This window comes from Leucopleurus acutus, assembly GCF_964270905.1.
Source record: "Leucopleurus acutus genome assembly, chromosome: 8".
In the NCBI taxonomy this organism is placed as follows: domain Eukaryota; kingdom Metazoa; phylum Chordata; class Mammalia; order Artiodactyla; family Delphinidae; genus Leucopleurus; species Leucopleurus acutus.
Genome location: NC_139151.1, coordinates 7,564,415 through 8,698,113, shown reverse-complemented (window position 1 = coordinate 8,698,113; position 1,133,699 = coordinate 7,564,415). Strand labels below are relative to the sequence as shown.

General features: G+C 47.3%; 8 protein-coding genes across 21 annotated transcripts; 5 read left to right on the top strand and 3 right to left on the bottom strand.

Annotated features, from left to right (window-relative positions):
• Positions 1-164,978: 164,978 nt before the first annotated feature.
• Positions 164,979-171,563, bottom strand: RPUSD4 (RNA pseudouridine synthase D4; the record flags this gene model as incomplete). The annotated part of the gene is made up of 7 exons (XM_082843899.1): positions 164,979-165,483; positions 165,949-166,046; positions 167,949-168,093; positions 168,168-168,261; positions 169,340-169,541; positions 170,834-170,999; positions 171,378-171,563. The coding sequence occupies 7 exons, from the start codon at positions 171,561-171,563 to the stop codon at positions 165,244-165,246; spliced, it is 1,131 nt and encodes a 376-aa protein (XP_082700025.1). The 3' UTR covers positions 164,979-165,243.
• A 110-nt stretch (positions 171,564-171,673) lies between these two features.
• Positions 171,674-217,684, top strand: FAM118B (family with sequence similarity 118 member B). Of its 2 annotated transcripts, none has more exons than XM_082845397.1 (8): positions 171,674-171,746; positions 193,532-193,624; positions 197,434-197,686; positions 206,721-206,948; positions 209,506-209,634; positions 210,900-211,185; positions 216,824-216,901; positions 217,156-217,684. In XM_082845397.1, the coding sequence occupies exons 2-8, from the start codon at positions 193,539-193,541 to the stop codon at positions 217,167-217,169; spliced, it is 1,074 nt and encodes a 357-aa protein (XP_082701523.1). In that variant the 5' UTR covers positions 171,674-171,746; positions 193,532-193,538; the 3' UTR covers positions 217,170-217,684. The 2 variants fall into 2 exon arrangements, with proteins under 2 accessions (XP_082701523.1, XP_082701522.1); XM_082845396.1 differs by having other exon boundaries at positions 216,821-216,901.
• A 293-nt stretch (positions 217,685-217,977) lies between these two features.
• On the bottom strand, positions 217,978-223,925 carry SRPRA (SRP receptor subunit alpha). The gene is made up of 14 exons (XM_082844733.1): positions 223,692-223,925; positions 222,993-223,076; positions 222,533-222,696; positions 222,188-222,351; positions 221,796-221,955; positions 221,511-221,664; positions 221,191-221,282; positions 220,968-221,086; positions 220,757-220,843; positions 220,278-220,450; positions 219,964-220,177; positions 219,406-219,569; positions 219,218-219,316; positions 217,978-219,051 (listed from the first exon to the last, which is right to left on the bottom strand). Exons 1-14 carry the CDS (start codon positions 223,806-223,808, stop codon positions 218,923-218,925), a joined length of 1,920 nt encoding a protein of 639 aa, XP_082700859.1. The 5' UTR covers positions 223,809-223,925; the 3' UTR covers positions 217,978-218,922.
• A 252-nt stretch (positions 223,926-224,177) lies between these two features.
• On the top strand, positions 224,178-231,704 carry FOXRED1 (FAD dependent oxidoreductase domain containing 1). Of its 4 annotated transcripts, none has more exons than XM_082845699.1 (11): positions 224,178-224,302; positions 226,255-226,475; positions 227,295-227,405; positions 227,659-227,777; positions 228,948-229,042; positions 229,321-229,422; positions 229,779-229,855; positions 230,004-230,164; positions 230,263-230,392; positions 230,630-230,734; positions 230,931-231,693. In XM_082845699.1, exons 1-11 carry the CDS (start codon positions 224,218-224,220, stop codon positions 231,183-231,185), a joined length of 1,461 nt encoding a protein of 486 aa, XP_082701825.1. In that variant the 5' UTR covers positions 224,178-224,217; the 3' UTR covers positions 231,186-231,693. The 4 variants fall into 4 exon arrangements, with proteins under 4 accessions (XP_082701825.1, XP_082701827.1, XP_082701824.1 ...); XM_082845701.1 differs by having other exon boundaries at positions 230,291-230,392; positions 230,931-231,045; XM_082845698.1 differs by having other exon boundaries at positions 230,263-230,734; positions 230,931-231,704.
• A 3,275-nt stretch (positions 231,705-234,979) lies between these two features.
• Positions 234,980-251,671, top strand: TIRAP (TIR domain containing adaptor protein). 3 transcript variants are annotated; one of them, XM_082845703.1, is made up of 5 exons: positions 234,980-235,079; positions 244,519-244,642; positions 244,851-245,009; positions 246,535-247,128; positions 248,225-251,671. In XM_082845703.1, the coding sequence occupies exons 3-5, from the start codon at positions 244,943-244,945 to the stop codon at positions 248,242-248,244; spliced, it is 681 nt and encodes a 226-aa protein (XP_082701829.1). In that variant the 5' UTR covers positions 234,980-235,079; positions 244,519-244,642; positions 244,851-244,942; the 3' UTR covers positions 248,245-251,671. The 3 variants fall into 3 exon arrangements, with proteins under 3 accessions (XP_082701829.1, XP_082701831.1, XP_082701830.1); XM_082845704.1 differs by lacking the exon at positions 234,980-235,079 and adding an exon at positions 243,226-243,319; XM_082845705.1 differs by lacking the exon at positions 244,519-244,642 and having other exon boundaries at positions 235,004-235,079.
• Positions 251,672-256,682: 5,011 nt separating this feature from the next.
• On the top strand, positions 256,683-290,482 carry DCPS (decapping enzyme, scavenger). 2 transcript variants are annotated; one of them, XM_082844731.1, is made up of 6 exons: positions 256,683-256,960; positions 258,350-258,524; positions 279,366-279,511; positions 285,368-285,481; positions 287,777-287,887; positions 289,746-290,482. In XM_082844731.1, the coding sequence occupies exons 1-6, from the start codon at positions 256,760-256,762 to the stop codon at positions 290,010-290,012; spliced, it is 1,014 nt and encodes a 337-aa protein (XP_082700857.1). In that variant the 5' UTR covers positions 256,683-256,759; the 3' UTR covers positions 290,013-290,482. The 2 variants fall into 2 exon arrangements, with proteins under 2 accessions (XP_082700857.1, XP_082700858.1); XM_082844732.1 differs by having other exon boundaries at positions 256,683-256,999.
• Positions 290,483-297,586: 7,104 nt separating this feature from the next.
• Positions 297,587-325,272, top strand: ST3GAL4 (ST3 beta-galactoside alpha-2,3-sialyltransferase 4). 5 transcript variants are annotated; one of them, XM_082844406.1, is made up of 11 exons: positions 297,587-297,703; positions 317,784-317,856; positions 318,130-318,202; positions 318,633-318,713; positions 318,910-319,007; positions 319,185-319,245; positions 319,686-319,781; positions 319,878-320,067; positions 320,758-320,901; positions 324,686-324,829; positions 325,082-325,272. In XM_082844406.1, the coding sequence occupies exons 2-11, from the start codon at positions 317,841-317,843 to the stop codon at positions 325,166-325,168; spliced, it is 990 nt and encodes a 329-aa protein (XP_082700532.1). In that variant the 5' UTR covers positions 297,587-297,703; positions 317,784-317,840; the 3' UTR covers positions 325,169-325,272. The 5 variants fall into 5 exon arrangements, with proteins under 5 accessions (XP_082700532.1, XP_082700531.1, XP_082700530.1 ...); XM_082844405.1 differs by having other exon boundaries at positions 318,130-318,214; XM_082844404.1 differs by having other exon boundaries at positions 318,106-318,202.
• A 9,286-nt stretch (positions 325,273-334,558) lies between these two features.
• On the bottom strand, positions 334,559-874,858 carry KIRREL3 (kirre like nephrin family adhesion molecule 3; the record flags this gene model as incomplete). 3 transcript variants are annotated; one of them, XM_082845695.1, is made up of 17 exons in its annotated part: positions 334,559-335,155; positions 335,619-335,705; positions 339,405-339,514; positions 341,426-341,641; positions 344,866-344,901; positions 346,180-346,378; positions 348,394-348,494; positions 351,913-352,039; positions 353,151-353,278; positions 354,742-354,890; positions 359,968-360,073; positions 366,199-366,349; positions 375,012-375,169; positions 418,904-419,053; positions 423,838-423,987; positions 452,973-453,050; positions 874,804-874,858. In XM_082845695.1, the coding sequence occupies 17 exons, from the start codon at positions 874,856-874,858 to the stop codon at positions 334,712-334,714; spliced, it is 2,445 nt and encodes an 814-aa protein (XP_082701821.1). In that variant the 3' UTR covers positions 334,559-334,711. The 3 variants fall into 3 exon arrangements, with proteins under 3 accessions (XP_082701821.1, XP_082701822.1, XP_082701823.1); XM_082845696.1 differs by having other exon boundaries at positions 341,534-341,641; XM_082845697.1 differs by lacking the exon at positions 344,866-344,901 and having other exon boundaries at positions 341,534-341,641.
• Between the last annotated feature and the right edge of the window lie 258,841 nt (positions 874,859-1,133,699).

Below are 1,133,699 nucleotides of genomic sequence, written 5' to 3'. Positions count from 1 at the left end.
AATCGTTCCAAATGAATACATAACGGCCTTTAGCGCCTTTCTCTTTGTACATCTCACAACCATCTAAAACTCAACACAACTCAGATGCATTCCTCCTCTATGTTCCTTAAAACAGAAACAATAACAACAAAATAATAACTAACGTTTATATAGTGCTTGTACGAGCCAGACACCATCTCAGTGCTTTTCATATATTAACTGAACCTTCACGACAAGCCTATGAGTCAGGTACTCCTGGTTTTCTTCCCTTTTTTCAGATGGGGGACTCATGGATTGTGCAGAGAATACCGGGGGCAGGCCTGTGTGGGGATCGCGTTTGTCTGCAGAAATCCAAAGACCACTGTGGTGAGAGTGGGATAAGCCAAGTAGAAAGCACAGAGGAAAGCCGGGCTAGACCCTGCCCAGCTTCAAAGGCCACGCTGAAGGTTTTGGCATTTATTCTAAATGCGATGGCAGACCCTTGGAGGACTTAGAGAAGGGAGGTATGGGATCTCATTATGCTTTAAGGAGATCACTGGCTGATGGAGACTAGACTGAAGTGGGGCCGGGATGGAGGAGGGAGACCAAGTGGGAAGTTACGAGATCGCTGGGGAGAGAGATGAGCACATGGTGGGTGAGTCCAGTGAGTCAGCTGTGGAGGTGCTGAGGAAAATCACCGGATTCAGAACATACACTAAAGCTTAAACCAAGCTGATGAAGGTTTGGATAAAAAGTGTGAGAGAGGGCTTCCCTGGCGGCGCAGTGGTTGGGAGTCCGCCTGCCAATGCAGGGGACACGGGTTCGTGCCCCGGTCCGGGAGGATCCCACATGCCGCGGAGCGGCTGGGCCCGTGAGCCTGTTCTCCACATCGGGAGAGGCCACAAGAGTAAGAGGCCCGCGTACCGCAAAAAAAAAAAAAAAAAAGTGTGAGAGAAAGAGCTATATCAAAGACAACTCTTAGTTTTTGGTGTAACAGAATTAGTAAAAGTTCTGTTTCCTGAAATGGGGAAGACTGGAGCAGGGGAAACGGCTGAAGAGGAGGCTGCTCAACAGCTGTGCTTTGGCCACGGAAAGTCTGAGATCTGTGAGCGATCCGACTACCAGTAACTAGTCGACAGTTGTATATAGGAGTCTGGAGCTGTGGGAAGAAGCCAGAGCTGAAAATGCAGATGTTACATGTACTAAAGCCTTGGCGCTAGATGAGCACGAAGGAAAATATGATAGAGGAGGAAAGATACTCCAACCTTTAGACACTGAAAAGAGGAGAAAGAAGTAATAATGGAGACTAAGAAGAAGTAGCCAACAAAATAAGAAGAAATCCAGGGGAATGTTGCATCTAGGGAGAAAAATGGAAAATATTTCTGGAAGAAGAGAGTAATCAACCTATCTCAAACACTGCTGAGAAACAGAGTAAGATAATTGGCATCAGAAAGCCATGAAGAAGACCATGGGTGATATAGCAAGAACGGTTTCAGTGGAGAAGGGACAAAAGTCTGATCAGTTCAGGATAGGATGGGAAGGGAGGAAGTGAAGAAACAGGCACAGAAAATTCCTTCAAGGATTTGCTATAAAAGGGCAGCAGAAAAACAGAGAGAATTGCTGGGGATGGATGGATGGCAGCCATGGAAATGTTTGTTTATGTGTTTTTTTAATATAGAGATAATATAACACATTTACAAAGCTAAAAAAAGTTTCACAAAACCCAGCACTGGTAAGGATGTGCGTAAAAATCACTATAATATCTCGTTGGTGAAATATAATTGGTAAATTCCTTTTGGAAGGAAAATTATTCATTCATGCAACAAATATTTACTGAATGTTTATTATATGATGGGTACTATTCTAAGAGCTGGAGATAGAGCACTTAAATATATATGTAAGTAAAAATAAGTAACAGACAAAAATGTATACCTTACATTCTGTGGGAGAGATGGAAAGTAAACAAGATGAATAAATTAGGAATATTCACAAGGTCCATGCCATCCTCCAGATATGGTTCATTCCTTCTCTGTGCTACTCCTACACCTTGGTCACTATCTACCACTGCACTCACTACTGTGCTCTGCAATTTATCTGGTTACATAACTATGTCCTCTTTGAAGGCAAGAATGATGTCATATCCAACTTTGCAAATTCTAATGCCTAGCAGAAAAGAGGCACTTGATGTTTCTTAAAATGAAAGGAATACCTTAATGTAACGTAATTCCCAGAAGTACCTTAGAGAGTAGTATTTAATGAGAACTTGTTATCTCTACTGAATTCAGTGTAACCTAGCTATATTTTTATTCTTTCATTCACTTATGCATTCATATATATGATTTCAAAAATTAGCAAACATAAAGTAAGCGCCTACTGTATGCCAGGCACCATGCTAGGCTAGAGATCCAAAGAGTGGTTATTATGTCGACAAATTCTCCCCTACATTCCTGCTTGGCCAGGACACAGAATCTGACTACAGAATACAACAAAATGTAATGCCAGAGTTACATTAATGACATTTTAGAAATGAGAATTCTACGTGTGTACTCATCTGTGACAAGAAAGGTTAATTCTAACCATTGATAAAACTGGGTAGTAATACAAAGTAAGGCACCTTAAGTATGGCTTTGAAGAAATCAAATATCTCCCAGGATCTGCTCACTTCTCTACACCAGGTGCTCCAAAATCTCCAAGTTGCAAACTCAAGTTTATCTACATCGTGGACTATCAGTTTGAGGAATGCCTTTTAAATGTGTTCTTGCTGAGCTTTTTTTTTTTCTTTTTTTTTTGCGGTACGCGGGCCTCTCACTGTTGTGGCCTCTCCCGTTGCGGAGCACAGGCTCCGGACGCGCAGGCTCCGCGGCATGTGGGATCTTCCCGGACCGGGGCACGAACCCGTGTCCCCTGCATCGGCAGGCGGACTCCCAACCACTGCGCCACCAGGGAAGCCCTTGCTGAGCTCTTTTAAAAGTGGGAGAAAATACTCTGGTACCACCCGCTGGCAGAAGGGGCCAGCTGTGTGAAAACCTTTTTGGTTTATTTGAATTCTTCCCTTGGTTCAAGGGTAAGAACTGACACACCATTGCTAGGCAGTCACGGCAGAGTAAACATTCAAACAACTTGTTAACAGGAGGCACCTTCCTGAGGACAAGGAAGAGAGTTTCTTCCTTTTGCCAAATCTTTCCTCGACTATTTATTTATTGAAAAGCAGTGAAACAAATTCCAGAGTCAACTTTAACCCCAGCACGTGATCTAGTGAGTTACTTTACAGCTGTCCTTTAAAACATCACAGCTCATTATTGCTACCTAAATATTATCACACAGGAATGTGCCTATCTTTCTATTAGGTTAACGTGCTGTCAGTTGATTTGAGAGGTTGGAAAGAAATTATGACCCTCACAGTCACTGACTAAATATTTGTTGACTTGGTTTATATTTCTCTGTGGCAAGCCTGCTCAGCTTGTTAGAAAATTGTGATATTCAGGACAACAACCTGGGTTCTGTTGCTCTACGGGTCAGGTGGCTTGAAATTATATTCAACAGCCACCAAGAGCAACCTAGGTCCAACCTCACAAACAAACATCCCTGACCATAAGGAGGGTTAGAGGATGTATAAATCAGGGTATATGCATTAGCACTGCTGGAAAGTTATTCAATACTATGTCACTTTCAAAAGTACTATATTTGTCGAAAGAGGAAACTTCTTAATAATATTAGTGCTATTGCTACTTGACTAGTTAAGTTACTGGAAAACAAAAAATATATTTTAACATACATATCTAACATCTATACATAAATATATGTGTATACTATAAATGTATATAAGTATATACAAATTTTATATATTTTTAATTTATATACACATACATATAAATATGTATCATTTCCCTGCATTGCTCACAAATGAACAATTTGTTTGGCCAAGTTTATCATAACTGAACAAGGTTCCTGCCATCTTCTCACACACAGATCAGCGGCCTTAGCACATATGTCATCTTTCTTACCCACAAAAATTTACCTTGGCAAGGGAGAAAACAGCCCTGATTTTCTCTGCATAGAAACTGTTAACCCATCCTCCTTTTCTGATCTGGAAACAGTGGCCAGCAGAGAAAAGGTCCACAGTAAGAGGACACCAGCCCACCCCATCACACATCACTTGCCAAGGCTGTCTGACCTCTGTTCTAGCATACGTACCATTCAAATATTCTCATATAAAAATTAAAAACAGAATTTGGATTTAAATCATATCAGATAAAACAGAATTCTGATTTAAATTACACTGCCATTTTTCAGACTGCAGTGTTTTTCTCATTTAGAATATTTTTTTAAGCATCCAATGTGGTTAACATAATGCCAGGTGATATTTTAAACAAAATATTCAAGGTTTTCTTTCACATATTCTACAGTGAATATGCTATTTTATCAACTAGAAAATTGTTAACAGAAAGTTTCTACAAATACTCAATGACAAAGAAAATGACACATTTAGCATAAAAATGTGGAATGAATGTACCAAAAAAAGGCAAGTAAGCATGACAATTCTATCACCTAAAGATAACACATCAATATCTCAATCCATTTGCAACTAATCCTTTTCATATGGTGTATATTTACATAACTGAAGATCATAATGTATATGGAATATAGTTTTAAATCCTGCTTTTTTCATTTATCATCTAACAATCATGTTTATTAAAATTTTTCATAAACATAATTTGTAACAGCTATAGATACTTATTGAATGTAGGTATCAACACTTAATTTGCTTAGCCATTCCCTATTGGTTAGGCTCCACTTTTTTATATGTGTGTGCATATGTATATTTTTGGTTTTGTGGGGTTTTTTCGCTATTACAGATAATACTGCTGTGAGTATCTTTGTCCATAAATCTAGCTACTCTTCTAAGCATGTCTTTAGAACTGACTTTTAAAAGTGAAATTATTGGGCCAAGGAGTAAAAACATTTTTAAGACTAAATATATAGATGGTTGATGTTGTCGTCCAAAAAGATGGCAACAAGGCACAAGCTGATCCCCATCAACCGCCACCAGCACGTGGGGGGACCCCTGCTCACCAGCAGACTGTTTATTTCCTTACACTGAGGTAAGTGAAGTGTGGATATCAAACATGAATTTGAGAAATTAATTAAAATATTTTATAGGGCATAAAGCAACATTCACTGTCTAATCTGTTAGGGGTTTCTCTAACAATATTCGAAATTTATATGAAAGTAACTGCAGAAAGAATAACAATAATGGACACCGCAGGCTACCCTGATCAAACCTTGTCCATCTCTGAACTTTCAATTACAAAAAAACACCATGGACACAAAAATCTCTGCTTTTTACCCAAAATTCACTTCAAGTAAGTTAAGGGGTTGTGTGTTGAGGTTGTTATACTGTGTGATTTTAATTTATAACGTGTATTTGTCTGAAAAGAAATTTGTACGCAAGAACTGCCGACAGACGCTTTCTGGCAATATTTGCTGGCATTCAAAATAGTAAGTTACCATTCATTCCCAACCATTATCCTCTGTTCCTTACTGCTTTCCGTGTCCATTAAGCATATATATACCCCTACTTCCCTAAACTACTAGAGGTAGTAAAATAACTCAAGGACTTGGACTTTAAATTGGGTTTGATCTTGTCTTACTATTGGACATTGGCAAAGGCCTGATCAATTTCCCATGTGAAAAACAGAACCATCAAGGCTTATCCGACTCACTGGTCTCAGAAGGAATTAACATGGTCATGAGGAAGTTCTTCTACCTCCTTCCTACACTCAGAGGAAGTTAAAGGCCAACATCCATTATTTTCACTGCAGTTCTGAGTGGTTGACTTAAGTGTCTGAGAAGATGCTCAGTGGTCACTTTGCTCCCAAGAAAGCACCTGGTAGTACAGTCTCTTCAGAGTACAAAAAAAAAAAAAAAAAAAAAAAAACAAGAAAAAGAACAGCTAAATGTAGTATCCCATTCAACCTACAAATCAGGATCAGGGGATAACTCTTTCCTCCATGCGGTAAAAATCTTTTTTTTACCCATTCTCCTTCCCACTCCCCACTCTCATATGGCCCAAATGCTGCTCCTTGAGTCCTGGCCTAAAGACTAGCTGGTATCTCCTGAGTTACAGGGCTTTCTCTAAGCCTTTCCTGCATGCCTACAGAGAAGGCAATTTGTCTTGCATTACAAACTGTACTTTTAAGCCATCCCAGGCTTAAGAGAATTTCTGTCGGCAAAGGGAAGCTAAAGGTATGCCTCGTCTCAGAATAAGAAAGGAAATAGTTCCCTAACATTTACTTAACTTATTGTTCAGGTTGTGAACTTCATGCTTTTATAACCCCTTTTCAACATGCTGCCAGAATAATCCTTTGGGGAAAGTCCTGAATTTCTAGATTTGATTCCTCTGTTTTTAAAGGAACGCCTTTGCTTTCCTAAGGATGATCAAAGCTGTCTCTCTGAACTATCCCCTCCCTAGACTCCTATATCAGACTTTCTTATAGTTTTCTTTGAGGCTTAGGGAATAACTGGGATTAATTTGTGAACAAAAACTCAGCTTTGGGATCAGTATTGTTCTTCAAAATAGAAAATTCTTTAACTTAGTTTTCTTTTTTAAAGGCATCGTTTTCTTCATGAAATAGTAATTTCCTTCTTAAAAAAAAAAGATTGATTCTTACTTTCAAACCCTCTATTTCAAAACATCCTATTTCTCAATTGTTGAGAAAAAAATGAGTTTTCAGAAATAACTAAACAAAAGAAAAAATAAAGCATGTCTACTTTAATTTTTTTTATTAGGTACTGATTAATTCAGCACAATTTCAGTTATGGAAGTCCAACACAATATATACTTTTTTTTAACCTATTGAACCACCTTGACCTTAATCACATCCAGCTTTAAATCTCCTCTCAAAGTTTTCTTCATTCTGAATATTTGAATAATTTAGCTAAGAAGCAAACATTTCCTGCACAGATTTCTCAAAGAATCTTACTTTTTCCAAGAAATATTCATCCAGTCAATTAATTCCACACGTAGGGCATCTACTCTGGGCAAGATCCTGGGAGGGTACAAAAATGAGGAAGATGAGGAAGGTATAATTCCTGAACTGAAGGATACTGCAGCCTAATTAGGAAAAGAGGGCTTGAATTAACTTTGGAATAAAGAAAATGATAATAAGTAAATGAGACAGTAAAAAGCATTAGAAGGATTCAAAGCAGAGAAATTCATGTTTCATTCAACAAATACTTAGTGCCTGCCTACTACGTGTCAGGCGCTGTGCTATGCTGGAAACTCAGCCAGGGAGAAAACAGGCAGCGTAGCTGCCTTCAGGAGGTTTTGAGTCAGGTGAGGACAGGTGACAACTAAAGAGGCTGTTCAAACACAGCCTCACCTAACAGAATGACTAAATGTTTTGCCACAGGGGCTCCTGTGAAGTTATTCCATGTTGCAGATGGCTTCTTTTTATTTGGTATAAACTTTTATATAACTTTTTCAATCAGAAACTAAACAATGGAACTTTGATGTTACAGCTTCGGTCAAAGACACACCCACCAGCGGGGATGCATCATTTCCACAACTGGTGGAACACTTCGCCGCTTAGCCTTTATTTCGCCATAAGGTGCTTTTGTGTGCTGTAACTTTAAGTGCCATGTGACTGCAAGATAACTACATGCCTTTAGAAGACTTCCTGTCTCCAAGTCCACTTCCCGACTCCCCCGCCTCTGAAGGACTTCCTCACCAGCCCTCCTTCACCAGTCACCACCCTCAAGTCTTCTCTTTCTCCTCTGCTGAGGACGATAAAATCACTGCAATATATTTAGGAACAAACTATTCATTTACTTTCAAAATATTGATTATCACCTACACAAATTTGTTTTTATTGCTTAGTTGATTTATTTTTCTATCTGTGAAAGCAGTGTAGCTCTCTTGGTTTGGGAGGCAACCCATGATTTTTTTTTCCACCAAAATCAATGAAAATGGCTTTCACTAAGAAGCGAGGCTTTTTAGTGGAATGCCCTGGCGGGCCGGTGGTAAGGACACAGTGCTCTCACTGCCGTGGCCCCGGTTCAATCCCTGGTCGGGGAACTAAGATCCTGCAAGCCACAGGGCATGGCGAAAAAGAAAGCAGCAGCAGCAAGGCTTTTAGGAAATAAAGGTTTTCAGGAATTAAAGTACGTGAGTGAGGAAGGGATAGGTGAGCCCCAGAATAAAGCAAGTACAGGTGCTGCAGGGAAAACAGAAGGGTTACCCAACCAAGACTCGGCGGCTGAGAAGATTTCCCAGAGGCAGCAATGATTCGGTGAATCAGATGGAGAAGTTTGGGAGGAGGGAGGACAAGCAAGGGGAGGGACGTCTTCCAAGCAGAAGGAAGAGTCTGTGTGCAGAACCAGAGGCAGAGAGCAAGGAAGAATGGGCTGGAGAGGAGAGTAAGGACGGGATTGACAGGTGACAGGTAAGGCACATAGGTGAGTAGAAGCTAGAGCCTAAAGAACAAAATAAATCAGGTTAGGGTGCTTGGCTTTTTTCCTGAGAGAGGAGTATAAACAGCTTTGAAGCAGGCCAGGGACAAGATCAGACTTGTGCCTTTGAAAAATCATTTACACTGCAATGTGGCGGATGACTGAAGAGGGTTAGGAGGCTGCTGTGAAAGAGAATGGGGACCTGTACTAGAGAAATATCAGGGGATAAATGTAAAAGATTTAAAAAGTGTTAAGACATGGACATATTTAAAAGCTATTGGGTTGGCCAAAAGGTTCATCCAGTTTTTTCCATAAGGTGGCTCTAGTAACACTTAGTTGTCTTTAACTTCATTCGAAACAATTTTGTTAGATTGTACGTGACAGCTGTCATATCAGCGTGCATTTAAAAAAAGACTTATCAAAATTGGTGAATTTTTGTGTAGCCATATTTAGGAGGTAGAATTGAATAGGACCTGGATAGTGAATGATGTGCATTGGGAAGGAATACATCTCTTAGACATCTTTGGAATCCATCGTCTGTCCACTTCTGTTTCCCTACTGCTTCGGCCATAAAGAAAGGCATGAAACCTGCTGTCCAGATCTCTCATTTGGACAAGCGAGTTCGTGGATGCCGTGCCTTCACTAAGACAGGAAACACACAGAAGCAGCAGGGCTCTCCGTGGTTTGTTGTTGCTGTTTGGAGGGTAGCAGAGAATGGAGAGGATGCATCTTAGGGTGTGGAGCTAATGAGCTGAGTTGGAGAGAAGAGAAACTCTAAGAAAGACCTGGCAGGCAAGCGGAAAGAAGCCTGAGTGCTTAGGAGAGATGAGGGAGGCGTCTGCACACAGAGGAACTGTTATCCCTGCGGGGGAGGGGCCTCGAGCTGAAGCCTAAAAATAAAATACAATACAATCGCCTTTCAAGGGGTAGCCATTCCTCACTCAGAATAACTCATATTATCAATACTACTAATAAAAAAGATTTTTGTAACAAAAAAGGAAAAGACAGAAAATGATATTCCAGGGATGGAATCAGACACTCAGACTTCCTAAAAATGAGTTTCCAAATGTTGCTGAATTTCACACCCACATACCTTTCAAAGGTACCACAGTGTAGGGTAACCAGACGCATTCCTTCACTAAAGCCTTTGATCAGTGACAGTCTTCATGCTGCCCACATGGGGTCCCGAGAAATGAGAGTAACAGCTGGCAGGCATCCTTCAGTGGTCTGACTGGAGGCGTGGGTAGGGGCAGGTGGAGGCGGAGGAAAGGAGAAGGGAAGAAAGTGCTTTCCTAAGTTCGGTAGCAACAAACACACCCTCTGAGAGTCAGCATGTTCATCTCTGGGGGCTATTCTCGGTGCTTTTAGAGACTAGAGAATCCCTTCAAGCAGTCACGTGCAACTGACAAGGATGCGTCCTCCGACCTGCCTCATAGCTGGGACGCAGGACGAGGAACGTATATATCTTGTGAAAGTAGAGCTGCAGAATGTCCAACACCCAGGCCAGGTCAACAACTGGCAGAACTCTCTTCTCACCAGAACTCAGTCCTCCTTGCCGTGAGAAATGCAGCACTCTCGGCGGTCCCCGCTTCATGAGCTCGGAAGGATTACGCAGTCAGGAGGCTGAACATTTTTTAAAACGTTGACACCTACAGACTTCACAACCTTCCCCCACTTCTCCTGAGTCTCAATCAAGTCAGCCAAGCATGCACACTGATCCTGCTGCTTGCAGAAGCATTTCCTTTCACTGTGGACCATCAAAAGTCAAGGAAGAAAATGGAAGTGACTTGCAGTTATGGCACCAAAAAAGGCCAAACGAGCAAAGAAATAATCAACTCCACATGAGCCACTTCAGCTCCAACACAATGAAAAGGGCCTAGGACTAACCCCAGGAAAGGTCACGGAGATCAAAGGTCACAAGCAGAAAAAGGCAACAGTGAGGGGCTGCCAGCTGCAACAGGAGTCAATGTGGTCTTAATTACACTCCGAAAGGGAAGGGGTCTGAGCGAGAGCCAGTTGGGTTCTATTCACAATATTTGTGTGTTTAAAAAAAAAAAAGTCAAGTGTTCCTGTTCCACTGTCTTTCAAAGAGGCTATTTCTTCCTGCTTCTAGAGCACAGGAAACCAAGAATTGCAGAGATAAGATAATTCTGGCATCCACAGTGAGCTGTACAGGAGCGTTACAAATATTTAAAAGCACAGCTGCATACAGACAGTGAAATTCTAAAAAGTGACTCGGGAGAGATTATTAAAAACACCGAATACAGCAAGTTTCAAGGGGATTACTCTGCAAGCATCACAGAATCAACACTTGCCACAGATCCAACTCTCAGTAGATGTTCAGGTTTGTCATCGGAACTGGCTTCACGGGAAAAAATAAGAGAGCGACGGGAACCGCAAAACACACGCCAAATGCAAAATCTTCAGTTTGCAAGGAACCAGCTAACCCTGAACAGGGTGATATTATAAAGATCCAGACAGACACCTGGCTAACCGCCTTTGATGGAGAATGAGGAGGAGGAAAGTGACGACATTTAAAGAAGAGCTCTAGATGATGTGTTAGGTAATAAAATTAATAGAGTTGTTAATAAGGCCAATGCCTTGCTCAGACCTTACCAAATGGAACAAATTTTCCAAGGCCATGATGAAAGACACCCTCATAGCGTTTGGTTTAGATTGCATTTTCATAACAAGGAAATAAGAACTGAAGGAGAAACTCGTTTCCATGAAATATATTCTAATGTATACAAACACTGAGGAAAAAGCAAAATAAGAAAAATTTAGAAATCTAAGAAAAAATATCTTTGCTGCAAACAAACTTGAATCAATGCTGGTTGAGCACTGGACCTCCTTCAGGATGATTTTTATATTATATGACCTGCTGAATTATGAGTTTCCTAGAGACCTGGAACATAGCGATACTCGTTTCCAAGTACCTCTTCCATCTTTAAACTTGGCTGCATAAATTAACTGAAGGGGTCTAGATTTCTCAGGAGGCCTGCTTTGTTCAAGCTGGTGATGGGAATTAGGTCAGACACGGCATCATCAAAGCTGTCACAGCACCGTGTCTGTGCACCAAGCACTGAGAATGGGACTCTTCAAACACGTTCATAAGTTGGCACACAAGTCAGTCACAGATTCCTGTGCAGTTAGTACGCAATCCCCACAAACAGATTGAGAAACCTAAAAATAAGTAAAAATGCACATTGGTCTGTAGAAAGAAAACTTGCATTCCCGGAAGCTTTGATAGATAAAATCAAAGAAATGATCAAGATATAATGCCTTGATGAAGTGAAAACAGCAAAAGAGATCAATTAAGACTGGGATATCTTTCTAAACACAGCACAATATAGCATGAAGTTTTAGTCCAACTGGAGAGCCTGAGACGCAGTTTTAGCATTGGGTCCAGCCTGTCCACCAGAAATGAAGCAAAGCTTGTTGGGACAACTCTGCTGGGCTGCACGTGTATCAAGCAAGAGCAGCTGCTTCGTGACATTATATTGGGCAACAGTAAACAGGATGGTCCAAAGAAAGGATTCAAGGACACACTGATACAGGAGACACACACACACATATACGATACACACAGATACCACTGGAAAGCCGTAGCAGCAGATAGACCCAAACGGGAAGACAGATAAACTTATTCTAACGATGCTCCTCTTTGCAAAACTTTTCTGGAAATCCTTTGTTAATCATTTTCAGTGTCCATGTATAAACAAGGTATAAAAATAATCTCATTAGGTTATAATTACACCTGATTTTTAACCCCACATAGTCTTAACTCTATCAGCATCACCCAATTAATTCATTAATGGTTATTTCCAAAAAACTCAAGAACACCCAAAATTTTTTTAAAGTGCCGTAAGAAGTAAAGATAATTCCAAAAGAACCCCAAATTACTCAGTACAATAACAGCAACGTGAGTTTAAATATACAGCTTCCTGAAGAGACGGACTTCTTTAAAGACACAATTCTCATTTGAATATTTAAGTTCTGATACATTTCTTAAATACTTCATATCACACTATTCATGTCATAGCTGACATTTGTAGAATACATGTTATATGTTGATACATCCATGTACCTTGTAAGCTGGAATTTTAAGGACTTATTGGCTTCTATGCACAACTTGAGGAGTTTTTGTTTTGTTGGTGAGATTTAGAAGAGAGTTAAAACTTTATTCTTTACATAATGAAGATGATTAATTTAGGGCTTAAAAGTATAAGAGTGCTGTGGATTGGATCCTTAGCTTAATTTTCTAAAATCTCTTCATTCAACCCTTTTTCTAAGACAAATTATGAGTGGAGTTGGAAGCTGTAGTCTAAAAACACAAAAAGCAGTTTCTTGTTCATTTATACCACAAAAATGTATTGAGTACATATATTCAAGGTAGCTGGGCGGAGGGGAGATAACATAGAAGTAGAATAAGATAACAGAGACCAGACCTTGATCTCATTTCTTAATCCCTGAATCTTTAACTCTTGAACTGCATATAAACAATAGCATTTAAAACTTTTTTGAGGTATAAAAAAGTTTCCAAAAGTGACAGGAGTCTGAATTTTTTAAATAACGTATTTTAAAATATTTAATAAGTATATTTTAAATATATGTATTTTTTAATTAATAGCTGGTGGTCTACAGTGACGTATTTCTTTTTCCTATTGAATGTTAGTTAGAACATTTACTAATTTACTGTGGCTTAGGTTCTGTCTGCAAGTGGGGAGAAAAAAAAACCCACAATTTTTTCCCCAGCTTCAGGATTCTATGACACACATTTTACAAGTGCTGTGTTTAAATGAAAAATCACTTAAAAGCTTGTATGCACCTCTCACATTAGTTTTGCCTCATCTTTGGCAGACTCCCAAAATGACTGAACTAATGAAAGAGGAAAGGGGGAGTAAAAACAGCAAAGGTATCCAAAATCAACAAAATTTCAGCTCTAAAAATTAAGGCAAAAGCATATAGTTCAGCACTTCAGGTTGCAAGCAAAAAAACAGACTGTTCGTGTTCACTCTTATTAAAAAAAAAAAAAAAGCCAAGTTGAAAAAGAAGCAGGAGACTAGTTTACGATTTCATTGTAAGAACTTGGAGAGGCGGCCCCTTTACTTTGTTTCCAGGTAAAGAAACTGGAGAAATTTCCCTAGCAAACCTTCCTGCTGTGTGAAAGGGTCACCCACCATCTTACAGTCAAATTATCTGTGAGGTTTTCACAGAATTCTTGAACCACTGCTAGAAAACATGTACATAATGGAAAAGACAGACCTTCTCACGAAAACTCAGGGTTTACCTTAGCAAAGAACCATTGGTTACGAAGCAAAGAGCGACGGCAATTTGAAAACTACTTCGTCATCAAGCTTTCCAAGAACTTACATTTAAAACGCTTCATAACTCCACATAATCGTCTTCTTTTTCTCTTCCCAGCTTCCCTGCCAACCTGAGTAAGGACTTAAGAGGAAAAGCCCAGATGGCAGGTGTGGGTGTTCCAAAACATCAGATATTATTTTGTTTATTTGAATTACATTCTTTGCTTGAACAGCCTCAGGGTACAAATAAAACATACTACTAATTAAAATAACCAACAGCAGGACTAATAAAACATCTAAAAAGCAGCTTTTATAGAGAGAGAGACTTTTTAGGTGTTTGTCTCCTGACCTCAGTATACGGAACAATGAAGGTACACTTCAGACTAAGTGAGGGCTTTCCATTTCTGTTGGGGAAGGATAAAAAGTCAACTCTTAAGGCTGTGGTCAGAGAGAGAATCCTACTCAATACTGATGCATCCTAAACACGTGGGCATAAATCTTACAGATGGAAAAACATCTAGCATGAGACACAGCAAAGAAGCCATATCCAATTTGGATAATTGTACACTGATAGTTTACTAAATTTAATCTACAGCAATGGTTCCCAGACTTTTCAATTTCAATAACCAGGAATATCTAAAAATAAAACAAATACCAGTATGTCCCATGTAAGAGTGCCAAGCATTTACCAAGTTAAAAAAAAAAAAAAAGAAAGAAAGGAAAAGAAGAACTACCATCTACGATCATAGTTTCATTGGATCAGAACAAAACGTAGGCCAAAAAGTCATTTCAGAATAAATTTAGCTTTGGGAAGTAATCACTACATGTCTTTTGGTTGGCTGTTTCTCGTTTTACTCCAAGCAAATATAAAATTATAAACCACGTTGGTCTGAAGAGCAATGTTGAGAAACAATCTGAAGACTTAAGTCTTCACTGTCTTAAGTCAGTGGATTACGTTATAACAGCTCATCACCAACATTTGGTTACAAAATAGGCTGAATCACACGTCCCTTAATGGAGCGTTAAATGTAGATATCCCTTAGCTTTTCATCCTGAATGACAACCAACAAATTTCCCAAAAGGAGTGTTTTCACTCTTCGTAGTACTGACAGGTTTCTGCCACTCAAAAAGACCCCCTGCTCCCAGTGCCACCCCTACTTTTCCTTATTAACACTCCTCTCCAAAACAGGCCAAACTTTTAGAACTTATTGGGAAACTGTTGTTTCAGAGGCGGGAACCTTGTCCTATACATCCCTACATTCAACTCACAAAATTCCCGTCGTCCCCTTGCTTTCTCTGTAGATCGTTCTTAAACGTACTTCTTTCCTCATACAGTAACGGCCTTGATGTTCATTTTAATCTGATTCCTCCTGAGTAAACACTGTAGCCAAGGAGCAGTCATGCAGAGAAAGTACAGAATTTGGTTTTACCTGAAGCATTATACTGTGAAAAAAAAGAACTAGGCTAGATATTTATATCTAAAGACTTAAGACATAAATGTAAAAAATTTCTACCGGACCTGGATTAAACACTAGTTTGTCAGTTCCGTGAGGGAAGGGAACCGTGTCTACTTTGCTCACCGCTGTATATCCAACACCTGGCAAGTATCCTGCACAAAATGAGTGCTTAATGAATGTCGATAAATGAACAAACGTACACTGAGAGAAACGCAGCAACGGTTCCTAGGAATTACGACATGTCTTAACACACTACTAATTTAATATGTTTAAAAACATTCTAGGAAACCAAAAGAGAAATGATTGGAACGGTCTAACACTCTAAAACAGATGTTGAAGAGAATCAGCACTAAAGCTTTATGATCTGTCCACTGAGTTTATTTGGTCTTCTACAGAAGCGAACACTCATTTACTTACCTTTTGTGATGTCAATTTTTAAAAATCAATAGCTAATAGTTATATAACATACAATTTGACAGATACTGAGGCCAAATGACTATCAAAGTACATGATGTAGCAGTACAGAAAAGCCATACACAAAAATGAAAAGAGTTCAAATAATGCATGTTATCAAGAGGTCCTTTTAAATCTAAGAGGAAAAAAAGGTACTAGAGCTAACACCGGAAGCCCTGTTACTTTGCTCACCAACAGCAGTGACTCGGTGGTCAGCAAAATATTCATCTTAAGCGCTCTAAACAGGGGGTAAATGGAAATCTTACTTTTAGGATCGCCACAAGGATTTGTAGCTAAAACAAATACAGCAGACTCTCTTCACACACTTATGACAGAGATCGGTGTTACAGACTAAAATATCAGGTTTTTAATAGTACATAGTCATGTTTCCTGCAATGGGATATGAACTTTTGTATAGTCAAAATCATGTAACCAAAATCCTACCACGCAATGCTCTTTCTAAATAGGAAGATAACTCTCTAGGAAACAGTTCAAATATACTTAAAGAGTACTGGCCGAATTAAATGGGTCAAACCATAAAGAGGTTTATAAATTTCCGTAAAACCATCAAGTCAATTTGTCTCACATCTTGTCAACACTTTTTCTTAGGTCCAGAATTTGGTAAATAAATACCTAAGGAAAACCACATACATTTTTTAAAGCAATCTGCCGCAACGCTGATTTGATTTATACATACACGTCAGGTAGATTAGTCATTCCCTGTCAATATCAGGCAATATCAACTTGCTAATTTATTCACACAAATAAATAAGTTTGTCTTTAGGATAACTAATAATAAAATTAGGATATTAAAAATATTGTACAAGTATTGAAATCAGAGCTACCAGAGAAATATTCAAATGTTTTAGCCAGTACGTCTCAGTCACCTTTTTGTCCCAGCACAAGAGAGTAATGATACATTCCCAGTGGTAATCCCAGGTCATTGGGAAATGATTTTAGGAAGCAGGTCTCTACATGCAGGGTGAAAAACCTTGCCAAAGAATTCTGAAACTCTTTGCCACCCTTGCCTCTTGCTTTCACTAGGCAGAAAATTGCTTTGTGTAGAAATACATACATTTATAGATAGATACAATACAGATACATACATACATACATATATATATATATATATATATATATATATATGCATCTTACCAAACATCTGTCTTTTCTTTTTTTTGCCTGCACCACAAGGCTTGCAGGATCTTAGTTCCCCGACCAGGGACTGAACCTGGGCCCTGGCAGTGAAAGCGTCGAGTCCTAACCACTGGACCACCAGAGACCTCCCAGCCCCACTTAATATCAATTGGCAAGAGCTCTCCCAGTGATCTCCATCTCAATACTAAGAACCAGCTTCACTCAACGACAAGCAAGATCCAGTGCTGGACACCCCATGCCAAACAACTAGCAAGACAGGAACACAACCCCACCCATTAGCATAGGAGCTGCCTAAAATCATAACAAGTTCACAGACAACCCAAAACACACCACCAGGCGCAGTCCTGCCCACCAGAAATAGAAGAACCATCCTCATCCACCAGAACACACATACCAGTCCCCTCCACCAGGAAGCTTACACAACCCACTAAAACAACCTTACCCACTGGCGGCAGACACCAAAAACAGCGGAAACCACGAACCTGCAGGCTGTGAAAAGGAGACCCCAAACACAGTAAGTTAAGCAAAATGAGAAGACAGAGAAATATGCGGCAGATGAAGAAGCAAGGTAAAAACCAACCATACCAAAGAAATGAAGAGGAAATAGGCAGTCTACCTGAAAAAGAATTCAGAGTAATGATAGTAAAGATGATCCAAAATCTTGGAAATAGAATGGAGAAAATACAAAAAATGTTTAACAAGGACCTAGAAGAACTAAAGAGCAAACAAACAATGATGAACAACACAATAAATGAAATTAAAAATTCTCTAGAAGGAATCAACAGCAGAATAACTGGGGCAGAAGAACAGATAAGTGACTTGGAAGATAGAATAGTGGAAATAACTACCGCAGAGCAGAATAAAGAAAAAAGAATGAAGAGAATTGAGGACAAGCTCAGAGACCTCTGGGACAACATTAAATGCACCAACATTCAAATTATAGGGGTCCCAGAAGAAGAAGAGAAAAAGAAAGGGACTGAGAAAATATTTGAAGAGATTATAGTTGAAAACTTCCCTAATATGGGAAAGGAAAAAGTCAATCAAGTCCAGGAAGCGCAGAGAGTCCCATACAGGATAAATCCAAGGAGAAACATGCCAAGACACATATTAAGCAAACTGTCAAAAACTAAATACAAAGAAAAAATATTAAAAGCAACAAAGGAAAAACAACAAATAATATACAAGGGAATTCCCATAAGGTTAACAGCTGATGTCTGAGCAGAAACTCTGCAAGCCAGAAGGGAGTGGCAGGACATATTTAAAGTGATGAAAGGGAAAAACCTACAACCAAGATAACTCTACCCAGCAAAGATCTCATTCGGATTTGACGGAGAAATTAAAACCTTTAGAGACAAGCAAAAGCTAAAAGAGGGCTTCCATGGTGGCGCAGTGGTTGGGAGTCCGCCTGCCAATGCAGGGGACACGGGTTCGTGCCCCGGTCCGGGAGGATCCCACATGCCACGGAGTGGCTAGGCCCGTGAGCCATGGCCGCTGAGCCTGCGCGTCCGGAGCCTGTGCTCCGCAACAGGAGAGGCCACAGTGGTGAGAGGCCCACGTACTGCAAAAACAAACAAAAAAAATGCTAAGAGAATTCAGCACCAGCAAACCAGCTTTACAACAAATGCTAGAGGAACTTCTCTAGGCAGGAAACACAAGAGAAGGAAAAGACCTACAATAACAAACGCAAAACAATTAAGAAAATGGTAATAGGAACATACATATCGATAATTACCTTAAATATAAATGGATTAAATGCTCCAATCAAAAGACACAGACTGGCTGAATGGATACAAAAACAAGACCCATATATATACTACCTACGAGAGACCCACTTCAGACCTAGGGACACATACAGACTGAAAGTGAGGGGATGGAAAAAGATATTCCATGCAAATGGAAATCAAAAGAAAGCTGGAGTAGCAATTCTCATATCAGACAAAATAGACTTTAAAATAAAGACTATTAGAAGAGACAAAGAAGGACACTACATAATGATCAAGGGATCAATCCAAGAAGATATAACAACTGTAAATATTTATGCACCCAGCATAGGAGCACCTCAATACATAAGGCAAATGCTAACAGCCATAAAAGGGGAAATAGACAGTAACACAATAATAGTAGGGGACTTCAACACCCCACTTTCACCAATGGACAGATCAACCAAAATGAAAATAAATAAGGAAACACAAGCTTTAAATGACACATTAAACAAGATGGACTTAATTGATATTTATAGGACATTCCATCCAAAAACAACAGAATACACTTTCTTCTCAAGTGCTCATGGAACATTCTCCAGGATAGATCATATCTTGGTTCACAGATCAAGCCTTGGTAAATTTAAGAAAATTGAAATCATATCATGTATCTTTTCCGACCACAATGCTATGAGATGAGATATCAATTACAGGAAAAAAACTGTAAAAAATACACAGACATGGATGCTAAGCAATACACTACTAACTAACCAAGAGATCACTGAAGAAATCAAAGAGGAAATCAAGAAATACCTAGAAAAAAATGACAATGAAGAAAAGACGACCCAAAACCTATGGGATGCAGCAAAAGCAGTTCAAAGAGGGAAGTTTATAGCAATAGAATCCCCCCTCAAGAAACAAGAAAAATCTCAAATAAACAACCTAACCTTACACCTAAAGCAATTAGAGAAAGAAGAAAAAAAACACCCCAAAGTTAGCAGAAGGAAAGAAATCATAAAGATCAGATCAGAGATCAATGAAAAAGAAATGAAGAAAACGATAGCAAAGATCAATAAAACTAAAATCTGGTTCTCTGAGAAGATAAACAAAATTGCTAAACCATTAGCCAGACTCATCAAGAAAAAAAGGGAGAAGACTCAAATCAACAGAATTAGAAATGAAAAACGAGAAGTAACAACTGATACTGCAGAAATACAAAGGATCATGAGAGATTACTACAAGTGACTATATGCCAATAAAATGGACAACCTGGAAGAGATGGACAAATTCTTAGAAAAGCACAAACTTCCGAGACTGAACCAGGAAGAAATAGAAAATATAAACAGACCAATCACAAGCACTGAAATTGAAACTGTGATTAAAAATCTTCCAACAAACAAAAGCCCAGGACCAGATGGCTTCACAGGCGAATGCTATCAAACATTTAGAGAAGAGATAAGACCTACCCTTCTCAAACTCTTCCAAAATAAAGCAGAGGGAGGAACACTCCCAAACTCATTCTATGAGGCCACCATCACCCTGATACCAAAACCAGACAAAGATGTCACAAAGAAAGAAAACTATAGGCCAATATCACTGATGAACATAGATGCAAAAATCCTCAACAAAATACTAGCAAACAGAATCCAACAGCACATTAAAAGGATCATACACCATGATCAAGTGGGGTTTACCCCAGGAATAGAAGGATTCTTCAATATATGCAAATCAATCAATGTGATACACCATATTAACAAACTGAAGGGGAAAAAACATATGATCAACTCAATAGATGCAGAAAAAGCCTTCGACAAAATTCAACACCCATTTATGGTAAAAACTCTCCAAAAAGTAGGCATAGAGGGAACTTACATCAAAATAATAAAGGTCATATATGACAAACCCACAGCCAACATCGTTCTCAATGGTGAAAAACTGAAACCATTTCCTCTAAGATCAGGAACAAGACAAGGTTGTCCACTCTCACCACTATAATTCAACATAGGTTTGGAAGTTTTAGCCACAGCAATCAGAGAAGAAAAGGAAACAAAAGGAATCCATTTTGGAAAAGAAGAAGTAAAACTGTCACTGTTTGCAGATGACATGATATTAAACAGAGAATCCTAAATATGCTACCAGACAACTACTACAGCTAATTGGGTAAAGTAGCAGGATACAAAATTAATGCACAGAAATCTCTTGCATTCCTATACAGTAATGATGAAAAATCTGAAAGAGAAATTAAGGAAACGCTCCCATTTACCATTGCAACAAAAAGAATAAAATACCTAGGAATAAACCTACCTAAGGAGACAAAAGACCTATATGTAGAAAACTATAAAACACTGATGAAAGAAATTAAAGATGATACAAACAGATGGAGAGATATACCATGTTCTTGGATTGAAAGACTCAACATTGTGAAAATGACTCTACTACCCAAAGCAATCTACAGATTCAATGCAATCCCTATCAAACTACCAATGGCATTTTTCAAAGAACTAGAACAAAAAATTTCACAATCTGTATGGAAACACAAAAGACCCCGAATAGCCAAAGCAATCTTGAGAACGAAAAACGGAGCTGGAGGAATCAGGCTCCCTGACTTGAGACTATACTACACAGCTACAGTAATCAAGACAGTATGGTACTGGCACAAAGACAGAAATATAGATCAATGGAACAGGATAGAAAGCCCAGAGAAAAACCCATGCACATATGGTCACCTTATCTTTGATAAAGGAGGCAAGGCTATATAATGGAGAAAAGACAGCCTCTTCAATAAGTGGTGCTGGGAAAACTGGACAGCTACATGTAAAAGAATGAAATTAGAACACTCCCTAACACCATACACAAAAATAAACTCATAATGGATTAAAGAGGGCTTCCCTGGTGATGCAGTGGTTAAGAATCTGCCTGCCAATGCAGGGGACATGGGTTCGAGCCCTGGTCCAGAAAGATCCCACATGCCTCGGAGCAACTAAGCCCATGCGCCACAACTACTGAGCCTGTGCTCTAGAGCCCGCGAGCCACAACTACTGTAGCCCCCACACCTAGAGCCCATGCTCCGCAACAAAAGAAGCCACCACAATGAGAAGCCCATGCACCACAACTAAGAGTAGCCCCCGCTCGCCCCAATTAGAGAAAGCCTGCGCATAGCAACAAAAAACCCAACACAGCCAAAATAAATAAATAAAATAAATTAATTTTAAAAAAATGGACTAAAGACCTAAATGTAAGGCCAGACATTATAATACTCTTAGAGGAAAACACAGGCAGAATACTCTATGACATAAATCACAGCAAGATCCTTTTTGACCCACCTCCTAGAGAAATGGAAATAAAAACAAAAATAAACAAATGGGACCTAATGAAACTTAACAGCTTTTGCACAGCAAAGGAAACCAGAAACAAGAGAAAAAGACAACCTTCAGAATGGGAGAAAATATTTGCAAACGAAGCAACGAACAAAGGATTAATCTCCAAAATATACAAGCAGCTCATGCAGCTCAATATCAGAAAAACAAACAACCCAATCCAAAAATGGGCAGAAGACCTACACAGACATTTCTCCAAAGAAGATATACAGACTGCCAACAAACACATGAAAGGATGCTCAACACCACTAATCATTAGAGAAATGCAAATCAAAACTACAATGAGGTATCACCTCACAGCAGTCAGAATGGCCATCATCAAAAAATCTACAAACAATAAATGCTAGAGAGGGTGTGGAGAAAAGGGAACCCTCTTGCACTGTTGGTGGGAATGTAAATTGATACAGCCACTATGGAGAACAGTATGGGGGTTCCTAAAAAACAAAAAATAGAACTACCATATGACCCAGCAATCCCACTACTGGGCATATACCCTGAGAAAACCATAATTCAAAAAGTGTCATGCACCACAACGTTCATTGCAGCTCTATTTACAATAGCCAGGACATGGAAGCAACCTAAGAGTCCATCGACAGATGAATAGATAAAGAAGATGTGGCACATATATACCATGGAATATTACTCAGCCATAAAAAGAAACGAAATTGAGTTATTTTTAGTGAGGTGGATGGACCTAGAGTCTGTCATACAGAGTGAAGTAAGTCAGAAAGAGAAAAAGAAATACCATATGCTAACACATATATATGGAATCTAAAAAAAAAAAAAAAAGTTCTGAAGACCCTAGGGGCAGTACAGGAGTATAGACGCAGACGTAGAGAATGGACTTGAGGACACCGGGATGGGGAAGGGTAAGCTGGGACAAAGTGAGAGAGTGGCACTGACATATATACACTACCAAATGTAAAAGATAGCTAGTGGGAAGCAACCGCATAGCATAGGGAGACCAGCTCAGTGCTTTGTGACCACCTAGAGGAGTGGGATAGGGAGGGTGGGAGGGAGAAGCAAGAGGGAGGGGATATGGGGATATATGTGTACGTATAGCTGATTCACTTTGTTATACAGCACAAACTAACACAACAATGTAAAGCAATTATACTCCAATAAAGATGTTTTAAAAAAAAAAGAATCAAATCAAACAGACACGTGAAATATGAAATAAGCAAAAATATCTTCCTACTATTAAACTCAATACTGACAACATAAAAAAATTTTTTTTAAGATTTAACATTTCTGAATTATATTGGTTTTGTCACAATTTGCAAATTTAGTTTTATAAAAAAGTCTGCATCTAGTTTATTTGTACATAATTAAATGAGATTCATAATAAAATTATTTCATCAACATTGGGGTTTATGAGAATTTTTCCCTTTGAAGAAGTCACACATTATTCAAGTTTTAGTGTTTATCCCTTTTTAACAAAATATAGGACATTATCATCTCGGTTAAGACATGATGTTGACTAATCAAACGCAAAGCTATTTCCTTGATCACACACATCTTTGCAAATCTCAACTGAGAACGGGTGTGACAGGACAAGAATTATAGTTTCAAATACTAGACTCACATTCCCCAAAATCAAAAAGTTTAAAAGAATCTTGTAAATGCTACCCAATTCCATAGCCACCAAGACCACTACTTTAAGAAAACTCATAAATGCAATTCAACCAAGCTTTATTCTCTATTTTATAGGCCCCAGATGGAATATCTTAAAAACCTGTGCATTTTAGAGTGGCGGTACAATGTTTTCTCCTGCAAACACGCTCATGATTGCTACAAAAATTACTGTACTGAAAACCCAGATTCCAGTGATAAAAACGCAATAATGAGGCCAACCTGTAGGGTAGAAGAAACAGATGAATTCTCAAAACTTACCTTAAAAAATATTTAAAACAACAACAACAATGAAAAAAACTAAGACAAACATCTCCTTCCTGAAGCATTATTACTGTCACTGCTGATGACAGAAAGGAACTGCAGGACAAAAAGCCAACAGTCAGCTGGAAAGGGGTGCATGCAGCCTAACTTGTCATGTTCTGATTCCGCAACTCCTGGCTCCAGTTCTTTGGATCCCCCTCCACTGCTAAATCTCAATCTTCAACAGTCACTTGAGGGCTTATCCTGGCCAGTGAGAAACACACCGGGGAGTGGCTGGCGTGGAGCTGGCGGTATGCAGAACTGGCCTTTCTCCAAGTCAAAGATTGGCATCTGATGATCCCATATCTATTCTTTTTCTTCTTTTGAAACAACATGGGAATGGTACTTTATTGGCGGTCTTCAAGGCTACCAATCCCAGTTAAGTGTTTACCTATTCTGACCATACCTAAGCCCAAGAGAAAAATAGGAAAAGTGGAAGAACAGACGTAAGAGTCAAACTCGTTATTTAAGTACATATACATCAAAATTCTAGAAAGCACTGGAATTTCCCATAGATAGCAACATTTGTACTTTTGGTGGAAAATTATCAAGAAGAGTTATCAAAGGGTTCCAATAACAGATATCCCTTGCTTTTAAGAAGAAAAGCAAACTTATGTCAGTAAGTCTAGGTATGAAGTACATCTCATGCCTAAAAATAAATTTTATTTTCCTGGTACTAAAGTATGTTTCTATTGAATCTAGGGAGATGAGAAGGAGAAACGGGAGATCTCAAAGAAACAAAATTGAAATTTAGGGCAAGAAAGTTAAGATGGTATTCAGCTGTTTGGGGATATGGGAATTCATCCAAAGGTGTCCTCAGCAGCTATTACATTAGTCACCTAACCTAACCAGTCTCTGTGATGGGAGCCAAGTCCTAACCAACTCAAGAACAACAACATATAATCAATTCTAGTTTACTGCCACACTTAGAGCCCCACAAAGTTTAATCTCTCCTCATTTTATATTTGACAGTGTCTAATTCAGCTACATCGCTATAATATGTCACTATCGCTAACATAACAGCCATGGAAGCAGCAACAGCAACCGCTCACATTCAAGAAACACCTACCAAGTGCCAATCACTCTGTGAGGACTCACTGAGGTGATCCCAGAGCCTAATGAGGTGCCATTCCCATTATACAGATGAGGAAACTAAGGCACACAGAGGCTATGTCACTAGAAGACGGTGGAGTCTGGCTTTGGCGCCAGGCACTCTGACTCCAGAGTTTACCCCAGTCTAAACCTGTATGATCCACAGCCTGAAAACTCCCAGGTTAAGAAAATCCATTTACAGAAAACGAATTCATTCTCAACTCAATCGTTTCACTAATCTGGAAATTCCTTATGCTCAATTTACTTAAAATAAGGCAGAGAGGGCTTCCCTGGTGGCGCAGTGGTTGGGAGTCCACCTGCCGATGCAGGGGACACGGGTTCGTGCCCCGGTCCGGGAAGATCCCACATGCCGCAGAGCGGCTGGGCCCGTGAGCCATGGCCGCTGAGCCTGCGCGTCCGGAGCCTGTGCTCCGCAACGGGAGAGGCCACAACAGTGAGAGGCCCGCGTACCGCAAAAAATAAAAAATAAAAAAAAATAATAAGGCGGAGAGAGTTCTTCTGGTCCTATACCCATTTCTACTAAGTAGCGTATGAATGATAAAAAAACAAATTATCTTCTTTGGTTGGACACAGCACTATATGTAGACTAATGATTTAAAGTGTTGCCAAGAACATCTGGCACATTCCAGTCACACACAGAATCTATCTGATGGTAATGAGAATAAGATAAGGAACAAATAACGTAGCAAAGGTCAGCAGCAACACTCAATGATATGCTATTACAAGTGTCCAAATCATGACTGTATAGTGAGAAAGCAGGGGGTTGAAATGCCTTAGGCTAAAGCCAAAGATTTGCAAATAACTCAATTTCATTAGAAAATAAAAAGGAAAATTCCTTACAGGTTAAAAATTCCTCTAGACTAAAGAATATATAACATCCGGGACCTCCCTGGAGGTCCAGTGGTTAAGAATTCCACAGGGGATGCGGGTTCGATCCCTGGTCAGGGAACGAAGATCCCACATGCCACAGGGCAACTAAGCCCCCACGCCACAACTACTGAGCCCGCATGCCTCAACTAGAGAGAAGCCTGCACGCCGCAACAAAGATCCCACGAACCACAACTAAGACCCGACGCAGCCAAAAAAATAAATTTAAAATAAATTTTGTAAAAAAGAATATATTACATCAAAGAAAACCATAAGAAAGACGTTACGATATGAAGCAAGATCTCTAAAATTTCAAGAATTTAATCCTGTAGAAGCTAAATTAACCTGCTGACCTAAAAATATTATTTTAAAGCCATTTAATTATAACATTAAAAACAGCATACAAATTAATACATATTAACCACTACAGATAAAACTACATTATAGACTTGGCTTATACGTGGCAATTAGAGATCTGAACAGTATTCGTTCTTGTTCTGTTTTTCTCCTTTCAAAAAAAAAAAAAAACTTACAGACAGGCCTCATCAATCATCAGGAGAGCCTGGCTCTGATATTATATGAGCTGTGTCAACCTTAATCAAATTGCTTGCCAGATCGTAGATAAGTAATGACTTGCTTAGGTTAAGCAAGGCCAGAGTTTTCCTTCTGTAGTATATACATCTCCAGAGTGAAAATAAACAGCCTCACACCTCTTACTGCGCGCTGGACTCTGCACTCTTACAACTCAGCCTTCACTCCAGCCCAAGAGGAGGGGCAAGATTTGCCTTTAAGAATATTATTTTTCTTTCTTTCCTTCTCAATCTGGTCGTCAAAACTACTTTTAAACTATCTCATTAAACAGCTAATGACTATTTTGATCTACACTGAAAGCACACATGAGCTATCTTTAAATGCTGTAGCATTAACATCTGTTGTGGCCAATATGATACAATGATATAAAATGAAAAAGAAATAGCTAACGATTGACAAAAGCGATACTAGAGGAATCACTTAAAGTTGCAAAGCTTGTATTCATTTTCTTCATTTTCTAACATATCCAACAAAGTCAGATTAAGTGTTGACATCATCTGTCACGCTTTGGACACAGGGGCACCGTGGAACAAATGTTAAGAGAAACTGCGTTCAATTTGATTTTATATTTATTCCACGAGCAAAGACACAAATGTAAAATGAGATTTACTTCTAAAAAGCTCCCTTTGCTATTTTCCTTACTGTCACACAATTCGAAAGGGCTTTCAAACTTCACTTTCAGCTGGAATATACTATTAAAGAATTTCTAAGCATCAAGTACCAGCCTTAAAGAAATGTATTAGAAAGCAAGGATCCCTGTGGCTAGAAAAAAAAAAAAAAATGAAAAGACCTCTTTAAAGAGGAAAGGGTTTAAAAATACAAGACATCTGGGAGTCAATTTTACCTTGGGCAAAATTCACTATCTCAATATCTTCCATTAGGTCAATAGAATCTAGAATGCAGAGTTTGTGGTTTACAAATGTCAAAGACAGAAACAAAACAAAAGAGGGAATTCCCTGGTGGTCCAGTGGTTAGGACTCGATGCTTTCACTGTTCTGGGCCTGGGTTCGATCCCTGGTGGCAGAACTAAGATCCCACAAGCCACACGACGTGGCCAAAAACAAAAACCTTAGAATTCAAGAATGTGCAATTATAACTTAAATTAAGCTTAAAAAAGAAAGGGACTTCCCTGGAGGTCCAGTGTTAAGAAGCCATCTTGCAATGCAGGGGACACCGGTTCAATAGCTGGTCAGAGAACTAAGATCCCACATGCCACGGGGCAACTAAGCCCGCACGCCACAACTAGAGAGAAGCCCTCACACTGCAACGAAGAACCTGTGCGCCTCAACGAAAGATCCCGCATGCTGCAACTAAGACCCAACGCAGCCATTTAATAAATAGATACTTTAAAAAAAAGCTTGAAAAGAAAGACTATAGTTTCAAATATTAGGCAGAGATATTTTGAAGACCACCCAACTTTGAACTACATTAAAACTCTTGTATGTGTAAACCAATGCTCGATCATTATTGTCTTCATGATTTCCATTCTCATGAAAATTTTACCGTTCATACATTATTGTAAACAGAAAAAAAAACTTGTAAAACACTCTGCAAAGTACAAAGGACTCTATAATATTATTTAAGAAATGATGACAATTAGAAATAAAAGATAGGAGAAAATTATTTCGTATATGGAATAAAAAGAACCACAAGACAGGAGTTGTAACTGAACTAGCAACTCCTCAGCTAGGAGCCGAGTGAGCATGGGGAGGGTCCTGGTTCCTTCTGTGCCTGTCTGTGCATGCAATGCCAGACAGGACAGTCTTTCCTTTCCCAATCCTCTGGAAGCATCATTCTGATAAGTCTGCAGGGCACTCAAACAGACAAGGGCCCTGCTTTGCCTAAGCAATACTTCACTCCTTTGTCACCATATTATTTATCGTTAAATTGCCCAAGTATACCTGTAGTACAGTCCCTCTAGGTGAATCAGGCACAAAAGATGCTAGTATTTCTCAGTGAATTAGAAAGGACTTTTACAAGCGACTGGGGACTCTGTTTGCCTAGGAAATGTCAAGTGAAGGGATTCTTTTTCCAGAAAACTCACATTCCAACATGAAGGGGGAAAAGATTCTTAATTGCACAAATGAAAAACTCAGTCTCTCATTCTTAGTCGTTGAAGGCCTTGGAAGTTTAATATGTGGTGCCTGTTAATTTGATTCCATGACCAGCTGACATCTACAATCACAACTAATTAAGTATTCTGTGTATGTGTACAACACCCAGCTGAGAAAACATGGATCTGATCAAGGGTTAAAGTCTTGGTTCTACAAGGCCAACTGTTTCCTTATCTTTTTCCTAATAATCTACCTATCTGGAAGAGAAATCCCAAAAGAAGTAAAACACTGACAATTTTTCTTTAAAACAATTTCTACTGTTATTTTCCTGTGGGGTGGGATATAGCCTGAACTTACCAGGCTCACATTTAGAAATCCACTTTGGGAGTTAGCTATAAGACTCTTATTAACATTATTAAGATGTATCTAGTCAAATCCCTGAGCTAAAATGTATTTGATGCTGCAAAAATGGATATCAAATCTCTGCACAAGCTGTACTGTATCATTAAAAACCCCACCGCGGCTGCTGTCACAGTGACAAATGTGTAATTATTTTAAGACCTAACCACTGTGACAATAGCTCTTTAAAAATGCATCCTTAAACACAAAAGAAATAACAAATAATGACAATTTCGTTTCCTAACCTAATAGGAGACCACAGTTAACAACCCATCTTAGAATGACTCAAAATTGGCTTTAGTTAGCCATGGGGTTAAAAAAAAATCTTTAGCTCTAAAATGTATGATGAAAATTATATGAAAGAGCTTATATAGGTCTACAGTCAAAACATGAATAACTTAATGACTAGAACTTGGAATTAGGAACTCACGGTAGAAGTTTGATCTATTTGTATTTGTTTTAATCTCAAAAAGGACTCAGCCATAGTAAAGGAAGTGTGCCTAATAGTCAACAGATAGAAATCAAAAGAAACGACTTAGCGATCAGAACCAATTCTAATCAGATCATAATATGACTTGAAGATATGTTATTCAGTTGAAGTAAATATGCAGAATTAGGTTTAAAATCTACTTTAACCCATCAGTACTATAATCCTCCTTACTGTAGAACAAATCTTAAAATTTCATTTTGGAAGAACATCTAAGATTTAATGGAAGAAACAATAAAATGGCCTTGTTTAAAAAAGTGATCACAGTAAGAAGAGCCCAAACGGTAAATTATGGGCACAACCCAATGGTAAGACCAGTGTGGTTCCACTCAGGAGTTTTAATAATCTGTTAAGAATCATAAAAATATCTTCTCAGGATTTAGCAGTCCCAAGATCTACTGGAACAACTGCTCAGATGCGTGGAAACCAAATTGAAATCCTGGTGCATGAGTTTTCATTAAATCATGGCAATCTCTAAAAGCCTAATTAGCCTAATTTCACAACAGGAGTGAACAGGCCAAGAGGAAACACTAGTTTAAATCAAGCGATGTTACTTTACTGGTGTTTATAAAGAGGAATAAATAGCACCTTTCTTACAAAACTGTACAACCCCATTCATAATCACATTTAGACAGTCCCCCTCACGTGACCATTTTAACAGCCAATTAACAAACTTTTTCAATATATTGCAAGCTATGTAACACCAACCCAAGTAATGAAGCTTAACTCCACTTCATAGATGGGGATTCCTCATACCCACTCTCACAACCTCATACTCACCAATCTGGGAGGAAGTTGACTGAGATAGAGATGAGTGATTAAACAGTACATCTGTTCCAGCTGAAACTATGTTCACTCCTTCTTATTGCCTGTTATTCACTGTGCTATTTTGTTGCACACACGCCCTGAGGCCCAAACCATGAAAATAAGCCAAAATAAATGGGCAAGAAAAATCTTATCCCTAGCTTAGGATGCTATCTTTCTTTTTATTGTAATAAAAGAGGCTGCCAAATTCTGATGTCACTACAGTAATTTCACGGCCTGATTAAAAGTAGTATTTTATCCATTAGACATTCATCCCCCTTGCCAATTTCACCTCCAATCAGTGTGTACAATTACTCACTAAACAGACTTCAAATGATAGTAAAATAGAAAATACTAATTACTGTTATTCTGATACCTAAAAAGCCAATAACTGTCAGAAATTCCCCTGGCAAGAGAGAGAAGGCAGAATGCACTTTTTAATACCTAGATATCCAGGAAAACTCCTCTAATACTGCATATTTAAAAAACAGACAAAACATGACATCAGCTCTCTAATGTAGCACAGAATGAAAATATGCATTTTAAATATGTAAGATGTTTGGCCAGCATTCCAGCAATAACGTGACAATAGATGTCCTAGTATCTTCAATATTTAACTATTTTTTTCTTTATCTAAAGCTTTCCTAACCTTCATTACTTGAAGCTGTGATACGCCTGAACTTGACATGCAGAGTCACTGATTTCACTGTATTTTTTTTTTAACATCTTTATTGGAGTATAATTGCTTTACAATGGTGCGTTAGTTTCTGCTTTATAAGAGCAGAATTCTGTGTTGAAATCATTCATGGGTCTAGAGATGACAGTTTAGCAACTCGCTATTCAGTGTGGTCCACCCAGTGTCATCAACATGATTTGGAATCTTGTCAGAAAGGGAGAATCTTGGGATTCACCCACAACCTACGAAATCAAAATCTGCATCTTAACATCCCTCCCACCCCCGCCCCAAGAAATTCAAATGCACATTAAAGTTTGAGAAGCCCTACTTTAGGACTCATACGTTTGGGACATTTGGGTTTAGTATTTGTTAGGCATAATGCAAGGAAAGGGGTGAGAGGAGATACATATAAGGGAAAATCCCATTGTCTGTCCTTAGGGATTAAGATAAGGATGAGACAGACACACACAAAATGATGACACAACATCATCACCACGAGAGACATGTTCCCAGCCTGCAAGAGAGAAAGCAAGGTATATTCAAGGAATGCAAGGTAGGTGGAGGACGGCAGAAGCACCAGGTCGGTAAAGACCCCTGTGTGCCCTATTAAAGACCTGGGTTTGAATAAGGGAGTCAGGGCCTTTGAAGAAACTGATGTTAAGGAGAGCAGTCACCTGACCAGCTTTATGTTTCTGAAAGATCATTACTCTGACAAAATGGAGAAAAATGGATGACGTGGAAGCGGGGAAAACCAAGAGTGGAGACAAGGGAGGTGAGGTGGCAGTACTTTAATAAAGAGTCACGAAGATATTTCTTTTGTTTCACATTTTGTCTCACCTTCTCTGATCCCCTTCCCAAAATTCGAAAAGGAAGTTGGAAGGGTAAGGTAATGGCGACAGAGAAAAGAGAGAGCCACTTCGAGGTTACAAGAGGCTTTAGACGGTTGTATGGGTATACGCCATGTAACACAAAACAGACAAAACTCACTATACTTTTCTGCTTCATAAAATAGACAAAATATTATTTTGGTGACTCAGGATTCTATACTCCCTTCAATCATTCTAAACAGCAATTATTAACATAAATTATTAACATATATCTAAAGACACAAGATGTGTACCTGGTTACAGTAAATAACTATGGACTCCAGAAAAGATCCTGAATACAGCTCTGTTGCTTGGATAAGTCACGCATATCAGCCTTTCTCCCCCCGTGAGTTATTTCTCTCTTGAAATTCAAGTGTGGAAAAATTGGGGTGGAGGAGAGAAGGTAGAGAGACAAGACATACATTTATTTATTTTTACTTTACATATAATTTGCTGTAGGAGTGCATAAATAACTCGGCCAACAGAGGGGCTTCAAGTAAATTCAGGTGTGTACCTACCTAAAAAGGTAGCAAATACTAAACTTGTAAAGTGTTTTCACTTCTGATACTGATAGAATATTGGAAAGGTCCCTGTTCTCTCTTCAGGTAAAAAAGAAAGAATATCTGACATTTACTTGTTAGTGATAAACTAAATTACATTTAATGTGAAAAGGGTCAACAAGAAGAGGCATTCCTCAACTTTAAACTAGGGAAAATTTGAGAAAATTTATTTATCCAGTGGTCGTTTGGAACTTTTTTTACACATTTTCTCCCTCCAAAATTAGGTACGGTAGTCCCCCGCTTACCCACGGGGATGCATTCCAAGACCCCCAGTGGATATCTGAAGCTGTGGATAGTACTGAACCCTATTTATACTATGTTTTTTTCCAACACATATATATCTATGATAAAGTTTAATTTATAAATTAGGCACAGTAAGAGAGTAACAATAAAACAATTTTAACAATATGCTGTAATAAAAGTTACATGAAAAAAATAATAAAGTAAAAACTAAAAGAAAGTTACATGAATGTGATCTCTCTCTCTCAAAGTATCTTATTATACTGTAATCACCCTTCTTATGATGATGATGATGCTGTGAGATGACAAAACACCCACCGGATGAGATGAAGTGAGGTGAGTGACGTCGACATTGTGACGTAGCGTTAGGCTACTATTGACCTTCTGATGATACGTCAGCAGTATCATCGGCTTCAGGTGATCCTGGATCACCGAGCCAGGACGAAGTGAATGGCTGGATGTCAGGAGCAGAACAATGTTGAAGGTTTGGGGACCTTGGGAGGGATGGCACGGGATTTCATTACACTACTGAGAACAGTGCCCAACTTAAAACTTATAAATCATTTCTTTCTGGAACTTTCCATTTAGTATTTTTGGACTGCAGTTGACCTCAGGGGAATGAAACTGCAGTAAGGGAACCCTGGGTATGTGGTGGTTAAGTAGTACAGCTCCCCCACAAGAACCTGTTTAGTGGACTCAAAGGGCAAAGGCCCTTGGAGGTCACGTGGTCCCAACTCTCACCCAAGGAAGAGATTCTTACTGCACCATCTTTTGCAAATGCCACTACAACACATCTAGTAATAAGGACCTCATGCCCCTTCAAAGGAGCATTTTCCAAACATGAGGCAGCTTTATTTGTCAACAGTGCTTCCTTCTTTTGAAACAAAACCTGCATCTTTGGACTGTCCCTCTGGGACAAAAGATGAATCTCATATTACTCTTTCACCCCTCCCACCCCCATTGAAGTCTTGGCCACTGGTGCTCTGAATTAAGAGACAAGGGGACAACTTGCCCCCTCTGGAGTCCAGAGGAACCCACCCTGCACATGGCTGTATGTGAAGAATGACCTTGTGTCAAGGAGCTATGAATAATAAGATTTACTAAAATTACAAATGCTGAAAAAGACAATGTCTCCAACGAGAGAAGGGGCTTGCGTTCAAGCAGAACATCCAGAAAATCCTTCATCAACATTTCCAAGAACAGAAATATGATGATGGCAAAGCTATTAACCTCAACCGCAGCCCCTTTCAAAGTGAAAAACAAAAAACACACTTCGGATTCATCGATATCACCTTGTATTCTTGTTTCATTGTTTAGTGAAATAAATTTTATTTAGCATATCAGGGAATCCCAACAATACAAACAGAAATTCCAAACATATAAGCACAGCCTGACAGCAACCGTTCAGAAAGTTAGTAGCCAAAATTCTTCTTCCTGATATAAACGTAAGGCCCCATTCTTCAAAATTTTCCTGTAGGATAACAACATCCTTGCTCCATTTTCTTCCATTATTGGTGGATCTTTTTTTTTCCAGAACACACCGTATTGTTTTGTTTTCTTCTTAGGGAATATTACACTTATTGCTGAGCTAGTGGTTACTTCTCTACCATTCTAAGTATTAAATCCTAAGCATGAAGGTTATAAGCTACCTTAGGTGGTCCTTCTCTCTTTTGAGGCTCCCACCCTTCGCTTCTAAACACACACACACACACACACACACACACACACACACACACAATGAACGCAGTTATCAAAAGATTTGGTTTATGGAACTGTCACTGAAGGTAATTATATTACCTTCAACCCAACTTTATGTAGAAAAAGAAGGTCATGGTTATTTTTCTAAGATAGTGACTGGGATCTGATTTTCTAATAATTTAGGAAGAAGTGTTGTTATTTTCTTGTTTTCCCAATGACCACATACCCAATGTGCCAACAAAATGAACTACTATGAATTTCAAAACAGGCAAAAGATGCTAAAACAATTTTAAAAGCATAAATTCCTACCGTACACAGTAACAGAGATGGATCTTGGACATAACGAGCCGTGCGAGAAACCAGATATAAAAGAGTATTTATCGTGTGAGTCTATGGTTATAAAGTTCGGGAACAGGCAAAACTCACATATGGTGAGACTGGTCCAAAGGGCTGTCGTCTGCTGCGGGTGGTGGGCTAGTCTGGGAAGGGGCACCAGGGAGCCTTCCACAATGAAGGAAATGTTCTACATCTCGATCTGGCTAATGGTTACCACACATGTGCACAGACGACACTTCATCTGGCTGCTCACTGAGTATACATTAACTGTACACTTGTGTACATTTTTCTATTATACCTCAATCAGGAAAAAAATTGCAACATATTGTTTCCAAGTGCCTTTTAAGTTTCAATTGCAAAATGACGAGAACTGTAGCATACTGAAACTATAGCAGTTCCACGTGCCCACACTATTACTAACTTCAGAGAATTCCTCATTATTTAATCTTCAAAAGAAATCATTTCTGGATCAAAGTAACAGACTAACATGTACAGGAGGAGTTACTTAAAGTAGCAGCAGCTAGCAATCATAGGGGTTTTATAACGTGCCAAGCACTTTACTTTCAGTATCTCACGTAATCCACACAACAGCGGTAACAGATACTATGGTTACCCTCATTTCAGCGATGAGGAACCCAAGGCTTAGGTCAAGATCACTGCCCCAGCTCACACGGATAAAAAGAGATGCGCTAGTCTAGGTCAAGAATAGCTGAAAAGCAAGCTATATGTTTACATTAGCGCAATATAAAAATTTTGTAACAAAACGTAAGCAGAATATATCTAAGTTCAGTAACATAACCTGTGTGTTTTCCCCCTCTCAAGTAAGATGTAAGGAACTTCACAGTTCCTTAATTCCGTGGTTAAAAGCACATCACTGGTTCTCAAGAACTGAAGTCCTGACTCACATTCCAACTGATACGTAGCAGAACAAAATGTGCTTTGGGGTAGCTTTTTGTTATCTCTGGCCATCAAAATACATCACACAGCAAAGTGCCTGAACAACTGTGAACCGAGGCAGGCCCAATGCTAACTTTAGTGTTTACTCCCGTTCATTCCAGAGTTCTTTCAATCTGGCCATACTACTAGAAGGCAAGCCCAGGATGAAGGTGGGAAGAAAATTAAATATTCTCTCAAAGGCTTCTTTATTTTCTAAACACTTAGTATTGTAAGGAGAATTTGGTAGAGGACTACACGGGAATAGGATGGAGGGAACTGTGACACACAAGATGATTTTAATCAGAAACAAAATACATCAAATTAACCATCAAATAGGCTACTGCACTCTGCACTAGTTGAAAACTACAAGCACTGGAATTCACATTCATTTTTAACTATTCTCAGAAGAGGAAAATCAATTAACTAGACCATCCAAGATTCAGAACTGCTCTTCCTTGAAAAGTACACAAGAATCAAACTGGGCTCATATTCTGAAGAATGTCTGTATCCAAAAAGTATTCAGGGGCAGGGGAGGTGGGGCAGGGAGAGGAAGACACGCTGATGTTTCTCAGAAATTTTGCTCCAAAGATTTTACAGAATATTTTTGGTAGAGATATTTTCATTTACGCACGGCTGCTGGCAAGTCTGCGAAGCGATGCCTTAAGAAATACTAGCAATCAGAAAGAATTCTTCAAAAGACAACAGAAAAGAGAGATACCCTAAATGAATTTAAATTCTGTAATAATAATGTTACAAAAACACAAGAAAAGTCATATAAAAACAAAAGAGCAAACTCAAATATGCCTATTCAAACAAGCATTTCATCTCTGCAAAATACTTTGCTTCACAGAAAAGGCTGATTTTCCTCTCGGTTGAAAAGTTATTAAAACAATAAAAGCAGCCCTGACAGGCAAGACCTAACTGTAACACGATTTTACATATTTATCAAAAGATCATTCAGAGAAAACTTACCAAGGCTGCAACGTGTATATGCTTGTGCTTCGGAGGCAAAGCAGAAAAGTGACTTTCTGTACTTACAGCGGCGTGCACTTCAGGGTAAAGACACATCACCACGGTCGTGCTCGTAAGAAAAGTCCTGACCAGCAATCTGCCTTTGGGTTGGGCTCTTCTCTTACAAGATAAGCTGTTAAGTCCTGTCTTGATTTTAGATCTGCTAACATATGGAGTCTTCTAATGTAGCCTCTCTCCGCCCACCCGCCACCCTCCCCCCCTCACCACTCGGCTCCCCTCCCTTTCCACACACAGGCACATACACACATACAAAAAAGGCACTGCAGGGCAGAAATTCCTCAGGTGCTCGCTAATGGAATTCCCAGGGTCTTGGAGCCGCTTCGGGGATCAAGAGATCTCATCGCCCCTGCTGGGGTAAGGAGCAGCAAGTCTGTCCCATTTAATCAAATACAGAATGAATTTTCAGCTCTATTCACTAGCTTGTCTCCAGGGCTCTCAAAAGGCACCAGGCAGCTAGAATCACACACATGTGGCTCTTTTAGGCAAGTATAATTAGTTTGATTTTAAAAAGCCACATTAATAATATCACCTCAGGACCATTATTCAGGGGACAGATGACAACGATACTGTATGTTTTAAGCCTGACAATGGGGGAAAGAGCACAAACAATGAGGGAAAACTTGAAGGATTAAAACAAAAACAAAAAAAAACAACCAGTTTTTCATTGAATTGTAGTCCAATATTTTTAAAGTAACATTAAGTATATTCCATATACCATCTCTTAATTGCAATTGAAAAGAATCAAGTAAAGCCCTCCTCCCCGTTCTCTTGAAAATGAGTTAGTACCATATCCACAACAAAAATGTATAAATGGAATGTTTATAAATCAATGAAATGTCTACATACGATATAAAATTTCAATAAAAACAATAAAGCATTCTCTAATTCAGGTTAACAAAATTTCTTGAAAAAAGCACCCATCAAAAACCACAGTAAAATCAAGTCCTTCGGAGCAATCTATTTAGCAACCAGACCCCAAATTCCCTTTCTAATCTAATTAGTTTCTATTAAGTAGTAAGATCACATATGTGAAGAAAGACTATCTCTAGACAGCTCATCTTCTCTTGCGATGTGTTGCCTTATCTGCACTCCTACATAGTACAAATGCTAATCACAAGGCAGTGGCCAACGTAACGATGTGTTAAAAATAACAGATTTTTCACTTAATTAGTTTTAATTTCCTATCTCCAGCCTGATTTCACTACAATAATGTTTAATTCCTGAAAGCATTGCTCCAGGATTTTACTTAGAAACAATACTAATTTCTAGTCTAAATGCCTGCATAAGAAACATTTCTAGAGAAGACACATCTTACTTCAACTTACATTTTGACAAAACCATAAATGAAATCATCCAGAAAGTCATGAAAGCACACAGGCAGAAGAGGAAAAATAAGAAGAAAGCACAAGAGCTAGTCAACAGGTTTTACCTGACCTTTTTAGAGCCCAGCCCTATGGCAGAAGTTCTTAATCCAACATAAAGCCTTCCTCTTTATATACACCTTGCAGATGGGGGCAGAGGTGGGGGAAGTCCTACCTTAAAGTGAACTTAATTCCTCCCATGCACAGTCAAACCACCTGCAAAGAAGGCAAGGAGTAACACTGACTTAGAAGCCAACCGACACAAGCTAGATCAGTATGCTCCAAGTCCTAAGGGTTCTCTGTACTTCCCGGCTTGAGAGTCAGAGCTGTTTAAGTACTTTCCACAGAAGAGGAGGTTGATGAGAACCATGGCAATCAATCAAAGCATCGCAAGTGAGTTACTACACAAACAATAGCACGGTACCTCTAGTAACTGATTTTCCTGGTTGACTGAACTATTCAAACGAAGACAGATTTCCCAAATACTATATCCGAGTTTTTGCATGAAAGTTAAACAATGTACACTTGTGTGTTTTTTATAGAAATATAAATGTGTCTGCTCCACACACTGCCAAACACACACCCAGGAAACGCCTTTACAAAATGAAAGTTTCTCTCCATCCTTCTCATATAACTTCAAGTATGAGGCAGTTCATTTCAACATGTGCAAAACAGAAACTACAGTATTTGGTGCCTCTCTGGGTTCCTAAGAATGCTTTCTAGCTAAGCACTAACTTAAATTTTACAGTTTTCTGGAGTTTTTTTTCATCTTGTCCTAAAAGTTGAACTACCCCCGCATTTTCAGCTAAAATAGACTACCTCCCAAAAATGAGCTATGAAATGTAATAGAACGTTTAGAATTATACTGAGAATAAATCCATTTCATTCTCCAGCCCCTTCCCCACCCTTTCCTAGCAGACACTGTCCACTAGGTATTCCAAAAGTCAGCTGGAGAATCTGTGGGTTGTGGCATCAGTGAGGCATGGAATCAGAATTGGCCTCTTTCATCTTTACTGGCCACTGGCCTGAGACTAAATCTCATGTTACCTTTTAGTCCTATCTTCTGTTTCTCAAGGTGTCTGATTCAGGACACAGAGGTTCTGTTAATGAGGTTCCCTCAATTCTAGATCTCAACTGGAAAGCAGCCTGCCCTTAAGGCACCTGCCACCCTCTGGAGTCTGGACTGGGAAAGGCAGGCATTCTGGAGAAAGCTCCTTTTGGAGAGCCTTCCACCTGATTTGGTGGGGTTGGGAGAACAATGAAGGGAAAGGCGAGAGAGCCTCTCTAGCCCCCTCGGTGATTTATTACTGAAATTCCTAGATGTGGAGAGAATGCAACAAAGGTCTGGAAGCTGCAGAGTGAAATAAATAGCGAGCTGTAATGTATTTAGCAAATGATAATGCAATCCACAGAAGGCTATACAGAGGAGAAGGAAAAATACGCTCCCTGGGGCTGGGAAGTCACCAAGTCTGTGAAGGCAGAGAAGCATTGCGCAGGAAATTTCTCTTGATTCTCCTTACACATAAATCACTGTCTCTCGCGGGCGCTCTGCGGGGATGGAGGTTGAGAGAGGCGAGGGACCCCGCTCCCTTGGGAAAACGTGCCGGCGCCCCGTGCTCCCGGCTATGCTGCATCTCACCTGCCTCAGCGGATCATTGTCAAACAGATTTAATCGTGTCACTGACACCTCACCCCGCCTCTTCCCACGAGGTGGCTCAGAGTTCCCGAGGACGGGGGACGTAGGCGCTCCCCACTGCGCATCCGTCAGCTGCCCTCCCCAGACCCCGCACGCAGCCTGGACCCCCACGCCCTCCCGGGCACTCCGGCCAACCCGCCCCCGGACCTTCAGCTCCCAAGCCTCGTGGCGCCCAAGCCCGGTGTCCCCAGGCCACCCCTCCCGCCCACCCTTAGGTGGGACCCCACCCCCGCACCTCTAAGCAGGGCTGGCTAAGACCTCCTGCGCGGCAGCCGGCTCCGAAAGCCACCCCCAGGTCATCCCCCGCGCGCTGGCGGCGGCTACGGCGGCAGCGGCGGCTGCGATCCGAACGGGCCCCTCCATGCACCGGGCAGGGCAGCGGGAGGGCGCGGCGCCTCGCACGCCGGGGCGGGGGCGTGGGGGCGGGCGGCGCGGGGTCCCAGTCTCCTCGCACCGAGCCGCGCGAGCCGGGCACCCGGGACTCAGGGGAGGGGCGCCCGGGGTGGGGGGGTGGGGGCGGAGTCACCGGGGCGCGCCCCCGCGGTCGCGCTCCTCCCCTCCAAGGCGCGCGGGCGCGTAACCCGGCGGGCGCTGGGCCAGTGAGGAGCACGCGAGGAGGTGGAGGAGGGAACCCGGCCGCGGAGGCCGCAGCTCCCCGACGGCCCGCGCCCCGCCGGAGGGTGCGCGCGCAGCCTGCCAGATCAGCGGCATGTGGGGGGAGATGGGCCGTACCAACGGGCAGGGGGGGGCGCTCTGTGCAGGTCCTTCTACCAGTCCCCTCCTGCTTGCTCTACGAGAGAGCTCCCCCAGGAAAGGAGAAGTCAGTCTCTGCTTTGGTTTAGGATGCGTGAGGATGAGCTGCCTTAGCAATTCCCGGAGTTTCCCATAATGCCTTCATTCCCTTTCCCCTCATCTTTACTTCCCCGGGAGAGGCGGCATTTGGGGCGGGTCCACTACTGGTCTACACGTTCCCCTGTTTCCCCGCCCAGGCCCGGCCCCTCACCCCTCCACCTAAGTAGTGTGCGAAGCCAGCCAGTCCATCCATTCACTTGGCTCGTACCTAGTGTCTGCTTTGTGGTTCCAGCTTCCCGCTTTTGGTACCTTCGCTTTTAAACCACTTTCAGTGTTTGGATTCTTAGGCAGTTTCCTCTGATTCCCATCACACCCGCCCTGCATTCACATACACGCAGGCAGGTAACAAAACTTCTCAGAGACTAGGAGAGGCTCATTGTCGCCTGGTGCAAGCAGCATGACCTTTGGCCCCAGAGTCTTCCCAACTCGTCCTTTGGATGTGCCCCAAGTGATCTGATCGCACTGAATTTCAGTTGTTCAAACAGAAAAAGGGGGAAATAATTTCTGTTTAAAAGGTTGTTGTGAAGCATAAATATGATGCTTAGTGGAAAGCACCTGCCACTGCATGGACATTTGGGGACTGTGACTTCTATATACTACTACTAATAATTATAATTATTATTAGCAGTTAGTTTATTTTTTTACCATCATCATCATTACTTACTATTTAACTACAGAAAGAGCTCTAATGATACTTGGAATTCAAAAACACTCAGTACTGAACGTCAGGAGAAATATGACAGAACTCCTTACCTTCTTACTTGAATTTCACAAGCAAAGGCTCTGAAAGTGTGGTGATGTTCAGACAGTTTAGTTTTTTGCTTTAGCTACATCCAGGGTCTTTATGAAAGTATAAGGTCCTAAGAAATTCAGTATAGGAGGGAAAAAAAGAACTCTACTTGTTTGTTCTCTATTGTTCCATTTTTACTTATTCAGACTGAGTCTGTGTGTTATTAACTTAAGGTATATTAAATGATCTTTCAATCAGTAAATAAAATGTCCTGGAAACATTGAAGGAAAAACATTGAAAGTTTATCTGAACTGAGAGTTTTGTGTGAATGGGATGGAAGTCTTGCAGGTTTCTTGTGGCGATCTGTAAGAATCCTAGCTGTCCCCTACCACAGCGGTTCCACTACAGACCCTTCTAGGGTCCTCTCTTGGGGCCCAATTGATTTTGGGCACCCCCAAGTCTCACAGTGCCAGTTGAATATCACTATGCCTATTGTTACTCATAATCAGACCTGAGAAATAATCATGATGCTGTGGATACTGATTACTGCCTTGCTGCCTTGCTTGTAAAGTGGAGTATTCATTTCAGGGGCAAATAGTTTTTCATTAATGAATCATTCACTTACTTGTTCACTTATAAGTGTAAAGTAATATTTTAGAACCTTATTGAGCACCTACTCTATGCCACCGCTAGGCAAAAAGGTACATAGAGAAATATGGCACAGTCCCAAGCTTCAAAGAACTCACAATCTAATTGTGATACTGATACATCGATGGATAAGTACATTGAGACGTCTTCAGTGCAATGAACAGGCAGATGTGGGAGCACAGGGGCAGTGTGGCCAACCCAGGCTAGAGTTTGGGGGGAGTGGAGGGCAGCGTGTCAAGAAAGACTTCCCAAAGGAAGTGACCCATGAACTAAGCCTTAAAGGGTAGTAGGGGTTAACCAGGTACAGGTGAAGGAGTGGAAGGACCATCTAGGCAGAGGGGACATTATGAACAAAGGAACAGAGGCAAGAAACAAGACAGCTCAGAGGGACTGCAAACTCTTCTTTGTGGTTGAAATGTGAGAGGCCAGGTAGGGATTGGTAAGGGAAGGCACTGCAGGAAGAAGCTGAAGCCAGATCACGGAAGGCTATGCATGTCATTCCAAGAAGCTGGGACTCGATCCTGCAGGCAATGGGGAGTCAATGCACAGTTTTAAGTGGGAGTGTGATATGGCCAGGTTTATATTTAGAGGTATCACCTAGCAGCAGCCATAAGGACAGATTTAAGGGACTTCCCCGGCAGCCCAGTGGTTAAGACTCTGTGCCTACAATGCAGGGGATGCAAGTTCGATCCCTGGTCAGGGAACTAAGATCCCACATGCCTCATGACATGGCCAAAAAATAAAAATAACAAAAAGGACAGATTTAAGGGAGCCAAGCCTGAGATAAAAAAATGTGGAAGCTTCTGAAGAATCCAGATAGTCCAATTGGATCAAGAGACTGAACTAGGACAACCATAACAAGGTCAGAGAAGAGAAGGGAAATGCTAGAAACAAGAGGGAATCTTGGCTGGACTTGGAACATGATTGCATGTGGAAGGTAAAGAAGAGAGAGGACTCAAGGATGACATCAGCCTTCTAGCTTGAGAGGGTGGTGGCCATCTCCTTACCCCCACAGTAGCCAGGAAGAGAGTCATGCCCTGAATAAGAGAAGGATTTTAGGGGAACAATGCTGTGTTTAATTTTGACACTTTTGAATTTGAGGTGCCCATGGACCCTCCAAGTACAGGTGTCCACTAGATGGAAAAGTCCAAGCTGGAGGTATTAGGTTTGAAAGTCATCAGCATAGAGTAGTTTTTATACCATGAAAGCAGAAGTGAAGCCTCAGGAAGAATGTGGAATTCTAGAAAGTTGTGGCCAAGGATAGATCTCTAAAACTCCGATATATAAAGCCCCCAATTATCCTGGTGAATTTGGAGGGAAAGTTGTTTACGGGACTCAAGTTGTGGGACTTGAAAAGGACGCTTGGGGAAAGTGGTGAGGGTTTGGAATAGTCATTAGGAAAAACGAGAGTTGAAAAATGAAAGTTGAAAAGCAGTCACAGGATTGATGAGTGATGCTGACGGCCTGGCTGAGGTTGGAGATCATGAATTTGTAGTGACAGAGTCTACATGGTTGTGTGACTTTCTCTATCAAATTTAACCACTTAGGTGTGAGGGGAAAGCATAACACTGATCCAGATTTGGAGTTGTGCTGGAGAATGTGCAAGAAGGAGATTAATACACAGTATTAGTAAGAAAATAATTTAAATCATCAATCATAGAATCTAGGCTCTGAGCTGGAATGATAGACTGGAATAAAATGAAAAGTTGAATAAAAGTAGATTTCTGTGAGGTTAAAGGGCCCTTGTTTCAGGATTGAGGAGTGAAAAAGCCAGGAGGTCTTTAGTTACGATCCCCAATTTCCGAAGTGGAATAGTTCCAGGTAACTAACTATTAGGTCCAGCACGCTAATGGATGCTGGTGGATGAAGTGGTATAGAGGTTTAAGGTCATCAGAATTTATGGGATAAGGGGACATTGGGCCTTGAGAGATGGTCAGACATTGAAGGGACCTAGAGGATGTTAAGAGAAATACCATAAGCCCAAGTCCATAGTGACTAGCTGGGAAGGTTGCTAAGTGACACAGATGTACATTCAATGAATTTTAGGCCTGAATCGGGTGCTTTTCTAATACAAAATGAATGTTAAAACTGGTTCTCCAAGAATAACACAACAGACAGTTGAATGAAACAGACCTGAATCAAATTCTGACACCACCTCATTTGACTTGGTCAAGTTACTTAAGCTCTTGGAGTCTTGATTTCACCATTAGTAAAATAGGGATGCTACTAATACCTTATATACCCACTTGATACTTTCATAGCATTGCTGGGAGGATTAATTGAGATGATACGATGAAGCACTTAGTACTTGGAACATGGCAAACACTAAATAAAATTAGCTAGAATAATAGTTAATGATTATATGGTACTAGCTGTATGCCAATTATCATTTTAAGCATTAGTTCCATATTACAAATGAGAATATGGGAGGCCAAGAAACCCGAGGTGTCCTGACAAAGATCACACAGCTAGTTAGTGTCAGGTAGTCTGGCTCTAGAGGCTGGACTCTTGATTACTAATGTCTCCCCATAATAGGAATATTTATTTGTATTAATATCACTTCAAATGAATTTATCAATTAAAAAACTTTTATTGAGCACCTTTTAGATGTAAAGCACTGAATTAAAGAGGCATAAGGCCAGGACCTGGAAGCAACCTAAATGTCCATCAACGGATGAATGGATAAAGAAGAGGTGATACATATATACAATGGAATATTACTCAGCCATAAAAAAGAACAAAATAATGCCATTTGCATTGACAAGGGTGGACCTAGAGATTATCATACTAAGTGAAGGAAGTCAGAGAAAGACAAATATATGGTATCACTTATATGTGGAATCTAAAAAAAGGTACAAATGAACCTATTTACAAAACAGAAATTAAGTCACAGATGTAGAAAACAAACTTATGATTACCAAGGGGGAGGGGGGAGGGATGAACTGGGAGATTAGGATTGACATAGACACACTAAAATATATAAAATAGATAACTAATAAGAACCTACTGTATAGCACAGGGAACTCTACTCGATACTCTCAATATCCTATATGGGAAAAGAATCTAAAAAAGAGCGAATATATGTACATGTATAACTGACTCACTCTGCTGCACAGCAGAGACTAACACAACACTGTAAATCAACTACACTCCAATAAAAAATAATTAATTTTAAAACAGCTATCACTTATAGCACTTTTTGTACATCTTCAATTTCTAAATGTAGATCACCGATAAAATTCTTTGCCATTTAACTTAGATTATATATATAATCTTATATGTATAATAATATATGTTTAATCATATATATATATATATATATATAAAGAGATATAAGAAAATACCTGGATTAAACAAACCTGAGGGCCTCCTGAGGCTCCCTTGGCCGCACTGTCCCTAGGACCCTCGGCCACCGCAGTGACCCACTCAGCGCACCTCCCACCATTCCTGGACACTGCACAGCTTGGGATGTGGCTTCCCTGCATTTGCTGAGAGAGCCAAGTGACTGAACCCAAAAGTGCAGGTGTGTTATCTCCCCCACGATTGTGAGGAGAACACAGCAGGAGCCCCACAGGAAGGTTCCTTCTCTGCCGCGTCCTGTTCAGAGGCGTGGTTTTTCAGTACATCTCCTCCGGAGACACCTCTCATGGCCAAGCTGGAATGCCTGGTGAGTGACCAGCTGTATCTCTTGTGACATGTCAGAAAGCAGCGGCCAGCATGGTAACACGTCCCCTTGCACTTGTCTCCCAGCTTTTCCTCCCCGTCCCCCTTCTCCCTCACTCCCACCTGGGATTGACTTCGTTGTCTCAATCTCTGTGTACCAGAGGGTCTCTGAACCTAAGGAATTTACATAAAGCTTTAGAAGGATTGAGCCTATGTCTGCATGAAATAAATTACATACAAATAACTATTTGATAGATACCAAATGAGCAGCATGCACCAGAGCACAAGTTTGCAGTCCAACGTGAATGTCATCAACTACATGAGCTTGCATTTTCTGTGCCTCGGTTTCCTCATATATAAAACAGGTATAGTGAGACCTGTGTTGTAGTTTCACACATTGACGGTAAGAATAAAAAATGGCACAATCTCCAGGCAAGAAAATTTGAGGACATTTATAAAAATTTAGCACTCTTTCACCCTTTGATCCAGCAGTCCCAGCCTCTAAATCTATCCTGCAGACACTCTTGCACACATGTGAAAGGCTGATGTGAAAGTCATTTACTGCAGCATTGCTTATAACAGATTAAAAACAACCCAGGTGGGACTTCCCTGATGGCTCAGTGGTTAAAAGTCTACCTGCCAATGCAGGGGACACGGGTTTGAGCCCTGGTCCGGAAGATCCCACATGCCGCGGAGCAACTAAGCCTGTGTGTCACAACTACTGAGCCTGCGAGCCACAGCTACTGAAGCCCGTGAGCCACAACTACTGAAGCCCGCGCGCCTAGAGCCTGTGCTCCGCAACAAGAGAAGCCACTGCAGTGAGAAGCCCGTGCACCGCAAAGAAGAGTAGCCCCAGCTCGCTGCAACTAGAGAAAGCCCGTGCGCAGCAACAAAGAACCAACACAGCCAAAAATAAATAAATAAATAAATTTATTTTTTAAAAACCCCAGGAGTTCATTATTAGACAAAACACAAAAATTTGATACGAAAATAATACCCTCCTTTCAAGGCTTAAATGAGATAACCCATGTCAAATTCCTAGCATAGTACCTGACACATCGTAGGATCTCAGAAAACGGTGACTACAAAAAGAACTCTCAGTTGAAGTGGAAGTAGAAAGGCTTTAAGAAGGAAGGAGAACTTGACCTCATCCTGGAAGCTGGGGAAGACTCAGAAGTAGGGAAATGGGGAGGGTTCCCAATGAGGAGTGGGGGGCACAGGGGAGCAAAGCTGTGAGGGCAGAATGGCAGGTGGAAGGAAGGCTCTGGACAGAGTGGCCCAGGGGATTAGAGCAGAGTGGTGCATAGCAACAGTGGGAGGTGGAGTTAGTAGACAAGTTGGGGCACATGGGGAGGGATTGACTCGTATCATGAACCTGAGACTTTATTCTTTGGGTCATAAGAGTAACTAATTTTATATTTGTATTGTAGTTTATGGTAGAAAATCAAACCTTATTGGTTGGATTTGATACCAACCCAAATCAATATTATGAGCCTCTCAAATATTCTTGGGCTAGAAATGACCTAATAGACATGGCAAAGGTCAAGGAATTTCCCTTTTAGGGAGAGCAAGTTTGGTCGGAGTTGGTTATCACCAAGCTGGCTCAGTCTGTTGAAGGTTTTCAAACTAAACAGTGATTTCACATGTTTTGATGTTGGTCATGGCTTTGGATTTTATTGGATCTTATATACATAAGAAAAAACATGAACCAATTTAAAGCAAAAGAGGGAAGGAAAAATGATCATCTAAAAGTCAATTGGTTTAGGGCCTTTCTCTCTGCTAAAGGTTCCAAAGTTCAAAACAACAACGAAATCCCACAATAAGTTGGGCCCAGAGGGCTAAACAATAACAAAAGTCGCTTGTCTCCCTTTGGACGGTTTCCAAATTTATACAACAAAGTTCCCATTAAATATGCAGGAAGTTCTGATTATTTACGATGTAATTTAATATTGACATGTTATTAAGTGAGCTGACCCTCCCCCAAGCCTTTAGAATTTCACGTCTAATGACTGCAGGATAACTCCCCTACCAAGGCTCAGAGGTTGGTAATCAACGGTTTTCCTCTGCGAGATATTTTTTTCTTCAAAAAGAAATTCCAATAGGTTACTGTATTCTCACTGTCTTGTACATTTCCTGAATTGTGTGCAAGAGGATTTCACGGAGAGAGAGATTTCTACGGCCTTTTTTATGCTGAACAGGCTAAGCTCTGGAGACCCACTGCCTAAACCCATTACACACAGATCAACTAACTCTGTGACTGGGTTTGTGATGCCAGATTAATTTACCCACACACCAGGTCGGGAGAAAATGACTTTACACGTCTCCTTTGCACTAGCGAAGAATGTGGAGATCGTTTTACAGGAAAGAGAAGACAGGTCTGTAACAGAGGTCAGGGCTGAACAGATAGGATGCCACCTTCCATGCCATTCAGTTACAGGCGGCAAAGGGACTTGAAAGAAAGCAAAAGTCCTGAGAGGGAATGATGAGGGGTTGGGGATATTTGCAAAGGGCAGCAGCTAACGAATGAGCTACTTGGGGCTGGACGGCCTCATAGGAAAGCACTGGACTGAGGAATGGGAAACCTGTCCAGTGTGATTTATTCCCAGGTCCCTCATTAGCCTACTGTCTGCTGTGTGAACTTGGGCCAATCACTTAATCTCTATGGTAGAATTTCCTTTCTTCCTCCCAGAGAGGAAAAAAAATGAGCTACAGTATGTCAAGGTCTCTAAGGGGCTGGTGTTGTTAGACCAGAATCTGGCAGCTTTAACAGCTCTAGTATGGGTCGGAACACAAAGATTTTGGCATGATGTCTTAGCTGCTGCTTGAAGGATGTGGTTTTCCAAATCCCCGGGACGGGATCTCTAACACCCAAGGCAGCTCTGACTGGGCTCGTCTCTGGAGATGCTGGAGGTCTTCTGTTTAGCCCTTTGGTCCACACACTGTGAAAAGTCAGGTGAGTTTCCCCATCAGCCAAAGAGGTATAAAGATACCATACACTGCCCGGTGGTTTCAAGGATTTAAAGTGTATAACGTACCTTGTGTTGTGGCCAGCACAGAATACGTGTGCTGTACTGATGGCTCTTATTACTCACCAGCTTGTTTTAGACGTTCCTTATCAATTATCAATATTTCTTATATCAGCAGCAAAGAATGTTATGAAAACTAACTTCCCTCGTGGACAAATTACTTATGTTTTGTGCATCAGTTTTCTCATCTGTGAAACAGTAATAATGGTCCCTGTTTCCTATGACTGCGGTGAGGATTAAGTGAAATAATGCATACAAAGAACTGGGCTCAGAAATAATAAATAATAAAAGCATAATCAATAATTTAAAATAGCTACTATTATTATTTTTATCATCATCATCAACATCATGGTAAAAAATCATGGTGAATTCTCCTCCTACAGTCTAAAGTTTTCTCTCACTGCTTTAGCTGTGAACGACTATCATGCTACACGAGCAGTGAAAGATTGAGCGCACGTGAATTAATGGTCTGTGTTCTGATCATTCACAGGTTAGTCATAAGGATAATACTTGCTCTTCATATTAATAGGTATCCACAAATGACATAAATTTAGAAGACTGTTATAAGGTTGAGGTAAGTTTGGCACATGGCAAGCATTCTATGGTGCTTGTTAACCAAATAAACACATACATGTATAGAAAGACAAGGCGAGCTCATGAATCGTTATCCTTAACCTTGCTTGTGCATAACCAAGTGTTTCTCTTCTCTAGGTTGGTTAAAGGTACTTACGGAGCGCGTCGGCGCTGACACACGGTTCTGAACAGAGCTCTCTAAGAGTCCTTATGTCTCCCCCAGCCTCAGATCTGGTGCCGGCCACTATGCTTCCCCACGTTCTCACATCTTTGTCCCATCCTTTCCCTTGATCACATCCTGTCCAGCTCATTTACCACCTGCTGCTCGCCAATTACTGTCTATCCTGTCCTGGAGGTTCTGGGTACCACATTTCCCGGGAGAAATGGAAACTCTTTGTTTCTGACTCTGCATTACGATCTCAGCCTTATCACCTTATCCCTGGGGGCTAGAGAGATGGGGACCAGGGCCCGGGCAGAGAAAGGACACCAGGAGAGGAGAGCCTGGGACTCTGGCCACTTGGGACAGAGATAGGAGACTGGAGAAGGCCCCCCCACCCCCGAGTTTTGGATTCAGCCTTCACATTCACATTTACACCCAAAAGGGAGGGAAGCAAGTAGGCAGACAGCCCCTGGGAGCTAGGTACCCAAGTGAGGGAAGTTTATGAGGGGCGGCAGGGATGCAGAACAATTTACACCGTGTTCTTACTCACTGCCCCTCGCCTCCTTGCACCAGGGACCGCCTTGTTAATGAGGGGAGTGTGATGGAGAAAGAGACAGATTTTCTCCAGGCTTCTTCAAGATGCCCATGTAAACTGGCCATGGGCTTCTCAGCATGTTTTCAGGCTAATTCAATCTAAGGGGTCAATAACTGACAGCAGCTTTATAATTGGGACCCTGGGATTCCGGGCAGTCAGACTCTCAGGTGCTGCAGCAGACACCTAGGGAGATATTCTGGCTCTAGGGGATCTTCTGTCTCCACCATCCAGATCACAGAACACGTCTGGCTCTGTGCTGCCTACGCTTCAGGCCCAGTACCCTTTCTCTGCTTGCCCCACAGCCAGCAAGCTCCCTGGTGACCAGCAGTGTGTTAGGGGCTGAAATTAGCAACCCCCCCCCCACCTGGTCCCAGATTGGGAGGGGGCACGAGAAGACCTTTGGAAGAGCACATCACAGGCCCCTCCGGTCCGTCTCAGACCTCACCTGCACTCAGGAACACCTCTTTGCCCACTCCTCTCTATTCATTTCATGGATTTGCCAAAAGGTCAACTCTGGGGCTTCCCTGCTGATGCAGTGGTTGAGAGTCCACCTGCCGATGCAGGGTACGCGGGTTCGTGCCCCGGTCCGGGAGGATCCCGCATGCCGCGGAGCGGCTGGGCCCGTGAGCCATGGCCGCTGAGCCTGCGCGTCCGGAGCCTGTGCTCCGCAACGGGAGAGGCCACAACAGTGAGAGGCCCGCGTACCGCAAAAAAAAAAAAAAAAAAAAAAAGCTCAACTCTGCAGTTAGCCCCTCCTGCAGTCCAGCTTTTCTTGGGCCCCTTCACAAAGGGCTTCCACCTTGATTAAAGGACTGTGCTTAACATTCTTCACAAACGCTGGAGGAGGAGGGCTGTGGGACCTGTTGAAGAAGGAAAGAAGGGAGGAATGGAGGTGCAGTCCTTAAGACATAAGCCCCCAAATAAACCAGACCCACACAAAATGTCAGGACTCCAGGACGTTTTCCCACAGTGAGATCATTCTCTTTTTAACCAGCCATCAGGAGCCAGGCCTCTGGGGACTATACGTGCCCATCAGGTCCAGGCCCCTGCCTCCATGCATGAGGATGGCTCAGAGACGGCACACTCATCTAAAAGTGCCTGTTTACCCTTCTCTCCCCGCGTCAGCGTCTTTCACTCCTGATCACGAGGCACGTAATCCTGAGGGCCCCTTCTAGGCCCAGGGGCTGGTTTCACCATCCTGTAACACAGGAAACATGTCAGGACGTCTCTGGGATGTTCAACCGTCTGGCTTCCTGTCGGTGAGCCCTGTGACCTGTCCGGAGTCACCAGGAAGGTGGTCATTCTCTAACTTCTCTTTCTATCAACAGTAGCAGCCACAGTTTGGAGATTCAGCGCCGTGCTTCCTCTCGAGCCCGGATCGGTGCATGCTTCCACCCCACGGCTGCCCTAGAGGTGGTTCAGAAGGTGCTGAGCTTAACAAGCACTTGGCAAAGCGAGCCAAAGACACGAAGGAGATAAAATCTATCATCATCCCTCTGCTTCCCTCTTTTCCTTTATTTCTCTCTCTACCTTTAAACACTGAAACTGCCATAGTTCTCAATTTTAATCAGTTTGCTGATTAAGTTAATGAAGTTATTCAATGACGTTTACTAAGCACCTACAAGATACTATCAAGAAAGATGTCGTTTCTACACGTCTTTGTTTTACTTCCTATTTTGCTGCTTTCCTGGGAGGGGGTCCCAGGAAGATACATGTATCTTCTCACCATTTCTTTGAGCAGACAAAGACCCAGGCAAATGCTTATCAAGCTTTTTCTACTTGTTCATCACTCACTTGCCACTTATAGAAAGACACGGTAGCATCTCTGCCCTTGAGACACTTAGTCTCTTTTGGCCAGATAGCATTACACTTAGGTAGTACCTATTATGTGCCAGGCACAGTTCGATAGCACTCATTTACTATTCCTGTGAAATAAGCATATTATTCCTGCTTTATAGATGAGGAAACCAAGGCTCAGAGAGGCTGAGTAACTTGCCCAAGGTGACACAGCTGGAGAGGACAGAGCTGGATTCAAACCCGAGCGGCTAACTTCAGAATCCACACACTTTGCCCCTATGCTATGCAGCCTTTTAAATGTGTCTCCAAAACAATGAGAAAGTCAGGCAAGGCAGCACAGAAACAAACATTCAGTGGTTATGATGGAGACTGAGGTTATGGGGTTAGAGCAAGAAAGAAATGGTTCTTGGGGAGAGAACCACAGAAAGAGCTGGGTTGGACTCTTTCAAGGCTAACAGAAGATCTTGTTCATGTGCGGAATGAGGGAGATAACCTGCAGATCTGAAGAGAAGCTAAAGGGTAGGATGGGAGCCTCTCCTAACTTAAGAATAAAGAAAATAGGAAAGCTCTTCTCTGCAAAATGACAGTACAAAGATTACCTCCAGCCTGGTTTTGTGAGAACTAGAACAATGCCTTGCACGTAGTAAGTGTAAGTTTGGGTTATACTATTATTATTATTGTTCTTGGATGAACTTTGACTCCAGGACTAGCTCAAGTTGGGGACTGCGGAGCCTGGCTTGTATGATGGTGTCTTAGGTTAGTGACTGAAACACAATGAAAATCTTTATTCCTGGCCAAGCAACACTGTGCTCTCATTTCAAACCCACTTATAAATCCTGCAGTGGAAAAAAAACAGGACTGGCCCGTAGGGAACTCACTGTAAGGGCCTGACACTTGGGCCACACTCTCACTAAGTCTGCTGGCAGAAGACCTTCAGGCCACCCAGCCCCACCTGTAGGTGGAAGGCAATTAAATGGGTGATCTCACCGGGTCCCTTTTGACCAAGGAAAGGGCCTGAGCCTGCGGTCCTGTAAACAGACTCCTGTGCATTGCAAAACCATGGGCGTTTTTGTGGATTGTTCTTTGTTCAGAAAAAGCCAGAGCCGTTCTGAGAAGTCTGCAGAATGTTAGCGCTGTCACTCCTAAAATAACCTAACTCTGTTAGCCAGCCGGTCAGCAAAGTAAAGCAAGGTATCCGTCTCTGTGAGTCAGGGTTTATTTAATATTCACCACCCTGGCAGTTTTTTGACTGATGAAAATGTTTTGCAAACAGAACCTGGTCCTGTTTTTCTCCACGCTCCTTCCCCTGCCAAACGTCGAGTGAAAGGTTGGCAGAGGTGCTGCTAAACTAGTAGGGCTGATGAGATAGTATCTCCGTGTCCTTGTAACACAAAACATTTATTTTGCAGCGAGTTGAAAGCCAAATTGAAAGTGGTCCAAGATTTCTGGGAGCGAGAGGCTTGATCTTCCCCCTCACTGGACGGTCTGGTTTGCTGACTTTCTGCCCTTTGTGTAGCCACAGCAGTGCACAAGCCGCTACCACCACCCCGAGACGCACGCTATGAGGAAGGCAGCTCTGGATACACCAAACACCACCCCCCCCACACCTCGGCCTAGGAGGCTGGGGAGACTGCCTATGTTCAGTGAAAGACACGAGCTCTGATGGGCAAAACCAGGCTGGTGACTCTCTCCCCGTCTTACCTTTGCCCTCTAGCTGTCTGTAGGGGACCCAAAGCCCTAAGTACAGACACAGCCTGGGCACCACTCAGCGGCTTCAGCAGACACAAGGGCATTTAGCCGAGGGCTTGACTCCCGTGCAGCAAGACAGCGAAGTCTCACAGCAGACCAGCACCCCGGCTGGACCAGCCTCAGATGATACCTCTGTTAAAATCCTGGCTCTTACTAGGATGGGGCCCTGGGCAAATTACCTGTTGTCTGTATCTGCAAAATGGGGATCATAATAGTACTTACCCCCTAGGCTGTTATGAGACTTAGAACAGAGAGCGCAATACAAGTGTTAGCTATGCCATTACTATTACTGTCAACGGTAAGGTGTGAGTATGGTTCCCTCTCCACAATCCAGGAGTCACTGACACCTGCTCTCAGTGGCCTTGCTGTGACCATCGGCTGGGCCCCGGTGCCTCTTCTCATGCAGACTCACCTTCCTCTTACCTCAGAGCTGGCTTTGTGTTGTCTCTGAGGCTCCTTGGATTCATAGTCGATTTCTTTGGTCCTGCTTCTTGCACGGGACTCCCAGCACGGGTACCACTCAGCCTCAGTCTGTTCGTTCAGTTACTTAAAACACAATTGTCCAAACTCTTCCTTTCAAGAAAAGCAGAAAAACCTAAAGAGCTGGTCCCAAGGTGATTTACAGCCACACCAGTGGAGGTCCTGCTCCAGAAAATGCGCCGTCGCCTCATGACCTGTTCATCTAACTCAGGTTTCTTGGGTGCTACTTACATCAGAATTTCTCAACCTGAGCACCAGTGGATATTTTAAAGCAGATAACTCTTTTTTTAAAAAAATTTTATTGGATTATAATTGCTTTACAATGTTCTGTTAGTTTCTGCTGTATAGCAAAGTGAATCAATTATATGTATACATATATCCCCTCTTTTTGGATTTCCTTCCCATTTAGGTCACCACAGAGCACTGAGTAGAGTTCCCTGTGCTACACAGCAGGTTCTCATTAGTTATCTATTTTATATATAGTAGTGTATATATGTCAATCCCAATCTCCCAACTCATCCCACCCCCTCTTTCCCCCTTGGTAACCATAAGTTTGTTTTCTACGTCTGTGTCTCTATTTCTGCTTTGCAAATAAGTTCATCTGTACCATTTTCCTAGATCCACATATAAGTGATGTTATACGATGTTTGTTTTTCTCTTTCTGATGGAGCAGACAACTCTTTGTTGTGGATGCCATCCTGTGCATCGTTGGACACTTAGCAGTGTCCCTGGCCTCTACCCACCAGACGCCAGTAGCACCCAGTCATCCAGTTGTGACAACCCAAATATCTCTAAGGCAAGCCCGTGTCCCCAGCGGTAAGGTTGCCAGATTTAGCAGATAAAAAGATAAAGGTATGTTTTATCGGGCACTTTATTCTGGGGGGAAGATCACCTCTGTTGGGAACCACTGGGTTAGGTGTCAAGCCCTGAGCCTGGTGTGTTCACAACCATTTACCCACATGATAACCGTGTCAGGCAGTTATGAAGATGAGAAACTGATGAGTTATCTCCTCACACCAGTCAGAATGCCCATCATCAAAAAATCCACAAACAATATATGCTGGAGAGGGTGTGGAGAAAAGGGAACCCTCTTGCACTGTTGGTGGGAATGGAAATTGATACAGCCACTATGGAGAACAGTATGGAGGTTCCTTAAAAAACAAAAAATAAAACTACCTTATGATCCTGCAATCCCATTCCTGGGCATGTATCTGGAGAAAAACATGGTCCGAAAGGATATGTGCACCCCAGTGTTCACTGCAGCACTATTTACAATAGCCAGGACATGGAAGCAACCGAAATATTCATGGACAGAGGAATGGATAAAGAAGATGTGGTACACATATACAATGGAATATTACTCAGCCATTAAAAAAGAATGAAATAATGCCACTTGCAGCAACATGGATGGACCTAGAGATTGTCATACTGAGTGAAGTAAGTCAGACAGAGAAAGAGAAATATCGTATGATATCACTTATATGTGGAATCTAAAGAGAAATGATAAAAATGAACATATTTACAAAACAGAGACAGACTCACAGACTTAGAGAACAAACCCTAGGGTTACCAGGTGGAAGGGGGAGGGGGAAGGGATAGTTAGGGAGTTTGGGATTTACATGTACACACTGCTATACTTATTTATTTATTTTTATTTGGTTATGCCAGGTTTTAGTTGCGGAAGGCGGGCTTCTTAGCTGTGGCATGCGAACTCTTAGTTGTACATGCATATGGGATCTATTTCCCTGACCAGGGATCGAACCCGGGCCCCCTGCATTGGAAGCACGAAGTCTTAACCACTGCGCCACCAGGAAAGTCACCCACACTGCTGTATTTAAAATGGATAGGGCTTCCCTGGTGGCGCAGTGGTTGAGAGTCCGCCTGTCGATGCAGGGGACATGGATTCATGCCCCGGTCCGGGAAGATCCCACATGCCGCGGAGCGGCTGGGCCCGGGAGCCATGGCTGCTGAGCCTGCGCGTCCGGAGCCTGTGCTCCGCAACGGGAGAGGCCACAGCAGTGTGAGGCCCGCGTACCGCAAAAATAAAATGGATAACCAACAAGGACCTACTGCATAGCACAGGGAACTCTGCTCAATATTATGTAACAACCTAAATGGGAAAAGAAGTTGAAAAAGAATAGTTACATGTATGTGTAAAAAAAAAGCAAAACAAAACAAAGATGAGAAACTGGGTCTTGGAGAGGGACAGCAGTTTGCCCCAGTCAGCCGGGTGGGTGGCTAATTTCCGTCTCTTTCTGTCTATTACAGCGGCTGGATGGTGCTCATCCTCCTGTAGAATCTTCCCTGTTTACGAACACGGAGGAGCCCCCATTCCCACCTCATTCCAACCCTTCTGCGCCGATGCTCTGGTAACTGGGGCGTCGATTGCACAAAGGGCCAAACCAGACACTGTCCCACAAACCTCTGCAGCCTGCACAGCTCCGCAAGCCTCTCTGGGAGAGACGGCGAGGGGAGGAGAGGAGGGGGACAGCAGCAGGGGGTGCGGGGTCCCTGTCTCTCGATGCTCGGCAGCCCACGCCTGGAGAGACAAAGGGCGCGCGGTGAGGCGTGATCGCTTCCCGGGCTCCGCCACCCAGTCAATGGGGCGTGCTGGATCCCTGCCCTCGGACGCTCTCAGGCCTTATTAACAGACCTCAGCTGTTGCCCAAAGCCCTTACCTCACCCAAGAGGGCTCTATTTGCATGATAATGCCCTCTTTGGGGGGATGATTGCTTAATTAAAGAACAGCAATCACTTTAATTAGCATGTCTCCTTGCGCGCTGGTCCTTCCTCAGATTCCAACGAGCTGCTTATTAGGTCTGGGCACTGGCACAAATCTGGGGCCTCTGTCACCAAAGGGAGGCTCCCAGGGCTGGCAGCTCCCAGGGCTGGCGGCTCCAGCCAGGACCTTGGGGACAGGAGGGTTGTGCCCTTCCAAGAGCACAGCCCAGGCTTTGTGAGGTGAGCGACCGAGGGGCCTGGGCCAGCACCCTCAGGGCCCACGACCTGCGTGCAGGGCAGGGCCAGGCCCTGGAGGGTGACATCTGCTGGCTTTCTCTCGGCCTCTGCTCATCCACTCAGGCCACACTTCCCTTTTCAGCTCCTTTTACCCTTTAACCTTTCGCTGCCTGACACCATCCTCCTCCTCCCATGAGCTACTTTCTGTGACCCCCAACCCATCTCTCTTGTCCTCCCTGCCCCACGCCTGAATCTGTTTTCATCTCAGTGCCCCGCAGATTCCTCATTCCCAGTGTGAGGGGGTGATTTTCTCCCTTAACAGGTTGTGTAGGGGATGGCACGTAAAACAAAATAAAAACAAACAAGGAAAAACACCTGTCCTGATCCAGAGATGGTCTCCTCTCCTGGGTGAGGTCACCACCTTTCTTTAGCTTCTCTTCCTTGAGATCTAGGGAGATATCCAGGGCCCTGAGAAGGATTTCCAGAAATGTGGGCCAACGTGGATTCTTACTGCCAAAGCTCACCTTTCCCTGATGGTTAGTAAAGCAGAAGTTATTTAGTTGGTTGCTGGACAACCACTTCCTATACACTACGAGGAATGCCAGCCAAACTGTACTTTGATATTTCTCTTGATGTTTTCTAGAAGATCTTTTCTAGAATAAGGACAAGAGCCTCCCCTCCAGAAAAAAATCTTCTCTCTTTGCCTGGATGTCAAAGTACCTAACATCCATTGACCTTCAGCCCTCTTTCCTACATCACACACCTACACACACACACACACACACACACACACACACACACACACACACACACCCCATCCCTCAAGGCCTCTGTCTGTAAGATTCTGTCTATTGCAAATAAAGGTAAAATACACATTTAAAAAGTGATAAGATAGAAATAGCCCTGGATTTGCACTCAAGAGATCTGGCTTCCAGTGCAAGTCTAGCATGTGAGGCAGAAACACCCCTTTCACCCGTTTTCTGGGGTTTTCAAGAAGATAGTGAGAAAGAGACTCCTGGACTCCAGCCCTGGAGAGGGACCCAACCCAGCCTCTCACTCAGTTTGGGGCTCTCTCCTGCCTCAGCCTGGTGAGCGCATGTCCAGCCTGTACCATCTCCAGCTCGCTGGCCTTTGTGCCCCCAGAGTGAGCAGGCCTGGGCCCCCCTTCAGAGTCCCCGCCTCCGCGGGCACGGCAGGAGAATTCAGGGTGCGGAGGAGGTAGCTGGGAGCAGCTCTGGGGACGCAGGCAGGAGAGAGAAGGGGGAGGGGAGGGCACGCACGAGGTGGGGTCCCCGGGGAGGAAGACCCTCCATCCCCCTGGGCGTCGTCCTGTGGAGACAGTAACAACAAATCAGAGGTAAATCCACTTCCTGGCAGGAAGCTGAGCCTGAAACCAGATGAAGCCACAGGGGTTCAAAGGCAGAGTGACACCCAAACAAGAGAGCAGCTCTTAATCCCCCATAGAAAGATGAGAATGGGGAGCTCAGGCCCAGGAGGGAGACTGCCCGGCTTTGTTTAACCAGGACTGAAAACACAGCCCTATTGAGAGGCCGGGCCTCCGAGACACAGACCCGGAGGGGTAGTTGCCAATTTGAAGGCAGCCCAAGGCTGCCAGCTTTCACCTTTTTAGCTCTGGCCTTGGCAGTAATGAGGCGAAGGGGCAGGACTTTTAACTGTCTGGGTCAGAAGTGTTTCCTCATTAGACAAACATTGGGAGGGGGTGGGTGGGCAGGGGATGAGTCTCAGCTTGGAACCAAGAGCTTCCAGAAAAGAGGCAGAGCCGGGGGCCTGTGCGGCAGGCTCCTTCCACCCCCAGCCCTGCTGAGTCCCCAGGCCCTTCACCTCCTCTGCAGCCTCAACGCTGCCATCTTCACCAAAGCCTCAAGGGAGCCGGGAGCAGTGTCAGGCGGGCCAGTAGAAGGTCCAGACAGACATGAAGTGACAAACGGGTGGCCAGGGGAGAGGCCTGCCGGGAGGCTAGTTCTTGACCAGTGAGTCAGCACCTGGGCTAAGGTAAACTCGGGGAGGACACCCCTCAGCCGTTGGGCAGACAGGGCCCACGGGAGGGAGGGGTCCCACTCCTGGGTGACAGCAGGGCTACATCCTGCATCCTGCTGGGTCTTCTCCAAAGCTGTTTGTCAACCTGCTGTTTGTCAACCCTCAGGGACCTAATTAGGGCTTCGGAGGTGATTCACAGAGACGAGAAAGGGGATGGTCCAAGCTGAGTGAGGGGATCCCATTCTCTCAGCCACACATCTCAACCAGAGGTCTGCTTACATTTACTTGATATAGCTTCCCTGTAAGATTTCAGCTAAAGAGACAATTACAGAATCTAGAAAGTTTGAAAGGCAACACCCTAAGGGGTAAGATGCTCTGGAGGAAAGATTCATAGATCTCTATTTTCAGGAAAATATCTCTGCAGAGTTGGCATCCAAGTGTAATTCACTCAATAAATGCTTATCAAACACCTTGTTTATATGCCCACTAGTTCCACGGAAGATTTGAGGAAGCTTATGAAGAGATGCACATAAAAAGTAGAGAGGTAAATATGAACGGGAATAAATTACCAGGACCAGAGAAAACATACCATAACAGAAATCCAGACTAGGGAAGAGACGTCTATAGATGCAGGTGATAAAGTTCTATGTATTTACTGTTACTGGGCTCCAAAGTGACTTCTGATTTTCCTATAAGGCAGGGCTGTGGCGGGGAGAGGGTCTGGTATCTAATTCTCTTTATCAGAACACAAGAATTATACCAGCTTCTCAGACTAAGCAAAAACATTTTCCACCTTAAAATTTTAGAAGAAATTTTTCACAATGAACATCATATAGGAAGTGCTGTGTAACAGAATTGACTATGTCTTTAGCTGGCTACTGAAGGAACTGGACTCTTTTGGCAGATTCTGGGCTTAGTCAATAAAAACTAAAAGCATTAACATTAAAATGCAACTCTATAAAAATAGCTTGTTAGTGTATAGGAATGCAAGAGATTTACTTGTGCATTAATTAATTAATTTTGTATTTAATTGTGCATTAATTAATTAATGCACAAGTTAATTAACTGTGCATTAATTTTGTATCCTGCTACTTGACCAGATTCATTGATTAGCTCTAATAGTTTTCTGGTAGCATCTTTAGGATTCTCTATGCATACTTTCATGTGATCTGCAAACAGTGACAGTCTTACTTCTTCTTTTCCAATTTGGATTCCTTTTACCTTTTTTCTTCTCTGATTGCTGTAGCTAAACCTTCCAAAACTGTGTTGAATAATAGTGGTGAGAGTGGGCAACCTTGTCTTGTTCCTGATCTTAGAGGAAACGTTTTCAGTTTTTCACCATTGAGAACAATGTTAGCTGTGAGTTTGTCATACATGGCCTTTATTCTGTTGAGATAGGTTCCCTCTACACCCACTTTCTAGAGAGTTTTTATCATAAATGGGTGTTGAATTTTGTCGAAGGCTTTTTCTACATCTATTGAGATGATCATATGGTTTTTATCCTTCAATTTGTTAATATGGTGTATCACATTGATTGATTTGCATATATTGAGAATCCTTGCATTCCTGGGATAAACCCTACTTGATCATAGTGTATGAGCCTTCTAACGTGCTGTTGGATTCTGTTTGCTAGTATTTTGTTGAGGATTTTTTTATCTATGTTCATCAGTGATATTGGCCTGTAGTTTTCTTTTTTTGTGACATCTTTGTCTGGTTTTGGTATCAGGGTGATGGTGGCCTTGTAGAATGAGTTTGGGAGTGTTCCTCCCTCTGCTATATTTTGGAAGAGTACGAGAAGGATAGGTGTTAGCGCTTCTCTAAATGTTTCATAGAATTCACCTGTGAAGCCACCTGGTCCTGGGCTTTTGTTTGTTGGAAGAATTTTAATCACTTTCAATTTCAGTGCTTGTGATTGGCCTGATCATACTTTATATTTCTTCCTTGTTCAGTCTTGGAAGGTTGTACTTTTCTAAGAATTTGTCCATTTCTTCCAGATTGTCCATTTTATTGGCATAGAGTTGCTTGTAGTAATCTCTCATGATCCTTTGTATTTTTGCAGTGTCAGTTGTTACCTCTCCTTTTTCATTTCTAACTCTGTCGGTTTGAGTCTTCTCCCTTTTTTTCTTTATGAGTCTGGCTAATGGTTGATCAATTTTGTTTATCTTCTCAAAGGTCCAGCTTTTAGTTTTATTGATCTTTGCTGTTGTCTCCTTGATTTCTTTTTCATTTATTTCTGACCTGATCTTTATGATTTCTTTCCTTCTGCTAACTTTGGGGTTTTGTTGTAGTTGTTGTTGTTCTTTCTCTAATTGCTTTAGGTGTAAGGTTAGGTTGTTTATTTGAGATTTTTCTTGTTTTTCCTGAGGTAGGATTTTATTGCTATAAACTTCCCTCTTTGAACTGCTTTTGCTGCATCCCATAGGTTTTGGGTCATCGTGTTTTCACTGTCATTTTTTTCTAGGTATTTTTTGATTTCCTCTTTGATTTCTTCAGTGATCTCTTGGTTATTTAGTAGCATATTGTTTAGCCTCCATTTGTTTGTATTTTTTACAGTTTTTTTTCCTGTAGGTGATACCTAGTCTCACAGCACTGTGGTCAGAAAAAAACACTTGATATGATTTCAATTTTCTTAAATTTACCGAGGCTTGATTTGTGACCCAAGATATGATCTATCCTGGAGAATGTTCCATGTGCACTTGAGAAGAAAGTGTATTCCATTGTTTTTGGATGGAATGTCCTATAAATATCAATTAAGTCCACCTGGTCTAATGTGTCATTTAAAGCTTGTGTTTCCTTATTTATTTTCATTTTGGATGATCTGTCCATTGGTGAAAGTGGGGTGTTAAAGTCCCCTACTATTATTGTGTTACTGTCGATTTCCCCTCTTATGGCTGTTAGCATTTGCCTCATGTATTGACATGCTCCTATGTTTGGTGCATAAATATTTACAATTGTTATATCTTCTTCTTGGATTGATCCCTTGATGATTATGTAGTGTCCTTCTTTGTCTCTTTTAATAGTCTTTTTTTTAAAGTCTATTTTGTCTGATATGGGTATTGCTACTCCAGCTTTCGTTTGATTTCCATTTGCACGGTATATCTTTTTCCATCCCCCCAATTTCAGTCTGTATGTGTCCCTAGGTTTGAAGTTGGTCTCTTGTAGACAGCATATATATGGGTCTTGTTTTTGTATCCATTCAGCCAGTCTGTGTCTTTTCACTAACGATGAAATATCTGAATGAGAAATTAAGGAAACACTCTCGTTTACCATTGCAACAAAAAGAATAAAATACCTAGGAATAAACCTACCTAAGGAGACAAAAGACCTATATGCAGAAAACTATAAAACACTGATGAAAGAAATTAAAGATGATACAAACAGATGGAGAGATATACCATGTTCTTGGATTGGAAGACTCAACATTGTGAAAATGACTATATTACCCAAAGCAATCTACAGATTCAATGCAATCCCTATCAAACTTGCAATGGCATTTTTCAAAGAACTAGAACAAAAAATTTTACAACTTGTATGGAAACACAAAAGACCCCGAATAGCCAAAGCAATCTTGAGAAAGAAAAACGGAGCTGGAGGAATCAGGCTCCCGGACTTCAGACTATACTACAAAGCTACAGTAATCAAGACAGTGTGGTACTGGCACAAAAACAGAAATATAGATCAATAGAACAGGACAGAAAGCCCAGAGATAAACCTATGCACATATGGTCACCTTATCTTTGATAAAGGAGGCAAGACTATACAATGCAGAAAAGACAGCCTCTTCAATAAGTGGTGTGGGAAAACTGGGCAGCTACATGTAGAAGAATGACATTAGAACACTTCCTAACACCATACACAAAAATAAACTCAAAATGGATTAAAGACCTGAATGTAAGGCAAGACACTATAAAATTCTTAGAGGAAAACATAGGAAGAACACTCTTTGACATAAATCACAGCAAGATCCTTTTTGACCCACCTCTTAGAGAAATGGAAATAAAAACAAAAATAAACAAATGGGACCTAATAAAACTTAAAAGCTTTTGCACAGCAAAGGAAACCATAAACAAGACAAAAGGACAACCATCAGAATGGGAGAAAATATTTGCAAACAAATCAATGGACAAAGGATTAATCTCCAAAATATACAAGCAGCTTGTGCAGCTCAATCAAAAAAACAAACAACCCAATCCAAAAATGGGTGGAAGAGCTAAATAGACATTTCTCCAAAGAAGATACACAGATAGCCAACAAACACATGAAAGGATGCTCAACATCACTAATCATTAGAGAAATGTAAATCAAAACCACAATGAGGTATTACCTCACACCGGTCAGAATGATCATCAACAAAAAATCTACACACAATAAGTGCTGGAGAGTGTGTGGAGAAAAGTGAACGCTCTTGCACTGTTGGTGGGAGTATAAACTTATACAGCCACTCTGGAGAACAGTATGGAGGTTCCTTAAAAAACTAAAAATAGAGCTACTACATGACCCAGCAATCCCACTACTGGGCATATACCCTGAGAAAACCATAATTCAAAAAGAGACATGTACCACTATGTTCTTGCAGCACTATTTACAATAGCCAGGACATGGAAGCAACCTAAGTGTCCATCGACAGATGAATGGATAAAGAAGATGTGGCATATATATACCATGGAATACTACTCAGCCATAAAAAGAAATGAAATTGTATTATTTGCAGTGAGGTGGATGGACCTAGAGTCTGTCATATAGAGTGAAGTAAGTCTGAAAGAGAAAAACAAATACCGTATGCTAACAATATATATGGAATCTAAAAAAAAAAAAGAAAAAGGTTCTGATGAACCTAGGGGCAAGACAGGAATAAAGACACAGATGTAGAGAATGGACCTGAGGACACAGGGAGGGGGAAGGATAAGCTGGCACAAAGTGAGAGTAGCATTGACGTATATACACTACCAAATGTAAAATAGCTAGCTAGTGGGAAACAGCCATATAGGACAAGGAGGTCAGCTCAGTGCTTTGTGATCTCCTTGAGGGGTGAGATAGAGAGGGTGGGAGGGAGGGAGATGCAAGAGGGAGGGGATATGGGGATATATGTGTATGTATAGCTGATTCAGTTTGTTATACAGTAGAAACTAACACAATATTGTAAAGCAATTATACTCCAATAAAAATGTTAAAGAAATAAAAAAGGTTGATGGGGAGTTCCCTGGTAGCCTAGTGGTTAGGATTCCAGGCTTTCACTGCCGTGGCCTGGATTCAATCCTTTGGGGGAGACTGAGATCCCACAAGCTGCAGCACGGCCCCCAAAAAAGCAAAAGCATGTTGATGAATATTCAAGATAAAACAACCTGAAAGAATTGCTTTAGTTTCCTCCAAGTGTAACCCATCTGTCTTAGTTTGGGTTCCCCTAGAAGCAGGAATTCTTTTATTTTAAGAAAAGAATCCAAATACATGTCATTTACTTGGTATACAATGCCAGTAAACAACGGCAGAGGGTAGACAAGTGAGCTAACAAAGGAAAAGAGACCCCCCTGAAAGATGTGTTATCAAGTTAGTTGCTTAAAAGGGAAATTAGAGCCTACCCCACTGGAAATTCAGGGCTTGCTGAACAGGCTCAGAGTTATCCTACCTGAGTGGGGAGGGAGCCGGGGCATTTGTATACCAACTCCCATCAGTCATTGGTTGAAGAGTATTAATTCCCAGGCACTTCCAGCCTCCCACGCAGGTGGACAGAACAGGCCCCAGCAGGCAGAGAAATCCCTCAGGCAAAGAGAGGCAGGTCCTGGCAGGGGCATGTGGGCCAGTGTGCCTTGAAGTGGTACAAACCAAGGAGGTGTGGGAGGGTGCTGACAGCATCTGCTACACCATCCTGCTCTGGTCACATCAGCCTGGGGAACACATGGTGACATCCCAGCAAAAATAGTCTATATCCTCCTGGCTCTTGTTCAGACCCGCGGATGCAGGACTTCTAGTTCTCTGCAAAGTCTTCCCATGATTATTCCTAGGAGAACCCAGGGAGTGTCTCACATGCACTCACAAACCAGTCCAGTCAGCAGGGCATCCACTGGACACTGTCACCTCTGCTGGTATCAGCTTATCCTAAATCCCACGTCAGCTGCCTTTTCTGTTGGGCCCCAGCAGCGTCACAGGGAGCATCAGACCTGTTCAGCATCATAGTCTGCGCTGGACTTTGACACTCTTTCCCTTCAAGTTCAGGGTGAGATGGAGCTCTCAGAAAGCCCTCAGAACACCGCACTGTGCTCTCAACTGAAAAGGAGAAAATGCCTTTCTCTCCATTGCCTCATATTCTATTAGAAATCCACCAAAGCAAGGCAGTCTGTGTCCCGATATCGAGCAAAATTACAATGAAAACAACTCTTTCGATTTTTATGTGAAGCTACCCATTTTCCTTTCCTAGGCCCAGACAAGGCAGGGGACAACCCAAAGAATATTGTATACATGATTATTCCTCCCTGCCCAACAGGCTGTATTAGGAAATCCTCTCTCTTCCCCTTCGACACCAAGCTTTGTGAAGAGATAAAACCTGTCTTCCTCTCTTTTTCCTTGGGATTATTTCCTGGGAGGTGCCTTGGTCCTTCATGCAAATAGACTTCTAGATGGCTTGCCTCACCAGTTTGCCAAATTTGCTTAGGCTTGTCTCAAATTGCAATGGTAGATACAGCTTAGACCAGAACTGGAACCTCTGCTTGAAGAAGATAGAAATTTTAAAATTTGAAGAAATGGATAAATTCAGTATTTCTCAGGTAATCTTCCATAAATGTCACCTTTGAAAGATGACGGATGGCAGGTAGTTCAATATTATATTCCATAAAGAGACCCTGGAGTGCAGATGTTCCTTGTTGCTGAATGGGATTAGATCCATTTGTATAAAAACCAGCTGAGCAGGTAACAATTTTGGTATTGTTTTTAAGGTGTCTAACAAGGACTCTCACCAGGGTGGAGTGTCACAGGGGAAGGCTGGAGGAGTGCCCCCAAGTAAAGGTTTCTAAGGATTTTTCCTTAGAAACTCATTTTGTTATAGTCCATAAACAAGTGGTCAATGAATTTCCCAAAGTTCGATGTGGTAGAAATTATCCTACATTTTCCATCAAAGCACACGCATGGATTCTTCATTACGTAAGTGTCTCCGAGTCCCTGCAGTTTCTGAGGCTACATAGGGGAGAAAAATGTCATCATAATGTGAAAATATTCTCTAATGAATAGACCACTTATATAATTAGCCTCCCTCCTAAGCCTAGCATTCATCTCTACATTCCCTCCCACCCCCGCATTGCATCTGCATCATTGTTTGTAAGTCTGCCTGGTGGTCTGAGTCATTGTTTGTAAGTCTGCCTGGTGGTCTGAGTGGTAGATGTGGTGAATATCTGACCCAAAAATGCAAAGATGACGGCAATCTGGCACAAAATGCAGGATTTCGTGAAGTCAATGAAAGTGGTGTTAGATAACCACTGAAACTCATGCAAAGCCCTTAGAAAATGACAGGTCACTCATAATTACAGAGAAAATTGACAAAATTGTTAACTTGATAGGTGTTCTAAAGATAATTTTTGAATAACAAAGGATTTAACTCCCTTGAGAATGCTGACAGGCATTTAGAACATTTTGCAAACATAACCTTCTTTATGATCTTGCTGTGAAAGTCAAAAGGGAAAGGGAGTTTTCTAGAACTACCATACGACCCAACAATCCCACTACTGGGCATATACCCTGAGAAAACCATAATTTAGAAACAGTCATGTACCACAATGTTCATTGCAGCTCTATTTACAATAGCCAGGACATGGAAGCAACCTAAGTGTCCATCGACAGGTGAATGGATAGAGAAGATGTGGCACATATATACAATGGAATATTACTCATCCATAAAAGGAAATGAAATTGAGTTATTTGTAGTGAGGTGGATGGACCTAGAGTCTGTCATACAGAGTGAAGTAAGTCAGAAAGAGAAAAACAAATACCGTATGCTAACAATATATATGGAATCTAAAAAAAAAGGTTCTGAAGAAACTAGGGGCAGGACAGGAATAAAGGAATAAAGACGCAGACTTAGAGAATGGACTTGAGGACACAGGGAGGGGGAAGGGTAAGTTGGGACAAAGTGAGAGAGTGGCATGGACATATATACACTACCAAACATAAAATAGATAGCTAATGGGAAGCAGTCTTAGCACAGGGAGATCAGCTCGGTGCTTTGTGACCACCTAGAGGAGTGGGATAAGGAGGGTGGGAGGGAGACGCAAGAGGAAGGGAATATGGGGATATATGTGTACATATAGCTGATTCACTTTGTTATAAAGCAGAAACTAACACACCATTGTAAAGCAATTATACTCCAATAAAGATGTTTAAAAAAAAAAAAAGGAAAGGAAGGTGATGTCTCACACCATGTTGCCAAAAATCCTTCCAAAGCTTAAATCATCATTTGCTTTTTAAAGAAATACTGCATGATTGCAATTATAACTTAACATATTGTTAAACATGGGGTAAAATGAACTTATTTTTCACATTTTTTGTATGATTTTCAATATAAAAGTTTAATCTACCCTTTTTCCCCTACTATTTACTATGAAATATTTGGTCCTCATTCTATGTTGATTCACTTTCAGTGACCTTTTCCCAGGAACAATTACCCTCCAATAATGAAAAATCTCTGTGTAGCCTGAGGAGTCTGAGACAGGTAGCTTGTAAATAGCACGAAATCCCTTTAAAGTTTCACACTTTCTCTTAAAATTTCATAAAACTATTTTTATACTCTGTAATTGCTTCTGATAAATTACTATCTGTTAAATTACTCAAACTTCTCACTACCAGTCTTTATGAAAAGGATACTCTCAGAAAATGAGCCTTACTCATCCTCTGGATTTACATCCCCCTGTGGCATGTTGCTTATTTCCCTCATGATGTTATGAACTCCATTTGAAAAGCATGGCCATAGAGGATGATCAAAATTACTTTGGTCTTGACAATGTCCAGAGGGGAATGTTGTCATCAACTACTGTACCCCGTCATAGAAAAATCTCAAAAATTCTCCCTTAGAAGATCTAGCTTGGAGCAGTGCTTTCATCACTCTGTAAAGAAAATTAATTGTAAATATACTCCTAAATTGCTAGACTGATTAATCTGATCTGTGGGATTATCCTAGGTGAGCCAATTCAATTTTGGAGGATGATATCTGCCCCAGATAGTAATTCTGTTTTAGAACAGCAGTAAGTCACCCAACATGGTAGGATTCCAGGACCCGTGGTCCCTTCAATTTATGTACTCCTAATCATGGCAAACAGAAGGCCTATCACATCTTCAGTTAGAGGACTCCTTCCCCTCCTATTTCTAAAGCAAGGATATTCATCCCTATGTAATCCCAGAGCAGATTATTGGGGTACATGTTTTTAAAGTTTTAAATTTAAAAGGTGGGGGCGGACAAAAGAGAAAAAAAGAAATCAGAATGGTGTTATGGTTTAGAATGTTCTAAATTGTTATTTGCTCTGATTCCTGAGGACTTCGATTCTCATGGTGGCATCCAATGAAAGATTTATATGAACATTGACAACCAGGGATCTATCCTGTTCTTATGTGATCCATTTTCTGTCCATTGAGTCAAGGCCAATGAGAAGCTAGTGGAAACCTCAAACAACCTGACATTGGCTTTGACAGATTCCTTCACAACCACAGAGAGAAAATCAACGATTCAAGTGAGTGGCTGGGCTTGAAAACCCCAGTTGCTCCCCAAGTAAACCATTCCCCAGGGAACACAAAACTGTGACTTGCTAAGAAGAAAGAATGAACAATTTTACTGAATACAATTTATTTCATTTTACTGCTGTAACAGAAAGGATATTCCATATCATCAAATGCTGCAAAAAAAGTTGAGTAAGATGAAAGCGGAAAAGAACCTGTAGGGTCTCCGTTCAGTTAGAGGAGAGTGTCTGAGCCCTGGATACTCACATGGGAGATGAAGCCTGAACTACGTCAAGTTCCTCTCCCAAGCCTGCCTGAGACCACTGGTATTTGAAGACTGGCTAAAGGGTGTGCTGGTCAACCATATCATAAAACAAATCCAGGTATCAAGCTGGAGGTGGTCTGGTTTAATGGAAAGGGGTTGAACCTTATGGTGATTCCACCACCTCTGGCTGTGTGGCCTTGGCAAAATCATTCACCCTTTCTGTTTTCTCATTTGTAAAAGGAGGGTGATGACATCTGCTTTCCGGGCTGTCGTGAGGATTAGAAATCTCCTAGCCTTGTTTCCGTTAAAAGCATCGCAAAAGAAACTATGATTTTCATCATGAGAAGACTATATTTCTAGACTACAGAAGTTTAGTTCCCAGAGAAATGCTTTCATTCAGCAATGTTTTAATGTCTTCGTATCAATTGTTATTGAGGATGATCGTAAGAAGTTATCATAAGAATTCTGCATAATGTCGTTCATTCTGGGTCCTTGTGATTCTTTGCCTGGATAGGACAAATTGCTTTGAATTTGGCACTTAAAAAAGGTTTCCTATTTTTGTTTGCATTTTATCAATGAGAATCACAGTGTTTTCATTCTTGTTTAGTTGCCAGGAAACCTAGGACTAAACTAAATACAATATAAGTCTTTGTTTTCCTCTTCCTCCCTATATGGTTTTGGGGGTTTCGTTTCTATTTTACGCCTCATTTTATATGTGTATATGACCATTTCTATTACTCCTACTACGCCTACTAGTACTGCTTCTGCTGCTACTACTATGCAACATATGGATAGAGACGATGTCAAATTTTACCTGAGCCCTCAGGTCCTGGAAAGTAGTGAAAGTTAAGAAATCCCCTCATCTTTTGTGCTCCAGAAGATGGCTACTGAAAAGTACTACCCTTCCCCACATGACTAAGAAAGACTTCACGATGCTCTTGTTTACCTGTGACAAGGCCAGATACACACCCTCAAAATTCCCTTTCCTTGCCTCAAAAAAATTATCCAAAGAGCTTATTCCCCACCCGCCCCCCTCCATCAATCAGAACAAAATGTTCCTCACTGGAACTCTGGTTACACTCCTCTCCCTCCTCCAGGACCCTGAACTTCTGCCCACCCTCCGCCAGCCAACTGTCCTGAGAATAGCCTGGTCTCAGGGTAAAACATTCTCTGATCTGCTGTCCCCTAATTCAACCTTTTCAGCCATCCCACTTCCCTACCCCTGGTTCTTTCCAGCCTTGTCTACTCCCCTTTGGAAAGGAAAATCCCTTTTTTTGCCCAGCTCTTAAGGTGCTTGCAAATCTCACAATCGACAACGTTCTTCTACTACAGCAGTCCCTTCCCTCCCCCAACCTGGCAATACTCCTTCCTGAATAAAGTCCATCCTTACGAAGTCTGGATTCGTATTTTCTTTGAAAATAGTCATTTGCATATAAAGAGTAGGTACACACTTAAATATACATACAAATAATCTCATTTAAGTTCCATGATAACCACACAGTAAGGTCCATTTTCTAACTACCAAATTCAATTTAACAGTGAGGAAACAGAATCTCAAGGAATGACTGGTCAAGGGCTTCCCTGGTGGCGCAGTGGTTGGGAATCCTCCTGCCAATGCAGGGGACACGGGTTCGAGCCCTGGTCCGGGAAGATCGCACATGCCGCAGAGCAACGAAGCCTGTGGGCCGCAGCGGAGCCTGCACTCTAGAGCCCGCGTGCCACAAGTACTGAGCCCATGTGCCACAACTACTGAAGCCCGCACACCTAGAGCCTGTGCTCTGCAACAAGAGAAGCCACCACAATGAGAAGCCCTCGCACTGCAACGAAGGCCCAATGCGGCCAAAAATAAATAAATAAAATTTATATTAAAAAAAAAGGAAATGACTGGCCAGTTGGTGAAGTAGAGACCTGAAGATTCTCTGTCTTGAAGTCCTGGGTTACTGTCGGTCCTCCGTCACTGACCTTTCTTGGAAGTGGACAAGCTGTACAGAAAGCTGCACAGTCTTTCTGGCATGTGATGCCCTGCCCAGACGTGATTACTCACATGCGTCATGTTGCTTGGTGTGTGTGTGTTTGTTTCCCCAGGAGCACACGGCTGGTCTGGTGATTAAGGACATTCTGCCTGTGAAGACAGGGGATAACCCCATGCACGGAGACCCTCGTGGAGTAACCTCTCTCTACACGCAAGTGTCATTGCTGGGCATCAGGTCGGATGTGTGACTGCAGTTCTATTCTGCCTGGTTCCAGAAACATTTGAGGTTGAGCTTAGTTACTTCACCTAATCTGTCAACAACCTAATGAGGCAGGTGATTATCTCCGTTGTCCAGATGAGAAAACTAGGGTTAATCCTTGGATGGCTCTGTCCGTGGTTCCAAAAATACTAGTAACTCTACAGAGACAAAAAGAACACTGTGAGTTACGTATTATTATCCCCATTTTTTTGAGGAAGAAATCAGAGAAACTAAATAATTTAAATAATTTGCCCCAAATACTGCAGAGCCCGGTCTTTACTGGACTCTTCTGAGCTCTTCTTCTTTTCCTCCCCTCCTGCTCTTACTTCTGTTCTTTGTCTTTTTGATTTTTTTAATAACCATTTTCCTGGCACATAGTTTAAACATACCACAAGTTCTGCAAGGCTTGATAAGAAATACAGCAGAGCTCCTGCCCCATTCGGTTCCTGCTTCAACTCCTTTTAACTGATTCTTTCCCTTCATATTGCGGAGTAGAGAGCTTACATCACTACTTCTAATTTTTCAGTGTTAGACTTTTCTTAAAAATGTTTAATGTAGGCATCGCTTTATTCCCCATCATGGAAGTGGAGGATTTCTCTCTCTTTGGCCAAATCCTTCTGCCCTTTTTGCCACACACCCACGCACGTTTCCTGCGGTTTCCCAGTGTAATTAGATCATGATTTTGGTTAGATCAACATTCAATATTTACCTTATTATGAATATATAAACACCATTCACAGCCAAGTGCTAAGTATATAATGATTGTTTTCCTTTTCCTGCTAAATTTTTCTCTTGGAGTTAAAAATCACTTTGTTTTTGTTTGTTTAGTTGTTTCGTTCTATGTATTTGTCACTAATTTAGTGACAAACTCTTCCCACATTGAATGTTGCCTCCCAATCATCCCAAATGCTGAAACTCCTTAGGTATTTTATTCATTTCATTTTCTTGAAGAGATGGTCCCGGAGCTTCTGGCTGGACCGGGTGCTTCCCAGGCTGGCTGCAAAGCTGCTGACTTGGGTTCTCTCCTCACTGTCTAACCGGGGCCTCCCTCCTCTCTCATACAGGGTCCTCTTTTCCCTGGGCGCCATGTTTTCTTCCTTGGTCTACTCCCAGATTTTTGGTGGAGGATACGCTTCACAGTAGCTTCCTGAGGTGGAGCCCGTGGGAGACAAAATTTGGAGACATAACAGAAAATATCTTCCTTCTACCCTCACACTTGATGGAGAGTTTAGTCGAGTACAAAAATTCTAGGTTGGAAGTGGTTGCCCTTCTCTGTAGTCTCCTCACTTCCATTGTTGTCGGGAGGTCTACTGTCATTTTGATTCCTTTATATGAAACCCGCTTCTTTTCTCTGGAACCTTGTAAGATACTTTCTTTGACCCTAACACACTGAAATTTCATCATGGTATAGCTTTCTGTGTTTTGGTTTTTGTAATTCATTGGTTGTTCTGGGCATTCAGTTAGCTCTTTCAGTGTGGAAACTCATATCTTTAAGACTGGGGAAATTTCCTTGAATGATGCTTTTGATTATTTTTAACCTCCCTTTTCTCTATTATCTGTTTCTAGAATTCCTGTAATTTGGAGGTTAGTGCTAATGAATACATCTTCTAATTTTCTTCTCTCCTAACTTTCCCCTCTACTTTCTGAGTAATTTCCTCAACTTATTTTTCAATCATCATAAGAAAAGTTTAAAATTTTTCTTCTATCACATTTAATTTTCATAAGCTCTTTTTTTCTCTGAGAATTCCTTTTTTCTATAGTATCCCATTCTTATCTTTTAGATGCAATATCACATCTTTCTAAGAATATGAGTTTTCTTCTCCTCACATAATCTGTTTTCTCCAAGATGTTTTTGTCTTCTGTTTGTTCGTTGGGCCTTTGCTTTTCGTGTTAAAAGTTTCTTCAAATATCTAGTGCTTCTTGGTTGACTGCTTAGGACTGAACACTGAAAGGCAGCATGGGGTGCTTATCTGTGCACGGGTAGGGCTTGTCAACTGTAGGTTTCACTGTGGGGTGCTCTGACTGGGACATTCCTTTGGGAAACTCTTGATGTCATCTGATAACATTTCTCAGAAAAACTTTATCATGGTCTCCTGCCTGGAGAGTATAAGCCTGGCTTTCAACATTTAGGGGAAGAAGGCTGGTGGTCTCAACATTCAGTCTGTAAACTTGCACTTGATTCCCGTGTGTTCATGTACTTGCTAATAGTGCATGATACCCTCTGTCTAGAAACTGTTTTATCTCCCCTCCTCTAGAAAGGTCTGGTCTTTGCTAGGGATGGGAACATGGAGTAGGGGAAAGGATCTGGGGCTTACTGTTTTTAGAGCAAACTTTTAATCTCCTTGTTTTCAGCACTAACTTTGCCCCTCTCCCTTCTAGAATTATCTTATATCGGCTAATTCCTGAGTCTTTGGGGGTTCTGAGATATGATTTGGAGTTTTTGTGTGTGAGTCAGGATTTAACTTTCTCAGCCCTGCTTAAACAGTTTCCACTTATTAATATGGCATTTATTAAATGTGCGTTCTAGCCTCCAGAATTTTGTGGCTGTTGTCTCCTTTCCCATGTCTTTGTGGGTTTATACTTTTGTTTGTTTATTTGTTTCCTTTAGTCTTTGTTTTAATGGGATTTCAGGAGGAATGAAGTTAAGGAGCGTGTTTAATCTGCCATCTTTAACCAGAAGTTCAAGCCCATGCTTGGATATGATCTCCACTGTTCTATACTGCCTGCCAAGACACAGCCATAATGATGGTGATGACGATAAAACAGTTGTTCAGCTTTTATGATCTGTCAGATACTATTTTAAGCATAGGAACACTAACCATACACTAGCTGGGTCACTGTGAAAGCTTGGTGTCCCCTTAATTTTGGTTTCACCCCTACCAGCTATTTAACTAACTTCTCTCTGCCTCAGTGTCCACGTCTGTAAAATGTGGCTACTAAATGGTACCTCTCTGTCTTTCAGGGCTACTGTACAGATTATGTAATATAAGGCATGTAAAGTTCTCAGCACAGTGTCTAGCAAATAGTAAGCATTCAGAAAAGCAAAAAATGCTTAAGATAGAGAAAACAGAAAGACCCTTCCCGAAAGTTGTGTGTGTGTGTGTGTGTGTGTGTGTGTGTGTGTGTGTGTGTGTGTCCAGGGGTGAGTGTGACTTTGGTAACACTGTCAGGGAGACAGACCCAGGGTGGGGGAGGAAGCTGACGTTCTGAGGCCCCAGGGACCACCCTGAGATGCCCAAGTCTGCACGTGTGTCCCTCACCCCCTGTGATTTGACATTTCTCTGTCTCTCTGGCTCTGCCTTTCTTCCTCACCATACTTCTCTCCATGTCCCAACCCCTCTGTTAATATCTTACTGTGTCTATGTGTATTTGCTCATTTAACCCACGTGGAAACCCTATAAGGAAAGCATTTCTATCTTCCTTTGCAAATAAGGAAATTGAGGCAGAGAGGAACCATGCCGAAGGTCACACAATACATGGAACCCAGGGCCTGTGCTCTTCACCCAGGCTGCCCTTAATTTTCTCCAGTGTCTCCCTTGTCTGTCTTTTGGATCATCCTCTCTTCTGCCCCCAAACCTAGTGACTTTTTTGTTTTCATTCTCATTAGATTTTTTTCTTCTCCATGAGCCCTTCTCATGCACACACCTCCTGTCTCATCACCGCCTGGTTTCTTGCTCCCAGTGGGGTTTTCCAACATGTCTTGGGCTCAGAAGCCTAATATGTAGAAGTGGGGCTCGGCAGGGCTTCAGGAAGTCCCCCTCAGAGCACAGTCTGAAAACCATTGCCCTGGGGCTGCAGTCTCACCCGTCCCTCACAGAGCAGACAGTCAAGAAGCCCCCTGCTCCAGGTCACGCAGTGGGTACATGGCAGAGCCCTGGTCTCCTGCTACTTCCCCATCCTGTTTCCACCACCAACACTCCTGACTCTGCCACATCAGCTACAATCAGGTTTGATGTCCGCTTGCCTTGTCTTGTCGTGGGTACCCACACGTGCTTGAAGACCACTGCCGTTCTCCTGTGGTCTTGTCTCCCACCACCTGGCGACCGAGAAACTGATCTCTGCGGGGAGACCCGTTGCAGCAGACCATCACCCTCCTCTTTGGGGGTGATTGGTCTATGGGACCAGCCAGAATCCCTACCTTCGCTCCCAGGAAGCACCTTCTCCTGGTCTGAGCGCCCCACCAGTCTCCTCTCCCCAGCTACCCCCTGTCCTTTAGCAGATCTTGTTAATTCCCTTCACTGACAGTAGGCGTGAGGCACAGAGGGGCAGGGGAAAGGGATCTGACACTCAGCTCTACTTAGCTCTTAGCTTTCTACACATGACTTCATTTATTCCTCACTCTGATCCCCATTTTATATTATGAGAAACCAAAGCCCAGAAAGGCTTATGAAGAAAATGTTCCTAAGTGCTGTCAGGTCATACAGCCAGAAAATGCTGGAACTGGAATTACTCTCATTCCTACTTCAGAACAAGTGAGACTGGATAAAGGGGATCCCAGGAGTGAGCAGGAGGGAAGCTTCTGATGCAGACGCTCAGAGGGTATCTGGAAAAAGTGGAACGGTGAAGAAGGTAATGGAATCAGACCATATTAGGCTGGATGGACATTGTAACTCTGAGTGCTGTGAATTGTGGGGAAAGTGCTGTGAATTGTAGGGAGATGCTCAGGCATTGGGATCTGTGCTGGGGGCTTCTACTGACATAATTACCTGAGCACCTAATGCCTAGCAGGACCCCCAGATCTCTTTGCTGTCCTTGGGTGCTGGGCAGAAGCTCTGGAGCTAGGACTTATCATGGGCAACCCTGGCAGCTGAGGGCTCAGTGTCAGCGGAACCGAGGAGCAAGGAAGAGGGCGGGCTCCCCAGGTGAGCTGGGGCCTCCACAGAGTAGACAGCTGTGGCCTCCAAAAGGCAGCCGCTCCAAAGGCTGCATTGTTCTCTTTTTCTTCCTCTGGGACTCCAGGATCAGGATGAGGGAAAGGGGCATTTGGGCAGGAATCTGGTTTACATTTCAGATAGAGAGTCTAATTGATTCGGACCTGAGCCTCTTCACTTTTCATTACCCCCAGGAGCCACTGAGTTCCTTTTATGTTCCAGAAGACCCAGACCTCTCCCTCACCAGTAAGACTCTGGGTTAACCCATTCCTGGCCCTCAGATGTATGTGTCCCCAGGCCAGTGTTTGCTGGCAGAGGAGGGGGTGGTGGGGAGGGGTCCCCGGCATCAGCAAGTTACAGAGTCAACAACCATTCCGTTCCTGCACTTCGGGTTCTCTCCTTCCTCATGGCTGCATCCCTGCTGCCGTCTGGCCTGGATTCCCCTTGATTCCCACCACCTCCATCCTTTGCTCCTAGACTGGACAGGTGCTTAAAGAAGGCCACCTCCTGGGCAGTTTGAAGGTCAGGGCTCTTATTTTCCTGTGTGTGATTTTGTGCAGGGTCGTTTAATTTTTTTGTCCTGCATGTTCCTTATCTGCAGACTATGAACATTGGGCCTTTTCCTTTCTGTGCATATTCATTTTTTTTAATACAAAAGCAATATATGCGTCTGGTAAAAAAATTTTTTAAATATGTACATACGTAGAGGTCATCCTATTAACAGTTTGGCGTAAAGTTTTTCAAACTTTTTATTTATTTATTTTTTAATTTTTATAGGAGCGTAGTAGATCTACAACGTTGTGTTAGTTTCTGCTGTACAGCAAAGTGAATCAGATATACATATACATACCTCCACTCTTTTTTAGATTCTTTTCCTGTATAGGTCATTACAGAGTATTGAGTAGAGTTCCCTGTGCTATACAGTAGGTCCTTATTAGTTACCTATTTTATATATATTGATGTGTATATGTCAATCCCAATCTCCCAATTTATCTCTCCCCTTACCTTTCAAGCTTTTAAAAAGTGAACTTTAAATACTTAAATATATATAGATGTATAGGGTTTTTGTTTGCTTTGTTTTACATAAATAATACTACACAGACTGCTCTGAAACATGTTTTACTTAATATATTAAGGATATTTTCCATCTAAAGATATACAGTTCTTCTTCAATCTTTTTAACAGCTGCATAGGATTCCATAAGAGGTACCATAATTTACTCACCTGTTTCCCTATGGATAAACAACAGAATGTGTCTAAATGCTGTAATGAACTTGCTTTGTAGTAGACTCAGTGTGGGGTGATTGCCTAGCTCGGGGTTCAAATGGAGGCCACGTATGTGATCACCCTCTGTCTTGGGGAGCTCCTTCTGCATCCTTTAACCTGTAGTCCAAATATTCACAGGGTCATGCTGTTTCCAGGGCCACCGTCATGGGTCCTAGGGTGGTGAACACCCCTCAAGCTGGACCAATTTGGAGTCCGTTCCCAGGATCCTTCACACCAACCTGATCCAGGAGAGAGAAGCCCTGTTTTCTTTCTGGTTAGGAAGCTGGGATGACAAACACCAGAAGCTGCCAGAAGGTCTGGGTGAATAAAGCCACCACACAGAACAGTAGAAATTAGGGATACATCTCTTCTTTTTAATCAAAGGTCTATATCATTTCTGAGATCCCTCAGCCCCTCCCATTCTGTGACTCTGAGATGGGGACCTTGGAGGGGATGCCAGAGCTCCTCCCGGGCTTCCTTTCTGCTCCATCAAAGTCTCCTTCCTGTGACCCCTAGCTGGGATGCCCGAAGCCTTGGTAGACCAGGGGTCTGCCTGGGAAAGCCCTCTCCTCTGTCCTTGTCTCTTGGGTCTTCCCACTGTAGTCTCCAGTGTCTGCTCACTGGAATGACATCTGTAACACAGAACGGACTCCTTTGCGAGGCGTCGTCTGAAAACTATCACCAGTTGCTTACATCTCAGTGTGCCTTTCAGGTCGTTTCATAAGAGCAAGTAGAAGGCAGGGATATCAAGAGAACACCAGGCATATTCAATCAGTCGACGAGCATTTACTAAGTGCCCCCAGTACTCCGGGCACTGGGGATAGAAAGTTTCCGAGCTCCCACAGGGTGGGCTACTTTAGCGCCTGGCTCCCTGACATCTTCTCCATCCCCGCTCCTGCCAACATCTGAGGCAACTGGAACAGCCATGTGAGCATGCCATCTAATAGCCTTAAACCTCTTGCTCCCAGAAGCTTCTGCTTCCTCCGTTCCTCCTTCCCTTCCTGCATAGGGTTCTTCTAAGGACCAAATGATCTAGCGTGTATAAATGTGCTTTGTGAACGGTAAAGCACTGCACTGCTAACACCAGGAAAGGAGGAAGTGCAGGGAGCATGGAGGAGGTGGGAGGGGAGGGGGCAGCGGATAATTGAGAGGGCAGAGAAGGGCAGCCCCAGAGGACCCCACACTGGTAGAACTGGGCTGGGGAGGGGAGGTGACGAGCTTCGGAATGCAGAAAGCATTCAGCCGTCATCCCAGGAGGCAGACCCCCCCAATCCCAGCATTATCCATCTCCCCGAGGGGGTGGCCTCAGCAGGTTTCTGTGACCCGTCTCCGGAGGCAGCTGCCGAGTCCTGGCAGCCTCTCCCATGGGACTGGCAGCCTCTCCCATGGGACATCCGTCTGCCTGTCTGTGCACCCATTTCTCCCAACCCCGAGGAGCAGGCAGGAGGCTCAGCAGAACTCCCTTCCCTCCCTCTGCCTGTTTCTCAAATTTCCCGAGATGGACCGAGATGGACAAGGGGATGCCTGCAACTGGGACAGCATCGTTGGGGGTGGGGCGTATGGATTTGGACTTCCTACCCCCCACCCCACGACCACCGCAAAGGCCACAGCAGGGCAGGCGGGGCCAGACAGCTTGGGGATGCGCGGCTCCCCCAAGGCAGGGCTGGGATATCAAAGCTGGAAGCGCAGGGGCATGTCAGCCAGGTTTGTGAGCCCACTCCCATCACGGCATGAACGGCTGGCTGTACAAACCGCATTCGCTGCGCTCCCAACCTGCATTCCCGATTGGTCACAGCCTGGCCCCAGCTGCATTCCTGGGACAGAGGAGGCAGAGGGGCCTGGCCTCTTTGTTCTTCCCGAATCAGGACTGGAACCATGACAGGCTGATCGCATTACCCAGCTGAGGTCAGCCGGGCAAGAATGACCCCTTCCTGCTCCTCCCCCATCTCAGCAAGACAGGAGCGCCCACCCTGCACCGCCTAGCTCCCTTACCTGGATCCTTATAACAGGCTCCAGTGGGTCTTAGCTGAGGAAGGAAAATCTCCCAAACCACAGCTCTGCTGTCCCTGTCCGAGGTCAGATGCTGGGAGCAGTGCCCAGACCCTCATTCCAGGTCTTGTCCAATTTCAGGCCATCTCCAAGGGCTGCAGCTGCTCTGAGTGGGCCCAACTGCCCTGTTTGTCGTTGGACCTCTCAGAACCTACATGTACCTAAGTGGCATTTAAGACCTGGACTCAGTATCAGAACAAACCCAAGTTTCAGAGTTATCATAGATTAGAAGCTATTCTGTCATAAGCCCCATTTGAACCACTGCCCACTTTGCCTGGGTAAAGCCTTACACCTCCTCTCCTGTCCTATGCCTGGTTGGTTACAAAAACGCAAACTTTGACATCTGGCTTGCCTGGTATGACATCCTGGCTCTGCCAGTTACTTGCTGTGTGACCTCGGATGATTTACTTACCTTCTCTGGGTCTCAGTTTCCTCCTTTGTAAAACTAGATAACTGTGAAGATGTAGTATGGTAGGTTTCTGGCATACTGTAGACACATGACCAATGTTACTTTTCCTGCTCTCTTCCTTCTCTCTGGAATGCGTGGCCTCAAGCAGAGTCTTCCCAAAGCAGCTAATACCCTTTCTTCCTTTCTCTGAATTCCTAAAGCCCCAAGGGTGAGGGCCACCTCTCTGGAGATGGCTAGACAAAACTTACCCTGCGTTGTTCTGAATAGTTTTCTGTGTCAGTCTGTGTCTCCCCAACAAGCTTGTTGGCATTCCAGGAAAGACCTTTTACTTTGTTATTCGTTTAACAAATATGCATTGGACAGAACTGCACAGGCCACTGGGGTCTCAGCAGTGGGGAAAGCAGTCAAGTTTCCTGAAGCTCCTGGTGGAGCGGACAGCCAGGCCGCAATCCATCACACGAGGAGTTGCAACAAGTTTTCACTGGATGCAATGGGTGCTGTGATGGGAAAGTATAGGCCATCGTGAGAACACAACAGGGAACTCTGGGGTTTTGGGAAGCCTCCTCTGAGTAAATGACATTTAAGCTGAGATCTGAAACATGACAGGGACAAGTGGGAGGAAAACAGTCCGGGTTGAGGAAACAAGGGCAGCTGTGAGACGATAGGGGACTTTGCAGCCCCTTAAGGAACCTGGATTGTGTTCTAAGTGAAATTAGAAGCCGTGGTAAGGTTTTGAATAGAGGAATGGCATAATCCAGTGTCACTGAGTAGAGAAAAGAAAGGAGGTGGGGTGGAGGGTGGTGGCCAGAATGGAAAATGGTGGGATTTGATAGGCTCCTGGAGCCGCAGTCTAGACTGGAGGTGCAATATCTTTTCTAACCTTCACAGTTACCCTAGTTTTACAAATGAAGAGGCTCAGAGAAGTTAAGTAAGTCATCCAAAGTCACACAGCAAGTAAGTGGTAGAGCCAGAATTCAAACAAGGCAGGCCAGATGTCAAAGCTTGTGTTTTTGTAACCAGGAGTAGGACAGAAGGGGAAATGGTAAGACTTCACTCCCAGGCAAAGTGGGCAGTAGTTTAAGAGGAAGGACTGGTGGCCTGGCTTGATAGGGACAGTGGAGATAGAAAGAGGCAGACAGGCCCATAGAGACTACTCCACGGAAGCCCCGTTTATAACTGGGGGCCTGGTGGGCCTGGGATGACCATGCAGTGTTCTGTTGTGAGTTATAACAGGCTATGTGAACACCCTTGGAATGGCCCACCCATCATGACTGATGGGGTATTTTCAGAGATTTTTCATCACCAAGGACTCCTTTTATTGTTCCCGTTGTCACCCCATGAACTGTTTTGAAGGATTTTTTATTCATTAAATTACTAATTTGCTTTACTGCCTCGTGTTCTAATAAGCAGGCCTACATAACCTTTGATCCAAGCTTCTGATTGCTGGACATAACTACTGTTGGCACATTGAGAAGATGCAGTTTCAGCCAAAGTAAAGAAATGTGATGTCTTAGCTAGTCTGAGCAACAATTTTATTCATTTTTCCCAATAAATTTTATTGAGCACATATGAATAAACCATAGCCCTTGCCGTCAGGAAGATTTAAGCCTTGCAGGTGATACAGAAAAGGAAAAAGCCAATTACAATAAAGTATGACAATGTTATGTTCTAGGTAAGCACAGGGTTGGATGGGAGATTCAGGAGACACTGAACACAGCCTTGGGAGGTTTTAAGGCCTGAATGTTTGTGTCTCCAGATGCATATGTTGCAGCCCTACACACACACCCCACCATGTGGAGGTATTTGGAGGTCATGAGGGTTGGATGAGGTCATGAGGGTGGGGCCCCCATGATGGGATCAGTGCCCTTATAAGAAGAAACAAAGAGAGCTCTCTCTCCATGTGCACTGGAGAAAGGCCATGTGAGGACATAGCGTGAAGGTGGCCATCAACAAGCCAGGAGGAAAGCCCTCACCAGGGGCCAAATTGACCAGCACCTTGATCTTGGACTTCCAGCCTCCAGAATGGTGAGAAATAAGTTTCTATTGAGTAAGCAGCCCAGTCTATGGTATTTGATTATGGCAGCTGAGAAGACTAACACAGGAGGTAAGGTGGATAATTTCCTTTGTCCCTCCAAATCCACTCTACTCCTGGGTCACCCTGCCCCAGACCTCAAGGCCTGACTTAGGACTCTATCAGAGGGATTCCTCTGCCGTCCAGCTTCCAGGTGGGTTTTGCCAGTGGGAGGCCTTGGCTGGGGAGGGTGTCAGTTCCCTCTCTGATCAGCCACCATGGATCCTCTCCTGAAGGCCACAGAACTTGCCAGGCAGCCCCTTCTATCACTTCCAGTCTCTCAGGGTTCCAGTCACTGCCCCTTTCCCTTGTCCCTTTAGGCCTCAGGTGGCTGAGGGCTCAAGATGCTGTTGTTAGTATCCCTTAATACTGCCAAGAGCTTTCTTTTTTTTAACATATACGTGTATCCATTCCTTTACAAATTCTTTTCCCATTTAGGTAAATACAGAATATTGAGCAGCATTCCCTGTGCTATACAGTAGGTCCTTGTTGGTTATCTATTTTAAATATAACAGTGTGTACACGTCAATCCCAAACTCCCAAACTATCCATCCCTCCAACCCATCCCCCCTGGTAACCATAAGTTTGTTCTCTATGTCCGTGTGTCTGTTTCTGGTTTGTAAATAAGTTCACTTGTATCGTTTTTTTTTTTTAGATTCCACATATAAGCAATATCATATTATATCTGCCAATAGCTTTTTCAATAATCCCTTCTTAAACTCTCAATTACCTGGTTGCAATGAGCCATCTGTTCCTGCTGGGAACCTGACATGTAAAAGGTCAGGAAAGCTTCCCAGAGGAATGACGTTTAAGCTGGTATCTGAAGGGTGAGCAGGAGTAAATCTTATTATAGAAAATATGATCTCTATGAGATGTTTCTATAAACACTAAAATAACTCCCCAACCTCCAAAACTGCCTCCAGGGACACCTGGGGACTTGGTGTGACCGGGTCAAGAATCCCTGGCCTGGAACCTAACGAGGCTACACAGACCCCAGGGTGCGTAACATGGGAAGAGAAAAGTTGGGGGCTGCACCCAGCGAGAGTGGTACTGTGTCCCTCCCCTCAGGCACTCGGGACTCCTGTCCTCTCAGAGAGCTGCTGGGATGCTGGTGGAAATGATGCCTCGGGAAGGGACGCCCCCCCACCAACCCCCCCCCCCATCCCCTCCATGGTCCATCAGGCTGAGGGGGACGGCTGCCGGAAAGATCAGGTTTCAGGACAAACAGACTTGCTTCCTCCTGCCTGGCAACCGTGGGTGTCAAGACACCTGTCCAGGGCCCACCCCATCCCAGCCCTTCTGGCCCTGTTGTGGGTCTGTCCCGCTCCTCCCGCCCCGCCCCCCAGCCCCGAATCCAATCCCCCCCGCCCCCGCTCCCTGTCACTTCCAATTCCACAATTCCAGTTCATGCTCTTCAGAACTGGGTCTTCCCACCGGCTTAATTCAGCGCCTGCTCATGCCTCCCCCCTCCCCCCAGCTTCCGTGTGAGATGTCACGCTGACCTCACCTCGTGTGTCTTTGTGGAGAACACACCACTTACTCCTGCCCCTGGGCTTTGCCAGGTCCCGTCCTCCACCTCCTGATTCCTGCCGCCTCTGGAGGTCAGCCGTCTCCCCTGCCTTGAGGAGGCCCCCAGCCTCCAGACCATCAGTTGCCACCTGCATCTTTGGATGAGGAGTTTAAGGCTACCGCGTACTATTATTTAAATAATAACACGGCTACTATTTATTTCTGCACGTGGTACTCTGTGAGGAGCCACGCACCAAAATCACCCCATCAGGCAGGTGTGGTCATTGCGGTAGCTGAGAACTTGGGTAACTTTCCAGGCTGGGAAGCAGTAGAGAGAAGACTCAACCCCAGATTCCTGCGTCTTAAAGCCTTGGCTCTTGCCACTCTCCGCATGGCCTTGCCATGTCTCCCCAGCAGAGTGTAGTTCTCTGCGGATAGAGACTGTACCACGCAGTGCTCCTGTATCCCGTGCCCTGGCAGCCCTGGGCACAAACCATGCCCGCCGCTGGGCACGTACAATGACCATTTGATACTTAAGGCACATCATGCCAGTGCTCTGCTCAGAAACTTCTACAGTCTTCCCGCCTCACCCAGGATACAAACCACAGTCTGACAGCCTGCAAGGCCCTATGTGATCTGCTGCACACACGCACACACACACTCTGCCCCTTACCTGCTCAGGCTCCTTGCCCTTCCTCAATGTTCCAGACGTGGCCCAGAGTCCCTCCATGAGCAGCTGGTAGAGCCAGCCCCAGGACTCCTGGCTCCATCACCATGGTAGGCTGCCTCCCAACTGCCCCGTCGCAGCCGTACTGGCTGCGAGAGCTGAGGGAGCTGCACCATGTCCCTGGCAGCTCAGTTTCCCACTCAGCACTCCGGGGCCTGCGGGCCCTCCTACTCCTGCTGCTGGAGCTGGAAAGGCCTCCAGTCTGGCCCCTGCCTCTTTCTTGAACTATGCCACCCCTCCCCCTTCCTCCCCGACCCCCAAATACCAGGTTCCCTAACCTCCAGCGGCACGTGCCACCCCAGCGTGCACCAGGACCCCTCCCTGCCGAGCTTTGCGGCTCTGTTCCCTCTGCCCAAACAGTCCTCCTGATTCTGGCCTATCCAAATGCTTGGGGTCCTGTTCAAATCATTCCTCATCCCTGAGCTTTCCCAGTCTTCCCTCAGGCCCTTCAGACTCAAATAGCAACTAGTCTCTTCCCTCTGCTGGTCCCCAGGGTGTCGTTATTATCTGTCTCCACCACCGAGGCCCCTGTGCACTTTCCTACATACATGTCAGTCTCCACCTGTGCACCTGGGAGCCTACAAGGCAGAGTAAGGCCCTTGAACGTGCTGTGCTGGTGCCCAATTCATACACATGGATTTTAAAGAATTAAATTGAGTTCTCTGAGGGGAAACTGAGGTCAAGAAGGGGAAGGAGTTGAGCCTGGCTGTGAAGCAAATTCCCCTGGTGGTCTATCCCCACCAGGGCTGCCGGGAACACACAGGACTCTGGGAAGTAATTTCTAAGGAACAGAAATGTAAATGTGTAGTGCAGGTGTGGCGGGCAGAACTTTAAGATGGCCCCATGATTTTGTCTCTTGGTGTCTCTCGTGGGATTATGCTGTGCCTGCCCTCAAGAAATGAAGGCTAATTATTATTATTAACAACAGTTACAGCCAATAATTATAATCCCAGCATCACTGGTTCCTCCTATCTCTTTTCCCCGTGTCTTTGCAAAGCTGCCCCTGGGCTCCCTCAGGGACCGTGGCTTCCTGTGGCCCCCCAATGGCTCTGCCCCACGTGGCCACAGCCGGTGCCCTGGGTCCCACGGGCCCTGTCCCTGGCTCAGCCCGCACGTCCCCACCATCTACCCACGGCTCCAGCAAATAGGACAAAAATGCACATCCACCCCGCAGTGATGACATCGTGCAGTTTGCTAATGAGAAACAAGTGGCCTGCCGTGCTCAGGGCAGAGGGCGGAGGACAGATTCCCACCACAGCCCGAAGCCACATTCCCCAGGTGGCACAGGGTGACCCAGCCGGAAGGTGCAAGGACTTCTCCGCGTAGACCTCTCCTTCTGCACCGAGGCCCTCGGCAGCGCCCCTCCTCTGCACCCAGAGCACAGCCCTTCCTGTTATGGGGCACCGGACCCGCCTTGGGTGTGGGCAGGAGGGCAGCCAAAGCCTGAGTCACTGGGAGGGGACAGCTGGGCCCTGAGTTGTGGTCTCCATGGGGCGGGCTGAGAGGACAGGGAGGAGTGAAAGGCCCCTCCCTCCCACCCAAACCCCTGTAGCCCCAAGTGAGGTGAGCTGGCGCCCCGTCTGCAGCCCTGGAGCCCTCCACAGCTGCCTCAGCCCATGCCGCCCTTCTCCCGTGGCCTGCGCTGCTCCAGCCAGCAGTTCTCTCGGGGCACCTGCTCTCGGTCTCCTCTTAACAACCCATTTCTCTGTCCTCAGCATCACTAGTCCAGCAGGAAAACAGAGGCCCGCAGAGGACTACTCACTCACTCCAGGTAGCAGGGCTCCGTGAGGACTAAAGTTTACTGCCTTGGACTTTGGGTGGAGCTGGAGATGCCGGCTGGAAAAAGGGACCATCCCTGAGGCCTAGTGGCCCGGCGTGTCTATCCGCAGCCTGGCCTGTTGCCTGCCGCGAGCTTGCCCGGAGCCCTTTGTCCCATGCCCAGGCCACCCCATCTCCAGCCTTGGCTTCACGCCCTGGCTCTTGCTGCCTGGGTCAAGCGTCCACCCCACCACATGCTGGGTCCTCTGATCCTTTGGGACGCTTTTCCTGAACACCATGGCCTCGGGTTCTCTGCCTGCCTGTGACTCAGTGAGGCTTGCACGGGTCCCTCGAGGAGGGGCGGATTTGGACACTGCGGCTTCGTTTCCAGCACACCGGCAGGGGACCCTCCCCACAAACTACTCTCACATACAACTGCCCTATTGTGCACCGGGTGGGGGCCAGCCATCCCACCCCCCGCGCCTGCTCTCCGGGCTCAGAACCCTGCTGTGTCCTCTCAGCTGTCAGCACCCACCCTGCCCACTCTAGCCCAGACACGTTCTGGACCAATCCTAACAAAACCAGGAAACGCATTAGTCTTAGGGGGAGGGTGTGGAATCATCCCCCCTTTCCAGGGAAGGGAGATCAGCCACCTCCCATGGGATCTTAGATGCTCTTCTCTCTAAAGAACATCTTAGATACTCCTTATAAGAACCTGTAAAATTGGTATTTTCTCTATTTTACAGGTGAGAACACCGAGGTTCAGAGAATTCTTGGACTTGCCCAAGGCTGAATGGTGAAGCTGGACATCAAGCCATGTCTGTTCGGTTCTATAACTCCTGCTTTTTCTACCACTCGGAGCACTCTTAAGCCTGCCCGCCCTCTGTCTCCCCCAAGCCTCTGCCAACTTGGCCTTACCTTAGTTTCCCATGTGGCCTTTCAGTGCCTCGCTGGGAACAGAGCTTTTCCTGAATCCCTTCCAATATGACTGAGGCCCTGACACGCCCTGTAATTCTTGGTAGACCCTCTCCCTGGGACTGGTCCCTGGTACCCAGGTCCCCCAGAGCCCAGAGGGCCCCTGCACCCTATTGGCCGACCCCCAGTGCCATGCTGTTGCTGTCCTTTCTGTCTCCCTGCTCCTCTGGCCCATCCATCAGAGTGGACCTCCTTGGAATGGCACTGGTCCAAAAGAAGGCTAATTAGCTGTACTCTTCCGGATGCTGGCCCTGTGACAATAGGGTACCGCCCTCCGGGTCCCGCCCAGCAGCTGCCTGTCCATTCTCTCCCTTTTCATCCCGGGGCCCATCACCCTTGAGGGCTGAGCCTGCAGGAGTCATGACGAGCGAGGACAGTTTCTGACTCAGCCTCCCGGGTCTGAGTCCGCCGCCGCTTCTCTTCTTTCCTCCAAGCAGTCCCGTGAGGGCTGCCAACCCTGCCCGAACGTCTGGGTCCGTCACTTTCCAGGGCGACCTTGCTCAGGGGGTGGGGACCAGGACTGATCAGAAACAGCCAAGGACAAATGTGGAGACTGGGAAGGTGGTCTGGAAAGGCTTCTGCAGAGGGTGTGGATGCAGACACTTGGTGGAGAGCAGCTGGCAGGCCTGGGCCTCCTGGGCATGAAGGGAAGGAAGACCCAGGGATGGAGGGGGTGGGGAAGCCAGGAGACACCCTCACCTCCCGCGGAGCTGCCTGTTTATATTCTGTCTGGTCACTCGGCCTTTTCCAGACGGCTGGCCCAGCTCCCTCACATGCTGCTGTGGTCAACACCCTCCCTGTTGCCTGGTGCTCCCACAGAGGGCCACTGCTGTCTGTGACGGCCCTGCCACACCCCACAGGCGGGGAGAAAGGACTAGAAGCTGGAGGGCCCCCGGGAAAGCAGGGTACCTAGAGACCTCACAGCCCCTCCCACTGGGGGGCACTCCTCAGACTTCCTCTGCTTCTCTCGTGTGAGTTTTAGCTCTTTCCCCGTATCTGTTACTCTACACCTACCTCGTCTCCGAACGTCCAGGGAACGAAGGCTATGAGAGCCAGGGACACCGCACTGCCACACACGGGGAGAAAAAGAGCAGAAGCCCACCTCCTGCTAACGGGCGCCCCCCAGAACCCAAACCCCTCCCTCCCGAGGGACCTTCGGGGGGCAGGGAGCCCAGGTCTATGTCAAACAAACAGCCCCGAGCCTGGCTGAGCCCCTTCTCCACCAAAGGCCTGTCTCCTGCGTTTCCCGTGCGGCTTTCCCGTCCCTTCTGGGACATCCTTAGTCAAGGACTGCCAGGATGGGAGGAGGGAGGGTTTGGGGTGAGTAGAGCAGGCCACTGGCTCTACCTACATCACCCAGGGATGCAGGAGCAGCTATTTCCTGGAAAAAGAAAACGGAGAGGCCCAGAGACAGGCTGAGGAAAGACAGAGACAAAACGACAGAGAGACACAAGCTGGAGGAGACAGACAGAGAGACAGAAAAGCACCAAGAGGCCCAAATTGACAACACATGGCCTCTCTGCCGGACTCCAGGGCCCAGCAAACAAGGTTTTGTGCTGAGTCAGTTGCCATGGTGACAAACATGCAGGAAATATCCAAGATAACTAGAATAGTGGCAATAACATGTGTTTTGGATAAAACCTCCTCCCCACCCCATCCCCTCCAAGATATTCATTGCATTTCTTGGGATAAACTTGGCTTTTTCACAATCACCTTCCCTCAGAGACCTGGGGTGGGGATTCTAAGGTCATCGGGTGAAGGGAATGGCTGCCTTAGGGGACCAGATGGACTGGAACAGACTTTTGCTTTGGAAAAAAGGATACATTTTGTGACTCTAACCTCACTTCTGCCTTTTGAGTCTAGATTTGGGTTCCCTTATCCTTCTGCTCCAGAACAGAAAGGCGCAGAAGAGTCTAAATTCCTGTTTGAGGTCACACAGTAAGTCTAAGGGTGGGGGAAGGTACTGGGGAAGGTACTGGAGAAGCCCCAAAGCATCCAACAGAGTTCAGTTTCCATGATGGAGACAAAGCAAACATGAGGACTCTTGAGGCAGTGTAAGAGCCAGACACCCTGGGAATGCTCGCACCTCCGCTGGGGTGACCCCTGCCCTCTCTTCCGGAGTAAGGGCGAAAATATCGGGGGGAAGGAGTAGAGAGGAAGAGAAGGAGCAGGGGTTCTTTGGGGCAGGTGACCCAGAGAGAGAAGAAAAGGACAAGCTTTCGCCTGGCAGACACAGAGGAAGGAGATCTGGTGATGCGTCCTGAAGATCTGAGAAGGCCGAGGCCACCACCAAAGACCCAGCTGGAAGGCAGTCCAGTCAGCCCCTTCCTCCTTCCAATAATCAGGGGCCTCCGATTCCCCCACACGTCTCCGGGTGGCCGGCAGAAAGGATGCCAGAGAAAGAACCCAAGATTTCGAGTCAGGCCCTGCCTGCACCTGCTGCTTGTACAATCTCAGGCGGGCCCCAGGGCAGGGCAACCTCGGTTCCGGCCTCTGTTGGGTGGAGCAAAGGATCACTTATCTCGCAGGGGCAGGGCCTGTGGGAGCACTTGGCACAGTGGAAAGCCCCATGTTCAAGTTGCTGATGGCCGTGACTCAGGAGAGAGGAGTGGACGGGCCGAGGGAGCAAAAGCTCACGTGAGGAGACTTTCTGGTTTCTCTAATGACATCATACCCAGATTTTCCAATCTAAACAACCAGCTTCAGTTGTGATTTCCCATCTTGGGAAGTTTCTGGAAACTGATCTGTGATAGAAATGGGTTTGGGAATGGTCCACCTGGACACAGTGGACCTTGCTTGGTTTGGAACATTCCCCTTGGGAATGCCAGAACCACGCTGTGGCCTGGGGGGAACCCGAGGGAGTTCTACCTACTGACCCTTGTCAGCGAGCAACACGCCAGCCCCTCCTGGATTGAGGTCTGTGCTGAGCCAGGCCTGGCAGTGGCCTTAAATGACCCTCCAGGCTCAAGTGAGGTAAGTGTACCAGCTCCCTTGGGACTGTAGAGAGGTCTCAAACTGAGACCAGATTTCCTTCCTCTTTGCTGTTGGGAAGAGCAAAATCCATCCCACGCACATCCCAAATTCAAAGCTTTACTTTGGTACCATGCTGGAAGGATATGGAGGTGAGGCGGAGACAGGTAGGAGAAAGCAAGAAGTAGCTCAAGCCTTGGCACCTCGCTCACCAAGTGGCAGCCAAGCAAGGGGAGAGGCTGTCTCGGGGGGGAAGACTCCTATTTCCCAGATCTGGGACTAGGGCCCTAGAGGAGCAGGGGCCTGCCAGATGAGCAAGCAAGGCGAAAGGCAGGCCAAGGCTGGGCCTGGGCCCCCCACCCAGGCCCTGGTTCCGAGGGAGGCGGCAGGAGGCCCGCCAGGGGTGGGGCACACCGCCCCCCGGCTACCTTCTCAAGGTCTGGCTTCACTCTCCCCCCTGCTTTTTCCACACTGAATCTCTTTGGCCCTGGCGTGATGTTTCCAGCTCTTCATCTATTTCTATGTGGCACCAGCAGGAGAGGCAGCCTCAGGGGCAGAGGGCTGACTCTGGGTGTGTGTGTTTGTGTGTGCTGGGGGCAGAGGTGGGTGGAGGGGAGCTGGGTAAGGAGGAGAAGGAATTAGTAGCCCTGAGCCTAGCACTTATGGCCGCTTCTCCAAATGCTGTCAGGAAAGCCACAGGCTGATGGGAGCTAGAGAAGGCTGGAGCCTGGAGGGGGCAAAACGTGCCCACCTACCCTCTTTCTTCATAATTCCTCTGGGCTTTTGAGAGGAACACAGGTCAGCCATAACCTGAAAAGGAAGAACCCGGTCTCCCTCTCCTACCCGACAGGCCCAGCTGGGATCCCAGCCCAAGCACCCTGAGGCTGTGAGCATAGCACTGAGGCGCTCAGCCTGCCTGGAAGACTCTGGGGTATGGAGTCCATTGCCCCGGGGTGGGGCAGAGGGCTGGCACTCACTCTTCTCTGTTTGCCAAGGATCTTTCTCCCAGGAGATTAACAGGGCCTTCCTGCCACCCCTCTGGCTGGTGCAAGAGCCGGAACACCAGCCCTGGCTGCCAGCCAGCCTGTGTTTGGGGGGCCGTGCTCCCTCAGAGACTTGCAGACGCGTTGCTGGGGCCTTAGGGTAGCGGGAGGAAGGGAGATGCCTCTGGGGAGCCCCTGGGGCCATCCAGCTGGGAAGTACCAGCCCTGAACTCCAGCCATCTCCGGCTTCTGGGGAAACAGGACTGCCTGGCCTGCGGCTGATGGCGGACAGGGAATCAGGAGGGTCTCTTGTTGGTTTGTCCCCTTTCTCTCTCTCTCTCTCTCCTGAAGTCAGAGAACATGTGACCAATATGTAACCTGGAAGACGGAGGGTGGGGGGCTAGGAGGCTGAGGCCAGTCTTAAGCTAAGGGGTGGGAGTGATCTCTGGCGGGGATGGGAGTGAGATGAGACCGGAGTAGCGGGACCTGCTTACAGGTCCCACGGGATGGGAAGCAGCTGGCGTAGGTCTCCGGTTCCTGAAAGATACGACACAGATCTGCAAGGAAACTCTGAAATCGCCCTCATTCTATAGATGGGGAACCTGGTGAGGCCCGACGAGGTGAGGCAACTTGCCAAAGGCCATGCAGTTATGGTCAGTGGAGCCCAGTTTAGAACTAGCCGTTCTGTCATTATACCCCAGTCCCTCCTGGTTCTCCTCCACCTTCTCTTAGGACCCTGCCACCAGGAGACCCCCAGCGAGAAGGGATGATGTGGGATTAGCAATTCTACGCGGCTTGGGTGGAGGGTTGGCAGTAGAGCAGCTGGTGAGGAAGGTACACCAGAGCTTGTGGGCCTGAAGGGGGCGCTCTCGAACCAGCAGCACCATAAACGGGGACCCTTCCGAGTGGCCCCAAGACCATCTCTGGTTGTACGGAGCCTGCACTTGTCTCTCCCTTGTCCTTCCCTGGGCTCTTTTAAGTAAACAAACACGGCACTCAGGCAGCTCTCTGCTGGCAAACATCCCCGACTTAGCAACCGCTCCTGGAATAAACAAACACCCGCACGCTGCACGCTTTCGCACGCCTGTGCCCACTGACGTCCGCGGAGCCCCTGCCGGGCCCCAGCCTTAACAGACAGGCTACTTTCAGCGTTGTGGCTGAGACTGCCACCTTCCGCCAGGATGCTGGGACCATCAGGGACCTCGGGGTTTGGAGACCCGTCCCACAGGCTCCATCGAGGCCCGCTCTGGCAGCCCCAGTCCCAGTCTCTTCTAAGAACCCCAGAGGTCAGCCCTGAGGACAGCTGGGCTGTGAGGGCACCTTCAGGATGATCTAATAACTAGTTCAACCAACGGAAGCCCTGGAAGAGAAGATGACCTCCCCAAGATCTTGAGAATGGGTCTTCCAGAGGCAGGATCAGAACATTTTCTCCCTCCCCCAAAAGGCCCCTGCCAATCTTCTGGGTCATTTTCACCCCTGGTGGCCCTCTGTGGTCAGGATGTTTCAAAGGAGACAAGCATCACCCAGATCCAGCTGAATCTCAAGAAACAGCAAGAAGATAGCGGAGTCCCTGCCTCGTTCTGGAATGACGTTCTCCACGAGGCCTGGGCCACGTGGAGGAAGAGTCCTCACTGTGTTGTCACCCTGGCCTGACCTTGGAGCTTCCCAGGAGCTGCCTTGTCTTATGCTTGGGAAGGGCGGCTTCCTGTGACAACCAGCTCACAGCTGAGCGCCAGGCACCTTACCAGTAAGTCAGATGGGAACATCAGTTACCTAGAGCTTGAGTTCCAGTGGGGCAACAGCAGAGGCGAAATACCTTAGGCCAGAGGGACTGGAGATGAACACCAGGGAGTTGTGTGGGTTTTTTTGGTTTTTTTGTTTTGTTTAGTTTTGTTTTTATTCGGCTGCACTGGGTCTTTAGTGGCGACAGGCAGTCTCTTCGTTGCCGCCTGCAGGATCTTTTTTTCAGTTGCGGCATGTGAGATCTTTTAGTTGTGGCATGTGGGATCTAGTTCCATGACCAGGGATCAAACCTGGGCCTCCTGCCTTGGGAGCTCCCAGTCTTAACCACTGGACCACCAGGGAAGTCCCAGGACTTGCGTTTAGTACATGAGAAAATCAAGGCAACTGAGGGGTGGGGAGGCGGTGGTGTTTAACCTGCGTTGAAGCCCAGAGCACACGGCAGGACTAGTGCACAGGCCCACAGATGGAGACCAGGCCTGGCGGCGGGCAGAGCACAGGGCTATAAGCGCTAGCACCAGGCAGATCTCATTTCAGGTCTCAGCCTTTCTGTTATTAGCTGCGGGACAGTACGCAAGTTACCAAACTTCTTCTGTCTCCAAAATTCTCATCTTAGGTGATTGCTGTAAAGATGAATCAAATGCTGTATATTAAGCCTCCGGCACTCGCTCTGCTGCCATCCACGGTGATGGGTGACGATGATATGGTTTTCAATCCCAGCTGTATTCCCCTTTATTGTATGAAAAAAATTAACTGAGTTGAAACAAGATCATATGTGTGAAAGTGCATTATAATAAAAGTGACCAACAAAACTGAGGCGTTAGCATTTAAAGTAGTTTCACTATTCAGATCAATCTGGCCCCAGTGTACTTCTAAAGTCCAAGTTTTCTTCATCAGTGATTGCGTATCGTTAATATAATCGCTATCGTCAGATACAAGTGATCATTAACATAGCAATCAAAGCTGGGTTTAAAATATTACTCCTGCTGTCAGAAGCATGTTACTCGTACTTGCCATGTAACTTTGCCCTAATGACAAACAAACAGCGATGGAGGGATAAGAAAGCCACCGAAGGTGGGCCTGTGGCTCCAAAGTTCAGGTGTGAGCTCTCCGACTGCAGGTGTGGGGGACGAGGACCAGAGAGAGTTGACCCGCCCATCCTCTGTCCCAGTGTGTCCCTGATCGGCACTCACAGGCCTTTTCCAAGAGTTCCCTCTGTTCTCTGTCTCCTCTGGCTGTCTGGTCCCTGAGCTGCTGTCAGTGTGAGCAGACAAGAGGGTCTGAACTCAGGGCAGGGAGACTCAGAGCAAAGCAAGGAGGCTCTGGATTAGGTGGCAGGCATGCTAAGAGCACTGGGTCTACGTGGAAGTGCTCAGATCAGGGCTGGGGGTGTGGCCTAGCCTGGGGTGCACACCAGAGCCGAAGGCCCAAGGCAGACCTACTGGCCAGACATGTCTGGAAACCAAGCATCGTTGAGTGTTGCCAGCTACAAGTCTGCAAGAGTCAGGAAGCAGAACTCTTAGCCAGGAGACCAGGAAACCGGGCATCAGATCTCAAAGAGTCTGGGCAGGGGTGTGGAACTCTAGCAGCAAGAAAGGATTTTGACTTGGGAGAAAAGACGGGCTGAACTGGGAATGTGGAAGTATTCACCAAGTGCTGGCCTCAAGGCCCGAGTTAACAGGTAGAGGCCCATTAAGTGCAAGCACTGGTGGGCTAGGGCAGGGTAGACAGTGTGGGAGGCAGTTCCTGGGAGCTACAACGGAACCCCTGCACTGAGTGTTGATCAGCGTGAAGGATGGCAAGCAGCAGCATACACATGCACGTTCAATTAGGAGCATGGTTCACCCTTCTTCTGAGGCACTTACTAGCTTGGGAGAGTTGATGGACCCCTCTAAGCCTCAGTTTTCCCATCCTTAAAAGGGGGATAATGACACCTACCTCATAGGGTAATCGTAATTGTGTGAACTAAATCACCTAACAGGTGTTAACGTGCTTAGCACTCCTCCTGACCTTATTAAGAGTGTTTAACAAAAGCTAGGCATAATTACCAATTAAATATTTATCAAGTGCCTATTATAAGGCCAGACCCTGCACCTTGTATAAGAGATACAAAGGTGAAAAGATCTGGACACTGCTCTCGAGAAGCTTAGAAGTAAAGAGGTTAGACAGAGGCTCCAACTTCACACTGGCACTTACAGTGAGATCATGACCCCCATGGGGGCAGGTGCAAGTTTAGCAGAGGGAGATGAGGGAAAGAGCATTCCAGTTCACCTTAAGAAGTCAGGGAAAGCTACCCCAAGGAGGCAGCGCATGAGTTGCACCTGGAAAGGTGAATAGGCGTTTTCCAGGCAGACAAGCCGAGAAACGGGAACGCAGGCAGAGAAAGAGCAAGTGGAAAGATGCAGAGCCATGAGAAACCCGCTGTGTCCTGGGAGTTAGAACAATGAACTTCAGTGTTGCTGTAGCATAAAGACGAGGAGTGGGACTGGACTGACAGAAACCAGATCCCACAGGATTTTTTGTGCTGAAGAATTGAGATGTTACCCTGAGAGCGATGAAAAGCCACTGGAGAAGTTGAAGTGAAGAACTGAGGGACAAGATTTGTCTCATAACAATATCTCTCTTGCTGCCCTTTGTGGTATGGATGGAGCACAGTCGAGACTGGCCGAGGGGAAACCAGTCGGGAGCCTGTAGCAATAGCCATCAAAAAGTGAGTGCATGGGCTTCCCTGGTGGCGCAGTGGTTGGGAGTCCGCCTGCCGATGCATGGGACACGGGTTCGTGCCCCGGTCCGGGAAGATCCCACATGCCACGGAGCAGCTGGGCCCGTGAGCCATGGCCGCTGAGCCTGCGCGTCCGCAGCCTGTGCTCCGCAACGGGAGAGGCCACAACAGTGAGAGGCCCGCGTACCGCAAAGAAAAAAAAAAAAAAGTGAGTGCTGCATATTACATGATTTCATTGATATGAAATACACGAAATTGACAAATCTATAGAGACAGAAAATAGATTAGTGTTTGCCTAGGGCTGTTGAGGGAAGTTGGAGAGAAGTAGGGAATGACCTCTAAGTAGTTATGGGGTTTCTTTTTAGAGTAATGAAAATGCTCTAAAATTGATTGTGAGAATGGTTGCAAATATTTGTGAATATACTAAAACCCATTGATTCATATACACTTTAAATGGGTGAATTGTACGGTATGTGAATTATATCAATAACTCAATAAACTTGTTATTTATTTTTTAAAGGTTAGAAAGAAGGTAAGTCATGAGAATCCTTCCTGTTGTACTTTTATAACCACACCCACCTTCTTCCCACCCTTCCCCGTCCTCATTTCTATTCAGTGGCAATTGCTAGTCTGCCCTCTATTTCTAAAATTTTGTTACTTGAAAAATGTCACATAAAGGGAATCATACACCATGTGACCTTTTGGGATTGACTTTTTTCACTCAACATAATTTCTTGGAGATTCATCCAAGTTGTTGCATGTATCAATAGTTTGTTTCTTTCTATGTATTACCCTTGGTATGGGTGTACCATAATTTGTTTAACCATTCACCTGTTGAAAGACGTCTGGGATGGTCCCAGTTTGGGGCTGTTAGAAATAAAGCTTCCATGAACATTCACGTACAAAAAAAAAAAGAAGCAGCAGCTGGTGCTGGACTAAGACGGGAGGGGGGTGGGGATAGGGTGTAGAGCAGAGGGGAGGGATGCTGAAGAGGTTGAATTGGCAGGACTGGGTGACTGATTGGATGCTGGAGATGAGGAGGCCCTGGGGACATGCTGACACCCTCCTCCAAGGTAGGGGTCTGCAGAAAGGTGAGCAGATTCAAAGGGAGAGAGAGTCCCGTTCAGGAGTCCTGCTTTATCTCAGAGAACTTCAGGTGGAATTCGGAAGAGAGACCTTGACTGGAAGTGCAGATGCAGGGTCAGGGGCCTGAGGGTGTAGTTTAGCCAGAAGTGGGGAGTGTGTGGAGTGAGAAGGGAAGGCATGGAAACCCCACCAACATGTATGGATCTAGTTGGGGGAAGGCGGCAGGGGGCACAAGAGACACTAAACAGATTCCTCCAGAGTGGTGGAAAGAGTCAGGAAAAAGCAGTACCCCACAAGCCAAAGGAGCAAAGCACGTTAAGACTGAAAGGTCGACCGTATCAAATAACCACTGACAAGTCCAGTAAGGGAAAGACTGAGGAGCGCCTACTGGTGGTGACTTGGGGGAGTGCACTCTGAGTTGAGGAGTGAGTGTGAGGTGAAGCAAGCGATGACAGGTCACTCTTTTGAGAAGTTTGATCAAGAGGGAAGATGTGTGGCGTCATAGCTAGAGAGGGACTGCGGGTACAAGGTAGGTTTAATTTTCATTTTTTAACATGGGAAGGACTTGAGGAAGTATATACGCTAAGGAGAGGTGGAGTCTGAAGATTCAGGGGGGAAAGAGGAGGAAATGGGACAGAGGACAGATGAAAAAACAGGATCCCAATCACATGTTTCCTGTGCCTGAAACACTCCTTCTTATCTCCGGTCAGGTTCCCCAGGAAACAGACTTTGAGATTTTCTTGGAGAATTACCGGGGCAGGAGGGGTGGGGGAGGGAGGACCTTGAGGACAACACCTGCTGAGTGAGTGAGCCAGGAGGTAGGCGTGGCAGACAGGAGCTGAAGGTGATGCAGTTAGCAGAGCATCCTACGTAAGGAGGAGGGGTGGGGAGGCAGGCAGGTTTGCAGAGAGCGACAGGCATGGAGGAAACTGTCTGGATGGACTCTCCCCTTTTCTTTGCAAAACAGAAAGTTGTTGAGAAAGAGGGCTTGGGGTCTTGAGAAGACCCCAAGAGTGGTGAAGGTCTGGAATGGCTGTGGAGACTCACCTGATGGGGTCTCTGTGTACTCTCTCGGGTGCAACAGAGATCAGATGCCGTAAATCTGGGGTGACACCATCTCCTGGGCTGGGTGATCTTCCGTAGTAGGGCTCAGAATCCCAGAAGTACAAGCGGAAGGGGAGCTGGGGGTGAGATGAATTGGGGTATGTTTCCAGGTTTTTGGTGTGCTCCCCAGGTAGGCCTGGGGAGGAGCCTGCAGCTCACGCCTCTACTTGAAGCTTCCTTCCATCTCTCGGGGTAGCTGTTTATTTTGTTTTGGCCAACTCACCAATCCAAGAGTTGAAAAAAAGCAGACTACATATCAAACCATTCCCAGAGTCAAACATTAGGATAACTTAGAGATCAGTGAGTCAGATACATGTGGATTACATTTTCTTCTAATGACACGCTTGGTTAGAAAATCCTAGTCTGGGATTTGGGAGTGATGGGCGCTGTTTGGGACACCCATATAATTATGAAGGGGTAAAATGTACGTCCGTGTCCCAGTCCTTGAACACTGACAAGGTCTGAACACCTTCGTTCAAGACTGCGTAAATTCCCATGTGCACAGACCACTGGAAACTTCTAGGAAACCTCTCATGGGGCCAGCCTGGGGTAAAGGAGTCCCCATATGGCTGGCTTCTGCTACCCTCACCCATCCTTCTGTCCAAAATGGCTCAAGAACAGTAAACTCAAGGTAAGTACAAACTACTTTAGGGTGAATAAGCCCCAAAAGGAGGATCCCAGGTTAGGTGAGGTGCTTTTCTGGAATCAACGAGTTTGAGGTGAGTGTGGAGAAGACGAAGTGAGCGTTTTGTCAGGGACAAGACCATCAAGAGACGCAAGTCCTCAGAGTCCGGCTATGTGACCTTAACGAGGTCACTAAGGTTTCTGTCCCTTCAGGTTTTGGTGCCTCCCCTGAAGAAATAAAGGTTTGGAATGGATTCAAACCTTAGGGTCCTTTCCGATCTTACTTCTCCAGTTCTCTATCCTTCACACCTCAATTTAAACTCATCCTTTTCTGCCTCTTCCATCCGAATCTTTCTTCTTCCCAAGGGGGTATGAGGGCGTTTGGTGAGCTACACAGTCTTGGCCTTGTCTTCCTGTCTCTTGCTGAAACTACAATCAGTTCTCTAAGATATCATCCATCCATGCGTTCATTCATCCATTCATTCAGCAAAAGTTCAATGACACCAGTTTCCCTCCACCACTCTAGCTGGAGCTGGGCAACTGACACATGGCAACCTCCTGGGGAAGAAAACAAGAAGTCCACCTGGGGCATTGGATTAGGGTTAGACTATGTTCAATTAGACCAGGTTAGGTTTAGGTTAGGGGCTGGCCCACTCAGACCCCAAACTTCTTCCTACTCAGCCATGTAACGGAGAAGTCTCTTTTTCTAGCCCTCATGTCCGCTGCTCTTACCTCAAGGAATAAACATCCCCATTCTTGACCCCCTAGTGAGGATGGAGAGGGAAAAGACTTAGGCAAGGGCGGTGAGGCTTTGTCAGGTGGCAGTAGCTGGCAGCTCTCCGGGGCTTGATCTCAAAGCCACATTCCCTCAAAGGAATGATGGTGGGAGGGGAGCCAGCAAGAGATCCTGGAAATGGGATGCCGGAGCTCTCAGGATGGACGGGGTGCCACAACAGCTGTCCTACAGATGGGGAAGAGCGTTTGAACCTTGAGTTTATATTTCTAGAAAAACTCCCCCGCCCCCTCTCCTTCTCGGCTCACTCCCTTGCTGTATTAAGGGGCTTTTGTGAGGTTTAGAAAAATAAACAGAATCTAACCATAACTGTCTGAAAGTGCTAAATTACCGAGGAAGACATAACAGTTAGCTGTGCAAGTGAGGCCTGGGTGGAAGATGGCCAGCACACTGGGTAGCTGGGAATCACCCCAAGCTCGGTGGTTTCCTACTCTCCATCCTTCTCTGGGGTGAACTGACCTTGGGGAAGCTTGTGGCTCCTCTGGTGGCACTGAAGGCTGAGTCCCCTTGTCTACAGAGATGAACTTTAGGAAAGGGGCCCATCCGCCCTAAAAGCAGCCACACCCCCAGACTTGAAAATATCTGACTAATGCCGTCTAGTCTATTCTCGCCTTTCCGGGAGGACGGCGCCTCACTCATCCTGGTTGGAGGTGAAACTTTTCTGTTTAAGAGGCGACTTTCATGGTCTTCCCCTAGAACCTGTTGGAGTGGGTGTGTGGGGGATAATGATTCAAAAGTCTTGCCGTGTTAGAGTTGAAAGGCATCTTAGAACACTGGTCCAACCCTTCACTTTACAAAGGAGCAAACAGGCTCGCGGAGAGGAAGCCAATTGTCCGAGGTCCCTTGGCTGGTGAGTGACAGAGCCGGGACTGGAACCCGGGTCTCCTCAACCCCAGGAAAAATGCACTTTGTGCAACAGCCGACTTCAAGCCTCCCCGCTAACTGCCCAATTCCTGTTTCCTTCAAAAATCCTGTCCCTTCCGTAGTTTTCCCTGAGTTCTGCTCCATGAATTCGTGTACTTTTGGCCGGTCTGCCAATATAGCTTCTATAGTTTCGAGCCCCAAGACTTAAAAGTCCAAGTCAGCCTGCATTTATGGAGCCCCTACTGTTTGCCAAGCACAGCATTAAGCCCCAGGAACACGAAGATGAATAAGGCATAGTTGCTGTCCTTACAGACTTACACTCGGCCAGCAAGGGGGCATCTGGGCTTCTTTCTACAAATAACCTGAACTCGCCCTGTCAGTATTTTTTCCCCCTAAATCTTCAGGAGGTGCACAGGGTGGGTTAGGAAGTAGAGGTTACCTGGTTAGGCTGCCATCTGTAAGGGGCTCTTCTGGTTCCGGAGGAGAGAAATCCCACTTCCCCACACTTCAGGATATATGAGAAAGAGAGGTTTCTAGTTTTCTAATGGATTTGGAGTCAGAGATCCTGGATTTGAATCATAGCTCTACCTTTCACCAGCTACTAGCCCGTAAGCAAATTATCTAACCTTTTTGAACCTCGGCTTCTTCTGAACCAAGGATCATGAAACCCACCTTATAAGACTGTTATGCAAATCAAATCAAACAAGTAAGTTCCCCAGCCCCATGCCTGGCACACAGGGAACCTCACTAATGCTACTCTCCTTCCTTCCTCCTGAGCCCTGGCCTCTATGGCGGTGTGCCACCCCCGGCATGATGCCTTCTGAAGGGTTTCAAGGCTTTTTTTTGAGAAGCTCACTGTTGATTCCCTCCCAGGCACGAAAAGGGGTTGACACCCACCTTCTTCCTTCTCAGAGTGACTTTCCACCTCATGTCTGCCCAACTTAGACACTCAGACCCTCTCTCAACACAGCACCCCTTCCTGCTGGCCACACTCCCTCACTCGAGTCCAGCATTGCAAGGGAATGGGCCGCCCTGATCTAAGCCACAATTCTGTTTTGAAGATGTAAAAATGAAGAGAAGGCATGTGGGAGATGCATTCCCCCAAAGAGAAAACTCTCTCCTCTTTGATGTGTCATGGAAGACACACAGGATTTAAAGTCAGAAGACACGTGTTGGACACCCAACTCTTCACTAATTGTCTGTGTGACTCTAGTCCACTGAGCCTTGGTTTCCTTATCTGTAAAAGGGGAATACAAAAGCTGATTTATTTAGTTGTTGTGAAGATTAAATTTGGAAAGACCTGTGAACAATCATAACAAAAAGGAAAGTACCGCATTGATATTACTATTATTTTTCCCCTCCTGTTCCCCTAACACATCTCAAGGAAGGACAGTCCTGGGTGAGGAAAGGCAGTTTTCTTCTTCTTTTTTTTTTTTTTTTTTTTTTTGCGGTACGCGGGCCTCTCACTGTTGTGGCCTCTCCCGTTGTGGAGCCCAGGCTCCGGACACGCAGGCCCAGCAGCCATGGCTCACGGGCCCAGCCGCTCCGCAGCATGTGGGATCTTCCCGGACCAGGGCACGAACCCGTGTCCCCTGCATCGGCAGGCGGACTCTCAACCACTGCACCACCAGGGAAGCCCAGGCAGAGCCTCCAAGTCCCACCTCACCCTCTCCAATCAGAAAGAGCAACACCCCCCTCTCTCCGCTTGAGCCGGGGGAGGTAAGGGTGGATCCCAGAGTGGGGAGCCCAGAGCTGTCTCCTTCTCCATCTGTCTACAGGGGAGTGCTCTTGGCAAGGAGCGACTCTCCAAATGCCAGAGGTGAAATCCATCACCAGGGCCCTGAACTGAGATAAGATAGAGGAGAGTAAATCAAGGCTCCCTGAGATAAGAAGGCAGCCTGGGACCTAAAAAATGCAGCTCTCCTGCCAGCTGCCCACTTCCACGAAGTTGCAAAGCAGAAGGCTGTGCTAGGCGGGGAAGAAACCCAGACCCCGGGCCCTTCTTAGAAAAGAAGGAGGAACCCCAACCTTCTCTCTCCCTCTTACCAAGTCCCAGCCAGAGAGGAGAAACAGGCATATTACTGAGTCCCTCTCAGAAAAAAAAAACTTTAAAAAAACTGCTCAGAGGCCATCCACTGGCATCAGAGATTAAGGGCAAAGGTTTGGGGGTCAGGCAGCCTGGGTTCAAATCCTGACTCTTCCTGTGTCATCTCGAACGATCTACCTCACCTCTGTGAGCGTCAATTTCCAACAGGGATGAAAATTGATGCTCTGTGATGCTACTTTACTGAATGGTTTTGAAGACTAAATACAATCCTTTTTGTAGAGCATTAGTAGTAAAATGTCTGGCCCTTAGAAAGCGCTTAGTCAATAGTAGCTATAGCTATGCATCGTATAGTTATATATAAGTTATATAGTATATATAGTTATATATAAGACGTAGTGATCGAGGAAACCAGCACCTCACTAACTGACTGTTTATCTCATTCGTATAGTCCTCTTTTTCTAATTCTCTGAATGATATTCCCAAGAAACAAGTCTGGTTGCGTGTTATTGAGGAATGGACCATCCCCTTGCCAACACTGCCCAGGGTTTGACACGAGCAACACCATATGTAAAGAGCTCCTTCTCCCCCACCTCTCCCTGCTAAATATGTGTGTTTAAGTACATGTGTGACAGAAAATCATTAACAGACACCTAGAGGCCTAAGACTGGGCTCCAGGGAAGGAAGTGGCTAAGAGAGACCTGGGAGGAGAGTGAATACAATGGGTCCCCTGCATGAGAACGAGCTCCGTTCCAAGAGCGCGCTCGTAAGTCCAACAAATTTAGCCTAGGTACCCAACTGACACAATCGGCTATATAGTACTGTACTATAATAGGTTTATAATACTTTTCACACAAATAATAACATAAAAAACACAAAAAATAAAGAAAACTTTTTTTTTTTTTTTTGCCACACCGTGTGGCATGTGGAATCTTTGTTCGCCAACCAGGGATCAAACCCACGCCCCCTGCACTGGAAGCACGGCGTCTTAACCACTGGACCGCCAGGGAAGTCCCAAACACTTTTAACCTTATAGTACAGTACCTTGAAAAGTACAGTAGTACAGTACAACAGCTGGCATCCAGGGGCTGGCATCGAGTGAACAGGCAAGAAGGGTTACTGACTGGAGGAGGGAGAGGAGGCGGGAGGCGGTAGAGCTGAAGGATCCTCAGCAATAGGAGACGGAGGACAAGCTACAACGTCACTCACGCCTGTTGTCGATGGAACGCATGTTCGCATCTTTGAAAGTTCGCAACTTGAAGGTTCATCTGTAGGGGACTTACTGTAATGACCTAGGCAGGCGCCCACACAGGCAGATGGCTCATTTCTGCCTCAGAAAGAGGCCCTCATATCCTTAGCCATCTTCTCAGCGGTGTGGTCATCTTTCCCTCCTTGATTAAGGCGTAAATACTTAATTTGTGCCTGGGTCTGGAGGATGGTGGGAGAAGTTGCTACCTTGGTCCCTTATCTAAAGGTGCCAATCTGATTCGAGAAGGAGATGTTTCAGGGAGTCAGGGAACCCAGGCTCAGTCCCACAGAAGCCCGTGATAAAGTTAAGCTGGGTTCATAGGGGGAGCGGGGGCTGGGCAAGTACTAGAGGGCCTTGGAAGGTGGGCAAAAGCACGTGGATGGACTGACACAGTCAGCCAAGGGGACCCTTTATGGTTTCTTGAGCAAGAAAATTGCACGATGGATGTGGTGTGTGGGGTGAGGCGGACTGACAGACCGTGTAAGAAAGTAAGAGTGTGGGACCTAAGTTCAAGGCTTGGATCAACCACTTAATAGCTGTATGGGTGACACTGGCGAGTCATCTGACCTCTCTCTTGGGTTTCCCATTTGCAAAAACAAAGCCTAGCTTCCAGGTTTGTCGTGAAGCTACCAGGTGACATATGTAAGGCCACTTGCTACAAATGTATGGGTTACGATGACTGAAATGGGTGTGGGGACGATGAGCCCTGCAGGAAGGGGGACTAGCTGGGGACATGCAGGCAGGGACAAGGGCAGGGATGCGAGTGGGGTGTTCTGGAATCCGCTTCCTCCCGCTGCCCTTCTCCCACTGCCTTCCTCTGCTGCGGGCTGGGTAGAAAGCATCCCGTCCTGTGGACTTGAACCCTCTCTTGGGCTAAAACTGACCGTAAGAGGCAGACAGCTGAGCAGATCAGGGAGTGACAGGACATGAGTGGATGTACAAATAGACAAGATGAACGATTCCCATTGTATACACAAGAGGCTTTGCTAACACTCAACCAATTAGAAAACTAATCTAAACAGCCCCCAGCTTCCAGTCTCTTCAGAGCTCCTTCCAACAGCTGCTTCGTCTGCACATGCTACAGCTCCCAGCAAGTGCCCTGGGTCTGCTCCTGGGTCCAGTTCCCCACTTGAGCCTCAAGGGCTCCTCAAGAGCAAAGGATCGTGTCTTTTCCACCCCCTGGACTCCCTCTAGGGTCCCAGTGCTGTTGGAGCTGTGCTCCTGTGTCCCCATCTCTGAAAGCCCTGCCCGGTGTCCCAAATACAGGGACCGGTCTAGCCCTGCCCATATTATATATTGCCCTTCATCCGGGAGACAGGGAATGACGGGATAGGAGCAAAGGCTTTGAAGTCTGACAAATTCGAGTCCAAAACCTCCTAGATCTCTCCCTGCTGTGAGCTCTCTGAGGCTCTGTTCCCTAACCTAGAGAGAAGATAGTAATTGTACCTCCTAAACAGGGATTAAAAGCAAACATATATAAAAGAACCTAGCACAGGTCCTGGCACACTATAAGTTCATATAAGTACACTACATTTGCCATTACTGTTATAACTGTCATTATTGTTGACTCTGAGTTGCCTGAGGGCAGGAAACCATTGGACTTCGGTGTCAGGCAGACTCTCAGATGGTCCTGGGCAATTCCTGTGTCCTGGTATTCACAGCCCTGTGTAATCCCCTCCCTTGAGCCTGGGAGGGCCCTGTAACTTGCTTCTAACCAATACCCTATGGCAAAGGTGAGGCAACGTCTCTTCTATCATTAGGTTACGTGACGTTGTGACTTCCGACTTGCTAGGCAGCTCTGTTGCTTCCAGCTTGTGCGCTGCTGGAGAAGCCCTAAGGCGAGGGCTGAGAGCAGCCTCTGGCCGAGGATAAGCTGGCAGCTGAGGCCCTCAATCCAGCAACCCTCCATGAACTGAATTCTGCCTGCTATCACGTGAGCTTGGAAAGGGATCCTTCCCCAGCTGAGCCTTCAGACGAGACTCCAGCCCTGGTCAAAGCTGTGCTCAGACTCCTAGCCCACACAAACCATGAGATAACGGGTATTGTTTTAAGCCACTGAGTTTTACGGTAATTTGTTGCACAGAAATAAATAACTAATATGATTTCTTTGCGTTTCTAGCACAGCAGTTGGCACAGAGTAGCAGCAAGTGTGGGCTGAGTGGATGGGTGAAGGAATGACGGTTACAGGTAAACTCATCAGGATCTGAGAAAGGTCTGGCTGGGCTCGACCCCAAAAGTGGGCTCTTCCCCAGACCTGCTACCTATATCTTTTGTTCCTTTCTCTCCCTCACCTATGACCCAAGGTCCCTCTTCCGTTCTCCAGTCCTCGGGACCTTTCCCTGCTTCTAGTTCCTGCGTTTAGTCATTCTCTCTGAATTTTTATTTTCTTCCTTAAAAAACAAAAAACAATCCAGCTCTCTCTAAAATATCTGACCCTGGTGAACTGAATAATTTCTGATGGAAAGCAGTCTTGTCCAGAAGCCTCTTACCCACCCTGCTTAGGAATGCAGTTACTGCAGATATTAAAACAGACCTGCAGACGTCTGCAATGAGTGGGGGGCTCGTGCCAGGAATGACCTCAGCCTGAACAGCAGGGCTTTCACCTATAAAAAGCTGCTGCTCTGGTCTGGACCACAACAAGACCCTCCCTTCTCCAAACCCTTCCCCAAACCCTTCCCCTTCTAGGTACCCCAGGCTGCTCCCCTAGTTTAATTCCCGAGCCATAACTTCCCGCCCAAGGCTGCTAAAAAAGTCAGGAGAGTGGTACCATCAGGTCCGCTAGAGAGGATGCCGTGGGTCCCTTTGTCCAAGCGGCTCCAAGTGGCTTCGGCTGAAGCATGTGGCCTCATGGCTGGCAGCCCCCCTTTCCTCTTGTCTCCTCCTGACTCCACTCTTCCCCTCCAGACAGCCGAGAGGGACCCTGTTCAGGTGGAGAGGTATCAGGCTTCATTGCTCTGCAAGAGGCACCCTCTCAGGGGAGGGCAGAAACCAGAGATTGGAAAGCCTCCTTCTGAAGGCTCCTCACTGTGTAGCTGAACTCCCACCCGGGCCTTGAATTTTGCCCTAATTCAGCTCCTGTCCCAGAGGAAGCAGAAACCCTCGTCAATGATCGGATTTGCCTCTTCTGCTGAAAAGCTCCAAGAACTAGGAGAATCCCAACGATACCTCTCCCACCCGAACCCATTCCCGTACGCTAGGTACGTTCATATATGCTATTTCTCACAAGAATCCTGCAGTATTTTTAGCTCCATTTAACAGATGAATGAATTGTGGCTCAGAAAGACTGTCATGTTTTCCCAGTTAAATAGTGGACGAGACTTAGGAAGCTAAACCATGCTCTGTTGACTCAGAGCCCCGCGCTCCGCCCACTGCTGGGCCCACCTTGCCCCACCCCCATCTGTAATGCTCCTTCACCTCTAAGTTTGCATCTCATTTGTGCGTTGATCGCTTTATGTTGAAATGGACACACTGTACTGCCCAATTCCTGCCCCTTTCACCTTAATCTTGGCCTGTGCCAGCCTCTAGGAAGCTGGATCGAGTGGCTTCATCCCAAGTAGCATTGGCCTGATCCCTGGCCTTCAAGTCTAGAGACCCGGGTTCGAAAGTCTGCCACTGACACTAATGAGGGGTGTGACTTCGAGCGGGTTACCTCACTTTTCTAGGTATTATAACGTGAAAGTCACAAATCGGATGCTCTTTGAGGTCACTGCTTGCTCTGAAACTGTATGTTCTTTGACTCAGTTTCAGGTTGGCCTCCCCCTCGGGGAGAGACACTTTCCCAAGTCACTGGGAAAATGACTCAGCCCGTTGCCATCTGGAGTTGGGCTGGGAGTAGGGAGAACTTAGCCAGCTGCTCCGAAGACCCCAGGAGGATGCTGCCCCCACTCCACCCCAGCTGGTCCCTCCATTCTCGGCTCCTCTTTCCAGCCTTCCAGGACATCAACATGATCTCTTTCAGGTTAGAAGACAAGCTCTTAAAGGTCTCTGTCCTTGATTGTCATTGACCCATGATTACTGCCCAACCCAGGTACCACGCTAGACAGGCTGGCACTCCACTGATCTCACAGGATGTCTGTGAGCTTGCGATGAAGGCCATCCCAGTCCCCAAGCTTGGGGAGCCCCGGGAGCCCCGCAGCTGCCCACAGCTGTCCGGCTGAACAATGCAGAGTCTGTCAGGTCTCCGGCTGAGCCTCCTTTAGAAGGTAGTCGGGTTGCAGTGTTAACTGGAGGCATCTCAGCTGCTTCCTGCTCCTTGGGTCCCCGCAGAGATTCCTAAGCAAAGACAATCCGCCCAGCTCTGTGTCCAATCACAACCCCAGAAGTTGGGGTTGGAGCACTGAAGAGCTTCATCATCATCACAGAGCAAGGAGACGAACTTCCTAGGCCGGCAGGGGCTCCCAGGGTCAAGTGTGCCTGGGTCTCTTCCTCCAGGCACAGAGGCAGAAGCGTGGCTCAGTTTCCAGGAATCCTTGGATGCTTTTGTGGCCTCCTAGGTCACTCTTTCAGAATTAAATCACTGACAACCACCCTCCCCATAGTCAAACTATTTGCACAAACTACCTGTGCTACTGACACTAGTTCAGCCCTCCACATCGGCAAGACGTAGCCTCCTGCCCATCTCCCGAGCTCAGCTCTGCCCCTTCATTACCGAGCGCGGCAAATGCTGTCCCCCAAGCATGCCCACCTGCCCCCATTTCCACAACACCCCTAGTCCTTCTCTGGGCTTCAGGTCTCCAGTGTAAGACTTATCTTCTCCCCAGAACTGCTGTGAGTGATACCAGGAGACTCTAGCTAGTCTGTTCATTCCCATGGTTCTTCCTCTGCTGCTTCCTCAACGCTAAGTGCTTACTTGATAATTTTTGCCAATGCACTCAGCTTCGCGGTATCTTCTCTCAGTTTTGTTTTCATGCTCATGTCAGTGTCTGTCCCACCCACTCATAAACCGGGAGCCCCTCTGGAGTACAGACCAGTCCTCCTCCTTCCCCTCTGAACTGTCGTCGGGGTTCACATTTCTGACTATTGACCCTCAGGAAGTTCCACCTGAGAGCTACCCTCTGACTACCATTCAAGCCCATTTCCTGTTGGGTTGGGGCCTGGAAATATGACAAGGTTTTGGCTGGCTGCCCACAGGCTGGCTGGTTCCCAAGGCCAATTTGGGGAGATGAAGGCGAAAATGACTCTTTTGACATAAATAGTGTTTCAGAATGCACCAGCATGGAAACAATGGCTTTCCTGCACCCCATTCACGCTAACCCTCTTCCTCACACGAAGCACCCTGGCCTGCCAAGACGGCCGTGCTCCTACGGCATCCTGGAGGGAATGTTACTCAGGGCAGCTGGCCCCTGGGATGTGTGGAAGGGAAGAGGCTAGGCAGGGGGCACGCAGAGGACCAGCAAAGGCGAGACACAAGCCAGGTGTCCAGCTCCACCCTCTGCTGCCTCCACAAACAGGGGTTTCTTTAGGGCTTGTCTTGAGTCTAAACGAAAAACAAGTTGGAGCAGAGATGAGGGGTAGGGTTTGCAGAGCAGAGTTTATAGGCGTTTGCGTGTTCTCAGTGGCTCCCTCCTTACACATTCCTCTGCATTTTTCCTTTTATTAACGTGGCGTCTTTCCCAGGCCACTTTATGGAACCGTGTGTGTTTTTACTTATGCCCTGATTGGGTTTGATCGCGTCTCTCCCTCTGAAGAACCTTCAGATCTTGTTCAAGTCCTCCCCGCGGGCCCTGCAAGGACGCGCTGGTCACCGTGGGATCCTGGGCCGACCTCTCCAACAAACCCCAAGGGCTCCGCTGTGTTTTTGCTGACACCGGGCACTTTCCCGCAGGAGGGTCACACCTCACTTGGACCCGAAATGATACAGCCCAGTCTGACGACTCACCCAAATCTGAAATGACTTCTGGCTCTTGCCCTAAAAATCAAATCTGCCTCAGACGAGGAAGAGGAAGATTTACCACAATGAAGATTTTCCAAGGAATGTGCTCTAAGCCCTGAAGGCCATTGCCAGAGAACAGATCTGATAGAACACAGCTTTCCAAGGACCTGTTTCAAAGCATGGCCCGCATTTCTGGACAAACTTAGGCGTGTTTATTTAAAAAGACACTTGTCAGGGCTTCCCTGGTGGCGCAGTGGTTGAGAGTCCGCCTGCCGATGCAGGGAACACAGGTTTGTGCCCCGGTGCGGGAAGATCCCACATGCCGCGGAGCGGCTGGGCCCGTGAGCCATGGCCGCTGAGACTGCGCGTCCGGAGCCTGTGCTCTGCAACGGGAGAGGCCATTACAGTGAGAGGCCCGCGTACTGCAAAAAAAAAAAAAAAAAAAAAAGACACTTGTTAGTTTCAGGAACTCTGCTCTTCGCCTTTTCCTCTTTGGACCATCAGTTCCAAGAGGACCAAGACCAAGGTCTGAAGTTGACCTACTCCCTTTGAGCTCCGTTTTAGCAATGTTTCCCCATAGTGGTCTCCTGATGTCTGGAAGACATTCTGTTTTGCTGAGACCTGAAGCAGCAGGCAGGCTGGCCAGCCCGTGATCTTTGAAAACTTACTTGCCCCCTTGGAGCTGCATTTTCTTCCTCTGTGAAATGAGGGAAGTGATGCATTCTCTGGAGGGTTGTGAGAATTAAATGAACTAATGTTTGTAAGAGGCCTGGCACTTTGGAGGCATTCAGTAAATGGTAGGGACTTTTGTTACGAAGGAGGTAGGGACCTCTTTCTGAGAATCTGCTTTTGTTCCCTAAACCCTCCCCTTATTCGTCCTGGCCATCTCCTGTCCCTCTCCAGTTGCAGCAGTCCTTCCTGAGATGTCTATATACAATATCAAGCTCCTCGCTACGTTCTCAAGGGCAGGCATCTCTGAGTCCTTTGGGAAATGTAGTTCTGAGATGGTTTTCCTGTTGTCAGCAGGCTCTGGAATAGGCATTGGCCCAACAAGGCTTGATGTGGGAATCTTTCACAGGTACCGCTCATCTGGCTGGCAGATGGTAGCTTTGCTGCAAGATAGAGCTGTGTCTTCCAGATGGGAGGGTGCCTGGGCGTCCTGAGGTGGGACTGGTCTCTCTCTGCTTGGAGCCACTGTGGGGCACACTCTCGGGTCTGTCACCCTCCTCCAAACCCCCAAGTCCTTGAACCAACTTAGATGGAGCTGATTGTATCTTTGTCCCTCAAACCCACATTCCAGCAATCAGCTGACCATCTCCCCATCTCTCCACCACCCCTGCCTTCCCCCAACATACACACACACACACACACACACACACACACACACACACACTGGTATTTCCAGGGGAGAGGAGAGTAATACTGGGTAACAGCAGAGGATACACTGGATGTTTCTCTGCCAGGTAGAGTTATATTCATTCCAACATTCTCTAGGAGGTGAAACAGGATACAGAGGGCTTCTCAGGTGAGGGTCCGCACAACAGAGGAGCTTTTTTCCTGAAGGAAGATGGGGGAGGGAGTAGGGGCCTGTGGCCCAGTTCTCCTCCCCGCTAACCTGACACTGCAAGGCAGTGGTCCCAAATGCTCCACTCCCAGAGTCCCACCTCTGCCCTGACAGGGTGGGAATGCACCTTGCCCACTGGCAGCTGTGCTCCAGCCTTATCTGAGTTGGGCTTGTTCGGGGACTTTTGTGCTAAAATGCTCCCTTCCTCTTCTGGTCAAAGCACTTTGGGTCACAAGGGGCAGAGACCCATTCACGTATAAAAAGTGGATAAAGGGACAGCTATTGGAGGACAAAGAGATTCCAAATAAGTGAAGTACCAGGCCTCATAGCTACAGAGTCTCCTGTCTCAACTTTTCCGTGAGTTACTTGGTTTGCCCCTGGTGTCACCCGATGGTTCTGACTCAAGTCCTGGTTGAACGAGAAGTTTTAGTCCAGCCCCTCCAACTAAATGGCTGCAGAGTCTGTGCTTTTTTCTTTCAAACTCTTAAAAAGAAAAACAGATTGGCCGTGCTTCCGCCATAGTACCGGCTGGCCTTGGGCATTTACTCCTGGTCGAATGAGCCGTGGCTGAGGGGTGGAACAGGAGGTACAAAACACGTACAAGGGCAGCAGAAGCTGAACATGCAGAAACAACTCTCTGAGAAGCAGACACATCCCTCCCGAGGTGTGTCTAACCCCCCATGTGGTTCTGGGGTTCATGGAGGGACGGGTAACATTCATCCTCAGAGAATCCAACCATCCCAGGAGTGGATCTCGAAAGCTGGGGGGCAGGACCGCCACGGAAGAACTGTCACCTCTATAGCGCTCTGGGGACAGGGTGAAATTTCTCAACAGAGGGACACGTAAGATGGCGTCTTGTGAAAATAGCACTGGATGGGGAGCTGAGAGCCCCTGTTTTTTTTTTTAATATATAAATTTATTTATTCATTTTTGGCTGCGTTGGGTCTTCATTGTTGCGCGCAGGCTTTCTCTAGGCACACAGGCTTCAGTAGTTGCGGTTCGCAGGCTCTAGAGTGCAGGCTCAATAGTTGTGGCACACGGGCCCAGTTGCCCCACGGCATGTGGGATCCTCCCGGACCAGGGCTCGAACCCGTGTCCCCTGCATCGGCAGGTGGACCCCTAACCACTGCACCACCAGGGAAGCCCAAGAGCCCCTGTTTCTGATTCCAGCTCTGCCGCTGGCCCACTGAGCGGCCTCGGGAAAGTAGCCTTCACCCTCTCGGTCTTAGATTCTCCAGAAATTAAATAATAATACTAATAATAATAAATTTACAGTGTTGAGTTAAATAATCTTCAAGGCCCTTGCCAACCCCTAAGAATTCCTTACCCGACCCCGGCCCCAGCAATTTCCCAGAATGGAGCTCTCTGACCCGTGACTTTGGTGGGGTCTTTGCCAGCCATGACCTCTCTGTCATGACAAACCATCCATCCCTGGTGACTAGTCCTTGCCAGAAACTTCCCAGCCTGGCCCTGCAATCATCCAAGAAAACCCAGGCAGGGCGTCCTGTGGAGGAGGGTCAGGAATCCTCATTTCAAGAAATTTATTTCTGTGCTTTGGAGAAACTCAGGACAGGACCTGAGCTTTTGTTCTCTGACCTCGCCAAGGAGGACCAGTGAGGACTCCTTTAAAGGAAGGTGTCCCAGCTGGGTCATCGGGGCCTGTGAGGCCAGAGGGAGCTGTAGGAGAGGGTCAGCAAAAGCTGCAGAGGGCAAGGACTGTAAGTCACATGGAGTCGGAGAGGGAGAGCAGAAAATGTGGCTGGGTCCCAGCGGAAGAATGCAGGGGCAATTGGTTGTGCCTTTGGGCAGGAAGTGAATTACATTCAGAGAATATGAAAATGCCACACTAATCAGCACCTGTTCATTTGGGAGCCAGCAGGCCTGTGGCATCTGAGGTTGAGCCTGGCTTTGGGTCTCCCCAGGGGGAGGAAATACAGTACATTGAGATCCACTCAAGTGTTGAAAGAGGCCCTGGTCCTAAGTGCGGGGGAGAGAAGGAAGGTGCCCTCGGCCTCCATTGCTCCTTCCTGGCCCCAGATGGTCGGTTACACACCCCCCAGCCCCCAATCCCAGGCAGATGGCTGCAAATTCTGCAGGGGCCTCTGAGCATCCCCTTGGCTAATAGCCACATTCCAGAGCAGCATATGTTTCATCTCAAGCCCACAAGGTTTGCACTTGCAAGTGGAGCCAAAGAGAAAACCTTGGCCGGGCTGCACATGTCTTTGGAGAGGTGGGGATGCGGGAGGCCAGCAGGGAGGTGGGAGCTGTCACGTCCAAGAATATCTGAGTGAATGCAAAGCTAGGTCCAACATTGGCGACACCCTCCTTCCTAACTCAAAACTCCTCCAGGCACCTACCCAGGAGCCTGAGCGGCAGAGCCACGCCTCCAGCCTCATCCAAGTGCCTCTCACGTGCCTGCACGTTCCACCCACCTCTGGTTCCAGTTCTGCACCTTTGTCTCAACTCCTGCCCCTCCTGAATCGAGGGTTCATAGTGCCTGGCTGTGTGGAGTGAGGAAGAAAAGAGGGTGCATCCTGATCTCTCTTTGTCCCTTAAAAAATGCCTGGACCTGACCTTCCCTTGCCCCATCTCTCTGTCTGAGGGGTGAGCTCCCCTGGCCTTCGGCTGCTGAAAGACACAAAGTCTGGAGGAGGATTCAGGAAGGATCCAGAGTTGGATGGAAAGAGACAGGAGGAGGAGATGGGGGGGGCAGGGGGAGGGAGGAGAGAAGAGGTCAGATGGGGGCTGAAGCCCAGAAGGGACTATAGAGGGCTTCGGGCTGGAAAAAGAGAGGCGGGGTTCTCCTCTGGTGGGTGGGGAAGGAGGGGGAGGGACAGAGGTCCTCCGGGGTTCTGCTCTGTGGTAAGCCAAGGGATTTCTGACAGCAAAGTAAACTGTGGTGTGCTGAGTTTACCCAGCTCCAATAAGCAGTGTTTGGAGTGTTTAATGTTTCCTTCCCACCGAACTAGCTGACAAGCACTGAACTGCAGCCAGCCCTTGCAGTCTTTTGGGAAGGTAGAGTGTAGGGAGGTAAGGAGAGGGCTGTCAGCAAAGCCAGGGTCCCTGACACAACCCAGGAGGGGAGACATGGGTGGGAACTGGGAAGTCCAGCTAACACACACAGTCCCAAAGTTCCCCATCAAGGAGAAATAAAGAACCCGAACTACAAGTCACCCCCTTCATCCCACCTTCTCTCCACATCAGTCCCAGCCTGGCCCGCACACGCAGCCCTCCTGCCCTTTACATGGTCCGTTTTTCTCATTGTACTCTCTGTATTAAATGTTTGCCTAGGGGGGTACAGTGTCAAACAGCCGTGCATATGCGGACAGAGGCAGAGGGCACACAGCCCACAAAATAAATCAGGACGACACCAGAGCTCAGCGCCCAAGAACAAAGTAAACTAACCCTGGCATGATGCCCAGTACAACGTGCCAGTGGGTTTTGTGCTAAGTATGGATGGATGGGTGGAAATATTAGGGAAACATAGCTCTACCTTTCTTCAATCCAGGGAAGCTCCTGGGAAGAAATTGGCTTCTGAAAGGCCCTTACAATGAAACGGAGGAGAAAAGTTCAGACAGAAAGCCATTTCAGGGAGTAGAATGAACAGAAGCATACAGTAGTAGGTAAGAGAACCAGGTGGTGCATCAGAAAGTGAGTACACACAAGGGCAGGGACCAGGTTAGGAGACGGAGGAGGTGGGGAAGGACAGAGTGAGCTGTGGGCACAGAGCCAGGAGCTGGTCCCAGCACAGTAGCAAAGGGTTTGTCCTCTGCAGTCCTGGGCTGCCGTTGTTCTCTTCCCATCCCACATGCAGGGAATTAGAGGTCACTCTGGACCTCTAGAGCAAAGAGAGGTGGACAAGTGATGGGGAAGAGGGAGGGGCCCATGGCACCAAGACACAGCCCAGGTTGGGGTCCAGGATGTGTGATCCCCATTGAGCTGTGGGCATGGAGCAGGGGATGGGGCCATGTTATAAGGGCAGGCACAGCAAGGTATGGAGCAGCCTGGGCCAGTAAGGTTAGAAAGACAAAAAGCAGGAAGTGGTTCACTGCTCCGGAGAAGGGGACCAGAGAGAGTGTGAGGATGCAGCTTGGGGTAACAATGGTGTGTATGGAGGTGTGTAAACGCGACACAGCTGCCAGGATAATCGTGCATCAACTCAGTCTCACTTAACTCAGACTCCTGAGTTACAACTCGTTCTCCTGTGCAAAAGTTCATTTGGGTTTTGCCACAAGATGTTATGGAAAACCCAAACGAAATTTTTGGCCAACCCAATATTTTAAAATACCCCCCTGAAAGCAGAGAGGAGGGGTAGATTAGTAGCTTCAGATGGGCTCCAAGGAACACAAGGAGCTCCTGGGAAGCCAGCAGAGGGCGGGGAGAGGAAGGGGGGAGGTGGTGGGAGGGAAGATGCTCACAGCTGGCAGGGCCCCCATCCAGCTCCCCATCTCAACCAGAGATGGATTTGTTTGCTTTTATGTAAGATTTCCTTGAAAGAAAGGCTTACCGTCGCAAGCCTGTGAAAGAAGAGTTTGAAAACCACTAAGGTATAATTTCTCTTGGGAGTTCCTACCGGCTATAAGAACTGTGATTCTTTTATTTTTTAAATTAATTTATTATTTATTTTTTAACATCTTTATTGGGGTATAATTGCTTTACAATGGTGTGTTAGTTTCTGCTTTATAACAAAGTGAATCAGTTATACTTATACATATGTTCCCATATCTCTTCCCTCTTGCGTCTCCCTCCCACCCTCCCTATCCCACCCCTCCAGGCGGTCACAAAGCACCGAGCTGATCTCCCTGTGCTATGCGGCTGCTTCCCACTAGCTATCTACCTTACGTTTGGTAGTGTATATATGTCCATGCCAAGAACTGTGATTCTATGAAGGAACATGCAGCGAACACATGCACCAACTTTGGGGCACAGTTCCCGCATTCACATATTCTGTCTCACTGTCAGATCATTCTTTCTCTCTTTTTATTTTTTTTGGTAAAAAAAAATACGAGCAGCATGAGCGTTGTAACTCTTCCCTCTTTTCATTTGCTTCAGGAATGGGAGAAACAGCATCGATTTCATCATTCCTCCAGCCTGTGCCCACGGCAGATATCACAAGTCAATAATAACGCTCTCAGAGTAATAATTCTCCTAATAATATTGATAATAATAACAACAACAACGCAGTCTCAGGATCTGTCCAAACAGAGCATTCCAGGTGCCCACCCCAATCGGGAAGAGTCAGTACATGAGCTGAAACCTCCCTGCTAGCCCAGACCTTGTTGGTGTCTGACTCCAAGAAAGCCAAGCTAAAAGGACCACCACCGTCACTGCCCAAACCATCCTTCATGGCCTCCTGGACCCATAGGACAAGGCACTGGCCCATAATTCCAACAGGAGATGAGGGCTGGCCTTAACTTGGGAGGTAAGTGTTTTAAACTTGCCTGTTAACTGCCTGGGCCCTGGAGAAAGAGGCCTACGATGTAGGGGAAATACGGCCATTTCTTGTACCTTGCAATCTATTCGAGGTCCAGGGACAGTTACCATATATGACTTTGAACTCTAGATTGATATCTTCAGACTGTCCCCAACCGTTTATTCTCTACAGTAACCAAGAAAGAGACTCAGGAAAAACTGTAAAGGACTTTGAACTTGTTTGCAGGGGAAGTATAAAACGGGGCCGAGACAAACCGGATTCCAAATCCCAAGCCAGCTTGGGAAAGATCAGTCTCTATGGGCGAGAAGTGTAGAGAGAAGGAAGAAGGAGCCTGGGAAGGATCTGGGAAGGGGGCACAGTAAATGAAACAAGACAGAAAAGATGAAAATAAGGTGCTGAAGGGGGTTTGATTCATGGTTTTTAACCTTTTGGGCTGCACCATGAAGCACATGGGATCTTAGTTCCCTGACCAGGGATCGAGCCTGTACCCCTGCAGTGGGAGCATGGCGTTCTAAACACTGGACCGCCAGGGAAGTCCCTCAACTTTTTGAATAAGGCGAACTACATTTTCAAAAGAAATCGAGGAACTTCCACAGTGGGTAAGACTCCGTGCTTCCAGTGCAGGGGGCCGGGGTGCGATCCCTAGTCGGGGAACTAGATCCCACATGCATGCCGCAACTAAGAGTTCGCATGCCGCAACTAAGAGTTCGCGTGCCACAACGAAGATCCCGCGTGCTGCAACTAAGGAGCCAGCGCAGCCAAAATAAATAAATACATACATACATACATATTAAAAAAAAAGAAGAAGAAGAAGAAGAAAAGAAATCCAACGCAGACGCAGAATCCCAGGATGTAAGTGGGTCGAAGGAGCTGCTCTGGCTGAATGTGGCTGTGGTTGAACGTGCTTCCCTTCTGGTTCTGCTCCTTCACCCCCGAACTCAGAGCCATGTGGTCATTCCCGGGGGTCAGCAGGAGGTCGACTCCAGAGGTGCCGTGCCCAGAGCTCCCCACCTGCTTTGCTCCCCGCTTCTGTCCAGCGTCTAGAATCACGTCTGGCACACGGAAGCCCCTCTGTGAGCACTTGTGGAATAAACGGATACACCGCAATTATGCTTTCTGTCAACACAGTTCACAAAGCACTTTCACAAGAGCTTTCTGGGCTAAACATCAACTCTCACCCCACTTCTGTGCGCCGTCTCAGCCGGGCCAGTCCCTCTGGAGCTGGGGGTACACCCAGCAGGTGTATCTCTCCGTCTGGAGGGGCGCCAGATCCAGGGAACTTGAGGCTTCATCTGAGAAGCCTCATCCTGCCCTGACTCGGTCACTGAGCCGTGACCCAGCCTAGAGACCCTGTGATTCCTCACCTCCGCCCCCTCTCCTCTGTGTGGACCATTATCACAAACACTCTGGAGAAGCCTTGGGGAGCAGAGTTCCAGCAGGAAGCGGACACTGTCCTGCGGACAGGGAGAGAAGGCCGTGCCACTCGTGGGCGTGAAGGGTCTCCGCCCCCTCAGGCCCCCTCCCTAGCATCTCCCCCGCATCTTCTGGAAAATGATGCGGGTGTTCACTCCAGTTCCTCCAGGACCTGCTCCTTGTGCCTGGCACAGGCCTGCCAAGTTGGGGACATGAGAACAGGCCAGGTTCCCTACGGGGAGCCCAGGGGGGTGGAGCCAGACCTGGCTGGGCCTCCAGGTCATCCTGCCCCGGCCCCAGGGTTTAATAAACTCCAAGAGAGGTTTTCAAAGGCCACTTGATCTTCCCCATCAGGCAGCCCCTGTCTCCCTTTCAGAGCCGCGGGACTGGAAAGAAAAAACCACTCAATGAACAAGGGGGCCGGAGAAAGCCGAGCCACGGGGCACCTTCTATGAATTTCTGATGAGCACACGGTCTGACTCCTGGGTCCCGGCCCAGTGCAGTCAGGGATGTTAGTTTAAGTCATTTCGCACAGTTCACTGACTCTCTGAGAGCCGCTTGTCTCCAGCCTGGCCCTCTCTAACAAGCTCTTTTTACTTGGGGCTTCTCTGAGCGGAGACCTCAAACAATAGCAGCTTTCAAGGGGCTCGGCCCTCCTCTGGCAGCTTCCCTCTCCCACCCTGGCCCACTCTCCATCCTTCTCTCTGGCCTGCCCACCTGAACGTCCCACCCAGTCCAGGGCCTGACACAAAGTAGGGATTCAGGGAAAATTTGCCCCTCCCTCCCTTCTTTCTTTGCATCCTTCCTCTTTCCCTCCCTCCCTCCCTCCCTTCTTTCCTTCCTTCCTCCCTCCCTCCCTCCCTCCCTCCCTCCCTTCCTTCCATCCTTCCTCCACCTCCTTCTCCACTGTCCTCGCCCTTCCTCCCCGTGAGCGGGCACAGACTAAGTAGCCATGCTCTCAAGAGCGGGCCACCTGGTCACTGCCCTACTTTGGGGCTGGCGGCCCCTGGGGTTGTGTGGCGGAGAGGCCCCGGCCAAGGGCATCTGGGCCCGTTGGGCTCCTCAGCCCTCTTGAAACTTCGAGCAATTTCCTCCTTGCTTTGCTCGGAGCCCTGGGGACATTGGGGGCACTGGGGCTGCAGGCCTGCTGGGGGCTGGTCCGGGCAGGTCCCTCTGGGCCCCACAGCGGGTGGGAGTGTCTCCCCCGTTCCAGCCGTTTTTCGTCCACCGTCCCCTCTGTCACTGAGGCTGTGAGGGGCCAGCCGGCCTCCCCACCCGCGGTTTCCTCGCTGGGTAATGGGTCTTCAGAAGAGACTCCTGGGGAACAAAAAACGCACTCGGCAGCGGACGACAGTCATCTACGTGTTTAGACTAAACCTCCGGCCAAAACAAACAAAGTTCTCATCAAGACCAGTCCATATTTTGGCTTAATGAGAACGTTTGGATCCTTTGATGGTGACCTTTGACCAGGGGAGCTCCGGAAGGCTTTGGGCATTTGCTCTGCCCCACACCTAAGGCACCTGCCAACACTTAAATGTCTCCTCCCCAGGGCCTGGGTACCGCCTTCGGGGCCCAGGGTCGCTCCACTTTCAAGAGTCCCAAGCAGGTGGGCTGTGCGTGTCCCGCCCAACCTCCCTCTGGTACCGTCCCCGCCTCTCCCTGCGTCACACCCGTCACGTCTCCACTCCCCACGTTAATAACCCAGCTTCTTCAGGAAGTGAGGTTTCAGCAGCAGGTGCGTGGCAAACTGAAGGCACCATGGACCGGGGACGCGGGCCCCAGATCCCAGCTCTGCCTCAGCCACTGTCCGGCTCTGTGGCTGTGACTAGGCTCCCGTTCTCCACCATCACCTCCTTACAGGGGCGGGCCGGACCAGTGTTTCCTAGAGTTGAATCCCCAGATGTCCAGGATCAGACGGCTCTGGATGACCCAGAGTTAAATAAGCAGGCTTCAAGTCCCCACCCAGATCCACAGAAGCAGGCCTTCCAAGGGTGGGACCCAGCCCGCATTTTCACACAAGATCCGGGTGTGTCCTGGGCCCCCTAAGGGTGGAGAACCACCGCCCTGGTCTGTTCCGAACTATAGCCTCCACCGAGAATCCACCTACGTGCTCAGTCTGAACTTTCTTGAGCTCCACTTGGGGCGGGTTTTCCAAGCAGTGAACGACCTTTGCACAGGCTCCTTACAAGGCCCTGGGAGGGGCCCTGGTAACTCTGTATTCCGACTTGTGAATTCTTTTACTTAAAGAGAACCTAACCACCACATACGAAAAGCTCAAACCCTGAAAAACCTGGCCTGGCCCCTGGTTGAGCTAGTTAATCGGTGAGTTTTCATAGGGCCTTAAGCCTAGGTCACACGCCCCCTCTGATGATGGACTGTCTCCGGTTTCTCTTACATCCCTCTTCCCTCATACAGTCCAATATTCTTTGCCCAGTGAAAGCTATAACATCACCTCTAACAATCACAATGGTAATCCCAGAGGCCAAATTCCAATGACCCGTTGTGGCCAGAGGTAGAAATGACTCCAGAAAGAGAGAGGTGTGTCTCAGGCCGGCTGATGCCTCCACACCCAGACTCTATTTTTTAAAAGAGTTTCATTCCCACGTGTTGGAACAGAAGGGGCCGGGCGGAGAAAGGCACACCCAGTTTTTAAGCTAATCAGCCATTCTTCACATCAGACCAGACTTGGGTTCAAATCTTTACTTGGTCTTTATCAACGGAATGATGCCGGAGCCTGAGAGCTCTCTGCCACGAGGAGGTGATAGCCCTGCGTTCCAGGACTATGGGGAGGGTGGCAGAGACTGAAAGTAAAGGCCTTTCGTAGTCCATAAGTACTAACCAGTTGCAAGATATTGCCAATCAGGACATATTTAGGCAGAGAAGCCTTGAAACAATCTGTGGTCAAAGAGTCTGGGATACTTAATGTCATTGATGGTGCCCAAATCCTTCCAGGGCAGCTGCGTTGCAGAAGGGACCCAGGCCCCCTGCTGGCTAAGCTCCCAGGGGTAAGAGCTTACCCAGCACCATGCCTCACTGTTGGCACTAAACAGACGTCCTGTCCTGCACTGCTTGTTTCCCCTTGGCCTGGGCCTTGGAGCTGGGCAGGGAAGCAGGGGTGGGGGGGGGGGGCAGGATGTGGGTGGAGAGCCTCTCCTCCCCCTCTACCCCCTGCAGCCCTTGGTAAATCAGGGGAAGAAAGAGGAAGAGGAGGAGGAAGCCACATCTGGTTTGATGAGGTTCCAAGCAGAGAGCAGGGCCCTGGGATGCCAGAGGAGAGGGCCCAGAGCTGCGGAGGAAGGGAAGCAGGGAGCGCTGGCGTGGGCCCCGGCCAATCTGGGAGAAGAGAGCGAAAGTGGTTTGTACTGGGGCAAAGCAAATAAACAGAGTGGTTGAGACAATAATAATAAATAGAAGAGTCATTGAAGTGAAGAACGGAGGTTGTGTCACACCCAAGACAAACAGAAAATAAACGGCCAGTGGATTCACTCTACAGATGTTTGGCACTGAGGCAGGACAGGTTTAAGATGCGTGGAAGATGCTGCAGCCGACCGGGGCTCCACCAGCAGCAGCTGGAGAGCAGGTGGAGAGGAGCCCCAGCCAAAGGCCTTCGTGGCTGGAGGGGCGCCAACCCCAGAGGCCATTTCACCCTCCTCCAGCCTCAGACAAGCCCGCCCCTTGCTGATCCCAACACGGCATCTGCACATACCGAGTGGGAGAAGTAGAAGAAGGAGCCGTCCTTCCTGGGCCAGGCTGGGTCCCTGGGCAAGACGGCCTCCTACTTCCCAGCACAGTTCCCTCCCTGCAAGAGGGACCTAGAATCCCCAGTGTTCAGATGGAATGAATTCTTCAAGTGGCCTCAAGGAAGCACAGACTGCCTTTCTACTGGCTGGGCGCCAGCTTGCCACATGCTCATGTCAGTGACTTTAGGGACCCGTGTTTTCCCTTCCTGGCATCTCAGGCTTCTGAGCTAACCTTTGACCTGGACTAGCATGGGGGCTGGGAGCTCAAGTGTGTAGAGCATTCACTCCATCATTTACTCAACAGTCTACTTTGTGTGCCTGGCACTCCCAGAAGCACTTCAGGGGTTACAAAGATGGACGAGGTGCTATCCTTCCCCTAAAGGGATTTACAATCCAGGGATAAAGAAATTTAATGTTTTTTGAGTGTCCATTACCATAATAAGTACTCCGCTAGGTGCCGTCAGGCGGTCTACCTTATTTATTCGTTACTCTGTTTGGTAGATATTATTCCGTCATTATCCTCACAGAGGACCACAGAGATTCGGTGCTTTTTCTACGGTCACAAAGCCAGGAAGGGGATCATCTGGTGCTCAGACCCAGATTCATCTGGTCCTAAAGCCCAGTGCTCTTTCCCTGACACCATAAACAGTCACAAGGTGAAGCAGAATCCAACAACTGTCAAATAAAATCGCATGCTCTCAAAGATACAAGAAAGAGGTCTCCTATCTCACATCCACCCCTGCTCCCTGCCCCCTTAATTGGAACCAAACTTCATCTTTCTGTTCTGTGCACCAGCAGGGAGGAGTCAACACATCCCCTACCCAGCCAAGGCCAAGTGCCTGCAGGTGTCTGAGGAATGCTAATGGCCCTGAATTGGGGGAGGGTCTACACAGGGCTCTTCTCTGGCATTTGCTTCCCATTAAGCCCTCTCCCTCTTCCTCTCCAGGCCCTCCCTCCCCCTCCAGCAACATGCAGCTCTCATGAGCCAATTACCATGGCCAGGTTTTTCTGTTCCTCTGAAGCCCCTGGCACTGCTAACAAGACACAGATGCAGCAGAGCGAGCCCCTGCTGTCCACTTCGGAGCAGGGGCTTTCTTTGCCCTGAAGGACCCCAAGTAGACAGAAGGAAGGTTAGATAGTCCAATTTCAACTCAGCCCCAAAAGGAGGGGGAGGCCCCAGAGGGCAAGATGGTTATGATTGGTCTCAGAAAGGACTCTTCCCAGGGCTGTGGAATCATGGTGGATCTCAGGGACAGAGTAGGGGTCCCGAACAGGAAGATCAAAGACCAGGTTTGAGTGAAGGTACAGAGCAGGGGAGGGTCCCCTGAAACTTTCAGCTAACAGACAGGTATCCAGAGTCTAGGTAACTTAATTCAAAACAAGTTGTGTTAAAACCGGTTCAGAAACTAGTCCGACAGTCTGGAGTCTCCTATTTTCCTACTACTTCTTAGATTTCCTCCACAGCTTCTCTGCATCTTAAAATTCTACTCTGGCTTAAGCCTCGGTGACCCATGAACTCTCCCAGACATTCATGGGCAAAATTATACTCTGATTGTGTTTCTTTGAATCCAGTGTCACCATATCTGACATATCTGAATGTGGATTTACTTATGTATGTCCTCCTCAGAACTCCCCAAATTTCTTTAACCTGAGGATTAATGTCTTTCATCAATTCTGGAAAATTAAATATTGCCATTCCCACATTCTCTCTGCTCTTCTCCTTCTGCATCTCCTTGTAGGGTAGTTTGGACTCTCTTAGTCTACCCTCCATGCCTCTTAGATTCTCTTTCATATTTTCTCTCTCCTTATCTTTCTGTGCTGCATTTGGGGTAATTTCCTCTGATCTGTCTTTCAGTTCACTTAATCTCTGTTCAGCTTTGTCTAACCTGCTGTTTGACACATCCATTGAGCTTTTATTTCAATGACTATTTTTTTTCATTTCTAGCAAGTTCCATTTGGTTCTCTTTACAAATTTCCCTGTTCTCTTTCAAAATATTCTACCCTTCCTTTATGGTTTGTATTGCTTTTTCACCTTTTTAATCATTTTAAACATAGTTATTTTAAGGTCTCTTTCAGATTGCTATATTATTTTATGTTATTAATGCTAAACTAGTTTGCTGTGTTTGCTGACTTTCCCTCATGGCATATTGTTTCCTCATGTGGTTTGCAATTTTTTTATTGTTAGTGCAACTTCAAAGGGGATTATATTTTGCTGTGAGAATGCTGTTGCTCTGGGGCACATTCCTCCAGAGTAGTGTTGTCCTTCCTCCTCTTGATACCCCATGAGTTTTACTGGTCTGGAATCTATTCTTACATTAATTTCTCAGCTTGGGAATTCCAACAGTGGAAATTCAGACACTATAGTCACATATGGTTTGGGCCTGGAGTTTCTTTTTCTCACTGGAGACTTTTTTCTATTCTGAGCCCCAGTAAGCCCAAGCTTAATTGCCACTACCCTCAGGCCCTGAGTGATATATTTCTAGTCCAGATTTCTCTGAGGATTCATCCCTCATAGGGTCTCAGCTTTTTCACAGGTCTCTATTTTAGCTGTCTGCCTCTTATGAACTAGAGATCCTGTCACCTGCCCCCTTGTTGATATCAGAACCATAGTCTCTAACACCTAGGACTGCATCTAATCTGATATCCCCCATGGCACCATTATCGTGGCTCAGCTTGTGGAAATTACAATTCAGACTTTAAGCTCCATGTTTACCTCCTAGGAACTTTTTTTTCATTGCGCTTTGCGTTCTAAGTCATGAGTTTTTGCAAACAGACCGAGTACTTCTTGAAAAGCCTGCCTACTTCATCTTTGTCGCTCCTGTAGTGCCTAGCACAGTGCTCTGTCACAGCCTCCTTCCTTAACCATCCAAACAGACGAAACCCTTAGGCACCCACATATGACCCTGACCCCTTCGTCTGTGCAGAATCCCATAAGCCGGGGACATGCAGGGTGATCCAGGGAGGAGGGACGCAGAAGTAAGCACTGGCACTGGCGCAGGACACTTCATTGCTCTTTTCCAAGCTATGGGTTCTTTCCTAGGAGGTAGTGCAGGTAGAGATTTGGACCAAAAGTTAACCCTCATTCGAGTCTGATCTCGGGCACTTATGAGCTGGGAGAACGTGGAAAAGTCACTTCACCTTTCTGGGGTGTCAGGTTCTGCATCCGTAAAACATAGGCAGAGGATCTGGGCGATCTCCAACTTCCATTTCAGGTCCGACAGGCTTTGAAGCTGCACGGTAAGAACATAAACTGGAGAAAACAGTCAGGCTCTCACTCAAGTGTCCCCCAGATATTCCCCACCCCAAATCACCCATGAGAGTTTCTATCTCCCTGTGGCCTCTCTTTCCTCCGATACCTAGGCCTCTCCTTCCGCCCCCAGCGCCCCCCGCACCCACCAGCCTCCTTTCACCATACCTTGCCGTTCCTCCAAGTCCACTGCCTGGGAGGCCTTGGTCCCATATCTGTGTCTTAGGAAATGGGGCGTGGAGGCTCGGCTGGCAGTCAGTATCCCTCCCAGGGGTGGGGATGAGCCTCGTGGGGGATCAGAGGAGAAAGCAGATGACACGGTGACCTGGCACCTGGATGCGCAGAAACCCCATCTGCCTCCAACTTTAGGGGTTTCCTGAGCCTTGGGCTGGGGACCCTGCATCTTAATGAGCCTCTTGAGCCGCTTTAGAAACAATGAATCAAATCCAGCTGGAAGCTGCCCTCCGACCCAGCTAATGACTTGTTTATTGTCAGAGCAGCAGTGCGTCATTTAAGGGAATTTCAAAGTGTCACTAATTGGCAGAGGGCCAGCAAATAGCACCATATAAATCTGAAGGCACTTCCGCTGGTGCTGAGGATTGCGGAGCAGATACAGAAGAGGCAGGAGGAAGAAGGGTACCGCCTGGGCAGGGCCGTGGGTGCAGGGTGTAGCATCTCACCAGCTGCTGCTGCTTCTGCCCTGGGTCTCCACTACCCGGGGGAGGGTGGAGTGTTTGTTCTGTGACTGGGGAAAGGAAAGAATAAAGCCCTGGGATGGTCCTTGTGCTCTTAGTGACATTATACTGCATGTCGCCAACCCCAAGATGCCTGGCTTCCTACTGTGCTATGGGAGAAGATGTCTTCTTTCTGGGGTAAGAACTGAAGCTCTCATTTGAGGCAGGATTGATGGACTCTGTAAGGCCCTGTATCCATTTCATAGAAATGTGCTGCTCACAGAAGACCCTTGGCAAGACCCTTACTCCAGTGGGCCTCTTAGGGACGGAGCTGGGAGGACCAGGAAGGAATGACAGATAGGACAAACGGAGCCTCTTCTCACTCGGCGTAACCCACGAGCTCCTCCTAGGAGCAGGACCAGATGATGCGCCAGAGATGGGAGATCCGTGAAGGACATGGATGTTCCTTCCACGCCCACCCAGCTCCTCCCACACACATCCCTCAACCCTCACATCATCCCTCACATCATCTCTGCAGATTTAAGCCAGTGGGTGATGTGGAGAAGAGGCAAGCAAAAGGGAAGGAGAAAGGAGGAAGGGCATAAAGTGGGAAATGAAAGATGGGTCAGAGCAGAAGACATGAGGTCGGCGTGTCAGAGTGGCATCACCCGGCTCACAGCAGACACTCCTCAAGGCCTCCAACAGGCCCCCTCATGCACGTCTCCAAGCACTGGCCCTGATGCCGTCAGCAGGCGGGCAGAGTCAGGAAGCTTTGCCCTGAGGCCCTGCTGGGGGGCAGTTGGGGAGGGGGGCTGAGGGCTGATTCCTTGGGCTAACTACTCCGTGTCTGGTGGCGATGGGCCCTAAAGTTAGGCCCAGCCTAATGCCAGCTAAGTTTATGACCTGTGACACCAAGGAGCCATGTGGGAAATGGAAAGAAGGCAAAATCTGCACACAGTAGAGTTGACAGGAAGTCAGAGGACCAGCACTGCCCAGATGTATCAGGGCCAGCGGCACAGCAGAGACTCTTAGCACAACCCAGCTGATTTCTCACAGGTGGTTCCACTATTGCAATCCCCATTTTACAGGTGGAAAACTGAGGTTCAAAGAGACAGGACATATCAGGGCCTGGCTAGGAGGTCCTGAGGGCTAAGAGCTATGCACTCACTCACTCATGCCTTCACAAACATTGATGGAGAACTTATCATGTTCTGGGCCCTGAGCCAGGAACTCTAGAACTAGTCTGAGCCATGGTCTCTGTCCTTGGGGGACTTCAAAACTAACAGTGGGGGCCTAGCACCCAAATGACTAAAGATAATGCAAAACAGGCTGGAGGAAAAACTAGAATAGAGAAATGAGCAAAACAATACACGAAGGGATGGAGAGGTGAACTCTGATTCGGTAGGAAGAGACAAGACTTCACAGAGGGGTGGAATTTGAGCTAAACCCTGAAGAAAAGACTTTTAACGAATGAACAAGGCCTGCAGGGGAGAGGGCTCCCAAGGAGGTCTCCAGAGGCCATGGCTGCAACCTCCTGCCTCACTCCCCACAGAGCAGAGCTCGCCGCACAGATGTTGAGGGTCTGCATCCAGGTCACAGAGGAGCCACTGGGACAAGGCACTTAGACGAAAGATAACCTGCCGAGGAAATTACTCCAAACAGACCTACACCAGCTCCCTGGGACCACGGACCCTCTACCCCTCGGTCCCCACATCACTTTCTCCTCTGAAGAACCCCTCACAATCGGCCCTTTGCCCAACCAGACAGCCGAACACCTTAAGGTTTGAGAATTGAGAAAGCTTAGGGGTTTCCCCACTCTTGAGCCTATAACCAGACAAAACTATAATTCAACAAGATACATGCACCCCTATGTTCACAGCAGCACTATTCACAATAGCCAAGACATGGAAGCAACCTCAATGTCCGTCAACAGATGAATGGATAAAGAAGATGTGGTACCTATACACAGTGGAATACTACTCAGCCATAAAAAAGAATAAAATAATGCCATTTGCAGCAACATGGATGCAACTAGAGATTACCATACTAAGTGAGGTGAGTCAGAGACAGACAAATGCCCTATGATATCACTTACATGTGGAATCTAAAATATGACACAAATGAATCTATCTAAGAGACAGAAACAGAATGAGGGACATAGAGATCAACCTTTTTGGTTGCCAAGGGGGAGGGGGATGTGAGAGGGTTGGAATGGGAGTTTGGGATTAGCAGATGCAAACTATTACATATAGGATGGATAAACAACAAGGTCCTACTGTATAGCACAGGGAACTATATTCAATATCCTGTGATAAACCATAATGGAAAAGAATATGAAAAAGAATGTATATATACATATATATATATATAAAACTGAGTCACTTTGCTGTACAGCAAAAATTAGCACATTATAATTCAACTATACTTCAATAAAAAAATTTTAATTTTAAAAATATTTATTTATTTATTTAGGCTACACTGGGTCTTAGTTGCGGCATGTGGACTCTTAGTTGCAGCGTGCATGCGGGATCTTGTTCCCCGACCAGGGATCAAACCTGGGCCTCCTGCATTGGGAGCACAGAGTCTTACCCACTGGACCACGAGGGAAGTCCCTCAATAAAAAGTAAATTTAAAAAAAAAAAAAGAAAGCTTAGGGATTGCTATCCCAGTGTGTGTCTCCTTTTATGTGTCTCTAATATTTAAATTTTATACATTTTTTAAAAGGCAGTTTTGTATGATGTAAACACAGAACAAAGAGTCACAAAGACCTGTGATGGAGCATATTCCTCCTACCCCTGCCTGTGGCCACTGCGTTCCCCTTCCTGTTCCCAATATTCCCAGGGCCTTGTGGATCCTTTCAGACACTTTCTTACCTGCTTATCTTCTTTAGAAAAAGAAACACATTTCCCCGCTGAAACAAACTTTCTGGGCCATTTTGGAATTCCCCTGCATGGAGGCAAGAGGGAAATGTACACAATCCCGTGTCCTGGCTCAAGCAGAAGAGGAAAATCCTCCCTCAGACTTTACATATAATACGGATGAACATTGAGTGTCCTCAGGATGATAACAACTAATATTGTGTGTGTTACGGGCATTCTCTCTTGTCATGCTCCATATTACTTTCATAACCCCCATTTTCCAGACATAGAAACTGAGGCTCAGAGAGGTTCAGAAATGTTCCCTGTCACCCAGCAGCAGCAGGATTTGCACTCAGGCCTGTCTGATTGCACCTCTTCGACTCTTAACCACCACACAACTGTTTCTAGAAAGTGGAAGTGGAAAGCACTTTGGATTTTGTAGACTGAAGTCCGGGGGTTGGGTGTACAGAGAGTACAGAGAAGAGCCTGAAATCCAGTCTCCAGGCAGATGTCCAGGGAGAAATCCACCTGCAAAGAGCACCCCAAATTTCCTCGTGTGATTTCTCTGGCCCAGCTCAGGTTTTGCACTGAATTTTAGGAAGAGAGAGAGCTGTGTGCAGGAACAGAACGTGTGCACACAGGAAAGTACCTTCTGGGCATCCTGAGTTTACAGTGGGCAAACACCACGAGGAAAGGGATTCTTCACAAAGAAGAGCAGGGGATGGCTTTTAGGGAGAAGGTATTGGAGACCCATCATCCTGCATCTGACCCAACAGCAGCTGTTTCCTTTGGGCCCTGAGAAGACCCAGGCAGTCCTTCCACACCTGTAGCCACTTTGCACTAATGACCACAGGGTAGAAACAGCCCTGGTCACTCTGAGGACACAAGGCAGTGCTTCCAGGGCCTCTGAGGGGCCTCCGTGCAGACAGGCTTCCAGGAGAAGCTCGGGCCATCACGCCAGACAGAAATGATTGTGCTAATAAGGAGAGAGGTGGCCTGCAAGAGCCCCACCTTGGCCCTAAGCCTCCCGTTAATGAGACTTCACAGGGAGAAAGAGCCTCTAGGGTGACGGGGTGGGGCCCAAGGGGCCACAGAACAGCTGGAGGCCAGCGATGGCCGAGGCTGCTTATTAGGGGACAAAGAAAGGACGTTGCTCCCTGCACGAGGTCAGAATCAAGGTATCCTGGGGAAATGGCAGGGGAATTTATAAAGTGAGGAGGCAGCCGGTTTGACAGCTCTCGGCTGGCCCTGCCCCAGCCCTGTTGCCTCAACCCTGCACCATCCTGGAGAACGTTCACCTCGATGAAGCAACGTTCTCACCAGCAGGCTGGGCAAATTCCTCGGATTTCAGGGCCCTGGAAGGGCTTCTGGGAGATGATGCCCACACAATGGTGAGGGTGCAGAACAGGTTGGAAAGGGAGAAGGCGGTGACAGCCACTTCTGGGTTCCCACAAAGGTCCACCCACTTCCCAAGTCCCTCTAACTCAGACACACAGATTTCCCCCAGGGCTGGATGCTCCCCTGCCATACGGCACAGCCTCTGACCTCTGAGGACAGGCAACTGGGTCCCAGTTTTGTGACCATGAGGCAGAAACAGACAGGACTGCCCTCCACATTCCCACACTGCAATTCCCAGGCATATAAGGAGGAAGGGTTGTGGAGCCTGTACAGGAGAGGGTGGACCCTCAGGGACTGAGCAGGAGGGAATTTGACACTGCACTTGGGGCACTGGAGAAACAGGTGGGAGGAGAGACATGATTTACAGCCAAGAATGTCAGTTTAGACACCTCCGTTATCTAAGTGATCAGGTTTCCATGGAAATCAAAATCCTTTTTTTTAATGAAAAGGGGCTCTGTGTGTGTGTGTGTGTGTGTGTGTGTGTGTGTGTGTGTGTATGTGTGTGTGTTTGGGGTAGGGCAGACGATACTGACAAGAAAGGCAATACCTGTTTGGCCTGTGTACTGCATTTGGACCCAATCCCACCCCAACACGGGCACCCTGATACCCACACAAAATACAGTCACACTAGCTCCTTAGGAAGTCTAGCAGTACAACTCAAGGTGGTCCTCTCTAGCCAGAGTGTCATTTAGTCCGCTGCCCACACGGGACTTGTCCTTTCTCCCCTCAGACACCCACCTCCCATCACCAGCCCTCGGAACAGCCCCTGTCCCCCATCCCGTGGACATTTCAGTCACCAGAGCCCCCTCCGCCCTCAGCCTGACCTTGCTCTGCAGATCCTGGGCTCCAACCCCCAGCAGGGCGGCTAGAGCTGCTGCCAGGGTCCATCCATCAGGCCAGCACAGCCCTCCCTCCCGCCAGCCCCATCACACCCAGCCTGTGAATGTCAGAGCTGCCCTCAGAGGGCCCACCAGGAGGGACTCCCTGGGCCTGTCCGATGCCAGTCCCTTGCAGCCCCTGGGCTGTGACAGTTACTGGTAGAGGAAAGGGATGACTCCTCCCCTCCCAACCTCCTCTTTCGGAGGCTGATGCCCGCCCCCCCCCCAACCTGGTGACCTGCTGGGACCTACGGAGACCAAAGCTCCCAGTCAAAGATAAAAAATGTCTGGCTATTGACTAAAACACAATAAAGGGCCAATTTGCGTGTTATTTACATAAACAGTTAATGCCAGAATGGACGGAATGCCCCCTCCACACTGCCGCCTTCCTCAGCGCCCCATCCCTGCAGAGTGGACTCCATCCCGCACTCCTCACGCCTCCGCCCCGCCCTCACGGTAGGGGTCTGCTCAGGGTATCCCCGTGGATGGCAGGGGTCCAAAGTGCCTGTACCCCTCCTCTGGCACGTTTCACAGTGCTCAACCCCTGAGGAAAGCCCTATCCCACCTTGCGGGTCTCTCCCCACAACATCCCTGCCCCTACAGACCTGCTCTGTTTGTGCAGGAGCTCAGGGGACGTCATGAGTGGCTGATGTTCCTGCAGCTGGGCTGTGTTTGGGCTCCAGCGGGGGTGAGGGGAGGGCAGCAGGGCAGGTCCAGAGAGTGAAGGAGGGCGAGGGGGGGCAGCAGAATGCCTGGGGCCTGGCAGTCACAGCTCACACAGGATTTTTCTGCCCACAGTGTTCTCTGCTCCAAGCCTGTGGGCCCCCGAGTCAGAGGCTTCCAGGACTAAGGAGATTGAGTTTATACACAGACAGCTGCCTTTTCCTACTACTGTTTACTGCAAGGGGGGCCAGGCTCGGCACCTCCCAGCTCCACTTGGCCTCAGTCGTGGGTTTGAAGTTCGCTCAGCTGGTCTGGGAGAACAAGGACAGCACAGCCCATGAATGGGAGCATCCCCAGGGTCACAGAGCCAACTCCTAGGTCTGTTGTTACTCCAACTCCTCCTGTTTCGCCATCTTTCTGGACCTTGGGTTTCCTCCACCTTTCATCTCTCTCCCTGATAAACACACTGATAGAAGGACAAAGAGTTTAAGAATGAGGCAGATGCAGTCAGATCATTGGTCAGGCAAAGGAGCCACAGTGACACGCTCCAGGTCCGAGTGTGTTGTCACCTCCATTCGAGGTCAGGTCAACATGCAGGGGCTGCACATCCTGCCCCTTCCACACCCCACGGTCACCAGGGCCACGACAAATGCCCTGTGCCCTGGGGCTGCCGTAAGCCCTTATTGTGAGGCACTGATGAAGCTCACAGCCCTGGAATCCCAGCCACGGGTCACCCTGCGGCTACCAGGCCCGGAGGGCAGCACGACGAAGGAGGGGTCTCCCCACCAAAGCGGGGCCAACCTTGCCTCTTCTGATCTCTGGGCTGCCAGCAGCTGAGGGAAGAGGCGCCGCCCCCTGAGGGCCAGAGGATGGTGACCCTCCCCCTCTCTGCCCCTTTGGAGACGTGGCAGTGGAGCTGCTGGAAGCATTCCCCTCAGGGCTGCATGTCTCAGTGGTTAGCGCCGGGACCAGAAGGCAGGCCCCTGGCTCCCTGAGTGAGAGAAGTTACTCAGCATCTCCAAGCCTCAGTCTCCCTCTTAAAATCGAGTGAAGCCCCCTTGCCAGTGAGTTACCCCTCTGGAACACTCGCAGTGGGCCTGGCACACAGGTGCTCACTGATGGGCTGTTGGTATCTCAGCACGGGCTGGGGCCGGGGGGATGCAGAGAAGGAAGAACCGGAGTCTGATATGGACACCACTTGCTTCCGTCTTCACACCGCTAGTGACTCAGAGTCACCTGCAGGAAGTTCATGTCTCTCTTCACAATCTTACTTCAGAGAAAAATGTAGAGGAACCAAATGTCCTCATCTCTAGCCTGGTGTGAAGCCCCCCCGCCCCTCACCCCTTGATCCTGCATCTCCATATGGTGTAAAGGGAAGCTTGAGCTTTGGAGCTGACAAACCTGGGTGAAATCCCAGTTCTGCCTGGAGCTGGCCGTGTGGCCTTAAGAAAGTGACTTATGACCTAGTTGTCCGGCTCTAAGGTCATGGCCACTAGCACCTGTCTTACCAGGAGAGCCTCTCCACGCGACCACACCTGGTACCAGCAGAGCCCGAGGGGAGCCACCCGGGGCCAGTCCCCCAGCCTCTCCAAGTCAGGGACCTCTCTCGAATCCGCTCAGATAATAAGCAGTAATGTTCACAGGGGCCTCAGGACAATGGACAGGGGACACCCAGAGAAGCCCCGGTTCCTGGGCCGACTCTCCTGAGGTGGGCCAGGCTGAGAAACTGCAGGGGCCGCCATGAGGACAACGTAGATGAAGAATGGCTCACACTATGCCTTCCAGGGAGAGAGAGCGATTGATGGCATTTGTCAGGGCTCAAAGAATCACCCCACACGTGGCCATCTGGGCGCCCCAGCCAGTGGGCTCTGCTATCACTGCTCTCTTGACCAGAGCATCCCTGTCACATGCGCAGGGGCCAGGGGCTTTCCGCAGGTGCCTCCTCGCTATCCCCTGCCCCATGATGACCTCACACACATAGGAACCTGCACGCCCCACCCGCCCGCTGGACACAAGTGTGGGTCCTCCATCCCCAGCTCCCGACACCCGGGCTGGAGTGCAGAGCGCCCGGGGAGGATGCCAGGATAGCCTGCAGCCCGTTGTCCTAACCCTTCTCCTCTGCAGGGAGAGAGGAGGGAGGAAGGGGCAGTTTGGGGAGAAAACAAACGTCAGACTCATTATCCCCCAGTCCCCGTCTGCTCTCAGCACAATTAAAGGTCTCCAATCCGGAGTGAAAAGCAGGCACAGGTCTCCTCTTGTGCCCGGCTTCCCCGAATCAGAGGCCTGGGCCCCGGCTCCTGTATTCAAAACAAATATTCAATTAAACTTTCCTGGACGTTCCAGTAATTGAGTCCCAAAGCGGGGAGGTTCCCACAGAGACAGTGAGACCCAGGAGGTGCAGACAGAGAGCTGCAGGCAGATTTGCCGTAACAGTCAAGAAACTCTTTTCTAGAACTCTGTGCCCATGTAGTCTGGTTTCCCCTGAACGGGCCTGGGAGAGGAAATGGATCTTCAAAAACAGGCCGTGGACCTGCCTGGACCCGCCTGGACTCGGGAACTTCCAGTAGGTCCCGCCTCAGCCACCTCCTCCAGCCAGCCGCTCTCGCCACCACCTCCCGGCCCCCAAGGCCAACATCCTCTCCGTGTTTATTTATTTTTTTGGCTGTGTTTGGTCTTCGTTGCTGTGCACGGGCTTTCTCTAGTTGCTGCAAGCAGGGGCTACTTTTCATTGAGGTGCGTGGGCTTCTCACTGCAGTGGCTTCTCTTGTTGCGGAGCATGGGCTCTAGGCACATGGGCCCAGTAGTTGCGGCACGTGGGCTTCAGTAGTTGTGGCTCGCGGTCTCCAGAGTGCAGGCTCGGTAGTTGTGGCCCACGGGCTTAGTTGGTCCGCAGCATGTGGGATCTTCCCGGACGAGGGATTGAACCCGTGTTCCCTACGTTGGCAGGTGGATTCTTAACCACTGTGCCAGCAGGGAAGTCCCCTCCTCTGCATGTTTAAATCAAAACAGTCCAGCTCCATCATGAAATCCTTTAAGACGCCATCTACCTATGACATGAACTGCTACTAGCAACCATCACTCCTTTTCCTGCAGCCGCTTATCCGAAGTACATTCAAAAGCAGAAGTGTTCTCCTATTTCTATGAAAACACTCTGAGATCCAGAGAGGAGAAAAATCTGGTCCAAGGTTGTCCTGCAATTTAGGGTCTGAGCCTGACCAGTGCCCAGGGCTCCCGGTGCCTTCCTCGTTGTTTCCACCCAGTTAGCTCCAATCAAGGCCGGAACACGGGGATGTCTGGGATCCAGGCCCAGCCCCATGGCTGACCTGCTATAACAGAAAGGAGAGAAACCTCCCTCCTCGGACGACTTCCAGGAATCAGTTTCCTCCATCAGAAACTTTCCCCTGCAAATTCTGAGGACATCTAAACACACCAGGAGTCAAGAAGTAAGAAGTAAGACCTGGCACAAGGCAATTTTTAGAGCACAGGGAGGGGGTGGAGGTTAGTCGTCCTTCGTTTTTTTCTTTCTTTTTAATTTTTGATTCCACCTTAAAAAGTCAAGTTACAAGCCAGGGGTGCTGGGTGGAGGGGTGAGGGGCCAGAAAAGACTAAAGAAGGAAGCCAGCTGGCCCTCCTAATTACAAACCCTAAAGCCCTCTTGACAGATCTGCCTGACAGTGTGGGATTGACTGCCCTCAGCCCAGCAGAGGCTGCACCTGGACGTCCCTGCTCATGACCTCTAGTCGAAGGACAAGAGTGACTGGAAAAGGAAGAGGGGAGGGGAGGGGCCAGGAGCCCCCTTATCAGAATGGAAGAGAGACAGATGCCCGGACAGATGGCTGGACCTGGAGGGAGATCAGCCCTCTGGGATGGGGCCACAGAAGGAATGGGGGGACCTGGGTGCCGCAGCCTCCACTTGAGGAAAGGGGACTGTAGGTAGATTTCACCTAAGCTCTTCCTGGTCTGATGGCTGTCTGGGACCTCTCCAAACTTAATCTCTCAGACCTTCCTCAAAATGCTGGGTCAGTATCTCTCGATCCAACAGCCTCAAGTTTCAGAAGGACTTGAGGGCTCTAGCTCTGCCCAAAGATGCTCACCCATCTTAGCCAGAGCAGGCCCAAGGCCTTGGCCAGGCGGTAGAGGCTGCCTGGCTAGAGTCAGGAGTCAATGCATGAAGTCTGCAGGGAGAGAGGGTGGGCAGATGCGAGACGCTCCCCGTGGCAGGGAGCCCAGGAGGCGAGCGCTGAGCCAGGAGCTTCCAAGGGAGTCTGGCTTGGGGATTTACGAGTTTCTTGTTCCCATTAAAAAGGACTCTAGGCCTCAAGTGCTCTGGAGAGGATCATTACGTGCAGCCAAGACCTCAGGGGGGAGGGAAGCTGGCTTTCTCGAGAGGTACCACCCTCTCCCCTCTGAGGGCAGATTCAGGGCTCCCCGTCTTCCTCATCCCAGGCTGGGGCTCAGAACTTCTCTGTGATTTAGGACAAAGGACATGCAGAAGAGAGGAAAAGGGCCATGTCTCCTTGGCCCTTTAAGTTCCTGAAAAGTGGCAGTGAAGGTCAGATGTGCTGAGATTCTCAGGCCGTCTGACCCGGGATGGGAAACATCATTATTTGTAACTTTGCTGTCTTCCCGGGGTCGCTTTTCTCAGTGATTCCAGAAGTATCTCCTCTGTGACTGAAATTGTGCTGGCAAGTCTCCTCCCTCTACAAATCCCCTCTCCGTTTCCTACGCTAGGGTTTGGGTAGCACGTAACGCTTTGGTGTAGATTCCACATAAATCCTGACTTGGGCGTCGCATTGTCAGACAGAAGACACTGGACTCTACGGTGTCCAGCCCAGGCCATGCATGGAGGCACACCAACCGCCACTGCTCTGCTTCCCATTGACCTTGTATTTGTTGAAGTCTTGTGGCTGTTAATCCTGCTTCAGGACAGTCCCAGGTGACTAGGACTCGAAGAGAAGAGATGACAGCGCGACCCCGATGATGAGTTTCATGGGAAAACGAGCTATGTTAGTGGAGGGGAAAGAGCCAACCTAGGAGGCTCTAGACCAAAAGTGAGAAAAGAATGCTTCTGGAATCCATGTACACGAGCAGGGGGAGGAGCAAGAAAGAGGGAAATGGTGACAGTGGGGGTGAGCAGATTAATAGGCTCCCAGCCGGGTTGTTGTTAGATAAGGTGCAAATCCAGCAGGAGACAAGAGCTATTGCAGGAGACTGTTTTCGGTGGAATAAAAATGCCCTGGAGATGTTTGAAATCCATCTTGTAATCAACAGGTATCACCAACTGCAAGATATCTGCAGGGATTTTTTTTCTTCTGGGACAGAGGAAAAGAATTGCAGGAAGAGGTAAACAGATCCCCATACCTGATTTGCACGTGGGGCCTCCACATCTCTGCGGATGCAAGTCCCTCTGCCTGGAATGCTCTTGCTTCCCTTTTGTACCTGTTCTTTGCTCCCACTCTGCACTAAGCTACGTAGTCCTTCCCAATGCTCATAGAGTTATTGGGAGAATTAAGTGAGTAGATTCATGTAAAATCCTTAGACACCCTGGACCGTAACACTCAAAGATGAGTGCCCTTCACATACCTGTACATGGGCCCCGTGGGTTGGTCGTCAAATGCTTTTCCATCACATCCACCTGATTGTACATTCTTGACAAGCAGGACCCATTTGTTAGATGCTTTTGTATCCTAAGAACCTGGGGTATGGGATAAGTTAGTGTCTGGTGTATGCTAGGCGATCACTAAATGTTGAATGAGTATATAAATGAAAAAAAGAATGCCTATGCGTTTTTCAGATGTACTGCGAGCAAAACATGCGCCTGCCACCAGAGGTGGTCATATCCCCTTGGATACGTGTGCCTTCACCCATCACCCACTGGTTTAGGCACTCAGCCAACAGCCTGTGGTCCGCTCTCTTAGGGAGAGAGTTCATTTTGCTTTTCTCCAAGGCAGCCAACATCAACAGCCATGTGGAGATGGAAAACAGACCAGGACCAATGAAAGTGGCTCCTCCTCCGGCTGAGGTTCCAAAGGTTTTAATTCCACTAATGAGACCCAGAGAGGAGTAATCAGGGAGTGTCTAAAATTAGCTGTTTTAATTTGAGCGAGAGAGAAAGGGACTCACCCAGAAGGGGGCACAGTCTCTGGTGGAGAGAGTGGGATCCCAGGGAACTCCAGAAAAACCAGAGCAACCTCTGGTGCTCCAGAACCCAAGAGAATGCCCAGGATGGACTCAGGATCCCCGTGACTCAATGCATGGCCACCCATTTGAACAATTCACTGGTCAACTGTCCCAGAATCCATTGTGTTTCAAGTAAGTGGCCATGGCTCCAACTGGAAAATATTAGTTGGAGTTTGGTCATGGCAGACCCTTCTCCTACCCAACTTACCCCTTTCTAACTTCATTATTTTGGTTCCCACTTCCCACCACTGAAAGTTAGGCATATGGTAGGTGCCTCACTGTCTTTGTCAAACTTCCTGACCGTTCTGGCGCCGAGAGATCCCTACCTCCTCCGAACTCTTAAGAGAAATGTACTGTCTTTACCATTCATTTATTAATCTATCAAACATTAATTGAGCACCCAGTGTAAGCTAGATACTGAGCTAGGGAGGAGGGGTTCACATAAACAGGAAGGGTTCCCACAAAGAGGAAGAGGCTGTTCTGCCTTAAGGAACTCAGCCTGCTGGGCAAACAAAATGGAAACAAACAGCCGTGCTATCACAGGACAACTGCTATGTGGAACTAACGTGTGTACGAGGAACAAGGGGAGCACGGCAGAGAACAGCCCAGGTCTAAGTGAATCAGGAAGATTTCATTCGGCACGAAGCCTACATCGCCTGGTGTTACAAGTGCTCTTTTCTATTTCCTGACTCGCCAGATATGAGTAAGTCAAAGCCAAAGAATGTGTCTTCTAATTCTTTACAATCGGGTCTGCACAGAACCTTTCACATAGTAAGTGTTCAATAAACGTTTTTCATTGGTGATTGCCTAAGAGTGTGGGAATCTTCCATTACCGAAAATGGCGGCTATTTCCACTCCTTTGAGAATCTACAAAAATAAGTTGAAACTGTAAAGGAAAAGAATTAGGATGAGAGCTCCTGTCAATGAATGGACGACCCAGTGAAGTGGTAGGATCTCCTTTAAAATGCTTCAAATATAGGAAAGTTTCTCTTGTGTCCAGGACAGTTGAGATCTGGCACCCCAAAGGACAGCAGAACGGATAAGATGAACTTCCAAGGGCCCATTGGTGCCAAGGATTCTCTTGTGTTCATAGGCCCCCAACAGAAGGTCAAAGGCCAAGTCCTGTGAGAAGGAGAACTTAGTAATTAGAGGAGCGGAACCGAAACGAAAATCCAAATCTTTTGTTTGGCTTCCACAGCCCTTCTCAGCTGGTCCCAGCCTGTCTCTCCATCACATCCTGGTCATTCTCCCAGACACAGCTACATCGCTGCCACTTTGAACTTCCCAGTGTTCCCCAGACTCGACGGGTCCTTTACAACCCTGTGCCCTCTTACGTGCTTAGGACACCCTCTTCCTTCTTCGCCTGAGAACAGCTACGACCCTTCCAGAACGGCTCAGATGTCACCTCCGTAGTGAAGTGTTCCCTGACGTGCCCGGCAGAATTAGTCCCTCGGTTCACTCAGCAGCTCTAGCATTTTATTGATATTTCTCTCTCTGTTGTGACACTTGCCATGTCATATTAAAAACAAATTCATTAGGCTGTTTGGGTTCCAAGGACAAAAGTGATCTGATTTCAAAGCCTGGACAACCTTCAGGGCACAGCTGCTCTCACTCCTCAGACAGAAACTCTGGTGCTAATGGGAGCCTCAGCGCAGCCGTCACCTCCTAAAATCCGACGTCTCCAGACCCCTCTCTGGCGAGTCTCTATTTCCATCACTTACCTTCCCCTCTTCATCCTCAATACCTCCCTGACCTCCCGCCAGGCTACACTCCAAGTCCTATAAACTGAAGGCCACGGTCCTTCTCCAGTCTGTCCACTTCTCCTTTGCCTTTACTGCCACCGCCTTAGCCCCGGTGGTTCTCAACCCTGAATGCCTCAACCCTGAGGCACCTGGAGAGCTTTCCCAGCCTTCCAGTGCTTTTCCTCTGCTCTTAGGTTAGAGGTCACACTTTTGCCTTGGCACCAAGGCCCTCAGGCCCGGCCCTCCCCAGCTTCTCCAGCCTCCCCTTGGGCCCCTCTCCTGCGCTCCCCACCCTGACCTTTCTGTTTCTTACATGTGACATGCCCTTCCCTGCTGGGGCCCTTCTCAGGGGTGGTTTTCTCCACCTGGAGAGTTCTTTTCCTTTCTCCCTGCCTAGGTAACACCGCCTCTTCTCCTAGAGGGAGCAGAGGTTAAGAACAGGAGCTCTCGAGAAAGACGGCTGAGATCCCGAGATCCCAGTCCCAGCTCCAGGACTGCATCCCCTGCATAGGTAACCTCGGGCATGGCTCCTGTCCTCTCAGCCACGATTTCTTCGTCACAGCATTGCTGCTTAGGGCTACGGCTTCAGGAGCTGACGGCAGGCAGGGGAGTCACCTGCCGGAGAGCAGCACGGTAACTTATTTAGATGTCTATCTTCCTACTTTCCCCTAATACTGATGGAAGAGGCTCTTGATTTGTTTATCTGGTACTTGTCACTATGCCTGACACCAAGTATTCAATGTGCATTTTTTGGGAATGAGAATGAGTCCTGTCTGCGTTCCTAAAACATCCCCCTGCCTGGAGCTGCCTCGGTTCTTCGGGTGTTTGGGGTCCTGGATCGTCTCCAGCTTTGCCCAAACTGGGCAATTTACAGCTAAAGAATCGTGACTTCCTTTCTCTCTCTCTCCCATAAAAGAGCAGAAAGTGAGTTGGACATCAAAGGCCTCTTTAAAACCAACATGTTGATGACTTAGGAGTAAATGAATGAGAAACATACGTCTTAAATTTCCTTTATGATACACGAGGGCTCTTCCTGGACCTGCTTCCCATTGCTGCCAAGCTCGTGATGAGGGTGGAAGTTGCCCAATTCTCACATCATCAAACAGATGGCTCCCCATATTTGGAAAATGTTTCCAAGGCCGAGGAAGGAACTTGCCAGCTCCCCAAAAGAGTTGTGTGCCTGGTGGTGCTTTTGATTGGCTTCTACATCTGACCCTAGTCGAAAGCAACTCCGCACCCAGTGGCTCCAAGGCTGGGGCAGTAGGGGATGCCCTCTGGAGCCAACAGCGGGGCGCAGCAGAGAGAGCGTGGGACCCAGCAAAGATGGGAGGCCCAGAAGCCAGTCCATATAACTGCACTGAGCTTCAGTCTTCTCAATTGCAAGATGGAGATAGTGATCTTTATTCGATCCAGGACAGAGTTGTGAGGAGAAATGAGATGACATACAGTGTAATGTCTGTCACACAGCAAACAGTCAACACTAATTGACTAAAAGCTAGTACAGGTGTAAGGGCGCCAGGAGTCCTAACATTCTATGTTAAGTACATAACCATTCGCTGGCTTCTTTGGTTCCCTTTCGTTGGGGAATTGGCGCTGCTCCAGCGGGATGCAAGGAAGACCCATGAGGCTTGGCCTCCTTTTGGTGCTGTGATCAGAAAAGGGCCACATGCAGGTGCAGAGTCCAGGTGGTAACTCCCAGGGTGCTGTCGTCTCAGCACAGGGACAGCCCCATTTCCCCAAGGCCCGGTCTCACTTTCAGAGTCATTGGTGGATGGCTGTGATATGAATGCCATTTTTAAAAGCTTCCCAACACCGACTTGGTCTGGCAGACAAAAAACATCTCAGAGTCACAGCCGGACCAAGCCGGCAGGCTTGAGACAGAAAGCATCAATACCCTACAGCAGAAGGAGGGCGCAGCTGCGTTCCCTGGCCAGGGCCGTGCCCAGGCAGAGGCTGACCTGAGCTCTGCGGGCCCTCCCTTTCCTGTTAACATTAGTTGGTGGTGAAAACCAGCCCAAGCGGGCACCAAGCAAAGCCCAAGCAAGGGCGTGTGGGAGAGGCAGGGCGGGGGCTGGGAGAGATGGCAGAGGACGGTGAGCGGCTGGGGCCGGGGCCGCGCAGGAGAGACATGGCAGCCGCCCCCTCCTTCTGCCTCCACTTACTGCTTTCAAAATCTATTCACTGATTTTCCAAGAAGAGCCTGCTCTGGGCCAGCCTAGGAGCTGGGTCAGAGTAGAGAACAGGACAGGGGAGGTTCCTACTTTCATGGAACTCATCGTCTAGCAGAAACCAGACAAGGAGTGAGTTACTCCAAGGGTGCCGAGCATTTAGGAGATGTGCAAGGTGCTCCAGGAACTTATACCAACTGCACTAAATGGTCTGGGGAGTCAGGGGAGAATTTCTAGAAAGAGTGACATTTAAGCTATCAATAGGAGTTTGCTAGGCAAAGGGACTGGGGGCAGGAGGGGGCCGGGGGGGTGAGGAGCGTTAACAGGCGTCCAGGTAAAGGGCCTGCATGTACAAAGGCCATGGTCAATACTTTTGGCTTTGAGTGATTTTTTTCAGTCCCATTTTGCCTCCCTGCATTTACAGACTTGCAGATGGATCTGGCCATCTGTGTAGATATCTGAGTTCTTTTCCATGGAGTTCCTGGGTGCCTTGCAAATGGGTATGTGTGGCACGAAATAGACGATCTCATCTCCCTTCGCATTCTAGTGTATTGGAATTTTCACTCTGACACGGGTAGCTCCCTGCTTATGTGCTTTTCCATGTTTATCGCCTCGGCAGTATTGTCCCTGAGTCTTTCCTCCCCATCATTTTAGTGGATGATTTGGATGAAAATATAGGGTTCATATACTGTGGTAGTTACAAGGATGGGCTAGAGGCAGATAGATGGGTTCACACTCCTGCTCCACAATTTGAACTCTTGTAACCTTGGGAAATCCTGTTTCCTTATCTATAAAATGAAGCCAATAAAAGTATCTACTTCATAGGTTGTTGTGAGGAGGATAAAAAAAAATCCACGTAAAGTGATTAGGTTCCTACTGGCACGTGCTGAGTACACAGTACGTCCTGGCAATTTTGGAAAGAGAGTCAGAGACAGGTAGGAGTCTGAGAGCAAAATGAAAACTTCTTGGTCAAAAAACTCCAGATCTCAGTAGGCTGGATGTATAGCACAAGTCAGGCAAGATAAAATTTAATAGGAACAAATGCAAGGTCCTGCGCTTAGATCTCAATCTCTCTCTCTCTCAAACACACACACACACACACACACACACACACACACACACACACACACACACACACATTTATAAGGGTGAGACAGGGAAGCCAGTAGAATGAATTTGGGAAGAAAAACTTCCGGATTCTGGTAAGTTATAGGCACAACAGGAGGCTGAGTTCTCCGAAGCTGCTAAAAACCTCAGGTCGCCTTCTAGAAAAGCAGTATCTACACTTGGCAACATGACAATGCAGCTCAGCTTTGTGGGTCACACCGCCCTGGGGAACTGCTGTGGGTTCTGGGGGCTGCATTTTAAGAGAGATTGACTCAAAGGAGACAGAAGCCAGGACGAGGCAAGCACTGGAAATCATAGCACGTGAGGAATGTTTATCTGGCATTTTTAGCCAGAGAAGAAAGGCCCCTGAAATGCTACGTTTCATTTACCTCTCGAATAATTATAGAATACCTCTTAACTGTCAGGTAATGTGCTGTGTTACCATGGCAATCAAAGTCTCCATCTTCAAGGTGATACAGTGGGGCTCAGCCCTGGTCCCCTCTTCAAGGTCAACAGACCTATCCCCCAGCTACAGGGGATGCCGGCGGGCAGGTGGCTCACACCCTGACCCTCACTGGGAGCTGCCTGGCCCAAGGTCAACTTCCTCCCAGTGGGTGGCCTGCTGGGGAAAGTAAGGCCTGGCATCCTTGCCACCTCTGGGCATCCCAGCTCCAGGGGCCTGGTGGGACCAGATGAGGGGATCGGCTTCTCCCTCCCTCATCCCATCATTCTCATTTGCTTATGGGGATGTCTCCCCATCAGAGTCTGGGTGGTGGGTGGATGCAGACAGGCAGGCAGGCAGGCATCTGCAACAGTTGAAAGGGGGGCAGCACAGGCACCATGGGTGTATGGACCCACGAGGGCACCTCATGAGACTTGGGGGACCAAAGAGGCTCCCAGATGATGTCATTTGAAATGAGAGCCAACATGGGCATGGCTGGGGTGGGAGAAAATGATTTTTAACCTCCAGCTAGTCTTAAATGAAAGAGGAAAGACCCAGGCTCTTTACTATGAGCCCAAGGCTGGGCAGACGCCTTGGAGGAGTGGCCCTGCTCTGCCTCTGCTCCTCCAGCCTCTCAGATCTCGGTCCAGAGCCCAACGGACAGGGCTCCTTGCTTTCAACTGCTGGCTCCACCAGCCCACCAGAGTGCCCTGGGTCAGGGGGAAGGGGCTCTACTCTGGGGGATTCAGTTTTTCTGCCCCAAACCCCATCCCATCTTAAGTGAGGTTGAGCTCAGAGGTGAAAAGTCATTCCCTTACAGGAAATGAAGAGATGTTGCCAGGACTGCCCAGCCGAGAAAATATGAACAAGATGCCTCACGCTGCTGCCGAACTCCCAACACTTACCACCTCCAGGGAGGGCAGGGAGAGAGGCCACATCCCGGGCACTCTCATATTTGTTCTCAGCCAGCTTCACCCTGTGTGTGGAAAGTCCCTGGCTGTGGTCGCATCTACATAAAATGTCCTGGCTCCCATGGCTATGAATTGCTCCCATTCAAGGGGAAGAGAGAAGGGAGTAATACGGAGAGGCACTGGCTTCTGGATCAGCCTTGCAACCAACTGGCTGTGCGACCCTGGGTGAGTCTGTTCACCTTTCTGGGCCTCGGTTTCTTTATCTATGCAATGAGATGGTTGGGCTTCTAGAGTTCAAAGTTTACTTCCATCTAATTCTAATTTCTGAGAAGGAAATGGAAAAGCTTACCAACATAACCAGAATCTCAGAGCCCAACAGCTGAAATCTCCAATCCTCCCCTTCAATTTCTACTCCTCTGCTTCCTGAGAGAGTGGAAGACCCAGAGAAATTAGTGAGATGTCTCTTCAAAACCATTCTGCTCTTTCCCCAAGGCTTCCAGGTCAAGGTGAAGACTGTTGAAAGCCTTAGACGGAAAAGGTGTGTTCCTTGCAGGTTTGGATGCCAACTTGGGTCATCTCTCACCTGGCTTCTCTTGCCCAGACACCTCCCTCTACACTCCCAGGACCACAAGTCCTCTTCAAAGGCCCAACATTGCCCCCACACTTTGTGCCAGATGGACTGTCCTGAAATTCAGGTAATAGGTGGGGTTTGGTACTTCTTCATCTGCCCCAGTCTTAACTTCAGGAATGACCGGATCAAATGAGTCAGTAAGCGTGTACTGAGTAACTACTAACTGCAAATCTACATGCCAGAGACACGGGGCTAGCAAAGAATATGAAACAGTCCCTACTGTGAGTACGGGCATAGGGAATCTCGGGATGTGAATTCTCTCTTGCCATTTACTGTATCCTCATTGACAATTGTCAATTCCTAGGCATTATCCCCTATGCTGGGGCTGTCCAGGTGGCCACATTTTCTAGGATGGCTGGGTAGCTCAGCCAGGACAAGGCTCCCTCAGACAGGGGTTCCCAGGCCAAGATGTATACTTCTGCAGATGCTAACTGACAGCCAGTACAGATAGTAGCATCTGGGAGCATGCCCCCTTGTCTGGGAAGAACATTCTTTATGATAGAGTAACACAGGCATCAGGAAAAACTAACATGAGAGGTGTGTTCCTTATCCATTGCTGTGTAACTACTACAACCTTGGTGGTTAGAGCAACATACATTTATTATCTCATGGTTTCAGTGGGTCAAAAATCTAGGCACAGCTTGGTTGGGTCCTCTGGTTCAGGGTTTCCCACAAAGCTGCAATCACGTTGTTGGCCAGGGTTGAGGTCTCAGCTGAACCTCAACTAGGGAAGGATTCACTTCCAAGAAAGACTGTTAGCAGGATTCCATTCCTTGCGGGATGCTGGTTTGAAGCAGCCCTCAGTTCCTTGCCAAGTGGGCCTCCCCAGAGTGGCCACTTGCTTCTGTGTAAGCCAGGAAGGCAATGGAGAGAGTCTGCTAGCGAGAGGGGAGTCACCACCTTATGTAATACAAACAAGGAGGTGCTATCCCATCACCTTTGCTGCATCTGTTTGTTAGAAGTCAGTTCACAGGTCCTGTGCACACTCAAGGGGAGGGGACTACACAAGGGTGGGGATGATGGGAGACAGAGATCATTGGGAATCATCTTCCCGTCTTCACGCCACAAGACAGGAGGCAGAAAGAGCCCACCACCCACTGAGCCTTTGGCAGAATCAGCCCAGGCAAAGAAATGTGGGGACAAGACGTGCTTACACCAAAAGATGTGTGTGCCAGAGGTGAGAGGCAGAGAATGAAGTGATACCACACTGAACACCTGGATACTGGAGAGAGTTAGCGCGTGTCGGAAGAGATGGGACCGGAGGCAGGTATGTGGTGAGTGATGGTGCACTAGCCGTGTGCTTTCCCGATTCCATTTATATGAAATGTCCAGATAGGCCAATCTTAGAGACAGAACACAGATTAGTGGTTGCCTAGGGCTGAGGAGAAAAGGGAGATTGGGATTGATGAATGCAGGGTGTCGGGGTGCTGAAAATGTTCTAAAATTAATTGTATTGGTTGCACAATTCTGTGACTATACTAAAAACCATTGGATTGGACACTTTGAACGGGTGAATTTTATGGTATTGTGAAGTCTCAATAAGGCTGTTGGGGGAAGCTCATCATTTCCTAGGATAGAGATTCTTAGGGTCCATGAATCCCCTGGAATGGCAAAATAGTACGTGGGAGCGCATTTCTGCGTTTTCTAAGAAGGCCGGCAGCTTTCAAAAGATTCTGCAGAGGGTCCAGGCGACAAAAAGGAATCGCTGGCTTCAGGCTGACTGGAGGGGGAAGGGTGGGAAAGCGTGTGCTGCGAAGCCCCTTTACGCCTCCTCCCGCGATCCGCTGTCCCGCAGTGGTGGGAGAGGAGTGGTTCCGCCCAGCACCCCCCAAAACCCACCCCCCGCCCCCAGCCGGGGCGATTACGCTACCGAGTCTGTTTATTTACTGCTCCACTGCGGTGTGGAGTCGGGCTGGTCGCAGCGCCCCACAGAGCAGCGCTCTCACCACAGCCTGGCGCCCGGGCTCAGAGCTCCGCCCAGCGCCTGCCTCCCCGTCCCCCCTCCCGCTGCCCTGCGAGGCTCCCCGGGAGGACGCTACTCCACATCCCGCTGCTGCCACTCGCTCTACCATTAACTAGGAGCCGGGAGTCCTGGCTTCCAGGGCCCTCGACTCTGATGCTGGGGTGACCCATAAGTAGGGTGACCACAGTCCTGGTTGCCTGCAGACAGTCTTGGTTTAAGCCTGTGTCCGGGGCTGATTGTTGAGTGTCACGTTTGTCCTTAAAAGTATCCTGGTTTGTAAGGCATTTTATTGGCCCTTTGCCTAAAGGGGGAGTGTCTGTGGCGAGGACTCCAGCATCCCAAGGCTGTGCCCGCCGGCAGAATCGTTGGGACAGCCTTCCTGGCTCCGTGTGTGAAGATCTTAGCGTGTGGGACTTTGCCACCGCTCTGGCCCCAAGGCCTCACCTCCTCCCATGTCATCTGTCCTCATCCCCAGGCCTCTCCCTACAGATCTTTGAAGGCAGTGGTGACTTTCCCCTGGAGCCCCTGCAGCCAGCAGCCTTCCTTCTCCTCCCCAGGCGGAAAAATCTCACCCTCACATTTCATTTCTACCCTGCCCCATCTCCCCATCGTCTCTGCTTTTTACCATCCCAGACCACATCCTTTCTACTTTATACAGCTAGTGCCTATATAAAGTAGGAGGTGCTCCAGAAATGATGCTTTTTGAAAAGTAAGTTTTGAAAGAATAAAGCCCTGGCAAAATTACGCTAAAGCTGCCGGTGCACCGCCCTGGGCATGGGCCCTGCAGAGCCCGGCCTCTAGGCGTGGGCAGCCCTGGACGATACCCTCTCCGGAACAGTGGCACTGAGGGCAGTGGATCCCACCGAAACCTGCCTTCGGGGATGCAGGCAGGAGGGCGACAGACCAGAGGGAAGGGGCGCTTTCTGCTGTCCCCATAGCTATGACACACACGAGACCCTCCCCAGAGCCTATCCTTTTCAGCAAAACCCACTTCTGCTGCTCAAAAGAAAAAGGAGAAAACTCTTGTTTTATGAAGGGGCATCCAATGTAGAAGGGGCCGCCTTCCACTTTGTATCAAGGGTCCTTTCTATTTTTTTTTTCTTTTTTACAGTATTTACTACCCCTTTGACGAGGATTTATTAAGCACGTCCTACGAACCAGGCCTTGCTCGGCTCTGGGATGTAATCACGAGCTAGATAATTGTCTCTGCCTCATGGGGCCATATTCCGTCATGGAGTCCAAAGCTGGCCCCAGGACTATGTTTAGAATGCAATAAGACCATGATTTCTTGGTTCCTACACACTGGATATCTCAATTAATGGCAAGTTTTACATAGGTCCATAAAGGCAATGGCATAAGTATCTACTTAACAACAGAAATTTTGGAGTCAGGCGGAAACATTTTCAAATGTCAGTCCTGTGTCCTCTTGGGCAAGTTATTTCATCTCCATCCCATTTTTGAAATAGAGATAACGCCTTCTACCCTGCAGGATTATGTGAAGGGCACAGCGGGGTAATGGCTGTGAAACATGAAGCACAGTATCTGATGTGTGGGGACATCCACAGATGGAGCCAACGAGTACCCCTGAGGACCGGAATTTCCCAGCCTGGCAAGAGGATGATTCTGGCCAGTCAACGTTGCTGCGTGTTCGAAGACAGTGCTTACTAATCTTGGTGGTTGCTTTTTTCCCACAGGGGCTCACCTTATTTATTTATTTTTTATTTATTTATCTTTTGCGTACGTGGGCCTCTCACTGTTGTGGCCTCTCCCATTGTGGAGCACAGGCTCCAGACGCGCAGGCTCAGCGGCCATGGCTCACGGGCCCAGCCGCTCCGTGGCATGTGGGATCTTCCCGGACCGGGGCACAAACCCATGTCCCCTGCATCGGCAGGCGGACTCTCAACCACTGCACCACCAGGGAAGCCCTTATTTATTTTTTAAACATCTTTATTGGAGTATAATTGCTTTACAATGGTGTGTTAGTTTCTGCTTTATAACAAAGTGAATCAGCTATACGTATACATATATGTCCATATCTCCTCCCTCTTGCGTCTTCCTCCCACCCTCCCTATCCCACCCCTCTAGGTGGTCACAAAGCACCGAGCTGATCTCCCTGTGCTATACAGCTGCTTCCCACTAGCTGTCTATTTTACATTTGGTAGTGTATATAAGTCCATGCCACTCTTTCACTTCATCCCAGCTTACCCTTCCCCCTTCCCATGTCCTCAAGTCCATTCTCTATGTCTGCGTCTTTATTCCTGTCCTACCCCAGGTTCTTCAGAACCATATTTTCTTTTTTTAGATTCCATATATATGTGTTAGCATATGGTATTTGTTTTTCTCTTTCTGACTTACTTCACTCTGTATGACAGACTCTAGGTCCATCCACCTCACTACAAATAACTCAATTTCGTTTCTTTTTATGGCTGAGTAATATTCCATGGTATATATGTGCCACATCTTCTTTATCCATTCATCTGTCGATGGACACTTAGGTTGCTTCCATGTGCTGCCTATAAACTTGGTTGTTTTTAAGAATCACCATTGGAGCTTTTTAAAAATACAGGTTCCCAAGCCCCACCTCAAACCTCCTGAACCAGAAGCTCCGGGGATGGGGCCTGGGAGTTTGTATTTTTAGAAGTCTCCAGGTTTGCAATCTATGCCTCTGAAATCCAGCCCCCGCTTCTATTTCCCAGAGCTCCTCTTAGGGAGGCGGGAGGTGCAGGGGCTCCAGTGAACCCTAGCCTGAGCCCCAGCCCCAGCCCTCCTTCTCCCTACCCGGGGCTGAGCATCCCCAGGCTGCGGTGGGTCCCTGGTGAGGGAGCTGCTCACTCATAAAGCTCCCGATGAAAGGCGAGATGGACAGGAGAGGTCAGAGTTCACACAAGCTGCGCCGCCTTCTGTTTCATTTACAAGTGGCAGTCACCTCATTAACCCCAGGCCCCTCCACCCACCCTTCTCACCCACAGCCCCCCACACACACACGCCCACACCTGCCCCTCCTCCCTTCAGCCCTGGCCGGGTGGCAACACAAGCACTTGCTGGAGAACAGCGGTCCAGAGGCAGAGAGGTGACCTCCCGGAGGTGCCACCCACATCCCTTTTGGCAAGTCCAGCCCCTAAACTAGCCCAATGCCTGGGGTAGAGAATGAGCTCAAAAAAAATGTTTGTTAGACTCGGGTATTTATAAATGCAGGGAACCGCGGGTTGAAGGCTAGCACAGACTGAACTTTGCAGTCAGCGCTGAGGCCTTCAGGCGGGGGTCCTAGGAGGTGGTGGCCGTGGAGAAAGGAGATCACCCTGGCAATGGGGCTGACTGTTCACTTCTCTGATCCGCAGTTCCCTCCTGCGAGTTCCCTCCATCTGCAGTTCCTGGGATGATTAAATCAGGTAGATGGTATGAAAGATCCTAGTTTAGCAACCGGCCCATTGTAGATTTTCAGTAAACCCTCCCTCCCCTGAGCCGCAGGCGGGCTGTGTCTGAAGGGGACGCACATCACACAGAGGGGCCTATGTGACGGGGCAGGGGCGTCAGGCTGCACAGAAGGACCCAGAGTCTGGCGGAGGGCTGGGCGGTGGTCTCCAAGATGGGGACGTTTATACTGACATGGAAGGAAGGGCTTCAGCCGGCCTGGTGGCGGAGGGGAGTGCAATGGGGGTGAGAGAGAAGCTTCCACGCACACAGACGCCCCCTCCTCCCCTTCCCGCCTCCTCCCCCTTCACAGCAGAGAGGGGACACTCTGTATGTGGGACCTGGGGACTCAGTGTAAGTTTGGTGACAGCCTTTGGGTGGTGGAGGCTCAGCATTTCCACCCAGGAGGGGATTAGGGGAGGCAGCCCCTCGGGAAGAGAGGGCAAGGGGGCTGGTCTGGAAACGTTAGCCGGGCAGGCACCTTAGTACTTCGATTGTTTGCTGGGGGAGCTAAAGCCCGCCCCCCACTACCCCCCAGCCACAGGGCTGGCTTCCCAATTCCTGGAGGAGAGCCCGGTGGTCTCCTGGTCTCCGTGAGGGGGTCCTGGGGACAAATGAGGCTGCTGGGCCTGCCCTGCACCACCCCTGCTGTACGGGGGCTGCAGAGAGGATGTGGCTGTAGCTGCCACCAGAGGAGAGGAGGGACTTCACACAAAGAAAGCCAATCAAGACAGAGAAATTGGGGATGGTTTGGGCAGAGAGAGAGGAGGGGAGATTCAGGTCTAAATAGGAAGGAAAAGGCACTAGATAGGGAAGAGCAGAGGGGTGGACTTAAACAACAGCTGCGAGAGAAAGAGAGAGAGAGAGAGAGAGAGAGGCAGATACAGAGAGACAGAGACGGGGCACGGGGCAAGACAGAGAGACAGAGGCAGAGTGAGAGAGGATGAGAGGGATAGAGAGAGACCATAGCAGAGACGACGGCAGAGGCAGTGAGACAGATGATGGGCAGCCCCTCACATTTCAGAGCTTGACTCTGCTATGAGAATTCTTGGCCTCAGTCCCGGGTCAGGACCCAGGAGTGTGCCTGTCAGTGGATGCCTTCCTCTCCCATCTTTCTGATGGGAACCCTAGAGGCCTCTGCAAGCCTCCCCATCATCTCTGTGAGGTTCCAGCTGCAGCCAGAGACTCCAGGGTCCAGCCAGCTAGGTGGGGCTGTCTGTGGGGCATCGGGAACAGAGCCCCTGGAGAGGGCAAGAAAGACCCTAAGAACCACCAGTCAAACTGACCCTCCCAGGCTCCTTCCAGGCCCACGTGGCACATAGCAGGGCTGAGTGTGGACCTCGGACCCAAGGAGAGCCAAGGACAGGGCATCTCTGGGGGTTTTGAGACTGAGAGGTGGCCTGTCTGCGGCTGCTGAGGCCATGACAGTAAAACAGGCAGCTCAGGAAACTGTCCTTTAGTCACCGGAGCCTAAGTGCGTGGCTCAGGCCTCCCGGTCCCCATAGCTCGGACCCAAGACTGCCCACGACTGCCCACCGCCCTGGGCTTCCCGGCCTCACCCTCAGACTCCCTTACCTGCAGGTCACCAGGCCCTTGCTCCACTCCCCAGCCATGCCTCTTCCTGCCCCAGCTCTGTGCTCCAGCTGCACCAAAACCCCTGCAGACCCACCTGTAATCCCTGCCGCTGTCTCCTGGGAGACGCCCTTCCCCTCCCTCCACCTGGAGCTCCAACCCTCCAGGCTGCACCTGCACCGCCTGGGGCCTTCTAACACCCTGTGTGTGTCTGAAACATGCTCTGCAGGATGGGGCTGCAACTTCACATGCATCACCACTGCCCAGCACAGAGCCTGGGCCCAGTGGGTTAGTGAACAGATACGGCACAGTCAGGCCAGAAGCCTCAGCTCACCAGTTACTCCTGATCGGTTCTCACTTCATTTTTTTTTTTTTTTTTTTTTGCGGTACGCGGGCCTCTCACTGCTGTGGCCTCTCCCGTTGCGGAGCACAGGCTCTGGACGCACAGGCTCAGCGGCCATGGGTCACGGGCCCAGCCGCTCCGCGGCATGTGGGATCTTCCTGGACCGGGGCATGAACCCGTGTCCCCTGCATCGGCAGGTGGACTCTCAACCACTGCGCCAGCAGGGAAGCCCCACACTGCATTTTTGTCTTTCCAACTAGAGTGCCAGCCCCTTGGGTGCAGGAACTGTACCTCCTGCTCCTATGCTTCTGTCCAGGTTCAGCTCTGTTGACAGCAAGAGGAGTTGGAGCCTTGCTGTGACTCAGGGGACCCGCCTGGATTCTCTGAGGCCTTCCCAGGACCCTGAGTTCCCAGGCACCAGGAATGTTCCAGGTCTCCCTGGGGCTTTACCCTTTGCAGGGGCTGCAAGGTCAGAGATGCCTTCTCCCACTCCTGCCACCCCAGACCCTGGCCTGGAGCCCACAGGTTGATTTTAGGGCTGGCCAGAAGGAGGGGCGGACGAGACAGCTGGTGATGGGGCACTGTTCTTCGGACAATATGAGACAGAGCGGGTAGAACGCAGTCCTGGGCAAGTTTCCTGCTGAGACGGTGGCCATGCACTGCTAATAAGCCAGCGTATTGGAGAGAAGCTGTCGGCCGCTGTCACCCGCCCCGCCCGCTGCTGCAGTTACCTGGCCTCTTGGTTTGGGGATGAGCTGGGCTGGGGCTCAGGGCCTAGAACCTTAGTGCCCAGAACGTCCTCACCAGGCAGAAACGCAAGCCCAGTAAGGCCCCTGCTCGTGTAGGGTTGTTGGACCATAGGGCCCAGGAAGACTTGGGGACCACGACAAGGCCCATTCCCAGGTGGTTTCTGCTCCTCTCTGGTGGAGGCCCAGCTCGCACAGAGGCTCAGCTTCCTCCCAGGACAGGCCCACGTGGGGATCTGTGGGTCATCCGGGTATCCTACCCATGAGGACATCCCCCACTGGTTCACACGCTTCTCAGCTTCAGCCTCCGGCACTTGGCAAGCTGATTGGCATCGCCCAGCACAGAGCTGAGAGGAGAGGCCAGGAGGGCAGGCACTGGACCAAGGCCAAGACAGTCACCGTCACCTGCTTCACCTTGAAGCTCGTGCCCACCCTCATCCCCTGCAGGATGAGCTCTCCAGAGAAGCTGAGAGCCTGGCCCTGAGCAGGTGTTGAAGCAGGGAGGGGGATGGAGGGCAGAGGACACTGTGTGCAGAGTCCAGGTGTGGGGAGGCAGGTCAGGGACAGAGCCCCCTGGCAGGAAGCTCTCCGTGGCCAGCGCTGGTGAGGTGCGCCCAAAGGTTGCTGTGTCCCCATCTGCACCGCCCCCTTCGGGCCCTGGACCCTGCTCTCCCGGCCCTGTCTTTCCCAGGTGTCCTGAGATGCCTGGCTTTGTCAGCAGTTGCTGGGACAGGACACCAGCCCTGACAGCTCTTGTCACGGCCTCTCAGGGCTCATTCATGCTGGGAAGGAGAGGAGAGCTAATTCCCTGACCCAGACTCAGGGCTGTGTGCCGGAGAGGGTGCGGGGCTGCCGACAACCTCCGCCTCTCCCCCAAAAGGTGGGCATGGGAGACAAAGCCGCCAGTGTCCCCCACGCCCCAGGGCTCTCCTCTGCTCTCCTCCCTGCTCTGCCTCCCCTTCCCTCTCCCTGCACCAGACAGCACCACTGGTGGCATATAAATTGTCCAGGGATGAGTGATGCTGGGCGCTGAGTGAACCTGCTTGGAGGATGGGAAGGAAAGAAACCTTTTGATACAGTAACCTCTCCCCTCCCCCTCCGATTCTGGGACAGGGAAAGGATTTGAGGCCAGATCTTGGCGGTTCCCTTATCCCCGGTATCTTGGGCTTCTGGCCTGCATATCAGGAACCCAGGAGTGCTGGCCACATATCAGCACCTTCAAACCACCGCACACGTCTCAAGGAATACAAGGCTCTTCGGGGGCTGCCCGTGATGCTGTGCTGTCCCTTGAATCTGCTTATTTCCCGGCAGGGGGGCTTGCCTGGCAGTGTCTGCCATGTCCTCCACTCCCAAGGCCTCCACCTTCATCTTTGGTGAACCATCCAGTTTGGGGAGCACCTGTGTTCCCACCCTATTCTCGGGGTGATCTTCTGAGCTACGGTGGGGGGTTCCTCACATTCCCTCCTGAGGCTCTAACTGCTCAGTCATTGCCTGGCAATCCCCAGGTCCAGCTTGGGACTCCAGTCTTTCTCTTTTTTTATTTTTTTTTGACCACGCCACGCGGCATGTGGGATCTCAGTTCCCCTACCAGGGGTCAAACCCATGCCCCCAGCATCGGAAGCATGGAGTCCTAACCACTGGACCGCCAGGGAAGCCCCCAGTCTTTCTCAAGGTAGGGAGGACCCAACTTCTTTTCCTTTCCTGCTTCTCCCCCAAACTGTAGTAAAGGTAGCGTATTTAGGGCTGTTCTTCATCCTGTGAGGACTCCAGAAAATCATGCTAATGGCCCAAAGAGCCTAACTAGAGACCCGCCTCCTTTCTGGAAAAAATTGGTGAAAATCTAAGACTGCGTCTGAAATCGGGCCCACGATAGCACGGTGGATAAGAACGTGTGTGCAATTCTCAGCCCCCTCACTTCCAAGCTACCAGCCACTGGGCAATTTGCCTAACTCGATTTCCTGGTCTCTAAAACACCTAATATGTGGCAGTGCTATAAGGATTTAATGAGATCACATAGATAAAACACACAGCACAGCACACACAGTAAGTACTCAGCATAAGCTACTCGCTGTTGCTCTGATTCTCCTGTGATCACTCACTGCCTGGGACAGTGGGAACGTGCCTCCCAGCCCAGGTGCTGGGCAGAATGCTAAGGACACCATGTCCCTAGGGCCCTTCTGGGAGGCTCAACAGGCAAGCCTCCGAAGTTGGATCCAAATATTGAGTGATTACACTGTCTTTCTCTGAGATGCTAAAGGTTCTTAGGCAGAAACCCTGCGGGTTCCAGGCAAGGGGCTGAGGGCATTGTTTCTTCTTCCAAATGAGCGGTCTCAGAACAATCAGACTCAAGGTCCTGCAACTAGAAGTGATCTCAGAGATTGTCTTTGCTAGAGACTGGGATCATAGACTTTGCCCCATCCTACCCATTTTACAGGTGAGGACACTGAGGCCTGAGAGATTGTGACCCAGCTAGCCGTCAGCAGAATAAAAATAAGATGCAGCTGAATCATCCTCCATCACGAGATGCTCTCTCCTCTCTTCTCAGGGCTGCTGTCCTTTAAATAAGCTAACACAGGCAAGACGCTCCGTGTGGGCAACAGGTGTTGGATGTTACAGGTAATGTCAGTTAGGCTCCGGGAACTCCAAGTAGGAGGGAAGAAGGGAAGGGTTGGCCTTCCGTGTGACCACAGGCCCTCTGTCTGCTTGCTTTCCCTCTTTGGCTTTTCTTCTCTAGGCCAGAGAAGTAGGGGGACAGGAGAAAATCTGGTTTCTAACGCCAGTAAAAAAAAAAAGACAGGGAAACTTCTGGAAAATTCTGTAACTTTAGACAGGAAAAAGACCAGACTCCCCGGCTGACAGCCTTTCAGGCCTGGCTGTAAGAGTTATGTGTGTGTGTGTGTGTGTGTGTGTGTGTGTGTGTGTGTGTGTGTGTGTGTGTGACTCTGGCCACAGTAAGGGGAGCCGGTGGCTCTCTCCCTCTGTTTGTCCTTCTGTCTTCCATCTCCCTGCCCCGCTCCCTGTCCTCCCATCTCCTCCCTCCACCCATGAGTGCGGGACCCTCAGGAGATAGTGTTCCTGCCGTTCAAGTGTGCAAGGCCAGGCTGGGCAGCTGCCTGCTACGAATGTAGCAGAAGGTAGAGATCCCTCCCGGCCCTGGGATTTCTGGTTCCAAATGGAAGATTCTCTTCTCTCTCAGGCTGGGTGCTTCCTGCAGGAAGCAGTTACCACCTGCCCCTTAGAATCAAGGACAGATGAAGCAGGTGGGTTTGGTCCCCACCCTGGGCACTACCTGCCCACCCACTGCCTCACTCCCCCTCTGAGGAGGGTGTGTACGCAGGCGATGGGGCCACATCTGGGACACGGGCTGGAAGGGTGGGACCAGGAGCCCAGGGCAGTCCAGAGGCTTGGGCGGAGACCTGGCCCCAGAGAAGGGAGACATGAAAGGGGTGATGAAGACAAGCTGGCATCTGCGTGGAGGCCTGGCTGGGAGAGGAGATTGCCGCCAGCAGCCCAGCCCTGGCTCTCACCTCCTACTCCCTCCCTGACCCTGTTGCTCACATCAAAGTGGGGACCCCTCCCCCTTGCTCGCTCCCTGAATGGGTCCGGGTCATCACTTCTGGCTCCCTGAAGCTGCTGACGGACAGACGGTAATAGCTCCCAGAGCACTGAAAGACCAGCTTCAGGTTAGCACAGCCCCGGCGGTCAGAGCTGTCCTCTCCTGCAGCCACTGTCTCGGCTCCCCCGGACAGACTGCTCAGTGGGTGTTGGGAAAAGGGGGTTCACAGTCTGCTCTGACGCTGGGGTTCAGAGCCCACAGATGCAGGTGGGAGGTGTGGGAGCGGTGAGGGAGCTGAGGACTCTGAAATCCACGTGAGAAAGCCCGTGGGGTGCAGGAATGAGGCCCGCCCCCGGAGCAACGGTGGAGAAGGGGAGGCCGGCAGCTGAGCACACCTGTCTGGCACCTGAGGCACATCATCGCAGCCTAGGCTTCCAAGCCCGCCATCTTTATTTCCCCCCATTATTTATTAAATGACATTTTATCGACCTGCTTTTGTTAGTCAAAATCATGCATATCCATCAGGGCTTCTGACCAACAAAGAGATGGCAATGTTCTGCTACCTTGAGCCAGAAGCTAAGAACTCTTGATATTTCAGCTGAGCTGTGCAACCACGTGGTGAGTAAATGCATATTTCCGTTAGGATTTTTTTTTTTATTTTTTTTTATTTTTGCTGTGTTGGGTCTTCGTTTCTGTACGAGGGCTTTCTCTAATTGCGGCAAGTGGGGGCCACTCCTCATCGCGGTGCGCAGGCCTCTCACTATCGCGGCCTCTCTTGTTGCGGAGCACAGGCTCCAGACGCGCAGGCTCAGTAGTTGTGGCTCACGGGCCTAGTTGCTCCGCGGCATGTGGGATCTTCCCAGACCAGGGCTCGAACCCGTGTCCCCTGCTTTGGCAGGCAGATTCTCAACCACTGCGCCACCAGGGAAGCCCAGGCTTTTTTTTTAATTGGTGAAAAATTGAAAGTAGCAATGTCTTATAAATAAATGGAGCCTGCAGACTATGGAATGGGCCCCATCAACAGAATTCACAGGTAAAATCTGCTGTCTCTAGGGGAATTGGGAGGAAAGGTGGCCCTTCAACCCCGTGCACAGTTAGGAAGCCCGGAGGTTAGGATGTAGCAACACTCCTCCCAGTAGATTCTGGGACTTCAGAACGGCTAATACTTTGAGAAACAGGCAAGAGAGGCCAGTGAGTATAAATAAATACCTTCAGAGCAGAAGGTATTTATTCCTGAAAGGAAGGTAGGCAAGCTCTTTCACTTCTCACTCTCGCGTCTCCCCTGGTGTGCCGGGGACAGTGCCGCAGGCCGTATGATTGGTGGGCTGGGGCCCGTAATGCAGATCTGGGATTGATAAGGCAGGGCCCCCGTTATAGGGCTGGATGTCATTTTGTCATCCCACCTAAGATGTACTCTTATCTGAGTGTAGCCATGAGGCTTTTTGATAGTTGAGAACGGCTTGATTATACTTTTCATTTCTATAATGAACTTGTAGTACTTTTATAACTGAGCGTTTATGAGTCATATTCTAGTTGGAATACACTCGGCCAGCCTAAACCATGACCTCCCCCCACTACCTCACTCTCCACCTGAGAACAGAAAACCCCACGTTTAAGCTAAATTAAAAAATAAAGGACCGAGATTTACAATGCTGGGGAAGCCAATGTCAGGGGTTTCAGGAGGTTAGAGAAGAACAGGGAAAGACTCTCGTGGAGGATACTTGATTATAAAACGTGTTCCCGCTTTCGGCCCAGGGAGGGATAAGAAATCTGGGAGACTGTTGCCATCTGGTGGCAAAATGGGAAACTACAATTATTTCTCATTTTGCTTCATTCACATTAACACTGTAATAAAACTAAATTGTACCCTATGAAATTATCTATATCTGACCCAGTGTGACCTTCAAAAATGGAAGCTTACCAAAACAATTCCATGGGAGGAAGAAGAATCTTTTCAACAAATGGCGCTGGGACCACTAGCTACCCACATGCAAAGTTAGAGACCTTAATACAACATACTGAAAAATTAATTTAAAATGGATCATAGCCCAAAATGTAACAGCTAAAACTAGAAGACTATTAGAAGAAAAGATAGGATTAAATCTCCGTGACTTTGGATTAGGCAATTTTTTTTTATATATGGCACCAAAAGCACAACCAACAAAAGGAGATATAAATTCAAAATCTAAAACTTTTGTGTGCAAATGTTATAATTTTTTAAATGTAAGGACAACACATAGAAAGGCAGAAAATATTTGCAAATAATATACCTGATAAGGGACTAGCATCCAGAACACATAAAGAACTTTTACAATAATAAAAAGATAACCCAGGGCTTCCCTGGTGGCGCAGTGGTTGAGAGTCCGCCTGCCGATGCAGGGGACACGGGTTCGTGCCCCGGTCTGGGAGGATCCCACATGCCGCGGAGCGGCTGGGCCCGTGAGCCATGGCTGCTGAGCCTACGCGTCCGGAGCCTGTGCTCCGCGACGGGAGAGGCCACAACAGGGAGAGGCCCGCGTACCGCAAAAAAATAAAAAAATAACCCAATTTAAAAATGGCCAAAGGATTTGAAGACATTTCTTCAAACAAGATATATAAATGGCTAATAAACGCATGAAGACATGCTCAATATCATAAGTCATCCGAGAAATGGAAATCAAAACCACAGTGAGAAACCACTTCACATCCTCTAGGAGGCCCATAGTCAGAAAGATAGGTAATAACAAGTGTTGGTGAGAAATTGGGTGTGTAAAATGGTGCAACCCCTTTGGAAAATAGGCTGGCAGTTCTACAAAGTGTTGAGCAGAGTTAACACTTGACCTGTAGTTACATGTGACCCAGCAATTCTACTCGTAGTTACATACCCAAGAGAAATGAAAACATAACACACACACAAAAACTTATACATGAATGTTCATAGCAGCATGATTCATAATAAAAAAGGGGAAACGATCATCAACAAATGAAGGGATACACAAAATTCGCATACTTATACGATGGAGTATTATTCAGCAATTAAAAGAAGTGAAATACTGATACATGTTACAACAAGATGAATCTTGAAAACATGCTGAGTAGAAGAGGCACAGAAGATCATATATTGCATCATTCTATGTATATCAGGTATCGAAAATAGGCAAATCTATAGAGGCAGAAATAGGAGAGTGGCTGGCTCTGGCTGAGCGGGAATGGGGAGTGACTGCTAGATGGATATCAGGTTTCTTTTCGTGAGGATGAAAATATTCTAAAATTAGACTGGGGTGATAGCTGTCCAACTCTAGGAATACACAAAAACCATTGAATTTTACACTTTAAATGGATGAATTTTATATAAAGCCTGTGAATTTTGTCTCAATAAAAATGGCAAATTTAACCTGCTTTAACCTAACATTACATTAATTGGGCGCTTGCCATGTCAGGAACTCTTCTGGGAACTTAACATGAATTATTTCAATTAATCCTTAAAATATCTGTGTCATAGAGGTACTATTATTATACCCATTTTGAAGGTGCATGAACTGAGGCTCTGATAAGTTAAATAAATTATCCACGGTCGTACCAAATAAATATCAGAGCCATTTGAACCCAAAGCCCACCTGGCTCCGGAGCCTGAGAGCTACCACAGACCTAGGGCTGCCTCTCTGTTCAGTAGCCACTTTACAAGGGTTTACAGATATAGGGCTTGGGGGCCAGACACAAAGATGAAAGCCCTGGTGCCTGCCCCCGGGAAGCTCACAGGCTGGGAGAAGGCAGACGTGATTACAGGTAATGGTTAGGATGCGCTGTAGTAAGTGTGGAACGATGAAGATGGGCACACCTTGCGGTGCTCTGGGGACACGGGGTAACCGCCACCCTCCGCTCCTCCCTCTTAGATGCGTGGATGTGTAACAGCACTGACATAGGACTGGGACGGCCACCCCAAACCTCTTCCTCCCCCTTTTATTGTCAACCCACCTCATCTACCCCACCACTCAGACAGGCTCCCTGGGAGGCACCCTAGACGCTCCCCCTACCCCACCCACGTCAACCCCTAATCAGCTCTACCCATGCTCCTTCCCAGCTGTATCTTGAGCCTGTTTACTGCGCGCCCAGGGCCCCACTCTCGTGCAGCCACCGTCACTTGTCAGCTAGGCCATGGCGTGGGCCTCTTCACCAGTCTCCCCGCTCCTAGTCTGGCTCCCACAAGACAGTCTGCACACACCCACTGAGGAGTCCACAGTGCGAGCAGTGGCAGGTCAAGAGCCCCACAGGTGTGAAGAGTGGCAATGAGGTGAGTTGGGGGGAGTGTTAAAGGGAGGTGATATGAAGTGTGGACTTGTGGTGTGTGTGGAGTACACACGTGTATGGACTGATGTGGGCTGGAAGGCATGGGGTACCTGTGTATTTAGGACATGTTTACTGTAACTGTGAACACACAGCATAGAAAATGCCCCAAAAAGAAGATTCACCCTACTGTGTGATCACCCCTGATTAAAACCCCAGGGATTTAATCTACGCTGTGGATCGTAGCACGTAAGAGTGCACCACGTGGTGTTCGAGAGAGGAAGTAAACAGAAATATCTCAAGACTGCTGGTCCAAGAGGAGCCTAAGGCCCCAGCTGATGGAGGCATCTATACAGACAGCCACCAAGGAGACAGGCGAAGGGGTCCCTATATAGGACGTGGAGAGATGACTCAGGGAACTGGGGGTACAGAGGGGAAACGAAGTTGTATAGTAAGGAATTTGCCTGGCTTTTGTCCCTGGCTCCTGGAAGGAAGCCTCTAAATCCTTGGAATGATAGGAGTGTCTTCGTTACTCACGGTGGGGCCCTGACAATTTGTGTAACCCGCGGAGAGTGTCAGGGTGGAGGCCACGTCAACAGACCAACCTTGTGATTAGAGGGTTCGGGCTCCGGGATGGAAAGGGGAGTTGGATTGAGTTCAATTACTAGTGGCCAGTGATGTAATCAATCAAGCCTACATGATGACACCCCAGTAAAAACTCCAGGCACTGAAGCTACATGACCTTTATGGTTGGCAATACACATCCGTGTGCCAGGAGGGTGATGCGTCCTGACTCCCCCGGGAGAGGCCATGGTAGCTTCCTATTTCGAACCCTCCCAGACTTTGCTCCATGAGTCTCTTCTTTTGGCTGGTCCTGATTTGTATTCTTTTATTGCTGTAATAAGCCTGTAATAGTAAGTATAGCACTTTCCTGAGTTCTGGGAGTCATTCTAGAGGATTATCGAGCCTGAGGAGGTAGCAGGAACCCCTGAATTTTTAGCTATTTGGTGATGGGGTTGAGGACATGCTACCCCAAAATCTGGCACCTTGAATATTTTAAGTTGAAGAAGTTTGAGAAAACAGCAGAAGCAGGAAACTCGATTTGACCGCCTCCTCTCCTTGCCCTTCTTCCCTGAAACAGGTCATAAACCGTCATGTGAGAGGTGCCCCCCCCCCATACCTGGAGAAAAGGAGCGTCCGTATCTCCAAAGACTGAGTCGCCAAGAAGAATCCTAACTAACAGGACTTGTGAAGCTCCCCCAGTTACTACAATTACTTCCTCCCCCTAACCCATCGCATTCCTCCCTGACGGGCCACTCTTCATCGAAGCTGGCGTGAAAATACACAGGTATCTTTCTGGATCTGTTTCTCTGGGCCTTCATTTCTTTATGAAAACTCTCATGCCACGTAAAACTTGTAGCAAATAAATGTGTATGCTTTTCTCCTGTTAATCTGTCAGTTCAATTTTTAGACCCAGCCAGGGACCCTAAGAGGGCCGTGGAAAGCTCATTCCTCCCCTTGATTAGTCGGAAGTGCAGTGGCCTGGGAACCCCCGAGCTTGCAGCTGGTGTCTGGACAGGAGTCCTGTGCAGCACTGTGTCCTTAATCTGTGGAGTCTGGCCTCACTCTGGGCAGGTGGTGTGGGAAGTACACTGTGCTGTCCGTCCCACCGGGGGAAGAGGTGTCTGCACCCACAGGGCATGCTCCGCACAAGCACAGACAGAAGGCCGTGTCTGTATATCCTACTGGGAGCTCTAGCTAAAAGTGGCCCAGAGAGCCAAAGGCAGCTGATTGAGAAAACATGGGGGTGTGTTTTGCGGTGTTCTTTCGTAGTTACACCAGCCCTCCGCTGTCCAGAGCCCAGGGACCCAGGATGGCACCAGCACACCCTGAGCTTGATTTCTGTGGGAACGAGCAGGTTGCCTGTGACCCTACTTCTTACCGGCTCTGCCACTCCACCTTCCCCCTCTATCCCCTCGTGGTTGAAGGCTGGGGAGGGTGACACTGGTGCCCGGGGAAGTAGGATGTAAGTGCATATTCAGAGAAGGGGTTTAGCGGGAAGGAGAGCAGACTTGGTGACTAACTGGATTTGGGGGCAGGTGTGAGAGAGGAGTTGAGGGTGATTCCCAGGACAGTGGTGATACCATTTCACTAAGGCAAGAGCAGGAGAGGACGACCAGGTCTGGAGAGAGAAGACGAGCGGTGTGAGCACGATCTGGGGGGCCGGTACAGAATCTCAAGGGGTGACGCCCAGGGGCAAATGGATATAGAGATCAGGAGCTCACAGGAGAGACCAAGGTCAGAGAGACATTTAGAGGCAGCAGCACACAGGCAGAGGTTTCCAAAGCCACTCCAGCTCTGCTGCCAGGTCACCTGGGTGAGAAACTGGATGCAGACGGAGCCCTGAGGCTGGAGCCTTCAAGGAGCCTGGAAGGAAATCAGGTGAGGAGATGCAAGAGGAGTTCACGGAATCAAAGCGAGCAAGGAGGCAGAGCAGGAGAGATGGGTTCTAAATGTAAAGACAAGGTACGGTGTGATGATTGAGGAGAGTACCTTGCCGGCTCAGGCTGGGGGGTGCCCAGCCTGGAAAAAACCTAGCTGGCAAGCAGCAGGCGGGTAGCGGCTCCCTGCAGCAGGGAGTGCTGGGGTGAGTCTGCCCTACAGCCCCCTAAGCAAAGCAGCTGGCTCTTCCCAGAGGCTCACAGTGGGCATTTGTGGGGAAGCTAAAAATAAAAGCCCAGATGGGCAAGGGACACTGTTTTTCATTATAAGCCTTTTAGTTCTTGATTTTTTAAAACATCATGTGCATGTAGAACTTTGATAAAAAGAATGAAAAACGACTTTCTTATTAATTATATGATTTAATACCAAATCCAATCTTTTCACTGGCTCTAACCAATATTTCATTTTAGGCATGTTCCAGCCTCCCTTGGATGTAGCCCACCTTCCCAGGCCACGCCAACCTGGGGTAAAAGTTCTCTTAGATTATCCTGGATAACTGCTATACCCAGCAAGACTAAGAAAACACAGACAGGTAAGGGGAGAGCACTGTCACTCCGCGCCCTGCCCTAGCAGCCCAGCAGTCGGGAATGTCGCGAGCAGACTGCTGCAGGCTGGTGCTGTCCTACCTCTTCCAGCCGACACCTGCAGCCCGGGCTGCCCTACATCTGGACTGCCTGGTCCCTTTGGGGGCGGTTCCCAGGTTCCTGGGGTTTCTCCAAACACTCACAAAACCAGGGGTCTTCTTCAATTGCCTCCCCAATTCAAAGTCAATTATCAGTATTTTCTAAGTGTCACGTTCTTGTACCTTTATCTCGAGGAGCATGGTTTACTAGAAATAGAAACAACAGCCAACAGTTTTAGGCCTTACAGAAACAAATACAGTAAGTCCCCTACATACAAACCTTCAAGTTGCAAACTTACAAAGATGCGAACGTACGTCTGCATGTCCAATCACGTAAGTTAGTTCACATGTCTGGCGTACATTGTCACATGCCTGCATCCTCTGTAAGTGATTGTGCTTCTGTGTACTTTACTGTATAGTACTGTATAAAGTACAGTCGTACAGTGTCTTTATTTCAAGCTCAAGATGTCTGGAAGCAAGAGTAAAAGCAGTGGTGATGTAGCTGGTACTGCAGCTCGCCCTCCGTCTCCTGTTGCTGACGATCCTTCAGCTCTACCACCTCCCACCTCCTCTCCCTCCTCCAGTCAGTAACTCTTCTTGCCTCTTCACTCGATGCCAGCCCCTGGATGCCAGCTGTTGGACTGTACTACTGTACTTTTCAAGGTACTGTACTGTAAGATTTAAAATATTTATTTTTTGTCTGTTATGTATTATTTGTGTGAAAAGTGTTTTAAACCTATTATAGTACAGTACTATATAGCCAACTGTGTCAGTTGGGTACCTAGGCTAACTTTGTTGGACTTACGAACAAATTGGCCTTACAAACATGCTCTCAGAACGGAACTCGTTCGTATGTAGGGGACTTACTGGACAGTTATTTCATCTGTGCTTTTCAAGTTCAATCCATCATGCATGGTAAAAGGCATCATGGAAACAGGAAAGTGGGTTTTTAGAAAGCTGTATTATCAACACAGAGAGAACACCTAACGACTGTTCTTGGGGCTTCTCCCCAACTGTGCTGTCACTCCGAGTTTTCTCAGCTCAGCCAAAGTAACATGAGGTGTATTTGTTTGCAAGATGGTACTGTTGCGAGAAATAAGATGGGAGCTAGCTGGATGGCCGGGATAACTTCCTCCCGCGGGGTGCTTGGCTCAGCATCTCCCTCCTGAGACCCAAGGATAGGCTTGCTTCCAAAACAAAGGAGATTCAAAACACCGGCAGCCCCCTCACAACCACATATTTACAGATTAATCAAAGCCATCCTCTTGTCTAGAAAGGAGAGATGCTACATGGAGCTAAAATGCCAACTACTGATCCAGAACTTTCAAGATGATTCCTTTCCCCAAACTTCTACACCATTCTTTTTTTTTTTTTTTTGCGGTACACGGGCCTCTCACTGTTGTGGCCTCTCCCGTTGCGGAGCACAGGCTCCGGACGCGCAGGCTCAGTGTCCATGGCTCACGGGCCCAGCCGCTCCGTGGCATGTGGGATCTTCCAGGACTGGGGCACAGACCCGTATCCCCTGCATTGGCAGGCGGACTCTCAGCCACTGCGCCACCAGGGAAGCCCTACACCATTCTTTAGATTGCAAACAGGCAGCCTGCAGACCAAATCCAACCTACAAATATGTCCTGCTTGGCTATCCAAGTGTTTTTTTAAAAATTCTGATTTAGTTAGCAATATACTGGGAGATTTCACATAAATATCTGGGTTTCCTGACTCTCTGGAAAACGTTAGGACTTCCCTGGTGGTCCAGTGGTTAAGACTCTGCACTCCCAATGCAGTGGGCCCGGATTTGATCCCTGGTCAGGGAACTAGATCCCACATGCCACAACTAAGAGTTCGCATGCCACAGCTAAAGATCCTGCATGCCATAACAAAGATCCCGCGTGCCGCAACTAAGACCTGGTATAGCCAAATAAATAAATAAATAATTTAAAAAGTTAGAAGATCTGTTCCCACAGAGCAACCCTCAGCTGGAGCTAACAACTGCCCTCTTTAGACAGGTGGGTGCCCCCCACCATGGCCTTACACCCTGCTTGCTCCCTGCCTGCCATTCACACCTGCTTTGCTTTGCTCACTGAACACCCCTTCGCAGGCTCCACAGTCACCAGCACAGTAAGGGGCCCGAGCGGAGGCTGAAGGGAATCCTTGTAGTCTACGATCGCTGGCTACAAAATCTGAGACTGAACAAATAAAGCAGGAAGGCTTTGCTGATAGATCCTGCAGCTCCACGAGGACAGCAGAAGCTGCTTCTGAATCTCTATGAGCTAGACCACCATTATGTTCTCTCCAACCACAGGAACTTTCCTGACAGACCAAGAGCTTTATTGTTGGGTAAAAACAGTTCCTGATCACAGATTCTGTGCTTTAGTTCTCCTGGTCCTGAGCTCTCTTCCACTCTGAAGCAGGGAGACTGCCTGCTGGCTTTTCCAACATGTGGCCAGAGTGTCGAAAAACAGACACTAGTCCCCAGTGAGAGCCCTGAAGCAGCTGTTTCTTCAACTCATCACACCTGGCTCTTCTGGAGTCTGTCCCAAGTGAGAAGTTAGCAGAGTCCCTTAAACAGAGAGAAGAATTCAGGGCAAACTGCCCAACTGTCTTCACCGTGCTCCTGAGTGTGTGGCTTCCTCGTCCCCATTTTGATCCCGACTCGGCATCTTTAAGCCCAGACGGCGCAGGGAATGGACAAAATATCGAGGAGGCTTGCAGACCAAGTTGAGTTCCTCCTTCCCGGCCTGCAGCGCAGGCAGAGTCAGCTGGCAGGCATGCAGGTGAAGGGGGATGTGACGGGCCTTGGACTGCCGCAGCCCCAGCTTCTTCAGGATGCAGGCGGACAGCTTCTGTGCAGAGGAAAGAGCTCGTGAGCGCAAGGCCAACAGCTCCAGTGTGCGGGGGCAGAAGACCTCCACTCACGGGGCCCCCTCACTAACTCCCGGAAGACACAGTGATGGACAGCCTGCTTCGGGGCCATTTCTAGGAAGGGTTCAGAGCCCATGTATGAGAAAACCCACCACACCAGGGAAGCTCTCCTTGGCCAATTCTCTGGCTTTCCAAGAGAATGGGCTGTAACAGCAAAAAACAAAGTTCCCACCAAGGCTCTTTCGCTGTAGCGTGAAAGCCTGCTTTGAGCCTTCAGAAAGTCTCCTAACTGCTTCTCAATTTCTCCAGAAGCTAGATAACTAGCATGGTACTGTGTCGGAAGACAATCAACACATCTTTGCTGTGACTCACTTCAGGGACTTAACAAGGGGAAAGCATAAGTTCTCCCCCTTATTCTGCTGCATATTGGGTCAAACGTATATTACCTGGGGGGCCAGCCTGTTCCAGTCTGAGTACTTGTGGTCACCAAGGATCGGGCAATCCAATCCAAAAGACAGGTGAACTCGAAGCTGATGTTTTATTCCTTTAAAAAAAGAGAGGGAGGAAACTTAGGAGTAGCTATTGAAACAATACCACTGGTGGCATCTGCTTCTAACCATATTAAACCAAAGGACAGTAAAACGGGCAAAGCCCCAACTACAATAAGGTATAAAGAATAATATAACAAACAATAGGCTATCAGGAAATAAACATTATAAATGCTGTTAAGCCTCTAAGTACCCCTCGCCACCACAGTTCCCTTTCCACCACAGATAACCACTGCTATCAACTTGGTGTCTATCATTGCCATGCTTTTTTTTTTTTAATAATTGTGTTGTATAACACTAAATAGTATTGCTTTGTACATTTATTTTTTTTACTGTGGCAAAATATACATAAAATTTACCATTTTAATCCTTTCTTTTAATATAAATTTATTTATTTTTGGCTACATTGGGTCTTCGTTGCTTCGTTGGGTCTTCTTTCTCTAGTTGCGGCGAGCAGGGGCCACTCTTCGTTGTGGTGCACGGGCTTCTCATTGCGGAGGCTTCTCTCATGACGGAGCACAGGCTCTAGGCGTGTGGGCTTCAGTAGCTGTGGCTCGCAGGCTCAGGAGTTGTGGCTCGCGGGCTCTAGAGCGCAGGCTCAGTAGTTGTGGCGCATGGGCTTAGTTGCTCTGCAGCATGTGGGATCTTCCCGGACCAGGGATTGAACCTGTGTCCCCTGCATTGGCAGGCAGATTCTTAACCAATGCACCACCAGGGAAGTCCCATTTTAATCATTTTTAAGAGTACAGTTCGGTGGCACTGAGTACATTCACATTGTTGTGCAATCACTACTACAGTCCCTCTCCAGAACTTTTCCATTGCCCCCAACTGAAACTCTGTACCCAGTTAACAATAACTCCCCGCCCCCTGCTCTCTCCAGCCCCTGGTAACCATTACTCTACTATCTGTCTCTACGAATTTGCCTACTCTAGGTATCTCATATAAATGGCATCATACAGTATGTGTCCTTTTGTGTTTCATTTAGCATAATGTCTTAACGTCTATCCATGCTGCAGTATGTGTCAGAACTTCCTTCCTTTCTAAGGTTGAACTACATTCCACTGCATGATGTACCACATTCTGTTTTTCCACTCATCTGTTGATGGACATGTAGGTTCTTTTCACCTTTAGGCTATCGTGAATAGTGTATTTGTTGTGTATCGTGAATAGTGTATCGTGAATAGTGTATTTGCTATAAACACCGGTGTACAAATATCTCTTTGAATCCCTGTTTTCAATTCTTCTGCATATATACAGGAAGCAGAATTGCTGGATCATAGGGTAATCCTATGCTTCATTTTTTGAGGAATCAATTTGCAAATTTTTAAATAAACGTAAGCAAATCATTTATTTATTATTTTTTGAAGGGAAGAATTGATTTATTCTATCATTTTAACTGAATATTTCTCACCCACCCAGGAAACTGATTAAGAGTAGGAGTCTGCCTAAAGCAAACTATTTGTATCCTTCTGCTACCTACTGTTTTTTGTTTGTTTGTTTGTTTGTTTTTGTGGTACGCGGGCCTCTCACTGCTGTGGCCTCTCCCGTTGCAGAGCACAGGCTCCGGATGCGCAGGCTCAGCGGCCATGGCTCACGGGCCCAGCCACTCCGCGGCACGTGGGATCTTCCCGGACTGGGGCACGAACCCACATCCCCTGTATCGGCAGGCGGACTCTCAACCACTGTGCCACCAGGGAAGCCCCTACCTGCTGTTTTTAACAATCATCCCTATGGAAGCTCCCAGCCTCAGATCAGCACTGGAAGCACACTCTGGTGCAATCCCAGAGCCCCCATAATACCAGCTGCTCAGGGGAGGGGCGGAGCCTGGCACAAGGCCCTGGGTGAAGCTGAGGGGCAGTGGGGCTTCTCCACCCACTGCAGAACACTGGCACCCTCACCGGTAACAGGCTGGAGCTCCAAGAGGGCGGAGGAGAGGGTGCTGCTCAGCACCCGGTACTGAGTCACAGCCAGGTGTGCGTTCCTGCTGGTCCGTACCCTCACCATCTTCCCATTGTCCATGCAGTAGCTCGGGGACAGCGTCATCTGGAGCCAAAGAAATCAGGACACAATTTCGACGAAAGAGCAGCAAACCCATCCCTCTGGAGGCGCTCACCCACCTTGTGGTGTCGTTCCTGGCCCTGCACCTCCTTCTCAATGATGGGAATGTCCACGACTCCCGCTGAGGGCTCCGGGACGCGCATCGTGATGGCCCTGAGGGGACACACACAGACCCTTGCTTAAGCCGCAAAGGTGAGTGAGGCTCTCCTTGCATCGGCTACTTAGAGGTTTTAACTCTGGACCTCCTGCACTACTGCGGTCAGTTCTTAAGATCAGAGGGTCCCAAATGATCTCTTGGTATAGTGCTTAGCCTGAGAGTTTGACGCTATCCTTATACGCCTATCTTTTTTACAACTAAACTAATATGTGCTGATTGTAGAATATTTGGGGAAAAAACAGAAAAACAAGAAAAAAATTGTATTAATAACACGGTCACTCATCCAGCCTTTAAAAATGAGTATGTATAGCTTAAAGTAAAACTAGGGTAATACAGTTTTGTATCCTGTTTTTCTTTTTTAAATAATAAAAGATGGTAAGTTTGAACTGCATATGGAATAAATGAATAAATGAATGAATTGAGTGAAAATTTCACAGGACCGCTCCTGCCTATTTGCCAGGTCAATAAAACAGAGGAACTGTGCTCAGAAAAGTCACAGGAATCCCAACCATAGCTCAGTAAGTCCCTCTTGTTGGAGGTTTCCCTCCATCACACCACAGACAGGCAGAAGACTCTTTAATCTGTCCTTACATCGATGCCTCTTCCAGTCAGTCAATCAGCTCTCCTGGGTACCTGGTGGCCTAACACAGAATCACTGGCCCAGGAGTCACAAGCCCAGATATAACATTGCACACCCTGGACACCCCACTGCAGATTGGTAGCAGTTTAGGTTGCTATCTGATACATTTTATCATACCTACACTGAGTTGTAACTATGAGTTGACCCTTTCTAATGACCTAACACTACTGCTGTTGTCTGACATTTTACCAAAGGAATGAAATCATGTATACTCATATAATTAATTTTTAATAATTTTTGTGTACAGCCATAATTAGGAACCACTATGCCACCAGACTCTAACATTCTAAGCACTAAACCTGTTTCCTATAATTTTTATATGCCCACACGTCTGAGTACAGTGCCTTCTATTACTAGGAGTTCCTGCTCTATGAACGGATGAATAGATGGAAGGGTGCCTACACCACCTCGACCGCTATCGATGGGCTTCATACCAGTACTTCTTTGTCACCTGACGGGTTCTAAACAACTCTTGGACTTGATGCGCCACGTCTTTTTCCCAAGCCAACACCATGACGCCTGTAGTTTCCTTGTCCAGCCGATGGCACAGATGCAAGGGCTCTGCCTTGTGGCCGTGAAGCATCTTCGCCAGGACAGGCAGTACATCACTGATGCAGAGCCGGACCCCAGGGCCACCTACGAAGGAAAAAGCCAGAAGTTTGAGCGGCCAGGAAAAGATTTCACCAAAGACCTCTACCTGGGACAACAGTCCTTACTGGATTAACAGTAAATGCTTTCTAGAGCCTTATTACTGAATTGTGGTCCAGGGACTAGAAACATATCAGTCTGCCCAGGGAGCTCGCTAGAAAGGAATCTCAGGCCTCCAACCCAGACTAATTAATCAAAATCTGCATTTTAACAAAAGGCCCAAGTGACTCATATGCATATTAAAGTTTAAAAAGCACCATCCTAGAGCATGTGGCTTTCTCCTCAGACCTATATGTGTGTGTGTGTGTGTGTGTGTGTATATATATATATATATATATATATATAGTTAATCTACTTATGTAGTCATACTAAAATTAGCAACCAAAATGATGAGATCTGATATTTCACTATATAAACAAACACTTGAGAATTTGCCAAGTAAACCCTAGTGAGAAATGCAAGACCATGAGGCCTTCCTGAGGCATTACAGAAGAGCTGAGAGGCAGGGCTTTGGGGTGAGACATTCCTGGGTTCCATTCTATGGACCCTCACAACTAGCCATTGACCTTGGACAGATTACTTACTCTTTCCAACTTTCAGTTTTCTCATCTGTAAAATGTAAATATCTTGATAATAGTTATCTCTTGGGGAACGGAAAGGCAAGCTACTGGAAGGATCAAGAGAGGAAAAAAACCATACAAAGCACTCGGCAATGTCTGATTTAATTCGTTGTTTTCATGTACAACCTTCTCCATACCTCCCCCCAAAACATTCGTTCTTCTAGCTAAAATATGCCTATTCCCCCAGCAAAACCCTTTCCACAAATGCATTTTTTTCTATCTGTCTTTCCTGACTCACCCTAGCTGTCTCTGACTACATTTAACATTTATTCAAAAACATTAGGGTTTCCATTAAGTTGTAGGCACCCTGGGGTTTTGTTAGGTATACACCAACACACGTTATGTCCTCTTTCCCAGTTGTGATGGAAAATAATCTGAAGACAGGAACCACACAGCCTTTGTCCTTCTCTATAGCAATCCTCGGTGGAGGTCTGCACACAGCAAATTCCATAAATCACTGCTGGCTGCCAGATGTTTGGAAAGTGGGGACTGTCTTATTTATCTCTGCGTCCTTACTGGTTCCTCACAGAGGACAGTACCCCACAAAAGTTTAATTACTTTGAAAGCAAGGCTTCAGAGAGTCCCCCGAGTAATGTTAGAGTTGCCCCTACGTGTAGCACAAAGCAGCAGCGGCCCGCCTCCCTTCCACATGCTGCTTACCATGCACAGGGAGACCGTAGGGCTTATTGATGACCACAAGGTCCTTGTCCTGGTGGATAAGTCCTCGGCTCAGCGCCTTAGCAAGCACGTTGGGGTGGACGCGCTGCAGCTGCTCTGTGAACCGCAGTAGTTCTTGCACTCTCCTTTGAACAGGGTTTGTGGGCACCTGGGGGGAGAGAAGGAGCGACGGTAAATGCCTGGTGGGGAGGACTTTCAGTAAGTCTGGGTGAGAATTTGGGAAGGGAATGCCTGTATTTTTGCATTAGACTCGCCCCGTCCCCGAGTAATTTGAGCACAGGGGTGGGTGTGTCTCGCCTGTACCCACGTAGCGCTTAGGGCCGGGGTCGGCAGAAGCCAGAGACCCAGCCCACAGGAAGATACCGCACCCTCCTGACCTCTCCCCTCCGCTTTCTCCCCATTCTCCCACCACTAGTCCTCGACTTTGATTACTTGACTTGTGTCAGAGGACCCTCCCACCTCCCTCCCGGCCTGGGAAACCAGTGAGCGCACTGCCTCTTGGGAGTTGTGGTCCTTCTGGGCTCACCGGCTTCTTCGTCTTTTGTTCCTGTTTCTGGGCTCGAAGCCTCTCCGCTAATCGCTGGGCATCCAGGGGCCGAGAGGCAGCAGCAGCGGAACAAAGTGGCTTTGAGACGAAAGTGAAGAGATCCCCCAGACGCTGCCAGGAACCCCGGACCCAGACGCCAGGCGCTCTACAGCTAGGAGCCGCCATCTTGCCGAGCTTAGCCCACGCGCAGAAGACGGACTAGAGCGAGGAGGGAGTAGGTGGGCCCTGAGGGTCACGTGGGGCGGTCGGGGCGGGGTCCCGGGCGAGTCACGTGGGGGCGAGGCGCGGTAAGTGCGGCTGCGTTGGCCGGTAGCTGCAACTGGAGCGGTTGTGTTCGGAGGAGACGCGGTGAGTGTGTGGAGAAGCCGGGTTGGGGCTGGGAAATGCCCGTGCCTCAACGCTTTAACGTTTCCGCGTCCCCAGCGCTTCCGTTCTCGGAGGTCCCTACCTTGGGAAACCGTTTCTCCCTTTAAGAGACGACGCCACTCAAAACCGCCTCCCCGCCCCCGGGAGAAGCGTGCCCCATGAACACTCGCCCCAGAGCCGTCTGAGGCGCCCACCTCGTCCGTTTTGGCAGCCACGTCCCGGGTGCTCGGCCAGTCCCTCGACGGACGCCTCGCGTCCTTTTTTTTTTTCCTTACCGCTCGACCTTCGGAGACGCGGGATCTCTGAAGCCTCTCCACCCCTCATCTCCTGACTCCCAACCTCTTTGTTTCACGTTGTAACTAGTCCTTCTCTCCCAGGGGTGATGGGGAGCCCTTCCGTTATCCACGGGTCCATATTTTCTTCCTAGGGAGCACCTTGAGTTTCTTCTGCCTTCTTCAAGAGTTCATTTCGTGGCGTCTCCCCCGTCCCTCCCCCCACAGCTTCCAAAGAAAAGACAAAGTACAGAGCAGGAATCTTCCCTTCCCTTTTGCACTTCCTTCGCTTTCTCCATCCCTGGTTTGTAACTTGCTCCAGACCCTCTCCTTCTCTTACAAGGTGCAGTGTTGGGACTCCCATGCCCAAACTGCCAGGGACTTCACTAAGTCAAGACCCTGGGACTTCACTAAGGGGTGGCAAGGAAGAGGAGCATCTGGTTGGGATAGTAATGTTAAAAGAACCTGTTAAAAGAACAGACCTGCCATTGATGAAGAAGAAAGCTGATGCCGAGCCCTGACGAGATCTCAGGAAATTAACGGATCTGTGCTGACGATAGAGGAAACGGTTTTTAAGACTGCTTAGGATGGAGGCTGCCTGAGCAGTTAGAGGAGGTGGTGGAATTAAGTTTGCGTCCTACCCCTCTAAAAGGGATTGGCAGAAGGGAGCCCTGTAGAGCATGAGATAAAGTTGAACAGGTAAGTGGAGCTAGCCTACAGAAGACTTTAACTGGAAGAAGGGTTTGAACTAGATGTGGTAAGTAGGGAGGAGTCTTTGAAGATGCTAGAGCAGGAGAGAGACTCCTTGAAAGTGGAATTCTGGAAATGAATCTGGCATTTGAATGCAGGACAGATTGAAAAGGAGAGGGCTTTGATAACTGGGAAATCAGCTAGGAAGCTGCAATCTGAGTGCTCAGTAGAAAGGCTGTGCTTCGTTCACTGGTTTTTTTTTTTTTTTTTTTTTTTGCGGTACGCGGGCCTCTCACTGCTGTGGCCTCTCCCGTTGTGGGGCACAGGCTCCGGACGCGCGGGCTCAGCGGCCATGGCTCACGGGCCCAGCCGCTCCACGGCATGTGGGATCTTCCCAGACCGGGGTACCAACCCGTGTCCCCTGCATCGGCAGGCAGACTCTCAACCACTGCGCCACCAGGGAAGCCCCGTTCACTGGTCTTTTTCCCTACACTGTACTGTCCTTTGAGTGTGAATTGGTTTTGAGTTGTACAGGTCAAGATGTACTATTGACAGCTGCTGTTGAACTGTGAGTGCCTTAAGGACTCATTCATTTTTTTTATCCCCCGCATCTGGTACAGAGTAAATTCACAAATATCCCTTGTGGCTGAAGCATGTCAGAGGCATGGGTTAGGTGTGTCTGAACAGTTTGAATTATCTAATTTCTGTCCATTTTTGACCTACAGATTGGAGGTAGGAGTACATGTATTTGTAAAGAGGGGGAAAGAAGACCTGTGTATGTTTCTGTAATAAGAGAGGTGATCGGGGTATAAATGTGAAGAATTCGAAGGGAGATTGAGAAACAGCTTCTCTCCTACTGTTTTTCCCCCTGCAAATTCCCAGGAAAGACACAGATCTAGAGAAGTTGAGAATTACTACCTTTTACTGATAATGTCCCAGACCCAGGTTCTAATTTCACTAAGCAGTCGCACATCACGTGTTACATAAGTATGTGAAGACTCCTTTCCAGGGACTCTGAAATTTGGACATCAGGACTTAAATTCGTATCGTTACATTAATTACAAGCCTGTTTTAGGTGTAGGACTTTTATGGTTTTGGGGGGGGGGAGCTGGGGAGCCTTTTTCTGCCTTAACCTGTCCTTAATGGTATTAAAGAAGTGACCCCTGTTCCTGCAGAATTGGCCTTCTGTGGCAGGAAACAAAATGAAGAACCAACTCAGATGTCATTGTCAGTGACACAGAGCTTGTGTTCTTGGGTTTCAGGTTAACCCAAGGCACACACTGTAGTGCCTAGGCATAAAAACACTGGTCTCTTTTTTTCTAGAGAAGGAACTTTTAGGTTTTTCTTGTTGAAACTTTGTAAGAGAAATTTGAAGAATTCAGAGTTTTTGTTTGCTTGGTATCACAGTACAGCTTTAGCCAATGTGGGTACAGAAGTTTGGTTCCTTAATGTTTATCCTTTGAGTCTGGCCACTTGTTGATTTGAAATAGAGTTGCTCTCAGTACACAAGAATTTATGTAAAGATATATATTACCTCCTTTCTCTTCCTCATTCAGGTAATCCTGCTTTAGATAGCGCATTTTTCCACTTCTGCACTAATCTCATATTCTCTTTTTGGTTGGGGACTCTTCTTATCTGGACTATTTTCTCAGTATAAGGAGGGAAATTCTATTAGTGGTGTCTTCATTCTTGCAGAGTACGAACGTGGCTTATCTACCTAGATCTTGATATATCATAATATGTGCCCCCCCATAACCATATAAAGAAGAACTTGATAATTTGTTTTTAAGGATATTTTCTAACCTGTGCAAGAACAACAAAGCCTTCTTGTTATTTCATAAATACAAACAGGGACTAATAAAAGACCTTTTGTCTAAATATCCCAAATTTAAGGTTAATTAGTGGCATGAGGTTAAATTCTGGTTCCTTGAACAGCGATTTGCTAGTTGCAGATTAACCAGCGATTCAGTTTCCCTGAGGAGCAGGAAGTACTTGGATATTGTTTTATGGTTTTAGAGAGATTCAGAGAAGCAATTAGCAGTTCTCTGGAGGTGCCCTGGAAAGAGCAGTTGTGGGCAGCTGGGAGATCTGGGGACTGGTCCCAGTTCAGCTGCTTGTGAACTTGAGCGAGTCATTTGGGCTTCAGTTATTTGTCTTTTAAGAGAAGATCCTTACTAGCTCTAAGCTTCTATCAAGATTTTCCACTGACACTTAAGTGCTTCTCTTTCTTAACAAGTGGAATTTATTTCAGACTTACCTTGAGTACATTTAGCATTGGCACAGAGAACCAGGATTTTAATCCTGTCCCCACAATTTAACCTTATGCCACTGAGCTAACATTTATGTTTGGAGGTTACTTCATTGAGTGCTGCTGGAATACACCTTCAGATTTCCTAGGTGGGTTGTGGAAAGGAGTGCAGATAGAAAAAAAATTAGAAAACAATGGTATTGACCTATACCATGTGTGTTCGTTCTTTTTTCCATGCCAGCATTTCAAAGAGATGCCATTGTACTGTTGCCCCTTGTTTCACTTTTTTTCAGCTTTTGAGCAATGTCAGGGCAGGTCTAGCTTTAACACTGCTTCCCAAACTTTTTTCATACTGTGACACACATGGAAATTATTGTTGTGTCACTGAGGAAAACTGGCGGCGACCCACAGAAGACAGCTGGCCTGTGATCTGTGGCTGTCCCATCCCCACCTGGCCATACACTGGCGAGGGGATCCCTGTCCTGTGGCCCATGTGACCATTAGAAAGGTCAGCATTACACATTCAAAGTCTTTGTCCCAAACTCTGCCTAACTATCAAGAGGAACTGTACCACTAGTTAGTCTTTTTTTTTTTTTTAAACCAAAGTATGTTATATATTAATTATCCCTTGAAATGTAACCCATTTTTACCTGACCATATCTGGTTTGGGGGGTTAATTTCTTTTTCAAATTATTATTATTTAAGTTTCAGTTGTACAGCATTATAATTCAACATTTATACACACTACAAAGTGATCACCGCCACAAGTCCAGTTACCATAATTATTTTTCTTAAGTCTGTGTCTAATCTGTTTTGCCCTTATGTACCTTTATGCTCTTGGCTAGTTTAATATTTAAAGACCATACTTGTCCTTAAAAAGTGGCCTTTTTTTAAAGTGTGTGAATGGTAGTTAACTGATAAAGGGCTGGGAAATGCTTTCGTCATGATGCTTTGACCTCATTAGATTATGGGCAGACTTGCTCTGCCTATTTTTAGAAGATAGGGAATTTCTTTTTTTGGGGGGGGCAATTTCTTTAAGTAGCTTATTTTATGTTTTCCATTATAAAAGTAATATAGAAAATGTGAAAATACAAAAAGTAGAGTGGGGGAAAATCATTCATATTTCTGTTTCCCAAATACTGTTAAAATAACATGGTTTTTCTCATCTTTTTCTTTTTTTTTTTTTTGTGCATTCTTTCTGAATTGTGGACATTTTCAAACGTTTACATGATAGAGAAAACTCTAATAAACCCCATGTACCCCTGAGCCAGCTTCTAATACATCCAGCTAGCACAGGGCCAGTCTTGTTCTACACCCCAAACTCCCAAATGGTTTTGAATCAAATCCCAGAAATAATCATTTCATCTGTAAACACTTCAGTATGTATCTGTCAAAGATAAGAACTAGTTTTCAAGGTAACCTCAATACCATCATCACACCTTAAAAAATATAGTCCTTGGTATTACCAAGCAACCAGTCAGTGTACAGATTTTCCTGTTGGTCTCACTTTCTAACACCATTTGTTTGAATCATCAGGTTGAAAGAAGGGTCCACACATCATGTGTACACTTTTAATTAGACTAAAACCGTATGGGCATTCAGAAGAGATAATGTGGACTGTAAACCTTGGAGATGCTAAGAGCTTGCACTTCAGAGTCATGTAGGCTGGGTTTCAGATCCAGCTCTGCCACTTGCTAGCTGTGTGACCTTGTGCAAGTTACTTAATCTCTCTCACTTTAGTTTTTTTTATCCTGTAAAATGGGAAGAATGTCTACCGTAAGACCACCATGAGGATCGAGTGAGTTAATGCTGGTTAAAGCCCTGTAGAGCCCCATAGGTAGTTAATGCTCAATAAATACTAGCCCTGTCCAGCACGTAGTATAGCATCAGTGCATAGATTTGTGGAATAAAAATAGAGTAAGAGTCAAGAGCTATGGAATTTGGTTTCATTCTGCCATTTAGGGGAATCACTTCAAAGTTTTGTACCCTAAATTTCTCGTCCAAAAAGGGGGGTGGAGTAAACAACCTGATGATCGCTGAAATTCCAGTGCTTGCAGGAAATGAGTATTTTAGAAACAGCATGAGCTTCAAAAACAGACTGGGATTTGCATCATGCTTTGTTATTTACAGGCATTTAATCTTCTCAGCCTCAGTTTCTTCATATGTGCGATGGAACCAATAATACCTACCTGATAAGATTGTTGTGATGAGCAGCAAGATAAGTGTGTCTGGTTCCTACTGTGTAGTAGGTACTCACATTATTAGTCAGCATTTTATGATTATAAAACAAGAATGTTACATTGGAGCATTTTCAACATCTTAAAGAGCTATGTATTTTGTAGCATTTATATAAATGAAGATGACCAAGTATCTTACGGGAAAAGGAATATACACTGGAAGGGTGAACCTAGAAACTGTTTCCAGAACATGGACAATGGAAAATTGAGGGATTATTCAACCATGTTGATAAAAGAGGATATGAGGATCCCTAAAGAAATTCAAGAAGGTCTTTGCAACAGATAGTTGGTTAAGTTGAATAAACCTATTTTCTGTAGCATTTGAAAATTTCATCAGTAAGTTAAAGATGTGGCTTTTTTTAATTGAAATATAGTTTGCATACAGTGGTATGTTAGTTTCAGGTGTACTAACATGGTGATTTGATATTTGCATACTTTATGAAATGATCACTGCATTAAGTCTAGTTACCCATCTGTCCCCATACAAAGTTATTAGAATATTATTGACCATATTCCTTATGCTGTATGTTACATCCCTGTGGCTTATTTATTTTATAACTGGATGTTTGTACCTCTTCGTACCCTTCACCTATTTCTCCCCCACCTCTACCTATTTCTCCCCCACCTCCAGCCCCCTTCCCCTCTGGCAACCACCTGTTCTCTGTATCTGTGAGTCTGTTTTCATTTTGTTTTGTTTTTTTAGATTGCACATGTAAGTGAGATCATATGGTATCTGTCTTTCTCTGATTTATTTACTTAGCATAATACTCTCTAGATCCATCCATGTTATCATAAGTGGCATGATTTCTTTTTTGTTATGGCTGAGTAATATTCCTGTGTGTGTGTGTGTGTGTATCTTCTTTATCCATTCATCTATCGGTGGACACTTAGTTTGCTTCCATATTTTGGCTATTGTAAATAATGCTGCAGTGAACACTGGTGTGCATGTGTCTTTTCGAATTCGTGTTTTTTCTTTGGGTAAATACCCAGAAGTGAAATCACTGGATCATATGGCAATTCTGTTTTTAATTTTTTGAGGAACCTCTGTACAGTATTCTGTAATAGACGCACCAGTCTACAGTCCTACCAACAGTGCACGAGAGTTCCCTTTTCTCTCATTCTCACCATAAAGACACCTGCTACTTGTCTTTTTGATGATAGCCGTTCTGACAGGTATGAGATGGTATATCATTGTGGATTTGATTTACTTTTCCCTGATGATTAGTGATGTTGAGCATCTTTTCATGTGCCTGTTGGCCATTTGTATATCTTCTTGGAAGAATGTCTATTCAGGTCCTTTGCCCATTTTTTAATCAGGTTGTTTGGGTTTTTTTGATGTTGTGTTGTATGAATTCTTTGTATATCTTGGGTATTAACCCCTTACCTGATGTTGTTTGCAAATGTCTTCTCCTATTCATAGGCTGCCTTTTGTTTTGTTGATAGTTTCCTTCACTGTGCAAAGGCTGTTTTTAGTTTGATGTACTGTAGTTCCATTTGTTTATTTTGCTTTTGTTTCCCTTGCCTGAGGAGACAGATCCAAAATAAATTGCTAAGACCAAGAGAGTGCACTGCCTATGTTTTCTTCTGGGAGCTTTTGGTTTCAGGTCTTATATTTAACTCTTTAATCCATTTTGAGTTTATTTTTGTATATGGCGTAAGAAAGTGGCCCACTTTCAGTCTTTTGCAGGTAGCGGTCCAGTTTTCCCCACACATTTATTGACAAGACTGTCTTTTCCCCATTGTGTATTCTTACCTTCTTTGTCATAGATTAATTGACCATATAAAAAGATGTGGATTGGGTGTGTGTGTGTGTGTGTATGTGTGTATTAATTGTTAGTGATTGGAATATGCTGTGTTTGCTCTAATGATATTGTTGGTTTAATGAAAATGACTTACACTAGCTGTTATAAAGAGAGCTGCACTGTTAACTGACTCAGAAAACCAAATCCACTCTGAGTTTACTGACCCCAAAGTACTAGTCAGCATTTCCCCAACTTGCTTGATGATAAGAATCACCTGAGGTACTTTTAAAGCTACAGATCACTCCTTTAGAAATTTTGATTCCGTGAATGCTGAGTTAGGGCCCAGGAATCAGTCTCCCTCCCTCCCGCCCACCCAGCAGACCCTCCTGTATTTATACCTCTGCCCAATGTCGTCCACCGTTGGTTGAGCCAGGTGATCCTGCGTTGCCGTTCCATGTGTGTAGGCTCACCTTTGCCTGGTTATTTCACTTACCTATGTTAATTTTTTTCCAAATGCTCTTATGTATTAATCACATTCATAGCAGTAACATTATCTCTGGGCTCAAATGTATCACTTCCATTTTTTATTGGAGCCCTGCATCACCTTCCTCCTCCCTTTGCTGCTTCCTGTCAGTATCATGCAGGAACTGACCTTTACTCTCCTCCTGGGCTGGCCCCCATGCCGTCCCATTTCTTGGCTCACATCTTACATCCTAAGAAGTATCTGAAAGACTTTATTTTGCCCACAAACTTGTTTGATAGTTTGGAAGTGTAATCGAGTCCCAGGTTAGAAATAATTTTCCCTCAGAGTTTTGAAGGCCTCGTTGTACTTCCCAGTATCTGTAAGTGCCCTGGAGGTGTGGTGGTTCACACCTTTTCTACGAAACCTTGCTTTGTTGGTTTGGTTTCTCTTCTCTCCCTCACTGGAAGTTTGAAGATACTCTCTCTATCCCTGGTGGTCTGGAGTTTCACGATGATGTGCCCTGGTGCAGGTATTCATCATTGACTATTCCGAGTGCTCCGTGGACCCTTTCATTCTGGAAATTCATGTCCTTCAATCCGGGGACATTTTCTTCTATGATTCCTGTGATTTTTCTCCCGATCTTTTCTTTTCCTTTGATCATTTTTCATAATATCCATTCTTGTCATATGGATATGACAGCTTTAATGAGAGCCCATTATAGTTTTCAGTTTCCTGCTCTCCACATTGGAGCAGGTTTGAGATCTATTGCCAGAATGAATGTGATAAGAACTTAGCATTTCACCACAGCTCTCTAGACCCCACTAAGGCATGTCCACGGGGACCTGGAGCGTCCAGCCCTCTGCTCACTTCCGGTTCCATCACCCCAATTCGCCCACTGGCCTCAGTCACTAGAAATGCACTGCTTCTCTCTTTCTTCTGCTCTAGAAACATGCTCTGCTGCTCTTTGGGTGAATCCACAAGTACTTAGTATTTTAAAAAGTTAATTTTACTAAGACACTAAGGTAAATGAAGGAAGAAAAGTTAGAAAAAAAAAAAACCCGAAGGGAATTTACGTATCAGAAAACGTGTGGTGTAAAAGCAGGGGCAAACTCTTAAGAATACAGTTTTTTGAATTGATGTCAGCATGAAACCAGGATGCTTACACTTGCTCCAAGAGTTCCTCCTGAAAGCTGCTTTTCTTCACAGAACCAAATGGGATCGCTTGTTCTTTCTACTTCGCTGTACCCTAAACTTATTCCCGGGTGCCTACATGCAACCTGTTCGTTTTCTCAGAAAACAGAAGTGCCTTCCCCCACTCCCTCCGCCCCCATGGATTGTCCCCACCTCGGGGCCCAGGCCATCCAGCCCTCTTGTCTCTCCCTGTGACGCTTCAGTCTTGCATTGACCTCCTTCGCTCTTTATTAAAGTATGTTTTTAGGTCTCCCTAACCTGTTTTTTTCTCATCTATCTTTTTTTCTTAATTATTTTCACTGGCCACTTTTTAAGACTGATGCTGCCTGCTCTGCAAAGCAATGCTTTTAAAGCTGTTTCTTCTATCAGCCTAGTCTTTCTAGCTCTGGTGGGCCTCTGTGGCAGATAATAACCTCTTTTTGGAGCTTTCAGATTCTTGTTTCAGGTCTAAACAGTGCTTTCATTCCTCAGTTCATTTACAGATCAAAGAGAATATTTTTCAGTTAATTTTTTATTAGGAAGAAATCCAAATACCCTGAACGGAATATCAGCTAGTTTACAGTTACAAGCTTAGCCACTTTCCTACGTTCCCACTGGTCCATCATTCTCTTGTTCTTAAGGGATTACTGAGATTGATCCAGGGAAGGTACTTGCAAGAACTTTCCTAAAGTAGATGACAGTTCTTTCAAAATCAATAAATACTTGTGTTAGTGCTTGAGACAGAAAGAAGGAAATAATCACCTGTAATCCTATCTCCCAGAGATTATTTCTGCCATTCAGAGACCTCCAACACATGATTAGGAGCAGGTTTTTGAACTGTGTTTTGATCTTTAAGTTTGAAATAGGACTGTCTAAAAGTATGTTTGAGTTTTGAAGGGCTGTGATGAAACTTCTGAGTAGGTATCTCATGGGTCTGAAACACAGGAGAGATCTGAGCTGAAGATACAAATTTGGGAGTCATTAGCATTTAGTTGGCCTAGTTGGAGGCCAAACCATCGGAGTAAGTGGGGTAGGGAGAGTAGGGAGTAGGTAAAGTGGTTAAACTGGAGAGCCTCAGATGGTACTATGAAGACAGTCCACATTCAGGGAATGGGCAGAGGAAGAAGGGTTGGGAGGAAGCCCAGGAAAACACAGTATCCAGGGGAGATGAGAATGGAATTAAGTGTCAGATGCTTCCAAGAGGTAAAGGAAAATAAGTCTCAACTATTTCATTGAATTTTGCCATGTTGGTAAGTATATGTTTACAGTTCCGTTGCCCCTAAAAGATGGAGACTTTGCAGGGGTTTGGCCCTTAAGGGTATGACGTTAGTCATCTTTGGTGAGACAGTATTGAGTTGTGTCTCTACAACGTGGGCTCTGGCATCAGCATCCCGTATCTACTGTGTGATAAATAGCCATGTGACCGCTAGCGAGTTACTTAATGTCTCTGTGCCTCCGTTATCTGTGATATCTGTGACATGTGATGGTGATGGTGTCTGCTTCATAGAGGAGTGAACGTTGTAAAGTGCAGAAAAGTGCCTGGCTCACTGTAAACACTACATGGTGTTTGTTGGAGGTGAACTGGATGCGGTAATAGTATCACTTTTAGCCCAATGCCTGGCATTTAACAGGTATTTTAACATGAAAATTCAACAGCTTGTGACTGCAAAGCAGTGGATTTGCTTTGGCTAGTACAGTTCCAGTCATTTTAAACTCTACCAGCATATACAGAATATAATCGTGCCAGGCCAGAGAAAGAACTCGGGACTGAGAATTCGCTGCATGTAGCTTTTAAACTGTGTAAAACTCAGATAGGAACTTGAACCCACATGCCGAGACTTGAACCCAGCCTAAATCCTGATTGGGACTGAACCCAGCCAAAACCCACAGTCTTCCAACTGAGATCACACACCTGCTTTCAGGACTTACTGAAGTTCAGGTTCTTGATGTCTCATTGCAGAAAGAATTCAGTGAGAGAGAAAGTGATAGGTAAGTAGTGGATTTATTTAGAGAAAAACACACTACACAGAGTGTGGGCCATCTCAGAAGGTGAGAAAGGCACCAGGGTATGGGGCTGTCAGTTTTTATAGGGGTGGGTGATTTCATAGGCTAATGAGTGGGAGGAGTATTCCAGCTATTTAGGGAAGGGGCGGGGATTTCCAGGAATGGGGCCACCGCCCACTTTTTGATCCTTATGGATCCTTGGAACTGTCATGGCGCCTGTGGGTGTGTCATTTAGCTTGCTGATGTGTTACAGTGAGTGTATACTGAGGCTCAAGGTCTAGTGGAAGTCGACTTGTCTGCCATCTTGGACCCATTTGGTTCTAATCAGTTTATGTCATGTCCTCAGGCTATGTTATTCTTTCAAAGGTTGTGCCTGCCCCTTTCCCTCCTGTTTCACTGGCAGAGTATAGCGCTCTAAGCAAAGACTGTGTGAGCCGGGAAGGTGTGTGATGTGTTCTGTGTGGGTGAGGCTGAGGGCTGGAAGGGATGTTGTCAAGAGGACTGGAGAGGCCGGGCCAGGTCTTGCAGGCAGGATGAGGAGTTTTGTATTATTAAACCCAGAGAAGCCTTTGAGTGATTTTAAACCATGACTTGATCCAATTTGTGTTTTGAAATCCCTTTTGCTGCTACAAAAGACTTTCTTCCTCTCTAGTTGTAAAACACTTAGGATAGATTTAATATATTAAATAAAAGAAACTGATTTCTTAGCCCTAAATACTAAGGTCTTTGAGTTGTTTGCCAGAAAGAGTTCCTGCGTTAAGAATCTACATCAGTTTACATCTTAGATATCAGAAACTTGAGTTATAAAAATAAAATGATTTACGTCTAAAATTTTTCATTTAGTGTCAGAGGGATAGTCTTAAAACTTTTAAGTCTGAAATCCTTCTTCTGCCTGCTGGAATCAGATTACCTTCACTCCCTGTTGTGACTGTTGGTGTATCTGAAAAGTGATAGCCTGAATGTTGATTTACTGTGCACGCAATTTTCACAGGAATTTGTCTTTTCCCATTTGTTCCATTTTAAAAAGAAATGGCCTTTTATGGTCCTAGTTGCATTAAAAGCGGTCACAGGGTGTTTCTTTTCATTAGAAATGCATTCTCTGTTGCACGGTAAATTTCTTTCTTGTAATTCTGATCATGAGCAACATCTTAGATTTCAGTTACTTCCTTTCAGTATTTGCGTGGGTACTCTGTGCCAGGCACCGTTTAGCATCTCGGGCTGCATTGTGAACTAAACAAAGATCCCTACCTTTGAGGAGTTTATATTCCAGTTGGAGGAGGCAGATGGCAAATAATAAGTGTAATTAATATCTTTATTATACTACTAATAAATATAACTAGTATACTGGGGGTGGTATGTGCTATGAAATTAAAAGTAGAGCAGTTGATGCAGTGAGTGAGGAGCCTGCAGCTTCAGATACGGTGGTCAGGGTAGCATCATTGAGAAGGTCTGACTTGAGCAAAGGATTGGAAACTTGTGCGGATTTGCAGGGGGCGGGGTGGGGGAGGAGGTGGTGAAGATCCAGCAGAAGGAACAGTCATACAAAGAAAGGCCCCAAGGCCAGAGTGCTCCAGGCCTGTTTGAGGAACAGTAAAGAAGCCAGCAGGTCTAGAGGGAGGGACGGAGTTCCTCAGCCTTTTAGAAACAGACTTCTCAGTCAAATCCAGAAGTTCATAAGCCAAAATAAGTGAATAAATTAGGGAAAGAATTTTCATTCTGTGAATGCTCTGCAGGTGGTAATCTATAAATACCCCGACTCATGTCTTAACTTGATTTAGGTAATTCCAAAGTAACACGAAAGTTTCTTAAATTCATTTCAAAGGGCAACTAAACAAACAAGCAAAAAATCTCTTTTTCTGTGAATGAGAAACTGATGATAGGCCACAAGCTCATATGGCCTCGCATTTAGTAAAAGCTGCAAATCTACCTCTCCAATTTAGAGATCTCAGGTTAAAAGCCACAGGCTTTGTTTTACAGCAAAGGATGGCAAAGGTGCCAAATGCACGTATCTCCAAGAGGGGCAGTGATGGGGGTGAAGATTGGGCTGAGTCTGGGAGAAGCTGCCCTGTAAGAGTAGGTTTGGTCACCTCCCTTATTTCTTTCAAGCTCAGTTGCTCCAGATCCTTTTTTAACATTTTCATTTGGTGATCTATATTTTCTGTTCTTTGACTCAGTGAGATTTTCCATGTGTTTCTTAAGTTTGCGACCTAAATCAGGCACACTACTTTCATAAGGTCCTGTTACCAAATCAGGTCTGGCTGCTGGCCACTTAGAAATCAATTAAGAGAGAGAGAAATGTTGGTAGAAAGGAAAGTTGCTTTTAATTATAGAATGCCTGCAATCTGCAGAGGTGGTGGACTCAGTGTCCCCCCAAAACCATCTCCAAAGATTCTGATTGGCTGTGAAAGTTTTTAAAGGGAAAAAGGGAAGTAATCCTAGTCAGTCATTCACGTAGCGGGTCACAGTCATCGACATCCCACTGTGTGCAGGCTTGCTGATGTCTTGTGATGATCCCCCCTGCCCAGCTGTGCAGCGTGTGGGAATCTTATTCCCCCACCAGGGATTGAACCTGGGCCACGGCGGTGAAAGCGCCGAGTCCTAACCACTGGACTGCCAGGGAATTCCCTTGATTTTTCTTTAGATGCTGTCGTGTTCACAGTTTGTTCGCAGGATTACTGAAGGGGAAGCTGGGGAAGAGATCTGGTTATCTGTTACTTATTCTTCATTTCTACTCCTTTGATCTACGGAAAGAACCAACAGACTAGGATTAGGCAAGGTATCACGTGGTCAAAAGATCTGAAAGGTGTACTAGGGCTGGAGATGAGCAGAGCTGGGGTGGGGGGAGTGGGGGGCGCTGGGGGCTGGTTTAAGGTTAGTGACAAGGCAAAGAGGCCTCCTGCAGAGAGCTCTTTCCTGCCAAATGCTGCTTACAAATCCCCACTTGTCAGAACATCATTCCTTTTCTGTGGGATCATGGGCAAAGGTCTGTCTTCTGTAACTTCTTCCTGCTGACGTAGGGTGTCGTATTCTTAGAGTGGAAGATGTTGACATGGGTCTGTAGCATCTCTTTTCTCACAGTTGTAGTTGTCTGTTTCCATACAGGGGCAGAACAAGCTACAATTATTTTGATGCCCACAAAGATGCAGATTATTTTCAGCAGTAGTGTTAATCCCATTCTCTTAAGGTCAGTTCTTGGCGCTGTGCTAGCCGTAGATTCCGTACTGCTCCAGATGGAGTGGTTTGTCACAGCTGCAGTCTGGTCATCCTGCAGTCAGCCTTTCCCCTCGGGTGGCAGTTACGGTATCTGTAAAACCATTCAGGAACATGCATCAGACACTGAGTCTGTAACTCTATTGTCCTGATCGTCAGCTGCTTGAGCCTGCTCCCTTGTGACTCAGAGGCCTGGGAGGCTTCAACTTCCCTACAGACAAGAGGCAGGAGACGGGGAGGGGCGTTTGTACTCGGGCGGGGTTGGGGTGCAGGTTATGTGATCAATACTAATATAGAAGAATGCTGCCACAGTTGCACGCATGTCAAGTGTATCGTGTTGGTGTGTATATTCAGTATCATCTTTGTTTTGCATATACAGTGTTCTTTATAAAGAACCAGGCTTAGTTTATCCAGGGAGGTGTTCTGCTGTACTTGCCCATAACTGATCTTTTCCCATGTTTCTGAATTTTATTTTTCAGAGTATCCTTTTGTGGTTTCTTAAACTTCTTTCTTACTGATTCCTTTCCCAATTTGTCATGGTTGTTTCATACTTGAGTCTTCTCTGCGAAATTGCTGTTTATTGTTTTGAGTTTAGTTTCCCATGAGGTTAAATATGAGGTATGGTCACTAAAGAAAATGCTGAGAAGCACACGTCTTTGACTTTCTGAAACAAAACATTCTACATTCATCTCACAGTAAAAAAGGAAAATGGTACAGGTTAATCTAACTGAGTTAGACGGGCCCTAGAAAAATTTGCAAGGCCTTTTCTCTCCTTCCTTTAGATAGGACTGCATAAGCATCACCCCAAAAGGTAATGGTCTGCCCTCTTTTTCTTTTTCTTTTTTTTTTTTTTGCAGTACGCGGGCCTCTCACTGCTGTGGCCTCTCCCGTTGCGGAGCACAGGCTCCGGACGCGCAGGCTCAGTGGCCATGGCTCACGGGCCCAGCGGCTCCCCGTGTCCCCTGCATCGGCAGGCAGACTCTCAACCACTGCGCCACCAGGGAAGCCCTGCCCTCTTTTTCTTTAAAAGGAAATGCCATGACCTCTGTAGACCTCCAGTTCCATTGCCATCCTGAGTGGGAAGTTCAGGAGCGAGCACTTCATAGACATTTAATCTCTGTTGAATGACAGAATGAAAAGATTGAATGCACTCACAGCAAGCTTTTTGAGAAATCCCTCTTTACTGGGTATTTTGATAATTGAGTTTTAAACATAATTAAGAACCCAAGATGGATGTCTATTCAGTTCTTTTTTATCCGTTACGTCAGTTTAAGATATTGTGCGAAGACAGGTCTGTTTTGTGTATCTTTCCTATATTCTGTCCTTGGTTTTACTGTGAACGGGTTTCGGATTACATGGCCACAATGGACTTCTGAGATGTCTCACACGGTGTTGACAGTTCACTTAATCACTATTAACATTCAGCTATACTTGAAGTTCTTAACCATAACATTTGCCAAGCTCCATGTCAAAATGCAACTTGAAAAAAATTTTTTCAAACTCAGTGCTGTTAAGTCAGAAATCCTCAAGAAAGTAAAAAGGAGTGGAAACTAGGTGGGATATTCTTACTAAACATTTTAATTTTTATTATGACAGGAAAGTTTTCCCATCTTTACAACTTGTCAAATTTCAGCTCATAGAGAAATCCTCTATAATGGTGACATGGCCTGAGCTCGCCCGGACTTGAAGGAACCTACGTCTGTATGTGACACATTGTGTGTCCTCTTGGTGGCATGAGAAGCAAGCAGTTGAGGGTCCAGCCATTCATAATTCACACTGTCTTAATAGGGGACTTCAGTTTTCAAGGACTGGCTAGAATGTAAAATCTTACCCTTGAAGATTTATTTAATCTTATTTTTAATGAATTGCCTAGGTCACTTGTGATGAAATTGTTTGTATCATCGTACTACTTGATACATGGAAAATATTATTTTTTTAATAAAGACCATATTTCTTTTTTTTTATAAATTTATTTTATTTATGTATTTTTGGCTGCGTTGCTACGCACAGGCTTTCTCTAGTTGCGGCGAGCGGGGGCTACTCTTTGTTGCAGTGCTCAAGCTTCTCATTGCAGTGGCTTGTCTTGTTGCGGAGCATGGGCTGTAGGCGCAAGGGCTTCAGTAGTTGTGGCTCGCGGGCTCTAGAGTTCAGGCTCAGTAGTTGTGGCGCACGGGCTTAGTTGCTCTGCGGCATGTGGGATCTTCCTGGACCAGGGATTGAACCTGTGTCCCCTGCATTGGCAGGAGGATTCTTAACCACTGCGCCACCAGGGAAGTCCCCATGGAAAATATTTTTATTAAATATTTTTAAAGTCTCCTTCGTTAGCAACATGTGTCATTGTTTTCAGGATATACTGTCTCAGATACAAGCTTCTCAGAAGCTTCACAGGAGGGAAAGCAGGGACAAAGAAGGAATTTATTAGTTATCATTCTTTGCATGGTAAAATCATCAACTTCCATCACCAACTTCTAATTCAAAGCAGATTTTAATTTGGATGTTCCATTACTCCTTCTTGAAACACTTTTGTTCCCTGTACATGCTGTGTTACTTTGGTTTTATAATTGAAAATAAATGATATAAACAACATCTCAGCTCTTGAGCCTGGAATACCAGTGTAGTTTATTTTGGGACTTGAGTTGAAAGGCTTTCTGGAATTTGTGATTATACGTCTCAATCCTTAAAGTCTTTCCAGAAACCCTATATCTTATGAGTTCATTGTCACATTTTTCATTGATAGGTCATTGTTTGCTGGTGAAATCCCAAGAATAAGTGGTAGCAATCTGGCATTTTATCAGTGACTGTATTAAAGCAAATTTTCAGGAGATGAGTGTGATACAGATCTTATCTAACAGAAGGTAGAGGGTGTCAGGCACATACAATTTAGGGATAAAAGTAGGAGCAAACTAGGTTAACCAGAGGTAGAGGAAAGACTTCAAGACTGGGGTACACAGAGGGATCACATCCTGGCACATCTAGATACAGTTCTTATATATCAGTTCCATTTCTTTGTATGAATGAGAAGGAAGAAAATGGAAATTTTGTTTTATACAAAACAAATAGGATAGGCTGCAATCTACATTATAGAACTGAATTCATCAGCTGCCTTAGTAACCTATTGTAGTTAATTTGTTACATTGTCAACAAGCTTGTCGGGTGCTCTTTTGTAGTACCTTACACTGGCTATCTTTTTCTTCTTTCCTCTCCCATAGTTGCTAAAAAAACAGATGTGTTGAGATTAGTCCAAAAGCCACAATCAGAGGGGCTTGGTTTCTTCCAAGTCGGGGGATGACTGTCTTTTCCCTTAAAAAACAAAGTTAACCCTTTTCTATGTTTATGATAGAGAAATAAACCAGTCTCTATTTCAGTCACTGTTTTATTTTATTATTATTTTTAATGGAAGAGGGGAAAGCTTGCTATAAATACAACTGATCTTTTAAAACAAGAAATGTACCGTCTTTGCAAGCTAGTCATTTGTAGATCCTTTATTTCCAGGCAAAAATGCCATCATTAGAACTTTTCTCTCCTTTTTATTCCATCCACCCATATCTGAAAGTGTATTATTCTGTGTTCCTTCTGGCACGTCAGTGGTTTGCTTGGGCTGAAGACCACACACTGGAAGCACAGGGAGACCCCCGGATCAGCGTGAGGAGAGCGGCTGGGAGACCCCACCCTCATCCCTCCATGAAGAAAGCAGCTAGATTTTGCCGTCTTCGCCAGCACCAAGATGTTGTGAAAGGAGGAGCTGGAATTCTTTCATGTTTTCAAATCTACAACTGCTAGTTTATACAATCTTAATTTCATGCATGTAACCAATCCTTTTTCTCTTACCTTTTCCGTGTTTCTTAATGGATTTTTCCTAGAACACTTGCCTTGGTTTTTCCCTTTTTCACCCACCAGATACAAGCATTCTATTTCTTGCCAAGCTGACAGATTTCAAAGTAGAAGTATCCTATCTGATATGAAGACTTAGGCCTTAAAAAGTTTGTTAATGAGGTTACTTGTCTTGGCATTTACCGAACGCCTAACTTTTATTTTGCTGAACTCTGTTGGCCTTAAAGGATTTCTCAGTGGCTTATTAGCAGTGATTGGGGTAATGAAGACACTGGCACAGGTAATTGCCTTTGTTTTCTTGTGGCAGAAAAGCTTTTTCCACCTCTGCTAAGTCCCACTAAAATGAAAACTCAAATAGTGATCACATAAAGAAATTAATGTGTGAACTAGTTGCTGCATATTAGGAATTCTGTGCAAGATTTTCGCAATTAGCTTAGAACCTCTTTAGCAGTACCTGCAGATTGTTTAGAGTAAACAATGGGGTAAAATAGATTTTTCTTTTCCTGAAATAACACTCTAAAAGGAATAAGATACGGTTTATGCTTAGATGTCACTGAGGTATACATGTAAGATTGTATCATATGAGCCATCTTTTAGACTGAAGAAAAGATGTTATCCTGTTAGAAAACAGAATGAACGTATGGTCAGATTTAATGTGGGCATATTGAATTACTTCTCGCTCAGTTCCTAAGAGGGCCGAGAACATTCCAGTAACAACTTGTCAAGAGTTGTCGGCCATATTTAATTCTCTTAAATTATGTAGTTGGAATGGGCCTTCATAACAGTTGGCTCTGTAAAGAAAAAAATTAAAAAGCTTAGTATTCAGGTGTTGACACTAAGAATTGACCATCTGTCAGAAAAGAGAATCCAGCAGAATGACCTTGCATACTTTCCAGGAGAAAATGATAGGACCGATCTAGGGCTCTGGTAGGTTGTTGGTGGTGGGAGGTACGTGACAAATAGTGCTTATCACCGGAAAAAAATGGCTTCATTCAGCTCCTGAATTTAGCCAGCTGCTGTGATTGCATCAACAAAGCACCTAATCATGTAGCCGCTACGAAGCATCACAATTATTTCAAGTAAATCTGCTTTGTAGAATGTGGGAGCTCCGTTCTTTGATAGTTTTGGACTGTAAATTAAAAACGGGGGGTAAAAAAGCTGAGAAGCTAATACTTGGAGAATGTTTTTAGGTTGTAATAGTGTGATTAAGAGCATGAACTTGGAAGGCAGACCGCCTTGGTTTGAATTATGGTACCCAGCTTTTCTGTGCCTCAGTTTTCTCATCACTAAAATGGGGCAGTAATAGTACTTCATAAGGTTATGGGGATAACATGAGTTAATATTTGTAAATAGTGCTTGGCACGTGGTAAGCGCTATATAAGAGTTAAAACTCTGGTTTAGTAGCTGAATTAAACATTGGATTATGAAGATGTCCATCTTCAAAACTTAATGAACATTAAATTAACTTTTCTCTGTGTTTTACTTTCAGCTTTCTCAAGACACAGTGTTTTCTACATGAGTGTAGTTTGTCCAGATTGCAGATGGGTTTACAGAGCCATATTTAAAGAAAGAGCATAAGCGTATACACTTTTCATTGTGTTCTTTTAAAAAACATCCCCAAACTGCTGGGTTGTTGCATATGTGGTAGAAATTCCCACTCCTGCCACGACTTCTCCAGTCTAGAGCATAGGTAGACTTCAGAGAAATAAAAACCTCATGGAAATATTTTAATGGCAGTTAACTCCTAACTCTTGGTATTGGCAACTGGGAAGCTGTGAGACTGTAATAAGTGATGTGTACATGTAAAAGAAGGGAGTGTGGCATGTGGTGTGCATCCTTTATTTAGCAAAACGTTGGATTGTGGGGAAGTTGTTTGCAGTTCTTTTAGGTATTCCCTGTTTGTCTCATCATAAGAATCCCCTGAAGACTGTGGAGATTCTCGTTCAGTAATTTAGGAGTAGAGCCTGGGAACATATACTATCTTTTAAATTAACTAATAGACTTTATCTTTAAGCACATATACTTTTAACAAGCATCTCAGATGATTATGAAGGTAGGGCAAGGTTTATTGAGTTAAGTAGTTTGTCTGTCTTCTCTTGAGCCCCAGCTTTCTCACCAACAGAACCAAAGATATGACTGGAAAGATGGTCTGCTTCCTCACTCACTGTTAGGATTTTGTAATCCCTATTTTCCAAGTGATTATGATACCAAAGGATTCCAGTATGTGTGATGGAATATGAGTTGAGGAAATTAGCCTTCTCTTTACCAGAAAAACTAATTCAGCAAACTTTTAAAAATGTCTTAAGAAAGAAAAAACTTTCTGATAAAACAGCAAGCAAGCTTCAAGTAATTATTAGTAGTTTGGTTTCTAAGTACTGACAATGTAAGGTAATAAAACATCCAGGGACTTCCCTGGTGGTGCAGTGGTTAAGAATCTGCCTGCCAATGCAGGGGACACGGGTTTGAGTCCTGGTCCAGGAAGATCCCACCCACCGCGGAGCAACTAAGCCCGTGCGCCACAGATACTGAGCCTGTGCTCTAGAGCCCGTGAGCCACAATCACTGAGCCCACGTGCCACAACTACGGAAGCCTGCACGCATAGAGCCCGTGCTCCGCAACAGGAGAAGCCACCGCAATGAGAAGTACGCGCGCGGCAATGAAGAGTAGCCCCCGCTCACCACAACTAGAGAAAGGCCACGTGCAGCAATGAAGACCTAACACAGCCAACAATAAATAAATAAATATAAATTTTTTTAAAAAGTCCAAAACTCTGGTAATATGTGTTGTCTTCTGGTTATTGGGGGGGACAATATTTAATGTATTGCTATTTTAGAATTAACAGCCCTTATATTTAGCAAGTATAGTAAACTTTTGAGCAGTTAAAACTTCTCTTTATTGGTCTTATTCTAATCCACGATAATTCTTTCACTTTGTCTAGTTATCACCTGAATATAATTGCTTGGTAATACCTTTCCCATTCTTCATAGTGTCTCAGAACCCAGTCTTTGTTTAGCTAGAGAGTCATGCCTCACTGCCCGTGAGGACACAGTTGTCCAGCAACAAGGGATGTTCAGCAATCAGCAAATTAGTATTGATTATTCTATTCTTGAGCCAGTGATTTCTTTAGGTGAAAGTAAAGGATAATTGCGGGCATTTAGCACACTTACCCGTGGGTTAATTTTAAATCTTTTTTTTTTTTTTGATTTATTTTTGGCTGCTTTGGGTCTTTGTTGCTGTGCCCAGGCTTTCTCTAGTTGCGGAGAGTGGGATCTCCTCTTTGCTGCGGTATGTGAACTTCTCATTGCGGTGGCTTCTCTTGTTGCGGAGCACGGGCTCTAGGTGCATGGGCTTCAGTAGTTGTGGCACGCGGGCTCAGTAGTTGTGGTGCACGGGCTTAGTTGCTCCGCGGCATGTGGCATCTTCCTGGGCCAGGATCGAACCCCTGTCTCCTGCATTGGCAGGAGGATTCTTAACCGCTGTGCCACCAGGGAAATCCTCGTGGGTTATTTTTATCCTCAAAGTCTTCCCCAAGCCTGTCTCGTGGGAGAATAGCAGGTATTTCTTAGGCTCCACAAAGTGATGGCCAACAATTGACATGAGTTGATGTTGGTTTTGTTTGGTTTTGGAGGGGGAGGGAAAGCCTTCAGAACTTATATATATCTGTATACTTTGGATAACAATATAGAGCTCCAAAGTCATAATTTTGAGGTTACTTTCCTTTGGATGAATTTAATTCCTTAAATTTGGGACACATTAATTAATGAATTTCTGTTAAGCCGGTTATACCTCTAGAACACTTTTTAGGATGTACAGCTTATTAAAACTGTTCAACGCATGTGCTATTTTGAATGATATACTTTACACATCTAATTGTGGTCCGTGGTGTTTAATCTCTTTTAGAAACTGGATGGCTTCTACAGGGAGCCAGGCCTCGGCTATAGACCAGATTTGGGAGCTCTTGAGTGATGGCGCACCTCCCACCAAAAAGCCCAGGTAAACAAGGGAAGGGGATCCAAGGAACAGAGGAAATCACCACTGATGGTAGATAATGAAAAATAACGAACTTACCCTACATCCCAGTTGGCATCACTAATCAATATTGGCCTTCATATAAAAATTATTTTTATTTTGCATTTAATTTCTGTTTTTTATCAAGGTCAGAAATGTATATAATTTTAAAAGACAGTTCTTTAAGGCTCATAGTGCCTCACCTCCTCCTTAGAGGTAATCACTTTCAACTTTGTCTGTTTCTTCTAATATTTACATCCAGATTTTTAATACTGTATGTGTACTGCTGTTTCTTAGTTTTGGGTTTTACCTGTTTCTAATTATGGAAGGTAAGGATTAGGCTTGCTGTCCTGAATCCTCCCCTCATCCATCCCCAGCTGCCCTCCCCAAACACACCATGACTCTCCTCACAGCCTCCTAGTGTGTTTTATATCACAATTTTTGGTTTAATATTTACATTGTATGACTGTATAAATAGTATTCATAGCTGAGCCTAATGTGTTATTATGTTTCTTTCCTTGTCCATTTTTTCCTCCAGGTTATTAAAGATTGTCTCTTTTTTTTTTTTTTTGCTTTGTTTTCTTTGAACCTATCAATTTAAATTCAAACTCTGTGATAGAGCGTAAATCTCCTAATCTGCTGACACACGTCAGCAATGTGCAAGTTTAAAGCTGCTCCGTGGGTCCTTCCCTCTGGGCAGTTGTGCTCCAGGCCTGCCACATTGCTGCTGTCTGCCGTTTTCCTTTCCTGTCACCCTGGGAATTCCTTTCACATCTCTCCTGTATTGGATCCTCTGTTTCCTGGATCTTATGTCTTCCTTTTTGGTGTACTCCTTCATTTTGCTGAAAAACATCTCGTTAGCTTCCTTGGTAAGGATTCAGAGGAGAAAAGTTTTGGGAGACATTTGAAAATGTCTTTATCATACTCTTACGTTGATGATTTGGCTGAGTGTAGAACTTCAGATACGGACTCATTTTCCTTACAGTTAATGAAATCATTGCCCATTCTCTGCTAACATCTTAAGTGTTCCTGCCACAATAGCCACTCTCTTCTAATTCCTAGTCCTTTGTATTATATGACCTCTTTTTCTTTTCTCATTAGAAACTTGTAAGTATGGTTATTTTATTCTCAGTAATCTGAAATTTCATAATGATACATCTTCATATGAATCTGGATATCAGGTAACTCTTTCAAGCAGGCTACTAATAATTTCACTTTGGAGGAATTTTCCTGTGTTACTGATTTGATAATTTCCTTTACGGTTCTTTCTGTATTCTGTCTTTGTAGAATTCTTGGTATTCAGATGTTGGGCCTTCTGGATAAGTCTCTAATTTTCTTACAGCTTTCTATCACTTTTGTTTTTATCATTCTACTTTCTCAGAGATTTTCTCAGTTGTATCTCCCAACATTATGAATTTTTATTTCTGTCTTTTTTGTATAGAAATAAGAAATCTTTTCATTTGCCCAGTTTTTTTTATAGCATCCTGTTCTGTTGCACAGATGCCATTTAAAAAAAAAAAATCTATGTCAGGATGTCACTGTTTCCTTTTCAGTTTTTCTCCCCTTTCCCAGATTGTCTCTTATTTCCCCCAAGTTCCTTTCTATCTGCTGGTTTGTTCGGGTATAACTCTCATGCTGGGGATTTTGTTCAAAGGTAAGGTGACCCTTATTTTTCTGCTCATATTTAAGAGAAAACACTGAAAAGCCAATGGAGACTCTGTGTGTGACGAGGGGCTTGGTGGCTGGTGGGCCTCCCTGTGGGTAACAAGCATGGGCCAAGTTCCACAGCCTGCCAGACTCTGTGGGTCTTTTCTCTCATGCTGGCCATTTTCCCCAAAGGGAACTCCTCCCACCTCCTGACCCCATGAGGTTGAGGTGCAGGCGTAAGGTTGACTGCCAACGTCTGGGAGTCTTCCTTTAGGAGAGGGGGGCAGGGGAGAGTCTCATATTTCTTATACAGAATGTACACAGTCCCCCTCCCCAAGCTGTGCACGGTGTTCTCAGATACAGAACCCTCTGGTGGAAGCTCTCTGGAGGACAGGCCTCCTGTCCTAGAGTTCTGACCACTTCTGACACAGCCTTGCAGCGAATTGACCCTCCACCTTCAGCTGTGCCTGAACATTTCCAAGCTTCTGCAGAGGAGATCAGCTCTTACTTGACCGCTTCTAAAATCTATTGACCTCTTTCGTCTACTTTTCCTATTTTTGTCATCTTTTCCTATTCTGCTTTTTATGAATGTATGCCTTCTTAAAAAATTACTACTATTTAGTGTTTTAGGAAGAACCAGAGGTGAAACATAACTGTTAAATTTTTCCCTTTTAACTGGAAGTCTTAAATTTGGAAAAATCACATCTCAGATCTATAATGTATGAGGTAAAGAATTCCAATAGTACAGCACATTCAAATGGAAAACAAAAATCCCTGTTCTCCTCAGTCCCCAGAGTTAACCACTATTTACAGTTCTTATGAATACTTCTAGAAATTTTTTTTTCTTTTCCGTTATGGTTTATTAAAGGATATTGAATATAGTTCCCTGTGCTGTGCAGTAGGACTTGTTTATTCATACTGTGTGCAGTAGTTTGCATCTGCTAGTCCCTCCCTTCTAGAAATTTTAAGTATGTGTTTGTGTGTGCTTCACTTTCTTGATCCCCTTGAACTGAAATGCATTTTTCACTGTTTGCTTCTAATGTCTATTATCAGTCTTCCCCAGCAGACTAAGCTTGTGCGGCCAGGGACTCCATGTGTATGGTGCTTTATGAGTTTTTCATGGAATTGGGAATAGGGAAGGCAGTTCTAAAGGTGGTTTCTTCAAAACCAGCTTTCTCAAGGCTAAAAGTACCTTTCCCTTCTTGCATTATGCCAACATGCAAATCCTTTTTCTGTTCATTGTATTATGTGAGCAAAAGGTCGAGAAGGGCAGTTTCTTAGGAAAACACATGCCATCAGCATGTGTTTAAATTAAAGTGCATAAACATATTTCAAACAGATTTTAATATAGTTTCAGGATGAAGGGGGCGTGGAGAAACAAAAACACAAAAATTTGTACCAAAACACAAAAATTATCTCACACAGAAGTCAGGACAGAACTCAGTGTTTATCACGGGAAGAAAGGAATGTTTTCCACCTTCCGTCATATCCGTTGAATGGTTGTTTCTTTATTTAGGTATGTAAGGCTTTTGTGTTTTCAGAATTTTGTTGGCCACTATTTTTTTTTTTTTTTTTTCCTGCTTGAGGATATCTAGAACAAAGCCGAAGGCAAATGTGTTCCCATATTTGACTATCTCATACTCAGCTTTAGTCACGTTCATTTTCGTCTTTGTGTTCACAAACTTTGGGCTTACGTTTCTTTTTATTAGCTTTTCTTTCATCTCCTGTTTTGCATTTCTCAACAATAGGAATTTCACATGTGGGGGGTTTCTTTTCTCTCTGGAATCCAAATCAAATCAGACATGTTTTTTGAAATTTATGTTTGTTTAAAATACAGTTTAGTTATCAAAACTCAACTGACTGGTGATAGTTGGACCTTTTCCTGATATTGGGTTTTCTTAGGTTGAGAGGACTACAAAGGAGAAGATCGGTCTTACGATGGCTCTTTAGGATTTCCACAGTAGGGTTATTACTTTCTCAACACGTACTGGCACTACCGTGCTCACACTACTTTGGAAAGGCATCAAGCCTGTGCTTGTCATCTTTGCGGCTGTAGGAGTTAGAGCTGAAAACCGTGGCTTTGGACGGTCTTTGTGCCTCGTGTCTGTTGGACGTTCTCAGTCCTCTCGTTTGTTTGACTTTTTCAGGAAGCTGCTCCCAAGCCTGAAAACGAAGAAGCCTCGGGAGCTCGTGCTGGTGATTGGAACAGGCATCAGTGCTGCGGTCGCACCCCAGGTCCCAGCCCTGAAATCCTGGAAGGGGTTGATTCAGGCCTTACTGGATGCGGCCATTGATTTTGATCTTCTAGAAGATGAGGAGAGCAAAAAATTTCAGAAATGTCTCCATGAAGACAAGAACCTTGTCCATGTTGCCCATGACCTCATCCAGAAACTCTCTCCTGTGAGTACCCTTGTGTGAGCCCTGGCATTCGATCTTTCCTAAAACCAGACACACATGCTGAATGCAATAAGGAGATTTATGTTTCTAGCCTATAGATTTGCATAACATTCAGCTCTTCTGCAAAATGTCAGTTTATGGACCCGAATCATGGTAGTTACCTTGACCTCATTTCAGTGTGTTGTGGTGGTGGTGGTGCGGGGGGGTTGGTGATGATGGTGATGATAATGTTGTTGAGGCCTTTATTTGTACAAAATGAGACCACTGTCCCATTATTGCTGTGCTTTAAATTTACTTTTTCTACTCTCACTACTATAAAAGCTGTGTTCCCTGGCATCCATGCCTTTCAGGGAACCTCAGAAAGATTAGAGATAATTCTTATTTTGTGGATGAAGCAGCGCCAGTTTTTAATGTTCCTTTTAAAGGCAGTCACACACACACACACACACATATATATATATATATATATATATGGAATTTTGCTGCGTTTTAGCAAACTGAGCTGCAAATCAATTCCTGAATGATTTAAGGGCCTCTTTGTCTTGCTTCGTTTTAAAAATGTCTTAAAAATCAGGATTCACTTAAGATATATTTGGAAATAGTAGAGTAGCCAAAGCATATTTTAAAGCTTAATGAATTAAGTGCACCTTGAAAAAAATGTAACTCTTATGCCTTAAAAAGTCAATTATCAGTGTTGATTTTTCCCCCTACGCCCTAGGGCCCATAGGAAAGAAGTGTCATTAAGTGTTAGCCTGAAAGGCATTTAGAAGTATTGATAATTCCCTCCTAGATCATGACTCATTCAAAAACTTAGGGCCTTTTACTTGTCTTTTCATTTCTTTGTGCTTAATTGGGGTAAAATGTTACTAACCTAGAACAGTATAAAAAATTAATAGACTTTAAAGAGCTCATGGGACCTCCATCTCATACCATATACAAAAATTAGCTCAGTGGATTAAAGACCTAAATGTAAGAGCTAAAAACTATAAAACTCTTAGAAGAAAACGTAGTTTTAAAGCTTCATGACCTTGGATCTGGCAGTAGTTTTTTAATCATGACACCAAAAGCACAAGAATCAAAAGAAAAAATAGATAAACTGCACTTCACCAAAGTTGTAAAAACTACTAGGCTCACTGAGCATTATCAGGAAAGTGAGAAGACAGCCCCCAGAATGGGAGACGATGTTGACAATTCATATATCTGATAAGGGTGTAGTGTCCAGAATGTATAAAAAAAACTCTTATAACTTAATAAAAACACAAATAATCCAGTTTTTTCAGTTTAATTTGTTTTTGAAGTATAGTTGATTTACAGTGTTGTATTAGTCTCTGGTGTACAGCAAAATGATTCAGTTATACATGTATTCTTTTTCATATTCTTTTCCATTATAGTTTATTACAAGATATCGAATATAGTTCCCTGTGCTATACAGTAGGACCTTGTTGTTTATCTGTCTTATATAGTAATTCGTATCCGCTAATCCCAAACTCCTAATTTATCCCTCCCCTGCTTTGCCCTTTGGTAACCATAAGTTTGTTTTCTATGTCTCTGAGCCTGTTTCTGTTTTGTAAATTAATTCATTTGTATCATTTTTTAGATTCCATATGTAAGTGATGTCATATGATATTTGTCTTTCTCTGTCTGACTGACTTACTATGGTAATCTCTAGGTCTATCCATGTTGCTGCAAATGGCATTATCTCATCCTTTTTTATGGCCGAGTAGTATCATTGTGTATATGTACCACATCTTCTTTATCCATTCATCTGTGGATGGACATTTAGGTTGCTTCCATGTCTTGACTATTGTAAATAGTGCTGCTGTGAACATAGGGGTGCGTGTGTCTTTTTGAATTAGAGTTTTCTCCAGATATATGCCCAGGAGTGGGATTGCTGGGTCATATGGTAGCTCTATTTAAGGAATCTCCATACTCTTTTCCATAGTGGCTGCACCAGTTTACATTCCCACCCCCACCCTCTCCAGCATTTAAAATAATCCAGTTTTTAAATGGCAAAGGATTTGAATAGACATTTCTCCAAGGAAGATATACAAATAACCAATAAGTGTATGAAAAGATGCTTGACGTCATTAGTCATTAGAAAAATGCAAATCAGAAACTATGTCAGATACCACCTTACACACACTGGGATAGCTAGAATCAAAGAGTTGGGTAATAAATGTTGATGAGGCTGTGGAGAAACTGTAACCCTCGTACGCTGCTGGGATTGTGAAGTGGTGCAGACAGCAAGGAAAATAGTCTGGCCATTTCTCAAACAAATAAATAAAGTTGTCATATGACCCAACGATTCCACTTGTGCATACACACACACACACACACACACACACCCCAAGAGAAATGAAAGTGTGTGTCCATACAAAAACTTATAAACAGATCTTTATAACATTACTCATAATAGACAAAAGCTGGAAATAGTGCAGATGTCCAGCAGCTGTCAAATAGATAAACAAAATGTGACATATTCACACGATAGACTATTACCTGCCAATAAAAAGGAATCAAGTACTTACATGGTGCAATGTGCACGAAGCTTTAAAACATTATGCTGAGAGGAAGCCAGTCACAAAAGACCACATGTTAGAGGATTCCACTCATACGAAATGTCCAGAGTAGGGAAATCTGTTAGAGCAGAAAGTAGTTTAGTAGTTGCCTAGGACTGGAGCAGGGATGGAGGGCAGGAGGGTGATAGTTAAAGGGATGGGATTTCTTTTTGAGATGAACATTTTCTAAAATTGACTGTGATGGGGAGTTCCCTGGTGGCCTAGTGGTTAGGATTTCGGGCTTTCACTGCTGCAGCTGGGGTTTAATGCCTGGTCGGGGTACCGAGAACCTGCAAGCCGCGTGGCACAGCCAAAAAAAAAAAAAAATTGACTGTGGTGACAGTTGCACATATCTGTGGATATACAAATAACCACTGAATTGTGCACTTCAAATAGGTGAATTGTATGTTATGTGAACCATATCTCAATAAAGCTGTTAAAAATAAAGGTAAGAGGATGGAAAAGCTGTATGATTCAAACAGTGGTCAATGAAAATGAGGGTGGCTGTGTTAATATCTGCTAAGTACACTTGAGAGAAAAGAAGAAGAAAGCATAATTTTTTAATGTTCAAACAAATACAAAATTGTTGTCATATAAAAAGGTAATTAAAGAGTATATAGACCCAAAATATAAGGGAAAAGTATTAAAGAAGTGTGTCAGCCCGGTAATAAAAATGTTGTCTTTCTGGGGGAAAAAAGAAAGAGCGAGCTCGTGAGGACAAAGAGTGCTGTATTAGTCCAGCAAGTCTTGTCTGCATGGTGCGTGCCACTTGGCTGGACCCTTCATTCATCCTTTGAAAAGGTCTCCTGAGACTAGAAAGCACGACCTTGCTAGGTGGGTTAGTTATGATTGAAAGTAATGAGAGGATTTAAAGTCAGTGTCAATAAATGTATACTAACCAAACATCAAACTGGAGTCACTAATTATCTTTGGATGAAGATTTAGTATTCACCTTCAAGTGTAGTCGTAGTGTCAGTTCCAGTAGAGTAGCAGTTATCAAACTTTTTGGTCTCAAGACCCCTATATACGCCTAAAAATTACTGAGAATCTCAAACAGCTCTTGTTTATGTGGGTTATGTCTGTTCATATTCACTATATTGAAAATTAAAACTGAGACATTTTTTAAATGTTAAATTCGTTTAAAAATAATAATAAGCCTGTTACATGCTAACATAAACAACGTGCTTATCAAAAGCAACTATATTTTCCAAAAACAAAAATAAATTAGTGAGAAGAGTGGTATCGTTTCACGTTTTGCAAATCTCTTCAATGTCTGGCTTAATTGAAAATGGATTCTCATATCTGCTTTACGTAGTCAGTCAGGTGTCTTTGTGAGGTTTGGGTTTGACTATACAAAAAAATCAGGGCTTACAGGTACATACTTGGAAAAGAGAAAAGTATTTTAATAGTCTTTTTGGATAATGTAGATACTCGTTGTTGATACTACACCAAAAATTCAGTAAGTGATGGCTTCCTAAAGATTAATAGCCATAAAGAATCTGATATCAGATCATATCCATGTTATTGGTGATATGGAATCTGAACTTCCCTTATGCTGTTGCATTAAGATCCATGATCCATCTTCTACCCATGCACGGTTTTGTAACATTACCCATTGGGAAAATACTGCTTCACTGAGGTGTACGTATCTTCTAGATTTTGACACATTTCATTACACCATCCAAAAAAATTGCATCCATTAATATCACCACCAATCTCATCACAAAGGTATTTGGAAGCTGTCAAGCTCATGGTGGCAGATAAAAGTTTTCTAAAAATCTGATTTTTGCTTGAAAGCTCAGCTTTCATCATTGGCAACAATGGCAGCGATCATTGGCTAGTTTTTCCTCGAAATGACAGGCTCACTTCATTTATTTTTGCAAGAATGCTGAGAATACTCAAATCTGAATAATCATAGTTTGTCTGCCAGTCATTCTTTCAAGTAAAAATGATGTTTGATGAAAAAAAGGTGGCTAGTTCAGTTTAAAACTCAAAATCATCACGAGAGTGTCTGGCCTCAAGACCCCATCAGAGTGGGAAGTGCTTTGTGTGTACTTCCTGTTTTCCTTTACACAGAATATTACGACATGTACTTGAGGGTCAGTATTTAGTACAATTAATAATTTTTACTGCTTCATTTTACAGGACATTCTTAAGTGAAACTGGCATTCTTTTCTTACTGTAAGTCTTTGGTAGTGAAGAGTACTACTGTGATTACTGGCACAGCTGGGTTCCACTGTCCCCGTGTCCTGATTCATGCCAAGGCACCAGCAGTTTTACCTGCCATTGCTTTTGTACCATCAGTGTAAATATTAATACAGTTTGAAAGACAAATATCGCCTTAATACCATTATGAAAATAATTTTGACTTTGCAGACCCCTTACAGAATCTTAGGAGGGCTTCCCTGGTGGCACAGTGGTTAAGAATCCACCTGCCAATGCAGGGGACATGGGTTCGAGCCCTGGTCCAGGAAGATCCCACATGCCACGGAGCAACTAAGCCCGTGCGCCACAACTACTGAGCCTGCGCTCTAGAGGCCGTGAGCCACAAATACTGAGCCCACGAGCTGCAACTACTGAAGCCCGCGCACCTAGAGCCTGTGCTGCACAGCAAGAGAAGCCACTGCAATGAGAAGCCCGCGCACCGCAATGAAGAGTAGCCCCCGCTCGCCGCAACTACAGAAAGCCCACGCGCAGCAACGAAGACCCAACGCAGCCAAAAATAAATAAGTAAAGAAATAAATTATTTAAAAAAAAAAAGAATCTTAGGAATCCATGGGATCCATGGGCCACATTTTGAAAACCACTCCAATAGGGGATATGTAAGGAAAAAATATAGGCAACCCAAAGGCTTGAAAGAGAGACACACACATAACACACATTTGGGGAAATATGAAGACTCTCTGAGTATTTGCTATTAAGGAATTAATATTATTGCATTTTTTTAGGTGTGATAGTGGTTTTGCAGACTGTTTTTTATATGTAAATGGGAATCCTTATCTTTAAGGAAACTGTTGAAGTGTCTGAATGATACGATGCCTGGGAATTCCTTCAGAAAAAATTCAGTGAAGGGGGTGGGATATGGTGGAGGGGAGTTTAGGTTAAACCGGATTGGCCATGTGTGATAATTGTTGAAATTGGTACTTGGGAGCAGGGGGGTTGGGGGGAGCACTGTGGAAGCGGGGAGAGAGAATACTCTCCTTTTTACTTTTGTGTGTCTTTGAAAATGTCCTTTTTTGGGGTTTTTTGTTGTTGGTGGTTTTTTTGGTTTATTTTTTAAGAATCTAACAAACAACAGTAACATGACAGGGTTAATAGGCCCATCTACTGAGCCAGTTTCTTACAGTAGGGAAATGCCATTGCAAAAATTTTGGGTTTCAGAACCGGAAAGACTGTGCCATTTTTAAAGGCACTGGAACCCTGGGCAAATCACTTAAGGTCTCGGAATCTAATTTTGCACCTGTAAAACTGGGATAATGCTACTTATCCCACTTGAAAAATAAGTGAGAAAATGTATGGGAAGTGTCTGGCACATAGTAAATGCACTGTAAATGTTAATAACCTTGGTGAAAATGAGTCAGGATTTTTTTTGTAGTTTTTACTATGTCTGGGATCAGAAGGATGGGAGTTACAGGGTAGGAGGAAATGAAGCAACATTGGATTCAGTTCACTGTTTTAAATGAATGAGAAAATGTCCATAAATATGTGTGGGAGTTTGGCATTTCCTTTTGACCTTGGAACCTCCTTGTTTGTTTTCATTCTTTTGTCTTTACTTAGAGAGGCCATTTGTGGGAAATTCAGTTCTAGGGTCACCTGTTTCAAGAGAGAAGAAGTTGATTTTAAGTCTGAGGAAATTGATGCAGCTATAGAAGCCGCTTTCCTTCCTGTCTGTGTTGGTATGCAAAATGTAATAACTGAAAGAGGACCCAGAGATAGTTAGCTAAAATAAGTGGCTCATGACTTTTATTTCCAGACTTTATTTAACCTTTTGTATTTCTTTTCTTAGAAGCAAGGAAGTACATCCTACACCCATGCTTACCTGTTCGTATACCCAGGTGTTTTTATCTGTGTGCATGATAATTAAACTGGTGCTGGCTTATTAGTGTTGTTTAACCGTGTGTGTGAATCAGAGTACAAAATGAAGGTATGAAAGATGAGGAAGTTCTTAAAGTCACCATATTCTTTAATTTTAAACTTAGTTTTCATTTTTTGAATGGGTATTGTATTGTTTATACACATTGCACAAATACAAAATGATATAAAAGGTGTACATCCATCATGGCATCTCACTCGCACCCATGGCTCTGTCTACCTCCTTTCCCCGACTTGCCCCCAGTTGGTCACCACTCTTTTTGAGTATCCTTCCAGTGTTCTTTTCTGTAAAAACAAGCACATGGGATTCTATTTATTCTTATTTCATTGCTTCCACCCCCATGTCAACAGGTAGCATTCTAGACATACTGATGTGTACTTGTTTGTTTTACGTGACAGTATATCCTGGACATCTTTCCATACCAGTTTCCTGTGTATGGATACTTGGCTTATTTCCAGCCTTTTACTGTCACAGGGAACAGAGCAGTGATAATGTTGCATATGTCATTTTATTTGTTTGCAATTACGTCTGTGGGATATATTCCCAGAAATGAGATTGCAAGATTATAGGGTACATGGATCGTAATGTTGATGGACATTAAAGGGGCACCATAGTTTTTATAACAAATCTAGAACAGTGCCTGGCATTCAATAGTAGTTGACTCTTGCATGTAGTGAAATTCAGTTTCTTCACTGTTCGTTTCTGATCAGACTGTTCATTCTGATTAAGTGTTAGAGTCCCTACTTGGTTGCCTGTGGGCTGCTAATATGTGACGTAATAATTTATGCCATGATGTAAAGAGAGCGGACAGAAGTTGAAAAACGTGACCCCCATTCTTAGCCACATAAATCGTGGGCTGTTCCATCTAGTTAGCCCTAGAAAGGAGTCTGAGCCCACTGACAACAGGGTACAGTGAGAAGCCTGTCTTGTGGTAAATGTAGCAGAGAACAGCGATCGACAGAGCTAGACAAACTTCTGGGTGTGTCATCACCAGGCAGAGGTACTGTTTCACCTCTGTGCTCTCATTTTTCTCCTGTGAAAATAATTTACCATTCACTTGGAAGGTATAATGAAAAAATAGATAATTTTATTAAATACTTTGAAAAAAATAGGAAGCACATTTGGCAAATTGAAGTGTGCTTTATGAATCTACTTACGTGGTTCCGTGGAAACAGATCTTTATCGGCGCATAGTGCTATTAGAAAGGTATGCAAGGCAAACCAGGAGGGTAGGGAGACTGCTTTGAGGATAACAGGAGGATTATGGCTAGTCTGCTATCTAGCAGCTAATTGCAGTTACTTGGAGTTTGAATGGGGAATAATGGGGCCTTTAAGAACTGATTCTTGCTTAGATATTATCTAATGGAATGGTGTTGCAAGAATAAGATAGGGATCAGGTATTTGTTGTAGCACACTGCATAGTTACTTTCCTGTTTCAAATTCCTTTTGTCCTAGGGATCACTTTGCCTTTTAAGTTAGAAAGCCAACTTCCCACTTGAGATTGGTATTATATTTCCTCATTAGTTCTCAGGGATATTTACATGTAGTATTCAAAACAAACCGGGGAAAACAGTTATCTAAATGAACCATTTGTTAAGAAATAGGGAGTCTGTTCAGAACTGATTAGTTTTGGTATTTTTAACAGTTGCAAAATAAAGATTTTTGGTAACCATTATCATGTACTGAATATTCTCTCTAGCAGCCTTGTAAACAAGTGGCTGAATTATACCAGGGAAAAAAACAGGCAGGGGGAAGGTAAGCGGTCTGTCCTAAATCCATCAGCATCTGTAGAAAGCACCTAGGATTAGAAAAAGACATGTTAAACCACATTTAGAGCTGTCTTTTAGTGGTTATGCCCTAGATACGGAAAGTTTAACAGAAAGTATTCTTACCTGAGGCCTGCTTAAAGGGTAGTTGGAGCTGTGCTTTCTGCCCCAGTTTTCCTTTGGTCTGGACAGTAGTCACCTCTCCTCGCCATGCCCATCTTCTTCATTCTATAAAAATGCCTATTTAGAGAGCGTGTGCTTCTTTGCATATGATGTAATAGTGCGGATCACTTGCTGTGTGCTAAAACGTTGAGCTGGCAGCTGGCATGTATACTCCTGTTTTCCTTATTAGAACCCTGTGAGGGAGACAGTATTTTACTTTTTTTTTTTTTTTAATGTTTTGGCCATGCTGCGCGGCATGTGGGATCTTAGTTCCCCGTCCAGGGATCAAACCCGTGTCTCCTGCAGTGGAAGCACAGAGTCTTAACCACTGGACCGCCAGGGAAGTCCCAGAGACAGTATAAGTGCAAAGCACTCTTCAAAAAGTTGCTGTTATTTAATGGAAACAAATGACCTACCAAAATGCTAGAACTAACTTATCTCTCTTATATCCCTCCCCAGCGTACTAGTAATGTTCGATCCACATTTTTCAAGGACTGTTTATATGAAGTATTTGATGACTTGGAGTCAAAGATGGAAGATTCTGGTAAACAGCTACTTCAGTCAGTTCTCCACCTGATGGAAAATGGAGCCCTGGTATTAACTACAAATTTTGACAATCTCCTGGAACTGTATGCAGCAGATCAGGGAAAACAACTTGAATCCCTTGACCTTACTGATGAGAAGAAGGTAAAAAGTAAAGGATTAGTTTATCTCTTCAGGCCAGTGGATTGTATCCTCATGAGAAATACTGTTTTCTGGTTGGGATATTGTATAGTACTGGCATTTATGGAGAGGTAGAAAGGGAGACTGTTATCCCTGGTTGGATTTTAGTTTTTTGAGATAAAAATCAATGTACATTTAAAAGCACAGATCGTAAAAGTGTTCAGTTCTGTGAGTTTTGACAGTTTCACCCAATCTTAAGCAAGATTATAGGAAGCCATTTGAACTGTGAGATGTAAATCTTTTAACACTAGATAATATCAGGTGGGTGCAGTATTGATTTAGAGTTGATATATTGTTCATGGCATCTGTTGGAAATGTACGAAAGCTACTTTTTGATGTCTGGAGAGCCCGTTTCAAGCCAAATGACAGCTGGGTTGAGATTAGTATTCAAAGGACACCTCAGCAGACTTCTTTTTTTAATGTAGCCCATACTATACCTAAGCCATCTCCCATAATATGGAATTACAGATGTCCATCTATGTCATCTAATGAGAGAAGGCTTTTATTAGAATGGTCACCAGAGGTTGTAATTTGAAATCTAGCACCAATGGGACATTCTATAGATAACACCATTTAATTGATGAAATACACTGAAGCCATAAAAGGGAAAATGTTTTCATTGCCATAAAAAGGTGTCAGAGACGTAATGATTGAAGAAGGAGGGGGGGGGAAAAAACCAAACAGATTATAAACCGCCACAGGGTCTCATTTGTCCTGCCCTGTAGTTTTTGTAATTTGCCTTCATACTTCGTTTTCCTGGGAGCCTGCCTTTGTGTCCCACTTAGAACCCAGCTAAGTAGAGTTTGAAGAGACAAATGACTCCCCCACGGGCACTCATGTCACAGTACTGCTTCTGCCAGAGCAGTAGCTATAATGCCAGTCTTGTGATTTTGCTGACCTTGAAGTCGAGTCGTAAAAGGAAATCCAATCTAGAGAAATGGTGCCGAAAAGACTGGTTTTCTCTGGCTGGAGTGTTTTCCACCTGCTGCCTCCATGCTTTGTATGGCCAGCTCCTTCTTCACCTGTAAGTCTTCACTTACGAATCACTTCCTCTGAGAGGTCTTCTCTGACCATCCTAATTAAGAAAGGACCCACCTTATTTTTTGGTTCATATTTTCAATGAAGCACTTGATATAACTTTCCATTTTCATCTTGGTTTGTTTGTTTTCTGCCTGTTTGCCCCAGAGGAATAGCAACCCCATTTGGACAGGAACCATGTCAGCCCTTCTTACCCTAATGCCTAAGATAGTACTGGGTACATAGTAGGTGCTCAGTAAATATTTTTTGAATTTATAAATGGTTGAATGAAATTAAAAAATGAATGGCAAGAAACAGCTTCCATGCTGTTTCTGATACAGTCTCCAAAGATCATGACCAGCATCAAAAGCGTAAGGGCCTTTTTAAAGTTATGGGTATCAATCAGACTTGAAATTTTCCTTCTCATTTTCACCCTGGAGTCTCAAGATTTGCTTTGTATTTTAGTCCACATTAGGGGCAGTATTGAAGTTTAAGGGTTAAAGCCATTGACTGGCAGTCAGAATAGAGCCTGGTAATACTCTAATTCTAAATCTCTGTGCCTCCTGACTGTTTTTCCCTAATGCATACCTTTTTTCTCTAGAATGTTAAAAATAAATTTATACTGTCTCAAGTCCTTGGGAAAATGGAAACATGGGATCCAGTTGGCCCTTATTATCATTGTCATCTAAATAATCGTTCTTCACTGGTAGCCTTTTAGGTAACTCAGAGGTGACTGAAGTGATTCTTTTATCGCTTATCAATTGCTGCACAGGAAATCACCCTGAAAACTTTGTGGTTTAAAACAATGTTTTATTTGCCCGTGATAATGTGAATTTCCTACTTGAGCTGGGCTGATCGGCTCGGCTGGACAGTTCTGCCGGTTTTGCAAGTGACACACATGGCTGCAGTCCTCTGGGGGCCAGACCAGGTGGTGGTAGATGGCCTTGCTTGCGTGTCTGTTGGTGCAGGCAGTCGGCTGGGCCATCAGGCTTCTTCACATGGTAGCTGGGTTCCACAAGCAGCAAAAGAGGAAGAAGACTCATTGTGCCAATGTTTTCCAAGCTTCTGCTCTTGTCTGCTAATGCCCCGTTGGCTAAAGCAAGCCAGATGGCCAAGCCTGGAGTGAGTGTGAAAGGGGACTAGACCAGGGCATCGATACAAGGTTTGGCCTCTCGGGGATCCTTCCTGAAACGGTCATCCAGAGCTGTCATGTGTGTCACCAGTGGAAAGAGCCCTGTGGTTCCTGCAAATTAGACAAACAAATTCTCATTTTTGCTTGTTGCTTTCAAAGAGAAATCACCAGACTTGCTGCCTTCATTCCTAACAGTCATGCCTGAAGTAGAAAGGGAGGCCACGTCGGGTGGCCACATTCTTGGCCTGTAGTATCAGGAAGCTGGAGAGTTATGTCAGAAGGCTAGTCCTCAGAAGAGCCTCTTGCCCATTGGGACCTTGAAGCGAGTGCTCAGCCCTGCCCGCCTGGCTGAGCTGTGTTTGTGTTGTGCAGGTCCTCGAGTGGGCTCAGGAGAAGCGGAAGCTGAGCGTCTTGCACATCCATGGGGTCTACACCAACCCTAGTGGCATTGTCCTTCACCCAGCTGGCTATCAGAATGTGCTCAGGAACACTGACGTTATGGTGAGTGGCGCTGACCTTGCCGCCCGGGAAAGCCTTCCTGGGAAACCTCTAACTACACCACTGGTCTTCCAGGGATAACAGTTTCTTCTCATTAATGAAAATTGGAAGGCCGGGGCTTCCCTGGGGGTCCAGTGGTTAAGACTCTGTGCTTCCAATGCAAGGGGCTCGGGTTCTGTCCCTGGTCGGGGAGCTAAGATCCCACGTGCCATATGGCGAGGCGGGAAAAAAAAAAAAAAGGAAGGCCAAGCATTCTTTCCTGTGCTTCTTAACTTGTGGGTGTACATGCCACCTTTGGAAATGTCAGACATCTCTTCAGGTGTCAAACTCTGAGGTTTTACTTTGTTCTTGATTGACACCCAGCAGATGGCACTCTGTTATTGGTGTCATTTTCACATACAGAGAAGACTTACTGCCCTTCATCATTTGGTATATATAGTGTTAATGGCCGTCTCTATGCCAAAGCTAATTTATGCAGCTGTTCACTGACCAGTCACTACTAGGGTGTACATTCTAAAGAGATGTTATATAAATGGTGATGGTTTTATATTGAATCATCACACTTATTCACTTATTGCTCACTGGAAAACAGAGAAAAATTTGGACAGGGTGATAAAATGGAGGCTTTCTTTATGAAAAAAGACCAAGAAAATGTGATGTTTTCTGAAGCATAAGGGGACCTTTTTTCACCTGTTCTTTCCCTGACGTGTTATAGCTGCATCTGTCATCACTATCATTTCTAATATTTTTATATTTATATATGTGTAGTGTGTGAGATATATATATATATACACACACACACACGTATATAAATGTATACACACATGTATATATTAATATTCTAAGTGTCAGGCTTTCTTTGAGCACATCTGGTGATGGAATTCTCTAGTTATCCACGGCTTATTCTGTTAAGCAAAAAAGGCAGATATGCTCAAGAAAATGGGAAGAGTAAGCTATACTGAAGACTACTCATTGCCTTATGGCCTCTGGGCACATAGATCTAAAAAATAAACTGTAAGGCATAGACCAGTGAGACCCTGAATAGAGAGCCTGCAGGAGAATTCCAGGTAAAGATACAATTTTAGGACAGTCATCAAGTTACAATAATAAACAATGAGGAGGTCAGACTCCTTCACGGGGATGCATCTCCCCTCTTAAATGCTGGTTAATCGGTCATCACAGTCTGCTAAATGCAGCAGTTATGACCTTGTTGACTCTGGTTTCAGACATGTCTTCACGTGTCATTAATATGTTTCTTTTCCTACAAGAGAGAGATTCAGAAGCTCTATGAAAACAAGTCGTTCCTTTTCCTGGGCTGTGGCTGGACTGTGGATGACACCACTTTCCAAGCCCTTTTTCTGGAGGCTGTCAAGCACAAATCTGACTTAGAACATTTCATGCTGGTTCGGAGAGGAGATGTGGACGAGTTCAAGAAGCTTCGAGAAAACATGCTGGACAAAGGGATTAAAGTCATCTCCTATGGAAATGAATATGCTGACCTTCCAGAGTATTTCAAGCGACTGACATGTGAGATCTCCACAAGGGGAAGGTCAGGTAAGATGCGTTTTGAGACTGAGAGGGGTCGGAGGGCAACCGCTCTTCAGCCTCTTATGTGTTTGTGGTGGGTAAAGTCATCACCAAGATGAGGAATATAATCCTAACCAGATTATGAAGGGAGATGGCGGTTAGTCTTCAGATTAATCAGCGAAATGCAATTAGAATTTAGATTTCAAAATAGAGAAGAATGATAACTCCCTTTCGGCTAAGGCCGTGAGGAAAGGAATAAATACATTCATGTAGTATTAGTGAGAAGATAAAGTGAGTACAACTTTTCTGAAGGGGAAATTTGGAATATGTTCCGACGTTTGAAACCTTTGACCCAGAAATCCCACTTGATACAGTTTATCTTAGGAGAAGTTTCTCCTAAGGCCGTGAGGAAAGGAATACATTCATGTAGTATTGGTGAGAAGGTAAAGTTAGTACAACTTTTCTGAAGGGGAAATTTGGAATATGTTCAGAAGTTTAAAACCTTTGACCCAGAAATCCCACTTGATACAATTTATCTCAGGAGACGTTTCTCCTAAGGAGATCACGGGATACTTGCACAATTATACTACACAGTTGCACAAAGATACAAGTGTAGGGATGTAATCAGTGTTGTCGATAAATGGCAAAAATTGGAAGCAATCTAAAATGTTCCAGAAAATGGGGGATTCTATAAATACACCATTTATTAATTGATGAAATACGTAAGAAGCCATAAAAGAAAAACTGCTTTTACTGGCCAAAATAATGTCAGAGATATAATACTGTGAGTGACCAAAAAAAAGAAAAAAAAAAAAAAAAACGGTTGTAAAATGCCACCATGGTCAGTCCCTGGCATACAAAATTGTAGATATAGTCTATTTTTGTATGCTTGTATGAGAAATATCTGGAATGAAGTTTACTAAATTAACTGTGGTTATCTCTATGAAGTAGGATTTAATGTGTTTTTTTTAATATTTTGTTTCTATGTTAGCATTTTCTATGATTATGCGTTGTCTTTATAAACAGAAAAATAAAAAACACACTTTGAAAATGCTATTTGGAAACTGTTATGGTGGAATTAAAGTCAGAGGTTAGGGGTACCACTCACTTGACATTTTACCTCCAGGTTCTAACAGGAAAGCCAGATGGGGATAAAAGGTTCAGTTTATTAATGGCTCCAGGCAAGTTCTCAGTTAATCTACAAAATGCAAAACCTTTTGGTATAGCTAAATTGGAGAATGCTTTTTAAAATCTCAGTTTGAATAAAGCCGGGCCTCAGGGTATGGCCATTCTGACTCACCACACAGTTCCAAAGGAACTTTCCTGCTGTATGTAGAATATGTTCTTGAAAAGTCATGTGCCAGTATTCATTTTCATTGTCAATCTGAATACACGTTAGGGAGCCTGTTAAGGTACAGGTAATTTAGTAGATTAAATTGATCTATTAATTAATTTATTTATTAGTCTATTAGTAGATTAATAGATTGATTTAATTGTCCTATACCCAATAATCAATCCCAGGTTTCTCTTCTGAATCAGATTGCTTCAAGTGGAATTCTCCTGTGATGAGAAATTCCATAAGCTCTTATTATCCATGGCTGTGTTTCGATGGAACAAGGTCTGTAAAAGGCATCACCATAACTGAACGCTGAAAACTAGGTCTACCCTTTTTCCAGAAGACTTTTTTAAAAAACCCTTAAAAAGACAAATCTTCTGGTTTATCTCTTTTGTGAAAACAATTTGCTATTCTTTCTTGCGGGTATGTTTTCTGCTGTCCTGCAGTGTTCCAGATTCTTCTGCTGTTTGCCCACACATAGGACTCTCAGTAGGCTTTTTCCACTGGGCAAGGAGTACATAGCCAAGCTCTACTTATTTCTTTTGATCTGCGTTCTGAGCTATTCCACCCGGGGAAGATGCTAGGGTGGAAAAGAACAAAATCCTGCTGGACAGCTGTTCCTCTTACACTGTGTCTTTTCTTGACAAAAACCATCAGAAGTATTGTGGAGCAGCACAGACTCTTTCATTAGCTGCATGGGCTTCCTAACAGAGCAGCTCTTCTCAAAGTTATCACTCATTAAGGTATTGTGAATTGTTAAAAATCAAGGATTTTCAGTGTGGCCAGGGGCTTTATTAGAATGGTCAGCTAAGTTTGTGATCTAAAATCTAGCAGAGCGGTTTTAGGTTAAAAACACTTTTTTGTTTTGAGACCGGTCAAGCTTACCTTCCATCCGTGGTTATGTTTTGATTCTCTATAGATAAGTACCGATGAGAGGTCCGAGGTCTTTTGCTGATGTTTTCTTTTTTTAACCCTGGCCTCTTGCTGTGTGCCTTGCTTTGTGCTGTGTACTCGCTTTTGCGTAGTGAGAATTACTTGGGTTCAGAAGATTCTGTAGGATCCCGGTACATTTATTTCAGAAAAACCAAGTAATGGGGAAAGGAAAATAATTCTTTTATAATTCATTACTGTAATAGAAGCAGTTACTTTGGTATATTTCAGGTAAGTTTTCCTTGTGCATTTCTTCATGGCTGTAAACAAAGTACACATACACTCCTGGTACTTTTTTTTTTTTAATTAATTAACTTATTTTTGGCTGCATTAGGTCTTTGTTGCTGCGTGTGGGCTTTCTCCAGTTGTGGCGAGCAGGGGCTACTCTTCGTTGCAGTGCGCGGGCTTCTTATTGTGGTGGCTTCTCTTGTTGCAGAGCATGGGCTCTAGGAACGTGGGCTTCAGTAGTTGTGGCTCGTGGGCTCTAGAGCACTGGCTCAGTAGTTGTGGTGCATGGGCTTAGTTGCTCGCGGCATGTGGGATCTTCCCGGACCAGGGCTCGAACCCATGTCTCCTGCATTGGCAGGCGGATTCTTAACCACTGCGCCACCAGGGAAGCCCCCTGGTCCTTTTTTTTATTCAGTGATACATCATACATTTTCCCACATGGCTGCAGTCTTCATAACCAGTATTTTTTTTTAGATTTCTTTTCATATGGACCTTTTTTTTTAATTTAAAATGTAACCTTTTATTTATTTATTTTGAATTTTATTTTATTTATTTTTTATACAGCAGGTTCTTATTAGTTATCTATTTTATACATATTAGTGTAGATGTGTCAATCCCAATCTCCCAATTCATCCCACCACCACCCCCCGCGGCTTTCCCCCCTTGGTGTCCATACGTTTGTTCTCTACATCTTTGTGTCTGTTTCTGCCCTGAAAACTGGTTCATCTGGACCGTTTTTCTAGGTTACACATACATGTGTTAATATACGATATTTGTTTTTCTCTTTCTGACTTACTTCACTCTGTATGACAGTCTCTAGATCCATCCACATCTCTACAAATGACCCAATTTCGCTCCTTTTTATGGCTGAGTAATACTACTCCATTGCATATATGTACCACATCTTCTTTATCCATTCGTCTGTCGATGGGCATTTAGGTTGCTTCCATGACCTGGCTATTGTAAATAGTGCTGCAGTGAACATTGGGGTGCATGTGTCTTTTTGAATTATGGTTTTCTCTGCGTATATGCCCAGTAGTGGGATTGCTGGGTCATATGGTAATTCTATTTTTAGTTTTTTAAGGAACCTCCATACTGTTCTCCATAGTGGCTGTATCAATTTACATTCTCACCAACAGTGCAGGAGGGTTCCCTTTTCTCCACACCCTCTCCAGCATTTGTCGTTTGTAGATTTTCTGATGATGCCCATTCTAACCGGTGTGAGGTGATACCTCATTGTAGTTTTGATTTGCATTTCTCTGATTAGTGATGTTGAGCAGCTTTTCATGTGCTTCTTGGCCATCTGTATGTCTTCTTTGGAGAAATGTCTATTTAGGTCTTCTGCCCATTTTTGGATTGGGTTGTTTGTTTTTTTAATATTGAGCTGCATGAGCTGTTTATATATTTTGGAGATTAATCCTTTGTCCGTTGATTCATGTGCAAATATTTTCTCTCATTCTGAGGGTTGTCTTTTCGTCTTGTTCGTAGTTTCCTTTGCTGTGCAAAAGCTTTTAAGTTTCATTAGGTCCCATTTATTTTTGTTTTTATTTCCATTACTCTAGGAGCTGAATCAAAAAATATCTTGCTGTGATTTATGTCAAAGAGTGTTCTTCCTATGTTTTCCTCTAAGAGTTTTATAGTGTCCGGTCTTACATTTAGGTCTCTAATCCATTTTGAGTTTATTTTTGTGTATGGTGTTAGGGAGGGTTCTAATTTCATTCTTTTACATGTAGCTGTCCAGGTTTCCCGGCACCACTTATTGAAGAGACTGTCTTTTCTCCACTGTATATCCTTGCCTCCCTTGTCATAGATTAGTTAACCACAGGTGCGTGGGTTTATCTCTGGGTTTTCTATCCTGTTCCATTGATCTGTATTTCTGTTTTTGTGCCAGTACCATATTGTCTTGATTACTGTAGCTTTGTAGTATAGTCTGAAGTCAGGGAGTCTGATTCCTCCAGCTCTTTTTTTTTCCCTCAAGACTGCTTTGGCTATTCGGGGTCTTTTGTGTCTCCATACAAATTTTAAGATTTTTTGTTCTGGTTCTGTAAAAAATGCCCATAACCAGTGTTTTTAATGACTGTGTTATAATCCAGTGTGGATGTCACAGTTACCTAATTATTCCCCTATGTTAGGCAGTATCTAGTTTTTTCTATTGTAAGCACTGTTGTAATGAATGGTACAGTTTTTCCTTTTGCCAGTAGGATGGGTTCTCAGTGTAATTACTAGGTCAAAGGGCATGAACATTTTAGTGGTTGATAAATACTGCTCAAGTGCTGTCCAAGAGAGGAATACCAGTTTGTGTGTTTGGGTGCTGTCTTTTGTTTATATTCTAATTGGCCATGTTTCTGATTGCTATTCTTTCCTCCCGTGTGTTCAGATTTAAACCTCTTCCTATACATTATCTATCCCAGTGCTGTCCAATAGAATTTTCTGCAATGATAGAAATATTCTGTAATCTTCTCTGTCCAGCGCTGTATCCACAAGCCGCATGTGACCATTGAGCATTTGAAGTGTGGTTAGTGTGACTGAGGAACAGAATTTTTTTTTTTCTCCTGGCCGCACCACTTGGCTTGCGGGATCTTAGTCCCCCACCCAGGGATTGAACCCAGGTCCCTGCAGTGGAAGCTTGGAGTCCTAACCACCGGACCACTAGGGAGTTCCCTGAGGAACAGAATTTTTGATTTAATTTAAAACTAAACAGCGCATGTGGCCAGTGGGACGGCACAGCTCTAAACCCATTTTATACCGTGGGCGTGTCTGCTACTTTTCACTCTTCTACTTGGTTGAATTTGCCCCCTTGCACGCTGCTTCCTTTTCACTCTTGTACTTGGTTGAATCTGCCTCCTTGCACGCTGCTTCCTGACCCCAGCTGGAGTAGTTTTTTTTACCTAAACTTGGCCTTCTGGACTAGTTAGGGACAGCAAGCACACTTGTTTTGTTCACAAGTAATGTCCGTGTACTCAGGGACCTCACTGCTTCCCTGTTGTTTAATACAACAGTGTGAAGACTAACTGGTTTACTGTCCTGCCTAATGTGTGCATTCCTAAATAATGTCATCCTTCTTAGTCAGACCATGTACTTTCATCTCCCTTTAGTTGGTTGCTTTTCTATTATTAATAGTTTTAGCTTTTCAGCCAAATATCTGATACTGGTGTATGTTCTGTTTAGCAGGGACGGTAAGAGAAGGCCAGCTAAATGGCTCAGAAGGCCAGCTAAATGGCTCATCGACAGCACACAGTGAAATGAGAGGTATACTGTTTCCTGTTCTACTATTTGTCAGTTTGTCAGCAGAAAATGCTTTCCCAGAACTTAGTTAAGACCTTGGAGAACCTCTCCTACCTGTTAAAGCGTCTGTATTTTCCCACCAAGTCTGTTACAAGTTTCCTAGTATCTTGTGTCTTGTCTTCTGAAGGGTTAAGCTTGACTTAAATTTCTGCAGCTTTAGATGTGTAAACCTGTTTTGTGAAACTTCACTTAACTCTCTCCCTTCTCTCTCTCCACAGACTGTAGTACATGAGAGGGCTAGAGGAATCACCACCATTAGCCCAAGCTGTAAGGGCCTACCGTGGACAGTGTTTAACAAGTAAACTCACAAGAACCCAAAACAGCTCCTAGGAACTACCAGAACGCAGAGGTTGAAGGCCGGGGTTAGTGGGCGGGTGTCGCAGCTTACCCCTTCGTGCCGTGCCGGCTGCTTCCTGATCCTCTGCGGCCTGTTCCAGTTCAATACCCAAGTGACAAGGGACCCGGAGGTCGCCCCGCCCCACCCCCAGGCTGGACAGGCCTATGTCCACACAGCAGATCCACGGGACATCTCTACCGACCGTGGCCACAGCTCCGCATGAAGGACTCGGGATCTAGATGCCACGGGATCGCCGCGGCCCTTGTTGCAGTTTTGTACTCTATACTTGGTTTTTCAGTTAAGCTTAATGGCATTTTTAAAACATGGCTTGAAGCTCTAGTTTTCTAGATCTTTTACAGTGTACAGTCTTTTACATAATTGAGTTGTATTAAAAGCTTGTTCATTTACTTCCCAGGGCCCCAGCTCTACTTTGAGTCACTTTAGGAAACTCCTAACCTGCAAAGATACAAGCCGAATTTAAATTTTAAAAGTTCTCTTCTTTCACCTTGGGGGAAGGTGACCTCATTCTTGGGACAACTACTTATTTTTACCTGATTCCTCAGCATTATCAATTCCTGTTTCCCTTCTTACCATAAATCCTAGAACTACAGTGTGATGTAGGATTTTAGTTTTGAATCCTCCTGTAAAATAACTCCAGGACCTAAAAGGCAATTTATTTATGAAATTTATTTTCTTATATAAATTATGTATTTCTCTGGGCAGACAGCCTTCACCTTATTGCACTAAGAGCACATCTGTAATACCAAGCTACAGGACAAGTCTTAACAAGGTCTGTATTCAACGTAGCACTTGTCTACCAGGCACTGTAGAGGATGAGGAGAAGCCAGGATCCATCCCAGGTGAAGAAGGGGCAGGGGGCAGTGTGTCTCCCCTTCTGACAGTTGGTTTTCTCCCGGGAAGGGGAACATGCAAAGTTATGTCTGGATTCTGAAAGTGGGAGGAGATCTTGGAGGCTGAGAAGCCCAGTGCAGCACTGCAGCTCGGCTCCCTTCATCTCTGAGGGGAGCAGGGACTCCTCTTTCACTCATCTGTAACACATCACTGTGGCCTAGCTGATGCTTCGGGGAAACGGGGCCAGGGGTCATCCTGGAATCAGCAGCAATTAAGAACAGGCCATACACTGCCACAGTGTGGGGGTGTCGTCCTGGCCCCAGGGACCTGAAAGCTGTGTATATCCTAGGGGGAGGTGCCACTCAAGACCCAGAGCTGGCTCTGGAAGTCTCTTTATCTAATGGAGCAGGGGATGATGCTCGGACGTCCCCATGACCACACTTAGCTAGCAAAGCTCTGGTGCTGGATCTTCTAACCATTGGTCAAAGCTGTAATGAGACCGAGTCTGTAGGCAGAGTGAAAAGGGATGCCTGAGTGAGTAGGAAGGGGGAGGAGCATGGGGCTGGGGGCAGGTAATGGGCAGTGACTGTAACATGATTAGGCCCTCCTCGCAGAGGGAGGCTGGGCTGAACAGGGAGTGGGGTTAGGAGGGGCTGCAAGCCCTCGCCTGGAGCTCCCTCACTCTGCCTTTGAACTACACTGAAGACAAGTTGCTCACATACTCTAAAGCACATTCTTGATACAGGGATGGGGGCTTTGGGGGGAAGCGGTGATTTGGTATTGGCCAAGAGCCACGTTAAGCCTTCATGAGGGCAGCCACCACGGCCTTGGCGTTGAGACTGCGTAGGTCACAGTAGGTCTGGCCGGTGCCCACAAAGACGATGGGTTTGCTTGTGATATAGGTCATAGAAATAGCAGCTCCCACCTGAAGCAGAGAAAGGGGATACCCAGTCAACTCCAGGCCACTCCTTTTCACCCCCTAAGCAACGGGAGGCTTTGGAGCCAGTGTGCCCTTAGAGCCTCTGCTCCCTTGTGAAGGATGGCCATTCCCCTCTCCCAGTCCCACTCTGCCCTGTGTCGTCCATATTTACCTTGTCATCGATGGTATCAAATTTGGTAAGGACAATGCCATCAATGAGCCGAGGTGTCTGGGCCATAGAATGGTCAGCCAAGGCCCTGTTGAACTTGACCTGGAAAGGAGGAACATGACGTTAAGTATAAGATGCACCTCAAGTGGCCAGAGCTGAGGTTGGAAAGAGAACCAAGCCCTAGCCCTCACCAGCTGGTCCACGGCCTCATTGCCTACTAAGGCCTCCCCCACAAACAGCACCAAGTCGGGTGTGTTGACAGTAATGAGCTTGGCCAGGGCAGTCATCAGAGGGGCATTGTCCTGCATGCGGCCAGCTGTGTCCACCAGCACCACATCAAAGCCTTGGTTACGTGCTAGAGAGAAAAACAGTGGTCAAGTCAAAACTCCTGGACTGTCGCGTTTCCAGCTTTCCTCTCAGGAAATCCCAAACTGGCCATATTAGAAGTCTGCCTGTTTATCTCCTTAGGTTACAAGGTAGTGTAAGAAAAAATTCCCATACTCGGCCATCAAGCATATTTAGGAAAAGGGTGGCAGTAGGCAAAGGAGACCAAATAGAGATAAACAAATATACTAGGTTTGCCTGCAACTACACTTATTACCCCAAAGCAGATCACGGCATGTCACTAATCCTGACCTGTTACTGCGCAGAAAGCTGGTGGTAGGGTAACCCCGGTCCTCTGCAAGTTCCAAGAGAACCCAAGGAGAAAAGGGGCCCAGACAAGCCCCCCAGCTTTCTGTGCACTGTACCAAAGGCAATGGCTTCCATGGCGATGCCAGCAGCGTCCTTGCCGTAGCCCTTCTCAAACAACTGCACCATGGCGCGGCCGCCGTGATTCTCGGGGGGGTGCAGGGCGCGCAGACGTCGGGTGTGTGTCCGCAGCTGCTCCACAGCCCCAGCACGGAATGTATCACAGGCAGCAATGAGGACACTGAAGCCATTCTCTAACAGCCAGAAGGAAATCTACAAAAGAGGCAAAGAAAACTGTCACCTAGACCCAGAGGTGCCAGGAAATGCAGAGTGAAGAAATGATGTCAGAGACGGGCTGCGGAACTGCACCGACCTTGGCAAGGTTAGTAGACTTCCCCACGCCATTCACACCACAGAAGGTGACCACGTAAGGGCGCTGATGACGCTGGGCATCCATGATATCCCGGAGCATGTCCACACGGCGCTGCGGCTGCAGAATCTGCACCAGGGACTCCTGGAGAGCTAGCTTGACGGTGGAAGTCACCGCTGAGGTGGGGGCAGAGGTGTATCAGTGAAGCCCAAGTCACGTGCTCCAGGAATGCCCAGCCCCTTTCTGAGCTAAAGGAACTAGGAGCCTGCCCAGGAATCCTAAGCACTTTACAAGTATTCGTTCATTTTAATTCTCCTAATTTAGAGCTCATCAACACCCAAAGTCCAAGTTACGAAATAGAAATTTAGATGTTATGGGATTTGTCAAAAGTCACGCACCTAGTAAGAACAGAGGTGGACGCGGTGGCCTCCTGGGGTGTGTGACGCCCACCCAAGCACTTACAGGTCCAGGGAGATACTTACTGCTGAACGTCCCCATCACCTTCCCTTCCAGCTTGTTCGCAACAGATTCACAGAGTTGGACCGCAATGTCTGCTGCCACGTTCTTAGCTGAGAAGAGGGGGAAAGGCGTGGTATGAGTGCTCCAGCAGCAGTGAACAACCCCTATGGTACAGCCATTCTGCCCCCCACCGTCCCTACCCCAGAAACACGAGTCCACCCGTTCCTGACTCACCAATGAGATGGTCACGCATCTTGTCCAGCACAGATTCCATGTCTTCACGACTCAAGCTCTTGGAACCCACAAGGCCCTTCAGCATCCCAAACATGCCACCCAGAGTCCCCTTGGTAGCACTGCAGGCACAGAAGGTTACAGATGCACATATGGCCAGCAGGCAGCGGTCAGGTCTCCTCAGTTCTGGAGCCACACCCACCAGCCACCACCTCGGATCTCCTACCTAGGTTTGGTGGAGTTTTGAGCGGCCCCTTCGTCATCTGAGCTGCTGCAGTCCAGATCCTGAAGCTGCCTCCCAGACCCAGTCCCTCGAATCTGGAGGGTATGCGGAAAAGAAGGAGATGGGATCAAGAACACGATGGGCTGTGGGGGGAAAAGCCTGGATTTACCCTGTCTACACTGCTCCACCTCTTCGATTCAGGAAGCTCCAAATATAACTCACCCCCCCGCGCCAAGGAGTCAAGAGTACTGCCCTCCTCATCTCTCCTTCCTCCCCCATTTCTTATTAACATTGGCCTTCACTCTGGCCCTGCTGCCTCTTACCAAGTTGATGTCCTCGGGCGGGGCACCCTCGGGGGCCCCATTGGCGGTAGGAGCGCTATAGTCCAGGACTTCCTTGTTGACAGAGCCACCCAGTGCCCACACCCGGGGCGCTTTTTTGCCCTTCTCCTTGGGAGCATCTGACTTACTGGACTTGCTGCAAAGGGTTACAGCACAAAGGGTTCCGATGAAGAAGCAGGAGAGGAAACATCCACCCCAGAGACAAGGACTCCCTCGCCCCCAATGTGTCTAGATAGCAGTACGTATGGCAACAGCTGGAATGCTCACCTGGACTTCTCCATACCCCTCCCATGCTTCTGAATGAACTCTTCTCGCTTCCTGCGGATCAGTTCCTCTTTGGAAAGTTCTATCCCGTTCTCAGGCCCCACTGGGAGACCTGACTTTTCTGCAGGGACTGCTTTGCTGGTAGCCAAAGGGCCATCAGAACCTGTCAAGGAGAAAACTCACTGGGGAAGAAAAGACCAAATTCCAACAAAACAGACAAATAGGGAAAAGCCTTCCAAATCATTAAGACGAAACTAGGAACAAACATCTAGGGGATCGCGAGGACCGGGGACGATGGTGAGGGTGGTGGGCACCGGAGCGAGGGAAGGGCGGGGAACCACTCCAGCCCACCTTAATGACTTCTCATGCCCCCAGGTGTCCAAGTTCAAACTCACCTTCCTTCTTGGCCCCCTTGTTTTTTTTGCTGTTCTTGGCTTTTTCCTTAGGCTTTTCACCCCGTGTCTCAATCATGGACCTCACAGGTTTCTTGGCCTTTTCAGAATCTTCAAATTTCTTCATGGTTGTGGGAGCACGGACCTTACTGCTCTCCTCCGCTTCACTAAAGAGAAAAGGGAACAGTCCAAATGCAGGAGAAGGGCCCTCACACCCAGAGGATAACCAGAACGGAGCAGCAAACTCAGGAGGGCCTTTCAATCCACAACACACTGCCGTCCACCCGCCCTCGGGAAGGAAGGAAGCTCAAGTCACAGAGACTACTTTGGAGGGGGGAGGCCTCTCACCGAAGGAGCCGCAGAAAGTCATTCTGGAAATCAAAAGTGCCATTCAGTAGACTTAAGGCACTTTGCTGTTGGATCTCAGTGCGGTACTTGTCACGAAACAGCCGGTGCACGTCGTCTATCAACTTGTCTACGTACGTCAGTGTTAGGATCTTCTGAAAACCTACCTGTTTAGGGAAAGAAACAGAGCCAAGAGATCTGCTCACATGCCAGCCCAGAACAGAGGGAAGCCAACTCAGCCTAGCCCTTCAGAGACTGGCTCAGCCACCTGGCAGGTTTCCCTGACCTAGGAGCAGCCAAGCCCTCTGACTGGGCCCGAGAGCTTCTCCCCTTTCCCCCTCCACCCTCCGTGTCTTCTCAGTTACTTCATCATAAACACTGGGTGCAATTAATCAGGGTTTTCTGAATAATCAGGACTCCGTGGTGACTATAATCATTGCCCCTCTAAAATACCCCCACTTACCACAAACACCAGCTCAAACTGGTTGTCCAGTTTATACTTGAGCGTGAGTGCCTCATGGGTGAAGGAGTTGTTACCTCCCCTTTCCTGGAAAAAGAGTATGTCTCAGAGTTCAGACTGTCCCAACACGTAGACTTGGGCCTCTCCAGGATTGCCTTTGGAGAAGAACTAGACACTCCCCCAAACTCAAACCTGTCCCCAGGGCAAGAAGATTCAGGGGAGCTGCTCTTCAGCATTCCTCCTGCGAGAAAAGGAGACACCGAGCTTGGGGGAAAGGGGCAAAGAGGTGGGAGGGGAGGACACGTGCGAGCCAGATGGGAAGGAGTCCTCATAAACAATCAGACTTACTAGCAGCTGTGCGCTATCTACAGTTCTTAAAGGCCGTTTTTCCAGCCATTATCTCACCCGGACTTCGAAACAACAGAAAACCAAGCTGCTGGGGGCGAATGGAGGGAACGACGCTAAGTCTCAATAGACTACGGATTCCGGCCAGAGTCCCAGAAAGAGGAGGGGGAGGGGACAGCGCAAAGTTGCGGGATGGTCTGATGGGGGCGGGAGAAAAAAGTGGAGTCACAGTTACGAGTGAGCGGCCGGTTTGAGGTGGGCCGACGGGGTGGGAGGGAGGCGCGGGATCAGTCGAGGGGGGACTAGGGACCGGGTCAGGGGGACGAGCCCAGAGTTCTGATCCCGCGGGGGCAGTACCTGCAGCAACACGGAACGAATCAACGCGTTAACTGGCCCGGTGCATGAGTCGCTCACGCCCTGGAAGCACCAGAGCACTAGCCCGCCTTTGGAGAAAATGGTGAAGAAGTCGAGCATGGCGGCAGCGGGAAAAGAGCCGGGGCCGGCGCCGGGAACTCAGGCCGCGATCGCCCCCGCTTCCTGCTGCGCCAAGCGCGGGACACGTCACACCAGCGGCCCCGGAAACCTGCTCAGCCGCACTTCCGTTTAGCGCAGTACCCTGGGTCCCTCCCCAGCTCGGCCAGCGGACGCGTAGGTCTGACGTAACGCCGGGCACGCCAATGGCGGGTGGGGGCGGGCCTGGGCGGGGCTCTCAGGCAGTCAAGGGACAGTACGGCCGCCTATAGGGTGGAGGGGTGGGGCCCGCAGGCGCCGCTGGCCAATGGGCGCGCTCGAATGAACTGCAGGCGACGCGTAGCAGTGACGGAGGGCTGGGACCTTGCCAAGGTAGGGCACCCCAATCCTAGCTGCCGAGAGCCCCAGGGCCATGCTTCGGAGGGCACTGCGGCTCGGCTTGGGCCCGGGCCTCTTGGGCCGGGGGCTAGGCGCACACAGAGAAGGCTCTACTCTGGGTAAAGCTGAGGGCAGCGGAGTGTATCGTGGTTCTGGGGTGTTCCCAATCTCCAGCGATGTGACCCTCAGGACTCGAGGTCCCGGTCCGCGTTGGGAAGACAGTGGGTCGCTGGGAGCAGGAGGTAACCTTGCCTGCCGGAGCTTGTAGAGCCTGGACAGGGGTATGGATCCCAGGGTTGCCCTTCTCAGGTGACATATCCCAGATCCTTCTGTGCCTGAACTTACCACCAAAATAGCAGCCAGGCAGATTCATTGGTGGCGCAGAAGTGCGTGAAATCCTGCTCGCGTGCAGGATGCTGTGCTTAGTGTTGTGGCCGTGAAGGAGGAAAGAAGAGAAAGAGAGGATTCGATATATGTCCTGCAGGTGCCTGAAGTGTAGCTGGAGAGGGAAGGCTTTAGTAGACCGGTTCAAGACTGGCGAGAACCCAACTCGGAGGATACCCTGCACTGCCAGTGCCAATAGCTAGTGTAATTATAGCAGTACATGGAACAGGTGGGAACGGAGATCAGCCTTGAAAGATGATGTTTACTGGCTCAAGGAAAGCATGAGTTCCAGGTTCTGGGGAACTGAGCAAAGGTTAGGAGGAGAAAAGTATTGTTCTTGTGCAAGGAATCAGCAAAGGCCATCCAGATAGAGAGTTTGAGTAGTAGTATGAAATGTACTCAGGACAGGTAAGGTTAAGTCCAGATCAAAGAAGGATTCGAATGCAGAGACGAGTTTGAACTTTGAATTGGAGACAGTGAGAGAAGACTTGGCGATTCATGAGTTAGGTGTGAAAGACAAAAGGATTCATGTATTCAAGACATTTATTGAGCACTTAGGATGTGCCAGGTACTGTTCTAGACTGGAGATTCTATGGAGAATCTAGTACATAGTACAGCATGAAGCAATCACAGATAAACTCAAAGTTGCAAGTGTGTTGCATGCTGCAAAAGAGTGGTTCATGCACCTATGAGATAGCATGACAGGAGAACCTGGCACAGTCTAGGGGGTCAGGAAAGAAGTCATCCCTGAGAAAATGATAACTGAGCTGAGATCTAAAGGAAGCAAGGAGTTAGCTGGGCAAAGAAGTGGGCACAGAGTTTCAAAGCAGGGAGAACACCTGTGTGGATCCCCTGTGGCGGGAATGAAGGGGCTGAGGCTGGAGCGTTCGGGGAGGACAGGGCAAACAGGAGCCAGATCATGCAGTGTCTCGCAGGCCACGTGAAAGATTTTGGACTTTTATCCTTAGGGTAATGGAAACCCACTGGAGGGTTTTAAGCAAGAGAGTGTGTGATTAAATTAGTGTTTAGAAGAGATCATTCTAGCCGTGATATAGAAAAGAAGTTGGGGGGTTAGACAAGAGGGGAATGAGTGGAAACAGGAGCTTTTAACGGTTTAGGTGGGAGAGACATCGTGGTTTGGTCTAGGGCAGTGGTGGTAGAGATGGGGAAAAAAGGGGACAGAGATTGGGGAGATATTTAAGAGGCACAGTTGTCAGGACTTGATAACAGACAACATGAATGTAGGTTTGCTGCTGGCGATGGAGATCCAGGATAAGGTGCCACTCAGAGGTCCGTGCTTCAGAGGGCAGTGCGGCTCTAGGTGTGCCGGGATCTCTTGGTCCAGGAGCCTGGGCTCGGGAGAGAGAGGTCTGCACCGGAGAGAAATACGTGTAAGTCCCCTAGCCAGTGGAGAGAATAGAGAGTGTCGGTTTTAGGAAGTTGAATCTTGCAGTGCTGGGTATAATGCACTCAAAGGAAGTGAGACTCTGGTGTAGAGAACATGAAGCCAAGCTGTGGAGTGCTGCTGGGTGCGAGTTGACCTCGTGAGAAGGAATGGCAGTGAGGACTGAACACTCGGTGTTCCGTTTAGCCCACCTTTTCCTGTGCCCATCCTCTAACACACACCCCCCTCCACCTCCTGGAAAGGAGATGTATGGCCCTCTTTGACCATAACTGTATCCCACAGACTGGCATGGAAAGGTGTCGGAGATTAAGAAGAAGATCCAGTCCGTCCTTCCTGGAGGGGCCTGGAGTCCGCTATGTGACACCAGCCACCTGCCCCCTGAACACTCCGATGTGGTGATTGTTGGCGGTGGGGTGCTTGGCCTGTCCGTAGCCTATTGGCTGAAGAGGCTGGAGAAGCGGCAAGGTGCCATTCGGGTGCTGGTGGTGGAGCGGGACCACACGGTGAGGTCTGGGGTGGGGCAGAGTCAGGAGTGGGGTGCAGACCCGTATTTTCTTAAGGACTCGAGGGGAGGAGAGAAGAGGAAAGACCTCAGTGTTTGCAGGGCCAAAGGGCAGGGACTGTGCTTTGGCCCTTGTTGAGAAATAGCCACATGTTCTTCCTCCCTCAAACCAGAGACCTTGACAATAAGGTTTTTGCTTTGGGAAGCAAATTTCACAACGTTGTATGTCTCGAGATCTCAGAGGTCTGGCCTGCATTCGAGCTGTGGTTAACACAAACAGCTGTCACGACGCCCTTGTAGGTTACAGTGCTTCTGAGGTTTCTGCTCTTTAACTGTTCCTCTTTAGCACTGCCAGCTAGTCACGAATCTTGCTCCTGCGGCCACATCCCTCTGTTTTCCACGTCCGTCTCCTGCCTTGCACTTCCAGGCCATTACCGTTTTGTACGACGGCGCCCAGCCCTTTTTAGCTGACTGAGCCTCTCTGCTCTGTGTATCTTCTAATAAGGATTTTAATAGCTGTTGTCCTGGTTGGGCTGCTGGTTGACTTGCATATAGGTTTCTGCAAGTTTAGATTATAAACTTGCAAGTAGGACTCCCCTTTAACTTTGGGCACGTGGGACTTCCCTGGCAGTCCAGTGGTTAAGACTCCGCACTTCCACTGCAGGTGGCCCAGGTTCCATCCCTGGTCAGGGAACTAAGATCCCGCAAGCAGCAGCGTGGCCATTAAAAATTAACTTTGGGTATGTGACTCTCACCCTCCAGTACGGTATTCTGCTCACACGGAACAGGGCCCACATCGCCTTCTCTTGTCTTTCCACAGTATTCCCAGGCCTCCACCGTGCTTTCTGTGGGTGGGATTCGTCAGCAGTTCTCGTTGCCTGAGAACATCCAGCTCTCCCTCTTTTCGGTCGAATTTCTCCGGAACATCAATGTACGTGCTGTGAGATTTGGGGGTGGGGTGGTGACCCCTCCTTTAGCCCAGAGAGGGGAGCAGCCCAGCTGGCTGGGCGAGCATATGGGCAGCTAGGGGTTGGAACTCCCGGTTTTCTTCCCAGCGGCGGTGCCCAGAGAGAGCTTCCCTCTGGGTCGGGGCACCGAGCCCGGGGGCTGTGGTGAGAAAGCCAGGAAAGCTCTCCCTCCCTTCTTGAAGTCAGCTTCTTGGAGGAGCTTTTCTTTGCACACAGGAGTACCTGGCCGTGGTCGATGACCCTCCCCTGGACCTCCAGTTCAACCCCTCTGGTTACCTCTTTCTGGCTTCAGAGGAGGGGGCTACGATCATGGAAAACAACGTGAAAGTGCAGAGGTGGGCGCCCGGCACGGCTGCCATGCTGCGTCTCAGCTGCCCGCACGCAGTGGGCTCTGACTCACTTTAGGAGCCAGGGTGATGGAGCCAATGAAACAGGCCCTGCTCCCTAGGAGCTCAGTCTGTCAGGAAGACGCGCACGGGCAAACCTCCGAAGCCCTGTGCTAAGTGCTGTAACACAGACACGGACAAAGCACTGCCGCGGTGGTTCCTAAATTCCCAGGTGATGAGAACCACCCAGGACACATCCCTCCTAATAAGTCAGGATCTCTGGGGAGGGGCCCGCAAATCTGCAAATGTTTTCTCTAAGAGCCAGAGAGCTAAGCTCGTAGGCTTTGCCGGCCATACCGGGACTCGTGTAAAAGGCTGTGGGTCTCATGACCCGTCAGTCAGGACTATCATCTGAGCCTGTGAGCTCATCACTGGGCCCCAACGCCCCATCTGTCACCCTGGGCTCTAATCCCGGCCCGGGTTCACATCTCCTCACTGCTAGATTGCTCCCCAGCACCGTGCCAGGGTCTCCTCCACCCTCCTCTCGTCCAGGCCATCCTGCCCCCATATGGCTGCACAGGCAGCCTGATCTCTGTGCCTGAGACCCTTTAGCAGAACCTTCTACGAGTTTCACTAGTGACATCAGGTCACGTCCTAAGTGCTTTATAAATGTTAACTTGTTTAATCATCAGAACATGCCCATTTTACATGTGAGAAAACTGAGGCCCCCAGAGCTAGTAAGTGGTGGCGCTGGGACTTGAACCAGGCAGTTCGCCTTGTGAGTGTGTCCTTTTAGCGCATACAATGCTGTCTTTGGGCATGAAGGTCCCAGAAGGAGACAGTTGTGCTGGTGAGCAGGATTGTTCTAGGAGGTGGACGGGAAGGCTGTCCTGGGCAGAAGGAGTGGAGGGAACAGAGTGACCCGCCCTGTTGTGAAAGCACGAGGAACAGTTAGGGGGTAATAAGGTGTTTAGCGTGGCCAAAGGGAGGCTAGGGTGTCATAAAGGAAACGGGGGTCAGAAGCTGAAGAGCCTTGACTAGGAGCTTGCTCTTTTCCAGGAAGCAAGTAGGACACATGGGGAGTTGGGGGCAGAGGAGGTGACTTGTGGAGCTGGGGCCCATACTTCTCCCCCCGTGCACTCACCCAGCACACATACGTAGACCCACACATTTCTCCAGGCAGGAAGGAGCCAAAGTTTGCCTGATGTCTCCGGAGCAGCTTCGGAAGAAGTTTCCCTGGATGAACACGGAGGGAGTGGCTTTGGCATCTTACGGTGAGGCTTGCGTGCAGAGGGCGTCAGGGGTTGAGGGGCACCTCCGATTGGGAGTCTCAGCACCCTGCAGCCGAGTCAAGGAGGAGCGCTTCCCTCCTGGCTGCAGGGCCTCTCCCGGGCCGGGCCGGCTGTCTGTCCTTTCGCAGGATCTGACTCTGGTGCAGTTGGTCAAGGTGACTCCCCAGCTTACGAGCCCTAAAGAAGAGTTAGGGGTGCAGGAGAGACAACAGGAGAGGAGGGTCCTAGCCCACCTTCACGCATCCTCGTTCTCCTCACAGGGTTGGAGAACGAAGGTTGGTTTGACCCCTGGTGTCTGCTCCAGGGGCTCCGGCGAAAGGTCCAGTCCATGGGGGTCCTTTTCTGCCACGGAGAGGTGACACGTGAGTGTGCGGCCCCGTGTCCACTGCTTGTGACCTCTACCAGCCAGGACGCCAGCCCAGACAGGGTCTTACCCTCCCGCACAGGCTGAGCAAGGCCTGTGCTTTCTCAGGATAGGGCTTCTCCCCTGGGGACTGGTCCTGGGCATCCTGACCCTGGCTCCTAACTGCATTTGGCCGTGACTCGTGATCTCCTGTCCTGTGCGGCCAAGTTCATCCCGGTTACCCTGTCTCTTTGCTTCAGTGTCTGTGGGAAAGCTTCCAGCCTTCCAGCTTTCTTTCCTCAGGAAACCAGTGGAATCTCCATCTCCTTCCTCTTTGAGGCCTCAAGGGCTTATTTCCTTTCCTTTTTCATGCAGGTTTCGTCTCTTCATCTAACCACATGGAGACCGCCATCGGGGAGAAGGTGACTTTGAAAAGGATCCATGAAGTCCATGTAAGTTCCCAGCCTAGGTGTCTCCTTTACCAAATGAGAAACGTAACAGCTGTCATTTTGATCTTCTGCTACCCACTTCCAGTGTGGGTAAACTGAGGCTCAGGAAGAACTGGACTGCTCCCTCCACCCCCCTCTCTGGTGCCCATAGGTGAAGGTGGACCACAGCCAGGAGTACCAGCCCGTGGAATGCTCCATAGTGGTCAATGCAGCGGGGGCCTGGTCTGGGCGAATCGCAGAGCTGGCTGGCATTGGGAAGGGGCCGTCTGGTACTCTTCAGGGCACCAAGCTGCCCGTGGAGCCGAGGAAAAGGTGACTTGCCCAGGGCCGTGGAGCGGGGTGGGGGTGAGAGGAGAGTCGGGGAGGGGAGTTGCTGTTCTCGCTGCTTCTAACACCGCTGGTCACGGCAGGTATGTGTACTTGTGGCACTGCCCCCAGGGACCAGGCCTGGAGGCTCCGCTTGTCGCAGACCCCAGCGGAGCCTATTTCCGCCGGGAAGGACTCGGCAACAACTACCTGGGCGGCTGTAGCCCCGCTGAGGTGAGCTCTGTGGGGTCAGGGTGCCGGGGAGAAGACAGAGACCGGGTATTGCTGAGCAGTCAGGCTTCTTCGGCGGGCCCAGTGCTGGTACTGATGTCACGGTCCCCTCTGGCTTTGACTTGGGGTCTCTTACCCCCATCCACCACTTACCAAGCGGACAGATTAAAGAGGCCAGCGAGGCCTGGGTCTGATGTGTGTCCCGGGCAACGTAAGCCTTGTCCCCACCTCTGCCCCCAGGAGGAGGAACCAGACCCAGGGAACCTGGAAGTGGACCATGATTTCTTCCAGGAGAAGGTGTGGCCCCATCTGGCCCAGAGGGTACCAGCTTTTGAGACTCTAAAGGTAACTGGAAGGAGACAGATGACCCAGACAGATGACCCCAGAGCATCTGGGCCCTGTTGGGGCACCCGCCTCGCAGGACCCGTCCCGTGAGCGCGCTTAGTGGTGGCGGAGGGTACCGTGCGCCGAGCCCAGCCGGGAGTGGGTGGGGCGGAGCGCGGGGCAGCCCTCCCGACGCACTGCGTCCTGTGCCCCGCAGGTGCGGCGCGCTTGGGCTGGCTACTACGACTACAACACATTTGACCAGAATGGCGTGGTGGGCCCTCACCCCCTCGTCGTCAACATGTACTTTGCGACGGGCTTCAGTGGCCACGGGCTCCAGCAGGCCCCCGCCGTGGGCCGGGCTGTGGCAGAGATGATGCTGGAGGGCCACTTCCAGACCATCAACCTGAGCCCCTTCCTCTTCAGCCGCTTTTACTTGGGAGAGAAGGCCCAAGAGCACTGTATCATCTGAGCCTGCGAGCTCTTCGCGGGCCCCGCTCCTGGCCCACGCTCACACCGCCTCACTGCTTGACTGCTCCCCAGCACCACCAGGGTCTCCTCCGCCCCCCTCTCGTCCAGGCCATCCTGCCCCCGTATGGCTGGGCAGGCGGGCCAACCACTGCCTAAGGCCCAGGCTGGCAGAGAACGATGGGGTGGGACCCCAGGACTGATCATGGCCCAGGCTGATGCCACCCACCAGGAGCCCAGCCAGACAGAACACCTCAGAGGACCTGAGCACCGTGGCCCAGGACTGGCTCCTTCGTGGGACCGACCTAGAAAGACTGCCTCTGCCCCTGTCAGCAGAGCCCAGGCAGGGAGCATTCTGGGGCAGCCTGACCCAGGTCTATGGACTTGTCTACTTAACCTGTTCATCGATCAAGAAACGTGATGAACGCCTTCCTTTCAGTCTTCTGTCCCTTCCTCTTTTCACCTCATGTTACCCCACTTGCCTTTGATAGCGGGCTGGGAGAAGCACAGGAGCGCTCTTAAATCCTGGGTGTTAGGCATCTGGTTTGCACGTTAGTGCCTCCTTTTCCTGAGTTCCTGACCAGCGGTGGGGGGACTGTAGAGGGAAGGAAGGTGTTCATTCATCAATTCATTATGTATTCAGTTCCAACTCTCGGCAGGCCCAGGGCTACATATTAGAGATATACCAGCAGGCAAAGCATGGCATGTGTTTTCCCTGGAGAGTTCTCACCTGTGCCCGGCCCCTCGCCCCTAGGTCAGCTACAGCGCAGCCCCTGCGGTGCTGGGAGAAAGCACAGGACACAGATGCCTCACCCCAGCCGGATGTTTCTCCCTGAAGGTTCCCAGGGAAGGTGACCTCTGAGCTGAACCTAAAGGATGAGCAGTTTAACACAGTGAACGCAGGGTGATCCCAGGCTGAGGTAAAAGCATATACAAAGGCCTGGGGCCAAGAATTAGCAAAATTCAAGGGACTCAGGTGGTGTGTCCCCGGTGGGTCATGGAGAGGTAGTGAGGGGCACAGCGGGGCCGGGGCCTGAAGAGCCAGCTGTGGACCTTGGCTTTTCTGTGCACAGGGGCCACTGAAGGGCTTTCAATAGGGAAGCAACATGATCAGATTCTCCTTTTAGAGAAATCAGCCTGCCTGCCTTGTGGAGAAGAGAATGATGCCGAAGCAGGAGACCAGACAGCAGGCTGTCACTATAGTCCACGTGGCAGAGACAGCCAGGCCTGCACCATCACGGCAAGAGGTGCACGGACCCGAGAGGCAACAGTAGCAGCGAGAAATGGGGTCACGTAAGACTCCAGGGTTCTGGCTTGGACAACTGGATGGATGTCATGCCTTTCGCAGAGATGAGCAGTGTGAGGGACAGAGTGAGTGGGACAGTTTGGGACATGTTAAGGCTCTGCCTACAGGACGTCTGGTAGAAATATCTAATAGGGGTTGACTCACGGTTGCACTGAGGGGGATGTGGGCTGTAGGTAGAGATGTGGGCGTCAAGGAGAACGACGGCATCACCCTGGGAGGGGAGAAGAATAGGGGACTGGTGTGGGGCGGGGGGAAGCTGGAGGGGCTCCCGCCATATTTAAGAGATGACGCTGAAGAGGTGGCTAGAGGCAGGAGAAAAGCCCAGAAAGTGAGGTGTCTCCAGAGCCTGGGAGGAAGTGTCAGTGGTATAAACACACACATGAGGGCTGGATTCAGTATCAAGAGGGTCCGTGGGGACCTTACGGAGGGCAGCCCCAGGGAGAAATGCACCCAGTGGGGTTGAGTGTGGATACTTGTTCAGAGGGAGAAGTGAGTGGGAGTAGAGACAGCTAGTAAAGTGCCCACTCCCTCCCTAAGTGGCCTGTGGGGAGAAGAATGAAACAAAAGATGGAGGTGGACCTCCCGATCATCAGTTGGGAACAGTAGAAGCCCCTGAGTTGGGGGGTGAGGATGGGTGGGGAAGAACCAGGACCAGTTTGGTGAGCAAAAGAGGAAGAGCCACCTGAATGCGGAATGAACTCAATGAACTCACGCTGAAAGGGAGGCAGGAAACTTGCCAGGGGCCAGGGGCCAGGATGAAGCTGGCTAAACCCAGTGTCCGTGTTAACCCTGTAAGGCAGCCTCCTTTGGTGCCCAGTATCCACTCACCCTTCCTTCAGCACAGATGCCTCTATCTACTGGTCGGGAGGGAAAAGGCCTTCATCTGGCTCCTCCCCCAGAAGCTACTTCCTCCAGGACAACAAATGCTGCGCTTGTTAGGAAGGCGGTAATGAACCCTCTGCACTCCCACAGGGCTTTATTCAGGCTACAGGACAGCACTTACCCTTGCACCTGTCTTCCTGTGCGAGGGACACTGGGACCTAGCCTTCACCTTTGCCCCAGCACTGAGCTTGGCTGTCCTATGCTTGTCCTATCCTTGGCTCTCAGTGTGTTTACCTGAGTTCCTCTTTGCTTCCACTGGAGCCAGATCGATCCCTGGCCTCAGGGAATTTTCACTGTAACAGAGGTAAGCTGCTTGAGCACACGTTCCAAATACTTAAGGTCCTAGAGGGGATCTCAGCGAAGAAGGTGGGAAGGGCAGGGTTAAGAAAAGTTTTCCTGCATAAGCTGCAAAAATGACCCTTGTCAGAAGACGGGGGTTTTTGAAGAGCAGAGTTGGGAAAAGAGAGGACACCTTGGGTGGAGGGGACCTCAGAGCACAGGCACAGGGCAGGGAAAATGGAGGTATACTCCATGCAGAGTAAAAGGAACCCTTTTACTCTGAGCACCTGGGCACTAGGCTAGCTGTCTGACAGGCTTTATCTCATCTACTCCTTCCCACAACACTAGGAACCAGATATCATTTCCATGACGAAAGTGAACCTCGACAAGCCCCGCACTTCCCCAAGGTCTCACCTCTAACGTGATGAGCCCTGGATATGAACCCCAGCCATCTGACTCCTGAGCTCCCCCGGTATGGCCTTACACCACACTCCCTCCCAGGAGTAGCACTAATTCCTTTTCGCTGGCTGGTGAGAAAAGCAGGAAATCAGATTGAAAGGGAGATCATGAATCTTAGATCGGCCCTATTAAACCACCTCCACGCTCCAGCATTTCACCTGCACAGCAGTAGGCGTGTTTCCCAAACCGGCATGCGAGGAACACTGCTCAGGAAGATACTGACATTCCCTCTGGGGTGAAACAAGCTTGGGAAATGCCAGGTGCTGTATCCCCGCCTGGGTGCTTCACGCCGCTCATCAACATCCCGAGGACGCTAAGAAGTCCCTTCACTCTAAGCCAGGCCTCGCCACCGTTTGCCCGTCACACTCGGCCAGGCGTTAGTGCCCGCGGAGCCGTACCCGCTGGGCCATGAACTTCAGGGGAGCGTGCCAGGCGCCCCGGCCCCGGGGGCTGCCCTCACGGCTGCCAAGGCCGCCGGCCTCTCCGCCTCACCACTGACTGTGTGTGGCCATTGGGAAAGTCCGGCATCATCTTCCTCACTTGCCTAAAAAGAAAAAAGGTATAAACGCTTCCCTGGCAAGGCGTCGAGAAGACTCCATGAATGAAGTAAGGAGTTTCTGTGTCCGCGACAGAGAACACAGCCGAGGCTGCAGGGTCTCCTGGTGGGTTTTGGGGAACTCGGGAGGAAAGACTTATCTCCAAGCTTCCGCCCGGTCCTTAGCTGCGCAGGTGTCCACGAACCTCCCTGCGAGCCCGGGGAAGCGGGCGCGGAGGGCCCGGCCGCCGCCCCCTCGGGTCGGGCTTGGGGCGTGGGAGCGGCGGTCGGAGGAGGAGCCGCGGGCCGGGAGTCTCGGCGCTTCCGGGGCAGCGGGCGGCCGGCTGCACTTCCCGTGGGCGAGCGGCCCGCCGGGCTTCGGAGCCCGTGCCCCGCACCGGCCGCACCGAGGTAGCGCCCCGCGCACCCCGGCGCAGGTGAGCGCTCGGGGAGGCGCGGGCGGGAGCGGGAGCGGCGGGGCCCCGCGGAAGGGGCGAGCAGGCGAGCGGGCGGGGCGGGCAGGCGGCTGGGCCGGCAGGACTCCCGCGGGCAGTGGACCCCTGCGTTCGGCCCCGTTAGCGGTCCGGTCCCCGGTCCCCGGTCCCCGGTCCCGGATTTGCCCCCTCCCTGCGGCACCTCCGGCCGGTTCACCGCCGTCCCCTCTGCGCCCCTTCACCTGGCCGCTCGTAGCACCCACAACGCGGAAACGGGTGAAAAGGCCCCCAGAGAGAGCTGTCACCTTCTCTGTCGCCAAGAAGTTCGTGCAGGGAGCCCTCCTTGAGCTTGAGGAGCCTGCCTGGTTCAGGTGGCTTCGGTCTTGAACTGTAGGTTCTTTTTCTTCCAGGCTCTCGCGTCCTTCTCTGCTCTGTCGCAGCCTCTCCCTCTGCTCTTCTGATGGCCTTTGTGACAGTGTTTCAGCAAGAACAGGGCTTTACTTAGGGTTACAGGCCTACGGAGCCATCCCTTCCACAGTCATTTCACGAACCTCTACGATGGGCTGGGCATCGTGTGACAGCACTGAACAGGACAGAGTCAGCCCTCGTCCTCTACCTGGGGACACTAGGAACCACACACACCCTGACAAGTGCAGCTAAGAGAGGGGAGGATGGAGTACACACTCCCCAAGCTGATGCATCTAACCCAGGGGCCACGGAGGGTCAGGAATGACCCATTGTCAGAGGAAGTCACATCTAGTTATTTTTAAAGCCTTTTTAAAAAATTGAAATACAACCCACACACAGAAAAGTGCACAGATCTTAAGTGTACAGCTTTCCCAGTGTCACATTCCTGTGACATTCCTGTGCAGCCCGCACCCAGAATAAATAAAACATTACTCGCACTCCAGAGTTTTTTTGACCACACCAAACAGCTCGTGGGATCTCAGGCCCTGACCAGGGAGTGAACCCTGGCACCCAGTAGTGAAAGCCTGGAATCCCAACCCCTAGGCCACCAGGGAACTCCTCGGATGCCCTCTTATGCCCACTTCCAGTCACTACGTTCACACATGGGTAACTGCTATCCTGGTTTCTAACATCATAAAATAGTTTTATTTGGTTTTGAATTTTGGACACTTGGGATCCTACTTATGTACTTTTGTGTATGGTGTTTTATACTCAATATATAGATTGAACTCCGTTGCATTTAGCACTCGTTCATGTATTCTCATTGATGTGTAATTTTTCACTGTATGGATAGACCACTATTTCTACATTCTACCGGTTACTAGGATTGATGGATACGGTTGTTTCCAGTTTGGGGTTATTGTAAATAGTGCTGCTGAGGCGTTCTTATGTTTGTGTTTTGGTGAGCATATGTTAGCACTGCTGTTGGGTACATTCCTAGAAGCGGAATATAGCGCCAGACAGTTTTTCAAAGTCCTCCTACCAATTTGCACTCCCACAGGCAGTATATGAGTTCTGTTTCTCCACATGCTTACCGATACTTGATATTGTCTGTCTTTTTCATTGTAGCCATTCTGCTGAGTGAGTGGGAGGTGGGGTTGCGCTGAGGTTTTAATTTGCATTCCTCTGGCGACTCATGAACTGTGCATGTTTTCATACATCTGTTGGGCCTTTGGATATCCTTTTGTGAAGTGTCTGTTCAATTCTTGTGTCCATTTTTCCAATAGGTTGTCTCTCTTTTTCTTACCAGTTTGTAAGAGTTCTTAAATATTCTGGATATGAGACATACTGGATATGTATTTTTAAAATATCTTCTCTCTCTCAGGAGATTGCCTTTCACTGTCCTTACTAAGAAACCAAGTTGAAGGTAGATTTTAACAAAGAAGAAAGGCCCAGTGAAAATAATAAAATGTCTGGCTTTAAAATAGCACAAATAGCAGTAATAACGCAGGTATTCCAATAAGAAAATAGACTTGTATAGCCTAGAGTTACTATTATTTCCTTCTGGTAAATACTTCTGAACAACATGCTTTTAAGTTATTTGAAATTATTCTCTGTTAGGAAGATACAGATTGCAAATTTTCATCTTTCTTTGGTCCCCAGACATTACTAAGACTTTCTGTCTGGTTATGGTTAAATACGAACAGAAGTAGATATTAATGAAGTATTTGCTAATGAAAGATGAAGATATTATAAAAAGTTAGGGAACAGACTCTTAAAGCTAAACATTGCTGATTCATTTGCTCTAATAAGACAACTATTCATGAATCAGTTCCTACAATTCATGTTCTCTGACATGATTCTTTGGAAAATAATGCCAGTCTTCTGTTAAATTTTTAAGCATGTGACGTAATCATTGCGCTTTAACTTGGGATGGTATTTCAATAAGTAATTACGTGTGATAGTCAACCTATTTTGTAGTCAGCCTATTTAGTTAAAAGTGCTATAAACATACTCAAATCTCCTGAAAAAGAAAAAAACCAGTAAATCTTGTTTTCTGTTTATACTATGATGTTACATCTTCCCTTCACTTCACAGGCAAAACTTTAAAAGTGTATAATTACTGTCTTCATTTTCTGGCAGGCATATCATTTGTTCCTCATAATCTAGTTTCTGTTCTAAATGAAAGTGGGGTTTTATGTAGGCAGTTGGTCATCTCCTAATTTTCTAATTCAAATGCTTCTTCTTAATCCTCACTGGCCATTTGACATTTTTCACCAACACCATTGTAAACACCATCTCATTTTCAAAACTCTCTTTCCTTGCCTATCATAACATTGCGTCCTCCTGATGTGTCTGCTTGTAAAACTTGCTCCTCTCCGTCTTTTAACTGTAGGTATTCCTTAATGCTTTGTCTCTTTCCATGCTACGCTTTCCCCAGATGATTTGAATTGTCACAAACAGGCTGACGACTACCGCATCTATAATTCTGGCCCTGCCGCCTTCTTCCAACTCCAGACTCATTTTAAACATATGGCTTGGCATGTGTCTCCATGCAAATATCCCACTAGGATCTTAAACCTACTGTTGCTTTATAGTAAGTTTTTATTATTCTGGTAGTGGAAGTCCTCTTAAAGTTCCTCTTTAAAAATCTTAGGTTTTGGGCTTCCCTGGTGGCGCAGTGGTTGAGGGTCTGCCTGCCGATGCAGGGGACACGGGTTCGTGCCCCGGTCCGGGAGGATCCCACATGCCGCGGAGCGGCGGCGCCCGTGAGCCATGGCCGCTGAGCCTGGGCGTGCGGAGCCTGTGCTCCGCAACGGGAGAGGCCACAGCAGTGAGAGGCCCGCGTAACAAAAAAAAAAAAAAAAAATCTTAGGTTTTTTTTTAATCTAACTGCCCCCCCCAAAGCCTTTTTCAAAAATATATAAAGAGCAGTCATTTTGTAAGCTCAAAAGGGAACTAATGTATAAGGGCATAATTTGTAAACTGTATCCGTCATTAAATTCACTGCTGGCACAATCTATATTACATTCAATGCCTGCGTAGTTACTTGAGACCTACAGCAAAGTAAATACAAAATAAGTTCACACCATTTCAGTTTAAAATGACCTTTAGTACGCATGTGGCATAGTTTCAAAACTATGGCAGTTTTCTAAAACTAAGGAACTGTTTTCCAAAGACCAATTTGCTACATTTTGCAAAATACAGCAACACTAATTAAAATGCTTCACATTCCGTGTTTGGTCAGTAAGATATATTCCTATGTGACTAAAATACAGCTAAGGTTTTAGATTTTAACAACCAAAGTAACAATACTTTTGATATATAATTAAATTGAGGGAGTTCCCTAGTGGCCTAGTGGTTAAGATTCAGCGCTGTCACTGCCGTGACCGGGGTGTGATCCCTGGTCCGGGGACTGAGATCCTGCAAGCCTCGCGGCCAAAATATTAAATAAAAATAAAGTAGTGGGTGCTTTTATATACACACACACTCACACATATATTTGAAATTTTTGACATGTTTAAAAGTCTTCAGAATTTACAAAATGTAGTGCTGAAAGCATATGTACTTTGTTAGATATTTAGCAAAACTTCAGCACAATGATTTACTTTAATACAGGTTATGAGACTTCAGTTTTCTGCCTGCTAGAGTCCCATCTTAAATCTGACTTTATAGCAAAATTAGTAGTTTGAAATTTATTTCACAAAATCAAATCCCAAGATTTGCCAGGCAATTTTCAATTATTCCACTGCTTATATAAATCGAGACGAGTGGTTCCTTGTGTCAGAGTTACCTGGAGAGCTCTTAAAAAACACAGATTTGGGGGCCCTACTTCTGAACTATTGAATAAGAATTTACGGGGCAGCTATATTTTTAAAAGCCCTCTAGGTGATAATGATATACAGCTTATAGGAGCCACGGCTGCAGCCCACTAGATCAATCCTTAGTTACGTCAGAATCCTGGGGTACTTGTTTTTTGTTTTGTGACTTTTGTGCTTTTTGGGGTTTTTTTTGTTTTTGTTTTTTGTGACACACTGCGCGGCTTGTAGGATCTTAGTTCCCCAACCAGGGATCAAACCCAGGGCCCCGGCAGTGAGACAGCTGAGTCCTAACCACTGGACCGCCAGGGAATTCCTGGGGTACTTGTTTAAAAATCACATTCCCAAGCCTTACACCCAGAGATTTGATTCAGTAGATTTGGGATGGGGCCCGGGAACTGGCATTCTAACCCATCATTTCGTTTGGTCCCTGTATTCATTCTCTGTGCTGCATGACAAATACTACAACTTTAGCAACTTAAACCAACACCTATTTGTTATCTCATAGTTTCTGTGGGTCAAGGGCCCGTGAAAGGCTTGTCTGAGTCTTCCGCTGGAGGCTCACCCGGCCGCAGTCCAGGTGTTAGCTAGGGCTGCAGCGCCATCGCAGATGCAAATGGGGAAAGACCCTCTACTAAGCCCCCTCAGGTTGTTGTTTGTTGGCAGAATTCACCTCCTTGAAGTTGTAGGACTGAGGTCTGCTTTCTTGCTGGCCATCAGCTGGACACACCACTCTTGGCTTCTTGAGGCTGCCTGAAGTTCCTTGACACTTTGCCCTCTCATGACATGGGAAATTCTTCCAAGTCAGCAAGGGAGTCTCTCTCCAGTCTGCTAAGATGAATTTTTACACCCACACCTACACCCATGCACATACATACATATGTACATAATATTCATTTATATGTTATATTTATATATACACATCTTTTTTTTTTTTTTTTTTTTTGCATTACATGGGCCTCTCACTGTTGTGGCCTCTCCCGTTGCAGAGCGCAGGCTCCGGACGCGCAGGCTCAGCGGCCATGGCTCATGGGCCCAGCCGCTCCGCAGCATGTGGGATCCTCCCGGACCAGGGCACGAACCTGCGTCCCCCGCATCGGCAGGCAGACTCTCAACCACTGCGCCACCAGGGAAGCCCTATACACATCTTATATAACAAATATACATACCATATGTATGTATTGTATGTATATACACATATACACACACACAATTGTTACTATATATATGTGTATATACATTTATATACATATGCAAACACACACACCCTACAGAATAACACAATCATGTGAGTGACATACTACAACCTTTGCCATATTCTATTGGTAAGAAGTCATGGGTCCTGCCCAACACTCACAGGTATGAACACGGGACTACCTAAGGTCTGTCCACCACAGTCCGTAACTCCTCAGAAACACTGTATTGTGCCTCTCTAGCTATTAACAATTAATTGCAGCACTTTTACAGACATTGTCCTGCAAGTTCTAACGCATCCTCCCTGACAAGTGTTTCAGCAAATGTTTGAGAAGCCAGTGTTGGAGCCTTTGAAACCGGTGTTCTTAAAGTCAAAAATCACATGAAGAGTAGATAATAATTTATCCATCAAAGAAGTGAAAAACTTCCTCAAACAATTTAAATCTTTAAGCAGACCCGGTTTTTGTTTGTTTGTTTACTTTCTGGCCGCACCACATGACATGCAGGGATCTTAGGTCCCCAACCGGGGATCGAATCTGCGCCCTGCCCTGCAGTGGAAGCGCAGAGCCTCAACTGCTGGACCGCCAGGGAAGTCCCAAGCAGACCAGTTTTTAGCACTCAGATTCAATGCTTTCCCCATTCATTAGCCGCACATACAATCAAACATGGTGTAGTAGTTTCCTATTGCTTCTGTAATAAAGTACCACAAGCGTAGTAGATTCATACCACACACATTGATTGTCTTATAGTTGTGGCAGTCACAGTCTGAAGTGGATCAGCGGGGCTGCATTCCTTCTGGAGGCTCTAGGGAGGAATCCAGGTCCTTGCCTTTTCCGCCTTCTAGAGGCTGCCACCGTCCTTGCCCACAGCCCCACGCTACACCCACCTCTGCTTCTGTTGTCACATCTCTTCTCTCACTCTGACCCTCCTGTCTTCCTTTTCTAAGACCTTTGGGATTACATCTGGCCCACCTGGATAATCCAGGCTAATCTTCCCATCTCCAGACCCTTAATCACATCTGCAAAGTCAGCTTCTGCCAAGTAAGGTAGCTTATTTTCACTGGTTCTGAGGATTAGGATGTGTGTGTCTTTGGGGACCACTGTGCTGTCACCACGGACAGTGATTCCAGCTTAACAGAAATGGGATACGAATTATATAAGATACATAATCATACGCCTTCATAGGTTTCAGAACATTCCCTATATAATAGATAGTGGAGACCAGTTAGATATTGAATAATACTTAATACACTTTGGATTTTATACAGTGAAACTTTACAGTATTTACCTCACATATTAAGTTCCTTCATGTAATATTGAAAAAGCATTCTAAAAACACTGATGGTAACAGGCTACTGCTTTTTCTATTTTTTTTTTTTTTCAGTACACAAGCGGCCATGGCTCACGGGCCCAGCCGCTCTGTGGCATGTGGGGTCTTCCCGGACCGGGGCACGAACCCGTGTCCTCTGCATCGGCAGGCAGACTCTCAACCACTGCGCCACCAGGGAAGCCCTCTTTTTCTTTTGAAGAAGCTCTTTACTAATCTTCTATCAAGTCTTTGTAATTATCTACAAAGTAGGTATTTAGGTCTATATCATTCTACTGGATGAATGTCTTCAAAGCACAGGGAAAAGTGACTACATAACAGATCAGAGAATAGACAGAGTGAGGGATGAGAGCTTCCAGTTGGAGATTTGGGTCCATTATCTTCTCACCTGCCTGACAACTATGTCTCCCATATCTCGACCATATCTCGATACAGACTGTTATTAAATCTTGTAAAGATTAATCGTATTTGAATGTGATGGCTCCACAGCCTCAGCTGTACAGAACTGAAAAAGTAACAAGGAAAATGCAGTATGGTTTAGACTCTAGGAAGTAGACCGTGTATACAGTTAATGGAACTGGTCTGCATTCTTACTCAATTATCCTTTGTCAAAGATGCTATTTCCTGTGTTTGAACTTTTCCATAACATCAGTCACTAGGGCTTATACCAATCCACTTCCAGTGGCTGTTGGGCAATTGGATTTCTTCTTAAACAAGCAATGAAAAATGGCAGCTACCCCAAATCAGCATGTATCGCCAAAAGGGCACGTCATTTGATAAAATGAGAAACTGAAACTTAGATCTGTCTACATCTGTTAAGTAAAGTGTTATGTTAATTTTGAACCTTTAGGCTGTCGTTAAAAATATCAAATGATTCTCCAGTTTTTAAGTGTATCAAGGCCAAATGATGAATTTTCAAATTAAAACACAATTGAAAAAAAGATTTAAATAATATAAAAAGCAAGTAACATTGTGTCTATTGCTGGGGGCGGGGTGGGGAGGGGAAGGACATCTTGAATGGTTGAAATGAAGATGTCAAGAAACAGCGACTCCTGACCAGGAAAAGGATTTCAAAACCTAACAGTGGTTAACCAGGCACTGCCTCAATCTCACCACTTAGGGCTGAAATCCAAAGAATATTAGGTAGGAAAAGAAACGCATGTCCTTGTTAATGTTCCCCTTTTCACATCTTTTTGGCTCGCTTAGCAGCTCTCTGCTTTGCTCTTTCAAATGTGCTTCTGGTCCCGAGTCCGTCTCACTCCTGCTTCTGCTCCCACACCCCTGCACCCACTACTGCTGCAGTTGAAGTTCTCCTTTTTTTTGAACTTTGATATATTTTCATGAATCATCAGTATCTCTTGTCTTCTCTTCATCAGCTTGGCATAAGGGTGTTCAGCATTTAGCAGAATGAAGCATTTTTGTCCAACATTGAAGGACATTCTTTAAATTTTGAAAACTCTTATCTCAGCACCTCTATTCAGACAAGCCGTTTTCTCTGTGAGTTCCTGGATGTGGGAGGGGGTTGTTTTGACCTCTGTAGATCCATCAAATAGTGAGAAAGCAGTCCTTGCTCTAGAACCAAGTTCTCCACCAGCCCTTCATCTTCAGAAGCCACTAGAACACAGTGGCTCCATCTTGGACCAGGGTGGGCTCTGCTCCACACAATGTCCTCCCAGAAACCTAGGCAGAAAGAGCCTCCACCATCAGGGACATCAGGTCATTGTGGTGGGAAGAGAACATGGCCATGGTGTTTTGCCCGTCTAATGGTCCTTTGCATTTCCATATAAATTTAGATGCCGTTTGACAATCCCTTCTCTCCCCACCCCCACCAAAAAAAGAAAACCAAACCAAAAACCTTCCAGAATTTGGAATAACATTGAATAGATCCCTCCAATATCTAGATTATTTTAAATACATACTAACCCACACTATTTTCTAAGCCATGCATTTTACATAAATCATCTCATGTAATCTTCACAGTAATGCTGAGCAGGCTGTAGTATTATTTCCATTTCACAGATGGAAAAGCTAAAGTTTAGGGTTTCCCTGGGGCGCAGTGGTTAAGAATCCGCCTGCCAATGCAGGGGACACGAGTTCGAGCCCTGGTCTGGGAAGATCCCACATGCCGCGGAGCAACTAAGCTCGTGTGCCACAACTACTGAGCCTGTGCTCTAGAGCCCACGAGCCACAACTACTGAGCCCGCGTGCTACAACTACTGAAGCCCACGCACCCTAGAGCCCGTGCTCGGCAACAAGAGAAGCCACCGCGAAGAGAAGCCCGTGCACTGCAACAGAGAGTAGCCCCCGCTCACCACAACTAGAGAAAGCCTGCGTGCAGCAAGCAACAAGCACCCAATGCAGCCAAAAATAAATAAATAAAATAAATTAAAAAAAGCTAAAGTTTAGCAAGAGTAAAGTAGTTTACCAGAGGCCACAGTTCATAAGAGATGAGATCTAGGACCTCTGCCTGCAGAGTCTGCAGCCTTTACCACTATGTACAGCTGAGGGAGGGAGGGAGAGAGGAAGGGAGGGAGGGAGTGGAGGGAGATTGGGTGGGTGGATGGAGGGAGGGAGTTATTCAGGGGAAGGCAGACCTGGAGGAAAACTCCCCCAAGGTTTCTTACACGTGCTCTCTCCCTACTGCTCGACATCTGTCTACCTTGATAAAAGTAACAGACCTTCTTCTCTGATTTCAGCATTTACACAGGAAGTTCTTACAACGAGCTGCCTGCCAGCCGCCCTTCCCCAGATCCCGAATGCAACCCTGGCCAGGTGGCGCAGAGAACAGTCACTCTGCTGGTCATGCTGAGCTCATACTCTGTAAGTCTGACGGCTACACAGATCGGGGTTCAGCTAGCAACCTGATCCCAGTGGTGTCTGTCCCTAATCCCCTAGGGGATGAGGGACCGATTTAGAGACTGAGCCTCTGTCAGGCACCAAGGGAGAAAGAAATGCCAGAGCCCACCCACTGGGACTGGGAGTAAGGTTAAGTACAGCTTTTGTGATCCTTTCTCTCTGTCTCTTGTAGGATGGATGTTGGATGAGGTCAAGACTGGGTCCCCTCCCTTCTCCCACTTTACCAATGCCTGATCTCATGGGGTTAGTTTGGAGCCCACCACTATGGCATCATCAACCTCCGTGCCAGCTCCTCGTTCCAGGTCCAAGAAGCCTCTGGGCAAAATGGCTGGTGAGTGGACACAGACTCCTAATTCCAGGAGGCTGCCTGGCCCCCAAACACAGGCCCTGGAGAGACGCAGGGAGGCTGACGGGGTGGGCGTGGGGGGGTCCTGCTTTGACTTCAGTGCCCACAGGCTCTGTGGGGAGTGAGGGGGCGTGCATCAGGGAGCCTTCAGTCCTTTTGGCTGACAGGTTTCCCAAATGTGCTCAGCTAGTCTTCCCAGCCTGGAAACCACTGTGCTGAGTGCTTAACAGGGTGTCACTTTTTAACTAAATTGCCCTGAACCATTCAGAGGTAGGAGCCAAGGAGAGAGGAAAAAACAAATCAACCTCCAGGACACCACACTCTCTGTCCCGGTCAAAAACAAATCAACCTCCAGGACACCACACTCTCTGTCCCGGTCACAACTGGGGAAGCTGAGCTGAAACCATTTGGAGTACTCACAGTATGCCAGACACTGCATTATCTCTGCTGATCTTCAACAACAACTAAAATGAACCCATTTTACAGAAGAGGAAGTGGAGACATAGACTGACTTGCTTATGGCCGTATAGAAAGCAAGTAGCAGGTCCACAATCAAATCTGTGTGCCCCACTCCAAGGTGTGGCCCCGGATCACTCAGCTCTAAGGTCTTCAGGTACCCTGGGCAGTGAGTGGTCCTCCTGCACATTTCCATTTTACCCATTTAGCAACAAGCTAGGATTTCTCAGGGCCAAACAGATGACAATCCCTGGCTCTCTCTCTCCCATAGTGGGTAGCCCCTTAATCTAAATCCACCTCCCCTCAATGCTGAAAGTGGGTTTGGGGCCTAATTGATCTTTACCAGCTTAACGTAGCTCTACTTCCTGACTCACGGATTGTTGACTAGTCAGCTTGTGGGAAGTTCTGGTTAGGATAGGCTAGGGGGGTATCAGCAATCGAAGGGTGTGGAGCAAAGCCATCTTTCCCAATCAGGCTTGTGAAACAGCCAGAGTTCTTTTCTTCCTTCCTTCCTTCCTCCCTCCCTCTCTCCCTCCTTTCCTTTCTTCCTTTTTTTCCCCCTCATATTGTGGTTATACCAAAAGCTTTACAAAAAATTATTGAGGTATAATTGACATACAACATTCTATCAGTTTCAGGTGTACAGCATAATGATACAACATGCGTATACATTGTGAAGTAATCATTACAACAAGTCTAGTTAACATCCATCACCATACATAGTTACAGATTGATTTTCTTCTTGGGATGGGAACTTTTAAGATCTATGCTCTTGGCACCTTCAGAATATGCAGTATGGTAAGACAGGCCGGCATTACATCCCTGCCGACTGATAAAGCTGCCAGAGTTTTTATGTGTTTCCGAAACCTTTAAAGATAAGGGAGACTTTGGGGCAAGTCCTGAGGGATGTACACAGTAGCAGAGCAGCAGTTGTGAGAAGAAGGTGGACAGGGGAGATGGGCTGACCTCCTCCCCGCGGTGGCTCCTCTCTGGGGGGGTCGCCAGGAGACCCCTGCTGAAAGCTCCAGGCCTCAGCAGTGCTTCTTCCCCGCAGACTGGTTCAGGCAGGCCCTGTCGAGAAAGCCCACAAAGACGCCCGTCTCCCCAGAAAACACCCGCAGTGACGGTTCACAGCCGAGCTCCTCGGACAGGCCCCCACCCCTGGGCCCCAGCTCAGAGGTGTCTCCCACCCCGCCACCGACACACTTGGGCGCCCACGGCAGCAGTAGCAGCAGCAGCGGCCGCTGGAGCAAGGACTATGATGTGTGCGTGTGCCACAGCGAGGAGGACCTGGCGGCCGCCCAGGAGCTGGTCTCCTACCTGGAGGGCAGCGCTGCCGGCCTGCGCTGCTTCTTGCAGCTTCGCGACGCAGACCCCGGCGGCGCCATAGTGTCCGAGCTGTGCCAGGCGCTGAGCAACAGCCACTGTCGCGTGCTGCTCATCACACCGGGCTTCCTCCGCGACCCGTGGTGCAGGTACCAGATGCTGCAGGCGCTGAGCGAGGCCCCCGGGGCGGAGGGCCGCACCATCCCCCTGATGTCAGGCCTCAGCAGAGCCGCCTACCCCGCCGAGCTCCGATTCATGTACTTCGTGAACGGCTGGGGTCCCGACGGTGGCTTTCGCCAAGTCAAGGAGGCTGTCACGCGGTGTAAGTTACGGGGAAGGGAGAAGGGGAAGGGACTTCAGCCATAGCGCCTGCTCTACTTGGGCTTTTAGGAGACACCCAATGTGGCCTAGTACAGGCTTCAGTTTAGAGCACTTAGCAGATGCTGCGCTTTTTTTTTTTTACAAATAGGTTTGTGGCAACCCTGCGTTGTCAGATGATGATTAGCATTTCTTTAGTAATAACATTTTTAAATTAAGGCATGTACATTGTATTTTTTATCAATTTTTTATTGAAGTGTAGTTGATTTACAAGGTTGTGTCAATTTCTGTTGCACAGCAAAGTGATTCAGATATAGATATATATAGATATATATATACACATTCTTTTTTTATATTCTTTTCCATTATGGTTTATCATAGGATATTGAATATAGTTCTCTGTGAAGGCACGTACATTGTTTTTAAAAACATAATGCTATTACACACTTAATAGACTACAAAAAAGTGTAAACACAACTTTTATATGCACTGGGAAGCCAAAAAATTTGTGTGACTCATTTTATTGCAATATTTGCTTTATCGTGGTGGTCTCGAACTGAACCTGCAGTATTTCTGAGGTCTGCCTGTAGTTCAGAATGCAGGCTCTGGGAAAATAACTGTGTCACTTGGACAAGCTACTTAACTGCTCTGTGCCTGGGTTTTCTCACTGGTTAAATGAGAATGAAACCATATACCTAAATAAGTATGTACACTAAGTAAATTCAGAATGTGGCCTGGCACATGTAAAGTACTTGTGACAGGCCGGGCCTAGCGCATTATCAAGTCCTCAATAAATATAAGTCACTATTATCATTATTAGTATTAATAGTATTAGGTTTCTCTCACTGAGGTCAGGTTGGAGATGGCCACCATGAGCTGGGAAAATGCCAGGAGGGACCCTGGTTTAGTAACGCAAACAGGTACAAAATAATAGGAAAGAATTGCCTACCATAAGCGTATCCAGGGAGGGGCATTATATTACAGTGGGTTTAGAAGTAAAATAGATTAAAAGGTAGCGAAGACAGGGACATGTGGGGGAAACAGAGATGCTGGGATTTGAGGAGGGTGACAAGCCATGTGATCTCTTTCGTCCCTTTCAGATCTGCAGACCCTCAGCTGACACTTCTCACATCCACACGGACGCAGACAGTTGGAGCAAAGCTGGAAATGGAGTGAGAGGGCCTAGGACCCTGGGTTCCATACATGTGCCAAGTTGTGAGGAGTAAGTTTGCAGCACTTTGTATGTGACCCTGGGATCAGATTGTCTGTGGCGTCCATAACCATGGGCTCCCAGGAAGGCCCCGGGGAAGCTGGGGACTCCCCCAGGAAGGCCTGGGGAAGCTGGGGACTCCCCCAGGAAGGCTGTGAGGGAGCTGGGGACTCCCCCAAGAAGGCCTGGGGAAGCCAGAAAGTGGAGGTGGAAGGAAGCGTGATACCAAGACATCACCCACACGCTGCCTCCTGCGTGACTGGACGTGAAGCCTGGCACATCGTGCCCACGTCTTCTTCCCCTGGAATCGGGCACTGGTGTCTAGGTGCCTTCCTCCTGAAGAGGTGGCTCACCTGAGTAAGGAGCTGGAAGCCTGGACTGCGCGCCTCAGCTGGGTGTTTTCCCAGTTGCCTGGGGAAGCCCTGAACAGGTGTCAGGAGAGAACAACAGGTATAGCGTCTTTCACACTCACACTCTTGCCGGCGTCTCCCAGTGAGTCGTTCACTTCCGAAAGCTGCATGGAAGATGCCCTCAGCACGTCTACAGGACAAACACTGTCCTGTATTTGTTTTCACTGCATGCCTGTCATTAAAGGCTCACACCTAGAAATGAGTCTGAAGAGGGGACAGAAGAGGGGAGGGAGCAGGTGGGGTGAAGAGGAGGAAAGCTCAGACCCTTTAGCTGGGATCAAAAGCCCACCCACCAATGCTCTGACATATGGGGGCCTCATCAGGCATCTGGCTAGAACTCCTGCTTTTACAGTAGTTCCTTCACCTCTGCACTCAGAGGAATCAGTGTATTTCTTCTGGCAGATCGATTGTCTACCTTGTAGGACAGGCAGAGTTCCATTCATCCGTTCTTAGTAAAACTTGGTTGTTGAACTGAAATGAATTTATGATTCCCCTGATGTGTACTTTTGTGTCTCTTCTCCCTCTTCCCCCACCACATCTCCTCCTTTTACTGAAAAAAATGTATATATATATATATATATATATTAAATTGAGATATAATTGACATATAACATATTAGTTTTAACTGTACATGATTCTCTATTTGTATATATTGTGAAAAAATTTTATTTTTAATTACAAATTATCTTATTACATACAAAAGGACTGAAGAATAATGCAGTGTACACTCACGTACCCAACACCCAGCTTAGAAGCCAAACCTCACAATCCCCATGTTGCTCCCTTTGTGCCCTTACATTCTCTTCCCTACTCCCACCAGAAGTAACCACTATTCTGAATTTTGAATTGATCATTCTTAGCTTTTCTCTAGAAATTTATTACATATGTATGCATCCCTGACAATATATTAACTTTTACATGGTTTTACACTTTACATAAATGGTGTTATATTCTGCAAATTCCTCTTTTTTTTTTTTTTTGCCATGTTTGTAAGATGTGTCCATATTGATTCATGGAGCTGCAGTAAATTCACTTTCATTCCGTTATGTAAATATACCACTATTCAGTCGCACATGTTTTTACAAGTGGACATTTGGTTGTTTCCAGTTTTTTTGCTGTTGAAAACAATGAGCCTGTGAGCATTTTTATTCTTGTGTATGTTTCCAAGAGCAAGATTTTCTAGGATTTAACCTAGATGGGGAACAGCTGGGTAGTGAAGAGTGCGCACCTTCAGTTTCAGATACCAAATTTTCTTCCAGATTGGTTGTGCAATTTATGTTCCTGCCATTTGTGCGTAAGACTTGCCACTTTTGCATGTTCTTGCTAACATTTAGAATTATCAGATTTTTTAAATTTTTTTTTTTGCCACGCTGCACGGCTTGTGCGATCTTAGTTCCCTGACCAGGGATTCAACCCGGGCCCCGGCAGTGAGAGCACCGAGTCCTAACCACTGGACTGCCAAGAAATTCCCTAGACTTATCAGCTTTTTAAGTGTTTAATAAGCTGGTGGATGAACACTGGTATCCCATGGTCATAATATTCTTTTTTTCCTTTTGCCTTTTTTATAAAAAAATATATATATCATACACTAAAAGGAAGGAGGAAGTTTGATGAACCCCCATATACCTATCACCCACTTTCAACAATTACCAACTCAGAGATAAGCTTTTATTAATAATAACCTTACCCATTAGTCACCCGAAGATCATTTTGAAGCAAATCACAGGTATTATTTTATTCTAAATATTTAAGTATGTCTCTCTAAATTATTAGAAGTTTTAAAAAAAATGACCACCATATAACAGTATCTTTTAAAGAACAGAAGCTTTATTTTTTAATGTGAAAACTTTTATCTATTACTTTGTAGTCTGTGCTTTTTGTGTCTTCTTAGGAAATCTTCCCTACTCCTGTAGTTTCTTCTGGAAGTATTTCACATTTAGGTCTTTAATCCACCTGGATGTTTTGTTTGGGTTTGTTTTTGTAGCTCTTGGTTTATAAGTTAGAGATACTTTTTTTTTTCATTTGAATAGCCATTATTTACTGACTAGTCCATCCTTTCCCCACTGATTGCGATGTCACTGCTGTTATAGTTGTCATACGTGAGGGTCTGCTCCTGGGTTCTCCAGCCTCCTCCCTTTGTTGATGTATCCCTGTGTCAGTGGCACCGTGGCTTATGTACTGTTGTTGTTAGTAAACCTGGATAACTTAATAGTCAGCTCTTCCCATTCCTCTTAATCATGAAAATCACTTCCACCCTTCCTGTTCCTTTACTCTTTCATGTAAATTGTTTATTCAGTTTGTCAGATTCCAGGAAAAGGCCAGTTAGTATTTTTATTGGACTTACATTGAGTTGAGAGATTAATTTGGAAAGGATAGATTTTTTAATTATATTGAATCTTTCTCCTAATAAAAATGGCATGTCTCCATTTATTCATGTCTTTAAATGTATTTCAATAAAAACTTTATAAATATTTTCCATATTGGTCAGTCACATTTTTTATGAGATTTATTCCTTAGTATGTCATATTTTCTGTTGCTACTGTAAAAGGCTTTTTAAAAAAATATTTTTATTTATTTATTCATTCATTCATTCATTCATTTTGGCTGCACTGGGTCTTTTTTTTTTTATAAATTTATTTATTTGTTTTTGGCTGTGTTGGGTCTTCGTTGCTGTGCGCGGGCTTTCGCTAGTTGCGCTGAGTGAGGACTGCTCTTCATTGCGGTGCGTGGGCTTCTCATTACGTGCACCGGGTGTTAGTTGCGGCATGCGGGATCTTTTTTTTTTAGTTGCGGCATGCGAACTCTTAGTTGCAGCATGCATGTGGGATCTAGTTCCCCAACCAGGGATTGAACCCCGGGCCCGTTGTATTGGGAGCGTGGAGTCTTAACCACTGGACCACCAGGGAAGTCCCCCATATTGATTTAATATAAGCAAACTACTGAATTATTTATTCTATAAGACTATAGACTTTGTTGGGTTTCTATAAAGACAATCATATAATTTGCAAGACAAAACAAAAACTTATCTTTCTCTGCTGCCTAGGACCACCAGTAAGATATTGAAAGTGACAACTTTGTCTAAATTATGATTTCAAAGGGAATGCTTCAAACATTTCACCATTATATGTGGTATCTGTTGTACGTCTGGGGTTTGGTACATATTTTTTAACAAGCTGTAAGTTTCCTGTTGTTTCTAGTTGATTATGAGTTTTACTTATGTTGAATGGGTTTGAAATATATTCTAAAATTTCCGCATCTACTGAAATGATGTTTTTTTCCCCCTTTTAAATGGTAATGCAGTGAATAACATTAGATTTTCTAATGTTAAGCTGGTCTTATATTCCCGGGGTAAACTTATCTTGATCGTGATGTATCATTACCTTTGTTTAAATTGCAGGATTCAGATTGCTAACATTTTCTTCATGATTTTACATCTATATCCGTATGTAAGATTGGCCCATAATTATCTTTTCTTGTATTATCCTTTTCTGGCTCTGTTACCAAGGTTATATCAGCTTTCTAAAATAATTGGGGAGTGGTCCCTTTTTCCTATTCATTGATGAGTTAAAGCTTGGAATTAATTGCTCCTTGAATGTTTAGTAGACTAATCTGTAAATGCAGTTGGACCTAGCGTGTTTTGCAAGGGGGAGAGTGGGGCGGATTTAAAACTCCAATTTCTCTATCTTAAAGAGTTATAGATCTATTTAGATTTTTCATTTCTTCTGGAGTCGATTTGGCGTAAACAGTGAAGAATACAAAACTGGCTGAAATAGATTTTTCAGTTTGAATTCCCGGATCATGTAGGCAGTATGAATCTGAATTCTAAACCTGCATGGAGATTGGCCTGTGATTACAAATTTCCAGGGTTTTTTGTCTTTTTTTTTTCTTCTCCCCTCCGGAGCCAGATGTTGAGGCAGATGAGTTTCCTAAACATCTTGTCTCCTTTAGTAGGGCAGCTTTTCTTTTACTTTTTAAGTAGTTGGCCCTTTCATTGAGGTGGGGGCCCTTTAGAGATCTTGGCTCGCTGGGAAGTTTTCTCTTCCAACTCCTCGCTTGCATGAGCCCAGATCTGTGCCTTAAACGTCACATTTTAAAGCCCGAGGCTCTAGATTTCTAGAAACAAGCCATCACCCTTAGAACTTCAGCTTCAATACCCACTTACTATTCTATAGATTTGTGCTCCCACATTTTTTGTTTCTGAAAATTTTATTTTCTTGGGAGCACAGGAATGTAACCAAAGGGATGTTTTAAATTTTGCATCCAGAATGTTTAGGTGTTTTTAGCTGATTGTTTTTAGAATATCTAGTCTGTCATACTACCTGAAGTGGAAGTGTCTAGTCCTTCTTTAAACTAAACTAAATAAATAAGTAAAATAAAAGGGAGAAGTTTTGAGATTCCGCAAGAAAATGGAAGGATTGATGCTTATAGACTAGGGCTTCCCAGTAACAACCTTCTAATACAGCAATGTCCAGTCGAACTTTCTGTGGTGATGGAAATGTTCCACATCTGTGCTGTCCAATGTGATACGAGCCATACGTGGCTATCAAGCACTTGAAACGTGGTTGTATGACTGAGGAACTGAATTTTAAATTTCATTTAATTCTAATTAATTTAAATGTAAAGTTACATGTGGCTAATGGCTATTGGATAGGACAGTGCAGAGCCTTCTAATGTTTCCAAACAAGCTGAACTAAAAAATTATCAGCAGACAAATGCCTCTGAAGTCAAGTGAAGAGTTACTGCTGTAAAGGTCCCTTACACTCTGCTGTCTGGTATTCCAGCAGGTCCTCTGGGGGCTGAGACTCCCTATGAGCTCATCTTTTCCTTGAGCCAGGCCCTCTTATGAGTAGAATTCTGACCTTATGCATATTCTAATTAGCATTATACAGTTGGTCCTCCAACAATGTGGGGCTTAAGGGCGCCAACCCTCTGTGCAGTAGAAAACCAGCTACAACTCTACAGTTGACCCTCTGGACGCGTATCTGTGGATTCATGTAGTAATGCAGTAGTTACTATTAAAAAAAAATCTGAGTATATGGAGACCCTGCAGTTCTAACTCGTGTTGTTCAAGGGCCAAGTGTATGCTTCTTTTCTTTCCTTTTTTTTCTTCAGCTAAGACAGCAAAAGAGATGATTTACTGTACACATTACATTCAGCCGCAACTGAGAACAGAACTAGTACAGAATGACACAGGTCCAGGGCAAAGGACCAAAAGGGGTCGTTTTGATATGAGCAAGGTGGGTCTCTCAAAGGTTGTCGAGGCAATCAGAATGGGCATACACGTTCCAGATCCACTGAGACAAGTTCTAGACAGTAGGTATGCAGCCCAACAATTTCTACCAGCATCCCTGGCCTCCGGCTTCCCTTGTTTCTGCTCCTGTGGCCTCCATGGGTGTACGATTTTACTGGGACCTCTGCCTCATCTTTCTTCTTTTGTGCTTGAGCCTGCACCTTTGCTTCTTCCTCCACTTCGCTCTCATGGCACGGAGGTTTCTCAGGAGATGGCACTAAGGCTGAGAGCTGTTTCTTTTCTTTTTTAAAAATGTTGTTTCAAAGAAAAATTTCACTTTGAGTGACAATTATTTTTCTGGAAAGCAGAGACTTCACTCTCCTGAAGTTTCCACCAAAGCCACCATATTTCAACCAGTCTTGCTAATAGCCCAGCTGGTCACTCATGCTTATGGGGGGACGGGGAAGAGGAGCTAGAGAAAGTGCTATAAGTTTAACTGGACTAGTGCAAGCTCACCCAACAGGGTTTTGAAAACCCAATATGCTCCCTCCCACCAAATTAAAAAAAATTTAAAAAGTAAGGGTGGCGAGTAGAAAATACCAATGGTTTGCTGACAAAAAAAATGTTGCCTGCCATTTCAGTAAACAACAAATACTGCCACCATCAAGCCATCAGCCACGCAGCCACCCCATGGTGCACCTGAGGGGAATTCAGGATGGAGAAAAAGAGGATACCAGCCCTAGATAGTTAAGATGCATATCTAAGGAACAATTCCAAGGAGCCCAGACTCTTGTATTTTCCCATACACAGACAAGCACTAAAATCATTAACTTGAGATGTCTCTTTTTTGTGATTAGCAGTAATCTTTTTAAAATTAATTAATTAATTATATTATTTATTTATGTATTTATTTTTGCTGCTCCGGGTCTTAGTTGTGGCACGTGGGACCTTCATTGCGGCATGGGGGATCCTCAGTTGTGGCATGCATGCGGGATCTAGTTCCCCGACCAGGGATCGAACCGGGGCCCCCTGCATTGGGAGTGTGGAGTCTTACCCACTGTACCCCCAGGGAAGTCCCCTAATAGTAACCTTTTGATGTTCAACTACATTTTTTTTTTTTCAGCAGAAACTCCTATATATCCTGGCTCCTCCCTTACCTCTTTGGAACAGCTCCTCAGAGCTATCCTGACAGTCCGTCTCCCCGGGCTGTAGTCCTCAGTAAGGTCCCTGAATAAAATATAACTTTTAACTTTTACATTGTGCGTTTTTTTTCCAGTTGGCAGGTTTCAGCAGGGGTGAGCTCACTGCTCAGGAGATGATGCTGATGTGCCATTGGTCCCTGGAAGGGTGTGCTCGAGCACTGGGAGGTTGCAGAGAAATTATCAGTAAAAATTTTACATGGCCAAAAAAAGAAAAGAAACTCCGATGGATGAATCATATTCATGCTGCAAATCACAACCCTGGTAGCACGGTGGACACATGGTCAAAGTGGGTGAAACGGAGCAGGACACTGTGAAGCCTTCCTGGGAGCAGACCCCAGCACTACCCCCATCTCAAGTCTGTAGAAAACCTTCAGCCTCCTAGACCTTCCCAGAGTTTCAAAGAGCAAGTTGAATCAGAGAAGTGAGGAAATGCAGCGACAAAGGAAAACAGTCAAACAAGACAAAAATAATAATAGTTTAGCCATAAAACAAAGTCAAGGACCCTTAGTTCCTCCTCCAGGGCTAGAGATAATATCCTGAGCCATATCCCTGAGTTATTTCGCAGAGACTGAAGCCCCCACCAGGTGGAAGAAGTTAACTGCAAACCGCGAGCTGACCATAACTGTGTAGACTCCCAGCCTCTCTGGAACTAGAAGGTTGATGTTGACTCCAGAAATACCACCTAGTTACATCACCACCAACCAATCAGAAGAAGTCCAGGAGCTATCAGGCACCCCATGACCCTCTCCCTCATCTTGTCTTTAAAATCGCATCTCTGAAAGTCATCAGGGAGTTCAAGTCTTCTGAGCATGAGCTGCCCACTCTCCTTGCTTGGCCCTACCTTGAGAGCCTTGCTACTTTCCTTCACCGCAACCCAGGGTGGGTAGACTGGTGGGCTGGGGGGAGCACACACAAGCTCGGTTCAGTAATGTGGATACAGAGGGGCAGGAGCCTCCAGGCTGGAGGTTTTAGAAATGTATTTCAGTCCCTGTTCACTTACCTTTCTTTTCAGCCAAAAGTACTGAGAACTGAATAGGATGAACATTTCTGTAAAATGAAAACGGGTGAAAACTGGAAATGATTTAAGGGCTTGCTCTAAAAACAAACTGACCAAGAAATAGATTGGCTCAACAGATTTATTTCTGAAACATCCCTTCCACTCTAATCAATGTGGGTGTAATTCTGATTAAAATGTGCTTTCAACCACAGTGTCAACGCATTGAGTCCAAACGGCGTCTTTTGGCTCCTGCCCCTGGGAGGCTGGGGCAGCCCTCTCCCCTGCAGCCTCTCTAGCCCGCCTCTTTAGGGACTTGTTGCCTTCTCGCTGCCCTCAGCACCGGCCTGCACTCGGGCCGGCTAGCACCAGGGGACCAAGGGGAGGTAACTTGAATTAAAACGCTCGTTCCGGGTGGATCCCAGGGATCAGCGCTCCGAGGCTCCCTAAGGCCGGAAGGGATGCGGCCTCCGGCGCGGAGCACGTCGGGAGTTGTAGTCACCGCCCCTTGGCTGAGGTGGGAGGAGGCGGCCGGGAGGGGCGGGGCCGCGGCGAGGTTCGCGCAGGCGCACACCTCCCGCCGGGCAGCATGGCGGACACAGCGCCGCAGCCGAACAAGAGAAAGCGCGAAGTGGATGCCGAGGAGGCGGAGGCGCTCAGCACAGAGGGGAAAGAAGCGGGCGTTGGGAATGGTACCTCTGCCCCTGTCCGCTTACCTTTCTCCGGCTTTAGAGTGAAAAAAGTGCTGAGGGAGTCTGCGCGGGACAAAATCATTTTCCTACACGGGAAGGTACCATTAGGCAGCCCTGGGGAGGGGATGCGGGAAGGAGTGACCCAATCGTCGCCTCGGAGGCGGATTTTTTTTTTTTTCTTTTTTTAGATTCTTCGGAAAATACCAAGCACATTCCTCGGTGGGGAGCGGGGAAGGCAGAGTGCACTAAAATGCAGGGGGGTTAGTTCGTGGAGGAGGCAAGACTACCTGTGAAATTAAGGGAATTAACACGCGTAGGGCTAATTTTCCTAACTCCTCTTTTACTAAAAAAACCTAACATTTGTAGAGTGTATTGCCGATTCATAATCACATGTTGAAGTCCCTAAGCAGTCATCAGTCATTCATTAAACCTGTAAGTTGCTAGGAACCCAGCAAGTGTTGCCGGACGGTCTTGCTCATCCAGGCCCCAGGTAGGGACCTAGAGACTGGGAGGTCTGATCCTTGCTATAAAGAACTCCAGCCGCAGCCGAGGAGACAGTTTATTAAATTGGTGATTCAGTTCCACATATCACGCTCTGACAGTCCAGCACTGAGCTGGGTGCGGGGGACGTAGTGATGAAAGTTACCATCCTTGGTCTTCAGGAGAGCAGAGTATCTTCAGGTAGGCAGACACCGCTGCCTCTAATGCCATGTGCTCAGCTTTCCAGCAGGGGCTGAGGAGAGACTGGAGACCACCTCAAGAACTAGGGAGGACGCTGGCCAAGGGTTCTCCAGAACTCCTGGCAGGAGCTCTCACTTTTGAGAGCATCAGGGGGACCTGGCCGAGGCTTCCATGCCTCTCTGTGTCTCTCTCTTTTTTTTTTTGGCGGTGCTGGATCCTAGTTCCCAGACCAGGGATTGAACCCACGCCCCCTGCATTGGAAGCGTGGAGTCTTAACCAGTGGACTGACAGGGAAGTCCCTGCAACTTGTTTTTTACAAGGTTCTGTCTGGTTCTCTCACCCCTACCTGTCTTCAGTCTGCAGCACCTGCTGAAGATTTTAGCCATGAGAACCTTCGACCTAGAAGCCTGCTGGGATACCCAGATTCTAGTTTCTGTTTCAACATTGACTATTCGTGTGACTTTGGGCAAGCAGTCGTCTCTGGACCTCAGTTTCTTCGTCTGTAAAATGGGGAGAATTTGACAGAGGCCTTGTGAGCCTAAAATAGAAGACAGCTGAGAAGCTTTGCATCGTTTAGAAGGAGGATGTGAGAGCTGCCACAAGGATTTGGGTTGATGAGATGCCTTCTCTGGGAGAAGAAACATGGGCGCCATCGGCTAGACTTCCCCAGAGGGAAGACTGCAGGGAAGGAGATCCCAGGTGCTGGGATTGCAGAGGTCCTGGGAGCTTTTACATCTTTTACCTTTGCTCTCCAGGCCTCACCTGTGGTTCTGCCCCTGGGCCCACTGATGGTGTCTCACCCACAGGTTAATGAGGCTTCTGGGGATGGGGACGGAGAGGATGCCATTGTGATCCTGGAGAAGACACCATTTCAGGTGGACCACGTTGCCCAGCTCCTGAAGGGCAGCCCTGAGCTCCAGCTGCAGTTCTCCAATGATATCTACAGCACCTATCACCTGTTCCCTCCAAGGCAACTGAGTGGTGAGCACGTGGGGTGGAGGTGGCTGCCTGTGGGGAGAGTGGGATGGTGGGGAATTAGGGGGTGTGGTGACCACTCCACAACTGATTTGCATATTCTAGTGCAGTGGTTCCCTGTGGAGGAAGGAGCAATCTCTGAAGACATTTTTGGCTGTCAGATCTGGGGAGGTGGGGTGCTGCTGGTACCTAGAAGGTGGAGACCAGAGATGCTGCTAAATATCTTACAAAACATAGGATGGGCCTCCACAACAAAGACATGGCAACGGTGCCGAGGCTGAGAAACCCAGTTCCGGTGTGATGTGTTTTGGGGTGAGAGTGTGATTCATAGGATAGAACGGTTTCATCTACTAATTGAGTAATAATGATTGTCGGCACTTATTAAACCCTTACTGTTGTGCTAGCCACCATTCTAAGTACTCTACATGTGTCATTGTACTTAGTCTTCAGAATAGCCCTATCGTGATAGGACTTTACAGGTGAGGAAAATGCGATTTGGGAAGGTTAATGCTGTGTGTCTAAGATCACACAGCAAAAAGGTGGCAGAGAAACTGAGATCTTTTTAGTCGACTGAGGACTTGCTCACCACGCGGCTGTGGAATGAGCCGCGTGCTGGGTGCTGCAAGGTCAGTTAGTTGCCTGAAGGAACTCACTTTCTAGGGGGGAGACAGTGTGATTGACGAAGGACTTGAGAAGGGCAGGGGCTTGTGGGTTAAAAGGCAGTGATTTGGTTTTGATTGCAAGTATTTTTTTAATTTATGAAGAAGTGGAAGAAGAAGATTCCGTGCCTAAAGCCAGACGCGATGTGAGCTTTTCTCCTTTAGACGGTTAGATTCAGGAGGCAGCTTCGTGGGAAGCATGAGGCAGCCTGGTTGACCTTGAAGGTTCCTTCCAACCAGGAAATTCTGGAATGTGCTTTGCAGCCCAGGACAGTTTTATAATATCCTTCTGTCTTTATTTGTCCTCCAACATTTAAGAACAGTTTGGCTTTACGGATATCCTGCCACAGTCTTTTGGATAGACTTAGTCTTTTCTGCACCCCCGAGAAAGGGTTCTCTTGTTGTCCTTCGGAAATATATGTGAATGCTTAATGTGAGACAAGCAAACTTTTCACGGCTGGAAGCAAAAGAGCCCGGTCCTTTGTTGAAAGAGGGCCAGATTGATCGGTTCCCGTTGACGGAAATGGACGGCTGTATTTGCTTTCTCAGGCGCTGACATTTAAGCAGACATAGTCGTCAACACAGCGTGACGAAGCATGACAGTAGCCAAACACTGTAGTCAAACATGACGTGGGGCAGCCCCCAAACTACAGGCTCTGGGACCGTTATTCTGCTGCACCCCTTGCCCTTGCCTTACCCTTTTCTCTGTCCACCCTCCCCACCCTCATCCAAAATTCAGAAGGTTTTGCTCCACAGAGCAACCTTGTAGAACTCCCTTCCATATTATTTTTTTCAGCACATGTACTTCTGTGGTGCTGCACACAGTGGGTGGTGGCTACTGCCCCGTCTTTCTATTTTTGTCATTTTTTTCCAGGATAAGCGCTGAAAGAGGCAGTGGATTATCAAGATGACAGGTGTTCGTCCCCATTCAGCCCCGGAGATGTCTGCACCTCTTCCCCAGTGCTGTACACTCCTACCTGGGAGCCTCAGGTTTTAGCTCACCTTTTCCAGGGCTCACTGCCTTTTTAGCAGAAGCACACAAACAGTGCATTATATTCTTATTTTTCCTACTGAAACTAGGCATGGCAACTTGGAAGTCATAACAGCCTGGCTCAGGGCTCCACCCTCATCCCTCTCTCATCTCGCTGTGCCTCCTGTCCCTGGATGACATACCAGATCAGGGATTGGCAGACCTTTTCCATCAAGGACCAGAGATAAATGTATTAGGCTTTGTGAGCTACTAGTGGTCTCTGTCACATATTCTTTTCTTTTTTAACCTTTTTAAAAACAAAAGTACTGCTCTTATCTTGCTGGATATAGGAAAACAGGCCATAGGCTGGATTTGACCTTCTGGCCATAGTTTGTCAACTTCTGTTCCAGATTTTTCCCACTCACAGTGTGGTCTGTGGACCAACAACATTGGTATCGCCTGACAGCTTGTTAGAAATGCAGACTCTCAGAGCCCGCTCCAGACCGCAGAATCAGAATATGCGTTTTAGCAAAAACCCCAGGTGAGTCACATGCACACGAAACTTGTTGAGAGGTCCTGGTCTTTGAACACATCTGTGGGTGATGTTCACATTTATTTCTCCATCTCTGACCTCTCCAAGAACCCCAGGCTCATACTGAAATAAACACTGACTTGACATCTCCATTTGGCGGTCTCGTAAGTACCTCAGAGGTAAAATGTGGGAACTGATGCGCTGTCTTTGGAAGCACTTAGCACCTATTAAATTGTAGCCACTGTAACTGTTCTGATGTGCTGGGCCCTGTGCTGGGTGCTGGAGCTTCAGAGATGAATGAGAGGTCATCTCTGCCCGCTCAGTCTTGTTTTGAGGAGGGGGCACCCCACAAGCTACTGTGAAAAGGGGGAAGTAAACCTCTCAGGGTTGGGTCACTGCCCGGATGTAGGGAACAGCGGTCCTTGGACGTTGGAGCCGTGTCAGACTCATTTCCAGGCCCCAGCAGCCAGGCCTGCATCAGGTGTTCAGTAAATGACCCCTGAAGAATGAACCCACAGACCAGCCCACCTCTCTTTTGTTTCCTGTGGGCCAAGCATTCCACAGCCACGAGGTGGCAGCACGGCCAGGGTATTCCTCTGGCCTTGGTCCTCAGGCTTCTCGGCCCCGCCTCTCCAGTCCCAGTCACCAGCTCATTTCTCAGCTGGCTGCTCTGAGGACTTCTTCTGGTATTTCTCTGTTCTTTGGCAGACTTCTTCTCTTCTAGCCTGAGGTTTTGCTGTCTCCTCACTCACCCCTTCCACGTTCTCAGCCGACCACAAAAGGCTGTTCAGCGAGGCCCTCATGGCCCCCCTACCCTGTTGACCTAATAGAGCACAGGCGTCGAAGTCCGACCCAGCCAAGCGCTAACACTTACTGGTGCTCTTTCGTAGTTTTCATATATAGTGCAGGGGTCAAGGGGTCCGCCCTCCCTCGGCTGGGATCCTGGCTTTGCCATTTACCAATTGTGAGAACTTGAGTGTCTGTATTCAACCAACAGATTAGGGAATGCCTGCTGCCAGGTACACACAGGCGAGGGCCTCAGACGTTACCTCCTTTGGAGTCGTAGTGGGGAAGTCAGACGGCAACAAGGAGACACATCGACACGGCCGTGAACAGGAGAGGGGCTGCTCGGGCTGGGGACCAGGGCTCTGTGGACACGACCCCCAAGCTGAGGCCTGAAGGATGGAAAGGAACCAGCTGTGCAAAGAGCTGGTGAGAGGGGCGGGGAGAATGCCCCGGGCTGAGGCTGCAGCACGTGTTCTGGGGGAGGAAAGAGAAACAGAGCAGCGGGAGGCTGGTGGGTGGTTGGTGACCGAGCTGTGTGGCCCAGATGAAGCCGAGGAAGCAGCTGCAGTTATTTCCTTGTTAAATTAGGTTAGTAACCGAACCTACGTCAGGATGGTTATGAAATAAATGAGACAAGAAAGGGTGTTTTAAGATTTTTTAGCCTCTATCCACAGTGAGAGATATATAGTTTACATTGTGACCCAGTGCAGAGGGATAAATATATGTGAATATAAGGTACAGAAAGAATTCGCAAAACAGTACTTACCCTTAGTTTATGGGACACGCTCTAGTATTCTCATCTTCATTCCAGTCTTGTCTGTTTCCTTTTGCTTAGATGCTGGTCCTAACCTCCTAAATTAATTTCCTCACCCCTGTCATGGGTTATGACCCACTGGGATGAGGTATCTGAAGCACTTAGCACAGTGGCGTACGGTGTGGACTCAGAAGTGTTGGTCACCTTTTGTTGTTGTTTTTCCACCTTTAAAATTATATGAGCCTTAAATGGAACAATATATGTAACAGAGGGAGGCACGCCTGGCCCTGACCACGGTCCGGTTTCCTTTGTTGCCCCTGTAGCCATGTGGCAAATGTGAGCACCGTGTGGGCCAGATGGCAGGGCAGAGCCTGGTCCCCTCCTGCTCCAGCTCTCACGCTCTCACGCCCTGTGGCCCATCAATGGAGCCCTTTCATTGAGAACTCTGTTCTCTTACCTGGGGAAGAAGGGGGCAGATAGTAGGGAGAGGGGTGTGACTCAGAAATCCGGACTGCCTCTGAAAAGGCCATTGTTTTCCCTGCTGTTAGAGCAGGGGTGGGGAATCTCAGGTTCAGAGCAGAAGGCTTCTGTGTGTGAGTGAGGCCGGGCCAGGGAGCAGAGGGACCCCTGGGAATCCCATCTTCTCGTGGTTGCAGGGAACTCCCAGAACTCGGAGCTATCTAGCTGCAGGCCCGGTATTCTGTACAGAGGCAAACCCTGGGGCTCTGGAGGAGGGGCATTTTAAAAGGCCAGCCACTCTCATTAGAGTTTTCCTGGCAGCATAGAACAAACTAGAAACAGTCCAGATAACAACTAACAATAAGAGTAAGTAAGTAAATCCTGCGCCGGACTACTTCTCCACCCAGCTACACACGTCAGGAAGGAAGACTCTACACGCACAGAGCCGGAAAAGCAAGACATAAAATACTCACCGTGTGATTCCTTGATTCCGATTAGATCACGTTGAAAAACAAGCAGAACTAAACAATACACTGCTTGGGGATGCGTTCATGCCTCATAAAACTAGGAAGACAAAAAGAGAAATGATTAACCCCCAATTCAGCAAAGTGATTATCCCTGGCGGGGCAGGGCCGAGACTTCAGTTAATATTTGTTTCTTGGGCTGTGTGCTCCATGCACGGATGTTCTTTTATTTTAGGTCTTTAAACAGTATATATTTTCTATTTATGTACATATGTGTGTGTATATGTGTGTATGTAAAATGTGTGTGTATATATACATATATATGTGTGGTATATACACACACACACACACATTTAATATTTACAGTATATCTCCCAATTAAAAGTTAAGAAAAACTGGCAAGTCCTTGGAGGAACTAAGAATATTCCCCAGGTGCATTGTAGGGCTCTGCCCTCATTCTCAAGTTTGGTTTCTAGTCACTGTTGCTGCAAGTAAAAGTGTTTGATTAAGGCTTCCTGCCTTCCTCTGGGTCTGGGGCACTAGCAGACTTTTGTTTCTGTTCTGCCTTCTGCGGACGAGGGAGCCCCGTGCTGTGCGGTGCCCACTCGGGTCAGTGCCAGCGGGCAGAGGAGGGTGGCATGTGGCCTCCTCCAATGACCGGAGGACAGGGCCGGTACCAGGCTCCGTGGCTCCGCTTCAGCACAGACTGGCACAGGCCTCTCACCCCATCCCCTCGGGTGTCCTCCGCAGCCCTCCCGGCACAGCTGAGCTGAAGGACAAGTGCAGTTTGAACCGTGACCAGCAGGGGAAGCCTTGCCAGACAGGTCTCGGCCAGGACAGCACCAGAGCAGGGTGGGGAAGGGCGCCAGCGTCACCCAACACGAGAAGTACCCCAGGCTCAGGGCCACATCACGGAATTGCTCTGAGACTCAGTTTCTCTGAATGAGAAATGAGGAATCGAGTAGCCGACTAGCCTACCTCAGGGGGCTTCGGTATCTGATGAGGTCATAAAATCATCATTTCTCAGCTCTGAATGGGATCAGAGGTCAGTCATCAGAATTGCTTGAGGAGCTTTCTTGAATACAGAGTCTGGACCTACTGACTAAGAATGTCTGGGGTAGGCTGGGGCATTTATCAAAGTCGTGCAGTCACACGGTCAAGTAGAGACAGGCTCTGGCCTGTCTGGCCCACCCTGGTTCTGCCTTCCAGAAGTAACTACCATTAAGACAATTTCTGGGGTTAGTGCTTCTGGTGACTTCTTCTAGACACTTCACTGGGTAATATGCTTATGCAACTCTTTCTTGATTTATCGATTTTGACATTATCAGTTTCCCACAGTGGAAGAGGAAAGTCTTAGCTCCTTTACATTTCCCTCACCCTCCCTCCCTCCCTCCTCCTCCCAATTTTTGATGTTTATATTATTATTACCAGGGTTTTTTTCTTAATTGCCTTTGGAATCCTAAATATATCGAAATCTTTAGTCCTTATTCCATGTACTATAGGTTGTATCACTGTGCTGGGGGAGAGTATCGGTGAGAAGCCTCCGGCCTTCCCTTCCCAGCACCTCTTCTGTCCTTTGCTGTCCCCCAGCTTCTCTGTCAGCTGTACTGTACTTGTATTTCACAGCTCCCAGGCAGCCCTGAGATCACGAGGGCAAACCACTTACAACCATTCTGTACCCGGACAGCCATTCTGTTTTTCACATTCAGTACAGTATTCAATTACGTGAGATAGCGACACTTTATTATAAAATAGGCTTTGTGTTCGATGGTGGTGCCCAGCTGTAGGCTAACGTTAGTGTTCTGAGCGCGTTCGGGGTAGGCTAGACTGAGGTATGGTGTAGGTTAGGTGTAGTAAATGCATTTTCGACTTAGGGTGGGTTTATCTGCATGTAACCTCCTCATAAGGTGAGGAGGACCTGTACTCTGTTTTTGAAATTACCTAGTCATTTACTTTAATAATTTGTTATGTATTTCCTTCCTTCCTTCCGGAAACACTGTTTCCAAAATGCTCTTCTCTTTTCGCTCCGATCTGGAGAGCTGATTCTTAAGGCGTGCCTTGAGCGCCCAACAGACTTCCCTTCCACAGCTGCTTTCCTGGGTTAGATCCACTGTCTTCTGGATGCCGCGTCTTTTTCTTTCTTGTTTTACTCTTGTTTAGCTGAAGTGCATTCTTAAGTACTTCCTCAGAAAGAATAAATGAGAGGGAAACTTTGAATCTTTTGTTTTGCCCTCACTTTTTTTTTTTTTTTTTTGGCCACACCACGTGGCTTGTGGGATCTTAGTTCCCCAACCAGGGGTTGAACCGAGGCCCTTGGCAGTGAGAGTGTGGAGTCCTAACCAGTGAACTACCAGGGAAGTCCCTACCCTCACTTTTAATTTATGATTTGACTGAATACAGAATTTAAATTTATTTCTCCTCCCAATATTAAAGGCATTGATCTCTTAAATAAAGCATTGTTGCTAATAAGATATCCAATGCCAGTTTAATTCTCATTTCTCTGTAGCTAACTTCGCTTTTTGTTGTCATTTGTTTGCTCTGTTAGTTTCCTTCTCTGGAAGCATATAAGATGTCTTCTCTCTTTAGTGTAGTGGGGTTTTGTAATGCTGTGTCTAGGTTGGATTTTTTTTTTTTTTTTCATTCACTCTGCTGGGTACTTTTGGACCCTTTCAATTTAAAGTCTTATGTTAGCCTTTCACTCTGAATATTTTTTCTATTATTTCTTTGATAATTTCCTTCTCTCTGTTTCCTTTATTTCCTCTTACTGGAAATCCTATTAGTTGTTAGACTTCCTATATTGGTCCTGAAACAGGAGGGAAGGGGACAGGGCACAGCCTTTGAAAGAATGATAGAGCCCGAGGACATGACATAAACTGATTAGAACGAAATGGGTCCAAGATGGCAGACAAGTCAACTTCCACTAGACCTTGAGCCTCAGTATACACTCACTGTAACACATCAGCAAGCTAAATGACACACCCACAGGCGCCACGACAGTTCCAAGGATCCATAAGAATCAAAAAGTGGGCGCTGGTCCCATTCCTGGAAATCCCCGCCCCTTCCCTAAATAGCTGGAATACTCCTCCCACTCATTAGCCTATGAAATTATCCACCCCTATAAAAACTGACAGCCCCATACCCTGGTGCCTTTCTCACCTTCTGAGATGGCCCACACTCTGTCTGTGGAGTGTGTTTCTCTCTAAATAAATCCACTTCTTACCTATCACTTTGTCTCTTACTGAATTCTTTCTGTGATGAGACATCACGAACCTGAGCTTCCTTAAGTCCTGAAAGCAGGTGTGTGATCTCAGTTGGAAGACCGTGGGTTTTGGCTGGGTTTGAGTCCCGGCCACGTGGGTTCAAGTCCCAATCTGAGGTGCACGGTTTCAGTCCCATGTGCTGTTTCTGTTCTCTTCCTTTTCCCATCTGTCTTTTCTTTCTGTAGACTGGTAGATGGTCTTGACATTGTTCTCCAGACCTCCTAGAGAAGGTTTTCATTTGGGAGCCACCATTTTAATTTTCTTTCTTCTCGTCCTCTGATTATTTCATTTTCATAGCGTGTTGCTCTTGCTTCACAGAGGCCAAAACTGGGTTGACTTTCTCTGACACACTAATTAGAATTGTTTTAAAAATTATCTCCTGACCCTTAAATGATCCCATTTCCTCTGGGATCTGGTTCTGGTTGTTTATTTTGGTCATTCTTTTTTTCCCTCAGCTGTTTTTCCCTCAGTGTCTGGTGAATGTTAGTTCATTTGTATTTATTTTATTAAAAAAATGTTTTTTGGCCGTACCATGTGGCTTGTGGGATCTTAGTTCCCCGACCAGGAATCGAACCTGGGCCCTCCGCAGCAAAAGCACAGAGTCCTAACCACTGGACTGCCAGGGAATTCCTGCTTCATTTGTATTTAAAAATGAAGAACCAGGCTGATAGTCTAGTGAGCTGATAGGTAGGTCTGTTTTCACAATAGGCCCCTGTTGGGTGGGTAGCTGCCCGGTGCTGTGCAGACGGGGAGTGGGGCTTGTCGGCCGTCTGGCCTTGCCTGAGTGTGCAGTTTAAGCAGTGTGTGCTCCGGAGCCTGCATGCTCTCTTGTCCACCATGGCTCATGGGCCAGATCTGGCCTGCTTCCTTTTGTATGGCCCATGAGATAAGAATGGTTTTTACATTTTTCAAGAGTTGTTTAAAAAAAAAAAGAAAAGAAAACTAAGAAGAGTTTTCCTACCCCTGCTCCAGCCCAAGGGTTAATATCTTTGGAGCACATTCCTCTGTTTTCATCTGCGTTAAGTGCCTGCCCCTAGGATGAAGGTAGGCAATGGATGGAGCCAGTTGGTACAGCTCTTCTCTAGAGGGGGCCTTTAGTTGGTCCCAGTCTCCAGCATCGTTTCCCATCCTGTCCTCTGTCCCTGCTTGTTTAGAGCCCACATCCTCTTCTGGTTCCTGTGGTGCCATTGTGTGGGTTTTTGAAACGGCCTGAGAGTCACTATTAAATAGGAGAAGGGGACCTTCCACATATGTCTCAATATGCTGGGTGGGGCTCTGTAGGTGTAGGGAGCTTAGGCCATAGAGAAGTTACCCCATTGAGACCGTGGCCAGATGGAGCCAGTGTTGGTGAGCTGAGACAGACACCTCGTTTCTCCCAGACTCCCTTGCACAGAGCGAGTCCTAGGTGCTCATGCACAGTGGGTGGGGTGTCAGACATGGCCAGATCCATGAGATATTGAAACCTGTGTCCCTCTGACCTAGCGTTTCTACTTCTAGGTGTCTGACTTAGACAGTCACTCATGCACGTCACAAAGAGGGACCAGAATGTCCACTGCAGCATCATTTGTGATAGAAAAAATGAAAAACAAAACCAAAACCAAGCTAAGTGACCCTGTGTGTGTGAAGGATTAATAGGCATGGTGCGTATGCAGCCTAGGCTACAACGCAATTGTTACAAAGGAGGGAGGAGGTCTGTGTGGACTGTCATGGGAGATCTCTGAGGTCACAGATAACCCCTAAAGACTCATCCCTCTTGTGCTTAAAAAATAGACTTCTATGTACATGTGTTCATGTATATGTAAATTTATTCAAGAAAAGACTGGAATAATGAGCACCGAACTATTATTGGTGTTTATGCCAATGAAAAGGATTAGGGGTTAGACTTCTGAATTATTTGAGAATATAATCATGTGATGCTCTGCTAGAGATTTTTTAGGACGTTAACCTCATCTCCAAACAAACCAAACAAAGAAGCAGACCAAAAGATTAGCCTGGACTGGGGCCTCTGGCTATGTCCTTACTTCACAGCCTGAATGACCCTCATTGCATGGGGCTTGTCAGTTCATCAACAAGTACTGTGCACCCCCAAATACGCAGACCCCAAACTCTGGAGATTTACACTTAGCTACACAGACATACCTGGGAGATACTGGTCAAGAGTGTGTGGCCATGGAGGGGTGATGCTGGGAGTTGGCGGGGTGGGCTGTGCACAGTTAGCTCCTCCCACACCTGGAGACGTGAAGGCAGAAGGTTGTTCCCGGTGAGGACAGCGGTGTGGACAGAGCTGCGGAGTGGACTCAGCTAGCTGGGGTTTGACACGGGGCTTCTTTAATGGGGCAGGGGAAAGGCGAGCCAGCCCACAGGAGTCTCTCTTCATCAGCAGAGGCCGCCTAAAGATGGCAGATTTCTGTCTGCCTTTCTCCCTGGGTGCTTCAGAGCTTCTGACACCAGCAAGCCAGGGCCCTCTCTGGGGCTTTGAGGGACAGTGGAATAACAACAAGCAGAAACTTCAAGATGGAAAGGCCGCTACCGCCAGAGTAAAATTCTTGTCCCAGAATCTGGGTTCTGCTTTCCTCTCAGCTGTCTGTCGGGCCTCGCCTGCCCCTCCCCTGCCAGCTGCGCTCCGAGAGCCCTCGGGTGCGGCCTCCTCCGTGCCCCCATCTCTTCCTTCACCAGCTGGGAGCAGAGGCCTCTGTTCAGTTCTCTGCTTAGACTTGTGGCTTCTGTGGGGCTGGGAAGAGCTGGTGCGTTCAGAGCCTATTTAGACGTGGCTAGATCCTGAGCTCCTGAAATGTGGCCACCGCGCTCTCTCAGTCTCTCAGATGGGGCAAGGCACCAGGACTCTGTGGCAATCTTAAGGCTCGAGTCAGCAGAAAGTCAGCTTACTCAGGACCAGTGGGCGAGGGTGGATTACCCATGCGCTGCTTCCACTTCAGCCTGGGCGGCCTGGTTCTGATCCGTGCTTCTCCGTGAGCGAAGGCCTAGGCTTCCGGTCGTCGTGGCTCCCCGGGAGGCGGGGTGTCCTGGGCCCTCCACCTTCTCGCCTTGCGCCAGCACACGCAGGATGCCCTGAGACTTGGCACCTCTGCTCCTTTCAGAGTGAAGTAAGGAGATGCCTTTAGACCGGAAGTTGAGATTGAGGCCGTCTTCTGGGACTCCTGAGTGTTCAGTCTAACAGCTCTTAGAGTCTGGTCCGCTGGGCCCCAGAACAGTTTCTTCCCGCGTGTGGGGTTAGGGTCTCGCCAGGACTGTCGATGGCAGCTCCATTATCTCGTTAGATATCTGCTCTCATCCTTCTGTTCAGATGCAACTCCCGTCCTGCCACAGCAGTTCCCATCCCTAAAGGATGTAACCCCTGGGGCTGCATTCAGAGTCACGGAATTTGTGGCTGGGCCGTCAGGTCAGGTCCTGTCAGACCCCCTCCTGACCCTCCCGGGCCTCGGAGGACCAAGGAGAGGGGGCGCTGAGGAGCCTGCCGGAGCCAGGGTCTTGCTAAATCAGCGTCTGCCTCTCCTCTGTCTCCAGTGGCAGCTCTGTGCTTTCCTTGAGACAGGTAGTCAGCTGTTTGGAGGTTTGCTGTGGGGCGGTTGAAGCTTCTTGCCAGTAGGGTCCTGACCACACCCTTCAGCCCTGTCTATCCTTGACCGGGAGGTCTTTTCAGGCCTCACTTGAGTACTTTCAGCGTCCTGCAGCGTGGGACAGTGTACACCCTGCCCCCGGCCTCCTCTTCCAGCCTCCGGCCTGCTCCCTGGTCTCTATGACACCAGGGCTGGGGAGGGTGTTGTCTGGCCGGGGGGAGGTCCCCAAGAGGAGGAAAGAAAACGCAAGTCCCGGGAGACCCCCCAGCAGCCTCTCCCCTTGCCAACCTTCTCTAGGAATGCTCTGATGGGGTGCCCTGCCAGCCTGGGTCTGGCAGCCCATCACCCGGGGGTCTGCTTGGCTCCTGTGGACGGAGGGTGGGGTGGGCCTCCCAGCCCGCTCACGCTTTGCTCTTGCTTCTCCCCTGCTCCCCTGAGCCTGCACATCTGGGTCAGGTAAGTTGAAACCAGCTCATGATAATGGAGGGAGGGCAGAAGCCACAGGCTGGGCCTAGCGATGACCTCATCGGGGAGAAGTCATCAGCAGCGCTGGAAAGCAGGCTTGTTTGAACACATGTGTGGGAAGGAGAGCAGACTGTCTGCGGTTTGCATTTTCATGTTTCATGTGCAACAGCCTTTTCCTGGGGATTCGGCTAAGCGAGCTTTGGCAGAGAGTAAGAAAGGCGGCTGCTCATTCCTGTCTGTAGCCCTGCCTCTGAAAGCAGTTGGGCTTTCGTGTCTGGGCGGGGGACAGGGGTGGTTTTATCTGTTGGAGAAGGATGTTCAGGAGACCCTAGTTAAGGGTCTTGACAGGCAGGACGGAGCTCTGTGCTAGCCCTGGGCACACCAGGCTGCGGAGAGAGGGAGCGGGTGTGGACGGGGCTGCTGTCATCTGGGGTGTGTTGGTGTGACCGTTCCTGCCGCCACAGCATCCCTGTAGAGAAACAGCTGCTGCCCTGAGCCCCACAAGGGCGGCGACCACCTTGCCCCAGGCCTCCTTCCCCACCGTCCATCACTGTCACAGTGGGTGGGCGGCAGGGCGGTTGGTACCACCCACGGAAGTCGAAGCAGCCATCATTCCTGGCTGTCCGCGGGCTCGTCTTCATCCCTCTGTGCTCCCCTCCAGAGCCTGTTCCAGCCCAGCATCTGGCTTCAGCGGACCCCCTGGGGCCGCTCCTCAGACAGGCCCCCGGCGCTGAGGGGAGCGAGCTTCTGCTTCCCTGCACTCCCAGGGGGCATTGCAGCGAGCAGCGAGCATCACGTTGTTGGGCTCTTGCTCTGACGTCCTCCCGGACCTCCCAGTCTGCAGCTGCAATCGCTCTGGCACCTCACTGAGCTCTTGGGTTTTGCTGACAGCTGTTTACGTGTCTCCAGGAGGGGCTGGAACTAATCGCGTCTCTCCTCTCTGATAGGCTGCGTTTTGGAGAAAGTGGCTGCAGTACAGGTTTCTTAGGAGAAGGCCTGGAAGAGGAAGGCCCTGTAGCAGGGAAAGCACTATTGCATAGAGGAGTCAGACTTCTTAGGTTTAATGTCAGCCCCACCACTTAACTAGTTGTATGACCTTGGGTAAGTTACTAACGTCCCTGGGCTTCAGTTTTAAGGGGTGGCTTATTTTTCTGTTTTTAATATATTTGTCATGAAGTGATCCATATTTGTTTTAGAAAATGTAATGAATACCCAAAAAAACTAATTTTAAAAATTACAATTACACACATCTCCACTGCCCAGAGATAACGTCTCATCTTGGAATATGTCCTGAATTTCGGACTTTTTTCTGTGTGTGCTTATGTATATGCAGTTGTACACGCACACACATCAGTAAAGTGGCATGTATTCTGTTCTGTAGACTGTACTGTGAGGGCCCAACACGTGTCAGGTGCTGTTTCCGGCACAGTACACCCAGTGTACAAAACAGAGTCTTTGCTCTCAAGGAGCTGATGTCCAGTTGGAGGAGAGGAACCGTAAATAACAAATAGGTCAAGAGTCAATAAACGGCTAAGAAGAAAAATAAAGCATTAGAAGGGAGACAGAAGGACAGGGACCTGGGCTCCAGTTAAAAGGGGCCAGTTCAAGTGCCCACCTGTTTCCTTTAAAACCCTCACGAAAAATGGCATGAAAGGACTTCCCTTCAAAGAAAATTAACCCATAAAGACTAGAGGGAGAGGAGACAAACCAAGGAAGCGAAGGGAGGAGGAACTGACGTGGCAGGTCTGAGAGGGGAAACCTGAGCCAGCCGAGGGGAATCTGAGCCACGGCTGCCAAAATCCTCTTTCCCGCTTCACAGGACTGGTAACTGCTCCTTCCAGAGATGGGTCTAGAGATTCTAGGTGCCGGTGAGTGTGGGGTGATGGTACCAAAACGTAGAAGGTTAAGTGGAAGTCAGCACGCTTAGTGTTGAGATGACCCCTGGCCACCTTCCCTCCAGCCACCTGCTTCTCTTCCTCATCGCTCAGAATGCTGCCTGCCAGGTTCCTGCCTCCACATAGGAAACCGGAAGAATCATGTGGGGAATCTGACCAGCCCAAGAGAAAAGACTTAAGTTCTTGAGGGCTCCATCATGCAAAGGAATAGCCCGATGATCCTAAAAGGAGGCTCCAGGTGAGCGCTCGTGTGTCCGCAGGCTTGCCGCCAGCGACTTCAGTGCTCTACTCTTAACATATGAGTGAGTGGACAAACCAGGTGGCAGACTTTTGAGTAATGCCTCAGTTAAAAAAGATAGGACAAGGAAAAGGAAGGAAGGAAAAGAAAGAGATGGAGGAGACAGAAACTACGCAGGGAAAAGGAATTTTCAAAGACTTTCATTAATCTCAGAGAGAAATTATGGTATATAGAAAGCAAAAGAACAAGATACACTCAATAAGGAAGTTTTTTTTAAAGCTCTTAGAAATTAAAAATACAGCAGAAATGGGACTTCCCTGGTGGTCCAGCGGGTAAGACTCCATGCTCCTAATGCAGGGGGCCTGGGTTTGATCCCTGGTCAGGGAACTAGATCCTGCACGCCACAACTAAAGATCCCATGTGCCGCAACTAAGACCTCATTGCAGCCAAATAAATAAATATTTTAAACAATGCAGCAGAAATGAAAACAGAAGAGAAGATGAAACATTCCTGAAAAGTAGAGCAGAAAGACATAGAGCTGGAAAATGGGAGAGAAAAAAAACTACAAGATGAATCAAAGAAGTTAAATATGCAAGTAGTGTTCCAGAAGGAAAGGGCAGAGAAAATGGGGAGGAAAATAATCAAAGAAATGAGTCCCAGGACTGAAGAACATGATTTTCAAGATTGAAGGGGCCTGACACTTACCCAGCTCGATGGAGGAAAATAAACCCGCTCCAAGACCCATCAACACCATCAGGACACGGGGGACAGCGGGGAAAAAACCGGTGAGTACAAAGGTTTGGGGATCAGAATGACCTCAGGCTTCTTAGCAGCATTGCAGTCTAGACGGTCACAGAGCAGTGCTTTCAGACTTGGAGGGTCATTGCTATCCATCCTAGAATTCTTTAGCCAAGCGCTTAATTAAGTGCGACAGTAGAATAAAGACATTTTCAGGTGTTCCAAGTCTCTAAATGTATCTCCCTTGCGCCATATCTCTGGACGCATCTTGAGTTTGTACTTCAGTGCCGTGGTTTTTTTTTTTTTTTATTTCTTTATTATTTTTGGCGGTGTTGGGTCTTCGTTGCTGTGCGCAGGCTTTCTCTAGTTGCGGCAAGAGGGGGCTACTCTTCGTTGCAGTGCACGGGCTTCTCTTGTTGTGGAGCACCGGCTCTAGAGCCCGCGGGCTTCAGTAGCTGAGGCCCGTGGGCTCAGTAGTTGTGGCTCGTGGGCTCTAGAGCGCAGGCTCAGTAGTTGTGGCGCACAGGCTTAGTTGCTCTGTGGCCTGTGGGATCTACCCAGACCAGGGCTCAAACCCGTGTCCCCTGCATTGGCAGGCAGATTCTTAAGCACTGCGCCACCAGGGAAGCCCAGGGCCGTGGTTCCTGATGTATGGTCCTTGGCCCGGCGGCAGCAGCTGCATCTGGGGACTTCTTAGAAATGCAGATTCTTGGACCGCACCCCAGGCGTCCTGAGTCAGGTGGTTCTGATGCACACTGAAGCTTGAGAAGCACTGCTTCAGTAAAATGAGGACATAGATGTGAAAGAAGAAGATAATGGATCCGGGAAACAAGGTACCCAGCACAAGAGAGGGGGCGAGGGCAGTGCTCGGAGCTCCCAGGCCACAGCTCTGCATGGGGCACCTGCAGCCTCCGTGAACACACTGTTGCTCTTGTGCCTGATGAGTTGTAACATCAAGAGGAGATTTTTATAAAAAGGGAAGTGGATGTGGGGATGAATTAGTGACAAGTTTATAGAAAAGAAAACAAAAAAGTAAATACTAACTCTGTATACCAAAACTTGTGCTGAAAAGGAAAAACAGTCATAGTGTACTCTTCAGCAGTAGACAGCATTTACATCATCATAATGGTATTGATGTTGAGTACTGATTTATCCAAAATTGTGATCTGGTTGTGTTGTGAGGATGGGGTAGAAAGAGCGTGTGTGCACATGCGTACTCGCGCTCTTTTGGTATAGAGTTGGTGAAAAAGCTAAATCCTTACCTTCCATAATGGGAGGTTAATGAATAATAATAAAACTGAAAAATCAAGGTGGAACGAGTTATAAAAATGTTTGTAATTTGGAACTATGGAAGTATGAAAGCAAGGAAGTGGCCGGAAGAGTTGAAAATGGTGCTCAGAAAGGAGCAGAAAACATAAAAACAAGCTTTGTTTGACTTTTAACCTATGTGCAAACACACCTTAAACTAAAAATAAAAGCAAAGTTTGAAGAAGCATGACGAATAGGAAGCCCTTTTAAGGAATGTCAGGGATGCTCTCAATAGGTTGTGAACATTCTTGAGGTGTTGGTTTTAGAGTTGATTTTTTTAAGAATGCCAGGAGGAGGGCAGGGTCAGGAAGTCCCTTGTTGCTTCTGTAGCTACTGGGAGAAGCTTCTGGGCTGGGAGGTTCCAGGTACTTCTCATTCTGGGTAGGTGGCCCCTTAAGTCAACTTGCTAAACGGGTTGGCAGAGAGGGCGCCAGGCGGAGGGTGAAGCCACGTCTGCTGACCTGCGCGGCTGGTACGTGGTGCCGAGGCTGAAGCCCAGCGCTGAGCCTCAGCTTCCTTGTGTGTGACGTGGGGACCAAAGTCATACCCGTCTCACACTGGCTGTGGGGAGTGAGTGGGTACATATGCATGCAGGGCTTAGGACAGTGCCTGGCACCTCCACTGGCAGTTAGCACCCAGGGTCTAGAGAGTACCAACACGTTTTTATTTAACTTTATATTTCGAAAAAATTTTTCAACCTTACAGAAGGGCTGTTAGAATAGTACAAAGAACTCCCTTAAAAAGCCCTTCACCTCTTGTTAACATTTGGCCACGTTTCCTTTTTCTCTCTCCACATACACATATAATAATATTTTGTTACTATTCGCTCTGTTATTGAAAAGTAAGTTGCAGACGTGGTAGCCCCTCAGTGCTGAGCACGCCAGTGTGTGTCTCCTAGGAACCAGAGTAAAATGATCAATTCTGGGAACTTCCACATTTATACAAAGCCATTATGTGATGTGGAGACCATTATTAAACCTTGCCAGTGTTTCAGTACCCCCTTTCAAGCAGGAATCTCCCGCACACCCCCGTCCTGCCCTCGTCCAGGATCCAGTCCAGTCCCTAGCGCCCTGTAATCTGGAGCAGTCCCTCAGCCCTAACTCGGACACTTGGGAAGCGCTGTGAAGCCCCTTGTTCCGTAGAGCACCCCTGGGTTTGGGAGGAGGATGTCGCCTCGCGATTGGATGCAGGCTGTGCGCTTTGGCGGGCACACCACGGCACAGCCCAGGAGGCCCAGGGCGTCCGTTCATCCCGTGAGGAGGGATGCTCACTCCAGTCACTTTGTGTCCGCCTCTGTAATTAATAAGTAATCTCTGAGGAGATGTTTTTGAGGCCCTGAGTGGATGTCCTCTTCCCCGACGTATTTTCACCCGATGGTTTGAGCATTTATCGGGCATTGACTCTCGCCCAGATTCCTCGTGAAGCTCAGTTGCAGGTCATTTGGATAAACACCAGAGTTTGCTTTTGGCTGCCAGTGAGAAACTCAGCATTGGGAAATATATTGACCTTTTTTTTTTTTTTTCCCCAGAGAGATTTTATTCCATTTGGGACAAGAAATGCTCTTCCTGGGTTTAAGGTCTAAAAAGGCCAGATTCATTTTTTCATTTGTTCAGTATTTGTTGAGTACCTGCTGTATACCAGGCGCTCTTCCAGGTGCTGGGGATAAAATGATAAAACAAAATTTTAAGGTAGACAAAAATCCCTGTCCTCCAGGGAAGTCCGTCTAACGGGGGAATCAGACAATAAATATGTCCTCCATCGTCAGGCAGTGAGGGGTGAAGGAGGCAGGGTGTGGGGAGGTAAGGGGTGCCTCTCTAGTCGGGCCGTCTGGGAGCTGGCCTTTGGACGGGGGCCTGAGGGAATGAGACGGGGCAGCAGGTATGAGGCCTAGAGGTGGGAGTCGGTGGGGAGTGTAAGGGGGTCTCTGTGGCTGGGGCAGAGACGGCCGGGGGAGAGTGGCGGTCGGTGGGCTTGGAGCAGGGGCTGGGCGAGACTGGAGGGGCATCCCCACCCTGATGCCAGCAGCGAGGATCTGACCGAGGCCGGGCGAGGGGTGACTGGCTCTGGCAGGGCTTAGAGTGCAGCAAGGTGCGCCTCCTCCAGGCAGGCGGGTCTCAGGAAAGGAAACAGGACGGCAGAAAGTGAGCAGTTGGAAAGTGCCTTTTTTTTTTTTTTTTTTGCGGTACACGGGCCTCTCCCTGCTGTGGCCTCTCCCCTTGCGGAGCACAGGCTCCTGACGCGCAGGCTCAGCGGCCATGGCTCACGGGCCCAGCCGCTCCGCGGCATGTGGGATCTTCCCGGACCGCGGCACGAACCCACGTCCCCTGCATCGGCAGGCGGACTCTCAACCACTGCGCCACCAGGGAAGCCCCGGAAAGTGCCTTTTTAGTTTTCCCTGCTGCTGGGGGGAGGGCAGGAGGGGCCGCTTCCCAGGGCTCTGCGGCGGGGGCGGTCTGTGGCCAGCCTTGGCAGGCGGGCAAGCCCATCGGCCCCGTGGCTTTCCAGTCTGGAGCGGCCAGGGGCCCCCAGGCCGGGAGCCCAGGGCTGCGTGTGCATTGCCAGTGGGGCCGGGCTCTTCTCTAGGTTGTCCCGGCCCGTCTCCCCACCCGGAGGGAGCGCCTTTCTCCGCCTGCCCCGCCCAAGCGACACAAGGAGAGTAAGAGCCAGCATTGGAGGAGCACTTTTCCATGGGGGTGCAGGTGGAGGGCAGCTTCTAGAGGTTTCCCACCTGCTGCTCACTGGCTTCTCACGTGCCCAAGGTTCCACAGCCAGGATTTGAACCCAGGCTGATCGTTGCCAGCATCTCGTCCTTCCCCAGCAGGCTGCACTGCAAGGGCCAAGGTGCTGACATTCCCTCTATTTCAGCAGTCTCCCGTCTCCTGAGAGCTTGGTGTGCTTGACCTTTGATCTCTGGCCTGTGACCCTGGGCTGTTAGAGGGTGGTGGGAGTGAGAAGTGCCCAGAGGATTGCGAGGAGACTTTGTGCCTCCCGTTCCAGGTCAGATCCAGAGATTCCTAGGAAGCGGGGTGACGTTTATTTAGCGCTTACGTGGGTCCAGTTGACATGCCTTGTTTAACGATAACAACGACTCTCTGTCAATTAGATTTTATGAGCACCATAAATAGACGAGGAAGCTGAGATTCAAAGATTAAATAACGCCCAAGGTGGCACAGCCAGGAAGGGGAGAGTCGTATGCCAGCCTGTGTCTCCATGCTGCGCTGCTCTGCTTGCTAGAGCTGACGGGCCAGGGGCCTCTGGTTCTACCAGGCATCACGCTCTTGGCATTGCGCCTTTGGACGCCCGCACTCAGCTGCTGGAAGACGATATGGGCCTTCAGGCAGAGGTGGAAAGAGCAGGCTTCAGGGCGGGAAGACCATGGTTCCAGTCCTGTCTCTGCCCCATCCCACAGCGTGGTGTTGAATGAGTCTGGAATCCCTGTGAACTCTTTTTACCCACCTGTGAAATGAGCATGAAAATCGCCTATGTCCTCAGACCTAGGTTGGTAGTTCTGGGTATGTAGGTGAGTCTGAGCATTTCCTGGAGTGTCCGATGCCCATGCTGGGCCGCTCCTCTCAGGGACCTCTCTGGGAGAGCACATGTGAATCTAGAGTCAGGGAGGACTTGCGTCCTTTGAGAAACATCCCAACTGATTTTAAGACAACATTTTCCTTCCCTGCTTTTAAGATCTATGTTGAAGCTGTTGTAGCAGATGTTCAGAGAAATAGGAAAAAGGACTCAACCAAAACCGGGTGGTGTTTTACTGGGACCCCAGCCTAGAGTCTCTTTAGGGACACTGCCAGGTTTCCTTGTGATGAAAACGGTGGTTCTCAACTGGGGGCAGTTTTATCCCCTGGGGCACTTGGCAATGTCTGGAGGCGTTTATGGTTGTCACAACTGGAGAGAGGGTTTAACTAGCATCCCGGTAGAAACCTGCAATGCTGCTAAGCGACCTGCAATGCACGGGACAGCCCCACAGCAAAGAATGATCTAGGTGGAAATGTTGATGGTGCCAAAGTCAAGACTGGGTAACCCTGGGTTGAAAACAGCCAGTATTTATTATGTGTTAGACATTGTTGTTCTAAGAGCTCCACAGGTGTTAACTTGCTAATCCTCCCAACCCTGTGACATAGGAGCTATTATCACCCTCAGCTGACAGATGGAGAAGTAGGGGCACAGGGAGGGTAAACACCTGGACTGGGGCAGGGGTCCCAAGTGAGGAGCAGGCAGAGCCAGGACTTGGACCCTGATGGTCCAGCCGCAGAGTCTGCGCCTTCAGCTACTTGTGCTGCACTGCTCTGCGTTAAGGAGGCTGCTTGGATTTTTTTTTTTTTTTTTTTTTTTTTGGCCACTCTGCGCAGCATGTGGGATCTTAGTTCCCCGAACCCGTGCGCCCTGCAGTGGAGGCACGGAGTCTTAACCACAGAAACGGTTTATTTCTGTGCCTAGAAAATAAGAGGGAAGGGCTAGGGTTAAGGGTGATGAGGGACCTAGTGACCCATCAGTGAAAACCGTACATTTTCCAGATTCCGAGTGTGGTTCAGGTCATGAATTTAGTGGCACGAGGCACCTTGTGGGAGTGGGTCGTGGGTGAACGTAACTTCTTAGTCTTTGGCTCCATTCACTGGGGAATCTAAGAGAGACCGGGCCCATCCTTTCCGTGGTGCCTGTCAGGGTCAGAGTGTGGCAGGACCGTGTGGAGAGAGTGGCTGACTGTGGCCCGGGCTGTGTTGTGTCATTGCAGACGTGAAGACAACCGTGGTTTACCCTGCCACAGAGAAACACCTGCAAAAGTACCTGCACCGGGACCTCCGCCTGGTCCGGGAGACGGGCGACGATTACAAGAACGTCACCTTACCGCACCTGGAGTCCCAGAGCCTCAGCATCCAGGTACTGGCCGCCGCGGCCTGGGCCAGCCCCGCGGGTCAGATTCGGAGTGCTGTCCCCACGGCCAGTGTATCTTCTCAAGCATCTGTCGAGGTGGTACCAGGGTCCAGCGCTCTCCCACAGCACAGGCCACGGGACACAGCAGAGAGTACAGCGGCGCCCCTGCCTTCACGGAGCTTACCTCCTTGTTCAGGTGTCAGTGCGTGAATATATAAGTAACCACACAAAACATGAGATTGTGAGTGCTGTGGAGAAGAATAAGCAGGTTAGATGGCATAGACAGTGCCGGGCTGAGGCTGTCGCTGTTTCATAGAGGATAGTCACCTTCCTTGATAAGGGAATTGACAGCGGTCTTGGGCACGCCGCCGAGGCACTCGGGGATCTCAGAGCAGTCCAGTTCGTGGAAAGAATTTCTAAGTACTCTACAGTAGCCTTGATACGGTCTCAGAATGGCTTGCCCTGGCCGGGGGTCTGTGAACGGTAAAGACGGGTGCTGGTTAGGCCTCCTCATCCAGACTCTTATCCCTGGTTTCACCCACAGCAAACCAGCCTCCAGGAGCTGAGTCACAGGGTAGAAACCCCCTTCCCTTGCTCCCCTGCATCCATTGCAGGGGGCAGGCGCGGGGGTCGGCGCAGGGCCTCTTTGCCCAGGGCGATGGCCGTGGGTTGGGAGCGTCTTCGAAGTGTCTTCAGCAACCGGGCCAGGTGCAGGGCCATTTCGCTAAGACATCCGACTTCTTGGGTCTGTGCCCAGCACCAGCCAGAGCCTCTGCCTGGAACTGGTCCCACGTGCACGCTCAGAGATAATGTGATGGCTCAGGCGTTCTCCTGTAGAGTGTCTCTACACACTCCACCCGAGATGCAGGCTACGGTGGTGTGGGACGTCCTAGTGTGGGAAGCTCACAGCCGTTTGTCCCGGAGGAGGGAGGGTGTCCTGTCTGTGGGGTCTCGGGAGGTGGATTGTGCCTGGGAGGAGGAAGGACAGGAGGTTGACAGGGCTTGGGGGGGGTCCCCTGGGGAAGACCCAACCCAGCTGTTAGCCGTGGTCCCCTGCACATTATTTGCACAAGGCTCCTCTAACTCATAGTGGCTTGATTTTTTCCTTTTTTTAAAGAAGTCCCAGCACTTGCTCTGTCTTCTAGGTAGAAGGGAAATATGTCTCCATCTTCCTAGACTGTGTCTAAGATTGTGGGGGGATGTCCTGGAATGTGTGTTCTGCTGCACTGGTTGCACGTATGTGGGATTCAAGAGAGGAAGCCTGTAATACAGCTGGTATGAGTCGTATATATACCTTCTTATAGACCATTATGCAGATCCTCTTGGGAAATAATAACCCCTCTGCTCTACCAACTTCTGCTTGACATGAGCATTCATGTATTCTTTTTTTTTTTTTGGCCTCACCGCATGGCTTGTGAGATCTTAGTACCCCAACCAGGGATCGAACCCAGGCACACAGCAGTGAAAGCGCCGAGTCCTAACCACTGGACTGCCAGGGAATTTCCCATATATTCTTTCTCGGCTGTTTCTAGCAAGTTTACAAGCACTCAGCTTAATTGGCAATAGTCATTGTATTTATTGAGCATCCCCTATGTACCAGGCCCTGTGCTGGGCTCTGGAGGGTCACCAAGATAAACACTGATAACGTCCCCACAGTCTTGTAAGGAAGATAGGCACGCAACCTGGTAACTGCAGTATAATGGGATGAGCACTTTGGCTGTCTATACACGAGGTACAGTATCGACACAGAGGGGGAGTGATCAGCCCAGACAGTGGGGGGCTTCACAGGGGAGAGGATCCTCCAGCTGGGTCTTAAAGGACAAAGAGAAGTTTGCCAGCTGGAAGAGGCAGACAGTGCACTCCAGGCAGAGGGCAGAGCAAGTATGGGGGCACAGAGGACTGGACCCATTTGATGCATTTCGGGAACGGGCGGGAGAAGGCAGGTGGGGGCCACAAAGACGCTTGTGCACTTTGTCCAGGAGACCAGGAGTTCCCACACCTTGCTGCTCGTCAGGATGGCCTGGTTAGATTTTTTTAAATACAGAGCACAGGGCCCTCCTCCATATCTACTGAGTCAGAATGGAGCTGGGAGTAGAGCTGGGAAATCCGCATTAAAAAAATCTTTTTGTTCTAATGATCGTCAGATTTGTGGGCGATTGCCAAAGCGATGAGCATCCTGTTAAAGGTTTGAAGCATGTGGGTAACGTGATCAGATTTAAAGAATCATTTGGAAGTTGTGAGAGTAGAAGAAGGAGGAAGACTGAACCGAGGCAGAGGCAGCGGGGAGCTTCCCTTGCGATTAAGGCGTAGACGTGGGTGATTTGGAGCAGTGAGGGAAGGGCCTGGGGTGAGTCCAGGGGTAGCTTGGGCGATGCATGGTACAGAGTCGGATTGTTAGCCAGCACGGGGGCGTGGGCAGCGGAGTGGTTTACGTGGAGGACGGTGAGTTAGTTTGTCACTTCTTGGAACTCACGAGGTGACAGAACAGCGACTGTCCTAAGCATTTTACAGGCATCGTATCTTCACAGCAGGCCTTTGGAGACTGGCTTCAAAGCCAGGCGGTCTGGCCCCAGCGTCTGTGCTCTAAGCCAACTACCCTATTTGGCTGCTCAAATTTGAGGTGCTTGTAATTTCCCAGTAAAAAAAATGCGGTGGGGTGTCTGCATCTGGAGCCTTGGAGGCTGATTTGTGAGTCATCTGATCAGGGCTTCTGCGTCGGCCCAGGGTTTGGACTCTAGTCCTGCCGCCCCGCAGCCTCGCGATCTCATCCTTCATTTCTGAGTCCCAGTCTCCTTGTCTGGAAAATGTGACCGACGGCACCTCCCTCCTGGGGTTCCAGTGGAAGTTGAGAGCCGTGCCACATATCATGTGCCTGCTGCCATTTCCAGCACAGAAAAGGCGCCAGAGTGGTGGCCGCCGTTGCCCACACAGGTAGCCTATCCAGGGAGGACGGGAGAGTGTGGGGCTGAGACGCAGGCAGGGGAGGGGCGGCTGGAGGAGAGGGGCCAGCAAAAAAGAGCAGGAGGATAGTGAAGAGGGGGCTCGGGGAGAGGGGCTCCTGGGTCAGTTGCCAGTGTCACCTACAGGGAAGAAGTCGTGCCGGGTGTGTCCAGAAGCGGCCAGCACCCCCATATCGTCTGCGGGGCCGAGGCTCCCGGGCTTGCTTTCCCAGCGTGTTACTCTCCGTTACGTCACCCCTATGATTCATGTGGACTTTGTTCCCTGGCTTTCCTCCCTCTCTCATCTGGGCTGAGACATCCTGTGTATTCAGACCTCTCCCGGCTCTCCCAGAGGGCTTACCCATGTGGCCTGCAGCCTGGGCTCTGGGGCCGGACTCTGGGTCGGAATGTGTGAACTTGGGTGAACTTCCTTGCACCTACCTCTTCCTTCCCTGCAATATGGGGACCCTGACAGTGCCCACCTTACGGGCTTGCCGCACAGGGTGGTCCCGTGAGATAGGCTCATCACAGCACACCTTCCCAGCCCTCACGTGCCCTTCCAGCCCCGCACGTGGTCCCCTCAGCACACCTCCTTTGCTCTCATCCGCTTTCTTTTTTGCCTTTCCACAGTCGGTCTTGTAGCCTCGGGCAAGCCCAGCCTGACCTCCCCTTGGAGCCTTCCCAGCACCTTCCCTGTTCTCAGTTGCCTCCCTGGGCAGGGCTCTGTGTTGGGCACTTTCACACGCATTTTCTCACTTACAGTTCGCACCACAACCCTCACTTGGGAGTGTTATTAGATCCTCTTGAGGAAGGAGGAAACCAAGACTTAGAGAGATGAAATCACTTTTTTTTTTTTTTAAAGATGCTAGTTCTTTATGTATTTATTTATTTTGGGCTGCGTTGGATCTTTGTTGCTGTATGCGGGCTTTTCTCTAGCTGTGGGGAGCGGGGGCCTTCGTTGCGGTGCGTGGGCTTCTTAGTGCGGTGGCTTCTCTTGTTGCGGAGCACGGGCTCTAGGCGTGCGGGCTCAGTAGTTGTGGCTCGCAGGCTCTAGAGCGCAGGCTCAGTAGTTGTGGCGCACGGGCTTAGATGCTCCGCGGCATGTGGGATCTTCCCGGACCAGGGCTTGAACCCGTGTCCCCTGCATTGGCAGGCGGATTCTTAACCACTGTGCTGCCAGGGAAGTCCCAGATGAAGTCACTTTGCCAGCGTGCAGCTAGTTAGTGGTGGAAGTGAGAGATGAGCCCAGTCTTGTTGCGCTCCAGAGTCTGTTCATTCTCTCCCAGACGACATGTTGTTGCTTTCCAGGTGGAGGCAGAGCTGCTTATCTGTGGGCAAAAGCAGGGCCCCAGGGAGGCTGGGCCACACCAGGGCTCTCCACGCAGGGACACCATCCCCTCCCTCCCATTTATTTTTGGGAGGTTTCAGGTCAGGATCCGGCTGGCTTTTTTTCTCCAGTAGCACATTCTTAGAGAGAGTTCCAGTCAGAGAGGACATTCTGACTGGAATGTCCCTCCCTGGAATGTTCTCCACCTGCTGGGCTGTGCATCGCTCTGGCCTCAGTGCTGCATGAGGAAGCCACTGCTGGGCGGCCCCCAGACTCCACCCAACAAGTGGCACTGCCAGGCTCTTCTTGACCATATTGTGACCGGCCTGTGGGTCTTACCAGGGGGTCTGGGAGGCCCAGATTGTCCCAGGCAGGTTTTCTCTGCCTCCTCGCTCTGCATCTCAGACAGTTGCACTTGGCCTTGGCCCTGCTGGCCGACAGCAGAGGATGTGGACTCGGCGGGGCATGGGGGAGGATGTGTGTAGCCCTGGCCCTCACTGACACTGCTGCACCAGCGTTCCTGGTGATGGGCAGAGGAGCCCTCCGCTGGCCTGGCCGTGTCGGCGCCCTGGCCTCCCATCTACCGCTCGGGCAGCTTGAGGCCCTTCGTGACTGCGGGGCGGAAGGGGCAGCCGTATGAGCCCAGCTCCTGCCCTCTCTGTGGCTCTCCAGCAGGGTTCGCTCTCGGATTTCAGGCACAGAGTTCACTGGCCTGGAAGGAAGTCGTGTTGGCAAAGGGCTCTCAGACCTCTGGGGAAGTGGAGAAGAACCGGGGCTGGGGGGTTGGATCCCCGTGAGAACAGGGGCCTTCTTATCTTAACCTCCCTGCAGGCTGGCTTCTTCAGAGAGGCCTCCAGGACCTTAATGGTAAAGTGATGCCCTTGGGATTCACACAACGCCCAAGGAAGGGTCCTCTGAAGACTGTTGACAGCAGCTAATCAAAGGGCCTGAGAGAGCTGGCAGCCTGGGGTTAACAGGAAAGGTCTGTGTAATCGCCTCTCCACGTGGCGTTTGTTCCGCTTTGTCATGAAGGGTGCATGTCAGCTGGGTCCCCGGGTGGGGCAGCGGTGCTGACCCCAGCCCTCACAAGGATCCCAGCAGGCTGAGAAACCCAGCACACTAACTTCTAGAACCTGAGCCTTTCCCCACCCTGGTGTGTAGCGGACTTCCTCTGCAGAAGAAACTCCCAGCCTGACTCTCTGCCCGTGGTCCTGAATAAAGTGGGACAGGGCCCGCCCATGGGACGCTTTTCCCGAGTCCTGTGGGCAGTGGAAGGGGTGGCTGCAGACCAGGCCTGTGAGGCCAGAGCAGAGCACGTGCACAGTGCCAGCCAGGAACCGCCTGAAGAGATGGCCCTGTCTGAGTTGCCGTGACCCCTGTGGGGATGGCTGTAGTGGGAGAGGGGAAGTCCCTTCCGGACCCCCAAGAGTAGCTCCCCGGAACAGGACAGCCTAAGTGTCGGTCCCCCGAGCATAGTGGCCCTTTCAGACTTGGCTGTCCTTCCTGGGGAGGCCTGAGAGCCTACCTGGCCCACTGTGGGGTGTCTCTCAGGGAAAAGGACTGGTCTGTGAACCCCCTCTCTCCCCTTCCTTCCAGTGGGTGTACAATATTCTCGACAGGAAGGCTGAAGCCGACCGGATTGTTTTTGAGAATCCAGACCCCTCTGATGGCTTTGTCCTCATCCCCGACCTCAAGTGGAACCAGCAGCAGGTAAGGGATTTCGTGCTGGGCCTCTCTGGCCTCTGAGTGCCCTGCTCCAGGCTGCTGGGCCTCCTTAATCCTGCCCTTCCTCCTCATGTTGCTCGCTCTCTCTAAGCAGATTATAATTAACCAAAGGGGAGGCCTGAGTTCTCTGCAGTGGGAGCACCTAAAACAAATGTTTACACTTTAATGGGCCAGTTAAAGCCTCTTTCTGGCTCACCTCCCACCCTGGGGGTGAGGATGGGGCAGTGTTTGCATCCATGACCTCGCGGGCTGTTCCTTTACCAGCCAAGCTGGGGAGCTGCACCCTCACTTCCAGGAGCACCTGGAGCCCTGAGGTGGACGGTTCACCCTCTCCCCGTGCCCTGGATACCGGCAGATCCAGGCAGGCCCATGGTCTGCAACACTGGCCGGCAGAAAGTAGGGTGACGGACGCGAGGAGTCCCCTGCACTACCCGAGCCACAGAGGAGGCCTCCGGTGGCCCAGGGCCACCCCCCTCCTCCAAGCCTCTCAGCTCTGCTGCCTGGCCCCCTAGCGGCCCCTGCCCTGCCCTTCTTGAGAACAGCTTTCCCGGGAGCCGTCTTCACTCACACCGCCCCTCCTGTCCTCTGCAGCCTCTGGCCGCCTTCTCTCCTCCTTCCTCACCTCACTGTGAGGCCCATCACCGGTATCTCTGGGCCGGGGCCCTTTGGCTGCCTGCAGGAAATGCAGGGTCACGTCTGATCCCAAAGAATGGGTTTGTTTTCCTTCCCTCACCCATCCCGTGAGCTGATACCCGGCACAGCCTTCATGCTTCACTCGATGCCAGTGGAGCAGAGAGGTGTGATTTCATGTCATGTTTGGGATTCATCAGCAGATACCATCTAAAATAAATGCTACTGTTATTTGGAAGTCCTGTGACAGTGACACGTGGAACAGCTGAAGACACCCACAGACATGCACTCACACTCCAGGTTCAAGCAGTTTTATTTCCTACTTCTCCTTGGGCCCCTAGCTAGTGCGAGAGTCCTGGACACAGGCCATGAGAAGGAAGAGCCCAGAAGGGACTTGTAGGCAAAACGGAGGCCTGGGTGGGCACAGCTTAGCCATCTGCCGGGAGGTTCCCACTGGGCTCATCTGTAGCAGGTCTGGGGCAGAAAGCCTGGATTCTTAGGGCCCTGGAGGAGAAGAATGTGTATGGCATGGAGAGACTGTTGGCATGAAGAGGCACAGTTGGACATCCCGCACCATATGGAAAATGTCATTCTAAGTTTTTAAGTTGGGGCCCTTGGGGATTTGGTTGGGTGACTCATGGTCCCCAGATTATCTTATTGAGGAATCTAGCAGCTCAGATTGCAGGGCTGAGGGCTGCTGGGTTCTCTCCATGCCTTGGCCCTTGGAGCCCTGGTGTCTGGGGCTTGCCTTGCACGAGGATGTGAAACTGGCCAAGGCCAGGGTTTGGGTAAGCAGAGACGGCTGGGAGGGTTTTCTGGGCAAGAGGAAGAGTCCGTTTGCTCTTCTCTGGCTCAAGACCTTGTTGGCCTTGGGTCTCAGGACTGTTGTGAACTCCAGGTCCTCAGCAAGGCAGTGTTCAGGACGGATGGCAGGAAGGGCCGTCTGTGAGCCCTGTGAGATAGGGGAAGGGAGGAGAGGGTGAAGCCGTGGTGGAGCTCACTGCCCCGCTGGCCTGAGGCTCCCTTCCCCCCCCGCCACATGCCTGTTCACTTCCTCGCCTGCCTCTGATTCCAGGCACATGGAGTTGTTTACTCTCCCACTTAGATGCCCTAGACTTTCTTGCCTCTGAGCCTTTGCTTTCCTCTACCTCAAGGCCCTTTCTCCAAACCCTACCTCTTCTTCAAGACCCGGGTGCCCTGCCTTCTCTTCTAGGAAGCCTCTCGGGATCACCCTAGCTAGTCTGTCCTTCTTCCTCCTGCACTCTTTATCACCTTATGTCTTACAGCAGTTACTTCTGTACATGCGATTAGACCATAAGAGTTGTGCTTGGCATTTTCTTGAACCTCCTTCCCGCCGCTCATTCCCCATCAGCTGTGAGTATGTAAATACTCTCATATGGTATTGTTCAGCAGGAAGAATAAACAGAAGCTCTGCCCCTTAGACTGTCCCACTCACGCTGGCCACGAGGACGCCCACGTTGCCTGGGGGTTGGTCCTGCCACGGGGTCCCTCCCTGGGGTTGGCTGTGGCTGACACTGCAGGCCTTGGGGTGTGGGTGCTTCCTGGTTTCTGGGCGGAATTCCGGGATTGGCAGCCTCCCCGGCCCTGTCCCCTGCTGAGCCCGGTTTCCCCCTGCCTGTCTCCGCACAGCTCGATGACCTGTATCTGATTGCCATCTGCCGTCGCCGGGACATCAAGTCGCTTCGGGACCTCACCCCAGAGCACCTGCCACTGCTCAGGAACATCCTCCAGGAGGGGCAGGTGAGCTGCCGGGGCCGAATCTATGCCGGAGCCCAGGGGAGTTACACTCCAGTTCCATTGCGTTCCTGGGCCCCTTTCCTCACCCCTTCCAGAAGTCTGTCTCGTGAAAAGGGCTCCTCTCTGAATGCCCGTGCAGCGGCCCATGAAGGCTTTTAGGGGGCCTCACGAGGCCCCTGTTCCTGGTCCTGCCCTGCCCTCTAGCTCTACTCTTAGCCCCCTTGCCTCACCCGACACGGGCTTCCTCAGCTCGGGTTCCCGCTTTTGCTCCCTGCCTGTGTCCTGCAGGTCACGTCTGGGATGCCCTCCCATCCCGGGGTTACCGCCCCTCTCACGACAGCCACATCATGCCAGACGTGTTTCTCGGGTAGATGGTTCACGACCTGACGTGTGTCTGTGTCCCCTCATCTACCCTGAGGGAAGAGACTGCATCCTCTAGCACCTGGCATTCTGGGATACTTTCTCTCTGGGAGATTTGCTGAATCGAATGAAATTACAGGGTTGCTAAAAGGAGCCCTGGGGGCAAGGGGAGATGGGGGAAGAGAGTCTCGAGTCTTGGGTCCTGGTCCTGGTTCTGACACTTTGACCTTAGCCCACTGGATGACCTCAGGCAGGTCACTTCACCTCTCCGGGCCTCGGTGTCTGGAGGGGGTCCTTCTTCCTTCTGATTCCATTATTCTGTGGGCTTGGTCTCAGCCTGAGACATTAGAAGATGCAGCCTCCATGGCACGCCTGCTGTCAGGGTGCCCAGCGGGGAAGAGGCTCCCCCCCCCAGGTCAGGTTCAACAAGAGCTGCTGAGGCTCTGCCGCAGACCTGAAGGAGGGGCTGTGCTTGGGGCCACTCTCCCTTCACCTGCGGCCCCTCCCTGTCCTGTGCCGACCGCCTTCTGCCCCGCATGCCCATGTCACCATCCCCCTGGCTGCCTTTCTCTTTTCCCAGTAACTCGTTTCTCTGCTGAAACGGCCTCTGGATGCAGAGCCCCTGGGAGATGCTGGGCCAGCACTTGCGCCTGCCCTGGCAGTTCCGGCAGCACCTCCCAGGAAGCCCTTTGGGTGCCCTGGTCCTGGTGTCACCCTGCTGCCGAGATCCCTGGGGGAGCGCCAAATGCAGAATAGAATACAATTCCAGGATGTATTGTGAGCACGCAGAGGCCCTGTCTTTTTCTCTTCACCCTGCGGCCTCAGGGATTTGCCTACAGCGGAAATTAAGTCTCCTCTGAATTCCAAGCCTCGGAGGCTCCTGAAGGGGGTGTGGTAGAAAAAGCTCTACCCCTGAGCAAGGTTGGGGCAGGCAAAGGGAGCCAGGGCCGAAGGTGATGCTTTCCTCTTCCACCAGGAGCCCTGCAAGAATTTGATGATCCTATTATGACTCCCTGGTCTGTCCAGGGCAGCCCAGCTCGCGTCCCCTCCCCTGTCCTTTCTCTGCCACCAAGCCCTTAGCTCTGCCGCAGCCCAGCTCCACTCTGTTCTATGCTGAAAGGGAAAACAAGGCCTCTTCCCACCTACTTGATGATACAAGTCTGGTAAATCATCCAGGGCAGGATAGTCCCCACAGTCTTGGAAACCTGGGCCTGTCCTTAGCACCGAGACTTCCTAGAGGCCCAGTGGCAACTGTGAGGAAGCAGGTGTTTTACCAGGTTGGAGCGGGGAAGCCTGATCGAGGCCACCGTCCCCATCCTTGGGAGAAAGAGCCTCCGCTTTGCTGCTGTCACCTGCACTTGCTGACTCCCAAGAATGGAAGACAGGGATCCGAAGCCAACAGCGGGTGGAGAGGCTGGTCGGGGCCGTGGGCAGGAGGGGGTTCTGGCGCCGGTGTGTGGGCAGCAGGATGAGCCTCCCCGACCCTCCCCTTTCTTGCCAGGAAGCCATCCTGCAGCGCTACCAGGTGGCGGGAGACCGCCTTCGCGTGTACCTGCACTACCTGCCCTCCTACTACCACCTGCACGTGCACTTCACTGCCCTGGGCTTCGAGGCCCCTGGTGCAGGCGTGGAGCGGGCCCACCTGCTGGCCGAGGTGATCGAGAACCTGGAGCAGGACCCCGAGCACTACGGCCGCCGCACCCTCACCTTTGCCCTCAGAGCTGATGACCCCCTCCTCGCACTCTTGCAGGAGGCCCAGAGAAGCTGAGTCGGAGAAGAGCACCGATGTGTATGGGGCAGGGGTCGGCGGGGGGCGGGGGGGAGGGCAGCCGGATTTTAGCACCAAGTGAATTTTTTTTTTTTTAATATATTTTCTACTGGTTTCTTTCCAGCATGAGAATAAACTATCGGTCTCATTCGGTGTGGACCCACGGTGTGGCCTGCTGGGGAAGCGGAGTGGGCAGAACCTAGGGGGAAGGTCTTAAGAAGGGGGTGAGTGTCTGGGGGTCAGCCCCAGCTGGCCCGGAGGGCTTGGGGCTTTCTGTAGGCCCCCGTGCACCCGTCCTGGCTGTCTTCACATCCGGAATCCAGCTGAGCCTCCCTCTGCTTTCACTCCTTCCTGCTCTGCCACCACGGGGCGCTCTGCCTTCTTCCCACTTACTGTATCTCCACCTGTCTGGTGGGAGTAATCGATAGAGTCTTTCTGACGGTACTTCCTCTTTCTCTCCCCAGCACTGAGGTCACACTTCCCATGTGTGAGCCAATCCTGTTGATACACTGTTGTTGACAAGGATGGAGCATGGCCGCTCCTGGAAGTGGGAGGGCCTTAACAAGAGTCAGATGTTGCAAAGCCCAAGAAGCCTGCCTTTGCCTTGGCTTCTTGGTCAGGGAGTCCGTGGCCTTGAGTTTGTTATCTGGGCAGGAAGATACAACAACTCACAGGGAGCAGCCAGAAGAGCAAATACAAACAGTGTCTCAACAGGGCAAAGTGACACGGTTGCAGTGGGGTCTGAAAGCCCTGAGGTTCTTGGATGCAAGGTATGACCAGCATCACAGAATAGAGCAGAATGTCCATAGAATCGCGAGGCCAGGAAGGGACTTCAAAGTGTCCAAGGCTATGGCCTGTAGGGAGCCACCAAGGGCTTATCTGGGAAGGTGACATCTACCACTGCTCCAGCAGAACAGGGACTCGGGTGCAGGCGTTGACGGCATGCAGTTAAACACATGAGGCTCTCTTCCCAGCCCAGCGGACAGATGGATCACACTGCTGGAGAGGGGCTGGCGTTTGCTCCTTAGCATGGGGCTGTGGGTTACTGGGTCTTGTTTCCTCAGGACACACTCTCAGGGGAGACAGGATGTGTGTCCCGCAAAGTGAAAGGAGGAGGAAAGCTGAGGCAGACGAGGGGGTAGCTCTTATTCTGCATCCCTGGACTGAGAGCCAGGAGACTGGAGTCAGAGCCGAGCGCCACTCATTTGTTCCTTGCGTGCTTATTTAACACATACTACAGGCCAAGCGCTGCCCTAGATAGTGGTAAATGGTCTCTTCCTGGCGTCCACCCGAGGCGTCCTGAGCCTATTTCTTTGTCAAGGGGAACGGGGATGAGGATCCGCTACGGAGTGATGTGCTGGGTGATCGTAAACCAACAGGGCAAAGTGACATGGTTGTGGTGGAGTCCAAAGCTTTGACTCGCTGATGGACTCAAGCCAGACAGTGTCCTAAGTACTGGGGATACAGAGATGACTAAAAAGAAGCTCCCAGCCTCCGGGCTAGTGGGCGGACAGACGGTCCTCAGCCCGAGGGATGCAGAATGAGAACCACCCCCTCCTCTGCCTTGGCTTTCCTCCTGTCTTCCCTTAGCAGAACCCAGCATCCCGCCGCCCTGGAGAGAGCGTCCTGAGCAAGACGAGCAGCGCCAGCCCTCTCTGGCAGCGTGGACGTTCTTGTGTGTTTAGCCGCGTGCCCTCGGTGTGCGCGCCTGTGTCCCTGCTCTCCTGGAGGTAGATGTCACCTTCCCAGATAAGTCCTGGAGGGCTCCCCACCGGCCACCAGGCCCCAGTTCTTGGCCGACTTTCTTCCCGGTGTGGTTGGGGAGGGAGGGGAGCAACTGGAGACAGGACTGCTGTTCCTCGGCTCCTCTCTGTTTGCCCAGAGGTTTCCTCATAGAGCAGAATTGCTGAGTGTTCTGTCAGCATTCCTTCAGGACACTGAGAAAAATAACATTTCAGGAGGAGTTGGGCAGTTAGCTCCACATTGCCTGACTCTGTTGGATACAGCTCCCCAAATGGAGAAACAAATCAAGAAACGATTACGTACAAAGTAATATTTGAAAATGTTTCTCTTGTAATGCTTCTATTCCAAAATAGTTTAATGTATCTATTTTATTTCTGAATAGGCTGACGTGGGTCTGCTAACTCTGCCTTCTCAGAAAGGACTAAATCTTTATTCCAGACCCGTATATTGAACCCTAAAGTGGCCTTTCTTTTGTAAGAAGATGCTGATAATTAACAGTAGTTGTTTTTTAAAAATCCTCACTTAGCAAAATAAATGTTGGCAGCCCTGTGTTCGCTCCATATTCTTACTGAAATTACACTGGATTCCAAAGTCTCTATAAACTTGAAGTTACCAAGTTTTAACCACTTAAAAACTAAGCATGGACTACAGTGTTTCAGTTCAATCACCAAGGTTTTGAATATCGACCCTACTTTTTGTTTTTAGACAAGAATATGGAGCTAGAGCTCTCGTGGAGTTTACAATTTAGTGAGCCACGTAGACGTAATTACACAGTGACTCCATGGACACGAGTGCTTTGAGAAGACCCGGGGGGGGCTGTGGCGGCTTATGCTGAGAGAAGCCAGACTTCCGGGCTGAAGCCTGAGAGCCGCGTGGCCAGCACAAGCCGAGGCCAGCAGGCAGGGAGACAGTGGCTCAGCGCAGCCGGGACCTAGAACTTGGCTTCTAGCATGGGGCACACACGTCCAGTAGTACCCTGACCAGTTTCTCCTTCAGGATCATGAGGAAGAAATGAAAGTCAAGGCGAAGGGGAAATTGCTTAGTGTTTGGAACCGCCTCCTTTGAGAGCCAGCATGGTCTGGTGACTCTGGCATAGAACCTGCACCATAACCAGATATGATCTCGGGCAAGTTATGTAACTGTCTGTAAGCCAGGAGTGATAGCGGTGCCTACCCCGAGGGGCTTTGTGAGGATTAAGTAAGAGGATTTTGTGGACATGGTAAGACCTATAAATGTTACCTGCCATTTTTCTACCGCGAGAAGGGCCTAAAGGACGCAGCCAGTATATTGGGGTTAGATATTAAAAAGGACTTCTGGATTAGAAGGCAGTGAATCCTCAATTATGCACTGAAGTCATGGTAACCAAGAGACTTGAAGGCAAAAAGCAAGCCATAAACTCTCTGTGGTTAATTGATCATGGCCCCAAAAGAGACAAGGGCTGTGTGCAGTGGCTTCTCAAGGATCCCGTCCAGCCGACAGGTTCCTGGAGTGCATTTTAGCCTTCGCCTTACGGCAGGTTTCTAAGACTACAATAGTGATGTCTGCTGCTATTGAGAACCCTGGGAACAGCTCAGCTCCAGCGTCCAGCCATATAAATCTGATAAAAATAGGAGCTGAAACACCATCCCGGAGTTGCTATTTTTAAAAGCGTCTGAGATGCTGGATTGGGTTTATTCCTCAAACGGCATCTTGCTGTTCCCTCCTCCTGGTCGGCAGGATGCTAACGTGGCACATGTGAAGGACAGGAGCCAAAAGCCTGTGAGACACATGTGTCGAGGGTGCCACGCCTCCTACACACACCCCTGCCTGCCCGGGGGTGGGCCACAAGTCCAGGGCCTCCCAGCTCCAGATGCACCTGCCCCTCCCTCGCCCTTTGCTCCTCTGTCTCCTCCCTCTACTCCCTAGAGAGAGAGACTCCCTAGAGAGAGAGAAGCTCCCTGGTCGCCCTAGCAGAGTGTTGTCCGCCACCTCCTCCACAGCAGAGACAGAACCAGAGAGGTAAAGGGGGCGCAGAGGAGGTGGGAATGGAGGCAGCATGGCTTGGAAGGGGACCAGGACCCAGACCATTGACCCTCAGGGTGTCTTGATACGCCCTTGGCACAGCTGGTCTCCGACAGGAACAGTTTTAGGAGCCGAAGCCCCGCTTGTCCCACCACACTGCCTCTTGCTAAGCAAATCCCAGTGCCTTGTAGATGGGCAAGGGGGGCAGTGGAGCCGGGAGGGGCTCCAGGTGAAAAGTACCAGAATCCTTTCCTCCTGCCCCACAGATGATGTGGGTTCTAGGCAGCCAGCTAAGCATCTGGCTGTGCCATTAGGAAACTGGAGGGAAAAGATTCTAAGCACAGGGCTTCCCTGGTGGCGCAGTGGTTGAGAGCCCGCCTGCCGATGCAGGGGACGCGGGTTCGTGCCCCGGTCCGGGAAGATCCCACGTGCCGCGGAGCGGCTGGGACCGTGAGCCGTGGCCGCTGCGCCTGCGCGTCCGGAGCCTGTGCTCTGCAACAGGAGAGGCCACAACGGTGAGGCCCGCTACCGCAAAAAAAAAAAAAAAAAAAAAAAAAAAAAATTCTAAGCACATTGTGGCCTAAGGGGAGGAGTCAGGATCTCCGTTAGCTTCTGGGCACCCAGTAACCAGGTCTGGGATAAGCTGGGGGAGGGGGAAGGGAGGAGATCTGAATACAGCTTACTGGTTCCGTGTGCATAATAAAAGCACGTACTTATACAGCACCTTATACTGCCAGAGCAAATGTGTATCCATTTGAACTTACATCCCTTTGAATAAGCACAGTTATTTCCATTTTTTTCTAGTAAGAAAATTAAAGCTACTTAGTGACCGAGGCAGAGTTGGAAATCAGGTCTCCAGGAGCAAAATTTGGCCCTTCAGTTCTGTTTTCCCACAGAGTGAAGTTTACATGGCTCATAACAAGAACTGCCAACTGTGTTTAGATCTCGTTCATTAAGGAGTTTGCAAAGTTTAGGAGCTGGGCTGATTCTCAGGTCAGCTCTGCCACACTCACCTAGTCGCTTTGGGTGATTGCTTACTCTGTGGGCCACTTTTCCCACCCACGTACCAGGGAGGCTATTCCCTCTTCCTCTAACCTTGACCCAGGCAGAGACTTCAGTCACTGTGCCAGACCTGGAGCTGATACACAATAAACATTTGTTGGATGAATGCTTGATTGACAAAGCCAAAGGCACTGTTCAAGCATAATTTAGACACTGGGGAAATGTAGGAAAAACCTCTGCCCACGCAAGGTGGGACTTAGGATGGAGAGTCACCTGTGGAAGCACTTGAAGCCCTCTATCTTCACCCTGCCTTCTCCACTTTGCTTACGCAGGGTAGAGCTTCCTCTGTTATATGTTCTTAGCAGATAAACCCTCCAGTTTCAGCTGAAGTGAGCCTGAGCTGGCATTTCCGTGAACCCTCTTTGTCAGTTACGCACACCTTACACTTGGTCACATCCTGTCCTAACTTATTTTTTGTTTTTAACATCTTTATTGGAGTATAATAGCGTTACAATGGTGTGTTAGTTTCTGCTTTATAACAGTGAATCAGTTACACATATACATATGTCCCCATACCTCTTCCCTCTTGTATCTCCCTCCCTCCCACCCTCCCTATCCCACCCCTCTAGGTGGTCACAAAGCACCGAGCTGATCTCCCTGTGCTATGCGGCTGCTTCCCACTAGCTATCTATTTTACGTTTGGTAGTGTATATATGTCCATGCCACTCTCTCACTTTGTCACAGCTTACCCTTCCCCCTCCCCGTATCCTCAAGTCCCTTCTCTAGTAGGTCTGCATCTTTATTCCCGTCTTGCCCCTAGGTTCTTCATGACCACTTTTTTTTTTTTTTAGATTCCATATATATGTGTTAGCATACGGTATTTGTTTTTCTCTTTCTGACTTACTCCACTCTGTATGACAGACTCTAGGTCCATCCACCTTACTACAAATAACTCAGTTTTGTTCCTTTTTTTTTTTTTTTTTTTTTTTTTTTTTTTGCGGTACGTGGGCCTCTCACTGTTGTGGCCTCTCCCATTGCAGAGCACAGGCTCTGGACGCGCAGGCTCAGCGGCCATGGCTCACGGGCCCAGCCGCTCCGCGGCACGTGGGATCTTCCCGGACAGGGGCACAAGGCCGTGTCCCCTGCATCGGCAGGCGGACTCTCAACCACTGCACCACCAGGGAAGCCCAGTTCTGTTTCTTTTTATGGCTGAGTAATATTCCATTGTATATATGTGCCGCATCTTCTCTATCCATTCTTCTGCTGATGGATACTTCGGTTGCTTCCATGTCCTGGCTATTGTAAATAGAGCTACAATGAACATTGTGGTACATGACTCTTTTTGAATTATGGTTTTCTCAGGGTATATGCCCAGTAGTGGGATTGCTGGGTCGTATGGTAGTTCTATTTGTAGTTTTCTAAGGAACATCCATACTGTTCTCCATAGTGGCTGTATCCATTTACATTCCCACCAACAGTGCAAGAGGGTTCCCTTTTCTCCACACCCTCTCCAGCATTTATTGTTTGTAGATTTTTTGATGATGGCCATTCTGACTGGTGTGAGATGATATCTCATTGTAGTTTTCATTTACATTTCTCTAATGATTAATGATGTTGAGCATTCTTTCATGTGTTTGTTGGCAGTCTGTATATCTTTGGAGAAATGTCTATTTAGGTCTTCTGCCCATTTTTGGATTGGGTTGTTTGGTTTTTGTTATTGAGCTGCATGAGCTGCTTGTAAATTTTGGAGATTAATCCTTTGTCAGTTGCTTCATTTGCAAATATTTTCTCCCATTCTGAGGGTTGTCTTTTCATCTTGTTTATGGTTTCCTTTGCTGTGCAAAAGCTTTTATGTCCTAACTTATTTTTGAGTGGGAGTCCACTGTGAGCCTTCTTTCTAGTAAGCTTCCGGGGGGGGCGGGGGGTGTCTTACGTTTTTCCTTGGAGCCCTGGAGCCCCCAGCATCAGGCTGTTCACACTAAGCGCTCAGTAAATGCTGTGCACCTATGGAAGAGTGTCTCGGGGGATGGGGATTGTCCTGCGGGTGACTTTTGGACTATTCTTCGGCCTGAGTAGTTCCCAGGTTTGATTGGGGTGGGTGGCCCCAGGAACCAGGGTAAGGGCCTGATGGGGTTTCCCCTGGAGACAGGATGTTTGGCGCCTTCAGTAAGGAACAGCAACTGAGAAGCTTTCTCAGGGCCAAAGAGAGGGTGTGCAAAGAGGCTGCAGAGGGAGCAGTTTGGGGGTGGCAGGTCGAGACTAGGGCAGAGGGAGGGTCCAGGTCTCCGTCCAGGACACCTGGCCACCGTGCATGGGGAGTGCAGGTGGCCCTCCCTCTTCTGTGCCTCACTTTCCCGAGCGAGGGAAGGACACGGTTCATCGCGTGGGAGAGCGGAGAACCCTTTGTTGGGTCTCATTGTTTCCAGGAGGGTGTGCAGAGGCTGCGTTGGGCATATCCATCCTGGTGCCACTCACAGGCTGCGCCCGCCAGAACTCAACCCTCACCTCCCGCCCCTCCGCGCCTGCCCGGTCGGTCGACCCCTCCGCGCCCCTCGCTCCTGGCCCCGCCGCCTGCCCTCTACGCCGGCCTCCGCGGCTCCCGGACCATCGCGAGCCCCCGGCATCGGCCCCGCCCGCAAGCAGGATCTCCCGAGTCGAGTCCTTCCTCCTCCCCCACCCCGCCCTTCCTCCTCCTGCCCGCCCGCTCCCCAGTCGGCTCCCCGGCCGTGTGCGCAAGCGTGTCCGGCCCCTTCCCCGCCCCCCGCCTGTGCCCGGCCCCCGCCTCCCAGCAGGCGGACTTACCCGCTCGCAGGCCGGCCCCGAGCCCGGGACAGGGACCGGGCCGAGCGGAGCCGCCGCGCCAGTGCCGCGCCTCCAGCCCGTGCGCCTAGCGGATCGGAGCTGCGCGCGGAACTGTCCTGCCTCGCCCCGCGCCACCCGCGAGGGTGAGTACGCGGCGGCCGGTCCCCGTGGGGCCCGCGAGGGAGGGTGGGGAGCGCCTCCGGGTCCCGGCTGCCCGGTTGCCCGGTTCCCCGCCCGGCGCCGCGGCCGGGGAGGTGGTCGGGCCGGGCACGTGGGCGCCGCGCGGGGCCGGGGCCGGGTGGGGAGGCCACAGCCCTGGGATCCCTTGCCCTGGACCAGTTTTTCGCGGGAAGCCGATTCTTTCTGCTCCTTGGGAGTGAGCAAACGGGACGGTCCTCTTCTCTGGAAAGTTTCTAGCCCCCACCCCTGCACATCCTCTGAGCCGACTTCTGGCCACAACTGCCCCACCGAGTCCAGGAGATCCTGGGCTGGCTTGCCTGCAAGTGGCAGGCTCTGCTGGGTCTGGCTGTGTGCAGGAGACCCAAGGTCACCAAGCAGAGCCCAAAGGTGGGGCTGCTAGCTGCAGGCTGGCTGTGCCCAATACACCAGTCCACGTTGCGGGGCTCTTTGGGCCTAGGCCACTGGGCCACAGAGCTGCCTGTTTGGTGGGCAGTGGGATGGGATGGGGTTGGGGTGAAGGTGGAGTCCAGCTGGGGGCAGAATCGCTGGGCTCAGCCATCTGTGCTGGGTGCCCCCCTGGGGCCCCTGCTGGCTGGGACCTCCCAGGCAGCCCAGAGCTGCCAACATGTCTGCCAGCACTGCCCCCTCCATTCTCAGTCCTGGGGGAGGCTCCTTCTGGGCACAGGAGGCCTGACCTACTGCTGCCACTTCCTCCGTCTGTCCTCTGTCCCGCAGACTGGGTCCCGAGTGCTGGGGTTGGGGGCTCCTGCCAGAGGACTGGGGCTACAGGCACCGTCCGGGTGCTCAGCTGTGCCCATGTGACCTCATGCCCACCCACAGGCTGGCACTCCCATGCGCTTCTCACAGAAGCCTGTGCTTTCCACCGCTGCGGGGAGGCACAGTGTGGAAGCCAAGTTCAGGCAGACTTATTCTTTGCGGAACCTTGGGAACGGGCCTGGTACAGCTAGGGTGTCACCAGAGGCACAAACCAATACCGCGCTCTCCTGAGCCTTGCTGTGCCACGGGGGGCGGGGGGGGGGGGATCATAAAGGCGTTGGGCACTGTGGAAGGTGCCTGCACAGAGGCGGAGCTATGTGAGTGTTTGCTATTAGCAGCGGTTCTCCTGCACTCTCCAAAGTTCTCCACACTCACCAAAGCTGCCCCATAATTCTAGAGGGGGTGCCTGGGAGGCACCAGCTGTTTGGGGCCTAGAAATGAACTTCTGGGGCTTTTTCTCTTTGCCGGGAGCTCATCTGTGAATAACCCCTGCCCGAGCCGAGGTGGCCCAGGTCCCTCTAGCCTGTTCCTGGCTCTGCTTGTGTCTCCCCTGCACGTGCTCTTCGTGCCTCCATCCCTCAGCATCCATGTGTTGGGCGGGAGATCTTAGTCTGTCCCCTGAGCCCTGGGTCTCCCTCCCAGCAGCTGAGGGAGAGCCAGGAGTCGGGGGCTTTCCCCCAGAGTCCGGGTGGTCAGGGGTTAGGAGGGGAGGGTAGACAGGAGGTGGAGTTAGGAAAGTAGCGCGGGAGCCTCTTGCTTGGACTGTGGGTGGAGAGGCATCTGTGGCTTGGGAGTGGGCTGTGCTCAGAGCCACAGGCCCCTGGCCCGTGCGTAGTGGAGGCCCAGGCCAAGGAAGCCCTCGGCGTCTTCTGGGCCGCCTTCCCTTCCCTCCCTCACCGCTTCCCTACCCAGAGCAGTGACTCAGTCCCCACTCCTCAGAAACAGACTTGCTCAGCCTCTCCACCCTGCCAGCCCTCTTAGATCTCTGGGATCCAGTTTTCTGGAGAGAACCGAGAATCTGCTCCTTTCAGAATTATATAACAAATCCTGGAAAGAGGTCCCCCTACCCTTCACCAACTGGAGCAGAGAGGCCAGTCCCCCCTTCCTGTGCCCCAGCTTAACCTGTGGCCGTCTGTGGTTTACCCCTACTGGCCTGGTATCTGCCCTGCACTGGGTGCCCGCCCAGACCCTACCTGGGTATGTTCTCTGGGCGACTTCTTCCTCTCAGAGCAGCTCAAAGGTTTGCCCCCGCCGTCGTGGGGAAGGGATCCCTCCATCTCAGAATGACACAAAGGGGTCCCAGCCCATGGTGGGATGGGACCCTCCAGCCTCCTGAAAGGGACCCTTCAGATCAATGTCCCAGAGGGTCCCAGAGTCTGAGAGCCAGACCTACAGATTGTGCCCAAGGCATCTACCACAAGCCAGCTGAGTCCCCAGGCCCTGGGAGTTGGACCCTCGGTGCCAGGGAGCAGGGCAGTCAGGTGGGGGGACACCCAGAAAACATGCAGGGCCTGCCTCCCCCTCCTGACTCCTCAGTTGCCCTGGGGTTACACACTTCCCTGCAGAAACGAGCTGGTTTCTCATGCCTCTCGACCTCGGGTCCCCCTTCCTTCTCGACTCTTGGCCTTGACCTGAAACCTTTGGTTTCCTTGAGGAAAGGACTAGGGCAGGCAAGTTTGGGTGCCTCTAGTCATTAATTCCCCTCTCTCGTTTGTCACCCCTTCCCAGAGGTGCTCAGCACTTCTACACGAGTGTTCTGAGTGCCCCTGGAGGGGCTGCGGCCCCCCCTGGCCTCACGTTCACTCCTGACCTGTATCACATTCCTAGTGTGTGTGTGTGTGAATGTGAGTGTGAGTGACACTCTTTATTCTACGGATAGAGGAAGTGGTCAAATGTAGCTGCAAGTGGGAGCAGCTGTGTGTGATGCGTGGGCCCCAGCCAGGTGCCACGGGCCTCCGACTGGTGCCCCTGAGGCTGGCACGGGGTGAACTCTGCCAGGGGCTGCACTGGGTTGATCGCTTTTCAGCGTGAGGAAGGCCATCCCAAGCTGCAGGTTTTACTTTAATCTTGGCCCCTTGCCTGGGACCGGGAGACCTCCAGCCGGATGACTGCCTTATCTCTGCCACCCCACACCCCGCCAAGCCATCCTGCAGAGAGATGATGTGAACGCTCTAGAATCTGAAGCCCTGGCCTCTGCCCTGAGCCCAGCAGGGAGGAGGGTGCTGCTGGGGCCGGGGGGTGGCTGGGGTGGTGGCCACCTGGGCCGCGAGGGTGAGGAAGGCCTGGCCGTAGGATGGCCCCTTCTTCCTGTCTGCAGCTCCACTTCAAAGCCCCAGTGTGTCAGGGGCCCCAGGATCTTGCTTTCCTGGGCAGGGTGGGGACCATGGTTGCTAGAAAGAGGGCACGGAGCAGTGTGCAGAGTGCCGGGCTCGCGCACTGTTGTTCTGCGTGGGTCCAAACCCTCCTCCGGGGTGCACGTTCCAGGGCCTGCGGTGATGCTCCTGTGTCCATGGTCTGCCCTGTGTCCTCTGCCCGTGCAGCCTCTGCAAATACCTGTCCTTATAATAGTAAAAAGGGACTTAGTAAATAACAAAACTAGTTATGATTTATCTATGGAGCACTTATTAAAAGCCTGACCCAATAAACCTAAAAAAAAAAAAAAGTGCTGTCCACTTATTTACATCAGTTCACGTAAGCACGACCCTTTCATTAAGCCCATTTGTAAATGAGGCCATGGAGGCTCTGGAAGATTAACCCATTCGGCCAAGGTCACACGACTCCTAAGCAGCTGAGCTGGGACTCCTAGCTAGGCCTGTTTCCAAAACCTGCACTTTTCAGCCCAGTTCGCTACTGCCCTGCAACTCTGCGAGCTCATCTTCCCCTGCCCTGTGACCCATGAAGAGGGCGAGGCTCAGAGGTGTGACAGGGTTTGCTCAAGGCCACCGGGTGTGGGTGACGAGAACACAGCCCTCCCGATTCGCAGCCCAGGGCTCTGTGCAGCCCCGAAGCCCACGTCTGTCCTGTCGGTCCTGCCTCCCCATCCCCTGCCTCTCTCAGCTGGGCAGGGCTGGGCTCTCCTTCCTCCCTCCCCTCTGCGGCCCCTCCCAGCCCCTGCCGGCCCCCACCTCTCCCCCTTTCCCTCCGGTAATTGCTTCCATCTGGCCTGCCCATCGGCTCCTATTCCTTGGAAATGCGGCTCCCCCGCTGCCGCCCACAAGGCTGCAAGGCCTCATCCGGCAACCACGGCGACACGTGGGGAAGGGGAGGGGTCCTCCGGGGGTCTGAGCGCGGGGACCCGGCCAAGGTGGCTGCTCCTGGCATCTGGCATCCCCAGATTCCTGCCAGGCCACAGTACCTTTTGCTCTGGGGCTCTCCTGGACCCTGGCCTGGCCTGGCTCAAGGCCAGAGAGGCTCCTCAAAGACCTGCTTCCCCTCTGCTCCTCAGAGGTCACTCAGGTCAGGAGGAGGGAGGCCTGGTTGGAAGGGATGGCAGGACAGAAGTGGGGGCCAGCAGGGCCCCACCCTGGCAACCCACTGCTTGAAGGTCACGGGAGGGGAGCAAAGCAGGGGACGGGCAGTGCCAGAGACCCAGGGACCTGGGAACTCTGGGCAGGTGAGAAGGGAGACGGCTCATTTCCTTTGGTTCCGAGCAATTGACTCAGAACCAGCAAAACTCGAGATGAAGCTTCATATTTTGTCGTGATCAAAAGTAAAACTTGCACGTTTAACGGTGTGTTCAGTGCTCTGTGGACTCCCTCGCCTAGGCTGGGTGGGGAGGGCCCCAGGGTCTTCAGTGCGGCCACCTGGAGCTCTCAGGAGCAGGCCTCTGCCTGTGTAGGGAGCAAGTGCCCTGCGGCGGAAGATGTTCAAGCCTGGACCCGTGACCTTGGCAGGGACGGTCCAGAGGAGATGCAGGCATTGGAGGGGCATGTGTGTGGTGTGAAATGGGCTTGAAAACTCTCAAGGCGTTTTCCTCCCTGACTCTTTAGGGTTTTCACGTAAGCTCCAGGAGCCTGTCATCTCATTGCCGTGTCCTTCATGCCTGGAATGATGTCTCACAAATACTAAGTGCTACAGTGTCTTCACTGTGTCCCTGCTTTGCTTCCCCCTTTTCTTGGGGCGAAGGGCGAAGAGTTTCCCTTTTGACAGCTGAGCTGTTTGGAGCCTGGCCTGGCAGCCTTTTCAGACACAGGAGAGGCAGGCAGGAGCCCTGGGGGTGGGGTGGGCAGGAGTCTGCCCACCGGGAGGGCATCCTCCCACTCCCCCATGCCAGGGGCAGCTGGTCACATTCCTGCCCCCATCCCCTCCTGAGCCATGCCTTTGGGTCCTTGCACAGACTGGTCCTAACCTCCCCTCCTGCCCAATGTCAGCTCTCCCCTTATCCGGGTCCACGAAAAGCTCCCCAGGGGTGGAACCCTCTGGGGTGTCAGCTCAGGAGTGAGGGCTCAAAAGGCGGGTTCGCCCCCATTCTTGCTTCACCCCAAACGACCCCACTCTTATTCCTTCTACATATTGGGTTTCCACATAAAATCTCATTTGAAAGTGGGAGAGAGGGTGTCTCGGCTTAAAACCCTTTTTATTTGAAAACCTCCGTTGGGCGCCGGTCAGACTGTTTTACTTCCCCAGCCGCGTGTTCTCAGCTCCCCACCTCTGCCCCCACTGTCCCCTGACGGTGGCTTGGGCGCCGCTGGCAGTCCCCTTCCTAGATTGCATCCGACTCGAGCCTGTTCTGAGGCTCCCCTGACGGCCGGGCACCCTTGTCACTTACCCCACCCTCTCACAGGTCCCAGCCTGTGACATCAGGGGACGCTACCACCCGTGAGCTCAGACGGGTGGGGGAGGGCAGGGCTGCACAGCCTTGGGCCTGACACAGAGCCTCGGTTTCTCACTTCTGAACCAGAGTGCGTTTCAGATCGTGTCCCAGCACCTGGGGCCTGGCTCTGTAAGTGCTGGCTGGTGGGTTTTCTGTGATTCAGGGTGCGGCCCAAAGACTGCAGAGTGCCTTCCTTCGGGGCCAGGAAGCCAGGCAGGTGGCCTTTGTCTTCTCTGTCCGCCCCCAGCTGTGTGACCTCCGGCAGGTCTGGGACTTTGGTTCTCCATCAGCCCATCCGATAACTGGGCTAATAGCATCTGCCGCAGCGCAGCTCATGGGATGGATCTCGGAGCGCAGATGCTAGACACTGGCGAGCTCGGGAGGCCTCAGAGGTCCTGGCTGATGTTAGACCGTCGGGTAGGACCCGTGACCGTCTGACTCCCCATCGTGTCCCCAGCACCCGGCACCGCACTGGCACGTGGTAGCCTCTCGGTAACTCTTTCTCTTTGCAAAGGTGGGAGCTGAGACTCAGAAAAGTAACTTACTGTTCAAGGTCTCAGAGCGACTTTTCCCCCAGACAGGGGCTGCCTCTCCTGTGCTCCATCCCACCCCTGTCTCTCCTTTCTCCAAGGTCCTGGTTTGCCCTCTGGTTCCAATGATCCAGGATTGTTGAGGCTGAAACCCCTGGGGCGTGGCCGACGGTGGGACTGGGTGGGCTGGGACCAGTGCTCTGGAAACGCCCCCGCCCTGTGCTGCTTCTCCTGGACCCGCCTGTCCGGCTGAGAGGGTGTGCAAGCATCCTTGCAGGAGGTGTGGGCCCTTCTCTCCACACGCCCCCTTCTCCTCTTGTCCCCTCTTTGGTCCTTTTCCTCTTTCTCCTCTTTTTCCCACCCGCCTGCCTTCCTTCCCTTCTCCTTCAGATTTCTCTCAGCTCCTCCCCCAGCCATCCCTCTTCCTTTGTGTCTGCCTCCTCTTCTTTCCCTTGTGCCTCTGCCCCCGCCTCACCCAGGCCCCGGCATCCTTGCTGTCCTGCCTGATGTGGCAGCTGGACTTCGGGTGGGTGCCCTGCAGCCGTGGAGGTTCAGGAGCGCCTCCTCTTGTTGGCGGCCCCAGCATCTTCGAGCGGGACGCTCGTGCAGCAGTCGGGTTGGGTGAAGGGACAGGGCCTGCCCCGGGTGCAGATGCTCTGATCTTAAGCTCGGCTTCCTGGGCCCTCACCTCCCTTCTTGGACATCTTCCTGGGCCGGAAGGCAGGACCTCATCCCGGAGCCAGAGGGCCTCCACAGAAGAGCTGGCTGGTGGAGCTTCTCTGGCTTCTGACCTCTGCCCTCCACCCTCCTCTCTCCAGAGGTACCTGCTGGGATGGAGGAGGTTGATCAGAGCAGGGAGGAGATTTCTGCTCAGATGCCTCCAGGTGAGCGCACACAGCGCGTGCGTGTGTGTGTGTGTGTGTGTGTGTGTGTGTGTGTGTGCGCGCGTGTGTGCGTGTGTGTGTGTGTGCGTGTGCGCGCGGGAGAGTACGTACACGGGTTGTGTGGCAGAGAGAACATGGGCCTGCATCCGCGTGTGGACAAGAATGGGGTCCACTGGTGTGGGTCTGGGCCCCCCTCCAGGCCGTCATTTTGCAGCCCTGCTCCTAGCCCAGAGCTCTCCTCTGGGCTTTGGGGCCCTGGCTCTGCACTGAGGCTTTCCTCTGTCTTGGGGGCCAGCTGCTCCCCTGTTGTGGTCCCACGTGGTGGTGGCTGGTCCGGGGCCACCCACTCAGCTGCCTGGGGGCCCTGGGGCCAGTGTGTTTTGCCCCCCACCTCCCCCAGTGGAGGCGTGGGGGGGCTTCCTGCCCGGTGCCTCACCCCTGCCAAGGCGGAGGGAATGGGGAACAGCTGCGCCGGCCGATCCCGGCTCCGTATGGATTTGGTTTGACAACAAAGCTCCCTCTGTGTGTTCTCAGGCCCCTTACATAACCGGGGCGGGGGAGGCAGGCAGGAGGAGCTGGAGATGGGGACAAGGTGACAGCAGGATGGGGCGGCTGGAAAGGGGACAGGGGCCGGGAGGGGCGCGGAGGGGAGTGAGAGAGACGACCATCGAGAAGGAGGGAGGGTGGGCAGCGGCAGGAGGAAGAGCCTTGGCTTGACCCCGCGGTCCTACTTCCCGCCTCCCAGGGCGGAGGAAGCTCCGTTTCCAGGTCCTCTGGCCTTGTCCTGTGGGTGCCTTGTCTTCCTTTCTGGAGCCCCGCCTGTCAGCCCTGGACCTGCAGAGGAGGGGCTGCTGGGCCTGAGAGTCCAGGAGTGAGGCCAGAGGAGAGTCCAGGAGTGAGGCCAGAGGAGGTTTGGGGCTGGGCCTCAGAGGCGTCCTTACCCCACCCTGTAACCGAGCACATTCCCTAAAGATGGGAATCGGTCTCCCTGGTGCCTTGGGCTTCTCGTCCCTCCTCCTATAGCCCCGGACCTGGGCCGGAAGCCCCCCGTCCCTCCTCCTATAGCCCTGGACCTGGGCCGGAAGCCCCTCCAGCTGTTCTCTTGATGGTGCTGCTGAGGGACGCTGACCCTGTCGGGTGGCCCCAGGCCTCCCAGCTCCTCACGCAGCCCCCCACCTGGGGCCTCCCCAGCTCCAGACCCTCGGCCACTTCAGAGGCCCTGTGGCCCTGTCCCCTGCACACCACCCCCCTCAATAATCAGACACTCTCTTCTCACTGTCACTGTCCCCGCAGTTGTCCAAATAGAGTGAGAAGAAAATGTTCTCTTTCCGGAACAGCTGGACTGACAGGCCGGGAAGGCCAGGTGAACTGGCCAGGCTTGGGTGTGTTCCTGGGGGCAGGAGGGGCCCTGTCCCAGGACCCTGACCCTGACAGCTTCTAGGCAGGAGGAAGGGCTCGTGGAAGAGGCCAAGAGGATGGATGGGGACGCCTGTCTGGCCTCCCACCTTCAGACGGGACCAGGGCCCCGCGGTGGCGCAGTCTCCTGGGCCTTCTCAGGGTCTCCTCTGTGCCTCGGTTTCTCTGAGCCGGCTTCTGGCACCAGGCTTCCTCAGAAAGAGGAAGTGGTCTGGCCCTGAGGGTGGTGCTCATGCGCGGGCCGCAGCTCCTGCCCTTCCAGCCTGAGAACCACGACGGCTCCCAGAAGGGCAGAGGGGAGGAGCTGCTGGCAAAGCCCGGGGTTTTCCTGGGCGTGAGTGGCAGAGAGCCCAGGGTTCTGGCTCGTGGCTTGACCCCCGGCACCGCCCTCCGTGAGATCTAGGGTGCCCGGCCAGGGGCACCCTCTACGACCCTGGGCCAGCAGCTCTGGGGAGAGGTGGCGTGGGCACGGCCCAAACCTGCCGAGCAAGCCCGAGACTGGAATCCTCAGTCCCCAGGGCCAGACTGGCCCAGTCCTGCCCCCCTCCGCCTCCCCCAGGACTGGGAGCCAGGATGAGTCTGGAATTGCTAATGCCTCAGGGCCTGAGCCCCAAAGGGCTTGAATGGGGTGGGAGGTGGGCAGGGGAAGGCCTAGGGGTTTCCTGGACTTGGTAGCGGGAAGATGAAGATCAGGTGCAGGTGCAGAGAGGCTGGGGCAGGCCAGGAGGATGGTGAGTGAACGCTCACTGGGGGGGTGCCCTGCCCCGGGGCAGCGGCCTCTGCCCCGTGCCTGACATTGCCTCCCCTGGCCCCGGGAACACGCTTACAAGGCCGAGTGTCCCCCCCTCTTTGCTTTCCTGCAGCCCCCTGCTCGACAACCCATCTTCCCGGGTACCTCTGAACACAGCTGGGGTGAGGCTCCCTTCCCGGGAGCTGGGCTTGGCCGCCCCAAGCCAGGAGCCCAGGGCTCCCCTTTTCTCAACTTTTGGAGATGACAAGATCCCCAGAGGACTGGCTCAGCCACTCCTGGCCCCTCTCAAATCTCAAGGTCCCTGGCTGACAGCCCAAGGGACCTGCAACCTGACAAACAAACTTCGCTGGAGCCGGAGCTGAAGTTGAAGGAAGCCGGTGGGCAGTGCCCTTCTCGAAAGATGGGGGAAGACAGCGCCCTGGCAGAGGAGGCCCAGCAGGCCCCAGAAGCTGTCCGTTGTGGCGGGAAGTGGGGCCAGCAGGGAGGAGGAAGAAGGAGGAGAGAGGGGGGTGGGGGGGGAGGGGGAGAGGGGTGTGTGTGTGTGTGTGTGTGTGTGTGTGTGTGTGTGTGTGTGTGTGAGTGTGTGTGTGAGTGTGTAGGGGTCATGTTTATTCTGGGCTGTGCTCCTGTGCTTGAACAGGGATTCGTGTGTTTGTGCTCAGAGGTGTGTTTGTAGGTTTTCAACACGGAGGGTCTCAGTGGACCAGAGCGGAGTTGGGCTGGGAAGGGGCTCAGAGTGTCCTCTGGGTGCCTCCCGGCTCTGTGCGTGCTCAGATCTGCCTCCCTGTTTCCCTACAGGGGCTGCGTGAGCCCCTGGCAGGGGAGGCTCTGGGTCATCCCTGATGACCTGGCAGCCCTCGTGCCAGCAGTCCCACCTGCTGTGCCCTGGCCCTGCCCCAGAGGGACCACTGGTCAGACTGGAAGGTCTGCACCTTCCCCAGCAACACCTAGAATGCTAGCCGCCCCTCCCCTTCCTCATTGGTAACCTTTACCTCCAGGAGAGTTGTATAAACAGCTGATTTGTGGAAACATCTTACTGATGTGAAACGATCTCAAAAGGGTCTCTCTTATCGGCTTCGCTGTTCCCAGGGGACAGGCTGATGGAGGAAACGGAGGTCTTGTTTTCATTCTCCGCAGTTTCATTTCTCCTCCAGAAACCCCACCCCAGAGGCCGTGCTGCCCCGCCGCACACCACCCTGCACGATCCTCCCCTTTTGCCCTAATCCCACCCTCAGCAGCTCTGACCCTGGTGGGCTCCTGGTAGAAATTCAGGCGTGCACTGAACTTGGCCCTGTAGCGTCCCTGCTGGGGGACTTTGGGAGTACCAGCTCTGGAGAGGGGACACCACTCTGCAAATGAGGCACTGCTCAGAGTGGAGCGGGTGCTGCCCCTGGAGCTGCCGGGGGAGGGGGACAGCTTGGCTCTGGCTGGAGGTCTGGGGCCACGCCCCGTGGGACTGGGCACTTTCTCTAGGAGGGGTTGTACCCAGAAAGGGAGAGCGGCTTGGCCACTGAGGACTCCAACGCCCCCTGAGCCTGGCCTGTACGTGGGATCCACGTTCAGTGCAGGCAGAGTCTGGGTGGCACTCCCCCGTCTGCCTGGGCAGCTGCGTGCGTGCCATGAGTGCAGTGGACCCAGCGGCTGGGAGGAGAGGTGAGTGCAGTCGTGGTTGTGGTGTCAGGTGGGAGCTCTGGACTGCTCCCCGTGCTGGCCTGGGGCAGACCTGGAGTGGAGAGGCGCTGCCACGCACTGGGGGGAGGCCCAGACCAGGAGTCACCTTCAGCTTCCAGGGGCCCACTGCTTGCTCTGGGCTCAGCCGGTGCTAAGGCTGCGGGCTTTCAATCCTGGGATATGTTTTGAGGCTCCCACACCTCCCAGAACTTGTTCTTGCTACTCCCATTTTACAGATGGGAAATCTGAGGCCCAAGAGATGCAGGACCTTGTCCAGGGACAGCCGGCCCGTGATCACAGAGGCTGGGTTGGACCTCAGGTCTGCGTCCAAACCCCTTTCCTCTGCTTCCAGGAGACCAAGGGTACTTGGAGGTCTGGGGCTTGCTGGCTGGGGTTTTAGCCCAGGCTGGCCCTCTTGAACGAGTAAGGAGGAAAGGAGGTTTCCTGGGTAATAGGGTGTCTCCAGGCCTAGCTCTCCTGGGACTCCACAGAGTATACTGACATCAGCTCGCAGTGTTGTCCAGTAACCTTGGAGCTGGTAGTGATTAAAGGGAGTCAAAGGTTAACCCCCGCCAGTTCTGTAGAAACAACACCTTCTGGTATAAGGGTGTGTTTGTGAGCATAGCAATGTGCCTTTGGCAACAAATGTGGCACTGGTTGGGTCTGCCAGGTCCTGGGCTGACCTCTGACAAGCCCCTGGCCCCTTGTTTGACCAGGTCGTGGCAAAGTAAGGGTGTGGAAATTTTTAACTTGGCGAAACCTTCTGTTCACACTTGTTCTGCTAATTTGCTCATTCATTTAGACATCTGTTCATTTCAGTATTCGTCAGTTACCTACCACACATCAGGTGTTTCATTTGGTGCTGGAGATACTGTGGGCCACAAGAAGTCCCTGCTTTCTTGGGTCCTATGATCTTGTGAGTACAGGAGACACTGTGATGTTCCTGCTACAGAGGAAATGAAACAGGGCGACCAGGTGGGACAGACTGAGGGAGTGGTTGGGTAATCTGGGACCCGGTGCCAAGAGGAAGCATGGAAGCGTGAGTGCCAGGATCCTTGAGGGGTGGCTGGGGAGAGCAGCCTGTGCTTGGGTCCCCACAATGATTCCAGATCCCCCCAACATTTATACTGTAATCGACCCCCCTGACAAGGACTCAGATGTGAAACTCCTGGCACTGACCTTGCCTCGTCCTCCATCCTCCAACGGGGTTGGGGTGCAGATGGGGGCATGTGAGCTGAGATTCTTATCTTTGGGGAGGGGAGGGTGTGTTTAGGAAGTGTGCTGAGGCCTCGGGGGTCACCCGGGACCTCTTCAGTTCAGTGGCCACCCAGTTCTGCTCCATGTAAGGTTCAGTCCTCAGTGCTGTGCTTTCTGGTCACAAAACAGGCTGAAAAAGTGTTTTTTCAATGATGGCTGCCGCCTCAATGGAAATAATTTTTAAGGGGATAGTTTACTTGCTTTGTTTTGTAGTGAGTCTTTGGAATCCCGAGTATGGGCCCCGCAGACAGCGTTCCTCAGCGCTGACTAGCCGCAATGCAAGTCCTCCACGGCCACGTGAGGCTGTGGCCACCTCACCGGCTGGGGCGCGGCGGGGCAGGTGCAGTCCACCGTCTTCAGAAGGGGCATCTGGAGGCCGGAGGGAGGGAGGGGACTGGCCATACTGGTGGTTTCAAGCCCCAGTTCCTGTAGGGCCTTCAGCTTTGGCTTCTTGGGGCTAGATTCACTGGCCCCTGGCTGGGAGATAGGAGGAGGGAATCGTGCCCGGGAGCCTGGCGCAGCAGGTCGACGGCCACACCGGAGTTTTTCTTAATTTATTGTGGGCATGAACCTGTACTGTTGACTCCCCACCCCCTCACTACACTTAAGCTCTTTTACCCAGCGAGTGGAATTCAAAGCTCGAGCCCCACCCTGGCCAACTCCAGAAGTATGATCTTCACGTGGTTCTTTGTGGTGTCTTGTGACTGGTAGCTGCTGAAGTGGAGAATACAGTGTTTCTCTGCAGGAGGCTGCAGGCCTGGGCTGTTGGAGACGCCTGCTGGGGGTGGAGGTATCCTGTGGACCCCCAAGGTGGGGAGCAGAGAGCCTTCCTGCCCTGCAGGTGGAAGCCTCTGCAGCCCCTTTCCTCCAAGCTTAGATGGCTGGAGAGATGCCCCATCTGCCCACTGGTGGGCCTTGAGGCAGTTGGTCAGTTACTCTGCCCTCTGCCGCTTCACAAGAGCCCCGGGCCAAGACCAGCTCCCTCCCTACTGGGGCTGCGGATCACACTGTGCTGTTCAGGCTGTGTCTAGCCAGCGGCCAGGCCAGAGGGGCTGGAGTGGGTATCTGACCTATTGCTACCGCCTCTTCCCCTCTTGCTCTGCCTGCTCTGTGGCGGTGTAGTTCCCGATGAGTAAGTTAATTCAACAAACTTGTGTCGAGAGCCTGCTGTGTACCAGTCACTGTTCGAGACATTGGTGATACAGCATCGAACAAAACGACAGCCAAAGTTTTTCGCAAGCCAGGGAGAGGGATCTGCAATGTGAGGTGTAGGGGGGATTTTTGACCAGAGGTGGAGAAGACGAGTGGAGAGCTGAGTGGGTAGATACCAAGCCTGTGTCTAGGGGAAAAGCATTCCAGGCTGAAGGAACAGCCAGAGAGGAGGGAGTGGGCCTAGCCCAGTCAAGAACAATGAGGCCCATCTGAGTAGAGCAGACTAAATGAGGGAAATGGGGAAGGAGAGCAGAGAAGTGCTGGTGGGGAGATCACGTGCATTCTTACAGGTCAGAGCAGGGGCTTGGCCTTTCTTTCTGAGTGGATGGGCGCCGTGGAGGGTCTCTGAGCTGAGGAGAGGTGATACGGGTGATCTATTCTGGAGAATCGTGGTTAGTTGACTGCACCCAAGAGTGGCTGATCACAACACAGTGCGACTCCAGTGGCCTGTGTCCTCACCTCGCTTCACCTCGCAGTTGTGTTAGTTACATCAAATTCAGCGTCCAGCTCAAGGCCCCCTGGCATAACGGCAGAGGACTCTAAGCTGAGAGGAATCGCTGTGGGTTAGCTGGCGCTGTCGAGATTCACACACCTCAACAGGCTGGAAACATGGCAGGCGACTCCCGAGATGAGACGTTTGCAAGCAGCTGTAGTAGCACAGTCCTGCTCTTTGGTTCCAGAGGGTAGCCACACAAGATCAGGGCGCAGGAGACCTGGCTTACCAGCTGAGGGGCGTTGGTTCCCTGCCAGTGAAGCGGCATGGCCGTGAGAAAGTGAACGCGGTCTTTGCCAGCATTTGTGGAAGTCTGGTGTCCAGATGGAGGGCATTGGTAATCCCATGAATACAGCTGCGGGCTTTGAAGACATGCTGGAGGGCTTCCAGGGGGCCAGGCGACTCGCCTGGGAAGGCGAGCAGGAGGCTCCTCTCAGCTGTCAGAAGCCTCTGAAGGACTTTGATGTGACGGAGGGCAGCTTCCTCCTGTTGCTCCAGAGGGCTGCAGGTGGGCCCTCTGAGGATCTTGGCGTCTTCACAGGATGGTTTAGGGGCGGCGGAGGGCAGGAGTTAGGAATGCGCCTCTGGAGCTAAGCTCCTCACCAGCTCGGCGACCCTGGGCAAGCTGCTGACTCTTTTTGCACCTCACTTCCCTGTCTCCACAATGGAGGTAATAATAGTGTTTAACTCATAGGGTTGAGATCATACTCGGAAAGCCCTTAAGAGTACCTGGCAGAGCAGCTCTCGATACGTGGTAATGTCTGGTGACATTTGGTTGTCAGAACTGGAGAGTGGGGGTCATACTGGCCTCTAGTGGGCAGCGGTCACGGTGCTGGTAACCACCCAGTGGTGCACAGGATAGCCTCCACAGTGATGACTCACCTGGTCCCCAGAGCAATGGCAGTGAGGTTGGCACCCCCCTGGTGTTGCACACAGTAAGTGCACAGTACATTTCAGGATCAGTAAGGGATGTCATACATTTTTAGTCTCATCTTATTACTTGTGTGTCAGATTTTTATAAAACATCTGCTACGTCCTAGGCACTGTAATAGAGTCTGAAGATATAATACAGGCCTGGACCATAGAGGTCATAGTCTCATGGGCAAGATACGAAAACACATAATAATGTGATATAAAATTATATTATGTGATAAAGCATCTTCTCTAGGTGCTCTGGTAGACTCTTGGTATAAACAAGCCTCCAATTTCAGAGGTCAGAGGATAGTGGGCAAGCCATGAAAATAGTAATTATATAATACAAAAGGTTTACTACCTATTAGGTGCTAAAATCAAGATATAAACAATTTTTTGTGGAAAGAAAAACATTGCTTAGAAATGTCAGAAAACACTTCGTAGAGGAGGGGCCGGTGCTGCAGAAGGAGTGAGATTGTTGAGGCTAACGGGGGCTGCGTAGGGTCTCCCTGCTGGAGGAAAGTCCGTGCAGAGGTGGGGTTGTGGAAGAAGACGGCACCTGCAGCGCACGTGGCAGGAGCTCCGAGATGCACACGCAGGCGTTGGGGCCTGGGACTGAAGTGCCCTGGTTGCCTCTAAAAAGCTTTGGTTTTTCATTGAAGGAATGGGGAGTGATTGGAGCAGGAGGGTGGTTTGATCCAAACCGTTTCTGAGAAAGATACCGTGTTGGCAGTTCTGAGGAAGAGGCTTGAGTGAGGAAAGACTTGTGGTGAAGAGACCAGTTAGGAAGCAGATAAATTGGGGTGAGATCTGGAATCAACCTGTGGCTCAAGAAGAGGAGATGCAGCCTGCTTTCCGAAGTACCTCTGAGGCTCTAGACTATGTGGCCCTCACGCTGCGCTGAACTTTATCAAGCTTTACATCCCAGTGCCTCCTATAATGGCGAGCGTTTAGTGGGAGTTCAGCAAACATTTGCTGGAACGAGGAACTGGGGGTAGAATGGGTAGCGTTTCGTAGGGATGGTGCGAAGGCGAAGGAGATGTTGGGCAGATGAGCTGATGAGAATGTGGGGTGGGGGGGAGCGGGGAGACGCGGGTCCAGTTGTGGACGTGCTACGGGTGACTAGTTTAAGATCCTCCAGGGAGGATGAGCCATAGAAAACTAGAAATGTTAGGACAGGATCTGGGAGAGAAATTACAGAGCTGCAAAAGAGCTTGAATCATCAGGGTCTGAGTAGTAGTTAAGCCTCTGAAAATGAATGAACCCGGCCTGTGTAAACAAGCAGAGGAAGAGCAGAGGGTCAAGGGCAGCTCCCTGGAGAATGCCAGCACTTAGAGGAGGTGGAGCCAGTTTGGAGGAAACCTGGAGAGAGTCTTGACCTGGAAGCATCTATTCGTAGCAAAGGCTTCGGAGTACGGGGAAGAGCGAGAATAGGTCTTTTTCAGGTTTGACCGTTAGGAGGCCACTGAAGGCTTTGGCAAGAGCAATTTCAGCTCAGACAAGGATCAGGGGTGGAGTAGGGCAGAGGGTTGAGTGGGAAGCGAGCATGTAGCACAGATTAAGGAGTCTGACCACTGGAGCTCGAGATGGAGATGCAGAGGTAGCTTGAGGAGGAGACAGAAGCAGAGAGGGGGGTTGTTTTGTTTTAGGCCCAGGGAGACTTGACTATGTTTCTGAGTGGAGGAGGGGGGAGAGGTGGAAGCAGCAAGGCCGAGGGGGATCACTGGTTGGGAACAGTGCTGGAAAGGTGGGCGGGGACCCAACCCAGTATCCGGGTGGGCCAGGAGTGGCAGGTGAGTCTAGAGGTGGCAGGCAGGCAGCTCCGGGTTTTCCCCACAGGACTGAGGGACAGTGACATGGATTATGGCTTCTGCCCCACTGGTTTTCCCATCCCCCTTCTCAGGAACATTAAGCCACAGCCCTCTGATGGGCCCAAGGGCTTGGAGGGGCCTGGCGTCATGCCATGTCCATGGGTGACGTCCAGTTCTGTTCATCTTGGTACAGCGGGTACCCACTGAGTACTTGCTGTGTGAGGCTTTGAGCGCCAGGCAGCAGGAGGCTTCTGTTCTTCACCCCGTCCTCCAGTTCTGCCCTTTGGCGACTCCGTGGCAGGGCTCAGCAGCCTCGCTGCAGCGGGGGACGCCGTGGTTCTTAGCAGAGCACCGGGAGGGCGCACAGCCTTCCCGCCTTGGGGTCAGCTTTACCTAGCAGGTCGGGTAGCCAGTCTCCTGGGCAGCTGGTGGCAGGCAGAGGTTGCTGCACCTTGGACATGAGTGGACGAGATTTCTGTTCTCCTGCCCAGGTACCCTGCTGTGACTTTTCTTCTGTCCTTTTGTCCCCGGGGGGGGGGGGGGGGACGGCTGCTGGGAGAAGGCTCCCTGTTGTCCAGAGGCAGCAGGCAGCCCAAGAAGCCCGCACCCCTGGAATCCTGGGGGCTGAGCCATCCTCTTGGCTTGGCCAGCAAAGGGAGGGGGTGGGTGGGTGGATGACATCCCTGGGGGTCTCTCAGAGCAGACCCCAGGACTAGCCAGTCTGCTTAGCATAAGACCAGCACAGTTTAGGAGGAAAGTGCAGAACTTTACTGGGGAAGAGGTCAAAGAAGAGTAGTTGTCTTGTTCAGGACCCATCACCTCCGACCACCAAAGTCCTCCTTCACTGAGGACAGCTGAGTCCTTGACCTTCAGTTACTGCACAACACACTCTCTGTAGCGTTCTCCATTTTGGCTGCATGTTAGAATCACCAGAAAGGTGAGCTTTTTTTGTTTGGTTGGTTTTTTACTGGCCAATGCCTGGGCCCCATGCCCAACCAATTAAATAAGACTTGGAAAGTGGGGTCTAGATGTCAGTAAATGCCTCAGCTTCTCAGGTGATTGCCTTGTGCCCCGAGTGCTGTGACCTGCTGTTACAGGGAGATGGAGTACGCTGAACTGAATCCTGATCAGAAAGGACTGAGAGCACGGGGGGGGGGGGGGGGGGGGGGGGGGGGTGGGAGAGGCTGCAGTTCATAATGTAAAGAATGTGAGAGCCTGAAGGATCTTGTTTAGAGCTTTGCAGCTCTCAGTGCGGTGCCAGCCTAGCAGCAGAGCACCACCTGGGAGCCGGTTAGAATGTTGGACCCACGACACCCACTGAATCAGAACGTACACATCAAAGATTGAGAACCGTGCTTTCGCCATTATCCGGACCAGTTGTTCTCAACCTTGGCTGGGTTAGAATCGCCCCTGGGTGCTTGAATACATTCCAGTGCCAGGCCAGACCACTTAAGTCAGAATTTCCAGTTATGGGACCCAGATACTGCAATCCTCCCGTTCCGCCAGGGTCAAGGACATCCATCTTGATAAGCGCATCTCAAGCTTGAATGTGCGTGTGAGTCATCAGGGGATCTTACGCAAACGCAGTTTCTGATTTGTGCCTCTGGAGGGGCCTGGGATTATACATTTCTAATAAGGTCCCTGGTGAGGCTCAGGCTGCAGATCTGATAAATATATTTGAGTCACAAGCATTTCTTAGGCCAAATTCCCAGTTTTACAGCTGAAGTAACTGAGGGTCAGAGAGGGAAAAGTGACTCCCCCAAGATAACCCAACACGTTATTCATTCAGTACTTGCTGAGCGCTGGCTGTGTGTCAGGCAGTGTGCTACATGCTGGGGCTCAAGCTGGGAATAAGACAGACCCGATTCCTACCCTCACAGGGCTTATGTGCAGTGGGGGAGACAGACAGAGGGCAAGTAACTAAACGAATTACAGATCGGGAGAAGCGTGTGAAGGGGATAACGTGGTAGGGCATGACTTGGCAGTCGTGGGTAGGTCGGGGAGGCAGGCCACCCTCGGAAAAGCAGTAGGTCTTGACTTTCACTGGGGTCTGCTGATTACAACTCTAGAGCTCTTCTTTACTGGACAGGACCAGCCCCCATCCCCACTGGGATTCAGAGATGGGCCCTCCTGACCCTGCTGAAAACATCTGGCTCTGGTCCCCACCCCTATCCCTTTCCCCCACCCGGCTTTCTCTTTCCCTCAACACTCTCATTCTTGGGTATTTGCGGACTCAGGGTGGAGCCTGGGGAGTGCCCCTGGGAGCAGAGCATCGATTCCATAACAGGACAGTGTTACGGAGAATAATCGATTTATGATTTCTAACCAAAACCAGACCTCGTCCAGATGCGGTCCCCCACCATTGAGAAATAATTTGAGATTTTTCATTTCTCCCCAAAAGAGCACAAACACTAGGGCTTCCCTCCCTTTCCTGATCCTTCAAAAGAACCACGTGGGCAGCTTGTGAAGATGCCCATCCCAGGTCCCACCCCGGCTGGCTGAAGCTATCCCCGGAAAGGGCCCTGGAATCTGTGTTTAGCATGTGGCCCATCTGATTCCTACAACCCAGATCCTTGGGGAGGATGTCATGGAGAGAAGAAACTGGCACTCCGCGCGCATCCCGTGCCTCTCTGTGTGGCTGTGAAAGCTGCAGAAATTTCTTCCCGGTGACTCAGAAGCACGGTCCTTGGCTGGCTTTGCGACTGGAGGGACCTCGCTGTTGATGTGCATGTAGCAACTCACCCCTCCCACAGCCCTGTCCTTACCTTGCCAGCCTCTGCCCTTACCTGAAAGGGTCTCCTTTCTCTCCTCTGACCAACCAGACCCTTCTCACTCTCCGTGCTCCTGTTCAAACAGCCTGCCTCCGTTGAGTTTCCCCCATGGACCTGGTGGTGAGGCCTTGGGCACTGTTTGGACTCAGACAGAGTCTAGAAGGGCTGCAAGAGAACTTGTGGACCATCTGATGGTCCCACAGTCACCCCAGGGCCTGGCCCGAGCAGATCTGTTCAGGTGGAATGGTGAGAGATTGATGATGGAGGCGTGGACGGTGGCCAGAACCAAGGGAATGCCTTGGATGTGGAGAAAAGATAAACTTCAGTTGTGTACAATGTGAATCACGCCCTTGTACAGTTAGCTTAACTTTCATGTAGAAATGGGTGGAGGTACATCTGTTTCCTGGAGCTGACCCTTCCGAGGTCCAAGTGAGGGATAGGACACAGTGGGGGGAACCATGCCGGGGAGGCTGTGGTAGGCTGGTCTGGCCTGGGACGGAATTCGTGAAGGGTGGGACTTGGTTTCCCTCTGTGGGGCGTAGGCCCCGCCTGGACCGCTGATGCTGCCTTTGAGGGGTTAGGGAGATGCCCAGGGTGAGGAGGGCCACTCCCTGGATGGCCGCCCTGGAAGCAGCTTGGTGCTTTCTGGAGGCGGGAAGAGGCAGGCTGTGGGTGGGCCCTGCTCCAGTGTCTAGGTGACAGTGTTCGTGGTGCTGACCAGACACCTGTGACTCCTGCCTCCTAGGTGGCCCGAGGCAGCCGGGATGACAGCTCTCCCCAGGAACCCTGGCACCTGAGAAACATGATCAGCAAGTCCCGTGAGTATTCCCCAGGAGCTCCCCACCCTGCGGGGTGGGCTCCCCAGAAGCAGGGGGTTGGGGAGGGACCGACACGGAGCCAGGGGCCCCTGTCTTCATCCTGAAGGACGGCAGAGACACTCGGGTCCAAGCCCTGAGCCGGAGAACTAGGGCCAGGCGAGGGCCTGCTGTGAGCCGGCCTTGCAGGGGCCCCAGCTGAGGCAGCTGAGAAGGTGGCCTGGGGCTGTGCCTCCCTGTTTCTGCTTCCAGCTCTTCCGTGCGTTCGCCCTGCAGGCTGGAAACTCCTGGCCACACTGGCTCTGGTCCTGGTCGTCATGGTATGGTACTCCATCTCCCGAGAAGACAGGTACATTGAGCTGTGAGTCCACCTTTCATGTCCTTCCGTGGTTCTTCTTGGGAACCGGGCTCAGGGATGGAGCGTCATGAGGTGGGGACCTAGTGGGGGGACAGGAGGGTTCAGAGAGCCAGGGCATGACCTCTCCCATACACTACTAGCCCAGAATCCTCTGTGAGGGGAGTTGGTGGGTTTTGGGGGGTAGGACCTGGGATGACTCCCCGGGGTCCTCACCCAGGGAGTTCAGGAGAACAAAGAACTGGCTTTGCAATGATTTGGTTTCAAAGTGGGACTTGGGCTGACACCGTTGCAGCCGGAGAGTCGCTCTCCGGGGCCTTGGGGCCGGCGTGCCCTGGGAGGAGGTGGAGGCTGCCTGGAAAGCTGGCCCCCGGGCCCGGGAGGTCTGACTGGAGCGCCTGCCTCTCTCCTTTTCTGTCTCCAGCTTTTATTTTCCCATCCCAGGGAAGAAGGAGCCATGCCTCCAGGGTGAGGCGGAGAGGATGGCCTCCAAGCTCTTCGGCAAGTACGTGAGGATGCGGGGTGGGCCTGGGTGCCGGCTAGATGGAGGGAACCGTGCTGGTGGACGTGGGCCAGGGGCAGCCTGTGAGGGAGGGAGAGGCCTTGGTGTGTATACGTAATGTGAGTCAGGGGTCTGACCCAGTTTCTGGCATGAAGATGAATCTCTTTCTCATCCCCACCCTGCCTTCACCTCGGCGCAGCTACTCCCGAGAACAGCCCGTCTTTCTGCAGCTTAAGGATTATTTCTGGGTCAAGACGCCATCTGCCTACGAGCTGCCCTACGGGACCAAGGGGAGTGGTAAGTATCCGCCTGGTCAGGTGGGCACGGTGGCCTCACCTTGGCCGCACAGCTTCCCGTTTTCTGCTGTCCGTGGTCCCAGCACCCAGGTTCTCAGCCAGGCCTAGATCCTGGGGGCGGGGCAGGGAGGGCTGGCAGCCTTTGGAGATCAGCCCCTTCATTGCGGCTCTTTTGTAGAAGACCTACTGCTCCGGGTGCTGGCCGTCACCAGCTACTCCGTTCCAGAGAGCATCCAGAGGTGAGGAGACCCTCCCTCCTGCCCCAGTGTGAAACCGTCATGGTCCGGCACCTCCCAGTGAGCCTGCCTGTCTCCAGGGGAGGCGGGCACGCCAGTCCCCACGGCGGCTGAGCCTGGGTGCCAGGCTGCTGGAGTGGGCAGAGACTGCTGAGGGTATTGCCGTGGTGACAGGCAGGCCTGGGCAGCAGTCGGGGGCTCCGAAATGGGGTTTCTTCTTGGTACTCCCCAGGCACCTTCCCTCCTCCTCTCTCTCTTCCGTGCTCTGTTCAGTTTCCTCCCCCTTGAAAGCCCAGGGCTGCAGGCTCAGCATGACCAGAAGCAGGACTCCTTGGAGAGGCCTGGCCCATGGGGGCCAGGGGCTGAGGGGCTGAGGGGGCCTGGGCAGACCGGGTCAGGAGCAGGGGCTCCTTCTGGGTCTTACCACCCTGTTCCCGGGGCAGCCTCAAGTGCCGCCGCTGCGTGGTGGTGGGGAACGGGCATCGGCTGCGCAACAGCTCGCTGGGAGAGGCCATCAACAAGTACGACGTGGTCATCAGGTCTGTATGAGCGCCCTTCCCTCTTCTGTTTGGGGGCGACGGTAAACAGACCCAGTGGGATTCTAGGTGACGGGCATCCTCCTCCCTGCCTCCCAGGTTAAACAGCGCACCGGTGGCTGGCTACGAGAATGATGTGGGCTCCAAGACCACCATGCGTCTCTTCTACCCTGAATCCGCCCACTTCAATCCCAAAGTGGAGGACAACCCTGACACGCTCCTTGTCATGGTAGCTTTCAAGGCCATGGACTTCCACTGGATTGAGAGCATCCTGAGTGATAAGAAGCGCGTAAGCGGAGAGACTGGCGGGGGTGAGGTCGCAGCCTGGGGATGGGGGCGCCGCCCGGGTCAGGCCCTGCCGCTCCATCACGTGTGCCCCACGGTCCTCAGGAGCCAGTAAGGGGAAGGTGTGAGCTCAGTGTTCTACTGCAGGGGTCAGACAGCAGCAGCGAAGGGCACCCTAAGCTCGAGGCTGCTTGGGACAGAAGAACTGCCAAAATATGTTTACCGGTGAGAAGCTTGGCAGCAGAGGGACCAGTTGGTAGTCATCTCCAGGTGGAGGCAGTTAGAACAGTCGAGATCTCTGTCCTTCTAGGTGGACTCCAGAAAGTCCGCTCTGTCTCTTTGCCATCCAGTTGACAGCTGAACTGTCCGACTGTCCATTTTTTGCCATTTTTTGTTCAGCTGGCCCCTTCTACCTGCATGGCTATACTTGGAAGCGGGCAATGGTTGGAGCCCATACTCTACACACCATGTCACCTGGCCTCCCCTGGGGGGTGCCCCGCTCCCCTCTCTCCCTCCTCCTCTCTTCTGGTCTCCTCTCCCACCTCTGGTGTAGGCCTCCACGTCCCTCCCGTCACCCCGCGCTCCCGAGGGCCTGTGCCGTCAACACAGGGGCCCCGTCCCCTGGAGAAGCCCCTCCCCCTCCCCCTTTCAACCCACTGGCTCTCTCCTCTCCCTCCCACCCCCACCCGCCTAGGTGCGAAAGGGCTTCTGGAAACAGCCTCCCCTCATCTGGGACGTCAACCCCAAACAGATTCGGATCCTCAACCCCTTCTTCATGGAGATTGCAGCTGACAAACTGCTGAGCCTGCCGATACAGCAGCCGTACAAGATTAAGCAGGTGACGACGGGCTGCAGACGGCCGGGAAGCCAGAGGGCTGGGGTTCTCTGTGGGAAGTAGGAGGGACTTCCTAGGGGCTCCAGAAGGCCAGGGAGGACCCCAGGCAAGGGGAAAACAAAGCAGAGACGGCAGCACGCGGCCCCCAGGCACACACCTGCAACCAGAGGCAGGTATTCTGGCTTTTACAGCAAGGGAGGGCACACACTCTTGAGATGCTCTGGGGCATCTCCAAAATGGGGAGTCAGGGAAGGGTATGTTTAGGGCTTGGGGGCTAGAAGAAGAGGGTGCCTTTGGCAGGCGCTGATCAGAATCTGTACATTGGGGATTTGCTGGGACAGTCAGTAGTCTTCTTTTTTTTGGGGGGGGGGGCCGCAGGCTGCACGGCTTGTGGGATTTTAGTTCCCCGACCAGGGATTGAACACGCACCCCCGGCAGTAAAAGCGTGGAGTCCTGGGTTTCCCTGGTGGCGCAGTGGTTGAGAGTCCGTCTGCCGATGCAGGGGACGTGGGTTCGTGCCCCGGTCCGGGAAGATCCCACATGCCGCAGAGCGGCTGGGCCCGTGAGCCATGGCCGCCAGGGCAGTCCCAACAGTCAGTAATCTTATGTTTAGGATATGGAACCCAGTGGTTACTATTTGATCACTTCATCTGTGATCCAGTCTTGGAGCATATTGGTCTAAAGGAGTTGAAAGAATGTGAGAATGCAGTTGGTCCTGCATATCATGGTTTGGTAGGTGTGACAGTTTGGGAAGTCAGGGTGCAGTTGGCAAGTTCTGGTTTTGGTTTCGGCTCGCACAACCCTCCCTAGTGGTCTTCTGCTGGCGGGTTTTGGCACACTGGGTAGCTTCCCAAGCAGGTACTTCCACCGTATCTTTGAGCCCTCAGAGAGGCTGTGTGAGGTAGGAGACAGAAGTAATGATCAGGGCTTCCCTGGTGGCGCAGTGGTTGAGAGTCCGCCTGCCGATGCAGGGGACGCGGGTTCGTGCCCCAGTCCGGGAAGATCCCACATGTCGCGGAGCGGCTGGGCCCGTGAGCCATGGCCGCTGAGCCTGCGCGTCCGGAGCCTGTGCTCCGTGACGGGAGAGGCCACAACAGTTGAGAGGCCCGCGTACCGCAAAAAAAAAAAGAAAAAAAGAAGTAATGATCAGACATAGACAGGACTCACGGTGCTACCTGCTGTATGGCCTTGGGCCAGTCAGCCACTCAGAGCCTTGGTTTTCTTATCTGTGGGGTGGGGAAAATAGGAGTACTGACCTTTTAAATTTAAAAGGTAATTACGTGATGTGCTTATCATGGAGGTTGGCACACCGTGAATGCTCGATAAACAGTTGCCAAGTTTTGAATAAACGATTTTATTCTTTCTTTTCTTTTCTTCGGCCGCGCTGCATGGCTCGCGGGATCTCAGTTCCCTCACCAGGCAGGGATCAAACCTGGGCCACGGCAGTGAAAGACCGGAATCCTAACCACTTGGCCACCAGGGAGCTCCCCATGATTCTATTCTTTACTGAATATCTACTGCGATTCAGCTTCCTAGGTTGAATGCCTGCTTTTGCGACTGCTCAGCGCCAGGCCCCAAGTTTGCACGCACGGGGAATAAGACATGCCCTCTGCCCTAAGGAAACTCGGTCTAGCGGAATAGACCTGCAGGATGCAGCCCGGAATGGCAAAGCGCTCCGATCGAGGGTTGTTCCGAGGGCTGCGGGGTCTCAGAGGAGGGGCGGAACTCTGCTTGGGGCTGTCTGGAGGTGGTGCCACTGGAAGAGGTGGTACTGGAGCTGGGCCCTAAGGGGTCGTGGGGCCCATCAAGCAGAGAATTGGGGAAAGGGATTTCATTTGGCAAGACCAAACAACGCCCCTGGCACTGAGTTCTAGTGCACATGGAGTTGGGTGGGGGGCAGCAAAGAGGAGTTTTCTGGCCCTGGTGGCAGAGGGTGAAGGCTAGAGAGGGAAGCCAGAGATTAGGACCAGAACCCAGCTCCTGGCAGGAGGAAGAGGGAGAGGAAGGGATGAACTTGAGTTTCCTGTCACTGCCTCACAGATAACCACAGTTTAAGGCTTGAAACAACACCCATGTATTGGCTCATAGTTTTGGAGGTCAGATGTCCAGTGCGGCACGGCTGGGTTCTCTGCGCAGGGTCTACAAGGCTGAAATCAAGTTGGCAGCTGGGCTGCGTTCTTGTCTGGAGGCTCGGGGGGTGAAATTTGCTTCCAGGTTCATTCTTGTTGTTGGAAGAATTTGGTTCCTTGTGGTTGCAGGACCGAGGTCCCCATTTCCTGGCTGGTTTTCAGCCTAGGGGTGGTACCCTCAGCATGTAAGAGCTGCCTGCATACCTTGCTGTCTGGTCCCCTCCATCTTCAGGCCAGCAATGCATGATAAACCCTCTTGTGCTTCACACCTCGCACTTCCTCCACTGCTGATCTCTAGACCCAGATATAAAAGCTCATGAGATTAGGTCAAGCCCACCAGGACTATCTATTTTACAGTCTACTGTGCCGCATTAAGCAATATAATACAATGTAATATATCTCATCATATTCATAGGTTACACACACTCTCAAGGGCAAGGGGTCATTGGGCTTCATCTTAGAATTCTTCTGCTACAGCATTTCTTTTAAGGTGAAATTGAGATTTGTGACAGTTTCCAGCACAACTAGGTGGATGGTAATATGTTTAACAGTTACAGGAATACACGGGAAGAGAAGAGTTTGCTAGAAGGTGACGCATGTGTGGTTTGGCAGAGGTCTGAACCGGATGAGATAACACAGTTGGCGGTAAAAGCAACAGGGCTGAAATGGAAGGCTGGGGCAGGCAGTGACATGAAAAGATAGGAGAGCTCAGAAAGGGAAGCTGGGGAGCACCTGGCCTTAGGGGATCTGACAAGGTCTGGGGAGTGGCAGGCAGGTCATCCCTGCTGAGGAAGGCGGTTTGTGAGGTTAGAATATCAGGTGGCCCATCCCCGTGGGTGGCTCAGGGGTGGAGAAAGTGAGGTCCTCACAGCAGCCCATACGGTAGGGGGTGGGGGAGGTACTGCTATCCCCACTTTATAGGAGGGAGAGCCCACCCTCATGAAGGGCACACAGCCCGGAAATGTGAGAGCCTCGGGGCTTCCAGGAGAGGTGAGTTTCTCCAAGACGGAGAGCAGAACCTTTCCACTCCTTGAGTGACTTGTTTAACGGTTGTAAGCCTCAGTTCCCCATCTGGAAAATGGGGCTAATAATACTATGTACCTCAAAGTGTTTTTGTGAGGACTGGATGAGGTGGCATATGGGGTGAGATACTTAGCATAGTGTCTGGCACATAGCAGGTGCTCCGAAAATCATAGATGTTATTATTACTATCATTTTTGTCATCTTGATGGCCATCATCATCCCCAAAGGCCCAAACCCTCCCCAGACGTGTTGAGCTATAGTATGCGGTATGGTAGCCACGAGCCACGTGTGGCTTTTTTTGTGTTTTTTGTGGCTGCAACGCACGGCTTGCAGGATCTTCGTTCATCGACCAGGGATCATACCCGAGCCGTCGGCAGTGAGAACACGGAGTCCTGACCACTGGACCACCAGGGAATTCCCCACATGTGGCTATTTAAATTTTCATTAAAATTGAATAAAATAAAAAGTTCAGTTCCTTAGCTGCATGAGCCCCGTATGGCTCGTGGCTGCCATACAGGACAGCACAGATGCAGAACGTTTCCATGATACTAGAAGGTTCTGTTGCAGAACGCTGGCCTAGAGGCGCTGAAAGGAGCGGGCTCCCTCTAATATCTTCCCCACGCTTTGTCCCTCAGAAGCCCACCACAGGGCTGTTGGCCATCACCCTGGCCCTCCACCTCTGTGACCTGGTGCATATCGCTGGCTTTGGCTACCCAGACGCCCACCACAAAAAGCAGTCCATTCACTACTATGAGTATATCACACTCAAGTCCATGGTGGTAAGTGGTCCCTGCTGGCGAACTGGGGACCCTGAGGGAGTGAGGGTGGTCCCAGAGATAGCTCACCGAGAGGTCACACAGAGAGTCAGAGCTGGAACCAAGGCATCTGGACTCCCAGGCCAGCGTCCCCTGTATTCTGTCTTCCTTCCGAGAGCCGGCGTGGGGAATGGAGCTCCCGGGGTGTGGGCTTACGGGGAGGGCCAGGTAGCTGCCTGGGAGTTCCTCAGTTGGCTTCCTTGGCTGTCTCCACAGTGGTCAGGCCACAATGTCTCCCAAGAGGCCCTGGCCATCAAGCGGATGCTGGAAATCGGAGCCGTCAAGAACCTCACGTACTTCTGACTGGGCAGGAGCTGTACCCATCCGTCTGCTCACCCTGCTGCGTGCCCCCATCCATGGCTATGGGGGGTGCCTGGTCCCAGCTGGGACTCACCCTCCCCTGTGTGGGTAGGAGGAGGCCAGGTCTGAGACGAGGCTGTGTCCCTGGCGGCTCCGGTGGAGGCCAGATGGAGTCAGGGTGGCGGCCCTGAGGCAGCAGGAGCCCGGCCAGGCACGGGGCTTGCTGCTGTGGCATCCCCTCTCTGCCAGCGCCGGGAGATTATTTAACGGGCTATTTAATTAAGGGGTAGGAACATGCTGTGGGCTGGCCCCATGGCATCCAGAAAAGGGGGCATATTACAGTGTTCTGCTCACTTTTTACACAAAAGTGATGGACCCACTACGGCCTAGACCCAGAGCAGGCCTCCCAGGAGGGCGAGGCGTCTGGAGCGGGCGGTGCCCGGAGCGGGTGGTGCCCTCCAGAGAAGGGCTGCTCCCTCCCAGCGGGCATGGGAAGAGCACTGGCACAGGGCTTCTGTGGAGGAGAGGACCTAAAAGGGGTTTCAGACTTATTAAACTATTTTTCCTAAAACAGAAGCAGCTGTGATACCCTGTGTCCTTTCAGAGTAAAGAAGGCACGGATGCGTAGTGGGCCACAGCAGTGGGTCCCTCTCCCGGCAGTGGACAGGCTTGTTAAAGACCCACTGAGGCCCAGAGTGGGCCAGGGTCATTCAGGAAATAATTATTTACTGAGTACAGTGCCTGGTGGGTGCCAGGTCGTGCTTTGTCACCCTGGCGTAGCAGGCGAGCAAGTGGTGCTCCAAGCAGCCCTGTCTGCTGGACACCGAGCCTGGCATCTGCATCCTGCTTTACTTTCCAGAGGCAGGGAGGGGCAGGAGGATGCCAGGGTGGAGCGCCAGCACCCTCTTCCACCTCCCTTCCTCTCCCTCACCAGCCTCTTTTCCAAAATCTCATTCTGGGAGGTGTGTGTTTGAGGACAGGGGTGGAGACACACAAAGAAAGCCAAGTTTCCCTTCTCAGATTAAGTGGGAATCATAAAATGGAGTTTACAGAAAGTCCTGCCAGTGGCCCAGGCTGCCAGAATTGGGATGGGCAGGGCATGCGGGGCGTCTGAGGGCTTGGCGAGGCCTGTCAGCCGGTCGCCGAGCCACAGGATGAAATGCTTTCGCCATCCCCCAGTCTCTAGAATTGATACAGCCCTGCTGTCTGCCTGTCTCTACCCTTGCTTTGTTCCTCATCTCCCCAGGCCCTGCTTAGCTGCCAAGTGGGCTTCCTGCCACTCTCACAGCTGTTCCTTTACATCTGGAGCCAGGAGGGAGAGCTGGACCTCCCCCAGAGGGAAAGGGACTCACAGCTGTGTTCCTGGCTTTCTTGGAAAGAGTTGAGGCCTTGAGGTTTTGAGACAGCAGGGCTGGGACAGGACAGCTAAAGAGGGGCAGAGATTTGGGAGCAACAGAGGACCCATTGCAATGGATGGGCAGAAGCCTGGCAGAACACTTTTGCCAGCTGCTCTCCCCCCAGGGGAGACAGGGAATTCTGAAAGCAGATTGGGCTGCAGCCCCAAGCCCCCTCCCCTCTCCACCACACGGGCCAGCTTCGTCCCCCAGGCTTTGTCCTGGGGGGCCTTGCTGACTCCGACAGGCGTCACAGGCGTGAGTATGTTCGGGGATCTCAGCTCTGCTGATTCCTGGTGCTTCTCCAGCTGCTTCTCGTAAGGGTATGCATGGGAGTGTCCAGTTCCCCGTCCAGGCCATTGAAAGTGGCTGTCAGCACATATGATCCAGCTGGACTGGGGCCACTGCCTGTTACTGAATGTGCCTAAACTCGAGCCAGAATCCAAACTCATACCCCCGCCCCAAACTCTACACACACGCATGCAGACACAGGAGCGGTTGACATTCTTGCGTGAAGCCTGTGATACCACATGCAGACTAATCACATCCACACAGGAGTGTGTATGGGGAGGGGGTGTATGCTCCCCAGACTGGCCATTGTTCCCTGGGGGGTGTGCATTCTCCAGGTTGCCCCAGTCTAGGCGGATGGAGGCAGCATCGCTCAGCTAAGGAGCAGGCAGTGGAGCTTTGATGTGGACTTGCTGGATGGGGCTTTTTGGCGGTCTGAGAAAGGAACTTTCATTCTTCAGTTAGCCCGACCGATGTGAATGAACCGCCTGCCAGCCAGCCTGTCTGGTCCCGATTAAACCGTGCCCCGAAAAGGAGACAGGCGGGGAAGCAGGGCACAGCAGAGCGAAGGCACTTGGGTGCAAGTCCACAAACCCGGGTCCTCCACCGGGCTCTGTCACTTAATTCTGGACGACCCTGGGCTGATCACTTCTCCACGTCTCTGCTCCAATTCCTACATCCCTTGAAACAAGAGGGAGGGTCCAGCCAATGAGGACCACCTCTGCCGGAATTATCTGGGCATAATCTAAGAATGGAGATTCTCGGGTCTTACCCAGGCCGCTGCGGGTACGGCCCAGGAATCTGGAATTCTAACAAGCACCCGCAACCACTGCTTCGGTCGTCTAGACTACAGGATGAGCTCACGAACCTCTTCCAACTCAACAGTCTGCGTGTACGGCCCAGCCTAATCCCCGGGGCCCTTGAGCCGCGTTAATTAGGCGCACGCGCGGTTTTCTTCGGCGGGCGGGGGCGGAGGCGGGGACGCGCATGCGTCGTCCGCGCGGGCGCGAGATTGGCCCCTTCAGAGCGGCGATCCAGCGCGGAGCGCCCGGGAACCTCTCGGCGCGCTGAGAGGCCGGCGCCTCCCTGGCAACCGGTTCCGGGCCTGGCAACGGCCGCTGAGGCCTCGCCCGTCTGCCGGGTTTGCAGCGGAGCCGTGGTTTTCCCAGCGGGTGTCTCCCTGGGCTCCTCTGAGCTCCTGCTGGGCCTCGGTCACGTGACTTACGTTGACTTCACCGCAGGGGCGGGGGTGAAACAGACTAGGACTGGGAGGGATCGGAGGATATCTGCTCCGTGCAGTGCAGACTGTGAGGTCCATCTCTCTCCTCCACAGAGGCCTGGAGAAGACGCGGGACTCCCAGCGCGACCACCTAGCTGGGCAAGACAGAGTTTAGGTCTTTATCTAGCCCAGGAACACATTGAAATGATATTCTGTATTCACATCAAGTGGCGTGTCTTAATTTTGAACACTTCGGGTTTTATTTACACTTTCCGAGGACATGAATACATCCAACTGCCTTACCCCAGACACTGGCCAGCCTGCGAAAAGTTTGAACTCAGAAGCAGTTCTGTCCGTGAGGCAGTTAGGTGTAAGCGCATACACAACCGTGCTCTGCCACGTAATCTGTAAACTAGTGATTATGCATGCCTGTCTCACAATGAAGTTTTAAGGATCTAGTGGGAATATGTCTGGAAGAACATTGTGTAGACTGTAAAGTATGACATAAATATTAGATTGGAAAGCTACCTTGCATAATGGAAAATACCGGAAAGCATATGGAACAACTGAGGTCCATCTGAAGAGCCAAACGTACGCCCAGGTATGGCTAATTACAGAAAAGTCTTTGTCTTCAAGTCACCCACAAACTAAGGAGAGGAAGGTTAAGACATTGGTGAGAGGACTCAAATGCAGGCTTTGCAGAATCCAACAAAGAACTGTGAGTTCAAACTGCTCTCTGGCAGTGGCTTTCAAGTTGAAGTCAGATGCTCTTAGGGGTTTTTGGAGAAAGGGATTTCTTGGGTGGCATTATCCCGTTTCCATGGCATGCGGCATACCAGGGTAGGTTCCTAAACTAAAGTTGAGAAGTACATCTTCAGGGTTGGTAAGCTCTCCGCTAAACCATCTGACCGTTTTGATGTCTTAATTATAGCTTCAGAAAACTATTTGTTGTTAGTTTTGAGCATTTCCATGGTTTTGTACCAGACGTGGTTCCAGGAAATCTTCCCAACTTAAAAGTTTTAGGAGGGATCTATGTGTGTGTATGTCAGTAGGTATAGCCTGTTTTCCTGTCCAGTTCTTCCTCAGGGACCTTCCCTCTCTTGTTAGAGTTTGTGGAGATCCTGCACCCGGGAAATGAAGCGGGGAGATGAACCTTGGGTCTCATTAAATGTCAGATATGGGGGGAGCCCAAATGTATTGGAGGGCTCCACCTCTTAAAGTAAAGGGATTGCTGGGAGCAGGTTGGGAAGACCACAGTCCTGTCTAGGAGGGTCAGCACAGAGGATCTGACAAAAGTTTTTAGGGAAAACTGAACTTTGGGAGCCAGATTTCAGGTTCCCGGGGAAGACCAATTGAAAGTACTGCACCCCTCAACAGAGGCGCTGTTTCCCCTGGAGAATCTTGCAAGACTGGGAGGGTGGAGCTGGCGGAGTGAATGAGAGAAATCACCCCAGGGGAGTCGAAGTTGGAATTACTGAACTAAGCTGTTATTCTGAGGTTTCCTAAAACACTACTTATGTACATCACCAACTTTAACACTTAAGGAGTGTCTTCACTTGCTTAAAAATGTGTTTCTCTCCTGAGGAAAAATATCACAAGAGGGCAAGTCCGGTGGGGAGATTCTCTCCAGTTCTGTTCTTTTTCTCTGTCGATTTCTGTTCCACTTGCAGCCCTCCATGGCAAGAGAGCTAGGGAAACTTTTAAATAAAACTCAGGAAATTCTCATCTGAAAATTCTGCTGTAGAAGTCCTGAATCCTTATCTGTATCACTTTATCTCTAATGCCTTCTTCATTCCGTATTTCTCCCATTAGTGTCATGAATTTGTTTTCTAGTCCTTGGGCAGCAAGGCTGTGGCCCTTTAATTTCTTTACAAAGGTGGTGAAGGTGGTATCTTGAGCTCAGTCCCCTTGAACTTTTCTTTGCCTAGTTGAGGGGAGATGAATCCATTCAGGGGGAATGAATCCCTATATTCAGCTCCTATCCTGAGTAGCACTTTTCCTCTTGCATAATGGGGAGTAGATTTCAGAGAAGGTCTATTTAATAAGACCCCACTTCTCCCTAAGAAGACCTGTTTCCTGAGACTTCACATACCTTGTCTTTGAACATGAATACTTTAGATTCACCACAAAGAAGACAGCTATTAAGGAGCATTATATGAATGTTCTCGTAGCATTCCAAGATATTTCCAAGGGTCACAGATTGAGAAGCAGTGGAAGGAGATTCCTTTGTGTGACCGGGGCTCCCTGATCAGTGAGCTCAAGGGAGGCTTTTGGCCCGAGGTTTGCGGCTGTTCCGGCCCTGTGGGTGGGCCGAGCAGAGGTCCAGAGAGGAGCTCTGGGAACATGGAATGGCAGGCAGATATGGGCACCTGGGATGTAGACCAAAACTCAACAATGGATCCTGTGAATGGCATGTGTTCACAGAAGGCCTATTAAAGATGAGGGCTGGGGTAGGCATGAAACCACAGGACCTGTGGTCCGAAAGCTTTCGTGTATGTCCAAATCTTTGCCGATAAAGAGAAGGAGACAGATCCAGGAAGAACAGCAGTTAGAGAGGGCAAGAGTGGGTGGTCCTCTCCCTAAAACACAAGTGGATTCATCCAGGAAAACAAATCCTTATTTGTTTTTTTCCCAGTTTATGACCTAGTTAGGAAGGTGGAAACATAGCGGGCTGGGGAAAAGATGATTACAGCCTTCCTGGGTGTAAGACATAACTGTCAGAGCCAGGGAATGTTTTATCAGTGACTCTCAGAGATCGCTTGTAGTTTCGATGCTGAAGCTGGCCTGTGGTTACAGCTCCTAAAAACAGCTTCCATAAGAGACTTCTAAAAGGCTTTTTTAAAGGGAAAGTAAACGTCAAGATTTAGTTGAGATGTCATCAGTTTATGTCTAAACATTCGTGTTTCTTTAAAGCAGGCACCCCAAGTGGTATTTTAAATAAAAATCTCTATGCAAATTAGGATAGTTTTTATTTAAATATTTGTACCTTTATTTTAATCAAGAGTTGATTTTATAGGGAAACTTACTAGAGAAGAGACTGATCACAGGACTCCCCCTCGTCTTTTTTTTCTGGCGCCATCATAAACAGAGTACAATACCTGGGAAGGGCTGATGGGACTCCTGGAGTGTGTACCTGGCGATTTCAGTTCTGATCCCGTAATAGCAAAGGCCACGGTGCCTCGTGTATGCCGCCCCCATATAGGAAGTGAGAAGCAGAATTCCTGTTGGCTCTTTTCTCCTGTTCTGAGAAATCTCCCAAGGGCTGCTTCACATTTGCTGTTATTTCCCCCTGTTCCTCTCTACTCCGGAAGCTCAAAGGCAGCTTCAAGGCCTATTCCTTTAGAGCACTGTTTCAGTAGTCTCCATCAGAGGTGGATTTGCTGTGGTGCTCTAGTGCTTTGTATGAGACCATTTCCTGTTCCATGAAAGTTGAAGACGTGATGGAAAGAACCCTGGCCTTCCCAGACTGATAGTGAGCCTGAGAGTCAGAAACTGGGCCCCCATCCAGTGACTCGGAGCCAGTAACGAATTGTAAAGCTATCAGAAAACTGGATCCTGGCCTTGGGAGGGGTGGGGGTGATTTGATACACAGACGAGCTTTCCCAGGGAGTCGTGGTCTTTCCAGGTCATTTGGGGACTGGCGGTGGAGGACGCTAGTCCTGTTTTCCTACTGGAGCTGCGGCCTGTCCTTGCTCAGCCTGCCCCCGAGTGGGTCCCAGCTCATGGCCTTCAGCGTCGGCCGTTTTCATCTTATTCTAGGATGAAAGTGGCCTTGAGTTTGCACTGTAGAATGGAAACATTTCACAGAGGAAATCATATGTTTACATCTCATGCTGTCACTTGTTAGCTCTGTGACCTTGGGCCGGTCTTCTTTAAGTTCACTCCCTCGTCTGTAAAATGGTAATACTTGGTAGAATTGTGAGAATTAAATGATTACAAACGTGAAGCACTCATTTCAGTTAATTTGAAATCACCTACAGGGAAATTCAGGGCCTCCCACTGCCTTAATTTTTTTTTTTAACACTTCCCTTTACCAGCTTTCTTGTCCCCTCACTCCTACGTGAGAAGTAAATGGAGTCAGAGGGGTTGAAGGATGCACACTGTTCAGTCCAGCATCCTTCTCAGTGCCTCAATGGTCCAGAGGCCACCAGAGCCTACTGATTTCCCCTGCCTATGTTCATCTCTTTCACCAGGGCCTTACTTGTGATCTCCTACCCTTTCGGCAATTCTTTGCTGTGTTTGTGCCTCGGAGAGAGCTCAGGGAGTGGGCCCCATGTAGCCGAGTCTTGACTGTGCAGCCCCATCTTCCGTGATGTCCACGTTCCCACCCTGGGAGTGTCTGAGGCTCCCAAGGGAGAAGAGGGTTCTGTTCTCCAGGAGATCAGATTTCTTCCCTGTTCTCCAGGTTATTCTGTGCCATAACCTTGGGTTCCAAGAAAGAATGGGTACCTCCATCCTATTATAAGTGCTGTGTGAGGGGGGGAGGATGTGGGCAGGGGGTGAGGGGCAAGGTAGGCTGTGGTGAGGCTTAGGAAGGAGATGTCCCGCCCACCTCCAAGGTGGGGAAGGCTAGGAGAAATGAATGGACAGCTCCTCTTAGGGCATCCTCTTCCTTATTCTAGCACACCAAGGCATTTTGCATCTGATCTTAGAGCCTTACTCCTTGCTGGCAAAGGCAAAACGTGTATGGGAAGGAAGAGAACTTGTCAGGATTAACCTGGAGCCCACAGGCATCTGTGCTGGGCCAGAAATGGTACCAGGAGCAGGATGTGGGGCTGGGATGTACACTTACATTTCTCATCAGTTTCTACTACCTCAGGCTTGGGTGCGGCAAAGGAAGATATCCAAGGAGGTGGAGGGTTTTGAAGCAATAGGAAATATGGTGGAAGCAGAAACATCTTCTGGGTGGAGGCTCTCGGAAGGCTATGTATACCGTCTGTGGGTTGGGGCCATCCAAGGCATCAGTGGAGGAAAGAAGCACAGGCTTTTGTGATGAAGGTTCCCATGGTGGGTAAGGACTCCCAGGGAAGGCTGGAGGAGAAGGGTCTAAAACTGAGGAGGAACCTCCAACCTTTGGGACAGTGTGGGTTCTCCAGAGTTCTATCTGAATCCTACTTGCAGAGGTAGCATCCTAACTTGGCCCTGTTTATCCACCCCCAGCCTGTCTGCCATCACCACATCAAGCTTTCCACCCAAACAAAGCCATTCGTAGAACATCATTTGAGTCTCAGAGCGTTGGGCTGCCTGGTGGCACAGGCTCTTTGAAGAGGGCCTCCTCCCCTGAACCCCCAACGGAGGGAGCCGCCCTTGCAAAATATTGCTGAGAGAAAGGCCTAGAAGGACCCCTCCAATGTGCAGTCTGACCCCTTTGCCCCTGAGCTGTATTTGGCATGAGTCAGGTGGTTGGTGAGGCCCGGTTTCGTGCGCCCTCTGGGTTGGGCACATCTGCAAGGAGAGGAGTCTGCCCATAGGTCCTATTGTCACCATGACCAGAGCTCTCCACTGTCTGGGAAAACCAAATCAAAGCAGGGCAAGGAACCCTGCCTCCCCAAAGCATCCTCTGAGCTCTTGGGGTCTTGCTGTGACTCTGCAGGAACAAAAGAGTAGAACGCATCTGTTGGAGGAAGGACCCCTAACCTTTATTCTCAGGTGGCAGGCAGGAGTGAGGTGCAGATATGCTTTCTCTCTTGCCCCAGGAGCCTTACTGAGGACAGGACCATGGTTCCTTGTGTGAATCTAGGCTCAGCTGAGAAGGTGAGTCTCATCACCTTAAAGGCCTGCCCCCTAGTCCCCTCAAACCCCACAAATCCTGGGACACAGTCTCTCCAACGGCTGTTTAAAGAACCCTGACCAGAGAAGCTCACACTCCTTATATTGACTCCGAATGTGCAGAGGGGAGGAGGGGAGTACACGAAGCAGGGGCGCGTGGGGAGGCTCTGAGTCGCACAGCCTGGCGAGGGGTCCCCGAGTGTCACGTTCCCCCCTCCTTCCCTCCCCCTCCCTCCCAGACACCAGTCTCTGATTGGGCCAGTCCCACCTCAGAGTTGAGAGGCATCCAGTCCAAGGACAGAACTGTACGAGTATGGACACAAAACACCGAACAAACTGGGGGTGGGCTCCGGGCCAGTGTGTCAGCCAGGGCCGTTCTGGCTTCTCAGCCTCTGGAGTCTGGACCAGGAGGGGCAGGAGGCGCTGAGGTCTCTGGGGCAGCTCCGTGCCAGCAAGCACTTGACGCCCTGCTCCCCGGGGCTGTACAGGAGCACAGGCACGGTGGGAGTGGGGGGAGGGCTTGCGGGCGGCAAGGGGCAGAGCTCCTCCGAAGCCCGGAGCGTGGACGGCAGTTTCATGAAAGCAGAGTTATAGCTGCCTCTGGAGCCTGTGGGAGGGGCAGGTAGAGGAGGGGCCGCCAGGAAAGGGCCGGGGGCCGAGGGCGGCCAGCACGGAGCACACTGCGCTCAGCGGCATCCTCTGACCACGTCCCCACCTCCACGCCCCGATGCCCTGCAGCTGGGCCCGCATTTGTGCTTGATCGGGGCTGCCAGGAGGGTGGTGGAGGCGGCTGCTTCCGGGGTCCTCTGCAAAGTCTCTGCAGAGCCAGGCCGAGGCCACGCCCTCCCCGGCCCTCCCGCCCTCAGCCCGGGATCCTCAGACGTGAGTCTGCATCCGCCGCTGCAGGGGCCGGCTGGGGTCGGAGTTCTGGGAAGAGGACTGGGAATGGTGGGAGGAGGAGGCCGAGGCCTTGCTCGCCTTATCGAACTGCACGTAGCCGTCCTGCTTGCCGCTGCTGCTGACGCTGCTGTCACACTGCGTGTCCAGGAAGGAGCTGCTGTCGCTGAGCGAGCCCCGCTGGAACTCCCGCTCACAGAGCTCTATGGATGAGCTGCCCGTGCCCAGCACGAACCTCTGCCCGTAGTCGTAGAGGCGGCCCTGGCCGCTCAGCGTGCTGTAGATGTTGGTGAAGGACATGCCCGTGGGCACTCGCTGCTTGCCCGCGGGGCGCAGGTCCGGCTGGCAGCCGGACAGCGAGATGGCGGGGGTCGAGTGGTGCTCCTTGAAGGTGTTGACGCTGTAGTAGCCATTGGTGGGGTCCTGGGGGGCCGGGGGGAGAGTGGCGTCACAGCACCGGACGGGAGCCAGTCCCACCGTCCATGGGGAGGGCCAGGGACAGACAGGAGGAAGGGGACAGCGGGAGAGGCGCTGGGGGGTGCGGTCGGGAGGGTCAGCCTGGGCAGGATGCTGGCAGGTGTTCAAGTGGGGTCTTGACCGGTACGTTTTGTTATTTCAGGGCAGCTCAAGGCCATGTGAAAGCCAGGCTTTCATTGTTTTTTGTTTTAGTCCGGAACTTGGAAACGGTGTTAAAAACGTTATTGGTGAAGAGGTCGTGGGAGGGGAGAACCGTGAGAGCTCAACCTTAACTCTCTCAGCCCCTTGGTGTTGGGGCGAGAGAGCAGGTGCCTTTGTGGGGGACTGTCCCTTCTATCTGTGCCTGGATCTGGGGCCTGGGTCGTCAGAGCTGAAGACCAGGCGTGTCGTAACCCGGGGCCCTTCTTACCTTCAGGTTCTGAAACTCCTTCTCCTCTTCTTTGAGCACCTCCAGCTGCTTCAGGACTGAGTCTTGCTGGAATTCACCCCGGTCCATCTACAACCCAGAAATCGCTGCTCAGTGGGTAGGAGGTGGGCTAATCGTCCACTTCCCCCAAGGAAAAGCCGGAGACATGCACTCATCTGTGCCTCCCCTCCCCGCCACCTCTCACTGCCTGGCCCCTGGAGGCAGGTGACAAGAGCCTGGAGGAGATTCCAGATCTCACTGTTGTTCTTGGACCCCTAGCCCCACCCCTCCTGAGAGCTGGAGATAGAGAGGTGGGTGGGTGCAGGGCAGGTCTCTAAGGCCCACCACGGTCTTCCTTCCCGTGGGCTACGGTTATCTCCTCCAGAGATCTTGGTTCAATTCAGTGAGCCTTTATTGACTTCAGGCCAGGCATTGTGCTCAGGGCCAGGCAAACAGAGGTCAGGAGACATTACAGAACAGCTGTGCTCATCAGGGAGCTGGGCTTGTAGATAAATAACTGCAGAACCTCTGGGCAGAGGTCGGGGCCCCGCAGCTCCTCAGCGGGGCTAGGCTTCATGACGGCCTTGAGAAGGAATTAGTGAATAACTACCTCTGAGGTGCTGGCAACTAGGGCCTCACCTGCCATTCACAGCAAGGACTTAGATTATTCGAAGTTATCTTCCCGAACAGAGGCCAGAGAGCCTGGGGACAAGATCATTTCCTGTTTCTCTTTGGTTCTCCAGCACACCTGGTGCAGCGCCTTACACACTGTGGTCATCGACCAAAATCCTTCCGGAGTGGAATCATATTTAATTGTGTTTTATTCATTCTTTGATTTGCCGGTGCCTGGCGTGGCGCGTGCCATACAGTAGGACTGTCACAATTGTTATGTTTATGTCAGATGAATGAATGAAGCGGCAAGGCGCTAAGTTACTGGAAATTAAAAAAATAATTAGACTTAAGGTGAAAAGTAAAGCACGCTTGGCACACAGTGGGGTTATTATGAATGTGAACAGCCACAGTGGTTCTTGTCCTGTGGCACAGAATGTTCTTCCCATGTATGCCTTCTGCACATGACATGATCTGGGCCAGGTTCCCACCCACTCTCAGAACTGGGCTGTGTCTTCTCCCTTGTGACTCACTTTCCTGATCTCTTTTTGGAGCCCCACAGAATCAGCCAGCATGCTTCCATCCTGTCACTTCCCCACTAATGCTGCTTTTTTCATTTTCCAGTAAATTCTGTGGCTCTAACTGGATTGAGTTCTTCTCTTCCACCAGCTTCAGCTTCCCAGCCCGCCTCTCCTCAGTGTTGGGGCTGTATCGGTGCCGGGGGTGAAGGGAGTGGCTGGACGAAGGTCTCCCCAAGGGGAGCCCTCAGCCTCCCACTCTTAACTGACGACTGAGTGACACCCCCCCCCCCCTTCCCTGAGGGTCTGGACTGGAGAATGGTGTGGAAACAGTCAGAGGCAGTCAGAATATCCCAGTGAGAGGGAATGCAAGGTCCCCAGGGGATGAAGGACAGGCGTGGGTACTTTCACACTAGACTCAATCAATCTCATCAACAGAGACGTCCATTCCTGCCCAGGTCTGGACTGTGGTCCCCTCCCTTGTAAGACTGACCGTTCATCTGTGTCAGACACTATGTTAGGTCTGGGCGAAGTAGACATCTTTCCCTTTGTCTTTGAGGAACGCTGGGATACTTGGGGAGGCTGACGTGTAATTAGAGAAATGCACTATGAAAGAGGAACATGCAGAGTGTTTGGGGAGAGCACCAGGAAGTGCATAGCTCTGCCAACCATGGTGGGGCAAGCCTGGAAAATTGTGGAGGAGGTGACATTTGAGCTGACTCTCGAAGGAGAATGTGAAATTCAACAGACAAAATCAACAAGCCGAGGGAACAGCAGTGCGAAGCCTCCGAGGTATAAAAGACTCAAGGGCTGGGAACTGCAAGTTCTCTGGGGTGTTGGAGGGCTGGATGCATTTGGCAGGAAGATGGGGCTGGACAGGCCGGAAGCCGCTTCCTGCTGAAGGGTCTTGATGACCCGCCTGGTGCTGGAATATCAGGTAGGTCTGGAGCCACCGAGGGTCTTTAAGTAGGACGGTAACAGGATCAGATTTGCATCTTAGAAGGACCCTTTGTGGGACTCTGGAGGGTGGAGAGTAAAGTGGTCAAAGATTAGAATGTGGGACCACTCGGGAAGATGCTGTCATGGATCAGGGGAGCCGTGGTGAGGCCTGCACTTAGGAGTTATAGTGGAGAAGAGGCAGGGGCACAGCTCTGAAAAGATTCTGAAGTGGAATTGTCGGGACCTGAAAATCAACTGGATAGAAGAAGAGCAGCAGAGAAAACGTCATTTCAATTCACTAAACGTTGGTGAGCATCTACCAGGGACCGTGGAAGGCTCTGGGGACACAGGGATGAGTAAGGCAGCTTGCTCACCATCTAGTGGAGACGGATAAGGAAACAGGTGATTTCACAGCAAAGCAAATAGCGACCGTTCCTTGAGCCCTCACTGTGTTCCACTGGCTCCAGCCTCTTCAGGGGTTCATCCACTGAGCCCTCACCCCGACCCCATGTACCATGACCTTCATCCTATCCTAAAAGAGGAGACTGAAGCACAGAGAGGCCCATGCTCTTGACCGACCTGCTTGCAGCTGCTACTCCAACATATTATAACCGTGACACAGTACGCACCAGAGTTTTCTAGCAGAGTTTTCCGGGATTTTGTTTGGACAGATGGATGGGTGACGGTCCATCGAGGGGGCTCGGGAGGAGAAGCGGCCTTGGGGTTGCTGGAGAAATTATGAGTTTAAAGCCATCCATTCCCCGAAGAGGAACCTATGCTTGTTGCAGACTTCTGGGGAGATGGGGGGAGCAGGGCATGTACTGGATGTTGTTAATATCTATGTGTGGAGGATTATATGTTATATCACAACATCTTATGGCAATTATGCACATCTTCTCTCCCTACTGGACAGTGGGTCCCTTGAAAGCTGGGACTGCATCTTAGATGCCTTTGAGTCTCCGAGAACCCCAAGCACAATATAGTAGACACACAATAAATCTTTGTTGGCTGAGAATACGAGCACGCTTCGTTTTATTGCGCTTCACAAATATTTCATTTTTTATAAATCCAAGGCTTGTGGCGACCCTGCAGAGGACAAGTCCTTTGGCACCATTTTTCCAAGAGCATCTGCTGCTCACTTTGTGTCTCTGTGTCACATTTTGGTAATTCTTGAGAATTTAAGACTTTGTCATTATTATCATCTTTGTTATGGGGATCTGTGATCAGTGATCTTTTTTTTTTTTTTTCTTTTTGGCCACGCCTCACGGCACGTGGGATCCCGCACCCCCTGCAGTGGAAGCGCGGAGTCTTAACCACTGGACCGTCCCTGTGATCAGTGATCTTTGACGTTACTATTCACTGAAGGCTCAGATGATGGTTACCAGTTTTTAGCAATAACGTATTTTTTAATTAAGATAGGTACCTTTTTAAAGACATAATGCTATTGCACACTTCATAGACTACAGTACATAGGATAAACATAACTTCTGCATGTACTGGGAAACCAAAAATTCCACGTGACTAGCTTTACTGCGGTCTGGAACCCAACCCCCAGTGTCTCCTAGGTCTGCCTGGAGGTGCCTGGCCTGTTACGGGGGGGGGGAAGCACATCTTGCCTGATGCTTTGCTTGTCAGGAGCATCTAGAGCATCAGGAAGCCTCTGGTTCTGGGAGCTTCAGGGCGCAGAGGTCGGGGTGGGGCGGGGATAAGATGACATTCTCACCATCAGCTGCTTGATGGTGGGCTGTTCCTCAGCCTCCCGGCCAGAGGCAGGCTCCTTGTGGACGATCTCCACCCGGATGTCATTCCTGGCTGACACGACACCTTTGAGATCTGGCCATAAAATAGGAAAGTGTAGACGACAGAATCAGTTGTCATCTCAGGCATTAGGGCCTGAGATGTCAAGCTCTCCCCTCCCCTCCAGCCCCTGAACTCAGCAGTTTCAGGGCCCACCTGGTAATAGAACCTGTCTGGACGTGCCGTGGGCTGTTGGGACCTCAGAGTACTTTCTCTGCTGGCTCCTGGTTGCACGACCCTCAGCCTTTCCCTGCCTCTCCCGTGGCGTGGGTGGTCATCCCCGACCATTCGGCCACCTGGTCATCCTACTAAATTCTCACCTCCTTCTAGAAGTCTTCCCTGACCTACTCTACCGGGCTCTGATCTCTCTGTTCAGAGAATCACACATCTGTTAGAAAGGACCTTGAGATCCCATGGTCAACCTCCCACCCAAAGCAGAAACGTCCCTGCACTAGTGGTCCAGCTTCCGTAATGGAGAGCTTACGGCTTCTAGAGGAAGAAGCCGATTTATACCTGGAGAGCTCTGTTAGAAAACTCCTGCTGAACTATGCTCCCCCATGATGTCCACTGAGCGGGTGGTGAGGGAGGGCCTGAGACTGCATCACTGGGGGCCCTCAAGAGAGCAAGGCTGCTCAGCTTGGAGGGGAGGACACAGGCGACTTTCTTTCAACATGTGAAGGCTGCCAAGCAGAGGAGGGAGCAGGCTTACCCTGATTATTCTTTTTGTGCCTTCCGCTCATAGAATGTCAGAGCCGGGTAGGGCCCTGAAAGTCACATCAGCCGACCCCTTGCTATTACACAGGACAGAACCGAGGCCTGGAGTGGCTGTGGCTTGCCCAGGGTCACGGGGTCGAAGAGGCGGGGCCACAAGACAGTCTCTATTGTTCCCACCGTCTCCACCATCCCATTTACCCTTCCACGTGTCTGTCTAGCACACGTAACTTCAGAGCTACGCCCAGGACGGAGACTCCAGGCACACACGAGTGAAGAGTGCATCACTGCAGCTCTATTTACAATAGCCAGGACATGGAAGCAACCTAGGTGTCCATCAACAGATGAATGCATAAAGAGGACGTGGCACATATATACAACGGAATATTACTCAGCCATAAAAAGGAACAAAACTGAGTTATTTATAGTGAGGTGGATGGACCTAGAGACTGTCATACAGAGTGAAGTAAGTCAGAAAGAGAAAAACAAATACCGTACGCTAACACATATATATGGAATCTAAGAAAAAAAAAAAGTCATGAAGAACCTAGGGGTAAGACGGGAATAAAGACACAGACCTACTAGAGAATGGACTTGAGGATATGGGGAGGGGGAAGGGTAAGCTGTGACAAAGCGAGAGAGAGGCATGGACATATATACACTACCAAACGTAAGGGAGATAGCTAGTGGGAAGCAGCCGCATAGCACAGGGAGATCAGCTAGGTGCTTTGTGACCACCTAGAGGGGTGGGATAGGGAGGGTGGGAGGGAGGGAGACGCAAGAGGGAAGAGATATGGGAACATATGTATATGTATAGCTGATTCACTTTGTTATACAGCAGAAACTAACACACCTTTGTAAAGCAATTATACTCCAAAAAGATGTTAAAAAAAAAAAAACGCAACCCCAGCATTTTATGGCTAACAACTAAAAGACCTTTAGGAGGCCCCCCAAAGCAATTCCCTGAACCCCCTTTTTTTTCCTGTGTGGGTGACCTGCTTTTCTGGTTCGACTAGCAGATCTTGGAGGGCAAAGGTCACCTCCCCCACCGCCCCAACCCCGGGTTTCAGTACAGCTCCCGATGGCTGGAGAGTGCTGTGTATGTTCAGTCTGAGGTGCATGAAGTTCACTTCCGTCCAGCTCAGCCGCAGTGGAGCGCCCGCTCTGCAGCAGATGCCGAGCAAAGCGTCGCCTGTGAAAAGATGCGGGAGGCCCATCCCTGCCCCAACAGCTCACAGCACTGGTAGGGCCCTGCTCGCTGTACTCCTGCTTTTACTCCGGGGCAGTCTAAGCTGGCCTTTTTCTCTGCCCCCCTCCCTGAGCTCCCGGGTCTCCCTCCCGTACTTCTCTGGGAGCGGGCACAGCAGAAGGCCACAATGGTTGCCAGAAGGACGAGGAAGGCCACGCCAGCTCCTACGGCCACCCCGATGATGACGGCCATCGGCACAGCCTCTGTGGGAGAGAAGCAAGCAGGCTGATGAGGGAGCTGGGGCAGCCCGCTCTCTCCCCCCAGATCTCACCCAGTTCCTCGGGCACAGCCCCTGCCGAGCTGGGGCCAGACCACGGCACGTGGGTGCTCCTGGGAAAGGCCACAGGGGCCTGTGCAGGCGCGGGCACAGTCCAACAGGGGTCAGCTCGGGCGGGACACGGTGTGGCGGAGAGGGCGGGCAGACCTGGGAAAGATGGCAGCAGTGGTGGGGGCAGAGAGGCACGCAGACACAGGGAGGGGAGGGGAGCGTGGGAGGTGCGAGGCAAGGCTGGTACGCTGAGCTCTCCGAGGTGATACACCAGGAGAGTCGTTAAGTCCTGGCTTTTCTTTGGAAAATGGCCAGGGTCACTGCGCTGTTTGTTCGCTTCGCTTTTCCTTCTCTTCCCTTTCCCAGGTGCAGAGGGTGGACAATGGACAAGCAGCTTTTAGAGAGTTTTCAGGTCTGAGGCAGCTTCCCCTCCGGACCTGGGCATCGCAGGTGGTAACAGCCAGGGGCCACGTCGTAGGGGCCGGAGGGCAGGATCACAGCTCCCTCCACCTCTTTTTCTTTTTTTTTGGTCGCGCTGCATGGCATGCACTTCCCCAACCAGGGATCGAACCTGTGCCCCCTGCAGTGGAAGCGCGGAGTCCTAACCACTGGACCGCCAGGGAAGTCCTTCCCCCCACCTCTTTAAGGAGAGATGCCCAGTCCTGCCCCCTCCTCTCCTGGGCCAGTCCTCTGGGCAGGAATCCCGGCACCCCACCCCGCCAGAGAGGCACCTGGAACTCCAGCTAGGCAAAGCTTCCCTCCCTGCTGAGTTCCTGTACTCTGTCTCCTGCCCTAGCCAAGTAGAGATGGAGGTGGGGAGGGTGATGTTAGGCTGGGGTGGGCGCTCTTCCAGACAGTCCTGACCCTTCTGTGTCTGCAGAGGGGGCCTGAGCATATGACGTGGGGCCCTGAGTAGTCCATGGGGGGTTAGAACTAGAGAATGCAGGGGCAGGAGAACTTAGGGCTCAGAGAGTCCAAGCCTCCCATTTACAGATGGAAACCTTGAGGTCCAGGGATGTCAACTGACTTGGTTAAGGACACACAGCTACAGTAGAGCCAGTGCAAATCCACGTCTCCTCTTATCCGCCCCCCTCATCCTGCCCAGCTCCGCACACTGCATCCCATGGCATCCTACAAATCTCACATCCTCTGTACAGCCCAGAGCAACGTACTTTACCCTCTCTTTTCTTTACCTGTAAAACAGGATAATTACAGTGCCTGCCTCAGGGGCGCGTCTGGGGTTTAGATGGGTGAATGCAGGCAGGTAAAGGCTGGCACAGAACCTGGTACCCAAACCGATCCCAGCCTTTGCCCTCGTGTCTGTGTGGGAAGGAGGACCGCAGCAGATACAAGGATAAGAAAGTCCCTTTTTGAGACTCAGCTGCTGCCCCTCCCCCACGCTCTCAGTGTGGATGACTGGGGACTCCAGGTATCTGTCCTGAGCTGGAGGTTGGCCTCTCGCCTCTCGCTGTCGTTTTCTTTAAAAAGCAAAAGAAAGGAAGAACCCCGCAGACCCTGGCCCCTGGAGACGCTGCTGGGAGGGGGTGTGGTCCCTCTCCCGGAAGGAGCGCGTGTCCAACGGTTGGCAGTGTTGGCCGTCAGGCTGGGGCTCTCCTTCCAGCCCAGGATTGGCACACTGGTGCATTCATCACCTGCCTACTGGAGCCCGAGACCCCTGTAGGGGGTGCAGGGGAGGCGACGGGGAGGAGGTGGGTGTGACAAACACTCGGGGACTGAAAATGGGAGGCGTTTGGGCTGGTCTCAACAGTCAGGGGAGAGACGATGGACCTGACCTCGCCAGCCCTGCAAGCTTGCTCTGACAGTGAGACGGCCCTGTCTCTAGGTTTGAATTCCTCTAGGAAAGGAAAGCCGCGTTGGAAGTTCGTTGCTTCCATGCTTTTGAATTTTATTGATTTGAGTTGAATTCAGTTTCTCCGAGATTCCTAGGGCATTTCCTTGGAAAACTCGGGTCTTGTCTCAGCTGAGCTCAGAGCCAAAGGATGACGGTGGAAGGGTCCTTAACCTCTCTGGGCCTCAAGGTCTGTGAAACCAGAGAACCAGGGAAGTGGTATCTAAGGCAGCTGTGCCTCTGGCATCCACATTTCCTTAAGTTGTTAACAGCTGGGGGGTCGTGGTGGTAGCCGTCTTATCTGGAGGACTGTCCTGAGTGGGTGCTTGGGGGCAGAGGGAGAGGGTCCTGGGCAGGGGGCCCAGGGTGCAGGCACAGAAGAGATGGAGACAGAGGGTGACACCAGCTCTGCACCAGGAGTGGCCCTGAGGGGCGTCAGGGAGAACACAGCAGGGGCTGATATTGTGTGCCCGCCTTGAGCTGGCCTGTGCTCGGCCTGTTGCTCTTTAAGGGGCCGTCCGCCCAGAGGGGAGGGGCTGAGCAGGACCCACCAGGGACTTGCTGAAGCGCCTCCTGGGCCGGTGTGGCGGGAGAACTAGGGCAGGGGACCCCTCATCTTCGTCATGGCCTTTGCCGACCCTGTAGGGTCTGGCTTGCCATGTCCTGATTCTCTTTTCTGGGTTTCTCCCTGGAGGGTGGGGGCCAGTTGTCTCCTGTGGGGTCCCAAGAGAGAGCAACTCAACCCAGGGAGCCTGGTGACCCCTTTTGCTGCCGAGTCCCCGGGGAGAGAGGCACTGCCCAGCGGCCTCAGCCCGGTGGTGAGATGACAGCTCCACGGGGAATGCAGGAGTGCGGGAAGGAGGCAGCCAGCAGAAAGCACGGGGTCAGCATGGATTACGCCAGCCACAGCCGGGCTGGGCGGCCCAGGTGTTCTTGGAAGCGATGGCCAAGCTGGTGGTGATGGTGAGAAGCGGAGTCAGGTGGGGGGGAGCTGACCCCAGGGGGAGGAGTCAGGGCTTCAGAAGAGGAGGGGTGGGAGGAAAGACGGGGGAGGAGCAGGTGCCCTGGGCTGCCAGGAGCCTGCGGGGGTGGGGGGGGGGCAGCAACAGCGAGACACGTCTCGGGGTCTCTAGACCCGTGCTGCCTGGAGGCTCTCTCCCTGCTGCTCTGACTGCACTAAAGTCTCAAGATGGGGGAGGGCAGAGAAGTTAGTGGCTGCCCTGGCCTCCCGACCCACACTTTGGGCTCCCTCCCCCTCTAGCCCAGCAGCCCCTTCCCCCATCCCGGGGAGTCTCATGTCTCCTTCGTACCTGCTTCCAGCCCGGCTCCCGACTTCATTTCCGAACCTGTTTGGAAATAAAGCAAGAGTCCACAGCCAGGGCCTGGCTGGCCAGGGTGGGGTGGGAATGGGGGCGGGGCGGCCCTCTGGAGGGTCTGGGGTGGTCGGGGGCTCTCTCCTGCATCACATCTCCAGGATGCCCCACAGATCCGGGCTGGCCGAACTGAACCCGGAGTTCGTTCAGACTGACTTAGGGACTCCAGACGGGTGGGACCAGAGAGAGAGGTCAAGGCTGGGGTGGGATTTGGCTCTGAGGAGGGGGGGTGAGAACACTAAGGGGTGGGTAGAGGGGTGGGGCGCTGAGGGGAAGACACGGAGGGGAGGCAACAGTGGACCGGGAGGGTTGGGATGACGTGTGGATGATATTATGCAAATTATGTGCAAAGCATTAGCAAAGCAGCACTTATTAGGGAAGAGGTGTTGGGAGCAATGCGTGATCCACAGGGCAGCACTGCGGCCCCAGGGGCCCAGCTGAGACCACCTGCTTGGCCCAGAATCTCTTCCAAGGCCTGACAGCCTGTGGGTGGGCCTTAAGCTTGGAGGGGTCGGAGACTGCCAGGGCCGAGGCCCCCTGGACCGTTCCTGTCTGTCTTGGACTAACCCCCGCTGGCCAAGGGGCTAGATCTGCAGCCCATCTCAGGACCTGGTGTGCCACTGGCTGGCTGCCTCACTTCTCTGGAACCCCCTCCATGCCCCTCTGAGGCCCCCTGCCCTCCGAGCCTGAGTCCTTCCGAGCTCTGAGCCCTTCTGCCCGGCGCTGCCCTGCTGGCCGGGGTCTCCTTCAGAGCACAGCGCTCCAAGTGTCTCCTGTGTCCCCATGGGGAGCTGCAGGCAGCCTGAGGCCAGTCCCCTGCACACCAGGGATTGGACAGCTCAAGTGCCACTCCTTAGCTTAGCACGGGCACCCTCGGGTTTGGGGCAACTGGACTGGCCTGTTGTCTTAACGGGCTGGGCCAGGTTCCCTAATACGCCCATCCTGGTGCATCCCCGTGGGGACACTGCTCAGAGATCATGCACCCAAAGGGCCCCAGGGAACCGCTGAGAGCAGGGAAGCCAGGGCCTTTAGGCAACGCGGCGCCTGCTGAGGGGCCAGCACCTGGGCAGCTGTCCTCCTTCTTGCTCTGGTGCAGGCCAGTGCCCCTGGGCTCGGGGGGCCTGGCTGACCGGCAGCGGCTGCGTGGCAGGTGAGGAAGGGCCTCCTGCCCGCCCGCAAGTGTAGGCGCTCTGTCCCCCCCAGGGCCCCGGAGGACCTTGCCTGGGGCCCTGCCCTCGCGGGGAGCCCCACCTTGCTCCTTGAGCCGGATGATCTCCGTGTCGGAGCCGAAGCTGTTCCAGGCGGTGCAGTTGTAGATGGTCTGGAAGTCGGCCCGCACGATGCTGCTGATGGTCAGCGTGGAGATGACGCCCTCCTCGGTGCTGACCGTCTCCACCGTGTAGCGGCCCGACGTCCCCGACTCCAGCACGTTCTCCTTCCAGGACCAGGCCTGCCCAGGTGCGCAGAATTAGGAGGACATCCTGCCAGAGCCGCCCCGCCAGGACCACCGTGCCGCCTCCCTGCTCCCGGGCGGACACTGCCAGGCCCGTGCTCACGTTCACCGCCACACGGCACAGGTCGACGCGCACGCCACAACACGTGTGCGCACAGCACAGCACCCGCAAACACACACCACAACACGTGTGCGCACAGCGCAGTGCCCGCAAACACACGTCACATCACGGGTACACCTACCGTCCCACCCACAGTGCCAATACGTGCACACGCAAGTACACCCACGTCACAACACACAGCACAGACATGTGTGCACACAGCACACACACACGTCACGACACGGGTACACCTACCGCCCCACCCACAGTGCCAACACGTGTACACGCAAGTACACCCACGTCACAACACACAGCACAGACACGTGTGCGCACACACACATCACGACACGGGTACACCTACCGCCCCACACGTCGCACACACACACGTACACACACAGAGGCTGGGCCACCTCAGAGGGTATTTCCATCGACACGGGGCCTTACGCGGCTTTTTGCTGGAACATATTCCCAGGCAAGCAGGGGCTCTGGGGCGGCGATGGGAGCCCCTCCGTCAGCTGGGGCCCCTGACAGATGGTGGTGAAGGCCAGCCCCAGGCTGACTGAGTCTGGTTTGGTTACTTTGTGCATGTCTTTGTACAGACGTTACGCTCTGAGAGCTGCGTTTGTGAGAACCTTAGTGCAGCTTGGTTTCGGCCGGTGAGCGTTTACCTCTTCTCAGAGCCCTTTCCCGTACACTGTCACCGCCTGCCCCACCGTGTTGCCCTGGGCTCTGTGGGGTGTTTAGCTGCACCCTACAATGTCTCCAGGTGTCGCCAAATGTCCCCTGGGGGCAGAACCACCCAGGTTGAGAACCCCTGGCCTAGAGTTCCATTTCCACGAAGAGGAAGACAGTGTGAATATGCTCAGTGGTGAATAGGATATTATCGACACCAGCACGTGTTACACTTACACTTTAAAAAGATTAGAGTGAAGGGAAGAGGGAGGCATAGGCATTAGTTCTACGCGTGGACCCTTGCCCTTTTTGTGTGACTCAGACGGTGAATGAACTGAATGCCTGAGGAAGTGTGTAACGCACCAGTGCTCTAACGAGGCCTTCATCTACAGGGTGACACCTTAGCTGTTGGCGTGTGCCTCCCACGCCCCTCCAGGTGCTGCCGCCCTGGGGAAAGGTGAGACTGCCCTGTGAACTTGACCGGGGCGGCCTTTCGGCAGGACCGCCTGGGCACTGGGCTTGCAGACAACAGTGTCTCCACCCCTCTCCCGACACCCAACAGTGCGGGGAGATGCTCACCTCTCTCTGTTTTCCCGCCCCAGTTTCTACCAGTGTCAGCGGAACCTGGGTGGGAGACCCCCACTTCTACAAATGCAAATACCTGGGAGGGCTACGCGTGAGCCAGTCAGGCGGCCCAAGCTGCACTGCGGGGAGGGGCGGGGAGAAGGGAGTGACGCTTTCAGAGGGGAAACTTGCTAACTGGGGCAGCACTCTCCACGGGCATCGAAGCAGAGGAGGGCTGTGGAGGCGCCGAGAGAGGTCTGCTGACTCTAAGCTGCATCCTATTTGCAACTTTGCTAAAGGCTGGCCTTGAACCCAGGAAAGGTAAGAAATCATTTTTTCCCTTCTGCTGCCCTCACTTGCCCTCTGCCCCCAAGATGCAGAATTTGGTCGGAACCGTTTGTGTTGGCACACAGCTGAGAGGCAGAGAAGAGTTAAATACACCCGCAGGCGAGGAGCACAGCCTGTCCTGAGAAAGGAGACTGCCCGTGATTTTTGTCTTCGTGATGCCTTTCCAAGAGACACAAGGCAGGAATAGTTTTCCCCGACGGGGAAAGGCTGTGCAGAGGCAAGACTGACCAGCCGGATGGTGGAGCGGCTGCAGGCACAGATGACCCACCAGGCTGCCCAGCCTGGGGGCCGTGCCACTGGCCCTCCCTGCTCGCCCCGGGGCACTCACGATGCGGTCGGGTGGCGGCGTGCTCCGGATGAAGCACTTGATTTGGCCCTTCTCCCCGTGGAGGGCGTGCTGGGTCTGGGTGCTGGAGATGATGGGGGGTCCTGTTGGGGAGACAGCATCACATCAGGGATTCGGGAGGGGGTGGGCCCTGGCTGGGCCCCTCTTGGCAAGTTCAGAAGTTTATACATTCATTCAGTCGTTCAGCAAACAGTTACTGGAGGCCTGTATATGCAAGGTGACGGGCGAGACAGGGGACTCAGAGATAGATGAAGCTTCAGTCATAAACGTCTCAAGGGATCGTGAGTGAGTGCCTCTAAGGCAGGACGCCCAGAGACATCAAGAGCTGTCACAGGAGTGGGGAGGTGAGCACCAGGCAAAGTGCTAACCGACTTCACACGAGAGAGAAGAACTCTACCCGGCAGGTGGGGAAACCTTTATGAAGGAGGCGGTACACCTGCGAAGGGAGTGGGGGAGGTGTCAGGGAGGAAGGAATGTAATGTCACCTCCACCTCAGCCAGCTGTTGGATTTCAAACCATTCCCTTGTGTCTCCAGTAGAGGGCGCGCTTGCCTAACAAACCGGTGTCCTCGGCAGGACAGGAAAACCAGGCAGGAAGGGAAGTAAAAGATGTTCCCCCACGAAGCGGCGAAGCGGGGAATCACCCCCACCCCCCACCTGGCATACATGGCTTGGGCTGGGCACCTTCACAGACTTCATCTCACATGTGTCTCAGGAGATCCCTTAGTTCATCGCTTTGCACGCCACATACATACCTGGACAGCCCAGGTGGGACCACAGCTCCAAAGCTGACCCTGACATTATCCTATCCCGCCCGGGGCGCGCGTGCGTGTATGGGTCATGTTTATGGATGTCTCTGGGGACACCTGGCTCATGTACCACCTCGGACAGCCTGGAGGGTCCACCAGGATTCCAGCAGTGCTTCCTGTCCAGTTCTGCCTGTTAACTAACCCAAATGACTGCCTTTAGGCTGGGAAGGGAAACGTCTTGGAGATGGGAGAGGCAGACATGAGGGACCCTCAACATAAGGGCTTCCACCCTCAGGGGGCCTTCAGAGTTCCTCTCTTAGGAACCTTAGCTCCAAGAAGCCTTTGGCCAAAGGCAGGAAGGCTTCATGTTTTAGGACCTTGGTTGGCGCCTTGTTTTGCTGCCGGGCTGGAAGTGAAGATCCTGTAAAACCTTTTCCCCTTCACTCCCCAGGAGCTAGGATTTCCCTGGGGTGGGGTGGGGGGGGCGGTGTCATCAGCTGTTCTAAAAACGATCAGGTAAATGCATACACATTTAAGGGCTTCTTAAAAGAAAACAGGAATCGGGGTAAGGGTAGATGGGGGTGGGAGAGGCAGAACACAGCAGTAGTACGGTTTATCTCCCCCTTCCTGCAAATCCCGGGTTTGAGCCAAATCATGGGCCAGTTTATTCCCCAAAGGGCGATGGCCAGCAGTCATCTCCCGGCTGGGATGCATTTTGATGAGAACCTCATCTCATTTTGGATTTGTTCATAGTGTTGATTCCTTCAGCCTAGTCCAGGCCTGCCCAAAGGGCTTCACCACCCCTCCCCACCTATTCTCCAGACACAGGTATAGACAAGTCCATTCCCAAGTCCACGCACGAGCCGGCTGGCAGGCTCCTCTCTGTGGGCCACTTCCTGCATCCTCCTGCCTCAGGGCATGATGACCCTCATTCAGAAACAAGCAAACTGCCTCCTCGCTTCACTCCAATCTCTTGGGTGTTTCTCTTCCTAGCAGCCTAGGGGAGCTTGTGTCAGAGGATTGGAGGCACAGGCGGGGGGTTGGAAAGAACAACCCTGGAGAGTGCAGATTAAACCCTGGATAGACACCAGGGCCCAGGCTGGGGTGTCCCATCCAAGAGGAATGTCCCTTTGAGGTGTGCGTTCCCTCCTCAAGAAACCGCTTTGAATCCCTGTTGGGAAATGCTTGGAAGTCTAAAGTGACAACGGATTTTAGTCCTTCCTTTATCCGTCGTGTTTTCCCCAGAAATGAGGATGCTCATTTAAAAGCTTCAGGCTTGGGGACCCCGGGGGCCACACGTGAGTCTGAGGGTCCCCAGCCCGGCTGGTCACAGGGCCATCGGAGCGGAGCTGGCCGTAGTCATGGGCCAGCACGACTCCCAGCGCCCTCCCAGAGCGGGTGGCGGGTAGCCGGGGAGGCCGCTGATTTCACCAGGGCCTAGCGCCTGAGCCGAGTGTCAGACACTGGAGCCGGCAGGAAAAGGCTGCAGCCCATGTTGCCATGGATATATGGAGGTGCGATCAGATGCTGTTATTTTTAGCCCTGCAGCGCCAATTTATTGGTGGCGTCCTGGGGACACGTAGGAAAGGCAGGAAGGCTTCCGAGTCAGGGATCTGCCCTGGACAGACGGCTCCGGGGTCTGAGCAGATTCACCCTCCCTCTGGGGCTGCCACGACTCTTGGTGAGGGGGGAGGCAAAGAAAGAGATGGAGGGGGCTGGCTCATGGGGGCCGCACCAAGCTGGTTTTAGTTTCTAGCAAAGCGGAGACTAGAGGAAGCTGTGTGCCGCCTGGGCTGATTTCTGGACCCTGGCTCAGCCCCTCGCTAGGGCCCTGGCCTGGAACAGGAAGCAGAGGCCCTACAGACGTGGGTCTGTGGCTTGCTTCCTCTTGGGGCTCAGAGCCTTGATTGGGAGACAGACTATGCGGGAGCAGAGGCCTCACAAGGAAACCGAAACCCAGCGGAAGGAGGACGTTTCGAAACACAGAGGGAGCTGTCTTAGCATCCTCACCCTCTCAGACCAGCTGCGTCGGTTGCCGGCGTGGCCCACGCACACACAAAGGCAGGGACATCGAATTTCCGTCCTGGTGCCACAGCCTTCTCGGGTCTGACCTGAGCTAGGTCCCAGCTTCTCTGTGACCTTCTACATCCCATCAACCAGGCCCCGTCCCCTGAATGTCTCATGTACCAGTCATCTGGTAACTCACACTGTGTTCTTGGAGAGAGATGGCAATACTCTCCTGCTGTGGTGATCTTATTACGTATAATAAGACAAGTTCCCTGCCCTCAGGGGACCCCCCCCCCCCGAACGTGGCCCTGTGGGGATAGTGGCAGGTCTTCCTCACTGAGTGGCTCTAAAAATGGGAAGAGGCAGACGAGGAGTCATAGAGATGCCCCCTTAAATTCTCCACCAGGGCCAAGGTCATGGTCAAAGGGTAGATATGGGATCTATGTTGGTTGCCCAGTAGCTCTCGGACTCTTTTTCCTGGCCAGGAATAAATTCATCAGCCATCACTTTCAGGGCTAAGACCCCTTAAAAGGAACACAGAGGAGGGAGGTGACCAGAGAACCACCCAGGTCCTTCGTCACCCCAGGGCTGGGCTCTGACACGGACTGGAACAGGTGGATGTAATCACTATGGACCCACAGTTGGGGGTGGATGTGAGGCCCAGAACCCACGTGTGCCCCTTGGGGCAACACCAGGGACCCTCTTGGCCCCCTTCCAGCCCTGCCCTGGCACGAGTGGGGTCTTACCATTGACAGTTAGGGTCACCTCTCGCTCCCCGGCCCCTACCCGGGGCACCACAGCTCGGCACACGTACTTCCCCGCGTCCTCCTGGCGGACGGTTTTGAGGGTCAGGGTCTTCTCATTGCTCAGGACCTAGGAGGAGTGGGGAGGGTCAGACCCCGAGGGCAGGGGCCACGCTCTCTGTCTCAGAACCAGAAAGGCTGAGAGGCAGGCCGGGTGGCAGGGTACACAGTCTCCAGCATCTCAGCAACAACAGGGGGTGGGGTGGGAGCCGGAAGTCTTCTTACACAGTGTGCCCGGCGGGCTGGCGGGTGCGGGAGCCCACGGCACAGAGCACCCCGTGAGGATGAAACAGCTCCGCCCCAGCGGCAGCCCTGAAGGGTGGGAATGCAAAGGGGGGGTGAGAGAGAAGGAGGGGGCCTCCCTGGCTGGGGCCCCCAGGGCTTCCTCATCCAGGGGGTCTGCCGACCAGCCTGTACCAGGCTGGCCAGGGGTGAAGCTATCCTGCCGCTGAGCATCTCTGAGGAGGGTCCCAGATCTGTCTTTCCTGAGTCATTTGCAATATCCCTTTGGGATGAGGTTTGGCGTGATGAAAAGAAAACAGGCTTTGGCAACAGCCGCTCTGAGTGGGAATCCCGGCTTCAGCGGTGCCTGCTTGTGTGGCTTTGGGTGTTAATTATCTTCTTGGAGGCTCTTTCCTTATCCCTGTAGTGGGGGCAGTGACACTCAGAGGACAGTGCAGTGTTTGGCACACAGTAGGGCACACAGAAGCCACTTTTCTGCTGCTTCTCCCCCTGCTTCCCTGCCCAAGGCTCTCACTGGTCCTCCTGGGAGGAGGGATGTCTGAAACTCCTAGCCACACTAAAGAACACATACACTTTAAAAGGGGAACACAGGAAGAAAGCAAGGCTTAACCCCAAAGTTAAAGGGTGACAGCTATTTGGGGCAAGCGAAAAAGCCTTTCTAGTGACTTTTCGCCCCAGCATCTTGGTGACCACCTGCTTTTCTTACAAGGCTCAGGATAAAGCAGAACTGCACCGGCTGAATGTGTTTAGACCCAAGGTGGGTACGTGTGGGTACCTGGGGTTCCCTCTCCTCCTTCTGGGGCCTTCCTTCCTTCAGTTCACATGGGAGGCTAACGTCCCCAATCTAAGAGTGAGAGGGGCCATGGGAGGCAGTTCCCTCCTGAACTGTGGACCCCGCACCCCTCCACGGCCCTCCAGGGTCTGAGCTGCGGACTCACCACGCCAGAGCCCCGCTTCATCCAGACGATGGTCAGGGACGGGTTGCCTGTCCAGGCGCAGCTGAAGACGGCATCGGAGCCCAGATCCACGAGCAGGGACTGGGGTTCCGTGGTCATTCTGGGCCCGACTGCGATGGGAGGAAGGAGGAGACAGGGCTCTCGTGGGCTGGGAGCTCTGGGGACCCTCCTTGCTGCTGCCTCCCCTCCCCCATTCTGGTTGGGGGAGGGGGAACCACTGGTGCCACGTCCCTCCACTCCGGCTCATTCCCTTCCGTTCCGTGTCAGTCCTCTACCGGTCTGGGCCCGGGTCTGGGCAGTAAGGAGGAGACCCCTCTCCCCCAGCCCAGCCTCCCTCGGGCCCACCATGGGGGTAGGCAGCACCAGCCCCGAAAAGCGGCTCTGGTCCCATTTCTGCCTGGACTTGCCCCCAGGGGCTCTCCCATCCCGTTCCCTCTGTCCTGGTCCCAGGAAGCCCCCCTGACCCCAGTGTGGGGGCAGAGGGTCCTTCCCCCAGCCCAGAATCTCTCTGTGTCTGCCTTCAAGTCAACTGGCCACCTCCTGCAGGCCTCAGCCTTGTGACCGGGAGTCAAGGTACCCGTGCGTCTGGCCCAGCTCCCTGGGCCCACCCAGGGCCCCGCAGGGCCCCTGCAGGGCTCTGAGATAAGGAGTGGGGAGGCCAGGCCTCCTGGAGGTGCCCCCCCCCCGCCCCCCCGCGCCGGCCACCCTCCTAGGTTACTCTCTAGTCCAGCCCCGCCCCACCGCCTTTCAATCCACGAAGCAGGTGGCCTTTGGCTCTGTTGCCCTACACCCGCCCTAACCCGAGTCCCCTGCAGACCAAGCCTTGCTTCTCAGAGTGGGTGCAGCCCTGGGATTTCAGGGGTGGTGACGGGAGGGTGTGCAGACAGCTGTTTTCAGGGAGCAGAAGGTGTGAAATCAGGGTCAGGAGACCCAGGTGAGTCCCTTGGTGCAAAAAGGGAGTCATAGCACTTTCTGCTGAGGCCCGGACGGGCGAGGGGGCGGTCAGGCATAAAGTTTGCAAAAGTGCTTCTAAATCTGTAAAGGGCAGTGGATGAGCTGATGCTCAACGCTGTGAGCACAGCTGTGGGCTGTTTCCCCGAGGGTCCCTTCCTGGCCACTGGGGAAGAGGGGGAGGCCCTGATGAGAGGCGGACCCTTGTCAGTCCTCATTCTGCCACTTACTCGCTGCGTGACCTTGGGCCTCCATCCCCTCATCTGGGTACTGGGAAGAAGAAGTCCAGCCTCCCTGGGTGATTTTTTTTTTTTTAATAGTTTTTTTTTTTTTGGCCACGCCGCCTGGCTTGTGGGATCTTAGTTCTCTGACCGGGGATTGAACCCGCGCCCTCGGCAGTGAACGTGCGGGGTCCTAACCACTGGACCGCCAGGGAGGTCCCCTCCCTCGGTGACTATGAGGGTCGAGATAAACACGAGGGAAGCTTTTCGTAAAGCGCACGGATCACGAGCCTGTGAGGCACTCTTATGTCACGTGCGACAAGGCCACGGCGGTTCCCCCTGCCGCAAGCAGCGCCCAGCCAGTGCGCGTGCGCCCGGGAAGCCCCCAAACAGCCACTCACAATAGACGTCGACATTGCGGCTGATGTTGGTGCTGCCTAGGGCATTGGTCGCCTCGCAGGAGATGGGCTCGGAGAAGTACGTGTAGTCCACGGTGGTCCGGTACACCTCCCCGGAGGCTTCCTTGATGATCTGGCCCCGCTTGGCCCACCTGCAACGCAGGCGCCCGGGCTGATGTGGACCTCCGGTGGCGAGGGCGTCCTTCCCGCCCGGGGGGCTCTTCTCTCTGGGAGCCGGACACATCCATCCCGCAGAAAAACGAGGCCCAGGGAGGGGCGGCGTGGGGCAGGCCCCCGAGCGGTCCCTCAGGGGAACCCTCTGCAGAGGGGTTACTCCCAGGGCTAGGGGCGTGGGGTTGGTGACGGGGGCAGTGGTTTCTGGTCCGTGGGTCACCAGGCAACCGGCAGCACTCGACTAGTGGGTTATTCTGGAGGGAGGTGGGTTGACTATTCAGTGGGTCAGCGCACCTGGCGGGCCAGGTGATGGCTAACCCAGCTGTCAGTCCCCAAACCGCTTGGCCCTCTTGCTGCTCTGAGCTCTCTCGGGGGTGGCGGGGGACCGTCCTGGGCCACATTGGAAAAGAAGGAAGCCAAATCCATGACCAAAGAGGCCCAGGTCTAATGGTGTGTGCCCATACACGCGTGCACTCCTGCACACACGCGTGGGGCTCAGGAAGCTTGATTTCCAGGCGAGGCGAGAAGCTGATGGAGAGGTGTGAGCAGTGGTCCTGCCTGCTCCCTCCCCGGCTCGGTCAGCTCTCTCCGCCCCCGTCCTGACTCCTGTCCCTGGGGGCGGGGCGGGGGCGGTCCCCTCATGGTGCCCCTCTCTCTCTGAAAGTCCTTTCAGCCTGCCCCATGGTACTTGCTCTGTTTCCTGCCCAGCCTCCGCCTCCCACCCAGGCTCCGCCCCTCAGAGGCCTGGGCTCCATCCGCACTGGTTTGATGGGGGCGGGGGAGGGGGGATGGGAAGACAGCTGTGCTGGCTTCTTTGCTGGGCCAATTGGCTGATCTGTGTCTTGGACCCGGCTCAGGGGCGGTGATCGGTAGCTGGGCAGCCTGGACCGGTAGCTGGGCAGCCTGCTACCTGTGGGGCAGTGCGGCCGGGGGGGGGGGGGGGGGGGGTGGGGGGGGGGGGGTGGGGGGGGGGGGGGGGGGGGTGTGTGTGTGTGCCTGTGTGCGTTAGGCTGGGGTTTCCTTACAGATGCCTTAGGAGAGAGAGTTCAGAGCTTCCCCTGGTTTACTCCTGTTGTGGATAAGACTTTTTTAAAATCACAGAACTTCCGACCAGGCTCTTCCTACTGTGGCTCAGGCCTGTTTTGGGGTGCATGTCTTTACCAGAGCTGGGCAGGTACCTTGGCCCTGTAGTCGTTACCCCGGGGCCACGGTCCCCTGTAACCACATTCCTGGAGCCTTTCCTGGGGCCACAGAGGCCCGTCTCCTGCCCTTCCTGCCCTTCCCTCCACCGGCCCCCACTCAGCCTGCCCATCTGGCCGGAGGCTGCCCGTCTCCCAGCACAGCAGGAAGCATCAGGCTGGCACCATGCGGTTATTATCTCAAATTAACATCGGGTCGTTATTCAGAAGACAATTAATAATAACAATTATAGTTTAACAACAGAGCGAACCATAGCTCCCCGAGCGCCGAAGGAGCTTCCCAACAAACTATTATGAATTATTCATGAATCATTTCAATCTCTAACTTTAATTTAATGACCAGACTTAATAGTCAGGTACAGCTCCCGCCTGGGGTGGCTGAGTTCAGTCCCAGACACACGGTTGGGGTCGGTGTCCAGCCCCTACTCCATCTACCCTGCTGCAGTGAAGATTTAGGCGGTGGGATGCTGGGGGGTGGGGCAGGCAGGTGAGCCCCTCCTGCCCTGCCCGGACCCCTGCTCTTGCCTGCCCACAGCTCCAGATGCTGGGGCAGGGGTGGGCTTGGCCCCAGCGAGCAGGCTCTGCTGGGCAGTCCTCTGCCATTATTGGGGGGTTCCTGGGGCAAAGGGGGCTTTCTCCCCACCTGTCTGGGGCCTCTCATAGTGTAAGAAGGGCGAAAGCTCCGCCACTGGGGCCCTGATGATCTCAGAGCTGCTGGGGCATCCTCAGGCCCGGAGCCCAGTGATCCAGGCCACACGGGTCTCCTCTTCCCCAGAGCAGGCTGGCCTGCCCTCTCAGAGCCAAAGAAGTGAGACTTCAGGGATGCCGGATGGCTGTGTGGCTGCGGCTCTCAGGCCCCAGGGCCCGTCTCCACCTTGGAGGTGAAGGGGGGGCAGAAGGAAGTCTTAGGCCGTCTTCTCCCAGGGCCACAGGAGGCCAGCTGTGGGGCTGAGCCTTGGGGGGCGCCCCACAGTGCCCTGCTCACATCCCACTCAGCCAGTCTTTCTCTTCCCCATGTTTATTCCCCTCCCACACCAGAAAGTCCCTCATAGGCATCCCTTCCAGAAGCTCAAACCACTCACTGAAGCAGCTGGTCACACGACCAGGGGTGAGCCGGGATGCAAGTCCCGCCCGCTCCTGTCTCCCCTCCCATCTCTCTTCTGTTTTCCAGCTTCACTTCCTCCTTCTCCTCTTTCCTCCTGTCCCTTCCCTCTCCCACCACCCACCTACGCCCCTGCTGCCACTGCTGCTGTCACCGCCTCGAGACAGGCATCAGATTAAACCTTTCCCAATCAATGTCTAATTTGGCGAGAGCGAATGTAAGAGGATTCATTATTTATATCACACAATCGGGAGGCTGGTGTGTCAAGGCTGACAGGCTGTTCTCAATAGCCCTGCCTTTCACTCTGGGCGGTGGGACCCGCCCTGTCACCTGCCCAGGTGGGGTGGCCCTGAAAGCCTCGGGGGGAGCAGAGAGGCTGGAAGAGATGCGCTTCAGGTGTGTGTGGGCCTGTTCTGCTCGCCCCGGGGCCGCTGGTCCAGTGGGGCAGCCGAAGTGACTGCTGAGTCCAGCTGGATGGGCTCCCCTGCCCCCCCACCCTCCCAGGGCCCCTTGCTGGGTGCTGGGGTGGACGAGGGCATATCTCTAATTTCCAAGATTACAGCCTCTTATGCGGAACAGGAGAAAGCGATCAAGACCAAAGGAAGTTAGGAAACAAAGACCCCTTAGTCCTGTCAAAGTCAGTTGGGAAAAATCGATGTGCTTACGTGCCAAGATCTGCTCAAGGCTTTTCCTCTCGGATCCCAACACCACGTCTAGAAGGACCATCTGCCTGCTGGGCGAGCCCTTCCTGAGGCCAAGGGGCTGAGCCAGTTGGGGGTGGGCACAGACGTCTGCCTCCGCTTGCCATGGCCCCTGCACCCCCTTCCTCCCGGGGGGGAGGAAGCTCTCCCACATTTTTCTGGAGGCCAGAAGGGCTCCCTGAGAGCCTCTGGAGTCCTGGAGGGAGCCTGATTCGCACCAAAGCCTTTTTGGGGCCTGTGGCTAATCGGAGGCTCAGGAGGAAAGGTGGCAAGTAAGGACAGGTGCATATCTGCAGGGGGCCTGCCTGAACCCCTGGCTCCTCCTCTGTGTGTGATGAGCTGACCCAGGCTCTGAGCTGCAGGGAAGGATGCGGATGGAGGGGAACCACAGGTGCCCAGAGCCTGGGGAAACCTGCACGTCCTGGCTCATTCACTTTTTAGTTTGGAAGCTAAATATAACTTTGTAGTTATAGAAAAGTCACCAGAATGGCCCAAGTACCTGCCATATTCCCTTCACCTAGATCCACCAGTTGTTAGTATCTTGCCACATTTGCTTTCTGATGACCTCTCCATACATAGATTTATACCTTATTATTGTCAACGATGTGAGGGTGAATGTGGGTGTGCCTGCCCGGGGAGGTCAGTGGGAGAGAAGGCCTGCCCAGGGAAACTGGCGTTAGAGGTCTTTTCCGGGCAGATGGTGCCAGCGTTCAGTGCTTGTGAGCAGAGAGCAGACAACAGAGAGAAGCCCACCTGTGGATGGAGCCCAGGTCTTGCAGGTACAGGGTGGAAGCTCAGAAAAAAACAGAGACTCTTTGGGCATCTCCCTCTGCACCTTTGTCACTTATCCCAGTCAAACCAGACCTGCCCCCTGGACCTAAGGGGCTGTAGGACTCCAGGGTGCCTGAAGGTCGTCTGCTCTTTCTCCTGCCTCTCGCCCAGTGACTGGTGAAATCGACAGGACGGATGGGTTTTCCTCCTACTTAAAAATATTCTCAAGGATAAAGACTCTGAGCCTTTCCTGGGTTTCCGGTGCCAGCGTTAATTATCTGCACTGCAGGGGCACCACCTATGTCCAGCCTGAATCTCTGGCTGCCCCTCTGGCCCATTTCGAGTTCTGCCCTCTGGGGCCGCACTGCCTCTCGTCTCCCCTGTCCTCCACTCCCACTGGCAGGCTTGTTTCCTAGTCTGGGACCATCAGCATTCCTGGCACTGGCTCACGCTGGGGCTTCATAGCCCATCTCAACAGTGGAGGCGACACCAGGCTCTTCCATCAGGTGTGGGCTGGGGGAAGGGACGGGGCAGAGTGAGGGCTATGGTGAGTTGCACAGATGCCTCAAGGAGGGGAGTGTCTGAGTCAGACCCCGGAGCACTTCTGAGGCTGCTCTGTGTCTGGAAGTCTTGGGTGGTGATGGTGCCCGGGCAGGAGGGTGCCCAGAGGGGCTGCTCTACGTGTTTACGGAGTCTGCGAGCTAATGTCCTGGAGCGCCGAGTGCCTGCCACACAAGTGCTCCACTGAGAGCTGTTAGGTGACCGAACTGCGGGCCCACCTTCAAGAAGCTCAGTCCACAGGGAAAGACAGGCGTGCACAAAGAAGTGACGCTTTTATCAGTGTGGTGAGCAAAGGCTGCACAGGGGCGGCGGGTATGACGGATTCTGGGTACCCGCTGCTCAGGGTTGGCTGCCCCAGAGACCCGACGCCCCCAGGAGAACGGTTTGGTGAGCACAGGACTAGAATCCAGATACTGATTGATCATGCTCGTTCTCCTGGCTGTTTCAGCTTTTTTTCCCTGAGCCTCTTTCCCTCCTTTCAGAAATAAGGGGTAAACAAGCTGTTCAAACAGAAGGAGTGAAATCTTCTGCCTCAGAGGAGGGGAGTGTGTGCTCATGAAGGAAAGGAGAAGTCCACCTGGCCAGGGGTGAACGGGTGTGCTGAGGACACCCACAGTGGACCAGGCACCGTGCTGGATACCCAGGACCGCAGGTGATGCCCCTGTGACAAGGAGGGGTGTGCAGGGCGCCACGGTCTGGGCCTCCCCAGCAGGGCTCTTACCTGTACTGGGTGACGGCGGGGTTGGCCTTTGCAGAGCAGTGAAACGTGACCACGTTGTCCTCCAGCACTGGCTGTGGCTCCACCGACAGGTTGACAAGCGGGGGGTCTGCAGAGAGAAGAGGTGTCCTTGCAGACAGGGAGCTGCGTTCACGGTTTGGGGGCTGAATCCCCAGGAGAACATGAGGGTAAAGGCCAGTGATTCCACCACCTGGGACCCTCAGAGCGGCCACTCCCCTGGGGGTCTCCAGAAAGTTGGGGGCCTTGGCAGGGGGCTCCCTCCCTCCCTGGAAGTGCCGGATTTCAGGCCGTCTGGCGGTGGGGTCAGGGCTCCCGCTGTGGATTCAAGGCCGGTGTTTAAACGAACGGTCAGCCAGGAAGCAGGGCTGCCTGGGCCTCAGAGCGTACTGTCCACCTTCCAGCTTTGGGAGAACTAACCACTGCAGAAAGGAGAGGTGGGAAGAGGGGCTGCAGAGGCCAGAGGGGGATGTGGACGCTAAGCCCCTTTAAATACTAACTTTCTGTCTCTGAAGTATCTGTTTCGTGTCTCTTTGTGTAAAGGTTCTGGTGCATCTGTTGCCTTGGAAGTGGCATTTACACCCTTTCATCAGCCTAATCATCTCTGCTGAGTGCTGACTGGTGTCACCCAGCCCTCAGCTCCCCAGGCTGGGCTCGTCTTTCTCACTCAACATGACGAGAAGCCCAGCTCTGAAGTGCGAAATGGTCGGAGGTAGAGGAGACAGAAGTCAGAGAGGGGGAGAGAGACAGGGAGACACAGGGACACACAGATCCATGCCGAAGGGAGGGGGGGGGGGACAGGCAGAGAGATGCCTACATAGGAGAGACATGGAGATGAGGGAGGGAGAGAGAGAGACACAGAGAGAGGGAGACATACACAGAGAGAGAGAGACACAGAGAGAGGGAGAGAGAGAGAGAAAGTGCAGAGGCAGACTAAGAAAAAGAGGCAGAAACCCAGAGAAGCAGAGAGCAGAGATGGACAGGTTCAGAGAGAGACTGACATGTACACAGAGACACACAATCAGACAAAAAATTTAGACTTAAGGCAAAAAGACCAAGGGAGACTAAACAGATGGAGACAGAAAATGATAGGGTGCTGGGGAGAAAGACCAAACAAAATAATGAGAAACCGAGAAAAGAGGGAGAAACAGACACGGAGTGACCTAGAGATGGGAACAAGAGGAGGAGGGATCGACAGCAGAGATAAGAGGCGGGGAATCAGCCCAGAGAGGGGCCCCAAGGCGGCCTGGCCCTCCTGAGCTCCAGGGAAGCAGCCTCGGGACCTGCTCTAAAAGCTGGGCATCCTCGAGCTCCTGGGCACGTGCCCAGGCCCCAGCACCCCAGGCATCTGCGCTTCGGGGGAGGGGCGATGACAGCCAGTGCCCGCCCTTCTTCCTTGTCGGGTCCTGGAGGTCCGGCTGGAGTTCGGCTCCAGGCTGAGTGAAGAGGGCAGCTTGGTCCCTGCGTCCTAGCCAGGCCCCGGGACCACGTCTTCTAGCCCGACCTCACCAGTAAGCACGGCAATGTGCTGGAAGGGCATGAGAACTTTCCAGGGGTTCAGCCCATTTTCAGAAAAAGAAGTGAGGAAGTCGCTTTCCCAGAGACAATCGAGAAAATGCTGACCCCTCTGCGTGCATGTGAAGGGCACCACCGGGGGAGCGAGACCCCAGCCGCCTGGCCCAGCTCCTGGCTGAGATGACAGGGTGGTCCCCGAGCCCCTCAGAGAGTCACCTGTGCAGACGCCCAGCCGTGGACGGAGCCTCACCCACCCCGGAGTTGGGATCCTTTGGCCACTCGGCCTCCCTGTGCCCTGCTGGTGCTCAAGCTGCCATGCTGGGGCACCGGGCCCAGGGAGATGACCCACAGGGGCTGTGCTGGGGTCTGCAGACTGCTTGTTAAGACACGGGAGAGAACGCTGGTTCCTGAGCAGCAGGTGGAGACTGAGCTGGGGCTGTTCTCCCCACATTATCCCCGGGTTCTGGTTGGGGACCACGAGCTTCTGCTACTGGAACAGCTGGCTTGTCTGCCTTTTTCTGGAGAGTTAATTACCGGGGAAGTACTTCAGTGATCTCAGTCTTGGTTTCTAAAGCGTAATTCCAGTGGTCCCAAAGATGTGTGGCCAGGACTCTCCGTGAGAGCTCTCCCCACACCTCCCAGGAGAGCTGCACCCCCAGAACCCTGCAGCCTCTCCCCGGCTTCTGCCCGTCACCCTGGTGCCGGCCCACCCAGCCGAGGACCACCGGCTTCCAGGGCTAGTTCAATGGCCTCTAGAAACCCGCCACAGAACTTGCGGGGTAGTTCCAGGAGGTCTGCCCTCACCTGGATGTGCTTTATAAAGTGATGAGGCTTTGGTGGCAGAGAGATGGGGCGCACACCTGATGGAGGACCCCCTTCGGGCTGCCTGCTCCCCTTCTCCACCACAGAGCTGCCCTTCTCAGTTTATCCTGTGAGCACCTCTCTCCTGCAGCTTCCCTACCTCTCTGCAACATGCTCGGTACCCCAGCGAACAGGCCCTGGGAAGCTTCTGCACTTGCCTGTCTCACCTGTGCTCCCACCCGAGGCCCAGAGGTGCCCATGCTCGTCTCCCCACCCCTCTCCTCTGCACGTGCAGGATGTGAATTCTCAGTAGTCTACCGGGCTCCAGAGGTATAAATAGTTTATGTCATATCCAACTATTAAACACGATTTTAATCCCATTTGTGATGTCAGCTGAATAACTTGCAGGGGGCAGCTTTGATGTAGCTGGTGGAACTGAGATCGCATTGAACAGATGTCACAGCTGAGAGTCTTTCAGTGTTTCCATCAGCAACCTGCCCGTGTGTGTGTGTGTTTTCAGGGGAAGTATTACATCGAGGAGGGGGTGAGAAACTCCGTGATTCAGTGATTGTATACAGCACATCCATTTGCAACTTGGCAGCTGTACGCAGAGTCCAGATGTAGCAAGGCTTTGGGGGTGTTAAGCTTTCTCTCCCATTACTCAATCTGGGGGCTTTGTCTTCCGTTGGGTAACATCTAAAGACCAAGGGAAACAAACAACAAATGTGTTTTTGCTGAGTTTGGTTGCTTCTTGGTTGACGGAGAAAATGAGCAGGTTTGGAAAGGCAGCTCTGATCCAGCCCGTGGTGTCCACAGTGAACAGCTGGATGCTTACTGAATGAACAAAGGGATACGCGGGGGCAGGGGGAGAGCAGGAGGGAGGGCGTGGCGAGAGCGTGCTCTCTTGCTCGGCAGGCGCATGCAGACACCTTCAGGAGAGGGGACAAATGGATGCAGACCTCCCCCTGTTGGGGCTGGGGGCATCGGGGAGGGGCAGCTGCACCCCCAGGACTGTGCACGGTAACAGCAGCTGACAGGTGCCGGGCACTGTGCTAGGGTCGCCACCCGAATGGTTTAATGTAATCCTCGCAGCCAGGGGGTGAGCCAAGTGCTGCTACCTCCACGCACAGATGAGGAAACCGAGGCACAAGGAGGTTAAATGACCAGGTCGGCATCACTCAGTAAGTGGCAGAGCCAGAATTCAAACCAGGAAGGATGCTATGGGTTTAACCACGACGCTAGACTGCCTTGGACGGGGCCCACCTAGGAAACGGGGCACCTGGGTTCTCAACCTCAGCCCGACCTCATTCCCGATGCCTCCCCCCTCAGGTGGCTGAGTTGTCCCTGGAAAGAAGGCCAGCAAAGTCCAGAGACCTGGCAAGGCCGGCGACCTCCTCCTGTGCAGACTGTCATCTGTGTGCCCTGGTAAATTGATCGTCTCATTAGAGTGTGTTTAGAGGAATGTGTTTTAGTAGTTGGTGGGCTGTTGTCATGATGATGACTTTCTTGTTGACAGAAGAATTTCTGCTGTGTGACGGATAGCGGACTGGAGGAAGCAGGAACACCCCTTGCCCTGGGTCTCTCCTGCCAGGGCCCAGGAGCCGCCCAGGTGGTTCTTTTGTGAGGGTTCCGTGGCTGGCATAGGTCTCCTGCCCAGCTGGGGGGTTGGTGGGCGAAGGAGGGAGGCGCTGCACAGTGGCCACGACTGGCAGCCTGTTATAGGAGGCTTGGATGTCTGTGTCTCCCACCCTCATTCCTCCCAGATTTGGCTTGTATCTGGGGAGAGCTCTGATTCACGGTCAGTCTCAGGGCAAAAAGAGAACTCGGATGTCATTCGGTCAGATCAGACAAGGAACTGGCATGTCTGCGGTGAGGTGTCCAGCTTAGGCCCGCATGGCTCGTGGGTGGTGGAGCCTCTCTGGATGTGGACCGCTCCATCCTCCAGCATCTTGCTTCCTTTCCGTAGCTGGGCCTGCTGCTTGATGCCACGCCTGCTGCACGGAGGAAGCAGGCGGCTGTGGACAGTCAAGGCCTGGACTGGGGTTGGGGAGGGAGGCATCCCTCTCAGCGTGACCCTGAACTTACATGACCCTCAGAGCGAGGGCTTCCCTCCCATTGCCCTGGTCCTAGACCTGGCCAGAGTCCTCTGCCTGGTACAGGTGGGGGTGGGGGGGTGTTAACAGCTGGTGAAAATGGCAAATACAAGACCTTCTCCAAGGCCTCAGCTGTTGTGTCTAGGTGTCCGGAGCAAGCCCATGTGAGGGTTTCAACAGTTTCTTCCGCCCTCTGGAACCTAAAGGTCACCTGCCAGGATTCCAGACACTGGGAGAAGTCTGCTCTCTGGCTCCCAAGGCGGGCCCTGGAAGCCCCAGGACATGGCCCCTGCAGACCCCAGATCCCTGGAGAGCCACGTGGAGCACAGAATGCAGACACTTAGATGAGCCAGGGCTGTTGGGAGGTGTTTCTAGGTGGATTTGAATTAAAATGAGTAAAATGGCAAGGAAGAAACAAATGCCAACCTACAGCTCTGGCCTTGTCCTTCAGAGACTCCAACCAAAGCCACCAGCTCATGGTGGCCTCATGCTCTGTGGCAGGGAGGGGGGTTTAAGAGAAGAAGAGTCGACTTCCGGGGGCTGACACTTCCAACCTAAGTCAGTCCAGTATGGAGAGCAAAGCTGCTGGGGCCCTGTGTTGAGCTCACCTTTGTTCGCGGAGGCCGACGGGTACCATAGAGAGATTTTAGACCTTCAGGAGTCTCCTTTAGGGACTTTGGGAATGCAATGCTGGAGGAGATTTAAAGTGTCACTGTTCATGCTCGTCGTAATAACTGACCCTGGCTGAGGGCTCCCGGTGTGGACGTCTACAAGAAGAGTTCCCAGCGTGGGCTCTGGAGAGCTGGATGCCCACCTCAGAAACCCGTGCGGCCTGGGGGCCCTCGGTTTCCCAGATAGGGACCGCAGTCGTACCCTGGTCCGGGAAGATCCCACATGCCGCGGAGCAACTAAGCCCGTGCGCTACAACTACTGAGCCTGCGCTCTAGAGCCCGCGAGCCACAACTACTGAACCCGTGAGCCACAACTACTGAGCCCACGAGCCACAACTACTGAAGCCCATGTGCGTAGAGCCCGTGCTCCGCAACAAGAGAAGTCACTGCAATGAGAAGCGCGCGCACCACAACGAAGAGTAGCCCCCGCTCGCTGCAACTAGAGAAAGCCGGCGCGGCAATGAAGACCCAATGCAGCCAAAAATAAATAAATAAAAAGATTACATGAGATAATACGGGCAAAGTACGAGCTGACTGAGCGATGATTCCTCTTCCTCTTCCTCTTCTCTCCCTGACCGATGCTGCCAGGACAGGGCCTGGTGCCGTGCCTCCACTCTGGAGCCCTGGGTGCCCCTTGTGCTCCCAGCACCTCTGCTCTGGCTTCCTCTCCAAGGGAGGGTGTGAGGCCGCCTGGCTGGGCCGGCACTGCCACGGCTGACCACCCTATTTGTCGGTGTGGAAGTTCTACCTCATACAGGTATGGAAATGGGGCTTCAACTTGTTGCTTGTAAAGGACCCTCATCGGTGATGTTTTCTTTTGTTTGTTTGTTTTTTGGCCGCGCTGCGTGGCAGGCGGAATCTTAGTTTCCTGACCAGAGATCGATCCCGTGCCCGCTGCAGTGGAAGCGCAGAGTCTTAATCACTGGACCGCCAGCAAAGTCCCCAGTGATGTTTTTAAGAAGATTGTCACCCTCATCTCTGACAGTAAGAAGGACAAGATGGTCCTTTGGGTGCCCCTGGGGTTGACTGACCCAGGTCCTGTCTCCAGCCCTCCTGCAGGGGTATGGCTCTGGCCTGGCCGTGCTCCGGGCAGGGGGGGCCAGGCGGTCCCTACCCCGGGCTGGGTCAGTACTCACGCTGGATGTCGATGGTGACCGAGGTCTCCTTTCCTCCGGGGATGGCTTTGTTGGTGGCTCGGCACACGATGCTCTGCCCGTTCTCCACGTCGCCGGGGGAGATGAAGAGGGTACTCACAATGCTCTCACGCTTGCCGTCGCGAAGCAGGGTCTGCAGGGGGGGGGAGAAGGCCCTTGTCACTCAGCTGGGGTGGCCTGGGTGGGTCACGTGCCAGTCTTGGAGAGGAGGAGGGAGCCCTGTGGATGGAGGTGGGTCAGCTCAGCACACCCAGGGGAGCCCGTCTCCATGCAGAGCCAGGGGTTACCGTTAGCTCCCTGGCCCAGATGAGTGCTGGGCTTCAGCTGGAACAAGGAACTGGAAAGTTTTCCAGCATGTGTGAAAATCAGCCTGGACTTGCCCACCCTGACACATAAAAGAAACCAGGCTGGGTCTGACGGAAACCAGCTTCTATGTAGAAATGAACTTGTAACTGTTCTGCCTCTGGTCTGGGGGTGTCTCTGGGTCTGCAGGAAGCTCTGAGATGGGGGGCTACATGCAGGTGCTGTGGCCCCTGGGGATGACGCAGGCTGTAGAAGGGGGTGCAGATTGGGGGGTGGGGGTAAGGGCGGGGCTGGGAGGGATGTGGGCAGAATCGACGCACACTGACCATTTCATTACTTTACCTGTACAAACCCTTTAAACGTTTCAATCGTTTCACTTCCTGACCTCATTAGAGCTCGGACCAAGCCACAGGCGGGACAGATGCCATCGTCTTTCATTTGACAGGTGAGAAAACAGGTGTGATCAAGAGAGGCTACGGAGCTTGATCAAACTCACTTCAAGTTGGTGATAATACAAGTAAGAGGATCCCGGAGTGGGTTGAACAGTATCCCCCCAATTCATGTTCACCCAGAACCTCAGACTGTGACCTCATTTGGAAATAGGGCCTTCACAACTTAGTGAAGTAACTAGTAATTAGTTAAGGATCTTGAGGCAAGATCAACCTGGATGTAGAGTGGGCCCTAAATCGAGTGACTGGTGTCCTTGTAAGAGGAGGAAAAGACACAGGGAGAAACAAGGAAGGGGGCCATGGCGAGAAGGAGGCAGAGATTGGAATGATGATGTCACAAGCCAAGGAAAGCCAGGAGCCCCCAGGAGCTGGAAGAGGCAGGAAGAGTCTCTCTCTGGGGCCTTTGGAGGAAGCACAGCCCTGCCCACACCTTGATTTTTTGCCTCTACAAGTGTGAGACAACACATTTTGGTTGTTTGAAGAACAAAGTTGTGGTACTTGGTTACAGTGGCCCTAGAAACTAACGCAAGCCTAAAGGTCTCCTGTCTTCCCCATGACCATGAGGTCATTCCTCACAGCTGCTGTTCCCCATCATTGCCGCTACCCCCTCCCTCCTCTGAGCCCCCTTCCAGCTACTTCCCCAGCCGTTTACTGCCCCGCACCCTGAGCTCCCTGGTGGCCCACGAAGGTGGGTGCATACTGGGGAGGTGCAGTGCGCAGGAGGGTCACTTCAGGGGACAAGGTGGGGAGACTGGACTTGCTCAGTACACCCCAGGAAGGAACTTGATCCTGCAGCAGGGGGTGCGGGATGCAGTCTTACTTTGCCAGGACTGGAGCCAAGGAATAGATGGACAGACTCTACTCCCTCAAAATCTCCCTGAAAATAACCATGACATCCTCTCTAATCCTCACAGGACCTTGGAAGGAAGACAAGGCTCTTGTCTCCTAAATAACGGAAGAGAAAACTGAGTTCAAAGTGAGTCAGGAACTTGCTGGGCAGGGCTGGGATTTGCACTTGAGAATGGTGAGCCCTGAGCCCATGACCCTCCCACTGCAGCTTCCTGAGGACCTGGAAGCCGGGTGGTGTGATCCCCACTTAAAGGTGGGAACAGTTAGACAATTAAGTAGCTTCTGAGTTTAGCAGTGACATGCAGGCGGCTGGACCCTGCCTCTAGGTCCTCAGTTCAGTACCCTGCAACACTAGAAGAACAGGACGGGCGCTTCGGTCCAGAACGGCGCGTCCTGCTGTAGACAAAGCCAGACTCAGATGCCAGAGAGATCTGCAGAGCAGGGCAGTAGTCCCGGCCTGTTTCTCCTCTGCTGTAGAACGGCCTGGGCGCAGGCCTGTTCCCGTCCACATTCTCTCCTGGGACGTGGGGTGATGGTCTCAGCCCTGGGCAGAGGGATCTTGGAGAGGGGCTGGGGGAGGGTGCTACGGTCAGTCCCAGGAGCCGGTGGGGTAAGGGTCTTGAGCTCAGCCTCAGGGCCAGGGCGCTAACCTGGAGGCCGGCCCCCGGGGGTAGGGCTTGGCGCGCGGGCGGTGTAGCCCCGCCCAGCCGGAGCAGGGAGCTGCGGCCGCACCATCGTAACCTGCTGGCTCCGGCTCTGCTGACCTCCCGCGTCTATAAATAACCAAGCGATAATCAACAATTTCCTGGATGAAAAGAAGACCTCGGGGCTGGGGTTGAGGAGGGAGGGAGATCGTATTGTTCTTCCCCATCTCTTTTTCTTTACTTTTCTGTGGTGCTAACGAGGGGCATTTACATAAATTTTACTCTGCAGGCACCCCTCAGGTTGATCTACTTGAGGGGTGCAGGGCCGGTGGGAGGGGAGCCGGGGGCCGAGCTCCCAATTAGGCCCCTGACTGCTGCCCGCTCCCCGCACCCAGGGCGCTCCTCGCCCAGAATGATGATTAATGACATATTTACTGTGTCTGGGCGTGTGCTTTTCTGGGAAATAAAAATTCTGGTTCAAGTTGTTTGTTCCGCCTAATTAGAGAAGGGGAGATGTGTTCATTAAACCGGGGGAGAGCTCAGCGCCCGCTCCCCACGCCGCTCGGGGGGGTGTGAAGGCGAGGCCACAGCACGTTCCTGGGGAGGGAGCCAAGCGCAGGGCGAAGAGGGGGCCTTGGTCTTCTCACCCTGGTTTTCCTCCTTCCCTCGTTCTTTCCTTCCGCATCTCCTCACCTCTCCTTTCTTTCTCTTTTCTTTTCCATCATTCCTCTCTTATAAACCTCCACTGTTCTCACATGCAAATGAAACCCTGGGACTTTGTGGCCTCCAGGTCCAGGCCAGGTGGACACTCTCTCATTTGCTGATTCTTGTCACTTCCCCGTCCTCCCTGCCCCTTCCCTCCCCTGAACTTGGCTCTGGAGACGCACCTCCAGGCCGCCACCTTCTGCCTGAGAAACAGTGGTAAGCACGCACTCAGCTTCAGGAGGGTAAGTGGGTTATCAGCGGTGAATCACTCTTTCTGGGGTCACCACCTCCAAGGCCTGGGGCAGCATTCCCTCCAGCTTGGTGGGCACTAGTGTGACCCTGATGGCCTCTCCTGCGGGTGCCGCCTGTGTGTGCAGATATGGACCAGGAGCGGGGCCTATATACCTCACCTGCACAGGGGTGAACATGCCAGGGCCTGTGTGTGTGTCCACCGGCCTCTGGTCCACTAACTGCTTCCAAAGAGCCTTCCTGACTGTCCCAGTGTCTGTGGGAGGCTTAGAGCTCATCTCTGGCCCCTGCCTGTGCTGTGCTGCTTCCTGTCTGTGCATCCAGCCCCCCTGTCCCATCCCTGAGGGCAGGCACTTGGCATTCAGTTGGCAGTGGTAGTGGGGGAGCTGGGCTGGCCAGGGGCAGACTGCACCCTGTGTGAGGTTATCCAGTGTGGGCAGCTGCCACCACTCTGCTCTTTCCAAAGCCCCTGGAGCCTCAGCTGGGCAGTGGAGAGCCAGGCTGAGCCCCAAGAGCTGGGAGGCCTCGTGACCACAGTTGAGGGAGGATGGAGGTTTGGAGGGAATGCATTGGGTGGGTGGCCCAAACCTGGTGCTGAATATGGGATGTTCATTGATATGCAAACAGCCTGGAAAGGGCTTGAACCGGCCTGATTGCCTGGCAACAAGGCCTCCTCTCTTCTCCCTCCTCACTCACCTCGCCCACCTGCCACGTCCCTCAAGTTTTTTTAATCGTCTCTTTGCCCCCCCTTCTTATAGCTGCCTGGGGACTCCATTGGTGCCTGTTGTGTGGTTTGAATGAGGGCTGTCAGGGAAGGTGGAGGTTTGCACGGTGCCTTTTGCCCCAGACCCTGTGTCTTCAGGGACCAACCCCCAGTTTTGTTCCCTGGGGCCAGGAAGGATGCTCTTCACAAAGAAGGCCAGGATGAGTGGCAGCTGCACACCGAGTAGAGACTCTTGGCCCCTAAGATGGACAGATGAGATGGGGGGTACTGGGGTGACTGGAGGGGAGAGATTGCAGAGCTGGGCTCCAGTGAGGGCCCAGCGTGGAACCTAATGAGGCTCATTGGTCCTGGGGGTGGGTGGGTGGCCCCTTGGGCAGGCAGCAGTCTGAAGCTGGAGGAAGCAGTGAGGTAGGGCTGGAGGGTAAGGGGCTTCAAGGTAGAGATGTACACGACTGTATATCCTAAGACCAAGCGACCCGCCCCCTGTTGTGCGCATCCGGGTCAAGGCCTCATCCCCCAATGTGGCAGCTGCTGGGGTAGTAGCAGATGGGGCAGGGATCTGGCTCCCACGGAAGACTTCTCTCTGGCCTCAGCCCAGACTGTCTCCTCTCCTCTTCCACAGCCTGTCCTGCGTCCCCTGGTCTGCCTTCCCGATGAATGCCAGGTGGCCTCCATTCTGGTGCCAGGCCCGGAGAAGACGGCCTGAGGCTGGGCATCCAGGAAGAGAGGACTTGGAGAGAGGCCTCGCCATCCTCTCCCCTGCTTCTGCAGCCAGACACCTGCTGGGAGCTGCGGGCCCTCACCCAAGCACCCGGGCTGCGAGGGCTCTGGCGGCCGTGGGTCCAGGGAGAGGCTCCACAGCCTGTGCTGCTGTATCCTCTTCCCGAGGATTCTCCCAGGGCGAGGGACTTAGCCATCCTCTGCGATGCCATCCTCAGTCCCACCAGCCCATCCTTCCCCTGCTGGCCGCACGGTGGAGGAGCAAAATGAACACCCCACGGAACCTGGGCTGCTGTGTGACCTCTGGGGAGGGAGAACAGGGTGAGCCAGACGGGGCTCTGGGAGGAAGGGCCCAGTAATACCAGCGAATGTTTTACGAAGCCCTGACTCTACGCCAGGCACTTTACCCAGTGCTTTCAACGCATTATCCTTTCTACGTCTCAAAGCAATGCTAACAGGGGTCCGCAGTTATCATCCTCCCGTTTTGCAGATGGGGAAGCTGAGGCGGAGAGCTGAAGTTACCATAATATGCGATGGGGCTCAGGTCTGAACCAAGTTGGTAGGATCGTGGGGCCTGCTCTACTATGACACTGTCACACTCGCCCAGGAAATGTGGATGGCAGGGTGCACCATGGGGACCTTGCGGATCAAGTGAGGGAAGGCAGCGATCCTAACAGCCTTGCTTCCCCCTGCCCGGCACTCTGCTCATTCAAGCCTCGCGACCAGCCTTTGAGGCAGGTGCCATGGCTCCCATGGTAGAGATGGGGACTCTCAGGCACAGCAAGGTTAGGGAGCTTGCCCATGGTCACAGAGCTAGAAGGAGGCAGAGCCTGGATTCAGGCTTCCCAGCCCCCTGGGTCCACGGGCTTAACCACCCACCATGTGATAAATACTGAGGCTTCAGCTATGAGGGCTTTCAGGGCCACCCTGTGGGATTTTTTTCTGTAGACGGTGGACCCTGCTTGACTTTGTGTACTCGTGTGTCCTCTCAGCCTCTCTTTCTCCCTGTCTCTCTGTCTCTGTCTCTCTCTCAGATGCTCATGTCCCTGGCCCCTTCTCTTGCATAGCCTGTCTGGGGCTGCTCTGCCTTTGGGACTTCAGAAGTTCCCAGGTCAATGGCACGTGCAGTCCTGGGGAAAAAGGGGGCAGCAGAGGGCTGGGCTCTGGCAGCCCCCAGAGCAGATGCCATATGAGTATGGCTGGAGGATCCAGCCTTCTCCGTGTGCCCCAAGTCACAGGTTTATAGCTTGTCAGACCTGGCAGGTCCCTGCTATATGTGAATTGTGTCCCCCTCACCCCCGAACTCATATGGTGAAGCTCTGACCGCCAGTGGCACATATTTGGACATAGGGCCTTTAAAGAGGTAGTTAAGGTTAAATGAGGTCATAAGGGTGGGGCCCTAATCCAATAGGACTGGAGTCCTTATGAGAAGAGGTAGAGACACCAGAGATCTCTCTCTCTCTCTCTCTCTCTCTGTCTCTGAACACACAGAGGAAAGGCCATGTGAGGACACAGCGAGAAGACCGCTGTCTATAGGAAGCCAGGAAGAGAGGTCTCACCAGAAAGCAACCTCACTGGCACCTTGATCTTGGACTTCCAGCTTCCAGAACCGTGAGAAATGCACGTCTGTTGTTTAAGCCACTGGTCTGTAGTATTTTATCATGGCAGCCCAGACAGACTAATACAGAGTGTCTGATCCAGCCCCTTTGTTTTACACACAGGAGCCTGAGGCTCAGGGAGTGACTTTCCTGAAGTTACACAGTAGGGATGGATCCCAGGGCCCTGGCTGGTGGTGCTATAGTTCCTGCCGTGGGCCGTGGGCCGTGGGCCAGCGGGAGGGTGACAGGGTCGTGTGGGACAGAGGGTGGAGCGTGGCCTCCCTGCTCTGGTCTGCAGGGGCACGGGGCTGGGCTCTCGGAGGGGCCTTCCCCTCATGGACGAGGCCAACGTGCTGGGGGCAAGGTCCAGCAGGGTGACCCGGACCTTTCTCTTCCCCAGATGGGGGCATGTCCTCTGAGGGCAGAAATCTTGGCAGGGGCCAGGCTGGTCCAGCTTCAGGGAGGGACTGGACAGATGCCCAAACTGAAGGAGCAGCCCTTTCCTTCTTCACCCTCATCTGGGTGATCCATCCCTGTGTCATATTTTTGTATTTCCTAACACAGCAGGGTGGCTCCAGCTCCGGATGTGAGTGCGAGATTTCTCTCACAGTAAAGCAGCTTCCCCCTGGATGGACTCGTGCCCGAGGGAAGGCGTTTGTCCTGGGTCTGGCACCAGCTCTGGGTGGGGGGCAGGGGCCCAGGCCTCGATCTGCAGGTTTGGAGCTGATTCCTTGGCTGGGTTTTCGGCTTTGGACAGGAAGGACACTCCCTCAGAGGAGGGACGGTCCTATCTCGTATCCGCCGTGGATGGTGGAGGCCGTGCTCATCTTTCCGGGGCCCAGGAAGTTGGTGCACTGGGAGTGGGCAGCAGGCCGTGCCCCTCCTGCTCTCTGAGGCCAAGGAGGGCCAAGGGGAAAGGAGAGCCACGGTTCTGGAGGCCTGGGCCTCCCGCCTCAGAGCCTGATCCAGTCTCTGAGCAGCTGCGCATGTGTCTGAGGCTGCCCGGAGAGGAGTAGTAGGCCCGCCGTTGGGAGGACTGTCATCAGGTGAGAAGGGCCGTCACTGCCCTCGTCTGTAGATCAGGGAGCCGGGCCAGCCCTCCCCAAGGTCCCGTTCACCTTTAACGGCTCCGGGGTATGTCAATGCTGCCTGGAACTCTACTCACAGCATCCTGGAGTGGAGTTTGGTGGGAGCTGTTTTAAAACGTGCCGAGGATTTTGTTTTTATTCAGGGTTGGTGAGGCTGACAGATCAGGAGAAGGTGGCCATTGAAAAGGTAGTTTGGGGAATTCCCTGGCGGTCCAGTGGTTAGGACTCCGGGCTTCACTGCCGAGGTTGTGGGTTCAGTCCCTGGCTGGGGAACTGAGATCCCACGAGCCGTACGGCAAGGCCAAAAAAGGAAAAAAGAAAAAGTAGTTTGTTCCTCAGCTCCCTAGAGGAGGGGGCACACGACTCCATGTACAGCACTGGCCCTGCCAGGATGCACCTGGTCAGTCAGGAGGCAGAGGGAGCAAGGGGAAAGCACGGGTGCAAGTCTTTACTGTGGTTTCTGTGGGAAAGAATGGACAAGGCAGGGTAAGCAGCTGAACAGCTCTAGGGTTGGAGGGTTAGAATAATTTCCGCGGGCTCTAGGCTATAGGGGTGGTCTCTGGTTACCTGGTATCCAGCTCTGCAGTGACTTAGGGTAAGGGGAGAGAGCCTGGGACCGCAAGAGCCTGATAGAGGAGGGGGTGAGGCTGTGGACCCAGGGTGCTTTGGTTTGCATATTAGAGGCCTGTTCCCAGGTGTTTGCTCCCTAGGGATTAGTGAGCCCTAGGAGGGACCGTCCCTCCTCAACTACAAGATGTCAAAGCATCATGAAATATAGAAAATAAAAACATGACAAATACAGGGGCCAGTTCAGGGCCCTTCCAGCTCCTGGCACCTTGTGTAAATTAGAGAAAAGCACCTCAGCCGGTAGGTACAGCAGATGCAGGGCTTGGTAAGGGATTATGGGCTGGATTCAGCACCCCTACCCCACCCCAAGCTAGGCACCTGGGACAGGAAGGAACCTCAAGAGCCTCACCTTGCAGCTCCAGGAGGGGGGGCAGATCGACTAATAAAAATACAGACATCAGTTAAACTTGAATCTCAGATAAACAATGCATAATCTTTAGTATAAATATGGCCCATAGTGTGGCCCATGTAATATTTGGGACATACGTACACTGAAAAGTTATTTATTGTTTACCTGAGATTCACGTTTAACTGGACATCCTGTATTTTATCTGGCAACCCTCAGCCCTGGCCACCTGTGTCCCTGAGTCCTCTCCTCTGACCATACTCTATTCTTAGGGTGACCAAGCTCAGCGATTACCCCAGGAAAGAGAGAAAGTGGAGGAGAGACAGAAAAGGTCAGATAAATAGAGGCAGAGCACGAGAGAAAAGACAGAGAGAGAGACAAGGAGCCAGGAACAAAAGGTGACAGAAAATCACACAGGCAGAGCAAGAGCTGCAGGGAGATGGGGAGAGCCGGCCCCTCCTGCAGCCCCTCCCCTCCTTCCGCCCCGCCTCACCTTGGAGTAGGTGGCTCCATTGATCACCTCTCCCTTCCTCAGCCAGATGATGGAGGCTGCAGGCTTGGCGTTGTCTGCATGGCAGGTGAGGTTGAGGGGGTCCCCGGCCCGCAGGCTGATGACAGGCCCCCCCAGGATGACGGGGTCGTCAGGTGGCACTGCGGGGAGAGGAGGGGAGAGGTCAGGCTGAGGGCGCCCCTCCCCTCGGGCAGGGCTGGGTGGACTTTATGGAGCCGATGACCAACAGTAATTATCATTCTTTAATAAAATGTATAATCCCCTTGTAGGATAACAATAACAGCAACAACAGCAGTAATCCTGACACAGGCATCGCGTGTTTATTTGCAGAGGACTCTCATGTCATCATTTCATCCCACGTGCGGCAGCCCGTGAGGGGACAGGGCAGGCGTCATTAGCTGTGATTTGCAGATCGGGAAGCACGGCACGGCTGCCTGGATTGCTTTTTTTTTTTTTTTTTTTTGCGGTATGCGGGCCTCTCACTGTTGTGGCCTCTCCCATCGCGGAGCACAGGCTCCGGATGCTCAGGCTCAGCGGTCATGGCTCACGGGCCCAGCCGCTCCACGGCGTGTGGGATCTTCCCGGACCGGGGCACGAACCTGTGTCTCCTGCATCAGCAGGCGGACTCTCAACCACTGCGCCACCAGGGAAGCCCAGATCATTCTTTTTAACTTCTCTCTCCCTCTTTTAAAACAAAGCAATGTCACATCTCTCGTCTGATTTAATCCTCACAACCATCTTGCGAGGTAAACATTATTATCCCAATTACACAGATCCGGAAACCGAGGCTCAGCAAGACCAAGTGACTTGCTCAAGGTCACACAGTGCATGAGTGGCAGAGCCAGGGCTGGAAGCAGGTCCCCTGACACTTGGAGTACCAGGCTGGTTGCTTCCCCTGCAGGGGACAGGTGACAGGCGACCTTTCAAGGCTGAGACAGTGTTTCAGAGGGCTGGGCATCTCCTTAGCACTTTACTCTCCCTCATCCCAGAGTCAGAATGAATCTCTCTTGCCTGGTCCTTCCACCCCATTTCATAGCAGCGTGGTCCCCGCCACGAGACGGGGACTGCCAGGGGGAGAGTGACGCCTCCCGTAGCGCCCGGCACAGGGCCCGGTGCCTGGCGGAAGCTCCATACACGTTTGCTAACTCCAGTGCAGTCACGCCTTTGATCCCCATGACGACCATGGGATGCGGGATGGGCAGTTATGATGATGGATGACCATTGTTGGGAGAAGAGGCCCAGAGAAGTTAAGTGACTGGCCTAAGGTCACAGAGCCTCTTCTGAGGTTTGTGCTTGTGGACGCACAAGGGTCTCAGGCCTCTGCTTTCCCTGTCTCTCCTCCCTGGACAAACCAGAAGGGGCAGGGCTCCTTGGAGACCACCTGAGGAAGCCCTGGCCTTCTTCCCCAAGGCGGGGCTGGTCAGGAGGGCTGAGCTGCGTGTTTGCTCAGTGAATGGGTCATTAGGTGAGAGTTGGGGTCCTCACGCAAAGGGCCTTCTTTGCCCAGTAGCCAGAGAAAGTCCATCCTTCCAGCCAGGCCCTGTGAGACCTTCTGGGCCCGTGGGCAGGAAGGCAGCCTGTCCAGGCAGTGGAGGCACATCCAGACCCAGCAGCTCTGCCTTCCAGCCCCTCCCCACCCAGGGCACCCCCAGCAACCTGCTGGCTTCCCTCCGCTCCCCAGGGCCCATCCCTGCCCTGGCACCTGCCAGGCTCCTCAGGAAACTCCAGGAGACCCTGGGGCCAGGTGAGTACTTGAAGCAGCACGCCTCCAGCTAGTGGCTCTGCCCCCTCCCTTTCCGACCTCCAGGACGCCTGGTTCAGAACTACAACCCTGGCGAGTGCCATCCCCCAAGTTTCTATTTCCTAAGGGAAAAAACCCTCCCGGCTTCCAAGTTGCTCTCGTCAGCGCCAGGACTCCACTGCGATCCTGGCCCAGGGAGAAAGTCGGCCTCATTCAGCCCTGCCCAGCCTCCTAGGGGGACCTGGGTGCAGGCAGACGGTGGGTGTGGGCCGGACAGTAAAGACAGCCTCCTACCCCGCCCACCCTTTACCCCCTCATTAGTGCCAGAGGCCTCCTTGGTGCTGTGGGCCAGAAAGCCCCAGGGAGGCTAAGGAGGGCCTTATAGTGCTGGGGAGGGGATTTTATCTCCTTGCTTTGGGCGGGCCCTTCCAGCAGGGAGGGCTGCGCTGGGCTCCCGGCCCCTCCCTCCGGGTGGCGGCTTTCGAGCTGTTAGATGGATGTGCTCAGGCGGAGCTTGCTGAAGGCCAGGGAGACTGGAAAGAAGCTTCCGGAACAGAACCAACAGCTGGCCATCCTGTGTCCGCAGCCTCCCCAGTGCTGGGCCAAGGGGGTGAGATTGTGGAAGTGCCCTAAATCAGAGGCCAAAGCGGGAAGGCAGTCCCTTGCCCAGTTTTATTTCCTCAGATATAAAGTGTGAAAGTACAACAGGGGATCTGGAACGTTTCTCCAGCACTGACATTTGTTGGACCCGAGACAGTGGTTCTCGCTGCAGTTTACAATATTCCGGGGGAGGTTTTAAACGCCCCATCGCCAGGCCACACCCTGACCAGCTGAATCCCCATTTCAGGGGGTAGACCAGAGCATCAGGGCATTTTAAAGCTCGCAGAGGATTCTGCTGTGTGACCGGGTTTGAGAACATAGTGTCTCTGGGCCTTGGCTCAGTGTAACCACCTGTGATCACGGCTAGTGCTGCGTTTGGAATGTCGGGTTAGAGGAAGGGAGGGGGAGTGGGACTGTGCCGTGCGATGCTTAGGCGCACGTGCGCGCGCGCACATCTTCCCAAATAAGCGGCTATCACGCCGGTTGTTCACGTAACCATGCATTAGGGATCGGCCCTCGCCTCGGTGCACACCAGACGGGGTAGGAGGGGGTGTGGATGGGGGCTGGGGCGGGTGAGGGTGGGAGGGGGAGGAGGGGGGAGCTTTGGGGCCCGCAGGCTGAATAGAAATCAACAGTCGCTCCCTCCTGGCAGCTGTGGTCCTGACAGGAGGGGGGTGACTCATCACCTCTCTATTCAGACTCAGGCCCGGACCTGGGGGGCCAGGAGGGGAGAAAGTCTCGAGCAGCCCGAGCCTGGAGATGCATTATTCATCCATCCCCCTCCCAGGATTCGTTATTATCCTGAACCACTATAGAGCTGGGTCTCCTAATTTTTTAATCACAGGGAAGGTGGAAGCGTTAACCTTTTGTGATTAATCCGAAGATAAAAATAGTTGACGGTTTTGGTGTTGAGCTTGGTGTCGGTCAGGAAAAGTGCATTAGCTGTTGGGTGACTGAGACCTGGGAGGACTTGAGCCCGGGCAGAGCGGGTGCCGGGAGCTGGAAGGCAGCCCGGGGGTCACACCCTCCCTGGGACAGGGGCTGGCTCTGGGGCGCTGCATTTGAAAGGGGCACATCATGCGAATTAGGGTTCTACAGTCGTGGGGGGTGCCTGGCTCTTTGCCATTTACCCTCCTGTCATCCGGGCTTTGGGCAGGTGGCTGGGGGCCTTCCTCCTTACTCTGCCCATCTCTGGCCATCAGCCGTGTAGACAGTGCCACGTGTGTGGGTGTACAGTGTGGAGGACCCGCGCTCCCTGTGTGGGAGGGAGCCCCTGAGGAATTTCTCCCAGCTCTGCTGCCCAGAGCAAGCGGGCTTCAGTGGAGCGGCGGGCAGGGAGGCACAGGGGAGGTGTATGAGGCCAGAGAGCATGGTGGCTGCCCAGAGTCACAGGGAGCGAGGGTAAGAGGGGATGGGGAAGTGCAGCCTGGCTCCACCTGGGCGGTAAAGCCTTCACCTGTTTTAGGTATTAGGGCTCTTTATACCATTTTACAGCAACAAGAGATTCTGTGGCTAAAAGCTGTATGGGACCGATCCCCAGCCCCACAGCTATCTCTAAGACGTGCTCCTATGATCAGAAGGCCTTCTGCACTAGAGCATGTGCTAGGGGTGACCATCTGACTCTCCTTCCTGCAGGACATCGGCTGGACAGAGAGTAGAGTGGAGCTGGGTTCAGAGGGCTTCCGCCTCATTCTGGAACTGCTCACTGACTCTGTGCCCAGCTCATTTGACTCCTTGGTCTTGGTCTGCCCGGTTGGTCAACTTTGCCCGAACAGGCTGGGAAAATTCTCTTGGTGCCAGGCCATGGGCAGCGCTGTGGGGTCTCCTCCAAAGTCCAGTTGGTCACCTAAGTGGCCCCCTCCAGCCTGCTGGGCTTCCAGGGTTCCCCAGATGGTTGGTCCCCAGAGATGGGGGATGGGACACATCTGCCAGCAGAGGCCAGCAGCCCGGACACGGAGCTTATGTTGCCAAGGGCAGAGGTGGGGCGGTCAGCGGGCCATCCCCCCACCCCCATCAGTACCGGGAGCACCTCGTAGACGCTAAGCTCTCTGAAGGGCAGGCCCGGGTCCTGTTCAACTCATGTGCACTGCCTTCTCCACACGTGGGCTGTTCAAACACAGTCTGGTTGGGTCACTGCTCTGCTCCAAGCTCTCTGGGGCCTCTGCACTGTCCCTGGAACGTAATTTGAAATCCTCTCTGTTGTCTATAAGCACCTGCACCCCTGGTCCTGGCCTGTCTCTGGGACCCGGCTTCCTTCCACTCAGCCACTCAGCCCTCACCACGCCCCGCCCCAGGGCCTTTCCGTCTGGAATGTTCTTTTCTGTGTCTTTGTCTTGCTGGCTTCTCCTCGTCAGTGATGGTGCAGCTTAAATGCCACGTCCTCTTCGAGGCTTGGCCACCCTGTGTAACAGCCCCTCATGACTCTCTGTCACACCAGCCCCCTTGCTTCTTTATCACTGGGTTCATTTGTATCTCCCCTTATGGAAAGGAGGCTGTTTGACAGCAAAGAAAGACCTTGTCTCTCTTGGTCACTAGATCAGTGTCTGGCACACAGTAGGTGCTCAGTAAATGTTTGTTGAATGAATAAATGAAAGATCTCTGGGTGAGGGGTCTGGCATGGGCGTTTGCTTCCGAGGCCAGCAGTTTCTATGCCGTGTGTGTACAGCGGTGGGTAGAGTTGGGGTGGCGGGCAAAGAGGAGGTGCCTCCCACCCCTCGCGGGGACAGGAACTCCCTATGGTGGGACCTTGGGGAGTGGTTGCTTCCTGCCGTTTCTGGAAAGGAGGATCCCAGGCGGGAGGGCTTGGGGTGGTGGGGTTCTCGGCTTGTTTTCTCGGTAGCACCAGACCCCTCGGTCGAGGAGGGACCCCCGTCTGATTTCTCTGGATCATAGGCTAGGGAGAGGTCTGCTGCAAGCAGGGTGGCAGCTCGGAGGGCTTCTGGCTTGGAGGGAAGACGAGGTGTGCCTTCCATGGTGCTTTTCTCTGCTTTTAGGGGTCAGTGTTCAGCCCCAGGCCCCAGGGAGTCAGGAAGGGAGCGGACTGAGTTTGTGCTGGGAGTGGGGGGAGCTGACTGGAGGGGAGGGAGGACCCCCAGGGGCCTCCGAGCTCATCCTAACCAGCACCTCCCACACTCCAGAACCTTCTTTCCTCCCAGTGTCCCCGGTGCACGGCCAGCGTTCCTTCCTTCCCTCCTGAAATTAATGTTTCCACGTCTTTCTTTCAGCCTCTTTCACGCCCCAATCTGAGCCCATAGTGGTTGAGTAAAGCCAGACCCAGCCTGCCCTCTTGAGCCGGTAGGGTGAACTTTGTTACTCAAAGCGTGTTCCCGGGACGGAGCTGCAGCCTCCACATCACCCGGGAGCTTGTTAGAAACGCGGGCTTGGGCTTCACCTCAAGAGCTCCTGAATCTGGATCTGCGCTTAAAAACGACCCAGATAACTCGTATGTACGTTAAAGTCTGAGGAACACTGCTCTGGAGGGCTCCTAGGATGATTACAAACCGATAAGTGCTTTGAAGAAAAGGCTCATTGGACAGTGAGAACACGTGTGGGGACCTCTGTGCTGGTTGGTGCCTTTCCCTCCATGACCTCCTGGGGGTAGCGTCCTGCTCACTAGACACTAGATTTAGAGGTGGACCCCAGTATGGATGTGTTTCATTACAGGTCCCTTTGGGACTTCCCTGGTGGCGCAGTGGTTAAGAATCCGCCTGCCAATGCAGGGAACACGGGTTCGAGCCCTGGTGTGGGAAGATCCCACGTGCTGTGGAGCAACTAAGCCCGTGCGCCACAACTACTGAGCCCGCGCTCTAGAGCCTGCGAGCCACAACTACTGAGCCTGAGCGCCACAACTACTGAAGCCCGTGCGCCTAGGGCCTGTGCTCTGCAACAAGAGAAGCCACCGCAATGAGAAGCCCTTACACCTCTGAGAGGAGTAGCCCCTGCTCGCCACAACTAGAGAAAAAGCCCACGTGCAGCAACAAAGACCCAACGCATCGAAAAAATAAAAATAACAGGTTCTTTTGCTTGGGCAGTTCTTTACCTTGGAATGCTGGGGTCCTTCTTCTCTTGGATCATTCTTACCCAGCCTTCCAGATATAGCTAAGGGGTTGCTCAGTCCATGAGGTCTTTCTGGATCTCCAGGTTGGACCAAGTGACTTTTGTCTATGATCCCATAGCATCCTGGGCCTCCTTCTGTCTCAGTAGCTCACCTCTTCTATGGAAATGATCTGAGTGTGTTTGTCTTTCCCTAGACTGCAACCTCACCCATCCTGTCCTCGTCACCTGGCAGATCACCTGACGCTCCAGGGTTATCCCGTGTATGTTTGCTGAGCTGAACCTGGCTCGAGTCCATCCATTTACAAGCTGTATTACATATGTAATCCGACAATGTTTGCCCTCTTGTCTGGGAAGTGGGGTGATAAAGATACCTGCAGGCTGTTTTGAGGATTACCTTTATGATATGAAGAATGAGGAGGGAGCTTTGTAAACGGATAGACAAATATTGATTATCAGGCCCAATTTTTTTTTTTTTTTTTTTATGGTATGCGGGCCTCTCACTGTTGTGGCCTCTCCCGTTGCAGAGCACAGGCTCCGGACGCGCAGGCGCAGTGGCCATGGCTCACGGGCCCAGCCGCTCCGCGGCATGTGGGATCTTCCCGGACCGGGTCACGAACCCGTGTCCCCTGCATCGGCAGGCGGACTCTCAACCACTGCGCCACCAGGGAAGCCCTATCAGGTCCAATTTTTAAGAATGACATTTAGTTTTGTTTATGTGGACGGCACTGGGCCAAGGGCCCTCTTGTTTCATTCTCAGGTTTCCTCGAAACGGGTGCTCTTAGGACCTCCATTTCATAGACTAGGAAACTGGGGCTCAGGGAGGGCAAATTACTTAGCTGGGTTAACACAGCAGGTAAGGGGTAGGGTTGGGATTGAGACCCAGGTTTGTTTTCCCCTGTGATATGTTCTGCCAGCATCAGAGCAGCACGCAGAGCCGCCCGTGAAGCTGGGGCTGTGCCTCACAGCCCGTCCCGTCAACCCTCCTGCCCCAGTCCTGACTCTTTATCCCTATGCATTCAGACCCCGCACTCCCGTCCCCCAGCCTGATTTCCGACGGCTCGATGACGCACGAGCCTGGCTTGCAGTTTGTGTTGGAGAGAGATGTCTGCTAAGGGAGAGGAGGAATGATTTCTGCCGTTCAGATCCACGCTTTGCTCACTTTTGTCATTCTGCCCCGTTGTCAGGTTCTGGGCCCCATGCGATCCCAGCCTCCAGCTTCCTCGCTCACTTTGATGCGCCACCTAATGGCCAAAGTGCAGAACCGCAGTCTGTAAAGACACGACCGGGATGCGCCTGCTTTTAAGGGTTGGCTTCTCAGGCCCAGCTCACTAGACATGTATTCAGAAAATCCATGTTGAGTATCTACTATGTGCCAGGCCCTAATCAAAGCAGGGGGGACGCAAAACTCCTGCCTTGGTGGAGTTTATATTCCAGTGGGAGAGACAGACAATAAACGGGTAAATACATAATACAATGTTGGTTGGTAGTAAGTACTAAGGAAAAAAAAGACCAAGTGGGGGAATAGAGAAATCCTAAACTGGCCTCTAGGATTCTCTTCTGGTTTTCTCCCATCCTCTCTGGATGCTACTTTCTGTCTTCTTCCCACCCGTAACTGGTGTTCTTCCCCAGGGATTCTCAGGCCTGCATACGTCCTTCTGTGCATTAGCCGTGGAGAAGCACATGGCTTTCCTGTGGACGCAGCCAACATCTGCGCGTTGATAAATCCCAAATAGGCAGAACTTCTATTTGGGGGATCGGCACCACCATTCAATGACTGAAGCTAGAAATCTGCACGTCTTTCTGAATTCCACTCTCCTGCATCCGGCATTACGAACCATCCTGGTTAATTCTCCGAAATCTCTCTCAGATTTGTCTCTCCCTTTCCATCCCCAGCTGTCTTCCTGTCTCAGGCCCTCATCATTTCTTACTTGGGTTACAATACCTAACACCCCCTGCTCTACCCTCCACACTGTTCCAGAGTGATCTTTGCAAAGGTTTGATATTCACCCATCCACTCAGTCATTCATTCACTCACCATTTGCTGCATTTCTAGCAGTCCTCTGTTTACAATCTTCCAAAGGTCCCCCACTGCCATCTGGATAAAGTCTGAACTTCGTGGCTCTCGCCAATCCCTTCTGCTTCATTTTCCATCCCTTCTAATTTGTTCTTATGGATAAGAATCACCTGCAACTCCTGGAATAAGTCACTCTTCCCCAACTGTCACTTTCCCTTTCCTTGGCTAACTCAAAAGTCAGGCAGCTTGGGTTCACATGCTGAGCCCTACACTTACTAGCATGTGGCCATGGCCAACTTTCTTAGCCTCTCTGTGCCTCAGTTTCCTCATTTGTAGAACAAACTATATAATAAAACCAGATTTGCTGTGTAGCTCCCAGGATCAAGTGAGATGCAGTGTGGGAAAACACTTTATCAATGGTCCAGTGTTGTAGAGAGGTTATTTGTTCTTCAAGCAGACTGGGCTCATTTCCTTGAAAGATGGTGGGCAGAGTTCCTGGGGCTTGTGAGTCTGGTGCTCTGTTTCCTTGGGGAAGCAGAGGTCTCTCTCCGCTTTCCCTGCCCTGTCCTCACCAGACACGGGGTGAAGACCCTGCTGCTCCCCAGGGGTGATCTGCTGCCCTGCCTGCTTGGCCCCCTTCCCTCTCCAGTCTCCCCACATCCTGTGCCCATGAGAGTGAGGCCGTTATGCTAGACGGCTGCAAAGGCGTGCGTGCGCCGCTGACCCCGTGTGGAGTCGAGATGAGCATCTCCTCTGGGCTCGGCCAAATCGCTGGCTTACAGAATCATTAAGTTTGCAAAAGCTAACCGATGCACTCAGTAGTAACCTACTGTCCGGTTTGCTCCTGAAAGATGGCTCAGAGCTCTGGGCTCCTGTAGTAGTCCCAGCACTGGGCCCATGGCCGCGACCCTCTCTGCTCCACTCCAGCCCTTTCCACCTCCGTGATGGTCGGGGACCGTCCCACAGGCTCCATCTCTGCTACTCACAATGTTCATCACTCCCTGCTGCTCCGGGATAAAACCCAGTTCATCCACATGGAGCGCGTCCAAGGCTCTCTCCAGCTAGGCCTTCTTTCTCCAGCTCTTTCTCGTGTGCTTTCCTTGGACGGGTCTGTTCACCTCTCTGCAAGGATAGCCTGACCTTTACAACCACATGCTTGGGTCTGTGAAGTTCCCTCTGCCGAGAATGTCCTCATCCCGATTCTTAACAGGCTGGAATACCATCCTCTCTCCAAGCAGCTCAAAGGCCACCTTTGCCTTGTTAACTCTTGGTAATTCTTTACTGTCACCTCCTCCAGGAAGCCCTCTATCAATCTCAGCCCTTGCCCTAAGACCATGTGCCATCTCCATGAGCTCGTGTGGCCCTTGGTGCCATTGCCGGCGGCTGCCCGACCGCTGTGAGCGCCTTGAGGGCTGGCCCTTGCCGGGTTCTTCTTTCTATCCCAGTACTTAGTACCGTGTGCAGCTCAGAGCGACCCTCAATAAATCTTGGTTAGCTGGTGCCTTGTCTGATCCCACTGAGCTGGAAGCAAACATCCCCTGCTCCCTTAGCACTAGGCTTTCATGCTGACACCCACCGTGGTCCATGTTACTTGATCTGTGGACCTGTTTCAGGTTCCCTACAGCTCCAGGAGGAGTCTTAATACATCTTTGCATTTTTACCACCTCCTAGCATATTACCTTGGGTGTAGTAATAAGAATACAACAACAACAAATAATAATAATATGGTTAACAGGCGGAACTCCAGAGCTCTTCCAGTGCCATAAAAGTAGTCATTTAATCCTCACAACAACACTATACAGGTAGACGTGGTCATGCGTATTTTAGAGACGAGGAAATGGAGGCACAAAGCAGTTAAGTTTCTTGCCCAGTGTCACGCAGCTAGTAAGCAGCGGAGTTGGGAGATGTGCAGGGTTTGCCACATTTAGTAAATAAAAGTACAGAACGCCCAGATAAATTAGAATTTCAGATAAACTGCAAATAATTTTTAGTATGTTTATCTGAAATTCAAATGTAACTGGCATCCTGCATTTTATCTGACAATGCTGTACATGTGTTAATTAGGTATATGTAATTTAATAAATGTGAGTGCCTTCCCCCCTCTTCAGACCGTCTCCACTCCCAGTCAGGTCTACCTAAAGAAGATTTGGGGTAAGATGCAAATAGGGTCTTTTTAAGATGTGTCATCCACGGAGTCTGTGGCACCATTGCCCAGACAGTTTCCCTGGGAGGTTGGGGGCAGAAGGACAGGAGGAGAGGGGGCTGGAGGCTGCATTTCAGCTCTGGCCCTGCCCCCAGGCTGGGGGGCCCTGGACTAGCTGAGCTCAGGGGTCCCTGACTCCAGCGGCTTGCAAAGGTCCGGACACTGGGAAGTCCGCGCTTCACCTGGAGCTCCTGTTATGCAGGGAAAAGATGGGCGGCAGCTGCCACGCTCCTGGCTCCTGGCTGCGTGACTGTGGGCAAGATAGCATGGATGGCATAGATATTACAGTATCTATCTCACAGGGCTGTGTGCTGACGAAATGGGTTAATACAAGTGCTTTGTCCCAGAGCTTGACACCACAGGAAGAACTCAGCCCTCATTAGCTCCCGATATGATTACTGTCTGTTCAATAAGTGGACACGGAGAGCAGCAGTTACATGGGAAATTGCTCGTTTCAACCTCCTGCTCTGTTACCTCCTTGTGTTGCACCCTGGCCTCAGCCTCCCTAGGTGGCCTGGTCAGCACCTTGCCTCAAAGCACCGACAAAACCATCACCATGGTGACGGTGACAGCAGGAGGTAAGAGGCCAGGATGGGCAGGGCCCCCAGGGAGGAGAGATGCGGCAAGGGAGACAGATGCTGTAGGGGCAAAGTCAAACAAAGTCACTTGTTTCGCCCCTCAAATGAGGAAGGGTGTGCACTCTGTTTATTTCCGATGAAACCCTGAAAGGGTCTGAGCCATCTCATCAGTGAGGCGCTGTCTGTGAGGAGACGGATGCCTCCTTAATCCCGAGTGCACACATGAATCACAGGATGTGTGCAGAGCAGAGGGAAGGAGAGATAAGGGGGAGGGGGAGGGCGCAGATGGCGGGCTCCACGCAGGCAGAGGGCTGTGTGTATGTGTGTGTCTGTGTGTGTGTTCACGGCGCAGGTGGGTGATGTGTGATGGTGTGTGGAGAGCAGGTGTAGCACCCTTTGGTGGCCAGAGGGAGAAACCAGATGGGAAAGGGCGACCTGTGAGAAGAGCAGCAGCAAGGAGAACAGGGTGGGGTGGGAGAGCACGTGGAACCCTGGGGCAGGCCGGGGGGGGGGCGGCGGGAGGGCAGGCAGGGGAGGACATCCCTCCTGCCACGTGGGAGGTGGGTCATCCTGTGGAGGAAGGGACTTCTCCCTCTCCAGCTCGGCTGCCGTGCAGATGGCCACAGGGCGGGCTGAATGCCCTTCTCAGGTCAATATCTGCTTTGCAGCACCTCCCAAAGCTCTCCAGCTCGTCCTGACCTTGACTTTGGGGTTCTCCTGTCCAACATGGCTGGGTCCGGGGGAGAAGTCTAGTGTGGTGGCGTGGGTTGCCGTTTACTGGTTTCAACCTCACAGTAACCTCATGCCTTATTCTACAGATGGGGAAACCGAGGCACAAAGCAGCAGATCCACTTGGAACAAGTGATACGACTCACGGTGAGGGGGCCCGGGAGTCTGGCTCAGGCCCCTGGGGGCCTGGCGGCGCTCTCCTAACCTCAGTGCTGTCTGGCTGCAACTCCGCGAGAAGCCGTCTCGGGGTCTTTGTCTCGTTAACAGCTTCAAGGAGGCCATCCTGACCCAGCAGAACACTGCGGGACTCGGGAGTGTCTGGGTCGTTCCCGGAAATAGAAAGCAGAACTGATATGGTCGGTGTTGCAACAGGCGCCCATCTGTCAAATCCGGGTCCTCAATAGGCTCCATGGCTTCACTCAGGAGGGAAGTGAGGCTGGTGGAACCTCCCCGACCAACACCTGGGGCCTCAGGAGTCTCACAAAGACTGAGGGGCACAGGGAAAAGGTCGCCTCTTTAAGGGGCTTAAAAAATAAACACATGAAATCCTAATAATTGGCCTTTAACGTGAGACACTAGGAACACTGATTTTTGCATTACAAAAATGTGTGTTTGTTCCCTGTGGTAGCTGGTTGAGGAAGCGCAGGGAAGGATGGAGAAGTGACAGAGAGAGTTCAGGGAGGGGGACACGCAGGTTCAGACAGGCGGGACGAGAAGAGACAGAGCCGAGCGATGGGCAAGTCATCCACTCGGGAAAATGGTAAACGGGAGCAGACAGAACACACTGTCCCTCGTCACGGGGAGCTGTAAAGCAGCGCGCCAGGCAAGGGAAAAAGCAAAACGCTTTCTCTGGGCTTCTCGCCACAAAAATTCATTTCAGGGAATCCCAGAAAACCGCTAAACGTACCTTTCAACTTTATGCAAATTTACCAAACCCAGTATCTGCCAGCATCCTTAAGAGGAGAAAGTCAAGGTTTTTTTTTTTTCTGCTCTGAGCCTGTTTTTGGAAAAGCACAAGCCTCTAAATTTGAAAAAGGGCAATTCTTTTAGAATTCCTTGCAAAAGCGCTTCACCGCTCCTCCGTACTTTAGCATTATAGATATTTTTAAAGTCTCCCATCTTCCTCATTTTTCACAGAGAGAGAGAGCACATTTCTCCTCAGAAACTGGTGAGGCCTGCATGGCATTTTCTACGGAGAGGGCACACTTTCTAGGTGAACATTCCCTCTTTACAATCTGCCAGGATGCTGCGATGTGGAACGTGACAAGGCTGAGGCCTCTTTGCAACCGGAGGGAAATCAGGCCATGCTCGTCCTGGGGAGGGTGCAGGAGGGGGTGGTGCAGACTGGGGTCCTGTAGGCCAAGCCCGAGATAGAGCCCTCAGGACGCTTAGTGGGGAGGCCTCTCTGGATCACCCCTGATGGGAACCGGGGAGGTGGCACTGGACAGAGGGGCCAGTCTGGACTGCGGTGGTGGCACCTTGAAGATCTCAGCGGACCCAACAGGAAGCTATGAAACCGGGAGGGCAGGCTGGCCTTTGTGCCCTGCAGGGCCCAGTCACTGGCAGTGGGCTTCCTCCCCTTGGGCCGCAGGTAATCCCCAGAGAGGACTCAGCAGAGAGCTGGCCACCCAACAGCCCAGCAGCTGAGGCAAGGAGTCCTTCTGTCCTGGAAGGGGGAAGGGAAGTGGAGGCGGCCATCACAGCGTGCACTGCAGGCGGTGTGCACAGGAGGGGGGCACGGCCTCTTCTCCCAGAGCGGCCCCTTCTTCCTCATTGAAATTGCGGTGGTGTGGGGTGGTTTTGGCCCCAGCCTGCTCTGTATCAGAATACCGCCCTTTCAGAGGAGAGCTGGGTAGTTGGCCAGGAGAAGATGTTGGCCCTGCCCCGTGCTCTGGGTTCGATTCACGGTGGGGCAGGGAAGGCCTCCCCATCTGCCTCTGGTCACGCCCACAGCTTGTGTTTGCTGGTGTCGGTGGGCTGGGTTTGGGACCACCCAATCCCTGCCTCTCTGGCCCCAGGGAAGCAGTGTCAGGGTGAAGAGTGGGCACCGTCTTTGCTCTCAGACAGACCTGGGAACCTCCTTACGTGGTGACCTTGGGCAAGTTTCTAAATTTCCCGAGCTTCAGTTTCCTCATCTGTAAAGTGGAGCCAATATGGGCTTCTCGTGGTGCAGGACTGAGCGAGGGAGCACACGAACGGCGCGGGTTGTAGCAGGTCCTCGGCAGGGGTGGCCGTGAGCTGGGTCGGCTAAGGTTGAGGTCGGCTGCCCTCTCTCCTGATTTGTGGGGTGCTCCCTGGCGTTGAGGCAGGGTGCCAGCTAAGCTCAAGTCAGATATGTGGTTTGCAAAACGTTTTCGATATAGAGAAAGAAGATATATATATCTATGTAAAATGGAACAGTATTCAGCCACGAGGAAGAAGGAGATTTTTCCATTCGTGACAACGTGGATGAAACTTGAGAGCGTTATGCCAAGTGAAATAAGTTAGACAGAGAAAGACAAATACTGTATGATATCACGTATGTGGAATCTGAAAAAAGCTGAACTCTGAGAAACAGACAGTAGAGTGGTGGTTACGAGGGGCTGAGGGTGAGAAAAATGGGGAGATGTTGGTCGAAGGGTACAAACTTCCAGTTGTAAGGTTAACACGTTTTGGGGATCTAACGTACAGCATGGTGATTATAGCTAATTGCACTGTATTATACATTTTAATATTGCCACCAGAGTAGATCATAAATGTCTCACCACTAAAAAGAATTGGTAATTATGTGATGGGATGGAGGTGTTAGCTAACGCAGTGGTGGTAATCACAGGCAATATATGAATGTATCAAATCAATGCACTGTATACCTTAAACTCACGTATTATTATAAGGCAATTGTATCTCAATAAAGTTCGGGAAAAAAAGGTCAAGTAAAATGCTATGTGCAAGGTAAGGGAAGCAACGGGGAAAGAGCCCTGATGTCTCATGGTGACAATGGCCATGGACAAACTTATCAGATCTGCCCAGAAAGCCGTATGGGGCAGATAAGTGTGACAAGGTGCAGAATTGGGTGGTGCTCTGGCCTGGGATGGAGGAGGCTGCTCCCCACACATTCCTAACGTTTAGACTAACTTTCTACCTTACAATGTCAATTATTACAAACCTACGAGGTGCAGCCTTAGTCACCCACTGGGTGACGTCCCTAAGAGGTGGGTGAGGGGTGCCGTTCCAGGGATGAGGGACCAGAGCTGGTGTCCAGGCCTCAGAGCTTTTTAGTGGAAGAAGGAGGATTTTAATCTCACCTTTCTGACCTCAAGTCTAGAGACCTTTCCACCTGGCAGCTCCTCAGCAGGGACTGGGCAGCCCGGGGCAGTGTGAGGGCTCAGGTACCCTGGCCCCAGGATGGAGGGCCGCCCCCCACCCCCCCGTGCTGGGTGGTAGCCTCCTGGGCCAGCTGTCTCCCGGCCCTGATTCTGATGCATTCCTGGGTCTCCTTCCAGCCTGGACCCCACAGGCTCCCACTCTCCTCGACCCCCCAGAGTCCACTCAGACCCCTTCCACCCTTTGGGGAAGGTGATCCTGATGGAACCCTTAGGATGAAAAAATCCCACTCACTGGTATGTGCCCGGACCTCAGCTGGAAGATAGATTCTCTTTATTCCGAGTCTGAGTGATGTTTTCCTCCCGGTCTCCTTTGGCCCCCCTCACCCCTGCTGGCCCTGCGGAGGGGCCCTCCTCTGGGGTGTGTGAGTCCTTCTCCATCACTGCCCCGACACCTCCGAGGTGCAGCCACTGCGCTGGGTTCCCTGCCTGCAGGTACCCCATTGCGTGGTCGCCCTCACATCCCTAGGGGGCGGCTCTCTCTTCCTGGAACACCCATCCTTCTTTTCTGACTTGTGGGCACCTATGTGACCTGCAAGCTCTGCTGAAGTGCCTCCCATGTGACCCCCACTACACTGTGGCTGGGTGCTGGTGGAGGCAGGGGACAGGCTCATCCCTGTGTGACCCGGTGCCTCTGCCGGTGCCGTGGGGCTGAGCTGGCTGAGAGCCTCCCCTTCGCTCCTGCAGAGCTCCTGCACCTCGCAGGTGGCTGAGTCCAGGAGCCTGGCTGGGGGTGACTTCCTGAGGGGAGCAGCCCTGTCGTTTTCCTCCTTGTCTCTCCGGCCCCAGCCGAGAGCTTGCACAGCCGGTGCTCAAGAGGTGAGCGCGGAGTAAACGAGTGAAAAGTAGGAAGAGATGCGCATGAAGGGGGGTTGGGTAGAGAAAACAAAGCCTCTAGATGGGGATGCTTAGAGAGGAGCAGATCTAGAAACATTAATAAACACTAAGATGTATTGAGGACCTACTTTGTTCCAGAAGGTCCCCTCTGGCCCTATTGGCACTCCATGTGGGGCTCATAGGCCAGTCTTAGGGCATTGCTAGTTTGGAGTTGGCTACAGGGATTTGAGTCACCAAATGGGACCCAGGACAGCTGGTGTCCCCTGGATTTCTTGAGACCTCGGACAAGTCTTTTAACTTCTGTGTTCCCCACTCTCCACCTTCAACCACCTTCTCTCTGGGACCTGTTAGCTACGCCTAGCTACCCTTGGATCCTTCTTTTCACCGGCTCCCTTCTAAGGCTTCCCCTTTCCTTTGATTAGCAATTGACTCACTGTGGAAAGGGTTCTGAGCACGGTGTATACTCTATAAAAGGAGACAGGACAGCACCGAGTTGCTGGGAGCGTCCTGGGATCGGAATGTATGGGTTTCAGCTCATATCTACATCACTGTTACTGTGAAGGAATCTGGGGTGTCAGTGCTGCATATATACGTGCTGCTGGGGAACAGCCCATCCACTGCTCAGAGGAGCGGTTGGGGTGAGGTGTTCAGTGATGATCTGGGGTGAAATGTATTGGATGTGTCTTAAAGCCACAGTTGGCTTCTGTGATGGCCACTAACATTCGTGGCCAGAGGCACGGATAGTCCAAATTTGGTATATAATTGAAAGTATCACTTGCATTTGACTTTGGAACACACTGTGAGTGTGTGTGTGTGCGTGTGCGTGTGCGTGTGTGTGTGTGTGTGTGTAGGGGAGGAAGGTGGCTTTCCTTTTTGACCATGTTTACTTTAGACTCCTGTTAGAGTTAATTTGCATTCACTGGATGCAGTCCCGGGAGAGGTGGGCAGGGCTTTCCCTGCACGAAGCAGCCCTCAGCCTGGACTTGTTCACGAGGTGGGGCATGGGATTCGCAGGTGCTCAGAACTCCTGGGGGCTAAGACACTGCCTCCGTGGATGGGCCACTGGCCAGGGAGGCAGGGCTGTTTTTGGAGTTAGACCTGGCATTAAATTGTGGTCTTGGTTACTAGCACCCATCTCTCTGGGTGCCCTGCAGCGCAGATGTGGTTTTTTTTGGAAAGGGTGATTTCAGAATCCGGACTTTTTATTTTCTTAGTTGCCTTAAATGAGCCCAGTGGCTCCCATCCTTGCTTGACTCAGTTTCCTGGGGCTTATCATATATGAGGATAACTTACAATGGACCTTCAGTAACAGAGAGGTCATCGACACATAGAGGATGGCCTGTATATGTTCTCCATCTGCACTTAAAGGGAAGAGGGGCTCAAGTGCAGCCTGAGGGAGTGAGGTTAGACATGAGGAAGCACTGAACTAGGGAGGGGAGAGGGGGCTTCTCTCTCTTTCTCCAGAGCCTGTTTTTTTTTATACATAAAAAACATTTTTTAAAATTTTATATTGGAGCATAATTGATTAAAAATGTTGTGTTAGTTTCAGGTGTACAGCAAAGTGATTCAGTTATACACATACATGTATCTATCCTTTTTCAAATTCTTTTCCCATTTAGGTTATTACAAAGTACTGAGCAGAGTTCCCTGTGCTCTACAGTAGGTCCTTGTTGGTTATCTATTTTAAATATAGCAGTGTGTACATGTCAATCCTCAACTCCCAATCTGTCCTTCCCCCTGACCCTTCCACCTCAGGTAACCATGAGTTCATTCTCTAAGTCTGTGAGTCTGTTTCTGTTTTGTAAATAAGTTCATTGGTATCATTTTCTTTAGATTCTGCCTATAAGTGATATCATATGATATTTGTCTTTCTCTGTCTGACTTACTTCACTTAGCAGGATCATGTCTAGGTCCATCCATGTTGCTGCAAATGGCATGATTTCATTCTTTTTAATGGCCGGAGACTGTTTTTTGTTTTTGGTCTTCCCTTGTCTGGGATGAGCTGCATACGTGTGGCGGCATGGCCCCGAGGCAGACGGTGGACCTGATGGCTTCCCGAAGCCCCTGTGGGCTGTGTCCGCTCCCAGCCTTGCTCATTAGTTTGCCCACAGCCAGGGGAGTTTCTTCCCTGCCCCCAATTAGCCTCTGCCCCTCCGGTTCTCTGACGAAGGGAGCGGAGAGCAGGGGCCGAGGGCTGGGGAGGGAGGGGGCCGGACTGGGGGTGGGGAGGGCCAGGGTCTGGAGGCGGAACAGCGGCCAGGCAATGTTTACAGCTTCCTATCAAACTTTGATAAATTGACTCTGAAAGGGCCTTTCGTTCAAGTGATTTATGCCTCACAGCTGTTCACGGTGTGAAGTATCTAGGTGCTGAAGGCGGCTGTGAGGCGGTCTGTGCAGGGGAGACTCTGGCCTCTTACTGCTCTGAGCCCCCAGGGCCCCCTCTCTGATGCTCAGGACAGGGGTATTCAGGCGGCCGCCTCGGAGCCCCAGCTGGGAGCCAATGGCTGCAGAACTGAATAAGGAGCTCTAGGCTGGTCTTCCAGAAGAGATGGACCAGGGAGGGAGGGTGGAGGAATTAAGTCAGACATGAAGCAGAACTTTCTGACACTGTGCTGAGTGACCAGAGAGGCTGTGGAATAGCCTCGGGTGCCCTGGCTGCCCAGCACGGGGCAATCATTAGTATTATTTACCTTGAACCTCACCATGACCCAGAGAGGTGGGCAGACAGGGCAGGTCTCAACAGCCCTCTGGGGCTCAGGAGCAAAGAGCCCAGCAGGGATCAGAGAGTTGCCCGACATCACACAGCGGGAATCTGAGCTGGAAACTGAACTTCAGGTCCAGGAAGATTTCCCTACGGCACCTCACCCTGCAGCCACCCAAAATTTGCACTCACCGTCCCTAGCTGGCCTCGCCTGGACAGATGCACGGTGACTGCTGGCTGCCCCAGAACTGGCCTATTCCTAGTGCCCCCTCCCCCAGCCCCGGGTCCTGGAACCCTTTTCTGGTTCAGGCTGGGGGCAGGTGGTCCAATACCTCTGCTCTAACTCAAGGCCGGGCGTGAAGTTTATGGGTGTGCCCAAAACCTCAGAAATGGAGATAAATTATAATTGAATGAAAATTAAAAAAAAAAAATTACCAAGACAAATGCAAAAGTATTCATGATGAACAAACTATCACGATTTTAAATAAAGACAGGATCGTGAAGCTGAAATTAATTAAAAATGACTGAAGATGGTCACTTGGTCATGAGAAATGATCAAACGTGGCCATTTTTTTTCAACTGAAAAATGAGAGAAGCAAAGGGAAATAGATTATCATCATTATTGATGTATTTGCTTCCATCAAAGCCAAATAAACTCTGTTTCTACTGTAAATAAAATAACGTTGTGAGTTTAAATACATCTACTTTTAAATGTTTCAATATTTTTTCAAGTACTTTAATGTTCTGAAAAGAAAATTAACTATTTAAAAATACAGGGAATCATGGAGTTAGGGGCACACATTGTTTCCTTTTGCCTCAGGCTCCAGTATGTCTAGGCTTGGTGTTGCTACTGTTTCCTGTCTTTATTCAATATTTTGATACTTTTTTCAGAAATTAATTTTTTTGCATTAACTTTGATTTTTTAAAGTATTGCCTTAAAATACCATCTAGATCACTGAGGTTTTGGATGCCCCTTACATTCTGTGCATCGCCCCAACCTTGGACCTGTTTTGATGCTCTGCAGGGAGCGAAGTTGCCCTTCTTTCCTGTCCCTGGTGGGAACAAGACACAGCCCAACCCCTCGGGCTCTTGGGATGCACCTAGGCCTGGAATAGTACCCGGGAAGGTGAGCACTGGGGCGGGAACAGGCTGCCAAGGGAAGATGGATGGGCTCTGAGGCTCTACAGACAGAGACGAGCGTCCACTCCCGAGGCCATCCATCAGGTTCCCAGTGCAGCGACACTCACCCTAGTCAGGCCAGGAGGCCCCAGGTTTCAGGAACAGGGAGGCAGGAAGAAGCCAAGTGGGCAGAGGGCTCCTGCAGGCTCTGAGCTGGTGCCTGGAAGGGGTGAGGTTCAGCCAGGGCGGCTGGGCTGGGCACTGACGGTTCCAAGGGGTGCTGCGTACTTGGTCCGGCCCCTCTTACCGCCCATCTTGCAGGCAGGCCTCCGCCCTGCTGCTCAGACCCCAGCAGGGCTGGGGGCTGGGAGGGAGTGTGGGGAGAGAGCGGGGGAAGTGGACGCGTGTGGAGGCAGACAGCTTAGCGGTGGCCTGCACACCCTCCTCTGCCTGCTCAGACCTCTGGGGGCCCCCCCGCCTGCAGAACGGGGCTGAATGAGCAGCCCCACCCTCTCCTGCCTTCCGAGCCACCAAAGGTCCTCCACATGAACCCCCTCTCTGCTGCCCACCTGCAGGGCCCTCCACCCTCTCCGGCTGACCCCGCAATGGTTCCTCCTCCACACCCAAGTTCTGCGTCCTCTCCGAAGCCTTCCCTGACTGTCCGCACTGTCCCACTGGTTCTTGCTGGCCTCGTTTCTGCGTGGAACCATCTCACGGGTGCATAAGTCGCCTCCCCCAGCAGACTCTGAATTTTCTGAGGGCCTGGACGATGGCTTATACCCGTGGTCCTTTCTCAGAGCCTCGCATATGCTGGCAGCAATGTCTGGGGGTGAGACGACCCTGTGAATGCTCTCAGCCCCGTGGCTCTCAAATTGTGCAGAGTGTGCAGGCAGGGGTGGCTGCTGAGGGAGGGCTCCAGCAGGGTCCCGGTCAGGCTGGTGGAGCTCTGGTCCCCCTGTGAGCCTGTGTGGGAGCCCCCGCCCCTCTCGGGGTTCTCCTGACAGAAGACATCGCTGCCTGAGGCGCGGGACACTGGATTCTCCTCCCAGTGTCTCAGCAAATGGCAACTGTCCCCTACCAGCAGCTCAGGCCGGACACCTTTGTGTGCCCTTGACTTTGCTCTGTGTCTCACATTCCAACTGCTGTGGCTCCGCCATCGCAACATACACAGATCTCATCCCTTCTCACACCTGCGCTACTGCTGTCCCAGTCAGGTCAGCAGGACGGGACACCTGGACCACACAGTGGCTTCTTAATGGGTTTTCTGCATCCATTCTTGCTTCCTCCCCGCCCCCAGTCCCCCATGATCTCTTCTCAAGATAGCGGCCAGGACGATCCTCTTTGTATTATGTCTCCCCCTCCTCGAAGCTTCTGCTGGTTTCTACCTTAAGCATAGTAAACTCTGAGATCGTTACTGTGATCTACAAGATCCCACAAGATCTGGCTCCCTCTGACCCCATCTCCATGGCTCTCTCCTTTATTCACTCTGAGTCAGCCATGCAGGCCTCCTCGCTGTTCCTGGAAGATGACAAGAATGCTCCCGCCTCAGGGCCTTTGCTGTACCCACCTCTGCCCTCCCCAGGTCTGGAATGCTTTTTCTCCAAATGTCTTCTTGGCTAGCTCCCTCGCTTTCTCCAGGCCTTCGGTTATACGTTACTCCCTCAAATAGGCCCTCCCTGGTTCTCCATATAAAATTGCACCTCTGCTCCACCCCTCTCCTCTTTTTCCTCCTGTTTCGTTTTGCTTTATGACACTCAGGACATTACAGTATTTGTTTGTCTGTCTCCTTACCCTGGTGGAAACTCCAGGAGAAGAGTGACTTTTTCTGTTTTGTCACTGTTGTATCTTTAGTGCTCAGAAAAGCAATGGCACACAGTAGGTGCTCATCCGAATGGCTTACCGTCTACTAGCTGCATATGATGGGGGATAAAGTTCTCCCATCTGCAGATGGGTGGATGGACTTGCATTCCATCAGGCCACGTCCAGCTCTCATGCTCTGCTGGAAGGCCCCCTCTGCACCCATGGTCCCTACTTTGCATTAGGTTGGCACTTTGTACTTTTCCAATGGCTTTCAACACAGGATCTCATTTCATCTTCTTGCCCATCCCTGGAGGCTCAAGTGGTAAAGTGAGATGCCTGGGTAGACCCTGGGGCAGAGGCATGCCCCCTGGGGCTCAGCCTCATCATCCCAGCCCTCTGGGGTGGCCTATGGCCTGAATCATGAGTGATCTCTGGGGCCCATGTCCAGGCCAGCCCCTGGGGAGGCTGCTGAGCAATCCTCAGCGTCTCCAGTCCGGGCCTGGTTCCCGGTGTGAGTCACAGCTCTGTCACTGCTCTTGCCTGTTTCATGATGAAGGGCAATTATACTAAGGGACATTAATTACAGGAAATAATGTCTCACGCTTGGGGCTTCTCCAGCGTGGTTTTGCTGAAGAGCCCAGTGCGCTTCCATTCATTTCAAATAGCCTCTTTGAATAGTGAGCACAGACAAGAATACTTGTTCCTACTTTACAGATTAAGACAGGGGAGGGGCCAGGGCCACAGCATCTGTAAACCCTGCTCTCCAAACACTACATAACACACCAAACAAACCCTGATTGTAATGTTTGGCCATTTCTAGGGTATAAATCCTCCCGTTATGGCCAGTTACAAGCTGCCGACGTGTCGTCACTGGATGCAGAGCTGGGAAGAGACGCCCGCCAACCCCTCTTCTGGGCAGCATGCACTGTGCCAGGGTGAGAGCCCTGAGCTTCTCTTCAGACCTTCACAGTTCATGCTCACGTTCAGTACTCGTCTGATTTTCATAACAACCTTTTAGATGGGCAGCTATGCTTATGCCCATTTATCAGATGAGAAAACTGGGGCTCAGAGATGAACTGATTTGTTCAAGGTGGGAGGGGAGGGCTACGTGTCCCTGCTGGGAATGCCGGCCAAGCCGAGGCAGGGCGGCCGGGAGGGAAAGGAGCGGAGGGCACCCTGCCTGGTTTAGTCCTCTGGCCGCTCCTCCCTCAGTCCGAGCTGACCTGGCAGTTGCAGCGGAAGGTAAACTCCCTTAGCTAATAGGTGACCTTGGTGGTCATCCATCTGTTCTGAGGACTCTACTGACAGCTGTCATGTGCTGGGCCCGGGCTCGGTGCTGGGAGCAGAGGGCAGGGAGACCAGGCCCTGACCACTGGAGACATGCAGTCCAGGTGGGAAGACATACACACAGCACAGGACTGTGTGGTGAGGGCTGTCACGGGGAGTGTAGGACGCATGGGAACCTAGAAGGGACCCTAAATCAGAGGCCGGGGAAGGCTGAGGCCTGGAGGGGCCTGGGTGGCACGTGGGGTGGAGAAGAGCAAGGAGAGGCGTCTTCCACACAGAGGAAGAGAGAGAATCATGTGATTAACGCTTGGGAGAGGATGAGTGAGGGGGTACCCTGCAGTGGGGAGAGCGGGGGCTGGAGGGAGGCGGGTCCTCAGCCGGACACTCCTGGTCCCCAGTGCCTTTGCAGCTCTGCCGCTCCTGCTGTGTCCCCTGAGCGTGCTCAGACTCTGTGAGTTTGCTATGAGAATCTGGAGCAGCATGAGGTAGATGCCAGCCTGGTCAGCCCGTCAAAGCGGTGTTTGGATTTGGGATCCTGAGAAACTGACCTCCTATTTGCCGGTCTTAAATCCCGGCTCCCTCGAACCCACTGGAGGCAGAAAAGGTGTCTGTTGCCCTGCCCTCCCTGCCCCAGCCCCAGAGCAACTCCCCGCAGAGGGCAGGGCTGGTGTGTGGTCGGCAGGTGCCCACACATGGCTTCTGGCCACAGGATGCCATGGCCGGTGGGAGCCCGCGGGGCAGGCTGTGTGTCAGGGAGACGGGCTCCCCATGCAGATGGCTGACCAAGGGCCAGGTGGCTGAGACCCCACCCTGCTCTGGGTGCCCCAGGGCAACAGGGCACTTCTGGTGCGTTTGCCACTGGGGGTGGGACATGTGCTTTGGAGCCCTAAGCAGCTGTGTAAGAACTTCACTGCCCTGAGGCCACTGTGCTGCAGAGACCACGTGGAGAGACCACACAGAGATGGAGAGAGGGGCCAAGGAGCTGGCACTCCAGCCCCCTGATGCTCACATATTCCCAGCCCAGGCACCAGACATGCAAATCGAGAAGACTTTGAGATGACCCAGCCCCACTGGGCTCTGTGGCCATGACACAGCCGGAGCCAGAACAGACCGGCCGAGCTGGGTTTAGCTTCTTGACCTGCAGAAACTACGAGCATCTAGTAACTGATGCCTGCTGTTTTAAGCCCCTGGGTTTGGGGATGACTTGTTATGTAGCCATAGAGAACTGGCAGAGACTTTGCAGGGATGTCTGCGCTCAGAACATCACGAGGCCCCGAGCTGCGCGTCACGTGCTTGCCTGTACACAGTTACCTTTCTCTCTGCGATAACCCAGAAGGCTGGTAGGGCAGGTATTCTTAATCCTCATTTTATAGATGAGAAACCGAGGGTCAGAGAGTCCGAGCGATGTGGACAAGGGCAGGCGGTACTAGGGCTTAGGGATCTGATAATAAGTCCTTGCTTTCTCTACCACTCATGGCTCTGTTCCAACTCACTGCTCACCACGTGGGAACCCAAGTCTTCGGCCAAGCTCGCAGTGAGGGTGGGTGTGATGGAGGCAGCAGGAAGGAAGGACTCTGGGGAGGTCGGGTGAAGGGGGGCCATTCCTGGAAAAAGAGGTTAAATCCAGGGTGGATATCAAGGGCCCGAGGGCTAGCCTTGGACTCCCATGTCCTCCAAGTCAGCACCCTGAAAGGGAGCCCTTGGAAAAGTTGGGGGTGGTAAGCATGGGTGTCCAGGCTGCGGAAGCAGGGGTCAGCCAAGGGGGACAGACACAGATCCAAAGTCCAGGAAACTCTGTCTGGACCCCCCGGGAGCGGGGGTTGCCCTCACCCGAGTGCCACGATCACCCACAGCTCCTTCTTGGGGGCCCGAGAGGGTGGAGGGGTCCTGCTGGTGAGGAACCGAGGGAGGAGGGAGCAGAGGGCCCACTCTTGAGCTGGGGTGACGGCAGAGGCAAGCACTCCTGGATTCCCCTGAGCATCCTTTCAGGTAGCAAGTCAAATACTTAGCCGGAGCAGCTGCATAAACTAGTATACTTTACATGGGGCGGGGCTGACCTCTGCAGGTACCTGAGCTTAGGGCCTGTTTGGCTGTGTGTGTGCTCGTGTGTGTGCGTGTATGAGTGTCCCCCTCTCGCCAAAACAACAAGAGGGGCTGTCTTCTGTGGGCCGGGCGCCTCTGCCGTCTCTCACCCGCATAGAGCAGGTCGAGGGTGGACCCGCCTGGTAATTCGGGAGGTTCAAAAAAAATCATTCGGGTCTCCCCAGGGCACCAGCCCAAGCCACCAGATTGATCGTGTAGTGACCACACTGCACTCTTCCAGGGCTGTTAGAGCGTCTCTCTGCTCAGGGAGCCTAGAAGACTCTTCTTGGATGAAGATACTCAAGCCCAGATTTCCTCTCTTCACGGTGAACCACTCGAAGAAGGTGTCACTTTATTAAGCAGGTGAAGGAAGCGGCCGAGCGCACGGGTGAGAGTGTCCAGCAGCGCGTAACCCTGTCTCCGCTGGCCTTTCTTCTCCTGGCGGTGCCTGCCGCTCTTGGGGAGGGAGACGCCCCCGCCATGGGTCCTGGATAGGACTTTAGTGTGGCTCCTCCTTCAGTGACCAGCACGTTCTGTGAGCCAAGCCTGGGGCTGAGCCTGGAGATTCCCAGATGATTAAGCCGTGGTCTCTGGCTCACAGTGAGCCCCCAGCCCCAGAGCCCTGCAGGTAACGGCAGGTGTCTGACTCAGAGACAAGCGTTGTCCCCGTTTCACAGATGAGGAAGCTGAGGCTCAGGGAGTTCAGGTGATTTTCCCAAAGTCACACACTAGTGTCTTTTGATCATGTCCACTGCGTCACTCTGGGCAGTGGGGGTGGCCTTTGAAACCCGAAAACCCGAGATGGGGGAAAGAAGGGGAGCATAGCAGGGAGTTCAGCTTCTTCCTCCAAATGATGTCATCAGCTGAGACACAAAGGAGATGGTTGAGGGAAAAAATGTGCATTTCTGCACTCCGCTTTCCCCCCGCATTAATTCTAATCTAATTTGATCGTGACGTTCCTCGGTAAAGAGTGGCCTCCCTCTAATAAGCCAGGCTCTTCCCCTCGACCCCGCAATTGTGTTCCTAATCAGCCAGTGTATCAGGAAAGCCTCGCCGTTAATTGTCACTAGGCCCAGTCCTACCTTATGCGCCAGGTAAGGGATGGCAGCAAGAGGTAATTATAATCAGATCTACTTAGTAATTATAACAGCTCCTGACTAGAAATTGTTTTCAGTTAAATATTCCCAGGGAGGTGCTAACAGCCCCCGGGGCTGCTGGGAGCCACAGACACAGGGGAAGGGGCTTGTGAGGAGTGGGTGACCTCACATCCGTGGTTTTCATCCTCTGAGCTTCCATTGAGTAAAGAGACTCAGAGGAACTCGTGGCCCAGAGGCCAGGAGGTGGGTGGACCCATGGGGACAGAGCCCGACTGGCATCCGGGTCACCTGGCACCTGTGGTGGCACTTTTCCCCGCACATCGGAGGCTGAGGTCTCTCACCCCACAGGGCTGGCCTCAGTGGGTATGCAGCAAATGCCAATTAGTGAGTGGCTCAGGAGCCCGGCATGGAAACTTCTGGATCATTAAAGAAACTGTACATGGCTTAGGCATCACGGGATATGTACTGTTAAAATCATAGTTGAATTGAATGGGATGAAAGGCTTTCATAGGAGTTCCCTGGCTAACGGAAATCGAGGGGGGTGACTCTCACCCCCACTTCGGTGCCCTCTCTCTGGGCACTTCTTTCTTCTTTGTCTCTAGCGAGAGCTTTGGCAAAGTCTTGCTTGTCCTACCTTCTGTTGACCAGGATCTAAGTAGCCAGTGCCTCCCTGCCAGGTCCATGCCCCGTACACCGTGTGGTTCTCTTCCTTGGGGCCATCAGATTTGGTGATGAACTTCCTCAAGCGCCTGCCATGGCTCGCCGCTTATGATTATTTCTTTTAAGCAACATCACTCTTTCTAGTTTCCCAGTCTCAGCAGATGTTCTCAAGTTTGCATGTCTTTTTATTTATTTATTTATTTATTTATGGCCGCACCACGTGGCCTGCGGGATCTCACTTCCCCGACCAGGGACTGAGCCTGCGTCCTCGGCAGTGAAAGTGCGGTGTCCTAACCACTGGACCACCAGGAAATTCCCTGATTTTTTCTTTTTTTTTCTGCGGTACGCGGACCTCTCACTGTTGTGGCCTCTCCCGTTGCGGAGCACAGGCTCCGGATGCGCAGGCTCAGCGGCCATGGCTCACGGGCCCAGACGCTCTGCGGCATGTGGGATCTTCCCGGACCTGGGCACGAACCCGTGTCCCCTGCATCGGCAGGTGGACTCTCAACCACTGCGCCACCAGGGAAGCCCCCTGATTATTTTTAAATAATCTACCAAGTAATTTAAATAATTAGTCTACTAAAATTCTACTCATTCTTCCAAGGGAGAGTTCAATAGTCACTTCCTCACAAAGGCCTCCCAGACTTTCTCAGTTGAAACGAACTTTCTCTGTATTTTGTTTACACACGCAAACACTTCTTTCCTTCTGCTGTGTATGATTGCTAGATCGTTTGTATGTTTTCTCTTTCCCATGGTGATAAACTCCTTGAGGGCCTAGACGATGTTTATGCCTCCCCTTGGCATCTACGGGATGCTTTCACACATGGTAGGAATTTAATAAAGACTTGGTGAGTAAAGCAGGGAGTGAATTAATGAGAAGCTTCCACTCACTGGCTGCATTATGACATCAATGCAAATGGTGATGGGAAGCTGACCTCTACGCCTCCAGGCCCAAGTCTTTGAACCTGTGTCTACTGTTGGATGCTGTGGGGTTTTGGGGGCAGGATTGGATGCCCTTTGGCCAGGAACGCCTGAGTCCTGTTTAAACGAGCCTTCCCAGAGCCCCATGTGGCTATTGGGCACTTGAAGTGGGTCTAGTGCCACTGAGGAACTGTAGTTTTAGTTTTATTTAATTTTAATTAATTGGAAATTAAATAGCCACTTGTGGCTGGTGGCGGCCATACGGGACAGCAAGATCTAGAGACTCCACTGGGAGTCCTCAGAGACCCATCGTCCAGGGCAGCACGAAGGGCCTGGAACCAAAGCCCATTTGGGATCAAACGAGGTTGCTCACAAGTTATTCTGGTGACTCACATTCATTCAATTGAAAATGGGATCTATTTTTAATGCATTCTTACTTTTTTGGTGCTGATTTGGGTATGATGTTGATGATAACTCTATTAACTGGAATGCAAGCTTAACCGGGGAAGAGCCTCTCCTTGGCCATGTTAAGGAACATGAGTCATTTTGCTTAGTTCACTGCCTGCAGAGCAGACCCCGCTCCAGCCCATCCTGGGTCCTGTTTCTGAGCCCCACCCTATACGGGGCATTTCCATACCAGGCAGTGAGGGGCAAAGAGAGTTCAGCTCCAAGCTCTGGGCTCTTTACAAGAGATCCTCTGTCAGCAGGGAAGGAATAGGCTTCTACTCTTCTAGGACAAACTGACTGAATTGTCCAAACTCTTCTCACACTTGAAACCTCACCTAAAACGGGTTCAACTCTGCCCTTGGTGACTCCCCTGGCACGACTGGGTGCGGCTGGCCTTCTGCCTTGCTTCCTCTCGTTTCCCGTTCCTGTTTCTCCTTTAACCTTCGATTCTCCCTGTGAGCTCCCTGGAAGCAGGTCTGGGATTGGCAGGATCAGGGGCGGCAGATTCAGTGCAGGTAATGGGATGCATGGAGTGTCCCAGGTGAGCGGGGGCTGGCAGCTGCACCGCCCCAAAGGGAGCAGCCATCCCACATGTTGCCAAGCAGGCGAATGGGCCTGATGTTGCCAGGTCTTTGCAAGAGAAGCCAGGATCTGTATCTTTAATACATAACCCTTCAGAACCTGAAATGTTGGCGATGAATTTAAGAAACTCTAAAGATGCTTTGGGAGCCAACCAGATGCGGCTGTGTGCCGGATCTCGCCTGCCAGCTGCCACTCGTGAGCCTGGGCTCAGCGAGTCTTGGGGTCCCTGCCCACTCTGATATCTCTCATTCTTTGGCCTACGCCACGCCGCCTCACACAGAGGAGGCATCTGACGCATCTTGCTGGACAGAGTTCCAGACTCCTCATGTGTGCGAGGCCCAGGGCACTGTCCTGGGAATGCTGCCCACAGCACCCAGCCCACTCCCTGGGGCAGGATAAGATGTGGCAGCTCCTCTGTCCGGTGGCCATTAGAAGAATCCATCCCCTCTGGGCGGGCACACCTCGGAGGGAAAGCGATTCAATTAAGCACCGTTCACAGTGGCGAGTGCTAACATCCTCCCTCCAGAGAACCATCTGCTATTGATTTTTAGGACCAGGGGCTGGAGAATCACTCTCCTTTGTTTTTCCTTTTGGTGCTGTATCTCTGGTCAGTAAATAAGTGGGAAATAAAGGATTCACAAGAAAATAGAATGCAGTCAAAAGGTAAATTGTGAGCTTAAAAGCCCCTAAGAGTCTGCCACAACCTTGGAAATGTTTCCTGGTTTGACTCGCTCGTCTGTAAGCCCAGCTTTCTGCGCTCCGATTTGCATCTCGGAAACGTAATCTTGAAAAGTGATGTCCCTCGGCTGCATTTCATTGGTGTAGAAACTGAACAGACTGTTGTATTACAATAATAACATCAACAATGAACCTCCCTTTGCCTTAATTATTTTTCTGTCTCGCCAATGGAACCCTTTTAATAAGATTTATAGGTGGTGGGTGTGTGGCTCAGATAATGGGCCAAGCTGATTTCCCCTCACTGGGTGTCACAGGTATAAAAACATGAACTAAAAGCGTCACAGTACTTAAGTAATAATAACGTCAACATTTCACCCGCCTCGCCCTTAATTCTTCTTCTCTCTCACTCTTGTCATCTGAACCTTTTCAGGTAAGATTCCTGCACAGATAAAAACCAAGGGCTCTCATTCTCTTAAGCAGATAAGCTGCTGCTTTTCTGCGATTCTGTGTGGAAAGGGAGCTGGGAGTGGCAGAAAGGCTTTCTCTCATATCTTCCTGGGGGCCGATTTCTGAGCCTGTGGATCCTGGATGGACCAATGGCTGTGGGCAAGGAGGGCAGGTGACTGTGAAGGCAGACGTGGGCACTGGGAAGGGCACGCTGGCCTGGAAGGCAGGCGGGCACCAGAAGCTGGGCACAGAGGAGGGGCCGTTTCTGTACTCCTTCTCTCTCCCATAGGTGCCCCTAGGCAGGAGTGAATGGGTCTCATTGGACTGGTGGGGAGAGGTTCTGATTACACATACCATTAGGTAAACTCCCGAGGTGGTGGGCAAGGCAGCTGGGATAGCCCTAGCTTTACTGCTAGTTTGCTGAGTGGCCTTGGGGAAATAACCCAACTGCTCTGAGCCATAGTTTCTTAAAAATGAAGATCTTGGTCTAGATTAGCCATTCTTAAGTTTTGGGGAGCTTATTGACTGACTCCTTTGAACATGTGAAACCTCTCCCTGGAAACGCACATCTTCATTCAGGAATTTGCATCCAGTTGTATAAGGATAAAAGACTTCACTCCCAAATCCTTGGCATTGCCCTTGGTTCCTGCTGTTCTCTTCTACTGCGGTCCACTGCTTCCACTGCTACCATCCTGGTCCGAGTCCCCTCACCTCTCATCTGTATCACTGCAAGAGTCTCTCACAGGTCTCCTTCCCTGGTCCTCTTACAGTCTGGTCTCAATCCAGCAGCAAGGGTGGGGCTTTTAAAATGTAAGTCAGATCATGTCACTCTTCTCTTTAGAATCCTTCAATGACTCTGCTTTTTCACTTCAAGTAGAGATTTTCCCCCAAGATTCACAGCTAAATTCTTCACCTCTCAAGTCTGTTCAGAAGCCACCTTCTACAGAGAAAATCTGAATAGAACTATGTCAAGTAAAAAAATTGAATTAACAATGAAAAATCTTCCCACAAAGAAAACCCCAGGCCCAGACAACTTCACTGGTGAATTCTATCAAATATTTAAAGAATAAATATTATCAATCCTTGACAAAATCTTCCAGAAAGTAGAGGAGGAAGGAACACTTCTTGACTCATTCTACAAGTCCACTGTTACTCTGATACTAAAGCCAGACAAAGACATCACAAAATAACTACAGATCATTGTCCATTGTGAATATAGTTAAAAGCCCTCAACCCAAAATTAGCAAACTGAATGCAGCAACATAAAAAAGATTATACACCATGACCCAATGGGATTTTCCCCAGGAATTCAAGGTTGGTGCCACTTTGGCACTTTTTAGAAAAAGTTAATTATAAACTTTCCACACAGCCTAGCTAGTCCACTTCCTAGGAATCTACCCATGAAAACTGAAAACACATACATACACTTGGACTTGCATGTGAGTGCTCACAGCAGCACGATTCGTAACAGCCTCAAACTGGAAACAGTCCAAATGTCCATCATGTGATGAAGGAATAAACAAAATGTGTCAAACCATACAATGGGATACTAAAAAGAAATGAACTATGGACACTTGCTACAACACAGATGAATCTCAAAAACGTGATGCTAACTGAAGGAGCCGGACACAAAGGCCGCGTATTTTGAGTCTATTTATATGAAATATCCAGAAAAGGCAAACCTATGAAGACACAAAGCTGATCGGTGGTTGCTGGGTCTGGAGGTGGGAGCAGAGATGGACAAGGGATCGTTCTAGGAAATGACCTAATACTGGATTACGGTGATGGTTGCATAACTCTATCTACTAAAAATCATTGAGTTGTGCACTTAAAATGGGTGGATTTAATGGTATATAAATTATATCTCAATAAAGCTCTTAAAAAATAAAGGGGAAGGTGAAAAAGGACACTTCCTCTGGGAAGTCTACCCTGAGTGCTCAACCTGCTCTTTTCCCCAGGAAACCCCACTCCTTATACTCTGCTCTACATTTTTTGATAGCACTTACCACCTTCTAATAAACTATAACATTTTCTTCTTGTATTTATTTTTGATTGATGAACTCTTTGCTAGAATAGAAGTTCCACGGAGTCAGGAGATTTCAGTCTGTTTTGATTACTGACGTATATTTCCCATGCCTAGGACAGTGCCAGGTGTGCAGAAGGTACACAGATGTATGTTGAAAAACGTAATGAGGGAAGAAGCCTTCATTGGCAGGTTCCTTCTGAAACGGAGAAGGACCCTGTGGTCCTTCCCCAACATGTCCTCCACCTGCCCTTTGTCTGTAGATAAACTTTAGCCGAAGAAGAAGTTTAATCAGAGAAGTGAGAAAATGCGGAAGCAAAGGGAAACAGCCAAACAGGACAAAATAATAATAGTTTAGTCACTAAGCAAAGTTAAGGACCTTTAGTTCCTCCTCAAAGGCTATAGATAATATTCTGAGACGTATTCTGTGAGGTGTCTGGTCGATACTGAAACCTCCACCAGGTGGAAGAAGTTAACTGCCTGGTGACCGGACTGTAGCCATGACAAAAGCTGCCACAATTCTGAGAACTGGCCTCAAAGAAATGGGAACAAACCGACCCTGGAACTGAAGACTAATTGTGCTTAAGACAGTCAAGATGACACTGACCAGATGACCGCATGACCAATTTCAAGATGAGTGTCAGAGCTGACTGTGCCGTTTCTACATGTAGCCCCCTCCCTCTGTCTATAAATGCTGGAAACTCCCCTTTAGAAGCTCTTGCCCACTGATTGACAGGGGGGAGTCGACCTTTGGACAAGAGTCTGCCCTCTCCCCCAGTTGCCGGCCTCTGGAATAAAGCAAACTTTCCTTTCCACCGATCTTGCCTCTTGAGTATTAGCTTTCGAGCAGCGAGCAGCTAGACACCACTTTTGGTAACACTTATATCTCTAATATTCTCTAATCAAGGTTTGGTTTTGGGGGAGCTTCTCTTGGTCCTTAGTAGAACTGTTGCCCAGGTCAAGTTGGTATTTGAGGCTGGGGCTGGAGGAGGGACAGGGCAGTCCCAGGTGACCCTTGCTCAAAGCCCGCCATTCTCTGTCTTGCAGAGTCAGAGAGGACCGGTTTTCTCTTCCCAGGCATCGTGCAGCCTCCAGTTTATTTCTTTTCTTGACCTCAGTCGACCCATCTGCAAAACAAGTTTTCCTGATCACCTTATTGAACGTGTGTCTTTCTCTGTGTGTAGACAGAGGGGAAGCGAGTAGAGGGCGTGTTTGCGGCCAGAGCGTGGCCAGCTCTTCCGGGAGGATGGCTGTGGGACCACTAGCCCGCTCCCCTGTTTCTACCCTTCCACCCAGGAGGCTGCAGTGGTGTTCCTGGCACTGGGTGATTTCTCAGCTGCTGACACCTTTCCTGACATATTTACATATGGAAAGTTCTCCCTTCCTACAAACATTTACAAACACCTTGATGGACTTGTGAAAATGTGAAACTCTTTGGAAGCCAGCCTTCATGGGCTGTAGGGCTCAGCTATTGATTTTTGCGAGACAGAGGCAGCTGTGTGGGCTTCTGGGTGCCTACGAACCTCCCACTTAGGCAAACCTCCTCCACAGGCACAGAATAACTTAGAGGCTCAGGGCGACAGGAAAAGAAGCAGCGGGCAGTCCCCTGACGATGAGACTTACTGGAATGGGAAACGGGTGCTGCGGGTCCAGGGGCCCTGGCTCCCATGGCACATCTGGAGAACAGGGCTGCCGGGACAGGTCGGGACAGGTTTTCTGGAGCCTTTGGTTTGTTGTGCAGGCTCCCTCTCTGCCTCTGGGGGCCTGGGCAGTGAGAGGGCTCAGACAGGGCTCCTGGAGCTCCCTGGGGCTGGACAGAGACTTGTGATCCTCAGGGGAGGAGTCAGGCAGCAGTAACTGTGAACAGAGTTTTGGGAAAGGGGCGGGGCATGACAGCAGAAAGGGCAAGGGTTTTTGAGCCAGAAAGACCCAAGTTCAGGTTCTAGCTCTTTTTCTTTGTTGTGGTGTGACCCGGGGCAAGTGAATGGGCCTCTTGGGTGTCATCTGGAAAAGGAGACCTCAGGCCTGCCTGCCAGAGATGGTGAGAATTTTAAAAAAAGTCCCTGTGTGGATGACGGAGAGGGTGAAGATTCCCGAAATGCTCCTCTCTAGCTGGACCTACAGCAAAGGGCTCATCCCAACACGGCGGCAAAATAACAAAGCTCTGGCCGTTCCCAGTCCCAAGGTGGCTCTGGGCATTCTTCCTCTGCAGAAAACTGCCCGCAGGGAGAGACTGGCTCCCGGCTTCTGCTGGCCGGCATCGCATCCCGGCACTGTGGGCTCCTCTGCTGGCCAGGGATGCGGGTTCTCTTGACAGCGCCCCCGTGAGTCTGCCTTGGGTTGTGTGACCTCACCTCTAACCTCCCTTGCCCATTGGCTGCTGGGGGCAAGCAGCCCATTGGCTGCTTCCACTTAGTGGCATTTTCTTTCTCATTTCATGCTGTAATGGAGATTCATTGCTAGTTTTAAATCCATAATTGGCCATGACACCCTCGTCCCGGGCCTGGGCTGAGGTCGGAGAGGAGAAATTGTGGCTCTTCTTACCCTTTCAAGGTCCCCCTGTCCATCCCAGCCTCTCGGGCTTTCCCCAGGGCTGGCCTCGGGCAGAGTCCTGGGGGTGACACCCATGCTGCCCCACAGGTTGGAGCCAGGAGAAGGCCCTTCGCTCCTGGGGGCCTGGCTGGGTTCGCCCCTCTCAGTTGGCTGTGACTCCTCCCTCTGCTTCATTCCTCATTAGGGGAATCAGGGGAGAAGTGGGCCTCATGCTGGGGGTGTCATGCCTCGCCTACTCCATTCTTTTCTGGGCCTGAGGAGGAGCCGGGTCACCGAGATTTGTCTATTTCCCAACAGTTACTATTGTCTTGAGTGAGGGTTCTTGTGTCTGTTCACCGTGGAGGCACTGATGAGTCTGCCAAGCTCTGAACTTTGTGTGCGTGTGTGTGTGCGTGTGTATGTGTGTGTGTGTGTGTGCACACGCGCACACCAGTGCATTTGTCCTTGATGCACGGTGTCATTGTGTGTCTGGATGCATAAACAGGGAGCCTGGTAAATGGCCAGTGGCCAGCTGGACTTCCTGACTGAAGACCCAGGGGGGCACCCGGAGACAGGTGGGCTCTTGCTTGTGCTTTTTCAGGTGGGAGGGATGTTGGAGGCCACGCCCAGGCCAGAGGAGGCAGCCCTGTGATGGCAGAGCTGGTGAGGGCCTCCTCAAGGCAGCTGCATTCTGAAAGTTACAGGGAAGTGGCTGGAATTTCATGCGTAGCCATGGAGCGGGTGGTTCCATGCTAAAGGGCTGACAGCAGAGGATCAAGGTCCTGACTTTCGCAAATCTCCATGGTCTGAGCCCACGCTCCCCTTTGCTGAGCGTTGGAGCCTGTTCAGCGTCTCCCAGGGTCATGCTTGGTTACAGCAGCGGAAGGACATATTATCCTTGCTCCAGTATATTTGCTTTTTTGACCTCAGTCAAAAAAAGATCATTGTTCCCTGAGTCCTTCTTCCCTCGCTCACTATTGGAGCAGGGGAAGAAACTCAGGGAACAATGATCCCTGAACCATGATGGAATGAGGGAGAAGCACAAACTGTGGAGTGGATCTGCATGCCATCCTTCCAGCTCCTGCTTTTCCCAAGGAAGAGGAAAGTGGGTCCCGAGAGGTTAAGCAGCGTGGTCCCAGGTCTCACGGCTGCTCCGTGGCAGGACTGGGGCAACGATGCTCGTTTCCTGACTTCCAGGCCAGAGCCCTTGCCTGGCTTGGACCTGGAGAAGTGGCGGTGCCCCGGACATGGTGGAGGCACCCTCAGGACTGCAGGGCTGCCCTGGACAGCCTAAGTCGCTTAATGATGGTGGGGGACTTGAGGGGAGGGTCAGCAGAACTAGAAATGGAGTGGTGGAGAGCCAGGAGCAGGGGGCTGAGAGCCTTGCATACAGCAGACCCGGGGCTCCTGCCAACCTCCCTGCCTTCCCTTGTGCTGCTGTTGAAAGCAAGAGATGCTGGAACAGGGAGGGGAGGGGCTGGCCCTGGGGTGGTCGTGTGGGTGCTTTGAGCGGTGAGCACTTCCCAAGGTCGTGTCGGGCATCTGGGCCCCCTCGGCAAGGCCGCTTACTTGGACCACTTAGCTCTCCCATCATTGGCTGAGTCTGTTCCAGCTGCCCTTGGCGATGGCGGGTGGGGTGAGGTGGGGGATGTTCGTCCTTGTATCAGGTCTCCTCCTTCTTGGAGAGGTCCCTGCCTACCCCCTGCCACCTACATTCAGGCCAGGAGGGGAAGTGCTGAGCTCGCCTCCGTTCCTGATGGGTCCCCATCCCCTCTGGAGCCTTGGGAGTCACCCAGCATCTGTGAGTCTCCTTCTACCCCGCACTTCCCACCATGACGGATGGGCCCTGGCTAGGGAGCAGCGGCCTCTCCTGACATCCTACTGAGGCTGACGTGAAGAACAGGGAGATGGGGGTGGCAGAGAGGCCATTCCTCTCCACACAACATGGCCGATTAGAGGAACAGGGAGACTGTCGGTGGTGCGGTGGGGACGGTGTGAGCTCACAGCAGGAGGGAGGGTCCATCGTGACTCAGCTCCGAAGTCAATGCACCTCCACCCAATGGCTACAGGGAGCTCCAGGAATATCCTCCATCTCCCCCGATCCCCCATCAACAACGGCTATGGGCAGCCACGCGGGGGCCATATGGCATTGAACCCAAGTGTGGACCTCAGAGACCAGAACCCCACCCTCAGGGAGCTTATAATATAATTTGGAAGAGAGGGACCATTTGTCAGCTCCAGGTAACTCAATGACCCCAAGCCACGCCCACCACGTAAGCTACGCGAGCAGGTGGGCACAGAGTTAATTTAAACCAAGAAATCAAAGAGGGGCGGGCACTGGCCAAAAAGAGGGGGAGGGGTGGAATCCGCTTCTGGCCCAGGGGACGTTGGGGGTGGCCTGGGTCCCTGAGAGGGCAGAGGAGCAGGAAGGGAGAGGAAAGAGCCGGCGGCAGGGGCAGGTGTGCATGGGGTGAGGTGCACAGCGGCTCAGGCACATCTCCCATCTGGAAATTTGGGAGATAAGGATGCTTTCTTTTGTTGCTCTCTCCCATCTCTGGCTTGTTTGCTGCCCCAATTGGCGGGTGATTGCAGGGTAATGAATGTGGCAGGAAACAGGCACACAGCAGAAATGTGACACGGCACCTAAGACCAGGCTGGGCCCCAGGAAAAGCAGGCTTAATGAGGAGATAAGGAAATCAATTCTGCTTGTCTTCCCAGGCACGTGAGCTATGAGAGGCCTGCAGGATTCGTGGATTTCTGCCTTTGTATTGGATGGAAAAGCTTCTCTAGAAAACGGAACCTGATCCCCCAGGAAGGAGGAGTTGCTTGTTGGTGTCTCTTAACGTTGCAGGAATAATAGTAACAACAACAACGAGAGGGATAATAACAACAGCCAACACTTGCATGCCTTACTGCATACCAGGCACTGTTGTGAGAAATGCCTTACATGTATTATTTCATGAAATCTTCTCTATACCACTAAGGGGGCAGGTACAACGATTCCCCCATTTTACACACGAGGAAACTGAGGCACAGAGTGGCTGAATAACTGTCCAAGGTCACGCCACAGGTTTCAAGTGCAGGCAAGCTGGCTATCAGAGTCTGGGCTCTTAACCATGAAGCCGTGTTGCTTCTGTGAACACAGCACAGCACAACACAACTCTCCCATGTATCGAGGGCGTACTGTCTGCCAGGTACGGTTCTTTGTGTAATCCCCCTAGTCAGCCCCACCCCTATCACTACAGTCCCCCGATGGACACTTACTGAACCGCTGGTATGTGTCTGAGCTGTGCTGGCATGAGGGCTGCTCACTGCCTCCTAGACACTCGGTGGGGGAGACAGACGTGTGAACAGTGACTTTCAATGTAATGTGCTGAGCGTTGTGATTGAGGTGGGGATGGACGGCTAAGGAGTGCAGAGCGGGATGGTTGGGCCACGTGGGATTCAGGGAGGGCTTCCTGGAGGAGGTGATATCTAAGATGAATCCTGTTAGGTGAGCAAGAGTTAGCCAAGGGAAGAAAGGTGGGAAGTGCGCTCCAGGCAGAAGCACATGTGAGTGGAGGGAGGAGTGTGGTGAGTAGAGGCCGCTGCGAGCTGGTCATTATCCTGGAGCGGGGGCTGGAGAGCAAGCCGAGGGGAGGCCTCAGAGGGCCTGCGTGCCACGGAGGGAGCTTGGGTTTTGTTCTGTGGAGATGCTTCCTCACCCGTGAAGAGCCACTCAGACCATCCCCTACTGAAAGTGTGACCGGGTGGCTTTCTCACCACCAACTTCTGGAAGAATGAATTTAGAAGCCAGTGCTCTTGGGCTCTGTTTCAGCTCTGCCTTCCCTTGCTGCAGGACCTGAGTTATGTACCGTCTCTCTCTGCACCCATCTACCCAGAAGGTTAGGGGATTGGGAATTGGGGGATGCTGCCAGCAGTGTGGACTTAGAGACCTTGCCCTGCAGCTCCCCCGCTGAAAGAGTTGCAGACAGTGCTTGTGGCTTTGAAAAATGCACGAAGTGAAGATGCATTTGGACCTTATTCGTTTGCCCCAAAGTATTTGGGGTTTGACGTCATTCTAAAGATGCCTTCTTCATTTAAACTGACTTACTCTCCATCAGAGTTAAATAATTCATGTTGGTTTAGGAAGCTTTCTTTCTTTCTTTTTTTTTTAACATCTTTATTGGAGTATAATTGCTTTACAATGGTGTGCTAGTTTCTGCTGTATAACAAAGTGAATCAGCTATATGTATACATATATCCCCATATCTCCTCCCTCTTGTGTCTCCCTCCCACCCTCCCTACCCCACCCCTCTAGGTGGTCACAAAGCACCGAGCTGATCTCCCTGTGCCATGCGGCTGCTTCCCACTAGCTATCTATTTTACGTTTGGTAATGTATATATGTCCATGCCACTCTCTCACTTCGTCCCAGCTTACCCTTCCCCCTCCCCATATCCTCAAGTCCATTCTCTACGTCTGCATCTTTATTCCTGTCTTGCCCCTAGGTTCTTCAGAACCATTTTTTTTTTTTTTTTTAGATTCCATATATATGTGTTAGCACACGGTATTTGTTTTTCTCTTTCTGACTTACTTCACTCTGTATGACAGATTCTAGGTCCATGCACCTCACTACAAATAACCCAATTTCATTTCTTTTTATGGCTGAGTAATATTCCATTGTATATATGTGCCACATCTTCTTTATCCATTCATCTGTCGATGGACACTTAAGTTGTAAGAAGCTTTATTTCTAATGGGAGCCACAAGACAGCTGAGTTAATATTAGAACAGACCAGGAAGAAGAGGGAAATAGGATAGGAATACTGGGAAAATCCCTTTTTTAATAATTAACCTGACATCCACTATCCTCCCCACCCCCCACTTCCAATCCCTCTTACTCTGCTCTGCTTTCATTTTCATAGCACTTGTTACCATCTGATATCCTACACAGCTACACAACGTACTTGCTTAATGTTTTATTATTATCGACTGTCTCTCTCTCTCTGCTAGAACACGAGCTCCACCGGGGCAGGGGTGCTTTTCTCTCTCATTTACTAATGAATCTCGAGTGCCTGGCACATAATACGTGTCGATCAAATCCTTGGTGCTCGTGTCTTCCTTCTCTGAGTCCCCCAAATCCCTGCCTTCCGGGTTTTCAGGAAGTTAGAAGGATCACATCATGCAATATCACCCTTACAGCTCTGGCCCTGGAACCGTTGTGGTATTTTTCAACTCAGGGGTTCCGGCAGGTGGGAGAAGCAACCGTGTGCATGGGTGTGTAACTTGAAAGTGCATGCCACTTAGTGGCATGTGTGTTAGTTTCATGCTCGCAACAATTCTCAGAGATTGATATTTTTATTATCCCCATTTTATAGATGAAGAACCAGAAACTCCATCCATTCATTCAATCACTCATTCGTTCATTCACTCATTCCTTAAAAATCCCCAACGTTACTGAGTATCTACCCTGTACTAAGTACTGGTTATAGAATTGAACCAGAGGCCCAGAAGGAGCTCTGAGGACCTTGCCCAAGGTCACACAGTGAGTAAGCGGCAGGCAGAACCATGACTCCATTCTGGTTCTCGGCGTCGCCTCTTCCCCTTGCACCAGAGCTCTGCACACGTGCTGGGGGTCCTGGGCAGCGTCCCGGCAGGGCTGGCTGGGTGTGCATGGAAGCTGGATGTGGAGGCGGGCTCTGGGGCTAAGGTGTACAGCCAGCATCCCAGCGCTGGGCAGGACTTTGAAAGGTCCTTTCTGTAGCCTCAAAGTGGGATGTTGCCTAAAATACCCTCAACAGTTACTGTCTATGACTCAGGCACCATGTGAATTCGGGTTCCAGTGGGGGATTTTCCGAAAATAGCTGGTAGAGCGAGTTGGGCTCCTTATTGCAGAAGTCGTTGCTTTCTGGGAGCTGGATGGTTCTTCATAGTAATAGGTCATCTTAGTTATCACCACCTTTATTTTACAGATGAGGACACTGGGACCAGAGAGGCTGAGTAACAAGGTCACACAGCTGGTTAATGGCAGGACCATGACTGCTGCCTCCAAACCTGTGGCTCTGCCCCTGACACCATGACTCCAGAGGTGCTCTGTGGGGTGGAAGGGCACCCAGTCCTTGCCTCGCTCAACTTCACAAGATCTGCCCCTTCCCCCTTTTCCTCTCTGTCCCCTGGCTCCTTCCCTCTGTCTCCCTGAGGTAGGAAATGCTCAGCTCACAGTTGCTCCTTGCCTGATTGCATCTGAGAGCTGGGAACACAAGGCTAATTAATGTGTCTGTGACTCTAGGCTTGGCTGCCGGGCCCGGGTCCCCATGCCCTCCCTGGAGCATGGCAGACTCTGAGCTGGCCCTCTGACTTCTCTAAGCAGGCTGCCGGCAGTTGCATATTTTAACAATGCACATCTGTTGGCTATATAATCTCTCGTATTTGCCCTTCTCACTTGGTGCTTTGATGGAAGACCCCTGCGGGTCTCCCTCTGTTCCAGCCAAAGTGTTTGCTTTGCAATTTTGCTGGAATACCATCCGATTCTGCTCTTACAACTTCTGCAGGTTCTAATCAGGCTCTTACTTTATTTAATTAAACATCTATCTCAGGCCAAATACGGACTAAATTAAGAAAGCTCTCTCATTCCTGGAACATAGGGAAAGCAGCGGCCCCCTTGGGGATATGGCTGGGACAGTTTTCCAGGCTGAGATGTCACCACCAAGCAGATGGGATCTTGGCTGGGAAGCTGGCTGCCCAGGGTAGAAACAGCCCTCTCTCTGCTGGGACAGGAGAAGCCCTGTCTATCCACCACCATGAATAGACCAGGCTCCCTTTCCAGAAGGCTGGGACAGCTTCTGCCTGTAGGGCTTCCCTCCAGGGCAGTAGGTGGGGCTGTATACCATGGAGAAACTCAGCTAGAGTCCTGCAGGGCCAGGCCAGGGCTGGGACCCACAGGACCACTCGGGGGTAGGGACTTAGGGTAGCCTTGAGGAGTCAGGGGGGAATGTAGCAGAGCCTGGGGAAGCTTGAGGAGTGGTTTTTGTGGAGACCTTACGAAAGGCTGATGGACAAATGCCAGCTCAGTCTCCCTTTCTGGCCTCAGGAATTCTACCCAGGCCATCCTGCTAGGGTCTCCTGGAAACTCTGCCTCCCCGCTCTTCAACTGATCTCCAGACTTGTGAAACATTTCCCACCCCAAACCGCCAGAAGCCAGTGCCAGGTCAGGCCTCTGGAGAGGGAGACTGGGGAGTGAATGCCTTTTAGATATGACCCAAGACAAAATTAAGTCTGTTCAGATCGGAACCAGAGGCCCTGCTCTCAGAAGCCTGGCTCTTAACCAGCCAGACAAAGGCAATCCTCAGGGCATTTAGGGATGTGGAGACCGGGCAGAGAGCACCCTTTGCTTTTCTGAGCCTCAGACCCTCATTTGGGACCACAATCCCCATCCCACAGGCTGGCATCGGAAGAGGCGAGGTAACGTAAGTGGTTTGGAGTTGGAAAATCTGGGGTCTATTTTGAGGGCTAATAAAGCTGTGTGACCTCCCATGAGAGCCTTTGCCTCTCTGAGCCCCAACTTCCTTATCTGTAAAACATTTGGGATAATGTGGACTTTGTCACCTGAGATAGTAGAGAGGAAAGGAGGCTGTGACAGGCTGGGTATGACCAGGTTGAAGCTCTGATATCAGGATGTGAACTTAAGAACCAGAGGAGTCTCCATCTGTTTTCCGTCCTGCGTGAAGTCAGGAGTGGGCACTGCTCAGGTTCCTCTCATTTTAGCATCTCTGGGACCCTCTAGAAGGGGTACAAGGGAAGGGGTGAAGATCCTACAATTCCACTTAGCAAATCTATATGGCCTTTTGCAATCCTTAAAGATCAGAAAATATATTAGGCACTAAATCCTCCTCTCTCCTCCCTCAATCCCCACAGCGATTACAGACCGGGTCCCATTTTAGCCACATCTCAGGAGAGATGAAGGTGGCAGCCTCTCCCTCTAACACGGGAGGCCCACTTCCTGGTCAATCCCAACTTGCTGACCCTCCAGAGCAGGTTTATTTTTCTCATTCCTTCCATCGCAGGTGGGGGGAACCTGAGAGGTGGGAGGGGGCTTCTGAGGTTGGCCCCCAGTTCCTCCTTCCCGTCTCAAGAAACCAAGCTCTGAGCCGGGTAAGTGGTCCTCCAGGGTCAGTCTGCTGCTGTGCTTGAGACAGTCTACCCCGTGCGCTGGCCGTGTAGATCTGAAGATAACCTGACACCCTCGTAAATATTTCATCTCTGAGCAGCCGGCGGCAAGGAGGCAGCACCCCAGCTGCGGACCCTGTTGTCAAACTTCACAACAGCTGCAGGAGGCGGGGGTGGGAGGGACTTCCCTCTTCTGGCTGCCTGTGTGCCATCCCCCATGCGTGTCCTTTGCTTCTCTGAGCCTCAGACCCTCCCCCGGGGGGCCACAGTCCCCGTCCCGCAGGCCGGAGTCGGAACAGGCGTGGTAACATAAGTGGAGGTGCTGAGAGGTCTGCTGTGCAGCGCTATGCAAACGTGAGCTATTATTATTTATGTGCCGGCGTGGTTCCCAGAGGGCCTGCCTCCTGGCTAACATCTGGCCGGAGGAGGCAGTTGACAGGGGCTGAACTCTAAACTGGGACGACGCAGCTGGAGAGGTAGATGAGCCCGTCCCCTGGTCTCAGGCAGGTGTGCCCAAGTCAGGAGCGGGGACCTCTTCAGGAGGATGTCCCAGGGAGGCTGGGCTCCCGGGAAGTCAAGATGGAGAACGACCAAGGGGTAAAGCTGTGATTTAGCATAAGAACCTGAAATGACTTTTCCTGGGGATGACGTTGGCAGCCCGGGCCTCCACCGGAGAGCCGGGATTCCCAGGGAGCAACAAAGGTGGGGAGGGGCAGGGTCGGGGTGGTCCCTATGGACGCTGAAATCATGGAGAGAACTGAGCTCCATGCTGAGTCTGACAGGGGAGGGTTTTAGATGGGGCTTTGTCAGCACCAGGGGAGGGCAATTCAGAAAGAAGGGACTTGAGGATGTGTCCCCATCTTCTCTGGATCTCCGTCATCGAGCACAGGACCTCACATGGATCACGTGTGCAGAACATGCTTCCTGATTCAATAAATAAGCACCCAGGAGCCCTTTTTAACTCCCTAAGTGGCAGTCAAACACGCTGGGGTTGGGCAAAGTCAGAGGTCAGCTGGTGCTGGCCTTCTGATGTCCAGGGCAGGAACTTTCGTTTTCCCCCTTTGGGTGGGGAGGGACTGACACAGTGGGGCAGCAGTGGTCAGAGCCCTGTGGGACGATGCCGGGGGGCTTTGTCCAGTGGGGAGGCCCCTCCAGCCTGGCCCCTGGCTTCTGGAGCTGAGCCCAGGGTGCTTCCCATAGCATCTTCAGCCCAGCGTACGGACGGTTCTTACCTAGGACGGTGAGGCGTGCAGGGCGGGACCGGATGGCGGCCTGGATGGCCTGGCACTCGTACACAGCATCGTCTTGCAGCTCTGCCCGCAGGATCTTCAGGTGATGTTCCCCTGACAGGTGGTTCCCTACCACCAGGTACTGTGGGTAACCTGTGGAGACGGCAGGCATATCAGCATATCAGGAGGGCTGGGGCGGGGGTGGAGAGCTGGGCATGACAGACAGGCACAGCGGGGGATGGCGGGGACACCCGAGCCGGGGCTGGTCCTAGGGGCTGGCAGAGCAGGAGGTGACTGCACAGGGCCCTGACCTCAGTATAAGGAGCACAAAAGAGAGTTTCCCCAGGTGGCTGGGGCAGCGCGCGTGTGTGTGTGTGTGTGTGTGTACAAGGGTACTGTAGGTTTTAAGTTTAGGAATGTTGGGGAAGCTATTATTGAGTGGGAAGGAGACAGTAGAGATAGGGGTGCTAAATGTGGACAGACACAGTGGGCTGTCACCCTGGAAAGCAGGGGGCTGGGTATTGTGGTTTGCAAAGCACACATGCATCCTAATAAGGAGACACACAGAGAGACAGAGACCCAGGCTGAGATGTAGAAACCGAGAAGACAGAGTCAGAAGGAGAGAGAAGAAGGAAAAAAAAACTTGGAAAGGATCAGGAGTCATTTTGGGGAAAACTTTAGTTTCAGGATGGACAGGAAGTAGAAACTGAGGCCCACTCACCAGTTCCCAGGAACCTCTGGTCACTTGGAACTGTAAGTGGCTCTTTTCCGGTCATTCCTACCACGACCCCCTGAACCCCAGGGCCTGATTAAACACTGAGGAGGCACTCGGGATACTTAAAAGTTCGGGGCCTCTTACACCATGGGCAATGAATAACAGAGAAATAAAAGCTTGAGAATGATAAATCATTAAGCGGCTTTCCTGATGCTCTGCGGGTTGAATGTAAATGCCAACGTGAGTCGTGGCTGCCGGGACGGGCAGAGCCTCTCTCTCCCCGGTCTTGGACCCTCGACCTCCTTAGTTTCCCCCAGCAGGACCTGTTTTCCATCAGTCCTCTTCCCAGAGCTCTGCTTTCCCCCCCACCAGTGCCTCACAGGGTCCTTCTTCCCCTCAGAGGCCCATCCAGCCTCCAGCAGCCCCAAACTGCTCTCTTTCTGAAGGGCTTTCGCTAGGGCAGAGTGAGTTCTCAGAAACGTGCCATAGGAGGAGGGAATTGGGCACATTTGGCCTTTTTTTGTTTTTTTGCGGCACGCGGGCCTCTCACTGTTGTGGCCTCTCCCGTTGCGGAGCACAGGCTCCGGACGCGCAGGTGCAGTGGCCATGGCTCAAGGGCCCAGCTGCTCCGCGGCATGTGGGATCCTCCCGGACCGGGGCACAAACCCGTGTCCCCTGCATTGGCAGGCGGACTCTCAACTAGTGCGCCACCAGGGAAGCCCACATTTGGCCTTTTATAGAGAAGACTAGTGCTTAAGAGACAGAAGCAGAGACAGAGGGACGTGCCATAGCTCTCTTCAAATACTTCCAAGTCTCTTAGTGGGGGTTAGATGTGTTCATGTAGCTCCCAAGGACAGCATTAGGACCAAGGGTCAGAATGAACGTGGGGAAATACTTTAGAATATTGTTAACAATTTACTGGTGTACAACAAAGATCTGGGCTGCCAGAGGTGGTAGTGAGGTCCCCATCACTGGCTGTATTCAAGCATACATGGGATGATTGCCTGTCAGGAATACTGCAGAGGAGATTTCTACCCTGGATGAAGTGTTGGAGCTCTTAGGCCCCTTTTAGCCCCCCATAACCTAAGGGTCTTCCAGAGGAGGGGCAGGGCTCCCTGGGGGTGGGCTGTTAAGCAGCACCCACTTCTGGTCAGTGGAGGTAGCTGTGATCCTCCACCAGACTCCCCAGTATGCTTTTGGGGTGCATCCTGTGCGGTTGAGCCTTTCAGGCTCACGTTTTCACGACTAGCATTGTCCCCATCGTGCCATCAAGTGGTCTTGCCCTCCACAGCTGTTCAGGCCTGGCTGGAGATGCTACAAGGCTGTCAGCTGTACCCCCAAGAGCCCGGCCACCCCCCTGCCTGCCCTGCCTGCCCTCTGCTGGGCTTTGGGAAGGAGCCCGGGTAAGTTAAGTTGGCTCTCCCTGGGGCTGGGTGAGGGGCTGGAAGTGGGTCCTAGTCCAGCTCTCACCCTGCTGCGGCTGTCCTCAACGTAGCTGGCCCACTGCCCCAGGCCCTCCAGCCCAGCCTCTGGATCCCACTGTCCTGTGATTAGCCCCTGGTCTCCTGCAGGCATCTTGGCCGGAGCTTGTGTTTTTGTTGACTTGCAAGCCGTCAACAGCAGGCTTCCGCTCTCATAAGCTGCTGAAAACATCAGTGATGGGTTTGTTTGTATTTGCATAATTAGGCAGCGAGCCGTGATGCTATCCCAAAGACTGGCAGTATCTTCGCAAAGCACAGGCCCAGAAGCACAGATTCTGAGGAAGTTCTAGCTCATTCCACAGCATCAATACTCTCTTGCTACTCCCAGGGGAGGCAAAGTTATTGGAAGTCTGGGTTCTCCAGACAAATTGCCTGGGTTCCAATGTCAGCTCTATCACTGCCTAGCTCTGTTGTCTTGGGTAAGTTACTTTAACTCCTTTGCCTTTCCATTTCCTTGTCAGTAAAGTGGGGACAATGCTAGTATCTCACAGAGTTATGGTGAAGATCAGATAGGATAATCTATATAAAGTACCTGGCATTCAGTAAGTAGTCTATAAATGCTAGTTTAAAGGAACATAACAATGACGTAGGGTAGCCAGAGAGGTCCCTGTTTTGAGGAGGGTATAGGGCTTTTGGGGTTAGGAGCCAGGGTCCCATGCATTGGGATTGGGTATTTGTTTGAATCAATTTCTTTCTCAGTTGTGATTTTATTTACCTGCCAAATAAAGGGGAAAAGCCTTTTTTTTCTACCCGTGGATGATTGTAGATTTATGAGATAATGTCTGAGAAATATTTGAGCTTCTTAGAAGAAAAATGTTCCATCAGTATGAGGGAGTGTATTTATAAATCACTTCCTTCAACTGTTTTTTCCAGCTTTGGTGACCAGAAAGACAGTACGGTCTTCAGTTAAGGCATCATTTCTGGTAGACTGGATGGGGCTACACATTTAAAATAGAAGCGGGCAGAGCTGAAGCAGGCTGAAACCCCATAACACGGGCCCCAGTTCCCCCACAGTGTTAGGTGCTCGGCAAATACTTCCTGAATTGAATTGAGATCTATTACACCCACTTTCTTATCAGGCAAGCAAACAGTGTTTATTGAGCATACATTTGTCATTATTGTCATGATGCTATTTTGGGACAAGTGATCAAATACAGAGAAAACACGTTACCAAGAGTTTGAGTTTATTGGCTCTGCAAGGAGAGGGCTGACCTTCTTTCTATCAATGGAGTCAAGTTGGAGAGGAAACGGATCCCAGTTCATCAGATCCCATTGCCTTCCAGCACTTAGAAGGACCCAATGCTGGATCCCAGAAAGCCGTTCATGGAAGTGGATGCCAGAGGGTCAGTTATCCATGCAGCGATGACCCTTCTATGAACCATCCATGGTGACCTGGGGCTTCCTCTTCACCGACCCAACAAGCCCCCAGTCCCTGATGGAAGCTGAAAACCACTGACCGGGAACCCAGAGAGCTTCCTTAACCAGCAGCAGTGCTGGGCCAGCTCAGAGCCTCGTGGAGCGTGAAGGACTCGGTTTGGGAAGATCGTATTATTCCCCCAGTTCCTCTGCGGTAAGGGGGTTCAGAGTCCCTGAAATTGGCTGGTTCCCACAATACTTAAATTTTATGGCAGCACAGTATATTTTGGAGATGTGATTGCGTATTTTATCCATGCTCAGCTGGGCTGCAGCACTCAAACCCTGTGATACTATTGACCATTGCTATAATGTTTCAATACACATTTTTGGCAAGACATAACTCACATTTTAAAATATTAACTTCCCAACCATCATGTTCCTGAGTGCACTTCGATTTTTATTTTCCTGCAGCTGAACACCATGAGAGAGGCCAAGCTACTTCTCAGTTGAACACATATTCTTCTCTCCTTCTCCACCCCCAGACACTCCCCAACCACAGGGATACCCACATTCCTCGTTCTGCATTTTACAGTTTATGCTAAGTTAGCAAACAGCCACATGCCTACCCTCCTCAGGGGAGAAAAATAATGGCTGATGCGTGAGTGACCAGGAGGATGATTTCATTCTTTTTTCTCCCAGAGGAGAGGATGGATTGGAAAAACGTCTGTGTGGGCTTAAGGGTTGACATTTACAATAGTTAACAGGTGATGGGGCGTGGGCACCAACCAGGCAGCACAGACGTCAGCCATCAACAACCATGGGAGCCCACCAGCACATCTTTGCTGAATACCAGCCTGGGTGGTGGGCTGAACGAGGCTTGGAATTTATTTTAAACACTGGTTTTCTTTTCTCCCCATCACATGATGACCCCTAAACCCAACCAGGTTTCTTCGCGTTTTCAATCTACTTGGCTCCCTTCAATGGTTGGAAGGAGGGAAGAACAACACTTAACTTGTGACTTAAGTGGGGAACACATGTTGGACCAAGGAAAAGGAACGCTTTACTTCTGGAAAACTGACTTTATGTGAAATCATGTTTGACTTTGGAATGGACCCTCCAGGGCAACACTGTGTTAAGTTTAGGACTGACCGCCCCAATTGAGGGTTTACTCATAATTCATCCCCAGGAGTCAGAGGGGCCCTCAAAGTCCCATGCATCCTGGACCCAGGGCCTGCCTTGCCTGCCTCTGCCCGTGGGATCTGCAATGAAAGCTGAGATTTAATCCCAAAATGCCTCTGAAGATGGGGTTCCCTAGGAGGGGGTGGGTGGGTGGGTAGGCCAGGGGCGGGTTCTAGGCCTTCCTGGGGAGGTCTGGGGATACTCACTTGAGAGGTCCCTGCCCACGCCCAGAGCCAAGCCGTCTTTGATCCACAGAACGAAGCCATCGTATTCAGGGATGGCGCACAGCAGTGTCACTGGCTGCCCCGATACCACAGCCTGGTCCTGGGGCTGCTGGCTGAAGGAGTACACTTGACCTAGGAAGGAAACGAATGCAACGGTCAGTTACTTGCCGGAAGGGCTTCCCCTCGAGCTATGGAAGCAGAGCCCAGGCTGCCCTGGGGGACAAGGACCCCCAGAGCACCTCCCTACCTGCCTGGGGCCCAGCTGTGGCTTCTTCACTGCCCCCAGCTCCATCCCCTGCTTGCAGGAGCTGGCCCCGGCTGCAGGCTCCCTGCCCATCAATCCCCAGCGCACTCACGCTGTGGTCCAGCCATCCTCCAGCCCCCAAAATGGGCCATGTGCTACTGCTCCTCTTTCCCCTTAACGCCACTTCCTGGTGCCTACTTCCACAAGGGGGCAGAGGCAGGAGAGAGACCCCCAGTTGGAAGCACTCTGGGGGGCCGGGGTGTGCTTCAAGAGGGCAACAGGCATAGGGCGTGGTGTGCTTTGGTTAAACCTGAGAATCCAAGAAATATCAATAATATCATAGTTTTAGTGGCTCCCAGGATGGGACTAGGGCCAAATTTGGCGGGATGAGAGGTGGTGTAATGTGAGGGATGGTGGGGTTGAGTGAGCAGGTAATCGTCTCCTGTCTCTTTCTTTTCTGCAGCAGACCCTGCACCAGCCTCTCTGTCACTGGGAGCAAATCATCAGTGTGAACCCACACCTGCCCATACACACCTCCCTGAACCATCTAAGGTAGGCAGTTCATATTTTATTAAACAGAGACACCCACATTGGGTACAATATGCCAGGCATTGTTCCAAGATTTACAAATATTAGCCTGTTAATATTTTCATCCTCATAACAACCTATGAGGCAGGTACTATTTTTATCCCCATTTTTCAGATGAGGAAATGAGGCCCAAGGAGGTAAAAAATTAGTAACAGGAGCTGCGCCTGTTAGTGACTCACCACGTGCCCTGTGGGCCTTCTCTGTGGCCGTCACATCCCCGCAACACTTGTGTGGAGCCTTATTAAGCCCTTCTCACAGGCACTCAGCACACTGAGCCTTAGAGGTTAACTAAATTGTCCAGGGAGCATCTAGTGGCAGGACCAGGGCAGTGAATCCAAGACTCTCTGGCTCTAAGGACCATGTTCTCATCTACTGCATGCAGGTCCCTATGTCTCATCCTGGAGGGATTGCTGAAGAAGGGGGGTGATGTGACCCACGTTCCCTGGGAGGCCACAGCCGAATGGACAACAGGACATGGGACATTGACATCCACTGAGCTCCCGGCCCACAGTACCATCTGTGCTTCCCATGCTGTCCCTCCTGTACCCATGTCATTACACTTCAGAGCAGGACTATTCCCATTTTATAGTAAAGACACCCAGACCAGAGAGGGAAAGTAACCTGCCCAAGGTCACACAGCTAATGAGTGGGGTTTGACCTGGGGCTCATGACGTCTAAGCCTGTATTCTTTCCTACCCCCTGCTCTGCAGATGCAGATACACAGGACCTGGTGGGCAGGCTGCCCCTCCACCTGGAGAGAGTCAGAGGTGGCCACAGAGGTCCTGGACACCGGCTGCTGTCCAACTTGGGGACACAGAGCCCCCGGCTTCGACCACGGTTAGGGCCAAGCTCTCAGCAGCAGATGGCCCTAAGAAGGGAGCCCCTGGCGTGTGGCTCCAAGGGGCACCGGGGATGGCAGTGGAGGAGAGACAGAGGTCCACACTGGAGAGTTTGTGGCAGGCGGGAAGGTAGCTGAGTTTTCAACCTGATGAGATCTTGGCCGGGTCTCTGAGGGATCTCATTAAAAATCAAATCGGCTCTGAATTGTGAGAGTAACACTTTTTATTCTGATTTGAGCTTTATAAATTAGATTTCATAGGACATTATCATCAGCTATGTGTGGTGGGGTGGGATTTTTTTTTTTTCTTCCTTTCTGTCTCTTCAAGTTCCCTGTTGTAATTAGACTGTTTCTGGCACCAAAACAAGAGAGAGAAGGAGGGAAGAGATGAGAGGAGAAAGGGAGGGAGAGACCAAAGAAGGAGTGAGAGAGGGAGGGGAGTGAGGAGAGCAGGACAGCAGGAGTGGAGAGGAAGAGAGAGATAGAGAGAAGGCAGAGGGAGAACAGGAGGAGAAAGAGGGGCGGGAGACGCTGGGATGCAGAGAGGATGAGTGAGCGGGAGACGGGTCCTCTCCCAACCTCCTTCTCCAGGCTCTAATGATTTCACAGCGCATTCTTCTGTCTCAGCATCTTCCTTTCAAGGACAGTGTCAAGACAGCAGCAGTAGCTGTGGAAGATTGTGTGATCGGAGAGAAGCATCGGGTTGTCAGCTGAGAGCCGGGGGCTGGGATGAGCTGGCTCTCAGCAGTGGAGCCTGAGCCCCCAGAATGCCCCTGAATAGGGAGGCCTGAGGTGGGAACTGGCCTGGTCTCCCCGCCACCCCACCCCAGTCCCGCTTCCTCTTGGTGTTGGTGAGGGTGCCCAGAGAGCTGGAGTGCAGGAAGCATCCCCAGGCCAAGGTGCGGGCTGGGGCGAGGGTGAGGAGCCCAAGGGTGACGGGTGTGGCAGTGCCCCAGGGAGAAGAGGGGCTGTCACCATGGAAACCGGGCTCTGGAGGGGCCGGGAGGAGAGGTTGTCAGAAGCAGGCGTGCAGGTGGACACTAAGCGGTCACTATTTCACCCTGGAGGCTGCCTCAGAGCCAGGAGTTGGGGTGGGGGCCGATGGAAGGGAGCCTGGGGGGCAGGGAGGTAGGAGCCGGCCTCGGGGGGACTAGTCTCCCGACCCGGCCTAGCAGGCTTCAGAGAGACTTCTCGGCTTTCACATTGTGTTTGTTTGCATCCCCTCGGCTTTTCTATGGAAAGAATGTTTCTGGAGGGACACAGGCTCACTGGATAGTCTCATAAAGCTGCCCCAGAGGACATGGTTGGCGAATTATGTGGGGGGCGGGCGTAGTGAGTGCACCTGGCGGCATGCGGAATCTCAGCTCCCTGACAGGGATTGATCCCGTACCCCCGGCAGTGGAAGCATGGAGTCCTAACCACTGGACCGCCAGGGAAGTCCCCAGCATACTTTTAACTTTTGTGCATTAAATACGAGCCCCTAAACACTTTTCTCTTTCGAGTCAATGAGATGCTTTTCTCAAGCAGGACCTAAGTCGGGTTTCACTTCTAGAGGAGATGAAGGCTGCAGTGCAAGAGGATGGAGAGGAGGTGGAGGGATGGCCCAGTGGGACAGGCCCTGAGGCCTCCTCTTTGGGCTCAGGAGCCCTTGGGGATGCGGCGTGCCACCACGGGGGCAGGCTCTTGTCCAGAGAATCTCCTCACCGGTTCCCTCACTTCCTGCTTTCCAGTCTAGAGAGGTGAAAGGCAAATGATCCTTTTCTATAACCTCCTGGGCAGTATCTTGCGTAGATTCTCTCCAAACCTGTCCTGCTGCCGGCTGCTCCCTGCCCGCTGCTTTCTGCTCAGCGCCTCTCTCTGACTTCTCTAGACTGTTCTCCAAAGTGCCCCACCCCCCGCTCTCTGCCTCGCCTCCTTCAGCCCACCAGGCTCTCCGAAGGGGCCGCCCCTGACCGCCCAGCCCCTTGCCTCAGTCTTTTTTGGGGACCCGCAGCACACCTTGGCACGGAGTGAACCGTCACCATCGGGCTCGGGGAGGTCCCCACCGTCTTCCAGGAAAACATTTAAAACGCTGAAGACCCCGTGAGGCTCTATGAGCTCACACACCCCCGGCCTCCGATCTGAGGTCCCCCCGCAATTCCCAGTTACTTCCTGGGGAGGGAAGAGGCACTTTATAAGGGCCAGATTACCCTGAGTGATGCCTTTACAGCCGCGCTCCAGGGGCCTGGCTGCCATGGTGTATGCACGTGTGTGTGTGTGTGTGTGTGTGTGTGTGTGTGTGTGTGTGTGTGTGTGTGTTTAGAACAGGCAGAAAGAGGGCCCAGTGAGCCACACCCAAGGTGGCCAGGGTCCTCCCTGCCAGGCTCAGAGGGACCATGGCGCTCACCCATCCCTTCCTCCGATAATTGTCAACCCCAGATCTTCTGGGGACACATTCTGGTACTGCAGTGTCGTAAGTCTGTTGTCACACCTACAGGTATATGAGTCTGTGCCTCTCCCCAGTCACTGATCTGGTGGTCAGGTGGTCCCATGCTGGTATGAGAGGCAGCTCTCTGTGGGGTCCGCATGCACTAGTGCAGAGAGCAAGGGGTGTGGGGTTAGTTAGTGTAACAGGAGAGACAGCCTCGGGGCAAACTCTGCACTGAAGCCTGATGCGGGGAGCAGGGGTGCTGATGTCCCCATATCCCCTGCACCCCCCTCGGGAGATGGTGTGGAGTGTGCTCACCCTCTTCCTCCCGTCTCTCTGGGCAATTTGGCCAGGCCTTTGCTCCAGTAGCAGGTGGAGGGGAGGTGACCACTGCCCTTAGCGTTAATCCCAGCCAGACCTGGACAGGAATGTCAGGGTCACCTGGTAAGCTTGCCTGGCTTCTGTGGAGCCCAGTGCACAGCCACCCTCACTTGCTCCTTCAGCGGGAAGGGAAGGGCAAGGAGGGAGAGGCTGAGTAATGCCCCGAGGATGCCCTGGGGTCCAGGAGCAGGTGGAGTGAGGACTCCTCTGATGCCCTGGGGGGCGTCACTGCCACCCCTGTTCCTGAATGCGGGGGCAGCCCGGCTGAAGTCCTGCTTGCTGCAACTCCCAGGACATTCAGCGAAACTTACTGAGAGTCTGTGCACAGCTGCACTTGACCCAAGTTGCTAGACCGTGAGGGAGAAGGTGATGGGTCTCCTAAAGGGGTCACGTAAAGTTCTTTGGGCTTTAAGAAAGGCCTGTTGCAAGCGTAGAGGTGGGGAGAAGAAACAGAGGGGCTTCCCGGAGGAGGAATCAGGGTACGGGGATGTGATGGAAGAAAGATGTCCTTCTGTGGCAGGGAAACTACAAGCAAAGGTGTGAGTGACGGGTAACCTCAGGGACCCACTTGGAGTGCCTAACGGGTCACCTGCCAGGGTCTGGGTCCTGGACAGTGGAAAAAACACAGAACCAGGCGGGCCTGGGAAGGAACTCCAGCCCTGTCACTAGCAGTATGATGTGGGGCACATTCCTCACCCACTCTAAGCCTTAGTTTCCCCATTTATAAAATGGGGGTGACACACCTACTTTGCAAAGCTGCCGTGAGGCTGAGGGGCCACGTGTGTAAATGATCTGGGCACACACAAGGTGTTTCATAAAGGTTTGTTCTAATTTTCATCACTATTCGTGAGTCTTTCCTGAGCCCAGGACTATTAAAACCGGAGCCACGAGGGGTCCTAGGGATGGGAAAGGAGGCTTTGCAAATCTGAAGTTGGACCGATTAGAATCTGCTTCTTCCCATGAGTCATGCAGGTGAGAGAGGTGAGCATCTGAGCCTCCTGCAGCCCTGCCTTTACTGGTTTCAGCCTCCCAGAGCTACCTGGTCAACCATGCAGAAAAGGCGCAAATGTCACCGTCTGTTCTGCTATTAGTGACCAATTGGGGAAGGCTTAAGAATACTTGTACCGGGGATTATTTGTTGCCAGGTTTTTCCCAGCCCGGAGCACACAAATTGCCTCTTATGAGATTAAGGGAAGCTGCACAGGGTCCAAGAAGCGAACAGATGGGTGGAAGGGAGGGGAGGCAGGAGCCAGCCCAGCGCTCAGCTGACACCAGCAGTGCCAGGCGGGTGGGAAAGGACCAGGGCAGGTGGCTCAGACCGTGCCTGGAGGCCCAAGCCTTGACTTCTGCTGCTATCCTGTGGCTCAGCACAGGGCCAGCTCTTAATGCAGGACAATGAGTTTGGGGGAATTTCTGGAATGCCCTGTTGTGACCTACTCAGGGGAGCGGAATTGGGGGTTATGGGGTTATGTCCTAGCCCCCTGACTAATAATAAGACTGATCATTACGGGGTGTAATGGTACCAGGGATGTGCCGTTGGCCACACACAGGGGCAGGTCCCACCCCATCAATCTCCAAGACCCCTGGCCAGGTGTGGGGATGCGGAGGAGGGACTGATGTATTTTGCACGACAAGGAGCTTAGCGTCTGGAGGCGACAAATACGTGCACAGGGAACTAAAATAAAAGGTGCCACAAGTGAGGTATAAAGTCCTAAGAATATCACAAACCGGAAACAGACTCACAGATACAGAGAACAAACTATTGGTTACCAGTAGGGAGAGCAAAGGGGGGAGGGGCAAGAGAGGGGTAGGGGATTAAGAGGTGCGAACTACTGTGGATAAGGTAAGTAAGCTGCAGGGATGTACTCTACAACACAGAGGATACAGTCAACATTCTTTAGTAATTATAAATGGAGTATAACCTTTAAAAATTGTGACTCACTAGGGCTTCCCTGGTGGCGCAGTGGTTAAGAATCAGCCTGCCAAGGCAGGGGACACGGGTTCGAGCCCTGGTCCAGGAAGATCCCACATGCCTCGGAGCATCTAAGCCCCATGCGCCACAACTACTGAGCCTGTGCTCTAGGGCCTGCGAGCCACACTACTGAGCCCATGTGCTACAACTACTGAGAGATGCACGCCTAGAGTCCATGCTTCGCAATAAGAGAAGCCACTGCAATAAGCCCACGCAACGGAATGAAGAGTAGCCCCCACTCACCGCAACTAGAGAGAGCCTGTGCACAGCAACGAAGACCCAGTGCAGCCAAAAGTAAATAAATAAATAAACTAATAATAATAAAAAAATTGTGAATCACTATGTGTTCCCCTGAAACTTATATAATAATAATAAAAAAAGAAAGTCCCAAGGAAGAAAGATTTTTCCTTCTGGGAGAATGGGGAAAGGAGTTGCCGAAGGGCTGGCTTTGGAAATGGCCTGGAAGGGTAAGCAAGATGAGGGCAAGGAGGAAACGTTCCCTGGGATGGGGACGGCGTAAGGAAAGCGAGGAGGTCAGAACACGTTCAGGGAATAAAAGCACGGACGACGGACATCACACGGTCCAGGCGTGATCTCTGGCTGTGCTGTTACAGCTGTGCAACCCTGGGCAAATTTCTTAGTTACTCTGAACCTCAGTTTCCCCATAGGATGGTAATCATGCTTGCTGGGTTGTTTGTGAGAATGAACAGGACGCTTTGAGGAAAGTGCACAGGGTCCTGCATGCCCTCTCACTGCGAGCCTGGTGTGATGGGCGCGTGGCCTCTGTGCATGTAGGATGTGTATCGAGAGAACGTGGTAGGTTCAGCTGCGTAGGCCCTGGGATGCACAGTAAGAAGTTTGCACTAATGAGAAATCATTACTCTTTTTTTTTTTTTTTTTTTTTTTTGCGGTACGCGGGCCTCTCACTGTTGTGGCCTCTCCCGTTGCGGAGCACAGGCTCCGGACACGTAGGCTCAGCGGCCATGGCTCACGGGCCCAGCCGCTCCGCGGCATGTGGGATCTTCCCGGACCGGGGCACGAACCCGTGTCCTCTGCATCGGCAGGCAGCCTCTCAACCACTGCGTCACCAGGGAAGCCCCCATTACTGGTTTTGACCCACAGGCTCAGGCCTGAGTTTGAGAATGATCACAGTGGCCACAGTGAGGAGGGTGGGTGAGGAAGGATAAACTGAAGGCAGGAAGACTGAGGAGGAGGATTGCTCCTAAGGGCTCAGGCTGAAGCGGCAGCCATGGAAAGAAGGAAATGGATTTAGGAACCAACGGAGGTAGAGTTGATAGCACTTGTTGTGGGACGAGGAGGATACAGGGCTAAAGGCCCCCCTCTCCCTGGCCTGCAGAACGGGGTGAATGGGTGACTGCTGGAACCACTGCTGTCTCAGGGGAAGAAGCAGGTTTGGGGGAGGGCAGTGAGCTCAGTTGTAAATATGTTTGTGGAGAGGGGCCCGGAATCACTCAGGAGAAGAGAGAAGATGCCCTGGTTGTAGTTGGATGCTTGCGTCTGGAGGAAGAAGGTGGGATTCACTCACACTTACTGAGCATCACTATGGCTCAGGCAGTGGGAGAAGTGTTTTCGCTACGTGTCCTCTCATTGGGTGTTGACCTGAGAACTCATCTGCAAATCTGGAAAGTTACAGGTGTTGATGTGACTAAGAGGGACACGGTTGCTCCAGGCTGGGAGTAGAGGGGGCAACTGCCTCGGGTGGCACGTCTAACTCCTGTCAAGGTCTGCACAGGCTTAGAGCCCTGTTGGGATGGAAAGAGGTCAATCTCCTTCCTTTGGACCAGGATTGGAAATACAGAGAAGCCAGAAGAATAGGCAGGGGTGGAAGACAAGCCTTCTCTCCATTGTCTGTTTCTCCTGGACCGCTGCTGGGAGAGAGGCTGGGACACACTTTCAACCCCAGCATTGCCATTTGCAGCTGTTGGTAGCGTTGACTCTGAAACACAGGTGAGGGGAAGCTTGCCAATATCATGAACGTTCCAAAAATTGTGCTGAATTTTTATTGGGGCTTACACGGGAGAGAGTGACTACTCTTCCCAGGGCTGGATGAGGGGCAGAAGTACTGTGGGCACGTTCTCCCACCTTGTTCCTTGCCTGAGCTGGGGCAGCCGGGCAAGGCTGTGATTCTCCCAACCTCACACGGCTCTCCCTAGGACACGCAGTCTGCCAAGGTTATCCTGGACAGCGTGGGGCTCTAATGAAAAACAATGGGGCTGGCCGAGGCAGGGTGACTCCAAAGGCACTATAAATCCTTCGCCTCCTGATTTTCAGCCTGTAGCCCCAGCCCGAGCCTGCCCTGGGTTCATTAGTGGCTGGGAGAGGTGACCCCCCATCCATTTAGCCAAGTTCTGGATGCCAAGAAGACACTGATAAGGGCTGCTGGAAATACTGGCGCGTCGGTGCCTGTGAAGCAGCCCATCCATCCCTGCCTGCGGTCATCCTGGAGTCTGACTGAGATGGGAAGGGCAGAGCAGTGTGGGCTTAGGTGGTGGCGATGGGGGAGGGTAGAGATGGGAGACACTCGGGCAGCCTCTGAAGGCTAGGATACTGGAGGACATCTCAGGCCTCCTGCTGGTTGGCCAGGGGCCCAGGCTAAGCCCGCCTATTTCTCTGAGTCTCGGGCTCTTGTGTCTTTGGGATTGGAATATGTGCTCACTGAACCATTGTTGGGTTCAGGGAGTAGCATGAAATAAAGAAAGTGGGGCTGAAGAGCAGTGATGGTCATTAGCCCGAGAAGTAGCTGCAGGCATCAGTTACAGGCAGACAGAGCTCCTATGGTGCCCTCTTAGAGCACAGCAGCTTGGGAGCCACCGGCTTCGGCTGGAGGCGGGGCCACGGATCCTGCCCTAGGAAGTCCAGCGAGTCCTGTTCCCTTTTATAAGAGATGCTGTCCAGGCATAGGAAGCTGTGAGCACCCAGGCCCAGAAGGTACCAGTTTGGTGCTGCATCTGCCACCTCTTAGCTGTGTGCTCTTGGGCCTGACCCTTCCCATCTCTGAGACTCAACTTCCATCTGTAAATGCAGGGTTTAGACTAGAAGTCAATCCCTTAGGTTCCCCCTTTCAGCCCTAATGTTCTGTGTTCTGATTTATCCAAAGTCTTATTTTGTGTGTGTGTGTGTGTGTGGGTGGGTGCTAAGGCCCAAAAGAATAAAACTGAGGCACAAGGAAGTAAAAGCAAATCTCCTAAGACCATTTGGTCTATTTGGGGAATATCTATGTCCTAAATCACTTTTTAAAATTTATTTTTATTTATTTTTGGCTGTGTTGGGTCTTTGTTGCTGCACGCTGGCTTCCTCTAGCTGCGGCGAGCGGGGGCTACTCTTCATTGCATTGCATGGGCTTCTCATTGTGGTGGCTTCTCTTGTTGCGGAGCACGGGCTCTAGGTGCATGGGCTCAGTAGGTGTAGCTCATGGTCTCTAGAGCGCAGGCTCAGTAGTTGTGGCGCACGGGCTTTGTTGCTCCGTGGCATGTGGGATCTTCCCGGACCAGGGCTCAAACCCATGTCCCCTGCACTGGCAGGTGGATTCTTAACCACTGCACCACCAGGGAGGCCCCTAAATCATTTTTTAAAAAACAAACATCTTAAAAAAATCATTTGTATGCTGGTATAGGCCTTGCCAGTTGCGGGTTGTTCTAAAACTTCTGTATGCATGAGAATCACCTGGGGAACTTGCTAAAAATACAGTTTCCTGGGCATCAAGCCAGAGATTTCAAGATGGTGGGTCTGAGCTGGGCCAAGGAATCTGGATTTTCACAGCTTCCCAGGTGGTTTTTGGTCCACATCTGAGAAGCACTGTTGTAGGCAAACAGCCCAGGCTCAGAGTGACTGCATCCTTTCCCATCTTGGCTCTGTCCCTGTGTGGCCTTGGTCAAGCTGCTGTCTGTCTCTGAGCATCCCGTGGTTTTCTCAGCTGCACAGTGAAGACACTGGATGAGGTCAGTAGCTCCCACACTTTTTTTAGTGCACATACCCTTTTGTTGATGGAATCTTGTGTGGAACCTCAGTGTATAACGTGGTTGGAGACAGAACTGGGGTGGAGATGGAAGGACAGAGTCTGGCCCCTTGGGCCCCTGCAGTGGACCCCAAGGTCCCTCTGTTAAATGCTCCCGGAATCAGAAGGACCTGGGCAGTTTTGCTGGTCTCCAGGTGTTCCAGGAAGGGTAACATTGCTGTGTCCCACTGACAGGTGCAAAGCAGGCCTGGGGATCCAGGGGACACTGTGGCTGAGGCAGCCTGGCCTTGAAGCACGGGTTACTTCTGGGTCACTCACTAAACACTGCATTAGCGACAACAACTCAGACCTGGTGTTTATGGAAGAATCTTCTTGTGACTGCTGAAGACCTTCCTGATTGGAAGCAGATCATCTCAGTGCAATGTCCTGAATTTGTGCCCTCTTAGAGCCCAAATACAATCCACTCTTCTTGTTTTTTTAAATTGAAGTATATTTGATTTACAATGTTGTGTTAATTTCTGCTGTACAGCAAAGTGACTCAGTTATACACATATATACATTCTTTTTTATATTCTTTTCCGTTATGGTTTATCCCAGGACAGTGTATATAGTTCCCTGTGCTGTACAGTGGGACCTTCTTGTCCATCCATTCTATATGTAATAGTTTGCATCTACTAACCCCCAAATCCCTGTCCATCCCTCCCCCAATCCCCCTGCCACCCACCTCGCCCTTGGCAACCACAGGTCTATTCTCTATGTCTATGAGTCAGTTGCTGCTTTGTAGATAGGTTTGTTTGTGTCATATTTTAGATTCCACAATAAGTGATATCATATTGTATTTGCCTTTATCTTTCTGACTTCCTTCACTTAGTATGATAATCTCTAGTTGCATCCATGTTGCTGCAAATGGCATTATTTTGTTCCTTTTTTATGGCTGACTAGTATTCCATTGTGCATATATACCATGTCTTCTTTATACATTCTTCTGTGGATGGACATTTAGGTTGTTTCCATGTCTTGACTATTGTGAATAGTGCTGCTGTGAACATAGGGGTGCGTGTATCTTTTTGCGTTATAGTTTTGTCCAGATATGTGCCCAGGAGTGGGATTGCTGGATCATATGGTAATTCTATTTTTAATTTTCTGAGGAACCTCCATATTGTTCTCCACAGTGGCTGTACCAACTTACATCCCCACCAACAGTGTAGGAGGGTTCCCTTGTCTCCACGCCCTCTCCAGCCTTTGTTATCTGTAGACTTTTTAAGGATGGCCATTCTGACTGATGTGAGTTGGTACCTCATTGTAGATTTGACAATCCACTCTTCATGATCTTTGTTAATGGAGAGGAGCAAAGGTGTGAATAATCCAAAATGATGGACATTTCAAAATAATGAATAATCCTAAGTGACATTTATTTTCAACGCTGGAATGCATTTTGGTATTCATGTTTGAATATGGATGTGTTTGATGTCCTGGGAATTTTTTTTTTTTTTTTTTTCTGCGGTACACGGGCCTCTCACCGCCGTGACCTCTCCCGTTGTGGAGCACAGGCTCCAGAAGCGCAGGCTCAGTGGCCGTGGCTCACGGGCCCAGCCGCTCCGCAGCATGTGGGACCTTCCCGGACCGGGACACGAACCCGCATCCCCTGCATCGGCAGGCGGACTCTCAACCACTGCGCCACCAGGGGAGCCCCAGGGAATTTTTAATACTTATGAAAAGCCACAAAAACCCAGCGATGAAGCTCCCTCTGGCCTCCTGCTCAGCTGGGTGGAAAACATCACCCCTGGTACTCGTCCACTCACCCTCCCCAGCTTGCTGTCTTTATGGCTCACACTTTCTTCAGGAGGGGATGGAGATCTTAGCTGATTTTGCCTTTAAAGGACTTTCATTCCCTTTGGGCTGCATGCAAATAAGAAAAAAATAAGAAGCTGTGAAATGTTAACAGAGGACTTCATTAAGCATCCTCGTGAGAGTATGTGCCAGGAATGGGGATATTTGCCAAAGATACCTGAGAGCTGACTATATATGTGTCTAATTAAAAAGGCGATTCTTCTCACAGCCCTGGGATTCTGGGTCTTGTCTTCTGGCTGCTCTAGGATATTAACCACAACTAACTTTTGTATATGCTTTATACATCACAAAGCTCTTCACTTACATTATTTTACTTAACCTACTCCCCTAACACCCTGTCAAAAAGATTCTATCATCAGTCTTGATGTAGACACTTGAATGTCGAGGTTCAGAGTGATGGCAAGCCAAGGTCCTAATGCAAGTGTATGCCCCATGCCAGCCCTCTTCTGTGTCACACGGCCTCTCCTGTCACCGCCTAACAGTGGCCCTGGGAAGGGCTCAGATTATCTGCTTCAACCCTGAGAACGCAGCAGCAAAGGAAACAAAATAAAACTAACTTGCAGTTACTGCCCTGTCTTTGTTTTGATTGTTTGAAGTGGAGATGTTGGTAAAGGAGAGATTTTGTGCTGGAAGCACCTTGAGAGGAAGGCGAGGGAGTGTGCAGGCTGCTGGGGGTGCCAGATGGGCTGAGGGCTTGTCTTCCTTTCCAGGAGGCTGAGGCTGGGTCACTGAGCCCAGGCGTTGCAGAGGGATGGGGTGGGATGGGCTACTCCTTGGAAGCAGTAGCCTCAATCGCAATCAAGCTATTTTCACATCAGTAATCCCGAGGGGTTGAGAGAATCAATCCCACTTTACGGATTAGGAAACGGAAGCTCAGAGAGGTTAAGAAACCCATTCAAGGTCACCATGTGCGCTGGAGGCTGGTGTCTGAACCATCTGACTCCAGTTATGGGCCTTTGTTTACTAGACAGTCCCCGGTAAGCCCTGAGAGTGTTTGAGCTGTGTGGTTTCCTCTTCAGAAAGCAGAGGCTGGCTACTGTGTCCTCCAGCTGCCCCCAGCTGTGCTCCCAAAACACACAGGAAGCTGAAGGGACATCTGCTTCTCGCTGCTGGTCACAGGCCCTGTCCCACCTGCAGACCACGTCAGCCAAGAAACCTCTGATCCTCCCGGGGAGCCCCTGGGCCTGAGATCAGCTCCGTAAACGACAGTTTAGGGCAAAAGTCATTCACACCCAGGCAGAGGCACGGGCCATCCTGCTGCATCCTTGTTCAGAAGCCCTTTGCATAGGCCGACCCCCTGAAATAGCTTTCTTAGCGCAATCCAGGGCCGTGTGAGGAATGACTTCCATTCCCTACAGGGCTGGAGCTTCGGGCCTTTGAAACAGCCTCTGTGACGTGGAGCGTCTTCTCTGTTGTAAAGGTGACCCAAGGAGGACCAGGTGGTGCCCAGCCTTCTACTGGGCACGGGATTGGGGGCAGCGAATGGGAGTCTTCCTGGGAGAAGGCTCTCCCAGGACGTCTCTGTTTCTAGCCTGAAGTGCCCCTGGAGGGGACGACTCCTCTGATAGGAGAGCTACTCATGGCTTCACTGGAGAGAACAAAGCAGCTTTCAAGCCTCCTCCCCGAAATGTAACAATATCCGGTACCACTTGGTGTCTTGGGGAGAGAATTCCTGTCCGTAATTAGTTCCTGTATATCACCGTTAGTACTCTACTCAGGATTTACTGGGCAAATACCGTTTAACTGCACAATAACGACAGGTCCTTGCTGCTTATTGGGTAATTTACTAAGCCTGGAGAATATGGGGCAGGAGGGACTCTGAATAGGAGGTATCATAACCCCTTGAATCAAACTTTATGAGTTTGGGTTTGGCAGGGAGGTGGCAGCTGGTAGCCAGCTCTCGTTGCTTTGTTTCTCAGAGTTGGCTGGCAGACTGCTTCCTTCCCCTTTCTTTATAGCAGGAGAGGTCTGGGACTGGGCCCTGCGGCTGCCCGGGGCCGCGCGGGGCTATGGAGGGCCTTTTGGTAGAGAGGGTCTTTGGCTGAACACGTAGGAACTCGGCGGGAAGCCAGCAGCAGGAACCAGGCCTGGTGTCCTGGGGGCTCCATCCAGTCCTTCCATTTATTCCCTCCACTGGGCCTCTTTCTGTATCTGGGCCAGTGGGTGCGGGGTAGAGGGAACTGTCCTTGGCTGGCAGAATCCAGCTAATCTGAAACCCTCTCTTCTCTCGCAAGTGCTGTGCTGGTCAGGAAGCAGCCGTTCCTGGACACTTCCCAGCCTCCATCTGCTTGAGCAAAGTCTGTCTTTGTTTGGCAGTGCACTGTCTAAACTCCTCTAACCTATTTAGACCGCGGAGAGGGGAAGAGACACAATAATGAAAAACGCAACGTGCAACACTGCCTTACGCAATCTAATAAATTACTCGGTACCTGGCTGCCAGCTCAAACTAAGCCCCGTATTGCCTGCAGTAATTATTTGGATCACATCCAGTTTATCTGGTTCATATTTGTGCTTCTGTGCTCAGCGGTAACTTATAAATGTCATTGTGGTGTTTATTCGTTATAATGAAACTTAATGACGTTGGAAGCCAGAAGCAGAGGTAGTGGAGCGGCAGGTTTAAAACAATCTCTTCACCTCTGGAGGAGGGCTGAGCCGAGATAACACGGAAGTTATGCCCTATAGGGAAGAGATTTGCAGGGATGGTGGTGTCCTCATGCTGTGGGGCGGATGGAGAGAGCCAGGAGCCTCCTCCAGAGGCATCCGTTAGGAGGTGGGGAAGACTTGGCTGGGTTTATCCCTGGCACTGCCCCATCTGTCCTTGCTTCATCTTCTGAGGGCATTTAAGGGGGAGGCGTTCAATCTTTACGCCACTCGATGGCTGGTCCAGATAAGAGATACAGGCTGCCCAGGGTCTTGGGAGGCAAAGGTCTTGATGGATGGGGACGGAAATTAGAACCTCAGGGTGACCACCGTATGGGAGACAGACCTTTTAAAAGAGACTTGGAAAAAGGGAGTAGGGGTTGGAAAACAAAGGGAGGGTATCCTGGAGGGCCAAGAGGGGATGGCGAGGCAGGTAGGGGGAGCACAAGGCATGAATGGAAGAGGGAATTGCTGGCGGGTGGAGGCTGAGTACCTACCAGTTCTGCAGAAGTCCAGACAAAGATGGGCCGTCGGTGTAGAATGAAGGGTTTTGGCTTCATACCACCCCGGACTCTGCCATTTACTAGCTGTATGGCTTTGGGCAAGTTATTTATCTTTCCCGGGTTTTCTTTCCTCACGTAGAAAATGGGAGTAGTAACAGATACCTCTCAGGATCGTGGTGATGATTAAACCAGGTGATGTGTATAAAGTGATGAACGCAGTGTTTAGACAGTGACAGTGGTTGGCACATGGTGCCAACAGTGTTTGTGACAGTGGCAGTGGTTGGCACACGGTAGGTGTTCAATGGCTGTGGCCGAGTGAATCCATGAATAATAACACTTCCCACCTGAGTGCATTGCAAAGCCGTCTTCCAAACAATCGAGCTTGGATAGAGACCTTGCAGCTGTGCAGGGCTGATCTTATCACCCCATTTTACAGTGTGGAAGTGGAGGCCCAGGCTGGTGACAGTCACTTGCCCAAGGCTACCCACCTGGAATATGGAGTGGGCACTGGCTCTCCTGCTTCCCCGGACAGGAGTCCCCCGGCCAGTCCGAGCTGGATGGCTCCCCATCTGTGTTGAGGGCTGTGCTTTTCCCTCCTGACTGGGTGCCCTGCTCCCCAGAGCCACTCATGAGCCTGGACCTGTGCTGACTCCCCAGCTGCACCTGGAGGCGGAGGCAAGCGGGGCTCTTTCTGTCCGTCTCATCTTAATCTACATTTAGTGCCCACTCATGAAATATTCATTCTCTCCCCTCAGCGACATGCTCATACAAGGCTCCTAACATCACAAATATGGATGAAAATTATTAGTCATTGTTATGTCTCCCACTAGCCGATCCCCTCCCCCAACACGTCTCCTGTTTTGGTCTGAGCACAAGCGGGACTGAATTGAGGGTATTAACCTGGGACACTAATAATAATGCCTTGCATTTTATGGTGATTTCTGCTTTCTCAAAGCACCCGTACAACCATTGTGCATATTTTATCATTGCAACAAATTCACGGAGGAAAGAGGGCTAGCATCGCGAGTACACCCATTTTGCAGATGAGAAAACATAGGTCAAGAGAGATCAAGGTCAAGGTCACATGCCTAGTCAGGAGCAGAACTTATTACTTAAAAAACATTATTAATTATTATTATTACTATTATTTTGGACTCCGAATGAAATGTTCTCTGGGAAACTCAGTGTGTTTGTTTTATGTGAATGAACAATAGCACCATTTCCTTTATAGTTTGTAAAGAGTTTTCATCCCTGTGATCTTACTGGTCCTCATGAGTCAGGCTTCATTTATTCTTACTTGACAAAGCTCAGTGGCAGAGCTGGCCTTAAACCATAATGTCCCAAAGTGGATTCCAAGAAATCCTAGTCCTAAAATGTGCTCTAGGGAAAGCGTTTTGTGGTCAAGTAAGTTTGGGAAACTCCGAGAACCATATCCTCCTTTTGGGGGTTCACCAGGCCCTTTGGCATAGTAAAGGCTCTGAGAGGTTCAGTAGGAGAGACTTCTTTAATCAGAGTTAACCCAGCCTCTGCCCACCTTATTTAACTATGCGGACTCTATTTCACAGCAAAACTATTAACCTGCTACAGAAATGCTGCTCCAGGGACATGCGTGTACGTGATCCCTCCTCGCCGTATTTCCTGAGGCAGTGGAGTTTGGAGCAGGGCTGGGAGGGCGGCAGGCAGCAGACATGCTCGCGGGGCCATTAGAACTGAAGCCCTCCCCTCAGGCTGCCTCTTCTCTTTCCTGTACCCGCAGGGCTGTGAGTTCCAGATAATTCACTCAATATTAGGTACAGTCAGTCCTGCTTACATCTGGGGCGGGATCAGAGGGGCTGTCTGACTGGTTGAGTGTGGGTCCGTGGACAATGCAATGCGGGGAGATACGGGAGTGGGCAGTCCATGGCCAAGGGGAGAAATTTACACGGATGCACAACAGGCTCTGGTCACGTCTGCCTTTGACGGTGACGGAGGGAATTACCCCATCCCCATCTCCCCAAATACACAAAGCTCCCCGAAGCAGAGTAGGCGTAGGAAGACCAGGGTTTGAATCTTCGCTCTATGCCTTTGGTAGGTGACGTAATCTCTCTGAGCCTCACTTGCTTTGTCCTCAAAATGGAGCTAACACCACCCACTTTGTGATGTCATGAGGATTGAACGACATGTGTGTGAAAGTGCCTCTCTAGCCCCACAGCTTTGCGGGCTAGCTGCCCCCTCCCTTCTGCCGCTCTCCCCAAGTCCCTCCAGTCTTACTGCAGTCAGACAATTGGCTCCCGCCACCTCTGTGCTCCAAGAGCATCTCACCTGCACCCCCCTCTAGCTCTCCCACCACCCTGCCTCCTGCTATTTCATTATGTGCCTATCTCCCCATTGGACTCAAAATTCCCTGGGGGCTGTAGCTGACTCTGCCAGTGCCCCACCTGTATCCCTCAGGCCGACTCCCAGCTGCCAGCATCTGCTGCCCTTCTCCTGAGGTCTTCCTCTTCAGCTGCAGAGGCCACCCTGTCCTTGCAAAGAGCAGGACAGAAGTGCCAGGGAGCGAACACCCCGACCCGAGCAGCCCTCAGCCAGTTACTGGCAAGAGTGCTCTGTAGATAACCCTGATCCTCGGGTGGCCTGACTGTGAGGCATGGATTCCACAGCACTTCCCAGAACCCCCCACTGGGATGAGGCTCCAGCTGTCCCCCATTCAGGGACCTGATGGTACCCTCTGTTTTGGACGCCTTCCCTTTCTCTTGTCAATGCCCTACCGTCCTTCTGGCGCTGTCGGCACCTCCTGGATGAGTCCGTGCTTAGGGTCTGCTTCTGGGGGAACCCGAGCTAAGGTAAGGGCCTCTTCTACGTGTTTTTCATCACCACATCACCCTTAGCGCCAGGCACACGGTGGGTGCCTGATGAGTCTTTTCTGAATCAGACAGAAAGGAGCCATAAGCACAGGCACCTGAAGCCCATGTCCTAGCGCGGGCTGGCCGAGGCGGGTGCCCGGGGCTCCCAGGGCAGGACGGCTGCTACTTCCTCTCCTCTGCACCTGCCCCACCTGACACCTGGTCAAACCTTGGCAGGTGCAGAGGACCCACAGTCTGGCCAGCATCCTTCCTCAACGAGAGAACAGCTTGGTGTTGTGTTTTGAGACCCTTTCCTGAGTAATGGTTGAGAAGTTCTGCTCTTGTACTAAGAATAGTGGTTATTCCTAGTACGTTTGATTTGGGGGTTGGGGGGAGTGTCACATCGCTCTATTTATCCCACAGTCTGTACGCAGTTACTGAAACTGTCACCGTGTCCTATATGCCACAGGCCATTATGTGTATTTCAAACCATTATATAAATGGACTTGATCTGGTACTTCTGAATGTCATTAAACTCCTCCCATACCAGTAACAACACAGTTACCATGGAAACGAATACTTTGGAGAAGGAAAGGTATAGGGAAGAAAGCAGATGGACTGGGGGGAGACGCACCCGCTGATTACTATTTCCAGAGCACGGGGCTCGGTGGTGTGACACGGCCACTCTGAGTCAGGTTTTTATTGACTCTCCTTTGATAAAAGGTCTGGATAATTCATCTCGGCCTGAACCTGCTCATTCCGGCACACAGCTCTAAAACTTTATGGTACCGCAGGCCGTTAGGCACCCTCATTTATTCAGACTGTCCCTCCCTGGGGAGGGGGGTGGAGGGAGGGTCTCAGCATTCAGTGATGCAGCCTCTGGGGCTGGCTGAGGATGGGCAAGGGGAGGCAGAGAGAGGAAAGGATGACTACTTACGGCATAGGTGGCGTGGGGTGAGACCCCGGGATTTTGGCCAGTGGCTGCTACCTGTCCCTCGGTCCCATTGTCCCCAGTGCAGCCAGAATGAAAAAACTGTAGACTCTCGGGGTTGAAGGGGTGTTTTCTATTTGAAACTCCTTTATAAGAGCCTGGCTGAGGAGCTGCCCATGGCCTTGGTAGGCAGTGAGTTTCCTGTCTTTGGAGGGATTCAAGCATAGGCTGCAACGACCTCTTATTTTTTTTTAAGTTTTTACTAAAATATAGTTATTTACAATGTTGCACTAGTTTCAAGTGTACAGCAAAGTGATCAGTTATACATATACATATATGAGCTCTTTTTTTAGATTCTATTCCCATATAGGCCATTACAGAGTATTAAGTAGAATTCCCTATGCTATACAGTAGGTCCTCGTTGTTTCCCTATTTTATGTAGTGGAGTGTATTTGTTAATCCCAATCTCCCAGCTTATCCCTCCCCCCGCCTTCCCCTTTGGAAACCACAGTTTGTTTTCTATGTCTGTGAGTCTGTTTCTGTTTTGTACATAAGTTCATTTGTATCATTTTTTAGATTCCACCTATAAGTGATGTCATATGGTATTTGTCTTTCTTTGCCTGATTTAACTTCATTCAGTGTGACAATCTCTAGGTTCATCCATGTTGCTGCAAGTGGCGTTATTATTATTACATTTTATGGCTGAGTAATATCCCGTTGTGTATATGAACCACATCTTCTTTATCCATTCATCTATCGATGGACACTTAGGTTGCTTCCATGTCCCGGCTATTGTAAATAGTGCTGCTGTGAACATTGGGGTGCAGGTATTACAATAGCCTCTTATAATAAAATTTGTTCCCAGGGCTCAGGTATCACTTTCTCCGAGAGGCTTTCCTGGGTCCTGCTCACCTGGCCTACAGTTTGACTGGATTCCTCTTCTCTGCTCCCATAGCTCTTTACACACCTGGTTACAGCCATTAGGACACTGTGTTGTAATTGCTGTGATATCCTTGGGACAGGGACTGTGTCTTTACATGCCAAGGGCCCAGCACAGTGCTGGGCGTGGAGTTAGCACTTAATACATGGTTGGTGAATGAATGAGCGTGCAGCACCACAGTATTCAAAAGTATTTACGTGGATTGGTACTTGGCAGGGATAGTGAGCCATCAGAAGAGGGTTTAGACTAGATGACCTTGGGTCCCTTCTGGCCTTGAGAATCTCTGATGATATGGTTCTAAACCTGCAGATATGGTTCTAAACCTGACGATACCTAAATTTCTGTGTCTCCCAAGCCACAGTGCTTAACCATTAAGCATACTAACCACAAGGCTAAAGAGAAAAAACAAAACCAAAACAACCCCAAAATCAGCTTGACACGAAATATGTCTAATCTCTCCAAGTGGAGGATGAAGTTCCTGAGGACGGAGGCTGTATCCAGCCTCTGAAGCTCCTGTACCCGGCACAGTACTGGGCTCATAGGAATATGTTTCATGTCAAAACATACCCCTGTATCAAAAAAACCTACTTCCCATCCTTTTCTCCAGAGGTCCTTGCTTCTTGTCTCTTTCAAAACACGGTCCACCCCCCACCCCCAGAAGTGGTCCAAGAAAATGAGAGTTCTTTACCTATAAAGTAAACATAAGCTCTAGGCAGCAAAGCTTGAATGCCTAAAATAAAAATGGAAGAGCTGGCAGGGGAGTGGACTTTGGCTCAGGAGTCTGGGTTCAAGCCTTGGCTGTACCGCTCGCCAGCTGTGCTGCTCTGGGCAAGCCCATCCCTGTTCTGAGTCTCAGCTTCCTCTTTTCCAGGTGATTTCTAATGTTTCCTCTGTGATTCTCAAGTTGCCCAGTCCCAGCATCTTGGGAGCCACTGCCCAGGGGCAGAGAAGTTCACTGTCCTTGCTCTTCTTTCATTGTCTACTTTGTGCAAACATGATGCCATGAAACATTATCCTGGGAGATAATGGAGACCAAGCAGAACTTACAGACTTGGGAAGGGAAACAGGTCTGAGTTAAATAATTGCAAAATGCACTTCTATGTACAGACTGAGCTAAGCCCTTGGAAGGAAAGAAATATGAGACCATGTAACACAGAAACTTGATCGAGACTGGGGAGGGCTGGGTCTGAGGATGCCTCACTGGAGAAGTGACACTTCAGCTGAGATCTGAAAGTTGAGCAGGGGTCACTATGTGAAGAGTTTGGGGATGGGGTGTGGCGAGCGTGACCAGTATCCTAAGAGGGGGGACCAGTGTAGACAAAGGCTGTATGGCAGGCGGGAATATGCCCTGTTGGAGGAGCCAAAAGCACGCTGATGTGACTGGAGTACAGAGTATTAAGGGGGCAACATGAGGCCAAGGGGGTTGGTAGGAACTAGGTCACAGAGAGCCTTATAAAACATGCCGAGCATTTAGGTATTTTCCCTACCGGCAATAGAAAGCTATTGAAATATTTTCAAGAGGAAAGTGACATTTTCAGATTTGCATTTTGAACTATTGCTGTGGCTAAAGGATGGAAGAAGAACTGGGAGGGAAGGGGCTGAGCTTGATTGACACAAGGAACCAGTTAGGAGAGCACAGCTGCAGTCCTGGTCGGGGGCGTTGGCGATGGGTAAGGGCGCTGGCCGTCAGATGGGCAGAGGTGGACGGATTCGAGAGACAGTCGGGAGGTAACATTTCTAGGTCTTGCGGAGGATTGGAGAGGGGTGTGAGGGAAACTGAAGTCTGAAAAGGAGCTTGGCAGGGTCTGTGGTCTAGATGGCCCCCAGCTCGCCTTAGAGCAGCAGGGAGGGCTGGTGGCTGGAGGAACAGGTCTGGGGAAAAGCTCCGAAATCCACCGTCAGATGGAGGCAGGAGAATGGAAACGGTGGGCTCCTTGTTCCAAGGCGCCGAGCTAATTAAATAACAATCATAAAGCGCCCTGGAAACCTGAGTCTTGCCATAAATAATAAACAGGCACGTTATACAAATAATGAGCTTTGCAGCCCCAGTGGAAGAAAACACATCAGTAAGAAAAATGAAATAAGAAGAAATGCACCCAAAAGCTCCAACTAACAAAATGACGGTATTAGCCAGTATCCGGGGCGCCCTGGCAGGCGGTGAAGGGACTGTCTCAGGAAAATGATGGTGGGCCCTCGGCATGAGCCAGACTCTGGGGGACGACAGGCAGAGGGCCAGGAGCTCGAGTGTCAGCCAACCCACCCTCCCCTGGGTCAGGTCCCCGGGCCAAGTCCAGACCACCGGACTCCTGCCCACGCCGCCAAAAAAGAAAGTGCAGCTTGTCCTGCAGGCCAGCGCGACGGCCTCCCAGCCACCCAGGGTCCAGCTGACATGGGCCCGAATTCATTCTCTAAGGACAGACAGAAACAGACACACATCTGCCTCTGAGGCTGCCGAATTTCCTAGTGCTGGTTTCTTTGGTGACCAAAGCATTTAAAATTATGGGGTGGGGGGTGAGAAGAGGGTGTGGCAGGGTGTTGAGAGCCGGGGTAGATTTTTGAATCATCACATTTCAAAGACTGAACGGAGATCATATCCAATATTACCCAGTTTTGCCCACTAAGAGGTTATCTATCATCCCGGGGTTTAGGGATTTGCCCCAGGCCATACACATGCCCATGGGGCACCTCTACTCATTATCACTCTGTGAGGGGACAGACGGGGAGCAGTGGACGTGTTAGACTCATTCTTAAGGATTAGGGAACAGGGGTGCAGGAGGAGAGGATGGGTGCCCCTGCCATCCCAAAGAACTTCCGAGCTGCTCAAGATGCCTGGATTCTCATCCTCCAGGGCTCTGTCTCCCTCACAGGCTGAAAGGCAAGGACGTTGGCATGCAGAGCCTGGCCTAGGAGGATGGTGCCCCCAGGGGCTGTGCTGCAGCCTGAGCCTGTGTGGACCAGTGGCCATGGAGCAGGCCTTCTCCTTCCTCGGCCCCTTCAGCCCCTCCCGCCCCTCCCGCAGTGGCCCACCCCCAGTCAACGAAGCTGCCTTTGCTAATCACTTGCACTTGTTCTTTCTGGGAAGATGAAAGTGACAGTGCTGGGAGGCATATCTGCTTTCCCTTCACTGAGCTGGGAGAAGCAGCCGGTCCCTGTGATTCTGAAGGTCTGGGGACTCTGCTGCCTACCAGATGCGCAGCCAGAGGAGAGAGGACGAGAGCCTCATGGGCAGGCCCACCTTGGCCTTGAAGGGACCCCCGGGCAGGGAGGCCAGGGCTTCATGGCTTCCCCTCTCCTCCTTTAAGCATCCTCTTCCTTACCTCCCCTTCATTTCCCCCTTCAAGAGTCCTAGGGCCCAGTAGACTTTTCTGGTTCCATAGAAAGAAAGGGTCTTCCCTGGCCTGTGTCTCCCTCTCCACGTCTTTCCTGATTTTCTCCCACATCAGCTGGGGAGTTTCCTGTCTTCTGCCCCCGTTTTCTCCTGCCTCTTCCACTTTCTCTGTATTTTCAAGTCAAAGCCTTAGGGGCTTCCCCTCCGATCATGGCCTCAGCCTCCTCTTTCCAAATTCAACAAGGGCTGGACTGGATGTCAGGAGAGCTGGGCTGTAGTCCTGGCTCTTCCAGCAACTTCCTACTGACCCTGGGCGAGTCCCTCCATGGTCCCAGATCTCCCTGGGTGGGTGGGCTGTGCTACAGTCGCTAGAGTTGCTCATGGTTCTAGCAGAGAGGAGTACTGGGCTTTCTGAGAGGCAAGCAGAGCCCCTCATCTGACACTATGCGAGAGCTTCCTATTCTGCCCTTGGATAGGATCCGCCCTGGGTAAGCAATGTGCATCGAGCAGGTAAGTGGTTCTGGGCTCTTCAGGAGAAATGGGTAATCAGGTAATCGGGGGAGGATGGAAAGAGGAAAGGGAATGGGGTGTGTGTGTGTCATGTTAGGGCACTTCCCCTTGCATATCTGATGGGAAATACCTGCCTAGTGATGCCCCAGATGACAAGGTGGCCCAGCAGTAGGAGGGGTGAGGAAGGAGGGCAGGTGGGTACAGGACGGACAACCCCACTGGTGGCCTCACCTCCTAGTCCTCCGCTTGGCTGACCTGCCCGGGTCCTAGCCTCCCAGGAGGGACTGTAGCACTGGCCTCGGAGGAGAGGCTGAGAGGTAAGGCTTATGGAATTGCTGGGGATGTGGAGACTCGTGCTCTACGTCAGGATGCTCTGCCTCCTGAGCTCCTTCTCCAGACCCACCTTACCCTTGTGGGTGGCTTTGGGTATTCCTCCATTGCCACTCTTGGCACTAATTAATTACTTAAATTGAAATTGATTACTCCCTATGTGCGAGACACTGGGCTAAGGCCCAGGGACTGGCAAGGAAATGAGGGAGCAGGACCGTTGCCTTCCTGAAGCTAACTCTTAGGTGGGACAGTCTAATGAATAATGACCAGTTAGAGTAAGTGCCACAAAGTAAATAGGCTGGTTGTCACAACGGAGCACAATGGTGGGGGCAAGAGGGGTATCTGCTTTAGGTAAGGTGGTCTGGCAGGACCTCCTGTGGAGGTGACAGGAACACTGAGATGCGCCTGTGTGTTTCTATTGGGAGCGGGAGGGCAGAGGCTGTGTCTTATTTACTTTTAAAGCTCCAGTGCTTAGAACAGTGGCTGGCACTTACTATGAAAGATTGGTATTATTTTTATGGTGGGTATTCTTTGAAAGTTTGATGAATAAATAAATGATCTCCTTCCAGCAGTTCCTACTTAGAGCACCATGTACTTAATCACATGAAGACAATTATGTCAAACAAATTTAATAGTCCCATGCCTAGTCTGTCTTTATTTGCACCTTTCTTGACAGCCCTTCATTGATTTTTGTCCATATCTCCATTTGATGCCTCAGATGTGTTGAGTCCAAACAGGAAAGAACACACACACACATATTTTACCAACCACCTCCATTCCTGCAAATGCTGCACATTCTACCCGAGAAGCTATTACATGCTCCTAAATAGAGCAAACCTCTCATTAACTATCACATGCCTCCTTAAATGATTTTTTTTTTTTTTTTTTTTTTTGCGGTACACGGGCCTCTCACTGTTGTGGCCTCTCCCCTTGCGGAGCACAGGCTCCGGACGCGCAGGCTCAGCGGCCATGGCTCACGGGCCCAGCCGCTCCGCGGCATGTGGGATCTTCCCGGACCAGGGCACGAACCCGTGTCCCCTGCATCGGCAGGCGGACTCTCAACCACTGCGCCACCAGGGAAGCCCCTTAAATGATCTTTGAATAGTGTTTTCTTTGTATTGGTTTTTGTAGTTTAACGGCACCAGTTGCGTTTACTCTAGCTTATGAGAAACCCCAGATCTATAAAGTTCCTGTTCATTCATTATTTTTCTCTTGCTTCTTCTCAAGCTGTTATTTTTGGGGGGAGTGTAGTGAGGAGGAGAGAGTGGAAGGAAAAGAAAATAAAAAGATACCAAATTAAGGAAACAAATGAAATAGGGGACGACTTCTCCCCGGGTGACAGACACCCTGTTAGATACTGTTAAACAGAACAAACATGCTTTAATATAGCACTAGTTGGTCTTTTACTTTTATTCTAAATTGCAAATATAATGCTCACCGCCTTATCTTTGATGGAAGAGGCAGCTAATTGTTCCAATGTCTCACTAATTCTAACACCCGGGAGAAAAAATTATCATTTTTAAAACTCTTCTACCAATTGTTCAGTTTACAGCAAGGAGTGTAGTGCAGTGGGGACAGAGATGCCTGTTTCTTGATCTATGTCACAGCTGCGATTCCAGTTCAATTATTAATATGTGGAAGTTATAATCATTTTGAGTATTGGAACAAGATAATTATAAACCATAAAACAGCTCCCCATGCTTGCCGATGCTTTTTTCTTATGTGCAAACATGTTGGAGTTTGGGCATGTGAGCTTTAGAAAGAGAAAAAAATGTATAATATGGCACTTGGGGCAGAAAGCCTGGCTGGAGTGGGAGCAGAGAAACATTCTTTTCCTTTCCAGGCCCCTCCCACCTCCCCTCCTCAAGCCTCCCACCCCTCCAGAGCCAAAGCTTACCCCCCCCCCCCCCCCGGCATCCCTCCTTCTGCCCCAGTGACTCACCCGCCTCCTATCCTGTCTCCTCTGTTAGCTGAGATTTGTAACTCCTCACACATGGTGGTTTCACTTGCTTACCACCCCCTTGTCTCCTTGTTTACCCAGAAGCAGCAGCAGCTACTGTATGTGCTGTTGTGTGTGAGCCTGAATGTGTGCAGGGCGTGGGGGGGGGCATTTGGGAGGGGCGAGAATCACAGGCACAGAGGAAGGCGGGGCTGGGGCTTAGCCGTTCTGTTACCTCCTGGCTATTGCCGTTGTCTCTGTTGCCTTTTCCTTGATTCTCAGTTTGTCTTCACTGGCGGAGGGTATAGATTGGGGTAGAGCATTCCTAACCAGGTCGACCACAGTCAGTTGGAAGGAGTAACCCGTTTATATGGATTGTGTGTGTTTGAAGAGGGCACTTAGAGAGAAGAGGCATTGTTCTGGCATCTGCCGTTTTTAACAAGAAAAAAACAGTTTAAAATGCCGCCTCAGCTTAGTTGTTGCACAAAGTAAGGCTAACAGTCCTCAGAAGTCATCTGGTGCTGGTCGTGTTTCCAAGTCCTCCTCTAGTCCTCCCTGACTTTCTTCCTTCCTTCTTTACTTGAACAAAGTCTAAGGAGATATTAAGGCTGCATTTATTTTTCTTACCATTTTCCTAACCTCTGGTTCAGAGTATTACCATCGTACATTTCTGCTATGGCAAAGAAATGGATTGAATTGTGTTCCCCTGCTGCACCCCCCCCCCACACACACCACTGCTCCTATGTTGAAACCCTAACCCCTAATTGTGACTGTATTTGGAGATACGGCCTTTACAAAAGTGTTAAGGTTAAATAAGGTCATAAGGGTAGGGCCCTGATCTGATAGGATTAGCGTCTGTGTAAGAAGAGACACCAGAGCGCTCTCTCTCTCTCTCTCTCTCTGCCATGTGATGACTCAGTGAGAATGTTGCTGTCTGCAAACCAGAACGAAAGCTCTCACCAGAACCTGACCATGCTGGCACCCTGATCTTGGACTTCCAGTCTCCAGAACTGTGAGAAAATAAATTTCTGAGTTTAAGCCAGTCTATGGTATTTTGTTATGGCAGCCCAAGTCACTTGTGAAAATTTGGAGGGAGTCAAATCGTGTTCATCAGCCTTGTGATATGACTTTTTTTAGGCCCCAAGATCTTGAGCCAGTATCCTTCTACTGAGGTCAGGCACTCAGAGCTTGAGCTTTCAAATCCAGTCCAAATCCTGACTTTTTGGCACCCCTGTTCCCTGTGACCCTCATTTCAGCTTCTCTAATGAGCATTGCCAGGAAGAGAATGTGTCTATTCAGCACCATGGACAGAGGCATGCTGTCAGTTTCTACAAATTAGATGTTACTGCCTCGGCTCTCAAGAACATGGTGTTGGGAAGGGAGGGGTAAGCTGCGAAAGAGAAAAGTCAGGAAGGGATACTGACTGGTTGGATGCAGAAAATGCAGCCCTCAACCCTGGCTGTGCTCAGCCACGGAGCTCCAACAAAGAGGAAGTAGCTTCTTGAGGCTGTTGCCTTCTTACACAGACGGCATTGAAACGGGGGAGGTGATAGTCTTTATGTTTAATTGTGCTGGCTTAACGGCTGTCAAACTGTCAGTATGATGTGTGCTGGCAACAAACCTACAGCGGGTGAGGCATTAGGTCTGGGGAGCACATGGGGTTGTGGGTGTCATGGTCTGTGGGCTGGGAGGAGAGCCAGCTAAGGAGCATAGGAAGATGCAAAGGAAGAGCATAGGAAGATGGCTAAGATGGTACAGGTGAGCTGCCTTTTTCATGCCTGGAATGGGAATGAGGCTACAGGGACCCTGGTCCTTGAGTGGGGAGGGACCCAGCTCACGGCAAGCTGGGCTGGTGAGAAGCCAGGGTTTCATTTGTCTGACTTTATTGAATAAATGGCCTCCCCAGCCATTGTTTACCTACTTTTGAAGCCTGACAAACAGTCTGTGGCATCTGATGGAGAGGCTTATGAACTGCATGGAGACAGATGGCTGGGGATGAGGAGATTGGCTCTTTATTACAGCAGGCCCGTAAGTGACAGCACTCCTCTCACATCCTAGCCTCCACATCAATGTCAGTACCTTCCTCCAGCCTTCTGTGGCCCAGTCAAACCTCAGAGGAAAGACCCAGTGCTAGAGGGAGGCAGAATGGCCTATGAGTGAGTGGGAGAGGTAGGGCCAATGGAGTCAGAAAAGAGGGCAGTTTTTCGAGGGGAAGTTCTTTGAGAATAAAAGTGCTGCCTCATTCTTGTATAGTATCCTCCCAAATGCCCCGTGAGGTGCCGTTAATTCAATAAGCGTCCAAGACATGTGAATGATTAAGGAAAAGGGCAGAGAGGTCTGGATTAGAAAAGATAATAGGGCTTCCCTGGTGGCGCAGTGGTTGGGAGTCCGCCTGCCGATGCGGGGGGCGCGGGTTCGTGCCCCGGTCTGGGAGGATCCCGCGTGCCGCGGAGCGGCTGGGCCCGTGAGCCGTGGCCGCTGGGCCTGCGCGTCCGGAGCCTGTGCTCCGCAACGGGAGAGGCCGCGGCGGTGAGAGGCCCGCGTAACACACACACACAAAAAAATAAATAAAAAAAATAAAAAAAATAAAAAAGAAAAAGAAAAGATAATAGAAGCAGATTTAATTGCACTGGGTGGGTAGCTGAGGAACAAAAGGAAACAAAGAGAGAGGAAGAGAAGGAGGGGGCACAAAGGGAGGAGGGAAGATAGGACATGAAGCATGCTCGCGAATCAGCATACAGTGCTTCAGGCATTAGGTCCTCTTCCCCATGTTACTAGCTGGACGGCTTCATGGAAACCAAACTGATGTGTCCACTGTCCTTTCTGAAATGGCCCAGGCTCTTTTTCCTGGTACCGTAGTTGTAGGGCATAACTTCTTCCCTCCCCATTTCCCCTGAGAGGGCGGGTTCTCACTGACCTTCATTCATTCTCCGAAACTTGTCCTTGGCCATGTAGCCCAGCACCAGACAGCATCCTCTCTTCTGGAGCCCCAGCTCTGGAAAAAAAGCAGAGGTCGGTGAGGTGGGAGTGGGTCAGGGGTCAGTGCAAGGGATGTAAAGCTTGCTGCTCTTATAAACAGGGCTACTTAATTACTTAACAAACATTTAGAAAGCACTTATTATGGTCCAGACATAATTTAAGACCAATAATTTCGTCATTTGATCCTCACAACAGCCCTATGAGGTATATGCCATTGTTATCCCCATTTACAGACATATTAAGCAGGCAGCCTTAGGTGAAAGAGCTGGTAGGTGGCACAGCCGGGATTTTGAACACAGGCAGCCTGACTCCAGCGTCCATGTTCATAACCGTTACTCTATAGGCTCACGAGGCCCTATATATCCCAGGCATAGGGACTATGCTCTGATCACACCGAGATTGTTGTCAAGCCAGAGAAGAGGCAGAGTCCAGCCAGCGGTGTCCAGGATGGAACAGTACAACTAGACACAGTGGCCAAAGGAGTGATTGGGTAAATTTGGAAGAAGACACAGGGGTCAAGGTGTAGGTAGAAGGAGTCTATCTTTTGGGAGAGAGTGAATTTCTGGGGCTGGGGATCCCTGTTCATCCTTATATTCAGGCGCAATTCAGTATTGTCATCCGGCACTTATGAGGTGTAAATACAGTGTAGAGCACAGGGGTGGGGATGGCTGAGAGACGTAAGACACAGACTCTGGTCCCACAAGACTTTGACCCAATGGAACAAGAGGTTAGAACAACAATTCCAGGTAGCGAAAGCAAGAGACCGTTTTCTCCCCTACGATATTTTGTAAATCAGTGCTCATTGTGTGTGAGCGTTGGACTGGAGTACCTCAGCCAACCGGGCAAGATTTCCTCTCTGGTATTTATCCTTTCTTCCTCACCTGTCTTCAGCACTTGTGGGCTTTGAAGCAATTCCACACCAAGTTTCTCTTTTGACCCTCACAACAACTGCATGAGGTAGGCAGATCGGTTATTACTATTCACATTACGCAGATGAGAAAATTGAAGTTCAAAAATGTTAAGTGGCTACCCATGATTATTGTAGACTCCCTGCCCCTCCCTCTTTGCTTTGGAGTTATACAAATGTGGCAGCTGCCATAAACTGGGTAAATGGATAAGGGGTATGATTTCTGGAGGTGGGGACGTGTCTGCAGCTCCTTCCAGGCTTTGCTAGCTTTCTGGACGCCCAGATACTCTCTCCATCGGTTTCTTAGAGAAGGAGGTTCCCCCTGAGGGGTGTGTCACAGCAGCTTCTCCCACGACACTGGGTGTTCCTCTGAGCCCTAGACAGTCTGCATCTAGGCTGTCAGAGCATAGAGAGGCTGGGCTCGTTCTGCCCCCTACCCCTCCACCCAGCCTCTCTGGGCAGCAGGATGAAAGGGCCCAAGAGACAGGGCTAAGTCGAGCTCAGGGGCTCCAGCCCCAGAGGAAAACAAAGTGTGGTGGGCGGTGGCAGAAGCCATGGTCCAAGGAGGTCGCAGGCTTTGATCTCCTGATTCTTTAAAGGGGTTTATTGACTATCAGTAAAGAGCAGAGAAGCAGATCTGAGCGTGCCTTTTCCAAAGGCACTCACTTCTCTTCCTTTCCCTCCACGCTTGTCTGAAGGCACGGCCAAAACGCCCTCACTTCAAACAGCCTTACATCTCAGGCGCTCAAATTGACGATGTTGAGTTCCCTCATCCAAGGCCTTGGCCCTTTCTTCAGGGGCTCCTGCTCTGTTGAAAGCCGTGCGGATCAAAGCCCCTTTGATGTTTACTTACTATATTTGTGGATCCTTTCTAACAACCACCTTCAAGAGGCAAGAATGCGGCATGCCAGGAGGGGGCCAGCGGAAGCCCAAGCTGTGGGGAGGCTCTGAGCTCCAGCAGACAATATCCTCTTGCCTGGCGCTGTATTGAAACCTCAACATGCTGACGACAGGCAGAGTTAACCAGTCCATTATAATTGCATGCATATTGTTCATCATCACAATGATACAATTGCTGATGATTCCTATTCTATTTTCCACTGACTTCTTACGCTCATCTGAAGCACATCTGTAGCAGCTCCTAATGAGAAACGGATCCTGGGTTCTTGCACTGAGTCCAGGAACGAGCCCAGGTGAGCACTGAGGGGTGGAGGGCGAGAGATGCTGGATGGATTTTGGCCCGTGTTCGTGCTGGGCTTCCTGGACAGTCCCCTCGACTCTCAAGGAAATGGAAGAAGCACGATTCTCCTAAAGATTTCGAGACCGGGGACAACCTGTTGACTCTGTGTTATCTGGGCTGGCTGTCTCTGCCGCTGCAACCGACCCTGTCCTATGTCATATATAATATGCCCCCGGGGGAATCGCCCAGGGAAAGAGACTGCACATACGCACGGTTATTATAAGTAAGAGTCTCACTGACCATGTTTGACTTTTGCAAATGAGCAGGAAAAGAAGTTTTTTAAAAAACCTGATTAATAAAAGAAATGGAGGACCAGGCAATTTCTCAATGTATTTGGCTCATTTAATTTGACACTTGTGGGTTAGTCTTAATTATTTAGGCGTCTACATTACAAGGTCCTAATAAGCACACTGCAGAAATTTATTAAGTGAGAGAGCTCTCTGACTGAGTCTTTACTGAGAAGTGGGGAGAAGCCACTGCGATCTTTGCAAGAAAGAGCAGGTTGGGGGATGAGCGAAGTGGGAATTATCTAGCTATCCATATATGAAAATTTGGGGTGTTCTTGGGAGAGATATTGCAGAGCTAAATTAGAGGTCATTGTTTCCACATGAGGAAGCAGGCCACGGGCCAAAGTGAGGGAGGGGAGGAGAATCTAGAAACACAGGTGTGGAGGATGGCTGTGGACAAAATACTGACCAGAGAGAGAGCTGGGGGGAAGCAGGATCCTATGGCATCCTCTTGGGAAAACGTCACCAAGCCAGATCAACCAGGCTATTACGGGAGAGATGAAAGAATGTGATAGAAAGAACAATCATTGTTGAACAATCATTGTGAATCAATGATTGCCAATCAGTCAAAAGTGAATCAATCATTCACTTTGTGATCTAGACCAGCCACCTGACTGCGACCTTCCTTGTCACATGGCATGGGACGGATGGTGGAGTCAGGGTCCTAGATGCCTATTTTAGAACAGCGAGATGATGGGGTCTTCTCCACGTAGACTTTGGGGCTGCAGGATTTGGCTGAGGACTAATCAGTAGCAGAACCACCAGATGCGCCGAATGTACCCATGGGAAATGATGAACGCGAATGGAGTCATCCTGGCTTAAAGGACAGTTCAGAGCAAAGAAGGCCAGTGTCACCTGCAGATGGGGATGTGGAGGCCGCTGTCTCAGGAGAACAAAGAATTAGGGAACGCTGCTACACAATGAAACATTCCCTGGGAAGCGGTGTGTTTCTTAGGGAGAAGTCCAGATTGCACCCCAGGAACTCCCGGCCTCTAGACTGAGCAGCAGAAGGGTGAGGATAGTGCCTTTTTAGGCTCAGAGTCCTTAGCCCTAAGCACAGTGCCTGGCACGTGGCGACGGATCAGGAAAAGTCTGACTTAATGAAAGAGATGACTAAGAAATAATGGGTAGTAATCAGTTCTCCCCAACCTGGGCCAGAATGGAATCAGGAGGGCTTAACCCTGGCACGGTGGATTAGGTAGATGCAGATGGTCTGAAGTGAACGAACATTGTAATTCATCAGAACAGGAGTCTGGGAAGCGTGAGGTTTCCTCTCGGGAGGAATAAAGAGGGATGGCTTCCTAAATGGAACGGTTTTCCTTCAGTTTCAGAGGGTGAGGATGGGACTTTTTCTAGCCCAAGGATTCCTTTATTCTTACTAGTAATCATAATGATAGTGCAGTGATATTACCTCACATTTGTGGGATGCTTATTTTTTCACGACGCTGTCATATTCACTATCTTATTGGGTGTTCACAGTAGCTCTGTGAAGCACGCAAGGCGGAAATTATTTCCTCTGTTTTGGTTTCAGAAACAGGCTCAGAGAAGTAAAATGACAACTCAAGGCCAAAGCGCAGTTGGTAACAGTGCTCAGGCTAGAATCCAGGTCTGATTTCTGGCTAATTCTTAGGGTAGGTTCCGGGATCCCAGGGCTGCTGATGCCATGATTCAAGACAGAGAAGAGACAGCAGAGATCAGTGGTCCTGGCTGGGACCGTGGGGTGAACTGTGTCCCCCCAAATCCAATGTTGAAGTCGTAACCTCAATACCTCAGAATGTGCCTTTATCTGGACAAAGAGACTCGACCGACGTAATCAAGTTAAAATGGTCAATGGGGAGCCCTAATCCAATATGACAGGTGTCCTCATAAACAGGGGAAATTTGGGACAGACACACATATAAACATGGAGACGGCCATCAATAAGCCAAGAAGGGAGGCCTAGAACAGAGCGTTTCCTCACAGCCTTCAGAGGGACCCAACTCTGCCAACATCTTCTGTGGACTTCTAGCCCCCAGAACTGTTAGGCAATACATTTTTATTTTTTATTTATTTATTTTTTGGCGGTACGCGGGCCTCTCACTGCTGTGGCCTCTCCCGTTGCGGAGCACAGGCTCCGGACGCGCAGGCTCAGCGGCCATTGCTCACAGGCCCAGCCGCTCCGTGGCATGTGGGATCCTCCCGGACCAGGGCATGAACCCGTGTCCCCTGCATCGGCAGGCGGACTCCCAACCACTGTGCCACCAGGGAAGCCCCTAGGCAATACATTTTTGATGTTTAAGCCACCCAGTCTGTGGCTCTTTGTCACGTCAGCCCTAGCAAGCTAACATAGACAGGAAGAGGGGAGAAGCTGGTCTTTTATAGAACCTGGCTATTTCCATTGGCCAAGACTCTGACTCCCATCCCTTGGTCACAGGGGATGCAGGAAGCAGCATTGCACGACCACTCAAAAGGCCTGTGAGAGGCACCAACTGATTGGAGAGTGGCCAGAGGGGCTGCTAAGGTGGGACAATGGGGGTGGGGGCACAAGAGATGATGGGAAACAGGGCGGGTGGGGAGGGAGGGCAGCTGTGGGTCTTGGTGGCAACCCAGGATGCTGTGAGCATTCCTGCTGCCAGCGTGAGGATGACATTGGCTAGAAGAGTGTTTGCTTATTGCCCCAGCCAGAAACAAATGAGCTGTGAAGTGACCACGGATCGAGCTGGTGACAATGGACAGGTACCACGTCCTTCTCCCTCACCATTTCTTTCTTTCTGTTTTTAAATTTTTATCGGAGTAGAGTTGATTTCCAATGTTGTGTTAGTTTCAGGGATACAGCAAAGTGAATCAGTTATACATATACCCACTCTTTTTTAGATTCTTTTCCATATAGGCCATTACAGAGGATTCAGTGGAGTTCCCAGTGCTATACAGTAGGTCCTTATTAGTTATCCATTTTATATATAGCAGTGTGTGTGTGTGTGTGTGTGTGTGTCCAACCCAATCTCCCAATTTATCCCTCCCTCCCTTTACCCCCTCGTAACCATAAGTTTGTTTTCTACATCTGTAACTCTATTTCTGTTTTGTAGATAAGTTCATTTGTACCCTTTTTTTTAGATTCCACATATAAGCGATAACACTCAGTATGACAATCTCTAGGTCCGTCCATGTTGCTGCAAATGGCATTATTTTGTCCTTTTTTATGGCTATCCCTCATCATTTCTGAGGCTATTCGGTGCATCTGGGGGCCCTTCTGTCCCCAACGTGCCCAGTCACAGTGGTTCAGGGGTGCCTGCTGAGGACTAACCCTTTACCACCTGAAGCTTTTAGATGGAGCAGGTCCCCAGAAGCCGACCTAACAAGAATAAAGCATGATGGGCGAGCAGTTTGGTGTGGATACAGCAAAGATTTCGGGAGAAGAGAAAGTGAGACGAGGCAGGAGACAGAGTCAGGGACCGGACCTGGAGGACCTGGTGAGCCTTGCCTAGGAGTCTGGACTTTTCCTACAGAATGCTTAGCAGAAGAAAGGCCAGACTTGCGTCTTATAAAGACCATATTAGCGCTGGGGCAGATGTGGCTGGGAGAAGGTAAGACCAGACAAGGGAGCGCAGCTGGGAGACTGTGGAACACTCCTGGCGGGAGGCGATGGGATGACATGTGCCCCCTCTTCCTGCTCTCCCAAGACAGCCTGAGAGGAGAAAGCAGGTGAAAGGACCCTGGGCTTCTCAGAGGGACATTCAGAGCTTCCACATCCCCGCCACCTTGACACAGGAGAGCAGTGCAGGGGCTGAAAATAGCTCCCCAGATAGTTCCAGAGAGCAGGTGGAGAAGACGTCAGCTGGACCTGGCTGGAGTCACAGGGGAGCCCTGGGGGTAGGGGAGGCCACGTGTGCTGTAAAGCCACCACTGCCGGCTGGAGCCTCGCTTCAGCCCTTAACAGTCCTCAGGGCTTCTCCGGGCTTCAGTTTTCTCATCTACGAAATATGGATACTGGTAGTAAAACCCTTCTCACATGGTTGCCATGCAAATCCAATGAGACAGCATTTGATGAAAAGGGCCTCCTCGAATGAAGTACTGATGAGGGAGAGTTCAGGAAACAGAAACAGAATATCAGACTGGGGTTTAGAGATCATCAAATCCCCTTCCTTACCCTCCTTTTTTTCTTTTTTTTTAAACAGCTATGAAAGGGGAGACTCAGGGAGGTGAAATACCCTGTCCAAGGTGATATAATGAGCTGTTAGGTGGCATCTTTGAAGGTCAGTGTGGCAGAGACAAGTAAGCTGGGCTGGAGGAGTGAAGTGAGTCAGGAGGACCAGCCAGGGGGTGTCACAGGCGAGGCCACAGGACCAGAGGTGCTGGCGACTGAGAGGAAATGGTGACTCGGAGAGATGTTCTTGACCGAGACAATGGGGCTAAGCATCAGAGTGGCTTAGGCAGAGAAAGGGGACAATGGCAACCACAAGGTCTTTAGTGGGGAAGACTGCAGGAAGTGAGGGGGCTGGGTCAGAAGTGATTGACAGGGCTTCCTTGGTGGCGCAGTGGTTAAGAACCCGCCTGCCAACGCAGGGGACACCGGTTCGATCCCTGGTCCGGGAAGATTCCCACATGCTGCGGAGCAACTAAGCCCGCATGCCACAACTACTGAGCCTGCACTCTAGAGCCTGTGAGCCACAACTACTGAGCCTGCACACTAGAGCCTGCATGCTGCAACTACTGAGCCCACGTGCCTAGAGCCCGTGCACTGCAACGAAGGGTAGTCCTGCTCACTGCAACTAGAGAAAACCCACACACCACAACGCTGACCCAAAGGAAGTGATTGACAAAGGAAGCCTATGAGGTTACACGTGACAACGGTGCCTTTTGGACTTCCTGTATTTGAAGGATCCCCAAGTGAACAGGTCCTGGATGATTACATGAGCACAAGTTCAGATCTGAAGAAATACATTTTTAACCAGCTTCACTGACCTCGGAGAGCAAATCTCTTGGTCTGTAGACCAATTCGTAACGTGATGAATTATGTGAAAAGCAGTGGGATGATACAGGTAACCTCTGCTATAGTACGGCTACCACCCCTCCATAACCAGCAAGTATTTACAAAATGCGGCAGCTATAAAACCCAACCCACGAACACTCGAGAGGCACGATGCTAAGACGAAAATACGTAACACAAGCTTCCTCTCCCAATGAGGTTATGATCCAGTTGGTTATGTAAGGCATACACCTGTGAAAAGGTAGCGTCAAAGACAAGCAATGGTTCAGTTAAAGAAGCGTCATGAGGCAGGGCTGGAGTCATTTCTACATGAACGGCAATAATTGCTGTAGGGGTCCCGACGAGGATAAAGGAGCTCAGGTGGTGGGGTGGCCCTCCTAAAGGACCTGGGGGGCTGCAGATTTGTCTGGGGTTTGCCTTGGTTGGGTGTCTGTACCCATGGCCTCTCTCGTAAGTGATGGTTCATCACAAGCCTTTCTGCCCGGTGGTAGGCCCCTGGTGGCAGGATGCTGGAGTCTCACGTTTGGCAAATTCTCACTATGATTCTGCTGAACTGCTTTCTGCATCGGGTCTGCCTAGTCCTGTTTTCAGCATAATTACTCACATCCCAGGCAATAAGGGTGCCCATAAATCATGCAAAGATCACAGTTTTCTGATCAAACTCTCTAGGAAAGAATCCTGAAGAGTGGGATAGTAAAGGTTTATTAATCCTGTCTAGTGCGTGGCTCTGGGCCTCTAGGACAAGTAATAAATGTTTAATAGACCAATAATACCTGTTTCATAATTTTTGAATTGCATTGCTTGCTAATGCTAAGTTTATTAAAGCACTATAAACTTTACATTGTTGTAAAGACATAATTGCTCTTTCATTGCTTATTTAATGAGTTAATTATATTAGAACTAAGTTTTTCACTGTTCATGTTAAGTATCAATTAGTTCTCTTAAACAATTGATTTGTATTTAATTAACTATGCTATTACATACCAATTAAATTCTTCTAAGAGAAATCTGAAACACACGTGGTCTTAAATTAAATTTTTTGAAACAATGAATTACAGAAAAAGCTCACATCTAAGGCTTCCCTGGTGGCGCAGTGGTTGAGAGTCCGCCTGCTGATGCAGGGGACACGGGTTTGTGCCCCGGTGCGGGAGGATCCCACATGCCGCGGAGCGGCTGGGCCGGTGAGCCATGGCCGCTGAGCCTGTGCGTCTGGAGCCTGTGCTCCGCAACGGGAGAGGCCACAACAGTGAGAGGCCGGCGTACCGCAAAAAAAAAGCTCACATCTAGTGACCCTCTTTTAGGAAGAGTTGGCAATCGTTGTGATATTTCCAAAAAATTTTTGTGGCCACCAGCCCATCCTCACTACCTCCTGCAGGGAGCAAGGCTCCTTCAGGCCCCAGATGGTAAGCGCCTTGCGGCTCCCTACAATAGCAAGGACCAACATCGCGGCAGCCCTTTGCCAGCCCCTGCCTTCTCAGCTGCCTCAGCCGTGCCATTTACTGCCTGGCATGGCCCTACCCCAGTGTGGCCAAGGCAGGCAGCATATCCGCAAATTCCTCACCACCAGCTGTGGGGCCCATGACTGTCTGTGTTGTTCCTGGCCCCAGATCCCATGTGTCTGCAGGGTCCCATGTGGTCCCCAGTCCTCCGGCTTCTCCAAATCTCTGCTCACTGCCCCGAGTCTGTACCTCGTGGGCAGGAAAAAGACAGCCCTGGGCATTTACTTTCCTCTTCTTGTTTCACCCTCACACAGACGTTATGAAGCTAGGTATTATTATTCCTGTCTTTGTTTATAAAGAACTGGTCATTTTAGATGGGTAAGGAGTTTGCCAGGGTCCCTCAGCTGTGAGTGGTGAAGCTTGGGCACACCTGTGTGCCTGACTCCATGCCTGGTGGCTTCCATGCTGGTCTCCCTTCTCTGTGAGATACGACTCCTCACCTACCCTCAGATGCTGCCTGGGGGTCTTTCTCCCAGCTGATTAATTGCTTAGAGTTCCAACGTGGCCACCAGCTGACTCCGGACGTGGCCTTCCTCTGGGCCACTTGGGCATCAGTGCAGCCCCCAGGGTCAGCAGAGTCCACCACACCCCTCTGCACCCTGGAATTGGGACACTGGCTGCCCACCCCTCCCCTGGGGGCTGGACGTGGCCTCGCCTTGCCCCTCTCCACTGGCTGGTATCACCCACCGTGGGGCCAAGTTCACTTAATTCACCAGAGCAATTAAAGTTGCCATTTACTGATTACTTACGATTGCTTAGTCTCTGGGCTGAGTACTTTGCATGCATTATTTTCTATCGTAAAAATTCTGTAAGGTAAGTACTATTATTGTTCCTAATAATAGGAAACTGGTAATCCAAAAGATTAAATATTCACTCAGGGTCAAACAGCTAGTAAATGTGGAGGCCAAGAAAACTGACTATAAACGAGGTTCTTCGCGCTACTAGTATAATCTTTTTGTGAGAGGTGCAGGGAATCGGGGGAAGTTTAATAATGTTGGTGGAGAAGTTTTATGGGAAGCAGTTTTATCACATGTACAAGAAAACCTCAGCCATCTCTGATTTAGGATATCTAACCCCAGTGCTTAATTGCTCTGTGGAGGAGCGTGACAGAGAAACGAGATGATGAAGGCCACCCCTCCATGCCCTGGCCTGCCATCAGTCTACTTATCCTGTGAGGAACGGGGACTGCTGAAGGCCATAGGCCTGGAAGGCTTTTAGACTTTTCCTAAGAGCAAGTTGGGGGTTGGTGACTAATGTTTGAACGGGGCCGATGCTCGAGAGCTGTGGCCCTGCCCCTGGGTATGCTCAGCCTGGTACATGCAGTTAATTACGCTGGGAGGCCAGGCAGAAAGAGGGCATCTCTCCTCTCCTTTTTCTAGTAGGACCAAAAAAGTCCCCAGTGCCTAAGGCTGAGGGCAGTGGGAGGCCTGCAAGGTCTCCCCACGTCCACGTGCTCCCACCCCATCCCCTGCCCTTCTCTTCAATACCAGATCTAAAGCCAGAAGGCAGAGCCCCCATAAGAGGCTATGAATGTAAGACTGATTTGTGGTTTGCTATTCACACAGGTTCGTAGCCCCATTGATCAGGTGGGGCTCAGGAAAGTTAGGTAATTTTTCCGAAGTCACACACCTGGGAAGGGGAGGAGTCAGGATTAAAATCCAGGTCCATTTGATTCCAGAGCCCAGGCTGTGCCCTTCTGCCAGGATGCAGACTAGATGCCGCCCACACAGCTCAGGTGACCCGCACAGACCCCAGTGGGAGGAAGGCGACCACGTGTGTCCAAAGGGTGCTGGCCAATTAGGTCGGAACTGCCAGGTGGTCGGGGGGCTCTGAGAAGCCCCCGTGGGAGCCAGGTCCCTGGGGAGTCCATGCCTGGAGAAGGAAGGGTGGCCTCCAGAGAGGCAGGGGGCGAGGGTAGGGCAGGGAAGCATGGAGGGGTGGGAGTGGGGGTGGGGGACAGCAGGAGCAGTGCTGCTGTTTAGTTTTGTGCTTACAACCCCCCCGTCACCCATTTATGGCCCAAATAAAATCATAAAGGCTGAGGAAGAGCCAGGAGGGTCCCATAAAGGCCATGAGCTGGATTTAAAGCATTTCTCACTGGAGTCAGGTGGGGATGGCCAGGCTTTGTCCTCAAGCCCACATCCCACTGGACAGGGCTGGGGTGGAGGGAGACGTCAGTTCTCACCTGGCACAAGGGAAGAGGGCAGAGAGAAGGGAAATGTGTCCGAGGAGTGCGGGGAGGGGAGGGTCTTTTAGGGTCTTTGGGATGGAAGGGGGTAGACTAGGCCTCGGTGAGCTGGAGGGAGCTTCCTCCACTTTCTGGGTAGAAAAGCAGGACAGGAGGGAGGCCAGGTGGTGGCACGTTATTGTCCCCAGGCCAGGCCAGTCACAGCTGCCTTGTTCACAGTCCGGTCACCATGCCGTGCCTGGCTGCGTGGGCTGTGTCCATTCAGAAGCTGCACACCTTCCCCTGGGGCAGAGGAGGAGAGTGTGGGTGAGTGTGTAGCCCTCCTGACTCCGCCCCTCCGTCCACACTTCCGACCTAGGGCTGTCCACTAGCGCATCGTGACTTGGGCCGTTTTGCGGGTGAGGCTGGTGAGGAGGGGAGGGCCAGGCTTGGCCAGACCTCGTCCCCCAGGGCAGTGCCCAGCTTCCCGCCCACCCGGCGAGGCAGAAAAGTCCGTAGAGGAGCCGGCGGGGACGGCAGGGAACGCTGCTGTCCTCCCTTTACTGCAATCCTCCTTGAGCTCCACACACCCCATTACAGCTCTGTATCTTATAATGAAATCGAATCTGCCAGTTACCTGTCAGCCTGGCAGCAATTCTAGCTCCCTGGAGGCTTTCTTTCTTTATTTTTATTCATTTATTTATTTAGTAATTATTTATCTAGCTACATGGGGGCCCTAGCCCCATGTTTCTCTTGTCGTCAAAAAGCACAGATGTGGACAGGAGAGGGGCAGGCGAGGAAGACAGGGTGAGGCAGGTCCACCGGCTGAGCTCTTTCTGGGGGATACCTCTGGGAGTGGGTTAGGGTGAATGCCATGGGCTGGTTCTAATCCCATGTTCTTGTCCAAGGTGCCTTATGGACGGTCCACTATTTCCAGAAAGCTCCATGGAAGCCCCTTGCCCCTAAGGGACTTGAACATGGGTCTGAGAATATGGCTGTGACTGGGTATCAGGACTAACACACTTACAGGGCTTGGCAGGCTTAGAAGCACCCGTCAGACTCAAGGTCTCCTTGAGCTTCACCATACCTGAGACAGCCCCAGAGGAGGGTACAGAGGATCAGAGAGGCTCTGCAACTTGCCCCAAGTTGCCCAGCTGGTGCTGGCAGAGCTAAGATTTGCACACAAGGCTTGGGGTAGAACCAAGGCTCCCCACCTCCCCCCAGAGCCCCAGACCCAAGCTGGCAGCCCAGCAACAGAAATCAAAGCGCCTTTCTTCTCTTTAATGATAACCTTTCAGCAGTGAGGGGGTGGAGGAGAGCCTGAGAGCTTTGATTATGGAATCAACCTCAAACAATTCCAGGGTAGCGATTTTGAACCACCAGCCATCACTTAGTAAGAACATGAAAATTTATTTATCACGAGGCCAGCCCAGCAGGAGGCTGATTGCTAATAGGCGTGCCAGGGGCTGCTAGAGCTCTGCACACGTCAGTAGCCAAGCCCCGGAGAGGTGACCCCATTCGGGGCTATCAACTTGGCAACCCTGCCCTGCCAGGGCAGAGGGCGCGGTCACTGGGACGGTGTGAGAGAGGGAGAGGAAGGCGCATGCTTGCATATCACGGTGGGAGAATGGGAAGGAATTCCAGACTCCAGCTGACACCTAAACCATTCTCCCCTCAAGAGAAAATGGTATTTGTTCACCACCTGCTGGCTGGGTCACCCGTCGGCTGTTTACTACTTCTGGGAGCAGGCATGGGTGGTACCAGGAAAGACCTGGACCACTCCTCCTCTGTCTGGGGGCAATGGAGCTCAGAAGTTTCAGTATACGTGGGCGGTGGGATCCATGATCCCAACAGGTGTGACCTGTTGCCCATAAGAAACCACCAGGGACCTTGACTCGGGCTCCGGCCAGTCCACAGAGGACATCACAGCCATGGGAAGGAGGCTGGTGGCTCAGATCTGACCTGCAGGAGGATTTATACCTCTGATTAATCTGGAGAAGGTTCTCTGGCCGGAGGGCACAGTGAGGTGGGCTAGTCTAAGACACAGAGGGGTCTTTAAACCCAGGGGCCTGCTGAGCAGGAAGTCTTTGGACGGGACAGCCAGGTCATCTCCCTGCTCCTGAGACAAAGGGAAGCCAGCCCAGGAAGCTTGGACCGTTGACCCCACCGTCTGTGGGACTTGTCACACAGTAGTGTGGAGCCTTCCACTGTCCCTGGGCTCTTGATCTGAGGGTCCACCTTCATTGTTTCCTTGATCTGTGGAATGCAGACCTCCTGGTCTGTGGTGAGGATTGGAGACTGATGCAGAGCGCTGGGAGGTAAGGAGAGGTGTGTCCCTATTACCTGTCCAAAGGCATGCAGCCAAGGCTGGGTGCCTTGCAAGTGCCCCATACGTGAGAGTTAGTTAGAACAGCAACATAATATACCGTTATAAAGAGCAGGGGCGGACTTCCCTGGTGGTCCAGTGGCTCGGACTCTGTGCTTCCAATGCAGGGGCACAGGTTCGATCCCTGGTCGGGGGACTAAAATCCCACATGCTGCGCGGCATGGCCAAAAAAAAAAAAAAAAGAGCAGGGGTGTGCTACAAGTCAAGACAATGATAACATTCTCTAGGGACTTCCCTCGTGGTCCAGTGGTTAAAAATCTCCTTGCAACCCAGGGGACGTGGGTTTGATCCCTGGCTGGGGAACTGAGGTCCCACATGCCACAGGGTAACGAAGCCCGTGCACTCTAGAGTTCATGTACCATAACTAGAGAGAAGCCTGCATGCTGCAATGAAGATCCCACGTGCCGTAACCGAGACCTGATGCAGCCAAATAAACAAATAAATATTAAAAAAAAAAGAATAAAGTTTTCTAGGCAGGAGGTTTGCCTGAGGGCTCTGGTTCTGTAGTTTGAATCAAGGCTTCTTCCAAACTGTTGTAAAGATGATGCCCGTAGCAGCTCGGGGGCGGCTGTGTCCAGCTCCCTGGGTCGTGGTGGTCCTGATGGGGTGGCCATTCCTGGCTGGCATGGTAGTGTAGGTCCCAGGCTGGTGCTGTGCAGAATCAGAAGAGCAAAAGGCCTGAAGACGGTCGTTGCCAACCTCGCCAGCTGCTGTGAGTAATTGCAGACTGAGTGCAGGGTGAATACTAGGAACTGGGCAGGGAAAGGAGGTTAAGACCCGCTCTTAGGGGGTCTTCGAAACTAGTCAGGAGTCAGAACAAATATTCAGACAGACCCAGATAAAAAGCCTCTCACGACACATCCAGTGCAAGCAGAGGATGGACGTTTCCACCTGGCACTGCTCAGAACACAGGGAAGGTGGCACGCAGCTCTGTAAGCCCTCCTTTAAGGGGCACACAGACAAAGCCGGGAGCACCTGGAGATGGTGCCAGGCCAGCCAGGGACTGGAAGCCTGGCTGAAAGAGGCACAGGTGAGGATCGGGGTCGGGCGGGTAGGAGAGAGGAGACTGATCGCAGGGCTTTGGCAAGAGGTCGGACGCGGGTGCAGATTACAGGGAGGCAGGTGGCAACTCAGTAGAAGGAAGAACTGGTCTCAGGGCAAGCTGCCCAGGGCCTGCCCTTCACAAGGACTCAGGTGGGACTGGAGCCCAGGACCCTAGTCCCCTGGCCTGTCCTGTGGGCCTGGGATATAGGCTGCATTCAGCCGGTGGAGTGGGGACCTAGCACCAGCTTGGGAGGGACGACGTGGGTATCTCTTCCCATGATTGCGTTGACTGAAAAGAATGCACGACAGAAAAGTTGAGGATTACGTTTTATTTGGCAGACAAAACTGAAGATTTAAACCTGAGACGCAGCCCTTCAGATAGCTCTGAGAGACTGCTCGGAAGAGGCTGGTGGGGAGCCAGTATAGATAGGAGTTTTTGCAAAAAAGACCAGGTAGTCTGAACATCAAAAGATTACAATAAGTTAAAGGAAACCAGACATCTCAAGTTAAGGAATTTAGTACTTTTCTGGTTTTCTCTATATGGGAAGATGCAAAAGTCTGGGCTCATTCCTTTGATATGCACCTCAGCTCTGTGAGGCCCATATCCTGTGCTGTCTCATCCTGAGTATGCCCAGGGCGCACCGTCGGGGAGGACTGCCGCGGCTGACTGCTAGATGGTGGGCATCACGTTTCCATCCTGAGTTCCCTCAGGGCTCACTGTAGGGGCAGCTGTAATGGGATGGCTTGATGGTTGCAACATCCTTTGTTTACTGGTTTGGCAGGCAACACTTTTTTCACTGACAACTGTGTTCCATGATGCCACAGAGGCAGCCTCAAATCGGCCACGGGGGGAGTATTCATACCGGGGCAATCGGCAGAGGGGCCATCAGGGCTCTTCCCCCGCCCACTCTCCTTCCCGAGAACAGGGTCACCAGCTCACCACTGGCGGAGACTTAACATTTGAGGAGAGGGCTGTCTACCCTGTTTCTGGCTTCCAGGCCTTGCATAGATGTGACTGAGGGCCTCCACCTGTGGTTTCCGATTCATTTCAGGGGAGTCACCACACCTCCAGGCCTCATCCTGTGTTGGCTGACCATTGAGCCGAAGCTGCCGGGTCCAGGCAGAGAAACGCATGGCAGAGGGCCATGGGAGACCATGTGTTCACTCTCTCGCCACCTGGCGGGACTGCCATTTGACCGTTCCGGAAAGGTCAGGACTGACTTGCTTTGAAATCTCCAAGGGTTGGTGCAAACTCACGACCTCTCAATGGGTGGCAAGTCCTTCCCAGCCTTCTGTGGAGTCCTCCTGCTGCACTCTTTAGCAAATACTTGGAAGAGCGGGAAGGGGGAATTTCTCCCTACCCTTGTTACCAGGGTGTCAGCCAGTAGCTGGGTGTGAGGTTCTGAAGGTGAGGCTCTGCAACACTGGGGACCCCTTGGGAAGTGTGACAAAAGCAGCAAAAATGTTTTACCAGGTATGGTGTTAAGTACTTTATATAAATTATCTCCTTTAATTCTTACGCCGGTCCTCTGAAGAGGTACCATCGTGATCCTATTGTACAGATGAGAATGCTGAGGCTTGGAGAGGTTAAATAACTTGCCAGGTGTCAGCTCATCTATATAGTGGCTGAGCCAGGGTTTGAATCTGGGTCTGTCTGGCTTCACAGCCTGAGTTCTATTAAATCTTGTCCCCACCCCCCCCCTTACCCCCACCCCATAGCATTTTAGCACTCACAAGCCCAGGTCTCCTGCTCACACTATGGGGGATGTGGGCAGCTAGCTCTGCAAATGCCAGCAAGGAGATGCAGGTTTTGCCTAAGGAGCATTCTGTGTGCAGAGTGGGATGGAGCCTGCTGGATACTTGGAGGGTGCCGAGCCAGGGAGCCGTGGCCCAAGTCCCTTCTCCTGGCTGGGGCCACAGGGAAGACCACAGACAGAGAGGCAGCAGAAGCCGAAAGCTCTGGGGACCAGCCAATACCCAGAGGAGAGCACCTGCCCACCGGGGAGACTGGTGGTCCCCTCTCCTCGGCTGCCTGCCAGAGTTGAGCCGTGGCCTCTGCTAGGGGCCCAGCTCCAGGTCAGGTGCCAGTGGTGCTGTGCCCTGCTGGGAGCCTCCCTGCTTGGGGCAGACGCTGGCCCAATCTTCCTGGGGATCTGGCTTTGCTCTAATTAGCTGGGTGATATTGAGTGAGTCACCTACTCTCTCTGGGCCTCAATTTTCTCATTTGCAAAATACAGAGTTTGCACTAGGATAGGAGACTTAACCTGGTGTCTGAGGACCTCAAGGGGACCTCCATCAGGGGCTCTTACACTCTTCTGGAGGTGTAAGCAGACATTTTTTCTGGGGAGAAAACTGTGGCTTTCATGTATTGTCCAAGGGGCTGGTGCTTTCCCGTCCAAACTAATAACCTCTCACCAAAGGGATCCCTAAGAGCTCTCTGGCTTTGTTGAGTCTGAAGACCTCCCCTTCCTTGGAGACTGTAGCTTAGAGCTGATGCGGACCCTAGGGAACTGAGGGCTATGAAAGTGTTCCACTACTCTTGACCGAAGCATTGTTTTCTCAGTGTCAGGAGCCCTGTGGGCTGAGGTGTACTTTCAGCACCTGTCCCTGGCCAAACACGAAGAGGGCGGGGCCCTCCTGACTGCTTCTTTCTGTGCCACCAACTGGGGACATCTGGCTCACATGGGTGAGACTTCCCAGGGGACAACTGGGAACCTCCCCTTCCTTGAGGGCTGGGGAGGGACCACGGGCTTCTGGGAACTAGAATGTACACCTGGGGGAGGACTCCACAGGTATAACAGGAGTTGCCAGCGTAGCCACGCTATTCGGGTCTTACTCTGTTTGCACTAGATTAACCCACGTTCCTTTGTGTATTTTCTTATGCCTTTGGTCTTGTGTACATATTTGATCTTGTGCATTAGTCAGAAATGTCATAGAATGTTAGAACCGGAAGGGAACTTGGAAATCACCCCCTTCAACCTTGTATGGAGGAGGAAACCTACGCTCAGAGGAGGGGAGTGATCAGTCCAGAGCCACCAGGGGCAGGGCTGCGTCATTCAGTCCTGGATGGCGGGGATGCTCACCCCTGCGTCCCTCCCCAGTCTTGCTTCCTGACCTGCCCTCTCCTCCACCAAAGGGCTAGTTGTGATGACTAGTTCTGTGCCTTGGACCTCGCTGTTCCTTCCACTGGGGATTCCTGTACTCCCTGCAAACATCTGTCCCGTCCCACTTATAGTTCAAGACCTCCCACAGGAAACTCCGTCTCCATGTGGCCCTCTCTCACCCATTCATGCAGCTGGGCACCCCTCTACCTTGCAAGTACTGTAGTTATGATACTTGTGTGGAAGCAAGGATGGTGTATTATCTTTTGCACCACCCGTGTTGACTGTAGGTGGGGATCATCTCCATTGATCCTTGCAAGTCTACTACCTAGCACATAGTAGGCACTCAATAAACACATATGAGTGACTTAAATGGTTGGGACTATCTACCCTTATGTCTTGGGGGCCAAGGGGAGGTCTTAGGTCTGAGAGTTTGTTTGGTGGTTTGAGAACAGGACTCTGTGCATCTTCTTCCTTCACTGGCCCTTCCTTTTTCAGAAACGTGCCCGAATCAGCCTTACATGGAGGTCAGACTTACGTGGCTAAGTTTCAAGTCATTCAGAATTTCATCTCTGATTCTTTTTTCTATCCACCATTCATTCACTCATTCCTTCCTTCCACATCTGTTGAGCGTTCACTCTGAGTCGGTTTTGCTTGCTGTTGATGTTGTGGTGAACAGTCAATGCTTTGCCCTCCCGAGCTTCTGTTTCAGACGCATCACTTAGTGGTAGGAAGTGTCACATCACTTGGACAAGTCACTGGGCCTCAGCAACACCATCTGCAAAATGCTGTCCGTAGAGCTGACCTCACGCTGGCAGGGTGTGTGTCAGGCACCACACCTGGCCCTGCGTGAGGCTGGGGCCGGAGTGGCCGCTGGGCTGAAATGTGGGCGCACATGCACATGCGTGCTTGTCAGTCTGCTTCCTCTTTTCCCGCTTGCTTTGTTTCTGGGGCCCTTTTAATCAGCTGAGGTGCGGTGCCAGAGACTTCTGAGCCACAGATGAGGTTTTCTGAGCTGGAACGTAAACCGGAGGACAAGGCACCAGGCTTAGTGAGCTGCCCCATGCGCCGGGCGCCGTGACACACAGTTAGGTCATTTACTCCACACAGAACTGGTGAGGGCATTGTTGGTCTGCCATTTCTCAGAGGAGAAAACTAAGGCTCAGGGCAGGTAAATGCTAGTTACCAGTCCTACAGCTGTCAGCAGCCAGCAGCCAAGTGGGCTCAGAAGCCGTGACCGCCTCTAACCGCCCCTCAGCCTCTATGGGCACTTCCCCACGTGTCAGGGAGGTCCTGCCAGCTGGAGGGAAGAGCGGACCTGAATGTCGTAAAGCTCCTTTTCCATAAAGATTTGCAACATGTTTGTCTTCGCAGCATTTCCTGTCGAGCTGGTGTGTGGCCCATGGATTAAGTACGCAGCTGGGTGGTCTTTAAAGGATGAACGTTTTCTCTAGGATCAATAAGCTGAGGGAGTTTGGGTCTAAATTCATCAAAATTTCATCCCCTGGAACAGATTCAGTCTCTGGACTTCTACACTCAGGTCGATGGCAGGGGACAGGGGGCAGAACCCAGGGAAGAAGAAGGTCTGGGCCACCTGTTGATCAGTGAGGGTCCAATCCCCAGGGTGGGGGAGGGTCTTACTGGAGCCCAGCATCCTAGAAACTGGCCGTCCTTCCTCTGTTCTAGGCTTCATCCTTGCCTTCAGGGAGACTAGCTGGGCAAGATGCTGAGTGATGACTCCTTGCCTTTGAGGTCACTCAGCTTCACCCTCACAGCAGGTGCAGGAACCCCTCTATAGCATCTCTGAGGAGTAGTCCCATGGTTTCCCCTTGGATCCTTTTGGTGACAGGCAGCTCATTACTTTGCAAGGCTGTGCTTTTCATTTTTGGAAAACTAAAATCATTTTAAATTTCCTTTATATTTAGCTTAAAGGTCTTCCACTGCCCTGCAGCTGTGACTCATTCATCCCACATCTGCCCCCAGGGCCACACAGAACAAGGCCAATCACATTTCCAACTGACTACTCAGAAGTTGAGCAGACGGTCTTTCTCTTCTGCAAGAGAAACAACCCTTGGGAGTTTGGGACCTGGGATGCTAGCAGCCCAGGAAGGGCCCCCTGGCCTCTCTGCACATTCAGGGCCCTGTTTTCACTCACTACTCCTTCCTCAGCATCTCAAGAAGAAGGAGGAGGGCGAAATGGGAGTTCCCCAGAGGAATCTTTGCTTCACACGTGTAGGAGAGGAAAGACGGTGATCTGACCTTGGTGTGACCTCCACCTGGGCATCTCACACAGGGGGAGTGTGCGTGTGCACCTCCGTGAGGGGAGGGTGGCTGGGAAGATAGGCATGCCTGTCCCTGTGGGGTGGACACGCAGTGAACAGTGAGTGTCTCGCATGTGTGAGAGTGTGCGGGTGTGTGAGTGAGCACGTGTCCACATGTGTCTGCTGCTCTCAAGCCCTGGGGGAGGGGCTGTAATGATGCTCCTGTGGCCCAGAATCCGCTGCCCCACCCACCTACCCCGGGGAGGGTCCTCTGCATTCAGTGACAAAGTGTTCCTGCCCTGCAGCCTTCTACACCTCGGACTGCACATGTCCTGCTTCTTCTGTCTCTAAAACAGGCTCACGCTTTAGAAACTGTGAAAGTTCCAGCCTCTCGTATCCCAGTGGGTCTGGGCTTACTGACTCTGAGAAGGAAAGGGACAGCCACAGCCACGAGCACGTTTGTACCCTTGCGTTCTTTTCATGCAATTTATCTCCATTAACTCGGATAGCACTGAGGATCGGCAAAGGGGCACCATTGTCTGGGGCCACACAGCCAGAGGGCAGGGGACCCAGATCTGGACCAAACCCAAAGCCGGTGCTTGTCCCCCAGCACAGCCACCATGATTCGGTCACCAGCGGAGGTCTCAGTGCCAGAGCTCACCAGGCCTCTGCAGGGCCTTCCTTCCTGCCAGCCACCATGGCCCCGAGGATGAGACGAAAACAGTTGATGGCAATGTGGCCCCCAGCGGATTCCACCAAGAGCTCTTGGAATTGATCATCTGGGAGGGTAGTTCGTTCCTGAACACAGGTGAGTATAAAATGCAATTTCTACGATTCCATCCGGGGCTGGGAGAATTGAGGCTGCTCTGTCAATTATGACTTCCCCAGGTAGCCCGGGCCGCAGGTCTTCCCTCCCCAGACCTTCCTGCTTTGCTTCTGAGCGTTCATCCCTCTGATTCGCTTACTAGATTTATACTGGGCCTTCCTCATCAGGGCGCCCTGAGTCCCCAGGACCTGTGCTCTCACTGAAACAGTAACTTCTCTCATGAACGGGATGGGCCTCGGGATTAAGCAGGGAGCCAGCGGGAGAGGTGGGCCAGAGAGACAGAGCATGAGGGGCGAGGAACAGAGGGAACGGGCCACGTCACAGGGGCCTGGGCGACTTCAGTCCTGAGCAGAGAAGCTCTCTGAGCACGATGGCCTCTGTGTCTTTCTCCACATCTGGATTTGCACCTGGATCTGGACAATTCCCGCAGGTTACCAACAGTGGTAACACCCTCTCCGCTCCGGTGCCCTTCCTCTGTCACGGTGTTACGGGTATCTGCTCATGTGTCTGCCTGTCTCCTTGGATGGTAAAGTCCTTGAAAACGGGGGCCACGTCATCTTTTTATACCTGACACTTGTCACTGTGACTGGTCTGTGTTAAGAGATGAACACATACTTGCTGAATGGGCTGGACGCTGAACAAAAGCTGAAAGTATACAGATGCACCAGACTCCATTTCAGCTCACCCGAGGCCCCCATAGTTGGGGACACAGGGGCACCCACAAAGGGTAGCCAACAGCCATCGTGGTTGGCCTGGCCAGGGAGGTCTTCGTGGAGGAGCTGGGACTAGAACCGGGCCACAGAGGATGATGGGGACTGATCAGCACAGGAGGGAAGAGCATTGCAGGCAGGAGGAGAGGCTTGGCCGAAGGTTAAGTGTAGGGCGGGGCAAGAGGCGGCCCTGAGTGTGGCAGGGAGGCGGGTCTGCGGGAAATCTGGGAAGGTGGCCTGAGGCTCACTGGGGAGCACTGCGAATGTGGAGGATGGAGCCTGGAATCTCCTTTCCTCCTGCCATGGAGAGTCTCCAACCGGCCCAGGCAAAGCCCTACACGGTTCCTGGAATTCACGCACAGCCCTCCGGCGAGCCTCCTGCAGGGAGGGCCCGGCACGGCTCTGTGCACCGGGGACAAGAGGAACCACAAGTGGCCTGGGATGGCACTGCCCGGTCTCCTCTCTGAGTCCAGGAAGGAAGAACAAGCCCTGGGCCCTTCTGGTCTGGGAGAACCTCTTCCCTACTCCTGGCCAGGGCCTAACCCAGGAGTCTCCTCTTGAGCCAGGACTGGGCCTCAGGACCAGAGTAAGACACTTAGCATCTCACACGGAGAGCTGCTGGTGTCCTGATGCGGCAGAGACACCCCAAGGGAGAGGGGAGAGTGTGCTAGAAAAGGGCTCCCACTTACTGAGGGCCTATGATAGACCAGACCTGGCCTGTGGCCCCCTGGTCCTATGAGGTAGGTATTCATAGTCTCATTTCACAAATGGGGAAGCAGATTCTCGGGACTCAGCAAACTGCCTAAGGTCACACAGCTAAGTGGCAGAAGGGTTGTAACCCAAGTCTGTCTGATTCCAAAGCCAGACTTCTCCCCTTTATTTGGCCCTGGTCTGGCCTTACCAGGTGACCTTGACCAAATCACTGAACCTCCCTGAACTTCAGGCTTCTCATCTCTCCAACCAGGGGTTGAGCTCTCCGTGACCTCCCTGCTCGGGTCACACGAGGGTTCCTTCCCGACGACTGCCCGCTCTGCGGATGCCTGTTTGCGAGGCTGCCGAGTGTTGCCAGCTGCCCCCGTGGCCGCCTTCACCAGCCTCCCTAAGCCCCGGTTTGTGTTTCTGCTTTCCGTGTTTTGCCTGTGTGAGCTGGTATCAGAACGCGCTCCCCGATGCTGCCGGAAGCAATCATCCAGACCCAGTTGAAGGGTTTAGTGGAAATCCTCCACTACAGCAGAAGAAAGCAAAACACTGCAAAGCAAGGATTTCAGCAGATGCAAACTCTGGGCATTTACCTTCCCAATCCAGCTGCTCGGCAGGGACAGGCGGACACCCTCAGCTCCGGGTCAGGTGGGGAAGGGGGAAGCTGAATGCAGAGAGGTCTCTGGGGTCTCCACAGGCCTGGGTCCCATGAGGACCGAGCAATCCTTCTGCACTCAGGTCCATCGAGAGCTGACCGCACAACAGGTCAGCACCTCTTGCGGTCACACTCATTTCCCTACTAAGTCCTTACAACATTGACAAAGAAGTAGGATTATTCCTATTCCTGGTCTGAGGCACAGACAGCGTCAGTGACTTGCCCAAAGTCACACAATCAGTAAATGACAGCACAGAGAAGAGCTTCTGATGCCTGACGGGGGGTGAGGGGGATACTGCTGTCCGTTCTTGGCCACCAGACACCCCCATCTGCTGCTGCCCAACACCAGCTACTCGTCATCATGGAAAATAACCCTGACACCTCTGGCCTGCTCCGTGCCCTCTCGGCGGGAGCCTCCTCCATCTGACCCACTGACCTGTGGTCACAGACCCTCCTGCTGTCCTCAGCTGGCTGTGGACTCCTTCGGCGCTGGGGGGTTTGTGGTTACCAGGGAAAATACGCCCTTGCTCTCGGCTTGCCAGCCGCTCTAGGGCAACGAGTTACCGTTCTAAAATGAGATTTTCCATTTCTGAGATTCTGAGACCTCCAAGTTTGCCAAACTGCCGGCCTTCCTCCCAGCCCAGGAGAGCTGGGATCATAGCTAAGGTGGAGCTGCTCACAGACCGCCGTGCCACCTACACTGCCAAGTCAGCGATAACAGTCTCGTCCAGACCCCCAGCGCCTAATGTACGGCCTAACACAAGGCGCTTCTCCCTCACTCCCATCTACGTACCTACATACTTAGATATAAAACCAATACACAAAGGAGGCTAAATTAATGTGGATAGGATGTGCTATGGACTTAGCAGACCCAGCTTCAACTCCCAGCCCCGCCATTTATTAATTGCACAGCCCCAGGCAAGACATTTAACTTCTCGCCTTCCTTCTTTGGAAAATGAAAATAACAATACTACCCACCCGAGGAGCTGCTATGGGGATAAAATGAGATCAATCACTGAGCACAGTGCCTGGCCTGCAGCGAGGGCTCCTCAGGGGAGGGCCCACGGAAACGCCCACCTCCTCCGTCTGGGGAGTGGTGGCCAGAGGCTGCCCGGGAGGGAGGCTGCCGGTGAGCAGGGCCGCTGCGGAAGCTGCTGGGGATGCCAGCCTTTCAGAAGGCATTACAGGCCATTGTTTTAATCAATACTCTATTATTTCCTCTGTGGCGTCTATCCCCATGTTTATTATGTGTAAACAGGGTTTTCCAATGATGTGAATGTGTTAGTTTAACGTAGCTGACATTTAGCGTGTGCAAACTGGTGGCTGCCCCTCAGGACCTCCAGGAAAATGAGATGGTGTAACCGCCACCAAGCCGAACTCGTGACAGAAATTCGAGAACCGCAGATTGGCGGGGGTCAGGGCGTCCGGTGCACGCTTGCAGGCATGGGCTGTGTGCTCAAGAGAGGCAAAAAAATAATACACATGGACCCTGGGAGCACGGTCTGGCTACTAGGGAGAGCGTATCCAGCCTGTGGTCCAGAGCCCAGGCACTGGGGTTCCCGCCCCTTTGCTGCCCAGATCTAGATCCTGTACAATAGGTCTACGTGGTCCGGGCAACTCCTACTGATGGTCTCCCTTCCTGCTGACCCTGGAGCTTGTCAAAGCTCACGCTCCTGGACTCTCAGATGACCCACTTCCTCCCTTCCCATTACGCGGTCCCCAGGGGCCTGAGAACCCATTTTGTACATGTTTCTCTGGCTTGGCCCCCATCGCGGGCTTGGCCCAGTCTTGCCGTCCAGGCAGCAGAATAGAGTACAGCAAAGGTGCCTCTTCCAAATATTCCACATGGGCTCAACTCTCCTCCGGTACCACGTGCTCAGGATAACAGATTCGGCCTTACCAGCTCTCCCCGTTCCCTCCCACTGGACGGAAGCTGATGTAGGAGGGGTTTGGTTAAGATTTGGGAAGAGCTTCCTCATCATGACTTTGTTACAGATGCAGGTCAGATGTCTGTCCCACGAGCGTCTCACAACCAACAGGGGGCCAGACCCCAGTAACGGCCACTGAACTCAACACATCAGCTATCAGACAACTCTGGACTCATTTTTTGTGTGGGTCTTGGGCGTGTGTCATAAAGGAATGAACACTTACCAAGACAGTCTGTGGACCTTTATTCACAGGATGTGCTTTTATCCTTTTTTTTTTTCTGCGATCTATTTTTTTTTAATTGGAGTATAGTTGCTTTATAATGTTGTGCTAGTTTGTACTGTACAGCAAAGTGAATCAGCTATATGTATACAAATACCCCCTTCTTTTTGGATTTCCTTCCCAGTTAGGTCACCACTGAGCACTGAGCAGAGTTCCCTGTGCTATACAATAGGTTCTCATTAGTTATCTATTTTATACATAGTATCAATAGTGTATGTATGTCAATCCCAATCTCCCAATTCATCCCACTCCCCCTTTCCCCCCGTGGTGTCCATGTTTGTTCTCTACCTCTGTGTCTCTATTTCTACTTTGCAAATAGGTTCATCTGTCCCATTTTTCTTAACAGTGTTTAGAAGCAGAGGACTGGGTAGGAAACTGCTTGAATTTCCACCTTCACGCCAAATGGCAAAAAGGGCTCGAGGGAAGGAAGGGATCTGGGCCTAGTCCTTCGTGCCCGTCTGTTCACCTGTCCGCAATGCTTGGCAAACTCTGGGGGTCCGTCCAGCTAAACAGTACTTTATTAATGAAATGGCTGCCGTTATCACGAGGCCACGAGGTCTGTGTGTCTTCAACCTTCCGCCCAAACCGTGACTGGTTGGGCCTTGGAGGCCCCTCACTGGCTGAGAGATGTGAGGGAGGTGTTTTTCTTGGCAAATAAATATGAAATCATAAGGCCTGGCAAGACTCCGGCCTGAGTAATGGCCGCCTGCCTTCCCAATTCCCTCAGCAGCTTGGAACAGGAACATTATTCTTCCTCTCTTTAAAAACAAACTCTCTGTTGGAGAGCATCTTTCAGCCCCAGGATCCCTGCCCGATGGGGCCGCATTTCAATGATGGGAAGTGAGGGATGAGCTCAGGTGACAGTGCGTGTTTGGGAAAACACAGCAAGATGTTTGGCCCGGAAAAGGCACCTGAAGGTCTTGAATCAGAGGGGCCCCCGTACATGTGTCCCAGGTCGTGAGGGACTCAGAGCCCAAATCAGTAAGACTCACGTTGCTGAGCACTGCCACCTCCCTGGTCTAAATCTTTATGGAGCAACTGGGCAACTAGGTAACCTGACGGGAGCTGGAGATTCACGATCAAGTACAAGGTTGTCCGGCTGAGCCCCCCTTGTTGTACATGAGTTGGGGGGTGTCTTGTGGCTTCTATGCTCACACAGGCACTGCCACGTTGAAATATGCAACCCTCCTCACCCTTTGCCTGTCATTCGATCTTTATACAAGCCTTGAGACAGGTAGCAGGCATTGTCCTTCCTCTTTATAAACCTGACAATAGAGGCTCAGAGATTAATCAGATGACTTGTCCAGAGTCACACGACAGATGAAGCAGAAGTGGGAGTTGAACTCGGGTCTTTTGGCCTCCAAGTCAATTTTTATGATGCCACATCTAGCCTTCCCACCTTTTCTGGGCCGTGCGGACTTGGCCGCTGCCCCTTCCCCATCTTGACAGGCAACGATCACAAGGCAGTGCAGGGGGAGGCTCGGAGCCAGTGGTCAGGCCCAGCTTTCACATCACTTGGCCACTGACCTGCTGGGGGCTTATTGAGGTCAATCGGTCAGACAAGGAGGACACCCAGCCGAGCTCACAGGGAAGTCTTGAGGCAGGCGTGTGGCCAGGTCTCTGAAAGTGTCGGAGGAGGGCGCATCGGTGTGCAAAGGCTCAGGACTGTTGATCCCCACCCCCCCCATGAATATTCACTGAGCTCCTACCAGGACTAGGCTTAAGGACAAGACAGAGTCCCTGCCATGAGGGAGCTGGTGGTCTGGTGCGAGAGACAGCCAGACAGCGGCCAGATAGATAGTGGCCACTGCTCTGATGACAGGAGCCTGGCACCGTGATGATGTGCAGGAGAGTCACCACCAGATACAGTGGTTCTTGGAGAAGGTTCACAGAGGACGTGACATCTAAGCTGAAACCCGAGGGACAAATGGGAGACAGGCAGATAAGATGGGCCTGCAGAGTGTTCCCAGCTCAGGAAATGACACGTGCAAAGGCCCGGTGGTCAGAAAGAGCATGTTCTGTTCAGGTGAAGGCACGTTTAGTCTGGACTGGAGCAGAGCTGGAGGGACAGTGGTGGGGTGGGGCGGTGATGCTTAGTGGTTAGCACACCCCAGCTGGGTGTCTGGGCCATCAGGGGCAGTGAGTCCAAACCCACAGCCCTTTCCTTGCCCTGACCCCGCAGCCTGGAGCGTCCACCTTGCTCTGGACTCCCTCAGCCTTTAACCGTACATGGCGGAGCTCCTGGAAACGCACCCAAGCCAGAGCAGACAGCACCAACCCCTGAGTCAAAAAAACCCGGCTGTGCTTTTTCAGCTGCAGGACTGTAATCTGGGCGATGTTCATTGAACGTACTTCTGCCTTCTGAATGGATTTTACTTTTCACTAAATTGAAACTGCAGTACAATATATGTGAATGATTAGACTGTGTAATACATTCCTGTAAATTTAGATTAGGAATGATTATGACTTAAGTAAAATAGTTGAACACAATTCTTATTGCCATCTTTCTTTCTTTTTTTTTTAGTGTTCATGGGGGTGATTGAATGCAAAGAGAGCCAGGGTCTGGGTGCAGAGACGGCTCGGAGAAAGGAAGGACAAGCTGATGTAAGAAGCTGTAGGATCTGTGGGGCAGGGAGAGAGCCCTGGGATTGGAGGCAGATCTGGGAAAAGTCCTGGCTCTGCCATTTGCTTTGCTGTGTGACTTAAGACAGGTTACTTAGACTCTCTGAGTCTTAGTTTCCCATCAGCAAAATGGGCTTTATTATTCCTGGCTCATGGGATTGTTCTGGGTGGCACGAGATTGGGGAGTGAGAGCCACACTGCAGGGTGGCCGAGAGCTGGGATGTGAGTCCACGTCCTGGCCATATTTGGGCAACACCACTTACTACACCTGTGTGACCTTGGTCTTTGTTACTCAGTTTCTGGGAGCCCCTGTCTCCTAATCCACAAAATGGGAATAAGCACCCTTGGCCTCGGGTGTCCTTAGGGAGAGGATTAAATGGGAGTTTCCATGTTGAAAGTGCTTTGTAAAATGTAAGCCACCTGGGAGGGCTGCCCTGGCAGGTCGGGGTGGGAACAGCAGTCTGGAGGAGGCCGGGGCTCTCCTTCCCTGAAACAGCAACCAGAAGTGGTTTGGTGGAAACTTGCTGGGCGTCCCTGGGTGGAGAGGGGAAGGAGAGGAGCCCCGTGGAACGTTTCCCTTGGGGTGCCCTGTCCTGGCGCTCTCGCACCAGCTTATTTTGCTCTGTCTACCCTGTATCCCATCACCTAACACACTGCAGCATTCTATATAATTTACTTATCTATTATGTTTTGTTTAGAGTCTGTCTCCTTAGTTCAGGGATCTGTTTTGTTCTCTGGCACATCCCAAGCACCTAGAATGCAACTTGGCAATTAGTAGGCACTCAGGATATATGTGTCCAGTGACTGGATTTATGAGCGGGGCTAGAATTCTGTCTCCTGAGATAACTGAGGTGAGGGAGGCCCAGGAAACCCAGGGCATCCGTCACTCCAGCAGGGAGTTTGCTGCAGGCAGAAAGAAATAACAGCAATTTGGTGCGTGGAGCCCGGCGCCCATTCTTCAAGGGAGCCACAGGCCCCCAGGATTTTCCCAGAATCCCTGGCACTGGCAACCTGGCTGCGCCTCCCTGTCCCTCCTAGCAACCTGACGAAACGCCTTCCAATCAGAGCAATTACTGCCGTCCTGAGCCGATGCCTCTTGAGGTGCCTGCCTCCTGCGGTTCCAGCTGGAGACAATATTTCTCTTCTGTTCCTCGTGACAACAGGGACAACAAATAACCCAGCGGCAGATGAAGGGCCCTCCAAGCCCTCCAGAGCTGAAGAGCCTAGACTGGATCTGCGTGGAGGGAACTGACGCACCAGCCCGCGTGGGGCGCGCAGCTGTCCTCTGACTCTTGCAGGACTTTCAGGCCGCTTTGTCCATGACCAGTATCACTCTGGCCAAGGGGGCAGGGGCCTGCAGGTGGGGGCAGCATCAGCTGTACCGCCGACGGCTCGGGCTCCTCCCTGCTTGCCGTGCAAAGGGAGCTGGCACTCCATCACGGTGCAGTGCGCAGGTCCTGCTAAGTGCCTCCCCTTCCCCACAGCCCCCTGAAGCATCCACTCTCAGTTTCAGATGAGGAAACGGGAACTCAGGGAGTAATTTGCACTGGGTCACACAGCTTATTAAGTGGCAGTGCTGGGGGAAGAACTCCCACATCTCTGAACTTAAAGCACACGTGTCCTCTCTGGGCCCCGAGTGGTGTGGACACTCCCTGGAGGGTGGGAGTGCAGCCCCTGACCCCCCAGCCTCAGGTTCCTGACTGGGGCACCCGCTACCTGTGCTCTGCAGAAACGCCCTGCACCTCAGCCCACTGTGTCCCGCCGCCTTGCCTCACCTTGCCCATGTCCTCACCCCGCTGGGCTTGGGCAGGTGCCATCCCTGGGCCCTGCTGCCAGCTGAGTCCTGTTTCAGTTACAGCCCAGAGCCCCTCTCTCTACTGCACCTCATCCTCCACGCGGGGCTCCCCCCTAATACCGACCAGGGTCCAACTGCAGCACAGAGTATCCTTGGGTGACCACACTAACACCAGTACCAACATGAGTATGAATACAAATACAAATATTAATACTGATACAGACACAAATAATAATACTCATAGTAATTACTCATACTAATACTAATGCTGGTTTATTTGTTGAGCATTTATTGAATCTCAGATGTGAGCCCAGGAAGCTGACTCTGGAGATCTGCGTTCTGAACCACTGCATATATCCTGCCTCTTCCTCATATGACATGATCCTTCAACCTAAACCACCCTGGTCTGTTTTGTTAACATCCCTTTTCAAACCGACTTCTAGAACTGAATGCAAAATTCCAGATGTGGCCTGACTGAACAAAGCCGAGGGACTCATCACGTCCCTACGTTTTGGGCATCATTTTGCAATTAATGCAGTCTAAGATTGCACTCACTTTTCTTGGTCTCCAAGTCCCCGGGTTGGCAACTATCAGCCAGTCCTAAGTCCCCAGGTCTTCCAGAAATGAGCCACTGTGGGTAAAGCCCTTTTCGTTGCCCTCTTGTGTGGCCAAAGCCCACCTTTCCTGCCCCCTAGTCTCTGATGGCTGCACTTGGCTTTGCTGTGGCACAGAGAGAACGCTCCAGATGAAAGAGAACTTGGTCCCGGGGGAGTCGGGGGCTGGATGGAGGTGAAACGGCCTGTGAAGGTCGCTGCCACTGCTTGGTGAACGATCTGTCCCCATTTCAGCCTCAGTGGGAAAGTGATGGAGGGTGTAATTAGGACCTGAGCTGTGCCTGGGGGGCGGGGGCTGCTGTCCCCAGCTCAAGGAAGCTGGGGACACAGACCGTAGTCTCTGTCATCCCGGGCAGGGGGGAGGAGTGTGCCTGCTTGTCCACGTCCACGGGGGAGAAGAAGTAGCAACCAGGGCTTTTGCACCCGGTAACTGAAAATCGTGATGTTCCCCGGGAGTGTGTAGGTGGAGTGGGGGATGAGAGGAAGATGGGGACGGAGTGAAGCAGGACATATGGCCAGAAAAGTTTTCAAGGGAGTAAAACCTTCTCTTGCCCTGTCATCTCCCTGGCTTCGGTCTCCACCTCGTCCCCTCTCTCCACCTACCAGAGAGCCCGGAGCTCAGGCTTCTCAGGACCTTCCCTAGCTGGGTACGCCACCTGGGTTCTTCCTCCCCTGTTCTCCCTGTGTCTTCTCTCACCACAGTTTGCTTGTCCTGTGTGTCTCATTTTACCCCACCTCCTGGGGCACTTGCCTTATTAGAAAGTGATCTAATACATTAATATGGTATTAAGGTGTTCAACTCTAGCAATTGGCTTGACGCTTGTAACCAGCCGTAACCCCAGGGTATAAACACTTTACCAAGAGAATTCCTTAACCTCCAGGCATAAATCCCAGGGTGACCTTCCATGCGTTCTGGCAGGGAGTGAGTCTGGGCAGGGTAAACCCCAACTGGTTATACGGCCCGGGACACCGCCCTACTTGACATTGTTCCTCACAATAATGCTTGAAGTTGACAGGGTGATTTTCCTTAGGATGAGGAAAAGGAAGCTCAGAGATGTTCTGTGTCTTGCCCAAGGTCACACAGCTCACCATTCCTGGAGCCCAAGCAGCCCCAGGCCCCTTGCTGGGCCAAGAGACCCCCTCCCCTTCCATCTCCTCAGGGCACTGACAGATTCTGGGGCCTGCATGCTAGGGCTGGGGGCTCTTTGCCTTGGACTCTCCAGAGATGAGTCCCTGCGATGGCTAAGGGCTTGTCTGCAGCCCTGGGTGGGCCATGGAATAAAATTCTAGAACTGCTGTCAGGCCCCTCGGATGGGGACTTAAGTGAGCTAGGCACCTATGATGTCTCAGACCCTGTTCCAGGTATTTTCCCAACAGTTATTGTTTTACTCCTTGTAAAGGACACAGTGAAGCAGGCATCCTCGTTTCCTTTCTATGGATGAGAAAACCGAAGCAGAGCAAAGTCTGAAGTCGCACAGCTAAGAAGCGGGGGAGCCAGGATTTGACAGTCTCAGCTGATTCCAAAGGTCATGATCCTTCCCCTACACTGTGTGGCCTCCCACAGAAGACTGGGGTCTAGAAGAGGCAGTTTCCTTGAGGAGTCTGGTTCAGTGAAAAAGACAGAACACATGAGGATGGGAAGGACCACGGCAAAGAAATCATGGCAAGTGAGCCTACTGCACAGGAAGCAGTGTTCCCTGGGGCTGGGCGTAAGTAGCCCTTTTGTTTGGGTCAGGGCCAAACGAACCAGGGCAGGTAGGCCTGGCAGGTCCATCTGTGGAGGCCTTGGGGAGGAAATGCGTTTGGAACCAGTCCCAGGTTGAGCTGTGTGTGCTCCGGGAAGTGAAAGCTGCTGTGGGGAGCTGGGTGTGGCCACAGGGGCAAAGGGCCTGAAATAATGAGAAGCGGGCTGTTGGCTAGAGCAGAAGGCCTGGCAGGCCTTCCCTGTGGGTGCCTAGGAGCCAGGAGGGGCCGAGGGGAGGAGGCATGTGGTCCAGCCACGTTAGGACGCTTGCACAAACGGCTCCTCGGCCAGAAGCCCGCGGAGCCCACCCTTTCTGCGGAGAACGGTTCTCCGACAGGAAAAGCGCCAGGGCTTTGAAGAAGCAAATGTGGGCTAGGCTGTTTTCTGCAGGTTATCCTTGTGTGGACGCGGACCACGGGCCAGGTGGCTCTCCAGAGCGGTTGCCCGACAGCAAGCCCAGTGAGTGACTGACTCTGTGGCCCCTGCTCGTGCGCTCAGCCATTGCTAGCTGGTGACGTGAAAATTACCTTTATTTAGCACCATTACCTGGGGGGCTGCAGGGGCGCCGGCATTTCCACTCTGCTAGCTCTCTCTGGCTGACGGCAGCGGGCCGAGTGTCACACTGTACCCGGCCCCAGCCGCAGCCCCTACTGCTCATGGGGGCAGCAGGGCAGGGTGCTAAGTGGACGCAGCAGCAGACCCGCACTTGCCAGGCTGCCGCTTCCCCTCTGGGCTCAGGATGGGCAGTGGAACTCCCGCCTGGCCCTGCTCCCTGCTGTCTGTCAGCCCCACTTGCGTGCCTGCTGGTCATTTCCCTGTGGCCACACTGCCCTGTATGCGCGAGACAATCTAGAACAGCGTCCTCAGCTGGGGTCTGGGCATGCACAGATGGGGTGATTTGCAGGACTCGTGCAATTTCTTAATTTTGAGTGAACATGCATAAAAGCTTTAGGGAGGGAGAACGATCGTCTCCATAGCTTTTAGCAGATTCTCAGAAGGATTTTTGACCACCCCACCCCCCCCAGCAAAAGCTGGGAAGTCATCGGTCTCATCCGTCCCCCCCGGAAGCTGTGCAGGTTGACCCACTGGACTGTTTGTCATCATTGCAGTGGTACTTGGGGCATCAGGAGATGCAATCTGACTGTTCTCCTCTGGAGGAAAAGGCCAGGTCCTCACTTCATCACCTGTGCCCTGTGGATGGGCAGGTGTTTGCTCATCGACTGACAGGCAAATCACAGGGAGAGATGGAGGAGTGGCTCATGTGCAGAACTCTGTCTTTCCTTCTGCCTTAAAGGGGAAAAGAACTCATTCCCTCGACTCCTTTCCCTCCATCTTGGGTTGGCACAGTGTGTGTCCCTTCCACTCCCAAGTCCCCACCCCCACGCCGGGCACAGTGCTGTGCAGTGCAGTCTCCCACATACCAGGATGTGGGACTCCTCTACCTGGGGAAGGAGGAAGACAGAGGGGTGGGCTGGGAGGGATGGGGAGTTGCTAAAAGCTAAGGAGGAAGGTGAAGGGTAGGGCTCAGCCCTACAGGGCGGGGAGAGTCCTTTCTTCCCGGCTGTCCACCGCTGGAGGGTCTGGGCCAATCGGCTGACCTCTCTGGGCCCCAGAGGCCTCATGACTGGGACTTTTAAGGGTAGAAAGAAGCAGCAGCAGAAACTCTCTAAGGCCCCTGCCAGCTCTACAATTCTCTGATTTCTAACACATCCTCCTGGCTAACTCCCCTTCTCTGTCTAGCCAGGGGTCCTCATAGAAAGAAAGAGGCCCTGACTAGAACCTAGGAAAAAAAAAAATCATTGTCCTAAAGATCATATAGAATTCTGAAGCCACAGAGAAGGAACTTGCGTTTAGGGTCTACGCGGTGTTTTCTGCAAGCCTTCCGCCGTGCAGTTCTCAGCCCTCCGGGCCAGCGGGGTGGGATTCTGGGGGAGAGGTGTTTCCTGGCAAAAGCCACTTTGCAGCTGCTCTGGGACCCTGGGCCCAACGGATCGTAGCGCCTGGTCGACCCGTTGTAGAACCTGGTCGTAGCACGTGGTTCCCAAGCAGGCACTGCACGTGGACGCAGGGTCCCCTCGGCTGCCCGTGGCGCTGTGTCCCCGCAGCTGTGGTCCCCATGACAAGGTCTGCGGGCTGCCAGCCCGGCTGGAGAGCACTCGAGAGCTACGCCATCGACCTCCTCTTCTCCCTCCAAGTCTCTTAACCCACTCGAGCAGGGAGGAGGGGCCTGACAGGGATGGACGCCCGCTGCGGGCAGACAAAGGAGCCCAAGTTAGCCTCCTCTTTGGTCCCCAGAGACTGGAGGTGGGGACAGGGCAGGGGCAGCTGCAGAGCCCCTGGGAGGAGCCGAGTCCAGCCGTGCCTGGTGGGAGGACACAGGGACGGGAATACGCAGGAGGCGACACCCGGACGGGGAGGCCGTGGATAGATACCTGCTCAGCTGATGACTTGAGTCTCGGCCTCTTTCTCCCTTGTCAGGGTCTTCCTATCGTAACACTTGACCTTTGATTTGAGCCTCATTAAGTTACCAAGCATTTACGTAAATCACCTCATTTCATCTCCACCACAACCTGAGAGGTATATGCTGTTAGTACCATCTATGGATGACGCTGCTGTGACTCGAGAGCTTAAGTGCTTTGCCCAAGGTCACACAGCCAGTATGTGACAAAGACAGGACTAGAATGAGGTTTCCTTTCCCAAAGACCTCGTTGACCACCGCCCTTCAGTCCCTTCAGCCAGGCCACACTGTCCCCTTGAGAGTGACAGGGGAATGACAAGAAATGACAAAGCCTTAGGTGACGGGTAGTAACAGAGTGAGCCAGGAGCTTCTTCCCAGAAGCTTCTCCAGGCACAGGCACCACCTGCTTTTCCAAAGCTTTCTTTGGTGTGTGCGTGGTCATAAAGAATTGTGATAAGCTATGATTTAAGAGCCAGAGCCATAGGCTGGCAAAGGGTTTCTTCCTTTAGGAGCTGGGGGAAACAGCCGAGGTCTTGGCCCCTAGAAAGGCAGGAAAACCTCCCAGGATGAATCCCTCTGCCCTAGGCTCTGATGGACCACAGGGAAAGCCATTGAAGCAGAGGTGGCGGATCCCGCCTCGGGGCTGAGCTGTCTTCTCCAGAAGCTGTTCACCAACTTCAAGGGTTCCCTTCCAGAAAGCCCCAGTAACTCTGACGTCCAGCATCTATGTCCATGAAGGAGTGTAGCAAGAATGCTCTGTTCACTGTCTTATGCTCAGATCTAATGAGTGCCTGGCATATGCTAGATGCTTAGCAAACTCTCAAACGAATGAATTAAGTGCAACAAAACCTAGAAGCTCATCACCTGCAGAATATTATTCACTGTACTTTACAGAGGTGGCACCTGAGGGCCAGAGAGCTTAAGTAAAGTGTCCAAGGTTGCACAGACAGTTAGTGGTGGGAGAAGTACCGGAATTGAGGTCTCCTTTCCCTACACGCTCTTCTTTCTGTAGGGGGAGAGATGGGAACGTGAGGACCTTGGACCTAGGATCAAGCAGCTGATTTGACCTCTGAGAAGTTCTTTCCATGTTTCTTAGTTGCATTGAGTATGCAGTTATTGGATGTGGTTGGAAAGGATCTTGCCTCCCGTCTCCCGGCAGGCACACACTGGCTGTGGTGAGGAGATGCTTCCACCCACTCTCTCCTAGGAGCACACAGCTCCTCACAGCATCTCTCGCACCACGCGCCCTGCTTTCCTCTTTTGGGAAGCAGGAATAAAAGCCAGTACCAATAAAGTATAAAAAGCAGAAACTACCCTCCAACCTGGCCTTCCAGATGAGTTCGTGGCCTCTGGGGATGGGTTCTGGGAGAGAGAGGCAGAGCCCAGGGTACGGTTTCCAGGGCCCAGGGGACACGTGTGGGCACAGTCATCTGCTCATCGCTGGAATCTTCAAAGCAGGAGGAGGGAGCAGGATGGGGTCATTATATGCATTCCAGTCCCTCCGCTGAGTCACTCAGAGGAAAGCTAGGACATAGGAGGAATGCCCTTGCTCTAGACTCGCCGTCACCGGAAGCCCGTGTGGCCCCCAATCTCTTCCTCTGAGGCCCTTTCCCTGCACAGATGCCTCGGTCTCCCCGATGGGCTCCTCCCCTTCTCCACAGAGCCCCTCAGCTCTCAGTGGCTGGGCCCCGCTCTCGCCAAGAGCGGCATCAGTGGTCCTGGGGCCTGGGCCAGAGCCTGCCTGTCACTCTGCAGCTCCACAATGTGGGAACACCAAGGGGCAGTGCCAGCAGCCGGCTGCAAGCTGACGAGCCTGAGCTCCCTCCAGCACCCAGGAGTCGACAGGATCGTCTGAATTAAGTGGCCAAGTTTGGGTTTTAATTAAGTCCCCGTGGTCTTTTACAAAGGTCACTGATGACACCATCTTCTTCAAGGCCAGTATGAAAAGGCGTTCAAAGTCAAAGTTCTGAGATGGGAGCCTTGCAACTTGAAATGTCATAGGGAGAAATTTGGAATTGGGGGACGAGGAAGCTGGTGGGAAGAATGACCCTGTCACACTGTCCTCCCGTCAGAGTCACTGTTTCCAGTGGGAGCTCCAAACTGTTTCGGTTCCAAAGTGGCCCCACTCTGCTCGCTCACGTTCCTACCCCCATGACTGGTTATGGGCTCTCTGTTTGCTGCACCAGTGAAAAATGGGACCCTTGTCTTCCCTGACATGGAATACAAGTTGGTATCAATGGGGCAGAACGTGGCAGCTTGCCCCGATCGCTGGGGAATTAATAAACATATATGCAACTGACTGCCATTCTTCTGCTCTGATGCCTGCACACACGTTTCTATGTAACTCGGCCGATACCGTTATCACTTGGAAATCCAGCTCTGTCTAGAGTGGAACACAACAGCTACTTCATTCCTCCACAGCATCCCACAATATTCCTCCTGCGGCAGCAAAGGCCTGTGCCTGGTTCTGCACGGCCCTAACAGAAGTAGAGATATGAGTTCATTCGAGTGGAGGAGACGGCACCTCTTCGGGAGGAGATCTGGGCCGGCCCACAGCTAATGGGGCCAGGATTTAGGGGGCACAGTCATATTTTCCTGGGGTCCTTGGTGCAACACAAGTGCTGGGCAGCGGAATGCTCTGGGTGCTGGATAGTTCAGGGCAGCCACTGATTTTGTGTTAGAGTCAGGGGACACGGTATTAGTCAGTAGTCTGGGCCATTCTGTCCATGGTCACCACAGGCAGTGTAGGTAGTGGACAGAATTTTGGATTTAGATTCAGGAAATTTGGATCTTACAGCAAAAAAATTTGCCTATCTAATATACATTCTCCCATTTATTTACCATCAGAATCCTTATAGTGTTGAGGAGGAAATGTAACTAAACTAAAAAATATGAATTTCCTAGCCCCCCTTGAACGGCTAGAGGTGGCTAATGAGATATAATTAGAAACCATTCTTTCAAGATGGCTGATTTACCTGGGACGGTACATCTATTTTGTTTTTTCCTCTTCTTTTTCCTTCCTGCCTGAAATGTGGAGCCATAGCTGGAGCTTCAGCAGCCGTTTTAGGACCATGAGGTATAAACCAAGTATGGAGCCAGTGCTAAGGATGGGCTGCCTACTTACCTCCAAACTTCATGTTATGTGAGAGAAAAATTAACCCCTAGCTTGCTTATGCCACTGGTGCTTTGGATATCTGCTACTAACTATTGAATGCCAATGATACAGAATGATTGCCTGTTCTATCGTTTATTCCTGAGACTTTGGATAAATCATGAAATGTCTTTGAGCTTCAGTTTCTGTACCTCTACAGTGGGAATAATAATTCTTGCTTTGCCTTGTAAACGTTATCTCGGACTTCTGGGGCCTACTCTAGGCTTCTGAGCATGCCATCCCCCTCAGTCTGAAGATCATGGATTTTCTGCATCTGAGCAGTGGCGGCCTCCCTCGCATTGTTGGGGTGGATTGTTCCTGGGCTAAGGCATGTGCCCGCCTTCCAAGTTCAATGGCTTGCTCGGGGCTGTTATAAAGTCCCCTTGTGGGCTCCCATTTTCTAGAGACACAATAGCTTTTCCTGGCTCGCCCAGGCCTTGCCCCTCCTTGCTGGGTGCAGAGACATTTGCCGTTTCAAGCTGCTGAAAAGGACGCTTCAAAGAGCCCCACATTGGCCCCTCTTAGGCTCTGACTCATAGAAACGTTTTCGGAAATCCTCAAAAACCTTATTAATCTGTGACGACGTCCCAGCAGCGGGACTCTGTGCGCCCTATTTCCAGGGCTTTTCAGCGCGTCCATTGTCTCAGCCGCATTCTTCCAGCTTGGCGTCTTGGCCCCTGGCGGCTCTCTCCAAGGCAGGCGCTTTCTGCTGCACCTGTGATTTCATCCCCTGACTCTCCTCTGTTGCCTGAATTCTTAGAGTGAAAAGGTGGCCACTCTTCTTGGGCTGTTGATTCCTCTATAACCCCTTTGTGGCTCTCTGCTTCACCCCTTCTCTCCTGGCATCTGGCTGGATCTGGGTCAGGCAGACAGGGACCTGTGTAGAAACTGAGGCCCACTTTTTTTCAAAAGAAAACCTCTTTTTTCCTTCATATGAAAACCTCTAGGGGGTTGTCAAGCCTGGGGAAGACTTCTGGGATCGCCACGGGCCTCTGCAGGGGACCTACTTCAGCTGTTGAGTAGATAAGCTTTGGGTGGTCTTCTCCAGGACACTCCCCTGGCTCCAGCCCATCCACTGACCACCGTTCTGATGTGTGATCTTCTCTGCAGTTGAAAAGGCTGTGGGGAGAGAACCAGAAGACTGGGGCTCTGTTCCTGGATTCACCCCCTGGCTGGGCTTGCATTGTCCCGGTCCACATTCAGGGGTTTTGACTTGGAAGCCCAGGGCCTGTGTGACCAAGGCAGGGTCCCAATGATCCTGTTTCCTGGTTTTCGAGCCCATGTGTACTCCCTCCACTCGAGTGTGGGCTGGGCCTAGTGCCTTGTTTCTAGTGAAGAGAATATGGCCAGAGTGATGAGAGGTCACAGCTATAACTCAGTCGTAAAGGACTGTAACTTCTGGGTGTGTCTAGGTGGCACACATACTCTTGGTCTTGTCTTCTTGAGGTTTGCTTTGCAGCAGAAAGCCACCCTGTTGGAGAGGCCCATGGGGCAAGAACTGAGGTTGGTCTTTGGCCAACATCCAGTGAGGAGTGGAGGCCGTCAATCCGACAGCCTGCAGAGGCCTGAATGGGGTCAACAGGCACGGGACTCAGCGTGGAAACAGATCCTCCCCCAGGAGAGCCTTGAGGTGACGGCAGGCCCGGCCGATACCTTGACTGCAGGCTTGGCTTCCACGGAAGCTGAGGACCCAGCTGAGCCACAGAGATTTTGAGGTAAGAAGTGTGTACTGTGTTAAGCTGCTAATTTGGGGGTACTTCGTTCCACAGTAGTAGATTACAAACGCAGGTCTCTATTAACCTAAAAATGTGTTTCTTTATTTTGCTCCTCCATGTTTAGACTCAAGGACTTAAACCTTTCACATCCACTTGTAGTAGTGCACTCATGCGTGCGCACACACACACACACACACACACACATACCCATATCTGCACACACGCTCTAATCTATGGGCTGTTCACATCCCTTTACCCCTATTCTAAAAATACATCATCAGAATAAGTGGAAGAAAGACATAGCTGAGATGAAGCTCTACGGAGGTGATTCCTGGTTTCTCTTAGTAACCTAAGTATAATCTGAATTTCTGCCAGAAACCAAAGTGCCAGAAGAGGCCTGACCACCGAGGCCCTGGGGGTCTGTGTGCATCTCTGATAATTCACTTCCACGCTTACCTTTCGAAGCCTGACTCAAACTTTCTTCCTCTGGAAAAAAAACCCAAAAAACTACCTGACTTCTCCAGGGAGCGTTCCTATTCCGTGAGTCCCAATCAGTTTGTATCTATATCAGATACATATTTTCAGGATGTATACGCTCCCTCCTCACTTTCTCATCCCTTCCCTAATCCTCCATCCTAAGAAGCTCAGAATGCAGTGACGTCTACAGAAAATCACCCAAGATTTCACAACCAGAGTCGGAAGCAAAGTTTAAAAACCTTTGCCTCCCTCCCGCTGCTCCCACTGTGTTCCCGGAAGCCAAAGCTCAGAGCCATTTCTCCAATCTAGGAAGCAATAAAGAAATGTATTTATGAACCAGCCTCTGTCTAAGGGAGGGAATTTATGTCTCTTCATGCTCTTGTAGACAATAGTAAGGGATGGCTGCATCAGTGTGATGCAATATAGTTTAAAAACCCTCCAAAACAAGGATCAGGAAACAACCAGCGGGGACTGAGCCGTGGGCACCCTCGGTTTGGTAGCCGAGCCCTGGGCCAGATAATGCCTACAGGAGATGGGAACACAGGTCTGGGAGCACCTGCAATCTCATCTTGTTTCTTCCCAAGCACCAGGGAAGAAAAGCAATTTGTTTGCTCTCATACTCTAAAGATGAACTTCCCGTGCTCAATCAAACGTTATTATCCCAATGTAAGTCAATTTACCTTTGAATCTGAAGGCTATTTTCTTCCTAAATGGCTAATTATGGGAGATAGATGGCTGTAAACAGAAGCCTTCTACCTCACTGCTCAGCCAGTCCTTCTACCCCAGGCGCCAAGGATAATCTGGGAAAGCAGGCCTGCCCTTTTCCGGTCTTCCCCACCTTGTCTGTGCTGCCCGTCCATTCTTCTCTGTCCTCCTGCAATGCCATTCATCCTGCCCCCTTAACGTCCTGGACACCAGTTTGGAGTCTCCTGCTCAGTCCCCAACCACAACCTCTGCTGCTAGGCTTGTTTTTGGAGTTCTGTTCCCGATGTCCCCCCGAAATATGACCCATCTTCTAAAATAGCGCGCTCGAGATGCCCATGCGAGATGTTTGAATTCAGAGGAAAGAGCAGAGAACGAGGCATAGCCAGCGGGTGGTCCACGCCGTCCCCCTCAGCGCGGTCTCCACACTGGCACCCAGGATGCTCTGGACGAAGGCCAGATCCTTCCCTCCCAGCTCCATCTTTCCTTCCTCAGGATCTGGCTCTCCGTAAGGCCTCTGTATTAAAAGTGGACATCTCAGCCCGAGAGCTGTGCACACAGGACAGCACGCGTTTCAGGAGACAAGGGATCCTGTAAGCATCTGAGATGAAACAAGGTTACCCAAGGCTGCCTCTTTGATTCTCCTGGCAAAGTCACCGAAGCAACCAGCGAGGCCTGGCGAGGCCCGGCAGGGCAGTGGCCTCTCCCGGTGCAGGATCAACACCACACAGGAGCTAATTGAAAGGCTGAGTTTGTTTACTGAGATGGGGACTGGCTCCCCTCCCTCCTCACAAAACAAAGTCTTTCCCCAGGAGCGGTGACAGAGAGGTCAGCCCCAGTAGCCTTTCTGTTTGCCTTTTGATGCACGGTGAAGCCGCCGCTCTGGGTGAGGGGAGCATTGTGTGTGCGCCATCAGAGGCGGCTCCAGCAGGGAGACCTTAGCCCTCCGAGCTTTCTAGGTCTGGGAGCCTGTGGTGCGTGGGGTTACTGGGGAGGAAGCAGGCCTTCCAACTCCGCTCTCCGAGGCCTGGCCTGGGGCCCTCTGTACTTTCCACCTGCGCCAGCGATGCCACAATAACAGCGTGCCTCGGTCAAACGCCTCACGGATTACACAGCACATCTACGTACATTATCTTATTTGATCATCCTCACAACCGTCCTGCGAAGCCATCCTCATCTGACCACGTGGGACAGGCTCAGAGAGGCAAGCGCTTTGCCTAAAGTCACACAGCTCGTAAGTGACTGACTTAGGGCCTGCATCCAGGTGTTTTGACTTCACAATTCCATCACAGGACTGTGGCTCCACCATCAGCGTGAAGCCTCCACCTAGCCTTGGACCTGAGTCACTTCAGCTGGGGTTCCGATTTGGGACCCTCCGTTGGACCTGGGAACCATGGTCTTGATAAGCCCATTTACCCTGAGCTTGCTGTTCTGTTCTGGGGCAGTCCTTGTGGGCTAGAAAGACAAGTAAGAGAGAATGAGCTTTTCGAGAACTGCTCTGGGAAAGGTTAAGGCCACGGCGAGGGGCAGCCCGAGGAAGCGTGGCCAAGGGAGATGCAGGCCTCTCTCACTCAGCTGTGTCTGCAGGGGTCTCAGTACATAATTACTGAGTCTGGGTGGTTGAGACCTAGAGACCAGCCTGAGATCCTTTCTCTACAAGCTACATCACGCTGCTGCCCAGCGAGGGAGGGCTCTGGCCACACTCCGAGTAGGGAATCCATTTTGCATTGGATGGGCCGTAATGTGAGAATCCTCTACAGATTTCCACGGCTGCCGATCCCCGCCGTGCTAGGGTGAGGATACCGGAGCTCCCTGTTTCACTTAGTGCTTTGATTAAAACAGTAAATTCACGGCGAATACCAATGAGTAGGCAGGTAAGGACTCCAGCCAGCTCTGGCTCCCTCCTGGCAGCATTTCATAGCAGCTGGTTTGGAGAGAAATATCCCCCTCCCCTGTGGCGAGAGCCCTGGTTCCCCATAAATAAGGGAGCCGCAGTGGCCCCGGAGCCTAGAGAAGGAGAGGTCACAGGAGGAAGGGGTGGGGTGGGGATAGGAGCCCTGCCAAGGCAGAGAGGGGCGTGGAAGTAGGGGGGAGCCCCCCTCTGTTACCTCCTCTCCACAGACAAGCTGAGAGGGAAGGAATGGGTGCAGGTCTCTGCCGCCTGTGCAGCTGTGCTGGGCCAGGCATCAGAGCATTAAGGTGGTGGCGCCTGCTGCTAGCAGCACTGCCCTGCCGCTCCCTGGGCGCTGCCTGACGTCAGGCAGCCACCGTGCTGGCAGGGGAGCTGTGGCCGTCACCCTTCCTGGCTCTGGAGGGCTGGCAGCTCTGGGTTGGCCAGGCCTGCTGATGGGAAGAGAAATGTGGTACAGGCCAGGGAGTAGGCATAGGACCCATACTCCCCAACACAAGGCTTTTACCCATGTCCCCAGTTGGATACCCCTCTCCCCACTGACTCGGAGACCAAGCAGCACCTGCGCTGTCCTGTTGTGAAGAGGCAGCTGAATCTGTTGAGATGGTAGAGCAGCCACAGAATGTCAAGATTCTTATCATCCATCCACTTTCTGTTTACTGGGCAGTTTTTCTTCCTCCCTCCCTTCTATCCACCTATTAACATGTATCAATAATCCGTCACATCAGGAAAGATGCTAGGCAGTGGGAATAAAAGATGAATAAGCTACAGCCCCATCCTTGTGCTGTCTCCTCAGGGTGTCCAGTATTATGATGACTGCATTTCTCAACCAAAGACAAGGACATGGAGGTGACAAGGGTGAGTGTACTTATAGGAGGAGACCATCCCTGAAAGTCTGCAACATGCTGTTCCCAAACCAGGATGAGACCAGAGCGGTCAATAACTCCTGGCCGCACTGCATAGGTTTTGCCCTGGTCTTTTAGCAGAACGCCAGGAGCCGTTGCTTGCTGAACACCTACTGTGTGCCAGGCTGTGCTGGACACGTGCACAGCGTTTAGCTAGTCTCCTCCACGGGCCTGTAGAGAATTCACTGTGTAGATAAGGTGATGGAGAGCCGGGTGACCAGTCAGGGTAGCACGGTCCCTGCTGGCCTTGCGGCCTGAGCTCCTGTGGGTGGGCAGGTGTGCACAGCACGTGGCCTGAGCGCCTGGAGCACAGCGCGTGGTTCTGAGGTTGTGCAGAACGGCAGACTCGGAACAGTGTCTCGACTCTGCCAGACACCAGAGTTTGGAACTCAGTGAAAGGAGCCGTCTGCGAGGTGAGGCCGTGAAACAAGGCTGGATGCCGGGTCGGAGGCCTGGGCGCCGTCCCGGAGCTGCCACTTAGCGACTTCGCAACCTCGCCTGTGCTACTTAACCTCTCTGAGCTTCCTCTCACCATCGGCACACGAGGGAAACCAGGCCGATCTATCACCCTCCCAGCAGGACTTATGAGGAGCAGAGGAGATGGCCCATGAAAACAGCACACTGTAAATTGCATCGTGGATTATTACTACTTCCTGCACCTCAGCAAAGACCCGTGATCACAGGCGGCGCACAGCGCAGGGGAGGTCCCGTCCCAACAGCCTGTCTCCCGCCTTTCTTGGTCCTGCTCTTTCTACTCGGTTCCTCTCCATCCTCTTGCATCTTCTCTGGCCCCCCTGCTTTCCCACCTGCCCCTACTGGGCCCCCAGGGATAACTCTACCTAGTGGGCCAGAAAGTGGGGGCCACACCAAACCACATGTCCAGTGGTGCCTCCTCAGCCGCTGCCGGGACTCTGGTCAGGTTTACTGTGCTGCATTTAATGTGGTCGCCCAGGGGCCCCGAGGCAGCTCCATCTTCAGGTGCAGGCAGTGGGAGGGATGGAGTACCTGTGGTCTCTGGGCCTCAGGCCGCCTGGGTCTAGGATGCCTGTCTCAGAGGGATGCCAGACGGAGGTGTCCTGTGGTGACTGCTGTAAGGGAGTACATGGGGGCTCAGGATGGGGCCCACCTCATGGAAAGTGATGGATGAGATGCAGATGTCAGGAGGGAGGCCCAGCCCACACTCAGTGGCTTGGAGCATACAAGCAGGGGCTTGGCTCGCAGCCTGCCCTGGGCACTTCCCCTCCCAGAGACAACCGGCATGTTTTAATAATGTCTGCTTGGGTTAACGAAAGTTGTCGGATTCACTTAATAAATACATCACCATTCTTGGCCATACATTTCCGTCACGCTTGCCTGGAGCTGCGCATCCCTGCCCGGGTTGAGCAGGGATGCTGGGGGCTGGGGGAAAGGATGAGGGTGACAAGCACAGGGCATATCGGTGGAGAGCCAAGGGCTGGGAGGGCAGGGGACCTGGTTCCTCTTGGGAGTTAAGCAGAGATTTCTCTCATTGCACTTTTTCTCCAGAGTCAGATCAGAGGCACACAGGCAGAGGGACACCCAGAGACCCTGCATTCATTCTTCAGCTCAGGAGAAAGAGGCACTCAGACTGTCCCCTTTGGAAGGGAGCATTGGGAGGTACTATCTCCAAGTGGGCTCGGGCTCTGAATTCAGACAAACTCGGGAAGGCATCCCCGTCATCTACTCACCACCTGTGTGACTTTGGCCTACTTACTTAATCTCTCTGAGCCTCCAATGCTTCATCTGGAAAAGGAGATCATAGCATCTGCCTTGTAGGGCTGTTGAGAGCATTCCCTGACGTGAGGTACGCCAAGGTCTTTGCACAGTGCCCAGCATAAAAGTGCTCAAATCAGAGCCAGTCATACTAATTTAAAAATACTATTTTTATGAAGAAACAACTTAGCATAGTATTTATGAGCGTGGGCTCTGGAGCCAGAATTCCTGGGTTCAGATTTCAGGTCTGTTGCTTACTGGCTCTGACGTTAGACAAGTCACTTTATCTTACCTTACTGTGTCCCAGTTTCCTCATACGTAAAATACGGGGAAATAATAATACTTGTCTCATAGGGTTGTCGTGGACATTGAACAAGGTAGGATGTGCAAATCCTTTAGAACAGGGTCTGAGACATGAATGATTCAAGAAACATTAGAGATTATTACCATCATCATTGTCAATTTCACAGGGCCACGGGGGAGGAGAGTCCAGGCTCCCTGGAAACCATCTTCCACATTTCACCAGCTTCGGTTGGTCACAGGGCCACATCCCAGGTGGCCCTACACATCCCGGATTGATGCCAGCCTGAGGCCCTAGACATTCCAGCATGGGCAGCAGGGAAGGCTGCTGCAGAGTCCCAGTCCCCAGGACTTGGCTCAAGGCAGTGGCGGAGGGAACCCAGCGGCATGTTTAACATTCCAGCGACATTCTCAAACTCTGCAGAGGCCTTAAAACTTGCCCGAACTGCCATGCATCAACAGGCTTGCTTTCCTCCACACCTTTTTTTTCTCCTCTAAAAGCTTAGACTGAGCAAAGAAGGGAGGGATTTGGGGGCTGGGGGAGGGCCCCGGATGTGTGGGGAGGGGGCAGGCTGCAGGTAATTTCTAGCTGAAATAAGCTGCTTGAGAACCTGCCTGGATCCCAGAGCTCTGTAATTTCACGCGCGTGTTTACCTCATTAAGCAGTTGCTCGCTTCCAAGGGGGCTCTCCCAGCAGGGGCAGGCAGGCGGGCGGCAGTGAACCAGCCACAGGGCTTGTCACGGGCTCAGGAGTACCAGCCCCGCCAGGAGGCCATCAGGAGGTGGGGTTCTGGCTCCCCCAGCACAGGGGAACAATGGGGTAGCAAGGCTGAGGTGGGCCCATTGCCTCCTTTTACAGGAAAGGAAACCGAGGCAATCAACTCAACTCCCTTTATCAAATTTTGGTGCCAGATCCCGTGAGTCTGTGATGGTTGGGATTGCTCTCTGGTGGGGATGTGAAGCTCCAGGCTGGGAGAGGAAGGGTTGAAGACGAGATTGGAAGGGAGGGGAGAGGGGGCCGAGCTCGCTGACCATAATCGTTGCCTTCCACTGGAGGGAGCAGCCTCTCCACAGGTGGGGCTGTCCCTTGGGAGCAGGAACTCAGCTCCCTCTTGCCCGCCCGGAGGTAAGTAGCTTTCCTGGTTCAAGAACTATCACGGCCAGTATTAATGGTTCCCTGTTATTGTGTGGGCACCAGGTGGCTTCCCCTGTCCTCAGAGCGCTAAACCTCCAGCAGCAATGTCAGCATGAGCCTTCACTACTGCAATCTACATCCTGGGGCCTTGTGCAATGAGCCATTTTACAGATGGAGAAACTGAGCCCTCCATTTCTTGCTTGAAGGCCAAATCCTTCCAAGGCGGGCCACCCCTCCCCTCCCTTCCCTTCCGGCCACTTCCTCTCTGCATCCTAGCTCTGCAGGGTGCACAGGTGAAGAGCGAGGGCGCTGCTACCAATAGGAGCCCTGAGGCCAATCGCCACTCAGCTCAGGACAGTCACCGCTGGGTAAGCCCTGCAAGGCTGGGGACTGACACCTTGTCACAGTGACCAGGGCATGATGTCTCCTGAGACATTCTGCCGCCTGACGGGCCTGCCGTGCCAGCCTCTTACCACCAGGAGGAAGAGTGGTAGCTGCCGCTCCCCCGACACCCTTTACCACCCCAAGGGGCGGGCGGGGGGGGCGGTCTGAGCCGGGTGCCGGTCCAGGACGGGTGCCGGGGTGAGGGTGGGCGGGCCGGGTGGGAGAGAGAGGTGGGAGGCAGCTGGGTGGGGCGTCTCAGAAGCGGCCTCGGGGAGCCTCCCTTCCACCTGGCAGGCTCAATAACAATGGCATTTGTGAAATCTAATTACCACAGCCTTAACTTCTGACTTTCTGCTATGGCCCCTCCTCTAGCCCCAGGCTATCGAGCTGCATTAAGCTGCTTAACATCACCTCATTAAATTCACTAACCTTGCTTTTCAACTGCGCTTAGCCCCTGGAGCCCTTCCTCTGTCTGTGGGAGGCGCATGTCTGCCCTTACTTGACTGGGTCCCAGGCAGGTGTTTTAGGATCGCACCTCCTCTCCCCTCCCCCAAATGGCTTCCTTAATCACAGAGCTCCTTTCTCAGCCTGTATTCATCCAGGACGCATCCAGCCACGAAGGACATGCCCCTCCTCAGCCCTCCTGCCTAAGGGGATGGCGGTGGCGGGCGGGGCCGGGAGTTCAACCGGTAGGGGAGGCTGGTCCAGAGGTAGGGTACCCCGTGAGCTTGTCAGCTGGTAACTAGCACATGTGATTTGCAGTTTCCTGGGGCCCCACTGCGCTGGTGCAGGGAGTGTGCTTCTGAGGCCGACATGGGCAATGAGGATGCACAGTGAGGATGTGAAGCCTGGGGCGGGACGGTAGGGAGCCAGCAGGGCAGCTCCTGAGACAGGCTGAGGATACGTTGAACCCCTGATAAACAAATGATCACTGTCGGGGTGGGTAGCACTCAGCCAGAGGGGCAGTTATAGAAGAGAAATGCCATTAGTGTTGTAGGAGAACAAGAAAGACCTTGCGTGGAGATGGAGATGGGGCTAAAGTTACCGCCAACTCTAACTCCACATTTACTTGGGCTAAATTGACAGCCGTCCATCCACCTGCTGAGGCCGGGACCCCAGGAAGGGGGCTGCGAGGGAGGGGCAGCTTCTGAAGGACTGAGGTTTAGCTGCCACTCTTGTGCAACCCCAGGTGGCTTCCTTCAGGTCTCAGCTTAGCCTTGTGCCAAGACAGCTAACGCGTGTCTTCCCCGGGGCTGGTGGCAGGGTTAATTGCACATTGTTTATGTAGCATCTCTTACTTATGATTTTCTTTGGTCTATCCTAGAGGGACAACATGGCTGGCTGACTAGAGTTTTTCCTGCCTTGGGAGACGTGTGAGGAAGGTCTCCTTCCCAACCTACCTGAAGTGACTTTGAGGCCCAGAGCGGCTCGGAGAGACAGGTGGGTGGGTGTGTCGGAAACTAGAGTAAGGGGAGACTTCACTTTCAGCTCAGCACCTTCTGGGCATTCTGGGGGAAACTCTGCTCTCCGGTGCTCACTTGACTTACATTCATCTGGGTAGAGCTGGGGGGGAACGGGATCGCGGGTTATCCTGTTCTGGGGGTCCTCAACTTTGGCTGCATATTGGAATCATCTGAGAGCTTTTTTTTTTTTTTTTTTTTTTTTTTTGCGGTACGCGGGCCTCTCACTGCCGTGGCCCCTCCCGTTGCGGAGCACAGGCTCCGGACGCGCAGGCTCAGCGGCCATGACTCATGGGCACAGCCGCTCCGCGGCATGTGGGATCTTCCCGGACCGGGGCACGAACCCGTGTCCCCTGCATCGGCAGGCGGACTCTCGATCACTGCGCCACCAGGGAAGCCCCATCCGAGAGCTTTGACAGACCCTGACAACTGGTTCCCTCACCAGAGGTTCCGACTTAATTGGTATGGGGTGCACCTCCCACTGAGTGGTTTAGAAGCTCCCTAGGCGAGTCTAACACACAGAATCGCTGTTCTAACTCCCCCTATCGTGATCCTTTATTCTGTTAACCATTGCTAACAAGAGCAGCGAACATTCATTGAGTATTACTATGTGACAGGCACAGAGGTAAGATTTTATGTAGGTAGTTTCAGGGAAACCTTAGAACAGCCCAATGTTGTTGGAAGATGCTATTATTATTTCTATTTTGCAGACAAAGAAACTGAGGCTCAAGGAGGTTAAATAAATCGGCCCAAGGCCACTCATTTATTCAGCTGCAAATCTAGGTCTGACTCCAAAGCCTGCGCTCTTAGCCGGTTAGGCCACTTTATATCCCCTTCAGAAGGTCGTTGGAAAGGTGGCAAGAGGGTGGGGCATTTTGAGGTCCCATCTGGAAGAGGATCTTGTTAAACAATTCCCTAAGTGATGCTTCGTACTAACAAATGAACCTTTGGGTACAAGGGCAAAGGGGGCATCCCTAGGATAACGGGTGGTCATGGTAATGAGATGCTGGCCTTGTCTATTCTGTCTACTCACTGTAGACAGAAGGGCTACAGGCTGTAAAGCAAGTGTGAGGCTCCGGCCCTATAAGCCAGTGGGGTCGGGGGAGACGAGGAGAGCCTGGAAGGGCCTGGACTGCAGATGGGGCAAAGGGGAACCAGGCCTTGCTGGAGAAATCCGCTTCTCTGTGGTCACTTGGAGGGCTCTCCGTCTCCCTGAGAGCAGTTTCATTGGTTGCCGGGTCCCTGCAGGCCTGGCAGGAGCTTTGGCCTCAGGGAATACCAGGTCCTCACAGAGCCTAAGGTCCTCTTGGCCTTCGTAGCCTGACTTGGGCAGGGGCTGAAGGCTGGGACTCTTAGCCATAATCTCTAAGATTCAGGAGGAATCTGATCGCCTCCACCACCTGTGATGGAGGCCCAGATGGGAGGACTAGGTCATTGGCCTTAGGGGCCGAGAGGGCAGTGCGGGAGGCAGGCTGCCGTGTGAATGTCTGGCTCCCCTTCTTCCTAGGCCTGTGACCTCGGGAAAGTGACATCAATGAAGTCCCAGTGGCTCCATCTGAGAGGTGACCATAGTAACAGGACATCCCTCACGTGGAGGTCCCCGGGGGAAAATTAAGTGAGATAACACGTGTGACCTGTTTGGCCCAGTTCTTCTCTCGAAATGCTCAGTGAGTACTAGCTATTATTACTGTTATTGTTACTACCACCTTCGAAACCTTCTCATTACTTTCCTTCTATAACCGACATACATTTTCAACTTCTAACACCTTTCAGGGATAACGTCTTTTGCAGGTTTAGGCTTCTTTCAAACGTCAAGGGTGGTTCTCTATTCAACTCACTCCACGGTCTCTGTTCACCTCTGGTGAGCACACATACACGGAGGCTACACTCCCTTTCAGCCTGTGCTTCTTCAAACCGGACTTTGCGGATAACTGTTTCCCACCTCATCAACTCCATTTTTCACTTTCCTATGTGCAGCCCTCATATCTTTCTTGAAGGTATGGCAGAGCCCAGATGTTGTAACAACATTTGCACAAATTGGTTTTCCTGGTTCCTTTCCATCAGTACCCTCCAGCCTGCATGCATGTTGGGTACATTGGCCCTGGACCCTTTTTCTGGCTGACAAGACCACAGTAGCCTCCCAACTGCCCTCCGTACAATGATGCTGCCTCTCTCCATCCGTTCTCCCCAGATTGGCCAGTCTGATGCTTTAGGAACAGATCACGTCTCAGCTAGACCCATCAGCTTAGGCTCAAAACCCAAATCCTTTATCTGGTCTAGAGGCCACTGCTGTCTCGCTAGACCCTGACACACCCCTCTGCCCTTCTCTGGTGCCCTTGGCCACATGGATCTCCTTTAGTTCCTTAAATGTGCTGGGCTCCTACCCTCTTAGACCCACCTGCTCAAGGAGGCCTCCTGCCCCCTGCCCTGTCTGGTCTGTTACACACTCATGTCACCTGGGCTTCTCCTTCACATCTTGCACCACTATTGTAATTACACAATTTGTTGTGAGTTTGGTGGACTATCTCCCTCCCACTAGAATGTCAGTCCAAGAGAGTAGGCGTACGTCTATTGCTTCACTATGGGGTCGGGGTCGGCAGGGCCCAGGTGTGCAGGCATGTATAAATAATAAGCCTCCATCAATATTTGAGTGAATAAATACACATGACATCAATTTGGGTTAATCTTCCTTATCTCATACTCGCTCTCAGTGTGCTCTCCTATGACCTGGCTCTGCTACTGCTTGGTGAACTTGTGCGTAAGTTAATGGAAATAGTATTTTTTTTGTTTTGGACACTCAAAAAAATGAGGTATAGTTCACCTAACATAAAATTCACCCTTTTAAAATGTACGGTGCAGTGGGTTTTAAGTATATTTACATCATTTTGAAACCCTTATCATTAGCTAAGTCTGGAACATTTTCATCACCCTAAAAATAAACCCTGTACCCTGTAGCAGTCACTTCCAATCCCCAACCCACCTGCCAGCAACCACTAATCCACTTTCTGTCTTTATGAATTTGATTATTGTTGGGGAATTCCCTAGTGGTCTAGTGGTTAGGGCTCGGTGCTGTTACTGCCAGGGCCCGGGTTCAATCCCCGGTCAGGGAACTGAGATCCTGCAAGACAGACGGCATAGCCAAAAAAAAAAAAAGACCATTTTGGACATTTCTTATAAATGGAATCATACAATATGTGGCCTTCTGTGACTGCCTTCTGTCACTTAGCATAAGGGTTTCAACATTTATCCATATTGTAGCCTGTATCAGTACTTCATTCCTTTTTATGGCTGAATAATACTCCATGTATGAAGGACATACCATATTTTGTTTATTTATTCAGCATTAGATGGACACTTGAGTTTCTATCTTTTGGCTATTATGACTAAAACTGCTATGAACATTTGTGTAAAGTTTTTGTGTGAACATAGGTTTTTAGTTCTCTTGGGTACATACTTAGAGGTGGAATTGTTGGGTCACAAGTAACTCTATGTTTAACTTTTTGCAGAACTCCCCAACTATTTTCTGGGAACAGTTTTATTTTTATTTTATTTTTCAAATGAAGGGGATAGAGCAGTTCAGTGGTTCTTAATTTTTAATTATTTTTGATAAACAGCTTTTTTAGAAGTATATTAAAAACCATAGAATCTCTCTCCAGGTAAGTGTGTATGTATGAATACACATAATTTCAGGGGTTCAAGAGCCATCGGAAACTGGCTATGGACCCAAAGTTCCATGATTACGGGCTCACACGTGGCAGCATTTTAAGGTTAGAGTATTTTCTCAAACACAGAACTCCATCTACATTTTTGGCTTTTCCACATGGATACAGGAAATGGATAATTTGACTAATGAGTTCTGATCCATGTTCTGATTTCCATCTGGGAACTGAACATTCAGCAGCCAATCAGTTGCCTTAATTTTTTCCACCCACTCTGTAATCACCGGATTGATGTGCAATTATCCCCCCTTGCTCTGACACACGCTTTTCCCTTCTTGTGTTTGCAATCCAGTGCCAGATAACCTTCTTTTTTTTTCCTATTTATTTTGTGTGTGTTGGCTACTGTTTGATATAATTATTTTTGCAATCATCTTTCATTAGGTGAAAGAATATTGCAGTAGAGAAAGAAGGAAAAAGAAAATAAATGCCTTCCTGACAAGTTCTAATATTTTATGTTCACAAATAATCTCCCAATATCAGAGCAATAATATTATTTTCTCAATGTGCATTTATTAAAATGTAAAGTAGCTCTATCACATTGGAAACTAAAACCCTGGCGTTACCTTGGCCAGAAAATATCACTTATTTATTTCAGGTTACATTTCTGGAATTTTAATACTGTTTCTTTTCTTCCCCCACCCCTGCATAGCGTTTTTCTAGCAGAGGACTGAACCTGAAGGGTTGATTTCTAAAGAGGCTTTGCTGAATGCTTAGGACCTTAATTTGGTTTTAAGAATTGCTTTTGGCTTTTGATTTACGATGAGGTTCTTTCCTGTGTAATTCTTTTGGCAGAAAACTGAATAGAGCTCTCCCTTTGTGGATGTCACTTTGACAACACATTTTAAGACTGGAGTACAGAGGTGAGGGAGGAGAAGAAAGACTTAGAAAAGAGGGCGGGATTAGCACCGTGGGTTTAGGGCTTGGAAGAGTAAGGTCCATTGTCTACTTCTCTATAGCATCTCATGGCACACCTCCTGGATTCTAGTTTGAAGTCAGGATGTTAACCTCCAGATAGCCTAGTGGAAAAGATACTAGATTGGGAAGCAGGAGCCAGGACTTCTAATCCTGCCTTCTCCTCTAACTAGTTTGTGACCTTGGACAGATCATGTCTACTCTTTGGACAGTTTTCTCAAGTGCAAAAGGAAATGGTGAGCTAGACGGGTGGATTTTTAATCCTGGCTGTGTATTAGAATGCCGTGGGGAGCTTTGGAAACTATTTTGATGCCTAGGCCCTTAGATCAATTAAATCAGAATTTCTTGGGACTTCCCTGGCAGACCAGTGGTTAAGACTCCAGGTTTCCCGTGCAGGGGGTGTGGGTTCGATCCCCGGTCAGGGAACTAAGATCCCACATGCCACGCGGTGCGACCAGGAAAAAAAAAAAAAAGAATTTCTTGTGGGTGAATGGGGCTGTCCAATGGTGTCTTTATTAAACATTCCCCAGGAGACTCTATGATGAAGCCCAGGCACATAACCCCTGGCCCAGATGATCTCAAAAGTTCCTCTGGGTTTCTGGTTGCCTGATGCTGTGAGCTGGGCAGTGATGTCTCACCAGCCAAAGCTGGTGAAATAGAAAAGAAGGTCACAATCACTGGATAGTGCCTCTGAGGTGGGGTCTGACGTGTCTCAGCTGAAGGACCCTGGAGGGATCCCAAATGGAATTAAATTTCTCTCGGTATCAGGCCTGGCTAGGGCAGGTAAATCTTCCTTTCTTTGTGGGCCCATTGTGCTGAGAAGATGAATGAGCTGGGGCTGGTAAAGTACCTTTTGTTCCTTGGAGAAAGGCATGTAGAAAGATAAGCCAGGCTTATTATGTTTAGAGGGGAACTGGGACTGTTCAGCCTAGAAAAGAGGGGATTTAGGGGGACATGATTTGTGGTCTTCAGGAGGTTAAAGGCTGTCATGTGGAAGAGGGTTTGGAGTGATTTTTAGATGTTCCAGGGGGGCTGAACTTGAGCCAGTGAGTAGAGAGTCAGGGAAACTGATTTTGTTGCATTATAAGGAAGAACGGTAATGTAGAGCTATGGTCCCATACTCTCTGTCACCTGCTTTTATGACCATCTTCTCTACCTTGAGACCGTGTCTTTGTCACCCCGTATTCCTAGTACCTAATCCACTTCCTGACACAGTCTTCAACAAATGTTTATTATTATTTCTATGATGGTTCATGACTGTCATTAATGCCCACTAGGCAAAGCACTTTTCTTCTTATTTCCTTTAATTCTTCCAATGCTTTAAGAGGTAGGTCTATTTATGACCCCAGTCTAGAGTAAAGGAAACCGGAGCTTAGGGTGGTCAAGTAATGTGCAAAGGTACCACCAGCATGTAGCAGAGGCAGGCTGGGAACTCAAGCCTGTCTGACTCAAAACCTTTGCTCCTAACTTTTGTGTTACCCTGCCTGCCAGCACCCTGGGTGGGCTGTTTTGGGGGATAGAGGGCTCCCCAGTCCCAGAGGTGCTCAGGTTGAAGATACACAACTATCTGGGTGAACTGATGATACCACGGCAGTGAGTACAGATTGAGCTAGGCTGGTCCCAGATGATAATGGAGCCAGAGTAGGCGGATATTTAAAGTCCTAGGTCACCTGGTTACTGCTCCCATCAGCCTTCTACCCAGACTCCACCAACAAGCAAGGTGTTGGTCTGGTCCAGAGGGAGAGCCTCACTACCTGGGCCGCACAGGCTCTAGGATGGAATGCTCTCTTGCCAGGTGTGGTCATCTCCAGGTAATGGATGTTGTGGTCTCTTTTGCCACTGCCTGCATTTCTCATTAAGGCCCACGGTCACGTGTCTGGGAATCAGACTCCTCTGTATGTCCCTGGTGACAGGACAGAATGGAGACACTAGTCCTGGGTCTTGGTGGGGAGATGCATAACTGCTTTGGCCATGAAACATTGTGCTACTTCTTCGTTCATGTCTCATAGACACGGTGATTACATTACCGCGGGGCTCTGGCTCTGAGTCGGAGGGGTGGAAGCAGCAGATGAAGGAGGGAGTGCTCCCAGGAATTCTTTCTTCAAAGTGACGGCATAGCCAAAGGCAGAGACATAATACTCCTGATGGCACTGCCAACTAGCGGAAGGCTACAAGGAGCTGTGAAATGGAGGCTTGGGAGAACGGATGGGAGGGGCCCGCACAGGGCGAGGAGAGGCAGGAAAAGGAAAGGGGGGGACACGTTGCTGGGTTTGGGGATTCCTTTAACTCAGGGTGCATAGTATTAAAGGTCGTGGCATTCTTCTTAAACATGGCCAAAATCAAACTTCACGTGGAAAGGGGGGATTCAGTTGGCTGCCGTGACTACCCTCCTGTTAAGTTTCTTAGGCACAGAGGCGTCACCCTTTCTCTGGAGGGGTTGGGGGGAGGTAGTGATGAGATGGTAGGGAGAAGGACGGGTGCAAACATTCGAGAATTGGGCACTGAACATACACTATCCCATTAGTTGCTGATCAACATATGGGACAGGTGATAGGGTTCCCATATTACAGATGAGGAAACTGAGGCTCGAGTCAGGGGTTTGAAGATGAAATAAGAAACTAGAGCAAGTGAGTCTTATCTCAGCATGACTTAACCCTTTGTGTTCATTTCACTATATCGTGCTCTCTTCCAGAAGGGATACCTGAGGGCCGTCTGGACTAAAGTTGGGGACTTAGGAGAATGCCCTCTGAGGAGGCTTTCCTGGGCTAATAACCCTGATTTACTAAGTGAATTCTTGGAGCAGGTCCTCCTGGCCTGCCCAGGTTGAGGCCACAGTCTCAGCCCACAGGATGGGTGGATCTGGGTCTCTTGCAGGTTGGAAGGGTGCTCTCATCATCAAACAGATGTGGATTTGGTCCATGAGCAATTAGATGGTGGGTCAGGGAGAAACATAGCCCTGTCTGTCATTTAACCCTCAGGGAAGGAGTGAGAGAAGAGAGAACCCCCAGACCCACCACAGAGAAATTCAGAGCTACATCAATAGCATGGTTAAACTGTTTTTTGGGGTCAGAGATACAAGGCCACACATTCATTTTGATGTCTGTCTTTCAGAATTGACACTTATTTACTTTCAAAAAGAATTTGAAGCGGCATATTATTTTCTCAGGAAATGAAGATGCCCTTCACAAATTCTTCTAGCTTGAATATTGCCAACAAATCAGGCTTCTTGTCAAAGGTCGACAGGTTGTGGAGGAAGCTATGCAGCATAACTATGCTGTATCCCGCGTAGGCACATGACACCAAGTTCAGTACATCACACGTGTTATCTTCTTAAATACGCCCCACAGCCCAGCAAGATAGGTCTTGTTATTTGCATTTTTCAGATGAGGAGTACACTGAAGTCCAGGGAGATTAAGTGACTTGCCCAGAGTCCCCCAAGCATAAGTAGCAACACTAAGACTTAATCCCAGGCCCGTCGGACTTGGTCATGCTCTTTCCCCTCTGTGACGTGAGCCTATGACATATGCAAACCTCAGCACTGAAAATTAGAGTTCAACTCATTTACCTACTCAATGCTAGGAGCTTCTCAGAGCATCCCTGATAAGGGCTGTGACTGGATTCACCCACCTCTACTGATGGAAGACTCATGAATCACTTCACAAGGAAGTTGTGCTGTTTGACTCCTCATCTGTCCACCCAAGGAATATTTAATAAATGCCTACTTTGTGTCAGACACTATTCCAGAAGCTGGCAAGCCAGACAAGGGCCGGTCCTCATGGATCTTGATTTCTGGCAGGGGAAACAAGTATTAGAAAATAAAAAGTAAATGAACAGGAGTTTCGGGTGCTGACAAATGCATTGGAGACAATGAAACAGTGGCAGAGGGTGCCTGGGTGTGGGGACCACTTGAGATTGAACAGTTAGGGAAGAGCTTGCTAAAGACCTGACAACTGAGCTGAGATCTAAAAGATAAGAAGGATCCATCTTCCCAAGGTCCAGGGAAGAGCATCTGAAGCAGAGGAAACAGGACATGGCAAGGCTTTGAGATGAGCTTGTCACATGAAAGAAGGCCAGTGGCCTGGAGAACAATCAAGCTGGAGGAAGATGGGGAGAAGATGAACCTAGAGAGGAAGGTGGAAGCCAGATGGTGTAGGGCCCACCTGCCATAGTGAGGGCTTTGGATTTTATTCCAGGTGTGGTGGGAAGCCATCAGATGGGCTTGAATGGGAAGGTGACATAATATGATTCATATTTTAAACAGATACTATGTGGAGACTGGACTGCAAGGAGGCACTCCTAACTGTTGGGAAGATTATTCCCTTTCCTACTGTTCACACTTGGCTCTTCTAGTAATGACTCCTGCACCAAAACCCAACACGAAACCCAAAACAAGGCTGCTTCCCTCTTGGAATTTTTGTTATCAGCTGTTGTATTTACCTTTAGTTCTTTCTAAACTTTCCCTATTATTTCAATTAGTACTTCGGATTCTAGACTCCTCCTCACCTGGTCATTCTTCATTGGCTGATCTCTTGTTTATACATGACCTTTTTTTTTCTTTTTTAATTAATTAATTATTATTATTTTTTTCTGCGGTACGCGGGCCTCTCCCTGTCGTGGCCTCTCCCGTTGCGGAGCACAGGCTCCGGACGCGCAGGCTCAGCGGCCATGGCTCACGGGCCCAGCCGCTCCGCGGCACGTGGGATCTTCCCGGACCGGGGCACGAACCCGTATGCCTTGCATCGGCAGGCGGACTCCCAACCACTGCTCCACCAGGGAAGCCCCTTTTCTTTTTTTAATTGTTCAGATTTTTACTTTGATGCACAGTATGAGAAATGAACTTTTAAATCAACTGAATCTTATGGAAAATGAAATAGCAAATAAATTAGACCCATGTTCAGATAGAAGGTCAGTTAAATGTCCAGTCTTAAGGATATAACAGTCACAGGTAAACTTCAATTCTATAGTCCTCTTTCAGGAGGTCGAAGTCTTTCAAACACAACTTTACTATGCACTGGTCCAGGGCTCAATAGCATATAGGAATGCTTAACGGGGGTGGTGATCAGGGACACGTTTCCTTGGTGCTGCCTTGATGATGTTGTCCACACGTAGAATCACCTCTGCTGCTTCAGCTGCACTTAAAAGAACGTGTCGCTTCACTTGGAAACTTTCTGTTATGTGCAGTATCGCCATATTTCCAACGGTACCTTCCTTCGTATCCAGCCCAGCAGTTGTATTGCCTTCACTGTGGGCCTCTTGGAGCTGTGCCACCAGATCTGCACCATCATAGCCTGCATGTCCACGACCTTTTCGAAATGTGGTATCCAGGATCAAACATTCTTTTGGAGAATAAGTTAGTTTGAAGAAAAACTTTGTCAGTAATAGTACAGGTATTGTACTGTGGCATGGACATGGTAAATGGATATGACAAATAGGAGGGCAGCAGAAAACTAACATTTGCAAAATATTGCTTGTACATAAAAGGGAAATTGGATGAGATCTAAAAAACCCATACTTTCGACAAGCCCAGGATTCAGAGGTACTGTTAATTCCATGGACAGTCACTAAGTAAGAGTATTAGACTAAGTCCTTAGCGTACAGGAGTTCTCAATGTGGGGCTTCTGGGCCCTTGGATGGGTCCACACACCCCAGACACAATGGTGTCCTTACGTGTGTGCACAGGTGTGTTGTGTGCGCGCTTCTGGGAAGTGAGCCCAGGGCTTTCATTCAGGTCTCAAATTTTCATTGCTCTCAGAAATAGAGAACCACTGCCCTAGGAAGTTAAGTCAACGGATGTTTACACTGAGGAGAAGCTACAATTAGTCCCTTCTCTGGTTCCACATTCATCCTCTTCCCTCCTGCTTCAAATGCCTATACAGGTCTCGATGTCTTCTTCCTGCCTCACACCCCACTTGAAATTCCTTCCTTAACTTCTTATAAATCATCCAAACCCAGAGAAGACAACCTCTGCTTTTTTCTTAGGGAAGAGATGAGTGTGTCCAACTAACAGGGGTGAGAACCTATAGAGACACGGGCATAGAGCCGAGGTTTTTCCTTTTTTCCCCTTGGACTCATAGATCCTTGGAACTGACCTGTGTGCCTGACTTGCAGATTTCTTAAGGGCAGAGCACAGTCTGGAAAAGGGCTCAATGTGAGCTAATGCCAAGGGCAAAGTCATCTTAAAATAATTATTATTCATTTCCCATTGCAGTTAATTTTGGCACCTTCATCAGGGTTTAAATTCCAGTACCACATCATATCAAAGGAAAAAAAAATTGATGTTCATGTTAATTACTGCTCAGATGTAACTACTTAAATCAAGAGTTTAATCTTTGTTTGACTATTCAGAACAGCTCTGAGTCGGGGATGGGGAGAACCCCTTTCGATTTGGTTTATCTGAACAGGGGATAAGAACTTCAGGTAAAATGGTTTCCTATTTTTCTAAACCAACATTTGGAATTATACCCAGCTAAATGAAAAAAAAGTTCGGAATATCAAGTTCCCGTAGGAATTCCCGAGCCTGGCTGTTCTATGAAGTAGGAGAGGGCACGGGTGATGTAATTTCATGTGCTCAAAGACTTGAGAAACTTCAGAGTGATCATCTAATGGTAAGTGAAATCTTAAAAGCATGTGAGAGGCTTAAAATGTAGGTCTATGAAGAAAATAATATACTATTATTTAAAAGCATGAATTGCCAAAATGATACTACTCTTGGATATGCTGTTTATAAGAATTATCTTGGATGGATCCCTGATGTGCATGTTTTTTATACCATGAAACTATAAAACCCATAGAGATACCAGCTTATGTACCAAGTAATTAAATCAGTCATTTATCGTAGTTTTACTAGAACATTGTTTTCTTGGATTTCCAAGGCTTTATCGCCTCCGATATAACACTCTGCTCCTAACAATCCCTATTGATCCTACTGTAGTGCCTTATATTTTTAGATTTGTTTTACTGTCTTGCACTAAATTCTCAACTTAATGTGCTATATAAAATGAGATCCATTATCATGTTTCTTAAACTTTATGAAGATAATTATCTTGTCCAACACGGGTGGAAAATGCTGTTTTTATGGCTGCGGAGTTGGGGACCTGGGGTTGCAGTCCCTGGGGCCGTCAGTTATGTTTTTTCTGGAGTAGACAGCTCTGAGGTACTGTCCATGTGCTGGCCGGGCGCTGGCAGGTGTGGGAATCAGGGTCTCAGCACAGATTAGAGGACATATCTGGGATTGCGTCTGTGTCACTATTTTGCTATAGTTGCTAACCTCTCTTGGGAGTTGTGGTTCGTATTGCGTCTTTAAGGTACTTTGCATACAGTAATTGTTCACATGCTAAACCGGCCGGTGGAGAACCCTGTGTTCTTAGAGAAAAAGTGATCACAAATTTGGGTGCTGTTTTAATTACTCTTCTTCAGAGGCACCTTCTAAATGTTGTTAAAAGTGGTGACGTATTTCATCTCACGTTGAACCTTGAGTTTCCGTTCTCTGGACGAGGATCTTGGTGAAGGTGGAAGAAGCGCAGCGGGGTCTGGCTTTTGAGTGATGATACTCCTGGTCTCTCTGGAGGAAGGGCCGCTACTGATAACCCCTTGGCAGGACAGCAATCAGTGCCCTCTGTGACCACCACAAGAGCTCACACACCCTTATCAGGTCCCTAGGCGGTTAACTTGGCACTTTCATTACACTTTAGGGGAGGCTAGATCTTGACTCCCAGGAGGTAGAATTCTAAAAGGGGAAAATAATAACAGCAGCCACACTCTCTAGAGTACTAAGTACATGCCAGAAACTGTTCCAAGTGCTTTATCTCTATTACCGCTTTTAATCCGTACAACAGATCTCACAAGGCAGGCACTATCTGGGTCCCGCTTTACAATGAGGAGACTGAAGCACTGAGAAGTTGTTTTGCACAAGGTCACACAACTAGGGAGGTGGGTGCAGAATTCAAACCCAGGCAATGTGACTCTCAGAGTCCATTTATATCACATTTATAATTTATAAAGTCTTACCCACTAACTATCTCATTTGATCTTCCTGACAACCTCTGTTCCATTTTAGAGATAAGAAAACAGAAGTAGGTAGTCATTTGTCTACGGTGACACAGCCAAAACCTGCTAGCGGGACAGCCTGCTTCCTCTCTCCCTCTCTAAAACCCACCTCCAGGGTGGAAGATGGAATAATGTGTCACGTGGAAGGGAAGCCAAGGCTCTCTGCACATGCGCAGTCTGCCTCGCCAGAAAACACGCCCCCTCCTTGGTAGTGTAGGAGCCAAGCCCCTCGGGGAGCAGCGTCCCCAGAGCAAATGGACTCAGCCTGGATTCTGTGCAAATGGATAAAGCGGGGGCGGGGGGCGGGGAAGACGACGCATCTTCACTCTCTCGCATCTCCATGGGCACTCCCTCCAATGTGCTCTTCTCAGTTTGTTGCTCCTGTACTATGATTTCAAGGTCTTTGAAGGGACTGCATTGGTATTTTGTGATGTTGGCCGCCTGATGCGCTGATGAGATTTTGCAGCCACTGGAATGATCAGACAAGCATCTGTGTGAACCTTCAATCAGGAAGAAGAAGGATAAATCAGACTAGAGTGAGAAGGAAGGTGAAAGGGGCATTAAGGGATAGGCCAGAAAGGATAGAAAGGGTGCCTGGGGTCAGGGCTAGGCTGTGTGCAGGGCATTCCTTTTGCTTTCTTAAAATAAAAGAGCATAGCAGCCAAAGGAGGCAAGGAGAAAGTCACTGACTAAATATCAGTCTAGCAGACAAAGATGTATGGTGAAATTCTAGGCCCTCAAGAAAATGAACCAACCAACTGGAAAAGTCCTTTGCCGTGAAGCGGGGCCTGTGTTGAACCCAGCAATAAAAGTTATGCCCCTGTTTCCCCTCAGTTCAGGAGGGGCTGGCAGGTAGTTATTTTAGCCTATTGAGAAAATAAGTGAGCAGTTGTCTGAATTCAATAAATAATATACTTGAACTGGTCCGAATCGAAGAGGCAGACACTGAAATGAGGAGGACAGAAGAGCTACCCTTCCCTTCATCTGCAATAACCGTAGCCTGGGAAGGACTGTCCTCACTGGTGGTGGACGGTGATGTAGAGCTTGGAGATCCCTGGAGGACAGGTCAGGCTACTAACGAGGAAAATGGCACCGTGGGTCAAATCAATGGTAGAAGAGCCATCAGTCGGGTTTAGGGCACATACGTTGGCCCTGTCCTGAACACTGGGGGGGATCAGAGAATGGGGGTACGTTTGTGCAGCTGGGTCATCTGTTATTTTCCCTAAACAGGTGATTATTTTCTTCTCCTCTGATTTCTAGTAGGAAAAAAGCCAATCTCCAGGTCTTTCTTATACCACAAAGCATGATTCACTTAAACAAGAAAGGAAAGAAAAGCACAATCAGGGGCTTAAAAAACCAATTATAATTGGAAAGACCAAGAATCTGTGGTTCATTTCTAGCAGATAAACACATGCATATGTATGCCAGGTCATCGCTTCCTAGTCTGGGTGTGGTCACACTGGGCTTGGAACACTCTCCCTCACTCTTCACCTGACAGATTATGCTCCACAGAGGCAGACTGCCTGGGCATGTCGTGTAATTCAGCACTAAGTATCCTATTGATTCACTGAAGTGCTGCCATGGATATTAATGGAGACAAATACAGTGGCTGTGATTTTTCAAAGGGCTGAGTAATTCCCAGGCATCAATAACGTCTGTCATGATGTAATGCGGGGCAACCACAAGATGCTTGACTTCAGGCCAACCATGAGGGCGGGGCTGCCGGAAGGGGCCCTTGGATACTGATCCAGGGCTTAGGGAGGTGGCCTGTACTTTGTCAAGACCTACCAAGGTGAGGATGCTGGGAATTGGGGTGGGATAGGGTAGTGGTGGTGAAGCAGAAGTGACTGTTCATTTCACTAGGAAATGACAGTATTTCCTAGAGACTCATCACAAAGGTCACTGATGATTAGAAAGCACAGGTATCCTACACTTTTATCTTGAAAGCTTGCCAGGCCCTGGGAAGTCAGACCCTACCCTGTTGCAGAGAATAGGGTAGGTTTTCCCACCTCTTCAGCCAGAAGCACTACATGCCCCTGATAGTACTGAAGCCTAATGCCTTTAGTCCTGCAGCAGGGGGCCCTGGGTAGCAGCTCCTACCCCATGCCCTGTGATCTGGGCACGGGACTACTTTAAGTGTATGATTCCAGTGACTGCTTTTAGAGAGGTTAAGTTTCTTATTCAAGGTCACACAGCGAGGTATTCATGGCCTGGGCTAGAACCTAGGTCTCAGAATTTCTTACCCAGGTCTACTCTCAGGTACCTTTAGGTAGACTGATGCAAGCTATTTGAATATATGACCTGAAACAAGTGATATTTCCTTCTAAAAAGGCTCTGTAAAAAACCTCAGAGCAATTGTAAGAAATCAATTACTCACAAACAAATCCCATTTCGGTCAAATTCTGCAGGCTGCCCAATCTTTCTACATTCCAATTCAGTCTCCATATTGTTACTCACATTATCTCGCTACAAGATGAATCTGATCTTGTCACTTCCTGGCATAAAGACCTCCATCAGCCCCTTCTGCAGACAGGATAAACTCGTTGGCATGGTCCTCAATCTCACCCCCCACCCCCCACCATCTTCAGGCTGATGTCCTGCCCCTCCTGTTCCTAGCCACTCTGGTCATTGCTGATCCTTCTGTGTCCTCGTATCCTCTGTATATTTTGTACATGAAATTCCCTGTGTCTTCAACATCTTCCCCCATCTGCTGCCTGGGAAATTCCTACCCATCCTTAAAGAGAGCCAGCTCTTCTCTCCCACTCTGAGAACCACCCCTGCCTCTCTGTGCAGAATTAGGAGCAGTTCCTCCTCTGAGACTCCACAGGACACCGCTCAGACTTTATTTTATCTCTATTATAACAGCCTTCCTGTTGTACTGTGTTTGTTTTCTTGTCTATACCCAGTGCAGTTTGAACTTCTGTGGTGAGGGCATGTGCCTCTTTCATTTCTATATCCCACTTCTGGGCACACAGTAGGTATTCTCTATGTGCTTATCCAACGAATGGGGGACTGTGTTCTGGAACAGAAAGAAAGCTGTGGGGTGGGAGCCATTAGTCGGGTTTAGGGCACATACATTGGCCCTGTCTGACATATTTCTGCAACCTTGGGTCTAAGGATGGACCGTCGTGGAATTGAGACCTAGAGGCAGAAAAACAGAGCCTCAACTCAGTAGCATTTTGGGGATTTTAGGGTGTGTGTGTGTGCCTTTTTACCACCAAGTTCTTTGAAAACAGTGGCCCTGGGCATATGTGTAACCATGGACCCCTAGGGGAATAGAGACTGACATTCTAATGGAAGAAAGAGCACACCCTGCTTTGACGTAGACTGAATATCAGTCCTGCAGACTGATGAGTAGGGTTGATATTCAAATATTTAATAACTGACAGGGCAAGTGTATTGACCAATCAGAATGGACACAGGCCACAGGGGTAAAGCAGAGCCCTTTGTTCCAAGAATTAACCCTTTAGGGGCTGGACAGTTAGGGTTGCCATAGAAGAGGGTCTGGGAATAGTAGAAGCAGCTTGGGTGAGGGGGCTTGGGCCAGCAGCTCCTTATCTGTCAGTATGAAAATATTCCAGTATTTTAACAACTGGCCCTGGTAATGCTGTACTGGTGCATATCAGCCTGCTGATGTCTCATTAAAGAATAACAAAATTTTTTGGATAAAGAAGATGTGGTATATATACACAATGGAATACTACTCAGTCATAAAAAAGAATGAAATATGCCATTTGCAGCAACAAGAATGGACCTAGAGATTATCATACTAAGTAAGTCAGACAGAGCAAGACAAATATCACATGATATCACTTATATGTGGAATCTAAAACAATGATATGAGTGAACTTATTTACACATGGAAACAGACTCACAGACACAGAAAACAAACTTATGGTTACCAAAGGGGAAAAGGTGTGTGGGGGGGAGATAAATTAGAAATTTGGGAGTAACATATACACATTACTATATATATAAAATAAACAACAAGGACCTACTGTATAGCACAGGGAACTCTACTTAATATTTTGTAATAATTTATATGGGAAAAGAATCTGAAAAAGAATATATATATATATATACTCAGTTATATATATATATATATATATATATATATATATATATACTCAGTTATATATGTATATAACCGAATCACTTTGCTGTACACCTGAAACTAACACAACAATGTAAATCGACTTTACTTCAATAAAAAATAAAAAAAAAGAATAACAAAAATTTTGAACCCACCTTCAAAGGAAGGGGTGTGTGTGTGTGTGTGTGTGTGTACTTGTACGTGTGTGTGAAGGAATGAGGCAAAGCTTTTATAAGAAGGCAGTATTTGAGCTGAACCTCTAAGTTTTAGTTTTTTTTTTAAATTTAAAGTAACTCTTTGTCTTTTTAAAAATTAGTTTATTTATTATTTTTGGCTCTGTTGGGTCTCTGTTGCTGTGCGCGGGTTTTCTCTAGTTGCGGCGAGCGGGGGCTACTCTTCCTTGCGGTGCACGAGCTTCTCATTGCGGTGGCTTCTCTTGTTGCGGAGCACGGGCTCTAGGCACGTGGGCTCAGTAGTTGTGGCGCACGGGCTTAGTTGCTTTGCGGCGTGTGGGATCTTCCTGGATCAGGGCTCGAACCCGTGTTCACTGCATTGGCAGGCGGATTCTTAACCACTGTGCCGCCAGGGAAGTCCCTAAGTTTTAGTTTTATTTCCATACAAGGAGAAGGAGGTGGGGAGCAGAGAATTTCAGGCCAGAGCTGAATGAGTTCACAGATGTGTGAGTGGGCCTGCTTGGGAAAGGTGATGGATTGCACGATGCTTAGAATCACTGGGGACACAAGAAGGAGTGGCAGGATTGGAGCCAGATTGCTAAGGGCCTTGGAAGCCTGGTGGAAGCATTGTTATCCTGTCTGTGGTCCCACAGGCAGCCCTGTAGCCAAAGCTTATTGGTCGGGCAGGCTTCGGGGTGGCCCTTGCTGGGACAACCAGTGGTACCGTCTTCACCAAGTCTGGGGCTGTCGCTTGGTGAGGGGGACAAGCTTCGCCTTAATTAGGGATGTCGTGGCAGCCTCCTTGGCTCCATGGTGACTGACGCTGCCCGTCCAGCTGCCATGAGGCCGATGTGTCCTACCGCGCTACATCATCTCCTAATTAACACATCTTGTCAGGTCCAGCGGTTGGTGTCGGTAAACATGCTCCTAGCAGCTGTCACTGGGACACTGAGTGGGGCCTGCTCCCTCATTAGCTCAAGAGGAGGGAGATGGCATTGGCGGCCGGGCAGGGGGGAGGGATGTTCTTTTTGGGGGCTGTTGGCAGGATGAGAGGGATGTCAGATGATCAGAGAGCACTCGCGGGGCCCAGTGGAGGGCTCTTCTCTTTGGTGTAGCGACAGGACAGGGTGGGTGGCGGTGTGGTCAGGAATCAGGAGGCCTGGATCCTCACACTATCTCTCCCACCACCTGGCAAGGCTGGGTGTCCCCCTGCCCCAAACGTGCAGGCTGGAGTTGTAATCCTCACTGTGATGGTATTATGAGGTAGAATTTGGGAAGGTAATTCGATTTAGAGGAGGTCGTGAGGGTGAAGCCCCCATGATGGGATTAGTGTCCTTATAAAAAGAGGAAGAGACAAGATCTCTCTGCACAGCCCAAGGAAAGGCCATGTGAGGCCATGACCAGGAACAGGGTCCTCACCGAGAACCCAACCACGCTGGCGCCCTAATCTCAGCCTTCCAGCCTGCAGAACCGTGCCTGCGGCTGCAGCCACAAGGTTGGTCCGGGGTAAGTTGTATAGCGGCCCAAATGGACTTAAGACAAGGGCCTAGTTTCCTTTATAAAAATGGGGACGGTAGCAGCCCTACCTACCTCGCAGGCTTGTTGAGTGGGTCTAATGAGAAAATGGAAATTCTGAGGGATAAAACCCCACAATACTATGATATAACCAGACCATAACATGGTTCTGACCTGGGGACGTCGGGGAGCATTCTTTGCTCAGGCGAGGTTAGTCCCGTGGTGTTTCTCGGAACACACCTCACCTGTCTTTCCAGGGCTTCCTGGCCGCATCCTCTGATCACTCATTTCATGGAGCCCTTGCTCTCCCCTCTCTAATCCTGCCAGCACCTTCTCCCTGTCCTTGGAGGCCCAGCCAGCCTCACCTTCTCCATGGGAAGATCTCGGAAGGAAATATACTCTCCTTCCTCTGGCTGTAGGAGCGTCACCCAGGGCTCTGGCGGGGGAGCAGCTCACCTCCCAGTGACAGTGTAGACATACTCAGCCCGCGCCTCCACTCTGCTCCCACCCTTGTATTCTGAGCACATGTCTAAACTCTGGACCCTGAGAGCGCACAATGGGCAGTTAGTAAGTGCCCTGGGAGCAGGAAAGCAGTACATCTCACCCTCACGGCTCTCACAGCAGTGGTGGGTGCTCTCACGATTCCCTCCAACAACCTTCTGTAGACCTCCCTCTGAGGGCTCACCCGCATCTCCCCTGGGGCAGGGCACATCTGTTTCCTCTTTGTCTCGCCCTACCAGAAAACAGAAACTTGGTGGCCATCCTCCCCGCCTATGCTGGAAGGGTGATACTGAGCACACCCATCTTCCCCCAGTCTTCAGATGCCCGGAATCTAGACTGCAACCTGGAGCCCGTCCCCTCCTCATTGCCCCGTCGGGACCCCTTGCTCCTGGGTAAAATCTGAGCGGCTGAGGATGTTGTCAAAGTGTCTAATTGTAGCAGGGAGGCAAACTTTGCTGACTCAGCAGAGGCATCAGAACCACACCATTTGTGAGTCACTGGTAATGAGCATTTAAAGGGCACACCCTAGGGGAGAGCCAGGAAGGCTGGCCACGGGAGGCAGGATGAAGATTCTAATTCCAAGCCTTCTCTTTTTGTAGTTTTCCCCTTTCCTCTCTGCCCCTCCTTAGCACCTGCCCCCACCCCCCACCCATGAGGCATATTTCTTGCTTCTGGAACAGGCCTGTGCAAAAGGTGTGTGTCTCATATGTCCTTCTACTGAGCTGCTCTCTGGGGGACGTAGCGCTCTTCTCTAGCATGGGCCCGCCACGCAGACTTGGTTTGACAGGGGACACGCGCATGTGGGTGGGGGTGCGTCAGGGCTGTGCTCGCAGGAGCCAGGCAGGTGTCCACACCCTGGGAAGCGCAGCGGGGATCCACACGGGCTCGTGAATGAGTGGCAGCTTCCAGCCTCCCGAGCTTCCTGGGTGAAGCTCTGGGGTGAGGGCTCGGGGACCAGCTGAGGGACCTCTGGGCCAAAGGGGTGTTTCTTGGGTCACTCATGACACTTTTCTTTCCAAATGGCTAAATGGAGTGGGGAGCAAAGGCAGCTGTGAGAAAGGGCTTTGCCCTGTTTCTCTGGGGATGGAGTGACTGCTGTGCTGGAAAGTAACTGCCTGTTTGCTCCTTTGCCCTGGGAATCTGAAGTGTGTGGACTCCATCAGCAGACTTCCTCGCCATAGGCTTTGGATTGGGTCTGGCCGATGAGGAGGCCTCAGCAGGACATCAGAGGTTGAACAAGGTTGAACCAATTCCTCCTCCAGCTTTCTCTGTGAGATCATTGGGGCTGGTCTGTCTCTTGACTGGAGTTCGCAGTTCCTTGTTAAGGCGGCTACTCTAGGAGATGCTCTCTTTCCTCGGTCTCCCCTCCCTCTAACCACTCCCTCTACTCACCCCTGGTTCTCACACTCCCGCCCCTCGTTCCCATAGGCAGGGGCGGTAAGGGCCGCCTCTCTTTCTAGCCCAGGCTCTTTTTTTCTTGTGTTACTTCCTGAACACAGTCTTGCAAACAGTCCCTTTATTAAACTCTCTCCAGATTACCCCATTCAAGTGTGTCATCTGTTTTTTTTTTTCCTTGTTCTCTTCCAGGGCCATCCTTCCCACCGGACACATGGTCAGAAGGATCCTGTTGGCCTCAGGTTATTCCTGGGATGCCAGCTTTGATATGGAACAGAATGTAAAGTTTTGTGCATGATAAAGGTCCCCATTTCAAGGTAGATAAGTGGGTTTGGAAAAGGGGTAGTGAGTTAGCTTCCCAGGACCCAATGATAGTCCTTAAACTTATCTGAAAGTCTGTGTAGGGTGGAATAGAAGCCCTTTGTGTGTGTGTATATGGGGCAAGGCGGGGGTGGGGTTCATTCCTCCCCAGATGTCTTATGCAGGTGCTATTCTTATTTATAGATAAGGCCACTGCAGTTGAGTAACTAGACAAGAATTTAAGGGGCGTGCTCTCTCTAATATTTAGCGAAGAATTGAAGCAGGTATTCTAGTAATTGATGGGAACCTCTCCCTCTTTCAGTCCTTCCATCTTTTATCTGCTCCCTGTTGGCTGTGAAGACTCATTTCAAAGATTTTGCTGGAAAGTGAGTAGGGCATTGACCCAGAGCTAGAGAGGACTCCACTGAGATACAGTCCCTTAGCCAGGTCCCCAGAATCCTTCTTATCCAGTGATGATTTACCTCCCTGCCTCTCTCTGGAGCTGGCCCCTGAGTAGGGTTTCTGATTTTGGCTTAGCTGCCTGGCTTCCTCTTACAGGTGCCTCGCCTCACCTCACACAGGTGAACTTTGAGATGCGTGCCCTGCCCCCAGTCAAGGAGCTCTTCTTTGACTCCTGATTGGTCTTTTTGCCTGATGGTTTGGGTTGGTGTTCTTCCCCACCAGGTCCCGGACTCCTGTTAGTGCTATCACACACAGAGGCCCCAAAAGGTGAGCCTGCCCTTGACCTGACCTTGTGACCCGCTGCACTGCAGGTCTGATTATCCCTTGACATACCTCACTTTCCATTCCACTCCACTCCACTCTACTCCACTCTGAGGCCCCTGACCGACTGGGAGACAGGCACTCTCTCCTTGATGTGTCCTGCCTGAAATGTCAGCTTTCACCCCTGCCCAGTGTTCCCCACACACAAATATGGAATGGACCTTTCTTCTTATATATATGGAATGGACCTTTCTGCTCGTATAGATGGAACAGCACTTTCTTCTCATATATGACACAGTGGCTACTTCATTTTCACTCTTTATTCAGCTGTCTGTGCATCCAGTTAATACTCATTCATCTGTTCATTCCTTCATCCTTTCTGCTCTTTATTGAGCATCCTCACATGTCTCTATCAGCTATGATGTATTTATTTATTGATTGATTGATTGATTGATTGGCTGTGCCGCGCAGCATGCGGGATCTTGGTTCCCTGACCAGGGATCAAACCTACGTCCCCTGTAGTGGAAGTGTGGAATCCTAACCACTGGACCGCCAGGGAATTCCTCAGCTATGATCTATTATTATTGTCATTTTACACAGGAGGAAACTGAGTCAAAGAGTGACTAAGCAGCTTGCTGAGGGCCACGCAGCTGGTAAATGGTGGAGCCAGGGTTTGAAGCAGGTAGTATGCGACAAGAACGTGAACTCTCAAGCCTCAGCACAATATTTCTATTCACAGACAGTTAGAAATCCTTCATATGTAAAAGTAGAAGGTCCTGAGCAGATCCCCTCTCTCCCCCTTCCCCAAGTCACACTTCCACGGGCTCTGCTCAGAGCAGGTATGACTGTGTGTGCAAAAAGGGAGCTGGAAAGAGACGAGGCGAGAAAACCTGAGGGAGAAGCGTGGGAAGGTGCAGGCGGAGCCAGTTCACCCTGAAATGATTTGCATCCGTAGCAGAAGGGAGTACATGTCACGCTGTCACAGCCTCTTCCTGTATGGACACAATAACAATCCCTCAATTATGTGTAGCACTTTGTAGTTTTCACAACACTTTCAAATCCATTAGCTCATTTTATGCCCACAGCAATCTTGGGAAGAGGCAGGAATTGTTATCCTTATTTTGCAGATGAACGGGCTCAGTGAGGTTATGTAATTTGCCCCAAGTTGGGGATCCTGGATGAAACCCTGGGTCCCTGACCCCTGGTCTTATGGTCTGTGCAACATGCCTCACTTTCTTCTTCATCACTTTCTGATTTGGAGCCATTTGTGGGAAGGGCTGGCTGCCCAGACTCCCAGAAACCCCTCATGCTTGGGTTCCAGGCCACCTAGACTATATAAAACAGTGGTTCTCAAATTTTACTGGGCATCAGAACCACCTGGAAGGCTATCAGACAGATTTCTGGGCCCCGCCCTAGAGTGTCTGGTTTAGGAGGTCTGGGAGGCCCAAGAATCTGCATTTCTAACAGGTTCCCAGGTGATGCTCGTGCTGGTGGACTGGGGACCACGCACTTCGAGAACCACTAATATCAAGCAGTGTCTTATGGATATTTAACTGGATTTCTCTCACCAAGGCTCATATTCTGGGCTAAAGAAACCCCAGACAAAGACAGACTTCACCTTGTGGGTCTCTCCCTGAAGTGAGAAATCTGCCTGCGTCTTGCTGCCGTGACTGACTGCTCTGTGGCCCAGAGAATGGGAAGAAAACCTCGGGATTTGCTTCACACACACAAAAGGAAAATGTCCATACGTGAGATTATTAATTCCTTGTTCAATTAAGTTATGATCTCCAAAATTATCACATTATTTGGCTCAGAGGGAGGCAGCATTGAATAGCTTGTTCCACGTAAGGTGTGAATAATGAAACTTTATTACTTTTCTTGCTGGTGAGTAATTGTGACTGACACATTGGCAATTACACAGATTACCTTCTCCCCCCACCCCACGCTCTCAGCACTGAGCAGTTACTTTCTTGTGTCTGCTTCTTTCTTGCTCACCGCACTCCCTGTTGCCAGCCCCGTTCCTGTGCCACTTTTTCTCTGTTCTGCCTACAGAGCAGACCTGTGGAGGGGCACGGCGGTGCCGGGCCGTGGGTCCCAGGAGACAGGGGAGAGCAGCATGTCCAGGCCCCCCGGCCAACCTGGCTGGAGCCCTCGTAGGACTTGCTTGAACCCTTGTTCACGTTGTTCCCTGGACCCTCCCTTGTCTTCCATTTCTTCCAGGTACCTTGTACGTCCACTCAGGGGCAGTGCACTACAGCTCAGCTGTCTGCTTCATGACAGGTGTGAGCTGACCTGGACACACAGGCAATACAGGGACGCAGCTGCTGTTGCAGTGTTGTGACGGGGCGATGCATCCTGCTGAGGTAGGAATCTCTATGTTTCCTATTTTGTACCCCTTTTAATCCTTCTGAATCAGCTTCTGTCTCCAGCTGGCCAGTTCTGGGGAAACATGTCACTCATCCGAGCCCCGCCTTTCTGCCTCATGGTGCTCTGGGCACGCAGGCTACAGACGGTTGTTGTCAGCACCTCGGACAGCTCCCAGCTTGCTAAGGGCTGCTCTCTGTTTTCTTTCAGCCTCCTCAGCTGCAGATTGGCTGCCTGTGTGAGGAATATACTTAACCCCTCACCGATCCTTTTTTTCCTATGCCACTTGGGGTCTAAATATGTTTTAAGAAATTATTCCTTAGATGGTAAAATTCATACTATCTTGTCTTCCTTTTTCATCATCCATCAGAGCATACTTTTGTACCAGCAATATATTTATTTAGGCAGAACCCGAGTGCTAACGATTTATCTACGGCGTAAATATGGAAAGGACAGGAAGGATGGCTGTATCCGACAGAGACCTTGTCTCACATGGTTCAGTCATGTTCCTGCCACAGTGTCCCTGTTCAGATGCGTTTCCAGCCTCCTTCAGTGGACTGAAGTACAGTCCACTCCAAGTGAAGCAGGCCTGGCCGCCGGGAGCCCTTTCCTCTTGCTCTGGAGAGCTGGTTTGGTGATCTGGCTTAGTTTCCCCCAAGGCGCCTATTTGAAGGGAGAAAAGTCTCCTTTTCTGGTCCAGTGTAGAAGGCTGGTTTGCATGAGTTGCCTATTCTGCTCTGCCAACAAGTAGGTGGCTTGGACCTGACTTTGCTTTCCCCGAGAGAGTGGTGAGTCCTCCCAGCTGAGCATGTACTTTATGTCAGACTCTGTGATAAGCACTTGACATGAATGATTCCACTTAGTCTTCATAATAATTGAATGAGGAAGGTGCCCTCTTTCCTCCCTATTTTACAGCTGGTTAGGCACCAGCCAGGAGACTCCACTCAAGCCTGTGCTTGTCACAGTACTGTAGTTGCTGGCCTGCCTGGGTGAACGCTGGCCTCGCTCCTGATGCCTGGGACACAGCTGGGCCTCATCAAGGTGAAGCAGGTGATGGCTCACAGGGCAGGTAAAATGGCTGGGCTGGAACAACTCTGGAGTTGAGAGGAAAGACCACTGGGCTGGAGAGGCTGGGGGGCTTTGCATGGGAAATAAGGCTTGATTCTTGGGTCTTTCTTCTCAGAAAAGTACCAAAGGGAACCAGGTGTCTTCGGTTAGCCTGGCTCTGGGTATACCTGGCAGGAATATGTTGGGGGATCACAGTCTCCCTCATCCAGCCCTCCTCACACCCCATTTCCAGCCCCCAGTCAGTATCACTTGCTCCCTGTTCAGTAAAGAATCAGATTTCCAAAAAAAAGCCACTCTCAGCCCTGGGCGACAGGTCTGGCCCCTCTTGGGTACGGCGGCCCTGGCTAGTGTTCTTTTCATTATACCTCTTGCCTCTCTGGTCTTCAAGAGGAGCTCATTGCTCTATGGGGAGCGGAGGGGGGAGGGTCTGTGCACCCAGGGAAGAAAGCCAGAACAGCCTCTCATGTAGCCCAGAGTATTAGTTGCTGTACTCGGTTAGGAAATGCGGCCAGTTCCAGCTTCTGGGCCCTACTTGACCCTAAACTTCTCCTAGATCAGGAATAATGCTAAGTCTGAGATTGAGCACAACGAACACTTTTTCTTTCAAGGATTGGCCTTAAAAAACCTCTAAGTCTCAGGGACTTCCCTGGCGCAGTGGCTGAGAATCCGCCTGCCGATGCAGGGGACACGGGTTCGAGCCCTGGTCTGGGAAGATCCCACATGCCGCGGAGCAACTAGGCTCGTGATCCACAACTACTGAGCCTGCGCGTCTGGAGCCTGTGCTCTGCAACAAGAGAGGCCGCGATAGTGAGAGGCCCGCGCACCGTGATGAAGAGTGGCCCCCGCTCGCCGCAACTGGAGAAAGCCCTCGCACAGAAACGAAGACCCAACACAGCCAGAAATAAATAAATAAATAAATAAATAAATAAATAAATAAATAAATAATATCTGCTTATTAAAAAAAAAAGCTGTGCGGTGGTTTGGAAAACAAAAAAATAAAAACAAAAACAAAAATCCTCTAAGTCTCAAAGGTAGAGGTATATCCCCTCCTGGTCCAGAGCAAATCACTGTCCCCACTTTTTTTCCTCCCTGGTCCCACAGAGGTTGGACTTGAGGGTTACATTAAGGATTAGCAGGAGCAGAGAAGCTTCCTCATTAAAAGGGCCAGTGGGACTGAGGGGCTCCAAGGCCCTTAGCACCTCCAGGCCCCTGGGCCACAGAACAGTGGGGCTGGGGCTGAACAGTGGTCAAAGGCCTGGTGCTGGAGATGGCTGGAAGAAAAGGGACTGGGAGCGTGGAGACGGCTGGAGGCTGGGCTGCATTCTCAGCTGGTCACTGTGTGTCCCAGGGATGAGCACCCCTGCCAGGTCAGAAAGAGCAGAGGTCTTGGGTCAGGAGCCAGAGAGACGTAGGCCAAGGACATGGCTTTAATGCCAACTGGATATCTGGTCAGGTTGCAAAACCTTTTGGGGCCTCAGCTTCCTCATCTGTGAAATGGGGATGGAAATACCTGCTCTACCTACCTTAGGTTTTTGTGAGAGTCTGAAGAGCCAACAGGTATGAAAATACCTTATAAAGAGCTGAGTGTATCCCAGGCATGAGGGGTGAAGGAGAGGCACTGCCTTCTCCCCTGAGACCTCCTCCCTGTTTTCTCATTCCCAGTGTGAAAACACTAAAGAATTCTGTGAATAACTTAGCTGTTTTTAAGTCACGGGAAGGCTCGACAGGCCTGCAGGAAGTGGGACGGATCAGCGAAGGAAGTGATGTATTTCCTATGAGACTCGGATCTCCCTGAGTCAAAATCAGCTCTCAAGTCCCGCCCCCTCGTGTGACAGACACGGGAAGACATCTCTGCTCTGCCGCTTATTATTTTTAGGATCTTAGGGAAATCACAGAAAACTCCAAATTTCAGCTTTCTCATTTGTAAAAACAGGAATGGTAATAGAATTATCCTTAGATATTCATGGAGTTATGGGATAAGGGATATACAGGTATACACAGGTATGGCATGTACTAGGTACTTAATAAATGTGGACCTTGTTGTTATTTGATTCTTGAGCTAAGCATCTTTGCTTAATTGGGAGAGAGTATCCATTTCAGAGAGCTGTGAGGATCAGTGAGGAGAATGTAAGGACCCCCTGGCGTATGAGCCCAGAAGCCCTAGAACTGAGTTGTCCTCCTCTTTCCCCCTTGCTGTACTTGTCCTCTTGAGGGCTCAGTGATGCTCAGACCTTAGAATGGGCCCTGACAGAAGTGTATGAAGCCACGGGGTATGTGGCAGCTCCGCTTTTATACTCACAAACAGGATGTCGAGTGTTGGCCCCTCCTCCTGCCTCCCAGATCTCTGTGCCCTCCGGTTTCTCTGCTGGTTTTTGGTCTTCCGTGTCGCCCTCCTGGACCCAGCACTACCGTCTGTGGTGCTTCCACACCCCTTACAGCGCGCCCTTGCAGCATTCGCAGTGTCCGCCTGGGGTCCTTGCTCTGCTGCTCTTTATGGTCTCAGCTGGACGGGCTGAGCTCTTTGTGCCTCCTCAGAGTGGGGTGACAGGGGTGACAGTGGGGTGCCTCCTCAGAGTGGGGTGACAGGGGTGACAGTGGGGTGCCTCCTCAGAGTGGGGTGACAGGGGTGACAGTGGGGTGCCTCCTCAGAGTGGGGTGACAGGGGTGACAGTGGGCTGAGCTCTTTGTGCCTCCTCAGAGTGGGGTGACAGGGGTGACAGTGGGGTGACTCCCACAGGGAGTCCAGATCATCTGAGCTTGAATTTGAATCCTGGTTTAACTACTTACCGTGTGACCTTAGGCAAGTCGCTTGATGTCATCGAGTCTGTGTCCTCATCGGTACAATGAGACTGACACCTATTACACTGCATTACGGAGGGATAAAAAGAGATGATGTGTCAAAGCACCTAGGAGGATAGGTACTTCGTAAATGCCAGGTTACCTCCCTTCTTCCGCTTATTTCCCCGGCCTTGAAGGCTGCTTAGGGGAGGGGAGGAAGGCAGGGTGGTGAGATTGCCCACCCCCAAGACGACTCAGCCCTTCCTCCTCATCCCTCGCTGCATCACGATACCTCCTCACTATATTCTGGAAAACCTAGATCCAGCCTAAAGGAAGATTTTTGGCTGCACGTGTTTTCCGGGGTGGAGGACAGAACTTCCTCATGGGTGTGCTGTTTTGTTTTCCATATGGGCTGATTTCAGAGTACCTGGGAAATTTCAGTAATTAGCAGTGGCAGCATGGGTGAATCATGTTGCAACCACCCTCTTGTCACTTCTTCTCTCTTTTGCTCTGAATGCAAAGGCTCCAGATGCATTTATAACAATGTCTGCTCCTCATATGGCCTTTGGCCTCATGTTCCCACTGCAGATGCCACATTCCCTGTTTAGCACTATATGGGTCAGTCTCCGGGCAGCCTCCTCTTTTCTCTTCTCCAGCCTCTTGTCTGCCTACCCGTTTGTCTACGCTTGCCTCTGCCTACCCGTTTGCTCAGAACCAGCAGGCACACTTAGCTAGCTTGTCCTCTTGCAAATCCTACCTATGGGTTTATTTCAATTCCTACTCCTGGAAGAAAAGAAAAGAAAAAAAAAGAACCAGGTCTAAATCCTGATTAAAAATATGGCTTAGTGCTGTCTGGGTTGATAAAAATCCTACTTGGAAAATGGGGACCTATTTTTCTCCCTCAGGCTGGCTACCTTTGAAGGTCGGTCACTTAAAAAAGGATAAAACTGTGGAGAAAGATTTGGCTAGCAGAAGCTAATAATCAGTGACTCCAACATCTGTCTATCCATCCATCCATCCGGTTATTCATTTAATAATACTTGCAGAATGTCTACAGTGTACCAAGCCTAGCCCGGCTTTGGGGACACACAGATGATGGTGGGAAGACTGGGAATTAAACTGAGATCGCTGTACAGTGTGATGATACATGCTCCCATGTGATACACGGGAGCCTGAGGAGAGACATCTGGGTCAGGGGCAGAAAGGGACAGCTGCTCTGAAGAAGGGGACACTTGAATTAAAGATCAAGGAATGAAGAGAATTGAGCTTTGCAGTGTTCACTTTCATTGGCACACGTGTGGTACCAGGATCAGTAAGCTCCAGAATCTTTACAAAATTTACACCTACTCCAACGTGTGGGGAGAATTGTAATGTCCTGAGAATGGGGAGCTCAGGACAGGAACAATAACCGACTTTGCTTTGGAATCAGAGAACTCAGAACATTTAGGTAATGTGACTTCCTCTTGACAGGATTTTCCTAAAAGAAAACCCTGCCAGAGAGATGGGAATAGAAACACCTCTCTTGTTCTTAAAGAATCCAAAGCTCCACCATGTTTCTCTTTCATTCCACCATCTCCTGTTGCTGGAAAAACCTACTTGTCTGTTCTCTGGCTGCAACTAAAGTTGATCTCCTTAGGAGAGCCAGAAATTCCTCCAATGTTTCACCAACTCTCCTTTTCAACTAGGCTCTCAAAGCTATGAGAGTTGTCCTATATTCTGTGCTGGGTCTGGCCTGGGCTCCCAGAGTGTACATAAGCAGAAACAATTATTGTATGGATGGGGGGCACTGTCGATTCAAGCAGAATCACTCAGATGTGGGGCAGCTGTCTTGCCATAGATGGCCTGGGAGGATAGCCCCGTGGTCCAATGATAATTCCCTCTTCTTTATTTTCCCCTGACTCATCCTATACTTTCTCATAACTGCAGTCATGTCCTGCAGCCAGGACAGCCAGGCCTGATCATGGATCAGCCTTGGTGACCGGAAGTCCAGGCTGAGGGCTTGAAATTAATTGAGTGTAGGAACCTTGCTGAGAAAGCTGTTGCTATGAGGGGACCACTGTTCAAAAGAACCTCAGTCTTGAAGAGCCAGGTGCTGACGCATCTCCCAGTCTCTCCGCAGACAGAAGGCAGAGTGTCTGGATATGGATTTATTACCCACTTCCTTTTCTAGAATGAGTAAGCTCTGTTTTGCTCACGACTGTGTCCGCAGGGCCTGGAAGAGTGCCATTTAATAATTTCTTGTTGGATGAACTAAGATTCTCAAGTAATGTGTGAGGAATCTCCATTGGTCCCGCTGGTGTCTCTTAGTCCTGGGCTGTGTTGCCAAAGTCCACAGTTTCTTTGTGACTTGGCTGGGCCCCAACCATCCAAAAGCCCACTCAGAAGAAACGCTTCAGTGCTAACGGATCTGGAGACTTAAGCTCTGGAGGGCCACCTCTGTCAGATGAGATTTGCCTTCAAAGGCCACTGGCTCTGACCTTTTGATAACATTTTAAAAAAAAGAAACCTTATATATTAACTGAATCAGTCCTATCTCCAGTGAAGGTGTAGACAGCTATTTGTATTTCTGTTTGAATGTTTTGGTCCTTTTCTTTTTCTACTTCTGGGTAAGCATAAAGGAAAAAAGAAAAAAAACTTCCTTTGCTTGACCAAACCTTATTTAAAAGTTGTTTGTATTTTTTTTAATGGAACCCAATCCCTTGAAAAGCCTTGAAAAGTACCTCCGCTGACTGCAATAAGCCATTTCTAACGTGGCAGCTTCTAATCTAGGAGAGTTCAAAGACAGATGCTAAATGACCACCAGTTGCATCCCAGGACAGTTCCCGCAAGTCTCGGGGCTCTGTGGGCTGGAGATGCGATTCGCTAATCCTGACTCTATTCTTGTGTCCGCTCTGCTGGCTGGCCTGACTTGTGTAATTAGTATTCTCCCCAGTGTTGATGTTGCTCAAATATATTGGGCCCATCAATCACCCACGTTCCAGCTCATCTGTCTGGATCAGTCAATTACAAAGCTGTATTTGAGCCACTAGGATTCTTGTGGAACAGACACAAGAAGGAGCTAAACTCATTTCAGGTTTGACCTCTGAAGCTGGGACCTGGGGAGGTTTAGTTTGCTTACACTTCATGGCTATCCAATCCAATCTGGCCTGTAAACTAGAAAGGCCATTGGCTTAATTGGGAACACTTTAATACAGATATCCATTAACTTATGCTAAATTACAGTAAAACATCTATGGAGGAACTTGACGTGACATCTGCATGAATACTAAGTAACTTCATTACGATCAGTACTGTGACAATGAATATGAAATGAATGTGCCCAGAGAAGACAATTAATCTCCCACCTTCCCAAGCCATTACTGCTTTATTTCTCCCCGCACTGTGCTAAGAAAGACAAGGCATAGACGTTCTATGATTTTTCTGAGCCCATCACTTCCCTTCAGCTGCTGAGTGGTCCCTGAGAGCTCCTGTCATTTGTAGCCTGGAGACTGGCTTGGGCCACCTGGAGGAACAGCCATGGCCAGTGGAGGGGTGGGGGTCCTGGGGTCCCACTTTGGTTTGGGAAAGAAGGCTGTCAAGGCTGATGGAACACACCACACACGCACACACACACACACGCACACGCACACACACACATACACACACATACAGACACACAGAGTATTGAAAGATGTCCTCATCTGGAACTAGCAGACAAGACTGTCAGGTCAGATTATCCACATCAAAATCATTCCAGTCTGCTCACGGCATATGTTACGTGCATAGATCGAGGGAAGAATTTGGCCTCTGAATTAAGCCAGCTTTTCCTTCTGGGCTGCCTGCACCTGAAAAGTGTGGCTAGGTGGGTCCAAGAGTCAGATAAACACACTCTGTCACACTTCGTCTGAACCACACAACTTGGTCTTAAAGAGGCATCCTCTTGCTGAATTCTTCCTGAATCTCGGGGTGAACCACGGGGACCTTTGTATTTAGGGATGCCCAGCTCAGTGCGAGGAGTAGCCCCTGAGACAGGCAAGCAAGAAAGAATATTCCTGGGTTCCCCTCCTTTCATCTTCCCCTGGGTCACAGACCTCTTCTCCCTGCTGTTTTCTCCTCTCCTCCTTGACCTTTGACCTCAGAGTCCCCTGGCTCAGTCCTGCTACTCCAGGTGCCGCGTGGACCCATGCAGCGATGTTCATGATACCCCTCACCACAGGTGTCCAGTGGGGAGGAGCCTCCCTGTGAAATGTGCAGATGTCCTTGGATGCTGCAGATGGAGCTCAGGTCCCAGTGGGCAGCCGCTGGGCTGTTCATGGAGAGCCAAAGGCCCCCCAGAAAGGGTAGGTCTCCACCACCCATGGGAACAGAGGGCGCACCAATAATCTCGTTAGCAGGTTAAGTAACAGATTTCGACAGATGCTCCCCTGCCTTTTAGTCCTGGTTTCAAACTCTTTCCTGCACTGGTCTCACCAGGGTTGGTGATTTGTTCTCACTGTTCCCTCTTTGGAGACCAGTAAGCGGCTCTGTTTGTGCCAGGTTTCCCTGTAACTACTGTGGCTGCACCCACATGAGGCAAAGTGTTCCTGGGAGATAACACTGAGCTTGCTTCTGGACTCCTACTGGGAGCAGGAGGGGAATGAAACTGCCTCTCTGTGAGAGCAGATTACCACGTGGCCAAGCTCAAGCTAGACTCACAGCAATGTGAACTCTGTCCTCCTCTTTCTGTTGTCTCCCACTCCTCTGCCCTTTCCAAGCAAGATCTCAGTCTAAGAAGAACACGTCTGATTTCCTTGGGTGACCACGGTCTCCAATCCCTCCCTTCCATTTCTCTCTCTCTCTCTCTTTCTTTTTCCCATACAATGCAAGGCAGATTGTACTAAAGGAATGGTAACTCCGGGCTGATGTGAAGAGCATTAGAATTAGGTTTGCAAACCTGCTCCACCCTTACTGACTTTATGATATTGGGCAGGAAATTTAAACTCACTTAGCTTTGGTTTTCTTATTTATATAAGGAGAATATTAATGATATCTCCCTCACAGGATTAGCGTAAGGATGAAATAAGATAATGTATATTTAAGTTCTTTGCACATAGTAGATGCTTAATAAATATTAGTTGAATGAATGAATTATAAATAAAGAAAATGTTAGGGAAACACAGAGGAAAGCTCACCAATAGTTGGGAGGGACAGTATCTGAGATGATCTTGAAGGGTGAAGAGGATTTCAACAGGTATAGATAAAAGCCATTTCAGACAGAGGGAACAGCATGAACGCTGAAGTGGAAAAGAGTAGGTCACACCAGAGAGGCAAGGACTAGTGGGAAATAAGACCAAAGATATAGTTTAGGGTCTACTGTGGCGTATGATTGCTATGCTCAGGAGTATGGACTTGAACCTTGGACAACAGTAAATTATTAGAGATGTTAGAGAAAGGAGTGGCAATATTTTAGGAAAATCAATATGGCAATCAAAGGAGTAGGATTATACTGGAGATTAATTGGAGACAGCGAGATGAGTTTGGAGGCAGCAGTAACCTCAGTGAGATTAAATGAGGAGCTTAACAAGGCTAGTGATAATAGAAGCAAAGGAAAGAGAAACAGAGTCAATAGGAGCTGGTGACCAATGGGATGTAGAGAATAAGGGAGAGGGAGGTTTAAACCTGACCCTGAACCTTTAGGGAAAGATACATGAGAAGACCATGATATCAACTATAGTTCATGCAACACAGAAAAAGGTAAGAGGTTTTGAAGGAAGGTAAGCTATGCTCTAGGTGGTCAGCTAGAAATCTTGCAGGTAACCCAGGTACAGATGTTCAATATATAGCCGGAACTATGCGCCTGAAGGCCAGGCATGGTCTAGAACTGGAGGTAAGGATGTGGAATCATCTTCTTAGGGGTGATGACTGAAAACGTGTGAGCGAGAAGGGGATAAAGTAAGTCTTAGTTTTGGGATGAGCGTGCTTGAAGTGAAGTGGATCCAGTGCATAGGGGGTCCTGAGAAGAGGGGGCTGCAAAGTCAAGCAGGTAGAAGGACAAAAAGTTGAGAAATTCTGGAATGTTAGCAATAGTAGAGGTAAAATGTGTGGTCGTTGTGTTCAGACTGAGTGAAGCCAGGGAGGGAGGTGGGAAAACAGGAAAAGATGGAAAAGATGGAAGGTTATGGGAAAACCAGATAGTAGGTCGGGAGGGAGTGACAAAATGGGTAAGGATAGAGAGAGGTTCTGACAACTGAAAATCTGAATGTTTAGTAATTCTGAGTTGTGAGTTTCAAAATGCAGAAGAGGTAGAGACAGAGGTCACTGGAGTGAAGGGGCCATGAAACTGAAGGGGTCAGGGGCTTGGAAGGATCAGAAGTCACCAAGGATGAAGGAGGTGACGAGAAAGAGAGGAGAGCGCCGAGAACCTGGTGCGAAAATCCTAGAGGAAGATGGGGTCGTGTCCAGAAAACTTGTAGATGAGGTGAGAAGGATGGACAGATGTTATAATGGATGGAATTATTGGGGCAAAGAGATCAAATTGAAGTGAGCCTGGGCAAAGCACTATAAAGGATAAATTTGTTGATTTCCTACTAAATACCTTAAAGTCTTAAGTCGGAGGGTCAAGAGATATCTTTGAATCAAGTAATAAGTAAGAGGTTATAAAGACATCAGCTGTTTTAAGTGCTACAGTGTGTGGTGCTGGCCACACAAAGTTTGATTCTGGTGCTCTGACCAGCCCTCTTGACAAATGGCAAACATTCCAACTCCTACTATGCACCCCTGCAGCTCAGGAGAGTCAAGATACACGTCATGGAAGAGGTGGACTTGGGGTGAACCTCGAGGGACGGGGTAAGAATGTTGAACAACAGGTGAGAGAATAACTGAGCAGAAGTGGAATGAATGTGGCATATCCTGAGGCTAGCATTGGAGGGATGCAGGCTGGGAGTTAGGAAGGACAAAGGAATGAGAGTGGAACCAGAAAATGGAGGCAGGCAGACTGATGTTATGAGAATACAAAAGCAACGAAATATTCCCAAGTTGGTTTTCCTGCAGTCACAGGCTTGGGCCAACTTAAGCATGTAGTTTTTACATGGACCCAAACGTCCTCATCTGTGGTCCCCACATTTGGAATGCGTATCTCTCTCAGCATTTACCACGTGGTGCTCTTGGTTGGCATGCCAGTCTTTCTCTACCGTGAGCCATCGGAGGGCAGAGACCAGCCCATCTCGGCAGGCCCCTCAGTTTATAGGCTCCATGGGTCATACAGAGTTCTACAGATATTCGTGGCATAAATGAACCAATCGGTGAGCAATAGCTGGGCAGAAATCAGAAGATGTGTACTTAAACTGGGCTACAGTTGTTGGCCAGAGGCCTCCCCCATCTGAACAGAAGCATCATGGCACAAGATGAAATTCTAGGTTTCAAAAGAAAAAAATGTAGGAAGGACGCTCAAAGCCTTTGTTAATTAAAAACATGAATCGCTCTTCAGGGAACATTCCCTGCCTCCCATTCTCTTTCCTGGCTCTGAATGGCAGATAAAGTGGTATCTTTGCCTACGCTTTGGACCACATTTAATTAAATGCCTACATTGACTACTTCTTCACATACCTTGTTTTATTTCCTTCCCTTCCTTCCATGCTAAAGAGGGCCAGGGCTAATACTAATGCATATGCTGTTAAACCTTTTTAATTAACTTCAACTTCTTCCAGAGATTTATGTTTAAACAGTAAATTTTCTGTTGATACTCAGATACATAGGCGGCACTCAGAATGATGTATGAGTACTCTTGTCCTCAAAATGATTCTTCATGAGTTACCACCAGAGACATTTTCATGAGCCTCTTTTATTAAAATAATAATACTCAGCAAAGCAATAATGCTTTACAACCAGCGGCTAATTAACTTGCCCCTCCCCTCACAGGTCAGCATGAGCATCTGCAGGTTAAGATATGAGCGCCCAGTGGGTCTCTCTCTACCTTAGAGTCAGCACTGAATCGGTCTGGGTTTGTGCTCCGGCATCTGTGAGTAATAATGTTCATTTAAAACACACCTTTGTTCTTGGACCGTAGCTCAATCTCTTATTATTGTTATTTATTTTGTTCTTATTTGGTACCTTCTCTTCACTGAGTATCGGTATGTCAGATCTGCACTTGACCTCCTGAAACAGAATTTAACCATGCCTTGGAAAAGCCAATGGATTTCAAACTCTGGTTTAATTGCAAAATCCATTTATTTTCCTGTAACTCTAAATTTGTGCTCCAAGTATTTTAAATCATGATCTGGGCTGTCAATTGTAATTGCCACACAGCAACCCTCTGCCAACCAAACCGATCTACCTACTCAAGTTCCTGTCCCATCCTTCATGTTGAGATAATGCTTCCCCTGACAAGCCGATATAGTTCTATTCCGTGTTGTACCATCGACAAGCCAATTATTTCAATTTTGGTATCAGATTCAGAAGAGAGTTTAATGATCCTCAATAGTATAAACTGAATTTTTATTCCTACAGCAATTTAGTAATGATGATGACATTTAAGCACTTAGAAAGTATTTCTCGTTTCCCACCACTGACAAACAGGAGGCCAGATGATCATTTCAGGCACTTTTCTGGGCAGCTCTGCCTCGGCTCCGTTTTGCAATATTTATGAAGCTCAGACTTACCCCTGCAACTCTGCCAGGGCCAGAGAAAGAAGCCCCCCCCTTGACGCAGGGCCTATCTGCTGGGGTTTCAGTTGGAAGTCAGAACAAGGTCCCAGGTTTTGCACACCCATTTTAATTAACTAGTTTATTCACTTACTCAACAAATATTTAATGAGTGTCTACTAGGTAAGACAACTCAGCCCTGGGAGAGAGACTGAGGGGTATGTGGTGTGTTCTTTTCCCTATAATCAAATCAAATTCAACCCCAACACCCTTCCACCCACCTCCCCCCACCCGGCGATGAGGTCCAAATTATTTGAATAATTTACACATGTGTTTAGTCTACTCATTCAGCAAACATTTCTCAGCACCGTCTAGGTATATAGTATGCTTCTGGGAGCCGAAAAGTTTACAAAGACGATCGAATCTGTCAGCAGATCCTGTCGGCTCTTTCTTCAAAGTGTTCAAGCTCAGACTCTGACTGTTCTCACTCCCCACTGCTACACCCTAGGCCAAGTTACGACGAGCCTGCACCTAGATTCTTTCCAGAGCCTCCTAACTGGAGGCTCTCCTAACTGGAGAGGGGGACACCCGCTGCTGCTCTTGCTGTCCCACACTCTCAACGGCGTAGTCTGGGCGAGGCTTTTTTGCACAGGCCCCGGAAGTGCAGGCTCAGCGGCCATGGCTCACGGGCCCAGCCGCTCCGCGGCATGTGGGATCTTCCCGGACCGGGGCACGAACCCGTGTCCCCTGCATCGGCAGGCGGGCTCTCAACCACTGCGCCACCAGGGAAGCCCTGGGCGAGGCTTTTAAAAACTGAAGTCAGATGGTGTTATTTCTCCATCCCTAACCGTCTCAGAATAAAACCCGAAACCCCTTTCATGATTTACAGCATCCTACCTGGTCTTGCCTCCTTGTTTTCTCTTTAACTTCATCCCCTACTCATCCGTTTGCTGACTCTGCTCCAGTCACTGAGGCCTCTTTGCTGTTCCCTGAGCACATCAGGCACGCTCCTGCCTCAGGGCCTTTGCACTAGCTGTTGCCTCTGCCTGAGACGTCCTGCCCTTAAGTGACCCACATGGCTCAATCCCTCACTTCCTTCAGGACATTGCTCAGTTGTCAGCTTCTCAGGGACTGACCACCTTATTTAAAATTTGCACCCCACTCTTGTACTGTATCCCTTTCTCCACATCCCTTTCCTGACTTTATTTTTCTCTGGAGTGCTTATCCCCATCGGACATATTATTTATCTCAGTTTTTTGTTTATTTTATGTCTCCCCCACTAGAATGTCAAGTCTGTGAAGGCTTAGATATTGTCTCTTTTAGTTATTGATATATCAGTGCCTAGCACAGAGCTATTTAGTAAATATTTATTATATGTATGTATATATGTACACACATATATGTCATGACTATATGTAATAAATAGCACTGTCATAGTCTTTAAGAAACATACAGTCAAACAGGAGCTATGTCTGAAAATAAATAATGAAAGCTGGAAATAAATAAAAAGCTATGGTAGTTCAAAGGGTAGAAAATTTCATTTTACCTGGTTGAATAAGCCTGCTAAAATTAGGCCTCTGATTTCACTACGGGTATGTAGTATTAGAAAAAAAACCCAAAAAACTGCAATCGATGTTGAAAGGAGAAAATGGTTCCCTGTTACAAGATCCCTCAACTAGATCAAGACTGGCTCTTGGGAGCTGGTGATCACGTACTGTGTGCACTGTTTCATTGGGCCTTGGTGGCTTTTCCAACTGGGGATCCCTTCTCATCACCCCAAATCTCACAAACAAATCCCAATGAAAACTCACCTCCATGTTGCGGAGGCTTGAGGCTGCTTTTTACAGATGTCAGTGCAGGCATCGGGGGGAGGCAAAGCCAATGTAATTTTTATATGGCTGATTTTGACGGAACATGTCTGGTTACTGCTAGTTATCCTGGAGCCTAACTGGATCTTGAGGATAAATCTTTTATTTTGGTAGCACTTTAAAATAAGTGGCAGCAGTTCATGCATAATTACTTCTGAATTATCTAGGGGACTCATCAGGTTTGATTATAGATGCATAAGGAATTTACCAAATTTGTGGGTATTAGAGAGATATTAATTCCATATGAAACCTCACAATTCATTCATGTGCCATTTGTTTTCATTCCTTTTTTATAATAAGCTAATTAGTTTAAATTATTTGTACTTGTACAAGGTCTTGAAACACATATAAGGAATGATTATACCAGGGCACCCAATAAATGGGAAGCTTTGCAGACAGCATTAATTGTGATAAAGTGTTCTTAAAGCAGTCGATGTTCAATTTTCCCATTCGGGATGGAAATAATAGGTCTAATCATGACACCTCCATAAAATGGCGGGAAGTCCCTAATTAACGTTTTTGAATTCAGATATTTAAGACAAGGTGGAGGAAGTAATTACACCAACTGGAGAAGGAGGTGAAAAGGGGAGTTCGACCTTGTTCTAACAGAAGGGGAAAAGATGAGATGGCGGGGGCTTGTTAACTCTGAGCCAGGAGGGAGACAGGCACATGTGGTCTCTGATCCGTTCAGAGAATTCCTTTAAGAAGAACCCGTGCTTCTGGGGGGTCACTTGAAAGCTGAGATTTTAGCCCCTCAGAAGAAAAGGATGGGCTTCTTTGGATAGGGGCCTCAGGATCTTCTGCTTCTTCTTCTTCTTCTTTTTTTTTTTTTTTTTTTAATGTGGAATTGGCACCTTCTGGCCAATGAGCCTGGGCAGGAAGGGGCCCAGTCCAAGCTCACCCGGGGAGTCTATGGTCGTAGTAACAATAGCTACTGTACACTGGGCAGATGCTAAATGTCAGGCAGTGTGGTTGCCACTTTATATACATTATACCATTGCATCCTCGTAACAGCCCCTATGGTATAGATACTATTATTATCTCCACTTCACAGGTCAGGGAACTTTGGACAAGAGGTCATGTAACTTGCCCAAAGTCATTCATTCAACTGGTAAGCAGCAGGGCTGGGGCTCTGGGGACGTCTGATTCTGAAGCCCTGCACTTAATCACTATGCAGTACAGCCTCCGGTATTCCCCACTGTCTCCCAAACATCTGGGATGTTATTATAACCTCATTAGTGCTACCCCTATTATTACCACCCCAAATGGGGAACTTTGAAGAGTTATTCTTTTTTGAAATCTTAATACCAAATTTTTACTCCACAGGAAATCCACCAGGTCAGAGGTTTTCAGATTTCCCTCCCTCAGGTTCCCTTCTGTGGAGCAGCTACAAAAGGACCAGCCACCTCACTGGTCTTCTACTGCCATTAGAAAAAGCTCCACAGGGGTTAATGCAAAAAAGAAGTTTTGCTTTGGATGAGACACCAGTTTAATTTATATCTGATTAAAAAAGCCATTCATTCATGCATTCAGCAGCTGGTATTTGTTAAATGTCTCCTACACTCTTAATTGGGTTTTGTTACGGGGGAAGGGAGAGAGGGAGCAGGTATAATAAAGCGTATGCCAGACACCTTGTTTATAATTTTCTTGGAAGCATATATGTACACACCTGAAAAGTTAAGTAAATAAGAGAGTGATTGAATACCAGGCAAATGAGATGCAGACAGTGAGCTTTGTACAGTCAGAAGGAGACAGCACTGGGCCTGGCGAGGTCCTGGAAGGCTTCCTAGAGGGAGTGGGATGTGAATTGCTCTTTGAAAGATGGGCAGAAACAGGATGGCAGAAGGGACACCAGCTGGACCCAGTGAGAAAGCCAGGCTCCAGGTCTCAGGTAGTAATTAGGTGTTTGACCTTGAGGGAATCTCTCTCTAGTGTCTCAGTTCTTTGCCGTAAGATGAAGATACTTCACAGGGTGGTCATGACATTCAAATAGGGAAATGGATATAGAACTGTTCTGAAAGATGTCAAGTGCAATCCAAACGCCAGATATCGCGTGAGAAAAGCAACCACAGAGGCAGGCATCCTATAAACAGAAATCTCCAGGTGCCTCACTTTGAGTTCCGTTCTAGCTCACCTGGACAATTAGTCCCAGCTCTGTCCTGGCAGCATTCAGGGTGACACGTTGCTCGCCAGGTCAGCGAGCGGAGCCCGTGTGCCTAGTGGGAGAAGCTGGGCAGGATGTGGTAAGACTAACACTGATTCTGAAGCTTCCCTGACATTGCACGGGGGGAGCACAGTGAGACCCGGCAAAGGGAAGTAGGAAGGGGCAGGAGGCTCTTGAAGTTTCTCCTGTCTCTTGTGCTATCATACAGAAAATGACAACTCCGTTCTATTATAGCCATACTCAGTCGCACCATAAAGGGTAATTGAAAAAATACCTTGCAAATGCCTATGTGGAGATCCAGGGGGAGATCCCCCAACTTCTCCCTACACAGAACCACCTGGAGGGCATGGCTGAGTCTTTTACTTCTCTATTATTCTCCACCACACCAGACCCAAAGCTAGCACACATCCCAGTCTTAGTCACAGCGAGGCCACAGCCCTCAATTCTAGAGTTTAACATCCTTGAATCTCCCCACCGTCGGCCTCTGGTTCCAAGAGAAGCCTGGATGCGTTCATTTCTGCTTTGAGAATCTCTTTGACTTCGATCTCTGCATTCAGTATCATTAGGTTGATGAAGGAGGACTCACGGCTAGGATACTGGGACAGAGGGTGGAGGGCCCCTGCTCTACTGGGGATACTGATTTTATCACTAAAAGCTGCTAAAGGATGAGTTTTCTCCATCACATCCAGGACTTTTTCCATTTCAGTGATAAGATGAAGAATCAATCCCAAGAAGATGGATCTAGAATACTTAAACTGAAAGGAATTATAAGTGAATACTTTGTCCCTTTTTCCTACCTCCATGCATCTGCCTCTAAAATACTGAAGATGGAGGCAGGCTTGGTCTTTCTGGGAAGATCTCCAAGAAAGGCGTTTCCTACTGTTAACTCAAAGATGAAGGGGAGTGTGTATGATCTAGGAAGCTCCTTGCTTCAATTTGATGCTCTCCTTTCACCCCTCACCCCACCTAAGAACATAATGGCCATGAAAGCCCCTTCCACATCTGTCTGGAGGGGACATTGAGCTTGGACCACATCACTCCAGACCTCTCCAACTGCAGCCACATAGCCTGACACCACAGGAGGTCTCAGCCCCTGAGAATCACAGACCCTTGGACTCAATGGAAACTTGTGTATCTAAACCTCTATACCCTTTCCCTTCCACACTGCCTCAGTATTTTTCAATTTTATACTAAACCATGAGTATTTTAAGGATTTGCTTCTTTAAAGCCCTTGCCTCCTCTCCCTAACTTTTATTAGTAAGCTATTAGGTAATAGGTCAGGGGTCTGCAGAGGGCCACTCATTCACCCCAGAGGTAACTCCTTGGTCTTTCCTGGCTTTAAAAAGACAGCCCAAGCTGCCAGATTTTAATTAGGATGGAAGAAGATGTTGAGAGACGTTCCTCGCTCACCCACTGGCCAAGGCTGCATTAAACACGGGTCTCACCCACCGTGGACAGGTGGTGGTGGAGCACATCTGTCTGTCTCTTTGTGTTAGCAGATTGTGATCTGGTAGCTCTGACAAAGATTTGTGAAAAGGAGAGCGAAGGGGACAGGGTTGGGTTATGGGGAAAAGGGTAAGAAAGGGGATTAGTCACTTGAGTTGGGATAATCTTTCCTGATGTCAGAGCCTCATCCAGGAGAGCTTTTACTGTTGCCTGCATTTATCTGGGAGACAATATAGGTGGTATCTCTTGAAATTAGGTCACAGCTTGCAAAGACAGGGGCTTGCCAAGGTGCTAACTGCCTGAATTCTCGGTGGGTTTATACAGCTCTCTGCTCTGACAAATGCCTTCTTTGTTTCTCTGAAAAGTCTGACTTGCTGAAACAATCATGCCTGCCTCTTTTCTCCTTCACCTTCCCCCCCATACCTTCCTCACACCCCCGCCCGCAAACAACTGAACTTGGAAGGTTAAAAATCACTTCACTTGTCAATTCAAAAGCTCTCCCTCCTCCTCTCGAGTTGTTTTCCTTCCCACCCAGGGAAGGGAGCTACTCAGGGAAGGGAGCTACCCAGGGAAGGGAGCTACCCAGAGAAGGGAGCTACCCAGGGAAGGGAGCTACCGTGCTCTCACTCTGGGGACGGGAAGCCACTTTGAGAAGAGAGCGGAGGTACAATTTTCACAACACACTTGTCATCTCCGGAGCAGGGGGTGGCAGGCTGCCCTGGAGAGCTGTATGAAGGCCATGTCAAAGCTGTTTCAGTGGGCACAGAATGAGGGGGAAAGTCCTGGTGGCCTGATCTCCTTAGTCCTGTCTGGGCTGAGGTCTCTAGGTGGTAATACCGTGATGGAAATCCCGCCCACTCTGCTAAAGTGGGGGGAACCAGAGTAGCAGCAATAGCAAACATTAGCTCTTGTTTGGCTTTTGAGGCCAAAATTAACTTCCTCCTGCTCTTTTTTTCCCTAACATTTTGTTACTGACTCAGGTGTTGTCATTGTAAAACAGTGTGACTCTAAATGGTGGGTGGGACCCAGAAAAGATTGGAGGAGGTGTTGGAAGCTAATCAGAATCCTCCAGAAGTGGGCAGAGATGAGAACCTGAGCCGGGAAGTCCTGTGGGTTCCCTGGACTCTGGGCTGTCAATTATCTATGCTCCACCAAGGAGTCAAAAACTGGAGATGTCTCTGGAGCCAGAAACAGCAGGTGCTCACGAGAGCAGTGTTTGCTGAGTGAGGTCGGAAGGACCAAGAGTTTGGAGAGATGCTTGTTGCCTCTGCCATTCGTACCTGTGAGGTCTTCCACTACTTTCTCACCATCGTCTTTATGTTTCCTCATGTGCAGAAGGAAGTTTTTTCATTTGCAGAAAGGTTTAAATCAGACAGTGCATTGAAAAGCCTTGGCTCACAGCAAGGCTTCAACAATTGCTAGTTATTATTATGATTGTTTTGTTATCTTTTGGGAAGGAAGTAGAATAAAAGATGCTATCACTGGAATCTCTAGAAATCTTTTAATAATGGCTGACAATTTTTTTTTCTTAAGTAGTAGATTTTTTTTCAGATGAGGTTTTACATGGGATCTCAACATATAAAATTGGTATCAGTAAGGTACCAGGCAGTGGGTGTCAAGGGGTGGTGGGGTCCCGGGCCTTGCTTGCTCAGCCTCCCTATTGATTGTGCAGGCAATTTGGACTTTCCTGGAATCCAAGGCTCTGAGGGCCCCAGTTAGAAAACCAAAGGCTTAGAATGTAAGAGAAATGATGGTTTGTTTCCAAAAAAGTAGAGTCCAGCTTAATACCCTGCTAGTTAACATGTTTTGGTGAACCAAGAAAACCAAGCCAGAGAGAAGTGATCAGGGGAAGCCTCCAGGTAGGGCAGGACACAGATTTGCCAGGTGAGAGATGGTGGAACTGATGCCCAGGGATGTGTTCTTTGGAAGAGAATGGGCAGAGTTCTTTTCCTTTTCTCACCCGGAGAGGGGCCAGGAATTGTGGAAATCCAGGGCTTGCAGATGAATGGGGGTTGAGGTGGAGTAAAAGGAGAGGGACAATAAGACAGAGACTGTCTGTCTCCACCCCACAGAAGGCTCTGTGTCAGCTCTGGGAAGGAGTGGGAACCAGTGGGGGTTTCTGCAGATGGGGTCAGGTGGAGCTGTGCAATCTGACTGTGTCGATACAGAACCCTGTGTTTAGTGACGGTAATACATTCATAATTCTATTGTTCCTTTCCCTTTTGCTTCCTCTTAGTTTTCAGTAAAATTCCATCTTGGCTTTACCACTATCTGCTGGAAAAGACAAGGACGTAATTTGACTAGATTAAGGCCAGCAAAGTTGGCAGAGCACAGGTAATGATCAATCTACAAAGCTCTCACCACTGGATGCCCATGAATTTAACAGTGAAGATCGGTATCTCCAAAGCCTGAGGATCACTCAGCTCCTTTGTGGCTCAGTCACAGCTCTCCCACTTCTGGATGGGTCTGGTAGACCCCTTATCCCCATGGGATCCCTTCTCAGAGAAGTGTTTCTATGACTGACTCGCAGCTTCATACCCTAACACTGCCTTGTCTGTCATGGTAATGCATGGAATGAGAAGGCTCTGTCTTACAAGAACAGGGGAACTTTCCATGGTCCTGAATACTGTGGATGCCTGCCTCACTTTTGCACATCAGTAGTTGTATCCAGCTTCAAGGAATTTTTTAAAATACACTTTTATACATGTCAGGACTTGGCACCTTTAATTCTCTGGGGAAACTCATAACCCCAACTCCCTGAGCTATTCCTAAAGAAAAAGCACAGATGCCACTTTAGTCTTGCACAGGCTTTCTGATCTAATTCCTCATCTCAGGGCTGGAGGTGACTCAGGGATATATCTTGCTATTTTCATGATCCACTGGCATCTCAGTAATGAATGTTCACCACCACGGTGCCCTCATTTAGCCTTATAACCTCAATAAGGTAATATTTGATTTGTGTTAAGTATCTGATTAAACAACTTAAAGTATTTAACATATTGATCTTTTATACTTCACCAGCCCTACATTCCTGGGTAGACTAATTACTGAGTCGGAGAGCTTTTCTGAATGGGATTTGCATCTCGTTAAGACCTTTCCTTTGTCTTTAGCGCTCCATATCAACAGCTTTCTCTTCTTGTTGCCTCTGGGCCTTATTTTACTGCCTGCTTCTCCATTATACCCTGCTTGGTTCTGTCTCGAGACTGACAACATTTGGTTTATCTACCAGGAGTAGGGTTCTTTAGGTGACCATGAATCTTACTGTTTATTTTAGAAAGTCAGTGATCAAATAAACCATTGGACCTGTTACTCTGTCCACCCAGATCTTTGAAGCATGGGAAATTGTCCAGAGTGACAACCCCATGTTAGGCAGTTGGTCACAGCTGTTGGATTGACCTAACCCTTATATCTCACAAGGAGAATAGGCCAGTGGGCATCTGTCAAGAGGATCACAGAAAACCATTTCAACTGGCCAATTAGTTAGCTAATTGCTCTAGTCTTAACCATCTCTTAGAAAGCTACAGAAAATCATACTTTTCCCCTCTTGCCTGCAAGGATATAGTTATGAATGTTAATGATAATTAGTTGATTTACATGCTGTCTTTCCTTCAAGAATCTCAAACATGCTGGGTTTGTTTATTTTTTTCTCTTATTTTAAAATTGGCTCTACAAAGACTGAGATAGCTTCTCCACAGGTCCTCCCCAAATAAGAATAACACCTCTTAGGATTAAGGGAATTCAATGAAAAAATTCATGTGGAACATTTACAATAATGCTGGCTAACTCATAAGTACTCAATAAACAGTAGCTATTATTATTGCATCATTTAAGAAGGCTCTGTGGCTTGTGGGTTGGCCGTGCATGGTCAGGCTGGGAAGAAGGTGCACTGACCCAAGTGTCTGGACACTTTGCCCAGCCCACTGGGTTGCCCCATCCTGCATATATGGTCTCTACTGGCCCATCACAAGTCAAACTCTGACCAAAACATAATGGTTTGTGGAAGAAAAGACCCTGAAAAGGCCGATGTTCATCTTCACTCAAGCCACTGCCCACTGTCAATCAGAAGCAGAGTCAGAGGGTCCTGTAAACAGAGATTCTCAGAGGGAGTCTCTCAAAGGGTGATGTGCTCGACAACAATGCAAACTGGAAGACCCACCCCAGGCATGTGAACTAGAATTTTTGTGAGTAGAGCCCAGATATGCGCAATTAAAACAAGCTCCTTGGTGATTCTTATGTTCAATAACATTTGAGAACCACTTCCCACCATGTGGTTCCTTTCAAGCTGACCCTTAGGAACTTGCAATCAACTTCCAAGAAAGGCTGGGGTTGTGAGATGCTTACTCTGCAGCAGCATCGAACAGGCTCTACATCCCAGGTGGCATCCCAGGGTTGAAGGGGGCAATCAAAATTCAGTGTGGCCACCAAGCAGGGGTAATTGTGCAGTCTGTAGAGAGAGTGGCTGGGAGTAACTCCCAACAGCCCTGCCAGGATCTGGAACAGAGAGTGGACACCAGCCACCCCATGGCGGGTATGGAGGGCAAAGCAGGGTCCCTGGTGGGAAGGGACTAGCCCGGTGATACCCATAAAACTACTGAAACAGAGGCCCATGGCCCTCTTGGTCACCTCTGGAGATACCTTCGGGGGCATCTGTAACTCCAGGCTGGCTTCCCTCTGTTACTCGTGATACAGGTGGGAGGCTCACTCTCGCTTCCAAATGATGTTACCTTAGGGAATGCAAACTCTGCTGCATATAAGACACAGACAATCCATGGAAAATGTGACGCTGCTGGGAAACACACTCCTGCACACACACTTAGATGCACTGCATCATTGCGTTTGTTCCCAAGCCGATACAAGCGATTTTCAGATAATCTGCTACTTTGGATTATTTGCACCACTGCTCGCCTTCATTAGCATGGCTAATTGAGAACTGACTGTGTGCTTTGGACCATTTCCAAGAAGGGAACCCATTGTCTGGATGATAAGAGCTCCCGAGAGAGCCACGTAAGTGGATGGAAACGTCAGGCAGATGCCCATTGGAGGAGCAGCAAACTTTTGAGGATGACCTGACTGTTACCAGGCTAGAGAAAGCAATCTTGTTCAGCATGTCACATTGATTGCCAAGGCAGTAAACCATAAAACTGTCCCACAGCTAGAACATGCACCGACTCTGAGACAGATGAGGCTTGGTTAGTAAAGGATGAAGCCATTCCAAGAACCAATAAAAGATGCAATATGGTTTTCCTTGGGCTGTATATTAACACCATCCAGGAAGCTACAGGGGATGGGGTTTGGCAAACAACTCTGCTTTGCTCTGGCTTTTGCATAGCAAGGATGAGACAGAGACCGCCTTTGAGATGGGGAAATCGTGTGAGACCAGATGAAAGGCTTGGAAGGAATAAGCCTCTGTAGAAACCAAGACTCCAAAGAAACCACCACTGTTTACGTGTCACAGACACACTCTTCTGTCATTTAACATCTTGGTGAAATACTCCAAATAGATCTCAAAACCAAAACATCCTAAGAAAAAAAGAAAAAGAAAGAGAAAAAAGAAAAAAGACAGCACAGAGTTGTAACTGCCTTCCGGGCAACTGTGTTTTGGATGGTGTCATTTTTCTTATGACATAAGCTCCCAAATGGCACAGACTCTGTCTCTTAGAATAAATAGCAACTAGCAGTGGGGCATGCCTCATGTGGTTTTCTGATAAGCATTGTTTGGTGGTATGCTGTTTATCACAAAGAGAACAGATACCATTGTCACACAGGCTCATGAGCTGCCTTTTGCAAGAATCATGAGAGGGGTCCCCTACAACTTTTACAAGTCTGTATTCTGTCCAAAATAATAATGAGGAATGAATTATCTAGGTTGAAAGGTAATTGAAGGAGGAGGTACATTACTCGGTAGGTCAGAGAGCCTATGTCTGGGGTCAATCTGTACTCACGAGGTCTTTTCAGTGGGTTCGCAATCAGCCAGAGGGTCTGCTGACTGTGTTTCTGGCAGGTCAACCCTGACCCCAACCCTTAACAAAACCAAAGGATGTGAGCTGTGAGGTTTACACGTACAGGGTTCTGAGGACAGCTGTCTATGGCTTTGGGGGTGGCGCCAGACATAGTGGTTTTCACTGCTGGCTGCACGTTAAGATGACCCGGGGGAGCATAAAAAATAAACACCCAGGCTCCACCTCTAAAGATTCTGATCTAATTGGTCTAAGGTGGGCCCACCATGTGGGTAATTTTAAAAAGTACCTTGGAGATTCTATGCGCAACTAGGGTTGAGAAAACCTGAGCAAAGATCTCTACTGTGATATGTGAGAAAACAGGAGGCCCTGGTTCAATTCACAAAGCTGAGGACCAAATCCAGCCTTTGAAAGGATTTTTCATCCTTAGGATGCCAGCAAATAAACGGCAGCGGGGGGAGGGAGGTGCGAATAGGAAGGGAAGAGAGAAACAAAGAGAGAGCCAAAAGCCTATGGAGAGAAGAGAAATAGGATTGATTTTCCCTGAATAGTTTTTTTGCAACCAGCGTCTGAAAGGTGAAAGCTGTGTTTATTCTTACCCCCGAAAAGAGTTACCATTTAGGAAAATTTAGTATTTCCATCCGCAAACACAGAGGAGTCGGGCAACTGGTGAACGGCAGCATTAGGGACTAATAAAAGAAAAAGCGTCCTGCTATGACCAAGAGCCCATAACCGTAACAACTGCCGGGGGCTTTGGGGAATCTGCCCGTTGACCATCAAAGAAACCAGAAAAGGGGGCAGGCCCCTTGCAGAAGGCGGTGACGCTGGAAATGGCAAAGCAGAGCGCGACTTATCAAGGAAGGGACTTCCAGGGAGGAGAATAAGAAGAGGCCCAGTGCACCACCTTTGCTTCAAATGGGTTCTTAACAGCAGGCTCTTCAGCTGTCTAGAGTGTTGCATTTTACTTGTTTCTTTTTTCTTTTTCCCTTCTTTGTTCCATCTCTCTTCTTACTCATGTATTTCTTCTACTCAGAACAGGAGTCAGGAATCCACTCTCCCTGTTCACCGGTCTCTCCTTGGCAGAGATGCTCTTGAACAGGTGTCAGGGCGCTGCTCAGGTCTGGACTAGGAAGGAGCAGTGGGAAGAGTGCTGGTGCCTCACTGCTCCTGCCCACCCGCCCATGGGACACATGAGGATCTGGAGTGTGGCCTATGCCTGGACGCGGCAGGGGGCCGTGAAGGAAGTTTCCACATCGTGTCTGGCTTTAACAAGACCAAGCCATTGACTGCTTCTCTCCTACAACTCCTGGTTCTCCCTAGGGAGGTGCTGGTTTCTACTGCACAGGGATAGATGGAGCTGCCTGTCATCATTAAAACATCTCCTGGGAGCGTATGCTTCGGTGTTTCTCAGGAAGCTGTAAAAATAGCTGGTACCCAGGGAAGTGAGGAGTGGCACTCCAGGGCTGCCCAGAAATAGAGGGGCACAGCACCTAGCCACCCCTTGGATTTCTACCTCTGAACCTATTGATCCCTGTAGCCACTTCAAGATTCCATGTGAGCAGCTGAAGGAGGTTGAGAGAACTTGGACGTTCCCTCTGGAGTTCCCTGGCAATTCCTAACCTCTGAACCTGCTCCAATGATAGGCATGGGAGAGCAACCGCAATCCTGTATAAAACTCGAGGGTTAAGCTAGCAGAAGAAAGCATGAGGGTCACTGGCCTGGAGACTGGAGGGAGTTTGCTGAGTGTGTGTGTGTATGTGTGTGTGTGTATGTGTGTGTGTGTTAGGTGAACCCATGCCCCTGGCACAAGGGAAATTAACCAGACTCTGCCTAGTGGGGGAATTCTGCATCGCAACCTAATCAAGGCTTAGTTTTTCATTAAAATTTCCATTAATACTGGAGCCGTTTAGAGCAAGTTGAGTGGAAATATCCCTAATGCACCTTCCAGCCTCTATGACCAATCTGAGGGTCAGAGGGAGGATGTGTACTTTTTCTGGGACCGTTTGCATTTTTCCATCACTATTATCATCACCCCCGGCACCTATTATACGTAGTAGGCAAAGTACAAAGAGGATCACAGAGAACCTACACTTGTCCGACGTGACAGACAGGAAGTGAATAAAAAAGGAAGTATGCTGAGGTGGAGAGGGAAGTCATGAAACCTCATGGGCTGGACTTCACTTTTCAGCATTGAGAAAAGCTTCTTCTTCCCCCCACCGCCTACTCTAAATGAGACAGGAGTACAGCGGCCTCAGAGAGAGGGAAGGCAGCAGGTCTTCTGCTGGGGCTGGGGATGCTGAAAGGGACTAAGGAATTCACCCTCTTGGGGTCGTTTCTATATAAGAGCTACTCAGAGTATCTCCACCTCTACCAGCTCTACTGTGCCCCTTCTCTGCCCCAAGGCCAATTAGCTCTTGGAGATGCCCACTGTTGTTCCCTTGGGGTTGGCAGACATTTGGTCCTGCCCAAAACATCCATGAGACATTTGGTCCATAAGGCATTTGGTCCAAGCCAAAAGGTCCTTTATATTTGGAGGACCATTTGGTCCTGTTCAAAAATGTCCATAAGATGTTTGGTCCACTCCAAAACGTCCTCAGATATCTGGTCATATTTGGTCCTGTCCAAAATGTCCATGGAGACATTTGGTCTACTCCGAAGGGTCCTTGGTATTTGGTCCTGTCCAAAACCATCTGGCATGGACCAAATACGCTCACAGATATTTTGGACAGGACCAAATTCAAGGCCCCTCTGGCATAGACCAAATATCTTATGAAGTTTTGGACAGGACCAAATGTCCGGCACAGCACCTAGTTAGCAGACATTTGGATATTTTGGACAGGACCAAACACCCTGCAAGGCATCTGGGAAACTGGTTCCCTTGTTTCAGGTCCCTCAAAGGTTGATTCAATGACACTTGGCTGAACTGCATCCCTTTCCATCCTTAGCTGCAGCCACAGGGTACTGCTTCCTGGTCCATGAACACTGTGTTCTTGACAGGAATGTCCTGGGTAGAACATTCACCCACAGGTATTGAAGCTCATCCCTTGTGTCCAGCTTGAAGACCCTCATGCTGTCCCCTCCAGGCAGAATTAACTGTGATCATACTCTAGGTTTCCACGGCCTTCCATATGTTATTTATGATATTATGATTATTTGGGGTGTGTCTCTTTCCCCTTCACACGGTAGGCAAAGACCATATTTTGCTCAGCATATATCCTCTGTATGACGTGCAGGGAAAGTAGCAGAGTAATTCCTTGTAAAACTTTGTTGTATTGTGGTAAACGTCCTTCTGATGTGAGCCTAGTCATTGGTACTCACAAACCAATAGACGTGCATTAACAAGAAAATCCAAACACAGCTCATGCTATCTGCAAGTGATGTTTGTGGGATGTTGTTTTTGTGTCACATGTATGTTTTGCCACCTGAGGCTGCAAGTTCTGAGGGAAACATTGTACTATGAGAATATCTAAAATCAGTTTTAGTACAGCGGCTCTTAGGCAGGTATGCGTTTCAGGAGATATTCTAGTAGAAATATAAGAAAACCCTAATGGTAAACAGCACAGAGTCTGGAAACTTCCTACATGAGTTTGAGGTCTATACCTCCAGCACTTATCAGCTGTGTGACCCTGGGAAGGTTTCTTAAACTCTATGTGTGTCCATTTCTTCCCATTTGTAAAATGGGGGCCATAATAGAACCTGTCCCCTAGGGCTGTTTTGAGGATTACATGAAGTAATTTATATAAAGAATTTAGAATTTTCTACTCATGCTATGTAAGTATGAGCACGTACATGCTATTGTTTTTGTTGTCACTGAATCACAGTCCCCGGATTGGGAAGATCTGGGCATTTTTATTTTGAAAGAGCTGCTCAGGAGTTGCTGATTTGCACCCTTGGTTCAGAGCCATCTGTCTTCTTTTTTTTATAGAAGTTGAGGAAACATTTAATCAACAATAAAGAAGTGCAGTGGGATCTTGGCTAATCAGGAAGATCATGGATTCCTGGTATCCAATTCTCCCTGGCAATTCATTTCAAGTCATCTTGCTATCTTCCTTCTCGCTCTATCTACAATGGACAGCCTTGGGTTCCAGCTCCTGTCTGGGTACCAGCTTCCTCTTCCTGCGGCGATGAGTGATCAAGGAAGATCTTGAGAGCAGGGAAGGGAAGAAAGAAAGTGTGTGTGTGTGTGATCCACCCACTGCATAACCAGCTCCTGAGGAATAGACAGCCGAGTGCCCTTAGCGCTCTTCTGGGGCTGCTGAGCCTTCCAAGGGTTTACCAAGATGGGACAAATCTAATGAGAAGAAAGTTACAGCCAAGCTGATTGAACAATAACCCATTTCCTTCACTTAGGAACAATGAAGAAACACTTTTCTCACTTCCATGGCACAGGGAAAACAATATGAGTGATTTGTGCTGCCTGGTTATCCAACAGGGTCTCCCTCCCAACACGGTTCATTTTCTCGCCCTGTGATATTAATGCTTAGAGCTGAATACAGCTCTCTTTTTCTCTCTGGTGGGGTTTTTGCTTTTCCCATTTTTATTTGGATCGACTGTGAGGTCTTTCATCAGGGGAATAAAAAAGCCCATGTTCTTGAGGAGCCAGTCACTGAGCTGATGTGCTGATCAATGAACAGTGCTGGTGTGGGTATATGCACTTTGGGTCTGGAATGGGAGAATAACTGTTGAAGGATTCCTGGGGAGGGAGAGGTCCTGACTGACAGCCTTGGGGTCAGGGTTCCCCCCCAGTCTTACAAGGTTCAGATACCTGACGTCCATCCTAGGAAATGCTGTCGTGACCAGGAAACCTGTTCAACAAGGCATTTTTATTTGTCAATAGCTCTGTTATCTTTTTGTCCAATTTATTTCAGGGAAAGACATCACTCTACGTTTTAAAAAAAAAAACCCAACAGCAAAGAGAAAAAAAAGCTCCAAATGACTCTATGTCGTAGGACAAAGCATCTCAAGGAAATAACTTTGAAAGTTGGGAGTTATGAGAAATGAAAAAAACAGTCAGAAAATGTGCCTCTAATGAATTCAATCACTGCAAAAGTCCATTTCCATTCTCTTGAATTCTAGACAAACAATTTCCACCTGCAAATACTGTTCAGAAGCACTGTATGCACAAGGTTGAATATTAAGTTGCGTGACAAATATTTTGGTTCAGAACTGCCTGCCTAGAAGTACTTCTGGAACAACAATAATGTGGCTTTCGAGAGAGCTGGGCTGTTTGCACATAGGTGTAGCTGATGTGTTTAATGGACTTTTGCAGAAGGGAATTGCCTGGAAGGCAGCAGTGTTTTAAGGATGAGTTTTCAACTCCAAATGTGAGGTGGAGGGAAGATTGGGGGAGACTACAGAGAGAAACGCAGCCTCTTCATAGCCTGTTTTCCCTGGAGGGCCATGGCTGTAATGACTTCGACTTTGCTGTGATGGATTCGGCAAACAAGTGAGCCCATGCTTCTGCTCCCAGAGAGAATCTCAAGTGAAGCTGCCCAGAGGAACCGTTGTCCTACCTGGATTCTGAGACCCCTCCTGGGACCTCATTTGGGATGTTCACAACTAACATTTCTGAGAAGTGCATGAGTGTGCATGTGTGTGTCAGTACGCGCGTGCATGTGCGCGTGTGGCACTCTTTTCAGGAACAAACAAGGCCAATGATATTTAGGGAAACCTGCTCACTTTGGGCAGGAGTGCAGTGACCCTATGAACACTTCACAAAAGACCTCAGGTCCTGGATCTGGCCGGTCTGGGAAGGTTTGCTGTTTCCTGATCTTGGGACAACGCAGTTAAAATCCTGGACTCCCTGCATCCTGGAGAGAAACCCTGAAGCTTCTTTTCTCCAAGGTGCAGGACAGGACTGTTCGGTCACACTCACGCGTGATGACAAATACGGGGAACCTTGTCTCAGAAAAACCTCAGCACCTCCTGAAGGCGTGATACAGAAGCAATGGCTACAGAAAGACGCTGGACTTTCCTCTCCCCAGACTGCCTCCCTTCCCCCACGGTCGGACGGGCTGCCCAAGCTTGGGGAGCTTCCTGCCTCTTCCAGGAAGAAGAGGCCTGTCCACTGGACCCCGGGCAGCATGGGGGCCTTTCCTCCTGCCCCTCCTCATTAGTTCCTTCCCGACTCCCCCAGATGACAGAAGGGCCCCTGCTTGGTTTTCATTATGGCTGAGAGTCAGCTAATACCGTGCCATTTGCCATCTCAAATCTATAAAGAGCTGTGGGCAGGCCATTCGTTTTTGAAAAATTTAACTGCCCCAGGTGGTTCACCTGGGGTTTTAATAATTTTCAGGTCCATTTAAAACCCCGCAACCCTGAGTGTGCAATGGAGAGTCTATTCCTGTGGGCATTCGGTTATTGTAGAATTAACAAAAATGTCAGCCCTCCCCTTCTCGCCCATGGTTGAGGTTGTGTGTACAGGGTAGGAACGTTCTGCCAAAGGAAGGGGTTTCCAGCAATGTCCTGAAGCTTTCTCCACCTGTTAGGATTTTCCATCCCTACTCCCAGTGCGGAGCTAACTAGAGAAATGTCTCACCCAAACTCGCTTGCTCTTTATTGCTTGGCTTCCCCTGCATGGGTATGTAGATCTTTCTTTTGTTTGTTTTTGCAGGACTGCCCATTTTTGGTTACTCTGGGAAGTCACTAGACGCACTGAACAGGTGAAAGTAAAGGGCGCCTCTAGGTCCAGGGTCCCAAGGTGGTTTCAAATGCTTACACGGTCTTTCTGCTTCTTGGGCACTTGTCTCTTCTTTAGCTTTCAGATCTTAGACCACCTCCTCCAGGAAACTTTCCCCTCTTGAACCCCATCTATTTTTAACCCACTAGCATATTCCTCAACCTTTTCCTATCTGTAGTTAATCATCGTAATACCTTATGCGTATCTCAGGGTGTCTTTGTTAATTGTGGGTGGCTAGACTTTTAACTCCTGGTTTGGAATCAATCCATCTTTTCTGGCACAAGGCTACAGGTCTCAGTGGCACACTCTGAATACTTGCTAACTCTGCATGACTCCCTCAAGCCCGCCTATGAGTCGGGTTACCCAACCAGCCAGCAAATGTTGGAGGACACCAGGGCTTGGCTGTGAGCTTTCCCCTCTTCTCCACTTCAATTTTTCTCCCAGGGTAATTGCATGAAATTCCAAGGCTTTAAATACCATTATACAGACAATTTTTGAAATTATAAATCCAGCCCTGACCTACCCTCTGAGCTCCAGCTTTGTTTATTCCACTGTCTTTTTGAATCTCTTTTTGGAGGTCTGATACTTATTGAAAACTATAACATATCCGAAACAGACTTGTAACTCCTACACCTCAACCCCCAGTCTGTTTCTCTTCCAGTCTTTGGCTTGCTGGTACACGGTAACACCATCCAGCCAGTGGCTCAAGCCTCATATCTAAAAGTTTGTCTTGATTCCTCCCTTTCCTTCTCCCTCCGTATTCAACACGCCAGAAAGTCCTCTGGGTGCTCGATCCAGAATGCATCTAGAATCTCTTCACTTCTCTTACCTGCTGCCATTCTAGTCCAAGCCACCATCAGCTCTTGTGTGGACCCAACTGGTCTCTCTAAAATGCCCTAAAAATGCCCCACATAGCAGGCAACAGTGATCTTTTGAAAGCGAATCAGCAATGACTGGGAGAACATATTTGCAAATCACATATCAGGTAAAGAACTTGTATTCAAAGCATACAAAGAACACTTAAAACTCCACAATAAGAAAACAAACAGCCCAATTAAAAATTGAGCAAAAGATCCAAACAGACACTTCACCAAAGAACATATACAGATGGCAAGTAAGTATATGAAAAGATACTCGATATCATCTGCCATTAGGGAAATGCAAATTAAAAATACAATGAGATACTTCTACACGCTTATAAGAATGTTAAAATCGTAAAAGCTGACAAGACAATGCAAAGATCTGGAGCCATGGGAACACTCATTCATTGCTGGTGGAAATGCAAATGGTACTTTGGAGGACAGTTTTGGAGTTTCTTACAAAGCTAAACATACGCTTACCATATGATCAAGTAATTGTAATTCTAGGATTTACCCAACTGATTTGAAAACACATGTGGGCATAAAAATGTGTGAATGCTTATAGCAAGTTTATTCATAACCATCAAAAACTCGTAGCAATAGTTGAAGAGATAAACAAACTTGGGTAAATCCATATAATGGAATATGATTCAGTGATAAAAAGAAATGAGGTATCAGTCCATAATATGGATGAATCTTAGATACATAATGCTGAATGAAAGAAGCCAGTCTGCAAAAACTACATACAGTTTGATTTCATTTATATGACACTGGAAAAGGCAAATCTATGGAAAGAGTAAACAGATAAGTAGTTACCAAAGGCTTGGGTAGAGGAGAGGGTTGAATAGGTGAAGCATAGGGAATTTTAAGGCACATAGCTAGGAGGATACAAAGATAATAAAAACAGTCCTAAGAGTACCTAGGGAATTTACTATCTAGCCAGATAACTGGTGGAGTATTTCTTTCCTTGTATCTATAGCAATGAGTTCCTCCCTTACTTGTCACCTAACTAAACTAACAAACCAGCTAACTAGTTAGGCAGTGAACTCTCTCATTCCTATTTGAATCATTGTTTTGTGTCCCAATTGCTCTGAGTTAACCTCGAAGTCTCAAACTTTGTATTTTAGCCAATTTTTAGTAATCTGCTCTTCATCAAATTACAGAAAGTAATATAATAAACAGGCTTGAGTTTCCTCCTCTCCTAGCCCTCCTTGCTCTCCTGGGAAAGTAGTAAAGATAGAAGTGGTCCCCATGGGACTTCCCTGGTGGTCCAGGGGTTAAGACTTTACCTTCCAATGCAGGGGGTGCAGGTTCGATCCCTGGTTGGGGAGCTAAGATCCCACATGCCTCGGGGCCAAAAGAACAAAACATAAAACAGAAGCAATATTGTAACAAATTCAATAAAGACTTAAAAAAATGGTCCACATCAAAAAATCTTAAAAAAAAAAAAAAAAAGAAAAAAAAGAAATGGTCCCCAGGTGTGCAGCTGGGTCCAGGAAGGGGCAATGCAGTCAAGGGCTTGAATAGCCAAAGGAGAAGCAAGTCCAGACAATGAGTACTTGTATTCAGCTGATTTGGACAGCCACACTCGCAAAGATGTACAGGAAAGCAGATGACCCAGACAAACGAAGTTCAAGGAAACAAGGCCACATTTGGCTGGGAAGGGCAGAGAGAGAGCTTGGTCAGCCAGAGCGCTGTGCTGCATGTGCAGAATCTGAGCTGGTCCCATCCGTTATCTGGTCAGGACAGGTGGGTTGCCAGCAGAGTTTGGGCTCAGGCAGGCGACACCAAGAGGAAAATTTATGAATAGACCTTTAGCTCTGGTCGCTTTGTAGCCCAGCAGCTCTGAAAATTAGATCCAGATGGGTAGTATTTTCATAGCTTCTCCTGACTAAGGCATTTGTGTTAATTCTTGGGACCCAAGGGGAAGGAGGAAGCATCTAAATGCAAGGAATCTATAATTGCTTCTTAATATGTTTCCAAAATTCATCTGTGTTTTCACTCATCGCCACAGTCGGGGCTGGCACAGGGACTGGGCAGGGAAAAACAAATGGGAGCCCAGGGCCTTACTCATCACATATGTGTCTTATGTGAGATTTCCAAAACAGAACGGTGAGGAGTTTTTGGAATATTCTCCCAATCCAGGAAGAATTCTGGGTTGGGGTTAGTAAGATCTTCCTCCACTGGGAAATTGATTAATCCTTGCTCTGCTCATAGAAGCATGTAAAGAAGCTCTAAACACCAGGGTGTATTTCCCTCCCTCCACACTTAGGTTTTTCCATGAGTTAACTATGAAAGGGCTGGGGGTTAACAGAGCATACACCAGTAAGGCTCATCTATTTGGAGGCTTCTCTGGGAATAGAGCTACTTCTGGTCATGGCTCTGCCCTTAACTAACTGTGTGATCTTGGGTGAACCCTTTCTGGGTCCCCACGTCCTCACTCGTTAACGGAGAGGCTCAAATGAGAGGACTTCAAGGGCCCTTTCAAACTCTAATCTTCAATGCTTATAAGGGTCTGCATTGGGGATGGTCTGGCTCTGCTGTAATGTTACAGAAAGAAGGGAAGGACAGTTCTTTTCTGAGCAATATTTTGGAATTCTGTAGCTTGCAAAGAACTTCAAAGACTCTATATTTTACCTTTTTTTGTCAGATTGATCCCCAATCTCTATCTCAAGGGGATGGGATGTCACAAGCATGCTAAGTAATCTCTGTCCAGAATTTCACGGCCTTTGCAAGTTCCTCTTATGCACCTACCAAGCACCAGACCCTTGCCTGTAAGTCCTGATTCCATGGTGAGACGTCCGGACAAAGCAATGGCACCAGGGAGGGGCTTGAACAAGCTCAGGTGGCCACGGCTATGGGGAGTGCTGCTGCACAGGTTACTGGGGCCCAGTACCCACCCTCCTTCCTGAGCTCACACAAGAAATCACGCAGTCACCCAAGCCCATGTACTGCTTGGGGACCCACAAAAGGAAAACAGTCTTTTTGTTTCTCTTCCAAATTTCAAGGGAAGAGTATTTGAAGGGGTTAGTGGGAAAGGATGTCAGGAGCTTTGCTTGGGGGCTAAGAATTTTAACTTCTATTTCAGAGATGGTCACAATCAATGGATTCTAAGAAGCTGATCTGCTTTCTCTGAACGCTTCCCCAGCCCCCGAGCCTGGATGGCAATAAAAACATGTCCCTCTTGTCTCTACTACTGGGTGGCTTGAGGAGATGGAGTGAGTTTTATTTCTACTCGAAAAAAAGTAGGGGGCCGACTGCAGTAGTGCAGGTGATGTCAACCAGTGCACACATGAAGGGGTCTGCCTCTGGTCAAGAGGAGGTAGGTGCACCTGGCTCCACTAGGTCACTCCCAAGTTCAGCATCTGTGGAAGGCCCTCACCTCCAGGCTTGCTGTCTGCCCACTCCAGCTGGCCTCTCAGATCCTCTGAGGGATGACATCAGCATCGCCCCTCTCCTGCCGGTTTCATTTATCTCTTAAACACACCATCCCAGCTTTGGGGGCTTTATCTCCACACTCGTTTCATATAATCAAGTCCACTGAGCCAGTGATCTGACCTTTTACTTTTCCAGCTACTGTTCATGACTTTAGAAGTGGATTTCTGCTCTTCCACAGCACTCAGCACGTCTGACCTAACGGGCTGGGCCGTCTTTGCTTTGCTCTGTGATTATGCACTCGGCATATTTTTAATTACGGCTCAATTCTGTATGTTAAAAGCCCTCAAGTTTGGATGGAAGCTACTACAAAAAACTTTTAGCTTTGGCCTACATCTGCTTTCATGTAGGGGTTAGGGGTGGAGGAGGAGAGTTGGGAGAGGAGTTGGATGTCATGGGATTGAAGCCTGCAGGCAGCAGTATTCGACCGTTTTTCTCTAGTTGGGGGTCTGCAGGTGGTGGGGACAAAGGGGTCAATCACCAGCAGGTACTGCGGGGGCATCCCAATGCCCACCGGCTGTCTTTGTCACTCCCAGGAACAAAGAGGCTGCTTCCTGGCTGACTGGGAGTGCATCATGGCAGAGGTGGGGAGTGAAAGAATGCACTCACAGGCTCAGTTCATGAAAGGTTTTTGTAAGCCACACACGGGGGACTGAACTCTACTCTGTAGGCAACAGGAAGCCATTCAAGGCAGGCAAATGATCACTTCAGCAGCTGTCTGGGTAATGGGTTAATGAGGAGAGACTGGAGGCTTGGAAACTACTTAGAGGCCACAGAGGTAATCCAAGCAAAGAAGAGGAAGCTATTTTGTAGGCAGAATGGAATGAACTTGTTAACCGAGAGACAGAAGGAGAGGAAGGTGTTGAGGACAACTCCATGCTTTTGGTTTGAGAAATATATGGATGATGATAAAACTAGAATAAGAAATCCAGTAGGAGAAGGAAGCTTGAGAACGGGAGAGGATGACAGGTGTTGTTTGGGGCAGACTGGATTGGAGATGGGGTGTGGGTCTAGGTCTCTGTGTGGAACTCTGGAGAGAGACCTGATTGGAGCTACAGATGGGGGTGTATTCAGCATCAGGGTGAGAGTGGATCTCATGGGCAAAGGTGAGTTCACCTCGGAAAAGGAACACACAGTGTCGGGGCACAGCGTCTAAGGGGCAGGCGGAGCCAGGGAGTTCCAGGAGGTGAGAAGCCCGAGCAAATGCCATTAATATCCTGGAGGGAATTGCGTCACGTCCATCCTCTCCATCCTCTTTCAGTCATGGGGGAATCCCCGCCCATCCTGGGGCTTCTCCTGCCCCCTGGGCTGCTGGGCTGGCTCTGGAGTATGACTCCCACCATGCTGCTCTTAGACCTGAGTCTCTCAAACTAGTGACTCTACATGTATTTTTTCTTGTTTGTTGGTTTTGGGGGGTTTGGGAAAGGTGCTGAGAGTTCTCTAAAGAGCTTCCCCTGATAGTCTGGGGATACATATTCTGAGGGGCCTTTGAGTTCTCAAGTTCAAGATTATCTGATGTGGTCCTGGACTCCGTGTGCCTGGACCAGAGATATGTCTCAGGCCCGTAGGCAGCCACATGCTACCACATGGTACCATTTTTGCTACTATAATGTTTTCTTTCTTTCTTTTTTTGCACTTCAAATATGTTTTATTACCAACTCTAAAGGTATTGAGGTTTTTTTTTTTTTTTATTGGAGTACAGTTGCTTTACAATGTTGTGTTAGTTTCTGCTGTACAGCAAAGTGAATCAACCACACGTATATATGTATCCCCTCTTCCTTGGATTTCCTTCCCATTTAGGTCACCACAGAGCATTGAGTAGAGTTCCCTGTGCTATACACTCTGTTCTCATTAGTTCTCTATTTTACACATAGTAGTGTGTATATGTCAATCCCAATCTCCCAATTCATCTCACCTCCCCACCCCCCACCTTGGTATCCATATGTTTGTTCTCTACATCTGTGTCTCTATTTCTGCTTTGCAAATAAGTTCATCCATACCGTTTTTCTAAATACCACATATATGCATTAATATAGAATATTTGCTTGCACACTCTGTGTGACAGTCTCTAGGTCCATCCACGCCTCTGCAAATGGCCCACTTTTGTTCTTTTTTATGGCTGAGTAATAGTCCATTGTACATATGTACCACATCTTCTTTATCCATTCCTCCATTGATGGACATTTAGGTTGCTTCCATGTCCTGGTTAGAGTGAATGGTTCTTTTCTAATAGTTGCATTGAGAAGTAGTTCTCATACCATACAATTCCCCCATTTAAAGTGTATAATTCAATGGTTTTTAGTATATTCACAAATATATATGACTACCAACTCAGTCTGTTTTAGAATATGTTCATCACCCCCAAAAGAAGCCCTACATTCTTTCGCTGTAGCCTTCCTAACCCTTTAGACTTGGCTTCAGCCCCCTCTCCCCAGCCCTAGGCAACCACTACCCTACTTTCTGTTTCTTTAGATTTCCCTGTTCTGAACATTGCATAGGAATGGAACCATGTAATATGTGGTTTACTGTAACTGTCAAAGAGATTTCATTATCTTATCTGATAACTGAATCTTCACTCTGGACGAAGGATATTGGCATCAAGCACAGGGCTGGGTGCTTTTCCATTTTCTCATTTAATTTTCTCCACTTCTCCAGAAAGGTAGCTGTATTAACCCCATTTTATAGATGAGAGAGCTAAAGTTAGAGAGATTAAGTGGATTGGCCAAGGCCCCCGAGACCGTGAGCGGTAGAGCCGGGATGGACATCTACTGAGTTGCTAAGTGCTGCAGGCAGGATGGGTCAGGGAGAGAAGACAAAGAGTCCACCAGCAGTCGCATTCTGGGGCTCCCAGAATGATGCCCATGGGACCTGCTGGACCAGATCAAGGTGAGGCTGATTCCAGCAACAACTTGATGTTTGCCCGGGGTTGGGGTGAAATTCCCTGTTTTACTGCTTCTCTGTGAGGGGGGAGGGAGTGGCAGGATCTGAGCCCCCAGGCACCCTGGTGCCCTGGGAATGTTCAGGACTGGATCAGGCTGTTGTCACCACCAAAGCCCTGCCCTGTCACCGGCATCAGTGTCAGGCCCTGGGACACAGACAGACACCCCCTCCCCATGCCCCAGCTTCGTGGACCTTTAGAGTCAAGGCTCTGCTACCCCCGCCGCGGAGAATTTATCATCTCATTACAAAGGAGAAGGCATATTTTTTCAGTACAGTTATATGTGGTAATGAAGCATGCAGAAAACCATGCAAGATAGATGGCGGCTTTCACTAGTGAAGCCGAAAACTTGGTTAACTTAATAGTCTATTTATTACATTCACTCTCTGAGCTTGCACACCTGATTAACATGTCCCATCTCCCTCCTTGCTGTACAATTAAAATCGTAACGCGTGGTTGTATGAGCGGACTCCAGCAGAGATGGGGATGGGATCTGAGGCCATACCGATCAAAGACAAGAAGTGCAGAGGCACTTTTCTCTCCGAGTCATGGTGGTAGAGTTGTTCTGTTTCTAAGGAAGTGACCTTTCAGAAATGAATGGACTCTAGGAGTAAGGACCCTTCTGGGTCCTTTGCCTGGTCTTATCCATTCCCACGCCTTCCAGCAGGAGAGTGGCAAAACCTGCACAGAGAGAAGGTCTCAGTGGAGGTGGCCATGCACCCCTTAAAGAGCAGAAAGAAAGATGGCTGGGCTTAGCTTCACGTCCTAGGACGGGAAGGCGGGAGGTTGAATTAGATGATACTGATGGTAGACCTACTCAAAAGCCACTCCTGACTTCCTGCCCTCTTGCCCACCTAGTAGCAAAGAGATGGGCAGATGGCCAAGTTCTGACTAATGAGATGGAAAACGAAATCTGCTGAGGGGTGTCTAGGAAAGATATTTTTCTTTCTGAAGCAAAAGGAAACGCAGGTTATAAAGGTTTGCTGGTGTTGCCCCTTCCTCCTTCCTCCTGCATTGAATGTGGTTGTGATGCTTGAAACGTTGGCAGCCATCTTGTGAGAATGAGGATGAAAAGGTAACATGTGGACGTTGATAATAGGGGGGCAAGTGCGTGTGTGGGCGCAGAGGGTATAGGTGAAACATCTGCACCTTCACTCACTTTTCCTGTGAGCCCAAAACTATTCTAAAAAATAACGTTTGTTAAAAGCTATTACACAGAGAACGGACAAACAACAAGGTCCTACTGCAGAGCACAGGGAACTATATTCAATAGTCTGGGATAAACCATAATGGAAACGAAAATGAAAAATGAATGTACATTAAAAAAAATGAATGTACATATATGTATAACTGAGTCAGTTTGCTGTACGGCACACATTAACACAGCATTGTAAATCAACTACACTTCAATTTAAAAAAATTTAAAAATACAGTATTTTTCCAAGAAAAAACCCAAAGAGGTAACATGCTCTGGATGGTAGAATAGTAAAATAGAGGGAGACTGGGTTCTCAGTCAGCTCAGCTGGCAGATCACCTCTGACACCATCTAGTCATGGACTTTTTGTTAAGCTCCCTGTATATGTCCTTATGGTTTAAGCCGCAGTCAGAAGGGTGTCGTGTTACTTGCAGCTGAAAAAACATTCCTATCTAATATAAATGACTCTCACTTATTGAGCTGCTGCACATGCTTTTGGTGTTTTACGTCGTTAGGAAGCTTCTCAACATCCCTTTGAAGCAGGTGCTCTTATTACCTCCATTTGGTAGATAAGGACACTGAGTTTAAGTGTATTAAGGTCACACAGCCAGGAAGGAGTAGAGTCTGGATTTGAACCCATCTTTCTGACTCTAGAGAGTTACTCCTATTAACCTTATACTCTGTGACTTTGCAGATGCTTCACTTGAGCACTGATGCCTGGGAATGAGTGTTGCTTAGAGTCTGGCTGACTTAGGACTCAGAATAAACCAAGAGGTTTGCCCACATGACCCACTGAAACAAGGTGAACTTCAGTCTAACTGCTGATCTGACACAGCCTACTCCCCCCTGCCCCAACCTACCACGAACAGTCCGCACAAGCCACGTTTACTTACAGGTTGAAATTAGGCAAAAGAGCCTAACCTGCCCCAGCCAACTGGATGGTCAGAGTGACGTGGATTCAAGGAGAAGAAATGTCCCCAGAGAGAGCCCTGGAGTAAGAAGCCCCCCAGCTGAGCCGGTGGAGCCCAGCAGAGCCCCCCTCCTATCTGTGAGTCCACAGCAGGAAGCAGCTTCTTCATGGCGTTTGAAAACTGAGAAAGATTATGATGGCTTTTTGAAAACCGGGTCTGGTCCTCCCAGCAACACTTCTTTCTGTTGCTTCTTCTGGTTGGAGGAAACAATCCAAGTTTGCATTTGTCCTTTGACAAGAATGTCCCCAAAACGTGTGAACTCCTTGAGACTGTTCCCAATTCCCCCAAGTGCCTACTCAGTACGGTTGCCTAGCAGATTATCAGTTGTCTTGTGACCAGTCCGGGTGACAGAAAGAAACGTTCTCTTAACGATACGATTCATCCTTCTATTCCCCAGTGAAAGGGCGAGAAGCAGGCTGCTCTCAGTGTAACACATCTCAGAGAGATAACTTCGAATGCGAGGGACCACTTATTGATTCTTTCCCACCAGCCCAACGCGCACCATCTACTTTATTAGGTATATGCATAGCCAGCAGCCAGTTGAGGGAGTTGTCTATGCAGCTGATTCTCTCCCCTCCCAGCCCCTCAGACCCTTATTCAGCAGGAGTCAGAGATTTTCCCTCTTTTCTACCACCTCCAGGGCAGACACTGTCTAGAGAGGGGAAAAAAATCAGAATAAACATATGCAAGAACTGGGCTTTAAACATCCCATGCAGATTAACTTATCTGCGGTAATTGCCTTAACTAGGGGGTTCTTAATGCTTTTTCAAAGTTTCTTAGAGGAGGAAAAATATGCAGAATGAGTCTTAACAACAGAGCCAACAGAGGAGCTACTCAGAGCAAAAAAAAGCGTATCAACCGTAAGAAGCCCATAGCTAGAAAATTTTAAGGCACCGATTCTAGGGGATTTAATAAGAATGTAATTTGTATAATTAACCATTCATCAATGTCAATTTCACTAAATGAATGCCAGAAGTATTACCTTCAGCAGCACGACCTAACAGGATTGGAATATATTATGTGAAAAATGAACAATTAGTCGTTCCCCCGCCCCACCCCCTGCTCTGTCTGTCACAGCAAGATTTGCAAGGCTGAGGAATAATTTAAAGGGTAGTAAATGAAACCGGCTAAGGCAAATGTGTGCATTTTGGTAACCTCCGTCATGATGTATGAGAGTTCGTGTCAAAATGTTTTTCTGCAGCAATGACTGAAGGGACTTGTAGCTCCCTCCTAGGTGGTAAAATGGGAGAAAAAACGTCAGGGCCATCCAAAGGTGCCCCTGGTGCCCCGCTTGGATCCAGCTTATTCTCTCCCTAGCTAGGCTATCTAGGGTCCAAGCTCCAGAGTTGTAGAGTTTGCAGACCTTCCCTAATGCCTCCAGGTTGCCTGGTACTGAATCATTTACCTATCTGCCCAGGAAAGTGATGATTGATGCCCAGTAGAAGGAAATCGTTCTGAGTTTTATTCATGTTATTGCCTACAGTCATCAGGGGAACATGGGGCTGGAAGTAGGGGGCTGATGAAATATTTGTAAATAGGACTTATTTCCAAGGTTGCTCATGAGGGGGGCAGTTTATGGGGATTTATTTATTTCAGTTCACCATGGGAAAAGTGGAGAACTGCACGTGCCCAAGGGAATGTGTGCACAAAGAGACGCTTGTGCGCACACACGCACACACACACGCGATCAGTGATATAACCTGGAGGTTGATGCTCGAGCTTTGCAAATTGTCACCGGGATTAGTGCACTGCCTCACACATAGTAGGTGTTCAGTCACTATTTCTTTAATTGAATTTCTTTTAATGTTAATCCCACTCCTGTTCCTTTGTGCTTCAAGGCAACTATAAGGCTAATACTATTGGATCAGTATTCCTGAGGACTCTGCTTTTCAGCATCCCAGGTCCCGACAGACAAGAAACACATTGCAAGCAAATTAAATGTACCTTTTAAAAAAATGAAATCATGCCATAGAAAGACTGTTCAGAATTCTTTTACACATTAGATTTCAAACATCATACCATCTCATAGGAAGAGAGAAAATATTAGTTTGGGAATCAGGAGACCAGATGTCAAAATTGGAATAAATCTTCAGTTGTTCCCAGATTTAAAGTTCTTTGTTATCTATTAGTTGATGCAAAGCAATAAAATATTCCTCCCCCTAACCACTGAAAAGGTCACCAGAACCCGAGAGAAGAAAGAGCGGGTGGCACAAAACCAGCGTGGAGGGCGTGCGCAAATTCCAGGCACTAGACCCGCGGGGTCTGCAAGACACACAGTCACGCACTGGTAGTTGTGAAACATCTCTTCCAGCCCCACAGTCACTTTCTCTTCTTTCTAGCTTGCAATGGGTGACACTGGCAGGTATCATAGCCTCTTGGAATCACACTGCCCTCATCTGTAAAATGTGCTTGCTGTGAGGAATAAACTGAGATGGGCACAAAGCATCTGGCCCAGCTCCTGGTGAGACAGAGAACATCAGTGTTTGCTTTTTCCTCCCACTCCTCTTTCGGGTCCTTTCCTACCAACGAGTGATGACTCTGAGTGGTGATTTACTTCATCAGTCTTCTCAGAGAGGATAGGAAACCTGGCATACTGAATCACCCTAAGATGCTATGAAGTTACCATGTTACGCTTCAGGGGTATTGGTATTTTAAGAAAGTAATGCAGGAGCGGTTAATGTTTAAGATAAAAAAAAGAGACAGAGAGAGAGAATAGAACTCATGATAGAATTTCAGGTATATTTCCATGAGATATTTTTAGAGATGAGAATCAGAGTCAAGCCCTTTGATCTGTATCATGTGGGTACTGTGACCCAAATTTTCCGACCCCAAAACTGGGACAGAGGGTGTGACAAGTGTTCTTGGAGCTACTTCCAAGGGCATGAACTGAATCTGAGAGACAGAAATGGGATGCTAAAGCACTGGAATGTTGAGATAGTTGGATGGTTTGTAAGTATGACAGACTATGTTACGTCAGGAGAGTTCCCCCAAATAGCTGCGGTCCACACGGGGAAAAACTTCTGGATCTGACTCAGAGCCGTGGGTCTGGGGCATACAGAGGTTTTTGCAGACAGGGTCTCTATGTGACTTTGGGCAAGTCACCAGGCCTCTCGAAACCTCTGTTTCTTCTCTGCAAAATGGGAAGCACGATGGTATCTGTCCTGAAGAGGTGTTGGGAGGATAACAGAAGATTCGGTAAGTAATGCTCTCAGCACATGGCCTGACACACAGTCGTGTTTGAGCAATGTTACTGACTAGCTAGCATGCTAGCTATGGAGCACAGGGACCACAGAGACCCAGGAGAGTGGGTCTGAAGAACAGGAGCTGAAAATAAGAGTGCTGACATCAGCCCCTTTTCTGTTTTCTCTACGAGTAGCGAAATCTCCAATTAGGCTCCCTTCAGCAGGACTGGCAGCCCTCTCTCTCTCAGGAGGTCAACTTGCTTTTGGAGGAGAAACAAGATGCGTTCTTGAAACACTGGCTGGGCCCCAGACAACCGTGGTCTGTGGTTGGTCTACCGGATCCCAAGGTGATTCCTGCCCGGTCCCTTTCTGGGCCTCGCAGGTCCTTCCCAGGGTGATGGGAGCCCAAGCCCAGGGTTCGGTTCTGGGCCTCTGCCCACAGCCTGGGCCGGCATGAACATGATACCTGGTGAGTGGGACCCCTTATGGGGAGAGGCCTCAGGCCGGGCTGTCCAGAGCCCTGGATCAGGACACGGACGGCGCAGGGCCGAGGGGAAGGGAGTGTGTGATGCAGTGGAAAGAGCCAGGGCTGGAGTCAGCAGATGCAGTATCCTTGCCCAGCTCTGCCACCGGCCAGCTGTGGGATTCCCCTGACCTTGGGGACCTATTTCCTCTGCTCTAAAACAGGGAGTTGGATGAGATCAGGGATTTCCAAGTTGCTGTAATTTTACTTTTTTTTTTTTGGCCGTGCCACGTGGCTTGTGGGATCTTAGTTCCCAGACCACGCATTGAACCTGGCCCCTCGGCAGTGAAAGCCTGGAGTCCTAACCACTGGATTGCCGGGGAATTCCCAGGTTGCTGTTATTTTAAATAGAAGAGTTCTTTTCACAAATCAGATCTACACAAAGAGCTGTTACATAACAGCATATGGAGGCAAAACTTACCGATTGAACGTACTTTCCCCCAAACTCAAAATTGTCCTAAGGCACCTTCATGAAACCTCAGGGCTCTGGGGAAATATTGGGGAAACGATCAGCGTAAATTGCATCTAATACTGTATGACTTCATCTGACCAATTGCGTCCCTTCATTATTTGGGTGAACATCCCTGTGAGACAATAGAAAAAAATATACATTGGTCTCTGTTCCTGGTTCCGGGCACAGGGCTCCTAAAACCCTTGTAATTTCCTACGTGTTAAGAGCACCTTTTGTTCTAACATTTGGTTGTTACCCCCGTTCCTGACACAGGGCTTCTGCAACCCTTGTAATTTCCTGGGCGATAGGAGCGTCCTTTGTTCTAACGAGGTGAGTCTGGGTGGCTCCTGGATGAGGGCCGGCCACCGAAAAGACACAGCCATGATTAGAAGCTTGGGATTATCTGCCCTAAACCCTCATTCTCTTGAGAAGAGAGAAGTGGAAAAAATGGAGTTAATGATGGATCAGCCTACATGATGACGCCTCCATAAAAATCCCAACAGCAGGGCGTTTGGAGAGCTCCCTGGTGGGTGAACACATCCACATCCAGGAAGGTGATGCATCTCACGGCCATGGTGTCAGAAGCTCCTAGGCTTGGGACCCTCCCAGATCTCACCCTTTGTATCTCTGCATCTGGCTATCCATCTGTATCCTTTATCATATCCTCTAATACACTAGTAAATATGAGCAGGTGTCTCACTGAGTGCTGTGAGACTATTTAACCAAACGCGAGGAGGGGGGTGTGGGAATCTCCGACGCATGGCCAAGTCGGACAGAAGCTGTGGGTAACCTGGGGACATACTGCTTGCAGTGGGCATCTAAAGTGGGGGGCGGTCTGTGGGACTGAGCCCTTAACCTGTGGGGTCGGATGCTGTCTCTGTGCAGAGTGTCAGAATTGAGTGAGGACACCCGGCTGGGGTCGCAGAGAATTGGTGGTGGTGTGGGAACCTCCCCTCCCAAATGCCAATGTTGGAATTGGGCTCAGAATCCTTTAATCCCCTACCAGGCAAGTCTAACTTTACTCACTGGTGATCAAACAAACAAACAAACAAAAAACCCAAACCAAACAGACAACAAAACAAAAAAGAGAGAGAGAGGGAGAGAGAGAGAAAGCACTTTAGAATTACATTCATTTTTTGTGTGGGTCTCCTCTTTTCTTTACATTTTCCGAGAAGGCATTTATGATGTCAGAGTGACTTATAAATACCCTGGGAGGTATTGAAGCTTGTAAAGGCCACCTAATCACTTTGCTTTGCTATTCATTAGTCATCTGTACCCATGAAGAATGGAAAGAGGTAGCAGGTTGGCTGTGTGTGTGTGAGGGGCTGGGCACTTGGGAAGGCGGAGGCGCTGCTGGTCCAGGCCCCTAGTGACCCTCAGCGGAAGAGGGTTCTTTGCCTTTGTCTCACTCCACACCCACTTCCTCCTTGCCTTTCCTCTCTCCCTCCTTCCCCGCTTCCCTCTCTCTCTCCTTCCCCCCTCCTTGCTCCAATATTGAAGCAATATGATACACACATTCCTGCAGATATTGGGATGGAAAGAGATGTTGGAAGAAATACAAAGGTGAAGGAGACGGTAAATTCTTTCAAGGAGCTCAGGGCCTCGTGGGGGAGCAGGACCTGCGAACACGTCCCCTGCAGGCAGGACCCGGGCGGTGTCCTCCAGGGCCGAGAGCAGAGGAGGGAGCACGCAGCTCCGCACTGGGGAGTGAGGGGCAGGCGTGGGCACACAGCCAAACACAGAGCCTTTCCCAAACCCAGCACGGCGCAGATTCTGTGCAGGAGACCTTCCTGAAGGAGAGGTGGAGGCAGAAATTCTACGGGAAAGAGATGGGGGTCACTGCCTTATATGAGGCAGAAGATTCCTCAGGCACCGCGGCGCGTTCCACCTCTACGCAGGTGGACGGGACTGGTTCAGGAAAGGGGTCTGCCCCCAGCACCTAATAACAGCAACGATATGAACAATCTATACTTAATGAGATTAGATTAATAATTATTTTAATTATGATGTGCTTTCCTCCTCTCTTCCCTCTGCAGGGCAGGCTTGGCGCTTCTCAGGATTACAGTCATAACGGTAACACGTAAACCTTAATTAAAACATTCCAAAATACAGTAGGTGAATTAAAATGCTGTGACAGGTCGTTTCCATCTCATTGGGATCTCTCGCTGACGATGGTGACTGTTTCCGCACTGTTGGCAGCATCTTGCCTGTGCAGAGCGGTGCATGTCCTTCAGCGGTAGCTTCGAAAGCCACTTCACGCCCCTGGGGATCAGATGGTAAACTCACTGGGGTCAGGGGCCGCTCGAGCCTTTTCCTTCATGCGAGCCTCTTCACGTAGCATCTCACGACTGATCGACGCTGCATCTAGTCCCCATGTAAAAACGTCTCTCCTCTTGGCTCATGGGACAGCTTGTTCCCATGGCTTCCAGACCAGGAAAGGTCCTCTCTGCTCTGGCTCCGTGGCCCCATTCCTGGGGTCTGAGCGAAGGCTGCCTCAGGCAGCCCCAACTGCATAGGCTTCTCCTTTCCCTCTGGTCCTGCTTGTTGGCAGGGGTCTCTGCCCTTCTGTCCCACTTTGAACTTCACCACAGCCCATCTATCTGCCCATGTTTTCTGACTCACGGCTCAAGGCTAGAGGCAGCTTTCCATGTATTGTGGAGCTTCTCAAGGCCACCTCCAGACTTTCTATTCTTTCATTAATTCCTCCATGTATTCTCTCATCAGTAAACGTTCATGGACCAGTCTAGGCAAGGTGCTTGGTGCTGGGATACAGAGACAAGAGACATCATCTTAGCCTCCGACAGGAAGGAAGGTACACAGACAGTGGGAGTCCTGGGTGCTGAGGGTTTGAGGGAGACAGTGCTGGGTGGGCAGTGGGGTGCTGACCCGGGGGGGGGCTGGTGAGGGACAGTTTCCTGGGCTTGTGACCCTATGTTAAAATTTGAGAGGTAAGTAAGTGTTATCAAGTAGAGGATAAAGGGGAAGGTCACAGAGAGAAGAGGAGGCATCACATTAAAAAACGTGAAGGTCCAGCAGGGCATAGCGTTCCTGGAAGTGCAAGTAATGAGCATGGCTGGAGGTGGGATTCAAGTGGATGAGAGGCAAGAGACAGGCTGCAGACATAGGTAGGACATGCCTAACTTCAGGACACACCTAGGAGGGCTCAAGTTCATGAATGGGTTTGGGAAAGACCATGCCACAGAAAGGAGCTAATTAATTTATACAATGTTATCTCAAACATTTGCAGAGCTATGTTTTGTGCCCGGCAACGAGCTAGCCATTATTTTCTCTTCTGGCTTTCTTGCCAAAGCTAATATAGCACTGACTCAAGGGTCATTTGCATCAACAAATCTCCTCTGATTGGTACAGAGAGGGATGAATTCACACACACTCACACACACACATACGCCCACAATATAACAGCCCCAAATTTACCTAGCCCAAAGTTATTTAAAAATCTTTCTAGTTTTGAACCAATAGACCTTGGAATCAAGATAATCTCACTGAGTTGGAAGCTTTCGTGTGGGGAAACCACAAAAGTATAGACCAAAGCTTCTCAAAATTCCCCCAGCCTTTTGGAGCTGCCAGTTCTGGGTGAGGGAGAAATTAGAGTTTTCTATTAGCTTCCAGAGGGTTTTACTTTACTGGAACATGTTTCTGTGAACATCTCTTACATGCTCTGTTCATTGATGGGTTGACTAGGGCATTGTTTTTTAACCTCTTAATTCAACAAACTTCCATTGTTTCTACAGGCCAGGCACCGTTCTGGATGTTGAGGATGCAGAGACGGATGCTACAAGGCCTGTATCCCCACATGCTTGCAGTCTAGAGACAACTGGAAGAGCCCATGGATACTGGCCGGCGAAGGGAGAAGCATGGTCATGGCGGCATGAGTGTGGCCTTAGGAAGGGGCAGGCCCGAGTTGGACTCCACTGCTCACAGGGGAGAAGCCCCTCCCCACTACCAAACAAGACAAAAAATAGGACAATAAAATAAAAGGTTTAATAACTATAAAAGGGATCCTGGGCACTGGTTAAATTTGAGAGATAAACAATTTTATTTATGAAAATGTCAAAGGGAAGAAGACGCAGAACTTCTTTAAGAACAACTCCTGCCTCTGCTAATATGCCAGTACCAAGAAACCCGACATAACTGGGGCTTGAAGACAGCTGTAGCTGGAGAGCTCAGCATCATTGCCAACACTTGAATCAGGAACCTCGGAGAGCATCCTTCTCCCACCTGTCCCGCTTCTGCTGTCTGGCTACCTCTTCATTCAGCTCTGGCCACGGCCAGAGGGTCTTGACAAGTGCGTTCAAGAACCCTCCTTTTCCATTTAGAACATGATTGCACGCATGTTGTACATAAGAGATAGTGATTGCAGATACATTGTTGACTGGAAAACATGCCTCTGTGGGAATGTTTGGAAAGGGGGAGGGGAAATAAAATTAAAAAGAGTGAGGAAACTCCTATGGCCTCCAGTTGGAAACTGCTCAAGGATTTGAAGCAAATGATGTTTTGGTTGCCTTTTCTTTCTTTCTATCTATCTATCTTTTTTTTTTTTTTTTTTGGCTAGGGGTTCTAAATGTCAATATTGCATTTACCACTGAACAAACTCAAATTGTAACAAATATAATAAAAGCAGAGGATAAGCCTCAGCTTTCTTCAAAGAGTGATTGGCATTTTTGAGCCCTGGATTGGTTGGGCCTTTATCTTGGCTGCGTCAGCTCGTAATTAAACAATAAAGGAAGGAATTGTTGTTACTGGCTTTGAATACATGATGTCAGTTTTCTGTAGGGAGGACAGTGTCTGTTTCTAAAGCTCTGTTGCTGTTCCAGTTTCCTGTATGGAAGGAAATGTGTGTATTTCATTAGCTCTGTTCTTGTCTCTGTCAACACTGGAAGATTCAGACATGACATGGTTGTTGTCACAAGACATTTTTGCTTAATAACATGGAATGCTTACTACCCTGAGCTCTCTCAGCCCCAAAGAGGAGTGAGAGGATGATGAGGAAGGGGGAGATAAAAGCAAAAAGATGGTTGGATGGAGAGCTTTTTTTTTTCTGTTCCCAATCTTGTTTTTGCTTGGCTGTAAGGAAGCGATGTAGAAGTGTGTGTGTGTATGTGCGTGTGGGGGTGTGTGTGTGTGTGTGAGAGAGAGAGAGAGAGAGAGACAGAGAGACAGAGAGAGACAGAGACAGAGACAGAGAGAGAGAGAGAGAGAGAAAGAGAGAAAGAGGTGTATGATGTAGTAACATGAGCTGCCCCATCTTCACCAGGTGATAAGCTGAACCTCTGTGATCCTGCTGGCAATGTCAACAATCTGTGATTTGCTGTTTTAGCAACTGGAAAGAATCCTGGAAATAGTTAAGAAAGATGATTTTCAAATGAGCCACTATGTTCTGCCAGTGACCTCTGAGATGAATATGTGGTGTAGGAATTTTCTGCATCTAGACTCGGGAACAACGACGCACCCGGAAGATAACCCCATTGGGCCACAGGAATGCAGAAATCTGGTTTTGCATTTTCCAGCCTCTCACTTAGCATCCTCTCCAGTGCGTGTGTGGGAGAGCACAGGCTAGGCTCCTTCAAGCTCCCAAGAGGACGTTTCCAATGTTCAGAATGAGGATAAGCCTTCAGACTTTCCAGCTGCCCATCCTGTCACCTGGCTCTGTCTTACCCTGACACTCTCCAGTGTAGACATGTCTAATTATTCCATCCCAACCCCGCTTGGAGATTGGAAAAGATATCTTGTTAGCTAGTTCCTCTGGTAGCTTCCATTGCAAGACTCCAGTTTTTAGTTAGTTTTGCTTCAAGTCACTGCAACTAGCTACCTGTCTGCCTGTCACTTTTCTGTGGCTCCCTGGCTCTCCTATCCAGCAGAGGAGAGCCCAGGACTGACAGGTGAACACCAAAGGCATAATCTCCTACTCAAGATTTCCCACTGCTGCACAGGGAATAGGTACCCTTGACAGGTAAGTGAATAAATATGGGAAGATACTTGCTATCAACTGCAAATGGCAAGCAACACCTTAGAAAGCTAGCTAGTGACACAGGAATAGGAGTGTGAGTGCTGACTCTTGTTTTAGTCCCTATTTATCACTCTGCCTCCCTGCTTTTCTCACACTTGGACCTTCCCTCTAGAAGTCTGGAGGCAGCTGGAGAGGGGAGCCCAGGCTGACCTCCAGAATGGTCCCATTTTGGCATTCTCTGCAGTGCAGACCATGCTGAAAATTACTGACAGCTCGTGTCCATTCTCCTCAATGCATTTATTTATTCAATATATTATCTTACCCTCCTTCTCTTTACTCTTCACCAGAAACCTCACCCCAGCAGGGAAGTCCTTCAAAGACTAAATACTTAACCATTTCTTTGGCTCCAGGGAATGTTTGAGAGAAATTAGTTCCACATAGATTTTTTTTTTTTTGGTCATCAATCTCAGAGTAATTTTAGAGAAAGAGAAATGATCACCCTTTCCTCAGTGCGTGAATAGAGATGGGAAGATTCCCCACCTCCCCTGGGAATACTCTGGAAAGGCCCTGATGGGGAAAGTGTAACCTAGTTCTCCTTGGAATGGATGGCTATTCATGCCTTCAGCTTTAGGGTTTTCTAAGGCTTGAGTGTCTCTAGGTAACCACCTGTGAGAGTCCCTTGGCTTCAAGGTTTTTTCCTTGTGAACACTTTTTTCTGGACTCAGACAAATTCCCTAGTTGGCAAGGGGGAAAGCAGCAGGCTTGTCTGACTAATCTCTGAACTAGCTGAGGACAAGGCTTTAGAAAACTGTGTCTACACTGAAAGAAGTTTCCACCTGATGTTAGAAAACTCCACCATATGACCAGCAGGCATTATGAATAGAAACACATCTTTATGGCTAACAGTAATAACTGGGGGGGGGGGGGTGTTCTGTGAAATGCCTGCCGTTTCTTCTGCCCATTTTCTATTTGGTGAGTTGTCCTTTTCTTGCAGATACTTTTCGCACTAAATCTTTTGGCAGCTATAACTCGTCTCGGTTTGTAACTTGTTTTTCCCTTTTTTTGTAGTGTCTTGATGAACAGAAGCTTTTCATTTGATTAAAAAACACATATGGCCAATAAACACAGGAAGGAATATTCAACCTCATTAATGATCAGGGAAATGCGTACCAATGGCACATGAGATACCATCCTCACCCGGTTCACTGTTAAAAATGAAGTTTGACAATATCAAGTGTTGGAGAGAACATGGATCTACAGAGCTGTCTGTACGTTACTGGTGGGAGTGTGAAATTGTATGGCCACTTTGGAAACAGTTGGCATCATCTCGTGAAGTTGGACATTCAAATGCCCTACAAGCCAGCAGCCCCACTCCCAGGAAAACACTCAAGGACAACTCTTGTACACGTATTCCTGGAGATGTGTATGAGAACGGTCATACCAGCGCTATCCATAAACAGCAAAAACCTGGAAACCATACAAATGTACTCTGACAGAAGAATAGATAATTATATTGTGCTCTGGGAATATGACGCAACAATAAACCTCAGCTAAAATGCATGAACAACAGCTACACGCAACACTATGGACTTGTCTTAGTAGTAGAATTTGAATTTAAAAAGCAAGCCCTCCAAATAATAAATATTGCCTGATACCCTTTGTATCATAATACATAAATTCATAACTTAAAATAAATAATGTTTTATACGATAAATAAAATATATAAAATAAACGAAAGTTAAAATCAAACCAAATCCCAAATATTCTTTTTTAAAGAAAATATGCAGCTGTAATAAAATTTTATTTGAAAAAAAGGAAAGCAAGGCAATAACAAACATAAAATTTAAGACAGTGCTTAGTAACTTTGGGCAGAGGAAGATGGGACTACTACACAGTTGCCATCAGTGTTCGAGTTTTGTTTGTTGGTGACTGAATGGACATTTATTATAGTACTAAAACACATAAATGCAACAATAAAAACAAAATATCAAATAACCCAACTTAAAAATGGCCCAAGGACTTGAATAGTTCTCTAAGGAAGATACACAAGTGGCCAACAAGTTTATCAAAACTTGTTCAACATCACTAATTATCAGAGAAATGCAAATCAAAACCACAATGAGATGTCACCTCACACTCATTAGGATGGCTACTATCAAAAAACCAGAAAATACAAGTGCTGTCAAGGATGTGGAGATATTAGAACCCTGTTCCCTGTTAGTGGGGATGTAAAATGGTGCAACTGCTATGGAGAACGGTACAGAGGACACTCAGAAAATGAAAAAAAAATAGAGCTATCTTATGATCCAACAACCCTACTTCTGGGTTTATAACCAAAAGATTTGAAAGCAGGGGCTCAAAGAGATATTTGCACACCCACGTTCATAGCAGCATTATCCACAACAGCCAAGAGATGGAAGCAACCCAAATGTCCATCTATAGATGAATGGATAAACAAAATGCGGTATATACATACAATGGAATTCTGTTCATAGAAATGGGAAGTAGAATGTTGTTTACCAGGGCTGGGGGGTGTGGGGAGAAGGGAGCTTGTTACTTAGTGGGTATAGAGTTTCAGATTTGCAAGATAAAAGAGTTCTGGAGATTTGCTTCACAACAATATGAATATACTTAACACTACTGAACTGTGCATTAAAATGGGTAAGATGGCAAATTTTATGTTATCTTTTTACTACAATTTAAAAAAAAATTAAAAAAGGCAGGAGCCATACTTTATAAGCACTCACTAAATTACTGCCAAATCTTCAAGAGAAGAATCTCAGGTTCGATGAGCATTAAAAAAAAAAAAATCACACTAAACTCCTAAAACTCCAACATAACAACCTTGCTGCACCCTGTGCCCCCCACACAAAAGAAATACATAAGTGAACAAACACATAAATCAAGAAATAAATCAGAAGAGCCAGTTGCAGACTAAAGATGAGAGTGTGTGATTAGTGGCTGTATTTAATTCATTTATGTCTCAACTGGGCTCACTGGTACTCATGAAATGGAGAAAGGCCACAAATAGAAACCTCCCAGATGGCCCTGATCTGAACTGAAGGAAGCCTTGAAGTCACATGACTACTCAGTCTTAGCATGGAGGACAGAGACTGGCCAGTGGGGTGGAACCTACAGTCCCTTCTAAACCCCTTCCCCTTGATCCTTGGGCTCTTCTCTGGGCAATGATCAGGCCAGCATTTTTGACTGAAGAAGACTTGAATGTTTGTTGATGGCTTATTAAAGGAGGTAATGAAACTTATCAGATTCATATTTGATTTACTACCATCCAATGAATTCACAGGTTGGCTCATCTAACAACAGATGAAATTCATGCCTTGATCCTATTCAATTGGATCATCTATTTGGCAGCAACAAAGACTTTCTCCTCCTGACTTGCAGCTGGGCCCTGGGATGACCCCACCATGGCCAAACTTGGAAGAGATCAAAGCTAGGTACAAAGAAGGATGGGAACGTATAAATGGGTATAATCACAATAGAACTGAGTTTTGGATTTTGTGCTGGTTTATGTTACATATCCATCCTTTAGTGGGTATGGCAGACTGATGGCAAAGATGTCCCCAATTCTCCACCTTTCCCTGGCCCCAGATGCTTTGCAATATGACTCTTCAGAAGTTCCCATCGATGGTGAAGTCTATTTTCTCATCCTTTGGAGCTGAGCTGGTCTTCTGACTTACTTGGGCAAGACAATAGGTGGAAGTGAGGGTGTGCTGGTTCTGAGCTGAGGCCTTGAGAGCCTTTGCATGCTTCCACTTGCTCCCTTGGAGCCCTTATGCTGCTGTGTGAACAGGCCTGTGACAACATGCTGGATCCTGGCAAACATATGGCCCAGGTATGACTGTAATAACCATCAACAATCAGACAACCACCAGATATGTGAGTGAAGCCATTTAAAACCAGCCATTCCTCAGTCTCTCCAGGTTAGCTACAGACAGATGACTGAGTAGCTAAGTTCAGCTGAGCCTGGCCCAGATGAGCAAAATTGCCCAGCTGACACATAGCTAGGTGAGCGATGAGAAGTGCTTATGGTGTTTCCAGCCACTGAGCTTGGCATTATTCCTTACACAGCAACAGCTAGCTGTTACTAAGAGGTTGACTGAGAAATGTCTTTGTGTATGTGTGCAGTTTTTTGTCTTCAGAGAGCTTAGTAGTCTAACACAGATGAAACAACTTGAGAACAATATATGATAAGATAAAATCAAATGTTAAATTGTGTGACCCATCTATAACACAGGCCTGCAGCATGGCTATGGAGGATGGCCTCAGTGAGTGGCCACTCTGCTGGGATTCTACATGCACTAAATAGTCCTAGGAAGGGCAGTGAGTTCAGGAAATGGAAAGACTGGCTTGATATTAGTAGAGAAACCAGAACTTGGTTACAGCCAATTCTTTGGTTTTAAGTATGGCTGGGACTCAAGGTGAGGAGCAAAGTCAGAGGAAGTTGTCAAAAATGCTAGTGGACCGTGCGAAGTTATAATGTGGAAAACTTCCAATCGGGAGGGTAGGATGCTTTAAAAGTCAACAAGGAAACAGAGACTCTGTTGAGATGCCACAGGAGTGTGTGACTCATGACATGGGGCATGGTTCCAAACAGACTGAACATGTAGGTGTATATTGCCTGACGCATGGGTGCAACATGTGTACACACACACTTACACACGCATACCTGTAGGCAGAGTAGCAGCATTTCAAATCAGGTGAGTTTACAAAGGGGAAATCTCATCGGTCCATGGTGACAGCCTGTGTAACTTTCCATGTTAGTATAAACCGAAGTAGGGTCACTTCCCCATGAACCTGATGACAAAAGCCCAGGGCAGGCAGGGTTGGAGGGAGAAGGGCAGAGGCACAGCTCTCAAAGTGACACTTGCACAACTGGGACGTGGAATTTGGCAGGTTGCAGCAGGCAATGGGAGAACAGACTCCATCCCTAAGGGAGCCACATTCCTTTTTTCCCTTTCAAAGTTGGCAGGCAGTAAAAGACAATTGCAGGGATGGGGAAATAATGAAAAAGGCTCTCTGTTTCTCCCCCAGTCTGAACTCCTAGCTCATCAAACCTTGGAAATGCTCACTGAAAATGGCTTTTCCTGTTTTATTGCTTATTTATGGGAATCTATGTAAAGTGAATTGCACTTTTCCTTTGTATCTCAGCGAGTGTGTCCTGGAGTTGTGTCTCCCTTGGTTGCGGGGCTGTCTGGACTGGGGATTCTGTCTGATTGTGTCAGCATCACGCTCCATGACATTTAAAAGTGGGGGAGGGAAATACTGCCGAGAAAGCAAGGAAAGTGTAGAGGGTGATGCTCAGATCTCCGTCAGCTCTGGGTGGGTGCAGGGAAAGCTGCTAAGAGGGCAGGTCTGGGGGCAGCGAGTAGCCTTCGAACAAAGAAGAATCTGCTTTGGGGGATTAATGAATGGCAGTATGCCATCCCAAGTCTTTGAAGTTTTATCCTGACCCTGCTCCAAGCAATGCGACCCTAGGACTGTTACCTAACCTCTATGAGCCACCTTTTCTAACCTGTAAGAGAGTTTATTAACACAGGGCTGTTGTTAATAATAATGACGATGGAGTCATTGTGTATGTGAAGTCTGACCCAGTATAGGGCAAGTGCTCACTAAATGTAAAATTCCCTTCTAAGGACGGCTGAAAGAGAGGTTAGCATCTGACCTCGCCTCATCTCCTGAACCTGCCATGGACTCTTGAGAGGATGCGGGCTCCCTCATCCTTTACTTTGATTGGAAGATTACATGTGCGGTTCCCTGTGCCCAGAATGCTCTGGGTCAGGGATCAGCAAACAGTGGGCTAATCTGGCCACTGTCAGTTTTTGTATATAAAGCTGTATGAGGGTTGCAGTCATGCCTGTTTGGGTTCTATTCGTGGTGCTTTCCTGCTACAAAGGCAGAGTTGGGTATTTGTGAGAGAGATTGTAGAGCCCACGGAGCCGGAAATATTAACAATCTGGCACTTTACAGAAAAAGTCTGCCAACCGCTGCTCTAACTCATTGGTATTTCTGGGGTTTCTCTTGTCTGTGTGGCCAGAGGACTCACAGAGCTGGGAGAGGTCTGAGGTTCAGAGAGAGAAAGCGATCCGTCTGAGATCACAGAGTTAGTATGTGCTCTAGAACTGCAATCAAGTTTCCTGATTCCCAGCCCAGTGGTTTCATTAATTGATGGTCCCGTCGCACAGAGGCCCCAAAGCCACTGGGATTCGCCCTGCAAGTCTCTGAGTCATGTGGTGGCTTGAATTCCATTTGGTGGGTAACTTTGGCACCCGTACCAACAGCCCCCTTTCCCAAGGCTCCACCCTCTAGGCCCCTCGTCAAGGCACCTCCATCTCTGCAGGCTCAGCAGACACTTCCAGAGGCCCTGATGTCCCTGTGCCCCTGAGAACACGCCCAGCCAGCTGTGCTGGCCTCTGCTACCCTCCATGGGGGAGTCAGAGAACTCTGACAAGGCCGAGCCAGCTCCTTGGTGTGGGGTCCCTCTGTCTGTGTGTCTAGATGCCACTGCCTGTCTGGGGCTTTTGTGTCTCCGAGGCTCTGCAGCTTTGCAAGGAGGGCCTGGGACAGAAATCTGAGAGGCAAAGGAAGTGGGGAGAGGAAGCTTGACTCCTGGAGAATCCTCCTTTTCCGTAGAGTGTCACACTCCTGGGAGACTTTGTTTTTTAATTTATTTTTGGTGGGGAAGGACTGAGGTTATCTCTGATCCATGGTAACATTTCCAATTCCTTGACACAGCTGCCTCCTCAGATACCTTGCCTCAGAAAGCCTCCATGGCTAAATCTTCCTTCTCGACTAATTTGCCCTCATGCCCTGTTATTCCAGAACCTGCTCTTCCTCCTTGGGTTCCTAGCTTGTTTAACGGCAACACAATCCATCCTATGTCTTATGCAGTAACTTTCGAGTTATCCTCCACTCCTGCTGTTCCGTCATTCCCAACCTCCAATCAGTACCAAATCCTGCCTGCACCTCCACAGCTTTAGAGCAGGCACATCACCTCCTTTTTTGACCTCTGGATGTGACCTCTGACAGATCTCCCCGCCTCCAGGCTGGGTCTCCCTCCAGCCACCCTCCACACAAATGCCAGCCTGTAAAGGCTCCACTGTGCCACCTCCTCTCTAGGCCAGTCACCCACCCCTCCAGAGCCTCAGTTTCTTCATCTGTACAATGGAGACAGCAATGTCTACCTTAGGGCCGCCCGCGAGGATTACGTAGTATAATGTATATGAAAGGGCCGAACGACAAAGAAATGCATTAAGGAAGTACCACCTCATTCCTTTCAGCCCTGCTGGCCGCGCCTGCTGCCCCTGTGCCCAGAATGCCCTCCCTGCCTCTCTCCCTCCCCGGCGTCTGCTCATCCTTGGCCACTGCTCCAGCACACGCCCCTCCGGCTCCTGGCAAAGGGTTAGTCACCCCCTCGGCCTGGCTCCCGCACCCCTTCGTCCCCTGGATGACGGCCCTCCTCACTTGCTGTCGTAATTGTTGACGCGCTTGTTTATCTAGAAGATGACAGGGCTGCTAGGGGGCTGCTACAGGACCTATCCATTTCTCCAGGGCCAGGGGGACGCTGTGGAGAGCACTGGCCTTGGAGCCAGAGATCCGGGATCTGGCGCTAAGCGTCTCTGACTCGGGCATGTAACGCAACCTCTTGGAACCTGGTTTCCCATCTAGAATGTGAAAACAATAATTCCTGCTTGCTGGAGTACCTTCTGCAGGCCCTCACTCAGAGCGTTTGGTTCTCTTCTACCTTTCCAGTGTTAAGCCCTGTGGCTGGAGCACAATAGCCGCTGGAAGAACCTGTGCTGGATGAATGAATGAATGAGTAATTATTGTGAATGAAGCTGTGGGATCTAGAGCCTTGGGCTCATAAGAAGTTAGAAGATTTGGGCCCATCCTAATGACCTGAGCTCCGGTGTAATTGGATGGAGAGAGAACACAGATTCTTTCCTCCCTCTCCAAACCAGACTCATCCAGCCCCGCTGTCCTGGGGTCCCGGCTTCTCCCGCGGCTGCAGCGTGGGTCCCAGGGCAGGAAGCAGTGCTCTAGATCACTCTGACCTCCTTCCTAGCATTTCACGTTAGATCGCATCCGGCTCAGCCTACCAAGAAGCAGCCGTCTTCTTGATAGACATTTTCGGCTCTCTGCTGGGGGACGAGGGAAGTAGGAGGAAGGGAGAGTGAAGGGGGAAGAGATTGGAAGTGATGAGTAGGGAGAGTGGGAGCCGGGAGGAGACGCCGGGAACACTGGTGAAGTCGGAGCAAACGCAAAGTCAAGCACAATAATAATTTGGGCAAAATGGCAAATGGCACAGCTGAGGAGGAGATAGCATTGTGAATGTAAAAACTCCTAAATGGAGTGCAGATGGGAGGGAAAAGTGTAATCTCCTGGAAAAGCCTCTAATTGTCTGCCCACACTAATAATTTCAGCAAACGCTCCCTCTCTCCCTCCTGTGTATAATTACAGCATTCCATCTGTCTATCAGCGGTTTTTTACTGTGCCTTACTGCTACCACGTTCTCAGGCTCATGGAGAAATGAGGGTTTTTGAAGATTTAAGAATCCTTCTGACACATATCCCAAAGAAAAGACACTCAGGAGAGACAAATCCCTCTCCTAAGCCTGCTAAGACTCTATTTTAAAAAGCCTTACAATCTCTTCAAACCCCAAGATGGAGTCAAAAGGAGGCAAGCCCACATGATATCCCCACTTTGCTTTTTTTTTTTTGAACAAAATGATCTTTTTATTGGCATAATTCGCACACATGTACACGCACATAAAAGACTGCACCCAACAAAAAAAGACCATGTGTTTTGTAAGTGCACAGGAAACATTTACCAAAATAGATCATGCTGTTCTGTAAGCAAACCTCATATGACCATAGTATACTTAAACTGGAAATCAGTAAGAATCAGATAACTAGAAAATCTTCAAATACTTGGAAATTAATAGCTATCAGATTAATAATTATGAATAATTAATAGCAAGAATCAGATTAATGCAGAAGTCGTAATGGAAACTAGAGAATATCTGAACTAAATGATAAAGAAAGTACAACACACCAACCCTGGATATCCCCACTTTGGGTGTTCTCCTCTGGGGGCTGTTTTGGTGGGTGAGCCCTGGGTAGACAAGGAGGGGCTTGTGGAGACAGGGGCCCCTGTGTCCTGAAGGTGGCAGGCCATCTGCTCAGGGCTATCCCTTTAGTGTGTCTTGGGCACCAAAGCCAGGGTTCTGCTGAGTGAGGAATCCAAAAGCAAGGCGAGGAGCCCAGTGGCGGGGGCGGGGGTGGGGGGGTGGGGGGGGCTGGGCGTGTCGGTGGCCTGAGGCACTGGCTTCGGCACCAGCCCTGCCCGCCTGGGGAGCACTGCTCGGTGTCCCGTCCAGGGCTCTGAGTGACTCCAACTGCTGCTGGCTCCTCTCCCTGGTCTGGCAGTGAGTCCCAGAGAAGACAGGTGGCCTCCAGCATGGAGCCCAGTAGGAAAGGCTCCAAGATTCCCGCCCAAGTCGCTGCCTCTTTGTGGCCAGGAAGCAGAGGGCTTCCCATACCCTTGCTCCATAGAGAGGGACGTGAGGGGGCTGTGATCCTAGGATGCTGTGCAGGGAGGTGCCTGCAGGTTGTTCATCAGTAAGTTTTACCTTCACGTAGAAAAAGTCACACCCTAGTTCACCTCCCCTTCCTTCCAATCAATGGTTCCCTTCCTAGTTATTGGGAGAGAGGCAGGACGGGTGGAAGTGGGAATGAGGCCAGCACCCCGAGTGCCTCCTGAAGGCTGAGGGGTGTGGTGGTGGTGTGGGATGCCACTGGGGTGTGACAGCCACAGGCAGATGGGGCCAGGGAAGCCTCATGGGGCGGCGATGACGGCAAAGCCAGAGCCCCTCTCCAGCTCGTCCCCACTCATCCAACATCACAGCCAACCCTCCCCCAGGGTGGCTGAGAGTTTACTCACATCACAATTCATTGACAAACACTGAGAGTGTTCCCACAAGGGGCTCTGAACGATGGATATGACACGCTTCCCATTCTCTAGGGCAGTGATGTCCCATAGAAATATAACACGTCGTATGTGGAATTCTTAAATGTCCTAACAGTCACGTTAAACAAGTAAAAAGAAATGTGAAATTTATTTTAGTAATATGTGTTATTTAAGCTAATACACCCAAAATATTATTAGTTCAATATGTGATTGTGATGAAAAGTATTAAAAAGATATTTTGCTTATTTTAGTATTGTTTTTAAAATCTGCTAAGTATCTTTGCCCTCACAGCACCCTCTCAGTGTGGACTGGCCGCATTTCAAGGCTCACGGGCCACATGTGGGTGGTGGGGACTGTATTAGACAGGGCAGATCTAGAGCTTATCAAGGAGAGAAAAATGTATGCATAAGAATTATTATAATATAGGCATAATAATGATTGTTATTTAACCCCCGACAATCATTTGCTAAAAACTTTCATGTACATGATTTCATTTGATCTTCTCGGCAATTTTGTGAGATAAAGACGGTGAATATTATTATTTTTTAACAGATGAATAAAAAGGAGATACAGAGAGCTAACGCGACTTGTGGCCTCAGACGAGTAAGTTAACATGCTTCTCCTCTTCCCTTCTTAAACAGACATGTTTTAGGAGTGACCTGGCATGGCTCGCTGCAGGAGGTGGCATTGCACTGGGGTCTTGACAGGGGGGAAGCCGCTTTGCCACAGGGAGATGGGTGAGGATACTGGGAAGGAGGTTTCTCGTTTGAGGAACAGCCACGATCAAAGTAGTGTAGGAAAGTACAAGCTCCGAGTGGAGGAGAGCAATGGCCCGGTTCTCTGGAGAGCAGGCCAAGTCCGAGCAAGTAGTAGAAGACAAGGCGGCAAAGGCGACTTGGACATGGTGGTAGAAGGGCTCTTGGATGCAGAGAGCTCTGCGCTTCCCTGAGAAGGCAGTGAGCGTCCCTCAAGACTATGTCATTCACCAAACGTTTGCTGAGCACTTATGATGCTAGAATGGTTTTGAATGGTGGAGGGGGATGAAGAGGCTGATGAAGCTTTGCCTCAGATCATGTGATCTCCTGGGGTCACATGGGTGGACGGCAGTGGGAGAAAAGGGGCAGAAGGGGAAGCAGGGCGGCCCGTGGGTGCATTTTAGGGCTAAAGCAGTGCAGTGATGCAAACGGAAACGAATGGATAGAGGTAAGAGGTATTAGCAGTCCGTTGCTGTGACTCCGAGGATTCGGGAAGAAAGGAGTGGTCGGATCTGACTTCCAGGAGTTTGAGCTTGGATGACAGGAAGGATAGCGCTCCCGTGAACAGAAGCAGGGTGGCCCAAACAGGGATGAGCACTGCCCTGAGAACGGGCACTTCCCTGGGGGGCTCCCAGGGCTCTCCGGGTGGCTAGGAGCAGGGACAGGTGATCATTCCCTTTCCACCTACGGTTTCCAGGGTCTAAGACAAATCATTTGGAAACTTGATTGATACTTGAAGAGAATTTGGAGCCATTTATGTGGAAGGAGTTCCCTTCCTGTTAGAATCAATGAAAGGGATACCTTGGCTCACTCCCTCCTCCACCCCTCCTCCTCCTGCTCTGAAGCTGCCGCCAACTCTGGCGGGAGAAGGCTGCCCTCAGCCCGCTGTATCCATGGGCTCCGCATCTGGGGACTGGACCGACCACGGATTGGAAATATTTGGAAAAATAGCACCAGAAAGTTTCAAAAAGCAAACCTTGAAGTTGCTGTGCGCTGGCCACTATGTACCTAGCACTCACATTATCTTAGGCATCATAAGTAATCTAGAGATGACCTAAAGTGTGTGGGAGGATGGGCGTAGGTTATATGCAAACACTACACCACTTTATATAAGGGACTTCAGCATCGGCAGATTTTGGTATCCTTGGGGGTCCTGGACCAATGCCCTGGGGACACCGAGGGATGACTGTGTAGAGATTCTTGGCAGCTCCCTCCTCTTCCCCCTTCTCGTTAGCACTGCAGCTAATGAGTTGTGTATAACCCCAAGCTCATAATTCATCCGTAGAATGGGGCTAATAGCCACAGGGCTGATTTGAGAATCAGAGGAGAATCCTGTATGTGAAAGGCTCTGCAGACTTGGGAGCTGCTGGCTGGCTGCTGCCTTGCCTTCTTGGAGGGTAAACAGTGCCCAGCAAGAACGCCACCACTTCCTGCACCTCTGATTTCTTGCCAGTGTATTGCTCCTTCTTGCCTCTGAGATTTTGTCCATGCTGTCCCTTTGTCAGCAATATCTTCCCCTCCCCTCATCCTTGCTACCTCTCATTTATCCTCAAAAACCCACTCCAAAGTCCCTTTTTCTGTTAAAACTTCCTAGACCTTCCCTCATCCAACAGTTACTGTCACAGCATCATGGTTTTCTTTTATTATAACTTGTTATAATACGTTATGGGATCCTAATAACTTACGTGTCCATAGATTGTGAACTCAGGAACAGGAAAGCATGTCTTATTTGTTTATCATTGTTTATCATCGCACCGTCCAGCCCCAACACTGTGCCCGGCATGTGCTAGCTGCTCAGGAAATGCAGAATAAGTGAAAGGGCAGTGTAAAAAGCCATGTGTTAAAGGCACTGCTCCGAGAGGACAGAGCTGAAAGTCGACGTCTTGAATCCAAGATACCAGCGGTTACCCACCTAAGGTCTCAAACCACCCCTCGTTTAGAAGTCATCACGAAGGAACATGGATTATGGTCAAGATCCCTTTATATCCTCCTCTTCCAGCTCCAGGGTTCAGCAAAGTATCCCACAGGAGCCTGAAAGTGTTTAGACTCCAGAGAGGGCATGTCGGTGAGAGAGAAACACCGTCCTACCACTGGAGCTGTCATGAGGTCACCCACCAGAGTGGCCTCATACTCTTAGCTCCCACAGATCTTTTATGTGGCCTATCTCCCCCTCCCCTCCTTTCTTCTTAAGAACCCAGCAAGGTCCTCCAAGCAGCAGGGCTGGAAAATGATGTGAGGTGATCGCATAGTGCTACACGTAACGTGATCGCCCTTATTGACTTCTGCCTCCGTCCCTGGACCAGGCTGGGGTGCACTGGCCCTCTTGCCAGGCCGAGGCCCTCCCATGGCTGGACTCTGCCCGAGTGTACCTGGGCAGAGGGCTGGGGGCTTGGCCTCAAGAAGCGGAGAGGCGACGCCTTGTGTTTCTGTGAGGTTCGTGCCACCATTCAGCATATTCAACCTCTTCTCCTGCAACCTCCTCCCAGTTCCACAATGTGCAAAGTGTACGGTGGGCAAATATCTCCCTGAGGTCTTCCCAGGCAGAGCGCTTATCCCCAACCTTCCCCGGTGGTGCTGTGCTAAATGAGCTCAGTCCCTTTAAACCCAGCTCCTGCCTCCGCCCTTCCCAGCAACTCTTTGCTTTGCATCTGGCCGTGTAGACAAAGCCCAGAATCAAGGCCTCCAGCTTCATTTCATTTAACAAGAGCCCACAAAAGCTGGCCCAACAGCCTATTCATCCCCAAATAGCCTCTGAAAGCCCTAGCGTCAGTCAGTGTCTCTTTGCGGAAGCCATGCTGCCTTGTCAGGCAAAGGCCATTTGAACAAGGTAGCGCCAGAGAAATTATCTCAACGCATTTCAACCACTTTCTAACACCAAGGTTCATTCCTCAGTGACACAGTCCCTTTGACAATAAATGAATCCCATGATTGGGGGGGGGTGTGTTTGGGTGTGAGACCTGCTCCCCAATTTCATGATGAATTCCTAGATAAGCTGACGTCACAGTGAATGGTCTACGTACCCATCTCTCAACATAAATCCAAATGTCAACACAGCGAGAGGAGAAGCCGCAAGCCCCTGGGTTCTCTGTCATGCGGGGAGGGCCACGGGCATTGTGTTCACGCTGCTGCCAAAGGACATCTAAGGGAGGCAGCGGGGAGGCAGCAGGGCATAAAGGCTCCGAGTCAATGGCTCTTTCTCCTTGGTGGCTTTGAGCGTGCCACCTGTCATCCTGCGGCCCGTCATTTGGAAATGGAAGACTCCTCAGAAAGTCACCAGGTTAGTGCTTTTAAAAGCAGCTTCTCTCCTGTTGTGCTTGGGAACTCGTACAGCATGTGAAAGGGAAAAGGGGTGCAGAGGCCCACAGAACCCCCTTTGCTAGAGGAGACAGGCTGGGCCCCCAGGGGCAGCTCCCGGGAGGAGTCCTGGAGCCCGGTCCCAGCCTGCTGGGGAGTGATACCCCTACCGTCATGGGCAGAGTGTGGACGAATCCTTTTCTGGCCTTCAGGTTTCCCATCTATAAACAAGGAAGGCGAACATCCTGTGAAGGTGCCGTAAAAAATTCTTAGGGTTTAAAATTTTTTATTTCATTAAGACTCTTAGACTAGTCAATGCTGTTCAGGTCCTGGCTCCTAGAACTGTCATGAACTTGCTGCATGGCCCTGGGTCAGTTCTTTAACCTTTGTTAGGCCTCAGTTTCCTTCATTAAAACGGGGTCATAACAGTACCTCCCTATTTAACTTATAGATAATTCGTAATGGCTGTGAATGTGGGCTTGAGCCCAGTGATACCTAACTTTGAATCTGGCCTCTGCTGCTAACTAGCTACATTATTTTAGGAACGCCTCCTAAGGTTTCTGTTCCCCACTACCATCCTCATCTATAAAATGGGCAAGAATAATACCTGCCTCGAAGATCTGCTGTGAGAATGAAATGATGTTGCAGGTGCAATGCTCAGCGTGGAGCCTGTCAGGCAGGACACCCCTCACCGACGGCAGCACAGGTATTAACACAACCTTGGGCTGAATGACAAATTAAAGAAAGCACAGTCTCCTTGAAGACTGCACAGGAGTTCAGAAATACATGACACTGTGATTACTACTATCATCACTGCCCATGTCGCACCCTCACTCGAAGCCCAAGTCCGGCAGGTGGGGGGCGTGTCACTGGGGCCGGATGTGCCACGGGCAGGAGCCTGCTCTGCAGGCTGGTGTCAGGCTGGAGGGGGATGATGCCCAGTCTGCACGTTGATCGACTCCTCTCGGGCAGTGCCCCAAAGCCTCGGCAGACCACGCATTCTCTTCCGAACGAAGCAGAGCAAAGCAATGCGCACGGCGGCTCCAGAGGAAAACGTGTGCACCCTGCCTGGTGGGGCCGGCGACCCCCTGCTCGGCTCTCCTGCCCTGGTGCCCATGCGGCCCCTCTGCCCAGCCTGCCTTGGGAGCGAGGGGGCCCTGGCAGAGGACTGGCAGAGCTGGGTGCCCCTGTGCCCAGTTTGTTCCCAGGAGGGGAAATCCTGCGGGGTGGGTGGACAGGCCTGGCTCTGCCTCGCTCACTTGGGGGCGTACCCGCAGCTGTCACTTAGTCCAGTTGGAGGCCCTGAAGACAATTATTGCTCTTGCTCTGGGGGAGCCTCTTTATTTTCAGGGCGGCGGGAAGACGGTTTATGGTGCCTGTGGATCCCAAAGTGGAAGCGATCGGATTGCACATTCTCTGAACTGTGAAACTACTCAGGCCAGCAGAGGCAGCAGGATGGGGTGGGGGGCCTGGGAGGATCCAGGAGACCTGGATTCCTCCCTGTTCACCTCGTCTGGCTTGTCTCACGGCCCGGGCTACCATGGGCAGCTGTGCAGACTGTGTACTGCACAAGGCCAAGGGTTGCCAGCTGCACATACCACAGATGAACGGTGCCCCGAGAGCTGTACGGTGCAGCAGCCCTGCTCAGGGGGCTCTTGTGAGAAGCAGATGAAATCATGTCATCACCGACAGCAGCAGCAGCACCGTGACCAATTACTGATCACCTGTTATGTGTCAGGCTCTGTGCTAAGCACTCCCCTTTTATCCTGCCCCCCAACACCCTGCAAGGTGGGTACTGTTATCACCTTATCCCCACATTGCAGATGAGAACACTGAGGCCAGAGAGATTAGGCAACCTGTCTGAGGTCATTCAGACAGGGAGTGACGGGTCTCAGCTGACTAGGGGCTCACTGTCTCTCACTTAGAAGTTTTTGCCGAGAGATACTGGCAGAGCGGTGGAATTCAGAGTGGGGGCCACAGCCCTGCAGAGTCTTCCTCGGGGAGACCATCTCCCCACATGTGTGTGTCCATGCACGTGTGTGTATCTGGCTCAGGTCTACTCCCTCCATAGACAGAGGGCTCTTTGTTTTCGGATGCCTTGGTTTTCACAAGTTGGGGCTGGGAGGGGAGTCTGAGTCCTTCCTGACACCCGTGTTTCCATGACTTCCGGATGTCTGCATCAGCAAGGCAGTTTTGGCTCCATCATGACACCAATCCCAAGGCCTCCCACAGGAAGCACATTAAAGTTGGGGACAAAACATGCCACGGGTTCTTCAAAAGGAAGGCACCCGAGGTTCACAACTGGCCATCACCCACAAGGCAGCAATAGTTTCCTCCGTAAACCAAGCCATTGGGACAAAAAGCCTCTACCCTTTATTTTTTGGCCAGTTTTCTGCCTCTACAAATGATCAGTCAACTCCTCGGGGGGATAGGGCTGCGTGAGTAGGGTGGGAGGAATCTTGGGGCCAAACCTTATATGTGGGTGCTAAATTGACAGCTTATCTATTGAATATAGCTTGCTTTGGCTTAATAAATGGGTTTGGTTTTCTTAAAAAGTTTCTTTCCAAATTAAAAAATGGTACATGCTTATAGTAAGAATACAAACAGTATAAAGAGGTCAGTCCTTTTCCATTGATGCCAAAATTATCAACAGTTTCTTGTGCATCATTCCAGAAATTTTACATATATCTATGTATCTGCAGGTATGTATGTGTGTATGTATACATAGATATATGTGTATAAATGGAAAACACACCATGGAGGACTAGATGGCTACAAAGACCTTGCCGATTCTCCCATAAAATGTGAAGGAAGTGACGCTGCATACCTTCTGAGACGCAGCCTGAAGAGATCTGCTGTTTGTGCTTTCATGTCCTTGGAATGCTTCTTCTTGGAATCTAGCTACCATGCTGTGGGAAGTCCACATCCCATGGAGAGACCCATGGAGAACTGAGGCACGAGGTCAAGAATACAAGCTGAGCTCCCAGTGAGTGAACCACTGGGCCTTCTAGCCAAGTCGAACCTTCAGATGACGGTAGCAGCCCCACGTGATACCAGACAGAGCAAATGAACCACTGGACTGAAACCAGCCAAGCCACAGAACCATGAAGGATAGTAAATAGTGGCTTTTGTTTTAAGCTAGCACGTTGTGAAGTGGCTTGGTAATACATAGAAAGTACTAAATCGTGTGGATGGATTTATTCATTTTAATAACTACGTCATCATGCACTGATTGGCTATAATTTTATAAAACTAATATCATATTAAAGGGCAGTTATGTTATATCTGGTTCCTAGCAGGGGCACAGCAATAGACATCCTGTACGTGTGTATTTGTGGACATGTGTTAAGTATATACTTCTAGGTTAAATTCCTAGAGATAAAATTCTTATTAAATAATACGTGAATTTAAAATTTTGACAGATATTGCCAAATTATCCTCCAAAGGTGTCCCACCACATTTTGTCCTCCCACCAAAAGTATATGAATGTGCCTGATTCCCTATACCTTTGCCCACAAGGGCATGGCGATATAATCAAACTTTTAATCTCTTCTTGTCGGATAGATTAAAAAAAAAATCAGCCTTGTTTTAGTTGGCTTTTCTTCAATGGTGACTGAAGTGGCTTGCCTGCTGATATGTTTATTCGCTATTTTTTCATTTTCTGCTAATGTCCTTTGCTCATTTTTCTACTGGCTCATAAGAGCTTTTCTCATTATTGAATTCCAAGAACTCTTTTCCTTATTGAATTGCAAGAACTCTCAGATGACAAACGCAAGAAACGAGCCCTCTGTCATTTGTGTTACAAATATTTTTTTCACAGGTTACTTCTTCGCCTCCGACTTTGTGTAGACCAACACTCACATGTACGCAGGTGATACATTTTCCTTCTCTCTCGTTTTCTGGTTTTGTCTATTTTTTATGCAGCTGGTATTTGTTTTGGTATAAGGAGTGAGGAAGGGATCCTGTTTACTTTTTTCTTCCCAAATGTCTAGCCAGTTGCTCAAAACGTTTATGGAATAATTGACCTTGCCCCCACTGCTTTGAAACGCCCCTTTATCATATACTAGCTCCCACGTACGTACTTGGCTCTATCTCGGTACTGTTTTGTTCCCTTGATCTCTGTTTGTTGCCAGCACCTAAAGTCTGCGTCTCTGCTGTTCTGGCGGGCACTTCCTCTGGGGCAGCAGTTCACTTTAGAGCCAGGGTTTGGGGCACTCAGCCCTGTTGCCAGCCCCAGAGTCATAATACCTCCATTTCACTCCAATCCAACCCATTCTTTTCTCCCATAGAGTCTTTGACGCACTTCCTTAGGAAGTCTCCCTCCCTGGATCATTTCTCTCCCATAGAAAAATTCCTTTAGATAATTGCTCCGAAGCTCTTCTTGGTCACCGTGATTAGCTCTTCTTACTTTCCTGGGAACCCCTCTACCCGGGGCCAAGAGCTGCCTCTTCCTGACTCCTCCAGGAAAATAGTTCTTCTTGTGGACATCCACGCTCATTCATTCTCTTGCCTGTTCACTCACCTACAGTGTTAAATGGGGCAACCTGGTTGAATAAGCGGCGTGCGGACTACGCAATTGTTGGACCTCTTGTAGGTGTCCCTGACTAAGGTGATAATCTCCACAGGTCCTAGGGCATCCGTGCACCATTTGATGACCAAGAAATAAACTGTCTCCCTTTTCCACCTGCTTTTCACATGTGAAAGAATTCCCTGAGTAGGGAATCAGAAAATATTCATGCCGCCCGAAACCTTATCAGCCTGTGCTTCTTCTTATTCACAATGTTGTATTGCCACGAAAGCAGGCAAGATGACCACGTGAAGTCAAGCATCTGGGAAGGAATGGGAAAGTAGATCTGTAATTCAGCTGTGAATACCCTATTTTCTTTTTCAAGGGAATGATTGGAGGGGAACACTGGAACTGGAGTCCTTTATCTCAGGTCGCAAATCCTGGCCCGGGGATCACAGGGCCGGGGGTCATCACCATCAGTAACAACGGCTTAATTAACAAGCTGCAGTTCCCAGTTGGGCTTCCTGTGGTCGGGAAGGTGGGCAGCTCCACATCCGGGAGAGGCACCAGGGGACTGAGAAGCCAAGGCAATCTCAGCTTGCACTCCTCTGCTGATTGAGCCGACCTCCCGCCCCATTTCTCCAGTGCCTCCAGGGGCCTCCTTTCCCCTCCTGCATGACCTCCAGCTTCTCCTTCTGTCAAGTGCACCGCTCTCCACTAAGCCAGGTCTAAGATGGTGGGATCAACAATCATTTCTCCCTTTCTTTTTCACTGTGCCCTCCTCGTATCCAAACTGCCCCTAAATTCAGTGCTTCTTCCTTCAGGTGTCTCTTGAAGGTTTCTTCTTCTTAGCCCACTGTTCCTGCCATGATCCATCTTAATCCCACAGTTTCGCCCCCACCCCCACCCCGCCGCCACCAGTACAGCCTGTGCCATCACGGCCGGATGACTCTTCTGTAACACTGTGTTCAGTGCACCCCTTCCGATCAAGGAGAAGGGCACTGGTATTTGAACGCCTATGTTGCATCGGGTACCATTACAGCCTGTGCTCACTTCATTTAAGACTGTCAACAACCATATGAAGTGTGTTTTACTATATCCCTAAGCAAAAGGATCAAGAAATTATTAGAGCAATTCCAAGTCCTTTTCCTGGCATCCAAAACTCCCCCTATAATATGGCTCTGATTTGACTATTTGGCCTTACCACCAACTCTACCCCAGGGGGAAACTGGTTCCAATCAAGGTCTCTTGGAGGAGGGGGGGTGGCAGGGCAGGCCCTGTGGTGGAAGGTGTGGTCAAACAGGAAAGACAGAGCTCACAAGTCCAGACAAGCTTCTGCTAACGTGTGGTTATGGTGGTGGTAGGGAGCTATCATGGGCTGAATTGTGTCCCCCCAAATTCACGTGCTGAAGTCCCAACCCCCAGTACCTTAGAATGTGACTGTATTTGGGTTCAGGGTCTTTAAAGAGGTAATTAAGTTAAAACGAGGTCATTAGGGAGGGTTCTAATCCAACATGACTGGTGTCCTTATAAGAAGAGGGCACGGACACACTCAAGGGAGGATGATGGGAGGACACAGGGAGAAGATGGCCATCTTCAAGCTAAAGAGAAAGGCATCAGAAGAAACCAAATCTGCTGACACCCTGATCTTGGACTTGTAGCCTCCAGAACTGAGAAAATAAACTTCCCTTGTTTAAGTCACCCAGTTTGTGGGGCTTTGTTATGGCAGCCCTAGCAGACTATTACAGGAGCCTGAGCAGGTGTTGGCTGAAAACGTGGGGGAAGGGAGTGCGGCAGCGGGGCACGGGGGTGCGTATTGACAATGGGAGCTCGGTTTACTGAGCATCTTCTAGGTGCCCAGCATCACGTTGCCACGCGAGCATTTCACATTCATTATCTCTAATCCGCATAAACACTCCGCAAGGTAGTTACTGTCACAGTCATTTTAGAGATATGGGGATCCAAAGCTCAGAATGATAGTAAGGGTTCCCAGGAGACACGGAAAATGAGCCTCAGCTCTCAGAAATGAACCCCAGTCTCCTACCCGCGAAACCTGTGCTCATGCTTCCGTGTTATGTGTGCCGGTCAGCATGTAGGCTGGCAGCCGTCAGCCCCAGACCTGTCTACCTGACCACCAGGTGGGTTTTAGGAGCAGTGCCTTGTCTAGAGGGGCATGTTCATGCCCTCATGGGGTCAGAAACACAAGACTTCACAGGGCCAAGGGGAGGAGCAACAGCCCAGTGTCCTTTCCACCAACCCACCGCCCCTCCCTGTTTATATTCAGCTTGGTCCTGGAAGTATTCAGATGGGGAGCCAGCTTTAGCTCCCAAGATGGTTCAATCTCATTCAAGCAACCCTCCAGGGCAGCTGACGTTCCTAATAAGCTGAGAAGGCGGTGCTTAGAGCTCCAGTGAACATGCGTGTAGATGGAGCTTGGGGGGATATTTCTCTAAACGACGCTCTGCATGAATGACCATCACCCTTCAAGTCTCCTAGGAAGGGCGTCCCTCCTCTGCCCACAGACGTGGGGCTCCCCCATCCCTCTGTGGACTTGGAGTCCCTGGTGCCCTGAGGGGAAGCAAATTAGTCTTAGTTATAATTAAGTGCCTCAAATCAAGGTTTGGTTTAGTTTAATAAGAAAAGTGATTCCAAGTCAGACAGATCACAGTCAATCACAACGAAAAGAATCGCTAAAGGGCAACAAGAGCCACCAACACAAAAGCTGATTTCCGAGTTCAATAAGCGTCATTTTAATAATTAATGAACCTTTAATTAATGCACGGCAACAGTCTCAACCTGCCTGACGTCCTCACAGCGAGGAGGGTGTGATGGAGCTGGGGGATTCAGGGAAGGTGCACCTCGGAGAATAGGCAAGGGGAGCCCTGGGTGACAGGTGCCCCCTCCCTGGGCAGTGGGAGCTGCAGCTGTCTCTCCTCAGCTCATCATAGGGAGAAACTGGCCAAGTTCACCTTCCCTCAAGAAAAAAAAATCTGTGGTTTACACTAATCAAATGAATCACCTAATTGTCGAACATTCTGGGCTGCAGGTTGCAAATGCTAACCTCAGGTCACTGGGACATGCTTTTGGATCCTTAGAGAAAAGATTCTGCTCCATCCTTTCATGGACCAAGTTAGTGCAAACTAAGGGTCTCCATCCTGCCTGATGCGTGAGCAAGTAAACCACCTGAGTTTAAGGAGAATGCTTAGTATAATTGATTAAATCAATGGTTCCCACACAGTTAGCAGAACTAACTAACTAACTAATCATGTTAGTTGTAAGGAAAAATATGGAAAGCTTTGGTCCCGTAGAAGTTTGATTTAGCGGGTATGGGCTAAGAGATCTGATTAGTAAGGTGGGGATTTCTAACACAGTCGCCACTTCCCGATGATGCTTTGCAGGCAAAGGCCAGGGCTTAGCTAGTCCATAGAGCCTCCCTCCCACCTGCGTGGCCAGCTATGCAGCACTTTATTATTGAAAGCAGTAACACCCCTAAGAACATGATATTCCAGTCACACGAACAAACTGGCACTCCACTGAAAGTGCCTCCTTTGGGGTCCAGGAAGCCCACTCGCCAGTGGCACCGACCTACTGCTCCTCAGTGCCGTGGTACCTGGGCTTCCACCACTGCTGGCCAAGCCCCTCTCCCGACAGTCCTGTTTGAACATGAAAGATGCCAGGAAAGGGAAAGCAAAGCAGCGAGCTACGGTGTTCCCACTCTCCTAGCATTTTCTTTCTGTGTCTCTGGTTGGTCAGTTTGTTTGAATGTGAATTATCTGCAATGATAAAAGTGACAGTACAGCAGGCTGCCAGGAGCCCGGAGGACGAGGAAATGTGCGCTGCAGATAAGTGGGGAGCGCGTGTGTGCACGTGTGTGCGTGTGTGTGCGTGTGTGTGCCCGTGCACACGGGGTGGGGACGGGGCTGTCCTCACTTATCAGAGCAATTCCTAAGGGGGCCTTTCTGAGTGAGGCAGGGGCTGGGAGGGATGAGACGCTCGGAGGCCTCTCGTCTGGATGAGGTTATGACGGCCAAAGGCCAGGGCCTCTTCAAGCCAGGGGGCCGCTCCTGCCCCCTGCCCCACCTCTCCAGCCCCTGGATTTCAGTACACTCAGCATGTCCTCCCTGGTTCCTAGGGCTGTGAGAGGAAAAGGTAACATGGAGGCCTATGGTTATTACCCTTATTCTCCTGGTGCTGGTACCTCCTCCTTAGGAACTGGGATGCAGGTGAGGGCCCAGGCGCGATGCCCTGTGCCCCTGACATCGAGATCTAGGGCTCCTATCCACTCATCGCGTCAGGCTTGTGGGAGGGAGGGGAAGGGGACCGGGGGCCTGCAAGTTTGGGCCTTTGGCTTTCTGAAGTTGGTGACAACCAAAAAGCTACCAGTAGAGAAAAACAGGTGAAGATAGTGCTACTTTTGGGCCAAAACCCCCTTTTTTTCCATCTTTGCTCCTCCTACAAAGTAACGGGAGGTCCAGAGGCCACTCAAGCCCCCTGCCAGTCATCTGGATAAAATCTACAGTTTAGGTGTTCCAAGGGTTTTGGTTATTCACCACTTACTCAGAGCCTCCTAAGCTCTGGTGTGGTGCTAGGTGGTAGGTGGTGGGTGGTAGGTGGTAGGTACTGGGTGCTAGGTGGTGGGTGGTAGTGGTAGGTACTGGGTGCTAGGTGGTAGGTACTGGGTGCTAGGTGGTAGGTGCTGGGTGCTAGGTGGTAGGTACTGGGTGGTAGGTGCTGGGTGCTAGGTGGTAGGTACTGGGTGCTAGGTGGTAGGTACTGGGTGCTGAGTGCTGGATACTTGGCTCCTGGTCTCAGGATGCTCATAGTCTGATAAGGGCAACATTAGGTAGACAGTCAGCTGTAATACAGTGTAAGAAACATGAAATTGGGTAAGCATGGGAGCTGAGGAGGCCCGTGGTGCCGAGCCCTACATGACTTGGGGGTGCTGTGGGGTGTGAGGACAAATGGCCCGGGAAGGCCTCTCAGTGAACTGCCTGAACGGATGGGATGCACAGAGGGGAGACAAAGGGCATCCGTGCAGGGGAGCCAGCCCATGCCAAGGCCTGGAGGCCTTCTCTTTTAGGAAGTCAGGGACCACCGGTAACTCAGCATGACTGAAGCAAAGGGATTGGCTGAAGCTGGAAGACGAATGAGGGCTGAACAGGTTCTCGTGAAGGCACAGGGGGGCCATGGATGCTTTTAAGCAGAGGAGGGACACACCCAGGAGGGCCGCTCAGGAGGCTGTTGCAGGGGCCTAGGTGAGACCAGACGAAGGCCTGGTCCAGGGCCATGATGGTAGAGGCAATGAGGAAGGAAGATTCCAGACATGTTAGGAAGCAGACTTAACAGGCCTTAGTAACTGATGGGAACTTATGTTCTGGGGAGGGAGACAGACATTAAACAACTAATTACACAGTTAATTATGCAATTACTACTGTGATAAGTTGTTCTGAAAGAGAGTGGAGGGGGTGAGGGCCTACTAGGGGAGGATCTGCTCTGGCCGGGGGTGTGGAGAAGGCTTCCCTGAGGAAGTGATGCTGACCTGCAGGCGGAGAAAGAAAGGCCCAGGTGAAACGATAGAGCAGGAAGGAGCAGGGTGCTCGGAGGACCTCAGAGACCAGACTGGCCAGAGCCGGGGTGGACCAGCTACGGTCTGGGGGCCAAATACAGCTGTCTGCCGGACTTGATGTGGTTTTATCGGAACACAGCTGCACCCGTGTGGGGCACAGCTTGGGTGGGCCGCTTTTGCACTTTATTGGGTCGGGACTAGTGTAAGGGAAGTAGGTGCCCAGGGTGCAGCACTGAAAGTGCCCAGCCGCAGCCCTGCCAGCGAGCGCCTCCTCTAATCTCACACCCCGGGTGCCCTACTTGCCTTTTGTTACTCCCCATCCTGCCGCGTTTGAATTGAATTCTTGTGGAAGAATTGAAGACTTGCAGCAGAGGCTGGTTACAGAGGCTGAAGTATTTGCTCTCTGGCCCTTTAGAGAAAAACTGTGCTGCCCCTGGGCTAGAGCAGCACGAATGAGGGGGCATGGGGTACAGGCCAAGCATGGATGCTGTTGGAGCGCCGCCCGTAGGAGCACCTGTGCAAACACCTGTGCCCCTCCGCAGGGCCTGGCGCAGGGGGCATTGTCTCCAGCTGCAGAAACTCGCTCAGTCTGTGCACAGGGCAAGGGGGTGGGTGCCTGAGTTATCGCCCTGGAAGCAACCCTCAACAAATGATGGATGGTTTTCATGAGGACAAATATCCCAGTTTCCTCGCTTCTCAATGGGAGAAGCCTATGCCCCAGAGCTGCCCTGTGGGCCAGAGCACAATACACACAGCAGTGTCTAATGCGACAGTGACAATGAATCCTTCGATGGCTCCCTTCCTTCCCTTTCTTGCTCACTCCCTGCCCCCCAGCAGTGTTTTCTGGGATCACCACCCCGACCCCCCAGACGAACCACGTGCATCTCAGAATCTGCTTTGAGGGCAATCCAACAAGACAGTGGGATGTCCCCAAGTTGCCCCAAGGTGGGAGGGGTCACATTTACCAAGTCCCCCTGTAGAGAAGGGATGCCTTCTGGATAGCTAGCGGAGTTTCATTTGTAGGACTTCTTTCCCCTATAGGCCTCAAGCCACAGTGTGAGGAATCGGACTTAATACAGACATATATTTTGAATTCTAAACTCACACACAAGCTTTCCATGTGACTGCATTGCCTGGGACTCTAACATTGGGTCCTTGTGCAAGCCTCCTGTCCCTCCACCCCAGGAACAAACCTTGGACAACTGATGTCTCTGTTTTGTCATCTGATAACTCTGTTTCCTTCCTCCTAAAAGAAAACTGTTAGAGAAAGAATCACTTGAGAAAAGCAGTCTTGGCCTACTTACCCCTTCCATCTGTCTTGTGTGGGAAGGAAACAAAATTACTCCGTGCTTTCCAGATTCCTTCCCAAAGATCCCAGGGCCCAGTTGGCCCATTTGAACCAGTCGGTGGCTTTGACCCGGCACCCGCTGATCCCCGAGGGGTCCTCAAATTAAAAAGCAAGTTTTTTTTTTTTTTTTTTGCAGTACGCGGGCCTCTCACTGCTGTGGCCTCTCCCATTGCGGAGCACAGGCTCCAGATGCGCAGGCTCAGCGGCCATGGCTCACGGGCCCAGCCGCTCTGTGGCACGTGGGATCTTCCCGGACCGGGGCACGAACCCGGGTCCCCTGCATCGGCAGGCGGACTCTCAACCACTGCGCCACCAGGGAGACCCTAAAAAGCAGGTTTCAAGAACGGACTCTCCTTTCCTGGGGACTGTTGACAGCTAGAGACCACATGGGCTCATCAGTGTGATGATCTTGAAGAGAGATATGATCAGGGCAAGTGGCTCTAAATGGAGATGAAAAAGCTTTTACGGTGACAGGGAAGAGCTATCGCAGGATGCCTGAGCAAACACAGTTTGGGAAGAAAGGGGAACATGGGCCGTTTTGCAAATCAAAAACAAGAGGCAAGGGACAGTGAATACACGCAACGATACGGAAGGGAAAAGCAAGGAAGATAAGGAGGAAGAGGGCAGGAAAGCAAAGGAGGAGGGAAAGAGGAAGGCAGAGCCTGCAAACATCAGAGCGCATTGAAAAGAACGAACTGGAAGGCAGAGCATGCGCAAACGCCACCGCGGATGAAGGGGGCGGTGGAAGGGCTAGTGCTCCAGCGTGAAGTGTGCGCAAGGGCGCTTGGTGCCCCTCCGAAGAATACAAGAGCCGTCCGCAGAGCTACTGCCTAGCGGAAGATGGCTCCTGCTTGACTTAGCAAAGGATGCGATTTACCTCCGGAGAACACCCTCAATGTGCCCGTGTCAGTTCTTAGATGCTTTGGCAAGAGGTTGGGCATGGGACGGGTGAGGGATGAGATGCGGAAAAAAGAGGAGCACAGGCAGGTGAGGGGAAAGAAGGGGAAAGAAGAAAGGAGATGGAGAGAGAGGAAGAAAGGAGAGGGGAGGAGAAGAGGGGAGGGAGCCAGGGAAGAGGAGAGAGAGGATAGGACGGGAGTTTGGGAGAGGAGGCGGGAGGGGAGGGAGCTGCAAAGGAAGATTTTGAAAATCTTGAGCTAAGAGGAGTAAAGCAAGCCGACGTCTCTGGAGGACCTGCTAGGTGCCACACACTGAGCTAGGTGTCACTTCATTACCTTATTTAGTCCTTATGCCAACACCACACTGGTGCTGTCACACTCATTTTTTTGGGCCACGCTCTGCAGCTTGCAGGATCTCAGTTCCCCCGCCAGGAACTGAACCTGGGCCGCGGCAGTGAAAGCCTGGAATTCTAACCACTAGGCCACCAGGGAACTATCATGCTCATTTTTATGTAAGTTGAGGAAAACGAGGGCTCTGAGAATTAAAGTAACTTTGTCCCAAATCACAACGTTGAGGAGGTAGGTAGGTTGGCATTCGAACTCAGGGATAAAGGAGTTATCCCTGAGTTCCAGGGGATACTCCAGGGGAACAGGCAAGTGCCTGCTTTCATGGACCGCTGGGCTTGTCCCAGGTAAGGGACCAATTTAACACAGAAGATTCCTATACCGTCCTATACACATAAAAACTTAGGCCTCCAACCACCAGGGGGAGCTATCTCCCCAGCAGAAATAGCAACCACGTTGACCTAAGAACTAGCCACGCCAGGCAAAGGAGGTATTTGCTAGCTTGAGTTTGTGTGGCTTTAGTCTGTGATCTGGGAGGGCAACAGCTAACTGGGCTGATTTGTACCAGCTGATTTTTACTGTTTCCTGGACTCCAGCTAAATGGAATCTACCTGTTATTCTCAATCAGTATCTGTTTGTTCCCCTTTCTCAACCTGTGACCATGGACTTTGTTGCTCTGGTTAGCTGTCCATCCCTTGAAAGCTGACTCGTGTCTCATTCCTAACTTTTGGCCTGGGGCCGGGCAGAGGGCCTGATGCATGTAGCTGTGTGGTACATTTCTGATGAATGAGCAAACGAGAGGATGTGGACGGGCTTGAGCAGGAGGGGTTCCTGAGGAAGCATTTAATCCTAGCAAACCCCGTTCAGATCAGAATCTCAAATGTTACTTTTAAGCAAAGAGCTCCACAGAGGGAGCTTTCTTTGCTTTCCAACGGCCTTCAGGCTGGACCTTGCCTTCAAGACTGCCTTCTTGGGGTTTAGCTGTTTCACGCACTGCTGTCTTCTTTGGGGGGTGGGGTTGGGAGTTGGGAGGAGGGTAACTTGTTTTGTCCTGGTAATCATAGTAATAAAGGCTCTTTTCCAAGTCTGCCATGATGTCCAGTGACGTGTGAGCACAGTTTGTAAGATAAAGCTCTTTGCAAGTGGCTACTGTCCTCGGGGTTCCACCTTCCTCCACCATCTGTAAGTTCTTTCATGGGGGATCAAGGGACTGTGCAAACCAGCTGTGAGAGAATGTTCTAGCATTGGCTACTCCTCACCAGAATCTCTGAGGGTTCTTGCTGGAAACGGATCCTTTTAACCCCCCTCAGGCAGGTCTGCTGTGGAACCACTTGGGGAATCACTGTCCCCACATCTTCTCCTCCACCCCCCATCTCTGCCCTCGGGTTGCCCACCCACCCCAGGCTGGTGGCCCCTGTCTTTCTTGGTGACTTCAGGGTCATTGCCAAACTAAGAAATCCATCTCCATCAATGCTATTCTTCCTTTTGAGCCACAAAATAAAACACTTTATTGCGATTACAAAAAGCAAAGTTATTTTCTGCTGAGTCCTGGCATCCGAACTTTATAGCATGCTGTAATGCCACCCTGTGCTGATGTGTGGCATATTTAATATCCATCTTTCTTAGAAATAACAGTGTTCAGAAATTAGAAGGGACTTTAGCAGCGAAATAATTAATGTGGGTAACTGTCATAAATGCCACAAATGGAACAAATACAGACGGTAGTGAGCCGTGATGGCTAATAGGCTAACCTGTTTTGACAGAACTTTCAATTTTTTCCTCGGGAGGTTTGTGGAGGGAAGTTAAAATGTCCTTTTCCTCATGACAAGAGCCCAGTCCTTCTGGGTCAGGGAGTCACAGATCTCCTAGTTGGGCAAAGGAGTGTCACAGAGCTTTGGCTAAGACGAGGGTTTGCATCCCGGGCCTGGGTCTCTCTCCTACCCTGGCTGCCCTCAGGCCGTCAGGAGGGAGACTTCTGTCTCCTGTAGCTATACTGCTGCCCTCTGTCTCAGGCTCAGGCAGGCTGTCCTGGAATGGCACCAGGCATTTCCCGCCCCTGCCCTGTGGCGCTGGCGGAGGAATGGGGATCCCTGGCTGGGCTCCACTCAGTGGGAAGTAGCTCTTTGAAGAGCCTGGCAGCAAGCAGGTGTGGGTTACAGAACTCAGCTCCAGGACCGCACAGAAATGAAAAATCGTCATAGAAGAATGACTCACCAAACACACAGGCAGAAATCTACTGAGACAAATATACAAAAGGGTGTTTGGGAGAACGACAGCTCCTGGCTGTTCCTATTTTCAGCCCTGCTGGCCTCGAAGCAGCAATGGAAGCAGAAGGACCATCCACGTTCCTCATGATGAGTCAGATGTCCCCAGGGAAACCCTGAAGGGCTAGCTTGGGGAGGGAGGGGAGGAGGAGCTGGCCTTTGCTGAACCCCTACAATGGGGTAAGCACTGCACTCTGCACATATTCTTTTAATTGGTTCCCTTTTCACAATGGTCATTTGAGGTGGGCGTGGCCAGCTAATATTTAAGACAAGGAAACTGAGAATTAGACAATAAGTGATTTGCCAAGTTCACCGGGGCCCTCCCAGAGCTTCCTGGGCTCTGGGTAGCACACGCTGGCCAGACACCCCCATTGGTGCGATACTAAAGGGACTTCCTGAGTCCTTCTCCCCCTGAGGCCAAACCCTCCTCTTTGTCGCTAAATCCCAGTCCCTCTCTCCCACCCAAGGACACTGATCCAAACTCTGTCCTCTTCCTCTCCAGTGCCACCATTTCCCTCTTCTCATTTAATCATCTCCTTACAAAGATGCTGTGATATCTCCGAGTTTTAAAAAATGGACAAACCTCCCTCGACCCTGTTCCTGCTAGAGATCCTATTCTGTGTTCTCTTTTACAGAACGGAAGGGCTGTTTCCCACCATCTCCAATTCCCCTTCATCCATTGTCTCGTGAGCCCACTCATGCAGATTTTGTTCCCAGCTCTCCACTGAGGGAGTTCTTTTCAAGGTTACTGCCAAATCCAGTGGTCAACTCCTAGTGGGCGTCGTTGATCAGCTCTTCCTGTTTTTTTTTTTTGTTTGTTTTTTGGTTTTTTTTTGCGGTACACGGGCCTCTCACCGCTGTGGCCTCTCCCGTGGCGGAGCACAGGCTCCGGACGCGCAGGCTCAGCGGCCATGGCTCACGGGCCCAGCCGCTCCGTGGCATGTGGGATCCTCCTGGACCGGGGCACGAACCCATGTCCCCTGCGTCGGCAGGTGGACTCTCAACCACTGCGCCGCCAGGGAAGCCCCTTCCCCGCCTCTATTATTCCCAGATGCTGGAGGACCTCAGGGCATCTCTGGCCATCTACACTTACTGCCTAGGTTATCTCATTTAGTCCCGTGGCTTCCAATACCATCCACATGCTGAAGACCATCCCCTTGCCTGACAACTCTATTTGCAAGTCTTATGAGCATCTCAAACGTAACCCATCCAAAGCCAAGTCCAAAATCCCAAACTCATGCATCCCAGCCTGCCCTCTCCACTCTCTGCCCACCTCCCCCAACCTGATCCTCTCAATATCATCCCCAACTCAGAAAACGGCAACTTCATTCTTCCTCTTGCTCAGGCTATAGCCTCAGAAGTCATCCCTCTCTCTAACATTCCACATTCAATTGTTTATTTGGAAAATGACCATTTCTCACCATCTCTGTGGCAGCCTCCCTGGTCTCAGACAGCATTGTCTCTCACCTGGGTGAGAGCTCCTAGGAGACGCTCTGATTCTTTCCTTTCCCCTCCAGCCTCCTCCCAGCCCATGGTGGATACGCCATCCGTACACAGTGTGCATCGGAGCCCATTGCCCCTCTGTTCAGACCCTTCAGTGGCTCAGGATCAAGATGTTGCCCCTTTACTCTTCCCATCTCAGCTACTACTCATCTTTTTACTTCCTCTGCTTCAGCCGGACTGACCTACTTGCTATTTCTCAAACACGCCATGCAGGCTCCCTCCTCTGGATCGCGGTCCTTACTATTTTTTTCTGCCCGCTATCTCTTTTACTCTGTCTTATTTCTCTTCATTGAACTTCTCATCACCTGAGAAGTTCATATATTTATTTGCGGATCGTTTGTCTCCTGCCACTAGAATGTGAGCTCTTGGGGACAGGGACTCTGTTTTGTCCACTCCTGTGTTCCCAGCGCTCAAAATAGGTGGTGCCCAGGCATAGAGTAGGGGCCCAATCAATATTTGCTGAGGGCACGTATTTAGATCCAGAGTGACTCCAAAGTTTTGCCCTCCCCGTCCCTCCACTCCCCCTACAGGGCTGCTTGCATGTAGATAGGGGCATGCTACAGGGCGAGGCCTTGCTTAAGGGATGTATCTGCCTGGTACCCTGGTGATATTGAGTTCGAAATGCCAAGGCCCAAAATCCCTCCAAGAAGGTATTACCACAGTAGTTAAAAATCCAGACGTCAAGGAAACATGCTAGATTGCCGGATGATATAAGGAAAAAAAAAATTAGATGAGTAGAAAATTGTGACAAACTGAAAATTATTTTCAACTTAGATCCAAGAGGTTTAAATTAGTGTTCACTGCCATGCTCAGTCTAGGTGGAGACATTCATCATCTGAGCAGAGATGCTTTGGGGAGGGAATGGGGAGTTTTAATAATAGTGCCAGGACTGTTCTGGGAAAAGCAGGGGATAGCACCCTAATCAGGGAGGAAGAGGCTGGCCTGTGGCTGGGTCTGGTGGGCATGGGGGTGATGCTGGAGGGATGGAGTGGAAGAAGATGTCTGGGAAAATGGAAGGAGACAGAGGGCATCAGGAGGGGAGGAAGAGTCAGGAAAGCGCAGAGAAGTGCGGGCATCAGGTCCGACACATTAAAAGGGCAGGGGCTGGGAGAGTCTGGAAGAAGGGTCTATTTCATACACTCGAGAGAAGAAAGAAACTGGGATTCCTATGGAAGGAGCTAACTGGGCACCAGCTGAGCTGGTCTGGGAGGGGCCATGAAATGAGAACAATTCCGGCTGGGAGGCAAAGTGCATTCAGGGCGGACCGATCGAGGAGCATCACGGCGACGGGAAGGAACGTCGGGTCCTGACTTAATCTCACCTCCTGACACTCACGAACCCACTAGACTGTGGAGATGTCACAGACAGTCCCTGCTTCCGTGTCCTCCTAGCTCCTTCTTTAAGCGGTTCTGAGGAGTAAACAAGGCAGGAAGGCATCCGGCACAACGCACGGCACAGAGCAGGTGCTTCCCCCGCATCTTCTCTAAGGAACCTGCTCCGCAAGAAGAAGATAGGACCAATCGCTGAGGCGTCATGTGGGGCTTGCAGACAGGAGCTGGGGGATGAGATGAAGGGCCTGGTGAGGAGGCCTGTGCACTGAAGCAGGGACAGTGACAGGGGTGCTTTGGGGGGATAAGCGCAGCTTCACGCCTGGGCAGGGCCACTGGGGCCCCCAGAACTGTCCTGGTCTCAGGACAGCTATATGTGGCTAATACCAGGATGGCGCCTTCCAGTTGAAAAGCTTGTTTGTGCTTCTGAACCATTTGTGTCTGCTCTGGTCAGAAGAGAGGAATTTGCAGAGAAGTCCTTTCCTAGGAAGAAAATTAGGACTCGCTCGTATGGTATCTCTCCCCAGTCTGTCAAATCTGTCTGCCTGCAAACATCCCAAGCATCACTCTTCACTGACACTTGGACCCAGAGGTCTGGACATGATGTTGCCTGTGTCAGAAGGCTCCTCTCCTGGTCACCAGCATAGTTTCTCCATCAGTTCCTACAGGAAGTCGCATCTACCTTCTTGGGGATATTTTCTCTGGCCACCCTACTAAAATTTCACCCCCTTCTACTCTCACTTATTTTTACCTTCCTGATTTATGTTTTCTTTTGAGCACTTCTTACTATCTAACATACTCTATCAGGGCGTGGCAAACGATGGCTTATGGCCACGTCCAGCTCACTCCCTGTTTCTGTAAATACAGTTTTATCGGAGCACAGTCGTACCTACGACTGCTTTTGTGCTATAACAGCAGAGTTGAGCAGTTGTGACAGAGACCATATGGCCCTATAGGTAAACTCTTTATTAACTAACCCTTCCCCGGAAGTTTGCTGCACCCCTTCTCTAGCTAATGTATGTTGTTCATTTTCTGTCTTCTCTACTAGAAGGTGAACTCTATAAGGGTGAGAAATTTTGTCTGTCTTCTAAATCATTGCATTCCTCTTGACCTGGAAGACCATGATAATTATCCAGTAAATACTCGCTGAGGGAATAATGTTGAAAATTCTGCCCCTTGGCCAAGTCCAGCTCCAAGAGCACCTCTTCATGAAGAACTCCTTATCTTCTAACCAGGTATATGCTCCTTCCTGTTTGCTCCATGATGCTTTAGTTTTACCTTGGAGCAAAGTGATTTCTGCACAAAATCTCATTTCTCTCACTACATGGTAAGCTCCAGGTGTCACCTCTATCGTGAAACCATCCTTTGTCGCCCAAGACAGTATCCACACTTGGCCTCTCTATCCCTCTTTCATCATCTATGGCTGCCCATGGAAATGGCATTGCAGTGTCTGGCACAGATAGGGCTCCTGCACTTGACCGAGACCCTTGGGGGCAGGGACTGCGGGCCAGTCATCTCTGCCAGGCATCTAGCGTAATGCCTGTGGCCTGGGCATGGGGTAGGTAGTCAGTGAACACAGCTGGACTTCCCCACTGACACCCTGGTAGCCCTCCTACTTAGCAGGGCTCTTGTGTCTGTGGAATACAGTGGAAAGAAAAGGGAGCAGGGCTGAACCAGAGGACACTGCATTCATGGGGGTGGGGCAGTGGAGAGGGAGCCAGAAATGGTTAAGCAAGGATGGGGAGGGGCCGTGCTCTGTCCATCACATTCTGCTATGAAGAGGTATCCTTTTTTTTCAAACGGATTCTCTGTGGCTTCCTGACTCACATGCTCTGTGGAATCAGTAAACAGTTGGGGCTGACACTACCTAGCACCTCACCTTGGGCAAGAAAACATTTCCTGGACCCTTCTCCTCCATGCTTTTAATATAAAGGCCTCAGGGAATTCCCTGGCTGTCCAGTGGTGAGTGCTTCCACTACCAGGGGCCCAGGTTCAATCGCTGCTCAGGGAACTAAGATCCTGCAAACTGCATGGTGTGGCCAAAAAACCCCAAAGCCAAACCAAAACAAAGCAAAAAAATAAATAAATAAAATAAAGGCCCTAGGAGAGCAACCGAAGCAAACGTAGTACTCTCTACCCTTCTAAACTGTGAGCTTTTTGAAAGTAGCAACTCTGTGTTGTGTTTATATTCTTAGCACTTAGACCAGTGCCTGATTACAGAGTAGATGCTCAATTAATTGTTGTTGAATTACATAAATGATCCGATATGATATGAAAAAGGAAGGGAGGAGGGAAAGAAGGAAGAAAGGGGTCAGCACAAATGCTTTCTGGGACTTGGAACTCGGGAAACCAGCCCCCAAACCAACAAAATACTCAGAATCCTTTAAGAGACGGTAAACACCAGAACTGTTATCTCCCCATCTGGGGTTCCTGGGAATTTTCTTCTCTTCAAGAACACAGTTGCAGGAAACCAGACTCTGAGCTGGTTGCTTTCACGAAGCTTTCTGATGATGAAAGGAGATGCAGGTAGACGGATCCACGGGCATGCTCAGTGGGAACAGGAATCGCTGGAGCTGCCTCTTCTGAGCCTTTGTGTCTGGCCTGGCTCTTTCTCAGACCCAAGCCTCCTGACAAGGACAGAGATGGAGACCATACCCTGCCCTCACTCGCCCCATGGGTGACCTAAGAGACAAGTGGGGAGAAAAACATGATGCCTGAAAGTAGGTCACCCTTCAAAAGTAGGTTTCTTCTACCCTGGCCATGGGAAGATAGGTTCCTATGTAAGATTTCTGGTTTCCATTTCCTTGAGGTTGGTTCATTTTCTCTATACCTTAAACACCTGTGCTGTGGTACACACATGTCATCACAAGATAGGCCCCTGGTCCAGCACACACACACAGACACACACGCACACACAGACACACACGCACACACACACACGCAGACTTGTCAGAGTTCATTCCTCTTATGGATGAGATGCAGAGTGAGTGAGCTAGCAGATGGACACCCTGGAGGTTCTGAGCCATGTCACTCCCTATCAGCTTTCTCCAAAGATCCAGGCAGGATCTGGGAGGCGCTGCTGATGAGATGGGTGGGCGCTATGAATTTCCAGCTGGAGTGAAACCTTTCTCTCCCCGAGGGCTGGTGAGGTCTCTTCCGCCGCTCAGCAGATACGTCATGACAAGGTTGAGTCCAGGTGTGTGTTTTAGCCACCTTTCTCCTTGAGGCCTTTCTTTCCCCTTTTGAATCCCAATGAGACCTCTTAAATGCTGAGCATGGGAAGCAAGACTGAGCCTTGCTTATGTGCCAAGAGTTCTTACTAAACTTGAATAACCTTAATAATAGCAACTCTCCTGCGTTCCCCTGTATCACAGATCAGCCGGTCAATTCATCATTCATTTGATGAATATTTATGGCGCCTTGACTTCGTGCCAGGCGGTGTGCTGCGTGTGGGGGTAGGTACTTTCATTCCTGTTCTACAGATGAAGAGACTGAGGTTCGGAAAGATGAGGAATTCGCCTGAAAAGTGGCTACGTCAGGAATCAAAGACCTGTCTTCTGCTGTCTGCCTAATGGCCTTTTCATTTTACCAAGGCTTTAACAAACGTGGGTTTTGGTGAGGGGAGGTTGGAGGGGAGGACATAGGGCGTTCTTTCCTAAGCCTGTGGGTAACCACTGAGGCGCAGGCCAGAGGGACATGTGACTGGGTGTGATGTATATGGAAGAGGACAGCGTGGTGCCGGCTGTGCCATGAAGAATTAATCTCAAGGAGATGCTACTGAGCTCCAGAAACTTAACATCAGTGGCGAGAGATCAAAGCTATGATATCTCCGGCAGGGTGTGCTATCAGCAGCGATCAAAGCAAAACAAAAGGGTTCATTCTGGTGCCCTGTGCATCAGTGGCCTGACTCCCTGACTCCAGGCGCAAAGCAAACCATCGTGATTTGGGAATTGTGCTAACACCCACCTGGACTTTTTTTGACATTTCCTTACATCTCATTGTTGCCGGTCCATAAACAAAAACATTATCATGCCTATCAGCTTGCTGTTGCTCACTCACAAGCCGGCTGGCCCCCCATTTTCTTCCGGGAGGATGTATGCTCAATAGTTCTCCTGCTTCCTCAGAAGCCAGCCTTGCTTGGAGGATGCAGGGGCACGGACCATCAGGGCGCCGACCTTGCTGGAGGACTCTGGGAGAACATGTTCAGGGCTGGTGGTCTCTGTCCTTGGGGCCCTGCAGACCACCACACTGAGCGCCCTCCCTCTCATTCTAAACCCAGCATCCTGGAGTGGGTCTCGAAGGCCTTTCCGTGGAACCCTGGGGCTCCGCTGAACCCAGCTTGACAACCACAGAGATCCTGTCCTAAGTTTCTTAAAGTTCTGACATTCAGTGATTCTAGGGGAGCACTTACAAATCCCTCACAAATCCATGGAAGAGCTCTGACATGTTTTCTAGAATTTTCTCTCATAAATCTCCCATTGTTTCTTTTTCTTTTTTCTTTTTTTTTCTTTTTTTGCGGTAAGCGGGCCTCTCACTGTTGTGGCCTCTCCCATTGCGGAGCACAGGCTCCGGATGCGCAGGCCCAGCAGCCATGGCTCACAGGCCCAGCCGCTCCGCGGCATGTGGGATCTTCCCGGACCGGGGCACAAACCCTGTCCCCTGCATCGGCAGGCGAACTCTCAACCACTGCGCCACCAGGGAAGCCCCATTGTTTCTTTTGGAACTTCTCTGGGGTAAATTTTGGCTTTGTGGAAGAGTCTAAACTTCTCAAGATGCCTCTTTTTGAGTGGCTTCAGCCTACCTTTCCAGCCTCTTCTCCCCACCCCTGCCATTTCCCTTCTCTCAGTGAAACTCTGTATTGGACCACACACCATTTCTGGACACGGCATGTGTCTGTGCCTCCTTACCTTTGCTTATGCTATTGCCTGTGCTAGGAATGCCCCCTTTCTACGTTCTTCCCGGAAAACTCCTACTCATCCTTCAAGGCCTGGCTCAGATGCCCCCTTTCTTGAAAAGTTTCCTCTCTTTCTCAGCCACTCCTATAGGGCAGTCAACTGCTTCTTCCTCTGAGACACCTTATCCTCTGGGCCACCTCTATCAGAAGTCTCAGCAGGGTGTGTCGTGGCTACTGTAGACAAGTCCATCCTCCCCACCTGACTAAGAGCTCCATGAGGACAGGACCTTAGCTCCAAATTCCCAGTGCCCAGCACAGAGCCTCTCGGGGAGAAACCATCAATACACGTGTGTGAAATGACTGAGAAGAACAGCAAAGGCGCACGTACAGCGGGTGTTTCCCCAGAAGAGGTGGGGCTGAGGGCGATCCCATGTGGACACTCCCTGCACCCAGGGGGCTGGCCGTCCCTCACCTGCCACCAGCCTGGATTCGCAGAAGCTCAGGTTCTACCTCTTCTTCCTCACCGGCACACTCCCTCGGAACATGTTCTCCACCAGAAATCTGAGGTTTTGCCTCTGGTGGCCTCAGCCTGAGAAGAAAGGCCTCAGAGTTCACAGATCTTAAAATTAAAATGAGGCAGTAAATGGACAACGGTGCTCTGGCTTCGTGACGGGGCTCAGTTTGGAGGACTTGGCTTCCGTGAGGCTCAAAGAGCGAGAGTTGCTCGGCTCTCCCTCAGGGCCCGGCCCAGCAGGCCGGCATTTCCGATCTGCATGGACACCTCCCTCGGAGTGTCTGGCTGTCCCACCCTGGGTGAGCCGTGCTTTTCTGGTCCTCCTTCTTCTAATCTCTCTGTCTACCTCACAAAGTGGAGAATTCAATTTTCTCCACAAAGAAAATCAGATTTGACTTAGCTTGAGCCATTTCCACAATTGCTACTGAAGCACTGTGTCTGTGAGGACAGAAGGGCTGAACTGGTGGCTTCCTAGGGGGGTGGGGAGTTGGGGTGAGGTGCAGCAGTATCTGGGTGACTGGCTCAGACACAGTGGAGACACCTGCAGCCCACAGGATGCTGACCTGGAGCCCTTGGTCCCCCAAGCCCAGGGATGAGGTGGCCCAGAGCTTGGAGTAGAGCAGCCCCAGGTGGGAGTATTTCTCCCAAAGACTCCACACCCCACAGCTCAGAGAGAAGCAGGGCAACGCTGCCTGGGAGCCTCCAGCACAGCACACAGGACATGGGGCAAAAGCAGTCCCTCATGAGGCATATGAGAGTCACGAGGTGTGTGCAGAATCAGAGGGGCTGGACGTGACGGGGAAATGATGCTGCAGGGCAGGGCCACCGGTGGACAAGATGGCTGTCACAGCAGGGCAGCCAGTCCCAGTGAAATAAACACGACCACAGAGGGGCAGGGTCAGAGGACCCTGTGTGACCTTGGCTGAGTCACTCCAAGCCCCTGAGCCTCAGTTTTCCCCTCTGCAGAATGGGTTTGGGGATGGATGTCCTTCTGTAGCACCCACATCACACTTACCCACATACTAAAGTGTGGTGTCCCTGGGTGTGTTTTCGCCACTAGAGTGTAGGCCCCAGAGCGGCAGGGAGCTCCTGCTCTATCCCAGTGCTAAGCACCCTGCCTGGCCCATACGGAGTTTAGGGATGTCTGTTCACCTGAGCTGAAATGATACAGGGTAGACAGCTGGCTGCCTGCTGTACACGGTTATTAGTTTCCAGGCTGAGTGATGCTGACGTAGAACCCAAGAAACCCTGGACAACCTGGACTTTGTACAGGGAGGGGAGGAGAGGCAGAAGAAGCCCCGAGTACTGATCGATGGAGTAAGGGCTGTAAAGCATTTAGGGGCAGGTCTGTCCATTAAGTAACGTGGTCCTCCGGGCAAAAGATTCTGCACCCAGTCCCTCCCACGCCCAGCGCTGATTCCACCGCCCTTCCCCTCTCCTGTGGCTCCTGCCCTGATCTGTCGCTGCCCCCATTCCGGGGGTGCCGTTTGCATTTGGGGAGCAGAGCCCTGGCTCTGAAGCTTGAGGGGTGGGAAGAATGGTGGGGCTGGGCCGGGCAGTGGGCTGTCCGGTTGCTGGGGAGACCCCGAAGGAGGCGGCTTGGGGGCAGGTGTGCATGCTTTGGGGCTTGGATCGGGCCGGGGTGATGGGTGCCCACCCCAGGCCAGACAAGCACAAGCTGGTCCTCTTCCCTCGCCTCACCTGAGTCCTGCCTGAATCGTAGGTGGGGTAAGAGAGGGGCTGGAAAGAGATGGCCTAATAAAGCAGGGGAAACAGACTTCTAAGAAACACAAGATTTCTGATTTAACAAAAACCCTAATTCTTTCAGGGAAGAGGGTGGTGCATGGGTAAAATACGGAAAGAGAAAGGAGGAAAGGACGGAGTGGATCCTGGGGAGGGTTGTCTTAGGGACGATGCAGGAGACACACAGAGTGGGAATCTGGACCATTCCTCTAGGTCACTGCAGCGGAGCTCACAAAGCCCTGGAGGGAATCGGCGGGTCAACAGGGCATAGGAGCCACTCCTGGCCTTTGGATTCCTGGAGACAGCAGGGGGCCCAGGGGACAGGCTGGCCGGTGCTCCCAGGTGGGCATGGGCCTGGGTCCTGCTGTGGCCACTGTGAGGCCCAGGGCACCCCCAGGGGCACGGACGAGCTGCAGTGCAGCCACCCCAAGGGCATGCACCTGTATTTTATGAGCTGGGGAGGCAGCCAGAAGCCCAGGGAGCCCTGGTCAGTGGCGGCAGCGGTGGGGGGTGGGGGGACTTAGTTGCCACCGAGCGCCAGCATGTTTGTCCTGCACTGTGAACCTTTAACAGATCTTTCACATTCACTCCAAAAGAAACCCTTTGAGGTCATCAGTGGACACTTTCCTCCCTTCCCTTCCTTGACATTTCTTCTGCAAACTCTCTTTCCCCGTCTTCTTTCTGGGACACCGTCCTCCTCTGTCCTTTTCCCAGCCCCTTGAATGTTGGTGTCCCTAGGATCTATCCTCGGCCCCCATCTCTCCAGCACACCCCTCCTGGGGGCAGCCTCATCAATCCCAGAGCCTGCAATCTGTGTCTTCCGCCCACACCTGGGCTCTGACCCTCAGTCCCATGGAGCCAACTGCCTACTGGACCCTGAACCCAGAGACCCACAGGCCCTCAGGTGTGGTGTGTCCAAACAGCCTGACCTCTGTTGCCACCAAGTCGGCTCTGTCCTCTCTCCCCCACATCTCAGTGCACCTCCAACATGCCCTAGTTATCCACTGAAGATCTCGAGGTCATCCTGGCCTCAGCCCTTCCCCCCAACACACACAACTATCTGTAAGTCACGAGTCCTTCTCAGCTTGACTCCTACGTGTGTCTTTAATCTGCCCCCATCTTCACACCATACTTAGGATTGCATCATCCTCTGCTTAGATGAACGGTTCTCACTCGGGGGAGACTTTGCCCCCGTGGGAATAGTTGGCGACGTCTGGGGACATTTTTGCTCGTCATGACTGCGTGGTTGCTGCTGGCATCCAGCAGGTGGAGGCCAGGATGCGGCTGAGCATCTTACAACGCACAGGACAAGCCTCCACCCCCCCACGTGTTTACAGTCCCAAGTGTGGATGGCGCAGAGCTGACAAAACCCTCGCTAAGATGATGCCAATTTTCCTAACTGGTCTCTCTGACCTCAGGCTCTCCCTTTAAACCACTCTTTTCATTGCTTCCTGAGAGAATTCTTAACCACAAACAAATCCATCTGCATTTCTCCACTTCCCAACTTCTTAGCATACGGTCCTCCCTCTGTATCCACGGGGGATTGTTTCAGGAGCCCCCATGGATACCCAAATCCCCAGACGCTCCAATCCCTTATACAAAATGCCCTAGTATTTGCATATAGCATACGCACATCCTCCCGTATACTTTTAAATCATCTCTAGATTACTTACAATACCTAGCACGATGTAAACACTGTGCAAATAGTTACTGGTGTCTGGCAAATTCCAATTTTGCTTTTGGAACTTTCTGGAATTTGTTTTTATCAAATATTATCGATCCTTGGTTGATTAAATGGTGGTTGGTTGGATCTGAGGATGCGGAACCCGTGGATACAGAGGGCGACTGTAGTTTGCAAACTCTCTGTGATATGGCCCCTGCCTATCACCCCTCCAGCCCTGTGTTCCGGCTCTCCCCTCATTCTCTGCTCCAGCCAGATGGGGAGAACTTGCAGCTCCCTGGGGAAATCACACTCTTTCATGACCCTGTCCCACCAGGGCTCACGCACCAGGTTCACTGTCTGCGTCTGGCCAGTGTTTACTTAATCCTTCAAGCTTCAGCTGAGTGTCCCCTGCACCACGGCTTGTGTGCATTCTTATGTGTACCTCTCACATTCCTGCAGTCTCCTTGAGATGTGGTTTTATTGGTCGTTGCAAACCAGCGCCCTGAACCGTGCCTGGTGAATGAGTGGGTGAAGCCACCCCTTGTGGCCTGGCACTCAGGCCTTGGGACTCAGGCCTTGGGACGCCCAAGCTCTGCACTGCTCACCAGACCTGATGTCCCCAAGGAGACCCAAGTAGGTTCCGAGCCGCCTGACCCCTCCCGCTCCCAGTTAGGGAAGAACAAGGAGCTAAGCAGCGGCTGGCGCTGCTGCCCAAGTGCTTCCATTTATTCACAAGCTGAAAGACAAAAGCCTGGCCCCCAGCATACGCCAGATCAAAAGCAAAGAACAAAAGGGACCAGGAAGGCAAGATGCTGGAAACAGTGGCCGCTTTGATGCAGGTAGCTCTTTGAGGACGCAACTGAGGGCTGAGCCTCCAGCAGGGAGGAGAGGGAGAAGTGGCTGCCGGAAGGTGAATAAAGTCATGAAGGGAGGGTCCCACTAGTGGCTCTCGGTGGGTTTCTGGGGCGCCAGGAGTGGGGGTCTCGTTAATGTCACCTCCTCGCCGCCCTGCCTCGGGGCCTCACCAATGTGTCCCTTAGGAGACTCAGGGTTCCTGCAGGGATGGCAATCGAAGCCAGAGATTTGGGATGGAGGATTTAAGTAATGGCTAGAATAATACAGTAGTTAATATGAAGCTATTATTAATAATAAAGTGATTTCATAGTTTATAATAATGTAATAACTTGGTAAGTTCTATATTGAGCCCGGGGTTGCAGGAATACCCCAATCCTGTCCACTCCTCATGAAGCCACCCTGAGAAAAATATAAGCACAGGAAGGGAAGCAATGCTTTGCTGTTAGCTGGGCTTGGGGTCAAAACTCTGTTGCTCTCTGGTCAGCCGGATAAGACTATGCTTCCTACTAGGTAAGGTAGGTTTTAACAGCTTCGTGACAAGGGCCAGTCCAATCCATCACCAGCCCCAGGAAGGCTGGAGTCAGAGACGGAGAGGCAATGAAGACTGAGCATTTCCCTCCAATTCCTGATCTGAAGTTGGCCTGGGAAGCCTGGCCCAGAACCAGGACGCCGTCTCTGGCTCAGCTGCCATCTCGGGGAAGAGAGGAGACGCTTCTAGGAAGGTGACCTTTTGATGCTGGCATGCTGCCCATCAGAAGACTTTGCCTAAGAAGAATCCTAAGGAGAGCTTTGGAATCTGATCCCAGAGGGCCATAGACAAGAAAGGCCCAGTGGGAGCCCTTTCTCTCACCAGAAAACCAAGCAAACCGGAAGTTAGCAAGAGGCTGAACCTTAAGGGGAAAACTGTGCTTCATTTTGGACCCTGAATAGCTTGCCTACCCACTGGATTCTCAGATAGTTTTGGTGAAGTCCAATATCAGAGGAGGGAGATTGGCCCTTGTTGTGAATACTGAAGAAATGAATACTGGGCACTGAGGCATCTTGAGATATATGGAGCATTTCACCTCTGATAAGAGTACAACCTTCCAATTCAGCTAGGGAATTTCTAGCTCCTTTGTTGAAAAGTCAGTGAAAGTTCTCTAGAGACTCCCTTTCTGGTTTTGGGGCCGCTGAAATTTTCAGAAACTTTCAAGTAAGGTGGGGAAGTATTTTTAGAGATGGCAAGGACTCAGGGGCCAGACACACAGTAGGAGCTCAGCTGGTGTCTTGGACCAGGAGGAGGACCACAGTCACGGCCAAGGCGCCCCACCCAAGCAGCCTTCTGTCCCTCGCACCGCAGGAAAGCTAGCTCAGGATACCTTCATCATCTTCCCAGCACTCCCTCTGTCCCCGGGAGGGACACAGTGTGCAGGGAAGATCAAACCGGTTGCATCTTCGGAAGGATCTAGACTCTTTTCTTCTCCCTCTGAGCTGTCATTTGCTGTAAACATGATCATTGATATGCAGCCATTATACTTCCATAATCATTAATATTCTTAAAAGGCTCTTGGGAACACATTTATACAAGGCTACATGATCTGTTCCTACATTTGCTTTCAATTTAAATAATGGTTTTAGCCAGGGTTTTGATGTGCTGTTTACTTTAATTATTTTTCTGCCCCTATCTGTGTCTTGACACAGTGTCATTTAATATTTTATGACTCTCCTTTAGCCCATTTTTTCCCTGATATGTGCGATTCTAAGGAGCTGCTGATGCAATCTTTTTTTAAAACTTGCACTTTTAACTTTTCTGATGCTCGTTGTAAACAAGATGTGGCATGTCTACGGATTCTCTTCCCCTGGTGATAATGGGAGGGAGTAAATAAACCAGCAGACAGCTGCTTTGCCAAGCTGACAAAGGGATGCCAGGGTGTTCTGGCCCTACTGGGGGCTCAGAGTGACAGGCCAGCAACTTCAGACAAGGTAGGACGCAGGCAGCCCAGAAGAAATCAGAGTCTGTTTCTCAAAGTGTGGTCCGGCAGCTTGAGGGTCACCTGGGAGCCCCATCCCAGACCCACTGGGTCAGAATCTCCATCTTAACAAGATCCCCAGGTTATTGGTGTGCCCATTAAAGCTTGAGAAGCATTGTACTAAAGGAAATCAACCTGTGGGTGGGAAGAAAATAGACTTTCTCTGCTTCTCTCTCAAAATTCCCAGGCTTTCATGAAAGAAAAAAAAGCTCTACTTTCAGAATCTATGGTAGATTTTTCTTGGGCCATTTCTGTAGTAGTTCAAATACTGTGTTTGTTATTTGGCTTGAGATTTCACCCTGCCCCCGCCATTTTTCCATTCATCCATTTGCTCATTTAAGAAACATTGATTGAGTATTGCTGTATCCTAGGAATTGCGGAAAGTAATAAATAAGACATGGAATGTCACCTGCTAGAGACGTGTTCACAGTGCTAAAGTCACATGGAGGGGGAGACTCATGGAGAAGTCAGAGAAGGTTTAATTGAAGAGATGATTGTTGAACTGATTCTAGAAGGATGAATAGGAGTTCGCCAGGCGGAAGAGAAGGGGTGGTTGGGTGTTAATTGAGGCCGAGGGAATGATGGCTAAAAGACATGGACATTAATGTTCAGGGAATGACATTGTCCTTTGGTCCAGCCCTGTTTCTGTCTTGGTCAAGGGCAGGGCTGACCGGAATGGCCTGGACCAATCGCAGCATCTGTAGTGCAGAGGCTCATAGGGGATGTTTCCCATCCTAAGGAACAAAGGGTTTTCCTGTCAAGACCGTGGTTGGTCGCTGCTGGAGAGAGGAACAAGCACTGGGACTCAGAGCTGGGGGACACGTCAACTCATTTCTACCGATCCCTGGTGGTGGCCTTTGACGATACCCTTGACCTCTCTGTAAATCTGTAAAATAAGTTCCTGGGAAGGCTAGGTGAGACGAAATACATGAAAGAGAACAGCACTTTGCAGGCGTGCCAAAATATGACTGGATCTGAGCGTGAATCAGAGGCCGATGAGTAGAGCAGGGAGGTGAGTAATAGCAAAGGAAACCAGCAAAGCCAGGCGAGCACTGTGGGGACCCTGGAGCAGCAGAGACTGAAGGATGGTCAACCAGGAAGAGAGAAAAGAGAGTTTCCATCAGCCCCATTTCCAGCTTCCTCCGTCCACTCTTTGTTGACACAATATAGAAACCAGGCCTGGAACCCGGCGACTGCTCAATACTTCCATTGAAGAGTAAAACCTCTCATGAGGCAGGCCAGACCGGGGGTGTGAGCTCCGTAACGCGCACTGGGGAATTGGGGCTTACTGGGAAAGGTGGTTTTGAAGGTAACTGAAGGCTGTCGGACCTCGGAAGTTGGAAAACGAGAGAAGAGGAAATTGAAACCTGTAACTCTGGTTTAAGGATAGATATTATTTCCATTTCTCTTTCTGTATGAACTGAAGTAAATTGCCCTTTGGGTAGAGCCAAGCCAAAGAGGAGACAAGAACTCACTGGGAGTGAACAAATCCAGCTAAAAACTACTTTTCATCCCTTCCCGTCTCCTGTACGCCATTTATCCTGGGTAACAGAGGAATGGATAATCTTAAGTGAATGGCAAAATAAGAGGGATCATTCCTGATACTGACGGTACAAAATAAATACCTCGATGTTTCCATTTCCAAAGGCATTGGACTTTGACAGGGGTCTGGCTCTGCCCATAGCTATCACTGCGTTTATTAGTTCTCACTGCTGTTTACATCCCTGATGTAGCCTGAGAGTTTCCACAGCTAATGTAGTGCAAGGACATAGCAATATTGAATACATGTATTAATTTCTTTCTTTGCATAGGTATTGAAGCTGGCTGGACAGCTTTGTGTGAATTTGTATGAATTGGGTCACACGAGGGACTGTCCAGAGAAAGCAGATGATCTGGCTTACTTTCAGTTATAATCATACAAAAACAGAAAAATTTTGGGGGGCTATATACTATGTGCCAGATGTTTTATATACATTTTCTCATTGAATTCTTCAATCCACCCTATGAAATAGGTACTATCATCTCCATTTTGTAGATAAGCAAACTGAGGCTCAGAGAAGCAAAGTAATTTGACCCGTTATAAAAAGCTGAAATGTAAATGCCAGAGCTGTGATTTGAATAGAGGTCCACCTCTAGTCAACCAACCCCATCCAAGCTCTTTGTGTGTTCATACACCTTCTAAGCAGAGAACTTGGACGTTGGAAGGATGCTCGGCGATCAAGTAGGCCATTGGTTCTCAGCTGGGGGTAATTTTGTTCTCCAGAGGATGTCTGACGATGTCTGAAGGTATTCTGGGTTGTCACAACTAGATGGAGGGGTGGGGTGCGTGCTCCTGGCATCTAGCGGGCAGGGGCCAGAGGTGCTGCTCCACATCCTTCAATGCACAGGACAGTCCCTGCAACAATGGGTCAACCTACCTGACAGGTCAATAGTGCTGAGGTTGAGAAACCCTTGTGTAGACCAGCCTCCAGATTTTACGATGAGAAAACTGAGGTGGGGGTAGGGTTAAAGGTCACAGGGAGACAGGCGGATGGGGGTCACCATACATGTCCCTGTGGTACCCGGGATAAAGAACTCAGAGGGTGTGCCCTACTCTGGCTGTCAGGGAGCGTGGGAGGGAAAGGCTCTCTCTAGTTATTCAGGGAGACAGCAATTTGTTACATCAGAAAACATTATCTCCAGGAGCACTGCCCTTGTTCAGATTTCAGAAAAGAAAAAAGGCTAGAGTTTTCTCAAATAGTAAGTTTCCCACTTTGCTTCATTTGGCAATTTTCGGATGCAGATTTGGCAGAATCTGGGTGAGAGTGTACAGAGTAGAGATGCACTCGCCAAGGGGAGAATGAGTGCATCCTCCTGATTGGGGGGCTGACTTTGGGGACAATGGTGGCTGTCAGTGCATCGGGCTGGGGTCCAGGAACATGGGAGGGAAGCAGGAAACGTTCAGGGCAGAGGGTGTGCTGGTGGCTTCAGCTCCAGAGCACCGAGGGCAGTGGCCACAGAGGCAGGGAGAAGGCAGAACGGGTGTGAGCTCGCCCTTCTGCTCTCCCACCACTCAAGCAGCCCCCATCGTCCTGGGGTCTAGGGGTGGGCAGCATGTTGTGGGGGGAGGAGAACAGGGGCTTCTGGGTCTTATGTGGATCTCGGTAAAGGACCTGGGCAAGGGCTCAACATCTTGAAGTCTCGGTTTCCCTACCAGTACAACGATGGCGATGATCCCAGTGGTGGACAAAATGAGATCACTTACGTGAACACTTAGCAAGGTGACGACCCATCAATGTGTGTTAGCTTCTTCCCCATCTCAGCATCCTCCAGTGTATGAGGGCATTTGGGGACATGGTGAGCCAGAGGAGGCTTGTGTATGCACAAGGTTGGTCAGGGCAGGACATTTTAAATGCACAAGTATACCTAAGGCTTCCCATGTGCTAGTTACAAAGTGTGCAAGGCCCACAGCTAAGCCAAGGAACAAAACCCGACCTGTCTTTGATTACAAGGTGAGAATCCCCCAACAGCACCATTGGCCGTCCCACCTACCCCACCTCCTCTGCTCCTCTGCCTCCTTTTGGTCCTTCCTGGCAGAGGGCTCCCCCTCGCCACTGTTCCAGACATGGGCCACAGGTGCAAGTGGGCTTCCTAGAGGCACCCGGCCAGACCCTGTCTGGTGTGCCCTGCCTGTGCCTCTCCTGGAGTCCTCAGAGACACACGAGTGGGATGCGGGTTCACATGAATGGGATGCGGCCACGAGTGGGATGTATGTTCATGCAGGCTAATGGAGCCTTTTAGTAACCAGGCTGAGGTTCCTGTTTTTTTTTCTGGAAGCACAACATTGTGGTTCAGTATTTGCTGGGTGGTAATTAATAGCACTTAATCTGTAAATCTTGAGATTGTTTCTCATTTGTTAAGAAATGGAGTCACTGTAGCCACCCCTTGTTGGCTCTCTCCATCCTTTTCCCTTCCCCGAAATGGCCTTTCCTATTTTAGCCCTAGCAGGTCTTAAGAACAGAAGGCCAAAATCAAACAAAACAACATTAAAAAACAACAACGAAAAAACCCCACGACAACCCAGAAAGAGGTTTACTGCTTCATGAGTCAGGTAGTTACCTGAAAAAAAAGTTTACGGAAGAAGAAATGTATACACTATCAGACGTAAGGTAGATAGCTAGTGGGAAGCAGCCGCATGGCACAGGGAGATCAGCTCGGTGCTTTGTGACCACCTGGAGGGGTGGGATAGGGAGGGTGGGAGGGAGGGAGACGCAAGAGGGAAGAGATGTGGGAACATACCTATATGTATAACTGACTCACTTCGTTATAAAGCAGAAACTAACACACCATTGTAAAGCAATTATACGCCAATAAAGAAAAGAAAAAAAAAACGAAATGAACTCCACCCCCAGCTCCCCAGGACCTGGTGTCAGACAAGAAACTCCTTAAAGACAGAGCGACATCTGTTTCCTTATTCTTCCAGACAATGTCTAGGAAACAAAGCACTCAGAGATAAAGCTATCATTTATCGAGCGCCTACTGTTTCCAGGTGCTTAAATATATGTTTCATTTAATTCTTATAACACCTCAGCGATCTTAAAAGGCAGGTACGTGTTATCTCCATCGTTCAAACGAAGAAACTGTGTTTCCGAAAGACCAAGTAACTTGCTCACAGCCACACAGCTAGAAAGCGCCAGAATGGAAACTCAAATCCAGGCTGATCTGACTCCGAAGCTGAACTCTCCCCACTGTTCCACGTTAGTATCTAAACTGTGGATTCACTGATGCAAATTGCCTGACTTCCGCAGATAACTTGCCCACAGAGCATGGGATGACACTCATAATAGTGTTCATGTGATCTCATCCTGGCCTGGCGACGGGGTTCTCCATAAATCACTTAATCTTCATCAGCGTAACAGCCTTGTGCCGTAGGCTGAGCCGGCATTACTGAATTACTCTCATTGACAGGAGAAGAAACGGAGGAATCTGGGTAAAGTTGAGCAGCCCCTGAGTAGCATTTGGTCCCTTGGTCGCGGGCCAGGTGTCAGGTAGCACCACGAACCATGAACCCTGCCTGGGTCTTACACCACCTAACACACTCTTCCCAAGGGTTTCTTGCCTGGCTCAGCCACTCGGTTTGGTAACGTACAAAGTCTGTATTTCAGGCCAAAGGAGGCGCAAACAACAGTCAAGGCGTGTGATGAGACGGCCCTTGGGGAATACTCCCACCAGCGATGTGGATGGTGGCAAACCCGTCCAGGAGAAAGGCACCAACCCCCGCCAGTCAGGCAGCAGGGATCAGGTTTCAAAAACCTCAGGGAATTTAGGGCTGGCAAATAAAATGTGCTCCATTTTGCCAGAGCAGAGGGGATTGGACAAGAAAGCACTTTGAATTTTGACACTGCACTTTGATCAGTTTGACGGGTTTAATATTATAGAAATATTTCATTGTTTCAGCAGAGACGAGGAAATCTAATCATCCATCCAGCTGAACTCTAAATTTGTCATGATTCACTGGAGGGCTGGGGGCAGAGAGAGAGAGAGAAAGAAAGAAAAAGCTGATTTAAAATCCAGCTTAACCTGAGGTAATTTGGCCCATTAGTTCAAATGGTGTTTCTTCCCCCCTTCCTTCTTTTTTATTTAAGTCATCGCTCTGTTTTCAAGATATTATTTTTAAAAGGTGGCACCTGATTATGTTTTCTCTCCACATTCATTTTGAGCAGGTAATGAAAGCTACAGTGGGGAGTTCTACTGTGATTAATGGAAGAAACTGCAGATGGAGCTGAGTTGAAGCAATGGTGTAAAATATGGTTTTATAAATAGGATTGAAGGAAACGAAACTGCTCTATTGCTAAATTCAGTGGAGATGGTATTTGTTCTACTTTTTGGTGCCACAGTCGTCTGGAAGTTAGAAAAGTCCGTCTGGATATTCCAGACAGACTTCAGCAGTCACAAATGTGCCCTGACTTGGGGGTCACGTGAAAGCCCCTCGCTCACAGATCTCTCTCCCTACCCGGAAGCATGTTGCTTATATTTGCAACTTATCCCTATGGGTAAGACACTGCTTTGTCCCAGCATCTTCACTTATCTTGGGAAAGAAGACTAATAATAAACAATAATCCCATAGCTCGATTGAGACTGAAAGATGGTAGGGTCCGGGAGGGGGGCGCTTGGTGCTTTGATGGAGAGGTGAGGAGGGGCGGAGGCACAAAAATGGACTGAAAGACAAAGTTAGACAAATTCGCTGGGCTCAGGTATATCCTTTCCTTGTTGGGAGCAGAGAAGGTAACCCTTGCCAGATGTACATCAAAATGAGGTCATGCTGCTTGGAGAAAGCCAGACTCATTGAGCAGGAGATGTACATTATCCCAGGGGGGTCCTCCATGGTATAACAAGGGACAAGACTCTCGGAAATATCATCAAACAGCGCTGACTTTGGGGCTGTGTGAGAACAGGGAAAGTGACAGACCAGGGAGAAGCTATCACCACAAGGGTCTCGTTTCTGCGGGCACTGAACGGAAAACCATCCTGGGCATTACGTAACACAGGCCAACTCTCTGTTCTCAACGGTAGGAAGAGGCAATTCAGGGGAAAGACAAGGTGTCCTTTCCAAAGCACAGGCCTCTTCTCTCTTCTCCCCCCATCTCCATTTTCACCAGTGCTTTGGAGCACAGATCCAAGTTCTAATGCAGATTCCCATAATGCTACTCACTCAACACCTACATAGACAGAAGGGTGCTAATATGCAAGTCATTTTACTGATGCAGCTGTGTTTGCTCATCAGGGGGTCTGCTAGCTTCTGTAACGCAGACACAATGACTCTTCAGGGGCTCTGTAACGCCACCAGATACTGAGCTCCAAGCTTCAGCCTCCCGATCAGAGTGTGCTGGGGTGATAAGTGATGGTTTCTTACATCCAACCAGAGTTCAACAAGTGCATCAAGATTCTTCAAAGAAAATGCCTGAGAGTCCACAATATGGGCCATATGATAAATGGGAATTTTTAGCACATACAAGAGTGCAGGAGGCAGGTAGAGAAATATGAGTTGAAAGGAGATACTTCGGTACAAATCGTAGAACCTTGTAGGTAGCGAGGAGAGATCCCTGTAGGTTATCGAGGCTCGTGGTTCTCATATCTGGGCGCACATCAGAATTACTTGGGGAACGTGTGACAAATTCCAACTCTGGGGCTTCACTCCTGGAGACTATAATTCAGTAGATCAGGGCGAGAAGCCCAGACTCTGGTCCTCAGGCAATTCTAATGCTGCCTACATCAGGGAACCACAGAGGTCTTGTGTGGGACCCAAATGAAGAAACTGAAACCTAGGAAAATTGGGTAACTCACCCAATGCCGTAAGGCTAGTTAAGAGGCAGACAATTAGACTACCGTTCCCTAGCTCTTTCCATTATTCCTAACTGCCACCAATTAGCATTTCCCTCCCAGAGAACTTCTCTCGGGCTGAGGTTATGGGGGGTGCGGTTGAATGGAGGACACTTGGTCTAAGGAGGAAGCACTATTTGGAACACATGGGAAACTCTATTTACACCAAGCTTTAAAATGAACTTCCCATTTTCCAGCCTCAGCTTCCAGAATGCAACCTTAATCTAGTTCATTTGCATAAGCTTTAAAATAAGCCTTTAGAACAAATGTAGATGGATCTTCAAATAACAATATTATGATGGGTTCAGTGTAAATGATTCAGAAACATATGGATGGCATTTCTCGAGGATTTCCCAGAGAGTCGTGCTGTCTGTCTGTATGCAGGGGAGCGTTATTATCAAGGCAAGACTGGGGGTTGGGAGGAGGGTGGTGTTCATGGAAGGACAACGTATCCTAACCTCTCATTGCTTCTGATTTATTTTCATGCCTCAGTGGGCTGGACTGATAACACAGAATGGCCAACATGAAGCAGAACTGAGTCTGTTCATCACACTGAACTTGGATCATAGGAGGAGCTCACACCGCAGGCCGTGGAACACAGACCCTAGATGTCAGAACTGGAGGGAACCAGAGATTTCCCATTAAACTCTCCTCACAATAGGGATGAGGAAACTGAGGATCAGAGAGGGCAAGTGACTTGTCAAGATCACACAGCCAGTATGTGGCTGAATTGGGACATCAGTCCAGGTAGGTCTAACTCCAAATCTTATTTTCTTTTGAATACATCACCCCAGCTGCTAAGAAATTAGCAGACAGTGGCTTTTAAAACCAGATAGGCCAAACACAGCTTCAGAGAGAGGTTATGCAGCCCGATCTTTATTGATCAACAGCTTTGTCACGTCACTGACACACTGGTAGCGGGGCAACGTGGCTCCTCTCTGAAGAGGCAAGGAGGAGATTCTGAAGATGATGGATCTGCACTGAGCAGAACCCAAGAACAAGGCACTTCCAGGTCAAAGACTTGGTTTGCTGCGGTTTGGAGTTTCTAGGTCAGCTGCTCAGAGGCTGTCCCCTGCTCAGCTTCTCTGAGATGAGGCCTTAGTAAACACCTCCTCAGAGGGAAGAGTCAGGAAATCCAATTTAAGATCCCCTTAGACAGGACAGATGGAGATACGGGCTCGCTTTCTGCCCAGTGTTAGTATCTTATCTTCCAGCCAGGCGGACACTAAGAGGGGCTGACTATAAAGGCTCCAGCCAGAAGAAATGGCTTGGGGGTGGGAGGTAGGCTGCTAACCTCGGGCACAGTGTCTTTTGCTGGACTAGTGTCGTAATGTCAGTCTGTGGACAGGGGAGGGCTGGCTGGCCGTGTACGAATCACCTGGATTTTTGTCAACATAGAGACTCTCAGGCCCCAGTTTCAGCTGTTCTCACTCAGAAGTTTTGTGGGGGTGCCTGGCAACAATCCCATTCATTCAGTCACAGGTGTTCCCTGCACATGCAGGAGACGTTCTGGACTCTGTGTGAGGTACTGGGATATAACTGTGAATGCATACTGCACAAGAAGCACTGTACAAGGCAATTGAGGTACATGATTGTTTAAAGAGGAATTCTTGCCTGATGAGTGGCAGTGTAGTATTACATACATGGGATTAGGTCAAAATTGGGTTTGAACCTTTGCTTTGCCACTTACTGGCGGTATGACCTTGTTTATGCAACTCACCTAACCTCTTTGATCTTATCTGTAATATGGGGATATGATGATGGTGCCCACTTCATTAAAGGGTTGTGATGAATACAAGAGAGACTCTGGCTGGCCACTTAGCACAGTTCCTGGAGCAGAGCCAAGGTTTACCGACGGCAGGTGCACACAGGGATTCCTAGGGGTTCTCAGCCATCTGTGTGGCATGCATATGAGTGTGTCAGACACACACAGGCAGGCATGGGCACTGAGGATGTATCTCGGAATAAATTCAGTGATGGGAGAAACTACTTCTGCACCTCCTCTTGGTTTCATCAGGGAAGGCCTCATGGAGAGGTGACATTTGATTAGGGCCTTATTTCTGAATAACAAGTAGAAATGGAGAGGGGCATGGGGCCCAGGAAGGCAGAAGTTGTGTTTGTAGAAGTGGTGAACAAGTCATTTGTGGAGATGAACCTGGAAAGCTGGCCTATGGGGGAAGGGCAAGCGTGCTAGGTGAAGGAGGTTGGACTGTCTTTAGTCAAGGGACCACAATTGGCATCAGTTTCTCTATTGAAACATATAACCCGATTTCTTTTATGTTTTATTAGTCTTTTATTTCATAAAGTTTAACAATGATTTTGCTATGAAGGAATGCACACGTAAAGTGATTCCATCTGATTTTAAGACAGTCTTGTAATAAGTAAGTGGATGACTTGCTTTTTACAAGTCTTCTAAACTTGTTTTTGAAGTGGTGTAACCTGAGTTTTTGAGTGAGGCAGACCCTCTGATAAATCTTTGTTGAATAAGTGACTAAGACGTTGAGCAGGGAGCAGCCTTTCTGAAAGTTCATCTTGAGATGTGCAGAGCAGAGAGGACAGAAGGGAGGCTGGAGGCAGAGAGGCCAGGGCTGCTGTGACATCCACCTGGGGGAGCCAGGCTGCTGGACCAGAGAGGGCCAGGAGAGGAGGGACAGGTGATGGAGGCAGAACCATGTTTGGTGATGTTAGAGAGGAAGGACAGAAGAGGCAGAGACCTCAGTCTCCACAGTGTGTGTCTGAGAACAAATGGCGGCCAAGGGGGACACTCCATGGGGCAGAGGAAGAGGGTGCAGAGCCTGTCCTGACCCTCCGGACTATGTCCGGGCTCCCTGTCTATGTCCAGTGGTGATGGCAATGGCGTCTGGTAGACGGTAAGGACTCAATGAATGTTACTCTTATTATGGTTATTTACGGCGCTCAGGACAATGGCAACAATATTTCAGATCCGCTTTCCCTGCTACAGTGTAGGCTTCAGGAGCCAGATACTGTGTCTTTGCTGCACACCGTGACCCCAACACTTAAAATTCTGTCTGCCGCATAGTAGACACTAAATAAAGATTGAAACAATAATAGAACTGGTTCAGTAAGGAAAGCGATCGACTCTGTTCAAGACATTTTAGGTTTGAGGTGATGGGAGCCATCCTGGTGGAAATGTCTACTGGGTAGTTGAATATTCTTGGCTGGAGGCCCAGTTGAAAGAGGAGACCCTGGCCACCAGTGGGCACCCCTGCCATCCTGGCCACCTGCCTCTGGCCACCTCCTTGAGAGGTTCTCAGGGAACCTCCCCCAACATCACCCTCCTATGTTCCAAGTCCAGTATCCTGGTTCCTCCACCACAGACTCTTTGAATTTGAGCTGTGGTGATATCTCTGTGATACAGCGCAGCCTCTGTTGCCTAAAGAAAATGACTCTGAAATTGCAGGCTTCCAACTGAAGCTTTGAGGTACGCCCTACAGCAATTCAAAAGAAAAAAAAGAAAAAAAGAGCGAGAGAGCGAAGCCTAAACAATTTCCTACTTCGTTAAAAACAGCATTTGGTTCACATTTCAACATCTGAAAAAAACACAAAATAGAATTTTACAGTGTGGTCATGTGAGCTGAGGCCAGTGAGATAAGACCAAGATAGGAAAAAAGGAAAAGAAAAAAGGAAAGACAGCAAAACCAAACAAACTCCCCAGGCTGTGTTACAGTAAATACTTGGTATACTCGGTATGGCCATTTCCAGTGGTTCTTTGTGTTTCCCCCAAATTCCCAAACACATGCATGAAAAGAAGCCCATAGGACCAAAGCCAGAGATGAGGGAGAGAAGAAAAAATGTATCCAGGGGGTCTCAGGTGGTCTAACCGCTGAGCTTCCCTCCCATGGGAGGACCACATGAGAGCTTGGCCTGCAGTGGCCTTCTGGATTCTTCTGGCCACCTCATTGCTTGACACATTCTGGGTTCTCATGGCCTCACCACTCACCTTCACAATGCCAGGGCTGCTTGGACTTGCAAGGAAAGAACCAGATGAAAATGGCAGAGGCCAGGCTTGGTGTCTGGGGCTTATCTTTGTAGCAGCCCAGGCTTACTCGTGAAAGGGACAACATTCCTTGTCACCGCTGCCAGCCTCTGCTTGGCCTCTTTGCAGCAGCTGAAGAGTTCTCTTCTCTCTTCTCTCCTAGTCACGAGTTTCTTTTGCTTTCCCTCCTCCCACTCTAACCACCCTTTGTTAGGTTTCTCTGTAGTCCTGCCCTCTGCCACCCACCCTGCAAATGTTGATGGTCCCTGAGATCAGGTCTTTAGAACTTTTCTCGATTTTGTCTAATTCTCTATTCTCTTACACGTATTCCGTGATATTTTAAAGAAATTCATGTGTGCCAGACGCTGTGCTGGGCACTTGGGCATACGGACATTGCTCTTAATCAGCCTGTGGTTTAGTAGACGAGCAGATACATAAAGCAAATAGGTACAACACGGTGGGATGTGTGTTGTACAGGTGTTAAGGATATGTGGCAGAGAAAGTGATGAACTCTGCCTCATGCAGGATCAACTTTATGCAGGATGTAGCAATCAATCAAGGCTCCCAAATTCCTATCTCTGCCCATGATCTGCCTCCTGTCTTCCGAGTTCCACACTGGAGTTTCAGATGACTGGACAGACATCTCCACTGGCATATCCTGCAGATATATCAAAAACTCAAGATTTTCAAAGCTAAAACTCCAACCTCCATGCACCACCATTACCAGCTACCCAGACACCCAAGCTGGAGACCTCAGCGTGATCTTGGAAATCTCTCTTTCTGCCTCACCCAACCACATCCTGATGACAATATCTCTGCAAAATTTCTCTACGAAAGAAGGCCTGCCATGGAGAAAAGGGAACCCTCTTGCACTGTTGGTGGGAATGTAAATTGATACAGCCACTATGGAGAACAGTATGGAGGTTCCTTAAAAAACTAACAATAAAATTATCATATGACCTAGCAATCCCACTACTGGGCATATACCCAGAGAAAACCATAATTCAAAAAGACACATGCACCCCAGTGTTCACTGCAGCACTATTTACAATAGCCAGTTCATGGAAGCAACCTAAATGCCCACAAACAGAGGAATGGATAAAGAAGATGTGGTACATATATACAATGGAATATTAGTCAGCCATAAAAAGGAACAAAATTGGGTCATTTGTAGAGATATGGATGGACCTAGAGACTGTCATACAGAGTGAAATAAGTCAGAAAGAGAAAAACAAATATTGCATATTAACGCATATATGTGGTATCTAGAAAAACGGTACAGATGAACTGGTTTGCAAGGCAGAAATAGAGACACAGATGTAGAGAAAAAACGTATGGACACCAAGCAGGGGAAGCGGGGGTGGTGGTGATGGGATGAACTGAGAGATTAGGATTGACATATATACACTAATATGTATAAAATAGATAACTAATAAGAACCTGCTGTATAAAAAATAAATAAAATTAAAAAAAAAAAGAAGGCCTGCCTCTTTCTACATTGTCATGATCACTGCCCAAATCCAGGCCCTTGCTATCTCTCTCCTGGAGTACTGCAGATATCAGATAGCTCAATCACTTCTCAACTTGTTGGTCTCAAACACCATTGTACTTATGAATCACATGGGGAGCTTTTTACAAGCATATATTCTCCAGCCCCTGGCCTAGAACAACTGGTTAGGTAGGTCTGGGGGAAGGGCCTCCAGTGGCTCCAAGGTGAGTGGTTTATGGACCACACTCTGTATAAGTGGTGTCTTTCTGCTTTCAGTTTCCACTGTGCTCTAATAGGCTCATGTCCTGCCTTCAGTGATTCTGAACTTAAAAACATTTTTTTGACCGTTCCATGCAGCTTGTGGGATCTTAGTTCCCCAACCAGGGATCGAACCTGGGCCCGTGGTAGTGAAAGCACGGAGTCCTAACCCCTGGACCACCAGGGAATTCCTTGAACTTCTTAATGCGGTACTGAAGGACTTTCTTAAAATGAATGGAATTCTTTCAGCTGTGTAACTAACTTGTTTTTTTTTTCTATCCGGTGAGCAGGTTGGCCTTTATACTTTATAGCTCTGGTGCACTGGATTCTAAAATTTCAAGCCTCCTAGCCCTTCCTTCAGTTAACGTGACTCAATAGCATAGAGCTTGGGGTGTGGCTTCATCCCAGGCAAGCAGATCTCACATCCTTACTCTGTCCCGACTAGCTATGACCCTCATCAAGTTACACAATTGTTCTAAACTTCAGAGGGTTGTTATAAGGATTAAATACAATAACAGAAACAGAGCTCTTGGCCATGTAGCCAGTATGTGATAAGACCTTAATACTGAAAGCTATACCATCTCATGCTTTCCCCACCAGGCACTCTATACCCCAGTTTTCCTGGACCATTTATTACTCCTTGATTAAGTCATGCAATCTCATTGCCACTATCTGGATGGTCTTTCTCTAACTGGAAAACTCCTATTCACCCTTCAAAAGTTCATGTGTTACTTGTCTACAAAGCAGTGTTCTCGGCAGTTGCCACTGTGTGCATGGGGAAGGCTTTGTCTATCCCTCCATTGTGGTATTAAGGACCCGATGTGATTGGGAGTGCATCTTCCTTGAGCATGTTGAGACTGGAAACGATCTTATTTATTGTGGAATCTCCAAACCTAGCAAAGTGCCTGATACAGGGTAGGTACTCAGTACAAATTGAGTGAATAAATGAATGGGTAAGGAAACAACCCTGTGCAGGGAGGAGAGACAAGACCCCTACACCCCTTTCTATGTGTTGCAGAGCGGTTCTTTTCAGACAGTGCTTTCTGTGGCCCTTGCCCCCTAGAGACCCGTGGTCAGCTGAAGCCCACACCACAAGGGTGCTGCCCTCTTTCCTGCCCCTCTGGCCCTGGACGTGGCCTTCCCAGATGACCTTCCTCTAGGTCTGTCTCCAGCCTAGCACTGTGTTCCCTGTTAGGGGATGCTCCCTTAATAACCACCTCCCTCGTCATTGATTTATCTGCTCTTCGAAACTGGTGAGGTTGAGCTTTTAAGGTGAAAACAGCAAGTCGCTGCAAAGCTGAATTATTTTACGCCATTCCAGTCCTGGTGACTCAAGGGAGACCCGGGGCCCTCTCATCCCGGGCAAGATGCTGCCTCGGTACTTTTTGGCCTCCTGGACGTGCAGACAATCTCACCGTCCACTTCCTTTCACTCCCTTTCCCAACGAGCTGCCCAGGCTTCCGTGGCAGAAGTCAGTGTTAGCCCCAGGAAGCTGCGAAAGCAATAAAGGAACTAAACGCGTTCTAGGTCACCGCCTGATCAAGTCCCCACTTAAACAATAATCTTGCCGTTGCATCTGCAAAACCCCAGACTCGGGCCCAGAAGGTTATTTCATCAATAATTCTTGAGCTTGCCTATGGCTAGAATTATTCCCAGCAGGCATTCAGGCCATCCTAAACAGGCTCTGTGGAGGAGAGGCCTGACTCCGTTCAAGTACTTAGGCTGGACTCATTCATATTGTTGAAGGGCAGGGCGGGGCAGGCAAAGTGTGTGGTGGGGAGGCAAGAGGAGGAAGATTCTTCTGGAAGGGGCAGGGCCAGGCAGGCTGAGGCCGGAGATAAGGCCCTTGGTGGAGTCCCTGCCCTCTGACAAGGGAAGCTGCTTCTCAGGTTAATAAACGTGGATTAAACCAGGACAGGTGTGCCATCCAAAGTTATGACAAAAAGTCTCACTGACAAATCCAACTCTGCACGGGGTCTCTCTGGAATCTGCGGCCAATCTGCTCGTCCCCAGCTACTCTGCTGCTGAAAATGCTTCTTTGATTTACTCAACGTATTTACCAAGCAATTTGCAAGAGTAATTACTCCTCAGTTCACTGAATCATAGGTGGAAGAACCACTTGGGTCATCTTGTTTGACCCCCATCTAGCCTTGTTGGGCCTCCTTGGACTCCGGCTCAATTTGCATTTAATCTCCTCCTGCCCCGGTCTCCAGACAGCAGTGGATCATGGCCACTTCCCCTGGAGAGCCCAGCCCTTTGCCCGAATACCCCTTTGAGCTCTGAACTTTTTACTACTGTGCTTTCCATCTCCCTCTGCACGCTGAGGGCTAGTGCACCTCGTCCCCCTGGCTTTGGAGACACGATTGATTAATTCCCTTACTTCATTTATACTGTTTTTGTAGAGGTATTTATAGACCATGATTGTGTCCCCTTAGAGTTGGATCCTTTCTCGGCTATAGAAATTTGGCGCCCTGGCCCTCTCCTGATGCAACTTATCTGCTAATTCCTAGAACATTTGCTGGTATTTGTGCTTGGCCCGGATTGTCTACACCTTTGCTACATGCACTGACTAGCACTGCCCCATTCCTCTGTGCCCAATGAGGAGGGCTCGTCCTCCCTTCCTGCCGGTTTTCTCTGGGGGACTGAACACCAGAAAGGTCATGCAAGGGGAGAGGAGCTTAACAGATGGCTCATAATAATGTTACAAGAGCATCTCCAAAGGAAATAGGATCATTTTTCAAGTGACTTTTTTACCAAAGTACTCTTTCGATTCTGTCCCCTCACCAGAAAGCCCTTCTTTTCAAAAAACTGTCAACAATTATGTCTCAGGGAAGGAAATAAAAGTGAACTCCCAAATAGTCTTTAGAGAGGAAGGGAGACAAATGAAGGGATGGGGGTGAGAGAGGTGGAAATTGATGGCTGTGATCGTTTCCATGACTCTGCCCTTAATGAGTCCAGGCTGGCTGTGAGGCTGGGAAGGAATCCAGAATTAGATTCATCAACGATCCGGGACATAGAAGACCCTAGAGAACTTCATCTAATCTCATTTTTTTCCCACGAGGGAACTGAGTCAGGGCTGTGGAGTGGGACAGGTTCATGCTATGACGTCCTGCATCATGGGTGCTGATGGCAGCTCATCTGTTCACCGGACATCAGGGGTCCTTCCCAACTTGTCTGAACCTCAGTTTCCCCATCTGTAAAAGGAAGGGTGTGTTGTCTACCTACCTCGGGGCACTATGGATGTTGAAAATAATGAAGGTAGTAAGCAGGTCCCTGGCACACAGGAGGCACAGAATAAATGTTAACTGCTGCTGAGGCACAGCAGTGAAGTGACCTGCCCCAAATCACCTTGGCAACCCTGCATCTAGAACTCGGGTCCTTTAATCCCCAGTTCACTGCTTCTACTACGGTGCTTCCTCAACACCCATCCCACTGAACATACACCTATTCCTCACAGATGCCATAAAAATGTTCTCAATTATGACACATCGGCTGTAAAAATACTCGGTGCTCAAACATGTAGGAGCTCCAAACCAGAGAGGAGCACTCCTCTCCTCTCCTCTTTGGAAACGAGGGCCCAGACTGGGGGTGGGAGGGAAGTTGGCGGAGAGAGGCTGAGGGGTGTGGTTTCAACTTGCCGGTGAATGCAGCAGTGAGGCCTTTCAGGGCTCCTGGGCTGGACCGTGCAAGAGGTTCCATGGAACATTTTATTAGAAAAGAACCAACTGGTATCGGCAGGCACTCTGAAGGGTGATGTACAAATGCTGTCTAATCTAAGCTCCCTCTCCCCACACCAGGAAATAGGCGTCATCTTTTTCATTTCATAGAGAGGAAAGCAGACTCTCAGATATATCACATGAATTGTACGAGGATCTGAACCCAGGTCCTTAGTGACTAATGCTCATCTGTCTCCATTTCCATAACTGTGCTAATAAAATGCATAGTGCCTATCATTCTAGAGATGGCTTACACTTACATGGCACCTACCTCTAAAAAGCTAACAACATGTAGAGATTTTTATAAATCCAATTAAGTTTGTTACCTTAATACGATCTTGTCTAGTTTCTCTATATGGATGTGTATACATGTGATTTGGACAGAGAAATCAATTTGGATCCTTTAGATGAAATAAATTTTATCTTAGATCTGTGCTTCAGAATTTACCAGAAAATTGATGAAACTTCCACTTCGTGTTGACAGTGTAGACAAACTATCTAAACACATTCTGTACAATGAGAGGACTCAGCCTGGATGAGCTGAGGACTCAGCCTGGACTCAGCGTCTACTCAGCTCATTCAAACTAGTCCCCCTAAGTCTAAAAGGCCCCAGAAAGCAAACCGTCCTATTCAGAAAGGTGTCCAAGGACAACCCGCCTCAGTAAACCATGTCCTTGTCTAACAATTCTTCACAGCCAGAAAGTTCTTACACATAATCAGAATGTCTATTGCTTTGAGCGAACCACTTTCCTTCTGTTCTGTTTTTGCTAGCAGTGGAGAACAGCTGGGAAGGTTTCAATATCTCTGTTATAAACTTGAAAGCTGTTTTAAAAACACTGTTCAAGTTTCTCTTCTGCTGGCTAAATAAACTCAGTTCATTTAGTATTTGTCACAGAGAGAGATCATTTTCTACACATAAGAGAGTTTGATAAGAGAGTTAAAATAATTTTGATAAGAGAGTTAAAATAATTTTGGAATGTGAGATCTTAGGGGGAAGAGGGACGATCGGTTAAAAAACTGTGCAAAGTAATTGTTACAAAACCTGCTGCAAATGGATCCTTACCAAATACTTTTGTTAAGCGAAAAAGAAAAAAATAAAGGTGAGAGCTAGTGTAAAATTCCAGTGTCTATCTGATTATAAGAAGAAAGCCAAAGAGGGGAAAAAAATGCAAAGGGAAAAGTGAAAGGAGATGAATAGAAAGAGAGAGACAAAAGTCCAGTCTCCTTGGTTTGTGTTTACCTGTAACCAGGGCAGCCAGAGAATTATATACAGTCAGTCAGAATCTGGGCTTGACAGCAAAAAAAGAACTGGTTTCAAATCCCAACTCTGCCTGGGCATGCAACTTTGACCGAGTGACTTCACCTCCTTGTGGCTCAGTGTCTTCTTTTGCAAAGTGGGGACAGGCACCCCTATCTCTGAGTTGTGAAGATGGAATAAGATGCTGCATTTAAACATTTCCCAGGCTCTTGGTAGGTGTTCGAAACATTGTAGCCTTTATGATTCTCTTCAACCAGGTAGCTGGCTATAGGTCTTGGCTTTCAAAATTATCTTTGGGGGGGGCTTCCCTGGCGGCGCAGTGGTTGAGAGTCCGCCTGCCGATGCAGGGGACGCGGGCTCGTGCCCCGGTCCGGGAAGATCCCACGTGCCGCAGAGCGGCTGGGCCCGTGAGCCATGGCCGCTGAGCCCGCGCGTCCGGAGCCTGTGAGACGCCCGCGTACCGCAAACAAAAAAAAATTATCTTTAGGGGCCTCCTTACTTTTGGATTTTGTGGATTCCTTTTTCAAGAATTGAAAAGATGGCTTTAAAAAATGTCAGGATTAGTTAGGCGTTTATGAATTCAAGAGATCCCAGGTGCTAAGTAGCTGGTGAGTTAATTATGTAGCCACAGCGTTTACATTATTATTACTGTGCTAATACTATTGATTGCATAATAGCATTATCCTTACAACAGAATAAGCCCACTGGGTGTTGTACCTGAAAACAAATGCAGAACTATAGGACCCTGAAGCCTTTCATGTTTGGGAACAATTTACAGGCATCTACTGTACCAAGTAACACTGTTGTAATAATTACTGTTTTTTCCCCTAAAGGTTCACATGTCAGAGGAATGAAAATTCCATTTCTCCTGTCAAGGAAATCTAAACCCATGGACTCTCCTAGCTGTACCCCTGAAAAGGAACTCTCCTAAAGTGAAGGCATAAAAAAGGATAAAGGCATATGCGTTGTTTCCTTGTGGATGTTAGGAGGAAATGGGGTTGAGTTGAACAGTGCTGATGGCATGAGATGTTGGTACAGATACACTCCCTTTGTTCTCTAAAACTTGTGTCCTTTGTTGAAGGAAGTAGCAATGAACTGCTGTAAATCTAGCTTTCTGTGCTCTGCCACCGTCTCTTGTGATAATATTAAATTCTGTTTTAGCAGCGAAGCCTTGGAGTTTTCATGTGGCCAGTGGGCACGAACGCAATAGCAGAGACGTAAGCCTTCCACAAATGGTCTGCCTTCCTCCAGGCAACATTTAGGGACACGAGGTTAGTAGACTCAAGGAACAGCATGCGTTCAATAAACCTATGCTGTAAAAGAAAGAAGAAAAACAAGCAAAAAAGCTCCCCAGGACATAACATGTTGGCAAATGTTTGCTTGCCCACTCTCCACACTGGAGGAAGCCTTTCCAATCCAAGTGACCTAGCATCAGATCACCAAGCATCCCTCGCTGCCTTGGCGGGGCTTTGCATCTTCCTCTCCAGCTCACAGCCAATCAGCCTTTCCAGAACCAGGCAGGAGGGTCCTGTAGTCACCCTGAGGGGCCACCAGCTCCTTCCTGCGCCAAAGGGATGCAGGGCTCCCTTCCCGGCTAACCACACTCGCAAAAGAGAGTGGGTAACCTAGATTATTTAGGACAAACAACAAACAAAAATGGCAACTGAAGAAAAGAGGCAATTTTCTGTCTGTTAATCTAAAAAATAAAATGACATAAAAGACAGCTGTGGGACATGAGTCTTCTTCTCCTTAGCTCCCCAGATGGCATGCCTATGTTGATTCATTTCCTCAGTAATGACTTCATTTTCTGTTTGCTTGGACAGTGCAGACCTGGTTCAGATCATATTAAGGCCGAGTGAAGGGCTACAAGCAGGGAGCATAACGTGACACAGTGGAGGGTTGAGAACCTGGGGGCTGGATCTGAGCTCCTGCCTCTCATCCTGGTGCTCTGTGTGAGGCTGGGTAAATCCCATCACCACCTGCCTCCTGGTCTATAAAACAGGAATCATCACATCTGTTCCTCTCATGAGGCTTCATACATCTTCATCACATGCTAGGAAATGATTAGCTAGAAGGGTCCGCAGATAGTATTAGTCTTAACTATAATGGTCTTAATAAATATTTATGCTGCCCAGTAAGGGAGCATATGATGTTGGAAGGATTTCCTTGTGTTCTATTTAAGGCCGGGACTGGGAAATGAGGGGAAGAGCTTACCTTGTCACTATTTATCTTTCTTAGTTAACAACGTGAGATGTATGATGGCTGCTAAACAATTTAGTGGCAGAACATCATAAATGAAGTCTGTTTTCCCTGGAAACTGCATAACCATTTGAATTAATTTAATTTGAAATGTCAAATTAAATTAAACTGTAGAATAATCCCCAAGGGAGAGCATATTTCATTTGCAATGTCTTTTGATGGAGTATTCCCTGCCAAAAGTTTTCCTCTGCATCTGGCTACAGATCTAAATTTATTGCATTAGCACTGAGAAGACTTTTAATAGAAAGAGAGATTAAAAGAAAACTTGGTGGAAAATAAAGATGTTCAGTGCTGAAAACAGCATCCCCAGAACCTTCCTCACTAACTTCATGTTCTCTGTGTGTCTGTCTCTGGCCTTCAACTCAGACTATGTAGCTGGGCTGGATGTTTGGTTGGGGAGCTTTCTCTTGGGGGCTCAAATGAACATATACAGAAAATAACAGAAGGGGATGGGCAAAGTCTACTTGGTTTCCGGGCTATAAGCTGGATAATATCTTCCTCAGATACTGGTGAAGGTGCTCAACATCATTTGCGAAGCAAACAATGGGGACAAGAGATAAATTTAAAAGACCACCTTTAAAGTCATGGTGAGTCTGTGCATTTAGTGGTGTCAGGGGAACACGCTGTGTTCTTCCCAGATTGTCTCTCCTTTCTCAATAATCCCTCCTCTAAGTGCAGTTCTCTATTCAGGCTTTGGGTCCACATGTCAGAAGAAGAGGAGGTGATGGTGAATGCAATAGTTTCCAAAAATATAGATCACCCCAAATCACCGCTTAGGAAATGACTGGTCTCTTTTTCCATGGCAAGACCTTGAAGAAAGTTGCCCTGAGCAGCTGCCTGAAAGTTGATTCAGGGGGGGATAATCTATTTCTTCTTCCCAGTGAGCAAATACACAGCAGGCGAGGCAGATGTGAAAGAAAGTGTCTGCTTGAGACAAACAAGCCTGGCCCTTTAAGGAAGGTTTGTGCCGAGTCTAAATTGGGCACAAAGAAACCAGATAAGAGTATCTTAATCAAATAAAAGGAAGCATTAGGCTTTAATCTCAGCACTTCAGTAACCTCCTAGTTTGTTTTAAATCTTGATTGGAAGAATTATCCTGACAGGAAAATTAGTAGTAAGTCAATAAGCCTGTGGCCCAAAGATAGGGCATTAAGTAATCAGAGGAAAAACATTTATTGCAGCCCAAGGCCCTAGCCGCCCCTCCTACAGCCACAAACACTGGGCCTGCAGGCAAATCTCTCTTGATCCCGTGCACTGTGGTGGATGGGGAAGTTCATTATGATTTTAGCCATGAAGTCTTGAAGTGCAGGGAATCATATTTAAAAAGATAAGGAACACAACAAGAATAGAACCCAGCTTCATGAAGAAATTTTAATTTTCAGCAGTCATGGGTGGAAAATCAATACTACTCTTCGACACAAAATGAGAACTGGACTTGAAAAAGCCACCTCCTCCCCCTACTCTGTTTGAAGAAGAAGCACACCAAAAAGTGTGTGTGTGTGTGTGTGTGTGTGTGTGTGTGTGTGTGTGAGAGAGAGAGAGAGAGAGAGAAAACAGAGAAAAAGAAGAAAAAGGCCTACATAGGAAATGGTCTGCATACTAACAGACGCTTCCCTGAGTGTCTATGCTGCCCCCCCACCCATTTCCTGTTGCTCCAGAGCTTCCCCTGGCAGCCAACTAATTCCAGCTCTCTCTGTCAAAACATGTCTCCCTGACAGCTTCAAGTAACTCTTCTCCATACCACTTATTTGCACTTGTTTCCACCCCCTTTCCCCTACCTTGCACATGTGTGCCTGCCATCTGCCATTCAGGGAGAGGGAGAGAGACAGAGAGAGAGAAAGAGAGAGAGATAGACAGACAGACTGACAGGGAGAGAGTCTTGCACCAGCCTGCATGACCCGGCACTCAATTTTGAAGTCTCACTCAGAAATATTAAATCACACCCAGTTGTTAACTTGATGTAAAGAAATTTCGTTCATTGACTGGCAGTGGAATTGGGGATCTTTGCACACTATCATTAATTTAATGTGGCTGTTTTAGACATCAAGAGATTTCTCTTTTAATCACTGATTATGTCTTTGGTCAATAAAGCTCATATTGTTAACATTAAAATATACATATTTATAACTCAATGGAGCTAGTTACAATTAAGTAGAATGGTTTATAATAACAATAATGATAATCATTCAAAATAAGATTTCCTGATCTCCTCCAGCAAAAGGCTCCATCCGCCAACACTGCCATGTAAATTATACACTGAGTGGCTTACCCTGGGACCTCTCCTCCTCACTCCAGCCCATGACCATCTCTGCTCCACCCAGCCTGCCAAAGCCACCCGGCACACACAGTCTACACAGCAGATGCACCTACACAAGGTCATGCCTTCAAGACTGGGAGAGGTACCTGTTTCATAGAAACAAGAGAGAGAGAAAGAGGCAGAAAACTTATTTGAAGAAAAAATGACTGAAAACCTCCCTAACCTGGGGCAGGAAAGAGACCAGTTTCAGGAATCCCAGAGAGTCCCAAACAAGATGAATCTAAAGAGAACTATGCTAAGACAAACTAAAATTAAAATGGCAAAATTTAAAGATAAAGAGACACTTTAAAAGACAGCAAGAGAAAACAACTAGTCACACACAAGGGAACTCCCATAAGACTATAAGCTGATTTTTAAGCAGAAACCTTACAGGCTAGAAGAAAGTGGCATGATATATTTAAAGTGCCAAAAGAAAAAAACACAACCGAGAATACTCTATACGGCAAGGTTATCATTCAGAATTGAAGGAGAGATAGTTTCCCAGGAAAGCAAAAAGTAAAGGAGTTCACCATCACTAAAGCAGCCTTACAAGAAATGTTAAAGGGTCTTCTTTAAGAGAAAAGAAAAGGTCATAGCTAGTAATAAGAAAATCTATGAAAGAAAAAAAATCTCACTGGTAAAGGTAAATATATAGAAAAGGCAGTGGAGCAGCCACTTAAAAAGGTAGTATGAAGGTTAAAAGACAAAAGTAGTAAAATCAAATATAACTACAATAAGTATTAAGGGATACACAAAATAAAAAGATGTAAAATATGATATCAAGAGCATAAAACATGGAGGGGGTAGTAAAACTGTAGTGCTTTTAAAATGCATTCAAACTTAAGCAACTACCAACTTAAAATAAACTGCTATATATAGGCTGATATATATGAACCTCATTGTAATCACAAACCAAAACCTACAATATATACACAAAAAATTAAGAGAAAGGAACCCAAACATAACACTAAAGAAACTCATCAAACCACAAAAGAAGAAACAAAGACAAGAAGAAAGGAAGAGAGAAGAACTATGAAAACAACCAGAAAACAATTAACAAACTGGAAATAATACATACCTCTCAATAATACCTTTAAATGTAAATGTACTAAATGCTCCAATCATAAGACAAAGCGTGGCTGAATGGATTAAACAAGCAAACAAACAAACACAGGCCTCTCTATATGCTGCCTATAAGAGACCCACTTAAGATCTAAAGACACACACAGACTGAAAGTTAAGGGATGGTAAAACATATTCCACGCAGATGGAAACAAAAAGAAAGCTGGGGTAGCAATACTAATATGAGAAAAAATAGACTTCAAAACAAAGACTGTAACAAAAGACAAAGTAGAGCATTACATAATGATAAAATGGTAAATCCAAAAAGAGGATATAACATTTGTAAATATTTAGGCACCCAACATAGGAGCACCTAAATATATACAGCAAATATTATCAAATGTAAAGGGAGAAATTGACAGGAATGCAATAATGGTAGAGGACTTTAATGCCCCACTTACATCAATGGATAGGTCATCCAGACAGAAAATCAATAAGGAAACATTGGCTTTAAATGAAACATTAAACCAGATGGATTTAATAGATATATAAAGAACATTCCATCCCAGAACTGCAGAATACATACTCTTTTCAAGTGCACATGGAACAAACTCCAGCATAGATCACATGTCTGACCATAAAACAAGTGTCAATAAATTAAAGAAGACTGAAATGATATCAAGCATCTTTTCTGAACACAACAGTAAGAAACTATAAATCAATTACAAGAAGAAACCTGGAAAAAACATAAACACATGGAGACTAAACAACCAATGGGTCAATGGAGAAATCAAAAAGGAAATCAAAATATATCTTGATGCAAATGAAAATGGAAATGCAATTTCCAAAACGTGTGGAATACAGCAAAAGCAGTTCTAAGAGGGATTTTTATAGCAATACAGGCCTACCTCAAGAAACAAGAAAAATATCAAATAAACAATCTGACTTTACAGCTAAAGAAATTAGAAAAAGAAGAACAAAGCCCAAAGTTAGTAGAAGGAAGAAATAATGAAGAACAGCATGGAAAAAATGAAATAAAGAATAAAAAACAATAGGAAATATCAGTGAAACTAAGAGCTGGTTCTTTGAAAAGATAAACAAAATTGATAAACCTTTACCCACATTCATCAAGAAAAAAAGAGAGAAGACTAAATAAATAAAATCAGAAATAAAAGGGAAGATATTACAATCAATACCACAGAAATACAAATAATCATGAGACTGCTGTAAACAATCATATGCCAAAAATTTGAAAAACCTAGAAGAAATGGGTAAATTCTTAGAAACATACAATTTTCCAAGATTAATCAGGAAGAAAGAGAAAACCTGAAAAGATTGATTACTAGTAATGAAATTGAATCGGTAATTAAAACTTCCAACAAACAAAAGTTCAGGAGCAGATGACTTCACAGGTGAATTCTACCAAATATTTAAAGAAGAGTTAATACCTGTCCTTTTCCACTATTCCAAAAAATTGAACAGGGAAGAACACTCTTTAATTCATTCTATGAGGTCAGCATTACCCTGATATCGAACCAGACAGAGACACTACAAAAAAGAAAAGTAAAGGTCAATATCCTTGATAAACAGAGAATCAAAAAATTTCAACAAAATATTAGCAAACTGAATTCAATAATATATTAAAAAGATCATACACTATGATCAAGGGGGATTTATTCCAGGGATGCAAAGATGGTTCAATATCTGAAAAATCAATGTGATGTACCACATTAACAAAACAAAGGATAAAAATCATATAATCATCTCAAAAGATGTAGAAAAAGCTTTTGACAAAGTCCAGCATCCATTTATGATAAAAAACTCTCAACAAAGTGTGTATAGAGAAAACATACCCCAACATAATAAAGGTCATATATGACAAACCCACAGCTAACATCATATTCAATGGTGAAAAGTTGAAAGCATTCCCTCTAAGATCAGGAAGAAAACAAGAATGCCCACTCCTGCCACTTTTATTCAACATGGTGTTGGAAGTCTCAGCCACAGCAATCAAACAAGAAAAAATAAAATGCAAGGCATCCAAATTGGAAGGGAAGAAGTAAAACTGTCACTATTTGCAGATGACATGATATTACATATAGAAAACCCTAAAGACTCCACCAAGAAACTATTAGAACTAATAAATGAATTCCAAAAAGTTGAATTAATTTTGTAAAGGGTACAAAATTAATATACAGAAATCTTTTTCATTTTTATACACTTAATAACAAACTATCAGAAAGAGAAAATAAGGAAGCAATCCCATTTACAGTTGCATCGAAAAGAATAAAATAAAGGGATAAAATACCTAGGAATAAATTTAACCAAGGAGGTGAAAGACCTGTACTCTGAAAAGTACAAGACATCAGTGAAAAAACTGCATATTTGACAAATAAATGGAAAGATATACCATGATCATAGACTGGAAAAATTAATATTGTTAAAATGTCCATACTACTTAAAGAAAGCTATAGATTCAATGTAATCTCTGTCAAAATACCAAGGGCATTTTTCACAGAACTGGAATAGATAATACTAATATTTGTGTGGTACTACAAATGGCACATGAAAAGACGCTCAGCATCACTAATCATCAGTGAAATGCAAATCAAAACCACAATGAGATATTATCTCACACCTGTCAGAATGTCTATTATCAAAAAGACAAGAAATTACAAGTGTTGGAAAGGATGTGGAGAAAAGGGAACACTTGCATGGGAATGTAAACTGATACAGCCAGTATGGAAAACAGTATGTAGGGTTCCTCAAAAAATGAAAAATAGAACTACCATGTGATCCAGGAATTCCACTTCTGGGTACTTATCTGAAGAAAATGAAAACACTAATTTGAAAAGGTTTATGCACCCTAGTGTTCATTGCAGCATTATCTACAATAGCTAAGATATGGAAGCAGCCTAAGTTGCTTGAAGGTATATTACATATATATACATGTCAAAAATATTGTAATAACTTTGTATCATGACTGATGATAACTAGACTTATAATGGTGACCATTTTGTAATACATAAAAATATTGAGTCACTATGCTACACACCTGAAACTAATATAATATTGTAAGTCAATTATACTTCAATGAAAACATTTGAAATTTGTGTTAGAAAATAAAAAAACTTGCACAGAAAAAAAAGTAGTGTGCTACAGAGATGTCATTCTGTCCACCCCATATGAAAATGTAGACCTTTAAAATGGTCTGTCCAATGTAATAGTCAATAGAATGATAGGGAATATCTTAATTATATTGTATTGAATGTTAACTGTGTTCTAAAAACTCCAGCTTCAAAGGAGTTCTTGAAGAGGAAGGGGCTTCCAGGAAAGTAAGGCGGGTCCTTTGGAAGGCATGCTCTCTGGATGATTAGGCCAATAGATGACCAAGATCAGGACAGATGTAGTATTTGTCCAAGCCCATGAAATGCCAGTGGCATTATCTCACATCTCTGAAAGAGAGTGGAGCCATCTGTCATCTTGGCTCCAGCAGTTAAAAACAACAGGTTTCCCAAGGAGGAGGGGGCTGTAGCTCTGTAAGCAGCAGGGGAGACAAGCAAAAATAAAACATTTCCTTTGGGTCTTCTGACATCTGCCCTTCATTCCACCTCCATCCCTCATGTGCCTCTGTAGCTTTTCCCTTCCTTTGCTTTGATCAGTGTACATTCTGAATTCAGTTTGGAGTGCATCCACGTGTCCCTGACAAATGCGCTGGTGGCATCCTGTGTCTTCTCTCCCCGATTAGGTTATAAACTTCCCAAGGTGCGTGCTACTCCTCCTTTCACTCCTATAATGCCCAAGCAGCTCTGGGCAGGTGCTCAGGAAATGCTTGTTGAAATAAGGGATCCATGAATAAATCTTCCAGAGCTTTCTGGAGGGGAAAGATGGTGGTACTCTGGGTGAGCTGACTTGAGACTGAAGTCTGTTTCTTGAAGGTGTCGCCTCTACTCAAGGCATTTTTAAAAAATAAATAACTAAATAAATTTATCTATCTGTCTATTTATTTATTTATGGCTGCATTGGGTCTTCATGGCTCTGTGTAGGCTTCTCATGGCAATGGCTTCTCTTGCTGTGGAGCATGGGCTCTAGGTGCAGGGGTTTCAGTAGTTGTGGCGTGCAGGCTCAGTAGTTGTGGCTCACGAGTTCTAGAGCGCAGGCTCAGTAGTTGTGGCGCACAGGCTTAGTTGCTCTGTGGCATGTGGGATCCTCCCGGACCAGGGCTCGAACCTGTGTCCCCTGCATTGGCAGGCGGTTTCTTAACCACTGTGTCACCAGGGAAGTCCCTCAAGGCATTGTTTTTCTTTGAGTACCTGGACAGGCACAGCTACTGAGACACAGGGGTCTGTCTCCCAACAAATGCGGCTCCAATTCTCACATTTTTATATGCCATATTACACACATCATGTCTGAACCTCTCAGAAGCCCATGCATTTCTGAGCATTGGCAATCAAGCATAAAGTTCTGGGGCAAGCTGTGAAATCTCTGAAATGAAAATCAATTCCATCTCCACTTCATGGAGACTAATGTGGCATTTACAACATAAACAATCACTTCTGTTAGGGCGGAAAATTAAAAGCTGTGCTACACAGAGGCACAATGTTTAAAGTTCTGGTGGAAATGAGCACTTGGCTTTGAGATGATTATAAAGGAATTGGAAAAAGAAAAGAAAAGGAAAGAAAAGAAAAAGTCAGTCCCAACAATTCAGAAGAGAAGAGGTTTCATAATCCAAATTTGCTATGACTGAAGCCATTGGCCTCAGCTCAGAACTCCGGGGGTGTGGGGAAATAGGAAAACCTTGGGTACTTCCTAAGCACTGTGGGGAAGTGTTTCAAGGACTCATGAAAATCATGTCTATGTCCTTTCATGGTGGTGTTAGATGACCCAGGAATTTTCCCATGGGAAAAGGCTCAATTCCCATGTGATGGGCAGAGAGTCTGTGGTTTCAGGGTCCTTCAAATGACAGGTCTCTTGAGTCCTTGATCTGGTGACACTTCATTCTGTCAACCTTAGTTTCCCTGTCACTATAATAGGGTCTCATGAGTTTCTGTGTGTAGCATCCCAACGTTTCCAAGATGAAAAAAAAATTAAAGGCAGAAAAGAACAGAATCTATTAGAAGTTTAAAAGCCTGAAATTAAGCATGGCTTTACCACGAGCTAACTGAAGAATTTTAGGCAAGGGTCCTAATCTCTGAAGACTCAGTTTCCTCATCTGTAAATTGAGAAGTTAGACTATGTGATCTCTGAAGGAGACTGGCTCTAATACTTTACCATTCCCTCATTCTGCACTGGACTACAAACAGCCATTCAGTTGGCCTCATTTTGCATGGGCGATGGGGAGAGATACAAGCTGTTGCCAATCAGGAGGTGCTCATTTGCACAATGGCTGTGATTCACTAATTAGCCAGAAAGACATCCAGTACAGCCATGTAGGAAGGAACCAGTGTTCCCGCTGTGACACTATTTAACTGGGCTCCTGGTTTTGGCTAGTAAGCTTCTCAAAGTACCAGCCAGTAACTGACCTTTCTATAAAGCTGCCCAGGCAATTAAAAGTATTAGCATAAAGGAATCTTTCTGAATTAGCTAGTTTTAGAGTGGGCTGGCAATGCTGTCTTGTAGTCTTTTAGAGATTTGTATAACAGTACTACGCTTGTTGTATTACCAGTGGTGTGTGTATATTTTTATTCTGCATCAAATAATTTGTAGTAATACTATTTTGAGGGGTAATGATTTTCATACCATTTGAAGAAAAGTCAGGTGAATTTCTGATAAAAGCAGCCTTTGTTAATTCCTACATGAACACAGGACAACCCAGGGTATGGCTTGTATACGTACATCAGCCAATCATCCGTCAGCCAGCTTGATTTGCCTTGATCAGAGAAGCATTTTGTTAGGTATTCCCTTCCCCACCCCCAAGGTGCTAATCACCTTTTCAATGCAGAAGATAGATGGGGAACACTGCACAAATTGCTTACCATAGCTCCAAAATGCTAATCACTTACGTACATCTAAATTATGACTTGAGACCTTGCATGATAAGATAAGAACACAGTGCCTGTGCATACAGAACTATTATTTACCAGTGTCAAAAATAACTATCACATTTGCATAACTGTAGCGCTAGATGACAATTTCTCCCTCAAAACTGCTTCTGGGGCAGAAAAAGCTTTGACCGATCTGAAATGTGGCATGTTGGTATTTTTTTCAACCCTTACAAGATGGAATGGGACCTTTTGGAATGAGACGTTTCAGCACTGATTTGGAAAACAATGTAAAATTCTTCTTTGATTATGTTTAGTTTGGGTGCATTGGGTGTCATCTTGTGTAAGCCAGTGGCCTCCAAAATGGGCTGTGGGCACCCCAGGAAGTCATCTGATCCTTTGGAGTACAGGAAAAAAAGTACTTCATCTCTTAATTCTATATTGCCTATTTTGCAGATATATTTTTAATGCATATAATACATTGGAACTGGAGTACATGTGTATAATTTATGTAGAAATGCATATACTCTGGGTATATGCTAAATTTTTTACTGATAGAGGCTAGTGATAAAAGAAAAATCTTTGGCAATCATTAGTAGACAACATATATGATGATGTGGCCAGGAGGATGGCCTGTTTTTAAAGAGAATTTTCTAGAAGGAAAAGCTCATTAGCTGTATGAACAAATATACTGTTAGAGAAGGTACTTCTATGACATAAGGAACTTCTATGACTATAAGAATTGGACATAAATACACCTAACATTTTATATACTTTTCTATTCAGACAATAAGAAATATGCTTTTCTGAAATACAATTATCAATATCTCTAAAAGAGATTCAATTCTCTTTGGGTAAGGAAATACATCTGGAATAAAATACGATGAGGTGTTTTCAGAGAAGAATGGCCAAGATGGAGAAGTGGGAAATATGTAATGCCAGCTAAGCCAGCCCAAACACAGGTCTAGCGTCCAAAGGCACCCTACCCAAACCCAACTCAACCCCAGGACTCCCTACACAGACATAAAGACCTCTGAGATTTCCCATGCAACTGATTTTTATCTAGCACAGTTCTCCTTATTCCCAAGAACCTTCTGCTCTGGTTCCCCATTCATTCAATCACAAATATTTACTGGGTGTTTAAGATGTGTCAGGCACGGTTCTGATCAGCCTAGATTCTCCTTTCCTCCCTCCTCTTTGGCTGGGAGTCACCCACTGGTCTCCACTCTGGAATATTGGGGAGGCTGCCAGCTCATGGCTCCTACTTATTGTTCATTGCTCCCATACTGAGAACTGTAGATCATCAAATATGTTCCAACAGAGCTCCAACAGTACTAGGAGAGGGAGAGCTGTCATAGAGAATGGGAGCCTTCCACGCCCAGCCTGTCTGCACCGTCCTCACTCCTTCCTGGTAGCTGCTCCTTCAGATGGTTTCATTCTAGCATGTTCTTACAGCTTGCATTTCTGTGGACCATCAACAACTAATCCACTCAGATCTGAGAACCTCCTTTATGTTCCACCTTGAGCTTGGCTCTGGAGGGATCCAAAGGAGCAGGTAAGAGTCAGTCCCTGTTCTCACTGACTTGCATCATAGTTGGAGGGATCAACCAGAAACCCAAGATTACACGGGAGGATTATCACAGAGCAAGACATACCCACTGTAACATAGCACCACACCCATTAATGCTAGTGCTCTACTCAGGGTCTGCTAGGAGTTGGGAGGCCACTGTGATGTACTAGAACAAGGCTAAGACTTGACATATGCTCAGGACTCCAGACTCAGCTCCATCACTGACTGGCTACCTGACCTTGGGCAAGCTACTTCTCTCTCTGAGTCTTAGCAATAGAACAGGAGTGATAATACCTATTGATAGGATCGTCTTGAGGATTAAATGAGACAATGGCTGTGGAAATGCTTTATAAGCTGGGAAGTGCCACGCACGTTTTAGGAGTTACTATTAAAGGTGGTCAGTCTGGTTTGGGGTAGCTTGGAAGGTGGTTATTCTCTTGTCCATTTTCGCCCTCTTGGACAAATACTGCTAGCCATACATGGGATAAGAAGCTGAAGGTCAGTTCATCAGTTCATATTCCTTGATGCTGGACCATGGGGGACGCCTGGGATGGGCATGGAAGTGGTCCACTTCCTCCAACCCACCCCTTCTTCTGAGGAGTCGGCTAGGGCTTGGAGTCCTTGTCTTGACCAGTCTGAGAAGAATGGAAACTCTGGGTGGAAATGGAGTTGACAGGGACTCGGGGTCATGCACGGCCTAAATAAGGGAAGAGGGATGGCAGTCAGCCTGTCAGGCCCCGGCGCTCTGCCCATGCAAAGTCTACTGACAGCTCTCCCTCCCTGAGGCTCACTGGGGGAGACTGCAGTGGACTGGCCTCTCTGCACAATTTCTTATTCCTTGAGACTTGCAGAGATGGTGATTCACCGCTGGTCACCAGCAGAGGGCAGTGTCCAGAGTCCATTCCTCCTGCCTCCCCCCGCCCCCGCACCCCCCCCCCCCCCCCCCCCCGAGTAATGTCAAGATCAGTAAGTGGGAAGAGGATTTAGGAAGCAAATGTAAGCCTAACTCACAAAGCAGATTATATGGTTATACTGTTATTACTTTGGGACGTAGTTACTCTTAATGTTAACTAATCTTGTACAAATGTAATTACCGTGTAGTCTCTGTGTATCACTGAATCGTACGAGGTAGACCAGTGAGCACCCCACTCAGCCCCTGGGGGCTGGAGCAGAGTTATGATCTGTGCTGTTTCTTCTTGGTTTTATCTTCTTTCCTATAAGATCTCTTAGGGAGCCTGCCCAGGAGGTTGCTCCCTGCTTTCAATCTCATTTTCTGATATCTAGCTCTGAATCTCCCATAATTGAATTTATTCTGCGCCTGCTGGCTGTTCATCTTGGCTCACTCACCTTTCATTTGGGGATGCCTTGCAGAAGGATCCCTCTCTTGGCTGGGGGAGCTGGGTTGCATTGGGCTCCCGAAGAAGATGCATAACGTTCATTAGAAATAATCTCTGCACAGAGACAAACATTACTAGATGTCTTTTTTTTTTCCACTAAATGTCCTTTAATATCCATTCTTCTCTGCTTTTTTAGCTACTACTAAAGGACACCCTAAATATTAGGAGAAAATGAGGTTGCCCAGAATAAGCCCCACATTCCCCATCTGCCCTTGTCCCTTATGCGATCAACTCCTGGCCAACAGGATGTGAGCAGAAGGGATGTGTACAACTTCTGGACTCTGCCCTTAAGAGAAGGAGACAAGTGCTTCCCGTCTGTTTCTCCCCTTCCCATCGACTGGTATCTGGGCACGACAGTGGGAGCTGGAGAAAGCATGGGGGACCAGAGATGGGAGTCATGCTCTGCTGCCTACCTCCTGACTACATATGAGAGAAATGGACGCTTTTGTGGTTTACAACTTTGCTAAGTTGGGTCTTTGTCACATGACCCTAAACAGAAACCTTTGCTATGGAGACCTTCAGTGCGGGACCTGGGATGGGGGTTCCTGTCTTGTTCTCCTTTGTCAATCTGCTGGGCAGGGTCCCTGCAGGTACAATCTAAGTAGGAGCTGGGACCCAACGCTGTGGAATCTGGGGCCATCTTTTGCAACAGTCCCTTCCAAACCACGCTTGGCCCCAAATTTCTCCTTTGTTTTCTTTGGTTGTGGCTGACAGCTCTGGAGGTACACTCTCAGAGGCCACTCATACTCTGCGCTCCTGGGGTTGAAGTTTGAGAGCATGACAAGGTAGGAGGAGGGGGGCCAGGGGCCCAGAAACACCGTCCTCACTCCCAGACACATTCTTCTCATGGTCTGGTCTCAGGCAGGGTTCGAGAGCTGACTCTGGCTCTGCCATTAACCAGCTGTGTGATTTTGAACAACTCTCTATCTTCCCGAGCCAAATAAGGGAGTTAGGCTACCTGATGGCTGGAATTCCTTCCAGCTTGGCATTCCATAACATGACAACTCCACGGCCAGCCTTGTGGCTGCGGTGTCATCTTCAGTACACAAGGCCAACGACCTCAGGAAGGTGCACGTCTGTGCCGAGGGCCCGGCAGAGCCGCTCTGCTCACTTCTCATCCTTTGCTGAGCCCTGAATGGTGCTTTGGTGGAGGGGCAGGGGTGAGGGCATGGGGGTGCAGGGGGCGACAGGTATTACAAAGCTGACAGCTGACAGACACCTTTGGCTTGAGGGGGCTAGTCTCTCTGGAGCCACATGACACACGCACAGAATCTGTGAGAACAGCCTAATAAGTCACTCAGGTAGTGTGCCCCCGAGGAGAGGCCAAAGCACAGGTGGGGCTCGGGGACAGGTGAGCGTGGTGCCCTTAACACAGGACTGAAGTCTGCCCCCACCCGCCACCGTTCTTGCTATATGACCTTGAATGAGTTTCCAGGCTTTGGAGCCCCAGTTTCCTCATCTGTCAGGTCAGGATAATGCAAGCAGCCCCCCTCACATGTGCAAACGTAGGGCAGGAATGTTCCTAAAGCACCTGACCCACAGTAGGTGCTGAGTGAATTCCGCTTCTCTGTCCCCCCCCCCACTCCCTTTCTTCTCTGAAAACATCAGACTCTGATTAAAGATCCCACTTAGTTTCCAGCCAATATTCCAACTCCCCTGGCTTCTGCCCCCTGAATCTTTGCTCTCTTTTCCTGTATCTTTTTTTCCCCTACAACTCTGCACACACACCCCCTACCACCTCTTTCCCCAGCTAAGCTCTCCCACCCTCCTTCTCTGTAGAGAGCAAGGAAAGGTGGTGTTGTACAGATGCCCAGTGATATTTCAGAAGCTCTAATTAAGGGGAAGATTATGTATGCCATTTGAGTTTGAAAAAGGATTCAGATCAGAATGAATAGAATGCTAACCTTCCCCCTGTCTAACCCACTCACCCGTATACCCTGGGACAAAATGAAACATAACTCAGTTTCTCCAGGAAAGCTATCAGACAGCAGGTCATTGTGGTCAACGGGCCGAAAGCAGCAGCGCCAGTGATCTCAGCAAGTATCGGTTCTGCCCTGCGTCCTGCCTCTCACCACCTTCCTTAGCTAGATGTTGATGGAAGAAGATGACTGCACTGTGCTGCGTTCTGCCTTCAGGGGAAGCTACGAATGTCTGTCCTACAAACAGGTGGCACGGTGGCTTCAGGGCTGTGTTGCTCTCGGTTTGCTCCCAGCAGAGGCACTTTTCCCAGGGGTGCTGAGGACCTTCTCCTCTCACATCCATCTCCGATGCCCACCTCCTTCTCTATGGCACTCCCACCACGTCAGGAGTCTCCTGCCAGCCCTCCATGTGCCAATGACAGCTAGACCTCCACCCCCAAAACAATTCCCCACTCATCCCATGGGTCTCAGTTAATGTGATCTTGGTTATCACCGTCTCCCTCTCTCTGGACTTGTAGGTCCGGAATGCTGGGTTTGTATTTGGTTGGCCAAAAAGTTCATTTGGGTTTTTCTGTATCATCTCATGGAAAAACCTGAACAAAGTCTTGGGCCAACCTGATAAGTTATTTTACACATGAGTGGAGCGTGGGGCTTGTGCTGTCGGCCTCTGGGGCCCCATGAACATGGCTATTCCATGATCTAACTTCAGGACCCAAAGGGGCAGGTCCCCTTAAGACTGAGCCTTAGGCCAAGACTCCCACACTCCTGGATCGTCTGCACTGAACCATCTAAGTGTCACTCCCACTGATACCTCAGCTCTGTTTGTCAAGTGAAAGAGTTCCTCACTGCAGTTTGAAGAATTCTGGGGTGTGATCAATTGGTATACAGGTGAAAAAGTAAAAGGTATCAGCTTAGAGACAGCACAAGGGGACCATATGACATCCTAGAGATGGAGAACGGAAGCCTTTCGTGAAAGACCAGAGTGTAATAAAAAGTGCCTAGAGTCTCCCAGCCTTCTGCGGCCACAGGTTGGTAATTCAGAAGCCCCTGATGATCACCAAATACCCCAGGCCAACCATATTCCATGGTTCTGCAAACTCTTTTTACTGGCTAGGTTATCAGTTTCCCCATCTGTAAAATGGAGGCCATGATGATGGACAACCTTCTAGGGCTGAAATAGGAAAGTCTTGATCTAATGGTTGTCAAGTTCACCTATGGATTTATCTACTTACTAAAACCCCACAGAGCTAAGCCCCTGTGTCCTTTTCCACTCTCTTCCCAGTATTTCTCCATTCTGGGCCAGCTCCCAATGGCAGACAGTGCAGAGCAAAGGGAAAACCTAGACCAATGCGCCCATGTCCTCCTGAGGACCAGGGGCGCCTTACGGCCGGCAAGTCCACTGCTGCACCTGCTCCTTGGCCCTCGTGGGGCACGCAGCAGGTGGGCTTCCTCATCACAGGTGCTCCTCAGGCTATGTTCAGGCAGGACTGTGGCTCCAGCTTTTGGCTGTGGAATAAACAATGTTCTGACTACTGGGCATATACCCTGAGAAAACCATAATTCAAAAAGAGTCATGTACCAAAATGTTCATTGCAGCTCTGTTTACAATAGCCGGGACATGGAAGCAACCTAAGTGTCCATCATCGGATGAATGGATAAAGAAGATGTGGCACATATGTACAATGGAATATTACTCAGCCATAAAAAGAAACGAAATTGAGTTATTTGTAGTGAGGTGGATGGACCTAGAGTCTGTCATACAGAGTGAAGTAAGTCAGAAAGAGAGAAACAAATACCGCATGCTAACACATATATATGGAATCTAAAAAAAAATGTCATGAAGAACGTAGGGGCAAGATGGGAATAAAGATGTAGACTTAATAGAGAATGGACTTGAGGATATGGGGAGGGGGAAGCGTAAGCTGGGACAAAGTGAGAGAGTGGCATGGACATATATACACTACCGAACATAAAATAAATAGCTAGTGGGAAGCAGCCGCATAGCACAGGGAGATCAGCTCGGTGCTTTGTGACCACCTAGAGGGGTGCGATAGGGAGGGTGGGAGGGAGGGAGACGCAAGAGGGAGGAGATATGGGGATATACGTATATGTATAGCTGATTCACTTTCTTATAAAGCAGAAACTAACACACCATTGTAAAGCAATTATACTCCAATAAAGATGTAAAAACAAACAAAAAACCAATGTTCTGATAATTGCTGGGACACCGTTATTTACTTCTACAGTTATTTTTGATCGCAGAAAGCCCTTTTCCTTAGGGCCCTGGGAAGAGGGTGCTACTATAATTTTCTTCACTGTCTCCTTTTAATGAGGTCAAAGGTCAGGCAAAGGGAACCAGGCAGTTTTAGAAGGAGCTGCACAGCAACAAAGTTGACCTCAGCAGAGAGAGTGGGACCCACCTCACTCCTCACAGTGATTAATCGTTCCCGCTCCTGCCACTTGGCTGGCTGGTGAGGAAGTGATTAGAGCCAGCTTCTTACTAGGTTCGAGCTCACCCTTATTTTTCCCAGTGAAAACTTTTTTTTTTTAAATTTGCTACCTGGATAAGGAAGCATCCCCTGCTCCCCTTCCCACCAAGCCCCATAACCCAGTGCTCTGTAGTTTCCACTTTGTGCTACAGAATCCATCGCAAGCAATCTGAGCTTGGCCACCGTGGGAAGTAGCTCTCAGTGGAGTTAATTCACCTCCTCATAATGCTGTTTACTTCCAATCCCCATAATCCTTTGCATTCGCCAGCCCTCCAGGGGCGGCATCTGGTATCATTTCATCCCTAATGTTGTGAGGGGGTTAAAATGATCATCTCTTAGGATGCCTAAACCAACTGGAGTCTCTCTGCCCCCCACCTCCTCCCCTGTCTTCCTGGCCCTCGGTTGGCTGAGAAGAGTAGGAGCCCGTAACAGACAGCATGTCATCCATTCCTGACAGCCTCGGGGCTGTAATATGGACCTGCCAAACCCATTACAGTAATGACAGCATTGCAGAATTAGAACACTCACTCCTACATAGAGAAGAAAAAAACTGGGGAGAGAGGGGGCAGGGTTGAAATCTTGTGCTGGTTTGCTTTCTTTCTCTCTTTCCTCCTCTTAAGAAGTGGCATTATTCCTCTTGCATTTTCCTCTATTTCATTAAAAAGATACACAAGCATGTAACCATATATCCCTAACCCAGCGAACGCGTTTTCTGGGAAGGGGAAGGTATCACTTGGGTCTTAGGGAACCATGGTGGAGCCAGCAGTGTCGTCCCATGATCGTGTCCCCAAATGCAGTCTGTTCCCGGATGCTCTTTGCTGGGGCTTTCATAATCTCAACAGGCACTTACAAAATTAGCTTTCTGCCTTGGGCAGGGAAGAAGGGGTGTCGCAGAACTTAATGATCAGCTTTCTGACTGGGGATCATAAAGTGCTGTTGATAATTATGATGATTAAAGTGATTTGCTTACAGTAATTAGTCCCTAGGACTCCCTTGTGGAGGTGAGAGAAAGAGATTGCTCCATCTGGCATATGGGCAAACTGAGGCACAGAGAGCTGGGTCAAAGCACTAACTCTGTCTGGCCATCAGGGACTGGTCCAGGCAAAGAGACTGAGGGCTCTGCAGACAGTAGGGGGTTGAGGTGTGGCTGCATCGTGGGGATGGGGAACATTCAACGTGAGATATGCAGGCTGGTTTAACACAACAAAGAGACGTGCGAGGCTGAGGCTCCCAGACTCCTGCTGAGCCTGGATGTTTAGGAACAACGCTAGAAGCCTCTTGGTGGAAGTACTGGGTTTCCCAGGGGGTGTCAGGCTCAAATGGGGGTGACGGAGGGTCTGGCAGTACACACCAGGACACAGGAAGAGACAGCAAGCCTAGGAATCAGCCTACCTCTCTATGTGTTTTATACCAGGCACCCAGCCCCATGGTCAAAGGGCCTCTTGGAAACTCCAAGGGCATTTTCTACCAAATCTAATGGAAGGGGGCTGGGGGCATCCTCAGGGCAAGAGGTCTAATCACGTCCTTAGCGATTAGGCTCCAGATACACTTAGGAGCCCACTGAGCTCTTGCCTAAGTTGTGGCCACTGAGTCTGCCTCTGGGACAGACGCTCCCGGGGGCTGCTAAGGCCAGGACTGCGGACGGATTGCAGGGCAACATGGAACAACGGAAAGAGTTCTGAGCCTGAGGCTTGGGTCTCGGCTCTGCTGCTTCTCAGCTGTAAGACCCACCGTCGATCCTCTCTAAGCCCTAGTTTGACTGTGAGGGGGCTAATGACACACACTGCGTAAGGCAGCTCTGGAGACTGAGTATGTAAAGCCCTAGCCTGGTGTCCAGACATCACCGTGCTGGATAGATCAGTTTCCTTCTTTTTACTCTTTTGAAGGACCACCTCAGACATTCAATCAGTTAACAGATATTTATTGAGAATCTACTCTATGTTCAACCAAGTGCCAGAAGAATTTACAAGGAGAAACTTGCCCATGAAAACCCAGTAAAAGAAGGACGGCGTAGAGTTCTCTGCAAAAATTGGTTCACGCTATCTGGTTGGTGATTTGGTGAGATAAGGTTCAGGCATAAGAAACTCTCAAAAGCCAGTGCAAAGCAAGAGATAATCAAATGCTAAGTTGTCTGGTGAGAATGATAGTTTCCCCATCAGCTACAGGATAAATGATCTGCATGACATCCAAAGCCCAGTGGGGTTGGCTCCCTGAATGCCTCTCCATCCTTATGGTTCATTATATCAGCCTTATCCAACAACAATCATTTATTCATTTATTTATTCCATCCATCCATCCATCCATCCATCCATCCATCCACTTATTCCACAAATACTGAGGGCCTATTAGGTGCAGGCACTCTGTGTCCCTGATCTCTGGGGAATGCATGTGAATGGGTCAGGCAGGCTGAGGATCTTATGAACTTACGGTTTAGAGAAGAGACTGACAATAAAAAGTAAAGAAATAAATAAGGTAGGTTCAAACAGTGAGAAGTACACAGGAGAAAGTAAAACAGGGTGATGACTGAAGGTGGGTTGGAAGAGTACTTTGGACGGGGTGGTCAGAGTGGGACTCTTGGGGGATGTGATATTTGAGCTGAGACTTGAATATGAGCATCGTTTCCCCAAAATGGGGGTGGGGGAGTGGAGCTGAGAAAAGAGAATTCCAGGCACATGGAATAGCAAGTGCAAAGGTCCTAAGGTGCAAATGAGCTGGGTATCCTTCAGGAACAGAAGGAAGGCTGCTGTGGCTGGAGCTTGATGAATCTGGGAGCAGGGGGAACCTGGTGTAAGTCTGAGCGGAAGGCAGGGACCAGAACATGGCAGGCCATGGCAAGGTGTCAAGATTGCTTTCTCTGTGTGTGGAAACCAGTGAAGCATTTTTAGCAGGGAAATAGCATAATCTGGTTTATGTTTCAAAATCATTAAAAATAAAATAGTACTCGTAGCTTCCAAAATACACATTTCTGTGGGACACTGTCATGCCTCTGTGTAGGCTGTCCCCTGGAATCTCCTCTCTGTCTTGTTTACCTGTCAGTCTCCTACAGAGCCTTTAAAATCTCATTCAGGTATCTCTTCCTTTGTGAAGCCTCCCTTGACCTTCCTGCAGGCCCTGTCTCTTGCCCATCACTCCTTTTTCTTATTCCTATGCTTCATACACACCTCTGTTTTGCACAAAGTCTAATAGATTTACCTGCTTACAAGTGTCTCCTCTAGCAAAGGACCCAGAACATGGAAGGGGGTTAATAGATTCAATCAGGGCCAGTAGTCAGGGTAGGCTCCGTGGAGGCAAATCTTGAAGGATGGATAGAATTTTGATAGATGACCAAAAGAGGCTGGAGTCACACACATCCTACAATATCTGCTCAAGTCAACAGGAGCCATGACTGAAAGATATTGTCATCAAGAAGGGAAGCCCATCCCAGTGAAACCCATGCAACCCCCTCCTCTCTCCAATGTGACGCCAATACAGGCAGTTGATGAGAGTGAGAGAGGTTGATTTGCATACGATATTCATGCACTTTGCATATTTCCATTTAACATTGAAATGCACGGACAGACTTCTCAATCCCCTGGTTCCTTCCTTCCTTCATTTAGCAACTTTTAATTAAATGTTTCCTGAATATCCTGCTTGATGCTGGGCCCTGTGACGGATAAGGAAGAAAAAATTTGTCTTTGGTGAGATTACATAGGTTGGCCCCCAGGGGAGAGGCAGAAGAATATAATACTACAGTTTCCATCTGGGGTTCTGGAATCAGAAGATGTGGATTTCAACACTGACGAGTTGTGTGATCTTAGGCAACTGGCTTAATCTCCTTGAGCCTCGGTTCCTCGTTTATAAAGTGAAGGTAACAATACATAACTAGTTGGGTTGACTTGACAGAGCTTTGGGCATATAGCTAGAACTCTGTGGGTAACAGCTGTTGATTACTGTTTTTCCCAACTCCCTTTATGGGAGGATTTACAGATTCCATTAAAAACTCCTGGCTAGACTCTGCCGGCATGTCCAGCTTCCTTCCTTCCCACATTCCAAGCCTCAGAGTCAGGATAACTGCAGCTCAACTTGGAACAGCGATGGAGCCAGCAGCTGGGAGCCCGAGTTGGGTGTGGGGTGGAGCCTCCACGTTGCAAGCTGGTCAGGGTCCTCCCTCCTCTGCTGCGCCAGTTGTGAGCAGAATCCACCCACTCGCTACCTTTCTCTTCTCTTGCCTTAAACATACCCCAGAGAGATCATAAATCGACTCACCCGCTTCCGACCTACAGACACCCGAAGGAGCCTTCTGGTTTTCTCCCAAGACTTCTGCCCCTTCCCTGACACTCAGCCCCTTTCTCTTCCTGTCTCTCCAGTCCCAGCGCCATTTGGGGTCAGTGAACAGGTTGCGAGAGCTCAGACACGATGTACAGTGTGTGATTCACTTGCGCCAGGGGATTCTGAATAGATAATAATCGTCTGCAAATGGCAATTAACAGAATCTTTTAAAAAATGCCTTGATTGTTATAAAATGGAAGGCGAAGCTCATCATGTCTCTGTTGCAAGTGATTACAGGGCAGCTGGTTGCACAGGCTTTGAAGGACCTGATATTTCCACCCAGTCACGCCCGACAAGAGAGTCTCCCTCAACTTTCATGGGACCCCCTGGGACTCGTCCTCAAGACAGCCTTGGAGGAAGACTCACTTTGGCTTCTTCCTGAAGCCCTTGCCTGGACTCCACGTTTCACCCCGGGCAGGCAAGGGAATGGACATCGGCACCACTGGAAGATGGAGGGTCAGAAAGAGGAACAAACATTTGCTACAAAGGGATACAGACCAAGTCTTGTGTGAGATGCTCTGGCTCTGACCCTTGTATCTCAATCATCACTAACCCACCTGGCAAGGAAAGACATTTCATCCCTTCACTTTATTATTATTTGTTTATTTTTTGCGGTACGCAGGGCTTTCACTGTTGTGGCCTCTCCCATTGCGGAGCACAGGCTCCGGATGCGCAGGTTCAGCGGCCATGGCTCACGGGCCCAGCCGCTCCGCGGCATGTGGGATCTTCCCGGACCGGGGCACGAACCCATGTCCCCTGCATCAGCAGGCGGACTCTCAACCACTGCGCCACCAGGGAAGCCCTATTATTTTTTTTTAACAGACGAGGAAACTGAAGTTTAGCCTTGTTTGAGACCATTTGGCAGAAATATTTGAACTTGCAGCGCTTGGTTAGGGAGCCCATACTCCTTCCCATGCTACAGTACTCCCTGAACTTCTCCTTCCGAGTACTTAAACTGTTATTCATCCTCCATCTGAGTAATCATTTGCCTCCCTCTCCTGCCGGCTCTGCTGTGGGCTTTTCCCAGGGCAGGGAATCATTGTCTTTCCTACTCTGCACTGTGTTGCCAGGCTCTATCCTGGTGCCTGTGGGCAGTTAGAAAAAATAGGTGATGAATGAATAACTGGTTTCCTTCGTGGCTACGAACCATTAGAAGTGACCAAAGTAAGATCATCTGGTCACCAATCAACATCTTTATTAAAATACATTTTCAGGTGAAGCAATAGATTTGGTGCAGACTAATCCAGCCAGACATGGCTTCCGTCCTGCAGGCATCGACTCCTGACCCAAAGATCTGAGGCCCATCTGTACACTTCTATCAATAGAAAGCAGCATCCTCTTGCCTTAACTATATCTTAACATCCTCTGACCCAGTCCTGTTCCCTAAACCCCTTCCTCTCTACCTGCTGCCTGACTTAGGGTGGTGGTGAGAGGGCAATCTCAGGGAACCACAATCTCCCCACCTGCCTGGAGAGTAGGGAGGCTCCAGCTGCTTCCCTGGGCAGACAGACCCAGTGTAGCTCTCACCGATGGGAGTTCTTATCTAGTCTAGACTCCAAATCATCAGGTCTGATGAAATCTCCCAGTGTTGTTTGGGAGGAAAGAGACGCTACAAATTAAAAACAAACCACAGCTAACTTGTGGTTGCTAAATTCCTTCCTGGTCATTTTTTGGAGGAGCAGACCCTCAAACTCGAGGCTGCTAAGAGGGTTTCTGGGATAGAGAGTGATAGGCAGCACACGTACAGGTGAAAACACCAACCTGGGCACCTTCCCTCCCCCCCAGCAGGGTTGGTTTGTGATTTGGGATAATTTGAGGAAGAGGTTTGTGGGGAGGAAGTTTCAGCCACCGGGTGGGAGGGACAGGTGAGCAGCGAGACGTGTAGGAAAGAGCGAAGGGGAGTGGCAAGCTGCTAACTGATGTGTTTCCAAAGGCACCTACCTACCCGCTTTGAACTCACCCCTCAACCCTCACTACTTCAGCCTGGGATGCTCTAAAGAGGCCAGGCCAGAGTATCTCAAAGTGTGTCCGCAGATCGCACCAGATGAAGTCACCTGGGGGCTCCTTAATCAAGCAGCCTCCTGGGGAGGCAGTCATGGTACTTTTGGCAGCCTCCTGCCCTGGGGGTGTTTCTTCCCAGGTCCCAAGTAGCTACTTTCTTGCTGGGTAGGTTTTAGGGCCCAGGCCCCCGACACGATGCCACATCTAACACATAAGAATCTTCACAGATGTGTTTGGAAACAGCTCGGTTGAAAGGTCCCCGGGTGATTCCCATGAACATTGGAACTAGGCCACCGAGCAAAGTCACGTCCTGAGGTTTCATCATCTGGAGTCAGCTGGGCAGAGGGGTCCACTATGGAATCATTTGGTGGCATCACTGATCTTGGGCAAACCCCTAAGGATAGCTTGCTTCTCTAAAAAGTTCCAACAGGGAAAGCACTGTCTGCATCTCGTTTACCAGAGCTGCTAGCCTCCTAAAACACTGGAAATGAAGGAATCTTCCAACTCACTGCAGTTCAATTTCTTGAGTTAACGGGACAGTGATGGTTAATTTCATGTGTCAACTGATCCCTGTGGCCAGATACTTGGTTAAACATATCCTGGCTGTTTCCGCGAAGGTGTTTTTGGATTTAGCATTGAAGTCGGTGGACTTGGAATAAAGCCGGTTACCCTCCAACTGCTCAACTTGTGGGTGGGCTTCATCCAATCAGCTGAAGACCTGAATAGAACAAACACTGACCTCCCCCGAGTGAGAGGGAATCCTGGCGGCAGACGGCCTGTGAACTCCTACTGCAGCTCTGCCCTGCGTGTTCAGCCCGCCGGCCCACCCTGCAGGCTGTAGACTTGCCAGCCCCGTAATCCTGTGAGTCAATTCCTTAAAATAAATCTCTCTTTCTATATATGCACATTCCATTGGTTCTGTTTCTCTGGGGAACTCTGACTAATTTAAGGCCCAACGAGGTATGAGAACTAACACGGGGTCTAGAACCTAGGTCCCTGCAGAGACGTGAAGTAATGGATACAGTTGACAGTCCTCCTTGCTCTGAGAGTGCTGGCTTTGGACACAGGAAGAGCGTCAGGCTGTGTGTGTGTGTGTGTGTGTGTGTGTGTGTGTGCGTGTGTGTGTGTGTGTGTGTGTGTGTCCTGTGAGTTCCTTGGAGCCTGGGACCCACATGCCTTATTCATTTCTATCGTCCCAGTCCCTAACACTGAACCTGGCCGACAGTAAGTACTGAGTGAGTGATTGATGGGAAGCAAAAACCTTTGTGAGTCTCAGTTCTTTGGACACTTCTGGGGACTTTCCAAATCTCCAGGCAGCAGGACACATACTGGTCCCCTGTTTACTCTCCCTGCCCCTTAAATATCTTGGCCGATAGGAACGAGGCCAGGGGAGAGGACTGTAGGGCATGTGATGGGTTGGAAGAAGTGATGGGGTTCCTGGGGGTAACAGAGTGAACACCAAAACCTGGAGGGAAAGAGGGAGGGGATGGGAGGGAAGCCCATTTTACCAAATGTCTTCCCCGTGGCCCGTGCTCTGCTAGGGACTTGTGTCCAGGCTCTGGCGTGGAATCTTCAGGTAATAAAAATAAATGAAGAAGGGGTAAAGAGTAGAGATGGGGGTTAGGGACAAGGGCCCTTAACCCAGCAGGAAAACAGGCCTTAGGAAGGACTATTTTGTGTGCAGGAGGAGAGAGAAAGAACTTAGAATCCATGCCAGTGGCCACTTCAGTCACCTCCCGCTGGGGCCCAGAGCCTGTGCACTGGGTGCCCTGGCAGCAGAATGGGGCCTCCGCGGCCTTTGGGATGGGCTCTGCCCTCAGATACGCAAGTGGAGGGGGAAGTGATCTGGATTTACTTCAGTTACGGAATTTTGCTTTGGTCGTCAGAGCTCTGGGCTACCCATACTCAGAACACCACACATGCCCTCACCCAACATAGTGCAGGGTGTGTGTGCAGCGTGCAAACAGAGGGGGGGGGCTGAGAGTGGGTGTGGGCTGCACACGCTACACGGCAGCACTGCATCGGCATGACCTGTGCCTCCCCCCAGGGCAGAGGCAGAGTGGGACTCCTGTCAAGTTCTTTCAGCTCCAGTTGGCAAAACTCTCCTTTGGACAGCTGAGCGCTTGGGCTGGGTTGGCTCCTGCAGGACAGGGCTCTCTCGGAGATGCTGACCCATCTTCCGGGCCAACTGGATCTGCACCCTCAAGGGAAAGTAAAATGACAGCCGGCTCCTGCTGCGGCCCAGCCTCCTACCCCTATTTCTAAAGCTTCTACTGGTCAAGATGCCACTCCTCTCCCGGTGGCTCTGGAACAAGCCTTGGACTCTCGCCTATGAGCTGCTCCACCCCACGGCACCCCAGAACGGACCCCTGCTGCACCCCAGGAGTCCCAAATGTGGTTTACCTTAATAAAAGAACAACAGGGTTTCCCGTTATGCTATCGATAACCAGTGGTCCACTAGGCTAGATTGGCTCTAAGCAGTTGGGGTAAACAACAAATGCCCAGCTCCATGGGGCCGGAATAGGTCCTCCTTCTTAGAAATCACTGCATTCACCTCCTGGTGGTTTGTCAAAGAACATGCAAGCTGTGGGAGACAGGCAGAAGGATCTGTCTGCCAGATGTGCTCACTTAAGGAGTCCATCGATTTAAAAATTCAGATGGATGCATTGGAAGGCGGCTCCCGATAGCAAAATGGAATTCTCCGCAGTCCCACTGAGCGACGCATCGAGTTACAGATCTTCCCCAGCAGCACGGACACTTCCAGTAATGCCAGCTCTGTATGGGGAAGGCAGGTGGTCGGAGCTCCTTGACCCAGGAGCCCGTCTCGACTCGCCAGGAGATAAATATGAGTCCTGGGACAGTGCCCGTGACAGCTGCCCCCCTCCTTCTGAGCTTTCCAAACAGCAGCCCCGTCAGGCCCTGCCTGGCTCTCCAGACCACCGAGGATGCCCGGAGCCTGTCTCATTCCCCCAGGTCCTCAGGGCCTGTTCTCATTCCTGGTGCATAATAAGTGCTCAAGAAACATTTACTAATAAAAAAAAAATTGCCTTTCATGGACCAGGTACTGTAAAGTATCTTATGTATGTGATTTTTTTTGTGTGCTGGTCGTGGCAGTGATTCCCCCCTTGCCCCCCCGCTGCCATTTTGAAAATTGAAGTATAGTTGAGTCACATTGTCGTGATAGCTTCTGATATATAGCAACGTGATTCAGTTTTATATATATATATATATATATATATAATATATATGTTTATTCTTTTCCAGATTATTTTCCATCATAGGTTATTACAAGATATTGAATATAGTTAGCTTTTATTTTTAAGTCTAACACAGATCTTGGAGGAGGAAATGCTGTTATTTGCATTCTGTAGAGGAGGGAATGAGTTGGGGTTTGAATTGGCTTCTTCTCAAGCCAAGCCTGGGGCTCTCTCACATCACACTGGTAATGTCCCTGCTCTTTTTACCTGAAGAACTTGGAGCAAGAGGCTGCCTTGAGGCTCCTGACTTCCGTGGCTGGGGGGAGTTGGGGTGCTGAGCCTGGAGGACCACTGCTCTTCCTGAGGGGCAGGGGCCAGGCTCCAGAGAGCACGGTGGGAGCCTCGGTAGCTGCCCCAGAGGGCGGCCAGGCCTGGCCCAGGTGCTTGTGGGGCAGCCTTCTCTTCGGGGGCTCCCTGGGCCTCTGCCTGCTCTGCTGGGGCCTGGCCTCTAGAAGCTGGTCCACGCTTGTCTGCAGGGGATTCCCTCCCGTGCCCTCCGCCCTCTCCGAGGCTCCCTTCACACCTGCACAGGGAGGAGTGAAGAACAGGGGCAGGGAATGTGTGTTTCAGGTGGAGCTTCCTGAGGGGCCGGGCAGTGAGCATGGAGAGAGGCAGAGACCTGGGTTTCGGGTCCTGGTTCTGTCCATCTTCAGTGATGAAACCTCGCAGAACCACAATTTCCCACTGGTAGAATAAAGACACTGCCACCTACTTCCCAGCGTGGTTGGGAGGCAAACGAGATGATGAACAAGGGCTAGAGAAATACGCCTTAGCAGAGACACAGTGTTTCAGGGCATTGACGGCAAGACCAGGTCAACCTTGGGTTCCATACCACGTGAGCAAACATCAGGGTTAATCCAGGTCCCTTGGGAGAGACGGAGTCCTTCTCTAGGAAGAGGCTCTAGCTCGACCCAGTGCAGGGTGTCTATCCAAAGCCTGGGGACTTTGGAGTCACAGAAGTTGACTGTTAAAACTTCATGGTAATCCAAAGAGAATGGAGGGGATGGTTTAGTGGATGTCCTTTTTCCTTTCACCGAGTCCCCTGCCTGCTGTTCCACAGGAAGCATTTTCAGAGGAGCCCTGGGTGATGGGGCCTCCCACCCAGCCAGCAGTGCCCAGCTTTCATGGCACTGCCTGGAGCAGCCCCTGGAAGCCCAGGACAGCAGTGGCCACGTGAGGCCTCCGTGAGGTTTCGGAAATTTGGATTTGCAACCATAGATGCCCCATGTGGCTTCTTGAGAGATGTCAGCCAGCACTGCCACGTGTGAGCGGTACCAAAGCTCAAATGTCAAGAGAGAAACTGTCCCAGGGCCCCGGAACGGCATCACCAGCCGGACTGCAGGGCAGGAACCCTCAGGGCCTCAGAACTGGACTCAGTTTACACGCTGCAGCCTGTTGCTTGTTAATGGTTTGGTATGTACAGTTTTTTCTCCAGCAACTTGAGACAGCAGGAACAGGACTTCTCCCAGTGTCCCCTTAACCCATAGCACGATGTGGAGAAGATGCAAGGAGCCCAGGAAACCTGACTGGACCACAGACCATCATAGCCACAGGATATTTGCTTGCTTCTGTTTCCATGCCCCGACTTTCTGGATGATGGCTCAGGCCCAGCGACGTTAAGTGACCTTCCCGAGGTTACATGGTTGGTGACTGCAGTGGTTCTTAAACTGGGGAGACTTTTTTCCCCCAGAGGACATCTGACAACGTCTGGAGACATTTTTGATTATCACAACTGGAGGGTGGCTACTGCTTCTAGAGAGTGGAGGCCAGGGATGCTGCAAGGCATGGGCACGACACAGCCCCCATAACCAAGAATTATCTGGCCCCTAAAGTCAATGGTGCTGAGGTAGAGAAGGCTGGGTTCGAGGTAAAGAGAACAGTATGTTTCAAGTCACCAAGTTGTTCAAAGGTCTGGAAGGTCAAGAGGACAGTGCGAGTTCAGGTGAGAAGCAGGACGCAGAGTTAATGAAGGCAAGAGTGGGAGATGAGACTGGAAATGTAGGTTGGAAGCAGAGAAGGGTCTTGTACACCAAACGACAAAGATGAAAATGGTTTCCTGGGTTAGCTGAAGGGCCAGACCAGAGCCGATTTCCTACCCAGTACTCTGTCCACCCACCACGCTGCCTCTTTCCCAGTCAAGACAAGACAAGACGAGATGCATGGAGGGCAGAACGACAACCACCCAATGCAAGTCACTTTTTAATCACCTACAGGACTCATTTGTGAGCCCATCAAATGATGTAAACACCTCCAGCATTGCTTTCCCTACTGCACCATGTTATAACTATTTATCTATTAATCAGTTTTCCTGCTAGATTATAAGCTCCTTGAGGACAAGAATCATGCTTCATTATCCTTGCATCCCTGGTACCTTCCATGATGCCTAGAAATAATAGGTACATCAAGCAGGATGGTTGAATAAACGAAGCAACAAGAGAGGGTAAGTCTACCCTCTGCACAGTTGTAAGGACTGTGATGGACTTCCTTCCTCCTATTTTCTTTTTTTAAGTATAAGAAATACGTGCTCATTGTACAAATAAATGAAAAAACTATAGACAATCCAAAAGAATAAAATAAAAATGATCCAACCCCTATGTTTCCCTACCCAGTGATAAATACATTTAACATTTCAGTAGATATCATGCCACCCTTTCTAGGGTTATATATTCATGAGACTCACACGCACATATTTTTCTTTTTAATTAAAATGGGATCACGCTATATATGTTGTGCTGTAGCTTGCTTCTCCACTTAAAAATATATTGGAAACTAGTGCAAGGGGATGCCAGGGGATTTGTCTTAAAGTTGTGTTTGCATAGCAATCACCCATTTCTATTTAGACTGCATCTTTGAAGAGAAGCTAAATCTGTGCGAACATCTTTCCATGTCTGTGGATATACTTCCACACCATGGCATTGAAAGGCTGCAAACTATGTGACTGTACAGTTGTGCTATAGCATATTTAACCAGACCTCAATTGTTGCAGTTTGTATGGCTTTTATATTTTTGCTATGACAACAATGCTACGATAACTATCCTTTTAGTTAAATCTTTGCACACATCCCTCATTTTTCCTTAGTTTGAATTTCTAGAACAGAAATTGCTGGAACAAAAATTGCATACTTTACAGCTTTTGAAAAGTAGGGCCGTGCTGCTTTCCAGAAAGGTTGTACCGACATACATTCCCACAAGCGATGTACGGAGAGTGCGCATTAGCTCTTCTTGAACAAAAGCTATCACGTGGTCCATGTAAACACCAACACAAGCTGTTTCAATTCCATTCAAGGACCCATTTATACCATTTCAGTGCAGAAGAACTGTCACTCTTATTATCTTATAGTTGACCAGTTGTGTGCTCAGTTTTGGTGTGACGAGCTATACAGTTGTGTACATGCTCTCTGAACACACACATGAGGTAACACGTATGAAAGCATCCAGCTCAGTGCCTAGGACACAGCAGAAACTCAACAAATGCTCCTGCCATCTTTGCCCATCACCGCTGCTGTGGGTATAGCCTTATCATCTCTTATCTGAAGGGTCGTCTCCAGCCACCTGTCTTGGAAACCTATAAGCCAATCTACACACCTGTCAGAGTGCTTTAACAAAAATGTATGATGGACCATATTATTCCCTTGCTGCAATGTCTTCAGTTGTTCCCCATCGCCCACGCACTGAAGTCTGGACTCCTTAGTAGGGCTTATAGGCTCCATGACCTGCCCCTGAGACCCTGCAGCTTCCTCTTCCGTGGGTCTCCCACCCTCGCCCATGTCCCATCCATGCTCTACTAGTGGGTCTTTTAACAAGATTCAACCCTTTATTTCTCAATGACTGGGAACAGGGCTGTTCTCTCTCCCTAAAACACATTTGTTTCCTTTCCAACACTGTCCGCAAGATCATCTCCTGGGAAACCTATGTTAACTCTTTCTCCCTTCCCCACCTGAATGATAATATCCTCTCCTGTCGTCCCAGAAAACCTTGCCCAATCACTATTTATAAGGTCTCCTTTTGTATTTATAATTGTTATTTTCATGTGTAGCTCACCAACTAGAATGTTTAGAATCAGAATCTCGTTTTACTTTATATTCATATTCTCAGCATCTGACACCAAGCTGAACACAGAGTATGTGCTTAATAAACGCTTCTTGAATGTATGTATGAATGAGATGCTAATGTCCTTCCATACTTTTTTTATTTCCTTCCTCCCATCTGTCCATCTACATGGCTCCATCCACAACAGTCACCATCGTAACCAAATAGAGTCATGACGTTCTCTCCTATTCAGATTAGTTTCATGAATTAATGACACACGGTACAGGTCCCTTCTTAGGATCAAACAGAAATGACTGAGCTAAGTGCTCTGCTACCATGTATACCATCTTCAGGAGCAGATGCACAGCTGGCAGGGATGGAGCGAACAAGTTCTAGGTCTGTCACCAGAGGCAGGGCTGGAGGGGGAGCTGGGCTGAGCCTGGCTGCATGCACTGGCGGTGGGAAGCCCCAGGTCATGTGTGCAAGGGAGGACGGAACATCTGAGACCAGAAACGGGAGTCCCAGCGAAGGGAAGAGATGGAGAAGGATTAGGAAAGGGAAGACGGGCAGGAAGCACAGGGAGAGAGAGGTAGGGAGGGATTCAGATTCAAAGGAAAACAAGAAGGGACAGCAGATGAGAAGGAATAAAATAAGGAAGCAGCACGATCCCAAGACAGCGTGGGCATGTGTACCGCGACTGTGTAAGAACAGCGTCTTCTTGCTGCACACACTTGAGAAGTATGGTGCAGGAGAGGGCCATAGCTTTTTACTCAGTGTAATTAATTACTCTGTGGCTTTAAATAAAAACCAGCTATTCATGGGGAAGCCCGACAGGGTTTCTTTTAACTTAATGTTTGCTGAACCATCCCTTCTATCTCACTTACCTGATGTGGAACATATGCTGGGATCAGAATGACAGAGAATAAATCACCAGATTTGCTTGGCTTCTTTGAAAAATGAACCTGGAGGCTGAGATTTCTCATCAGTATATATCTTCCCTGAGCAGCCTCTTGACAGGTCATCAAGCTTGGGGGATGTCCTATGCAAAGGTAAATGGGTACCCAGAAGCGCCCAGATGCCCACATCTGGCATCATATCCATCACCTCGGGATGCAGGCCAGGCCACCTGTGCTAGGCTGTCAGGTGTTCTCAGGGTGAGATTTGAGAGCCTGCTGAAATCTCAGGCATGGGACACAATTGAGGTCTTTATATGAATTCAACAAATACCTATGGAGCCTTGAATATGCACCTGAAACGTAGTGCAGCAGGGAGGCTCAATGGTAATGGTGTCCACAGGAGGGCCAGAAAGCCTGGGGTAAGTCTGAATCCTAGCTCTGCTACTGGTGGCCATGAGTGTGCCTCAGTCTTTTCATCTGTAACATGGGGATGAAGCAGCCTTATGGCTTAGTTTGTTATGAGTTCGTATTAGTCTTCCTCTCCCCACCCTCCCTTTCCCATTCTCACTGTTGGGTTTCAGCGAGTTATAAAGTTCCAGCACAATGCCTGCCTATCTCAGATATTAAATAAAAGTTCCTTTCCCCTCCCTAGAGATGACAAGAGCTCCTAGGTCTCTGGGTGAAGTGGAGCGAGGGTTTGGGAGCCATTTTAACCCTGGCTTTTTGGATCGGGGTGAAAGGGGGGTTGTGGATGGGTATGTGGTGTGGGTGGAAGTAGGGGTGATATTCCCCTAGGGCTTAATTTGTACGTGCTATACTCTCTAATGGGAGCTGTGGAGAAGATAGGCTCTACGCTGCACTTGGGCTCCTGACCTTTTGATTTAATATCTGTGTCATGTTGAGAAACAATCTAATCTCTCCAGGCATTGGTTTCTTCATCTCTACAATAGGGAGGTGACTTGGATTAGGTATCTTTAAATTTTTTTCTCAGCATTCCTTTCCAGATGATAAAAGTCATGTGTACTCATTATAGAAAGCTTGGAAAATATATCAACGTATAAACAAGACAATTAAAAACACCCATTATTCCACCACTCAGAGGAAACCATTGTTAATATTTTGGTGTATTCTGCTTTCTCTGTACATAGTGTATTGCAGAGTGAAGTCGAACAATTTTGTAACATGCTTTTCCTCTCCCTGAATGTTAAATTATCATAAGCATTCTCCCTGTGTCATTAAAAAATTATTTGGACCTCATTTTTAAAGTTTTGTCTGACACTAAAATTCTAAGAAGAATGGGTCTCATCTCCTTTCCTAATAAAAATATTTGTTCTCCCACAGCAGCAGAGATCACATGGAGGAGGGTGCCCTTGAATGGTGCCTCTCAATTCCCTTTGGCCCATGCACCATGCAAGGGCACCCAGGGGCTCTGCAGACCACCTGGCCCACCCACTTTCATCTGCCACCTTAGCTCTGGAGAAGAAAAGGAAATTGTGGAGCTGCTTTTGATGAGTCACCAACAAATGAGGAAGCTTTACAAAAAATAACTATAATGTGGATAGAGTATGGACTCCTATTATAAATCAATGATTGAATAAATAAGTAAAACAAATAAATAGAGGAGGCTAGATAAATCTCCAATGCAAAGGAATTCCAAATAACTTGTGTAGATACTCTGCCCTTGAGGTAGTGGAGAATAACTCCTCACTTCTTAACTGTAGGCTGCATGTAGTGATGTCCTTCTAAAGCAATATGAAAAGTGGAAAAAAAGAGTAACTTTACCTGGAGAAACCTGACAAACATGACCTCAGTCAGGTGATCAAAGTTAACCTCTATAGTGACGTCATGTTGATAGAATGCACCCTTGATATGATGTGATGAAAGTGTCACTTTACCTTTGTGGTCATCCCCAAAGCCAGTGACCCCAGTCTAAATCATGAGAAAACATCAGACAAATTCCAACCAAGGGACATCCTACAAGATGCCTGACCAGGACTCCTCAAAACTGGCAAGGTCATCAAAAACAAACAAAATCTGAGAAAATGTCACAGTCAAGAGCAGCCCAAGGAGACAAAACTGCTAAACGTAATGTGGTATCCTGGATGCTGGGATAGAAAAAGGCATTAAGTAAAAACTAAGGAAATCTAAATAAAGCATGGATTTAATAATAATGTATCAATATTGATTCCTTAATTCTAACAAGTGTACCATACTAATGGAAGATATTAACCACAGAGGAAACTGGGTGGGGGGTATGTGAGAACTCTGTACTACATTATAATCCTTATGTAAATTCAAAACTGTTCTCAAATAAAAAGTTCATTTAAAAAATGGTACTCCGAGAATAACAATATTACCTGGGCATAGCCTCATGCTAGGGGGTATATACTGGGTAGTAGCTAGTAGGCTAGGTATCAGTCTTAACTTACTTGCCACCTCCTCCCCCAACCACTCCCCACCAAGCCAGGTACTCTTGTGCAATGGACAACCTGTACAGCCTGAGTGGCAGTCCTAAAGTCAGAATTACCCTCTATCGCCAATTTTCTTAGAGCTTGTCTTGCATCTAAACACAGTACTAGTTTGTGCTAGAAATAAAAGAATAGTCAGTTGCATCATAAATGGATGTATGACACCGGTCAACTATGAGTTTCCAGAAGAAACCTCATGAACCACCACTGGCCAGAGGATCCCTCTTCAAGAAGCATTGCCTTCCGGGCTTCCCTGGTGGTGCAGTGTTTGGGAGTCCGCCTGCCGATGCAGGGGACGCGGGCTCGTGCCCCGGTCCGGGAAGGTCCCACATACCGCGGAGCGGCTGTGCCCGTGAGCCATGGCCGCTGAGCCTGCACATCCGGAGCCTGTGCTCCGCAATGGGAGAGGCCACAGCAGTGAGAGGCCCGCGTACAGAAAAAAAAAAAAAAAAGAAAAAAGAAAAAAGAAACATTACCTTCCAAGCCTGGACAACGACAGCTCTGGTTTTCTACCTGTCTGAAGGTAGAAAAGCCAGGTGTGTCAAGGAAGATGAGGATCTCAGGGATTCTTAATCACATTTTGCTCACAGAGATACAGTAGGGGGAGAATCTTACACCAAACCCTACTGACCTCCCATGGGAGTAAAGAGGTGTGGAAAGCATGGGGGGCAGGGGAGGTGGGGATCTATCCAGAGCAATGCCCTCAGAGTGTTGTCTTCTATTATTTACATGTGACCTGGTGACAGCTGGCCAGGTGGCTCTCTGTAAGAAAATGTCTTAATGCAGCAGAAACAAGCATTTTGAATTATGCATGACAAGTCTGACATTAATTTCCTGCTTTTCACCCTAACAAAGAGACACACTGATATGTTTCTTCCAAGGCTGCCTCTTCCTCTGTCAGAGGTCCTATTTGTTCCTCCTTGTTCGCCAAGTGTCCTGTGGTGTGAAGTGCTCCAGGGCATGAGAAGGGCCTTCTCGAGGGGCCTTCCTTCTAAAGAGCAAGACAGCCCAGACATATCGATGCCATTCCTGGGCCATATGTCTCCTCCCCTATCCAAAAATAAAAACAACGCTGCTGACTAAAAAGCCTACGGAATATGGTTAGACTAAAACACGCATTAGAAAGTAATTTGGCAGTGTGTATCAGCGGTCAAAATAATGTTCCTACCCTCTGACTCAGTAATCCCACTTTTGTGAATCTGTTCTCAGAAAATAATTCTAAATACCAAAAAATCTATAAGTGTAATAGCAAAAACAGCCTAAATATTCAATCACTGAGATAGGGTTAAATAAATTATGGTTCATAGATTTGATGGAATATTATGGAACGCTTAAAATGATTGTTTATGAGAATTATATAATATGGAAATTGCATATGAAAACTATGCTAAGAACAAAAAAGGGAAGATAAAAATGTAAGTAAAGATAATTACTACTGTGTTAAAATATGCATAAGAAGAAGACTCACAGGAAATTCATCAAAATGCTAATAGAGTTTGTATTAGACTGATGGGATTTGAGTTGATTCTTTTTTCTTTTCTCTCGTTCCCAAATTTTCTATGATGTGGTAATATTACATCCTAATGGAAGAGATTATTTTAGAAACATGTCAAGTTCTGTCCCCCAATGCATATGAATAGCAGAGTGGGGTCCCATAATATGTGTAGAAAAATATAATAATGGTCATCAATAATAAAAGAACCTTAATAAAAATTAATAACATAAAAGTGAACACAGCCTGGGAAAAATGGTGTGATGATTTCCTAACATGGACACACTGACTTCCTCCAGGATCAGTTTGGGGGGCCTTGTTCTCATCAAAGTGATTGGCATTCTGTCGATCTAGGCTACTGGGGGAAGCTGGCCAACTCCAGGCTTGCACACTGCTCACAGCTGTGCAGCCATGAAGCAGATGCCTTGTCCACTCCTGAGCCATGGCTCCCCTCCCCAGGGCTCCCTGGGCTGAAGCGATGGGCTCCCCTCCCCAGGGCTCCCTGGGCTGAAGAGATGGAGCCCTAGTTAGGCTGGTCCTGCTTGCAGGGCACCTTGGATGAAGTCCTCACTTGATTTCTTAAGTGGGCTGGAGCCTTTGGACAGGCGGCCAGTAATGAAGACCAGTATGAAAGAGGACAGGAAATGGAGCTGGCCTTTCCAGATGAGTCATCAGTAGCAGCCGTGGGAGCGGGGGTTTGAGGGAGAGGCCGTGTCTCTCTCTGCATCCCCTTATCTGTAGTTAGAGGAATTCTTGGCTGATGGAGCACAGTGGGTTTGGGGCATCTGCCTGCATAATAGCAAGGAAAGGGCCAGCCCGGGGTGTCCAGTTACGTTATCAGTGAAAAAATGGGCCAGATGTAATTTTAGCCAAGCCACCGGGACACTGACTGGAGGGAACAGCTGATGTAATGAATGACAGAATGATGAAATGATGGAACCAATCAATCCCCAGGTGGATGGGTTTTGTCCTCTCCATTGTACATGTTCTCAGGATTCTCTTTGATTTGCAATGTGTGGACCACAAGGAAACAGCTTGCTTTATGTGCGTGGAGTTTGCACGATTAATCATATCACACCACGGCCCCATGGTGTCTGTTATTCACATAATTTAAATCCTTGCCAAATGCTAAGAACAATAAGCTCAAACAACCCCCACCTAACTCAACATAAACACACCCAAACACACAACGGAACTTTTCATCACACTGTTTTCCTTCTCACAGATAAAGAAGGGAGACTCAACTTTTCACGCCAGTTTCTAGCATCTTCTTTTCATGTTTCTCACTAGAGGAAAAGAAGACTGGTCTTTTTTTTTTCCTAGAAAGATAAATTTTTAATGAATGTAAATGTTCTTGCAGCTCCTTAGTTTGGAGGCAGAGATGGTGCAGCTTGGACAGCCAGTTTCAGGAATACAGTCCTTGCTTCTTGTTATTTCTTTTCCTTTTCACCACCCAGTGAAGCACAGATGCTCTCCGCCTGGGCCTTTGTTTCCGAGGCTGCCATCCTGTCAGCCAGCAGAGACAGCCTGCCTTCAAAGGGAACGCTCCTGATGAATTGGCCTCCCTGGATTGTCTTCTCACAGTGGAAGCCGGTCTATTCCGACACAACCACTCTTGGCCCTGCTTCCTTTTGGCATTTATCCAGTTTTTTTTTAATTGATTAACTACTCTGTGCCAGGAGCTACTCCACTTCATCCTCTTAACAACCCAATGATACAGCTACTAGTATTATTACCACCATCATTCCCATTTTACAGATGGGGAAACAGAAGCACTGAGAGTTCAAGACTTGCCACAGCTGATATATGACAAACTTGGCAGCCTGGTCCAGAGCCTATACTCGTAGCCAAGACATATTCTGCCTCCTCTGACACCTGCTAGGCATTGTGGGTGTGGGAGAATGGGGGGATGGAGCTGGGGCTGAGAAAAAGATAACAGCTCAGTTGCTGCCCTCGCAATCTGGAAGGAAATCATCTCTAATCATTTCTTTCCATTCCCACGGACACTGCCTCTCAGGGCCGCTCTGCAGGTCTGAGTTCTTTTGTGTTCCTCTTGTTCTCGTTGGGCTTTCACTTCTACTGGCCGAGACATGATTCTTCTCACTGTTCTGACTTAGAGGGTACAAGCTGCATTCTGCATTTCTGCAGGGTCTGAGGCCCTTGGCCTTGAGACTGAGCCAGGGACAGGCTCCTTTCCTTGCCTCCCTTGTCTGTTTCCTACCAGTAACTTTTCAGAGTGCGAACACTCCTGTCAAAGAGGTCCAAGGGGGCAGCACAGCCACCTCTTGGGGTGTTGGGCTGCAGGGAAACCTGCAGTGTTAAGTTCACCTTAGAGAGGCCTGCTTTAAGGATGTAGGGTAGACCGAGCTGTAGTCTGCATGATGCTTGGGTTAAAAGCCAACTTTAGCCTCACCAGACCCATCATCACCACTTCTGCACAAAGGCCTTACAGTCACTGTCAAAGAAACTGCTTTGATCTGGAGATGGTCAGAGTTCAATCTGGAGTAGTGCAGGCAGCTATACATTGTATCAGCAGCATCATAGGAAGAGGAAGGGGAAATCAAGGGCTGTTTTGTAGATTTCAGTTCCCAAATCAGGACCTCCATTTGTAGAAAATCAGAATTCTAAATAATTGTCATTATCAAAGGGTGACATCTATTAAGCACCTACTAGTGTGTGAGCCTGGGCACCCTGTCCAGCAACTCAAGCTGATCTCTTTGATCTGATGATTGTGTTGTTCTCCCTCACTGCCACTCACTCCACGTCCTGTGCAGACCTCCAGCATGTGACGAGGTATCTGTCTCCCCCATGTGACCATGAGCCCTTTAGGGGCAAAGACTTGTCTTAATCCCCTTTGCACCTCTAGTGCCTACAGTGGGCACTTAACATTGATTTGTCAAATGTTGATGAAGCTCATACTTTATGGAGCAACTAGATATTTCCACCACGAAATCCACAGACCTACCACATCTTTTTCTTCTTCTGTCCTCTCACATCTAGTGTCTCTTGTGAAAGAAGCCAAGCCTTCACCATGTGCTCTGTGTCCATCGCCTCTTGCCTTCGCAAGGATTCCTCAGCTACCTCTTCTCTTTCTTGCACCTTGAAGCCCTTCCTCTCTTCCCTGGATCATTCCCATTAGACAAAAAGCAAGCAAACTCATAGTCAATTACCACCCACTCTCGAAATCTCCCTTAGATTCCACCCCTTATCTTGGATGTCATCCCCGTTCTCTGCATCCTTCTCAGGAAAACTTCTGCTGAAAGCCATCTACACACATTAGCTTCACTTTGTCTCCTCCCATGCACTCTTTTTTTTTTTTTTTTTTTTGCGGTACGCAGGCCTCTAACTGTTGTGGCCTCTCCCGTTGCGGAGCACAGGCTCCGGACGCGCAGGTGCAGCGGCCATGGCTCACGGGCCCAGCCGCACCGCGGCATGTGGGATCCTCCCGGACCGGGGCACGAACCCGCGTCCCCTGCATCAGCAGGCGGACTCTTAACCACTGCGCCACCAGGGAAGGCCTCCCATGCACTCTTGAGCCGACCTTTTCTGGTTTCTCCCCTATGGCTACAAAAACTCAAGATGAATGCCAGCCTTTAGGTGGCCAGATCTTGGGGTCCATCTGCCTCTACCCTCCTGGAGCTGCAGGAAAAATTCCACACCGTCATCTCCTCCTGACTTCTCTGAACGCACTTCCCCTCAGCCTGGGTGACAGTGCTCTGCTGTTCCTTCTCATCCCTCTCTTTCAGCTTCTTCTCAGCCTCCCTGGCAGGTTCCTGTTTCCTAAACATGGGCCCCTGACCTCAACCTTTCCTTTCTATGCTGTACTCTCTTTAAGAATCTCATCAGTTCCATCATATATGGTTGACAATCCCCATATCAACATCTCCAGCCCAAACTTTTCCACTGTATCCAGCTGCCTTCTTGACACTCTCCCTTGAATGTGTCACAGGCACTCCAGACAGACCCTGGTCCAAACTAACTTCTTTAATCACACTGCTTCCCCAAGACCACATCCTTTTCTAGTCTTCTCTATCTTAGTAACTAAAATCTCTGTCCACTTAGTTGCCCAGGCTGGAATTCTGAACCATCTCTAATTCCCCTTGCCCACTCTGTCTGTGTGGTCCTCTCACCAACCCCACGGATTTGTTCCCTTGTTTCTGGTCTACTTGTCTCTCTTCTCTCAATCTGAGACGGCCAGGCATTGCACTGGGTCTTGGGCAGATGCTAGTCAATTAAACAGACTTGGTCCACATGCTTGGGAAATATATATCAGATGATGAATGGATGAAAGGGTGGGTGAATAGTAAAAGGAAAGGCACAGAGTCAAAAGTCGTAGCCCGATGGTTCTCATGGAAAGAGGCTCGTCCCTGATTCGTTTGGTGCAACTGGTCAGAGAACTAAATCTTGCTAAGTTTCAGTTTGTTGATCTATCAAGTGAGACTAGTTAAACCGAATGCATAGGGTTATTGCAACGTTTATAGGCATAAACGTTGCAAAACCTTTACATGCATGACACCTAGCACATCGTTAGTGCTCAATTCATGCTTCATTAAATAAAAAAAACCACACTCTAATAACAACCCAACCGTTTGATCAATAGTTTTCTCTGATTGTTTTGGCATGTGTTCCACCCAGCCTGAGGTAAACCTGAACAGCATATGGACGGATGAGTAAATAACGAGCACGCATCACCACCAGGGAGTCAGAGGAAAGATGATCTCAGCGCTCGCCCAGATGTGGTGAGAACACCGCTGGCTCGGACGTGGGTCAGGGTACTCTTCGGTGGTCCCTGGCCCAGTCTCCAGCGCTGGCCCAGGCTCTGCCTCTGTCTCCTGTTCCCTCTCCTGCTCCCAGAGGAGCCAGTGATGGATGGAAACATCATAAACGAGAACAATGCCTATTGTGCACTGCTTAGAAATGGGCTGTGTTCTTTTAAAAATTAGGAATAAAATAATATACTGACTAAATCTGGTGGTGGGGGGATTTGCAAATGAGAATGCAAATGCAAATGAGGTCACTTGTTAGGTTTTGGAGGAAAAAACTGTGGTCCCTGGAATGGCCTTTTTCTGCTGCTGGAAGCTGAGAGAAAAACCATCTCTGTGAACAAAAGATCAGAAATTGTTGCCTGCACACCCTGTCTGCTTCCGAAGAAAGGTCTGTGTTTAGGAAACCTCTTCCTGAGGAAACAGTGCACTTTCTGGGGGGCCTGTACTGACGGTTTGGTTATCTTTTTGACCTGAAGAGATGCGAAAGAGTTGAGGTATTAAATCCTCAAGGAAGGGCAGAGAGCGTTACGATAAAAATCCTGATTCATCGTCCCTGGCCGGGGTCTCATGCAGTCAGCTACCATCTCACCGGACTTCTGCTCCCGGGTGTTTCAGCTGGGCCTCAGGTTATGGGAAATGGAAGCCTGGCCACTCCTGATGGATATGGGATTTGCAGAAGATTGAACAGATCATGCAGATCGATTTCCTTTTCTTGCCCTTCTTTAAAAAAAATGAATTTCTAGGGCACTTATGAAAAGGAATGACTGAGGGGAGGAGGCTGCAGCCCAGCATTTGTAGGCAAAGGGGTCTGAGAACAGTTTCTGAGCCAGTGGATAAGGCTGGGGTCCTGGCTCAACCAGCCACCGCCCTCCTCCATCTTTCCACCAGACCTCAGGTGGGCTGAGGGAGGGGTGACTTTGCCCTTTTGAACCTTCCTTCATCTCTTCCACATGAATGCTGAGTCAAGGGTCTGATGAGTTAGCCAGAGGGTGAAAAGGAAAGAAAGAAGAGACAGGTAACAGTGAGGTAGACCAGATGTCATCAGGGGCTCAGCAGAAGACTCATGGTGGCACCAGGAGGACACCACTGCTCACCAACAGTGAACCCCACAGAAGAAACAATGCAAGGCCACGGGAGTCTTTCCAAAGAGGATGTGATAGGGAGCAGTTGCAGGAAGAGGGCACAATTTGAGAGACTGAACAATTTCACTCAAAGAGACTGAGAATTAACTAGGGCAAATGTATAAATTATTACATTGGCTCAAGTGTATGGGAGTGAACCAAAAGCCCACTCATGAGAAGTTCAGATAAGGAATAGGTAGATAGGAGTAACTCCTGAGCTCTACTGTGAATAAATTTGCAATCCAAATACACAGGCTGCTTCTCTTCACTCTCAACTAGTACCTGAATTTTAATAGGTGCTGACTGAAAATCTGAAAAGTTATATAAAGGCATAAATGAATGAATTTCTGATAGTTGAGTTTCCAAGGATAGGATGAGAGATGTGTGAACAGAGGGAGATCAGGGCTGTATTGAAACCTTTAAAGGGCACTAAACACTGAAAATATTAGCATGTGCCTTCCTCTGTTATTTGAAAATAAAAACAATTCTAAGACAAAAAATAATGGTAAGGAAGTCCAGCAATGTTCTGATGTTTCTCGTGATGGCTGGAGTTAATTGTTTTAAACACTGAATATAAAATTTTATCTGAAAGATGTTTTAGGTACCCTTAGGACTTGTTCAGTCTATCTCCTGAGTAAGTTAACTGTGGAAGAGCCTTGTAGAACCTGCCGGCCTGGGTCCATAGTTCCCCCTGGGCACCATCTCTTTGGCTGGTTCAGTGGGATAGAAGCAAGAGAACATGGACTTTGTCCTTAGAAGACTGGATTCCAGGCCCTGCTCTTGTCACTTAGTGTGTGACTTTGGGCTTTTCACATAATCTTCCTGAGTCTCAGTTTCCTCATCTATAAAATGGGGATAATAAAAGCTTCCTTACAGGGTGGTAACAAAGATCAAATGAGAGAATATGTGTGAAAATGTCGGCTTTTATGATTGCAAAAATATGGTAACCTGGTTATTTCTGAAAGTAAGTTACAACCAGACGCTAAGGAAGGTGAGGACCAACAGGAACTCTCACTCATTGCTGGTGGGAATGCAAAATGGTGCAGCCACTTCGCAAGACAGCGGGGTGTTTTCTTACAAAACTAAACATACTCCTACCATCTGATCCAGCAATTGTTTGCCGAGGTATTTACTGAAATGAGTTGAAAAATTATGTTCATACAAAAGCCTGAACGCAAATGTTTAAAGCAGTTCTTTTTTCTTTTTTCTCTTTGCAATTCCCAAACATTGGAATCAACCAAGATGTCTTTCCATAGGTACATGAATAAACAAATTGTGGTCCATCCAGACAATGGAATGGTATTCAGCAGCACAAAGAAGTGAGCTCTCAAGTCATGAAAAGGCATGGAGGAAATTTAAATGTATCTTTGCTAAGTGAAAGAAACCAATCTGAAAAGGTGGCATACTGTGTAATTCCAACTATTGACATTCTGGAAAACACAAAACTGTGGAGACAGTACAGAGATTGCCAGAGGTTGGGGGTTTGGAGGGAGGGATGAATAGATGGCGCACAGGGGATTTTTAGGGCGGTGAAATATTCTGTGTGGTACCATAGTGGTGGATACTGTGTCATTATGCATTTGGCAAAACCCATAGAATGTACAACACAGAGAGTGAACCCTAGTGTAAACTAGGGACTTTAATTAATGAAAATATATCAATATTGGATCATCGATGGTAACAAATATACCACACTAATGCAAGATGTTAATAATAGGGGTGGGGAGAGTGTATGTGGAGTACTTGCATTTTCTGTTCAATTTTCCTGTAAACCTACAACTGCTCTAAGAAATAAAGCCTATTCATGAAAAAAAATTAATTACAGAGCTGGTTGAACCCTGACTCTTCTTCCCCACCCGGCCCCTGTAGAAAAACAGCTCTCCCACGCCAGCCCAGCCTCGGCGATGTTGGGCTCATTCCCACGCCGGGTAAAGGCTCACGCAAGCTTTGGGAAAAGCATGAATCAAAAATGACAGCACATTTTTCACGCTGAACTATTACCTTGTCTGTTTATTTTGTTTTTCATACAGTCAGTAATAAGCCACTTTGCTATCATGTCTTCATTTAATTTGTGATTTAGACTAACCTTTCACTGGGACACTTTTTGTATCCACTTTTGTATCCATTTTTGTATTGACTTTATTTTTGCTAATGCAATAAAGTTGGAATCCTGAACATACTCTCGAGTCTCTAGAGATGACCCAGGGAGTGACAGGGAAAGGAAAAAAAGGCGAGACACCAAATAAGACCTGACTGATTATACATTAAAATGGGGAACTGAAAAAACCTGGCTAATGGGATAAAAAGGGAGGGGTTCAGTTGGTGATAGTTCCTGGCCCAGGGCACGGCCTTGAAGTTTCCCTTGGATGGAGGGATTTCATTCTGCGGTCCTGTCCTGCTGCACTGGGCAAGGGCATTGCTGAATCTAGAAGGAAGGAGGAGAGCCTTGGAGAGCCAGCCAGCACGGCTGGAGGAGGGGACATCACAACCGTGACGGCAGAGCCAGCCTTCCCCTTAAACAGGCTGCGTTGCCTAAGGGGTGTGATTTGAAATGCCCCAATGTCTCTGCCACTGAGATTGAAATTCTCCTCCTTCCTGAGTGAAACGCTGAGCAGGCGCCCACTGGGTAATAGGGCACTTGAGATGTTGGCGTGGATACCCTCTTGCGTTAAGTGTCACCCTGTCCCTGGCTCTGTTTATAAATGCTGATGCTCCCAGGCAGACCCACAGCTCAGAAAGCAAGAGTGTCACAGTGCTGGGGCTCAGAAAAAGGCCTGCCTGCGAGTGGTGGGGAACCAGCAGAGTGGGGAGTGGGGAAGATCCCAAACGCAGAGTGTCTGGGGTGCGGGGTCATATCAGGGCTGGGGCCAGAAAGCCTGATACTGTGCATGTCCGTGCACACTGTTTAGCAGGGGAGATGGTGCCTGTAGGGGAAGGAAAGGGAAAAAGCATCCCTCAGATTCCCTGAAGCCCAGTTTCAGGACCACCTGTAATGAGCAAACCAAGACTCTGGGGGTGTTACTTCAGCTTTCTGTCACCGAATTTGGGGGATGCACCATCGTGCAGGGAAAACGAACATGGGCTCTGAATACCTAAACGATTTGGATTTAACCTCCACCTCTGCCACTTATTTAAGTTCTCTGAGACTCAATTTCTCATCCGTAAAGTAGGCTAATGATAACCTTATTTCACAGAGCTATTGTGAGTGTAAAACACATCAAGTTCTTAGCACAGTATCTGGCCCAGGGAACTGCTTAATATTGATGGTTTTGAAGGCGTGGCTCTTGTTGGCAGGCAGAATCTGCTGGTCAGTGTCTGGTACCCTCCAGCTTCATCGGTTACCTGGGAAGGGTGAACAAGGCCTGATGGGCACTCCAGTTTGATTAGTGGCTGACTGTGGAGCTTAGTCCTAATCCACGGGGTGGCCTGCGGCAGTTGGGGCCAAGTGACAGGGCTGCTGAGGGAGCGGTGGCAGCGTGGGCCTCAGCCTCCAAGTCCTGTCAGCACCGGGCTGATGTACATGAGGAAAGCACAGAATCATATGGTTGAAAAGAACTGTAATTGTAATGGAAATTCAAATCACTCCACTGACCCTGTTTTCTGCATTTGCATTTTGTCCTTGTAAATCAGAAGCACCGGGAGCAATTTATTTCTAAACATCAACAATTCGGAATGGGAAGGAAAATGAAATAATTGCATTCAGACTCGCTTGAAACAATTCATCTGCATGTCCACACAGATCCTGAGGGCCTGTGGACGCTGCAAAGTAACGCACGGGTTTGTTCTGTGGTTTCTGCCTCCCTGTGTGCCTGGCAAGGAGGAAGGGGAATATCTCGGAGCAGGTGGATTTCTACTCCCGACTGTGCGAAGCTGATGACTGTGGAAGTGATGGCTCATTATACCCACCCCAGCCAGGTGGAGAGGGAAGATATCCCTGTACTCGGGGCCCCCGGGCAGCCCCCTTCTGCTTCCCTAATTCAGGAGCCCCCAAGGGTGGCCCTCACAGCCACCCCCCACCACTCTGGGATCCCAGGCACACAGCTTTTTTCTCTTTTAAAATATCTGAATCTTCCTGTCTGTCCCAGCCTGCTCCATTGCCAGAACCTTTAGCATATCGCTTGCTGGGGTCCCTAACCTGCTGACTGACATCCAGGGCTCCTCCTAGGAGGCCTGCCCAGGGCTCCGCATCCAGTGGCAACAGAAACAGATGCGCTGGGTTCCAGAAAAGCCAGGGTTGCTAAAGAATTAGGAACACATTTCTTTGGGGAAAGAACCTGCCATTTGCTATTTCATTAAAAGAATGGAAGAGACCCTCCTTAGCATGAGCAGAGGGTCTCAGAGCAGCCTCCTTTCCTGACGTGGTGGATTAGTATTGGTTACAAGTCCATAGTGGCCTGGGGCACCAGGGGGGCACACGGGGGCCGCAGACCATCGTTTGAACACATGGAGCCTCTAAATGGCTCACTCTGGGCCTGCCCTTCAGGTTCTCCCAGTCTTTTTGGTTTCTCTGGTTCTAACTGGACAGCAGGCATGTCTTCAGGGATCTCTTTAGAGAAATGCTATGCAGAAGCATTAGCCTAAGGAATGCTTTTTTGATTGAGAAGGCAAAGTGCTCTAAGAGGAAAGAGCATGGGTTTGGGGTCTAAAGGTGGGTTCAAATCCTCAGCGGCTCTGTGATTTCAGTTTTGCTGTGCCTCAGCCTCTCAGTCTATAAAACAAAGAATACAATAAGGCCTATCACAGCGGAGCACCTGTGAGGACTTACACACAGGTGCTTGGTGAACTGCAAAGAGGGGTGTGTGTGTGTGTGTGTGTGTGTGTGTGTGTGTGTGTGTGTATGTTTCTGTGTATTACGGAGAGGAGGAAACATTATTATAGTAACAGGTTCTCCCAGATTTCTCTTGGGTATGAATGGTTTTTGTTGGAAAAATAAAATGATAAGAAGTTGGGGGAAGAGGAGATTCCTGGGAACTTGAGCCCAGGTGGAAATAACAGTTTAGCAGAAAACTAGGGGGGTATCTGATGTCGTTCTGCAGAGAGAGGGGGGCCAGCAGGGAGGAAAGGGGTTGGGCCAGAGGAGAGGAAGAGAGATAGAGAGATGGTAGAGACCCTTCCTCACCCCTGGAAACCCCTCTGCCCCCAATGTTGATAAACTTCCAGTAGGAACGATGCAAGGCTTGCTGTGAGTGATTTCTTACGGGGACGCTTCTGAAGGAGTGGAGGCTGCCCTCCTGGGATTTCCAGGGCCAACAGGCCTAGGGATGCTGGGGTGAGCGTGAGAACGTGAGCTGCTTTGGAGGGGTGGTCTCCACTCCGCTGCTCTTTCCAATCATATGACGAGTTCAAACAAATAACAATGCCCAGGCCCTGCTCCAGACCAATGCATCAGAATCTCTGGGGGTGGGACTCCAAGCCCTGGAGCTGCTTTGAAACTCCCCCGGGGATCCCAGCGGGAGCCAGAGACGCAGACCATTTTTAACACAGCCCCCGGTCACCTGTAACCAGATCTCAAAGGGCTGGGGCCTGGACTGCAACCAGGGCACATCCCTTGTGTACACAGGTTTGGCATCATTAAGAATGTCTTGGGATATCTCAGGGAAGTGGTCTAGACTGACAGAAAACTAATTAATTTGGGCCATTTAGAATCTGACCCAAGTGGGACCGAGGGCCTCCCTCTTCATCTACAGGAAAGCTGGCCCAACCCCGTGTCCTCATTTGAGCTCTCTGCATTGCCTGAGCTCCACCTTCTGGCCTGGGGAAAGACATGTTGTTACGATAAAGCAGGGGTTGCACTATGATAACCTGGGTTAGAGAAGGTGGGCACCTAGAGAAAGAAAATCTCACTAGGGTGTTAGTGTAAATGGCACAAATGGCCACAGGTATGGAGGTCTCCAGGCAGGGATTTCTCCCTTGATTTAGATTTAACTGCAGTGCAATACCAGAAACCTTATACCTCTTTTATGTACAAAAAAAAAAAAACACACAACAAACAACCAAGTGCTAGGATTCTCAGATATCTTAAATATGCTTCCCTCCTGCCTCATCTGCCTGCAAACCGTGTCTGTGGGGCTGTGACCTTCAGGATTCCCTCAAGAATAATGAGCCCTGGGCACCTTCTCAGCTCCGTTAGTGACTGAGACGCAGCACTCTGTCCCCAGCATACAAACAGGCCACCTCCAGGCCTTCTGACTAAACAGAACCATTCAAGCCCCGGACAATCAGGAAGCAAACGGGAAGCCAGGGATCATTATACAGGGGATGCGGCTGTGATGGGGGATAATGGGATGGCAGAGAGCAGTGGCTGGGCTCTGAGCCGCAGCTTCTGGAAGCTCCAGCTGATAGGATGCCTACTGGCTGTCAGGGTTGGTGAGGGACAGGGACACGAAGGAGCGCTGGCCCTTGAGGAACTCGCATCTCGGGTGCATGCATGCCCTCAGATCTGACAAGGGCAAAGCTGCAATCTCCTTGGGCTTTCTGAGTTTTACTAAAACTTTAACTTCTGTGCTTGAAAAACATGTGGATTAATGGTTAACTAAGTTCATTTTGCATAACCGAGGATTCTCTAGAAACTCCACCCCTACATTTAAGTTTCCCTTTTTATAGAAAATCTTTTTTTTTTGACCTTTAAAAACTTTGTTTCAGAATGATTTCTGGGGATCCCCTACATCTGAGATAAGTCTATATTACTTATATGTGTCTCAGATTTTAAAATATTCTGGAAGCTTATTACTCCTAATTCTTTATCAACATTGTCATCATAGAAGTTATGGATTTTTTTCCTCAAAAATTTTATATGAGACATAACATGTTTGTACTAAATTAGATAGGAAGTTGAAAATGTGATCATCTCCTTTAAAGTAGTACCTGATTCTTTCCTTGGTTGTGTACCTTGGCTTAATTTTTTTAAAAAAAATTATTTATTTAATTCATTTATCTTTGGCTGTGTTGGGTCTTCGTTGGTGTGCGCGGGCTTTCTCTAGTTGCGGTGAGCGGGGGCTACTCTTCGTTGTGGTGTGCGGGCTTCTCGTTACGGTGGCTTCTCTTGTTGTGGAGCATGGGCTCTAGGCACGCAGGCTTCAGTAGCTGCAGCATGTGGGCTCAGTAGTTGTGGCTCACGGGCTCTAGAGCGCAGGCTCAGTAGTCGTGGCACATGGGCTTAGTTGCTCTGCGGCATGTGGGATCTTCCCAGACCAGGGCTCGAACCCGTGTCCCCTGCATTGGCAGGCAGGTTCTTAACCACTGCACCACCAGGGAAGCCCTTAATCTTTTTTTTTAATTGAAGTATAATTGATTTACAAGGTTTCATATGTACAGCAAAGTGATTCAGTTATACGTACACATATATATATTCTTTTCCGATTATTTTCCATTATAGGTTATAAAATAGTGAATGTAGTTCCCTGTGCTGTACAGTAGGTCCTTGTTATTTATTTTATATTTAGTAGTGTGTATCTGTTAACCTGAAATTCCTAATTTATCCCCCCCTTTCCCCTTTGGTAACCGTAAGTTTGTAGAAAAAAATTTTGTTTTTCAGTACATGGGCCTCTCACTGTTGTGGCCTCTCCCGTCGCGGAGCACAGGCTCTGGACGCGCAGGCTCAGTGGCCATGGCTCACGGGCCCAGCTGCTCTGCGGCACGGGGGATCTTCCGGGACCGGGGCACGAACCTGTGTCCTCTGCAACGGCAGGCAGACTCTCAGCCACTGCGCCACCAGGGAAGCCCTAGAAATTATTTTTTTTTAATGTACTCGCTTTCTTTTCTATCTTCAGAGTTACAGTATGGTTAATTTAATTGATGGTTTCAGAGTCTTTGAGGACATCAGACAGATACATCATTTCTCATTGATTTACTTACGCAAACATTTCTTGAATTTCCACTTTACGTCAAACACCAGGCCAGGTGCTGGGATATTGCTGCCACAGGTATGAGCATGGATATAGATGATGTAGCATCTGAGCACACAGCCCAAGACGTACCTCATGATCCATGCGTCTTTGGTATGGGGTACCCATCCCCAAATCTCTACTATGTGAAAGTCAGATGAGAAAACAATTCTCCCCCAATACGAGCTGTGTTAGCACTGGGAGGCAGTGCAAAGACCACAGGGTTCTGGGTCCGAGGACTTGGGTTCAAATCCTTGCTCTGCTGCTTAGCAGCTGCAGGACCTTGGCCAGACACTTTTCCTCATCTGTAAGATGGAATCATGATACCCACCCAACAGCGTGGGGCAGGCATAAGTGAGAAACACACACAGGCCTAGCACAGTGCCTATCATAGGAAACATTCTTCGTTAATTTTTTTAAAATAAAAAGTTGAACCATCCTAAAATCTGAGAAGAAAAACTAAAACAAGATTCCACTCCACTGCCTCCAAACACCCTACATCCCCAGTCAGTGGGTTACAACTTGATCAATTGCTATTCCACGGGCAGATGGTGCCACCAGTCAGTTGTCTGTGGCTGTGACAGAGAAGAAGAGGAAAGAGAGCAGACATTCAGGAATCCAGTTCCAACGTCCCAGTTACTACTCCCTTTTACCTGCTGCCTTAATCGCCTGCTTCTGGTTGTCTTTGCATTGGCCCTATATCAAGTGGAGGAGCTAACCAAGTTAAACATCCCACACACGGGCACGGCGAAGGCAGGTGGGAGCAGAAACAAAGGAAGCTCGGCCTAGGGAGACGGCATTAGTCCCAGACTCACCATTCACACAGCATGAGAAATGGTTTCTATATATAAGGGAGCCATTTTCCCAGGGAGCTTCCTAAATGAGTATTACAGAGTCACCTAATTGATTCCTCCACTCATCAGTTCAGAAACACTGAGAACGTGAAAACGATGTGCCAGCCCAGACAGGATGCCAGGTGCTGGGAGGAGCAGACAACAGTCTGAGGGGCACACCTGGCCTCTGAAACGCCCAGTCCAAGGAGCTCGGGCTTAATGGATTGACTGTAACATACGGTTCCACAAGGCACGTTCACAGTGCAGTGGGACCTGATGTGTGCTACGGCCATTCTGTTTAGAGGAATATGTAAAGGCTTCACGGGGACGAACGCAATGGAGCTGGGCCCTGAAAATGAGAAACAGAGATTGCCACGCGCAGATTTGAAGGAATAGCATTATCAATGGAGGGAACAGCTCCTGCAAAAGCACAGAAGGATGAAAGCTCCTGATTCTCTCTAAGAGAGCTGAGCATCATTTCCGGTCCCATGAGCATCACCAGAGGATTGAGGGTAGGAAACTCTTACCTTCTGTCAGAAGACTGGAAGAATATGTATTATAAATCCTACTGTTAGTGGGATTTATAATATATAAAAATTATAGCACTTGGCTGCTATGAAATTCTCCTGTAAGTTACTAAGTCTCCGGGTGAAGATGAGCTGGAGCAGATGACTGCTTAATCAAAGGAGGCTTTCCATCCCAGTATGATCAGAGCTAACTTTCCACTTGCATCCCTTGGGCAACTGTACTATCAGCTGGACACTACATGGGTTTTACTTCTTTTCTAACCTGCTTGTTTTATGTTCACTTTGTCTCAGCTGTAAACTAGATACATTCAAGGGTAAGAGCTCCATAGGGACCTGGGATCCTACTGTCACACATACAACCTCTATATCTGTTGCCAAGGCAACGGCTAATAAAATCAAATTGGAACAGGGCCCTTTGCAGTGAGATATTGCTGAGTGGTATGCTGAAGAGTTATCCAAACTGAAAAGAGCAAAGACAGGGGTGTGTGTGTGTGTGTGCGTGTCTGTGTTTGTGTGTGTGTACGCACACATGTTTGCTTGGGAGTATGCATGTAGGTTCGTGCTTATGTGTGTCTCAGACACTCTGGCTGTATTTCGATAAGGGCACATGAGGTACAATGTACATGCCAGTCAGTAGCCAGCAGTGTTAGAAAATAAACCTGCTGAAACCAAACACCTGTGACCGGTGATGTCTTAATCCAAGAAGGAAATTACAGTTTAGGAGCGTGTGATTTCTCTACTTACTGTCAAGAATCCCTGAGTTCCGTGGAGTGCAAGAGTCTGAAGATGACCTTTTCCCGGCAGAAGCAAGAGTGGAGAAGCCTATTATGGCACATAAGCCAACTGACTCTGTACAAATAAGTGGCAATTTTCTTCCTTAAATACATAAGGGTGGAAGGGAAATGCCTACAAACTGAAAGATGCTGTCCGATGGCAAATCTCCTCTTGTTCGTGGAAGGAGGGGAAGGTGATCCATTTAGGGGCTTGTGAGGAGATGTCAGAGGAAGCCGATCTGAGTTCCCTGGTGAACTTCACCTTGAGAAATAGGTCTGAAACTGGTTTTTGGATGGGGAGGAGGAGGGGGTGAACTGTGGGTAAATATCTTTTGACAAATCATCTTAGTGAGGGAGAAAGAAACTACGAAATATGCTTCCCTGTTTTCATTTGTAACTTCTTTTTGTTAAAAAAAAATACAGGGCAGGACTTTCCTGGTGGTGCAGTAGATAAGACTCTGCACTCCCAATGCAGGGGGCCCGGGTTCGATCTCTGGTCAGGGAACTAGATCCCACATGCATGCCGCAACTAAGAGTTCACATGCCACAACTAAGGAGCCTGTGAACCACAACTAAAGAACCTGCCTGCTGCAACTAAGACATGGTGCAACCAAATTAAAAAAAATATATGGGCATCTGTCCGCTGAATGAAACTAAAAGTCATAGGTCACATTTACAACGATAGTTACTAACAGGAATTGGAAAGTCATTGGTATATAATGACTTTTGCTCCAAGCAGCTGTTCCCAACCTGGGAATGTTCAGATCCCTAAGAGTGGATAAACCATCTGCAAATGTTGGGCACATCTTTCCAGGGAGCAAAATCCAGGATTCAGTTAGGTTTTCCAAGGGATCGTTGATACAAAAAAGGTCAAGAATCACATTTTAGTGCCTTGTTGGACATTTCTTAGCTAAGCGTTGAGATCAAAGGATAGGTGAGGTTGGACAGGTGTCTGGTTCTGGGAGGGGTTGCAAGGGGATTGAGATGAAGAAAGATTTAAGGCTTATCATTTAAGGAGAACAGTTCATAACCTCTGAGGAGTTTTTGTAGATGGGTCTTAACCTATAATGAAACAATTACATATATATGTGTGTATACGTTTATACATTAATGTACTAAAACCGCATCTTTGTATTTAGATTAATTCCTTCATAGATGAATACAAACAATGAGGCAGTGATGACAAGTGTTCTAGAAACCATAAAAGACTTGTTTATGAATTTAGGTCTTGTCCTAAGGATGGGGAGAAGGGCTACCTCTCATTAATAAATAGACCTGGGGAGGGGAAGGAGATTCACCTGTTAGAAGCCATTCTGGATGGAGGGCCTTTAATTACTCAAATGTCCTGCTCATCTTCCTCAAAGGTCCTGGTGCCCTATTTGGACAATATCCCCTACCAGCCTCAACCCACCTCATCCGGTTTTGCTCTGAACTCCAATGTTTAGTGTGACGTGACGTCCCCCCCCAAAAGAAACCTTGATCTCATTGCAGACTGTTGTTTCTAAGTTGCTGCTTATTCATTTAGGAATAAATTAAATAATGCTTCCCCACCCGGTCATCCTGTCATCTGAAGAACATTTATTTTCTGGGTGATTGTTAATCTCCACAATACAAAGTATGTAACAGACATTCAATATTTGTTTATTATGCAAGTGAAAGAAAGACAGAGAGAAGGAAGGGAGAGAGATGGAGGGAAGGAAGGTAGAAAAAACAAGGAAGGAAGGAAGGAGGGGAGGAGTTTATTGGTACCCTAGACCTTAGACAGTGTTCAGCTCAGCCTCTCCATCCAAGCCCCCTCTCCATCTCCATGGGACCAGAGGCTCAAACCCAACCCAGTGGGCAGTGGTGGGGTGGGTGGCCTACGTGTCCTAGTGTCGCCTGCTCCTTGGCTGTCCTCTTAATATGCCTGTGTCCCCATCTCCTCCCTTCAACTATTTCAACAAACTTTTAAAATCCACACGGAGCCTGTCACGTGCCAAATTAAACGCCTGAACAGTCACCAGCCCAGCAGTTGTCCAAACATCCAGACCTTGCAGCCCAATTTGAGTTCAAACTGCAAAAAAGAAAAAAGAAAAAGAAAAGAAAAACAAACAAAAAGAGAGGCTGGGGAATGAATAAGATGGAAACCCAGCTAAGATCTTCAGGGAGAGCTATTGTCTTGATTCTTCAGCCTTGATGAGCCTCATGGAGATAATAAGAACATGAATAATATTTTCCCTCATATACTCACAACAACAATTTGAGTACTAATAGTGATGGTAATAATAAAGAAGAGATTGCCTTCAAATGCAATCCTTTGCCAAGGCTACCTCCAGAGTAGCCTTGGGGCCCTGGGCTAGCAATCTCTTACTCCTGCCGAGCTCCATCTATAAACGGGGGTGGGGGCGGCTGTAGGAGAATAAGTCCTTTCCAGCCCTAAGACTGTATTATTCCACGATAGGAAGCTCAAATAGTAATCACAAAAGTACTTTATTCAGCCAGAGATGGAACTCGGTATAGTGGTCACTTTTCCTGGGCTTTGGAGTGCCGCCCGCCAGTTCCATGGCATACTTGCTATGGATAACTTCAGGCAAGTTATATGACCTCTGCTGCACCTTCGACTTCTAACCTATAAGTTAGGGATAACAATGTGGGCATATCTCATTTTATTGTGCTTCACAGATAATGCGTATTTCTACAAATGGAAGGTTTATGGCAACTGTATGTCGAACAAGCCTAATGGCGCCATTTGTCCAAACATTTGCTCACTTTGTGTCTCTGTGTCACATTTTGGTCATTCTCGCAAAGTTTCAAATTTTTTTCATTATTAACATATTTGGTATGGTGATCTGCGATCAGTGATCTTTGCCGTTACTTCCACTACTTGCTGAAGACTCAGATGATGGTTAGCATTTCTTAGCAATAAAGTATTATTTAATTAAGGTATGTGCCATGTTGTTTTAGACATAATGCTATTGAACACTTAATAGACTACAGTATAGTGAACATAACTTCTATACACTGGGAAACCAAACATTTGGTGTGACTCCCTTTATTGTGATATTTGCTTTATTGGGGTGGTCTGGAACACAGCCTGAAATACCTCTGAGGTCTGCCTGTAGTATTATTGGGTGAGGATCAGATATTAACCATGTTGCTTTCAGCAGAGGGGGTGTAACTGAGACCCAGAGAGAGTCCAGTACACAGGCATGTTTGGGAGTGGGATACAGTATGAGAAAGTAGAAGGGCGGAGGGCTCAGACCCTACTCCCTGCCAGAGTTTTAGTTCTTCTATCAGACCCTCCCTGGTAACACCCTACGCTTCTCACTTGATGAGGGAACTTCTCACGCTGAAATTTTGGAACTCAGCACAGTGAATCATCAGATCACCAAGGTGAATTATGGTTGCATTTCCATGTGGTGGGAAAGATGTTAGGAGAAAGGATAGTTCTGGTAAATGAGACTGTCCAGCCCTGTCTCCCCCTCTCTGCAGGGAACAGATGTTCTAACTGGCAGGCAGCCCTCAGACTTATCCTCAGCCTCTAGTGTTTGAGAGCTTCTCATTAGTTATACGTTTCACCACTCATACATATATTACTATAAAAAATTTTAAAATGCATTTCAATTCAAAACGTAAAAAAAGTCATCCCGACCCCCCCGGGACATGAACCCACCACGACAGCCAACACCAGCTTTGCCGAATGGGTCCTCACATGAAACCACCTGCAGGTACCCAATGATGCTCTGCTGTTTTTCATCTTCAGGTCTTTGAACTTGTCACTTCTTCTGCCTGGAAAGTCTTTTCCCCTCACCTATCACCTGAATTTTGCAAAATGGTCTTTTAAGCATTTCTAGAAGGCTTTTGAGGTTATTCCACATGTCTGCTCTGCGATACGGGTCGGGACTCCTCTTTGGAGGTTGTTCTTTATTGGGACAGACGTGACTACTTCAGCACTTAGTACCACGCTATTCGATGGTTCACATATGTTGCCTTATATAATGCTCATTGCACTCCTAGGGGAAGATGATGAAAGGAAACCCAAGTTAGGGAGTGTGAGTAACCTGCCCAAGGATACAGAACCTCTGGATGTCAGAGTCAGAATCTGACCCAATTTCTGATTCCAAAGTTTCACTGCACGGACTCGCTTGGCATTATAAGTGCCTGTTCATTTTCCTGCCTCCCTCATCGGACCCCGAGGGCATGGAGCAGATCCTCTTTTTTTTTTTTTTCTGATAAGTTTTTTATTTTTTTATCGAGGTATAGTGAATCTACAATGTTGTGTTAGTTTCAAGTGTACAGCAAACCGATTGAGTAAGAGAATCAGATTGTTTCCATTATAGGCTATCTGCGTCCCTCAGTGGCTGGCAGGGTGCTCATCTCCACAGTCAGCACTGGATACAGGTGGAGTGGGTGAATGTCTCAAGGAGAGTGAACAGGGTTCGCTGCAGACTGGAAGTGCCCTCTACTGCTTGCCCTCTACTCCTTCCTTGTAAGCAGCAGGGAGCAGCTACTGCCCTGGGGCAGGACCAGTTGCATGCAGTTTGCCGGAAGGAGCGCCCTCTGGAGGCTGGGAGGGGAAAGGAACAGAGCACCACTGTCCTTGGAGGATGCCGCGGCCGGAGTCATTAGCCAAGGAGAGCGCTTATTTAAACATTACCTGTCCTAAGTTCGTTCTCATGATCCGCTTTTGGCAAGCTGTGATCAGGGTCTGCTTCCAAGGGGTCATTCTAGCAACTCCGGCCTTGCCCAGGGCTGAGTGGCCCCCTTCTCATGCTGGGGGGAGGCCTCTACCAAGTTGAAACCCGGTTATTCAGGTCTTAGAATAAAGGCAGATTTTCATGGGGTTTGTTTTTTCCCCGTGACCTCCTGAGGCAGACGACTCCCCAGGTTCACCGCAGCACTGCCCAAGGAGGTATTTTATGTTCTCAGCGTTATACATCAGTTTCAATTGTAACAGCAGAAACAGCAGCAGCAAAAGGGAGCCAACCGGGGGCTGAGGTCCTTTTTTGCACTCACTAACTAGCTCAAATTAAATGCTGGATTGTATTTTGGGGTCTGAGTTTTGTCATGCAAACGAAGAAAAACAACTTGCTTTCCAATTTCCACATGCAAATAGAGAGTGAATTGTGGAGACAGAGAATATATTTTGCCATCTCAGTGGTTCTAGAAAAGATAAGGGGCTCTTGCAAAAGTTCTGCCATTTGTCAGCTGGCAGCTTACTAAATACCCCAAACAAATGTTTATAGAGCATTAGAGGGACACTGTCAAGGTCGGGAGATTCCAAAATGGACCAATTCGGCTTTTTTTTTTTATAACTGTTTGCAAAATCTCTTGTTCTTTTTCCCCCCTCAAAACAAATGCAACTATTCTGTTTTTAGCTGCCTTAGGAAAAAAAAAAAAAAAAAAGGCAAGCAGCCAGCCCTTATGTACAGGCCTCTAATAATAAACTCGAACTCGGCAGGCAGGAGTAAACCATAAGAGTCTCACAACACGAGCCCTTGGCTTCGGCACAACCTTCATTAAGGGGCAGTGGAGAGAAGAGGTTCACCCAATCTGGAAAACAAGCCCTGACTCACGGGCCCAGGAGCAAATGCAATTAGGCAGGAGGCTGAGGGGAAAACACCACCTCCTCTGGGCTCAAGAAGGGGCATGATCAAGGGGGATGATGGCCTTATGATCAGCTGGGACCCTGATTCAATTCACTGACCATTTATTTACGTGCATACTAAGTGCCGAGTGTGTTGGGTGACACAGAAGACAACCAATAAGGCACTGACCCTGCCCTCAAAGGATTGTATAATCCAGTGGGCAGATGGGGAGAGAGACACTTCAGTAACCTCAGTTGCCCGTGTAATAAGGAGAGCTCTAAGTGCTATGTGGATGCAAAGAAAGGGCGAGGCAGGAGTAAAAAATGAAATTGCTGTGTTCGGTGTCTTTAGACTGATCATCCGTTAGTAACCCCATTCAAGAGACTTGTTCGTTATCTCAATCCCTCTATGCTAACTGGAGAGGTTGGAGGGTTCACAGAGGTCATCAGCTGCTTAGAGGTCAAGGTCAAAGCACATCGGGTGCTGTCCTGTACAAAGCTTTGTTATCACGCCCGCTTCTAGGGAGTGGCTGGGCAGCCCCCAAGACTAAGTGGCTGCTAAGGTGGAAGATTTGACAAAACTTCCCTGAAACTGTGTCGCATCTCATTGCACATCCCTCCCTCCCTCCCCCACCCAACCTCGGAATCCTTTCTCACATTCAGCTAATTCGAGATGGTCTCAATTTTGGCAAAGAAGGCTCTCCTCGGGCCCCCGGGGGCCGAGGTGTGAAACAGTTCTCTTTCTGCGATGCCACGTCAGTTGCCGCAGCTCGCTTCGTGGCTAAATAGATTTCTGTCATTCTTCATAATGGTCCCATTGGGTTTGGGAAGGGCAGCGTGTTCAGTCACTGATCATATAGGGCACCGAGTGAAGGATGAGCGGGGAGGGGAGAGCTGTCAGCCCCTCAAGTACACTGGACTAAAAGCATGTAATTCACAACTCCTGTAAGCTTGGGAAGTTATCATTTAAAAGTTGTTGCTCTAGAGTGCCTTGACAGTCTAACAATACAAAATAAATCTCCTATTCACGCCTCTCCAGCAAGCAAGGATCCTAGGAATATGCAGCAACAGCGGAAAATAGCGATAATTTCCTTGTTACGTTGTCGAAAATTACAGCCGCTGCACACGGCTCTGATTACCATATATTAGCTTCCTGAAGACATGTGAGGACTTTCCAAGGGGCCTTCTTTCTGGACAGCACTTTAAAACATTTTGTGTAAGCCCTCAAGTCCCATAGGGTCCCCCCAGAATCTCTGGTTTCTGTACGTTTCCAAGCTGTAATGTGTTTTTTCTCCTTAGGTTAAGTGTCTTGCAAACATCCCATAAATGGGAGCATGGAACCATAAGGCAAAAAACTCTCAGCCCAGAGACCTTCTCTGTGCTCAGCCCTGTACCTGGGCATCGGCAACATTCTGGAAACTGGTTGAAGCCAGAGGCATTCATGTGGAGGAGGGGAATTGGCTCCCAAAGCAAGGCTCAGGAATGGTTCATAAAATGGACATCTGTTTGGAGGAGTAACTGAAAGAGATGAAGACCTCATGGGCTACTGAGTCTGAAATACCAAATTAATCAGGGAGGCTGAGCAGGAGACAGCAGTTGCCACCTTTTGTTGCAGTCCTGGCTGCAACCCTGAGACTATGATACTCTTCTGGACGTTGTCTGAAGCCCCCCAGCTCTGAGCTGTCTCCCTGACAGCTGCAGCTGTTTGGGTGAATGTTAGAGTGTGCTCAGGAAGGAGGGAGCTCGCTAACGAGCTGTGCAGCCCGTTTGACAAACCCCATCTGCTCCCTTCCGTCGGCCACCTAGGCTCTCTGTCTGCTCAGCCGGCAACCCTGGGCCTGTGCTGGTCCCTGCTGAGGGACCAACGGGAGTGTTAAATCCCCGATTCTAAGCTCTTGCTGCGACCAGGCTCTGAGAAGCCAGCACAAGCAACTCCATGCCTGGTGCGTCACCAGGGCCCATTCACGCAATTGCCTCTTTCCTCCTGTTCTAAGAAGGCTGCTCTTCTCAAGCAGGTCCTCCTCAGCACTCTCCTGCCCTCCCTCCCATCGTGCTCTTTCTCCAGGGAGAACTTTGACCCAGAAACCAAATGACTTTGCTATGGAGTCACGTGGTCCTTCTCTGAATTTTCCATGTGGTTGCTATCTTGTTAAGGGTAGGGGCACTGTGTCTGAATTATTTCTTGCTGTGTCCCTAGAACCTTACAAAGGGCCTGACACATGAAGAATTCTCAATAAATAGCTGTTGACTGTTTGGATGGATGGACAGACAAGTGAATGAGTGAATGAACACTGGGGGCCAGTGGGCACTGGGCAGGAACAGTGCCAGTGACAGCTATGCCTTCTTTTATAGCACTCCACATTAGCAATGGACTTCTCTAAGACTAAAACAAATCAGACCAAGCCCTCAAAACATTAATTTACAGTCAAGAGACTAATTTCTCAATCCAGCCCTCCCATTCTTCCAGCACTGATACTGACACATCACAGACCGTCTATTTTCACTGAGAAGGTTATGGCACTTTTAGGACTGGAGAATTTTTTTTTTAACATTTTTTAAAAATAAATTTATTTATTTATTTTTATTTTTGGCTGTGCTGGGTTTTTGTAGCTGTGCTCAGGCTTTCTCTAGTTGTGGCGAGTGGGTACTACTCTTTGTTGTGGTGTGTGGGCTTCTAACTGCGGTGGCTTCTCTTGTTGCGGAGCATGGGCTCTAGGCGCGCGGGCTTCGGTAGTTGTGGCTCGCGGGCTCTACAGCGCAGCTCAGTAGTTGTGGCGCACAGGCTTAGTTGCTCTGCCGCATGTGGGATCTTCCCGGACCAGGGCTCGAACCCGTGTCCCCTGAATTGGCAGGCGGATTCTTAACCGTTGCGCCACCAGGGAAGTCCCAGGATTGGAGAATTTTTAAACTTGGTTTCTATTTGAACAATTCACCTTGATGTCAAGATATAATAGATTCTACCTATTAAGCAAACAGTTTGCTCTTTTCTACCACTTAACCTATTCTTTCTATTGCGATCATAAGAAACAGAAGACCAAAGACCTTTACTTTCCTACTTGGGTACTTGGGGCATTTATGACAGAGCTGTGTATAGGGTAGGCTCTCGTTCACATTGTTTTGAAGATGCAGCTGATGTTGTAGTGGCGAGGAATGGGGGGCGCAGTGATGGGGCAGGCTGCCAAGCACTTCTGGTTTAGGCAGCAGAGCTCATCCAGAATGTGTTCACACTTTATGACAGCACTTCTTGATGAGCTCTGACAGCATCTGCATTGAATGCTATCTAGTGGACAGAACAAGGTATTCTAGAAAGGTAAGACAACACGTCCACAAGTACTGGAGATGCATCTCCAGTACTCGGCACACGGTACACATGTCACAAATGCTAGTGACTGGTTTTTATAACCACTTTTTAAATTTAAGTATTATTAATTTACAACGTTGTGTTAGTCTTAGGGGTACAGCAAAGTGATTCAGTTATACATACATATATATGTATATATATATGCATATATTGTTTTTCAGATTCTTTCCCATTATAGGTTATTACAAGATACTGACTGTAGTTCCCTGTGCCATACAGTAGGTCCTTGCTGTTTATCTATTTGTATATAACTAGTGACTATTTGATGACTAGACTCCAACCTGTGTGGGTTACAGATGAAAGGAAATTGTTAGTAATTAAGCTTTCTTAGTTTGCTTGGACTTTGAGCCTCTGTGTTGGAAATTCAAGTTCTTTTCATTGGGATGAGCAGCTACTATTTCGCTGAGACCCAGGCTCAAGCAATCAGTACCTGCATTTCCATCAAGCTCGACTGTAGTCCACATTCTGGGCTGGGCGCTGTCTCTCAGACCCTGCGTGAACCATCTCCATTCACCTGCCCGAGAGCATGGCGCTGTCCTGGGGAAAGGGGCCTTGGGAGCCTGCTCACCTCACTCACACGGGAAGCGGGAGTCCACGGCCAGGTGGGACCGCACAGCACAACATGACGGGCAGATCAAGCAATGATGCCTGTTTCTCCATTTCATTAGCCACCGCTCACTCCACGTCAGGCCCTGTTTTCCCCAGTTCAGATCCATAAACTGGCTTCCGTCATCGAGATAGGATGTACCTCTCTTTGTAATCACTGCAAGATTTTAGGGAGGCGGTAGCTATCTAGCGAAAATAATTCAGCAACGGATTTGAGCTGAAAATAACTTGATTCAAGGACTGTGCCTTCAGATACCCAGGATTCAGGGAGATGAAGGCATTTGCAGCCTTGTTTTCCTTTGTGGCTGGAGCATTAACAAGGCTTTGGCATTCACTTCAAAATCATTAAAAACATGTTCATTAGTCCAAAGCACCTCTCACCACCTGTGTATGAAGCAAATAAATTGGTGGAATCTCTGATCCCTGTTGCTAGCTTCTCCTCAGGCAGTCCCTCATTTATCTCCTTCCCACATATTCACGCTGCCAAGACGATATTTTCAGTTAAAAAGTTGTAAGTATTTTGGACCAAAATATTACCTTGAGATTTGGCCCACTTGACTTTCACTGCAGTGAGTGGGAATTCTGCCCAAAGAGCAACTGAAGAACGAATTCCCTTGTTCGCTTAGCCTTAATATCTTCATAAGCACCTTGACTAGCACGAACCCTTTTGCCATTAGGACTCACGAGGTTAGATCATTTGTATTGAGGTTTAGATCTGTGATGACTTTCAAGCAAATAGGTCACAGTAATGAGTCAGTGAATGGGGTCCTTCACTCAAAGCTTCTTATTCAAAATCTACAAAGTGATAAAACACAGCCAAAACAAACCAAAACAAAAATAAGTTCTTTTAGGTTACCTTCCTGCAATTTACCCTAAATTTAGAGGATTAATCATGGACATGGAAGTACCTAAACCCGCTGATCCCTTCTTTTGGCTCTGGAGGTCGGCTCTTATGGTGATGGCTTACTTGAGACAGATAACGGAAGGTTCTGGTTGATACATTCATCGTCCCTCTCTAGGATCATAGGAGCAAGTAGTGCTTCTGAGCTCATTTCCATAACAACCATCGACACACTTTATTTCCCCACTGAAAAGTCTGGGGTCACCAAGATTCCAGCTGAGCCACCACAGTGACTGGGTGGAAGGAATGAGGCTGTGAAACCAGACGGTCCTGCTTCTGTTCTTGGCTGTCACTCCTCTGTGTGACCTCAGGCACATGACTAACTTCTCTGAACCCTCAATTGACTTCTCTGTAACATGGGGGAAGGGTAATGCCTTTTTTGTACAGGTATTGAGAGAATGAAGAGGACAAATTTGAAGCCACACCATACCTGATATATAATAACAGTGGGAGCTATTATTTTTATTATAAGATATACTTCTTGTTCTCTTTTCCCTTTATTACAGCACTTATCAACTCTCAATAAGTAAAAGCCACATGATAACAGAGTTTTAAACTGGCTTATGTAAAGTTCTTACAAAACCCAGAGCTGAGCTCATCCACCAGAGAAAAGCAGGAATTAGTGTGTGTTTTGAATATTAATGAAGAAATGACCTCCTTCCTTATTATGTATCCGTATTCAAAATGCCACAGCAAGTTCTAGTGGTAATTATTGAATCTTCAACATTTATAGAGAAACAGCACATACAGTATGGAGATAATTGCCCCATTGGATTCTTAAGAAAGAGTCAGCTTTCTATAAATATAGAATTTGGTAATTATCACTAGTGCTATGTGTTAAAATTAGAAAGTAGGTAAATAACAAATAAGAACAGTACTTATTCATCATCATTCAAAGGTATGTCAGTTCAGTTATCCTAAAATTTCACAGACAAGAGGCAAATTGTTTTTCCCCTTTTGGGGGGAAAACTTCTTTTTTAAAGATTAAAAGAAGTATATTTTAATTTATTTTTTATTGAAGTAGAGTTGATTTACAATGTTGTGGTAATTTCTACTGTACAGCAAAGTGACTCGGTTATACAGATATATATATATATATATATATATTTTTTTTGTATTCTTTTCCATTATGGTTTATCCCAGGATATTGAATAAAATTCCCTGTGCTGTACAGTAGGACCTTGTTGTTTACGTATTCTAAATGTAATAGTTTGTATCTACCAACCCCAAACGCCCAGTCCATCCCTCCCCCACTCCCCCACCCCCTTGGCAACCACAAATCTGATCTCTATGTCTGTGAGTCTGTTTCTATGTTGTAGACAGGTTCATTTGTGTCCTATTTTAGATTCCACATATAAGTGATATCATATGGTATTTGTCTTTCTCTTTCTGACTTGCTTCACTTAGTATGATAATCTCTAGTTGCAAGACTCCTTTTTGAGTTTACATTTTCTGAGGTAGAGTGAGAAATCCACTGTTTGACAAGCCAACAGGATTATAATGGCCACTGGATTTAGAATTGGGCCGAAGGCAGGTTTCATCTGTCTGCTCTGGATTCATTGCCTCAGTTCTGAATTAAGTGTGTTAGAACCACTTAGAATTGTACAGTTGGAGACCCGTGGGGGAAAAAGAAAGTTCTGGCTATGTTTTCATTTATAATCCCTAATGCTGAATTTTAAGGTCAGATCCAAGTACAAATCTCCAAACCAGGGATTTCCCAAGTGCTCACAAAGTTTCAGGGCTGCTTGTCAATCTTCTTTTCACCCACCCCTCTTCCACCCCAGCTGGGAGGTCAGCAGAAGCAAATGTCAGGCTCTTGTCTGTTCCAAGGCCTGCTTGCCATGTTGTTCCAGACCAGAGCTACTCTGGGAGCCGTGGGAGGCTCACCACAATCAATAATTGTCCAGGAAACAAACTCAGAGAAGAGAAATAAGTGATTTATTGAAAAGGCATGTGGAAATGGCACAAGCACAGCATTCCTTCTAATCATAGACTTGGCACCTAGAGGAGCAGCTGAGCAGAGCCTCGTTAAGCAAGTGTATTTACACTGGGCACGATCAAAATCAGTTACAGGGAGCATGTTACCTGATGAAAGGGAGAACCCGCTGCATTAAAAACAGGGCCCAGGAAAAGAGCACGTAATTGTAGGAGTGCAGGGAAAAAAGACCAAAGAGGAAAAAGCCAACTCTACTGAAATTAACAGAAAAGGAAAAAAGATCTAAACGGCTGGGCCATCGATACACAGCAAAAAAGCCAAGTGTTTAAGCAGCCCATCTAAGACCAGAGGATAAACAGTGCACACTGTGTTGCAGATGTTTACTTTTGCAACTGTCAAGTATAAAGGAAAGAAATACAGATTTTCTGAGTCAGAATCGGTTTCCTAAGAGGGAGGATGCAGCGTGCTGAGGGCAGTGGCCATGGCAGAACCAGTTAGCAAAAGCTTATGGTGACTTAGATGCCATTGCTGGCCGAGGGTTGCAGGTGACCAAGGGCGTCTGCCTCTCAGTCTCCAGAGGCAGAGAGGATGGAATAACAATGCTGCTCTTTCCTCTGCTTATGCGAAGGGCCAGACGGAGAGATGGGCCATTCCTGCCACTCCTCTGACCAATTACACATCCACATGACCAAGTCTCTGATGTCTTATCATAGGATCTTTATCTCAGTTACCTCGCTCCCCCCCACTCTGACCGGAAGGGGATACCTTGCTTTCTCATCCTTCTGGTCTAAGGGAAAGCAAAATGACTCTCATGAAGTCACATACAGAAGACCAGTCAGACCCAATGCCACGTGTCAAAGGGATCAGGAAGCTCCACTGAGCTCCCCGTTTAGAGCTCCCGAAACTTGTTCATGACACACAGAGAAAATGATAATATCTTTACGGTGCATGGAATAAACAGGTGAGGGGCTCAAATCTGGATTTGACTCCCTGGGGCTCTGGCTGTCCCAGCTCCACCCTGATCTGAGGGCTGAGGGGTCACTGTGTTAACCCATTGGTAACCCATGGGGAAGAAGCTCTGACTCGCTCACTCCTAACAGTCCAAGGGTACAGATTCTAGATCTCAGTGACCCTTCTGTTTGGCTCTGGGGAGTTCTCTTCACCAATGCCTCAGGTGGGCCAGTCAGCTCTCTAATCAATGGCTTCAGCAGAAGAGCCTCAAAAGAGCCCAAGCTTATTAGGAGGGTCACTATGTTCTACAGAAGTGCGGCTCAATCTTTTCGGGAGTATTAGGAACCTTTCGAGGATGCTGAGACCTAGCAGACACCTGGCACGCGGCGCTCAGGTGGGCGAGAGCATCTGTTCAAAATCAGCTTGTGAGGCGAGTCTAGGCCAGGCGCACCGCACGGCAGGGGAGCAGTCAGCCTCATGACACGTGAAATGTGTTCACAGTTGGGGAGGTGGCCGGGGGCCTCCAGTGGGAAGAAGAGGCACAGACGATAGGCCAGCCCTTTGCAACTGCTTCTGGTTCATCAAAAAGGCAAATAATGACTTAGGAAGGGTGAACAGTGAAGCAAATACGTGTCTATAGGGAGGCCATGTGGCAGAGTTTGAGGTGCTCTACCAGCTTGGGAGTAAGGCAGACACTTGAATTCTGCCTCTGTCATATACAAGCTGTGTGACTTTGGGCAAGTTCCCTAACCTCTCTCTGAGCCTCAGTTTTCTCGCCTAATTACAATGCCATATCTCCCACAGAGTTGTTGCATATATTAAATAAAAGTATGTATACAAAGCACCCAGAATGCTATAGGATGACAATAAAATGTTAACCATTCCACTTTACTATACATGTTGTTTAAAGTAGAAATTGGTATGTGTGTGTGTGTGTGTGTGTGTGTGCATGTGTATGAGAGAGAGAGAGCGAGAGCGAGAGCAAGAGCGAGAGCGAGAGAGAAAGAGAGAGAGAGAGAGAGAGAGAGATCCTTATGTGGAGGCTTAGGAAATACTGCAGAGATATCCTTGTTGATTGTCAGGATTCCCCCAAATATAGACGACAAAGTGATTGTAATTGTTGACTCCAGACCTGCCTCCACCTAGAGTCCGTTACTTGGTCTCTGGTCCCCAATTCTGCAGGGAGTTTTACAGTCATTCAACTTCCTTGAATGCAAGACATCATTAGACGCTGAACCCTCCAATGGCAGGGAATGTATCCCCACATCCCTGCCCTGGCCCAGGGCCTGGGCCATGTGAACACCCAATACATTTTACTGAACTGTGCTGAACTTACATGGTGGGCCAGGGGACAAGGAGCAGGAAAAGGCATGTACCTGGTAAGGACATGTGGGCAGCTTTAGGTATCTACTCCCCCACCAGCCTAGTGGAAGGACAGGCGGGACCCCAGGAGATGACGTCAACAGAAGGGTGGCAGAAAACCTGGAGTCCCTAGCTTGCCAGGCAGCCTGGGGTGATGGACTAGTCTGCCAGGCTCCTCCTGCCCATGGGGGTGTCTCTCAGGGTACACCACCCTCTCCCAGGCTGAGGGGCATGAGAGCTTTCTGAGGGCAGGTCCATCCCCGTGTGCTGCTGAGGGCAACATGAAGAAAGAGGACAAATACAGGAAGCAACAATCTGATGTGGCTCCACCCAGCGTGTCAAAACAGCACAACAGGATGTCAATTTCTCAGGTGTAACGAGGTGTGGACAGCAGAGATGGCAGGCCCACCGCGGGGGCTGCTGCATCCTGCCGCTGTCACTGGCAGAACTGATGGATGGTTCTTCCCGGCAGCCTTCCAAGCAGAACATCTCAGCGGGTCTCCTCCCACAGTGCAGGGTCCTTTGGGTGGGGCTCAGGCCAGACTTTGGAAGACTGACTGGAGGATATGGTCCTCCACACACCTCTCTGAGTAATGGTGAAAGGGTAAATTTGGCCAACCTCTCTGGCTGTCAAAAGGATTTTACCTGCAGAAAACTTATCAATATAACTTAGAGCCCTTCGCCAGGTTCAGAAGCAACAATGAACAATTCTGCTATAAAGCAGTGGTTCTTTTTTTTTTTTAATGGAGTACTTATTTTTTTAATTGGAGTATAGTTGATTTACAATGTTGTATTATTTTCAGGTGTACAGCAAAGTGAATCAGCTATACATATATATATATATATATATATATATATATATATATATATATATATCTCCATTCTTTTTTAGATCCTTTTCCCATATAGGTTATGACAATATTGAGTAGAGTTCCCTGTGCTATACAGTAGGTCTTAATTAGTTATCTATTTTATATATAGTACTGTGTACAGTTAATCCCAATCTCCCAATTTATCCTTCCCCCCCTTCTGCGTTTGGTTACCATAAGTGTGTTTTCTACATTTGTGGCTCTATTTCTGTTTCGTAAATAAGTTCATTTGTACCATTTTTTTAAGATTCCACATATAAACAATATCATATGACATTTGTCTTTCTCTGACTTCCTTCACTTAGTATGATAATCTCTAGGTCCATCCATGTTGCTGCAAATGGCATTATTTCATTCTTTTCTGTGGCCGAGTAATAGTCCATTGTATATATGTACCACACCATTCCTTGTCAATGGACATTTAGGCTGCTCCCATGCCTTGGTTACTGTGAATAGTGCTGCAATAAATACTGGGGGTGCACATATCTTTTTGAATTATGGCTTTCTCCAGATATATGCCCAGGAGTGGGATTGCTGGATCATATGGTAGTTTTATTTTTACTTTTTAAAGGAATTTCCATACTGTTCTCCATAATGGTTGTACCAATTTAAATTCCCACCAACAGGGTAGGAGGATTCATTTTTCTCCACACTCTTTCTAGCATTTATTGTTTGTAGATATTTTGATGATGGCCATTCTGACTGGTGTGTGGTGATACCTCATTGTAGTTTTGATGTGCATTTCTCTAATGTATCAGAATTATCCAGGAAGGGTGTTAATAATATCATCATCCAGACCGCACTCCAAACATTCAGAGTTGGACTCTGCACTTGTTTTGGGTCCAGAACATTGATTTCCATTTGATGAGGGCTCATGAACTTAGTCAGCTAAGTAATAGCTAATTAACGTATGCATCTGAAATCTGTATTCAAAATATTTTTCCACAATTTTCATTCATTCATGCAATATTTGTACCAGGCACTGTTCCAAGTGCTGGGGGCCCCACCCATGAACAAAACATACAAAAAAATCCCTGTCCCATTTTATTTGCGTGGCAATTTTCTTTAAGAAAAGGATTACAGCTGGCCCATGGGGTAGAGGGGATGCTGCGGTGGGAGCCAGGACCCCTGAGGTTGAGGTCGAACCCAGCAGTGAACTGGTTGTGGGTGCTACGTGTGCTCTTTAACTTTCTTTTTAAAAAAATTAGTTACAATGTTATGTTAGTTTCAGGTGTACAGCAAGCTCCTTAACTTTTTGAATGAAACTTTATAGTAAGCTTCTTTAAATAATAACCAAGATGTTCTGAAGATAAAGTAGGTCAATCTGCAGATCAGGCTACCCTTATCAAACACCTGTGCCCCTCATCTTCTGGTGGGTCCATGATGAACTCAAGGGAAATCCTGTGTAAGGGATGGATTTTGTCCCAGTTGTGCTCACAACCTCTCCTGGGAGAATGACTCAAACCCAGGGAAGGAGATGAATAAAGACACGTAGCTACGGGCTACTGCACTTGAAGAGGTAGAGGATTTTGGCCAAAGGAGGGAACCAAGTAGGAGAAAGTAGGGCAGGCTTCTTGGTGGGCGAGGTGGGATGGAAGGGCAGATGAGAGGTTCTGATGGATGGGAGGTGTAGCGACAGATGGTGTCCCTGGGAGACCGAGGAGTGAGCAGAGGCTCAGCGGGCAGAGCAAGCAGGGTGGGGGGGCAGAAGGTAAAGTGGCCAGGGTACGGGGTTGGGGCCACACAGAGCTGGGTTCGCATCCTATTGCCACTTACTTGCTGTCGACAGCAGACTTATCCCCATTCTGCAGATGTGGAAACTAAGAGAGGGTAACAGCTACCGGGGGGCGTTTTGGTGAGGATTAAAGGACACTCCCTCAGGCGTCTGGCTGGCTGCCAGGTCTCGCGTGTGCGGGACAGCAAGCCTTGCATTCGAGGCAGGGCGAGCAAAGTGCCACGTGGGACACATTTGGAGCTTTCCAGGTCCGAGGCACACAAAATATTTTTAAAGAGCTCCAAAACATTCCCTCTTTATCTCCCTTGGGACTGACAGGGTTGATATGCTGGAATGATTTGTGGCTTCATGGTGAATGGAGTCCCCTTATCACAGAGTTCATTATTGGAAGCCTTTCCTGGAGATGAGAAATGGTGTTTCTTCAATTCTCACGGACAGATAAGTGAGCACTCTCAGAGGGGTTTTCCTAGACAAGATTTCTCTCTCTTTTTTTCAGGCTGGAGAAGCTGGCAGGGGGGAAACCCCCAATAATGCTCTCACCGCAGTAAAGCTGATAGAAAATGACATTTCCACGGGCTGGTGGAAAGGCGTGGTGATTTGTTTAGTCCACTTCCAAATAACATCCCTGATTTTGGAAGGGGCTTACCTGGCCTTTTTCTAGAATACTGCTGCTTTTTAGCCCTACGGTTTTCAGGTGAAGTGATATTTGGTGTGTGTGACCTTGGAAACATTATTGAACTGCCATGAACCTCAGCTCCCGCATTTATAAAAGGGAGACCTAGCCTTTCCCATCTTATAGGGTGTGGTAGGCAGAATAATACTCCTCCCTCCTCTCCCCCAAAGACATGTCCATGTCTTTATTGCTGGAGCACGTGAACATGTTGCGTTACACGGCAAGGGGAGGGGATTAAGATTGTAGATGAAAGTAAGGTCGCTCCTCAGCTGACCTTGAGATGGGAAGATTCTCCTGTGTTATCCAGGTGGCCTGATGTAGTCACAAGGGTCCTCATAAGTGAAGGAGGGAGGCAGGAGAGTTCCTGCGAGAATGATGCAGTATGAGAAAGGCTTGCCTGGTCATTGTTTTCTTTGAAGATGAAATTAGGGGGCCAGGAACGGAGGAGTGTAGGCGGCCCCTAGAAGCTGGAAATGGCAAGGAGACACATGCCCCCCTAGAGCGTCCAGAAGGCCGGCAGCCCTGCTGACTCCTTGATTTTAGCCCAGTGGGATCCATTTGGAGTTTCCGACCTCCAGAACTAGAAGATAGTACCTCTGTGTTGTTTTAAGCCACAGAGCTTCTGGTAATCTGTTACAGCAACAATAGGGTTAATGGGAGAATTAAATATTACAACGTACTTCTAAATTTGTAACCTTGGAAAATACTTGATTTCTCTGCCTCTCAGTTTTCTCAAGTGTAAAATGGCGATGAAAGTGAGAGCTACCTCGTGGAATTGCTGTCAGGAAGAAATGGTCAATACGTGTGAGGTACCAGAATGCTTTCTGACACACGGTTAGGGTTCGCTGATGGTATTACTGTTCCATAAAGCACTTAGTTATGTCCTCAAACATAACAACGATTATCTTTGCTATATGGAAAGGTGAAGGGAGGAGGGACCTTGTCCACCGCTCTAGAACTTTCCCTTCCCAGTTGTAATCCAGGCATATTTCTCAAATTCCAGGAGGTCCTGCACTTACAGACTTTGCCCAATTCCTGTTTTTTAGATATCCTTGCTTGTTTGTTTTTTTGTTTTGTTTTTTTGTGGTAAGCGGGCCTCTCACTGTTGTGGCCTCTCCCACTGTGGAGCACAGCCTCCGGACACGCAGGCTCAGCGGCCATGGCTCACGGGTCCAGCCACTCCGCGGCATGTGGGATCCTCCCGGACCAGGGCACGAACCCGTGTCCCCTGCATCAGCAGGCGGACTCTCAACCACTGTGCCACCAGGGAAGCCCGCCCAATTCCTGTTTTAATTTAATTTTAACATATGTGTCTTCTTGAGGAAGGTGGTCTGACCTGGGTACTTTTCATAACTCGTGTAGCATTGAGGTTTTTATTGTTGTACTGCAAAATACCCCCAAACTTAGAGACTTAAAATAATTGTATTAGAGCTCCTGATTCATGGGTCAGGAATTCAGACAGGGCTTGGTTGAGTGTTCTTCTGCTCCACATGGTATCCGGGTTATTCAGCTGGTCTAGAGTATAGGGTCCAAGCCAGTTTCACTCATGTTCCTTGTGGTTGGGTTGGCTTGGCAGGGAGAGCTGGGGGCTGGCCAGCATCGCTCTTTCTCCATAACCTTTCCAGGTGGTTAGCTTGGACTTCTTTAGAGCAGGGCTTCCAGAGAGAGTGTTTGCAGAGGTAGTCTCTTAAGGGCTGGGCCAGGAAACACACAGCATTCCATCCACCATTTCCTGTGGGTCAAAGCAGCCAGAGGTGCTGCCCAGATACAATGGGATCCAATGACCGCACCTCTCAATGGAAAGAATGTCAAGGACTCTGTGACCCTCTGTAATCCACCACATAAATCTAGTATTCCTTAGGGATAACCCAGAATAAGAGAAATGGGAGTCGGATGTAAGGGACTAAACTGTCCATCCTTGGCAATACAACAAGCACTGAACCCACTGGCCAGCATCACTCTGCACATTCTGGATTCAACTAACATTTATCGTGTATCCACTGTTTGCAATACATCATGCTAGGTGCTTTTATATTCATGATTTCTTCTGATCCTTTGAAAAGAAAGTCTTCTGTTTCAGCTAAGGCACAAACCAAAGCCTGGAGGACATGGTGGGGGGCTGGCGGGCAAATTTAAATTTCCTCATCTAACCTTCAGGGCATTTGCTTTTCATTATAGGCTCATCTTACTTGGGCTTCATGCCTCCATTTTTCTGACTCTAGGCAGACAGAATGGCCTCAGCAGGAATGCGGGCTGTCTTAGACATCTGTGTCCTGGGAGGATCGTGAGGCACTTTGAATCCAGGTCAGAACGGACCCCAAATGAGCTCATGTTTCTAAAGTGCTTTGAGCTCCTCAGAGAACAGAAGCTATTTAACTCTGGTCTCATTGGTGGGTCCCTGCTAGCACCAGGCTGATACCTTGGATAAATAGGGGGAAATCAGTCTCCAGGGTTCTCTGTCTGCAGTCCTTTCAGTCACAATTAATTAATTTTCAGAAAAATGCAGCTCAACAAAAGAAGAGAGAGGAGGAAAAAAAAAAAAAAAAACAACCTGTCAAGACAGAAAGAGAAAACACCATTTCTGCTGCCCACTGCCCCCAGCTGAAGCATAGAGGAGACTGCTGACAACTGGGTCCAGGACAGCAGTCCAGGCACCTTGGTGCCCTTGGCCTTCAGGAGGGCAGGGGAAGGGGCAGGGAACAGGTGGAGGGCCGGGGATGTCTGGCCGGAGCTACCTGTAGATAGCCTGGATTGGTTGGCATCTCTCAAAATGAGATCAACTTGATGCTGATGAAAGCTGAAAAACCCCGCCAGCCCAGCATGCTGAGTCTCTGACTCTAGGGCCCCCAAACAAATTGTTTTCCCTTTTCCTGTTGATCCCTGCGAACCCTTTGGCTCAGCCTGGTTCGCCTGTGGGGACAGGGCTGGAAATGGAGGCAAGTTTCCTCTTGGCACCTCGCTGTCAGAGCCATCCCCAAGCTTCCTGGCAGGCCCCCCAAGTCCCAGCAGGAGGGAGACAAGAAAGCATTCTTGTCAGTCCTAGGAGCTGATGTCTGCATATGCAAATGGGCTGAAGAGCCCACGGCCTTGAATCAGATTCAAAAAATGTTTAGGGAAGGTCTACCTGTGCAGGTGTTTTCACATAAATGATCTCATTTCTATTCATGACAACTGGTGAGGCAGGAATTATATTACCTAAGACTTGCTATGAGGACACATAGGTTCAGAGAGGGTAATAGCTTGCCCAAAGCCACACAGCTATCCATAGGCAGTATCCAGATATAAATATGGGCCTTCTGATTCTTACTCCAGCATGCTTTCCACCATCTAGTGGCTACGACACTGTGGCTCCAGGTAGAACAATACAAATGGGGTTCTTGGGTATGAAACACCCTCAAAATTATGCTTAGAGTCTGAACACCTGACCCAGAACAAGAATTCTTAAATTTTGGCAATCTGCCGACACTCTGGACCTCTTCTCAGAATAATGTTTTCAAATATAAAACAAAATATATAAGATACAAAGAAAGCAATTACATTGAAATAGTTATAAAAGTGTTTAAAAAACACAGTGTGGGATAGTACAGCATGTAGACACCTAGAATGACTAGGTGTCAGGGACCAAGCATGGGAGTTTCGGTGGGGCCATGATGGAGGAAAAGAGGTGAAAATGGATACCCTTTAAGAACCTGCAGCACACACAGGAAGAGAAGAAATGCACAATTATAAGGCTTTACCATAAAAGGTAAAATACGATTAAATGTTATTGATAAATGAGTGTGACGGGGTCAGATTAGTGCAGAGAGAGCCTGAAGGGAGGGTTCCAGAAGGCTGATGTTGCCAAAAAGCCTGTTGGGAAGAAGTGAGTTTCGATGTAAGCCTGGAAAGATGTGCATGGTCTTTCCACAGTTCATTTCCCTGAACATGCAGACACTTCTGCTTCTTTTATTTTATCTGTCTTCCAGACTAAACTTATCAAGGTACAAAAAGAGAGCTAAGAGTGTGACAATGATGACCATGTTATGATCTTAAGCTCCTGGTTGCCTTGCACAAGAAAAAAAAATGCATCCTGTTACTGGTGGCGATTGAGTGGCTGGTGTGCTTGCAAGTCATTCATGAATTAACAACCTTTGCTAATCACTCCTGGTTGATATTCATCATAGGTACATTTTGCAAGATGAATTCTGTCAGCGACGCTGGCAGCTACTCAACAAGTCCCAGCAGCAGCTGCAAATAGTTATTAATAATATTTCGTTTGGGTTCCCACTTGTCACTTTCCATCCTCCTGCTTCATAAGTATGAACGGCATCCTTACCAAGTGGCGTCCAGAGAACGGAACACAAAGGCAATGTAGAAATTTTAAATGAAAACAGATGTTGAGAAATGCCGTTATCCCAGGCATGCTACAATAAACAGCGTTAACATTTCTAAGTGACGGTCCTCTGAATCGGACCGCCAGAAGCTCCGTTTACAATTAAATGAGGGGCTTATCCTTTTGCATCCCTGGATTCTACAGGTGGCTTGGCGACAGTCATCTCTTAATGTTTCGATTTCAGTGCAGCTGTTAAGAGCCAGCTAAGCAGGGATTGGACAGGCAGGCATTCAGAAAGGTGTTGGTGGTGCCAGATGCATTCATTTTCTAACTGCCTGGATGCAAAACTCACTGAGCATAGCAGCTGAAGTGTGAGAGCTCTTGAGGTGATGTCTTCCTAACAGTGCACCCACCTGAGCCAAGGGATGGTATTATTGTTTATGTCACTGATGACTGGAGCCTGGACCCTCCATGCATTTTATCACCCTTGGTCCTTCATTAGAGCAATTAGAAGAAAGATCACATCATAATTACTGGAATGTTGCTTTGTGGCCAAATAGTACATCCACATATGACTTCACATATGTGAAGAATACCATCCTGGGTTTTATCATCACCCAGACTTTACAGATGCTAAACCTCAGCATAGGGATTAAGAGCATGGATAGTGGATCACACAAAATTGGGATTGAAAACTGGCACTGCCCCTTACTAGCTCTCTGGTCTTATGCTCATCGTTTATTCTGTATGGGCCTCACTGTCTGCATCTGGAAAAGAGGGACAGTGATGTTTGCTTTAAGGTTATTGAGCATGTAGCAAATGCCCGGCACAGCACTTACTGACAGCTCATGGCTTAAGCTCAATTTTGAGATCGCTATTATCCAATCTATTCACTGGTGCAAGTTCACCTTCACTAAGATGATGTTCTAGGACGAGAGTGACGGCCAAAGAAATGCTGGGCTCAGTAAAGTAACTCAAGGCACAGCTTTCTTGGAGGATATGCTCATTATTTATTAAATCAACCTCTCTTTCTTTCTCTCTCTCCATGCTTTATCCATCCATCTATCCATCCATCCATCCATCCATCCATCCATCATCATCCTCTTCTATTCTAAATAACAACCTAAGTGCATCCCGCCACTTGTCACTTAGCGCCTTGCGGTATTGCAGTGCTTATGTTCAAGTGACCCTGATTTTACTTAATAATGGCCTCAAAGCACCAGAGTAGTGATGCTGGCAATTCAGATATGCCAAAGAGAAGCTGTAAAGTGCTTCCTTGAAGTGAAAAGATGAAAGTTCTCTGCCAAAGAAAGAAAGAAAATCATATGCTGAGGTTGCTGAGATCTACAGCATCAAAAGATCCCAAATTGTCTTGTGTTAATGAGAGTGGTATAAGAAGGCTAAGGGGAGACCTTCAAGATGGCGGAAGAGTAAGACGCGGAGACCACCTTCCTCCCCACAAATACATCAGAAATACATCTACATGTGGAACAACTCCTACAGAACACCTACTGAACACTGGTAGAAGACCTCAGACCTCCCAAAAGGCAAGAAACTCCCCACGTACCTGGGTAGGGCAAAAGAAAAAAGAATAAACAGACAAAAGGATAGGGACGGGACCTGCACCAGTGGGAGGGAGCCGTGAAGGAGGAAAGGTTTCCACACACTAAAAGCCCCTTCGCGGGCGGAGACTGCGGGTGTCGGAGGGGGAAGCTTCGGTGCCACAGAGGAGAGCGCAACCACAGGGGTGCGGAGGGCAAAGCGGAGAGATTCCCGCACAGAGGATCGGTGCCTACTGGCACTCACCAGCCCGAGAGGCTTGTCTGCTCACCCGCCGGGGCGGGCGGGGCTGGGAGCTGAGGCTCGGGCTTCGGTCGGAGCGCAGTGAGAGGACTGGGGTTAGCGGTGTGAACACAGCCTGCAGAGGGTTAGTGCACCATGGCTAACCGGGAGGGAGTCCGGTAAAAGTCTGGACCTGCCGAAGAGGCAAGAGACTTTTTCTTCCCTCTTTGTTTCCTGGTGCGTGAGGAGAGAGGATTAAGAGCACTGCATAAAGGAGCTCCAGAGACAGGCGCGAGCCGCGGCTAAAAGCGCGGACCCCAGAGACGGGCATGAGATGCTAAGGCTGCTGCTGCCGCCACCCAGAAGCCTGTGTGCAAGCACAGGTCACTATCCACACCCCTGTTCCGGGAGCCTGTGCAGCCCGACCCTGCCAGGGTCCCGGGATCCAGGGACAACACCCCCGGGAGAATGCATGGTGCGCCTCAGGCTCGTGCAACGTCACGCCGGCCTCTGCCGCCGCAGGCTCGCCCTGCACTCCGTGCCCCTCCCTCCCCTCCCGGCCTGAGTGAGCCAGAGCCCCCGAATCAGCGGCTCCTTTAACCCCGTCCTGTCTGAGCGAAAAACAGATGCTCTCAGGCGACCTACACGCAGAGGCTGGGCCAAATCCAAAGCTGAACCCTGGGAGCTGTGAGAACAAAGGAGAGAAAGGGAAATCTCTCCCAGCAGCCTCAGAAGCAACGGATTAAAGCTCCACAATCAACCTGATGTACCTGCATCTGTGGAAAACCTGAAGAGATAATGAATCATCCCAAAATTGAGGCGGGGGACTTTGGGAGTAACTGTAGACTTGGGGTTTGTTTTCTGAATCTAATTTGTTTCCTGTTTTATGTTTACCTTAGTTTAGTGTTTAGAGTTTATTATCATTGGTAGATTTGTTTATTCCTCCTTTTTATAAACACATATATATTTCCTTTTTCTCTTTTTGTGAGTGTGTCTGTGTAGGCTTCTTTGTGTGATTTTTGTCTGTATAGCTTCGCTTTTACCATTTGTCCTAGTGTACTGTCTGTCCCTTTTTTTTTTTTTAGTATAGTTTTTAGCACTTGTTATCATTGGTGGATTTGTTTTTTGGTTTGGTTGCTCTCTTCTTTCTTTCTTTTTCCTTATTTTTATTACTTTTTAAACTTATAATAATTATTTTTTATTTTAATAACTTTATTTTCTTTCTTTCTTTATTTTTTCTTTCTTTTTTTTCTCCCTTTTCTTCTGAGCCATGTGGCTGACAGGGTCTTGGTGCTCTGGCCGGGTGTCAGGCCTGTGCCTCTGAGGTGAGAGAGTTGAGTTCAGGACATTGGTCCACAAGAGACCTCCTGGTTCCACATAATATCAAATGGCAAAAGCTCTCCCAGAGATCTCCATCTCAGTGCTAAGACCCAGCTCCACTCAACAACCAGCAAGCTACAGTGCTGGACACCCCATGCCAAACTACTAGCAAGACAGGAACACAACCCCACCCATTAGCTGAGAGGCTGCCTAAAATCATAATAAGGGCACAAACATCCCAAAACACACCACCGGACACTGTCCTGCCCAGCAGAAAGACAAGATCCAGCCTCATCCACCAGAACACAGGCACTAGTCCCCTCCACCAGGAAGGCTACACAACCCCCTGAACCAATCTTAGACACTGGGGAGACACCAAAAACAACGGGAACTATGAACCTGCAGCCTGTGAAAAGGAGACCACCAAACACAGTAAGTTAAGCCAAATGAGAAGACAGAGAAACACACAGCAGATGAAGGAGCAAGGGAAAAACCCACCAGACCAAACAAATGAAGAGGAAATAGGCAGTCTACCTGAAAAAGAATTCAGAGTAATGATAGTAAAGATGATCCAAAATCTTGGAAAGAGAATGGAGAAAATACTAGAAACATTTAACAAGGACCTAGAAGAACTAAAGAGCAAACAAACAATGATGAACAACACAATAAATGAAATTAAAATTTCTCTAGAAGGAATCAATAGCAGAATAACTGAGGCAGAAGAATGGATACGTGACCTGGAAGATAAAATAGTGGAAATAACTACTGCAGAGCAGAATAAAGAAAAAAGAATGAAAAGAACTGAGGACAGTTTTAGAGACCTCTGGGACAACATTAAACACACCAACATTCAAATTATAGGGGTCCCAGAAGAAGAAGAGAAAAAGAAAGGGACTGAGAAAATATTTGAAGAGATTATAGTTGAAAACTTCCCTAATATGGGAAAGGAAATAGTTAATCAAGTCCAGGAAGCACAAAGAGTCGCATACAGGATAAATCCAAGGAGAAACATGCCAAGACACATATTAATCAAACTATCAAAGGTTACATACAAAGAAAAAATATTAAAAGCAGCAAGGGAAAAACAACAAATAACATACAAGGGAATCCCCTTGATCTTTCAGCAGAAACTCTGCAAACCAGAAGAGAGTGGCAGGACATATTTAAATGAATGAAAGGAAAAAACTTACAACCAAGATTACTCTACCCAGCAAGGATCTCATTCAGATTCAACAGAGAAATTAAAACCTTTACAGACAAGCAAAAGCTAAGAGAATTGAGCACCACCAAACCAGCTTTACAACAAATGCTAAAGGAATTTCTCTAGACAGGAAACACAAGAGAAGGAAAAGACCTACACTAACAAACCCAAAACAATTAAGAAAATGGTAATAGGAACATAGATATCGATAATTACCTTAAATGTAAATGGATTAAATGCTCCAACCAAAAGACATAGACTGGCTGAATGGATACAAAAATAAGACCCGTATATATGCTGTCTACAGGAGACCCACTTCAGACCTAGGGACACAAACAGACTGAAAGTGAGGGGATGGAAAAAGATATTCCATGCAAATGGAAATCAAAAGAAAGGTGGAGTAGCAATTCTCATATCAGACAAAATAGACATTAAAATAAAGACTATTACAAGAGACAAGGACACTACATAATGAACAAGGGATCAATCCAAGAAGATATAACAATTGTAAATATTTATGCACTCAACATAGGAGCACCTCAATACATAAGGCAAAGGCTAACAGCCATAAAAGGGGAAATCAACAGTAACACAATCATAGTAGGGGAATTTAATACCCCACTTTCACCAATGGACAGATCATCCAAAATGAAAATAAATGATACATTAAACAAGATGGACTTAATTGATATTTATACAAAATTCCATCCAAAAACAACAGAATACATTTTTTTCTCAAGTGCTCATGGAACATTCTCCAGGATAGATCATATCTTGGGTCACAAATCAAGCCTTGTTAAATTTAAGAAAAGTGAAATCATATCAAATATCTTTTCTGACCACAACGCTATGAGACTAGGTATCAATTATAGGAAAAAGTCTGTAAAAAATACAAACACATGGAGAGTAAACAATAAACTACTTAATAACCAAGATATAACTGAAGAAATTAAAGAGCAAATCAAAAAATACCTAGAAACAAATGACAATGAAAACACGATGACCCAAAACCTATGGGGTGCAGCAAAAACAGTTCTAAGAGGTAAGTTTATAGCAATGCAATCCTACCTCAAGAAACAAGAAACAGCTCAAATAAACAACCTAACCTTACATCTAAAGCAATTAGAGAAAGAAGAACAAAAAAACCCCAGCAGAAGGAGGGAAATCATAAAGATCAGATCAGAAATAAATGAAAAAGAAATGAAGGAAACAATAGAAAAGATCAATAAAACTAAAAGCTAGTTCTTTGAGAAGATGAACAAAATTGATAAACCATTAGCCAGACTCATCAAGATAAAAAGGGAGAGGACTCAAATCAATAGAATTAGAAATGAAAAAGGAGAAGTAACAACTGACACTGCAGAAATACAGAGGATCATGAGAGATTACTACAAGCAACTATATGCCAATAAAATGGACAACCTGGGAGAAATGGACAAATTCTTAGAAAAGCACAACCCTCCGAATATGAACCAGGAAGAAATAGAAAATATAAACAGACCAATCACAAGCACTGAAATTGAGACTGTGATTAAAAATTTTCTAACAAACAAAAGGCCAGGACCAGATGGCTTCACAGGCGAATTCTATCAAATATTTAGAGAAGAGCTAACACCTACCCTTCTCAAACTCTTCCAAAATATACCAGAGGGAGGAACACTCCCAAACTCCTTCTATGAGGCCACTATAACCCTGATACCAAAACCAGACAAAGATGTCACAAAGAAAGAAAACTACAGGCCAATATCACTGATGAACATAGATGCAAAAATCCTCAACAAAATACTAGCAAACAGAATCCAACAGCACATTAAAAGGATCATACACCATGATCAAGTGGGGTTTATCCCAGAAATGCAAGGATACTTTAATATATGCAAATCAATCAATGTGATACACCATATTAATAAACTGAAGGATAAAAACGATTTGATAATCTCAATAGATGCAGAAAAAGCTTTCAACAAAATTCAACACCAATTTATGATAAAAACCCTCCAGAAAGTACACATAGAGGGAACTTACCTCAACATAATAAAGGACATATATGACAAACCCACAGCCAACATTGTTCTCAATGGTGAAAAACTGAAACCATTCCCACTAAGATCAGGAAAAAAACAAGGTTGTCCACCTTGTTTTAGCCACAGCAATCAGAGAAGAAAGAGAAATAAAAGGAGTCCAAATCGGAAAGGAAGAAGTAAAGCTATCACTGTTTGCAGATAACATAATACTACACATAGAGAATCCTTTGGTAAAGAAGCAGGATACAAAATTAAGGCACAGAAATCTCTTGTATTCCTATACACTAATGATGAAAATCTGAAAAAGAAATTAAGGAAACACTCCCATTTACCACTGCAACAAAAGAATAAAATACCTAGGAATAAACCTACCTAAGGAGACAAAAGACCTGTATGCAGAAAACAATAAGACACTGATGAAAGAAAGTAAAGATGATACAAACAGATGGAGAGATATGCTATGTTCTTGGACTGGAAGAATCAACATTGTGAAAATGACTATACTACCCAAAGCAATCTACAGATTCAATGCAATCCCTATCAAACTACCAATGACATTTTTCACAGAACTAGAACAAAAAATTTCACAAATTGTATGGAAAACAAAAGACCCCAAATAGCCAAAGCAATCTTGAGAAAGAAAAACGGAGCTGGAGGAATCAGACTCCTGGACTTCAGACTATACTACAAAGATACAGTAATCAAGACAGTATGGTACTGGCACGAAAACAGAAATAGAGATCAATGGAACAGGATAGAAAGCCCAGAGATAAACCCAAGCACATATGGTCACCTTATTTTTGATAAAGGAGGCAAGAATATACAATGCAGAAAAGACAGCCTCTTTAATAAGTGGTGCTGGGAAAACTGGACAGCTACATGTAAAAGAATGAAATTAGAACACTCCCTAACACCATACACAAAAATAAACTCAAAATGGATTAAAGACCTAAATGTAAGGCCAGACAGTATAAAAGCCTTAGAGGAAAACATAGGCAGAACACTCTTTGACATAAATCACAGCAAGATCCTTTTTGACCCACCTCCTAGAGAAATGGAAATAAAAACAAAAATAAACAAATGGGACCTAATGAAACTTAAAAGCTTTTGCACAGCAAAGGAAACCATAAACAAGGCAAAAAGACAACCCTCAGAATGGGAGAAAATATTTGCAAATGAAGCAACTGACAAAGGTTTAATCTCCAAAATTTACAAGCAGCTCATGCAGCTCAATATAAAAAAACAAACAACCCAATCCAAAAATGGGCAGAAGACCTAAATAGACATTTCTCCAAAGAAGATATACAGATTGCCAACAAACACATGAAAGGATGCTCAACATCACTAATCATTAGAGAAATGCAAATCAAAACTACAATGAGGTATCCCCTCACACCAGTCAGAATGGCCATCATCAAAAAATCTACAAACAATAAATGCTGGAGAGGCTGTGGAGAAAAGGGTACTCTCTTGCACTGTTGGTGAGAATGTAACTTTATACAGCCACTATGGAGAACAGTATGGAGATTCCTTAAAAACTGAAAAGAGAACTACCATACAACCCAGCAATCCCACTACTGGGCATATACCCTGAGAAAACCATAATTCAAAAAGAATCATGTACCAAAATATTCATTGCAGCTCTATTTACAATAGCCAGGACATGGAAGCAACCTAGGTGTTCATCAACAGATGAATGGATAAAGAAGATGTGGCACATATATACAATGGAATATTACTCAGCCATAAAAAGAAACGAAATTGAGTTATTTGTAGTGAGGTGGATGGAACTAGAGTCTGTCATACAGAGTGAAGTAAGTCAGAAAGAGAAAAACAAATACTGTATGCTAACACATATATATGGAATCTAAAAAAAAAAAAGAAAAAGAACTTTATGAAGAACCTAGGGGCAGGACAGGAATGAAGACGCAGACGTAGAGAATGAACGGGGAGTGGGAAGGTTAATCTGGGATGATGTGAGAGAGTGGCATGGACTTATATATACTACCAAATGTAAAATAGATAGATAGAGGGAAGCAGCCACATAGAACAGGGAGATCAGTTCGGTGCTTTGTGACCACCTAGAGTGGTGGGATGGGGGGTGGGTGGGAGGGAGACGCAAGAGGGAGGAGATATGGGGATATATGTATACATATAGCTAATTCACTTTGTTATACAGCAGAAACTAACACACCATCGTAAAGCAATTATACTCCAGTAAAGATGTTAATAAATAAATAAATAACAACCTAGGCCACCGGGTGACCTTTGCATAGCCGGAAAGCATTCTTTTGAACCATTCCCCCCCAAAAATTAGGTACATAATATTGAAGGTCCCAAGGCACCTTAGAAGAGACAACTACAACCCTCCTTAATTGGTTCAGCAATTGCCGAATATGTCCTTGAATAATTTGTACCCGTACCTTATAATCTGGGGTTACATACAACAGAAAAATCTGTATTTTCTGTTTGTTTGCTTGAAGGATACTGAGCCTGGAATCCTTCCTGAAGGGATTCTACTATCCTATTAAAGCAATGGTTGTAAGTTTAGAGAAATAATTTAGGGTGATAGTTAGACACAGTAGGTGGTCAAAGAACTAATGACACATTCATACTATTGGCTGAGCACTTGAAATGTCTTATTATTTGTAAAACATTATTTAGCAATTGCCTCCATGGCATGTAACTGATTGACAAGCAAGCATTACCCTATCTCTACCTATCTACCTATCTATCTACCTATCTATCTACCTCAACAACTGTACAAATAATATACTCCTTAAATCTTTATATTTAATTGGTCTTTTACTTCTTATACTATTTAAACCTCGGAAACTCTCAAAAATTAAATGTTATTTCTCCATCAAATATTTCTTCATTTTCTTTTAAAATAGGAAAAGGAGCACGTGTCCCAGATTCCACAGCAAGTGGGGGTCTGAATGGAAGAACAGGGTCAAGTCATCGCTGTGCCTGATGGTATGTTCAAAACCAGCACATGTACGTGCGCTGTGTGAATAGATGTTTCTCCCTCGGCTCAGGGCTGCATTAAATGAGAATAAACAGCATCTATTAATATAAGGTCTAGAAGTCAATGTATGTTTGTTTTTAAAGTGAAGCTCACATGATGATTATACGCTTGGGAGATAAATATGTTGGAGAAAATAATAAATGAGCATGTGAAAATTTATAATAAACCTATTCCTGTAAGGAGATCCCTGGAAGAGGCTGCACAGAAAAGCAAGCCTCCTGCCCCTCCCAGTAGCTGAAATTTTCCTAAGGAATATCCTGTTTTTCCGGACAGCAGATTCCTTGCACATTCAGAACTACTCAGAGCCAGAGCTGTGTATCTCATTAGGGTAGAATCAGATGAAGAATAAACTCATGGGGCCACAGTATTACTCTTGGAAATTTAAATCGCTAAAGGGTCTTCCTTTCGAAGGGCCCTGCTCTCAGAGGTAGCACTGGGCTTGTGTTCTGGGAATGTCATAATGAGCAGACGTGGGTTCTGAAAGGGTCAGCATGGCCCATGATGCAGCTACTGGGACCTAGGAAAACCTGTTCCTTTTTGCCTGCACTCTTCCCTGGCACCCTCACTTTCAAAGACCTAGCAGTGCTTATTTTTGTGTTTCTGTTTGATGCCCAGATGGCACGTTCCTTTGAACATGGATGTGTTCAAGGGGACTCAGCCGTGGTGCCCAGATCAAGCTACACTGAAATAATGTTAATGGGAAGGAAATCCAAAAAAGAGGGGATATATGTATGCACATAGCTGATTCACTTTGCCGTATAGCAGAAACAAACACAACACTATAAAGCAACTATACTCCAATAAATTTTTTTTTTAAAATGTTAAAGGTCTCTACTGAAGCAATCCAAAGCAGAGGATCCCGAGGTTCAGGCTGCCACACCACCTTTACACCAGCGGAACGTGCCCGCACATGGCTGTCCATCCCTTCTTCTCACTGCTGTTATCCTCCTAACAGGATCATTCAAGTCCGCTTATCTAGTCTCCGAGATGCTCAGTTCCAACTATTTCAAACAGAAGCAATTTGTCACGCAGGTCCACCTGACCTCCTGCAGACAGCACAAGGATGAAGCAAGCTTGCTTTTCTCTGCAGCCCAATCTTCTTCCCTTTTCTCGGTTAAGTATTTTGCTCACGGGGCAACAAGCCCTTAAAAGCACGATATGGGCATCCCCGCATATCACAAATGGGCACACCCAAGTGCAAAGCTCATATCGTCTATGGCAAAAAGGGATGCACCTAGGGTCCCCAGACCAGTTGGCCACTGCAGGTCCACACGGCCACCTCCCCGTGGACAGAGGAACGCATTATTACCTCTGTTTGAACATTTGCTGTATTAGCTATATTTTGTCTTGCTGTCTACTCATCTGTGGCTCCCACGTAATAAGAACCCTTTGGAATATCAACAGTACTCCGTTAAGGCAGTGATGGACGGAGTCTTTAAAGTGTTTCCTTTGCACTGAAACATGCAAATTGGAATTCCGTTGTGAAGACAGTCGGTGACACATTACCGTGTATGAAGAATGAACGTCTCACACCTTTAGTCCCCTGAGCACGGTGCGGCTCCAAGCAGACGAACGGGCTGCTGACACACGGAGCTCTCGGCCGTGTTCAACAAAGCCTTGATTTGAAATCGTACACAGATCGTTCCCGTCTTCCTGAGTTCCACATTTCTCCTTGTGTGTTGTTTTTACAGGTCTGACTCAGCCTTAGACTCTTGAAAATGATGTTCAGCCTACATCTGACTTCAGACTTGTGAGGAAGAATTAACACCCAGCCACTTCTTGAGGTTTCATTCCCTTGAAAGTCTGTTTTAGCCCTCAGGGTCCACTGCATCTTTTTTCTCAACTTCTTTTGCTCTGAGCATCTGCTCTGCCTCCCCCGTCCCACCAATGTACCACCCAAATGGACAGCATTTGGGAGAAAGTTTGTTCTCTGAGTTTTTCTACATCATAATCTTGTACCAGGGATAGCTGAAAGGCAGCCATTACATATACAGTGATATAGATAGAATTTCAAATTGTGGTCTGAGGCTGGATTACCTACAATCCCTGGAGGCACTCTGTAGGGTCACCCCATCACGTGACCTCCTATTGCAGGCTGGGTTCTGAGGGTACCATAGCTCACATGACCTGGAACTTGGGTGGGGACTGCTTTCTTTCAAGAGTGTACCTTCCAGATGACTGTAGCCACCAGAAGAGGTCCAACCTAGGGTGAAACTACTCATTAGTGTAACGGTTAACACCTAATCTGATTTGGGGCCAGGAGAAAAGCCTGAGTCATAGATACAACGTGGACTTTCCCATCCTTTCACAAGCCCCAAGAAACTCCACTCTCAGACCCTGGCTCTTGGCAGGAGAGAGAACAGCCAATGACACTGTGTATCACCTCAGCAGCTCACTATTGAGAAAAAAATTGGAAATCAGATCACTCAGGGGCACTCCGAATGCCATTACTGAATATCTCCCCAGTTTGTAAAGAAGAGAATTCTCATGACAGGTGTCTCAGCAGACACAGACCTGCAGCCCATCCTCACTAACAGGGAGCATGGCAAGCTGCACGGTGTTGCACTGACGAAACACTCTCACATGCACAGGTGGCAGAGTGGCCCCTAGTTGGCGCCACCATTGCAGACACACTAGGAACACTCCACAGCTGGCACATAATTATAAGCTCAGTGCAAGCGAATCATTGCTATTTTTTTGTGAGCGTTCCGCCTACTCTTCATGCTCAGAGAACAGCAGCTCCACCCACAAGACAACAAACATGCAACAACAAACAGATAGCAGGGGAAAAAGACCCAGGTGCATCCAGTTGTGCATTTTTCAGTGGTTTCCCTGCCACTTCTCTCCTTTTTATATTTTGTTTGAAATGTGCTGTTCCTAAGATAGTGGAGTTTTTCTCCTCAGAGTCCTGTGCTTCATTCTCAGTGGGCTGAATTCTCCTGCAGACTTATCTTTAATAACGTCCCCAAATGGATAAATAACACAAAGCAAGGAATAGCTGCTTTGGACTCTATACTTCCCAGGGCTTGGAAGTTATTTTCTCCTATAAACGTCATCGACATGCCCAGGAAGGGGTATGGCATTTGCTCTGGCTTAAGAAGATTCTGCAGCCATCAGTGGAAACTGAGATACAGCCAAGGGTTTTACAGGCTGGTAGAAAGTTAAAAAATATTTCTGATGTCCTGCACTTGGGTGTAAGGGCAGAATTGCACCTAAAACCCATAAATGTCCACCAGAAAAACAAAAGAAAAGCAGCTAGTAAGATCCAAACTCTTTACAAATCTAAAGATGAGTTTCTTCATCAAATAGAAAAATCCAACCCAGTTAAAATTTATTAAACACATACTACGTGCTTGACCCTATAGGTGCTGGGTGTTGAAGGCAGAACGAGTATTCAGTCTCCAGCTCCATGGAGTTTACAATGCAATCAGCGCAAACAGAGACCTGGACAAAGTGCTGCGGGGACTCAGAGGGAGAAAGCAGACTCTGCACGGCGGAGTGCATCTTTGAGCTGGTACTGAGAATGAGACCGTAAATTACTTAACTTTGCCCCCAGAGACGTCTGGCTGTTGTCAATGTCTTGGCCAGTGTCTTTAGTGCCTTCGTTTGTCTGGGGGGCTTTGGTTCACACCATGCAATTTAACCATGTGATTTAGGTTGGGGGCTTTGGGTTGCCTGGCATCAATGGACCTGGAGACTGAGATCAACCCTGAGAGCAATTGATCAGTCCATCAACCAATCATGCCTTAGCAATGGAACCCCAGTAAAAGCTCTGAACACTGAGGCTCAGGTGGGTATCCTTGGTTGACAATTCTCCCTGTGTGTTGTTAAATGTGGACACCAGGAAAGTGACCATCCTGACTCCACAAGAAGAGGACAAATGAAGCTCTGCATTTGGTGTTTGCCCAGATTCTGCCCTGAGGTCTTCCCTCCTTGGCTGATTTTAATCCTTTTTCTGCAGAAAACCTTAATTATGACTATAACAGCTTCTAGTGCATTTGATAAGTCACTCTAGAAAATGATCAAACCTGATGGGGGTTTGGGGGACCCTCCTGGACTTCCAGCTGATGTCAGAAGTAAGGTGGTCTCTTGCGAGGGCTGTTCTCTCTAACTATACACAAGGGGGTGTGTCTAACTCACACAAGAATGAATGGGAATTTGGTAGGCAGAGAATAAAGGTGCCATAGACTCACTTTTAAATCTGATACCTTTAAGATTCTTGCCTGGTATAAATCCTGACTCCAGCAGAGCCTTGATAAATAGCCTTTGTTTTCCCTACCAGGATTCTAAGGTATATGATAAGCATCTGAGTCAAGCAGCTATAAGGAAGATGAACAGGCTGCTTGAACTTCAGTTAAACCAAACAGTTCAAAAAGTGTTTACTGTATTGACTGGTTAAAGATGCCTGTCTGAGATGCCTAGAGGATAGAGTTATTTCTTTTTCTTTTTCCTTTTTAACCTCCTGAAAGAACATGCTAGCAAGAAGGTCGGCTTCCTCTGACTTGTGTAGGGAAGAGAAAACGTTCATAGATTTGTCCTTGACCTCCTCATTGCAGAATGGGTCAACAGACCTCCTAGTTAGGTGTACAAGGTGGACACTGCCCAGAGGGAGGAATCATGTAAGTGTCTCATGATAAGATTTGACACAGGGTCTGCTCCTTCAGGAAGTTCTCCCTGAGCCTGGTGGGCATGGAGACCTCGGATACACCCTCATGATACCCTGTGCATAGCTCTTCCAACACACAGCAAACTAATCTCTGTACTGTGCCCCTAAGAGTAGGCTCAGTGGGTACTTACTTTGATCCTCAGTGCCTCGAACATGGATGGCCTGACATATAGAAGCTATTCAGTAGGTATTCTTTGGTGAGTCGAACAAAACAACAGCTTCAGGGTAATGTGGTGTAGAGAAGAGAATAGAAGGTTTGGAGTAAAAGAAAAAACAACACTTGGTTCAAATCTAATCTCAGTGTTTAACAAGTGGGTGACCTTAGGTGAGTGACATTTTTGGCTAAAACTCAGTCTCTTCAATGGTGAAATGGGTTAAATCTAACCAGCTTCATGAGATTGAAGGACACGGCATACGTGAAAGCACGTGTTCAGTGTGCAAAAAAGCAAACTTTCACATATGGTCAGAGAACTTTTCACAATCCTGAATGAAAAACAACAATCCTCATATATAAGGATGGTGCTAAACTCAGAGTAGAAACAGAACCCTAGTGAATGGGTCGGTTGGATTCTTTATCATTGGGTTATTTCCACAACAGTTACTCGGGAGCCAGATCTGTCTAAGATATGGGTACAGAATGGAAAGACCACTTCCCATTATTTCCAATCCTAACCACCATCAGGGAGTCACACTGGTATGAAAATACCAAAGCAACATGGGAAATAATGGCTCCATTGCCTCTGAGTTGAAGTACAGGTAGGCTAACTAGAAGTATTTTTACAAAAGATGTCGGCGGCCTTGGCAATGGTATCTCAATGACAAACTATTGAGATGAAAGGTGACTTTGTCAAAACACAACACAGCCTCTCACACTGGAAGCTTTGTTCATTTCACATGGGAGGACATTTCCCACCACTTGCAGTCTATGGCCAGGATTACCTCTTATCTCTCTGCACTCCTGAAGCCTGAAAGAACTGACATTTTCAGAAATACATCTAGGACATAACCTATAGTTAAACATGCAGTTGATTTATCAGTATCTTGGGCTATTTGGAATTCACATTATTTATGTTACTAATCCTGTCCCCAGACGTCTAAGTCATTGCCCATCATTCTAACAAATAATAATAATAAAATCGTATTCAACATTATATTTGGACATCATTTTTCTGAAGGTAATCAGATACAGCAAATACAGTGATTGAAATGAAGGGAAAAGATTGTTAACATAATCGAGGTTTCTACTGGGCGTGCTTTAAATCAATGTGCAGAAGCAATTTAAACAACCCATCCTGTCATCAGGTTTAAAACACATTGATTTCTTTCTTTTTCCCCCTTGTGGTTTTTATCTCTTGGGTTGCTTTTCCCCTTCTTGTGGATTTGGATTGTAAGCCAAAGGAAAAGAAACTTCAACAAGAGGACTGGCTAAAATAACCTGAGTGACAGACTGCCCCTTTTAGAATATTTCTAATAAATCAAGAGGAAAAATAAATCTCTGCCATCGTGCCACGTTTGACAAATTAAATTGCACCAACTCTGGGGAAACCAGGATGACCTGCTCTGATATTTCTTCCCCGAGTTAATAGCTAACAGGTAAGAGAGGATGTTTGAGGGTTATGTTTTTAAAAGAATCCCCCTGAACTCTGATCAAAACGTGATTCTAGACCCCCAATCCATATTCAGTCTGGAGTATGAGTTCAGGGGCTAAAAATAAATATGGGTATTTTTGCATAGACACGTATATGTATTTTTTCCTTTAATTCTAAAATTATTATCTTGGAGAGAGTGGTAAATGGCATTTTTTGCTAGCAGTGAATTTTCGGTGTTACCAGCTGTCAGGTTGGAAAAATATATGACAGTAATAACGGGGGGAATATATGATCCATAAATAAAGAAAAACGGGATTGTTTGGCATTATAAAGTTTTAATGCCTTTAGGTAGCAAAGACTCCAAACAAATCCCCTTCCTTTAAATCTTCTTACGCTCTCTTCAGATTATGTCTCTCCAATTCCTCCTCCAAAGCCTAAAAACGGTGCTCTGGCTGGAGAAACCCTGCATACCAAGAAGGGAAGGCACACTGTTGCCAGCTCTGGGCGAGAACTGGGATTTTCTTCTTTCGTAAGAGTCAGGATGAAGGACTTGTCAGACTCATGACCAGCGACAAGTCACGAGAAAGTTCTCATGGCTAAAACTTTCATGAAAAGTTCCTTTTTCTCTCTATTTCTAAGAATTCCCATATGCTGCTGAAAACAATGGTCCAGACCATTAACAACATTTATCCATCAGCTACAATATGCCAGGGTCAGGGCTGGGCACCAGAATACTGACCAGAGTTCTTGGCCTTCCCCAACCAATAGAAATTGATAAGAGGCCAGAAAAGAAATTCAGGCAAGGCTTTATTGGGGCCAACAAAAACAAGCAACAGGTTCCTTTGCTCTCTCCCTGAGTGGGGGAAGCTGATTCCTTACATGGGTTGAGGGTAAGGGCAGGTCCAGGGGTCAGCCTGGAGGGGTGGTTTAGGTAGTCTGCCCACCCCTTTGGTGGTGTTGAGTGCGGGGGGCACACGCAGTACCCCGCTTTTGTTCCCAACACCCTGTTCTTGCTACCGGCTCTTCAGAAGTGGCAGTTGGGTTTTTGGGGTGTTTTCTGGTCTTTTTGTATTTTGTTGTCCATAATTTGCCCCAACTGCTCACGCATGCAGTTATTTTTAGTCCCTCAGAGTTTCTTTGTATTTTGCTGCTTGAGGAGATGTTTGTCCAGGAGCAAGCACTGCAGCAAAGGGTCCCAGGTCTCAGGTCCCAGCCTGTCTCAGGACAAGACACAGCATCTGCCTTCAGAGAGCTCATTGTCTTGTGGAGAAGACAGATCAGGTGCTCTACAAGGCTGCTGGAATAGCCTAGAATGGTATTGATATGCAACAAGTGGACAATGGATATTACTTGAATGAACGAATACACGAATGGGAATGTAAGGTTGTCACTAATTAACCAGAAACTTAGAGGCCATTGAAATATGTTGTTTTATTTTGTTTGAGGGCTGAGAGGAGAGAAGGGGTCGGCTGTACAACAATAAAGGACGAGGGAGAAGAGGAGGAAGCACAACATTGGTTTCTGAAAGCTGTTCTTCAGCATCACTTTATATTACATACATTTTAGTTTTTAATGAGAAGTGTGCCTTGGGTAAAAAGATAATGATGACTCATCGTATTACAGGCAAACAATCCCAGGCCATTGTGCTCAGGTCTTTGCTCTGGTGGAAATGTGTTATCTCCCTAAAACATCCAGGCGGGCTCCGCTGCTGTCAATGGACAATTTGCATGCTTCGGTGATGTTTTATGTATTATGCTACTTACACGCTAAAATGTACATGCATGCGCCTGCAAATTTAGGTAAATTATGAATAAATTAAATCTTATCTAAATAAACAAGGGTCTTTTTGAAGCAAAATGCAAGCTGCCATGAATATTTAAGTGGACAAGGATACATCCTCTTCCTGCTGTGTGTCTTACAGATTGCTTTCTGTATTCTTGACGTCAGGAAGGAAAGTACACACGGCTAGAGCAATAAAATCGACTTCTCACTGGGGACATGAACATTGAGAAATCCCTGGGAGATTGATCCATTAAAAAATAAGATCCACTACGGGGATTAAATTATATGGGTATCTACTGACACTGGTAATCACTGCCTTTTCATGCCATTTTGGAGACAGGGTTCTAGGAGAGAGCTATTATTTTTATCGTTCCTATTAGCAGAAAGAGGCAATTCATGCAAATCACAGCTCTAGAACTTACTGAAATTCAGACCAGTTTCTTTTGGTTTATGTATGATTTCTGTAGGAGTCTCATGGACAAGAGAACGGACTCATCCTAATCAAAATTTTCAAGAATGTTCCAGCGCCCGCGGTCAAGTCTAAGGATCTCAGTTAATGTTTTCAAACTGTATCTCAGTGACATAGTCCTATTTCCCATTACTCATGGGTCTGAGTTGAAAGGACAGTTGGGGCTAGGGTTACAAAAGAAGAAGCAAAGAACTTTTTCATACTTCCCCAAGTAGGCCATGCTTTCGCATCTCTACATTCTTGTACTTTCTGTTTCTTCTGTTTAGAGAGCCCTTGTTCCCTGCGTGTCTGTGGAACAACTGAAGCTCCTTCTCCAAGCCTTGGGTCCTCTCTCTCCTGGAGCCCTGTCTGAGCTGCCCGGGCAGATTGGGGTGTGTTCAGCTGACTGTAAGCCTCCTAGAGGGGCAAGGCCTATATCTGTTTCTTTATCATCCCCAGCATTCAGCACAGTGCCAGGAATGGAGGAGGCATTCAGAAGGGAATCCCTGGGAATTCCCTGGCTGTCCAGTGGTTAGGACTCAGCACTTTCACTGCTGAATTCGTGGGTTCAATCCCTGGTCGGGGAACTAAGATCCCACAAGCCACATGACATGGCAAAAAAAAAAAAAAAAGGGAATCCCACCTCTGGTGTCTACAGCATACTGTGTAGAACTCTCTGGAATACTTATCAGATTACTATGCTTCATTATTTGCTTACATGTTAGTCTGGCCCACTAGACAGCTGGGCCCTCAAAGGTCGAAGTCCCACCTTATTGATCTGTATTCCCAGGACCAAGGATCATGAGTATTTGATAAATGTTTGCTTATTGAAAGAGAGTTATATCCATTACAGTTCAATTAATTGCAGCAATAAACCTGAAACTTATTCATTCCTGTGTGCCCTGCAACGTCGTCTTTGTGCTTCAGAGCCACGCTCAGTGTCTAGGGACCCTTTCTAATTATTGTTGACAGTGGTCTTTTTGATTCCCTCCCAGCTGGCTAGAAAGGATTGTGAACAATCCTTACTCTTATGTGCACCTACCCAACAATTGTCTTTTTTCTAACTAGGTTCTGCAGGAGAAGACAAAGCTACATATATGGTCAAAATGAGCCTTTGGGTTGAAACAAGGAGAAATAGGAGGCAGTCCTAGGGAGTAAGCCTTCCTCCCCCTTTTCCCCCTCAGCCTGTGTCCCCAGACGGGCTCTGGGCCAGGAAGGATGGGGCAGGTGAGGAGTGGTTGGATGTGTCCAGGCTCTGCTGAGCTCTGCAGCAGTGAAGAGGTGGGACAGAGGAGGAATAGAGCACTCCTGGGAGGAGGTGGCAGGAAGAAGAATCGCTGAGCCCGGCTGGATGGGGCTGCCACGTGGAGCCCTGTCTACGTCAGTCTCTGCACACAGGTCCATGGCCTGAGATGGTACATCCAACCCGTAGTGCTGAGTCTTCCCCTTGCCACATGGTTCCTTCTGCTCAACTGTCTGCGTCTGAACCGCTAAAGAACTGTGAACTTGTTTAGGACCTAACTCTCTTAGTCATGAGAAAACTGCCCCTGTATCAAGTCTAAATCTCTCAGGATTCCATGATACAAATGCTTTTCCATCTACTCTGTTCCAGGTGGAGAGGCCAACATCTTGCCCTTTTCTTCTTGTAATAAGCACGTATCCACTGGAAGACCATGATTACACTAGGGCCCACCCTCTTCTTTTTCAGACTGAGTCCCCTGATGTCTTTCATGGATTGCCTTCCTTTGGGATCTAATTCTGGGATTGCAGTGCTAGGGTGGGACTGATAGTCCCTCCTCTGGAGGCAGAGGAATCCGCAGAGCTTCATGGTCAGACCTGGCTCTGGCCCCCATGTGACGGTTTATACAATGAGGCTAAAGGACACATTCCAAGAGGTGGCACAGAGATGACAGAGCCACAATTAAGGAGCTGGGAAGGGCAAGGCATGGGTGATGGGGACCCGTGTTTATTCTCAGAAAGTGGACTGGACTACCACCCGTCAAAGGCCCAGTGTCCTATCGGCCCCTGTCACAGGCAGACAGTGGGCTGACCATGAGTTTGACTCAGTATGACATCCTCCAGCTGGATTGAGAGCTGACCTCCCAATCAGAAGAGAATATGGGTCAAGTTCAGAAAGACCAAGCATCACAGATTTTTTTCTTTCCTTTCTGCAAAAGCAAGGCATTTACTTGGCACTCTGAAGAACTGTGCCACAGACTCCCTGCCTCACTATACACAATCCAAAGTCTAACTGAGAGGCTGGTCCCCACTTCTGTAGAGTGACATCCTCGTTCTCTCCTGCCTTTTAGGACAACACCCTGTACCATCAGGGCAGCAAGGGGCGACACAGAACAGCTCTCTGTGACCAAGATATGGTCTCTGAGCAGGACAAAAACCAAGGAAAAACACTAACAGAAAACCCACTGAAGCAGCTTAATGGGTGTCCGCTCTTGCCTGGAGGTCAAGGGAATTGGGAAGATCTCCAAGTATATAGGTGCTGGTGAAATGCTTACTTCATGTTAGAGAGAGATTTCATGTTAGTTTCAGGTGTACAGTATAGTAATTCAGTTATACATATACATATAGCTATTCTCTTTCAAATTCTTTTCCCATTTGTGTTATTACAGAATATTGAGCAGAGTTCCCATAGTCCAATATAAAATAAAAATTAAAAAAAAGAGATTTCATGGTGGGGGTGGAGTGGGTGAGTCATTCACTCGACCCTTGGCTACAAGAAGGAGCGATCCCAGCCCCACCTCCTGCGTTCGGCGTGGGATTGCCTAGCCTCACCCCCACTCAGGAATCACACAGCCTAGTGGCTTGTACTGTGAACAAGGGACCAGAGCGCTGACCACTGTGAAAGAGACCATGGAGCCTGGCAAAGAAATGGGGGTCTCCTAGAGGGTCTTCCCAGCCACCCTGGCCCTCCTGACTGATGGGACACCTTGACCAGATGTGGAAGGAGGCAGGCTTGAAACACCCAGCGATGTTTTCCAGTCACAAGCACTTGGCGACAGGGGTGGGGTGGGGGACAGGGGTCTGAGGGAGGAGAACTAGTATGGGGTGGGGAGAACTGAAGAGACAGAAAGAGACCAAAGGCAGGGGTGATGGAAAATGGGCAGGTCCATCAAGAGAGCACAAGGCTGCCTTCACACGTGCGCTGCGCCTTCAAGGGCTGCCTCTCTGGAAGGTGGCAGGGGCGGGAGGCAAGTCCGTCACCACGCAGCCAGCTGAGGCCCATCCGTTACCAGGAGGCTGACAGCCCATCAGTAACCTGTTTCAGAACTTTACTTAATAAATCAAAGCTGACAACTCCGCCCAAATTGATATGAAAAGGCTCTTTAGTGTCCATGAACTGCATATGTTTTATTCATTGCGCTTTCTAAAAGAAGAGGTGAATAGTAATCACAAACTACCTGTTTTTGTCAGGTCGCAGCAGGGCCTCTTTCCTGGGCCACCAGTGGAAGGTGAGGCCCCTGAGGTCTGTCTGGCCTGGGCTTGGGGCAGAGGAGGCAGAGTTAAACGGTGAAGGCCCAGTGCCAACAGCCACCGCCTGCCGGGCACTTCGGACTTTCTAGAGAGATTTCCCCTGCGTTATCTCATTGAGTGGCACAAGCACCCTGGCAGGTGGACTTTATTGTTCCCACTTTTCAGAGGAGGAAGTGGAGATAGAGAGGAAACTACTGGGGTTCTGCAGCTCTGCTCCTGTCCTCTGGAGGGGAAAGGACCACGGGGCGGCCTCCTTAGGATGGAAGATGGAGGCAAAGCTAACCCAGGCCCGTCCCCACGGAGGCTCCGGACCCCTCCTCCTCTTGGACCTCATGGCTCTGGGCTCAGGCTCCCTGCCCCTTCCGTGGTGACCATGAGCCAACCTCACAAACTAATAAGGGTCTGCGGGTGGGAGTGAGTGGACGGTCTCTGTCACCACCTCTGCTGCCAACAGAGGGACATTTTCACCAGGACTCCAGAGAACAGTACTTTGGCAAAGGTTTATTACCAAAGTCAAAAGACAGACTCAAGCGATTGACATGTTGGGTCTGGGAATCTGTGAGGGGCCCCAACTGGGCAGGGGAGTGAGGCTAAAAGACCAGGACCCTGGAGGGTTGTGATTGGGAGAAAACTGCACCTGGTCCACCAGGAGACCCCACACCCAAAGCCAGGCCGCAGAGGCAGTCAGACCACAAGACAAGGGGATAGAACGGGCCCTGAGCCTCATCAACACTGCACACCAAGTCAAACGCAGAGCAGCGCCACCTGCTGGAGTTCAGATGACTTCCAGCCCACGTGGAAGGTGCCAGGGCGTTAGGCTCTCTGGTAGGAGCTCTGAGGGTCAGGAAGGAGAAGGATTCTGTACAGAGAAGGCTTTGATCTCAAATCATTTTGTCTGTGTCCAATTACACATGGACCAGACAGCCAGTGCGTGTGTACTGAATGAAAGGGCTGTGTTTTGGAAACCTGAGTGTGTGGGTCATTGGGCTGGGCTGCCCTAGGTGACATCCTGATGATACAGTGGGAAAAGTCCTGGACCGGGGGCAGAATGTGACTTATAAACTGACGGACGCCAGTAGGCTCTGGCAGGCATTTGGGGGACACGTGACGCATCCACGGGGGGAGGCACCTCACTACCTGGCTGCGCGGAAGCTTCCTCAGTGACATCGCTTTGGTGCTAAACAAACACGTATGTATGGTTTATAAGTTGTTGGAACTACCAAGGGGGATGCCCTGGGAGTCACCCTGGGTAATATCTGCTCCCTTCGCCCCCGTTCTCAAGCCACACCATTCGTTTCAGCCGGAGAGAGCATACCCATCGTCCTTTCCTGCTGGCTGGGGAGCCGCCTACTCAACCCCCTCAAGCCCAAGGTGCCTTTTTCCGGGGCACCCACCCTGTCTCCCCACTGTGGTTCTCTCTCTTTTCTGGCCTGCAGGCTGTGAATGGTGGACTCAGGCCCCCAGTGAGAGCGATTAAGACATCCTGGCAGGGAGGCGAGCTCTTTATTTGCTGATTTTTGATGGGACAGTGCAAAGCTGGATGGTTCCTCTGAGCTCCCTTGGGGCCATGAAGGTGCCCACGTGCAGGTGGTTCCAGCAACTAGGCGGGGGACACAGGAGCAGCTATAAAGCGGGCCATGGCCTCTCCACCACCCCACCCGACCCAGCTACTTTCCATCGACCATTCTTTTATAAAGCACAGCTTTCAGGAATTCTGGACAAGAAGGAGGGGAGGAACTCAGTGGAACGCCACTGGGCCTGATGGAACTTAGAAGATCATGGTTCCAGGCTCAACTCTGCCATTTATTAGCTGTCTAGCCTGAGACCAATCATCTATTCTCCCTGAAGCCCATCTGTCTTCTATGTGCATGGCAGGAAAGGGGTGAACTCCTGAGCACCTACTCTGTGCCAAACACACATGTATACATTTCCTCACTTCTCACTGCAACCAGGAAACCTAGTCTTGAGATAAGAGGTCGTCTGTGCAAGGTCACCCAGCTTTGGGACTCGAAAGCCTATGCCTTCTCTGCTCTGATATGATGAGTTGAGAGCACCACTGACACAGTGATGTGATGACAGAAGAGAAAGCACCTTGTGAATTCAAATTCAAGGTACTGTATCTGAGCTCAAAATATCTGCTGTGCTTTTATTATATTAATTTTCAAGGAAACGGAAGCATGAGGGTTAAGGTCCCACCACAGCAAAGCAATGGCAGGCTGTGCATCCCTGTCAGAATGTGTGTCACCACTATTCTGGAGTCAGTAAAAGCTCACTGACAACAAAGGTTTCATGTAACTCTGGCAAGTTTTTTGTGTTGTTTTTTTCTTAATGGAAAAAAATCTTTCCTTTTCCAAATGCTATCAATTTCAATCAAGTTATGTATATTGCAGAGACAAAAAAGATGCTTAAATGGCTGTGTTTTGGGGGTTTTTTTCCTTTCCTTTCTCTCAGTCCTTCTATTCAGTTTCTTGAAGAATTAAGGTTGGGTCTTTTCAAATGTAAATTAAGCAATTTGCAAAATATGTATTTTGGCATATAGGCAACCTGACTTTCCAAACAAACTGGAGTTTTATCGATTCTGTGAACGCCATCTCGTGGAGTTATCCTGTGGCTGTAGTTTGAGTTTTTAATATGAGGAGCTGTTTTCATCTATATTAAGCAGGATATTCTGCTCATCCCACTTCACATATCTGGTTTTTTTTTTTGCAGTACGCGGACCTCTCACCGTTGTGGCCTCTCCCGCTGCGGAGCACAGGCTCCGGACGCGCAGGCTCAGCAGCCATGGCTCACGGGCCCAGCCGCTCCGCGGCATGTGGGATCCTCCCTGACCGGGGCACGAACCCGTGTCCCCTGCATCGGCAGGCGGACTCTCAACCACTGCGCCACCAGGGAAGCCCTGGGTTTTTAAATGAGTAAAAGAAGGGATGTCAGTCTTCATATGCTTTTCATGCATTTAGTTTCTCAAATGTTACTTTTATCATTTTGTCCATTTTATTAATTATTAAAACAATATTTGACAACACAAAAGAAATTAAAACATGAAAAAATCCACCCCCTAGTTCTGCCGGCCTCAGAGAGTGCTTCACATTTAAGCAGACTCCCTCCAAGTTTTTGTCACCATGCATATGCTTCTCATGGCATTGTACCAATCCTGTAAAAATTGTCAAAATTATTTTTTACACGCACTTAGAAAAACACTCTCTTGACCTCCTTTCAATATCTCTGGACCTATTTTGCGGAACACTTGATTCTATGTTTCATTCTAGATATATGACAGGGACTTTAAATGTCAGAGATTTAACAATATATTTCTCAGTCTTAATGATATTCATGGTGGGGTGGAAAATTCATGGTGCTTGATCGCCAAGGTCAATTAGTTCAACACTTGGATCAACAACCAAGGTACAGGAATTATCTCACCCAAGTCCACCTGGAAAGCCCTGAAGGACAGGGGGCCACCAGTTTCAGGAAAAACTCCTTCTGACCTATGGCCCCAACTCCCCATGGGGTTGATATTATTTTTTAGATTCTATTTTTCTCTTTAATGTTGAGACTTCTTTTTTTATTTTGTAAATATATATAACATAAAATTTTACTATTTTTAAGTGTATAGTTGAGTGGCCTTAAGTACAGTCACACTGTTATGCAAACATAATCACCATCTGTAACCAGAATTTTTCATCATCCCAAACTGAAATTCTATACCCATTAAATACTAACTCCCCATTATCCGTTCCCCCACCTCCCTCCACTGGCAACCACCAATCTTCCTGTCTCTATAAAGGATAAGTGGAATCATACAGTGTTTGTCCTTTTGTGTCTGGCTTATTTCACTTAACGTAATCTCCTCAACGTTTATCCATGTTATAGCATGTATCAGAATTTTCTCTCTTTTTAAGGCTGAATAATATTCCATTGTATGGCTATATTACATTTTGTTTATCCATTCATCCACCGATGAACACTTGGGTGCTTCCACCTCTTGCTTCTTGTAAATAATGTGCAAAGAGCTGTTTGAGTCCCTGCTTTCAGTTCTTTTGTGTGTATACCCAGAAGCAGGATTGTTGGATCATACGGCAATTCTGTTTCATTTTCTGAGGAACCACCACACTGTTCTACACAGTGGCTGGACCATTTTTCATTCCCACCAGCAACGCACAAGGTTCCAATTTTTTTCCTGCAGTCATTTCAACCTCTCTTTCTGTCCGCATGGAATAACTAGCCACAGTCCTCATTAAAATAATCTTTTACAGATGTAGAGTCATCCTTGTCTTCACGTAATGCCCATGTTACAGAGGACGGATCAGAGGCAGAGAAGCTCAGCCCCAGCCTGAGGGTCCAGAGCACGATGGAAGAGGACTCATCGCAGGGGAGTTGGGCTAAGGAGCTTGGGTGCATCATCGCCGTGTTATATTGGCTTTCAGAGACATTGATCTTGGGGCGGCCCCCTGACCTTATTTTACAAATTTGCCATTTCGCCGCCCAGAACTGCTTTCTAGCAAGCAGCATGATGTCCACAGTTTGTGAAAGCCGAGGCTCTGGCCGCCCAGTGGGTCATGCTCTCCCACTGGTCCTGTCACCAACCTTTCCCGTTCCGGGGGGCTCAACCCCCAAGGTTCCTCTGGCCACCTCTGGGTAAGGTCTAGCCAGACATGACACGACCAGACACAACTGGGGGCGACGGACCACGTTTTCCTCCTCCCTCTCACCACCTTTGCTGGCACTCGTGCCTCACCCATCAGGTCGTCTCAGGATCTGGACTCTCCCAAACCCGGCCCAGGCTGTGGGTGGAGGCGGGAGCTGTGGAGCCAGCAGGAGATTTGGGGAGATGTGCCTGCCCCTAAAACATCTGCCCCGAGAGCTCTCCTCTTTGCCTGAAGCCTGGTGTTTCCCAAAGTTGGTCCTGGGCTGAAAGTGCCTCAAATGATCCTTGAGGAAAGGGTCCTAGCGCTGGGTAATGTGCGAGAACACTTCGTAGGCTACTTATCTCCAGAGTCAGGATGCACCTTAATACATTGAAGGCTCTGGAAAATTCCACAGTAAAGAAGCCCGTTTAATCTTATTTAAGCCACAGTATCCACCAAGATCTCCCTTGAAATGCAAATGCATAGCTAGGATGCGGATTAAGAACCAAAGATAAAATCTCCCAACCACACGGCTTTGCCTCTGCATCTAAACGTAGGAGGTGGGAACAGGTGAAGACAAGATGGTCTTTAAGTTTTTCTCACAGTATTTAAACTGCTTGATCTTTCTAAGCCTTGGTGTTTTAAAGTGATCTTTTAAAATGAAAATAACATTTGCTTACGGTAGAAAAATCAGGAAAGTATAAAGACAAAATAACAAATAACTCAGTTTCAATACCCAGTGATAATCACCATTAGCATGTTGAGTATTTTCCAATAAAATTTTATATATGTTCATATATATATATATTTAAGAATTTTATACGATGGCGAGTATGCCACGGACACAGCTCTACAGCCTGAATTTTTTCCCACTTAACATTATATCATGAGCATTCAGCTTCTTAAGTGAGTGCAACTGTCAACAGGAGGCGGGAAACCTGACAGGTGAACGGGAAAAAAGGGCGCTGACATTTATGCATGTGTGACGGCCTTTGGATCTCACATCAACTTTATGGCATACCTATCTGTATCCTCCATTTACACCGAGGGCCATGAAACTCAGTGGGCTTGGGGATGCAGCGGGTACGACTGGTGGTCCACACAGACCCCTGCATCCTCCTGCTGGTCCCACATGCTGTCCCTACCCACCTGCGTGCTTTGCTACTACTGGCCCACACCTGCAGGTCTCTGGACACCGCTGCCCTTGGGCGGTGCAGACACTTGGCCTCACTGTTCGCCCAAACCTTCAGAGAATGGGAGACACCCGAGAGCGCTTATGCTCCTTGGGGCCCTTAGCCAGCGGCTGGTGTGGCAGGATGAGTGCTTGCTGAGAGTCAGGTATGCCCTAAGGTGTAAGTTACATTCCAGAGCTTTTCTGCAGGGTTAGCGGGACTGGGGCTCTGCCTAAAATCACACTCCTGCTTGGCTTCTTCTCCATCTCTATCTGCAGCCCTTTCTCCTGCCTGTTTCTCCTGGGAACACTTGTTCAGGAATCTTTACTTAGAGACTGCATCTGGGACTCTGATCTGACACAGGTATTTCCGCTATGGTCACACCTTTCATAAGCAGCATATCCAGAACCCAGAGCGGACACTCCTCTCCTGATTCCCAAGGAGGCAGCAGACGTGTTGGGAGGACGGTCTCTGGGCAGACCTGCTCATCCGGGGTGCAGGGGTGAGCCTGGTCTTCCAGCGCTGCAGGGGATGTGCCCGGAAGGGTGGCAGGGGCTGGAGGCAGTGGAAGGTTCTCAGAGGGAGGCAGAGAAACCCCCCACAATATACCTCGGGGAAATTAGCCGGTGTGGGTGCCCCAGCCCTGCTCCAGACAGCCAAAGGGTACAGAGCTGGTGCTGAAGATGAACTAGCAACAGACACACAGCTCTAACATGCTGGCACCTGGCCAGGGCACCACTTACCTGCCAACCACCACAGCCAACCAGGCCAAGAGGCTCATGTACAGAAGCTGGAGAAATATTACTGTGGGCTCACGCTGGGAAGCAATTTGGTCCATTTCAGCTCTCATGTCATGGCAGCAAAATACACAGATATAGACCAAAGGAGCTTTTCTCTCATTAACCTTGAAGGATGCCCCATATCCTGTCAAAGGATGCTCTAGAGTCGGCCACTATGAGGGGCTGCTGGGCCTGATTCCACAAAGCAAGAGGGCTTAAACAACGGATGTTAGACTGCCAGATGCATTTCTCTCTTAATACACGAGAGACCCACCATAAATGCCGAGAACGGGGTGTGTGTGGGGGGGGCTGGGGGCACACTGCTTGCCACTGGGCATGTTTGTCATCAGCAAAAGGGTTTAAACTCCAGGTTCTGACCCCTGAGAGCATGTTAGCATGTTCTCTCCCTCTCTCTCTCTCCTTCTCTCTCTCTCCTTCTCTCTCCCTCCCTCTCTCTCTCTCTCACACACACACACAGCCAATGTGAGTCTTCGTCTGTCATCCACAAGGCAGACTCATATTTTGGCTTTGTTCTCTTAGGAGGTTGGTCAGCTGTGTGTGTGTGTCTTTCAGTTTCGGGTCGGAGAAGGAGGAGGGGCAGGGCTGGCTCTGCTGAAGGACTTGCACACTAGCCGGTGCACAGCTGGAGAGGTAGGATGCTGGGCTGCTAGGGGAGATTGTGGTTTTTGCTGGGGATAAGAATTTAGGAGGGAAGTGTGGTTTAAACAAGGCTGCTGCACTGCTCCTGGCTGGGGCTCCTGAGATCTCAGAACAGAGGTCTCAGCCGCTGAGGACTCAAGCTGTGGACAAGGATTCTGGTTTCCCTCAAATTTACATGATGAGCTGCTGGGGCACAAACACATTTTAAGGAAGTTCTGCAAGGACAAGTGTTGAGTTTTGCAGAAGTCATATCCTTTAACAGCATTATGTGATGGGAAGGAAGGGACCTCCTATCTTTATCCCTGTTTTCACTCATGAGGAAGCAGACATAAATTCACGAAAGGCTGCAGAGCCACATTTAGCAGAGCTGGGATTGGGAGCCAGGCTCTCTGGTTTCGGAGTCTATGCTTCTAACCGTGGTGCTATATATAACTTCTCTGTACACAGAGGGACGGTTGGACTGGACGACAGTGGGCAGTGTCCAAGGGACAGGCAGGGAGCCACGCCAAGGGGGACAAGGAAGGGACTGTCTCGAAATGGTCTTCCAGCTGGGGAGTTTGTTAATAATCTAATGGGGGAACCACACACACACACATACATGCACAGGGAGATGACTGAAAACATTGGCCTAACCATACTTGAATTTAATTGCCATTAGAGATAGTACTACCCAACCCTGAGAAAGAGCACAGTTGTGGAAAGAACTTTCTTCCCAAGGTGTAGTCAGCCCAGCTGCCTGGAAGAGAGGGCAACTTGCGAGTGAACCAGGGTGAGGAGAAGATGGCTGGTAGACCAAGAGGCCATGGGGTGGGGGAGACTGCTTGTCACAGCACCAGCGTCAGCCTGAGTCTGGCTATTTCTCTCCCTCAACATAGCACTTCTTCCCAGCATACCTGCCTCACTCCATTTTTATCTCTCTGTATCTCAGTTGAGAACAAATCTTTCTTTTTCTAATGTTCTTAAGTTCCTTCTTCCCTTCTATTATTTACCTTGCTAACTGTATTCAACTCTATCAACATACTGTTGTGTGAAAAGCACACCCCAAATGAAGTTGAGTTAGTGTCAGGGGATATTCAGCATTCTCCTCTCCCAGCTCCACAGACGCCTCTGAGAGCCCACCGCAGTGTGGAAGGGGACAGATGCTTCTGACCCCTAGTCTAAGTAGAGGAATTCAGGAGGGGAGTAGGGAGTACAAGGAAATGAGGAGGAGGGACAACAATGGAATTCATTTCAGTGCAACAGATGTTTAATGAGCACTTATTATGTGCCAGTTACTGGGTGTGTGGTGCTGGGACGTAGAAGATGAGCTGTGAGCTCCTAGTGTGGGAACTGACTGGTAAATGCATAAGGATATGACAGTTTGATACAATTCAATACAAGTGTGGGCAATGGGTTCTGGGAGCACCAAAAAGTTTGTCTGTATTTGTGTTTCAGGTAGAAGTGCCAGGGAGAGTTACAGAAGTCACATCCTTTAACAGCATTACGTGATGGGAAGGAATTTACTGGATGAAAACAAAAAGGAGGGCATTCCAGGCAGAGGGGAGAGTTTGAGCAAAGCAAGAGAAGCACATGGGCTACTGGAGACTTGGTGATTGGTCCCCACGTGGCATTGGATTTCGGGCTTGGGCCAGGCCCATAAGCAACAGGGAGTCATCAAAGGTGTCTAGACAGAAGACTGACCTGGTGGGATGTGTGTTTTTTAGAGAGACACTTCCTAACAGAGGGTGGAGAATGGACAGGCAGACCAGCGAGAGGAGGTTGACAATCTTGGTAGTCATGGGGAGGGGGGCACAGGGACAAATGCAGGGCAGCAGCCGTGGGCACTTTGAAAGTGGGGTGTCCCACACTTGACCCTTCTCTGCAGTGCGGGAAACAGTATCTCCTTCTTTCACACCAAATTTCAGCACAATCATATCCCACACAAATCAAATGTCACTTCGTCCACAAAGCCTTTACTGATGCCCCACCTGCAAACAAACTCCCTCTCCTCTGTGCTCCCCTGCTTACGTCTGTGCTTTCCCCTCTGGGTTCCCTAGAGTTGTATTACTTTGAGTTGTATTAACTGCTATTAAATTGACCCCTTTTCTTTGCCCTCACATGGGTTGGGAAAGGGTGTGTTCTGGAAGTATGAGGACTTGTTTTGCAATAACGACACGGTACATGGTAGCTATGTTGCCCTGGGCTTGGTTTCATCATTTCTGGTAAGGTACTGGTCAGGCTGCAGCCAGGTGGACAGAGCCCATACCAGGTAGTCTAAAAGGGGAGGGTGAGGACGCCCAAAGGCTAGCAGCAGGTGGCAGCCAGGCCAAAGCTGGAGGCATAGGGCCACCCAGTGGGAACTAGACCACCAAAGAGACAAAACTACAGGCCACCCAAACCAGGATGGAAGGAGTGAAATATACTGGCTTCACGTCTTCTCTACCCGCTAATCCCTTGACAGAGGCTCCATTGGCTAAACCTACACAGATGCCAGTTGGAAGGAAGTCTGGGAGGTATATTTTGCAGAAGGATGGGGAATGTATCTGAGCCTGTAAATGGGCAAACAACCAACATAGGAAATTCACAAGATGTCTCTAACCCCACTTATTTCACAGGATATTGGTGAGAATCAAATGGAATGATACATGGAAATTACATACACAGAAATTACGGAAGGCTACCCAAATGCAGCTCCGAACTTAATTATGTTAGTGTATTAGAGTTTTGTCTGGCAGTCAAAGAGAATCCATATTTAACTGTTTAGTCATTACTTCTCTGCCTCCTAGATTTGGAGTAGGGATGGGCTGATGGTGTTTCCCTGGGGTTAGTCCATGGGACACGTTCATCCAGTAGGCTGTCACAGATGTCTGGGTGCACTGGATTGTACCAGGTGATAAGAAATCTTTCTGCAGAAGATGAAGCTCTAGTCACCTGCTTTTAAACCGTTAGTATCAGAACCAGTTTAATATGCAGGTGGCCACCTGGGCAGGCGGGCATCAGCCTTGGAGAGGGGCCTCTCCAGCCCCTGCCCTTCTTGGCAGCGAGCAGCCCTGATGAACAAAGCCACAACCAAGTAAAGAGGTTGGATGCTACTCAGGTGATGGAAGAAGAGAGAGGAAGAGACATCTGAGGATTTCCTGAGCAGCAGTGCTTCCCCCAAGCATCACGCTGGGCACTGTCCCGTCGTTTTGCTCCTGATGGTGGAGGAGATGCCTGGGGAATAGGGCCGATGCAATTGAACCCTTTAGTCTATTCAGCCCCATTAACCCACATCCCCCCAAATGGATACTCAGCCAATCCCATTAAGACATCCTGTCAGAACCATCCCACGTCATTTGCAGAGTGAAGTGAATATCAATAAAACTGTAATGAGTAATTTTCCCAGCTTCACTGACTCTTACTGGAAACCAAGCCAGCGCCTCTGCTGTGGGTATTGACAAAATCTCCATTCCTCCTGGGATCTGGGAAAACCTGAACCTATCTGAGCAGACACCAGGTGTGCTGGCTTAATGGACATGGACACATGGGCAGTGGGCTTGGAAGGGGGCCTCAAGCCCCTGTCCCTTGTTGGCAGTGAGCAGCCCTGATGAATGAGGAGACTCGGTCTCTCGATGCTGAGGCAACAGAAAGAGCATCGCTCCAGGAGGCAGGCACTGGCTTCTGGTCTCCAGTTACTAGCCTCTACTCCTACCGTCTACTCTAACCCCACTGGATGTTATCTTATCGGTAACACCAAGGTCCTTTCCAGTTCTGCGTTCTGTAATTCTGAGAAATGGAGAAGGCACAGAGAAATCAACCCGCCAGAGAGTGATGCCTCTGATGGTGCAGACCCTTGAGGCTGAACCTACACTGCCAGGCACTCAAGAAGCAGACAGAGTGGGACGTCCGCTGGCAGTTTCTTGCTGTGGCTCCCTGACCACGGAGTTCCTGGACATCACACCTGCTCCACGGCCATGACAGCCAGCATTGGGAGACCAGAGCTGTGAGTGACAAGGCGTTAATTCCAGGCGTAGGAAGTGTGATGGTTAGGGACTGGCCTCCTCCTTTCCTGTACGCTCCCTTCTGCCTGAAAGGCTGTCAGCAGCTCCTGCTGTTGCCTGACTGCCATGGCCTCGATGCCTTCTTCCCCTACACGGAGGTGTGGACGAAAGTACGGAGGTGTTTCTGCAGCATCTGGGCTGCTGGTTTGGAATGTGCTACCTGGGGGAAACGACCAAGGACTGCTCAGCTGCTGTTCTGCGCTGGGGTCCAGCCTTCTCTTCTCAGCTGCCCAGGAAGACAGCTCAGCCCAATCAGGGTTCCGGATATTTGAATGGAAGGGGGAATGCGTGTGCATTTGTGCGTGCGTGCTTGCATGCGCACATAGTTGTGGGGAGAAGAGGAACTGAGTCAGTGAAGCTGAGGTCTTCGAAGTCACATGAAGCTGGATTTGCAGGGGAGGTTTTCTGGGCTTTTCAGAACCCCCAGTAGCTGCTATTCCTCCACCCTGCCTCCCTCCTATGCCAAAGCTCACACAGTAAAGGGGGCTGCAGGTCTCAACTGGTTGCCAAAGCTCTCCTGGAGCCAGGTGGCCAGGAACAAGTTCTGCGGGGACTGCTGCTACCTGGCTGCACCATGTGTTAACCCACTGACGGCCGGGTTGGCTCACATGACATAGGTGGTGAAGCGGGTATTAACTTTCTTCCCCCTCCTTCCTCCCTGTGCATCCTGCCGGAAGCTGAACACCTGGCTGAAGAGAGGGTCTGGACAGATAATGTGTATTGCAAAGTACAGAACACACTACAGCTTTTAAAAGCCTTTTCCTTCTCTATGTCTCTTGTGAAGTCAAGAAGATGGAGTGATTATTCCCATTTTATGGATGAGGAAACCCAGGCCCACTAGGAAACTAGTAACACCCAGTTCAAACTCAGTCTTCCACTCCACCCCAGAATCTCTGTCTCCTGCAAGACAGGACAATGGCTTCCAGAATGAGCCTAAGGATGCTGATATTGGAGCATCACCCCTCCCCTTCTCCCCTGTGAAATCTGGAGAAAAACGGGAGTGGGAGTAGGAGGGTCATGTGCCTTGTAGGACATCTGCCTTGACATGGTGACACGTGATGGCCACACGGTGGAGGTGAGAGCAGCGGCAGAGTTCTACAATTCTTATTACTTGGGAAAGCACAGTGGTCCCTCTGTATCCGCAGATGCAGAACCCATTTCATATAAGGGACCTGAGCATCGGTGGATCTCGATATCCGTGAGGGTCTGGGGACCGATTCCCCACGGACACCGAGGGATGACCGTCCGTGGCCCCTCTCCTTTCAGAAGCAAATATAAGACTCGAGCTGACTTTGTGTGAACTGGTCTTAGACTCCGGGTCCTCCCCAGATCGGGTGTCCCTGGTTTGCTCTTCTCCCCATAAGAAATAGTGACATACACTTCGTTGAAGTACGTGCCTTACATGTATTTGTCCCTCACCATAAGCCTTGAGTTGGTGTAGATTTATCCTCCTTTTACGGTTGAGGAGACCCAGGGACAGTGGGGAGATGTGTTGCCCCACTGCGTGCCCCTGAAGCTGGTGGAGCCAGGATGCCAGCCCGGGCTGCGCGGCCGCAGGGTGCATGCTCCGAGCCCTCCAGGCCCTGCCTCTGTCCCGCGCATGCGCACGTTCGCTGCTCTTCCACAGTCTTCTACTCCCTTATGTGTTTTCCTGCACGTAGGCACAGACAGTGTGCGTGTCACGTTCGTGTTTCCACGCCCAGCGCCCAGCATGGAGCTCCTCCTCACCCCTCCTTGCAAGCACCTGTGCACAACCCCAGCACACACACCTAGGGCCCCTCCGACAAGGCAGACGGACTCACCCGACTTGCCTCCAGGCGCAGAGAGGCTCTAACCGCGTGTTTCCTGGATCCCAAAGCCTCTTTCTCTTCTGCCCCCAGGCCACGTTGCTAAATTTATCCTGAGATGATCCCATTTACCCTCTATAGCTAAAATGCCTCTTGACTGTTCTGCGCCAAGATTAGAAGTCCGTCAATAATTATTTCATCGGCTAAAAGCCAATTGATCAAGCCTGCTCTCCCTGCAGACTGAGGAGGCCCTCAGTCTATTTGTAGCTCTGTCTGAAAGGCACGAGGCGGCTGCTCTGAGTCGAGGCTGCCTGGTGCTCTCTGCACTGATGGAGTTCACAGAGTGGATCACGGATGCGTTTAGCCTGGGCTCAGCAGATCCTGGGGTAGAGGTCAGGTGGACAGTTTCCTCCGAGGATTTTTAAAGCAGACCCAGGCTGCTGCAGCAACGACCATCCTGTACCCCCTGCAGGGCCACACTGCATGGGGTGGGAGTCTACCTGGGCCATGAGGAAGTCCCTCTCAACTTGGCCGTCCTGAACTACTCACAGGAGCAAAGTCAAACTAAAAATGGTCCCTGAGAAAAGGACCAGAAATGCCATCAACTGTGCAGGCCTCTGAAACAAAGTTTTTTTTCTGTCTTTGGGGAAGTTAAGGAATGAGAGCAGACACTTGGGTGGGAGAAAAATGCATAAAGAAGCAGAGAAAAAGTATTCCTATCCAAAAAGCTTTAGCAGAAATTAAAAAAAAAAAAAAAGGCGAGAGACAGGGAGAAAGGCATGTAAATGTTTCAGTAGATATTTTTATTACCTTAGAATAATTTTTTTAACTTTGTTTTCCTTTATGATCCTGAGTTTCTCACCTCCACTGAGTTTCTGGCTGCCTCTGAGCTGAATAATACAGTAGCCAGCCCAGCAGAGCCAACCCATTGCTGGGCAGGAGCCTCCCAATACACAGGGAAGGAATTTTTCATTTCATACATCATTTAAAGCCTGCTGCAGTGATTTACCAATGTCAGGCCATCTTTGGAGCACAAAAATAGAAGAAAGAGAAATATGCGTGCTTCGGTTGTGTATCTGATTGGGCTCCTAGGAGAGCGATTGGGGGAGGGTGGTAGACTCTTGTCTAAACACTATAGAGAAGCCAAAGATTGCCCAGCATTTAGGAAGAAACAGAATGAGAGGGAAGTAGTTTGTGTCTTGCAGGGAGACTCTGCTTCCCTTTCTACCTGACCTGGCTAGGCAGGGTGGGCCTCCCTCCCCACAACCTGTGTTCTCCTCGTTCCCAGGTTCTTGCACCTAGGACCATCCTCGACCTCCATAGGAATCACTGTCTTGAAACTCCACCACGATCACGCCATTCCCCCAAGCAAATCGAATCACTCCTCTCTAGGCATGCCAGCTTTCAGGACCTGCACGCCTGACTGCCTTCCCATTTACCCCCTTGGGGCCAGGTGCCCCGAGATGCCTGCACACTGCACACCTTTGCCATCAACTTCCCGTCCAGCTGTTCTCCTGGCCTGGAAGACTCTCTCCCTTCCCTCCCATTTCTAAACTCTCTCAAGGGCCAATCTAACACCCACGTCATCCATCCCTCTTTCCATGACTAAGCCTTTCTGCTTATTCAATTCCCCAAACTTCCATAGCACTTTGAGTCAGCAGTGACTCGAATTAGAGAATAGATAATACCGGTGTTAGATAATAATACTAATACATTTCACTGAGTGATTTTTGGGCACCATATGGTTTCCACGCAATACCTCTTTCCACTCTCACAAACCTCATCGGGATATGCTGTTAATATTTGCAGGTGACAAAAATGGAGGCTTAGCCCCTGGGAGGTAATTATGTAAATTTACATTCCGTTAGGAGGTAAGTAAGTTGGCCAGAATCTAAACCCAGATTTTCTGCCTTCTTTTTTTTTTTTTTTTTTTTTTTGATGAGCCTTTAATCACTCCCTTTACTGACTCTCGGTCCAATATTACTTCTGAGGTGATTGATTTTTGGGTTTTAGTTTAGTTCCGCAATAAAACTGTGGATTCCCTAAGGAGGCCGCTCATGCCGGATATACCTGTATCCCCTACGGTACCTAACCTCAGAGCCAGATAAGCAAGACGCATTCAATATAAATTGGATCCTTTATTGATTGGCCAGAGAGCTTCCAGATTTGGAAACTTCTCTCTTTTCTCATGATGGAAAAGTGCTCAAGGCAGACCGTGGGGCACAGGTAGGATGGCATAGCCAGTTCTCCTTAGGGAAGTTTGATGTTGGACCAGTTCAAGGTCATCAAGCAGATGTCTATTAAACACACACTATGACATGCTAGGCATGTGGGGGACAGGAGGGAATCAAAAACCTTCCTGCCACAAAGGAGGCAAAGCTGAGCCTGAAAAGAGGCAACCAGAGAGCTAAGCAAGGCAGCCTTTTGTTCTTGCTTGTTTGTGTGGTACAAGGTGGGAAAGGGGGGATTAAAGGATCAAGGTAGGTCCTCATTGTGGCTGGAGGGAGCTTCAGGAGAAAGGGGGCCAGTGGGGTTTGAGGATGGGCAATGTGCCCCCAGGTGGAGCGAGGGGGAGAGGCACTTTTGTGAGAAAGATGGCCCCTGATTCCTCGCCTTCACTCTTTAGTGATCTCTGGAGCGTCGGGTTGGGCTTTGCTTAGACTTTTTCATGATGCCTGCTAAGCTATGGCGCTTACTCAGCCTTGCTCACGGGCTGGTCACGGGGTAAAATGGGACCAAGTCTGGGAGTGTAGTGCAGAAGTGGAGGTCCTATATACATGTAGCATCTGGTCATTATTTATTATCGTCTTTGACGAGGCTGGTGCCCTGCTCTAGCTTCTCAGCAGCATTCAACTCTACATGCAGAGGCTGTGTGTGGTGGAACCCTCGGCCTGAGGGAGTTTTTTCAGGCAGAAGCAGTTCTCAAGCAATGGCAGCTGGGAGCAGGGGGTCCAATGCCCTGCTTCCTTGCTCTTTGGCTCGGGTGGTTTGGAGGCCTGGTCTGGGCAGCCTGAGCTCTGGCTGCCCCACGGTGACTTCTGCATAATGAACTGTTGGTTGGCTGCCTTCCCTTCTCTGGCTTCCTCCCCTTCTCCTACAGTGTTTCTAGGGATCATGTCCCAAACGAACTGCTTGCTCTCGAATTGGAGCGTCTACTTCTGGGAGAACCCAAAGGAGGGCAGTGGGGTCTTTATTAGTTGTAGAGATAGGCACATTTGCTAACAGATCAATTCCCCAAGTTGTCCAGACGGGTTCTGCTCAAGTGTCATAAATCAGGTCAACCTTCAGCTCTGAGTGTCGTACATGTTCACAGGAGGCTGACAGCATCGCGCTCATGGTGTGCTCATCGGGTGTTTGATTTATCAGCCCCTGACCTTACCCCACGCCAAACTAGGATTGTAAAGTCCTTAAAGCAGGGGCTGTGCCACGTTGAGTCTTTACTGTAAATCCCGCTCATAGAGTGGGTGCCCCATGAATGGTCTTTAAATTGGATTGTGTTAACAGAAACAAATACCCCTCTGTCCAAAAGCAACCTAAAGGCATAGGGATGCCTTTCTCTGGCTTCTAAAGTGATAAAAGTTCAGTTCCCGAAGCCATAGTGTTCACAAGTGCCTTGTAATCAGTCCATTATTTTATTTATCCTGTTGTACCAACCCTGAGTGGCCTTTCAAATGGCATCACTGGGACCCTTTCCTCAATCAGCTTCAAATGTCCCTAAACAGTGCTACCTTCAGTAAAGCTCACCTGGTCCATGTGTAGACGAACACCTCCTCTGAAACTGGGGCCTGAGAACACCGTGATTAATGAGCAGGGGTGAGTGCTGGCGAGTGTGTGGCCCAGGAGATCCCTGTCCTGGGGCGGGGCTCTTCTCAGTCCAAGGCCAAGGCCGCACCCTCTCTGGCCCAGCCTCATACTCTGCCAGGGCAGCAGAGTGCATCTTCCTCCTTTCCTCAGAGCATGGCCCACTCTGCACACCCTCCTTGAGATGCCAGGACTGCCTGTGCCATCTACTCGACAGTTGATCCATTAGATGGCTGACTACTGCTTAGGATATAATTATCAAAGGTGCCAATGGAACCAGCCTGGCTTCCGGGGGCCGAGGCCGGCTGGAGGTCCCTTCCAGCCAAGTGGGTCATCGCTCAGACATGGCTCACCACTGCTGGGTCAGAGCTAAAGCGCTAAAGCAGAACTGGAGCCCTCCCCCTGAGGCTTCCGTCCCTGCCCCTAAAGATGCAAGTCCCCCAGAAGGCGGGTCCGTCACCAAAAATCCAGTACCACCTTGTGAGAGGCAAACATCTCACTAGAACGCAGCTTCCTGGTCTGGCCCATGCCAACCCCTCCAACTGTAGGTCCTCCTGGCTTCACCACACCCTCATCACGCCAGGCTTGGCAGGCCCCTAACTGGACAAACAGTTGCTCCCTCAACCTCTCTTCCAATTCCACTCATTGCAAAGGCAGCAGTGATAATGTGAGCATGAACTCCAGGAGGCCTGGGGCGCGCCCACCTCCTGCATCTGCCAGGAAGGAAAGCGGAGAGCACGGGAGAAGGGGTGCACCGTGCATGGTCTGTGCTCAGTGGAGGCCTTGGGACTCTGTACAGAGAACAAAGGAGGGCTTGGAGCAGGGTGTTGCACGGGCCACAGGATATATACGGTGATAGCTGGGATGTGTGTTTTCTGCACTGGGCAATGGGATTTTTTTCTTGCCTCACAGAAAGATTGGACCCAAACTATTCTACTTGAGCACAGAGGCACGGAGTACATTTCTCCAGACAAGCAGGTCTGGCGTCAACCTGGAAGCTGGCCTGGCCTGGGGTCTGGAGCTAGGAATAGACATCAAGAGCATATGTGGAGCCTCCTTTGGTAAAGCCAAGAGATGATGCCTAAAACAGCCCAAATAGACTCTTCAGAAGAAATCTCCATCCCTCAAACAGCTGAGCCCTGCCGGCCAGGGTCTGCTGAGTACACGGCCTTCTGCTCTGACGCCCAGACTGTGGTTGTGTGTTCTTGGGAAGGAAGAGGAAGCACAAACAAGTGATCCCCTCCACCGTTGATAAAGGACCTCTAGGTCTGAGTGGGAGGGGAACATGCAGAGCCACCTTTGAGCTCAAAGGCAATCAGGGGGAGACTCATGGCATGAATGATAGGCAAGCTGGTCTGTATAGAGCATTCCATGCTACATTATGTTGTGTGACTTTGGGTAAGTCACCTACCCTCTCTGCACTTTCAACAATGCCGGATACAGATACACCTCACGGGGATCAGCAGACCGTGAAAAAGAAGGGGATAAAACCTTTTATGCAAGAGAATGATGCGGCTTCTGAATAAAGCTGTTGTCATTCTCCTGGCCTCTCGTCAGGAGAGCTGAGTTACCCTGTAGACCCGCTATGAGAGAATCTAGACGTAGGGGAAAAGGGCCTTTTCGTCATTTGCACCAGCCTCTTCCTGGAAGCAGAAATCGCTTCTGCAGGATTTGCTTGAGCACGTCCATGACAACGAGTTTGTGTCCCTCAGATCAGCAGTGTGTGTGGGGAGCTCTCAGAGGATGCGGAAAGCAGGTCAATGTAAAAAGGAAGGAAAACCCAAGCCCAGCAGAGGCAGACAGCCTGGTGCACATGGACCCGAAACCATCTCAGCCCTCATTCAGCACGTTTCATCAAGGGCCCATGCAGGATGCTGGGGACACAGGTCAACAGAACATCCATCCCTGTGCCTGCTCTCACAGAGCTCGCACCACGAGGACGCCCTGCCATCAGAAGCAGAAGAGAAGGCATGGTCCATCCAATTCAGGATAACCCCCAACCTGGTCAGGCTGCCCGGGACAGACCACAGTGCCCCCCACTTTGCACTGAATGCAGAGAGTGGCTACCTCAAAGACGCAGCGGCCCTTCGAAGGGACCACGGGCTGTGTTACCTTTGAAACAGTTCTACGGAGCCTCGAGCTTTCCTTTCTCTGTCTCCAGCCCAGCCCAGCCCTGCTTTCATCTTCTCTGTGAGTGGGGGCACTTTCCTGCTCCGTGTGGCCACACGGTGTTGTATAGACACGAGAAAGGAACAAGATACTGATCAAACCTCGGCGTTCTTGGTGTGCCATAGAGCGCCCCGACGATAGCTGTGGTCTTTTGAAAGGCAGCCCAACTCCAAGAGCAGGCCTGGAAGGCATCCAGGGCATGGCCAGTGTTCACTTCTGAAGCTGAGTTATTAGGCGGCTGTAGATCAGCTACTTTTCTGGCCACCGGTCCTGAAAGCCACTGGCCATGTGTCATCACCGGGATGGAAAATTAAAGCAGCCTGCTCCGTCAATGGTTACACATCCCAGTGTGTAAATGAACAAATACCTCCAGAGTCCACAACAGATACACCTTTGTGCAGCCAAAGAACTTTGATAGAAATTGTAGCTTTTCTGGAGGGCTCTGTCAAAAGTGTAATATATCATGGAATAGCGGATACAAGTTCAAAAGTACATATAATAATATAATTAAGATAGCTTGACAAGAATGTGTTTTAAAAGTATAAAATACCTGCAGGTATAATAGCTTCATAAAGTCTGTCAGATTTACTTCTACTGTGAAGAACTTTAAAATGTTTTACTTTAATGGGATGTAAATGAAGTCTGAGGTATGCATATAACACAGTCCTTAAAAAATAGGTAGAGGGAAAAGAATAAAAGTCAGATTCAGGCCAAACAAGACATTCAACTTTGCAGGTGACTGGATAATAGATCAAGCAAACAGACTGGGGAGCAGTGCTGGGCTGCTTGGAGAAAACACCAATTTCACATCTCACTCCCTTGTTGGCTATGGGAAAGTAAGTGTTTTTATTTAAAATTAATGATTCCCTCTGTACATTTTTCTTCTGGCTCAAAATGTTCAAGCATAATCCTTGTTTAAAGAAAAAGCAATTTTTATACAATTACTGGACCGTGGAAAATTATTTTTCAACGCATTAAAAGCTAAGAGATGGGCTTCCCTGGTGGTGCAGTGGTTGAGAGTCCACCTGCCGATGCAGGGGACACGGGTTCGTGCCCCGGTCCGGGAAGATCCCACATGCCGCGGAGCGGCTGGGCCCGTGAGCCATGGCTGCTGAGCCTGCGCGTCCGGAGCCTGTGCTCCGCAGTGGGAGAGGCCACAGCGGTGAGATGCCCGCGTACTGCAAAAAAAAAAAAAAAAAAAAAAAAAAAGTGCTAAGGAGAGGAGTGACTCACAGCTGGCACAAAGGCCTTTGGGACACCTCCAAGTACTCAGGGACCAGCGACCTCCCGGACAGGAGGAATCCAGGCATCTGTCTGGCCTGACTCCACTACCTGTGTGCTGGACAGATGCTTTTTCATGCAAAGAAACAGTAACTCTTTACCTAGTATTAAAGGATGCCAAGATTGGAAATTAGAAGGTTAATCCAATCAGCAAGGCCATAGATTAGGACACCAAGATCACCTCTCATTCTCTCTGCTCCCAAAACATTCCCCTAAGGAATCCCATCTCTCCAGCCTGGGGGTCTGCACCATCAAGATTAACCCAATAATGTCCACAGCCTTGCATCTCGCTGTGCTGTGTATACTTCAGGTACCAAGGTAATACAAGGTACCCGCCCAACTGTTACTCAAATGCAACCCTCTGGCCTTGGTTTCATTCTCGCTTTCTTATTCCCAGCTGGCATAAAACAGATAGGAGTCAGAGATGAAGTAGCTACAGGGTCTTCAGGAACTCTCCTAACCTCCGGGGACCTAGGTCATGGTTTACAGTGGGGTCAAAGTCCTTTCCTTTGCAACCCAACAGAAAATTCTGTATCTCAGATCTCCAACCGTGCTTGGAAACAAGACTAGGTACTTGCCAAAGCAAAAAAAAAAAAAAAAAAAAAAAAGTTAAAAAAAATGGAGTGGAGGAAGGCGTTCAATAAACGGCATCTCTTATCCAAGGTAAAAATTACATGCTTGAATCGCGAAGTGGCGCAGTTTAAAAATCAACACTCGCGGTGCTTCTGCCGCTGAAGACTGCATCTGAAAGAATTTTCAAAGTAAATGTACTTTTCACCATTATCTTGCTCATTTGCATTCTGCTCCATTTGGGTTCTGAAACTCGCCTAGACACTTTATTTTCAGGGTAGGTCTGCGTGATGGCAAACAAACAGTTTGGGGAGGAATTAGCCATATGGGACCGGGCCTTATTGCCTTAGTGTGGGAATTGGGTCAGCTGAAATACTTTTCCACAGGCACGTTCTCTCTTTGAGAGGGGACGTTTTCAGAATTCAGCCTCCCGCTTGGCTCTGCTTAGACGCATAGCTGTGAACTTCCAGCCCCCAGAGCCTCATGAAATATTAAAGGCTCAGCAACCTCAGAGAACACCCAGTCCAGCCTCCTCATTTTGTAGCAGAGACATGAATGTCCAGAGAGGTCAAGTGACCTGGGAAGGTCACACAGCTAATGGGCCAGTCTACATCATGCTCTCCTGTTATGTGATCGACCCTGACCTGGCAGAGGTCTGTGTCTGCTCCTCTTGCTTCCTGCATATTCTAGGAATACTCATTGGCCTCTAAGGGACCCCATCTCAATTTCTGGCCCCATTCTATATTTTCCCAGCCCTCTGTGAATTCAGAGTTTTTGAATTTACGTCAACCAGTCAACCACTCTATTCTTCTGCGCACCTCCAGGTATGACGCTGAACATCCTCTCTCGGTTCCTCAGAATCAGAGGCAAAGTGGCAAAAACGCAGATGAGACCCCCAGAAATCACTATTCTCCCTAGCAACTAACGGGAGATACAATATTGGGAATAGCACTGCCAGGGGTGTCACAAATGAAGGATAACGATACATGAAACAGACCTTTTAAGGGCAACCCATTATTTTTGTAATTTGTTTAAACAAAACCAAGTGACTCTTTAAATTCTAATTCACATCTTGGAAATCCATTGCCGCTATCTCTTGTTTCTCTCTCTGGAGCCATGGCAATAATTTTAATGGCAGTAGAAGGCATTAGACATTAGAGGTAAGCAAGGCACAGGGTTCTGGCTTTTATCAGATAATTAAGATGCTACCAAAGTCAAACCTCTATCAACATTAGACTAAAAGTAAGCTTCTTCCATCCAAGGGCCTCCACAGAGCATTCAAAGTGACAGTGCTCTGGATAAGGGGTCACTTTTAAAACTGGTTCATTGTTTTTCAGCTTTTATTGGCAATCCATTCTCATTATGCCCTATGCATTTGTCTTCATATGTACTTCACAATTATAATATCAAACAGTTTGTATCTACATAACAAAAATGATCTACAGAATAGTACAGGGAAAACAGAGTAACGCAGCACGATCATTAATGAGATGAATACTTGGAGAGAAAACATGGCATTTCACGGGAGGACTTGTCCCTATATCATAAGACATTAGAAAGAGGCAAAGGCTTGGAGGTGAAACTGAAATTAAATCTCTGATTCCCTGAAAGTGGTGAGCACAGCACAGCCATGCTTGACTTTGGTGATGGGGGGCAGGGTGTGCCAGGCGACCTCGTGTTGGAAATAGTCATTTCAAAGTACATCTTTCTGTCTATCCTTCAGAACTTTCTGGGCGTAAATACCACACTGGCTCAATAGATCACTGAGACCAGGCCTGGGTCTTTTCTCTCCAGAATCAGCATTAGTTCTCTCTACTGACCAAGATTTGCTACAGCTGGCCTGCAGAAACGCACCTGCTGGGTGCAGGCTCACTAGAATCAGTTTCCCAGACTAAAGGCATTGACGAGAGAAAAGAGAAATGTGGAGAAGGGGCGTCACTGTGGTATAAAGCAGCTTGGTGACCATCTGGAGAGTTGAATCTCCTATCACACTCAGGGAAAAATAAGCACATAGCTGGTCAGCTTGTACAGACGACGTTGTGCTGTTCATTATTGCACCCACGGCATCTATCATAGGGTTTGGCTCACAGTATACACTCAGTAAATAGTTTTTAATGAATGAAAAAAAAAGAATGACTTTATCATTAAGCTGGACTATTTCATAATTGATAGCGCCTACAGGAGATGACAGAAAGCTTTAAGACAGACTAACCCTGAAATGATGAAAAGAGTTGTATTAATGAGGACCAAGGAAAAGGGAGAACGGACAAGGGAGGGGCGGGAGGCTGCTTGAGTCTGCATAAATATCAACGTTGCTTGTGGCACTTGGCCAAGGCAAGGCTGGGGACCCCTTCCTGGGCGGATAGGAGACTTGGCAGATGTCTGAACGGGAAGGGGGAGACCAAGCGGATTTCCAGCTCTGTTAAGAGACCACGGATTGAGAAATAGCACTGTATGCTTCTTAGCTGATAGCAAGCAGTGTGGACCCACTGGGGGCAAGAGTGTTCTCTGGAATGGCCACAGCCAAGAGCTGAGCTACACCTGGAACCGGACTCGTATATGAAAACTGGGTTGCGTGTATACAAGTACAGTCAGCCCTCCGTATCTGCGGGTTCTTCATCCATAGATTCAACAAATATGGATTGAAAATGCTAAAAAAAATTTCTAGAAAGTCCCATAAAGCAAAAATTGAATTTGACGTTACAAGTAATCTGAAGATGATTTAAAGTGTATTGCGGGATGTGTGTAGATTATATGCAAATACTATACCATTTTATGTAAGGGACTGGAGCATCTGTGAAGTTTGGTATCTGTGGGGGGCGGTTTCTGGAACCAATGCCCTGTGGACACCAATGCATGACTGTATTTTCCAAATCTTCCTGTGGATTCTGTACATTCAAACCAAATGCAAGTCTGAATGGAAAGGGTTTGGTTGGTAAGGGGGCAGGGGAAGTAAATTATTTGACCTATAACACCCAAGCAGTTTACAGTTAAGATCTGTGATCCTGCAGTGGAAAGTATCTGTTCCTTTACTCATCTCTCTCCTCAATTTCCCAGACACACCTAATGCACACGGGTCTACCCCAGAAAAGTGAAATAAATTACATTGGGAGCTAAAATAATTTCAGCATCAATTGATTTAGATGAAAGCACTTTTGACTTGAGTTATTTAGAAAATCATTCCAATTTATCAACTTTATTTGTCTAGTATAACTTGTGAATGTGCCAGTATAACTTTGAACAGGGAGAGAGTGGTTGAATTGTTGCTACAATATCTCTGGGCTCAAGATGGCGTACAAAAACACAGGAGCGACGGAAACTACATAACATAAAGGAAGTGGCATACAGCAGTATGTGATAACGGCAACCCTGAGCTCACCATTTACACTTTTTTAATGCATGGGAAGGCAGAATATTAATGTAATAGGTGCTAAACAGTTGCAAGGTCAAGGCTGGATTTCTCCTTAGAGATATAATCCAAGCTTCTCAATTCACAGATGACTCAAAGAGGTGAGATAACTTGCCCAGAGACTTAGAGCTGAGATTAAAACCTGGATACCCTCGATTTCTAACTCAGTGTTTTTCCACTCTACACACGACCTTTCATTCACAGGGAGAGAGACAGGTATGTATGTGGATGAGAGATAGATGGATAGATACATATTCTCTAGGTAGTGTTAGCTTTTAGACACAATTATTCCATCTTCAGATTGAACATCCCGTAGGTACATCAAAAACTCCCCTAAGGACATTTAAACTTTACTGCACAGTTAGAAACTGTGGGGAGTTAAAAGTCCCCTGTAGCTATTAAAATAGTGTGTAACAGGAAGAGTTGAGTTACAGGTGACTAATGGGGTTTCACCACCTCCCACTCCCATATATACAGCTGCTGTTGCATTTCTTAAGCAAGGTGTCCAGTATTTTTACTCCCGGGGGAGGGAGCAACTGCTGACTGCTTTTTTTTTTTCTTCCCAAAACTGCATTAAAACTTTCTTTTGTAAGAAAAAGAGGGAAAAAATATCAATAAAGTATGAAAGGACATGAAAAATGCATTTTAACCTGTATATATATTTTTCTAACAGTGCAATTTTTTAAAGCTCTCTGGAAAAAAAAAAGTCAATGTGATTCTCAAGGAAAAATGTAACACAACCCTGAATTCAGGAGCAAAGGAAAAAAAAAAAAACCCTCTGAGAATAATGAAGATGTGAAGACCTGACCTAGTAATTTGAGGCACGGTTAAAAAACGGCATAAGCCTTGGCCACCCTCGGGACTGGTAGGTCAACGGGTGTGTTAAATGTGATGGGGAACAAATTCTGCTTTTGGATTGTTCAGCATATAACCATATTAAAGCTTTTAAGTCTCCCAACTCAGTGAAATTACTCCCAAGGGACGAAGTGTTCCCTCGTGGACCTCACTGTACTTCTTTTTTCTCCCGCAAAGAGTAAAATAGCACAGCAAAGAATGAAGACATCTTTTACAGGGCTCAGGTGAAAAGTAAAGTGGAAAAAGAGTGCGGGTTAAATACAATATTGAAGATGATCTCTCCTAAACAGTGTATCTTTCTTTCTTGCAGCTAAGCAATCTTTGTCAATTACAGGGCATTACTCCACAGGCCAACTGGCAATTACAATGGCATCTTTCTTCTCATCAGTGACAGCAAAAGGAGGAAATATCCTGAGTCTGGCTAAATGTAAAGTGGGAGAGTGGAGCTCATTTCAGAGGTAACGTAGAGGGAACCTATAACCAGGATGCAGATGCTCTACGCAGCTGTTATGCAAAGAAACCCCTGCTCTAAGAGCTGACGTGTTTATTTAGATTGGTGCTAAAGCCGAGTTAATGCCAATTTCCAGAGAGGATTAATATACACTGATGTGGAATTATTGAACCATTATACACATCTGGAAATGCGTGTTTTAACTGTTTCTTTTTTGTGGCTGCCAGCTGCACTGGGGAAGCAGCTGATAAAGTTGCCATTGCTTTTTAGGCCCAGATGAATCGATGTCATGCTACTGGGATAACTATAGGCCCTTCTGGTCAAGACCACGGCCCTCACCCACTTCTGACACTTTCACTGCTCCTCTTTATCTGTGTCCGAATGTCAGCTTCCCACCTTCGTTTTCAAGATCAGCCTGCAACCTCTACCATGTCTCCCCGCTTCTCTCACTGCTAAACCACTTTCCATGCAGGCATAAGTTATCCCAAAAGAGTGGAGAAATAGCCAGAGAATCAAAAGCCTTTGGATTTCACTTAGATTTTTGTGGTTCATTCATTTAACGTCGGTACAGTACCGAGTGGGTCATTCAACAAATAATCCTTTGGCAAAGAGACCACTTGGATTCATGGTAAAGACCATTTCAAGGCCTCAATTGGTCTCATGACCCAGAAGTTTGCATCTCCAGAGACCTACACCACCACATCTCTTACTGAGTGACTGGCCCATCTCAGGATAGACCACTGCCCCACGCTCCATCTCAGCTGTTCAAGGAGGAAGCTGTGGTATTTACTGGGAAGCGCTCTGCCCAAGGAGACCCCTTGAGTAGGAAAGTCATCTGGCCCACCCTCTCCTCTCTGTCCCTTCTCCGTGCCTACCCTTTCTCAGATGGAGGCTGACCCAGATGTGCAAAGCATCCTAGGAAAGCTTTACCTCTCTGATCTTGGCTGTAGCTGTAAGGAATTGCTCCTCAGTAATTACAAAGCACATGACAATCAAAGTGCCTGACCGATATCAGCCATAAAAGCAATTTATGTTTTGAGATTCTGTTGGTGGGGGCTTTCAACAACTATTTGTTTCAACCCATTCACCCCTACCTTTTGCTCCCTAGATATCCAGCTGTTCAGAGAGATCCCACTGAGGGAACATCAGTCAAACAGTCCCTTTGTCTCGGTTCCCAAGTACCCTGCAATCATTTGTGCTTTCCTCCAGAATATACCTCTTTCAGTGCTACATCAGAAGAGCTCTTGAAAAGCTAACAAGAACCAACATTTTAGATTCTACTGCTCGGCGCTTCAGCTCAAGTTACTTTATTGTAAAATTAGATGTCATTGTGAAAAGCATGGATATAAATATAAGAGCAAAAGGCCGTTTTCTTAACGTGGGAACCAAGGTAACAATATCCTAGTTTTCCTTGTCGTCAGAAAGTTCTTTTTTTTTTTTTTTTTGATAGCCCAGCCAGCATAATGCACTGCATATTTACACTTGGCATTAAATAACTATTATGCAAAAGTACTCCACAGTAATATCTAAGTATATTTATGGAAAGCTAAATTATATTGCCAGGTTTATTTTAGACCAAGGAAGCCCCTGGGAAGGGATCTTGTGTATTTTAAAGAGTAAATGTAAACTATTAAATAGAGAGAGACTTTGTGGAATGTAACACATTCTACCTAGGTAAATCACAGAGCAATTACACAGTAAACTTTTCTTTGATGAAGCACTGAAGTGATGACACATAATTACTTTTCCAATGTGCACCGTGTGTTTATAAAAATGTTAATGCAAGCATAATAACAGGCTGTATGTTTGCGCCGAGAATGTCAGAGCCATCCAACTGTCAATCACATCTGAAAATAAAATCGCAAATAAGCAGGCAGCTGGATAACAGAAGTGACAGCCAATACTCACTCAGCTGACAAGTACTTTGCTCCCTCCACCAATCACAGTGTCAGTGTAATGTACTTAATGGGAGTGTATCTTTGATTAGCGGAATGGGACCAAGTGGCATAAATGGGCTGAACTTTGTGTGCGGCCGCCTCTCCCTTCTCCTCGTGCTCTGCTAATGGGGCCTCTCTCAGGTGCCAGCTGATCCCATTTCCCTTCTCCGAGCTCCTCCAGAGCCGTGCCCTTGTCAAAGATTGCAGAGCCCATGAACAGGCTGGCACGACAAACACTCAGTTCAGACTGGGCCAAGGAGCCTGGTTCAGAACAAACCCTACTATGCTTCCCTCGGTCACGGTCACTGAGACAGAAGGTCCTAGGCTAAGACCTGTCTCAGCAATTGGCTGAGCTGTTTTTGCTTAAAGCTCTTAATGCAACTTTAAAAAAAGGGGTGCCTGGTTTTCAAAAAACGAGTGTCAAAACATCTGGGGAAAAATGTATTTATTACTTTGAACTAAAAGTAGGATGAGCTAAGCAGCGCTTGGAGAACAGAAGATCCACTCTGGAGCTTTCCTGGGGTGCGAGAGTGGGCGGGGTCCAGTCCTAAATCGGCCCCTGATTAGGTCATTTTCCGTATCATTTTCTTTGTACTCTGGAACATCTGGGGAATGAGCACTTTAGTTCTGGAAACTTTCTGCTCCCCCTGACTCATGGCCTCTTGACATTCTCTGAGAACACTTTTCACTGAAGGATCCTTTCAAATGTATCTAAAAATTGCCAGCCACTTGTTAAAGTAGGAGCAGGTGCATAGCTCACCTTCTTCCTGAGATCAGGAACTGCAGACCTCCTGTTCAGTACAGGGCATTTTAGAATTTCATCCTGCTAAGGCACCATAGGGTGGGCTGGTGGGCGTAAATCTAACCCCATAGTTACAGCGTTCACTTCCCTGGTTGACTGAACTCAGAGCACAAATCATACCTGTGTATTTGCATTTTGCTGTTATAAAACACTTGGCTGGGTTGTCCACCCTGCCCTTTGTGTGTGTGAGATTGTAACCAGCGGAAGTGCTCTGGTTCTCAGCACAAAGAGAAACTGGGAAGGGAGGCATCCCAGCAGAAAGCAGAATGCAGGCAGAAACTATGTCCCTAAACCCTCTGCTTGTTGGCAATCTTATTTCCATTATTTTTCATGCTTTGTGGTGATGCCAACAAATGATGCAATGGCAAGAGCCATCCTGGACGTTCTTGGCTGTCTGAAGTGCAGTGAAGAGCTGATTTTGCTCCCCTTCTGTGACTCCCTGACTGGTGGAAAATTTGCTATCACATGCTTGGACTGACTAATGGATGCATTTTGAGTGGCAGCTTTCCAGTTCTACAGAAACTTTAAAAGTCACCCAAACAAAGAAACTTTTGGAGTTCCTAGGTTCAGGGTCCATGGATGCAAAGCCCCTCACCTCCCTGGATATGATCTGTTGGACATTTGATGACTATGCAGGAGAGACAAGAGGTGAGAGTTTAGATAGACCTCAAAGGTCTGCCTGCTGAGCCCAGCTGCTAACACCACAACTCAGCATATACGCATGCTCCCCATTAGAGCAAATATCCTTATAAGTAATAAACCTCCTCCTGTTTAAGTGAAAGTCCTCAGGGTTTGTTACTTTACTTTTTTCTCTTCCAAACAGGGACTGAATCAGATACCGAATCAGGAGCCTAACATCTTGGCAGTTGAGGAGACAGGAGAATCATCACGTGTTGTAGAGAGTCATGAAGAAGCCAGTAATCATTAGGAGGAAAGCAAGGCAACGTGCAACGGCAAAGCAGGTCACCAGGGTGGTGAGAGATATCTCCAAACAACACAGCATTTACAGCCCTTCACAACCCGTTCCCACCCATTGCTTCTACTCTTGCTTCCTGTCACCTTCCTCCCTGCATCCTGTCCACCTACTTTCTATGCACACACGACTTTGGACTGGTTCATAAGTGCACGGTCACCATCACAATTTCCATAACGCTACTCATGCTGGCACCTTGGAATGTCCTTTACTCGTTTTTCCACCTGGAAAATATCCAACACTCTCTTCAAGTTACATCATGCGTACTTTTTCTGCAGTGAAGAATTCATTGCTCTCTCCTGAGCATGCTCATACACCTCTATTTTAGCATTCACATCCTTACATAGAGTTTTCTTTTTCCCCACATCACAATATAAAATTCTCATGGGCAAGCATTAGGCACCAAACTTGGGTTTGGAATTCCAAAGCTGAACACAGGTTGGCTTATGGATTCATAAAGGATGTTCCAAAATGCTTGTTGGTTTGAATTTATGATCCAGTATTAGAAAGCATGTTGTGTAGAAGAAGGGCCATTACATATTTATTCAGAGTCAGAACTGGAACTGAGAGGGGAAGATGGACGCTTTGAATCGGTACAAAGACCTTTCTGATCATTAGAGCAGCTTCAGCGGAGGTCTCTTGAAGTCATAAGCTCCTTATCTCTGCAAATATAAAACTGGAGGAAGTGTGCGCTCCCTGGGAGCTGGCACAAATGACTTCAGTGATGCTTATGACACATGTCAACCTTAAGATTCTATGAAGCATTAGGCCTATATAGATGAACAAACAAGTGTTCGTGTCTACCAGTTTAAAAAAGTTCTCTAACTGCAGTGGAGAGAAGCCCTAGGATGACTGCTGCCCCTTAGAACTGGACAAAAAGCAGGGCAGATTGGAGCGACCTCGTGATGCATTTCTTCATCAGTTTTTTCCCTCAAACTTAGAGGGATTTATTACAAACTGATTTACCTTTCAGTGAATAGAATAAATATTTTTCCAAAGTAAAAAAAAAAAGTTCTCTAATACTGCGTGGTTCTCAGCGTGTATAAGACTCACTTGTAAAGCTTGTTAAAATCCTGGGCTCCACTACCAGAAATCCTGTTCAGTAATGTGGAGGCGGCCACTGGGAATTTGCATTTTAAACAATCACTACAGATGATTTTGTTGGAAGTAACTCTGGACTATCGTTGGAGAAACACTGTTTTAGAAGGTGCCAATGAACAGACCCTAGACCACTTTATTCGACAAATCTCTCTTTATATTGACATGAAGTCGACCCAAGCTTCAGGTATCTCCCAATACATGAGTGTGAAAAGTTTACAGTTTGGGCTCCAAGTCCAAGCACAGAGAGATGTGTAGGTCTACAAAGCCAGGCTGTCAGGATGTAGGGAGGATGTGTTTGGAGAGTCTTGAGGAAGGCTGGGCAGGTTGGTAACAGGCACATGTACAAAACTGATACAGGTCGCGCATCTCTGCAGCCCAGGACAGCTCAGTGCTCTATGGGGGAGAGCAACAAACGATCGAGCAAGCAAGGGTCACGACCCAGGAAACTAATTAGTTGACCAGCTAGATGACAGATCTTGAGGCCTATTCCTAGAGAAATGAGACAAGGAGATTTGCAAAGGTTGTGGGAGAGCTCAAAAGCAACGACGTCACCTCTCCGCAGAGGCTAATGAAGTGGAAAAGTTCATCTAGAAAAGCACAACAAGCATATTTTAGCACAGAGGTGCAGCGGTCAGTCAATATGAGAAAGACAACCGGGGGTTGCTCGGCAATGGGGTTTCTCCAAATCAAGACAATTGACACAACATGTGCAAAGTTGAACAGCATCCGGGGTTCATAATTTAACCCAACCTTTTGTGAATAGATGTTGGGTGAAGGGGGCAAAAGGTTAAGAGGCTAGGATATTGTTCTTAAATAGAAAACACTTCCGTGGATTTAGTGTTAATATAGAAGCCCCCACCCCCACTCCTTCAGATTGGGCAGTGGTAGGGTATAGGGTTCTTTCAAAGGCTGTTAAAGCTTTGAGTAGGGGAGAGGAATCTGATGCCAAGAGATGACCATGGGTACTGCATTCTTCCGTCCTGGACAACAGTCCCGCCATTTTTACATTTCAGCAGTGAGAATGATCTCAAAGGCAGAGGTATGTCAAGTTTGAGAAGATTCACGTTCAAGTAGGAAGACAGTGGGAAACATAAAGAATCTCAGTGTGGTGACATCTTCGGCAACGCCCATGTCGGTCTCATTCATAGCACAGCCTCCCCAGGGAAAGGATGGAGGCATGAAAATGCAGCCTATTCCCCAAATGGATATTCTGAGAACTTTTCAGGCACGTTCTTATCAAATGTATTGAATTTCTTAGAAAAGACAGCTTAAGGACAGATCATCCTAGAATCCCAGCGTCCCTTAGATCTTGTTAAGTTTTGTTTGCATTGTGTGTGAACGCATTAGTCATTAGCACCATCATTGCCAACACCATCATCGTTAGCATCATCATCTCCCAACGGAGAAAAAACCAGAAATACTGAATCTGCCTTATTATTGTCTTGCAGGCAATTCTTTCGTGGTAACTGGGAGTCCTTTCTTTTCTGAATAAGACCGTATCAGTTAGGTGGAGCCCAGAGCAGAGGGCAGCCAGCTGGCTCCGGAGCTTTCTCACGTTGGATGCCTCGGGCTGCTCCATTGTGCTCATTCATTCTAGGGTATTTGGGGCTTTGAAAAATAGGTCTCACTTTTCTATTGGGCAACCAATATTTTATCTAAAAAATTATGAGGCTCACAGGGTAAGCATGATTTCGCCACTGTCTGAATCCACTGATTACAGGGTATTGAAGCTAATCAGTAAAAATAAGGAATGGGACTAAGAAATAGTTACTTTTCTTCACCTGTCCAAATCTGTTTCTCACCTGAGTTCTGTCTTCTCTCTTCTCTCTCAGCCCTTGCTCTCCTCTCTTCCTGATTCTTACACCCTTTCCTCTTCACTGTCCTTTGACATAGCTTGTCCCCATGCTGTTCCTTCTAGTCCTAACGAAGATGCTAAGTGGTTTTGACCCATTACTAGCATCAAGATGGTGGTGCACGCTAGATGTAGAAGATGCAGAAACGTGGTCTGGGTACAGCCGTGAAACACACAGATGCCAAGCATGGCTCCCTCCCTGATACCAAAGTTCTCATTAATATCCATTCTAAGCAGCCCCTGTCTTCCCCTTCAGAGTCTCCCCTGAGGTCTAGGTGCACGGGTACTTCATGTACCCGCTTCATTTGCATTGCCTCAGCCCTCGCTTTATCACCTACCGGTGCCAACAAAAGGGTCTTGTTCATCAGAGAAGAAGTGGGGCTCACTTTTCTCCCGAAAGATGAACTTTTTTCTTAAACTGAAGGTCTTCTGCCTGAAAACGCAGCCATGTTCCAGCATTACATTCCAAAACAGGCGATGGCTAATTCAGTAATTAGTATGCACATCTAAATCTGTGCAGCCTCTGTTGATCTCTCCATTACAGTTAGTGGGTCCTCTGAAGTCTGCAGTAGTTAATTAGAGCATTATGGAACAGTCGGGCTGGAGAGCTGAGCGCTGCCATCAGTGGACAGCTTGGTCCCATGCACCGAATGCTGGGCTGGGCCTCGACTGGGGAGCACCCGTCTGCAGGGTGACCCAGTGCCAGGAGGGCTTAGATTGTCTTGAATAACTGACAAAGGGGCTGGAGGGAGGCCGCTTTTATGAGCAGAGAATAACGGTCACATTCTTTATTCTGTCCCACCTCTTGACAGGAAAATTCACAGTCCAATGGTGATCCGTTTCATAAATATCTCCTCGGGGGAAAAAAGAAACCTTCAACATTCAGAAAAGAGGATAATGGTTCCAAGTGGGCTCAGGAAAGTCAAAATCTAAGGTTAACACATGAGTTAGAGATCATTCTTCCTGCCCTGCACTGCTTCACCTTGACTAGCCTCCCAGAAGACCTTGGGAAAGGCAGAGTGATGGTGGAGGGGGGGATGTGTAGGGACCCATGCAAGGTGAACAGGACACAAAATTATAGAAGGCAGTTTGGAAAAGGTGGCCTCTGAATAATTGAGGTATCGTGTCATCTGAAACAACTGAGTCTGACTTTCCAAAACTCTTGATAATTGCCCTGGTTCAGTTTTGAATGTAGCCCATGAATATTAGAACAAGCATGCACTCATCACTCTAAGACAAAAAGACAAGCATATTTTTGTTGGTGGAACGGCAGGTGATGCTTTGGGGATTGGAGGCTAAGAAGAAAGGAGCATTACTGATTATGGTCACAGTCAGTGTGCTTTCTAGGGAGGACTCTCCTATCTGCCCAAATTTAGCTTCCATGCTGTTATTTTTCCAAATTCTTGAAGACAAAAGGGTCACCGCTCTTTCCTTGGCAAGGAGTGAGGTATGCTTTTCTGCAACCCATCCATCACCACAGGGAGGGGATGGGAGAGGCAGGGATCTGGGCTGGTCCACTGAGTCGGTTTTCATTTCTCAACCTCTCTTCCCCGCCATCCCTTGACACCCCTAGGGTTCCCCAAACCTGGCCAGGAATGTAAAGGCAGCAGAATGACACACACATTTCAAGAGTTTGAAATGAACTTCATACCTCAGAGATACTGCGGGTTCGGCTCTAGACCCCTGCAATAAAGCGAACGTCGCAATAAAACCAGTCACACCAATTTTTTGGTTTCCCAGTGCGTATAAAAGTTATGTTTACACTACACTGTTGTCTACTGAATGTGCAATAGCATATGCCTAAAAAATGTACATACCTTAATTTAAAAATACTTTATTGCTAAAAAATGCTAACTATCAGCTGAGTCTTCAGTGAGCCGTAATCTTTTTGCTGGTGGAGGGTTTCAATTATTGTGAGAATTAGCAAAATGTGACACAGAGACACAAAGTGAGCAAGTCCTGGTGGAAAAATGGCTCTGATAGAGTTGCTCAACACAGGATAGCCACAAGCCTTCAATCTGTAAAATATGCAATAGCTGCAAAGTGCAATAAAACAAGCTTTGCCTGTGTTGGAGATGCAATTGGTAGAGTGGAAAGGAGGCTGCATTTGCCAGGACCTAATCCCCACTCAGCCACCGGGTGACCTTATTACGTAGGTCACATTACTTCTCCCCATCACATCTGAAAAGTGGGAATAGGCATAACATTGCCTTCAGTGGAGGTGAGGTCACCCATCTCCCTGGGGATGGCGTGAGTAGAGAGAGTATGGGAAACAACGTTAGAAGGTAGAGAATTGGTTCTTCTCTCTACTCTGTTCAGTGAGGGATCTTGGGCAAATCTTTCATTGACATGGGCATCAATTCCTCTAACCACAAAGAGGAATCCTAGAAGGATCTATCCTAAATATCCCACAGAACCAAGGTGAGGACTAAATGTGATAATTACACGGAAGTACTTTGAGATCTGCAAAGGGTGACATAAACAAATGTTTAGTACTGGTTGGAGAGAGGCAGATGTGTGATCAAGTGGGCTGAACTGATTGCCAGGAAGCTAGGGAGAAAATTCTGAGAGTTTGGGATGCTAATGTAGACAGCAGCCACGAGGCTGGCATCAGACAATTTACAATTTGGAGCTCTCCGAGGTCTGCAAGAGGCTTTGAAGTGCAGGAGCTCCCCCACTGCAGTTCCACTTGGCTGTGCTGTGAGTTTAAAGGGCTCTTACCAGATTCACACCAGGCTCTCAACTGATCAATTCCTATAGTAGGGAATAGCGTAGGAGAGCACATAGAAAGTTCTAGGAATTTCATCTTGATCACCACTTTCTCCTCCATTAAAAAGGATGCTTAAGGGCTTCCCTGGTGGCGCAGTGGTTGAGAGTCCGCCTGCCGATGCAGGGGACACGGGTTCTTGCCCCAGTCCGGGAAGATCCCACATGCCGCGCATGAGCCAGGGCCGCTGAGCCTGCGCTCTGCAACGGAAGAGGCCACAACAGTGAGAGGCCCACGTACCGGAAAAAAAAAAAGGATGCTTAAGCATCCTTTTTAAAGGCTGGGCCCCAAATCAGGTACTAGACGTCTTTACGTCTCATCTGTTTGAGACTAGGATGCAGTGCCGAGGCTCTCCTGATGTTCTTCCATCCTAAGATGTGCTATTTCAGGATTCTATGAGTCCCTATCAGAAATTCAATCAATAGATAATAATTAGACTCTGTGGTGCCAATGGAGGTTTACTAAGCATTAAACATCAGACGTCCATCATTTCAATTAAACGAAGACTGAGTGTTGACTGTTTGCTAGGCTGGGACAGTAGCACTGACCCCTGTTACCTCTCCAGGGATTGAGGTTGAGGAAGTCCATTTGTGAAGTTATCAGTACGTATATACCTGGGCTGTTGTTTTCTCATGCTGACATTCATGACACCCTGCGGGGTAGGCAGAGAAGATCTTATCATCCCCACTTTACAGATGAGTACACCACCATCCAGAGAGGTTAAGTTGACATACCTAGTAAATGCTGGAGCCAAGATCTAACTAGGGGTGTGTGTTTGTTGTAAGAGGTTTATTGAGGTCTAATCAGCATACAATAACGTGCCCGTATTTAAAGTGTCCATTTGATCAGTTTTGACATGTATTCACCCGCGAAGTCATCTCTACAATCAAGATAATGAACGTTTCCATCACTCCCTCCAAAGTTTTCTCTCTCTCCCTCCCATTCAAACAACTATGTGATCTGCTGTTTCTAAAAATGAGTTTGCTTTTTCTAGTACTTTATGTAAATGGAATCACATGCTAGGAGCTCCTTTTTGCAGGGCTCCTTTCACTTAGCACAACTATTTTGAGATTCATCTAACATTGTTGGGTGTATCAGTAACGCACAGCTTTTTACTGCCAAGGTGTATCCACTGTGTAGATACACCACAGGTAGTCTTGATTTGATGTTCAATGATATTTTTTAACTGCTCCTCTTAGGAAAAAGGGGAAGAAAAAGTCAATTCCCTCTACTCCTCCTCCAACTGTAGATAATAACAATTCAAGTCTGCTCCTCAAATACTTCCTAATTAAACGGACAAACGTATCGGAGGCTGCACACGCCTTCAGAACCCAGCAGCGAGAGCATCACCGTGTATAGGTTTTACTGGGACTTGCACATCGAGACGACAGCTTCTTTGCTTGCAGAGGAGAACTCACAGAGGCATAAACAATAGAGAACTTTGGAGAAATTATGAGAGCAATTTAGGAGTGGATAATTAGATATTTTTGCAGGGTGTTTGGGAAATTAAATTAGCCTTTTTTTTTCAGTGAAGGTTTTGGGGGAACACTTCATAAAAAATATCCCTGTGACTGATTATTTTTCTAATATCCTCTGCCTTTCTTTCTTGCATATCCAGGGAAGTGACACTTTTTGCCCTTAGCGGTGGCAGCCAATCATAGCCTATAATTGCATTCACTGCATAAATTGTCAGTGTCATGAATAATAAAATTAGTTTAAATAAACCCCCAGCTGCAACCACATGTAACTATCTGGTGGAGGATCCTCCGTCCTTTCATTCTAGGGGAAAGGGTCAGTATATTTAAATTTATCTCTGTAGTTAAATTCTTGAATTAAAATGAAGATGTAATTATTAGAGGCAGAGGGCTGGGAGTGGAGGGGGATGCTTTGTGGTGCTCAGCAGCTTCACGAGAGAACTGGCCTCCCACCTGGACCCAGGGAGTGCCTGGTACCTACAAGAGATGGCCCTGACTAGCAATGATGGTCCAGGAAGGGTTTGCGTTGGCCCAGTGGTCTCAGCTTTCCCGCAGGAGGGTCTAGAGGGAGAAGCATGGGCTCCAGCACCGAGCACTTCTTCACGTTCCTGCTGTGTCCTAATGAAATGTCTCCACGTATTACCCAGTGGCACTAAGATACTTCTGAAAACTCTACCCACTGGTCTGGCACTCTGATTGTCCAAAGTGCTGGCCAGTTTTCGGTGGAATCATGAAGAACTCTCCCATTGAACAGCGATCAACTCCCTAAGGTTCCTACTCCCTGACTGCACACAGAGGTGCCTTGAGGGTTTCGGAAGTCCCAGCTCAGCTTCTGTGTGACAGGGTGACTCACAACCTCACCAACCTTTGGGGACTTCATTTGGATGGCCGAGCAGTTGCCCTCAGCTCCTCTCTTCCTTTACAGACCCTGCTCAAAAGCTCTGCCTTCTTTAGACGTTCCTCAAGCTGCTGGGGTGAGTAAGACAGGAGCCGGCAGCCCCACTCTTAAACTCAGAGCGCCTCTAGTTCACAGCATGCTCGTGCTGGAAGGCCATCACCATCACCGTCCTCGTGGTGGCTGCCTGTACCCTGGGTTCTTCCAGCATCCTCCTGACTACTTTCCTTAACACGGCTTCTTCTGGGGTCATGTGATTTCCCCAAACACAATGCTTTCCACTCCAAACCCAGCCCCCTCGACTGAGCCAGTCCTCAGTCTGTCTTGCCTCTTTTGTCCCCGACTTGCCTTATTCCGTTCCTGAGCCCACTCCACTGACTTTACTTAATGAGGTTTATTGTTTGTGCTTAGGGATTTTCAAAGCCCCATCACCCTCTTTGAGTCCGCCCTCAGATCTTCAGTCTGCCAAAGAGATACGCTTTTGAAGCTCCCTTCATTAATTCAGTGCCCAGCTTCTGCATTTAATGGCACATGGATTTGAAGCATACATAAGCCACAGTGGAAACATCTGAGAAGAGTCCCAAGATACTGCAAATTATAAAGGCTGATTAGGAAATAGCATGGTGCTCTATCTTCTCCTGCCTTAGAACTTTATTCCTCATATCAAAAAGATTCTGGAATATCAAAATATCACTGTCTGACTCTGATAATGACTTCCCAGATTTTCAGACATTGGTGGAACAAAGATTTAATTTTAATTATCAGCAGCTCTGTTTTTTTTGTTGTTGTTTGTTTGTTTGCTTTATCTTCAGTACTTTTAAAGGACGGGGGAGCTGGGAGGAAGCACAGTGAGGGGGAGGAAGCAGGTGAAATAGCAGCGCTATGAAATCCTGCTGCTTTTGACAGGTCCCACCATCGCTGGATGGGGGACTCCTGGGCTGCAGATGCAGAAGGTTCTCGGCTGCTAGTCTGTCTTGCTGCACTAACACTGTCAGGCAGCAAATGGCAGGAGGCGACCCCAGAGAAGCCACGTGGGCTAACAATCAAGGCAAATGCACAGACGCCGGAAACCACAGGGAAGCAATTTAGCTTTGAAATCCAGCCTCGACCAGCTGAGTCAGAGAAGAACGGCCACCAGGACCTGCTGAGCCTAGAGCTATAGCAGTGGTGGAGGTGATGCTGGAGCAGCGCTAGTGGGCAAAAGCTAACCCCCTTCCCCCCTTCACTGAGGTCCCTGTTATCCCTGAAAGAGGAGCACGATCCTTGGGAAGTCTAGCTCAGGGGAAGGCATCTTATCTAAGACCACCTAAGAATGTCTGCAAAAGTAAGGCTGGGTTTGACGTTATTTAGGGAGTCACCTGTTACGGATTTGGGAGCAGTTGGCACTCTTCAGTTTTCTTCCACCCTGACCTGGAGACAGATCACTGAACCGTGAGGCCAGGATGCCGGTCCCGGCCCTACCAGCATTGGGGTGCAGCCTGAGGGAAGTCACAGAGCCTCCCAGGTCTTCAATGGCCTTGGTGATTTCCAGCCATTTTTTAGCAGTGGAAGTGTTTTCTTCTCCAAATGAAATTTTAAGTGCAAACTCACTATATAAAATAGCTAAGAGGGGCTGGTCTGGTGGCAGGAGGTCCCAGCATGCTCTGTTTTTCTTGGTCCCCCTCCTACCCTGCTGCCCCAGCAGAGGCTGGGGGACCTCGGAGCACCCCAGCCCTCTTCAGAACCCACCATGAAAACAAAGCTCTGAACTATCTTTACAACGGCTTCTGGCTGTAATATCTAGGACTTGATTTTAATCTGTGCCATTTAGGATACACGCAGGAGGGGCTCTGAGAGAGGCACAGTGACAGATATTTTTCTTGGAAAAATCAGCTATCACTTATCTTTAAGGAGGAAAAAGAAATGACAACCCTGAGAAAATGATTTCCCTTTCACAACTTTATTATGAATGCTGAGCACAGCTAGAAGCAAGGCAAGGCTGTGTGTGTATGTGAGTGTGTGTGTGAATGTATGTATGTGTGAGTGTGTGTGTGTGTGCGTGTGGTTTGGGTGGGTGTGGGTGGAGGGCCAATCCTTTTTTCTATTTTGGTGTCATCTGCAGTAACAGGGTAGAGACTGCGGTCAGATCTGAGTTTTGTGCCCCTGGCACTGCGCGCACGTCAGCCCCGGCATGGTAAAGGGGCTGTGAATCTCCTCACACCCCATGTGAGTGCAGGGAGCCCACTGGGTCTCCCGTGTGAATCAGACTCAGGCCCAGCTGGTCTAGCGGACAAAAACCAGCCCTGGACACAGCGTACTGCCTGACATCCCGGCTGCGGGTCTGGGCTGGGCCAGTGCTGAGTATTCTAACTGCCTGTTTAGACACGCTTTCACTATCTCCCTGCACAGCTGTTTGCATGCCGGGGAGGGATTTTGGTACCATAGTAATTTTCCCCTCTTGTTTGGCATCCCTGAGTTCACATAAGAGAAGCACAGGAGAAGAACCATGTTCTCCAGAGAAGACGTCAGCATTTAGGGTTCATGCAGATAAATCCACTCACTGACCATGCTTCCCCGCTTCCTTCAAACCACTCAGAACAATTCAGATAAACACTTTTTCAAACGGCGCTTCTCCTATAATTTCACTTCCTTTAAAAACAGTGATGGGGTTATGTCTGTCGCCCTGGAACGTCCATCATGCATTTATTTTATCCAGCTCATTGCTAGGCAGCAATTAGCAAAGGTAACACTAATTAGGTTTTACAATGTAATATGTATCCCCCTAAACTTAAGTCATAGCATTTTAAGCTTCTAATGATTGCAAGGTCACTCTGCTATCCTTCATAATAGCAGGGATGCTAATGAGTGCATTTGGTATGCACGGGGATGCCCCTGTTTCCTCTTGGGACTTATTAGCATTTACTGGGGACACTTTACTTAATTTGTTGCTGAGCTCATGCCCTAAACAGAACCAGTGAACCAGCCACCTGAAAGGCTAGAAGTTTTAGACTCTGGAGGATTTGACCCTCTTGAAGCCCTGGCTATCTGGGTTATTATGAGAAAATCATTTGTTTTGGCCTGGACTTCCAAGCCCCACATCCTCTTTGTCTAATTGTCTCAGCCAGCTAACCATTTCCTACCTCCAAATGCACTTAAACTGGCTCCTTCCTGCTAAGAAAAATGTTATATTATTAAACATGTATGTTATAAATGCCTTACCATTCATAGTTTCAGGTTTTGATCATCTTGCCAGGATATTCTAGATACAGTTACTATTTCTAGAATCAGTTTCTATTTCTTAGACTGTAAGCTCTCAGGAGGTAGAATGCAAACCCATGAGACGGTCTCTGTACATGCCTAGCCCAGAGCCACACGTGACTCAGTGCTCTGTGTGGGCTTTTGGATGCTGAATGAGGTGGTAGGAACGCCAATGGTGAACTTCAAGGAGCCTCAGCAGAATTCTCCCCAGGGTGCAGCTGCAGGAAGTCATGACAAAATCTATTTCCAGGCCTGACATGCCTAAATCATCACGTCTGGGGCGACCTCGGAGGATGATGTGATTTTATTGGGAATCAAACTTCCTGTCTTCCTTCTAAGGGAGTGAAAGGAAGTGATGAATTGAGGTTTATATATGCAAACTAGAGAAAGCTAGGGTTGTTTTAATTTATGTCTTCACTCAGTACAGTAAGTATTTATCCCAGTGTAGGGATATAGTGGTGAACAAGACAGGCATGCCTCCTGCCTCTTGAGCCTGTATTCCAGTGTGAGGAGACCACAGCAAGCAGCAAATTCCCTAACTGATTCTTCATTTTTAATCACACTAAGTAAAATAAAGAGCTACGGGGTGCCATGAAAGAAGAGATGGCCCGATCTACTCATTGGGTCCAAGGGGGGTTCCTTGAGGAAGTGACGCTTCAGCTGGGCTGTGAGGGATGGGTAGAAGTTATTAGACAAACAGGAAATGGAGAGAGAGTAGCATGCATGAGGGTCCCAGGAGAAAAAGTAGCAAAGAGCTAAAAGAACAAGAGGAGGGTGGTACCAGCTGAGGCTGTCCGGTCAGGCTGGGGTTGCAGCAGGGAGCTCTCTGCAGACCCTGCCACAGAACTTCATTTTTGTCCTTGGTCATTGGAGGCCACTGGAGCCTTTAAAGCAGGAAGTGACGTGATCATTCACCACCCCCGTCCCTCCAATATTTTCTTGACCAGTGATCAGATGAGTTCTTGAGCTGTCTAGGCACTGAGAGTGGGAGATATAAAATCATTCATATCACACTCCATCTTCTCTGGGAATCTACAGGTGTAGGGCTCCAGAGCTCTCTGTGAGAATCAACAGATTAGCATGGGAAAATTTGAGCTTCAAAGGAAGTAACTCCCAGGAACAGAGATTCTCAGATATTGCAGCTTGCCATCATTCCTAGTGCTTCCATGATAGCTTCCTCCCAACAAGGAGCATCTTTCTTGTGGGAGGAAGGGAAAGAAAAGCAGAGCGGGCTTGAGAGAAGAGGTGGGAGGAAGGAAGAAACATTCAAAGCAAAACTTCTGAGAAGCCCTTCGAATTTTCCTGCTCTCCCTTTAAGAGAATTACATGCCAGATCCTGGAAGCGGGAGATAAGTCCCAGGTCTTAGACGGAGCGAGGGTCTGAGTTATGACTCTTCTGGTTACTGAAAGACCCTGTGAATAGAGCGCCAGGTCCTTCCACCTCTGGAGCAGGTGGGGGATGGACATTCGTTCCATCCCTGCCTTAAGCCTCCCTTTTACAGCCTGAAACAGAACTCATCCTGTCAGGAGCCTTCAGTGGCCACACGACCCAGCTGCCCGCATCGGGCAGACGCCTCAGACCCCAGACGATAAACACTACTTTGTAGCACACGCTTAAAATGACATCAAGAGGAGAAACTGCAGTGGCTTTGTCACCAGAGCGAATGGCACATTCTCATAGCCAGATAATGCAGAAGCACTGTGCATTTGTAACAGACAACGAAAGGATTATCCCCCATTCATTTCAAAGCACCCTTCATTCCACTAAGGGATTACATTTCTCTTTACTTATCTTGCAAATGGCTTTTTTTATTCTTGTTTTCTCTGAAGAGCACACGCATGGCTTATGGCAAATATAAAATGTAGCTGGGCCTTTTAAAAGACAAGGCCTCCATTAATCACAGAGACGTGATTCTCCAGGATACCGTGACTGCTCTAATCCACTGCCAGGTGGTTGGATAGCTAAGCAACTAACCCCACAGCATCCAAGGCAGAACTGCCTCCTTGCTAGTCTGCGAAGGGGAAAATGAGCCCTGAGAAAGGGCAGCATCTCAGAGCAAAGCTGAGCCAGTAAGAAGGCTTCACTGAGTTCTCCCAATACGGGGCTTTGGGCTTTTGAGCGGGCTTCACGGGCTCTCCTCTACACCCCCTCCAGGTAACCGTGGTCCTTGCAGAACCACGGATAGGCATGCTTTCTAAAGACTTCTGCTCTTTACTCGGAATGGAGAACACATCAAAATCTAAGAAGCAGGCAGAGCGAGGGGTATTCCCAGTGGATGGAATAATGGCACAGATGCCCTACAAAAATATGTGGGTCCCATTGGCGGCTTCAGTGCCCTCCATCCAGGGTATGGGAGACTGTGTGAACTGGCCAGGACTTTAATGCCACCTGGAGTTCTGACTCTGCTCAGACCCCTGGGGGAGGGGTGGTGCGGTCAGTAATCTCTAGCACTTGAGAATTCACTCTCACCATAGGTTTCATCTCTGTGTCTGTTTTCCTCCTTATTTCTTATCCAAGCACATTTTCTCCTTTGCTGTTGTTTACACACCTTACCCCCAATCGCATTTAGTACTGCGCTCCTCCCAGGGCTACTTTCATAAACATCACCATGGCTTCTGTTTGATGCTTCTGGCTCTGTTCATTTGTTCTTCTAGGACTTTGCAATCGCAGGACCCTAGGAAAAGGTCAGGGAAGGAGCTGCAGTGAGTAATGGGCCCCAAGTGCCTTTCTTGTGCTGATCTCTTCCCAGCATGCTGCGCCTTGACCTCTTTATTTCCTGTTTTTGCAACAATCCAAGTTATCAGCCTAAGAAAAGTGCCTCACAAATATGGACCGCAAACAACTTCATAACTAAAACAATCCCTTCTGGCCACTGGACCGGAGGAGCACAGGTGCCCCCCTGGGAAGAGCAGAAATTTGGCCCCAGGTCTACCAGGTTGGGGGTGGAGCCTTCCTCCCAGGCTGATGGGAAATTCCAAGATGAAGAGGTCAGTCTTGGAATGAGGCCAGCCCTGGATCACACAGCTTAGGAAGCCTTCCCTTGAAGGTGCTCAAACCCTCATAGAAAATCGGAAGCCTTCCCCAAGTGTTCTCTTATTTGGGAAAAAATAACAAATGAATGTGCAATTCAACTGGACCCCAGCATGGCCTATCATGGGGGTTAGACCTCTGTCACTCACCTATCAAACTCCTAACCAACCCCACTCCCTACCTCACTGCCAGTGGGAAGGAGAGTGAAATGCTGCTTCCACAGAGGGTTAAATTTACAGCCTCCCCCTGTTTGTGTATAACAGAACCATTAGGATATTTTTATTTCTCCTCTCTCCGTGTTGCACAATGCCACATCAAAGATACATTTACAGTGGAGCTTATTTTCTGAAGATGGAAAATTTGGTTAAATCTCTTCCACTTTGATTTCATCTCCAGTTTCAGAAGAGCAGCAGTACAACAGGCAGCAGCAAAAGCCCATTTTATTCTCATGAAAAAAGAATTTAATGATCCTCTGATGTGAAATTGATCCTCTGATAAGATGGCACTTGTGGGCTACTTTGACAGAAACGTTAAACTAAGTGAGTCTGCCCATATTCACTGATGTATGACACCTCCAGTTGCAGCTGGGTCCAGGGAGGGCACGTAACTTTGCCTCTCCTGAGGAAGGGGGAGTAGATGCCTGGGTTGTCCAAGCCCATCAAGCACTATCGAGTCACTGAATTCCTGCAGCAGTAGAGCAGTCATTATGAGGCCTGCAGCTCAGAAAAGTTGGGGAGTTTGAACAGCTGCCCCGTAGGCCCAAGTGTTCCATTTCGGGCAACCTCAGGTTTTTGACCCTGGTTCTGTTCTTTGGTGCTACTCCTTCCTAATTTGTGGACAGTTGAGAGTAAAGATTTAACATCAAAGTTATCAGTAATGAGAATAAGTGAAAGTAACAATGAAATGCTACTTGTACCAATTAGGTTAGCAAGAACTAGAAAAGTGGAGAATACCGAAAGTTAGTGAACATGGAGGGGAAACGGAACCCCTGTGAACTAGTGGTGAGAATGTAAACTGGTCAATTATTTTAGAATACCTCTGGCAGTACTTAATAAAATTATTTATCCTAAGACCCAGAAATCTTGTCTGGGTATACGAATGCCAGAATTCTCAAACAGGTTCATGGTAGTGGGGAGTGGAAACAGAAGCAACCTAAGGATCCATCAAAAGGGAATGGCTAAAAAAAAAAAAAAAAGAAAAAAAAGGAATGGCTAAATAAAGCTTCATAATTGCATCAATTAGAGAGAATAACTGGGTAAACATGAACAATAGCAATTTTTAAACATAGAGTTGGGTGGAAGAAGAAAACAGAATTATATATGTGGTACAATGTCATTTAGGTAAATTAAAGTCATTCACATAGGAAATGCTACATATTTACATATATATTCAAAGACATATATTAAAGATAGAGTAGTTACCTAGGGGTAGAGATAGGGAAATAGGAGCGAGGACCAGAAATAAAGGTAAAAAAATATAGAAAAGAGAGTTCTTTTTAAATGGGTGACAATGTCCATTAGGTGAGAAATATGATTAGCCAAAGTCTTCATAGCTTATATTCAATTAAAAAGATAGCACATTAACTTAGAGCATGGAGTATGTAAATTCCAACATAAATGGTGATTCTGATGATTACAATCCAGGCTCCCTTTTCCAATGGTTCTCTGAACCTACGTATCTTGTACAATCAGTAGGGATGCTGTAAGATGGGTCATGGGGCAGGGATTCAAAAGCAGGTGGAAAATCTCTCTCACTTCTCAGTTCGCTGTGACTCTAGGTAGTAAAGTCTAACAGAAGGTAGAAGGTCAGTTAGACTCAATTACAAACTAACTGACCCACCTGGATGGAAAGAAACCCAAGAGATGTTCTACATTCTTGTAAAATGGAGATTTCTTACATATATGACTCCGATTCGGGAAGTGCATTGACTTTCTGACTTGCGGATAATGATCATCCAGAGAGGCTGATGGAAAAAGAGCTGGTCTGGATTCTTTACAGCCTTTCACTCTGCAGATGCGAAGATAGCTAAGAAGTGGATGGAGGTAATCCAAGCCATGTGCACTTGTAAAATGTGACCCAGCAACCAGCAAACACAAAATCTCTGATAATAGCAGTAAAAAAAGAAAAAAGTGTCACGTACCCTAACTGACAGGAAAGGAAAGGAAAGGAAAAGAAAGGAAAGGAAAGGAAAAGAAAGGAAAGGAAAGGAAAGGAAAAGGAAGGGAAAGAAATGAAATGAAAGGGAAGGGAAGGAAAGGAAAGGGAAGGGAAGGGAAGGAAAGGAAAGGAAAGAAAGGAATGGAAAAGGAAAGGAAAGGAAAGGAAGGGAAGGGAAGGGAAGGAAAGGAAAGGGAAGGAAAGGGAAGGGAAGGGAAGGGAAGGAAATGAAACAAAAGGAAAGGAAAGGAAAGGAAAGGAAAGGGAAGGGAAGGGAAGGAAAGGGAAGGGAAGGAAAGGAAAGGAAAGGAAAGGAAAAGAAAGGAAAGGAAAAGGAAAGGAAAGGAAAGGAAGGGAAGGGAAAGGAAAGGAAAGGAAAGGAAAGGGAAGGAAAGGGAAGGGAAGGGAAGGGAAGGAAATGAAACAAAAGGAAAGGAAAGGAAAGGGAAGGGAAGGAAAGGAAAGGGAAGGGAAGGAAAGGAAAGGAAAGGAAAGGAAAGGAAAGGAAAGGAAAGTGAAGTGAAGGGAAGGAAAGGAAAGGAAAGGAAAGGAAATGGAAGGGAAGGGAAGGGAAGGGAAGGGAAGGGAAGGGAAGGGAAGGGAAGGAAAGGGAAGGGAAGGGAAGGGAAGGAAAGGAAAAGGAAAGGAAAGGAAAAGGAAAGGAAAGGAAAGGAAAAGGAAAGGAAAGGAAAGGAAAGGAAAGGGAAGGGAAGGAAAGGAAAGGAAAGAAAGGAACAGAAAAGGAAAGGAAAGGAAAGGAAGGGAAGGGAAGGGAAGGAAAGGAAAGGAAAGGAAAGGGAAGGAAAGGGAAGGGAAGGGAAGGAAATGAAACAAAAGGAAAGGAAAGGAAAGGGAAGGGAAGGGAAGGGAAGGAAAGGAAAGGGAAGTGAAGGAAAGGAAAGGAAAGAAAGGAACGGAAAAGGAAAGGAAAGGAAAGGAAGGGAAGGGAAGGAAAGGAAAGGAAAGGGAAGGAAAGGGAAGGAAAGGAAAGGAAAGGAAAGGGAAGGAAAGGGAAGGGAAGGGAAGGGAAGGAAATGAAACAAAAGGAAAGGGAAGGGAAGGGAAGGGAAGGAAAGGAAAGGGAAGGGAAGGGAAGTGAAGGGAAGGGAAGGAAAGGAAAGGAAAGGAAAGGAAAGGAAAGAAAAGAAAGGAATGGAAAAGGAAAGGAAAGGGAAGGGAAGGAAAGGGAAGGGAAGGGAAGGAAATGAAACAAAAGGAAAGGAAAGGGAAGGAAAGGGAAGGGAAGGAAAGGAAAGGAAAGGAAAGGAAATAGAAGGGAAGGGAAGGGAAGGGAAGGAAAGGAAAGGGAAGGAAAGGGAAGGAAAGGAAAGGGAAGGAAAGGGAAGGAAAGGAAAGGGAAGGAAAGGGAAGGGAAGGGAAGGAAAGGGAAGGGAAGGGAAGGAAAGGAAAGGGAAGGGAAGGAAAGGAAAGGGAAGGGAAGGAAAAGGAAAGGAAAGGAAGGGAAAGGAAAAGGAAAGGAAAGGAAAGGAAAGGAAAGGGAAGGAAAAGAAAGGAAAGGAAAGGAAAGGGAAGGGAAGGGAAGGGAAGGGAAGGGAAGGAAAGGAAAGGAAAGGAAAGGAAAGGAAAGGAAAGGAAAGGGAAGGAAAGGGAAGGGAAAGAAAGGGAAGGAAAGGGAAGGGAAGGAGCGGAGCTGAAAGTTAGATGTGAAATGCTGATAAACTCTCTGATCCTGGAATTATAATGGTGTCTACTTTCTCCTTCCATCTAATCAATCTGCAAGAATGTAGTGGAAGACAAACCTTCCTCAAAGTTGGAGCACCCCTCAACCTCTGGAAAGCCATGCCATTCTCACCAACTGGCGTGTCTGACCAGATGAATCCTAGGGATGAGGGAAAGATGCCATCAAGCAAAAGGACTGATTAGGGAGGCTGATGAAACCTAAGGCTAGCAATGCAGCTATTCCTGAAGTTCTATAATATTTGGTTCTACTTAGTTCACAAGTGATCACCAAACCTGGCCCAAAATGTGTCATGGGGGCCTAGTGGTTGAGTTTTACATATTAGAATGAAAAAAAAAGAAGCAAGTAGAGACCCTGGAAGAGGTCCTAGACATATGGCATCTTCTTAGAGTCTTTCCTGGAGCTCAAGTCTCCTTCTACAAATCCCAAACTGCCCTCCAGTTAAGCAAATTTGCTGGGAGGAAGGGAAGAAACAGTGTGCCTATTAACTGCTTGGTGGTTGGTGTTTTGTAAAAGGAGGAGTCCGTTGATAGATCATTTTCTCTACTCTTCAAACCAGGTGTTTTGCACAGTGGAGATACCCTGCCAGAGTCAAGGAGCTACAGGCAATTGTGTCTGTTCCCAGGTGTGTCAACACACAGCTCTCACGTGTCTAATTTACACCAAGTATGGAGCCTAACACCAGAACACTAATCCCTCAGTTACCGATCGCTTACATTCTTCAAACCAAAGACCACTTCATCACCCATGCTCAAAAAGAAAGTGGATTCAGTACAACTCAGGTTTCCTTGACTGCAGAGTTCTTGTATGTGAGAAATGCTGAGAAGCATAGGAATAGAAATGACAAGAAAAGAAATACTAGAAGTCTATTGATGGCAACCCAATAGGAATGCATATTCATTTGCCAATAATGCATTCCCACTCCCTTTCCTTCTGCAAAGGGTTAAACAAAAAAAGTAATTAAACAATAATTTCTTTATAAGTGCTGGACTTCTGAGGCCTGTTTTCTCTGTTGGAAAAAAAATAGATTTAAGATAATGGCCCTATTCTCCTCAGAATAAATTAAGCTCAGAGATAAAGAATTCCATTACCAATGCCTTTCAGCAAGGCCCAGACATCCTTTAAAGTCAAACTTTAAAGTATAATGTGCCGTGATCTTGTTGAAATCTTTACTGTAATAATATTTAAGAGATGGGCAAGGGTATCAATGGTTCAGGCAAAGTATTGATTGTATATCTTCAGGGCTGTTGAGCTCTTCCAGAGTATTTCGTTGGAAGAAATGCATTGCACTTATTTAAAGACACTTTCAAAATAACTGCAAGTTAAGTCAAGTAGCTGATTTTTCTTGCAAACTATAGGAAAAGAGGGCAAGTTAGGAGAGGAGGGGAGAGAAGAAAGGGACCTGGAGGAGACTCAAGGTAGAAATCAATGGCAAAGACCAAAATATGGAACCAACAGAGAGTTGCTGGGATATTGGCTCAAACCAGTACACGGTACCTGCTTCAAGTTACAGATTCTTCTTAGTGTTCAGTTCTCATCATTTTTCTTTTCTGTGGGAAAAGCTGACAAAGGATTCATCTTCACCCTTGTGGCAAGAAGCTGTCCACTTTCCCTTGGGGAGCAGGGGGCTTCTCGAAGAGGAGACAGCTAGTTGCTAGTCTGAAGAATCTGCACAGTCACAGCAAATCAAGCCCCATTTTCTCAGGAAGGATATGTGGAGAGTCAGAGGGCACTCAGGGTCAATTCGATCAGCAAAGAAACAGGATGTTGACTGGAGAAAGAATGGGTGATGGCTTGGGTCAGTCATAAACTTGCAGGGAACCTCTTTCGGGGCTAAAAGCCCTTGATACCCCATAAGGTCATCTGAATTATGACCTTACTGGGTGTCTAATGCCATCAGATGATGCTGACAAATTGCTGACCAGCCCCAAGCATGGATTTGTAATTTGAACTCATCTCCCCTACATAACTATAAACTTTTTGAGGGTAGAGACTAAAAAAGTCCTTTTCTCACTTGACGGTCTCAATAAAATACATGCATCTTGAGGGTGCCCAGTGCAAACTCTTTCAATAATTGGTTGTCCTCCTCGAAGCAAAGAAACAACCAATGAGTTTGCCTGGCACTGATGCCATCTTACAACTCACAGCTGTGACCCCAGCTGGTTGCCAGGTGGCTCTTGGGACACCCCTACTGCAGTGGGAAACATTTTAAGAGCCTTGGAGCAGAACCTCTGCAGCCCCATTCTTTTTCCCCACAGGACGATGAGTAACACCTCCAATGCCCAGCACTCTGGGGTCCACAAAGCACATCTTGGCCCCTGGGTGTCACCCTCCAGTCAGAAACACCCACAGAGCCTTGGTCCAATGGTGTTACCTTCATGGAGTGTGCACAGAGCTCTGGGGCCACCTAAGGGCGCTATGGTTGACCCTGGCAAGGAAACACCCACTTGGTGGAAGGATCTACATAACTGACAAAAGAGACCCAGTTCCGGCCAGAAGGAGCATACTTTTGTGTCTCTCCTATAGAGGAAGAGTTTCCTTCCCATTGCTTAAAGTTCCTGGCTTACTCTTAGTTTGATTCTTTGGGTCAAGTTAACCTATTTGAAATATGTATATACACACATGTACATGTATGTATGTAATATACCTTCTCTCATGACTTTGAAGTGTGTATTTCATAAAATTAGTTTAAGACTTTACAAAAGGTAATTCAAAAGAATGTACTCCTAACTATAACTGCCTTAATGCAGCAGATTTGTTTAACGTACTTGGTACTTGCTGTGTGTCAGGCAAGGTGTTAATTCCTGTGGGTACAAAACTGAAAGGCACACTCCTTCCCCTCAAGAGTCCACAATCAATGGGGCAGATGAGTGAGAAAACCAACAACTACAATGCGGCGTGTTAGAAAGTGGACAGATGCTGGGCAAACACTAGGACGCGGCTCCCTTCCGATGTCCTGTATGGAACAATCTAGTTCTTACATGCCTATCATTGTGGAAGAGATGCACTTTTGTGTTCTATTTTCCTCCTACCTGTGTTTTAATCACATTTCCTTCTGAGGCTATGTAGATGTGCCTTCCCTCTCTCAGGGAGTTTTTCTTTAAATAAACAGAAATCTGGTTACCAAAATACTTCATCCAACATCTCTGTCTATATTTATTTCATTACTTCATCCGAATAATCATTTTTTTAAAGGAAGCCCAGGATTCTTCAACCTTGTGAAATAAGCAAAAAATAGTCTCATCATTCAGCCAGCAACATATTGTACCTCTGCCTGTTGTTTTCTAGCTTGTCTAATTATTCCAGAAAGAATAGCTATGGGATACATCCTCAAATCGGCAAATATGCTTTTGATTTAAGAAATTATTATAGGAAAATGCTGGAAGCCTCGTAGTCATCTTTGCTATATTTAGAGGGAAATAATGTCTCTCTGTAATTACCATTTGGTATGAGCTTTAGGCATTCATGGTTTTCTTTTCTTTCTTTTTATTTAATAACGTTTTTTTTTCTCTTTTTTTCTGGGTTAACAATGCAGGGATCATAGTTGCACAATTATTAAGAAGAGGCCACTTAAGTTCCGCCCACCGTAGATATAGTGTCTGTGGCAGTGTTTAATTAGAGATTAAAATTGAGGAATTGAATAATTGGGGTTGCTAATGAATTTGAGAACTCAGCAAAGTAAGGAACGCTGAGCATTTTTCTGGCTTTGCTTTTCTTTCTCGAACCCTGTTTCATTTCCCCTTATTATCACACTTCTGGACCTGACTGCTGAGTTTATTACTACTCATAACCCTGGCCTAAGTGGAAACAAAAAAAGCTGCAGCCTCTTTGCTGAGCTCCTGGAGCCATTCAGTCTATTGGATTTATGACATGTCCAGAGGTTGTGATTGCAGGAGGCTGGCAATGATGGAAATGAGATATATTGGGCCACCAACACTTTCTGTAATCACCTTAATAGGTCAGCATGACAATGGATGCTGCCAGCTGGAAAAATAAGAAGATGGTCTTACTAAAGAAATTTCCAAATTATCACCAGTCCTCCTGCCACCTCCTCTAGGGAGACTGGGTTATTTGGGCACCTTGATTTGGAGGCTCACGTCAGCTTCAGGTGCCCAACAATGAACGTTGTCCCTTGGTTCACCCTGGAACAGAGTCGACCCTCCCCAAGGTGACCCTATAATAGACCTGCCCTGGGTAGACAGCATATTTCAAGCCCCGCCTGGAGGTAATTCTTGAGCAGGGGTTTCTGCATTAGGAGGCGGCTGGATTATAAGACCCCGACGGTCCTTTGCAACTTGAAAATACTATGATTTTATGAAAATGGCATAGAGCAAATTGCCTGGCTCTAAGAGGACTATCCCCTTGGAAACGTCTTTTTCATACAAAGGCAAAGCTTTTAGGACTATTTTTATCTGTTGGACACTGTACTTCAGATGATACATTTCAAGCTTCATTTGGCGCAAAATCTAGGTGGTTTAAATCAAAATTCAAGGTAAACATCTGCATTTTTATGGCCAAAGGCCCACACATTTATGATTACTTGCTATTTTGCTGTTGCCGGTTAAATTGTGCCTTGATATTTACTGCGTCTCTGACGCCAATCAGACTGATTACTCTTAGGGATATTACAGTTGATAAAAGAGACCTGGTCTGAAGCAACATCAACAGAACAGACTTTCGGTCACAAAATCTTTTGTGAATAAGAGGTCATTCCTAATAATATTTCCTTAAAATTTCTCAGCCACGCTTCTTAGCTCAGCTGCTGATGGCTTTCCACTGATGACTTTCTATATATGTTTTTGACAAGCAGGGAAAAAAATCATCTGTTTTATAAGACTGTTCTTACTTGGGCCAAGAAAATCTGCCCTCTGCTATCATTTAGCACATCTATAGCTTGGCAGGGGGGAGGTGGTCAAGAGGGGGAGGTTTGCATAATGTACATATTTAATCTTTCCTTATCTATTTTTAGTCCACGTTCACTCCATGTTTGTAACATTCTCTTTGCATCTGTAAGCATGGATGCTATCCCTCTGAGACATTAAGACCCCACCCAGAGAATAGAAACTGTGAAAATGTTCTTTGAAGGTATCTAGGACAGCTACAAGTATTATTGTCAAGTAGATAAAAAATAATTGACATCATGATGATGATGATGATGATGATGATGATGATGATGAAGATGATGATGCAGATATAGGAGGTAATGTACAAACCCATCTTCAGATAGGTATTTGTGGCAATGTTTCCAAGGAGAAGCTGGGGGCGTCTGGGTCATTCCCTGGGTGGGCAAAAAGGGCAGTGTTACGCCTAGTATCCACTCTGTATCACTGCTGGATGGATGGCTCTAGGCCCACACAGCTCAATTTGTAGAGGCTGAGCTAGGTTCGATTCAGAGGGTTCCATCCTGGAGGGCAGGACTTGCCATGCACAGCTGGGGAGTGGGGTGAGGACGGTTAATGTTTTTTAATGAAGGAGGGGCTCATAGAGGGCGCTGCTAGCTGCGGGTCTCAACCAGGTACACAGACTTCCTGTGAGATGAATGGAAATCCTCTAAGCTTCACCTGCCTTATTTTCTCATTTGCAAAATGGTATCAAAGACGTAAACAGCCCTAAAGAATCGTAATTCATCAACACACTAGATAGGCACTTCCTATATGCCCTGTATGCCCTTTCTCATTGGGATTCCAAGCTGAGGAGCCCATGTGTGGCATTTACCGTTCCCTGCCCAGGGGTCAGAGAGTGGGGGGGGAGGGTCTTTCTTTTCAGGCCTTATTGGACCGTCGCGCTTGTGACCTGCAATCACATCACCAGCCTCAGCCTACACGCTGGATGGGTTTGAGATTCGGTTGCTGAAAGGCACCACCATTGTCTAACCTGTCTGACTGTGAACCTTTACAAAACACTGGAGACATGTGTGAAATGGAGCTATCGTGCATCTCCACGGCCTGACAACACGGAGCCTATAAACCGGCTGTCACTCCATGCTGGGAGGCTGGGGAGCGGCTTCAGGGGGGATGTAATTCCCCGAAGGACCCCAGGGTTCCCTCGTCCACACCCAGCAGTGCAAAAACCCTGGTGCAGCAGCGTGGGGAAGCGTGGTGGGGATGAAAGAGCTGACAGGGCGATTCTGTTTGGGGTTTGTACACAAAGTTGTCAGTTCAGGTCTCCGGGTCAAAAATCGTTTTATCTGCTAAACCAGGAGCTTTGTAGAACAAAATGCCAGGCGGGCTTCACGGCTGTGCGGTGTGCAGAGCCCTAGGCTGCAATCACACTGCGGTGGGTCCCAGCTCCGACCTGCCCCTCTCCAGGTCCTCTCACTGCAGACACCGGTCCTCTTTCTCCCCATGCCCTTCATTTCCTTTGAAGACTTTTTGATGGGCCTCTTTCTGCCAGATGACCACTCAAGAGGCAGGAGGTTCAAAGACGTGGCTCCTAGTCTCTGAAATCAAAGTTATTCTGCTTTGTGTAGCTGCCAAGGTCTTTTTGTTGGTGGCGTGGATTTTGCTAAAGGGAAGCATTCAAAGGTAGGGAGGCTGGGAAAGAACTGGGATCCTTAGTCTTTTATCAACAGAGGGAAACTGAGGCTCAGAAAAGGGAGGTATTAACAGCAAGATGGCTACCAAAGAGACAAGTCACAGAGCCTCCCAGATGGTGAGGACCTTACAAACGATCTCCTCGCTGCCTCTGCCCATAACTTGACTCTCCTTCCAGCAGATAAGCAGACGGGGATTCTCCTGCTGCAGGAAACAGTGTTTTTGCTTCAGATCTCATTTCCTTTCATTGTTTTTAGCATGTATGGGAACATTATATTCACTAATAATCAGGAATAGTATTAAAAGCAGACAATGTGAATTGTACACATTATAAAACAAATTAAATCCTGAAAGTTTACCATCCCTTTAGACCCTAGAGCTCTCCTCTGTAGCCCCACATACGTACGAGGCCGCATCTGGCCTCAGGGACATGATGGACATCTTCTGGGACATCTGCCTTGTCATGACTTATTCTGCCTTTCTGGGGACCATGGAGGGAAATCAGAGTGGTTTGGCTGAACCCCGGTTTTCTGCTTCTGACTTATTCTATTCCACATAGGAAAAGCATGATGAAAGGTTCAGAAGAGGGAGGGAAGTCTACGAAGGAACCCACAGTGTCCTTATTTTTTCAAATGAGAGCACCTCTCTGATGTATGTCCAATCACCCACATGGGGCCTGGCACACAGTCAATGAACCTAACAGTAGAGGGTGTCACTATTACAGTTGCTGTTGGACTTGAATTTCGACTTGAGATTTGGTCAAAGCACAAAGTTATATCTCTTCCAGTTGGAAATGCCCTTGAACTCTATCCCCAGACCCTCCATTATTTAGACACAGTGACTGATCTTAAGCTCCACGTACTCCCACATCTGCACTGAAGACTGTACCATCTCCTGAGAGGGAGGGGTCTGCATTTGATCAAATCATTATCTGTGACAAATATGGCTATGACTGTATTCACCAAAGACTATCATAGTCTTCTCCACACTTTGGGATGGCTGCAATACAGAGGAAGTTGAAATGGAAGGTCACTGCCAATGGCACATAACACAGTGAAATAGCAGAAAAAGACATCTGAAATCTTGCACATTCCAGACCAGGCAAGGAACCTTTCGCTGAAAGGTTGAAAGGACAGGTTATAAATCTTAAAAGAACTTCAGCAACAAAATTAAGAAAAGAAAAGAAGTCTAGGATTGGAGCTCTTCTAGCACTTCTAGCATTAATTCAAAAACTGTTCTGAGTACCAGCTGTGGCAAGGCTCAGAGCTGACTTTGGGAGCTACAAAGATGAATGTGTCTTTCCCTTAGTCTAATGGAATAGTGGACCAAACTTGTAAACAGAAAATGAGTGTGAAATGACGGAGATGAACACAGAGCCAGCAGGACTTGGCTTCTGCTACCTTCCAGCCTCGCCTCTCCCACTCTCTCTCCCACTCATTTTCTACATGTTCTCCATCCCGTCCAGGCTCTTCCATTGCGGGGGTCTCTGTATGGCTTGCCCCCCATCCGCCCAGTCTTCAGGTCGCTACTCGTGTGTTGCCTTTTCAACAGAACCTACCTTGACCACCTGACATGAAATTACACCACCACCCACAAGACCCCCAAACCTCTCCCCTGTGTTATCTTCCTCTGTAGCACTTCTTATCTAACTGGCCAAATCTGCTGTGTAGTTTGTTAACTATGCTGATCTCCTTATCAGAACGTACGTTCCAGGAATCTTTGTTTTGTTTACAGTGGTAGCTCCAGTTCCCAGACACATAACATGCATTTGATAAATAGTTATTAAATAAATGAATCTAGGTGGATATGCCAATGGGTAGCTTCTAAAGTCATAGATACCAAGAGCTAAAGAGATTTTTGTGATCACTTTGTCCAACCAAGGCAGGGGCTCTGGAGTCAGACTCCCTGGGTTCAAACTGGAGCTCCATCACTTACTAGCTGTGTGACCTTGGGCGAGTCATGTAACCCCTCTGTGCCTCAGTTTTTTCATATGTAATATGGGGAAAATAACAGTGACCCTTTCATGGGGTTGTTAGGAAGATTAATTATTATATAAAATACTTAGAATAGGCATGGCATAAGGTAAGCACTTTAGAAGCATTGGCTATTGTTACTATTATTAAGAAAAATGAAGGCTAAGAGAGTTAAGTAATTTGCTCAAAATCATTCATTCATTCAACACAGTTAAGTGTGTCCAATTACCAGAAATTGGGGATTCTGCAACAGATCAACTAGAATAGTTCCTTCTTTTATGGAACCTGTCATCTAAGTAGAGAGATGAATGTCGGAAAAGTCACATAAACATGTAATTACAAGTTAGATGAGCACTATGAAGGTACAGGGAACCATGACCCTGAAGGGTAGGAGATGTAATCTGCATCCTCCAGTGGCTGAGGGGGAATGGGGGGCATCCTTAGAGAAATGGCCGGCATGTGAATTAGCCACAGTGGGGCGGGGTGGGGGGATGGAGAGGAAGGGGTTAGAGGGGGTTGTGGAACTAAAGCCTAGGTCCCAGCTGCGGGCTTTTTTGATCACGGATAAATGGCCACGGGCTTGAGTGAGGACTTCTTTGCTAGCCTGATATTTCCTCAAAGCAAAAGAGCAAGCACTCTTTGTAGCTGGAGAAAACACCAGGCACGCTGCGTAGCGCACCCAAGGTGCCCGCAACACCAGCTGAGCACCAGGTCCCGAGGGGTGGCTCTGGTGACGAGATTGTGATCTCAGTTTAGACACACACCCCACGCACATGCACCCCCCACGGGTAATTTACAACTGAGAACAGGCTCTGTTGACTGGGGTCACGATGGTCCCCTTCTCCGTGGTGTCTTCCTCTCTTTCGGGAGGTTCAGTGTCTCCTGGGAGGCCTGCCCGAGGAGGGGAGATGCGCTTTGTTCTCCATAAACCCAGGAGAAGCGGCATCCTGACCTCAGAGATGACCTTTTGCTTCTATTATCTCAGCATCGGTGGGAAGGGCTGTGTAGGGGGTCGAAGCATCGGCATGGTAAAACACTGGGTTAAAATATGTATTAATCCCCGGAGGGTGTTAGGCAAGATTCAGATATATGGTCTGTGATATGGATAGGATATATTTTTTTATTGCAAGAATAAGTTTCTCAAGTCCTAATGGACCCTGCGTTAACTGAAGATGGCAGGGAGCCAGGGATGCAAAGCCAGTAATCTGTTAAGGTGGCGGAGAAGCAGTTGTGGGGATTGTAAAAGATAAAACATTTCAGAGTCATTAAAATCACCCTAAATTGTCTACCTGAACTCAAAGCAACACACCGACTCAGCCCGGAGTCTACCACCGGACATCCTTTCCTTTACCATGTGTCTGTGCCTTGCAACTGATATACGAGTTCATCTTCCACTCCCAGAAGCATCCAGACTTTGAAAAGACCTCCATGGAGGTGGGCTTTTCATGCTCAGGAAGGGAAAGGGGGCAGCTATCTGATGGGGGCGCAGCCCTTGGTATAAAGGCCCTCATTTAAAAGAAGAGGAAGCGGTCAACCAAGGAGTACTTTGCAAAGAAGGGATCATCTGGGGGGGATTTTAAGGCCTTTTTGGAGTTGGTGGTTAACAAGTAGAAAAGTCTTGAAATCCTCGATTGGGACTTTGTAGTCGCCCATCTGGATGACAAGGGGCATAACAAGGTTTTGAGGCACCTATGGGCAGACTTGTGGTCAGTAGGGCGTTTTCATGATACACCTTGCTACTGCTTACGGAGAGCTTATGAAGGCCCAGACCCCTGTTGAGGGATTTTCATAAACTAACCCATTCAATTCTTAGCACAAGCTCACGGGGTAAATAATAGTATCCCCATTTTGTGGATGGTGACATTGGGCAAGTTTGTCAATCTCTCCAAGACTCACAATCCTCACAGTCACATGGTTACTAAGGCAGGTGGGTCGGGCCCCCAGCCCTAAAGAACCAATCTAGGTTAACACGTCAGCCACTGTTTCCTGCCCCGCTTCCCAGGAAACAGTATATGTACTCTGATGGAATTCAGTAAGTGTTCGACACTTCTGGCTCCGCTTAGCTGGTCGAGGGAACACCTCTGGTGGAGTGTCCTTGCTATCAGATGATATCAGAAGCAGAAGGAGCCCAGCAGTGGCTCTGCCCCGGACCCTGGGGCTTAGCAGTGAGCAAGACAGAAAGATGTATGTTCCAACAGCCAAGAAGAAGGAAGGCTGGGCTTTACAATCCCCTCTGCAACTGCCCTGGGCCACTCTCACTCCTCCTGTATTTTACCCTCTGTTGCGGGGTGGGGGAGTCACTGTGATCAGAAGGGGGTGGGGTGGAGGGGAGGGGAGGCAGGGGAAGCAATGAGAAGCGGGAAGCTCCAAGGTATGGCAGAGCTCGGGATACTGCCGATGACAAACAATGATGATCACGTACCCCCAGGTCTACCCTTCCTCTCCGAGTAGGAGCTACAAAGGGGGAAGGAGGCACCCAGAGGAAAGGCAGTCCCTATGCTGAGCTGCTTTTTTGAAAGGCATTGTTGTTGCAATCAGAAAACAGTTTCTCATCCCGAATGAAACACTGATATTTGTCTAATTAAAAAAACCTAATGGAGATTTTGCAACAGAGGGACACAACCAGTGCATCTGCTGGTGAAGTCTCCATATGGCCCAATCCAATGTGGATTCTGTTGCAGACACTGAGCAGGGCATTCTAGCATTAAGGCTGCCCAACCATTAAATTACCTCTGTGCCCTGCTGGCCACTGACGGCCAGAGAAGGGAAGGTTCAGCCCAGATTTCTGTTGGCCTCGCTCTTCCCCGCTCCAAGAGGAATGACTTTACATGTGGACACACCCCCAGGAAGTGGTAGGGGTGGGAGATGGGGGTGGCAGCAGAGGGATTATTATGAAGCAATCTCCTCTTCTTGCCCCGGTGGGTAGTGGGAGGACTCAGTAGAGACCAGGAAAGAAGCCCTGGAGGGCTGCTTCCAGGCCCAGGCACCCATGGAGGAGCCCAAACCATTCAGAGTCCCGGCAGGACTGGGGTGGGGTTCAGAAGCCCAGATGAAGTGAGTCAGGCCTCCAGAAAGCCTGTCTGGAGACCAGCTCTCCCTTCAGAAAGACAAGATAGTACCCAAGCACAGCCATCAGTAGCACAGCCACTTTCCCCAGAGATATGTGGGCAATCCACACCTCAAGCAAGCTACGTGGCATTCAGGACGTAAAGGTGAAGCCCACGGGTACCTCGAGCCGGTCTTCCCTCTCCTTGCCTCTCTGGACCCTGTCTGCCACCGTCTGAGATATTTCTTCACTTCTGTCCACACCCATCACCCCTGCCCATCTCATACTCCTCCAGCAAGTGTGTGTGAAGATTTCAGCACTTTCACTGGCCCCAGCCCTGAGCGCCTGCCACACTACGCATCAGCCAGGAGGACCTCTCTCTCACACACGGAACAGTCAGCCCACCATGAGCTGCTAGATAGAAATTACCCAGCCTGTCTATTAGTTAAGCAGAGGAAGGGCAAGGCACTTCGCCTTCCTCCTGGAGGTCATGCTGTGTAGCTATGGGGCTTCTGCACCTGCCATTCATTATGTGTCCAGGGTCTCTGTTTTGAATCTGAGGCACCACGGAGCATCCCGCTTTATCAGCCTAACTACCAGCCTCTCCCTTCGTTCCCACGGGTGTGGCAGGTGAAGCGTGGCCAAGAAGGGCTTGACATGATAATGGAAACTAGTGATGGACTTCTTTCGTGATCATGACTACCAGTGCCATTTCGTCATGGTGACATGCTAGGGGCTGCTGAGTCTTGACATCTGAGGTGTGACAGTCAGTCAAAGCATGCACGAGAGGCGATCCTTAGGGAACCACCGGCTCCCTTGGAAAGGCTCTCAGCCAAGCAAACACAGTTAACAAGAGTGGCTGACAGGCAGGTGAAATTTAGAAGGCACCTCTGGCCTGAACTACCCAATTTGATTCGAATGTGGATCCAACACGAGGAGCAGGGCCCAGGGAGGCTGTGCTCATCTCGCCCATCTTCCGATATTCTTTCTCCCTGAGCTATCTGGGATACCAGATTTTCCAAAAGTAGTTGGGGAATGCAGTTCACTCTCCAAGATCCGTTCGATTTCCCCTCCGTTGCATAACAGCAATACTCTTTAGGGAAACGACCAGCTCCCTGGAGGAGCCTGATGGGTCTAAGGGCTGTCCAATCCCCTGACAAGTCATCAGTTCAGAAGTGGCCCTCTTTAGACCAACGAGATGCAAGGGAGGATTGCTGAGGGGTGTTTGGAAACTCATCTCCCTCTTAAGAGAGTGATGGAAAGCCACACACACACACACTCTCCCTCTCCCTGGATGTAAGCCCAGAATCATGTTGCCAAGATTGCTGTTGGCGGCTATCTTATGGCCAGGAGGGAGGCTTGCTTGGGGGCAAAAGGCAATCCATGAAAGAAGGAGTTAAGACAAAGATGGAAAAATAGACCCAGAGCCTTTATTCAATAGCACCTAACTCTGGATTTCTGTTTATGTTAGCAAAATTTTTTATGGCTTTAGGCACGTGGAGTCAGTTTCTGTTACTTGCAACCCAAAGAATACTTGAAAAATACCTCCTTCCAAGTCTGCTTGGGAAGAGACCATCACCTAAGTGCTGACGGAAGAACACAGGAAGTGGTTGGGCAGAGCAGTGGTACATGGATCGTAAGGTCTGCAAAGCCAGGGAGGGGTCCCTGTGATTGACGCCTACATGCTTGCTTCAGAGGCGGCTTGTTACCAGGCAGCACATCCATCCTCGCTCAGGAAGAGCAGGTCAGCTCTCCCCACCTCGAGTACAATCCATCGGCAGCATTAGGGTAGGCTGTATTTTGCTCCCCACAATTCGACTCCCTCCTCCCATTGCCATGTGACTTGTAGTGTTCCCTGTAGGCAGAGTTTCCTTCCTCACCCCTTAGTCAGGTTTGCACTGGCCTTTGCTTTACAACTTGCTTTGGCTGATAGAAGATGAGTAAAGATGAGGGATGCCTCATGTGAGTAGATGGATGCTCTGACCGTAGGTGTCTGATCTGGCTTGACCCATTTCTGCCTTCTGTCATGAGAAAGGAATGTCTCAGAGAGGTGTTACTGCCTCATCCAGGGCCCTAAATGCAGTTACGTGGAGCAGAGACACATCTGACCCACAGCCCCCCTTGTGACATTAATAAGAGGTCAGCATTTCTCGTTGTAGGCCGATGAGATTCTGGAGTTATTTGTTATGGCACTCAAGCTAATGAAAGTATATATCAAGTGCCACTATATTCTTAGAACTCTGCAGGGTGATTTGGAAGACACAGAATTATGAGGCATGGTTTCTGCTCTCAAAGGGTTTACAAAGACAGTAAGGCCAGAAAGAATTACAGAGAGTACAAAATTCAGGGATACATTATACACAGATATTGTGCGGGCCACCAGAATTCAGAGGGAAGGAAACCAGAGTTGGACTACGCTTGTTGGGACAACCTTCAAGACTGGGTGAGACCTACAGAAAGTAGTGCACAGGGTTCACAACAGGTAGGTGCCAAAGCCTGACCAGCTGAAGATCCTCCAAGCCCCTTATCAGCTGGCCTCAGTGAAAGGAGAGGCATTGTCAGTGCTTGGAAAGCACACACCGCTTCACTTTTTCTTCTGTCCGTTGGAGGCAAAGATGCTGAGACTTGCACTTCTATGTTTGAATGAAAATATCTTAGTGTACAATTATCACTTTACAATTAATTATGCAGAGTAAGCAATACACGTGAGACCTCAATATTATGACAGCTTGGAAATCTACTGTTTTCAAACTTAAGATGCAACAAGTCTTGCCAAATGCATGTTGGAAAGTAGCAGAAGACTAGACAATTGCCACTTGAACTTTGTATATTCACAGCACACCTGTGGGTCAGTGTAAACATCACAAACAGCTCAGCATACCATATAACCTGACACCCCCTCTAAGACTCTGACCTTCAAAACCAAGTTTCCTTAATTAGGTCTTTCCTTCCCCTTCTGCCTTTGAGGAGAAGGGATTATTGGGAAAAAGATATGACTGCACCATACTGGAGTTCACCAGTCATCTCAAATGGTTTGGGTTTGATAAAAAATAGCAGATTTCATTGCTGGAAGCTTCCCTCCAGAGTTTGTAAGCACCATGTGGATATCAAGGGGAATTTCATCAGTATGTTTCTGATTCCTTTACACTTAAATCATTAAAAGATTTTTGAGGGTTTTGAAGTCCAAAAACTCTCCTGAGCCACTGTTTTCCCCCCAGCATATTTTTCATTTCTTTTCATAAAATTTAGGAAATTGAATTTTAGCTCTGGATTGAAGAGAAAAGAAAAAGCAGCTGATTGTCAATGATAGTAGCTAAGGATTAAAATCCTACTTCTAAAAATGTGCCCTGGGGTCCATCCATCTGATGAACATTTGTTTATTCTCACCAGGCCCATATCTCAGATGGTAGCGATTTGGCCAGTTATGATTCTGGAAAGGAGCTCAGGAAATATATGCTTTGCTTTACTCTTTGTACTGAATAGAGTACAGTTTCGTCCAAGCCAGGCCACAATAGTTGGCTCAAATGGAGAGAGCAGAACTGGAATATCATAAGCTGGATGAGGCCTAGAGTACCATTCATCCAAGCCTCCATCGTAGAGAGGCAAGGTCCAGCTTGACAGTTTTTAAATCTCTTCCTATGTTCTCTCCTGGTAGCTCATATTGCTTTAGCTGCATTGTAGTCAACTCCTGCTTTGTTATGCTTGACATAACCTGATTCTTACTCTTTGGTAAAAGCAATTCACATTTTCCCATTCCTGTGAGAGATCTGAACCTAATCTCAAAATGGATTGTGTAACTGTTTGCAAATATTAAACAGTATCACAAACGATCCAGGGTGGAGTGTAGACTCCATGACAGCAAAGGCCTCATCTGTCTTCTTCCTGTAGCATCCTCCAGACCCAGAGCATATAGGTGATGAAAAATATTTGTTAAACGGATGAATGAATAAAAGTCTAGTCATATGAAGAATATATTCAAACTGCTCACAGCATTTCCACACCTACTGATGAACTGTAGCCTACTGATACTCCGAATGGGTAACAGAGGTAAAGTCATCCTTAGTTTCCTTATAAAGCAGCTGAGGTCCAGAGAGTGTGTGAGTAATTTACCATCTTACAGCCGGTCAGTGGGAAAACCGGAGTCTATTTCAGGTCACCTGATTCTCAGCATGTGCTATTTTTTCAGGGAGATCAGCGTTTCTGAAGGTTTAGTATGCCTCAAAGCACCTGGAGGATTTATTAAAACACAACTTTCTGAGTCCCACCCGCACATTGTCAATTCAGTAGGTCTCGGAGGACCACCCAGATCTGCATGTCCAGTAAGTTCCCAGGGGATGTTGCTCCTGCTGGTTCTGGGACCACACTTTGAGAGCCATTCATTAACATCATAGCTAATAAAGAGCAAGACAAAGGCGCATGAGAGAGACAGACTCTTCTGAACATCCTCTGGGCCTACGACTAGATTCTCAAATTCAACTAATCAGTGTAGAAAGCCAGCCCATGAGGCTTCATTGCAGAAGCCTTTTTCCTCCTTCATTAAAAAGCAAAACAACCAACTTACTGATATAGACCATGGGGTAGGGGATACCAACTTAGGAATAGTCCAACTTAGAAAGAAGGTTAGTGGGAATTTTACAGGGGTGAGGCAGAATTTGGACTTGTGACTCTTCTCTTCAAGCTGGGCTTCCACTGGAGTCCACACTGATCTCTGGCATGTATGTTATGAGGTTAGCACATGATGATATACATGCCTCTCAGAGGGAAGACAGGGACCCATGACGTAGCAGTTGAAGGACACACGACTCGAGTGAGATGAATGATGCTGAAGCAAAAAAAATGTCGGTCATTCATTTGCTCATAAGGTTGTTCCCTCTCCCCTGCATGTGTCCAGCTGAGCCTCAAAATCATTGCTGGATGCCGGGGACATCTAGTGAATCTCAAATAAGCAAATAAACATGATTTAGTAGGAGAAGAGAAGAACTGGCCACACCACAAAATTTCCCTCTTTATTTATTTTGACAATTTGGTGTCTAATATTTACGGCAGTGCTTTAGACAAGCCAAGTAGTTTTCGGATAAGGAGTGAAGACTTTGTAATCTGTGTTGCTTGTTCTCTGACAAGGTGATGAGCAAGCTTAAGGGGTAAAGGACAATCATCAGATTTTAGCTGGCTACAACTAGTTAAAATACTGTACTTTGGTATAAATATGTGTCGCCATCATCATCAACTCATGACATATGTCAGGTACATTTACACAGAGAACGAAAATGATACATTCTCTGCCTCCCAGAAGTTTGTAATCTAAGATGGGGTTTGCAGATACATAGAAAGGGTAGTTCTAATCTTCATGCCTGTGCCCATGGCAGACATTACTAGTCAAGCATAGTGTTATTTTTCAGCGTCTTTTCTTACATTGAAGGCCGGGCAGCTGCTACCAATGGATCGCAGTACGTGTGTGCAATCCTGATCCATGTATATTGGAGAGAGTGGCAGCTGGACCAGCAAGACATTCCTATGACACCAGATGTGGGGAAGGGGTGTATTGCTATAGACCCAAGGAAATAAAATTTTATAACATCAACTTAGGTTTCCATACCTTCCAAGTTCTAAATAAACATGTAATTTTTAGAATTAAGGCATAGAAACTTTGTGGGTTTCAATATGTCTGATCCCTCAGAGTGGATGCTCTTGTGGTGTGGGTGGGAGAGAGCTCGTGGGAGGTATAGCCATCAGGAGTGGCTTTGCCCCTAAGATAGGAGAACGCCAGCCCTTTGCTTAAACACTGATCACAGCCCCACACCCTCCTCACTTCCTTCCTTCTGTAGTTCCAGTTGAGTAATTAAAATCACTTCTGTTAAACTAGTGTGGTTGGGCTCAGTAAGCCAAGGGCAAGTTCATGGATCTGGAGGATGGAAACTGTTTTAAACCTCAGCAGTTCTGGCTGTGGTGAGGTATAACAATTAGAATAATTGATAACCAGGTCCTTGATGTTGAGCCACCACCCAGGGCCTCGACACGCGGGTGGCGAGCCTGATCCTCTGGCTGGGGGAGATACCAGAGCTGCGATCCGGTTGTTCTGGGTGCTTGAGCCGCAGGGGCCGAGACATGCTTCGGTTTAGTGAGGCCTGTTGTGCAGAAGCCTTTTGAGCTCCCACAGTCAGCCGTGCTCTGCAAGAGAAGCACTTCCTGAGAGGGGCTAGATAAGAGTACATGACTTTCAGAGTAGATGCGGAGAAGTTTTAGGCTGTAAGGTTCCAAGAGGACAGGCAGTGGCACAGGCTGGGGTGACGTGTGGGACTAGCTCAGTTGGCATCAGCAAATGTGGGCCATAGGTGTTGCTAGCTAGGGATGAGCCGTAGAGTCTAGATTGTTCTTCTGCCTTAATCAGTAACAGAACTACTACTATCACTAATTGTCATTTACTGAACCATTACTACACGCCTGGCACAAGGCTGTGTTTATAATTCTATCATTTATTTCATCATTTAATTCTATCATTTAGTCTTCATATCAGTTCCTTGAAGCACTCATCATTCTCTCTATCGTATAGATGAAAGCTCTGAAAGGTTACATCACTTTCCTAAAGTCAAACAGACAATAACTGGCGAGGTTAGAGATTTGCCCCCCAAAACTCATGCTCCTAACACTCATGCTTTATTGCCTTTACACAGTCTGATATGCTCTCCCACTGCTGACTCTACCTATAAAATGTCTTTTTTTACCACTATAAGATGCATGAGTAGATCTCAAGAGACCTATCGATTAGACATAGACAAGTACACAGCATTATAATAATGCTATCAAATCACTGTTCCGAGGAACAAAAGGTAGAGTGAAATCTCTCTAAATGCAAAGATCCTCACTTCACTGTGGAATTTAATCCATTTGATCTGGATTTGGGATTTCCAGTTAAAGAAGTCTTCCTGTGAAGAGGTTCTACTGGCGTTCATTTTGTTCTTGTGGGGCCGTGCCATGGGCCTTTTTTCTGAAATAATAAATTTAGACGTCTTATTTCCTATTCACAGCTTCCTAATTTTCCTGATCTTTCTTGGCTATAGCTCAGGATGTGTTCTAAGACAGACAGGTTCTTGGATATTATTAAAACCCCTCTTTGGCCTCTTTCTTTCTCCTTATCCTACAGACCCTGCATCTTCACTCTCTTCCCTATCCAGCTGAGACACCATGGACCACCAAGTCACCCATTGTACTTATCCCCTTGCCTGGTTGTGATGCAGCTGCTTCCCACTAGGTATCTATTTTACATTTGGTAGTGTATATATGTCCATGCCACTCTCTTACTTCATCCCAGCTTACCCTTCCCACTGCCTGTGTCCTCAAGTCCATTTTCTACGTCTGCGTCTTTATTCCTGTCCTGCCCCTAGGTTCTTCAGAACCTTTTTTTTTTTTTTTAGATTCCATATATATGTGTTAGCATATGGTATTTGTTTTTCTTTTTCTGACTTACTTCACTCTGTATGACAGACTCTAGGTCCATCCACCTCACTATAAATAACTCAATTTCGTTTCTTTTTATGGCTAATATTCTATTGTACATATGTGCCACGTCTTCTTTATCCATTCCTCTGTTGATGGACACTTAGGTTGCTTCCATGTCCTGGCTATTTTAAATTGAGCTGCAATGAACATTGTGGTACATGACTTTTTTTGAATTATAGTTTTCTCAGGGTATATGCCGATAGTGGGATTGCTGGGTTGTATGGTAGTTCTAGTTTTAGTTTTTTAAGGAACCCCCATTCTGTTCTCCATAGTGGCTCTATCAATTTACATTCCCATCAACAGTGCAAGAGGGTTCCCTTTTGTCCATATCCTCTCCAGCATTTATTTTTTGTAGATTTTTGATGATGGCCATTCTGACTGGTGTGAGGTGATACCTCACTGTAGTTTTGATTTGCGTTTCTCTAATGATTAGTGATGTTGAGCATCCTTTCATGTGTTTGTTGGCCATCTGTATATCTTCTTTGGAGAAATGTCTATTTAGGTCTTCTGCCCCTTTTTGGATTGGGTTGTTTGTTTTTTTGATATTGAGCTGCATGAACTGCTTGTAAATTTTGGAGATTAAACCTTTGTTACTTGCTTCATTTGCAAATATTGTCTCCCATTCTGAGGGCTGTCTTTTTGCCTTGTTTATGATTTCCTTTGCTGTGCAAAAGCTTTTAAGTTTCATTAGGTCCCATTTGTTTATTTATTTTTTTTATTTCCCTTTCTCTAGGAGGTGGGTCAAAAAGGATCTTGCTGTGATTTATGTCATAGAGTGCTCTGCCCATGTTTTCCTCTAAGAGTTTTATAGTGTCTGGCTTTACATTTAGGTCTTTAATCCATTGTGAGTTTATTTTTGTGTATGGTGTTAGGGAGTGTTCTAATTGATGCATATTAGAGAGAGTGGGCAGTTGGACGCAAGACATTCCTATGACACCAGATGGGGGGAAGGGGTGTATTGCTATAGACCCAAGGAAATAATTTTTTTTTTTAGGATGTTGGGGGTAGGAGTTTATTAATTAATTTATTTATTTTTGCTGTGTTGGGTCTTCGTTTCTGTGCGAGGGCTTTCTCTAGTTGTGGCAAGCGGGGCCCACTCTTCATTGCGGTGCTCAGGCCTCTCACTATCGCAGCTTCTCTTGTTGCGGAGCACAGTCTCCAGATGTGCAGGCTCAGTAGTTCACGAGCCTAGTTGCTCCGCGGCATGTGGGATCCTCCCAGACCAGGGCTCGAACCCGTGTCCCCTGCATTAGCAGGCAGATTCTCAACCACTGCGCCACCAGGGAAGCCCGGAAATAAAATTTTATAACATCAATATAGGTTTCCACACCTTCCAAGAGAAATTAAGGAAACACTCCCATTTACCATTGCAACAAAAAGAATAAAATACCTAGGAATAAATCTACCTAAGGAGACAAAAGACCTATATGCAGAAAACTGTAAGACACTTGATGAAAGAAATTAAAGATGATACAAACAGATGGACAGATATACCATGTTCTTCTATTGGAAGAATCAACATTGTGAAAATGACTATACTACCCAAAGCAATCTACAGATTCAATGCAATCCCTATCAAACTACCAATGGCATTTTTCACAGAACTAAAACAAAAAATTTCACAATTTGTATGGAAACACAAAAGACACCGAATAGCCAGAGCAATCTTGAGAAAGAAAAACAGAGCTGGAGGAATCAGCCTCCTGGACTTCAGACTATACTACAAAGATACAGTAATCAAGACAGTATGGTACTGGCACAAAAACAGAAATATAGATCAATGCAACAGAATAGAAAGCCCAGAGATAAACCCAAGCACATATGGTCACCTTATTTTTGATAAAGGAGGCAAGAATATACAATGGAGAAAAGACAGCCTCTTCAATAAGTGGTGCTGGGAAAACTGGACAGCTACATCTTGCTCCTTTCTTAAATGTTAGTATTTATTGGGGGTTCTGCCCAGATTCTTTTCATAATCCTGGAGCTCTCCTGAGCTCCAGCCCCACATAATCAACTGTTTACTGGGCATCTCTACTTAAAGGATCCAGAACCAATTTCAGCTTGATATGTCCAAAATGGAAGTCACTGGTTTTGCCTCCAAACCTTCTCCTCCTCACATGGTCCCAGATGCTGTGAAGGCTTGCCCATCTACCCATCTGTTCAAACACAAAACTAGAGCATCAGTCATCACAGCTTCTCCCTGACCCTCAGCTCCCAGGACCAAAGCAACACTAAGCTCTTTTCATCTTACTCCTCAATATTGCTTATCCCTCTACTCCCAGCACTTGTCACAGTGCCTTGTCAATAGTAGATACTCAATAAACAGTGGCTTTACATCTGGGAGACATCTCTTGACTCTATGCCCCCTGCTCCTTCCCTATGTTCCTAACAGAGGCCACCATCATCCTCACCTGGATGAACCCACCCAACTAGTTCTCCTGACCCTCGTGTCCTCTTGTGCCTCATCCCTTCTCCTCACTGCAGAGACAGTGATCTTTCAAAACATAAATTCGGTCTCACTGTCCTGTTTACAACCTGCAGAGAGCTCTCTGCCAGCGCCTGTTGGAGTACCAGGCACTTATCAAGCACTCCAAAATATTTGCTCAATGAAAAAAATGATCAGGATCTAAAATAGAGAGGATTTCCAGGCACACAGGAAATCTAATGCCCATTAATTTTATGTCATTCTTATATTTGCCCATTTGCAATAAGGAACATATGTGGCTTCACACACCAGACCCGCAGACTGCTCTTCAACAGTCTCTTCTGTTCACTTCCTCCCAGAAACTGGCCCCAGCACGGCATTTATTAAAAGGTAGGGCCATTTGGGGATTTGGAAGAAGGAAAAGAAAAAGGAGCAGCTTGGCTCCATTAAAACCCCTGCCTCTCCAAGCAAACGTGGCTGCGCCCGTGATCATCTGCAGCCCCGCCACTGTTTGACTACAGTGGTGACACTGCATGCACTGGCCCCCAGCCCACTGACACCTCACCTGGCTTCCCCACCCCTCCTGGTTAGGTTCCCTGGAGGTTGAGGATAAAAGTTGTTAGTAGCCTGATTCACTTCCCAACGGCATGGATATTCAGCGTGACTGTGTGTGTGTGTGTGTGTGTGTGTGTGGTGTGGCAGAGGAGACAGGGAAAGGATAATAACTATGCCTGGGAGCTGTGCTCTTAGCGCAAAGGGAAAGGGTGTGTGTGAACTTAAAAGGGACTATTCTAGAAAGATCTCTGCTCATTTTCCCAGCTCTCTCCTTCCACGAGGGAAAAGGGTGAGAGTTTACAGGATCGTGGAAGCCCTTGCAAAGGTTTGGCCGATGCCCCTCTGCCATCTCTCCACCTGCCACCCACCATCACAATCCACTGGTAACTGGAAGGCTCTCCTGCCCTTTCCCTGGGCTGTCAATGCCCTGGGATCCTGCGTGCATATGTGTGTGTCCTGACCATCGAGAGGGGGCCCAGCCCCTGTGATGAGGTTGCCAGGCAGCAGCAGGCCGCTGCTTCCTTCCAGTGAGGGGAGCCTGGGAACGAGGAAGGGATGGAGTGGAGAGCAAGAAAAGTCAGTGGCCGTCCCATGACACAGGCATGGAGTCACAGAACCGCCTGAGGCAGATGGGGGAATTTTCAGATTAGATGGAGGAGGCTGTCAGGCCTGAGCTGAACTCAGCATGAGGGTTGAGCTGGAGAGCAGATGCCAGCGCCTGGGACTTTGCCCACCTGCCCTCTCCTCCTTGGCATTATGTCTTCCTGCTGTCAGTGACCACCAGGTTCCCAGCTTCACCCTCCGCAGGGCCCAAGAACACTGGCATCCCGGAGTCACCCCTGGGGAATCAGCATTAAAACTGCCTGGCTGCCCTTCCCACCCTCCCATCTCCGCCACTTCCCCACTGTGCGGGCACCTGCCTCCCCCTCCCCCTTCTGCCCTGTACATTCCCAGGCACTTATCCTCCTTGTACCTACAGCGGACAGAGAACAGGGCTCTCTGGCAGGCTGAGGCCGCCAGGAATCAGGCACACCACGACCTGGGACATCCATGTCCAGAAGAGTCACCTGTCCTGTGCGTGGCAGGCAGAGAGCTGAGGCACTCTGCTTCTCTTTCCTGACGTCCTTTCTATGACCCCAACCTTGCACAGCACTCCCCAGTGTTCCCACGCCTTGTCCACACATCCCATCAGGGCCGGGGAGAGGAGCGGAGGAGATACCGGAAAACAGTGTTGGAGGTCCATCTTGCCCATCGGTAACAAAGGGCAGGATCCTGGCACACCTGGGGTTGAAATCTGGATCAACTGCCTGCTAGTTGTGCCCCCTGAGCTAAGCAATTCAGTTTTGTCTTCTGTAAGATGGGAAGACAAGTGTCTAGCTAGTGGGTTGTACAATGAAAGTCAATATTCCTAACATAGAGCCCAGGATCATCATTGAACCTAACTGGGCTAATTTGAGTATTTTCTTCTCATTTGGTGACCCATGCAGCTCTCTGTAGGGCCAACCTGAAGTCCTGTGTGTGTCCACCTTCCCAGGTTCTGCCAGGTAGACCCACGGCTCTACGGGACAGACTCCCTGGGTACCTTGTCCAGTCAGAGGCTACTCCCCACTTAATTCACATCTCTACATGCTCTCTTTGCCTCTGCAGAACTGTTGCCATCACTGCTCCAGTGGCTCGCTGGCAGAATTATGCCTGGGAGTGTGACAGAAGCCACCTGGCCTCGGCCTGAAAGGAACGAACAGTGAAATCTCCAGTAAGAATTGCTTCCCACTCTGTGGTTGGGATACTGAGCACAGCCAAGCATCATGGAAACCTCTGATGTTTGGGTGCCTTCTGAATACTAAAGAGGGTGCGGGGAAAAAAATGAAAGCCAAAGGAGAAAGAGGTCTCGGTCAGAAGCTTCTCTAATCGCTATGGATTTTCCCCTGTTTTAGTGGATTTGAGAAAGGGTGTAGGAAAAGGAAGGGGAAAGAAATCAAAAGGAGATTATCGCCCTGAGCTGCTGTTGCTTCTCCTCCTGAGCCATGCCAGTGGCTCTCTGCCTGCGCCATTTGCGTGTCCAAGGCTAAGGGACCCGGCAGGCAAAATACTGACAACTGAGCTGAGATTATAGGCTACTTGGATCTTGAAATATAGAATCAATTAAAATGGAGCTTTCCACTCACAAGGTAAATTAGCTTCTGGGGAAAAAAAATGTGCTTTCTCTCCTAGTGTCCAGAAAGTACTTAAGACAGATGAGGTGAGGGTCATACAAATTACTGAAAGGAAAGCTTCCCAACCTAGCACATGGAACACACACACACACACACACACACACACACACACACACACACACACACTGCTCACTTGGGACACAGCGGCTACTCAACAAATATTAGTTGGATTTATGACTACGTGTATACACACTCATATACTGATATGTACTGTTCAGTTATGCCCAGCATTCTATACCTGTTCTTACTTAGCAGTGTTAGGCATAAGATCGGTCAGACTTCTGTGGGATTCCACCAGGCTTACATTTTTCCTTCTCTCTTTATCATAAAAATAAACAGTATTTTAATAAATGAAAAATGAAAGTTCTCCTTTGACCACTCTCCCTTTGGACTATTTTACTGGAAAAGGTGGAGATGACTTTTACTCAAATCACCTAACAAGAGAGTAGAAAAGAAACCAGAATTTCAAGTGTTGTCCACCCTCCCACCCCCTGCCCTCTGACTCCCGAACCTTCAGAAACATTCACATAAGAGCCAGGTACAGGAGCTTGCTGTGTCGTCCACCTGGTGCCTTGATGTGTTCTCAGATCTCAGAGTATCCAGCCCTAGAATGTGTGACCTTGGAGAGAGACCATCCTCCAGAGGAGACTGTCTGATCAGTCTTTCTAGTACTTCTACCTCTCAGTTCACTTAAGCTTTGCCACCTTGGGATCTACAGTCTTGAATAGGTTATGATCACGTCTCAGAACTTTTCCATCTGTAAGTGAGAATTTCGTTGAGGAAAAGAATAAAACATGAATAAAGAATTTAAAAAAAAGCATAAACTTCCCCATGTTCGATGAGGATTCAAAGATGGTGTCTCTCAAGGGGTTCGGAATCTGATGGGGGAACCGGGAATGTGTACAGTTAAACACAGGAGATTGTGAAAAGTGCTACGGTAAAGGCAATTTTCCGAAGAGTCCAGGGAAGGGAGATTCACTCTTCGGGGGGCCTCAGGGGTCTTGAAGATGTGTAGGAGTTTTCTAGGTAGAGAAGAGATGGCGTGGATGCCATCAGAGGGAAGATCAGGGGCAAAGGCTCAGACAGACGGATGTGCATGAAGCATTAGGAACTACTGGATATGGGGATAGTCACAGGGTAGGGAAGAGTGGCCAGAATTGAGGGCGGTAAAGGTGACTGGGGCCAGATTTCACTGGACCTTGAAATGCTTCTTACATCATCCTTTACGCAATGAGAAGCTTATTCTAGGACCTTAGGTAGGAATGCCTTGATCAGGCCCAGGTCTTGGAAAGACAGCTCTGAAATCAGTGTAGAGAAGACTAGAGAAGGGAGACCCTGTAGACTGACACTGCTTCTGAGAGAGCCATCCATGAGCTGGAGAGGGTGATGGCTGGAACCACAGCAGTGACAGTGGGAGGACTGTGGGCTACTGCAGAAGTATTATCCACGTGCAGGGACTGAGAGGGTGAGATCCTGGTCAACTCAAGTGCCTCTCACCTGCACGACTGGCTGACAGATGCTATGTTTTAATGTCAACAAGAAATAAAAGACAAGTAGAGTTTTTGCTGTTGTTTTATATGATATTGCTTTGTTTTCTTTGTTTGCTTGGGGAGGATAAAAGTAGAAGAGGTCACCAAGGAGAGGGGGAAGTTGAGTTTCGATTTAAAAAAAAATGGTTTTGTGGTGCTTACGGGCTACATGGATGGAGATCTCCAGTGGGTTCCTCTGAGCTTAGGTGAAAGGTGAAGGCCAGATTCTGGGCTTGGGAGTTATGAGCTGATTCCCAATTGGTAAAACTATGAGAAAGGGAGGATGAAATCACCCTAAGAGAGAGAGAGAGAGAGAGAGGGAGTTATCAAGTTCAGATGCACAGATTCCTTAGGAGCTTTTAAGAATGTGGGCAGCCAGCAGGGCTCAGAGAATGGGGACGATGCACAGCCAGTTGTGACTGAGTTGGTCAGAAGGAGAAAAGGCACATGAGAGGAAGTGATCTTACAGGCAAAGGAGAAGGGAGTTTCCTGGAGGACAGTGTGGTCAGATCCTAAGAGTCAAGGGAGGTGATGCAGCCGCAGAGTTGAGTCCTAGCTTCTCCTCCCAAATCTGAAAAGCAGCTAATGACCCGAATGCCATCTGGACAGGGATTGAAAGGGGGAATGTGTGGGCATGTGGGCAATGAGGGTGTGTTCAGGAAGAGGTCAGAGGGTCGGGGGGAGGGGGAGACGGTGTGTATAGAAAAAAGGAGGTCAGTTCTACACATGACATCATCTGGAACGCAGAATTTTCTGTCCTGCCTCAAAGATGCAGAGCAAACCCGAAGATGATAAAAAGCAAACAAATACAACAACAACAAAGGGGAAGCCAAATAAGACAGAACAAAAGCATACCAAGCCTGTTCTGGCTGGAGCCGCACATGACCCAGATTTGCAGCTGGGGGACCCAGAGCCCCATCAGGGAAGTAGGCTGTGGAGTGAGTCAGCCAGGCCCAGCATCCAAAAAAAGCCAGCCTGCCCGGAGTCCCCTTGGGTACGAACGTTCCTGGAGAATCTATTCACGGCTTCCAATTTCCCCTCATCATATGGCACATTTGCCTAAGAGCGATTCCGCACTAAACATAACTCAGCCCAGAAAAATGCCCCTCTGTGCTTTCTTTTCAGTGCTGAATTTCAGCTTGGCTTAACTAACACCCGTGAACATGCAGAGAGATGTGAACCGAGAGCTCGTTATTGCACGAGAGGCTGCGGGCCCCTTCCTCACCTCACCCACCCCTAACTACACTGGAGGGAGGAGGAAGGAGCGGCATGTAATTTGTTCATTTCTTACATTTTATGGAACACTTCACTTTGCTTTCAGCATAATTATTGTTGTACTTTTTGCTGTTTCCCATTTACCATATTTAAAAAACACACACACACAAACCCTTCACTCCCCCCTGCACACTTTTCTTAATGCATTAAAATTAATAACTCGTAACAGTGACCTAATTTGCTTTGATTACTGTTAACTTAGGGTTTCGTTTTTTTCTTTTTTTTCCTCCCAGATCTGCAAAACCCTTGACATGTTACTGTGGTAACAGGAGCCACTCAGTAAGTTCGTGAATGAACACTATTGTGCGCGCCAAAGCCTTTTCTTCCCCCATTCTTTGCAACGTTTGGATCCCACCCGTGCCTCTGGAGCCCTGTGTGCAATGCGCTGGACCTGGGTTACTCCTCAATACCTCCAAACCCATGCTTGATGCCCATTGCCTTGCTACCCTACTCTACTGATGGGGGCAGGCCTTTCGCTACTTTTCCTAAGCGCTCTAGAGCTCCACGGCAGGCGTTTTCCCTTTGTCCCTCAAAGTTTCTCCAAGCTTAAAAGCTGTCTCTGTGATGCATCCACTTTCTTGGTTTCAGTCTTCTGCCCTTTCCTGCAGTGGCTGCCTGGAACCGATGCTGAGGAAGGCTGCTGAGGATGAGGGGTGGGCACAGGATGCTCTGCATTCCCATGCCACCACTGGGTCTGCCATCTTCCTGTATCACCTCCCTGCATTCAGCTCTGCTCCCCCAGCCCATCCCATAGGCAACACAATGCGGGGGGCTTACGGAACTGCCTATTGGGTCACACTGCTCCCATGCTCCCCCCCGCCCTCCTTGCTCTCAGGATCAGGCCCCAAATCCTTCACACAGCCTCTTCTCAGGCCCTTCATCATCTACAGACTGGGCATCACACTAGCCTCATAGCTGACCACCCTCTTCTACACCTACTCTTCCCAGCTGCCCTGAACACTCGGAAAAGCCATTTGTCTCCAGGCTTTTACATTCTGTGCGCTCTGCCCTACGTCCCCCTGCCATCTTCCTTCCCACATAGAAGAAGTGTACAACTCACCTTCTCTCAGAAATCTTCGGGGAGTTGAACGTCCTACCTCTGAGCTCCCACAGCCCTCTGTGCTCAGCCCAGCACAGAACTTATGTGATCATCCACGTGTGTCTGCCTTGCCAGCCCATCGCTCAGCTCCCTGAGGGAAGGGCCTGTTTCTTGGGCACCGCTCTATCTCCAGCACCTACTGCACTGCTTGGCACATCATCTGTGCTGAAATCAAGATTGGATGAACGGGCTTCCAAGTCAGAGCTCCTATTGCTCACCGCACGACAGGCCAATAATGGAGAGGTGAGTTGCTGGGGCCAGGAATAACGATTTTATTCTGGAAGCCGGCAAACGGAGAAGATGGTGGGCTCACACCCCCAAAGAACCGTCTTGCCTGAGTTAGAATTCAGGCTCCTTTTATACTAAAAGGCGAGGGAATAAAGTCAAACACTTCCTGGTCCCCATCAGCCTCCGGAGGGGATGTGTTAATTTCTTCCTCCCTGCAGTCATTCACAAGTGGGCCTGGTCAGGATATCTCCTGTGAGCTAAACAAAGGTATTTTAGCTTAATGCTCATCACCTGGGAAGCAGGGTCCCCAGTGATGGACCATTATGTATAATTTTAGCTTATAGGCAACATCCCTTTAGTGATTAACTTGTAATAGAATACAAAATGTTCTTCCCTATTTACAAATGGACACACTGGAATCAGTACCTCTCTCCCCTCCCTCCCTTCCCTCTCCATCCTTTGCTCTCAATCACTCCACAAGCATTCACTGTTGGTCATGGAAAGAGAAGGAATCTACAGAGGAGAACCTCCCTGTCTTCCAGGAGCCCAAGTGCTGTGGGATCCATGCTTGGGACAAACTTACAATACATTTCTTTTGAAGGGAGTCCTTAGTGAACCCTCTAGGATGGCCATCCTAGAGAATGAATTTGTTTTATGTCCAAATCTGCTTTCTAGTAGCAACTGTAACAGTGAGGACCCTGAGTAGGACTGGCTGTCTAAACAATTCAAATGCAGAATGGGAACAGTCATGTACCTGTACTCATTCTTCCTCAGACCATCCTAGGAAAATTCACCAGTTTCCAGATGGGAGCAGTGAGGCTGGAAAAGTGGATTCAATTCCCGTATAGCAAAGAGAAAAGATGGTGACAAATGCTGCAAAGCCCTGAGGTAGGCTGACACCCAGGAGTGCTGTGTTCTCACCTGGGTGGGTATGGACGTGCTGTGTTCTCACCTGGTACCTAGGAGAGTATAAGGACCTTAGTTCTACAGCTACCTGGAGAAAGAAATTCATCATCACCCTCAGCAGACAGCAAGAAAAGAAGAAAAAGAATAAGTATGTAGCAAGGAGGCTTGGTATTGATTGGAAAATCCTTGCTGACAAGAAAAGGTTTTGAGTCCATTTCCATTTTGTGGCTGAAGCCTGGTGCTTTCTCTGCCTCTGTCCAATCTCCCTGGCTGACACTCTAATCCTGATTTTCCAATAGTCTCTCACCTGTTTGTCTAGAATGGGGAAGGGCATGTGTGTAAGGGGTGCAGTGTGCCTTCCTGGGTCTTATCTGGAAAGCAGTCAAGCAGGCCAAGTTGCGGGGGGGACCTATCTGATTTGGAAGAATACATTTTAAAAGCCCTGGTTGGCGTCACACAGATATGACCATGACCATCAACATTCCTGTCCCCATGGAGGTTTTCAGCCCACCTGAAAAGCCAAGGCGCAGTGTAATGCATCCAACCTAACAAGCATCAGCTCTTGCCTTGGGCAGTCCCTGCCACGTCTGCTCCCCGCAGGTTCTTCCCACCAGGAACCATGCATCTACTGTGAGTGCCTTCTTTTTGCATGGACAGAATCCTAAGTAAGGGCTGCAGGCCTATGTGTTCAATTTACTTGTAAGTGAACAGCCTCTGCGTGTTAGAAAAAAAATAACTCAACCTACTAATGTGTAATTGCTTGAGATTTCACTTCCTGGCCACACTTCCCTCCCTATGGAGTTATTAAAACCCACACAATATGGTCTAATCATTTATTAATAGTCAACATAAATAGATAACAGCTCATATAACCATATAGCCATTGCATATTAAATAATGAGGGAGGCTTTCCCTGGTGGTGCAGTGGTTAAGAATCTGCCTGCCAATGCAGGGGACGTGGGTTCGAGCCCTGGTCCAGGAAGATCCCACATGTTCCTGCGCCACAACTACTGAGCCTGCGCTCTAGAGCCCGTGAGCCACAACTACTGAGCCCACACGCCACAACTACTGAAGCCCACATGCCTAGAGCCCTTGCTCTGCAACAAGAGAAGCCACCACAATGAGAAGCCTGCGCACTGCAATGAAGAGTAGTCCCCACTCGCCACAACTAGAGAAAACCCATGCATGGCAACAAAGACCCAACATGGTCATAAATAAATATATTTATTTAGTTAAAAAATAAATAATGAGGAATTATTTAAAAGGCTCTTCACTGGAGAAGAGGAAGCATGGTTGTTATGGTTTGGAATTACTGCTATGATGGCAGATAAACTCATGTTCTCAAGGCCTCTTGACTGTTCACCTGGTTACCTTCGTGCCACTGTTTCCCCACCTTCATTTGGAAGGGACAGTGTACCAGCCATTCCCTACTGAGCAGAAAAGGACATCCAAAATAATGGGAAGGGAACAAACCATTTCTTCACGGAACAAAATTAAAAATACTGGAGTATGTAGTTCAATTTCTCTGAAAGGGGCTCAACAATAACACATCTTCTGTCTCACCCTCAAAGTCTCCACCATCAAACCTGGACATGCCTTTCTTATACCAGTTCCTTCATCCTAGTGCTTTGCAAGGTGAATAAGTGAGTCCAAACTCATCACAGGCTAATGAGGGACTCCCTGGTCCCTTCTGCCACCCCAGCCCTAATTTGCAGGCTCTTCCTCCCCCAAGTCATCACACTATCTTCCCTGCAGACCTCCTTTTTACTGTTTTTGAGTGTTCTGTAAAATTTCAAATTCAATAACAGATACTTGGCAACCAGACTAGAAGGAAGATGGAAGGAAAGCTGTTGTTATTTGTAGAAGAACTACATATTAAAAATCCTAAGGAATCTATAACAAAAATTACTAGAACTAATAAAAGAATTCAGCAAGGTCACAGGATAAAAAATCAACATACAGGAATTAATTTTCTTTCTGTATACTGGCAATAATCCAAATATAAAACTAAGAAAACAATACCATTTACAGTAGCCTAAAAATACTAAACACTTAGGAATAAATTTAACAAAAGTGAAAAATTTGTACACGGCCAACTAAAAAACATTGTTGAGAGAAATTAGTTTCAGATAGATAGAGTAACATTCCATGTTCATGGATAGAAAGACTCAAAAATGTTAGATGGTAATTCTTCCCAAATTATCTTTAGATTTTATACAATTCCTATCAAAATCTCAGCAGGATTTTTTTTTTTGAAAATATTGACAACACAATGCCAAGATTTACATAGAAATGGAAGAACTCAGAATAGCCCAAAGAATTCTGAAAAGGAACGAAGTTGGATTACTTACATTTTCTGATTTTAAAACATGATTTAAAGCTACAGTAACCCCTACAGTGTCGTGCTGATATACCGTTAGGCAAATAGATCAATGGAATAGAATTGAGAGTCCAGAACTAAAGCCTTAGGTTTATGGCCAATTGATTTTTTAAAAAGATGCCAAAGCAATTCAATGGGAGAATAACCTTTTCAACAAATGGTGCTGGAACAGTTGGATAGTCCCATGCAAAAATGTGAATTGAGATCCTTGCCTCACATCACACAAATTTACCCCAAATTCATATAGACTTAAATGTAAGAGGTAAATCTATAAAACTTTTAGAAGGAAACATAGTTGAAAACCATTGTGACCTTGGTTTAGGCAGAGTTTTTCAATACATAACAAAAGAATGATCCATAAAGAAAGACATTAAGAAATTGGATTGCATCAAAATTTAAAACTTTTGTACTTTAAAAAAACACCATTAAGAAAATTAAAAGGTAAGTCACATACTGGGAGAACATTTTCTGAATCAGATGAATAATAAAAAACTTATATCCAGAACATACTAAGAATTCTTTTGAAAACTCAATAATAAGAAAGCAGACAGCCCAATTTAAAAATGGGCAAAAGCAGACAAGTCAGAAACTGGCAGAAAATATTTGCAAAAGACACATTTGATACAGGACTAATATCCAAAATATAAGCAGAATTTTTAAAAGTCAACAATAAGAAAATGAATAACCTGGTTTAAAAAAATGGGCAAAAGAGCTGATCAGACACCTCACCTAAGAGGATGCATACTAGAGAACAAGCATGTGAAAAGATGCTCAATGTCATATGTCATTAGAAAATTTCAAATAAAAACAACATGAGATACCACCACACACCTATCCAAATGGCCAAAATCCAAAACACTAACAACACTGAATGATGGTGAGGATGAAGAGCAACAGAAACTCTCATTCATTGCTGGTGGGAATATGAAATGGTACAACCACTTTGGAAGACAATTTGTCAGTTTCTTACAAAGTAAACATACTCTTATAATACAATCCAGCAATCACACTCCTTGGTATTTAACTGAGTTGAAAACTTATGTCTACAGAAAACCCTGCACACATATATTTATAGGAGCAACTTCATTCATAACTGGCAATACTTGGAAGCAACCAAGATGTCCTTCAGCAGATGAATGGATAAAGAAAGCGTGGTACATCCAGACAATGGCTAAAAAGAAATGAGCTACCAAGCCATGAAAAGACATGAAGCAAACTTAAATGCGTATTACTAAGTAAAAGAAGCCAATCTGAAAAGGCTACAAACTTTATGATTAATCATATGACATCTGGAAAAGGCAGAACTATGAAGACAGTAAAGAGATCAGTGGTTGCCAAGGGTTGGGAGGGGGGGTGAATAGGTGGAGCCCAGAGGATGTTTAGGGCAGGGAAACTAGTCTGTGCGATAGTGTAATGGTGGACATAGGCCGTTATACATTCGTCAAAACCCATACAATGTACAACGCCAAGAGTGAGCCCTGATTTAAACTATGGACTTTGGGTGATGATGGGTCCATATAGGTTCATGGATTGTAACAAATGTTCCACTCTGGTAAAACACGGAAAACAGTTAGGCAGCTTCTTAGAATGTTAAACATAAATTTATTGCACGACCCAACAAATCCGGTCCTAGATATCTGTTGAAGAGAAATAAATATATATGGCCACAAAAGACATGTACATAAATGTACGTAGCAGTATATTCATAATAAGCAAAAAGTGGAAGCCATTTAAATGTTTATCATCAACTGTATAGCCATACAATGAAATACTATTTAAAAATCAAAATGAACTAACTTCTGATAACATGCTACAACATGGATGAACTTCAACAACATGCAAAGTGAAAGAAGCCAGAATCAAAAGACCACATGTTTTAAAATTCTGTTGACATGAAATGCCCATAAAGGGCAAACCTTGAGACAGAAAGTAGCTTAGCAATTGCCCAGAGCAAGGCAGGTGTGAGTGTAGGGTGGGGGACAATCCTGGGGATTGTCTGAAAATGGGCATGAGGGACCTTTTCAGGGAGATAGAATTATTCTAAAATGGATGGTATCAATAGTTGCATAACTGTGTACATTTACTAAACATCATTCAACTGTACATTTAGTGAATTTTACTGTATGTAAATTAAACCTCCCTAAAGCTGTTAAAAAATAGCGGATGCTGATGAAGGACGTCATGAGGGTACATGAACGGGAGGGCACACATTAAGAAGACTACCTGTGATTAATTTCACATCACCCCATTACTGGTGAACGGGTCTTTCAGGAATACCTCCTGCCGGTACTAGAAATTTGCCGTATTTATCTAGGTCGTGGCCTCATAGTTAGCTCAAGCAGAGACAATTGAAGCCACCAAGCCCAATTTGAACATCATCGCGCTGACAGAATCAAACAGGATATCTCCCAGCTTGGTCAGAAAGAGGGTATGACCTGTTGGCTAGTCCTAAAACAACCATCGCCTTCCATTTATCTCTGTGTGGGTTAAAAGGCCTGAACAATAAAGTTATCACTTAACCAGTTGACTGGCCTCTGCTTTGTGCAAGGGCTGGGGTGAGAATAATCACTTTCTTCGGTAAAGCACTTACAAAATGCTTTAACATACACCAGCTCATCTATTCTCTCAGCAACCCTATTACAAGACGTGGCAAACTCTGTTAGCTGGCTGGTCTGACCCTCATCCCCGTTGTGGTCAGTGACATGGGAGCATCAGTTTGCTGGGTGGGCTGTAGGGAAAGCTTTTGCTTTTCTGACAAAAAGAGGTTTATCTTCTGTGCTTCCTCTTCCCCCTTCTCCATGCCTAGGACAAAGATGATGCCTTAAACGGACAGCAGTCATACTGGGACCATGAAGGGCAGAGCCGGTGGAAAAGGCCAAGAGAACCCCGGAGAGTCGCCCAGGTGCTGGTCCTGCTGAGGTCAAGTTGCTGAACCAACTGTAGCATCATGTCCCTGGCAGACTTGTTAAGTGAGATCAATGGCTCCCTACGTGTTTAAACCATTGTGGCTGGCTTTTCCGTTTGTTGTTGCTAAACCTACTGCTATCTGGTAAAGTAGAAATTACTAGTCACACTTCACAGATGCCAAAATTAAGGTTTTGAAAAGCTACACAAGTCATCCAAGGTCAAAGTGCCGGCAAGTGGAAGAAGAGTGACTTGTACCCAGTTTTCTGAATCTAGTGATGTAATAGTAATAACAGTGACAAGGACAAAACCCACCTACTGAGCACTGATTAGGTACCAGGTCTCTGACTCCAGGTACTTGAGTTTTATCTTTTCTGTAAGTCTTCCAACTCTGAAAACTAGGTATCATTATACCCATTTTGTGGTTGAGCACATTGAGGCTAAGAAAGGTTAAGTAAATTGCTCAAGGTCAAGTAGCTGGCAAGTGGCAGTGCCAGGATCTTCACCTGTCATGTGTCTTGCCCGCTATGAGGGAAATTAAAGGAATAAAGCACATGCCCTAGGATAAAGGGACCAGCTGTTCTAGGTCACCACCGATTAAAAACATCATCTACTTGGAAATGGGTCTGGATGATCCCTAGTGGGATTCCCTAGCTAGCAAAACTCACAATGTTTCCATGTGTATCACAATGTTCATACTTTAAACTGTAAAATAAAGACACTTTCTGGACCCAAGTGTCTTTTCACTGTCTACAACCACTTTTGTACCTTAAACTCCACCTTTTTCAGGAAACCCACACTGATTACAGGATGTAAAGGAGAGTAAAGGAGTTCTCCACAGGAGATGTGAGGTTCTGCTTCTTTCTAGAGACAGGAGTAAAGATTAAAACACCGCTTTTTGGCACCACTGGGCATGAGCACAGCTCCTGGAGCCTAGAATAGGCAAAAAGGAGAAAGGAGTCCCTGTGGAGGGTGAAGCCCAGACCTAGCACCTGCCTGGGCAAAGGCTTCAGTGAGAGAAGCTCTTAGCCAGCACCAGGCACATACCACAGGCACCACCGTGATGGTCATTATTGCTATTCTAGGTGTAAGATGCATAAGCTGTAGCATCCTTGAGCTGTCAATGGGCTTGATGTGTATGTTGGTTTGGGACTAGGGGAGGATGGTAAAAAATAGTTTGAAGGGATTCAGAGATGTTCATTGCTAACTGCTGTCTCTTCACAGGAAGTCATCTCCCCCTTCTGAGATGTACTGCAACATCATTCATCTCCATCAGACCCAAATGGGTTGCTCAACCTTTAAGAGCTTAATTGGTTTTTCTTTCTGGGTTACTGCCTCCCCAACAATGACTGAATAATTGATTCACTCAAACACGGGGCGACCGGAATTGATGCCTTTTCGAGGGATCATGGGATGCTGGGCCAGGGAGAAGACAGGCCCACGTGGCAGCTCAGCAAGGGCTGGGACGGTGCTGTCGAGAGGCTGCCTCATTTAACAGGCCTCCACTGGCCCCCCAACTGCTGTCTCCTAGAGACGGTGCCTCTCGCAGGCTGAGGGCATCTCTCGGATTAGTGAGATGAGACACAAGGAGAGTTGGATGTGGAGAACTACGCTGTACCTGCATGAGCAAAACATCCCTCCTTCCCTTGACATGGTCCTGTAGACCAGAACTCGCCCTCATTCCTCCCAGATGAGGCTGCTTCCCTACATATGATTGATTCAGCATTTCCACTTTGCAAGAAACTGAGAATACAGCAAATCTTATCTCCATGAAAGCAATGAATCTTCCTGGCCAAGTTATCATCCTGTGTCCTTCAGAGATACATCTTCTTCCCCAGGGTCACTCTGAGTGAACCACAGGGTCCTACGAGGGCCTTGGGAAAATCATTAGGAGAAACCCAGCAGAAAGATAAATCTGATTATGTTCCCAGGAACTTCACCTCCTTGACTTCCTACCACTCTCTTCACTGTCCCTTCCCCCAATCTCCTGCCGCTTCAAGCTTGAAGATTTTCACAGAGTCCACCTCTAGGGATAAAAATGGACTCTTTGCTTAGCTTATTGAACAGACCATCAAATGCCACTCCTCCAGGACAAGAAGCGGTGTGCACCACAGGTAGGTCAGAACACCCCGGCACTTCTACAACGAGCATTCCCCCAAAGGAGTATCAACTGTTGCAGCTAACCAGTGTTTTCCCATCAAAAGCATCGTAACTCATTTAACATTGAGAGTATTTTTAAAAATCCCTTTTCCTAGATTAGATAAACAATAGTTGTTTCTTTTCCTTTTTATTTCAGCAGGGTTCCAGATAATAAAATGATTGATAACTAAGCCAGTAGATTTACTTTTGCTATGCCACCCTAGATTATGAAAAAGTATAATTATATGCAATTAAAAAATGAACCGTATTTCTTACCCGAGTGAAGCTTTAAAAGTCATTATGAATCCATTAGCTCAGCAGACCTTACAAATGGCCTTCACTACTCCGGACTTCATTTAAATTTACAATGGAGAGACGTAAATTTTTTCCCATATCTATGCTGCGTGTGTGTGTGTGTGTGTGTGTGTTCACCCCCCTCTGCTACCGCAGAGTGTCCAGACATTCATCTTATGTGCAAGACCATGTTCTCAGTACTGAAGTTGCTGTATTCTTCCAGTCACATGGCTCATAATACTTCACTTTGGGAGCCTGCCTGCTGGGAAACTGAGGGACGACCTTAGACTTCTAATTTATCCTTGTCCCCCACCTTTGCTCCTATAGGCAGTAATTCAGCCCTTAAATGACGACAGCACTGGACGAGGTCATGATTGCCATGTAGCCCTTTGGACCACGCTCTGGTTCCCTCCTCTCCTCTGGGTCCATCAGTCTAAGTTGTCACTTAGACAATTCACTTATGGCTGGTTTACTGTGGAGTTATTAGTTGCCTCACTTATCCAGATAATTACCTAGTGTGATGGAAGCTGTATCTGTTGACTACCAGGGACAATGCATACAGGAGAACTGATCTAGATAATTCAGACACCATTCATGATTTTATTTCAATTGAGCCTTCATGTTGGACAAGAAGTTGTAATTATGGAAAATTTCATTTACATTCAAATAGTGGATCATACCCATAAAACCTTTTTTTCTTGTTTCTCAATGTTGGAATCATCCTCAGTGTCTCTCTGAGCAATAGCCCAGGAGTTATAGTTAAAACAAAACCAAAAACATCCCTCCAAACCCTATACCATCTTCTTTTATTTAACTGACCACACTGTCGCTTATCTCTCCAGCTTCCCCTGTGTTTTGCCTGGTGACATTAGAGCCTTCAGTAGTGCCTCCAAGTTGGGCCGATAATCAGAATCACCTGGGAAGCAATTTTTTAAAATACAGATGAATCATAACCTAGACTTACTGAATCAGAAGTTCTGGAAGAAGGCCTTAGGAATCTGCCTTTAATTTACTCTGCAGGTGTTTCCTGGCAGCCAGCCCAGTATGGTACATAAACTGACATTTATATCCCTCCAGTCTGGAGCATGTGCTGGGCACACTCAGGTAGATAAGAGGAAAGGCCTCAACTCTGCTCATTTTCCCACTCTCCTCTTCATCCTCTTTCAGTCTTCGGGTACCAGCCTGGATGAACAAGTGTCCCGGGACCAGGACCAGAACCAGACACCTCCAACTCTGCAGTGTTCCCCAGGCAGACCAAATGGAGGTGGCTGCCTCCCTGGGGAAGATGGTGGGCTTCCCGGGTGTCTGTCTGTCTCAGCACACCTATAATTGCTCAATGGACACAAGCTTCCCCCTGGTTATTTTCCAATTTGTAGACGTTCTAGTTCCATCATGCACTTAATTCACCACAAGCCACCAACAAGTTACTTAAAAATGAAAATCCTGCAGCACTCCAAACGGGAAGACAATGAGACAAGGGGTTTGCCAAAGTGCAAAGAACAAAGGGCTAGAATTCGACAGAAACTAGCCTTTCACGCCAGCTTTGCCAACTTCCAGGGCTGTAGCCTTACAGGAGTCTCTTCAGCTTTCCTGGCTTCAGTTATTTTCACCCAAGTAATAAAAAGTGTTGGGCCAGGGCTTCCCTGGTGGCGCAGCGGTTGAGAGTCCGCCTGCCGATGCAGGGGACACGGGTTCATGCCCCGGTCCGGGAAGATCCCACATGCCGCAGAGCGGCTGGGCCCGTGAGCCATGGCCGATGAGCCTGCGCGTCCAGAGCCTGTGCTCCGCAACGGGAGAGGCCACAACAGTGAGAGGCCCACGTACCGCAAAAAAAAAAAAAAGTGTTGGGCCAGATAATATCTAAGTTCCCTTCTGGTTCAAGTACTCTGTAATATAACACAGTCCAAGGGAGCTCTGTATATATTCCTCCAATGATGAATACTTTTGCATTTTCCATAACTTAAGAGCTTTATAACTGTAATCAAGTTATTAATCTCTTTGAGACTTAGTTTACTCCTGAATAAAAATGGAGTCACAGCATTATCAAGCAAATAGTTGAGTAAGGATTAAATAATACTGGCATCTAGAACACCTACTGCCATGTCTGGCCCATGGTGAGCACTGGGTACCTGTTACATGATGTCATCATCATCATCACCACCACACAATCTCCAGTGTTCCCTAGGGCCTGATTAACACTGGCCACTGTATCACCCTGTCAAGGTAACAAAGTGACCTCAAGAACCTGGTGACAAAGAATCAGTTACCTTGGATTGAGAAAACAAGGGCTTACACATTCTGCAAAAGCCCAGGTCCCAATCCCTCCCCTGCTCTCCCAGCTAGAGAGGGTCACTCAAGTACCACGAAGTGGCAGCCAGTTGGGGACAGTGACCTGCATTCATCCTGGGAGCCGTGTGGCCTGCCCTGGAGGGTGTTTTGTATATTGTTTTAATGAATGGAGTCCTTCAGCGGAAGGGAGTCTCAGGTCTCCCCTGGCTCTCTCTGTGTGGCCCCTCCTAGAGCAAGGACACTCCCTGGGGGCTCTCCTTGAGACCCCAGGGCTTTCAGGGAGGCAGCCTCCTCCTCCGGGCTTGCTGCTCTCATGCAACCTCATCTTCCTTCTCTGTCCCTGAGCATCTCAAAGCCAAGCTGTTTGTAAACTGTCCCCACCCAATGGCGCTGTTACCCGGGCTCTGCTCATTAACATGCAGGCAGTAAAGTAGGCAGGGGCGCTGATTTGTCACATTAAGGAGGCTCTAATGCTGTGGAGAGGAACATTAAAAGATTTTATTCTAAGATATTCCCTCCAACCTCCCACCTACTGCAGACAAGGTCTCTTGGGACAAGCCTCTGCTCCGGCACTCTCATTTGCAGATCTCTGATAAATGTTCCCATCAGTGTCATGGACCCTGGTGCTTCTCCACTGGGCCTTTCTCTTGGGGGTCTCGGGGGTTGGCTGTTGAGATGCCTTTGGGCCTTGAGCAGCCCTCATGGTAAGACATTCACCTTCCTCCTTTCCCTCCTCTCACTCCCAGTGAAAGCTGTGTCTCAGTGAGGGATGGAGATTCCATCTCTGCCACAGAAAGCCTCACTCCTGGAACTAATCACAGCTTTTCTCTGCCCCTCTCAGCACGATCTGATATCATTATCACCGTCATCATCAAAAGAAGCCCCTTTACAGACTGCACTGTACACACAGAATTGCCTAGACATGGCCGACTTTGCCTCTTACGCGCTTGCGAGCACATTGACGCTGCCACGGAGTACGGGTGAGGACGAGCCCAGGGAGAGATTAAATCACGGACCGAAAACTAAATGAACCACAGGCATCAGTACTGAATACATTTCTGAGCGTGAGTGCCATGTGGAGTGGAAGGTTGGGAGGTGGGCACGACCGCAGGGTCAGGGGGACCAGAATGACCGATGTAAGGGGTCAAGGGCAGGCATGTCCTCTAAGGGGAGCATTAAAGAGCCATCTCCATAAGTGAAAGGAAGGTGTCCGCGTTCCCCTTTGTCCTCTCTGTTTCATTAACATCCGTTGCAGTGAGTGAAAACCAAGTGGGGGAATGGCCAAGTCTCAAGCTTTGGGGTACACATTGTCACTGGATTCAGCCTGGTGGGGACTTCATTTGGATATCGAGGGCCAGGCCACGGAACCTTGTCCAGGGCTCACTGTGAGGACAGAGTTGCGCTCCAGGTGGGCAGGAGGAAGATGAGAGCGTGAACCAATTTTTCTCGGAGGGGACAGGGCGCCTTTGCCATTGAAACCTTCCAGAAGAGGCAGCACTCATGTGGGCTCCATGGGAGACAAGGCACGACTCTGAGACCAGAGCGGGGCAGCCCAAGGGGGGCGCCCACACCCGCCACCCCCTCCAACACCTGCATGCTTGGGGGGCACACACTGGCCTCCCGGGGCTCCTGTCTCTGTCTCTATCTGGGCTGGAGCTGAGTTGGAGGAGAACCCACTTCCCCCCTCCCTGGCTCCCAGAGCTGCTAATTTATAGTTGTGTTAGCTTTCATTTGGCTAACAGCATGGGGGATTGTCAGATATTGGCTCTGACCAGATTTAATCTGCAGGCTATGTTCTGCCCTCTTTCTACTTGCCTTTTATTCAAGATGCTGAGGAAGAGATTCATGGGACGGGTGGAGCCACATCCCGTCTGGGATGAAGAGCTCCAGCCCTCCAGTTGTGCCCACCTCGCAGGTCCACTCCAATCAAGGACAGGGGACCTCGCGATTCCCTCTGCTCTGAAACAAGTTAAATCTCACTGACACACCCTGTCTGCCTCGAGTCCTCCATTATGCTTCGCTTTCGGTTTTCTTTCCCGATGATAAAACTGCTTTGACACGTGCTCAGATTCTCAGGGCCCCGCTCTCTGCAGCCCCCGTCCCCGCCTGGCTGCTGTCCAGCATGATTTTTGTCACGACAGAGCCATTGCCATCCTTCTCGGGCATCCCAGCCTCTAGAGCTCTTCAGCGACGTGTCAGCAACCTTCAGCCACAAGTGTGGATCTGACACGGCTGGCTGTGTCTGTGGCATGAGGACACCTCCGCTTATTTCCTGGAAGGACCGAGGAAGGAGTCCTACACCTTCTTTCCTCATCTTCCTCCCAGCCAGCACTGCCGTCCTGTTGAAAAAAGTCATTTTTCCCCAGTCTCCACAAGGTCCCTGGAAGAATGTGGCCTGGGGCCTTTCAGTATCATTTTCATCTGTACTTGCAGTTGAGCAAATCTTCAGATACGTTCCCCCAAGCTGTGCGGAAACAGATCTCAGGATTACACTGGTGCCTTTGGGGAAAGCTGCTCACCTTCCTCCACCCTAAGAGCCTCATTAGACACACAACAGATGTACCCCTCCTCTGCTGGGTTCCTAAACTTAAGCCTTCCCACCTCGTTAGGGCAGCTGGAAAGAGGGGGGACAATTCCAGGCAGGTCACCATCAAGATGGTGACAACAATAAGCATGTTGATGACTATAAATTCTGCAGTTTCAAGCTTCTGTTAGTGCTTTATTTTAGAGTTGCTTTATTGGAATTAATCATTGCAACCATGTTGATTATATTCATCACTTGAGGTCCATTAAGGACCTCTAATAGCTTTCAGCTATTAGAACTTCCCTAAAGTTCTATTCATTTATGGGTTCATTCATTCATTCATCAAATACCTATTGAGTACTTGTCATGTATCCTTTGGCCTAGGGTTCTCCAGATTGAAGTTCCGAGGGAACGGGCTGGAGTCAACCAGGCTGGAAGGGAAGTGAGACCACATGCTCCCCGGATGCAGGTACCCCACACACCCTTCTCACTTCTTGTCCCCCCACAGTCACCACATCTTCTCTTTCCTGGTTACTTTTCTCTGCAGATTCCCTTTGATACACCCAGCATATCAGCCATAAAAAGTAAGGATGTGCCGTCTAAGGAGAATTGCCACTTCCCTCCCCAAGCGGCACTGACCTCTTTCATCTGACTCCTGGCACTCCTCATGTGCCCTTCCCACAACCTATGGTGACAGCTGCTAGGCGATGCCTCTCCAAATCTCAGATCCTGAGCTGGGTGCTTTAGAAATTCAGATCAAGTCAGGAAGCCTAACCAGAACCGCCAAGAATTCTGAACCGGAACAAAGGAACCCAGAGCCCTCCAACTGGGGCTCAAACACCCCCTGTGAGGACAGGAACCTGGAGCATAGACCCGAGCTGCATTTCTTCCCCTGAAATGATGGTATAGACCCTGAAACTGCAAAATGAAGTCACATCTCAGGCAGTAGCCTCCAGGCTCTGCAGCTGGCCAGCCACCCTTGTCCCCCAGAAGGGAAGATCTGGTTGACATGACATGCTACTACGTTGGGAGCTGCAAGACCTGGGCTGTAGTTCTGATTTGGTCCTCATGTACTGGGTCACCCAGCCCAAACCAACTAACCTCTCTGGGCCTCAGCTTCCTCGTTAATAAAATGCCATTCTGCTATAGTTATAATATTTATATATTGTCAGAAAAGGATCTATAGGCTATGCCTATAAAATCTACAGGCTAGACTAGATGTTCAGTAAGGTGACTTTCCACTCTGAAGTCCTACAAATTAATTGATTCATTTATTTAATGTACCTTGAAAACATGTTTTATGTCACTCACAATCATAAGAGCTCACAAAATATGTCCCAGTAATCATAACAGGAAGGACATCACTTAGATAATAAGATTAAATGACTACAGAAAATCAAACACTTGGAATCCTACTAATATGTGTAATAATAAGAATTGTTTTTATTAATGTTACAGTTATTACCCATCAGGCAATACACTAAATGTTCCATGTGGGTTTCGCAATTTATCTGGACAAAACAACCATATAAGGTAAATATCATTGTGCACACATTGTTCAACCAAGGTTTACTGTGTGATTAGGATGTGGTAGCCCTTATACTAGGCACTTGGCATCATGTCTCCAGGCATAGAGGGGTTGACTTCCCAACCACAAAGCTAGCAAGTGGCAGAAAGAATCTAGTCAGCCAGGGTCCACAGCCCAAGCTCCTAAGTGCTAACCATCCTACCTTCCTCAGCTTTGTTTGGTGATCTCCATACTGTCAGCCAAAGCCGGTGTTTTCTGAGTCAACAGCTTACTCACTCCCATGGTCCTTTGCCCACTCAGCATCTCGCACATGGGAGCTAACCTTCCCCACCGCCGTCCTCTACCTATGAAGTACCCACTTTGTATTCTCCCTCTTTCACTGGTTCTCATTTTCAACTGCCACATGTGCACTGCTATTTTCTTTTTGTCTTCCACTCTTTGCTCTTTCCTTCACCTCTCCTATAACTCTGTAAAATAGCTGTGAATTGGCTAAACTGAAGGACTCTCCCATGGTCTGATTCTAGCGGCACAGACTATGAACTCTTTTGAAAAGAGTAGCCACACATTATAGAACCCAGAGCAGCAGCAGAGCTAGGGAATTCCAGAGCAACGTTCAATGAAGCTGGGAGTGTGAGTGTCTTGGCATGTTTCGAAACCGGATGGCCTTTTTCTATCCTGAAACCACATTCGACTGGACAGTGTAGAGAGAAGAGAAAGCATGAATAGCAACTGAGTTGACTTAAACACGCACACAGTACATACAAACACCTTTTCAAGATAAAGATCTCTGGGTCAGGTTATCACATATCACGTAAGAGGTGATACGGCAGATGATGGAGAGATGGGTCTCTATGGACTGGGACACCGTGGCTCTTCAAATTACCTAAAGAAATCTGGAAATGTCATTTCATAATGCACAGCATCATCCTAGTGAGTTCTTCAAAATAACGACTTGCTCTTTCAGGCCAATGTGATGTCAGCGTCGTCTTTGAGCCTAGCCTAGATGGTGACTCTTAGAAGCTGTGTGGGTCAGGAGGCACGATGCTAGAACCGAAGTGAACCAGCCCTCAGTTCCCATGAGGCTGTGAAATGCTGTTTGACAAAACATGGCATCAGATTCCACCGATGAGTGATATTTCTGCAACTAATATATTTGTAAATCAACTACATGTCAATTTTTTTTTAAATGGTGCCAGGCTCTTCAAGAGTTAACTCAGACATCCCAACTGCAGCTTAGCTCCCCCAAACTCCAATAGAGCCCATGATTTCATAAGAGGTGTTAAATATGAATCGTTCATTAAAACACATATTATTGGATGTTTAACTACCGTGTAATTGATTTTCTATCCAGTGCCTAGTGGTTAACCCTCAATAAATGCTTTTTGTAATCAACTTAAAGTATAATACCTACCACGCTTGATATCTTTCTCCTTTGATTTAATAAGAAACCAATTCTGTATTACTGAAATCATACTTGATCATTAAAAAAATGGTCAAGTTTTTAAGAACGGCATAAGAAAGACTCTCTGACATGAACCCGTCCCCCTTTATAGAAGGATTGCAGTTCAACTGAGAGCTTGTGGGGACCTGGATACAGTTCTGATCATTGTGATGTTAGCTAAGGTCCAGGTCTTACAAAGCCTACGCTCACAGCTAGCAGAAACCCGGGTTTACAGTCCAGTGTCTGACAGATAACACAGTTCTTCCCCAGGGTTGTGAGGTCCAGAAAGCTAGGAGGCATTTTTGGCTTCCAAAGAACAACGAAAACAATTAAGTATTAACATGCATGTAAAAGACCTATGGGATTCAATTTTCCTTCTTCAGAACTTTGCCCAATGCTGTTTCCTCTTTCTTCAAAGCACTCCTAGAAATCCTACCTCCTGGGGGTGCCCGCCTTGACAGGATGGGAGGAAAAGGTAACTGGCCCCATTCACATTGTAACCAAACTGGGGAAATGTTTTGTTCAACTCCAGGGAGGCAGAGGCCTGGGGGCGGGACAGAAACTCAGAAGTGAGAGTAGGGGATGTGAGGGAGGAGACATTGCCAGCTGGTCCTCACAAACCCTAACGTGTTCACAGAATCCCCAGCCTATCCAGCCTCCAAAACCCACTCTCATAGACACACATTCCGTAAACATCGCAGAGCTGAGTGAATAATGAATGAACTAATACATATAAAGCTCTCAGCAAAGGCACAGCGCAAGTGCCGAAAATATTAGCTATTACTGGTTTTCTCCATTAATATTTATTGTTCTACAGCAAGATTTGTAATTCACTTAATTTCCTTACTACTATTGAGAGGAATATAATACCTTGATTAATTGATTGTTTGATTCATTTCTTTCCTTAGATAAATTCCTAGATATGAATTTGCTGGCTCTGCAGGTATGATTATTGGTGAGCTTCACACATATAACTCAGTCTCTCTGGAAGTGCTGTATGGAAGCAGTGTATGAGCTTAATGGGTACTGTGGATTAGATATCTTTGTAAGGTGGTAAGTATTCTGTCAGAAGAAGCTAGCAAGAAGAAGCAGAATGACTCTTTTTTAAAAAAGTCGAAGTATAGTTGATTTACAATGTTGTGTTAATTTCTGTTGTACAGCAAAGTAATTCAGTTTTATATATATATATATATATGTGTGTGTGTATATATATATATATATAAAGAATGTGTGTGTATATATATATATACACACACACATTCTTTTTCATATTATTTTCCATTGTGGTTTATCACAGGATATTGAATATAGTTCCCTGTGCTATACAGTAGGACCTTGTTGTTTATCCATTCTATATATAATAGTTTGCATCTGCTAACCCCAAACTCCCAATCCAACCCACCCCCACCCCTCCCCCTTGGCAACCACAAGTCTGTTCTCTATGTCTGTGAGTCTGTTTCTGTTTCATAGATAGGTTCATTTGTGTCCTATTTTAGATTCCACATATAAGTCATATCATATGGTATTGGTCTTCCTCTTTCTGACTTACTTCACTTAGTATGATAATCTCTAGGTCTGTCCATGTTGCTGCAAACGGCATTATTTCATTCCAGAATGACTCTTAATTGGATCTGCTATAACGGGAGTTTAGTGATTTGTAGGCAGTTGGACTCCCACGTCCCTTCTAGTTCTTAAATTTTATGATTCTGATTCTTCTGGAACACTGAAATGGTGCTATACACGCATCTTCACATGTAGAGTGACATAAAGGTATAGTTCAGACTCAAACCCTAACAGGCTGCTAAGCATCCTCCCTGGATGCACTCACCCTTGGAGCTCAAAGGCTGAACGTGTCCTCATTCAGCCTGTGACAAAAGAGAGAGATTGCCCAGGCAGCGTGCTGTTGTTAGACACATAGGAATCCTCTTCTCAAAGGGCATTCTCTTCTGCATAGTGAGTGGGAAGCTCTCAGTATTTAGGACGCATCTCTAAAATAAAATTCAGTGGCCACCAAATGACTCAGTGTAGGAGCCTTCTTTCTGCAAGAGAGGAGGGCTGCTAAGAATGGCAGGAACCACCCACAGATGGTCTGGGTACCAGTTGCATCAACAGATGCATACACAACACAGTCCTTTTCTCTGAAGCATCCAGCCAAGCTCACATCGAGTTCTCCACTGTGTACATTCAAACCAAAATAAATAATCCAAGAAAATCTGCACAAGTCTGTGTGTTTGGGGTCCAAGATAATTCAGGCAATAGGCCCAAGAGGAATTTAAGATATTTGGCCACTTTTTTCTTCTTCCTTTTGGTTTGTTATTTGTGGAAACCTAAGCATTAGATCACTTTCCAGCTTTAAAATATACAAGGATACTCAATGCCCTAACACCAAGGCTAATGGCTGGTGGTTAAGAGCCTTCAGAATCTGACCCTGCACACTTAGCTAATTTCACATCTCATAAATGCTCCAGCTCAACCAGACTAGTTTCCTCATTATGGCCAACTTTGTCCATCATTCATTCTTATTTCTACCTTCAGGTCTCTACTTAAGCTTGGTGCATTAAAAAGAAGCTCACACTTTCCTCCTCCATGTAGGAATATACATCCTTCTCTAAGGTCAAGCTGGTAATGAATGCCTTTGCCTGGTGCTGATCAGGGCTGGTCCCTCTCTTCTCCCATCTCCCATTGCACAGTTGAGGGTAGGGGTGGGGAACCATCCATCTGCATACTTATCTTAGGAATTCCGGGAAGCTAGGACTGGTTACATTTGCAAAGAGCACCTAAACACCTTGGTAGAAAAGTGATGAAGCAGATCTGGGCTGAATGGCCTCTTGGGGAACAAAGATCGACCTTCACAAATAAAGGGGAATTTCCAAGACCAGCTCAGAGAGTGGATTCCTGTCCCATGAGAGCAGAGAAGTTACTCAGAGATAGGAAACAGTTCTAAGCTAGGTGTCCGGTTCAGAAAAACCAGTTACTAGATAGCAGAGAAAAGTATTCCCAAGTTTAATACAATATGTCATCATTTGAATCACCTTTGGCAACACCCTAGAATCATGTTCCCAGATACTTGGGTTTGGGATGGGTGTGGACGGGAGTGTTTACTATATCGTCCCTATTCTGAACATCCTGAACACCCTTAGTTCAGTAAAGGGGTGATTTCTTCCCTGTGGGCTTGGTCTGGAAGAGCTCTGTGCACAGAGACATTCAGTTGAGCACTGAAGGATAAGTTTTAAATAAATGGAAAAATAGGGAGTTCCCTACTTTGAGAAAAGCTGGTGTCTTTTCTTGGACAGATCATCTTTGAGATGTACACACAGATAGATTCACTCTTGGCTTTAGTAAGAAACATAGGCATGATCATGGACTTAGGCCAGAACCCCCCAAAGAAGGAGGTCAGCTCCCTATATAGTTTGATTCTGAAAACTTGTCAGAAGAAGAATCGAGAATTCTGGTGACCAACAGAATGTTGAGGGCACATTCTGAATCTGATTCACAGGGAGATATGACCTCTGGCTGGTTGCATAACCTCCTAAGGAACCTAAGTGTCCTTATCTGTGACAACAGGGCTAAGATCTTGTAGGGTTGCGGTGAAGACTAAAAGCATTTAACAAAGGGTAGCTATTTACAGAGAAGGGTTTAGCATCCAGTTGTTAAAGTGATGCTGGAGTTAGAAGAGTGGTCAGAGCCGAAGCTACAAGTTTAGCAGTTAGTTGTCCACACAGAAGATGGAGGGACTCTGTGGCGCTATGAGAATAGCTGAGCTCTGTGCGAGAGAGGAAGGAGATGAACAATGAAAATACCAGAGATAGATAGATAGATAGAAAGATAGATAAGATAGACCAATAGTTAGAGAGATAGATAATAGACAGACAGATAGATAATAGAGAGATAGATAGATAGATAGATAGATAGATAGACCAATAGATAGGTAGATCGACAGATAGATAGACAGATGGATAGATAGATAGATAGACTGACAGATAGATATAGACCGATAGATATATAGATAGATAGATATATAGATAGATAGATAGATAGATAGATGATAGGTAGATAGATAAACAGATAGATCTGATGACTCATCTTTAAGGTTAGGAAAGAAACAAATGAGCAGTTAAGGAGAAATTAGGAAAGCCGAACCAGTAAAGGGACTTAGAAGCCAAGAAAGAATCTTCAGGAAGAAGTTGAAGTATGGTTAAATGCAGCAGAGCTTCAAAGCAAGCAGACTAAGGAAAAGCCAGTGGGTTGAGTGATTATGCAAATGAGGGAGGAGGAGCAATGTTGTAAACTTCCTTGAGAATCTTCTCTCTAGTGTGGTAGGTGCCAAAGATCAGTGATGGATGGGGAGCCCCAGCTAGGCAGGTCTGTGGGGAAGCCTGGGAAGATGTATTATTTAAAGACTCCATGGGTGATTTTGGTGATAGATTTGAGAATCACTGCCTTAGGCCATGTTTGAAGTAATTTGGCTATAAAAGGTTGAAAAATATATAGGAGATAGAGAAGCACTGAGGGTTTAAAAACAAATGGAGTTTTGTTTATTTGTTTATGATCTAAATGCATTGACAATACGTGACCTGTAGAAAAGGAGATCAAAGATGCAAATACGCGTCAGGTAACCAGGGATGGTGTGATTGTGTATTAGTTTCCTATTGGTGCTATAACAAAGGACCACACATTCAGTAGCTGAAAACAACACCAATTTTACTGTCTTACAGTTCTGGAGGTCAGAAGTCGAAGATGGGTTGGCAGGGCCGGGTTCCTTCTGGAAGCTCTGGGGGAGAATCTACTTCCTTGACTTTTCCAGCTTCTAGAGGCTGACTGCATCCTTTGCTCTGGATCCTGCATCACTCCTACCTCCACTTCTGTTGTCACATCCCCTTCTCTGACTCCATCCCTCTTGCCTCTCTATATAATGACTCTTGTGATTACATTGGGTCCAACCACATAATCCAGGATAACTTCCCCATTTTAAAATCCTTTACCAAATCTCATCTGCTTTTGATATGAAAGGTAACATATTCACAGCCTTCAGGATTAGGCATGGACATCTTTGGGAGCCATCATCTATTTGCCATAAGAGGTAAATAAAGCCCAGGTTCTGAGAATAGCCATGGGAGAGAAGAACCACATGTACCTTTTGCTTTAAGACAAGATAGAAGTAACAGAAAAAGCCTAATGATCCAGAGACCTGAGGTTAAAAAGAGAGGCGCAGGCATCAACAGAAATGCTTTGAGCATTTGATAATGGACACTCATATTTTTGGATTTTCTCTCTAATTAGAACATAAGCTTCAGAGGGGCAGAAACCATGTCTTACAATTTCCAATTTATTGCCCATAGCATCTGGCTCACTGCAGAACACACAGTAAATGCCCAATAATGCCTTACTGCCTAGCATGAGTGTTGGCACGAGGAGGAAGTTATGAGGCATCTGCTACTGGTGGATGGGTGTGCTCTACTTAGGAGTGGCTCAGAGAGTAGTAGACAATCCTGAACAAGAAGATTTTGTTGTGTCAGGGGACTAGGATTTGAGGCCAAGTTCTCAGTGAGGAACACATCCTACCTCTTCCTCATGATGGAAGGGCTGATAGCATCTGAGGTGTGAAGACAGCTGTCCCCATCATTAGGCTGGCATATGAGACATTGGAAACAAAGCAACCAGAAGGCAAACCAAACCTCTGAGTGATGGAAGGAACTGCAAAGGTACTGGTCCCATCAGTCCCGCAGAGAGACAGAATCGTCTGACCGCTTGCCGGCCATCCTTTCTACTCCACTGAAATCTACAGCAGTGAACTCACCTTGAGGAAAGAAGCCATTGACAAAAGGAAAAAGGAAAGAAGAACTGAAACTCTGCTTTAAAAAAAGGCCAGTTGTGGGCTTGAGGCTCAAAATGAGCTTGGACCAATATGTATGCATTTATCCTATATATATGTGTCCTGGAAGAGGTTGGAAAAAGATAGGGACTAGAGGAACAATGAGGGTTTAAGAGCAAATAGAGTTTTGTTTATTTGTTTATAACTTGAACACGTTGATAGTTCAAAGAGAAGAGGCTGTAGAAAAGAGCAAAGATGCAAATGTGACTTAAATACACACACACACACACACACTTCAGAGAGAGAGCGAGAAATAGTCACAAATCTACTAAGTATGATAAGACAAAAAGGCTGATTGCTGACAGAAAATAATCAAATTCGTCACCAATGTTTCACAAAAGAGTAATTCTTACACTTTCAAACCACAGGCTGGCAGGAAAGAATTTTTGTGATTTCAGCCTCTCAGAGGTCTCTCAAACAGCTTTTGTGACATCCTGTTTTCATATAAATTCAGCAGTGACTTTTCCCTGGTGTTATTACTTGTTTGGTTGGGTTTTTCTCTGCCTGCCACAGGCTTATTTATGTTATCCTGATTTAGATCTTTTCTTTCCCCTTTTCTTTCCCCCTTTCTTTCTTTGCTGAGGCTGGGTTTCACAGCACAATCTGCTGAATGGTGTACGACAAGATGCAGGTCTGTCAGGCGTATACGTGTGTGTGTGTGTGTGTGTGTGTGTGTGTGTGTGTGTGTGTGTGTGTGTGTGTATGAAGAGTCTAAATTCTCACCAGGGGCTGTGACTGTCTCTTGTATCTTAAGTCATTCCTCAAGGTTTCCAAATGAGGGGGACAGAGGTGTTGAGATCATCCCCATAGGTACCAGAGGATGGAGACAGCCATTGCCTGCACTCGAGTGAGGATGAGAGAGGAATTCAGGAAGTTCATATCAGGTCTCTCGAAAAAAAAGTCTGCCTCAGATTTGACATTTTATTTTATGGCCACATTAGAATTCAGAGATATTTTGTGCTATTATAGCTGATTGATTATTTATCACTTCAATGGAGAACATACTGATTTACTTAATATTCATTGTTATAATGTAAAGATCTGCAAATCACACATTGTCTGGGGGCTCAGAACTGCTTCTTTCTGCTTTGCCTTTCTCGTGGTCTCCTATCTATCTCCCACCCCCATCCCCACGTGCCCCTCCAGCCCTTTATACAATAGTCTCCCCTTATCCTGGGGGATGCATTCCAAGACCCCCAGTGGATGCCTGGGACTTCAGATGGTACCAAACCCTATATAGACTACGTTTTTTCCCATACATATATACCTATGATACATTTTAATTTATAAATTAGGCACAGTAAGAGATGAACAACAGCTAATAATAAAATAGAACAATTAAGCAGTATACTGCATTAAAAGTTACGTGAATGTTGTCACTCTCTCTTAAGTATCTTGTACAAATTTAAGCCTTTTCTATGTTAAATAAGCACTTATCGTGCACTGTGGTCCTAACTTTTGCAGTTCGAGGTGTGACAGTAAAACTAGCATGAGTTTCTTTTCCTTCTTCATAATTTCATGGACAGAAGATTCATTCTTACCATAGATCTTAGTAATCTCAGCATTCGAGTTTTTCTTTCCTTATTACGTCAAGAACTTTTACCTTTTCATTGAAAGGAAGTACTTTACAGCTTTTCTTTGGTGTATCCGGATTGCCAGCATCACTCCTCCGGCACTTTGGGGCCTTTATTAAGTAAAATAAAGGCTACTTGAATGCCAGCACTGTAATACCTTGACAGTCCATCTGATAACCGAGACGGCTACCAAGCAGCTAACACATGTGCTGGACAAAGGGATGATTCACATTCAGGGTGAGACAGAGCATGACAGCATGAGATCGCATCATGCTACTCAGAACGGCATGCGATTTAAAACTTATGAATTGTTTATTTCTGGAATTTTCCGTTTAATATTTTCAGACTGCAGTTGACCGTGGTAATTGAAACTGAAGAAAGTGAAACCGCGGATAAGGGGGGAACCACTATACAGGCCGGGTAGAGCGGATGGTCCAGAAAGGATGGTCCTTGCCTGTCCGTGAAGGAGGGGAGACAGTCTACTCAACTCAGCTCAAACCTCATAAAACAGCTTGATTCACAACATTACATTTCAACCCAGGAAGGGCCCTCAAAGGCCACGTAGTTCAATCCCCTGGGCGGTTCATTTGAACAGTCATATTGAGAGCCTACGCTGGTGGGCTGCATCCCTGTAGATGGACGGCCTGGCTCACCCCTGAACCACTCTATCAGAATGTCCCTTCCCATAAAAGGCAAAAACGGGTCTCCGGGTGCACTGTCATCCTGTAAGCGACCCATGTAACGGACGCAAAAAAGAAGAATAAACTGAGACACATCACGTAGGAACCAGCCCTGTCCAGCCCTGTCTTTTTCTTCCCCCTCATCGGCACGTCTAAACATGCTTGATATGACTATGGTATATGTGCCTTAACTCAGCTGAAGCTGAGAGGTGGGCAGGGGCAGGGGACTGACCCGCTCACTATGCTGGCCTTGCTCTGATTACATTAGAACCCAGTGAGCCGTGTCTGTCCAAGGGGGCACTGCTTCAGGCACATGGTATTTCACTGTGGTCTTCCTGCTGAAGTTGGTTTGAAGCATGAATTAGGGGAAGGCACCAGAAGGGTAAGGAGGTAACGTAGGAGATGGAACAGTGGAAAGCGCATTGCTTTAAGACCTAAAGAAAGCATTTCTTAAGCAAAAGCAATTGCTTTGAAAGCAATTGACAGAAGGCTGGCTTAATCCTTGTTCTGGAGATACTTACAGCTGCCCGTGGTTTTTAATTAATACACTGTGCTCCCTAACAAAGGGGAGAGGTCTGGAGAGCATTAACAGAGTTATTTACCCAAGCCGAGGAAAGCACTTTGGAGGAAATGCCCGGGCTGCCGGGGGCGGGGTTGCTGGATCTGCCTCTGTCCTCCCTTCCCTGTGTGTCAAGGCCCCAGGGTGGTCCTATGTGGCCCCCGGAAGGAAGGCAGGCCATCCTGCCGTTTGGGTAGGCCAGGGAAACCTCCCTCACTTCACGCAGACCATGCCTTCCCTACATAATGCATTCACTCATTCCACAGGTATTTATTGAGTAGCTGCTACACCCAGAGCAGACATAGTGTCTATAAACGAGGAACTATATTTGTATCAAAGGCTTGAGCTAGGTGCTGAGGCTTTAACAGGTATTAAAACAAACATGATACTCATCCTCAGAAAACCTAGGTCTTGAGATGAGGTCAGGGTCGATATTCTGGATGGCCACACTGGGTTTTTAGCTGGTGTCCCTTGGGGTTGTGTCTGTTCTGGTTGATCGGTGCCACTGATACCCCAGTTCTTAAATAGTTTGAATATTATCCTGTGATCATGAAATGAATGATCACACAAGTAAATGCAAGATGTAAAAAGTTCTATGAAGAAGGGGACACGCAACTATGGGTCCATGTTGCCCCAAGAGACACGTGCCAAGCCCGCACGCCCACCCCATGCTGTGCTCTGTGCTGCCCTCAACCATCAGTTGATGGTTTCCACTGATGCTCACCGGCTTGCAAGTCCTGCATCCTGCCCCCACCCCTGCCCCACCCTGCTTCCCAGACTCCAGTCTGCCTCTCTGCTTCAGTGGCTCATCTGTCTTGCTCATTCGCCCATTTGTTTGTGAGTTCATTCATTCATTCATTCATCCATTCACTCATTCGCTCACTTGGCCAATGAGCAGTTGGCAGAGGCTGGGCATTGAGCTGTGCTCTGGGCACACCATGCCTCCTGGACGCTTCCAGGCACGGGGCCCAGCTCTCCTCTTCACCGTCCCGTGGCAGGATCTTTCTCTTTTGGTGAGTTAATCCCATGTTAGAGTCATTCCGTCTGACAAAATCTCTCCACATCTGACAATCCCCTTCTCCTCATATCTCCATCAGCCCATTTCCACATGTCCAAGCATTTTAATGGCATATAGTTCCAGGAGGAATCTCCAAATGAGAGAAAATTAGTGACTGTGCTTATTGGGCTAAAGAAAACGACTGGAGGGGAAGTTTTCTTTAAGAATAGCCATAAGAAGCAGCAGCCCAAGGAGATGTGACTGCAATAAAATTGATGATTTTTGTTAGGGGTGATAGTGGGGGTAGATTATCAACCACATTCTCTCCTCCCTGGAATGCGTCACAGTCATTAATTTGTTTAATTTATTTTTTGCCTGTAGTCCAATTCACTGTCAGCCCACCCATCAGAACAAATTACACTTTGGAAATATCCAAATGCTTCAGTTTTACATTAAATATAATAAGAAATCACAATGCACTCTTTTGGCCTGATGACTTCTCGCCAAGGATCTACAAGTACTTTTTACAATTGCTGCCAGGCAATTCTAGTTGTCATCCTTGGTGACACAGAGGCAGGAAAACAGGCCCACAACCACCAGGCCCCATATTAATTTGTACTCATGTGGGTGCCTCTTGGGTGGTGTGCTTAATCTACTTCATGTGTATATCGTCTGATTCTGCAAGGCAATTACCAAGTCTTCATAGCAGGGACCACCTTTTCCGCTGCTTTGGTGTCTCCCCACTGTGCCTCCATTAACCTCATCCTGGCCCAGCCAATGGCTGCTGCTGACTGATGCATTCACAGAGCTAAGCCCCAGGAAGACAGAGCTGGCCAGTGTTTCATGGCAGCCGGCCTTCCACCTTCCAGCCTCTGGGACTGATCTCAAGGCTCAGATGCTCATCTCTCTCCTTCTTCTGACTCTCCTGCTTCTTCCTTATCGTCAGCCACTGCTCAGATCGTGGAGACTGCTCACTACTGCAGATCAACCTATCCTAAGGAACATCGCTCGTTAACGATTACGTTTCATTTTCAGAATGTTATCTTACTTGTGCAGGTTGGAAACTGAAATGTCCAGGGGTTACACATATGGTATATACGGCTCTCTCAAGTCAGAGATTAATTGTCAAGTGTTAATTTTGAATTTTCTATGGCAAATGCTTGTCAATGTTGCCAGGGGAAGGTGCGAGCTCAAACTTATCTTACCTGATGCTCAGAGTACCCGAGAACAGAGCCTCTAGCACTGCCAGCTCAGCACTTTCTGAGTCTGAGAAAAAGCGCAGGCTGCAAAGAAAGGCTGGACCGTGGCAACCTGGTGAGTTCTTGGATGAGAGAAGTTTCTAAGGCATAGGAGGCAGGTTGGCTCTGTTGTAGGGTTGAGTCAGGGTTGAATTCTACCTGGACAAAAGCAAAATCGAAGGGTAGGCCTTGACCTCTTCCTGCACAGGTAGCTGTGGGTAACGTGGAGGACCAGGTTATCTGGGTATCACAAGACCTGGGTTTGCTGCCAGCTTTACTACTCACTAGCAAATCAGTCTCAAGGAACTTTTGTTTCCTCCTCTGTAAAATGGGCAGGGTGCCATCTATCTTGAGGGCTGCCACGTGACTCAATAAGATTGTTCAATTGTGTGCTGCTTCACAGTTTACAGAGCACAATGGAGAACAGGGGTCCTCTACGGTCTCTTAATCCTCACAGCTTCTTATAATCTTAAGTGGATTGCAGTTTTAGTCTTGGTGGACAATCTCAAAGGATTGTTGGAAGAGGTAAAGGAGATAATGTATGTAGAGCACAGTGCCTGGCACTGAAATGTTAACTCACCCCTTCTAGTAGTTGCAGTTTAGGATTTTTGAGAAAAAAAAAAAAAGAGGATATCTGGGAGTGTAAATATGTAAGAATAATTGTGTGATCATGACCATTCATCAAGCACAAAGACAGAATGGTGGAACGTGGGACGTCCCCAGAGGAGCCCATATCTTAAGTAAAGTTTACAGGGGCTGGTGTTCCACGGAACTATCCTCCTTCTGACATTGTGCAAGCATCTGTAAGAAGCTCTTCCATTTTAGCCCAACTCCCATCCTCTGGCTGAGGGGACCTCTCCCCAACCGGCCACAATAAGTGATGATGTATAACAGGGACCCACATTCAAGACCCTGAGACTGGCTAGCACTTTTTCAGCCCCATCCTTCCTCTTCCATTTTAGCCCAACTCCCATCCTCTGGCTGAGGGGACCTCTCCCCAACCGGCCACAATAAGTGATGATGTATAACAGGGACCCACATTCAAGACCCTGAGACTGGCTAGCACTTTTTCAGCCCCATCCTTCCTCTTCCATTTTATCTATCGATACGTTTAACCTCTCTCACTACATTTGATGGTATGGAATCACCTTCACTTGTGAATCCTCCTACAATACCTAGCACAGTGTTTTTCACACATAGTTTTTGTTGCCCAATCATGCAAAATACTCATACAAAACCTCCCTAGCAAAAGGTGTTTAAGGTGATTTGAGGCATTATTCCTACAAACGAGAGCATTTCTCTTTTATCTCTTTTACCTTCGCTGTCTCTGGCGCCCCTTCCTTCTCCTCTGTTTGCCCCTTGTGATGGTTAATTTTATGTGTCAACTACATTGGTTCACAGGGAGCCCAGATATTTGGTCAAAGAGTATTCTGGGTATGCCCGTGAGGGTGTTGCTGGATGAGCTTAACATTTAAATCAGTAGACTGAGGAAAGCAGACTGCCCTCCCTAATGTGGGTGGGCCCCATCCAATCAGTTGAAGGCTGACTAAAGCAAAAAGGCTGACCCCCTCATAAGTAAGAGGGAACTCCTCCTGTCTGACTGCTTGAATGAAAGATCCATCTTTTTCTTGCCTTTGGACTTGAACTAAAACATTGGCTCTTCCTAGGTTTCATCCTGCTGGCTTTTGGACTAGAACTTACTACGTCAGTGGCTCTCCTGGTTCCCTATCTTATAGGCAGCAGACCGTGGGACTTCCCAGCCTCCATAACCACATGAGTTTATTTCTTTTATGTAATCTCTTTCTATATACAGCTTACTGGTTCCATTTTTTTATTGTTTTGTTTTGGTTTTTTTTCTGGAAAATTCTGACTAATACACCCCTAATGTTGTTTTTTACTGGGTCTTTGTCTTAGCCTTTTTTCTCCTTGCTCCACAAGCTATACTTAGATAACCTCACCCACTCCCATTGTTTCAACCACCACCTTTATGTGGAAATAGCCCAAATTGTTCTCTTTAGTCCAGATCCCTCCCTCCGAACTTCAAGCTCCGATATCATATATTCAACTGCCAACTTGATACCCCTCCCCAGACATCAAGTTCACTAACATTCAGTGAGTCCAAAGGAGATGACAGCACCTGCTACACAAACCTGCCTCCTCTCCACTGGTCCCTATGTCAAAGGATGCCCCACCTTCCACTTTGTTAGCCAACCTTGGGGCCATGCATCTGACACTCCTTGAATCCACCTGGTGCTCAAGGACAGTAGACTTGACCTCTTGATTCCCCTCATATCTAATTCCCCCACCTCTAATGCACATTAGCTCTGTTTTAGCTCATTCTTTATCATGCCTTCAAATGTTTATTGTACTTGCTTATTTAGGCAGGTCTTTCTATGCTCCATTCTATTCTCCTTCTGGACAGGAATCCTGATCGATCCATTTTTTAAAATTCCGCAGTTCCCAGCAAAGTACTTGGCAAATATCAGATACTTAATAAATGGCTGTTGTCTGAATGAATGATTGAATGAATGAATGAGTGATTTCCCTTGGAAGTCTGCTGGGAGTAGGAAAGAAGGCGGAGTACCTGATAAGACCTTGACACGACTCAGGAAACATGAAAGGAGAAAAAGAAGTTAATTTATTTGCCAGAAATAAATAAAAGGCAAATCCTCCATGAATAAATGTGAAATGAGGAAAACAGAAACAAGCAGTCATCTTAAGAGCAGGGCAGCTAATAGCCTAACTACCCCCTGTGGGACAGGACAAGCTCTGCTATAACAGGTTTTCTTTGTCTGTTTTTGTTTTTATTTTGCCATTTTCGGAAATGGAGCCTAGGACACAGAGACAAACCCGGTCTTTCTAAAGAGGCCCTGGGGTACATTTAGAGCTCTCTCAGCACACACTGCCTGAGATCTTAAGGTTTTGATTCAAAGAACCAGCACCGAGCAAAACTCCCGGAGCTCAGTTAATCAAACTCATCAAGATTGATTTGATTCGAATTGTGGTTCCAGGCAGCTGCTAACGGTCCAGAGACCAGACTGCTGAGTTGGCTCCTGGATTGAGATCGGGATACCCAGAAAAAATGCAGATGGAAAGCAGACAATTAAGCTAAAAATTCAGACAACATAGACCCTACTTGTGAATAACTCGAAAGGCCCCTTCCCTTTCATCTTCTCATCAATGTATTTTCCTCAACTATTTGGAAACATCTAGGTAAATAAAAAATAGGCTTTTATAGCCTGAATTACTAATAGGACTGACAAATGATGGAGAAGAGAGGAAGAGCTGTAGGAGAGATCTAGTCTTCCAACACTTAGTTTTCTGAAATGAATGAACTGCTAGTTTTCTCCCTTTACCATCCTTCACCACACACACACACACACACACACACACACACACACACACACACACACACCATCCTTGAGCGTTTGGAAGCACGGCTGCTTGCAAATGGGTCCATTAAAAGCAGATAAATCAATGGGAAACATAAAAAATCTCATTTATCATAAGACGTGTTGGACAGAGTTTTGAGTTTTACATACATTTATTCTAGAAATCTGTTTATCTGTGCAACATTTCTGAACAGAATACTTTGTGATGAGCCATTCTCTCTCCTCAAATCTATATTGAAAGCAATTAGATGCAAAGACAAAACATGATGAACATAGCACCCACCCTGTTGATCTGTCACTTCGTCACTGTCCGCCCTCCCTCCTGGATAACGTCTTCTCCATAGGTTCAAAAGCAGACCCCTCCTGCTCTTACAAAACATGTTTCTCGTGTCTTTAACCAAGGCAACCCCTTCCCCCAACTGTTCCCCAAAGACCACAGATGATGCGATGCTGGCAAGGTGTCTGAAAGTGGTGGGAAGAGCTATCCCTGGAGTGAATGACCTTAGTCCTGTCGCCATGTGACTCCAATGAGAGATTTACACGAGCACCAGCTCCTGGTCTGAACTCGTTCATGATGGGAGAGGTGTGGGTATGAGGGTTTGAATGAGGTAAGAAGTAGGAAAAATGAGGAATGCATTCAACTGCGTCTATGCTACTAAGTTCCCTCCGTGCCTCATGCATTTTTGTATTCTCAGTCCCTACCAGGCAGTGGGCAACTGTGGGGCTCGAGAGCAAAACCTCACCTTGGCAAAGAGCCTGGCACAGCAGTTTCCTAAAAAATATTCAGTGGACACCATTACTGAATGGCTAAACCTGCATATATAAAACAATTGGTCTCAGCCCAGATGATAGACTATTCCAGGCATGTTCACGGTTTGGAGGGAAAGCGACAATGATCTCTTTGGTGATGAAGAGCACTACTGGTGACCATCAGCGTGCTCAGATTAATGTCCTGTGTGTGCAAACATGACACTGGGCTGCGTGTAGGCAGCGCCCCCTACTTCCAAGTAGACAGACAGCCTTCGAACACTCAGTGAATGGAATCGTCCAGTTTGATAGACTCTGTTAGGAGTCTACTTAGTCTGCACCTTATTTCATGTTGGGTAGGTCCTCCTAGAAAGCCCCTCCCTGCAGGAGAGAAGTATGGACATAAGATCAGGGATTTTCTAAGAAGCACTGGGATAGTTTCACCTCAGCATTTCTACGCCAATGCCTGGGGGATACACCCAGCTACTTTACCCCTGAGGGCATGCCAACAGCTTGTGTTATAACCTCCTGCAAATAAGGATTTATTAAAACAGAATCAAGTGACAGCCTTGGAACTAAGGCAGCACAGACAAAGACCCTGAGGTTCTGTGGAGATTGTTGACTTTTATCAAAGTCAACACTGAGATTTATTGACCCAAAAGGTAAATATTGATGGAGGCTCAGGAGGTCAATATTTGTCCCAAGGAAAAACACATCTTCTTGGTGACCCCCAAACTGAATCAGTAGACTCGGTTCCCAAATGAATTAGCTGTGACATAGATTAAGATATCATTTCATTAGACTGTCTAGGGCACTGGAAAGCAATATTAATACTGAGCACTTCATGTTCACAGTACTTTCCAATCATTCATCAAAGAGGACGGACCACCCTCTGCCAGATGCCTCAGACTGTTGCTCTCCCAGATCAACAGATGGGTCATTAGCACCAAGAAAAGGTTAAATAGCTTTACCTAGGGCACAGAAAAAGCAGCACAAGAAGGAGAAGATGGATTGGAGATAAGGGTGGGAGGTGTGCTCTGGGGAGACCAGCAAAGAGCTACAGGATGGTGCCTTAATTAAAGTTCCTGGTAAAATCTTAAGTCCACTTGATTTAATTTCTTAAATTTAGTTGATTTATTTCCCACTATTGACAAATCTACTTGAGTTGGTCAATGGTATTGCTTATTTACAAGGAGGCTTTTGGGTGTTTACACATCATAAGCTCTATCTTTTCTATCTTTTGAAAACTCGTACTTAGGAAAGTGGAGACTACATTGGTAGTTACTGGGAGGGGAGAGTCATGGTCTATTCTTCTATTTGCACAATATTTACCATCAGATTCCAATTCTCAGGAATGCCTTGGCTTTCACAGTGGGGTCCTGGAACGCTGGTAACATCACAAAATACTAACACACAAGTAACTGGCATTTGAATTCATGGAACCAATTATCCTTTCTTTTGTGCTGTCTCAAAATTGAATTTTAAATATTATAAAGTTGTGATTGTCTTTGTTAAAGGAGAGAGAGGAGACATGGATAATCCAAAATATTGGTCAATTTAACAACCTTATTTCTTTCTGACTTTGGAATATATTATTTCCTTGTGTATCATGTTGGCCTCATTATATCTTCCTTTGGGTATTTAACATTGGGAAATAACGACCAATTCCAGAGCACCAGCAAATGACAGTCAGAGAAGTGACAGAACGTGACGTGTTCTGGGTATCAAGACAATAACCTTGATGATGTGCTCTGTCTAAATCAACAGACAGCTTCTTGAGTTGATGGGGCTCAACTTCTAGAATTTTGAATTTTCAAAGTCATTCCAATCGACTTTAAATCTGCTAGAGAGAAGGTGGGTGTCTTAGTAGCACGCCCAATCCTGTTTGTTTGGAAAGAAAACAATCTGACTTGAATAGATATAAGGGGTTAGCTGATGCCAGGGTCTGAAGAAAAGAATTTAGGAGTACTGACCAGCAGTTCAGGTCCATCCTTGTTTGATCCTGCCATGGGATTTTTGCATGGCTCCAGAAAGTAAGTGATACCTATATGATTTGATACTGTTACAAAAGGGTAATTTGACTGACAATCTGGCGCAGACAAATGAAAGTGTTTACAGGGTTTAATATTTAATAACGTAAAATGAAAAAGTCGGCAGGAGCAGGCAGGAGATGAAAAGATGTGCAGCAAGTCAGAATTCCTGCGGGCTGTCAGGGCGGCTGCGTCTCCTGGGGGTCTGGGTAAGCGAGGCGCTGTTCTGCAGAAATTGTTATCTCAGGTGTATTGACTGCGTTTGCTCTACTCAAGCTGTCAGCGTCTTCCTCCTGTCTTTATTTTATTTTTTATTTTCAACATTATGGCATCCTCCTAAACCCTCCCATAATGTTTGGCCTTCAGAGTTTAGCCACAGAGCCATCAAGTGTTCAGCCGTGGAGGTGGGCTAGGCTGGGACCTGACAGTTCTGTCTGCGAGTGGCAGCTCGATAGCTCTGCTTCCCCAGGTACCTGTGAGCTTGGAGTCCAGCCACCTGCCACAGACCCTTCTCCTAGTCGATTTGGATGAGAGGATGACAAGCTTGCTCTTACAAACCATGTGTCCCTGCTCTGTGTTATGTTACTTCACCTGTAAACACCTCAGCTTTCCCATTTGGGAAACAGGAATTACACACCTACCTTACAGAACTGTCTGGAGATGATACACCTAAGAGGCTCAGCACACTTTCCAGCACAGAGCCATCCTCAGTGAGTGGCAGCTTCTGCTAGATCAGTGTCTCCCCAGAAATCTGTGGATGAATTAAGGGACGGTCTGGATTCGAGAATACCCAGCCCTGAACCCAGAATCCTAAAATTCTTGAGCTGGAAGGGCCCTTGAGGTCTTCTCATCCACCCATCCACCTGTCTTCCCATCAGCCCAGAAGCGGGCAATCTCTTTACTGTTAAAACACCATTAGAAAAGGTTCTGAAATGTTCTCTGACCTGGGAACTGGCATTTACACAACCTCACAGGAGCCTGAGTAGTTCAAGCACCTCTTGACCTGTTACGGGGAGAAGAGAGGGTACAGGGAGGGGACTGAAGCCCCTTGTACAGCCCTTCGTCTTGTGTATATAAAATTATTCCATCTCCATCAGCTGCTCCTCAGTGATTTTCTGTGCCCCAGTGCTCTTTCACCAGGTCCATCAATTCTCCGAAGAACACTGCAAACCCCACCTACCCCTTCAGTCTCGGAGTGTGGGAGAGCTCTGGGCTAACAGGTCAAGTCAACAAGCTTGTGCCCTGTGTTAACCAGGCCAAAGTCGTAACGGAATCGCTTCCCACTTCACAAAGCTGCCCTGTGGCCCTCCTCTAAACTTTCACCTCAGGCGCCATTTTGAAATAATAATAATAACCACCTATTTGCCTAATGCCCTTTTCTACCTGTGAAAATCTTCCACATTCCACTTGACCTTCACAGCAACCCACCACTGAGATGAGGAAACTGGTGTCGAGAAAAGCCAGCTGATTTGGCCAGGGTCATATAATTAGAACGGAATGGCCACTTAACCCCACGTCTTCTGAAGCCAAGCCCTGTGCCCTTCCTATTACACAGCAAATAAAAATGACTGGTTCTCAACTGGGGGCGATCTCCCCCAGTCCTTCTCCAGGGACATTTGGCAATGTCTGGGGCCATTGTGTGGATCACCACTGGGGACTGGGTGGGTGCTAGCGGGCATCTAGCGAGCAGAGGCCAAAGATGCCGCTAAACTTCCTACAGTGCACAGGGAAGCCCCTCACAGCAAAGAATTATCCAGCCCCAGATACCACCAGTGCCGAGACTGAGAAACCCTGCCCTCCACTTACCGTAAGGGGCAAATAACAGAATCCAGTGACCTGACTGTCAGTCCAGGCCCACTTTCCTGATTACCCTATTGGGCCCCCTTGCTTTCCCCAGAGAAACGTCATGGATGTTTGCCAAGGAAGTTGGGATAATCAGAAGAAACTTAATGGCTAAATGCAGAGTTGTTGGATTTTGTAAAGCCGCTGGTAAAGTTATTTTCAGTTTGCTTTTTAAATGAGTTTGGGAGGTGGTGTTCTTCTTTACATAATTACAAGCTGACAAACATGCTTCTGTACTTTTTTTTTTAATTAACAGATATTTGTATTCAAGTTCTCCAAATTACACACCGCAGCTTGCACATTACAGGACAGCTGCCATGCTCCAGATGTGGGCAATAACCAGAACACGGTAATGTCAAAATGCAAAAGAAAGAAAGGGAAAAGGAAGAAAAAGTTAATGTATTTGGATGGAGAAGAGCAATTCTAGTTAATGTGTTTGGATTTTTTTATGGAGATGAATACCTTAGATTCTCCCAAATTTTCAGCTTGGTTTGAACATTTGGGGTGAAGCCGTCTGGGTCATTCATTGCTGCCATCAAAGGCTCACCAGTGCCTTGTAAAAGCAGATTACAGATGAAACGGGGCACGTATAAATGTTAACAGTGTGCTGGAGAAACTATTCAAATAGCTCCTGTTTACAAGCACCCTATTAAATGTGCTAAGCTCCTCCTGAAGAAGGCTGCTCTAAGATGGGTAAGCTGTCATATTTATTTATTTATTTATTTAGCCCATTTATAAGGCTTTTTGTTCACTTTATCCCAGAAGCAGGCTCTCAGGAGCCCACAGATCAGGAATTGTACACAATAGCCCCTTGCCACAGAAAAACGGCAGGGGTATAAGATGAAATTTCCAGTTGCAGGTCTGCTAGCAGGCTTGCTGTGTGACTCTAGGAAGGGGATCACACCTCTCTGGGACTCAGTTCCCTCATCTGTAAAAAAAGAGTGGGTGTGGCTGGATGATCACTAATGTCCCTTCAGCTCTAACAGGATGTGATTAGATGTGTTTTCGACCATCGTACCGGATACAGAAAAACTCTGCCACATCCTTGGAACAGGTCTCTGATGGGAGGGAGTCACTTTGGACCTAGATGTCTGAGCACCTGCTCTGTGACCACCTATCAGAGGACCAGGCTCCGAGCACAGCATACTTCTGCTGGGACAGAAGAGGGCGCTCAAGGGCCAATGAAGCCACTTAACTGTGAAAACCAGGTTGGGGGCAAAAGGTGTAGTGGACATCTGGTCAAGGAGGTTTCACTTCATTCACTTAATCAGTAAACACTTGCTGAATGTCTCCCATAGGCACAGGGGAAGGAGAAATAAGACAGATTTTCTATCTTTAGGAACACCAGTCTTCCAGGGAGAGGGGGTTACCACAGGGGAAAACATATGGGCAATTCAGTGTGGTCTGGCAAGTCCTAAGATGGGGTTGAGAGTAGGCATGGGTGCTGTGGGGATTCACAGAAAGAGTGAAAGAAAGCTACTGAGGAGATGATATCCAAGCAAAGCCCAGAAGGATGAGTGGGTGTGAACCAGGGCAGAGGAAGTCAGACCTCCTGGCAGGGTTGTGGAGCTGTGGGCAGGGTAATGATGCAGCCTGGGGAGTCCAAGGCCCTCCAAGCAATCCCACATTAGGATACAGGAAAGGTCCTCCTCAGAGACAAATTCTACCCAAGTGAATAAAGGGAAGAAACAGCAGCAGTGAAAGAGCCTCCAGCAAACTGTGATGGTGGCCTCGATGGTCTTCATACCATTGACGGCACGAGGCTACTGTGAGTAACTTAGTGATGACGTGCCCTCCTGGAATATGGCTTTGTGGATCTGTTCAAAGTTGGAGATGGGTTCCTTCCAGGATTCTCTTGTTGGATCGAGGAAAGAGGCAGCAGGGGGGGCGTTTCCATGTTTTTTAATCTTCCACCTTCTCCCTGCTCTTGACTGCCTGGGAACAGCACAGTGCCGGGGTCCAAGTGCGCAAACAAAATGGTACTGAAGGGTTGGTATGTCATTCCAGCGAAACCCATGAGAGGAATCAAAGTCTTGTGTTAATATGCTTAGTTAATGCAAAACTCGACCTGAGTTCAGACAACACAGTACAAAAGAAAACCTAGCTGAAACTAGCCTTCTTTTACCCAAGTCATAGAACAGCCAAACTGCCTGGTGTTGACACTGCCACCTAGAGGTTGACTAGGGAATTGCAACCTTCCCTACCACCATCCTCTTCCCCTCAGGGATATTATGCATTTGAAAAATCTTTCTTCCTGTTTTTCACTCTTCACAGCTCGGTTAATTCTACTTCAGGCATGCTGCTTTCCATATCTGTACACATTTCTATTTGTCTCCCTTTTAATTTTTTCTTAATTTGAGTTTTCTAGGAAATTCCCTCCTCTTTCTTCTTTTCTTCCCTTTCTTCTAGTCTCTCACATTCTCCTTATTAAACAGCATTCTTATTACAGTTGACCCTTGAACAACATGGGTTTGGACTGTGCAGGTCCACTTATACATGGATTTTTTTCATTAAATAGTACCACAATACTGCGCTATCCATGGATGGCTGAACCTGCAGATGTGGAACTGCGGATACAGAAGGCCACCTGAAGAGGTATAGGTGGATTTTCAATCACATGGAGATTGGCGTTCCTAGCCCCGGCATTGTTCAAGGGTCACCTGTATCATCCACAGGTGAGTGTAAATCTAAGTGATATAGTTGTATCAATGAAACAGAAATCCATAGCTTTAGAGCTAAATTAGACATAAAAAAATCTGGGGCTTCCCTGGTGGTGCAGTGGTTGAGAATCTGCCTGCCAATGCAGGGGACACGGGTTTGAGCTCTGGTCTGGGAAGATCCCACATGCCACGGAGCAACTGGGCCCGTGAGCCACAACTACTAAGCCTGCGCGTCTGGAGCCTGTGCTCCACAACAAGAGAGGCTGCGATAGTGAGAGGCCCGCGCACCACGATGAAGGGTGGCCCCCGCTCGCCGCAACTAGAGAAAGCCCTCGCACAGAAACGAAGACCCAACACAGCCAAAAATAAATAAATAAATAAATACATTTATATAAAAAAAAAAAAAAGGAAATCTGTACCATCAAACTTTAAACCCTGACAAATGCCCTGACAACCTTTCAGGGTCTGGAAATGCCATGATTTGCATCAATATACTGTCCTCTAAAGAAATATGATTTTTATTAAATATCAAACTACTGAATAGTTTTTATTTTACCTTTTTTTAAATTCAATTATTGAATTGCTAATGAGTTCACTGATGTGGTGACAGGTGTGTTTTCTATTATACGTAAAATTGTAAACACAGAGTATTTCAACCACATTCCTAGTTAAATAAAATTCTGTGGATGGACTAAGGAATCTGGTCTAATTTAGAACATTGCTTCCACAAAAACAATGTTTGCTGAGTTCCAAATAAGTGACACCTAAGGAAGCGAAGAAACACTTTCACATTAGTATCTGATGAGCAGCTAGTAGACGTCTGTCCACACAGCAGCAGAGGGATAGACTGGCACTGTGGCAGTGCTGTGGCCTCTATCTCAGATTCCAGCCTCTAACATCTCCTTCACTTGCAGTGGCTCTGAAGGGCTCAGGGAGTTTTAAGAGCTGAAATAGTAAACAAATGTTGCTTTTCAATTCTCCTTTAATCTATTGTTTATCCCCCCAACACAACGGCTTTCACCTTCCTTGGTATCTCTTTATTGTCATCTTGCTCAAAGAAGCACATCCTTATTTAGGTGGGTTTTGGGTATTTATGAGCAGACTGTATTATCTACAATTCTGGTGACAGAAATTCTAGAAACAGAACTGAATAAACATCATGAAAAGTGCAATGGTTTGGAGAGTAAACCATTAGTGAAAAATGATCAAGGTCTGTTTCTGATTCTTGAAAGAATAGGGGATGCAGAGGCAACTCTTTGAGTGCCCAGTTTTCCCAGCTCTGACCTGAGAATAATGATGTCTACCGAAAAGATCGTAATCATTACAAATTGCTTAGAAATTCTCAAGAGATAACAGCTAGATGTGAAAATGAGAGTTAGAAGCCACTGGAAGCTGGACAGGCTTTTTATGTCCTGTTCTGGGTGCTGCTTCCCCATCCTGTCATCTGACCTTTGGCATGTCATTGAGCCTCTTTGTTTTTTGCACCCATAAAAATACGATCACATTACCTTAACTCAGCAATACTAGGAGGGGGAGTTACTGCAGGAAGAGCTCTGAAAAGAACCATGGAAGAGAAAAAAAAATCGTTCTGATTCTCTGCTCTGAGATCAACCTAAGGTGTTATCATGGGAGGCACCTGTCATAAATCAATGTCTCCAACCTCCAATTAGCGAAGAGCACTGAGGCAGTGCTTCTGCGTCTTTCCTACGGTCCATCCTGTAAGGCCTACAGATAAAGAGGCAGGGGAACCTTGCATTTATTTCAAAAGACTCTAATGATTCACTTGCAGTGGTTTTCCAAATACACAGGTTCTATGTGACTTGGGCTCAGTCCATTGTACAGACAGGATGACCAGCAACTGAACCCGAAGAGGTAAGAGCAGCATCTGAATATTCAGTCTAGGAGAGACAGATTCATGGTAGAGAATTTATACGGCCCCTTCTATTTATGATTAGAAACCCCCTGATGCAAAGCGACACCGAAGCTCATCTGGTTTCTCTTATTTGGAAAGTTGAGAATTCTGGATGAGTTAGAGAGGATGACACCTCAGCGCCTGTTTCACTGGAAAATATCACAGGGTATAGTCACTATGTGCACATTTCCTAGACCTGGTGATTGTATAGAAAAGGCCTGGTAGAGAGAGAGCAGGATTATGCATACATATTCCTTCCCACGCTGTGTTTCCCGTCCCCAAATTAAGAGGGAAAGCCACACACCAGATGTATCTAGGATGGATATGTTCTTCCTTTCGGCTGCCCAGCATTGGAAATATGAAGAGTTGACCAAGTCTGAACAAGCATAAAGCACTGAATGGCTTCATTGTGGAATTGGCACCTGTAACATTTTACATGGTTTGTAACTTAATTCCTCCCCAAACCCTCATTGAGCACCTACTATACACAGACAGGAAGCAGAGTTAGAGCTGGTCTCGGCCCTCCAGGAACTCACAGGACAACAGAAGAGATCATGAATCCTACTTCTGCCCCCAGAATTACAGAACATGAATCTGCCTCTTCTCAGAGGGCGAGAACATGTGAGCACCGCAGGGAAGGACATTACCTGTCACATAAACCACCACATCCCAAGAGTTTAGCGTGTACCTGGTACACTGGGAGCACCAATAAATATTAGTTGAATGAATCAATGAGCAATAGAAACTAACATTTATTGAATCCCTTTTTGCCGGACAGTGTATTACATACTTTGTGTAAGTCATTACTCTTAATTTTTCCAAACTCTGTGAAAAGCATTATCCTTGTTTTACAGATGTCAGAATGGAAACATTGTTGAGTCACTTGCCAAGGTCATAAAGCCTGTGTTTGAGTTATGTACCTCCTAAGCTCAGGCCATTTCTACTACACCGTACTAGTCTAGATAACTCAGTTTTTGACAAGTGGATTGAGATCCAGAGAGGGGCAAGGTCTCAGTCAGGATCGCCCTGATAGTTTTTAACAAAACTGGGTCCAGACCGAAGCTTGGAACACTGGTTTCAGCTGCCACCAGGGTTCTTTGTCACACAGCAGCAGCTGACCTCACTCCACCACTGCCTTGTTTCTGCTGACCACTGCAGGCCCCTCGGCCTTCACATGGGGCGCATGTGCCTTAGCCAGCTTTCTCTTTGCCACTGAGCCGGGGCGCTCAAGGTTACCTCAACATTGGGTGGGTCAGTTTGAACTTGGCAGTGTGGGTGGGACTAGAAGTTGTCTGATGCAGAGGTCCTAAGAAGACGCCCCCACCATAAAAATGAGCAGATTTTCGTGCCAGGGGACATTTGGCCTGTGATTCAGAAGCCCGTGACTAACATGTTCATGCAGATTGGCCTCAGGACTCAATTTCTGACTCTTTTTTTTTTTTTTTCAAAACTTAGAGTTGGCAGTGAAATAAGTTGTGTGCTAAATTGTTCTCCAGTCCCTATGGGTTCAACTCTGCCCTTTGTTATACAAATCTAATTCCCATTGACTTTGGCCAGCATCCTGCTTGAGTGAAAGAGAGTGTAGATTAAATGCTATCAATGCAATCAGAGCAAAATATTGCTCCTTTTTCTGTCACTTTTTATGTGGATGATAGGGAACATGAATAAAGGGATTTTCTTTCCCCACCCCTCGGCAATTGTTTCAGCTAGCTGTACCTAACATTTTTCAAGGCAAGAGAAGAATACTAGGGAAGAAAGAGAAGGTGTGCATGTGTGGTGTGTGCACACATGTGGCACCCCTGCAGGCACTCCTGGGTACTGTATCCATCAGGGGCCTCAGTGGCAAGCAACACGAGCCATCTAGCTGGTATAAACAGTAAACAATATCGGGCAGAGCACAGAATTTCAGAAGAGCTGATGACCAGGCTCTGAGGTAGTCTACGTAATACCCCAAACCATCCTCAGAACTCCTGCTGCTGCCAAAATACACACTGACCCTGCGTTGATCTGGCCACAGCTGCCAAACCTGTCAGAAGGATGCTCTGCTTAACCTCTTCTCGACACAACCAGCTCTCAAGAGTGAGTCTGGGAAGTGGGTCACATGAGCAGTGACTGGGTCCTGGGCCTGCACTCTAGCTGCAAGGGAGGCTGGGAAAACCAGGATCTGCATTTTTGCAACTTCTACCTAGAGGTGGGAGGAGCCTCTGTTTCCCACCAAGACTCATGGATAATGAATTTCCCCCAGTAAAGGAAGGGTCGCTGGAATCTGCAACTTAAACAGGCACCCCAGGCCATTTGGATGCACAAGAAAGCTGGAGAGCCCTGAAGTCTTGCCCTTCTTGCCTCAATAACACACAATTCCTCCACCCTTCCGTAGATGGCATCATCCCCAGGCTCTTCACCACCCTGGCCCTCACAGCCTTTTTCGGATGCCCCTGTTTGTAAGGGGTTAAGATGTGACCTCAGGGCGGAGCACACACCTCCCACGTGTGGTCACATCAGCAGAGAGTGGTACCGCTACTGTCCCCGGTGCTACTGTCCCCAATACGAACACAGCGTTTTCTACTGAGGCAGCAGAAGAGTCCATTGTGTGTAACCATGTCACACTGTTAGCTCATACTGAGATTTCAGTAAACAAACCTTTTCAATTAAGACTCTGGAATTGAGACAGAGGAAGATCTGTTTATCAAATTTGTGAATAATACAACATCACAAAGGAAAGACAGATTCTGAAATGACACTAAGTTCTTTTCTTAAATGAGATGTTAGCATGACTTGCTGTGAGCAAGCCCAAGGTGGTTTCAAGTGACCACAGGTGACTTCCTGGGTGTTGATGAACCATCAATTTCATCTCCTGCAGATTTTTCTTCCCGGAGGTCTCTGTGAAATCCACTTGTCTGCTGTTTCTAGAATCTACTGCCATCTACTCCTCCACTTAAAAAAAAATGGTATTTTTCCAGACTCATATTTTCCATTATTTCTTGACTATTGTTCACCCAGAGTGGTTCCAGGATCTTATCTTCAAACTGTTTCAATATCCTGGGAAGTTAATTTTGTTGGGTCGTGTCATCAGATTTGTTTTAAACATCTAATCATCACCATGATAGCTAACATTCATTGAATTTTTTTATGTGTTATGACATTGTGTTATTTGCATCAGATTTTTAAATCTATACAACAGATCTATGACATCTGTACTCTTGTTATTACCTCTATGCTATAGATGGGTAAACTGAACCAGGAGAGGTTACTACTGGCACAAGTTTCTGAAGTGGCAGAGCTGGCACTGAATCCTTGATCGTTGGGACTCTGAACCTTATATAGACTCTTACCATCATACCACCTTGCTCAGGTTTCAATTCCATCTCCACCAAGTTTATTCTCCCTCAAATAGGAAAAGCATAATAGAAAAGACAGAACCAAAAGAGAAGCTGAGGAGAAGTTCTCTGTAACTGATTTAACATTGTGCGCCTTCCTTAAGAAGTACTAAAAATCTCTATTTTGTCTTTTCTAATGGTTTGCTTTCTTCTTTTTCTGCAAACTTGGCTCAGTCTGGGTCTTTATGTCACCTGGTCCTCCTCCTCTTTTGTACTCACCCTGTGCTAGGTGCCCACCTTCCATCCTTTCTATGCGTCTTGTTACAACCTGAGCCCCTTGGGGTGTTGTCTGTGTAGCCATGCTGGTTTCTTTAGATGCTGCCCAATGCTTCAGCCAGATGATTGGTACTGTATTGTCAAAGCATATTCTGATTTTTGAAGCTCCCACTCTTCTGGAACCACCTTTCCTTTTGCTTGCCCTTTCTACATCTTTCTTTTCTGTGGATATCAGCAATAGGCCTACAGCCTAGGATAGGCATTTGATCACGCTCAGTGTCCTGTTTTTATTATAATTCTGAAGATGAGCATTCATTTTCCTTCAAGGTTCCTGTTACATTCATTCATTCATTCCTGCATTCTTTGAACATGCCTTTCCTGAGTGCCTACTGTTGCCTAAGTCATCAAGAGGTTTATGTCTTGTTGGCATAAGGCCTGGCACACTTTGCGTATTCTATAAATATTTGTTGAAAAAGAGAAAATTACTTAGGCTTGAGCCCAGAGTGTCAGAATCCCTAACTGATTTTTTTTCTCAACATTCTGAGAAATCAAGCCGCCTATAAGGTGATTAAAAATATGTCAAGAACTCTGCTTTTGCTGGACTGACCTTCCAGCCAATGTCCAGGGAGTTGAAGGTCCCCATCATGGCAGTAACTTACTTCTGTGCCAATTTATACTTTGCATCAGGAAAGAGCATGCATGTCCTGTATGGTACATAGTCAGAGTAATCCCCTTCTGTTTCTTTTTTCTTTGTACCCTCACTCAGATTCTGCCCACCACGCTTCCCACACCCTGGTACGTGGGTTCCTGCACCACGGTTGTGCTTCCTTGATGTCCAGTACTGCCAGCTTCATCCTTACCGTGGTCCACTCCAAGGTGCTTCCTACCAAGCCCCTGACATCAAGTCCAGGGGATAACTGTTAACACTTTGGTGCTAGATTTTAACGCTAACTTAAAGTATCATTATGTGCTGTGTGTCTGCAAAAATGTGGTTCTTTCGGGGTTGCTTCTGTACCTCTTTCTCTGATGTTTTCTTTGAGGGGTTGCTGTGTACTCATCTCCCACTAACAATCTTTCTGTGTCATATCTGTTGTCCTCTCAGATGGGTGTGTCTTCATCCTCCTCTACAAATTTCAGTTTCAATGACCTTCAATTAAGTTTCCTCCACCCCTATGTGTGGAATCTCTGTAACTAACCTGCACTCTTTCTTCCTTTTTGCCTGTCCTCTGCAGCAATTACATCCTAAAGCAAAGCACCCAATAACCATACACTGGTTATTGCCTCTCCCATCCAACACAAGTTACACTTCCGGGCCAGGAAGCTCCCTGACTTCTGGCTCTGGGCACAGTGCATGAAAGCACTGGTGCTACCAATGGCCTCGATGCCCCTTGGTTCCGGCCACACCAAGCCCCTCGTAATTCCCGGAACTGGCTGCATTCATCCAGGTTTTAGCATATGCCATTCCCTCTGCCTGGAATGCCCTTCCCTTCCCCTAAGCTCCCTCCCCTACCCCCCTACACCCCCTGTTAATTTTCTTAGCTAATTTTTGTTTTTTTTTTGGATTTGAATGTTTGCTTTTATTTATTTATTTAACATCTTTATTGGAATATAATTGCTTTACAATGGTGTGTTAGTTTCTGCTTTATAACAAAGTGAATCAGCTATACTTATACACATATCCCCATATCTCCTCCCTCTTGCATCTCCCTCCCACCCTCCCTATCCCACCCCTCTAGGTGGACACAAAGCACGGAGCTGATCTTCCTGTGCAATGCAGCTGCTTCCCACCAGCTATCTATTTTACATTTGGTAATGTATATATATCCATGCCACTCTCTTAGCTAATTTCAGCTCATCCCTGGAGCTCCACTTCCTAGAGGAAGTGTCCTCTGAGAGCTCTCCCTACCCGGTGGGTTAGCATCCCTCCTGTCTGCTCCCACAGAGATAACTCTGTGCAGACCACCCCGGGCCCCATCTCCCTGCACTTCCTGCACAATTGCTCGTTTTCATATCTGTCTTCCCTTCTATGTCCTGTGCCCCAGGATACCTCGGGATATACTTGCCTTTCTAAAAGTTTGGCACACTTTCCAGTGTGTACTGAGAAAACATCGGGGGGCTTCCCAGAGGTGGAAAACACAATTTCAAGGGAAAGAATGGTGAACACACAATTCACAAACAGAACCGATCTCCCAAATGCAGTCAAAAGCCCAAAGTCTCAGACAAGCAGCTATTAAGAACGTATAGTCCAAATTCACTCGGAACAAAAGACCCGTCTATAACCACTATTTGTCACCCAGAAAACACTCTTTTTGTTCCATTGTCAGTGCTCCACAGACCACATCTGCTTTTGAACAGAGGGGGGAAGACAGAGAGGGAGAAAGAAATGAGAGTATGGGTTTCGTTTATTTATTTATTTTACATATAAATCAGCTAATCTGTTTAACATTCATATTAAAGTTGTAATCACCTTTGCACACATTAAAATACAAACCAGCACAAGTAATAGGCCTTAAGAACAACATTACAGTAGTTATTAACATATAACAGCTACCTTATCAACTTACAACATCCCTATAAAATAATAACTGCATCCAGGATTGATTTGAGGGAAACTCATTCTCCCAGAGCACTGAAGCCTGACCCAGAGACTGGGGAAGCCGAGAATCGGGCTGCTCTGCCTGCCTATAGAGGCAGCTTTGGGGTAGTGCCAAGAACACTGGATGGGGAAGCAGAAGGTTTGAGCTTCCTCCGTTCTGGCTTTATTACATGGGAGGTATGACCCGTCGCAAATTTCTTAGACTCATTGAGACTCAGTTTCCTCACCTGCAAAATGGAACGAAGGATCTTTTCATCTCAGTGTTTTTGTGGAGAATCAAATGAGATCATGAGAAGCACCTGGCCTGTGTAGCAAGTGCTTAATAAACATCAGTGTCTTTTCAGGACAATTAGATGCTGGATGGGGCAAGGGCCGAACAGGATGCTGCAGAGAACTGGACAAGCTCTAGACAACAGTGTATCTTTTACACTCATTCATTTCATGTACTCACTCATTAACTATTTGTTGATGGTCACAGATGATCAGATGATACGAAAAATGTTAAAACATTAGAGTTTCTCTCCTTGTGGGACTTGCCATTGAGTTGGTGAGATATTGAGTAAGCAGCAGTCTGGACAGGATCGATCACCTGATACTACAGGATATTTACATCATTGTCGGGGGAGGACAGAGAAAGCGCAGTCTCTAAGCTGCAAACAGGAAATGACTTCATGCGAGAGGTGAGGTTTGAGCTGAGCCTTGAAACAGGAAGAGTATTTTAATAAATGATGAGGAAAGAATATTTAGGCTGAGGGAATAGCATATGCCAAGACATGAAGGCATGGTACATCCAGGGAACATCATTTCTTTTTCCTTTTTTTTTTTGGCTAAAGCTAGGAGAGCAAGGAGAAATAGAGAGACGATGATGCTAGGAAGACAGCTGGTGCCAGATTATATAGCACTTTCAGTGTGGGCTGATGGTGTAGCCTCAGATTCCAGGGGGAGGTGTGGGGCTCAGTTTACAGGTAACCAGTGGACTTGCTGAGATGGGTAAGAGTAAATCTGACTTGTATCTTAGGAAGCTACAAGTAGTGAAGAAGGACGACGGTGAAGGATGACTTTGGAACAAAAAATGAGGAACTTGTGAGGATGCTCTAATACTTTGGGAGAAAAGGATGAGAACAAGTTGGGCAATAGAAGAGAAAATAGAGACGGTGCAGAGAAAATGTGTTATGGTAAGAGAGCTGATTGGCTGTGGGAGATGAAGAAAGAGGCTGGTGATAACTTGGGTTTCAGAACAAGGTACTGGGAATATGGGGGTAGCCTTCACTGAGATTAGGACCACAACAGGGGATACAATGACTTTAGTTTTCAGATTGTTGAATCAGAAGTGAAAATGGGGTATACATGAGAACTCATGGAATAGGAAACTAAATGACTCCCAAGTATATTCTCATTGTTACCTGCTCTCACAATTAGCCACTAGAATGGGTGCTATGGGCTTAAACTTGGAACCAGCCAAGATTGAGTTAGGACAAAATCAAATAATTTGGGGATCACTTAGAAATGTTAATCCCTAATACTCTGTACAACAGACAACCATTAACCCAATTCAAATTGCCAGAAAATGCCGTTCTTACATGATGGGGCTACAAATTCTGATGCTGAGGGTTAAATATTTGAAGCCTGGAACCACAGGACACCTTTTAGGACAAACTGCTACCCAAATGTCTAGACAAAGAGAAGAAAGATGGCCAGTGAGCCCCAGACGGGGTGTTCTTATGTTCACAGCCTTTCTATCGTATTTCTTCTTGGAGGTTAACCCAAGGTCCAGGCAGGGTGCAGTGACCAGTATCTAGTGATTTCCTACCAGAGCCTCGAGAAGAACGGACAGCCCTCAGGCCCACTGAGAACACATGGGCAAACTGTCATCATCCTGTAGAAAATAACCAGGAGGTGTTACATGTGCTTGAGCTCCAGGACCCAGGGCAGAAGAAAGCACAGCACCTGGATGGGTCCCTGAGGAAGAGCTACCCTCACCTGGACCTGTCTGGTTGCAACACGACTCTGCCCCTCACCCCCCCAGTTCTAGGACGAAAAGGCAGTAGGCTTTTCTTCATGTGGGAAAACCTCCTGCCCTTCATGACCTTGCTAAAACCATGTGTCTGGATGTCTGACGAGAAGCCAAACCCACTCTGGGGGCTGTTTTCAACGCACCCCCTCAGTGGAGCGGGCTCCTAGCTTGGTGCTGGGGGGCACCTCCCTCCTTCCCGAGGGCGGCCCTCCCCTGCCCTGGGCTACGGTGCTGGTGTCTGGTGGGGCGGGTGCCCGAGGAGATGGCTGAGCTCCTGCACCACAGGCTCCCTTGCCAGGGGACTTTGCCAGGGATGGCAGCCTTTAAACGCCTCATTAATATTCAAATCTATTCAAGTCATTTCAATTTGAATTCAATGCATATTATCAGATAGAACAAAATGCAAATATATACAAATTCATCCATATGAAGAAATAAATAGGGGGAGCGCTGTATGGTGGGATTATAATCATTCCCAGGGCTTGTCTCTCCTCTAATTCCCCAGAGCCCCAGGGTTAAAGCTGATTGTGATGCTCCCCTTGGGACAGTTTAGCAGCAACATAACCTTTCCTGGACTCAGGCTCTCCCAGGGTTGAACGTTTTGTAAACCTATCTGAAGATGCTATCATCGCCTGCTGATGGAGTCTCTCCCTGGGCTCCCGGGGTAGAGCTGGGGGGGATTTCAGAGTGAGCGTGGGGTGGCGGCCAGCTCAGAGGCCCATCTGGGGCCTCCCATGTTGCATCCTGGAGGCCTGGGAGCTGGCCCAGGAAAGGGTTGGCCACTCCAGCCCTTGCCGTGCACCAAGGCAAGGGGCCAACAGCCCCCAGGTCTTCTATGGAGTCTTACGGCCCCTGGTGGCGAGGTGGGCAAGAAGGGCTAAGCTTCCAAATTCCTTACATGGCTAACCTGAGGGAGACCTCCCGAAGCCTTTACAGCATGCTAATGGAACCTCAAGACCTACACGATCCAAAGTGGTGTCTAATGCAATCATAACAGACCCTCTGCTTTGCTTGGGCACGTGGAAGGACACACATACTCATCCCTGAGCCTCCAAACCCATGTTCACTGCCACATACTTACGCCCACTGCCTGTGCCTCATGCCCAGCCAGAGACTCAGCCAGACGCAGAGGCCAGGAGAGAAAGATCTACTACAGCGAATCCACGTAGAAAAACCCAGTGTCCATGTGTCCTTTGTTTTACACTATTGCTGTTTATCTCCATTCCATTTCAATGACTCCAAAGACAGGAGGAGGCCAGGCTATATGATATTTGCAAGGAGTGTTCCCATACTCCGTGCTAATGCAGTCAAAGTAAATCACTGTTAAGAATCATTTAGTGAGGTTTAACTATAGACTCTGATAGATGCTCCCCTAATCTCTCCTCCATGGGACCAGAGGAACGTTGCATCTAGCAGTAGCTCCACTGATTGACGTGGGCATAATTTATACCAAGTCATAGTAGGGTATTACAACAGCCATCCCACAGTAAGCACTTTTTACTTGATAATCCCAAAGTCCTTGATCAATATAAACGGGGTGGGAGATAGTTCTCTCTAATTTATGGATAGGGAGACTGAGGCACAGATTTCTCACACAGAGAGGCAGGATGGGAATGCCTACATTTTCCTGAAAAAGAGGGGCCACCCAGCTCCAATTTTGACTTTGGTCCCTGAGGTGGGAAGGATAATGAACCCCCCAGAGATGTCTTGTCCTAATCCTGGAATAGGTCACCTTACAAGGCAAAAAGGGCCTTGTAGATGTGATTCAGTTAAGAGATGCTGAGATGGGGAGATTCTCCTGAATTATCTGGGTGGGCTTGATACAATCACAAGCAACCTTATAAGAGAGAGGTAGGAGGCTCAGATTCAGTCGCAGTAGACGTGGTGACAGAGGCAAGAGGTCAGAGAGAGGCAGGCAAGCAGCCACTAACCAAGGGATGCAGGCGGCCTGCCTCTGGACGCCAGAAAAGGCGAGGAAAAGATTTCCCCTAGAGCCTCCAGAAAGAACCAGCCCTGTCCACACCTTGACCTCAGCCCAGAAGACTCATTTTAGACTTCTGGCCTCCAGAAATGTAATAGGACACATTCATGCTGTTTTAAGCCACTAAAGTCGGTGGTAATTTGCATACCAGCCATAGGAAACTAATATAGCCCCGTCCACTCTTTCTCAACTGGGGTTCCTCTTCTGAACCAGGAAAACCAGAAAACAATATGAGTATTTTTTTCCCTTCTCCCAAGCATAGCACATACCTAGAACCATTTTAGCTGCAGAGGGAACAATTAATTCATTAATACAATGGATGTCTTTTAGGCCTTTTGAGCTTAATTCTCCTGATGAACTCTGTTGAGAAAGGTTGCCTGGCCTCACCTGCTCCCCCAGAAAGCCACACACTGTCCTGCCTTGAAAAGAGAATGAGGATCCAAGCAGACCTGTCCTGACTTTGGGCACCAGCTCACCACGTCTGGAAACGCTAAACCAGAGGGTGACAAATACCTCCCCTCTGCTTAGCACGCTTCGTAAGGATTCAAAGCACTCCTCAATAAGTAACACTTTTGGGAGGCACGTGGGAGAGGAAGCCTGGTTCCCTTTTACATAGGAAGGCCACACCCAGAGCCACGCCACAGACACGAGACAGAGGGAATGGACTCCAGGCCTCTAGTCTAGAGCTGGTGTCACATGCTCAGAGGATGAGGGGATGTGGAGGGTGCTCTGGACCCCAACAAGGTCCTCCTTTATTGACAGGTGGACAGACTCACGGCAGGTGCCCTGGGAGAAGCTTCCAGGCACGGTGAAGTCCTCACTATACTGGAGCTACTAAGTCCCCTTATTATGCCTCATTTACAAGAGAGAGCCCCAGTCAAGTGCAATTTCCCCACAGCTTCTGCACAGAGGCCCATGTGCCTCAGCTGGAAGCAGCCATCGCTCCTTTCCCAGGATCTTTGCCGAGCTCCCTGCACAAGTTGCTCTCCTGCCTCTCCGTGGACACACTGACCCCGTCCCAATCCACGTGATGATGCAGGAAATACCCCCCAGGGCCCAGTCTGCCAAGCGCCCTCTAAGGGCATGCTCCTTGGAGGCAGGAACCCAGCATGGGGGGCATGGAGGAGGGAGAGTGGAAGAACTTCTGGGCTTGGATTTGGTTTCCACCTTCACTTTCACACTGACTACCTGTGTGACCTGAGAGAAGCCACTGAACCCGACTGACTCATTTTCCTTATGTTTTAAAGTGAGGATGAGAGTTGACCATAATACATGTCAAAGGGATCTGAAACCATAACGTTCTATGTAAACGCCTGGGGGCGCTGAGGGTGCCTTCAAATCTGGCACTGGCCCCACCTCTCTCTCTCCTCCCATCACCATAGTCATCAGCTCCTGCATTTGGTTTCCTATGAGTGATTTGGGTTGAAGAAGGAGGCCCAGAGGCCCAGTGATTAGAACATCTTTTTTTTACGAATTGAAAAATGAAATGACCATAAGCAGCTAGCAGATCCCAGTTCACAATGAAGCAAATATCAATGTCTGTGGTTGTATTGACCTTGAAGATTTTTTAAAAAAAAAAGCATAACAAGAATTCTTGGGGTGCCTTATTTTATACGTGCGGAATCTGGACCCAGAAAATCCATCCTTTATGGACATGAGCATCTCTGGTATACAGCCCTGACTTAAACATTCTGAAGTGCAGGTGGAAGAAAATCTATGGCCGTCCTATGCTACGTTCTCTCCTGTCAGTACAGACCCTCACATGGCTCTCCCGGGCTCCCTGAGGGGATCAGGGCTGAGAGTCACCCGGAAAGGCGTGATCCTCAGAGCTCTTCGCAGTGATGGGTGGGCAGAGCCACCACGTTCTAAATTGTATGTTCTTGGCCTTGGTGCTTGTCTGGTTTCCTAGCTCAGGACTCATGGAGATTCCTGGGTCCATTCTCTCCAGGTAAGTCATCCTAAGATAATGTGATATAAAACTCTTAGAGGCAGCTCCCATGAGTCACCTTACTTCCTCTGGTTAAAAACCACTCCCAAGACCCCTTGTACAGCCTAAGCTAATATAAGTAAGATTCACATGGAGGTGAGGTTGGGGGGGCCGGGGATAGAGTGGATGCAGGTGAGTCCCATGCCAGAAAACGCACCACCAGAAACTCGTTTTCCTTTTACAGACAAGTGTCCGTGAAGCTGTTCCTTTAAAACATCTCAGTATTTATTGAGAGGAACGTTGTGACCTCCACGCCCCACCCCCACTGGTGCCTCGTGGACACTCAAATCCTCTGAACCCTACTCAACAAAAGTAGCAAAACTGTTCGGTGTAAAGGACATTCATACTTGGATTTGAAAATACTTTTTTCAGTTCATATGGTTGCAACAGCCCTTAAGAAAGATGTAAACAGCCCTGCCATGCCTATGTAAACATTTAAGGTGGAAAACATAACATAAGAAGACTCAGACTAAGACTCAGACGTCAGACTAAGACGTTGACAACGTAAGAAGAATTTCTCTTAAAAGTACAGCAGTGTAAATATTTTTATTTTCCTTAGCAGGAATTCAGGGGTATGGATTTTAGAAAGTGGATATCCGTTGATAATAAGAGGGGAATGTAGATATTCTATTATTATTCGCAGGAGAAAAGGGGAGAAAAGTAATCTATTTCTCTCGATGGTATTTCTTGATTCTGATCAGCTCAGCATTCAGCTGCTTTTACCTATAAAGTATGGATTTCTATCTGTGAATACCTCTGCCCTGGTCTGATGAAGAGAAAAACCAAGGCAAAGCTCATGCCCAGAGAAACGGGCATCCACGTGGATTTGCAGCCCTGGCGACAGCTGACAGTGCACTGCTGATGTGATCCGTGTGTTCCACTGAAGGGCTTGGCCGTGGAATAAGAAGGAGGTTTCCGTCTTTCATGTGGAGATCTACCTGCCTGGCATTCTTCCTCTGTATTCCTCTGATTCGATTTAAAGGAGCTTTGAAAACTTCGAAGAACTTTCATGTTTTGCTAGTTTATCTTAAGTGTCTATCTGAAACCAATATTGTGATTTCAAGCATGGTCTTGGTAGGTACATGCCATATTCAGAAATAATTTCTGACACAAGATAAGATGTACCTGCTGGATCCAAAGTGAGGAGAGTCGAAGTCTGAACGGCATTTGGACTCCCCTGCTTTTCAAGAGTCTTTTCTACTTCTTCCTAACGACCAGTATTAATCATTTCAGAACCATGTGGTCTTCTGACATTTCTACTCTTCTAGACTTGACAAAAAGGAGGGTTTTGATGTCCTGAGTGCCTCTTCCCGTCAAGTAGCTCTGTTCTCACAGTGCACGGCTAACAGCAGACTAACCTCTCCTTAAGCAGAATGGGGTTTCACATTTTTTCTAATCCACTGAAGAAAAGTTAGGTGGTGATTCATTCCTGTTAAGAAATCAGCACTTGGTTTTCAAAATGTTAAGCTGAATTGGAGATGGGTTGTGGAGGTCAAAAGTAGCACCAGCCGTGGAGCAAAGCTTCTCAAATTCTTACTTGTGCTTTTGCATAAGGGGAGACGATTTCTTCCATTTTTACCAGCTCTTTTCCCCAAGCCCGACAAGTTAGGAACGAGGAGGACCACAGGCCCAGCCAGGGCTTTCTGTGGCTTATAAGGGACTAGTGGGACCAGAATTCTTCCTGAAGGGATGGGCGGCAAAGGACGTGGGTCTTCATCCGAGTGTTTCAATGGTGGTTCCATGCTTGTCTGGGGTGCGACCTTCGGGCAAATTATGGAATCTAAGCCCCAGTAGTTTTCATCTGCTAATGGGTATGACAGTCCTGGCTTTATCAGGTTGCTGTGAGGATTAAATAGGCAAACGCAGGCAAGCTCAGCAAAGGACCTGGCCATAGGCCTCAACAGTGCCTCCCCATGGCTGGTTCCAGCTCAACAACCGCAGGTGTTAGTGGTAGAAAGAGTAACACAATGAGACTATTAGAAGTTTTGCTTCTTCTCTGTTCTCACCATTTCCCCTCTCTATTGAAGGATCCCAGAGGGAGGGTCGTGTTTGTAAAAGGAGAAAGGGGAGCAGGTGGCCAAATCAGGGGGCCAGGAAGGCAGGGGACAAAGGGCACATACATACCACCTTGCTATAACATCTTTTTATGGGGGGAAGAGAGCTATCTCTATTATTTTTAGCAAATTCTCAAATCATGCAGCTCTATTTTTCCTCTCTGACCTGTGTTAGCCTCACATCTGCAGTTTCAAGCAAGGTTTTGCAAACCTTATGCCAACAGTTTTCTTTCCTGATATGAGATACTCAAGGTATCACCTGCCAGGTACCAGCGGGCCTGTTAGTAGTATGGACAGAGCATCCTATGTCCTCCCAGCTCCGCTGCGCCCTCCCCCACCCCTAGGAAGACAGATGGTGAGTCTCCACACTCCTGGGCAAGCAGCAAGGGACAGTGGTGGTGGCTCAGGTGTGGGAGGCTGCTCTGGCTTGTGCAAAACCTCATATGAAATCCCACTGGCAACCAGAACCTAATGGACAGTCACACAATGTCTGACGATTTCAGACAGCATAAACAGCCAGTTCTACCGGCCCCTCAGGCCACACAGAGAAGACAAGAGGGATGCTCCAGTGACGCCTCACCCTTCCTTCATCCCACATCTCACTATATTAGCTTATGCCACCCGTGGATCGACCCCGGGCAGAGGTCCAACCCGCTTGTAATTCTCAAAAGGTGAATAAGGCAGCTACCACCCCCTAGAAGATAAAGGAAGAGGTAAGGTGTTCTTGGGGCCAAGAGGACTCCTCCCTTTCCCTCCGACAGAGCGCAGGGCATCGGCTAGCCGTGTCTGTGTCAGGATCCGGTTACCCTGCCTGGAGAGACACACTTGCAAACGAGCAGCCGTGGCACATGGCAATTTTTAAATGGTGCCTGTTTCTGTCCACAGGTGAAAACAGAGTAGCTCCTCTCGAGCCGGCCTGCGAGATCAGGGATTATGAGGACTAATTTGAGCACGTCTGTTTGGCTTTTTCAGCAGCAGAGGGGCGCAGCAGCAGAAATACCGGCTCCCAGATCATTAAAGGGGCAAACACCTGGGAGGGGCAGTGGGCTCCCCGGGGAGAAGTGGGGTTCCTGGCTGCCAGCCGCCCTCCTGGGAGGACTAACCCATCCATCACCCTCAGGACAGACATCACCGCAGACAGCGACACCGCTAGCGGGGGCTCTCTAGCCCCTCTCTCTGTAGCTCTTCCAAGCCCCTCGAGCATTTTGAAATGTGTCCACATACCTCTTGCCGCTCTACATAGGCGTCCCCCTTAACACTCTGCCATCACATCCATCAGAAAGAGGAGAAAGGAAGTGAGCCTCCTTGGAGAGCTGCTGCCCTCCGGAAGCCCTGCTCTTCCCTTCCAGGCCCTCTGCCCGCCCTCAGCGGCCCCAGCTCCGTTGCCTGGGCACCCTGACTCTCTTCCTGGTACTAAGAGGCAGCCCTGGGCCTCCTACTTTCAGCTCATTCTTGGGCTTTGCAAGCGCTGCTGCTGCCACCGTCAGGCAGATGTAGGAACTGCAGGGCTCACCCGGTTTCAGATCCCATAACGTTCTGCTCTGCCAGCTCTTGACCGATATGGTCCCAAGACAAACACAGGCCCTGTCTCCCCAGGCCCCATCACAAGGGCGCAGTGTCTTATGCAAGAAGGAGGCTTCAGAGTCTAGCTCCCCGAAGAAACGGGACTCCCCGTGAACGTGGGGTAGACCCCAGCATCCTTAAGCGGGCACAGAAAAGTGCGGGTCGTAGGATGTGGAGAACAAAGCCACTGGGAGATTAATTGGCAGGTGCTCTTCCTCTGGGATGAGGGTAGGCAGGCAGGGAAGGGGGGCCGTCACTCCTTGTGCGGCACTGGGATGGGTCCCCGGGAGAGGGCTCTAAGTCTCTGTCCCCTGAACACCTGCCTGATGAGCCAGCGGGGCCCGGTGTCACTCTGAAGCTGTCATAGCTCCCAGCATTGCCGAGGGTGACAGATGGCCTGTCACGCTGCACCGGAGCTGCATCACCTGTGACATGTGCAGGTGACTGACAGAGATGGGAACTGACACGCATTAAAGAACAGAAGGCCCGACTGTTTCTTGGGAGGAGTGGGTGGCTGCCAGAGGGTGTTTCTCTCAGCAGTGTTCCTGGTGACCCGAGGGTCATTCAAGGCCTTGGTGGAAGAGGAACATCTTCCTACAGGGCACGACCACACTTTAAACCACCAAGGTCTTTCCTCCAACCTCCAGTGGTGGGGGCGCGTCTCAGCCTCTGCTGTGGTGTGTGGTGATGCGGGGGGATCCGAGGCACCGTGTTCTTTTCTTTCATTTTCCCCCACATTTTATTCCAATAGTCGATATTTATTCATAGCCTCCCATATGCTGACTAGGGTGCTAGGCACCAGGGCGATAAAAGAAACGGAGATTTTAATCAACCAGTTAAGAATAGCCCCTGGCTTTCTTTGGTTGTTTTTGTTTTTGTCAGAACAGCTACGAAAGGAGCTACCCAAGCAGCAGCTCCTTGATTGCCATTCAGCCCAAAAGGCTGGCCTGTCATTTCCCCAGGTGGAGGGGCCTGGAAACCTCGGGCCTTCAAGTTAAAGCTGAAGGCTGGACAGAGGAAGGGACCAGCTCAGGCAGAGTCTGGAGTCGATCAAAAAGAGACAGAGCTGCAATGCGGGGTCACAGTTCAGAGGTCAACTCCCCAATTTTCATAGGGGACACGCCCTAAAGCCCTCGCCTGTGCCTAGACACTGAGGATTTGCACAAGTTCTAAGAACGTGGCTCACCTCAGGCCCCAGCTTAGGATCCTCTCATGCGTTCGTCAGCGCTGCTGATGCGGATCTGCCAGCCTCTTGAGAAGCACTGAGGCTTCTCGACAGTGCAGTGAGCACGATGGGGAGTGAGTGCGGTCAGCAAAGGAAGCTTTCTGAGGGCCTGATAGTGACAGTGGCCGCCTCTCACTGTTATCACGGTGACGAACGAAGCAGCGCTCGTGGAAAGCCATGTGCAACGTGGGAAGCTTTACACAAACGCTAAATATCATCATCATCATTCTGATACCATAATCCTTGCTACCACTGCTGCCACCAACAACAACCCAAAGAATCTGTCTGGCACCTGCAAGAAAATGAGCTGGACAAAGAGATCTATAACCCATCATCTACTTTCTAGATGATAGAGGATGGTAGAAGAGTGTATTATCCAAAATAAATAGCTTGTTGTTAATAGATAATATTGAGGAAATCTTGGAATTGGAGAGAATTTCGATGTTATCTAGTCTACCTTCCAATCTGACTCTTCCATTATCATTATTTATTTTTTTTAGGAGACTCACTTTATTATTATTTTTTTATTGAAGTATAGTTGATTTACAATGTTGTGTTAATTTCTGCTGTACAACAAAGTGAATCAAGTATACATAGACATATGTTCTTTATTATATTCTCTTCCATTATGGTTTAACCCAGGATATTGACTAAAGTTCCCTGTGCTGTACAGTAGGACCTTGTTGTCCATCTCGACTCTTCCATTCTCGATGGCCCGAATTCCACTCATAGCCTTGCAGCAATGGCAGGCCATCTACCCAGCGAGCCTTCGACAGTAGGGTTAGCTGTGGACAGTCTTGGAGATGTCACTGTCTTCTTCCTGCACGCCAGTGCAGGGTTTGGCTTCACCCCTGAGCTTGTCCCGCCAGCCCCGCCATCTCCTGAAGAGAGCGGGCCAGAGTGTGGAACATGTGATCTGATGATGTTCTCTACTCTTGAATGAAAGGTTACCGGGTGCTGGAGACTTGTAAGCATTTCCGAGTAAAATCAGTTAGCTTGTAACCTTGTTTCCCCCAGAGCCAGGGTAGCTTAGCTTCCTCCTGAGAACAGGAAAGAAGTCCTCAGCAGAACGTCTCCAGGCACCTCTTGCTTGTCTCATCCTTGCCCCCATCTGCCTTTCTGATTTACCATTCGTCCTCAATGTTAGGTTTCCTCCACCTCTGCCTAGCCTTCCAGGGGCCCCAGAAACTGGAAACTCCCATTCCTCAGAGCACTCCATCCGGCTAACAGTCCTGCATGTACTCGGCCATCCCTGCTTCTGTGTTCTCCGTGGTCCTGTCCACTTTCCATCCCTATACACACTACTACGTAGGAAGACGAGTGAGGCTATTTCCACTCAATTCTACATTTTTTAAGCCCCATGTGCAACACAGGGAATACCAAGAATAAATAACATGTTGATCTGTCTCTCTCTCTTTTTTTTTGTCCATTGAACCCATGGTATAGAGAGCATTACAGACCCATAAGCTATTAACGATGTTTCTAAAGAACAGACTTAATTCTGATGATCCATCCTCAAAACATTTAGCACGGTACTCACGACCATTCACAAGCTTCCTCAACACCCAGAAGTCTAGCCCCCAAACAAACCACTGCTTCTGAACCCTGACATCCTGTCCCGCCTTCTGACCTGTGCACACATCTGAGGTACCATCTGGGACCATCTTTCTTTGCATCATCGGGAGAACTCTAGACACCTTTTACGATCAAGTCACCTCCTCTGCACAGCCCTTCTTAATACCTTCAGCGATTCCTGATGCTCTCAGCACACTCTGACTACTCTGAGCTGTTGAATTGTAACGACAAGTCCGACTGTTTGCTCCTTGACTAGCCTGAGAGCTCCCCTGGGGCAGAAACACAGCCTCAGTCATCTTTTCATCAAAAGTCCCTGGCACAGTGTGTTCACCACGTAGGAGGCCCCCAGTGAGGGCTGGCTGAGTGGACAGGCTGAGCTCTGGTGTCATAAAATGCTACTTAATCACAAAGGAAGGAGGAAGAAATGTGGCCCTCTGAGACACGGACCCTCTGGAGCCCCTGGGGAAGAGTGTGGAAAGGCGAAAATGATGTTTGGTTGTCACTGCTGCAGCTGTCAGTGTCAGATTTCAAATTCCTGTCTTCTAGGCACTAGTTAGAAAGAACGTGAACTTGCAACAATTGTCCGGTGAACACAGGCCAAGCAAGCAGACCACCTAAGATAATCCAGTCTGATGGGCAAACTCCTTTTAATGAGGACACATGCATGCCATGGCAGCGTTGGTTTCAATGATCGAAAAACAACCTCAGGCAAATCTCTGTCACTTTGCTCAGAAGGACACCAACACCAGGTGGAAGATTAGGGGAAAAGCTCCTCCTGCATTGGAGGAAAATGGCTGCTTTGTTCTAAGTTCTGGATATCACTACACTGTAGCAATAAGTGGTACGTGCGTGCGTGCGTGCGGGCAGCCATGCATGTGTGTGGAGAGGGGGTTCACGGATGGGAGGAGGCTTGAAAGTGGGCACGGTACGGCTTCTTGGCTGCCAGGAGAAACCTACCCACGGCGTGTCAGGAGGTGTCTACATTTGGCTACTCCTTGCTTGATTTCAGCCAGGAGAGGACGAGTGTCCGTCTCTCAGGCTCCATGCCCCAGCCAGGGCTGCAACACAATAACTCTGCAACGAGCAGGAGTCACTCGTGCTGGCCACTGTTTCCGTGGCTTTAACTTGTTACCAACGTGCCCAGGGGAAGCTGACATTTATTTAATCCTCATAGCGGTATGGCCTGTGTCCTCACGGAAACATTGTATGCTTAGGGAAAACATCTGTTTCCAAGCAGCTTATGCTAACTTGCAACTACACAAAGGAAATACTTACCTAATGTTGACATTTACTGACTTCTAGAAGTATACAGCCAGAATACTCATTTTTACCATTGGGAGAGGACGGAAAAAAAAAAAAAGCACGATATTTGATCCCTAGCTCTTTCAGTGGGTTAGAAGTAGAAAGTTAATGAAAGTTAAGGTTAATGTGGGGTGGAGATCCCTAGTCTATGGCAACTGCGTGGGTTGGGTATACTCTTCAAGCTCAGCAGAGAGCAGGACACAGCATCCTTTGCGTGAATGTGACAGAAGTATTCTAATGACCCATAAGGCATGTCTATATTCCTATTGGACGGGCCGACCTTACTGGATTCTGGCTTTCCCCTGGGGAAAAGAAAATGACCCACGATGACATACAGAGCTGTACCGTCGCAGTGCAGTAGACTCTGCATCCTTCCCCTAGCTGGAAATAAAATCCCACTCCATTTGGAACACCGGGCAAAGCTATCACAACCTGGCACAGGATGCTGGCAGGCTTTGCTCCCCGCTCCCTGTGACTAGAAGTGATGGGATATGAAACCGGCGGGCACAGACATCCCCAGGGCAGCAGCTCCAGCCAGACCCTGCACCATGAATGTTGGGCAGTCCACTGACCTTGAGGGAAGACTGGGGCCCCAATCGCTCTGCTGCGAGAACCACCATGAAGGTCAGGATCGATGCCGTGGTGAGACTCCAAGGGTGGATTCCAGCAAGCTCATGGTCTCCCTGACCCCCTCCACTGCTGAATTAGAACAGCCCTGTTCCTGGGGTGGGGGGAAGGAATTCGGCACCCCGTTATTTCTAGGTTGACCCTGATTAAAAAAGCCTGCACTGGTTTTACACCCAGAAGTCATCTCAACAGCTTACAAGGATAAGGGCTGTAGCCGAGAAATGATACCTAAGGCTGTGTAACTGTCCCCATCCCCAATTACATGGAGGCCCTGAATGAATGCTCCTGGCCTCCTCCCCAACCCTCCATCACAGGCAATTTTCTTTCCCTCTTCGTGTTTCCAAAACAGTTTATCTTTTTATCTCCTTGGAAGAAAAGTACTCTGCAAATCAAAGGAATCATTAGTGTTGTTATTATTTTGCTGTTGAAATCTCTTAAATTCACTCAGGATTACTCATGGGCTTTTTTGGGTCTGCAATATAATGCCTCCTGAGTCACCCCCACCGGGCTGAACAAAAAAGAAAAATTGCATCTTCAGGCCTAATGCCCTACTCCGCAGGTCCCCACTGGCCCTGGCTCCTATCAGGGCTTGGAAGGAGCCTACCAACACTGGCACCCCAGGCAGAGCTGCTGCCCCTTGGTAGCATGCCTAGCTCACTGCTGCCATGTTCCAAGCGAGATCTGCCTTTTGTAACCCAAGACGGAGGCTCTGTGGGATCCTCTGAGCGCAGCGGGGAGGCCCTGACCCCACCACACACCCCTCTCCCCCTGGGACATATCTCCTCCCTCCTCTATAGGTCTGGCTGGCAACTGACAGCTCCCTGCTGGGCAGCAGACACAGTGACCACCCCCAGACCAACAGACATGTCCCAGCTCTCCTCACCCAGGCGATCTGTGAAAGAAGGGGTCCCACACCCTTAGCAGCTGTGCCCTGACCTTCCAGGACAAAAGAAGCGATTCTTCCCCCTCTAGACAAGCCATCAGATCACATGGGTTGCCGGTGGGGGAAGTCTCACACTTATTACTTGCTCCATCTTTTGTTCTGTGATATTTCTGGGGAAGGATAAATGTTTCCAAAGTTGCCGTTCACTCCCAATTTCCTTTTCCAATACCTTCTCAGCCTGTAACCCCCCTCGGATCCCCTCCATACTTCTGGCTGCCTCGGCTGTGCTCGTGCTGTTTTCTGAGACCCCTCCCTGCCCTCCCCAAGGGAGCTTCCTGCAAGTTGAAGCCTCTTGCCCTTGCTGATCCCTTCCCATGCTTCCTGTCACCCACTCAGGTCCCCTTCCCCCTGGCTACCTCTCTCCACTCACACTCTATCTTACCCTCTGTCTGCTTGATGCTCTCCTGTTCCCTTGGAGATTTGTGTCACCAAGAACCTCTGCCCCTCTGATGGTCATCTGACAGCCCCTCTTGGTGATTCCTGCCAGCAAGTTAGGAGAGCAAGTGGCTTAGATTCTTCCCAACAGGGAGATGACACCCCGGATTAATCCTCAACTCAGGGATGCCATTGACAGGTAAATGCAAGTTTTCACTCTCACCCCAACATGTTCAGAGCAGTGTGGTGCATAGGTAAAGCCAACAAGGGAGCTGGACTCCCCAGAATCGGAACTTTCAGGCCCACAAGGTTACTAGGCAGGACAGGACACTCTGGGATGCTAGAGCAAAATGTCAAAGAGTGGAGAAGAGGACACCTTTCCTAGGAGCGGCCGAATAGGAGGCACCGAGATTGTACCACTGCACACTCCCCGAACTGTCTCAGAACCAGAGATCTGATGGGAAGCAGGGTGCCCTCCGTCCTGCTAGAACATCATCCCCCCAAAGCAACTTAAGACGTGGCTGTGCAGGCTGGATGGCACGGGTTTTGAAGATGAAGGGGGGCACAGAAGGAAATCGTTGTGGGCAAACCAAAATGAGCAAGGGAAAAACACAGCAAGTTCTAAGTGTATGGATGACAAGAGGATAGATTCCTTTTCACCCAGGTACAGAATATGCCTCTTCCCTGCGGGAGGCCAAGCGTGCTGTGACATTATCCCTCTCTGTACAGAGCACGCCATCCCGACAGCTGGGGAAGAGGCATCCCCGGCAAGAGAGAAACCCACAAACAGCGCACGCCGGCAGCTCTCCACGTCCTTGTGGGGAACCAGGCCCGGGGACACTGGCCACGGCGGGAACGGAGGAATGCCATTTGGCCTTTCTACTGCCACCTTAAGAACGATCAATACATATTTAATCTCAACCTATATGAAACGCCCAAAGTTTACAAGATAAGGGATACAGCATATCACTAACATTAATTATACCTTAATTTTACTCTCTGAAGGGGAATGAAAACAAAGGAAAGGTGAATAAATATTTAACAACTTAGAAGAGAAAGGATGATTGAAATGACTTACATTAAGAGTTTACCTAAATGTTTCGCTTTTAAAGTCTTCGGAGCGCTGTTGGGAGCAGTCCCTCTGTATGGGAGGCATGAGAACTGTGTTTCCAGCGACTTCAAAATGACATGCAGTTTCCCGCCATGAGAGATGTCGGACAGCAGATGAATGTGTCACTAGAGGGCCAGAGAAGGCCCCCAAAAGAGCCCTGGGCATTTATTTTCTCCGAGTAGAGGGCCATCCCTGAGCCTCTGCACATTTCCTTGGAAAGCATCCCCGGAGGAAGGGCACGCGGGAGGTGGGATCAGACGGGTGGCTCAGAGGGGGTGTCAGGTGGGGTGCAACGGCAGACAGGGGATGAGAGAGCGGGGGCCACCTAAAGCCTGTGGGCTAGTCCTCTCGTGACCTGTTGAAAGTGCATACTCTCTATCTGATAGTTCGATACACATATGGTACCAGGCAGGAGTTGGGCACAGTATACGAATTAAGCATATATGTGTAGAGGGTCAAATGGAATCCTCTGGGGAATTCACAATACTCATCCACATTCAAATCAATGCCCCGGGATCAAGTCAAAAGGTATTCTCTTCCAGTGAGGTCCATTAAACATTGTCCCGCTTGACCCTTAATTCCTGCAGCGAGACACCATCTACTCAAGGAACCTACCCTACCATGTCCGGTGATGTAGGGGATTCTGATTGGCTACGTCCACTTTGGTCTCCTTGTCTTTCTTTAGACTTGTTTTGGAGCCCCGTCGACTATGCATCTACCATTTAGTAGGGTGGGCACAGCTGGCCAAGCTCAGAAAGCTCAGTAATAACAAGGAACTCTGAACTGCGTGATGCTGTGGTTCCTTCCTAGTGCTCTTGGGGCTTAGGATAGAAGAAGCAGAGCATCTAACCTTCATAGGTAAATAGTTAAAGATGTATATGAGGCAATCAACAAACAGCTCTGTACTGAGAGAGGAATAAGCAAAGTAGGAGTTGCACACTGTGATGATTCCGACAGCCAGAGAGGCACTTAGACACCTATAGGCTTCTTGTGTCAATCTAGACAGGAGTCTCGGCTCAAGCTTCTAAGAACATAAACAAGGGAGAGAGTAAAACGTGCACTGGTTCCATGAACCTGGGTGTAGGGGGGAGGGACGGTCGGATCCTCTATTTAGGGATTCTACGTGTAACTCCCTGAGTGAATGAATTGGTAAGAGGCAAAGGAGGATGAGAGTGAGCATGTGTGTCGGTGTAGGTATGACCCATAAGCAAGTGCACACACATCCAACAAAGAGGGTCATCTCACAAGACGGTAACAGAACCCAAATATTTCTATACCAGTGTTCTGAGACAGTTCTTATTCATTCAGCCCAAAAACTCTGGGGAAGGCAATTTATCTTCCTGCTGCTGTAGGGAGCCCTGGTGAGAGGCACAAAACCACATGAATACGTGAGTGTGTGTGTGTGTGTGTGTGTGTGTGTGTGTGTGTGTGTGTACATTAGAATTACATACAAGCAGGGATACACGCATACTCGGGTGTGGGAAGGGCCCCCAGGTTAAATCAGGATGGTCAGAAGCAAAGTTTGACAGCGGGAAAATCTGCAGTGACCACAAGTAGCAGCTGAGGAGCTGGGGAAGGAGGTGTGGGTTTCTGCTCTCATCTGGCTTCTCCCTGACAGGGGAAGAAAGGGAGACATGCTGTTTGCTTGCAAAGCCAGCCACCCATGGCGGTGCTGTGCTTTCTCAAAAACTTTTACCCTTCATTTAATCAACAGATGGACGTGCTCTGTTGTGGATTTTTCTGAGAGGCCTGTTCCTCCCAGAGCTGTGCTGGCTGGCACAAATGCAGCCTCAGATGGCAGAGACAGCGCCGGCATTCCAGAAGCGGGGGAAGGAACCGACTGACTTGTCCCTCAAACTCAATTCCACAGGTGACTCGGATGCCACCGGCTCTGCGGGCACTGGCCATCCATCTCCCCAATGGCCCTCCCTGCCCTCCACCCCCACGGGCCCCAAGGCTCCCAGGGGCAAGGAGCCCGAGGTGGCCAAGTTCTTTTCGGAAAGTCCACCAGCTTCTCTGCCCCTGCTAAGCTGCAGAAGGAAGCCGTCAGCATCACGGGCAGAATTTCATTGTATGCCCTGAAATCTAGAGCTGTGTAGGACTCAGAATGCAGTCGTATTCAGAGAAGCCGATTACATTCAATGAAACTCTTGAGAAGCTTTTCCCAAACATTGCACATCACGCCACGGTCCATTCTGTCATCGCAGACCCCTCCACACGCATTCCCTTCCGAATACACCCGTGCCAGCCCGACCTCATTCGTGCTGAAATAGCCACGTAAACAAAGCTCTCCCTCCCGGCCCTCTTCTCCAACCTGCGTCTGGAGGAGAGGAGGCGCCCAGAAGTTCAGAGCCGCACAGCCACAACGATGCCGTCTAATTAACATACCGGGAGCATAAAGAACTCATTTGCATTGGGGAGTTTGAGCTGGATGTTGACAAGTGAGGGGAGAAAGTCACCCTCCCCTCCGGTATCCCTGCCTTCCAAAGGAAAATAAACAGTACCATTCTGTTGCATTTTCAAAGGCAAAGAGGCAATGCCAGTGCCTCTCGGCCGGGCACCGGGAGACGCATCCATCAGTTCGAGTTTCCGAACCCTGCCCACATTCCTGCCCGCAGCCTCGCGCGCCCTGACAACCCCGCCGACTTTTTTTGCAACTCCAGCGGCGCACGGGTCCTACCTTGGCTGAAGAGGAAGAAGCAGACGAACAGCAGGTCGAGCTGGAAAGGTCTCATTCCTCCGCGCGCCGAGGGGAAGCTGGCGGGGCAACTTGGGTTCGCGGTGAGTTTCTCCTGCTCGGCGGCTCGTGGTGCCCTGCCTCCGCCGCGGTCCTCCCGGGTTCGCGCCGACCATCTGTCTGTCCGTCGGTCCCTCCGGGTGGCCTCGGGCTCCGTGCCTCAGGGGATCCGCAGCCAGCCGAGGCAAGTCGCCTGTTTCTAGCCGCCTCGGGAAGCCGGGTTTGTCAGCGACGTCCCCTCTCGGAGCAGCTCCATCCTCTGGCGCTCGGCATCCCAGGCACACAGCTTCCTCCGGCGGCTCCTCCCACAGCCAGCGCGCGAGCGAGCCAGGGAGCGAGTGACGAGTGACAGAAGGGCTCCTTTCACTGAAGCTGGGGCGGAGGGAGAGGGAGGGGAAACAGGTCATAATTAAAGAGGAAATACTTGGTGAAAGGCGATCTATGCAAAACGGAGGGTGGCGGTGGTGCAGGGGAGGCTCTGTTCTTTCTTTCCTTCTTTTTTTCCCCCTACATAGGGGGAAATTCAGCTTTTGCCACCATTATTGACCAAAAGACATCTTGAACAGGGAGCGGAGGTGTGACTTTTTGTCCACAGGACATAATGTTGTTTAAAGGAGTGAAGGATGGCTGGATGCACGTACCCATACTACAATATGCCTGCCTTGCCTTTGCACGGGGGACTGGAAACTGGGCTGGATGGGGAAAAGCAAGAGGCAAGGGGGGGTACATCTTTCCCCAGGAAAGACTTGGCCAGTATGTGCAGCAGGAGTCTCGGAGTTGGGGAAAAGATAAGCATGCTTTGCATTTTTGAGACTTTCCTGGGAGGGGGCTAAGTAATAAGCTAGGAACGTTTGCACCTTGGTTTTGCCTTGCCATACTCCTAGAAAACAAAATGAAGGAACTAGAGGGAAAGCAGGTAGATTTATGACACATACCCATTTGTTATTATCATTATCCTGGTTTGTGCATTTCCTACTAAGGATAGGGCAGCAGGCTGGCTTTGCATTTGGAGTCTCTCCTCTAAGGAGCACCCCATCACTCTGAGCGTGTCTTTTCTCCAAGAGGTGCTGTGAATCCTACCACGAAGGAGAGGCCAAGGTCACAGGCAACTGCCTCCTAAGAACCTTCAGGTCTTTCACCTGTCATGAAACTCACACTCAAATCAAACTCTATTTCCTCCCGGATATCAAAGCAAATTTATCTAGGTCTATTTATTTGAGAGATATTTAGATATGCCTGGTATAAGCAGGGCATTGGGGGAAATAAAACTGCAGGCGCTGTCCATGACTTCAGGAGCTCATAATTTAGTGTGGAAGCAGAGTACACACATAAGATACAAACTGTAAGGATAGTTACAAAGCAACATATAAAAATATACAGCATTATGCAGAAGAAGGGGACGTAATGAGTAAGGAGAGGGAAATGAAAGATGCTCACTCGATTTGTGGCATGCAATTATAAAATCAATCATTACTTTCATCAGTCACTGGACCTTGGGGAGGTGTTTTGGGAAACTCTTAGCTTTTCTTCCAACAGTATTACATATTTTGGGGACTTTGCTGATTGCAAGGTACGTTCCAAGTTTCCATGTGGATCTTAACTTTAAAAAACACATCCCTTAGTATTTATGAACAAGAAAGAGAGAAGGGGCACATGTGAAAATGTGTGCTATCAGGAGCTTACACCTGGTTGTTGACATCAAAGATCTACAAATTAGTAGGTGTCTGCCCTGTTGACTTTTCTATTCTTAATAGTTTATTTAACTGCATCCCTTAGAGGCTGTTAAACACATCAAAGGGAAATTTGTAAGCAAACTTTTGGGGGAAAATAAGCAATGCTGAGCAACAGAAACTAAGAGGACCCAAAAGAGGCACCCCATCAGCTAAAGTAGCAAACAAGGCACAGAAGCAAAATGTCAGCACTACCTTAGTCCAGGGACTTGCTATAATAGACAACGTAATGAAATAGAAGAGACAAATCAGAAACACGTGCAAAAGATGAATAATAATTCTAAATAACATGTCAAATAACATATCAAGAGTGAAAATATACTTTAGTAGGAGCTTTCCAATTGAATCTATAGGGGTGGGAAGAAATTTCAGGTCTGGGGGCCATTCCTAAAGCCAACCTTGCTGTGAATAAGACTAATAATTAAAGAATGTAGATTGTGCCTTACAAAGCAACATTTGATGTTTTAACTGACATTTACCCTTTAAACTGTTGTTAATTCTGATTGCTAATTCCTAAGTGGCCTGGGACCAAACTTGCTTAATTCAGCCCCAGAGGGAAATACTACAAACCAGGATCAAGAGGCCAGGGTCATGACTTGTGCAACCCACCAAAATCAGGCCCACCTACAGGTGCCTTCAAACTACACACACTCACTCTTGGTCAGGAGAAGAGGGGTGGGGGGAGTCCGAGGTTGGAAGGACCTGGCTTCCCTCGCCCCATGGTCCCGAGATTGACCTCCTGACTCTCAATCTGGCTCCAATCCTCCACCCCCTCCACCCCCCAGCCAGCTAGGCCTGTTCCCTTCTCCATCCCCGTCTCCTTCCCCCCTCCACCCCCCCACCCCCACACCCCCGCCCCGCAGCCTCTCGTCTCCGGCAGAAAGGAAAAAAGCTTGGATTAAGTGGTGAGCTGCCTGCCTCTAAAAGGACCAGGAGGCCTTTCAAGCCCAAGTGCCGGAAAAATCAGGGCAGTCTTCGGCAGCCACCACGTGGGGCAGCGAGAACCACAGCGGTACCTGCAGGACCCACAGCCGGTCGGGCTCTGGCGCCAGCCCCGACGGCGGCCCTGCCATCTCCGCCTGGGCTGATCCTTGGCCTCACCTCCTCCGGGGTCTCGGTTAACCTCCTGGCGCTGTAAGGTGCCTGCGCGCAGTTCGCGGTGAGGAGGGAGCGGAGGAGGGAGGCGGCGAGCAGCACGGCTCCACCTGATGGAGAAGCGCGGAGGCTTAGACCTCGAAGCGCCGCGAGGGGAGGGGGCCGGGGGAGGACGCCTGCCGCCCCCGCTGGGAACCGCGGCGTCCGGAGCGCGCCGCGCGGAGAACCGGGTCTCTGGGCTCGACCCGAGGAGGTGGCGACCCTGAAGAGACAGCAGAAAACCGGCCACTTGGAAAACTGCCCGAATTCTTGTTCTCTGCCCATCCAGGCTCCGGGTCTCCGTTGCGCCCACCGCGCGAGCCGCGGCCCCTCGCCAGCAGGTGGCATCCTCTCTAGAGTTTCTTCACCTGGCGCAGAGCCCGTGGCCGCCTTAATCAGTTCCCGCCCCCTCCAGGCCTTCAGGGCCAGGTGTTGTGTCCTTCGAACCCCCAGCCCAGCGGGTAGGAACGAGATCTCCCTCCCGAGAATGGGGGCTGGCTCCGGAGTCTGCTGCTCCCCGGCCAAGAAGTTTCAGGAGTGCAAGTCTCCTCCGGACAGCTTCCAAGCCCTGGTCTCTGGGCAGCAAGAGTACCCCGCTGTTTCCTGAGGTCAGGGACGAAGAGTGAGGCAGGAGGCTCTGGGCCCAGGTACAGGGGTGTCCGGGCACCGCTGTCCAGCGTCCTGAGCCGGCGGGAGTTCAGACTCTGACTCATCACCACTTTCCAGTGACTTTCCTCCTGGTTGTTCATCCAATGTCTGTAATATTTATTATTCCCTCGATTTGTGCAAAGGCCTGTTTTGGGTACGTGAACTCCTGTTCTTGGAAAGTTTGCCCTCTAGTTGGGGGCGAAGCGTACACAGGTGCATCCATGGCAAAAAATTATGAACCTTCTCATTGGCTTTTTAACAAGACAGACGTTACCCTGGAGGGTCATCTGTCAGTTGGAATCCTTTCTAGTGGAATCCTTCTGGGCCCACTTGCCTGAGGCCCTACAGGAAGCTGCAGGGTCGAGATGCAGCACAGGGCCCCAAACTTCAGCTAGAGTTTCCACTGTCCTGCTTGCTCCCTTGCTCTCCTGCAATGCTCATGTGCCCTCATCTTCCTGTGTTCACCAGGGCCCCTGTATAGCACGAAGGAGAGGGAGAGGCAGTTTTATGAGAGGGACAGTCATTATGAGCGGAGAATTTCCTGTTTAATGCCTCTTGGCAATATTTTTTGCACAGATACATTATAAACCACATTCCTTTTTGTTTTTCTTAGAACCTGCCAGTGCTGGTGAAAACCTCCTTGTTCAGGGATTTAAACACGTTTTGAACAGGCCCCTCCTGGGAGTTCAGGGTAACCTGACTCTCCCATCTTGGATAAGTTAATAAGGGCTGGAAGTTACATATAATTCCAGAGACCAAATGGGCTTCAGAGGTTCTCCCTGGATGGCAGCCTGTCTGACCTGGGCAGTCACAATCTTCTAAGCTATTTCTTTTTCATTTATCTGAACCAAATTTCCTGCTCACATCTGCGTAGGTGGGTTATAAGACCTTAATCCCTGTGCACTGTGGTCAGTCTCTCTGCAGTCCTGCAGAAAGGCCCCAAGAACCAGGTTTTCAGCTTTCAGAAGCATCCCCCAAAGGGCAGGGCCAGACTGCACCACTGATTCACCCAAGGCTGGGCCTGAGTGAGGGGTCAGGGTGAGCCTTTGGACCTGGATTCTGGCCTGAGAACTGCTACCTTTTGTAACCACTTAATAAACCTGGGCGTATCTTTCTTCATCTATGAAATAAGACAGTACTTCCCTGGGATCCCCCCCAGTCCTAAAATCCTATTGTCTGTTTTCCAGAAGCCACAGCTCTCAGCCTGGAGAGATTTGGAAGCGCTTCCCCAGTGACTCAGTGACTTCGGCTTTAGGGCAGATTTTTGCCAGTGACCGACCCCCCCCCCCCCCACCAGGAACACTAGCGATGAGCCTGGAATCTGCACAGACTCCTCTGGTCTCATTGGTCATGTATTTTCTCCAAACTGTTTGATTTTCATTCTACTCTGAGTGCCCTCGGTCTTTCCCCAACTTGCTCAACTTGTGATTTCTCTTCTTTCCTTATTTTCCCCAGAACCATGCTCCGCCTCCAACCTGGATTCTGAGCTCCAGAACAGCTTTTCTTCAACATGCACTCCATAATTCTATCGGATGCAAGCCTTTTAGGAAACTGAGGGAAAGCTGATGCCAGGGTGGCTAATGGTAAACACCTCCCTTGAAAGGCAATGAGGACCATGGCGCCTTGTATTTTAACTCGATTTTAACATGAATCAGACTGGACCATAGCATCTATCTGATTGTGCGTCCTCCTGGATATCCTGGCGGCCCCCTGAGGGTAAGAGTGGTGCCTCTCCAGGTCCCATGGCGCCGGGCTCTTACCCTGGTAGGCAGTAGGCACTCAATACATAATGTAGGATTAAGGGCATAGTTTTACCTAGTGCCCCACATCCCATTTCCTGTTTTCCCAGTCCAATTTAACTTGTTCTTTACTCTGTTATTAAACCATTGTCAAACATCTGGCATGTGCCTGCCAGTGCTCTGGCTGTATTTTATGGGGGTGGGTAATGAATTGAGCCTATATATAGTTGGCAAAATGTGGAACACACTGTAAGATGCAATGCACTACAGAAATGAAAGATATTTTTATCTCTTCAGCATCATTCTGCACAAGGAGACAATTCTCTGGCAACATTGTTTAAGAACAATAGACCTGTTTAGCCTTGACACACTCAGGCATGCAGGGCACTGAGTATCCAATTCACATGGGAGCAGCATTATCTCCCTTGGCAAAGGCCTGGCATGTGTAATTTACAGGGAAGAAAAGATATGGGAAACATTAGAAAAGGAGGTGGCAGTGCCCTGTGCCTTGTCTCATCACCAGCTGAATGCACAGGCCAGGATCTTCATCCCTGCTCCAGGGATGGTATGGGAGGCAAGCCTCAGCATCCCGCTTCAGTGCTCGGAGTGAGTCCTGTGTCATTTTGGAATATTCCATGTGTTCTTTTTGTGTATATGAATGGGCTAATTATGTGGAAAATATTGGAAGAAAAAGTGAAATTCCAAATTGTGACTCATTTGTGGTATTCAAAGTCTTAAAAATTATACTGCATTTATTCTTTTTCTCCATTATTCTTTTTCATAACCCTCTCCTCCCCCCCCACCACCACCAACACACACACACATACACACACACCCTAGGCCTATGTTATAAGTTACCAAACCTTTATAGCAGCCAAGGGAGCGGCTTGGTCTCACTTGAAGCCCTTTAAGCTCTTTTCCTAGATGGCAAACTTTACTTTCTCTTTTTTGTTTATTATAGATACAGTATTTTTCCTTCCTTTCTCTTTTCTCCCTTTCTCCCTCCCTTCCTTTCTTCCTTCTTTTCTTCTCTCCATATTATGGCCAGATAGGTGATATAAAAGTTGTATATGTAAATTTCATATTTATCTATCTTTATAAAGTTATATAAGTTTATGTATATTCAAACCTCTACACACAAATGCACGTGCACACACACAAACACACACATGACTTTTCTATTGGCGTGCTAGCAACGGGCCTCCTATGCAAATATTCTAAACTATGGAGCCCTAGACCGAGTTTTCATCATCTCTGCCTGAACTCATGGCCTCCTGAACTCATTGCCTGGTCTACAGACTAAAGAAACCTCTTGCCACTGTCTAACCCACTGTCCCACCGCATTTGGCTGTTTGAAATTCAGCTCTGTGATATCTTCCCCATACACCACCTTGGGGTACATGGTCCCCAAGATAGAGTATAAACTTTTTATTGCTGTGTGTAGTGCATGTCAAACAAATATACCTTTTCTGTGTCTTCGCCAGCCCCCTCCTCCTTCACAGCCCACACTCTAATCCTGTCAAATGACTCTTTGATTGGAGGTAGGAGCCACTCTCACTCTCCCACACTTCTACTGCTTCCTCTCCTTTGTGCCTCTCCCCTGCATGCATCTCTTTGCTAATAGACAGGTGCTCATTGCTCAAGAACCAATTGAACTGTCATCCCTTGAGACTGTCTCTTCACTTCCTTCCCCACTTAGTTGAAAACGAACAGCATACTCATAACAACCACAGTTATTATATAATGATTCATATTATAGTATAATTATTTATTTACATGTCTACCTTCCAAACTATATGTGAGCTCTTCAGGGTCAAGGACCATTTTTTTGGAATTTATTTTTGCATATCCCAGAGTCTGTTGCTCAATGCTTGGCATGCAGCAATCGTTGGCCAAAGGGTGTTTAAACGAAATAAAATTAGACCAAAAGTCCTACTTGCCTCCTTGTGACCATCCAGCGTCAAGTTGAAATTTTCTTTCTTCATCACCTGATGCCTCTAGACCCAACGAGATGCAGAAAATTCCACATCTACTTTCTGGAACTAGGCGCATCTGAAAGACCAAAGGAAAAGATTTCTGACCACACATTTTAAACCCATTCTGAATCTCGGGCAAATACGGGGAGTGGTGCCACCCATCTAGATAAACCACAACCTAACTCTAGTCTTGTATTAAAAGAACAGTTAGAGATCCTGGTTATTCATTTTGCTTAATGGCACAGTCCCAAAGCATACTCCATAACAATTATACAGATAGAGGTTCAGAGTAAATGAGGAAAACCAACATTATTGTTTCCCAGACTCAGTCCAATTGGAATTGTGTTGATGGTTCAGTGCTTTTCCCATTGTCTGTGTCTCTTTTCTGCCTTTTTTTCCTGCTGTTTGAGATTCTAAGCAGGCAGAGGTAGGAACTCCATTTAATACAATGATTCTCAGTGTGGGGTTCCCAGGCCAGCAACATCAGCATCCCCTGAGAACTTTCTAGAAATGTAAATTCTTGACTTCACCCAGACCTCCTAAATCAGAGTCTCTGGGGTGGGGCCCAGCTCTCTGTGTTTTAACAAGCCTTCCAGATGATTCTGATGCATGCTAAAGTTAGAACCAGTGCTATTAGCACTCCCCTGTACCATCACCCAGCATCAACAATGATCAAGCCATGACATGGCCCAGTCTGTTTCACTAATCCTCCATGCTTCCTCCCAGCTCATTGGATTATTTTGAAGCAAATTCAGACCTCATATCCTTTCATCCATAAGAATTTCAGTTTGAGATAAGGGCCTTTAATGTGGATGAAAGTAACACTTTATAGTATACATTTGTTAGCCATCTGGGCCCGACTATTCATCTTAGACAATTCATCCTTTGAATACATTCAACAGCCTTAATATGGTAGTTTTCAGCCAAAACAAAATAAAAAACAACGTTTAATTAGATAAGACAGAGAAAGATCCTTTTTTTTTTTTTAGATTAATTTATTATTTAGAAAAGGATGAGTCTGGTCATCATAATGGGGAAGAAGAATTCGAATCAATGAAGCAAGTCCTTAACAAAATGATGCAGGACTTCACCTTGAAAGAGGCTGCCTCCTTCCAGTTTCTAAAGTTTTGTGCTACATCCCATTTATAGGGTATATAGTCTGATTGTTTTCCCAGAATTGTCATAGATTCACAATTTTTGTCCATGCTCTGTGGTCTGATCTTCTTTCTGACCCACTTGCATTTGTATGAAAATTGGCCAGTTAAGATACAACCCGTGACCGTGATCTGATATTACCTGGGAAATACAGGGGAGACAGCCATGACCTTGGTCTTATCAGCCGAGTGTGCTAGCTCTCCACAATAAACAGCCGGTTTCGTCATAGGGCTCTGTCATCACCTGGTAGACCCCACGAGTACTTATTTTACTCAGAGAAACTCAAGAGAATATTTGTTCCCCTCTTCAGATGTCTGTGGCAAAAACTGACACTTGCATAGAGCATGATTTGATAGCAATATCTGCAAAGTGTCAGAAAGGGGAGGGGATCGATACACTTAATTTACTTGGAATAATTCATTACCTAACCGGAGTTTTCAGGGAGGGCAGACAAATTCCACACTAAACTAACTCACCCACCTGGATGGAGAGGAGTACAGTGAATCCATCTTTGGAATGAGATGTAAAACTGAGTTTCTTGCTTTCATTAATGACTCTCTCGGCTCCTTTCTTTCTTGAGACAGGGTGTTCATTGAGTCAGCCATTTTTCAAAGTGGGTGATTTACGCTACTGACTGAAAGTCCCCTTGCTGTTCCAGCTGAGCTTATTGTTTGCACTCTCTGCCATTATATTTGGGTGTGTTGCTTGCTCAGAAACTGTTGGTTTGGAGCTATACTCCACCTCAAGAGAAAGGAAAACACAGATCTTTTTCTTTGGTGGAGGGTGGTGATGGTGATTTTTCTTTGCTTTCAAGGCTAAACCGATAGGGAATCTGTTTGTCATGGGACTGGAGGTTACAAAATAAGGAAGAATCATTAATGCAGTAGGTGAGAACCTCAGCAGGGTTTACTGAGGTCACAGAGTCCTTTTGAGGTAAATATTGAAGAGGCATCTAGATTTAATGGCTTCACAATGATCTCTCAACCTCCCATCTCATTTATCTGACACCATATACAGAATGATTTGAAGTAGGGTTTGCCATGTAGTAGCACTGAGAGCCCATGTATTCTGAGTTTTGGAGAGAATCCACTGGAGGGTTCCTCCCTTATTAAGGTACAACCATCCCCGGTAAACAACGTTGGCCCAGTGGCATTGAACTGATACAGGACAGGAAGCAGACAGGAACCAAGGGGACAGGAGGACAGGAACCAAAATCCCATTTGAAGCAGCTGAAGGAGCTTGGGGAGGATGAATGTAATTATAAGGTGCCTTCAGATAATTATGCTCTTTACCATCTAATTATGAAGTGCCACTTTCTACTTTAACTACCTGAAATTCAGAGATCACTCAGCAACGGGCTGTCTACCGAGCTTTGGCGTGCTCCCTGATGGGGAAGGGAAAGTCCACAGTCAGGAAACAATGGGCTCTTGAGGGGGCCAGAAGGGTCCTCAGAGACTAGCCTGGAAAGGTCAGGAGGTATATTTCCATTCTCCTAAATTGTCAAGCTGTCTCACCTTTCTGTGCCTCATTGGAATTATCTACAAAATGAGGGAAATAATACACCTCTCCTCCTCTTGCTTGTCAATAAGCTGGCAAAAAAAAAAAAAAATCAAGATCTAAATCTCCATGACTATTTTTTTATCATCCTTTAAAATAGGAGAAATCAATCAACAAATATTTGTTGGATGCTATTTTTTCTTAGGGCATTGTAAGAGGATGCAGAAGATTTAAGACATTGGCCCCTGTCCTCAAATACCTTCTAATGCAATTGAAGACACAAAACAGACGCATGGTTTGATACAACCAACCATGTATTCATTCATTCAGATGTGCATTTGACATATATTTATTGAGCATCTACTTTGTGTCAGGCACTGGATACAGGCTCTGGCAACACAGAGATGAAAAAGATTTACATTCAGTCCTCAAGAAGCCTGTCATGGTCTCTTGAGACATATAGGACAACCATATAAGCCCTTGAGAGAAGCTGAAAGTGACTCAGAGATACAGATATTCTGAGAAGGGAGTGTTTGCTGTGGGCTGGGTGGGTAGGGGGGTCTCACAATGGGCCTGAGATGGAACAGGAAGAGACAGGACTTAAACCTGACATGAGTCCCAGTAAAATCAGAGACCCTGACAGCCAGTGGTTCCTTATTCTCCTCTTGTGTTCCACCTTCCAGAACATAAGCAATAAAACTCAATAAGAGAGGCATCATTGTGGTAATAGAAGAGGAGATTAATTCATAATTTTGATTTCCTTTGAACCATTTTTACTTGACTTAGTCAAACTTGCTGTGGAAGATGATTCATTACAACCTATTTTAAATCATGATCAGGAAGCACAATGACACCCTGAAAAGACAGAGGATGTATTTCAAGTGAAGAAATCTCAATTTTTAAAACTTAGAGAAAATTAATTTGGTAGAACAGAAGGAAAAGAAAAGACCTAAAAAAATTGTTAAAGAATTCGCTATTTGTGATTGAATCCATGTATTACTTATGCAAGCAAAAACTAAAGAAGATACTCTAATTTTATAGAACCAAATATTATGGAAGCACATAAAGTGTGAACACCTTCCTTTACCAACCCTTGCCCCAAATCTACTCCCAGAGGTAGCTGCTATTAGCATTTGGAGTCCTTTGCTATGCGTTTATATACATATAAAAGTACAAGCACTCTGTGCACAAATGCATAAATGGGAATCACACATGATATATGTTATTCTGCAATTACATTTTCTTTGAATTTAACAATATATCTCAGAGATTTTTTCCAGTGATAGTCTGCTTTAATATGCCTGAAGGAAGCAAGAATTGAAGCATTCATTTCCTTTTGTCTTCTGCTTTCCAAGGCAAGACTTGCTTTTTTCATCCATATCTGATCCAGGCTCTCAGTGAAGCAGTAATTGCTGTCGTGGTCAGGGTAAAAGGGCAGAAGGGAAAAGGTGAGGGCACAGGAGAAAATACGAGCTATATTGAGTCTCCAGGTTTTAAAATGTGGCCCAGACATAGAGAAGGGAAACAGGACCAAAGATTAACTCTTGACACTTTTAGGTAACCGATGTTCAGCTGGCCTCAGGGAGGAAGACAGCCCTGACCTTGAACTAATCACTCTGAAGTCCACATGTATTCATCATTTTCTATGTGCAAAAATGTACGAGTGCTTTAGTGGTATTCTTTTAGGTTACCATTGACCATTTTCAGAAGGAATAGGAAAGAAAGAAAGAAAGAAAGAAAAAGAAAGAAAGAAAGAAAGAAAGAAAGAAAGAAAGAAAGAAAGAAAGAGAAAGAAAGGAAGGAAGGAAGGAAGGAAGGAAGGAAGGAAGGAAGGAAGGAAGGAAGGAAGGAAGGAAGGAAGGAAAGAAGGAAGGAAGGACAGGAGAAAGAAAGAAAGGAAGGAAGGAGGGAGGGAGTGAGTGAGTGGGGAAGGGAAGGAAGGAAGGGAGGGAGGGAGGGAGGGAGGGAGGGAGGGAGGAGAGAGAAAGAAACAAGTCAAATGCCTCTGCCCTCTGCAAGCTTGAGGCTGAGTTTCTCGGGTGCCTGTCTTGGGGAGAGTTTGGAAGCTACCATCTTATCAGCACATCCAGAACACACAGACAAAGCAGAAAAGGGTTTACTCTGAGTTCACAGTGTGACTGTTTGATAGCTCTCTGTACATTCATACCTTTCAACTCTGGAGAGGGATGAGGCCTTTGGGGAAACATTCTTTAATTTATGTGGTTCTAGACACAATTAATCAGAGACTTTAATATCCATTAGGCCCTTATCCCCACCTCTCTCTCCATTTCCCCATCTCCCCAAACATAAGCAATCCCGTCCGACAGGACGTTGTTTTTGTATCAGAGAAGGAGATTCATTCTGAAGCGTGCAAGTGTAGGCCACTTGTGGAAACAGACAGACATCGGGTCTTTGGTGAAGATTCATTCTGTCCTCAGAAAACAAGGAAAACACTAGCCAGGGCTTCTCTGGAGACTGTCACATATGTGTGTGTGGAGCCAGTTCAAAATTCTGAATAGTCCTTATCATGTTGAAGACATCTAATACTGGTCACGGAGCAAGGGCCTTGGTGGCCACGCCAGTCTGTATCCTGGCATAAAATAAGGGGCACTTGGATGGGATGTGGAAGGAAATTTCATAAACTGTGTATGGAGGGATGGGCTGGGTTCCAGGAGCTAAGAAGAGGTGATGTTGAGGCACTCAGGGAGACGAATACCTTTACCACCCCTACCCCAGTCCTGAAGCACAGAGGGAGGGACCATTGTTAAGTGGAGCCCTGTGACCTGAAGATGGGGGTGGGGGTGGGGTGGGGGTGGGGTCCTGTGAACTGAAGACTGAGGGGTGGGGCCACGTGGCTGGAGCTGAATCCTGGAGGGACAGGATGCCACCAACAACAGAACCCAGCCCTGAAACAGAAAGGGAGCAGTGGGAGACATACCCCTACCTCTCTCTCCTCCTGCTCTCTCACCTCTTTTTGGTGACTCCTGATGGCTGAACCCAACTGGAAATCAGAAGGAAGAGGAATCTGGAGGTGAATCCCACAGAGTCAGTGCATCAGGGCAGAAGGCAAAGTGGAGAAGGTCAGAGACTGAACCCTGGTGGTGGTGATGGCGGTGAGGTGGGTACAGAGAACAGCCATCACTTCAGCCTGATGAAGATTCAGCCTGGAAGCCAAAACAGGGCAGAGTGTCATGAGGCTCAGGTTCAAACCAAAAGGGCGAAGAAACAGTTGTCTGTGTCACCCTAGTGTGTTCAGAGCTTGAAGGATGCAGAACAAACCACCAGTCACTGATGCTGCAGAGCCCTGATCCTCTGGATGGTGACATCATCACAAAGCCCACGGGCTGGAGAGATCCCAGAAGTCATCCTTCTGCCTCCAAAGAGGGTAGCACTGGACTATTCCAGGGAGATGGAAGGTCCCAACTTTTCTACCTCCACAGCTTTTCTACTTCCACAGCTTTATGAGATGTTCCTTTTCATCCATCATTAGCCATGCATGCAAAATGAAAAAAATAATTCCAGTTGTAAACACTTGGGCATTTACTGAGGAACATACAGCATTTTAAACGTTGCACTGGATATAGAGATAAACAAGATAGGGTCCTAGGTCTTCTGAAGCTTACAGAAGAATGAGGCAGATACATGCATGGTAAATGACATTTCAGAGTGGGATGTGATTACTGCTTTAATAGAGATAAGTACAATATGTTACTGGAGTATAGAAAAGTTGGAGGTTAATTCTGACTGCAAGCGTTAGGAAAAGCAAAGTGGCGTTCCATCTGGGTTTTAAAGAAGTGGGCAATGAGGTATATAAAAGTAACAAGGTAGAAAAACACCCACCCCATGCTTGGGAGGGCAACGGGAGCCCTGGGATGGCTGGGCCATGGAGTGAGTGGCCGAGGCAGGAGGAAGTGGGACCAGGAAAGTCTGCTGGGGAGGGGCTGGAGGGCATCTGAAGGTCAATACTAGGCTTTGGGGCTGAGATTGCCAGTTGTCTGTTCAATATTCTTGCTTCTCTTTCTCCTTACTAACAGAGCCTCAACGTTTTTCAGTGTGGCATTATGTCCATTTAAAACTATGAACCTCTTCAGCTCCCTTGCAGCTAGAGGAGCATCATGTGACCTAACTCTCACCTTCATGTAACTAGAAGTCTCCTAGATGAGGTTTCTGGGAAAGCCATTGGATGACTGATGAAAAAGGACTCATCTGGTCCATGCCTTTTGCCCTTGCTCCTCTCTCCTTCTTCCTGTCTAGAGTGTGAACTTGAGGCCTGGATGTGGAGCAGACATCTTGTGACCACGAAGCAAAGGCCCAGGCTTGGGAGGTCAGAAAGGGCATGAGAAGGAATCTGATCCATAATGACTCCTTGAGCTGCAGCATCTGTTCTGAAACACCTACCTCCTGACTTCTCCTTATGTGAAAAAAATGAGCCCCAATTTTTAAGCCTCTGTAGTCACGTTTCCATTTTATGAAGCTGCATAGAGTGGTCCAGGGCTTGAGTTTATTCTGTAGGTTCTGAGGAACCCCTGAAGGCTGACAAGCAATAGTGTAGACCCCTGAACGTGATAAGTGATAGTATAGACCTAGGATTTGGTGATCTTGTCTGGCTTTCGGTCCAGCTCTACCCCTGGCTAGTAAGGTGACTCAGGGTGATTCCCTTAGCCTTTCTGAGAACAGTGTCCTCATTTATAAAATACAGGTTTTCTTAGAAGAGCTCTGAAAGACCATTGAGGTCTCCTGATTAGAGCAACGCATTAGGAAGGTGGCAGGAGGCAATGCAGAGGCTGGCTGAATAGGGAGAGCCGGGAGCAGAAAAGCCAGTCAGTCATGTGATTGTTGGATTTGGAGACAAAGAAGGTGCTGAGGACTTCAACCTGGGGTGTAGACAGATAGGAAACGAGTTAGGTGTGCAATACATAGGTCTCCTGGATGGATCGAACAGAGGCTGTGTGGTGTAGATGGAGAAGTTGCAGCTGATTTCAAAGGTGAACGAAACCCAGAGAGTGTAAAACGCCTTAGTATTCTTCAATATTACCAAGATTTCGCATAGATTTTTGGAGATACTGAAATAGCGTGGCCTCATCTAACACTCTTAGGAAGTCATAGATGCAGAAGCCAACAATAATAAAAATAACTTCGATTCATGTCACACTCTCCCCCTCAAGAACCCAAAGCATGTTTGCATAGTTGTTAAGAGTTTATCATTGCGATGTCCTTGCGCGGAAAGGGAGGGAAGACTCATCTCTCCCCATTAGACTGACAGAGAACCTGCAATCTGGAAAGAGAGGGATCTGCTGAAAGTCAGGGCACAGCGGGCCCTCGACATTAAGTCTGCCTCATCCCTGGCCTGGGCTCCTCAGGGCCAGAGACATGAGGAAAGCTAAGAGTTGGTTGCCCCCACCGAAAACTCATTGCTGGTTCAGGATGCATAGCTAATAAAAGATCGCTCCGCCTCTTCTTCTTTCCCAGGACACATGATGCTTCTCCTGGAGTCAGATCTGGAGGCCCTAGAACACGGATGTCTCACCCAGAGCTTGAAAGCTCTGCACAGAAAATAAGAACAAGGTGTCTTGGCCTCAGTTTCCCCCGCTGATGGGGTGCTGGGAAAACGCCCTGATCTGGAGCCGGGTGTGTTTCTTCACCTCCTCCTCCAGTTTGCTTACCTGCTGCCTTGGCCTGGTCTGAAATCACAGGGCTCCCTTCCCATTTTTTTTAAACCTGAATTTCAAATCGGTCCAATCTCAGACACAATCTCTCTCCCAGATCTCTCCTACAAACAATGGGGGCATAACTGGTATATTTTAATCCCAAAACGGCATCCGAAAGCGTTCTGCAATGCCGCCAAGCCAGCACTTTTAGAAGCATCTGACGATATTAATTTCAGTCTATTTCCTGAGGTTTGCAGGAAACTAAAATGTAGAAAGTGCTGTGGCAAAAAATTAAAGCTTTGTGGAAAAAAAAAAGGAAGATTGACAGGAAATGAGCCTTCAATAGGACAGCTTGCATAGAGAAAGACTGTCCGCTTTTCTGCATATCAACATATGCTTGGGGAAAATAGCTCTGACTCCTTGCAGCTCTGCCATTGGGAGTAGCTTTGCCTACAGGCTGTAGGGATGTAGGGATTGGGATGAATATACGTCGGAGGCTGTGCACTGGGTCCTTCGGACTGGGTTGTGAATCACTGCTGGTGGCTAGACTTCCATAAAAGCAAAGTTACATCCGATTTTTATCCAGTTAAGAAGAAATCCTAAGGAGACAACTCAGTTTTTACTAAAACCTGTGTTTATTTTGTTACTTGATTTTCCCATATCTCTTTTTTTTTTTTTTTAACATTTGACTCTGATGCTTTAAAATTCAGGCCTTTCTGGAAAGAATTCCTTCTAAATCCCCCACATGCAGTGATACTTTGAAGCAAATTCTACCCCCAAACACACCATCTTTTGTTTTTAAAGTGCCTTTCTTTGTCTGGTTTTCTCTTCTGCTGATTCCAGGGCTGGTTTTCTTGACTGTTTCCTGCCAGGCCTTAGCCCTGTCTTGCTGGGCTCCTTCCGAGGGTCTCTTCCTGTTTCTCACCAGTAGGTGGAAACAGTCCTGCTCAGCACAGACAGGATTTCTAGCATGTTCATTAGTAGGCCCTGCAGGGTCTCAGGAACCTCCAGGAAAAATCACCAAGTAAGCCATTGGTCAGTTACCCCCAAAGCTTATGATAGTGAAACTGAGCAGGACCCTGTGGGGTGCCTGGGTACAAAAGCCTTTCTGTGTCCCCCATTTCTGAGAAAATAGGATTTACTCAGCCTCCCTGACCTTCCCTGAGTTCCAACGGACAGGTTCAAACAGCTGTTGATTAGGGAAGGGAAGGGAAGGGATGCAGAGACAAGGGAGGAACAGTCAAGAGAAACAATAGTGCAGCCTTGGGGCAGGGTCCTGGTTCCCCCTCAAGGGATACACACACAATATCTTCCAGCTGTTTTGCAGATACTGAAACCCCTACCAGGTGGGAGAGGTTAACAGTGTGCTGCCCACAAGCACGCAGACTCCAGACCCGGTTGGAACCAGAAGGTTGATGATGCTGACTCCCCATTATCTCCCCACCAGCCAATGAGAAGAGTGTCCATGAGCTGGTCACGCCCTATTTGAACCATTACTATAAAACTCCTCACTACCCCTTCCAGGTCAGGACACAGTTTTGAGGGCATTAGCCTGCTGTGGTCCCCTTTGCCTGGCAAAGCAATAAAGCTCTTCTTTTCTACTTCACCCAAAACTCTGTCTCTGAGGTTTAATTCAGTGTTGGGGTACAGAGGCCAGATTCAGCATCAATAGGAGGTGGGGAGGACAGGGTCAAGTCTTCCAAAGAAAAACAGTTCTGCTTCTCACCTCCACTGGGACTCACTCTATCTTTAAAAGTAAGGCCTAGTCACTCCTACCTTCCCCTGCTGTCTGCTTCTTATGGTGAGATCAACAAGGTTGAAAGGGCAAAACTGGAGGTGTGTGGGTGTGCGGGTTTGTGGGTCAGACAGGGGCATCTTGGATTTCAGGGATAGCTAAGGAGTCAGTGTGACCCAGGAAGAGGCATTGGGCCCTGCAAGGCCGGATCTTCTTAGGGGCTCACATTGTCATTGGAAAAGCGAGTTAGTAAGGGAATCTGGAGCAATGCAGAAGACGCCCAGACTGGGCTCTTTTGAGAGACTGCAAACGCCCTAGCTCTCCTCTGCCTGTTCTGTGTTATAGCCCAAGTGAGATGTTTTTTTAAAAATTTTCTTTTTTCAAATTTATAGGTGCAAGACATGCCCCATTGCCACCATGGATAGTGTTAAACCTATTATGATTTGTTGTTCCTGAGACTAGGTGAGAGATGAGCAGGTGAGAAAAACAGGCCTACTTCACTCCTTGCTGTAAGTTTTAACAGAGCCAGGGAATCAGAGTCAGGACCATTTGGGCCTGTGGTGGTCCTTTAAGGAGAATTCTCTGTCAGATATCCTAGTAACCGTAGGTCTGTTATGATTATGATCCCCATGGTGTGGTGAAAAGGAGGGGCTGGGAGAGGTTCAGGGATGTTCTGGATGCCAAGTGGGGGCTGAATGGAGTGGCCCTAGAATCCATTTCCAGCTAAGTGTGATGTTCATTGCAGATCACCTGTTATTCTGATTCTTAGACAGGAGACCAGCCTGTATTGTGAGGAATAACAACAGCAATTGGGCCCACTGAGTGAATAATAGGGTTAGAGCAAGACTCTTGCAAAGGCATTGGGATTCCTCCTGGCTTTGTGCCTCTCTTGTGAGAGCCCAGATTGTGTCACCATGGAAACCTGGATCCTGACATCCAACACCTTGGAGGGCCACATGGACAGGACATGCAAGACTCAGGGCAAGGGCACAGAAGGGCGGGGTGAAGGTGGGAGCAGGTGAGTGACTTCACTAAGAAGTGGAGACTTGGGAGGATGCAGTTTCCTCGGGGACCTCTGAATCTTTAAGATTCTGGCGAGTTGTATGAAGGTGTCCACAGCCTCACGGCTCCTGTCTCACCTCCCTACTCTAGCCCAGGGACATTTAGTCCTGGCTTGATGGTTATTGGCACAGATGTTAAAGGTCATTAACAGGGGAAAATGGAAAGCTTTTTCTGAGCTAAGAAGTAAGTGTGGGTTTGGCCTATTGATTTGAGCACGACAGATATCTCTCATCATTTGAATGCTTATGTTGTCAGGCACACAAAGGCATTTGCTAAATCACAAGCACAGTAAGTACAATTTGAGAGTGTGTGAGTGGCAGGAGTGAGTGAAAGAGATGAGTTGGTGGTTGAAAGTTCATATTTAGAGTTTGGAGAAACAGCTTTCAAGACTCTAAACACCATGTGAAAAAGCTGGAATTTTCAAACCTTCTTTTCCAGGACAGATTCAGACCTAACTTCTACTTTGACAAATAATTCAGAATCATGGGCTTCATAAATCTGTGATGCTGTTTTCTCTTATCGACAAGCCTAGGGGACCTTGCTTATTTGAACTAATTGCTCTTAGGTTCAGATACTCTGGGAACTTGACTTTCCTTGAGATATCCTAATAAGAGGTGGGACTAACATGGCAGATCTCACAGTCTGGCTGGTAATTGAATTGTCTGTGCTCCCCAATCCCCTTCTGTGAACTGCTTTTATTTGGGACCCAGGGAAAATAATTTTAAAATTTGAAAACGTTTGAAGTAAGAAGTGGCTGCTTTTTTCTCTTCTCATTTCAGGTGTGCTGAATTTTAGTTCAACATGGTTGTCAGGGGACCTCTCCATCATAAATCTGGAAATGCTCTATAGTTAAGGATTATTTCTCAGATTTCCTGAAAGTAAAAGAAAAATGGGAAAGGTGAAAACTTGATGTTTTCCACCTGATTTATGCCATTCTCTGACACTCACACCCATCCCCCAGTTTGGAATTCTCATATGAGCTTCAAGCTTCTCTTCTTTGTCTTTTTGGTCATCAGATATTCCTGTTAGAGGAGAGTGAGACACCAGGCACCATCTTATGCAGAGTCTGGGATCTAAGACCACACAATAAAAGAGGAGAAATCAGCTGGTGGAGATGTCACTCACGCCTGGGAAGCAGGTCTAGACCTGCAATGGCTGATGCAGTAGCTACTACCCACATATGACTCCTTAATTTTACATTATTAAAGTTAAGTACAATTAAAAATATACTCTTTCATTTGTACTCTTTTTTTAGATTCCCCATATAAGTGATATCATATGATATTTGTCTTTCTCTGCTGACTTACTTCACTCAGTATGACAGTCTCTAGGTCCATCCATGTTGCTGCAAATGGCTTATCTACAAAATAGAAATAGAGTTACAGATGCAGAAAACAAACTTATGGTTATCAGGGGGAAAGGAGTGAGAGATAATTTGGAAGATTGGGATTTACATATACACATTAGTATATATAAAATAGATAACTAATAAGGACCTATTGTGTAGTGCAGGGAACTCTACTCAGTACTCTGTAATGGCCTATCTGGGAAAAGAATCTAAAAAAAAGTGGATATATGCATAGGTATAACTGATTCACTTTGCTGTACACCTGAAACTAACACAACATTGTAATTCAACTATATGCCAATAATAATTTTAAAAAAATATACTTCTTCCATCATTCTACTCACCCTCAAGTACCCAGTAGCCACATGGGTCTAGTGGCTACTCTATTAGACAGTGTAGATTTCATAGACCATATCTAACACCACAGAAAGTTCCACTGGATGGTACTGGTCTAGTCTCTTTACTCAATCGGCTTTAAGTGAATATGTTATTGGAAAAAATACTGACCATCAGCGTTTGTTCCTTTTGAATGATAATCACAGAAATGGTCAAACTTCGGTTTGATAACAATGATACTTATGAATAGAGCAAGCTGGAGATAATTCTACAAAATTAATGGTGTTTGTTCCCATCTAGATCTCCAAACCCTGATGAAAGATTAAGAAACTTAGATCCATTTGAAAATAAATGAGTGGATATCAATGTACCATCACTGCTATAGATGGAAGTGTATCTCCCCCAAATCCTTATGTTGAAGCCCTAACCACTAATGTGACCATATTGGGAGATTTGAGGAGGTGATAAAGATTAAAAGGGGTCATAAGGGTGGGGCCCTAATCTGATACGGCTGGTCTCCTTATGAGAAGAGGATGAGACCCCAGAGCTCACTCTCTGCCATGTGAGGATACATCAATAAGGCGGAAGTCTGGACAGTGAGAGATTAGTTCAAGATGTGTGAGCACCAGAATCATAACTAACTGCTGAACAATCATTGACAGGAAGGCACTGGAACTTGCCAAAAAAGATACCCCACGTCCAAAGACAAAGGAGAAGCTGCAATGAGGTGGTAGGAAGGGCACAATCACAATCAAATCAAATCCCATAACTGCTGGGTTGGTTACTCACAAACTGGAAAACACTTATATCAGAGAAGTCCACCCACTGGAATGAAGGTTCTGAGCCCCATGTCAGGCTTCCCAACCTGGGGGTCCAGCAATAGGAGGAGGAATTCCTAGAGAATCAAACTTTGAAGGCTAGTGAGATTTGATTGCAGGGCTTTGACAGGACTGGGGGAAACAGAGACCCCACTCTTGGAGGGCACACACAAAGCAGTGTGTGCATCAAGACCCAGGGGAAGGAGCAGTGACCCCATAGGAGACTGAACCAGACCTACCTGCTAGTGTTGGGAGGGGGGTCTCCTGCAGAGGTGGAGGTTGGCTGTGGCTCACCATGGGGACAGGAACACTGGTGGCAGAGGTTTAATGTGGTGCTCCTTGGTGTGATCCCTCCTGGAGTCTGCCATTAGCCCCACCAAAATCTACAGTGCCGAGTTGCCTCAGGCCACAAAAACAACAAGGAGGAAACCCAGCCCCATCCATCAGCAGACAAAAGGATTAAAGTTTTACTGAGCTCTGCCCACCAGAGCAACATCCAGCTCTACACACCCCCAGTCCCTACCATCAGGAAACTTGTACAAGCCTCTTAGATAGCCTCATCCACCAGAGGGCAGACAGCAGAAGCAAGAAGAACCACAATTCTAAAGCCTGTGGAATGAAAACCACATTCACAGAAAGATAGACAAAATGAAAAGGCAGAGGGCTATGTACCAGATGAAGGAACAAGATAAAACCCCAGAAAAACAACTAAATTAAGGGGAGATAGGCAAGCTTCCAGAAAAAGAATTCAGAAAAATGAGAGTGAAGATGATCCAGGACCTCAGGAAAAGAATGGAGGCAAAGATCAAGAAGATGTAAGAAATGTTTAACAAAGATCTAGAAGAATTAAAGAACAAACAAACAGAGATGAATGATACAATAACTGAAATGAAAAATACACTAGAAGGAATCAGTATCAGAATAACTGAGGCAGAAGAACGGATATGTGACCTGGAAGACAGAATGGTGGAATTCACTGCCATGGAACAGAATAAAGAAAAAAGAATGAAAAGAAATGAAGACAGCCTAAAAGATCTCTGGGACAACATTAAACACAACAACATTTGCATTATAGGGGTCCGAGAAGGAGAAGAGAGAGAGAGAAGGGACCCAAGAAGATATTTGAAGAAATCATAGTTGAAAACTTCCCTAACATGGGAAGGGAAGTAGGAACCCAAGTCCAGGAAGTACAGAGAGTCCTAGGCAGGATAAACCCAAGGAGAAACACGCTGAGACACATAGTAATAAAATTGACAAAAATTAAAAACAAAGAAAAATTATTAAAAGCCACAAGAGAAAAATGACAAATAACATACAAGAGAACTCCCAGAAGGTTAACAGCTGATTTCTCAGCAGAAACTCTACAAGCCAGAAGGGAGTGGCACGATATAGTTAAAGTGATGAAAGGGAAGAAGTTACAACCAAGATTACTCTGCCCAGCAAGGATCTCACTCAGATTCAATGGAGAAATCAAAAGCTTTACAGACAAGCAAAAGGTAAGAGAATTCAGCACCACCAAACCAGCTCTACAAAAAAATGCTATAGGAGCTTCTCTAAGTGGGAAACAGAAGAGAAGAAAAGGACCTATAGAAACAAACCCAAAACAATTAAGAAAATGATTATAGGAACATATATATCGATAATTACCTTAAATGTGAATGGATTAAATGCTCCAACCAAAAGACACAGGCTTGCTGAATGGATACAAAAACAAGACCCATATATATACTGTCTACAAGAGACCCACTTCAGACCTAGGGACACATACAGACTGAAAGTGAGGGGATGGAAAAAAGATATTTTATGCAAATGGAAATCAAAAGAAAGCTGGAGTAGCAATACTAATATCAGATAAAATAGACTTTAAAATAAAGAATGTTAAAAGAGACAAGGAAAGACACTACATAATGATCAAGGGATCAATCCAAGAGGAAGATATAAAAATTATAAACATATATATACCCAACATAGGAGCACCTCAATGCATAATGCAAATGTTAATAGCTATAAAAGAGGAAATCGACAGGAACACAGTAATAGTGGGGGATTTTAACACCTCACTTACACCAATTGACAGAGCATCCAGACAGAAAATTAATAAAGAAACACAAGCTTTAAATGACACAATAGACCAGATAGATTTAATTGATATTTATAGGATATTCCATCTGAAAATGGCAGATTACACTTTCTTCTCAAGTGCACATAGAACATTCTTCAGGATAGATCACATCTTGGGTCACAAATCAAGCCTTGGTAAATTTAAGAAAATTGAAATCATATCAATCATCTTTTCCGACCACAACGCTATGAGATTAGAAATCAATTACAGGGGAAAAATCTATAAAAAACACAAACATATGGAGGCTACACAATATGATACTAAGTAACCAAGACCACTGAAGAAATCAAAGAGGAAAGCAAAAAATACCTAGAGAGAAATGACAATGAAAGCACTTCAATCCAAAACCTATGGGATACAAAAAAGGTAGTTCTAAGAGGGAAATATATAGCAATAAAATCCTACCTGAAGAATCAAGAAAAATCCCAAATGAACAATCTAACCTTACACCTAAAGGAACTAGAGAAAGAACAAACAAAACCCAAAGTTAGTAGAAGGAAAGAAATCATCAAGATCAAAGCAGAAATAAATGAAATAGAAACAAAGAAAACAATAGCAAAGCTCAATAAAACTAAAAGCTGGTTCTTTGAGAAGATAAACAAAATTGATAAGCTTTTAGCCAGGCTCATCAAGAAAAAGAGGGAGAGGACTCAACTCAATAAAATTAAAAATGAAAAAGGAGAAGTTACAAAAGACACCACAGAAATACTTCATAAGAGACTACTACAAGTAAATCAACGCCAATAAAATGGACAACCTGGAAGAAATGGACAAATTCTTAGAAAGGTATAACCTTCTAAGACTGAACCAGGAAGAAATAGAAAATATGAACAGACCAATCACAAGTAATGAAATTGAATCTGTGATTAAGAATCTTCTAACAGGGGCTTCCCTGGTGGCGCAGTGGTTGAGAGTCCGCCTGCCGATGCAGGGGACACGGCTTCGTGCCCCGGTCTGGGAGGATCCCACATACCGCGGAGCGGCTGGGCCCGTGAGCCATGGCCGCTGAGCCTGCGCGTCTGGAGCCTGTGCTACGCAACGGGAGAGGCCACAACAGAGAGAGGCCCACGTACCGCCAAAAAAGGGCATGTAGCTTAGATATTAGCACTCATTTAATAAGAGAGAAATGGGAAAAAATGAATTCTAAAAAAAAATGGGGCAAAAAAAAAAAAAAAAAGAATCTTCTAACAAAAAAAAGTCCAGGACCAGATGGCTTCACAGGTAAGTTCTATCAAACATTTAGAGAAGAGATAACATCCATCCTTCTCAAACTCTTCCAAATAATTACAGAGGAAGGAACACTCCCAAACTCATTCTACGAGGCCACCATCACCCTCGTACCAAAACCAGACAGAGATACTACAAAAAAAAAAAAAAGAAAAAAAAAGAAAAGAAAATTACAGCCCAGTATCACTGATGAATATAGATGCAAAAATCCTCAACAGAATACTAGCAAACAGAATCCAACAACACATTAAAAGGATCATACACCATTATCCAGTGGGATTTATCCCAGGGATGCAAGGATTCTTCAATATTTGCAAATCAATCAATGTGATATACCATATTAACAAACTGAAGAATAAAAGTCGTATGATCATCTCAATAGATGCAGAAAAAGCTTTTGACAAAATTCAACACCGATTTATGACAAAAACTCTCCAGAAAGTGGGCATAGAGGGAACCTACATCAACATAATAAAGGCCATATATGACAAACCCACAGCAAATATCATTCTCAATGGTGAAAAACTGAAAGCATTTACTCTAAGATCAGGAAGAAGACAAGGAATTCCACTCTCACCACTATTATTCAACACAGTTTTGGAAGTCCTACCCATGGCAATCAGAGAAGAAAAAGAAATAAAAGGAATACAATTTGAAAAAGAAGAAGTAAAACTGTCACTGTTTGCAGATGACATGATACTATACATAGAGAATCCTAAAGATGCCACCAGAAAACTACTACAGCTAATCAGTGAATTTGGTAAAGCTGCAAGATACAAAATTAATGCACACAAATCTCTTGCATTCCTATACACTAACAATGAAAGATCAGAAAGAGAAATTAAAGAAACAATCCCATTGACCATTGCAACAAAAAGAATAAAATACCTAGGAATAAACCTACCTAAGGAGGTAAAAGACCTGTAATCAGAAAACTATAAGACACTGATGAAAGAAATCAAAGATGACACAGATAGAGAGATATATCATGTTCTTAGATTGTAAGAATCAATATTGTGAAAATAACTATACTATGCAAAGCAATCTACAGATTCAATGCAATCCCTATCAAATTATCAATGGCAATTTTTACAGAACTAGAACAAAAAATCTTAAAATTTGTATGGTGACACAAAAGACTCTGAATAGCCAAAGCAATCTTGAGGGGAAAAAAGTGGAGCTGGAGGAATCAGGCTCCCTGACTTCAGACTATACTACAAGGCTACAGTAATCAAGACAGTATGGTACTGGCACAAAACAGAAATATAGATCAATGGAACAGGATAGAGAGCCCAGAGATAAAACCACACACCTATGGTCAACTAATCTATGACAAAGGAGGCAAGGATATACAATGGAGAAAAGACAGTCTCTTCAATAAGTGGTGCTTGGAAAACTGGACAGCTACATGTAAAAGAATGAAATTAGAACACTCCCTAACACCATACAAATGTAAGACTGGACACTATAAAATGTAAGACTAAATGTAAGACTGGACACTATAAAACCCTCAGAGGAAAACATAGGAAGAACACTCTTTGACATAAATCACAGCAAGAACTTTTTTGACTCTCCTCTTAGAGTAATGGAAATAAAAACAAAAATAAACAAATGGGACCTAATGAAACTTAAAATCTTTTGCACAGCAAAGGAAAGTATAAATAAGATGAAAAGACAACCCTCAGAATGGGAGAAAATATTTGCAAATGAAGCAACTGACAAAGGATTAATCTCCAAAATATACAAGCAACTCATGCAGCTCAATATTAAAAAAAAAAAAATCAAAAAATGGGCATACAACCTAAATAGACATTTCTCCAAAGAAGACATACAGATGGTCAAGAGGCACATGAAAAGCTGCTCAACATCACTAATTATTAGAGAAATGCAAATCAAAACTACAATGAGGTATCACCTCACACCAGTTAGAATGGGCATCATCAGAAAATGTACAAACAACAAATGCTGTAGACCATGTGGAGAAAAGGGAACATTCTTGCACTGTTGGTGGGAATGTAAATTGATACAGCCACTATGGAGAACAGTATCGAGGTTCCTTAAAGAACTAAAAATAGAATTACCATATGAGGGAATTCCCTGGTGGTGCAGTGGTTAAGAATCCGCCTGCCAATGCAGGGAACACAGGTTCAAGCCCTGGTGCAGGAAGATCCCACATGCCACGGAGAAACTAAGCCCATGTGCCACAACTGCTGAGCCTGCGTGCTAGAGCCTGTGAGCCACAACTACTGAAGCCTGTGCGCCTAGAGCCTGTGCTCCACAACAAGAGAAGACACCGCAATGAGAAGCCCAAGCACCCCAATGAAGAGTAGCCCCCGCTCACCGCAACTAGAGAAAGCCTGCGTACAGCAATGAAAACCCAATGCATCCAAAAATAATAAACAAATAAAATAAAATTTTTAAAAAAAAGGAATTACCATATGACCCAGCAATCTCACTAGTGGGCATATACCCAGAGAAAACCATAATTCAAAAAGCCACATGCACCCCAATGTTCATAGCAGCACTATTTACAATAGCCAGGTCATGGAAGCAACCTAAATGGCCATCGACAGAGGAATGGATAAAGAAGATGTGGCACATATATACAATGGAATATTACTCAACCATAAAAAGAAATGAAATTGAGTTATTTGTAGTGAGGTGGATAGACCTAGAGTCTGTCATACAGAGTGAAGTAAGTCAGAAAGAGAAAAACAAATATCATATATTAACACATATATGTGGAATCTAGAAAAACGGTACAGATGAACTGGTTTGCAAGGCAGAAATAGAGACACAGATGTAGAGAACAAACTTAGGGATACCAAGGTGGGGGCAAGTGGTGGGGGTGGTGGTGGTGTGATGAATTGGGAGATTGGGTTGACACATATACACGAATATGTATAAAATACCTAACTAATAAGAACCTGCTTTATAAAAAATAAATTAAATTAAAAAAAAAAAGGCAGAATTCTGCAAGTCACAAAGAAAATGCTCATCAGAAACCAACCATGCTGGCACTTGATCTTGAACTTCTAGTCTCCAGAACTGTGGGAAAATAAATTTCTATTTTTTAAGCCACCCAGTCTGTGGTATTCTGTTACAGCAGCCCAAGCAGACTAATACAATAACCTTATGTTTGAGTTGCTGCTACTAATAATGGTTAGCATTTGCACAGCATTTTCCAAGGTGATTTTATGTATATTATTTGCTTTTTACAAAAGCTCTGGAGGCTGGCATTAATACTATGATTTCACAGATGAAGAAAAAGAAGCCTGAGAATTCTTGGATAATCCAGGGTCAAGGTGAAGGTAGAAAGTAGGGCATCTGATTTCCAGCCTTTCCACCATACTGCTTTACAGATCTAGTGTGATTGCCCAACACAGACTGTGCCTGGGAAACTCTGAACATGAGTGCTTCTCCATGGCTGCTTTCACATTCAAGTCTGCCCAATAGAAGTAATGGAGAGTTCAGGAATGTGGAAATCAATATCGCATAGTCAACAAGGGATTCATTTGCAAAATATTGAAAATATTTTTCTACAAGCATGTTATAAAAAAGCAAGGGAGAAATTGGCAAAAGACATGAACAAGAAATCCACAGAAGTTTAGTTTTGTATATGGTGTTAGAGAATGTTCTAATTTCATTCTTTTACATGTAGCTGTTAGTTTTCCCAGCACCACTTACTGTCTCGCACCATATACAAGAATAAGCTCAAAATGGATTAAAGACCTAAATGTAAGTCCAGATACTATCAAAATCCTAGAGGAAAACATAGGCAGAATACTCTTTGACATAAATTGCAGCAATATTTTTTTGGAACCATCTCCTAAAGTAAAGGAAATAAAAGCAAAAATAAACAAATGGGACCTAATTAAACTTAAAAGCATTTGCACAGCAAAGGAAGCCATTGACAAAATGAAAAAAACAATCTACTGAATGGGAGGAAATATTTGCAAAAGATATGACCGATAAGGAATTAATATCCAACATATGTAAACAGCTCATACAACTCAACATCTAAAAAACAAACAACCTGATAAAAAATAGGCAGAAGAATGGAATAGACACTTTTCCAAAGAGGAAATGCAGATGGCCAACAAGCACTTGAAAAGATGCTCAACATTGCTAATCATCAGGGAAATGCAAACCAAAACCACAATGAGATATCACCTCACATCTGTCAGAATGGCTATCATCAAAAAGAACACAAATAAATGTTGGTAAGGATGTGGAAAAAAGGGAACTCTTGTACACTGGCACACTTTTGGTGGGAATGTAAATTGGTGCAGCCACTGTGGAAAACAATATGGAGATTTCTCAAAAGTCTAAAAATAAAGCTACCATTTCACCCAGCAATTCCACTCCTGGATATACATCTGGAAAAACCCAAAAACATTAATTCAAAAAGATACATGCACCCATGTGCATAAGTGGATAAAGATGATATGGTATACATATAGACACAATGGAATACTACTCAGCCATAAAAAAGAACAGAATCTTGCCATTTGCAGCAGCATGGTTGGACTTGGAGGGCATTAGGCTAAGTGAAATAACTCAGACACAGGAAGATAAATACTGTATGATATCACTTATATGTGGAATCTAAAAAATAACAAACTAGTGAATATAACAAAAAAGAAGCAGACTCAGATATAGAGAACAAAGTAGTGGTTACCAGTGTTGGGGGCAAAATAAGGATGGGGGATTGGGAGGTACAAACTATGTTGGGTGTAAGACAGGCTCAAGGATGTATTGTACAGCAGTATAGCCAATATTTCATAATAACTGTAAATGGAAAATAACCTTTAAAATTTGTATAAAAAATAATAAAATAACAACCCACATTAAAAAAAAAAAAGAAGTCCACAGAAGGGGAAATTCAAAAAGCCAATAAACATTCTTAAATGTGCAAACTTGTTAGTAAAAAAGAAAATACATTAAAAAATTAATTTATTCCATTATAAGCATGTGCTTACCAAGTTAGTCATGGAGGGTAACAGGCCTGCTGGTAAAACAGGTCACCTAAAATACAGATGGTATCAAACTAGTGCTCAAGGACTAACTTCTAAAGCAAAGGTCATTTTTATACCCAGCTGACTAGGAAAAAAAATTTAAAGTCTCACAATATCAAGCACTGAAGAGGAAACAGGAATTATCATAAACTGGAGATTGGAATATAAATTAGTGCAGCCTCTTTGGAGAAGAATTTGTCAATATCTAGTGAAGTTGAAGATATACACACCTTATGATCCAGTATTTGACTCCCAGATGTATTGATATATCCTAGAGAAAATCTTGCACATGTTCACAAGCAGATATGATCAAGGATATCCATTGCAGTCTTACAGTAATTGCAAAAAAGCTAAATGTCTGTCAATAATGTAATGGATAAAGTGTAGTCCATTCAATGAAATATTGTCTGTTAAAATGAACTAGATTTAAATGTATCAACATATATACCTCTTGAAGATATGATGTTGAGTGAAAAGAGCAAGTTACAAAAATACATGTGCAGATGGTATGATTTATATAAAATTTAAGAACAAATTAATATTGTATATTACTTGTGAATACATACAATACAAATATATACAAATATAAACAATAGAGATATAAAGATAAAATTCAACTTCAAGATGGTGATTACCTCTGAGGAGGGAGAAAAACGATTTGGGGGTGTTCAATGATGTCTGTACATTTTTTCACTTTAAAAGTTTTTCTAAAGCAGATAGGAAAAAAATTAACATATAGCAAATCTGGATGGTCCATGGGTAATTGTTAAATGATTCTCTGTACTTTTATGCATATAAATTTTTCAGAATTTAAAAACCCAAAACTTTCTGCAAGATCAGAATTTTCCTGATCATTTGATTTCAGCACTCACAGCCCCAGTCTAAGCCTTATAGTCATACATGCTTCAGAGCAAACAGACAAGGACAGAAAGATGCACTCAGAGAAACTGTCTTCCAAGGACAGCCAGCAGGTCCAGGGGAGAGCTGGGGTGTGACGTCATAGCCTGGGGACCAGGCACCCTTGCCCACCATGTTAAACAGAGACCCAGCAGGAGGCTGAGGTCTGAACTTAGCAGTGTGGAAGGTTGGGGAGCAATTCCCCTCAGTTCTGCCTCTTCCTGCCAGGTTAGGTGTCACATAACTTAAGACTTGGCTCTAACACTCATTTCATATGCTGATAAACAAAGCTAAAACATAAAATTAATTTTTAAAGCAATTAATGTTCCACCCAGGCAATTATTTTCTTGGGTCTCCAGAAAGCTCGGCATTGCTAAAAGTGCTTTGTTTGTTTTATGGGAATAAAAATAATAAAAAAATTAATTAATGTTTCGTGAGTCACCTAGCTGACACACAACTTTTCCTTTAAAAAACAAACAACGGAGACACCTTTGCCATTAAACATCTCCCCTCTCACAGCAGCCTCCCTTCTCCCCATCCCGATTTCAAGGCTCTCTCTGGATTTTCGGAAATTTTGTGTGATTAAGTCTTCAACGTTTTAGTCATCCTCTGAAAATATGTTTTTGCTAGATTCTTCCTGGATGTCCGCCAACAACCATTTGGGTGAATAAATGAACGTCTCTTGAGCAACTATTATGTGTTAAATGCTTGCTCCCTACTTTTTTCACTTGACTTTATTTGATTCTTATAACAATCCTACAAAGTTAGTGTAATCATTAATATTAGCATCATTGCAGAATTAAGAAAACTGGATCCCAGAGAGAGTAAGTGACTTGTCCATGTTTGCAAGGCTATAACCCTATCAAGAGAGCTAGGATTTAAAAGCTGCACTGGGGCTCAAATTTCTGGGTTCCAATCCCAGATCTGCCTCGAATTATCACTAATTATGTGACCCTCTGTGGGTCACTTTATCTATTAGAGCCTTAGTTTTGTCATCTCTGAAATGAAGGGGTGAGACTAGATGATGTCTAAGTTTCCGTCTAATTCTAAGGGTTTTTGTGTGTGCGTGTGTGGCCTTCTATTATACAAAAAGAACAGAAGAGACAGCTTATCTTTGCCAGTTCTATTCTTTTCTGGTTTCTCTGTGGACAAGAGCTCAAGGAATGAATTGAACAATTGAAAGAAGGTCAGTGAGCAAAACAAATCCTGGTGGACCAACTGCTCACTGAGGCCATGATTTCTCTGGGCAGGACTCCTCACTGAGGCCATGATTTCTCTGGGCAGGACTCATACCTGACTCGCTGTCTCTGAAACACTGGCACATTTGGAAATCAGCCTGTGTTATTACGATTACTGAATGTCTATGGAACACAAAGAGTGGGCTGAAAAGGCCCTGGGCACATAAAAAGCTGAGAAGCAATGCCTTGAACTGTATCCACTTGCGTTACTTTGGAATGTTCTTAATTCAGAGATGAAGGGTCCCCCTGTTCATAGGGTGGGCTGGGGATGTCAGCTTCTTTCCTTGGAGTCATTTATCCACAGAGCCAGGTTCACATCAGGACTGATGGTGAACAATTCAGGGCCTGGGCACATAAGTTTTCAATCTGGAAGAACAGCCATCTATTTCTTTCCAGCATAATTCTGGCATTAGTGTCAGAGTAAGGGCCTGAACTTGAGCTGGGTCCTAAAGGAGAGGTACAATTTGGATATTGTAGCAGATGGTGGTTTTGCAATGTGTGTGTGTTGGTGGGGGGCAGGGTAGAGTATCAAAACCCAGGTGGGGGCTTGATAAAGGCCCAATATTTAAGAATGAGACTCACGTAAATGAGGGGAAAAAGGAAATAGAGCAGAGGACACAAAGATTATACATACTTAGAAAGAATGTTAGATTCATCAATAGACAGTGGAGCATGGCAGTTTAGATGAAAGAATTAGGCTATTTGGGATGGAATTCTGGGCTGGCCACCTACTAACTCTTGCTGAGTCATTTAACCTCTAAACTTTAGTTTCCTCATCTGTAGTATCTACCTTACAGGGTTGTCATGAGGATTCAACAAGAAAATTTCTGTAAGGCCTTTAGCACAGAAAACTCAATATACACTAGTTATTATCAGCATGGGGTTAGGGATCTTGGACATTGCCTCCAGGGGAAGTTACTGAAGGTTTTTAACATGGGGATGATGATTTTAGGGCATTGGCAGAATGCAACTGAATTTCGATGGAGCCAGGCAAATAGTTTGGAGGTCATTTCAATGATCTGGGTATGAGATAATGGGGTCATGGCTTGGGATGATGTAAATGAGAATAAAAGGAAAAGGGTAAATGTGACAGTCATTTCAGGATTTAAAAATTTAGTGAAAAAAGGGGACAAGGGAGAGAGATGAATAAGAAATGATGTCCAGTTGTTGGACTTGGCCTACTAGAAGAGTGGGCATCGTTGAATAAACAGAGGAACTGGTTTTGGGGTGAAAATCCATTTGAGACTCATTTATTAATGTTAAAGGTATGGTGGACCACCATCCAAATGCAACTCTCCAGGTGGCCGTCACAAGTGTTCATTCAAAGAGAACTGACTGCATTTACTATTTGAGGATCCATAGTATATTACCTACACTTCAGTTGTGTGCTACTTACATTGTTTCCCTCTGTCTCATACTCTTATAGTATTGTTTATTTAATATTTTACTGTAATTTGACTTCAACTTATTTTTTTGGCTTCACCTAAGCAATAATATCTGTGAAATTTCAGGCTTTATGTGCTACTTATATTTTGTCTAATACACAGTAAAATAAAATGATAACTGTTAAAAGAGAAATATTCATACCTATACCTCCTAAAATCATCCCCAGTATCACCATTGTTATACATACATTTTGTGAAATGTGAATGAAAATGAAAAGCCATAAGAAGCATTGCTTTTCTCATGGAAATAGAATAGTGAGAAGATCAGGAAGCTAAAGTGTGGGAGAGAAAATGTTGTCAGTGAATTACAAAGAAAGAGATGAGTACAGGAGAAACAGGACCCTATAGCGTCATGGCAAATAGGTTGGGAGTGGGGTGAGAGGGGGTGTTGTGAGAAAATTTCAAAGAAAGGGCAGTAAAAATACTAATATCTAGAAGAATGAATTTTTGAAGAGCCATGGTATCTAGAATTAGATAACCAAAGGAGGGTCACATTCTGGAGATATATATATATATATATATATATGTAAATTTTAATTTTCTTATTGAAGTATAGTTGGTTTATAATGTTTCAGGTGTACAGCAAAGTGATTCATTTACACACACACACACACACACACACACATATATGTATGTATATTCTTTTTTAGATTCTTTTCCATTATAGGTTATTATAAGATATTGAATATAGTTCCCTGTGCTATCCAATAAGTCCTTGTTGGTTATCTATTTTATATATAGTAGTGTGTATCCATTAATCCCAAACTCCTTATTTATCCCTCCACCCGCCACTTTCCCCTTTGGTAACCATAAGTTTGTTTTCTATGTCTATGAGTCTATTTCTGTTTTGTACATAAGTTCATTTGTATCATTTTTTTAGACTCCTCATATAAGTGATATCATGTGATATTTGTCTTTCTCTTCGTGACTTACTTCACTGAGTATGATAATCTCTAATCCCATCCATGTTGCTACGAATGGCATTATTCCATTCTTTTTTATGCCTGAATAACATTCCATTGTATATATATATATCACATCTTCTTTATCCATTCATCTGTTGATGGACATTTAGGTTGCTTCCACGTCTTGCCTATTGTAAATTGTGCTGCTATAAACATTGGGGTGCATGTATCTTTTTGAGTTAGAGTTTTCTCCAGATATATGCCCGGGAGTGGGATTGCTGGATCATATAGTAACTCTATTTTTCATTTTTTAAGGAATCTCCATACTGTTTTCTGTAATGGCTGTACCAATTTACATTCCCACCAAAAGTGTAGGAGGGTTCCCTTTTCTCCACACCCTCCTTAGCATTTATTATTTGTAGACTTTTTGATGATGGCCATTCTGATCAGTGTGAGGTGATACCTCATTGTGGTTTTGATTTGCATTTCTCTAATAATTAGTGATGTTGAACATCTTTTGAAATACATTTTGCAAATATAAAAACTATAAAAAAGTAAAGTAGGCATGCATGACTTGCTGATGATGGATTCAATGTGCAGTATAAGAGAAAGAGAAGAGACAAGAATACTTCCAAGGCTTTTGTCTTGAGTCATGGGAATATTGTAGCTACTATTAATTGACATATGAAGATTGCAGGTGGTCCAATTCTGGGGAGAGGAGAGATCAGGAATTCCATTTTGGACATGTCCAGTTTGAGATATATAATAATTTTATAAGAGAAGGTTTAGAGAAATGGTAGAATAACTGGTTCTAGAGTTCAGGACTCAGGATCTGCCAAGAGATAAAATTTGGGAACTGTCAAAATATAGGTTATAACTAACTTCACAAAACTAAATGCGTTCATTGTATCAGTTAGAATGGGCTTGGTTATTCTAAGTAACAAAAACTTCCTAGCCTCCCAAATCTTAGTGACTTATAACTTCATTTTTCTTCCTTGTTTATGCTATTTATCCATTGTGGGTCGATGGTGAGCTCTGCTCTTTATTTCCTCACAATCCATGCTGACAAAGTGGTCAGAGGGAGAAGAGGGTTCTGAAGAGGGTTGTGTCCAGCATTGAAATGTTCTGCCACACAGGACAACAGGAGCCTGGGAGTTCTGTTAAGAATACAGTGCATTTGGTACCTACACCAAGTCAGAACACCAGAGAGATCTGAGTATGAAGAGTAAGAGCTCCAGCTTTCAGGTGACAAGGACCTGGGGTGGAGCCCCAGATGTCACTGAGTGTGATCTTGGCAAGTCTCTAACCTCAGTTTCCTCATCTGAAAAATGGGGCTACTGTGAAGACTAAGTAACACACTGCCTCATCTTGGCCATGTGGGGAGACTTCAAGTCTGGTAGCTAGCGTCTCCATGATGGCAGAAGTGTGAATTGCTATAACCAGTGTGGAAAACCATGTGGCAGCATCCACAACATACGTATAACCTATGATCCAGCAATTAAAACCCAATAGGCCCATGAACATATTTCACCAAGAGGCATGCACTGGAACGTTAATGGCCACACTACTCATAATACCCCAACAGGAAACAACTCAAACAACAGGATCCAGCGGCATAATGGATCATCAGAGTGTGGTGTAGCCACACAATCACACGACCCAGCAATAAAAAAGAACCATGTAAAACGCAGCACTGTGGGTGACTCTCACAGCATCGTGACAAAGAAGTACATTCCCAATGATTCCATTTATGTAATGCACAAAACCAGGTAAAACTAAGCTCTGTGGAGAGAAGTTAGGACAGTGGTTACTCTTCGGAGGAGAGGGACAAGTTACTGGAAGGGGTAAGTGGTGGATTTCAGGGGTGCTGACCATGTTCTGTGGTTGGTACTAGTAAATGAATGTAGTCAATATGGGGAAATTGATCAAGCCACACACATATATTATGTGCATTTTCATTAAAAGGATAATAAAATTTTAATAAAAAAAAGAATCAGATGTATTGTAGCAGCGAAGTAAAGCTAAGTTACTTTACTTAGTTGGTGGAGATCTCTGATGTCACTTGTTTTTAATCACCACTTGCTGCCTCCTGAGCTAGAAGGGCTGATTCAAGCCACAGGAGTAAACATTTGTATAAATAGGATGCCTGTCATTTAGGTGTGATTGACAGTTTAATTAGGCACATGTCCTTTTGTTGCCATGGTAATTAAATTGGTGGAGAATCCAGAAATTCCAGGTTGTTACATTTGTCTCTTGATTGCCGGATTTTTTTAAAAGGATTTATTATACTTGTGAACGTGATGGTGTCCTTGGCATGAAGGAAGCCACACTCATTGCAGCAGGAAGGCTAATCTTGTTATATTAACGAGGAAATTGCTAAGCAAAGAGGTAAAATGGTGGGGGGGGGAATTGCCCCATTGCCCCCTACCTTTTCTGCTGAGTGTCAGTCAGTAACAAAACAGGGCTCCTGGAACGTGGAAACCAGTCTTGAATTTAAGAGTACCAGCAAAAAGCAAGTGAAAGTTCTTGCCAATTTTACAAGGCAATCTCCGGCTCCCTCTCTCTTGCTTTTTTTCTTCTTTTACTGTAGCTAGTTTAAAGTGATGCTGTTAACTCTAATGGTTACTAGGAATAAAGGCAACACAGCTCAAGCAGGGCTTATCCAAAAAGGGTGACTGTAGACTCAGAACAAAATTGAGGGGCCATCTGTTTCATGCCCCTGGCTCTGGGCTAGATTGTCTGGAAATCATTGCTCAGGAACCTGGTCACCTGAGTTGGAAAGGTGGGCTGGTGATGAAGCTTTGTTCTCTCCCTTTGCCTACTCTGACCCTTTGGGATTTAGCCTAGATCATCTCCATTAGTTAATTTTAGTTTTGCCTAATTAGGATTAAAGAATGTCTTTTAATTTTTTTTTAAATAATTCCTTTTTCTCTTAGACATTTTTACTTAATGTAGGGTAGGTAATTGGAATCTTATTTTTTCCCAGAGTAAACGAGAAGGTATTTGGGTATAAGTCAGAGTTAGTGTTTGAGATTTCTATGGAGATTTCAACTCAAACCTACACACTTTATAAATATATTTTTTTCAGGTATTAGTCACAATATATTACTTCTAATGCAAAAGCTAAACATGGATATTAAACTAGATACACTTTAACAGGAGACATCAACATGTAGGTAAAGTTTGATCACTGTTTTTTTAGCTATTCCCCATCATATCTTAACCTAATTCTGATCTCATCCCTGGTCATCAGGATGATTCTTTCTAAATCACCCTCAACACTGACTTGGAGACAAATGTAATCAGTTCAATTCACTGAACATTTACCGAGTGCTTACTATACGTCAGGCACTATACGTGGTATTAGAGATAAGAAATGAATAAGAAACTGGTCCTATCTTAAAGAGGCTCATATTTAGACAGAAGGGGAAACATAATAACAGGATGTTAGGGGATAAAAGTAAGTACAAATTATAAATACAGTACAGAGGAGGAAAAAAATGGCTTTAAAGGTATGAGGATTCTTGGAAAGACTTCCTGAAGAAGGGAATATCTGAACTGGGTTTTGAAGTATGAAGAGGAGTTTTCCTAGAAGACTTTGAGACAGAAGGAATGTAGTAAGTATAGGAACAAATATTTGAATCAGCCTAGCCCATGCTGGGAACTAGATATAGAGGCTTCATAAGTAGATAGAGGCAAAAGGTACCTTGACACAAATCTTGGACCTTCTTCTGTAAGTGATGGGACAAGTGAGAAGGTTTCTAAATAGGTAGCATGATTGGACCACTTAGGCAGCCGTGTGGAGGATGGACTGACTCTGTGCCTGGAGGTGGAAATGCTATTAAAAGTAGGAAGAACAATTAAGAGGTTGTTGCATTAGTTTAGGCTAGTGATGATGAGAATTTGGACAAAAATGTCAAGATATTTGGAAGAGGACAATTTAAGAGAGATTTAGAAGGACCAACAGTACTTGGTGAAGAGGTAGGCTTAGCTTAACAACCTCTCCTCCAGTTCACCTGATAACCTTCACTACCTTTATGGTGATCACGGTGCACCTTGTGACCCAAAACATCCTGGCCCTCCAGGAGCTGAGCACACCCCTCTGCTGGGACTCCAAGCTAATTGGTTCTGTGGCTCAGAACCTCCTGTACCTCACCAGCTCCTCCACACCTGTGATTCCCAACCACACAGCAATACCACCCAGAGAGTGAAAATCCCCATCCCAGGCTCTTCAAACCTAGAAGGTTTTCTCAGGTACTTGTTAGAAGGTGAATAGAACAACCTGGAATATTTCTCTCCATCTGCTCTTTGAGCTTTAGTTGGCAGCACTAATTAGTTAGCTAATTAGTTAGTAACTAGCATTAGTTAGTAATGCTACACTGCTAACTAGGTGTAGCATTATTTAAATAGTTTCTTTATTTTTTGAATTTTATTTTATTTATTATTTTATATAGCAATTTCCTATTAGTTATCTATTTTATACATATTTGTGTATATATGTCAATCTCAATCTCCCTAAATAGTTTTCTAAAGAACATCCTAAGCTCATGATCTGACTTACTTTACAGAATTCCATTTGTACACCTAAAGATATGTTAGATAGAATCTCTAAAAAACAGTTTCACAAAACAGGAAACTGAGCAATTCATGAACAGTTATTAATGGGCCTATTTTTTTTTTCCCAATCACACAAAAAAATAGTCCTGGAAAAAAGTCCACTTTAGGTGCAGCAGTTACGACACACTGGGTTGCAAATAACAGAAAAGCTAAGTCAAATTGGATTAGGCCCTAAAGGAAAATTATGAGCCTACGTAGCAGGGGATAAAGACATGGCTTCATCCAGGGAAACAGTATCATCAGACAGCAGTCTGTACTTCCTGGCTCTCTTCTCCAGGTTGGCTGCATCCTTAGCCTCTATTCATTGGTCGCAAGATGGCAGCCAACAGCTCCATGTCCACATACACACCAGGTTTAAGTCCAAGGGTAAAATCGGAGTCAGGCAGACTTGGTGCTCTACTTAGAGGAGGTGCCCCAGACAAAACAGACAGAGTGGTTGTTTCTCAGAGGAAGTTCTGAGTTCTGGTACCAGAAGAGAGAATGGATTACCAGCAAGTAAAGACAAGAAATATCTACTCTACTAGGAAATCCAAAAATTCATAGAGGAGCGCCAGGCTTTGTGTTTCTTTCTTTTTAATTAATTAATTAATTAATTTTTGGTTGCGTTGGGTCTTTGCTGCTGTGCACAGGCTTTCTCCAGTTGCGGCAAGAAAGGGCTACCCTTTGTTGTGGTGCACGGGCTTCTCATTGCGGTGGCTTCTCTTGTTGCAGAGCACGGGGTCTAGGCATGCAGGCTTCAGTAGTTGTGGCTCACAGGCTCTAGCACACAGGCTCAGTAGTTGTGGCGCATGGGCTTAGTTACCTCGCGGCATGTGGGGTCTTCCAGGACCAGGGCTCGAACCCGTGTTCCCTGCATTGGCAGGCAGATTCTTAACCACTGTGCCACCAGGGAAGCCCGCTTTGCATTTCTTGAATTGACTACTTCATTTGCAATCTGCTCAGCAATGCACCCAATGACAGGTACGCGACCGTGCTCGCTGCTAAATTGTTGTTGAATGAGTGAATACAGTTTGCTCTTACTGTCAGAACTGCTTCCTGGTTCCTGATTCTCAGAGAGGTAATTGCACGAGATGTATGGTTCTGTGTCATCAGTGGCGCCCTCATGTATTCCACGGCACCACGACCTCACTACTGCTGTTGTAGTCCCACTACCCTGGAACCACCACCCTGTACTTGAGTTGTCTGTTCACTTCTCTACATCTCTTCTGGACCATAAACCCCAAGAGGGCAGGGGCTATGTCCTTCCTCTTTGAATCTTAAGGGCCCAGCGTAGCACTGGCACAAAGTCTGTTCTCAGTAATTATTTGTTGCATATGCGCATGCACGCATACATGCATGAATAAATGAATGAACAATCAATCCAGAGACAGCTCTCTTGAGTCCTTCAGAAAACTACAGTTTCCCTCTCACCTCAATCCCTGCACTCAATCAATATACCCTATAGCAGTGATTTCAAGACTTGTTTGCACATTGAAACCACCTTGGGATAAGGGTGAGGTCTTAAAAAAATTCTAAAGCCCAGGATACACTCCAGACCAATTAAATCCCAATATTTGGGGGTTACACCAGGCATCAGAAATTTTTGAAGCTCCCCAGGTGATCCAAGTGTAGAGACAAGTTTGGAAAGCATTGTTCTATAGTTTTACTCAGAAACTTGGTGAACCATAGGGGACATCTGTGATTGCCTTTTCTGGTGGGTACCACAAGTTAGTTGTGATAGTTGTAGTTGCTGTGCCCTCTGAGACCAGGCGAGAAATCCGCTGAGCTTTTATAACCAGGCCTAGGGAATGTCTCCAGGGACATGGAAAGGTAGAGAAGTGATGTTTATCAGACTCTACAATTTAAGCTCACAGTTGCCTTAATCATCTGCTTTCCTTTCCTTGTGTCAGTGCAGAAGAGTGAGCTGGGACAGACCACTTGTAATAATAGTCAACAAATTGGGTGCCTTCTCCTGGTCTTGCCAGCCTCTTCAAAGATGTTAAGAGCCCAAGTGAGTGGGGGTCCAGGTTTTTTGTCTTTCAAACACCCACCTTGGCTAAGGTGAGGTGGCCTAACCTATCTAGAGAAAATTTTAGAATTTCAACTTTAGTATCAATGAAATTGCAGAAACCAGCGATCTCTGTTGCCATTAGATCCTTGCTATTCAAAGGGTGGTCAATGGAACAGCAGCGCGGTCTTCCACTAGGAGCTTCTTAAAGATGTAGAGGCTTAGGCCCCACTGCTTCTGAATCAGAATCAACACTTTAACAAGATCCCAAGTGACATGCATGCACATTTACATTTGAGAAACACAGCTTTATACTACCTTGATGGGGAAAAAAGAAAAAAATTTAGTTTTGCCATTTTCTCCATTGCTCAGGAAATGTCTTAAATTTTTTTGCTTTTGTGAGACTTCGACTACTTGTGTCTCTACTGAAAAATGTCCAAGGTACATACATCCTTTGCTTGTGAAAAATAGGCTTACATTTAGGGCTCTCAAAACAGTGGCAATTTTTTTTTTTTTTTTTTTTTTTTTGCGGTACACGGGCCTCTCACTGTTGTGGCCTCTCCTGTTGTGGAGCACAGGCTCCGGACGCGCCTGGGATCTTCCTGGACCGGGGCACGAACCCGTGTCCCCTGCATCGGCAGACGGACTCTCAACCACTGCACCACCAGGGAAGCCCAAAACAGTGGCAATTCTTATGTTAATGTTTGGAGGCCGGAGTCTTTGCATTTGACTAGAGGAATTCTAGAAGAATCCTTATTTCTAGCTGTATTACACTAGTAACTATAGTGAAGTGAGGAGATCATCTGAATGCACTTATTGGAGGGTTCCTGTTTTCATCATTTTTCTCCTGTATGTTTGCTCTATAAGAGTACCTTGGCTTAGCTGAGAAAAAAAAAATGATCTGAATGAAAATACAATAAATGTAAACCTGTTCTTGGGTAAAGGAATTATGAAACAACCAGGACCAGGATGTAGAAGTGTAATTTACTTGATTCCTGAAAAGAGGAATTTAAGGAGATCGAGGTCAGAGATCAAAATTTAAAGCTAAATCCATGCAGGGTGGGCGGGGCTGGTGGGAGCGCCGGTTCAGGGTGACAATTCGATTGGGATAAGTGTTTGGTGGTAAATGAGGGTTCCATGGTTCTTGGATATGGAATCCAGGGAAATGAATTTGCACCAGTGTTGGTATTGCCTAGAAAATCTGAGGCCCCTGTAGAAAGCCCTGGCATTCTTGGTGAATCTGCCTACAGGAACTAATGGGTCCAATGTGAAAAGAGTTGTAATAAGAAATCAGATTTATGCATTTAGACTGACTCTAATCTAGATTTAGTTACAAAGCTTAATATGTGTATATTAGTCTGTTAGGGCTGCCGCAATGAAGAAACGCAGACTGGGAGGCTTAAACAAGAGGAATTAATTTCCTCACAGTTCTGGAGGCTAAAAGTCCAAGATATAGGTATCAGTAGGGTTGGTTTCTTCTGAGGCCTCATCTTGGCTGGTACATGGCCGTATTCTCACTATGTATTCTCACTGTCTCTATGCATGTCTATCTCTTCTTGTAAAGACATTATCCATATTGGATTAGGGCCCACCCTAATGACCCAATTTAACCTCAGTTACCTCTTTAAAGACACTCCCTCTAAATATGGTCACATTCTGAAGTACTGGGGCTTAGGACTTCAATATAGGTCTTTTGGGGTGAACACAATTCAGCCCATAACAATGTGCCAAGCACCAAATTAGAATTGTAGGAAAGAAGGAAAGGAATCTACAAGATTACTTAGCTCAGCATCGTCATTTTATTTATAAGGAAAAAGAAGCTCTTAGAGATGAAGGGATTTATTTTATCACAAAGGTCATTAGTAGTAGTACTGGGACCAGAACCCAGGTCTTCCAGGCAGCTTTCCACTCCTTCAGGCCTCTTCCCCTTGCATCGTATCCGAGACAATAGAGGTAAGCTAGGAGGGTGGCGCTTAATGTGCACACAGATCACTGGGGGCTCTTTTTTTCCTTAACATCTTTATTGGAGTATAATTGCTTTACAATGGTGTGTTAGTTTCTGCTGTATAACAGAGTGAATCAGTTATACATATACATTTATCCCCATATCTCCTACCTCTTGCATCTCCCTCCACACTCCCTATCCCACCCCTCTAAGTGGTCACAAAGCACCGAGCTGATCTCCCTGTGCTAAGGCTTCTTCCCACTAGCTATCTATTTACATTTGGTAGTGTATATATGTCCATGCCACTCTCTCACTTCGTCCCAGCTTACCCTTCCCCTTCCCCATGTCCTCAAGTCCATTCTCTAGTAGGTCTGAGTCTTTATTCCCATCTTGCCCCTGGGCTCTTCATGACCATTTTTTTCTTTTTTCTTTTTTTTTAGATTCTGTATATATGTGTTAGCATATGGTATTTGTTTTTCTCTTTCTGACTTACTTCACTCTGTATGACAGACTCTAGGTCCATCCACCTCACTACAAATAACTCAATTTCATTTCTTTTCATGGCTGAGTAATATGCCATTGTATATATGTGCCACATCTTCTTTATCCATTCATCTGTCGATGAACACTTAGGTTGCTTTCATGTCCCGGCTATTGTAAATACAGCTGCAATGAACATTGAGGTACATGACTCTTTTTGGAGGGGCTCTTTTTTTTTTTTTTTTTTTTGGAGGGGCTCTTTTTAAATGCAGACTCTGATTCCTGAGATCTGAGGTGGGGCTTAGGTTTCTGCGTTTCCAGCAAGCTCCCAGTGCTGCTGATGCCTTGGCATCGGTCTCCAAGCTCTGCCTCTGGACCAGCATCACCTGGGAGCTGGCTAGAAATGCAAATTTCCAGATCCACTCCAGATTTACCAAATCCGAAGCTGTTGTGTTGGGGCCCAGAAACCTGTGTTTTAATAGGTCCTGGTGATTCCAATGCACGTGCAAATTTGAGAAACTCTGTTCCTTAACCTTGTTCTGCCTCAGAATTTCCTGACGGGCTGGTTAGAAGGGCAGACCGACTGCATCAGAATCTATGGTGACAATGTATGTGTTTGGAAGCGATGGTGAAGATGATGAAATATCTATATTTTTCTAAAAAAGCACTCCAGGTAATATTGCTAGGCAGCTAGGTTTGGGGCCCATTATTCTTGACTGTGCCCTGGAATCGTCCAGGTTGAAATCAATCATTATAAAATATTCCATTTTTAGCCAGCTGTTCAGTGAGCCCTTTGATTAACTGAAAGAACTTCCTTTCATTCCTCAAACCTCCCTCCTCATTCTGTAAGCCCCCGACCCTCTTCTTCCAACTGGGTCATTCTGGACTTCAGATAACACCTGCCATTAGCAGAATGTCATTGAGCTGAATTTCATTATACTCTGAAACATCTGCTCTGCAGGTCTGCGGCGTTCTGTGGCTCACCTTTGTGTTAACTTAGTTTTCATTAATAGTTTGCCCTTTTGCCTTATCTTTGTCCTTTACCATCCTGAATGCTCCTTCCCCACTTCTACATGCCCCTCAGCCCCTGGGTTTGCAGGCGGGGACAAGTCACACTTGGGATCACTCGCTGACACTGCATACATCTGGGGCACATCATAAGGAAGGCTCTAGAGATGACATCAGAGTGGTAAAAATGAAAAAGTGATAAAACTCAGTGTTGGTGAGGTTGCAGTGAAATAGGCACTCTTATGCACCATCAGGAAAAGTCTAAATTGACATAGCCTATTTGAAGGGCAATTTGGTAATATCTATCAAAAAAAATACGCTTTGGTTCAGCAATGTTATTTCTAGGAGTTTGTCTTGCAGACATACCCATATATTGCACAAAGATATGTGGATAAGAATGTTCATGGCTGGTTTTTATAATGCCAGAAACTTGGAGGCTACTACAGGAGTTATCATTAAAAGGCTGGTTAAGTCAGTTGTGCCATGGCATCTGTTAACTCTGTAAGTGCTGGAGAAGGCTGGAAGGCTGCGCCCAGCTGGGACTATTGCCCAGAGTGTGGGCACGTAGACTCTCCAGCAAGGCTGCCCCAGGGAAGCTGAGTTTCTTATATGGCAGCTCAGGGCTCTGAGAGAGAGGGTATTGGGTGAACAAGGAGGATGCTGCATGGCTTTTTATGCCTCAGTCTTGGAAGGCACATACTTCCCCTTCTGCACTCCTCTACGGGTTGAAGTAGCTGTAAGCCTGCTCAGTTTCAAGGGAATGGATAAAAACACCCCCGTCAGATGGAGAAGCCTCAAGAATTTGTGGCTGTGTTTCAAAACCACCACACCATTATTACCTCTAGGGAGTATGGGGTAGAGGAAGAAGATTTTGCTTTTCATTTTGTGTCCTATATTTTCGATTGATTTACATTGTTTGCATTATTTTTGAGATTAAAAGAAAGATAAAATAAGAAGAAAGTAATTGGAGGAAAATGGAGGAGGCCAATGGTAGAAATTTGCAAGTGGAGGGAGGGATGGAAAAAGAGGAAGAAAGGCAGGTAGGCCTGGGAAATGAGGCCCACAGTGGAGACAGATATGGGATTGATGGACTTGCAGGGTAGCAATTTGGCTTTGGGCTTGTGCTGGGTGCAAGTGGGACAGCTTTCAGCCACCTGCCCCCCATTATCTGCCCTTGGAAATACTACTTATCCTTTAAGGAACCCTTCAAATATCTCTTGGGTAACATTCTTAGATCTCTCATGTGAATACACCTGCATAGATCATGTACCAGCTCTGCTAACTTGATTTTTTGAGTATGTCTACATCCCTCCAAACACTGTCCTTAAAGGCAGGCATATTTTGTTAATTTTCTCCATTCTCATGTTGCTTAACATTGTGTCTTTGAGCAGTGGATATTCTGTAAATATTTCTTAAATTAAAATGTCTGTCAATGTAAATTGGTGCAGCCACTGTGGAGAACAGTATGGAGGTTCCTTAAAAAACTAAAAATAGAACTACCATATGATCCAGCAATCCCACTCCTGGGTGTATATCCAGAGGAAACCATAATCTGAAGATATGTGCACCCCAATGTTCATTGCAGCACTGTTTACAATAGCCAGGACATGGAAACAACCTAAATGTCCATTGACAGAGGAATGGATAAAGAAGATGTGGTACACATATACAATGGAATATTACTCAGCCATAAGAAAGAATGAAGTAATGCCATTTGCAGCAACATAGATGGACCTAGAGATTATCACACTAAGTGAAGTAAGTCAGACAGAGAAAGGCAAATTCATGATATCACCCCTACATGGAATATAATTTAAAAATGACACAAATGAACTTATTCACAGCACAGAAACAGACTTTCAGATATTGAAAACAAACTTACGGTTACCAAAGGGGAAATGTGAGGGGGAGGGATAAATCAGGAGCTTGGGATGAACACACACACTACTATATGTAAGATAGATAACCAACAAGGACCTATTGTATAGCACAGGGAACTCTACTCAGTATTCTATGATAACCTATATGAGAAAAGAATCTAAAAAAATATATGTATAATTGAATCACTTTGCTGTACACCTGAAACTATCACAACATTGTAAATCAACTCTACTCCAATAAAAATTATGTCTCTCATTTAACAAACACATCCACAGCATAGACTATATTCTAGGTAATGCCCTCAAACATGAACTCATTTACTTTCTCATAACAACCCTCTGAGACAGGGACCATCATTACCTCCGTTCTACAGAAGACAAAATGGATGCATAAGGAGGTTAAAGCACAAGGTCATAAACCTGATAAATGATAGCGCTTGGAGTCAACTCAAACCACTTGGCTCTAGACTCTGTCCTCTTTCCACCGCACTTTCCTTCATCTGTCCATAATACAGCACATTTCTAGGTTTCCCCATTCGAGAGTCTCATTGTACTTTGTAAAATGTACCAGCCACTGGACAGAATTGGAATTCCATGTACAAACTGCTCTCTGGATGACCGTGCAGTAAAAGAAGTAGAACAGCACTCAGACTGGTTGATTAGAGCTTCAGTCATTGAACCTTCTCTGTCCTTTCATTGACTTCAGCCTAGACTAGACAAGGCCTTCTAGGAAGCGTACAAAGCTCCCAGAACCTTGATCAATGGCCCAGAAGGGCCTACAGAGGGAACATTGTAGAAATGTTTGAAGAAGTCACTTAAAAGAAGGAAACAGAGACTCAGAATAGCGTTGGGATGTGGGCAGGAAATAATGCGAAAGAAATAATCAAGGGTAGAGTGTAAAAACTCTGTGGTTGAAAACTCCAAAATAAGGAAGTCACACATTTATTTTTGCCAATCTATCCTCTCAATGATTTCAGAGCTACTATTATATGAAGATAGAGCAAACATAATCAATTTCAATACTTGTTATCATGGTCTGTGTTAAAATAGAGCTGGGAACTTGAGTTCCACTTTGCCGTGAGGTCCCACAGATAGACAATAAAAATATGAGTGTTGAATATTAGCCCTCCTACTTGCTTATTGTTTCTTATCATCTAAACAACTCAGGCTAATTTCTAACATTCAACATTTATGGACTTCCAGGAACTCATAAATGTCACATCAGGCTGCCTCCTGGTGAATTTTTAATCAAGGGAGAGAATTTCAGCTACAAATAGACCAAGAATCAAAAGGCCCAATATTGATTGGTCAAAGTGGCACTTACAACCCTGAGGTTGAAGTAGTTTGGATAAAAGGATGCTGGGCTTGCGATGGCCCCAGAGCCATCTTTTTCCATCAAGTCCAGGTGAGTATCAAATATCCCCTTAGAGTTATCAAATAGCAGCAAATAATACGAGGTCTATTGAATGCTCATGCTAATAGTTGTAAATATGAGAAGGAAAAGCTGAAATTCTGGCCCAGGCCAGATATCATCTCAGCCAGAAATCCTATAGATGTCACCCTCCAATCCCAAAGCAGATTGTGGCCTTCCTCCCCACTTAATACAAAAGGTCTCCTTGGTGGAATGGGCCAAGGGAAGAGGCTCTGGGCATTCCGCTCTGAACAGGGTCTGGCCTCCAAGTCTGAGGCCTTGAATCATCCCTGCAGAGATGCAGAGCAGTGCTTGTTATGTCAGAGATCACTCAGCCCCCTGAATAATGTCTCTCACTAATGCCAAGCCATGAATCATTGGTCTGTGGTACTGTAAAATTAACATGCGCCACTATAAATAACTCTCCTGTAATGGGCTGTCATTGATGGCTTTTTGGAAAGGCTTGACTCAGGAATAAGGGTTTTAATGACTGTAATTGAAATTAGATGAAAAGAATCAGTATTGGGCTTTTTTTCTGACCCATGCGAGGACAAATTCCATCGTATGTCAAAACAATTATGCTGTGTCAAACCTGAGGGACAGGGCGCCCTGGCCACTCTCCTCCAGCACCTCCGACAGAGTCCCCTGAGGTGTCTCCCGGTGAGTGACAGGGCACACTCTGGTCCTTTACAAAGGACCTTAACAGAGCTGGCAGAGCATCCTCCCAACTCCCGGCTGACAGCCATTACCAGCGGGAAGAGTCATTATCATTAATAACAACAACTTTCCTTTGTAAAGTGGAATATGGTTTACAAAGCTCTTTCATGTCCATTATCTCATTTGATCCTCACTAAGGCCCTGGGAGGTAGGTCAGATGTTCCTGCTATTATCATCCTCAGATGTCTGAAGAGATGGAGGCTCAGAGAGCTGATGACTTACCCAAGGTCACACAGCCAGTAAGTGATGAAGCAGGAACCGGGACCTCTGATCCAGAGCATGACCGCTCTCTAGGGCCTCCTAACCATGGTCTAGGGTTAGTGTCAAGTGTCCTTCTCCTCCTGACTAGCATGCCTCTTGCTCCTGTGAAGTACTTGACCCTAAGTAATCCCGACAGGCCCCGTTTCTCCATCATTAACAGAAAAATAAAGACAGCTGAGGACAAATGCAAATGTAGGATGTTTCTCACCGATCGACTCAAAGTCGAAACAGATTTTTCTGGTACAATCTGAGTGAGGACTGGAAGTTCTAAGCGAGTGAGTGGAAAGGTTTTGAAACAGGCTAGAGTGCTCTCTTTTCATTTGCTTCTGGTGGGACTGAGAGCTTCAAGAGTTTCCTTGAGGGTGATGCTGAGTATTACAGGGAATCAGGCTTTCACAAGGAAAAGACCTAAGCTTGGAGATTAAGGCCCGGAGGAATCCTCAGCCTCCAAAGCCCAGTCACCTCTCAGTTCCCTAAAATCAGATGCAGCTCTACCTAGATATCCTGGTCCCCTGCGTGTGTCCCGGAAAGGAGGGGCTCCAAAGTCACCATCACGCCCTTCAGCCCCGTGGTGGCTACTACTGCTGGCTTTGCTCTTGGGAGGCAGAAAATCTCAGGAGCAGTAGAGACCATATGCTTCAGCCATTATCTTTGGAGACTCCCGGCCCCAGACAATCAGACAGAGGAGCTGAGCCCACGTGTGTCTCCAGCCCTACCATCTCCCCACCGAGCCTCGGGCACTGGGCGAGAGGAGATTTGCAAACGAACATGCAGCCAGTGTCCCTTTGTCCCTTTGTCACCGCTCCCCACCTGGAGACAGCTCCGTAATCCTCCTGTGCAAAAATAACAAGTCCCACATAAGATTGTGTACATGGTCTAATTACACATAACAAAACAGCTCCTCTCAGGAGACAAGGAGTGTTTGGTAGTAAATTAAGAGATGCAAAAACCACTGTGAGCCCTGCAGATTAATCCAGTTTTCTAGCAATGGGGAAGGATCCTTGAGAAATGGGTTTGCAGTTTGATGATAATTAGATGCCCACTATGGGGTCTTTTCACCTGCATTGGCTTTTGTGTGGAGTGGCAGGAGAGCGACTGGGATGGAGACCACAGAGATGATTCATTCAGGGTTGTGTTGACAGAATGGAAATGACTCCAAAAAATGCTAATATTCAAGGGGTAAAGCTCCAGGGAGCCCACCTGCAAGGGCTCTCAATACCTTTCACTGCCATCTCAGAGGAGACAGCATCTACGCAAATCAACACCTTTATCCAGCTTCGCTCTTAAGAATCGTGGATTTATTTGACTTTCCTTACCCCTTTGGGCACCAAGCTCGGAGAGCCACTCTGGGCTCCAGTCTAGGGGGACCTTACTGATTAAAAGGAGAGCAGAGCAAACACATTAGAAAAGCAGAGAAAAACATGCTTACAACTAATTACATGTGTAAAGATCGACTGTGTATGGGGACTGGGGCGAGGGACACACGCAGGTGCACACACATGCATCTTGATGTTTAATACAAAGTACCTAAGCTTCTGAACAGAGCTCTGTTTGAATTTGGGGGTTTGTCACTTCCCAGCAGCCACCTGACCTCTCTGGGCCTTAGTTTTCTAATCTGCAATATGGGTTTAGTAATTATTTCTGCCCTTCCTACTTTAAGGATTATTGTGGAGATCATATAGGAAAACAGATGTGAAAATGCCTTGCAAACTGTAAAGCATTACACAAATGTCATTTTCCCTCCTCTTAGCACAGCGCCTAGCACATACCAAGTGTCTAATAAAGACACCAGTTGATGGATGGGTAGACAGATGCTAAAGGGTGAGAATGGAGTTATTTGAAACATTTGAAAAACTCAAGGGAGATTTGCTATAAATCATGGGTTTTTAATAAAATTTTTAAATGGGAAGGGGTGTGGAAACCTGCTAGGAAGAGCAGAGGAATATTCCTGACTGTACAAATGAGGAAATCTGGGTGGGAACAGCATACTTCCTTGGCTAGAATCTTAGTAGAGTAGGAGTTGAAGGGAATTAGGTAAAGGAATGGAGAAAAGGAGGAGAATTCATGGAAGGCTGGGAGGTCAGAGGTTAGGTGCTGGGGTGGAACTTGTCCTTGGCTGTACACATGTCTAGCTCAGGTGCAGAATCCAGAATTCTAGTGCCTCCCCCATCTTTTGTGGAGGTGATAATTGCGGGTACTGGAAAGAGGGTAGAGTGGGAACGCGTAGGCTTGATCATGAGCTGGAACTCTGCCATATACTGAAGAAGGGCCCATCCCAATCCAACATTCCAGGATCTCAAGGAATGGAGCAGTCCAAGGACCTTGGTACAGAAGCAGTAAAATCTCCAGGAACCAAAAACAGCCTGTGAACTTTCCAGGGGAGCTACCCCTCCACTCCTCCATCCCCCTTTTAGCCTGTGCTTTTCTACAGAGTTGTAATCCCTAAAGATGGGAAAACAAAATACATCTCCACTATAATAGAAGGAACTTCTGTGTAAAAGAGCTGTGTTTTGAATGTTTTAGTACACAGAAATTGACACCCATCAACTTGGGTATTCAAAAACCCTCTCTCCGGAATAGAAGAACAATGCTCTCTTCTCTGTATTTTCCTTGCATGCTGCCACAAACTGCTGTTGCGAAGCAAATCCTTCTGTTGCAATCTTTTATTTTTACCTCCCCCCTCCACTTTGTAAATCACTTTCTTTCTCTAAAAGATTAAAGTGTGGTAAAAGCTGCAAAGTGACTAAGAAAAGGACCCTTCTGAGTCAGCAGAACTGCCCCCCATGTATCTTTGAGTCACAGCTGCTAATGTTTCTTGACACAATCCAGTTTTTCCTTTGATTTTTTTTTCTCTCCTGGTATCAGAGCCTAGAAAAAAGTTTCAGAGTGTTTGGAGATAGGTGATTTTGCCCTGCTGCATGAATCTGCTTTCCCACCGTGGCGGGTGTCCTGTCCAGGAGCACATGACTGTGACGCGATATGTGCACTTCTTGTCACAACTTGGACATCTCTCTGCTCCCACTGCCGAGTCACTTTGGGGGGTGAGAGTGTGCCTCCAGGAGTTCCAAGTAGCCTTATATGTGGTAGCCACAGCGCTCCCTGACTGTCCACAGCTCAGTACAGAGAGGACAGTGTTGATTCAAATCCAGATCCTCTCCCTGCTAGCTGAGGTCTTTGCACAAGTCACTTTGCCTCTCTGAACTTCGATTTCTCGATAACCTGCACATGCTTGACACTTAAGCGTCTTTCATAGGTATGAGCTCACTTTCCCCCTCTTTCATTTAAAACACATCTCTCTCTCTCTCTCTCTCATTTTTTCTCTTTCTACAAACATATATTATGTGGACAGATACATAAGAAACTGGTAACGGTGGTGGCTTCTAGAGAGGTTGCAATCTGATATAGAAGGTTGATTTTACCTTTCATGGTACAACTTTTTGTACTATTTGAAGTTTTGTCATTAACATGTATTTCTTTGAAAATATATTTGTCATTAGCATGTATTTCCTAAAAATAAGCAAAATATGTATATTTAGAAACTCTATGTTTCTAACCCTAGGTCCTTTTTGTTTTTTTTTCAATGTCTGTCTTTCAGGGCTTGGAAGTATCACACTGAAAAGGCACAAAAAGAAAACCCATCCATTTCTGTCTTGACATGACTAATATTGACTGTAGGGCTTATTTAGTGTAGAAGACCTCCAAACTTAGGAAGCTCTGGGAAGTAGGTGGACTTTTTAGTAAAATGTTGGAAAATTAGCTATTTGGGAAAAGATAAAAATGCATTCATATCTTACACCATCTTCCAAAATATACTCCAGATGGGTCAGAGATTTAAATGTAAAAACAAACAAACAAACAAAGAACCACACAAGTAGTTTCTTATATAAAAGAAAGTACTTTTTTTTTTTTTGAAAAATCATGGGTGAATTTCTTCATAATCTGGGTATGGAGAAAGCCTTTCTAATCATGATTCAAAATCCAGATTTAAGAAGAAAAGAGATTGATAAATTTGACCATATTAAAAAAAGACAAAATTCTTTCATGGCAAAAAAATCACAAAGTCAAAAGACAAGTAACAAACTTGGAGAAAGTATATTCGATATATATCATAGATAAAGGGCTAATACATAATTCATGTATTGGGGAACATGTATAGGGAACATAATACATATTCCCTAATATATAAAGAACATTCAAAAATCAAGAAATGGGGCTTCCCTGGTGGCGCGGTGTTTGGGAATCTGCCTGCCAGTGCAGGGGACGTAGGTTCGAGGCCTGGTCCGGGAAGATCCCATATGCGGTGGAGCAGCTAAGCCCGTGTGCCACAGCTACTGAGCCTGCACTCTAGAGCCCATGTGCCGCAACTACTGAGACCCACGTGCCTAGAGCCCGTGCTCCACAGCAAGAGAGGCCACTACCACGAGAAGCCCGTGCACAGCAGCAAAGAGTAGCCCCCGTTTGCGGCAACTGGAGAAAGCCTGTGTGCAGCAATGAAGACCCAACACAGCCAAAAATAAAAAATAAATAAATAAATTTATATATAAAAAAAATAGAGCCCAGTATTCATAAGAATTAAAAAAAATCAAGAAATGAAAGTCCAAAACCTGAAAGAAACATGAGCAGAAGAAACAGACATTTCAGAGAAAAATAGACACAAATAGTCTTGAAAAAAACCTGTTCTAACTTGCTCTTAATAAGAGAAATGCAAAATAAAACTACACTCAGCTACTAATTTTTACCTATCAGATTGGCAGAATTGAAAACGTTGACAAAACACACTTTGGGCAAAGAAACAGGTACTCATAAATTGCTGATCAAAGAGTAAGATGGTGAGTCTCCATGGAGGAGAATCTAGCATATTGAACAAAACTAGCCATTTACCTTTTGAGCTAGTAGTTATTCTTTTTGGGATTTATCCTGCGATACACTTCCACAAATATAACCACTGTGATAAGGTTATTTACTGTGATGTTATTTATTGTAAGAAAACATTGGAATCAACTAAAATGCCTTCTACAGTAGATGTGTTGAATAGTCTATGGCACATCTACACAGGAGAGTACACACGAAGTAAAAAAGAATGAAGAAGCTCTCTATGAACTGATACACAATGATTTTCAGGATATATTGTTGACAGCAAAATGTAAGGTGAGAAAGAGTACATATAGTATGTTACCTTTTACATATAAAAAAAAAACCAAGAAAACAAAGTTATTTCCTTGCTTTGCAAAAAGAAATGCAGGAAACGTGAACCACAAACTAACAAAAATGGTTACCCATTATGGGGTACGTGGAAAGAGGAGGGGCAGAGATTATTAGGGATGATAGTAAGACTTCTCTGAATATACATTTTCATATAGTTTTGACTTATAAATCATATAAACATTTCATATATTTTAACATAAAATTAAATCAGTAAGGATGAACACAAAGCAATCTTAAAACTGAATTAAATGAAACAAAGGAAGCCAACCACACGTCAAATTGATAATGTAACCATGCAGAAAATAAATAATTCACAAACTCTTGAGCCCAGTGTTCCAACTGTATATCCTAATGGGTTATTTAAAAAAAAAGAACTGTAAAGACACCTTGAACTTACTTAGTAGGTTTGGTGTTGGCAGTGAGTGGTATTGATATAGTAATTCTAACAGTTTTGAATATATTGTAGGATTGAGCAGATGAGTTAAATATATTGATGGTGATAGGGCCAGGGAGAAGGGGTATAGAAATATAGTACGTGAAAAGAGGAGGAAGAGTTCTGGGATGCTGGGTTTGAGTGAGGGGAATCAATCTGAACTCAGGTTTGTTCACTGGAAGGACCTTCTGCTAAAATCCAGTAGCAAATAACTCACCTAGCCCCTAGATCTTATACTTAAATAACATTCCCCACCGCAAGAAACCAGGGCTTGGAATCAGGATCAAAGTTTCAAGGGGGAAAAAAAAAAAGGAACCAAGGCCTCTTGGAGAAATGGCTAATTACAGATCTGGAGTCTGGGATATCTTGTACCAGAAACCACAGAATAGCTCAAAAACTGATGGTAGCTTATCAATAAGATATATAAGCTGGCTTGAAGGGGTTCTCCACTAGTCAAACTTGAGACATTTTGAGCAGCAAAAAGAGTAAGGATGGTAATAGATTAAAACACAATGAAAAAAAAATGAGTTCAAAGAGATGCTAAACAACTAAAATAAAATTTAAAAATTTTAAAAAGTGAAATTCATGTAAAGTCTGTAGTCTAGTTAATCACATTGTGCCAGTGTCAGTTTCCTGGTTTTGATAATGTAGGATGTTATCATTGAGTGAAAGTGTGGCTTGGGTGCACTGAACCTCTTTGTAATTTTTTTTTTGCAACTTCTTATGGGTCTTTAATTATTTCAAGATGAAGAGTTAACAAATAAGCATGTATATGCATGGGTGGTGAGGTAGTGTTCTTTACAGAAGAATGCTTGCGTATATATGGAGAAGAAATGATAGAATTAGAAAAATCACCACTTGTAAGTACCAGTGCAATGATTTGTTCAGAAAGAGATCATCAGTGGATGATAAATCCACTGGATGAATTCCATTAGAGAATGGGATAGTCACATGGCCTCACCCCATAGGTTACTTATTATCTACAAAGGATAGAAAAGATTTTATGATGGAGAATTCTGGCAGACATCACCTTAACCAAGTGACAGAAAAAATGTCCTGCCTGATTGCCCCACTTGTTCTTGCTACCTAAGCCTCTGAAGCCAGGGACATCATTATCAATATTGAAGCAAAATTACATTATGAGCTTCCTGATATGCTGGAATGAGAAGGATACAACACCTATGTAGTACTTATCCCCAAAATATCTAATCTGAACTTGATAGTGAAGAAACAAACACCCAAATTTAGACTACGGAATATTCTACATTAGCCTGTACTCCAAAACTATCTGTTTTAAAAGACCAAAAAAAAAAAAAAAAAAAAAGTAGGAGGCTGTCCTAGATTAAAGAGACTTAACTAGACTAAAGAGAATGTCAATTACATGGAGTAGATCATTCTTGATTGGATCCTGAATCAGAACATTACTAAGACAATTGGGGAATATGTTATATGGACAACATATTAGATAATATTGTATCACTGTCTTAGGAGGTAAATGTCTTGGGAGTGAAAAAAAACATGGTGCTTATGTAGGATAATACCTACTTCTTAGGATATACGTGCTGAAGTATTTCGGGGGTCGAATTTCAAGATATCTGTAATTTTCAAACGGTTTAGCAAAAATGTTGACAGCAATCTTAAGCAAATAGAACAAAATGTTAGCAATTGGAGAGCGAGGTTCAAGGTAAGGTATATATATACATTTTCATTTGTATTTTATACTTTCAAACTTCAGTAGGGTTGAAAATTTTAAAAATGAAAACTTGGGTAAAATACAGTCAGCTGACATTGTTTCATCCATAAATCCTCTTTTTCCTGGACTTGAATTGGAATTCCTCCCCTGTCAGTTCATCCCTTCCCCCAAATCTCAGCATGATGTAGCACGAGTTGCTTGGGGGGCCTAATGGCCCACTGGGGCCAAGGCTTCCAATGAGCCTGGGAAGAGGGCTGGCCACCCACTGCCACCTCTGGCCTCTGCTATTTGGTTCCTCACTGACCCTGAGAGAATGTCTGGGGAGTTATGGGGCCTCAGTGGCCTAAGGTGTGCTGAGCCCTTCAGCCTTAGAGAGCTGATACCTGAGACTAAAAACTGGTGTAACATGGTGGATTTCTGCTCAACAGTAAAAGTGGGCTCATCTTCCTTTTAAAATGGGGGACTGTACAATGGAATAGATTGTTTCCAGGAGAAGGGTCTACACTAGTCAGTTTTGGATGGATCCATTAGTTACTGTGGAATCTTTAAATAATGAGTCACAATTATCTCACCGGCCAAAAAAACAACCAACAAAAGCAGCCATTAGCTCAAAAATACGCACCGGGTAGTTTCCTCTGCGCTCTACGCTGAGGCTGAGAGGGTAAATGAGGCCCAGCCAAGGCCAGCAAAGAGTTTATTGCGTATCGGGGGAACATGGACTTCAGATCTCTACCAACCCGATAGTCGGTAAAGGCATGGCAGCAATTTTCATATCATGGCCCTGAAGCGGTCCACCTAAATTAGGAGGGGGAGGCATGAGAGAAAGCGGCTTGAAGAGGGTGAAACATTTTCCTTCAGTTGGAAAACCATTTCCTTTTGTCCTCAAATGAGAAAATAAATCAGAAGTAGGGCCTACAGTAGGGAAGGGGTGTTTCTAAAAGCTTCACTGGGCTACTCAGTTTTCTCCATCTCTTCAGCAGCAGGGCTAGGGAGGCCACCTCATCCTTATTTGCCTGGGACTTGTCCAGTTTTACTGCTGGGATTCCGGAGAAAGCCTTAGTCCCTGACAAGCTGGGACAGCTGGTCACCTTATGACCCTCCCACCCCCACCCCAGAATCTTTAGTTGTGAAGGAAGAGCGAATCAGAGAATTCTCAGAACACGCTTGCTCTGAGAATTCTGAAGTGGATGCAGAGGAAGAAAGAGAAAAAAAGCCAAGTTCATTTCTCCTTTTTCCATACAGATCAGAAACAGGCAAGGAGCCCAGCAGCCAGAGGGACTGCTCTCTCTCAGCTCTGTCCCCTTGCTTCTTCTTCCTCCCAGAAGGTCCTCCCTCTCCATCAACATATCCAAACACTGTGCCTTCTCCAGTCTCAGCCTAAATCACATTTTCTCTTTAAAACCTTTCCCAACCATTCTAGCTGAAAGCGATCTTCCCCTCCTGAGAGATGTAATAGCACTTATTGTCTGTGCACTCACGTGGTACACATCGACTCTTATTTTAGAATTAGAAACAGCCTCAGAGAAATCAGAGGGAATTTAGAGATATATTCATTCACACGTAATTCACTCATTCTTTCATTTGTTCATCACTAGGTACCAAGCACTGTACTCAGTGCTGGGGATCCCAAGATAAATCAGATCTTGTCTTTAAGGGGCCCAAAGTCTGCTAGGTGAGATGACCAGATACACAGGCAAACACAACACAGATGAAACATGCTGTGAAGGAGGCTAAGCTTTGGCAGGTAAATGCCACTGGAGTATCTACTGAGAGGAGGACACTGTCATAGGCTAAAGGGTTATAAAGCCCTGTCAGAGGTTACAATCAGTTTAGTGTCAGAGGCAGATCTAAAAGCACAGTATTTTAATACCATACAGTAAGTGCTACAAAAAATGTAAACTTGCTCTGAGGACACAGATGAGGAACATTGAGTCAAGCTAGGGATTAGATCAAGGAAGTCTTGGAGGACCTGGCACCTGAGCTGACCTGTCAGAGGTCTGGGAAAAAGATGATGCAGGCAATGGGACAAGGAGAGACTGGCAGATCAGAGACATACTTAGCAGAGCCAATCAGCAGAGTGTGGTGATGATGGTAGTCGCAGAGAAAATAATCTCAGACCTTCCCGTATCTTCTGGGCATTTTCATATAGGATACCGCACATGGTGGGTGTTTAACATCTATCTGTTGATTGACTTTGGTGAGACATTAAGTAGAATCTGAAAGATGTCTGACCTGATTATCCAGGGGGATCTTGTAACCAGGGTTTCCCAGAGTATATTTCTATGACAAGGTCTGAGATAAAAGGTTAGACAAATGATGCCTCCCCAATTGAGAAATTTTACTTAAATCTTGTATGTGTGTATATGTGTGTGTGTGTGTGTGTGCGCACACGTGTGTGTGTGTAAGAATTACAAAATGAAACCATTTTAGGAAATGCTGTTAGAGACTCTTCTTGGGAATTATTTATGGCATGAGGAAAAGTAGGAGGGTCCAACAGGAAAAGGCCTCCTGCTTATACCTTTGTCCTATTTCTTTATTCTAAGTCCCATCCTCATTCTTTTGATAATGATTAGAAAGTGAAATCAAATTAAAATGTATAGGATTCTTATCTTCTCATCCCATCTATCCCAACACATGCTCACACTCACACACATGCATGGACACACACACACAAGCATAGACACACACACACACAGATTTATTATGCATTTGTTTTGTCACCTGTGCAAAACTTATTGCGCTTCCTAGAGTCAGATTACAAACGCTTGTAGCTGGGGGGTGGTGTGGACCTCCACCCGTGGGCTTTAATAAATGTGCCTCGATGTTGACCTCCAGGGTCACAGCCTCAATTGCCTGGATTTGAAGAGGAGGCACTGGTCCTTGCTGGATTCAAATGAACGGCTCCGATCCGTCTCAAATTTCTTGTCCCTCTCCTAGGATTGCTGGGACGGGTGGGAAGATGGAGCACAGGGAAGAGTCTCCCTTCTGTGTTGACATCTGTGCTGAAGACTTCCCGAAGTGCTGCTCAATCTGTTCTCTCCTGTGAGCGCCTCCTGCCTGCACACCTGCCTGCTGGGCACAGCTGCCACGTCGGCAACCTGGGGGCTGGGGCTCCTTCTGAAAGGGCCCTGGCAAAGTAGGGCTGGCTGGGCTGGAGATAGAAAACTGGCTCTGGGTGCTTCAGCAGAATTTGGGTCAGGGACAGGACACCTGCTTTTGTCTGATCCTCTTACCTTCAGATGTCCTAGGTTTTTACTGTAACATCTGCATCTTGGGATACTGTGGCTAGGACTCAGGTGCACCTCAATGATGTTAGGGACTTCAATGAAGAGCTTAGTGCTGACCTGGGACAGAGGAAGGCAAGTAGTCCTTCTGTGTACCCCTTGACTCCTTGGATGACTTTCTATCCATCCTTAATCGTAGCATCATCCACAACATGAATGGAGTATTAATAGCTGTGGAGCACTTCCAGTGTGAGGGGCATGGGCTCTGCGCCCTGCGTGAAAGTTTCGTTTAATTCCACCAACACTCCAGGACCGGCATTGTTCCCCTGCTTTAGGATGGAGGAAATCAGGGATCAGGGAGGCAAAGAGACCTTGTCCAAGGCCTCTAGTAAACAGCAGAGTCAGGATTTGCCTGGTTCCAAAGCCTGTGCTCTCCTGTCTCCCACAGTATGAAGGACACTGGGTTAGCTCTGGGCCACACAGGGGAGGGATCTGTATCACACAGACTACCTTAGGGACCCTCTTAGATTGTCAGCTGGTTGAGAGTAGAGACCATGCCTTATGATTGTATTAGGACACAGTCTCATTACCTGTGAAACAGGGATAAACTTTTCATTTCTCCTCGAATGGGTCAGGTCAAATGAAGTCCATGTGAGCCTTTTATGGAGGAGAAAGTGGAACCGGGGGTCTCAGGCACCAAGATGAGGCCCTGAGGTCCCACGGCTCCCGCAGAAGCACACCTCTGTCTTGGGAACGTCCTCTTAGAGCTCATTTAGTTCTGCAGATTCTTTCTGAGCTCGTGCCAGATAAACAGTCACATTTCTTACATGTTATGAGGCATTGCAGATAACTCTGTATAATCAAATATGTCATTCCACATCTCATTTGTAATTTCACAATTTAGCTCTCTGTGCCATTTAAGCACACATAGAGCCTCTGGAGAAATCCTTATTTTTTCCTAATGCTTTTATATGTGAGCTTTGTGCTGATTTCGGTCTTTGCTGTGTCTAACAAGATTCTCGCAAAGTTTTCTCACTATGGAAGGGCTTTATAAAGTTTAAGGAACCATGGAAATAAGCCCTGGCCTGATATAAGTCAAGCAGGCCAAGGAAGCATCAGGCAGGAGGCTCCAATGAGGAGCTGAACGTTCTTTTCTGTTATGTCTATCCCTTGTGTGTTTGGTTTGACTGCCTCTCTGGAGAATGGTGTTTTACAATTACGCAGTGCTTGACAATTCACAAAGCACGTCTCCTGTGTTGTATTTGATCTGAGCTTCACAACTCAGTAGACGAGGTGGGATAATGCTTATTATCCCCATTTTATAGATGAGGAAACTGAGGCTTGGCGAGGTTAAGTGACTTGCCCAAATCCATGAAGCTAATTTTAATTACCTAATTAATGGCAAGGCTAGGAATTAAATACAGATCTTTTGATTAGAAGTCTGGTGCCTTCCTGCTGATCCAGTCTGCCTTCCTAGAGGGGATCCTTCGCAGTCGATGCGCTGAGGTTTCAGAGATGAGATTGTGGCGTTTGGACTCTACTACCCATTTAGTTATTGAATCCATCTACTGCTCTCCATCCCCATGGCACTGAGCCCTGCCATCTCTTACTTGGGTCACTGCCACACAGTCCTAAGTTGGTTTCTTTACTTCCAGTCTTGATGCACTAAGGTCCAGTATCCACAACGGCAGCATAAATGACTTTCTTAAATGCAAAGTCTGTCAAGTGCTTCTCTGCTTGAAACACATTTATCACTTCCATGGTCTTTCAGAAAAACATCCAAACTCCCTCACGTGACCTCCAAAGGTCTGCACGGAGGGATGCGGCTTAAATCCCAGCACCCACCTCTTGTCACCTTCCACCCCCAGATCTGAGTACCAGACCCTCCTCATCACCAAACTCTCTCCTGTCTTCAAGACTTTGTCATCTTCATTTAATGACTCATGTGAGCTTCCCTCTGCCTCATCTTTTTCTCTTTATAATATTTTATAATTTTGGAGTCATTTGTAACCAGCCCTCCCCCCACCAAAAAACACCTTGTTTATAATTACTTACTATTATCGGTAGTAGTAACCTTTGTTTTTGTAGTCTGATTTAGAGTTTATATATGCTGATATTACTTCCAATAATTAGCATAGAAATTATGGGCAGGGAGCCGTTGCACAAACGCAGACACCTAGGGTTGGAGATTTAAGTAACTTGCCACCTTCGTGTCATGGGCAAGTGGCAGATCCAGGACTTTGGAATCAAATCTTGGTATTCTAGTTCACACAATGTGCAACCTGCTCACATCGTTTATCAGCTCCTGTAAAGCATTTTGGGGTACGTGGTTTAAGGATGCAATGTCAAAAACTGAGTTGCATTTCACAGACTAGTCGTGAAGCATTCTTGCATGACAAGCTTTTCTTGGAAGGAGGAGAGACAAAAAGAAAGGGAGAAAACCACCGGAACAGCAGCCCGTGGGCTCATTAACCTCTTCCAAACAATCTCTCATCTCTCCCATCTCCCTGTTGACCAGAAATGAGTCAGAGGGGAATGAGTGTGGTAAACTTTCACCTGCAGGGACATGATCTCTGGAGGGAAAAGACATCACGAGTGGATAGAGTTTGCGGTTCTCTGCTGAGTCACAGGGGTAGTTCTTCTTTCTTGGAATAACTGGGAATCATTCTCCTGGGGAAATATTAGTGTCCCCAACAGTGTTGCCTAAACGACATGAATGCCAAGGGCAATCTAGCTCCAGGTAAAACTCCCAACTTTTACCAGGAGCCCTTCCTAACTCAAGCACTCATGTACCACTTCCTCATAGCCCTCATTTGGCAACAGATGGTGATACGCCATCGAGAGTCAAAGGAGTTTGGGGCGTAGTCCTCAACGTTGCTAACAATAAGCCATTGAAGAAGAGAAGGACAAGGACCCAAGCTCGGGGAAAACGTTGTGTGAAGACACTAAAATGGTCAAAAATATGACAGGTTCTACAGCACTTTGGAGAATGGAAGTTATAGGACTTAAAAATTGATTGAGCTGTGGGAGGATGAGAAGGAGAGAAGAGTTAATGGTGGTTCCCTGGTATCTGGCTAAGACAGCTGGGTGGGTGACTGTGTCATTTCATGAGCTAGGGAATGGAAAAGCAGGTCCTTTCCTATTTCTTTCCTTGATTCTTTCAGATCCCGTGATCAGTGCCATCCAGAACACCTTGAATTTGATGTGCCTGTGGATACTTGAGTCTGGAACATTGAAGACAGCTTTGGTCTGGAGATATAGATTTGGGATACCCCAGCACACAGCTAGTAGTTGAAACCATGGGGTGGATGAGACCACCTGGAAGAGAGTCTGGAGGGGGAAGAGTCTTACCTAAGGGGGGTGAAGGATGTACTTTTCATCCAAAGTCAGAAATGGAGAAAAGAGAAACTAAAGCTACACAGTTGTAATTGGGGAGGAAATAGAAAGCATCATATCCAAAGGGTGAAGCAAGGACAGAATTTAGAACGACTGGAAAAATCTAGGTGAGAAGGAGGTAGTTAAGTGTCTAGGAGAAGGAGAGATTAAGCTAGAGGCGAAGAACCGGGCAGGTGGAGTGGCTCAGTTTGTTGTTGAGGATGCTCTAGACTCGAGAGCCCTTTCACGTGGTACCTGGTACATGCTTGGAAGGTGGTCACAGACACTTTGAAAAGCAGTGCTGGCCTGGGTACTGTCATTCCTAACACAGTCAGGTGATCATTGAGAGGCTGGTTTAAAGGGAAATCACCTTCAAATTTGTCCTCTGGTGAACACCTTGTGGCCTGCCTTGTTTCCCCCAGGTCATCAGTCTTTGGGATGCTGTTGACACAGTCATTTGTTGATATCAAGAAAGAAGGAAGCATAAGCTTCTCTGCCACCTCTGCTTGGGACGCCACTTGCAAGCAGAACTCTCTGCAGGTGTACCGCACAATGAAGAGTCACCTGCTCACAGCCTGTGTAAAGTCAATGGTGCCTCTTGGAACAATGGATGCTTCTCATATACACCTTGGTTTTGCATGGGGGGGTTCATCTGGTGGAGTGCTCTACCTTTGAATATGCCTCTAAGTCCTAGACTCATGACCTTTTGAGGTGTAGGGATCAGCAATTCTAAAAGTCCTAGGGTCTTCCATCCAAGGTCCTGATCATGCGCTAGATACACTCTAACAAACATACCTTCAAATCTCAGTGCTTAACGCAATCAAAGCGTGTTTGCCAGCAATGCCAAGGTGAAAGGCTGGTCCTTGGACCAGTAGCATTGGCATTACCTGGAAACTCTTTAGAGTTCAGATCTCAGAACTGCCCCAGATCTACGGAATGAGGATCTCCACTTGAACAAGATTCCTCAACAACTTGTCCACCGATTAACATTTAGGAAGCACTGCCCTGGATTACCAAAGTTCCCTTGTTGGGTCTTGAATAAGATATTTCTCATATAAGAGGGAGTGGAAGAAAGCAGACTCAATGAAATAGAAGCAGAGGAAAACAGAAAGAGAGAGTTTGACCTTCTGGGAAGACACTGAATTATCTATCGAACTGTGTAAAGTCTATCCCTAAAATCCCAGCACGCAAATGGCCAGTGCCTAGGCTACAGGGGCCAGCCGTGGCTCATGGTCATTATGTTGCTGAGTTAGGTGGTCCCTCTCCCCTGCCTGGTTCCCAGAGCACAGATGCCAGGGCAGGTTGATTTCCGTTTCTTCAGCTTGCCTCTTCTCTGTTGCTGCCAGGCACGGAGGTGGCAGAAGAGGGTCTAATCAACCTCAGTAAGTCCTGTTAGAAAGTCAGAAAATCCAGCACAGTTTTTTTTTTTCCACGTGGCACCCCAAAGTGCGAACGTCAAGGGGACGATTCCTGGCCCTTTATAATTCTCATTTATGGTAAAGCTGCTTTTCAGCCCCACACCTATGTTCAAGGTTAATTTGTGTTGTTCTCTCCCTGCAGGCCTGTGCTGAGTGCCACAGGGAACAGCGTTTAGTAACACCAAGCAGGAGAGGCAGAGAGACTGGCGTTAACCCCACACAAGACTTGAAATTGGCTCGGTCTGATGGCAGGAGAATGTGTGTGTTTCTGGTGTTAACTGTGAAGGGGGAGAAGCAGCGGGTGCTCAAGAGCACTGGCACACGGCCCTTGCTTCCTGTCGTGGGAGATTCTGCTGAAAAGAGCACTAAGGGAGAAGGCAGAGATGCTCTCCATCTTTTGCAGGATGGGCTCTTGGGAAACGAGGCGGGAGTGAGTGTGCAGAGGATTTGGGCTGCACGGGGACACGGGGGCAGCACAACCCGTCTCAGAGGCAGTTGAGAAAGGGTGGTGCAGGTGCGTGCACCCTGGGGTGGAGCCATTTCAGACACCCACACCTTTACCTCCTAGGCCTCAAAAGCCAGAAATGGCCCAGCACACAAAGGGGACCCAGCATCACATAACCAGCCCGGGCAGTATCTTCTGATTCAAAACCACTATCCTCTCCCTTCTTTTAAAAAAGACTCCTGGTTTCCCACCCACCTGGTTTCCCTTCTTTCTTCCCAACAGAGCCCTGATTTTATCCCAGGAAACAGGGTGCCAAGTAAAAGGGTGATGTTTTCCAGCCTCCTCTGCAAGGAGGCAAGACCCCCAGATGTGAGCAGAGGTCATTAGGTGAGGCTTTTGTTTTGTTTTGTTTTTGCGGTACGCGGGCCTCTCCCTGCTGTGGCCTCTCCCGTTGCGGAGCACAGGCTCCGGACGCGCAGGCTCAGCAGCCATGGCTTACGGGCCCAGCCGCTCTGCGGCATGTGGGATCTTCCCGGACTGGGGCACGAACCCACGTCCCCTGCATCGGCAGGCGGACTCTCAACCACTGCGCCACCAGGGAAGCCCATTAGGTGAGGCTTCTAGGCAAGCCCCTCCACCGCGCTGACTCACCAAGGGGCACTTCTCTTTTGTCCTTTGTCCTTCTTTCTGCCTAAAGTGCGGCCTCTGCCTGGATCTAGAGGATGTCAGTGTCACATACCAGAGGCGGCGAGGCAGACGCACAGGAGGATTCTGATTTCCGGACGATTGTCTTCCCTATTTCTGGACTCTGCCTGAGAAGTCACTTGTTTGAATTTTGAACTCAGTTCTACGTTGTTTCCCCGTCCTCCACCCTCCCTGTATTAGGTCAGGCGAGTAAATTTAGCTACTGTAACAAACTTCCAAATCTCAGTAGCTTAATCCAATAAAAGCTTGCCATTCCCATCAAGCCCAATGTGGAAATAATGGGGTGGCAGGCAGACTTCCTGGACCCCAGGGCCTGTGCTCCTTCCCTCTGCATCTCCACTGAACTCTGTAACCTCTGTACGAAGTGGATGTGGAGAGGGAGCAAGAATAGCCTATGGGTGGTTTTCATGGGCCACAGCTGGCTGAGGTACAGGCCGCTTTCACCCGGATCTCAGTGGCCGGAATTCTGTCACTTGGCCACAAGGTGGCCAGGAAATGTCAGCGGGTTATGTGCTCAGGAGGAAAGCAAGTGGGTTTTGGTAAATATTCAAAGTGTGCCAATCACACTGTTTCAGGAGGAAGGAAGGAAGGAAGGAAGGAAGGAAGGAAGGAAGGGAGGGATGGAGGGAGGAAGGAAGAAGGGAAGGAAAGAAGGGAGGAAGACGGAGGGATGGAGGGAGGAAGGAAGGGGAAGGGAGGGAGGCAAGAAGGAAGAAAGAGAAAGGATGGGCTTCCCTGGTGGCACAGTGGTTGAGAGTCCACCTGCCAATGAAGGGGACACGGGTTCGTGCCCCGATCCGGGAAGAGCCCACATGCCGCGGACCGGCTGCGCCCGTGAGCTGCGGCCGCTGCGCCTGCGCGTCCGGAGCCTGTGCTCCACAAGAGGAGAGGCCACAGCAGTGAGAGGCCCGCGTACCGCAAAAAAAAAAAAAAAAAAGAAAAAAAGAAAGAGAAAGGAAGGAAAGATTTTCAAATGCTCAAGTTGTTCTCTAGAGATTATTCAGGCATGTTTCCTGGGATGCAAAATATGGCAATGAGTAGAAAGAATGGAATGATGTCAGTGGATTCCCAATTGGTTGTACGTGTTAGCTAGTCTTCCCTTCCTTCAGGAGGGTTTTATTCAGCACTGGGTGTTCAGAGCCCTGTGCTTACATCCCAGGGGCGGGAAGGCTCTAGGGAAGCCGTGCAGGTCAGACTGGGAGAGGCTGCTTTGCCGGGAAGGTTACTGGCTCAGGAGATGGGTAGATCTCACTTTAACCGGGATCTCTTATTATAGCTGTCCCTGTGGCTGGCCTTGAGCAAGGAGCTTCCCTTTCCTGAGCTTTGATTTCCCTGTTTCCTCATCTGTAAAGTAGAAATAATAAAAACTGCCTGCTGGGTTTCTCTGTCTCTCTCTTTTAAGAATGAGAGGTGATGCAGCAAACATCCAGCCCAGAGTAGAGGCTCCGTAACTGGCAGCCGTTGTTTTCACCTATTGCAGCTTCTCTGAATTGGCTCCTTGTTGTTTGTGGAGCCAAGCTTCATAGTTTGGGGTGTTGAGACTTTTCTCTCTGTCTCAGACCTCCTGCCCAGCACCATCCCCTGCCATTGCCTCCACTGACTCCAGATTTCTGCTTCACACTTGAACTTCCTTTACTGTTCTCTAGACTTTCCAGATGACCCTGGCACCATTTGATACCCTTTTACATGTTGTTCTCTTTACTTCTAATGAGGGATCTCTCAGCCTCAGCACTACTGACAGTTGGACTGTGTAGTTGTTTGTTGGGGGCTGTTCTGTGCATTGTAGGATGTTTAGCAACATCCCTGACCTTGACCCATTAGAGGCCGGGAACACCACTGGTTCAGCCACAACAGGCAAAATCTCTCCAGACATCACCAAATGTCCCAGGGACAGAAAATCACCCCCAGTTGAGAAACTTGGTTCTAATGTCCTTTACTCCCTTCTCTCTGGTAAACTCCTACTTATCCTTCAATGCCTGCCTATAACGTCATTCTCCCTGGAAGGCCTTCCCTGTCTTCTTTGGAAAGGAATTCATGGAAAATTAATTGATTTGTCCTCTGATCTCTCATGGTCTTTTATTTGTATTCTTGTGTTAACATTTACTTCTCTCCTTTTTTTTTTTTTTTTTTGCGGTACGCGGGCGTCTCACTGTTGTGGCCTCTCCCGTTGCGGAGCACAGGCTCCAGAAGCGCAGGCTCAGCGGCCATGGCTCACGGGCCCAGCCGCTCCGCGGCATGTGGGATCTTCCCAGACCGGGGCACGAACCCGTGTCCCCTGCATCGGCAGGCGGACTCTCAACCACTGCGCCACCAGGGAAGTCCCTGTTTATTATTTATCTGCCTCCTTATTGAATGTAAGTTTCATGAGGAAGGGGATTTTCTTTTTCCTATTTTATTCACTGCTCTATATTCAGTGCCTAAAACAGTGCATGGCACATAGTAGGTACTCAACAAATAATTGAGGAATGAATAAATGGATGAGTAAATGGATGCAGTCTGTTTTGAGCTGGCCTTGAAACGTGGACAGATAAGTAATAGAAGAAGTGAGTGTGGAGCCAGCAACCGAGTGTACATAGAAGAGGCTGCAAACTCGGGGAGCCGGCAGGCCCTGCTAGTCTCCTCTCAAGGCGGATGACGGGGTCAGGACCTCTTCCTCAGAGGCTGGCAGGCATCACGGAGGGCAGAAGGATGTACATTCGGCCTGCTCCTTCTGCTAAGGCAGACGTGTTAGAAAAGATAATTGCAAAATACCAAGTGCCATGGAAACACCTAATACCTGGGACTGGGGCTCCGATGAAGCCTGAGGCTTGCTCTGGCTCCAGTGAACAGCCAGCAGTTCTGAAGTGCGTGCAAAGCACTTGGTTTCTTGGGCCAAACATCACAATCTTCAGTACACAATGATTCAGTGCCTTCTGTCAGAGCAACTCAAAGCATGTCACCAACAGTACCCTGCACACATGCTTGCGAGGAGGTGGCACCAGGCAGCAGGAGCTCCATCCTGTTTGTTTTGACTAATATGTTTTTGGAAGGTTGTCCCCCCTTTTCTGCTACGACGGATCCAGTTTTCCTTTCACTTCGGCCTCTTGGCTCTGCCCTCCAATACCAAAGCCTGCTCCTCATTCTGGAGGTTCACAGCCCTACAGGACGGGGAAGGAGGTATTGGAGGCAGCTGGTGGTGACACTGGCCCTTGCATTGCCAGCTGGAGGGCCAGCATGGCCTCCTCCCTGGCAGCATTCAGGTGGGGGTGGAGGGAGGAGGTGGGCCAGGGAGACGCGCTGCTCCTGTGCGGGGCTTTGTGGGGTCCACACACGCTGACTCCACTTCCCAGCCAGGCTGCGTTTCTCTCAGTCGGGGCAGCAGGAGCACTGGTGGTGGTGGTGGGTGTACACAGGAGTAAGTGATGCCGTAGGATGCCAGAAACAGGAGCCACTCAGAACAGTGGTGAGTCATATTGGCCTCTCCCATCTCTCCCTGAGGAAGGAAGGAAGGAAGAAGGATGGAGGGAGGGAAGGAAGGAAGGAAGGAGGGAAGAAGGAAGGAAGGAAGGAAGGAAGGAAGAAGGAAGGAGGGAGGGAGGGAAGGAAGGAAGGAAGGAAGGAAGGAAGGAAGAAGGAAGGAGGGAGGGAGGGAAGGAAGGAAGGAAGACACCTTCACAGACTTTCTGCTCTCAGAAATCAGAAATCTCCAAGTATTTGAGCTCTTCCCCGTTATCTGTTATGCTGACTCCTCTGTTCTTTTGCTTTGAGGGTTTGAGAGTGAGCAAATCTGTTGCCTGTCATGAAGATATTTTAGAGTTCCTGAACGGGTAAATCCCTCCTCCTCCATACCTGTTCTAAGCACCCCTGGACCATTTCTGCAATCCTTACAGGGCTGGATAGCTGTGCGGCCACAGGGCCCAGCACGGGTGCTTTAAAACTGCTCGCTGATTTGGTTTGGTCCTGGAATAGGTTACATTTTTTCAGGGCACTGGCCTCTGTCCCTCTCCGGGTCTGTTCTGCACTTAGCCCGGATCAGAGGAGGTAGGAGGTGTGGCATCAGGTGCAGGGGCCCCAGGCTCCTCCTGTGCGACTGACAGGCCGGGAGCCTCATGCCAGGGGCCACAGGGCACACTCACCAGTAGCTCAGAGGCAGGCACCTTTGTAACTCCTGTCATTACCTTGCTTTTAGTATTAGAGGCCAAAGGTGAGAGGAGGAGGGAGGAAAGACTGGGAGCTCTGGGATGCAGTGAGAGCATCCCGGGAGATGGCTGAAGAGGCGTGGGTGGGCCGCTTCTCTGGCTTTGTTCTCTGGGTTCCCTGGGTGGGTTGGTCCTTGCGGCCCCCGTTCTGCTCCTGCGCTCCCTTCCTTCACCCCCAGGACGGCCCCTTTCAGCCTGGAAGCGGCCCCCCTGCCCTGCCCCCCTCTCCCCCTCTACCTGCTCGGAAACTCATCTCCTGCCATTCCTTTTGATGACTTCTCCTTAGCTGCCACGAAGAAGTGCTCGTATCAGCAAACAGATGGCGGCTGAGGCATGTAGCATAAAATATATTTATCAAGGCAAACAGCTGTAGCCCATTTCATTCTGCAGATTTCTATTAAAAGTTCTCCAGAGCTACAAGGCGCTGGGAGGCGGCAATCGGAAGGCGGCCCGGGGCGCGCTTTGTGCGACTCTGGCCCCCATCCCTTCTCTGCGGGGCCGAGGAGACCGCGGGCGGTCGCCCCTATTCTTCTGCTCCCGTTTCAGTTAAGGCGCCACCATCCCGGCGGCAGCCTCGCCTCTCCCGCCTCTCCGGGGTGGGGGTGGGGGCGCTTCCGAGGCACCCCACCTTCCAGGCAGCGGGAAGGACAGTGTTGACTTGGCGCCAGCGCCAGCACCTGCGCTGGGAGGGCAGCATGCGGCCTTGGGCACCTTGCAGTCCTCGGAGGGGCGCCGCTGTGCTGGGAGCCATTCTGTTCCTGTCTCCAGTCACCGTCAGGCTCTCTTTCGCACTGTGCTTCATGGGGTTTTGTTGGTTAGTTTTCTCTGATGGCCGGGATGCCACTGTGGCTCCCCCTTCACTGTGGTTTGGAAGAGCACTGGTCTGGGAGTTGGGAGAGCTGGGATCTGTTCCAGACGCTGCCGTTAGTTTGCCTTGAATGTGGGCAATCCATTTCATTTGTCTGGGCTCTTTGTTTCCTCTTAGAGGGGTGGGAACGGATTTCAGGAGCAAGCTCTAGTGCCTTTAGGGACTAGGCAGGTCATTCAGGTGTGAAATGGCCAGGTGGAGACAGCGCCAAGGTGCCTAGCGTGCGCTTTGGTGAAAGGCATTCCCCAACAGGAGCACCCCAACGTGGTGGTGATATGTTTGCCCCAGGGCCTCTGGCTTGAGAGCCCCCTAGACTCCGTGTTTGTCAGCCTTCCAGCAAGCCTTAATATTCTGTAATGACTGCCACAGAATAACTATGTGGGATAATGCTGAACGCCATAGAGGGCAAATGGACATCGATAGCATGAGCTATAAGAAAACTGCTACACTTTGCATTTTTATTTTAATAGGCTTAATTTTCTTAGAGCAGTTTTAAGTTCACAGCAAAATTGAGGGGAAGGTACAGAGAGCTGCGTAGACCCCCTGCCCCTCTATCAACATCCCCAGCAGATGGTACATTTGTTATAATCGATGAACCTACACTGACACATCATTATCACCTAGAGTTCAGAGTTTACTTTAGGTTCACTCTTGGTGTTGGACATTCTATGGGTTTGAACAAATGCATAATGACAAGTATCCACCATTATAGTATCATACAGAGTAGTTTCACTGCCCTAAAAATCCCCAAGCTCCGCCTATTCATCTCTTCCACTCATCCCTTTTGCATTTTTAAAAAGGGGAAGTGGAGTAAGTAACTGGAGACCTTGGTTCTTCTCCCTGTCACTGTGGGGACCACCCATCATCTTGAGGAATCATGTGGCTTAGGGGGTCAGAAATAGGGACCATGGAGGCGGACTGTCTGGGTTCAAAGTCTGGCTCTGCTCCTTAGTAGCCGTTTGACCTCTGACAAGTTATTTAACTATGTGCTGCCATTATACCTTCAGTAGGTTATTTAAAGATACCTCCCATCTCAATTTCCTCAACTAAAAAATGTCCATCAAAGTAGCACCTATTCATGGAGCTGTGTGGGGATAAAATTGGTCCCTCTGAGTAATTCACCTGGAATTATGCCTGATGGAGAGTAAGTGCTCAATTCATGCTAATTGTTATTTACTGAGATGACCTCCCAGCTTTGTGGTATCGGTACAAAATAGGACAAGCACGCAAGGAGTGTTTTTGTGGAGCGAATATTTACCAATAGCTTGTGACAGTGACAAAGCTTATCTCCCCCAGCAAACAGATCATCTCATGGCTTTTGTTTCCAGTCAAGACATCAAACAGAATTCCTCCCATGTACGATACACTTTTACAGGCATCATCCAGTTAGATGTCTTGAAGGGAAAGAGGCAAGCAGTGCCTTCCTTATTTTACAAAGGCAGAAGCACAGGTTCAAAGAGGTTACATCATTTGTGCCAAGCCACCCAGCTAGCAAGTGTTAGCGTCAGGATCTGAGTCCAGGATATTGAATTCCCTTGACAGTGATCTCTCCACTTTCCAGGACTGCTTTTCTATATGCCAGCTAGTTGTTTGTGATTATGGCTAATTAACATTGTCCATCAGATCCTGGTTATAGCCAAGAGAGCTCTGTTGATTTGCAAGGTTTCTCAAACTTGCTCCAAACATGATTTCAGGTGCTTATTCATAACCCTGATTTCTGCATCCCAATCCAAGCCTATGAATCAGGATTCCCAGAGGAGAGTCCCAGTGATCTGTGTATTTAACCAGCACCCCTAATGAGTCTCATAATCAGGATAGTTTGAGAAACAAACCTTGCGCCAGAAGATTCTGCCAAGAGTCCCCATCAGTCAGCTCTGCACCTGGTCTGATATTGGACTAACTGTCCGGGAATATGTAATAAGGTCATGAATGGTAGGCAGAAGGACATGTCTAGCTCAAAGGACCAGGAGGATAAACAAAGCAAAGTCTAGGGTTTATTAATTCAGTTCGCCAAATAGGTATTGAGTCCTTATTTATGAGCAAGGTATCTTGGTAGGTCCTGCATATTGGGTCAGGAATGTCCTTATGGAAAACAAAAGAGCCAGTTATCAGAGATGCAGAGCATTTAGTGATTTAAAACAAGGGATGCAGTCCCTTGTCTGACCTACTTCCAAGGGAAGGTACTGATACCAGGTGAGGATGTTATATCTCAATGTCTGTTAGATTACGTCCAATCAAGCATTGCAATTAGCTTTAAGCTATTTTTTTGGTCAGTGGGTCTTTGGGAATATGCACAGAATACAGGGCGATGTTCCGGGATCTAGGTGTGCAGAGAGAAGGCTGTGCCAGCCTCAAGGAGCCTTCAGTTCAGAGGTGAGGACACAGTTGGAATGTGTCATTGCAACATGTAATTCAGGACAATTATGATTCCATAATTACAGCACTACAGGTAATGGCGAGTCCTCTTCAGTTAATGGCGTATTGATACTTCGGGAGGCACGGTAGTCTCCACACTCGCAGTTACCCGACCTCTAGTGCTTTCCTGCTTCTGCCCTTTGGCTCACACCATTTTTATTTGGCAACTATTCCCTCCTTCTCGGGCTCCACCCATGAAAATTCTACCAGTGTTTCAAGGCTCAAGTTCAATCCCACCAAAACAAAATTATTTCTATTACTTTTAAGTAAGGCATGACCAGCCCATCCACTGAAACACCCAGTGGTTCCTCTCTCATGGTCCTATGTCCTGCCCTCCAGACTGTTTTCTGTGCTCTAAACTTCTAAAAGCCTGGAGCTGGTCTTACTTCATTTCTGATGCTAAACAGGCTTTGTAAAAAATGCATGCATTAATCATAAGATGAATCAGTCCCAAAGCACGTGAAAAGCTCAGTTCAACTTCTTTCACTATCAAATATACACCTTAAATCTCAACCCATGCAGAGGTATCCTAAGGAAGTAATCAGAGGTACATACCAAGTCAAGGCTGTTAATTGCAGCAATATTTACATAGCGATAGCAACACAACTGGAAATAACATAAATATGCAAAAGAAAGTGTTCAATACATTATAGTACCTCCATTAAAAGTGATGTTCCTAAAATGTATGATATGGAAAAATGCTCAAGAAATTATAATACAGTATTAAAAATGCTGAGTTACAAAAGTATTTATATTTTCTGATCCCACATGTGCGTGAATATACACAATTGATGTGAAGGCTGGAAGGAAAGGCATTAACAGGGTTCATCACTGACTGATCAAATTACCTATGAATTTCCCCTCTGTTATACTTTTCTGTTGCCCAATTTTGTGCAAGAACAGGATTATTTCATGATTAAAACACATGTTTTTCATGTCAGTGCAACTGAAAACACATCCCATTGAATTTATGGTGACTGCAAAGTGGGACACCCCATTCACCCTGGGACGGAGCCCAGAATACACACAGAGAGGAGCTTTGCAGCTTGCCCTGTCCCAGGCTAGGCAAGAGGGCACCACGTGCTCTTCCTCATGGACTGGGTTCCCTGTTATTTCCATACGGATTGCTTCATTATCCGCTGCTCATTCAGCCTTCAGGGCAGATACACACCACCTCCCCATTCTTTATTTATTGAGGAATGGATGGAGAAAGGGAGGAAGAAGAGAGAGAGAGAGAGAGAGAGAGAGAGAGAGAGAGAGAGAGAGAGAGAGAGAGAACCAACATCTTTCCCCTCATAGGACTGCAATAAAGGAGCATATGTATCAACGAAAAAAATTCCTTGGCAACAAAAGCTTTTTAATTGAACACAGTCTCTTCAGCCAATTTATGTAAATTCTATCCCAATTTTGGGCATCTATTTTGAGCACAGAGAGAAGTGGTATGAATCTTGCCCTAAAACTGTGCTCAACAGCAGGGGTGATGCCATATGGATGTCACGTTATGGAAGCCTGTCACCTACTAACGGAGATGAGAAATTACAGGTTATAATCCCCTTCCCGCTGCCTGAGCAGCCCTGGTGGGTGGGGAGTGCTTGGGGCATCAAGGTTTGGTGTGACAACCTAACACTTGCCTGGGGCTTTGTAGCCACAGGTGTCTGGGAAGTTGCAGGGTGAAGGCTAAGGGGAGCAGCGGTCTCTGCATGGGGGGAAATGCTTACTTCTATGCCCAGAGGAGCTGGATTTCCCTCTCCTCAGCTTGTGGGAATCTGGCGTATCCTGTAAAACTATTACCAGTTGAGAGTCAATGGGTGGCCCTTTGGTGGTTAGACCGACCTTGAGCAATTATCTCCCCTGGAAGTTGGGAAGTGGGGGGAGAACCATGTCCCCGTTAGTGGCGAAGATGGGGAAAGAGATCCAGGAGACCTGTGGACTGATCTGAGCAGCCTCCTCCGCGGGGAGCTCTGAGCACAGACAACCCCTCCCTCGGCGTCTTAGGAGAAGGATGAGTTTTGTCACGGGGTTCTGGAATCTGCAGGAGGTTGGCTCCCAGTCAGATAACAGAATAGGGGAGGGAGGAAATGCAGGTTGCCTGGCTCTAGTCTACAGGTAGCTTCTAATAAACCTGGAGAGTCTCTCTGGAAAGGCATTTATCACAGATAATTGTTAAATACAATGCAGGAAGAAAATGAAATGGGCACATTTTACATTTATGTTCTACACATAACATTTTTCCCCAAAGTCACTCCAATTCTTAGGTTAAAATCAGAGGTCAATTCAATTTCAGGTGTTTATTATTTCTCTCTCCTTGCTTTTCAAGTAGATTTAAAAGCTTTATCGGCGAGTTGAGTACACAGATGTTACCACCGTTGATGTACTGACCTTGGGTGCTTTGAGTTGTAGGATTTATGAAGATGGTGGTGTGACCACCTAGTCTAAACATATGAGCTTTCAGAGGACAGGCCTCTGTGAACCCCGTGCCCTGGCACCGAGTAGGTAGTAAAAGTCTTATTAAATAAATGGATCCTCAGTTCCCACTGGTATTGCTCACTTTTGCTTGGGGAAATAGAGCATACGAGAGGCCAGTGGGGTCGTCCTTGGGAAGCACTGGGTCCAGTAGTTAAAGCAAGGGGCTAGAAGCAAAAGATCACTTTGCCTAAACTCAACTGAAGATGCAAAGGCCATCGATTTCACCAAGATTCCTTAGTATTCTCTTTATAAGATGGGAGTGCTATATCAAGTGATTGGTTAACTCAGCAATTCCAGACTCCAGTGTGCTCACTGATGGTGTTTTTCCTTTGCTTGGCGGAAGAGTATTTGGGTTTTATGAGGAACAACATTTTCTATCTAAATAACTCCTCTGGCTCATGGCAGATATTGCCTACCCTCCCTCTATTCCCTCCCACCCTCCCTCCCTCCCTCCCTCCCTCCCTCCCTTCCATCCTTCCTTCCTTCCTTCCTTTATTTCTTCCTTCCTTCCTTCCTTCATTTCTTCCTTCCTTCCTTCCCTCCTTCCTTCATTTCTTCCTCCCTTTTCCCCTTCCTTTTACCATAAATACTCGTTGAACACTTAATTGTGTTCTAGGCACCAAGATGTTTATTTCAGATAAGAGAAATGAATGAGGCATGCCTGACTTCAAGGAATTTATAGTCTAATGAAGAAAACAAACAGCCATATCAATAGTTATGCTAGATTGATATGTTCAGATGGACATTCGCAGGGCACTATGGGAATACAGAAATGAGATACTTAAGTCAAATTATCAACTCCAAACAGTAGTGACAGAGGTTCAACGATGGCTTATAAGATTCTCTGTGTGTGCATGCATGCGTGTGTGTGTGTGTGTGTGTGTGTGTGTGTGTGTGTGTATGAGAGAGAGAAAAAAAGAATGGAGGAAAAATAGTAATTCATACAATACATTCTTTCTGTAATGTATCACTTGCTGGAGAAGCCATCTGTGATACTTCCTGCTTTCAAAGTTGTTTTGAGGAAAAACTGAGGACATGTATGTAAAGTATTTATCACAATGCCTGGTTCATAAAAGTTCTCAAAAATTGTAGTCATGGTAGTGGTCATAGTAGTAATACCATTATTTCTTATACACAGTTTAATTCAATGAACATTTACAAATACCTGGTATGGGCTAGGTACTGTGTTAATCCCTAAAGAAACACATGGTCTAGTAAAGAATATGGACATATAAATAATTTATCAGACTATAGAATAATATGTGCAAAGAGAGGAATATGAAAAAGGTAGAGAAGTAGTAGAGGAAAGGGAATGCTTAAAATTATTGGGGTAGTCTGAAAAGGGTTTTAAAGGATGAATAAGAGTTCACCCTATGGACAAGAAGTAGGAGGTAAGGGCATGGCAGGTGAAAGCATTAATCAACATAGTATATCGAAGAAATTTCCAGAGAGTAGATGAGAATGGTTTTTGAGGATGGAAAGCCTGTTAGCAATGGAATACTGTTTTTAACAAATTACTTGGCAGTAAAGAGCCACTGAGTGCATATTTCTGTTTTCAGGCTCATCCATCTGCATTGTACATTTTCTAAATTTGTGTCCCCAACAGGGTTGTGAGCTCCTTGAATGAAGAGATGTTTCTTATTATTCTTTTTACCTCTACTACCTAACATATACTACGTATTCAATATTTGTTGAATGGTGGATCAATTAAAATTAATTCCTAAAAGGAATCCCAGACTTTTCACTACATCTGCTTGGCATTTCACAGAGTTGGGTGCCCCTCCCAGGGTTATTCATTGAGTATGTTGAGTAGCTGTTCTCCACACCTGAAGAGGAGGGGGCAAGGCTGAGATGCTTTAGCTGCTCTGGGGAGACTGTCCATTTACTATTAGGTCATCATTTAATAAGGTTTTCTGGGGTACCAGAATGAGTTGATTGAAGGTGGCGGAGGGATCATTTTCTCAACGTTATATTTTTGTTCTTGTTTCTTACAGATGAAGGACAATTTACTGAAAGGGTTGAGTTGGGGATTAATTCTAACTGGAATGGCTCTGTTAGAAAATGGATCTGGAGTCTTCGATGAAAGTTAGTTTTTCAGTGGGTAAATATGGGATTGAAACCAAATGTGATAGGCTTTTAGTCTTAGAGGCTGGTTTTGACAAATGGTACCCTGCAGAGCCCAAGGGGAGGTGCAGAGGGTGGGTCCCCTGCTCTGCTTCTCAGGCAGAGGTCAGTTTGGGTGACCTTTCTCACATACCACCTTAAAGAGTGGGAATTTGAGAGACTGCTCTTCCCACCTCATAGGGGAGGTTTCTGTACTTTAGAGAAGGTCCCCAAGACAGCCCATGGATTCCTCTCATAGAGTCTAAGCATCCAGAGAGCAGAGAGGAAGTAGGTCTTCATTACCCACTGTTATATCTCCAGTCCTGGCTCAGTACCTGGTACAGAGTAGGTGCCCCCTAAGTATTCATTGGATTGAATGGATAAAAAACAGTGAACACTTGTAGCAAAGTTACACTGTGCCAGACACTGTTCTCAGGGCTCTGAATGCACTAATTCATTTCATCTTCACGACAAACCTATGAGGTGGGTGCTATAAATGCCAATGTGGTGATAGTAGGTGAAGCCATCCGATCATTGTCTGAGTGATGGTGGTGGTGCCTGTGACCTGGGGCTTTCTCTTTGGGTGAATAAAGGACACCTGTGGTGGAGGTGACATCTTTACGGTTGCTCCCTGACTCTACACTTGGTAAGTAGAGAGGGTTATGTAACCCTCTAGGTGATCTGGGCCAGACAGGGAAAAGTTTATGACAGCCATTTACACAGCTGCAGCAGAAGCCAAGCAAGTCTCAGGCTCCCTGTTGCATGATCACATCGATGGTAAACAGCCTCCTTTCCTTGAAAACGAAGGCTTCTCTGCACTGAGCCCTGAGGCTGCATGTGTTCAGAAGCCTCTGGGGAAGGCAGGTCACCCTAGACAGTTCATGCAAATACAGCTGCGATCCCCAGCAGACAGTGGTCTCTTAGTAGCAACTGTTGTGCCAACAGCCGACCAATCTCATATGCAGCTGTTGGGAGGGTGTCAGTTCTATTAAGTGTCTCTTCCTCCAGGATAAGCTCTTCACTGGACTTGGGGGACAGAGATGGACTGCCCTCTGGGCAGGGGGCTGGGAGAAAATGCAGGCTCTGGGTCTTGCACCTGCTTCCCTCTCTCCAGGAGACCTATGGAGCTCAGGGAGACTCGAACCATCGTTGTTTGGCATGAATGTTTTCTCCCTGTGGCTGATGTCACTACCATGACCTTACCTTGGGGGAGAGCAGAAATGCACTGACAGCTTTTGATGATCTAAACCCAAGGAGGGAAGCAGAGGTGTGTGTTATCCAAGAGTGGGCAACCCAAGACCAATGTTGACTTTGAGATGCATTAGCTGTTTTATTTCACATATATGGCACAGAAATTTAGACATGGATAGGACCATAGAGGTAATTTATTCCCAAATCCTTATTTTGTAATGGAGAAAGGAAGGGTTAGGAAGGAGCTGATATGATGACGTTTCATTAGGTAGTAGCCGACTCCCAGTCCTTTGCTCATTCCATTAAACTATAATGTTTTCCAGATATAAACAAATGTGTCTACAGCAAACTTATTCAGAGTCACTGCCCTAGATGATTAGGATGAAGATTTCCCGTATTCTTCAGCTGGAAGAACCCAGAAGTCTGCATTTCCCTTGTACAGGAAACTGAGTGAGCTGTGTTAAGAAGGGATCTGGACCCTAAAGAATTGGGGACCCATGGAGATTTTTATGGACATCATCCCATTTGAGTTTCAGAAAGATCACTACCTGCCCCACAAGATCTCTGCAGGAATAGTCACAGCCTAACCACAAACCTGTTTCAGATTACAGCTGAGCAAGTAGACAAAATAATATACAGGCAGCTAATTAACCGCGTTTTCCAAATCCCCTTCCTAGATGTTTCTACCTGAGCCCTCCCATTCCTTCCCGGCCACATCACAGACACTAAGCCCAGTCTGAGAACCACTCTAGAGGCCCCAGGTGGGAACAGGAAAGATCAGGAAGATGGGAAACTACATGGTGGACATTTATATCTCCACGGCTCTCCCTGCTGCTGGCTTAGGGAGCCTGGATGTACTGATTCACAGGCGAGGACATCTCATATCTGGGCTCTCATCCATCCTACTGGGGACAGTCCCATTGGCCTACTTGCTGGAGGTACATCTGCATCTCCGCTTAATTGAATTCTCATGCTTTTAAAAATATATTTTTGTACTGTTGTCTGGAGGCATTCAGCAAAATCAATGATATCAGGAAAGGGACTAGGGGATATTCACACGCTGACTCTTTGGGTGATTTTCATCATTGTTCTCAGGTCAGTGGAGACTCAGCGGTCCCCAAACACTCGCAGGAATTAGCTGGGGGAGAGCTGTGCCGGGGCACACCCTTTTGCACACACCTGTGGGCTCACACGCTGGCAGCTAACCCCCTCTAGTGTCGATGAAAATGGATTATTTGCAGTTGTGAGAAGAGAACCTGCAGGCTCTGGTGGTAAGACTCTCAGTGGGCTCCCTACCCCAGTGCTCCATCTCCTGTGTCTCAGGTCGCAGGAGTGAGACCTGAAGTTCAGGGTCTCTTCATTCTGTGCTCTGTGCTGACTCTGCTGCGCGCTTGCTAACGTGCCCCGAGGTCTCCCTCTCCCCCTGTCCTGTTGTGCTCATTCCTAAGCCCACATTTTGTCCACGCCTCTCTCTCTGTTCAGAATGCCCTCCCCACTACCACTCCGGTTCCTGAGTTCCAGGTTGAGTTTCACCTCTGCTTTGCGGCTTTGCCTGCCTCCCCGACTATAAGTTCTTCCCTTGAGGTCCTGCAGCGTTCAACACACCGACATCTTATGTTTGAGATATGCCACCTTGTGCTTTTATTTAGCTTTTTATGGCTGCATAAACTCTTCGAGGGCAGGACGTTGACCAGTGTCCTGCACGTAGCAGATGCCCCAGGCTTGCTTATCCCGCAGGGCCAACATCCTGCAGGAACCTTCCCTTAAACCCTTGGGATAGAAGCATCTTAGACAGAAAGTGGCCTCTCTTACCCACACCTGCCCCCAGCTTGGTGTCCCCTGTCACCACAAACCCAAATCTTCTCTGCAACTTCCCAGAAAATTCTGAGTTACCAGCATTATCAAACTTGGGGTGAACACTATGGCTTGACCTAAAGAATTCCAGCCTCATCTCAAAACTGTTTTCAGTTGTGAGGAACACGCAGCTAGAGTGACAGTAAAAGGGTGGTGACTGTCTTTTTAAAAATTTATTTATTTAAAAAATTTTATTGGAGTAGAGTTGATTTACAATGTTGTGTTAGTTTCAGGTGTACAGCAAAGTGATTCAGTTATACATGTACTTATTCCTTTTTGCATTCTTTTCTCATATAGGTTATCACAGAATACTGAGTAGAGTTCCCTGTGTTCTACAGTAGGTGCTCGCTGGTTATCTATCTTCTATATAGGAGTGTGTGTATGTTCATCCCAAGCTCCTGATTTATTTCCCCTCCCCAGTGTTTCCCCTTTGGTAACCGTAAGTTTGTTTTCGATATCTATAAGTCTGTTTCAGTTTTGTAAATAAGTTTAGTTGTATCATTTTTTTAAAATTAGATTTCACATATGAGAGAGAGACAGAGGAATGGATAAAGAAGATGTGGTACATATAGACAATGGAATATTCCTCGGCCATCAGAAAGAGTGAAATAATGCCATTTGCAGCAACATGGATGGACCTAGAGATTGTCATACTGAGTGAAGTAAGTCATAAAGAGAAAGGGTGGTGACTGTCTTTAGAGCTCTGTCGCATGGTCGTGCATTGTTTTATGCTGTATCCATCCACATTCCTTCTGAGAAATAAAACAAGGGAACAGTGAGAACAGCATAGCTCTCGTTAGAGAGAAACTCTCCAGGCCCGGCATCTCAGTAGATGGGTTGGATCCATTACACAGATGTGCAGCCCCGTGCTGACTGCATTTCAGGAGACAGCCTTGGGACTACAGAAGTCAAGAAACCGAGTTTGGAATTCGCCCGGCCATCACCAGTACTTACTGGAGCCTGAGCTTTCGCCCATCCAGAGGTTAATTCAAAGTCATAAGAGCAACCCTTTGAAGTGGAGGACTGGCTGAGGTGGAGATTATAGACTTGAGTTTCTAATGAGCCCTAATGGAGCCCTTCTTCTTGGTAAGATGTAGAGTGACCCTTCCAGAACTCTCCATTCAAACCTCTATGAAGCTGCCAGCCGTAGCGATAGAAGCAGATCTAAACATGTTTCCTTGATACCTTTTGCCCAATAAATGCCCTCTCTCCCTCGCTCCTTCCTTCTGCCTAAGGCCTCTCCTCCACTTGAACCCCCTCTAATTCCTTCTTGCAAGATTTAACAATGTCGCTCTGGACCCGTCTCTCAGGGAACAGAATTCAGTTAAGGGAACGGTGCAGTGTCCCACTGCTTGCAGAACCTCCTCAGCTGAATCCCAAAGAAAGCTCAGCGGCTGATGGGAGAGTGATTTATAATCCCAAACATGGTTTCTTCCACTGTTGGTTCTGGTTTCCTGCATCACAAATTGCTTTGCATATTCGCATTACCTTGATGACATTCAGAACAGGTGCATCTGCCTATAGAACAGCTGCCGAGACCCACTGAAAGCTCCGAGCTGAGACCCCGGGTGCGTGAACCCTTCTTCTGATAAGCTTCAGAGCAGATAAAATCATCATTAGAGGAAAATTGACTTGTACGTACGTGCAGGAGTCTAGTCATTGCATCTACCCACAAAGAAAAGCGAGGCAGCGGCGGCCGAGGGAATCTTCTTTGAAACTGTATCAACAGAACAACAGAAAAGAAATTGTCTTCTCAGGCGAGTGGCAGGACGCAGCTTTAAGAGGCCAAGAAATCAGACTGTATTTGTACCCCCTGGAATCTGGGGTCGTAGCCTGGAGCTGGTGCCTCGGAGGCAGCGTGGCTGGGAAGGCCAGGGAGAGGCAGGGCCTAAGGTCCTCCCGTAGGAAAATGGAGTAAGAACTTGTACTGGGGGAAATCTAGAGCACAGAGAAGCCCTGGGACATCAGACTTGGAGCCACTTAGCCAGCACTGGACCCCGAAGGGTCACCACTTGTGATGTCGGATCCTGAAGAGTCATTGCAGGGATTTCTTCCCTTTCAAACAAAATGACCTAAACGAGTTCACAAAGCCAAGCTGGAACGCAGAAGCGGGGTAAAACTCCACATGGTCCTGGGTGTGACTTCCCTGTGCAATTCAGACTCCTACTTTAATCCCTGAGCTATCACTTACTGGGTACCTACAACATGCCAGGTGCCGAGGGCGTAGCTTAATCCCCGCCACAGTCGCATTTGACCGTAGACATGTCATGTTACGAACGAGCGAGCTAAGGATCGGGACAATTATCACCCGGCTCAAATCAGACAGCTTGAAAGAGGCACAGTCAGGACTTGAACACAAACCGCCAACTCTCCAATCAAAGGGCTTAACCCTCTTTTTTTTTTTTTTTTTTTTCAGAATAACATGGAATGTATTTCAGAGCCGTAGCAAGGCAAGAAAACAGGGCATGGACAAATCCACCTGCATAATCCCCTACCTTTTCTTTTCTGTATATAAACAGCAAAATGATACTGCAAAAATGATGGGAAAAAAAAGTAGATGCTCTCTTACAACCAGATTTTTCCAATTTTAACAGCTTTGTTGAGGTATGATTGACAAATATTAAAGGGGATGTGTGTAAAGCAACGTGCAAAACATGGGCAGGTGTGACCGTCCTACAGTGAGAGCACCACCACAAAGTGGGTTCAGATCCAGTTGCTCAGCTATCCTCACACGTTCTTGGTTCCCTGCACTGTCCTTGAGGAAAGAGACTGGAATGGGGAGGCCTGCAGAACTAAAGCCCCGTGGTCTGGGGACAGACACAGCACTTCACTCTCTCTCCTGTGGTTCCTGCTGTCCTCCTGTCTTCCTTGGTGGACTGCAGGGTCTTCAAGGTGGGGGGTGCTGCAGAGTCACCTGGTCCAGGCCCTGTATTTCACAGATGAGGAAGCTAAGGCCCAGAGAGAGAAAGAGAATGACAAACCAGCTCTGCTGACTTGAAGGTGAGTCTTTTATGGCAGCCTCCTCATACGTCTACCCTGCAAAACTTTGCCCTGTTTCTTTCGTTGGTGGGTGTGGGTGGTTGGGAGAAGGTGTCACTTCTCTTCAAGAGAAGAGGACCTGGGTGGGGCTCTGGGGTCCCCCAGCCTGGCCCTGGGAATGATGGAGCACAGGCATCCTGGTAGAGGATGGGGCGGGGCCTCAGCAAGGTTCCCGCAGGCAGGGAGAACCTTGGAGGGACAGGTCTCAGGAAATGAAGAAGTCAGGGGCTCCCCACAAAGTCGGGCACTGAGAGAAAGGGGGAGAACCTAGCTCGAATGGTCAATAACCCACTTTAAAGCCCACTAGCTGCACCGGGCTGTGGGCACTCTGCCTCCAGGCCAGTCAGACACAAAATTGTGCGCTGCCGAGAGTCTCAAAGATGTTACCATGCATGTCAGAAGGCAAGACATCTGCACATAAGAAAGGAACGAACAGCACGTTGGTGGAGAGTATGTGGCATTGAGAAAGCTCTGAGCGACCACAGAGGGGAGGGGGTCTTCTAGGAGGTCCCTGCGGTCTGGGATTCCCGGGGTGGCATCACGGATGGGTGGGGCTTAGGAAGATTTCCATGGGACCCCCATGTGCCTTGTAAGAGTCAGAAAATACGGCTGAGGGGGCCTGACCTGGCGAACTCTCTGACACCACATTCCATAGTTGTCACCAGAGGAGTTCAGTGTGATCCCAGCTCCCGTTTAGATGGGGACTCTCCCCCATCGCTGTACAAGATTTGCACTGCATGCCGTGGTGTTGCTGGATCATTTTCCACTCCTCCGTGTCTCTGAGTCCCATCCTGAATAACCACATTGTGCAAGGTTTTGGGGTTCAGAAACCTCTTTAGCATCCGTTACAATAGGATGCACAAGCTTGTGTCAGTATTATTATTACAACAGTCCAAGAAATTAAGGTCAGGTGCCCTGACTAGTAAAAGATGAAGCTGGCCTTAAACTCACATCACCTGGGCCCTGCGTGAGACCATACCGTCTCTGTGCTCTAGTCCCCTGTGCTGATTACACCCTCTGTATCATGAGATCAGGTGAAACCTGAGTCAGGCTCTCAGGTGACAGACTAGTCCGAGCAACAGACTGGGATGGGGACGGAGACCAAGCACATGCTTACTTCCTCAGCCGCCCCCGCACAAGCGCCTACCAAAAGCCCATTGGACAGATGGTGTCACCGGGGAGCACAGAGGGTTTTAATCAAGGAGCTGACGTAGATTTGCTTTTCCAATAAACCCCACATTAATTAGTGTCATTTGAGAAATGGCCCGTTGCATACTTGCTTCTGAGGGAGGCTCAGCTGGCGACCTGGGAGGTTGGGATGCAGCCTCATTCCTGCAGGCTGAGCCGGCCCTGCTCTAGTAAAAAATGTAATTTTGCTGCAAAACCTTGGGGAGGTCTCAAGGTCTCTCTGATGGAGAGGAAAACAAAAAGAGAAGATGGTGTACACGTTTCCTCCTCCCTGATGCCTTGGCCCCGTGGCAGTAATTACACAGATTAGAAGTCGGCTTTAAAAAATCAGCTTTCTCGGGGTCCCGCCTCACTTCCACATACCCGGCTGGGCTCCCGTTCACGCGCCTAACAAACAGATGCAGGCTGGGGCCCCGCCTGGCTCACCCCACTGGCCCATCACAGCGGCAACTCCTCCAGACTGAACACTTTCAGCCTCCGAGCCACCCTGGACTCTCTTCCGGACCCCTTCCCCAGGGGCTGAACGCAGCCCCTTGGGGACTTGTAAACGAGAAGAGCAAGATAGCAATTTGGGCTCTGGGGGAGCAGTTGTCACAATAGTCCTCGCTGGACATTAAGTCCTGTTATTGTTCTCATTTTAGAAACGAAGAAATTGAGTCCCAGAGAAGTTAAGGAATCTGCCCAAAGACACACAGGTCCTCGTGGCGGGGCTGAGATTAGACTGTAACTGGCCCCCTTTTAGGGTGCCCTTATCTTATCCCTTGTCCCATTTCTGCTCCGTTTCTGACCCTACGTGGATTCCCCCCAGGGTCCTGAACCCTCATCATCCTGGTCTTCCCCTTTGACCTCCTACCTTGGCAGGAATCAGCATTTTAAATCTTCCCCCTTCCGGTCTCCGGATATCACCCCCTTAGGCCCTGCTAGAGGTCGACAGAGTGGAGTAGTGGCTCTCAAGCAGGGGTCCCCATCCCCCATCACTGGAAGCACAGTCGGGGAGCAGGGGTGGCGGGCTGAGTGGGCAGAGGCTGATAACACAGCACCATATCCCACTGCTTTCTACAATATGCTTCACGTGAGATCGTGTTTATCTCACTACTAAGAACCAATGTAAAAAAAAATTGCAGTAGAGCACCTGTGAATTTACTTAGCCTGTATCATTAATGTGGGACCCCCTCCCAAAGAACATTTCCCTTTTAGCGGAGACCTTCTCCTTAATGTTAGGCCGAATGGAAGTTTCATCTGTGAATTTCAGATACTGTGGTGATGCCCATAGTGTGTGATACTCATGGTTGTGGGAAGTCTGGGGGAATCCTGCAAATTTCCCCATCAATCCTGGATGGGCAGAAGGCACCTACTGGGGGCGATGCAGGTGAACAGCTTTCTTCTCTGTCACAAGCTTCAGCCTCTGTTTCCTGTCCTCATGCTTTCTGGGGGGCTCTGGGTACACATCTGCTTATCTCTCTCTCTCTCTCTCTCTCTCCTCTACCCCAAGCAACCTCCTATAGGCATCTGAGCTCTGCCTCTCCACCTTGTCAAACAAGAAAGTGGCATCCATGTAATTATGACATCCTGGGGGTAATTTTAACTATAAGTCATTATTCTAGAAAAACCAGCGCAATCCCCATTTTCCAGCACAAAGAGATGATTCTCACTAGCCTGAACTCACTGTCAAACATGCCAGGAGAAATAAAAAGGTGCTAATGCAACAGAGCCCAGAAATAGAAAATAAGATCAGAGGCAATGCTTGAGATTTCAGGCTGTGGTGGGTGGGAAAAATAGCATAGGGTTTAGTTACTAGCAGAACCGTCAGACGAAAAGCCTCCGAGGTCATTAGGACTGGAACCTTCATTAAGCCGAGTGGATAAAATTAAAGGGTGTTTGGTGAGGACTTAATTTTTCCTGGAGGTTTGCTGTCTCTGAAGGGTCGTTGAGGCCGGCAGCGAGGCCATGCAGAGTAGCAGGCCCTGGGGTGGGGTGGCAGGATATTGGAGATCTTCTTTGTTGTCATCTCCTTGGTGAGCCCGTTGAGTACGGGCGCGGGAAGACAGCCTGCTCGGTGCCCACCTGCTGCAGTGACCCTAAGTCATGTCCAATGAGACAGCACGGAGTCTCCAGGGACCTGCTGCTCCGTGAACCAATCACAGCTCAGACGGAGCATGGGGGTGGGGTCAGGGGCAGGGGAAGAAGGACCACATCTGGCCAGGGAGCCTTTGGAGGTCATGAGAGTTCGGAGGTCAGTCCAGGCACCCAGAGCAGAGCCCAGAGGATACAGGTGGAAACACACACACACAGACCTGGCTTTCGGCAAAGCTGGGAAGCCGGCAATGGTAGCGTTTGGCGGCTTCTCACCACTGCCTTTAGGGGTCCTCGCGTACCCCTCCTGCGCCTCAACCTAGCGGTACCTTTGTATCAGCTGGTTGTCACAAGAAATCTAATACATACGTTCCCTTGATGTTGTTAAATGATTAGAATTTAAAAGTGTTGAACAATTCTCCCAAGAATGATTATAGTTTTAGAGCAATCCTTTTTCCCCCTATTTTTTATTGTGATAAAATACATGGAACATAAAATTTACCGTCTTGGCCATTTTTTAATGTAGAATTCAGGAGCATTAAGCACATTCATATTGCGGTGCAATCATCACCATCTTCCATCCACACAACTCTTTCCATCTTGAAACTCTGTACCTATTAAACAATAATTCCTGATTCCTCCCTCCTCCCAGCCTCTGGCAACCACCCTTCTACTTTCTGTCTCCATGCATCTGATGACTCTAGGTACCTCATAAAAGTGGAATCTTATATGAGTCTTTCTGTGTCTGGCTTATTTCATTTAACATAATGTCCTCAAGTTTCATCCGTGTGGTAACATGTGTCAGAATTTCCTTACTTTGTAAGTTTGAATAACACTCCATGGTGTGTATATACCACATTCTGAAGCTAAAAAGGACCTACAGTCCCAAAGGAATATGTTCTAAATGACAGGATGCAGGTAGGTGCTATGCTTGGTCCCTGAGGAGCTGGCCTTTTCTCTAAACTCTGATCCAGAGCGTGGGGTCAGCAATGGGGCCTTGGAGTCCCATCCTGACATGTGTGAGATTCTTGAAGGGACACGAGGAGTCAAGTTTGCCTGTGTTGTGCTGCAGACCAGCTTGCTTTGGAGGCTCCATGTTCTGGGACTTTCAGGGGGTTTGCGAGAGTCAAATCAATCAAAACAAGGAGTCTTCTCCGGCTCCTTCATCTGGGTGACCGTGAGGTTCCAGAGAGGAGGAGCTTGGATTCTGCTCACTTGGAGAAGCAGAGATCTAGAGAGTCTGTGACGTCTGCAGGGTCACCACGCAGACGCCGGAAGGATCACGCCTGTCGGAACCGAAGACCACCAGTCCTACCCAGGCTCTCCAGGTGACACATGTTGTAGAACTTTCATAGTGTAAATGAAATAGCATCCTTCAAATGAAGAGCCAATGGTCTGGTTTTATTGATTCAAGCCTTTCCAACCCAGCACCCACAGATACGGCGTCCTAAGCCGTGCTGCTCACAGCGTGATCCTGAACGAGCAGCGTCGGCCTCACCTGGGAGAGTGAAAAATGCAAGACTCCCAGGCCCCACCTCAGACTTGCATCTGGATTTCAATACGTCCTCCCGGTGATGTTTACATTAACGCCCTAGAAGCAGCAGCCTAAAGCCCTGGATTAAACCTAAAGGAGATGGAGGCCAAGGTGGGGCTCCCTTGGGCCTCAGTTAACTTCTTCCCTGGAGAGGGAGTAATAGCACCTGTGCTGCTTTTCTCCACTATGCTTAGAAAATCGAAGGACACAATAAATGGAAAACTGCTCAGCGGAGGACAGAGTGCATGGCAACCGTTAGGCACCATTTGCTCACTGGCAGCTAGCCAGTCCCTGCCCCTTTAGTCAGGGAGGTCTCCCCATCTCTCCAGCCAGATGAATCTGCTTCTCTGCTCTTACCCCTATACCCTCTTTGAAACAACATCAGTTTGGGGTTCCTTTCATCCAGACTGCAAAGAGTATTTGAATTCACGTTATTGCCTTTAGTGAGATTCTCTTCTTTGCCTCCATTTTTTTTTTTTGACACACATTTGCCGCGGTGCCTGGGACCTGGTGCAGAGAAGATTAGCGTGATGTTCAGCCACTGGCCATGGTTCTGAGCAGCAGAGCTTTCTGTTTATCTCTTAGAAGCAGACATCTGGATTTTAACCCAGGGGGAATTTATCAGGGTGCCCTGAATTCATTCATTCCTTCCTTCCCACATTCCTCCCTACTCTATGCACACACACACACACACACACACAGCTCCATGCCAGCCACGTTAATGTTGTTTGCTGTATATTTTCATATAGAGCCATTTTGGGATTGTCTGCAGTTTGGTTTTCTTCCCTCTAAAGCACATTCTTGGGCTGGGTTTCTTCCTCCCATCAGCGACAGCTTGGGTTGGCCCCTGTCCTTGCTCTCACGTCTATCCAACGCATGTGGATTTCTTCCAGTCCCCGCAGTTCTTTCATCTGGTCTGTATTCTCGGAGAAACATCGGTGTTTCCACTTTCTTTTATGCAGGTGCCCATGCTAGGGTGACTCACAGTGTTCGGAGAAAGAGTCATTGCCCATTTGTTCAAGGAGTTCGTTTTTCTGTCTTTTTAAGCATGAATGCATGTGGGCAGGCAATTATATACACACAGCTCTCACCATGGGAACATTGTAAACTTGTGGTTGAGAGATTAATTGATAGAGTGATTGATTCATATTTTTGTCGTCATGAATGGCTGCGTATTCAGTGAGCAAGTGTGAGCATTCAGACACCTGTATTTATTCATATAGGATCATTAATCCAGTGCATATTAAGCACTGACTGTGCAGAAGGCACGAGGTAAGTGCTTGTGTGATAAACAACTGTTGTGTGTGTGAAGATATTGGCTTCAATTTCAAGGACTTTCTGTTTTCTAAAAGAAATGAGATGCTATCATGCAACTTTAATACAAAGTTGAAATTGATAGGGTCATGAAAAAAGAAAAAAACAGATAAATGAGATCAGATGAATATAACATTGCTTTCAGCCGAAGACCAGGGATGACTTCTAGGAGGAGATGGCATTTGAGTCAGAGATTTGTGTCTGTGGAAATAGGCACTGCACCCCAGGCCAGGAACGAAGGCACAGAGATAGAAATGGCAGTGTGCAGAGAACAGCAGGTGGTCCAGTCCAACTGAAACGCTCAGGGTAGGTGAAGGGATCGGTGGGTGATGTGGTCAATTTATGTTATATTGGAGGGGGGCTGTAGATGCAGATTAGGAAGCTGTTTTGTGTGTGTGTGTGGACTGAGTGAGTCAGGAGACATGGAAGTTTTTTAGACGGTAAGTAAGATGATCAGAGCAGTGCTTTAGGAAGATCACTCTGGCAGGCATTTGTAAGTCAAATTAAAGATGTGAGAGACTAGAGGCATCAAAGCAGTTAAGAGGCTATTACGGTAACCCCGAAGGCAAGTGATGGGTGTCTGAATAGGGTGGTGTCAGAGGCAGGTAAAGAAAGCATCATGGAGCCGACATTGACAAAGCTCAAAAAATGTATCAGCTGCAGAGGAAGAGGAAGGGGGATGATGAGGGTTTGGGCCCTGAGATGATAGAGGGGTCTTAATCAACAACTCTGTACACAGAGAAGCTCATTTCTTTTTTGATGAACTATAGGAGAAATGGTGAGTTTAGTCTGGGAGGTACTGAGTTTAAAGTTCTGGTGGGAATATTCAGATGGAGGATGTCACAAGCCATTGGACATTTGGAAGGGGCTCTTGGGACTGATTTCAGGACAGAATTTAAATTTGATAATCATATGTGTAGAGGTGATAATTGAAGGCTTATAAATGAAAGCAATTGCTATGAGAGAACATACAGAGAAAGGACTAAAGGGCTGGTGGAAGTAAATCTCTATATTCAGGAAGAAAGAAGAGAAAAAGAAAAATAAGCTGTATCCCTAGCTATCATGAGTACATACACCATTGAGGTTAAAATGAACATACATCCAGATTACTGGTACATTCGATTCCACATAGTTGGAGGTAAACGTGAGAGGTCGTGTCTCAGTAACAAAGGGGAGAGGAATGATCAATACATGAGGATGGATACACAGCTGGCTTTGTAGTTGAATGTGGTATGCTCACTGGGGTGCAAGCGCGTGCATGCCTAGGGATGTACATCCGACTGTTTGGAGGGGAAAGAATTGCATAAGCAGGAAATAGAAATCAAGTGAAATTGTTAACAGGGAGAGAGCATGCACTAAGTGGAATCATCATGTTTCAGAACATATGTACATCCAACTGAATATTTTTTGATTGTTATGTTGATTCCTCAAACCCTTAACTTGGTTCTGAACCTTGATTAGACTCTGTCTGGCATCCTCGCTAATATTGCTTTATTCTAGGCTCCTGGACTTTTATTCGGTATGGAATTGTCAGGTCATTTACTTTGCTCCAGCTTCCATCTCATGTCAATGAGACCCTTCCAGTAATTAGACTCTTAATTATGAAATTCACTTTAGAAAGCTGGTCAGAGCACCGGGCTTGTTCCAGACTGTACACACCCACAATGGTGGGGTGGCTTGAGTGCCATTTTGAATTCTTCCCCTCAAAGAGGAGTGGCTACGTCCCACATTTTTCTGGGTTAGGAATCTCCTTACCTAAATTTAGTCAAATACACAACTCACATTGAATGTAGAGAGGGTCTGTTTTGGGGACAAGAAACCAAAGGATCATTATTAGCAACAAATAGGATACTAGACTTACATTCTCAATAATGTTTCATTATTTTTCTTCCCTTATATTCCATCTGATTTCTTTTCTCGTTCACATTCTTATTTTCTTAAAGTTTAGTTAACATTATACTCTCAGAGCCAAATCCCAGTGACCAATGGCTCAGGGGATGTAACTCCAGTCAACGCTTAAATGTCACTACTCCGAAGGTGATGAGAAGAGAGAGGGTGAGATAATTTCGCCTATATATTTGTTGTATGCCTGTTATTCCCATAATAATTATAATTCATTTAACAGCTTTTAATAGAGCTCACCCTCCTCTGTGTCTGCAAGAGTTCCCTTCCTTCCTCCCTTCTTTCCTCCATTCCTTCCTTTCTTCCTTAATTATAAAACAGCATGTTAAAGATTCTGGTCCTGAAAATCTCATTTCAGTTCATAGAAAAACTAAAGTCAAAGAACCTTGATTTTTTTTCCTTTCAGAGACTTTTTCATGAATTCTTACCTGATTTCCCTTGTGGTATGCTAGGGTCATGTGTTGTGTGTGTGTGTGTGTGTGTGTGTGTGTGTATGTGTGTGTGTGTGTGTGTCTGTGCAGGAGATGAAAACAGGCCTTTCTCTTTAAGGTATGGAACACGTACAGTATTTCACAGCTGGCTGACTGGTAATGGAATTCTTCTACTGGAAGAGAATTTTCTGGATCCTGAACTGATTAGCAGATGCAAATCCTGCACTGCATGCCGATGAAACTAAACCACACACATCTGTGTATCTCTAGATGGCATGTGTGTGTGCACACACACACACTCACACACACACACACCATTGTCATAAAAATCCACATCTGTCCATATTACTGATACATTCATTTCTACACAGTTGTAAATCCTTCACTTTGCAACTTCAAAAATAGTCAGGCAGGAGTTACTTAATAGGATGAAAGGAGTTTTTAAGGGACCAAACAGTAACAGGGGAATTGGAAGTGGAGGGTTCTCTTCCCAATGGAAGAAGATGCTCTGTCATCCATGGAAGGGAGCGTGGTCATTCCTGCAGCCTCACTTGTGTACCCAGGTGTTCACTATCCAATGCAGCGCGTGTGTCGTCTAGGCAGGAATCGGGTTTTCTTCCACGACCCTCCCCCAATCCCTTCTCCAACACAATTCTTTTAGCAATTCAAACCCTAAATAGGGTTCTGTTAACAATTTGGTTGTGTGGCTATTTTATCGCCTCCTGCCCTCCTTGGAAAGGTCGATTAGCAGAAGTCAGGCCCTGGCAGCAACTTTCACAGACCCTCTGTGCTCGGAGGTGAGGGCTGGTCCAGCGGTTTCCCTGCCTGAGAGCTCAGCTCCCTTCCATAGGCCAGTGAAGGGGCAATGAGCCGGCTGTACAGCCTCAGCTTCTCATCCTGTCTTCATCCAGACCCATCAGTGAAAAAATGACACATCCAATCATGGTCTTATGGAAAGCCCTGAATATAGGAATTAAGTATATAGGGGATTTCACTTTTTCTCAGGATCATGTGCTTCTCACAGATATTCTGCCCAGGGTCACCCCCAACTCTCCCAACCCTTCCCACTTCAACCACTGCTGCCCTACCTCATCCTCCTTCCCTCCCAAAATAGAGTGGAGGTTTGGGGTCCAGAAGGATGGGCCTTAAAGGGCAACTTTGCTGCCAGAAGAATCCATCACTAGTGTGACCCTGCTTGCCATCCTCATCCTACATGTTTTGCTTCCCCTGTTGACTGCACACACATTTGCTCCCAGCCCGTCTGCAGTAAGACATGGTTTGTATAAAAGGTAAGCACAAGGAGGAAAACCTCTCCTTCTGTATAGCTGATGCCAGGGCTGGGATTTCCAGACCTTCTTTTATGACCAAGAGTCTCTTTCATGGGCTTCCCTGGTGGCGCAGTGGTTGAGAGTCTGCCTGCCGATGCAGGGGACATGGGTTTGTGCCCTGGTCCAGGAAGATCCCACATGCCATGGAGCGGCTGGGCCCGTGAGCCATGGCCGCTGAGCCTGCGCGTCCGGAGCCTGTGCTCTGCAATGGGAGAGGCCACAACAGTGAGAGGCCCGCGTACTGCAAAAAAAAAAAGTCTCTTTCATACTTGCGACCTACCCACTATTCATAACAGTCCCCTGAAACACTCAGCACATCACCTGTTGCTCCTCAAAGGACCAACAACTCAGTGAGTCATTATTGCTATATGGTCAACCCAAGCTAATGCACTCATTAACAGAAGTACAGAATCTTGACTGAGTGAGGTCATTTCCATTTTTCATTGTGATGGTCAGACAACAGCCATTTACATATTTTAGGGGTGATGAAAAGAGGCTAGATTTCCTTCTGCCAACAGGATGCTGAAGGGCTACAAATGCATTCTACATGAGAATGGTAAATGGATTGGAGTGTCTAGAGCTGCCATGTTAATTGTTAAGCATTAGATGGACTGATGGATGAGAGTGGACTTACTCTTTATGGCCCTGTGGGTAGAGCACTTGTGGGTAGCGGGTAGTCAGGGAGGAAGATATTTTTAAGGAAACAGTTTGAGGCCCAGTGTGAGGAAGAATTTCTAATCGTTGAAACTGTTCAGAGATGGAATACTGGGGATAATGTCCTTTCAATGAAATTATCTGAACACTGGCTGCATGGCCAATTGATAAAGACACATGAGCATCAGCTGAGTGGCTGGACTGCGGGGGCCTTACACTGTACTCCAGTCTGGGAGTCTAACTAACCTAGCTAAAAACCACTGCATCCAGAGAATAGACACATGCCTGCCATGTCTCTTTAGGGTCACTACACTCATTCCAAAATGAGGACCAAAGATGGGATTTTCATTCCTTGACATTTCAGGTCCATGGGGAACATATTCCCATAGTCAAGATTCTGATCTTTTCAAAGAAGAACTCAGAAAGTGCTTGTCAGAAAGCTGCCCCAAACATTCGGGGAGCGGAGGTGAGGGTGGAGGTGAGGCTTAATCCGGTAGGTAACAGATCGTCACCTTCCCTCAGCTCTGCCTTCTAACATGAGAGACACATGTGCTCAGCTCAATCCAGAACAATTAGTCTGTGTTCCCTCATGTTCTCAAAGCATGACTCAAAGAAGCTCAAATAAATATTTTCAGAAAACATGGCAAAATGTATGACTTAACCCAAGGAATGCAAACAAGTGTAATTAAAGTGAATACCCATAAATAAAGTAAATACGTTAGTTAGGAAATGAATTAATTAGTGTTTAATTACTATCAATTACTAAATCACTACAGAATTGCTTGTAGAATGGATTGAATCTCTTGCTCCTATTAATAATTCCCATGGCTAATTGTATGCAATTGTATTTTCTTCTCTTCGGGTGCATCTTAGTGGAGCTAATAGGGGGAAGGAACAGCACAGTGAACAATGACAGGAACACTTTTCTTTTCTTTGTTCAGTAAAAAACAAAAGGGGCTTGAAAAATATCTGCCGGGTTGTCAAAAGCCAGTGCGGGCAAGGACGGTGCACAGGAAGGAGGCTGTCCTTGTGACACAGGGCAACCTCATGGCTCCCTAGAGGGGGAGTAGCTGAGGTCTGTGGCGGTCCCTAAGGTGGAGGTGTGTGCATGAGTGAGTGTGCATGCGCATGTGTGTACAAGCATGTGTATTGTGCATGTGTGTACTGCATGAGTGTGTTGCATGTGTATATGAGTGTGTACGCGTGCATGTGTGTGTGTGTGTGTGTACCTGGGGAGAACGGTAGGTAGAGGGGGCTCGATGTCTGAGCTCACTTCCATCCTGCTCTGAAGAACCCACGGGCCAGTTGGAAGATGGGTGTCTCCACACACTGGACTTGCCAGGTGAGGGAACAGGTCTGACATTCACCTGGAGGACAGAGGACACGGTCAGCTGCCTTCTGGGTGGAGGGCTCATCACTGATGTCCTGCTCCCTAAGCAGCAGAGCACTAGGTAGTGAGGGGGAGAAACAGATGCGCAGAAACCAGAGGTTGAGGGTGAAGGGCATGCTTTCAAGGGGGCCACCGCTGCCTACCAGGACATTCTTGTTTTCCTGTTTGTCCAGCACGCCCTCTCTCCTCCCTGTCCTCTCTTCCTCTGTCTCCTGGGGTCACAGACGCTTAAGCCAAACTGCTTGGGTTTGATTTCAGGCTTCTCCACCTGTGTGACCTTGGTCCGGTTACATAACCTCGCTAGGCCTCAGTTTCCTCATCTGCAAAATGGGAGAATAATAGTACCTTCTCAGGGGGTTATTGTGGGAGCTCAGATCAGGACCCGACACAGAGTGATCTCTGTCTATAGTCGCTTTTATTATTACTGCTGCCACATAGTGCTTTGTGGAGCAGAGAGCCTGACGGGAAGCACACAACGTGGATGTGAACTAGCTGGGAGCTGGAGGAGCAATTTGGGAGGGAGAGGAGGGATTGGTCCTGGAGGGATTGCTCTGCTTGCATGACAGCAGCAGGGACTCTTGCAGGACAGGCAGTGGTCGTAGAGCCTGTCCTGCCCCGACCCTCCGTCCCCACGTACCTCCCCCACACCTCCCTGAGATGCTGTATGTAGCCCCTTCCTTTTCAGAAAGTGCCGCGGCCTTGGCTGGACGGCTCTGCGCATCGAATCCTTCCCGTAAGCTCCTCTGCATCCACTTTCACAGAGGTTGCACTTGACTCCCTGGAAGGGCTGTGGTTATTCCTTCACAGAAGAGCTGTTCTCTCTCAGCTCTGCCCCTGAGGACCCCACATTGGCTCAGAGTGAGGTCAGTGCTCTGGTGGACGTGAGCCAAGAGTGGGAGACCACCTCCCCAGACTGTTCAACACTCACCCAACGGCTGTTAGACGAAGGCTGAGGAGGATCCCGGCTGCCTTGGAGAAGCTCAACTCTTCGAGTACCATGCTGTCTCTGCACTGAACGCTGCTGCCTTAGACCAAAAGCCAGAGTGACTGCCACTGAGAAATGTTAATAAAAGTCTCTTTTTCCTGGAGGGCTGTCATCTTCTCTTACAGGAGCACACGGTGGTGATTCCAAGTCTTAACAAGGAAGCTGACCCCAGGCAAAATCACCAAAGGGGCGAACAGAGCCAATCTCTTGAATGTCTTCTGTGTTCCAGCTTATTTTATGCCTCATTGTGAGCTCATTCATTCATTCATTCAATGTTTATGAGATGCTGCAGATGTAACTGGATACATCTCTGCCTTTAAAGGGTTAGAGCAGGTGTGGGGTGAAAGGTCAGGGAGCCTTCCAAAGAAACCGTAAGCAGAGACCCGAGGATGGGTAGGTAAAAGAGGGCATCATTATCCTTATTTACGAAATAAAGAAACTGACCATCAGAGACAAGTGAGTTGCCTAAGATGACACAAAGCGGGGGAGACTTGTCAGAATTGAGATGGGAGTCGGTGTCTGTGCCACTCTAAGGACGTGCATGTTTCCCTCACGTGATGCTCTCTTTTGTTGTCTCCAGCTTCCCTTGAGGCAAAATTCCCCGCCTCTGAAGTTTCCTTCCCCAGCTTCTGCTGCAACCCTCAGCACCTGTAGCAATGTGGGCGACGGTCAGATGGCCTGGGTTTGGCTCCTAACTGACTATTTAGTGTGTAACCCTGGATACATGACTGAACCTTTCTGAACGTGAAATGTAACACCTGCCTCAGAGCTGGGGATTAAAAAAAAAAAAAGGAAGGCAGAAAGATATTGTTTGTAGAGAGCTTAGCATAGCTCCTGGTACATAGTAATTATTCAGTAGATGATAGATATTATCATTGTTGCGCATGCTAAGCCTCATTTTTAGTCGCAGTTGATTGTTACCAAGCCAAGCTAATGTGCTGTCTGATGAGGCATCAGCCTAAGTTACATTTGCATTTGAGCTGGAGTTGCTTGAAGAGGAGAATGTGTACTGCCACTAAGTGGGGGCAGCCGTCCCGCACCTTCCCTGGGAGGAAATATACAAAGACCACAAGGGCTAGGCACACCCTTGCAGCGTGATCAGGGAAGGAGGGTGGAGACGTTGCCAAGCTTCCCAAAAAGAAAACTCAGACAGGTGACACCATTGCCAGGGGCCGAGGTGAACTGATTTACCACCTATGCACAAGCTCGCAAGACAGCCCAGGGTAACAGTTCCTGGGAAACCTGGGCTCCCATCTTCACCCCTTTTCCCCTCTCTGTGCCAACTCAGAAAGAAAGTAAGCCTCAGCAGGAAACGTGTCCTTTGAACTGTCAGACCCCAGACGTTGCCTTAAAGCATGGCCATCCCCAGAAACTCATCCAAACCCTCATCCTGTTCAAGCCCCCTCACTGGGGAGGCTGCGTTTCCTCTGCAGACACCCCCTGCAAATGGGAGATCAGCAGTGGTCATTAGTTTTCATTTGCTGAAATCAGCAATTTAATCCTAACTTAACAAGGGCCTGAATCTCCCCCTTCCCAGGCAAAGGCCCTCCCTGGGAATGATTGAATTTCGCCTGGTGCAATAAAACAGAGGGCTTCTGCTGAATCAGGCATTTGACTCCCAGGCCTGTAAATCAAAGCCCCTGCTCTTCAGGTTGGAGATGTTATCTCCGCCAGAGCCGTCCCATTCGGGTCCCCTGCTAGTTGCGCAAACTCTCCTACTCAGAGATGACCCTCGCTAATGCATCCTCCTCAAACTCAAAATCCAGCATGACTCTGGGTCCTCATTCATAAAACCTGGGGCAGCAGGAATTAATTTTACACCCCAGCCCCCAGGTTGCCAGATGTGGTCAGTCTCAAAATATCCCCGAGATGCTTGTGGCTGTACCCTCACTGATGGAGCTGAGAAGACAGAATGTGGAAACCAGAGTGTGGAGAGAAACTCCAGTCCAGGTGTTCCCAGAGACTCAGTCCCTCGACAAGGAGAGCAAGGATTGTACAATCAATTCCCCGGAGACCCTTAGCTTAGTGGGGTGTGCTCAATAAAGGCTGTTGGTTAGGACAAAGCACAGCACTAATCAGCAGAGAGAGATTTCCTTTAAAAGAGTTTTCAGAATCCAGTGTTCAGCGAATACCAGGCTTGCGAAAGAGATGAGATTGACAGAAGATAAGACCCCCAAATCAGTGTTTCTCTGTTTATCCCCAGTTTCACCTAATAGATATTACAAGCTAAAGTCAGTCCCTCTCCTTAAAAAGACAGACTTGGGGGCTTCTCTGGTGGCGCAGTGGTTGGGAGTCCGCCTGCCGGTGCAGTGGACACGGGTTCGTGCCCCGGTCTGGGAGGATCCTGCATGCCGCAGAGCGGTTGGGCCCATGAGCCATGGCCGCTGAGCCTGTGCGTCCGGAGCCTGTGCTCCGCAACGGGAGAGGCCACAACAGTGAGAGGCCCGCGTACCGCAAAAAAAAAAAAAAAGACAGAATTGGTGTTTCCCTGGTAAGCTCCAACCCGGGAAGTAGCAGAGTGTTGGAACAAAGGGGAACAGGGCTGGGCTCCTGCTTTTCTGCTGGCTGTGACCCTTTGTAAGTTGACCTGAGCCTCTGTTTCCTTCCCAGTAAACAGGGGATGGGGGTGGACTAGTTGACTAGATTATCTCTAAGGCCCCTCCCAGCCTCACTGTTTATCTCACTTCTAGAGGGAGAAAGCCTGGTTGGTATCCAGAAGCCAGGAGTGGGGAATATTTCCTCTTCTTGGACTCAGGGGCCGATCTGAAGGGAGCATCCTCTTGTCCCTGTTTGTAAGCTGTCCTAGGAAAGCTGCCAGGCTTTTTGGTGGAGCATCGGGAAGCAGCTCTCAAAGACACCTGGGAAGCAGCTCGCAAAGACACCTGGGAAGCAGCTCTCAAAGACACCTGGGAAGCAGCTCGTAAAGACACCTGGCAGGAGTCCGTGGCAGCAGGAGAGATGGCTCCTTTCTCTGAGAGGCCACCACAGCACTCCCTGGACACCCCTTCCTAGCCTGGTCCGGGTATCTATGTTCAGTGTGGTAGCTGAAGGCTGGCGCTCTGCTGGCATCTGGCCCCAGCCACCTGTGTGACCTTGGGCCACTCAGCGCCCACCCCATGGGCTTGCTCTGAGTTAGGACATGACAACTGTGAAACATAAAGGACCGTGACGGGGCTGCTACATAAAGATGGAGAGAGCTGGGGATGCATAGCCTGAGAGGGGTGGAAAGCCCCCTGCGGGCAGGGTCTGGTCCTGTCTATCTCTGCATCCCGCTTCGGGGAGCCCAGGTAGTCAGCCCAGCTGTGTTCAACACCAAAGAACAAGTGAATGTATAGACAAATACGCACAGCTGGCTTGGTGGCCACAAGTTTCCGGCACCTGTCCCAAGACAGAGATGTCTTGTAGGAGAAGCAACTGTGAGAAGTGTCTTTTCTGGCCCCAAGAAAAGCTGCTACAGAAGCTCCGTCACGTCTCTCCAGTGGAGCCGACTGTGTCCCCGCTGTCCAGTGCTGTGTTCCCCGTGGAGTCTGGACAGCCGTTGCCCAGCGAAGGTGAGCACGAGGCCAGGAGCCGAGGCAGCAGGACTTCAGCCTGTCCCCTCCTCCCAGAATCTGAGCATGACTTCCCGGCAGGCACAGCATGGGTCCTGTATCCTCTTAGTTATCCAAGCCCTAAACGCAAGCTTAGCAGAATCCCTGCTTTGTGGGAGGAAGACCAGGGCTCTGGTGGCCTCTTCTATCCTTGAGGGCCCTCGGGAAAATCCCATAGCTGCTTAGGACCTTACTTAGCTGTAAAATAAAAAATCATAACAAGGACATTTTCTTCCTGAAGGCAGATCCAGTCAGTGCTATCCGGCTGGGAGAAGTGCTTTAGCCTGGCTGCTGATCCATGTGACTGTCAGTCCCCACCCAGAAAGTCTACTAATCTAGCTGGCAAATCCTAAATTCTTGCAATGCCCCTCCCGCAGATGGTGAGGGGCAAGGGGGTCCTTCCTGGGACATTCCAATACTCCACCATCCTCTGACAACAAGCCTTTTCCCACGCACGACCCCAGAGTACCTGTAAAAGTTTCAAAGTGCTCTGTAGCAAAGCCAGAACCCAGAAGTCATTTCTCAGAAGAAAAGAACGGAGTGACGATCTTTGCTCTGGGGCAAATGCAGTGACAAGAGAAGCCGGTTCTGTTCGGAAGGTACTGCTTTTGAGCTAGAGATATTCCAGGCTGTTACAGATGCGCCCCTCCCACCCCACCCCACCCCACCCCCGCCTGTATCCCCGCCGCCCCCAAACCAAGAAGCCCTGCTCCATCTCTTCTTTTTTTTCTTTTTCTTTTTTTTTGCGGTACGCGGGCCTCTCACTGCTGTGGCCTCTCCAGCTGCGGAGCACAGGCTCCGGACATGCAGGCTCAGTGGCCATGGCTCATGGGCCCAGCCGCTCCGCGGCATGTGGGATCTTCCCGGACCGGGGCACGAACCCGCGTCCCCTGCATCGGCAGGTGGACTCTCAACCACTGCGCCACCAGGGAAGCCCTCCATCTCTTCTTAAAGCCAAGGATGCGGTGCTCGCCAGGTTCTCTCACCTAAATGGCCCCTCCCCACATCCCTTCCCCCACCTGCCACAAGCTTCCTCCTGCTGCACACACTGTCTCCAACTGTGACTTGCAGGGTTTACAGGGTCTCCCGGCCCCCAGGCAATGCAGGTGTGTGGAGTGCCAGCTCCAAAAGTAATTACCAGGACCTATGGCGTTGGGACCACATCTGTCAGCACCGCCTGGGGAGTCCGTCCCGTGAACAACCCGGAGGCCGAATAATCTTAATGAAAAGGCATATTCCTTGGTCCTTCACATGCTGACCAAGCAGACTGGAGGGGAGATTTTAATAAGAAGATGGGACTCTCAGCAGCGGCAAAGCCGCCCTGGGGGTTTGGGGTGGAGGAGACTTAGAAAATGACATCCTGGTTTATGGAAACAGTTCCTTCCTGTCCCCTGGCTCTCCCTTCAGTGATAGCAGGATAAGGGCAGGTGCCTCCTATCCTGGAAGTCAAGCAAGGAGCCATTATGAGAGACAGGACCAGCCTAGGATAAGAAAGGAAAATCATAAAAATGTTATACATGTGCATGGTCAAGGCTCCCCAGCTTCCTTTTTCTTGCACCACTGTCCCTTCCACTGAGCTTAAATTCTCTCTCCACAGGGTGCCCTCTCACCCCGTCCTGAGCAGCAAAACCACCCTCTGACTGGGGATTTCTTTTGGCCATGCCCAGCCTCGTTCCCGGGGACCAGCACAGCACCTGCCTGGCAACAGCCGCTTTTCAGATATTTGTTAAAGGACTGGAAACCTCTTACCAAAGACCCCAGTCATCCCTAGATGTAAACGACTGATAATCACTTAGAGCTTTACCTCTTCTGGGATATCTGTAGTTTAAAAACAGATGAAAGCGACAGGGGAGGAAGTTCCATTCAATTCAATGGTGGAATTTCAGACAACATTCGACCCTTCCTTTGAGCAAAGGACCTTCTCCATCCCCGAAACCACACCACAGAAGCCCGTGGCCTGTCAGGGCACTGGAAGTGGGTGGGAACTGCCCTTCGCTTTTGCAAAGAGCAACTGTCAATTTTAATGCATCTAAGGCCTTCTCCTGGATGGGAGGATGAAAAGCTTACACTCTATTCTGTGCTTCCTGAAATCATTTCATTTAAATGCAGATTGGGAGCCCTCCTTCCTCTAAATGGTCACAGAGAAGACAGAGCAAAGTTGAAATGATTATTTCCATAAGAAGAAAGGAACCCATCTCTCTTCACTGGAGCACTCCCCACCTGACTCTTCCTCCCACCCCTCAGACTTCCTCAGCCCCGGTCACCCCAGTTTCCTTGCATCCATAGGCTCCTCTAATTATGCAAATCCCCCAAGCAGCTGATATCTTCCAAGTTTGAAGGGAAAGAATCCAGCCACAAGCCCTGCATTATCTTCTTCCTCTATCTTTCTCCACCCTAGCCAAGCCCTTTTATATTGAACCCCAAGTAAAATGAAAGGCCCCGTTGCTGGGAAATTAACAGGAGGGGGTCAAGATCATTAAAAAGAAGACCTTTCCCAACTTTTGATTTTCAAGAGACATTTGAAAAATGTCTCCGTTCTGAGCAGCTGGCCGAGGCAAAGAAAACAAAATGAGGCGAAGAACAAAGCTGAGCTTACCCTGTTGCCTGGAAATCTGGACCCTTGGGTCCTATTCCTGACTCTCCCATGATCTTGTGCTAGAGATAACTGGCTGCTTTTCACTGGCTATCTTTATAATATTTAGGAGCTTCTTGAGTAGTTTGGCCCCATGTCCATCTGCCAGGGGTTAATGAAGGTTTTGATGCAAGTGGGGGCCCGGCTGAGACATCCACTGACTAGCTACTCCAACTCTAAGCTCACTGATGGCTGTAGTGGGAGATCTAGACAGGTGTCCAAGACAGAGTCAGACCAGATTACCCTTTCTATCTCTGTCAGCTGCCAATCTCTACCTGTGGGAGGAAGGATAACTCATTTCTGGGGAAATTTAACAGCTTGCCATGAGGCCCCTCCCCAAAACAAAGTCCTTCGCCTCTAGACCGCTTTCCTAAGTGGTAAGGCCTATGACTCTCTCAGGAGGAAAGAGGTCATGAATCTGAGACAGGACACAAATAAAACCCTTCCTGGTCCCATCTGCCTCTGTTCCTATGGCTTCAGGCTCTTCCTTGGAAGCATAACACTGAAACCAGACAGCTTTAAGAAGACTTCAGACAAGTTCATGGAAAATAGAGCCCCAAATGAATACTATAGGGAAAGGCAGAAAGATTTTTAGCTCCATTGCTAGGTGGGTCAGTGGAAAGAACACTGTAAAATGGGAGTCAGGATGCTTGGATTCTAGTCCCAGTTTAAACAGGAACAGATTTTATGACCTTAATCAAGTCACTTTGCTCCTCTGGCTCTTAGTTTCTGCAGCTCCAAAATGAATGGGTGGTCTACAGATTTTGTACATTTCCAACCCTGACATTCCCAGAGAAAATGAAGTGTGTGTGTGTATGTGTGTGTGTGTGTGTGTGTGTGTGTGTGTGTGTGTATACAGAACAATGAATTGATGTTGTAGGGGAGAACAAAGAATTTCCTCTACCCTCTTAGTTCTGTGGCTGGGGCTTATGGATTGAACCGACAAAAGACAGTTTAACAGAAGAAAAGCATACACATTTTATTTAATTTTTTTTTTTCATGCACATGGGAGCCTTCATAGGAAAACTGAAGATCCAAAAGAGAGGCTAGGACTGAGAGCTTATATACATTTTTAACAAGGAAAGATAAATTTGTGGGGAAGTGACAAGACAAAGGAAAAGGGGGTTAAGCTTCTAGGGGTGGTAAATTGTGAGAAAGTGACTAGGAACTATATGGGGGAATATAAGGAAAGATCAGGGTTATTTTGATAGATCTGGTTGTATGGGTCCATTCTGGTGCTGACTCCCAGTCTCCGGTGATAAGAATGTTCTTTCCTTCCTAGTCCAGAGTGGGCACATTTTTCACAGGAAATTTTATGACCTGCTTTTAGATAGTTTCAAAAAGGAAATGACAGGCCCAATGTGGAGTCACTTGTGCTAAGCCCCACATCAGCAAACAAAGATTTAATACCTAATGTAACTGCAGTCACAACTTCCCCCAGGAGTGTCGTCTTAACAAGTCAGTCTGGGATTTTCTGGTCAGTACCAGTGAGGAAATTTGCCACATAGCTCCCTTCCATCCCCTGTAGGTAGGCTACCTAAGGCTGAAACAACCCACTCTCTTCCCCCTTCTGCCTATAAAAGCCTCTTCCATTTTGTATAACTCCTTGGAACTCCTCTTTACTTGCTAGATGGGATGCTGCCCTATTCATGAATCATTCAACAAAGCCAATTAGATCTTGAAATTTTTAAATTACTGTTTTTTTTTTGGTTATTTAACAGTAGAAAAGGGGAGGGAAGAGGGCCCTTCCAGTACTTGCTGTTTCTCAAGTGCCTTCAGCTCAAAATAATCAACATGTCAAAGTGGCATATTTTGGGGTGGCATGTTCCAAACTTCTTCCCTGATCACTTCCCTCTTGCTCAAAGGAATGCAAAGGCCTGAATAGTCCTTTGGCAATGGACAAGGGCTGGCTCTCTGAGTGTCTTGCCTTTCTGCAAATCTTTTCTCTCTTTCCTTTCTTCTCCTCTCTTTAGCTGGAAACCCAACCATCAGACTTGTGAAACAGAGAAAGGGAAATGAAGATGCTCTGAAATGCTTATTTAGTCAGTGCCAAAATATCAAAAGAGCATTTGACACAAATGGGGTATCTAGTTACCATAGATCTTATGAAGCTCATTCAAAGAATGTAATGAAAAAAAATCAAATAATGAATCATTCAGGGAGTTGCAAAGTACCTCTTCCATTCTCATTCTTTTGTTCTCTTTGCTATCTCAGGAGTGAAAAATAGATGAGAAATTAGAGCAGGAAGTAAGGGACTATTACAGAAAGGAAAAGGGAGAATAGAGAGAAGGATGAAGAGAAGATCCAAGGTTAGGAGGAGAGCACAAACAAAGGCCAGGCACCCCTAACTAAGTAAAATGTTGATGAAAAGATCACCCGATGAAGATGTTACTGGGGATGTATCTTTAAATCGTTGGTGGGGAGGGAGGACTGCAGAGAAAAAGGGGGTATTGAGATGGACAGAAGGGCACACCAAGGTCAAGCTTTCCTGCTTTGCTATTCTGCTGAAGGCCAAAGGAACTAGGGCTTTGGCCCGATGGGTATCCGTGTGCCCAGCAGGGCATCACCATGTCCCCAGGACATGGCTGGAGCCAGCCTCGCTGCTCTGCCCCACACTCTCAGCACCAGGACCAGTTTTGGTTTTACAACGTGAGCCAACGTCTGCTGGATGCTTGACTTATCACACCTGCACTACCTACACAGTCCTTTTCCAAAGTACTTTCCAAAGAGCATGCCTCCCTTCGTTCTATCTGTGTCTGGGATAAGTGTTCTTGCCTCCAGCACACTGTGGTGCAAAGTCTGGGGTGGGGATCAGGCTCATCTGCCCTTGACCCAAACCCCTTTGGCTGTTTGAATTGAGGCAAGGTAGTTTCCTCCTTGATAAAGTAACGATAATAATAAAGCTGTCTACCCTGAAGGTTTGTTGTAAGGATTAAGTGAGATCGTGAATGTGGAAGAGTTTAGTGAGGAGCGGTGTTCAGTAAACCTGGGTAGACTTCTGTCCCCAAGCCACATCCAGCTACTAAGATGAGAAAGTAGCGTGACAACCTATGGAGATAACCATCTAAATATCCTGGCATCCAAAAACCCCTGCTCTGGTCACCAGAGTCCCAGTGGCTTCCTGTAGGATTTGGATCCATAATCCCTAAGCGTCTCCGATTATGTATATGTGATATGAGAAGATTAAAGGCAATTTCACCAAAGTAGTGGGAGGCTGCTTAAAGCCTGGAGCCCTCAGATGTATTTGCTGATTATAGAGTTGCTCTAACAAGCATGGAAATGGCTATCCCAAGGTTGCAGAAGGCCATATCCTTCCGGGAGGGGAGTCCAGGTACCAGGTGCATCACAGAATGCAGCACTGCTCCCCTTTGAAAGGCTCCTTGTTACCTGTTTTTACTTCCTTCTTTGGAGGTGACAGGTTTGAACAAGAGAGAGACAAAGGCACATGCAGACATTATACAATCTCTTATTTTCACCTTTTATCCTTTACCAAGTAGGAGTCAAAGTGATGTTGGGACAGAAGCGTATGCCCTGCGTGTCTCCTGCTGGGTTCTCCTGGGCCTGCCTGGGCTCAGAAGAAGCCAGGACAGAAGCCAAGGAAGAGAAGCCCAGCCTTCGTCCTGGGACCTTTTCTTTCCTCCCTAGAGCAGTCCTTCCCCTGGGAGGTCATGGAGAGAGCAAAACAGCAGTGGCATTTTATATGCCTTATTGTGTTTGCTTTAGTTTTTCTTTTTTAATGTGGATTATTTATCCTCGGCTACATTGTAGACATATCAAAACTCATATTCTATATTCTCCCTGATTCATTACTACTTAATGATTACTTCTTATCGTGGGAGGGTTCATTTGATTTTCTCTCTCCTCTGTTCAAAATCTGTTTTTAATTCATTTCCTTCCATACATAAAACCTCTTTAAATAACTGCATACGGCGACCATTCCTCTATTTTGTCCCATCCTCTAACTACATCTGCACATTTTTATGTTATAATAATTAGTACTATTAATATATATCTTATGTATATACATGTGTATATATATATATTCCTTACATGCGCTGAGATCTCATTGTGTTTTATGTGTGTGTGTTTCATGCACTGATACCTCATTGTATTTGTGTGTGTGTTTGTGTGTTTCATGTGTCTGCCCGGTCCATCAAACTGTACCCGGAACCATTCCTAGCAGGCTGTGAGGGACCTGGGAGATTACCCTGTGATTTTCTTACAGGTAGAATCTGATTAGATAACAGTGCCATCTTAATCAAGGGAGCCTGGAGAGAAAACAGCAGGAAAGCAGTCATCTGGCAAACATGTGGGAGGAAGAAGATATTACAAAAGTGTAAGAGGCTTGAGGGGCTGCCAGGGGGGCTGGAGGCTGCTGCCACCTCCTGTAGCCTACTTGCTAGTTGACCTCTTTCCGTTTTCACTAGGGAAGTAGGAGCCCAAATGTGTGAATCCTTGCCCACCGCTCACGTTTGCTTTCCTCAGAATGGTTTCGATAGTAAGTTCTTTGAGATGAGGCCTGAAAAGGGATTCTCTGGGGCTGTAAAGGGATTGCTCAGGGCCTCTGAAGGTCAGTGCATACCAAGTATCGCCTGCAGACTGTACACGTGAAAGTGCAACGTTTCTGTAAAATTTCTAGAATTTTTCTTTTGAGGGAGAGGTATGTATAAAAAAAGGTTTTTATATTTGAAAAGAATTGGGAATTATTCAGCAAGTAAAAGAGCAAAGCTTCTGTAATTATGCTGATCTGAGGTGGATTCCAGGTCTGGCTTTTTCTAGCTATGACTTACTTCAATTCATCAAGTGACTTCACCTTTCTGACTCTGGGCAAAATGCCTGTTTTGGAAAATGCTCAGTGGTAGCTCTTGGTGTTACTATTTCCCCGTGTACACTGGGCCCAGTGCACTTCATTTTGAATCGACAAAAGTACACATCAAAACTGCATTAAAATCTTGACCTTGGGAATTCCCTGGGGGCCTAATGGTTAGGACTCAGCGCTTTCACTGCCGTGGCCCGGGTTCAATCCCTGGTCGGGGAACTAAGATCCCACAAGCTGTGCGGCATGATGGAAAAAAAAAATCTTGGCCTATCCTCAGTCTTTGATCTAGCCCTCACAGTGTTGTTTCCACCCGCATTTTCTCTACGGGCTTTCTTTGTGTTCCTGCATCCCACTGTCTGCATGGGGCCCTCAGTGGAGCTGGTCCTGGTCTAGTCTTAAGAGTGAAGATCTGAACCCTCAGACCTTTCTTGGGGTCAGGAAGAGGGAACCCCAAACCCCACCTCCTTCTCTGACCTTGTTTATTCCTTCTATAGCACCTACTCATTCGTATCTTGTGGAACGTTTCTACTATCTCCCTTTCTTTTAAAAGCCGTGCCTAAGATGAATCAAAATAAGAAAACGGGGACAGTTAGCAAGGACCACATGGAGAACAAGACCCTGGCAGAGCATTGCGGGTCTCCAAGGCTGTCTGACTGGCCATGCTATTTAAGTCCCATCTCGTACCAGTGGGGTGAGTAAATTGGATTGCTGAGCAAGAAAAAAAAAATGACATATTTCTCTTGCCGTGGAAGGACCTAAAGGGCTCTTTTCTGATTTTCAGATTCTGGTCACGCAGCCAAAACCTCTTCTTATCTGCTTTTGTATATTTTTTTAACATCTCATGATTAAGTTTGATCTTCTTAAAGGCTTTGATTAAATAGTCTTTGCACTTCCCGATGTGCAAGTTCATCATTTTCTACGGGAAGATGTCTCATATAGACTTTAGAATGAAAATGTTACTTTCGCCCTCCAGCCATAATGGGCTTTTCAGCCTCAACATTATTATTATTATTATTATTTTATTTTTGACAGAGAGACAGGGGGGAACGCCTCTCCCTGCCCAGCCGGACCCTCCAGGCTCCCCTCCGCAACCCTCAGGCGGGAGGCCAGGGCGGTGCGGGGGTCCCAGTCCACCTCTGCCTCTCGGTTTGACCCACGGGCTCGTTAATGGAAGAACTGCGGCCGCAAGTTCACGGGAAGGAGTGCACCCTCCCCACGGCAGGCCAATCAGCTGCCCCACCCAGAGCATCTAGGGGCTCCGACTGCATCTCTGAGGGGCCATCAGCATTTCTAGGACGTGCATTTGTCCTTGTGCTGTTTGGGCTGGAGGACTACAAGGCGGATCCAGTCTTGAGAACAGATCCAGAGTCTCAAAAACAAAACCACCGAAGTCTTCCTCCAGTTGAAGCCATGATGGCAGTTTCCTACAGCGACCAACACAACCCAAATGATGTATCTGTAGCATTGCCCAAAGGGCTACAACAGTCTCCCATCAAGGATGCCCTGAGATGCGATATGTGGGGATTTCAGCTGCACTTTTAGTCTCTGCCCGGCTCTCCCCACGGGCCATGTTGCCCTCTTTTCCTGTGTGTATTGATTTAGTTCCTGATCTCAAAGTGCTAGATCTTCACAAAGAAAGGCTCTATCTCCCACTTTCCGGGTGTGTCTACTGCACTCAGAACCATTCGAGGCACACAGTAGGGACGTAGTCCATATTTGTCCATCAGATCTTAGCATATCAATGGAAACAAGTCCCTCAGTACTTGGGACTTTCTCTGAGGTTCAGCCCATGCAAAATAGACATCAGAGCTTTTCACCTGACTCACCAGGGAGCCATGAAACTGCATGAGCTCATATTTAGGAAGCACTTAGCGCATTTGAGAAACACACACCCACCCACACACTCGCACACAGAGTACTGAGCTATTATTATCCCCACCTCTTGGGTTTGCTAGAACGGAAGTTTCACAAGCTCTTTCTGGCACTTCCTCCTGGAAATAGTCTGAGGATCTGCTCCCTGCCCTTCAGCCAGCTTTCAGTTTCCAATTCCATTGTCCGAAGTCAGAAATAATGAAGGGAAGGTTAGGTAGACTTCATTGACCCTCGGATAATTAAGAGACCCACGTATGAGGGATTGTGTATCTTTCTGGTCTCCATCAAATGCCAGGCTACGTATTTTTTTCTATCAGCCTTCCACTACGGTTGGATAAAAGGGCATATTGTTCTCTTCTTTACTTGTGGCAATGGTCCCCAAAAAGAGGCTGACTGAGCTGTGGTAATGGGAGAAAACTAATGACCAGGAAAGTCTCTTCCTATGATGGCCGTAAGCTCTTTGGGCATCCGAACCTTATCTCTCATCCTCGTTCCCAGGCTCACATTAGGGTGAGGCTCCTGAGACCTGCAGCTTGATTTCCCAAACCATGAGCCTACATGATCAATGATGGGGTCCCTGGGAGACATGTCCTGAGTGATGAGGCTACTACGTTTTCCTAGGTTTTTCTTGACTTTGGGTTCAGACATCACTTGGGATTCAGAGAAGGTGAAGAGCGTCGTTTTGCCAACTCATATGCTTACAAAGCACATGTCATCCAGCAGAACAACAGACTCTGGGGGAGTCCAGTTCCCAGTCTGTGTGTGTGAGCGTGTGTATGCGTGTGTGAGAGAGACATAGACTGGCTGCTGGTTTGAAGCCATGTACTGCCCTGGTCTTTTATCCTGGCCTGTGTCTCATAACGTATTTCAGCTGTTCAGAAACACCACTTGAAAAGACGCACTTTTGAAATGCTGACTGTATACCAGACAGGCAGTTAGCACCATACAATTAACAAAGAAAAGGGCCCCTCCCTGCCTTTCCTACTGTTCTTATTTTCCCCAAAACTGTTTCTTTCCTTCCAGAGAAAAAGGAAATGTGCAGAGAAGCAATTAATTATAATTATATATGTGCTGGAATATGAGAGAACTAGTCACAAAGAACTTTCAAGTCCCAAAATTGTCTAATAAAAACTACCCAACAACGTCATAATTTTGGGAGGAAGTTAAATTTTTATAGAGTTTGGTGATAAGAAAAATTTTCTAAAAGCAAGCATTCTTAATCACTACACTGTCACTTTGCAAAGTAATTGTGGAATTAGGAATAATTACACTCTAAAGAAGGAAAATGAAACAATATGCCTTATGATATTTTAAAATAGAATTATGAATCTGGTTTGTCCCATAAATTGAAAAGAAGCAAAGCATGAACTTGTGGGTGATATAATATCCAGGGTCTTAGAAGCTTAGTTCAAGTTCCCAGTGATGGGGCTTGACTTACTGAGCTATGGGTAGCTCTGGCACCTGAGAGAATAGGGGGAACTTGGTATGCAGAAATGGAGAGGGCATGGGTCTTTAGGATGGGGTGCCCGATCTTCCATGCAGTGCTGTGGTACAACTAACAGCCATGAATGTGAACTGCATGGTGAGTCACTCTCTGTTGGAACAATCTTCTGACAAAACTTCCATATCTCTGCCAATTAAATTGCAAGGAGCTTCATGCTCAAGGGCAGGAGAAGATGGTCATCCTAGCTCCAGAAGGGAGAGAGAAATTTCACCCTTCCACAGCACTTTTGTTCTACTCGGGTCCACAGTAGGTTGCATGGTACCCACACTGAGGAGGGCAGGTCTTTATCCAGTGAACTGATTCAAGTGCTCACCTCTTCTGGAAACACCTTCACAGATGTATCCAGAAACAACTTTCATCAGCTATCTGGGCATCCTCACCCCAGGCAAGTGGACACATAAGATGAGCCTTCACAGTGAGTTATAATCAGAACAACACTGGAAGTTGCTCTGAGGGCTCTTGCCTATAGACATATAAAGTTCAACTTTTTCTTATACTGTGAAAATGACTTAACAAATATGATGGGGATTTTGCCTAAAAGAAATTCCATCCCTAATCAGTCCAATCACAGTGGAGTGAAAATCAGGGCAATTTAGAAACCTGGATCTACTCCATTCACACTAGGATATTGTTTCTAAAAAGATCCCTAAAGTTTGGTCCTGACTCTTGGTAGTAAAAGTGGAGAGGCTAAGAACTGTAATCTGGTTGGCAGATAAGTAAGGGTTAAAAGTGGACAGTAGGCCCATTGAATGAAGGCTTGGCAGGAAATAAAGAGACAAAAATATAGGCATTAAGAGAATAACAGCGGAATAGTAATACTAATACATTATGCCAACAGCAGTGACAAAAGAAACACTCAATGTATTTAGAGAGCTAAATAGAAGACAGATCCAGGTCTCATGTTTTGACTCTGGACAACATTTTCAGTTGGATTTTGCTTCTGCCTAAGGATTATCTTGGAAAGAGCTATTATTATCCATGATTATCACGCTGCACTAGGGGGAACTCGTACTTTCCACAGAGACAATTATTGAATTCTCACGGGAGGCTCTTAAAAGATCCGAGACCTGTTCCAGGGGTTCAAGTGGAAAAGATGCTCCAGCGGGAGGCTGGGCCCTACCATCATTGGATCTAGTGTCACACGCACTGTGGACCCTTCCTTCTGCTGTGACACCTCAGGTTCTTTCTCATTAAATGTACTCTTCAATCCCTGCATTAGGATAAGAGGACAGAAGAGGAATTCACACTATGGAGAGTCTGTTCAACAGGTGCTCTTCATCCCCAGGAGTCATAGGTTGCAGTAAGTTCCAAAGCTTCATTGAAATGGAAACCTAGTCAAAACCATGACCTAGAAAGACAAGAGTCTGGAAAATTCTGGAAACAGAGTCTTCATTTGAGCAGGTAGGCACTTGAATGAAGCCGGTGGTGCACCTGTGTTTGGGTGGCGGTCATCAGAAGTTTAGAAAAAGAGAGAAGTCATTGTTAACATTAGAAAAGAACTCTGAGAATCTGGAGGAATAAAAATACAGTATTAGGTCGAAGTAATAACTGTGAAAATAAACAATGATAAATACGGTATTAAATCTAAAGCACTACGTTAGTACATAATAAGTATGAAAGCTAATAGCCAGCTGTTAATACAAGCCAATTTATTTTTAAAACATTTATTAAGATTTAACAATAGCCAAATATTTTTTCCTTAAACAGTTATTAAACTGAAGCCCTGTATACATTAATCAACTGATATTTATCATTCGGATTGTATCTCATTATATCCAAAGGGGGACGTATATGTCCAAAACAAACCTGGAAATTGAAAATAAACTGTAGTTCATTTTTGCCAAGTGTAGATGTGTAAAGATTGCGTCTGCCATCTGGGTAGCCAGACAATTGAGTGGACTTGTCTAATTAGGAACAATTGCTGATAAATCAATTCTTTCCTTCCAGGGCAATTAGAATTTGTGTGTGTATGTGTGTGTTTTAAATTCGAATTGGATTTTGCACATTGTTCTGCGACGAAGTTAATTCTTTGAAGCCTTTTTAGATCGTGCACATTTTCCATAAAATACAAAAGGGTTATTACTGTTATATCAGTCATGCAAATACTCCAAGATCCATCTATTCATCTATTCACATAATTCAGTCATAAAATGCATATAATTGCTCTACAATGCCTTCAGTCTGGCTTACCCAAAGACCCAAACATGGCTTTTAATTATTGGCCTAATGTTTTCTTACTTAGACAATTTCTCTCCCAAAGAATGCCCTGGTTTTCATCTTTGCCTGTTCAAATCCTTCCTGGTCTTCAAATGAGGCTCAAAGATGACTTTCCTGATTTTTCTCATTGGGATGAGGTGTCTTCCACTCTTGAATCTCTCTCACTGTGCCTAGCACAGTGCTTTGCATGGGGACAGTAAATGATAGGTTTTTTTGACTAAATGAGAGGATGAATAGCACCAAGTCCCTAAGGACAGACTGTCTAGCCTCCGTGTGGCCAAAGGAACTCAGGGGAGGGCAATTCACTCACTCAGAGAGGGGAGGACACCATCATCATTTTTCTTCCCAAAGCCTGTGATTTGATTGGCTATTGTTGCCTGGGGGAGGTGTTTTCATTTTTTGGTTCGCAAATTTTAATCTTCAGCAATTAAGGGAAACATCTGCCTCTCAGAGGTTGGATGACCAGGGTGTGGATCTGACGGATGGAGCACAGGCCTTTGTGCACATGTGCTCACCAGAGACGGCGGGGATGGGCACACTTTGTGTGGTGGGTCCAGGTCAGGAGGCCTAGAGAGCCTGCCGCTCCCTGAGCAGTTAGACTCACAACATCACAGGTTGTACATTGGCCAATTAGTCTGCAAGAAAGCAGAGGCCCCGGGTTTAATTGCTCTGAGGGTCTGTTTGTGTACTGCGGGGGGAACAATTTTAAATATGGTTTCAGGTTTGCAGAATCTTGAATTCTAAGTGAGTGGTGTTTCAGGGACCCACATGGATACTGGTAGCCCTAAGAGTCAAGGAAAAGAAATGCATGTGGGATTTCAGCTCTGCCTCCTGGTCAGTTTCACCCAGCAATCACCTTTTGGCTGATCAGAATAGTTTGTCATTATCTGGTCACATCCGGTGTCACCAATTCTTGCCAGTGAAGTCTTCTGTTGTGAGAATTTACATACCTGTCCATTAGCAACTTGTTCATGTTCTCATAGCTCACGCCATGTTGAGAATCACATAAGCTGAGTTCAATCTTGTAAACTCAATACACACAACTTGACCATTTATGACTATAAAAAGATGTTACTCGATGTGATGAAACACACAAAAGCTGTCAAATCTCCTAGATCTTATCTCAGAAATGTTTCAGCCCCAGCCTTTTAGTTGTTGCCGCCTTAGTTCAGAACATATTGCTTCTTGCTGAGCTTAATGAGATAACCTTTGTCTGGTCTCCCTACGTCTTAACTTTCCCCACTCCAATGCAGGCTGCGCATTTTGCCAGAATATTCTTCTGGGAGTGCAGATCAGTCTCAGTCCCGTCACTTTCAAGGACTTTTTTGCTGTGGTTTTCGCACTACTCCATAACAAGTCTCCACCCAATCTCTCTGACTTTTTTTTCCCTTGCATCATCTACAGACATTTTGTTTTTAATTGGGAGTATAATTGCTTTACAATGTTGTGTTAGTTTCTGCTGTACAATGAAGTGAATCAGCTATGTGTATACCTATATCCCCTCCATCTCGGACCTCTCTACCCCATCCCCCATCCCACCCATCTAGGTGGTCACAGAGCACCGAGCTGAGCTCCCTGTGCTGTATACCAGGTTCCCGCTGGCTATCTATTTTACACAGGGTAGTGTATATATGTCAGTCCTAATCTCCCAATTCATCCCACCCTCCCTTACCCACCCTGGGTCCACACGTCCGTTCTCTATGTCTACGTCTCTATTCCTGCCCTGCAAATAGGTTCATCTGTACCATTTTTCTAGATTCCACATATATGCATTAATATCTACAGACATTTTATGAGCTAATTCAATGAAGCCAATCCATCATTCCAGACTTTGGGCCTCACTTCTTTCCTGGTTTGCGCTAGTCTTGCCACCTGGAATTCTCTTGTCTGTGTATCCATCATACAACATTTGATGCAGCCCTTAAGGACCATCACAAACCATACCTCCCCTGGAAGCCTTTCCAGAATCTCACTAACTAAGACAGCTGCTCTCTCCATCCAGCTTTTATAATATGTTGAAGCCCCTCAATCTGTCTTAGAGTCACTTGTAGATTAGTTGCAGGTCTCTAATTCCCTAATCCAGTATTTCCCTCCGTATATTCCAGGAACACTAGACTCATGGGATTCTACAGTAGTCAAGAGTTCTATGGTTAAATAAGTTTGGAAAGTGCTGCAGACAATTCCCCCCCCCCCCCACCGAGAGCTTTGTAAAGAAAATCATCATTATAAAGATTCTAAGAAGTTGTAGAGTCGAGAAAACTGTCTAACCTGAAGCTTCTGAAATTGATTTGTCCGTAGAACAATTTTTCACATAACACTTATTGACTACTAGTATTCTATGGAAACAATTCATTTTGGGAAATCTGCGCTGGTTTATTCCAAGCTTTCTGAAAGTAGAGAATCTCTCTTATCTTTGACTCCCCCATAGTATCAAGCAAAATGCCTATTATATAGTAAGTGCTCAATAAATATAAGTTGAAATAAATTTTATTGACACCAGGAACTATTTGGGCTCCCTAGGAATATTTCACAACTCTTGCTTTATAATTCATTGTTGTGCCAACTTGAACAAGTCATTTTCCGTATCTGTTCTTAATTCCATGACATATTTTCCCATTTATAAGATTTTTAAAATTATAGTAGTTATAATGATGTACTGTTAAAAGACACGAGAAGGTTGGGGCAAAGGAGTAATATGAGATGTTAAGTAAAGCATCACGTTGTACATCACATTTCACTGAGATGATCTGCTTAGCATCATTATTATTTTTTCTGGTTTAATGGTAAGGGAAGTAGCTATTGTCTACAGAGCAGTTATGATGGACCAGACTACACACTGGGCATTTTACAGGTATTATCCCATTTTGTCTTCATAGATACCTCAAGGGATAGGTATTACCATTCTTATTTCATAAATGAGGAAACTGAGGCTCACAGTGTTTGAGTTGTGAGGCTCAACATCACAGGCTTGGTAGGGAGGAAAGCCCTTGGATACCCGAAGCATGCTGTCTCAACCACCCTGCTGGACTCCGTCCCTGTGCTGAGCCAGGTGCCTGGTAGACAGCTCTGCTCTGTCCTCATTCTGTCCTGTCACTGTCCCTCATCCTGAACCTATTTCCCACCTCATTACTGAAGTACAGTCCCTTAGTGTGGGCACCCTTCAGTTCTCAACTGTCCAGGCACCAAGTTCCTCTCCTTCTAGTTATTGACTAGTTGTGAGGTAGTGAGGAGAGGTAGAAGAAAACATATCCCTGGCTTTGTGATTTAAACCTAGGTGAATTCTAGAGCTTGAAATAATCTGAAAGCTTTACATTTACACACAGGGTGGATCTAGGTTTTGCGATGTCTGAAATGTATACAATTTGGGGGACTCTCTTCAAAAAGAAGAATGCAAAATTACAATCATAACATCAGTTTTAGGGCCTAGGAATGGGGTCTTGCAAGTGAGAGGCCCTGAAATTTAAGACTTATTAGTTTTTCTGTCTATTCACCTCTATCTGTCCCCAATACAAAGTCTTAGGTTGGGAACTCCTCAGAGCTTTAGTAAATAGAAGGCACTCCCTTTGCCTGTTGAGAGCGAATTTGCTGTTCTTTGTTTAAAAATTAATTAATTAATTGATTTGGCTGCGTCAGGTCTTAGTTGCAGCACGCAGGCTCTTCGTTGTGGCACGTGAGATCTTTCATTGCGGCGCACGGGCTTCTCTCTAGTTGTGGCACTCGGGCTCTACAGTGTGCAGGCTTAGTTGCCCCACAGCACGTGGGATCTTAGTTCCCCAAACAGGGATCGAACCCACATCCCCTGCACTGGAAGGCAGATTCTTAACCACTGGACCGCCAGGGAAGTCCTGAGTTTGCTGTTCTTATATAAACTTGGTTTGAGAAGAGTTACAAAGCAAAAGGTCAACGAGAGATCATTGACTAGTGACCTCGAAGAGATGCTGAGTAGAAATTGGGTGATTGGATAGATTAGATAATCTCTTTGCTTAGGATAGAGCTAAACCATTTTAGACATGGATGGTGGACAAGTGAGAACATAAGGAAGAAGATGTCGTCTCTGTATTAAGAACTGATAGTTAGTCTTGTGTTAGCCTCCCCTATTTGTGACTATGAAACTTGGCATCACAATCAGAAATGCAGAAACTTGACCTTCTATGTTGTCTTTATGGGGCAATATTGTTTCAGGGGAGAAGCACTGGGGTGACTTTCTGTGACCCACCTGTAGGGAGATACCCGTGGAAGATGATCCACAGCCTAGAGGAGACTCTTCAGGGGCATCTCCTAGATATCCTACTCTCACTTCTCAGGTTTTTTCCCCATTGCCACCAATGTCCACATACCAAGCAAGATGCCCATCCTGGGACACACCAACTCTCATTTCAATAATGAAGACTCTAGTGAGAACTTCCACAGGGATCCCTCAAAAGCAGATACCTCCCCATATTGGTTCTGCCCAGCCCTGTTCTAAATCTCTGTGATCTTTCCAAAAGTCATAGAAATGTTACAGAAGTTGAATCAGATGCAGCTAGAGGGTAAAAAAAAAAAAAAAACAACAACAAAAAAAGTTTCTGCTCTGGAGGACTTCATGGCAATTTTGAGATACTTCTCTTCTTTCACCCCCATCACCCCAGTTTTCATAAAGCATGATGTCTGCAGGCTTGACGTGGAGTCTATGGACCTTTATTCATAAGTGTAAGATTGCCTTAATATTAAAGGAGGAGAGATAAAGAGATTGACATCGAGATTGTAGGCTGATAAAACACTCAAGGGAACGTGGAGATTGTCTGGTTCGCCCTTCATTTTACTTTATTTTTAAAAATTTTATTTGATTGCCTTTATGCTAAAAAGATGTAAGTTCAATCTGGCCGTATTACTGAACTTCAGAAAAGGGAGAAAATAAAAAGAAATTCATCCATCATCCTACTGTTGTATTATAGCCGACATTATCAATGGCCGTATGCATATTTTACCAATGTGTAATTGCAGTGTAACAGGTAAGTCTGTCTCCTTTTATTTTTATTTTTATTTTTAGACTTAACAAGACAGATGAGGTCACTGGGGCCCTAGCTCTGACAACTATATAGTACTCACCCTTTACAGTATTTATTTTTTATACTAACAAAGAGTAAACATTTCAATTCTGTTATTTCTCTCCAGAGGCTTCCTCTACTATAGTTGTTGACTAGACAGGCTCTAGAGTAAGACTGCCTGGGCTTGAATACCCAGCCACTTCCAAGCAGTATGGCATTGGGCAAGTTACTTGTACTAGTTTGAGTCTGTTTTCTTATCTGTAAAATGGGGAGAGTATAGGGCTGGAGTAAGGACTAACTGATATACTCATGTCAACACATCTGGTGGATTCATCCCATTTCCCACGCATCTGTCTTGCAGTTGGGTTTGGTCTCTGTTGGACAAAACGAGTCAACTTTGCTCTTATTTGGGAGCCCTGGAGGGATGGAGGTTGGGAGGAGAGCGAGCATTAATCCTCTGGTCTCTCTTCTTCCCAGGAAGCCTACATAGCTGGTTGTGTTCCTTGATCCGAGACTACTGCTTTCAAGGCAGCCAACACTGAGGAATTGTTTCTCACCAGGTTCCAATAGCTGCCTCTTTCCTCCTCATTCCTTCGGGCCCAGGAGCAATAGCAACTTAACCGCTATTAAGCCCCAGGTCACCATACTATCCCTTGTGGTTCCCCAACATCCGCACATCATAAACAGTCCCTTTGTAAATAAACCCTCCTGGAATTTTCCTATCTTGAGTGTACCATCTGTTTCCTGTTGGGACCCTGACAGATACATGTTAGTATGACTTCATTTCCCTTTCGATAAAAAATGAAATTGCAGATTTTAAAAGACATAAAATTTTCATGGTCTATTTAACTCTTGCAGGGTTTGGTGGTAAAGCTCCTCCAAGGACAGACAGAAAGCTTCAGAGGAGCTGAAGGTGTTGGTGTCTACACACGCAACAGCCAGTACAGCGTTTCCTATGATCCAAGTCTGAGTCGAAGGCCTGTACGTGTGTTATACTGATTTTACCCTCATAGAAAATCTACAAGGTAGATACCAGTATTGTTTACATTTTGTGGATGAGAAGACTGAGACAGCAAACTTGGTACCGTCAGCAAGGGGCAAAACTGACTTCTGGTTTCAAGACTGTGCTTTCAACCGTTCACCAGTGGTGCTCAAAGTGGGCTCCAGGCCAGCAACACCAGCTGCATCTGGGAACTTGTGAGAGACGCAGATTCTCGGACCCCACCTCAGGTCTACTGAAGCAGAAGCTCTGGGCTTGGGGCGCAGTCATCTGTGTTTCAGGAAGCCCTCCAGGTGATTCTGAAGTATGCTCGAGTCTGAATCACTGCATTACACACACTCACCTGCCAGGGGTTCATGGCTGCTCTTTCTCTCATGGGTTTATTTTGAGGTCACTTGGAGAGCCTGGAATTATACTCAGGATGTCATATATGGATAAAGACAGTACAAATAACCACATTTGTACCACTCTTTAGAATTTACAGAATGCTCTGACACCTGTTACCTTAGGATGCAGAGTATTCCATGGCTAGTGAATGGGCTCTGAGCCATACTAGCTGGGAAACTTTCTCCGTTCTCTTGGCAAACAGTTATCTAATATCTGTAAACCTCAGCTTCCTCATCTGGAAAATGAAGATAATGACAGTGTGTGCCTTCTGAGAGAATTAAATAAAAAACTCACATAAAGCACAGTGCTTGGCATATAGTAAGCACTCAATAAATGCCAGTTATTACTCTTCATAAGTACCTGAAGAAGTGTGGATATTATCCTCATTTTATTTAAACTTTTTTTCTTTTTTAAAAAATTTATTTTATTGAAGTATAGTCGATTTACAATGTGTTAATTTCTGCTGTAAAGCAAAGTGACTCGGTTATACATATATATATATACATCCATATATATATATTCTTTCTCATGTTCTATTCTATTATGGTTTATCACAGGATATTGAATATAGTTCCCTGTGCTATACAGTAGGATATGGTTGTTTATCCATTCTGTATATAATAGTTTGCATCCCCAAACTATCCCCATTTCATAGGTGAGGAAACACCAAACATCTCAGGAGCACTGATTTGCCTAAACTGCAGCTGGGATTCAAAGCCAGATCTTTTGACTTAAAATCCCCATTCTATTTCTACCTTCTTTCCAAAGCTGCCTTGGGAAATCTAGTTTACTGGTGGATAATGAATTTGAAGGGTACTATTAACTTCTTGATATGTCCAAGAATATCTGAGGTCTAAATTTCATGCTTCAACCTACACAAACAGTATTCCCCTGTGAGCTGGTGAGTTGGGGCTCAGATGCTGAGACCACTCCCCTCAGAGACTGGTAGTACCTGAGTGTTCTGTCGGGACTTTGCTCCGTTTTTCCATCTTGTCTTGTGCTCTATGATGACTTTTTTTTTTTTTTTGCATCAGGACACCTTTCTTCCTAATAAAGAAAGTACAGGGCTAGAGCAAAGGGTCACAGAGGAAAAGGTTTGCCCAGCTGCATCAATCTTGCAGCTCCTCGGGTATTTAGTCCCCAAGAGACTTCCAGAGCCATCCAGAAGGTGCCGACCAGGAATGTAAAAGTTAATAACTTCCTTCTTTGAAAGCTAAACCTGTCTAAGCCTATCACATGCACTTTTCCTTGTGGAGGATTAACGGCCTGACAAGGTTGAACTTTGAAAGAAAAACTATTTGTGACTTATGGGGAGCTGGGGAAAAAAGGTCTTGACTTTTTCAAAACAAAACAAAACAAGCAAACCAAAACACGTTAATTTTTCTCAGGCCTGTAACTCACAAAGGGCACCTCTGTTTCAGCGGAAACTTTCCGAAATGACTCTCTTCTGAGTCAAAGTGAGGTGGGAGCGAGCGGCATCCCCGCAGAATTGATCTGCTAAGATTTATAAGAGTTGAAAATAAAGGTTTACAGGGGAATTGTTTTCAGAGCCCAACATGATGGAGCTGTTTCTAGCAGTTCATTCCTTTATTTCCAATATCCCCAGGCAGGTATGGTAGTATTTCTCCACCTTTGATCACCCTCTGAATTCCTAAAGATTTGGATAAAGGTTTGGACTTAGGTTTAAGTTTTACAGAGGTTTCAAAGCAAGTTAATAAAAATAATAAGGTTTTAGAAAGTGAGGTTAAGGGCAGGGCTCCGAAATTAAAGTTTGTGTCCCAGCATTTATTAGCTGTGCCCCTCTGGGCAAGTAACTTCCTGACATCTCAGTGGCTTCTGTAAATGGGCATAATTCTAATGCAATGTAGGTTACTCTCAAATGAAGCAATCCATAACACACATCTGGTAAAAGGTAGCTATTTCCACGATTACTTATAAAAACTGCCATTTAAAATTGATTTAGAATCAAATGTGAAATGCCAGATATATAGCATTTATTTTTGTGAAAACAGGTCCCTCAGAACCTACATTCAACACCAATTTTTAAAACTGATTTTAGTTTTTTTCTATTTAAAAGAAATTCAGCTGAACTTCTTTATTATTTGCATCTAATTCAGATTTTAAAGAATGCATCATTCTTTCCCCCCTTCCACTAGTCTAAAAGAATGAGAGTTTTCTGTATATAGTGTTTTTGTAAGCTTGGGGCATCCCTAGGTGCTGGAGGAGGAATTGAAATGAATTTAATGTATCCTCATCATTATCAGCATTTATACTATTTAGCAAAGTGAAGTTAATATCCCTGATCCCATGAACTTTACAGCATGAGGGCAGACAGAAAAATCAAAAGTGAGCAGGCAGATGAGGACTTAACAGCCTTCAGGAACACAAAATAGTGTTTGAAGGGGAAGTGAAAAGAAAAGATTTGTGACCAGGGTAGTTGGTTTGGACAGACGTTGTTTGGTCAAGACTTTGCAGAATAGGTAGAAATTAAGTTGAGTTCTAGAGGAGACAGGTGACATTAGAAGGGCTATTGCTGCCTGTTTTACAGAGATGATGCAAATGAGAAAAGTCCGAGTTCAAGTGCAGGGACCGTTAATAGAGAACACCATTCGTTCATTACAGCCTACGTCTAAAGTGTGTGGTCAGAGGCCGTTCTACTCTGGTCCTTACAGAGTGAATAATAGCAGAGAACCGTGGGTCCACACTGAGAAAGTGCACCAAGGAGCAAGAAAACCAGGGTGGGAAACCAGAGAACTGTTAAGTTAGTCTTTAGTGTGAATAAGTTAGTAGTCCTGTCAACAGTGAAACATTGTACCTAGTACGTTTCCTTTTATCCAAAGTGCTAAGGCAGTTTCATAAATCCACTAGCACCTCATAATTAGGGCTCATTTTCTAAATTTTGGATTGAAAAAAATTGCAGTTTTGTTATTTTTCAAGTCCTTGAAATGTCTCTTAAGTATTGGTAACAGGGCTATTGGGGTAGTGACTAGTTAGTTCGGTGTTTTTCGCATCACAGGCTGAATCTCATTAGTGGGTCACAAAGTCAATATTTATGGGTTTTTACTAGACTATTCTTGTATCATTTATTTGGGGCTATTTCTATGTTTTATTTGATATTTGACCATATCAACATATATAATATTAATTACATTTTACTTTATCATATTATTTTATGCATTTTCTATTGGTTTATATACATGTACATGCCCACATACGTATGTTTGTACTGTATACTGGAATGCAATTTAAAATGTATTTCTTCCTGTGGGTCATGGTAAAAAGTAAGTTTGACTTCTTTTTATTTAACAAGCATATTTAAAAAGTGACAATCATAAATAATAAAAAATAAAAAGAGGAAAAAAGTTAATTGACTAGAGGTTTGAATAAGCAGAATTCCAACTCTAGAAAATAGATTGTCTTATTGTTTAAACAGTGCCATTACAAACTTGTTTACACTGATATGATATTACGTGGCCCAGCCCAAAACTGCGCTGCTGGAATAAGAATTACCAGGGGGAGTGGGCTTAGAGCTTATATCTTAAGGCTGAACCCTCTGTAGAGTCAGGCTCTGGAGAACTGAGGTGATTTCCAGGAACCTGTGTTTTAATGAGTATCTCAGGTGGTTCTGATGCATGGCCAGGGTTGTACACCTCCAGAGCAGTAAACAATTTCTTCAGATGGTGGTAAAGCAATCATTACCTTGGGGTGTTTCCAAAGTTTCTTAAAGTGAATTTAAGAATGTCCAAATTAATAAGCTTCGATTCTAAAAGTGAGGCCATTTACAGATAAATGAAGTGAAACTGACAAATAGGACATGGGTGGAGGACCACAGACTGGAGTTATCGACACGGGAATTTTGCACACTTGCTCACAACCTCCTGTTTTGCTTCAACCAACAAATCTCCAGATAGTTTGTATTTCGAATGATTTATGTTTCTTCATAAGTTTTCATAAGTTTTGTGGGAGGGAAAGACAGATGATGGAGGGGAAATGGGAAAGAGCATACACCAGCCATTTGCACAGACAATGTTATGCAAATAAATATGAGAGACGTTAGAGAAAAATGTCAGAAAACCCCAACCAGGCTGTAAATGACTCCAACTTTGATCTCCAAAACCTATTTATCTGTTAAAAGTTGTTTTGTTATTGAAGCCTAACATTGGCTATTTTGGGTTTTCATTTATGTTTCTTTTCTTTCTTTTTTTTCTTTGTTTAAGGTTTTTTATTTGTGATAAAGTCACCAAAACATTTCAAAAATAACAATACTAATCACACATCTGGTTAATATCTGTGTTGATACAATGTAAGACAGCCAACAATGTTAATAACATTCCTATTTACTGATTTTTATCCAGTGCCTGCTTTGCGTTGTATATTGTTCTAGATAAAGGAGACAGGCAAGGTCCCTGCCAATGTGTAGCTTACTGTCTAGTAGGGGAGACAGAAAACAATCAAGATGATGGCAGATAATAGTAGTTGCTAGGAAGATGATAAAACTGGGTGAAGCAACTGAGTGTTGGAGAGTGGAACAGGAAACCTCCCATCTGTCTAATGTGGCAACAGTACAAATGAGGATTGAGTGGAAGGGCCTGTGTGAAAGCAGCTGTTGCTTTAGTCCTCTTACTTCTCTCTTTGATTGATTCAGTAAATCTTTGCACAGTGCACAGTGGAGAGCAAGGCATCATGGTCCTGCCTTCAGGGCAACTGAACCTGGCAGCAGCGGTAGACATCAAATGCATAGTCACTCTGTGCCAAATATTATGAATGAGATGTGAATGGTGTGCTGCAAAATTATACATAAGATCCCAAGAGAGACTGAAGGATTAGGGAGACTTAGAAGGAGGTTAAGAGCTGAACAAATAAGTAAATGAATTAAAAATAATGAGAGATAACCATCTGAGAAAGAAGTGTCCAATAAGTAAGGGGCAGAGGATGGCTAGAATAAACCCTGTGATCCTGGATTCATGTCAGAGACATCAGTATTAACTCATGTTTATATATATACACATACATGGATGCACACACACATATACAGATATGTGGGCATACATGGGTTAGTATACGCACATATATTTTCTAGCTCAGTTAGCTGAGATGGCCTAAAAGCAGTGACACCTCAGCAGCGAGGAGCACACTCAATAAGGAGATTTGGTTTCTATATGCCATTCTCCAATCAAAGAAACTACGGCTCCTTGGAGAAATTCCTGCTCTAGGGCTGGGCGGGGAAAATGCAGGATGAGCTTGAAGTATATTGTAGTGGCAGAAGGCAAGAAAGTGCTAAACGTTTTAAAAAGCAATAAAGGAAGAAAGAGGTAGAGGGGGAGAGAGAGAGAAAGAGAGGAAGGAGGGAAGGAAGGAATGGATGGGAGGAAGGGAAATTGAAGCATATCAAAAGAAAACAGAGCCAACTTGAAAGAGCTCCCAATGACCAAGCCTGGAACACTTTGAACAAGAAATAACATAACCTTGAATTACAACCCAGAGTCTAAAACAAATATACATAAGTCCATACTAGTACAAATAAATAAATGGTGGTGAAGGGATAAATCTTCCTTAAAAAAAAAATCCAAACAATTCATGTCAATACCCTCTCCAGGAGGTGGAGTTTATTTCCCCCTCCCCTCTCTCTTGCCCTCCCAAGCATAGCATATGGAAACAGAATGGTTGTGACTTTGTGAGGAGGAGAAACTGCGAGATATCACAAGGTTCATATCACCAGTGCTAGTGATGTTGGCCTCACACTGCCCCTGATACATGATAAGAGGGCACTTCACCTCTTGTGATATTCATTCCCCAAACCCATAACTCCAGAGTAATTTTGAGATAAATCCAAATTGAGGGGCATTCTATAAACTATCTGACTGGTATGCTTGGAAATTGCCCAAATCATGAAAAACAAGGAAAGCCAGATAATGTCACATACTAGAGAGGACAAAGGAGACATGACAACTAAATGCTGTGTGGTACTTCTCAACAGAAAACGGACACGAGTAAAAAAAAACTGATAAAAAACAGATTAAGAGAGAGCAGCCTCCCAGGAAGGAGTCCTGATTTCCGTATTTCCTTTCAAAGTGAAACTGACCTCCGAATGGTATTTGTAGGTCATTAGAGGACTCAACCAGCCGTATGTTCTATCCATCCGTGGAAGATGCCAGCCCCTGGAACTCAGAATGGGGAAGAGGCCCCTTCCTCAGATGGCTCAGAGGACCTCTTTGTCGTCTTTGTACAGGCATGTGACAGGTCCCCGGCGGGGGATGGGGGTGGGGGTGGGGCGAAGCTCAGACCATTACCAAGTTATATAGGGAAGGACGCTGAGTGCTAATGTATTTAAGTGGCGTGTGAGAGTTTGTAGCCAGAAATGAGGAGTTGCAGGCTGATAACTGTTGTGGCCAGCCCTGCTGCTTCTTCCCCATCCAACGTCTTCCTGTATAAACACACACCACAGGACTGCTCATATCTGCAAATAAATAGTCTAGTGCCATTTAGCCCTTCCTGCTTGCCTGTCCATTTCTCTCCTTCCAAGTAAGCAAATAGCTCCTACAGGGCTGGAAAAGCATCAGATCCCCTGTGGTCTAGAGAAACTGTTGCCTCTGAGGACACTCACCACACCCACAGACGTGGCTTGGACAGGATGACCATTGTGTAGATTTTTCTAAGATCAATGTTTGTCTCTATGGATGTATTAAAATACAGGAAGGATTTGAGTACATATATTCTTTATATTTAATAGTAAATTGGAGTAAGTGGCACCCTAACAAGACAGGAGCCTTGTTTAGGTCACAGAGGGAAGTCCATAAATGAGCAAGTAATGTCTTTCCTGAATGTCTAATCTACCCCTTCTCCACACCCCTACACTGCCTTGCTTTGCATTTGTAGGTGAGAATAATCCATCTCTCCTGGGGTTTCTATGACTTGCTTATCCCGGTGGCTTTTTAAAAGATGTGGGTTCAATGAGAAGAGATTATGTGTTTCCCATCCCCAGCCCAACAGCAGTGCTCCCTAAACCTGAAATGTTGGTAGAGGCACCTATCCTAATAATGATGGCCATGGTGGCCACGATAATGATGATGGTGAAAATGAATCCCACGAAACTTTGTTACAAAACCATGGCCATTGTTATCATCACATTTGCCAGAGCACAAAAATGATTTCAAGTGCTGCCGCCTGGGAAAGATCCCCCTTCTCCCCTTCCTTGAGGAGCCAGAGAGAAATCTAATCAACAGATGTTAAAAGGAATGCCTGCAGGTGGTCCCCATCACAACACAAAGCCACCGAGCTCTAAAAGGCGCTCCCCTCCACAGATTTTTCCATCATCACACCTCCATGGCCAGAATAGCACTTGGTCATTTGGGGAGCTCTTAAGATTGCAGGGCAGAAGTGAAGGAAGGTACAAAGGAAGTGCAGGAAAAGGTGGAGATGCCAGGCTCTAGGCTGGGGTCTCACAGTAGCTGTGGAATTTTCAACAATAAGTACATCCTCTCTGCCCATGTGTTTTAGTCCAGACACTCTAAGTTATACTATGTTAACTAGCAACTCCCCGAACCACACTCCTACTACGTGTCCCTAGTGTGCCATCAGGGGGCTCTGCTCCATTTCATCCTCATATCTAGACCCAAGCTAACGGAGCTTCTGACCCCTGGAACATCTCTAGCTATAGGAGATGAGAAGACACTAAGAATTTCACACTGGTTCATAAATGCTTTCATTTGGGACATAAACACACCACTTTGGCATGTATGTTATCGGCCAGAGAAAGTTACCTGGCTATACATGTCTTTGTGTGGTGGCGAAATACTGTCTCTCAGTGTGGTTGGAAAGGGAGAAGAAATGGGAATATTTATGGGCAGTAATAATGCCTGCCCACTGCCTTCCTCTCTGTGTCTGAGACAGGCAAGCTTCAGGCGACCACGCTTCAAGATTCAAAGCCTGTGGCAGATTTGCAGGTTGACTCAGAACCTATCTCAACACCCTCCTGCTTTGCCTCCTTTTCAACAGAGGATGGAAAATGTAATACTTGACTTCCCAGCTTCTCTGTCCCCAGGGCTGGCCAAGTACAAGTCCTGGGGAAACCAGATGTAGGCAGAAATCTATGGAGAGAGTGTCTCTTTCCTAAAAAGAGGCAAAGCCTCAGGAAGAGGAGTTTCCTTGCTTGTTCCCTTGCTCTGTTATGGAACAATGTGATTGTCACACCTGGAAGCCAGCAGCCATCTGGGTGACCATCAGGTGGCAAGATGAGTAAAAAGCCCCAAAGAATTGCAGAGACGCTGATTTTGGTAACTACAGACTTCTGAACCAACGACAACGGCATCTTCTCTCTAGATTTCTCATGATGTGACACACACAAAAAACCATTTGCTCTGTTACTTGTCGCAAAAACTTTCATGTTACAGAGTCAGCAGGAACTTTTGAGATCACAAGGACCTCATTTCACAGATAAGAAAACAGACAAGCGATCCAAGAAGTTAAATACATAGTTGAGACTCACAGCAAAATGAACAGAAACGTCGGCCTATAGGGATTCGAAATTTTGCGATACTTTGAGGGCACTCGCTTCTTGTTTGTCTTTGTTATCTGGGTCCAAACCAACTCTGCCGTAACACAACAGATATCTCTCCTCACATCTCATGTAAGTTTTGCATTCTTCCTCCCATCTCTAGTTTCCCTAGTCCATTATAACCCTCTCCCCTACCCCAAAACCTTTCCCATGTGGTGAAAAATCCATCCACAGAAGAAACACCATCTTCCCAGGCAGAAGCAAGCCGTATGTGGCTGTATTCCCAACAGGCAAATGGAATCGGTGGGAGACAGCATGTGTTGTAATGCTCTGAGAAGTTTTCCACTTCCAAGTGACTACTCGAATGTCAAGGGCAAGAAGAAACGGCAACTGAAGTCAGGATGCTGGGGTGTCGCTCATGCCAGGGCAGCATATGTAGTACAGCAGAGCATCATAATTGATTTCTAATGGCAGAGAACATTGAACCTGGCCGTGTGCAGAGAGGGGAATGGAGTGAGGAGAAGAGAGGCTGAGCTCCAGCTCCCACTTAAAAATTTCTTGAAGTCTAAATTAATTTGGTCTATCTCACTTACAAGGAGAGTATCTATTTCACTTGCAGCCATAGTGAGCATTTGTTTAACCTCTTGGGGGATAGGCTAGAGCTGCACGTAGACTTTTGCAAGAAGACGCACGGTTATCCAATTTCCCTCTAATTGCTCTAACAAGGATGAATTAGGACTTTCATCAGCAGGCCTGAGTGATCAGTTTGGAGTCAGCCATGGGCGGCGAAGCCCGTTATTAAACAAAACTACAGTGTTAACTCCTAATAATACACAGTGAGGGCAAATTAAGCAGAAGACAAATATGCCATACTGGTGACACAGGAGAATATGGTCTCTCAACTTTATGTCTTCAAGTGATGCTATTATTAGTGCCGTCTAAGTTCATTTCCAAGGAATAATAGGGAACTAAATGTTCACTTGGGCTTTCTATGCAGCGCAAAAGAAACCATCTGACAAGGGAACACAATACTGTTTAAATATCCACTTGGGCCATGCTTCACTTTGATATACATTAATTATTCCACTAATAATTAGTGGAATTAGTTAGTGTTATTCCACTAACATCACAACAGGAAAACGTACAGAAAGTCTGAGCAGCACATGATCCCCAGAAAATTGTTCCTGGCTGAGGAATATGGTGGCTACCGCTGACACTGTTGTCTTTGCTCAAAACATCTCTGTGCTTCTCCAAAGCAGCCTGCAAAAACCACTTCTGTTTCTACCCAGCTTCTCTCCAGCCACATGGCCCTGTCACTGGCTCACTTTGTCAAGTGTAAGTCACAGTGGGCTTGCTGACTCTGGGAAGAGAGGGTTAATGAACATGCAATTCGAGTTAAAGAAATTGATCATCTGTCAGGAGAGTGGAGGAGGATAGAGAGAACCATTCCTGTATCTCATGGAGACCTCAGAAGCCCACTCTGGTAGAACCTCGTTAATTTGCACTGAGGGCTGTGATCGACTTGCCTAATTACTGTGCAGTGAGCAGCGCGGATTACAATGTGTGGGAGAAAACAATTTAGAAAGCTGAGATCGTGGATCAAACAAATGGACTTTATTGTACAATTAAAAACCTACTTGAACACTGACTGGAATGAAATCCAATAGCGCATAAGTGCTTTCATAATAACACTCTTCGAGTGAGGTCTGGGGACAAGCACAAAGCCTTGGGGACCAGCATCTCGGCATTCTAGACCTTGGCCAACAACCCAAACCCTGTTGACCTTCCAGAAAGGACTGGCCTCTCCTGGTCCCCTCTTTTACATCCTTTGAGGAAGAGCAGATGTGTGCCAGCCTTCCTTCCCTACTACTGACTCCTCAGTATTCATGCATTAATGTATGGAGAACACTTTGAACTTGGCTAAGCTGAGTATATATACAAGAGGCTCTTCCCTAGAGAATCTGTTTTCCTTTCCCTCATTTTTTAATTTTTTTATAGTCCCAGAGAAATCTGGGTTACAGTTGTTTGTCTGTTTCAGACACACCTGCTGGTCATTCACCAGGTGAACCTTCAAGCGGGTGTTCGGACACTGCAGAGAAGCTTGCCACAGAGGTGGTTATGACGTGGCCAGAAGACTATTAGCACTTCAGGTGGGAAAAAGCAGTGGGAGCAGATGAAAATCTTAAAGAACAAAGATCTTGTTTTCATCTCCAGAACTCTAGTAGTAAAGGCCAGTGGCAATACTCTCACTAGTACCAATGTTTTGAAATGAATGACTTTCCCCCAAACTTTCCAACCATCATTTAGCAATGGCTGTCTGCTTTCTTCTCCCAGCCCTTTTGGACCTTTGTGGATACCCACCAGGTTAGGAGCTCTCCAGGAGCTAGACTGTGCTGCACACAAAAAGTCACTTTCTTGATCCTACTCACTTGCGTGTATATTAAATTCTCAAATAACTTCCAGAATTGTGCTGGGCCAAGTACAAGCAGTGGGCAGCCTGCTTAAGCTTGCTGGAAATACAGCAAGTTCAGTACATGGGTGTGCATGTACTGAACTTCCTAGACACTCAGCCAAGCATCGTGAGAAGCTGGCAGGCTGTGAGACAGAGCCAATGGGACAGAATTATGTTGCCACTTGATTTTGCAGTGCAGAATATTCACCCCCTCCCTCCTGACTTCGAGTTTGGTCATGTGATGTGCTTTGACCTATGGCATGAAAGCAGATGTGACATGAGCAGATGTGACCCTCAGAGGTTTGCTTGCGTGGCTCAGCCTGACCTCAGCCTGTTCCCTGGGATTCACCAGAAGGAAAGCTTCCCCCAAGTAGCTGCTTCCTCTTCAGCCTGGATTCCAGGCTGAGACAAGTGAGCAGACTTGAACTCAGACCTCAGAAGTGTTGCCCCAGATGACTGTCAGATTCACAAGTGAGGAAAATCAATGTTTGTTGTTGTATGCTGGTGAAACTTTGGGTATATTTATTATATTCATTGGAATAGCAAACTAATAACCAACAAAACAAGACTAATACAGGATGATACCAAAATCAATTAGATATATAAACTTCCCTCAAGGAACTTGCAGATGAGCTGGGAAAACAAACAGATACATTTCATAGCAAAAATATGAGCTAAAATGGGATGAGAGAGGCCATGCTCCTGGGAGGTTCCTTCCAGTGGGGGAGTGGAGGTGAGTGGGAGGGAAGAGGGTAAGAGAAAGCCTCATGGTGGGCGTGGCATTTGAGCTGGATCTTGAAAGCATGGAGAGATGAGAATATACAGGAAGGCAAGGAATGGCATTCCAGGAAGAGGGAATAGCATGACTTCAGGGAAAGGCACAAGGGTGAGAAATCCCAGAGAAAGATGTGACTTCCAGTTCTATTTTGGCAAACCCAAAAGAAAGCAGTCAGTCTAAAGCTTTCTGTATGTATAGATGCATGCCTCATTTGCCATTCAGATTTTCTAAATAAGCTTCCAAGTTTGAGCCTAGTTTCACTGAAATGGAGAAGTGGGACAGACATGGAACACTTTAGAAACCTAAGTCATATATCTTTAAAGAGAAGTCCATTTTTCCTGTCCACATTGTTCAGTGTATGAAATATGAAATTCATCTCAGAAAGCCGCAGAGATGACTCTATCGACTGTCCTTTAAATAGAATTAAAATTGACTCAGGACATATCTGCGAATCTATTGAATTACATAGTCCACAGCTGAGCTGCTCCTGGTCCTGTAGGAGGAAATTAAACAGACGAGGAGAGAAGTAAAGTGGACAGGCTGCCCCTGGATTGGGAGGTTTCCTGTAGAGGCGATGGAGGGGACAAGCTGAGTCGAATGTGGAACTTGTGTCATATTCGAAGACCTCCGCTGACTTGCTGAACTGAAGGGGCCAGGTAATATTCCTTCACTGATGTGAAGAAACACAGCACCTGTCACTCTGGATTCTTCCCCTGAGATGCGGTTGAGTTTAGTGTGGAAATCCCCAACATGCTCCCTTTGTGTCCTTGACATGTTCCATCCTCTATGTCCTGTGCCAGGACTGGAGACATCATCTCTGTTGTCACTCATGTATTTTCTTCCTTTAATTATCATCCTTTCTTACCCCGCATCCACTTTCCATCAACAGATGTTTCTTGAGCTCAGTGCCGGGCACCCTTCCAGGCTTTGGCAATGCTGGTCATGGCAAATGTCCTGTTCGAGAAGAGCTCAGCCTCCTGGGTCAGATGCAGGCCTGGCTTGTATGCCATATGTTTTTATCACAGGATAGTGATGGACTTAACCTCCTTGCAATGAGTCCCGCCAGTCTCTGCCATTGACTGATGATGACACAGTGGAGCATGACAAACCTTCCCCAAATATCCTTTGCTATGAGCACGGTGACTCTGCCCTGAGATAGGATGAAACCCCTGCCTTATACTTCTTGACATACAAAAAGCACTCGACTTTCTTACTATAGCTACTATTATCACGATCAGATGTAATAGTGTATTCACAATAATCAAAGATTGAGATCAGGGTGGCAGGATGGGTTGTGGTGGCTTTTGCCTGTGGGAGAGAACTACATATTCTCTGCGCTTCCTGTTTATAGAGAGGAATGCTTCGCCGGGTAGCTGAGATGAAACACATCCAGCACCCTACTGTCACATCCACAGAGTTTTCATCTTAATTTGTTCATTGATTTCAACAAATATTTATAGAATGCCTATCACGGGTCAGGTACTGTTTCAGGCAGTGGGCATCAGATAGAGAACAAGCCTATGGTCACACGTTTCCCTCATGAAGATTTCAGCAGCAAGTGACAGATATTAAACAAGCAATTGTGCAATCGATCATTAATTACGACTGTGATAAGTGCTATGATGCTCTGATTTTTGTGACAATAGGTAGAAACCCAGAGAGTCTCTCCACTTTTGCTTCCAAGGGCAAGCCGACCTAGGTAATTAGGTTAGGTTTCCCGTGAAGAGAATTTTGTTGGCATGACACTTCTTTGGAAGGGTCCTTAATAGTCCTCAGCCTTTGCAGCTTTTTTAGATTAGATAGTGTTCATTAAAGAGGTGTGTGTTTTGGAGTGCTGGTTTGCCTAGGTCTGAGAGGTTTTTCAGGGCATGGGACTTTCAGTGCAGAAACCGGGACAGTTCCGGGCAAACTGAGACAGTTGGTCAACCATGTGTGTGTGTGTGTGTGTGTGCGCATGGACACATGTGTATGCATGCACACCTGTGTGCAAATATGTGCATGTGTATGCGTTCATGCATAAATTTGGAAGTCTCAGTTTCCTCTCTGTGCAATAAGAGGTAGGCACACTAGGCTTGCTTTCAGCTCTAAACGTGTATGCTTCCTTATGAGTAACCAAACCCGCTGTTACACGGGTGAGGGTGGTACCCAGTGTGTGTACCACAAAACACAACCCTACCCCACAATTCTCTATGAACTGCAATTGAATGTGATTTCTATGGGAGCTTTGAGCCCGATGCTAAACAGTTTCATTTTCCTTGTGCCAAATAATCGATCACAAATGGGCTGCCATTAGTCGTATTGTTAGAGCTGGGAAATCTGTGTAATTGCTTAGTAATTTTTTAAAACTTTGGGATGGCGTGGCTGCGTACGTGGCCATGCAGAGTCCATCTATCTATAGGCTGTCTAATGGGTTCCAGTGGGAGCAGAGCAACATCCCTCCAGCTGGGCAACTAGCAAACTCATCAGTGCTTCGGGCATGAGTGGCATTTTAAAGGACCTTTAATATGAGTGGAATTAGCATGCTCTGTCCCTCTGGAGCCTGTTAGCTTTTCGATTCTGCCCCCCATGGTGAAAAATAAATGCATGTAATTTAGTTGGAAAAAATGTCTTTAGGGCATTTGTGCTCCTCTTGGCTCTGTTCCATAGGACAGATACTTAAAAAATATTTTTTTCTTTTTTGTCAGATTCCCAAAGTGGCCAAAATGAATTCGCCTATCCAAGAGGATAGGAACTGATGGCAGTGCTGACCTGCCATCCTCTGTCAGAGCACTTACAGTGGCCCTTGACTTTCTCTCACCCAGCTTCCATAGATATGGGCCTCTGCTGGTATCCTGCCCATGGCCATGATCTATAGCTGGTTCCAAATGATGGGTAATGGATACAACCTGTCAAGATTCAACAGTGCAGAAGAATGCTTAGTTTTAAGAACAGATTATTTCTAAGCATTCTCAGGCCTGGAGTAGGGACAGGCCTAATGGAACCTGGAACTTCTGGTACCGTCTAGGATGCAGCCCAAGCCTCCCTCCTCTGAATTCCTCAAGTGACTGGGCAACTTATTTAGCACAGTTTCGTAGATCAACTTGTGTCCACTCTTTTAAGTTCTTGTTGAGCACTTATAATATTTAACTGTTGGAATACATGCCACAACTCAGAGCCAGAGTGATTTTAAGACTCTTTACCACCTGACTTCACCCCAGTGTTCTTGAGAATGCCCCATCAGTTAAAGGCTGGGCAAAGAGGTATGTTCATTCCATTCCCAACTTTTCGTTCTCTCAGTAATACTTTCTTGAATGATAAAATGATCGAGCAGAGAGGAAATATCAGATGGAAGATGTTAAACAGTTTTGAATCTCTTTCTTACGCTGGGACAAATCCTTTACTGAATATATTTTCCTTACAACGTTCTACAACATTAAGGAAAATAAAAGGTTACCCACCAAGCTGTGATTGTACAGAATACTTGTTATCCTAGAATTCATTAACATAGTCACCAAGATGGTACTTATGAATGATATCTTTGAGAATTTTGCACAGATTATACCAAAATGGCCTTCTCTGGCTTAGTATTTTATTTTTATGCATTCTATAAATAATTTTATTACTTTCCCCCTTCAGACCCTTTTGCCCTATCTGGCCTCTAATGGAGGGAAACAGAGCTAAGACTACAGTGCATCCAGATTTATATCCAAACACAATCTAGTTGCATTTGGAGCCCTAGAGAGTCAGTCAAGGCAATTATTGGCTGCCAGGATTTTTAGAAAATACATAAATCTCCCTTTGTGCCATAAATACATTTCTGCATTCAGAGCTCAGAGAGAGACCTCATTATACCACATCCTGAGACAGGGAGAAGCACTTCTCATTCCGAGTGACAGGTGACATGTTCTCTAGAAACATGTAAAAAGATTGCAAGCTAATTTAATTCCTTTCTCATTTTTAACGGTGGTTGAAATAATTGTAGCTGTGAAAATGATGCTCGGTAGCCCGAAATACAGGAGTTTTGAGCTGGATATGTCCAAACCCCAGCTTGACTCTGTGAGCGTGTTTTGGTGGCACAGGTCTTTGAGGACATGCCCCTGTTTGTAAATGGCCTGTCGATTCTCGGATTAAAGTTTTCTTGCAGGTACATGAGAGCTAGGTCTATAAAACTAAAATTATCCAGTACAGGGTGGGTCTTAGCTGTTGGCTGTATATCAGAATAGGTTGGGAAGCTTCAAAAACAACTGAGAAGCTTGGGCTCCATGTAAGGGATCGTGTCTCAGTTGGTCTAAGGTGTGCCCTGCATTGGTATTCGTTATCAAATTTGAGAGCCAGTGATCCATCTTGTTAAAATACAAGATGGCTGGGCTCTGTCCCCAGGGACTTTGAAGCTGTATGAGGTAGGGTCTGAGAATTGTCTTCCTGACAAATTTCTCAGTGATGTTGTTGCTGCTGGTCTGGGGTCCATCTTTGAGAACCTCCGATGTAGTGGATTGTGATTTTAAGGCAGGCATTCTAGTTCACATTTGGGCTGAATTAAAAATTATCTTGGGCTTCCCTGGTGGCGCAGTGGTTGACAGTCCGCCTGCCGATGAAGGGGACGCGGGTTCGTGCCCCGGTCCGGGAGGATCCCACGTGCCGCAGAGCGGCTGGGCCCGTGACCCATGGACGCTGAGCCTGTGCTTCCGGAGCCTGTGCTCCACAATGGGAGAGGCCACAACAGTGAGAGGCCTGCGTACCGCAAAAAAAAAAAAAAAAAATTATCTTGATAATTCTCTACTTTCCACTTTGACTTATGTCAACTTGTTCTATTAGTAATGATTCTAATCAGATAGTCATTTTTCTAAAGATGGGATTTCTGGAACATGCCTTCCCACTCTAAATATCAAAACAAAAACTCAATCTTCCAAATGTCTCTATTTGGTTATGAATTGGAAAAATGCAGATGACAAACCCTGTATTTTGGGGAACACGTATAAAGTTCTTATAAAAGATAAAAACACAGAGATGTCAAAAATAGCCTTTCTGCCTTACCTAGATCAGAAGAGGTACCCATGGCAGAGAAGATAATTTTCTAAGACCCACAGTCACTTCCTTTTGATCCTTCCCCAAACCTCAGAATCAAGTATTCCATAGATTGGAAGAAACTTGTCTAAAATACAGAATCTTCTAAGTCAGTGTCTTCACTTTCTAACAGGGTGTTTGCACCTTTTCTCTACCTTTCCTCATTCAGGGATCTGTGTATTACAGTCATGACAGCCAAGGGAACTCTTTCATATCTTAGGGCCTCTTAATATCTTTCTAAAGTCCCTCTAGCACTCTTAATGTTGCCTGGCAGCGGAGTCCTCCAATAATAGACACCCTTTAGCTCAGAATCATAGCCCTGATCAATGCTGTAATGTTTTTAGTAACTGGAGTCCAGGGGCTATGACTCAAGGATATTTGGGAATAAAGTGAGCCTCTCTCTACCTGCACCTACTGAAAGGAATTAAACAGGGAAGAGATAAGCCTGCATTTGCAAACCATTATGGAGTACCTGAGAGCTGATTCCAGTTTAGAATGCTTTGATTATCATTGAGTTTCTTGACCTACTTTGTATTGGGCTCACCAATGGAGGCACACTCTTCGGTACCAAAATTGTGTTTCTTGTGATAATCTCTGAGGTTCTTCCACATCCATTCATGGGCCAGGGAAATGGCCTTGAAATAACTGGGTAGCCTCATTTGTGGCTGAATGACTCACAGATGAAATCAGATTTACCATTAGCCACCAACCAATAACAGGGGGTGGTCAGGCAACAAGCGAAGAATCTGGGGACATTGATTCTGTACTCCATGTATATCTTTGGTGTGCGAGGAGATGGACAGAGGGATACACACTGCTTCTGGCCACTACTGACCTTAGACCCAGGTGGAACATGTCACGTTCAGGCTCCACACTTCAGAGCATCACTTCTTAAACACCACTGTGCATTCAGTTCATCTGGGGATATCCTGAAAATGCAATCTGAATCTCCCACATGATGCGGATGATGCCAATTCATGGACCACTTTTTGAGGAGGTAGAGTCCTACCTCTCCCCATGGGGCAAAGAGTCCATGGCACCAAGAGACTTGCATACTCTGAGCATTTATCCCTTTTCTAGATCATTTTCTGGTTACCCAGGATCCCCAAATTCTCCATTCATATGACTTTTAGGTCACTCACTGCATCTGAAAGGCCCTCTTTTCTGGTTTGTCCCTCTGAGCATATACTGCACCTCTGATGTGCACACCCCTGTGGGGAACCAAGGGAGGCTGTTGGCCATGGGTAGGAATGCTGCTTGGGTGTGCAGGCTGTGTGTATGAGGCTCTCTGTGATGTGGGTCAGAGCCAGAGGTGGGAAGGTGCAGTACAGGCTAGGTACCAGTTCTCTCTGTGCTGCCAGCATGCAACATAGAACTCAGAGCAGTCCAACAATTCTAAATTCAAAGCTGATCTTTTAGGTCAATATGGATTATGTTTATTAAGGGAAGAGAATAGTACAGATTTTACTCGTTTATTATTTGGTTTAAAGCTTTGAAATATTTAGACATATATGTGTTTCTCCTGTCCCATAGAGGCAATACTACTTCTGGCTGATATAATTTGTGTCTTTCGTGTGTGAGTATGTGAGTGTCTGTGCCTGTGTGTATGTGGAATGGACATATATCTAACTAGTATTTTCCAATTCAGGAAAATAAAGAAAATCTAATGAGTATTTTCTGAACTGCACAAACATCTCACACTTATTGATAAAAAGTAAGCTGTCATTTTTTTCCATCTTCAAAATCATCTTTTTTTCTTTTTTTTTTTTTTTTTGCAGTACGCGGGCCTCTCACTGTTGTGGCCTCTCCCGTTGCGGAGCACAGGCTCCGGACGCACAGGCCCAGCGGCCATGGCTCATGGGCCCAGCCACGTGGGATCTTCCCGGACCGGGGCACAGAACCCGTGTCCCCTGCATCGGCAGGCAGACTCTCAACCACTGTGCTACCAGGGAAACCCAAAATCATCCTTCTTAATTGGTCCTTAAGCCTCTTTTCCAAGTCACTGCTCCTGCATGGCAGACCTCTTTGTTCTACTGAACCTCATTCTTTAGTAGCTTTATTTATTACGAAATTTGATTCATGTGTAGGCACAACACAAACCAGACCTAAAATGACTACAAAGAAAAGAGCGAATCTAGATCCTCTGCCCTTTCCAAGAAAAACAAAACAAAGAGACAGGGAGATCAGCTCCGTGTTTTGTGACCACCTTAGTGGGGTGGGATAGGGAGGGTGGGAGGGAGGGAGACACAAGAGGGAGGAGATATGGGGATATATGTATATGTATAACTGATTCACTTTGTTATAAAGAAGAAATTAACACACCATTGTAAAGCAATTATACTCCAATAAAGATGAAAACAAAAACAAAAACACAGTCAAGGTCGTCAGAAACAAGGAAGGTCTGAGAAAGTTTAATAGCAGAGAGAAGTCTAAGGAGACATGACAACTAATTATAATGTAGCAACCTGGACCAGAAAAAGACATTAGACAAAAACTAAGGAAATCTGAAACAACTATGGACTATAGTTATTAATAATGTGTTGATGTTGGTTCATTAATTATAACAAATGTACCACACTAATGTAATATGTTAATAATAGGGGAAACTGGGTATGAGGTATATGAGAACTCTCTGTACTATCTTCTCAATTTTTCTGTAAATTTAAAAATGTTCTAAAAACAAAACAAAACAAAAAAAAAACAAAGAGAGAGAAGGCAGTGAGGTATTAGGAAAAGCAGGATAGTGTGAAGGGACCCCAGTGCTATGGTTATCTGTGTTTGCGGTGCTAAGCAAATGTGCATAGCAAAGGGAGCTGACAAACTGTTATGAATGGGGAAGACTTCAGCAGGGAACCGCTGGGAAATATCAGTGGACCACACTGAGATATACCCCAGACACAGTGCCAATGACAGGGAACAGGGTGGCAAGCATAAGTAGCTGGTTCCGTGGACCAAGTGGGAGCAGAAGGCTTGTTTTGGGGGCAAAGTAGGTCCACTCTGTAGGAAACAGCCTCGAAGAGGTTGGGGACCTTGTTCAGGTTGTTCAGGTCAGCATCCCTTGGTCTCACCCTCAGATGGCAAACTCCTCGAGGACAAGGGCTGTCTCCTTCTACTTTTATATCCCAAAGACTGTGTTAGGCTCAATAAATGCTCGCTGAATTAAATTGAACTGAGAATGGAATTTGTCTCTACTTTTATCCCTCTTGGCTTACTGACAGAGCTAACGCTTCTAAATTCCTCTGAGATCATTCTTTCTAAAGGCAGTTCCCAGGAGGGAATCAATGACTCCAGTCACTGTGGGGAATTGATGATTTCCTAAGGATTCCTAGGACGGAGCTCTCCATGCTTCATTGGCATTCTGCTGTGTATTATGCAAGACAATGCTAAGAGAGAGGTCTTGTCAAAGGCAAATAAAGCCTAAATGGAAGATAAGCAGATTAAGAAAAAAATCTCTCCTACATTGGCTATACAGTAGATTATAATTGCCCCTAGTATGAAATACCTACTGCCACTCCCCTCCATCTAAATATAGCTGGCTTTTGCTTTTCCTAGTGTGTGTCCTGATAGCTGAAGCCTCTGTGAGTTACAGAACATCATCTTCAGACATTTTGCAGTTTTTTTAAGATGTACCAAAAAATAAAAGAAGAACAAAAAATTTAAGCTGATGCTTATCACAGAATGGTGCTGTAAGTGTTCCATGAGCTACAGTATCAGAAACTGTTCAGCTTAGAGTCAGGCTTACAGAAAGCATTTAATATCTAATTGCATGAGAAAGGATGCTAGTCATTAATGACTAGACTAGCTGTACCAGTGCAGACCCATGATTATCAGCTCTGGATATTAACTGAGTCTCAGGGTTTTGCTAGTTTAGTCACATTGCATGGTTTTAGTGGTTAGAAAGGAAGGACTAGTTAGCATTTTGATTTAAGTCTTTTACTGATATAGTTCTGCTTAGCATCAAGGGATGTTGAAAGGTCACTATTAATCTAGAATATTTGTAATGCACATACTGTCATTCTGGTTAATTAGGTTCCTTTTACCATCACCATTATTCTCCTCATACTATTTGATATAAAACCATCTGAAAATTTCAGGCCAAAACAGCTTAGGACAGATTCCAATATATTCAAATAAAATCTGGCTTCAAGATCTTGTTCTTCCACATTTTAGCTGTGCAATTCTTGTAGAGTTTGAGCTTCAGTTTTCTGATCATAAAATAAGAAGGTAACAAGATCAAACTCATGGGGACTGTTTAAATAGGACAGAAATAAAATATTGGCTGAGAAAACATTTTGTAAACTTTGATAAGGTGCTAAAGAAAATGTCAGGTTATTAAGGTCATGAAGAACCTAGGGGTAAGATGGGAATAAAGACACAGACCTACTAGAGATTGGACTTGAGGATATGGGGAGGGGGAAGGGTAAGCTGTGACAAAATGAGAGAGAGGCATGGACATATATACACTACCAAACGTAAAATAGATAGCTAGTGGGAAGCAGCCGCATGGCACAGGGAGATCAGCTCGGGGCTTTGTGACCGCCTGGAGGGGTGGGATAGGGAGGGTGGGAGGGAGGGAGACGCAACAGGGAAGAGATATGGGAACAGATGTATATGTATAACTGATTCACTTTGTTATAAAGCAGAAACTAACACACCATTGTAAAGCAATTATACTCCAATAAAGATGTTAAAAAAATGTCAGGTTATTATTGTCAAAATTGACATTTGTCAGAAACCAGTATGCTTTTAAAAGACTTTGATATTGCTGAAGAAGTGCAGGGAACCCACATAAACACAAACTCCTACTATCATTTCTTGAGTTGGGTCAGGAATTCATCTGATCCAATGTTTACTTGGGGGGCTTGAACACCCAGCCAATTTCTGTCACTAATTGTTTGACATCGCTGTGCTATGAAGTTTCACACTTTCATAGTACTTCTGGCTGGATAAATTCCCTGAATCTGATCAGAATCATTTAGTGAATGTACACACAAAAATGTAAATTGCTTGCAGTGTTTAAAAAAAGCCCCACATTTATTCAAACCTTTGAAGTGACTATTTCTAATAAAAGAAGATTCCCTTGGGAGAGCGTGAAGTTTGAAAGTTTAGTTTTGTTTGAATTATTTGTATGCAGAGATCCCCAGGGGCAAACCAGAAAACAACTATTTTCCTGCTTGTTATTAGAGGGGAAGAGAGTATATTTTCCATAAATCAAAAATAACTGATTATGCATGAGAACTTTTTTCCAGATTTAGTCCAGCTCTGTAGCTTTTAAACAACCCTCTGCCATTAATTAGCTAATCTATTTAACACCTACCTCTTGAAGTTTCCAGGCAACACAGACTGCACATCCTCTGCAATATAAGATCCTTAAGGCTTTTGGTTCAGTATTAGATCCCCAGTGGTCCCGCCATAAATTTTTCTTGATGACAATGAGAGCAGTAATGATGACACCAGTTACATGGGAATTATTAAGAATGAGGGGCCTGAAATCAGGCTGAATGTGTGATCTTGGAAGGAGAACTGGGCCTCAGATTCTGCATTTATCTAAAATCAAGGCAAAAGATTCAAGAAAAGAGGATACAGAGTTTACTTAGCTGAGATTGTCAATCAACGAAGCTTGATTTCATTAGGTAATTGTTTTGCTGAACTCTGAATAGAATCAAGTTCATTGAGGGAGGAAGCTGTACAAATGAGTGTTTTGAATTTACAAAGTCGATAAATTTTTACTGAATGAATCAATTAGTGAGCAAATGCTCAGTGTCGTCTAAACCTCGTGTTTCTTCTCCATTCTTCTGTCACCTTCAGAATAATCCATCAAAAGTCCAATCACGGAAAAGCACCAATGTTGAGTATGTTCTGTGTGTGTGTGTGTGTGTGTGTGTGTGTGTGTGTGTGTGTGTATCTCCCAACCGAACCAAGCAGGTGATTTCCAGGATGTCTAGTGACAGGTCTCTTGGCAACCTGCAGGGATTTATGAGCATAAATGTTACATCCTCCTATGTAGGTTATTCTTGGAGATCCGGATGGAATCTAATTGGCAGAGACAAGGTCATGAGACGACAGTTGTAAAGAAACTTTTCAGCTATGGGTAACAAGGTGAAGGGCACTCCAGGTGAAAATGGCTGTTTAAGGAATGCAAAGAAACCTGGCCAAATACGAGCGACATGGGAAAATAATTACCCCATCACTTAGAAAATGATGATGACCTTTTTCAAGAGGTCAGTGTTACCTGAGACTCTGCTTCTTTGACTTCTGAACCGTTGTTTCACACCAGAAAGTCTAACTGCAGCCACCCAGTACTGCAGATGGGAAGAGGTGAAACTAGCAAATAAGTAGCAGGTTATTCTCTCGTCTCGGGGAAGGAGGGTTGGTGTTCCTAGAGTTTAGGTTTAAACTGAACCAATGATGAAGATTGCTTTGGGGTCTCCAAGCCATTGATAGGACATCCAAGGTAGTATATAAGTATCTGGCTGGATTCTTTGCAGTTTCCACCAGCTCTTTGTGTCCTCCTCCCTTTGAGTCTCACTAATCAATCCATCTCTTCCTGGCATTGGCATTGAGATCCTTGGCATGTCTCAGATATTCATCGCTTAGCAAGCTGCCACACAGAGATGCCTTCTTTTACTCTCCCCATGGAAGCCAGCTCCTCAGTCTGATGAGCATACAGAGCAGGACATTCTCTGAGGGCTGGCAGAATGAGCCTGTACCAAGTCATAGTTTGTGCCCCAGTTTGCTCCAGCTGGGTAGAAGCTGTACTGATTATTCTTCCCTTATAAAGCCCTTTGCGATTACCGAGTAAAACAAAACAAGCTGCCACCACCACCAAACCTCCGAATAGTTGCGTGGCTGCAACTGCTGTTATGACAGCACTTTAAGAAAAAGGTACGTGAAGCCCAATCACGATTGACTCTTTGAAGTTTCTGTGCTTAGCAGGAACGTGTTCTTTCAATGTTAATAATTAAAGTAAATTCCAAGTGCATAATACAGGCTCTTCAAATAAGCCTACTCAGAGAGGGTTTTTAAAAACTTTTCTTGATGACTTCGTTTTTTCCCTTTCCCTTTTTAGTGTTCGATGAAGCACTCTAATCTTTGTACTACAAAACAGTTCTCTTTAAGATTCAGAACTTGCCAACAGTTGGATAAGATGTAACAAAGTCTCTTATAACAGCACCCTGCTGACACAGGCACTAATAGAAAGGAGTGGGAGAGAATCAGAGGCTGAAGGTTTATATTCTTTCCCGGAAGTCAAATTCAGTACCGGGGACAAATTGAAGCTTGTTCCTGCCTCCGAAGGAAAGAGAAAGTTCTAAAACTCATTGTTTGGGGGTGCGGTGGGGTGGAGGGGCAAAGACAAAATCACACTGAACAGAATTTCAGGTATGCGGACAGAACACCTGATCTTCTTGTCGTTGCTGTTATTACCTGTTGTTAAGATATATATTGAAACAGAAAAAAAAAGAGATGAAGGAAAGTGGTAGAGCCCAAACTCCAAGTCTTCCTGTTCAAAAGGAGAAGTAGAGGGAAGTAGAAGAATAATACCACAAGGGCCAAGCAGCTCTGCTTCCAGAAAAGAGTGCTAGCCCACCTATGCAGGAGCTGCTGGGAAGTTTCTGAAACGGCTTCTTCATTGGTAGGGACCACCCTCCTCCACCCAACAGGACTAGTTACTGGAGAGGCTGGGAAGGAGTTTTTGGAATACTAAGGCATTTCTTGTACTTCAAGGCAGAGTGCGGGAAGCTTCTAGGCGGCTACCCAGAACACCTGTCAGGAGCCTGTAAGAGCTTGGGAAACCTAAGGACTGGTATTTAATTTCCACCTTAGGAAGACTAAAGCTGAGGCTGGCACTGGTTGCCTGGTGCCAACACAAAGAAACTTTTGGGAGTGACGTGTCTCTTCTAACATAAAGGGAGATGTGTCCCAGGGGCCACAAGTGGATCCCACAGGGGGAGTTGGCCTGGAGATGTTTGAAGGAGATTTTGCTTGAAACGGGCAAAACCTCCACAAAGAGAGCTAGATGGCTGTGTTTCTGGAAGGGAAGCCCTAGGTGGTCTCAGGAGGAAAGATTTTGCTCATATCAAGGGAGAGGCAGTGAGAGGTCTCCGCAGGGGGCTTTTAAACACAAAAGACAGCAAACAAAATAAGAGTAAAAAGGCTAATAATTGTACCTCTGCTATCCAGAGTGTGCCCGTCTCCAGATTACAACTGTGCCTTCCATGAAAATGGGGTAGTTTCCTTCTAATTCCCTCTGGTCTTGGGCAGGGGGAGGAGCATAGGAAGAGATCAGGGTGGGCAGCAGAGAGGAAGCCGTGCACACCCACTGTGTCACCTAGGGCTGCAAGCCTCCAGGGGCTCAGGCTTGGGCTTAAGGAGAATCCTAAACGTGAATGAAGTTTGGCATTCCAATGGTTATAGTGTACTGGATGCTTTTGGACTCAATTACTGAACTGAGACTGCTTTTGTGATAAAAAGGAGCTTGGACAGCTTTAAGACTTTCCTGAAATTTTATCCCAGGGAGAGAGAAGACTAATCCAGAGTGATTTTGTAGGGATTCTGGAAGAAAGAATAAATTTACTCTTTTTGATTGCACTTTATCCCATCCAGTTCATTCACTAAAATAGTTTTACATGTGAGACTGGTTTCCAAGTAATATAGAGGCTATTGTTACTAAAATATAAATTCAACCAGAAGTGTGTGTCAGAGAGAGAGATAGAGAGAGACAGAGAGAGAGACAGAGAGAGAGAGAAGAATAAAGAGGGAATAAATTGGTTCTTGAGTCAGAAAGGTCTTCCTGGCCCTTTTTAAAAATTGAATATAGTTCCCTGTGCTCTATAGTAAGTCTTTGTTGTTTATCTATTTTATATATAGCAGTGTGTATCTGTTAATCCCAAACTCCTAATTTATCCTTCCCCCTAATCTGCCTCTTTTACTTTGCTAGTTACTTAACCATTCTAAGCCTGAGATGGTTTCTTCATCTGTAAAGTAGGAATAATAATGATGCTGATTTCATGGGGGCCTTGTAAGGACGGAGATAATGCCTGTAAAGCATCCAGTAAGGTGTCTATTACACAGCAGGCACCCAATAAACATGAGCTCTTATAATGACTATCTACTTCTCATCCACTTCTACCCACTCCCCACACCTTTGATTCTGGTGACACATCCTTTCCCGACCAACATCTGTGCTAGAGGAAGCAGCTTGGGCCTCATTTATGCCTTTATTCTCTAAAACTCTCAGAACTTTTAGTATTCAATAAATATGTGTTGGATGAGTGATATGAAGGTGAAGCAAGCACAGATTCTGCTCTAAAGAGCTCATTATTAAGTTAAAAATAACTAACTATAATAAATCAGAGTGGCAACTGCCACATAAATGATAGAGAAAGTGAGGGATAGGAAGAGGGATATTCCATCCAGCTCTGGTTTTATTGTGAAGTGGTGAGTTCAAGATTCCTGGAGGGGTTTACTGTTGAATGTCCCAGGAATTTTCATTCTTTCATTCATCCATCCATCCATCCTTTCTTTCTTTGATTCACTCAAGAAATATTTGAATGCCTTGTTTATCTGCAGTCTTTTAGACACTGGGTGTAACTGCTCAAATCAGAGACAGATTGCCTCTTGGGATCTTGAGGGTTCCTTGCTCAGGGTGGTGAGTTAGGAGCCACAGGCTCGGAGAACACAGCTCAGTCATATGGGCCGTAAGTTCATAGTGAAGTCCATGCTTCTGGGGCATGACTGGGACAGCTTGGAGAAGGAGGGGCGCGGTCAAGGCTAGAGCCACCCACAGGATGACTGGTTGGGTGCTGAGCAGCCCGTACTGGTCTGCAGACTGTAAAACAGCCTTACTCAAGGTCAGACTAGCAGGAGAGCCCAAATCTGACTGGCATTACAGGGAAGGAAGGGCAGGGCTCAAAGCAAAGCAAATTCTATGACCCTTTCTTTAGGAAGGCGTGTTCCTCCCTCTTTTCCTTCCTTTGTTTCCTCTAAGAGACATTTTTCATCCTTTCTGAGCATACTGAGGGATGACCAGTGAGGTGGCAGGGCTGTCAATATGTGAGCCATCTGTCTGTCACACTGTCAGTCTTTGTGAAGGGACCACAGAGTTCACCTGGACCAGCTCGAAGGCTCTGGGTACACAGTGGCCTTTCTGGAGTTGGTGGGTGGTGGAGAGGACCCGCCAACAGCAATTAGTGGACCAGATGACCTCGATAACTTTAACTTTCTTTTCCAGTGTGCCAAATGGTTGATCACCTCCCCTGCTCAACTCTCCCTCAGTCTCAGAAACACTTAGAGACCAGACTTATCAGTTTTCTCTGCTCCTTACCATCTGTCTTTTGGTTAAACAATCATTTGTCCTTGGAGAAGATCATAATTTTGAGGTTAAGGTTTCAGATCTTTGAATGACTCCAAGCGATTGACCACCAGGGATAATGCAAACCTTTCTTCTTGGTGCCAAACCTGCTACATAGATAATCATTTTTCTGCCATTTATATGTGTTTTAGAGAAATGTGTATTTATTGACTGTTCTCTGAGAATATAATGTCAGGCAAAATTTTTGTTTAAAAGGTGCATTATCCCTCATAGATTGGCTTCTGCATTAGGAAACAAAAAGAAGTGAGTATCTTAAAAACAGAGCTGCAAGGTGGCTATTGGAATGCCTGCACAGCTAGATTCAAAAATTCTCTTACACTAGGTCCATCCACCTCACTACAAATAACTCAATGTCATTCCTTTTTATGTCTGAGTAATATTCCATTGTATATATGTGCCACATCTTCTTTATCCGTTCATCTGTCAGTGGACACTTAGGTTTCTTCCATGACCTGGCTATTGTAAATAGTGCTGCCGTGAACATTGGGGTACATGTCTTTTTTTTTTTTTTTTTTGCCATACGTGGGCCTCTCCCTGCTGTGGCCTCTCCCGTTGCGGAGCACAGGCTCCGGACGCGCAGGCTCAGCGGCCATGGCTCACGGGCCCAGCTGCTCCGCTGCATGTGGGATCTTCCCAGACCGGGGCACGAACCCGTGTCCCCTGCATCGGCAGGCGGACTCTCAACCACTGTGCCACCAGGGAAGCCCTACATGTCTCTTTTTGAATTTTGGTTTTCTCAGGGTGTCATACAGAGTGAAGTAAGTCAGAAGGAGAAAAAAAATACCATATGCTAACATATATATATGGAATCTAAAAAAAAAAAAGGTACTGATGAACCTAGGGGCAGGACAGGAATAAAGACGCAGACATAGAGAAGGGACTTGAGGACATGGGGAGGGGGAAGGGTAAACTGGGACGAAGTGAGAGTGGCATGGACATATATACACTACCAAACGTAAAATAGATAGCTAGTGGGAAGCAGCCACATAGCACAGGGAGATCAGCTTGGTGTTTTGTGACAACCTGGAGGGGTAGGATAGGGAGGATGGGAAGGAAGTTCAAGAGGGAGGGGATATGGGGATATATGTATACATATAACTGATTCACGTTGTACAGCAGAAATTAACACAACATTGTAAAGCAATTATACTCCAATAAATATGTTAAAAAAATTATCTGACAACTTTCCAGCTGGGGAGAGGCTCTGGGGTGTTGGAGAGCCATTGGTCTGGGAAGTCAGAGACCTGGGTCCTCTCCCTATGTCTTCCCTTGTCTTGGTGACTTCAATTTAGAGTACATGAAAATGACAAGTGACATCAGGGTATGAGGAAGATAATGAAGTGAAGTCTACATGTTCTTACTGCAGTAAAACTCTTGGACTACTTTAAGCAACGCTCAGCATCTTTTTTCTCTAAACTATAAAAGTATAGAATTGATAGTTCGAACAATTCAGCTGATTAATTATAGTCTATCACACTTTGCTGTTTTGTTTATTCGTTCATGAATTCATTTATAGGTTTATCCATTCACTCATTCAATTATTCATTTATTTGTGCAACAAAGATATCATTTGTTTTTTGATCAAATAATGGAGGCACACATAAAAGGGATGCCATGAGATCAGAAACTCGGACAAATTCCCTGCCTTTCTCTGAAAGCTGACTTAAGAGTGCAGCCCTTAAGTCTGATGGACACACGTGTTATGGCCTTTAAGGAAGGCCATATCTGTAACTTTTGGTCCAAGGACCTTTCAATTTTGAGTAGTAAGTGGTGCCATGGCGTGAGAGAGTAGAAAGTAAATATTGGTCTCTGCCCCTGCTTCCTGACACAGGGCTCGTGAAATTGCTGTAATTTCCTGGGTGATAAGAGTACTAGGAGCATCTTTTTTTTTTTTTTAATATTTGTTCTTTGACCCTGGTTCCTGACACAGGAAAATTTGTAATTTCCTGGGTGGTAGGAGCATCCTTTGTTCTAATGAGGTGACTCCGGGTGGGTTCCTGGATGAGGGCTGGCCACCGGAAAGACACAGCCATGATTAGAGGCTTGGGATTTTCAGCCCTGCTCCCCATTCTTTTGAGAAGGGAGAAGGGTTAAACATGGAGTTAATGATCCATCATGCTGACGCGCTGAAGGCACCAAAAAAATCCCCAAAGTACAGGGTTGAGAGAGCTTTGGGGTCGATGACACGTGGAGGTGCTGGGAGAGTGGTGCGTCCAGAAAGGGCTTGGGAACTCCATGCCCCACCCGCATACATTGTCCTGTGTACCTCTTCCTTCAGGGTATTCTTTTGTATCCTTTATCTATTCTTTTATAGATAAGCGTAAGTGTTTCCCTGAGTTCTGTGTGCTGCTCTAGCAAATTAATTGAACACAAAGAAAGTGTTGTAGGAACCTCTGCTCTATAGCTGGTTGGTCAGAAGCACAGGTAATAACCTTGATTTGTGATGGGCTCTGAAGTGTGTGTGTTGGTGTTGGGCATGGTGGGGGCAGTCTTATGGGACTAAGCCCTTAACCTGTGAAGAACCTGTTTCTTCTTCCTAAGAACCCCAGAGGCCTGAATAGCTTCTCAGCAAATAAATATTTGCCTCAGATTCTATTGGCAAGCAGAAATGTCTTATTATTCACCTCTGGATATAAGGGAGTCTTCACTCCTCCTAGCAGGGCCTCAGATCTTACTTTTCCTGGCTTGGATATCACCCAAAACATCTCACCTTTTTCCTTTCTCTCCATCTGAAAAGCTAAAAGAGGTAGGAGGAAAACGTTGGCATGTTAATCTTCTCCTTACCCCCAGTTCTTTTTCTTAAGTTTGGAGGTGAGGAGGCCGAATGATTGAAAGTACTCGCCGGGTTTCTTCATCTTCCCTGCAGTTAGAACAAAGAAGGAGGGCACCGCCTGGAGCAGTGGTCCTCATCTTCCCTGCAGTTAGAACAAAAAAGGAGGGCACCTCCTGGAGCAGTGGTCCTCACCAGGCTGGGATGCAGCGAGCAGGAATCTGGCTACCATCAGTGAAGCCAGACGCGATGTTATATATGAGGTCTCATTTGCATCTTTAGATGTAACACCAGGGACTTTTATGGTAATCTTTCCTATTTGGAGGATTTCTGGCCCTTAGTGTTAAATGACTCTTTGGGGAATGTGCAATATTTTAGAGTTCGGGTTGGGTTTTCTATGGAGGTGGGGTGGGAGGAGCGTAGGACCTGATTCGTTTTCTGTTGGTCCTACAATTGCTGCTCCTTGAAAATCTGTTACTTTTTTCTCAAGATGTTACTGAGTGTTTCTCATGGCAAGCCTACTCATCAGCATATAACAACCCATTTACAGGTGCGTAAGTAGGAGACAGAGTCCTCAGGATTGGCCTATTGGAAGACCTTTGGGTAAGACTCTGTAGGCAATTTTCTCTACCTGTAAAATGGGCATAATACATTGTATCTTCACAATTCTGATGTTCGGAGGGGTATTCTTGGGTAGAATAGTTCTGCATATGCCATGCCTGCCTGTGTTCACATAAGTGGATGCACACACACACACACACACACACACACACACACACAACTAGTGCAGGAACAATGTCATTTTATATTGAAGAACTTGCCTACATATAACATCGAGGTACAGGGCTATCAGAACAGTGGGCGGAAGCTTGCAGGCTACATAACTGCTGACTATAGCAGTGGTAGTTCTGAAGAGATAGTGAATAAAGGTTGAAGACTTCTCTGTGTCTTAAGACTTACCTTTTACTGCTCATTGCATGAGGGGGTAAAGTGTGTGTGTGTGTGTGTGTGTGTGTGTGTGTGTGTGTGTGTAGCTTTAAAACAGACTCCATCAAATTGTCAGCTAGTCCTGGGCTTTCTTCCCAGGGGATTCCAGCTGCCCTCTTCTTTGGCCTGTCTGTGTTGGGAGCTCTTTGGAGCTCTGGGATCCAAGACAACTTGGCTTTCCTTTCTGTTACTATTGTTTTGGGGTTTTGTGCTGTTTCAATTTGCTGCCTTCTGGGAACTTTCCAGAAGTACCGAGGCTCCATTTATTATAATTTTGCATTTTGTTATTTGTACTAAGAAGCCTTTGCGTGTGAGCAGCTGCATATTAACATTTATTATGCCGGCAGTCTAGGGCATCAACATTTTTAATAGCTGCACAGGATTTTCTTTGCACCAATATCAAGAGGTAAAGGCCAAAAAGAGTGCCCTATGGCCACAGACAATGTTTTTCTTTCCTTCCCATCTTTCTGATTGAAGATAAGCTAGAGCCATTCAATAGGGACATATTTACCAGTCCAGTATATTTCTTCAGGTCTTTAGCTACTCAGAAAGTATAGTTCCCCCTTCTCAATGCAGTATTTCTTCTGTCCCTTTAAAGTGGACAACTTTGGCAAAACCTGATATTATAAACGGATCAGCAAACTTGATAACTAGAGTAGCAGTTTCTTCTGAGTGGAGGTTCAGCAAGTAGTGAGAAAGCAAGGTGAGGATTCGAGATGCTTAGGAGCTATTTCTCTATTATCAGAGACACTGTGAGATGAGATTAGTGGGAGAATCATTTAATCACAAAGTATTTATGAAGCACCTACCCTATGGTTGACCCCATAACTATACAACAATGCATAAAGCACGTTTTTAATTTCATAGAGCTTGAAATCAACTTGGGTAGTACAAAGTGTATACTCCACAAAGCCCCACACAACCCAAGGCAGTGCCTGCTTGGTTTTTGGTGGAAATGAGAAGTGTTGGACTGGGAAAAGCAACTTCAACTGTGCCTTGAAAGATGGATTGGCTTTTGATGTGTGCAGGAGAGGAAAGCTTTCCAGATAAGAGAAATACTCTGTGTGTATCTTTGATTTCTCTCTTACCCCCTTATAGCTAATTAGTTGATAGGTTTGTCAATTTAATTTCTGCAAAGTTATTCAATCCTTTCTCAAGTGATTGGTTTTATGTTTGTTTGTTTGTCTCCTGAGCAAAGACCCCAGTACATACTAGGCAAAGTGGGAAAAACTAAATGGAAGACTGTAATCATACTGTCTTGAAGTGAGGAGAAGAGGAATTCTTGAAGGAGAGCTCCAGAGAGGGAGAACCCCACGTTCTGTAAGTAAACAAACTGCCCAAATCTGTGACTAACCCCTGAAATATGCATTCACAGGGTAGACTCCAAGCATCTCAGCTAAAACACAAAGAATGGACAGAGGTTTCAGCCTCTTCCCACCAAAAAATAGATTCAGCTTTGAGTCTGTGTGTCTATTTAAGTTAATTGGCCCCTGAAACCAGAATAAAAAAATTAAGACTCTTTAAAGGGATATAACTGGGTCCAGAGTTTCTGCAACATACCTTATACAGTGTTTAGAAGACAATTCAAATTTACTAGATGCAGACAAAAATGGTGACATAGGGGACCCCAGCCATCATCCCCCTACAAATATCAATGAGCAAAAGCAACTCTGGGGGAGTTCTGGAATCCACTTAAGAAACTTAGTAACAGAATGGGACATAAAGCCTAGGAATAACCACACAAGGAGAGAAGAAAGACAGCTTTATTTTGCTTGCATTATCCCTCCCCCCGAAGCCAGCATTGCTCAGTGCCAAGAGGGACTTCCTAGCTAGAAAGGGTTCCCCTTGCCAAGAAAAGAAGAGTTTCCATAGCTTTTCAGGTCACTGCACAAAGATCCTGCTTTGGTTTCATCCCACCCAGACTGGCAAAGCTGAGATGTATAGATACAGCTGGGGACAAGGAAGAAAAGCATGGGCTGCCAGTAGTAATCACACAGTGGGAGCAATTGTGGTTCCCAGTGACCTGCTCTGCAGAGAAACCAGCAGATTTCACCACCAAAAAAGCCAATGGCCAGCACAGCTGCTATGAACTCCCTGCAAATCTCAACAGCTTTTACTCCACAAGTATTCACATTTGCTGACACCCTTCATCTGCATCCTGATCTGCTCACCACCCCATCCTCCAAGCTCAGGAACTGTATGAGCAGCCAGCTCAGGCCCTCTGTTGATAGTTAACAATACTGTATTATATATTTGAAAATTGCTGAGAGAGTAAATCTTAAATGTTCTCACCACTAAAGGAAATGGTAATTATGTGACAGGATGGAAATGTTAGCTGATGCCAGGGTGGTAATCATTTTGCAACATGTGTGCTCATCAATTCAATGTTTTGTACACTTTAAGCTTACACAATGTTATATGTCAATTATATCTCAGTAAATCTGGAACCAAGTAAAAATAAAAACAAATTTACTAAGCATAGGAAAAAACACAAAATTGTAGCAACTTATATTCAAGAGAAAGGGCAATCTATAGAGATTGACTCAGATGCTGGATTTAGCAGAGAAAGAGTTCAAAGAAGATTTTATGTTTATTTTCAAGAACATAAAAGAAAACAAGACAGTAATGAATGAGCAAGTAGGAAATTGAAGCAGAGAAACTAAAATTATAACGAAGAATAAAATGAAAATTCCAGAATTAAAGTATATAGTAAAATAAAACTTTACAATAAAAAAATTCACTCAGTGAACTTAACAGTATATTGGCAATGATTTAAAAAATAGCAAAATAAAGAGTTAGTACACTTAGGGCTTCCCTGGTGGCTCAGTGTTTGGGAGTCCGCCTGCCGATGCAGGGGGCAGGTGTTCATGCCCCGGTCCTGGAGGATCCCACATGCCGTGGAGTGGCTGGGCCTGTGAGCCATGGCTGCTGAGCCTGCGCGTCCGGAGCCTGTGCTCTGCAACAGGAGAGGCCACAACAGTGAGAGGCCCGCGTACCGCAAAAAAAAAAAGTAATTCTGTATATTGTTGCAATGTATTAGCCATTCCCTATTGTGGGGAATACACTTACCACAGAAGTGGTCTCTGTTCATTTAGAGCTCCCATTCTACTTGGGGAGACAGACAAAAAGAAAGGAAAAAAAGAGAAAGAAAGAGAAGAAAGAAAAAAAGGAGAAAAGAAAGAAAAAAGAGAGGAAGGAAGGAAGGATGAAAGGAAGGAAGGAAGGAAAGAAGGAAGGGAGAACAAAATCAAAGAAAAAGGGGCTTCCCTGGTGGCGCAGTGGTTGGGAGTCCACCTGCCGATGCGGGGGACGCGGGTTTGTGCCCCAGTCCGGGAGGATCCCACATGCTGCGGAGCGGCTGGGCCCGTGAGCCATGGCCGCTGAGCCTGCGCGTCCAGAGCCTGTGCTCCGCAATGGGAGAGGCCACAACAGTGAGAGGCCCGCGTACCGCAAAAAAAAAAATAAATAAATAAAAAAGAAAAGAAAAAAAGCAAGCAATGAAGTTAATGAAGATTGATGAGTAAGTCAGTGGCTACTTTAGATTGGGTGGTCAAGGAAAGCTTTTTGAAGAAGTAATATTTGAGCTAAAGTCTGAATAATATGAAGGAGTCAGCCTGGAATAATCAGAAGGAAGTGTAGTATTAGTAGAGGTAACGTTTAATGTAAAGGCCCTAAAGCAAGAATGAGCTTGTCTTATTGGGAGAAGAGTAAGAAGGCAGCCAGGATGCAGTGTAACTGGCAAGAGGAAAAGTGATGAGAGCTGAAGTGTGAGAGGTAGGTGAGGTCCAAATTATGCAGTTTTGTAAGAGAGCATTAGGAATTTGGATTACATCCTAAGTTCAAATGAACACCATTGGAAGATTTTAGGCAGGAGAACACCATGATATTCTTTATGTTTCAAACAGCATCTCTGGCTTCTGTGTGTAGAGAATGGACTGTAGGGGGCAAGAGTGGAAGCAAGAAGACCAATGAGGTGTTTCTGCAGTCGTTGGGGAGAAATGAGGTGGGTTGGATAAAGGTGATGGTAGTAGAATTTCAGATAAGTTTGGGGAGTAGAGATAACTTGGGTATCACAACACAGGAGTGAGTTGATTCAGTGAGTAAAAGGATTAAGAATAACATCTAGTCCTAAAGCCTGCAAAACTGTTTGGAAAGTGGTACCATTTATTTTATTGGGGAAGATTGGGATGAGGAGTAGATTTCTATAAGGGGCAGACTTGAGTTCTGTTTGGTTGTGTTTCAAATAGCTATTAGACATCTGTGTGGACATGTCAAGTAGGCATTTGAAGTAGGAGTGTGAACTAGGGAGAGGTCAAAGTTGAAGAAGCACTGGCAGGTGGAGAGTATTTGACACTCAGGACAGGATTATTTTATCTGGGGAGATAAGGTAAATAACAGAAGAGAAGGGAGGTAAGGTGGAACCCAGATCTTCCACCACTTAGGGTTAGGGTTTTTTCTCTTTTCCTAAGGGAACCTCCTCACAAAAGTCACTAAATTTCCTTCTCATTCACCATAGTCCTAGTAATGACACCAGTGTCTTAGAAATATCTGATATAATTGGATTAGTTCTTGTATAGTTTGGTGCAATTAATCGTTTACATCATTGGCTGGGGATAGATGATTGGGGTTCCCCTCAAGCTATGTGATGTCAGCTCTATGTGATTACTAAGGCCCCCAAATGAGAAAGTTCAGTGCCTGTATGTTGAAACCTAAACCACAGCCACCAAGGTCACATCAACCTGGATGGTTTGATGAAACTGGATGCAAAGAGATGGTCTGACCTCAACTGTCAGGCTGGCTGCTATCTACTCTAAAATCTATTTCCTCATTAATTAATTAGTCTGTTAATGTGTTCATTTATTCTTTCCACTCATTGCAAAAAAAAACTGATTAACATATGGTGGTAAAATATATATAGCATAAAGTTTACCATGTTAACCATTTAAAGTGTACAGTTCTTGGCATTAAACGTACTCTCACTGTCGTGCAAACATCAACACCATTATCTTCTTTTTCATCTTCCCAACCTAAAACTCCATACTCATTAAACAATTAACTCCCCATTCTGGGAGGTCACAGCTCTTCTCAGAATAATTCTATGACATTCTTTCTCTTTTTCATAGTGTTACATTTGCACCAAAGGTGAAAAAGCAATGGTGGTGGGGCTTCCCTGGTGCCGCAGTGGTTGAGAATCTGCCTGCCAGTGCAGGGGACACGGGTTCGATCCCTGGTCTGGGAAGATCCCACATGCCGCGGAGCAACTGGGCCCGTGAGCCACAACTACTGAGCCTGCGCGTCTGGAGCCTGTGCTCCGCAACAAGAGAGGCTGCGATAGTGAGAGACCCGCGCACCGCGATGAAGAGCGGCCCCCACTTGCCGCAACTAGAGAAAGCCCTCGCACAGAAACGAAGACCCAACACAGCCAAAAATAAATAAATAAATAAATAATTTTTTTTTAAAGTATATGCTTTGGAGCCAGAATGCTGGGCTTGAAGCCTGTTCTGCCATTTTGGTAGCTGTGTGACCCTGAGCAAGTTACTTGGACCTCAATTCTTTCTCTGTAAAATAGACATTGTAATAATGGTGACTTCAAAACTTTGTTGGATGACTGAATAAGTTAATATATACAGGAGCATAGAATGGTACTTGAAACACAGAAATAATTAAATTAAAGGTGGTTATTATTATTTTTCAGCAGCTTGATAAGGCCAGTGAAGGATGAACATAGAATTAAACATGAATCTTGCCCACAGGATGCTGATAGATGGAGAAAGGAAATACATCATGTTTAGAACTAGCAACAATGCGAAGAAGAAATTGTTAAAGAAGTATGTGGGAAGGACAGTACGGCTTAGGGAGGGATAAATCAATATCACTTTCAGGAATAGGGAAGCTTCACTTCAAAGCTGATTTTAAATTTGGGCTTTGAAGGATGAGTAGGAAGGAATTATGAGCAGAGGTCATGGCACGAATAAAAAGCATCATGACAAGAAAACATGAAACCAGAGGGTGTATTGGTCAGGGTCCTGGCAGGAATCAGCCTACTCAGACAGGATAATTAAGGAAAGTTCAACGCTGTGGGCAGGGTCAAGTGATGTTAACAAGGGTTATAATGCAGTACCTTGGGGCTCACAACAATGGAGAGCCCTTATTACCCCTGAGCCTGAAAGACTGAGAGGAGGGAGGGATTACGGAAATCCAGAGAGGAGAGCTATAGGCAGAGGGTTGCCTGACAGGAGCTGTAACTTCTGTAGATGGGTAGCGTTACTAACGGCAAACTTGATCTAACACCCATAGAATCTGATTTTATCCTTTTTAAAATATAGTCTGTAATACAAACAGGCAAAGTCCTCAACTCTTTCCCTGCATAGGTTGAGCCTTCCAGGATCAGGCTTTCTCTATCTGGGATCTAATTCTTGCTATGTCTGACCCATGCACTGTGCAGACTAAGCTGGCTGTTAGCATTTTCATTAGAAAGAAAACTGAAGTCTCTACTAGACCAAGTTAATACAGCTTGATGGGAAATTTCTACCAGCCTAATTTGATTTTTCTATCACATTATTAAGATATGAAAGAAAATGATTAATAATAGAGAATCCTATAATATGAGAGAAATCTCAGCATAGAGGAAACATTCACACAATGATTTTAATCCCTTGATATGGAGATGACATCTTTTCTAGAACTGAATGGACATAGTCAAACATGGGCTGTTAATATTTGACATGCCAATTGAAATATTTGCAACTTCTGCTCTGAATATACTCTGAATATGATAGGTTCTAGATTTTTCCCAGTTTAGGAGGGCCATTCGTTCACTGCCACTGACTGGATCTCTAGCTGGATCTTTCAGTTTTAAAAGTTAATGGGCCTTTGAGAGCAAAACTTCTTCTTTTCCACACTGATGATGTTGAAAAATAACAATAACAACAATAATAAAACAATAACAATTAGCTAATGCTTATCAACTACTTACTATATGCCGAACCTTATGTGAGGACTTTCTTATTTAATCCTCACATGTCCGTCTGATGTAGGCACTATTTTTAGCCCAAATTTACACATAAAGAAGTTGAGGCACAGAGAAGTTAATTAGTTACCCAAGTCCACACAGCTAGCTAGTGGTGAAGTCTAATTAAGAATCCAAGAGAAAGCATTTTGCTCTACCCTGATGGTATCTGGGTTTTCCTTGAGATGAAGCTAGAAGGAGTAGATGTCTGGAAAACATGGCCTGATAAGAATTGTGAGCTTAGGTAGAATGAGACAGTCAGTTAGAGGAGCGAGTTGGGGAAATTAATACTCTGGTGGCAGACTTCACCTCTGGATCTTCTGTCAGTTCCTCCCATTGGCTGAACCCAACTAGAAGCTGGAGGGAAAAAGGGTCAATTGATACAGACCATGTAAGTCAACTTTTTGTAGCACAAAGCATCTCTGGAAACATCCTAAGTCTTCCTGAGACTTTGGTGAGTTTCTGGAGAGGTATGATTTTTTTATTCCCTTCCCCTCAGAGGCCCTGCCTTGCCACTATCTCTAAACCATAGAGACTCACCAATGAAACTCAGTACCTTTGCAGTTCTTCCCAAAGACTCTTTTCCCACAAAACATTAGGGTGCAACATAAGAGTAAACATCCTATTAGATAAATCTGTTTTGTTATGTATCTGCCTTTACTCTCTTCAGCCTCCAGGCTCCACAAGCATTCTCCTTCCTTTCTTGGTCCCCATCCACCCATTTCAATGTCTGCTTACTATTTTATTCAGTGCAATTTAATTCTCTCTGGCTCCAAATCTTGGACTCACACTCTTGTCAAGTAGCTCATCGGATCAAAGTCAATCTGTTTCGTGTTCACTCCCTTTAGAGTTAGGATACATTTCCTGCTATATATAGGGGGTAGCATGTGTGCATAGGAAATAGGTGTTTGGTATTTCTACTACACCAGGACTGAAGGAGAGGTTGTTGACCAGAAGGTATGATTTGATGGTTGTAGAGATATTAATTGTCCCCAAATATTGCCTCAACCTTGGACAGACAGCATAGAATAGTAGAGTGTGGAATATAGAGTGAAAAGATGTGGGTTTACATACTAATCCAACCGTTACTAGTTTTTGACACATGAAATATGTTACCTAAACTCAAGTAAACCATAATACCTGCTCATCATAGTATTAGTGTATAGAATTAGAGACAATTCACTATCAGTTTCTTATACTTATTCATATCTTACAGAGGACTGACTGCCTTTGTTTTAGACCCTTTTTTAAAGGATATATATATATATATATATATATATATATAATATCCCTATGGAGAGAAGAGGAAGTTTCTCACTGTCCAGTATAATAAAGATAACATGCAGATATAAACTACTATGTATAAAATAAACAACAAGGTCCTACTGTAGAGCACAGGGAACTATATTCAATATTTTGTAATAAACCATAATGGAAAGAATAGATATATGTATACTGAGTTGCTTTGCTGTATACCAGAAACTAACACAACACTGTAAATCAACTATACTTCAATTTAAAAAAAGATAACATGCAAAGATAGGCATATGCTTAATGCACATTATATAAGGCTTGGTTCCCTAAAGTTACTGCTACTCTTCTATAACGGAGCTTATTGCATTCTTCAGGAGTCACCTGGTCCAGTTCACTAAGGGAACTGGGCTATAGGAACTGGGGATAAAATGCTATTACTCTGTCTATGACGATTACTGTAACAGTCCTTTATCTCTGAACCAGGAGCTTCATGTCTTCTGCCAGCATCCAGGAAACTGTGGCAGTCTAATTTGTCAGCTTGCAAATAGGGTAAAATCTATCCCATTTAATTTCTCAGTTTTTGACACCTGGTATCTAGAAATTTCACAAGAGATTGTGGCAGAGAGAGCCCTGGACCAGGAGTCAGTTAAACAGCTGGCTGTGATACTTCCTAGTGGTGTGACCTTGGACAAGTCACATGAGCATGCTAAACTTCAGTTTCTTTACTAGGAACGTGGAGCTAAGAAAATATGCTTCATCTCCCTCAGGGTAACTCTGTGAGAATCAAACATGATAATACTTGTGCAAGTACCCTGAGCTGTAACGAAGGTACTTTATCGTATTGAAAAATAGTAGTCTTCTTACCATACTCTTCAAAGGAGCCTGTTTTTTCTAATATATATTTTGGGAAGGACCACACTAGTCGCATAGTGGGCACTAATGAACTTGTGCATTTCTCAACATTACATTTGATTTGCCTCCTATTAGGTTTAATAATAATGTCCAAATCATTTCATGTCCATTTAAAAAGAAGTCCAAAACAATCATTTCAAAGAATAAATATAAGTGAACTGCACAGGACACTTAAACAGGAGCAGAAGAGATGTTTATGAGTTTATTGCTTGTAGCTCCTAATAAGAAAGGTACATGAGTATGTATCAGAGCTAAGTGCCAGTGCGCTAAGGATCAAGGGGGATGCGTATCACTCAGAAGCTAAAATCACATCCATTTCCGAGTGAAGACGAGCTTTATGGAGTATCATAGTGACAGAGCCTCTTGCTAAAGAGTGATTCCTGAGAAGTAAGATTGAAAAAAAAAAACTGGTTTAGAATGGAGAGAAAATCCACGTCTATGCACTGAGAAATGAATTGGAATAGTGTAGATAATCAAACCACGCCTAAACTATCCCAATTTATTTCTCAATGTACAGGTATGGTCATTAACAAATTAGCTAAATTCAAGATGACTTTTTATGTCCCCTGTAGCCAAGGAGAGAGTGTGTGCTTCCCTTTTCTATCTAGCTATAACAATAACATTGGCTTGTGGACCCTTATTTTTGTACTTGCGTATGTTTTCTATTGCTCTCTGATTATTTCTTTCATTTACATTTTGTTTCCACAAATAGGCTAAATTTCTTGATCACGTAGGTTATACCTTAGACTTTGCTTATTACTCCCAGAATGACTTGCACATCACTGGGGATATCACAGCCTCCATTTTGTTCAGTTAAATTGAATTGGTTAAAAGAGAGGCTGCTGGAGAAGCACGGATGCTCTTCTGAAGCTCAAATGGGAGAATGGCAGTGGGTTATGCTAGAGAAGGTGCTAGAGAAACACAAAGGAGGCTGAGTGATCACACAAGTGTTTGCTCTGGCTGCAATCCAAGAGGAGTAATTACATCCTGTCTCTAGAAAGCCCCCTGCAGGTCCAATCAGATGTGATACTCAGCTTCATTCCTTTTCTACAGTTTGTGCTCTGGTACATAGAGGCTGCACACAAGGAGTGGGCTGAAGATCCGGGAAGCTGAGTGAGTGTGATGGAGAACCTCAGTGTAGCCCTGTACCTCCCTCCATCTCCACAGGCCAATGGCATGTTTCATCCTAGGGGGGGTGGCTGGCATCATCCCCTGAAAAGAGACCACAAAAACAGGGGTAAAAATTGTTGAAGAAGCCCAGTTTTGGTTAAGCAGTCTCCCTCCCTGCCAGAGAGGTTAGTATAATTATCTGATGAACTGTGAGCCATACGGATAGATATTAAGTTTTGGAAATTCACGGCCTCCTACCATTTGACTTTGGCCTAAATTATTTAGACACTTCATGTAGTTCTGGTCACAGTGCTGCCCTCAAAGAGATGGAGAGAGGAGGTGGGGTGATGGACTCTCCCACCCCCGTCTACTCCCCATTACACTGAGGCCCCTTAGGAACAAGCTTCTCAATGATTTCCTCTTCTTGGCCCATAATGAAGTCAAATTGACTCTGATCGTCATCCATAATTAATGAGCCCATCGGTTGTCTGCATCTCCAGGCCATTTGGCAGATGACACTGTCGATTTACTATGGTGCTTGCCATTCTGGAAGCTTCTCAAAGTGGTTTATGTTGTGAAAGCTAGTTATAAAAGTCTTTGCACTTTGGGCATTCTCCAGGTTTTGACATTCTCTGTGTTACGTTTTCTTCCTGGAACTGTGGCAGAAGAGGAATAACCAAGTTATATTGTCAGAGTTCATTTTCCCCTCTCTACTGCAAGGTGAATAAAACAAGAAAACATGTATGTATTTATCCAGCCAATGAGAAAATACATTCGCTAAGATAAATGGCACTGTAGGAAAGGTATGAGGCACTCAGTGACCCAACATCAAAAAGAAAGATTTATTTTGAAGGTTCAGACTTGTCCAAGGAGCAGTATTCAACCAAAATTCGAAAGCTTATACCCTTAAAAAATTCTTTGTTGTAGTTCAAGCTAAGATAAATGGCTCAGGTATTAGTGAGAGCTGAGTGAACCCAGGTAATAGTTTGAAATAAAAATAACACACCAGGAATGGTATCTATCTATCTATGTATCTATGTATGTATGTATGTATCTATCGATCGATCTAGTATTAAATACCCTAACAGAAAACGATCACCATGTTTTTTATCATCACTGGGGCTGGGGGATTCTGGCACAGGACTTTTGTTTGACGTCCTATACATTAATTCATGATTAGAAAAGGATCAGGTGAGGTGGGGTGCTCAGTGAGATGTAGCCGTACCAGACAAAAATGTGCCATGTAAAATTAAAGACCTAGGATAAATCTTAGGTCCATATTGCAAACCATGGACCCTTTCCAAAGCTCTTTTAGAAAATTAAACTTTGTAAAAATGCCCACAAACACTGAAGGATATTACCTGAGATTCTCTTATTTGGAGGTGTTTTTTTCTGGTTAAAAGATATAAATCTGAGGCCAATATGGTTCTTCAGAAAGTAGGCACATTTTTGTTTAGATGCTTTAAAAATTATCTTCCAGTGATGGAGTTCCAGGAAAGGCAGGTCCAATAATGGAATTTTCTCTGCACAAATTCTGCCTTTGGGGAACACGTTCAGTCCTGGAACCCAAGAAATTTCTCTCTATCTTCCGAGCTCTTGCTTCATTTTGCTAATCACTAGCTCCCCATTAAGTTGTTGAATTAAATTTCAGTCATAGCTTCATAGGAGACCTACTTTCTGACCATGATTTTACATTTTACCAATTGTATTTCCTTCTGATTCAGTCCACAATGTTTGGAAAGTTTAAAATACTTAAACTTTCTCCTTGGGAGGATACCTTTGTTTACTTTTCTCAAAGCAGAAACCTTCAGTGTACCTCACCTAACAGGAAAAGTCCCAGACGAGCAGACAAAAGCCCCCTCCAACAAATAATGGGACCAAGATGGTTAGATTGAGAGTATTTAAGTCGTTGGTATATAAATAAAACAAGTGTGAGGGTGCTGTCCCCATTGTCTTTGGGAATTTCAGGAGCTTGATATTGAATGAGTCAGTGTTTGGATAGATACATGTTTTAGAAGATCAATGAGTACATAAAAATACAGATTTTGCCCAGAAAGGTGGTGTTCTTCATAAACCTTACCTCATTCTTCGCCATTACCAAGTGTTGTATTCTACCTGGGTTGTACTTCTTTGCATGATTCCATCAAGACCTTGATGTGTTAGCTCTGTCAATTGTGCACTGGTTAAAACAACTGGTTAAACCTCCCTCAGTGATCAGTGGGCACAACTCCTTCAAGGAGACTTAAAAATGAATTAGTCCCTGTAGATCTTCGCTGCCAGATGATTGAGAGAAGACGCTAGAAAGTTCAGGTGAATTATGAATGTGGCCAGCTCCTTCCTCTGCCTGCTACTCCATGGTATCTCGTCTTTGGACTCACTAACATAAAATCCCACCCCAGATTTTCTGCCTGGAGAGATGATGTTGTTGGTATTTGAGAGAATGGAGGCATTGGGATTTTAGGTGTGATATCTTGGAAATAAAGTAACTCATATGCTCATTGGTTTCTTATGGGTTTCCTGTCCCTACAGTTTCTAATTGTCTTAGAAGAACTCAGTACTCTTGGTAAGGTGGGAGTGGGGAAAGGGTACATGAAGTTGTTCCTGGCCATTGTAATCTTTGTTTAATATAACATTTTATGTTTTCTTTAAATTATTAAAATATTACTTAATCATTGTTGAAGACTTTTAAACAACAATATATATGTGTGTATATATATATGTGGTATATATATTATATAATATGGTATGCATATTATGGTATATAAAATGGTATATATATTATTTTATATATATATGTGTATATATATATATATATATATATACCATAATTTCACAATCCAGAAACAACTGCTATCAAAATTTGGAGTAATAATATTTTGGAGTATTAATATTTTGGATATTAATATTAATATTTGGAGTATATACACACAACACAAATAGTTGGACATACTATTTAGGCAGTTTTGTATCTTGCTTTTAAAACTTAACAATATAACAAGAGCACTTTGTCAGGCTATGCAAACTCATTAAACAGGTAATTTTTAATGGTTACATAGGAGGTATTTCATTATAGGACAGTACCATGTTTTATTTAGTCCCGGTAATTTTGAGAAGTAGAAGAAATGATTATTGTTGAAATAAAACATGTAGGTGGTTACATAAGACGTGAAAAGAATGGGAATTCCATTTAATTATATTCCACAATAATTCACTGGCTACTGGACATGTGCAAGGTCCTCTCTTGATTCTGAGGCCACTAGGATGAGTAAACAACTATCTTTTCCTCAAAAGATATTCCACAGTAATCACAATAACCACTTTATTTTGTATAGCAGTTCGCAGTTTTGCTAACTTCTTCCATTCATTTGATCTTCACAAAGAGGTAGGTAGAATTCATGATGCCCATTCTACAGATGAGGCTCACAGAGTTTAATGACTTGTGTATAGTTACCAAGCAACAAGGTGGCAGTTTCCTCTGTCCTCCTTGCTGGCCTTTAACCCTCTGCTCTCTGCTCCCCCAGCAGGGCTCTCTGTCTGCATTCCGACTGTTTACTTGTCTTTCATCATCTGGTCCCTCTGGCTAGTGGGCTGCTGTGGGGAGGAATAGCTAGTCTCCTGCTTCCCTTGGTCTTCCTTCATCCATCACTATCCTCACCATGTCCTCAGGATGTTGTTCTTGCTGAGAATTAATAGTACGTGGACCCTGTAACAATAGCCTATGAAGTGGCGGAAAGGAAAAAAGAGGCTGTGAAGCAAAATCTTTCAGGAAGGAGGGATGGAGAGAAGGATGGGGCAGTGGAAGGAAAGGAAAGAGAATATAAGAATCTAGGCGGCTGAATGGGGAACATAAAAGCATCCAAGGAGGGGGAGAAGGGAGGGGACTGCTTTGTTGGGGAAGGTGGCTGAATAAGAGAGATAATGAGAAAGGGAAGGGGGACTCCTTTAAGCCGCCTCAGCATCCTGAGCCTTGGGTTATTTTGTTGTTATATTTTAATGGGCTTTGGCTCTTTTTTTCTTTTCTCTCTCATCGCATTAGTGGTACTATTCAAACGGGAAAGAAAAAAAAAAAGGAAAATGGTAATAGTCAATTTAGGGGGAAAAAGGAAACCACACACACAGGGAAAAATCACAAGACGCCAGCACAAAGATGCACTCACCTTTTCATATGGGTCTCTCTGCCAGCCGGTACAGAGCTGACACAGCTCTCCTTAAAAAGCGGGCATGGAACAGCAGGAGAGGTCCCAACAGGGAGGACTGGGGAAAGGGGCAGAAATGGGGGCCCCAGAGGGCAGGGGAGGGGTAAGGCAACCTGAGGGATTGAAGGGTCCAACTGCAGACTCTCAGAAATATCTGGCTGCCTTCTACTCCAGAGGTAGAGCTGCCATTAGTTGAAGTTGGCAGAAGACAAGCCAGAAAGACAGATGCCCATGGATGTTCTGGATGGCCAGGATGGATTTCCTGTCGGAATTCCTGGTGGCTGTCACTGACATTTCCTTCCTCACTGACTTGGTTGTTACCATTATCATCACCTTTTTGTCTTCATTGCTAGAGAATTTCATTGCCAGCTGAGTAATCATATTTATCCCTTCTGATGCCCTGTGGCCAAAAGGGCTTGTGGCGTGCCTGATGTAAAGTCTGCCTCCTTAGAAATAAATGGACAGAGAGTAGAACAGAGTTTCTAGTTTCACTTTTAGATCTTATTATAATTTGTGGACTACAATACTATTGATCCTTTTGATTAAATATATTATCAATGCATTTGTGATCATGATGATGATAGTTTACATTTCTGAGCTTTTAGTTCATCCCAGGAACTCTCTTAAACAAGCTGTGAACACTGTTGCCTCTATTCTTCACAATTATCCTATGAGATAGGTACCACTATTATCATTTCATAGATGCATGAACGGAGTCCTGAAAGTGGTAACTTGACTCAGCTATTAAGCAAGATTGGAAGCTATTAGAAAGTTTTGAGCAGAAGAGTGACATGATCTGATTCATGTATTTGAAAAGAATCACTTTGACTGCCATGTGGGCTTCAGGGGACAGGGACAGAAAGCCAGAGGTCATTTAGAAGGTGAGAAATGATGATGGCTTGGACCAAGGTGGGAACAGTGTAACTGATGAGAAATGGTCACTTTCTCAGTGATTTGATAGAAATTAAAAAAAAAAAAAAAGTTCTGATGGATTAGCTCTGAGAGAAGGAAAGAAATCAGGGATGAAACCATGGTTTCATCCTGAGCAAATAAAGGATGTGTTGCCTTTAACTGACAAGGGAACAACTGCAGGAGGAGTGGCTTCAAGGAGGAAGATCGAGATATCAGTTCAGGGCATGTTAAGTCTGAGATGTCTATTAGATGTCCAAGATTTGTGGTTAAAGGTAGGTGTCGGGGCTGGCTACCTAAATTTGGGAGTCACCCATGTAAACATGGCATTTTAAAGTCATTGTGCTGAATGAACTCATCAAGGGAATGAACCTTTGAGAGCCATGGGCACTCAAATGTTTAAAGATCAGGGAACTGAGGAAGGACTAGAAAAGGAGACCGAGAAAGATCCACCAGTGACATAAAAAGAAACCAAGAATGTTCTTTTGAGTCCTAGAAGCCTAGTGAAGGGGCAAAAGTGATCAATCCCATCAAATGCTTCTAATAGATCAAATGAAATAAGGACTGAAAATTAGAAGCTGGATTTAACCACATGTTGATCACTGTTGACCTTGACAAGAGCAGTTTAATTGGAGACAGGCAAAAGGAGGGAAAGCCAGATTGGAAAATGTTCAGGAGGGAATAAAAGATAAATTGAGACAGTGTACATAGACAAATACTTCCAGGGAGTTTTGTTTTAAAGGAATGTACAAAATAAAAAAGGATCAGTAGATTGAGAGAGATGTAGCTATAATTTAAAGAGAGTCTGTTTTTTTGTGTGAAAAATTACAATGTGCTTGGATGTTAATGGAAACAGCCCAGCAGTGGAGAAGAATTAAGAAATAAGGAACGATGTGTGAGAGAGAAGAGAATTTCTGTAGTGATATTCTTGAGTAGGGAGAGGTGATGGGATCAGGTGTCTAGGGTTAGGAGCTGGGTTTGGCTAGTAGTAAGCACTGTTCCTCAGTGATTAACGTAAGGGCGGGCAGAGTAAGGGCTCAGATGTGAATAGATACAGCTTTATAAAAGCTCTTCTCTGCTCGCTCTCAGAGAAATAGGAAGGAAGGTCATTAGCTAAGAATAAGGAAGAAGGAAGAGTTGTTGGAAGTTTGAGAAGAGAATAGAAGGTATGAAGAATTAATTTCTGCTGGAGATATTTATTGTTTTCTACATTTGACACTATTTTATGCCATGAAATATACCATAGCAAATAAGCACAAGCATCCTTCTCTTTTGAGTTGGATGCACTTGGAATTTTTTCCAACGGTAAGCATGTGTAGTTGACATATTGTGTTGCCTTTCATTGCATGCCACTTGCTCCTTATAGGGCCCAAGTGTGATGCCTGTGGATTTGACTGCATCACAGGAAGACCCCATAGAGCTACTGCTGCAAAATACTCTTATGGTAAAGGGCCTTTAGGGTCCAGGTATGAGAGTTGTATGGCATTCTCTTGGCCTTTGAGCTCTTTTTTTTGGTTTTGGATTGAATTGGGCATTTCATATTTAGCATTATGTGGGTTTCACAATGGTGAGTGTGAAGCACAGTTTAAACAAAGATGTAAAAGGCTGTAGGGAAAAGCAAAAACTGAGAACACAAACGCTTTGCAAGGAGACACTGCTGGGAGCAGCTGTTACTGCATTTTAAAGTGCCACTTATTTTAATTGAGGAGTAATAGGGTAATAATACTGTTCAATAATGGTGAACCTTTGTGTGGGACCCTTAGAGACCTCCCTATGCATGATGTAATGTGGTCCCACATCTCCAAGGGAAAGAGCCAGGTATAGCTGCCTTACTTTTGCAAAACAGATGAAACTGGGCCATAGACTGAACATGCCTCTCCCGAGAATATTCTGAAAGAACTGTTCCTCTGGGTTCCAGATGTAGCTGTTCAAATAAGAGTAACTGTGCAGAGTCAATTGCTGTTAGGGGACTCTTCGGATAACAGAGGTCAGAAGTAATCAGGAGAGCAGTCCACTATGATGTAAATTTTATCCCCACATAAATAGGTTAAAAAGTAAATTTATCCACAGGTAAATATCTGACAAGTAGGGATGTGTCAGAGATCAGGGTAAGCAAAAGTTCTGAAAGCTACATAGAACCAGGAGCTCAAACCAAGAATGCAATGTAGAAACAGAATCATGGGATTTTAGGAATGCAAGAGACCTTCACGATGATGTAGGTTAGGTCTACTTCATTCCCTTTCCAGCTCTATGAAGTCTGTTTCTGAAGCAAAGATTTCCCCCAACTATGGTCTCTCTATACATCCTGTCAGGAGCAGAGCCAACTGGGATTGAGGTGGACAAACTGATATAGACAGTTGGATGGATGTGCTCAGGTAGGGGGTGAGGGTAGGTAATTAGGTAGGTTGATCCTAAAAGTCATCTTGGTTCAGCTGTGCAAAGTAGAGCTCTTCCCCGACAAAGTGAATTCAGGCCACCTCAATGGTGAAATGATTTCCTGTCTGAATTACCTAGACCAGTGCTTCTTAAATATTAATCTGCATATGAATTACCTGGGAATCTTGTTAAAATGCAGATGGTGCTTCAGTGGGTCTGGAGTGGACCCCAAGATTCTGCATTTCTTACAAGCACGCTGGTGGCACGGTGCTGCTGGTCTAAGGAACACACTTTGGTTGGAGAAGAGAGGCAATTTCCAGGCTTCCGTTTTAATATTAACTGCATTTACTCCCCCACTGAATGTTTGGTTGTGTATTCTCTTCCCTCAAGGAGAATTCATTTGCATGAGGTATTTTTAGCTAAGAGGGTCCTCTTGATGGAAGCAATGAATGTTTCTCTTTCTGGAGGGGCTGGCTGGGAGCACTACATCTTCTGCTGTGGATCTGGAGCCATCCATGAGCTGCCACCTACTGGTTGCATGACCTTGCGTGACTTTAGGTGAGTCACAACGTCTCCGGGCCTCAGGTTTCTCGCGTACGAGAACGAGATGGACATTCCCTACACAACTTTCGTTACTGTGTGGAAGTGATTGTGTTAGACAATAGATGTGAAACTATTGTATTTTGCAAGTAAAAAAAAAAACTGTTATATAAAGAGAGTAAGTAGCCTTATCATCCTGTCATTTATGCCCAGTATCCAAAATCTAAGCCCCTCTTTGAGTGAAAGCCCTTGATGCGTTTGTAATGTGTGATACAGATGTGAGCATCATGGTTAGCACTGTGTTCTGGACGCTGAGTATTTCTTTAATTGGACTCATTCCTGCTTTCAGAGATGAGACTCTGGACCTCTCCATCCTCATCTCTGCCTTGGCCGATATATTCCGTGGTGGCGTGATCCCAGGCCACCAGAACCCAGAACCCACGTGCAGGTGAAGATTATGTTTGTCATGGCTCGTGGTTATTCCATAAGCTACCACTTTTTGAGTCCTTAAAGCAGCTAGATTTTTATGGAAAACACATGCGTTTTCCTAATTATCTCAGAATATTGTTATTCCCATTTCCCAGACGAGGCAGTAGGGGCCGCAGAGAGTTAAACTAACTAGTTCAACATCACACAGCTGATCTACAACGGCTATAGAATTTCAAATCTTCGCCGGTCTCACTTCAAAGCCTGCCTCAAGTTCATGACGACAAGCTACTGTTTCTCCGTCTTGTCCAGGGATTTTTACAGGAGAGTCAGGTGATCTGGATGACTGTGGGAAGCTGGGAAAAGGTGGGCAAGTTGCTGGTGACGGTGACGCACACCGTATTTGAAGCTACTCACCTACATGTGACAAGGTCCGGATTTGGTAATAGGAGAGCAGTGCTCTGGCTTTTTCCCAGGGAGGAGTTATCAGTGACAGAAGGAGAACAGTGTCACTCCTAAGGGGATCAGTCCATCTGTCACTTACAGAGTAAATGAGAGCTCCTATCAGGTAAGGGAGAGGTGACCTCCATTCCAGTACTGAATAGAAAGAGACTGGAGTACAACCCAAGAGGAACAGCTTAAGGAAATGCATGTAACTCGGATTACCTATGGAAGACCAGGGAGGCCACTGTTCTTTTGGATATTTATCTTTCCAACAGGGTTTCCATCCTTATGATATCTATATTTTTTAGTCACATTGCATTTGTCTTACTTCTCGCAGACTTACTCTGTGGGATGTGTTTTATTCATAATAATTCTCAGATGTGTTATTTCTATGACTTATTGCCCTTTGGTGTTTATTTTACTCTCCCAGTTTTACCTTTTCTTCAACCATTGCCTAATATTTTCGAGTTTTCTTTTTGGTCTGGCCCAAATTTGTCTTCTTTTCATATTTATTTCAGCAGTTGTCTTGTTCTCCCAACATGTTTCCTTCTCAGAATTTATCTTCCTTATTTTGAAAATATGTTCCAGAATATATCTTTTCCTTTTCCCTCCTTGGTCTTTATTTGTTTAATATTTTACATCTTCCCTGTGTTTTGCCGCTAGCCTGAAGCTGGGACGTTCTCCTGGGGCTGCTCTACGGTGGGGAAGGCCAGCTGTTCCCAGCACATGTGGATTTGGAGCGAGCCACTTCCTCTCTTCATGCACCTCAACTTTTCTATCCATACAAATGAGGGATATTAAAAGCCCAAGAGATAAACTGTGATCTCTGCTTTGTCTCAGAATAGCTTTGAGAGTTGGCAAGTATGAATATTTAGTTTGAAGACAGTAAAAGGGATGTTCCTGCGAAAGATATAGTCCGTTTTTCATTCCTCTTATCAGCGTGAAAGGGAGGGCAGGGCAACTTCAGGCATGTTTCTGTAATTTTCTTTTTGACAGATCTAGCCGGCGACAGGCTCTGCAGCAGTGACCGCAGTTATAACATCAGCATTTTCCTAGCTTTTAATGAATATGCAAATGTATATGCTGGAATCACCTTTTCTTATCAAACATGATGATAATACCAATTACGGACATTAACATTTGAAAAGCTACATTTATAGGCACATTCCTAGGACTTTTCTCCTTGATACAATAATCATGTGAGCTAGGGTTATGATCCCATTTATTAGGGGGAAACTGAGACTCAGAGAGATCAAATAACAGCTGGTAAGTGGCAGAGCCAGAATTGGAACCAGTTTCTTCTAATTTTCAGTTTTGTGCTCTTTCCCCAAATCATGTGCATTCATATTTGTTTTGATATGCAGTGTTAGGTATAATTTTTCAAATTACTTTCATTCCTTGGATTTTCTTTTGTGGATTTCCTTGTCTGTCGGCTTTCACTTAGCCTAGTCTTTGTTTTCCTTCAATTTGTCCTGAGTCAGACCCTTCCCTCAAGGCTAGAGACTTTCTCTAGCGAACGTGACTGGCAAAGATGCTGGAGTGGGCGGATTGTGGCTGTTACTGCCTTCTACCTCTTTTATTCCAATCTCTTTTCACACTCTCCACTCCAGAAAATACTTCGTCCTTTTCTGATTTTTCTCTGATGGCTGGCTGTAGAAACGTTTCCAAGAGGGAGAAGATTTAATAAAACACCTTGCTCTGAAAGCAGACTCCTTCTCTGCCCACAGTGACCAGATTATAAAAGTTCAGCCTGACTGTATGAGGATGGTGGCTGCCCAGACCTCACCTCCCTTTGGCTTTATGCCTTTAAAACTTCTCTGAGCTGGGACCTGTGCTTTCACAGGGATTTGTACTCTACCAGAGACCCTGCTGGTGTTTGATAGATATCCAACTGCTGTCCTGATATCCCTGAGAAGTTGAAAGGGCTTGCGTGCTGCCATCAGACTGTTCAATCCTGGGTATGTTTTAACACTTGACCTTCCTCCAGGGACAGCTGTGAGGGGAGTTCTGTCATCACGCCAAGATGGGCAGTGATGTTCAAACTCTTAGTACATCTGCCTAAATCTCTTGTCATTTCAGAGTGAACTGTGGCTGTGACTATCTCCAGGCTGCTTTTGTTTTCCTAGTTGTGCTACGGAAAGCTCACGCGTTCACCCTCGTGGTTCGTATCACACACCCCTGATTCCACCTCCAGGCTTCCTGGGGATTTTGAAGAAGGTTGGGGAGGCCCCCTTCCATGTCTTTCCCCTCTCCTTTCCTCTCCTGTACTCTTTATTGTGTCCCTTTCCTTCCCTCACCATTGCTCCCTGTTTCTAAGAAGGGGGAGAGGTAGGAAGAAATGCATTTCAAACAAATAAAAACATATCCACATTTAATATACTTTTACTTACACCTAGGAAGACTTTCTTCCCTAAATTCATCTTCCAAAGATATTGTTTTGCTCTTTTGCTCCAGGAGTTGGTGCCCATATATCCCTCCTAAATCATGCGTCATCTTCATCTACTTACTATCCATCTCCAAATCTAATTCAGAATTGTTCCCTAGGTGCCCAGAATTCTGCAAAGAAATACTCTTTCTAGCATTTGTCTTTAGGCCGAAATACTTCTAAGACTCAGTTCCCTTCTTTCTTCATACCTTCTTCTCCCTCTTGTTTATTTTTTCCTTTAATTCCATTTATACCTTTAGCATTTCCCTGGACTTAAGTATTCATTCTGATAATGAATGAAACAATGGTTTGTAAACTGTTGAGTGCTGCATAGATAGAACTATACAATCTATATGTTATTATATTGATTATATCTATTATTATATTCAGGATACTTTGATCTGACAGCATTTACTCTTTTTAACAGCCCGGCTTCATGGGCAAATATTGAGACTCAGAGGACAGTCACATGCCCTCATTCAAGAGGGGGTTAGCAGTCATCATATTAGGTTGCACATCATAACTGTATTATCATCAAGACTACGCAGGCCTGTTTACCAAGAGTCTTAGATTGACTACATTCATCACCCCAGTAAATGGTCTTCCTGCAATGGTTTTGCCACTCTTCCCATCAAAGGGTAGAGTCTATTGTCCCACCCCTTGAATCCAAACTGGCCTTGTGACTTGTTTTGGTCCACAGAAGCGGTGGAAGTGATGGTGTGCTAGTTCTGAGTCTATACCTCAGGAAATCCTCCATTCCCTCTTTTGCTGCTTTACCTCCACTCTTATAACATGCCTGTACTTCCCTGAGAACAAGCCTGGTCTCACCTGCTGGAACATGAAAGACCAGCCTGCCGGCAGCTAAGCCCCAAAGAATTGCCCAGCTATCCAGTTATGTGTTAGTCAGGGTTCTATGGAGGAATAGAATATCTATCATCTATTTATCTATCTATCTATTGATCGATCTATCTATCTATCTACCATCTATCTATAGAGAGATTTTAAGGAACAGGCTTGCATGATTGTGGCTGCTGGCAAGTCTGAAATCTGTAGGGCAGGGCTGCAGCCTAGAAATTCTGGTGGGAATTGACATTGTGGTCGTAAGTCTAAAAATCTGTAGGCTGGGCCAGCAGATGGGAGCCTCCAGCAGGGTTTCTATGTTGCCATCTTGAAGCAGAATTCCCTCGTGCTCAGGGAACCTCAGTCTTTCCCCTTAAGACCTTCAACTGGCTGGATGAGGCTCACCCATATTATCTGCTTTACTTAAAGCCTACTGATTGTGAATGTCAAGCACATCTACAAAATACTTTCACAACAACAGCTAGACTGGTGTTTGACCAACAGCTGAATACCACTGTCTAGCCAAGTTGACCATTAAAATTAACCATCAGACCATGTACCAGTGAGCAATGATAAAATATATTCTCAAGTCCCTGGATTTGGTACATAGCACTATTGTTAGTGTATTGTTTCAAAAGATGACTGATATACTAAATCAGTTATCAGTTATCCAAAATACTCCCTTTTTATGAGCTAATTTGATTTTCATTAAAAAAAAAACTTATTTCCACTGCCATGGTAGAGCACAGAGTTCAGTGTCAAGCCAAGCCCCCACCTAAGTTTAATCTACTAAAACTAAGACGTGCTAAAACAGAGCCAATGGTTGCTTGTTTTACTTTCTAACAGAGGGCCCGACATCAGGAGGACTGTCGCTGTGCATTTCCAGTCCAATATACAATGCAAGAACTTCTAACCTTGTGAGGGTCCTGTCTCCCCTTTCATTGCCTTCTCTCAGCAGTGTCTTTTTGCTCTGCAGAACCTAATGCCTCCATTTTATCCTTCCTTTTCCTTCTACCACAATTAGCTTCCAAGAAAGGCCAAGTTATTAGTCATTTACTCCTTACTGTAAACCAAGGAATATTTGCATTTTGAAAACTTATCCTTAATTAGGAAGTGAAAGGCTTTGCTCCTTATGAATAATTCTCAGGCAATATGAATAGGTGAGGGAGATCTTTTTAATGGAGATAAGGAGCAAAAAGTCCTTTCTTGAACCTCTGAAGTCACCCTATTCTATATATAAGCAATTTAAGGCTGTGGTGCAGTGTTCCCACCTGTTGTTTCTGTCTGAACACCCATTTCTTTTTTCAGGGTTACTGAATAGAGTTTCTATGGAAATACTCAAAAGCAACTTCCTTATGAAGCTGTATCTGATTTTCCTCAGGAGAGTAAATCACTTCTTCTAAATTACTGGAGGATGTTTTTATAATTCTACTTAGCACGGATTATTCTGTCTTGAGTTGTAGTTGCTTGCATCATGCCTGATCTTCCACTGGATGGTGGGCAACTTGAGTAAAGGATCTCTTCTCTCCCTCTCCTCCTTTTCCCTCCCTACTTACACACTTGTAGAAAATCCTCTACTATATGCTGGTGCTGGCCTTGGCCTCAAGAGCAAAGATATAACAGGGTCTTGAGTTTAAAGCACTCATCTGTCATTGGGACTACAGTCTTGTGCATAGAAAGTTATAATGCAGTGTGATGGGGCTATGGTAGATATTGATTTGAGCTTTTTTAATTATAGCAAAGTACTTCATCTCTGTATTGGGGCTCACTGTAGAAAAGGAAAGAACTCACTATTGTAAAGCTTTTTCTTCCTTTTTCTTTTATCCTAACCAACAACTCTTATGAATTGAAAACAAGTTTTTTTTTCTCCTTCAAGTATATAGTGGAGGTCGATTGTATTTTTCTGGACCGTTCACCTCTCTTCTCCTTTGAAAATTCTGTCCATGGGCAGCTACCATGCTACTGAGTCCTACTGTTCATGGGGCTGGTCATGAGACCCAAGCCAAGCTAATCAGAATTTTTCTCTGCAAACTTCTTTTAAAATAAATCTAAGGAAATAGACTATCTTACACCCTGGCAGTAAAGAGAGTGGCCATGGGTCCAGCCTCATGGAGAAACCTAGCGTGAAAATTTGAAAGTGATATTCATAAAGAAGCATGGTGAGAGCAAGAGCCCAGTCAGCATCCAGTCTTTGGATGAATTGACTTAGATCAGCTGCAAAACACCCTCTATCTATGGTCTTATAATTGGTCAATGACTTCCCATTCTGCTTAAGTTTGTTTTAATTGAGTTCCTTGGAAAGCAAAAGAATTTGATTCAAACAAGTTTTGACATATCAGTCTTCCTCCCAATTTGACAATATTTTACTTTTCAATTGCCCACTCCTTACCTTGAGTAAAAATGCACTCTTTTTAAAAAAATATTTAATAGAGATGAGTATTTTATATCTTTTTTTGCAGAATCTGTGTCAGGGCTTACATTAAATGGTATATTACCATTCAGCGATGATAGAACTTCATTTGGTCCTTAAACGTTTTGTGGAACAATGGAATATGAGCAGGAGAATTCTTGGATTTGATTTGTGAATTTTGAAAGAATTACACTTTTCAGCTTAGAAAACAAACTTCTGAGAGTAGACATTTCAATATGTTTAACTACTCAGCCGCAGAGAAGAGAGATCACAGCACATCCTCAGTTAACAATGAAGAGAAGGGAAAAGAGGAGTGTGGAACTTAAAAAAACACAAAACTAACAATAATGTATATTTAAACAATGAGCAGCACTGCAAATAAATGTCTCTAACTGTTATCCCTTCTTTAGAACCACTGAGTAATTTACAGTAACTTAGGTGTCTTAATTTGAACATTAGATGAAAAACATTCTGAATTTATGATTACATAAGTGTGGTTTTATTATTGTCATCTCCAACCCCATAAAGTTATTCAGTTCTTACTGTTTTGCTTTGTTCTATTTCAGGTATTGTATAAAGAAGTAAAAGGAATGGTTTTTGTTGCCATATTTCTTCCCACAGCATTGAGAAAATCAGAGCACTTAAAAAAAAATGTTTCAAGGCAGGTTAAACTAGGTGCCAAAGAGATCTTAGCTGTAAAGGTGTTGAAAAGAGTGGTCCTGGGAAGCTAATGGAAGTGAAACTTGAAGAGTAGGACTTTGCTGTACAGAATACAGTGGAAATGGTCCATTAGTTTGGGATAGTAAAGCATGCGGATGCCTGGAATGGAGCTGTCCATGGTATACTTGGGGACTAAGGAGGAGACTAATTTGGCTGGAGCAAAGCACAATCTTTGGGTAGTGAGTTAATGAGAAATTATGTTAGTGAGGCTGGATTGGATCAGATTATTAAGTATCTTGAATGTCAGGCTTAGTCACTAGGGGTTTATCGTGTAAGACAAATAGCTTTTATCTTACATAGTAACTCTGGCAGCCTCTGGGGAGGTAAACACAATGGGACATGGGTCCTCACCTCATGAGGCTTACAGGCTGTGGTCTATATAAAGAAAGATAATTAAACACACAACATAGTTAAGCAGTATATAATTTAAATAATGACATATTTATTAATCAACATGTTCATTGGGTAATTACTATGTGCCAGGCACAACACAATGTTGTAAACAGGCTAGATCACAGCTCTCAGACCAACAAGCACTGTAGGCACTTAGGGGCACCTACATATTTTAGAATAGGAGAATGACTGTGCAAATCAAAACCTTCAGTTACCTGCTTAGAAAAAAAATTTAAATAATATTTAATAATACACAATATTTAAAAACTGCTTTCTCATTGAAATAAGTGAAGAAGCTGCTCCTGATTTCCTCCTTTTTAACTGTCCTTTTTGTAATCTTATCAGACTCCAGTGTGGACCCTTTTATTCATCCAGTACTTCTCTGGCCCCTTCCAGATTGCCATCACCTGGGAAACCAGGCTGAGTCCTTCCCCCTGGGCCTTTCTTCTCTCTTCTCTTTGATTCTGTTTGTAGCATTCATTTGCTTATAAGTGACATCAAAGTAATTTTCAGGTCTGCCAACATTGAAATAATTACATATTTTTTTTCCTGTTTGAATATTTTCTGGTTTTATTGAGAGATAATTGACATACCTCACTGTATACTTTAACGTGCACAGCATGATGGTTTGATTTCCACATATTGTGAAATAATTACCACAATAGTTTTAATTAACATCTATCATTTCCTATACATACAATAAAAAGAAAAACATTTTTCCTTGTGATGAGAACTCTTAGGATCTACTCTTTAAGAACTTTCCTGTATGTGATACAGCAGTGTTAACTATAGCCATCATGTTGTACATTACATCCCTAGTAGTTATTTATCTTATAACTGGAAGTTTGCACCTTTTAACCACCTTCCTCCAAATCCCCTCCCCCACCCCTTGCATTTGGTAACCACAAATCTGATCTCTTTTTCTATGAGTTTGGTGTTTTTTGTTCATTTGTGGGTTTTTTTGTTTTTGTTTTTTTCGCAGTACGCAGACCTCTCACTGTTGTGGCCTCTCCCGTTGCGGAGCACAGGCTCTGGATGCGCAGGCTCAGCGGCCATGGCTCACGGGCCCAGCCACTCCGCAGCATGCGGGATCCTCCCAGACCGGAGCATGAACCCGTGTCCCCTGAATCGGCAGGCAGACTCTCAACCACTGCACCACCAGGGAAGCCCTGTTCATTTGTTTTTTAGATTCCACATATAAATGAGAGCATACAGTATTTTTCTTTCTCTGTCTGTCTTATTTCACTTAGCATAATGCCTTCAAGTTTCATCCATGTTGTTGCCAGTGGTAGGATTTCCTTATTTTTTGTGGCTGAATAATATTTCACTGTACATATATCCCATAACTCCTTTATTCATTCATCCATCAATGGACACTTAGGTTGTTTCCATATCTTGGCTATTGTAAATAATGCTGCTAGAAACATGGGGGTGCAGATATCTTTTTGAGTTAGGGTTTTCATTTCCTTTGGATATATTCCCAGAAGTGGAATTACTGGGTAGTATGGTAGTTCTATTTTTCATTTTTGGAGGAACCTCTATAACCTCTAGTTTTCCACAGTGGCCATACCAATTTACATTCCCACCAACAGTGCACAAGTGTTTACTTTTCTCCACATCCATGCCAGCATTTGTTATCTTTCATGTTTTTGATCATGGACTTTCTATCAGGCATGAGGAATCACACATTCTTAATTACTGGAGTCCAAATTGAAGGTCTCAGTACTTCATTAGAATCTCCATGTTGTCAGACTTACTTGGCATTACTGAGTCTCTTGTTCTATGTCTAGAAACAAAGACCCCCTATGCAGAAGTTTCATGGAACAGGAGGATGAGTTTTGACTTTGGAGTTAGACATCTGGATTTAAATTCTGGTTCTGCTGTAGATTAGGAAACTGTACTCTCTTGGTTGGTGCTATGAGAGCCGGGGCTGGACAAAGGAGCTGGGTGTATGGGCTCTTGGCTGCTACAATGGGAACCAAAAGGAACTGAAGGCACCTCTTTAGTGAAGGTGGGCTTGGAATCGAAGGAGGGGATTGAAGTGAAAAATCTATAGGAGGCCAGCAGATGCAAATGGTCCCTAGTGAAGATCCCAGCAGGTGTCTGCAAGCCAGCAGGGCTGGAAGGTTCAGAGGGTAAGTAGGAAGAGATACCAGGAGAGGTGACTTGACTGCTTTGCAAACAAAGAGACAGCTTTTTAAAGGGCTGTCATGGCCTCACTCAAGTTTGGGGTTGAGGACCTTTCTGAAGACTCTATGATCTTGGGCAGACACCATGGAACTCTGTGCCTTTGTATCTGCAAAACAAAGGTATTTTGCCTGCCTCTGAGGTTATCTAGCACATAGTAGGTATTAAAATAAATAAATTCCCTCAAGCAATTCTATTACATGGCTCTTCTTTGAACATTTGGGAGGCTTCCTGCACATGCAGCAGCCAGAGGAGAGTCTTGCTGAAAATCCCCTGAGATGCTCAGAGCCTCATAATTGCTTGAATATGTTCACTGCCTTTGTCGATACATTTCAACTAGTGGCACACGCTTTCCTGCTCCAAGTCCCTTCTGTTTTTTCAGGACTTCCTTTTTATTATATGTCTTCCTTAAACTTTTCACCTTCATTAAATTAAGCTCCAGTTTTTGGCCAAACCCTGTTCCTGGGAGAACTCTTAAAAAGTCTCATGTTGATTTAAAATAAAATATTTCTTCTGCGAGTACTGTGGTAGTAGGCCTTGTCTGTATTGAAAGACCTGGAGTCCACACAGCCTTACGTAGCCAAGGATGCTTTAGTTTGATATCCGAAATTATCCTTTCACTGAAAACACTGGGATGCTGGATTATAACTAGTAGGTCCTTTTAAATTTGCTTTTGTTCTTGGATAGAAGCAGCTCATTCTAAATCCATTCCTTATTGTGCATTTGAAGGCAAGTGGGGAGATCATGCCTCCCAAACCAAAGGCTCTCCTTTCCTTTCGGTCACTTGAGCTTTCTGATGCTCTGTCCTGTATTCCCACTTGCTCCTGCCAGAGCGAGAGAAAGGGCTGCCTCTTATAGGCACAGAGCAATTAGAATAACAAGGTCACATGCTTTCAAACAAGCCTGCACTGACATCTGTCTCTTTGGCCTTTCTTCTTTATTCCTAGGAATCATGATTAAACCATTTTATTGGCTAGGCTTATCTTTTGTTATTTATTGTATTTTCCTAACTCCCACACATCTTGTAGATATTACCAATGGATTGTTACTAGAACAATGTGTTACTGGGTCATAAAGCCAGTAGCAATTTATACGACTGCTAAGAATTGTGAGGAAACTTGAAGCTCCTTGTTTTTTGTGGTGCATAGGAGCAGTGCTGGCTTAGAGGCTGGATATCGATGTGTTGTGATTCCTCTTCCCGCCAACTCCTTTGTTCCCTGCTGGTGAGAGACCCCAGTGGCTGCTCAAACCTAAATGACCACTTGTTCCTTCTGAGACTCCAGCAGTATAGTCCTGGAGCCATCAATATACATGGGGGTCGACAACACAGAGTTGAATTTATTCATTCAAATATGTATCCATTCATTCACTCAAAAGTTTCTCGAGCACAGGCATTTGCCTGACTGAGTGCCGAGGGCACTCAAAAAATAAGTATCTTAGCGTAACAGGAAAATGAAGCTTAATTCCAATATAATGTGAAAATGGGGACACAGTCAATTTTCCTTGAAAAATACTGAACACAGCACATTATTCTGGAAGGGAGCCGTAGGCAAGGGTACAAAACATTTTCATAGAGAAGATGATTTCCGAATTGTGTTTTCAGGGATGAACAGGAGTTTGAGACATAGCTTGGAGATGACTTGTGATTGAGACATCTGAGAGCTAGGACCAGGTACCCAGCCCAGGATGTGGTAGGGCAGAAGTTCCCAAACTTGAATGTGAATATCAATCACATGGGGATCTTGTTAAAATGTAGGTTTTGATTCCGTGGCTCTGGTATGAGACCTGAGAGTCTGTCATTCTAATTCTGAGTCTGTTATTCTACTGGTTAAAGGCCCAATATTTCTTCTTATACTATATATATTTTAAGTCTTTCTTATTTTATTTTTTGGAACTTAAAAATATTTTGATATTAACTTAAAACTTAGAGAAAAATTCTAAGAATAGCACCAGAAAGACTACATACTTGTATCCAAAATCAAATTCAACAATTGTTTACATTTTGCCCTATTGGCTTTATAATTCTTTCTCTTCATAGTAATATATGATATATATATTTTTTTTCTGAAGTACTTAAGTAAGTTGGTGACAATGTGTCCTCTCCCCCTAAATTCCTATGGAAAAAGATATTCTCTTCCATTGATCAAAGTCAAGAAATTTAACACTGATACAATTCTATTATCTAATATAGGTCATATTCAAAAATTTTCAGTTGTAATGTCTTTTATAGCACTATTCCCTGTTGGTCCAGGATTCAATCCAAGATCACGCATTACATTTGGTGTTGTGACTTTGGGGTCTCCTGCAACCTGGAACAATTGTTCAACTGTTGTTGTCTTTCTTGACCTTGAAGATTTGAATAGCAGAGGCCAGTTATTTTATAGAATGCCCCTCAGTCTGAGATTGTCTGATGTTTCCTCACAATTAGATTCAGGTTATGTGTTACCGGTAGGAAGACCACAGAGGTGATATTGTGTCCCGGGCCATGTTTTGAAGAGCAAAATTCTAATGAATGTGGGCCTGGATGCTGACACTGGGAACCAGTGTCTCTGCCAAGGATGCCAGGAGCTTTGTGCCACCCAGCACTTTGCTTGGCTGATCATGACTGGGACAGACATGCTGCATCTTGGATTTAATCCGAACCTTTGAACGTAACATAGATTTTATATTAAGCCAGTTTTCTCTCCTTCTAGTCTGGCCTTTCACTTTGCCCTGTGGCTCCGTGTCCCCTTTTTCAGGTAGCCTACCTCCAGCTTCTTTTTATGTGGCCTGCAGTTCTGATGGTCAGGCCCTGCCTCATCTGGATATTCTGGTCCTGGCAATCCAGGATGTCATTAGGATGGGAACTGCAGAAAAACTGACTCCACGCCAGACTTGCAGGTCTCCCGGTGGCTGTGCTCGTCTTGCCTTTATTCTTTATACCTGTTGCCTCTCTGTCTGGGATGCCTTCTCACTCCCACCCCCCAACCCCTGCCATTACTCATTTCTCTACGAAGCCCTCTCCTTCCCCAAGTCACCTACAAGTAATTCATATGCACGTTAAAGTTTGAGCAGCTCTGCATAGACTTCAGGATCAAGAAGTCCAGTCCTGAAGAAGACTACAGTAGCGGGTAGACATGGCAGGACCACCAGAGGCAGCCCTGGGAAACGGCAGTGTGTAAGGGGTTAAAAGCAGGGCTCCCATGCCTGACCATTGGCTCCAATATTTCCTGGCGAAGGGAGCTTGACAAAACATGTAACCTCTCTGAGCTTCAGTTTCTTCATACGTAAAATGAGAATCCTACCACTATCCACCTTATAGGGTTGTGGAGAAGAATAAATGACATAACGCAGGCCACTTGTTTACAGACTACGTGATTCAATATATGTTGTTAGGATGGAAATTGCAGAGACTCTGACTCAATGCTAAATTAGGGAACTTGTACTCCCCCTGCTTGGGGACAGGATCAGTCTCAGAGGCCGGGGTAGGGCTGGACCTGCAGAAAGTGGCAAAGTGGCCCTAGTTTCACAGATCAGGGGTATTGAGGGCCCGGTCAATAGACCAGTCCTTACGAAACTGTCAAAGCCTCAGATGCAATGTGATCAGAGCTGGACAGCACACAGGCCAGGACACGAGCGCTTGTGTGGCTTGCCGGCCTTGCGAATAGTGTTTTGGACCAGAAATGCAGGAACAACAGAGGCAATATTTCAACCGGATTTCCGTAAGAATCACTGATAACTGTGTCAATCTGTTGTGAGAATAAACTTTCTGCAGTGCCTAAAGAAAGTGCAAAGGAAAACAGCTCTGATCAAAGCCTGGATTCCATTGTCGCAGGCATTTTCTCTGCAGAGCACCCAAAGGCATTTTGCAAAATAGCAGAAGCTTCTGAGAGGAAGATGTGTTAATAGGCTACGGTTTGGGTGTCATCAGCTCATTCCCAGAATGGGTTTCATGTCAAGACAGACATCAAAATGGAGAGGAGAGATGAATTCACTCACATGTTGGCACTTGATGGAGAAAAGGAGAAAAATCAAATGTTTTAGTGGCCTGGATACTATGGCTCTTGGTGTGAACATTTTTAGCTCCATTTACCTCTCAAGCTAATGGGGTTATAAAATCATTCTGCAAGAATGACACCATTAGTGGATACAGTTCTGTGCTGCCTTGAAGCTTGATAGTGTATCAATTAGCAAATATTTACTGAGTGTCTGCTATCTGCCAATGTTGTGCTAGGCATGCAAGGGGAAGGACTTTTATGCCATGTGAGTTCCTGGTGGTTGTTAGTAACAGCAGGAGTGGCTACAGCTTTTTCAATACATATGTTAAGTTAAGCTATTTCAAATCATTATCTTATTTCCTCCAAGGTAGAGAGCACTAATCCTTGTTTTACAAATGAGAAAACTGAGGCAAAAAGAAGTAAAACAACTTGCTCAAGGTCAGACAGCAAAGAGCTGAGCTGGTACTCTCTTGTAGCCTGTCTGCTTTTTTGCTATAACATGCTACCTTGGAAGAGAAGATATTGCACATATTAAAAGAAGCCAAAGGATTCAAAACAGTGTACGATAAATGTGAAAAAAAAGGGATGCTATTCTTTCAGTAAGCAGTCATCCCATTTCATAGATGGAGAAACTAAGACTGACAAATGTGCTCAGTGATCTAAGAGAGTTTATCACTGGAAGAGGAGGACTCAGGTGTTTTCCTGTCCAGCACCGCCTTACTCAAGTTAACCCTTGCGCCACCATGGTTACTTTGCAGGATGAGCTGTCTACTTCCTGGACATCTGTGCTCTGGACAGATGGTGTCTGGAGTATTTAGTGAGACATCCCTCAGCTACAGCTTGGAGGAGGCCAACATCATCACTCATTGTAGGTGGCCCACCTCCTGCCAGGGTTCCTCAAGGTGCCAGGAGCAAAGCAGCTAAACATTGCCAGAGAGAGACCATCTGTATTATTGTAAAGTGGATGGAAACCCATTCAGGATGGGAAGCGTTGCTGGGAAATTGATGGGTACTGTCCACCCCAGCATGGAGAGGAAGAGCCACCCTGTCTGGCTCTCTCTTCTTTGCTCCCTGACGGGTGTAGCTTGGCTGTTTGAGGCGGCATTAAAGGAGTGTGTTTGGGTTGATTCAACGAGGGGCATGGCTCTGAGATGGAACATTTCCATCCAGAAAGGATGAGAGAGGCACGTTGAGGACTTGTGATGGAGACAGAGTGCTGTCCAATGAATTCATCCCTGAGCATCTTGTTGTCATTCCCTAGAAGAAGAAAGAGAAGGAAGTAAAACTAAACACCAGGCAAAGAGAGTCAATCAGTGTCCAGAACGTTTTGGAATAATAAAATCCGAGCAAGCTCACTGGATACCATCCATTTCCATTTCATGCTCCTGGAGCCTGAGGACAGACTGATGAGCTTGTCTGGCAGAGTTCTCTCTTTCTTTGGCTGGCTACCTTACTTAGTTTTTCCTCCTGGAAGGGTGGCACAAAGTCTGAGGGGCCTGGAAGGCTGACTTAGGAAAACAGTAGCCCAGGAGTCCACATCTTTCCTCTGGAATTGGGTGAATTGGGCGAAGCCACTCAGGACATTTCAACTTCCCTCTTCTCCTCTTAGTCTTTATCATACCCTTTCACGTGGGCTAGAAGGATACCATCTCCAAGGACATTGCCACATAGAGCTCTTTTTTCTGATCATGTGAGTCATGACAGACAGTCTGTCCAGGAATCGTGATTTGTGTCTCAAGCCCATTTTGAGCACAGCATGTCCTGGTAGCCAGCAGGCCTGGAGTCCCGGGGTCTGCTGCTCCTTGGTGCATGCAGGTTCTCTGAGCTTCTGGGACCTGGGGAAGAGGCAGGTCAGTGATAATCTGTTTGCTTCATAGGATCCAGCCAACTCTGGTTCCACAACCCAAGCAGAAATGGAATAGTAAGAAAAAAATGACGTCCAAATCCTCTCTAATCAAAGCATTTGAAAGGACCCAACATGCAGATATTGTGCTCCAAATTTATTATTACAACAGAACTTGGGCAATACTAATGAAATCGTAATCCATGGGGAACACAGTGCACTGTTTATGGAAATGCACCTTTGTCTGCAAGGAGAATACAATGGGGTCTGAGTGCATGCAAGACTATGACACTTTAGGGTTTGCTACTGTCCCATGTCATCATCAGGCTCAAAGCAATAGCAGTAACAGCAGTCTTGGGGGAAGGACCCTCCTCCCAGACTTTGAGGGACGCTGGACCCTCAAGCAGCCTTTGCTGTTGTCTCTGGTCTCTGAAGGCACTTAGGAAAGGGATTAGGAGGTACTTATAAGGACCATTAATTGAGGGACTACTATGGGCCAAGATTTACACATTTTGTTTTATTCAATCCTCACAATATTTTCACCATCTCAGTTTTGTGGATGACATAATTCAAGCTCACAGGTGTTAAATAATTTTTACCCAAAGCCACAGAACTCTCAGCTAGACAGAAATTTGAATTCCGACCTATATAACTTTATGCGTTTATCTTTCCCTTACAGATCATGCAACAACTTCATTTCAAGATTTTGGGGACCGCTTTCAATAAGTGAACATAAGATTTCTTGTGAAACCCTCCTGTCTCCTACTTGCACTGGAGGCTGGGAATGGAAAATCCTGTCCTTCAAATCCCCTTATGTGCTGTGTTTCATTCTACATGAATGACAGGGCTAATTAGTTAATTCATTAAACAATTAAACACGTGTTTATTGAGTAGCTACTATTTGCTATGAACTGTGAAATGTGCTGGTGCTGTCATGTAGAAGAAGACAAATACAGTCCTGTTCTGGTAAAGGAAATAAAGTAAAAAGGCATGAAGGAGGTAGAATCACAGCTTATGAGTAGTGTTAATTGAACAAAGAAATAAAAGAAGGTACTTGATAAATTACAGGAACTAGGGTAACAACTTTAAATTGTTTGCTTGGGAAGTTAAGGCAAGGCCTGTAGGATGAGAAACAGTCAAGTGGCTGCAAAATGAGGGAAAAGAGAAACTAGGCAGAAGGAACAGCAAGTGCAAAGGCCCTGAGCTAGGAAAGAGCTCATCATGTTTAAGCTCTGACAGGAGGCCTGAGAAGCTGGGCAGAGTGAGCCAGAAGGAGATTTGCATACTCCAGAGGGAGAAGGTATAGATCAGGTGGGGCCTTGTTGATTGTCCTGCAGAGTCTGGATTTGGTTGTTCTAAGCACGATAGAAGCAATTAAAGGATTTCCAGCAGGAAAGTGATATGAGCTTATTCGGTGCTTATAGTTATGTTTTTAATAGAAAAACATGTCTATGGCTCAAAATTCAAAAAAATAAGCTTTTATGATGAAAGTATCTCCTTTTCATCCTTGTGCTCCCTTTCCCCTCCCCAATTGTCTATCCCTCTGAATATATATCATACATATCATGTATATAATATTTTATATATTTATATATTATGTATAAAATTAACACACATATATGCCATTCTGTAGCTTGCTCTGTGTTGTGTTTTCTTCTCATTTTATACCTTGGAGATTATTATATGTTGGTACATATAGAACGACATCAGTCTTGTAACTGCCATGGGGTAGTCATCATAGCACAGTGTTTAAAAACAGACTTTGCAACCAGACTGCCTGAGTCGAATCTTGTTTGTGCGACCTTCGGCGACTTACTCAACCTTTCTGTACATTGGTTGACTCATCTAGTAAACTGATATAGAGAGTGCCCACCTCATAGGATCGTTATGGGGATGAAATGAGTTAACACACGTAAAGCATTGAGAGCAGTAAGTGCCCCGTATGTGGTATAAATACGCTCCTGTTCTTATGGACGCACCAGCCCTAAACGATGGTCATTTAGGTCGTTTCCAGGGTTTGCTCTTATAAATGTGACAATGAATATTCTTGTATGTATACCGTTTCACTCATGGGTTTATATCTGTATAATAAATATCTAGCAATAAAATTGCTGGGACAAGGAGAGTTGTCTTTGTAATTTTTTTTTTTTTTTTGTGGTACGTGGGCCTCTCACTGTTGTGGTCTCTCCCATTGCAGAGCACAGGCTCCGGACGCGCAGGCTCAGCGGCCATGGCTCACAGGCCCAGCCGCTCCGCGGCATGTGGGATCTTCCCAGACCGGGGCACGAACCCGTGTCCCCTGCATCGGCAGGCGGACTCTCAACCACTGTGCCACCAGGGAAGCCCTGTCTTTGTAATTTTGATAGATATTGTCAAATTCCTCTTCACAGCTTTTTTTTAATTTACAAGTTCACCCACAATGTATGCCATCAAACTTTTTGATATTTACCAACCAGATAGGTAAATAATAAGAGTATCTGCTTGTAACTTATTTTCTCTTTCCCTTAATTTGGTGGAGTCTGAGCATCCTTTTTAATACCGAGTTATTGCATTTCTTTTTTGTACACTCTCTGCTCTGGTTCTTTGCCCATTTCCTTTCACGTTGTTGATCTTTTTTTTTTTATTCAACTGTATTTGTGTAGTGGGTGAGGGTAGGGGTTCTGGAGGAAACTTGGGTTAGAATCATGGTTCTGCCTCTTAGTAGCTGTGTGATTCTGGGCAGGTTAATTCATCTCTCTGTGCCTCAGTTTTCACTGGCTAATACTGTGTCTGTACCATAGGATAGTTGTAAGTGAATTATGAGAGACTGGATAGACGAATGGACAATGGCCGGACATATCTAAAAATAGAACACCCACACTCCTCAGTGACTAACACAGGAAGTGACTAGTCCAAACCACAACATCTGTGGCAATAACTTCCAGCTTGACTGAGTTTGGCTACTGCTTCCTACTTAGGACCAATTGGAGAATGTCAAATACGCTCCCCTAACCAGTCACACGGGGTGTCCCACTTCTAGCTGGCCCACCGGCCAGCTTGCACATACCAACAACTTCCAATCAGGGCATACCTGAAGCCTTCCTTTCTCTCCCTTTGTAAAGTTGCCTGCATTTGAGTCTCTGCCCGATGAAGTGGTGGTGACTGTCTCCTTACCATAGCCAGCTCTGAATAAATTGCTTTTTTTTTATTTGGGTGGTCTTCATTTATTTCCACAACTAGTACACGTAAGATGCTTAGCAGAGAGTTTGTTATATAGTAAACATAGTCAATGTTCAATATCACAGCTTGTCATCTGTCTGTGATATATGACATCATGAATATTTTTCCCAGTTTTTCTCTCTTTCTAGAATGCTAGCTCCATGAAGGAAGATACTGCCACTAACACATTTAAAAATATTCCACAGAACCTAAAATAATGCCTTACAAATACAGTGAGGATGTGGATTAAAGAGCTGAATGCATCATCTGATAGTTCAGAGGATAGTACATTTGTCTCTTGGTATCCGAGGGACATGCTTCCAGGAACCCCACAATAACAAAATTCAAGGATGTTCGAGTCCTTCATATAAAATTGCATAATATTTACATATAACCTACACACATCCTCCAGTATACTTTAAATCATCTCTAGATTACTTATAATATCTAATACAATGTAAATACTGTGTAAATAGTTGCCAGAGCTGTGCAAATTCAAGTTTTGCTTTTTGGAACTTTCCAGAATTTCTTTCTTTTTTTTTTTAAAACATCTTTATTGGAGTATAATTGCTTTACAATGGTGTGTTAGTTTCTGCTTTATAACAAAGTGAATCAGTTATACATATACATATGTTCCCATATCTCTTCCCTCTTGCATCTCCCTCCCTCCCACCCTCCCTATCCCACCCTTCTAGATGGTCACAAAGCACGGAGCTGATCTCCCTGTGCCATGCGGCTGCTTCCCACTAGCTATCTATTTTACGTTTGGTAGTGTATATATGTCCATGCCACTCTCTCACTTTGTCACAGCTTACCCTTCCCCCTCCCCATATCCTCAAGTCCGTACTATTTTTGATCCACAGTCGGTTCCCTGGAAGTGGAACCCAAGATACAGAGGGCTAACTGTAAATGTACTGCAGATTAAAGCTTTAAACCCAAATGTGGACCACAGGGAAAATTAGAGTCAGGTCCAATGGCTCCCTTTACACTGGAGTAGGGACAAAGAGTAGATGAAAATAGTTGAAGGATAAAAAGGGATTGTGGATCCAGATGTGTGAGGTCTGTAACCTCTTGCAAATATAAAAACTATCTTTAATTGCCTGCCTTGTAAATTGAGGATAATACCAACTGCACAGAGGTGTTATGAAAACTGGATGGGATTATTGAGCACAAATGTCCCTAACCATGGGACATTTAGTAGACCATCGTGCTTGTTTGGTATTTATTAATTCATTTGCACTTATATGATACTTTACTGAACACTTACCTATGTATGAACTCACTTGATAACTGCAGTATACTGATGAGGTAGGTAGGGTTGGAATTGTCATTCCCATTAAACAGGTTGGAAAATTAAGGCTCAAAGCCAACAAGTAGGTTACTTAATGGCACAGGCTAGCTTTTGCTGATGGAGTCAGGTGTTATTATTATTATTTTTGAATTTAGCCATTCACTTGGATTTTATTTTCCCCTTAAAGAGAGAACTTCTGAGTGTACATAAATTCTTAATTTTGCATTACATTTCCTCCCATCCCAATTACATCTGTAATTATGAAATGTATATCATTTTGCCTTATTTTACTACGCACACCAGTTGATATTCTTTTAGAGTTGACTTTGTCATCAAAAACGTCTGTCAAGCCCCATACCATTCATCTATCAGGGTAGACTTTTTTTAAAGCTTTTAAAAATTAGCTGTTCAACATAACAACATTCTTAAGCTCTGTCTTTTGATTCTAAATTCTATGTTTAAATAATAAAATAAATTATATGTTTAGTCCACTAAACTATGTTGCTTCACAGCCTCTCTTTGAATATTTGTGTGAGAATAAAAAATATGAAAGTTTCCTGGGCTTCCTAAAGGCCATACACCAGGAGCTGCATCTCTGCATCTCTGATGTCGCTTCCGCGAGGTCAGGACCAGTGGAGTGGGGAGAGGTCTGCAGAGCCCATCTATGCCCACCATCTTCATTTGAAGACGGTGAGCATTTGAGTCATTTTGCACTCATTGCCCATTTGAGTCATTTTGCACTCATTGCTGCTCTTCTCCCCCCAGGCCCTTGGCCGCTGCAAGAAACAGCAGCTGTGGCCATCTAGTTCATATCACTAATTAAATGGAATTTACACTTCGAATTTGGAAATGGACACCTTTTGCCAAAGCACAACAGCTATCCAAATCAAGCAGTTGAGCTCACTGAGCTTCAAAAAACCTTTTTTTGGCCACACACCTCTCATTCCACTCCAATCAGCATTGATTGACTAGCTGTGTGCCAACGATGCAAAGACTAGATATCCTTGCCAAATCACTCCCTCCCCCCATAAATGTTTCTTGAGCACCCATAAGGTGTTAAGGCTATGTGCTGTGTTCATGTGTGGAGAGTGTCAAAGAAACGGCTGAGGAAATTCAGAATACAGAGAAAATGGGACCCCGGACCAGAAAGGGAGCCCAGTGGAAGTGAGACGCTGGGCTAGGGCAGTGCAAGCAAGGTCAGGGGAAGTCAAGAAATGACCAAGATCCTTCTCTCCATCCATGTGTTAAGAACTTTAATAGAAATGCTACTCATGCCACTTTAAGGAACCCCCAAATCGTACTGCTTCCGTTTGCCTTTGAACCCACGAGGACCATTCCAGATGGGGAAGTGGAGTTGTAGAGAGCTCAGAGATTCTAGGGTCCCGTCATCTTGCTCTCTCATCATTACACCTTCACTTGTGCCAGACCCCAGGCTATTTTTTGTTATTTTCTCTCCCTTTCCCCAGTTACTCTGCCTGAGGTTTATTGGAACCACCCATTTTAGTCCTTGATCACATGTACCATGCATCTCTTCGGTAGGATGCTAACTGGTGCAGAGATACTTGCTTCTTTGGGGTGCCCACACCCTGCAACGACATTTACCGCATTACCTTGACCTGTGGGATGAGGGAGGAACTTGGGGATCCCCTCCTGTCCCACCATCTTCAATGGATGTCATGCTACTTCATGCCATCTGCTTTTGTTCATGTCTGCAGGGCTTTAAATAGAATCCTGGGGAGTAACTTCTTTTAAAGGGAAGTTGAAAGCACTTGATTCAGTCAAGACTCTGTATGCATCAACGATTTGTGTCCACTCAGTTGGGGGTGTCCTTTTAGTTCTGCCCTGGTCAGGATTAACCCCAAATGCCCTCTCACTAAGTGGTTGTTAAAAGCCTCCTTTTTGAAAGATAGGAGGGAAAAAGAATATAAAGAAGAAATGAATCTGAAAGTTTTCTTCAGAGGCTACATAATTCTAAAATTATAGGCATGCTGTCCTAAAGTTATGGGACTGTAAGAACAAAAGAAGGAGGTAAATCAGGTAATTGTACTTGTCAGGGTTCTCTGGGAACCAGAACCAGAACCAATAGGAGATATTGATAGATATAGATACAGATTTTATATATATATATATATATATATATATATATATATATAAAAAATTTATCATGAGGAATTGGCTCCTGCAATTACAGAGGCTGAGAAATCCCACAGTTTGCCATTTGCAAGCTGGAATTCAGGAAAATTATAATTCCAGTCTAGGTCTGAAGACCTGAGTACCAGGGGTAGCTGATGGTGTAAATCCCAGTCCAAGGGTAGGAGAAGATGAAATGAGATGTTTCAGCTCAAGCAGAGGAGCAGGAAGAAAAGGATCAAACTCCCCCTCCCTCACCTTTTTGCTCTCTGTCAGCCCTAAATGGACTGAAGAATGCCCGACCACCCTGGGGAGGAACATCTACTTCACTGAGTCCACAGGTTCAAATGTAAGCTCATCCAGAAACATCATCCCAGACACACCCAGAAATAATATCTAATCTGGACACCTCATTGCCCAGTCAAGTTGACACAAAAAATGATCACTGTAATTTTTATATCCTATCTCTGAAGAAAAATAACTTGGTTAAAATCCTTGTTCTTGTTAGGTGGTTTGGGGTAGGTAATTTGGTATCTCTGAGCCTTAATTCTGTAATCCATTATATGAAGATAATAACTGCAGCTACTACTACATAGGTTTACTGAGTGCATTCAACGAGATAAGCCATAGAAAGAACCCCAAAAATAAGACCTGACACATAGGAACCTTTAATTAATATCCGTTGCTCATCATCGTCATCATTATCATCATCATCACTGCCGTCATTATGTCCATTCATCTCATGAGGACTTGTTTCACTTTCATTATATGGTAGTCACCATGCTTGGTTCCATCAGGACACAAAAATGAATCCAATGTGGTTCCCACCCTCGGGGAAGTTCAGATCTAAAAGGGAAGATAAGACACATACAGAAATAACATTAATACAAGATAGAAAATGAGAGTGCAGCGAGAAATAGATATGAATTGTAATGAGACATCAGAGTTGCAAAAGTTGAATTTTAGCTGGCAGCGGGATAGGAGGTGGGTATTTCAGGGAAAGTCTGATGGAAAAGGAGTGTTGGTCTGGGTCTGGTTGGATAGTTAAGATTTGAGGTAGCGAAGGGAAAGAGTCATTCTATGGGGAGAAAACATCATCATCCAAATCATGGAAACTCATGACAAATTGAAGGAAAATCACATAATTCAGTTTGGATTGAGTACAGAATGTTTAAGGAGAAATGAATAGTGGGCCAGAATAGAGAGGCAGATTGGGAACAAATCATAGAAGCACCACAATAATTTCTAATAGCTATATTTTCATTAAAGGTCCTCAGTAGTTTTTATAGACACTCATGTGTCTATAAAATGCTTGGAACGACAGACACTTGGTGGTTGTCCATTTCACTCTGGTTTCTGGGAATAACCATCCACAAAGCTCTTAGATGTGAAATCATGGCTCCTTTTATGTCATAAACCCTACCTTCTAGGTTTTCTTGTATTAAAGTTTGTTGAATTCTCATGATTCCTCCAAATGTATATTATATCTCAGTTTTTACAGATGATGAAACTGATGCTCAGAAAAGTGAACCTCCTGACATTCCCAAGGGCATTTAGCCAACTAAGCAGTAGAGGACAGATGTGCGTGGAAATCTGCTTTATTACAAAGCCTATCTATTTGAAAGTCTATCACTGGATACTCTGAGTGGTTAATGTTTTTTTCAAAATATTTTAAATGGGTTATCTAATAGCTAAAGGATAGCCCTGGTGGGAGGTAGGCAATATTTCTTCATCTTTTTTCAGCCTATATAGCTCCCTAACAACTTAACCTGGGGCGGTAATTATGTTTGATTTGTTTATCATTCTATATTTAGTACCTAGCATATATTCAATGAATATTAACTGAATGAATGACTCTTGGTCTCAATCCAGCTTCTGCAGCTGCAGAAGGCTGTGTGGTATTCTGGTCTGTGCAGTGACTTTGGGACAATTATCAGTGGTTTAAGACCTAACTTCCCTAGTATTTACCAAATGCACTTGAGCAATATTTAACCTCTCAGAGCCTTGACATCTATAAATAAAAATATCTAAACCTGTTGTATCCACCATCCAGCATTGTTGTGGTGAGGGTTAAATAAGGTTATTCCATTCAAGAAATACTTTCCAAGCTCTTGCTTTGCACAGGATTAGGTCCCAAGCACCAGCAGTGACTAAAAATGATTGAGCCTGGGAAGAAAACTATTTTTATACAAATAAATTCAAAGGGACAGTTATTATACACAGGGCATCGTCAGCTTAGTATCAAGAAAATCTTACCCCCAAGACCTGACTGAGCTTCCTACTGGATTTTTTTTTTCTCCCTGTTGAAAAATTGAGCACATTCTTTTTCTCATGACATTTCATCTAAATCAAGTTGTCAGGAAGGTGTAATTTCTTCTAGGTGTGTGTATGAAAATAGATAGGCTGCTTTTTCCTTGGGGTCATTAGCACTTACCTATTTTCTGGATCCCTGGTTTGCTGAAAGCAACAATGGATGACATTCACAACCAGAATGACTGGCTGAACGTGGCCCAGGGATATCACAATTTTTCCCCCTGGCTTCCCCTAGGATTCTTAGTAACTTTATCCTTGGTCACAGCACAATTTTTCTCCTGAACATGCTCATATTCTTGTTTTTAAGGTTGGGGCATATCTGGAAATCAGTGCTAAACGCAAATCTAGGGATTACTTATAACATAGGTCAAAATTTCAAAGTTAGAAGATAATTTGGTAAGCATTTAGGTAAAGTCTTTCATACATATTAGGAAATCCAGACCCATCCATCCATCCATCCATCCATCCATTTATTAAATCATTAATTCAACACATATTTAATGAGACCCTACTATATGCCAGGCACTGGGAACAAAATATTGAATTAGCTGGGGAGGGGAGTCTCAGTCTTTAGAAACCTTGATAGTATTTGATTTTTCATTATAACAACAACAATAAGAACAATAACAACAACAATAACAACAATTATTTACTGAGTGTTCCATATGGTCCAGAGGGTGTTTTTCATGCATTGTTCTATTTGATTCTCATAAGTATAAGTGAAATAGGTACTATTATTGTTTCTATTTTACAGATGCTAAATCTGAACAGAAGGAGATTAAGTAACATGCCAATGACCGCATAATTAGTAATAAATAGAGTTAGTGTTGCAACCCCACTCTAACTCCCAACCCACACTTTTTACATTACACAGTGAAGTCTCATGGTCCAGAGAATTAGAGAGATTGCCCGTGAGATCATAGAACAGTTTATTACAAGACTTAGTGTATTCTGAATCAAATTACTATGTGTATAAATCTGAATATGTGTTTATGCTTATTTTTTTTAAACATTGCACTAAATCAGTTAAGAATTTGGTACTTGGTACCTGTGCAAAGAAAGTCAATAATCTTATTTTTCCTTTATATAACCTGTTAAACTATTCAAAGTTTTTCCTTTGAGTGTGAAATGAGAGTAAAGTTTGAAATATATTGAGGCAGTAATGTAATTTCTAAATATTTCTATAGAGAAATCATGTAGGAGTAGAAAATTCTTGAGGGCTGCTGGAGGGCACATGTGGTGACATCCTTGAAAAATTATTACCCTGGAAATCGCAGCCCCATCAATATGTGGGCAATCTCAATGCAAAGCATTAACCTATCAAATTATAATCACCTAGGAAAGCATAGGATCCTTTATCAAAAAATAACTTATCTAGAGCACTGGTTCTCAAACTTGCATGTGCATATAGCTCACCAAGATTTTGTTAAATGCAGATTTTTATTTAAGCACAAGGTAGGGCTTGCGATCCTGTATCTCTAAGTAGATGCCAGATGATGCTGATGTTGCTTGTCCATGGACCACACTTTGACAAGTGACGCTTCTAGACCAATATGGTTTCCTGACACTCAGATGAAGTAGAAGATTATCTTTCTTAACCTCAATAAGATTTTTTAAACTGTATAAATGATATTTTCAACTATAAGCTAAAAGTTATGTTCTTGATTGTTAGTTGGATCAAGACCATTTTGAAATGGTAATTGTTGCCAGCTTGAAAGCAGAACAGAGGTGCTTTTCAAGTGGTGTTTTAGAGAGAGGTCCTAATGATGGTTAAATGATTGCAGGTCCCAAGTACAGAGTGAGAAAATGTGAAAATAATCCTAACACGTACCTCACTTCAAAGAAAGAGAAAATGAAAAATGACCTTCACAAGTCATTCAAACGACATTGGCAAGCTATAGTAAAACTCAAATTGGAGAGGTACCAGCTAATACGCTTAAAGCCAGAAAATCAGAATATATAAGATATGGTAAGACTGGGAAATTTCACAGGAAATATCTAAAAGACACCAAATCACAGCTGCAGATAAATCACAATAAGATGCTATAATAAGATGGAAATAAAAGTACTAAGATACTGTAAAAGTTTAAAGTAATCTTTCCACAAGAGCTTGCCCTGTGCAATTAGGATTTTACATATTGCATTTTTAAAAATAAATTTATTTATTTATTTTTGGCTGCATTGTGTCTTCGTTGCTGCACACGGGTTTTCTCTAGTTGCGGCAAGCGGGGGCTACTCTTTGTTGTGGTGCTCAGGCTTCTCACTGCGGTGGCTTCTCTTGTTGCAGAGCACGAGCTCTAGGCGTGTGGATGAGCTCTAGGTGTGTGGGCTCAGTAGTTATGGCTCGCGGGCTCTAGAGTGCAGGCTCAGTAGTTGTGGCGCACGGGTTTAGTTGCTCCACAGCATGTGGGATCTTCCCGGATCAGGGATCGAACCTGTGTCCCCTGCATTGGCAGGCAGATTTTTAACCACTGAGCCACCAGGGAAGACCCCTTACATATTGCATTTTAAAGGAGCTATAGAAAAATTAGAGAATTTTAAAAGAGGCAACCTCATAAATATTTGGGTCAGAGGAATTTCCTCCATCCCTGGAGAGTCTTCGCCTCTACCCTGTTTGCTCAGATTGTTTTTTCCCTCCTCTTTTCATTTACGACATTACGTGAAACTGAGCTTCAGAAAAACTCATATTTCACAGGAGCCACTGTTAAATTTGTTGGCTTACCTGTAAAGTACACATATCTGGAATTCAAGTCATATAAACTATTCAAGCTACTGGGAAATCTTCATTCATATGGTAAACATTGAGGTCATTTGACCTTCACTTTGAAAGAAAGCATAATTTATGTATTGAGTCTGCCTCTGTTCTTTTCTCATTTGCTTTCAGTATGAAAGAAGTACAACTTGTCACCATCACCATTGTAAACACAAACACAGACACAAGCATTTTAATTGCTTGGCAGTTTTCTGTTCCAAGGTGAGCATCTTGGTGACCCCCAAGATGCTTGGGTTAATTTTTATATTATCAGAAATAAAAACATACATTAAAAATCCCCAGTATTATTGAATTATGTCTGAAGGCTCCCAGGTGTCAGGTACCTGGGTTCAAATGGGGCATCACCAAAGATCAATAGACAGGGAACCAGCAGGATCAGACCTATGCATGGTGTGGAGGGGAGGAATACCGGGGACAAGGGAACTAGGTAGGAACGCATCCAGTCCAGGGCTCCTTTAAGTGCATCTCTGCTATAATTTTAAACTGTGATTGAGAGAGGACAGTAAGGTTTCATCCTCTCTCCTCACCACCCTTCCCCAAATTAATCAGGTCACACACCTCATCTTTTTCCTGAGTGAGGAGGAAATACAGCAAGTTAGGGGAGCAGGAACTTGAGGACTGATGACTGAGCAACATTACAAAGTAAGACAATTTATCCTGAAAACATAAAAACTCTAATTCAAAAGAAATGTGCACCCCTAAGTTGATAGCCACACTATTTACAAGCCAAGACATGGAAACAGCACAAGTGCCCATCAACAGACGATTGGCTTAAGAAGATGTGATATCTCACCTCCTCCCCATAGAGCAGAGAACTCTACTCAATGCTGTGGTGACAGCACTGGGAAGGAAATACAAAAAAGAGGGGATATATATATGTATAGCTGATTCACTTTGCTGTACAATGGAAATTAACACAACATTGTAAAGCAACTATACTCCAATATAATTTTTAAAAAGATGTGATATCTATGTGGATATAGATATATATAGATATATATCTATATATGTATACACAATGGAATATTGCTCAGCCATATAAAAGAATATAATATTGCCATTTGCAGCAACATGGATGGACCTAGAGAATATAATACTACGTGAAGTAAGTCAGAGAAAGAAAAATATTATATGATATCACTTATATGTGGAATCTAAAAAAAATACAAATGAATCTATATACAAAAGAGAAATAGATTCACAGACATAGAAAACAAACCTATGGTTACCAAAGGGGAAAGCGGGGAGGGATAAATTAGGAGCATGAGATTAACAGATACAAACTACTATGGATAAAATAGATAAGCAACAAGAATTTCCTGTATAGACAGGGAACTATATTCAATATTGTGTAATAACCCACAATGGAAAATAATCTGAAAAAGAATCCATACATATAAAACTGAATCACTTTGCTCTACACCTGAAACTAACACAATATTGTAAATCAACTCTACTTCAATAAAATAAAGCAAAAATAGGAAATGGAGGCTTCCCTGGTGGCGCAGTGGTTGAGAGTCCGCCTGCCGATGCAGGGGACACGTGTTCGTGCCCCAGTCTGGGAAGATCCCACATGCTGTGGAGCAGCTGGGCCCGTGAGCCATGGCCGCTGAGCCTGCGCGTCCGGAACCTGTGCTCTGCAATGGGAGAGGCCCCAGCAGAGAGAGGCCCGCGTACCGCAAAAAAAAAAAAAAAAAAAAAAAGGAAATGAATACCAAAAAGGTAATAACAAGAGAGAGACATTGATTCATCAACAAGGTATCAGGCAAAACACTCCACGGAGTTTAGAAAGCCTGTACCCTTGAGGATTCCTTCATTTCTCTTATCTATACAATGGGGAAGGAGGATTGAACTAGAGGGTTTTTAGAAGTTGCTGTGATGCAATCACCCAAGTTTCAGTTTAAAAAGAAAAAACAAAAAGATGATGTAGGTTTTGTGTACAAGCGGGTGATCATATCAAGAAGTCCTCCTTAAATTAACCTTTTAATTTGTTCCCAAACAAACAAGAGCTACTCTGAAATGTCAGTCTTCTCAGCACTGGCTGAGTTGTGGCTTCTCTCCCCATGCTCCCATTTTCTTGGCTGCACAGTGAAGACACTTCAAAAGGAGGTGAGGGGCTCAGCTGACAGTGGAGGTCAGAATGCAGAGGCCTGAAATAGCTCCATCAGCGGCAAAGCCTCCTTGGCATCCCCTTCCTGGGTGGCCCAGAGGAAAGGAAGCCCCAGCTGAATCCCCATCTTCTTAATTGCATACTAGCTGGGGTGACCATATTAAAAAGGGAGACTCATTTTTCTGTTTTCTGCTTCTAGAAAGGAGAGATCATTTGCTGTCTTTCTCCGCTCCAGAGGAATGTTGGAGAAACCACTTCTAAACCCCCTGTCCAGTCCCTCCTCCCCACAGGAGGAGAAGCAGCAAAGCCAAACGTTTAGCGTTGGAGGTCTCCCAGGTCATCCTTGCTAGTGGGTGGAGTTACATACCTAAAGGGCAGGGATCAGTCCAGCAGCATCCTTTTCCCTAATCGTGGTCTTTTGGGCTTAGGTTCAGTGGGGTGCTTTCATTTCCTATCTCTCCAAGGTAGGCACACCTGGACAAGGCTTGTATATAGGGTGAGAAGTAAGATGCTGCATTTTGATGTCAACAAAAAAGGAAAAAAGCTGTATTGTGCAACTGAGTTGACCAAATGCCCTGCATTGCAGGGCCATGCGGTAATTTCTTAGGTTAATAAGGGGAGTATTCAGTTCTCAGGTAACTGGTATCTGTGCGTGTCTCCAGGTCTCTGGAGGGGACAAGGTGAAGGGTAACAGTAGGAGACATCAAACCTCTAACACATATCACTGTACCTCTACGTGGATCAATCCCAGCCTGACTTCCCATTTGCCAAGCACTCTTGCCATCACATGGGACCGAGCACACCTCCAAACTCTCTGTGCCGTGCCCTCGGTGCAAAATCCAAGTCCCCGCGCCTTGGCAATCAGTGCTACCCTGCGCTAATGGGTGCCACAGCACGCCTGGCTAAGCAGAGCTTGGGTTGGCTGAGCACTGCTAGCTGTCCATTGCTACCTCTTCTAGGAAAAAAGAAATCTATTATTGCTGTACCTGATCTGCTCCCAGATGCAGAGCTAGCAGTTACCATTCACCAGGTGGCCCTAAGCTTTTTCTTTGCTTTTGGGGGCAGAAGCAAGTGACTGAAGTGTTAAGCTCATTAAATCCACCCCATGTGGAATAAGCACGTCCTGGGGCTTTTTCTAACTGCTTTCAGGAGGCAAACAGCTCCCCTCTCTGCCATGCTCAGATGGGATTAAGTAGCTCCACAGCCTTGCACACAAGTGTTTTCCTGGACTCTTGCACATTCTGACTACCTTTGCCGAGGTGGCTATGCAGCCAGACGCCCAGCCATGTTCATGGTGCCCTCTGCCTGCTAGTAGGAGTGGGTTAACTTGAGCTTTTCCACATCATCAGATACTCCCGAGGAGTGGGTGAGCCAGGTGATGAATTCTGTTTCCCACATTTCAAAACTGTTCACTTTAACCTAACCTGGCTTACATACCTGCAGATAAATCCAGAACATTCTGTAACATCTCCCTGTGCTGTCTGTCAGGAACAGAGAATCCCTCCTAGTTACATTCACCCATGTGTTGAACCCCTGATGACTCTTTGGAACACTAATTCCCAGGGTCTTCATATAGCCTTTATCCAGGTTATTTTTTTGTTTGTTTTTCTAAACTTTCTCCCTCCCCTGTCTCTCCAATCACGCTATTAGCAATAATCATTATTAAAATGATAAACATGGTTTCCCAATTTTTCATGTGTGAAACACATCTTTACGTCTATCTATCATTTATCTATATATCTGTGTATCTATGTATTTATCTTCTATTTATATATCTATGTATAAATCTATGTATCTGTGTATCTATCTATGTATCTCTGTATATATATCTAATCTATGTATCTGTGTAGCTATCTGTGTATCTAATCTATGTATATAATTATCTATCTATGGATCTATCATTTATCTATCTACACACACACACACACACACACACACACACACACACGCACTCACTAATAACTCTCCATATTTCAAAGCTTCTAGTTTATCACTATAGGATTCTTGGCCACTGTAAAGAGGGCCAGATCTATTTCCAGCTCTTTGTCTATAAGATGTCAACCCTCCTCCCACTTCAAGTTTGGTAAAATTGGGACCCAATACTGAAAGCTACACCGTGTGCTGTGTGGGTCACTCTGCCTGGCACCCCTCCTTCCCCCTCCTGACTCTACAGCAGAGTTTCTGTTATTATTCCTGTTATGTAGAGGGGACAGAGTTCGAGGAACTTGCCTGAGGTCAGAGTTGAGAGGAGGTCAGGGCCGTGGTCCATGCTCTCCAGCCCAGGTGTTCACTGAATCCTGACTCCAGTGTCATCCCTGAGGAGCACCCTGGTTTTTACTTTATTTTATTTCTTATTCTTAGTGCAGGGAGCAGTAGTCTCCCATTTTGGGTCACTCTAAGCTGAGCCTAGAACTAAACCTTATCTGCCGCAAATAGTTTCTCAGGGATCAGGAAAAAAAACAAAAAAAGATAAAAACAAAGGTAACATCCTCAAAAGTATGCTTGCTTGCACAAAGAGCATTTACTTGGACCTGAATCACAAAATTCCTACTTTTTTCCCCTTTACAGATGTAATTGTCACATATGTTCATTATGAATTCATAATGAGGGCCCAGAACAGATGGGGCTGACTTAAAATGACGTACACTTCAAGCAATGCTTGTCCGTAATGGGGCTGCTGCTGCCCTCGAAGGCACCGAAGGGGTGTCTGCAGAGAGGCCCTGAGGCTGGCCTGGCTTGCCTGGGGCCTGGGCAGGAGCTGCTGGGCACGGGGCCATATTTAGAGGAATCTTGGAGCAGGATTTGGAGCTAGTCCCTGTACCTGTCACAGCCTCTTTGTGTCCTAAGAAATATCCCAGTGGCCAGAGGATTAGGAGCCTGGGGACTTATTTAGTCAGAATTGGCTCAAAGTTGAGTAGTGGAGGAGACAGTCAGGACCTGTATCTCGTGTCAAAGACCCCTCGCCAGGGGTCTCTCCCATTTGCCCCATGTAGGGACACTCTCTCTGGCCCTGTGGGTTTGGCCTGGGTCCTCCTCTGAACTCATTTCTCCTTCCAGTGTGAATGTTCTGCTCTTTCTCTTATACCCAGGGTTAGGGGGAGGATGGGGCACTGACTTCAATAACCTGATGTGTTAGTTCATGTTAATATCATGGAGTGGAGGTCATGCTGCCACATGTCTTAGGTAACTTAATCCACACACGTTTTTGTGTCATTGTAGGTATTTTGAATCTCACTCTAAGTGAGAGACACAAGATTTGAATTGAAGTCCATTTGATTGCAAAGCCCATGAATTGTCTAATGGAGTCTCTTGTTAACATTAAGATTTGTTAAAGATTAAATTTGTAATCCTCTTCTCCGAGAATATTTTTGAGGAGATTCTTACAAGTGAAAATCTGAGCTTAGACAGTTGGCTATTGAGGGTGGAACTTCAGTTTTGAGGAATGAGAATTACCTCCTGGTGGATACTATCCAGATGTAATTCTCAAAGCACATCACAAACACGGCAATTACATTTCACGGTGCTCTTGTGTTAGTTCCTCCCTGCTCCCCTTCTCTCCTTTGGACTCCCTCTAAAGGGAGTTCTGGTCCACGTGGGAAGATGAAAAAGCATTATGATTTCCCCCATGTTCTCCCCAACTATTCCGGTAGGATGAGTATGGGCTGGTTATAGGAAAGTGAAATCTGGGGTGTGGATTGTAATTACAAAGGACGCATACTTGGGCTTCCTTTAAAACTAAAACTCTTTTTGCAGCTGGAGGAAATTAAAAAAACAACAACAGTTAAATAGATGAATATAGTTTCTGTCATCTGCCAGCACTGCATGCTACTGAACAAAGAGAGACAACTAGTAAATTGTGTGTGTTTGCTGCTAAGGTCATCTTCATTGATTTAAAGGATAAATTGTACCACTTTTATTTATGTAAGATGTGCCTCACAAACTTCAAATTATTAGTCTCTATCATATCTTGGAGAAGGAAATAAACATCTGGTCCCTGTTATCTTCATAGGCTATTGGAAGAGTTTGTAAGGACATAAACTTTCCTGGAAAGAGGTGGCTACGTCACACCTAACCTGCACCCCACCCTGGCTGTATCAGAGCATGGCTCTCACTAGAGAAGTAGACTGGGACGTGAAGTCCCAGGGGTTCCAGTGCTGGCCTTGCATCCCAGCTACCTCAGACAAGTCCCCACCACCTGAACCTCGGTTTTTGTCTGTGAAAGGAATGAACATGGTGAAATCTCTTCTTCTGACTTCAGAGAAATATTATAAGAGCATATGAGAGAACACGGTCAAAAGCCTTTTGTAAGTCTCAAAGTACGTTTACAAATATCTGCTGTTTCTAGAAATCATATTAACACAGGGTTTCACAACTTTAACCCTGTTGATATTTTGGGCCAAATCATTCTGTTTGGGGGAAAGATGGCCGTCCTGTGCATTACAGTATTTTAAACAGCATCTCTGTCCTCAACCCACTAGATGCTAGTAGCACCCTTCCCCCACATATACCCTCATCTTCCAGTCGTGACAACCAAAAATGTCTCCGGGCGTTCTCAGATATTCCCTGGTGGGCAAAATCTCCCCAACCATTTAAGAGTGACCTTGGATAAATTACTTAAGCTCTTTGAGCCTTGGTCTCCTCATCTGTGGCCTGGGGATGATAATAAGCACATCTCCCTCACAGGTATTACTTATCCTTATCCTTATTGTGTGGATTAAATGAGATAATGCACATAACACAGTAAACAGAGGGCAAGGTACACGTGGTATGTGATCAGGAGATATTTGCTTTTATGTGAAGAGCACAAGCTTAATGCTACTTTTGAATGTAAAGGTGACCCTGCTTCACCACCATCTGTAGAATATACACCCCAGGCATCTAGTTAAGAAGTGGTGATGAATTTTCTCCAAAGCACCTGCAGACACATGATTGCGAATGGGCGTTGTCTTGTGGCCTGCCTGAGTCAAGCTATCTATTGGGAGTACTCTGGCCTCCTCTTCCTTGTCTCCATCCCTGTGCTGAGTAGTACCATCTATTCCAATACCCCCAATACTTTCTTAGGGCTTTGTTGCTTTCTCCTCCTCCTCCAGACCTGCTTCTAGGACAGGCTCTGACCAGTTTTGTGTCAGAACAGGGATGTCTGTAGAGCTTACAAGGTACTCTTCACAGGTACATTTGAAAATTATGAAAAGACCTGAAGTCAAAGGATTTGCTTTAAGCGTTAATAAGCCAGTGAACTATGTATTTAATTAGCAAAGTTACCTTGGAGATCTTTGCCTGTAGTCTACTCACCAGGTTTGTCCTGGGAACATTCAGTGGATAGGGAAAGAAACCACCTCTGATGCGAGCTCAACACTGTATCAATGATATTGGCTTTAGGGAAGATAAAACACTTTTATGGCTAATTTAGGGACCATATAAACTACCCTTCTGTTCTCTCAAGTTTGGGATCATTTGAAGGATAGATACAGAGGTCAGAGATGGAGTTGAAAAACATTATTGTTTGGAGATGAAACAGTTTGGAAACTATAGCATTAGACTTACTGCCAAGGGCACTTGCTAAAACTTCACCGCAGAACTGGATGGACTTAACGTCTCTCACCCTCAGTTTTTGCCCCAGCTGCCCCAATCGGGGCATGAAAGAGGGCAGTTCCAGAGAGAGGAGGGAGGGAGGGAGACCAGTTGCATTTCTCTAATGTAAGACCCTCCACACAGAAACACAAGCCCGGGAAGTGACCTTGGCCCCTAACCCTGCATTATACTCTATGCAGTGTGCACACTGACTTCACACCTGCATGTCCCAAATACACTCCAAGGAATAATTGTCATGTTAGGAAAATATAACTAGGGTGGGTGGGGAATACCAAACACTGTGGTGGAGAAACAAGTCTGGGAAAGTTTGTGTTTTCCTTTTGCAATATTGGACTTCTCAGAGCTCTTAAGTGTACAAATAGACACTGCAAGCGTCCGAGTGGTTGGTTTACCAGGCAGACTTGCCCATACTGATGGGCTTGTTGTCTTAAGACACCAAATACACCTTGATAAAAGAGGTCTTAAGCTAAATGTGGAAGGGGGAAAGGTTAGCTATTCTTTAAACTAACAAGTCATTCAAAGAGGATTGGAACCTTACTAATGGAAAGAATGTCATGCAAAATGAGCTAAATTGCCCCCATTTATCCTGAGGGAAAGATAGAGACCTATTGCTTCTGGTGCGGTATTCTTTTCTATCAAGAGCATATACATATAGGCACGTGTAATGTGGAAACTTGCTTATAGCTTTGAAACAAACATGTATAACATATAATGTATGTACACACACACACACACACACACACACTATGGTTTCCTGATGATGAAAGGGTAGTTTTCATTTTCCGTTGGCTTTTTTCTCCCTGATGTCTCATGTGAGCATGAGAATTTCATGTTTTTCCCCCTGTGTGACTTGGGACCTTTTTACTAATTTGATGAAATTCCGCATGATCTCAGAATATGGTCTATGGAAGCAGATCGATAAAGTAGTTTATAGAACTATTGAAGAAAGAACCTCCCTTGTGTTAATATAGGCTACAGTTTCTTTGCAAACAGTTGCATTTTATCCTGTGCTGTCTACCAGGAGGCCTTGATGCCATCACCTTGGTTCTAAACTGGAACGGAATGTTAAGATAACTGGCTCTGGGACCGTCCCTGGGAATTGCTTGGAGAGGCTCAGGGGCTGGCCAGAAGGGAATTCAATGCTGGTGAACTCTCCCAGACCCCTGAAGTTATCACAGCATCCTGGTGACAGTTGCCTCAAGTCACATACCAGCGCCCTTCATAACTGATTTTTCTCTTGTTACAAAACTTCCTGTTCTTGCACTAAGTTTTTCCCCCATGAACCTGTGTGTCTTTTTAGCTGGAAATGGAAGAGATTGGGAGAAGTGATAATCTAGAAAAAGACAACTGCATATCCTGGTTGTCCTTCCAAGCATCATTTAAATGCTTCTTCTTATTATAGTGCTTATACTTGGGGACAGTGTCACACTCTGCGGCAATGTAGTTACATTTGCGATGGCGCTTCCATTATAAACCCCTGTTTTCAGATGCTCATGACAGCCTTGGGGGGAAAATCACTCTTTGGGCTGAAATTTCTCATATCCGTTCTCACCTCCGAGGTGAAATTCTTGTTTTACAATCTGGCAGAAAGCTCTGTGTCTGTGATTATGTAAAGCCTCTCAAAGGACCCATGGGAGTGGGGTTGGGGCCGGGTGTTAGGTATTTCAGGAGAGTGAGATTTGGGAAACTCAGGGTCCTTATCTGTGTGATATTTGGGAGCCAGGACCCCAGGATCATTTTGTAGATTCTGCCCTGGAGTGATAAGGTGATTTTGCAAGTGAAATTTATTTCTCTGATTCCTGGGTGTTGAAGAGAGTTTGTTCATTCTAGAAGCAAGCGAGTAAAGTAATTCTGCAGGGAACCTTGGATCTGCTTCTTCCACATTCTTCTAGGCAACCTAAGTCAAAGCAGACACTAGTCTATTGGCGGTGGTCTAACACCACCATCACCTTCCCCTCTCTGTGCTGTTGTTCATAGAGCTTTCTCAGCCTAGAATACCTTTCCTGCCCTATTCCAGCAGAGCCCCAGTCTTCCCATAAAATCCAACTCATATGCCACCTTCTCTGTGAAGCCTGTCATGTCTGCGAAACCCTTCTTGCTCTGTATTCTTCCAGCATGTTATTTATACAATGGACATGGCACTCATTATTTTTTACTTCTATTGGAGTTGTTCCTACGTCTTCTGCTTCTACTCCTCCCTTCCACCATTTCACAAGGTTCCTGAGGGTAAAGAACTCTTGAACTTTTACAAACAATACAACAGCAACATTGCATATTGGACACTCAATAAATGTTTGTTAGATCAGTTCATTACCCCCATTTACTGAACAGCAGCCATATTTGGTACTCTTGGAGATTTTGAACCCCCAAACCTAAATGGATATGACTCTTGCCCTCTGCAAACATGGGATTTGGGATGTGTAGCAAGGAGGAAGAAAAATGAAAAGAAAGAGTTAAAATTCAAAGCTACCAGAACCATATGAGACCTGAGGGTAGAGTTTTAGCATCAGAGCGCTTATGGGCAATGCCTTGTGAGTGGAGGGCGTGAGATGGATTTGTGGTTGAGGGAAGAATCTAGATTGGGGAGGTCTGTTTGGATCTGCTTCATGAAGTCATGGAAAGCTTTAAAAGAAAGCTATCAGTAGAGATTAACCCAAAGCATTTTCTAGGATGGTTTTCAGATTGTTCTTGAAATAAATCAACTTGCTGTTAGACCTATCGCAAAAGTTAGTCTTTCTAACAATATACCTCAGGAGGGCTCACATTCGTCCTTAAAATGGACCCCCACTGGACTCTCACTCATGTAAGATTGTCGAAAAGTCAAGATAACTCTAAATACAAGGTGTGTCTAAAAGTGAGGTTGAAAGTATCCTCCCTCCCCCATTTTCAGCATCTCTGTTATTCACGTCTCCCTACCAATCGATCGCAGATGTTTTGTCTCTTCTCATGTCTCTGTTGTATTGAATACGAGGCTTGTTCTGCCGAGGAGACCCAGCCTGACAGGGAGGATGTGGAAAATGATCAGAGCCAGCACTTGCTCCTTCATTCCGTCTGCTGTATTGCTCCCTCAGTGACATCAAAAACCAGCCCACAGATGAGCCATTGTAATTTCCTGGCCCCACGCGATGGCTGCGTTTGTTACCTTATTATTGAACAAGCTATCTCTTTGGATAGACTGCCCCTCCAGTCAATTTTCAAATGGATTTGGATGTCAGAAGATCTTCTCAGCTTCTGAGATTAAATCCAACTCAGGATTTAAAAGCAGGCATTCTGCACATTTGGGATAATTAGCTAAAGCTTATCCCACTTTATCCCAAATCCCTGTTGACCTATTTTAGGTGTAATGTTTCAAGAGTTGTGATCCAAAGGTGGAAACAGAGTCAGTCAGCAGCCTCTGGCTACCCTCCCATTCCTTCTTCCCTCCCCAGGCCCTCACATTTTCAACTTTCATGCCTAACTATCCCCCTGGGATAGTTCAATGCTCTTTTTTCAGAAAGCCTGCCAGATGTAAACTTGGCACTAGGATGCCGGTATGGAGAGCACTGAGACCCAGGGGATCGAGCAGGTTGGGCTCACCTTGAATGTTCTGAATGCTCCCATTGCATGACCTTGAAAATGTTAGGTGTGCACACTCAGTGCTGTACAAGAAGAATGTCCCCTCCTCCAGGATGCTAATCATTGCTACACCAAAAGCTCCCTCACTCCTTCTCTCTTTGCCCTTGCCCCCATCCCTCTCTCTCTCTCTTTCTACCCCCCCCACGCCCCCGCCACAAATGTGCAGAGTCAAGGGAGTAAAAGGCAAAGAAATAACAAAGAAATCCAGCAAAAATGTCTGCGCACTCAGATAAAACACACCCTTTCGCTGTGTTCTCTATTCTATCCTTAACTCCAGAAGGGAAAAAAAAAAAAAGCAGAAAATGACGTGGCTAATTGTACAATTACAAAATGGGGTGAAATGGCATTTAAATGGGCATAGAGGGTCGCAATTCCCATAAAGTTTTCCCATTGTACGGCAAGCTCACCTTCCTTTCTTTCCTTTCTACCTTTTTTGACCTCTGCCGTTATCTCTAGATTTATCAGCAATACTAGATGGCTTTTTCACATCAGTAAGCACCATCTAAAATATAACAATCAGAAAGAATCAGAGAAAATAAATCAATGTCCACAAACAACCAACCAATTTTGGCAAGTACAATTTATTCATAAAAGCTACAGTTCACTGGGGATTCTCTTGTCTTGCATCCACAATGCCCTTGATTCAGATGCCAGCATGGTGAGCGCCAGGTGGCAGCAAGATGGGAAGACGCGCATTGTTCCATCTTGGTTGCTTTGTTCTCCTAATGCCTCTGGTCTCCTTCTTTTTAATCTCATAGGCGCACTTTATTCTAGGAATTCTATAGGATTGTTATCCTAACTAATTGAAGATAGAAATTAAAGTTGAACAGGCCTTGGGTTTTTCGTTGGGGAGGAGGGTGGCTCGGAGAAGGTTTATAAAAAGGAGGGCTGGGCTTCCCTGGTGGCGCAGTGGTTGAGAGTCCTCCTGCCGATGCAGGAGACGCGGGTTCATGCCCCTGTCCAGGAGGATCCCACATGCCGCGGAGTGGCTGGGCCCGTGAGACATGGCCCCTGAGCCTGCGCGTCCGGAGCCTGTGCTCCGCAGTGGGAGAGGCCACGGCAGTGAGAGGCCCGCGTACCGCAAAAAAAAAAAGGAGGGCTGCTGGTCTTTTCGATAGGCTCACTGCTCCGAGAATTTCCGATGCTTTCTTCTGATCATGTGTATCATTGCCCCTCAGAGGTCATAATCATGCACCGGCAGAAACCGTCTTAGCAGAAAGACTCCCATATTTCAGCTCTATATTCTGTCTAGGATTAATCATGGATTTTTCCCAAAGGGACTCTGTTTTCCCAGCCAACACTACAGATATTTTGTTTCAGATCCCCCCTTATTTTCTAGCTTACATTCACATTCTTAAGGATTTCTCATCCTCTTTTTATGAAAATCTGCTTATGTCTGGGGTATGAGGGGGAGGCTGGATACCTTGCTTTCCAGTTAGGGACCTGAGAAAGGTGAAAGGAAGAAAAGAGGGGAGAAAGACTGAGAGATTACAGGCCAGAGCTGTGGGTGGGAGACATGGATGGGAAATATACAAGGAAAGCATTCTTTGACCACTAAACAAGGGCTCCTATCTTTGAAAACACAGAGTAAATCGTTCTGCTGACAATAATTAATTAGCAATAATAATTTGCCCTCGGAGCTCAGCTTTCTTCCCGCAGCCTCAGAGCACTTCACAAACCGTGCTTAATTAGGGCTCAGGCTCCCTGTGGAAGGTAAGCAGGTGTTAACAGCACACTTCCTCCTGCGGGGACCCAGGCATGGGGGAGTTCAGTGGCTCATCCAGTGGTTGGTTACTGTGCCCACTGGGGAAGAAAGGAGGCTTCAGTCAGTTTACCAGTGTCCATGTCTGTGTCACCGAAGTGGTGGTCAGTGACCTGCCTGGGTGACTGGTGTGTACCGTTGCTGATTAGTTGCCAAACTGACACAATCCTGCTGTGAGTGTAGCTCACTGGACCTAGCTGGCTTGCAGCCTTTTATCCAATCAGAGCGAGGAAAATCTCAGCTTTCTGTTCCCAAAGCAAGCTGGGAGGTGAACTCTCCTGCACAGACAGTATTTAATTTGTGACAGCTTGTTGAGGTTAGTCACCTTGCTCGTCACCGCTGTGTTCTCCTGGCCATGTGTTCGCCAGACTTACTTTCTGCCAGTGCCTTGTCATGAGGGCTAATGGAGAGGGATCTGGGAGGAACTGAGCAGAGATGCTCCTGGGGGGCGCTGCCACTGCCCTTTTTTTTTTTTTTTGCAGTATGCGAGCCTCTCACTGTTGTGGCCCCTCCCCTTGCGGAGCACAGGCTCCTGACGCGCAGGCTCAGCGGCCATGGCTCATGGGCCCAGCCGCTCCGCGGCATGTGGGATCTTCCCGGACCGGGGCACGAAGCCGTGTCCCCTACATCGGCAGGCGGACTCTCAACCACTGCGCCACCAGGAAAGCCCCACTGCCCTTTTCTGCTCATCCTCCTGTTGGCCCTGGGCTGGCAGCTGCTACCGCATTCCCAGCCCGGGCCCCCCAGATGGAAGGAGGAAAGATTAGCTCTCCCGGCATCTCGTGCCAGGGCTGTGTGGTGGATTAGGTTGGCAGACAGACCCGAATAGCTTCATCTTTGGGAGCAGGAAGGTTTTTCAAGGTCACTCTGCAACACACATATGTTTCTGAGTTGCTCTGGGAAGCCAACTGCCAGGTCCACTCAGACCCTGGGGTTCTTACTTATAAGAGTGATTCCTAAACTTTGCTAGTATTGGCATTGCTTTTTATGTCAAACATTTTGCAGAACACAGCTCTTGCCAATTTCCCCACAATAAAATGTTAAGGTATTATTAACCCTTTTAATACATATTTTGTAGGGAAATGCATAGTGACAAACAGCTATTATAAATTCAGTAATGATCTTATACAGATACATATTTTATTTATGACAATATGAAATGCACTTGAAAGTAAAATAAGTGTGGATGTTTTTGCAAAGCACTGGTTGTTTTGTTTGTTTGTTTGTTTTGTTTTTTAGGTGAGAGATGACCCTTAATGCACAAATTTGAAACTGCTTGCAGAAACTTTATATCCTTCAAGGGCTCTTGGCTTGCAGGTTAGAAACTTTTGATTTATATAGGCAAATAAAAGTTTGGGTGACTAAACCTGTGAAAATTCTCAGAAATAGACCTAACACTTTCTGGGATGCTTGGACCATTTGTCTGAATTTCTAATTCCAGGAGTGCACCATTTTTTTTCTTTAAGAGAAGCATGGAAACTGGAATCCACACAGGACCATTTGGGAAAACAGCTTGAGCCCTCAGGAACACCTCTTCCGTAGGTTTCTTCTGCCTCTCATGTATCTTGGATTTCTCTGGAGTGTCTTTTTTCTTCCCCCACTGGGGATATCAAAACATTTGGTTAAAAGTGACAACAAAAAGGATTACAAAAGCCATGCAAAAGAGGACCATGATGGGCCTACAGTGTATCGGAGAGGCTCTAAATTATTATTTGAATTTGAATTCTTCTTTCTCTGCACTATCAAGGTCTAGAAGGGCAACCAAGAAGGCTAAGGAGGATCCAGGGCTCAGAGAAATTATTGAAAAGAGAACGGACTGTTGTAGAGACCAAATGTAGCTTGATGTCATCATGGGGAGCATTTATGGAGCCCCTGCTATGTCAGTATCTTCACAGAGATACAGTAACAAGGCATATGAAAAATGTGTATATCACTGCTATTGTTGTTTTCTGCACAACAGTTGTGGAGGGTGGTTATCTTTATTCCAATTGTTGAGAATAAAGCTCTGTGCAGTGTGACTTGCTCAAGGCCACAAAACTGGGAAATGGCAAAGCTGGAGTCAAGTGCAGGTTTGACTCAGGATGAGAAGCTCAGGCTGTGGCTGAGTGTTTCTGTTCTGTTAGCGGCTCACTTGCTCCTAAGCATCATTGGAAAAGCAGCTTGCTGCACAGCCACGAGGGCTGTCACTGCTGGCGTTGCTCACGGTAGATGGCTGGCTGCTCCATGGGCACTGGGATGTGAACCACTGGAGGTTCGGCTCCCCAAGGAAAGGGGTGATGGAGAGTTTTCCCTTATGGAGAGATTTCCCAGACGTGGCACCATGTGGTAGAATCAGAGATGCTAGTTTTGGCTTTAAACGAACAATCTGTGAACCCAGAGCCAAGTTTTAGTCCCAGATGTACCAGTGTTTGACTTTTCACAAGGTGCTCGGCTTCTACAAACCTCAGTTCTCCTTTCTGTAAATTGGTGATTCATCCCGTCACCAGACGATTGTCTGAGTCTCAACCTTAGACTAGTTCAGTGGTGGGTGGGTCTTCTCTACCCTTTAGGAACTCAATCCAGTGGCAGATGAATTAAAAAGGGAATAATAATTCACTGAAACAAGTGGAATAATATGGACTGAAAACATTTTTGGATGCCTAGTGGAATCAAGGAAAGCTTCACAGAAGAGGTGACATTTGAATCAACTTTTGAAGACCTACAAATTGACCAGATGGGGAGTTCAATTCAGTTTAATTGTTGTGTTTGTGTGTGTGCGTGTTTGTATGTGTGTGTATGTTTCTATTATGTACCAGTTACTGTGCTAGCTTTTGGGTGCAACTGTTAATAAGACAAATATCCTATCTCTAAGATGTTTAGTCTGATTAGAGAGTGAAGTCACTACAATGTGAAACATTAAAAACTACACCGAGCTTACACAGGAGCACCTCCATCTCATCTGGGGCAGGAGGAGAATTTCAAGCAGAGGGAATGGCTGTGTCAAGGTGATAGATGCAGAGAGGGCACCAGTGCTGTGTTGCTGGGTGAAAAGGTAGACGGTAAGGCTGAAGAACCACCTAAGGGGTGGCCAGTAAAGTGTCACGCATGCTTAGTTAAGTTAGAATTTTACCCTGTTGTGATGGAGAACTTTAATCAGGGAAACAGACCAAATGAGAGCTTTTGGTGGGGAAGAGGATCTGTTTCCTTTGAAACTGGAAGTAACAGCCCAGGGGAGAGAGTGTGGGTAGTAGGACATCCATACAGGAAGTTCTTGCAATGGGAGCAGCAGGTGGGTTGGCAGAGTGAGAAGAGCTGACGCAGGATATGGCTCTGATAGAAGACGCGGTTTACAGGTTGATGAGGTTTGGGGATAAAAGAAGGACTCAGGGGAAAGGCAGAATGGGTTCTAGTTTTCCAGAGAAGAGAAGGTCTGATGGAGAACTCCTGAGTTCACATCTGGACATATTCAGTGAGGTGCCTATTACTCAGGAGGAGCTGTCCACTTGGTCAGGTGGGGATCCATGACCAGATCTCAAGAGAAAGGTTGGAGCTGGAGGTTTGGATTTGGTAATCACAAAGATGTGGGTGCACCTGTAGTGATGGGAAGGATGAGAAAGGAGGACCAAGGATATGAGGGAATGGAACATCTGGGGGTTACAGTGAAGTGGATTAGCTGTGGAGGAGACTGAAGGGGAAGACCAGAGAGCTCTAAGGAAGATCAACAATGAGTAAGATCCTGGAGGTTGACAGGATGGGCAGTGAGTGACAGAACGGGATGGAGACTCACAAAGAACTAGCATCTCCCCTATGCACGTTATGAGGCTGCTCTGTCAGCTGATGAACCAACACATGTGACAACAGTAGACTGTGAAATGTTGGACAAACATCAAGTATGTGCTCCCTGCCTGCATCTCTCCTCCTTTCCTTTCTCCACCCATCACACACTCCCAAACATGATTTTCAGCTGCCAACCCCTTCTAGAAAACGAAGCCACCTGTATTGCGTATCCACCCCCCTCCATGCTGCTGATCTTCATTTCTTTGTGCTGTTCCCTTTGCTAAGAAAGCCTTGCCAACATCATCTTGTGTCTTATTAGCTCCTGTGGATCCTTTGAGACTCATTTTGAACATCTCCTCCAGTAAGACTTCCCTGATTTTCAGCAATAGAAACCACTCCCTGGCTCCCTCCCGCCACATACCCAAGGCTGGATAAAGCGCTCCTCCTCTGGTCTTCCTGACAACCTGTGCATCTCGGTATCATCACATGTTCTCGTTCACCAGCCACTGGCTGTACAGCACGTTCATTTAACGTCCATTATCTGTGCTCTCTTTACGAGCAGGAGCTATGTCCTGTTGCTCTTAGAATCCCCACATTCTAGCTCAATGCCTGACACTTAATAGATCCTCCATGAAGAGTTGTTGAACATGAATGAACAAATAAGATGCAGACACCTAGGTGTTGTTTTCCTTTTCTAGCAACCAGAGCACTCAGCGTCTGAAGAATAGCTTTCGACCACTCACCTAAGAAGCAAAGCATTTGGTGGGGAGCTCTGACCAGACTGGCTGCCCGCACTAATTAAAACGTTCAGCCCACGTGAATACAAATCCAGATACAACGTGCCAGGGCAGATAACTCCTGATCCCAACTCATCCCCAGAGCTTTTCCTGAGCCCAGCTGTTTAGAAGCAATCCGCAGCATGGCCACTTGATAAAATTATTTCTGTTTGGTAAGTGTGAGTGGGCATGCGGGCATGGGGAACCAGGGCAGTCAAGGGACAGGAGCTGATAGGAAGTCAAATTGTGGAGGCTTCAGGAATGAAAGCATAGTGGAAAAAATCCCTGGGGATCTCATCAAGTTTGGGGTTAGAAAGCATGAAAAAGGGAAGGCATATCTGACTGTTACACTTTCCTTAGACTCCCTGACTTTAAAATTCAATGCAGCATCAAGCCACAAACACAAATTCGTAGACACAAACCTTAGACAAATGATCTCAGCAGCCATTAGCCTTCCAGAGCAGGTACATAACTCCTGGTCACCAGGTTCAACATAGAGCAAGCCTAGAAGTCTGTCTGGCACAGAGAGTTGTCTTCTGAGAATCTGAAATGCTGTTCAGAAGAAACAGGGTGATTGCGAGCTGGAGAGAGAGATTTGGGTCCTCACCCCAGCTCTAAGGCAAAGTGGCCACATGATCCCCTGCAAATCGCTTGGCTTCTCCCAGCCTCTGTCCTCTTATCCTTAAAATGAGGGATTTTGGACTAACGTCTCTAGAGATCCTTCTTATAGTGTGACTATGAAATGGGATTCTCCTGATTCTGCAGATGAGAGTTCTGCTAAGTCCAAGTTCATCCAGAGAGGGTGAGTCAGACCCTGGCACATCTACAGGTACGCCATCTCCCAGGCTACGGGTTTAGACCACCCTCTTCTTTTTAGACTCAGCCTGGGTTGGTTATGTCCATACGCTCCCTCCCACCCACCATGTGTTGTTTACTTGGCTGAAACTCTGTTATCTTCCTTCTCCTGGCCTTTGAAGAATCCCTGCTTTCTTGGTCTGGCTTTTTGCCATGCTCCTGGGCAGTTGTGAACAACTAGTCAGGCGATTGCCTGTCCTGTCACAGAATATGTACAGAGAGGAGAAGAAGAAAAATGGAAAGCCAGTACATTTATGCCAGTGCAGCTTCATGGAACCCACACAGCTCTCTGCAGCGGCGCACAAACTGGACCAGAATCACCATCCAAAGTGCCTCCTGGAAGTGCCTGTGGAGGTTTTCCCATCACAGAGTGAGACCTAGAGGAGCTCTGCACACAGGGCTCTGTCCTGCTGTCTTCAGGCTGCCTCAGCCAATGGGAACACCTTCCATTCTTTTTAGCTACACAGGGGGTGGCCAGAGTTTTCAGGGGCTGGAAAGACCTGAAATCCCTCCTGCTCCTGCAGAGACAAGGCACTGAATTGGTGACTGTCTAAGCAGGGTTTTCATTTTACGTGTGCTTCTTTCCAGATTCTCAGTTGCTGTCCCTCTAACCTCAGCCTTCATCATCTGTGTTCAAGGGAGTCAGCAGGGTACCAGCACATAATGGGATTCCATGGGTTTTATCCAATAGCTTTAATTCATTTAACAACTATTTATTAAATCCCGACTATATGCCAGCCCTTCTGCTAGATGCCAGGAATACAAAAAAGAATAAGCCATAAACTCTGGCACTCAAGATTCTGAATCTAGTAAGAGAGAGAGTCAAACAAAGATGGAATTTATAATCAGAGGTATGGAGTAGCGAGTTGCTGTTGGAGCAAAGGAAGATAATGCCCACCTGTTCTTGGGGAAATCGGGTAGGTTTTTTTAAATTGAAGTATAGATGATTTACAATGTTGTGTTAATTTCAGGTTTATGGCAAAGTGATTCAGAATCATATATTCTGAATATATATATCCTTTTTTCAATCATTTTCCATTATAGGTTATCACAAGACATTCAATATAGTTCCCTTTGCTCTACAGTAAGTCCTTGTTGTGTATCTGTTTTATAGATGGGAGTGTATCTATTAATCCCATACTCCTAATTTATCCCTTCCCCACCCTTCCCATTTGGTAACCAAAAGTTTGTTTTCTATGTCTGTGAGTCTGTTTCTGTTTTGTAAGTAAGTTCATTTGTACTATTTTTCAGATTCCACATATAAATGCTGTCAAGTAATATTTGTCTTTCTCTCTCTGACTTACTTCACTTAGTATGATAATCTCTAGGTCCATCCATGTTGCTGCAAATGGCATTATTTTATTCTTTTATGGCCGAGTAATATTCCATTACATACACACACACACACACACACACACACACACACACCCCACATCTTCTTTATCCATTCATCTGTTGATTGATGGGCATTTAGGTTGCTTCCATGTCTTGGATCTTGTAAATAGTGCTGCAGTGAATATTGGGTGCATGTATCCTTTTGGATCATGTTTTTCTCCAGATATATGCCCAGGAATGGGATTGCTAGATCATTTGGTAAGTCTATTTTTAGTTTTTTAAGGAACTTCCATACTGTTTTCCATAGTGACTGCACCAATTTACATTCCCACCAACAGTGTAGGAGGGTTCCATTTTCTCCACACCTTCTCCAGCACTTATTATCTGTAGACTTTTTGATGATAGCCATTCTGACTTGTGTGAAGCGATAACTCATTAGTTTTGCTTTGCATTTCTCTAATAATTAGACACATCTTTTCATGTGTCAGTTGGCCATCTGTATGTCTTCTTTGGAGAAATGTCTATTTAGGTCTTCTGCAGGGCACGTTTCTTATCAGAGGAATTTAAAAATATGGCAAGTTGTGAATGCACCTGGAGGGAGGAGAGGGTGGCTTCCGCACAACATGCACAGGTGTAAAATGACCACGCTTACGTACTGGCAAGAAGCTCATCATGGCTGCAGCGTGGGCTGTGAGGCGTGCAGAGGTAGGAGGTGAGGTAGGTGAAATTTTGGCAGGACCACCTCTACCCCGTGGTTTACTCTGGAAGGTGACAACGGGAAGGGAAAAGATCAGATTACTGAGATTATATATCAGCATTGTGCTGGGCCCTCCACATATGTTACCTCACCTTGCCTGACCCTCTCTGATCCTTCCCACCACACATAGGTCATCTAGGACAGATTGCTAAACTAGACCAGGCTTTTAGACATCATAGTAAAATGGGCATAATATTATCTGCCTCTCAGGGCTGGTAAGAAGGTTAAACACAGAAACAGGAGAGACTTCTGTGTCTGTCAGTGTGGGAGTCATGGGCTGATAAATAGGGCTGAGTGAATGTGTAGGTTCTCACCAACCAACTACTCTCCTTGGAGGTACGTTTGGTGAGAGCTGAGAAAGAGACAAGCTGAGAAGAGAAAAAGTACTCTCTCCTCAGCACTCAGAAATCACAGTATGGAAGGTACTGATGCTGTGGGTGAAGTGAGAGAGATGATGTAGAGGACCGAGGGCAGAGATGGGTGTGGTACCCGGACTCAGGCCTTCCCTCCCCAGGGTGGGAGGAGGGGTGGGGCATGTGTGCTGGAGATGGGAGGAGTGGTCCAGGGAGGAAGGAGGGCAGCTAACAGGTTCGCTGAGTATTGTTTCAGTCATAATATCAGTTACTTTCAAATTTCACAACAAAGCCTCAATAGAAAACAATAATAATCTCATTACCATTTCCCGAGCTTCAACAAGACCCAAGATGCTACGCTCAATCAAATTTAACTAGGTGACCTATTTATTTTCTCTATATCATTTAATTTCATCTTCACTAAAGCAGTATGAGGTAGGTATTATTGATCCCCATTTTATAGAAGGGGACATCGAGCCCTAAAGGGATTCCATATACGGCTTAAGGTCATTCAGCTCCAAAGTTAGAAAGTAAGGATTCAGGCTGCACAGATCCGTGTGTCTGGGAGGGGAAACCCGAGTGAAGGACTTACTCCAAGAATGTGCCAGAGGTCTCTGTCTTACCGCTTCGAGGGGAGAGTCTGCCCTGTGAATTCTCCCTGCTTCCAGTGGAGGAAGGGGAAATGGTCTGTAATCCAGGCCTGGAATAGCAGAACAGCTCTGCAGAGAGGAGATAACTGTAAACAGCCACAGGGTGAAGTAACTCAGCAAAAACATAATGAAACCTCTTCTCCGAGGCTACAGTGGGAAGCCCTGCTCTGCTAACCTCTCTGATGAGTGCTTGCTGATAACTATGTATTACCGCTCAGAATCACAGGCAGTAATTACTGGACAGGAATTTAGTCTGAAAGGTGAGATGAGAGAGATTGGAGCTGACATACTTTGGTTCTCTCTCCCATGGTTAATGTCATGGACAGAATATGGTGCATCCCTTGGGACCTAAAGGAATGGGATGTGTTTTGGAATTCTAGGTGCCTTGTGTCCTGATGGGTGAAAAGTCTCAAACAACTCCATCCAGTACTAACACTGACATATTCCAAATGCTTTTACAAAACCGCCAAGCCGGCTATGAGACCAATTCCATCTGATTTCTCTGCTGCCTCATTAGAACAGAGCCATGTTGGGGGTCCCAGTCCTAGATCTTCAACTCACCCTGTCCCAGCCCCACGAGAAGACCCTAGCCCCACCTTGGATACCTGGTGGGTATGTTTCATTTTAATTTCTGTTTTCATTTTTTTAAGTTGAAGCATGGTTGATTTGCAGTGTTGTGCTCATTTCTGCTGTACAGTTTCATTTCTGGATTTGTCTCTTACTGCCGGAACCTCGCTGGGTTTTGTTTCGTGGCTGCTGCTATTTTGGGTTTGTGAAGTCATTTCTGAAGTGAGGCAGTGTGGTGAGACACGAGAGCCCGCATTCAGGAGCTCTAGTGGCTCTTCTGGCGCACGGGACACACACAGCTTGCCCAGTCCCCCCACCTTGCTTTCCAGGAGGCGACTGTGCTGGTTTGCAGGGGGAGCTATGACAGGGTAGGGTGAGGCCTTTGTGCTGGGCTGTGGGCCCATTTTGCAGACTTTCTGAATAGGGCACATCAGCACCCCTGAAGCCCCCTGCCCTGGTGTCAGGGCGGTACTCTGAGGCATGAGGCACAAAGCCTGGGGGACAAGGCACTCCGGTTCTGAACATCTCTGCTGCTATAGCACAGCCCGCGTGGGCTCGTGAAGCTCTAGAACCTCTGCCTGGACAGGGATTGGCCTCCCTGACCCTACAGACTGCTCAGCTACTGTCCCCCCAGTAGCACATCCGTTCTGACCGCACACCCCAGACACACAAGCAAGGCATCCGGCAAGCCCAAGCCGGCCCACTTCGCTCTCCTCCTTCCTGCTCCTGCTATAATTGGGAAAATGTTTCCTGTCTTAAAAATGCATGGGCACACGGGCTTCCCTGCTGGCTCAGTGGTTGAGAGTCCGCCTGCCGATGCAGGGGACACGAGTTCGTGCCCCGGTCTGGGAAGATCCCACATGCCGCGGAGTGGCTGGGCCTGTGAGCCATGGCCTCTGAGCCTGCGCGTCCGGAGCCTGTGCTCCGCAACGGGAGAGGCCACAACAGTGAGAGGCCCAAGTACCGCAGGGAAAAAAAAATGCATGGACGCAGAACATGAATGGGGACTGAGGGCTAAATCCACCATTCCTATTCTATACGACCCTGTTGTTTATTTTCCAGGGAATCTAAATAATGGATCTAAAATGTTTGCTGTTATTTTAAGAAGCTGCTGATGCATCATAGAAATCTTGGAAACATTCTTTATAGATTCATGATTCTACTTCAAATACAGCCATTTTCTCCCCTCCTTCCCCTCCCTTATTTTTTTACAAGACCTTTGCAAGGGAAAAGGCCCTTGTGTAGCTAAGAGTTTCAGCAGTGTTTTCTTTTATCCTTAACCGTAGTCACCAGGTTTGGGCTTGGGCCCCGTTGATAATGTCGGGGCATGAACTTCAGAGCTGCCAGTCCCATCCCTAATTCTGGGGCTTGGGTACTTCACCAGCACCTGTTTCTTTCCTTAATACCCTTGACATGTGAGCACTGAGAAAAGGAGAAACTAAGCCATAGTCATATAGGAATTGATGACAGAGTTAACATACTTATCGTTTGATTTGACTCTTACGATTCTTGATTCTTATCACTTTAGGTTTAACTATTAGACCATGAAACAAGGATGGAGGCTCCAAAGGAAAAAAACATTGAATTCATTAAAGGTCCATTACATAATTGTTTACGTAGTTTTGGTGCTTGTAGGGAACTTATTGTTTATTCCAACCCCATCTTACTACTGGTAAAGAAACAGATTAGAAGAGTGTCTGTCTAGCACAAGGTCATCTGCACAGGTGGTGACAGGATGAAGCCTGGGACTCAGATATCTCAGCGTGGTGCTCTGGACTCCCCTCTCCCTGGACTCATGATTTCCACAGGCAACAGAGATTCAATGGGCATATTTGGGTATGTGGGTTGCGCATCTGTTAGGCAATGGCTACGCAGACAATCCCTTGATGTGCACTGGGTGGGCTAGGATCTAATGACCACAGCAATTACAAGACATGGCCCCCGCTTCCTGGTGCCCAGAAGATAAGCGGCCTCACGCCTCACACTTGCTCCCCCTCTACTCTCTAAAGTAGGGATTCTGAGCCAGGAGCTTCCACGTAGCCACCAGAGGACATTTTAAAAAAGGCACCCCCAACAACTGAATAAGAATGTCTGTGGGGAAGACTGAGGCTTGTACATTTTGTATACCCTCCACAGGGGGATTTGAGGAAGCCAATTGTTCAGAGTCCCAGCTCTATCACAGTCTGATGATTGACCAGGATGGTCAGAAAAAGGAATGAAGTCTGGCTGGTGAGAGGGATGTGGAGAGAGTGAGTTTCTATGGTTGTCTGGAGGAAATCTCCAGGACAGAAGAGGACCTCATATTACTCTCTTTCCTAATCTGACCTGGGAGATGTCCTGCTTGACATCTGCCTGTAGGGATGTGAGACCAGGACGTCTACTATATGAAAAATCATCCATTCCAGCTGGTCTCGTCTCTTGGACCTCAGGGCTTCCAGGGAAAATAACAGGGGAAGACCAGTCACATGATGCTTGGATTTCTCCCCAAGCATGAACCATAATGCTGTGATTCATGTCAAAAGGTGAATGCATCCTAAAGCATCCTACTTGATTCTCTACTTTGTGTTTCAGACCTAACATTGGAAGATAAATCTGAGTTGGAGGCAGCCCGTGGCTCTCATGCAGAGACGGTCAGCATGAGTCAAAGGCTATTTGCAGTTTCTAACCTCTAGGATAAAAGGCTCTCCCATGGAGAAAGGTAAAATTCCACCTAATTTGCTCCTGATCTGGGCCACAGGCCAGCAGTCTGCTGTTACGAGACTCCAGTCCAGCTTCTGAACAGCTAGAATAGGGCAAGCTTCTCTCCTGAAAGCCTAATCATGCTGTGGTTAGGCTGCTACCTGCAGAAACGCAGGGGAGAGGATGCCAAAGGGGACAGAGCAGACAGACACTTGTCTCCTGCGGTGCCTCCTCAGCCGGGGTCCTTCCCAGCCATCCTGTCGGTGCCTGGATTGGGGCTGGCAGCAGAAGCGGGGGAGGGCAGGGAGGAAGAAGGGCCACCTCAGTAGAAGGAAACTATGGAAGCATCTGGAAACAGAGACGGTTTCCAGCTGTGAATCAGCAGTTTTTCCTCGGTCTCGGTGAGGGAGCCTCTGGCTCCACTGGAACTAGAAAGCCGGCTCCAGAGCGGGCCAGGTATCTTTGGAGGGATCTGGAATGTCCGAGCCAGGGTTTCCCCTGGAGGAAATAACCGTAAGAATACAACCACAGTCTCATTTCAGGGCCAGATATTTTCCTGTGGAATAAAAGTAGGTGGGCTATGGATCGTATCTGACTGCCAGGAACACACGGATCAGTTTGTTTTAAATTGGAATGAAAATGCTTTATATGGGATGTTCACTTGCCAGTGTGCTCTGGTCCCTGGCTTCCTATGCTATTACACCCAGCTGAGTCTAGCTTTTATATTATTGCCCTTTATATCCTGGCCTTAGTGCCATGTGAGTTTTCTCACTCTGCTGCATTTGTGAACCCACACAATGACTGTTGGGGAGGCATGGTTAGTATTCCTTCTTTTACAGGTGAAGAAGCTGAGGCTCTGACAGAATGCTGATTTGGCTGAGGTTTTGTAGATGGTCAGTGTCAGATGCAGGACTCAAACCTCGGACTAGCAGATGGAAAAGGCTTTACTCTCTCCACCCACACATAATAAAATCTCTGGGCTGCCATTGCCCTCCCCACCGCAATGTCCCACTCTCTTTCCCCTGACCCTCTTCTACACCCCCTCCCCCCACAAACACACACACAGGCTGTGTTGGCACCCTTGGACCTGGAGATACACTAGGACATTGTTCTTCCTTCTCCTTAGGCCTAAAGATGATTCAGAAACTAAGAGGGAATATTTGCATCTCTGATAACTAGTGATGTTGAGCATCTTTTCAAATACCTGTTGACCATTTTTATGCTGTCTTTGGAGAAATGTCCATTCAATTCCTTTGCCCATTTTTAAATTAGGATTTCTGTTTTTTTGGTTTTTTTGCTATTGAGTTGTAGGAATTCCTCCAAATTCAAGAAACAGAGTGGAATGGTGGTTGGTAGGGGTTGGTGGGGAGAGAAGAGGGTTACTGTTGAATGGGTGTAAAGTTTTAGTCATGGGAGATGAATAAATTCTAGAGATGCAACATGTGCCTGAAGTTAACAATGAAATATGTCCTTAAAAATGTGTTAAGAGGGAGATCACAAGTTAAGTGTTCTTGCCATAATAATAAAAAATAAAAATTGTAAAGAAGAGGATAAGAAGACAGTAAGGGGGGAGGAGATGGGCACAATAGGAGGATGATGGAATTTACACTGCGTTTGTTTCTCAGGATCCTCAGACAGGAAACAAAAACCTAGAATTGTTTGAACTGGAATCTCTATATATTTTACCCTTCTCCATCTTGTTATCAAAGATTGAACAAGTCCTGATGTTGAAGAAGATGTGTCCTGAAAGAAATGAGTTGCAAGTGCAGGAAGTTTAACAATAGCTGGATTTGCATAGAACTCTAGGTGATCTCGGTATGAAGATGCACACATTCTGGGGATGTTGTTAATGGTTTCAAGATCATCCTCAGTTTCAAAATTTGCATGCATCTCCTCTTGTGCGTTCACCTCACTGGGATCTGTGACCACCTGAGTAGGTAACCCGCCAGCAGGTAACAATACGATCCTGGCTGATGGAAACTGTGGCTTTGCCCTCTACTGTGCAAAAATCTGCTGGGCTCAAATTAGTTTCTGCACAAGTATAAACAATGAGCCTGTCATCCTGACCCTTCAGGCTAATGTAAGGTCTAAAAGGTCTAAAACTTCCTTATCACCCTTGCAAAGTGTTTTCTGTGATGATAAAAGAAAGTGTGTTTACTTCCCTTTGAGAATCATTCTTTTCCCATATTGAAGTCCAGGGGTCATTTGCAGGGTGGCAGTGAAGCATGGGAAGGTTGAATGGCCACCAGGAAGAGGCCTGCCAGGCTACTGGGACAAGGCTTCATGTGTACTGGGTCAGATTCAGAACAGGGTGTCACCCTCTCTTGTTTTCTGTATGGATGGATTCATTCTGAGGGGCTTATGCACAGTGACATTAGATACAATATCATTTCACAGCCAAGTCCCAGGCTCAGCACAGATTTTCTGTTCACTCCATCAGCAAATTACACACCCACACCACCCCTGGTTTTCTCTTGTCCAGACTTGGGTGTTGGACCACCCCCGCCCACCTCCTTGTTTGGCGATTCTTGCAGGTGAGAGTGAAAGCAGCAAGAGGCCCCTCAAATACCTGAGGCAGCAATAGGATGGCTTCCCAGGTGTTCCAGCATCTTCCTGCCTGACCCAAGCCTGGCTGATGACTCCCTCTGGGAACTGACTGAACCCAGCACAGGGGCTCAACCAGGGTGTGGACTGCAAGGCAGGAGGAAATAGCATTGGGAACAGTGATTGAAAAATGGCCACATGAAAGAATTGAATTTTCTTGATAGGATGAGAGAGTAAAGACCAGGAACCAGAGACAGGTTGGTGCCAAGGAGCAGATTTGGAAGATAAGTCTGGCCAAGAATAAAATTGGGTGTCCATTTGAGAACCAGGAAAAATAAGTTCTGCTGAGATAGAATGGTGATTGGGAGGGAGATAATGGAGGAAGGGGCATTTTTGGAGCCTAGACCGAGATCTGATGGCTGCATGATTCAGCGTAGCTCCCACTGGTGAAACGTGGCTGCCATCCCTTCTCTCCCCACACCCCCTTCCTCAGCTCCAGCCATACTGAAGGCCTTTCTGCCTTACAGCCCATCACCCCCACCCCTGTCAGCTCTTCACATCCTCTCTTCTCTCCTCCTAGAACATTCTAACCCCAACCTCATGACTTGGCTCATTTTAGTCACTGGCCTAACTGTCACTTCCTCTAGAAGCTTCCCTGACCACTATTCCCTCCTCAGTTTTAGTGAGACGTGTCCTTCGTGTGCCCTCCTAACTCCTATACCTTTTCCGTCCCCGCACTTGTCAGATCTCTCTCTTTTTTAAATTTATTTTATTGAAGGATAGTTGATTTATAATGTAGTGTTGATTTCTGCTGTACAGCAAAGTGATTCAGTTATACATCTATATACATTCTTTTTCATATTCTTTTCCATTATGGTTTATCACAGGATATTGAATAGTTTGTTAGGTCTCTTTACCATTGTTTCTTCAGGGTTATTCTCCCCCAGTAGACTGTAAGGGCCAAGAAAGCAAGGGGCCATGTCTGTATTGATTCTGGCCCCTCCAGTACCTAGACAAGTACTTACCATCAGTAAATTGCAAATACATTTTTATTTATTCTTATGAGGCACTTTCTTTCCCCTGCCCTAAACCATGCCAAACATGGTTTCGGACAAGAACAATCAAGTTTATCACTATACATGATCCCCCTCTTGTCCAAAGGAGTTAGTCTTGTCTCCTCAACAGACCATAAGACCCTTGAGGACAGAAACTGTGTGTTCTATTCATCTTTCCCTCTCCCTCCATAGGCTAGTTCCTTCCACAAAGTCCAGCAGAGTGCTGGGCCTACAGTAGCTGCTCAATAAAAAAGTGTTATTTGATTGCAATGCTTAGCTATCAGAGAGAAGGTATTATCTCTGCTTTAAGGGATGAAACAGTTTGCTTCAAACTTGTCTCAGTGTTTGGAATCAGACAAGAGTCCTTTCTAAAATGGGAAAATAAGACTTTAATAAGTCCTATTAAAAAAGAAAAGAGGGTCTCACCCTCTTTCTTTCCCTGCAGAAGATGAAGCAGGCATTTCATTCAGCTGGAGATGCCGTCTGTGGCAAATAACCCTTGGGATTTGAGAGGGATTATTTGGCCACTGGAGGGCTCTTACATTTTTCCATGTAATGCAATTGAAACCTGTTCAGAATGACTAAATAATTAATGCCACCTTGTACCAAGTGTGCTCCCCAGTTCCTATCACATTTTTTTTGAAAATGCAGAATTTCAGGAAGACCAGACTTAATTTACTGTGTGTTTTGCTTCTTCAACAAAAACATGAGATGAATAATTTCCCCACATCATGGCTTTACATTTCCCCATAAATAGGGCATCTGTTAACATGGATTATTATGTATGCAATGCTAAAGTGATTAGGCTCAAACACTCACCCAAAAAGCTAACTTTTTAAAACGAATGACTCATAAAAAAATGAGAATGAAAATCAGGAGAGAAAAAATATTAAGGGAAAAGCCTGAAAGGGTGAAAAGTTAGGAGTAAGCTTGGCATTTTGGAGTCAGAGGATGAATGTGAATTACTCAACAATATATCGTGGGCCTACTATGGGTCAAGCACCACCCTAGCTACTAGGCATACAAATAACAGCTAATAATAGTAACAGTAGCAGCCTACCCCACTAAGGGTCAGGATTTTGTCTTGTTTACAACTAATCCTAGAACCCTAGATCAGGATCCTGACCTGCAGTAGTTATGCAATCATATTAACTATACAGGGAATGTTTAATGAACACCTCATATATGCCTTAGATTATTTTAAGAACTTTACATATGTTATAGTTTTTAATCCTCACAATAATATAAGGCCAGTAGTCGTACTCTCCCTACTTTCCAGATGAGGAAACTGAAACCAAACAGGATTAAGTTGCCCGAGGTCACTAGAGATGGAATGAAAATCCAAACCTGTCTGACATCAAGTCTTATACAAAATTGTGCTCCCAATCATTAGGCTCTATAAAGATGATATTCCTGCAATCTGGGTATTCACACCTAGTGACAGAAATAAATGTGCAAGCAAGTAGTCAAAATAAAAGTAATAACATTGGAGAAAGACACTTCTGTTGTATGACTTATCTGCCTAGAGATCTCTGGAAAAGCCTCACGTAGGAGTGAAAATTTGATCTGGTTCATAAAGATGATGTGAAGTAAAGCCACAGCTGATCCCCAAAGGACGTGTCGCATGGGTGTGATGTAGGCCTTTGTTGTCATGGTCATTTGGGATGATTCGTTACTAGACAACAACCTATCTTACTCTTACTGCTGAACTGTGATAAGAAGCCTTCTTTCAAAGTGTAATAAGGAGCAATTATATATACTTTTAACTTTTTTGAAGTATAATATACACATTGCATAGTGCATATAGCAATGTACAGCTAAATGAATCTTCATAAACTGAACACAGGACAAGAAACAGAGTTGTACCTGCATCCCCGTAACCTCTCTAATGCCTTATATTAGTTTCTCAGGGCTGCTGTAACAGATTACCAAAACCTGGCTGGCTTGAAACAACAATAATTTATTCCCTCATGGTTCTGGAGGCTGAAATCAAGTTATCAGCATGGTTAGTTTCTTCTGAGGCTCCAAGGGGGAATCCGTTCCATGCCTCTCTCCTGGCTTCTGGTGCTGGTCAGCAATCCCTGGCATTGCTTGGTGTATAGATGCATCACTCCAACCTCTCCTCCACCTTCACGTGGCCTTCTCTTCTGTGTGTCTCAAATCCCCCTCTCCTTTCTAAGGACACCAGCCATTGGAGTTAGGGCCCCCCTAATCCAGGATGATCTCATGTTGAGATCCTTAACTAGATTACATCTCCAGAGACCCCATTTCCAAATAAGCTCGAATTCACAAGTGTCAGGGGTAAGGCCGTGGACATGCTTTTCTGGGAGGCACCGTCTAACCCACTTCAGTCCCCTTTTAGTCACACCTTCCTCAAGGGCAACACTGTTAACACTGTCCTGGTTCTTAATAACATTACCTTTTTTTGTTTGTTTTTTACTTTACATAAAAGGAATCATAGAATTTGTACTATTTGTACTTGGCTTCTTTTTCTCAAAATTATACTTGTGAGATTCCTTCATATTATTGCATATAGCTCTAGAAAATGTATTATCATTGCTGTATAGTATTTCCTCATGTGAATATAACATAATTTATCCATTACACTGTTACAGGTATTTAGGTAGTTTTCTTTGGTGCTATTCCAAATAACACTGCTCTGACATCTTTGTACTTTTTTTAGGTGAGCTTATATATGGATTTATGTTGGGTATATACTCAGGAGAGATATTGCTAGGTCACAGGTTATGCAATGATCAGCTTTGGTAGAACTGCCAAACAGTTTCCCAGTGATGAGAGGGATGCAGAGGGGGTGGAGGAGAGAACCAAGAGTGGTGACTACTGACCCTGGCAGTACCTGAATGTGGTTTGTGGGAGAAAGGGAGTTTGTCAATGATGACTTACTTATTTCCAATATCTCTAGGAGACTGTGTCCGGAGCAGTGGTACTAGGGTGGACTTAACTTGCCATTTTCATGCCTACACTCTGGGTGGGGTGTGTTTGGGTTAAAATGTGTGCTGTCTTGGCTGAATTTGTCATACGGCTTTGCTCTGGGCCAATGAAAGTTTCTTATCACCAACCTGTGCCTCTGTCAGCATTGGACAGAGAGCCCTGAGGCCACCTGGAAAGGTGCCCTCACCTCTGTATTTTTACACATCAGGAAGGAGAGAAAAGTGAATCTAGATCCATTCAACCAACATTGAAGAACTCACTCTAAAATCTCAGCCAAGTGTTATTTTGATCACGAGTGTAAGGGTATTAGGGCAGTCTGGAGAAAGAAGCACTTGATCTGACCAGGGGTGTCAGGGAAGATGGTGGTGGGAACATTTCAACTGGGTTTTGAGAGATGAGTAGACGTTCTCAGGAAGAGAAAGAGCTGGGGAATTGAGGCTGGAGAGCGGACTTGGGTGATGGTCAGGGAGGTAGAAGGTCATTACCAGCAGAGGAAATAGCATATGCGAAGACACCAAGGAATGAAAAACAATAGCCACAAGATATTGGGCTCTTCCTGCTTACCAAGTCCTGTGCTAAGAATTGGATCTAGGCTTACTCATTGGATCCTCTCTCCAACCCATCAAAGTGAGTGCACTTATTATTTTCATTTTGCAGATGAAAAACACTAAAGCTGAAAGAGGTCAAGCTCTTCAACCCAAGGTCACACAGCTGGAGACAGGGGAGGAGTTCTAACCCCAGGGCTCAGAATTGGAATCGCTGTGAGCTCTCCTACCTCTGAGAGGGAGGGTGGGAATGGTGTGGACACTAATGCAGGCAGCTTACGTCTTGCTCACAATGACGTCATAGCAGGTGAACCCTTCATCCTCAGCCACGAAGCCTGGCAACAGATCATATTCCAAAATCCTCTTCCAGTCCATGCCCAGAGAAATAGGAGTGACACATTAAGACTTAGAAAAATGCTGGTGACATTTACCTATGTTGGTGCATGAGAATAAAAATATTCCTGCTTGAACCCCTTGCTTAACCCCTTCTCCTAGGCTCAGCATCCCTCGATTTTGCCTCTGTTCCATTTTTTTTTCTCTTTGAAGATGCATCAGGTCTCAAGTTCAGCTTAATCCAACTGCTAGATGTATTATTCATTTCTACGCTTTAATGATGTGATAAGGTTTCTAGAAATAGGAAAAGGCTCATTAAACTGTCATTTGAATATAGATCACACCTAAATTCTAAGGAAGACAAAGCCTGCCAGCCGGGGATGCATTTGCCTTCCCAACACAGCTCTCTGAAAACTTGGAAGGCAGGAAGAAGCCTTTCAAATACAAGATCTTCCAGATTATCATGTATTCGTGATTTATTCTGTAATGAAGGATAACTCATAAACGGAATGACGATTCAGAGAGACGGCGAATTAATACTGTTCAAATGAAGAAGGAATCGGGTTGTCAGACACGGTGAGATGTGTGTTTTGTCCCTGTCTGTGATCAGTGGTTTGGTCAGGCAGGCTCTATTTGAGGTCCAGGAATATGTAGGGAATTTAATTTGACACACGTGGCTTAGAACACGATGTCATCTCTGGCTGCAGAAATTGATTTGAGAATACAACTTGCCTGCAGCTTTTCCTCTCTGTTTGCCTTTAGTTTTGAGAAGATGCTAAAAAATTCAAGAGTGCAAGAAAATCCAGTGCCAGATGCTGGTGAAGCTGGGAATTTCTCCCTCTCTCAATCTATAGTGCATCTGAGAATAATGAGTTAGCCTATATTGAAACTTGCTTCATACCAGACCCTGGTCTAAGCACTCAACACACATTTTCTCTTCCGTTTCTCCTCTAATTTTATGAGATAGGTCAGATTCACCTTTAGATGCAGAGAAGGGAGGCCTCTACCTGGACTCCCTGCTTTAGTGCACCTCTTTTGGCTCTCCTCCAGGTGTGTCCGTCCCAAGAGGGTAAGAAGCTGCTCTATGAGGAAAAGGGGACATATCTACCAGGCACCTGGGACCCTGGTTTCCTTCCCTAATATCCCTGAGTTAAACTGAGTTTCCAAGCAGGTCTTATACCTGGGTCTGTCCCTGCTGTCAGGCTGTGTTCACAGTGTGATCCGGGTGCCGAATCCAGGGCTGACCTCTGCGTGGCTGATGGACACAGGGAGCATTTTGTGTGCGCTGGGACATCAGCAAACTTACTTCCATGTGACCTGCAGTGTGGACAGAGCCAGGGGTGAGACAGGAAGGGGAGGAGAGTGCGCCAAGAGCAGAAGCACGGTTCACGGTCTCCCCTACAGCATCTCACTTCAGCAAGGACCTCTTTGGAATCTGAGAATTCTGAACTTAGACCTTGTGCTTCCAGGTCATGTAAACATGCATTTGTCAAGGTAGGAGGATAAAACATGTTTTCTTTAGAGATTTATTAACTTAGTTTTTACTTTTGAATATTTTGACGTCTGGTTTAGAAGTTGCCATTTGTACTTTTCCTCTGGACCCTAAAAATGTTAGGGGTGGGCTCTATGTAGGGATGTGAATATCCATATTTTTTGAATGGAAAATGGAGAGTTTAGTCACTTGCTAGTAAGTGCTGAAGTCAGAATTTCGATCCAGGCAGCCTTACTTCAGGGTCTATGCACTCAACCAATATCTGGTTCTTCCTCTTGGGGGGTGGGCACCCTGGGGAAGTGCCAAGTCCACTAATATCCTGATAGGATTAGAGCCATTAGACAAACATTGTCAGCCTTCCTCTCCTGCCATGTTTCAGGAGAAGTGGAATGTCCTCTGAGGCCTCTGGTAGGTGAGTAGAGTGTGTTCATGAGAGGGAATGTGGTGAGAGGAGAACCAGAGATACTAGAGGCAGGAAAACCTGTTTAAACCATTTTATCAGTGTGCTTTCCAAAAAACTATAACCTGACTTTAATTATGAGGAAACAGACAAATCTGGCAAATCCAGAATGGAGGACATGATGGACATATTCCTAAGGTGGACCCCAGATCCTTCTGTTGTGCATTCCCTGTGTAACCACCTGCATTGGAGGGGCAGGGCCTGTGGATGATGGACAGTCCTTCCCTTGATTATTTACATACAGTTGGCCCTTGGTACCCATGGGTTTCAGATGCAGAACCGGTGGATATGAAGGGCCAACTGCACTAGACAATTTTGTGTAAGCCCATTTATAAGATACTTAAGCATTTGTGAATTTGGGGGTTCCTAGAACCAATCCCCCTTGAATACTGAAGGTCCACTGTATATAGCAAAAGTGAAAGAATTTTGCTGATGTAATTGAAGTAACTAATCAGTTGACTTTTAGACAATTACTTGGAAGAAGATTCTGCTCGGTGGACCTTACTCAATCAGTAGGAAAAGCTTAAATAAGGGCTTAGCCCTCTCCCTGGGGAGAGAAGCAGCAGCAGACCTTCTCCTTTTAGCCTTGAAGAAGGAAACTGTAGAGAGGACAAGAAGCAGATGGTGGCCTTTAGGACCTGAGAGCCTCAGACCAACAACTGCAAGGAACTGAAATCTTCTAACAACCAGTGAGCTAAAAAGAAAAACCTGAGCCTCAGATGAGATCTCAGCCCTGGACAACACCTCTGTCTCATCCTGGTGAAGCTCTGAGCAGAAAACCAAGTAACTAAGCCCAGACACTTGACCCATGGAAACTGGAAGGCAGGGAAGGTGTTATTTTTAAGCTGCTAAATTTATGGTAATTTTTTTCATGTCAACAAGAAACTAATACAAGGAACATTTTACAAGGCAACAAGCTGGTACCCTTCAAAAAATCATTATCCTAAAAAGCAACAGACATAAAGGTAGGGGGAGGATTCTAGTTTAAGAGCAACTAGAGAGCAAACAAAGAACAACAAAGAACAACAATAATAAAGAAACCCCTCTGGGCTGGCAGTGATTTATGGAAGTTTATTCACACTGAGTTTTGGGAACTCGCTTTTTGTTTTCCTTCGTTTTTAACGTCCTTTTCCTTATAGAGCTCTCTACTCTGTGTTTTGAGCAGAGGTTAGAGCTTATGGCTTTGATCTTCACAGTATCCCATCACGCATGGGGACAGTTACTTGAAACTGATTATACTGTCCATTAGCTGTAGGTAGGTGACCTCCATCTCCAGCAGCTGCTGGAGGGCTGGGATTTAATGGCAGTGGTGGGGTCATGAGAAGAAATGTAAGTGGCCCTCCCTCATCCTCCTCTACCACAGCTCTGAAGGTTTGGCAGGTGGGGGTCTGAGCTGCTTCGACAAATTTACGGTGATGGCACAATATATTTGGATAAGGACACTATTTTTGCAACAAGGAATGTGTGCTCAGGAAGCCCCAGATCAAGTTTGTCTGCAGTCATTTCCCCACTTACAGGACCCTACTCCCCACCTAGCCTGCTGTCTTTTTCAGGGAGGAGAAAGTACCTGAAAATGGAATTTACATTAAGATATGAATGACTTTTTTTTTTTTTTTGGCCTTGCTGTGCAGTATGCAGAGGGATCTTAGTTCCCCGACCAGGGATGGAACCCATGCTCCCTGCAGTGGAAGCACAGAGTTTTAACCACTGGACCACTAGGGACATGCACACACTGCTATATTTAAAATGGATAACCAACAAGGACCTACTGTGTAGCACAGGGAAATCTGCTCAATATTATGTAACAACCTAAATGGGAAAATAATTTGAAAAAGAATAGATACTTGTATATGTATGACTGAATCACATTGCTGTACACCTGAAATAACACGACATTGTTAATCAACGCTAATATAAAATAAAAAGTTTAAAAAAAAAGATATGAATCACTTTTCTATGGACCCAATTGTGTCCCCTGCAAATTCATATATTGAAGCCGTAACCCCCAATGTGATTGTATTTTAGGAGGTAATTAAGGGTCCTGATTGGATAGGCTCATTGTCCTTATAAGAAGGGAGAGAGAGAGAGAGAGAGAGAGGGAGAGAGCTCCCACTCTCTGCACACATGCACTGAGAAAAGGCCATGTGAAGACAGTGAGAAGGCGGCCATCTGCAGCCCACAGAGAGAACTCTCAACAGACAGTGACCCTGCTAGCACCTTGATCCTTGACTTTACAGCCTCCAGAACTGTGAGAAAACAAATTTCTGTTGTTTCAGCCTCCCAAGCTGTGGTATGTTGTTATGGCAGCTTGAGCTGATGGATATAGACCTTGAAATGGGGTTTTTGCATTACAAAAAAAGACTACGGGGTGAACCCCATGCTTAACCCACATGAAAATCTCTCTAATGGTGAAATTTCAGTCTTCGTGACAACCTGGTATTGGAAGTCTATTTGAATATCTCCAGAGAGTTCTAATTATTTTAGAGACTGGGTTTATTAGAGGAATTGCACACACACACAGCACCAAAATAGCTGGATGGCAAACACATTAATTGAGATAGAAAAGATTTGTGGATACAAGTATATTTCATTCATTCATTCATTCAATAAGTAGGTATTAATCATCATAAACTAAGGGTATATAACAAGTATGGCATTTTTCTAGGCAATACGAGCAGGCAAAGAAATACAAAGTCCTGTCTTTGAAGGGGCTCCAGACATGCATAAGCTCAACACAATGCAACTGCTTCTTACTAAATGCCTAAAATGAATCTGGCCCTGTGTTAACGTGACTTCTCTTAGATTTGCTCTGTTATATAGCCAGTCAAGGTGTATACAATCACTTCCATTTTATGTGTTCTACTGTCCCAGAGAATTTCAATAACTTCCCCCATCACACAGACAGAACCAAGGCTTGTTAGCTTTCTAGTATGGATAATACATTAATCATGAATAAGGTAGTGTCTGATTAGCCATGCCCCTGAAATAGAGAAATAGGCTATAAAATGTTAGAGAAATTCAGGATTAGATATTGGAGCTAATAATCAGGGAAAGCTTCATGGAGAAAGTGTCGTTAAACTGAATTTATTATATAGAGGAAGCGGGAATGTGAGGGAAGACAAACTAGGTGGTTAAAAAGGGCTAAGCAAGGAGCCAGTGATGGGTATAAGCTAAATGGGGGCAATGAGACACCCAAACTGGCCACAACAGTAAAGATTCATTTAGTAGAGTGACCAGAGTTTATTTGAAAAAGGAAGTGGCGAGTAGGAGGAATTTGGGGTGGAGACGTTCTGGAGGCCACTGGCCAGCCTGAGAGCTAGTGTCTAATCCAGGCAATAGCTGGTAGGAGCCCACATCAGGGTGGGGAAGGAAAGGCAGTGAGGGGTGAGCCACCACATTATTGCCAGGGGAGGATGGTAGGTTCTGATCTGCCACCCAGTCATGCTGAGAGGAGGGGAAAAGGGATGAGTGTTTTTAAGGATGAAGATGAAGATGACGATGATACGAGAGGGATGATGTGTAGTCAGCAGTTACCAGGTACCATGCCCTGTAGGAAGTATTGTTATGGGCAAACTCAAAACAACAGCTCTGTAAGACAGACACTGTCAACACCTCCAGGTGACCGAAGAGAAACAGGTTCCAAGAGGTTAAGCCATTTGTCCAAGTTCCCACTGCCTGCAAGTGGCAGGAACAGGATCTGAGCCCAGATGGTTGAGCAAAGACACAGAGCTGAAAGCATGGAGATGCCCCCAGCTGCGAGATGCCAAACGTGGGAGGGTCTTCGGGCTTTCCCTCCGTACTTGCCTTTCCTACAGTCCACACCAGACAGGCTGGCTGTGGTGAATACGCAGAAAATATCCAGGCACTTGACTGATGAAAAGGGCTCTGAAAATGTCTCCATGTCCCTAAAATAAGAAGTGCCGACTCCTGCTGCTTCAGAACTTCTTTATCTTTTAACCATTTTTCCCTTCAAATTTAACTCTGCTGCCTTCTGCACTGAGGATTACCTAAAGGCCAAGTTTGACATTCTTAATCCAGCCATTTCTGAGTTATCTGAGAACAGAAAAGGTACAGGGATAACTGCTTGAAGCATTAACTCTGGAAGTGCCAGAGGGAACCGAGATGGGAGCGTTTTCTTCCCTGAGGACCCTGCAGGGCTCAGAGCTGTGGGATCCCCTATGAGCCGGACAGTACTAAACTCTCCTTTTGGGTCTCAGAGTCCTTGCTTGTTTTGGCTGTCTGTTAAAAAACTGCCTGCAGATAAACTATGTGGCCACTGAAACTGCTGGGAAGATATTATTTTCCAAAAAGAGCTTAGCTGGAGGAATTGGGGCAACCTACGCTGTCAAGGATCATCAGCAAGTGTTTGTTTTGCGGGTTCTTGCCATGAGCCCAATGAAGTACGGGCCAGGAAGAAGATGCAGAAGAAACAGCCTATGGAAATGATCAAAACCTATAGGAATTGTTATATCAGGCCTTACTGAGCACTTACAATGCAGCAGACATGGTGCTCTGTGCTAACTGGTCAATCAATAAAGGACAAGACAGACCTTGTCTCCTGCCCTTGTGGAACTCATATTTTAGTCTATTTATATGGAATTGAATCATATTTTCTTTCCAATTATATTCTGAATAGCAACAGAAAATAAGAGGGAGACAGCAGAAATACATTCTTCACCTGAATTAAAAGGTGATATGAGATTCTAACACATTATTCATTGCATGATAAGGATAATGACACACACACACACACACCCATCATGTCATGCACAAAGGATGTATTCTTTGTTTAGAATTAACTGAAAGAAAAGTTTGCAGTTTTTAGGGTTTTAACAAAGAGAGAAAATATAGGGCAAAATCCTCCCTATTAAGTGTCTTAACAATTGGTTTGAAAAGACTCTTACATGTGAAAAAAATCAGGGAACAATTCAAGACAATATAGTCAAGTTCTCCTATTACTCAGGCCACTTCCATCAAATTTAAACACAGATTCTGCCTCCTTAAGGGAACAGACTGCTTCTAAGAACTTGGCATTAATTACTAGCATGCTGATGGGTACAAATAGATGCTGCTAGCTACAAATGAGTCTTATCTGTTCAATAAATGAGGCCTTGTCAGGAACATGTTCTATGTCCTGAAAGTCATAAAAGTGCATTTCTTCATAATTAGACCACTCTCCTCTTTTATTTCTAAATTCATCTGAATTGCTGGAGTCCACCCAATTAACCAAAAGCCTACTATGTTCAAGACATGACAGTGAGCCTCCAGAGAAACCCAGCGAACAAAACTGTTCCAGATGGTGCATGCCCTCATGGAGTTGACATTCTAGGGAGTGACCCAAGAACAGGTAAATAAACGCTTGTATTAAATTATTGCAAGCTGTGAAATCAATCAGAGAGATTGATGAGAATCAAGCAGGTGACAATAAGGGAGAGAATTATGGAAGGGTCTACTTTAGACAGAGAAGCCTTCAGGGAAGGATAACAATTAGCGAAGTGGATAGCAGGGAAGAGCATTTCAGCCATAAGTAAATGAATAAAAAGGCATGGTATTTTCCATGACCCATAAGAAATCCCACTGGCTAGTGCCTATTAGCTAGTGAACAAGGAAAAGTGTGGCCAGCAGTTGAACAGAGGGATGAGGGCCAGATCCTGCAGAACATAGAAGACCATGGCAAGGAGCTTGGACTTTATTCTAAGTGGAAGAGAAAGTAATCAGAGGGTTTTAAGCAGAATCGGGACATTATACAACTTGGAAGTGGACAAGATAGCTCTGGCTTCTGTGTGGAGAATAGATTAAGGAGGTTTCGGGTGGAAAGCAGACACCGCTGAGGAAGCTATTGCATTCGTCCAGGTAAGAGAGAAGTGCTACCTGATAAGGGTTATGGTGGGGAGGTGGATATATTCAAGAGATATTGTGAATTTGCTGCTCCATGACTGAGGGGGATGGAAGAACAGGAGGAATCAAAGACAACTCTTTCTTTTTTTTTCCACTTGAGTGAATGAGTGGCTGGAATGTCCCTTTGTAACAGGAGGGATGAAGAAGACAAATGAAGGGAAACATTTGTAGATTTGATGTTTGGAGAGTGAGAGACTTCACGTGCAGTGGTTTCTATTTTTCCAATAGAAGGTGAGATCCCTGATCAAAATTTTTGCAGAAAAAAATAATTTGCAAAAACAATTAGCTCCCCTTGGAGCCCTCCCAAATATTTTTTGGCCTAGAAATTTTCACTGACCATTCTTCCAATTTCCGCCTCTTAGCATTTTTACTGCCTCCTGCCCCTCCTAGAATTTCTACCATCTCTTCCTTCTATTTGTCTCTCAGCTCCAAGAATGCAGGCATCTGAGTGCAGCAGACATGCTCAGAGCCTTCCTCACATACAGATTCGACTGAAATCCAGACTCAGGGGAACTACAAAAGGGAGGTAGAGTAGGTTCAATTTCTTTTATTATAATTGCCAGTCTCCCATTTTAGGGCACCCTGATTGCTTTGTGGGGCTGTGGAGCAGCCACACCATTGTCAATGTAATGACCCTATTATGCTAATTGTCTCTTTCCCCATAATATTAATTCTTCCTCCCATATATCTCAGACAAATGACCCAGCCCTCCAAACACAATCCATCCAAACACAATCCAGAATGTCACCATGCAACTAGATCCATCGCAACTCTATCATCCTCTATCAACTCTGTCAACACATGCTATGTTCTAGCATATAGCTAGAACATGAGGTTATAGGAGGAAATGATATTCTACAAATAAATATCATCATATTATTACACTGTAACTTCCTACCATTATTTGAAAAACCTGGGCTGCACCAGGTAGAGGGATGAGAAAACTCCAGTTTCAGCAGTTTGTATTTAGGGTAGAAAAATATGGAAGAATGACAAGTGTAGATAAAACTTGGCCGAGGGGAAATAGGACTCAGCAATCTGAGTCATCCAGTCATTCGTTGTCTTCCATATCTTAGATGTTCACTGAGTGTGTGCTCCATGGCCTCACCATATGTTCTTGGCACTGGAAATTTGAAAAACGAATTAAGAACTAATTTTATAGAAGAAGAGAAAGTAGTGCTGACCTCAAGGTGTCCCGGGGACTCTGATTTGGGAGGGACAGCCGTGCAGCCTGAGTAGGGGTTTCGGAGGTGTGGGCTGTACAGTTCATGGTCAGGGAAGGCTTTCACAAAGGAGGTGATATTTAAGTCCAGTCTCAGTAATATTATGTGGCCATGGCATGGGGTATATAGGTAAAGAGGAGGGTGCAGATGGGAGGGAAGAAGATGTGAGTAGAGGCAAGGAAGCAGCAAATGCATGCAGGAGCTCTTCATCTATCTGGAGAGATGCTCTGCTTTGCATTTCATAAACAGCCTGTAAACCTATGTTTATAAGTGTTTGTCTACTCTAGATATTGCATCTTTATGCATCTCCCTCCTCAATCTTTATCTGCCTAGGTGTCTTTGTCAAAAAGATGTGCCCTATTTACTCGGTCCTATGCTAACTGGTCCCTCTGACAGAAGCAGTTCTCTTTGCCAAGGCTGACTTCTCAATCGGGTCCTTGTCCCCTCATCCGTCAGTACTACGTATGGTGCACATGCCAGGGCATGGGGTTTTTGTGAGGTGTGGTGGTGATGGAGGCGAAAAAGCAGAAACCCAGAACAGAGAAAAGAAATCTGCCTGCGTCCTCACATTCCTTCAAATCTAATTGCGAGGAGAAAACGTACTGACTTGAAGTGACTTGAGAGCACTTACAAAATCACCCTCAGAAACCACTAGTTCTCAGTACCAAGCTGAGTACCTGAGTGCTAAGTGGAAGAAGATGCAATTACTGTCTATGGCTCATCTGCCCAGTTACTTCAGGAAGGTTGCCGAGCCAGCTTTGATGCATTCTGTGTTTCTGTAATGGTTCAGAGAAGGGCGGTGGGAGGCAGAAGGGGCAACTAAAGGGAGGGACTGGTGCCCGGGGACTCAGGGCTGGTGAAATCTACTCAGAAAATCCCTGCATGTTGAGTGATGGGCACAGCCCAGAAACCGGTGCACATTTGTTTGCCTGACTCAGAATCAACATTCATAGAAAGATTTAAATAAAAAAATAAAAATAAATAAAAGACTTAGTTTCTTCGGCAACCCAGTAACAGGCTTTGGGATTTTGCTTTAAATATTTTGAATAATCCTATTAGCAGCTTAGAAAAACAGGGTTATTTTAATGCCTACCCTTTTCGTGGGGTTTACTCCTGTCACCAGGTTTGGAGAGGCAGCAGAGGGAAACGGCCGCTCTGCCACCCTTCTGGGTCTGAGTCTGCGGATAATGTCTGCTTTGCCCATGTGCCAAGTGGCATGTAGACCTGTTATCTTCTGTGTCAAGTCAGTCCCAACCCAGCAGGGATGGCATGGTGCAGGGGTCAGAATCAAACCTCCAACTCAGAAGACCCACGTTTATGTCTCAGTTCTAGCTACGGCACTTCACTGACAAAGTGCGGAAAAACAGTAATATTCAAGTCATGGGGCTGTCTTGAAAATTAAACAAGACTCTATAAGTGGAAGCACCCGGTCAAGTGCCAGGACCCCAGTTCTTGTTGTTATTTGTAGCAGTCTTGATTTCTCTGATGGATGAAAACCTGTTTTGTAGCTTTTTCTTTTTCTTTGCCAAATCAGCTGCCCTGGCTTAGAGCAGGTGGAGTTTATTTTCTGGTCCACATGCAGCCTTGCTGGGAGGTAAAGTGTGTAAAAGAAGACTTCGTGTTCTCTTCCAGACAATGAGGTTTATAGAGCTAATCCCAGTGTTCTACAATACCATGTTGGTGTGATAAAATACATAGATACATAGATATGATGTGTGTGTGTGTGTGTGTGTGTGTGTGTGTGTGTGTATGAATGTGAGTTGCAACGGTTTTTAAGGAAAGAACATTTCTATGTGGTTGGGTTTTCTTAATAATCCTCTTTATGCTACCAATGCACCCCTTTCCTGCGATTTCAAGAGCTGTGTTATCCCTGGACAAGGGAAGCATAGATACTTATGTGAGAAATAGACCTGAATTTCTTCCAGAGCCTTCCTATCTCCCTGATGTTTTTGCTTGTGGGGATCAGACGTGCACACTGCCAGAAACATTTCTTCTATGTGTTGTGATGACTCATGTCCCCGGGATAATGAACAAGACTTGGCAAATGCCAGGCCCCGGTACCTGAGCTAACAGGAGCCGTCCACATCAGAGATGCTAATAGTCAGAAGGCCCAACTAGAGACTCCATCAGGAATTTGCACAGAGAAATGGTGGTAAGTCACCAAAATCTCTTTGGATTCTAACAAAGGACAGGCCCTAGATGTTGTTGCTTAGATGTATTTTCCTTACTGATCATTTAAATTTCCTATTACGCATCTTTATTTCAGTTGGCAAAAGAAGCAAGGAAAGCTTTGGGAGATATTAATTCATAGTCGAAGAAATCTATTGAGAGGTTTCTGTGGCCGCTTTCTTTGCTGTTGGAAAAATTAGAGCACACTGAAGACAAAACTATAACTTCACTTTCACTTAATAATTGGTTGAGGTTGGTTTACATGGTGCAGCTGAAGAAAGAAAAGGAAAAGGGGCAGGGGCAGACAGGGCCATGCACACAGTAGGTGTTGAGCAGATGCACAGAGGGTGGGAAGGGAAAAGGAAGGGATTGATCGAGGGAGGGGGAGGGTGACAGGCAGGCTGAAGAGAAACACGGGGAGAGAGCCTTGAACATAGCACAGGAAAGGGAGGAAGAAGATACATGATGAGACAGGAGATGAGGGTGGAGGAAAGTGCTGGAAGTTATACACCCCCAACTCACCACCCTTGTAGTTTCAGAGGGCTGTTGCCTGCTGAAATGTTAACTGATTAACTCTTTTCTTCATACTCAAATGTGTTCACCTTGACACTAAATCCCCTGTAAATGGGATAACTATAACAGCCCAGCAGACTGTAACTTGTTCCTAGGAAGAGGGGGCAGCAGTCAGTGGTGGTGGTCAGAAGGTCAAGGGAATGACGCAGAGGTCAGAGGAGACCCTTGAAGCAGAGGCCACACCCCAGGGTCTCTCTGCCACTCTCTAGGCACTAGGGTCTAAACCTGTGGTCTGGCCAGAAAGGGACCATCCAGGTAGGGGCGGGGTGGATGGAGAGCGGGGCTACACGCAGGAAGGGACCGCTCTTCTCCTGCGTGTCCCACATCTGGTCGGCCTCAGGGTTCAGCCGCGCTCCGGTGCACAGGACAATGTAATGGAAGAGTAAGCAAGAACATTTGTTATTTCTACCCAGGCAGAAAACAAACAGCAGCCCGAACAGCAGAAGGTTCCATGTAGGAACAGCTTACAAACTGCAGGCTGTAACCTCGGTGGTATTGATTGAGTGCACCTGTCCGTCTTCATTTTTAACTGTGAGCTTGATTGCTGGCAAGTTTATAGGATTATGGGTTTAATTGGATGCCTGTGTTTTACTGGATGTAAGTGAAATTTATGGCTGTGGGCTTTGTGATGCCAAGGTTTGTACCTCAGTCACTGCTTCTCAGCCGGGAGGGCCGAGGCTTGCGAGCCAATGGGCTTGAGCTCCGGGGCTCGCGTGCGAGGGAGGCGCCTCTGGGGGCTGCCTGCAGACTGGGGTCACCGGGAGAGCAGAGGGACCAGGACAGGCGCCAGGGGCCTCCCTGGCTCTGGCCTCATCTGCTGCTAAAAGGAACTGGTAACAGACAGCCTGGAGAAATTACTGATATTTAGTTAGGTCCCCAAGTGCTGGCAATACACACAGAGCTGCTGGGTAGGATGGCTGCGGTGCTTTTTCTTAAGCGCACTGCTATTGTGGAGTGTTTGGGGAAGGCTTCTCGGAGAGGCGGGGGTGGGTGGGTGCGTGCGGGGAGGGGGGAAGTTAGAGGACTACAGCCATCCTTCTGTATCCGCGGGCGAGTGGTTTCAGGATCACCCGCATTTACTAAAATGCGAGGGTGCTGAAGTCCCTTATATACAGTAGCTTAGTATAGTCGGCCATCTGTATGCGTGGTTGGTTGAATCCGCGGATGCGGAACCGTGGATATGGAGAGTCGACTGTGTAAGAAAGGTCCTTAAGCCTTTGAACCTAGGTGGTTGGTGTACTTGTCATTTACTATTTAATAATTTGCTATGTAAATTTAAATTATTATTTCATTTTTAGAAGTGTGATTGCATCTAATAACTCATTGCTGTTCATTCATGTATTCACTTATTCATTTAACAAATTATTAACTGAGCACCTAATATGTGCCATTCCCTGGGCTTTTAGGTGAGGGTAGGGAGAATTCTTATTTTATTTTGAGGTTGAGAAAACCAAAGCCCAGAAAATGTGTGTACTTTACCCTGGTCACAGGGAGACCCCCTGGTAGATTCAGAACCAGAACCCAGATATTGTATTCCAAGTTCAGAAAGAACCTGGTCAGCTGGGTCAGAGAGTCAGAGCTGAGAAAACAAAGGAAAGAACCTCCAGTTAGTAAATGAGTTCTTGGACTTCTGTTTGGCTGCTCAGAAAACCCAAGTGCTCGTTTTCTAGTTTCAGTTGGTTTGGACAGTTTTAAGTGTCCTCCAGGAAAGTGAGAGCTTACCTAAATAGCTTGATCAGATTCTTCTAACCAAGGACAATTAAACGCTGAGGTCCTGATTCTTTGTTATATCAATGCATTGCTTGTTTATGAAGTGGGCTTGTAATAAAGGGTCTTAGGGTGGGGCCCAGATTGAAGTAGAGATCCATCATTATAAAACAGTGTGATAAAATAAAAATAGAAGCGCTTAAAATGTTACCTGTGCGCTAGGTACTCTGGACAGCTTTTGCTTGCATTATTTCATCTGATTCTTAAAATATCCATTTTATACATGAGAACATCGAAACTTGGAGAAATTATGTGATTTGTCCATATGGGCAGAATTAGGGTTCTATTCTAAGGTGGTTTAATAGGACCACAACGCTCATGCCTTTCATCACTATGTTCTTCTGCAGAGTATTTAGGGCACAGTGAGGTTAGCACCATTGTTTTATAAATGTACCTATGACATGCTCTTTTGAAAAGAACTTAAGCCCTTCACACATCGGCCTAACAGATAAATGAATAGATATATGACAGGAGAAGAGATAATGCTCAAAAATTAGGATGCCTAAGAGCATGGGAGAACTTGACTGCCAGATCAGAGGCTGGATTAGATTCAATGGCAGTAGAGAACCTTTCAGGGCCCTTGAGCAGAGGCACACCGTGATGAGAGCTGCACTCTGTGGACTATCGGTGTCCAGTCAGAAGATCTGTGACCTAACTCAGTAAAAGATGGAGTGCTAAGGCAGTTAGTGGACTTGGCAACAAACAGGAACCGGCTAGTTGTGGTAAGGTGCTCACTCTGGCCTTTCAGCTTTATGTGTTGGTTCTGAAATTGGGTCTGTGCAATTTATGAAGACATCTGGGAGCATCTGGAAATTCTTGAATGGGTATCAGCACAAAATAGGCAGGGGCTGAAAACATACATACATACACTCTGTTGAGGGAATAGGGTAGCAGCTTAAGGGTACTGAAAAGATAGGTTAGCAAGAGAGCAGAAGGACATTTTATCTTATAGTTGAGAAGAAGTAAAAACATGTTTGTAAATAGAGCAGAAATAGCCAGAAAAGAAAGAATGACTGAAGCTATAAGACAGAAGGTGAGGAGATTTTTGGTAGGACAAGATCTCTGAGAAAAGAGAAAGTGGTGGGAAAGGAACCCAAGTAGTGAGCTTGGTCTTAGGAAGAAGCAGGGCATTGCTTCTGTTATAAGAGGTTTGATTGAGAGGGTGAGCAAAGGAAGGCATTCTTTTGCTATCCTTTGCAAAGGAAGGCAGATTGCATCCCTATTCTCAGGCTCATCTGCTGAAGTGTGGGTGGTTGGGTGGGTCTGGAAATACAAAGATTTCAGGCATCTTTCAGGGGAGATGAGATGTGGAATTGATATAAGTAGGTGATGAGGTTTCAGATGAGATGAAATAGCCAGTTGGATTGAATTAAAACGACTTGTTTTTACAAAGATTAGACATGTTTTTATGAAACCCTCCAGTTGCATTTCATAGCCTAGGAGGACGCATGGAAAAAGCAGAGTGTAGTTTCCCAACGTTGAGAACTGTCGAGGAGAAACAAGGCAAGGAGGACAAGGCGTTTGAGGTGGTGAAATTACTCAGCATAACACAGAGGTGCCTAGGGAGACAGGCAAGCTATGGAGCCTTGGAATTACAGGGGAACAAGGAATGGCCTGCTTACTGGGACTTATGGCTGAAACAAAGGACTGCTTTACTAGAAGCAAAGGCAAAAGGGAAATCGAGGATAAAGAAAGAGAAGTCAGAAAGGAACTGTTGCAAGTTCAAGACCCTGGAGGTTGAAGAGTCAGTTCTGAGCAACGGTGATGTGTGACTGTGAGCCAATAAGGAGATTAGCTGGTCTCTGAAGATCCTGGAGTTACAAAATCATCAGCATGAAGGTTGGCCTATAGGATCAGGAGACAATAGCAGAAGTATAATGGCTTCCACGTGTCGAAGTCAAGGAACCTGTAGGTGTCCTGGTGCTCCGTATGTAACGGGGACAATAGGGTGTGGGCTTCCAAGATGAGCAGGTGTCTCGGCATGGTGAAGGGACACTGGTTTGTATGATGCAGTGTGTGCAAGCAGACTACTTCTTCTGGCTCTGGGTGTTAGGGGTGTGAGGGTGCAGAAACGAGGCTTGTTGAAAGGCCTCTAGGGGAGGCAGAATGCATGAGGGTTACAAGCAGGGGTTCTTGATCAGACTCCTGGTTTCCATAATGGTTCAGTCCCTTCCTAGCTTGGTGGTCCTGGGTAAGCTACTCGACCACCCTGTGTCTCAGTTTCCTCATCTCTAAAATGGCAATAATGATGGTGTCTACTTCATGGGGCGGCTGTGGAGATTAATTGAAATAATTAATCAAAGAGAGTAGCATAAAACTAATACAACATTGTAAATCAACTATATTTCAATAAATATATTTTTAAAAGATATGTAATATTTTAACCCTTAAAAAAAAGAGAGTAGTATAAACCCATTATATAGTAAACATTCAATAAATGTAACCTTCATGTTGTTTCTGTTATTATGGTTATTATTATTATTATTGGAAAGAGTGTACAGGAAGTAATTTCATCAGAGAGAAAAGTGATTTCTGTTTTTATGTAGGCTGATGGGAAGGATTATTTAAAGAAAATATCAAGAATGTAAGAAATTTTGTCTACAATAGAATAAAGGTTCCAAGGTTCGCCCTGGTTCTGCTCTTCAGGAGAGCAGTGACCTTCAAGAGGAGAAGGGAACAGCTGGTTAGGGAAGTGACCAGGAGCTGGGAAAGGAGGGAGGGGTTCACTCTGGAGCTACAGCTACGAGAGTGAATTATACAGTAAAGGGAGCCTGGGGTTGAGAGTCAGAATAGAGGCAGAAACACTTCTGATCAAAGCTTTATTTAATGTTCCCTTTTTTGGCTTGATTTGCCCTACAATGAGTTAGAAAAATGCTTTGCTTTCTTTTGATGAGAATAATACTCCATAACATTGCTTGGGAAATATTAAGGTTTGAATGCAGGAAGTCTTTTGCCCTTGATTTACCAATAAATATTCAATTTAATGAAGGTCTTCTGTTCTTTTTTTTTTTTTTTTTTACTAAGCTGAGCAGTTTCTAAAAATCTTTTTAAAAATTATGTCATTAATTTGAAAGGAACCCTATTAAAGTATTAGTTATTACAATCCTAATCGCTTTCTCTGCCTTGGAAAATGACAGATCTCAAAACAGAGAAGTGATTTTGCTGGCACTGGTTTATGTGCTCTTCACTGGAACCACCAGGCAGAAGGAGGAAGAGGCAGGGCCCATTCAAAGACAGTTGTACCAAGAGACTCGTGAGCTATCAGACAGATATGTGAGAGACACATTGAGGTTTTCCTGAGGAATGGAACTTCAGGGAAAGAAAGAGATGTTTAAAAACACTTTAAAAATAAAATTTTGTTATACAAATTTTAAAGCTTATAGAAAAGTAGAAAAAACAGCTCAATGAATATCAACCTATTCACCATCTGTATTTGACAATTGCCAGTGCTGTACTGAATGTGATCGATCGATCGATCTATCTGGCTGTCTTTGTCCACATTTGGGGGGAACCATTTAAAAGTAAGGTAAAGAGGGCTTCCCTGGTGGCGCAGTGGTTGAGAGTCTGCCTGCCGATGCAGGGGACGCGGGTTCATGCCCCAGTTCAGGAAGATCCCACATGCCGCGGAGTGGCTGGGCCCGTGAGCCATGGCCGCTGAGCCTGCGTGTCCGGAGCCTGTGCTCCGCAACGGGAGAGGCCACAGCAGTGAGAGGCCCGCTACTGCAAAAAAAAAAAAAAAAAAAGTAAGATAAAGATATGGCACTTCATGCCTCTGTTCTTTAGCATATGTATCTCCAGAAAATATCAAAGACAGTTGTCGTTACTATTTCTGCTTAACAAACAAGACTGGCCTCAAATCAAACCGATGACGGTTGGTTCATTCATTCATTTATTTATTCTTTCATTTAACAATGACATTTTGAGGGCATACTATGTTCTGGACACTGTGCTAAATGCTAGGTATATAAACATGAATGACAAAAATAATATGCAAAAAAAACCCTCATACTCAGTCAACTCTCAATTAGGCGGGGTAGGCAATTATTATACAGTGGAATATTTGGTAGAACAGAGAGATAGGTCCTCACTCTAGGGGAGTTGGTTCAGAGTCTAATAGGGAGATAGACGTATCTGCAGATAAATCACAAGAAAAGTGCTGTAACAGATATAAGAATACAGCATGGTAAAGAAAGTGCATATAAAGGCTTTTTTTTTTTCATTTTTAAGTGTACAGTCTATCCAGTAGCATTAAGCCTATTCACACTGTTTTACAGCCATCACCACCATCCATCTCCAGACCTTTTTCATTATCCCAAACCAAAATTCTCTACCCAGTAAACAATAACTTCCCATCCCCCCAACCCCGCCCAACCCCTGGCAACCGCATTCTACTTTCTGTTTCTGTGAATTTGACTCCCTAGGGGCCTTATGTAAGAGTCAGGTCTATCCTGACCCCAGGCTCCCTTTACTGTATAATTCACTCTCATAGCTGTAGCTCCAGAGTGAACCCCTCCCTCCTTTCCCAGCTCCTGGTCACTTCCCTAACCAGCTGTCCCCTTCTCCTCTTGAAGGCCACTGCTCCCCTGAAGAGCAGAACCAGGGTGAACCTTGGAACCATTATTCTATTGTAGACAAAATTTCTTACATTCTTGATATTTTCTTTAAATAATCCTTCCTTTTGCGATTGGCTTATTTCACTTAGCATAATGTCTTCAGAGTTCATCCATGCTGTACCCTGTGTCAAAATGTCCTTTTTTTTTTTTTAAGGCTGACATTCCATTGTATGAAGAGACCACATTTTGTTTAACCATTCGTCCACTGATAGACACTTGGGTTGCTTCCCACTGTTGGCTGTTGTGAATAACGCTGCAAAGAACGTGGGTGTATAAATACCTCTTTAAGATTCTGCTTTCAGTGCTCCTGGGTATATACCCAGAAGTGGGACTGCTGGATCATATAGTAATTCCATGTTTATTTTTTTGAGAAACAACAAAACTATTTTCCACGGTGGTTGCACCATTTTACATTCCCACCAACAGTGCCCAAGGGTTCCAGTTTCTCCACACCCTCGTCATCACTTATTTTCTGCTTTTTTCACAGTGGCCGTCCTCACGGGTATAAGGGGACATATAAAGTCATTTAATGACCCATTTCCCATCAAATGAAGTACAAAAGCCTTAGCAGGTTTTGCTTTACCTCTCCTTCCTTCTCTCTTTTCCTCATTCATTTTCCGATACCCAAAAGTGTGTGCCTAAGAGTCTTAATCCTCTTGAGTTGCTCTTGGGCCTAACTCATTGACCCAGCTGGTTCATTTGTACATTTTCTTCACAAAGTTTAGACTTACGCCCATTATATATTTAGACTTATTTCTGAGCCCAGACGGAGGCCTGCAAATTCTATTCCCCACCTCTCTGCCTGCCTCCCTTGGGGTTTTCCTGTGGACATTGGAAGCTGATGGGCTCCCACGGACTCTGCCATTTTGGACCACATCACTGCTGCTCACTAGGGAAGCAATAAAGCCCATCTCATTTGCATGAATCTCTGCAGTGGCTCTTCTGACCTCAGGGCTGTTAGAAGTACTCATTAGGTCCTCTTTAATTAAATATGTAACACACATCTTGCCATCAAGCATCTGGGAAAAAAATAAAAGAGGGAAAGAAAAATACAACTCTAACAAGGGCTCCTGTTCCTAATTAAAAACAGGCTGTCTTTGCCTGAGAGCAAGCTGGGGACAGCACTTTCATCCTGGGCACAGCCGTGGAACCCCTGGTGCCATAGCCCAGGGGGCAGTGACATGAGGCTTCTGATGTGTCAAGGGGGCTGAGCTTTGTTGGGTGACACAGGCTCTCTCCCTTCCCAGGAGGTGGGATCTAATTTCAGCTCCTGATATGTGATTCAAGGTAAGGACCAGCTTTCATTTTCTTTCATCCCGCTTTTCAAATGATCTTCAATTCAGTATCATATCGTAGTATTATAGGTAAACAGAATATGAACACAGTGGGATGATCTCACTAAGCAAAACCTCAAAGAAGCTCAAAGAAAATGAGCCTATGCATCTGTTGCTCATATGTGATGCTGCTGGAAGGAGCAGACTGTCATGGGGGCACCAGAGGGAAGCTCCTGGAGTCTTTATTGTATGCAGAGCTCAAGGTTGAAAACAGCATCCATAAGTAGGAGACTTCTTCACTCACCTTTTCATAATCTTGGTTCTTAGATACCCCTTGAATTTTCTTCTCTTCTTCCCCTAATCTCTTCTCATCTCTACTCCACCCTTGCCGACTCTCTTTCTTCTAGGGAAACTAAGCAGAACCTCTCCACCCCTACACTTGAGCTAACCTTCCTATTATACCTGAATCTTGAAACAGCTTCCCCATGCCCAGCTGAATCAAAATACCTCTTATGTATCTTTTACTGCATTTTTATATTGGAGGGGTGTTGAAAGGGAGACAGGGCAGGAAGGGTGGCTGGGGAGGTCCTTATCCTGATGTTACTCATGCTTTGCAAGCCCACTTTTTATTGATTGTGTTTGTTTATTTGTTTGTTTGGGGGTAGCTTTAAAAGGATGATTAAAACTCCCACCTTAGGTGCTGTTCTCAGATTAACTAGGGATTCTGGATTCCTTTTAAGGCTCACTTGAAATGTAAAGGAAGTTTTTTTTTAGCTCTGTTGTTCTCTTTAATTTTTTGATCCAGTCCTCATTCCATGCAGTTTCCTAATGGCCTTCAGGCAGAGTAGAGAAGAAGGATATTCATGGTATTCATTTGCCAAGTTTCCTGCCAACTCTTTGGTCACAAGAGCCATTGAATCTATTAAGATCTTTCAAACACAAACACATTTATTTGGCAAATAATTATTAGGCCCTGTTGTGTGCCACAGCCTTGTTTCAAATTCTAGAGACATAGCAGCAAACAATGGAGAAAATGTCCCTCCTTTCATTGAGTTTACACTTCCATGTGGGAGTCAGATAACAAAACGCACACCTAAATATATGAGATATTAAGTAGTAAAAATGTCAATCAAGGAAAAAAGTCAGGTGAAGTTATGGGAAGTGACAGAAGTATTAGTTTAGATAAGGTGTTTGAGAAGTTCTCTCTGATGAGTGCATATTTAAGCAAAGACCTGTGTGAAGTGAGAAACTGAATTATGTGACTATTTGGAGGAAGAGGGGTGCCAGGATAACACATTCAAAGGCACCGAGGCTAGAGCTTGAAGTGTTCTAGAGCTAGTAAGGAGTGGCTACTGTGGCTGGAACAGAGTGAGCCAATAGGAACTATTAAGATACTTCCAGTTGATTCTAAAGCATCAAAGTCCAACTTTTAACCTTGCTACTGCTTTGGTCCATACCTACATCTTCTTCCTAATGTATGAAGATTGGAGAAAGGAGATGATTGGCTGTTGTCATATTCCCAGCTTGGCTGTGGTTGAAAAAAATCAGGAAGATCTTAGAATACAGGGAGGCCTTCAGGAGTGCAATGTTACGTGATTCAATCATGGAAATGAGAAACACCAAACACAGACAACTCTTCCAAAACTTTGACCTTTGAATTATGGAAGAGAGATGAACTGGTGTTTGTGGCTTAACAAAAAACCTCTAATCAATACACTTTGTCCATCCTCAAAGCCTCAGAAACACCCTCCCTTTTTATTTTTTAAATCTCTATTGCCATTAACTTACTTCAGATGTTAAAGCCCTCCCTCCATGCTGAAATATTAATAGATTACCTTATTATTTTTAATTCAGTTTCATTTAATTGTATAAGGCTTAATAGAATTATAATAAAATGTCACTGTCCCAAATAGCTTGATCTCTACAATGGCAAGCCATTTCCCTTTTTTTTTTTACCATATTATTAAAAAAAATTCAATTGTAAGTGTATATTTTAACCTTTTTATTTTGAAGTGCATCATAAATACAGAAGAGTCTACATAAGACATATATACCATTATGTACAACTTAAAGAATATTTATAAAACAAAGCCCACCAGCTAACAACCAGGTTAAGAATATACATATCTATTGCCTATTTTCCAGAAGACACTGTGGATACCAAACCCAATTATATCTTATTGCTTTTCCCCAGAGTAAAAATATTTTTTCTTAATTTTTGTGTTAATCATCCCTTTACCTTTCTTTCTAGTTTCATCTGTGTATATATTATAAACAACATATTTTTAATTAAAAATTTTGAAATTTATAGACTATATTGAATATACTTTTTGAAATTGTTTCTTTGCTCAATATTTTGTTTGTAGAGCATTCGGTTTTCTCTAGACCATCTCTTCCATGAAGTCTTTCCAATCCTTCTACCAGATTCGATATGCTCTTTGACAGAACATTTAATTTTTCCTTATTTTTTAGAAGTTCCTATATTCTCCCTTGTAATATAATTTTGCATCTCTCATATTTATTCCTGGTTTATTAGTCCTTTAAAATGTTTGTCTCAGATCTCTTTGTATTCTAAAAAGTACTAGACCTAGTGATGATACATAATTTATGCTTATAAGATGCTTATTTAATGCATGTTGTTGAGACCTGCAGCATATATTTGGACCCTTTATTACACCTTCTCCAAAGTCTGGATGGCTTAATAATAAATATATGTCATCTATTCCTCATCTTACTAAACCATTGTTCATCATCCGCTCTGTTTGGTTTCAATTACATCCTCAATAACATTTTATTTCTCTCTCAAAATCTGTGTTTTGTATCTGTTAACCTGAATTTAGCTAATATTGAAATCTTTGCTCCAAAGAAAACAATTGGGTAAGCAAAATGTAAGTAGGTGAGGGATTAATCAGAGTTAGGACCCTTAATTCTATGCTTCTTGGACTAAAGGAATGTAATGAGGGGGAATCCAGTAATAAAAGCATGAAGAGTAAGAAAATCCCTTGAGAGCATGTGTGGAGATGCGACTTGTTTACTGTGGTCCCTGCTGGAAGTAGCACAATGGTTCCCACGGCTTAAAGTCCTAGAGCCTCTGATGGTAGCCCTTCTGAAACTTCTTCTGGATGATACCTCTACCTTATCTCAGCCAAAGAAGAAGCATATTGGGGAACGCTAAAGTGAATTCCCCTGAGCCCAAAGCATATAGAGAAAAACACAGCTTCCTTTTAAAAAAGAAATGACGTGTTTTATTTTTTTATTTATTAGATTTGTTACTAACTGTGCCCTGTGCCAGAGGCCCCAAGGCAGAAAAGCTTATTGTAAAATAATAGAGATAATTAAATTTTATATTATGAAACAGCGATCAATGCAGCAAAACTAGTATCTAGTCCACTGGGGATATCTAAACTAAAGAGGTGGGTTCTGCATGATGTCCCAAGGCCAAACATCATTGCTATCTCTATTCCTCTCTCCTCTCCTCACCATTAATATTCATTAAAAATTGTGGTAGCTGGGTGATATATATATATATCACCCAGCTACCACAATTTTTAATCACTCTCTCTCTCTCTCTCTCTCTCTCTCTCTCTCTCTCCCCCCCCCCTCTATATATATATATATTTATTTATTTATAAAGATTGGATCGTAACTGCATCAACAACAGAGACAAATCTCTCCTGGATAATAGATGATATATTGGGTATTGACCCATGAAGAATTCCAAGAGTATATACTGTCGCCCTGAGACAAATTTGTAAAATTGATTAGTTTTGTCCTCAGAGAGCTTGCACCCCTTTGGTGCTGCTGTTCTCCACTTGGAACCTTCTTCCTCAGAGTTACATATTACACTCCCAGCTCATCTGTGTGGAACTCCATGTAGAACTCCCCACATCTTATTCTAGCACTCTCGTAAACCCCTACTTCTCTCTTAAACTTTATCTGCTTTATGATAAGGCACTTGCATATGTTAATAAATATACTTGCAAGTATATATTTCCCATGGGAATAATGGTGTAGAGATTAAAAACATAATATTTAGTGTCTAGAAGACTTGGGTTTAAGCCCCAGTTTTCTCACCTAAGTCACCATATGACCTTGGGAAAGTTTCTTAGTCCCTTTTAGATGGATTTTCTGGTTTCATCTAAAACACAAAAGTATAAATTCACTATTCTTTTTGGAAAGAAAAGTAAACCAACAACTAGTTTATTGAGCTATCAAGAATTTGCTCTCACAAGGAAAAGAAGGTTATATCCTACAGCCATTTCAGATACAGACCTCAGGGTCTGGGACTATATGAATACTGTCCAAAAAGTAATTGCAGAGTTGAGCAAACTGGTAAGCTAATAGCCATCTCACCATCACCATAGCAATGGGGTCAGAGATATAAAGTTTACAGAGATTTTTAGAGCATCCACAAAAATCCTCGGTAATTTACAAACCCCACCAGTCATTGACTTTTGAGATTCCAAGGGGACTGTGGACTTACGTGGTAGCTATGGAAAATAAGGTACAACTCTGGAGAAGATGAGAGAGCTGAGGCACAGAGAGTCTAAGTAACTTGCTGAAGAACACAGAGCTTGTAAGTGATGGAACTTGGAATCACATCCAAATCCCTTTGATTTAAATCAGCTCCACAAAAAGAACCAGGGTCCCTTGACTTTTTGTATTAACTTGACTCAACAGAGACTCAGTTTGACAGTGTAGCCATCATCCATGTCAGACTCTGGACTCCTGGAAGCATGAGTTAAATGAAATTTTAAGTAATAATGGCATTCATTTTGATGAGTGTAATTCTCCATCATCTTCTCAAGCACTTGCAAGTGGGCAGGAGGAATCTAACTCTCAGGTCTTCTACTTGAACGTCTTTGCAATGTTTAACTATTTTCATTACTAATTAACTCATTTGTAGTGCATCTTTCTGTCTGTTCTTCCATCACTGGGTACTAAATATAACAACTATGAAAGGTCTACCTAAGTGAAGGGGACATTTTCCCAATAGCGGACTAAGCCAGAATGGTTGCAGAAGTGGCAGCATATTGTGCTACCAGAGAAATAGAGCAGGTGTAGGGAATCCCATTCTGGGTCCAAGAGGACACAATGTATAAAGTTGAGCACCACAGAAATGGCCACTGTACACATGACATCATGCATTACAAAGTGGACTGCCTTCCTTGTGCACTTGTGTTGCAAAGCACTCAGAGCACAACTTATTTCATCTGTTTCACAAGAGAATAAAGAAGAGGTACAGAGAAATAGAAAATGTCTTCACTGAATCAGCATACCTGACTAGAGATATGACTAGGAACACCTGGGCTTTAAAAAAATATTTCTTTCCTATCTTCCCTGTGATAATAGCAGCCAAGGGACATTAAAACAACTTTGGAAGCATAACCAGTAAATGTGTTGAAGTAGAGAAAAGAGCAAACGATTTGGGATCAGACAAACTTAGGGTAAATGGTGGATCCACCACTAGTAGTTACAAGAACTCAATCTTCTTAATCGGGAAAGGGGCCAGGAGTCCTCACCTATCATGGTTGTTATGAGGATTAGATACAATATACATAAAAAAAAATTAAGCCTAGTGCATCAAAGAAACTCAATTATTTACAACTATAGTTGTTATTTTTATTATTACTAGGAGGAGGATGTGAGAAATAATCATCTGATTACACTAATAATAAGGAAAAAATTGGTTTTCTGCATCATGGTTTACTATAAAAGAATGTTCTCTGAGGAAATGATGGAGGACATCACTCAAACACCTGGAAGAATATGTAAACACACTCATCAATGTGATCAAAATAAAAAAAAAATAAATATTTTATGAAAAGACAGAGGAAAGCCTAGATTAAGCTGCAAAATTAACACTGTGGAAAGCAAAAGGTGTGCCTGGGGTGGGGACACAATGAGAAAATAATGAATATAATAGGAACAGTATAAGGGGGCCTCAGATATCTATATGTCAGACACCAAATACTGTCAGTAAATAAAATATGGCTGTATATTTCAATACAAAATGATATGTATGTGTGTGTGTGTGTGTGTGTGTGTGTGTGTATATATATATATATATATATATATATATATATATAATTTGAACATGGCTACAGTGTAGTAATAGAGGAGGATACCTTGCATCAACAAAACTAATCTAATAGAAATGGCTGGAGAATAGGACCATGTTAAGATACACATATCAGTAGAAATCTTTGCCCTAAGGTTGGAGCATGATGGCACATATCTGAATATGGAATAAAATCAGAAATAAATAAAAGTGTTACGATGGCAAAGGGATGCTACAGTCTCTCTAAACCCACCATATAAATGTACCTTAAACATGGTACAAAACTCCTCAGGGGAAAGATACTGACCTAATGGAATATTCTGACCATCAGGCATCCCCTGAAGACCTGAAACTTCTAAAAGTGGAATATCCTGTTAAAGCCATGACATGACTTGCTGGTATTTTGTATTTTAAATGGTAAAGAAAGTCACAAGGGGGAAATTGTTGCACTGGTTTAACTCTGACCATTGAAACAAATCTGGTCACTGTCATGAGAGGGTGTTTGGAGAAAGCAATCTTGTGATATTCACAAAAGCCTAGAAAGACACAGACATGACTTCAGAACAGCAAAGTTAAAAATAATCAGAATGTGTGTGTGGGTGTGTGATCCTAAGGAAAGAGGCTTGAAAGATAACACAGCTTAAGAGAGATAGGGTGGTGGAAAAAAAAAAAAAACTCAGGAAAAAACCCATATGATGAGATATTTTTCTAATGATAAGGAAAAAAGATATAAATCTAAAGGAACCAGTCTCACTGAAAGTCAAGTTCATATTTTAAAAGGATATATATTAAATATTGAAGGAGAAGAATAAACATCAAGAGAATACATAAGAGCAGCACCAGGTTGTAAGGATAATGTTAGGTAGCCTAAATGTTAAAATGAAACAAAGATTTGAGAAAGATGCTTTAAAAAGTGTAAAGAGATTTAAAAGCTATGTGCAGAGCAAGATGGGCAAGAAAGATGTCCCAGCCTGGGTTTCCCGGAAAGCAGAGCCCGAGACAAAGGCTCAAGTGCAATTGTATATTTTGAGGTGATCTCAAGGAGCACACCTCGGACTTCCCTGGTGGCGCAGTGGTTGAGAGTCCGCCTGCCAATGCGGGGGACGCGGGTTCGTGTCCCCGTCCGGGAAGATCCTACATGCTGCAGAGCGGCTGGGCCCATGAGCCATGGCCGCTGAGCCTGCGCGTCCGCAGCCTGTGCTCCGCAACGGGAGAGGCCACAACAGTGAGAGGCCCGCGTACCGCAAAAAAAAAAAAAAAAAATAAAGCACACCTCAAGGCAGAGGAGTAAAACAGGGAAGGAGGGAAAGCCAATACAAGGATGCATTATAGAATCAGTCACTGCTGAGGGAGACTGGGGCTGGACCCCATCTCTGAGGAGCCTTCTGAGGTGGGCCTTATGTCTGTCTGACCTAGAATAAAGTGAGATGTCTTATCCATCAATTCTCATCCTTCAGTGGTTGAGGATGCTGCCCTGCCCTGCACTTCTGAGTGGTGACTGGGTGAGGACCACACTGGCTACCCTGGCCCTCAGGGTAGACCTGGGCAGTAAATGAGAGGGGCACAGCACAGAGGCGCTTGTTTTATGTTGGCAGAAGTCTTTTTGGAATGGGTTGCTGCAGCCATCCTGTAGTGAGAGATGGAGCCCAGAGGACCTGAAGTTTGTTCAAGAGGGAAGAGCAAGCAACCTGCTTGAGGAAGATCGTGGATGCAGAGAGCAGAAGGGAACGTAAAATGGCTCAATTACAACGTCTCTCTTAAAGGGATAAAAACATGAAACTGTGAAGGATAAGCCAAGCATGATTAAGGGGAACTGAAGCCATTTAAAAAATGTCTGACTGTTGGTCCCAGTTTCTCCCCCTGTGACATCCATGGAGACACAATAAAATAAGATTCTCTCAAACTAAGATTAAAAGAAAAATAATAAAAATCAAAGTATAAAGCAATGGGTATAGAAAGCACTGTATTTCTGGAAGTGTTTCAATTTATGTTAAAAATGGGAGACATCTGTATGTATATATGTGCATATAACCAAGTCATATATTTCTTGCTGTGTGACTTTGACTTTGGATCCTCCCCTAGAGGTCATCTCACATTATCTTCACTGCTGTGTCCCCAGCACCTAGAAATGAGCCTGGTACAAAGAAGGTGTTTATTAACCCTTGCTAAATGAATAAATGAGAAATTTATTGAAACGCAATTGTTATAGGAAGCATTAAAATGTATCTTGAAGACATAGACAATTTTAATATTACAATAAATTTTAATTCCTGGATCTATTGAACCTTGTATACTACACGCAGAGCATATATCTTATTTTCAAATTTTAATTATAAAAACTGATTAGATTGTAGATCACAAATAAAAATCTTCAAGTCAGAAACTGAGCAGGAAAATGTTATCCAGTCACAATATAACAAAGTGTAAATTAATAGCCAGAGGTTAACAAACAAACAAAAATAAAACCCAGCAATTTGGTAATTTAAAACATTCTTTAAAAAACCTATTAGGGGCTTCTCTGGTGGAGCAGTGGTTGAGAATCTGCCTGCTAATACAGGGGACACGGGTTCAAGCCCTGGTCTGGGAAGATCCCACATGCCGAGGAGCGGCTGCGCCCGTAAGCCATGGCCGCTGAGCCTGCGCGTCCGGAGCCTGTGCTCCGCGGCGGGAGAGGCCACAGCAGTGACAGGCCCGCGTACCACAAAAAAAAAAAAAAAAAAAAAACCTATTAGGACAAAAAAGAAATCGAAATTACAATAATAGGCTATTTAGAAAGTAACAGAAATAAAAAAAAAACATTACTTATTATTCTAAAGCAATGCAACCAAAGTTATACTCAGAGGCAATAATCTTAAATGTTTTCATTATTAAAATAATAATAAAATAAAGAAATTTAGCAAAGTCAATACTTTAGAAAAACAGCCACAAAATAAACCTAAGAAAATGGAGGAAAGCATGTAATAAGTATAAAGAGAGATTTTTAATGAATTCAAAACAAAATAGTAGTTTCTCAGTAAATCCAAGAGCTGTTTCGTTAAACATAACACACCAATACCAATGAAAATGGCCAAAAAGCAAATCCCATCAAGTCAAAAAAGAGAAAACAAAAAACTTTTTGAATGAGGGCGTAATAGGAGAGATTTGTTTTTAATTCAAAGTAATATTACACACAAGTTATGCTAAATCACTTTAAAACTACATTAAATGGATGATTTCCTAGGAAAAAATATCAATTGGCCAAAATTAAATTAAGGAAAAGTAGAAAATTTGATTTGAACAATAATATAAAATAAATTACCAAAGTCTTCAAAACAGATCCATAATCAAATAATTTTACCATTAGAATTTCAAAGAGGAGATCATTTCCATGCTACATAAACTATTTTAAACCATTGAAAACGACAGTGTTTTCCACTTCATTTTCTTAAGCTCAAATGCCACAAAAAGACTTGTACAGGGCTTCCCTGGTGGCGCAGTGGTTGAGAGTCTGCCTGCCGATGCAGGGGACTTGGGTTCGTGCCCCGGCCCAGGAAGATCCCACATGCCGCGGAGCAGCTGTGCCCGTGAGCTATGGCCGCTGAGCCTGCGCGTCCGGAGCCTGTTGCCCCGCAACGGGAGAGGCCACAACAGTGAGAGGCCCGAGTACCGCAAAAAAAAAAAAAAAAAAAAAAGACTTGTACAAGAACACTCCCACCCATCAGGAAAGAAAAAACAAAAACCTATATGTGAGTTCACTGAGGAAAAATGATGCAAAACTCTTAGCAAATCAAATTCAAGATATCTTCACATAATCATCTACCATGACCAAGTAGGATTTGTCCTAAGATTGAAAGGCTGGTATATTATCAAAAGAGATATGATTATAACGTACCATATCTCTAATACAAAAAAAATCCCATAATAATCTTAAAAGATGCTGTAAAATATTTGATAACAATCAATATGTTTCTTAATATTTTTTTTGCAAACATACAAACACATTAAGGAAACTAGATTTAGAAAATTAAACCTTCTGTTGCAAAAGGGTATCTATCCGAAATCAACAGCTAACATCATATTTGATGGCAAAACACTAAACGTGATCCCATTAAAAAACAAAGGAAAAAAAGAAAAAGACAGAACCTGACTCATGTCCACTATCTTCTTTACTACTTAACTTCAAACCAGGCTGTGCATGGTTAAGACAGCACAAAAGAAAGAGCTTAGGTGTCAGAGCCAGGTGAGCTCTGAATTACCAGGCTAGTTCTACAGCAACGTTTGTGGCCTTGCCCAAGCTACTTAATTTCTGCTCATCTTTCTATAAAGATATTTACTTTACATGGAAATAATGAAGATTAAAGTTAATTCATAGAAAGTTCTGGAGACAGTGCTGGTTGTGTACAGCACAGTGCAAAAGAAGCTGTTGTTGTTCTAATGGCTACTTTAGGTGGCTTGAATAGCAAACCTTAATGGCATGTGTATTAACCATAGTTTCCCATTTTTTGTATTCTTGACGCTTTGGCATCTGAGGCTTAACGAACTGGGAGGAGACTACCCCTCCCAGGGTTAGCTAATTCCTAGAGATAGCAAACATTCTCTAAATGCCAAGCCAGCAATTCAGGGCCCATATCCCCACCTGCCGTTTTTTATCAGGTGCCTGCAGCCTGGTACACTATGCCCCTGTCTTAAATCACTCCAGGACTGGGTACTAGAGAATTCAAGGCCACCCCTGCATCCCAGAGCACACTGAAATTGTTCAAATGAGCCAATCCCAAACCTGTCTGCTCTGTCTTCCCTGCCCTGTCCATTCCTTCCCATGAAAAGCACAACAAAGTCTCACCCCCATGCTTTCTCCTCACTCCCTACTGACACTGGTGCTTCCCCGGGTGGCCCTGCCTGGCGTGCTGTGCCTCCTGCTTCTAGGGATCTGTGAATATAAACTTCTTCCTTCATGACAGTCATATCCGTGTCTGTGTGTCTCACCATATCTGATTAAAACAAATCCTGGTACATTTTAAAACAGCCTGCCATAACATTCCACTGCTGCCTATCTTGTTTATTATGATTATTATTAATATCATATAAAATGTTTAAAAAGAGGTATAGAGTTAGAGAAATCAGAGTTGGATTAAATAATATTCTGGATAAAATTAGAAGTCTAAAATATCTTGACAGGTTGGACTTATGAAGGCCAGTAGCATAGGGTAAGTTTGAAAAAACCTTTATTTATATGTATATATTCCTATACGTAAGAGAAGTGATGCATTAAATGCAGAATGGGGGAAATAGGGCCTCACAGCAATCCATCAGGAAAAAAAGAATCTATACATATCTATACATTTGGATGGCTTCAATTTGGGGGATGAGGCTGATGGTGTGATACGGCTACTGAAAATGTAAATACAAATTTGGGCTGTACTAACAGTCTGATTGTCAGCACAAAGAAGAGGCTATCTTCACTGTGTTTTATGCTAGATGGACAACATTTGGAGTTCTTTTCCTTTAAAAATCTTAGGAACTAAGGAACACCGTTAGAGTTGGAAAATTAGAAAGTGAAGGGTGTAAAATCATGTTGAAAGATATATAAAAGAGAAAGGAATGTAGTTACCTTTAAGTATCAAATGTTCTCATGTGGAAGAGGAAACCCATATTCTCCTTTATCATTATTGTGTAGAACCATGTCCAGTGAGTGGAAGTTCAAAAGAGGAATGTTCATCTCAGTAAGAGTTAAGGGGAAGAGTGGGAAGAAATTAACATTTCTTTGTTGAGCTTATATTATGCACAAGACATTGTCCTGTCTTATATACACCTTACTTCTAATATTAAATGTTCTCCCAGTACACTATTGTCATTCTACTAGTAAAAATTCATAAAATATTTTATAAGGAATCCCAGGGAAGACAATATCTGATATCCTTTAAGCCCTCTTCAAGTACTAAGAGTTTAAGATTTGTTAGCTAGCAGTCATACTTTAGGGAATGAGGCTGGGGCAGAGGCTGAAATATTTCTCAAGTTTCCTTATCCCAGTATGACCACAAGCATGTTAGGTGGAGTGAGACATATTCTTTTTATCTAGCAA

What these genes read in the sequence shown, in the direction of transcription:
- ST3GAL4 (XM_082844402.1), top strand. An exon ending in CTACGGGACCAAGGGGAGTG is followed by an intron (nt 319,008 to 319,184) that starts GTAAGTATCCGC and finishes GCTCTTTTGTAG; the next exon opens with AAGACCTACTGCTCCGGGTG. An exon ending in AAGTACGACGTGGTCATCAG is followed by an intron (nt 319,782 to 319,877) that starts GTCTGTATGAGC and finishes CCTGCCTCCCAG; the next exon opens with GTTAAACAGCGCACCGGTGG.
- FAM118B (XM_082845396.1), top strand. Translation starts at nt 193,539, where the DNA reads ATGGCTTCTACAGGGAGCCAGGCCTCGGCTATAGACCAGATTTGGGAG. An exon ending in ACCTTACTGATGAGAAGAAG is followed by an intron (nt 206,949 to 209,505) that starts GTAAAAAGTAAA and finishes TGTGTTGTGCAG; the next exon opens with GTCCTCGAGTGGGCTCAGGA. An exon ending in TCAGGAACACTGACGTTATG is followed by an intron (nt 209,635 to 210,899) that starts GTGAGTGGCGCT and finishes TTTTCCTACAAG; the next exon opens with AGAGAGATTCAGAAGCTCTA.
- DCPS (XM_082844732.1), top strand. Translation starts at nt 256,760, where the DNA reads ATGGCGGACACAGCGCCGCAGCCGAACAAGAGAAAGCGCGAAGTGGAT. An exon ending in CCCAGAGCCTCAGCATCCAG is followed by an intron (nt 279,512 to 285,367) that starts GTACTGGCCGCC and finishes CCTTCCTTCCAG; the next exon opens with TGGGTGTACAATATTCTCGA. An exon ending in ACATCCTCCAGGAGGGGCAG is followed by an intron (nt 287,888 to 289,745) that starts GTGAGCTGCCGG and finishes CTTTCTTGCCAG; the next exon opens with GAAGCCATCCTGCAGCGCTA.
- SRPRA (XM_082844733.1), bottom strand. Translation starts at nt 223,808, where the DNA reads ATGCTCGACTTCTTCACCATTTTCTCCAAAGGCGGGCTAGTGCTCTGG. An exon ending in GACTTTCTGCGGCTCCTTCG is followed by an intron (nt 222,352 to 222,532) that starts GTGAGAGGCCTC and finishes TTTTCTCTTTAG; the next exon opens with TGAAGCGGAGGAGAGCAGTA. An exon ending in GGTGATGGGGACGTTCAGCA is followed by an intron (nt 220,451 to 220,756) that starts GTAAGTATCTCC and finishes CCCCCACCTCAG; the next exon opens with CGGTGACTTCCACCGTCAAG.
- FOXRED1 (XM_082845698.1), top strand. Translation starts at nt 224,218, where the DNA reads ATGCTTCGGAGGGCACTGCGGCTCGGCTTGGGCCCGGGCCTCTTGGGC. An exon ending in AACAACGTGAAAGTGCAGAG is followed by an intron (nt 227,778 to 228,947) that starts GTGGGCGCCCGG and finishes ACATTTCTCCAG; the next exon opens with GCAGGAAGGAGCCAAAGTTT. An exon ending in AGTGGCTTTGGCATCTTACG is followed by an intron (nt 229,043 to 229,320) that starts GTGAGGCTTGCG and finishes TTCTCCTCACAG; the next exon opens with GGTTGGAGAACGAAGGTTGG.
- TIRAP (XM_082845703.1), top strand. Translation starts at nt 244,943, where the DNA reads ATGGCATCATCAACCTCCGTGCCAGCTCCTCGTTCCAGGTCCAAGAAG. An exon ending in GCCTCTGGGCAAAATGGCTG is followed by an intron (nt 245,010 to 246,534) that starts GTGAGTGGACAC and finishes TCTTCCCCGCAG; the next exon opens with ACTGGTTCAGGCAGGCCCTG. An exon ending in CAAGGAGGCTGTCACGCGGT is followed by an intron (nt 247,129 to 248,224) that starts GTAAGTTACGGG and finishes CGTCCCTTTCAG; the next exon opens with ATCTGCAGACCCTCAGCTGA.